A 1,153,433-nucleotide genomic window follows, 5' to 3' on the forward strand; every position below is an offset into this window, starting at 1 on the left:
TTAATAGAATTTTTTTTTAAATTAATCGATTCAGATTGATTTATAAGCGAACCAAATATATAATATATTAAACATTCAACATTGTATAGTACAGCCGGTGGTCTGCTAGCCGGTGCTTCTCCCAAAGCATGGCGGCGGACGCAAGCTTCAATTTGTCCCTACTCTAAACTTCTGCGCAGCCTCGGCTGTAGGGGCTTCGTTTGAACGTAGGCCTATAGGCAGACATCGGTGTCTATATTAGCGCAGATATTTCTCTAATTTTGTGACTAGAATGACATTTATACCTTCGTCTATATCGAGGGATATCCTACTCATGTTCGAATTTACTTTGAATCAATCTCGGATGAGGCGGATACGGCTTAGAAAACCTGTGACTTTAATTGGACGGATGAATCAATGAAGTACCACTACACTTGTACCTGCAGTGACTGTGCAGCCTTGATGAACAGCAGGCGTTTCGGGTTCGAGTACCGGTCAGACCTCGGATTTTTAATTGAAAAATTATAGACATTTGTAGCTCACAAGGAAGCCGTTGGGAGTTTTGTCAGTGTTGTACTCTTTTCCCATGATAGACATCAATATTACTACAGCCGATCTTCATATCGGTCTCGTATTCATAACATTTTCCTGTCTTTGGTGGCGACGCACAGTGTGCAATTTTTCCGATCTAGGTGAACAAAAATCAAATTTCGACTTGTTTAGTTATGCATAGGTGAATATGAACTTGTGTTCTTTAATACTTGAATAATGTTGTGAGTTATAGCTTTTACTGAATTTATGAGCGGAAAACTATATTTAGAAGGGTATAAACTTTAAGTCCTTCCTAACACTTCTCGCTCTGGTTCAGTCGTAGAGGGAGAGGCTTACTTTTTGGGTGAAAAAGAGCGAATTATTAGTGATTTATTGTGTTCTGAAACATAGAATTTGTTAAAATAGGTACGTTCTTACTAATGTAACTTCAATTAAAAGTTTATAAAGTATTTTCTTTCTTACAGTAGTGTTTAAATATTACAATTGAAAAAAAAATATGTTTTTAAAGTTCTCCAAATATAATGTGAGTTTAAGTATAGCCGGTCTCGTCCGGTTACAACAATTCTTTTGCCATTTAATACAGTATCATTTAGAGTGTTGAATCCTTGTTTTAAAGTTTGCGCGTTCTTGCGCATTTATCAGTAATTAATTTTTTTCTGTGGTGGGGCGTACGATAACTGTTCCATGTTTGGCTTAACAGCAGAAAAGAATCATTGACTAAGGAAGTCTTTAATCACTGTGAGAATGTTTTAGGCCTACAATATTATTCACATGATATGGAATATCAGCTTAAAAATACATTCAACACATTTTTATATAACCTTAAGAAACGCACAGTATTGTTATGAAACTTTGTACATGACTTACAGGTCGCACGTATGATTTGTATACAAACTTTGATTACGTTTGCACAAGAAAAACTACCCGTTTATAGTGGGTGTATTTAGACAGAATAAATTAATAACTTCTTTCCTATCTAAAAGATTTTTATGATACATTGTACCGAAGTTACAGGTAGCATATATTTTTTGTGCACAAACCATATTTACGATTCCATAAATGTAACTACTCCTTTTAGGGTTGCATTTAAAAATATTAATAAATTCTCTCTTATCTAACAGATTTTTATGAAACATTACGCAGAAGTTTCAGATGGAATATATTTTCTTTGTCTACAAAGTCAGATTATGTTTTATAAGAGGAATTGCCTCTTTATAGTGGTGCATTTAGACAAAATTAACAACTTCTCTCCTATATAATATATTTTTATGCAACTCTGTACAAATACTAGGCCTACAGGTAGCATACAAATGTAATCAGAATTTGTACACAAAAAATGTATGCTACCTGTAACTTCTGTACAAAGTTTCATAAAATCTGTTATGTAGGAGAGAAGTTAATCTTGTGTAAATGCACTCTCTGTAAAGGGGTACTTCAAAAAAATATGTTAGATAGGAGAGAAGTTACTATTTTTTTGTCTAAAACCACTCCCTATAAAGGGGTACTTCCTCTTACAAGATCGTAGTGAGAGTTTGTACACAAGAATATGTGCTGTCTATAAGGTCTGTACAAAGTTTCATAACAATCCGTTGGAATACAGAGAAGTTACTAATTTTGTCCGGCTAGATTTGCGTTATTGCACACTATGGGTGCTATTCATAGACATTTCGCAGCACGCGCTACGAGAGTACTAAGCTAGCCCCGGCTATCCACTGGTTACTAGTACAGAATTCAAATCATATCCTATCGCTAACACTGGTTTATGAATAAGAAAAAACGCTGATCATCCACCGGAAGCCCGCGCTAAAAATGTCTATGAATACGGCCCTGTGCGACGTACGGAGACGCAGTCTAGGGATATAAGCAGAGTCATCATTAGGGGGTAAGATGGCAATCTCCCTTCTGAGTTTAACATATTAAAAATTAATAATTGAGTATTACTAGTGAATAAAATACAGTAAATGGATAATTCTGTTTCAGTATTTAAATATTCCACAATTATTATAAACGCTTAAGAAATAATAGACGAGCTAGATAATGATTTTGCTAAAATCGAAGGAAGGCTTAGGCTATCCTTTGCTACATTTGTGGCTGTTATGTATTGTAAATATTCATTCATTCAATCATTCATAGTCTTCTGCCCAAGGGTAGTTCTTTCACTGCAAACCCAGGAATCTCCACGGAAACGCAGGAATCTTCATCCTTCCCCACTTTCCTCCTTTCTTTTAGTCTTCTTACACTATCCATATATTTTATTGTTGAGTATTATCTGATATCTTCTTCTGCCCCGAACTTTTATTCCGTTCACCATTCAGTCCAGTACATCCTTCAGTAGACATAGCCAGTGGCGCAGCCAACTTCTTTCTCTCCTCCTGATCAGTTTCACCTCTATTCTTTCTTCAACTACTCTTTCTAGCAGTCTTATTTCTTATTCCCTGTCCACTTCACAGGATCATTCTTCTCCCTTTCCACATTCAAATTTTTCTAGTCGTTTCTCTTCACTTCATCGTAATGTCCATATTTCTGCCCCATACAATGCCACACTCCACACAAAGCACTTCAGTAGTCTCCTAATTCTTTTTCCAGAAGTCCACAAAGGTGCTCCTTTCGCTATTAAAAGCTTTCTTTGCAATTGCTATCCTCCTTTTGACTTCCCGGCAACAGCTCATGTTGCTACTTATAGAAAACTCCAAGTATTTGAAGCTGTCCACTTATAGCACTGCATCATTTCGAGTTTGCAAGTATACCTTCTTCATTTTTCTTCCGCTAACCATGGTATTCGTCTTTTTTACATTTATCACCATCCCATACCGCTCACAGCATATCTCTTAGCATCGTTCCTTCTGCTAACAACGCCTTATCATCAGCAAATTTTATGTACTTTATTCTTCTTACTCCTATTATCACCAATTATATGTTCTGAAAATAGTTCGTATTGTACATAAGAGTGCAGTTTTTTAAATTTATATTAACATTTCTTTTGTCCACCGGTGTAACAGTCGGTTAAGCCGCTTGCCTGCCGATGTGGAGTTGCGCTCGGACTCGGGTTCGATTATCGATTGGACTGATTACCTCGTTGGGTTTTCCGAGGTTTCTTCCAACCGTAAGGCAAATGTCAGGTAATCTATGGCGAATTCTCGGCCTCATCTCGGCAAATCGCCATGACCAATTCCCTCGAAAAAAATAACCTCGTAGATGATGCAGTGTCATTAAATAACCAAGTAAATTAAAAATTTTTCCTTATTAATAGAATAGTGTGTGTTTATTTGTTCGCACCTACGGTCCGTCTGAGTCGCTATGTCGCAGAATCGACGAAATGGGAGAAATCACGTGACAGTTACCTAATGAGGCCCTTTTCTTTAAATCATATTAAACAATTGTATAATATTACGTAGACTTCAATTTAGGACAGAAAATGTTTTCAGAAAAGAGCCTAACAGCCCAGACACTAGCATTTACAGAGGGGATAGCAGAAACGTTTGGGAAAACCGGATTGCCACATAACCATTCGGATGGACAGTACGTTATATTAACAGCAAGTGTAGCTATGTCAATTATGTATCACATAATTAGGACAAGAATTTAAAACTTTGTGTATGTGTGGAAACTTAATAATGTAGTGTAAAGTTAAGTATAGTTTACTATAAAAACAAATCACAAATTTAAGTGAAACCATAATAGCCCTATTCGTGATTTAAAATATTAGTGTTAATTGAAAATGGGGGAAAAAATAATGAAATTTAAAACACATGTGCGGTGGATCTGATAACATAGTTCATTTATGTTTTATGGCCAAGTTTGCCCCAGTTTATGATACGGAATATAGTTCATTTGAGAGTAAATATGGAGGGAGTACGCCAAGCAATATACCATATAAAGTCTACCGTTAAAATGTTTTCCATCCCCAAACAAAACCTGAAATAACGCTGCTGTACATATGGGATTGCCTTAGTGAAACCTGAACACTCACATAGCAGTAGTATGATCAACTGGTAGCCCTATAGATGTGCGCCTAGCGACTTAGCGCTAAGGATTCACCCTCCCTCTTCTGGGTAATAATAATAATAATAATAATAATAATAATAATTACAAATGGCTTTCAAGGAACACGCAGGTTCATTGCCGCCCTCACATAAGCCCGCCATCGGTTCCTATTCTGTGCAAGATTAATCCAGTCTCTATCATCACATATCACCTCCCTCAAATCAATTTTAATATTATTCTCCCATCTACGTCTCGGCCTCCCAAAAGGCCTTTTTCCCTCCGGTGTCCCAACTAACACTCTATATGCATTTCTGGATTCGCCCATACGTGCTACATGCCCTGCCCATCTCAAACGTCTGGATTTAATGTCCCTAATTATGTCAGGTGAAGAATACAATGCGTGCAGTTCTATGTTGTGTAACTTTCTTCATTCTCCTGTAACTTCATCCCTCTTAGCCCCAAATATTTTCCTAAGAACCTTATTCTCAAACACCCTTAATCTCTGTTCCTCTCTCAAAGTGAGAGTCCAAGTTTCACAACCATACAGAACAACCGGTAATATAACTGTTTTATAAATGTTAACTTTAAGATTACTTGACAGCAGACTAGATGACAAAAGCTTCTCAGCCGAATAATAACACGCATTTCCCATATTTATTCTGTGTTTAATTTCCTCCCGAGTGTCATTTATATTTGTTACTGTTGCTCCAAGATATTTGAACTTTTCGACCTCTTCGAAGAACAAATCTCCAATTTTTATAGTTTCATTTCGTACAAAATTCTGGTCACGAGACAATCATATACTTTGTCTGTTCGGGATATTTTTCCATACCTATCGCTTTACTTGCTTCAAGTAGAATTTCCGTGTTTTCCCTAATCGTTTGTGGATTTTCTCCTGACATATTGACGTCATCCGCATAGACAAGAAGCTGATGTAACCCGTTAAATTCCAAACTCTCTCTGTTATCCTGAACTTTTCTAATGGCGTATTCTAGATCGAATTTAAGAAGTGAAAGTGATAGTGCATCTCCTTGCTTTAGCCCGCAGTGAACTGGAAAAACATCAGATTGAAACTGGCCTATACGGACTCTGCTGTGAGTTTCACTAAGACACATTTTAATTAATCGGGTAATACAGGGACATCATTTTATTTTTACTTCAAATTTTATTTTATGAGTTTTTGAATGTACGTCCCTCCCACCCCTTCTACTAGTAAACTTCCACCATAATCCACACAGAAGCAAGGCCGCATATGAAACGGTCACAATATACAGTACTGAGTGGATATAGTACGTTCCAGAAATATGGTCGTATTTTCCAGTGAATAAAGTGCATTCATTTTTTAATCATATTTTCGCACAAGTACTGTGACCGTTTGGTTACGTCGCTTCCCTCTTTCCAACATCCTTTTCTACTGGCACCTCTGTAAAGGCTAGTGGCTAGGCTGTCAGCTCTTTTCTGAAAACATTTCCAGTGAGGAATTGGACGTCTACGTAATATTATACAACTGTTTAAAACAATTTAAATAAAAGGGCCTCGCTAAGTAACCGTCACGTGGATTGCCTCCTTTCTACGACCCTGCGACGCAACTACTTCGACGGACAGTAGATAACAGTAGATACCAATCGGGAAGAAGTGAAGATTGAATTTACAATACGTAAGGTACTCTGTTATAGAGTAGGTACAGAATTATTTCAAGAGGCAGAGGATTATGGCCCCCATGTCAACTGATACTTTGCATTATTTCTTTTGAGGTAACTGTAAAACAATATTGTGTTTGCTAAACATCCTACAACAATAGAAGACTTAAAGAATTACATTCCAGAAACAATACATTCAATTTGAGAAGATATGCTTAAAAACGTTTTCGATAAGATGTACACAAAAGAACTAAAGTCTGTATCGAAATGAACGACCATCATTTTCAACAATTAGTCTAAATATCTAGATTACGATTATTTTTTCAATTTAAATGTACTCTCCATATGTGTTGCTAATATGCTGTAGACAGTGTACTATACACTGCATAATGGATTTGTCCGCCAGGATAGTTCAGTTAGTGAGTAAAACACTTATTACTAATACTGTACTGTATTTTGAGTAAATAAAAACCTAACGAAAATTATCAAACTGAAAATCGTAATAGTTCTTAGTTTACGTAAATGGATTCACTACGTATCTTCCCTCCTATACCTGTAAAGTGATTCGTTTGTATTTTACTATAGTATCATCAAACTCCGGCCGTGGAGGGGGGTAACATAGTGTTTGCGATTCTCAAGCGTTAATCCAAAGGTACAGCCAGGTTAACATTAGAAATGTTAGTAAAAACAAAATGATGACCCGGTATAATAATAATAATAATAATAATAATAATAATAATAATAATAATTATAGTAATAATAATAATAATAATAATAATAATAATAATAATAATTCAGCACTGCTCTCACCACCACCAGCCAGTACATGGATTTCGGCAGTAATGCGGGATGATTACTCAAACTGTATTCCAAGTTTGAGGTTCGACTGACTAACGATATTGCCTTTTATTCATTCAATTTGAATTTTAGATGAAATGTTGTTGAATTTTTTTAGTTACATATTTGTAAGAAAATATATTATTATGTAAATTATATACCCGTTTAATTTTTTTTAATATTATAGGCCCATATTAATATTTTTTATTTTCCTTTCAATTATGAAATGATCTTATTGTAAATGATCTTTCACAGACTATTGTGTGTTATATTATTTAGTTGTACTGACGTGTCTCAAAATACTGAGTGAATTAGTAGCAACATATTACCAAGGTAACACGCTACTGCTAGACTACACAGCTGTATGTCGAAATGTGTTAGTGGTCTAAACATTAATCTCTTTCAATCGTTCGATCAACTTTTGTACATATATTTCAAAATATCATATGTTTAATTTCCACCCACCCCCTAATGTTTTTGTATTGAAATCTGAGCTTGTGCGCTGAAAGAGAGGAGAGTTGTTTCATTAAAGAGAAATTAACTAGTGGGAAGGAAGCTTCTTGTGAAGGCAGCATATGCAATCTACCTGATAGTGTTTTTTTTAAGTTCGGAGAAGGGTGTAACGCGGCACCTCGTGTCGGGGGCGGAGGGGCAGGTCTGCAGATTCGTGGAAAATGGTTTGAGAAATTGAGAGTTGTAAGAAACTCAAGATGTGTTGAGTAGAGCTCCGCCTGCCGTTGCTATGGGTACCACAATCCAACGGTAGAAGAAGTGGTATTAGCAGATCGGAAGAGGAATGGAGTTGAAGAAAGAAGGAAATCATTTTGAAAATGGGGAGAAGAAACATGAACTCCAGCACAACTCTCAGATCTCTTTATGCTCTTTCTCCGTCCCCCTTCTGTTCCTTTTTATTTCCTCTCCATCACTGAAAGCACCACCTTCCAACCATTTCCTAGAATCACTTCACAAGTGAAGAACACAGCATGTCACGAATAGGATCGCTGGGCTATTAGAGCCAGTAGCCAGTACATTCTCCGGTGAAGAACAATTCAAACAAAACAAGACGTCTGATGTAGCTGGAGGTCTGCTGTACGGTAGGTACACTTAATAACAAAACTAAACTATTATTTGTGCATTCTGAACTGGTGGCTCTAGGTCACGTACAAATGTACAAAAGTACAAACCACGCACGAGTCACTGAACTGAAAACTGTGAACTGAAGCGCTGGTAATTCCGCCAGTTCCAGCTGACTTTAGCTGAGAATAGTCCAGGATTGGGTTAAGCACACGTGGCAAATGCAGTCCATTGCTTGACCTTTAGCCACCATGCCAGTTCGAAATGCACAGATAATAATTGATGGGTTAGCTGGAAGAAGGGCGTAACTCAGAAAACATAGTTTTGAGATTATCAATAAAAACTCTGTATCCTGCAGCTCTTGCTGGGTTATGACGCTATTCATAATATATATTGTAGGGTAATACGTTCTCTTGTGATTACAATGAGTTCCATGGTTAATGTTTAAATATTATACGAGAACAAAGTTTTCATTTTTTATTACGCCCTTCTTCCATAGAAGAGGGTTGAAAATACTTAAATACTGTTAATTTTTCTATATTCATATAGGAAAGGCTAGATATTGGTCTATACTACAATAATGGAATTAATTACAAGGTATGTTCTACAAAAATATATATGTTCGTTTACTAAATTTTTATCTGAACATGAAAGACAATTAATCCCACTTACATCACTTTATCATTTTAACTAAAAGTACCTAGAATATAGGCTTACCATTTTAAGAGATCTAATAACCTAACATAAACAACATCTAGAATCTTGTAAGGCCTATTGGAGTATTTGCCTCTCAAATCTGTCATTAAAGTATCATCTAGTTTCACTATATTTTGTACAGTTATCAGTCGTTTATTAGATATTTTAAACAATGACAGAATAAAAGACTTGCATAAAAATTCTTCTCAGTCATGATACTGTATACCCAAGAACATTCTCGGTGTTGTGGTTTTACAGTTGTATTGACGTTGCTTAATGGTCCTCCTCTCCAAATATCCCATAAGAAATGTATCCTGTTCGTTTTTCATTCCAGTTTCCCAAAATCCTCAGGGGAAAATGGCTTGTTCCTCTGTAGACATCTCATAATTCTTCTGGCAGCAACTGGCTTCAATGTTTTACTGCTAACTTGTCAGAAATATGGTCGTTCCTAAATCACTGACTGCTATAAATAGCCTGAATCTAACATTTTATAACATTGCATACGTCCATATTGTTAGTACCTTACATTCTTTCTCCATTGACACAAATAAATAGTAATACTGTATTTCTTTCACCATTTTTCCTGACCTACTTGTGTAAGCTTTGCCGTAATTTCGTCGTCGCTTGCTAGATTATTCTTTCATAGTTCGTTAACCGTTTCCGTTATCTACCTTTCCGTTTGTAGTTCATTTTCACTGATACTTTCAACATCAGAAATGTTATATTCGCTTCCATTAGGCGAAAGATAGAATAGATCAGAACATTCGTCAGACAACGCAAACACCCTAGTAGTTAACTTCGCCACTCCTCGAACCACAGTAGTGAGATGGAAGACGGACGCAATTCAATAATAACTCTCTATTGAAATCTATTGAAACTAGAGGCTTAATATTTTGGTGGTTGGTAGAAACGTCGCCAAAGAACGCATATAGCCATTTTACGGATAAACGCCGTAATTAGATTACGCCCTTCTTCTAGCCAACCCCTCAATTAACTTATTCGTGACGTGACAGTCCATGAAGGGTCAAGGCCGACCAGCCGGCTGCTATCCTGACGTCCGCATACCTGAGAAAATGTGAACGATCCTTTAACCAGAATGGAGGTATCGTGTGGTTAGCATGATGATGCAGTACTAAAAATTGCCTAATACTTCTGCAATAACAAACTGAATATAGAATACCGTTGCCAGACCTAATCATATGAGAGCGTCTGTAGCACAGGTGCTAGCGCTGGTGTTCCATCCAAGCGGCCGGTTTCGATCCCCGGTCAGATCGCGATGAAATTTGTGATGGACAAAGCTGACGTTGCAGAGGTTTTTTGTCGGGGTACTCTAGTGTCCATCTATCATTCCACCAACATCCTTTACTTCATCTATCATATCTTTCTTTCATCAGCTATGTTTATTTCTCCCAATTCGGGCTTGCGTCAGATGAAATTTGGTTGTGGGCCGCCACTGAAATTGAACCTGTGATAATAAGTGGTGGTCATTAGTTGCTGATTGTAGTGCTATTTACCGTGGGCTTCCTACGGGCTCACGTACCTCGTATTACTGTAGTTGAGGGACCGCGGTGATGTCTATGGAGAAAGATAAAGGGATTTTGCAGGCTGTAGAGAAGTTCGGGTGCGTCCCGTATGGGAATCTATAGAGTGGAAGGGCCTTAAGTCATGCACATAATTCCATCCCGATTAATACAATGGGCCCACAAGCGGCCTACAAGTGAAGGATGTGAAAGACTGAACTCTGTTTATCTTTGATTTGTGTATTAATATCTTTGTGTTTACCTTAGACTTGATGCTGAAACCGTGGGAAATAAATATGGTTTAGCGTTGTTCGTAACTGCGGTTTCTGTGACTGTAGCTGACTTCACTTCCATTCACTACACTATTTTTGGTGTCGAAATCTCGGGAAAGAAGAACAACATTGGAAGTGACACCCTAAAAATAATCTAAAGGATAAAGTGCGCGTGAAGATTGTTTCACGCCGCTGCGGTCAAGAGAGGACGCTTTACTATACAGAGTGATTCAAAATCTTCGCGACAAACTCTGAGTAGTGATAGATCTAAAAATAAGGAAACCTTTTTGTTAAACAACTTATGTCTTTTGACGCGTCGTTTCGAAGTTACCTTTGACAATGTTTTTGCGCCAGCGTACGTCAATGTATGCGAATGTGTGCACCCTTGTTTGTTTGTTGAGATGTTTGTAAGAGAAGAGAACGGTTGTTGTTTGTTTACGTTTAATGTTCAAAACCCTTTCCTTTCAGTTCAGTGTAATCATCAATTGAGAATGGATGTCTACACTTTTCCCGAGTTAGCCGACATGGTAATGTGTTATGGGGAGGCTCGCGGAAACGGAAGAAGAGTTCTCCACGTGTGCCAACAACAGTTTCAAAACAGAAATCACCCTTACCATGCAATGTTTGCTCGACTTTATCAGCGTCTTCGAGACGATGTGTCTCGTCTCCGGCGCAATGGTGGAAGACCGCGTAGACATCCATTCTCAATTGATGATTACACTGAACTGAAAGGAAAAGGTATTGAACATTAAACGTAAACAAACAACAACAACCCTTCTCGTCTCTTACAAACAACTCAACAGACAAACAAACAAACAAACAAACAAATAAATAAACAAGAATGCACACATTCCCATACATTGACGTACGCCCGCGCAAAAACATTTTCAACTGTAACTTCTAAACGACGCATCAAAAGACATAAGTAGATTGTTTAAGGTAACCCATGAGTGAAATTTGTAAATCCGAAACTATTCAGTCAATCCTTATGAAATTTTTACCACACATATTCATTGATTGCAATAAAAAACTGACAAAGTTTCATCCTCCTAGAGCAAATAGTTTCTGAGTAATAAAATATTTACTATTTTTTATAACTACGCTACAAATTGCCCCCTGCGTTGTAATTTTATTTGAAATGTTTTGATTTTTGGTCAGGACATCCCCCATGCATATGGTTCTTTAATTTGCTATTAAGTTTTTGTGTAATGTTATTAATTTGACTTGTGGAATTTTTTTTCTTTTGTGATATTGCATTTTTCACTCATGGCTTACCTTAACAAAAAGGGTTTCTCATTATTAGATCTATCACCTCTCGGAATTTTTCGCAGGAGTTTTGAATCATGCTGTACATCGGAAGTCGAACAACGGACGACGGAGAGCAATCTACCAACGCACGAGACCAAGATTTATATCAGAAAAGTACAAGAATTTAGTATTGCACATTGTACTGTATTGCATTAATTAGTGACAATGTTAATCTACGCCTAGTTATATTGCTCATTAACTCTATGTTGTAGATTACGTTAACTAAGAGTCTGTGAATTTATTTTACATTGCTTCGGCCATTGTTGAGATAGTAACACACTGTTAGTAATCTAACGGCTGTGATACACGCACTCCGTCTAAAAGCCGACAACGGAACTATGGCATCTGTCGACCAGCCACAATACTCATTCAAACACTTAATCAGCAAGAGAAAGACGACAGATTCTACACCAGACACATTGTTACACAATTTGAAGCGAAGACGCACTCGCGAGAGAACAAACGCAACAAGTTTCGCCACGAAAATAAACGGCTTTGACGATAATACATCGCTGGATGACTACTAACATTACCGCGGAAGACTCCAAGAAACACTGGACAAACTTGTTCACCGAGATGACTCCATTCATGATCTCCTTTCGGATCCTGAGTTCGAATCCGACGCTGACAAATGTGAAGATTATGCCGACACCGCTAAGCGCGCCATACAGCGTGCTACACGATGAATTGATGAGAAGTTAGCATTATTAACATCCGTTCTTAGCATTAATTCACCTATTACAGTACCAACTGCAGTCACTCATTCCGTGAAATTACCCACCATAAAACTAGAACCTTTCTGAGCGGGATTGAAATGTGGTCCCGATTTTGGTAACAGATTCAGTCATCTGTAGACCAAAACCCGACCATGTCTACAATAGATCAGCATGTATTTTTGAGGGGTTACTTAGAAGGGGAAGTCAAACCATTAGTTGATGGAATCGCCGTCACAGCAGGCACTTATGCTGAAACTTAACGTATTCTTAAATCAAAATACGGTGATAAGAACCGCATTATTCAAACGCATTTAGAGTTTCTAGAAAATCAGAAACCTAATAGATTAGTCACTGATGAATACTTAAACCACATGTACGTAGAATGTAATCGCCGAATACAAGCTCTTCGAGCTCTAGGAGAGAACATCAATAATTATAATCACATCCTTGCACACAAAATTCTTCTCGCATTTCCTGAAGATATATGCCGACGATGGATCATATCACCTTCGCAAAGAGAGAAAAACTCCCTGAAGGTCATATCACCCGTCTTATGAAGTTTCTAAATGATGACATCGAAGATGCTCTCACAGCGAAGAAAATCAGAGGTGACTCACCTACTTGCGATGTACTTCTTCCAACAACAGGTGCTTTCAACGTGGGAAAGAGATCATCTGATAATCATAAAGGAGCAAGAGGACCGCCAGAACCATTCTGCGTATTCTGCGACAGTCGCGGACATTGAGCCTAGGATTAGAAACGAGTTACACACCTGAAGAACCGTATGGAGAAACTTACACAGTCGTCGCGTTATTTCCTGTGTTCTAATCCTGGTCACTCAGATAGAACCTGCAGTAGTCGCGGAAGAGCCTCCTGCACGAAGTGCAAGAAATCACACCACTATTCCATCTGAACTACACAAGATCTCACACCAACGATTGTCAACCAGATTGCCAACCAATCACCCGACTTCAAGCACCTGCAGAGAGCCCGTGTTGTACTTAATGAACCAACAGGATTGAGTAAAATTACACGATACGTTTTAGACTCAGGCAGTCAGTCTAGTTTTTTTGTACGTCTCTTGTTGACAAATTGAATCTGAACGTTGTTTCCAAACGTGACATCACGGTCAGTGCCTTTGAATCAAGCCAACCCACTCCAGAGAAACGACGAATAGTACGCTTTCAGCTTCAGGGATTTTGGGGCAAAGAAACGGCACTCATCACTGCTATAGAGAGTAGCAACCTTTATTCTGCGCATACGACAATTCCTCCAGATATTGCTTCTCTTGCACACACGCGGAAAATACGGCTAGCAGATCCCAGCGATAACTCTACAGACCTACCTACAGAATTATTAATCGGTGGTGATCACTATTGGAAATTGATCAAAGGTACATCTCCAATTCGTATCTCACCTACCTTCGTTTTTTTACTTGGTTATTTAATGACGTTGTATAAACTATGAGGTTATTCAGTGCCGGTGGAATTGGCGATAGCGAGATATTTGGCGAGTTGAGACCGAGGATTCGTGGTAGATTAAATGGACATTTGCCTTACGGTTGGGGAAAAATTCGGAAAACCCCAACCAGGTAATCAGCCAAAGCGGGAATCGAACCCGCGCCCGACCGCAACTCCGGTGACTTCTACCCTCGTTTTAATACTCTTCTTCATTTTCGGATGGATCCTTAGTGGCAACAGATCTAGAAACGTTATCAACCAAGTTCACGTGAATAAGGTAGAGCAGCAAGAAAAATCTTCGGTATTCAACAGCCAAGTCCGTCAATTTTCGAATCTCGAAAGTATGGGCATTAAAGATACCGAGTCAAGATCACAATCTTTAAGTCCTAGGAACTCGGAGATTCTCCAACAATTCTACAACTGCTTTCTTACAGAAGAAGGCAGGAGAGTAGTACCACTTCCAAACAAAGCTCACTCATTGCTGGAGGACAATCGCACAAATGAAGAAAAACACCTCCAAGCTGTAATTAGTAACTTTGAGAAGAATACCACCTACAAGGTCCTCGTGGATAAATGCACATACATGTACAGCTTTGCTACTTCGGCCGCTGATGAAAGTGAACTTTCAACAATATATAAAGAGCTTATTGCACCAATGAATATAATGGAACTTCCTTTGTCCAAATGGGCTACAAACTCCATATCACTTCAAACATTTGGAAAACCCTAGATTTAGAATTGCAGACGAAACCACAAGTCCTAGGTATTGATTGGGATATTGAGTCTGATATTCTTTCTACTTCTGTTGATATTCCGAGAATAGTTTCAGAGCAACCTACTACCAAGCGGAAATTAATTCAAGTTACTTCAAGAATCTATGATCCGCTTCGTCTGTACTCACCAAACACAAGAATCGGAAAGCTGCTTTTCCAGGATACTTGGACTAGAGGTATTGCATGCACGAGACACTTCCCTACGACACAAGCGAAAAGTGGTCAATATGATGTTCCAATCACAAATGCTTTCCTGACATTTCCGTTCCACTATGGATATGAGCTTTGAATCCACGTATTGAGAACTCTAAACTTCATGTTTTCTGTGACGCACCTGAACGGTCTTATGGCGCCACCACAATTATATCTTCGCACGGAATTCGAGAAGGCCATAATAGGCCAACTAATATGCAGTAAAGTCAGATTTACTCAAATAAAAGTCACGCTAACTCGTCTAGAATTACCTGCTGCTTTAGTAGGACTAAGGCTCTTACAGTACGTCTGTGAAGTAATAAGATGTGACATAGAAAGGGCGTCACTATGCACTGACTCCACTATTACACGTGAATGGTTCCGAAACGAAACACACTTTTCGAAAACTTCCGTTTGCAACCGTGTTACCGAGATCCTTTCTTACACCTCACCATCACAATGGAAGCACTGCCCAGGAATAGATAATCCTGCAGATTATACTGAGTGTCTCAAAATACGGGGCATAGTTTCAGGTATGTATTTTCCACATGTAGACAATCAAAATAGTTCATTACAACATGTGTCCGGAAATGCTTTATTTCCGAGTTATGGCCTTCAAAACATTTAAATTCACTGGAACGTTTTTCTTTCCGCAGGTCGTTGCCGTGAAAGGAGACATTAAGAGGGCAAAAAAATTTAATAGAAAAAAAAGATAATTTTCATTAGTTTTATTAATTTAACAAAAATATTGGTCTCTGACAGTTCATTCCGAGGCGAAGGCTACATTCAGTGTTGTGTAGGCGTTAGACTGTGCGACATGTATTCAAATCAAGAGCTGGCAGAGATACACTTCATGTACGGTAAGGCGGACGGCAATGCTGCGCTGGCTCGTCGTTTGTACCAAGAGAGGTACCCACAGCGACAATGTCAAGAACGGAAGACATTTGTACGTCTCCATTACCGTCTGTGCGAGTATGGAAAATTAACTCTCCTGGTTTGGGAAGGGGACGACCAAGATCTACAACTCCAGAAGTAGGCCTACAGGAGGAGATTCTGGAGGCTGTGAACATGACTCCTATCAGCACACGAAGGGTAGCGTTGCAAGTCAATGTTCCTCATACGACTGCCTGGAGACTGTTGAAAGAGTATCAATGTATCGTTATCATTTGCAACGTGTACAGGCCCTGTCACAAGCAGATTACCCTGCACGAGTAAGGTTCTGTCAGTGGTTCTTGCAGCAGTGTGGTGAAAATTCGAACTTTCCTGCCTTAGTATTATTTACAGATGAAGCACAGTTCACACGAGATGGCATAACAAATTTCCACAATCAGCTTGTATGGGCGTATGAAAACCCACGTGCAACTGTTCCATCTCATCACCAGGTGCGGTTCTCCCTCAACATGTAAGCCGGTATCACTGGTGATCGATTAGTTGGACCCCATGTACTTGTAAACTGACTTACGGGGCAGGCGTACACAAACTTCCTGGAAAACACCATACCTCATGTTTTAGAAGACAATCGTCAACACATTCACTTCTTGCATGATGGCGCTCCTGCACACTTCTGCGTACGGCTCGCCGGTACTTGGATCGAAGGTTTCCTGATCGATGGATAGGTAGAGGTGGCCCAATTGCTTGGCCTCCACGCTCAACTGATCTGATTCCTCTCGATTTCTACTTGTGGGGCCATTTAAAATCATTGATTTATTCGTCTCCAGTGCCTGATTTGGAATCCCTTCGGAATCGAATTGTGACATGTTCTGAGGACATACGCAATAGTCCTGGATTTTGTGGTCGTGTGCGCAGGTCAATGAGATATCGATGTGAGGTCTGTATTCAAGCAGGAGGTGGACATTTTGAACATCTTCTGTAATGACAACGGCCTGCGGAAAGAAAAACGTTCCGGTGAATTTCAATGTTGTGAAGGCCATAACTCGGAAATGAAGCATTTCCGAACACACGTTGTAATGAACTATTTTGATTGCCTACATGTGGGAAATACATACCTGAAATTATGCTCCGTATATTTGAAACACCCTCTATATTATATCGCGAAAACTTCAAGCTAATGAACTTGGTTGAACAGAATCATGATGAAATGGACCTGCTTGGCTTCGACGTTCACCTCTATGTTGGCCTCGCAACGTCGAATCTGTTCGTATCCCACTCCCAGAAGCTAAAATCTCCCACAACAGACTCTTGTGGCAACAACAGAGCAGACTTCTCTTGAACTTTCCAGATTCAGTTCTTACACAGAACTTCTACGTGTAATACTTGGATACTTCGTCTTCTGAATAACATACATGGAGGAGACAAACGCTGCGGCGAAATGACAGCTTCTAAACTTGACAGCAGTAGCACTTATTTCATCTGAATTGCTCAGCGAGAATGTTTTTCCACAGAGTAAGAAGCCTTAACCAACAACACACCTCTTCCAAAATGTTCCAAGACAGCCTGTTTTCAATCATTCCTACAGGACAACCTCATCTATCTGGGAGGCAGACTTCAGTTCACTGATGCATCATTCCATGAAAATAACACCCACTTATTTTCGACAATAACCACCTTTTCTCACGTCTATTGATCCGACACACTAATGTCAAGTTGTAGCAAGCTATATACGAAGCAAGGGTCTACTATTCAGAAAGCCTATGTGTTATTACTCACTTGTGCCATTACTCGAGCTATCCATCTCGAACTTATTCTGACATGTCAGTGGACAAATTTCCCCTAGCATTTCAAAGATTTGTCAGTCGTAGAGGTCCTCCATACACGGTGTATTCAGACAATGCAACTAGCTTCCACGCAGCCAATAAGGAGCTCAGAGAACTATGAACATTCTTTCTGGCAGACAAAACATTCCAATACTTCGCCACTAACTGTGTACATTGCAAGTTCATTGATCCACGTGCTCCTTGTAGGGGAGGATGGTGGGAGCGTATATGGTTGGCACAGTTAAGCGGTGCATTAGAAAAGTATTAGGGCGCAGACAAATATATTAATAAACACTCAACACCATTCTGGCCGCCATAAATTCACGTCTTATGCTGCAAAATGAAGGCTCAACTACATTGACACCCTCTCAATTCTTGCATAATGGACGACAATCAATTAACATCTCTATCGGACCTAAACCACTTCTCCATGGAAACTTAAAAACAGAATTCAGACTGCAAAAAAACTAGAGCGAACTTTTTGAAAAGATGGAGAAATGAATATCTTCTCGAGTTTAGAAACTGTCACCATTATCAACAGACTACAGGGAAGGAAGTAAAATTATGAGTTTGAGACCAGTTCCTGCTCTAGGAAGACGTCCGTTGCCGCGACATGCGGGAAGAATTTCGCATTGAGGAACTACGACGAGGACGAGATGGCAACATAAGGACGGTGATGCTGCGCTCAACAGACGAACACTGAATAGTACGCACCGTGCAGCTGGTCACGCCCGTGAGGTCGACCAGGGTGGGGAGGATGTGGGAGATTGAAATCTGTTTATCTTCGATTTGTGTATTAATATCTTTCTGTTTATCTTGGACTTGACATAAAATCTTTATGTTTGTATTTTATCTTAGTAATGTTTAATAACTTTTCTTTTGCTGAGAACAATGGGAAATACGAGGGGCGATCACAGAGTAAGATTACAAAGCCTGGAGTGAAACGTGTGCATTTTATTTCATACAACAAAATATAGTCAACTAATAGTACATACATTAGTTTATTTTTCGACATAGTCTCCGTATCTGTTTAGGCACTTATCGCTTCGTGGGATGAGTTTGAATATTCCCTCGTGGTAAAAATCCTGTCGTTGCATATTCAGCTCCGTTGTGGCGTATTGTTTCACTTCCTCGTCTCAACTGATTCATCTCCCTCATAGGTGCTAATTCGAGTGAGGAAAATGGTGAAAATCGCTTGAAGCGAGGTCCGGACTGTAGACACAGTTGTCGATGATATCCCAGTGAAACCGCATCAACAGATTAGTGGTCTTCTTGGCTCTATGAGATCGCGCGTTGTCGTGAAGGAAGATGACGCCCTCAGTGAGGCGTCCTGGCCGTTTCCTCCTGATTGCTTCGCGCAATCGTGTCAAGATCTCGCAGTATCGGCAGCGGTCACTGTATGCCCTCAATCCAAAACATTTACAAGTATGACACCCTCGCTGTCCCAAAACACAGTGGCCAGCACCTTCTCGGCAGATGGCGTAACCTTAAACTTCATTGTCTTTGGGGAGGTGGAGTGTTTCCACTCCATTGACGGCCGCTTATTGCTGGGGGTGTAGTAGTGGATCCATGTTTCGTCACCCGTGACAATGTAGTGAAGAAAAGTATTCCCTTCTTGGCGTCATGGCCGTTTCCCCCTGATTTCTTCGCGCAATCGTATCAAGGTCTCAAAGTATCGGTCAGCGGTCACTGTGTGCCCTCTTTCCAAAACATCTACGAGTATGACACTCGCGCTATCCCGAAACACTGTGGCCAGCACCATCCCGGAAGATGGAGTCACCTTAAATTTGTTTGTCTTTGAACAGGTGGGGACTTTCCACTCCATTGATGCTCGCTTGCTGCTTGGGCTGTAGTGGTGGAGCCATGTTTCGTCACCCGTGAAAACGTGGTGAAGAAAAATGTTCTCTTCCGTGGAGAACTGTTGAAAAGTTGCAGGCTTGCCCCCATGCACTTATCTTTGTGTTGGTTGGACAGATTTCGTGGAACCCATCGGGAGCAAACTTTCCGGCACTGCAGAATATCGTGAACAATGTGACGAACGCTTCCGTAAACATTCCCAATTCTACCGTCATATGCCGTAACGTGACCCTCCTGTTGTCATAAATCAGCTCCTTCATGCGAGCTGTGTTCAAATCTGTTGATGCCGTACTAGGTCGGCCACTGCTATCCTCGTCGGTGACGTTTTGTCTACCGGCCGGCCGCAAACTGTCGACACCATTCTGCGGCGTGCTGACGAAACACTACAGTCTCTCCGTAAACTTCTATCAGCTGCCAGTGAATTTCAGCCGCGGTTACATGTTTCGCCCAGAGAAATTGAATAACTGAGCGTGTTTCTACGCGAGGTCAGTTTTCCTAACGCGTCACCAATTGTGTTTACTGACTACTACCGCTGTATAAGTGGCGGGTGGCTGAAACTCTGTACAGTTGCCAACCGCATGTACGCACACTACGAATTTCTCGATAACGGACGAAACTCCAAGAATGTCGACCTTGTAACCATAGTTTCTGATCACCCCGGTGAAATACGCTCAGTTATTCAAATTCTCTGGGTGAAACATGTAACCGCGGCTGAAATTCGCCGGCAGCTGGTAGAAGTTTACGGAGAGACTGTAATATTTCGTTAGCATGTCGCAGAATGGTGTCGACAGTTTGCGGCCGGCAGGTAGACAAAACGTCACCGACGAGGATAGAAGTGGCCGACCCACTACGGCATCAACAGATTTGAACACAGCTCGCGTGAAGGAGCTGATTTAGGACAGCAGGTGGCTCACGTTACGGCATATGATGGTAGAATTGGGAATGTCGTACGGAAGCGTTCCTCACATTGTTCACAATTTTCTGCAGTACCGAAAATTTGTTCCCGATGAGTTCCACGAAATCTGTCCAACCAACACAAAGATAAGCGCATGGGGCAAGCCTGCAACTTTTCAACAGTTCTCCACGGAAGGGAACGCTTTTCTTCACCACATTGTAACGGGCGACGAAATATGGCTCCATCACTACACCCACAGCAGTAAGCGATCATCAATGGAGTAGAAACACCCGACCTCTCCAAAGACAAAGAAGTTTAAGGTGACGCCATCATCCTGGAAGATGCTGGCCACGGTGTTTTGGGACAGCGCGAGTGTCATACTCGTAGATGTTTTGGAAAGAGGGCACACAGTGACCGCTGGCCTATACTGCGACATCTTGACACGATTGCGCGAAGGAATCAGGAGGAAACGGCCAGGATGCCACACCGAGGGCGTCATCTTCCTTCACGACAACGCGCGACCTCATACTGGCCAAAAGACCACTAACCTGTTGAAGCGGTTTCACTGGGACACCATCGACCACCCTCCCTGCAGCCCGGACCTCGCTGCAAGCGAATTTCACCTTTTCCCTCACTTGAAGGATCACCTAGTAAGCCGACTATTCACTTCACATGAGGAGGTGAAACAATACGCCACAATGTGGCTGAATAAGCAAGGACAGAATTTTTACCAGGAGGGAGTACTCAAACTCATCCCACGAAGCGACATGTGCCTAAACATACGGAGACTATGTCGAAAATAACATATTGATTGTATAATCACTTGGCTGTATTGGTTGTATGAAATAAAAAGTACACGTTTCACTGAAGGCTTTGTAACCTTCCTTTCTGATCACTCCTCGTACATACGTACATACATACATACAAACATACACACATGCATATACATACATAAACACATACATACATACAGGGTGTTTCAAAAATACGGGGCATAATTTCAGGTATGTTTTTCCCACATGTAGACAATCAAAATAGTTCATTACAACATGTGTTCGGAAATGCTTCATTTCCGAGTTATGGCCTTCACAACATTGAAATTCACCGGAACGTTTTTCTTTCCGCAGGTCTTTGTCATTACAGAAGATGTTCAAAATGTCCACCTCCTGCTTGAATACAGACCTCACATCGATGTCTCATTGACATGCGAACACGATCCCAAATTCCAGGAATATTACGTATGTCCTCAGAACATGCCACAATTCGATTCCGAAGGGATTCCAAATCAGGCACCGGAGACGAATAAACCAATGATTTTAAATGGCCCCACAGGTAGAAATCGAGAGGGTTCAAATCAGGTGAGCGTGGAGACCAAGCTATTGGGCCACCTCTACCTATCCATCGATCAGGAAACCTTCGATCCAAGCACCGGCGAGCCGTACGCTGAAGTGTGCAGAAGCGCCATCATGCAAGAAGTGAATGTGTTGACGATTGTCTTCTAAAACATGAGGTATGGTGTTTTCCAGGAAGATTGTGTACGCCTGCCCCGTAAGTCTGTTTACAAGTACATGGGGTCCAACTAACCGATCACTAATGATACCGGCCCACATGTTGAGGGAGAACTGCACCTGGTGATGAGATGGAACAGTTGCACGTGGGTTTTCATACGCCCATACATGCTGATTGTGGAAATTTGTTATGCCATCTCGTGTGAACTGTGCTTCATCTGTAAATAATACTAAGGCAGGAAAGTTCGGATTTACACCACACTGCTGCAAGAACCACTGACAGAACCTAACTCGTGCAGGGTAATCTGCTGGTGACAGGGCCTGTACACGTTGCAAATGATAAGGATAAGGATACAGTCTCCAGACCGTAGTAAGAGGAGCATTGACTTGCAACGCTACCCTTCGTGTGCTGATAGAAGGTGTCATGTTCACAGCCTCCAGAATCTCCTCCTGTAGGCCTACTTCTGGAGTTGTAGATCTTGGTCGTCCCCTTCCCAAACCAGGAGAGTTAAATTTTCCATACTCGCACAGACGGTAATGGAGACGTACAAATGTCTTCCGATCTGGACATTGTCGCTGTGGTTACCTCTCTTGGTACAAACGACGAGCCAGCGCAGCATTGCCGTCCGCCTTACCGTACATGAAGTGTATATCTGCCAGTTCTAGATTTGAATACATATCGCACAGTCTAACGCCTACACAACACTGAATGTAACCTTCGCCTCGGAATGAACTGTCAGAATGCCCTCTTAATGTCTCCTTTGACGGCAACGACCTGCGGAAAGGAAAACGTTCCGGTGAATTTCAATGTTGTGAAGGCCATAACTAGGAAATAAAGCATTTCCGGACACATGTTGTAATGAACTATTTTGATTAACTATATTTGGGAAATACAAACCTGAAATTATGCCCCGTATTTTTGAAACACCCTGTATAAGCTGTACTTCAGAGAGCTGTTTCTAGACAAACGCTTATTTATATCTAAGTAAATAATAGTATTAAAGAGCTAAGTTGAACAGAAAAAATTCAATGTCTACTCCTTACAGATGACTAGGTCGGAGTTGAAGCTGAGCAAACACTAATAAAGTACTAAAACAACTCGAGATACTGTGCGTCAGAAATATACAAAGGTAAATTTCCAAAGCCAAATTGGAGTCATTCTCCCTCATTAAAAACAATATACTAATATCCTTAAGTATAAATATGTTATCCCTCAAACTAACAACTTGAATGACCTAGAGGTAAGATTTGATAATATTGAATGGAAGCATAACTTTAAAATTATGAATCGTCTAGCTTCAGAAAATGGGAATACTCCCGTACGACAATATTCTCTTTATTTCAGAAAGATTTCCTCCCTTTCAATTTGTATTGCTGTAAGTTATTCATAATAACAGTATACCATACGCAAAAAAATAACTAAAATTGTCGAAATGAGGTTTCAAGAATGAAATGTTTTAGTGTAAAAGAACGTTTGCAAATTCTGTGCTCTTTTTTCAGGAATGATATCATTGAAGGAAACAAATGGAAGAAAGAGCGTCCATAATGTGCTAGAAATTTCATGAGAACTCCAAGAAGTGACTATTGGAAAATATAGGCATACATGTAAATGTAGGGAGAGAAATTTCAGGGCAATAGAAATTCCTTTTCTAAGAATTGAAAATTTAAAAGCAGAAGTTCTCAGGAAAACGTTATTAAAAATTATTACATAGAAATTGAAGTTACTGACACGCCTAAATGATTCGAACTAGTAGTACGTCAAACAGATACTTATGAAAACTTTGCTTAGAAATATTCATACAAAAACGTTTGCTCGGATTATGAGACAATAGTTCTAAAATGTAAGGCAAACCGAAAGTGGAAAAGTACTATATAATCATTTTGATTCTTAGTACAAGGTTGCAATATAAAATTGTTCACGAACAAGAAAATCAGAAAAGCTCTATAATTATAATCTAAATCATTACGTGTTGTGATTAATTTTTTAAAACTCATTCTTTCAAGATTGAAAGCAGCATAAACTCAGTTCTAACAGCACTTCTTCAGCGTGAGAAATTCACAATTCAATAAAACACTGCAGAAGCTAAAGAACATGAATAAATCACTCACTTTACAATGAATACTAGGCCACCTTAAAATTTATGAAAAGAAGAAGCGGGCTTCTAAATTAAGAAAAGTTCCATGCCAAATCTAATATCAAGAAGAAAAAATCATAGCAATGTACTAGATGATACATTAAGAAAAATACAAAGAAATAGAACTACGGACAAATCACAAACATTGCATTATCTATTCTCCATAAGCAACGTATATACCAACAAGGATAGCGTGGCAATGATTCTTTTAAGTATAATATTCTTGCAAACACATAAAAATCCTATAAATCCCGAGCTGTATGCCAAACAGCCTTGCAAAGTAAATTCACGATCATCTTGGAAAGTGTTCCGCTGTGAGAAGCTCAATTTTATGACATACCGGTACTAGGGAACCAGACAACATATTGCATTGCGCAAGGGAAAAATATCGTAACCCACATTGGGTCGTTTTGAGTTATGATGTACGGTAAATACCGAATGTAAAGTTACTTCATATAGCCCATACTATTGTTAAATTAACTTTCTTATTTCCTAAGTTACAGTTTTTGTATCTTATCTTAAAAGACATTGCTTTTACCGTGGAAATTAATCGTAGTACGTTGAGATACAATGTTATGCCACGAAGATTCAACTGTATTATCAAATTTTACTTCGATATATGTTAGCCTTCCAGGCTTAATAATCGGGATACGATTTATTTTTTTCTTCTATCATCCAAGTTTATCCATAGCACAGATGACATGTTTGAGTTCTTTCTCAATATATATTCTTAGCTTTTTTAGACATGTCTTTGCATAATAAATTTGTACCATCTAAGAAAATAATATCTAAAAAAAACTGTACCTCGTGACAATTTGATTACATTAAAAATTATTGCATTGTATACATGGTGGAAGTGAAATAGCCTTGCAGGTTTCCAGAGCGAATAGCTCATGTTGTATCTAACAAATTTAAAAATTCAAATTCAAAATTCAAATTCAAATTTATTCACAATTTACAGTTGAAATGGTACATATGAATAGATACCCGAAATGAGCATATGCTCGTGCTCGGGTACAGTCTAGTAGAGTCTACAAAAATCTATAATATCATATTGCTGGAAAGTTCATGTTCCAAATGTTTAAAAATCACTTATTTGGTAACTATTGCGAGTAGGATTGTGATTTTTGTCCATATCGATAGCAAATGTAATAATGATTAATTTATCTCTCTGTCGTCTTTCAAGCGTGCACGGTTTTCGTGTATGTTTAATTTTTAAAACTTCTCAATTCTCTCTACGTAAAGATTAATTAATTTTTGGTCCTACAGAATACATCTGTTGTAGTAACAATTAATATTAGAGGAGAAAAATTCGCTCCGGTACCGGTGATCGAACCCGGGTCCTCGGTTATACGTACCGAGCGCTCTAACCATTGAGCTACGCCGAAGTTGAATCCACAGCATTGTTACCATAACAGATGTATTCTGTAGGACCAACAATTAATTAATCTATAATTAGATTCTTCGAGCAAGAGTGCATATTGCTGTACAGATTACTGTGTATGTTACTGTAGAATCCCGGCCACCGAGTCACTCAATTGAGTGCGTTCCTTGTATAATGGCATTTGACTTAATGTAAATGTCAACATACATGTAGGACTTGGAGTGAGGCCAAAAAGGGAAAAACACTGGAGGAGAGGGATTCGATCCGGTACTGTGGATTGCACTTCGATGTAGCTGAATGGTTAGAGCGTTTGATATGTAGAACCAAGGACCCGGGTTCGATCCCCGGCGCCGGAGCGAATTTTCTGGTCTAATATTAATATTAACTCTACATTCAAGCCATTGTACAATCCGAACAAGTGGCAATGTCTAGGCAGAGAGCAGCTAACCTATTTAGACACACAGAGTTCGTTGACCTCTTACATCTGTATCACGAGTAGAGTGTTGCCGAACTGCTGAAAATTCAAATTTAATTTTCTAATTAACAGTGCATTTAATTACTGAACGTAATATAGGGTTCCGTTCATTTACGTGTACCCTATCGTCCCTTTCAATCTGCAAGCTTATTTCACTTTTTCACTTCCACCACACACACGCATATATATATATATATATATATATATATATATATATATATATATATATATATATATATATATACACAACACACACACACACACACACTACCGGTCAAAAGTTTTCGATCAGCTGTGTAAACAATTATATACTTTATTTCAATGTACAAACACATCGGAAAAACTAAATAGACCAACAAAATAAGTATTTTTCTATCTAGCATTATTGTGATAGATGATCGAAAACTTTTCACGGGTAGTGTGTCTATATATACACATTCAGTAACATGATAGATTGGCTTCGCGTGTACAGACATTAATACCCATAATTTATGGTATTTGTTAAACAATAATGTTCACATCAATACAACGTGAAGGATTTTAACGTATTTCAATTCATCATGTTTTTATCGACAATTTTAGAAGACAATTGTTGTTATACATAGCACAGTAATTTTAACATGATTGAAAGTATTATATCCAGTCTTCATTGCATTTGTGCACACATTTTTCACAACAAATGCAACATATTTAGATTTGATATTTTAAAACATTTGCTATTGTTATGTACCGCCTGATAATGCCCGAAGAGGGCGAAAACGTTCCTGTTTGTAATAAATTCATAACAAAATTTATATAAATACATTAAAAAAAGTTATGCTATGTAACTTGTTTTTTGTATATTTTTTATTGTTAAGTGATTAAGATTGATAATTATAGAAACTTGATATAATTATACATGTTAATCGGTTTATCTGAAAATCAATATGAATTTAAAATAATTATTCAGATCACAATAACAACGTTTGATTTCCACGACTACCATACTTAGAGCAAAACGTTTCAATACAATAAAGTTTCATACAATTATGCAGGTGTCCTAGCTTCAATTTCTCGCAGATGATCTCTTCACCATTTACTATAGAACATGCCATTGTGGTGAGACGTGCAATAAAATAGGGTTCATCAACGTTCTGATAATCTAGAATAAACACTGACAAGAAATATACGTGTGTATACAAACCTGACTACAAGGAAACGTTTCTTCAGAAACTTTAGAAGAAAAACAATTAGGATTATTTCTGGTATTGATTTTAAGGATTTTTGCAAACACTAGTTAATTTCATCAGAGAAGCTCAGTCATATACAGAGTGAACCGTAAGTAATGTAATTTCAGAGGATTATTCTTTTAAACATTTCAAACAAAAAATATTTCTTACAATTTTGGTTGTTTTTGTTTCATTTTCGAGATAAAATTTGTTTTATATGAAACATTTCATTGCTTGTTTCGGAAAAGCCAATGATTAAATTTTCAATTTGGCAATCAATTTAAGACAGTAGTATATTGTACTGTAATAATAAATGATTGAAAGAATTTTATTCTTGTGCTTCAAATGTGCAGAAATTTGTTCGAAATTATGTAACATTTTAAAATTCCTTTGTAGAACGAAAATTTACATTTGTCCTGATCAAATTTCTGCATAATTAAAGGACAAAACTGAAATTCTTTCAATCATTTAATTTCACCAGATTTTTTCAGCCTGATTTCCTCTACGGGACGAAAGTTACGTTTGTTCGAATCAATTTTCTGCACATTTAAAGGACAAAACTAAAATTCTTTCAATCATTTATTATCATCGTAATACACTGCTCTCTTAAGCAGACTGACCTATGGGAAATTTAATTAATGGCTTTCCCGAAACACGCTATGAAATGTTTCATAATTATGAAACAATTTTTACCACGAAAAGGAAACAAAAAAGACCAAATCGCTTTTAACTTTTATTGTTAGAAGTATCTCCAGGAATAACACCCTGAAATTAATGACATTACTTACGGTTCATTCTGTAGGGGAGAGTCGGGTAGTATCGGACGTCGGGTAATATCGGACAGTGCGTGTCTTCCATCTACCACCATGTGGTAGTACCTGAATGACATGGTTACGTTTCTCTATGCGACATCACAGAAACGTAACCATGTCAATCAGGTACTATCATCGTGTGGTAAGATGAAAGAAACTCACTGTCCAATATTACCCGACGTCCGATACTACCCGACTCTCCTCTATATATATTACTTCGTTTCTTATACGTTAAAATATTATTTATATTTTAAATCATTCAGGTATACAGTATCTATGCCTACTATATTTTACCAGAAATTTTGACAATATTCTACATCAACATTGTTAATTTTTAATAAAACAAAATAATTTCATAAATACTGTATAATTATATATCAGAAAAGGGATTATAATTGCTCATCTATTGTAAGGATAAATCTTTATTAAAATTCAGAACCTTCTAAAACCTTTCAAGAACAACAAAATTTAAATGAGAAAATAATATTTTTTCACTTTATAAAGAAGTGTGAAAAAGTCATTAATATTGAATTAAAAAGTTATGAAGATAGATATGTAATAAAATAGTACATTATGCAACGAGCTTATAATGGTAGTAATTAAGACGCGAGTATGTTTCTGAAACGAGCGCAAGCGACTTTCATAATTTTCATACGAGCATCTTAATTACCATTATAGGCAAGTTTCATACGACTTTTTATGCTCGATAATATTTCTAACTTGAAATTATTCATAAGTATTCATCTTATTCTTATCTGACTGGGGAGCGGAACTGACCTTGTGCAATATCTCGTAAATTGTGAGATGTGCGCAGACGCGAAAGTATTGATTTTTTTTTCCGAGAAACCAATGTCATTGGCCTTGATATAATCTAGAGATTAAAATAAATATTATTCTTGATATAACCTTGATATTGGTTTAGACATTGAAAAACGAGATGACAAATTGAAGTTATTTGAATATTATTTACAATTAACGCTAATTATTATAGTAACAGAACATAACCTTCTGCGATAGTATTGGATTTCCAGCCTCCGTGACGTTTCGCTAGTTGTCTTTCGATTGCATATTCGAGAATAATCGATACTTGCGCTTTCATATTGCTACAATGGTGTTTTCTGATTGGTGGAACACCAGAACTTTAATGAATAGGTGTGCTTTAATGAGGTCCATTAAAGGGCTGCTACCAGGTGTATAACTATTACATTTCGATGGTCGAGCATAAAGTAATAAACAACATACCGATACTTTCTATATGTGATATATGTTTGCAGCTTTTAAAATCTCAAATTTAATTAAATAAACATATATCAAATTGTTAAGAAACAAACCATTTGGAATATCAAAAGAAACTGAAAATATAAAATTAAATAGTCATAAAAGACAGCGGATTTTGTGTCCTTATACTGAACGTTATATTTACGCCAGTTGCAGTGAAAGTCACTGAACTCATTGAATGCTCCCTTCATACGCCAAGGGACGTGAAGTCTTGCCGTTGTGTAGGGACCGAAAATCCGCTGTCTGATCATTAATGTTCAATTTCAATTTCATTTGTTATATACGTGGACATTGAAAGGGAAATTAATAAATTTCATACTTGTGGACCTGATCCTAATTAAGTCTCACACTATGAAACATGAATTACTTGAACCCTTTTGATTTTTATAATATTAAGAATATACATGGACATGATCATTAGGAAGATCTAGTTATTTACATAAAATATTTGTAGAATTAATGAAAATGAATTTGAAGAATGTAGTATGTATAGTAAGGTTCAGTGCATGCAACTTTTAACACCAGATGAATTGTGTGACTGTTCTATACTTATAAATTTTGAATTATGTAAAAATTATTATTCTCCCGAGAATGAAAAGAAGTTTATCATCATGATCATTTAACTGGAAGTATATTGTTCCTTCATGTAACGAATATAATACATTAAAAAAAATTGCTCCAATTTACTTTCTTAAGTTAAATGTTTATGATGCTCAATTACTTGTAAAGGAATTGGGTTATGAAAACAAAACAATTGATTTAATAACAAATAAAGAAGGATATTTTAGTTTTAAAAAATAAAGATACAAATTAACAATGAATTTGTGCACGCATTTAAATCGATGGCATCATCTTTGTATAAGTTATCACAAAATTAATGAAAATCTCAAGTGAATATTATAAAACATTTCTACGTATAAGTTTTATTTACGCTAGTAATTAGGAAGGGAATTTACCCATATATTTATGTGAATAATTGGAAAAAATTTGGGGAGAAAATATTACCAAACAAAAATGAATTATACAGCATATTAAATGAATCTGATGTAAATGATGAAGTTTACAAACATTCTCAAATAATTCGGCAAAAATGTTACACAGGAAAACGTAGGAGAATATTACTGTCTATATTTAAAAGCAGATATATTATTCTTAACTGATATAGTTCAGAATTTTAGAGAAACATGTGTGAAATCTCATGGATTGGATCCATATTGGTTTTCAGCAGCACCAGAGTTAAGTTGGGATGCTGTGTTAAAAAGGACTGAACAAACATTAAATTCATTAGATTGTCATGAAATGATTTTAATGATGGAAATAGGAATTAGAGGTAGAATCCCTATGTTTATATGTTAATAAATTGAATTGGTTGACAGTGAGTCAATATTTACCATATGAAAACATATAAATGCGAAGAAAATTTAATTATCAATGTATATATAATTTCGAACCATTCTAGAGTACTGGTAGGTTATATTTATAAGTAGGTAGATTTAGAATATACAAAAGCGTTGGATGGAGCTTTTCATATAAAACAAGCATTTCCTGAAGAACTCTGGAAAAAGAACTGAGGAAAAGTCTGATGAAGTGGGCTACTTCGTGTGGACTGTAGCAATATGTGGAGCAGAAAAATGGGCATTACGAAGATATGAAGAGAAACGAATAGAAATATTTTAAATGTGGATATGAGGAGAAATGGAGTGTGTAAAATGGACAGACAGAATATGAAAAGAAGCTGAGCTAGAAAGAATGGTTGAAGAAGGAATAATCCTGAAACTGATTAGGAAGAGAAAAAGTAATTCAGGACTGTTTTTCCAAAACTCGCTTTCCTCTAGAAATTAACAAAGTGAATCGCCTATTTGGAACAGCCCTACTTAATCGTCTAAGTTATATTAATTTTTTGTGTAATTCGCCTAGTTCCATTGTGATAGTGGCAAAATTTAGTAGTTTTTGCAAAACACCCTGTGCGAGAGTTATAGCAAAACTCACTGTCTGTTTAAAATTTATTCATTTCACAAACAAAACCGCCAGTAATTGCGATAATATGCTGCATACGTCTTATTTTCATTTGATACACCTGCAATAGTGTCCAGTAATATAATGGCAGATGTGCAATGTCCACGCACAATATTGAAACAAACTTGAACCCGATACTCGATAGTGCAGCTGCTGAAAGTGTAGATATTGTAAGTATTGTTTTGCAAGATTTTCAGTGACAAAAGTCTGTTCAATTTCTTACTGCTTTTGTCACTACTGTTTATACCAGTGGTCATCACTCGATGCCCTGTGATGTCATCTCAGGCAGCTCTGAAGCCCGCTGCGCTCGTGTTTCGCTGCCGCGGGCACAGCGGAGGCTTGCGATGGTGGCTGCTCTTTCGTGATAATAAATGAAGAGTTCGCGGGAAAAACGATGAATGTCACAATTTTCTTAAGGTTGATGACATTATCTAATTCAATGGATCACTACGAAATTTAATGTTGTTCTTATGAAAAATGGTAAAAAGGAGAATTATCATCACGAATACAGTAATCCTTTCCTTTATTTTCTATAGAAACAGCACTACATCATACAGTTATAGACTCAATTAGATCATTATCTAATCCTTAACAGAAATGTGACATTCATCGTTTTTCCCGCGAACTCTTCAAATGTTTCTCATACTGATCAAATTAAACTTAAAGTAATGTGAATGCCTAATACTGGTATTTACATGTATGAAAGCAATTGGTTGGTAAGTTAGGGATGAAATGAAAGCTGAATAAAATTAAATACTATACTGCATTTTAAATTTTTCACTTTTTCTTTTCATTTTGTTAATACATGACCATCAGTAAAAATATTTCCTGATTTTCTGTAATGCTAATTTTACGAGGTTTTATCCTCTTTATTGCGTACTGATTGCTCAATATTATGCACTATGACCTGGGTAGTGCATGAACTGAGAAAATTTTGTAGATTGTAGTCAGATGAATTAGCTATTTCTGTGGTGGGATTTACTTATTTTCATTATAAAAAACAATGTTCGTATATGTATATGGATCCGAACATGCACAGTCGGTCGAAAGCTGCTGATGAAGCCTGATAAATCTGACTAATGGAAAATGTGAATAAAAATCACACAGACTTTTTCCTGCTTTTATACAGTACGTATGTCACCTTCAGTTCATTATCACACAATCAGTCTGTCATTTCTAGCTGAAGCTAAGAAGGAGCACAATCTACATCCACAGTAGTTGGATTTATGATAGAGATAGGGAAAAATAACAAAACAGTACTTTCGGAATAATTCCGAGAAAATAATAGTTCCTAAAAAAGAACTGTAGGTCGGAAGTCTCCGTTCCAAAATAACAGTAGGAGTTTCTGACAGAATCTTTCTCATAGGAATTGGAATACTATGTAACGTACGGTCCAACTATCTTCTCTGGAACATTCCAGATACTCTCTCAGAGACCATAACAGTTATCCTTGGGTGCACAGTAGTTCCTTCAGAATTGAGTATGTTGGAAGGAGAGCGAAATTTTTTTACTACAATGAATTTGCAGGCAGCGTTTCAATATTAAATAATCAATCTGATTGGCGAATCAGCTTCAGTTACATTGTTTGCTATTAATACAGCAATAACAATGAAAAGAAAATCAAAATGTGAGATTGTGCCTATTATTATTATTATTATTATTATTATTATTACTATTTCAAGGTCACTGTTTTACTATATAAAACAAAAAAAAAAACACAAATTTATATACCGCATTGTATTGTGTTATAAAACTTGTATATTGTAACATAGCTGCCTTCTGAAGGATACATTGGAAGGAATGGTGAACGGGAGAAGAATTTGGGGCAGAAGAAGATATCAGATGATAGACGACATTAAGATATTATATGGATCATATGCGAAGACTAAGAGGAAGGCAGAAATAGAAAGACTGGAGAATGCTGAATTTGCAGTGAAATACCTGCCCTTGGGCAGATTACTATGAATGAATGACTATGGTAACAAGAGTGCAAATGTAGCCCAACTAATCTCAATGTTTATTAGAAATAAATTAAGAAGCTTCAATAGAGACTAATATTACGTAGTAGTAATATCCCTTATTTAACAGGAGGAATGATCAAATTATTGCGATGTTTTATGGTTTGTATAAATTACTGTTACACCTGACTGTTGCAGCTGTCGTGGTTCGAATTGCATTACGGCCTAAGATTTTTGAAAACGGAACTAGTTCCGGTCCACACCTGTGGAGTAACGGTTAGCACGTCTGGCCGCGAAACCAGGTGGCCCGGGTTAGATTCCCGGTCGGGGCAAGTTACCTGGTTGAGGTTTTTTCCGGGATTTTCCCTCAACCTAATACGAGTAAATGCTGGGTAACTTTCGGTGCTGGACCCCGGACTCATTTCACCGGCATTATCACCTTCATTTCATTCAGATGCTAAATAACCTAGATGTTGATAAAGCGTCGTAAAATAACCTAATAACTAGTTCCGAAACAATATAGCAGTTTGGTAATTATTACGTTATGTCAGACGCTTGCTGTTATTTCTGAAATGTTCTTTGAAAATAGTACTTTCTTGGAAACGAAACTCTTGGGAAAAATTCCAGAAAAGGAACGATTTTTCCCAACGCTAGGCTATGAAAATCTAGAAATCTGACATCATACGTTCAACTCTTGAAACTGTGAATGAAATTCCTGTTGAGACATAGCCTACTACTTCTATTCAACAGTGCAGCTAGCTTCTGTCAAGAGCCGCTACTGAACGGGAGATAGGGTTGTATAATGCCGAGCACGAGGTAATGCACGCTTGTACCCCACGGAAGCAGTGCTGAGCGCCCAAGCCCGTTTTCAGTCGAGTTAACGATCACTGGTTTATACCATGGTGGTGAAAATATAGGCTAGTGGAGTCGTGGGACAAGCTATGCGCGTTTCGTTCAATGTGCGCATGACGTCACCTTCATTGCACGCCGCACTCGAATGACACAACATGATAACACTGATAACAGATTGTTGAAGGTTAGATCACAGTCCATAGATTTAAATGAATAAATAACAATAATGGTTTCTATATTCAGTGAATATTTATATAATAGGGCTTACCTTGAAGCGATAACGTAATAAAATTATGACATGTACATACGTACTAAATTCAAGTTTTAAGAAACATTGTGATATGGCAGTGTGAAGTTAATAAATTTCCTTCTGTAATATACACGTACTTACTTACTTACTTACTGGCTTTTAAGGAACCCGGAGGTTCATTGCCGCCCTCACATAAGCCCGCCATTGGTCCCTATCCTGAGCAAGATTAATCCAGTCTCTACCATCATATCCCACCTCCCTCAAATCCATTTTAATATTAACTTCCCATCTACGTCTCGGCCTCCCCAAAGGTCTTTTCCCTCCGGCCTCCCAACTAACACTCTGTATGCATTTCTGGATTCGCCCATACGTGCTACATGTCCCGTCCATCTCAAACGTCTGGTTTTTATGGTCCTAATTATGTCAAGTGAAGTGTACAATGCCTGCAGCTCTGTGTTGTGTAACTTTCTCCATTCTCCTGCAACTTCATCCCTCTTAGCTCCAAATATTTTCCTAAGAATCTTATTCTCAAACACGCTTAATCTCTGTTCCTCTCTCAAAGTGAGAGTCCAAGTTTCACAACCATACAGAAAAGCCGGTAATATAACTGTTTCATAAATTCTAACTTTAAGATTTTTTGACAGAAGACTAGATGACAAAAGCTTCTCAACCGAATAATAACAGACATTTCCCATATTTATTCTGCGTTTAATTTCCTTCCGAGTGTCATTTATGTTTCTTACTGTTGCTCTAAGATATTTGAATTTTTCCACCTCTTCGAAGGATAATTCTCCAATTTTTATAGTTCCATTTCGTACAATATTCTGGTCACGAGACATAATCATATACTTAGTCTTTTCGGGATTTACTTCCAACCCTATCGCTTAACTTGCTTCAACTATAATTTCCGCGTTTCCCCTAATCGTTTGTGGATTTTCTCCTAACATATTCACGTCATCCGCATAGACAAGAAGCTGATGTAACCCGTTCAATTCCAAACCCTGCCTGTTATCCTGAACTTTCCTAATGGCATATTCTAGAGCGAAGTTAAAAAGTAAAGGTGATAGTGCATCTCCCTGCTTTAGCCCGCAGTGAATTGGAAAAGCATCAGATAGAATCTCGCCTATACGGACTCTGCTGTAAGTTTCACTAAGACACATTTTAATTAATCGAACTAGTTTCTTGGGAATACCAAATTCAATAAGAATATTATATAAAACTTCTCTCTTAACCGAGTCATACGTCTTTTTGAAATCTATGAATAACTGGTGTACTGTACCCTTATACTCCCATTTTTTCTCCAATATCTGTCGAATACAAAAAAATTGATCAATAGTCGATCTATTACGGCTAAAACCACACTGATGATCCCCAATAATTTCATCTACATGTGGAGTTATCCTTCTCAAAAGGATATTCGACAAAATTTTGTATGTCGTCAACAAAAGTGATATTCCTCGAAAGTTACTACAGTTAGTCTTGTCCCCCTTCTTAAAAATAGGTACGATTATGGACTCCTTCAATTGTTCTGGTACAATTTCCTTTTCCCAAATTGCAAGTACATGTTTATAAATTTCGCTTAATAATGCCCTTCCACCCTCTTGTATTAAATCTGCTGGAATTTGATCAATACCTGGAGACTTTTACTTTTTCAGATTTTCTATCGCAATTCCGAATTCAGAAAGTGTGGGTTCCGGTATAAGTGGCTCAGCAGTTTCTATTTCAATTTCGTCCCGATCATCTCTATTTGGCCTATGTATATTTAGTAGTTGCCGAAAATAGTTTTTCCATCTGAACAGGATTGAATGAGAATCTGCAAGCAAGTCACCATTCTCATCCTTGATCACGTTTACCTTTGCCTGATATCCGTTTTTAAATTCCATTATACCGTTATATAAATCTCGAATGTTTTTATTCTTACTATTTGTTTCTGTCTCATTCAGTTTTTCCTTCAAATAATCTCTCTTTTTATTCCTAAGTGTACCACTTGTTTTCCGTCTTTCATTGAAATAATTATCTGTATTCTCCACGATTGGATCCTGTAAGAATTTCAATTTTGCCTGTTTCCTTGTTTCTATTACAATGGAACAATCTTCATCAAACCATGGTTTCTTTTTCTTAGTTTCATGATAACCTATGCTCTGCTCAGCTGCAATTTTGATATTATCTCGGATATTGTCCCACACGCTGTTAACATCTAACTCTTCCTCAGCTTCGTCAGCAGTTGCTAAAGCAGCAAACCTATTTGAAATTTCAACCTGATAACGTTGCTTAGTTTCCTCGTCCTTTAATTTCAGAATATTGAATCTACTAATATTAGCTTGTTGCTCTACTCGCTTGGCTACTGATAGTCTTTCTCTTAATTCTCCAATTACCAAGTAATGATCAGAATTACAGTCTGCCCCCCTGAAAGTTCGAATGTCTACTATACTAGTGTGCCTTCTTTTATCTATCAAGATGTGATCTATCTGGTTATGTGTCATTCCGTTTGGAGAAGTCCACGTATATTTATGTATATCCTTATGGGGGAATGTTGTACTCTTGACAGTTAAATTGTTTGATGTGGCAAAGTTGACTAACCTAACTCCATTGTCATTACTACTTACGTGTAGGCTCTCTTTTCCAATTGTTGGTTTAAAAATATCCTCCCTTCCTACTTTAGCATTGAAATCCCCCAATAAAACTTTCATGTGATATCTAGGTAACTGATCAAAAGTGTGTTCCAATTCCTCATAGAAGATATCCTTTATATGGTCGTCTTTCTCTTCTGTAGGGGCGTGAGCATTTATAACTACGAAATCCCGCCATCTACACTTAAGTACTAAATACGATAACCTGTCACTGATAAATTCGACCTTTTTACTGCTGATTTTATTCTTTTATGTACAAAGAATCCTGTTCCTAATTGGTGATTATCATTTCCTTCCCCATAATACAATAAGTAATCGCCTATTTGTGATATGCCATTCCCATCTAACCTAACCTCTTGTACTCCCACGAAGTCTTCTATAGCTAGGTAGTTCTTTTGCTACTAATGTTACCCCTCCTGTTCTATAAAGACTAGTTACGTTCCATGTACCAAATCTTGTAACCTTTTCTGTGGTCGTGCCGGAGAATCAGTCCCATTCCGAGGCTTACTGTTATGTTTCGTAACAAGCTGTTTTTACGGTGATGGGTTGTTAGCCCTTCTCCGAACCCCCAAGCTGGAGGACCACCCCTTATCGGCTGTCCACGACTGCTTATTCAATATATTCGCAGCTACCCTCCATATCTGGAGGCCGTCTCCTCTATCCGTGGTGATAGGGACCCACAATACATGGGTAATATACACGTACTTTACAATAATTGAAGGGTTCAGAACCATAGTGGACCAAGCGCCATTTACTAAAACCGTAGAAAACAAGAGTTGAAATGAAGTTATTACCATAACTCAATGGATACATATAGCACGTAATATAAAGTATACACATTAAAACTAAATGATATATCAATCTTCATTAAAATATGGTTTTCAATTAACTTTAACACTTGCTTTCTCCGTTTTTAATAAATGGCGCTTGGCCCACTATGGCTTTGAACCCTTCATTGTAATGGACTAAATATGCACAAACTGAGGCCCATAGACAGTTACTTATAATATAACATTATATTATACATGAGTTCAAGTACAATATGGGTATCCTGAAATGATAACGTAATAAAATCATGATCTGTGCCAGTGGTACTCACTAGAAATTAGAGGAGAGCCAAAAGTGAAAAATAGTTATTTGCCGAGAGCCACAATGCATTTCACTGTATTGAAGCGTAACATAATGCACTACAAAACAAGTACCTTACCTCTAGGATATCGTTCATGTGAAATCAGTGAGTAGTAGCTATATATTGAAGTAAGAAACAACATACAATGAAACTGAAAATTACAAAACTTTAGATTTGCTGCAAAAGAACGCATAGAAAAGACGTGGCATGCGATTTCTTGAACATCTGTATAAGCTCTGTGGATTTGATCTTGAGAAGAGCGATAGATATGTAAACACCTTGAAAGAATTCATTCCAGAAAACAATTAAATTCTGGCCAGATTTACCAATAACAGTAAATATTTTGTGCATACTTATGTTTAAAGACTGATTTTTATTAATAATATTACATTGTTAATACTATAATTTTGTTCATGATTTACATAAATTGTGATATTTTTTGTCTCTCATAATTTCATGTTGTGAAATGATTAGAAAGGATTTATCACATGTATTCAATTTTTGTTACTAATGGGTTTCTGTATTTGCTATTGCATATTATTCGGTCAATGTTACTTATGTCCCACCCACTATAGAGACATAGGCCAATTTTACACATATTTAGTATAACTTGTTGCTTCTTTGACAGGTTAGGTTTGGTTAGTTTAGGTTTTTTTATAGCCTGCCTTGCATATACGATTATAGCGCAACATTGGCTTTGATAAAAGTGAAACATTCGTTCAGTGGCGTTGGATACTCTACATTCACCTATTATTCATGTAGCATTAGGCCTATCAATTGAAATAGAGAATCGTCAACTTCATAACTTCGACATAAGAGGAGCCTAGAATCATAAGGGCCTAAACGACACTGTAGTGAATTTTTATATTTTAGCATGTATGCATGTTCCGACATATTTTAATAGATATTGTGGGATGTTTAAGATTGTACACTCTTAGACAAAAAAAATGACCGAACTCTTGAAGCGTAAATTTGTCTAAGTTCCGTTCGGCTGTGCGCCTGATAAACAAAACTAAAATCAGAGTAGTAAGGACGAAACCAGCGAGATCCAAGAACATACTCTTATATCGGCAAACAACGGTTTGAACTGTGTGTGTGTGTCATAGCTCCTTGATAAAACTCTGATTTCACATGTAGAAACCCCGGGTTCGTATCCGACTTCGTATAACTATATATATATATATATATATATATACATTTTTTTTTTTTTTTCGTTTTATTTTTTCTCTAGCTGAAAACGAATGATATATTTATTAACTTGCACAGGAGTTTGGAAATTAAACAAAAACGTTCAGTAATATCGGAGACTTCTTTCTAATTACCCTTGAATTTAAACAGATGCTCAGTTCTTGGATTTTCTCCCTTCTCCATAAGGTGTATTGGTCAGGTACTAAAATTAATATTACTAATAATAATAATACTAATATTAATAATAATAATAATAATAATAATAATAATAATAATAATAATAATAATATTGCAACAACGAGAATAATAACAATAATAATATTCATAGTATTACAAACCCGAGAATAATAATAATAATAATAATAATAATAATAATAATCATCAACATCATCATAATGTTAATAGTATTGAAAAAACGAGATGAATAATGTTAAAGACAAAACCAATGCATTCCAGATATAGGCTACACTCGTAAATAGTGCCATTACATATCTGCTTTGTAATAACTCCGTGATAACAGCCTTGCTTCTTGTGTAGGCGATTCAAGGTCGTGTACCCCGTAAGGACGTCAGATGTTTATTTCTATATTGATGTGTAATTTATTTAGAGACATCTGGAACTTCTGAAAACAAACATAGTTCTGCGCACATGTAACTGCGCATATTAAACGTGAAACAATTATTCTCTCTTGTCATTATCAGGGGTAACATGGCTCACAGAAGACATAGGCTAGATACGTGTAGACTAGCTCTTCTCTCTCTTGTGATGGATGCCGGGTTTTCCGCTACTGAGGCAGGTAGGCGACTAGGAGTGCACGATTCCACAGCTAAAAGATGGGTGAGATTATCCAGAGAAGGAATTGAACATCGTCAGCCGACTCGTGCACAGGACGCTGCTTTAGTTGCAGAAGTAGAAGCGAACCCACTTCTTCAATTAAAGTAAATGCCCGTTTCCCTGGATCTTCTCGCACTGTCATAAGGCGTCTGCAGGACGTAGGACGTTATCCAAGAGTGGTAGCAATGAAAGGGTGCATCACTGATGACCGCAGATTATTCCGCCTTGCATTTGCAGAGGAAAATGTTAATTTAGATTGGAATAAGGTAATATTTTCAGACGAAGTTACTTTTTCCTCTGACAATTACAGACGGCATATAGTCTACCGTTCACGGGGATCCCGATACGATCCTATGCATGTGGCAACTCGCTTTCGCAGTGGCCGTGTATCTGTTCCATGTTGGGGCTGGATGTCCAGTGATGGTCTAGGTGTTCTATGGCGGCTCGACGGAAATCTTAATGCCCAACAATACAAGGTCTTATTGGAAAATGTTATCCTTCGCTCTGTACGGTTGATATATCCTGATGATGAGATATTTCAACAGGATAATCATCGTGTTCACACATGTGTCGAGGTCGTGAGATGGTTTTCAGATAGGCCATACATCAGACTGATAGAATGGCCTCCCTGTTCACCAGATCTGAATGTCCTAGAAAATGTGTGGTCGGAGGTGAAGAAAACTGTGAACGCGATGATAAATACAATGCCACGTCGGCTGACAACAAAAGATGCACTCTGTAACACTATCGAGGACGCTTGGGATCGTGTACCTTCACGTCGACAGTACCTGAGATACCTGATAGCGTCCGTACCCCGTAGGATGCAGGCGGTTATAGATGCGGAGGGATTACATACCCGGTGTTGAATTTTTTGTCTATTTTGATTTTTGTTTATTGGTCTCCGAGATGTATTTCTTTATTTTGTTTAAAACAAAGAAAGAATTATGTTTGTTTATTCCAACCCGAGAAGGATTTCTTTTACTTAAGGTTTATTTTTGTTTATTTCTATCCGAGAAGAGTTCGTTTAGTCTCTTTAAATACAAGGTAGAAGGGAAAGGATTGCTATTATTTATCGAACGTGCCCTTTGTAAATATTCAACTTTCTGTTAAATATTTCATAATACTGGTTATTATCAGTATACATGAAGTAAAGAATGAGAATGAAAAAGCAAAGTTTAGACTGAGATTCGAACTCGAAACCTTTCGAATACAAGACCACAATGCTACCGACTACGCTATGCGAAAAAGACGATGACGCTTCTTTTTAAGAAGTATGTTATATAATCATCATATAGTGGTGGCAGTGGAGTGTTGGAAACAATTACGACAGAAGATATTCGTTTGCGTGTGTATCATGCTCTGACGAATGCACCCGAATTCTTCCGAATCGGACATAGAATCTGGAGCCCGGTCATTTTTTGTCTAAGAGTGTACCATGAACAAATTAAACCTCACATATTAAAAATCTGAATAATAATTTGATTTTAATAAATTAATGTCAATATTTCTCAGAACTTTGATTCTGTGCTTTGGCCCTTATGTTTCTGGATGCTTATTCTTTCATTTCTTAATTTCATGCAGATATCGCACTTCTCCTTAGTAGGGCGGCAACATACGGCAGTTTGTAAAGTTAAGGCAGATGTTTATATATTAAGTCATGCTGTGATAAAGAGCGGTATTTGCAGTATCTGTTAAATTGCTAAATTAATATAATTTTTGTTTGTTTCAGTAATTTTGTAATGTCATATATTCTTAGCTGGAAAGCACATAAATTATCTAATCATAAGTAAAGAATCGAAAGGGGCTGTACAAAGAAATTTAAACTTATTTATCTTGATACTTTGTTTTTTGTAGATACGGCACTTACCCTTAGCAAGGCAAAATATGAGTCTACTTCACTATAGAAAGAACACTATTATTGTAAATGAGACCGTTCTGAGGAATTCTATACCGACCTTCTGTCAAACCAAAATTGGATCCTGAGCTTGCCGGGAACTTGACCGAGATCATTTCCGCACTTAACCATCTCACATTCTATTTTACAAGGTACACCACTTACTTAACAATAAAAATCAAGTCATAAGCATAGTTTTGTTATGTTTAAGAGACAAAATCTCCGTTAGAACGTATCTGTGAACAGTGTATAATTTCACAGTCTCTTACTTTCGTTCTTCATGTATGCTGAGAGAGGTTAAGATAATAGAAACCGTGAATGTCGAAGTCAAAAACTTTCTAATATGTTTGAATTCTCCCTTCTTTGGTACATATTCTTGGAATGTGTAGTATCTAATTTATGAAGAAAAACGATCACAATATCCTATGTAGGCCTAAAATTCCTAAGAATAAAATTGGGAGAGGCCATCCGTGAACAATAATTTTATTCAATAAAAGCAACTCTGTATTTCAAGTTTTCACCATGTCTTCCGGGTATTTGATTATCACGAAAACACAGGCACATACTCAGAAGGATTTTGGCCTATTTTTAACATGCCATAAAGATATAAATTTTGAAATAGATGTTTCTTTCCTACAACAGACACGGTAGCTTGATTTATGAGCTTTTCTTCAAGTTTACTCCCACTAACAGCCAAGTTTCTGACAAATATTATGGCTCTACTATGTTGTCAGTCTGTCTATCTGCCTAGTTATCTGTACATCTCTTTATATCGTGCAGTTCATTCTGTTTACAGTTACTGTTGAAACAGTTCGAGTATCGCAATAATTCCTCAGGAAAACATAAACCGACTACCCGCGAAAATATATGGACACAGCTCTAATTAGGTATAGGCTAAGTTATTCAATGCTATACAAATGTTGAAATTTTTTACAATTTATTTAATTGCGATAGTTTCTAAAAGAAAATCTAAGCGTTTTTATATGTAATTATGTATTATTTATCAGACGCACGACATTTTAATAACTCATGAATCGATTATCCTAATGGAAACACGATTTAGTAGCTGATATCAAATATTGGCTGTAAAAGGCAATCCTTCTCCAGTGTTAGTAGAAATATAAAAGCGACAGATGCACGTATTGGACACAATCTCAAAACCTTACTACTCTCCCGGTCGGGGCAAGTTACCTGGTTGAGGGATTTTCCGGGGTTTTCCCTCAACCCAATACGAAGAAATGCTGGGTAACTTTCGGTGCTGGACCCCGAACTCATTTCACCGGCATTATCACCTTCATTTCATTCAGAAGCTAAATAACCTAGATGTTGATACAGCGTCGTAAAATAACTCAATAAAATAAAATAAATCTTACTACTCTAAATGAGCTACACACATGAACGAAAGTTATGCATACTGGAAATTAGATCACACATCAATGCATTTGTGCATGGATTTTGCCGAAACTAGAAGGACACAAAATCAACTAAACTTGACAAAAACAGACTGTCAAACTCTGACAAGTATTGTCTTCTTTCTGACACTCTGTGTTAACAACAACAATGTTTCATTTTTAACCAATGACGGGTAGTTTAATTACGTCATTCAACCATATGAAGCCAGTTGTGAAGACCCATTTACCGATAGAGTAGTTACCCAGGGTGCGCCATAGAAGACTGGTCTACACTGCACACCCGAAGGGATTATTATGTAAATTTATTGGAATGACACAGGGGAACCGAAGCTATCCGGATAAAACCTCTGTGTTACCTAGACCACGAACTTGCCGAATACAAGTTATAAATCGAGGATAGAGCGGGGATCGAACTCAGGTCTACAATATTATTAGTCCAGTACTCTAGCCGCGAGACCACCGTGGCGGCTACAACAAAAATGTAACCCTCTTTACTTCAGTGTTCTGGACACTTCGGGTTTCTGAGTAGCGTGTATGTTCTCCACTGACATCATACAGCTCTGCTGCTCTTTGCGGTATGCCTCTTATTAGGCCATCGAGGCCTTCCTGTGGCAAGCATTCCCACTCTTCAATGGCTGGATCAATTGCTTCCTGACGATTGTCAAGTGAGTCAGGATGTTGAAGAATCGCACTTTTAAGAACATTCCTACATATTCTATAGGTTTCATGTCGAGCGATTGGGCAGGCCAATTAATCTGGAAGATTTCATTCCATTGAAGGCAGCCTAGCACTTCCGCTCGAATATGTGGAGTAGAATTTGTCATGTGCTAAGATGAAATTATCGTCCAAAGCTATTATGCAGGGTGTTTCAAAAATACGGGGCATAATTTCAGGTACGTTTTTCCCACATGTAGACAATCAAAATAGTTCATTACAACATGTGTTCGGAAATGCTTCATTTTCGAGTTATGGTCTTCAAAACATTGAAATTCACCGGAACGTTTTTCTTTCCGCAGGTCGTTGTCATTACAGAAGATGTTCAAAATGTCCACCTCCTGCTTGAATACAGACCTCACATCGATGTCTCATTGACCTGCGAACACGACCACAAAATCCAGGACTATTGCGTATGTCCTCAGAACATGCCACAATTCGATTCCGAAGAGATTCTAAATCAGGCACCGGAGACGAATAAACCAATGATTTTAAATGGCCCCACAAGTAAAAATCGAGAGGGTTCAGATCAGGTGGGCGTGGAGGCCAAGCAATTGGACCACCTCTACCTATCCATCGATCAGGAAACCTTCGATCCAAGTACCGGCGAGCCGTACGCAGAAGTGTGCAGGAGCGCCATCATGCAAGAAGTGAATGTGTTGACGATTGTCTTCTAAAACATGAGGTATGGTGTTTTCCAGGAAGATTGTGTACGCCTGCCCCGTAAGTCTGTTTACAAGTACATGGGGTCCAACTAACCGATCACTAATGATACCGGCCCACATGTTGAGGGAGAACCGCACCTGGTGATGAGATGGAACAGTTGCACGTGGGTTTTCATACGCCCATACATGCGGATTGTGGAAATTTGTTATGCCATCTCGTGTGAACTGTGCTTCATCTATAAATAATACTAAGGCAGGAAAGTTCGGATTTACACCACACTGCTGCAAGAACCACTGACAGAACCTAACTCGTGCAGGGTAATCTGCTGGTGACAGGGCCTGTACACGTTGCAAATGATAAGGATAAGGATACAGTCTCCAGACCGTAGTATGAGGAGCATTGACTTGCAACGCTACCCTTCGTGTGCTGATAGAAGGTGTCATGTTCACAGCCTCCAGAATCTCCTCCTGTACTTCTGGAGTTGTAGATCTTGGTCTTCCCCTTCCCAAACCAGGAGAGTTAAATTTTCCATACTCGCACAGACGGTAACGGAGACGTACAAATGTCTTCCGATCTGGACATTGTCGCTGTGGTTACCTCTCTTGGTACAAACGACGAGCCAGCGCAGCATTGCCGTCCGCCTTACCGTACATGAAGTGTATATCTGCCAGCTCTAGATTTGAATACATATCGCACAGTCTAACGCCTACACAACACTGAATGTAACCTTCGCCTCGGAATGAACTGTCAGAGTGGCCTCTTAATATCTCCTTTGACGGCAACGACCTGCGGAAAGGAAAACGTTCCGGTGAATTTCAACGTTGTGAAGGCCATAACTCGTAAATAAAGCATTTCCGGACACATGTTGTAATGAACTATTTTGATTAACTATATTTGGGAAATACAAACCTGAAATTATGCCCCGTATTTTTGAAACACCCTGTATATTGTTGTTAATTATCAATATCGGACGCAACTTACTTTCCTCTTAGACAACACACCTAACGGATCTACAGTACGATTATTTAGTCCTGACAGTCGCCGGAGATGTGCGCCTGGGTCAGGAGAGTCCATTTATTTACGCCAAGGGGTATTTGGGTTAGTCACTCGGATGTCATGCGTGCGGTAGAACGGTATGTTTCTAGTACAGTTAAGCTGTACTGCATTTCTTTACCGACCGTTCGCCCTTATCTCTCTACTCCGGAGCTCTCCCCACTACTCCTATTACTTCCCCTCTTTCGCGTCGCTGAGCTGTCAGGACTAAATAATCGGTCTGTGCATATTCGATATCAAATTCAAAAATAATGCCAAGTGAAAGAAGGACCTATTAATAAATTTAACAATAATAAAATAATACTTGTATTAGCAATGTAAAAGTAAGTATAGTAGTAAGAATAGGATATAATAATAATAATAATAATAATAATAATAATAATAATAATGATAATGATGATGATGATGATGAATCTGATAGTAATACATTAATTCGTAGAGTTTATATGTACAAATTCAGATGGTTCGAATTCTATTCCTTGCAGAAAGTGAGACATTTGTTGCAAAGGGAATGGGTTTATGTCTCTTATATTATTTTTGTGGCAATCCTGCACCTTGTGAATGTCTCAGGCTTATTTGTATTCCTCAGAGAACTAGAGACGAAACGGCAAAAAGGCACTGTCCTCTAAATGAGATGATTATTAATACATGAACCATATTATTTTTAAATCACTTCTAGCCAGCGCGACATATGTTAAGAATTTATGTCACTAGTCTTTAATTTATAATTGCAGTACAACATACTGCACTATATAAAAAGTAGTAGGTGTCTTACATTCTCTAAGAAGAGGAGGTCTTGACACTGTCTTGTTCATAAGTTGTTTGCTATTTGTGAAACAGCCTATGACGAAGGGACAGAAAGACTAAAATACCATATGTAATCTCTATCGATTTGCTTATTCTAATGCAGATGGCATTGGGAAACGGAGTCCTGGATTCGGGGAGAGCTTATTTATGGTGGCCCATTACAGGGAACTACCCTCCCCCGGAAACAAAATGAGAAATAGTCCTTTACCCCTCCTATACTCCTATTTAATTTTGAACGTGTTACGGTTTCCACTACGTAATGCTGGGCTGTACGATTTATATAGTTAATATTATTCTAGTAAACCCTCAGAACCCCCTCCGTTTGAACTGTACACATGAATTGTTTATAGTGAAGACCTACACTTATTTGAAGATTTTCTACTTTATAGGTGGAAGGGGTGACAACATTGTTTTACGCTTTAAAAAGGAAAGGTGAGAGAAGTGTACTGCAATTACTTTAATCAACATTCAGTTTTTGTGATATTACAGTGTTATTAAAATTTATATTTTAATAACGCACACATGGGACATTAACTGCAGAATTCACACATGTGGGTAACAAGAAACATTTAGAATATTACGACATATAGAGCATTTATATGTACTCTTAACATTTTACGGTTTGAACAGTTGTCTCAACATTGAAACTAATAGGCCTGCTTACAAAAATGGAACTGTATAATCAGTGTGCCGTAACAAAATGCCATGTTCCTACTCTATTGAAAGTTTACTTCTCAAGAGTAAACGTATCTTCTAAACAAATTCATTATTTTATCAAAAAGTCATTAATTCGAATGAAAAATACCTCATAATATATTTTTTTTTCAAAATAAATATGTCACTTTCCTTCCGTTAAAGGCATCCAATATCTTAGTGGTTTTCTGTCCATGCCCAAATTTTGAATTATTCTGACTTGGTATTAGAATAATAAATATTATACGTCTTGATTACACAACTTTTAACACTGTATAACTTCAGAATATGTATGATAATAATTTTCTTGTGTTAAATTTTAACGTACCTTGTTAACATGTTTCGAACTATTTTCGGTCATCTTCGGAACTGGTCGTTGTTGGTCTTGGCGCCTCTTGTTTCCTGTGTGGGTGCGGTCGTAGTGTAGAGTCAAAGAGTGTATGTGTTTTGAAATTGAGTTGTGTGTTGAGAATATTGTTGGGGTGTGTTTTCGTGTGTCTGTATATTTCATATTGTTCTAGTGTGTCGAGTTTCTGGATTTTTGGTTGGATGTGCAGTATTTCCATGTCTGTGTTGATGTCACATCACAACCCTAAAAAATTACAAAACACCTCCACATATGCAGAACACATCACAAATGCCAACCACACCTACAGAGACATCAACACAGACATGGAAATACTGCACATCCAATCAAAAAGCCAGAAACTCAACACACTAGAACAATATGAAATATTCAGACACACGAAAACACACCCCAACGATATTCTCAACACACAACTCAATTTCAAAACACATACACTCTTTGACTCTACACTACGAACGCACCCACACAGGAAACAAGAAGCGCCAAGACCAACAACGACCAGTTCCGAAGATGACCGAAAATAGTTCGAAACTTGTTAACAAGGTACGTTAAAATTTAACAGAAGAAAATTCTTGTCATACATATTCCGAAATAAATATTAATTCCATTCAGAAGACGAACATTACGCTGCTTTGCTGAAATAATTAATTTAACTTGAATATTTTCTAAATTAGGAAACATTGGACGGATGCATCTTCTTAGTGAACACTGATATTGTCAGCACGGTGCAAGGCCACAACTTCAGACAACACGGAACAAACACAGGGAATGAAAGACACTTCCATTGCCAATGGGAGATATATGAAGGGCTCAGAGCCATAGTGGGCCAAGTGTCATACATTAAAAACGGAGAAAACGAGGGTTAAAATTAAGTGCTTACAATAATTCAATGAAAAATATACCAAATAATATAAAGTTTGCACATTAAAACTAAATGATATGTCAATCTTCATTAAATTATGGTATTCACTTAACTTTAACCCTTGTTTTCTCCGTTTTTAATAAATGGCGCTTGGCCCACTATGGCTCTGAACTCTTCATATGAAAGATGAAGAAATAATTACAACGGAGGATTCTGAAATAATGACTTTAAATACACATATTTCTGTTTGTACTTGCGACCATGATGGTCTTCATACTTCACACTTTATGTTTCTGGTAATTTTGCTTTTAACTTTCCGTTAGTCTTACACTTCAGTAGCAGGTTCATAATAATATTGAGTACCGGTAACATTTTCATTTTATATCCACATTGTTCACTCAGAAATTCCACAACAATTTGATACTCATTACAAATAATATGTCTCTAATATTACTGTAGTGAATTTCCAAATTACAAAATTTATTTCAGTTGATAGTGTTCCAATACGTCGTGTCGTATTCATTTTAAATCAAAATAAATAAAATATTGATGTCATGAAGATAATAGCTATTATTCCTCAGTATATACCACCCTGGCCGTTGGATTTGAGGATCGAGGGTTCAAGCTTGACACAGGATGATGAATTTTAATGAGAAACAAACACTTTACTAATGTTTCCGTGGGAAGGAAATAAATCTGAGAGACCCATGTCGTAGATTTACGGTATGTAAATCTATCACGTTCCTGATAGAGAGATTCAGACACACTTCTTCTGTCATTTCTTGCTCATAATGAATTTTTGGCACATAATAATCACTTCAGTTGAATGCTTCGTTACATGAAGCATAAAGTACTACTAAACTTGCTATATTAATTTTCGAACTGCGTAACTATTTAGTTCTTATCACGTTAAGGGACTCTAGGACTGAGTATTGGAAATTTTTACAATTTCAATCCGATTTCTTTCATGTTTTAAACTGTTAGATGCATTAAGAGTAAGGCGTGTGAAAACTTTCAGCTCAATCGGTCTGTTAGTTTCGAAGTTAATTTTATTTTAATTATGTAACTTAGTGATAGACCTATAATAAAAATGTTCCTGATGCATTATATTTGAATAAAGCAAATTCATAATTTTTATAATGTGGACTCTGATTCACGGGCAATATTTCCACGTTAGAATTTCGTGAAGTTCAGGATATTTTAGGTACAGCACAATTTTGAAAATCAGACATTTGTTTATTCTTATTCCCTATTTATATAATATTTGTACCTCTTAATTTTTAATATAGTAAAGATCTCTCATCGTTAGATCTCAGAAAATATATGCATGAACACGTACGAATATTTTCATGGAATTTTGTGAAAACTGCATCCGCATGGAGTATTTTGAAGATCTAAAAATATGGTTTAAAAAAAAAGACAAATTTGAAAGGGAATGCAATACAAACGTATGGAGCAGGCAAATATAAATATCGCTCCTGGACCCCAAACAAGACGAAAGGCAAAAAACCTCTTACTACTAGCCTAACTTCCGAAGTGCCCAAGGAACATTTTCAGAAGAAAAGCGAAAATAGATTCTCTGATCATTGTTGGAAAAACTCTGTCCTAGAGTCCCTTAACGATGCTCTTGTCACTTTTACTTCAATTTTCAGAACTATCTGTCAGAGGAGATTAATAAATTACTTTTCTTACTCGCCCACATGAAAAACAAAGTTCTGTTTCCCGTACTGCAAACAAAAGCAAATTTTTATGTTCCAAAATGTACGAACTTGTAAGTTGTACGCATTAATTTGTTGTAAGTTAATTCTTGAAAGACATTCTCATAAGTAATTATTCGACTATTCGGGTAACTTGAAACAAAATCGGTACTTGATATTAACGTTAATATTAAAATATATTAACGGCTTATGACGAAATTCTCATATCACTATGAGATTATTCGTTCGTGAGCAAGCTTTCAGTGTGATCTTGTCGCCGGACGGCCAGCCGGCAAGTTCAAGTACATCGCCTCTTCAGAGAATTCAATCACTTCTACACTGATGAATGAATACGCTGCGTGATTTAGTGTTTCTGTTCTTGTGAGATGATAAGTAACGTTTCTTTACTGTGTTAAGAATTTAGTAGTGTATAGGCCTAGGACAGCGGTGACCAAACTGAGTATAGTCATTACATCTTGTAATCAAAGACATTCATACTAGTAAGGGGAGTTTCCTGTACATTGCTCTCTGTCACGCTCACGTACTGAAGGTAAGCAGTGTCGGTACCATGTCGCTCTACAAACCCTCTGTCTCTACGAGCAGAAACAGATTTCGTACAGAATGGTTCTGTCGGAGAAAATGTAATATGTTGCTTTGCTCAACGATTCAATTTGTAGTAGTATATAGAAGCGGCATTACATGGCATTACACTGGATACACAGGCATAACAGGTATTATTATTATTATTATTATTATTATTATTATTATTATTATTATTATTATTATTATTATTATCATCATCATTTATCAACGAGTGTTACCATAATTCTTATATTACCTGAATATGTAGGCCTACGTCTTCCCTTGAATGATAAAATAATTACTACACCATGTCTCCATTTTAATTTCTTTTTTAATCTTTTGATGACTGTATCAGTTATTTACAAATTATTGATTTAATAATAATAATAATAATAATAATAATAATAATACTGATAGCTTTACCAGCAGCAGCAGTAGTAGTAGTAGTAGTAGTAGTAGTAGTATAGGGAAACTGATTGGATATTAAGTGCTAGTGTAGTAATGAAACGACTATTAAACTCCAAGAACTGAAATAGTCTTAAATCATCGTCATGAAGAGAAAGATGATATAAATAAATGTAAGGAAGCCAGCTATCTAGTGACGAATGAAATAGCTCGTTTTCTTAAGCCTTCCAACGAAGGAGAGTTTTATAAAAGCGTAATGATCAAGGTGGCTGAATAATTTGTCCAATGAAAGTTGTTAATTAATTTTGAAAAACTCGACTAAATATACAGAAGAGAATTCAGGAAATTTCTGATGGTGTTCATGAGAATCATTTTTAAAATGCAGAAAAGTTTGTATATATTTTTATTTGGTTCTCGATGACAGTAGTGACATTACTGAGACAGCAAAGCTTGCGATTTTTATTCACGGGGTTGATGAAGAACTCTATGTTAGTGCACGAACTACCACTGGTACCTCTCCCCCGTCTCCTTACTTCTTAGACCAGAGGTCTCCACAAAGCGTATCGTCATTCCTGCTCTCGATGCTGCCCGCCGAACACAGTGTGCTGTAAGGCTAGAGAAGGGGGAAGAGACTCGTAACTCAACAGATGGGAGCGATCAGTGGGGGATCGCGGCAACGATCTGCTTATGGTTACAAATAATAACATCAAGAGAATAAGAAATAGCATACGTTTGTATATCATTTTCACATACTATGAAGCTGGAGCCCCGTCTGTTGCTATTGACACAAGCCATTGTAAATTCAACCTTTTCTGTTCTATGGTGCCTTTCAGTGCCTGGAAAAGATCTTCTCCAGTTATATTCTGTAATTACATCTAGAAGACATTCAGACACAGTAAAATGTTCATTAACTCCTCGCATGAAAATGGCTAGGTGAGTTGTGTCATTTCTATCTGTGCTTTCGTCCAATGCAAGTGAATAAGCTACAAACTGGTTAATTGTAGTTTCGACTTCAGATTCAATTACATTTGCAATCTTGACATTCCTTCTCTGAACTGTAATTGGAAAAATTTTAATTTTCTTAAACTTTGACTTTGTTCTGGACACAGCATTTTAGTAACGTCCTGTATGCACGATTTTAAAAATGATTCTTCTGTAAAGGGCTTCATTGATTTTCCAGTATTCCAAGCTAAAACATAGCAAGCAAAAAGCTTTTTTGTGTTTAAGACTGAGGACACGTGTGTTTGTATTTTCTTGTTTTATACTTATCAAAATTGTTTGTAGGCCTACGTATTTCACCTAAAATTAAACAAAAAACTATATATTTGTCATTCGGAACTGAGTGTAAACGTTTTGTAATATACTGATTAAGCTCATGATGTATAACCAACAGTTATACAGACGCCCCAAAATAAATTATTTTCACATGCCCAGCATACCTGTAATTGTATGATATTCATTGTGAAGAGTCGAGTAGTGTCGTCGCATGTTGAATTTTAACACACCCTTAAGAATTTTCGAACAAATTAAACATTTCACATTCTCCCCACTAACTCAATAAAAAGTCTCTTCCTATTCATCCTTGAATGTACTACGTCAGCCGTGGCGAAAAGGCCATGGTGCGCCGAGCCACTGTATAAGCTGCGACGTGCATAGCACCTATAGAGGGAGGCGGAAAACCGAAGGGGAAGTTGTTTAGGACGTGTAACGAAGAAAGAAATGAACAAGAAAACATAGGACACATTATCACAACCTAAAATTAACTGTCTTCAGAATGTCTCTGCGACAAAGTTTCAAAATAAGGAATTATGTCACTTACTACCAATCGTAGTTGATCACGAAGGTATTTGTCTGTCAGTCGTAATCTAAATTTGATTTTTACTATATTCATTGTTGAAAATAATTTTTCACACGCGTAAGTTACAGCGAACATGGCTTCAACAGAGCAAGCGAAAGAACGGCGCTTCAAATATTTATTTTTTTCCAAAGATTTGAAAAGTTCAATATCTGTCAAGTCCTTACATCTAGATTTCATTTAACGTCACATTGTAAATCTGTGAGTTTAAATTGAAAATCTAACCGCATTATTCGTACATCTGCTGTAAAAGAATCGACGTACAGAGATAATAATGATGTTGATGATAATAATAATAATAATAATAATAATAATAACACAACCTTTTAATGTTTCATCAGTAACATGTAGTAACTTATAATGCCGTTTTATGTCATACAACCGTTTTCCTAGTAATATTTGTGAACAAATCATACATTTAATATTTTCATCATATTGTAAACAAAAGAATGCATCCTCCCATTCTATTTGAAACTTTCGTTTTTTATAGAGAGATATTGCGACGATACGCCACTCGCAGGTCCGAGACAAATATAAATGGAACGGAGTTTGACTCCAGTGAGTAAGAGGGTGGGGGTTGTAGGTAGGAAGCGAGAGAAAAGCACTGCGAGCCACACTGTGCTCGTGAGTCGCATTTTCGCCGCGGCTGTACTACGTCCACGATTAGAAGACATTGTGAAACGGTGGAACACTCCGACCAACACAATGATAATGGCAGTCCGCCACTGCTCTTCGTTTGCGCATAAACATTGAGTACAGTACAGGTGGGGATGGGTGAGGTGGAGGGCGCTCATTACGTACTGGCTTCGGTTCCGTTCAGGGGCTTACTCGCGAGTACGCTTTCGGAGACGTCTGTCTTAGACTGTCTCTCGCGTGTAATCCTGCCGTTCGAGTTTTGGTCACCGCTGGCCTAGGACATTTGTGATAAAGACATTGAACTTTCATGAATAGGTACGAAATATATTTTCCAATGATTGTTAGTGATGCCGATTATGAGATCAATTTATCTATGCGTATCAAAGATTTATATTTAAGAAATCTTACTTCATTTACAGAAGATTTAGAAAACGATCTCCGCCAGCACGCAGACATTCAATGTTTTGACCTTATTGCGAAATCCAGCGACAAATTTTAATCTACTAATTTTATCCAGAATAGGAATAAACTGGTGTACAGTACTAAATGTTGCCTTATATCAGGGATGTCGAACAGCACTCTCGAGCTGTGAAATGAAGAGCCTTCACTCCTCCCTTACCGTGCAACGGTTGAACACAGGTAGCAGGCACACCGGGCGAATGATCGTAAACAAAAGCGAAACTACTAAAGCGGCGGCTGGTACTTAGATAAGTTTTATACATCTTACTAATTGATTAGGAGCTCATTTTAAATTTGCACTTGATGAACCCGAACAAAGAATGTAGGCCTACATGAGGATGGATGATGATGATGATGATAATGATAATGATAATAATAATAATGATGATAATAACAATAATAATAGTAATAATAATAATAATAATAATAATAATAATATGTTTAAAGTCTTAACTTAGTGTGTATGTGTTACAGCGATGCAACTTCAAATTCAGAAACGTAAACTGCTTCGATGTATAAAATTAATAAAATTTATCGTGACTTGAAATTTGCTCAAAGTTTTTGTTACAGATTCAAAAACATCTTCTCCTCGAGTTCGATCTTTTAGTGAAATGACATCTATAAGATCTCCATGAATATGTAAATCTGAATCGAGATCTCTTATGAACAGGGAACGGATTTATATGGACTAAAAATATATGAAATATGTAAATATATATGTAGTTATTTTTACCAAAATATGGAATTAAATATGGATTTTTACCAAAATATGGAATTAAATATGGACTTAAAATTATAAAAAAATGACTATGTACGTTAAATATTGGTACATTTTAATCAAACTAAACAAAAAATATAATGGACGTACCTTATCTTCCAATGTAGTTTCAACAAAACACAATTTTTATTGTCTGTTACCATAACAATAGGTTACAAACATTTCTTTCAAGTGCTGAAAAGTGAATCTTCTTCTATTGTCTCTGAGGATAGATTTATACTGACTAAAAGAGCGTTCGACGTCACAAGAAGTAACTGGTACATAATTCAATTTCACAATGTCTGCTGGGGATAAGTCCAAGTTAATCTTCACTGTTGATTCACCACTCATCACAGCAACAACCTTTTGTAGTTCTTCATATCCAGGGTTTTTTGAAAGTACAGTGTCCACCTTAGCTCTTACTGCATCTGCAACTTTACCTCTACCACGATTCAGTTGTTCCACAGTACTATTTATAATTTCAAAACTTTCAGATAGTGAAAGGTGCCTATTTTGGAGACTTTTGAGCGTTTTTATGATGCATGAAAATGTATGCTGAATGTGAGCTAAGTCATTCTTCACACTTATGTCACAGGTAACTGTTTTCGCAGTATCAATTGAGACTGCATCTTCAGAGTCCAATGCAAGGAGAACATTGTTAATAGAGTCTATATGTTCGGACATAATATTCAACTGCTTCTAGCCATGTACCCCATCTAGTTAAAATTGGCTTTGGTGGCAATGGAATTTCAGGGTACATTTCTTTCAACACGTTAACTCTACTGGGAGCTTTGAGAAATACTTTTTTCACTGATGAAATCAACAAATCTACTTTAGGGAAATTGTCTCTGACCACTTCTGCCACACGATGAAATGCATGCGCCACACAAGTAAAATGAGTCAATTTAGGATATACAACAGATAATGCTTGTCCAGCTTTGACCATATAAGGGGCAGCATCGCTAATAAAGAATAACACATTATCGTACATAATACCCTTTGGCCACAGGATACCCATAGCTTCGTTGAACAGTTTAACTATAGTTTTGTTATTGCACTTTTCTAGAACATCACAATGTAAAAGAATTCGTTCAGAATATTGTTCACTTAACAAACCGATAACTACATTACCAACAAGTCTACCTTCTTTGTCGGGAGTCTCATCAATGGAAACCCAAATTGAACTATCTTTAATTTCATCTCTTATCTTCTGTATTGTCTCATCGTAGATGGATGGAGCATACGTCTTCCTAAGTGTTGACTCATCCGGGATTGTATGTTGAGTATATTTTTCAAGGAATTCCCTGAAGACCTTATTCTTTAGTTTGTAGAGAGGAATATCAGCAGAGATGAGAGAACGGCACAGGTCGATGTTAAACTCAGATCTTACATTCGATGTTGTTGGTTGTGTTAAAAACAATTGTCTCTGCTTGGAATTTAGTTGTTTGTTGGCCTGATGTTTACTAGTTGTAATGTGTTGTTGCACCAGGAACTTTTGTGTAGATGATACTGCACACTGACACAAATTACAAAATAATATTTTATTGTCAGTTGATAAACCATCTTCTTTAAATTCTGAAATGTAACTTGTTAGTTTTGATTTTAAATTGACTGAATGACGTACTTTTGGCATATTTACCGTCTTTGTAGTATGATTTACAAAACTGAACCTATGTGTACTCTGACTGGCATTTAACTGTTGAGCTGCACAACTGAAGTCTGTTAAAAATTTTAAATTAAATTAATACAGTTTTGTAACTTACTTTCCCATTGTTGATAGGACTGCTAATTTTCAAATAACTCTGATGTTAAAGGGATTACTGAACATGTGTTTAAATCTCTATTGTTGAAATGTATTTTTAAAAGTTAATGGAATTTTGTTTTGTTTTATTGTTAAACCTAATATAATATGGACTGTTTTATATGAAATATGGAAAATATATGGAAATTAACGAAAATATGTACTAAACTCTAAAATATGGAAAAATATGGAAAATAAAAGTAGGATTTTTCAACCCTACACATTGTGAAACATAAAGATAATGCAAAATATAAATTATATTAGCTTTATAAGTAAATATGTATTTACATATAAATCCTTTCCCTGCTTATGAATATAGCTAGCTGCGCCGAATCTTTGCGCTTGTGAATAACAAGAAAAAATTGTCGTTTTTGCTATCAGTTGTTCCTCCAAGTTATCTCCCATTTCTGATATGCGCTCTGCAACAATATTACGAGACAAACTTACAGATTTAAAATTATTAACGTATTCCGGATATATCTCTTTTGCAACAGCTATGAGACAGTGTTTCACAAATTCTCCGTCAGTAAATAGCTTTGAAGCCGTTGGTTGCAATAATTTCAGAAATTTTGTAACTAGCATGAACCAAGCTTGTTATACTAACACCGGATGTTGATGGAAGGTTTTCTGAATTAAATCTTGATTTTAATTCCTCTACATCCTTTTCACGATTGGAACCGGATACCTTTTCTGGTCCGTAAGTTTCTACATGTGTTAAATTAAAATGCCTTTTAATATTATTATGGTTTAGTTATCCCAAGTTCCTGTCTACATATTAAGCAATGTGCCTTTCCGTCCTGATAAATATTTATCCATCCACTCGCTATTGAATCGTCGTTTCATATTCATACCAGCCGCCAGAGCTGATAAACACACTGCGTACAGAACACTGCTACAACGAGCTCAGATTGACCGTACTGACTGTCGTTTCAGCTCAGCTACGGTAGGAAACAGTATTAATCGTTTCACAGTTTGAGAGCGCTGTTCGACATCCCTGCCTTATATGGTTTTAATTTACGAAATTTTGTCGTATTTTGCACTGACGATTTAGATACTACAGTCTCTTGGGCAAGAGTTTTAAGTGGTTTTCTGAAGTATGTTGTAATTGATTACCAATCTCATCTACTTTCTGCTCTATTTAAACGAGTGATGTGCGTCTACGAGTAAACAACACATAGAATGCAAACTATGTAATCTATATAGATAAATATACGAAAATGGTTATTGTAAATAACAATAGCTTTAAGAAAGCAAAACCATCTGTCAAAGCATTAATATTTGACAATGAGTTTCTTGATGAGGTATACGATGACGTTATCCTTTTCGACTCAATTTGTACGCTAATTCCTTTTTCTCAGAAACCACTTCAAATTGCAGATGCAACAAAATTGTGGTTGAATTCCAAGATTCTTAGCTAATTTCAGAAGTTGACAAATAATATGGATTATAGGAAAGAAATTTACAACCGGAATGCTTGTTGTGTTCTTCATCCCAAGTATTCTAGTGATGCCTAACTTTTGTTCTCATGAAGAATTTGCAAGAAGTTCAAGAATTACTATTAGGTAAGTTGAGCCAAGAAAAAATTAATTTTCATGAATTTCAAGAAAGAACTGGGCTAATTCAAATATTATTTTTGAAAAAAAAAATAGATCACTCACCCAGTAGTGTTTTGGAGTATAGTTAAATATCACCACAAAGATTTATCTCATTTAGCTTTGAAACTTCAGAAAATAGCTGGTTCTACTGAACAAGCGAAACGTGTGTTTTATATATTGGTACTCTAGATACATTCACTTGATTCGTCTAGATTTTAATAGATCATCAAAACCAGTGCATATCTATTATACTCACAAAATGATAGTTAACAACAGTGTAGATGATTACTGACAATCATTTAATGCTGAAGCTTTAGGTACTTGGGATGTAGGCCTAGTTACTACGTAAATAAATATGTATAAAGTTGTCATGTATACAGTATAATGAGTATCTATAATGTTGAAAAGTAATCCCATATGAAAAAAATCAATTTTTACAGGAAAGTGAAAAGCATTTCAATATCTTGGAAACGAACAAATGTCTGACATAACAGTTTATTTAAATCTCTTCTTGTGAAGGTTGTATCTACGTCTTAACTTAAGATGTGTTTGCAGGAGATGCGGGAAAATTAATTTAATAGAAATCAAGTGAAATCTTACTGCGTTCATATTCTGACATGCGAGGTTGCTGGTCGACACAATCGATATAATTATAAGTATGATTTTATTCGTATTTCACATGTGTCCAAGGCGTTCTTGTGGAAAAAAGGTGGAAAAGATAAGCTCAATTTTATAATTATTTATTTGGATTCTTATAAAAATAAGAAAGATGGATGGATTTGACAAGGCTCTAGAACAGCAAGAAACTAGACGGCAGCTACTCAAAAAATATCAAGACTGCCATGAAAAGAGTACAAAGAAAGAGAAAATCAAAAACTTTCAGGTACTCCGACATACTTTGTCTTGACTCGAAATTCACAGAATTGGACCCCGAACTCTGACCTCCTGATGAAAACACTATATTATCATAAAATAGTGCAACAGATTCATTAATTACATCAACGATATAAGTCCACACCTGTGGAGTAACGGTCAGCGCGTCTGGCCGCGAAACCAGGTGGCCCAGGTTCGATTCCCGGTCGGGGCAAGTTACCTGGTTGAGGTTTTTTCCGGGGTTTTCCCTCAAACCAATACGAGCAAATGCTGGGTAACTTTCGGCGCTGAACCTCGGACTCATTTCACCGGCATTATCACCTTCATTTCATTCGGACGCTAAATAACCTAGATGTTGATAAAGCGTCGTAAAATAACCCAACAGAAATAAAAAATGAACGATATATCAGAATGAACACACACAGAATGAACAACAAAAACAATTTCTCCTGCAGGTTGTCAGCGACTACTGAAGGAGATATCCAAACTTTACAGAGGAAATACTTGTCACAAACAATTGAGGCGTGTAGTTGCAAAATCAGATATATCAATTTTTTTTTCGAAAATGATTTATGGCCGGTTTCATCAACCTTCGTTATCATTATAACGTCTCGTTAAATAATTTAATGACACGTTAGTCAGTTTTTGTGTTTCACCAAGTATCATTATTGCTAACGCATCTTTAAATTCATCGTTAATTTATTAGGACCTATTCGTAGCGTTAAAACAGTAACGATGCGTTAAGAAGTCAACAACATGGCGGACGTAATTATTCGGTGATGAAGTTCTTTATTTAGAACTTCAACATAACGACGAACTTATATGTTGTAATAACACTCGGAATAATCATTTTGGAGATTTAAGTGATAAAGAATTCCACGAAAGCTACACATTAAGGAAATAAGTAGTAAGAATGATTCTACAAGAAACTGAATACCGGTATATTGTATAGGTTAGAATACGACAGATAGAAATCACCCACTTAACGCCTCTTCAACAGATTCTTCTCGTTTTAAAATAACGTTGCGGGAAGTTTTGAAATAGTAATTAATGATATGAACGGGGTATCAAAAGCTGTATTGTCTAGATATGTGAATAAATTATCAGACGTACTATCAACATTACAATAGTCATTATTTCTATAGGCCTAATAAGCTTATAGCTAAATTTTATGTTGTCATAGACAACATAGATTGTGTACATGTTCCAATCGTATATCCTGGCAGTAATATAGCCAAAAGATTCTGCAATAGAAGATCCTATTTTTCCTTCAATATTCAAACAATTTCATAGGCCTATTTAACCCTCCGCATAGAAAAATTGTGGCTAAACTAGCGCTGAGGTAGTTTCCTTCGTAATCTGCTTATACACCTTGCACATACGAATCTGTGACAGGTTAGTTTGATTAGTTTAGGTTTTTGTTATGCCTTGCATATACGATCAACTGCATTACCACAAAAAATCCCTTATAAGTTCAACGATTTTCACTTCTACCTCAGAACTACCTCAGCGCTAGTTTATTGAAATTGTAATAGGTTAGAATACGACAGATGGGAATCACCCACTTAACGCCTCTCCACATATTCTTCTCGGTTTAAGATAATGTTACGGTCTACACTGATAGCACAACATTCCAAAGGAGGATGCCTTTTAAATGAAAAGGGTGCAAAGAGATTTTCTTTTAGGAGACAGTGGATACCCCTTAAAATCCAATTTAATGACACCTCTCCTGAATCCTGCCACACAAGCATGGCAAAATTGTTACAGGGTACTAATAAATTTACATGAAATACAGTGGAAAAGTAGTATGCAATTTATGGAAGAGGCGATTTCCCGTCCTAAATTTAGGCCTAATATAACTGCTCAGAATGCTTTGTATATAATTAATTGTGGCATCAATTTTTAAGCTGTCGACCTTACAGTCCGCTAAATTTTCTCAGATTTCCTTTAGCAGCTACAATTTAACTGTCTACATTCCTATTATTTACATTTGGAAGCAGCTGTCTTTTATTTTTTTTTAAATTGCGGTATGACAACATACTGTATTTAGGAAGATGTTCCTAAAATTACAGCCTCTTACCCGTTTGCCTATGATTGTTTCCTCATGCCAAACAAAGTCAGCCATGATCATATGTAACCAATGAAATTCGCGATTTCGAAGCCATGGTCGTATGAAAAACAAAACATGCAAGATATAAGTACAAAATCCCCTCGTTAGTAAACGCCTGTTAATTTTAAAGATACGAGGCTTGGTGAAACAGTCAACTTTTAAAGATTCCGTTAAAATTAAACGATCCATTTGTTGACAAGTCGTTGGTGCTGATTTAAAGAAGCTTGGTGAAACCGGCCATTAGTGTTATATTTCATATCTTTATATGATTCTACAACAGCTATAGCACTATTATGCTCCAAAGCCAGATACATCACATGGATTTGTATGATGAAAGAATAATACTGGCTGCAAATCCTTGGTTCCATGCAAATGTCTCTCCTTCATACTGAAAAATTATATTTTACTTATGATTTTGCATCATCTGTGAGTAGTGAGTATCATTTAGTGAATATCTGATTTTGCAACTAAGCGCCTCAATTAATGTTTGACCATGTAACATTGAAATTAACAACTCTGAATTTTGTATGTAATGTACTGTAGTTAATTTTGTTCCAAATTAAGAAAACTAATGCTTTAAAATTTGGTAGCAATGTCTAAATTCCATTTCAAATTTACAAATTTTGGGAATATTTTTCTTTATTGGAGTAAGATTGGCTGGCGCCCCTATCTTAAATAAAACATGTTTTTCTCATTACAAGAACCGTCATAATATTTTACCTAATATGAATATTACTGGCTCCTAAAGATTGGGAATTGCTGAGGTGTTTGTGGGGATGAGCTCCTACAGACTATAAAATACCTCCATAGCTTGCGGCTTATAGCCTCTTCCCATTAAACTCCTATCACCTACCTGCACGTGGTGGAGCTGCTTTTACTGAAGGTGAAGGTGTGTCTGGCGAGTTTTCGGCGCCATAAAACCGATCAGCTCAGGGAAGGTAGATCTCTTTAGCCTTGGTAGGCAATCTACCTAGGAGAAGGTACTCCGAAATAAAACCCGGTCCTCCAGAGCGGAGGTTGTGCAGTGGGCTGGTTACCCACTCACGTAAAAACTTACCAACTCATAAGTCTCTAAGGACTCAGCCGGAACAAAACAAAGATAATGGCTTTTAAAGGGAAAAATCCTGTTAGATCTAAGATAATAGTAAATGGAAACATTTTAGAACAAGTATCCCACTTCAATTATCTAGGATGTGATATTAGTTTTAATTATGAGAAAGATATTGAGAAGAAAGTTAATAGATTTCAGATGATATGTGGAACAATTGGAAGAACTTTAGGAAGAAAAGCGAGAAAAGAAACTCAAATTAAATTTTATAAAGTTATGGCTGTACCTACTCTTATATATGGCTCTGAATCATGGACAATAACAAAAAAAGAAGAATCACGTATACAATCAGCAGAGATGAAATTTATGAGATACGTAAGAAGATGCACTAAAGCCGATAAAATAAAAAATGAAACAATAAGATCAGATTTCAATATTTTCTCAGTACACGACATGGTAGAAGAAAATAAAACAAAATGGAAAGATCATGTTGACAGAATGGCAGAGAATAGGCTACCAAAGAAGATAATGAATTATCGCCCGATCGGGAAAAGGGATCTGGGTAGACCTCGCAAGAGGTGGCTGGACGATAGAGACCGGAACAGGTGATATCACCTAAACCTTGAAGGGAGAAGAAGAAGAAGAAGAAGAAGATGAATATTACTTCTGATTGAGGTTCTGGCTGATATATACATCTTCTATCAGGCAGTAGCCTACGTCTCTCTTGATGATGTGTCAGAGGAAGAACAATTGTTTGTATACATATGTATCTGATTAATGTAAAATGTTAGTAGTCAGCGATGTTTACAGTGGAGGGGGAAACGAACTGTCTCATACCCCATTATCTCTTGACTTAGTTGCCTTATGTGTGATGCCTTATTGCTGTCACTTATGAGGTTCAAACCTGCCTCCGGACAGTTGACTAAAGAGCACCGTATTAATTGATTCTGCATTTTCATGTTTAAATGTACGTAAAGTACTGACAGCAGATTACTTTCACGAAAAATAATTTTATTTTGTCTAAAAAACATTCCTGATTGTGAAGCGTTCCTCGCTGTTGTTGATAAAATAAGGAATAAAGTATTTACACTCCTCACATTCAACAGTTTCTTGGATTTTTGTTTGTTTTTTTTGTATATTGATTCCCTTACAAAACTACAATATTTAATATATTCGTCATCTAAATGTAGATTTCCTCTATTATTGATTTAATGAGCAGAACTAGGTTTGAGGTTATTTATTATTATTTCCTTATTTCAGATAACATTAAATCTAAGCTTGCCACTGATCCTAAACAATATAAATTATTCGAAATATGCTTAATCACTTCAGGAACAATTTTCATAATACACACCATTAAGAAAACCAAGTCTCTGATGACTGATGAGGAAAGAAATCATTCCAAATAATGAATATTTAAAATAGTACATGCGGAACAAAGTCCATAAGTGGGGTTACGAGGTATATACGAGGACTATTTGAAGTGGTATTATACATGAAATTGACATTTATTTTGGTGCTGACACATGCCATGATTTTGGTCTTGGTTTCTCAAGTAACTTAGTACCGGTGATGTAGTTGATAGGTCACAAGATTTTTAAGTTGTTTCTTTACAATTGTGTAATTTTCTACCATTGTTAACATCCTCGAAGGAGATTTGATTATGGGGTATATACGAGGACTATTTGAAGTGGTATTATACATGAAATTGACATTTATTTTGGTGCTGACACATGCCATGATTTTGGTCTTGGTTTCTCAAGTAACTTAGTACCGGTGATGTAGTTGATAGGCCACAAGATTTTTAAGTTGTTTCTTTACAATTGTGTAATTTTCTACCATTGTTAACATCCTCGAAGGAGATTTGATTATGGGGCTTAGACGTTATCGCAGCACACATAACAGGTAAGATTCTACTATTGGAGTCTGATAGTAGAGAATATGATTACACATTTCACAAGTGTAATGATACGTATTGATATTGCAATAAATTGCGCCATTACACAAAAAGAAATCTGTACAGCTCTCGGCTAGACTCTGTGACTGGTGTAAGAGTTGGTCACACAAAGTAAAAAAAAAATATGTAAATGTGAAACGTCCATGTATTTTTAAATACAATACTTCCTTGGGCGGAGTCGATTTTACATATAGGCCTATGTTAATCGAGCTTCACTGAATTAATTTGCGATAAAAAGGACTACATGCGCGTAGTGTTCCATGTGTTGAACTCTGCTGTTGTAAATGGCTGGCTTCTATTTCAGAGATATCTCACACAAAAAATTACAAGTCAATTCCAATTTCAATTCTAAAATTCCAAACACAGCCAACTTATTGAGAATGCGAAATTGATGAAAGTGGTCAAGGAAATTTAATTTTACTGCCAATAGCAAAATGAGGACCTAAGATATATATACATCTATTTTATTTTATTTTTTTTTATTTTTAATAGGTTATTTTACGACGCTTTATGAACAGCTCAGGTTATTTAGCGTCTGAATGAGATGAAGGTGATAATGCCGGTGAAATGAGTCCGTGGTCCAGCACCGAAAGTTACCCATCATTTCCTCATATTGGATTGAGGGAAACCCCCGGAAAAAACCTGAACCAGGTAACTTTCCCCGACAGGGAATCGAACCCGGGCCACCTGGTTTCGCGGCCAGACTCGCTAACCGTTACTCCACAGGTGTGGACTATATATATACAACCACTGCTGAAGTACGGGATGATGGAATTTGTCATTGAAGACGGCACTCTGCGCAAAATAGAGGTGTAGACATTACAAAATAATTTTACGCGGATACTGTGTAACGAATGTAATATAGTATTTCTTTGCTCTAGAAGGTAAATAATTATACGCTAGCTTTCATGCCTTTCAGATCCAATAAACAGAATGTGCCCTATAAATAAAAAGTACTGAAGTAGGCCTATTAATATTTTGTATAATTTGGTAAATTTAATTTTTATACTTATACTGTACAAATTAATTTTTCTTTGACAGTTTAAGTACGAGAAATATTTGTCTTGTAATTTCCAATTATCAATAGTTGTATTGTGATATTGTTAATTATTTCCCAAAAATTTGTGATAATTGAAATTGTACAATTTTCTATAAAGTACCAATTCTACTGTAGTTATTGCTACACACACGAATTATTTCCATATAGTTGTACTAATTAATATTAGTAAATAACGAGCGAAAAGTTTAGAAAGAGTTGCAAAGACTTTTCAGTGTCTTAATACAAAGTAACGCAAAATAATAAAAAAAACGTTTAATAGGTAAACAAATATAAAAAACAAAAATGAACTCACATCTTTTAGCTACTTTTCTACAAAGGCGTCAAGTTTCTAAACACATTTCTCCCATCATGGTACCAGTTTCAGTACACCCTGTTCATAGAAATCCGTTCAATTGAAGTATAGCCATCTGCGGACAATTGATTGCACTTCTGCATCGGTCGCAAAGCGATGGCCGGCCAGGAATTTATTCATGGGACCAAAAAAATTAAATTCCGACGATGCAAGGTCTGGACGTATGGTGGATGCTGAAGCACCTACCAACCAAATGTGTTGACGTCAGCATTAATGTTACGTCGTTCGTCACGAAAGGCACGACGCAACTTTACCAACGTTTGAATGTAGGCTACAGCATTCACAGTGGTTCCGTGTGTAGCAAAGTCCACCAACAAAACACCTTGCATATCCTAGAACACTGTCACAAGTCCTTTCTTAGCAGATTGCGTCACTTAGAATTTTTTTCTTTACTGGGGAAGGAGCATGTTTCCACTCCATAGAGGCCTGCTTTATTTCGGGCATATATTGGTACGCCCAGGACTCATCACCAGTGACAATTCCTTTTAGAGCAGTGTAAAGTCTTAAGTGGTTCAAGTATGTCATCATTCCCTGGCCCTTGTGGTCGTCTGTCAGGTTATTAGGCACCAAGCGGGCACTAACGTTATAAAATGTCAGTGTGTCATGCACGATATCGTACACCGCACCGTATGAAATGTTGAACTGCTGAAATAAGGTTCGCAGTTTGATCCGCCGGTGGTTGAAAATTGCCGCCTCAATACCTGTAACATTCCGCTGGGTTGCAGTTGTTACAGGCCGCCCGCAACGTGGCGAATCACAAAGGTTCTCACGGTCGTCTGCGAAGAATGCGCACCACCTGGAGATGTTATGGTCCATACAGTCTTCCCGCTACACGCCACACATGTCCCTTTGAATTTCACTCGGGTTATGTCCTTTAGCGCTCACAAAAATCGCACAACACTTTACTGCTCGTCACAAGTTGACGACAGTGACATGCGCGCCATCTTTGTTGCGTAGTTCACGCTTCTCTCGCTAGAGCTGCACATACAAAACAAATTGTGTCTGTAGTGAAAACTTCAAACTATATCACCGTGAAATGTCAACATCCCAGCCGCAATACCAACGCAGAAAAAACATATTTTGTGTTACTTTCCGATCCACCCTCGTAATAGAGCAATTTCAAGACATATTTATTTGTATATTTAATTCAAGTTAAACTAGTTAAGAACCCAATAACCAAGATAACTCTTTTCTGCTCAGTTTAAGCGGGTTATTAATTATGCTTTTCTTTGATAAGGACCTGAGTGTCCCTACAGACTGTAATGGAGAACCAGTATTCTCTTAAGTTCCCAATCCTTGATTGTCTGATTAAAGACAAACTTAGAATGGGTTCAGGTCCTATAAATGACTTTTAGGTGCCTTTTTTGTATGTTCATCCGCATTCCATTGCTCTGAGTCCCTTCATGCTCATGCCGCGGCACCCATATTAGTTGAATCGCATTATGTCGAGCCAGAAACATGAGTAACTCTAGGCCAAGGATGTTTAAGAAATAGCGCGCGAATCACCTTAGGTTCTTTCGCGTGCTACATGGCAACAGTATATAAGATGTACAAATAGGAGCAACCAAAAATAAGGATGAACAAAATTAACATTATGAATTGGAGATGCAATAAATCTTTATACTGTACTTTTGTTTGCACAATTTTAATAAATATAATACAATTATTTCACAGCAGAAGATGTTATATACAGGGTGGAAGGTAAGGTAGTACATTAATTGTAGGATGTGATTCCTTGAAATATAACGAACAAAAAAGTATAATACAATTTTGCTCGTTTTTGCGAGGTTTTTGAAGAAATAATGCTTTTGCCGACATTTCGATCGCGAATTTTACGAATACTGTTTAAAATATGGTTTAATTCTTTGTATAACAACGAAGGGAACATTTATTATGTTCACGTTGCAGCAGTATTTTAATTAGAAAATTCATAGATTTCGAATTAATCGATTGAAGAAACATTGGAAACAATGACTGTCGCGTCACGTACAGAAGGTCTAAAAATCTGGCATCGCTGTCCGGACGGCAGACAGTTTGCCTAGTACTCGCAACTGATCAGCTGTTGTGATGTTTACAGTGCATTAGTGTGCAGTTGGACGTACAGCGATACAATTTTGTTTATTTCAAAACTACGAGATGCCAGGGTTCAAAAATCGTGAGTACTTAGACATGAACCAGGTCGCGGAAGAAATTAGGAACAGTGAAGAACTACTGGCCAGAGTTCGTCATAATTGGACTCGAAGATGTGAAAGCTGCACGCACGCTGATGGTGGACATTTTGAACAGTACCTGTACGATGTGAGTGGAATGTGGTTTACAGAGTTTATTACTCTTTATTTCTTTATTAACGCCCAGAATTCGTGATTCGTAAAACAAGAAACTGTAATGTTAATTACATCTTTTTCACGAAGTTACATCAGTTTTATTTTTTCATTAATTGTAACTGAAACTTCAATCCTAAGTGTTTTCACTAATTTGCACAAAATTTCCTTATTCTGACGTTATTTCTTGTTATTGATGTACGTATTTCTTGCTTACATTAAAATTATTACGCCATACTCCAATGAATTGTTACTGTATTGCATTGTAAGTTGATAATTCCGCATTCATTGTTGAAGTGCGCCCGGACACGAGCTACTTTGTTCATTCGGGTTATTAATTTACAATTTCTGACATTAAATTACACAAACTAAACAAATAACGGTTACGTACCTATCCGGAGTTCATGTAGGTTATTTTTGTGCGAAGATTTATCCCCCGATTAGCTCGCGAAGTATTGCACCGAAACTCACAAGGAGAGGACACGCTCTGTATATTACCGAATTAAATCAGATTTTGTGACATGAAAGTACAAGACACACTGTTTAAAGTCATATCTGGTATGGGTGGCCAATGACCCCTCGTTTTGGAAATATTGGCTATTGTTTATGACATACTTCCGTTAGGTGCCTAATAGGGAAGCATTGGACTGGGTAAGGGCGTAGCCCATGTGGTTGGATGCTGAGTTGTCATCCAGGCAACCCGATTTCGAATCCTAATGCCTTCTCGTCTTTTAAAGCTTCATATTATTATTATTATTATTATTATTATTATTATTATTATTACTCATTCGGCTTCTAGTCGTCATGAAGAGCAGTCGACTTTTTGTGTAGTTCCGCTGTTTTCACAGTGTTCAGTTATTACTACATTCGTCTGTGTCCTCATTTAAGGCGCTTAGTTAACTGCGTAAAATGCCGGCTAGCAAAGATACATGTTCAAAATGTAACGCTGCTTTCTTCGGCAGACAAAAGTTCCTGAAGTGTGCTGGGCCTTGTGGCCTAAGATTTCATCTGGACTGTTTAAATATGAGTGAAGTTGAATACGATTTTTTCATGAAGGGAGGCATTTCCTCCTTCAAGTGTGATAAGTGTATCAGTGCTGCGAAGGCGGTTCATGGTGATAACACTCCTGTGAAACCCACCAATAAGGCTAATAAGAAGATCATCTCGCCTACTACAGAACTGGATCTACCTAATTTACAAAGTAAGGAGTCTCTTTATGTTCAAGTCGAGACGGTGAGGCTCAACAGTGTGTCCATTCTAGATACTTTAACAGTTATTCTTGAACATGTTAAAAATCTGGAAAAAGAAATGGGTGAGTTAAAGAGTGAGAATACTGCCCTCAAATTACAAATGGCTGAGATTATGGTAAAAAATTCCTGTCCTTGTAATCCTGATCAGATTGTCTCTAAATTGGGTCAACAGTCGACTGTTAACCCTGTTACTAAATCCTTCAGTAGTGTTTTGTCTGACACTGTAAAATCTCACAATCATGCGAAGTCAGCACCAAGTACTTCATTTCCTCTTACTCAACATAACAGTAATAAGGTAATCTCTGCTGTCGTACGCTCAAACGATAGCACTATTGCGTTATCAAATAACGTTGACTCTGATGGTTTTCAAACTGTAACTCGTAAAAAATTTAAGAAACGAGATCCTAAAGTTGGCACTCTAACTAATAGCAACTTAGAAATGGCTCCAGAGAGAATCAGAACCAAATCCCTTTTTGTTGCTAGAATTAGTCCTAATGTAAACGAGAATAATATTAAGGATTCACTCTTTCATCAACTTAAATTAAGGTCTCTCGAAATAACGAAATTGAAAACTAAATACCAGTCGTATTCCTCTTTTCACATCTCACTTGATGAGAGGGATCACGAGTTAATTAATAATTCTGATGTTTGGCCTGCGGGATGCCTCATTGCACCCTTTTTTGGTAAACTTAAACCTGAGCAGCATTTTGCTCCCCCAGGTACTTCTGTTGATTCTAGGGTTAATGCCTTTTAATATTATTATCTAACTCTCAATGCACAGTTCTAATAATCATCTTGAGATATTTTACCAAAATGTTCGTGGTCTTAATACAAAAATTGATTAATTTTTTTTTCAAAATGTAGTAAGTAATAATGATATCATTATCTGTCTTACTGAAACATGGTTATCTGAATCAGTATTAAATACAAATTTATTCCCTAACAATTATACTGTGTTTCGAGCAGACAGAACCTACGAGGGCACCAATAAAAAGAGGTGGGGGTGTCCTAACAGCGATTAACAACCAGTTACCTTTTACCTGTCGGCGATATAATTTAGAAATTATTAATGAATGTGTTTGGATTGAAATTAAAATGGCTGATGGTATTAATTTATTAATTGGAAATCGTTACTTCCCACCTGTTTTCGGTCATAATCACTTAAAATCTTACCTCAATTTTCTTGAAAAAACCTTGATACTCATAATTTTAGAATAGTAATTATTGGTGATTTCAATTGTCCTGATATGGATTGGTCAACTGGTTTTAATCTTAATGAAATTCATTACTACTCTAAAATTAAGTCCAGTGATTTATATTCCTCGTCTTGCCTTCTGGGATTAAACCAAATTAATTTTACTGTTTCAAGTAAAAATTTACTTGATCTTATCTTTACTAATATTATTAACAGTACAGTAAAACTAGCCAATCGTTCTCTAGTTTTGGAGGACTTTTATCATCCATCTCCATTAACACATATCTGCCTAGTGTTGCGTTTTCACAACAGTCTGCATTAGCTATTTTTCTGCAAAAATGCAAAGGAATGAATTACAAAATTAACTTTTATTTAATTGCTGTGTATACTAGAAGAATCAAAGGAGCCTGCAGCACAATAATTAACTTCCATTTCAATTTCATGTGGCGGTGGAAAAATTATGAAAATATTCAACAAAAAAAGGCTTGGGCATAAATGGGTTAATCTTGAAGTGTATTTGTCGCTACCTGATCATTGCCAAACTAGTACCTTCATAAATTATTCTCAAGGTGATTACTTGAAACTCTATTCCACTCTATACAATCATGTTTGGAATTCCATATATCAAACTACTGATGTTAACGTTGCTGCTAACGCGTTATCCCAGATTATGAACAAAGCTATTTCTCTTGCTGTTCCTGTCACCTTCATAAAATATCGCACTATCCTAAATGGTTTTCAAATAGCTTGCGTATACTTATTAAGAAAAAGAACAAAGCACATAGAAATTTTAAGAAATTCAAAACTGATCACCATTATCAAATTTTTTCCAATTACAGAAAACAAGTTAAATCTATGATTAAATCTGATAAATTTAAATGGTTACAATCCATTGATGAAAATTTGAAGAATGAACCTAAGAAATTTTGGAAATACGTAGAATCATTTCGTAAATCTAATAATTATCCCACCGAATTATTAATAAATGGGATTCACATTACTGATCAGAAAGAAATTGCTAATGCATTTGCTAATCAATTTAAATCGATTCAAAAACAGCCTAATTCTAATTTCTGTTTGTTGGATTATAATTCTACTGACTTCTTATCCTTACCTAAAATTACAGTTGATGACGTTTCATTAGCCATAAAAAAGCTTAAACCTAATAAATCCAAGGGCACTGATGGCATTCCTAATTTTATTATTAAGGGATATTCTAATATTCTAATACCCGTTTTAACTTTTATATTTAATTTAAGTTTATTAACCGGTACATACCCTATGCTTTGGAAAGAAGCATCCATTATTCCTATCTTTAAGAATGGTAAAAAAATGTTGTTTCCAATTATAGACCTGTTTCAATATTAAACAATTTCTCAAAAATTTTTGAAAAAAAAATCCACAAACATGTTTCATTTTATGTTAAGAATAAAATTAATTCAGCCCAACATGGTTTTACTAAAGGTAAATCAACAACTACAAATTTAGTATCCTACCTTAATCTTGTTATGCCTGTTGTTGAAACTCAAGGTCAAATTTACTCAATTTATATCGACTTTAGCAAAGCGTTTGATGTTGTACCTCACAATATTTTTATAAATAAATTAAAAAACTTTGGTCTCTCTTCTAACTACGTGAGCTAGTTTGAAAACTATTTAACTAATAGACAATGTTGTGTTCGTCTAGGTGATTCTCTCTCGGACCCATTTAATTGTTTATGTGGAATTCCCCAAGGATCTACATTGGGCCCTCTATTATTTTTATTATTTATTGATGACATATGTAAAAGAATAAGTTCAAGCTACCTGTTATTTGCTGATGATCTCAAAATCTTTCGCTCAATAAATAGTTCTGCCGATTGCCAAACTCTTCAAAATGATATTAACTCTATTGAACGTTGGTCTGACAATAATGGAATGAAAATTAATGAAACAAAAACTTTTGTCATTTCGTACTCTCGAAAAACTACTTCCATAAAATTTAATTATTCTCTTAATAACGTCTGTATTATTAGGAAAAATTATATTAAAGATCTTGGTGTACTACTCGATTCTAAATTATACTTTCACGATCATGTTCGATATATTTATAATCATTCAATAAGAATGCTTGGTTTAATAAGGTCTATAACTTATTCTTTTTCTACTCCAGAGTCACTATTAATTCTATACTTTACTTTGGTTCGATCTAAACTTGAATATGCATCTGTAGCCTGGAATTCCATTACTTCAACCGATTCGGTTTAATTGGAAAATATTCAGAGAAAATTTATTTGCTTATGTGCTTTTCGATATATACCCAATTCCTCTGACTTAAACTATGAGATTACCTTTAAATATTTTAACTGTTGTAACCTTTATGCTAGACGTCTAAATCTTGATTATCAATTTTTTGCACAGTTATCAAGGGTGATATTCATTGTGAGTCTATCATAAACAATATCAGCCTTCGTATTCCTACAAAAGGTTTAAGATTTCAAAAAAATGTTTATAACAGAAATTCAAAATCACTTTCTCCAGTCTGTAGATGCATAAAATATGCCAATTTGCATGAGCACAATTTAGATCATTTTAAGGTTTAGTTTCGTTTTGATTATTAGTTTTTACTGTTCTTGTTCTCAATTTTATTATGTATGTTTTTGTTTATTTAAGATATTATTTATTTTGTTTTGCACCGTTGTATCTTCTGTTTGTGTATTGTGCTGAATTATAATTGGCCTCTGACTGTTGTTTAGCACACAAATATTAAAAATAAATAAATAATAAATATATTATTATTATTATTATTATTTTAATTCACTTTCAGTTGTCAGTTCCTATATTCAAAGCCATGTTGAAATGTGCGTGGTATGCATCAAAATTGATAAACGAACGAGAAGTGTTTGTGAATGTGAAGGATATCTGTTTCGCAGCAGAAGTACGGAAAAATGTGTGTGACTGTGGGCAACCTTTTTTCATTTGCTGTGCATGATGCAGGAAATATGTATATTTTGTGTGTGTTTTATGACATCATAATGAATCGGGTACAAAATGAGATGGAATAGCTGCTACAGAAACAGAACAGACACCAGTGATACATCTTACCTTCCTACGTGAGCAGCATTTCATTGTTTATCCTTTACAATACAATGTTAGTTAATTAGTAATTTGTTTAAAACATGATGAAGCATTCAATACATTGAGAAATATGATATGGGTATGTAAATAGATAACTGTGATCACAATAATAATCATTATTAAAAGAACAAAAATATAGGACCAGTTAAGATTCGAGCTCAGGTTGCCTGGATAACAACTCAGCATCGAACCATATGGGCTACGCTGTTACATAGGCTAATGCTTCCCTATTGAGCACCTAACGGAAGTATGTCACAAACAATAGCCAATATTTCCAAAACGAACGGTCATTGGCCACCCATATCAGGTATGACTTTAAACAGTACGTCTTGTACTTTCATCTCACACAATCTTATTCCATTCGGTGATATACAGAGCATGTCCACTCCTTGTCAGTACATTTGTTTGCTGTCGTCCTCCCCTCACCTGCTGCAAGGTACACGGTGAAAGGTAGTTGAACTTAACCAACCCCTTTCAAGTCGCTGACCGCATGGGGTGTGGGGTACTACTTATGCGGCGTTGAGAATTCTTGTAATTGCCGTCAGCGCTTTCGAAACACTTGTAATTATCTCACTATCCGTAAGTCCTATAATTTTTTAATTTGACAAAACTTAATAATAATAATAATAATAATCCGTGGCGCTACAGCCCGTAAAGGGCCTAGACCGACCAGCCGGCTGCTGGCCTCACGCCCACATACCGAAGCAGAGGTGGACGATCATCCAACCAGAATGGAGGTATCGTGTGGTTAGCACGATGATCCCCCCAGCCGTTGTAGCTGGTATTCGCAACCGGATTTCGCTACCTATCGTAGCTCCCCAAGTGCATCACGATGCTGGGTGGGCACCGGTCCCATACACTGGCCGAAATTTCATGAGAAAATTTCTTCCCCCATGAGGACTCGAACCAGCGCGCATTCCGTAACACGGGTCCTAGGCGGGATGCCTTAGACCGCGACGCCACGGCGCGGGACAATTTGACAAAACTACTTACTCTAAATAACGAGTTCTATGGCTCCTGTCAATTAATGTACTACCTTACCTTCCACCCTGTTTGTAAGACTTTGAATAACTAACAAAATGTTTCTAATACATTACAATGCTGATTGAATAACTTAAAAATAACTGCGTTCACGTACACATATTCAGAAAATGCAGGCGTATTACATAATTTTCGTCATAATAGCAATATTGTTATGCGAAAATAAACCTTTTAAGACAAAATTTTGCCCGAATCTCTTCTTCGATTTCTCCTCACATCAGCCTTATTACGTCTCGAAAAATGTTAGTTAAAGAAACAAATTTAAGCATAGGGCGCTTATAATGATCGACTAGGTTGGCCTTCAGTATTGGTTTGATAGATTCATGAAAACCTACCGGTACGTATATGCTGCTGAAAAACGTAATAGATTAATTTTCGCTGAAAATTTAAGAATTCTCGGATACAGTTAATAGTTTAAGGAATTGTAAGAACTTAAGAATTCCTTGTCATTATACGTACATTTCAGCAGTACAGTTTGTGAAAGGTCAATTGATTTTAGCTGCAACTCTGGAGACAAATTTCCTGGATTTGAGGAGTGGAGGCGACAGATGAGCTTTAATTTCAGTTGAATCATTTCCATTTAGCATTTCCGAATACTTAATTTCTTAATAGTGCAACGCTTTCCACGTATTAAGGACAGTATGTCTTCTTCTTGTTCTATACATCGCTAGTCTACTTAACGTGTGCATGGACAACCCTTGCATCGCTACCCCTCTTTCTGTACGGGAAAAAAATTAACCCGCGTGCAGAGCAATCTGTCTGCTTTGCACTTCATCCCACACGGGCTTGAATATGCACCGCTGCCACTGCTCTAGCATTCCGAGACTATTACCATAAAAGATTGAAATTCCTCAAGGCCCCTTGACTATCGGAGAGTATCGTTATAATATGTCCATCTTTAGTACCCTTCATTATACTCTCCCTAACATTAGCGTAGCCAAAATCGCGAGCACTTAAACCTGAACCACTAATAAATTGATAAAGGATAATAGATAGCCTAGTACTATTATCATGAATTCCGACTCCAGTTGCTGACTTAGTTTCAGAACCCTCAGTGTAACACACTAGTCATTTATTAGGTCAGGATTCTACTCTACTTCCTTTCTGTTAGGTAACCGATAATTTACAATGAATTTTGTCTCAAACTTAGACTGCATATCATTGAATCGGTCATCACATTCAGTACCATGTTCTACGTTTTGTCCCATGGAAGTTTGGGATTCTCATATTGCCCCATAAGTGACAACACAGTCTCCTAATCGTTAATTTTATGAAATTTCATAATGGTCTCGGCCTCAAATTTAAATAGGCATAAGAGAAAGGTGAATCAGAAATTCTATTATCACTTTACCTCCCATTATTCCTATGGAGACCACCTCCTGTAATTGAGGAGCGTTTTTGGTAAACTCGATAGATGCACAAAACTACTTTTCTCAGAAAAAGAGTTTTATTGTATGCACAGTTTATGTTGTGGGAAGGAGATATTTCTAATCATCCTCTACGCACAGTATGAACCGAGTTATGCAAAATCTGACTGCGTAGGGTGATACAGAAGCTAAACATCATATTATTGTGATATATAACTCATTTTCGCAAAATTTTGCATCTATCGAGTTTAGCAAAAACACTCCTCAATTTACTTAGTTCCGTTCTCCAGGACTTTATTTTAACTCTCGGCCACCTTCTCAGTGCTGCATAAGAGATGACAGACCATACCATAGTTATGAACACTCAACGCATAACTTCAGATTTGAGTTGCATGAGCTAACATACATATAATATCTGGCCACGATTCCCAGTCTTATTTCCGAATCCAGCATTCCGAAAATCAATATTTCCGAAGGACGTTATTTCTTTACGAGCATCACTTCGAACGGTGTATTTCCAATGGGATTTTGTTTCCGAAATTCTTTATTTCCGAGAGTTTTTAAACCATATTTCCGAAAATTGACATTTCCCTATACATGTTTTGTAAATGCCATTTTCCGAAGTAATATTTCTGAAATCCCGTTTTTAAGACTCAATTTTTCTGAAATGTGTTACATATATTTTTAAGTCTTGAAAGTATAACTGTGCCATTATATATGTGTGTGTATATATATATATATATATATATATATATATATATATATATATATATATATATATTATAGTGCTGTTGATCGATCAAAATATTTAATCGATTAACTATTTGAATTTAATCGATTAATTGTTAGAATAATCGAGTTTTAATCAAGTTGAAAAAATGTTTTAATATTCTGTAATACAAAATTATTGTTTAATTTAACTTGTGTTCATTGTTATTAAATGTTGTATATCTGTATATATTGTATCGTTATATTACAAAACAACTAGTTTATTTACTTACTAACATGTTTATTATGAGGCTTATAATTTATTGTGTCAATTTCTCCGGGAATTTTTGAGACAAACATAAATAACGAAAAGTATGAAAACTCACCTAGTTAATACTGATTCATCCATGTTTTTAAACATGTGAGTGCATTCACGTGCTCCAAATTAAGTGCCGCTCTGCGTTTAGTAACAATGTTTCCTGCATCACTAAACACGAAAAATCTTTTTTTTCTGTCAAGCACTTCTCCATGATCGTTCAATTTCAATTCAAACCTTTCACCGAGGTTACCTATCAAATTCTCATATGACATAATATAGTTTACAAGTTTCACAAACCACAGAAAACTGATTTTTTTCTTTATCAAACTAAACACACAACCTTCATATACAAACTCAGTACAGAAACTGCAAAGTACAGCGGTCGAAACAAAAGACTGGCCCCTATTGTAATCGAATTACCAGATTTTAGAAAGACAAGCAGGTAGTTATGCTTTCACTTGCACACAGTGTAGACATTGCTATTTTAAAAGGAATGAGGGGGACGAATCCCAGAAAAGTGTGTATTTCATATGCTAGAAAGATGAGCTTACAACAAGGTGGAAGTTTTCTTGGAAAACCATAAAACTTAATAAGAGTTTCGTATTGTGTTTCAACTTTCAATAGAGGTAGACTAGAACGCCAAGCTAGTCCCAAGACCAAGAACAGATCAAGACCGGTCTCAATTTTCGTATGCACAGTCGCCTTCTCGTCCTGTCTTGGTCTTGAGACAATCCTGAGACTGTGCTGAGAATATTCGCTTTGAAAGCGAATGTTTACATACATATATTTCGTCATTGCCGATCACGTGATCCGTGTCCGCGAATTAGCACTATTTACAACTGTGATTTACGATAGTGCATTGTTTCGCGTTGCGCGAAAATGCTGGGTGAACATAAATTGTAGCGAAATTGCTGTTAATTAAATTAGTGGAGAAACGTGAAATATTAGAAGATAAAAGGGCAGATGTAATTTCTCTGTCCAAAAAGAAGAAAACGTGGGAAGATATATGTAATACATACAATCAAGATGTAAAATGTTAAGGTAAGTTAAAATTTCGTTAAGTTGTTTCTACTGAGCTACGTATATTATTAAATGTAAATCAACTTAATAACGATCTTCATTGCAATGCACCTATTTAGACGTGCTAAAATATTAAATATTAGTGGAATAAACATATTACATAGCCTACTTACGCAATACATTCAGTAGTAATATACACAAACCTAACCTACATTAGCATCATAACCCAACGTAAGATTGCATTAGCATACGCAAGTCAAGGGAGGTCGAATTGTTCAAAATATTGAGGGTAGCTGCGCAAGGTCAGCCTCGCCAAAATGCAAGTGAATTAAATTTATGCAAGACGCAAGAGTTATAACATAACACATTTCATTCTTTATACCTTGTTAAACCATCATACTTTACAGTGGGAAACCAATCATCAGTACCGTACTTAATAAAACAATAACAAATGTTAAAAATTCATTTTTGTCCAAATTGCAGTGTATGCCAGCCCACTATTTTCAGATAAATTGACACATCTTTAACCCCCAGGAATAAAAAATCTAGGAGTAGAATTAATTTTTAACAAAGTGTGATGATCTGAATTCAACAAAGTTACCAATACGTAAAATTTGGAAAAACAATATGTTTTCTATTTAATTTTATTAATACAAATTAGCTAAAATGTAATAATTCTCAGTACAGTATTGTAGGCTATATATTATGTATGAATGTATGTTTAGTTGGTAGTCCAAAGACTTTTCGGAACCATATAAGTGACATCAGTTAAGGCATCACTCATGAGGCAACTAACTGGGAGGAAATGGGCAGGGTAGCTATTTCCTTTTCCCCTCCATTGCATATCGCTGGCTAGTAACAGAGTTCACTAATGAACACATGTTACAATATTGGTATTACTGATCATGAATCTATTCTATGTTTTAATTTTCAGCAGTCAACATAAAATCAAAGGAGAAACGAGAGCTGGCCCTTGAAACAAAGGAGAGAATGAAGACAGGTGATGATCCACACTAGGTGACAGAACCCAATTTCCAGAATTACACTTGGTGGTTCCTCATTTAAACCATATGTAAGATTCCTATTTTATAGTGATGCAATGGCAGCCAACAATTCTGCTGAGACTATCGCACTTTCAACTGAAGGTATTACATAACATTTTTTTTATTAATATGAATCACTTCCTGTTTTTTTCAGGCCATTCATATCCTAATCAACTGTGGCAGTGATTTATTTACTTGCCTTATCCAGCTTAAATAATATAAAATGGACAAGCTAACAAGTTCATTTAAATTTCGACAACTTTTGATCCCAAATATGTGATATGGAAAGGAAACAATAGAATTATTTCAACCAATCATGTTCAGTGTCTTTCAGTTTCAGTGCACTAATGTCTAATGATAATAAATTTTTCAGTTATTATTATTATTATTATTATTATTATTATTATTATTATTATTTACAGCCATGACTTATAGAAATAAGTCTAGAAGACCTTCCACTACAACAGAAGAAGACTTGTTAGACAACAAGGATGAATCGAGTGAAATAGCTGCCATGCCTGCAACAACCTCTGCAGAAATAAACAAAACTTGGTCATATCCTGTAACCAGGACGACAGTGATCGAGAAAGAACTACAAGCAAGACTACAATGCACTGCAATGTCAAAGGAAAGATGATGAAGAGTTGCACAGCCTCAGAAAAAAGAATAAAATAGAAAATAGATTTGGCAAATTAAGAATTGAATCGGTGATTACAAAAAGGGCCTGTCACTTCAGTACAATTTGAATCAATCAATCTTCTTAATGTATGCAGCTGTTTGCTGACAATATAAAGTCCACTATAGTCCACTGTAGTCTATTCAGTTTTTGTTTTTGTTTACCTTGGAACTTCCACCCTTTCAACAAATAATGGATTTAAAAAATATACATAGCCTATATATTTTTTCTTAAAATTTTTTTATAATACCATATTTATTGAGAAAAAATTATAAAATATAAAGAACTTGTTACTGAATGAAAAGACAAGCAATAATTAAGGTAAATTTGTAAAATAACACTTTATTTTCCTTAAGAAAATTATCAAAATATTGTACATGGAATTTAGTGAATTTGTACACAAAACAATATTATGTTATCAATATTATTACAATTTATGTCTGACAAATGTATCATCCTTTATTTTAAAATCCTCTGAATGTTAAATTATACTATCTTCATAAATGTCTGTAATTTTCTTCTATTATTGAACATTTTTTTAAGTCAATAACTTTTTCTTTCTTCAATGACAGTTTTGACTTTTCACTTTAGAGTAAGTCACTAAACTTGGGAACTGATTGTTGATCTGAGAATCTTCGTGAGGATGAATGTGTGGTGAGTTAACCCATTAATAAATTGTCTTGCAACAAGAGTCCCTGGGTGATGATGGTCATACACAAATTGAATCAAGTTACTATTGCAAAATATATTTTCTTACCACATTTCTTCGTTCTTGCACTTTCAGCTGATATCAGAATTTTTCTTATAGTATTTCTGCTCCAGTTTTTGAAACTGTAAATTATTGGATTTGTTGGGCTAACTTCCCACGACAGTGAGTTTAAGGGAGTTACTGCAGTGCTTTGAATTACCAGTTCAGTTGATGAATTGTGTAAATTTGGTCACGTTTTCGGAGGATTAATTGATAATGGGAAAATCTCTAGAAGCTATGGCCTCTGATTGGAAAAAAATCACCCAGTTTTCGTGAAACTAACTGTATCCGTTAGACTTGAAAGAAATTTTAATACCTTCTTAAAATGTTGTGAAATCATAAAGTGCATGGCTGCCCCTAAATGTAAAAATATGATAGTATGTTGCAATTTATTTAATCTATATAAGAGATTTTGAAAATACATACATAAAAATTAGAAAAGAGTGTAAGTGCATTTTCTTGCAAGCAGGGTTTATATAAAAATGCCTTTTTCGTTGTATGCATTGCATATATTTTCTTCCTTTTTGGACAGGGGAATTATGTGTCTGTTTTTTATTAATATTTTATGTTTATCTAGTATTTAAATTCATGGTTTTTATGTGAATTATGTAAAGTTACGAGTTTGTTGATTTTATTGACAGTAAAGTGACATAAAATATACAGCAGCTACAAAGTTATTCAAAAGACTATGCACTATATTAACACTTTAACAAATGCTGAAAGAAACTCACAAAATACTTCTTTTTTGTGAAATTAATCTTACTATGTAACAAGGAAATTCTTTTCTACTCCAATCTGAGAATATTCATAATTTTGAATAATTTTAAGGAAAGGTAATGTTAAGTTTCTTAAAATTCAGATTTAAGGAAACGTTATTTAGTTGAGCCAATAAATTACTCCAAATTTGCACCCCTGTTAATGTGTTAAGGCAGGCTATACATTATTCTAACGGAAATTTAGTGATATTCACATTCTTATAACCCATTAAATATACATGCTACTTAAAATGTTGCTTCCTCAATATACATTCACTGCACTTTATTCTTTACCTTTCACATAAATTTTTCTACATTTTTGGCCTCTTAATTATTTAAAAAAAACTGAATTGTAACAGAAGAAAGATACTTGAGTATGTTGTAGATATGAACAAAACACACTAACATCCAAAATTTTATGTTAATGTCTTCCGTAGTTTTTTTAGTTATGGTGAAAACCGTGTATAAATATGAAAGTTACAGAAAATGAGTGTCAAGTGACACACATGAACATTTAAATACATACATTTTGAATAATTGAGATAACAAAATAAGAGTATTTCATTACTAATATTATAGCAAAGAATATTAGTGTATCCCAATGCAGGAAGTATGACACGAAATGAATTTCTGTTTAGCATTGCCAACTCAACATGAGCGAGTCTGCTACAAAAGGCCTTAAGTTCAGCTACAAATACCGAAATTAAGCTACGCTCAAAAACATCAGATGCGATAAAACTGAATAAAATAAGAATGAAACACAAGCTCCCTCCCATTAAAAACAATGGGTTTTCTCACTCATATCTTACTGTCGACATACAGCAGCACTTCGTGCAAAATATTGCAACCACTGTGTCAACAAAAGTCAATTCGTAAAGAGTGGCACATCTGGAGATGGTTTGTGAGAGCCCTTATTCTTGAATGATAAAGGGAATTCACAACCAAGCTACAGTTTTAAAGTTGAAGTGATGATGTGTAGGGATGTTATTTTATTGGGGTAAACTCACTTATTTTGTACGGTTGGCGACACTGTCGGGTGTCGGGGAATTTATGAATACAGAATTTGTCTAGTAATAGACACTTTTATATACCACAGAAGTGTGACCCTTATGCAGGTCTGGGCATCGAGAGCGGAACCAGATTCTAAGATATTATTAGATATTATTTAAGAGCATCTAGCTGATTTGGTACCGATCATATTAAAATACAGGCCTACCCAACTTGTAACAAGCTAATTTGTTTGGTATAACCTAACTGGGATATAACCACACTGGGATAAAGTTTCTTGTCTTGCCTAATAATATAAGATGTCAGTTATACTCACTTAAAAGTCTCTTGTTACATAAATAGCTGATTTCGTACTAATAATATTAAAATATAGGCCTAACCAACTTCTAAGAGTCCACACCTGTGGAGTAACGGTCAGCGCGTCTGGCTGCGAAACCAGGTGGCCCGGGTTCGAATCCCGGTCGGGGCAAGTTACCTGGTTGAGGTTTTTTCCGAGGTTTTCCCTCAACCCAATACGAGCAAATACTGGGTAACTTTCGGTGCTGGACCCCGGCCTCATTTCACCGGCATTATCACCTTCATATCATTCAGACGCTAAATAACCTAGATGTTGATACAGCGTCGTAAAATAACCCAATAACAACAAATAACAAAGAACACACTAGGATGTTTCGTGCTTTGCGTAATTATGATAAGTTTTAACTTATACTCACTTGAAAGTCTCCTGTTGCTTAAAATCCTGGGACAGTCAAGAGTTTCAGAATTCTTGCAATATGAAGACCATGACCCGTCCTTGATTCTTCAGTCAGCAATAGCACCGGTAACACGAATACCATTTACGACGACGGTGTCACTTGTGAATCTGTTGCGTTTTTAAAACTGCTCATCACAGTAAAAATCTAACGAATTTTTGGAAACCGTGGTTTATGTTCAATGGTATCTTAATTTCCAATCCTCAGAAACTCGAAGAAATCGTCATCAGCTGTAAAATAGCCGCCATTTTTGTCCTCACAGTTGCCTGAGATCGTCTCAAGACCGGTCATTGGCAGTCTTGCCCCAGCCTCAACGAAATCCTGAGAAAATCTCAAGCGCATCTAGGAAACTAGACTATGCATACGAATTCTGTACCGTTGTCTTGGGACAATCTCAAGACCGGTCTCAAACTCAACTGTGCAAACGGCCCTAGTCTCTGTCCTCATATTTCCATCTCTTTCTGGAGTGTTTGTACAAAGATTTTCCCTATGCTACCTGGTTTACAGTTAGAAAATAACAATACTAACGTGCTTTTAAGTAGTAAGAAATTTCCGAGAGAGAAATATTGTCGGAATTTTTAGTATGAGTTTGTATTAACAAAATAATAATTAATATCAACTACAACCGATTACTTTTAATCGACTCGATTATTCGGTTAAATATTTTATCGATTAATCTTAGAATAGAAATTGATCGATTAATCGATTAGATTAGCCGATTAAATCCCACAACACTAATATATAATTCGTGTTTAAATTAATGAGAAATACTTTACAGTGTGTATTGATGTAGATTACGTGATACGACCAGCACCGGTTCATGTTTACCGAGTTTGGCGAAGTTCGATATTCGCCGATGTTTCTTTCTGCAAAGGGAGGCCTGTCATGCTTTTTCGATCGTGTAATGAAAATATTCTCTGTACTTTCCTCCCATCCCTTCATGTTTTAGACGTTTACAACTTTTAGCATGTCTTGCTATTAGTTTTTCATATGGAGTAAGGCGAATTTTGTAATGTTTTGGTTTCCTCTCTCATGTTTGAACATTACTGGACACTTTTCGGTAATATGAACGTAAGTATTACTACAAATATATTTTCTTTGATTGAATTATAATATATTTCTGTGAATGTTTAATCATAATAACAAATAAAATGACCTGTACTCATTATTATGCGTAACTCTGTAAGATATGTGCCCGACTTCTTTATGCAGGTAAAGCGTAAAGAGGCATGGAGGGAAAGAGTTAAGGCCAAAGGCACCGAACATAAGGGGAAAGGTAGAACAGATATAGGCCTAAGTCATGAGGGACCTGCTGTCGCAAAGCAAGTTTCCGTTCTACAGAGACTCGGCAACTATGAACCGAACATAAGGTCCCTTACTGATTTTCAACGAATTCGGTGATTTTAGTTTACATATTTCACTTCTACATATGCTTGGATTCCTATGGAGTAAGAAGAAGTTTGTAATATCTTCATTAATTCCCCTCTCTTGTTCCAACATTGCACGACACTAATACCTAGCTTACGTGATGATTGTCCAAGTTCGAAAGTGGTTTGGGTGGCATTCGTGAATTCGACGCTGACAGGTGGTCATCCTTCTTCAGCTCCTTGTAGAGTTAGGTTCCATCTGCAGATGACTATCCTGATAAGCTCCAGGACCGAGCACCAAGCCCTTATTATGGGCATCTGACACCCGCAATACTCCCCAAAATTATTTTACTATTGCAGATAATATATCACATGAGAGTGAAGTGGAGAATGTCGATGGAATGATAAAGGGAAACGAGAAAACCTCTGTCCGCTTGTCCACCATAGACTCCATCACGACGTGGGTCTCCTGGATGGAAAACCAACACTTGATCTTCAGACCAGCACTTGATTGTCACTCACTTAGCTTATTTGTTCTGTATGGCATCATAATGTTCCAAATTTCTATAGGGTAAGATGGAACTAATACGCGTTTCTTCTACATCGGTTCTTCTGTCGTTACCAAAGTTGACATTAGAAGTTGGAAATAGGGCTTTTCGGAAATGCGGCATTCCGAACAACGCTTCGAAAATAGGATTCTTGATTACTGCATTCGGATTGAAGACCATACCGAAATACCTTTTGGAAATATGGGTGTTCGAAATACTGGATTCGGAAATACGGCCGAAAAGGCCTGGCTTCATGATTATAATTACTTCTCAGTTTCATTATCATATTGGTAAAAAGTTAATATTTTTATTTTTCTTTTCAGAAAAAAAAGTATTTTCTCAAATGTTTAATAACCTCTTATTCGGTAACTATTGTGAATAAGATCATGATTTTGTCCATATGCTAGGAAAACTAATAAGGAATAATTTATCCCTCTGGGGTATTTCAGTATTGTGGACGGTTTTCGTGTAAATTTAATTTTAAAAGCCTCTAAATTAAAGTTTCTGTACTATGCAAGATGGTTGCAACCAATGACGTTATAGTTACGGTTGCAATACAGCACCAGAGAACAGCACATCCAGCGATACACACCGACTTACCGAGTTCGTTGACCTCTTACATCTGTTTTATGAGCAGCTTGTGTTCGCGGTGATGTTGTCGGACTGCTGAAACTTCAAACTTAATGTTCTAATTAACCGTGTATTTTATCACAAAACGTAATATAGGTTTTCTATTCATTTCATGTACCCTATCGTCCCTTTCAATCCGCAAGGTTATTTCAATTCCACGTTGTATATGTAGGTCTATATACATATTTACAATATAAATATACACATACACATGTAGCTTATAGGCTATAGCGTATTTAATGGAAATAATCTTTATCTAGAAGTAGCCTATGTAATATGAATGGAAAATAATTCAGATGAAGAAATAGCAGGAAAAAAACGTTTCGAAACATTTTTTTTACTTCGGAAAATATATAGTATTTCAGTTTAAAATGTAGAGACAAACTTCGGTTAAGGTCACTGCACTGTCCTAAGAGAGAAACTTCCCTCGTCACGTTATTCAGTTCTGTTTATTCATCACGAAACTCCCGATCTATGCAGCATTGGAAGTGATGCCGAGCCAAACACAAATTAACCTACTCAAGAAAACCTGTAATAGCTGTTTATTTCATTTGCTATGGCAACATTAGTGAAACAATAGAAACAAAATTTTATGCAAAGAAAAATAATATTTCCTAACTGAATAACTCTATACAATCACAATCACACCACCGCCAAAATGCCATCTTATCCAATATAAACGTATTAACAAACCATCATACAAATAATTACAAAATATCGTCTTACACGTAACGGCTAACACAAATCATACATCATCGTCAACACACCACCATACACATTATCACAACGAATCTCCAACACTCCAATATATAGTCGCCAATATATAGTCTCACACGAAAAGCACCTTTATATCTATGTGTATATCTGTTTTGTCTCGTAAACCATTGTACTACTGTCGTTAACATTATTATTGTATCATACATGTAATATAACATTTAGAGACACTATACACTGTTCACTACCTCCACCTCATCGCAGCCAAGACGAAAACATCACATTGAAAACTATTGCAACACAACATTTAAATCTCACAATCAGATTTGAGTCAAAAGATATTGAAACAGATAAAATAATTTTCAGAGTTCCGAAATACATACGGAACTGAAACTAATAAGAATACGAATTAACGGGTTCTCTCCTTTACGCTCAGATTAATTTGGATGCTCAGGTACCCACTAACGCATAAGGCATTATAATAATAAATTATTACTCATTTGTAATGCAGAAACAGACCTGGAACGACAAACTGCATCAGCTCTGTGAAGGAGCTAATATTTATAGTTTGGTAGTGATCATGATAGTAGAGCAGCGGTGACCAAAACTCGAGCTGCAGTAATTACATGCGACAGACAGCCTATGAAGTAAGGAGACGGAGGAAAGGTACTTAGCATGGAAACTACAACCAGTGGTGGTTCCTGTACTAACATCTTGATCAATCGCGCGTATAAAAATCTCAAGCCTTGCTCTATCAGTAATGTCGCTGCTGTCATCAAGAGCCAGTGAATAATATACGACTTTTCTTGCGTCTTTTTTTTTTAACTTCCCCTTGAATATAATCAGGAATTTTCTAAATTCTTCTCTCGATACTTGGTCGAGAAATTCGTAGTTTTTCAAAATTAAAAACTTCTTATGGACAAGTTATTTAAGCTATTTTGATCTTTACTCTTTTGAAAAATTCTGTTCTATTAAAAGGCTTTAGAGCACGAGATATTTCTAACCCCATTAGGTAGATGACTTCCTTACGTTTATTTATCTTATCTTTCTCCTCCTGGCTATGATTTGAGACATGTCAATTCCTGGTGTTTAATAGTTCGTTGGCAAATAATATTGAATCAGTTTTGCTACAATATTATTATTAAATGAATAACTAACAAATAATTACCATCATCTAAAGATTAAGAAGATTGAAATTGAGATAAAATCTAATAATTTTATCCTTCTAGGAACAAGATCTAAAAATATCAATATTCATGCACGTACAGAAGAATTATAGAAACACATACTTAGTGGTCAATAATAATAATAATAATAATAATAATAATCATAATAATACATTATTCAGCGTGGCAATTAATGTTTCTATATAGGTCTACTCCTAACTGAAGCGTTGAGCAAAGTAAACATATTACATTTTGTCCCACAGAACAACAAAAAAAGTTCTCCTTAATCTTTACGAAACAACCTCTTACTGCCTGTAGAGACAGAGTTTGTAGAGCGACATGATACCGCCACTGCTTGCATTCAGTACGTGAATGAAACACACAGCAATATACAGGAAAATCCTCGTACCCGTTTGAATGTCTGTGATTACACGATGTAATCACGACACCCGCTTTAGTCACCGCTGTAGTAGAGCATAGCATATGTTGCATTTGTCTTTGAGAAATCATGATCACTGTGATAGAACCTGATAATGAAATAGAAGAGTCCACTGCAAAACGTGGGAAATGTCGTAAATTTGTGAAAAAATGAGATGAAGGTTCAGTACTATAGATCAAAGGGAGTAGAATGTAATACACTTTGTTGCACTGCAAGAAATATGATAGTTCCATATCTACATCATGTTGGAGAATTGGTATACCACACAAACAGTGGGAATGTTAAAGTATAATTTCCATTTCCTGCAAAATTCAATACATTCGACATTCCCCCTTTATGCAGTGAACTCTTCAAATGAAAACTTGGCACGGGCCGCGTGAGTATCATCTGTGCACAAGAGATTTCAATAGAAGAGTGTGATCCCAAAACTTGCTCAGTTCATTTGATCATTTTTATGATGTTATATATCTGATAATTTCTCAACTAACAGCGAGCTAACGCAAGGAGATGCACTATATTTTTATTTATCATTAGGGGCCTACATGAAAACGAGGATTTATGCTGTTGGCAGCTGAAAGGAACAGTAGCCTACTGATCGTAATGACACATCAGTTACAGATGCTCGACGACTGCCTTTATTAATGTTGATTATAGAAAACAGTTGCTCACAATCATTTTCACAGCCAGCCTGTGTAGTCGTGGATATTATTGCTAATGATTAGTCTTGTAATACTCAATCAGGCTAGTAGTATTATTCAAACGATCTTTAGCCCTTAGGTCACATTGAAGATCAATAATTCCGAGCTGTAAATCGTTAAATTTTATGTTTTATTTAACGACGCTCACAACTACCGCGGTTACATCAGCACACTTAAATGCAATCGACCTGGCCCGGAATCGAACCCGCAACCTCGGGCATAGGTCAGCGCTATACCAACTGTGCCAACCAGGCACACCTGTAACTTCTATGACATTGTTTCAACTGGTGTTGAAGGAATTTGTTATGATAACTTTGAACTTCTTTCCAATTAAGACAAGACTTTTAGTAGGTTATTTTACGACGATTTATCAACAGCTTATGTTATTTAGCGTCTGAATGAGAAGAAGGTGATAATGCCGGTGAAATGAGTCCGGAGTCCAACACCGAAAGTTATTCAACGTTTGCTTATACAGGTTTGAGGGGAAAATCCCGGAAAAACCTCAACCAGGTAACTTGTCCCGATCGGGAATCGAACCCTGGCCACCTGGTTTCGCGGCCAAACACGCTAACCGTTACTCCACAGGTGTGGACCTTAAAACAAGATCTTGGAACGTAGAATTAAATTCATTTTGAATGTCAATTAATATTTGCACATAATCGTTTAACATGACTTCATCACGAGCAGTTTCTATCGTTCGAAAGTAAGTCATATTACCTTCCCGAAACTGACTTATGAAAAGTGTAAGTTTACGACTGAAATCCCGTAATTTATTCAACATATCAACACTGAGCTGGCCTTTTCCCTGAAGAGAGATATTTAAATTGTAGAAGATTAATATCTTTAGTAAATTTATGTCTGGACTCGTAATGACACATTATGTTACGTTTCTTTCTACCTTTCAAAATGTTGTGGCAGATAAAGCACTGAGTATTTACTCCAGTAGCTATGAAAAAATAAGCATTTTCCCATGCAACATTGAAAGAATTTGCCTGATCACCACTTTTCCGCCTTTTAGATTCCTTCATACTGTACTGTAGGAGTAGGTAAGCAACGTGAAACAGTTACTGAGAATACACACTGCACTCCACTAGATAGCTGAGTGGTCGTTTCCCTCTTCTCTACCTATAGCAAGTCTATGTCATTCTGACGTATCTTCCTCTCCGATTCGGCGAGCGGTAAACACAGCACTCCCGCTCTGAAGGAGCGAGCGCGCGCGCTCACTGAGCGCTATTTGTGCTGGTATGTTCTAGACTATGCGATTACGAAAGTTCAGAATAACAGACAGGGTTTGGAATTGAACGGGTTACATAAGCTTCTTATCTATGCGGATGACGTGAATATGTTGGGAGAAAATTCACAAACAATCAGGGAAAACAAGGGAATTTTACTTGAAACAAGTAAAGCGATAGGTTTGGAAGTGAATCCCGAAAATACAAAGTATATTATGATTATGTCTCGTGACCTGAAATGGAAACAAAAATTGAAGGCTTATCCTACGAAGAGGAGGAAAAATTCATAAAATTTGGAGCAACAGTAACAAATATAAATGACACTTGGGAAAAAATTTAAAAACAGAATAAATATGAGAAATGTCTGTTATTATTCGGTTGAGAAGCTTTTGTCATCTAGTCTGCTGTCAAAAAATCTGAAAGTCAGAATTTATAAAACAGTTATATTACCGGTTGTTCTTTATGGTTGTGAAACTTGGACTCTCACCTTGAGAGAGGAACAGAGATTAAGAGTTTTTGAGAATAAGGTGCTTAGGAAAATATTTGGGGCTAAGAGGGATGAAGTTACAGGAGAATGGAGAAAGTTACAAAACGCAGAACTGCACGCACTGTATTCTTCACCTGACATAATTAGGAACATTACAGGCTTGTGCAAATTACTAAACTCAGCACCACATTTTTTTACATTTTCATAATTATTATGAATTACTGGCTACAAAATAATTCTGTAGGACTCTATGCGACATGATAAGTACAAAAAGGTCCTAAAAACTTGAATTTTTCCACAAACGAGGAACCGGTTCCCTGATGGTGGATGTGTCTTCATGCAGGATGAAGCACCCTGTCATAAAGCCAGATCAGTAACTAATTTTCCGACTGAAAATAATGTCGACGTTCTTCCCTGGCCAGGTAACAGCCCAGACGCAAATCCAATTGAAAATCTTTGTCTATCTTAAAGAGAAAACTAAAAAACCACGACGATTACCACCAAGGTGGACCTCATAGAAGCACTTATCCAAATATGGCACAGGGATGAAGACATCAAGAAACAATGTGAAAATCTCATGAACAGCATGCCAAACAGCATAAAATTGATGATAAGGAACAAAGGGTTTCATACTAAATATTAACTGTTGCAAACAGTGCATAATAAATTAGTTTTGTAGAATAAATATTACTTGAATCATATATGTTATCGTTTGAGTCTGATAATTTGCACACGTCTGTAAATCTAGACGTTTGAGATGGGCAGAGCTTGTGTCACGTATGGGCGAATCCAGAAATGCATATAGAGTGTTAGTTCGGAGACCGGAGGAAAAAGGACCTTTTGGGAGGCCGAGACGTAGATGGGAGAATAATATTAAAATGGATTTGAGGGAGGTGGCATACGATGATAGAGACTGAATTAATTTTGCTCAGGGTAGAGACCAATGGCGGGCTTATGTGAGGGCGGCAATGAACCTGGGGGTTCCTTAAAAGCCATTTGTAAGTAAGTATATATATATATATATATATATATATATATATATATATATATATACTATGAGCCCTTGATGATTATATTTTAAACATGTTTCCTTACAAAACAACGCCAATCCTTGTCTACAAGGTTGTGTTATTGTGCATGTCACTTGAAATCTCGATCAGTCGGTGGAACGGTGGATATAAAACTATCCCAGTTCTTTCATAGTAATGGACTGAACGCATTTTGGGATAACACTCATCAATTTGATTTCTCGGGATTTTAATTCGAATTTCCAGCATATACAGTCTATACTTTGATTGGAGCTAATAATTGTATTGTGAATTGCATGAATTGACTGCATTACAAGAATAATGAGTGTCTACCTAGCGCTATTAAATGTGCGATGCAAATAATGTTTCAGAAAGTTTATTGTAATTACTAAAGCTTTGGATAATATGGTGATTATGCGTTGTGAGGCTGATAACTAGTCGAAGTGGGAGGTGTTGTTGGGGTTGAAACTAGCGTTGTGCCCAAACACCCTTTTTTTCCGATCGATTCCCATTCAATGCTTCGGTTCCCTTGAGAGTTTTATTTTCACTGTTGCCAGCTGCCACCATGATGGTTTCCTTTCAGTGAGTCTTGCATCTCCTCTGCCCCACTTCCCGAAGATTCCATCCAAGATCAGTAAACCCCTCCTTCACCACCCTACATCCATACACCAGTTGTCTTCCCCAAGTACGCCTAAACAAATTTCTCTCTTCCCTTCCCTTTATTTCCACCTCATGAATGGCTTGCAAAATGAAAAATTGCCTTCTTGTGGTAGCTCACTATATTTAATATCAGCGCGGAGGAGAAGCCTTTTCAATTATTTATACTGTGTTATTTTTGTCGTTTTGTCATGCAACATGGCACTGGTATGAAATGCCACGTCATCCAATATCCTCTTATTAAATTTGATATCTGAATATTAATAGAGATTTATACTCAGTCACTTCTAAGCATTTCGATAATTTTACTGAAAATAAGTTCTTTATATTCAAATTTTCCCTTTTAACTTCTTACTTTACTTGTTTCATTCAATACATCCTACCTCAGCGATTTAGGCGTTGAGATGTGTGAGAAGTGAAAAGTTATAGAGAAATATAATAAACAATTAGCAGAAAATTCAATTTACAAACATAAAGTAATCATCAGTTTAGTAGAAAATATTAATATGGATAAAATTTGTTAATTCTATACTATATAAAATTTTATGTTTTATTTAACGACGCTCGCAACTGCAGAGGTTATATCAGCGTCGCCGGATGTGCCGGAATTTTGTCCCGCAGGAGTTCTTTTACATGCCAGTAAATCTACTGACATGAGCCTGTCGCATTTAAGCACACTTAAATGCCACCGACCTGGCCCGGGATCGAACCCGCAACCTCGGGCATTGAAGGCCAGCACTATACCAACTCGCCAACCAGGTCAACTCTACACTATATATTTATGACATTTCTTCAGTTGTAGAACACTGCCAATATTATTTGTATGCGGAAGACCTTCAAGTATAGGGGAGAGTCGGGTGGTATCGGACGTCGGGTAATATCGGACAGTGAGTTTCTTTCATCTACCACACGATGATAGTACCTGATGGACATGGTTACGTTTATGTGATGTCGCATAGAGAAACGTAACCATGTCATTCAGGTACTACCACATGGTGGTAGATGGAAGACACGCACTGTCCGATATTACCCGACGTCCGATACTACCCGACTCTCCCCTATATACACTCTCAGCCTGATACTCTTAATGAACGTTTGTCGAGCCTCAATGACGATCGTTTGTCAACTAATAATTGGGCAAAAAAAATTGGGCTAAATATCAATTCAGATAAAACCCAAGCCATTCTCTTAGGGCAGCAAAGACTTTTATCCTCTATTAATATGAACACCCTTCAGCCTGCCTCTCTCAATAACAAAATAATTCCTTTCAGTGCTACTTTAAAAAACCTCGGCATCTATTTCGACTCTAATATGAACTGGAATACGCAAATCAGATATATCTGTAGAAAAGTTTTCTCTATCATGCATTCTTTGAAACGCCTAAAAAATGTCCTTCCTACTAAACTCAAATTCTAGTACAGACCCTTGCAATGCCTCACTTTGACTATTGTGATGTTTTATATAGCGACCTAAGTGCTGACCTTTCTCAAAAACTTTAATGTGTACATAATGTATGCGTCCGATTTATTTTCATTATCCGCCGACATGATCATATATCGGAATATTTTCTACGACTCTCCCGACTCCGCTTGCAAGATCGACGTTTAGTACATTCTCTTTGCCTGGTTTAGGCTATCGAATTATACATGATTCCACACCCAACTGCCTTGCCTCCCGGCTTACTCTCCTAGCTTCATATCATAATCGTTATACACGTTCACAGCACAATCTGTTGTTATCGATACCACGTTATCACACATCTCTATACTCAAGTTCTTTCTCAATAGCCATGGCCCGCTCATGGAATTCGCTGCCGCTGGAAATCAGGGGTAGTCTTAGTACTCAGTTGTTTAAAATTAGGTTGCTTAGATATATTTTAAGTGCACAGAATTAGTTTTTTTAGGTAACATTTTTGTTTATTATTATTATTATTATTATTATTATTATTATTATTATTTTATACACTCATTATTTTTCCATTAACACTAATATCTAGGTAATTGTCATTGCCTCAATGTAACCTGTGCTGTCCTGATCATATTAATTGTACTATTTCTTTAGTTGTGAGATTGTATTCATATGTATTAATTCCTTTTCTTTTAGTTAATACTTCTATGCTAGAATGTACTTTCCCGTTTGTGATTATGTATTCAATCTCCCTTTTTTAATTATATTTATCTATTATTATTATTATTATTATTAATTTATTTATTTTTTAATTAATACTGATTGTGTATATGTATTCAATCTCGCTTTTATTTTATTATTATTTTTTTGTTTTTTTTTAGTTAATATTTGATTACCGGTATGTATTTTTCTGTATGTGATTTGATCCTGGTTGAGTGGAAGAGAAGGCCTCATGGCCATAACTCTGCGAGGGAAAATAAAACTATTATTATATTTTTCCTTGGCATTTCAAAGCTTCAAAAATATTACGCAGTGCACTTACGGCTGTAATACTTGAATAGTGAACTCCTTATTTATAATTGGTGAGACTAACAAAAAGGAGATTGAGATATGATATGTCCATTAATAAAATGATGAATATTCCGATTAGTACGAAAATATCTTGATCTTTATCATAAAAATCACCAGAGAAAGAATTTACATATAAGGTAAGTTGAAGGTTTTCAAATTTTAGAAAATCTTTTCACAGGATAAAGGAAAGAACGTATCATTTCCGTCTTCTCTTTCACCTTTAACAAATTTAGCGGCCATATACTGGATTCTTTCTAAGGAATTTATCTGATATATTCTATAGGGATCTCAACATGTAGTTCCGTATTCCATTACTGGTCGCACTAACGTTAGATATGCTATTTCCCTCGATTTGGGGCTAGCCTTTTTCAAGATTCTCATAATAAAGTGAAGTGTCATCCATGCTCTCCCCATCACATAATTGTATGTTGACAATATGAAGTTATGCCTGGGTTTTAATAACTTGTATTAATTAACAATGTACCATGAATTAATGAAGTTAATACAGTCAAAATCTTTCATTTGTAAACCTAAATATTTAAATATGTATATAACATTTGATAAATATTTCATTAGATACAAAAACACTAATGAACGCTAGGCTTATCATCTGTGAATTGTAAGGCTACAATAGGAACTACTGTAGAGTGTGAGGTCTGAATAACTTGTTTTAATGAACCATTTACCACGAATAAATGAAGTAGATAAAATTTGATTTCTGGATATCAATGAAGACCTTAATAGAAATACCACATCAGTACATTGGAAAAGTTTACTGCAGGTAACGAAGAAAAATGTTGAATAAATTCAAACAAAATAATAATAATAATAATAATAATAATAATAATAATAATAATAATAATAATAATGAATAATAATAGTAGTAATAATAATAATAATAACAGTAATAATAATAACAGCAATAATAATAACAACAGTAATAATAATAATAAAACAACAACAACAACAACCTGTAAAACAATATTATTGTTCAGTGATAGGTTCTCTCCCAACGAAAATTTGTAATTTGGTTTGAATCGTTTTCAAAACTAGTATTTAAATTCTATTTTAAATTATTCTATTTAACAAAAGTGACACTGTATTACGAGTACGTTTCATTTTATAATGATCACTTTCACATTTTCAACTTAAGTCACAGTTTTAAATATACAGTACCTTGGCAGATTTGGCTATTTTTAGACAACCTGGAGACTAATGCAAAATTCAGCTTGACATTTTGGTATGGCTTTACTACCGTAGATAACACACTCTACAGAACATATTTGTTTTCTGGAAATGAGAATAGGATATTTGTAGGCTGACTTTAGTCTCACATTAACGAAAATCTCTACGAATTTTCTTGTTTGGCCAGTAATAACGTCTATTGACTTTTTAGTTGGTTATTTAAAGACGCGATATCAACTACTAGGTTATTTAGCGTCGATGTAGTTGGTGATAACGAAATAGTATTTAGTGAGATGAGTCGAGGATTCGTCATGGACATTCGCCTTATTGTTGGAGGAAACCTCGGTATAACCCAACCAGGTAACAGCCCAAGTGGGAATGGAACCCAGGCCCGAGCGCAGCTCCGAATCAGACGAAAAGCACCTCTGCCGAATGAGGTACGCCGGTGACAAATTATTGATTGGTAAGCATCATAAAATAAATGATGACAGTGCTGCATTTCTATATTGAAGACAGAAATGTCACTGAAATCAAATTTATAATTCTCAACATATTCATTCAAACTTACACGGGTCATTCCAAGACTTTTTAATTATTTAAATATATATTTATTACAATTATTGTAATCAGAAAATCACAGAAATACATATTAAATGTAATAGAAACGAAGATACATAAAAAACTATTATGCCTGTATACACAGAACAAGAATGAGCATGAAATTGTTTTTTATCCGTTTTCTAAATGTAATAGTTGCAAAAATCTGTATTTTCACTTAACTTAGGAATGTGAAAAATATTGAGTTTCTATATTTAAATTTTGAGGTGCTTCTAGGGCTTTGAATTCTCTTGAAATTATAATTTTTTTGCCTTTTTCTATATTTGTTCTATTATTTTGTTTTCCATTACATAGCTAATGAATTGCTGTAAAGTCACATTTTTTAACTTTATTTGGAAGATTCTAAATTGGGTTTGCAATATACAGTATTTTTGAGGGGATCCAAAAGGGACGAAATAAGTAGTATTTTACATAAAATAAGACGAAAATTCCATTTCAACCCATTTATTTCTTAGTTCGAATTTATTCTTGTTTTCTTTTTCGTTTCATTCTGAGTGGTAGCTAAATCAACAGGTCCAATTGTCATCCTTCTTTCTGTTCTTTGTTCTGGTAAAACATTCTTCCTTGTTTTGGAACACGGCGGTCTTTATCACAATTACATCTACAGTATTAAATTTTCTTGCATTTGCAAGTGAATATATAAAATAATTTGTTTGCTTCTTCTTTCAATTTGTCAATGTTGTCATTTTACTTGTAGTCACTATGTCGTTTCTTACAAGGCTTCATTAAATTTGTGTATTGATCTTGGAAAGCACGAAACAGTTTAATATTCTTGTATGACTGACTTTCGGAATTTATGACTTTACTGTACCTGAATTTCCTTAGTTTTGATAGTAACTCTTTCTGAAATCTCTCCAACAATATATTCTTTTGATTTGAAGTTAGATTTTAATTCAAGTCATCCGCACAAACGACTAGGGAAAATATGGGAATTTTACTTGAAGCAAGTAAAGAGATATGCTTGGAAGTAAGTCCCGAAAAGACAAATTATATGATTATGTCTCATGACCAGAATATTGTACGAAATGGAAATATAAAAATTGGAAATTTATCTTTTGAAGCGGTGGAAAAATTCAAATACCGGGGAGCAACAGTAACAAATACAAATGATACTCGGGAGGAAATTAAACAGAGAATAAATATGGGAAATGCCTGTTATTATTTGGTTAAGGAGCTTTTGTGATCCAGTCTGCTGTCAAAAAATCTGAATGTTAGAATTTATAAAACTTTTATATTACCGGTTGTTCTTTATGGTTGTGAAACTTGGACTCTCAATTTGAGAGAGGAACATAGGTTAAGGGTGTTTGAGAAGAAGGTGCTTGGGAAAATATTTGGAGCTAAGAGGGATGAAGTTACAGGAGAATGGAGAAGTTTACAAAACACGGAACTACACGCATTGTATTCTTCACCTGACATAATTAGGAATATTAAATCCAGACGTTTGAAATGGGCAGGGCATGTAGCACGTATGAGCGAATCCAGAAGTGCATATAGAGTGCTAGTTGGAAGGCGGAGGGAAAAAAGACCTTTGGGGAGACCAAGACGTAGATGGGAAAATAACATTAAAATTGATTTGAGGGGGTATGATGATAGAGACTGGATTAATCTTGCTCAGGATAGGGACCAATGGCGGGCTTATGTGAGGGCGGCAATGAACCTCCGGGTTCCTTAAAAGCCAGCAAGTAAGTAAGTAAGTGCAAAGTGATTTTATTTTAATGACCTGAAAATTTTCTTTAATATCTCGTATGTGTTCCCACAATTTCTTTGCAAGTTTGCTTTATTTATTTTGTATTTTGCTGGATTTACTCTGCTCTTTTCCGATTCTGGAATTTTATTTTCGTGTCATTCAGACAAAGCTGAATTTTCCAAATGAAGACGTGTCTTCTGGTTCGTAATTTGGATCTCCTTCCGAGTTATCAAACTCTGATTATGATTTAAAATCACTTGATAAAGTGTTTGATGGTGGAGATTCACTTGATGACAGCGGGGACGATTAACCAAATACACTTGATGATGACGAAATAATAATAATAATAATAATAATAATAATAATAATAATAATAATAATAATAACAATAATATGATATTTATTTATTCTGGCGAATTAAGGCCATCAGGCCTTCTCTTTCACTTTTACAGAAAGAAATGTAGCTGATACAATTTGCAGTAATACAGTTAATCATTACAGACTATTATTTAAAGGACACTAAAAATTGACATAGTTATAAAGGCATAAGTTGAATAAAATAATGCAAACATACTAAATAATAATTACAAAAGAATATAAGGCTCAGAAGTTACACTGAATTAATACGCAAGTGGTAAGTGAACCAATATTGCAAATTACAAGAATTACAAATTAAAACGTAAATTATAATTATTACAGTTTACAACACTGAGGAAAATTACAACATATACACACATACACACATAGAAGAACTGAATATAAATGAGAAAGAGAGAAAAATCATTTTCAGAAAAATGAGTAAAATATTACTAACAATTTATAAAATTATAATGAACATTTATAATTTCAATGATAAAAGTACATACAACAGTCATTGTAGGATAAAGGAACGGGAAAATTAAATCTGAAGCTAGGAGTTATGTGGCTTAGTACTGGTCAGGTGTTTAAATTATTTACTTTTAAATTGAAATATCGTTCAACAGTTCCTGAGGGAGCTGGGTAGGGAGTTTCAGAAACGAATTGCTGATGGTGTGAAAGAGAAAGAATAGTGAGCTGTTTATGGCAAGGCATTTTTAGAACGAGTACCCGGACTGCGATATGAGGACAAGAAAGTAAAACGCACTGAGAGATAGTTAGGCGAAGAAGTATGGATGATGCGATATAGGAAAATTTGGGAATGGATATATTTTCGGTCCTACGGTTGGCTATAGAGAATCCGGAATGATTTCTTGGTATCATTGAGGCTTCTTGTGCATTACAGCTATTATTCATGAGGTTCTTCAATTTGTTCATTTAATACTCTACTTGGTATTGCAATATTCGAAATATTAATATGATTATTTCCGATGTGCACACCAGGATTGGGGTCATCACAAAGCAATTTCCTGCCACTTTCTGAATTTACCTTCTCCGCTAACCTTATTCCTAGTACGCTAAGCATAACCTGACCGCGACTAGAGCAAGGCATCTTGATTCTCGAAATGATTTGGAATTCTGCAAAAAATAATAGATAGATAATAATAAGTAAGAATAAAACAAATCAGCAATAAAATATAAGTAATAAAAGTAATAGATATGTTAGGCCTATAAAATTTACAATAACCGATCTTGTGCCACTACGAGATAAACACTTAACAATAATTACCAAGGAACGGATTTTTAGGTAATTAACCATTTTTTTTTCTGTTTGAGAATAATATTGACTGTAACTAAAATTAAAATTTCGAAAATAAGCCATAAGTTTGTGTATTAAATTCTATTCCACATAAGAACACATAAGCACAAATGTTACATAAATACGTATTTTAAACAATTTCTCTACAAATACATAAAATTTTGTTATATCTTCTTTATAAGTATTCTTAATTTTAAAATTAAATTTAAGGAATTAATTTCAAATACATAAATTAGAGTAAAGGTAACGTCCACTGAAGCAGTAAACAAATGCGTAACATTGGAGAGAAAATTTAATTCACTCAAAACCCTCAAAGCAGAAGTTATAAAAATCAAATTCTGAAATGTAATTTAAACTTGCAGACTTACTACTTTGAATAAAGTTGCCCTAGTTTTGGAAGATCAAGTCTATAGTGAAATAGAAAATGTATGTGCCAATTGCATTCCTTTGCTATAATATGAAAGACTATCTTCTTCTTGTTTAGAGAGGTCCTTCTCTAGGTATCATGCATTGGCCCATGATAATCGACATCGATTTGTATTTGAAAACATGGAGAAAGTATTCAAAATCCACTGTCTCGTCAAAATTGATGTGTAGGCTTAAAGTATTTACTTTATATACACGAGAGTTGGGGCATAAGTCATGGTAACTTTTTTTTCAAAGGTAAGTGTTGATATCACAAAATATCATATGTCGCATCGAAGCCGTGCAGCTATAGTGTGTGTCCACAACACAAGAAGGTTCTGTGCTTGTCTGTTATAGAACAGTGAGTAATGTTAAAACAGTTGTCAGTTTAGCGCTGTTGAAGATTGATGTAACCCATGTTAAACAACGTTCGTATATCAAAATAGCCGTTCTCCGTGGGAGGAATGCCAGAGAACGGCACAGAGAGTTGGAAGAAGCTGTTGCCAATAATGCCCTTCCATACCGGAGAGTCGCGAAGTGGGTAGCTACATTGAGGGCATTTAGAACGGGTATGTGCGCTATAATGATTCTGGCACAGGAATCCTGCAATGTTATGGCAACAACAGTAATAAACATGAGCAGCAAAATGTTGGCGTGTTGTTATATGTCCGTACATTTCGTCCATTCCTTGTCCTTTCATCTGTATATTTCACATTTTCCACCCACGATTTAATTCTCACAAAAAAATAGTTTCCATAGCTTATGCCCCAACCCTCGTACAATTAGTATGATTATGCAAATCTGGCTTTCAGGAATGGCTCCCTGTAAAGCATATTTGAATAATTTCAAGGAAAAAATTGTTCCGGAGGTCGGGTATCGACCCCAGGACCTTCCGCTTAACGTACGAATGCTCTACCGACTGAGCTACCCAGGAACTAGACCCAACACTGTCTTAGTTTTTCAATTAGTCTGATTATGTAAAATTGAATCAAGTCACAGTACTTTTAATTTTTTGATAAATAACTGTGCATTTTTATTACATAAAATAAACATTTTAAAGTTTCCTAATATCTAAAATTCCGTTCCCTCATAGTGACAGAACTGAAAATGTTCCGTTGTTGCAGAAGCAGTTCATTCTGTACTACAGACCTTCAACACGCAAATAGTAGCGTACATAGAGTGTCGAAAAATTAGGGATCTCTTTTGTAGAAGTAGGAACATTGTGGGTGAGATGTAGATATATGACAATAAATTGCAGGTATATTTTGTATGTGTAGTTGCTGCTGGAATCCGTGCATTGGTATTGTGAGAACAGCTAAACATGTGGTCTGTTGTTACAAGTAACTGAATCTGCATGGTCTTTAGCATACCAGAAAAGTCTACGTAAAGGTTAATTTTTTTGTCCTACAGAATACGTTTGTTACGGTAAAAATAAAATTAATATTAGAGGAGAAAAATTCGCTCCGGCGCCGGGAATCGAACCCGGGTTCTTGATTCTACGTACCAAGCGTTCTAATCATTGAGCTACGCCGAAGTTCAATCCACAGCACCGGATCGAATCCCTCTCATCCAGTGTTTTTCCCTTTCTGACCTGAATTCAAATTTGACATGTATGCTGACATTCTTTATATTAATGGCAGTTAACTTAATATAAAAATGTCAGCATACATGTACATGTCGAACTTGGAGTCAGGCCACAAAGAGAAAAACACTGGAGGAGAGGGATTCGATCCGGTGCTGTGGATTGAACTTCGGCGTAGCTCAATGTTTAGAACACTTGGTGTGTAGAACCAAGGACCCGGGTTCGATCCCCGGCGCCGGAGCAAATTTTCTCCTCTAATATTAATTGATAACAGAAAAGGTTGATATTGTGATTTGGAGAGTGGTAGGGTCGTCGCATGGTGACATGTGGACGAAATTTCATCGCCAATTCCATAAAGCTGGACTCATAGAAAGAACTATTCACATGCAGGTCAACAAGATTAAGTGTACTTGGACAATCACGTTCAAGAAGAATCCTTACCATCTGCAGGCTCTCCTGCATCTGTATGACGAGGACTTTGTACATCGCGTGACTTCTTTGTGGGGGATTTATCAAAGGACGTGTGCTCACTCGACCCATTACCACATTGGTGGAGCTCCGAAACCGCATTAGTTGCTATCGCCTTAACACCGACGATGCTCCAGAACGTTTTTCGCGCCACTGCCAACAGATGGGAGGGACGTCGTGTTGTGAATGATGCGTATATTAAAAGTAATGAGTAACAAAATTATAACATTATAAACACTACCAGCACAATCACTATTTCAACAAAATCGGTACTTAAATTTTGGACACTCCATATTACCACTATTGATGAACAGGCGCGTAACCATAACACATGAATAACGACACATAATATGCTATCAAGCGGGCTAAGTAACAAGTAATGTTATGCCGATACTTTAGGATTATAGACAAGGTAATTTGAACCCAGCTGATTTATAGCTAAATAATGACTAATACTGAGTTTTGTAACTGTTGCAGCAGGTGAGCAATTTAGTCTAAAATCCAACAGTTTCGCCTCGACACCTAAGGAAGTGTGTGACGCAAAAGATAAATTCTTTGTTTGCCAATATGAGATATATATTTGGCCTCTCTTTTTTTATGCACATAAGGTTCTTCAAATATTTGTTACACATCACATTTCATGAAAGTTTTATAAACAGTATTGGCAAGTGACAAGTTTAGAAATATCAGTTTCTGAAGTAGTTTCAAATAAGTAGCATAATAAATATATTAGAACGAAATGGAATGTACGAATCAAGCATGTGGAAAAGTATATGTAAGTCTTTCAAGCAAAATAATTTTAAAAAGTAATATGTTTGCCATTTCAAACACTCTTCTAAGTCCCGATCTACATAGTAATCTTAAGCATTTTCCCATTTGCACGAAAGAAAAACCAAGGCTTAATACTGTATAGTCTGTGACTCAGGAGAAGACGAGCGCGGATTGAGGAAAAAGGGTGGTTAATGGATAAGGTTATGACAACACGTACATTACATACTTGTATTTCTAGTAAGCGGAAACATTATTTCCACTTACTAGTAGTACAAGTATTGCACTATTGACGTAACATTCTCTATTAACTACCCTTTCACTCCGCGCTCTTCTCCTGACTCACAATTGATAAAGGAACTACAAATGCATAGTGAGAGCAGAGGAAAGAGAGAGAGAGAGTAAATGTGAATACGGTTATGATTTTATTCATGAAATGAAGATCAAATGTTTATGTAATACAGCTACATGTGTATCTCTGTTTAACGGGTAGAGTATATGGTTTGTATTTTCTGTATCCTTTTATGTAGCACATAAGCTCTACATAATTTTAGGTTGGAAATGAAAATACTTAACAATTTTGATCATAATGTTGTAATTATGTAATATGTGCTGTGCATATAAATTAAAAGTGATTTAAAGTGATAAAAAATAAGTACCGTAATTTCCCATAACTATGGTCCAGGCACCCAACTATGGTCCAAAACGCATTATGTACTACTTAGTCCCCCAAGAGTTCGATGTTTGCCATTTAAGGCGCCACTGTGATGGAATTATGTTCCCCATAGATCCTTCTATCAACCATTACACGTGGCAATGATATGGATGCTTAACAAGGTCAGTGTGCATCGTTTTATTGAATGTGTGAAGACACGAAATCATTCAGTTTGTGATTGTCTGTTTTATTAAGGTCTCCTCTGTAGAACTGGTACGTTATAGATATATGATTCTTTGTACAATTACACCTGGCTATATAGTATTTACTTTCATGTAATAATTACACTGGAAGAGGTTAAGGACTCTGCGTGAAAAATGTTTAACCTCAAGGCTACAAGTCAGTCCTCAACTATGTACCACAATTTTTCGTGGACCATAGTTGTATTTCATTTTGAAATATTTGTTTTAATAAAATGTGATCAATGTGATTATTTACTTCTGCAAATACGGTATCGCAGTATATTCTAAAATATCATTTAACATTATAGCCAAGTAAACAAAGAAACAGGCTGTTCCAGCATCAATGGTACTAGCACGAATGATGGGCCGGTAAAACGAAAACTTCAGGGTAGAAGGAAAACAACAGTCCCTGTGAGTGACTATGAGAGCGATGAAATTTAAATGGATATAGATTATGATTCAATTTCAGAAATACAAGAGAAGTGGAGATTCAAAGGATCGAAATAAGCCTAATGAATGTAGTTCTCAGAACGATAAATAAATATTATCAGTGAATTTATTTGCATTATATTTTGCTAAGAATGTGTTAGTTTATTTTGATACTGTAATTTTGTTCTTTGATATACACTCACCTGCAAAAAAAACCGGGCCAACTACATTTTCTTTAAATTTTTTGAAAATTTTAGGATTTTTTAAATAATTGTAGGTGTGCTGAGGTTCATTTAGTTATTCATTTATTTTGTGATACGCAACAGGGTAATACTGAATACATAACAGCCAACAATGATCTGAATAGAAGATTCCTTCTTCTTGTAATATTGTGTGTAAACTTCTCGGACTCATTTCGAGCTAAGCTGAAGATGTCTACAGACTGATAAGCTCTTTTGAGGCAGTATTGGAGTACTTCACTAAGTCAGCGAAAGTGGTTGCATTGATAAAAGGTGGGAATAGTCAGCGTTATGTGGCTGCAGTTCTTGGGATTCCTCGATCGACCGTACAACGAGTGTACAGTCACGGAAGAAAAAAACTGGCCGATGTGCAGCAAAACTCGTAATGTTACTTATGCCGGTTTTGTTGTGATTATCACAGTATAGAGCATTGGTCCCCAACTCAGAGCACTGTGTCGTCATCAAGCCTTGCCCGCTCGCCCGCGGAAAGTCGTAGCAGGGCAGGTAAGACGTTCAGCGGCGGGACCAAAATATGAATTTACTGCATAGGTTTATGATTGTTTTCTGATGAAAAAAGATACGGGCTGAATAGAAATAACTAAATGAACTCTCTTAAGCAATTTGGAAAAAAAACGTTGTAGCCTATTTTCAACAAAGTTAGAAGTTAATAAATTTATAATTACTTTTAGAAATGTAATACACATTTCATGTTAATTATTCGGGTAATGCATGACAATTACTGTAAATGTGTAAACTGCTTCTGTTAAGGAAAATGTTGAAAAAAATACATAAAAATCCTAGGAATAATAATGCAGAAATTTAACTCCATTCAGTCCACTCAACACTGGCATTAGCATTGATTTTTCGGGATTTGTTTAATTCTCTTTTTCCTCAGCAATTTCTCAACGATTGGAAATATTGTTTGTATAGTGCACAATGTGACAGCACATTTTAAGTTGTGATCCGATAATTGGCTTCCATGACATGGCTTGTTTATCTTCATCATAGGAAAAAAATTACTGTTCGCACAGATGGCCTACTTGAATCCGGAAAAGGATGTCTGTACAATCGGGGAAATCTAAGACATGGAAAATTCATATAAAAGTCAGATAGCTTCTTTTGTTTTGATTTTTATCCTTCAATTCACTATCGTAAAGTAAATCAATAAGTTCTAATTACAAATACTAATTGAAAATCAAATCGAAAATTTTCCTAGTCTTTAAATCTCGAATCAAATTTCTGGTGCAGATCATCATGATATGTGAATATATTCTTCGAAATCCAAAGTCTTAAGAAACTAGTATGCCTATATCGTTGTTAATATTGAAAAATGTACTGTAACTTATCCTTTTAGTTAAGCTAACGTTCCATAATTAAAGGTGGTTTATATTAAACGCCTTCAATCTGTCATATAACTGTGTAATAATCTTGTTGTTACCATGTAGAAAACAATTTAAAGCATTCAGATAATTCCATTAAAAAGGCAAGTTCACAAATCCATTTTTTCATTCTTCACTTATGATATAGACTTTTCTTTTTCCTCCGTGAAAGATGATGTTTCCTCCCTCAGTTCAAAGAACCTATTCAATAATTTTCCACGACTAAGTCACCGTACTTTACTATAATATGACAGATCGCCTTACTCGCTATTGCAGTCATCAAGAAAGACTTAAATTGACAATGAGCGAGAATTTTCGATATAATTGTGTTGGTGGTTTTTCCAACTGGACTACTTCTATAACACCATTTTGATTTGTTTTGCACATGATTTCTGTTGGTGTATAATGTAGTGAATAGAAATAACTTCATGGGATACATTAACGCTTTTCACTTCGTCCCTTAGAGAGATTGGCTTTCTAAATGGTTTTATTTACATTCTACAGTATTCTGTAGGTTATGCAGAGCCGGAGTTAGGTAGGCCTATATTGCCGCTCCTAGGCAGTGCTAGATTTTGCCGTCCCCAAATCCCACAAACAGTTTATGGACAGCTATTATACAGGTGACGTTCAGTTAAAGTTATTTTTAAATGAAATGTTACAATTCAGAAAACAAAATGTTAAATGTTATGATTTATTTAACGACGCTCGCAACTGCAAAGGTTATATCAGCGTCGCTGGATGTGCCGGAATTTTGTCCCGCAGGAGTTCTTTTACATGCCAGTAAATCTACTGACATGAGCCTGTCGCATTTAAGCACACTTAAATGCCATCGACCTGGCCCGGGATCGAACCCGCAACCTTGGGCATAGAAGGCATAGAAGGCCAGCGCTATACCAACTCGCCAACCAGATCGACTTCAGAAAACAGTAAATTACTGAAATCAAATTACATGCATCTTACTTGTGAATTATAAAGACATTCTTCGGACTTTTCTCACAGAAAAAGCAATGATGGTATTATCAAAGTCGATCTGACGAAGCATATCAGACTCGAAGCAAAGAAACATAATACTCAAACTTATTCATTGTTGAAACAAAATTTAATTTTGAAAGGCAGGCTGTGTTTTTTTAAGCATGGTTTCTGTTGGTGTATAAATTTTACGAGTATTTCTTACTTCGACAGGAGTATAAAATAAATTTAAAAATAAACTCCAACTCTTTACAGAATAAACCTTTCAAATCGAATTATATAGTGAACATACTGAAAAGTGATGAAATAGTATTGTTGATGATATAGGCCAGTGTTTCTTAAACTTTTTTGAAGTGGAGACTACTTTTTTAAGTCAGAACAGTTCCGAGGACCACCTTACTCTTGTTCCCTTTGAAAGGAAAGCATATTTTAATACCAGTATATTTTAAAACTGAATTAATTAATTAAAATTAATTTACTTCGATTAACTTTATATTAGTATTAACTAATTACATTAATGTTAATAGAAAAAAATTAATTTTAGATTTTTAATAAATCAAGGTATTAGAGTTTGGACAATCTTTAACTTATTAACTAAACAAAATAAATAAATAAACAAACAAACAAACAGACAGACAGACAGAGAAAGACAGGCAGACAAAGACAGACAGACAAAGAAACAAGGAAACAAACAAAGAAACAAATGTTGGTATTCTCATTAATGAGCTGGATAAGCCTGCCGATTCTTGCGCAGTTGTTCTATATTTTGATATATGCTGGTAAGCTTAAGTCAGAGATCGTTACATACATAGAGTCGATTTCGGTACTTTGTTTTTATTAGAGTTAGTGATGAAAACCCTTTCTCACACAGATACGTAAAAGCAAACTGAATTATAATCTACAAAGCACCACTGTACAGTTCAATATATTCTCTTTTCACTTGTGTTGAGGTCCAAAAATTAATCATACTTCCTGCTTGGAATTTCATTTTAAGTCGAGAGTTCAATTAACTGTTCTCTTTCACTCAACGAAAGTTTGTTATTTTCAATATCAAGGGATCGCGAACCCATGAAAATTCGTCATATTTACATGGAAAATAAGTTTCAAATTGTGACCTCAAGTTTCGAGATGCGAACGTATGTCATTGTATAATTTTCTTTCCATAACGAAATCATTTTCAATCAAAGAAGACTCTAGGGTTGGAAATAGTGAAAAAACCTCTGTTTTACGGATCTGACCCACAAACCAAGTTTCCTCCCGAACACTTTTTTCTCTTACAGTCAAAGAATTACCTTGTAGAGAGAGATTTAGTTCGTTTAGTTTTGAGGATATATCTGGAAGATATTCCAATGTACTTAGCTACATGTCGTCAGCTGATGTGCAGGGAAAAGATGGCGAGAAACACCATGTTCATAGTGCTTTAAATCCCTCTTGTTTTGCTGAGAGTAGAGTGGAAATTCGGTAGACAGGTAGGGTAATAAATTTCATAAAATGTCAGTACTGGGAGTAAAAGTGAAAGGTGACTGTCATGTGTCATTTCCAAACTCTGAGATTTTCAGATAGTGTGATACGCAATTCGTTTGAATTTGATTTTTTCTTCTGTCCTTTTTGAAGAACAACAAGGGCAGACCTCGGGGACACAGGTGGTCCAAGGACCATAGTTTGAGAAACGCTGATATAGGCTATTATATTGTGAATGTAACTGAGAGTTGTGGTTACTATTCATAACGATAAATAGCTAATAAACAACAATATGCAATTTGATTTTCAACACTGCATTCTTGTTCATACAAGCAGTTAAATTTAAGCAGTTTCATAGTATAATAATGTGATACCGGTATTACAATATAACTATGCAGATGCACACTTTCCTTTCACTCTGGCTACGACCGCGACAATGTGATAACAAAACAATATCTGATTTCCACAAGGTGTTCAAGAAGAAACTTCAGAAAAGATTTACCAACATGTGTTTTCAAAATAAATTTCATGGTAAAATAAAAATGAAAAAGGGAGAAAAGAGAGAGAGAGAAAAAAAATGCCGCCCCCTGGAAATTGCCACCCTAGGCAACTGTCTAAGTTACCTAGGCCTGAATCCGGCACTGAGCCTATGTGTATATTTGCAACGTTTGTTGTGTTTTAGTCAACATACAGAAAGTTGTTTTGCCATTGGTTTTGCCATTGCGGGTATGAGGAATGTTGTTAATGTTCTTTTCATCCCCTCTGTTCGTCTCTCTTCACTCTACAGACATACTATGTTTATGGTTTATGACTACTGTGTATTTCGTGTTCTTTCTAGAGTCCTAGGCACGTGACCCTTTCCAGCCCTACTAACAGAATTTGTCTATAAATAGCCACAATCACTACGAAAATCATCATTAGTATTTCAGTTCCATAGATATGGACGTCAAAGCCAAAGTAATTGCACTGATAGAGGAAGGCCGATTTAGCACGGCTCGAGCTGGAGAACGCTATAGAGTTGCGACTAGAACAGCGTCCAGGTGGTGGGCGCACTATCAAAAGCGAGGTTACATAACTCGTAAACCTGGTAGTTGAAGACCCAAGGCATCAACACCACAACAAGATCTTATGTTAATAGAACGTTCGAGGCGCTTTCATTTTATACTTCTAAAATATTTGTGGCCGGCAGGGAATTTTCTGCTTCCAACAGAACGCTAGTAAAAGGCTCAATAGTGCCAACGTTGTGCTGAGAAGAACAGCGGTGAAGGAAGTTCTGACTGAAGACCATCGAATTGATCGTGTCACATTTTATCGAATTCATACAACTATCCATGGAAAGAGGTCATCTTTTTGGATGATGTGTTTATGAACTATAGCAGGCCAGTGCACGTATATCGACCGAAACAATCCAAGAGATTTGACCCTGAATATGTGGTCCAGAGACAACGCAGTGGTCGTTTTTCCGGGTCGGTGTGGTACGGATTTCTGGTTATGGTGGCGGTGCACTATGGAAGATTCATAGGAATATGAATGAGCATCAGTACACCAATAAACTGGAAAATGTGATGCTACCTAGTGTTCGTGTGTTTAAGCCCGAAAACAAAATAAAATTCCAACATGACTTGTCTTCGGTACACACATGCGTCGCCGTGCAGCGGTGGTTCAACATTCACAGGGACGATGTCGAGAGGTTCCATGGGTGCCAAGAAGTCCTGATTTAAATTCCATAGAAAATGTGTGTACGGAAGTGCAACGCAATGTTAATGTGTAACTACAGAGTCGGTGTCCTAGGATTGCAGATGAATTGTGGAATCTCATTGCAGATGTTTGGGATGATGTTGCATTGTCAGATAGATACAGTAGGTCTATATCCAAAGCCTTGTTAATTCTGTAAGTAGAAGAATGGATGCAGTGATCAATGTAAACGGTTTATGGACAAGTTATTAAGTCCAGAAGAAAACTGTTGTATATAACTAGAACTACATAGGTAGAAGAACATTTTAATTTGTGATATAAAGAACATTCATCATTAATTATTTTACTTCAGGAATGTATTTTTCTTTTCTTTTTTTAGAACAAAAATAAACACTGTGGGCCGTATTCATGGACATTCTTAGCGCGGGCTTTCGGTGGATGATCAGCGAACTAACGTTTTTCGTATTCATAAACCAGTGTCAGCGATATGATATGATATGATATGATATGATATGATATGATATGATATGATATGATATGATATGATATGATATGATACGATATGATATGATATGAATCCTGTTTAGCACACTCGTAGCCCGGGCTAGCGAAATGTCTATGAATAGCACCCTGTAGCTTTAATAATAGAATAAATAAATAGGTTCTAGTAAACACTAGAATCACTTATATAATCAAACTTTTTCCTAAATTGCACAAAAATTATTTCTAACTAACAAATCTATTTGTGTTTCTCTTCCCTCATTACTAATTGTTTACCGAAAGTAATTTATAGATATTTATTTATTTCATTTTAACTGAATGTTCACTTATATAATTTGTATTGGATTACCTTAATCAATTTATATTAATTCTACTTTAACTAACTGTTCACGTCTATATCATCTTACCATTAATTTCGTATGTATTGTATCTATCTCAATTTTTTTTACACTTCGTCGTATGTTTTTCCAGGAAGATATTAAAGTAAAAATAAACCATAAATAAATGAAGTACCGTATGTCTATAGAGTAAAGAGAGACGAACAGATGAGTTTATAATGAAATCAATAACATTCCTCGTACTGGTAAAAACAATTAAATAACAAATTTCTGTACGACAAAAACACGAGAGTTTCAACCTTATAGAATGTGAACAGAAACAGTACGAAAGCCTTTCTCTCCTAGTCCAGCAACTTCGAGTAAAGAGTACTCTGTACTGTGATAATCACAATAAAACCGGCATAAGTAACATTACGAGTTTTGCTGTTCATCGGCCAGTTTTTTCTTCCGTAACTGTACCATCGCTTTAGAGAGACAGGAGGTTATTCCAGGAGACCCGGTTCAGGGAGAAAACGAGTAACTTCGGCTCGTGACGACCATTTTATTGTAGTAAACACATTAAGAAATCGCCATTCCACAGCTATTGAGACCAGAAGAGCCTTCCAGAAAATAAGGCAAGTTAACGTGAGTGAGAGAACTGTAAGAGGACGTCTGGATGAATGAGGGCTGATTTCAGAAGACCAGCTAAAGGCCCAGAATTGCTCCAGCAACATCATGTTGAGCGATTACGTTTTGCTCACATGCCAATTTGAACCTGGGGAGTGGCGACGAGTGCTCTTCACAGATGAATCGAGATTTAGTTTACAGATGGACGTGAAAGAGTGTGGAGAAGAGAAGGAGAACATTTTTCTTCATGTCCTTTCAGTTCACGTGTCAGTTTTCAAGGTGGATCAGTAATGGTATGGGGTGACATTTCGTATGAAGCTCACACAGAACTTGTTTTCATTAATGGAGGTGCTTTGACTGCTCCAAGATACATCGAAGAAAGTCTAATTTAACATATAGTACCATATTATTGGCGAAACGTTCCTGTTAATGCATCACAATGCACGCCCTCATGCTACAAGAATCGTGGATGAGTTCCTTCACGATGTTGGATTGAATAGGATGGCATGGCCAGCAAGAAGTCCTGATATAAATCCTATTGAACATGTGTGGGGCCTGATAGGGAAGCAAGTTAGAAGTCGCCTAACTTCTCACAGCAACTTACAGCAGATCCGAAATGTTGTAAGAATGGAATAGAATCGACCAGACTGACATCCAGAATCTGATCGAAGGGTTGAATCGGCGAATGGTAACAGTCATAGAGTCACGGGGAAGTAATACCCGCTATTACCAAAATCTGGGTGGCCACAAAATCAGTTGAACATTTGGAAGAAAATTTATATAATTTGTAAGTTTTTACACCTTTTAATTATATCCATTGTTTGGCGTTGAAAATAATAGCGCAAATGATAATGAATAAGTTTTTTTTTTCTGGGAAGCAATGTTTTCTTCATTTTTCATAAAGGATTTTCTGATTCTCACCTCATAAAAAATTGAGAAACTTTATTTGGCTCGGTTTTTTTTGCCGGTGAGTGTAGTTGTTCATTATTGCAGAAAAATGACTTTCAGATTTCACTTGTTTATTGAGTGTTTATGCAATAGTGTACTAATAAAAAGAATCCATGTACTTTTCATTTATTTTTAATATTTCTGTGCTATATTATGTTTCTACCCTTAAATTAGAAACTCAATGTATTGATTTACGAATAATTACAGATCCAGCTATAGTCCATTTATGCTTTCAAGCATTAATATATGAGTGGACCATAGTTGGGCAACTCAGAATACAACTATGTACCAATGCTTATTATTTTTTTAACACTTGTAATTAAATAATTTCAAACACATATGTCAATATTTATTGAATATAAACTTACAAGAGTCCGAAGCCAAAATTTCACTTAATCTGGATGAATAGTACTGAATATACAAAGAAAAATGTGTCAAATGTGGACCATAGTTAGGGGAAACTACGGTACCCCTCTCAAATTTCATTTCTGGCCAACTATGTGGTGGAGCGAAGAAAGATTTGTAACAATATTTTCAAACGATACACGAAGTGAAATGGCGATTTCGACATTGCCATTGCACTGTACCGAAATCTTCAATTGCATTCGTTCTGAAGATACGCAAAGATATGGAGTAACGTCAGACGAGAAGTACAGTAAAGCAGTGCAACTCAAGTTGAGTTTCTGCTTAATAAAAATATTTCCCTTCTGCATGCACTGTACGTCTGTGGTTATATGTGCAGTTGAGTAGAAACATGGTAACAGCGGGTGATTAATTACCGCAAGACTTCTTCACTCCACGGCTCCTGCCGCCACGCCCGCAGAGTTCCTTCCCCTTTCATCCTCCCACGCACTCTGCAGCGGGCCACGGCAGCACCCAGAAGACCCACAGGCTCCACTGTGGCAGTAAAAAGAACGCTGGAACCGGAAGGGAGGATTGGGGTTGAGTGAGGAGCGGAGATTCAGCGTAGTAATAATTTCCGGAGTTGACCGCCCCTTAAGACACTGATCGATATAATACACCCGAGGTGGCAACGCTACGTGAAATGACGTCATTTGCATGATCCTTAACATTCAATTTCAGTCAAATCGACTGCTTGTGGCTTTCCGAATCATAGTTCGATCCCCAAGAGGAACAAATAATATTAATGATATTTATTCCAATTTAACTTATGACAGTTTCGGTCACTCTGGTAGTACCTATTTTATGAAGTGGATGTCTGTGGATAAGCACAAAGCCTAGTGCCGTTAAGTTAGTGCATTGTTAATGACTTTTTTATTTACTTCAGGTTGAGAGTGGAAAAAATATATGCTAACGTACTGTAATTGTATATAACCCATAGTAATATTTTTGAATTCATAATTTATAATTAAAATGAAATAATGGAAACTAATTTTGTATGTATGTATTAATTTTCTCGTGCACGCGTCTTTCGGCACATAAGCTAAGTTTTACTTTAACTTATGAGGGATGACTTATAGAATGCTTGGCTACTGCATTCGACTCCCGGCAATGACCATACTGAAACTTATCGGGATTTCTGGCATCTTCAAGATAATATATGAAATACATTGATTTTACATTGTTTCCAAATGTATTACTATTTTACTACTTGTTTTACTTATAATGGATATACTCAGGATATACAGGAAATCTACTTGATTTCTTAAATTTAGGTAATTTAACATTCAAAACTGTTTGTATTAATTACAAACAAAACTATACTTGATTAATTTATTGATATGTTATATTACTTACATTAAGTAAACAGTCATTTTCATTCTTTCATTCGCCAACTGAGGCCGTGATTCCTTCCCAATGAGGCGGTTCTTTCCAGAACTTGTCTTATCCACTATTCATTATTTTTTAGGTAAAACAAAGAGAGATAATTCCTATAATCTTCAGTCAGACTTTCAGAATTTATTTACTAACAGTTCAAACCAAGATCAAGAGGACTACCAAGCAGGGAAATATAAATATTATAAACAGAACCCTAGTTATTCAATTCCTTATTTTTATGAGACTAGATGTGAGGCAACACAAGAGGAAATAGGTCGTAGGCCTATTGATGGGCACAAATACAGAAATAATTAACACATTCTGGCTCTTTCTTTTTAGACCTATGAATATTCCATCTTGAAAATCATAATGTATAAGTCATTATTTCGCATAAAACTATGAGAATAAAAGAACAAAAATTATCAAACACATTTTGTCTTATTTAACCTCATCACAGTCCATGCAGACCACAATTTATTTTACGTGGTGTTATTTGTTGCAGAACACTATAGAAATAACATAAACTTGAAAAAGACAGTAAACTATGATAATACAGTACAAAATATAGTCTAATATTCTCCAATTCCTCAAACCATAAAGTAACGTAAATAATTTTATAACAAACCATAGAGACTACCTATGATTGAGTTCTGGCTGATATATACACTTAACGGCAAAAAGAATGGGCCGCCTCTTGGTAGATAGAAATGCTAAGTTCTATCGCGCGGTTCACTCGTGTAAACATAACCCACTGCAAGGCGATTTCATAGTCAATTTCACAAAATAGTTTATTTAAAAATACAATAGAATAAGTGTGTATATTTGCAAGTTAAAATCATTCTTTAATACTTCGTGCATATTGCAATAGACGTAGACTGTTATTTTTTATTTGGTTATTTAACGACGCTATATTAACTAAACTAGAATATGCCATTAGGAAAGTTCAGGATAACAGACAGGATTTGGAATTGAACGGGTTAGATCAGTTTCTTGTCTATGCGGATGACGTGAATATGTTAGGTGAAAATTCACAAAAGACTAGGGAAAACACTAAAATTTTACTTGAAACACTTAAAGCGGTAGGTTTGGAAGTAAATCCCGAAAAGAAAAAGTATATGATTATGTCTCGTGAGCAGAATATTCTAAGAAATGGAAATATAAAAATTGGAAATTTATCATTCGAAGAGATGGAAAAATTCAAATATCTTGGAGCAACAGTAACAAATATAAATGACACTCGGGAGGAAATTAAACGCAGAATAAATATGGGAAATGCATGCCATTATTCGGTTGAGAAGCTTTTGTCATCTAGTCTGCTGTCAAAAAATCTGAAAGTTAGAATTTATAAAACAGTTATATTACCGGTTGTTCTGTATGGTTGTGAAACTTGGATTCTCACTTTGAAAGAGGAACAGAGATTAAGGGTGTTTGAGAATATGGTTCTTAGGAAAATGTCTGGGGCTAAGAGGGATGAAGTTACAGGAGAATGAAGGAAGTTACACAACACAGAACTGAACGCATTGTATTCTTCACCTGCAATATTAGAAACATTAAATCCAGACGTTTGATATGTGCAGGGCATTTAGCACGTATGGGCGAACCCAGAAATGCATATAGTGTGTTAGTTGGGAGACCGGAGGGAAAAAGGCCTTTGGGGACACCGAGACGTAGATGGGAGGATAATATTAAAATTGATTTGAGGGAGGTGGGATATGATGATAGAGACTGGTTTAATCTTGCACAGGATAGAGGCCGATAGCGGGCTTATGTAAGGACGGCAATGAACCTGCTGGTTCCTTTAAAACCATTTGTAAGTAAGTAGGCCTAAGTAAGTATATCAACCACGAGGTTATTTAGTGTCGATGAGTGGTAGCGAGATGGCATTTGGCGAGATGAGGCCGAGGACTCGTCGTAGATTACCTGGCATTCACCTTACGGTTGGGAAAAACCTCGGAAAAAACCCAAACAGGTAATCAGCCCAAGCGGGGATCGAACCCGCTCCCGAGCGCAACTTCAGACTGGCAGGCAAGCGCCTTAACCGACTCACAGTAGTCAATTTCTCGTTTTTAGGAGGACAAAATTATTTTTGTTCTTTACTGGCAATAGCATCGGGTTTTTTAATTTTCTGTTAGTAATTGACACTCTTAAGATAACAAGATGTAAAATTTAATAATAATAATAATAATAATAATAATAATAATAATAATAATAATAATAATAATAATACTATTACTATTAAAATACATGTGATACAACTAGAAGTTAATGTTAACTAAATATAAACTTCATGTTGATAATGATAATGAAAATATAATATTTATTATTATTATTATTATTATTATTATTATTATTATTATTATTATTATTATTATTATTATTTATAGTTTTTACGAACATGTCCTACTGTTACAAGATATTTAGATACATCTACTTTATAAACATTGTTAACTTCTACAAACATTATATATAAATTACCTGATATTATTGTAAAATGAAGACGATATTCTTTCCTATCAATCACAGGAAGAAACGGTCTTAATCACTATCCTCTTCTGAACTCCCATCCGTTGAACCATGGGCAATGCTGTCCAGTCTCGGTATTTCCAACAAACCTAACACTTCACTGCCAAGGGAACTTCTTTTCTTTCTTGGTAATTTCCTTTTGCTTGAAATAAGCGGATCAGAAGAAATTAGAAGGATATGCGAAAGGTCTTTGTTACATTTTATTCTTGAAGTTTTTCGAGTGTTGTGTTCTCGGAAAAATCTATACTCTTTATGCCTGGCTTCTTGGGAATCGTCTGATAACTGTCCAATAGGCAATATCATGTTGTCCATAACATCTGCACCATGTATAAGTATTTTATGGACAGTGACAGGCATGTAGTATCATCCATACAATTTCACATAGAGGTCAGCAGTGTCTAAGGCATACTTTTTGAATCCACCAATGTTCAGGCTATATCCACTTGACATAACGTCCAAAATTACGGAGAAACGATGGATAAGAGCTTCATCAACGCCAGTTATTTCAGACGATTTCTTTGAATTCTCGAAAAACCGGCGAGAAGTGTTGCCATCGTTCGTGGTACCACTACCTGGTTTCACAATATCAACTAAAAGGCCCATTTCACTTCTAAATGTGTTAATAATTTCTTCTTTCCTTGCCTCATAAGCTACTTTCTTCCTTTGATCCCCGCGTACCTGCCACTTCTTTATTTCTATTCTGTACCCAATATGAAGCAACACTCAAAAAATCTAATCCTTGCATGCAGTGTCGAAAGTCCAAATTCAAATGCACTTTTATTTATAGGTAATGATTGTATTTTTTTCAAATCATTCATGTCTTTCGGCTTAGCACCACATATGTAACACACTTGGGCTGAAGGATTAGCCATGAGGGCGTAGCATATTTTGCTGTCGACCATAGTTTTAATTAAATTATGTTCCACAAAAATGTATCTATTTCCCATAATTCTCGTTGGTACTAAACTCTGTACCTGTTCTTCAATATGTGCGATTTCTTCTCTCGTATTTTGTGGCGTCTCTTTTGTGAACTGAAATAGGATGGGTCTGCAATATCTTGTTGATGATGTTCTTGGATTTTGCCAGATAACCATTTTTCGCCTAGACACTTTATCTTCGCCCAGGACTTGTAAAGGCACTATCGAAGACAAAAGTAGTTCAGAAGCTGTAGCTCCTGCACACCCCGAAATCTTTTGCTTGTAAAGGGAATGGCCTGAGTTCCCGTCACGCCCCCATTTGTAAGTCATTTGAATTTTGTGAATTCTGTTTTCTTCGTTTTGAAAGGAATGTTCAAGAACTTCTTTTTGAACAATAGATAAACGCTCAACAGTGTGGTCAAATAAACATTGTAATTTTACTTCTGCCAGTGAATCTGTAATTATTAGCGCTTCCTGACTGGGATAGCATTCTGATTTTGCATTTAGCGATCTATAATATGGCGGGTAGATGTTTGCGCCTCTTTCTTTCGCACCTTTTTGTAATGCTACATATTGATGTTTTGTTAATTTTAAATCAATAAGTAAAGCTAGTGCCTCCTCTGTTGTATATGTATTACAAGTAGGCTCAGTGGCTGGCTGTTGGCATTTTTTTTTCCGCACTGATCTCGGACTTTTCGACACAGATTCTTGAATAATTGTTGCCACATTTCTTTTGCCTTCATACGTAAAAGACATCTGTATTGCCAGGGCAAGTTCTTGTGACGAACAAGATTGTGAAAGATTTTCCACTTTTCTTTGTTTTTACACTACTCGAAGAAAACAGTTTCCTTGGGCGCCCTCTAACTATACCCGAGGCTTCTCCTTGGCAAGATTCCTCAGTAGGTATTGGAACTGACAATTCTACATCAAGCCATTCTTAATATTTCTCTAAAAATCGCGACATTGCCCTATTACATGACCTCCACCTTCGTAACAGGTTACACGAAAAAATTCTAATTTTTTTCAAAAAGTTCTGAATTAAGGTTTTCATCACAGCCTTCAGATTTCAATTTTGACAATGCATATGGAAGTAATTGTTGTAACACTTGTGATGACCTTGCTTTCGTTACACAGTTTGTGCTTTGGAGAAAAGTAAATAGATCACGGCGAGTTACTGCAGTCGTACAATCTGTAAGAAAGTAGATATTTTGAAAAAATGGGCAAACCTCGGAATTTAAATATATGCATGCCTAGAGATTAAGTTCTAAGGAAATTGATTACTAAGATTTTATCGTGATCCATCTTGAACCAATTTTTATATTCCAAGAGCAAGTTGCGAAATATATTTAAAATTATAATATTTTACGCGCATAAATGTAAGCATGTACAATCAAACTATTAATGTTATAGACTTGGAATAAAATGTAAAACATACCTTGAACATTCCTGCACAACAGATTTAACGAAACAGTTCACCAGTAACACAGAACCACACAAGAAATGCGATCGCTCCACACTGCAGATAACGCAGGAGTGAGGGACAGGCAAGAACCCATAACTTTGACCGTCTCTCAAGATTAATACAAACATCGAAGCCATAAACTATACTCTGTTTAGAAAACTTTGGTTGTTTGTTATCGCATTCCCATACAACAGAACATCAACAGAGAAACTCGAAATTTCGACTTTTGTTCTAATATCACGATATTGACCACTGGCAGTCGCGACTGAGCCACGCCGGTGGCTGAATGTTATTCGGGATGCTATAGAAATATTATTCATTCATGCATGCTTCCTTTTTACCTCTTTCATGACAGATAGTATGTGAAATTATTCCAAATCCTGGTAGAATTAAAATATATACTTCTGGGTGTCCTAAGAATCAAAATAAATGTTGATACAGGATTGGATCACCTCCCACTGCTGGATCAAAAAAACATGTATTGTCGGACCATCGGATCTGTGCCCCTTCAGCGCTGTCGTCGTTCTTAAAAACGTTAACGCCTGTACTCACTCCATTCCACCCGCTTTGCTCCCATCACGTTAAACAGCAACCCACGAACCTTGCCGAATAGGGATGTTGCCAAACTTCCGTCAAACGGTATCATAAATAACTGGTCCTCCATGCTACAATATCATTTCTTTCAATCAAAATACATCTTGTATTTCTATATTTTTTAAACCTAAATCCCATGTCTCGAATCACTTTCCGCAGCGTTTCTCTCCAACCTTGGAAAATATTGTCTCTTCAGTAATTTCTTCAATGTCGGAACTTCATTCTACACGGTATAAAATTCTTGTACAGTATCTTTCTTCTTAAAATACATCGGTTGATATCATCGACTATAGATTAAATTAATACTCTTATATAACTAGGACGGGAAAATAGAAGAAATATTATTTATTGTTTACGAGTAAATGGGGGATGGTATTCCTCCTAGAGTTCTTTCTCGAGGAAACGAAGTAGTGAATTAACTTGCAAATATATTTGTAATACTGTAGTAACCAAGAGTGGAAAAATATATTTATTTGAACTGTGGTGTTAACATCACTTTCGGTACGTTGCACAGTGTACAGAAACATAAATCTATCTAAACAACATTAATAACTTCTTTGCAATCTAACGGATTTTTATGAAACTTTCTACAGACCTTATAGATAACACATATATTTTGTGCACCAATTCTCATTATGTTTGTGTAAGAGGAATTATTCCTTCATATGGAGTGATTTTAGACAAAATTAATCTATTAGCTTGCCAGATATGAAGAGAATGAACTTCCACGTACCCCTGAAAAAAAAAATAGCTCAAACCGTTCCTTCTATTCAATTATTGCTTGTAGCGCAGTGTTCGAGCGGCAACACAACGGCAAACTGATTTCTCTCTCCCTTTCCATTTATACATTTTCGAAACGCGTCATAGTGAATGGAGCGCTAGACAAGTTTGTTGCCATAACTATGTTTACACTTAGATTACTGCATCTGGGAGTGGATGAAAGACATCTTGTATCAGGTTAAGGTACAAAGGCACAAAGAGTTGCTTCAACGCATTCTGGATGCCGCGGCGACAATAAGGAACAAACGTGTGAAGATGAGAAATGCTACACATGCGGTTCACAACCGTGTGGACTGTTGCCTTGAGATTCAGGGAGTATTTTCGAAAATGTGATTTAAATTCACTCTAAATGAAAGAGACTGATACTTAAACAATCAACTGTTTGTATTTTAATTATTTCTTGCATTTTTGTCAGTGAAATCCTGAAATAAAATTTTCTGCCGTTTTCAAATTACCGTAACTCAGTAATTATGAACGTGACCCTATTAATTTATTTACATATTTGTTCCAAATAATCTCAGGAATCATCTCCATAGATCGGAGGAGAACTTCGTGACTCTCTCTGTATATCGAGCTGTATCGCCGTCTCTCTATATGGAACAGCGATATTACTACGTCGCAGCGATCTGCTATTAGTTCTCACCATATGCAAAGTGATTCACGAGAATTTACTGCCACATGTGGAGCTTGTTTCCGAAGACATTCTGAGCAAAAAATCATATAAACATGTGTACTATTCTCAATACTTTGAGTTACACTAATATGAATTTGTTCATAAAATACCATTATTCTTAAGTTTTAAGGATAAAAGAATATTGCAGATAATGAATGAACTATTCATTTCTTTAATTAGCTAGTATTCTAAAGCTAAAAATGTGTTGTGATTTCCATAGTTGCTTCGTAGTTTTTTTTTTTTTTTTTCGATTTTTAACTACAAAATTACATTTTTCTTAAGCACCTATCACAAGAATTGCTACAAATCACGCCACTCTCGTCAATTCTTCAAGACGTATGTTAGGATACATAATAAACTGTAAAGAATCAAGTTCCTGAAGTCGTATGATTTGTAACAATTATTGTGATAATTGCTTAAGTCTGATATAATTTTTTCGTCCACCTCTGCTTCGGCATGTGGGAGTAAGGCCAGCAGCCGGCTGGTCGGTCTAGGCCAGTCTTGCGATGGAGCCTAGTACTTTAGAGCGAGAGCTCTTTTCTGCCCGCTGCGCGCGCGCGGAGCTCTTTTACCTGTAAACATTGCTAAGGGATGTACAGATCTTAGAACACAGCGCATCATGACGGAACTGAAGCGCTTAAAGCTTTCAAGGAAGAGTGGTGATGAAGTCCAGTGTTTGTTGTGTAAAAAATATGTCATTTGCAAAAAAGCAACATAAAACGGCATTATGAGACGCAACTTGAAAAAGAAAAATGTAGGCATTATTCAGGAGAAGAGAGAAATAAATTGCTTTCGAAATTGACATCGAAGGTCAATTAATTTACATTAGGGTCAGTAGACTGTATCTAGATTCCGTTTATTTCTTTATTTTAAATGTATTGTTGATGTTTTTTTTTTTGTTGCTTGTTTCTGGATATTTACTTTTATTAGACTACATGTTTCTTTAATTTAGAAATAATATTTTATCTTTGATTGCACTTTAACTTATACTATTACTAAGCTCAAAAGCTAATTCACTTTTATTCCAATAACTATTTTCAGGATTTTGAGCAAATATGAACTAAACATTTTGAAAACTTTGATGCAAGGAGTTTTTTTAGTAACGTTCATATAAAAATATACTTATAAATATAAGTTCAAAACTATTAGACCTAATTGCACCAAATTTTGTACAGATGATATTATTATAGATCTGTTTATATAGTTTAAATTTCACAAATTTTGGCCGAAAATTGTGGGAGTTTTAAAAATCATACATATCCCCTTAAATGATTGACCCCAAAAATTACGATGGCTCTAAATATCTTAATTTAATCAATTTGTTTTTTCGTATTAGGCTACGTACATCTCACAAATCGCTCTAAGAAAACTCATTACATAATCACGACTGGAGAGTAAGGACTACATTTTACAATCACACAATCAATATACTCTATTTCAATCAATATTGTCATTATTATTTTTTCAACAAATACTCAAAAGTACTTAGAGATCACACACGTGGAGCAGGTAGACCCTATTAGTTTCTCCTAACAAATGAAGTGAAGTATTTACATAATAAATAATTGCTGTTAACAAGAAAATGGTTCACATACAATTAACTTTTCCTATCTCTTTTTTGTTCCTAAAAAACCCTTCCCTTTGCGATTTGTTTATATATGTACATATATATTAAATAACTGAATAATTAGCCCTATTACATAGCCAGAAATTTAGTAACGCAAGTTATTGTAATAGTTGGTGCCTTTATTCACTGCATGTGCATATACATCCCTGACGTCTACGTTACGATGTTATGTAGCGGATGCGCTATGCGCTCGTGATCAAGGTCGAGCTCTTCTACCATGATTGGAAGCTAATATCGTCTAATCCCTGTCTTACATGAATGTCATTCTCTTGTGCAATTCCAGGTTCATTTTCCGCTTACCGTCGTGTTTGAAATTTGGTAATCTTCCCAATTTCAATTCAATAGGGTTGCTTGAATTTCGTGAGCTGGCTAGTACTTGCATGGAAGTCATCGTAGCCAATGTGGCGTGAGATTTTTATACGCGTGGCGCTGTAAATCCCTATCATGCACATCTTGCAGGTCATCACGATCCTCTTTGAATCGACCAAACAACAGTCCATGTAACTGAGCGTTTTTTTTTTCTTGAGAATCTGAGTAATTACTTGTATTACACGGTCTACAACCATTCGCTATTACGAAATCAGTTCATAATTATTTCTTGGTATGAGGTGCATATTCATGCATGTACGTATTATTACAATCTACACTTTTTCCTAAGATATAGCTATATTATTCTTTACGTAGTTTGTTTCGAGATAGAACGTTTGCCTCCGATTTTGACTATCTACCGACTACTTGGCACATTCACCTTCGCTTGAACCCTCTTCATTCTCGTCTGACTATCTGTACTGTGTCGTCATAACCGAAAGTACATGGAACCTGACTTTCCACCGACTCATTTCGTAAGATATTTAGTATATCATTTCTTCTATTCCTTGCGAAAGTGCTTTTTAGGTTTTCCTTAGATTTCCAAATATGCAAGTGATTCTGTAGATAAACTGCTATCTTGACTTCGTTCAGAGACTCCTTTCGTTATCTCTTTATATTTACAAAGGTATAAAAGAAACCTCATTTCGCTATTACTTCCTAAATAAATTTAAAACTGCTCACTCACAATGTTAGTCCGTGTGATTATAGAGGTGGACACATTCAATGGGAATATTTGGTGGCTTCTAATGACCACTGATACAATACTTGTGAAACAGTAGTCGAATGGGGCTTCAAAATCCAATGACTGCAAAGATAATAATATCAAATTCAGATAAGGATTAAACTTTGGCAAAGATACAATTATAAACACGAACTTGTATTTTATAGAGTGCAAACTCTATTGTAATTTTACGTTTTCTCTGTTTCGGCTTCAGTTCGCCTCTTCAGTTAGGGAAAGTGTGATAACAAAAATCTGTCGATCACTACCCTAGGACAGAATGGAAGAAAGATTTCAAAATGCGGATGTCTTTTGACTTTGTTTTGCAAATGCGAACTTCCAAAGTGTAGAATTTGATATACCTCCACAAATGCGGCTTTGTCTTTTGATTTTGCTTTGCAAATGTTTTGAAGTAGTAAGATCTACTCAGCAAAATTTTAAATTGCTTTTGCTTTGTCTTTTGGATTACGCCTTTTGACTTTGCATTTGCAATGCTTTTGATAAAATTGCCGTTCCACAACTTCATCGTGCTGATGAGAACCGAATAGTTCGAAACCGGAGATTCGCAAACTGGATAAAAGTTGTGGTCCCATTTTGTGCATCATTGGCCAAAGCCTTTGGAAAATCGAAAGACTGCAAAGATTATAATATCAAATGTAGACAAGGATTAAACCTTGGCAAAGATCCAGTGATAAATACAAACTTGTATTTTAAAGAGTGTAAACTCTATTGTAATTTTAGTTTTTTTTGTTTTGGCTTCAGTTCACCTCTTCAGCTAGGGAAAGTGTGATGACAAAAATCTGTCGATCACTACCCTAGGACTGAGTGGAGAAGGAAATATCTCAAAATTCGGTTACGTCTTTTGACTTTGCTTTGCAAATGAGAAATTCCAAATTCTAGAAATATTTTTGATGCGACCTCGAAGTTGAACAATTTCCATGTTTCAATAATAAGAAAATAATTTTAGAACATGTGAATATATTATACCGATGGACAAAATGTGCAGTTTGTTGGGAAGAAATGACTGGGTGAAATGAAGGGGGTCAGCGCAACAGTGGTCTAACCCTCCTCAATGCGAAAAATTAAATATTGAGCCTTCTGTTGATTTTGACGTGAACTATCTTCCTGCGAAGTGGAATAGACCAATCCACCATTATACAGCTTGTTAGGAAGAATGGAATTTTCCCCTAAAATATATCACTTATAAATAAATATAAATTTAACTTGATTTTTCTACATTAAAAAAGTGGCTTAGACCACTATTGCGTTGACCCCCTAACTATGATCATAATAATTACATGTAGTCAGGTGTTGACTATTTTTCCAGCAAATAAACAAACATTGAGGAACGCTTCTTCAAATTTAGGCATAAGAATTTTAACTTTTGTGATCCTATTAAAGTTGTTGCATTGTATTGTATTGTATTTATTTTTTATTTATTTACATTCCATGTTATTCATACATTGCTTCACGGCTAGAATATGGAATATATCAAACGAAAAGAAATCTTAATAGTACTATAAATTTTTAATTATAGTCACAGTCTAGTTGAAATATGTACAGAAGAGTTATACAAAATAGTCTACTAGTACAACACTAAGATTTTAAGGGCCTACTTCTTTACATGTCTTAACAGGAATTTTGGGCCAGAGTAGCCTATATATATATATTTGGTTTGTCTCACTTCGTAAATAAGGTTCTACATTTTTCCAGTCATTTGTTGAGAATCTGGCGACAATGTAATATTGTAAATTATTATTTCAAAGCCTGAACAAAAATGATAGTTTTAAATATCGGATACTTTATACGTTATAATTAGGGACTGCATTCTGTACCAGGGCGTACGGATATCAGGTTAGTTGTCCATAGACTATATTAACGTGATGTCATGTTTCGCGCGGCACAGGTATTATCAGGAAACATTTGCGTCTTGTTTGTGATGTAATTGACATTCTATTCATGATTCAAAACTACACCCCGCAGAGTGTTCACAATGCATTCTCTTTATGAAAAAATGAAAATACAATGACTTTCTCTACAATTTAAATTATTTCCACATTTATTTAATTGATTTGCTCTTACTGGCAGAGTTAGGGCCTTAGGCCTTCTCTTCCACTCAAACACAATAAAATGTATAGAAAATATAAATAACTGCAATATAATAAACAGAATAATAAAATAATACTAATAATAATAATAATAAACATAAAATTAATAATAATACTCGTAACAATACTACGAGAAAAATGTAGATGTGTTTAGATACATTTAATCCAAAGAGTTAAACAATTACAACTGATTGTTAAAGAAGAAAATTGTAATGAAGGAATGATAAACACAATGAAGGAAAATTGATTAATTAAAAACACAAATCATATTCTACAAAGGTAACATTTGAAGAAAGATCACATTCTAAAGGCGAAAAGCGGTATTTTTTATAATCGGCTTTAGAAAGTAGTCAATATCTGACAGCCCCTCTACACTACAGTGTATGTACACTAGAATACGTTATTTTTACTATTTACACTATCATAAAGAATGTAGACTTGCCTTCATTGATTCAACATATATATATATATATATATATATATATATATATATATATACTATTGTATACTATTTATAAAACAAGTAAGCTACAGGATTATTAAATAAAATACCTTGCATTACAATATATGCACATCGCTGTACACAATAGTGTAAATAATGTGTGATCATTGTAGGCCTACATTATTTACGATAGGGCAAATAGTAAAAATAGCGTATTCTAGTGTACAGTTCTCAAAAGAAAAAGTGGCCGCTCTCTAGAAACTAAGTTCCCTTCGGGTATCTCCGCTAGATTTCGGAGTCAGGGATGTTACATGTGTTAGACCACGTTGCCTGGTATCTACAGTTATAATTAAAGTGTTTTCCCTGTTACTGTTGTTGCTTAATTGTAGCGTTTCAGGCTGATATTCGTGAAGTCGTGGGTTTCAACACAACCTAGTGTTTTTATGTTTGAGAAGTTGTAATTGCTTCTGTCTCTTTTGTGACTATTTTAGAATTAACATCAGGTTTATGAATGTATTATGCCATGACTTTATCATTATTTATTATGACATTATGGCTGGAAATGGAAAGAAAGAAAGAAAGAAAGAAAGAAAGAAAGAAAGAAAGAAAGAAAGAAAGAAAGAAAGAAAGAAAGAAAGAGATTTTATTCTCAACATAAAAATATATCGTGGCATAAACGAAACAAACTTACTGGCGTCTGCCTTAGAAAATACAAACAATTAAAAGTTACAGAAAAAACAAACAAAAAGCCACGATTCAATATTATTTAGTCCATCTTCCTCTCATCACGGTCACATCTTCCAGTCGAGTGGGCATGGAATCGACTAATCTTCTCAGTTCTCAGCCACAGCATCCCAGGCATCCTTGACGAGTTCCAAAAATCATCAGGACGTCTTGGGTGGGGGGGGGGGATTGGGTCAATTTTTCCGCGTATGGTTCTTTACTTATGCCCCCGTAACTCAGTCGGAATGACGTCGGAATTGAATGCCAACGTTTCAGGTTCAAATCCTCGTCACTTCTCCTTATTTTAATGTTACAGGATAGTATCATGCAATAATGTAAGAAGAAACAACTGACACTAGTATTATGCAACCACATTGTTTCAAATCTAACATTACATTTATATTATTTATATCGCTAAGGAAAGATAACAGAATAAATGATAATTTTGATATTATTTATATCGGTAAAGAACGGCAACAGAATACAAATGATAACGTCAATGTTTTTATATCGCTAAAGAACGATAACAGAATACAAATGATAACTTGAATGTTATTTATATCGCTAAAGAATGATAACAGAATACAAGTGATAATTTGAATTTCATTTATATCGCTAACGAAAGATAAACTGAATTATAACTTAAAATTTATTTATAATGCTAAAGAACAATAACAGAATATAAATAACTTGAATATTATTTATATAATAAAGAATGATAACAAAATAAAATTATAACATGAATATTATATATAGCGCTAAAGAAGGAAAAATAAAATAAAATAAAAACATAAACAAAGCTCGAACTCACAACCTTTGGATCAATAAGCAAAGACACTACTGCTGCTCTACGAGACGTAGATGTGAATGACTCCTGCTTAAACAACTTAGTTACGAAACTGCTTCTATAAGCGCATACATGTTCTAACATCACTGTTATCCGAAACGGACTTAGAAATTATTCGCTCTTCATGAGAGCGGCCACTTTATTTTTGACAGCTGTACAGTTGTCAAAAAAAGTGGCCGCACTCGTGAACAGCGAATATTTTCTAAGTCCACTTCGGGTCGCGGCGATGTTACACGATGTTTGTGCTTGTACAAGCAGTTCCGGAACTACGAAAGTGTTCTATATCTGCACCTCGTAGACCAGCGGTAGAGTACTAGCTTACTGATTCGAAAGTTCTGGGTTCGGGCCTTCTTCAAGTTTTTATTTTATTTTTAATCGTTTTTAGCGATGTAAATTTTATTTTAGTAGGTTATTTTACAACGCTTTATCAACAGCTTTGGTTATTTAGCGTCTGAATGAGATGAAGGTGATAATGCCGGTGAAATAAGTCCGGGGTCCAACACCGTAAGTTGCCCAGCATTTGCTCACATTGGGTTGAGGGAAAACCCCGGAAAAAACCTCAACCAGGTAACTTGTCCCGACGGGGAATCGAACCCGGGCCACCTGGTTTCGCGGCTAGACTTGCTAACCGTTACTCCACAGGAGTGGACAGCGATGTAAATAATACTCAAATTATCATTTATATTCTGTTACCGTTCTTTATCGATATCAAGTTATTTATATTTTGTTATCGTTCTTTAGAGATATGAATAAAATTCAAGTCATCATCTGTATTCTGTTATCGTTTTATAACGATATGAATAATATTCACGTTTTTTATATTCTGTTATCGTTCTTTAGCGATTTAAATAATATTCAAGTTATCATTTATATTCTGTTTCCCTTCATTAGCATTATAAATAATATTCAAGTTATTTATATTGTAATTGTTCTCTCGCGATATAAATAATCTGTATTTTATGTAAGTAATTATTATAATACAAATAACCATTTTTCTTTGTAAAATAGGTTATTTCATTTAGATAATTAAATACGTATTATATAATATCTTATATTAATTAAAAAAACTATATTTATCAGTTACATTCTGTTATCGTTCTTTACTGATACTGTATAAATAATATTCAAGTTATTTATATCGTAATCGTTCTTTACCGACATAAATAATATTCAAGATATAATTTATATTCAGTTATCGATCTTTAGCGATATAAATAACATAAATTAACATTAGGTTTAGAACAATACAGTTACATAATGCTGGTGTTAGTTTTTCTTTCCATATTATTACATTATACTATCTTGAACCACAATAAAATGAAAAGGAGTGACGAGGAATTGAACCTGAGATGTTGACATCTAAGTTCCGACGTTCTTCCGCTGAGCTACGAGGGCAAAAGTGTGGAAACATTTTCGAAAAAATTGGCCCAATCACACTCTAAGATTTTCTGATGATTCGTAGAAGCTAGTCCAGGATGCGGGGGGCAAAGGCTAATTGGGATTTCTCGGTCTCTGATCGGGTCAAACATCCTGATAGAACTAATATTTAACCCTTGCGGTGACTTTCGGTGAAATCCGGAGGCCCAATTAGTCAAATCCACTCTCCTCATCTCCACGTTTGGGCCCCCTGGAATCCAATAAGATGCGAAAGAGATAGTGGTGTGCGGAAAGCAACGGGAAGTTACCGTATTTATCCTTCCCAAGAAAAACTGCAAACACGAACAAAAGGAAGCTCTTAATAGAAGAAGAAGGATCTTCTGCGGACCTCTGGAAAAAGAACTAAGGAAGAGACTAGTGAAGTGCTTTGTGTGGAGTGTGGCATTGTATGGGGAAGGAACATGAACATTACGACGAAATGAAGAGAAACAAATTGAAGCATTTGAAATGTGGATGTGGAGAAGAACGGATCGTGTGAAGTGGACAGACAGAATAAGAAATAAAGTTGTGTTTGAAAAAGTGGGTGAAGAAAGAATGATGCTGAAACTGATTAGAAAGAGAAAAAGGAATTGGTTGGGTCTCTGGTTGAAAAGAATAATAGACGACATTACGGTATGTGGATCATATGCGGAGACTAAGAGGAAGGCAGAAAATAGGAAAGATTGGAGAATGCTGGGTTTGCAATGAAAGACCTGCCCATGGGCAGAACATTTATGTATGTATGTTCAGAATGCCTGGAATATCGCGTCTAAGAACAGTCGCTATTTGCAAAGACTAATCAATTCCATGCCCACTCGATTGAAAAATGATCGAGATAAGGGGAAGATAGACTAAATATTGAATTGTGGCTTTTTGTTTTGTTTTTTGAACGCATAATTGTTTGAATGTTCTAAGGCCGACGCCAATAAATTTGTTTTGTTTATGCCACGAAAGATATTTTTATTGAGAATAAAATCTTTTTTCTTTTCATTTGCAGCCACAATGTCATAATGATAAAGTCATGGCATAATATATTAATGAACCTCAGGTTAATTACTAAAATAATCGTAAAAGAGAAAGGAGTAATTATGTATATTTTGCCTCTCTCTCTCTTAAAAACAAAACAAAAAAAACATAAAAAGCACGATATTTTATTCGAACGCAGGACCTCACGAATAAGAGGCCAAAACCCTACCATTACGCTATCAAATAACACACAGCATACTTCAATTATAACTGTAGATATCAGGCAACGTGGTCCAAAAACATGGAACATCGCCTGTCTCCGAATTGTAGAGAAGATACCCGAAGGGAACTTTGTTTCAAGAGAGCAGCCACTTTTTCTTTTGACAACTGTACATAGTGTGAATAATTTAAACTGGAAAAACATATTAGTATAATTATTAAACTGGTCTATGTTTTTGTGTCTAATTTGATCAAATAGTAGTCACGTGAGCAGCCAGTCAAGTACTTCAATTGCATATGCACGCACCAAGTTCTCTAAAAGGTCCAGTAATACTTATCTTTGCAGCTTTGTGCAACAAAATAAGGTCGCTAGTTATAATACGGTATATATAAATAAGTAAATGACGCTGTGTGTGTTTTTTCTTTGTGTGTTCTGTGTTTGTCTCTATGTCTCTGTTTTTGTGTATTCGTGGTTTTGTGATATTGTTTTTTTTAGTGCTCATGTGCACCTGTGTGTCTGAGTGTGTTTCTGCGTATGTGTGTTTTTGTGCTTGTTTGTTTAAGTGTGTGTTTTGTGTTTTTATTATGTCTATGTACGTGTGTGCTTAGTGTGTGTGTATTTTTGTGTGAATGGCTTTGTGTGTATGGCTTCCTGTGTGTGTTCTTTGTTGTGTTTCTGTGTACGTGTGTTTGTGTGTGTGCGTTTTTCTGTTTATACGCGCCTTTGTGTGTGTGTGGGTGGGTGTGTGTGTGTGCGCGCGCGCTTTTTATGTGCGCTTTTGTGCTTTTGTATGTGCACTTTTTTACTTTTGTGTTATAATGTGTGGGCTTTTGTGTTTTTCGTAAACATGTAGATTTAATTCACACACATGTGTGTATATGAAGAAGTGAGAATGTAATAGTCCTAAGCTACACAGACAAAATTTTACAGGAAAGCATATTGAAGGTTTAGAGTCCAATGCTATTAGGTACGGTATCATAATTTTTTCGGCACAGAGGTCAATTATTGAGTAATTTGTTGGTATCTTCTTCATACGTACAAGAAATGAATTCACACAAAAAATCTGTTTAAATGTGTGGCTTTGAACTGTCTCATTCTCACTCCTTCATATATGTGCTAGGAATGAGAAAAAAATATGTTTTATAAATAAAGCTAAGAAAGGAAATTCGTATACTAAACATATTTATTTCTGTCTTATGGAAAATATACAAATTATATGCAGTATATTTCCATGGTTACTGTATTTGTAATAATAATAATAATAATAATAATAATAATAATAATAATAACAATAATAATAAGTAGCAGTAGCAGCAGCAGTAGCAGTAGCAGTAATAGTAGTAGTAGTAGTAGTAGTAGTAGTAGTAGTAGTAGTAGTAGTAGTAGTAGTAAACATTTTTAATATTGTGTACATTAAAGTGATTCCATTATGTCAGTGTAATAAAATATCATACATTACGTGTCCGACCGACCATCCTTGATCATCTATTTAAAAAAAAAAATAGGTAGCCCTCTGAAAAGTTAAATTATAGCTTCAAATATATATTTGCTACATACGAAACTCAATGTTTAAAATTGATGGAATTATTAAAATACATTACTCATTTATGATTAAATTTCAATGTGTGTGAGATTAGCAACTTCCATATATGTAACTGGTACGAGTATTTGTGAAACAGTAAATTTAACAAATCTGGGACGCGACCATGCATACTATAATGTTAGGAAAAATATATGTACAGTGAAATCTCCATACAACGATTACCGATATAACAATTATACCCTCTATAATGTTAAAATATTGTAGTTCCAACACTGATTCAATTAAGGTAATGTTAAAATAAAATTGCATTATTTTTCTCTATAATATTTTGTTTTTTATTCTAACAAATCCAGGTAATAATAATATTAATAATATTAATAATAATAATAATAATAATAATAATACGTGGCGTCACAGCCCACGAAGGGCCCAGACCGACCAGCCGGCTGCTGGCTTCACGTTCACATGCCGAAGCAGAGGTGGATGATCATCCAACCTGAATGGAATCATCGTGTGGTTAGCACGATCATCCCCAAGTCATTATAGCTGGTTTCCCAACCGCATTTCCCTACCCATCGTAGCTCCCAAAGTGCATCACGATGCTGGATGGGCATCGGTCCCATACACTGGCCCAAATTTCACGAGAAAATTTCTTCCCCCATGGGGACTCGAACCAGCTAGCATTCCGTAACGCGAATCCTAGGCAGGATGTCTTAGACCACGACGCCATGGAGCGGAACCAACAAATCCAACTATTCATCACAATTTATTAAATAAAACAAATTCTTAAATAATTAATGTTCATAAATAATAGGAGTGGTTTCCTATACAGTATACCTTTCAAATAGCATAGTGTTTTTCTTTGTAAACTCTCGATATTACAATAAATTCCTTCACAACAATATTTTTCCGGTCCACGTGGTTTCGTTGTATCGAGATTTCACTGTATATCAGTAGTAGAATTAGAAAACTTTGGACGGAAAATTGTTGTTTTTGTTGTTGTTTAGTCAACTGTCCGAAGACAGGTCTGAACCTCATAAGAGATACCAACAAGGGATCACTTATGAGGCAACTAGGCCAGAAGATAATGGGTTGGAGTGGCAGTTCCTTTCCCCCTTCATTGCATACATCGCCGATTTGCTACATATTATACTAATCAGAATTCAGATGCGTACAAACAATTGTTGTTCCTCTGACACATATCGTCAAGTCAGATGTACTGAAGAGTTGTAAACCATGTGCAAACTAAAACAGAGTTTGAGTAGCTGGTGATAAGACGATATGACAGGTCTGGTCTTACAGTAGTGGCAAATTCATGACATATAAAGTAATGGATATATTGACGGACAGGAGTTAAGGATTTGTTGTATTGCAGAAGGATATTATCTAAAGGCCTATGTCTTAATCATCATTAAATGCCTAGCTGTATTTAGTGTACCGGTATTTATATTTAGAACAATACTTCTGAAAGAATAGTGAAAAGTTATATACTGTAAACTGCACTGCGTTTAATATTATTTGTGCTCTTTCTCGACAACGAAAATATTTTCTTTTCGCATTATAATATATTCACCGCAGTCTCTTCTCAAATGAACTGGGTTTCGAACTGATAGATTTTAATTCCGCCATTGCCTTACTAATGCTGATTGAAATGAAGGCTACGACAAGCACAGCTATTTAATATTGATTATCGTTTCTTTTCTACACGCGAAAGCATCATATCGGACTGCTGTTACGTTTTCGCCTGCAACATGCCATATTACAAAGGCAAATAAACATGCCCAGACATCGTAGGAAAGCATGTTTTTTTCGTTCCTCTCACAGTGTGAATTTTCTTGATAAATATTAAAATTAATAGGGGTTTTAAACCGGAGAAGGCCTGTAAGTAAACAATATGATGGCTTTATAAACAATTCTAATACAAAGTAAAATCTGATGAATGACTAGTTTACTCCAAATAAATTACTAATTTATTGTTGATAAAATCAGTGTAATAAAATTTGGTATACATGATAGTATTCAGATTTCCTCCAATATTATGTTAAAAGAAACAGTTCTAAAATAATGTAGCACAGAGATTTTAGTTTGAAATTGAATAATCACTTGAACAAGGAAACACACAATAAAATACATGATCGTACTTCTAAATTAAACTCTTTAAATAATATATTAAGCTCCTTACCTTCTAGAATACCTTCTTACGTAAGCATCTCCCTATCTTCTACAATACTTTCTTACAGTATCATATTTTGCATTATTTCAGTCTTTAATGAAATATGGTTTAATATCATAGTGTAACTCATCTGAAGCTAAACATATTACTGTTTTACGAAAGAAAGCTATAAGCACAGTGTCAGATATGCATAAATGAACTCAATATAGAAAGATTTTCCGAAATTTTAAAAATGTTAACCTTATGTTGTAAATAGGCCTACATTCTTTCCCTGGTATTCTTTTATTTTGAAATCAAAGGAGCATTTCGTACTAATCAGAATATTTGAAATTTTAATACAATACACAAATCAGATGTCCACTATTTACTATTAGTTTACTGTTCATGTATTTCAAAATAATAGGATCCTCCCCATCTATTTCACACAGAAGGACAATTGAAGACATTATTACAAAAACAGCCTTAGTCATTTTTAATGAAATTGAGTTAAGGACACATTTGCTACTATTTCAAATGTTTATAGACTCCAAAAATGACACATGTCAGGTGCACTAACCACAAGAATAAACACCAGTTGTACGGAAACAGCTGACATGTGTTATTCTATTCATTTTTATTGTTCTCCTGAAAAATAGCAATTTTGACAAGAGTTGTTTTGTAATAATGTCTCCAATTGGACCTGAAGAGGGAATAGCAGACGGTATGCTGACGTCACAACTAGCAGATCACGGCTCACTGAAATCAGAAAGTCGAAAGACGTCCCTGGAATGAAAACTATATGTAAGCGTTGCTCCTAAAGTTTCAGATGTGGCTGTACACATGCAAATGCATTTCAATATACAGGGTATTTCATAAGTAACGAGTCTATCGAAAAATTAAATATTTTGGATAATTTTTAAAATGAAGTTTATCCTCACGAGAAACAACCCTTCCTGCTGCCGTACAGTCGATTTGGAAACAAACGCCCTCTCCCCTCGCCGGCAGAGCAACTAAACGAAATAATGGTTAGTGTTTTAAACCTTTATTAAAACACACAAATATAAAAACATTTTCAATTGTTGACAAATTATGGTGTACAATTTTCAAAATGTCTTCCGTTCTCCTGAATGCACAAATGTAAGCGACGTATCAACTCTTCGTGGACTCTGGTGAGCATGTCATGTGTAACCATTTGTATCGTGTGTTCAATTTGTTCCACTAATTCTGGAATGGTGCGTGGCTTAGACGCATAGACACGATCCTTGATGAATTCCCAAAAAAATAAGTCAAGGGGAGTCAAATTAGGTGATCGCAGAGGCCAACGGATTGGGCCTGTGCGACCTATCCACCTGCCTGAAAACACTTCGTCTAAGGAATAAATGCATAATTTGTGCGACATTGTTTACATGTTCAAACCAGGCAGCAATTTTTCTCTTCTGCAATAACGTTAAGCGACTGCGTGGCATTTTATCATTAGTCTATGACAACGATGTGTATAGGCATCGCCGTGTGTCATTATCCTTGGCGTATACAAGGCCATGCTCCAGATCATTTTAAGTTGGCATCAAATGCACATCACACATGGGTAAGTAGCTTTCTCTGACGGCGGAGGGAGAGGGTTGTTTGTTTCCAAATCGACTGTACGGCACCGGGAAGGGTTCTTTCTCGTGAGGATGAACATCATTTAAAAAAATTATAAAAAAATAGTTGATTTTTCGAAAGACCCGTTACTTATGAAAGACTCTGCATTATATATGTCTATTTTGTTACATAGGTACATTACAGACCTACCCAATTTCATCTTCATAAAATATACTGGTATTTCCAAAAATTTCCATTTCGAGAACAGTCTAGAAGAGAATAAACAAAATTTACCCATATTGATATTATGCGTCCCATGTTACATAACCGTTGAGCGCTAATGTCACCACTCTCGTTGTATGCTAGATATCGTATGCGATTACGGAGCAGAGATGCCAACTTCAGCGACAAGTCGCTGATCTAGCGGTTTTGAGGGGGTGTCTAACGACGAAAATTATTAAATAGCGACCAAAGATTTTTCTGGAGTTTATATTAATAATTTGACGACAAAGTTGGCTATTTTTACGTTGTCATTTCAACTGTTTTTATAAGATGTATTTGGAAAATTTAATTTTTTATTCTAACATTTTTAATATTATTATAGAGAAAATATTTTCCGTGGTACAATTTCAAAAGTTTATATGAAGAACCCTGCACGACGTATCATTACATCTTGAATAATTCCCTGCATTATCTTTCCTCTGGCAAATTCTTGATGTTGTGCAGTATTTCATCAGCAGTAAATTTTTGGGTTGAGGTGTACTACCAGTACAATATTTTGCAGAGGTTAACTCTAATCCTTTCCTACATTTGTTATGGCAGTACTTCTCTTTCCTGTTCGAATAATGAAGTAGAACACCTGTTCAGCCGTGTAGCTCAGTGAAACCAGAACTAGTCAACAGAATTAATATACAAAGCAATTAATATTATAACTCACGCCACAACACCTTGAGGATTTCGGTAAAAACGAGTTACTGTACAAATACCAAATTTTACTGAAAGTGTTCTGCGAAAGATTGGAAATATTGTTGCGTATTTACGTTCCACATTCGGCCTATATGAATTCTTGCCTTCCAAGTCAGCAGCTACAGTTGTTGAGGATATGGGTGATTTATATCTCTAAAAGTTACGATAAATTTTTGCTATTCTTAATGTTACCCATTTCTTTAGATATCTGTTCTATGCTTTTTTACTGGTAAATTGAATTTAGCGACTTTTTAGCGACATTTAAAATTTTACTTGGCGACTTTAAGGCGTTTTTGGCAACACTGTTACGGAGCGCGGGACATTGAGGGTATCAATGCATTCGTGAATGGTTATGACGCACTCTGCTAGTTCATAGAAATAACACCGGTCAATTTACAAGGGACGGGTAGTACTTTCCACCCAAATTACAAATTGTTTATGCTTGTACTCGTAAAGTGAAACCTGCTTGTTTTTTATTGTATAATTTTGTACAATATTCGATAATATAGATGTAGGAACTATGGAATGCAAAAAACAAAATTAACTTGTAAAAGTCGAGCACAGATTTATCACTCCTGACCACTGCCAAAAAATTAATGGTACCGTTAGCAACAAAAATAATGACAATTTTAATAAACTTGCGTCTCTGAAGAGCGAAAACTATTGGACAACAGAAGTTATTTTGGTTCGAGAATGGTATATTTCTGTCCCAAGCCGACTTCATGTGTTTCTTCTCTGTTGTCAAGTATTTTCGCAAGTGTAATACTAACAAACTAAAAAACAGATAAAAACATGTCATTTGCTATTGTTTCATGTCTGTTTAATAACTCTACGACAGATATGAAGCAGTTATCATACTATCCTTGAGATGACTGTAATTTTGTCCGATATACATCAAAATATTTATCCCTACATTTTAGTTGTAATATAATACAGAGAATATGAAACTCATTTCATTTTACCTTGCTTTGTCTAGAAGTTTTTAATAAATTCCCATTACGACTGCACCAGAAGTGCAGAGTATTAATAAATAAATACAGAGTAGGGTATTCGAATGTCAGGGCTTATGTCTTCGAAAAGATGTGCATTGGAGGGAAAGTATGGGAAGGGAGAGAGGATTGGGTTATCATAAGGAAGGGTGAGGTGATGATGAAAACCTGTCAGTAAACTGTGATGGATTAGACCCATATCACAGCCTTCTTTCTATTTATCTATCCCAAATATAAAAACCCATCAACGACCTCTGTCTATAGCCTTTTTTATACCCGAGCCTCATGAAGGGAAGGAAGGTTGTGGAATATTCTCTTTCCCTTCTCAACCACTGAGCTACAGAATTTTGTGTCATTCCTTACGTGTTAAAATTTCTTCCTGGTCACGGCACATTGAATATCAAGCGTAAAGAGTGCAATGAAAGAGTTTATGGCAAACAGCAATAAACGTGTGCCATATAACCGACTCCGCTAGCTGTCACGCTCTCACACTTTGCACGTGAACGTCTTAATCCCAGGTAAATTATAGGAACACATCTACAGCACCATGACAACTTAATTTGCGTATTCCGTTACACGGTCAATGCCCCATTTTACGTCAAGGCCTGCACGCTTTTCATTCTAGATTTAGAATCCAAAAAATTTGTAAAGGAATGTATTAAAAATCTTATGACACAAAATCGATGGAACTCAACCTAATTTCGTTGGATGTACACACGTAAATTTAGAAGGAAATTTAATTTCCATGTTGTCAGTTTTTATTTTAAATTTAATTTGAAACGTCCTTATTTTAATAATTAATGTGCTTATGTAATATGTGATGTGACGCAGTTAATGAAACATATTTTTCCGTATAGAGAATGTCCCATTTATCTTGTGCATCTATTACAACATTTTTGTTTTTAGCGTTATGTTAGAACGAGCGGCAAACATGAGTGTGGAGATATGGTGCATATAAATACATTATGGTACAAGATACACGTGACGTCATCAATTTTTCAAAGAGCACTATATACTTTAATCATGTTACATTGATTACACACATTAATAGGAGTTCAAAAATGTATCACAATGTCACCTTCCTAATCAATAGCAACATCAAAACGAAACAAAGACCTACTTCCATTGTGATAATGTTATGCTATGAGAGTCACAGAAGATGTTCCAAATGGTGACCATTCATATTAATGCACATTCGAAGCCGTTCCCCGAAAGACCGTATGACTGCCTGGAATGTTTCTGGCTGAATGGACACACAAGTCTATCGAATGCGTCCCTGTATGTCGTCTGGTTTTGCCAGAATGCTTTGGTACACAGTGTCCTTTAGAGTTTCCCACAGGAAGAAGTCGAGTAGCAACAGGTCCGGAGAACGTGCAGGCCACTGTAAGTGGAATGTGGCGTCGAAAGTTGTGGTTTGTTTACATGTTAAGACAGCAAACACACAACACACGACGTTTACGGACGTCAGTCATCTTTCGTTTTGTGTAAGTTAATGCACAAGATGAATGGGGCACCACAACTCACGGCACAATCTGATGGCATTCATTTTGAATTTTGTTGCTGTTATTGACTGGGAAGGTGACATTGTGATACATTTTTGAGCTCGTCTTAATGTGTGTAATCAATGTAACATGATTAAAGTATGTAGTGCTATTTGAAAAATTGATGACGTCACGTGTATCTTGTATCATAATGTAATTACATGCACCAAATCTCTACACTCATGTTAGCCCCTCGTTCTAACACAACTCTCAAAAACAAAAATTCCAATACCATCCAAAGAAAAAAGTTATGATAGGTGCACAAGATAAATGGGGCAACCTGTATAACGCCCCAAATTTATAGTAAGCATAAAATACGTATATTTAATTTTTCGTACCGAACTGCCAGCCAGCACTTACATAGAAACGTAATGTATATTTAATACTTGACAAATCACTCGAGCTAATTTCAAATTACCAGAGGAGGAGAAAATAGGGAACACTTTAGAATTGATATCTCTTGCATCATACATATAAGTAAAATATTCTGAACTATTTTTTTCAAAGGTTTTCAAGTGATCTACCTAAATCTGAGCTACGAAAGATATTATCCTCACGTTGGAATAAAAATGAAAACATAAATCTCACCCTCATCCTACATACCATTCCAGCACACCGAGAAAACCCTGTGCAACGTTTGTTTTCTACACTACAAATACCATCACGATCTAGCCGGAGATCGAACCCGGGTCGCTTGGATGGAAGGCCAGCGCTCTAGCACTGTAGCCACAGACGAGGCTCATAATTCGAAACTAATATAGGTAACAAGCAATAAAATTTGCTAGTAAATTTGATTATTGTAGTATAAAATACATGTATATGGAAAATGACAAAAATGAAAAAACCTCATCTAAAAGCATGGAACTTGAATCTTGACTACAACGGTTACTTAAAAATGTTGAAGTTGATGCAATGGTAAAAAAAAAATAATGTGTGGAAATACATAAATATTTGCATGTTCTACTTTAATCCCGATTAGTGTATGAAAAGTGATACAGTATATAAATATGTATTATAGAAGTATGAAACTGGAATATTTTTGATAATGATGATCTAGAAATGTTTCATTCTTATATAATGCTCAAAATATGTGTGTAGAAATACAGAAATATAGTACTATAGTCCTGATTAATTCACAACAGGAAGACCAATACATCACATAAAAGCAGAATATAGACGACAAGTAGTATAACATAATAATTATTATTGGGAATGGGTATCAAATTCGATTAGGAAATTACGAAACATATACAGAATGTCCAATTTATCTTGTGCACCTATTATAACTTTTTTCTTTGGATAGGTATTGGAATTTTTGTTTTTGAGAGTTATGTTAGAACGAGGGGCTAACATGAGTGCGGAGATCTGGTGCATGTACAGTTGTCAAAAAAAAAAAGTGGCCGCACTCGTGAACAGCGAGTATTTTCAAAGTCCACTTCGGGTCGCGGAGATGTTAAACGATGCATGCGCTTGTACAAGCAGTTCCCGAACTATGAAAGTGTTCCATGTCTGCGCCTCGTAGACAAGCAGTAGAGTGCTTGTTTAATGATTCAAAGGTTGTTGATTCAGGCCTTCTTCAAGTTTTCATTTTATTTTTAATCGTTCTTTAGCGATGTAAATGATCTTCAAATTATCATTTATATTCAGTTAACGTTCTTTATGGATATCACGTTATTTATGTTTTGTTATCGTTCTTTAGATATACGAATAAAATTCAAGTCATCATTTGCATTCTGTTATTGTTTTATAACGATATGAATAATAATAATAATAATAATAGTAATTATTATTATTATTATTATTATTATTATTATTATTATTATTATTATTATTACTGTATCTCCAATGGGGGTTAGCCCTATTTCACATATGTCTGTTAGGGCTATAGTTTTATACACAAAAAAAGATAAGCATAAAGAGAAATGGAAAAGAAAATTAAATTAGCTTACACGATGTAAACAATATATAAACAATCCGTAAATTAGGCATTGTGATTGCAAAACAAATATCAGGTATCAATTTGAAACATACAAAAATATTAACAACACACATACGTAACTGAGGCCGCGGATGCTGCAGCCAGGGCTGGCGCACTGAATGGCTCTCTGGTATATTGGCGCGAGAGGTGGCAGGACATTCGAAACTACTTGAAATATAAAATATGGTGGCAATGGGAAGGAGAATGGTCTGCACAAGAGGGAAACAAATTACGAAATATAAAGAATACTGTTCGAGTTTGGGATTCGTCTACAAGAGCGTCGCGACACGAGGAGGTTTTACTCACCCGGTTGAGGATTGGCCACTGTCATCTGACACACGGCCATCTCCTACGTGGCGAACCTCGGCCGGAGTGCGATATGTGCTGTGTTCCACTTACGGTGGAACACTTTTTATTGCGTTGCAGGAAATATGACCATGCACGGAGGCAATATGGAATTCGGCCGACATTACGTGACGCTCTTGGAAATGATTTTAATTGTACAAATGCAGTTCTGAGATTTTTATCAAATAGAGGTTTGGATAAGGTGATTTAGTATTTTATTGATCCGTTTTACTTATCCTCCGGACCCTTTACATCCGGAGGTTACATTTGTTGCTTTATATTTGATTTTACATTGTTGACATTTCGGACTTTGTACATCCGAATATTTTATACAATTTTATGGTTTTAAAATATGATTCACAAGTTATAACTGGTGGCCTTAGTTTTATTGTTTTATTTGTTCGTCTTGAATACCACCTAGTGTGGTAGAATTGCTCACTTTTATGATTCTGTAGAAATCACCTTATGTATACTGCATTTGTGTGCCTCGTTTTATCGTGACAACGCTTTTTAGTTCTTTTAGCACACTGATTATTATATTATTTATGTAATGTATTTGTTATATTAAGAATTTTAGATAAGGGCGCAAATAGCCATAGTAGCTGACGCCCCCTTCTTAAACCTTACTACTACCACATACGTAACACTTTAATCATACTTTTAAAAGTTACAAATTTGGCTCCAAGAAGAATAAATAGGACACTGTCACTAATTACTATTCTTCTACAATTTCTTAAATACATCTGTAATAAATCTGTGAAATTCCGATATGAGTAATATTCACATTTTTTATATTCTGTTATCGTTCTTTAGCGATATAAATAATATTCATGTTATCATTTATATTCTGTTTTCCTTCATTAGCATTATAAAATAATATTCAAGTTATTTATACTGTTATTGTTCTTTCGCAATATAAATAATCTGTATTTTATGTAATTATTATAACACAAATAACCATTTTTCTTTGTAGAATAGGTTATTTTATTTAGATAAATGAATACGTATTAGGGTAAACATGGGTAATTTCATGATAATTTCATGAAAACCAATTTAAAATGCAAATGTGTAAATATTCCTTATTCCGATTTTTTCACCTAAAAGACGATAACTTGCTGTACAAATCTGGAGACATAAAAGATTGGATACGTTCTTGAATATGTGCCAAAAACCACTTTTACAACTTAAGCTGAAAGGTTGGTTATTTCGTGATAACCTTGGTAATTTCGTGATATTGCATTGATAATTTCGTGAGAGGTAGAAGAATTCTGGAAAAATTCATTAAAGTCAAATGAAATTCTCATTTATTGTTACAAGACTTCAAACATAGTAATTCCGTCTAATATTCATAGCAAGAAAACATAGAAATACATATCAACACATAATAAGAAAGAAATCAAAGTAAAAATTGAAATTGAAAAGGGATCTTCTTTGCCCTGAAAGGGTGAACACTTTTATTACGGACTTTACTATAGCCCATATTACTAGGGTAACTCCAAAAGTAATGCATAACGTTTGTTTAAAAATCATATTATTTTCCTACAGCTTTCCTATTTTCACAGAATGTAGATGCATCCTTAAGGAACAAAATGTCACTTTTCGACATAATCCCCGTCTCTTTCAACTGCCTTACGTAACCTAGGAACGAGGGCCTGTAGACCAGCATGGTAAAAGTCTGGACCAACACGTCTGAGCCACATTTTAGCAGCGTGCACAAGGGAGTCATCTTCTAACCTCGTTCCGCGAAGGGATCCTTCAGTTTACCAAAGAGATTGTAATCGCTAATCGCATGGTTCCAGTTCAGGACTGTAAGGCGGATGTTTCAGTGTTGTCTATCCGAATTTTCTGATCTGATCTTTTGTCTTGTGACTGACATATGGCTGTGCGTTGTCGTGCAATTGCAGAACATCCTGCTTCTCCGGATGTCGTCGAACACGACTCAGTCGAACTTGAAGTTTCTTGAGATTTGCAACATACCCGTCAAAATTAATGGTGGTTCCGTGTGGCATGATGTCCGCAAGAAGAGTCCTTCTGAATCGAAAAACACAGTAGCCATAACTTTTCCTGCCGAAGGTGTACTTTTGAATTTATATTTCTTTGGTGAATTTGCATGATGCCACTCCATTGTCTGCCTCTGTCTCCGGTCCAAATGGAGGAGCCATGTTCCATCTTCTGTCACAATTCTTGCAAGTAAGTCATCTAGCACTTATCATTGACACTTAGCATGATAATAAATCAAACAGAAGCTACACTGAACCCATGGCGTCTCCGTTTTCTTTTTTGTTATCACATCTTGTCTTCAGATTTCTAAAATTCCTATTGTAATACACTTTATACTATTTTAAAAATTGTAACACTTAATGCTCAACAAAATTTCGCCTCAAACAGCTAAGATTTCTATCAGTAAAGCTAAGCCTATATGGCGACTACAGCTGTATCTAAAATTCCAAAAACATTTCCTAAAATTTCATGAAGATACAATAAATCTTTGTACCAAATATCATATGTTTACCTTTAGTAATAAGCCTGTAATGTAATTACAAACATCCACAAAATTTGTATGCCTGAGAAGTCGACGCAAACTTGCTCTCTCCAAACATAAAAGCTCACTGATGCAACTACAATAGTCACACAAAACTGAGCTGTATGTTTCTGGAAACTGGACAACATATGTAATCCCTTGGCGGAAATTGGGATCTCGTAACACCATTTGTTAGTTCACAAAAGAGCAAAGAAGAAGTATCACGAAATAACCACTGCCACGAAATTACCAATGTTTACCCTATATAATATCTTTTATTAATTAAACAAACCAATATTTATCATTCATATTCTGTTATCGTTCTTTAGTGATACTGTATAAATAATATTCAAGTTATTTATATTGTAATCGTTCTTAAACGATATAAATAACATAAATTTAATATTAGGTTTGGAAAAATCCAGTTGCATAATACTGGTATTAGTTTTTCTTTTTGTATTATTACATTATACTATCTTGAACCATAATAAATTGAAAAGGAGTAACGAGAAATTGAACCTGGGATGTTGACATCTAAATTCCGACGTTCATCCGCTGAGCTACGAGGGCAAAAGTGTGGAAACATTTTCGGAAAAATTGGTCCAATCACACTCTAAGATTTTCTGATGATTCGTAGAAGCTAGTCCAGGATGCGGGGGGCAAAGGCTAATTGAGATTTACCGGTCTCTGATCGGGACAAACATCCTGATAGAACTGATATTTAACCCTTGCGGTGACTTTCGGTGAAGCCCGGAGGCCCAATTAGTCAAATCCACTCTCCTCATCTCCACGTTTGGGCCCCCTGGAATCCAATAAGATGCGAAAGAGATAGTGGTGTGCGGAAAGCAACGAGAAGTTACCGCATTTATCCTTCGCAAGAAAAACTGCAAACATGAACAAAGGAAGCTTTTAATAGAAGAAGAAGGATCTTCTGCGGACCTCTGGAAAAAGAACTAAGGAAGAGACTAGTGAAGTGCTTTGTGTGGAGTGTGGCATTGTATGGGGGAAGGAACATGGACATTACGACGAAATGAAGAGAAACGAATTGAAGCATTTGAAATATGGATGTGGAGAAGAACGGATCGTGTGAAGTGGACAGACAGAATAAGATATAAAATTGTGTTTGAAAAAGTGCGTGAAGAAAGAATGATGCTGAAACTGATTAGAAAGAGAAAAAGGAATTGGTTGGGTCTCTGGTTGAAAAGAATAACAAAAAATCCAAAAATAACAAAAAATCCAATATCTATCCAAACAAAAAAGTTATAATAGGTGCAAAAGATAAATGGGACGCCCTGTATTGTGTTATGCGATTCTGCTTGGAAGAAAGAACTTGATTTGTAATATAAAGACAGTTATTATTATAGAAGAATTTAACTTTTTGGATTTATTTTCATTTTTTTACATTTACACTATGAAGTCAAAAGTGTTTGCGTTTTTGTTACATGTTGCTTAATGTTTAGATATTTTTAACATTTTGTAAATGCGTAAAATAAATTGTAGGCTATACCAATACACATAACGTCATCTCTTTTAACAACCTTATATACGCAAACCTCTTTAAAACGCTGTTTAACGGCATGTCTGTAACGTTCGGGTTGGATAGTGCTAATTGTCTAAAATGGAATTAAATTTGTATTATCCCTTTCGAGACGTGTTCATAAATTTCATTGTTTAAGATTATTTAAATTATTCGGACGTCACGAATCAAACTACTCCATCGGCGAAGAGATATTTTATTCTAAATTTGACTATATTTCTCAACAGTATAGAATTCCTTCATTTGCTAATAGGTGGCACTGTTAAGCATTTTATATTTTCTACTTAAAAACTTGAGAAGAAAATTTATGTATTAATATTATTTTCTGTTTATATGTAGCAATGATATGCTTATATTGAGTACTACCATATGAAGGTCCTGTTTTGTTAAGTTTTAATTTTATAAAATCTATTTAATTATTCGAAGAGCTTGTAACGCAATCCATAAGTGGATATACAGTATGTTCGTAGCTCGGCCGGACCTTTATAACATAACCTAAATAATGTAAACAAGTGTTAGAAAAGTTTTAATTAGGGATGATGAAATAAACAAGACAAATTTTAATTAGGGATGATGAAATAAACAAGAAAACTTTTAATTAAGGATGATGAAATACAATATAAACATGAATAATTTTAAAACGAACAAATATTGAAAGTACAATTTTCAAATTTGAATGTTTTAGTGGTCCGGCGGAGCTACTAACGCTCTGTATAAGCATATTCTACAGATCAAATACATAATCTCGAACACATTCAGTTTTTGGAACAATATAACGCGGAGACAGATGAATTCGAAAGATTCCAGCAAAGTTATTTCAAATAGGATAGTAATATATTACTATCCAGTCGACCTGGTTGGCAAGTTGGTATAGCGCTGGCCTTCTATGCCCAAGGTTGCGGGTTCGATCCCGGGCCAGGTCGATGGCATTTAAGTGTGCTTAAATGCGACAGGCTCGTGTCAGTAGATTTACTGGCATGTAAAAGAACTCCTGCGGGACAAAATTCCGGCACATCCGGCGACGCTCATATAACCTCTGCAGTTGCGAGCGTCGTTAAATAAAACATGACATTATTACTATCCAACACCCATGCTTTTATCCTTTGATTGAGGTTCTGGCTGATATGTACATATTATATTATCAGGCAGTACATCTCACTTGACGATATGCGTCAGAAAAAGAACAAATTGTTTGTACGCATCTCAAGTCTGACTAGTGTAATATGTAGCTAGTCGGCAATGTATGCAATGGAGGGGGAAAGGAACTGGCCATCCTACCTCATTATCTTCTGGCCTAGTTGCCTCATAAGTGGTGCCTTGTTGGTATCACTTTTGAAGTTGAGATCTGTCTTCGGACTGTTGACTAAACAACAACCCATGCTTTCTGCCTAGCTAATGATGCACTGGAAGGAATGTTGAACGGGAGAAGAGTTCGGGGCAGTAGAAGATATCAGATGATAGGCGACATTAAGATATACGAATCATATGAGGAGACAAAGAGGAAGGCAGAAAATATGAAAGATTGAGAAAAGCTGGGTTTGCAGTGAAAGATCTGCACTGAAAGATGACGATGACGATGACGATGATGATGATGATGATGATGATGACCCATGCTTTTAGATTGAAACCAGACTGTAATATTCTCCAAATATGCTCCACTCATCTGTGTACAGTGAAAGAACAGTGGACTGAAATAAAAGTAAATCACCTAGTACAGATATGGAGGACAGATGGTTCAGCGAAAGGAATCAGAAAAGGAAAAAGGGAAATAGACTGAGTCAATAAAAAGAGGATATTTTAACTTTTTATAAAGTCACAAGTACTATTATTAATTTTAAATAACCTCCTGTGAACGCAAAAATTTTGCAGGTCTCAACTTAAATTAAGATGTACACATCTGCTCGGACATAAAGCTGTCTTCAAATGTACGGTAATCCACATTATGAATTGTTTAGTTTACGACTTTTTAGAGGAGAGAATTAAAGTTTGCATCCCCCAATACGCTGGATGCAATCCCAGAAACACAGCAGTTTTATCTTCTTCATCAATATGATTCTATTGGTTAAGGAAGATGTTACATTTCACAAGTAGCAAAGATTATATTGAACCATTCACACAAAATGAAAATTGTTCCCTTATTATTTCAGTGCTCGCGTGGGTTACTATTGTAGCTCTTTTTTTTTTTTGCTATAACATCGCCATTAAGGAGGCGACCTTTTCCTCCTACATACCATTCCTGCAAACCTGTAACAATGCATCAGTTGTGTTACAGGTCATGACTTGATCAGATGTCAGAGTGACACTGATTACACCGTTCTGCATTTCAGAAACTTATTTTCTGTTGTTTTCAATCTGATCGGCGATTCTAAACGGATTTTTTGTGCTGAATTCGAAAATAATCTCCATTTCCCCCCCCCAATCACGTCAGGTTTTCAGATAATTGATGAATAACTAGAAATGAAATTATTGCTTTGTGAAATGTCATAAAAATTATTTTCAACATGAATTTTGTGAGAGAAACTAGGCCACAATTTGCTATTTGCCACTAATTAACCATTAATTAATATTAATTAATAATTATGAACACTTTCGTAACCTTACCTCAATATTGCACTTCAAATTTTTTCTTCTTTGACCTCCTCGCATGTTGTTCAGAGCAGTCCTTTTTTAACATCCAGCAATAATCCGCAATGTTTCCATTGTGAAGCAAAACACCTTTAAGACTTTTCTGAGAAGAATCTATGAAGAACCTTCACTCTTTGGAATTATAGTTTATGTTATAAAATTTTAAGACAGCAATGATGTCTTGGCAATACACTAAATTTTCTTCTTCAGCAATAAAACGGACAAATTCCTTTTCACGATGACTGTACCATGAAAAATATGTACCTTGAGCCAATACTTTCTTTTCTTTTAACCTAGAACCTAATAGTTCTGCTGATTCTTTAGGAAAATTTAAATCCCTCGCTAAATCATTAAGCTCACTTTGATTAAAACATCTATCATCAACAGTATTGTCTGGTTCATAAGTATGATCCACTGGAGATTCAATTTCAATGCTACTGGATGCAGATGGCAATGTATCTGATTCAGGGGGTAGCATAACGGGAATATCAGGACCATGAGGTACGGCCCGAATGGCAGAGGGAATGTTAAGATATAGAATATCTTTCTTGTTTTTAGCAGTATATACAGCTACCTTAATTGTACAAAAATAACAATCGTCTCAATGATTTGTAGATTTCCTCCAACAAAGGGCAATGACTTCCTTTTTCCATTTTTCCAACTCCTCAACTCTTCAACACAACTACGACATACTTTGTGTGGGCACTAGGATTTGTCCTGGTCTCCTAACTTAATGTCAAAATATTAAAAGTAAGTATTCTTTACAAAAGTTGTTATATTCTGTCTTATTTTACTAACGTATATGACCCACATAATATAGCAAAACAAATTTGGATCATTTACACAACCACGTTTCGACATTTCTATGAAACAACACTACAATGGTATACTCTCGAGAAAAATGAGAACTCACACACTTCACTTTTACACGACAACCAACGACACAAAACTGAACCTCTAATTTTAAAACAACTTTTAAAAGGGGATAGGTTTATTATCTCAGTACGGAAATCTGTAGCCTCATAAGCTCGATTGCACTCCCATAAATACATATATATACAGGGACCCTATGTCATTTCTGTAATTCATTGTTAGTTTTAATAGCAATCTCTAAGAGTAAAAATTTTCTTCATCATTTTTTATGACCTGTGACACTAAACATTTCAACTTCCTGTTTACAGATAACGTTGGGTGCAGACAGATAAAAATCTCCAAGAATAAACAACGGATGTCTTAACCTCGTTTCATTTTAAGGGGGAGGGTACAATTTTGTACATCCCCCAAGGGCGGATATAGTCAGTAGATTTTAATAAATATCAAATACAAACAAAATAAAATATATTATGTCACATTTTAAGTAGTAAATTTTAAGTTATAAGCTGTCGTGTTTTTTAACAAACGACAAGCATACTGTATTGTTACTATATTACGAAAAATATTGAAAACATAAAATTTTGAATTGTAAAAAATTCTGACGTGGTACGCGAAAACGGATTTCATTTTTGCAATCAGTGTCAAATTGTGATTCAGAAACGCTCATTTATTTCAAAACAACAAAATCCATGCAGAACGGTGTTATTATTCCTTGGGCTACAGTTGTAGCCCGCGCCAGTAAACCTGTAATTTCATTTTATGGAGCTGAACAACTCAAAATATGTTCTCTCTCTACTTAATAATTTCCACTTTCAGTTAAGATTCTGTTTCACTATTTAAGAGAACTTAAGTTTAGAAATTAGTACAAGTACATTATTAGTGAAAGATTAAATTGTCAGCATAGTAACAATAATTTATATTCACATGTCGCAATCTCTGTTTTAAGAATATTATGTAAAACAATATTCAAAAAGTATATATAATTTAAAATATGTAAAATATCAGACAACTAAATAAATAGATTAACAAAATTTACAAATTACATAAAATGTAACATTTAAAATATGTAAAGTATGTGGCAATTGAAGAAATAGATAAAAAATGAAGTAAAAGATATATAAAATTAAGAAGCATAAAAAAGAAGTAATGAAATGAACAATAAGACAAATATTAAAAATTAGGGCCTATAACATTAAAATAAGGGCCAAAATTGTAACTGACGCGAACAATAAAGGTATTATAATAAGCGCCAGCACAGAAATGTTAAATGAATTTATAAAATGAAACGAATTTTTCCTTCGAAATCCAAAGGCATATTAAAAGAAATCAAACATAGGAACAAAATAAGTGAAAATATTTTCCGTGCAAAATAAAGGTGATGATTTTTAAAAGTTACAGCTAAAAAGTTAAACTATTTAATATTGTTGATATTAAAGAGATTGTAAACGTGCTAGACATAAAAGAATTTAGAGGTGTTTGTGTGAATGATGAATTACCGAAAAACATTTAAAAAATCCGAATTCACAATTATAAATGTTGACGTTTTTAAAAATCGTGTATTATCCATTTGGTGTGTTACTGGAACCATACAAATACAAAATACGTATTCCATTCTATTGGAGGATATCTACATTTGAAACTTGTTAAATATTTTGTACATAATATACTTACCTATAAAAAATTGAGAATATAAAATAAAATGGTTATTAAGCTATTTCCTTCTAAATTAGAAAAAATTATGTAACACATAATTTTTTTTCCTTTTTAATAAATATGGGTAGTAAAACATACATCAAATTGTGAATTATCAAGAAATTTCCTCTGCTTATGAAAAATTACTACTGAATAACAAGTGTCTACCTATGAAGAACTAATACAAAAACAGTAACATATTATACATAAGATTACGAAAAATCTTGCTCTAATTACAGCTTAGTTACTTATTTATGGGTTTTAAGGAACCTTGAGGTTCATTGCCGTCCTCACATGAGCACGTCATCCGTCCCTACCATGAGCAAGATTCATCCACTCTCTACAATCACATTCCACCTTCCCCATATTCATTTCAATATTATCCTCCCATCTATGTCTCGGCCTCCCCAAAGGTCTTTTTCCCTTCGGCCTCCCAATTAACACTCTATATGCATTTCTGGATTCGACCATACGTGCTACATGCTCTACCCATCTCAAACGTCTGGATTTAATGTTCCTAATTATGTCAGGTGAAGAATACAATGTGTGCAGTTCTGCGTTGTGCAACTTTCTCCATTCTCCTGTAACTTCATCCCTCTTAGCCCCAAATATTTTCCTAAGAACCTTATTCTCAAACACCCTTAACCTCTGTTCTTCTCTCAAAGTGAAAGTCCAAGTTTCACAAACATACAGAACAACCGGTAATATAACTCTTTTATAAATTCTAACTTTTAGGTTTTTGACAGCAGAATGGATTTCAAAAGCTTCTCAACCGAATAATAACAGGCATTGCTCATATTTTTTCTGCGTTTAATTTCCTCCCTAGTGTCATTTAAATTTGTTACCGTTATTCCAAGATATTGGAATTTTTGCATCTCTTCAAAGGATCAATTTCCAATTTTTATATATTTCCGTTTCGTACAATATTCTGGTCACGAGACATAATTATATACTTTTCTCTTTTCGGGACTTACTTCCAAACCTGTCTCTTTACTTGCTTCAAGTAAAATTCTTGTGTTTTCTCTAATTGTTTGTGGATTTTCTCCTAACACCAAGTTATAACTACCTGGTATAAATTTGTTTCAATGCATAATAAATTAACTAGGACACAATGAAATGAACGAAGGTCTAACTATAAGTCATTAACCAATTTCAAATTAAAATTTGTAATTATTGTATAATACTTTTTTCACTAAATATGAACCTTGCCTGTGAAAATTTCTATAATGTACTGAAAGAAAATAATTTGGGTTTTAGTTCTTATAATAAGCATCTTGATATTGACAATACAGAGTTAGATGCGCAGTAGCAGTAGGCCTGTACAAAGTTGGAACACCTCTTCCTGAATCAAATTTTAAACTGCCTCTTTTATGAAACGGATAAGTTACAAACAAATAAGTCTTAATCGTTTGAATGACTTAACACTAATGTGTGTCTTATTTATTGTATTAAATCAGCAAATAAGTGGAGTTTTCTGAGTAATTTTATAAATTATTTGATAATATTATTTTTCATCAATATCAATGTTAAATTGAATATGACTTTTACTTAAATAGGAAAAATAATGTGCAATAAACTTAAATCCATCTTTGAATTGAGTTTTGTGCTCATAATGGTGTGATCCCTTACAAACACTTTTCCTTGTACATCTAAACTATTAGGACAACATGCACTTTATATGAAAAGTAAGTCTGTTACATTTATTGGAAATATTATATCAGAAATTTTCATACCACGTTAGATTATTGTTGAGTTAATATCATTTTCCCAAATGTTAAAGAAGGTCTGAATTAATTTTACAAGTAAAAGATTGACTAATGCATAACACCATTTTACGAGTATTTTCCTTCTATTATATTTATAGGGGTGAGTGGAGAACTTAAAACATGGCAATTATGTAATTATATTGGAGTATCGATTAGTTTTAATATAAAATCATCTCTTTGTACATTTAAATCTAAACCAAAAGTGTCATTGAATAAAGTTAAGGTGACCCAGACATGAATATGCTACATTTTCAACACCTATACTTTTTATTTTTTTCTCTGCAATTATCAAAGATATCAGCTAGAAATTTTTCATGTACTGCGTATTTAGCATAGAATAGTGAAGAAGTATTCGAAAGGACATTGAATTTAGTTAAACAGATTGATCACAATAAAAATATTATAAATAAAAATTGAATACGAATTAAAACAACGTTGCATTAAAGTACCAATATCACTGGATATATTAATCACATGGGAGAATTACTCATTTTCTTTTATCAAGAATGAGGAGACAATTATATTATGCGTAAAAATTGCTACTATTAAAATCATTTCACATGAAAAATTAATTAATGAGTTTTTAATTATAAATTAATAACAATATTAATCATAAATAATTATTTCTGAAATGCAAGTTTTTACACCTACATCATTTGAATCTGGCAAGAAATGAAGACACTGACATTATCAAATGTTATGCAAAATTTTATATCTGTAGCTACATGGGCTTTTGAGATATTGGTACTTTGATATAATGTCTTTTTAATTTTTCAATACATTTTACACATAATTAAAATTTTTCTTGGGAACAAACCATGAAACGAATTTCAATTTATTTTTCAATACTTATTCACTTTACTACGGTAAATTTTCGTGAAAAATGTCATGAAGATATCTTTGAAATTTCCAGAGGGGGATATATATATATTTATGGGTTTATTTTACGACGCTGTATCAACATCTAGGTTATTTAGCGTCTGAATGAAATGAAGGTGATAATGCCGGTGAAATGAGTCCGGGGTCCAGCACCGAAAGTTACCCAGCATTTGCTCGTCTTGGGTTGAGGGAAAACCCCGGAGAAAACCTCAACCAAGTAACTTGTCCCGACCGGGATTCGAACCCGGGCCACCTGGTTTCGCGGCCAGATGCGCTGACCGTTACTCCACAGGTGTGGACCTATATATATATATATATATATATATATATACAGGGTGATTCACGAGGAAAGATAAAAAATTAGGGATACGATATCTTAAGCCATTTTGAGTGAAAAAGTTCATATGAACATAGGTCCGTTTTCGAACGATGGCGGTGCTAGATGTATTTTTTTGGTAAAACGTCTCGCCCCAATGTGAATCAGACGTTACCATATGCTGCTGACGTGAGACGAGGAGTGAGACGAGGTGAAGGTCGCAATGAATGACGTAACATTGGAATCTGCATTGTGAAGGATGTAGATAAGAGGAAGAAATCGTGTGGTGGGGCATTACAAATGTCCAATCGCCTGCCCTTGTCTGTTGTAATGACACAGAACCCGCAGATAACACAAATAGCCTACACTATCATCAATTCACAGCAGTCCAGTCAGCTACCTACAGTACAGTAGTTATATAGGTACAGTTATCGGAAGTGTTAAATTGTGTTTTTCAAGATGCCTTATAAATTTTCGACTACAAAATACGCCGATATTGTGTATGATTATGGTTTGTGCGATGGAAGTTCCTTGCGTGCCGTCGCTGATTATGAACGACTCTTTCCGAACAGAAAGGTACCATATCGAACAGTATTTACTGTCTATGGGGATGGATGAAAGACTTGGTATAGCAAAGGAAGGGGGAAACGAGAGAGGAGCTAATCGACCGTATTTTGGATGCGGCATAGAGAACAGTTACGTGCAACTCTCCCGCGCTATGAGCGCCCGAGCGCAAACAGTGCGTTGAAGCAGAAGGAGGTACCTTTGAAAATTTGCGAAAACATCGACCCCGACATCTAGAATATTATGTATGTATGCATACAAGGATATAAACTTGAAATTTGTCCGTTATCTGTCTCTAAATGCGCGCTAGTAAAATGGAATCTTAGAAGTTTTTGTGAAATCAAAGAGCCGTATCTCCGTAACCGTTCGAAAATGGACCTATATTCATATAAACTTTCTGACTCAGAATGACTTCAGAAGTCACATACTAATTTTTTTACTTTTCCTCGTGAATCATCCTGTGTGTGTGTGCGTGTGCGCGTGTTTTTTTTTTTGCCGCAACATGCCCCATTACAAAACTAATATTACATGTTTTAGTCTTCTTTTAGCTGTATGTTCTATCTTAGCAGAGGTGGTTAAAGTTTATTCACTTTCGAAGTTGGAGGTGTTTGATTTATTTGATGTTGGTAGTGTTTTTTTTTATTAACTCTTCTCTAGTTTATGGATGTATATTGTCTAATTTATGTATATTGTATACTGTCTAATCCCAAAAAAATAAAGTAAAACTAAAACATACTTACTTCAGTTATCATTTGGTAGATATATACTGTATAATACTTATATACAAGTGTGATATTGAGTTTTTCTTTTATGCTGAAATTCTAGTTCTGCAGACTTAAAAATATATATGATACATTTGCATCTCATCTGACTCGCGATATTACTGCAATTTGTCGAAGTCAATCGATTTAATGAATCTTGAGAATGCATTTGTATATCTTGATATGAGGTTACTGTAAGTGGTTGGCCAATTCCCTCCGCTATATACAATCTGGTTCTTCAGAATTTCCCTTTGTTTTTCCAATACTTTGCATTCATGGATGAGATGGTGTGCAGTTTGCTCTCCAAGGCTGCAGGGGCACATTGGATCGTTAGCTAATATAAATCTATGAAGGTAAGCTTTTGTTTTCCCGTGCCCTGTAATAAGTGCTGTGAACTCTGGTGATATGGGGATTTTCAGTTTTAGTCGTTGTTCTATTGTTGGAAAGAATAATTTGCATGTGGCACCGTTCTGTGTGTTTTGCCATTGACTCTGCCACTTTTGAAGACATTCTTTCCTCAGCTCCGTGACGACTGATGTTACAGGTTTTCTGTTATAGATTATAGGTAGTTCGCTATCTTGGGCTGCTTCTTTGGCAAGTCTGTCTGCCAATTCATTGCCTTCTATACCAATATGAGCCTTTACCCATCCAAAGTGAATTGTCCAGTTGAGGTCCTTAAGTTGGCGAATCTTCCTTCGAATTTCTTCTATTATTGGGCTATGTATAACATTATTCTTTAGTGAGGAAAGCGTCACTTTGCTATCAGTGTGAATGGCTGCTGTTTTGTTGTCGTTAGTACAGTTGAGGAGAGATTGTAGTTGTTCCAGGGAATTCAAAATGGCTCTAGCCTCGGCTTGATTGTTTGAACAATTTCCATGTAGTCTGTACTTAAATTTCTTTGTCAGAGTTCTATTTACATATATTGCTACTCCTGCACCGACTTTGTCTTCGATTTTGCTGCCGTCTGTGAAGATATGTACATGGTATGTTGTTGAGTCATTTATTTCATATATTTTCGTCTGTCGTGCTGAGTGTGACCAGCCTTCAACAGGTAATGGGAGATCATAATCAGATCTCTCTACGTGGTGTTTTTCTTTGTAGAGCTGCACTTTTTCTTCTATTACCAATCCTATTGGTGGCACGCAAGCCATCACACAGGAGGCTTCAAAGGAGATAGTTCTATAGGCCTTCGCCATCTTTATATTTATAAGCCTTTGTACCCTCTGTAGCTTCCGAAGGTTTACGTGTTTATTTATAGAATCTTCCCATACAGGGGCTCCATATACAATCAATGGTATCAGCGCTCCCTCGTAGATTGTTCCAAGTGCCTTATGGCCTAGACCCCAATTGTTTTGCGGATCTGCCTAGCATATGGATCAAAGTGGTGGATTTCTCTGCTACTTTATCTATATGTTTGTCGAAAGTCAGTCTGTGGTCAAAATGTATTCCTAGATATTTTATATCTTCAACCATTTCCAGTCTACTGTTGTTTAAATAAATGTCGATGTTTTCGATTTTCTTTTTCCTTGTTATTAACATAGCTTTTGATTTGCTGTCATTGAATTCTACTTTGTTGTCTCTTGCCCATTTCTCTATTTTTGCAAGGTCTGGATTTGCATACACTTCGGCTTCGCATGGGGTATTTCCTGTTGTCAGTATAGCAATCTCATCAGCAAAAGCTATTACTTTTGAGTGTTTAGAAAATTCTGCATTTAGGAGACTATTGTGCATGATGTTCCACAATCCCGGAGAGCAACATGATCCCTGGGGATCATGCCGCTTTTACTGCTTTATAGCTGTTTACTTGGAGAGTTGCTACTCTATCCTCAAAATAGTTACTGGTTAGTTTGTAGAGGTTCTTTGGACAGCTAAGGTTGTGCAAGTTACTTAGTATGCTCGGCCACCAGGCAGCATCAAAGGCACCTTTGACATCCAAGCTCTAGCCGCGAAACTAGGTGGCCCGGGTTCGATTCCCGGTCGGGGCAAGTTACCTGGTTGAGGTTTTTTCCGGGGTTTTCCCTCAACCCAATATGAGCAAATGCTGGGTAACTTTCGGTGTTGGACCCCGGACTCATTTCACTGGCATTATCACTTTCATCTCATTCAGACGCTAAATAAACTAAGCTGTTGATAAAGCGTCGTAAAATAACCTACTAAAATAAAAAAAAACATCCAAGCTCACCATGATTACAGAGTTCTTCTGTTGTAAGTTATGTTTTATAAATTCTTTTGCAGCAAATGCTGCATCCACTGTACTCCTTTGAGGAATAAAACCATATTGGTTGTCATTTAGAAGTTTGTTAGAGAAGACATGATGATTTATTCTGTTAATGAATAGTTTTTCCAGCAGTTTGCCACCTACATTTAATAAACTAATCGGTCGATATTTGGAGACTTCTTCACATGCTTCTTTCCCCGGCTTTACTATGGGGATTATAATTGAACGTTTCCACTGTTTAGGAAAATAGCCATTCTGTAGACATTGGTTATATGTCACTGTGAACAATTTTGGAAAACGGTTGAATGTCTTTGTAAGTATTTCGCTATTTAAACTATCTTCCCCAGGTGCTTTGTCTGGGTTGAACTGTTGTAATGTTGCCAATATTTCTTCCTCCATAAAGTCCACATCATCAGGTGTATCAATAGGCTGAACAGCATGATGTCTAATTGATTTATGATATTCATTATCGTTGTTACAGTTGTCTTCACGTATGAAATAATCTAGCATGTGTTGGATTGTGCTGTTCATATCTGTTGTGTAGTTACAGTTTCTAGTTCGAAGAGTAGATAGTGTGGTTGTATTCTGCAGTTTACCCGAAGCTAATTTGTACACGGCATTCCAAGGGTTGGAATTACTGGTATGGGAACGAAATAATTTCCATGATCTGATTTTTTCTTCTTGTAATTTTGCCTGGTATATCCTCTTGCCTTCATGGTATTGTAGCTTTCTCTCGTCTCAATATTTCGTCATTTATCGTCCTTTGGTACCTCCTCCGTAGAGCCTGTGTCTTTTTCCTTAACATGGTCAGTTCTTTTGACCACCATGGCACTGATTTTCCCGTATTTACACGATTCCCAGCTCTAGACTTGGTGCAGGCTGCATTGCAAGCTGATATTACACTGGAATTAAATTTGGTGATAAGAGCTTCCGTGTCTGTGGAGACTTTTGCTTTGTTGCACAATTCGTCGTCATAGTTGGAAGGTTCGCTGTTATTATACACCCCAAAAGCTGATGATAAACAATGCACCAATTTTTCTTAAAATTTCTTGAAATTGTCGGCTTTTATGTTGTATCGGTTGCGGATGTAGGTATGCTCCTTGCTATCCTTTATTCCACTGACGATATTGCAGAGTATTAGATTGTGTTCAGAACTGCTTTCCTCTGCATCACACGTCCAGTCTTTTATTGATTGGGCTGATATGTAGTTACATAAAGTCAGATCAATCCAACTATGTCCTCTAGGAGATTCAAAGGTTGGAGTCTCTTACGTTCGTTAATCAAAAGCAGATTACTTGTTATTAGAAACTCTTCAAAAGATTTCCCTCGTTGATTTGTGGGTACATCGTACCATAAATTGCTTCTTGCGTTGGTGTCCATGCAGAGTATTAGACCTTTTCCTCTTGCCAATTCTGTGATTTTCTCCACTTTCTCGATATCTTCTTTTATTTCTTTTTGGATGTCGCAGTATATGCTGGCGCCAATGAAGTGAACTCCAATACAACACAATCCTCGTCAGAGATTTGGTTAACTGTTATGGCATCTATGTTGTTGTTGTTTATAATTATGGATGATCGTTTCCTTCAGTTTCCATGTCTGAAGGTTTTAAAATCCAGCCAAGTTTTTGGAAATGTTGTAGGGTTCTTGCACGAAAGCAATGTCTATGCTTTTATCTGGTACAATTTGGGATAAGTTGTAAGTTGCATTCCGTGAATGTTGTAGGTTTAATTCACGCATCTGATATGTGTTGGTCTGGTAAACCTATTATATCCTTATACAGGTGTAGAGTTACAGTTAGGTGAAGTGGACATACTCAGTAATCTGTGTTTTGTCTATACTTGTTCAGGACAGCGTGCAGACTCGGACAGTCTTTATGGAGTGAGGTATGATTAACACATCTTTCATCCTTCTTTGTGTGCATATTATATGTCATGCAGTTTATGAATTTATGCTCGTTTTCAGGTGCCGTGCATTCTCGCAGTTTATGATTCCCTGCGCATAGAGGGCAAGTCTCCTCGCCTTTACAACCAGTGTGCCTATGATTAAACCTCCTACAGCGAAAACATCCCTTAGCCACCAGATAATCCTTTCTATTGCAAATCAGCCAGCCAATTTTCAACTTATGATCGAGTAGCTTTATATGCGTCTCACGGCCTACTTAAATTACAATGTAATTCTGATTTTTCTTTGTTCTAATAATATATTTAGCTGAGATTTCGCCCTGGTATAGACCGAGTTCAGGATTCTGTGCAAATACTGTTTCTTCAAAGTCCTCTACCGTGATATCCTGAGGAACTTTGTAAATAATCGTCCTTGGTTTCCACAAGTTTGGTACGTACATTTCTAATTGTGCGCCACACTTTGCACTAATTGTGTTGCTTAGTGCACTTATCTCGTCTGAGAGTCTGAGAGTCTAAGAGTGTGTGTGTTTTTTTAACAGTATATATTTCAACATGCCCCATTACATAGGTAATATTACATGTTTTGACATTTCTAGATAATTACATTTTTAAGATTGCAAATTTGCCAGTTGCGTAATCAATAAATATCTGTATGATGAGATTTACGATGAGAATAAATTATAGTTAAGTACCATTCCAAATTCTGAATTCTTGCACCTTCCTACTTACAAACATTCAAAGTACATTAGCATTATTAATTCAAGATTATCAGACCCTGTGTTTCACTAGTTGCAATTTTAAATTACATCAGCAGCAATAATTTACGTATATATCACTCCTACATTTTCCTAGTTACAGATTTCAAATCAATAAGCAATAAGCAAACAAAAGGATAAAGATAATATACCCGTAATTTACATAGATAGATCAAAAGACATTAAGGACATGGACATAGTTCCACATTATCAGTTTTATAAATTACACATACAATTAGAATATAATCATCTTAGAATGTAATCATCTTAAAATATATTTACAAATTACAAATTACCACATAAGAATAGAAACACACTAAATTATATTTTTAAATTATCAAGACTTCACTTTCACTATCCTAGATTTCAATTCAATAAGCAATAAACACACAAAAGGATAAAGATAATATACCAGTAAGTTACACAGATAGTTCAAAAGACATTAAGGACATGGACATAGTTCCACAGTATCAGATTTACAAATTAAACATTACACATACAATTAGAATATAATCTTCTTAAAATATATTTACAAATTACCAAACCCCACATAAGAATAGAAACACACTAAATTATAATTAAATATTATCAAGACTTCACTTTCATTATCCTATTTACAAGTTTTGCAGTTTCACTGTCAAGTTTGATGTTTCACAGAATTGTGAAATCTATACCACGGACGAAGGTCGAATATATTTGGAGGTAGTTGGAGGCCAGTGCTTCGCACGTTGTTGGCCACTTGCCTCCTGCTTCTTGGATTTTTCTTATCATATCGTTCCTTTGTCTGGTCACTATGCTACAATCAAATATTGCGTGATTCACTGTTTGTTCCCGCTGTCCGCATGAGCATATGGGAGACTCTGTTATTCTAAATCTGTGGAGATATGCCCTCAGCTTTCCGTGTCCTGTTGTCATTGCTGTGAATTCCGGGGAAATGGGTACCTTTCGGCTCAACCTCCTCTTGACTGATGGAAAAAAGGCTTTGCTTATCCTTTCGTCCAATTGGACCATTGTTGCTGCCTCATGTCCAGCCCCCTCTCCTTTTCTAGTGTCGGAATAACTTCTCTTGGTGTTTTGTTGTAGACGACTTCACTATCCTCTAACGCCGCTGCTTTCGCCAATCTGTCTGCTAGTTCGTTGCTCATTATACCGGAATATCCTTTGACCCAACCGAAGTGTATTAAACACTTGGATTGTGTTAATTCTATAATTTTTGTTTTTATTCTCTCAATTATTCTGCTCCGTTTGGATTTGTTACTCAGTAGGTCTAATGTTATCTTGCTATCAGTGTATATGGCGACAAGCTTCTCTTCGTCTGATCGGTCTTGGATTCCTTGGAGCGTTTCTAGTACCTTTAAGACTCCAATTTGTTCAGCTTGGTTGTTTGTACAGTTTTGTGTAATTTGTATTTTAGTTGTTGTGTTGGGTTCCCGTTCTCGAATATAATTCCTGCTGCTCCTACATTTTCTCCGGTCTTGCTACCATCGGTTTACACTTCGGTTGGATATAGAGCTTCTTGTTCCACTTCGTGAATGACTGGTGATTGTGCAGAATGTCGCCAGTATTTAGGTTCCAGTGGGGAATCGTATTCCGCGTTGTCGACTCTTGTTGCCAGGTAAGTTTGTACTTTTGCTTCTATTCTTATGGCTACGGTGGTACGCCAGCTAGTATGCAGGTGGCATCATAAGAAATAGTCCGGTAGGCTTTGGCTATTTTGATGTTGATTAGCCGTTGTATCCAATGAATTTCGTGAGGTTCTTATTTTTCTTAGTAGCTTCCGCCCACACTGGGGCTCCGTAAGTTAATATAGGCACAATGGCTCCTTCTTAAATAGTTTTGAGCAATTTGTGACCTAAGCCCCATTGTAGCTTAGCTGTTCTTGCCAGTCTGTTTATCAAAGACAGCGAGGTTTCTGCGACATGATCTATGAGTCGTGAAGTTGAATTTGGTGTCTAGATATATTCCTAAGTATTTAATTTCATCAGTATGAGCCAGCCTTTTATGGTTCAAGTAAATGCTGACATTTCTGTCCTCGTTCCTTTTCTTTGTTTTGAAGAGAGTCTTAGATTTTTTGGCGTTAAATTCTATTTTGTTTTTGGTTGCCCAGTTCTCGATCTTCTTGATGTCTTGGTTTACGGTTTGTTCTGCTTCTAGTTTGAACTTTCCCCTTGTGAGAATGATTACATCATCTGCAAAGGCTATGGGTTTGGTTCGGCTGCTGAAGTCCAGATTTAGGAGTGAGTTGAACAGATATTCCAATATCCAGGGCCGCAACATGATTCTTGTGGGCAACTTTTTTGAACTTTTCTTTCTGTTGTGTAGTTTTTAATTGGAAAAATTGCTCTTCTGTTGCTAAAGTAGCTAGCTGATAGACTATACAGATTTTTAGGGCATTGAAGTTCTCTTAGTTTTTTAAGGATGCTGGGCCAGCAGGCTCTGTCAAACGCCCCTTTGACGTCCAGACAGACTATAACGACACATTCTTTCGAGCTTAGACTCTTTTCTACGAAGTTTTTAACTTCTACCACTGCGTCCACTGTTCCTCTCTGGGGGGTGAATCCATATTGATTATTGTCAAGGAGTTCGTTGGAATATGTGTGATGAAATATCCTGTCAATCATCAATTTTTCCAGCAGTTTGCCTCCGATATTCAGTAAGCTGATGGGGCGAAATTTGGACATGTCGTTGCAGTCCTCTTTGCCCGGCTTGATGAGTGGGACGATGATTGAACGTTTCCATTTTGTGGGGAAACAGCCCTTCTGCAGACATACGTTATACATTTTGGTAAAGAATAGAGGAAGGACTTTGATAGCCCTCATGAGGATTTCGCTGGATAATCCGTCCTATCCGGGAGATTTTTTTGGGTCGAATTTCTTTAGAGTTGTCATTATCTCTTCTGTAGTGAAATCCATGTCGTCCTCAGTGCCTATTGGCTCTTGAACTTCCTCTCTGATCTTCCTGTGTTGGTCGTTATCGTTGTGTTGTCCATCTTCGGGTATGAAGTTTTCAATCATATTTGTTATTGTGCTGCTCGTGTCCGTAGTATAGGTTCCGTCTTCTTTTAAGTGTGTTCAATGTAGTTGGAGATCTAGTTTTTCGGATGCTATTTTGTATGCTTGGTTCCAAGGGTTGGTTCCTTCGTCAATGGTACAGAATGCTTTCCAAGATTGTATTTTTTTTTTCTTGCTTTTTCTCTTCATATACTCGTTTTCCTTCCAAGTACTTCCCTTTTCTTTCTTGTCTTAGGTTCTTGTTATTATATGTTCGTTGGTATCTTCTCCTAAGTTCATTTGTCTTTTTCCTTAGCACTGCTAGCTCGTCTGTCCACCAGGAGACTATGTTTTTCTTCATTACATGTTTGGCTCCTCTTTTAAACTTTAAAAGTGGCGTTGCTGGTTTCTATGATGAAAGAGATTGCTGCGTCTATTAGGTCTTCCACGTGCTCGTAGATATTTGTTTTTTCGCACAGTTCCTGGTGGACTTGGTCCGTGCTTTTATTTTCTTACTTATAGTTAAATTTGGATGCAACTTTAAATATGAACAGGGTATCAAACTTTTCTAGTTCCTCTTCCCTTACTATGTATCTTGACCTCACATTACCTATAGCGGTTTTATGTCTTGCTTGCCTTTCCACTGTGATGTTATATGTGAGTAACTTGTGATCCGAACAACTTTCTTGTGTGCTGCATGACCAATCTTTAACGTGCCGTAATAATCGTGGTTAACTATGGTTAGGTCCACGTAACTACTGCCTCTTATAGTTTCAAACGTTGGCTCTGATCTTTCATTTATGGTGTGTAGGTTACTGATCATCAAAAAATCTTCTAGAGTTTTACCTCGTTGGTTAGTCACAGTGTCATGCCATGTTTTATTCCTGGTGTTGCTATCAACTGCTATTAATAGCCCTTGTCCCTTTGAGAATTGCAAAATATGCTCTACTGCTCTAATGTTTATGTTGATGTCTAATATGATATCGAAATATGAACATATTCCGTAGAACTTCAAGTTTTTGTAGCTTATTTCGGCTACGATACAGTCTTCATTCGATAATTGTGTGATGAGTAGTACGTCGACTTCTTTGTTATTTACGATTACAGCCGATCGTTTCCTTCGTTTCCTTCCGTTTCCACTCACAAACGTTTTAAGGGATTTTGGTATTCCGGCAAGATGATTATGGATATACGGCTCCTGCACAACAGCAATGTCTATTTGAGCTTCTTGCATAAGTTGGGCAAGTTGGTTGTTGCTGCGCGCTTGTGTTGTAGATTAACTTGTACAAAACGTAAGTGGTTGCATTTTTTGTGTGTAGGGTTAACATTTTCCATCTCAATAGTCGATCTTTTCTGCTAAATTCTTTAGTGCAATTGTGTAACAAATACAGCTCCTGTCAAGTGATGAATGATTTTCACGAATTGCAGCTCCATTGTTGTATTTATTGAAGTTAACGCAGTTGATACATCGGTGATCTTCTTTATTTGCTTTGCAGTCTGACTTTCTATGGTTCTGTGAGCAGTGTGGGCACACTGGTTCTCCTTTGCATTCCTGGGCTCTGTGGTTGTATGTAGAGCATTTGTAGCAGCGCAGAACGGTTAGATAATCGTCAGTATTACAGACATGCCACCCTATTTTAAGCTTTCTTCCTACCAAGCGTTTGCGTATTTCAGATCGCACTTCTATTACTAGGTTTTTGTGTTTCTCTGTATCTTCGAATACGAATTTTGGAGTGACGTCACCTATACTCAAATTTAATTCTGAATTCTGAGATATGATTGCGTCCTCGGCATTCTCTATATTTGCCTCCCCGGGTACATTAAATATTATTATTCTTGGGTTTTTTAGTATGGGTAAATAACGTTCAAGCTCGTCGCCACAGACTTCATTTATTTTCTCCAAAACATTCACCAATTCATCTTTTTCCCGCACTCAATCATTACTTGGCCATTTTTTAGGGTTTTCAAAGCATGTATGCCTCCTTTCATTTGCGTCGGGTTGACTTTGACTTAAGCAGGGTTTTGGTATATTCAGCACTCTGGTTGTTTTTCGATTTGACAAATAGTTTGTAAGTCTTTTTTCCTATTGAACTATTTTTGTTGGTTGCTTGCAAGACATTGGAGTAGAGCTTCTCCGGACGTCCGGTAGGAGGTGCTCCCGTTTGATCGCTGATTCCGGATTGTGAGTGGGAGCCGGGGGATGTCGTCTGCGTTTCTCTTCTCGAACCGTTCGCGCCAGGAGATAGCGCTTGAAGAATCGACTCCATTTCCGAATTTCTAGCTTCCAAGTCCGAAGTCCGTTTACACTTCTCTTCTATCACATTGTAAAGATTAGTAAATTCACTCCTTATGATACTTACTGCTTGGAGAATGTCAGTTTTAAAATCCTTTCTAAGGTTGCCGCTTTTTTCCGTCACAATTGCTAATACAATAAGAGCGTTATCCACTGTATCTTCGCCGTTCGTTGCCATTTTGTGTTCTCTGCCTTCCTGTGTGTCTTAGGTTATTTTCTTTCCGTGGTCCTCCGATCCAGCATGCATGCGGCCTCTCTACCGTTCTGGCGCTGAGGCGGTGGAGCTGATTCAGCTGCCACCCTCGTTCGGTCTCTCTTTCAGCCCAGTCCCGGCGTAAATGCAAGGGTACAGCTTCTTCCTCGGCAGCGCTGCCTACAGGAGTCGCTTCTTGCCGTGGAACATCAGGCGACAGAGATTTCAGGAATCAACGTAGCCTAGCTGACTCGACTATGGCGACGTCCCGACATTTAATCACTTGTTTTCTTAATGTAGTCACAATTGGTGGTCGCACTAAAAATATCACACGTTCAACTTTCGCGAATGTACAGACTACAACACTTTAGGCTACTTGATCTGCTCACTACACTCACTTACACTGTTGAAGACGCTCTCGAAGTATCACGCCAACTAGACTCATCGCCATCTTGTCCGTGTGTGTGTGTGTGTTTTTGAAACAGTATATATTTCATCATGCCCCATTACATAGGTAATATTACATGTTTTGACATTTCTAGATAATTACATTTTAAGATTGCAAATTTGCCAGTTGCGTAATCAATAAATATCTGTGTGATAAGATTTATGAAGAGAATAAATTATAGATAAGTACCATTCCAAATTCTGAATTCTTGCACCTTCCTACTTACAAACTTTCAAATTACATTAGCATTATTAATTCAAGATTATCAGACACTGTGTTTCACTAGTTACAAATTTAAATTACATCAGCAGCAATAATTTAAGTATATATCACTCCTACATTTTCCTAGTTACAGATTTCAAATCAATAAGCAATAAGCAAACAAAAGGATAAAGATAATATACCCGTAATTTACATAGATAGATCAAAAGACATTAAGGACATGGACATAGTTCCACATTATCAGTTTTATAAATTACACATACAATTAGAATATAATCATCTTAGAATGTAATCATCTTAAAATATATTTACAAATTACAAATTACCACATAAGAATAGAAACACACTAAATTATATTTTTAAATTATCAAGACTTCACTTTCACTATCCTAGATTTCAATTCAATAAGTAATAAACACACAAAAGGATAAAGATAATATACCAGTAAGTTACACAGATAGTTCAAAAAACATTAAGGACATGGACATAGTTCCACAGTATCAGTTTTACAAATTACACATTACACAATCAATTAGATAATAAACATCTTAAAATATATTTACAAATTACCAAACCCCACATAAGAGTAGAAACACACTAAATTATAATTAAATATTATCAAGACTTCACTTTCATTATCCTATTTACAAGTTTTGCAGTTTCACTGTCAAGTTTGATGTTTCACAGAATTTTGAAGTCTATACTGCGGACGAAGGTAGAAAATATTTGGAGGTACTTGGAGGCCAGTGCTTCGCACGTTGTTGGCCACTTGCCTCCTGCTTCTTGGATTTTTCTTATCATATCGTTCCTTTGTCTGGTCACTATGCTACAATCAAATATTACGTGATTGACTGTTTGTTCCTGCTGCCCGCATAGGCATATGGGAGACTCTGTTATTCTAAATCTGTGGAGATATGCCCTCAGCTTTCCGTGTCCTGTTGTCATTGCTGTGAATTCCGGGGAAATGGGTACCTTTCGGCTCAACCTCCTCTTGACTGAGGGAAAAAAGGCTTTGCTTATCCCTCCTTTCGTCGAATTGGACCATTGTTGCTGCCACATGTCGAGCCCCCTCTCCTTTTATAGTGTCGGAATAACTTCTCTTGGTGTTTTGTTGTAGACGACTTAACTATCCTCTAACGCCGCTGCTTTCGCCAATCTGTCTGCTAGTTCGTTGCCCATTATACCGGAATGTCTTTTGACCCAACCGAAGTGTATTAAACACTTGGATTGTGTTAGTTCTATATTTTTTGTTTTTATTCTCTCAATTATTCTGCTCCGTTTGGATTTGTTACTCAGTAGGTCTAATGTTATCTTGCTATCAGTGTATATGGCGACAAGCTTCTCTTCGTCTGATCGGTCTTGGATTCCTTGGAGCGTTTCTAGTACCTTTAAGACTCCAATTTGTTCAGCTTGGTTGTTTGTACAGTTTTTGTGTAATTTGTATTTTAGTTGTTGTGTTGGGTTCCCGTTCTCGAATATAATTCCTGCTGCTCCTACATTTTCTCCGGTCTTGCTACCATCGGTATACACTTCGGTTGGATATAGGGCTCCTTGTTCCACTACGTGAATGACTGGTGATTGTGCAGAATGTCGCCAGTATTTAGGTTCCAGTGGGGAATCGTATTCCGCGTTGTCGACTCTTGTTGCCAGGTAAGTTTGTACTCTTGCTTCTATTGTTATGGCTATGGGGGTACGCCAGCTAGTATGCAGGAGGCATCATAAGAAATAGTCCGGTAGGCTTTGGCTATTTCGATGTTGATTAGCCGTTGTATCCAATGAATATCGTGAGGTTCTTATTTTTCTTAATGGCTTCCGCCCACACTGGAGCTCCGTAAGTTAATATAGGTACAATGGCTCCTTCATAAAATGTCTTGAGCCATTTGTGACCTAAGCCCCATTGTAGCTTAGCTGTTCTTGCCAGTCTGTTTATCAAAGTCAACGAGTTTTCTGCGACATGATCTGTATGAGTCGTGAAGTTGAATATGGTGTCTAGATATATTCCTAAGTATTTAATTTCTTCAGTTAGATCCAGCCTTTTATGGTTCAAGTAAATGCTGACATTTCTGTCCTCGGTCCTTTTCTTTGTTATGAAGAGAGTCTTAGATTTTTTGGCGTTAAATTCTATTTTGTTTTTGGTTGCCCAGTTCTCGATCTTCTTGATGTCTTGGTTTACGGTTTGTTCTGCTTCTAGTTTGAACTTTCCCCTTGTGAGAATGATTACATCATCTGCGAAGTCTATGGCTTTGGTTCGGCTGCTGAAGTCCAGATTTAGGAGTGAGTTGAACATAATATTCCAATATCCAGGGCCGCAACATGATCCTTGTGGGCAACCTTTTTGAACTTCTCTTTCTGTTGTGCAGTTGTTAATTGAAAAAATTGCTCTTCTGTTGCTAAAGTAGCTAGCTGATAGACTATACAGATTTTTAGGGCATTGAAGTTCTCTTAGTTGTTTAAGGATGCTGGGCCAGCAGGCTCTGTCAAACGCCCCTTTGACGTCCAGACTGACTATAACGACACATTCTTTCGAGCTCAGGCTCTTTTCTACGTAGTTTTTAACTTCTACCTCTGCGTCCACTGTTCCTCTCTGGGGGGTGAATCCATATTGATTATTGTCAAGGAGTTCGTTGGAGTATGTGTGATACAATATCCTGTCGATCATCAATTTTTCCAGCAGTTTGCCTCCGATATTCAGTAAGCTGATGGGGGGAAATTTAGACACGTCGTTGCAGTCCTCTTTGCCCGGCTTGATGAGTGGAACGGTGATTGAATGTTTCCATTTTGTGGGGAAACAGCCCTTCTGCAGACATACGTTATACATTTTGGTAAAGAATAGAGGAAGGACTTTGATAGCCCTCATGAGGATTTCGCTGGATAATCCGTCCTATCCGGGAGATTTTTTTGGGTCGAATTTCTTTAGAGTTGTCATTATCTCTTCTGTAGTGAAATCCATGTCGTCCTCAGTGCCTATTGGCTCTTGAACTTCCTTTCTGATCTTCCTGTGTTGGTCGTTATCGTTGTGTTGTCCATCTTCGGGTATGAAGTTTTCAATCATATTTGTTATTGTGCTGCTCGTGTCCGTAGTATAGGTTCCGTCTTCTTTTAATAGTGTGTTCAATGTAGTTGGAGATCTAGTTTTTCGGATGCTATTTTGTATGCTTGGTTCCAAGGGTTGGTTCCTTCGTAAATGGTACAGAATGCTTTCCAAGATTGTATTTTTTTTTCTTGCATTTTCTCCTCATATACTCGTTTTCCTTCCAAGTACTTTCCTTTTCTTTCTTGTCTTAGGTTCTCGTTATTATATGTTCGTTGGTATCTTCTCCTAAGTGCATTTGCCTTTTTCCTTAGCATTGTTATCTCGTCTGTCCACCAGAAGACTATGTTTTTCTTCATTACATGTTTGGCTCCTCTTTTAAACTTTAAAGGTGGCGTTGCTGGTTTCTATGATGAGAGAGATTGCTGCGTCTATTAGGTCTTCCACTTGCTCGTAGATATTTGTTTTTTCGCACAGTTCCTGGTCGACTTGGTCCGTGCTTTTATTTTCTTCCTTATAGTTAAATTTAGATGCAACTTTAGATATGAACAGGGTATCAAACTTTTCTAGTTCCTCTTCCCTTACTATGTGTCTTGACCTCACATTACCTATAGCGGTATTATGCCTTGCTTGTCTTTCCACTGTGATGTTATATGTGAGTAACTTGTGATCCGAACAACATTCTTGTGTGGCGCAGGACCAATCTTAGCGTATGTGTGTTTTTTTGTATTTATTAAAAACGGCATGTTCCATTACACTGAATAATAGTACATGCACTGAGCTCTCTTATAATATTACAGTTATTTGCAATCATCTATAACAATTCAAAGTTTACAATCTAATTTGAAGATCAGTTGATTTTGTTTTTACCATTCACTTATTTCTGTCTACATATATGCTGCATTTATATTGATTTTCTGCAATTTAAAATTTACAATCTGATTTGGATTATTTTCTTTTCCACAATTTTCTCTTATTTTTTCTCTATAAAATGTTCTAAGTTCACAATTAATTATAACTATCTACCGTTTACAGTTTACCATCTACTGTTAGACTGTGATGTTATTGCAGATTCAAAAATTATTGTTTTTTTATGATACTTTAGTTTTAAAATTAATTACAATGTCTACCATTTCCATTTAACATTATTTAAAATTCTTTTTTTTTTCTACAACTGGCTAATTTTCTCAAAATATATATTATTTGCAAATTGTATAAGTTTCCTAGTATATTTTTATGAGGTCGTCTTTGTTAGGTGGCCAGTTTTCAGTTCTTAATACAGCCGCGATTAAAGCATCTCTTTCCTGATCTAAGAGTTTGCAATCGAACAATAAGTGGTCTACCGTTTGGTGGCTAATTTGACATGGGCATGTTGGATTGTTTATAATTTTAAATCTATGTAGGTACGCTCTGGTTTTGCCGTGTCCTGTTAACATTGCTGTTAGGTTAGGGGTTACATTGAATTTCAGTTTGCGTATGTCTGCAAAATTTGGGAAGAATGATTTTGTGACTGCACCTTTCTCAGTTACATTCCAGTCACTTTGCCATTTGGCTTCACTTAGTTCACTGAGTTCACTTTTTATAGCACTTCTGGGTATCCTCTTGTAGCACTCGTGGAGGTCCTTACTTGTCGCCGCCTCCTTTGCAAGTTGGTCTGCCAGCTCGTTACCCTGGTTCCCTACTTGTGCTTTAACCCAGTAGAATTGTATCCTCCCGTTTTGTTCCTCCATTGTCACCACCTTGTTCCTTATTTCTTCTATGAGATAAGTGTGATTTTTCCTATTTTTAAGTGCTTCGAGTGTTATCCGCCTATCCGTGTATATTGCAATCGTTCGACCTTCTATTTCCAGTGATTCGATGTATTCTAAGGCTTTCAGGATTGCCAGCTGCTCTGCCTGGTTGTTGGAAAATCTTTCATTCAGTCTGTATTTAAGCTTGTGTTTTATTTCGTTATCCGCATATATGGCTATTCCTGATCCTACTCCTTGATCGCTTTTGCTGCCGTCAGTATATACATGTATTTTGTGTGCTTCTTCCTAGCTTTCTGGGTTGAGTGTTATTGAGTTCGCTGGATGAGGCCAGTATTTCGCTTCCATATTATTGTCCAGCATTTGTTCTGCATTTCCGTCCCCTTTTAAGTATTTGTACAGCTTTACAATTTCATTTATCTTGATAGTAATAGGTGTTTATCCAGTGATTACGCAGAGTGCTTCGTTTGATACTGTGCGGTATGCTTTCGCTATTTTAATGTTGATAAGTCTTTGAACTCTGGTAATTTTAGCTTTGTAACATTCTCTTTCCATTGCTTTAGTCCACACTGGTGCACCGTATGTTAGAAGAGGTAAAATTCCGCCTTTGTAGATTGTTTTTAGCGCTTCGTGCTTCAGGCCCCAGTTCAGTTTCGCTGACTTGGAAAGTGCAAATATTAGTTTTGTGCATTTTTCTGTGATATTATTTATGTGTTCTCTGAAAGTTAATTTATTGTCAAATATGATTCCAAGGTATTTCAAGGTGTTTGCTTGGGCTATTGGTTTATTGTTTAGGTAAATGTTTACTTCTTTTTCTTATTTTCTTTTCCTTCGAGTCAGGAGCACTACTTTCGACTTCTGTTCATTAAAATTAATTTTATTTGCTTTGGCCCATGTCGTAATCTTGTTCATTTCTATGTTTGTATAGTTTTCTGCTTCTCTGATTGTGTCTCCTCTTGTTAATAATACCAAGTCATCCGCGAATGCTATTGCTTTGGTGTGGCTTGTATATTTAAGGTTCAGAATGGAGTTGTATTGTATATTCCAGGAACCAGGGCCGCAACATGATCCTTGTGGACAACCTTTTGTGACTTTTCTGTATGGTAACATTGTTTATGGACATAGTAGCATATATTTCACTGAAATAATTCTGTGAGAGCCTGTATAAATTTTGGGGACATTTAGAATCTTTAAGTTCCTTTAAAAGTCCTGGCCACCAGGCTGCGTCGAAGGCTCCTTTGACGTCGAGGGTAACCATAACTACGACATTCCCTTTCTCTAGTTCTGGCTCAATGAACCTTTTTACTTCCATTGCCGCGTCTGTTGTACTTTTCTGTCCTGTGAAACCATACTGGTGATCGTTTAGGAGTTCTTTTGTGTGCATATGGTGCATGATTCGATTGATTAGTAGCTTTTCTAGAACTTTTCCTCCTATATTTATAAGACCGACTGGGCGATATTTTGAAGGCTCCAAGCTATTTTCTTTGCACTGTTTCACTATTGGAATTATCTTAGCTGTCTTCCAAATTTTTGGGAAGCAGCCTCGTCTGAGACACTCATTGTAGATTGTTATGAATTTGGGAAAATTTTGGTATGTTCTCAAGAATATATCGCTGGTTATACCGTCTATACCAGGGGACTTTTTGCTATCGAAGTTTCTGATGATTTGCATAATTTCGTCTTGTGAGAATTCTCTGTCGTCAACGATGTGGTCAGGTTCTTCTGTTGTAGTTCTAATGTGTTTGTGGTGGTCAGTGTCTTCGTCTTCTCTATCTTCTGGGATTAGATAATCAAGTATGTAGTCCATAGTATCTTTGATGCTCGTTGTTTTCGAACCGTCGGGTTTCTGCAAAGTAGTCATGGTATAGTTGTTTTTTGTTTTTCCTGAGGCAAGTTTATAAACTTAATTCCAAGGGTTAGTGGAAGGCGTAGTGTTGCAGTATTGTTTCCATGAGTTGATTTTCTCTCTTCGTATTGCAGCTTGATACCTTTTTTTTTCTTCGAAGTACACCCGTTTGCGGATTTCTCTCAATTGGTCGTTTCTAGGTTTTTGATACCTTTTTCTTAATGCGTTTGTCCTTTGCCTCATTATTGTGAGAGTTTCGGTCCACCAAGGTACTGATTTCTTCCTTGTTGTACCACCCGTAATACTAAGAGTTTTGAAAGTTTGTTCGCATGCTGATTGTATTGCCTCAGTGAACACTTCGATGAAAATCTCTAGATCGGGTTCAGATAGTAATCTTTGTGACATGTTATTATCAGTTTCCTCTTGTTTCCTTTAAAATTTGTGTTGTAGAAAACTTTTGAAGCATTTTGGGCTAGATTCACATCGAATTCGCTAAATTTATCCTTCGTTATTTTATATCTTTTCCCTTGGAATCTGTATTTTTCCGTAGGGGTATTCACTGTTCCCATTATATATTTCAGGATGCTATGGTCAGAACAACTTTCTTGTTCGCTTATTTCCCATTCGTTAATTGCTGAAAGTAGTTGGTTATTGACTATCGTTAGGTCCACGTTACTTGAACCCCTACTGCTCTTAAAAGTGGTTCTTTCACTATCTTCGTTTAGGACGTGCAAGTGTTTGCTTGCGAGGCATTCTTCAACGTTTCTTCCTCTGGCATTCGTTAACACATCGTGCCAGGTAGTCGATCTGGCGTTGCTGTCCACTGCGATTATGGTTCCTGTTCCTTTGGTATATTGTAGGATTTCGTCGATTCTTTTGAGGCTGTTCTCGATTGGTTCTTGGAAATCGAAGTACATGCTCGCTGCGTAAAACTGTCTATTGCCGTATGATACTTCTATAAGAACAGAATTCGCGTCAGATTCCTGTTTTACTAGTATTGCGTCTATCTTAGGATTTATTACAACTATGTTTGCTCTGGTATTCTCTTCGCCAGAAGTGAATATTCTGTACCTCTTCGAGATTCCTGTGGGTCTGTTTTGATACATATACGGTTCCTGGATAAGTATTATATCCGTTGCTTCTGTTTCTGTTAATTTCATTAAATTGTCCGTAGCCGCTTTTGAATGTTTCAGGTTTATCTGTAGACATTTGATGCCAGTTCTTATTTTTCGCCTGTTAGCGACTGCCATGTTAATAATCTATATTTCTTCTGTATCTTTCTAATACTGCTTGCATGCTGGGACAGTTGTTATTGAGGGAAGAATGGTTTTCGTCTATTTTGTCTTTGTTATATTTGTTATAATTGATACAGTTTATACACTTGTAGGCATTTTCTACGGCTGTACAATCCTTTAATTTGTGACTGCCGGCACAATGAGGGCAGGTCTCTTCTCCTCTACATTCAATATGCCGGTGATTGAAGCGGCTACATTTGAAACATCTAGTTGCGGTGAGATAGTCATTGGCTTTACAAATTACCCAACCGATTTTTAGTTTGTTACTTAATAGCTGTTTCCGCGTCTGCAAGCTAACCTCCATTACTAAGTTGTGTGTATTTCTTCTTGTTTTGTACTTAAACTTAGGTACAATGTTCTCTTCATTTAGATTTAAATCAGGGTTTTGCTCGTGTATCGTAGCAGAAGCATTCTCAATGGTCATGTCCTCAGGCACGTTGTGTATGATCATTTTTGGTTTTCTCAGCTTTGGTACCTGTATTTCCATCTTCTCTCCGCATTTGGCGCTGATTGTCGCGCTGAGCAAGTCAATTTCCTCCCTGGAGCCTGTTTCTATGAGTACTCTGCCGTCTCGCAATGCCTTCATTGATTTAATTCCAACTTTCATTGCCGTCGGATTTATATTCATTTTGAGTTGGCTCTTAATTATTTCAGGAGATTTGTTATCTTTGGATTTCAACATTAATTTCAATCGTTTATCGACTTGTCCCAACACAGCCTCAGAGTATTGTTTCTGCCTGCTGTCCCCAGCTAGCTGCACGTGTCGCGAGGTGATTGCCGGAGTCTCCAGTCTGGGGTCGCTAGATGACACTGCCTGTACCATTCTCCTACTGCTACGAATAGCATCCAGTTCGTCTTTCACTGTTTTAACCTCGTCTGCTAGTTTCTTCTTTTCCAGATTGTTTCTTTCCACATTTCCCCATAGCTCCACAATTATTTTCCTTAGGGTACTTACGGAATGTAGTATATCCTTCTTCAGATCTTTTCTTAAGTTGCCACTTTTTTCCGTAATGCTCACTAGGGTGTTGAAAGCGTTTTCACTTTGCTGTTTGACTTCATCCGCCATCTTATGTATATATGTTAGATATCACGTGAATATCAGCGGTACGGTTTCTCACAAGATCACACCTATCACCCAAACCTAACATACATGAGGTTTCTCCTTTTCCGTCATTCTGATGTATGCATACAGTCAGCGCCTAGTGTATGCAGTATGAATAGGAAACAATCCACCAGGCCGGGCAAATGTTTCAGAAAATTCACGACCCAGAATAAACACTATTAACATCCGTGTCACAGTTAGTTCGTTCATTCCCACATTACCACATATGCTGTATTTAATATAGTACAAGATCAATTTATCGCCACTAGCTTACCTTCTCACATAAAACACTCAACAGACACGAGCTCTGCTAGCTACTAACTCCACACTGTCGCCATTATGTATCCATATAAGGCTTCTCTTTCCAGATCCGACGCACCTATAAGCCTTCTCTCCCCTGATGCACGTGAATGGCTTTTTAACACACTGCACACTGGATCCCGTCTCCATACATGAAGCGATCCGTCAGCCGAACAATTTTACTTGTTAAAATTCACCCGATTCTTACTCACCACTTCAGCATTCTATATCACAACTATAATGAATCTTACGATACTAACACTCACAGACCTACCAATTCAAATATACTTTTGAAATCCAAGCACATTTCCTACACAAATGATCAACCAACTCTCAATTACACTGTTAAAGTAGCACTTGATCATCACCTTCATCACACCCAAGTCGCCATCTTGCCGTGTGTGTGTGTGTGTGTGTGTGCGTGTGTTTTTTTAACAGTATATATTCCAACATGCCCTATTACATAGGTAATATTACATGTTCTGACATTTCTACATAATTACATTTTCAAGATTGCAAATTTGCCAGTTGCGTAATCAATAAATATCTGTGTGATAATATTTACGATGAGAATAAATTATAGTTAAGTACCATTCCAAATTCTGAATTCCTGCACCTTCCTACTTACAATCTTTCAAATTATATTAGCATTATTAATTCAAGGTTATAAGACCCTGTGTTTCCCTAGTTACAATTTTAAATTACCTCAGCAGCAATAATTTAAGGTAAGCAAGCCTTCGTTTATGGTTCAAAATATGGATTTTTGGATTTCTGGTGTTTATTAGTGTTTCAAGTGTTCTGAATGCGAATATGCGGCTTATAATCGAATCGGACTAAAATTGGACGTTTACTGAGCATATAATTGACTGCTTGTCATTTTCTGACCACGCCCACTTTTGCCGACATTAATGTTTTTCTTTGAATTTCCTGAACATTTGAAGATATTTTTATGAACTAACTCTTGTTTTTTTCGAGAAATTTCGTACTTTCTGTTGGTGCCACTGTCAACTTTCTCTTTGGTCATGGTCATCTGTGGTTTGATTTCCAAGGAAACGGGAAGCGAGGTAAAAGTAAACATTTGTTATTTTGTATTTGTGAAGGTAAAATGGGAAGAAATAAGAAGTTTGGAAAGAGAATGTTTACTGGAAACATTCATGCAAGAAAGAAGGAAGTTATTAGTGATTTAATTAGTAACGGAAACGTTAATAACGTATTTAGTGCAGAAGAGATTAGGTTTGACCGAACACCATGTGGAGAAAATGTAGCAACTACCAGTAACAGTAAGTGTGTTACACCTCCTAGTTCATCTAAGAAGAAACTTTCATCTTCCAAAGAACTATTTGATGAGATGTGTGAAATGCAACAGTCTAATATTTGTGAAGATAATATGTTAAAATCTGGTTATGTACTAGTGGATGTGGAATTGCTATCAGAAGCATTATCTCAACAAACAAAGTGTAAATATTGTGAATGTGACTCTCTGTCAATTCAAGAAGACATGAAGAAACGAAAAGGACTTGCTACATCATTAGTAATAGTGTGTGCAGTGTGCGGAAAGGAAGGCACGTTTCAAACATCAAAAGTTACCCCTAGTGGATATGAAGTGAATACAAGATTCATATATGGGCTACGCTGTATTGGAAAAGGTTACGCTGCTGGTAGATTATTGTGTGCCATGATGAATTTGCCTAAGCCACATTCAAAATTTCATAAGGTAATTGAACATATTCAAGAATCGGCTGGTACTGTCTCAGAGGATAGTATGTTAGAAGCATGCAAGGAAGCAGTGCAATGTAATGACGGTGATGACAAGATTCCAGTTGCAATAGATGGGACATGGCATAAGAGAGGCCACACGTCAAACCATGGAGTTGTGGTAGCTACATCAGTTGATACAGGCAAAGTTTTAGATTCAGAATTGCTATCAAAATATTGTCATACATGCAAAAAGTCAGGGGCTCATGAAGGCTGTGTAAAGAATTTCGATGGAAGCAGTGGTGGTATGGAGGCAGAGGGAGCTGTACGTATTTTTCAACGTTCCAACCAGACTCGTGGTGTGAAATACAAGCAGTACTTAGGTGATGGAGACAGTAAGGGGTTTGTAAAAGTTGTGGAAAGTAAACCATATGGGGACGATTGTACTGTGGAGAAACTGGAATGCATTGGACATGTACAAAAGCGTATGGGTTCCAGGCTTCGCAAACTCAAGAAAGATTTAGTGGGAAAGAAGCTTTCAGATGGCAAAGGTGTTGGGGGATCAAAGAGACTTACAGATGGCATGATAGATAAATAACAAAATTACTATGGCCAAGCCATAAGAAATAATTTGCATAGTCTACAGGATATGAGGAGTGCAGTATGGGCTACATATTTTCACGAACTCTCCACTGACGATGATCCCCAACATGGCCTGTGTCCTAAAGGTGACAATTCATGGTGCAAATATAATAGAAAGGAACCCGATTATAAACACCATGGTTTACCAGAATCTGTTATGCTTGCCATAAAACCAATATATAGAGACTTGTCACATCCAGAGTTGCTAAAAAAATGTTTGCATGGCAAGACTCAAAATACAACACCACGAGTCTGGTTGGAACGTTGAAAAATACGTACAGCTCCCTCTGCCTCCATACCACCACTGCTTCCATCGAAATTCTTTACACAGCCTTCATGAGCCCCTGACTTTTTGCATGTATGACAATATTTTGATAGCAATTCTGAATCTAAAACTTTGCCTGTATCAACTGATGTAGCTACCACAACTCCATGGTTTGACGTGTGGCCTCTCTTATGCCATGTCCCATCTATTGCAACTGGAATCTTGTCATCACCGTCATTACATTGCACTGCTTCCTTGCATGCTTCTAACATACTATCCTCTGAGACAGTACCAGCCGATTCTTGAATATGTTCAATTACCTTATGAAATTTTGAATGTGGCTTAGGCAAATTCATCATGGCACACAATAATCTACCAGCAGCGTAACCTTTTCCAATACAGCGTAGCCCATATATGAATCTTGTATTCACTTCATATCCACTAGGGGTAACTTTTGATGTTTGAAACGTGCCTTCCTTTCCGCACACTGCACACACTATTACTAATGATGTAGCAAGTCCTTTTCGTTTCTTCATGTCTTCTTGAATTGACAGAGAGTCACATTCACAATATTTACACTTTGTTTGTTGAGATAATGCTTCTGATAGCAATTCCACATCCACTAGTACATAACCAGATTTTAACATATTATCTTCACAAATATTAGACTGTTGCATTTCACACATCTCATCAAATAGTTCTTTGGAAGATGAAAGTTTCTTCTTAGATGAACTAGGAGGTGTAACACACTTACTGTTACTGGTAGTTGCTACATTTTCTCCACATGGTGTTCGGTCAAACCTAATCTCTTCTGCACTAAATACGTTATTAACGTTTCCGTTACTAATTAAATCACTAATAACTTCCTTCTTTCTTGCATGAATGTTTCCAGTAAACATTCTCTTTCCAAACTTCTTATTTCTTCCCATTTTACCTTCACAAATACAAAATAACAAATGTTTACTTTTACCTCGCTTCCCGTTTCCTTGGAAATCAAACCACAGATGACCATGACCAAAGAGAAAGTTGACAGTGGCACCAACAGAAAGTACGAAATTTCTCGAAAAAAACAAGAGTTAGTTCATAAAAATATCTTCAAATGTTCAGGAAATTCAAAGAAAAACATTAATGTCGGCAAAAGTGGGCGTGGTCAGAAAATGACAAGCAGTCAATTATATGCTCAGTAAACGTCCAATTTTAGTCCGATTATAAGCCGCATATTCGCATTCAGAACACTTGAAACACTAATAAACACCAGAAATCCAAAAATCCATATTTTGAACCATAAACGAAGGCTTGCTTACCTTAAAATATATTTACAAATTACCAAACCCCACATAAGAATAGAAACACACTAAATTATATTTAAAAATTATCAAGACTTCACTTTTACTATCCTAGATTTCAATTCAATAAGCAATAAACACACAAAAGGATAAAGATAATATACCAGTAAGTTACACAGATAGATCAAAAGACATTAAAGACATGGACATAGTTCCACAGTATCAGTTTTACAAATTACACATTACACATACAATTAGAATATAATCATCTTAAAATATATTTACAAATTACCAAACCCCACATAAGAATAGAAACACACTAAATTATATTTTTAAATTATCAAGACTTCACTTTCACTATCCTAGATTTCAATTCAATAAGCAATAAACACACAAAAGGATAAAGATAATATACCAGTAAGTTACACAGATAGATCAAAAGACATTAAAGACATGGACATAGTTCCACAGTATCAGTTTTACAATTTACACATTATACATACAATTAGAATATAATCATCTTAAAATATATTTACAAATTACCAAACCCCACATAAGAATAGAAACACACTAAATTATAATTAAATATTATCAAGACTTCACTTTCATTATCCTATTTACAAGTTTTGCAATTTCACTGTCAAGTTTGATGTTTCACAGAATTGTGAAGTCTATACTGCGGACGAAGGTCGAAAATATTTGGAGGTAGTTGGAGGCCAGTGCTTCGCACGTTGTTGGCCACTTGCCTCCTGCTTCTTGGATTTTTCTTATCATATCGTTCCTTGTCTGGTCACTATGCTACAATCAAATATTACGTGATTGACTGTTTGTTCCTGTGTGTGTGTGCGTGTGCGTGTGTGTGTGCGTGCGTGCGTGCGTGCGTGTGTGTGTGTGTGTGTGTGTGTGTGTGTGTGTGTGTGTGTGTGTGTGTGTGTGTGTGTAATGTAGGAAACACACGCTGGGATCCCCTTAAGCACTCTCTATATATCATCTAATGTCATTTATATTTTCAAGAAATATAATTTTGTCAATATGATATTTTCGCATCATTCGAATCCCAAATTCAAATTTAGATTTTTGTTTCAATTAATCTACTTAAAAACATAAGTGCACTGTATTCAGGCTCCTTGTGGTCACCCTCACTGTACGGCTGATAATTTATTCAAATCCTTCTCTCTGATATTTAATTATCTGTAATTTGTAAACGTTCTTTATTGTTTTTATTTAATGTGTTATTTATTTATCCCTCAACTGCTATCTATGGTTCATTATAGACCCATATGACTATTTATCGTAATGTACATTTAAAAAGCAATACCAGTTGAGGGATAAATATTTTATAGGATACAAAACTTGTTCGATTAACTAAAGCGGGCGTAACAGTAAACAAAATGATTAATAGCAATAGTAAAATTTATTTAGCAGAATACTCTATTTTTCTCCTTGATTCATTCACTAACTGCAAACTCCTCGTTCCGGGAACAATTAAATGTTACTGAATATAAATCTGAGATAAATTTAAATCTTATTGTGCCGATGCTTTAAACAGTATTGTTTATATACAGACTTTCCTAAAGTTGCCGTTGAATAAAGTGCAGCAGAAGACTGTTCAAGTGTGAGGTGAAAAATTGAGTCAAAATCAGCATATTGAGAGAGTTGAAATGTATGTTTTTACAACTATGTGCAAATAATTTTGCTTCTCTCAACGATCATACAATCAGGGAACACATCATGTTGGCTGTATGACTACATATCAGATTCATTTGACAGATTAGAATGGAGGAAAGAAATGAAATGGAGGCAGGGACAAGGATAACGACCGCAAGAAAACTTTCCCAAGAACGACTTTGTCTTCTTGACTAACGGGGACTCATCTTTCTTATAGTTGGGATGTGATGAATGGCGTAAGCTTTGAGATGGCAAAACCAAATGAGGGCTAGCTTTCTGTGCCTTCAAGACGGCCCGCAAATTCTTTTCCAAATTTATGCAATGGAGTCCTGATTGATTTCTGCTGGCGGATATATTTGCATTTTGTTACGTACTGACTTGAAATCGCGGTTAAATATTTTATATATAAAAAAAAAAAGGAAAAATGTAATCTGCTACCAAAATCCACAAAATTCTATTGTCGAATTTTAACAGTGGGTTTATGTCTAGCCGAGCTCGGATTCAAATCCTGAAAGGGACAAGTTACCTATACCTCGTAATGTTTATTTTGTCTCAGTAGCAATAAAACCAAGTCCCTTCAAATGAGGGTGGAGATTATAGGAGGGTTGTAAATTTTCAGTATTCCTTTCAAAACCTTGTTATTGTACAGGCTACCGGAACTCAATTTCTTGAAAGACAAGGTCAGTGACGGAACTACACAGTACAATGAGAGATTTTTGTGATTTTATTTTGCGCTACAGTATGTATCAACTGGTCCCTTCCGCCACTGGATGGATGGACGGCATCGCTCCATTCCCCCATCGCCATAACAATACAGACGAAGTAAGATATATCTCCTTTCTCTCTCTTTTCACAGTGAGACAAGATACACCGCACAGACTCTAGTTGAGGTTTTTTCCGGGGTTTTCCCTCAACCCAGTAAGAACAAATGCTGGGTAACTTTCGGAGCTGGACCTTGCAGTCATTTCGCTGGCATTATCACCTTCGTTTCACTCAGACGCGAGTTTGATAAAGCGTAGTAAAATTAACAGAAACAGTGAATTTGTTACTCTTGACCTCTTCGTCAAAAAATGCTGACAAGAAGTTTTGTGTAGATCGATTTCCAGTTTTCAGATTTTTATGTTTTGCCTCTTCGAAGTCATGAATTAAAACACGTATTAAATGCACTACAGACACGAACATGTTCATTGAACACATTATTCTCTTCTCCTTAATACATTTTGTAACTTTTTTATGTATGTATTTTTATGTAATTCTATGGACAGATATTGTGAAAAAGGAGTAGCCTAATTTAAGATAAAGATAAAAGAACATAGGTACATTTTCACATGTATGATTCAGGTATTTTCTCAAAATCTCACTGTATTACTTTCATAGCTATCATCATCGTCTTCATCAACACAATCACCACCATAATCAGAGTTGTATTAAAATCTAATTTAAATACTTAATGTTAGTTATTTCTGTAATTTCTTCCTTTCTTGCAATAATATTTTAAATAATCCGAAACCAGAATGAGGTGTCCGTTTTCAAATGCGCTCTTGTCCATAAATTTTCGAAATTGAGCTATTGGTATCCCTGCATTTAGGTGAACATTCTCCATCTAAATATACAGTCTTACAGTTCCAAAACGCATTTAAACCTGTATAAAAAGCATTTGAAAATTACGAACAGATTCAAAATGCCCCTTTTCCACAACAGAGAATCAATCATGGCTGACTATATCAGCAGTCATCAGTACTGGAACAAATGGAATCTTGTTCAATGGCGGAGCTTATGAAGAATGTGATATTTACTTCTAAAATTTACCTTGTCCATTTCTCATTTGGATTTGTCATTTTACAGTAGCGTGCAAATTAATCCGAACACGACATATTTTTACATTTTCTGTCATTGTTGGCCTCACAACTGCTCATACCGCTTTAATTGACATCTGTAGTACGTGTAATTCCATTGTTGAAGGTCTGTCGTTATTATTTTTTTTATAATATGTGACATTTTGCCTGTCGTTTTGTACCTATAAACATTTCAGTTGTGTTGAAGATTTAATACTGCAATCCTGTGTACATTCTGTCGTCTTCACAAATGGATACAACTCCACGAAAACGGTCTAAAATTATAACATTAGCAGAGCATTCTTCTATTGCTGCAGAATGTCACATCGGTTTGGCTACTGTTAATTCGATCATAAAACGATACAGGGAGACTGGATCCATCACACCCCAGAAAAAGGGAAACTGTGGCCGGAAAAGGAAGACTTCACCTGCAGATTTTAATTGTCAGGAAAAGTAAATTAAATCCTAGACTAACTGCTGTCGACTTAACCCGCGAGTTAATGGCTACCACTGGGGCGAATATTCACGTCACAACAGTGCGGCGTAGGCTTTTGGAAGCTGGACGAAGGGCTCGTAAGCCTATTAAGAAGCAACTGCTAACCACTGTTATGTGCAAAAAACGCTTAATGTGGGCAAAATTACATCAACACAGGATAGTGAATGACTGGAAGAATGTACTTTTTTCCTATGAGTCTAATTTCGAGGTCCACGGCCACCGTGTTTCTTACGTACGGAAAGGATCCGAAAAAGTAACAGCAGCTCATCTCCAACAAGCACCCAAATACCCCCCTAAAGTAATGTTTTGGGGTTGTTTTACACATGAAGGGCCTGGAGCATTAATACCTATCAAGGGAATGATGAATTCTGACAAATATATTCACTTATTGGAAACCAGAATCGTACCCCAGCTGCAAAAATCATTTCCGGATGGCAGAGGTGTGTCCAACAAGACCTGGCACCATGTCATACGTCTCGAAAAACTACAGAATTCTTCAACAAGAAGAATATACAGGTACTCCCCTGGCCAGGCAACTCACCCGACATCAACCCCATTGAGAACTTGTGGTCAATTTGCAAAAGAAGAATGCAAAAATGGATTGTTCTACAAAGGAAAAGATGATTTCTGCCCTCATTGGTGTATGGTTTTGCGATGAAGAAATGAAGAATATTTGTGGGAAATTAGTGGAATCCATGCCAAATCGTCTCAGAGCTGTTATTAGGAACAAGGGAGGCCACATAGATTACTGAGGTATGTCTTAGATCCTTTTTTTTATCCCGTTTGAGTGTTTTTGCATAAGTAGGCTAATTACGTTGTTCGGATTAATTTGCACGCTACTGTAGGTTTAATGCTTAATTGTACAGAGAATTAAACATCTTTATACAATAATTTAACATGTTTCTGTTGGTAGTAACTCAATAGGCACAGAACATAAGAAACATACAGTACAGCTGTGAAACACATTCAAAGTTGTCATGTTTTGTTGAGGTAAGTGGTGCATTGTAGGCTTTTATTTTTCTTACCGTACTTTACTTTTACTCACATATTCTCAGTTTAATCATCGCATTAATTATTAAGTTTTAATTCATCATAGCTTTTATCAAGAATATGGATTAACGACAGCAGCCGTCTACAAGTTTTGAAAGTGAGGTTAGGCGAGTATCTGGTGCAGTGACACACTCACTTAAGGGAAAGGGTCCATCGCTTAATGAGACTGCACTTTAGAGAGGCCTGGGCTAACTTGCAATAGTGGGAATTTTACAAACAACTTAAGGCTGTCAGTGATATTCAAGTTGAGTTGCCATCTGATGTTGAAAATGAGGGGGTTTCATGAAAGATCTTGAAACTGTCAATGGCTAGAGAAAATGTAAATGCTATTTGCTATTAATAGATAACAATGATTTATCAAAATTCTGAATTGTGTTCCATTCATTTTTCATTAATTTTGTATTAAATTTATTGATAGCATTTCTTCTTTGTCTTAGTGGGGATGATCAAAGTATACACTTCTGTTATTTAGACTTCTAAATTGCTTTTATTTTTCAGTATTTGTATAGACCTACTAAACAAGGTGACATTTATTATTATTATTATTATTATTATTATTATTATTATTATTATTATTATTATTATGTTCTTTTCTGTCACTAATAAAATGTTGCAAGAACAAAATGCCCCTTGTCCATTTCAAACAGTTCCAAAATCGCCCTTGTCCATAAAACAATTCCAAAATGACCTTTGTCCAAGTAAATAACCTTATTTTCAACAAAACCAATAAGAATTTGGAGTTAATTCCTTCAGAATGCCATTCCACAACCATGAATAAACAAAATACAAAAGTTTCATTAACATTTTCCAATCAAAAATACCAATAATTTTTTTTATTACTTTCCCTAAAATTAAACAGCATGGACAAGGATCCTTTTGGAAGTGGACGCCTCAATTAACAAATTATTGTACTCCCTTTGTCAAGTGGTTAATATATTTCAAAGTTACCGCTTAAGTTAGTTCAGTACAAACATAAGGCCATTATCGCTTTAGTCACAGTTGAAGCTACGTAACTATACATGCAAACTATAAGTTAAGGTAATGGTATCCCTTATATGTGCCAGAAGGCTCTTGGAGAACATAGAGGTAGAGCTCTATGCTTACTTGACCTATGCGTTAGAATGAACTGGTTTGGTCGGCATCACGCTCCCACCGCATTTTACCCCGGAAAAGATTCGATAAGTTTACTCAATTTGACAGGAGGCTAAGTGAACCACGGTGCCGTTCTAGAAATTATAAAGAGAAAGAAAACCGTCACCTCCCGGAATTTAATTCAGAATCTCCCTGCTTGTAGCCATTTGCTCCATTAACTGAGCTCCCGGGACGCCCATCTTATGTAGATGCTCCATTTCTGATCAGTAGAGTGAAATTTAGGCAAAAACCTAGTTTTTTCCTTGATACATACAGACTTGAGATTTAATATTTACAGTTTTTCATGGAAATATAGATATAAATAAAGGGGTTTTACAGTGTCTAAAAATTCCTATTTCGACGTTAGTGCCTATTTTTAAGTTTTTTTTTTAATTGTTGCATTATTTTTCTTAACTGTTTACTACTTTCCTTAACATCCTGTACCGTTTACATTCCAAGACGGATAACAACTCCTTCCTAGCAGTGAACAACACAATACAGATGTAAGTCCGGGCCACCCCATCTCATTCTTACAATCTTTCCATCCTAAAATTCCAACTTTCAGTCGACCTGGGTAGCGCTGGCCTTCTGTGCTCGAGGTTGCGGGTTCGATCTCGGCCCAGGTCAATGGCATTTAAGTGTGCTTAAATGCAACAGGCTCATATCAGTAGATTTACTGGCATGTAAAAGAAATTCTGCGGGACAATTATTATTATTATTATTATTATTATTATTATTATTATTATTATTATTATTATTATCATTATTATTATTATTATTATTATTATTATTATTATTATTATATCTTCCTTTGTCAGCAATTTAACACAAACTCGCTAGGTTGTACCCGAATAAGCATTCTCTTACATTCCAAGACAGATAACAACCCCTTCCTTTTTTCTCACCATTTGTAAGTACAGCAGTGAGCGAAACAATAGCCACAATAGGTGCTGATCATCTACTGTGAAGCAAACTATGGAAATGTGATTGGTGAATGTATAACACTAAATTAAAGACAGAATGTCTTCATTCTGTGTATGCATGTGTACCCTTGTGAAATGTGTGGAAGTTTCTTTTAATCCTAGAGTTTTGCATTAAATGTTTAATCTTATATTAGTGACATTCTTTAACAAAAAGCCTATTTTCATTTTATAGAGCCTAAACAAAGGTGTTTAAGAGCCTATTTTAGGCGCCTAAAATGCCACTCTTTAGGGCCTAAAATTCCGCTCTATAAGTGATAAAGAGGCTTCGAGACTTCGGACCCAATAAAACAGTTCAGTGGGAAATCCGCATAACGGCGTTTTGAGTATAGTGGTAAAGCGTACAGTGGGTGAGGGTACTGTAGAATGAATGCCAACAAATACGCAAAGGAAAACGCTCTGGATTTGAAGGTTCTGAAGAATAATTTGGTTTTATACAAATCTATTTTCAAACTGTGTCTGAAACTACTACATGGTTAGAAGAGTCAGAGCAAGAGATGCCTGAAGACCTCAAATTAGTTGAGGAAATGATACAGAGAATTAATGAGGCACCAAGTACACCGATTAGTGAACGTATAAAACAGAAGTGGAAATCAATTTTATGTAAAAATAACGGATATGGAACATTGTGTAACATAAACAACAAATTAGTGGACATAGAGTCACCCGAGAATAAAGGACTGTCTCTTAGAGACTGCAATAATGTTAGGTTTTTTCGTTTTGCTCCTATCACGTCATGCGACGTAGAGCGCAGCTCTGTGTCTGGCAGATAACCGAAAAAGATTTACGTTTGAGACACTGAGAATGTATCTTGTAGAACATTGCAATTCGGTACTGTAACTGCACTTCCCAAAGACGACCAATAGGATAAATGAAGAAATTAAAATTGCTACATGTTTATTTCCACTATTAACACTGTGTATAATTAAACACAAATGCTTATAAAATACAGGAGGATAAATGCTTTTCACATTCTTTTGACATTGTCATTGTGTAATGTATATTTACTTTCAGAATGTACATATGTGTATGTTTCCCTATACTACCGTACTCTACTCTAAATAGCAACGTTGTTACCTCAACACACCTCTACCTTTCACTACCTGCAGCGAGTCAACAACCTATAGTACAATCATAGTAAACTTATTGTATCGGGTCCCATGTCTCGAAGCCTGGTGATAAAACATTTTAAAGAAAAATATTACTAAACTATCACATCATATACGCGTATATATAAGTAGAATGAAGTATTCTAGGAATATTTTAAAATTGAAATTATGAATTTGATACTTTATATATCAAGTTCTTGTGATACCGGAAATAATTCCCAATATAGAATGTGATATTTGTCGCCGTATAGGTAAGTATTATCCCTTTCATCTGTTCTAATGTTTTCTTAAGCTCTGTTCTTTCGTCATACTAATCACATAGTCAGGAATTCACGGCGATAATGGGGCATATCTGAAGTTGGTTGGTAATTATCCCAAGAACGACATTACAGGAGAACAAATTCTAAATAATGTCTTAACACAGATACAAACCATGTTTAATTTTAAATTTCGTAATTGGTCAAATATATTTTGTAACGGTGTATGATTATTATGATTATTTTCAACTTGCTTATTTAAAGAAACTGTATCATCTACTAGGTTATTTATCGTCAATGGAATTAGCGCTATCGAGATATTAAGCGATATGAGGCCGAGGATTCGCCATAGATCATCTAACGTTCGCCTTACGGCTGGGAAAACATCGGAAAAAGCCCAACCAGGTAATCAGTTTAAGCGGGAGTCGAACCCAAGACCGAGTACAACTCCGAATCAGAAGGAAAATGTGCTACCGTCTGAGCTACGCCGGTGACCCGGTACATAATTTGAGGGGCCTAGAGCATGAGGGAAATGAGTGACATAAACCTAATTTTGAGAAAAATGAGTTTAAAGTGAAGCAACAATGGAAAATTGTAGGCAAAGTCTACGATGTCTGTTTTGTGCTTACGTATTGCGTTAAGGTATTATGAAATAGTTCACTGCAGATTTTGAAGAAATTTTAAAATTAAGGTATTAAAAATAACCATAAGACGTAGCACTCGTACTTCTTGTGTTCCAAATTATTTTGCAGATTACATAATGGTTCAAACTATATGTTAAAGATGTAATGTGTAAATTACAAAATACAATCTAAATTCAAACAATCTTACGAGTATGGACAAAGTTGGAAGGCCTCGAAACACACACAATGTCCCATTTATTTCGCTTACTCAAAATAATATCTTTGTTCTCAGGCGCCAAATGAAAAACTGTTTTAAACAAAAGTTGTTTAAGTATAATGGGGAATTAATACTATTGGTATAACTTTCCTGTTACCTAGTTCATTAAGGAGATACGAGTAATGACTTCATTTTTAAAGGCACCAATTAGTTTTTACTCGATTAATCGTTTAACCCCTTCATGGTCTCTTCATAATGTATCACAATGTACCATTCTGATAAATAAAAAAACTGAGGGGTGCATAAAATATGGAACTCATACTGTACCGGTACGTACTTTCTGGAAGTTCGAAATAAAATGACACTTTGTAGCACTGCAATAACGTTATTGTTCCTTGCTTTATAAATGATACCCTAAATGGCAGATATGCCAGATTTTAAGAACAATTTTTTCTGATCTATTCAAGGCCATACTTTGAGCATCTTGGGCATCATTCATCCAAAGATAGGAAACAGAACGCAATCTTGTAACATCCTAATTGAAAGAAAGAAACGCAATGAATATAACTGCAACATTATCCCTTGTGCTCCAAACCAAAGAGTTGACTGGTGAAGTAGTTTTTCTTTACAACTACATAATGCAGAATCTATTTGAGTAATACATATAGTCTTTGTGCATTGAATAAAGGTGAATTTTTAGCTTCTCTCTCTCCTATGTTTAACTCAAATATTTTGAAAAGTGCACTTATATCTTTGTCTCTACAGAACGATACATCAGGAGGTAATCCCTGGGGTTGCTGTGGCAAGAATATTCCCTTGAACTATGGATTCAAATTTAAACTGTTGCAGTGATATTGTAATTTCAGTACCGACAAAACAAATTCTGATTACGTAAAGATTAATTTTTGGTCCTACAGAATTATGCAATGGAAAAAAATTCGCTGCGGCGCCGGGGATCGAACCGCGGCCACTAATCGAAAATACGATCCGATGCTGTGGATTGAGCCTTGGCGTAGCTCAGCGGTTATAGCGCCCAGTCCGTAAAACTGGGGACTAGATTTCGATGCCCGCGCCGGAGCGAATTTTTCTCCATTAGCCAAATTCTGATTAATTTAAAGTTATACAATTAAAGTGCAAAAGAAACAAGAACATATTGTAAAAGAATACATAATTATCTTCGTCAAAACCATCACATTCAGTAACCCCTTCTATTACTATTTTCGGAACTCGCAAAGACAGTAACGTGGAATTATTTCTTTTAAGTGAACTAGGCGCTAGCATTTCGTATGAGTTTCTCGGTTTGACTTCTGCGAGATGCCTGCTGCCATAAAGTGCCGACTTAGCTTTGCGAGTTGCTCATGAGTTGTTCAAGAATGATTCAGCACTTCAGCTGATATTACAGGACGTTTACTATTAATACGATAATATTAATTAATAAGAAAATGAAACTTCACTAAAATGCACTGTTTTGAAGATTCAATATATGCATAAATTGTTTACAGTAGAGGTATTAAATGACAAGTTACGCACAATGTCTTAAGTTATTTAAGGAAGGACTGTAGAGAATAATTAACTTCCCTAAAAATTTTAAGATCCTTTTTTTTTATTTTTGGTAAACATACGTATCTTAATAACCTAATAAGAGTTATAGATAGGTGAAAAGTTCCACAGGAAAATGTCTACGTAAAGGAGATAGCCATGAAAAAAGGTCTGTTATAATAAACTTCCATAGTCATAAATGTTCATATTAAAAAAAGTTCAGAATCCATTACGTATTCGGATTCTTTTTTTTTTTTTTTTTGCCTGAGTGTATATGTTCATGATCATTAAATATCGTAAAACCCAGCATAACCCTTCCCAATCACTATGAAAGCTGGTGTGATTCCCTGATTTATGTTACATGATTTTTAGTGTTGCCTTCACTATTTTAAGCAGTAAATATGTTTTCCTTTACACTGATATACACACAACACTTGAGTTCAAATTTATATGTAAAATAATGATGAAAATCACGGAGTTAAATAGTAAGGGTCTTCATACCACAGTTACTGTTTTTTTAGTTGTCACTAAAGTTGATAGGAAAGACATAATTGTTATAATGTATTTACATTGTTCGACATTTATATCACAGAAAATTTTACAGTTACTTTCTATGTTCGTTCCCTCACAATTTATTGTAGCAAGTTGAACTTAGGCCTACTTGTTCATTGTTACTGGAATTATTTACGTCACCATTTCCCACCTTTTATTAGATATTTCTGTACACTGTTAACTTACTGCTTTCTTCCTAGTCTTGTTGACATCGTACTACAGTATAGCTCGACCAACTACAAAAAGACCAACTTTTCCAATACTCACGTGGCCATGGAGTGGGAGACGTCATCACTATACGAGCAGCTCGCTAGGCCGGGTTACACTAATCGGACTTCAACTGCGGTAGACGATGACACTGCCCCTTCCTTCAAAATGTTTTTTTTTATCAAGCTGGCCGAAACTCCCGTAGCTTCCTTGTTGATGTGACAACATTATATTTGAACTTAAATTCATTTTTTTTTTCTTTTAAGGGGTTAGATGCATCTTACATCAGTAAAATGTTGGAAATATTCAACATTTTTTCCTCCACTACTGTATCTTGTACAATAATGAAAATTGGTATGCGTAAAACACTGTCCTTCTGCTATATGAAAAAAAATAAATATTTTTACGAAAAAAAAATTATATATATATATTTTTTTTTTTTTCAAAATTCATTTCACTGTGCAGTGATGAAGCATTTCCCACATAAATAAAAAACTAGCCAACATTCTATAATGAAATTGTTTGTGTATTTATGTATGTTATATCTACAATATGATGCAAGATCACTTCTCTACCTTTGATAGATTGTCTGATAAAAAATAAGTTCATTTAAAAACATGGTCAAGTATCAGTACTTTCTTCTAAACAAAATTAAAAAAATTTATTTATTAAGGAATGTAGTTGAAAGGGCATGATATTGTAAACATGAGTTTCACTAATAAAATAAAAGTGAGAGAACATGAAAAAGTTAACAAGTTTATGAATGATGAGGGAAACGCTTCATCACTGCACAGTGAGCAGCCACCATTTTGAATTTGTAAAAAAAATATAAATAACTTTTTTAAATCGTGAACATATTTTTAATATAGCAGGAGGACAGTGTTTTACACATACCAATTTTCATTATTGTACAAGATACAGTAATGGAGGAAAAAAAAATGTTGAATATTTCCAATAATTTTACTGCTGTAACCTGTACCTAATCCCTTAAATATTTCGATTACAAGCTGTTTTAACTATACACGATACGTCGAAATGGAATAATGATTGATTGAAAAGTGAAAGATTGGACGCGGACACGAGTGCTGTTTCGAATAGTTTAGAAAAGGCCTGCACAAGGTTTGCGCTCTCCGAGGCGGCTCACAGCTCATGAGCGGAATGCAGATATTAGCTGCGCTCTGTATAAGGGTGGACTGGAAGAAGGGGTGATCTCGTACAAAATATACACAAAAAGAAGTAGTATTACGAGTGTTTATGAAATAAATTCGCGTTCAGTGTTTGCAAAACTATCTTGGACTATTATTAATTAATAAAGAAATATTTATTTACAGAAATAATATAAATTCTATAGCTACTTAAATGTACAATATCATTTTATTATATTTTTATTTATCAGTACATCAAAACGAGGTTTTATGCTGTTGGCAGTTGAAAGGAACAGTAGCCTACTGATCGTAATGAAACATCAGTTACAGATGTTCGATGTCTGCCTTTATTAAAGTTGATTATAGAAACCAGTTGCTCACAAATATAAATGTTGAGCCAAACATAGCAATCATTTTATTCAAGATCAATAAGTTCGAGCTGTAAAATGTTAAATGTTATGTTCCGTCTTTTAGATTCCTCCATACTGTATTGTAGCAGTAGGTAAGCAATGTGAAACAGTTATTGAGAATAGGCCTACGCACTGCACTCCACTAGATAGCTGAGTGGTCGTTTCCCTCTACCTATAGCAAGTCTATGTCATTCTGACGTATCTTCCTCTCCGTTTCAGCGAGCGGTTTGTGCAGGTATGATTTAGAACGTACTCGCTGCGAGAGGTCGATCAGGGAGCGCATCTACAACACAACAGATCCCCCACTAAGGCAACCTGCGCACGAACACTGGTTTGTGGCACAGGTTTTAATGTCAGTGGTCGGGCTATAGTAGAAATCAGTATAAGGGCACTGCGTTTTCTACTGAAAGTAATAGGTACAATATCTTAAGCATAGGACTACATGCATCTCATTTATTATGAAAGTAGTAGATATAAGACATACAGAAATCAAAACAGAATTAATTCCTTTCATAACACGAGTAACAAAGTAAGGCATTTGCATTTCCTGGGTGGAAATTGGTATAAAGGCACTCTCTGTCCTGTTGTGTTATTGCATTGTTAGTAATTTGTCAAACCTCCGTTCTTTTTAACTTTATCCCATTCTAAAGTCAATGACATAAGTTTTTCAGCAAACTCCCATCTAGCCTGTTTATGTTTCGGTGTTAGAGTTGGTTTATGCAGTCGTTTCTTGAATGCAAGGTTTTTGTCATTTGAAAAAATTTGTCGTACACGTCTGGCAGTTACTGGAGACTGCAAATCAGCAACAAGTTGAGAAGAATAACGGTTTGTGACTCTTGCTTTGCGCAAAAGTAACTGTTTCGATGCCTGAGCTAATTTTCTACTTTGCCTATATTTTCCGTTCTTTCCAAATCGCACGTCCAATCTAACGAAATGATTAATCACTGAACTAGAACGGTTCAACTTCTTGGCAATTTGACGATTAGAGAGTCTTGTACGCACCAATTTTTTCTTTTTTAATCACATGATAACTGTCTTCCGCGTGGCATTGTCACAATAGTGGTTTATGTGCACAACAAGCACTGTCACTAATGGTGTCTGTTTACTAACTGCAATAGAGGCAAATACGCATACTCTAACACCACACAGAGCTGACTGCCTTTATACCGAGTTCCATCCTCTACCACCTGAATCGTTCATGTCTTGTCATATTGTGTACTACTAACATCAAATGCGATATCATTTGAATGCATTTATTTGTGTGCTGGATCTCATACTATTGCAGATCACTGTGCACAAATATTCCAACAGAACATGTTAATTTTCCTACAAATATCCATGCCTTTATACTGACTTCCACGTCTATATATGGGATTAAAATCAACTTCAAAATATTTAAATACATCAAAATAATATGAACACCAGTAGCATATAAGTGTAAATCGGATTACGACCCTAAAGGTTCAGGTGCGCGGACTTCTAATTATGGCGTCATGAGGAGGTGTCCCAATAGTCTTATGCTCTTGGCCAGGCCTGCAGAACTCGTAAGTAGGGGAAATATGACGTCAGCCTCACTCCACTTCTATTGGGGATGATCGACTTCCGCGTAGAGTTCTCTCGCCGTCAAAGGTCCATCAGTGGCGGCATGTAATTTTCAAAAAGGATTGTAATAAATTCAATGTTTTTATAATGAGTTATCTCGTTTCAAGTTTTACAATTGTGCTAGAGTTCCTGTCGGTAGTTTCTTTGAGATTTCTTTGCACTTAACCTGCTTTAGATTTTCGTAAACTTTCCTCCTATCAGCACCTACGGAAACATAAATTTATAGCATATCAGTAATGAACCTTGAACGTCACTATTAATTTCAATTCAAAATGAACACGAGTGACGTCCTTAATTTAACAGTATATAAATAAATAATCAATATACAGTTCGTAATAATGAATTTACCCGAAAGTTTGTGCATTCCATAATTCTTAATACGGGCTTTGTTGAAATATGGTTTAATATTGAAATGACGAGTAGAAAAAAATTGGATGGGACACAGTAAACAAGCAATTCTTTCGTCTTCAACAACAAAATAATCATATTCCCATTTCCTTTGGAAGTAGTATTTCTTCATGGGTTTAGATTTTACCATGCTCCAGTTCTCTTTATACTGCAGTACGCTTATTTATCTATCCATCCATCCACCCACCCACCCATACAAATCCATGTGATGTATCTGGCTTTGGAGAATAACAGTGCTATAGCAGTTGTAGATTCATATGAAGATATGAAATATAAAATTAACTCTTTTTCGAAAAAAAAAATAGCGAGTTAACTGATTTTGCAACTACACGCCTCAGTTGGAAAATATGGATTGCGAAAAAGAAATGACAGAGGAGAATCTTTGGTGAATTTCTGTAAAAGAAATTAAATGATTCTTGGAAATACTTTATTCCCAAGAAATTGCACTTTATGAATTAGATTCCTTTCAGTTATAAGCCCTTTTCTCTGCCTTAGTTTTGTAAAAATATAGGCTATATATTTCTTTTTCCTTCCTTTCCCATTTTTTGTTCTCTTTATCAGCCGATGAATTTATTACCATAGCCTTTTTATCGTGAATTTTATTTCATTTTCGTATTTCTTTTCTTTTTTATTATTATTTTATTACATTCCATTTTGATATATTCTTCCTTAAGTTTTTCCATATTAACCATTTGTATTAAATGAGTTGCTTTCACTACATTCCAGTGTATTTTACTTTCTTTTTTTCTATTATGGTATTTTTTTCATGTTGTTTAGTGTCGATTTTATTATGCTATTATTATTATTATTATTATTATTATTATTATTATCATTATTATTTTGTAATATGTTAGTATTCTATTCTTCGATTTTTTGTTAAATTTTAACTGCTTGTATACTTTGTGACCTGGTAGAGTGTAAGCCCTATGGGCTTAACTCTGCCAGTATAAATAAAGAATTATTATTATTATTATTATTATTATTATTATTATTATTATTATTATTATTATTATTAGTATTAGTATTAGTATTAGTATTAGTATTATTCCAACAACATAAACGAAGAAGATATAGCCTACATGGACAAGCCCAAGGGACGAAAACAGATATCAGATAGATTATAATATACTGATATAGGAAAGATTCTGAAATTGCTTAAAAAATGCAAAGACTTTACCAGGAGCTGATATTAACTCAGATCATGTTCTGCTGATAAGCGAAGTAGATGTTCGTCTGAAGAAAATAAGAGGAAGACAGTTGACGAAATTTGACATGGGAAAACTGAAGAACGAAGAGGAAAGAAGAAAATTTCAAGCAAATTTTCATTAGAATGCCGCTACATTAGAATCCACACCTGAGAATAGTAATGAGTACTGGACTCATCTAAAAAGCTGTATACAAAAAACAATAGAAGAAACAATAGGATACAGAGAAGGAGTAAGAACGAAGAAACCTTGGGTCACAGAGAAAATGTTGGAGAATATGAAGGAAAGAAGAAAATGGAAAGCGTCAACACGGAATAAGTTAGAAGAAACTACAGGAAACTAAACAACGAACTAGGTTAGGTTAGGTTAAGTTAGGTTAGGTCAGGTCACGGCGGCTACGGGCGGGTTAGGACAAATCCTTGCCACGTCGGCCATACTGAGGTCTATTGTTCATCCCGAATTTATGGGACGAATGAGGATGAGAGTGTACCAGTTCATCGGCCGCATGTGACCACTCACCCGCTCACCCCGCCCAAAGTTCACACCGCCCAGGTGACCAAGCAGCACAGGATCCATTCCAACGGCCATTCCAAGGTGTCGAAGCGCCCTTGAAAGTGCTCTTTAAGGAATGAATCATGGCACAGATATTGCGGTATGCTGGGAACCCAGCAAACGGTTGCGGAGAGGACACCCCCTCCCGTAAGCGGATGAAGACGTGCGTCTTGACCTGAATATATCTATTCAATGAGATGAAGAAGATGAATGATATGAAATGAAATCTAAATTTTTTTCTACACGGGAGGGGAAGGGAAATGGAACTACGGAAAAACCACAGTCAGGTTGGTCGGTCCGGGAATCGAACCACGGGCCTCCCGAATGCGACTCCCATGTGGAACGCATGAGCCAACTCGCTCGGTCCAACAGCGAACTAAGAAGAGGAAATGATAAGGCCAAGTAAGACTGGATGAAAGAGAAATGTAAAGAAGTAGAGGATCTAGAGAGAAAAGGAAGACATGATTTAATGTACCCCAAAGTAAAATGTTTGGACTTCACAAATAAGAACAGAAAATCCATGTGATTGATAAAAGACGAAATAGGAAATGAAGTAAGAGACAAACAAGGAATACTGATACATAGGCAAAATATGTAGAAGAATTAAATGAGACAGGGAATAGTCCAAATAAGTTAGCCATAGAAGGCGAAGCAACCGTATCAGAAGAGGAAACAAGGATTTCCTATTTTAAGAGAAGAAGTTGAACTAGCGCTTAGGGAATTGAAGAATGAGAAAGCAATAGGAGTTGATGGAATCCCCATTGAGTTAGTGAAATGCTTGGGTGAAGACAAGAAGGAAATTCTATCATTATGCAAAGAAATATATGAGAAAGACCTGAAAATTTAGGGACACGGTTTTGCTGCCAATGCCGAAGAAAAATAATGCCGAGAATTGTAACGAGTTCAGGACTATCAGCCTAATATCGCACTCGGCGAAAATTCTCCTGCGAATACTGAATCGACATTTATATTCTAAGATGGAAGGACAGTTGGAAGAAGAGCAGTTTGGCTTCAGAAAAGTTTGACTCCTATGGACAATCGACGAAAGATACCTAGAGAAGAATAAAGATGTGTATATAGTATTTGTGGACTTAGAAAAGGCGTTTGACAGAGTGGATTGGAACAAACTGATGGACTTCCTGAAGAGAATAAGTGTGGATTGGAAAGACAGAAGTCTATTCAGTAACCTAGATACAAAAAAAACGACTCAAAGTCAGGATAGGAGAAGAAATGTCTGAAGGAAGTGAAATAGGGAGAGGAGTACGTCAAGGATGCAATTTATCATCTATCCTGTTCAACATCTACTTCAAAGATTTGGTGAATAACTGATTTCAGAACATGGGAAAGGTAGTAGGAAGAAGAATAAAGTGTATAAGATTTGTTAATGATATGGCGTTGTTAGCAGAAGAGGAGATGATACTAAAGGATATGCTACTGGAGCTAAATGACAGCTTTGAGCAGTATGGAATAAAGATAAATGCAAACAAGACAAAGGCCATGGTTGCCGCAAGAAAAATAAAGAAAGTAAACTTGCGAATTCTGACTGCGGCAGTAGAGCAAGTGAACAGCTTCAAATACTTGGGTGTACTATAAGCAGAAATATGAGCTGCAGTCAGGAAGTAAAAGGAGGATATCAATGGCAAAGGAAGCTTTTAATAGAAAAAGAAGCATCTTCTGCGGACATCTGGAAAAAGAACTAAGGAAGAGACTAGTGAAGTGCTTTCTGTGGAGTGTGGCATTGTATGGGGCAAAAACATTAACATTACGACGAAGGGAACAGAAACGAATAGAAGCATTTGAAAAGTGGATATATAGAAGAATGAAGCTTGTGAAATGGACAGACAGAATAAGAAATGAATTTGTGTTGGATAGAGTGGGTGAAGGAATTGGTTGGGTAAATGGCTGAGAAGAAACTCCCTACTGAAGGATGGACTGGAAGGAATGGTGTACGGGAAAAGATTTCGGTGCAGAAGAAGATATCAAATGGTAGATGACCTTGAGATTTGTGGATCATATGCGGAGACTAAAAGGAAGGCAGAAAATATGAACGATTCGAGAATGCTGGGTTTCCAGTGAAACACTTGCTCTTGAGCAAAACACGTATGTATGTATGTATGTATGTATGTATGTATGTATGTATGTATGTATGTATGTAACAATAATAATAAAAATTTTAATTACATTCTTTGTATCATAATACCATTTATTATATTCTATTGACTTCACAGACTTATGGCCGGTTTCACCAAGCTTCTTTAAATCAGCACAAACGACTTGTCAACAAATGGATCGTTTAATTTTAACGGAATCTTTAAAAGTTGACTGTTTCATCAAGCCTCGTATCTTTAAAATTAACAGGCGTTTACTAACGAGGGGATTTTGTACTTATATCTTGCATGTTTTGTTTTTCATACGACCATGGCTTCGAAATCGCGAATTTCATTGGTTACATATGATCATGGCTGACTTTGTTTGGCATGAGGAAACAATCATAGGCAAACGGGTAAGAGGCTGTAATTTTAGGAACATCTTCCTAAATACAGTATGTTGTCATACCGCAATTAAAAAAAATAAAAGACAGCTGCTTCCAAATGTAAATAATAGGAATGTAGAGCAGTTAAATTGTAGCTGCTAAAGGAAATCTGAGAAAATTTAGCGGACTGTAAGGTCGACAGCTTAAAAATTGATGCCACAATTAATTATATACAAAGCATTCTAAGCAGTTATATTAGGCCTAAATTTAGGACGGGAAATCGCCTCTTCCATAAATTGCATTCTATTTTTCCACTGTATTTCATGTAGATTTATTAGTACCCTGTAACAATTTTGCCATGCTTGTGTGGCAGGATTCAGGAGAGGTGTCATTAAATTGGATTTTAAGGCGTATCCATTGTCTCCTAAAAGAAAATATCTTTGCACCCTTTTCATTTAAAAGGCATCCTCCTTTGGAATGTTGTGCTATCCGTGTAGACCGTAACATTATCTTAAACCGAGAAGAATCTGTGGAGAGGCGTTAAGTGGGCGATTCCTATCTGTCGTATTCTAACCTATTACAATTTCAATAAACTAGCGCTGAGGTAGTTCTGAGGTAGAAGTGAAAATCGTTGAACTTATAAGGGATTTTTTTGTGGTAATGCAGTTGATCGTATATGCAAGACATAACAAAAACCTAAACTAATCAAACTAACCTGTCACAGATTCGTATGTGCAAGGTGTATAAGCAAAGTACGAAGGAAACTACCTCAGCGCTAGTTTAGCCACAATTTTTCTATGCGGAGTGTTACATAGGCCTATGAAATTGTTTGAATATTGAAGGAAAATTAGGATCTTCTATTGCAGAACCTTTTGGCTATATTACTGCCAGGATATACGATTGGAACATGTACACAATCTATGTTGTCTATGACAACATAAAATTTAGCTATAAGCTTATTAGGCCTATAGAAATAATGACTATTGTAATGTTGATAGTACGTCTGATAATTTATTCACATATCTAGACAATACAGCTTTTGATACCCCGTTCATATCATTAATTACTATTTCAAAACTTCCCGCAACCTTATTTTAAAACGAGAAGAATCTGTTGAAGAGGCGTTAAGTGGGTGATTTCTATCTGTCGTATTCTAACCTATACAATATACCGGTATTCAGTTTCTTGTAGAATCATTCTTACTACTTATTTCCTTAATGTGTAGCTTTCGTGGAATTCTTTATCACTTAAATCTCCAAAATGATTATTCCGAGTGTTATTACAACATATAAGTTCGTCGTTATGTTGAAGTTCTAAATAAAGAACTTCATCATCGAATAATTACGGCCGCCATGTTGTTGACTTCTTAACGCATCGTTACTGTTTTAACGCTACGAATAGGTCCTAATAAATTAACGATTACTTTAAAGATGCGTTAGCAATAATGATACTTGGTGAAACACAAAAACTGACTAACGTGTCATTAAATTATTTAACGAGACATTATAATGATAACGAAGGTTGATGAAACCGGCCATTAGATATGATATTTCAAATGGAGTTATACTGTTACATTACAAACAGTTGAACGGATTAATAAAATAATGTTATACTATTATACAACGAAGCTGCAACAGTTTAACGCAGTTGAGTAACCTGCTACGAGATGGCTCTCTTGTCGTCAGCTGCCGCTGAGATTGTCATAAAAGGATGAGTTTTCGTGGGAAGGGCGCGGCGGAAATGGGAAAGAGAAAGAGAGTGTTCAATCGGTTTCGGCGTTTCGGTGGTTTGGGAAGGCATGAATGTTTTCCCTGCATTATTTTTTACACATCGAGGAGCAGGTTGAAGTGTTGTGGTAGTGAAAGTGGTATTAGAACACAACTCACCCTCTCAAGTTTGTGAGCTGGCCTACTTCATTGCAGAGAGAGAGAAAAACCCGTTATTCCTCAAGTCGTAATAATTTAATGTTCCTAATAGTTCACCTCGAAATTATCAAGGGCATGTTTTTTATAAATATTCAAACATATGCACATACAGAAATCTTTTCTTTAACTATACTTGAGCTGTATGGCAACGGCGTTCTTAAATACTTGAATATGCAAATAACGATAAAACTTTCATCACAAAGGGGAAGATATTGAGTCTTTCCTTTAAAATAAAATGAAAATGGCTTTTCCTCAAGTAGCTGGTGGGGTTTCTACATAGAGTATTTAGTTTAAAATAAGTTCACCAGGTTATTTTCACAATATCTGGGGACATATACAGACATATTAAAAAACTATTTTTAACATTTTTGTTAGTTTACCATTCACTTGTATTGTTTTTACATACTTTAGACAATTGAAGTACTCATTCTACGAAAAATTTTCATTTTACTTTACTACTCAAATTACTGGTACTTTTCAGAAGAGTGAACTTTTTTAAGCAAGTCTTCTCTGATTCCCAGTTTTGTAATAAATTCTTGACAGATTAAGTTGAAATTGATTAAAATAGCAATCAGGGATTGAACAGTTTCTAAACTCCTTCATTTTTGGGATGTCCGCATTATTTACCCTGAAGGAAAAACTTTCCCAGCTGAAACATACTTCCAGAGAAATACAGAGCTAGTTCAATGAACTTCTCGATCTCTGCACAGGATGGGTCTACTATTTCTTCAGAGAAAAATTTAAAACTTTGAGTCGATTTTCAGCAAATAACAGCATTATCTCCATTGCACTTTGCTGTTTCCTTTGGTCGCATATTTCTCCAAGCAAAATATTTAATCAAATGAATTATTTCATCTACATTTGAAGAAAAATAATGGACTGTCGTTACAATTTTTTTCTATCTGGAGGAGTTCTCAGTAATAACTTAAACTTTCCACAGTATTTTAGGTAACGAATGAATACCCCAAGCACTGACATATTCAACAGTATTTTCATAAAATTATAACTGACACTGAAAATCTGGAGATCACTGGGAAAAAATTATTCAATTCGGGGACATTCCGGGGACGAATTTTGTACGGGGACAAAAAGCAAAATTCGGGGGAATGTCCCCGGAAAACGAGGAAGTATGGTAACCTTAGTTCAAGAACATAACAAATTTAAATTTAAAACCTCAGCATATTTAAAGAGTTCGATGTTTAATCCATCATCGCCAAGCGCTTTGTTATTTTTACGAGTTGTGAGAACAATGTAGGATCTATAGTTTGTCTTCAGTGATAATTTGGATTGTGTTGTCTTTTGGCAGGCAAATCACTGGTATATCATAAGAATGTGACCACAATGTTTGGAAATATTGTAACCACGCTGCATTATTAATGACTTGTTTTGAGAATATTACATGTACTAAAATTCCTAAAATATGCATGCAAATATGCACTAAAAGTGCCGAAATATGGACTTATATATGAACTGAAAGCTGAAGAGCTGGCAAACTTACTATAGTAATATATGAACCCACGAAAACAAAACATAAGCCATAAGATGAAAAATATTCTAATTATTGGGTATAAAGAAAAAAAATAGTCATTTTCGTTTCTTAGTTATTGCGTTATTGGCTATTGTTAATTGAATTGAAACCAAATTATTGCAGACAGTTCACCTTCTTCCGCGACTGTATGAAACTTTGTGACAATCTTTTCCATGCTTTCAGGAACAAACTCCTTTCTCCTGTCCCTAAAAATAAACCTCTTCGTAGAAAAAGTTACCTACATTACATGAAATAAGGGGAGAAAACTTATAATATGATAACAGGATATGTTTAACGTCCATATCGCTATCGCACCCTCGAACTACTTTGTTAATTTCCCTCATATTCTTCAGTCAGATCAGCATCCTTTACTTTAACTGATGAGTTTTCTCGACAAAATTTATTCAAAATTTCTTGATTTGACTTGGGGAATACCGGACGTACAAACTATTGAAAATGAGCGGAAAACACTGTTTTTTAATTTGCACAAGGCAAAATTGCAGACAAACTCATTGACCACAACTTCCTCCATACAAGGAACAACAAAACAAACGCACCAACTTCAGCCTCCCATACGAAATCTACCGTACACTGATACGCAAGAATACAAACAAACACACACACACACACACACACACAAATTAAAGTCTTAAATATCAGCAAACTAGATAAAATGAAAATTATTGCTTTCCACTCAATTTTAATAATTTGTACGTATTCTTCAGATTAAATGAAGGAATTCTGAATAAATTTTGTTGAGAAAACGTGCCGTTAGCTCAAGTAAATAAGTACTCTAATATATTTGATCAAAATACAGAAAACTAGAAAACAGTTTTCGCTATAAAGAAGTTGAAATATGCATTAAATATGCTTTTAATGTCGAAATATATACAAACATCCAAAATATGAAAACAATATACACGAGCAGCCATGCTTCAATCATCTTAATTAAACATGAAACGTGTAAATAGTATGTTCCAGTAAGATATGCAGCTTCGATACAAACACGCATTTTCATATATTTCTTATCACTGATGATGATATTGATTCTTAATTCATCTTTAGATTCCTGACTTAGGCCTATTATTTTTATTTTATTTTATTTTATATGCTCTTGGATTACGTCCAGTTAGATCTCGTACTAAATTACTAAATTAGATATAAAATTATCGGAGTTTCTTCTGTGCCTCTTTCTCGTTTCTCTATAGCTTGTAGTAGCACAGTCTAGTATATACAGTCATGAAGCTCAATACGTAGTAAATATGCATCCATAGATAGTTGCTAACCACTAGGGTTGCCACTATCGCCTCATTACAAACAATGCGAAATAGTACCGACACAGTCTATTGTTCCTAGCACCCTCACAACTCAAGTTTCGTGACTGTATATACTAGAATGTGGTAGTATTATACTGGTCTCCCTTTAGGAAAGGAGCACGGTCTGAGACTACCCTCACATATAGGCCGCATGGGATGTAATGATGTGAATGCTGTAAGGCAGCGTTTCTCAAAGTGTGTTCCCCGGAACCCCGAGGTTCCGTAAGCAACGTTTAGGGGTTCCGCCAATTCCTGATGTGAAATTATTTATTTTTTAATCTCTAAAATATAATGTTATATTAACATGAAAAAGAATAAGAACAGAACTATAACTGTTTATTCAGCCATTCTATTGGCAATTATCAGGACAACAATAGGTAACGTTTACAGCAATCCGATCACTAAAACACATTGTTGAAATAATAATTAATAGGTGCGCTTCAACTTAAGTGTCTGCAGTTAACACATTTTCCAACAATAATGCAAAGGTGTAAATTGTATTATGGAATCAATTGAAAATTCTGTGAAGGATATTTCGCACATTTATTTTGACGTTCCTTAAAGAAAGCACATGAAACTTCTTCTGAAGAGGAAAGACCATTATTTTGAATTTCAAGGTGAGTTATGTGTTAATGTTGTGTCTCAAAGTTTATTTAATAATATCAGAAAATAGGTAAAATGTTTTAAAGAATAATTGTGCGAGTTTGTCATCCCTTCTTCAAAACTGTGTAAACAGAGGGCGAGACCGATCATGGCGAGCTAAGTCATTCTATTTTTAATACAGAGTTATACCGATCCTAACTCTAAATTTTTTAATACAGAGTGACACCGAATAATGAATCGGTGGCTTAAAACAGGATAATTAAAACAATCAACATCCAAGTGTGCCACTACAACTTCAACTAACCCTAAACAATTATGTGGGTCTGATGGAGGCGAAATGGAAAGACCAGGTTTACAAAATAGCTGCTCATCATCTGAAATTGTGAAGGAGCCAACATCCAAAACACAACATGAACCTGTAATTAAAAAAACGTAAATATAATGAGAGTTACTTAATCTTGGAATTCACGAATGCTGAAAATTGCTCTCAGTATGTAATATGTGGCAGAATTTTACCTAATAGTTCGATGGCACCTTTAAAATTACGACGCCATTTTGAAACACACCATGCTCAGTTTCATGACAACAATATTGATTTCTTTGATAGGAAATGTCGTGAGTTACTAAATTCACAAAAGTTCTTAGCTCAAACATTTTATAGTACAAATAAAAAAACAGCAGAAGCATCTTTCACTGTAACCTACAGAGTGGCTCAGGCAGGTGAGCCCCACACAGTAGCCGAAAAATTAATAAGATTGACACGGTTAAGTGCATGATCAATGAGAAGGAGGCTAAGCAATTATCTTCCGTGTCGCTTTCAAATGACACAGTGGCTCGTCGCATTCAAGACATGGCAGCTTACATCAAGGAAGAATTAAACCGTCCACTCAGAAGCTAATGCAACAGGATCTGAAATTTTCAGACTTATTAGTGAGTACTTTGAAGAAATCATATACCTTGGGACAATTTGTCTTCATGTCTGCACGGATGGTGCAAAAGCAATGATTGGGAAAACAGCTAGTGTAGTATTGCACATAAAGTCACTTCTTGCAATTGACTTTATGTGCAATACTGCACTAGCTGTTTTCCCAATCATTGCAAAAGCAGTCATTATATTTTGCACCGTCAAGCTTTGACCACATCAAAAATGCCACTTTTCCTCAAAAATGTTCTTAATGAAGTATTAAAAATCGTTAATTTTACAAAGACCACTAAATTCAAGAATTTTCAAAATCATTTCTGAGGACATGGGAAGCCTTCATAAATCTCTACTTCTCCATACAGAAGTGAGATGGCGTTCTCGCGGGGAAACTTTAAGTAGATTCGTCGAACTTAGGGCTGAGGTGATGGCCTTTCTTCATTGATCACCATTCCGACTTGGACGATCGTTTGAGTGTCAAACAATGGTTCTTGAGACTTGCCTATTTAGCTGACATTTTTGTCAAAATCAACGAAGTAAATGTATGAATAATAATAATAATAATAATAATAATAATAATAATAATAATAAGCCGTAAATCTCCAGTGGGGCAAGGCCTCCTGCTTGGGCAGAGGTGGCTCGGATCTTCACCATCAGAAGAGCCCTGTATTATTACAGGGGGAAAATGCTAATATATTCACTGAAGAAGATAAAATCAGAAGTTTCAAGAGAAAATTGCAGTTCTGGATGAGAAGTCTAGCCGGCCGTGAATTTGAGAGCTTCCCTGCTTTGAAAGATTTCCTTGAGGAGAACGAAGAAACTCTCCGAGAACTTGAAATCAATGAAGAATTTGTAAAGCATTTGGAGCATATGCGCCATACTGTAGAACAGTATTTTCCAGAAGAGGAGACTGAAAATAATTCTCAAAACTTGTGGGTCAAAAATCCATTTGACATCAAAGAAAAACCTCCTTCCCTCGCTTCTGAAGAATACGAAGCATTACTGGAATTGACGTCTGATTCATCCCTGCAACCTCAGTTTAAGAATCTCCCTGTGATGGATTTTTGGCACAGCCTGAGAAGAGACTACTCAGTGTTATCAAAGAAAGCTATTACAATTCTACTTCCTTTTGTAAGCACTTACCTATGCGAAAAAGGGTTTTCTGTGTATACGTCTATCAAAACTAAATACCGAAACAGACTGCATGCAGAAACAGACATGAGACTTCAGCTTTCCAACATTAAACCCGATATTAAAGAAATATGCAAGCGTAAACAACAAAAGCACTAGTTCCACTGATCTGTTTCAAACAGGTGTTTTTTTTTCTAACAAAAAATTAAGTACCTGAATTTTAGAGTAAATTACAAAACAGTGTTAACGATGCAAGTTTATGCTTGTTATATATTTACTGATCTTTGTAACAGTAGCAAATATATTTCAGAAATATTTGTAATTTTTAAATACGAGTATGTATAATGTGTGAGTTCAAAAAACATGTTTAATGTTAGTGATAAAAATAAGCCAGAATTACTGATCTTTATAACAACAGCAAATACAGTTCAACAAAATTATTTATAATTTATAAATATGTATAATATGCAACATCAATCAAAATGTCATATTAATGGTAAAAATACATTTGGTAATTTAATATTTGCCTGTAACATACACACATCACTGATATTCCGCTGGGTTCCAGAGATTTATTTTGGGTTTAAAAGGGTTCCGTAGGTAGAAAAGTTTGAGAAACGCTGCTCTAAGGTTTTCCGGCAAATTCCTTTACAGAACAAAAAGTTACATTTGTTCGGTTAAAATTTATGCACATATAATGAACGAAACTAATATTATTTCAATCATTTATTAACACAATAGACTGTTCCCTTAAATTGACTGGTCCACACCTGTGGAGTAACGGTTAGCGTGTCTGGCCGCGAAACCAGGTGGCCCGGGTTCGAATCCCGATCGGAGCAAGTTACCCGGTTGATATTTTTCCTGGAGTTTTCCCTCAACCCAATATGAGGAAATGCTGGTTAAGTATCGGTGCTGGAGCCCGGACTCTTGTTCTTAGTAGGTTATTTTACGACGCATTATCAACAGCTTAAATTATTTAGCGTCTGAATGAGATGAAGGTGATAATGCCGGTGAAATGAGTCCGAGGTCCAACACCGAAAGTTACCCAGTATTTGCTCATATTGGGTTGAGGGAAAACCCCGGAAAAAAAACCTCAACCAGGTAACTTGCCCCGACCAGGAATCGAACCCGGGCCACCTGCTTTCGCGACTAGTCGCACTAACCGTTACTCCACAGGTGTGGACCGGACTCATTTCGCCGGAATTACTACCTTCATCTCATTCAGACGCTAAGTAACCTGAGATGTTGATACAGCGTCGTAAAATAACATACTAAAAAAATAAATGTACTGAGTATATTGAGGATTAAATCAATGACTTTCTCAAAACATGCTATGAAATATTTCACATAAAACAATTTGTCTCCAAAAGGAAGCAAAAACGAGCAAAATTGTATGAAATGTTTTGTTTGAAATATGTCAAAGAATAACACCCTGAAATTAATGACATTATATAAGGTCCATCCTGTATATAGGGCGCACAATGATACACAGTCTCTTTCCGATCGTCCATTCTTTTCACTTTGGTGCAGTTAACATGTTATACTCGGTGCAATATATGATGAGTTAGTAAGATACAACTTCGAAATTCCCCCCCCCCCCCTCATTACTTGATCACAAGCTTAAATCTAGCGCTTTTCCAGCCCTAAGATTCACTTCACTATTGCCAACACTTTCTCCAACACCCGCATGTTACAGATAACAGGTTAGTTATTTTGTAATTGTTAGGAGTGGCATAATAATTGATTCCGGTCTTCAGACTGAAAAATCACATTCGGCAAAAATTCACCAATTTTAATAGTGTGTGTGTATTTTATTTTATACCGTGATTATAATACAATATATATTGTGAAAGTGGCGAGTTGTACGTGAAGTTACTGTTTTCATCACTTCACATAATACAACTTTGTGAAATAGTTCTTTTCAGATCTACGGTACCAATATTATGTAGGCCTATATGCATGTTTCGTAGTAAGTAAAAATTTGGATTATGTTCTAATATTACAATAAATGGGATTCTTTTATTATAGGATATCGCTTAATTTTCGTCAAGTTTGACAAACGATTCTGACGTCACAACATGGCCAACGTAAACCAACACGACGAGTAAATAAAAGTCACTGCGATATCACCTCAACTAACCCACTAACCTTCTTACATACGTCGACCTCATGTCACTGAGATATCACCTCAACTAACCCACTAACCTTCTCACATAAGTTGACCTCATGTCACTGAGATATCACCTCAACTAACCCACTAACCTTCTCACATACGTCGACCACATGACATCACCCCATTCTCCAATCTAGCCAACATATATTCTCATAAACACACTACCGATATCCTATGGTATAGTCATATAGACCCTTAAAATGAATTTTATAATAAAATATTTACATTGTTTAGCATAATATAAGGATTTTCTCAGAAACCTACACCAAAGGCACGATTCACTGGCTTTTGTGAAATGTAGGCTATAAGTATAGTGATAAAAACGTGGTTTTAGTTTGCAGCCATAAATACTTCCAACAGTGCATTAGAATATACAGGTAAGTATCAAATGATTTTTGTGTTAAAAATAAGTTACATCTCACAGAAGACAGTAGAACAAAAAGAAATTGTGTCTCGTTTGGTTCAGCTGTTTTGAAGAATTACGCAATGTACGCCTAATGTTTACATAACCTTACAAATATTTAGTCTAATAAAATTAAGATTGAGGTTAGGTTAATGTGTAGTTCATATTTTAAAATATAGTAACCATTTCATTTTAAGATTAGGCCTACAACAAGTGCAAAACGAGAGAGATTGGAGAAAATAATCGCAACGACCGGGGTATTATTATGGCGAACGTGCGCAAGGTACTACGTGAAACAAATTAAGCATATATCCACGTAGCGATAAGAGAAAGGCTGTTGTCTTGTATTAGAAAAGGAAATACGTTGCAATGGTTTTATATATGAAATCGTGGACGTAGTTTATAGATTTAACACCAGAGTCGCGTTGAAACGATGTTCTGGATACCTGTACAGCAAATAGAATTCGAGGCCCGTAAAAATGTAATTCTTTAGAGCAAATATCAGTATGAAAGAATTGCAAGGAAAACGTCAAAATAGAATATAATTATAATGAGCCAATGACACGAAGTATACTCCCATACTTTCAACCCAGTGAGTGCATTGTATGCTGAGTTCGAGCCCTGTACGACTATAACAGGCCTCTATACAGTAGGTCTGCAAAGGAAATGCAGGGATAATGTCAAAATTGGCTTAAATAATGAGAATATCGATAGTTTTAACTCAAAGACGGCATTATTTCCCGACTTTAAACCTTGTACACTTATAAGTCAATAACGTGTATGAAGGGAGAGCGGTAAACTAGGTATAATTTTTTATATATTTTTTTCTAATTTGCGAACATAATGGCCATATACCAAATTGTAACAGGTCTTAGTTTGAAATCGGTGAGACATTATATCACAGTCTACTATATACTGGGTGTTCATTTCAAAGTGTGTCATGACGTCATTGTTGTGAGTCAGCGATTTGAAGCGAGTTTCGGCTTTTATGTCAGAGAAGTTGTCTATATTCAAGGCGTTCAATCTGAACTTAAGAACGTGTATGGTATAACTTGAACGTCGTAGCAACAGATGGCAGTCTGTACGGTCTGTGAGCTACCATAACCTCTTTCGAACTGTGTTTTGCGCGGGCAAGTCGTACGCAGGGTATTTGTTATCATCGGTTGCGTACGGCAACATTCAACAATACAAATCAAATGCTCCGTGTCCATGTTGACCGTCGAAGTTAATGTCAATGAATACGTAAATAATCGTCTTGACTCTCTCCCCATATCCCGACAGTAAGAAAAAAAACTCACCTCAGTACATGTTTCCAAACAGTTCACATTCCTGCCACTACCAGCGTTACCGCACGTATCGGTACGTACTCTTCAGAATGAACGCCGTACTTGATAGGCAACTTCTCTGCCACATAGGTAATTCGCCTTTGCGGAAGTGTAGGAAGATTGAATTCTCTAGGCTCATCGGCTAGCCACATGACGGCATACAGCGAGCCATGACACACTTTGAACTGAACACCCAGTACAGTCACGAAGCTTGAGTTTTAAGGGTGCTAGAAACAATAGACAGTGACGGTACTATTTCGCATTGCTTGTAATGAGGTTAGCGACCCTAGTGGTGAGCAACTACCCAATGTTTGCATATTTACTACGTATTAAGCTTCGCGAATATATATACTAGACTGTGATTATATCCCGAATTCAATCCTTGTATATTGATAAGAGGTTAGTACAGGTATGAATTATGTAAGAAATTGCAGAATGTAATACTACAATCCCTCCTACCAGAATACAAACATGCCATAGTTTCAACCCAGTTAAGATTTATTTCCCAAGTTTGACCCTTGTAGAATTTGCTAAAAAAAATTCCAGATCATGTAAACATAAGGCCGGGTGCACACAGAATCAGACGCGGCGCGGCGCGACGCGACATTTTGTCTCGTGGTACTTGTCTCCCATTGATTTCTTATGATGCGATGCACACAGAATCAGACGCGGCGCGACGGTCGCGAGGAGACACAAGGAGACACGAAGAGACAACTTCGAATGACTGCTAGAAGTTCGTCGCGAGGAGACAGTCTGATAGCTGCAGTATACTGCGCATGCGTTAGTAGTGGCTATGATTGCACGCTTTCCTTATCTATAAAAAATACTATTGTTGTGTAGTGCACATTATTCATAATGGAGCTCGATGCGGATAAATTAGTTGATTTAGTACAGGAAAGATACGTTCTGTACAATTTTTGAAACAATATCACGACAATAATGTGGTTTCTAAAAATATGTGAAACATTGCAAATGAGATGAAAGCACCAGGTGAATAATAATTTATAATAATAACACTGCGTAACAAATGTTAACATTTTTTTTTGCGCTAGGCATGTGATATATGTTTTCTATATAATTTGAGCCTCCTGAATACGAATAAGACAATAAAAACAGTTGTTGGTTACGGTTTTTGAGAAATGTTGGAATTTATATTTATTCAAAATATTGTTTTATATAATGACAATAAGGCTAAATATTCACTGTTCAGAAGATTACAGCTTTCTTTTTCTGCATTTTCTTTTACACTGGGCATCAGGTACATCACGAGCTAAAGTCCAACAATAGTCCTTGGTATCTTTTTTCCATAGTTGAAATTTCTTGATGGAAGCGCTCATGATGCTCATCACTGAAATCGCACAATTCTCGGGGGGGAAAAAAAAGTCAAGATGTGAGTGAAGGAAGTGAATTTTCAGGGAAATTTTACAACCCCTAGTTTAATACGCCAACAGTAAATTTTTCACATTTTGCTTGTTATTTATTAATTCAGGAGGTCGAAATTAGTAAGAATTTGTTAGTTTTATGTCTGGCGCAAAATGACTGTTGACCAGTGTAATTTGTAGTAAGTCTAATTATCTGCTCTATACTATCATCATTATTGATTTAATATATTATTTTTCTTTATTGTGGGTCGTGAAGTAGTCATAAACATAAAAAAAGACGTTTGTGCAGTACATTTTAATTTTATGACTCTTTCAATCGTATGGATTTTTAGGAGCTTGCGTTCTTAGGAAATAATAAGCAAATACAATAGAATTTTTCATATAGACAGTCCTCTTTTATCGACGCCATTTTCTAGCCTAGGCCCGTTTCCCAATCCCACAGCCAGCAAATCAGTTGTCGCGAGCAGACAGTTTTAAGCTGTCGCGAGGCGTTGTAAAGCAAAACGTAGCGTCGCGCCGCGCCGTGTCGCGTCGCGTCTGATTCTGTGTGCACCCGGCCTAAGTCTACTATCTGGCCTGTCTCTTCCACCCTCTGTCCTCTGTCTGTCTGTCTGTCTGTCTTCGTTGTCCAATCTGTACTCTTGGTTTTTTCTGTGTGCTCTCAGTTCACTCTCTCTCTCTTATCTCTGTCCTCTCAATCCACTCTCTTTTCTGTCCACAGGAAATAATTCCATGACTCGATTCACACTGTGGCCTACAACGGTATGTGTATTTGCGCTGGAGACTCCTCTCACATAAGCCCGCCATTGATCCCTATGCTGAGCAAAATTAATCCAGTCTCTACCATCATATCCCACCTCCCTCAGATCCATTTTAATATTATCTTCCCATCTACGTCTCGGCCTCCCCAAAGGTCTTTTTCCCGCCGGCCTCCCAACTAACACTCTATGTACATTTCTGGATTCGCCCATATGTGCTACATGCCCTGCCCATCTCAAGCATCTGGATTTAATGTTCCTAATTATGTCAGGTGAAGAATACAATGCATGCAGCTCTGCGTTGTGTAACTTTCTCCATTCTCCTGTAACTTCATCCCTCTTAGCCCCAAATATTTTCCTAAGAACCTTATTCTCAAACATCCTTAACCTATGTTCCTCTCTCAAAGTGAGAGCCCAAGCTTCACAACCATATAGAACAACCGGTAATATAACTGTTTTATAAATTCTAACTTTCAGATTTTTTGACAGCAGACTAGATGACAAATCCTTCAAATAAACCAGATAGTAGAATGGCAGATAAAAAAGTTAATTCTTTTTCTTCCACCTAGGACACAATTCGCCATCATTTTATTCTCATGTCATTATCATCACTACCATAATCTGAGTTAAGTTCGCAGTGCAGCATGCTACACATGTTACATGAGCATGATCATTCGTCCACAAATACTATCCACAGAACAAGAGAGATAAAGCACAATAAGCCTCAGGCTGCAGTGTAAGCCTCTGGGCCCTTCCTCCAAAACAAGGAAAACATATGTGTGGGGCCTATAGAGCCTATGATACCTCTGCTCAGGGCCTCATGATTCTGGGGGCCTCAAAATCCAGGAACAAGCCTTTTTTAAATGAATTATGCAAAATGAAATAGACAATAACGCTGCAAACTGAAAATCAGAATTGAGGAAATAAGTAATTACTTAATGAATTACTGTATTATGTTAGAAAAAGCATAAAAAATCACTTTATTGATTTAAGTTTAGAATCATAAGTTGATTGCAGAGCTAAATGTGTTCAACTTGTTGGTATCACGTACAATTTATTCAAATTGTAATAGTAGACAAAGTAGACAACATTGTCAGTATTGTACTGAGTGTTAAACCAGTGACTAGTGCTTGTGTTCCTTGCAGCTTATAATTTCTGTTAGTATAGGACCATTATCGTTGTATAGTGGTACTCTTAAAATGTTTTTATAGGAATGTTCATAATTAAAAATGAAATTCCCGAGCAAATTTGAGTTTGGAGCCAATAAAATAAAATGGAAAGCTATTGAAATTTAAAAACAGGACAAACAACGCTTATCACTGAGCAAACATGTTCGTTCATATGTTACCGGTACTAGCAGTAACTCCTTTACACACAGAGACCTCTAGTTTCAAAAAGTTAAGAATGTTTTAACATAGACTACTAAAGATTTTGGCATACAAAGACAACAATTCGCCACAGCTACTAAATTGTGGAGAGCCAAGGTATTTTTTTTATTTTATTTATTTTTTTTTTTGTATAAGGCTAAGCCCATAATTTAGGAAAAATGAACATTGCTTTCAAACTCCTGAATTTTGCACCAGAGGCAACAAGTGACAGTACCAGTACTACAACCAATGCAATCAGCTCTGACCTGTTGTGGCCATAGATAATCACTGATACCTTAAGGGATCACTATATTTTTAATGCTTCTCCTCAAAATAGAGAATTAATTAAAACCTCTGTGAAATAAATACATGGTGGAAGGAGATAGGTGACAGAATTTAAATGAAATAAGATAGATCTAGTTGTCATACATGAAAAGGGTCTCATAAAGAAAATTAAGCTCTGGGCCTCTGAAATTGTATATCAGGCCCTGGGCCATTATGAAGAAACTAATGTATAATGTTATACCTTATTGCATGACAACATTTAGGAAAGTTGCCTCACTCATTTCCCTAAATTTGATGAATAGAATAATGGTAGAATATTGAAAACGCATTGCATACGCAAGTAGCTTACAACATCAATATAAAAACTACAGAAATAGCGTAATTAGTAATGATGGGTTTTGGACATGATGCCCACCATAACAAAGTGTTTGCAAAGAAAGAGTGATTAATGCACAATGCTGCACAGGAAACAGTTTCATATGTACTAGCATTGAGGGATAAGTTAACAGTGGCGAAGCTAAGGTGTAAATACTTGGTTGGCTGAAAAAATCTGCTTACCTTATATATTTTTATACAGCAGATGTTTATCGGCTTTTATATCAAATGTCTTTGTGACACAGACCCTACAAGAAGATGATGACCACTCATTTCCACCCCCAAACAGAATATAGGTATAAGAATATAGGCCTAACTTAAATGTAACCGAGCACCCCTGTTCGCCAAGGATATATCTTATACCATGAATATTGAAATTTTCTATTTTGTCTGCCACAATCTGCTATTTTCATATGTAAATGTGGTGTCAATGTCCTATCTTAGTGAGCCCATTTTGTTTCATATGACCTACTTGGAAACTGTTTTTCTTTTAATTCTGCAAATAATGACCTCAATGAACTCCCTGTACGAGCGCTTTTACACAAAAGTAGTATGCAACACACAAACGCATGCAAGTTAATCCCACATCCTGCTACTGAGTTGTAGAGAACTGATACCCCCTCCTTACCGGCCTTCCCTCAAGCCTGTGAGCAAGAAGAAGCCATCTGCCACACTGCTAGGAACTCACACAATTTTGTATGGGAACATTTTGGTGTACGTATAATTTCCTGTGGAACAGATTTTCCGTATCCATCATTATAGGATCCATTTCAACTGCAATAGAATTGTCACCTTATAGAATTTTTTTAAATCTTTCTAAGTTTATCAAGATCAAAATTTTTGGGAAACACATTTTTACACTTTTTCCTAACTAATGAACCCCGTTTCCCTGGTACACTGTCTATTCTTAGCATTGCATCATCCACAATTGTCACTGACTTAGTCAAAGGCTGCCCTCTTTCTTGAAGCTGGCAGATCACTTGTGGCAGGAAACCAAACTTGGCCACAATGAAAGTTAAATCATTTTTCACTTCCGAAGAATTGAGAAGTTTTTTGGCTGCTACAATTGAAGATGCTTCATCCTCCAGAGCGTTCACCACCTCAGTTATAGTCAGGAAATTTGAAGCGTAGTAAAGTGCCGCTGAGACCCATATCCCCCCTTTCGTTAAGATAGGTTTGGGGGGGGGGGCAGAGGTATATTTGGTGCAATGGATTTAAATGTCAGAATTCTTGATGGGGCTTTCAGAAATATCTTCTTAATACTGGAAATCAAATTATCGACATCTGGCTCGTCAATATTTTTTTTAATTAATAAACTTCCTCGTATCCACAAACGATTAGGGAAAATACGACAATTTTACTTGAAGCAAGTAAAGAGATAGGTTTGGAAGTAAATCCCTAAAAGACAAAGTATATGATTATGTCTCGTGACGAGAATATTGTACGAAATGGAAATATACAAATTGGAAGTTTAGCCTTTGAAGAGGTGGAAAAATTCAAATACCTTGGAGCAACAGCAACAAAAATATAAATGATACTTGGGAGGAAATTAAACACAGAATAAATATGGGAAATACCTGTTATTATTCGGTTGAGAAGCTTTTATCATCCAGTCTGCTGTCGAAAAATCTGAAAGTTAGAATTTACAAAACAGTTACATTACCGGTTGTTCTTTATGGTTGTGAAACTTGGACTCTCACTTTGAGAGAAGAACATAGGTTAAGGGTGTTTGAAATTAAGGTGCTTATGAAAATATTTGGGGCTAAGAGGGATGAAGTTACAGGAGAATGGAGAAAGTTACACAACGCAGAACTGCACGCATTGTATTCTCCACCTGACATAATTAGGAACATTAAATCCAGACGTTTGAGATGAGCAGGGCCTGTAGCACGTATGGTCGAAGCCAGAAGTGCCTATAGATTATTAGTTGGGAGGCCGAGACGTAGATAATATTAAAATGGATATGTTGATAGAGTCTGGATTGGTCTTGCTCAGGATAGGGACCAAGGGCGGCAATGAACCTCCGGGTTCCTTGAAAGTCAGTAGGAAAGTAAGTAAGTAAATAAACTTCCTCGTATGTAATCGTGAAAAGTTTGTAAATAATTCAACAGTTCATAGCATCAAAAATATGACTTTCATAGTCCATTGCCAAGTCTATCATGCTATCAAGTAGGAGTGCGTTATATGTCAGTAAAAATTTTTAGTAATCTCCCTATGGATATATAAAAATCAAACTCAAAACTTAAGATTATTTAGGGCCAAATTAAAGAAGTATTTAATTTCCCATGCCTTCTATTCTGTAAGTGTATATATGACATTCAACAACTGCTTTATGAATATATCTGTGTTGTATTAAGTATTGATACTAAACCTTTGTGTTGTACTAGTATAGTATATTTTAAGACTCTTATGTAAATAATTTAACTAGATTGCGACTATAACTACGACTATATTGGCCCTACCTAGTACTATTAAGAATTTTTTGACATGTTGAATATTGCAAGCATACCAAGGAATGTAAATAGATACAATACAGTACAGAGAGAGGTAGTCAGACAGACAGAGGCAGTGACAGATTGACAAAGGGAGTCAGACACACATACAGAGAGAGAGAGAGAGTGAGAGAGAGAGAGTGAGAGAGAGAGAGTGAGACAAACAGACACAGAGACGGACAGATAGAGGTAGTCAAACCTCAAACAGACACACAGAGACAGAGATAGAGAGACAGACACAAAGAGAGACTGATAAACAGAGACAGACAGACGGAAGGGGAACAGACACACACAGACAGAGAGAGAGAGGCAGACAGAGGAGACAAACAGACAGACAGTCAGTCAGTCAGTCAGAGGGAGACAAACAGACACAGAGACTGATAGACGGGAGAGTCATACAGACACACAGAAACTGTGACAGCAGACAGACAGACAGAGGGAGACAAATAAACACACAGAGACGGACAGACAGGCGGGAGACACATATAGACAGAGATAGTGTATTTTACAGAATGTTTACTTTAACCCTCATCGCCCATTTTAAATTGTTATTTAAATTGTTGAAGATTAATAAATTCTAACGTACCCTACCTCATGTAATAATGCAACTTTCAACTCATGAACCTTTTTACTGCGATCTTCACCAACAAAAACCATCGTATCTCTATGTGTGGACTAGTAATGACGCATTATATTATGTTTTCTTCTTTCTTTCAAACTTTTGTGGCAGATAAGGCACTGAGTATTGACTCCAGCTGCTGTAAAAAAAATGTTTTTGACTTACACCACTTCTGCTCTGAACGGCTCATTTATTTCTACAACTCTTATTTAGCGATGGATTGCCACCACATAATTCTGCATTAAAGTGTCTTACATTTTTCCTCTTTCTATTTCATAGATAATTCGTACAACATACTTCTCATCATTATTTTACCTCTAATTTCCAGTTATAAAAAAAATATAAAAAAGGTAAAGTTATCCCCGTAACATGCCATGAAGGCACTTGGGGGACATGGAGGTAGAGCCCCATGCTTTCCATGAGCTCGGCACTAGAATGAGGTGGTGTGGTCGGCACCACGCTCTGACCGCCTTTTACCCTCGGGAAGGACCCGGTACTCAATTTTATAGGAGCCTGAGTGAACCTCGCCTGAGTGAACCTCGGGGCCGTTCTGAAAGTTTGGCAACGAGAAAAAATCCTGTCACCACCTGGGATCGATCCCCGGACCTTCCAGTCCGTAGCCAGCTGCTCTACCAACTGAGCTACCCGGCCGCCTATAAAAAATATTACGGTACTAATTTATTGCTCACAATCACAATGACATTCAGCATTCAGACTAATCACCGTAAGTCTTACATCATCAAATCAGCCAGTCTTCGCCATAAGGCGTGCATCCTATTGACTTATAAGACCGTGTACAAGGTTCGAAGTCGGGAAATAATGCCCTCTTTGAGTTCAGACTATCGATATTCTCATTATGTATGCTAATTTCGACATTATTCCTGCGTTTCCTCTGCAGACCTACTGTTATTTACTGTATGGAGGCCTGTTATAGTCGTACGGGGCTCGAACTCAGCATATAATGCATTCTCTGGGTTGAAAGTATGGACATGGATTATCCATGGTATGGAATTATATTTCGTGTCATTGGATCATTGTATATTCTATTTTGACGTTTTCCTTGCAATTTTTCATACTGATACTTGCTCTAAGCAGCCGTGGCGAAGAAGAGTTTGTGCGCCGAGCCACTGTGTAACCTGCAACGTGCATAGCACCTGTGGAGGGAGGCGGACACCCGAAGGGGAAGTGAAGTAACTGTCTGACTCAGTAACGGATTTTCATTTTCCTTACGTCCAGCATTTAAATATAATTTTATACAGTACAAGGCTACAAACTAATGTTTCGTACGTACAACGAAAAGAGAAATGCACAAGAAAACAGAGGACACATTATCACGACCTGAAATTAACTGTCTTCAGAATGTCTCCGCGACAGAGTTTCAAAATCAGGAATTATGTCACTTACTGCCAGACGTAGTCGATCACGAAGGTGTTTGTCTGTCAGTCGTGATCTACATTTGGTTTTAACTATTTTCATTATTGAAAATAATTTTTCACAAACGTAAGTGTTAGCGAACATGACTTCAACAGAGCAAGCGAAAGAATAAAGCTTCGGATACTTATTTTCTGACAAAGAGATGAAAAGTTCATCATCTGTCAAGTCCTTACATCTAGCTTTCATTTGACATCACATTGTAAATCAGTGAGTTCAAATTGAAGATCTAACCGCCATTCGTATATCTGCTGCAAAAGGGTCGACGTACAGAGATGATGATGATGATGATGATGATGATGATAATAATAATAATAATAATAATAATAATAATAATAACAATTACCTTTCAATGTTTCATAATGTGGGTGACATGTAGTATAATGCCGTTTCATGTTATACAACCTTTTTTATTGTAATACTTGCGAACAAATCATACATTTAATACTCTCACCATATTGGCAGCAAAAAAATGCGTCCTCCCATCTTACTTGAAACTTTCGTTTTTCTTTAGATGTACAGTACATGTATTGGAGAGAGATATTGCGACGATACGCCATCGCAGATCAGAGGCAAATACAAATGCAACGGAGTTTGACTCCAGTAAGTGAGAAGGTGGGGGTTGTGGGAGGTAGAAATGCACAGCTATCACTGCGAGCCACAATGTGCTCGTGAGTCGCATTTTCGCCGCGGCTGCTCTAAAGAATTACATTTTTATGGGGCTCGAACTCTATTCCTTTGCAGTACCGGTACGGATATCTAGAGCATCGTTTCAACGCGACTGTGGTGTTAAATCTATAAACTACGTCCACGATTTCATATATATGAAACCATTACAACTTATTTGCGTTTCTAATACAAGGCAACAGCCTTTCTCTCATCGCTACATCCTTATATGCTTAATTTGTTTCACGTAGTACCTTGCGCACGTTCGCCATAATTATATCCCGGTCGTTGCGATTATACCGAAACTTTTACATCAAGAAAGAAGAGGCTTTCATTGCAGAGCAGCTTACAAGAATCAGTCGTTAATACGTACAGATGACATTATAAAGATACAATGGAAAGGTATGATAACATTGATGACGTCACAAGGAAGTTATAATACTTATATACCGCCATATTATTCAGTTAATGCGATTAAATTAAGTGTATATAATATTTAGTACTTACCATTCTATTTTGTTCATTATTTACTTCGGACGCGCTTCCGTATAGGGGCAGCGGCAAATTGGGATTACGGTGCTTTTGTGCTTAATTTCTGCTCGCCGTATCCTGGGTACACTTTGGCACTGTCTTGTAAGAAACTCGGTCAAATTTGAGAAGGCGTGTTCAAATCGTATGATCGTAAGGAGTCGAAGTATTTGTCGCTCCTACGTAACAAACTTCTCTACAGAAACCGAAATATTCACATACGGTAACTATGTTCAAGTTAGTTTCACTACTAGCTATTTCTAAAATCATTCCATGAAGCCAATAATAATAATAATACATAAGAACGATGTTCTGCAAGCTTGGAAATTTACACTCTTCCAATCAAGTATTTTTTGTGATAGTAGTCTTTTTCTTACAGTTACTGCAGTGTAGTTCGAAAGAAAAATTCACTTTTTGCGATCGTTTGTGAGTTTTAACCATAGACAAATAAATAGAAAGACCCCCAACTCAATGCATTACCTTTGACGCGCTATTGACGCGACGTCGAGACACTTGGCGGCAAAACATCGGAACTACATCTCGTTACACATAGCGGCAGAATGCGGAACTACATCCCTTGTTACACGGCCCGATCGGTATTACAGGTATCCGTTATACCAACTTTAGAGCACGATCGGTAATGCAGATACCTATTATACCAACACATACTGGTATTTTTCATATCGCCAAAGGAGTGTGTAATGGTTTATCAGTTTAAATAACATGTTTAACCACAATATTTATATCACATTTTTGTTTTAACATGTGAATATAAATATAATGGTTGAACATGAAACTGAAAACCATTAACACACTCCCTCTTTTAACACCGTCATTTAACCCTTTTATTAAATTAATTTATCAAATTTGACTAATAAAAGTTTTTGCATCTTCTAGATCAAATATGTAATTGAGATACAGGATGCGAATAGGATAGGATACTTCTCTCCAAAACACCTTAAGCACTATTTTTAAATAATGTTATGTATCATGTATTGGAAGATAAAAACAAAGATTGACTTTGGAATATTGACTTCGAAGTTATTATTGGTCAGTTATATAATTATCATTCGCTCTTAATTTTTTTATGTCAAACATTAGCTTGAAAATAGTCATAAGATGTTTTGCTGTGACACAGTACAACGCACGTTCATACACATTTATAAAACACCACTTTATTTGTTTTACACCGTCAGAGCTGAACATCTATTTTTAAAAGTAACTGCCATTAGTTTTAATATATGGATATTAAAAATCTAAGTAATCAATAATCACCACTGATAAAGAATACAAAGAAAACTATTTGTCTACAACTTAGACTTTTAATAAAAACACCATTAAGAAATATAAGTAAAAAAATTATTTTTCATTCTCTGATGTATAGTTGATTCAAAACACTGAACATATTAGAAAAAGTGCAATACAATTTATTAGAGATAAGTCTATACTTCGCAACATTTCCTAATTTTGAGCTTTGATACTGAGGTTTGATTTGGTTGTGGCCCCATTGCTCAAAATATGTTGTTGTTGTATTCTAATGCCAGGGGTTTGACAAAGTCATTTGACCTCTTGCACTCCAATATTTTTCAAAGATATTATCATGGCCAGCCACTGAAGCACAGATTTTGAGGTGTTCCGAATCCATTTCTTGGTTTGAGATGCACAGTGGGTAGTTAGGGGACTGATATATTCCAATTCTATGCAGGTGTTTGTTTGGCCAGACAGTCATGGCCTGTTGCCAATCTAGATGCAGCTACAGACGATTTTCGTGGTAAATCGGGAATTAAGTGTGGATTATGATGCAGAGAGTTCCATTTTTTCCCTTGAGATTTGTGTTATCAAATTTTGTTTGTTGAAGTCTAAGCATGTAGATTTAATAAAACTTTTCACTGAGTAATACGTAGATTTAGTAACAGGTCTGTAAGTAGCAGTGCTGCCCTTCTTTCCTAAAGCATCAGCATTCTCGTTTCCCAGGATTCCACAATGGGATGGTATCCACTGGAATACAATTCTTTTATTGAGTGATATTAATTGAGAGAGCATTTTAGTTATTTCTGCTGTTTGAAATCAAAGTATGTATTTAGAGACTATTGATAGAATAGCTACTTTGGAGTCTGACAATATAACTGCATTCTTAAATTTATTGATGTGGCATAGAAGATTCCTGAGACTTTCACTTATTACAATAATTTCTCCGTCAAAACTTGTTCTTCCATATCCAAGAGATATATAAAGTGAGAAGAGACAAAATATTGTACCATATTTACTCTCTTCTTAGCTGATGTTATACAAGCATTCCATTATAAAAAATTTAGTTGCTTCTGTACCATTAAAGTAGTCCCGCCCAGAAATCCGATTGGGGGACTATTTTGCTGCATAGAATTGGAATATATGAGTCTCCTAACAGTCCATTGTGCTACTCAAACCAAGAAATGGATTCGGAACACCTCAAAATCTGTGCTTCAGTGGCTGACCATGACAATAATTTTGAAAAATACTGGAGTCCAAGAGGTCAAATGACTTTATTGTCAAATGCCTGGCATTAGAAAACATCAACATATTTACTCTGGTCATGATAATATCTTTGAAAAATATTGGAGTGCAAGAGGTCAAATGACTTTATTGTCAAACACCTGACATTAGAAAACAACAACATATTTACTCTCTAAAAATTCTAAATAATGCACCCAAATCTCACCAGTTGCAGAAGCTGCAGATTCGTATCGCTGCCACTGGACTCCCTCCTATGCCCTATAGATGACACAACTGAAATGCTCATTGTACTAGTAATTATTATTTGTATTTATATTACTATGTAATGTTAACTTAGGGTCTTAAAGATCATTAGATTTATCATTGCCCTATATATTACAAAAATTATATTGCTCATAATGTAGAAGTCAAGTACTCTACTTTTTTTTTTCACATGAATGAATGAATTCAACCTTATTTTCCTTCAATTAACTGAAGAAATCAACACATTAAACGAAATGAGATAACAATGATAATAATAATAATAATAATAATAATAATAATAATAATTCATTCTAGTACCGAGGTCATGGAAAGCATGGGGCTCTACCTCCATGCCCCCCAAATGCCTTCTTAGCATGTTATGGGGATACCTTTACCTTTTACCTTTAATAATAATAATAATAATAATAATAATAATAATAATAATAATAAATGAAGTCCATTACCATACACTTGTCAACAAAATTAAACACAATTTTGTTAAAAGATAAAGACAATGAATGAATCACTCAATGAAAGAGAATACAGGTTCAAATTGATGCCACAGTGAAGTGCAATGAATGAAGCAATTATGTTAGGTGGTGAAAAAGGTTAATGTAAGTAGGCTGGTGATGAAGTGGGTCGTAGTTCTTGAGTGGGATACCAAGCATCCCTCGATGGAATGGCCCCTCTTAGTAAGTTATATCTGAAGTCACCGTTATACTGATTACTGCGAAAATGGCTTGCACATATATAGGCCCTTCTGTAAGGATGAGGATTTTCTGCCACAGCTGCCCACATGTGGTACCTGTTACAATCAAAATTCTATTATTATCTAAAAAAAAAAATACACAAACCAGGGTTGGTATTAATTTAAATTAATGATTTAATCATGATGTAAATAAAATAATTTTCATTTTATTTACATCAAATAATTGTTACTATTAAATCACAGATTAAAATTATATGCACCTAACATGATTAAGATGAGAAATTAACTTCCTGAAAAAAAAATATATATATAAACGTTTTTACATATGACTGTTCTGCTGCTTCTTAAAACTATTAGCAATATATATGAGTAGCAAACTTGCATCTCTGCAATGAACAAAATATTTTCTATGGTGAAATATATTTTTCTTCCTATGAATTCATATAAAATTTCACCACAGAAAGGTCTTTGTTTATTACAGACATATAATTCTAGCATTTTCTGACGAAATGGACAGGTTTTGAAAGTTTGCTTCTCATATGTCTTTTCCCAACTCCTAATTAAGAAGCAACAGAACACATGGTACAGGTAGTCAAGTAGAGCCTACTTTCGTAATCACCACCTAATTAAAGCACAGTATGATGCTGAGGATTGAAATGAATAGTTGTAGCTCATAACAATATTCAAAGTAAAAGTTGCACAATGCCAAATGGACTATGTATTTATTCTGAAAACACACAATACTAAGCTCTTCTGATAAATTTATTTGTAAATATTAATCTCCCTAAATAGTTGAAATCTTTTCTAATGAATAACAAACTGAGCATAATATCTTGCCTAAGTCTAAGCTAATCATTATTATCATTAAGTGCAGGTTATTAGTGCTGTAACTCTTCATGTATTAATAATGAGGCCTATGTGTAAACATAGTAAATTATTTTTGAAGCAATGTTGTTAATTACGTAAAATAACACATCAACAAAATACACAATTATGTAGGAACTAATGCACAAATTAAGTTTAAATGAATTACAAAAGAAGGCAAAAACTCATTTTAATAAACAAATATGAATTTGACAAATAATTCTCACTTAAATTTAAAAATCACTACAGTTTACCAACCCTGACTATTTACTGATGATATATAAGGATATCTTTACATTGAGCTTATGCCAATGCCATTGCTTACCTTTTAAGCTGTGCTGCATTACTTGGCGCAGGAAACAGGAATAACCAGTTCTTCTCATTACTATCCGATTTCTGACAGTACACTGCAGCACATTCACAGTGTAAAACTCCGCCATTTGCCTTTCTATTAACTGAAACAAACCAGCAGTAGCCTGGTATCATATAATGCATTAATAACACTACATTTCATAGAACAATTGAAGGATTGCAGTATAATCAACGTTTTTGAAATATTCCTGGAAGAATTCTATCCACGGGTCTATAAAAATAATAAATATCTCCGGCAATTTAACTCTTTATTTTATCAAAATTATTCCAGTAAAGGTACTACTGTTAACTGTAAAGTCAAATTTCTAAAATATATCTTTTCGGGAACAACACTTCTTTACTATTGCGTTATCAAGCTAAGGTACCCCGCCATCCTTTGGTAACACAACTGTAAAGAATTACACCGGGAACAACATATTTAGTCGTATCAGATTCTGTCCCACGAATTTTAAGATGTCTGACCAACTTAACTTAGCTATATACAAAAATAAGATGTTCGTTCATACCCAAAGTGTATATTAACTCTGTTAGCTTACCTTTAAAGCTCTTGGCGTAATTGCAGTTAGGCCTAATACACTGTTGTAATTCAACACAGAAGTCAGTTCATCATGTGGTAGTGGTAGAAGGAAGGTAATCGCGTTCTGAAGTTTATCCCTGAAAACAATTACAGATCTCAGTTTAATAAACGTTTAAGATATGATGGAAGAATTCAGTTTAAATTAGAAAACATGACGGTGCAGTTAAGCTGCATCTACACGGTTCAGTTTTTCATGGTCGTACGCACGCAGTCTGGGAAGAATATTGAAAGAATCAAGTTTAAAGCGCATGTTGAATTAAGATACATTAAGATTTCCTATCTACAAGGTACGCCATATTAATATTAAAATACCAAAATACAATGTGATGGAGTATAAAAACCGATTATAGTTTCACTGACCAAGTTCTGCAGCAGCGGAAGCTAAAATAATATATTATCCTGCACATTGTGTGCACTTCCGTTATTATTAAATACCAATCTTGCAGGCATTGCTTGAATGTGTGAAGTTGAAAGAAAAGTTGAACCGTGTACATGTAATCTCAAACATATTTCTTTCTTACCTTTAACGTTGCGAATTATATCTTGTTGCAGGAAAGCACCAGTAACTTCTCAACACTGCCATCGTGATCTAGACCAGGCCGTAATGCAGGTTGTGTGACGTCACTCGATGAGTCGGGCTTTTCTATTTGAGTATACGAAGGTGAGTGAAATATATTATTTTATAGCGTGTCGGCGCTCAATTTTATTTAGTGTAATGTGTGTATAAGACCCCTTCACACTTCTCATTGCATAATATGTTGCAGAAATAATTACAAAACTGTGTTATTTTAATGTGAACGGAGTTTTACATGTTAACATAACCTGGTTGCATCAACATTTTAAGTTTGGAATGGAAGCTATTTTGAGATTTAATAAAGAAGAATTATTTATATTGTGATTTTAATTTAGCAAATCTACCTTCCTTACTTGTAGGTACAAAATTTACCACAGTCCCTCCTATGAAATTAGTGTATGTACAGTTGTGTGTTAATCTGGTAGATTAGATAAATACAATTCATTACAACCCAGTATAATAGGGAACAAATAAATAATACAATTAAATTTTTATTCAATGTAATATGTGCATAAGTTCCATTTATGTGTTGCATAATGTGGCAGGAATAATAAATAAAACTGTGTTATTTTTATGTGAAGAGAATTTACCATGTTAACATAACCTATCTGCGTCAACATTTTAGGCTAAAGTTGAGAACGAAAATGTTTTGAGATTTAATAAAGAAGAATATATTTTTAGGATAAACTTCAGAACACGGTTACCGTCCTTACTTATAGGTAGAAAACTCACCACAGTCCCTCCTATGAAATGTACATACGTTATATTACTTAGTAGCGCTGAGGTATAGTTCCGGTAATTTCTGAACTGAAAACAGTTGAATTTATTTTTTGTGGAGATGCAGTTGATCCTATAAGCAAGGCATATTAAAATCCTGAACGAACCGAACTAATTTGTATATGCAAGATGTATGAATACGAAGGGAACTACCTCAGCGCTAGTTTAGCCCTAGTAACATATTAAACTAATCAGACTTCAGACTGGAGTACCGTCTGAAACGAATAAATACAATTGAAGTGTAGACAAATTGCATTTATAAGTTATACGTAGCGTTATGCTTAATTATAATGCATAATTGCGAATATTACTGATAGAATAAACATAACCTATAACTTCAACACATTAAAATATGCGTGTGATGCAACTGAAAATTGTTGAAACGTGCATAAATGAATGTGCAAGAATTTCGTAATGAAGCATGAGTGCTTTATTTCAACTAATTACAATTCTAGATACTGTAACAGCAATGAAAACTATAGGGTATAATTTTTCGTAATATACCATATGTATCTCGTTTTTAGTTCAAATTGTGTATATTATCAAACGTCGTATTATTTACTCGTATAATGTAGGTTATTCACAAATAAAAAGGGCGCAATAATTTAAATTTAATAAGACAAATAAGGTAAACTAACAATAATGGATTAGACAAGAGTAACATCGGTAACGCTGCACTTAGGCCTAATCACATGCCAGTCAATGTTTCACTTTCACGTATATATTATTACACATATTTAGCCTACTGTTTATAAGACCAAAATTTCACTTAACCACATAAGGACGCAATATTTAATCGAAATAAAGGCAGGTATTACACATACGAACTTTGCCTGCAACAACGTAATTTTCACACCAAAAATAATATTATACCTTAAATTGCAAGTAAATTGTGTCTCAAGTGTCTCACAATGACTGTTTAAAATTTTACTGACGCAATTACACTGCATTTCAGAGAAATATATGTTATTCTTCATGCACTGCAACTAATTCATATGGTTGAAAGACCGCCTTTCGCGATCAGCTGTTAAGCGAGTCACGTGGTCTGCCTTACGGCCTGTATTAGATCACGATGGCAGTGCTTCTCAATTAACTCGATCTGTTCAAATTTCTTCCTTAAGCAGCCATGTTCGTCCATTCCATAATTTATACAAGATTTAAACAGAATAGGAATGCCAACATCCAACAATTGATCAACTGAACAAATGAGGTTAATAGGTCGTACACAGTACACTAATATGGCGACTTTGTCCTCGAATGAAAATGCAAATTAGCTATATAGTAATAGTAATAATAATCCGAATATTATAAAACTGACACATTCTGTAAATAATGGATATTAATAATATCTGTTTAAAACTGTCATATTGGCAAAACTTATAACCAAAGAACTTTCGAAACCAAAGAGTTTCGTACTGCTAATTTTACAAACTCTGTGATCGAATTACAGCCAGCGCTGTCCTGACCACATGCGGCAAACTATGGAACATCTATGAGCATCCAACATCTATCATTTGAGTTAAACCCCCCTGGTTTTAACTGCCAAATGTTCTTCACAATGCACACGATTCTTTGGTTCTTCTGATGGAAGTATGTTGTATTCTCTACAAAACTAAGCACTTTTTTCTACACTTTCTAGTGATATAATATTATCTATCCACATTAAATTGTGCCGTATATTTTTCTCGCGTTGCACTATTCTACAATAGCCTACTACCACTCACTTCCATACCTGTACTCGAAATAATGTCTGCTACGAATGTACGAATATATAACCTGTCAACCGTTTTAGTACTACGTATTCCGCCATCTATTGTTTTGTTTATAGACTATTATCATAGAAATAGTCGTTACAATTCTCCAGACACGATCGTGCTATCGTAGAGAGTATTTCGTTAGTACGTCGCGTATACTTATAACTTGCGTTTGGAGAGAGGAATGACTCCTTTCTGTGATTGGGCGTTCTATAGGAGGCGTGTCTAATAAACTTACTGGATTGTTGGATACCTACATAAGAAAGTATAGTCTCGTCTACAACGATTTTGGTCACTTCACGGCTTACTGCGTGACTATCTATAATGTTGAATTGGTGAATATTGAATAACTTACGTGATTTGAAATGGAAGATGTTAAGGAAGTTATTCCAGTATCATGTGATGTATGCGATAAAACTTTCACAAAAAAAGTATAATTTATACAGACATTGTAAGAAAGTCCATGGTTTTAAAACTGGAGGCGGAGAAAAATGTAACGAGTGTAACGAACATTTCAGCACGTTGGCCTTGCTCCGAACTCATCATGTAGTTAATCACGGATTTGAAGAAAAAAAACTCAGTTTGAAATTTACATCACGACAGGGTGCGTTATGTTTATTTGATTACAAGCAACAAGTCATGCTAAAGAAAAAAAAAGGTATTGTTTATTTAACGAGGCTCACAACTGTAGAGGTTATATCAGCGTCGCCGGATGTGCCGGAATTTTGTCCCGCAGGAGTTCTTTTACATGCCAGTAAATCTATTCACATGAGCCTGTCGCATTTAACCACTTAAATGCCATCGACTTGGCACGGGATCATGCTAAATAGGTTTAGGATTACCTAGTGTAAAACTGGCCGGGAAAATTTCAGTTTACGGATTCCTTACAGACAGTTAAGTATATATCTTAAAACGCTAAAAAGAGCAGATTTACCTGCGTTTGTCGAATTCACATCATCATGCTTACGAAAAGACACGTTTCAGTGCCAATAATTTATTTTTTGTGCAGAAGGTTGGAATTTTGAAAGAAGAGAGAAAGGAAGGAATCCGTGTTCTGAAATTTGTCACATACAAGGAAGGTTATTAATGAAAAAATATATTGACAAGCCATGCCATTATTTGCAGTTTTTTTTTTAAATAGTCCTATACAATTTCCTAGATTTGGGATCTCCTGTTATTATAATTAACTTACTTTTTTTTTTTGTAGTACAAAAACTATCTTTTAAGGAAACGGAAAAAAGAACAAAATTCTGAAGTATAATTGTAATAACCTACTTCCTTTGTGAAAAACCCACAGATGTTTTGTTCATTTTAAGTACTTGCATTTAATAATTCCAGTAAAGTTTAAAGATGTGATGTTATTCAAAATGATTGGTATTTTAAATATTCATGTGCATGTGGTAGATATTGCTGTTTCATGATAGTCACGTAAGTGATATTTCACACTAGATTTCTTGATAGAGATATACCTAGATCTTAGTGTTATTAGATACAAGAACATATTACTTAATATATATTATGCTTAAACTTTAACTTATTACTATGATGTACCTAAGTACATATGGAGTTTCAGTGCAGTAATTCTGCTTTTCCATATGGTGAAGAATTGCTAGAACAGAGAAAAATTCTCTCCGGCACTGGAACTCGAGCCCGGGTTTCCAGCTTTACGTGCTGGCGCTTTATCCACTAAGCCACACTGGATTCAATTTCCGATGCCGGATTGAATTCCTCTCATTTTAAGTTTTACCTACTGTGAATTTTTCTCTGTTCTACCAATTCTTCACTATATGGAAAGACAGAATTACTGCACTGAAAATCCATATATATTTCGGTACATCATGGTAATACGATAAAGTTTAAACAATCACTTTGTGATTCAAGACAGCACCATGTTCTATCAGACCCGCACCACATAGACACTCATACTGAGTGCACCTCTGTAGCCTACTTATGGTTGGACATTATGTCTACTGTCACACATACTGTGACACGGTACACAAGGGTGAGCCATCAAAGGGTAACACAGTAGGTAGAACTTAAAATGAGAGGCATTCAATCTGGCATCGGAACTTGAATCCGGTGTGGCTTAGTGGATAAAGTGCCAGCTGGAAACCCGGGCTCGAGTCCCGGTGCCGAAGAGAATTTTTCTCCATTCTACCGAGTCTTCACCATATTAAACTTTAATGTCAAGAACAAAAATTAAAGAATTAAAATGCTAGTCATAGGACTTTATGTCAAGATGAAGTTACCTTATAGAAATTATAATTTTATTATTGTTAAAGAAACCCGAATAGTGGAAAATTAAGACTTGTCAACAATGTGTCCGCAACTTTTATATAGGACTACCACTTTTTGACATACGAGTATTCATAATATACAAAGTTCATTATAAGCTGGGAATTATCCCCGAAACAAAAAAAAAATCCTCTTTTGAGGTTCCATCATATAGTAATTTTATAGGCCTAACTCACAAACACTGGCGTAATATTGGATTAACATCATTTACTTTCACAAAACATGGTACTATTTTCCACTTGTGATTTTAATGTCATTTTTCAATGGTAATTTATGATAGAATGTGTCATCACACTCAGTTACTTTCCTGAGTTCTTGAAATATAATTTGAAGGAGCATTAATGGATCGTTTAAAGACGTGTCCAAGGACTGAATGAACATCTGTGATCTTTCTCTAAAAATAACTGTTGAATTTTCATTGACCTATGCTAAAAATATTCAATCACTCAGTGCTCTGACCAGGACCTTATTTCTATTCTGGTAATGGCACCCGTAAGACATTAATACAATAATTTTATTTTTCTAAACTATTACAATTTATTTTTACAGAGTTCTCTATTTGGAAAGCAAATGAAGAAAAGGAAAAGAGAGCACACTTCGTCACGCATACAGGTGCTAAGAGATTAGTTGATGGCACAATCAGATGGTATTATGTCTGCCATCGTTCAGGGACATTTCAAAGTAAAGGAAAAGGTTCACGACAACTGAAGTCACAGGGGAGCTGCAAAATCGGACATTCCTGTCTGGCGACAATGGAGGTGACAGAAAATCTCAATGCAGAAATTCACGTGACATATTTTAGTGCACATTATGGACATTCCTTTGATGTGGCTCACTCTTTACTAAGTGCTGAGGAAAAATCATCAATAGCAGGCAAACTTGCTGAAGGAGTGCCGTTGCAGACGGTTCTTGACCACATTCGAAATGCAGCAACTGGAGACTTGGCACGCATTCACATTGTCACAAAACTAGATCTTCATAACATTATGGCAAGTTTTAATATTAATCATTCTGAAAGACTACATCAAAATGATAAGGTCAGTGTACAATATTGGGTAGAAGAGATGAGAAATAAAGTGAGCAACCCAGTAATATATTTCAAACAGCAGGGTTTACCTGATGAATTAGGTGAGCTTAGACAAGAAGACTTCATGATTGTATTGATGACTGAACCTCAGAGGGGCCTTTTGAAAAGACTAGGCACAGAAAAAATATGTATTGATTCCACACATGGAACTAATCTTTATGATTTTCAACTTACAACTCTTGTTGTAATTGATGAATTTGGAAGCTCGTTTCCTTGTGCGTATTGCATTAGCAATAAAGTCGATACCATATTTATGTCCTCCTTTTTCAGAGCTCTTAAGAATGTTATTGGCTTGTTAGAATGTAAAGTGTTTATGTCTGATGATGCATCAGCTTATTACAATGCGTGGGAATGTGTCATGGGAAAAGTGGAGAAACGTCTTCTATGTACCTGGCATGTGGACAAAAACTGGAGACAAAATATTCAAAAACTGATTCCAGGTAAAGAGTTAAAGGCACTTGTATACAAAACTGTCCGCACTCTTCTTGAAGAAACAGATACCTTGAAGTTTGAGAAACTCCTCAGTGCATTTTTGGAAGAAATGAATGAACCGGATACCTTCTTATTCAGAAATTACTTTCACAATCATTATGCTCAAAGATCGGAAGTTTGGGCATACTGCCATCGTATTTACATAGGGATTAATACTAACATGTACCTTGAAGGTTTACACAGAGTTATTAAATATTGTTATTTGGAGGGAAGAGTTAATAAGAGACTAGATAAATTAATAACTACGCTGTTGAAACTAACAAGAGACAAACTGTTTGATCGGTTGATAAAGCTCTGCAAAGGGAAAGTTACTCAAAAGATAGCAACAATTCATAAGAAACATCAGTTGGGCAAACTTATTCCAGCCATTGCTATATGTAGCACTGAAGCTGGAAGAATGTGGAGAGTAAAATCACAGTCGCTCCAAAACACATGGTATCATGTTCTAAAAAACGAAAACTCCAACCAATGTGACTGTAAACTAACTTGTAAGTCTTGCAATACTTGTATTCACACATATGCATGTAGTTGCACTGACCATGTTGTAAACTTTAATATGTGCAAGCACATACATGCAGTAATATCCACGAGTGAAGATACAAAAATAATTCAGGATCAAGATATAGTGGCAGAAAAACAGGAGTCAGAACCTTCTGCTGATGACCCGCAAGACCTTCTCCAAGACATACAGGATTTTACATCCTCAGTTGCTCACGAGGTTCGTCATAATCCAAAGCAAACAGCTGTAATTCAGATGACTGAATCACTCCTTGTCCAATTGAAAACAACCGAGTTCGATGTCACACAATTAAAGACAATGGAAGACTCTCTTTCAAAGCTCCTGAATGTTGACCAACAGAAAAACCAAGGAAATAGTATCAAGTTAAATACACCACATAATAAGCAAATAGAAAAACAACGGAGATATTTTTCAACTAAGAGACAGCGTGTAAAACAAAACACATGTGATACATTGACAAAACCAACAGAGCTTCAAAAAGATAATATTGAAGAGATGTTATTGAACCCTTCCAGCAGTATTGTAAATATACACAGTGATTTTGATCACACATATTGATTCTTTCATTGTCGCTGCTATTATTTCATTTACTGTAGTAGTTCCTGTAAGAAGAATTGAATTTATATGATGGATACAACATTATAGAGTAGATGTTATAAGACTAGTTAAGTCATCAAAAGCAATATTTAGTTGTAGTTTCAAAACAAATCTCTTTTTTTTTTAGTGCACAATTGCTTCAGTTATGTATAATCTTCTAATAGAAATTGAAATATTAACGTATATGTCATTTTAATTGTATAAATGTCATTGTATTTTTTACTTGATTATGTATATAATTTCTTATCCATATGACGGACTGCCATTTGTGAAAATTAATTGTGTCAAACATGAGTGGTAACAGTGTGTGTGTGTGTGTGTGTGTGTGTGTGTGTGTGCGTGCGTGTACACTCTTATGTTTTACAAGATCTGCATTGAGGGCAAATGATTTCTTGCAACTGTAACACTCACATGTTATGATTGCTTTATTGGTATGATATGTGTATGATCTTTCACATTTCCTTTACAGAATTGTTTATTGATATAGTAAAAATAGTGCCTATGTATTTTATAGGATATTATCTACATGGATGTACCAAGAATTACATTTTCAGCATATGTGCTTTTGTTTAAGGAGACACTTACGTGCATTTTAAATCTTTTACAATTTTCATCCAAAATGTATTAATTTTATACTACATAAACATGCCTACAATACTATTATCTGTACAAAATTTGGTGCCATTAGGGCTAATAGTTTTGAAATTATATTTTTGAAATTTATTTTATATTGACATCACTAAAAAGGCTCCTTGCGTCACAATTTTTAGTTTATATTAGCTCAAAAGCTTCAAAATAGTCATGGGAACATGAATTAATTAACTTTTGAGCTCGGTCTAAATAGAGAGTCACAGTAAATTTTTAAGTGGATTTTCTTAATTTTTCATCATTATTTCACCATAGTGTCCCCTTAAATCAACTTATTCTCACTGCTGAAAAGCCTTATTTGTATAATACAGTTTAATCTACGACGTAAGTTAATGTTTAATGTTATCAGGATTAAATACAGAGAACACAAAAAAGCTGAAAAAAAAAAACAGTAAGCAGAAAGGACACTGATATCTGGATGTTGGGGTGTATAGAGATTTAAGAGTATGTTATACGAAAGAAATTCTATATTGAGATGGAGCTATGACTTTATAGCTAAAAATTACTTCCTTTATAGTATTTTCTTACTTTTCCTGTATTGTATTTATTTACATTCCATGGTATTCGTACATTGATCCACAGCTAGAATATAGAACATGTCAAACGAAAAAAAAAAAATAGTATTAGTATAAAGTCTTAATTATAGTCACAGTCTAGTTGAAATATATACAGAAGAGTTTTCCAATATAGTCTACTAGTACAACACAAAGTTTTAGTATCAATATTTAATACAGCACAGAAATATTCATGAAGCGTTGTTGAATGTCATGAATACAGCTACAGAATAGAATGCATGAGAAATTAGGGAGGTACTTTTTAAATTTTACTCTAAATAATCTTATGTTTCGAGTTTCATTTTTTATATCCATAGGGAGGCTATTAAAAATGTTTACTGCCATATAACGCACTCCTTTTTGACAGCACAATATTAATAACATTAGAGTTACTGTCTCTAACGTACTATAGTTCAAAAAATTCTTGCAACAGCCTAATCGCAACGCATGCTGAGCTTGGTTTTGAGGTTATTTATTCTCATTTTTCCAGTATAAAATGTTACTGAAATGCAAACCACGAAATTTAGTTGTGACCAATTATTTTTGATAAGTCTGTCTAATGTGTCAGAGGTTAATTTTGAAGTGATTTTAAATTTAATTGTGTTAGTCTTATTAATGTGTAATAGTTTATTGTTGCGAACCAGTCAGATTTTAAATATAATTATTTCTGATATATATAAATGTGGCAAAATTGTTGTCTGTAATTATGATATATGTGGCATCTGGAAATAGAAGGCACATAAGATAACCTGTCTCCTTCATTAATGGACCAAGATCATTTACGAAAATTACAAGAAGAAGCCCTAATGTACACATTTGTGTAACTCCATTATGAACATTTCCTCACATTGAAATAGATTTAAGGAGATATGATTGAAACCATTGGTATGCTATGTATTTAGTTCTATTGTATTGTAATTCCTGTAGTAGAATTTGAAGATATATACAATTAAAGGCTTTAGAGAGATCACAAAATATCCCTCCTATTTGTAATCTTGTATTAAATGCTTCCAGAATTTTATCAGTTAAATTAAATGTTTCTTGCTCGATTGATTTATTCTTCCTATATCTCAATATTGTTCGGGGATGATAATGTAGTACCTATCAAGATGATGATATATCCTCTTATACATAAGTTTTTCGAAGACATCTGAGAAAATTTGTAGAAAGGATATAGGCTTGTAATTTGTGGGAGTGGTTTTGTCTCATTTTTTGATAAAGGGATAACAATTGAATATATCAATGTCCCTGGAAATTAATAATTTTAATTATTTCTCGTGAATTTGTTGAAAAAATTTGTGTATATGACAAAGATGTAGGAAGAGCCACTTCTAAGATATCTATGGTATAATAGTAATATTATTATTATTATTATTATTATTACCATTATTGTTTTGTTGTTAAGCTGTTGGATGTACAGGTTATTAGTTGTTGGGAGGAAGTGATGGTTGAATATGTTTGCGATTTCTGTTGTATCTGAGGTTTCTGTATTAGCCTATTTGGTACAAGAGTATAGCTTGTTTCCTTACTTCTAAACCTTCCGCATTCTTTTCTAATTATATTCCAAGGTGTTTTAATTTTGTTATCTTAGTTTAGAAATATTTTGTTAAAATAAATAATTTTTTTAAAGTGAGCTTTTAATTTGGGATTATTACTATTAATTATACTTCGAATATACATAGTCCTCTTAGGTACATAGCCATCTCCTTAAATTTGGGAGAGGGGCATCATAAATTTTTAGAAGAGGAGACAAGTAATGTGTCACATTTTCTATAACAACGTTATGTTGCTTATTATTTGCCTTTTACTCTTTCATCCAACCAGAACTGTTAAAAACATGCAATCGCAATGGGAAACATACAGGTACGAAAATAATTAAACGAGGAAAATTGTGAAATATACGTACATTAAACGTAATGAATGAAGAGATACCTGTAATGAATCTCTGAAGAATAATAAGAAGTAAATTCAAATCAAATTTAAGAAAAACGAAGTAATAAAAACATAAATTGTAAAAGAAATTGATGCACAGGATTAGTTTAGAAGCTGTTAAAAACAACTGTATTTGGCAATATTAAATTGGAGAAAAAAGTAAAGATGCTCATAGGAAAGGAGAGAAAACAGCCTATTTAATAACACTTCGAAATATAATAATTTTTTGTAAAATTTAAAACAAACATCCATATCCTTATTGAGGTCCTTATAACTTAATTGTTTAATCAACCATCCGAAGACAGATTGGAACTTCATAAATGACACAAATAAGGCATCATTCATAAGGCAATTAAGCCAGGACATAATAGGGTAGGGTGGCCAATTTCTTCCCCCCTCAGTGACCAGTAACATATTTCACTAATCACACTTAAAATGTATACAAACAATTATTGTTCTTCCTCTGACACGTTGTCAAGTGAGTTACACTGCCAGGTAATAAATGTACAATACATATCAGCCAGAACCTCAATCAGAGGGGTGTAACTTGATATTATATACTTTCGGAGCACTGTGTTTCCTTGATTATGGTATGGTTAATTACATTTTAAGATTTTTTTTGGGCTGCCTCCAACAAATTTGTGAATATGGAGTCATTTCTTATTTCCTGTAACTGCCTATGATGCAATTAGGTCTAACGAGACCCAAATCTGCTGTAATATTAATATTTTTTCCTTACAGACTCAAAATATCCCAGCACTTTACAAATGACATGGCTTCAGTGAAAAAAAAAGAAACACTGAGACTGCATATCTCATTAAGCATTCCAAGTGCTTCTAATTTCTGAGTTCCCAAATTATCACACAATGCTCTCAGTCTCTAACAAGGGTAGAAAAGAAATTTTATTTCTCAGACATTATAACTTGAAGTGACTGAGGTGACCCCTCCATTATTGTCTCATTAACCTTTTTAAAGATATGCGTTGATAAATTTCATCAAGGCTTTTCTTGAAAACACAGCTGCTTACAAATATCAAAGAAGAGCTATACTTCAGGGATTGCTCCAATAATTGAAAGAAGCTGGTGACTGAAGGATTGAAGAAATAGGATGTGGCATTGAGATCTCTCTCAATTAAAACTTGCACATCTCCAGACCTACCTTTCATTTTTTATGCTTCCAATTCCTAAACTCTGTTTTGATCAATGCTGAGTGAGTGTTCAGAGGGAAATTTTCTACATATTAAGCAATATGCAGCATTATTTATAACGGAGTACTCAAGCCCTCATCTTTTCTCCTTGTCAAGGAGGAGGTACGCAAAGGCTGAGGCTTAGTGTGCTTATCACTCCTATTCTGTGAATGATTGTGTAGCTGAAGAGCCGCGCTCCTGTACGAGTACAGCACGCCGCACTGTGAACTTACCTGGGCTGTGGTTTGGATGATGATAATAATGTGAATTAATAATGCCAGAATGAGTCCGAGGTCCAACACCGAAAGTTAGCCAGCAATTCTGCTTTAATTGATTGAGGGGAAATCCCGGAAAAAGCCCCAACCAGGATTTGAATTCGAGCCCGCTCATTACACTGTCAGATGTGCTAACCATTATTCCACAGCGGTGGACGTCCCATGTCTTACACCAGGAATAGAGGAAAGCGGAGCTATGGCCTCTAAGACAATGACTGGACAGGCAGAAAGGTAAGGTTGAGTAAGTTCACTACTATTAAGATCTTCAAGTGCGTGAGAAAGAGTGGAATATTTATTTATTTATTTTCATTTCTGTATTCTGAATAATGCTGGGCAAACTGACACTGACGTTAGGTATGACTGAACTTTCAGCTTCTGCACTCAAGTCCTTGGAAGTATCCAAAGATCCACTATTTCTACTTGTGATTGACTCTGGGGCTGGTGCTGTTATTTTCTCAGAAAAAGAAAACTCAGGATTGATTTCTGTTTTGAACTCATTGTGAAATGTTTTGGCTAACTTGATCGAAAGAAAGAAGAAAGAGCAGGCAATTTCCTATTTGTAGGTTATAAGGTATAGTAAACACATTATTATCACTGTAGGAGAAAAAAAAAAGTAAGATTATTATGTCCAGATAGCACAAGGTAAAATAGTAAAATATTAGAACATATTTGGATCATATGAGGAAAGCACAAAATAGGAAAGATTGAAGAACGCTGGTTTGCAGTGAAACACCTGCCCATGTGCATAACACTTATGTAGGTATTTAATGGAACATACAATATCTGGTGTATATTTCTCTTTTTTTTTTGCGGGGGTGAGGCCCAAAGACTTGCACTGCAGCCTAAAACTTATTGTGCTTCTGAATTTGATGTTTTCTTATTTGCATCACCACTGTGTTGTTTTCATATATTTTGATACCTTACAGTTGGAATTAAAACAACAGAAAATAATACTTTTTTTAAAATATCTGAACTGAAGAATATTTCATAGTATGAAATAATTAAGAATAATAACTATAATGCAATAAGCTTATGACATCTAATCCGCCATGACGTGAATAAAGATTGATGAAATAAATAAATAAATAAATAAATAATGCAATATTACCAATAAACAAAAGAATAATGACTGTAATTTTATAAATTGAATGAACTGAATAATCATTCAACTACTTACGAACATTATTTCACCTCAAATGGGTCACCACAGCCCATTCCAAATTTACAAATAAATCGAAACACTGATAAAGAAGGGTACGCGGGAATAACGATATGAAGTTTCGAGAAAAACGAATTTTAATACTTTTTTATGTGTGTATTTAATAGAAATTGACGTAGTGGAACGATTATTTCTTATTACTAGCTAGACCACATGATAGTACTTCCTTTCCACTATAATATGGCATTATTAACTCAATTTCGATTTTTGATGGACCATGACCGTTTTTCCCGAATACCCTTCTATTCCTTTCACATTTAGGGAGGCCCTCTACACTCCCCTGGCTACTGGGCTGCTCTTAAGTTCATAAGGGATTTTTATGCCTTGCGTAATCCATTGGTTATAGATGTGTTGGAATTTTTATAATTTTATTATAGATTCAAAGATATTTAAGAATGTATTTTGAAACGCATCGAATTTACTATTCATGTCATCGTTATATCCTGATTCTCAGGTTTCATATTATAACTTCGATTCAAAGTGCTTTAAATATTCTTCATTTATGACAACCAAACTTTAGACTGGTGTTTTGTTGCAACAAGATTATTGTGCATAGTTATTGGTTGGGCATCATGGCCTGAAAGAGCATTTATAATGGAAACTATACAGTACCATAACTTTCTAATCTACCCTTTCATAAAATTATATAATGAATTGCAAAAATCGATCTTTTTTTTTTTTCCAGTTGGAAAGTTCCTTTCTAGTGTTCTCAGTAAGATAGTATTTCAGTTTCCGTAAAACTTGTAGGCCCACTTGTGTTTTTAACATGTAGACTGTGTTATACATTTTCTATTACCAATAAGGAAATGTTGGAAGTATCCAGAGAGCAACCTGCATAAACCTCTTGTTTCATTCTAATTCTGCAACACAGAGTTCTAAATCTGCTCTCTGCTAAATTTTGAAAAGCTATTATCATTATTGAAATTTATATAATTTCTAACAAATACAGAGTGTTTAAAAAATACTGGGCATAATTTCGGGTATGTATTTCCCACATGTAGACAATCAAAATAGTTCATTACAACATGTGTCCGGAAATGCTTTATTTCCGAGTTATGGCTTTCACAACATTGAAATTCACCGGAACATTTTTCTTTCCGCAGGTCGTTGTCATTACAGAAGATGTTCAAAATGTCCACATCCTGCTTGAATACAGAACTCACATCGATGTCTCATTGACCTGCTGGTGACAGGGCCTGTACACGTTGCAAATGATAAGGATACAATTGATACTCTTTCAACAGTCTCCAGACAGTCGTATGAGGAACATTGATTTACAACGCTACCCTTCGTGTGCTGATAGAAGGAGTCATGTTCACAGCCTCCAGAATCTCCTCCTATACTTCTGGAGTTATAGATCTTGGTCGTCCTCTTCCCAAACCAGGAGAGTTAAATTTTCCACAGTCGCACAGACGGTAATGGAGACGTACAAATGTCTTCCAATCTGGACATTGTCGCTGTGGGTACCTCTCCTGGTACAAACGACGAGCCAGCGCAGCATTGCCGTCCGCCTTACCGTACATGAAGTGTATCTCTGCCAGCTCTTGATTTGAATACATGTCACACAGTCTAACGCCTACATAACACTGAATGTAACCTTCGCCTCGGAATGAACTGTCAGAGTGCCCTCTTAATGTCTCCTTTGACGGCAACGATCTGCGGAAAGAAAAACGTTCCGGTGAATTTCAATGTTGTGAAGGCCATAACTCGGAAATAAAGCATTTCCGGATACATATTGTAATGAACTATTTTGATTATCTACATGTGGTAAATACATACCTGAAATTATGCCCCGTATTTTTTAAACATCCTGTATACATACAGTACAACTCCCTTATCAAAATTCTGCCACATTAGTCAGCTCCTAGTTTGCAATGAGTGTGCTAATAATTCTTGCTGTTTCCAATGATAAGTGATGCACTATATGGATTTAATTTTATTATTAAGATATGAAAAAAGTGTTAATTGTTCCAGTGACTTGTTTTTAAAATATTCGACGAAATAAACTAAACTTACTATCGGTACTTTATGTTTTTCAGTTACAAAATATTACATGTATTTGAACTGTGCTAATTAGTCCTACCTGTACTTTTTTCGGATAAACTCCAGAACATGGATTGCACCCTTTTCCTCTTACTTCAAAATTCCAACCTTGTGCACACAAAATAAATTATTGGCACTGAAAAGTGCCTTTTCGTAAATATAATGATGCGCATTCGACAAACGCAGAAAAATCTACTCTGTTTAGTATTTTAAGACATAATTTGGTAGGTGCAATCCATGATCTAAAATTTTCCCCCTTTTTCTTCTCATTTTTGCTTTAATTAATATTATATCATAAAAAGCACATACCCTATGATGAAGGCCTTATTGGCAATCACAGGTCTACTATGCAAAACACGAAATATTGTTTCGGAAATTCAACAGAGCCATTTATTATTAAATCTTATCGCATAAGGTACGTTTTGGTAAATTACTGTCGAAAAGTCGTACTATAATACACGATTAATTTTAATATTATTGGTGCGGTATAAATATTTAGGATTCCCAATATTTAATAAAGTTACATTTTAAAACATTTCACAAACCATACGCATTATTTCACTTTCTATGCAACATATTCAGTTATAAGATATTTATTAATACATGGTACAAAAATGATATTTTGTGAAATTACTAAGTCCAATCCTGGCAATTAAAAAATACATTATTTTAGACGTTCTATTCACTGCTTTAATATAAATTCCACTTTATAATTTGCAAAATATTATACAGTAGGCCGTGAGCAGCCTTTAACTCTTCCATGGGCTTAGTAGTATCAAACATTCGTAATATTGCTAGACACGCCCTCAATGGTTCAGCCAATCACAGAAAGGAGTCATTCCTCTCTCCAAACGCAAGTTACTTATATTAAGTATTTATTACAACGGTATATTAAACTAGCGCTATATTCTCAAAAGTTTATTTTCTTTATATTGTAACCATTATCGTAAATACATAATTAATAAGTGTTTCACAATTAATTTGTATTAGTGTGGTTTTTCCGGACACCGACTCCAGCGCCAACATGGATAACGTAATGGCTGATACTTCCCAACAAGGATTGAAAGAAACAAACAAGATCTACACAGATTTCCAGGAAAATTCAGCAATGGAGATACTCACTCTTCCTGTCGAGGCCAATCTAAATTCAGGTAACATGACTTATACTCTTGCTGTGGTAGACAATACATCGGAACATATGGTTCAAGCAACTCCAGAACCTGGAACATTTATATCATCGACTGGACAACTCTACACTATTCAACCCTATAAAAGAAATCATCCCAACGATGAAAATGACTACCAAACACCGAAAAAGACGGCAACACAACGAACCTAACCTACTTTCACAATTACCACATCAAACCAATATGAATCACTAACAGAAACAACACTAAATGCACCAGAATCACATAGCAAAATTTCTGACCAACCGACTACTGCTGCAACAAAGAAAACAAATATAAATCAACCAGGTCCATCTGGAGTTAAGGCCAAACCAAGCCATTCAACAACCACCACAGGCAAACCGTCTCCTATTGTACTCGTAACAAGAGTGCCTACAAAAGAACTTCACACTACCTTGGGAAATTTTATACAAAACATTTGAGTTTCAGTACACAAGACAAGGTTGAAAATATTCACAAATACTCAACAGCACTACACAGCGATCATTCAATTACTAAACGACAAAAATTACCAATACTTTACATATGGTCAACAAGACAAACAGATCCACAAAGTCAAGTTAAGGGGTTTACCCCCTACAATAGAGTCAGACGAAATTAAAGATGCGCTACTTGCACTAAACTATCCCATTACAAGCATCCGACAGCTTACTAAATCGATCAGAACAGACTCCCAACACGAATTGATCAAACTACCATTATGGACTATCACTTACAAAGATATTGACAACGTTCCTGATATCAAAGGACTTCGTGGGTTATTACATTATCGGGTTACCATAGAGGATTATATTGGAAAAACAGGACCAATTCAATGCTACCGATGCCAATCGTTTGGTCATAAAGCACAGTTATGTACAGTAACTCCTAGATGTATGAAATGTGCAGGAAATCACTTTTCATACACTTGCACGAAACCAGCCAACATACCAGCGACATGCTGTAATTGCAATCAAGATCACCCCGCAAATTATTCCAAATGTCCGATTAAGGTGAAACTCACTGAAAACCATCTTATTAAAACGAATTCCCAGACTACTAACTCAATTCCACAAAAAAGTGACTTCCCACAACTACCTAAAACACATAAAACATTTGCATGGACATGTCCTTTGACAAACCAAAAACAGGAAGCAACTAATGATACATCTACCAGTGAATTACTAAAAGATTTACTCAACATTCTTCAGGTATTCAACATTAGAGAGCTCTTAAAAAAATTAGCAAATCTGTTTATCCAACTCAAGATGACACCCAACGTCATAGATAAAAGCATAATTATCTGGAACTTTGTTTCTACGATACTCGACAAAATACTACCAACTGAATCTACAGAACAAAAACAACAGCCATAAATAGAATATACTATCATCGTACACAACCACTAAAAATTATGACATGGAATGCTAACGGTGTACAACGTGACAAATATCTTTTACCTACGTTTCTTCAACAACATGACATTGATATACTATTGATCACAGAAACCAATTTAAAGACAATCAACGATTTCATATTCCGAAATATATAACATATCGCACGGACGGCCCAAATGCACCACATGGAGGAGTAGCTCTACTCATAAAATCTGCAATTGTACATAGCTATGTCCATTCTCCCAATCTACAATATTTACAGGCTGTGCTTATATCAATCAACTCTGTAAATGAAATAATAATAATTGGTTCCGTATATGCACCACCCAGCGTACCACTGACCGAACAAGATTTAACTGCCTTGTTAGAACAATATCCGTCGTTCATTTTGGAGGTGATTTCAATGCTAAACATATAAATTGGAACTGCAGATTAAACACTCAACGCGGGAAAACGCTACACAAACATTCCAATGACCATGATTATAATATATACGGGCCATTAACTCCCACACACTATCCCCCACGCGTCAACTGCCAACCTGATGTCTTAGATATATTCCTACATAAATCTGATGCACCTATAAATTATATACCCACTATAAATGAATTAAACTCTGATCACAATCCGGTGCTAGCAATAGTTGATTTGAAACCACCTGAACTGCCATAAAATGTGAGACCACCAACCACTGTCAACTGGAGAAAATACAGAAATATCCTTGAAAATTCTGTTCCAGGTAACGTAGAAATCAACACTGAGGAAGAACTAGAAACGGCATGTAAAACCTTAACTAATACCATCAGACAGGCACATATAACTTCGCAGGCAACAATAGCTAGTCGTAATATACCTTCAGAATTCCCGGAATTAATTGAACTATTAAGAAGAAAACGAAAGGCCAAACGTTTAAAAAATAAATTCCATCGAAGATGTGACATAGCACAATTTAATTTCCTAAAGAACTATATTCACAATAAATTATTAGACCTACGTATCGCAACTTTTGAACGAGATATCTCCATTGCTGAAAAAGACAACAAAATTTGGAACATAACTAAACGCCTAATTCATAACAGGAACTCCGATAATCATCCCATACTTGGACCAAATGGGCCGGTTTATTTACCAGCAGAAAAAGCTGAAATAATTGCATCTACATATTTTCAACAGTTCCAAACATATCAAGATCATCCAAACTACACACAACAACACGCTCATATCCGACAAACAACACGACAGTTTTTCCAAACCTATCCAAATGGGTTAATTGTGCACACCACACCTTCTGAAATTAGTAGATCTATCAAAAAAGCACCACAAAGAAGAGCACCCGGATCCGATAAAATAACTTACCAATGCCTGAGAAATCTACCGAGAAACGCTCTGACCTTACCAAAATATACAATAGTGCACTAAAACTCCAAACGTTCCCACAACTATGGAAGACTGCAAATATCATTTCAATTCCCAAACCCAGAAAAAATCCACAACTACCACAAAACAGAAGACCGAACAGTTTGCTTAGCACACTTGGAAAAATCTACGAAGGAGTGATATATAACAGATTATATCCACATCTACAGCGACATATACCCGATGAACAATTTGCATTTATGTCAGGACGAAGCACAGCAACGCAACTTCTCCGCTTAACTGAAACAATCACCACTGCTTTCAACAACAAACAGTATGCTGCGATGATGTTACTTGATGTTAACAAAGCTTATGACACTGTATGACATACAGGTCTATACTATAAACTGATTCAAGTTGGAACAAACCCAAAATTAATACGCCTTATTAAGTCATACCTTTCCAACAGAAAATTTCAAGTTTTACATCAAGGTGCCTCATCAACAAAGTATAACATATACGCAGGTTTGCCACAAGGATCCAAGCTATCACCTATACTTTATAACTTCTACTCAGCAGATATCCCTACACAACCATATATTCACACGTTTCAATATGCCGACGACACCGCATTTTTATCAACCGCAGAAAACCTACCATTTGCAATCAATAGACTACAAAACTTCTTAACTAATTATGAAACATGGACCTACAGATGGAAAATTAAAATCAATCCTCTTAAAAGCTCTGCAATCATTTTTCAAAAACGACAAGCCCAACCCAGGACCCGACTCAAATTATTCAATACATACATCAACTGGACCCCAAAAATCAGATATCTGGGAATAACTATGGATAAAACACTAATTTGGAACCAACATGTCACTCAGTTAACAGGAAAAGCCATGGGTAGATTTCTTCAATTATATCCACTATTTAAAACTCCAGCATTAAAACATAAAACTAAATTACATGTATATAAAGCCTTAATTCGAAATATGATAACATACGCAGCACCAGCTTGGGCATATGCTAGCAAATCCGTCATGAACAAGATACAAGTTATCCAAAACAAAATATTGAGAACCATTCACGGCAGTGGATGGGGAACAAGTACACGACAACTTCATGATGACCTCCGTATAGAATATATCTCCGAATATATACAAAAAATCACAAATAAACTCTATCACAAGGCAGCACTCAACAACAACAAACTAATAAATTCTCTTGGCAGATATGATATAAACAGGAAATACAAACATCGCCGACCCAAACAACTACTCGCATAAACTCAATCCATCGAAATGACATCCACAATATTTATACTATACTCATTCAGAGCCACCTACCATAGTTTAAACAAATTTATATTCCGTTGGACGCATTCGTGTCGACGGAATTTAGATACCATGCGGATACCAAAGATTATAATATGCTACATAATTGAAGAGGAAGGGTTGATCTCAACTGAAACTCTAACCAATCAACAAGATAGACGACTTGTATAATTCTACATATAGATGATTTTGAGGGTTGATTCGGAAGGTACCTTTTTGGTTTAATGGCTAAAGTGTCGGACAAAGTCAATGAGATGTAAAGGTTCTGGGATCGAATCCATCGAATCCGACCGTCGCACAGTGTGTAATTTAGCGAGTCTAGCCGGCCAAAAATCATTTCTCGAAAACTAATCGCTCAATTTTCATAAAATTTGGTATGTAACTTCAATTATTGAAGTAGATAAGTTTTCAATAATGAAAATGAAAATAACAACTATTTATACTGAAAATAAAATTAGTAATGTTGTAAAAAATCGATTTGAGTGAAAAAATAAATTAATGCTCATAATGTGGAATGCGCTTAAAATTGAAAGCGTAAGACGAAGTAATATTGCGACATATCTTATTCGTTCAGACGTCAGATGCATCCCCATCAGAATCTGTATCCCCGCTACTAGTCTCTCCTTCGGCAGCACTGAGTAATAGAGGCTCGGAGAGAACAGCAGCACTACTATTAAAATCGACAGCGATTTTCTCTTTTTAATTTCTTTAAGCTGATGATATAAGTGTCGAAAGAAATAAGTAGCCTCAGTAAAAGATAGGTATTTGTGTCTTTCTTGATGTTTTTCTTGCGAAGACTTCTCTGAAAAGTCTAATATAATATTTGTTCCTCGTTTCCTGGGCTTCCTCAGATAGTTTGCCAGTAGGTATAATAGTGTCATGTAACCTTCTGTCCATGAGCCAAGAGTTTGTAAAGGGTCGTAGGCATATAATACTATTTGTGCAAGCATAAATATAATTCCCTTGTCTCCCTTGCATACATGTCAAGTGCCCGTTCAACAGTATTGCAAAACCTCAAGAAAAAGGTTTCTGATAGAGTGTAAATGACTCATTAAATTTCCATCTATTCCCGTAATATATGCGAAAGTGGAAACTTCCCTGAAAAATATTCTTGCGGTATTTGCATCATTTTTATTGCGACTGCTTTGTTTTATCATGTCAACAAGGTAGTCCCCTTTCCTGCCTGACTCTATCCTATCTTCAATGTATCGGAATAAATAAAACGGTGGGTCTAAATTAACTTTTACAAGATTTTGCATTTTCCTTAATTCTTTATATTGATTAGAGGTCAACTGTAAATCAGTAATCAAAGCGAGATCCTTATTAGGTGACAATTGTTGGTCGTTCCTCCAAAATCAATTTTCACGTTTTTTTCTCGATTTTGTCGCACGTTGAAGTGATGCAAGTAAAAGCTCTGCTACAATATTGGCCGCATCTCTTTTCCTAGAAGTTCTGAAACTCATATGGGCAGCAGGAAGCTTTTCTTCTGGTGATCTTTCTTTAAAAAGTGGACTAAATTTTTTTCCGTTTTGATCTTTCGCTCAGTTCTCCGAAAAGTTTACGTGGACGTCCCCGAATGCTTGTACGGGCAGAATCAAATTGGAATTGTTTTGTAGTAGATTTCAAGGTATTATATATTTTATTCTCAGACTTTGCATCTTGGTTCAAACATAGCACATTATATTTTAAGAAAATTTTCTCATTCATGTTGTATTTTTCCCAACGTAATCGAATTTTCGAGCATAGAAATTTAATTATTTTTTTATTGACTGTAAAATGTCTTCAGAGTAATCTTTGAGACCAAAATGTTCAATTATATTTGAGAATTTCACTTTTTTCTCGCTCTTGTTCCATACCTGGAAAACAGCTCTCCGGATTACGGAGCGCATGGTGTCTGAAAATAATTAACAGTTTTTCTGTCTGCATCTGGTTGCAGAAAAAAATCACGACGTCTTGCTCAGAAAAGCATAATGAATATCTCCACAAAATTTTAGCGAGGTGATAGAGGGCTACACCTTTTAAAATTCAACTCAAAGTAATGTAATAAAATAGAACTTTGACTCTCTGCACATGTATATTCAGACACTTATTCTAGACAATAAGATAATAATTTTTAGCAAAAGAATTAGTTTATTTGTAAGTATATACCTTCTTATATTATATCCACACTGTATATTAAAGAAAAATATTATATTAACTCCCTCACTTTGCATCATCTAAATACAAACTGCGCGCCTGCCTCTGCAGCGTAAATGATCTTATCGCAGACATGCAATCTTCGCTCTGTTGTGAGGGTCCCCTAACAGATGTAAGCATCTGTCTACACTTGGATAGTATACTTTGGAGTGTTATAAACAAGTCTATATAAGAATTCAGAATTAAAGATGGGGTGTGAAAATTGATTTTTGGCCGGCTAGCTGCTTGAAATTACACACTGTGCGTCGGCAGTGGTGAGTAAATAAATTGTAGATTTATAATATGATGTGTATGATAATTAGAGTGTAATTGTAAACATGTAATAGTACATTATGCAACGAGCCTATAATGGTAGTAATTAAGACGCGAGTATGTTTATGAAACGAGCGCAAGCGAGTTTCATAATTTTCATATGAGCGTCTTAATTACCATTATAGGCAAGTTTCATACGTCTTTTTATGCTCGACCATATTTCCAACTTGAAATTATTCATAAGTATTCATGTTATTCTTATCTGACTGGGGAGCGGAACTGACCTTGTACAATATCTCGTAAATTGTGAGATGTGCGCAGACGCGAAAGTATTGATTTTTTCCGAGGAACAAATATCATTGACCTTGATATAATCTAGGGACTAAAATGAACATTAATCTTGATATAACCTTGAAATTGATTTAGACATTGAAAAACGAGATGACAAATTGAATTTATTTGAATATTATTTACAATTAACGCTAATTATTATAGTAACAGAACATAAACTTCTGCGACAGTATGGATTTCCAGCCTCCGTGACGTTTCGCTAGTTGTCTTTTGATTGCATATCCGAGAATAATCGATACTTGCGCTTTCATATTGCTACAATGGTGTTTTCTGATTGGTGGAACACCTGAACTTTAATGAATAGGTGTACTTTAATGAGGTTCATTAAAGGGCTGCTACCAGGTGTATAATCACTACATTTCGGCATGGTCGAGCATAAAATATATAAAGACGAAGAATAGAAAAGAGAAAAATAGGAATAAAGGGAAGGAAGTAGAGAAGGAAGAGAAAGAGACGAGAATAATTTTAACCCGTCTTAGCCCAAACTCATTACAGATGTACAAATTGTTTATAAATGACTAAATAATGTTAATTATAACCTATTGAAGTCTTGTTTATTCAGAATTCATGGAAAATCATATTTACAAACGGACTGTAGGGGTCTCACATTAGGTGACATTGGGCAATAAATCTTATTGTCACATTTAATGACTGCAATATCATATTTTATTCAGTGGAGAATATTTAAAATAGCATATATGTAATAATACTACTGGATGAGACTGAATCCCTGCCTGGATGTCTGTATGGCTCTTTCCCATAGAGACCACAACATACTTGCACGATATTTCGCCGGAATTCACAATATGTCAAGTCCTTTTGTATTGCATCTCTTCTTGATACTAACCACACTTTATGACAGGCTGCATCGAGATCAAATGCAAAATTGGGTACCACCATTTCGTTCCATGTAAGCGCACTTTCAAAGAACGAACATTTTCGTCAAATCTATCTACTCCTCCCATGTATTTGATGTACTATTCAATAACCGAAGGGCAATCCACTTGAATTTTCCTTCGTTTCCCTGCAATAACACTGACTCGATCTGCTTTCAAAATTGGAGTTACATTGTGTCAGTTTGAAGCAAGAGTGACAATATTATTATTATGCCATCGAACAACAGCATCAATCTGTATCACAGCAAAAGATATCGCAACACGATTGCGCTTTTTCATGTGCTTAGCATCATTCTTCAACTACACACTTCCCCATGGGTTTTTCTCTAATGGTTCCTGTTCCTCCATTTGTGTTCATTAAGAACTGACAACAACTTGAAACTTGTGAAGAAATTGTCAAAGTAAAAACTAAGGCGAAAAAGCTGTCCAATTCAATAGAATGATTCCTTTGGAGGGCATACAATTTTGACATTTTACACATGACAGCGAGTATTTCTTCACTGAACAGGAGCTCGAAACATTAGACAGGAGTAAGTTTTGATTCATTATAATCTGTAAATGTTTCACCTACGATGCCTCTTCCAGATTCACAAGTAAATATTTCTTCTTTGTCAGACCACTCTTTATTACGAAAAGAAATATTAGAGGTAGATTATTTTGTTTCTTTTTTTTCTTTGCTGAAGTCTGACTAATACTAGAAGTTGATTGTCTTTCATCGCGAGAAATGTTAGAATAACACTGTGTTCTTTTGTAGACCATAATTATTTCTTCCATGTATAATCATATCTGAATTCGGTAGCTTATTTTTATCTGTTGAAACTTGAGTGTTTATTTCCTCAATATAAGAATTGGACATTGTTATCTGGACAATTGTTGATGGTCTCGGGTTATTTTCTTCATCATTATCTATTAGTACGTCATTGGCAGAAGTAACGTTGACTTCAAAAAGATCTGAGTATTCTTCCTGGAAGATGGTTGATGTCACTGGCTGTTTCGTCACCACTTTCCTCATCGAGAACTGGTTCATCAGCCGGTGGAAATATGGTAATATCACTTACAGACGATGCTCCAACTGTATCTTCGTCCATCATCTCCAGTATTTCATACACAGACTATAGAAGAAAACTAAGTAACATAACTATACTAATATAATGAGATCGGACGTTTAATGTATCTCACCAATGTCACCTGGAGGTGACATGACACTTTGTAGTCCCTATATACATTATATGCACCTTTTTTTACTTGTTTATGAAAATTGCATATAAAATATCAATAGTTTAGTAATGTATATATGGAAACAAAAATAAAACTACTTAACTCTTAGTTCTATTTTCACAAGCCATTACGTGAAGTGCGCACAAAATTGAGATTCTTCTGCATCCACGCTGATGTTTTCTTCTCTACTGCTGCAGATTTAGGAGCTAGTCACAAAAATGGTTGAAATTCAGTTACCAGATGTCTATTAAGGCATTGTCGACGGCAATTTATGTTTAAATATATTTACTGGTAATTTTGGACAGCTTGTTAGGGAGCGTCACCTGTAGGTGACATTGGGACATCAAGAGTTAATTAAATAATAATATTTCGGTGGTAGTGACGTCATCAATGGCATCATACATTTCCATTGTATCTTTAAATTTACCATACAGACAATTGAAGGCTGAAGCAGAAGAAGAAGAAGAAGAAGAAGAAGATGTCTGTCTAACTAAAGGGGCTCTAATGAAAAGAATTGCATTTCTTGTGAGTGTAGTATGTCTACCAGTTTTTTATAAATAATATTTGATAGGATGAGAACAGATTTATTCCATAAGGATGCATCCATAATAGACTGTTCAAAATAATTACACAAGGACTTTACATCCTAACCTAATGTAGAGTTCTTTATAAACGAATGTGTGAGGTGGAATTTAATCCATATCTGCAACTGAGTTTTGAAAATTTTTAAGCTTATAAATATGAGAAAAACCACAGCCAGATCCCATTACTGACACACTTTAATATGTACAAGAATATTCTCGTTAGAAAAGAAAGAAGTAAGTGTTCAGTAACGTGAAGGATAAAATTATTAATATTTGCCTCAAGTAGGCCTACTGAAATTTATCGTAATCTTTATGTCTATAGAAATAATTAAAAAGAAGCATATTATTTGTTTACTTTTTCCACATCTTGTTATATCACAGACATAAAAGCTTGCAATATAAATACCGGTATACTAATATAATATCCATATTTTTATTTCAGCATTCGTACAGTGCAGTTGACAGAATTACTGCCAAATATGAAAAGGGGCATGCACTGTCTACACCAGGGAAACACAAGAAACGTTCACGATGCATAACTGGTATTGATGATTTTTCCAAAGAAGCCATTGCAAGACTTATATATGACAGACTGAATTGAGGTAAAGGTAATTATGGCAGTAACAATTTTTTTAATTATAATAAGTTGAAACATTATACTCTTTACACTTATAATTACTTTTTATCATTGCCATTTTTATTTGCATACAGGAGAAAGAGTAACAGCAAAGCTGGTGCTGGACCATGTAACGGAAAACCACGGTACATATTTATTTCAAGCATCACTTTCGTCATTAAGGACGATTTTGAAAGAAATGGGTTTTAATTGGAAAAAAGAAGACAGTCTCACATATGTAAGAGAGAGTGAAGATATCCAATTCAAGAGGTCCTGTTTTTTTAAAGAATATGTAAGAAATATGGAAAGTGAGAGTCCAAAACCTGTTGTGTTTCTGGAAGAAACATGAATTTTTATGAATGGTAAGCTTTATTACAATATTATAAAATCACCTGATAGATTCATTGATAAGATAGCTGATAATTGGATAACAACACTGTTTTAGGACAGTGAAGGGAATAATATATAAGTTATAACATTATTCATTTCATGTATATTTCATAGGCCACTGCTATTTAATCTGTACCAGGGACTTCAAGGTAAAAAACAAGTGGTTAATATTTGAATACCCTGGAGACCAATTCTGGCAATCTTATCATAATGTCGAAAGAAGGCACGGATTTATACTAAGAGTCATGGAATTGAGGGAAATATATCAGATTTGTAATACTCCAGAACCTCTTCCTCAATTTTTTAATCCAATACTTTCTAACTCCATCTTATTCTCCGTAGATTTGGAAGATGATGTTCGTAAAAAAGAAACACCAGTAGACATATTAAGATCCCTGGCTCTTGAAACAATTAACCTCAAGTATCCAGAAACTGAGTGACTTCGTGTTTATGCAGATGGATCCAAATAGGAGGATGATATTAATGTTGGTACCGGTGTATACAGTGATATCTTTGCCTCCTATACAGCGGTAGGCACTCATAGGTCAGCTTATGACGGTGAAATTGAAGCTATCAGGGTAGCCTTAGCTCAACTGATATGTCATCAAACTAAATTCAAGAATGTCGTCATCCTGTCAGACTCCAAAGCAGCCATAGAATCTGTAGGTTCCTCAGACCCTGAGTCTTCATCAATCCAAGACTGTCAAAATGCCATACAACTATTACAAGCAAAATACAAAATCGTGGTACCACAGTGGGTCCCAGGCACTGCAACTTATTTGGCAATGAGCAGGCCGATGCCTTGGCAAAAAAAAAGGTGCTAAAATTTTACAAACATCTCCTAAACCAGACAATAAAATTACACCTCAAAGAAGTTGCCCACAACATTCACTCCCATCAGATTGCCGAAATAACATATGACAAACACTGGAGAAGGGGCCTTCTATCAATACCTAACGGACCAAGAAGATTGGCAGTCGCGCATTTCCGCCTTGCAACTGGTCATGACTGCTTGGCGCAGCATCTCCACCGTTTCGGTGTTTATCAACATTCAACCTGTACCCTTTGTGACCTTCAAGAAGCGATGAATAGGGACCATCTCCAACGCTGTCCAGCTCTAAAATCACTGACTGAATGTGCCAGATACTGGGAAGCGAGAAGCCTCATGTCTCTGTTTAGTTCTTAGTTTTTAGTTCTTTAAAGATTTTGTTTAGTTCCTTCTTTAGATTTAATTTTAAGTTATTTTTTTAATCTTGAGGTTAGATTAGATTAGATTAGATTAGATTAGATTAGATTAGATTAGATTTATTTATTTAACCTGGTAGAGATAAGGCCGTCAGGCCTTCTCTGCCCCTCTACCAGGGGATTACAACTATAACATGAACAATAAGATTACAATTAATATTAAATTTACAATTACAATTACAATAAAAATTAAAGTACGACAAGAATACCTGATTAATGAAAGCTAGACATTTTATCATAGAAGTTAAGAACAAAGAATATTTTTGTATTTACTAAATTACAAATTAAACCTACAATAACAAAATTCTATAGTGATGAAATTACCGGATATTGAGATATTTTGTGGTAGATTGAAAGAACTATTTACAAGAAACCATGTCTGAACGAGTCTCAATTACTGACCAAGTGCCTAGTAAGTTTGCGTTTGAATTGATTTTTATTTCGACAGTCCCTGATGCTAGCAGGTAACGAATTCCAGAGTCTTGGCAGGGCTATTGTGAAAGAGGATGAGTATGAGGAGGTTCGATGGGATGGTATTGTTAGTATTGTTTCATGGCGAGAGCGTGTGTTCAGATTGTGGTGGGAAGAAAGGTAAGTGAAGCGAGACGACAGGTACGAAGGAATAGAAGAGTTCAAGATTTCGAAGAGAAAGAGAAGTGAATGTAAATTTCTTTTCTTATCTAGTTTAAGCCAACCTAATGCTTCCAGGGATGGGGTAATATGATCATATTTACGAACATTGCTTACCAAACTTACACACAAATTATGAGCACGTTGAAGTTTCATTTTGTTGTCGCTGGAAAGGTCAGTCAGTAAAATGTCAGCATAGTCAAAATAGGGAAATACAAGGGTCTGCACAAGGGACTTTTTTAAGCAAGAGGGAAAATGAACATTTATCCTTTTTAGCACATGAATAATAGAATATACTTTTCTGCAGGTTTCTGTGATTTGCATGTCCCAGTTGAGATTATTATCCATGTGAATGCCAAGATTTTTTACCGAAGAACTGAAAGGGATATGCACTGTACTTACTTTAACGGGGGAAATGTCGAGGTGCTTTACAGCGTCGGTTTGCCGTTTGTGTCCTAATATGATTGCTTGTGTCTTCCCAGGATTGATATTAAGATGGAATTTCTTTGTCCATGTCACAATCGAGTCAATGTCTTTGTTCAATTTATCTATAGCGTCATTTATTCGATCTAAGCGGGAAGAGATGTAGCATTGAAGGTCGTCAGCATACAAGTGATAGTTACAATGCCTTACATGAGATGTAATATCACTGACATATATTGTGAACAACAATGGTCCGAGTACCGAACCCTGTGGTATACCTGATGTTATGTTAAGCCAGGAAGAGCTTCGATTCCCGGATACAACACATTGTTGTCTTTCCCGTAAGTAGGATTCGAACCAACTCACAGCAGTCTCTGACAAATGCAGATTTCTCAATTTATGGGTGAGCAGGTCGAAATTTACAGAGTTGAAAGCTTTGCTAAGGTCAAGAAGTGTTAGTATTGTTACTTTATTAGAGTCGATTGCTTCACGAATGTCTTCTGTCACTTTAAGTAGAGCAGTGCTTGTGTTGTGCCCAGCTCTGAAACCTGACTGATACTTGTCGAATAGTTTGTGTTCGTTCAGTAGTTAGTAATTTGTCTGTGTACGATTCTTTCCAGTGCTTTTGATATGGCTGGCAGGATACTGATTGGTCTATAGTCGTTCGGGTCGGTGGGAACTTTCACTTTTGAAAGAGGAAGAACGAAAGCTTGCTTCCATATTTTAGGGAAAGTTGAAGTGATTAAGGAACTATTGAATATGTGTGCAATTGTAGGTATTACTATGTCTTGTATTTTCTGTACGAGTAATATGCTAATGTTGTCTGGCCCTTGAGCTTTCGTCTTGATGCGTCGGATGGCTTTCATTACGTCAATAGGAGTGACGTCAGTAAAATAGAATTTGTCTCGAGTTGGGGGAGCTGAGTCAGGCAAAACTGTGTCTTGTTTCGTTGTGTTGTTTAAGGTCGGGTCCTTTACAAAGTGTTCGTTCAATCGGTCAAGTGGGATAGGTATGTCTGCTTGTTCACTAGCCCTTCCAAGTCCAATGACCTTCAGATTTTTCCATAACTCGGAAGGGGTTGTGTTGGGCTCTATAAGTTTGTAGGAGTATTTGAGTTTAGCGTTTCTTATTAGTTGAGTCGTTCTGTTTCTTAGGTGTTTATATAAGTTAAAATATTCGTCGTTTTTATTGCGGGTGTATTTCCTATAGGCTAAGTCGCGTTCGGACATCAGGCTACGTATTTCAGTCGTCATCCAAGGGGCTGGGGTCTTTCTGGTACGTTTGGTCTTTAATGGTGCGTGTTTGTCATAAAGTTGAAGTATTAACGTATTGAATAAGTCTACTTTCTCGTCTACAGTTCGTAATGTCCAGATCATGTGCCATGGAAGTTGCGCAGCGTCTTCTTTCAGTGCAATATCATCTATTCTTTTGATATCCCTGTAAGTAATTACTCTAGGAGTCGATTTAGGACACTGCAGATTAAACGATAGATAAATGATATCATGCCCTGATAGTCCTGGTGCAGGCAACTGTCCATGCGTCAGTATTTTGTCGGCATTGTTAGTAATTATCAAGTCCAGTAATGTGTCTGTACCTTCCGTGTGATGTGTGGGAGCTAGGGGTAGGATTACCATATCAAGGCACTGAAAGAATGATTTAAGTCTTTTAGTCGTACTAGAATGTAAGTCAAGTAAGTTTGAATTGAAGTCACCCATGATTATAACGTTCTCATATTGCGGCGTTACGTTTAGTAAGGCGGTTTCGAAATCATCTACGTCATATATATGTGGGGGTTTATATACGACACACACTAGACATTTTGTAAATAAGGTGCAAATTTCAATGAACATGAACTCGGGTTTGGCAGAGTACTGGCTTGGAGAATGATGAATAATTTTAGGTCGCAAATCGGATCTAATATAACCAGCCACCCCTCCGCCCCTCTTGCCCTCTCTGTCATTACGGCAAAGCGTATAGCCAGGAAGGTTTACGAGAGTGGAAGGAAGATTAGGATGTAACCAAGATTCGGAGATAAGAATAACGTGAATGTCTAAAGGTGAGAAGATAGAAGAAAATTCGTCAAAATGACACAACAGACTTTGAGCATTCACGTGAACAACATTAAGTGACAAAGGAGAGAAAGAAAGCGCAGCCTTGAGTATGTCTGCGGTACAGGGCAGTGGGCAGGTAGGATTGCTATTGTTCTTGTTAATAGAGGGGACCGGTCTCTGTACACTGACCTCAGGGACTGTCGGGTGAACATGCTGCTTTTTGTTCTCAATTGTACCAACTTATATGCAATTCAAGTTTTTAAATTATTTTCTAGCAATAATAACTTAAAATTACAGTACTAAATGATTGTGTTTAGGTAAAAGATAAGTTATCTATGTACCTGTCATTCGAATAAATAAATAAATATTTGAATCCCTCATATGAAATGCAATTTGAGTTTGAGATTTAAAAGTCCATATTACAAAGAACAATGTGAATAATTTATTGAATATACTGCATCAAATAGTATGCTTTCTTCCACATATACTTCAAAGTACTGATGAAGGAGGCTGAACAATCTCATCACAGATAATGTTATGTTCTTTCCTATTATTCAGAAAATGTTTAGGACTTCACAACAGATTTTCACTTCCAGGGATTAGGTACCATGATGCTCCAAGAAGCTGGCGAGTCTTATTTCATTGTTCTCTTCGAATATTCCAACCTTTCTACCATCCACGCCATTTTGCACAATGGCACAGCTGGACAGGAGCATCAGAGGCCAGTATTAATCCAAGGAAAGTAAAAGTGTTTCTGATGATCAGACACATAATATCAAAAACCACTTTTTCTTCTTTATTTTTACAAAATATTATAGACCTATAGATAGATTTCTGTACTTTAAAATACAATGAGGCAGGATGATCTAATCACTGATAATTTCAAGCTGTGTTCTTTTCTATTATTCTGAAAATGCTTAGGACTTAACAACAGATTTTTGCTTCCAGGGATTAGCTATCATGGTGATCTAAGAAGCCGGTGAAGCTCATGTCTTTGGTCTCTTCACTGAATACACCAACCTTCCGACATCCATGACAGAAGATTGCACAATGACATACAGCTGGATAGGCGCATCAGAAGCCATCACTAAGTCAAGGAAAGTAAATGTGTTTCTGATGATCAGATGCTTCATATCAAAACCCACTATTTTTTTTTTTCTTTTTACAAATTATGATATAGCTAGATTTATGTACTGTACTTTAAAACAACAAGGAATAAAATTCTGTGAGGGTGATATTTTGCTTCAAAGCTTGCCAGATCTTTGAGGTATGCATTGAAAGTTGGCTTATTTTCAACATTTCTGTTTCAGAGCTTGATGTCATATTTTTAGACACAAATCTTATTAATGCAGTGTTAATTCACATCCCTGTGTATAACATATTTTCCTTGATTCTAATTTTAATTTTTCCCCTTTTCTAATGACATTTACGTGATTAATTGATAAGTCCAGTGTTATCAGCATAATGTCCACTACAGTTCGACTAAAAAAATTAATTCATTTACTGTTGCTGTTAAAAGAGTCTATGTGTCACAAGTTTCTTATATAAAACATACACAGATCCCCTTCCAATATTGACCATATGTTAAATCAACTTCTGTCTTTCTTTCAGTCTCAAAGGATCTTATGATACCAAGATAGCTCCACCGGATATGATCAAGGGACTAGTTAAAGCAGAGGACGTCTGGAAATTGGACAATATGACCAATTTCAGAATTATTAGCCCATTGTGCAAAGAACATGAATGCAAGAGGACCATAATATGTCTGTTCAAAAACTATAATTATTTCCTTTTTTTTATCACTTTGTGTCTTCAGAAAAATAAACAAGTTTGATATTACACAGAAAGTAATGAGTTGATTATTTATTGTCTGTTTTTTTGTCGTTGCCTAACTATAATATATTAATCTATATTAAGTTTGTATGAGAGAATAAAAAAATATAATGTTAATTGCAACTGTCCCTTGTCAAAGAATACTCTCAGTCCTGAGGCAAAGGCTGGGATATTAAAATTGTATTATTCTGATTGAATACATCATTTCATAATGTTCTATATAAATATATGTATGTAATAAAGTTGTGGTTAATATGTCACACACACACTCTCTCTCTCTCTCTTTCTCTCGCTCTCTCTCTCTTTTCTCCGTTAGTCCTAAAATAATAGAAATATTTCAGATCTGTTACTTCTGCTGGTTGAAACAAAATCCACCATAAAAATTAATTCTTCTTGTATAGAAATTGGCCATCAAAAGTAAGTACGATTTTTACATTTTCATTATCTGGTTATTAAACATTTTATTCATTTCATTTCCCAAATCCCATTGCCCTATTAAACATTTCGAGGACGTCATACCAGAAGGGCGTATTAAAAATGCAGGGTTACTGAAATATTTCAATAGAAAATTTGTTTGAAAACTAATGTTTGATAATTACAATGGGCAGAAGGAAGGATCAGGAATGTACCTTGTTATGTAGACAAGTATACAACAATTATTCTATATTTAAATGGTTGTAATGTAAAGGTACAATTTTGGTCATATGCCCTCGAAAAAAATAGGGAAATTAAATATGATAATTAAGCTATCTATTATTCCACTTATTTATTGAATTTCTTGCTGATCAGGTTTCACAGAGGAATCTGTGTACCAAAATAAATTAAAAATAAATAATAGGGATTAATATAGGCTTAATGTAGGCTAGTTGCAAGAAGAACTGATTGCGGGATAAGAGAAATATTGTCGGACCATCGGATCTGTGCACCTGTAAGATATGTGAACTGAACTCTAATTCCTTTTCAGCCTCGGTAATTCATTTCTCTCCCCGCATTCCTATCTCTTTTCTATCTTTCTCCCTTTCTCTTCTCCACTTCTCACAATTTTGAACCTTCTTGCGGAACAGTTTATTTTCACTTGCAGTCCAGTGTTGTCAACTCAACAAGAGTACTGTAGCACGGAGTGGTGAAAAAAATATTATTAAGCATGCAATGGCATTTTTTGATGAAGGGAACAAACATGTCAATATCTGTCTCCTGTAAATCAGGCAACGAAGAGAGCATCTGGGATCATAGGTGAGGCTTATTTTATTTCAATTGGTTACGTATTAAAATTACCTACTTAATACTGATATAATACAACATTTTTATGTAATTTATAATTTATTTGGACAGGTAAGAGCGCCTAATAAAGAAAATCGGGAGAGAGGGAGTCTGTGGACGATACGAAAAGCTAGAATCACCAGGGAAGAACAGACCAAGGGAACCTTTAATTCTTGTAGATGATATAGACCGATGTATTTCAAGAAGAAAGATATAAGAATTTTATACCATGCAGAAAGAAGTTCCGACATTGAAGAAATTATTGAAGGTTGCGAGAGAAGCAATAAATTTCCAATATGGAAGAGAAACGTTACGGATTAATAGAAGAGGAAGTAGCTAGATTTGTTATTAACTTGGGTGAAGACAGCAGCACCAATAGTAGTGACTCAGATTCAGATATGTCCGGGATGTGCCCTCTGTAATTTCATGCATAATTCAAATCTTGGTCTTTTGTAAATATGTAAATTATTTCGTAAGCATAAATTAGAACTCCTGCAAATTATCAGTATGTTATGTTACATAGTATGTAAATAAGATCGTAGCATGTAGTAACTTCGCCATAGCCGGTCCCTAGCCCGGATGAGAAAGAAAAAGGGTAGGCCACATGACTATGTGTTCATTCATTCCTACAATTTTATAATTTTATTAGGACTTCAAGATCACGTTCCAATCCTCAGGAAATAAGATAATGAGGTAAAGGAGAAGTATTTATGACGAAAACATTTCTCTTTAAAAGCGAAATAGTTTTCCTTCACGTAATTTCCATTTAACCAACAAATATCCACTGTAATCTTATAATTATCTCCAAATAATAGTAGAATTCAATCAGTGTCATTACACCTACTTAAATTAAATATGAATAAGTAATAATTAACCTCACATTATTAATAAGCTATATTCAAGAGACAAGACATTGTTTGACGGAAGTTTGGCAACATCCCTATTCGTCAAGGTTCGTAGCCTGCTGTTTGACGTGGTGGGAGGAAAGCTGGTAGAATGGAGTGAGTAGAGGCGTTAACTTTTCCAAAAATGACGACAGCGCTGAAGTTGCACAGATCCGGTGGTCCGACAATAATAAGGTATTTTAAGCCAAGAACATTTATTAACAGTGCTTTACGTTCAAGGTTGGTAGCACTGAAGTGCAGCTATGTTTGATTATTTGAGTCATCCATTTCCAATACCTGTGAAGTCCTTCGAAAAAAAAAAATTACAGAAATCAGGAAAAACTGTCGTTTTTTTCTAAATTTACTTTTCTGTAATTTCTTTGTTTAGTTTTATACGGCGATTTATTCCCATCTGAGTTATATCCAGTGCTGAAATCATACTGTAATGGTCTATTTTTAATTAAATATTTTAGGTTGGACTTAGCAGTGTTAGGTTCTGTAACTGGGACATAACGGACTTTGGAACTGTATTTGACTATTCAAGATGGTACACAACAAGAGAGAATACATAAAGATATTTTAGATGAAAATTACTTATTATTAATAAAAAATGTCGACTAGAATCAGTCTGTTATTATAGTATATCACAATCAGTTTATCACTAGTAAAAAAAAATCAGATGGAACATAATATTTATTATGTATGATTCGTCAGTGGCACATTATGTGAGTAAGTTAAACCTTTTAAGAGGTTATTTTTGAAAACACAATTAATTCGATAACTTGGGTGAATGCTAAGGAATATATATATATATATATATATATATATATATATATATATATATATATAATTTTTTATGATTCTGCCTTTCTAATGAAGTCTAAAACTCAATTACAATTTGTTTATAGTCAGTAAGTTTTAAGATAAGGCTTCTTGCTTTAACTTGCTCCTTCATATGGACAAATACTCTATCAGAAGGTATGAACGAGTAGCCAACGAGAAATAATAGAATAATATTCTTTACAGTTGAAGATTCTTTGGCTATCCACGACCATAACAAACCTAACATAATGTGATTTTTATTTATTAATTTAGCAGAAATTATTGATTGAAGAAAGTGTGAATATAAAGTTGTTTGAAACTGTATATTCTATAATGCACTGTTTTCTACTGGACTTAACAGGCTTTGTTCCTGTATACTCTTATGGACATGACGTTTTATGGACCTGTAACAGTCAATGACTTAACGGGTTCTGGAACTGCAGCCAACATTCAGTCGTAAATTTGAATAGGAAATAACGCATATAGTACCTGTAAATGTGGCTTAAAAGGTGTAAAACAATGCCATCTATCAGATGATGTACAAAACTAAAATTTGAATTTTTGTTGACTTAACGGTTTCTGGAAATGGGCGACTCATTTGGTACCTCACCATATGTTGTGTCCACTATACTGCTCCATATTCCATAACTGGGCGAACAAGGGTTTTGTACGCTAATTCTGTTGACCTTCGGTTAGATTTCGTAACAATACGCATAGAGAAATGTAGTGCTTTCCATGCTTTCCTTGTGGTATTAGCGACATGGTCCTCCCAACTCAGTTTGTTATTTAAACATATACCTAGGTATTTACAAGTGTTCATTTGTGGCACCGATGTATCATTGAGCTGATATTTGAGACAAATTTCTTTATGCGTTCTACATAAGAATATTGACTTACTTTTACTCACATTGATTTTCATTTTAATTCCTGTCGTCCAGGTTTCAATAATGTTAAGATCGTTTTGTAAGACGGCGATATCGGATTCATCACTAATTTGTCTATATATTATAGCGAATAACCTTTATATATAAGAAGCAATAGAGATGTCCAATGAGAAACGCCTGATGTTATATTTCCTAGTTCCGATATTTATTTTCTTAATCTGACCTTTGGGTACTGTTTTCTAAGAATTTATATATCCATCTTACTACTCGATTATCTATTGGAAGCCTGCTTAGTTTCTCTAAAAGTTTTTCCTGAGGCACTACGTCGAAAGACTTAGCGAAATCGATCACAACTCCATATATTCTTCCCCCCCCCCCCATTAACTTCATCGGATAAATCTTGTATTAAGGATGTGATTTGACTTTCATAAGAGTATCCTGGTCTGAAGCCGTGTTGATTTTTGTTCGGCCATTCGTTATTTTGTAAAATGTTGAGAATATATTGTGTTATTAGATGTTCCATTATTTTGCAGATAACTGATGTGAGACTGACAGGTCTGGATATACATATTAGACTAATCAGACTTCAGATGCATATAAACAATTGTCCTACTGACACATATCGCCAAGTGAGATTTACTGCCTGACAATAGATGTAGGCCTACAAATCAGCCAGAACCTAAATCAGATACATACAGAGTGTAAGGGGTATAAGTGCCGTCCTTTTCACAGTCGTCGGGGACGGTCTACAGGATCAAAAAATTGCCATAAAACATAGGATCAAAACTTGATACTTTTCTCAGAAAAAAATATTTCTTCTCTTACTTTATTCGCGTTATACTGCTTATATCGTTAGTAAAATTACGAAAACAATTACATCAGTAGGTATATCTAGCAAAAAGTTAATATTAGTTTAAATACATATTTGTGTGTTCTATTACGTTTTCGTGAAATTAAATAAAATTGCATGCTTAAATTTGTTAATATTTTGGCGTGAGAGACATGGCAAGGTGTTCAGCAGGCAGTAGGCTACTCTGCACAGACGTACGTACATGTCAGCTGAGTTCAAGCTTCCTGTCCATGGGTCTACTGCCGAGCGGATAACAGTTCGGTACCAGGTATTCGATAAATAACTTACAATGTCATTCACAGTTTAGGAATATCATATGTTATTAATTTATGGAGAAAGTCTTCGTAATTCAAGTGAGGCAAGAAGATGTACCGTCAGTGTTTACGCAATGAAGGTTACCTAATCGGCAAAATTTTGTAGCGATTTCTCAACGATTATTAGAAATTAGGGGTCTCTTACTTCGTTTCGAAAATCACACAAACAGAAATTTCTTTTAAAATGGTACTGTTTTATCGAAACGGGAGAGATTAAAATGTTGCATTAAAAAAAAAGTTCGTGTGAAATTGTGCAGGAAACCATTATTGTTTATTTTTTAGAAGTACAATTAAAAAATGGACCAATATTGCCAATATTGTTCAAATGGAAATTTGCCATAAAGTTCTAATAATGAGATTGAAAGTTTGTATTTGCTGTTCGTTTTGCGTAAACAACGGTCCGCCCCTGCATTAGAACAAAGCATCTGTTTTGTACCGGTATGTCTGTATCCGCTTGAGCGGTACTGTGAACTTGTAAACTCCCACCTCCTCATCCAACAACGTGCCAAACGTCTAATATTGTAAACTTTAATAATTTAATTAGTTAAATATTGCAATTAGAAAAAAATGTGTGTTAAAATAATGGCACTTATACCCCTTACACTCTGTATATTATATTATATTATATTATATTATATTATATTATATTATATTATATTATATTATATTATATTATATTATATTATATTAAATCCTCTGAGGTTCTGGCTGATATGTGTGCATCTATTATTAGACAGTACATCTCACTTAGCGATATGCGACATACGAAGAACAATTGTTTGTATGCATCTGAAGCCTGACTAGTGTAATATGTAGTTATAGTAGGCGATGTATGGAATGGAACTGGCCATCCTATCTCATTATCTCCTGGCCTAGTTGCCTAATAAGTGGTATCTTCGTAGTATCACTTGTGAGCTGTTATCGGACATTTTACTAAACAAACAAAAAACAAATATATTATGTTATGTTATATTATATTATATTGTATTGTATTGTATTGTATTGTATTGTATTATATTATATGTTACATGTTAAGCTAAAAAACCGGCACTGAGAAATTTCGTGTTTCTTTATGATTTCAAAAAGGAAGTCACATTCCGTTATCACTTCGTTGCATGTTTCATACTTACCGATTATTCACTTTATAAATTACTATCTACGCAGTGAATTTCTGGGGACACAGTAATTACCGTTAAGTTTCATATATTATATTGTAAATTCTGAACTCTTCGAAATTTTAAAACACAAACGGATGTTCTTATGTATAGTGAACATATAATAGCACGTAAATTATACTATTTCTTATTAAAGAAATAACCCCCAAACTTAGCTCAGCATGCTTCGCAATTAGGTCGTTACAACGATTTCTAAGCAGCAATGTCTTAAAGACAATATATTTTGCCTATTTTTATTCCATTATGTCCTACGGAATAATATTTTGGGAAATCTGCAAATAGTAAACATACATTCTTATTACAAAAGAAGAGCAATTAGAGTAATAGTTTGTCCACACCTGTGGAGTAACGGGCAGCGCGTCTGGCCGCGAAACCAGTTGGCTCGGGTTCGAACCCCGGTCGGGGCAAGTTACCTGGTTGAAGTTTTTCCGGGGTTTTCCCTCAACCCAATATGAGCAAATGCTAAGTAACTTTAGATGCTGGACCCCGGACTCATTTCACCGGCATTATCACCTTCATTTCATTCAGACGGTAAATAACCTAGGTGTTGATACAGCGTCGTAAAATAACCCAATAATAAAAAAAGAATAACTGTTTGAGCAAGGCTAGAGAATCGTGTAGACCTTTTTTTTTAAATTAGATATTCCGACCTTAACAAATCACTACATATACTCTTTAATAAATTTTCTCTTATGTAATAAAGAAAAATTTCGAACTAATTCAGTATAAATACCCGCAGAAAGAATCATTTTCAACGCCATTATCAAATTTATCATGCTATCAAAAAGGAGTACGTTACATGGCGATAAAAATTTTCAACAGTCTTCCTGAATACATTAATGGCCAGTTTTTCCAAGTAATGTTTAATTTGGCTTAACAAATGTTAAATTAACAGCTGGTTTATTTTTAACGTTTTGTTAAGATGTTTTCCATTTTTCCAACACAATTTTGTTTAAAATAACCAACACTTAACTTTAACTGTCGTTAATACTATTCTAACTACTCAACAGCAGTTGGTAATGATTTTGCATATGTAAGACAACTTCTTATTGGCTGATATTATTATTTAAATTCTGTACTGTAGAGTAAGTCATGAAACATGTATAAAATCGTAACCTGTTACAGTAGCCATGATTCATACAGTACAGAGAGTTGATAAATGAAAGTTGCATTGACTACTATTGAATAATAATAATTATTATAAGTATGGTTATATTTTATAATGCTAAATATGAATTTCTGTTTAGAAAAATCTCAGCATTATGACCACTAGGTGACAATAATTACACGAATGTGTGTGTAGTCAACTGTACACAAAACCCCGAGGAGAATTCCGTATCATATAAAATTCTCTAATGCAGGTCCGTGTATAAATTATATGTAATTTCGTCCTAAAGAAGCAATTGCTGCTAAAACATTTTATTATTTATTCACTGCGTATTTTGAAGCACTATTGACATCGGCTATAGTTGAAGAGCCAGTAACATAGAATCTAGAGTTAATAGTAGCTGGTGAATTGGAACAAGTGGCCTATTTCTGTTTGTAGGATATTCAAATCTGACTTCAATTTCTTGCCACGTCGAGATCGCACATTTCCTCAATATTAAATGGGTAATAGCTCAGCACCGAAATAAGAATCAGTATGATAATCAGTTGACTTATAAAGATTATCTTCCCTATATTAATATTCCAAAATATCTTCTAAATTATATATTACCAGTCTTATGGCCGGTTTCACAAAGCTTCATTAAGGTTTTAATGATTCATTAATGTATTTACTGGTTCATTAAATCATTTTTATATCTCACCAAGCATCTTTAGCCTAACGAACCAGTAAAACTATCATTAAATTTAGTGATAGAAATTTCCGTCTTTAAATTTTTAATTATTCATTGGTTGCAATATAAAATGGCGGAACGTTTCGACGCAGAATTGTTATATCTGGAACTGCTCGAATATTAAGAATCAAATGGAGATAATGTTAACCATTTAAAAACCGATCATTTTGATAATTTGAATGACACAAAAATTCACAAAAGATACCGCGTCACGAAGGTCGTGGTACCGGTACTCAAAATTTTAGAAGAAACTGATCATAGGTTAGAATATCATAAAAACGGCTGAGACAAAGCTGAAACTAGTCAACTAGTTAACATACAACTGAGTTTTGTTTTAAGACATGAAAGTGATTATTATAACTACATACCGGTACCTAAGAAATATTAGTAAATTAATACGTAATGTGCATTTGAAACATAACAAAACTTAATTGGTATATTAACTTTCATTTATTAGAATTATATTATAGCTAGCGATAAGATATGTTTGCACGGGCTTTAAAACAGAAGCGAAAGAGCTGGATTCTTGGAATTTATAATCGTTTTCTTTCCGATTGAAATTTAATTTTCCAGCAGGATAATCACCCCGCGCACACCGCCATAAACATTCAAAGACGGTTCACGGAAAAGCATGAAAAAAGAGGAGGATTGACAAATATCGAGACATCCCACCTCAAAATCCAGATCAGTTCTGGGATCAAGTTCTGGCTACCTGGGAAGATTTCGCTAAGGACCAGAACTATCTGCGCGATCTGGTGGACTCAATGCCCCGAAAATGCCAGGCAGTGATAGACGCCGGTGGCATGTGGACATTGTATTAGATCCACATGTGTATTTCTTTTATTTTTCTTTAATTTGTTTGTTTATTTTAGTTTTATTTCGGGAAGAAAATTGATCTCCCAAGAGTTTTTTTAAATTCTCCTAGTGGAGCCAGAGTTGCGAAATAATTCGTTCCACTACACAAAATTAAAAAAAATGAAGAAAGGTAACATGTATAAAAATTAGTTACGTTAATAAAAAAACTGTTACCGTCGAGATTCGAACACGGGCCCCTGGGATAGCAAGCCAACTCGCTACTGACTGCTCCACCGAAGAGTCATGACGTGATTAGCGCGACGAGGCAGATATAGCTGCTGGGCTTGAAGTCTACGGCGACAGCGCACATAATATAAACGTATTCGTGTAAATATTTTAATATTCAGTACTAGTAAATGTTTCATTTGGACTGATTTTCTGAAGCTTGGTGAAACCGGCCCTTACTCTAAACATTCCTCAAATAGAAACATAACATGTTATTTTCACAACTTTTGTGTGAACAGCTGTGGTGTTATCCGCCATGTTTAGCTGTTTGTTAAATGAGTTAACGGCCTGAAATCCTACATTTAAAGTTAACAACCGGTTAAGAACCTGTTAAGCCAAACTGGTGTTGAATAAATGGAAAAACTGTATTTAACAAACTGTTGAAGGTTTAACAGTCGTTAAGTGTTCTAACAATACTTGGACAAACCGGCCATAAGAATCATAACCAAAACCCTGCATTATTTAAGGTAAAGCTAAAAAATTACTCACTATCTCACACTTTCTATTCTGTAGATGTATTCTTGACATTTCAAAGTACTGTGTAAATATTTTATTATGATTAAATGGTAAACGTATTGCATGGTACATATCAGTGGCGGCCGGTGAAGTTTGCATCTAGGTGTTGCACTTTCTGTGAAGAGTGGGGTAGAATTAGTTACCTTTATCAGTACATGGTCATTTTAATCCAATGCTGGTACTTAAATGATTAATATCAGAAATGCCTGTTCTTGTCCACGACTGTTCCCCATCAAACAAAATACACGGAAAACAAAACAGTGCGTTTTTCATTTCACAACCACAATTATTGTAAATTTCCTTTCTAAAAATTCTCTTGAGCTGTCTTTCCCCGTAGTGACTGTCTGGACAATATTTAGATCAGGCAATGGTTTACCAAGTTGTTTAATTTTTCATTTTTCGTCAGAAAGTACAGAGAAGTTCTTGTTTTGTAAACTATTTACAGAATTCATAATGGTGAACGCACGTATATCACAAACTTGAAGAAAACATCAGTGCACTATAAAAATTGTAATAACTACCACAATTCACATAAAACTCATTAAACTCCAGAAAAGTTCCTGTTTTTTAAACAACTTACAAAATTCATAACGTTATATGCCTAAGTACCTATGTCACAAACTTGACGAAAATATCACATCCAATAAAAAAAAGTGTATTATGCAGCACAATTCACATAAAACTACTTAAATTCGAACAAAAACTAAATATTTAAGAGAGGATTAAATGGATTTCACACGATTATAAAACGACTGGACCACGTGCTCACCTAGCTACACGTTGGTCAGGAAACAGGAAGTCAGGAAGTGAGAAACCACGTGAGAAACGAAGACTCGGAAAATTTCGTCTCAAGTCACGAGTCATCCAGCGAATGTGTCCGTTCGGAATGGTCACTTCTGCAATCTACGGGCAAATACAAGAACTATTTGCTTCCGGTTGTTGCAAGAGCTTTGCCGCGACCAGCTGTGTTAACTGCTGGGATAGGGAACTCTGAACTGAACCTACCTTCAATACCAGCCGCTACACGACTCTGGCTGTTGCTAGAGCCGCACAACGACCACTTCTGAAGTATTCACAATTTGATGAATTTTATAAACGCAGATTATTTTATACTCGAATTCTTGAATGATATATAAATAAAAAATGTGTACATTTAAATTGGACGAGAAGGAAACTTAAAATCTGTTTAGTTATTTAATATAAACAAAATTTTAATGTGCGGGTAAAACTTGGTCGTTGTGCAAAGCTGCAACATGATCAGCGGCCGCCACTGGTACATATATCGATGACCCAGAACCAGACTGTTCCAAGTCCATTTTGCTATTTTCTTTTTAGGAGAGCTATTTTAAGCTACTGATATTCAAAACTTCATGAAACAATTTGGAATTGCTTCATAGCAACCTTATGGAGAGGAATATTTACAATTTTGTTCAATTCATACATGCAGACATGAACTGGAACACAATGAAACACAGATTTCTTTCTTTAAAAAAGTTGGACTTAGAACAGTTTGGTTCTCAGCCATCGATATGTTATTGTTATTAAGGTATTCATTCTGCACATATTTCATATTTGCATTTCTATATGTTAAACGTAAGAATTTGACATGTTTTTTTTTTATTCTATGCTATAAAGCAAATCGTCGCTTAAGAACCAATACCGCGTAACTGACAAAATGTAAATTTTACAGGAGAAGGAAAAAACCGAATAAAAACCATAAATATAACGCAATAGTCTTGAAAATTGGTGTATGGCTATGACATAGCATAACTAATTTGTAACTAAGTGAAAATGGATGATCACGGCCGTAGACATTTGGCCATGTCACTTACGCGGTACTGGAACTCTGCCGTTGACTACATTTTGTTAGTTACGCGGTATTGTGAGACAACTTTAGCAGCTTCAGGACACATGCCGACAAGCGTTTTCTTTGCGTGTAAACTGCCTTCTGGAAATATTATTCGTGCTCTTGTATATGTCAATGTGTTATCTGAATTGTTGTCCTACCATCTGACTTGAGGTCAAGGTCGGTAGGCTGTAGCTTGAATCAGCACTAGATTACGTTCCAGACAATGATTGCTACATTCTTAGTCAGTCAAATGCTGAAACTGGGAAAGGAAAAAGAAGACACAGTTCAATGCTTATTGTTATAATAATAACAACAATAATAATAAAAATATAATAATAATAATAATAATAATAATAATAATAATAATAATAATAATAATAATAGTAATAACAATCTGATACCAGGTACTTTATTTTTACACTACGTATTTGAATAGATAAGTAGAATTGTTACTAAAAATGTTGCTAACAAATATAATTTTATAATAAAATAATGAATAATAACAATATTATTATTATTATTATTATTATTATTATTATTATTATTATTATTATTGACAATGGACTTGACTTACTTGCGAATAATGAAAAGAAAATCATATAAAAATGTAATAATGATGATAATTTTTCAGGCACAATATTTGTTAAACATAATAAAGAAATAATTATAGGTCTATGCTGAAATCACAAAAAGTAGTCCTTGAGTAACCCTAGTGTGGAATACTATAATAAAAACTATGGCACAATTGGTTCTATATACAATAATGTCACGGTAATTTAGGTAGGCTACTAATGCTCTTTTTTTCTGTGCTTTTGCACGAGATTTTTTTTTTCATACTGAAGGGACGCCATCAGTACTATTAGCTAACCTATATCGCACAGTTCATTCTTTAATTCCCAATGTACACAGGAACATCTTTTTGCAAACCTGAATTTTTTTTCTCAGCAACTTTTAGGTTGTAGACAAATGTTCCCTTTCTTCTCGATTCAGAACTTGTACTACCAGGTCTTTTCGTAGGAGTGAAATCCAACTGAAAGATTTGATACGTAAAGGGTCTTCTGTTCCCAAGTCATAGTTTTCCAGAATGCCTGAAAGATGTGTCTTCTCTCATTAAAAATTAAATTACAGCCCCTTACTTTCGAATTTTGGCACATTTTATAACTACACTCTGGCCCCAAATTCCTTGCATCTCTTTCCGTATCATGTGTCACTTTGCCATCTTTCGATCTCTAGTAGCTAAGATAAGCTTCCTCTTCCATTCTAAGTTTTCTATTTTCCATTTTCTTCCACTTACCCTTTTGTGGCTTTGAACTACTTTTTCTTTTCTGTCAAATTTCCATGAAACGCTTGTAGATTCTTCTCTTTACCTTTTTCTGACTAATGTAAAGATGTAGAATAAGTAGCACTCACGAATTCTTCGGGGTCGTCTACATCTGAAGACGCATGCGAAATTTGGTGTAGATCCTTCATTGACGGGGTATTGTCTTCAGTTTCTGTCCTATCCTATTTCTAGCGGTATTATTTTAATAGTGTACTTTAAATCACACCAGACTGCATAATACGATCATAACCTTACCGGTAACACTGGACGGACAATGCCTGATCTGCAGCAGCCATTTTCAGAAGGACGGTTTTCTTTTGCATTTGAATTATCAGGCAGTACACCTACGAATAAGATGAGATTACTAGTGTTTATAAATGTGATATAAATGGATTAAAAACATGTGTAGTAAATATTATCATTAATTTAGATCTTCCTCCTACCGGAGGAAATGGAAGGAACAAGCTCAGCACCACTGAATGTAGCGTAAATTATTTTAGCGGTCCATTCATGATTATTTACATAAAGTACTTAAATTAAGTTTGCTGTTATGATTCCGTAACGGAAGAAAAATAAACGTTTCATAACTGTGATATTTCTTATGCCATACCTTCGTTAATGTTCACAGAAGTTTCTCCCGTCTTGAATGCAGAACATAGCACAGATAGGATTTCGTTCTCGCTGAACTGACTGTCGTCTGATTCATTATCCTCTTCTTTTCTTGTATCTGTAGGCCTATATGATAATAAAATAATAAATGTACTATATTTCAGTCAATGAAATTGCAGTAAGATTCTGCGGGAATTCAGCTCAATTAACATTCAATTAGTGAAATAATTCTATTATATTTACCTTTTAAATAATTGAAACTGAACACTTCTTTAATCTTCTCAGAATATTACACACTGTTGATACAATTTCACAAGGCAGTAACGAGAACCAGCTTCCGTACTGAGGGCGCGCAGGGAGTAGACATAACAGCCTATCTGTTGTCAGTCAGATACGCGGTATTTCCAACAGACTTCTCGTGACTTCAGATACGCGGTATTGTACCCCCCTTCTTCGCACGCAGACCATACATGTAATCAAATTCCCGAGCTTGTCAATGCATGCAGATGACAGTGGAGGCACCATCTGTGCAAAAAAACAGTTTTGACCAAAAATGTTAGTTACGCGGTATTGTTTCTTAAGCGACGAAATGTAAGAATATTATGGAACGGATCTATCTATGTGTCTCTCTGTCTGTCTGCCTCATAAATGGAGGATTTATCAATTTATGTTGAAGAAATGAAAGAATTCATTTTAAAACTATTGTTATAATCAAGGAGACAGTGCACAAAATATTAATTTAAATCATATTTTACAAGTAAAAATGTGATACAAGATATAACTATGAATTATATGTCCTAACTTTAGCTATGAGAAACAAAATACGGCGATTCTGGGCGAGCTCCAAGTGAACAAACTTTATTTGAAACATGAATTTAGTTTTCTAAAATTCAAACATGGAATTAAAATTAGGCATATTAGTAGTTCTAAATAAAATTATCATTCAGTACAGTTTGGATCTGAGTTCAACTACCCTGGGTGAAAGTGTAGGGTTCGGCTTGCAAAAAACATAACATGCATTTCGGGAATCCACCATTTTTAACAATTGCCGAAATCCTTACTCCCATATTACATAAACAAAGAAGCAGTAAAAGCTACATATTAATGACACCTTTAGGTCAGTGAGGACCGGGACATATAATTTCTTGCATTATGAGGTAATAAAAGTACAAATGAAACTGTTTGGACATGCATTGTACGCAGCTGTGACGGGAGGCGAGTTATGACATCACATCAGCAACAAATCTTGAAGAACAGTGCATATACGTCCGCCGGTAGATTGCGAATACAGTCGAGGCGATGTAGCAGTGTGAGTCAGACGCGTGTGTATTAAATGTTTGGAGTCTGCTTGTGTATTAGCTAGCGAATTGTGATGAATGGAAATATCAAGCCAGACTCCCGTCTCGTTCCCGTTCGAGACATCGCTACGACTTGTTAGAAGTGGTATTTGTAGAAAGAGGCTTCTGTTTTCACTTGTCACATTAACGAAAGCGATAAATAAAATAGCGAACCGCGTAAACAGGAAAGTTTCCGTCACTGGATTTCGAGACTTGTAAATGCAACCGCCTACAGACTCCGGCGCTCCCAGATGTGAATAGAACTGCCATCCGATCCACTGATTCTCGAATGCCGCTTGCTAGAAAACATGGCCACTTCCATAGCGGACGTGTGTGTGTTTGTGCGTGCGACCAAAATGTGTATGTTAGTATTATTGTGCGTGTGCTTCTTTGTAGATAACCATGTTTTATCACAAACAGGAATAGAGACTGACGAGAAAACATGTGACGTACTATACCGCGACGGGGTTGAAGCTTACTTGGATGAGAGATGGCAAGAATGCGTTGATAATTTGGAACGTGCTCTTTCCAGCTATCGGGTATTAAAACACACGACCGTGAACTGTAGGCTTAAATGTCAATCTGAGGCAGAGGAATCCGCGTTCATGGATCCGAGAAATATTGAAGATCTTCATTTCTACGATAAGATGATCAGGAAGACCTTGTGTCTGCTGAGATGCAACAAACATGACCCCAAGGGCGGGCTTAATCCTATACCCAGACATGTCGAGCAGGAGTTTGAAGATCTGAAGCCCTACGAATATCTGCAGTTGTGTTACTATCAGGTGAGTAAGATAAGATACTCCGTAAACATGGACGTGTTCATAGGTTGGCGAACTGTTGTTCTCCGCCCTATAACTAGGCCCTCCTTTGGTGTTACTTCCTTCCTTATTGCAAATTTCTGACTACTATTAGATTTCTTTGTAAGCTCATGAATCTATCAGTACTCTTTACGGCAACTGGAATAAAACCTACAAATGCAGGGTTCTAAATCTATAATGTATTTAAGAACAAAAGTTTTTGGTCGTATGTGCATAAATATAGCATGTGTTATTGTTATATTTAAAAGTATATTCATTTAATTTATTGTACAGCATATTTGCAGAATAGGTTAGGCAGTGTTTGAAATTACACTTATAATGAGCTCAAACATTCTTCGAATTTGTAGAATGCTATGCAGATTTAAAGAGGTGACAAACTTCTCAGTTATACATCTTGATTACACAACTTTTAACAATATATCACTTTGGAAAATGTATTATATGTCTTTCACGTGTTAAATTTTATGTTACCTCGGTTATTGATCTAAATGAGGGGTTGGAAAGCAATGGTGGATCATTAATGTTTAGGTGAGGGGTTTGGACTTTTCCATTGCTGGTTGTCACAATCAAAAAAATTAAGACACAACGTTTCGAAGGGTGGTTCTCCCTTCGTCTTCAGGTCAGTCATACAGAATAGCTGTACGTAACGATCCCAACAGTAGGTTTTTTTCCTTTCTCTCCTTCCTTCCACCTGAAGTCGAAGGGAGAACCACCCTTCGAAACGTTGTGTCTTAATTTTTTTTATTGTGACAACCAGCAATGGAAAAAGTCCAAACCCCTCACCTAAACACCTCGGTTATTTTAGGAAACCTACAGAGAGCGAAAAAGGTAGTAACAAACAGTAATGCTATTGTTAAATATCAAAAGGCGTTTACGTATAAGGTAATATTGTGCACTAAAATGCATTAATACTATTGAAAATGATACAGTTGACAATAAAATTACTGAGATGGACTTTTCCTCACGGTGTTACATTATGAGTCGTCATTATCGGAAACTTATTTGAATTCATTCGTACTTTATCTTTTCATTCCGACGCAGATTGTTCCAATCGATCTTGGTATACCGGTAACACTTCTACCATTCTGTAAATATAAAATAAATCTGTGGTCGACGAAGAAAACCTACAAAAAATTAAACTCCAGTTTTTAGATAACAGTGTGTGTGGCATGACTGCTTCAGTAATGCAGGCGGATTTTGAAGTCTTTTCCTTTATTTATTATTACAATAATACCTAGAACTCTGACTATTTGCAGTTATTTTGGGCTATTTATGTATTTTCTGTATAATATTTCGAAGTAGATATGACAATATTAGTTATTTAACTTGTTTGCGACCCTAGACACAAACACAATAAGGAGTTTTTTCTTTCTCGCTAAACTCTGCGTAGAGATTAATAAATTTTTTATCCTATAGAATTATCTGTTATGGTTACCATTTATTATTAATAGAGACAAATTCACTCCGGCGCTGATGATGGAACACGGGACCTCCAGTTCTACGCACTGAGTGCTCTACCCACTGAGCTACGCCGAGGCTCAATCCACAGCACAGGATCGAATCTTTCTCCTTTGATTCTGTGGAGTCCCGGCCCCCAAGTCACTCAAATGAATGGGCTCCTTGTGTGATGACTTAATATATTATGTCAATATAGGCCTATATACAGTATATGTCGAACATGGAGAAAGGCTACTAAGGGAAATAATCACAGGAGAAAGATTCGATTCGATGCTGTGGATTGAGCCGCGGCGAAACTCAGTGATTAGAGCATCCAGTGAGTAGAACTGCGGATCCTGAGTTCGGTCCTCGGCGCCGGAGCGAATTTTTCTCCATTAATAACAAAAGCTTAACTCTATGTTGACGTCATTGATGAAAGAGTCAGAGTCATTCATCTCACGCTATTTCAATAGCGGACCCGCTATCTCTAGCAGGATAACATGGGCGAACGAAGTTTACCGTAGGCCTGATTCGATGTTAAAACATGGCATCTCGTTTGAGATTTACATCTGTGGGCGATATTCATCTACTTAGAACAACTCAAGATGGATAAATTATTCAGATCAAAGTACAAGAAGGCTCAGGAAAGTATTTTCCGTTGAGATTCCAAAGGACAAAGGTTGAGTCATGAATACTCCGTCAAGCGAAAACACTCCTTTGTTTAACTCGTCGTAACTCGGAAAACCAGTAAAGATTTTGAGTAGTAGTGACCACTTTTAAAAGTAATTTGCATTCTTTCTCAAAATTTCTTTCGCTTTGACTTCCCCATCTAACATGAAAAATAAAAAAGCTCGCCGCTTACTAACTTCTGAAGGAGTAAATGTCTATTCGGAACAGATCACATCGAAGTTAGAATGTTTTTCTCACTTTTCATGAAATATTTTCATTTCGAAATTTTTTCTATGCTATCCTTACACATTGAGCTGTTAATAAAAAAAAATTACAGCGCGAATGATTATCATAGGAGCTACGACATGATAAATGTTAACGTAGCGGGAAATTCCGTATAATAGAAGAAAAAAAACAAGCGCCACATTAAAGGAATACATCCACCAATCCCTTTCGATTCTTTTCAAAGTTTTACGAACATGAACTTACGTCACCAAATACTCACTATTGACGTCAACATACCGTTAGATATTTAGCGGGCGTCGAAGGTGCAAAAACTGTCTAATATGCGCGGATAAGCTGTTATTAAGTTATTTTATCATACATTTTTGAAGACAGTTAATATAGGGACTGTGCTTTTTCTACATTTCAATAGCGTCTCATAATTCCGCACAAAATGATCGAAACGTCATGTATTGTCATTTATATAATGAATACTATGTTTCCTCATGCATACTTAAGAGAAGACACGACTTCTTAGCTTCTTTACTACTGTAAAAACTTCTTTCAATGTACATTTTGCCAGTACATTTGTTCTGTATCAACCTTTGATTCAAAATATGTTTCAATAGTTCCAAAAGTTTTCTTTATTTTTAAGAGCGCCAACTCACAGTTTTTGTGCTTTAGTAAATTTTCACGAGTAGAAATAATACTCAAAATGTCTTTTTTTCAACTTGAAATGCTATGAGTAACGATTTTTGCCTTATCTTTGAACAATTTACATGACACTTGAATATATTGTGTAATTCCGCAAGATTGATTTGCCTTTTAAATTTTGTTAAAAATCTGGTTTTGCTAATTATTATCAGTTTTTATGACGTAGAAAATCACTGTTTTCATTGTGATACATTCTTGGCGTAAAAATGCCAATTGTCGATACATTAACACACAATTCTTCAGGGCAATCACTAACAAAATTTTCAACAACTTTATCAGCTATTTCGACACAGTCGTGTCACACGGTCTCTTTCTTCCTCTTCATTATATTTCCTTCCGAATTTCCGACTTTCTTCCTCCACAAGAACTACATTGTTAATATTATAGGTGTCAGTGCGTACACTACAACTAACCGCTTGTTTCCGAATTTTATTTTTATAACTATCGGATTTTCTTAATTTTCTTGATGCCTGTTTCGTGTGAAAAGTATTTCCACTCTAAGAAGCATTCTTTTTTTTTTAATTTTGTTACCCTTTCCCGCTTTTTATTTTCCAGTTTTCGAATTGCAGCTTTATTTAATTTATAAGTTTGTTTCTTTCGCCCATGTTACGTGATTAATATACATCGATGGGTAAGGAGTGATACCTCGTTTCTGTAAATTTGCAGGCGGTTCAAACAAATGGTTTCAAAATTAATTTTTCCCAAATTAGAAAAAAATTGTATAGGGTCTTTATGTTTCTGCTTTACATGATCTTTTACTCGAGGACAAAATATTAGATAACTGTCCAATTTTCTAAACGTAATAATAATAATAATAATAATTATTATTATTATTATTATTATGCTAATTTAATAATAGTGTAGTTAAACTAAATCATCATTTTTGTAGATACGTGGTGTTACATCCTAGCCATCGAAGTCTGCCGAGTTAACTCTGTGGTAGCGTGTCTGCCTCCAGCCTCCAGACTAGCCGGCCCGGGTTCGATTCCCGGCGGGGTCAGAAATTTTATATGAAAATTTCTACCTCGGGACTAGGAGAGATGGCGGCGCAAATTCTAATCACTAAATTGTGCACCAATATGCCTGGGTTAAATCCCAAATCTCGCCACAGTCCATATGAAGAGAAGCCATATCGATGGCTGAAAACCAGACTGTTCTAAGTCCAAATCTTTATAAGAAATATGTGTTTCATTGTATTCCATGTCCTTGGCAGCATGTATGAATCGAACAAAATTGTAATATCTCTCTTCATAAGGTTGCTATGAAGCTATTCCAAATTGTTTCATGAAGCTTTGAATGTCAGGAGCTTAATATAGTTCTCCTGAAAAAAAATAGTAGAATGGACTTGGAACAGTTTGGTTCTGAGCCATCGTTATGTCACTGTTGATAGTGATTCGTCCGTCGGATGGGGATTTTAAGCCTGGCGGCCCCGTTGGTGCTATTCGATAGGGGTAGGCTACATGCCGGTACCGGTTTTCCCCTTCTCTCTTCCTCATCTTCATCATCACTCATTCCAGACACTACACTTATACGAACACGTACACATACACTCACCCTAGTACTCAACATAACTGTCCACACTTGTGGAGTAACGGTTAGCGCGTCTGGCCGCGAAACCAGGTGGCCCCGGTTCGATTCCCGGTTGGGGCAAGTTACCTGGTTGAGGTTTTTTCCGGGGTTTTCCCTCAACCCAATATGAGCAAATGTTGGGTAACTTTCGGTGTTGGACCCCGGACTCGTTTCACCAGCATTATCACCTTGATCTCATTCAGACGCTAAATAATCTAGATGTTGATAAAGCGTCGTAAAAATAACCTGCTACACACACAACATAACTCTCCACATGCACAGTGTGACCTGCCGAAGTGGTGTACAACTAGAAAAATAAGTCACAGTCCTGCCATCTATCCACAATATGCGGAACTCGAATCACATAAAGTGAAGTGGAGTACGCATTGGATACATACATACTTCTTAGCCATTGACATGCTACTACTTGTAACATTCCAAAGACGCCAGTAACAGAATAATTCTCTGACCTAACCAATTGACTTGCTTATACTTTCATAGCAGTATAAGATCAATAATGAAAATTAAGAAAATGCCAAATAAATGACTGAAATCTAATATACACAGCACGGCGTGTTTTGTAGTTGTGTATCTGAGAACTTAGAGTTCAGGTTTCAAGTCATTGTGGGATATCGGTTACAAGCTGGTTACGAGTTCGAAAATTTAAATGCATGCAAAATGAAAATAAAAACACCGATGTTTGTATAGCTATCGCATTATTAGTCTATCATAGGTCCGAACACAAACAATTATGAACTTGTCAAAAGGAAATGAAAACCTTGCGTAATATTTAATTAAACAATATCACGAATATTTAATCAAATTAACATTACATTATGATAATAACACATGTTATTTACTTGCATCGTAGCATATTTCATTTCAATTCGTAAAGAAAAAATGAAAAATTTATTCAGAATGAGTACTAGAGTCAAGTACTAGTAACGACCGTAATCTAACTACGACGGAGTAATGGAAATATTCATTTTTATCGTAAGCACGATTAAATTGGATGGAAATTTAATTAATGTAAATTTATGAAAGTTACATTCCGTAAAAGTAAATTGAATGGATGTGCGCCTACTTGATCAGGCTGAGAAAATTGAATAGGCTTATTTATGAGTTTATTAATAATTAGGTTATAATGTTCTCCGTTGATTTGTAGAAACAATTGCGAATCAACAGCGACAAGACTGAAATGGCAATATGAAATCTATAATATTGTAGTAATAGATTACTTTAATTGGTTCGATTTCAATGGAAACTTACAGTCCATTCGAGAATTGGTCAGTGGCGGTTCGTGCCAAAAATGACAAGGAGTCATCACTTTTATGATATTACATAGTTTTTCAACATTTTTACAATATCTCACTTCTGAAAAATTAAAAAAAAATATACTACAGTTTTTTTAAAGCAGAGCCTTAAAATGAGCCTGATGATAATCATCATCAATTATCTTTGAAAGAACATGGCGATTTTTCCTTACGTTATCATTCTGTCTTTCAATATTCTACCTGAAAGCTAAGCTAAGCTGTTGCCTAATTTCTGCTCTTCTAAGGACTGATAAATGTAGGCGGGCATTCTTATGAGTAATAGACTCCTCATGTGTCTTAATTTCTGTGTCAGATGGCTTAAATCTGACACACCAGTGCATATTCAGCTCCTATCTTTACCCTCAGCAAATGACAGGCACGGGAAACAAAATAATTTATTTGTTTACTAGCCGTACCCGTGCGCTCCGCTGCACCTGTTAGAAATAAATATAAAGTAATTACATAATTAAAATAGGACGTTTGATCCAGGGAATATTCGTGTTTGATAGAAGGATAAATCGTTTAATATGTTACTTAATTTAAATTGTATTAAATAATTAAAATGCGATCATTATGGTCCAGAGAGCACTCATTTGGTGCAATGACAATTCCTTTAACATGTTTCTTATTTTTGTTATTACATGCAACCATAGTTTCATGAAGATTGACATATCATTTATTTTTAATGTGTAAACTTTATATTAGGCCTACTTGCTATATGTTTCCATTGAATTATAGTAATAACTTAATTTGAACCATTGTTTTCTACGTCTTCAGTAAATGGCGCTTGGCTCACTATGGTTCTGAACCCTTCAAATAACTTAAATAGTGATACAGCATATATAGTGGTATTTAATTATATTTCTTTCTTTCGGAAATGTAAGAACAAACATCCAGACAGACAGACAGACCGACATACAAACAAAAATTTCAAAAAAGCGATTTTCGGTTTCAGAATGGTTAATTATACATGAGGTGTGTAGTTCCAAAAGTCGACATCTGCCATTTTTATGAAAAATGAGTTACGATCATTTATTATATCTTTGGGTTGAAATACATTGGAAAAACACTATTTCATCCTCCAAAACTCGATATTTCTAACATAAATCAAGTTTTAAAATACGGAGTTTTTTTTCCAAAACCCGACTTATTTTGTTAAGGTATTGTTCCAAAACTCGACATATGCAGTTCATTCCAAAGTCAGACATTTACACTTCCATTGTGAACTATGAAGGCCAGTAACGTTCCAGAAGTCGACATCTTTGCTCAAGACAAAGAAAGTGTGTGATTTCTTTATGCCACTAGTATTTTCTTTTAGAATATCATAATTCTTCAGTGCACGGAAATTACTGGGAAAATCGACAATGGAACTTTAGCTGAATAAGAATATGCTTCATTATATAGGTACTTCAGAGCTGTGCATATTTTCACAACGTGTTGACGTGTTATGGGAGCTTCTTACAGAAATAAAATTTTCATAGAATCTCGCATACAAATTTCGCCTTCAGAGCCTGAGCGTGGAAGAAATAGAGTCGGTGATACAAAGAACTAGACAAAACACAGAAAAGGGATAGGAAGTTAAGTTTTATGCTAACTGTAATGTTTGTCTTTACAGTGATTGTGCGATGCTTGCCTATATTTGATAATTTTTTGTATTGATTATTGGTAGCTACTCTCTCAGAACTCAAAACTTTACCCATAAACCAATGAAGTTTCCTAACTCAGCGTGATATCAACCACTTTTACAAAGTGCTTTACAGCGTCCCTAATAAGTTGGTTCAAGATGAATTCATAGTGAATACACAACAGCTGATTATCTTAAAACATATTTTGTTAACAGAACAGTGAGACATCAGGGGATGGGAGCAGGTCGTGTTCTACCAGTTTACCGACAAACTTTGTTAAAAATCTTGCAAGTGTCAAAGAATTGGGCGGGACTTCTATTTAAGTGGCATTTAAAAATTGGACTTCCGCCAGTAAAAAAAGAACAGAAGAGGATACATGTAGCAAGAAATGTGAAATAAATTAGTGATGTGCTATGAAAGACTTCATGTAACAATTAGGTAAAATGAGTCACTCCATTTCCTCTATTCCAACGGATAGAATTTTTTATGGAATTGAGAAGGAGGCAAAGAAGATGAACATTATGAAATCCGAAGATTACTGCAATATCTTCAACATCAATGACACCATAAACAAGTTAAGTATAGACTGTCTACTTTATGACTGGAAAACGAATATACAAACTGTTTTGAAGCCACCAAATGGCTGGCATTTCAAACTAAAATTCTGTAAAAGAATCAAGATAAAGGAATAAACAATGGAGTTGCGATAAGGGGTGAACAAAACTATAGAAGAATTGTAAATTTGTACAAAGGATTTTGAAAAAGGGGAAAACGTGGTCTGGATGGAAAAATCACACTTGCACAAAAACACATGCATAATCTAATAAGGAAGACCTAAGTAATGTTAACAAATTACTTAAAGAAATGTTTAAGATAACTGGAGAGACATGGAAACTTTGAAATATTGAAAGAATATTACAGACCATATTTATAACGAGGATGAGGATGAAGAAGATTGACTATCTGTGAACCACAGGGAGAAGAGAATTTCAGGATTTAAAATGTACACTTAATTAAGGTTAAATATAATATTCTGATGATATATTACATATAAATAAATAACAATTGTTTATTATATTCCATGGATTCAATAAAATTAATAGGTTTTTAGTATAAAATGTGAATTATTTATGGGATATAATGTTATTAGAATTTCCAAAATCCGACATAAATTTTATTGTTAGTTCCAAAATCCGACATATATTTTATTGTTAGTTCCAAAACCCGACATATGCAATAGTTAGTTCCAAAACACGACATGTCCAAATTTAATAATCTAATAACTCTCACAAAAATACATACTTTTAGTTCAAACATGTAATTTTATCATCAGCTTTAATATTAAAGACTATTATAAAAATTTCCTGCACATCTCAACACTGGAAATACTACAGATAGTTTTTTGGCTTTTTCTCTAAACCACTTAGAAAGCAAATGTCGGGTTTTGGAACTATACACCTCACATGTTAACACCAATTATTTTTGGAAAATCGAAAATTACCAGAAAAATTTTGGCTACAGATTTATTATTAGTATAGACTCACAACCGCAAATCTGTTTCTTTAATATATTTTTACATTAAAAGTCGCTTTAAATCGAGTTAAGATAACACTTATCTTCAAAGATTAAAACTGAAAAATTTCTTTGTAAAAGATGTTGAACACTATTCATTTTCATTGGACACGAACACTGGTCACACTCACATATGAATGTATTAAGACTAAAACACCAAGAACGTTTCCGCCATAGTGTGTCGACTATCTCACTGGACAGCTGCGCTCATAGCAGTGCACTGGTCTTTTTTTACCAGCGCATGGATATGTTTCCCTGCAGCATTCCCCCCTTACCTTTCGTCACGCACGCAAGTCTAGAAGCTGGCAAGGCGAGGTTCAGAGGAGAAATTGAATCTCGTAAGCATGTATTCGAGCTCTGCGATTCATAGGTTTCATACGACAGAAATACATCAGAGCCGCAAGTAAACTTATTAAAGACGAGCAAAAAACAAAGAATGATATTGTAAATTATAAATAAATTTATTTAAACAATTAAATTGTTTTTCCTTGGGGTTCTCTGAACCATTGAACACATGAGTCGTCTAGATTCAAAACCCCATAAACGTAATTTTTTGCAGATTTTTGTTTTGATGCCATTTGAATCTGTATAATGAATTCTAATACTGGTATAAATTTTGATACTGAAACCCATCTCAATTGGGCTGAAATAGAGCGATGAAAATTGGTTTTAGTTTCAAAATCCCTATAGCACGTAAAACTTGCAAACTTGTTGGATCCAAAATCCTCTATGAACAAGACAGCCAATCGTTGACGAGGATGCGGTCAAGTGCCAGCGGTCATACGTTCTGCTACGCTTAAATACGATTCTGTTGTGAAAACATAGTTGCGTTTTTCGATGCAAATCACAGTAAAACATGAGAGAATTTAGTGCACAAGCTTCTCTTGTTTCACCGGACAGATCCAGAAAACGACAGAGGCAAACAGAAAACTGGAAAAGAAACAGAATGCGCCAAGAAAGATAATTAAGGGTCATTCCATAGTGACACACGTAACATTTTTTAAGTGCCTAACTATGATCTTCACAGGATATTTAATTAAATACTTAGTAATTCATGAAAAAGACATTACTGTCTTTTAACATAAGTATTCCTAAACATAAATAAAAATTCTTAATGAAAATGAATAATTAATAATGCAAAAAATATTAAATATTGTATGGTGTGACACACGAACATTTTCTTGCCACTAGATTTATTACCAAAATGGAAAATGTTCATATTATTGTGCCAAATGACATAAATGAATTCAGTTGTTTTCCAAACAATTAAGACACTTGTGTAGTATATGTAACTGCTAAATCACGAACTTAAAAAAAATTAACAGTGCCATTAAGAAACAAAATATTGCAAATGTGTTGTGACACACGAACGTGACACACGAACATTTCTGTCATGTTGGTTACTAATTGTTTTAAATGCACTATAAATACATCACTTCTTGTGGAAGACTATGCCTACAGTTCTTATTATACAAAACAACACTAGATTACACTAAAATACACTTTTAAATTTAAAATATCCACGGTTGTTTACAACCACATGTGGTGATACTTCCTGTGTAATGTCATGTGACGAATATACCAATATGTCAACCATTTGTAGTACTTCCCTTCCTTAGACATCACAGACACTTTAAATTCTTCGCCACCACAAGATTTTCTAACTTCATATGTAGCCTATATTTGACGTCTTTTTTTTACTTGGTCATTTAACGACACTGTATCAACCACTAGGTTATTTAGTGTCAATGGGATTGGTGATAGCAAAATGGTATTTGGCGAGATGAGGCCGAGAATTCGCCATAGATTACCTGACATTCGCCTTATGATTGGAGAAAACCTCGAAAAAAAACCCAACCAAGTACCGGTAATCAGTCCAACTTAAATTCTTGAAAATACTATCAAAAATGTTCAAAATGTATTAATATTTATATCAATAGAAAAACTAATATAGATTTAAAAAGGCCTAACTTCTAGAATTGCTAAATGATACCTAGGGTAAATTAATTAATGTTATTAAATAAAACGATTTTAAATTGATATCAGAAATTTAGTACCAATTACCTAAGGTGCAAATAATTACACCAATTTATTTATACACAGGCCTAGTATGGTGGCTACCTATTTACGATATAAATGTACTGCATAAGCTTGTTTTTAATATGAAATAAATTAACATAAACCAATTTTTTAAGTTTTTAATTCAAGGAATTAAAAAAATAATAAATATTTTATACGAACTTTAGGCATAATTGTCTTATGCTAATTTTAGGCATACACACTATATTTTTACAACAGTTGTTGTTTAGTCTGTCCAAAGATAGGTGTGAACCTCACAAGTGATACCAAGAAGGCACCACTCATGAGGAAACTAGGCCAGGAGATAATGGGATAGCGTGGCCAGTTCCTTTCCCCCTTACAACAGTTATGGAACACATATTTTCAAGAGTTTTTAACTTACAGTTTATGTACTTTGAAAAAAAAACGCACACAGGTGCGTGTGCACGCACACACAATTATCTTAATCAACAATAAGTATTTGAAATTCCACTACTAATTATGTTTAGACGTAAAGACTTCCAATAACAACAAATCTTGTAACTGGATTTTAGGATAAACTTTAGTGACACACGAACATAACATTTTTGTTCGTGTGTCACAGTCATTGTGTTGCGTGTGTCACGTGTTTTTTCTTGTAGAATACGTACATAAATAAAAATGTTGTCCATATGAGAAGTTGATTGTTATGTGATGTGTCTCACTTTTACATTTATGAAACATGAAAAAAATAAATGGTTTTGAAGAAATATAAACAAATGTCCATTTGAGCGTGACACACGAACTCTCAACCTTTCCTTGTAATAATTGCAATCAAGCACGAAATAAGCATTGTATTACGGTTTCTATGCATTGTAATTATTAACAAAGGTCCGCACTTCATTATTAATTGCATTTAACATACAGAAGTAATGATTTATTTGCCTTAAATGTGTATTCAAATATGTGATTTTTAGTAGATAATTTCGTGCTCTTAAACCACAGACTTCTTGGCGCTTTTTCTCCCACATACGTGTTGTTACACAATGAGTGTTATCAGATTCAAAAAATTCGGATCATAACGAAAACAATGACATATGACAAGCAGAGATTCGTGAGATTTTTATTTTTCGTGAAAATGTCGCATTTTCGAGGAATGACCCTTAAATTTAACCTCTTAACATAATCTCTATGTTTGTTTACGTTCTTTTTTATGTACACAACTTCATTCATTTATTAACGTTATTATTATTATTATTATTATTATTATTATTATTATTATTATTATTATTATTATTACAGTCAACTTCGATAAGATAATTATTTGACACTTTAATTGTAACAGGTATTCTCCTGCCAGTCTCCCACAGTTCCCAACTTGCAAGCACAATACGAAAATATTCCAATGCACAACATTACGAATGACTGATACAATGAAGTTCTACAAGGTATTTTATCATTCTAAAGACAAAATAGGCTACAACAGGATAATTTTATTCTGAAACACTGTAAATGTTCTATAGTAAAGACTAATCATGTTCAAAATTCAAAGAGAGCATTGACATTTAAGTACAACATTCGTTGTTCCTCTACAGCAGTGGTCTTCAGCACTCGCTGAAATGGGTATGGATAAAGAGAGCAGGGAAGCCTGCACGCCTTGGGTGGTGGGGACGATCAGTGGAGACTAGAGTAGTAAGTACTAGACACTTGTGAGTGGTTTGTGTACGTACACGATGGCAGAAAGTTCAAATAGTGATTTATGTAGATCTTCCACCCCTACGTTGTTTAACCCTTCATGGGAGGAGGCATTTTTTTTACAGAGTTTGAAAATGTAGCAACACATTTAATTTGCAGTAAGATACTCAATGTGATAGATAACAAAATATCACCTGCAGCGTCACTATGACAACTGTCATGCTAATGAATACCACAAATTAAAGACGACAAAAGAATCGAAATGGTGGAGCAGTTAAAACACCAATATAAGACAGGTATTATTATTATTATTATTATTATTATTATTATTATTATTATTATTATTATTATTATTCCGATACTGATGTGCAGTTAGTCAGAGAACGTTTCCCTAGGCCCGCAGAATACTGCATCGGACATCGTGTCTTGGACGAGACAGTTTCGTCTCGGACCGTCTGATACTGGACAAGACTGTTTCGGTCTTTCTAGAACTGTCGACAGTTTCGAACAGAGTTTCGCCCGCCACGACGTACGTAGTTTGTTTTCCATACATTGCTTTTCTCAATTGTGACCTGATAGCAACCGACTACAAAATCGTAGCAATGATCGACTTTTTTATGCGTTTAAAAGAAGAAAATCACATAAATAGGAGTTTAATTACATAAATGCCTTTTGTAAACTTCTTTCCGTACTTTATATATTAGATTTCTCTTAATGATATTTTTTTTCAATGTATAATAAAAAGTGTGGGTCCTTGCATGCACATAACAAGTCTCTCTGTGTCTATAGGCCCTATCCATTTTTAATTCAATTATAAAATGCTCGTAAATACAATGTAACAACAAAATTATAACTCTCGCTGGACATACAGCAAATCACGTGAATGAGTGCAAAGTATGAAACGTACGATCTTGTCCGCTAGTGGATGAAACTTCAGGTAACATCACAGGTCGATACCGTCCGAGACGATCCGTGGTTGACCGGGAAGAATTCCCATGCAGTATGCTGCCGGCCTTATTCACATTAGCGTTCTTGAAGATTTTTTAGAACTTTGTGTTCCTGACGCTTTAAAATTGGGACATGTCAGCTAAGGGAGAAAACCCTGACAGAAAATCACGCTGGTCCAACATTGGCAGCCCCTCCATTGGACACCCCGAGGCCAGGCTAATAACCTACCATCGGTTATTTTATGTTCAAAGTACTAGAGTTTTAAGCCGGACTGCTAAAATGTTGACAAACAATGCGAGACAACGGAATAAACGAGTATGGAGAAAATATTGTCTTAGAATAAGTTGCTGGAATGTAAAATCATGGACATCAAAATACCAGGATATCTTATTGGAGTTGAAACTGAAGGCAATAGACATTTGTGCTATAAGTGAAACTAAGAAGAAAGGCAAAGGAATTATAGCAATAAATGAATATATAATGCTATATAGTGGAGTACCCAAAGATATGAGAGCACAACAAGGAGTAGGATTACTTATCCATCAAAAGTATGAAAATGCTATAAAAGATTACAAATATGTAAGTGAAAGAATATTGTTGGTGAAACTGGAATTATCAAATTCTATTTTGAACATATTTAGTGTCTATGCTCCTGAAGATTGCAAACCAGTGACAGAAAAGGATCACTTTTATGAGATCCTTCAGTCTGAATTGGATCTTATACCTAATGGACAATCAGTGATGATCTTAGGTGACCTAAACGCTCGAGTTGGGAAAAACATTATTCCGGGAGTCAAACAACGTTTTAATGAAGAAGTTTGTAATGGCAACGGTGAAAGGCTATATCAGTTCTGCGCGTATAATGATCTCAGAATAAACAATACATTCTTTAACCACAAAATGCAATACATGTATACTAGGGAGAGTAGAGGATACCAGTCTGTAATAGATTATGTAATATCCAATAGAAGTAGGGAAGAGTCGGGTAGTATCGGACATCGGGTAATATCGGACAGTGCGTTTCTTTCATCTACCAACATATGGTAGTACCTGAATGACATGGTTACGTTTCTCTATGCGACATCACAGAAACGTAACCATGTCAATCAGGTACTATCATCGTGTGGTAGATGAAAGAAACTCACTGTCCGATATTACCCGATGTTCGATACTACCCGACTCTCCCCTATACACCCTTCACAAATATTGGATGTAAGAACTTTGAATTCTGCTAATATTGGGAGTGATCATTAGTTAATTCTCTGCAAAATACGTTTATGCATTCAAAAGCAGAAGATGAAACGTAATAATTTTGTAATGAAACTTAACAGAGAACTTCTTGAAGATCCCAGTATCCAAGATCTTTTTCAAAGAAGATTAGAAAATAGCATTAAAAAAATGGAATATCAGAAGAGAACACAATAGACGACAATTGGAAAACCTTGAAAGAAAACATTATAAAAGTAGCAGAAGAAGTTTTAGGACGTAGGAAAGTAGGAATACCCAATACAAAGAAGGATACTCCATGGTTCTGCGAAGAAATTAAAGATATAGCCCAGAAGAAGAAAGAGGCCTACTTAAGAGCTAGATCTCAAAATACAAAATCAGCTTACGATATATATAAGAAAATCAGAAATGAATGTAATAGTCGAATTAGAGAAATTAAGCAAGAGTATTGGCAGGCATATACTAGTGATATGCAAAGAGATTTTTACGGGGCACAAAAAAGAATTTGGAGAATGATACGCAACCAACGGAAAGAATCACTCGAATATATTAACTGTATTAAAATGGTGGACGAGGTATGGGTAAAATATTTTATAGATTTATTTTCATCAGATGAAAAGGAACCATCGTTAGAAGAGACATGCACAACTATTGTAGAACCTACAGAAGAAGATGTGATCAGTGTAATTAAAAAACTGAAAAATCGAAAATCTGCTGGTCCTGATGAAATAACGAACGAAATGCTAAAATACGGAGAAACCCCTGCATAAAGAAATTGTGAAGCTACAGAAACAGATTTTTACCAATTTAAGTATACCTCAAGAATGGAAAACAAGTATTTTGATACCTATATTTAAAAAAGGTAATAAACAAATACCTGAAAATTATAGTGGAATCAATCTCCTAAATACAGTTCTAAAAATAACGACTAAAATTATCCACAGTAAGCTATCAGAACTTATCACATTAAGTGATGAGCAACAGGGATTTCGAGTAAAAAAAGCATTTGACTCTTTGCAGTTAAATACCATTTTAAAAATCTTAACTAAAAATAATGTACCAGATGGGCTGATTGCTCTTATTTTAGATATATATTCAGACAATACAGTAAGGATCAAAGTAAACGATCACCTAACAAATGCAATAGATGTTAACAAAGATGTTCGTCAGGGAGACTCATTGAGTCCTTTACTTTTTATTATGGTAATGGAAGAAATAATTAAAGAAACAAAGACTCAGAAAGGATATAAAATGGGAAGTAAAGAAATAAAAATGGTATGTTATGCTGATGATGTAATATTGGTAACAGAATGCGAAGATGATCTGCAAAGAATGTTACATCAGTTCAATACCAGCTGTAAAAATATGGGTTTAAAATACCTACACTAAAGACAAAATCTATGGTCATAAGTAAGAACCCAATACGATGCAAATTAGAATTGGAAAAACAAATAATTGAACAAGTGATGTGCTTTCAATATCTTGGCTTCCAGTTATCAAGCTCAGGCCTTTTACAAAACGAAATTTTAAACCAAGTCACTAAAGCAAATAGAGTATCGGGATATTTGAACGACACCATATGGAGAAATAAATATCTCCACATTGAACCTAAGGTTCGAATTTACAAGACCGTGGTGCGCCCTATTCTCACTTATGCAGTTGAAATAAGACCTGAAACAGCAAAAACGAAACAGATGTTGGATACAACAGAAATGAAAACATTAAGGAAAATTGTAGGAATCACAAGAAGGAACCATATACGGAATGATCAGATCAGAGAACAATGCAAAATACAACCAATTAGAGAATGGACGCAAATAAGAAGACAACAATGGAATGAGCATGTATCTCGAATGGGAGAGGATAGAATTGCGAGAATCGCTAGGGATAACTACCCATCCGGAAGAAGATCCCCAGGAAGACCATTAAGTAGATGAAGAGATACTCTGGATTAACAGGCTGGAAGCCTAGAGAGAAAATAAGAAGAAGAAGAAGAAGTGTTACTCACAGGAAGACGTTCATGAAGATGATGTCAGTGTTCGAGTTAGTTACAAAATTGCTCTGCATCTTGGAAGAAACCTCTGACCATTCACAGATTGTGATTTGTTGAAAGAATGTATAATAGACGCTGCCGAAGAACTCTGTCCTGAGCAGCTACCTACCATTAGAATAATGATTATGTTGTCATAGAATTGAGTTCGGAGAAATTATTTCCTCACATTTCAGTGAAATATCAGGATTTGTGGCTTGTTTCCTCCTTTGAATCGACTCCACAATTTCAGAGGCGACTTTTTTTTAAGTTATTTTATTTCAAATATTTATTTCAAATATACAGAATAAAGAAATATAATTACAAAACAAACAAAGAGAAATACAAATAAAATAATACAAGCAATATAAAAAGAAGATACAGTAGTATTAACAAAATTTGAGACCGAATGAGCAGCGCTCGTGCTCGGTCGCAGTTCAGATATAATATTAAAATAAAAAATAATAATATAAATAAATAAGTAAAATAAAATAGGAATTTGACATAAAAAACGGAAATCCTGAGTATTTATTAACTATGTAAAAATATGCTTACTTAAATACGCATGTGAACATTGGGTGCTCCATTACACTATTGGTACTATTGAATTCCACTGAATTACATAATTTATGGTACGAACGAAAAGCCGCCACTGAAATATTGCTTATCCGTCCGCTCCCATAAATGCACTAGAGGGCTCGCGGGTAAGAGACGCTAGCCCGAGCGTGCACTCTGCTGACTACCGCTGCTCTACAGGTTTCCTGATACCTGTATATCGAAATTCCTTTCTAGGTGATTTAGGCTTGAAAATTAGCTCCTGAAAGCAGGGGAGGTGATAGGATCTGCTCCTCGTCATGTAGCAATTTGTAAATTCATTGAATCTTTGCAACGTAGCGAACCTCACTATTGTCGAAGCAAGACCTGTGCACGTGTTTACTTACCTTCTGAGTTGAAAACCAGAAAGCTATGGAGGCTGTATAATGTTTCAGTTGAGAGCGAGTTAGAAGTAAAGGAGTGTTTTTTTTTTCGAAATGTTTTTAATACTAAATACAATATTGGATTTGGTAGCCCTCGAGTTGATGTATGCTCATTTTGCTTACAAAGAGCTGAACAAATAAAGGTGGAAGAGGATCCAGAAACAAAGTTACACTTGATGATTAAAAAACGAGCTCATTCTCTCAAAGCCTGCTTAAATGGAACAGACTCATGTCAGTAGATTTACTGGCACGTAAAAGAACTCTGCGGGACAAAATCCCGGCACACCGGTGACGCTAATATAATCTCGGCAGTTGCGAGCGTCGTTAAATAAGGCATAACATTAACATCAAGTAACATATTTCAGCCGACAATGCAGTTTCTACAATTTTACAATAGTCACTGGCAGTTCCAAGTCAAAACTTACAAAAGACAACGTACACACAGCTATTGTTGGAATGAAACGGAATATCATAATGGCTCCAATGAGGTAGCCCGTATTCTATACCACAGACTAACCTCATCTGATCTAAATGGAATAAACACTTTAAGGCTAATATGAGATGGCTGTGGTGGGCAAAATAAGAACACCATAATCATCGGTGTGATAAGTAAATGGCTGAACTCTGAGGCTACATATAATGTAAAGAAAGTAGATTTTATTTTTCCTGTTGTTGGCCACTCCTTCATGCCAGCAGATCGTGTTTTTTGCACTCATTGAGAAAGGCGTACGGAAGAAAGAAACATTTATTGCTCCCGAAGAATATTGCCAGTTATTAAGAGACTATGAAAGTTTCAATAATTTATGTAAATGGTGATAATGTACCCGATTTGATTGGAAGAATGCAACCCATACATGTTTCGAATACAGAGCCAATTGGATTTTAAATTTCAACATTGTCAACGATTTTTTAAACACAGAACTGAAACTAATGTTATGATTCAAGGCGAGGAGCATTATACGTGTGTGCTGGATCCCGGACTCATTTCACCGGAATTATCATCTTCATCTCATTCAGACGCTAAATAACTTAAGATGCTAATAAAGCGTCGTAAAATGACCTACTAAAACATGCGAATGAAGCGAATCGTGCAAAATATGTTACCCAAAGAGGTGCCACTGTTAAAAATATTATTCCGTCGGTAGTACTTCCTAAAATAGTAGAAATGAATCCCAAGAAAGTAACTGACGTTAATAATCTCCTCATGAAACATTATGGTCCAAAATGGAAAGAGTTAGATGGACTCAAATTTTATGTTAATATCATACAAAATGAAAATAAAACTCTGAAAATATTAATAATGATTGTGCTTGTGAAGGAGTTCCAGATGCCATCTTGCTTAAAGTGTAAATTTCAGTGTTTTCAACCGTACAGAATATTTTGTTTGTTTGAGTACGATAGTAAAAATTGGATTCATTTTTGTTGAAAATTTGTCAATAAAAGATATCACTAATTCATATCTTTTATTTTTCTCACATACATTCCCTTCAATTTCAACCTCCACTTTTTTCTGAACATTGAATCACAGTAAAGTTTCAATACCCTATCTCACCAATTGAGGAACAAATCCCACTATGCATGTAATTTAAATTCCTTTGGAGCTCTTTTACTGATATGTACACTTTAGATTCTTTTTCTAAAACTCATCTTGATACCTAATAATGTTAATAAACCATTTATTGTGGAAAAAACCTGATTTTTTCATGGAAATATAAACAACTGCCCTTCCTATAAAATCATGTTTGAGGATTATGGAGGGTTTTGAATCTAGACTCACATAGGACGCATCGCCACTGGAATTGGTACATGAGCGAAATAGTCGTAGTAATATGAAGGACTAGGGACTTGAATAATTGAAGGGGTGAGAACCAGATACTCCAATGCCATACTTTTAACAAAAATTGTGTTTTATGCGAATTCATTTCGTACACATATGGAGAACCTATTAGTGATATATTATAAAAATTACTAAAAAAATTACGTAAGAGTACACCAAAGAAATTATGATACCGCATCTACAAGCATTGGACTGCAAACCTTAATACGCGCTCCTGTAAAATTTTGTTTGTGTGGCTTTGAACTATATTATTCTCACCCCTTTCAATTATTATAGGCTATATTGCGTCTTCATTTGAGACAATATCAGATATTATAGTCAATAAATTTCAAAGTACATCCATTATAAAAATATTAAATTCAACGATCAGAATGAAAACTATTTTCTCCAAAACTTGGCCATCCACAGACTCTCCGTCTCTGGACACGTGCTTATTAGACCTGAGCACATATCATATATAGTTCAGCCTTATACACTTTCAAAACAAAAACTTTTATGAACTTCACTTTGCTGCCATCTAGCTACTGCAAAAGAAGTCACGTTATAACCATGATGGAATTGCATGGAGTACGAGTAATAGCTTGCAACTGTACTTCCATCCAGGAAAGTATTTCAGGCCTGGCGAACACTGGCGCCACCGGGGTACTATTTTTCGAGGTCAGGCGGAGCCGGGGCACTTTATAATTTTTATATTATCGTCAAATATTGCATTTATTAGAAGTCATATTTTATTCGTACTTAAACAATTTCATAAAGAGGTCTACTCCGCAGACCCAACAATCTCTATATCTATGTTCGAACCCATATATTTTCATCTGACATTACATAAGTATTCCTGTAGAAATGATGATGATGATGATGATGATGATGATGATAAGATAACCACTACCGGTACTAACGAAATCCCACTTTTTTGTTATACATATAAACCACTACTTCCATCTAGCGGTCGTTACCAAATATTCATTTTCGACAGTGGAGATCGTGATGGTTCTCTTTTATATGTTACCATTTAATAACATTGAAATGGCTTATCTGAAAAAATTGAAGAGTATTTTTATCACTTACATACATTAGACTGCTAATGAAATGGACGAAATAGTGGACCAACGCTTTTGCACATAATAGTGTTGAAAAAAATTGAAAAAAGAGTTTTTTTTACTTAATTTGGAGTGAACATTGATTCTGTGGACGAAAAATTGTGGTTAAGTAAGTTTTTACTTGTGGAAGTGAATATCTCTCTTCTTCGTTATACTCATCTTTTATTGTTATTATCCTCCACATCAGCATCACTCCAGATTTCTTTTTCGTTCCGGTCAAACGTAGCAGTAGTAATAGTAGCAGCAACAGCAGCAGTAGTAGTAGTAGTAGTAGTAGTAGTAGTAGTAGTAGTAGTAGTAGTAGTTTGCCTGGCAGAATTAAGGCCATAAGGCCTTCTCTTCCACTCAACCAGTACAGTAAAAACATATTTTACATGCAGTAATAATAATAATAATAATAATAATAATAATAATAATAATAATAATAATAATAATAATTTAGCTGGAAAAAATTGAAGTGTAATTTTATCACACATATATTAGACAGCTAATGAAATGGACGAAATAGTGGACCAACGCTAATAATAACCATAACAGATAATTACTGTAGGAACAAACAATTAATAATCTTCACACAGATTATTCGTCTAGCAGTGCATATAAACTGTGGAGTCCCGGACGCATAAGCCACTCATATTAGGGCGCTCCTTGTATGATTACTAGGTCTGAAAAAAATATTGGTTATAGGCTACGCTTCATCGTACGTAGAGCTCTGTTTTTACAAAATTTTTGTGTGCACGTGCGTCTACAACGGTAGCACCTGCTTGTACAGTCCGCTCCGTATGAATTAACTTATAATACAATTTACATTTACAGGATTACTTATGTTTCAAACTAATTAACTCGAAACAAATATAACAATTACAAAAAATATGATTATCAATTAAGTCAAACACAATTTCCCCATGTTCTGAATTCAGGCTTCTTTATTATCTATTCTTTGTTGGAATTTTGTTTCCTCATTCTGATACCTCACGTCACTCTAGCAGGTCTACTATTGAGGATAGTCAGATGTTTACTCTCTCTGCTCCTTACAGACAGAAGGGACACCCGACAACGCGACACATTTTGTAAACTATGTACAGTATATAGAAATTATTTACTGCCATGATATCAATACTTTCTTCAGCCCTGATGAATACGTAATATTTGTCGAACATGAACAAAGGGCACAAAAGGAAAAATCCAAAGGAGAGAGATTCGATCCGGTGCTGTGGATTGAGCCTTGGCGTAGGTCAGTGGTAGAGCACCCAGTGCGTAAAACTGGGGATCCTGAGTTCGATCCTCGGCGCCGAAACGAATTTTTCTCTGTTATTAACCTGTACGAGTTAGTTTGTTAGGACCTCTTTCGGTCCTAAAAATATTAGAGCTCATAAAAAATAAAAGCTATATATTTGATATATGAACATGTAATTTGTGTCTACTGTTAAAGCAAATCGATGGTATTGAACAGCAACCTCGTGTCGCATATAAAAAGTCAGTTTTACAGGAGATAACGAACAAATGTGTATTTAAAGCTCTTCTTGCGAAGTTTGTATCCATGCCTTGACTTAATATGTGTTTGCAGTAGTTTCGGAAAAATTTCTTTATTGCAAATCCAGTGAAATTTTATTGGGTTATTTTGTTTATATACGAGATTGCTGTTCAACACCATCGAAATGTTACATAATATAACATTGCGTAGTTATCTATGGTACTATCGCGATTATGGGTCTTTCCCTAGTGCGCCTGCATCGCTGCGACCTTTGTGAAGCATTTTATACAGAATTGGAGTTGTACTGAATGTCGATTAATATTCATATGAAGCTAAATATTAATTTGTACAAAAGAAAGATATAAGAATAAAGCAATTTGACCCAATGCTATGCTGTTAGATTTGGAATTGAATACCTGAGAATGATAAGTAGATAAAGACCAAAACAGTAGTTTTGTGATAATCGAGAAAAACAATTTTCATAATTTTTTTTAACATTCAATAAATTTTTTAATAGTCATTGAAAAGTTTCGGACATTTTTTTAGCTTTCTGTACCATTAAAGTAAATATTAATTGAATCTCCAATGAACAATTAATAAAAGTGACGATGGAGTTATCCAGTTCTCATTCTCAATCAAAATTCTGAATATCTTTCAATGCAAAATGACAAAAATGTGACGTTAAACACTAGCTGCAGGAATAACTTTACTTAAAATGTGTTTTAACATTTAAAAAATAATAATTTTGTGTTATTATAGTAAAAATTAACTAATTCTCTTTATATTATTTTTAACAAATGTAAGAATAAACATATTCAGTTCTCAAACTCAAAGAAAGAATTGAAATTATTTCAAGACAAAATTTGTATGTAAATGTAAATACTATACGCCAAAATAATGTCTGCAGTTATTTAAAAGAATAGGAAACATATCATAGTCTATTTATGTGCTAGTATTTTGACTCTGAGTCCGTCTCTATGTCCTTTTTATTAATATCCACACCTACTCACAAATATGAATATACCACAGTTTATACACTGGAGGAATGAACTTCTCAAGCTTCAAAATATCACGCAATTATTTTCTGATTTCTTGGTAATGACGATATGTACAGATTTCCAGCTAAATCCAAATCAATTTCATCCACAGGCACTCTTTTCTTCATAGCAACAAAAGTATCAGATACGAGCATGTTGTGTCTCAGATACTGCAATATTTTCACCTGAATATACAAACATTTTAAATATTCTACAACTAAAATAGTAGAAAAAATTGTAAAATTGTAAATTATGTTTTATTTAACGACGCTCGTAACTTCCGAGGTTATATCAGCGTCGTCGATGTGCCGGAATTTTGTCCCGCAGGAGTCCTTTTACATGCCAGCAAATCTACTGACATGAGCCTGTCACATTTAAGCACACTTAAATGCCATCGATCTGGGGCGGGATCGAACCCGCTACCTCGGGCACAGAAGGCCAGCACTCAACCGGCTGCGTCACCCAGGCCGACTCAAATAGAACTGTATAACCTTATATCTTATCTTGCACTAGATAGCATTGAAATGATACCTAACATGTATCCATCTTGTATATTTTTGTCTTATAAGTCATCAAAACTATCAATAATACTCTTCTTTACATATAAAGGAAAGTTCTGTGTACAATAGTGGCAAATAAAGCAGGACCGACGAAATAATCAAAGTCGCCGAAATGAGCCACTGCGCATGCCACGCCCGCATTGACAAGATAGCGAGTAATCTATTGAAATTGTTGTAGTTTCGATTGCTGACGTAGCCATTTCGAAAGCCGTTAGAAAATAAGCTGGTAAAATTCATGTTCAGGGAGTAATAAGTTAATTAAGTAGTAAATTATCGCTACAATCGAAAAGTATTAGGAATAAATTTGAATAAGGAACAAAAAAAAGTTTCCTTCCCAGGCTGGATTCGATCCACGAAAGTCTTAGTTACCAGTCTATCGTGCTCTGCAGTGAAAAAGGCTCTGAAATCAGCTACAAGGGTCAGTCCGGTTTTTTTGCCACTACTGTACATTGCCGCTTGCATTTGCAGTCCTCAGAGTTACGTTTTGGAACTAATTTTCCACATGCATGCTTGTCCACTTTTGATGTTAAGTTTTCTTTTCACTTTCCATTTTCACAGTTTTAGATCGCTTCTTGGACTTCACGGGAGATTCCTGAACAACATTATCATCACTATGACTTGAGTATGTCACAACATAACTTAGATGAACAACAACATCATCCTATAAAACAAGAAAATTCAGAGAAATTGCCATACTTTAGACATGCCTGATGTACATACCACGCTACTCTGCCGTCACATTGAGAGTGAGAAGAGGATGTCTGGTTTTTGTCCACTTCTCCTGAACAAAAGTGGAAATCTAGAAAATGATAACATTCAGAGCCATGTAGTTCCCTTTGTACGAAGTATTTGACTACCATTTCACACAAGTAGATGAAGTAAGGGCTGTAGTTGCGTTTGGCATTAAAATCTCAATTTCATAAAAAATGGTCTTTATCCACTTATCATTCACAGGTCTTCAATTGTGAGTTTCAAGTTGATAATGTTCATACGGACATAATCTTAATATACTTCCTACTACAAATCATCCTTAAAAGGTCACCTGTTATTTTCATTGTTTATCTTTGGATTCCTGTCACTCTTTAACGTAAACAATGCAAAATTATTCGTTTCTCGCCTTTACGTTTGGCTACACTAATAGATAGTCCAGCCACTTGCTCCGTTGTGACTAAGAACATTGGTTTTAATTTACTAGGAAGAATCGTGTTGAGAAACAGAATGTATAACGAATGACACTGTATAACCATCCACACCTTGTACGATGCAAAACAAAAGGCTTTTGTTATGTCAAACTACATCGTGATCGCTTAGTCATATGTTGGTTGGAACAGGTCAGGTGATATAAACTTCACTTCTATCTGCTTGTCCGATCAGAGCATGCCCACTTGTCTGCTCCTCCAGCGCTTACTTACTTACAAATGGCTTTTAGAGAACCCGGAGGTTCATTGCCGCCCTCACGTAAGTCCGCCATCTGTCCCTATCCTGTGCAAGATTAATTCAGTCCCTACCATCATATCCCATCTGCCTCGAATCCATTTCAATATTATCCTCCCATCTACGTCTCGGCCACCCCAAAGGTCTTTTTCCCTCCGGCCTCCCAACTAAAAAATCTATATGCATTTCTGGATTCGCCCATATGTTCTACTTGCCGTGCCCATCTCAACGTCTGGATTTAATGTTCCTAATTATGTTAGGTGAAGAATACAATACATTTCTGCGTTGTGTAACTTTCTCCGTTCTCCTGTAGCTTCATCCACCTTAGTTCCTATTATTCTCAAATACCGGTACCCTTAACATCTGTTTCTCTCTCAAAGTGAGAGTCCAAGTTTTACAACCATACAGAACAACCGGTAGTATAAATGTTTTATATATTATAACTTTCAGCTTTTTTTGAGAGCACACTGAGTGACAAAAGCTTCTCAACCGAATAATAACAGGCATTTCTCATATTTATTCTTCGTTTAATTTCCTCTCGAGTATAATTTGTATTTGTTGCTGTTGCTCCAAGATATTTGAATTTTTCCATCTTTTCAAACGATAAATTTCCAAATTATATATATTTCTATTTTGTACTATGTTGTGGTCACGAGACATAATCATATACTTTGTGTTTTCAGGATTTACTTCCAAACCTACCTCTTTACTTGCTTCAAGTAAAATTACCGTGTTTTCCGTAGGATAATAGTTTGTGGATTTTCTCTAAATTTACTATAATGTTTAAAATTATGTAATGCTAGTAATTATTAAGCCGTACATTTTAGAAGAAATAATATATTATCATAACATTATTATTGAAATTAGACTGCTCCAAAATTTCAAACAAAGTACATTTGAAAAGCAAGTATTTTTCCTAATATCTACTGTACTTTCAAATTTTGTTCGGAGAGTTTTCTTTCTTGAAGCCACAAATTAACAATATTCCAAGAAACATTACTGTATGTTTTATTTTTAGGATTCGTCACTAAAAAAGGCATAAAATTTTATTCCAATCTTTATATATAAGCTCTATTTTATTCCTGCTTATGGTTTAGTTAATTTTATTCATGCACAATAGATGTACGTCCGACATATCTGTGGGAATATCCTAGAAATCCTGTCTAGTCGGAATGGAATTACTTATGAACGTAGATACTTCTCAGCAGTATCCTCTGGGATACTCCTGTTTCCTCTCTCATCATTCCATCCAAAGGTGCCGACTTCTTTGAAATAATGGGGGGAGCAAGACCACTGTTGAGTAACGGTTAGCATGTCTACCCGTGGAACTAGCGGGCGCGGCTTCAAATTCTGGTTGGGACAAGTTATAATGTTGAAATTTTTCTGGGGTTTTCCCCTCAACCCATTAAGAGAAAATGCTGGGTAACTTTAGGCGCTGACCCTGGACTCATTTCACTGGCATTACCAACTTCATTTCACCCAGACGCTACATAACCACAGCAGTTAATAAAGCGTCCTAACATAAACCAATTGAAAAAAGTCTCAGAAACTTTAATTGTTGCTTCTCCAAAACGTCGTTGCATACTGTCCAGAAAAAAATATCGTCTGATATTTCATACAGCAGGCTACCCATGGAAACTATTTAACCCAAGATGGTTGAAAACTACAGCCTACATGACCTTTCTTCTTTCACAGCTTTGCTCACCCTTCGTTGATCCCTGTAGCAATGATGAACATGAGCTGTTTGTTTCACTGCCTCCACTACAACCCAATTTATCATTCTGTTTCCGTTCATTGCACTCTAATTTTGGAAATCTCCCTTTATTAAGAATTTGTCCATTATTAATAACAATTACATCGTAGTCGCTGATCACTTAAGAAGCCCACACCCGTAACGACGATCATCACAAAAACGGTCACTGAAACTACATGTTGATAACGATTACTTTTAAATTTCGAAATAAATTTAATTGTTTATGAAAATGTTGAACGTTCTCTGATAACGAATTTGAATGACGTCTTGTGCGTCAGGAATCACACCGACAGCTGAATTGTGGCAAGAGATGACAGACCAGGAGTGAGTGATTTCATAATCAGAGTGCACGGTGTATTACAATAGCAATGCCCAAGAAAATCGAGCCTTTTTGGGAGGGGTACGTAACAACTCTTTCCGATGCCAAGTACAGTTACGCGAAAATCATAGGAGCCTGCAAAAACGTGGTTTCGTTATTTCCAAGAAAGGCATTTTGTGTGTACCTAATAATACTGGCAAAGCTCGGATGGGATTAATTCCAGAATGGAAAAAGCAAGCAAATCCACCCCTCGTCACAAGTCGCCGCACCCCACAAGATGATACAAACTAATTCCATTCGAGCTTTACCAATCTTATTAAGTACACAAAAGATGCCTTTCTTGTAAATAACGAAACCTCGTTTATTGCATGCTTCTTTTATTTATACTTGACTGTACTTGACATTGGAAAGGGTCGTAATGTACCCCTCCCAAAAAGGCTCGATTTTCTTGGGAATTTCTACTGTGAGTCGCCGTGCATTTTGACTACTGGTCTGTCATCTCGGGCAACAGTTCAGTTGTCGTGTGACTCCTGTCGCACATGACGTCATTAAAATTCGTTATCAGAGATCGGAAACAACTCTTATGTTAACTGATAGCCTATTAGGCAAAAATGCAGTCGAATACAGTGTTAATTTGAACTGTTAATTCCGTACTATTATTTCTGCTTGGTAATATTAATTATTACCGTGACTGTTCGATCACAATATTTGAAAAATTTGAACTGAACCCAAAAAATGTGGATCATAAACAAATAGATGTAGTTACTGTTGCATCATGTTTCACATACGTATCTCAAATAAAGAAGGAAAGAAAGGGCGGATATTATGAGTTGCTTCACTAAAACCTTGGTTTTTCTGAACCTATGCATGCGACGTGCGAGGTCTGCGCACCTCGTTACTATAGAAACTCTCTCTCGTGTAGTGCGGATTTGTGCGACGCGGGCCTCGTACCTCGCATCTCGCAGATTCAGGAAAACCAAGGCTTAACATGTTCATTGCGACATCTGGCCATCTCTATGGATTTAAAAAAATCATTTTCGATTGTGTCCTACTCCATCTTTCAAGCAAATTAATCATTTTTAACACGAGGAATCTCTCTTCGAATTATTTGATGAGGGGGCGAGGCCCCCTATTAATTGTATTGGGATCGACGCCCCTAGCTCTCTAAGTTGTTGGGGCAGAAAGTGTTTTGCCCTTCCCTCGCAGTCGGCGCCTATGTTTCCATCATTCCTCCATTCACTGTCAGTCATAAAGTGAAAGAGATGAGCAAATTGTGTTGTCATTCCGATGTGCTTACGGATCTCATGATAGACGGCAATTTCAACGGACGTGGATTATTGGATGCAGGGATATCACGCACATATACACAGGACAATAGTTTTATGACGTAACTTACATCTTGCAGTTTTCGTTGTCCTTTTTGAGAATGAGGGAAAGTGCATGATACTGTTACAGTATCTGCAAACTGGTACGGCTGGTAGCCCATTAGCGCCAGACAGGGACCTAATGCACCTTAAATTCGACGCAGTGATATTATGCATGTAGGAGTTACAAATCTAGCATGAATCAAAGAGAGGTCAGTTCCGTGTGCCTCAAGGATAATATCCTGTCACAAAAACTGGAGCACTTACTGGCAAAACGCAGACAGGGACTGAAGCTTTAAATTCGATAGCGATTATGAAAGTAGCGATACAAGTCTGGTTTGAATGAAAGTGAGAGCAGTTCTTTAGTCTCAAGGACACTAGCGCGTCAGACATCTGTTGGTGTGTGGAGGCCACAAAAAGTGCGGGATGAACTGCCAAGACGCAAACTTGCAAGTCAAGGACGGAAATGATGTCAACGAACTGTGATTAAAATGTATGTAACATCTTGAATAATGTTTACATGTCGGCTAGAACTATCTTGTTTAACTGGCAGAAGGGATTTCTCTCTTAAATTGCTTTCCATAAATGTTACTGGCTCAAGAAACCCAATGATTTGTCCCATGAGCCTGTTCCGTGTTTACATTTTAAGACATTACTAAAACTCTACGAATAATTCTCTTCTCGTTCTCTCTCTGTATTTTTGTTACAGAATGCCAAGTTCACTGTATATCACTCGTTTATGCAAGATTGGTAACCTTTCTCACACCATCTTCCTCAGTTGTCTCGCGGTAACCATGATAGTAGTTGAATCCCAGGTTCGCCGGTTCAAACCCGGACGGAGGGAAGGATTTTAATGGGCAATAACATCTATCATGGCTTCATCCCGACAGCTGCGAGTGCAGTATTATTTATTTACAACAGTAAAAGAATTTTGTTTCTGGTAGTGAGCTCAAGGTAGCATTTCCTGGTTTCATTTTCCTTTTTTCTTTTCTTTTCAATTTTATACCCGCTTGAATTTCGGCTGAATGAGCTCTGCAGTTAAAGGCGTCATTAAATAAAAACTAAGGGTGCTATTCATAGACATTTCGCTAGCCTGCGCTACGAGCGTGCTAAACTAGCCCCGGCTAGCGACTGGTCACTTGTACAGGTTTCATATCATATCATATCGCTAACACTGGTTTATGAATACGAAAAACATTATTTCGCTGATCATCCACCGGAAGCCCGCACTAAGAATGTCTATGAATACGGCCCTAACTTACTACTACAACAACTACTACTACTATTACTCAGAACCAGTGGTACTCAATACGCGGCTCTCGAGGACATTTATTGTGGCTCTTGAAATAATTTTACTTTCATTACATTTACATCTAAATTCTAAGTATAATTACTGTATATCTTTATTGAAATTCTACAAAACTTCGGATAACCCTGTATCATTCCTAGCAGTGCAGTGCAGTAGCGCACGTGTTCAACAATGCAATGCATTAAATTTCTATGTTCAGCCTTATTTGTTTTAATTATGTGTACGTTTGTTTGTCAGACCGTTTGAATTTGTTCATTGTAGCCGGAAGCTTTCAAAATGAAATATACATTTGCCTTAGTTTCTATGAACAAGCGACTGAATACTCGGTTACTGTTATACTCCTATTCAGTTGAACAGTTAATTGATAGTGGTAAGTTTATTGGAGTGCAGTGTTTAATAATGGCTGGTGTTTTTTCGAAAGGAAAAAAAACTGGAAGAGGAAGGAAGTTTTTCATGATAGTTGGGAGCATGACTTTTTCTTCATTCCTGCTAAAAAGGAAGGCAGTGTTTATTACGTCGTGACATAGTTAAAGGTTATAAACGATTTAATCTTAATAGGCATTATAATACCGTGCATTCAAATTTTGACAGCAAGTATCCTAAAGATTCTAAATTGAGAACAGAAAAACTAAAAACATAAAAAATGTCAAAGTGTCTGAACAAAAGTGATGTTTGCTACCGTAAGAGAAAATAAATCGACAACAAAAGCATAGTATGACGTAGCAGAAATTTTAGCACGCAAAATGAAGCCGTTTACTGATGCAGAGATTTTTAAGGAGTGTTTTCTAGTTGCATGTGGCACATTATTTTCTAAATTTCTCAATGCAAAACAGATGAAAAGTAACATACAAAAGTTACAACTTTCCGACTCTGCTTGTGTTACGAGAGTTAACGAAATATCGGGAGACATGCTGCTTTGTGCTCTCGATGAAATTCGTGAATGTGACTATTTCAGCCTTGCTCTGGATTCGTCCACAGATATTGGTTCCACCTCTCAGTTGCTTTTATTTGTCAAATATCGTAATAAGATAGCGATTATAGTAGTGTAAAAATACCGTTTCTAGCGCGGTAACCAATTAGGAACAAGTAACAAAATGGGAACAAAATGCGCCAGAAATATTGGCCCAAAATGAAAGCTAGAAAGCCCACTTTTTATTTATTACCGTTGTGCTAGAAATATTTTGTTTGTATTTGACCACCTAGTCGTTTATTGGCCACCTGTGCCACAAATATTGACCCAAAAAGAAATAACATATGACACATGTTAATAAAGTCTCGTAACGTTTCGAACACATGGACACATGGAAAATTACACAAATTCAATTTCATGCTTAGACTGGTTTCCAAATATTTCTTTTTTACCTTTACATGTAATTTTATCGTTTGCATCGTTTGGTTAAAAATTTTTTGCTAAATCGATCTGGTAAAAATAATTTATATATGTTATTGTGGTAGCTGTCGGCATACTATTTACATATACAATTATTAAGCAGTCATTATAATTAAGGTGTGAATTATATACAGATTACTTCCTTAACCGCAAGTACATACTATGCAAGTGGATGCTAACGGAAGTTGCGTCTCCCGCGGACAGACGATTGCGGCTCGCGGTCAGTTTTATGCCTCAGTTGTGTCCCTATATTTTTTTGGGACATACATCAGTTGCGTCCCTATATTTTTTGGATCATACGTCAGTTGCATCCTCTCCCATTTTACAACTTACGACTGACTGAAACATCACCAATTTAAACGCTACAGGTAGGTTAAAAATGTATATATGTATCCAATGCCTAACCACTTCCCTTTACGTGATTCGAGTTCGGCATATTGCGGAAGGTTAAAAAAGGTAAAAAATGTTTGTGGCATCTTCATATATAATGTTGGTAGTGTCATTTTCCACCATAAAATGTATTCAAATTCATGAGTTGCATTTTCACCATAAAATTGCAGTCGTATTGGTTGGAACCTAAATGATAGATTCCGGATGACATCCAATCATGTTACCGGTATATCACCTTGCTGCTAATCAATCATGTTTTTACGAATAAAAGCTTCTTTCTTCCTCTTTTCCTGTTTAAATGGCAGAGCTGTACCAGTACGTAGTTTTAAGTATGTTTCGCTTTATATTTCTTTCAAAACTTCTATAAAATGGTAAATGTTAGAGTGAGCAGTATGAAATAGACTGTTAAGGTTGGAATGAAATAACTCGCAGCCATTAGCCATTCTCATTGCTGTTACTGCAAATTCTGCCCATATTGTTAATTAACAGTTGGTCTGATTTGTTATGGTTGTAGTTTTGATGATTATTTTCGTCAACATATTTACGGGGACGCAACTGACACCTCCCAGCGTCTCCACCTCTTAACCGCAGTAACCACCCAAGTAGGAGTACAATTTCCTCCCTCGAATCCATTTTAGTATTATTCTCCCATCTACGTCACAGCCTCCCCAAACGTCTTTTTCCCTTCGGCCTCCCAACTAACATTTTTTATGCATTTTTGCATTCGTCCATACGTGCTACATACCCTGCCCATCTCAAACATCTGGATTTAATGTTCCTAATTATGTCAAGTGAAGAATACAATGCGTGCAGTTCTGCGTTGAGTAACTTTCTCCATTTTCCTGTAAATTCATCCCTTTAAGCCCCAAATATTTTCCTAAGAACCTTATTCTCTGTTCCTCTCTGAAAGTGAGAGTCCAAATTTCACAACCACACAGAATAACCGTAATATAACTGTTTTATAAATCCTAACTTTCAGATTTTTTGACAACAGACTAGAAGACAAAAGCTTCTCAACAGAATAATAACAGGCATTTCCTATATTTATTCTGCGTTTAATTTCCTCCCTAGTGTCATTTATATTTTTTACTGTTGCTCCAAGATATTTAAATATTTCCCTCTCTCCGAAGAATAAATCTCCAATGTTTATGTTTCCATTTCTTATATATACAGAGTGTTTAAAAATACGGGGCATAATTTCAGGTATGTATTTCCCACAAGTAGACAATCAAAATAGTTCATTACAACATGTGTCCAGAAATGCTTCATTTCCGAGTTATGCCCTTCACAACATTGAAATTCACCGGAACGTTTTTCTTTTCGCAGGTCGTTGTCATTACAGAAGATGTTCAAAATGTCCACCTCCTGCTTGAATACAGACCTCACATCGATGTCTCATTGACCTGCGAACACGATCCCAAACTCCAGAAGTATTGCGTATGTCCTTAGAACATGCCACAATTCGATTCCGAAAGGATTCCAAATCAGGCACCGGAGACGAATAAACCAATGATTTTAAATGGCCCCACAAGTAGAAATCGAGAGGGTTCAGATTAGGTGGGCGTGGAGGCCAAGCAATTGAGCCACATCTACCTATCCATCGATCAGGAAACCTTCGATCCAAGTACCGGCGAGCCGTACGACTGAAGTGTGCAGGAGCGCCATCATGCAAGAAGTGAATGTGTTGACGATTGATTAGTGGAGTGTCTTCTAAAACATGAGGTATGGTGTTTTCCAGGAAGTTTGTGTACGCCTGCCCCGTAAGTCTGTTTACAAGTACATGGGGTCCAACTAATTGATCACCAATGATACCGGCCTACATGTTGAGGGAGAACCGCACCTGGTGATGAGATGGAACAGTTGCACGTGGGTTTTCATACGCCCATATATGCTGATTGTGGAAATTTGTTATGCCATCTCGTGTGAACTGTGCTTCATCTGTAAATAATACTAAGGCAGGAAAGTTCGGATTTACACCACACTGCTGCAAGAACCACTGACAGAACCTAACTCGTGCAGGGTAATCTGCTGGTGACAGGGCCTGTACACGTTGCAAATGATAAGGATACAATTGATACTCTTTCAACAGTCTCCAGACAGTCGTATGAGGAACATTGACTTGCAACGCTACCCTTCGTGTGCTGATAGGAGTCATGTTCACAGCCTCCAGAAACTCCTACTGTACTTCTGGAGTTGTAGATCTTGGTCGTCCCCTTCCCAAACCAGGAAAGTTAAATTTTCCATACTCGCACAGACGGTAATGGAGACGTACAAATGTCTTCCGATCTGGATATTGTCGCTGTGGGTACCTCTCCTGGTACAAACGACGAGCCAGCGCAGCATTGCCGTCCGCCTTACCGTACATGAAGTGTATCTCTGCCAGCTCTTGATTTGAATACATGTCGCACAGTCTAACGCCTACACAACACTGAATGTAACCTTCGCCTCTGAATGAACTGTCAGAGTGCCCTCTTAATGTCTCCTTTGACGGCAACGACCTGCGGAGAGAAAAACGTTCCGGTGAATTTCAATGTTATGAAGGCCATAACTCGGAAATAAAGCATTTCCGGACACATGTTGTAATGAAATATTTTGATTGTCTACATGTGAGAAATACATACCTGAAATTATGCCCCCTATTTTTAAACACCCTGTGTATATATATATATATATATATATATATATATATATATATATATATATATATATATAGTCACAAAACTATTGCATGGATTCCAGCAGCAGCTACACAGTGTAGAAACATAGTGTACTTATAATTTATTATCATACACATCTTACTCCTTACTTATTTACTTACGGCTTTCAAAGAACCCGGAGGTTCATTGCCGCCCTCACATATGCCCGCCATCGGTCCGTAACCTTAACCTGAGCAAGATTAATCCAGCCCTTACCATTATATCCCACCTCCCTCAAATCCATTTTATTTTATCCTCCCATCTACGTCTCGGTCTCCACAAAGGTATTTTCCCTCCGGCCTCCCAACTAACTATCTATATGCATTTCTGGATTCGACCATACGTGCTACTCGTCCTGCCCATCTCAGACGTCTGCATTTAATGTTCCTAATTATATTAGGAGAAGAATAAAATGCCTGCAGTTTTGTGTTGTGTAAGTTTTTCCATTCTCCTATAATTTCATCCCTCTTAGCCCCAAAAATTTTCCTAAACCCCTTATTCTCAAACACCAGGTGCGTAGCGTGCATGGATGCTGTTGATATGTTGCATCCCCTGAATTTTTTCTGAACAAAAAATTTATTTATCGTTATTTGCCTGTACTTTATTTTGTGTGTATCGTGTTATACTTGTTGAAAATAATAATTATTTTAAGATTAGTTTCAAATATTAAATGTCGCTGCTATAGCAATGGAAATATATTGCACGAAGTGACTAATGTGCGCACCCGTGCCAATTTATTAACGGCGAGTTCTTACTCCCAAGAAATGTGACTGTGTATGTCGCATCAGTAGGAGTAAGTCAGGACCAAAGAGTTTGTAATACTTACTAGAGACACATACAGTACCCGTGAGTGGCAGGCAAGAAACATTTCACAAATTGAATCGGCTAGCATCCTCCATTAAAGGGAGTGTTCGCGGCTCGAAATTCGAAAACAGTACCACAATACATTGATGTAGCCTGCTGATAGACACTGTTTTAAACATCTTTTACAAGGAGGAGTCGTGATGAAATAAACATGAATGGCAGAGGAGCGCTATATTTATTAAAGTATTATGATTCATCTTTGGCGATATTCTAAAAAATAAATTAAATCACCATATGCACTCGGGATAAGTATGTGAAGTATTGAATAATGGCAATGTCAACATTAATGTTCAGTAATACTAGTATTGTTTTAAGGACATAATAATGGATATTTACTGTAATACTTAAAATGATCTATATTTCAGTCCTTTCATGCAAATGAAGAGGAAGGTATATATTTAGTGGTGAAATATGAGATCATAAAAATTTTGGATACTGATTTAAAAATAATGAGAATAAATTTTATCATAAAACAATCTATTCATTGTGTAGTTGATGACCACCAAGTTAGAGGTCAGTACAGACATTTTAACACAATTAGTAGCGGTAATAGTAGGCCTAGGAGTAGTGGTAATACTAGGTCTAGGAGTAGTGGTAATACTAGGCCTAGTAGTAGTGGTAATAGTAGATCTAGTAGTAGTGGTAATAATAGGCCTTGTAGTAGTGGTAATAGGCCTAATATTAATGGTAATAGGAGGGCTAGTTTGGTAGTATTAGTGGACCTAGTAGTAGTGGTAATAGTAGGCCTAGTAATAGTGGTAATAGTAGGACTAGTAGTAGTGATAATACTAGACCTAGTAGTAGTGGTAATAATAGGTCTAGCAGTAGCAGTAATAATAGACCTAGTAGTAGTGGTAATAATAGGCCTAGTAGTAGTGGTAATAGTAGACGTAGTAGTAGTGGAAATGGTAGGCGTAGTAGTAGTGGTAATAGTAGGCCTATTAGTAGTGGTAATAGTAGGCCTAGTAGTAGTGATAGTAGTAGGTCTAGTTTTTGCGGCAGCAACAGGTCTAGTTTTTGTGGCAATAGTAGGCCTAGTAGTAGTGGCAATAGTAGCCCTAGTAGTAGTGGCAATAGTAGGCCTAGTAGTAGTGGTAATAATAGGCCTAGTAGTAGTGGTAATAGTAGGTCTAGTATTAGTGGTAGTAGGCCTAGTTTTGTGGTAATAGTAGGCCTAGTAGTAGTGGTAATAATATACCTGGTAGTAGTGGTAATAATAGGCCTAGTAGTAGTGGTAATAGTAGGCCTAGTATTAGTGGTAGTGGTAGGCTTGGTTTTTGTGGTAATAGTAGGCCTAGCAGTAGTGGTAATAGTAGGCCTAGTAGTAGTGGTAATAATAGGCCTAGTAGTAGTGGTAATAGTAGGCCTAGTAGTAGTGGTAATAATAGGCCTAGCAGTAGTGGTAATAGTAGGCCTAGTTTTGGTGTTACTAATAGGCCTAGTAGTAGTGAGACCTAGTCAGTGGTAGTGGTAATAATAGACCTACGGTTGTAGTAGTGGTAATAGTAGGCCTAGTAGTAGTGGTCATAGTAGACCTAGTAGCAGTGGTAATAATAGGCTTAGCTAGGCCATCAGCTATGTTTTCACTAATTTCTTTGCATTTAATACAACCAAAAACTAGAAGTACATGTTGTACAAAACGGAAATTACATGATTAATTAATTTACTGTAAAACAAAACAGTTTTAGACAGATATAGTCTGCGGATTTTCTTATGCGCTCTACTATTATAATCCACTGTAATGTGATGGCACATAACCCTTACATACATTTTTGAAGCCAACCTTATAAACCTGATTAATGTGTTTCTGCAAAAACTTTATCCAAGAAATATTCCGACATTCTGTAAACACATTCAAAGGAGGAACTGCATTTGGAACATTCTTCCAAATATTAAGATATGCATGGTTAGAACAAAGAGTTTGTAATATATAACTAGAGACACCAACGGCGCTAGTTTCGCGTACAAAATTGAACCGCGGTTCGGCCGCCATTAAAGGGAGTTGATGCTTCGCCAGGAATGCAAGCAGTTCATGCTTATTGAGGAGTACGAATAAATATAAGTACACTTGAAGGGAAATAATAAGAAAATGGAGAAATACTGCGCCGCAAATAATTGTTCCAACATAGCTACTATTTTAGGATGCCCAGGAAAGCATGCATATCTTAATATTTGGAAGAATCTTTCAAAAGCAGTTCCTCCTTTGAATGTGTTTACAGAATGTCGGAATATTTCTTGGATAAAGTTTTTTCCAGAAAGACATTAATCAGGTTTATAAGGTTGATTTCAACAATGTATGTAAGTGTTAGGTGCCATTACATTACAGTGGATTATAATAGCAGAGTGCATAAGAAAATCCTCAGACTATATCTGTCTAAAACTGCTTTGTTTCACAATAAATGAATTAATCATGTAATTTTCGTTTTGTGCAGTGTGTACTTCTACTTTTTGGTTGTATTAAATGCAAAGAAATTAGTGAAAAAATAACTGATGACCTAGGTAGGCCTATTATTACCACTACTACTTGGTCTACTATGACCACTACTACTAGGCCTACTATTAACACTACTACTAGGCCTACTAATACCACCAAAACTAGGCTTACTATTACCACTACTATTAGGCCAACTATTACCACAAAAATAGGCCTACTACTACCACTAATACTAGGTCTAGTATTACCACTATTACTAGGTCTATTATTACCACAACTACTGGGCCTACTATTACCACAAAAACTAGGCCTACTACTACCACTAATACTAGGCCTACTATTACGACTACTACTAGGCCTATTGTTACCACTACTACTAGGTCTACTATTACCACTACTACTAGGCCTACTATTACCACTACTACTAGGCCTACTATTTCCACTACTAGTAGGCCTACTATTGCCACAAAAACTAGACCTACTACCACTACTACTACACCTACTATTTCCACTATTACTAGGCCTACTATTACCACTACTAATACGCCTAAAATTACCACTACTACTATGCTTACTATTACCAGGTCTATTGTTACCACTACTACTAGGTCTATTATTACGACTACTACTAGACCTATTATTATCACTACTACTAGGTCTACTATTACCACTACTACTAGGTGTACTATTACCACTATTACTAGGCCTGTTATTACCACTACTACTAGGCCTATTATTACCACTACTACTAGGCCTGCTATTACCACTACTATTAGGCCTACTATTACCACTGCTACTAGGCCTACTAATACTACCAAAACTAGGCCTCCTATTACCATTACTACTAGGCCTATTACCACTACCACTAGGCCTATTATTACCACTACTACTAGGTCTATTATTACTACTACTACTAGGCCCACTATTACCATTACTACTAGGCCTACTATTACCAATACTCCTAGGCCTACTATTACCGCTACTAATTGTATTAAAAAGTCTGTACTGACCTCTAACTTGGTGGTCATCAACTACACATTGAATGGATTTTTGTGATAAAATTTATTCTCACTATATTTTAAATCAGTTTCTAGAATTTTTATGATCTCATATTTCACCACTAAATATTTTCTAAGCCCCATATACCTCCCTCTTCCTTTGCATGAAAGGACTGAAATATAGATCATTTTAGATATTACAGTAAATATCCATTATTATATCCTTAAAACAATACTAGTAATACTGAAAATTAATGTTTACATTGCCATTATTCAATATTTCACATACTTATCCCGAGTGTACAATATATGTGTGATTTAATTTATTTTTTAGAATATCGCCAAAGTTGAATCATTATAATATTTTAATAAATATAGCAATCCTCTGCCATTCATGTTTATTTCATCACGATTCATCATTTGTAAAAGATGTTTAAAACAGTGTCTATCACCAGGCTACATCAATGTATTGTGGTACTGTTTTCTAATTTCGCGCCGCAAACACTCCCTTTAATGGTGGATGCTAGCCGATTCAATTTGTGACATTTTTCTTGCCTGCCATTCACGGGTATGTGTCTCTAGTAAGTATTACAAACTCTTTGGGTTATAACGAGGCAACGTTCAACTGCTGAGTGGAAGAACGTCACTTATACCAGTGTGCAGACTGCAGGGAATGCAATGTAGATTACGCATTACCGTCCTGCTCCTGCGTGACAAAAATGCGATACTGTCCGTCACATCAGTTGAGAGCTATATGAAAACAGGCAACTGCTGAGTGGAAGAACGTCACTTACACCGTGAGCAACGGGTATGATATAGGTTCCACATTTGGCGAAGAGCGTGTGCTTATATTCAATTTTTCTGAGTGTTTTATAACTTTGCTGCATGTCATATTTTACTATTACTAATATTCTGCGATATATAACAGAAGATGGCGACATTGAAGGAGTTTAAAAAGGAACAGACGTCAGCATAGATAGTCTGTAAATGTTCTGCTTGAACATGCTCTCGAAGTCATTAACGATTTTGATTGCAATGATAAAGTTATTGCTGAAACCTATGCTGGAGCGGATGTGATGGCGGGAGAACATAATGATTTACATGGAAAATCTCGCAGTCACTGTAAGTCAGCGATTCTTGTGTACGCTACGCGTACAAATTTATTAAATCTTGTCTTAATTCAGTCTGCCAGTTTTATGAAACAAGTAAAAGTAGGGTTAACTAATCTTGCTGGATTTTCGAGTTTTTTCTCTAAATCATCAAAGTTGGAATGTTTATTTGAATCAATAATGGATAATTAAGATTGTTGATGGGACCATGAAACTGTCGTTTCTGCACGAGGGCTGTTAAGTTTACTCCGCTCCACCCATTTATCTTCATAAACGATTTTGATTTTATTTTCTGCTAATATTATTCGCTGCAATATTCCCACACTCTGATATTCTGTTTCAAAAAGCAACAGATGTTACTTTTTGTAAAATAAAAATTCATAATTTCGAAGAGTACAAGCAAGGACTGAGAAATTACTTTCAGGAATTTTGGGAATGTATTAATGATTTTGCTGCTGAAAATTATTCTCTATTTGAAAGATCACGGCTGGATGCAATCCCTGGAGAGGCTAAGAAAATTGTGTAGGCCTATAGGCGATTGTTCAATGAAATCCTACACATTATCAGAATTGATATTATTTAAAAGTTTTCCGAAAATTGGAAGTTCTACCTCTTTACTGAATTCAAAGTAATTGAACCACCACATTTATTTCTACTTTATATATTTAATCGTGTTTGCCACCATTGCCTCTGTTTCCGTTTCTTTTTGCACGCAAATGCAAATAAATATAGGCTGCTGCAACTACATCCATGATTGAAAGTAAGAGTACATGAACTGGCGGACGCTCGTGTTGCGGACTCCGGCGCGGATTGGAAAAGTTCAGCGCGCAACCAAATACAGCATTCATCGTGCGTAACCGGATGCCATACCACGTACTTTCCCGAACTTGCCTCGATACATTAAAAATGAAAGGAAGAGACATTTTCAACCAAGAGGACATCAATCATTTCTCATAACAATGTACCCTTACCGAATACCATCTGCCTATGACCAATTCCATCAACGCTAAATAATCCAGTGCTTGATACAGCATCGTTAAATAACCAAGTAAAAAAAGGATTGGAGTGTCACCCGAAAATCAGAACACCTTACGTAATCTTGCGCTTGTGTGCATATATGTGCCATTATTCCACACCTGGGTGCCAAAAATTATGTCTAGTTACATTGGCCGTAATTCCTTCCAGCGAATGAACGCCAGATCAGCATTTCAGCTGTTCAGTATGAGTTTGTCAAAATCGATATATTTTTTAGAACTATACAATGTGATCGGTTCGAGGGAAGTGAAAGTACAAAATAATTCACAAGGTGAAAGAACGACCTTGCAGGTACACTAAATTCAAAGACTCCCTCCTCTGCCCTGTTCAAAGGATTCTACACGATTTTAGAAAATATATTACACGTAATTGGCAACACAAAGAACACGTTTGCCTAAAGGCTCGAACAGATACGAGCGCCGAAACCCATATAGCAACCGTGGTGGGAATATAATGGTGAAGCAATGCGCAGTCTCGCCCGTTCTCCTACTACGTGATGACGTCACGCGGGAAGCATTACAGACTCTCTCGCAGCTTGCTAGCTTAGCTCAGCTCAGCTACGTATGGTTTTGGAAGTGGGGTAGGTTAATTGATTATGAATACCAAGAAACCAGAATCAAAAATGACATTTAATATTACATGTTATTAATTAAATACACTAACTTTTATTAATTCTGTATGTTTAAAACATAAAACAATTTTAAGTAGCCTACAAGAGGTGAATAGCGTCATTCCATTATGAATTTAAAATAACAAAACGCGTCGAAAAAATCTGAATCTAAATTTAAAAAAATAATAATAAACAAGTTCACCAAAATTTAGATGTAACGATTCTTCAGTTCGTCTACAATAGCCCTACATATTATATTTAACAGTAAATAATTAAATTATTGAAACAGCATTATAACTTGTGAGATAAAAATAACTATAAAGCAACCTACTAAAATTAATTTTACATTACACATGCAGTTTATGACAAACGATATTCAAATTTATTTTACATTACACATGCAGTTTATGACAAATAATATTCAAATTTATTTTACATTACACATGCAGTTTATGACAAATAATATTCAAATTGATTTTACATGACACATGCAGTTTATGACAAATAATATTCTAATTGATTTTACATTACACATGCAGTTTATGACAAATAATATTCAAATTGATTTTACATTACACATGCAGTTTATGACAAATAATATTCAAATTGATTTTACATTACACATGCAGTTTATGACAAATAATATTCAAATTGATTTTATATTACACATGCAGTTTATGACAAATAATATTCAAATTGATTTTACATTACACATGCAGTTTATGACAAATAATATTCAAATTGATTTTACATTACACATACAGTTTATGAAAAATAATATTTAAATTGATTTTATGTTGACACTAAGAAGGAATATCGATGATGTGATTGCAATATTGCAATATCTCGTACCCCAGTTTTATTAATAGTTCATATCGCAAAACTAGTTTAAAATAAATATTTAAAATTGTATTGAAAGGATTATATAAGCAATAATTGGTTATTCTCAGTTATTTTCAATTCACTTTATTGGCAAAGACGTAGTTTTGGTAAATTTACTGTGGTAATGCTCAAATGTCACTATGTGATGTCAGTTATTCCAAGCACATCATCGATTTAAAAGTGCAATTATTATTCCATAAATTTCACTTCTTAACGTTAATTAATTTTGACATTTTTCGAAATAACTTCCTTTTGGAGTTTTCGAAACTTAGTTTTCGATTTACATCTCTCAATCTTATATATATCCTTGTTCGAGCTAGACACAGGATAACTTCATGTGGGATGGTAATTGTTTTGGGAAGCTTGCTCCGCTAGACTGTCAAAGATTAATTTGCCCTCGGCAATAAAATTTCCAAGAATTTCTTCAAATTCTTTATTTAGAATTACAGTAGCCTGCAACAACTCTTCACTTGGACACAGTAGGTTTCCTTTGGATATGCAACTCAACCAATCTGGCCTCTTTCCCGTTACGTTTCCTGTCGTACTACCTACATTGGAATATTTGTCGCGGAATCTGTGAGCAACATAACCAGCTATGTATTTCAAGCCTTCTTGATTAATGTGGTCTCCGAAAGACGATATTTCTGGCAAATCCGTCAACTCTACCATCTCAAGTTGATTGGGATCATATTGCGGATTAACAAACGAATCAGAGGCAATTTCTTCTGCTACATTTACACATACATCGTTCATGCTATTAACTATCTTGTTTGTATGTGCCAGAAAATGTTTCGAGAGACAAGAATCATCATTTCTTTCATCTTCATCGCATTCCTTTATAGGATTTACTAAGCACGATTCAGTGTTTTCCTTTGTGTGTTTGATTCGCTGTAAATATAGCTGAGGAATGTTTACCCATGACATACCATTTGAATCTGTGCTTAAAATCCAAAGGAGAAGGGTTGTCATTTGCCCCCCATTCCACGAATATAAGAAAAAAATTCTCTAGCACATCCTGATTCAAACGATAAGTTAGAATATATTCCATGTCATATTTAGATGCCATATATTCATACATTTGAATCAATGAGGAGTTACTGAGTAAAATTCCTTTCTGAAAGGGGATTAATGCTTTGTGTTTACCTACAGTCGTTGCCGATACTACAGGGGTAATATTATTTAACAAAGCAATTTGGTTTTCTTTGTCTACACCAAAAGCATTACAACCTGAATGGCAACCGTACTTTGATTTCGCATTAAATAAATCAAACCAGTCATTGAACAACTTGATTACTTCAGAACATTTTTTCCAGTCATTGCCTTCATCTTTATAGTAATCATTTTCTCCACGATATTCGATGGCTTTAGAAACTGTATTAGAAAACAGTTGAGCAGCAGGCAAAACTCTTTGCCTTTCACTTCCTTTCAAGTCTAAATGATACCTTGTGAGTTTATGGGCAATGGTAAGTTCTGTGTTCGAAGCAGTTAATAACATTTCGAGTGATGATTTGTCTACGGATTTACCATTGATATGGAATCCGTGATCCACAAAATGATTTCTTGCTAGTTTTAGGAGATGGGGAGCATCCGCAAACACGAATATTTTCAAGGAATCATCATAAGGGTGCTTCATAAAACAGTTCTTGTCATATCCAATATTTAAATCTGACCAGAACCTCATATTACCGGAACCCATATCACATGTCATAGCGACAACAATATATCCTGCATTGTACAGACTAGAGACAATGTCATTAATAATTCTGGGCTTCATTACTTGGTCAAAATCATAATAAACAGGTTGTTTCCAACGGCCAACTAAACCACGGGCCATTACAGTCTGACAACACCTATGAGGTCCCAACCTTTCTTGATTCTTCCCGTCAATACATATCTTGTTGGAAATATAAATTTCATCGAAAGTTAGAACTGTTCAATGTTTCAAGTCTGACAAATGTTTAGATTTGACTTCCATTAAAAATATGACAGACAATAAACCTTGATCTAAATTAAAATTTGATGCCCAGCTCCTTAACGTAGAATGTGCTGGCAAAGGAAAATTGTTTCTTCTCACATAGCGCTATGTCTTGGGGCTGACACTTTTTAAAGATATTGCAGTGGCAATATCTTCCGAAGACCACTGTACTTTCCTTCTTTCTTCGGAATTTATTATCTTCATTTGCCCCGGTGTGAAGTTGTCTGTCAAATTATTATTTACGATTTCCATTTTTTTTCTTTTCTTTATTAATGTCTTCCAACATGATTTCGTATTTCTTAGATAAGTCTTCATACTTTACTTTCCAATTTTCATTTTCTTCCTCTAAAGCCACAATTTTTTTTCTTAAGATATCAATTTCATCTAGACATAGCGCTTCGTTCGTTTGAGAATTGCTGAAAAAAACATTGTTTTAGAATTAGCTATATGTATTATATACACTACTGTGAATCGCTCCATGCAGCTAAAAGAAAAATAGAGTTTAGAAAATAATTGTGTCTAAGATCAATATTGAGTGATTATCATCTTCGAAATAATTTACTGTATGGTAAAATAAATATTTTACAATGAGTATTAACCCTAACATTATCAAGAAATTTTTTCTGACGTGGATTACCAAGAGTTAGCAAAAATTTCCCACCAAATTAAATTATGTATATTACTTAAAATACGTTTAATAAAGTTTCATACTTAAAAAAACCACATCAGTTTTTCATTCCAGTGATTCTGCATATTCCTTTTAGTAAAATGCTCCTGCACACAATTTTAATATCTGAATATTTTTTACACAAATTAAGTCCACAATTTCCACATCTGACATTAATTTTCGTAATGTGAACGGCTTTCTTGTTGGCAGCTAGTACTTGAAATAGACCTTGATTCACCCCCACTAACCACTTCTGTATTATCTTCCTCACTACCACTTTCTTTCTTCAACTCCGCCGGTAAATCAATTTCCAATAGCACTATAATATCACTTTCACCCAAAACATTAAGGCTGCTATTATCCACAAAACAACTCATGTCTATGTTCTGTATCCCTGAATACAACTAGATTTGAATAAACACCAATAAAGAAAGAACAAATTTACCAACTCAAGTCTCTACACTGCAAGTAAATGGTAAAGTGGAGAATTGAAACAGTAAACGACCTTAACGACATTATCAACAGTTACAACAATGGACAAAAATTACAGAATTCAAACTTGAAAATGTTTAAAAGTGTAGGTCATATGAAATGCCAAGGGTAGGTAAAATCTGTCCACTAACAAATACTTCAAATTATTAGTCTGCTGTTTGAAATCTAAAACAGAACACATGTGTGTATACTTTATCATGTTAGAGACAAATAGAGTAAAGGTGAAAGCTGTCAGATTTCATTAATTCAAAAAAATTTAGAAAATAAAAAGGGTGGGTAATTTTTTCCCAACCGTGATAATGCTAGGGTTAAGCGAGAAAATAATTATTTTATGACCATTGATTGACGCCTTTCTTGCTCCTCTATTGACATTCGAGACAATCGAATCCTTCCATTTACTGAAGCCTTTTCTGTCTGAAATTTGTCAAAAGGTACCACAGCTTTAACACTTTATAAGACATGTAATTAAGTCCTTTTAGCTTAGAAAGTTTCCAAGAATTATGAGAAAATTATTCCCTTCTGCGGAGCAACTCATATATGTGAAAAATTTTAACAATATGATACACATGAACATACCATTTAATAGTTATAATTATATAATTGCTGTAATTACTCACGTTTCGTTATTTAGGCCTAATGCACTATCCTCTGATACATATTCGTCTGAATTGGTTTTGAAGTGGCCTGAACAGTACATGAACTATTGGCAATGATGTCATGAATTTCTTTTCTCCTTCTCCGTTTTTCACATCTGTCCAATCTCAGATTATCTCTTGATTTTCGTTTCAAGCAAGACTGCGCCAGAGCTTTTGTGGGTACAGCGTCTACTTTCAGATTACGACTGTTTTTTTTTTTGGTTCATAATTTAGGAGTTTCTGCTTTAAAGATACTTCGTAATTTGACTCCTCAAAATGAAGTGAACATATTCGAGCTGAAACAACATTAAGTCTTAAGATTTTTATCCCCTTTCTTTTCCCTCAAAGCAATCAATGGAATAAGTCAGACAATAAGTTTAACATGAAAATATATTTTGCAAATGAGTTGCGAAGCAAATAAAATTTAGTAACATGCGAGAAAACTCACCGTGCTGTAAATTGACTTCATCCTCCCTTCTACAAGCATGCAACCTTTGTCATGCCAAGTCTTCATTCTTCGGAAACCTATAATATTTTATGTCAGTTCCTTTTGTTTTTCGATTGTAACTCAAACAACCAGATACTGCACATCCAGGCATACTAATAGCATGTGTCACATTAATAGCATTACTGATACAAGAATAACATTCAATATAATATATATATATATATATATATATATATATATATAAACAAAGAATTAACACCGTGCACGTACACACAACAGCTGTTTGTTTTGTTCCTCGAGCACTGCGGCGCGAATTAGCGCGCCGCTGCTGCTTCCCAAGTGACGACATGCGCAGTAGAAAACGAGTTTGAGTCGACCGTCTGCTACACCATTATATTCCCACCACGATCGCAACCACGTCCCGCGCCAAGGTTTGCACGGTTACGCACGGTGGATGCTGTATTTGGTTGCGCGCTGAACTTTTCCAATCCGCGCCAGAGTCCGCAACACGAGCGTCTGCCAGTTCAGGTACTCTTACTTTCAATCATGGATGTAGTTGCAGCAGCCTGTATTTATTTGCATTTGCGTGCAATAAGAAACGGAAATAGAGGCAATGGTGGCAAACACGGTTAAATATATACAAGTAGAAATAAATGTGGTGGTTCAAATTTACTGGCTGAGTTGAAGTTCAAAATGGTTGGTGGACATTATAAAAAAATTTACCAGAATGTCACCTACAGACTTTGAATATTTGGTAGGGCCTAAGTTTGAAAAGAAGGATACCACATTCAGTTCAAGAAAGAGTGGCAGTGACGGTGAGATTTCTGGCAACCGTACAATAATATGCAATAACATTGCTGAATCAACACACCAGACTAAAATTAGGTTAAGAATCATAAATGGGATCTTTAAAGGACTTTGAAGCTAAATTAAAAAATGAAACCTGGAAATCAGTATAATATGTTAATGAAGATATGAATAGTAAATTCAATGCGTTTCATAATACATTCTTAAATATCTTTGAATTCAGTTTTCATGTATAGTACAAAAATTCTCAAATATCTAAAAATAATTGGATTACACAAGACTTAAGAATCTCATGCAAGACAAAGAGGACTCTATATAGAAATAGTAATCACCCCAAATTAATAGCTCTGATTTCTAAAGTACAATTTTATGATTAATACAAACGAAGGCTTTGGAAAGATCACAGAATATCCCTCCTACTTGTAAGTTTTTATTCATTGCTTCCAGAATTTTATTAGTTAAAATAAACACAAACTAATTTTAAAAGCCAAATAACTTTACTTTAACAAATTTATTCTAAACTTGCATAATAAAATCAAAACAAATAGGAACATAATAAAAGAAAGAAACCGGAAAGTTAAGAAGTAAGGAATAAAGCTACATCTTGTAACAAAGAATACAAAAAAAAAAAAAAACACAAGGTACAACAGAAGTTCCGAACATATTCAAAAATACTTTTTTCTAATAACTGATAACCTAAACATCCCACATAATAATAACAATAATAATAATAATAATAATAATAATAATAATAATAATAATACATACATACATACATACATACATACATACATACATACACACAAGTGTTCTGCCCATGAGCAGGTTTTTCATTGAAAACCCAGCATTCTTCACTCTTTCCTATTTTCTGCCTTCCTTTTAGTCTCCGCATATGATTCACATATCTTAATGTCGTCTATCATTTGATATTTTCTTCTGCCCCGAACTCTTTTCCCGTTCACCATTCCTTTCAGTGCATCCTTCAGTAGGCAGTTTCTTCTCAACCAATGGCCCAACCAATTCCTTTTTCTCTTTCTGATCCATTTCAGCATCATTCTTCCTTCATTCTCTCTTTCCAACACAGCTACGTTTCTTATTCTGTCTGTCCACTTCACACGTTCCTTTCTCCGCCATATCCACATTTCAAATGCTTCTATTCGTTCCTCTTCACTTCGTCGTAATGTCCATGTTTCTGACCATACAATGCCACACTCCACACAAAGCACTTCACTAGTCTCTTCCTTAGTTCATTTTTCAGAGGTCCGCAGAAGATGCTCCTTTTTCTGTTAAAAGCTTCTTTTGCCATTGCTATCGTCTTTTTGACTTCCTAGTGCAGCTCATGTTGTCCCAAGTATCTGAAGCTGTTCATTTACTCTACTGCCTCATTTAGAATTAGCAATTTTATCTTCCTTATATTTCTTGCGACAACCAAGGTCTTCGTCTTGTTTGCATTTATCTTCGTTCCATTCTGCTCACAGCTGTCATTTAGCACCGTAGCATATCCCTTAGTAGCATCTCCTCCTCTGCTAACAACGCCATAATCATCAGCACTTTATTCTTCTGCCTCCTACTTTTACCCCTCCCATGTTCTGAAAACAGTTCTTTACTGAATCCTCCAAGTAGGTGTTGAACAGTGCATCCTTGTCGTACTCCTCTGCCTATTTCACTTCCTTCAGAAATTTCTTCTTCTATCCTGACTTTGACTCGTTTCATATATGGAATACTGAACAGTTTCTTGTCTTTCCAATCCACACTTATTTTCTTCAAGATGCCCATCACTTTGTTCCAATCCGCTCTCTCAAATGTCTTTTCTAGGTCCACAAATATTATATAGGCCTACACTTATTTATTCTTCTCTAAATATCTTTCGCCGATTATTCGTAGTAGTCCAATTGCATCTTCGGGACCTTTTCCTTTTCTGAAGCCAAACTGCTCTTCTTACAAATGTCCTCCCATCTTAGAATATAAACGTCGAGTCCACACCTGTGGAGTAACGGTCAGCGCGTCTGACTGCGAAACCAGGTGGCCCGGGTTCGAATCCCGGCCGGGGCAAGTTACCTGGTTGAGGTTTTTTCCGGGGTTTTCCCTCAACCCAATACGAGTAAATGCTGGGTAACTTTCGGTGCTGGACCCCGGACTCATTTCACCGGCATTATCACCTTCATATCATTCTGACGCTAAATGACCTAGATGTTGATAGAGCGTCGTAAAATAACCCAATTAAAAATATATATAAACGTCGATTCAGTATTCGCAAGCGAATCTTAACGGAATTCGATATCACGTTGATAGTCATGAACTTTTTACACTTCTTCGCATTATATTTATTCGGTATTGGTAGCAACATAATCTCCGTAAAATCTTCAAGACATTCACCTTTCTCATTTATTTCGTTGCATAATGATAGAATTTCCTTCTTGTCTTCACTCAACCATTTCACTAACTCAATTGGGATTTCATCAACTCCTGTTGCTTTCCCATTCTTAAATTCCCTAAGCGGTAGTTCAACTTCTTCTCTTAAAATAGAAAATCCTTTTTCGTTTTCTGATACAATTGTTTCGTCTTCTATGGCTAACTTATCTGGACGATTTACTGTCTCTTATAACTCTTCTGCATATTTCGTCCATCTGTTCAGTATTCCTTGTTTGTCTGTTATTTCTTTTCGTATTTCATATTCAATCAACCACATGCATTTTCTTTCTTTTTTGTGAAGTCCAAATATTTAACTTCGCGTTACATTAAATGAGCCGTTCAGAGCAAAAGTGGTGTAAGTCAAAAATGGGCAATGAAGGTTAAAGTAAACATTCTGTAAAATACAGCGCAAAGTAGCAATTAATATTCAATTTAGGCTATTTAAACTATTAGTAGTCAGTGGATAGCAAGAAGGACATATTAATTGCTACTTTGCGCTGTATTTTACAGAATGTTTACCTTAAACCTCATTACCCAACTTTGACTTACACCACTTTTGCTCTGAACGGCTCAAATCATATCCTATTTTTGTCTCTAGATCCTCTACTTCTTAACATTTTTCTTTCATCCAGTCTTCGTTGGCCTTATCTGTTTCTCTTCTTAATTCGTTGTTTAGCTTTCTTAGTTTCTTTTACCTTTTCCTGTGTTGATGTTTTTCCATTTTCTTCTTTCCTCCATCTTCTCCAACATTTTACCTGTGACCCAAGGTTTCTTCGTTCTTACTACTTCTCTTATCCTATTGTTTCTTCTGTTGTTTTCTATATACAGCTTTTTAGATGCGTCCAGTACTCATTATTATTCTCAGGTGTGGATTCTAATGTAGCGGTTTTCTCTTGAAAATTTGCTTGAAATTTTCTTCTTTCCTCTTCGATTTTCAGTTTTTTCATGTCAAATTTCTTCGTCACTTGTCTTCCTATTATTTTCTTCAGACGACTATCTACTTCATCTATTAGCACAACATATCTGAGTTAATAATAATAATAATAATAATAATAATAATAATAATAATAATAATATCGTTTTTTTAAGTATCTGTTCCTACAACTTTCACAAATATTCAAATTTCTCCAACAAATCGACGCGAAATAATTACAACTCTAAAGCAATTAAAATATAATAATTCCTGGGGAATATTAAAAGCCAGTTCACTGATAATAGCCAAGCCTCTATCTTATTTATGCAACTTATTTCAAGAGCGACTTAAATATTCAGTTGTTATTCCTTTATTCAAAAAAGGGGATAAAACGTCCTCCGAGAACTACAGGCCTATGTCCCTTCTAACAGTCTTCTCAAAGATTTTTGAAAAAGTTATACATGTGAACAATACGTACGGAATATTGCTAATAACTTCTTAAATTTCAATTTCACAAAAACAAAAGTTTCATACAAAAGCTGTTGGAGATAAACCATACAATATGATACCAGTGTTCGAAGAAAGTTATTCAGGCGCACAGGGTGTGACAGTAAATTTAATTTTATAAGACACTCTACATGTGTGTATCTAATGCTTACTCACTTCACTTGCGTGAATCGGGTTCCGCATACCACGGATAGATGGCAGGACTGTGACCCATTTTGAAATTGCACACAACTTCGGCGGGCCACGTTATGCATAATGTATATCTATGAAGAATTATATCGTGTACTAGAGTGAGTGTATGTGTAAGTGTAGTGTAGGGAATGGGTGAGGATGATGATGATGATGATGAAGGTGAGGAAGGAAGAAGGGAAAACCCGGTGCCGGCACGTAGCCTACTCCTGTCGAATAGTACCAAGGAGGCCGCCAGGCTTAACGTCCCCATCCGACGGACGAATCAATGGCAATAGGGACATATGCCTTCTCTTCATATGCACTGCGGAGAGATTTGGGATTTAACACAGGTATATTGGTGCACAATGTAGTGATTAGAAGTTGTGTACCGTCATGACTCCTAGTCCCGAGGTAGAAATTTTACACGAAAATTTCTGACCCCGCCGGGAATCGAACCCGGACCGGCTAGTCAGGAGGTAAACTTACTACCACAGAGCTAACTCGGCGGGTAAAATTTATATGCATTCAAGCATAAAATTTAATGGAGAATCGGAATATGTAAATTTTAATATAGAGTATCATTTTATAAAATTAACTTTACTCTCACACCCTTTGTGTCTGACTATCTAAATTTTTCGAACACTGGTATCATATTGTGTGGTTTATCTCCAACAGCTTTTTGTATATATATATATTTTTTTTTGTAAAATTTAAGAAGTTATTAGTAATATTCCATACTTATTTTTCACTCTGTTTATAAAAGAGTATATCAACATCTTGATTGCTACAACATTCTCATTTCAGAACAATAAATAATTTGCATTCAGAAAGAATAAATGAAGTGAGAAAGCTTCGTTTAATTTAACTGATAAAATTCTGGAAGCAGTTAATAAGAAATTACAAGTAGGATGGATATTTTGTGATCTCTCCAAAGCTTTCGATTGTATTAATCATAAAATTCTACTTTAGAAATTAGAATACTATGTTATTAGTGGCATAGGATACCAGTGATTTGAATCATATCTCTGAAACAGAAAACAAAATTTGAAATCAACGCATTCAGTAACACCTTTAATTTCTGCTTCAACATGGGAAATGTTCGTACAGAGGTCCCGCAAAGATCTCTATTAGGGTCTCTTCTTATTATAATTTTTATAAATGAACTTGGCCCCTTAATAAGAATAACAGATTATCCTATACTATTTACAGGTCACACAAGTATCATAATTACAGACAGCAACTTTGCCACATTCAAATATAAAACACAAACACTTCTTACAATTTATGACTGGTTTACAATCAATAAACTAGCTTTAAACATTAATAAAACTAACATAATTCAATTTAAAACTTCTTCAAATTTAATCTCTGAAACATGGGACACAACTATCAACAATGTACCTTTACTAGAAACATCAACAACCAAATTTATTGGTTTGCATATTAATAATACATTAAACTGGAAACATGATATTAATGAAATAACCCCCAAACTTAGCTCAGAAATCAGCATGCTTCGCAATTAGGTCGTTACAACAATTTTTAAGTAGGAGTATCTGAAAGACAATATATTTGCCTATATTCATTTCATTATGTTCTACGAAATAATATTTTGGGGAAATTCTGCTTATAGTAAAAATCACAAAAAGAGAAATTAGAATAATAGTTGGAGCAAAGGCTAGAGAACCGTGTAGAACATTTTTTTTTTAATGAGAGATTCTGAGTTTAACAAATCAGTACATATACTCTTCAATAAATTTCCTCTAATGTAATAAAGAAAATTTTCCAACTAATTCAGTCATACATGTATAAATACCCGCAGAAAGAATGATTTACAAACGCCATCATCAAACTTCTCATGCTATCGAAGGGAGTACGTTACATGACAATAAAAGTTTTCAATAGTCTTCAAAACATTGAGTCATAATCAAAATTCTGCATTATTTAACGTAGAACTAAAAATTACTTAATATCTCACACTTTCTATTCTGTAGATGAATTCTTGACATTTCACATATTAGTAGTGTAAAAATTTTAATACTCTTAAGTGGTAAACATACTCCATTGTATAATATTGTGACAGCGACGTGAGATTCGAACTCACGACCAGCGTCCCGCAAGAGAGAAGATCGCGCGGGCTCCACGGAGCACTGAGGGACGGCACGCGGCGGAGAGAAGAGAGGGGAAAGGGCCTACGCGGCGAGGGAGTGTGCGCGTGCAACTGCTGCGTGCGGAGTGAAGGGGGAACGGACCCTCCCGACTCTTCGAGAAGTCCGTCGAAGTGGAAAAATCTGGAATTCGAACTTTCCAGGCTACGTCGCTGTGGTTATAAAAGAAGAAGCGCGAGGGACCTCGGACAGTCTGTGTGTGATTCATGATTAGTTCAGTCAGTAAGCCAGTGAACAGAGCAAGCCAGCCAGTCTTGTGTACCGGAGTTCGACTTGAGTGTGCGTCCGCAACTGTGTCAGCATCCGAAGGCCTGAGTTCGAGTGCAGTGGACCGCAGTTGGAGGGACCTGAGTTCGAGTACAGTGGGCTGTCTCTGAAGGTCTGTGGTTCGAGATACTGTGAACTCGAGTGACTGTGCTAGAAGAACTGTGAACTGAGAACTGACAGTTCTGATTTGTAAATAGTGCTTTGTAAATATTAGTTAAGATTAACAGTTCATTGTTGTTCGTAATAGTCCAAGTAAATTGTCATTGTCGTCAGTGGAGTGCACTAACGAACGCTGTGTTACTGTGTAGAAAGTGAAGAGTTATTGCTGAGTTGAAATAAATTCACAATATGTTATTGTCATTAAGGTATAAAGTCTGTGTATATTTCATATTTGCATTTTTATATTTTAAACGAAAGAATTTGACATGTTCTTTATTCTATACTATAAAGCAGAGCCTTCTTCAGTTACGTCAAACCTCATACCTTTATTTCGCCTCCTCCCGCCTGCACTCAGCGTTGCCAAAGCTATCCATGCTCCGGCTTGTAACTGAAGATGACTCTGTTATAAACAGGCTTCGAGACTTTGGACCCGATACAATAAGTTTACTGTGCATATACTATAGGTTGATGACTCGCTTCAGGTAGTGAAAGGTAAAGATGTGTTGAGGTAACAACGTTGCTATTTAGAGTACAGTACGGTAGTATGGGGGAACACACATATATGTACATTCTGAAAGTAAATATACATTACACAATGACAATGTCAAAAGAATGCGAAAAGCATTTATTCTCCTGTATTTTATAAGCATTTGTGTTTAATCATACACAGTGTTAATGGTGGAAATAAACATGTAGCAATTTTAATTTCTTAATTTATCCTATTGATCGTCTTTAGGAAATGGAGTGACAGTACCGAATTGCAATGTACTACAAGATACATTTTCAGTGTCTCAAACGTAAATCTTTTTCGGTACTGTGAAAAGCTACATTCTACGTCGCATAACGTGATAGGAACAAAACGAAAAAAAAAAAACTAACATCATTGCAGACTCTGAGAGACATTCCTTTATTCTCGGGTGACTCTATGTCTAATAATTTGCTGTTTATATTACATAATGTTCTGTATCCGTTATTTTTACATAAAATTGATTTCCATTTCTGTTTTACACGTCCAGTAACCTGTGTACTTGGTGTCTCATTAATTCTCTGTGTCATTTCCTCAACTAATTTGAGGGCTTCCGCCATCTCTTGCTCTGACTTTTCTAACCATTTAATAGTTTCAGACACAGTTTGACAATGGATTTGTATGAAAACCAAATTATTCATCAGAACCTTCAAATTCAGAGCGTTTTTCTTTGCGTATTTTGTTGGCATTCATTCTACAGTATCCCCACCCACTGTACGCTTTACCACTATACTCAGTACATCGTTATACGGATTTCCCACTGAACTGCTCTATTGGGTCCGAAGTTTCGAAGCCTGGTTATAAAGCAACTGGAAGAATATTATAGACCGGATAAAGTCCACACCTGTGGAGTAACGGCTAGCGCGTCTGGCCGTGAAACCATGTGGCCCGGGTTTGATTCCCGGTCGGGGCAAGTTACCAGGTTGAGGTTTTTCCGGCGTTTTCCCTCGACCCAATATGAGCAAATGCTTGGTAACTTTCGGTGTTGGACCCCGGACTCATTTCACCGGCATTATCATCTTCATCTCATTCAGACGCTAAATAACCTAGATGTTGATAAAGCGTCGTAAAATTACCTACAAAAAAAGGAACGAATAAATCTGTCTGTCTGTCCGTCCACCCATCTATCAATTTTTATAATTGTTATATTACAACGTGGATAATATTAAGTTTCTTGAATTTTTTTGTCGAAAACACTTTACAATGGTAGGCCTTTATTGATTTTATTTTAAAAAAAAGCTAAATACCGTCAACTTTGCTATTTTTACAGCTTAGGTCTGCGTTGAATGTACATTCCCTCTTATCTATAACTTATATTATTCTCATTTTAACTATGGTACCTTTTAAGGAGAAATGCTGTAAATATTAGCAGATTATTTATTGCTCAGAAACGAGTTATTAGAACGATTTTGTTATTAAAAGTAAAAACCTTGTAAAATTTTCTTTACTCTTTCAGGAATACAGAATATTGGTATTTCTTTGTACTTCTATATATAAATGTTTAATGCTGTTTACGCTTGACGAAACTGAATATAATAAAATATTACGAGTAAATTGTCATGATTATAATATACGTAATGCAGAACTGTAAGAATAGAAGGTCACAGATAGAAGAAATATGATATGCCTCATTATTGTAATATTTTATTGTTTAATAAGTTAAAATCTAGGGAGTTGACCGCAGTAATTGGCGGTGATTTAAACTCATTTCGTATCGGTGTATTGAATTAAGTTCAATTAATAATTGAGAAATTGACAGTGACTTCAATTTTATATTACTTTTTAGCGTTTACGTGTATTAGTTTTTAATAAGTAATTCATTATGGCGTGTGTTTGAGTGAAGTGTAGACATCAGCAGTACGTACACAAAGAATAAATGTTATGTATACTTACTGTTATAATAAATATTATTGAGATATTTTTACATGCCAATAACGTTATACTTACTGATTATTCGTATTATTGACAGTAATATTTTGTATATTGACAGTGATTTTGGTTTGCGAATGTGAATTAATATAGATGTTACAATTTTGGATCGTATTGATTGAATAGGACGTCTGTAAATAAATTAAACCACACTAAACTTGAAAAAGTAATTATCCAGTGAGACGGATTACAATATAAATTATTATATCTTTATTGGCTGCATTAGAACAGCCATTTGCTACGGGTTATTGAATAACAGATATAAATTATGAAAAACTTCGAGTCAAGAAATAATACTACAATAAATCAGAAAATAATAAGTATCAATAAAATAGTCGTATTAATATAAATGATGATGATAATGATGATCCTAATAATAATAATAATAATAATAATAATAATAATAATAATAATAATGAAGTTGAACATAAAATAATCATAAATAAGTATAAACCACGAACATGGTACTGATGCAGCATGGTTTGCTGAATTTAATAATAATTCGAAATCAATAATATTCAAATTGCAGTCATTAACATCCCAGTGTGACGTCAGCATGCGCAGCCCAAGGCATTTGTGTCAGCGTTCACTCATACTGCAACTTAAGAGCTCTGGACCCTTTGATTGTTACGCAGAAAAACTGACAAACGATGGATCGCAGCACGCCTCGGTCCGCAACGCTCGGTCGTAACATCTCGGTCGCCAGCTCCTCACAAGCATCATTCCTTAAACTTTTGTTAAAATTCCTTGGGGTGTTTTGCATTTCACAGAATTTCTTTGCATTATTATTATTGCTTTTTCATTATCGTTATGCTATATTATTCTGTCGTAAAATATTTTTATAATACCGGTAATTTTTTTATGTTGTCTCAAACAAAGTTACCATAAAATTCAATGATTATCATAAACAGCTGACTGACTGGCGTGCGCACTTCAGTACTCAATATAGCCGGGAGATTGTGACAGTTGTCACGAACGTCGATCATAATACACAGCCTTTGAACGTTCGTTAGAAGTTCAACGTACAGATGAACGCAACGCAACGTAACGCAAACGAACGTTCATCGTAATCCCAGCCTAATTCTGGACGCGGCATAACACTCAGGTTACGCGCCGAATTTACGAAGTACCTCAGATAGGAACGAGGTTCAGTTGCAAGTCTGGACGCGGCTTAAGAACCCACGTGTCCTTCGGAAATCTTATGCCATACAAAATATAAGTGCATGTATGAAGCGAACACACATTATAGATATATTATGGTCGTAGTGAAGGAAAGGGAACTTGGGAACTTTAGTGCACGAGTCTGTCCACACCTATAGAGTAACGGTTAGCGAGTCTGACCGCGAAACCAGGTGGCTCGGATTCGAATCTCGGTCGCGGCAAGTTACCTGGTTAAGGTTTATTCCGGGGTTTTTCCTCAACCCAATATGAGCAAATGCTGGTTAACTACTATCGGTGTTGGACCCCGGACTCATTTCACCACCATTATCACCATCTCATTGAGACGCTAAATAACTTAAGATGCTGATACAACGTCGTAAAATAACCTACCAAAAAAGTACATGATTTCGAAGTGTTATTAATGCCGTGATTATGTGTGTGTAAAATAATTTTGTTCTTTAGCACCTACAAGTATTTCCCATTGAATTATAAACGTTACTGCAGTAAAATACCTGGATGAAATCTATTTTCTACTAGTAAATCTTTTAAGTGGGCAGGGCTCTAAATAGCTGTAGGAAAGTAGGCGTTCCGGTAAAAACCTCAGCTATCTGATATTCAAAAATACGAGTTAGTTCTGTAAAGTTTCTCTAAACACGCACACTGCGATATATAAAAGTGAGAAAACTCGGCTGATGCAGTTCGCCTGTTGGGTCACTTACAACGATATATGTGATATTAACGCACGGAGAAAACTACATAAATCTTGTTGAGATAATCACTTTCTAAGTGTAACTACTAGCACCAATTCTATTATACTTGTAGTTAAGATTAATATGAATTATGTTCTCCATCAGAATAAATGATAAGCTTTTACTTTGAACGACGCCACTAACGACCTCCCTCATTTAAATATCGGGCTAGGGGTAACTATCATTGACGAACGGTACATCGTGTTCCATTGTGCATGTTCTAGAGATCAGATATAGAAAATCTCGAATTTTCTTACACAACTCCTACAGTATTGAAGTCCAGTTACGTGCAAGTCTTCCGTTTTAAAACGAAACTTGCACCAGGAAAAACTTCTGCTAATTATCAAATGTAAGATGATAATCTTCTTTACTGGCTCGTTCAGGCATAATACTTACACTTGTCCTTGTAAATTTACTAAAAAAGTCGGATGTAGAAAGAAAGCGCGAATTAAATTAAAGCAGGCCTGCAGAACCCGTAAGTAGGGGAAATATGACGTCAGCCTCACTCCACTTCTATTGGGGATGATCGACTTCCGGGTAGAGTTGTTTAGATTCTCTGCCTCTGTATTTATTGACACTTATTATTTCCTGACTCAGAAGTTTTTCATAATTTATGTTTGTTATGCAATAACCCGTAGGAAATGGCTTTCCAATGCAGCCAGTAAGGATATAATAATTTATATTTTAATCTGTCTCACTGGATAATTACTTTTTCAAGGTTAGTTTGGTTTTATTTATTTAGAGACGTCGTATACAACCAATACGATCCAAAATTGGAACATCTATGTTAATTAACATTCGGAAACCAAACTCACGTCAATATACAAAATATTACTGCCAATAATACGAATAATCATGTAAGCTTATTGTTATTGGCATGTGAAAATATCTCAATAATATGTTATACTAGCAAATAAAAATAATAATTATTAGTATAGGGGAGACCCGGGCAAAACGAATAACCCGGGCAAAGAGAATAATGCATATTTCTTAGAAACGCCAACAGGTAGCGCTTTCTGCTATGTTGGGGAAGAATCCCTACCACATTTTGCTGCTGGAACTGACTTGTCGTCATTTCAGCTAGTAAGAGAAGAAGTCTGCGTGTGTTTGAATAAAATTGAATGTTTTCTTAAAATATTTCAAGGTAAGAGAAATATATGTACAACATACAGTACTGCAGAAACTCTTTGTTATGTGATAGTAATATATAGGCGATAGAATTAGTTCTAAAATGCCGTACTTACGAAGAAGAATATTGACGTTTATGTTTGCATAACCTTAAATGAAAAGCGAAGTGGCGTCTGCGGGCAAAGTGAATAGGGCAAAGTGGATAACTTATCCACTATACAGTATAAGTGTCAGCTCTATTTTTGTATATATTTGTCTATTGTAATAAAGCGTGTTAGATCATTTTACATAGTGGAGGCATTAAGTCACACTAATTAAATTATAAATCAACAACACTGAACTTATTTTTTACTTAAAAAGGTCGTAATGTGTTTTCAGATGGTTTAATTTTTCAAGAGCAAGACGGAGCAAGCCAAATGGTCGGAAGAAGACATGAAGAAAGCACTTGAAGAAATAAAATCTTCCAATCAGTGGTTCTGCTATCTGGCCATACAACCATAATGTGTTTGTTGATGAAGAGTTTGCTCCAGATGAACTTACAGATTGCCCACTTGAGACAGAAATCAGCGAAACGACAGCTGGCTCAGATTTAACAAATTCTGCGGTGCCAGCTTCTTCAGCGGCTGAAGAAACAGTTAATGCTCACTCAGAATCAACCACATCTGTGATGTCGGCATCTTCAGAGATTTACGAAATATTCAATACATCAATTACACTCATTAACATCGTGTTTATGTGTTGATTTATTTTTATTATCAGTGAATAAAAATTAAATAGAAAGGTGAAAATATTATAGGGATATTCACTTTGCCCGGGTTAATTATTTTCAAATCATATCACTGTCCGTAGGTACGGGAAACGAATTGCTGTTTTGTAGATATGTGGACAACATGTGTCACAACCAAAGTCATGAAGTTTTTATTTCGGGATCACCAAAATATAGCCTGTGGCATTGTTTATTCTTAGCTTATCCGCTTTGCCCGGGTTTCCCCTACATATTGCTGATGTCCACATTTCACCCAAACGCAATTCATAATGAACCACTTACTAAAAATTAAATACACGCAAACACTAAAAATTAACACTTTCTAGAAAAACAAAATTGAAGTCACTCTCATTTTCCCAATTATTCATTTAACTTAGTTCAATACACCGATACGAAATCAGATTAAATCACTGTCAATTACCGTGTCCAACTCCCTAGATTTTAACTTATTAAACAATACAGTACTACAATAATGAGGCATTTTATATTTTTTGATATGTGACTTTCCGTTTTTACAGTTCTGCATTACGTGTATTATAATCATGACAATTTACCCGTAATATTTTATTATATTCAGTTTCGTCACGCATAAACAGCATTAGACATTTATAAATAGAAATATAGGATATACAAGGAAATGCCAAAATTCTGTATTCCTAAAAAAGAAAAAAATTACAAGTTTATGTACTTTTAATAACAAAATCTTTCTAATAACTTGTTTCTGAGTAATAAAGACTCTACTAATATTAACAGCTTTTCCCCATAAAAGGTTCCATATTTAAAATAAGAATAATACAAAAGTGGTAGAGAATGTAGACCTACATTCAACATAGACGTTATATTCAGTTTCGTCACGCATAAACAGCATTAGACATTTATAAATAGAAATATAGGATATACAAGGAAATGCCAATATTCTGTATTCCTAAAAAAGAAAAAAAAAATACAAGTTTATGTACTTTTAATAACAAAATCTTTCTAATAACTTGTTTCTGAGTAATAAAGACTCTACTAATATTAACAGCTTTTCCCCATAAAAGGTTCCATAGTTAAAATAAGAATAATACAAAAGTGGTAGAGAATGTAGACCTACATTCAACACAGACGTAAGCTGTAAAAATAGCAAAGTTGTCGGCATTTGTCTTTTTTTAATAAAATCAATATGAATATAAGCCCACCAATGGAAAATATTGTCGACAAAAATTTCAAGAAACTTGATGTTATCCACAGATGTAATGCAACAATTACTAAAACAGATAAACAGACAGACAGACATATAGATTTATTCGTTCCATAATATTCTTACAGTTGCTTTATTGCATTGAATAAAGAACATATCCAATTCTTACGTTTAACATATAAATATGCAAATACGAAAATTAATATTTACAGAATTAATACCTTAATGACAATAACATATTATACAAAGCATATGTTTACTATTTAATAATATTAAAATATTTAGACTACTATGAAAAATATCATGAGTTCATCTACAGAATATAAAGTGTGAGATATTAAGTAATTTTTTAGTTTTATCTTAAATAATGCAGGGTTTTGGTTGTGATTCTTTATGTTTACAGAAAGAATATTGAACATTTTGTCAAGTAACGTACTCCCGTTTAGTAGCATGATAAGATTGATGATGGCATATGAAAATCATTCGTTCTGCGGATATTTATTTCATACTATGTATGGCTGAATTAGTTGGAAAATTACATGAGAGGACATTTATTAAAGAATATATCTATTGATTTTTAAGGTCACAATTTCTATTTAAAAAAACTGGTCTACACGATTCTTTAGCCTTTACTCCAACTATTATTCTAATTCATCTTTTTGTTAATAAGAATATATTTTTACTATCTGCAGAATTTCCCCTAAATATTATTCTGTAGAGCATAATGGAATGAAAATAGGCAAATATATTGTTTTTAAGATACTCCTATTTAAAAACTGTTATAACGACCTAATTGCGAAGCACGCTGAGCTAAGTTTGGAGGCTATTTCTTTAATCTAATTTTCCAGTTTCATTTATTATTAATATGCAAATCAAGAATTTTGGTTGTTGATATTTCTAGTACAGGTATATTATTGACAGTTGTTCTAATATTTCAGAGGTTAAATTTGAAGTGGTTTTAAATTGAATTATGTTAGTGTTATTAATGTTTGAAGCTAGTTTATGGGTTTTAAACCAGTCAAAATTTTAAGGAGAAGTGTTTCTGTTTTATAATTGAATGTGGCAAAGTTTTCTGTAATTATGACACTTGTGTCGTCAGAAAATAATATAGGATAACCTGTTCCTTTTATTAAGGGGCCAAGATCATTTATAAAAATTAGAAAAAGAAGAGGGCCTTATATAGATCGTTTCGGACCCATGTAGGGATATTTCCCTATGTTGAAGTAGATTTAAATGTGTTACTGAATGCGGTGATTTTAACTTTTTGTTTTCTGTTTCGGAGATGTGACTGAAACCACTGATATGCTATGCCTTTAAAAGCATAGTATTCTAATTTCTAAAGTATAATTTTATGATTAATCCAACCGAAAGCTTTGGAGACATTACAGAATATTCCTCCTACTTGTAATTTTTATTAATTGCTTCCACAATTTTATCAGGTAAAAATTAAACGAAGATTGCTCAGTTGATTTATTCTTTCTGAATCCTAATTTTTCTGGAATGAGAAAGTTTTACCTATCAAGATGATGATATAGTCTACATTTTATATACAGGATCAACAATAAGTATGGAATATTGCTAATAAATTCTTAAATTTTAATTACAGGAAATGTTTTATACAAAAGCTGTTGGAGATAAACCATACAATATGATACCAATGTTTGAAAAAAATTAGATATTCAGGCATACAGGGTGTGACAGTAAACTTATTTTTTTAAATGACACTCTATATTAAAATTTACATATTACAATTCTCCATTTAATTTTACGTATGAATGCATAAGAATTTTTACCCAGTCATTAAACTTGTTTCGTGGACTGGCAGATCATTTACAAAAGCCAGGAATAGAAGGTGCCCCAAGATTCTGCCCTGTGGGAGTCCGGAAGTAATTCCTATTGGGCTCGATAATTCCTCCCCCTCCCGTACTCTCTGAGTGCGAAATTTAAAAAAATTCCTTGACCTACTGAAGTGCTCTAAAGTCGACTCCCATTCATTGTAATTTAACCAACAATATGTCGTGTGAGACTACATCGAATGAGCGTGAAAAGTCAATAATTACTGCATCTACTTGGATATTTGACTTTATTCCGTCTGCTAAATCCTGACATACAGTTACTGTACTAATTCATTTTCACATGAGTAACCTCCAGAAACCTATGCTGACAATTATGTATGCCCAATTTGAATCATTCCAATGCTGCCTTAGATATGCTGAAATTAAGTGTTCCATTTGTTTGCAAACTATAGAGGTAAGTGGTCTGTAATTTTTTGTCTCTGAGTAAGACCCTGACTTATAAATTGGCACCTCTATTGTATGTTTCCAATCTCGCTGGACAATACCATTCTTTATTGATATTTCAAATATGCGCACTAGATAGGACATCATGGCTTCCCCTCCCAATTTTAATTTTAGTGGGCATTATAAAAATTTTACCAGAATGCCACCTACAGACTTTGAATATTTGATTAGTTTGGTAGGAAATAAATGAAATAAGTATAAAATCCTTCAACTAACTGTCTTATTTAACCTAAAGAATGATACAAAGAATTACATTAGGTCATTTATGCAATCAAAACGTGACAAGCGCTTTCGCCAAATAGTGGCATCTTCAGGTCTAGTAACATGTAGTGATACTGTGTGCATAAAGACAAGAATAATGTGGCGAAACAATAAGATTCGATAATTGCATAATGTAAATATGGAGATGATAAATTAAAACAGTATTACATTAAATAACTGTACAATCACAAAATGTTGGAGTAATAATCACTTAGAAGCGTAGTGGTTGTAGTGATTATGATTACAGAAACATTAAATTCAATAACGCTACCTTCACTGAGCTGAAGATTCAACCGAACATTTTGGAAAATGATACGTGATAGAGAAAACTGAGCTCAGTTTTGGATTCAGCATCTTAGAGTGAATTTATTAAAATTAAAAAAGAAGATTTTTATTGAATAATTTCAAGGGAAAAATTGTTCCGGGGCCGGGTATCGATCCCGGGACCTCTGGTTGAACGTACCAGCGCTCTTACCAACTGAGCTACCCGGGAACTCCACCCGACAGCGTCTCAAACCTTCCCTTTATATCCATATAACTCGCGTGGGCTGACGAAACGCCAAAGACCCACATCGAGTGCACACAATCTCTGTGTGACTTGGAATTGTGGTTTTCTGTTTACAGGGAGCTTTACCTGAAAGACTAGATTTGCAATATTTTTATTAATCTTAAATTCTCAGACCTATGTAATTTTTTCCGTAAATAATTTCCTGTTACTTCAACCCTCCATTTTATTTGTTACAGTCCCGTGTTCCAATATTTTTGTGAATACGACACTACCTCTCCTGTGTGCCCACCACCACCACCACCACCACCACCACCACCACCACGTATCATTATCCAATATGCCTATTGTATCACACCATGATGATTCATTTTATAGCAACTCCCGAATTAACTAGACATCATCAGTACACATTAAAACTACGAAGACTTTATTGTTACCTTGAAATAGACATTCTCAGAATCGCTGTGGAACGAAGTGTAATATAAATTATGTTAAAGTTGTAGAATTATTTAAAAATCCCTTGCACTTTGTTCCTATTAACATTTTTGCTATTATGATTATCACAACTCCTATTCTAAGACGAATTTCAGGTCACTATGAAAAAACAACATCCCTTCCTCTTATAAGAATTGCAGCTAATAAAGCCTGAAACAAGATTACTTAAAGAAATCTCGGATTAATCCCTCTTACCACCGTTGTTTCGTAATCATTACTGTGGATCTGGAAAAATATTTTTTCCAGAATTTCGAATTTTCTCTCTTACCACCGTTGTTTTATAATCATTATAAAATGTAATATTGCGTATCTGGAACAAGATTCTTCTCGAAATTCTCGAATTGTCTCTCATACCACCGCTCTTTAGTATTCATAAAATATAACATTGCGGATCTGAAGCAAGATTCTTTCCGAAAATCTCGAATTTTCTCTCTTACCACCGTTGTTTTATAATCATTATAAAATGTAATATTGCGTATCTGGAACAAGATTCTTCTCGAAATTCTCGAATTGTCTCTCATACCACCGCTCTTTAGTATTCATAAAATATAACATTGCGGATCTGAAGCAAGATTCTTTCCGAAAATCTCGAATTTTCTTTCTTACCACCGTTGTTTCGTAATCATTATAAAATACAATATTGCGGATTTGGAAGATTTTTCTCAGAATTTCGAATTTTCTCTCTTACCACCGTTATTTCGTAAATATTATAATATTAAATATTGCGGATTTATAGTATATTTACTAGTTTCAATTAGTTTTTCAATAACAATTTTAGAAACAGTAATATATATATATATATATATATATATATATATATATATATAGACACAAACACACACACAGGCTAGCCGCCATTAATGTAGTAGGCCTACTGTGACAATGTCTGTATATTTTTCGTTAAGAGAAAGTTTGAGCATATTATTTTGAAAGGCAAGAGTTTTTTTTATCTTGAAATTCTTAAGTTTTTCACAGTACTTTCAATACCTCAATTTCTGAATTTCACTCTAAACAAAACAACTACAACTTTCAAACAATTTAGTCTGGTTTATTAGCTGCTGCACGTCTGAGTATCTCTTCATATCCCACCTCAGGATTTGTAACAAAATTGTTTTGTATAGTGTTTACTCTAAACAATGCTTTCTACATGTACCGATCCCTATGAGTGTCTCGACTTTACAGCGGCAATTGAAAAATATGAACATATTCTTGCCTATTTAGCCTATTTCATATATATGAGTGCATGTTTGTATGTGGGTGAGAATATGCATGTTCGTGGGTGAGAGCGTATCCATGTTCGTGGAAGTTTATGAATGTGTGCGTTCTAGTATGCATTTGCTCGTAGCCTATACAGGGTAGAAGTGAAATAACTCTGCCAATTTTCAGAGCGAATAGCTCGTGTTGTATGCAACAAAGAATGCCCATATCATATTGGTAGGAAGTTCATACTTTTCTCTGGAAAATAAAAGTTTTTTCTTTTTTTTTTTTTTTTTCAAATGGAAAATCTAATAAAGAATAATTTATACCTCTGGCGTATTTCCATAGCGTAGATGGTATTCCTGTAAATTTAATTTAGTTTAAAAACCACTAATTTGCGAACAGATCGCAACGTTGTAGTGGGAGAGGAAGAGGTTCACCTATGTCAAACGTGCTCACGGCGGACATTTTGCACTTTGGGTACCCAGTGCCCTGGAGTGCGTGCGCTGGATGCTTTTGTACCTGCAAACAGATAGTGTCGCGTGCTCAAACCTAGTGTAACCAAGCAGTAACATCGCTGGCGGTTTGTCTACTGATAGGTCTGAGACGATACCGGTATTTATTTATTTGTTCATTCATTCATATTCATTCATTCATTCATTCATTTACTGATTTATTTATTACTCAGACACTGATTTAGTTACCGGACTTATTTTTTTTTCTTTCTTATTTATTTTTTTTTTTCCATTTTGAATCTTGCGTACACTACTTTTAACACTTAAATATAATTAATTGATTAACTAGCGGACTTACTCGTGTTAATTATGTAAGTTTGTGCGGCTTACAGCTGTTTCAGTGCTCCACACACCATCCTCAGACCCTACTACATCTCGGCGTCAACTCGAACTTCTCTGTCTGTTATGTGGGTGTGTTTGAGTGTTGAAAGGTGTTGAAGAGTGGAGTCAAATAGTGTGTGTGTATTGAAATTGATCTGTGTGTTGAGAATTTGATCGGGGTGTGTTTTAAACAATCAATTTCAGTACACACACTATTTGACTCCACTCGTCAACAACTTTCAACAATCAAACACACCCACATAACAGGCAGAGAAGTTCGAGATGACGCCGAGATCTAGTAGGCTCTGAGGATGGTGCGTGAAGCACTGAAACAGCTGTAAGCCGCACAAACTTACATAATTAACACGAGTAAGTCCGCTAGTTAATCAATTAATTATATATATTTTTATTTCATCTTTCTTTTCTTTCTTTCTTTGTCCCTTTATTTCTCTATTTCTTCTTTTTCCCTTCTTTCTTTCATTTTTCTTCCCTTCTTTAGTTGTTTCTTTATTTTTCTTCTTCCTTTAATTTCTTTCATATTAATTTCTTTACTTCTTTGTTTATTTATGTATTTATTTATGTTCGGTCTTTATTTGTCTCTTTATTATTAAATCTGGCAGAGATAAGGTCATCAGGCCTTCTCTTCCGCTCTACCAGTGGATTATAATTACAATATCAAGAATATAATTAAAATTACAGTTAATATTAAATTTACAGTTTCGATAAAATCAAAGTACTAAAACATTACCTAATTAATAAAGACAGCATAATTTAAAATGGAATTTAAAAACAGAAAAAGTATTAGTCACTGAATTAAAAATTAAACGTAGAATAATATTATATAGGGATGGAATTATTGGAAATTGAAATATTTTATGCTATAATAAGATAATTATTTACAAAGAGAACAGAACAAGTACTGGCACAACATTTAAAGTGATTCAAGGTTCCCAATGAGAGGAACTGTTTCTTTCTGTTCAAATTGGCGAACGCGCCAAATGCTTAGTATGTGGACACTCTGTTATAGTAATATATATATATATATATATATATATATATATTATACAGAGTGTTTCAAAAATACGGAGCATAATTTCAGGTATGTATTTCCCACATGTAGACAATCAAAATAGTTCATTACAACATGTGTCCGGAGATGCTTTATTTCCGAGTTATGGCCTTCACAACATTGAAATTCACCGGAACGTTTTTCTCTCCGCAGGTCGTTGCCGTCAAAGGAGACATTAAAAGGGCACTCTGACAGTTCATTCCGAGACGAAGATTACATTCAGTGTTGTGTAGGCGTTAGACTGTGAGACATGTATTCAAATCAAGAGCTGGCAGAGATACACTTCATGTACGGTAAGGCGGACGGCAATGCTGCGCTGGCTCGTCGTTTGTAATAGGAGAGGTACCCACAGCGACAATGTCCAGATCGGAAGACATTTGTATGTCTCCATTACCGTCTGTGCGAGTATGGAAAATTTAACTCTCCTGGTTTGGGAAGGGGACGACCAAGACCTACAACTCCAGAAGTACAGAAGGAGATTCTGGAGGCTGTGAACATGACTCCTTCTATCAGCACACGAAGGGTAGCGTTGCAAGTCAATGTTCCTCATACGACTGTCTGGAGACTGTTGAAAGAGTATCAATTGTATCCTTATCATTTACAACGTGTACAGGCCCTGTCACCAGCAGATTACCCTGCACGAGTTAGGTTCTGTCAGTGGTTCTTGCAGCAGTGTGGTGTAAATCCGAACTTTCCTGCCTTAGTATTATTTACAGATGAAGCACAGTTCACACGAGATGGCATAACAAATTTCCACAATCAGCATGTATTGGCGTATGAAAACCCACGTGCAACTGTTCCATCTCATCACCTGGTACGGTTCTCCCTCAACATGTGGGCCGGTATCATTGGTGATCGATTAGTTGGACCCCATGAACTTGTAAACAGACTTACGGGGCAGGCGTACACAAACTTCCTGGAAAACACCATACCTCATGTTTTAGAAGACACTCACTGATCAATCGTCAACACATTCACTTCTTGCATGATGGCGCTCCTGCACACTTCAGTCGTACGGCTCGCCGGTACTTGGATCGAAGGTTTCCTGATCGATGGATAGGTAGAGGTGGCCCAATTGCTTGGCCTCCACGCTCACCTGATCTGAACCCTCTCGATTTCTACTTGTGGGGCCATTTAAAATCATTGGTTTATTCGTCTCCGGTGCCTGATTTGGAATCCTTTCGGAATCGAATTGTGGCATCTTCTGAGGACCTTCGCAATACTTCTGGAGTTTGGGATCGTGTTCGCAGGTCAATGAGACATCGATGTGAGGTCTGTATTCAAGCAGGAGGTGGACATTTTGAACATCTTCTGTAATGACAACGACCTGCGAAAAGAAAAACGTTCCGGTGAATTTCAATGTTGTGAAGGCCATAACTCGGAAATGAAGTATTTCCGGACACATGTTGTAATGAACTATTTTGATTGTCTACATGTGGGAATTACATACCTGAAATTGTGCCCCGTATTTTTTAAACTTCCTGTATATACGTATATATATATATATATATATATATATATATATATAAAATTGAGCCACATTACAACACCAGGCATGCCCAAACATATAATAATATTATTGAAGATGAGCGTATACAATCAATAAAAAATTTTGAAGCAATCGCCATCAATGAAGTAAGTTGCTTTAGGAAAGTAAAATATTGTTTCAAACATATGCCTGCTTTATTACCATTAAGTACGAGAAAAATTCGTACCGGCACCGGGAATCGAACCCAGGACCTCTCAGCTGTTGTTGAATGTGGCCATAAAGTCATTTAATATGCGCTCCTGTATATATATATATATATATATATATATATATATATATATATATATATATGACGTGTATCGTCTTAAATGCAGGTAGTAAGGCCGTAACATAATACTACAGAGGAGTTCGGCCGGCGTCGTGGATCGTGTCCCGGCATGGCTCAGTTGGTTAAGAGCACTCAGCGCGCACAGCTGAGAGGTCCTGGGTTCGATTCCCGGTGCCGGTACGAATTTTTCTCGTTTTTAATGGTAATAAAACAAAAGTGACTAGTTCACACTAGTCATGTAATATGCTATGAGGTGGGCGAGACCTCATTCATATTCGACACATATATCCCTACTTATTGCAAAACACAGAAAACAAAACATATAGAATATAACGAAATACATAAAGCAAAATCATAATAGCATTTCGTTTTGCAGGTAATGTAATATATTGATATCTAATTTGAAGAGACAAATTGAAATGAAGTAATTAAATATTATTGTCAAAAGCATAAAAGAAACTCTCTAATTTTAAAAGACATAGACCCCAATATTGAAATAAAGCGATAAAATATTCCTGTCAGTCTCAATAGGACAGTGGTTCTTAATCTTTCTTGAGTCACGAATCCCTTCAAAAATCTGCTGAAAGCTATAGACTCCTCCCTAGAAAAATGTATAAATGTGAGAAACAATTTTAGATACGTTTCCGCTTTTTTACGTTGAAATAATATATTGAATATACATGTTAATTTTATGTGACTTTCACGGATCCCCTGAAGCCCATCCTAGGACCTTCATGGACTCCAGGTTAAGAATCCTTTCATTAGGAGATTAGCGTCTGAGTGGCCACCACTGAACTCGCCTTCCCAGTACTTGCCCACCTCGCCCAGGACACGCCCGTTTCCTGCCCTCCTGACCGCCTATGACCCAGAGAGACAGACCTGAGATTGTTGACCACTTACATCTGTATTACAAGAAGATAGAGCAGTGTGTTAGCGGCAATGTTGCCAGACTGCTGAAACTTCAAACTTAATTTTATAATTAACCGTGCAATTAATCACAAAATGTAATATAGATTTTCTATTAATTTAAGTGTACCCTATCGTCCCTTTTAATCTGAAGGGTTATTTCACTTCCACTCTGTAGAATGCAGTAATTATGCATGTGCGCTTAAAGTAAATCCGTAAGACATTATGCTGTCATGTTTAATTTGACTAAATGCTCTAACATGGTATACCTTTTTGTGTAAAATTGAAAACTACTCGCGATAAAAATTTTTATTTCCTAGAATTCAATAGGAGTGAAAGCGAAGTCGTCAAACTTCACTCTCTTCATATACGACTCTGAATCCTCACAGTTTATACTCCAATGGTTGAAATGTCAACCAGCATCATCATTAAAATTGGAGATAATTTTTGGCACAACTGTCGTCACTTAAAATTTATGTTCCCTGAGTTTATTGCATTGCCGCTCATCAGACCTTACCACTTTAATGTGACATTTACACTTTGGGATCTTCAGACAATTCTGGGAGATGTGACTCAGATTCTACTAATAGATGTGATGTGATCTTAAGAGTCATTCCTCTTATTATGTCAAGTAATGCTTCCGTCTGACACAGGGCAATGAGATTATGTTCGTAAAAATTCTGTAGACAATTAGTCTATTAAGCTTACTCTTTCCCGCCCACCTTAACACTACTTAGTCTACTGACCTACTATGTATTTTTATGTATTAACAGTTCAAATTTCATAAGGTCAAGTTAGACTTGTACCACTCCCAAATTTCCAAAAGGAAAGTAATGAATTTCATAACCATAATCATCATTATCTTTATAATCACCATTCACGAGCCTTAGATTATGTTGCCCTTTTAGGTGCAAAAATAATATCTCCTTAGCTTCGTTTTCTCCACCTCTGCTTCGGCATGTGAACGTGAGGCCAGCAGCCGGTTGGTCGATCTGAGCCCTTGCAAGCTGTAGCGCCACGGATTAGCTTTATTTTCTATTTCGCCTGTTATCCGCAATTTGTACAGAAAATATGCATTTGTTTATTTCTGTAACTTACAGGTTTCCCCATTTTGCTTCTACTTATTAATTTTGTTGGCACTGCGCAGTGGTCCCAAATGCGAACCTACTTTCAACTTTTAACGTATAAGTAGATCTTATATCATGAAGAAATAACGCACCCAAAATAGTGAAATTCGATGTTGACTTTTTTAAACCTGTTATTTATGACGACAAAGAGAAAAGAGTCACTTTGAAAAATTGTAAGGCACAGTCCATACCAGACATTAAATTTGAATGAATGTAATACATCATAGTGAATTAAAAATATATATATAAATGGTGTCCCTACAAGAACGCCGGTTTTAATAATGTGAATAAATGCAACAAAAACAGATAGAACAGATAATAGTGTCGCCAACCCAACGACAACAAAACATTGTTGTGACGTTCCGTAATTGTCTTGTTGCTGGGTTAGTGGAATTGTTATTTGTTATGTTATCTGCGTTGTTGATTTTATTAACATTACTGAATCCGGCGTTCTTGTGGGGACACCCCTTTATAATATCTGCCGTCTTCATTAAATGTTTTAAATGTTATGTTTCATTTAACGACGCTCGCAACTGCCGAGGTTATATCAGCGTCGAAGGTGTGTGCCGGAATTTTGTTCCGCAGGAGATCTTTTACATGCCAGTAAATCTACTGATATGAGCCTGTCGCATTTAAGCACACTTAAATGCCATCGACCTGGCCCGGGATCGAACCCGCAACCTCGGGTATAGAAGGCCGGCGCTGTACCAACTGTGCCAACCAGGTCGACCCGTCTTGATTATGTGGATAGCATGTGCACTTGTATTATTTATATATCACTGCCACCGGAAGCATACTCAATTGCAGTGCAAATAAATAAATAAATAAATACATAAATAAATAAAGAAATACATGAATAAATAAATAATGAAATAAATAAACAATAAATAATAAATAAATACACTATATACATTCCACACCATTTCACAAAGTGTAGTCGTAGAGAGCGGTTGTGTAGTAAGCAGCATATACAAGTAGGTTAGCGTGTGAAGAAGGTATGGGCGACGACCTAAATTCTTACAGGGCGCGAATCGGGAGATTCAATGCAGGGCAATGTTGCAGATGTTCAAAAGGTGAAAATGCAATAGTGTCTGATAGAATCAACATATTTGTGGCCGCGGCTGTTTTATCAATTCTACTGATTATTGGAAATGTGGAGTTAAACCCTGGTCCTGGAGATACAGAAGGAAGAGTCTACAGTGATGAAGTGTTTCAAAGAGAATGGATAAACTACACGAAAGAAACGAGAGAAGACAGACAAAAGGCAAGTGTTCTACTAAACAAAGTAGCAAGTGATATAGATACATTAGTAAACAGATACACTTAAGTGGAAAAGAAGGTAAAGGAGGTTATCCAAGAGCAGGTGGTGTTAAAATCGATAGTTAAAAAATGGGAAAATGATAGTAGAATTAAAAACATTGTAATTTATGGTGTTGAAGAGTGTAATCATGAGAAAGGAATTGATACTGCTTTCGTAGTGTTAGAATTATTAACCAATTATTTCAGTCTAAACTTGGACATAAGTGCGATAAATAATGCGTATAGAGTCGGTAACGGAAAAAAAAATACCAATTATTGTGAAATTTAACAGTTACTTTATCAAAGAGCACATCATTGCCAATACGCGTCTACTCAAAGGCACTAATATCTACATAGAAAATGACTTTGCAAAAGAAATTAGAGAGAAACGAAAGAAGTTAATTCCAATATTAAAAGAAGCTCGAGGTAAAGGATTTAGGGCCATTTTAGTAAAAGATAAAATGAAGATAAACGGAAACACAGTTAATGTAGAGTCCTTAATCAAAACATTGAGGATTTATTCAGTTGCGGCAACAAGAACAGAAATAAGGAAATTGAGACTTGTGGAAATAGAGCATCATCTCCACCACACGTAAACAGAAGTGCATCACGAAATAGGAAGTCTAGAAGCGTAGAGAGGACTGATAAGAAAAGTAACTCATCAAGTGGGCAGAAGGAATCAGAAATAACAAATAGAAGAATTGATGAGCTTACAGGAGTGAATGATATAAGAGCATACCTAAGTAAACTAGAGGACACTGTTTTCACAGATCCCTTTAGAAGAAAGAAGAGTGAAGAAGGGAAACCTAGTATGGAAGAAGATGCTGGAACCAGTGAAGATGCTGTTTGGGGAGCTGTGGCACAGACTGAGAGAATGACCAGTGAGGGTAGTCCGAGGCGCGCAAGTGAAAATACAAGGAGAAGCGATTGTGAATCAACCGGCAAGGTCAGCGCAAGTGAAGATCAGTTAATAAGTGTGCCACAGGCCGTTGGTAGTCCGGGGTGCTCGAGAGGAAGTGCTACAATATGGAGAAGCTGTGCGATACCGACCGATGAAGTAGAAGCAGGTGACGAACAGTTAATAAGAGGTAAAAGGACGAATAGAAACTTTAACAGAAATAAAGTAAATTCAATCAAGGATATAGATACTGAACGAAACTACCTACTAAGAGATAGGCATCAAAAAAGTTTAAATTGTCCTAAAATTAGAAAAACTTAAGCTTATTATTAACTAAATAAGATAAGAAGACAGGTTTTGAAAATAAGATAGAATAACGTCAAGGTTTTAAAATAATAAAACAATTGAAAATAGAGAATTAATGAAGTTATTAATGTATTCCGATAGCTATATTAATTAGCAAAAGTTCAGAAGATAATTTGACTTTATAAACTGGTTAACTACTATATTTTAATTTCAATAAGAATGCATTTATAATCAATTTATTAGTCATCATAATAGCAATGAATCGAAAATGAGTGCATGCGATACAATGATGAAACTGAATTGAGGTTGATTATGTAAGCAACTTGTCAAGTTTGTGTTTAAACAGGTATGCGGTAGTCTTCATAGAAGTTACACAAACGTTTTCTGGTGACAAGAAAATATTGCAAGAAATAAAGATTAACCTACATATGGAATGTACCGATTCAGCTATTTCAGGCTCATGACTTACTGTATGTCAACATCTGCTCACCTATTTGAAATAATAAGTTATTATGTAAAATAAGACCAAAAAATTACAATTAAATTGCGAAAAGGAGCAGATAAATAAGGTTTAAAGTCTTAATGGTTATTACGATTGGTTTAAAAATGCACTAAAACCAGACGTAAGTGCAAGTTTGAACCAATAAATTATTGAGATTTGCGATCCTAATTAGTTTAGGAAGTTCTACATTTATTATGTATAACTACTTTTGTATATAGATCTTTTGTTAAATTATTAAGTTTTGTACTTTTGTGAACTAATATCAATAAATTTATCTATCTATCTGTCTGCCTGCCTGCCTGCCTGCCTGCCTGCCTGCCTGCCTGCCTGCCTGTCTGCCTGCCTGCCTGCCTGCCTGCCTGCCTGCCTGTCTATCTATCTATCTATCTATCTGTCTGTCTGTCACTACATACATTCCACACATACATACTTCCCAAGCAAGTAGTTAGTGTTTCGAATTCAAGTGAGGTTACTGGACTAGATTTATCTTCAATCCACGGGAGGCGTGTATGTATCTTTTATGTGCTGTCATGTGTTGTCTCAGAGGTGGCTGTGGTTATGCTCACCATACGACCAGGGAGGCCTGCAATGTGTATCTGTCAAGTACTTGTCAAAAGGTAATAGTCTCCCTTACAGCGCATTAGATTATAAGTAGGTGATTGATAATTCGCTATTTTATTATTAGAATTTCATAACTCCAAATAGTAAAAAAGCGTTCGAAATAATTTACAAAAGTAATATGTGATTTTTTACTTACGACAGTATTTTACTGGGTGTGCGATGTACCTATTATTTAGGAATATACTTACATTGTTTGAAAGAAGTAAAAAGGAATAAAGATAAATCTGCTTAACATACGTAGAAATGTACACTTGTATGCAGTCCGTGCACGAACGAGCATGCTATTCACTACCGAACGAAAAGTTAGAAAATGGGGAGAATGGGAGATGTGCTCTTCAGAAAGAATGTTCAATCGGAGAAAACTAACCATTAGTACCTAAAGCGACTTCATCGAAGGAACATATATTTACTGCTCTAAATGATTGTCCACTACAAAAATTCTCCCAACAATTCATCTTGTTACTTCTGGGGAGGGAAGAGGAAATGTTTTTATTTCTCTCTCCTACTCGTCTACATTATGACTTTCAGTTCAGCCTTACTTCCTCATCCAAATTCTCTTTGTACGCTTTTAAGGAAATTAAACATTACACTAATGTTGGGGTAATTGAAAAGTGTGTTATGTTTAGCTGGGCTGGATGGGCGAGAGTTTGGTACAAAATTTCCGTTCCGCCCTATTATTGACGTGAAAAGATAATGTCTTGAGCGTTTTATTTCTGGTAAATGTTTCAAGACTCAACAACTCTTAAGGCCGGCTTAAACTAAGCGGTGATGCTTTTAGAAAGGAATGTCGGGATTTTTTTTTTAGTAGGTTGTTTTACGACGCTTTATCAACATCTTCGGTTATTTAGCGTCTGAATGAGATGAAGGTGATAATGCCGGTGAAATGAGTCCGGGGTCCAACACCGAAAGTTACCCAGTATTTGCTCATATTGGGTTGAGGGAAAACCCCGAAAGAAACCTCAACCAGGTAACTTGCCCCGACCGGGAATCGAACCCGGGCCACCTGGTTTCGCGGCCAGACCGCTGACCGTTACTCCACAGGTGTGGACGTCGGGATCTTAATTTACGCGATATTTTCATGGCTCCAATTATTATTATTATTATTATTATTATTATTATTATCACTATTATTATTACTATTATCATTACTCTTATTTCCTCTTTCTCTCTTTTTATTCGTATTTGTATTATATGTGCTCTTTAGTGTTCCCTTGTGATCCTGTTGATTCTCTATTGCAGGCATGCCAGAAATCAGACTCTAATGGCCGGTTTTTCCAAGTATTGTTAGAGAATTTAACGACTGTTAAACTCTAAACAGTTTGTTAACTAATAAAATGGTATGTTTTCAACACCAGTTTGGTTTAACAGATTGTTAACAGTTTGTTAATTTTAAATGTAGGATTTCGGGCAGTTACGGTAACTCGTTTAACAGTTAGCTAAATATGGCAGATGTCTCCACAGCTGTTCGAACAGAAGTTGCGAAATTAATATTTTGTGTCTCTCTGTAGGGAATGTTTAGCATATTACTGGTAATATAACATTTAAAAAAATACTTTGGACTGTTTAAATACATCAGTGTTATTTTATTTCTTTCGTATTTCGTATCCATAATAACAATGAGGAAATATAACCTTGCTTTGTAATTATTATTCAGCACGTCACCTAAAACTTTCATTTGTCAACTGTTTGTTTATGGAGCGTGGCCTACTATAACAGGTTGCCATTTTATGTAAGTTTCATGACTCATTCTAGAATATAGAATTTAAAGATTTATTTTAGCCAATCAAAAATTGTCTTACATGTGTAGAATCATTACCAACTGCTGTTGAGTAGTTAAAATAGTGCTAACAGACGTTATAGTTAAGTGTTGGTTATCTTAAACAAAATTATGTTGAACAAATGGAAAATACATTAACAAAGCGTTAAAAATAAACAGACTGTTAATTTAACATTCGTTAAGCAAAATTAAACATTACTTGGACAAACTGGCCATAAATGTGCAGTTATGTGCGCGGATCGCCAGTCCGTGCAGGTTTCATCAATCAAGCGTTGCTCTCACCCTTTATTAGCTGGAGGGGTGTACAATAATCTATTCTGCGCTTCTAGGGCTGGATTAAATAGATATTTGGACATTATAAACATAGTTAGCAGAACAATAAAAAAACACAGTTATTAGCAGTGTCTATATTTGAGAATTGTAATACAAGAAACTTAGGCTTACTCAGTTATACGTTACAAAGTAGTGGTTTGTAAAGCATAATTTATTAATATATGATTTTTATACAGTATATGAAGAAAAAAATTGCAGTAATTTAGACACAACAAGAAACGAACAAGTAATTCATTTTAGGTAGTAGGTACTAATTATTTTAAAATAATAGACCCTACTCTTTCATTGTTCGTCAAGCATTATTATTTACTGTGACCATTGGTGCACAAATGTTGAAGAAAATGTTATACTCCCAATTGATTACATGCAGTAGGACATTGTGAAGCTTTTACACTGAAATCATTTATTTGCTGTATGTCAATTATTAATATTAATATTAATAAATATAAATTAAGCTTAGAATTTAAATTCACATAGGGTAAACTAGGGTATGTAGGACAGTGGGGCATGTTGGACACTCTGTATTTTAACGTGTTACCTCGCCACTTGTGGGCACCACATTCTGCTAGAAGTCAATGACGGAAGTAGCCTCACTTGTGGCTACTTCCGTCATTGACTTCTAGCAGAATGTGGTGCCCACAAGTGGCGAGGTAACACGTTAAAGTACAGAGTGTCCAACATGCCCCACTGTCCAACACCCTAGTTTACCCTATAGTTTATTTGAAAACGTTGAGAGCAAGTATCGAAAAGTTGGGAGCGTTACTCAAAGAAATTAAAAGTGTAGTTCACGAGCTGTGAAGCGACGATATTCTCTTTATGTCAGATTTAAAGATTTATTAATATAAGTATATTGAATTAATATTGTGACGTGAGATGGAAAATTTGTCATATATTTTTCCAGAAAATTTTTCCGCCTTGCAAATAGTTGTTTTCTTCTCTCCTTACAACCTCAAGTATTCCTCACTATATTCTCATCACTTACCAGTTTATGAAATGAAAGTCGTAAGTCGTCTAACCTTTGATGGCTGTGTTAGTACAGACTCCAAAACAAAGCCATTGCTAAGTACGTTTTGCCGTGAGAGTACTGATTAAGAAATAAGCGCTGGCAATATCATATTTTGAGAACTTTACTAATCTGATCTAAATTGTCACCTCACAACACTATTTTACCTCGACATAGGCTGATGAAAGCCTTTCATTTTAAAATAATTATTATTGTTGGCTGAGGAACACATAACAATTATGTTATATGATTCGTAATTTCTCTTCTCCGTTATCTGTGAACTCCTAACTTTATTTATCAAAACTCATTCACAGACACAGCCAAATCGGCACTCGTACTGAAACTGTGTTACTGAAACAAAAGCTGCTGCAGGTATTAGGGTAAACTCATCTAATTCTGTGACTCGTGTAATTCCGTTATACTGAATATAATGAATATCACTGAATTATGTGTACATGACAAATTGTTGGTAGTTTGTTCAATGGATAGCAGCACTAATCAGCTACCGTCTCAAGAAGTTTGGGCTTCTGGGAACAAGTGCACTGCTAACAGGAAGTCATTTCATAGTGCGCCCTAGCCAAGAAGCTTGGTTTGAATTGTCCTGGTGTCGTATCCTAAAATAAGTTTTAAAAACAGGTATGTGTATAATTATACGTATGTATAAATATATATTTCTATAGATATTGCTTTGAAGATTTAGAATGTGTACACAGTTGTCAGTTAACTTATATGATTTAGGCTCAATTGTATAAAACTCCCTGACTAAAGATCAACTTTGATCGAAGATCGAAAAGTGAACCGAGTTCAGACACTTCTTCTATTGTATAAAACTTTTCTGCGATCAAATTACCTTGGTTCAAATGCAATCTAAGTTCACGTGAAAAGGATTTGGCAACATCGCATAAACAGGTGAAATACGTGATGCGCGGACCATGTTACACAGGTTTGTTCAGAGTTGCCAATCTAGCGACCTTAACTCTTTTCCAACAACAACTTCTTTTAACTTTTATATTGCTTAAATAGGGATTTAGTGACCTTTTCAGCACCCCATAGTGACAAAATTTAATCTTTCTTTGTTGATAATGAGAAATCTAGCGACTTTACAGCTACTTTTTGGCGACTTTCCGTATTACACTCTTTTGGAGACACTTTTTTTTTGTGCTATGTAAATAATGGCGGACAATAAGAAGAAGGTTGACTGTTCTCCAAGTTGTTATCATGTTATGGTGTTTGATACTGCTAAACATAATAAAGCTTTATAAAACGACAATTTTCCTTTAGTAATGCAGTAAATTGAACATTTATGATTGTACCTGTCATATCCATTAATAATTAATGGTTGTTATAAACATAGTGTAATTATAGGTTATGTTATTTGATACTGCTGAACACGATAGAGCCTTATAAAATATAAGAATGTTTGTGTATTAAGGCAAGAAATTGAAAGAAATATATATAAATGTACCTAACATATCTATTAATAATGGATATTTTATTTGCACAATCTGTCACTCGTATATTTCAAACAGAAAAGAAATAACTGAACTTGGATCATCTAACTTAATCGGAGAAATTTCTTCAGTCAAAGTTGACTTTAGTTTGAGACAAATTAATCTCAGATTAGACTTTATACAACACAAAATTCCAAGTTCAGCTCAAACAAGGATCAATTTAACCTCTGATCTAAGATTAAATGGTTTATACAATCGGGCCTTAGTCTACAAACCTTAAGTTGTCTGCACAATTTCTTAAGGATTTTAACATTTGGCAGCCATTACTGTATCACGGAATTAAGTGAACAGCAAATGAAAACTCGTTAAATGAACGTCACATGACCTTATGACTATTATCACCTATATTAATGAATTATATCTGCTTAATTTTAAAACAAATTTGAATATATAAAATTTTTTATATTATTTATTTATAATAATTAGATAATTTATATTAAGTAATCGAATATTAACGCCAATTAAAATAAAAATTTTGCATATGATATACATATTTCATAATGACCATCTTCGCGTAGGGATCAGCACTCTGTTCTCTGATCCGCATGTGGGTTCGATTCTCGGAACTCTCAAGACATTTTTTTAGTCAGGAACTGGTCTCAAGCTTTATCTACCTAGATTCTTAAAGATAACTGAGTATCTGTCTCTCAGCAAATGGGTGGATCAATTGTGATCTCTTTCTTGATTGGATGCGTCACTTTGTGAAGAACATCCCTCCAAGCAGACCTTTCCTTTTGTTGATGGACTCACATGGAAGTTACGTAGGTCCTGATGTGTTGGCTTTGGCCAGAGAAAACAAAATCGTCCTCTTTACCATGACCTCTCATAACAGCCATATTCCGTAAACATTAGGCGTCAGTGTTTGTCGTCCCTTGAATTAAGCTTAGAGAAATGAGTTGGAGTACATTCATGTGACGAACTCCAATGTTGCTCCAACACAATTTGACTTGCAAAAGTTGTTCTATGTGGCATATGAGAAGGCAATGACACCAACAAATATCCGTTCAGAGTTTTCTAAAACGGGAGTTTATCCATTTAACCCATCTTCTTTGACAGATGAAGCTCTTACAGCTAGTAAGTTAAACGACAAGCCAACTCTTGGAAGCCAACAAACGCAGGGTGATTTTCCAGAAGAAAGAGTTCGCTCAGCTGTCTGTTTCATCACAACAAAATGGTTCTGCTCAGTTGCCTGTTTGAACACAAGAGAAACGATGTCAGGCTGTAAGAGATTTGTTGAAAACACCCACATATGATCCATCAAAGAAAAAGAGAACGGTTAACAGCAAAATAGATGTCAGAGCCAAGTGACTTACGCTACCAATCAAATCTCCAGCTGATGCTTCACCGCAGAAGTCTACAAAATCTTCTCAAGGAAATCCATCCACATCACGAGCCTGTTCTAACGATGAAAATTGGGTTTGTGGAGTTTGTAACGGATCCTATAGTGCTGACGTCAAAAAACGAAATAGTGAAAATAGGATTGCTTGCTCATTCTGTGGGAAAAACATATCATGAGAAGTGTCAAATTGCAGAATCTGATGCTGATATTTTGTGTGTGATAGTTGTGCCACTTCTGAATGTTGATTGTGATAATTCAAGTTGATTATATGAATAATGAATAACTTTAATTAGGGTAATTACGTTCATGTTAATGTTGAAGGTCACAGTGTAAGATTATTCTGTCTTTATTTTATGTAAACTATTGTGTCACGGAATTAAGGTTACAGTATCGCAGAATTAAGTGAAATATCACGAAATTAAATGAAATTGAGTGATGATTTTAATTTTGTTCTAAGTAAATACAGCTATCGGTTATTACTTCATGGATTGTAATATTACGACGTTTGAACAAATGTTTACAGTAATAAACAATATTATTTTATGTCTTCATATGGAAATAATAGTAATAAAATCTTATTATCACGAAATTAGATGAGTTTACCCTATATAGCCCTGTCGGATTCCTCTCCAAGGCGATTCACTCCCTCCAGGTGGGGGAATAGAAAGTGCACATCGCACAGAGACAGTTGCACAAAGTACACGACTGCAAAATGTGCAGGGTTTTGACATGCCTGCTCTAATGGAATGTAATGTAATTTTCATTATTTACTGTCACTATATTTGTTGCATTTGTATGTGATATATGGTAGGATGAAAAAGAAGGTCCTATGTCCTTAATCCTGTCGGAATACACTACCGGCCAAAAGTTTTCGATCAGCTATGAAAACAACTATATACTTTATTTCAATGTACAAACACATCGGAAAAACTAAATATACCAACAAAATAAATATTTTGTCTCTCTAACATTATGATATGATAGAATATTCAAAACGAAATCCCTGTTTGAACCACAAATCCATAGTTGTGATAGGTGATCGAAAACTTATGACCGATAGTGTAGATAAATAAATAAATAAATAAATAAATAAATAAATAAATAAATGAATGAATGAATGAATGAATGAATATAGTTTGATGGATGGATGTGTGGGTGGGTGAGTGAATGAGCGGAAGGGTGGAAAGGTGGATATGTAGATGGAAGGATGGATGGATGTATGGACGGGCGGCCGGGTGGATGGTTGGATATTTTGTTGTAGAATTTTGTGAATAGAGGGTAACGTATGCAGATGCATTATGGACCCAAACGATCAGCCATTTAGAGAGTGATTTTAAAAATTTATTAATCAGGTTTCTTTACTAATTATATTATTTTTAGTTTCTTACGCTAACAGTGCATGTAGCGAAATAATTAAAATTTTATACTCGTCTTCATGTGTTTCTAGGTTTTAATTTAGTAATTCAAATGTTTCTTTCCTTATTTTTCATTATTTTGTAATTAGTAATATATTTTAAATCAGTTTTATTCAAATCTGCATGAGGATAAACACAAGTAAAATTTGGTGCACTTACGTCAATGAACTGCTTACATAAGACTTATTGAACAACAGTTGAATTAAGTTTGTGAAGGAGAAGCGCTAAATACCTTCACTTCATTATACATATTTACACTTCAGTTCCACTTATTTCTTTGTTTAGTCACTAACACATAACTAAATTGTAATCACAGAAACGCACTTTAACCAATATTTAAACTTTCCTTTCAAATACTGTCTAGACGACTGCCTCAACTTAATCGATTGTAGCTTAAGACGACTATTCAGATGCAAGAACGGTTAGAAAATTCATACATTTGGATGTTTTAGCAAATGTTATTGATATGCTGATTAATAAAATAAAAGCAACAATGAGTTATCGTTTGCAGCAATATGTTAAAGAATTTAAGGATATTTTCAGTTCAGATGGACGCGTCTTCTACTACCAGCCATGTGGGAAAGCAATAAAAGCTGAACAGCGATCTCAAGTCACACAACATATAGCTGGCAACAAATATATCTGGTAAAGAATGGATAGAACGGAGACAAATTTTCTACTGTACCCGGGTTTTCAACTCTACGTGCTGACGCTTTATCCACTAAGCCACACAGGATTCCACTTCCGATGCAGGATTAAATCCCTCTGGGCCGTATTCATAGACATTTTTAGCGCGGGTTTCCGGTGGATGATCAGCGTTTTTCGTATTCATAAACCAGTGTTAGCGATAGGATATGATTTGAATTCTGTACAAGTAACCAGTGGATAGCCGGGGCTAGCTTAGTACGCTCGTAGCGCGTGCTGCGAAATGTCTATGAATAGCACCCTGAGTTTGTTCTACCTCTCTATTTCCCCTATGGTGTCCTACCCTCATGAACTGTGTCACAGAATATGTGACAATGGCACAATGTCCAACACTATGTACAGAGATGCACTCATTACGAGTGACTAAGTGGCCGGGGTCCGACGGGACAAGGCGCTGTCTTGAATCACGAAGTGATTACTTACCCTTATCATATTACTATAATGTACCGAAGTGCATATGATATTTCCGTGCAGGAATTCTGCGTTACCATATGGTGAAGGATGGGTAGAACGGAGAAAAATTCTTTCCGGCACTAGCATTCGAACCCGGGTTTACAGCTCTACGTGCTGACGATTTATTTACTAAGCCACACCGCATTCCAGTTCCGATGCCGGATTGAATCTTTCTCAATTTAAGTTGTACCTCTCTATTTCCACTGTGCCACTGTCACATATTCTGTGACACAGTACATGAAGGTAGGCCACCAAAGAGAAAGTAGAAAGGTGGAACTTAAACTGAGAAGGATTCAATCCGGCATCGGAACTGGAATCCGGTGTGCCTTAGTGGATAAACGTCAGCACGTAGAGCTGAAAACTCGGGTTCTAGTCGATAATTTTTTTTCCGTTCTACCCATTCTTCACCATATCAATGACTCAGGACCAGACTGTTCCAAGTTCATTTTACAATTTATCTTTTCAGGAGAGCTATTTTAAGCTCCTGACATTCAAAGTTTCATGAAACAATTTGGAATAGCTTCATAGCAACCTTATGGAGAGAAATATTTACAATTTTGTTCGATTCATATATGCAGACAGAACTGGAACACAATGAAACACAGATTTCTTTCTTATAAAAAGTTGGATTTAGAACATTCTGGTCTCAACCATTGATATGATAATGCAGAATTCCTGCATGGAAATATCATACGTACTTCGTTGCATCATAACAATATATGTAAACAAATATATCGCTGCAGTTTCGAACATGACAAAAAACAAGCTCTAATTGTAATTACTAATCACTTATTAGTGATCCAGTTTCAGATTATTCTAAAGGACTTTCTAAATTTTCAGTTTATTGTGCAGATTTATGTAGGGCGTTTGTCAGCTGACATACACCTTTATAAAATAAATAATCCCGTGTTACGGAAGTTTGTCACCAAATATTCAAGTATTGACACTCCTGACGAGTTTGCTTTGAGGAAAAAGTATCTCCCGAAGTGTTACCAAGAAACTCTGGAACAGATTCGTTCAATTTGTGAAAATGAAAAAAATCTGGGTTAGTTTAGACTAAACTTCGGACTCTACTGGAAGGAAAGTTGGGAAAGACACTGTTGGAGTATTAAAAAAGTGATAAAGTGATTTCGAAGAAATGTTTTCTGTTAACATGCCAAGAAATTACTGCTGCGAACCATGTGACGGTTGCAAGGTTATTTAACGAAGCAATGCACATTTTGTGGCCAGGTGGTGCGAAATACGACAATGGTTTCCTATTCTTCACAGATGCTGCAGCGTATATGAAGAAGGCAGCCACAGACCTTGTTAGTTATCCTAAAATGATTCATGTTGCATGTATTGCACAAGGATTACACAGAATATGTGAAGAAACTAGAACACTGTATTCTGATGTGGATAAATTGATTTCTAATTGGAAAAATGTGTTCATTAAATCACCGAGAAGAATTGACATAATGAAGAACAAAAATCCCAGAAAACTGCTGCCACCCACGGTAGGAAGCTTGGCTTTTTGCAATACAGTATTATGCAGATCATTTTGATGTGTTTGCTTCTGTCGTTAATGAACTGAACACATATGATGCAGTTTCAATTGGAATTCTTCAGGAAATGTTAAGTGACGCCAGTGTTAAAAATGACTTGGAATATATCTCTAACTTGTGTTTCCTTTTTAGTAGGCTACAATGGACAAACTTGGAGTGGGAGGGATCCTCCTGTCAGAAGTAGTTCAGCATGTCCATGATGTCGAGAAAAAACTTAACAGTCTTAGTGGATCTACAGCAAATGTGGTACAAGAAAAATACAGAAACGTGTTTAAAAATATAATGAGTTTCACACTATGTGTAAGATTTCGTGTGTTGGACGGCCAGCATGAAAAGGACCTTGAAGTGTGAGTGACATGCTCTATCATAAATTTACCAGGCTAACTTCTTGTGACGTGAAGCGCTCTTTTTCCCAGTACAAGACAGTGTTACGCGATAATCGTCAGCCATTTATGATGGACAACTTGAGGATGAATCTCATTGTGTACTCGGCCTGGGTAGTGTAGTTGGTATAGCGCTGGCCTTCTATGCTCAAGATTGCGGGTTCGATCCCGGCCCAGGTCGAAGGCATTTAAGAGTGTTTAAATTCGACAGGTTCGTGTCAGTAGATTTACTGGCATGTAAAAGAACTCCTGCGGGACAAAATTCCAGCACAACGATGATACGAGGGGGGCCCAAAATAAACCGGAATGTTTTTTTTTTTTTTTTACTGAACTCTACATTCACAGTACTTTAGTCCCCTTCAAAGTATTGTCCATGTGCATTAATGCACTTGTCCCAACGCTTTTGTCACTGCTGAAAACAGTGTTGGAACTCTTGATGCAGGAAACTGTTCAAAGCCGTTAGCGTGTTTTCATCGACGTAATCCACATCACTGAATGGCTTTCCTTTCAGACATTTCTTCATCCGTGGGAACAAAAAAAAAACTCCGACGGAGCCAGATCAGGTGAGTAGAGTGGATGAGGCACAAGCACCATGGTGTTGTTTGTTAAAAACTGTCGGACCGTCAGAGCTATGTGGGCTGGAACATGGTCGTGGTGAAGCAACCAGTTCCCATTTCTCCACATTTCGGGCCGTTTTCGTCGCACTCTCTTTCTCGTAATCTTCGTAACACATCCAAATAGAAATGTTGGTTCACTGTTTGTCCTGGCGGAACGAACTCTTTGTGGACAATGCCATTCACATAGAAAAAACAAATCAACATTGTTTTCACATTGACGTGCTTTCTTGGGTCGTGGTGAATTTGGAGTTTTCCACTGGCTCGATGCTTGCTTCGATTCTGGATCGTACCCATAGCACCAAGACTATCTCCAGTCACAATTCTTTTAAGAAAATTTGGATCGTTCTGCACTTCAACCTTCAAGTCGCGGCAAACTCTCACGCGGTTTTCTCTTTGGTCATCTGTGAGCAAGCAAGGAACAAATTTTGAAGACACCCGTCTCATGTGCAAGTCTTCGGTTAAAATTTGCTGGACCATGCTCCATGACAGGTTCGTTTGCTCAGAAACTTCGTCAATGGTCTTTCGACGACCTTCATCAATTGCACGTTTGATTTTGGCAATGTTTTCGTCATTTCTTCCTGTCGAAGGAGACCCGGGGCGTGGCAGGTCTTCAGTTGACATATTTAAAATGGGAAAACCACTCGTAGACCTATGATTTCCCAAAAACATCATCATTAAAGGCTTACCGAAGCATCCCAACGGACTCGGCTGCAGTTTTCCCTAACAGAAAACAAAATTTCATATACACTCTTTGTTACTTGTGGTCGGCCATCTCACTAATCGCCAAACGGTTGAAACAGGAACGTAAACAACACAGCACCACATACAAAGCACTTAACTCAGATTGACGCCAACTCACTAACGATCACGGGAGATCCCAGACTAACACCACCCAACAGCCCAAGTCGTAACTACAAAGCATGCGCGCAACAGTTCGGTCCCGGTTACTTTTGGGTCCACCCTCGTATAACCTCTGCAGTTGCGAGCGTCGTTAAATAAATCAAAATTTAACATTTTCTCATTGTGGGCTGTAATTCTTCAGAGTTGGCGAGACAGCATAATCTATACTGGTGAGTATTGCATACTGATTATAGCCACATAAAATAATTGAAACATAATTAAATATTTGTCCTTTTTTGTCACATATTTTCTCAATTTTTAGCAAATAAAAAATAAATATTTTCTCGAATGTTAGCACCTAAAAATTCGAGACTTAGGAATGTATGTATGTATGTATGTATGTATGTATGTATGTATGTATGTATGTATGTAAGTGTGTATGTATGTATGTATGTATTCATTCATAGAGTTTTGCTCAAGGGCAAGTATTTCATTGCAAACTCAGCAGTCTCCAACTTTTTTCTATTTTCCGCCTTCCTCTTAGTCTCCGCATACGATTCATGTGTCTTAATGTTGTCTTTCACCTGATATTTTTTTCTGCCACGAACTTTTCTCTCTTTCAGTAGACAGTTTCTTCTTAGCCAGTGACTCAACCAATTCCTTTTTCTCTTCCTGATCAGTCTCAGCATTAATATTTCATCACACTTTGTAGCGCAGCTTCATTTTGAGCAAATTACGGAGTTGTTTAGTTACATTTGATCTGACAGCCAGAAGATTAGGCCTAATATTGAAGTACCCCATAACCAAGACATGTTCATTTTTTTATTTTAATTTAAATATACAGAATAAAGAATATAATTACAAAACAAGCAAGAGAAATAGAAATAAAATAATACCAGTAATATAAAAAGAAGATACAGTAGTAGTAACAAAATTTGAGACCGAATGAGCAGCGCTCGTGCTCGGTCGCAGTTCAGATATAATATTAAAATAAATAAATAATAGTAATAATAAAAATAAATAAGTAAAATAAAATAGGAACTAAAATATAATTACCGCGGCAATGGAATTATATAATATAATATTAACACTAGAGAAGAATAATATCGTACGTGAAAAGTAGGACTAATATATATTTCAAAATTATAGAATACAAATATAATATAGGTTGATTAATTCATACACATAGGTTATAAATTTATTTAATCAACTTGAAGATATTAACACGTTTCTAATTTTCTTGTTATATGTTAGTGGGTTACATGTTAGAAGTTGTGGGTGTAATTTAGTTAAAGCATTGTACAACCGAGGGCCAAAATCAATGCTATGCTTTAGACCAGCAAATGTGAGACATTTAGGTTCTACTAATGTTGAATTAATATTTCGTCTTGTGTCATAATTGTGTGTCTGTAATACAAACTTATTACGATTTTTATGATAAAATTTTAACAGCGCATACTTATAAATTTGTTCAATATTAAATACATTAAATTCAGAATAAATTAATTTAGTTGAATAATCGAAACGTTTCTTCAAACAAATTTTAATTATTCGTTTTTGTAGTAAATTTAACGGACTAAGATTAATTTTTGTACTTCCACCCCAAACAATTATACCATATTGAATGATAGACTGAATAATGGCCAAATAAACATTTCGTAGAACTCTAATAGGTAAGTAGCATCGAAGATAAACGAATTCATAAATTGTTTTACGAAGCCTCTTACAAAGATAAGTAATGTGATGAGGCCATTTTAAATTCTGATCAATAATGATACCCAGATATTTGACATACTTGGCTTCTTTCAATGGTGGACATTTACAACTTTTGGAATGTAAACAATTTTCCCTGTGTATTATTAGTCTATATTCATCGCTAAATTTTAATTTTTGAACACTGGCAGCTGTTAACGAAAATGGAACTAAAGTTGATTTAGATATATTTAAAGAAAGGAAGTTGGAATTAAGCCATTTTTTAACAATGTTAGCACCTATATTAGCATTTCTATATGCTTCCTGCTGAGAAAAACCACTGAAAATAACTACTGTATCATCCGCATATGAATATATAGATCCATTAAATTTTTCTAAATTTATATTTAGCAGATCATTAACATATATTTGAAATAAAATAGGTCCCAAAATTGTTCCTTGCGGTACACCTATATCAATATATTTGTATTCACTAAATTGATCTTCAATTTTGGTCATTTGCCTTCTGTTACTAAAATATGATTGGAATAATTTTAAAACTATACCTCTAACTCCAATAGTATGTAGCTTGTCCAAAAGTAAATTATGATTGATAGTGTCAAAAGCTTTCCGTAGATCCAAGAAAATACCCAAACATTTGTTTCCGATATCTAGTTCATTGATAATTTTTCCAGTAACATTAATAAGAGCATCATCAGTAGAAATATTATTGCGGAAACCAAACTGATTTTTAGAGAGGATTTTATGTTTTTCTAAATAATTTATTAATCTATTCTTTAAATATTTTTCAAGCAATTTGGAAAATGTTGGAAGTAAAGATATAGATCTATAGTTATTTAAATTATTTTTATCTCCAGATTTGTATATTGGAATTACTATGGCACATTTGAAAACATCTGGGAATATACCTTGCACAAAACATAAGTTAAAAATATGAACCATGGGTTTTAATATATATTGGATAATAATTTTGAAAGTATTGTTCTTAATTCCATCTATACCAGGAGCAACATTATTTTTTAATTTCTTAATCAGATAAATCTAAATCAGATAAATGTCCAGCATTGGGAGACTTATAAATAACTGCTAAAAGACATTTATGAAAACTTGGTTGTATTTCTACGAACATATATTCAGGTCGTAATGCATCGCCTTGTGATTTTAGAGTAATTTTAGGTTGCAGATCATTCCTAATATATGCGCAAACCCCACCCCCTCGCTTGTATAATCTATCATTTCTACATAAAGTATAGCCGTTTAAGTGAACGAGTGAGGAAGACAACGAGGGTTTTAGCCACGTCTCGCTAACAAGAATACATTGGACATCTAGATTAGTGAAAATAGAAGAGAATTCCTGCAAGTGTGGTATAATGCTCTGAGAATTCAAGTGTGCTATTTTTTAAGATTTGGGGTCAGGTGAGAAAGACTGTTTTAACTGCCGAGAGGTAGATATTAGAGGGTTTGAGGAGGATGACAGAGAAGTACATAGAGTACAGACCGATTATTTAGTCCTGACAGCTCAGTGACGAGAAAGAGGGGAAGTAATAGCAGTAGTGGGGAGAGCTCCGGAGTAGAGATAAGGCCGAGCGGTCGGTAAAGGAATGCAGTATAGCTTAATTGTACTAGAAACATACCGCTCTACCGCACGCATGACATCCGATCGCTCCGAAGGCAAGCAAGTGACTAACCCAAACACCCCTTGGCGTAACTAAATGGACTCGCCTGAACAAGGCGCACATCGCCGGCGACTGTCAGGACCAAATAATCATACTGTATGTATGTATGTATATTTTTATATGCCATGATAATTCTGAACGGATAATCTGTATATTCTGTCATTTTTCTCATCCACAACCAGGACCGTTTCCCTCCCTGCATACTGAAATATTTTATTTCAGAACAATTCAGCGTCAGTCTTGACCCAGCTGTAAACCTGTAAGCATATTCTCAGAATTTATCTATGCATTGTTTGGTGTGAAAATAAATCAAGAGGCGATAAGATTTTTACAAGATTTTATAACATTTATTAGTACAGACAAGCGCGTCTCGTCCTTTGGGGCTTTCGGGGCTCAGCCCCGCATGAAAATTTTTCGTAATATATTATTTCAGATATTTACGAACAACTCTCAAATATAGAGGAAGTTTCGTTCTCTTTATAGTCAAGGTTTGGAATTCATCTGCGCGGAGGAGATGCTATACTCTTCTGTTGTGAAAGAGCCAGATACATTCTAGCCCGTAGATGCTAGTCCCCAATACAGACCTAACGCTCAGTGCACGGAGATACTAGATCCTATAACACAGATGTAGCGAGTGAAGGCGCCGGAAGAGGGACGACTGTTGGGGCTCATTCAGTTCTGTCGCGGTCGCGTTCGTTTCGCGGTAAAATAGTGTAATACAAGTAAAGGTAATGTAATTTTTGAGCAATAATGAAATGACTTTTTAGTTCTAATACCATGCATGACAAACTATATTTCAAATAGCCCCGGAAAAATTCTAGGCCACGAGACGCCACTGAGTACAGATTTCTGTCTAAGATCTCGAAGGTATGTAGTGAACAAAATCCAGAAGAAGAAGAAGAAGAAGAAGAAGAAGAAGAAGAAGAACAAAATGGAGACGAGGGCTTTAAGATGTAGGCCTATGAGGCAACATCCTCATTCTGTTATTTGTATTTCTAATTCTGCTTGTGATCTCTTGTTCTGTTTGTACTTTTCTGTTTCTGTTTGACAATATTACATATCTGGATGTCCAAATGTATGTCATTATTTACTATTATATGTGACACTAGTCCATCAAAAGGAATAAGAAGACGATTACGACATGTTAGATAGTTAAGTAAAATGTAGATGATTCCCTCTCTAATTATTACTGATTTATTAAAAATGAATATTTTATTAAAATATTAGACCTACTTGTTTAGAATTTATTAACACTTGGTAAGAAAGTTAATAAAGGAAATACATTATTGAAACTAATATTTCAATGGATAATAAAAAAATAATCATGTTACTTTAATTGAAGGGTTTAGAACCATAGTGGGCCAAGCGCCATTTAGTAAAACCGTAGAAAACAAGGGTTAAAATGAAGTTATCAACAGTAATCTCACTAGACGTTTTGATTTATCTAGAGAAAATCAAAACTCGAGTGGGATTTAATTGACTATTACACGATTAGAAGAAAGTATAGAAAGATTAGAAGTAACGAAGTACTCTAATACAATAAAATATTAATTGACTTACGAAAATACAAATGTCTTCAAATGTATTATTGTACCATCTCAACATTACAAATATTACGATAGATGCATGCTAGATGGCAGTAGTGTCTTTATACAGACACTGTAATAATTACTAGCAATGCCTTCTCGTCGAGAAGTTCTCGATCTATACACGATGGCAATGTTACTAGTCAAGAAGGCTTTGTTGATTCAGTTTCATTTTTATTAAAACCACTACAGTTGCATTCCACTTCAATTATCCGAATCCCAGTAATCAACGTCACTTGACAGATGATTTTCAATAAATCTTAATATTAAACAATCTCTGATACGTGACTATCCATAATATCATATAGTAGAAGCTATAACATAACCTAACTAAAATATACACAAGTGTTACAAAAGTTTTAATTAACGACGATGACATAAAAAATAAACATGAATAATTTTAAAAGAAATAATTATTGAATGTACAATTTTCAAATTTGAATGTGGTTGGTGGTTCAATTGATGTTATACTGGACGTGTGCGTAATAGAAGTGGAACTCGTTGATTTAGGCCTACATGGTGTATTCAACTTATTCAGGATTTCCGAATGAATAATTTTAAAAGGAATAATTATCGAAAGTACAATTTTCAAATTTGAATGTGGTTGGTGGTTCAATTGATGTTATATTGGATGTGTGCGTAATATAAGTGGAACTCGTTGATTTAGGCCTACATGGTGTATTCAACTTATTCAGGATTTCCGATTGGTGCTCTTCATTTATTTGTAAATTGGATTTCAGAAGATGCATAGGTATGATCAGTGATTTTTATTAATTCTTGTTCTTGAATGCCAATGCGAGTCATATTTGAAACTGCTGTGCATCGACTGGAGTGGTTTGTAATTATATATATATATATATATATATATATATATATATATATATATATATATATATATATATATACATATATATATTTTTTTTTTGACGTCCAGACCAGCGTAGTTTAAAATGTTAGCAAACAAAGAAACAAATGCTAGGGATGTGATAAAATTGTGCGATAAGCAGCCATGATTGGTTGAAATACGTCCTTTCGTACCGTTTTATTGGTCAAAAGTAGTATGACGTAGTAAGAGTGTAATAGTCACCATAATTCAATGGAAACATATAGCTAGTAATACAAAGTATACACATTGAAACTAAATGATATGTCAATCTTTATTAAACTATGGTATTCACTTAACTTTAACCCTTGCTTTTTCCGTTTTTAATAAATGGCTCTTGGCCCACTATGGCTCTGAACCCTTCAATCATTACGGCAGTTTTGCTTGATTTTGCTTGAACAAAATTCCGCGTGCGACTAAATATGTAACTATGAGCGCGCGATTATTGCAGGGATAACTTAGCTGTAGAGTATGAAGACGAAAAATAAACTTATATTCTATGAGAAGAACTTTAGCGAACGCTTATGGAAATGAAGTATGAGAAGCAACAGAATTACCTTATGACGAATTGCCAAACTAACTTACTATTATGACAAGTGTTGTGTTGCATTTTTCCACGTATTCACATTTTTTTTAATATTCTAGTGATATTTAGCTTATTTTATCTTTTTGTTTTCATATTTCCCGCTAATGATATATCTATAATGTGATAACTTGATCTTAGAAAGCATTGTGATAGTATTCAGATAAGTCAAAATACAATATAATATAATATAAGGATATTTATTTTATGTGTTTAGTCAAAATGACATATCAATATTTAAAAACAACAAATATTTATAAATATAAATAATTCATTGAAGTTAAAAGATTTAATGCTAACGTTCTCACCTATTTGGCCTCTTCAGTCACATATTCAAACTATCTCATGTGGTACATTAATTTTAGTGATTGGAATAACCATTAAATATATAGATAAATAATCTTAAAATAAACATATTAAAACCATATATATATATATATATATATATATATATATATATATATATATATATATACAAATTAAATAAAATAATAAACTAATAAGTAATAGTTGAGTTAATTATTGTTTTTAATTAATTTATTTGCATGATGGTTAAAACCAAATCAATATTCATATATACTTCAATTCAAAACAATAATTAAAACAACTATTGAAACACAAAAAATAAAAATTATGGACATTAAAACAGGTTCAAATTATATAAATGTTACTTTGTGTTTAACATTAATTACTTTTGAATGTTTCTTATTAATTTATTGCACATGATCATATTATGAGATTTAGAAAATTAATAGTTTGTGTCGTTATGTTATATCAAGTATTATTGTTAAAATTACAACTGTAATGAACTGATAAAATCTTATAGTTCATGTTAATTCCAATATTAAACCCTATTTATTAGCAGATGTCGAAATGTTTCAAATGAATCCTTCAATTTAAGTTGCAAAGTACATTCTACTTTTGTCTTTCTGCTGAACCTAAATGTTACACAAGCACTGCACAAAATCACAGCCACATTTACGGGACAAGGTTATACAGTGTGGGTAAAATAAAATTGGCCCGGAAAATCTGTAATATTTACATATATATACAGGTGTTTCAAAAATACTGGGCATAATTTCAGGTATGTATTTCCCACATGTAGACAATCAAAATAGTTCATTACGACATGTGTCCGGAAATGCTTTATTTCCTAGTTATGGTCTTCACAACATTGAAATTCACCGGAACGTTTTTCTCTCCGCAGGTCGTTGCCGTCAAAGGAGACATTAAGAGGGCACTCTGATAGTTCATTCCGAGGCGAAGGTTACATTCAGTGTTGTGTAGGCGTTAGACTGTGCGACATGTATTCAAATCAAGAGCTGGCAGAGATACACTTCATGTACGGTAAGGCGGACGGCAATGCTGCGCTGGCTCGTCGTTTGTACCAGGAGACGTACCCACAGCGACAATGTCCAGATCGGAAGACATTTGTACGTCTCCATTACCGTCTGTGCGAGTATGGAAAATTTAACTCTCCTGGTTTGGGAAGGGGACGACCAAGATCTACAACTCCAGAAGTACAGAAGGAGATTCTGGAGGCTGTGAACATGACTCTTTCTATCAGCACACGAAGGGTAGCGTTGCAAGTCAATGTTCCTCATACGACTGTCTGGAGACTGTTGAAAGAGTATCAATTGTATCCTTATCATTTGCAACGTGTACAGGCCCTGTCACCAGCAGATTACCCTGTACGAGTTAGGTTCTGTCAGTGGTTCTTGCAGCAGTGTGGTGTAAATCCGAACTTTCCTGCCTTAGTATTATTTACAGATGAAGCACAGTTCACACGAGATGGCATAACAAATTTCCACAATCAGCATGTATGGGCGTATGAAAACCCACGTGCAACTCTTCCATCTCATCACCAGGTGCGCTTCTCCCTCAACATGTGGGCCGGTATCATTGGTGATCGATTAGTTGGATCCCATGTACTTGTAAACAGACTTACGGGGCAGGCGTACACAAACTTCCTGGAAAACACCATACCTCATGTTTTAGAAGACACTCCACTGATCAATCGTCAACACATTCACTTCTTGCATGATGGCGCTCCTGCACACTTCAGTCGTACGGCTCGCCGGTACTTGGATCGAAGGTTTCCTCATCGATGGATAGGTAGAGGTGGCCCAATTGCTTGACCTCCACGCTCACCTGATCTGAACCCTCTCGATTTCTACTTGTGGGGCCTTTTAAAATCATTGGTTTATTCGTCTCCGGTGCCTGATTTGCAATCCCTTCGGAATCGAATTGTGGCATGTTCTGAGGACATACGCAATACTCCTGGAGTTTGGGATCGTGTTCGCAGGTCAATGAGACATCGATGTGAGGTCTGTATTCAAGCAGGAGGTGGACATTTTGAACATCTTCTGTAATGACAACGACCTGCGAAAAGAAAAACGTTCCGGTGAATTCCAATTTTGTGAAGGCCATAAGACGGAAATGAAGAATTTACGGACACATGTTGTAATGAACTACAGTATTTTGACTGTCTACATGTGGGAAATACATACCTGAAATTGTGCCCCGTATTTTTGAAACACCCTGTATATATAATTATAAGACTGTTTAAGACTGATCTTTGTTAATGAACATCACAGAAGATGCATCGAAATCACGGTTTCCTGCATTGTCAGAGTAATTTCCGCTTCAGTCTTATACATATAAATTCATATATTTCATATATATTTTCCGCGGGCCAGTTTTATTTTACCCACCTCGTACAATTCCATTTTGATAATAAATTTAGACCTTGGTAATTTTAATTTTAATAAATTTAAGAACAAAATTGAGAAAACTCTTTAGTATTCAGGTTCGATTATTTTTTCTTAAATTCATTTCAATTTTATTCGAACTTATACTCTGTTCTTGATTCCATAAATTTCGCTAGATAATGTGTTTCCACCCGCTTGTATTAATAATAATAATAATAATAATAATAATAATAATAATAATAATAATTATGAGCAGCAGCAGCAGCAGCAGTAGCAGTAGTACATTTAGTATGAATATTTTAATAATGTTCAACTACATTCATGCATACATGATTTATTTCTATAGAACTATCATCACACTTTCTTCTGGTGACAAAATAATTCATTTCTATGCAACAAAGTACAAAACACTAAGAATAGTCAATATATTACATTATAAATATCCGTGGTATTTAATATTGTCTTTTTAACGAAGAGTTTCAACGGTTGGGTTATGCACCGTCAAAATTTAAATTCGAGCGACAATAATTGGTATTGGTATTAGTATTTATTACTACATGAGCCGTTCAGGGCAGAAGTGCTACTTTGCGCTTTATTTTACAGAATTTTTACCTTAAACCTCATTACCCAATTTTGATTTACACCACTTCTGCTCTGAACGGCTCATGTAGTAATAAATACTAATACCAATACCAATTATTGTCGCTCGAATTTAAATTTTGACGCTACGTAACCCAACCGTTGAAAGACTTCGTTAAAAAGACAATACCAAATACCACGGATATTTATAATGCAATATATTGACTATTCTTAGTGTTTTGTACCTTGTTGCATAGAAATGAATTATTTTGTCACCAGAAGAAAGTGTGATGATAGTTGTATAGAAATAAATCATGTATGTATGAATGTACTTGAACATTATTCAAATATTCATACTAAATGTGCACTACTACTGCTACTACTACCACTACCACTACCACTGCTCATTATTATTATTATTATTATTATTATCATCATTATTATTATTATTATTATTATTAATACAAGCGGGTGGAAGCGCATTATCTAGTGAAATTTATAAGCTTGTATTGTACTTCCTTTTTGGGAAAAGGAAATTGTAGCAGAACAATAGGAGTCCATAATTGTACCTATTTTAAGAAGAGGGACAAAGCTATGATAACTTTCGAAGAATATCAATTTTGTTCACGTCGTACAAAATTTTGTCCAATATTCTTTCGAGAAGATTAACTCCGTACGAAGATGAAATTATTGGGGACCATCAGTGCGGTTTCAGGCGTAATAGATCGATTATTGATAAGATTTTTTGTATCCGACAAACATTACAGAAAAATGCGAGTATACATAAGTTATTCATAGATTTCAAAAAGGCATATGACTCGGTTAAGAGAGAAGTTTTATATGATACTCTTATTGAAATTGGTATTCCCAAGAAACGAGTTCGATTAATTAAAATGTGTCTCAGTGAAACTTACAGCAGAGTCCGTATAGGCCAGCCCCTATCTGATGCTTTTCCAATTCACTGCGGGCTGAAGCAAGGAGATGTACTATCACCTTTGCTATTTAACTTTGCTTTAGAATATGCCATTAGGAAAGTTCAGGATAACGGGAAAAAAGGAAATTTTACTTGAAGCAATAAAGCGATAGGTTTTGAAGTAAATCCCGAAAAGACAAAGTATACGATTATGTCTCGTGACCAGAATATTGTACGAAATGGAAACATAAAAATTGGAGATTTATCCTTCGAAGAGGTGGAAAAATTCAAATGCCATGGAGCAAAAGTAACAAATATGATGACACTCGGGATGAAATTAAACGCAGAATAAGTATGGGAAATGCCTGTTATTATTCAGTTGAGAAGCTTTTGTCATCTAGTCTGCTGTCAAAAAATCTGAAAGTTAGAATTTATAAAACAGTTATATTACCGGTTGTTTTGTATGGTTGTGAAAATTGAACTCTCACTTTGAGAGAGGAACAGAGATTAAGGGTGTTTGATAATAAGGTTCTTAGGAAAATGTTTGAGGTTAAGAGGGATGAAGCTACAGGAGAATGGAGGAAGTTACACAACGTAGAACTTCACGCATTGTATTCTTCACGTGACATAATTAGGATCATTAAATCCAGACGTTTGAGATGGGCAGGACATGTAGCACGTATAGGCGAATCTAGAAATGCATATAGAGTGTTAGTTGGTAGACCGGAGGGAAAAAGACCTTTTGGGGGCCGAGACGTAGAGGGGAGGATAATATTAAAATGGATTTGAGGGACGTGGGGTATGATGATAGAGACTGGATTAATGTTGCACAGAATAGGGACCGATGGCGGGCTTACGTGATGGCGGCAATGATCTTGCGGGTTCCTTAAAACTATTTGTAAGTATTATTATTGTCGTTATTATTATTACTATTATTATTAGGCTATTATTATTATTATTATTATTATTATTATTATTATTATTATTATTATTATTACGGATGTTAGTATTAACTGCATGTAGAAAATATTGTTACTTGTCATGCATTTCATAAAAGCACAAGGTAGAGTAATTACTATTTCATTTAAGTATGCTTTGAATTTTATTCCAGAGCATATTCAGCGCCGAAATTGAATGTGTGCGAGATATGGACGAAACATTTTGCTGTGAGTCCTCGATCAGAAACAGTGCTCTTTTACGTGCCTTAAATCTACGACACGTGTCCTCACATTTACTTCTTTCCAGGATGAAGCCATACTAAGGATTTTAACGCACTTAAAATCCATCAGCCTCGGCCGGGTTTGACAAGCGGTCTTTCATGAGAACACGTAACTTATATTCACATTATGATTCACAAATTACGTTAATTTTAAGGATGTTGAACAGAAAGAGAGAATCAAAACCTGAGACCTAAAAATAAGTTATCATCCATGAAGAAATCACCGTTTGTCTCTTAAATAATATTGGAGTCCCTGAGCGGAATCTGTGTGAATATAGGGATATGAATTTGTTTTGAATACATTCTAATTCTTATCAATAGTCAGATGCATATTCTAGTTTGAATCGCACTAGTGAAATGAATGCGATGTAGAAAAAGAATAAGTAATGGACCATGTTATACCCAACGCTCTAATTGCATGGCTATAAATAAAATGGACGTTTGTATGGAAAAAGAGTTTACTTTCAAAGAATACACTAAATCTCCGGTAATATTGGTTCTGTTAATTTGGTTAGGTTTAAAACAAAGTTAATTTAACTACAGCAAACTTCTTGGAAAGTTTAATTTCGGGACATTATTTTCTTCCGTCCTCGTCAATCTTAAACTTTACATCTAGCAGGAGAGTGGCAGTCAGCGTGAAAGAATGGTTTCTAAATCAGCGAAAGACAGAAATTAATCTTATACAGATATCGTCTGTGAATAATAATAATAATAATAATAATAATAATAATAATAATAATAATAATAAAATAATATTATTATTAGTATCATCATTACTACAATTATTAGTATAATTACTGGACAATCTCAATACTCATTACTAGGAACCGTATTTTATCCCAGGACGTACGGATATAACGTTAGCTGTTCACAGACTATACTGACGTGACGTCATATTTGACTTGTGCCACAGCATCTTTTTTTGTGCTGAAGTTGACATTCTATTCATGGTTAAAAAGTAGACTTCATAGACTGTAAACAATGCATTATAGTGATAAAGACTGATAGTACGATGTTTCCTACAATTTAAATTATTTCTTTATTCATTTAATTTTTATCGTACGCCGGACTCTTGGTCGTTTCGCTCTCCGACGTGTTGTCGAGGTGGGGAGGGGAAACGGGAGTGACGTGACAAGATGGCTATGGTTTGTGGGTGGAGTGATACGAAACTGTGGTGAAGTTTAAAGGAAAGACTGTTTTTAAAGTAACATTGTTTATTACAGAAATAACAGTGAAAGTGTAACTATGGTTCCCTCCTAGTTCTGTGGTAGGGGTAACGGGGGAGTCGTGATAGAAATTGATGGTTTAGAAATTCGTCCTGAGGCTTCGATGCGGGGAGAGTTATGATGGGTGATAGTAAAGTGCGACTTGAGTGAGAGGAAGGTAGGGGTAACGGGAGTGCCTGGGGAAAATCGGCTTGCTCTCAGGTGTGTTGTGGGGGGGTAGGATAACGAGAGAGATGAAATGAGGTAGAAGGTTAGTTCTCTAGTTCGAAGGATCAACACAGCGTGCTGTGCGACTTACCGACTTCGAGAACAAGCTCCTGGCATCGGAGGATCAACACAGCGTACTGTGCGACTTACCGACTTCAGGAGCGGGGAAGGGTGACCTCTATCATCGACGGATCAACAGAGCGCACTCGCGACTTACCGACTCTAGAGGGGGGGCTGAGGAGATGGTTGTGTTTAATCGAACAAGCCGGGATAAGAGCTGGGAGTCGAAGTCAGGATGGTGAGAGAAGGGTGATCAGGGGAGAGAAGTGTGCGGGTTGGAGGTGGTGATGACGCTTGTAGCGAGACTAGAATAAAATAAGTTTAGATTACGTAAGAAGTGAGGCTAGTGTAGGAAAGAATACAGGAGACAGGGGCGCAGCTTGGCTCCCTGTTCCCGGAGTGGTGGCCGTGTGCAGACACGTCCGAACAAAAGACAACCATAGCGTAGGCCTGGTTGGGAGACTGCTGTCAGTGACGGAGGTCGCGCTAGAGCTACCTCTTTGCCATCTGACGAACGAGTGCCTGAAGTCGCGGAGATGCGTTATATTTATACCCCTCGGAACAATGGTGGTTGAGGACGCCATTGACGTCACAGTGCCTGGGGGTATTTCTATTGCCAACGTGACTCGTCGCCGCGCGATCTTTGCTTTCTCCCTCACAAGAGGGAAACAAGCGAGCCAACCTGCTTTCTGAGAGAGAGAGAAAGCAGCGACTCTAGTTTGCGCGGGTAGGTTTGAACCGTTTAAAGTAGGACGCACGGGCATCGAGAATTGATATACACAACAATCGCCCCTTCTGTTTTTGCCCGTGCGGTACTACTAGTATGTTATGGTATATAACCCTTACAACAAGACAATTAAATACAATGAACAGAAGTGGAGCATCACAAAACAAAAGAATACACTGAACATGAGAAAATACAATGAATGAATACAATAAATTGAAAGGCTAAGGTTGCCTAGTCCGAGAGTCCGTGTCTCTTAAGCTATGGAGGTCTCGGCCCCAATCTGTGCTTATCATATTTGGTCTGTATGTTTGGATCATGGTTTGTGAACGCCGATCGCGTGTCAACAATCTTGTTTCGTTTGCTTTGCGGCACCACTACACTCGCATCAATAGCTCGTTCGGTTTGATCACACATCGCGAGCGCGCACACGGCGATCTGATCAGGTTGGCCACTGCGTTTTCTTCTTTGTGGCGGCAACACCGGCAATGGTGCTGCAGCGTCGCTCCTAGCAGCCTCCGGCGTCGTCTGGGATGGTGTTGGTGTGTCCTCAGGTCGGTCTGGATTAGGCGGGGAAGGTTTCGCCTCCTTGCAGGTGGTCAGAGCGCGCCAACATCCTGGACCGCTGAGCTCGTTTGTCGTCCCTGTGGTCTCGGGAGACCGGATGTACCGAGGGATGTCGGTGTTGCTTGTGACCTCTGAATATGGGCCATCTGATGTCGGGTTGCCGCCTCGGAGTGGATCCGGCATCCCTTCTGTAGCAGTAGGAGGAGTAACTTTGTGCCTGGTGTCCGCGACGTCTTGGGCAACTGTCTGGGACCCGCCAGGGTCTCCCTTTTCAAGTGGGTCCTCCACCTGTGGTACCTCCTCAGAGCAACAGATCCCCTCAGCTGCAGTGGGGGCGTGGCTGTCGCTGGTGACTCCTATCTCCAACATGTGGAGCTCTAGTGGCCTAGACGCTAAAGGATCCTCCTTGCGTCCGCTCTGTGAGGGAGGGCCACTGACATGGCCGGAGAGATGCTGGTACCGTTCCTCCTCAGCGGGATCTCCGGGTACAGGCTTGACAGGTGGCGGTGGCTGTTGCCTTCCGCCAGGAGCGGCGTCCCTTTGTGGTTCTGGCTTGGTACCCTCTCCGGTTCTGGGATTGTTGATCAACGGTACTACTGCACCGTTTCCCAACCTCAGCTGTCCTTGTCGATAGTCTAGTTGCGCTGACATGTCTCGCAACCATGTATTCCCTAAAATCGCATCAGCACGCAGCTCTGGTGCGACGAGGAAGTTGATGGGCTTCGTTGTTCCCGCAAGTGTGACGGGTATCTCTGCTTCGCCCTGGGTTGCCATTGTCTGCTCGCGTTGGGCAAGATGAATGACATCCTGTCGGGCTCGTATGGTGCTGCCATTTGGAATTTTCGCAGCATTGATGATGTTTCTGGAGGCGGCACTGTCGACGACCGCTGTGGCTGCGAGGGTTCCCATTCGGATGTCAATCCTCGGGACCGTTTCCTCTTCATCGGGAGCTAGAGCCATCTGCGCGACGGGGCTGGAGATCGGGATGTGGCGAGCAGGATCGGTGCGTCTCTGCTTTCGGACCGGACAGTCCCGATTGTAGTGGTACCCCGGGCAGTAGTGGCACCGTGGAGCGTTTGATGATGAAGTGGAATGATGCTTGGCAGCGGTGTGCTTGATGTCGCCCTCCAGAGGAACAGCACGATGTATCAGTTCCATTGTAGTTGTCGGAACAGGATGTCTGAGAAACGGCCGAAGTTGTGGCCGCAGAAGTTCGATGATCACTGGAATGATCGTGTTGGGATCGGCATTAGGAAAAAGTCGCCGATAAAGGAAAATTTTTCCCGTGATGAACTGATCGGCTGCCTCGTTTTCTCGTTGTTGCTTCCCGTAGAGAGAAGCTTGGAGAGTAGCCCTTACAGCCGGGCTGTCGAAGCGGTGAGTCAGTCCTTGTCGCAGTTCCTCCCAGGAGAAAGGAATGCCACTGAAGAGCAGTGGCCAGTCCCTGGCTGGTCCCTTCAGCTGCTGTTGAACGAGGCGTGACCACTGGGAGGGGTCTATGTGCGCCTCGGTAAGTAGGTCGCGGCATCTGGAGATGAAGCTGGCAGGATCCTCGTGCTCCAATCCATGGAACTCGGGGAGCACAAGTGGTTGTGGAACCTCGGCGGGGCGAAGACTGCGCATGAGTCTCCGCAGCATCTCGAGTTCCATCTTATCTTCATCCTTCTTCTTGCGACACCAGTCGCAAATGAACGGGTTGCTTTCTCGGAGCTGGGGCTCGTCCTCGAGCCCGAGGCACACTGCGTGGTAGAAGGTGGGGCAGGTGCCGCAGTCGACATAGTATTGCCCGCGTCCGGGGCAACCCCGTTGGCAGCACTGGTCTCTGGTGCTTGTAAACATGGTTGGGCGCCACCGAGAAAATTACTCCTCTCGGAAGAGTGAAGAGCTATGGGGTGTATGTGGATTCGTCTCAGTACCAACTGAGAAAATGGCCCCACGTTGGGCGCCAATTGTCGTACGCCGGACTCTTGGTCGTTTCGCTCTCCGACGTGTTGTCGAGGTGGGGAGGGGAAACGGGAGTGACGTGACAAGATGGCTATGGTTTGTGGGTGGAGTGATACGAAACTGTGGTGAAGTTTAAAGGAAAGACTGTTTTTAAAGTAACATTGTTTATTACAGAAATAACAGTGAAAGTGTAACTATGGTTCCCTCCTAGTTCTGTGGTAGGGGTAACGGGGGAGTCGTGATAGAAATTGATGGTTTAGAAATTCGTCCTGAGGCTTCGATGCGGGGAGAGTTATGATGGGTGATAGTAAAGTGCGACTTGAGTGAGAGGAAGGTAGGGGTAACGGGAGTGCCTGGGGAAAATCGGCTTGCTCTCAGGTGTGTTGTGGGGGGGTAGGATAACGAGAGAGATGTAATGAGGTAGAAGGTTAGTTCTCTAGTTCGAAGGATCAACACAGCGTGCTGTGCGACTTACCGACTTCGAGAACAAGCTCCTGGCATCGGAGGATCAACACAGCGTACTGTGCGACTTACCGACTTCAGGAGCGGGGAAGGGTGACCTCTATCATCGACGGATCAACAGAGCGCACTCGCGACTTACCGACTCTAGAGGGGGGGCTGAGGAGATGGTTGTGTTTAATCGAACAAGCCGGGATAAGAGCTGGGAGTCGAAGTCAGGATGGTGAGAGAAGGGTGATCAGGGGAGAGAAGTGTGCGGGTTGGAGGTGGTGATGACGCTTGTAGCGAGACTAGAATAAAATAAGTTTAGATTACGTAAGAAGTGAGGCTAGTGTAGGAAAGAATACAGGAGACAGGGGCGCAGCTTGGCTCCCTGTTCCCGGAGTGGTGGCCGTGTGCAGACACGTCCTAACAAAAGACAACCATAGTGTAGGCCTGGTTGGGAGACTGCTGTCAGTGACGGAGGTCGCGCTAGAGCTACCTCTTTGCCATCTGACGAACGAGTGCCTGAAGTCGCGGAGATGCGTTATATTTATACCCCTCGGAACAATGGTGGTTGAGGACGCCATTGACGTCACAGTGCCTGGGGGTATTTCTATTGCCAACGTGACTCGTCGCCGCGCGATCTTTGCTTTCTCCCTCACAAGAGGGAAACAAGCGAGCCAACCTGCTTTCTGAGAGAGAGAAAGCAGCGACTCTAGTTTGCGCGGGTAGGTTTGAACCGTTTAAAGTAGGACGCACGGGCATCGAGAATTGATATACACAACAAATTCATTTTCACTACCACTTCCACTCAACCAGTTATAAAAATTCTCAGCAAATATAAAGAACAGCAACACAGAAAACAATGGAATAATAATAATAATAATAATAATAATAATAATAATAATAATAATAATAACAATAACAGCAAAATGTTGTTGTGTTTAGTTACATGTAATTCGAAGAGTTAAGCAATTACAATTACAATTTAGTGTTAAATAAGACAATTTATATCAAAGAAATTATATTCCACAATGAAGAACAGTAATAATTGAATCAGGAATTTGTAAAAGGGACTATGTCTGAGAAAGTAAATTTTAAGAAAACAACAAAGAACCTTTTTTGTATAGATCTGGATGTATAACAGTCCAAACATGTTGATACACAATTTAAATGCGTACATTCTATAGGAATTGGTTCCATTTAATGCTGAAATCCAAGAAGAGTGTATGGAGAGCCAGAAACGGGTATAAACTCGATTTGCAAAAAATATGGACTTGGTCCCTTTTGCAAATTCCTTTCAGTTCATAAATGAAAAATAAAAGTCATATTACACAAAAGTTATATTTGAAGTAATATCATATTCTGGAGACGAAAAGCAGTCTTTTTAACAATCGGCTTTTGATAGTAATCAATGTCTGAAACTCCTTTATACGTACTATTAAACACTATTTACAAAATAAATAGGCTATAGTATTATGAATAAAATACCTTTCATTACAATATACAACACTGTATATTATAATAGTGTAAATAATATTTGATCAATGTAGGCCTACATTCTTCATCATAATCCAGATAGTAAAAATAGCGAATTCTAGTGTACATAGTTTAAATAATATAAATTGTAAGTATTAATGTAGTTGTTAAAGTGGTTTGTGTTTTGTTCTGCCCAACTTGACAAAACAGGATTCGCGTGAGCAGACAAAATTACTTCGCTTGCTACATGCACGCACTCATCCATTACAGTAAAAACTCTAGTATTACTTAACCTTGTGCTTCCTGGGACAAAGTACGGCCTCTACTCATTACATCCAGACCTTCTATTAAGAGTTCCGGCAGCTACAAGGAATGAATTAATAAGATAAAATGAAATTGTTAATCGGTTCGAAGACGGCGTACCTACCAAACTGAATTGAATTGAATTTAGGGAAAGGCGTTCACTACCACCTAGCACTGCATCCTAGAAAATCCATTGAGCTAGCCCTCAAGCTAGTCCACCGCTGTGAGTAACGATTAGCGCGTCTGACGTCTGACCATGAAACGAGCGGGCCCGAGTTCAAACCCTTGTTGGGACAAGTTACCTGGTTGTAATTTTTCCGGGGTTTTCCCTCAACCATTTGAAGCAGAATTGCTGGGTAACTTTCGGCGTTTGACCTCGGACTCATATCGCCATCATTAATTCACATATTATTATCATCATCATCATCATCATCATCAATACCATAGCCCGGGTTCAGTTCATGATGCAGCGTGCTGTACTTGTACAAGAGCGCGGCAGTTTGGCTACCCAATCATTCACAGAATAGGAGTGGCAAGCACAATAAGCCTCAGGCTGCACTGCAAGCCTTCGGGTCTTTCTCCGCACAAGAGAATAAAACCCCTCAAGCTACACGCATTCCTAACCCACACCGGCTCAATACAGTAAGGTTCGCTGCATATCCAGGTTTCGAGCAGGCTACCCCACTGATCCCTAGACCAGGGACCTGTTTCACAGTGTTTACAATCTTTGTATATTGTATGGGAAGATTGCCTATATCGTACTACTTTTCAGTATTTATTTATTTCGAAATGTGAAGGAATTTTAATTGCATATATTGTTAGATATTGAGACAGTACCATGGGACACACACACATATATATATGTGTGTGTATATATATATATATATATATATATATATATATATATATATATATATATATATTCGAAATTTTTCAACAATTATCAATTTTTTTATAAGTCATTATTTAAAACTCTGCGAGTAGTACGATTTATGCGCCCAGATTCCTAAATCGTACCTGGAGATTACTTAAATCGTACCCATTTTAAAAATATTACATATAATTTTTAAAATAAGAACTACGCTACGTAAAGTAACGTAATGCATATTATATTGTTGTCATTTATTATGTAATTTTATTAATGCAAATGAGAAACTGAAATGTTTTAAAATACAAAGGTTTTTTGTAATATACTGTACAATAAAACATTTTAAATATCTACTAAGATGAAAACACGTATGTCCACTCAAGGTAAAATCCTATTTTCAGATTCTGTCATTACACATGTCAGAGGCAAAATGAGAACGTTCTTGGGCCGTCGAAACTCGTGCACATGTCTCATGCACCCATTGATTGCACACAGAGCAGAGAATCATATTTTCAATGACAGCTTCTTTACAGATGAAACACAACCAGTCCTCGTCTTTTACATCAACATGAATCATATTGGAAGCTTTTTTCGTTATTTTTGATAGCTGATTTCCTTCTTGTTCTTCTTGCTTTTTTTTTTTTAAATTTCTCTTTTCGGTTTCTTCTGCTGCAATTGATTTTAATAGGGACTTGAAGTTAACACAACAGCTTGCTGAGCAACTTTTCTCGTTCTCGTTTGATCTGAAATCTTTGGTTTAGGGAGAAGATTAATTCCATTCAATGCATTCAATGGAATCAAGGATTTAGTAAGTGTAGGTGATTTAGGACTGATGACTCTACTCTGGATTGCTGAACAATGCTGTTATTGGTGACTGGCTGGTCAGTGCTTTTACTGGTGGAAGGCTAGTTAATGCTGGTACTGATGGGTGGCTGATCAACTCTGCTGGTACTCGTGGATGGCTGATCTGATCTTCAAACATCAGAATACGTTAGATCAATTCCTCTTCTATTTCCCGTGGAAAAGCTGTATTCCTCCCGTTGAAGGGCCCGTTTGCAGGACGATCCAACCTGTCTTTACCTTGCCCATCAAATGTCGTTTGAAAGTCGGTTTTGGAATTTCGCACTTACGGCAACATTCATTCAATCCCACTGCACCGGCACGAAATTCATCCAATGCCTTAAATAAATTACTTCGTTCCCATTTTCCGTATTCTCGTTTGACCATTATCTATTCTGAAATTAAAAAAAATTATGCACCAAACATTAATTGTTCACGTTGCCAAAATCGTACTGGTACGATATGAGCAACATTTTAAAGGTACGATTTAGGAAACTAGCACCCCTAGCAAACTATTCATATTATAACCTGAACAAAGCTGTTACAGTGACTATTTTTACAATTTAAAGAATTAAAACTATCTTATATGCTACGTGTAATAGAAGACATTCATTAAACTATCTCAGTGTTTCAATAAGAGCTTACGAAAGAATAACAAAATCTTATATGAGAAATCAGAACTTACTATTAAGCACGATTAATACAGCTGTTATCTTGGGCGAAAGGTGGGAAACTGAACAAGCGAGAGTTTATATTTCTATTTCGTGAAAAATTCCCCACATGGCTCCTACATATAATAATTTCCTCAATATTTATAGTGGTACGATTTTGGCGCCGGTACGATTTAGGCTACTTTCCCCTAAATGTTGTTCGTAAATTGTAAACTTCTGGTTCACAATCATTGTTTGTAATGTTGAACATTACAAAGGAAATCAAATCTTTACAAATTAAATTTTGCGCATTTTACAAGTATTTTGTTTCACAATGAAGGGTAATTTTACAAACGTGTAAACTTTACTTGTAAAGTTAGCACATTTTCTACAATAGCTCTGAGATGTGTAAAGTTTGATGTTGCAACAAATTGTGAATAAATACAATAAAAATATTATATTTATTAAATTAATTTTTGAGTAACTGGATAATATTAACCCGTAATTGGTGAGGTGGTGGCTGTGAGTACCCCAGCCATTGTAAGAAAAGAAGTCTGCGCCAGGTGAATATGCGGAGATATATATATTTTTCATTGCTTATTATGCTGCCTGCTTCCATAATTTTGAAGGAAACCTAGTTAAAACAAATAAAAGTACTTGATGATATAAATTAAAAATTCAGTTTGATTATCTGAGTGCTACGATACAAGTTTCTAAGTTGGGGTAAGTGCAATCCCCACCTCACCTGTTACGTGACTAGAAAATATCATGTTGAATCTTTCGTACACTACTTTTAACACTCGAATATAAATAACTGATTAAATGGCGATCTTACTCGTATTAAATACGTAAGCATGTGCGGCTTACAGCTGTTTCGGTGCTACTTGACATCATACTCAGAGCCTTCTGTGTCTCGGCGCCATCTCTACTTCGCTGCCTGTTGTGTGGGTGCGTTCGTGTGATGAAGAGGTGTGTCAAATAGTGTGTGAATACCTCACGACTTACGGGTTAAGAATTAAACTAAAGCAGTTTTTATGTTATTAAATAGTTCTAATGACTCGGACGAAGATATTGAATTTAGGCCTAATCAAAGACGTATAAGTTACGTAAAATTTTCCGGCCAAGAATTAGTAACATGTTCTTATCATTGAATGGATTTAATGAAAGGTTTCGAATGAGTCCCGCGCTATGCCTCAGAATACCGCGTAAGTATTGAAAGGAGTGTGTGTTTGGTTGATAATTGATTTGCTTCCCACTCTTCAATACTCTTCTCAAAAATTGAGAATACCAGGATGTTACTCGCCAGATGGAATCTGCTGCATCGGATTATCGGGATATGCGCAGTGGAAGACTTAAAAAGAAATAGTGTGAATTTATGATAACAAATATAATTAACAAATAATAAATAACAAGTACATAATTAGTTTGATGAAGCGAACATAGAAAGTATGAAGTTAAATGGAAACGAAACATGATATAATAAATTAATCTGAAATACAACCATAAGTAAAGTCCAGAACCTTCAACACTTTCAATCATATGCCTCAATACATTGCCAAATTCGTAATTCAGTCTAATCGGGAAATTCACAAAACAACAGGTTGATGACCTATAAAATATTGTCACAACATCTCAAACAGCATATGAAACTTTAACCCCAATGTCCAGCGGTTTCCACAACCCAATTAGATTTCAATGATTCCCACAAAGAGATAAACAACAGGCTCCAGATATTAACTCGTTGCATCACAAGGAATATAACCCACAATAAAACAGTCACACATCAGATCAATACACAAATTATTAATTAATTACTTAATTCTTAAATACAATATATAAATAGTATACATGTCTGTACTATTACCATAGCCATAATGCAGAGAGAGAAAAGAGTATATTTGTATACCAATGATACCTTAGAATTCGCGTAGCCACGTAAATATACTAGAATGGCAATACACTCGGATTTATAAATCGAATAATCTAGAATGGCAATGCTCAATGTATAAATGAAAAGTAAAACAAGCAGCAAGGTATACGAATTCGGTCCAACCTTTTCCACGATATAATGATAACCATGTATCACAATACCGGCCGGGCTATCTCGGGAAATTTTGAAGACAACGTAAGCACACAATAACTCTGTATCTCAATACTCACGCAAATCAAATCCTCAAATCACTTCACTTCCTGTAACATAATGTGTACCAACGCAACATAAGCCACCAAACTAAAATGCCGCAATATCTAATACATAAACCAAGATATTATCACTCGCGGATATAGTAATTAACAATTCAACAAATGTATCGTGGTCAAATACAACAAGTACCGAACCATCTCCTACTGCAAAATTAACTACGCCATAATACATTGAATACAACCTTAAACATGTCGACTGCATCCATAATCGAAGTTAATTGTAGAAGATAGAATCCCGAAGTCAATGCAGACTTACTACATGCAACTAACCGGCCGACATATAGTTTCGAGTGAACTTAACTGATCCAACATTTCTCAAAACGACCTTCCACGTCGAGAGTGAACTCCAGAGTAAAGTGCTCTGCTACTGAACATAAACAAGAAAACTCGGTTCTCTCCCCGGCATTTGTTTGAAACTGCTAGCCGGCCAATAGGAATTTTGGTAAGAAAATTAGAGGGAAAGAGGGCGCCATCGGCGATATAATAATGAAATGAACTCTGTCGGTGAGATGGTCTAGTAGATGATTGACTGATGCGTCGAGCTCGGCTCAGTATTTATATACGAATATTGTATTTAATAAATACTCGCCCTGCACCAAAAATAAATAATTCAATAATGAAATAACGACACTACTTACGCGATATTCTGAAGTCGTTTCGAGTTTCGCTGGAATATCTTCTACAAGATATGGGACATAACGTCCAACATCCAAAAGGGAAAAGTGGTGCCCTAACTTCAACGCGAGAACTGTATCGTTTTGCATTTGTTGCATACTAGTTGTCAGTTCCGTGCATTAGCAGATAAGCGCGGAATTTCTAAGATATCAGTGTGCAAAAATGCTTACTGGGTAGTTGATGTTGTTAAAAGAGTTAAATTCGCGGCAGGTTTTTATCACCAAATGTTATTTACTGTAGCACAGGATTTTTATACTGCTGCTGGGTTCAGTAATGTTTGTGAGGTTATGGATGCAACATTAATATATATACTGATGGATCAACACAAAAAATGAACCTGATTTTGTGGTTAGACATTGTAATTATTTTATCAATTGCACATTTGTACGTCGACCAAATATGTTATTTACTTGACTGAATTTGGCGCTAACTTTGGTCATTTAAGTAATAGACGTATTGGTATACTCGACCAATCACATCACGAAATTCCATTGTCACCAATATATAAAAATCTAAATACTTTTAATATTTTAACTATACTTTATATTTCCTGCTGGTGAAATATGAATCAGCAAGCTTAGAATAATCTATTTTAGTACAAAGTATAAACATATGTATCGATAGTGGTAAAAATACAGCGACTTTAGCTCTGGTCCTTAGCGATTTTTGTAAACTGTCGTTGGCGATATTCTATAAGCAATAATGCTTATTTGTAAATTTCTTTAGCTAATTATGTAAAGTTCGTCAAACTTTACAAATTAATAAGATAGCATTGTGAAACATAGTTTACAAGTATTTGTAATCTTTTACTCGTTATTTGTAAATTGTTAATTTGTTAGGATTGTGAAACGGGCCCCAGCTCCCTCAGTGAGTCTCTGGCCAGTGTTCGGGGATTGCTACTGAACGAGTATCATGACGGAATGGAGATAGGACGGAATGATGTATACGCCTAATATAGGAAAGAGGAGAACCTCGAGAAAAACTCCAAATGCGACCTAGTTCACCACAAATGTCACTGTGGATATTCCCCATGAAAAATTCAGGGCCAGATCGGGACTTGAATCTAAGCCGCCTGCGTTACAGGCCGAAGGTGGGCCACCGCAGGGTTTGGCATAGGGATACCTATAGTGTAAATCGGCCTTGTTTCGTATTAGATTCTGATGAGAGAACAGACAGAAAGGACGAGCAGGCGACATCTGATACCACGCCCTTCGCTACCACATGCACTAAAGCGCAATGACGTCTGCTGAGAGAAGAGAGAGTCGAGCTAACTCACAAAAAATATTCTCCTGTGTCATTCACTTTTACACCAAACTCGAATTTACTGACGGCAGATGAAGTTGGTGATGAATTGAAACCAAAACGAGTGAGGCTGAACACTGTTTTTTTTGGGGGGAGGGGGGTTTAAGGACGTTGTATCAACTACTCGGCTATTTAGCGGCGATGGGATTGGTGATAGTGAACTGGTATTTTGCGAGATGAGGCCGAAGATTCGCCATAGATTATGTGACATTCGCCTAACGGTTAGGAAAGTCTTGGGAAAAACCAACCAACTAATCAGCCCAAGGGAGAATCGAACCCGCGCCCGAGCGCAACTCCGGATCGGCAGGCAAGCGCCTTAGTCAACTGAGCTACAACGGTGGCCCGACATAATTCTTCTAAACCAGCTCTGAAAACTACCAGAATATCAATTTTTCACACCAATAAATATAATTACAATCACAGTGATCATTATCTTTCTTCACTTTCATTATTTGGCTTTATTAGCCCATATATGCCCACAGGGTCGTTAACGACCCACATCATATTTTAATTAGTTCCTTTAATATTTGTTTAAATTTTCGGTTGGACACCATCATTATATGTTCGATAATATATTTGCAATACTTTTGTTTGTGCAATTGTTCCGTTGTAACTCTCTGCAATGCATTTTAACTGAAAATGTGTAACACTTCATTTTGGTTATAATGCACGTCAACAAAGAAATGTAAGTAGACACTTCATTGTTAAGTATTTTAGTTCTGTTATTGTTTTATTACATACAGTAGGGCAAGCAGTAACCAATATGATTACATGAGGTGGAGTCATGAATTGTATTCAGTAGAGGCGTAATGGTGTAAGAAATTTGGAGTGGGTCGTTTTCGACCCTCTGGGCACATAGGGAACTTTTCGTACATTTTGATAAATTTTCTAATAATATTATTATTGATAATTATTGTGATCAGATTTTCTTTACTAACATATTACCTAACAAAATATACGAAAATTTACGATTTATAAATACGTGAAGTAATTATTTTTTTGGAAAAATACTACCCTGCTAACACAGCTAACAAGGAAACATTCTGATGAGGGCAAATAAAAAGTTAATTTTTTTTCTTCCACCATGTTAATAATGTCAAAAGAAGTGCTTATACAAATTTTGGCCACTCGACCGCAATTACGAGGCTGTCCAGAAAGTAATTTTCCTTGCGGCCGTTTACAGAAAAAAGCACAATTGCATGGAAAGATTTATTGGAACAGATACAGCAATTGTTGCTCTATTTGTCAACATATCCCCAACTGGAACTGAGACATCTGTTATACCATTGAATCAATGTTTGTATCTTTGTGTCGTAGAAGTCAGCCGCTTGGGATCAGAACCAACGTTTGATAGCCGTTTGCAAGTCTCTGTCGATCCCATGATATGACAAATATCTCAGTTCCGATGAGAATATGTTGAAAAATAGCTCTACAATTGCTTTGTCTGTTCCAATAAATTTTTCCAACGAAATCGTGTTTTCTTTCTGTTAACTTCCCCTGGCGAAGTAATTTTTACGGCCTTCGTAATTGCGATTGAGTGGCCAAAATTTTATACAAGCACTTCTTTTGAGATTATTAACATGGTGAAAGAAATTAATTAACTTTTTTCTGCCTCCATCAGAATGTTTTCTTGAAAGACGTTTGTTTTCCCTTATTTTAGAGATAATTACGACAAATCTCACAAAAAGAGTCTTACCACTTCCAAAATACTGGAAGAATTTGAGACAGTATCTTGTCAAGAAAATGTTTCAAATATTGAGTGATTCTACAACCTCCTGAAGATGACAGTAACGAAACTGGTGACGATTCGGTTGACGAAGATTGTAACAATCTCTGTGCCATCGCCAACTTGAGACACCAGCTGAACTTTTTGTCAATAAGGAGTCTGTAGATTGCATGAAATTGTTCATAACACAGATTGCGAAAATGAAAACGTGGTAGAAATACAACTATCTTCCTGGGCCTCCTCTGTAGAAGCATCAGGGATAATTGAAGGGACTGATGTGACCTTATAAAAACAGTCATTAGCTACAATTAATCGTTCCAGTTCTATATAATTAGAGTCCATTTTTCTCGCGGTGTGGGCCAGAAATCCAAAAGATGTTTACTGCAAAAGCAAAACCATAAAAGCATGCAAAAGATGTGATGTAGCATTGTATGATAAGTGTTTCATATAGTTCCATGCGTATTTATTTATGATGAACATCCATTTCCATTCTCTTCATTTTTAAGTTCATGAAAGCAGCACGTATTTGGTTAGTGGTGACCGGCAATATTTTGTTTGGTTTAGGCTGCTTTATTTGTGCAAACCTTTTTTTCATTGGTAGTAGTAGTTATGTAAATTTATTGTTTTATATTTTTTTTTGTAAAAACTGAATCCTTACAGTAATAAAAAAATTCCTATTATATTATACATGTAAAAGATTGACTAAGTTATGTCCAACAACCTTAGTAAATACTCCCTATTACATAGCACTCACCTGGAACTTCTGAGTAACAGAGATAGTTTATATGCATAGTAGTTTTCTACATATGTCCCTTTGTATTTTTATACACAAAATATAAGTGTAATAATAAATTTTTGAGTTATATTAAGCAAATGAGTCATTTGTTTATTAATTATGTCCAACAGTTTTAGTAAATAATCGTTATGTTGACTTTACAGTAATATGCAAGAAAAGGTTGCTCATATGCCCACAGAGTCGTTTTCGACCCACGGTTAAATGGGCACTAATGATTATGTAAGCAGAGATTTTGCATTGTTATTCTCTTACTATGACTATGGGTTAGCCTACACTTTTAATGATTTTGACATATTCGTACTGCTTTCAAATTTTATTTAAATCTTTTCTTACAAAGTCTACGTATACCTTTATGTTATATTCACTTTTGATTAATTATGGTGTGGTCCTATAACGAAAGACTATTTTCTAAATTTCTTACGATGAAAACATAACCTTCAAAATACCCCTACCGCCCGATTCACATATTTACCGCACATTTATCAACCATCATTGTGCTATGTTTAATAAGTATGTTTGTTAGCCTATATGAAATGTACATTTTTATCAAAGAGAGTCAGTCTCAACTTTTCCACGTCAGAGACCCACATTTCATGATTGATTTGATAAAACAAAATGTATGGTGAGTGTGATTCTATTGTGGCAGTCAGTCAAAGCATGCTTTCGAATGAAGCCAGTTTTCATGACAAACATTGATCTTACACTACCAGGGTTTTTTTTTAAGTTCCGATAGCGAACTACAGAAGCAAACTCTAACATCATTCTGTTATCTGTTACAAGCACAGCTAGGAACTTCGTACGGATCGCTATCGCCCTATGCAGAATACGCCCAGCCACGTGCGACGTCATCAAAAGAGAGCTACTCTGATCACGGACTCCAAAGCAATAATTCTCTGTCTCTATAGGTCCCCTAGTGGACACTTCCCCCTGTTTATCTTTAAAATTAGAAAGGCACGTTGGTCCGACAAGTTAACAAATTTAAAGAAATAAATATCAAAAGTCCTTCAATAACTGTCTATTCAAAATACAAAATATTACACAGGTTACATGAACATATCTTTGACTAGCGCTTTCGCTATTATAATAGCATCTTCAGGTCAGACTTGCGTGATGTTAAGCTTTTCATATAAAGACGTAGTAGGACAAGTAACATCGAAATGTGTTAAGGTACATGACGTGAGAATATAAAAAATACAATGATAAGAAAAACAAGTAAAATTTGACTTATCAACAGTCGAATATATATATATATATATATATATATATATATATATATATATATATATATATATATGACAATTAAACCTTCATGAGGTCTCAAAAATTAATACATAAAAGTATTTGGAGTTAAAGCCTGCAGAAACATGTATACAGCTTATAGATCAAAATTTGTTTAAAAATTGAAGTCTGCAAAACATATATGCAGCTTAAAATTGAGACAGAGACAGTTAAAAGAATAACAAATTAAAATATTGTTTTGCATCAGTCATCAGGACGTGGCAGCACATTGTAAAATCTGCAAAAATCAATAATAAGTTTTAGTGAAGGGACCTGTATAGAAAATAGAAAGAAAAATGAAGTGACGATAAACCACTTACGAGATCTTTGGTGTTGGCGCAGTAAAAGAAGTAATGTTGCTTGGTCGGTAGCGTGGTAATGACTGGTGCAATAACACAGTATGAGAAAGCACGTCATGACGTAAGTGGAGGGGGGTACGTGCCGCAGTGAGAAGAGTTTCCATTGGCTAATTTAAATAAGGGGTTACCGGAACTAGGTAATTGTTCATTAATTAATGAAACAGTATTATTAAGCGATTTAGCTATGTAAAATTCATCAGCAACTAAATTAAAGGTTCCATTACTGATGGGTTTTAAAATCTGGTTAGCGTCGGACATTTTTTGAAGTTCTTGGTTGTTCTCAATCAAATTGGTTTATTACGATTGTGACGGAAATCTGCTTTATGTTCAGAATATCTAGTCCTAAAATTCCTTTTAGTTTGGCCAATATACTTTTTTGGGCAATTCTTACAATGCAGCATGTACACTCCACCACCGGCATATTTATCAAAGTTACAAATATTGTTTGAAATAACATTATTAAGTGTATTACCTGTTCTAAAAGAGACCTTTACATTTTCTTTTTTGAAAAAATTATGCAACTTGTATGATACATTATTATAAAAAGACATTGTGTTCCAGTATTTAGATTTTTTATTATTATCAGTCAAGGGCGTGAGCGTAATAGCTGAACTCTTGTTTAAAAGAGATTTGCTTTTAGAAAGAAGTCTATCTATCAATTTTTTTTTATTGAATCCATTTTCTATTGCAAGTCCTACTATATATTTGTATTCTTTTAAATAGTTTTTCTTGGAAAGGGGGACATTTAACAATCTATCAATTAAGAAAACGAAAGTACTATGCTTATGAGACTGGGGATGGCTGGATTGGCAGTGAATAGTATGGGTAGTGTTTGTAGGTTTTCTGAAGATATCGTAATCGAAGCTTTTATGTTTTCTAATGACTTTTAAGTCTAAGATATTTATAGATTTGTTACATTCAAGTTCTATGGTAAATTTTAAGTTAAAGGATTTATCTATGCGTCCGGTTGTTAATAGCGTAAATTCACCAAACCACAAAATTAATAAATTTTTGTTGAAATATTTGAAACAAATACCTAAGATGGATAACAGATATTCTTTGAATAATTCCCAACAACTTATTGAAAGATTACAACGCTTAAGTATTAATAAATCCACAAAACTTGTCTCTTTGGACATCGAAAATTTATATACCAATATTCCACTTGATGAAACTTTAAAGATAATTTCAGAGAAATTGCACAAACTTAACACCGATGAAAAAATCATCAATCAATTAATGCAGTTGCTTTCTGTTTGCACAAAACAAAATTATTTCCTTTTCGACAATAAATATTTCTTACAAACTCGAGGTGTAGCAATGGGTGACTCTCTTTCCGGTTTTTTAGCCGACGTATTTCTACAGAGCTTGGAAGACAAACATATCGAAAAACTTGCTGCTAAACATAACATAATTTCTTACAACAGATATGTTGACGACACCTTGTTAGTTTTTGAGAGTCATGCTGACACCCATGAATGTTATGTTTTATTTAACGACGCTCGCAACTGCAGAGGTTATATCAGCGTCGCCGGATGTGCCGGAATTTTGTCCCGCAGGAGTTCTTTTACATGCCAGTAAATCTACTGACATGAGCCTGTCGCATTTAAGCACACTTAAATGCCATCGACCTGGCCCGGGATCGAACCCGCAACCTCGGGCATAGAAGGCCAGCGCTATACCATCTCGCCAACCAGGTCGACACACACCCATGAAGGTATCTTGCATTCTTTCAATAGCTTACATCCTAACTTAAAATTTACCATAGAACTTGAATGTAACAAATCTATAAATATCTTAGACTTAAAAGTCATTAGAAAACATAAAAGCTTCGATTACGATATCTTCAGAAAACCTACAAACACTACCCATACTATTCACTGCCAATCCAGCCATCCCCAGTCTCATAAGCATAGTACTTTCGTTTTCTTAATTGATAGATTGTTAAATGTCCCCCTTTCCAAGAAAAACTATTTAAAAGAATACAAATATATAGTAGGACTTGCAATAGAAAATGGATTCAATAAAAAAAAATTGATAGATAGACTTCTTTCTAAAAGAAAATCTCTTTTAAACAAGAGTTCAGCTATTACGCTCACGCCCTTGACTGATAATAATAAAAAATCTAAATACTGGAACACAATGTCTTTTTATAATAATGTATCATACAAGTTGCATAATTTTTTCAAAAAAGAAAATGTAAAGGTCTCTTTTAGAACAGGTAATACACTTAATAATGTTATTTCAAACAATATTTGTAACTTTGATAAATATGCCGGTGGTGGAGTGTACATGCTGCATTGTAAGAATTGCCCAAAAAAGTATATTGGCCAAACTAAAAGGAATTTTAGGACTAGATATTCTGAACATAAAGCAGATTTCCGTCACAATCGTAATAAACCAATTTGATTGAGAACAACCAAGAACTTCAAAAAATGTCCGACGCTTTACAGATTTTAAAACCCATCAGTAATGGAACCTTTAATTTAGTTGCTGATGAATTTTACATAGCTAAACCGCTTAATAATACTGTTTCATTAATTAATGAACAATTACCTAGTTCCGGTAACCCCTTATTTAAATTAGCCAATGGAAACTCTTCTCACTGCGGCACGTACCCCCCTCCACTTACGTCATGACGTCATGGATAAATATATAATAGGATGCGAAACTTACTGAGTTTCCCGTAACACATACTAGAGGCGCTGTTGTAGAATTGATCGTGCTGCCATCTATATGCGGTTAGAGGCGTTATTACATCTAGCAGCGCACCAAGTAGCGAAAAGAGTAACTACTCCGTGCATCCAGCAGCGCACCCAAGTAGCGAAAATAATAACTAATTACTCCGCGCATCTAGCAGCGCGCCTGGCGGCGAAAAGTTGAACTATATGCAGTAAATATTCCTCCTCCCCCCCCACCCCAAACCCCTCAATTTGAAGTAAAACTTTAAAATTTTTATTCCTCACATCATCTTTCACTGAAAATTGTTATTGGAGCCAATAGTTGGAAGAGACGGTCTATTTTACACTACCTTATAATGTAACTAATTAAAATACAGCCAAACAGGGACAGAAAATAAAAGAAAACAAGGTTAGATAATTGGGATTTTATTCTTTAGGTAATAGTGTATAGTGCACTTTAAGTCTCCAAAAACTAGTTACATAATTGAAATTATTATATTGCAGTATACTATTTTACAATACATTTAACAACGCAATTTTGACAAGGTCCATCATATCACTGTTTAACATACACTACATGTGCACTAGGGTTACCAGATTGTAACAATTTAAAAGCAGGTCATTTTAAATGAAAAAGAATTTTCCATATAAAAGCAGGGCATAATAGACTAACTTGATACTTGACGTGACGTCTTTTTACATTCTGTTATATAATTAGGTAATTTGTTTGTCTTTGTACAATAAAACTGATACAAAACTATTATCATGAATAGAATTGAAGTATACGGATTCTAAATTAGCTTTTACCTTATTTAATTTTCGGATTGTTAATACTTCTCTGGTGACTCGACTTGTTTGAGCAAGGATTTTACAAACATAATTCCTCTAATGGACCCCAACTCAATAGTTACTCTCTTTTGTCCATTGGGAATTGGCAAGAAATAAAAGCAGGACAATTTCTGATTTTTACGAACCCTGGCAGGACGCAGGACATGTCAAGCGAAATCCAGAACATCTGGTAATCCTATACACACAGATACACTTACATATTTAGTGTGCAGTACATTGGTAAAGTCTATACAACAAATTGAATATTTGAAATTGTGGGGCCCAGTCGGATAAGAGAAAAAGCCACATCTATATATTTATATTTTGGAATGCTCTGCCATCTGTGCTCGTTTACAGATGTAAATGATACCATTTGAATAATGTGTTGTCATATAGTTCAGTCAGAACATATTTCTTCACATTCCAATGAGGTATCCTACGTATCGAAATTTATGGTTTGTCCCCTTGTCTGCCTGGACCCATCAACTATTGTTTAGTCAACTGTCCAAAAACAGGTTTGGACCCTACAAGTAACACTCATGGGGCAATCAGAGCAGGAGGTAATGAGTAAGAGTGGCCAATTCGTTTCCCCCCTCCGTTGCATACATCGCTGACTAGATACATATTACCAGGGAACGGATTTATATGGACTAAAAATATATGAAATATGTAAATATATATGTAGTTATTTTTACCAAAATATGGAATTAAATATGGATTTTTACCAAAATATGGAATTAAATATGGACTTAAAATTATAAAAAAATGACTATGTACGTTAAATATTGGTACATTTTAATCAAACTAAACAAAAAATATAATGGACGTACCTTATCTTCCAATGTAGTTTCAACAAAACACAATTTTTATTGTCTGTTACCATAACAATAGGTTACAAACATTTCTTTCAAGTGCTGAAAAGTGAATCTTCTTCTATTGTCTCTGAGGATAGATTTATACTGACTAAAAGAGCGTTCGACGTCACAAGAAGTAACTGGTACATAATTCAATTTCACAATGTCTGCTGGGGATAAGTCCAAGTTAATCTTCACTGTTGATTCACCACTCATCACAGCAACAACCTTTTGTAGTTCTTCATATCCAGGGTTTTTTGAAAGTACAGTGTCCACCTTAGCTCTTACTGCATCTGCAACTTTACCTCTACCACGATTCAGTTGTTCCACAGTACTATTTATAATTTCAAAACTTTCAGATAGTGAAAGGTGCCTATTTTGGAGACTTTTGAGCGTTTTTATGATGCATGAAAATGTATGCTGAATGTGAGCTAAGTCATTCTTCACACTTATGTCACAGGTAACTGTTTTCGCAGTATCAATTGAGACTGCATCTTCAGAGTCCAATGCAAGGAGAACATTGTTAATAGAGTCTATATGTTCGGCATAATATTCAACTGCTTCTAGCCATGTACCCCATCTAGTTAAAATTGGCTTTGGTGGCAATGGAATTTCAGGGTACATTTCTTTCAACACGTTAACTCTACTGGGAGCTTTGAGAAATACTTTTTTCACTGATGAAATCAACAAATCTACTTTAGGGAAATTGTCTCTGACCACTTCTGCCACACGATGAAATGCATGCGCCACACAAGTAAAATGAGTCAATTTAGGATATACAACAGATAATGCTTGTCCAGCTTTGACCATATAAGGGGCAGCATCGCTAATAAAGAATAACACATTATCGTACATAATACCCTTTGGCCACAGGATACCCATAGCTTCGTTGAACAGTTTAACTATAGTTTTGTTATTGCACTTTTCTAGAACATCACAATGTAAAAGAATTCGTTCAGAATATTGTTCACTTAACAAACCGATAACTACATTACCAACAAGTCTACCTTCTTTGTCGGGAGTCTCATCAATGGAAACCCAAATTGAACTATCTTTAATTTCATCTCTTATCTTCTGTATTGTCTCATCGTAGATGGATGGAGCATACGTCTTCCTAAGTGTTGACTCATCCGGGATTGTATGTTGAGTATATTTTTCAAGGAATTCCCTGAAGACCTTATTCTTTAGTTTGTAGAGAGGAATATCAGCAGAGATGAGAGAACGGCACAGGTCGATGTTAAACTCAGATCTTACATTCGATGTTGTTGGTTGTGTTAAAAACAATTGTCTCTGCTTGGAATTTAGTTGTTTGTTGGCCTGATGTTTACTAGTTGTAATGTGTTGTTGCACCAGGAACTTTTGTGTAGATGATACTGCACACTGACACAAATTACAAAATAATATTTTATTGTCAGTTGATAAACCATCTTCTTTAAATTCTGAAATGTAACTTGTTAGTTTTGATTTTAAATTGACTGAATGACGTACTTTTGGCATATTTACCGTCTTTATAGTATGATTTACAAAACTGAACCTACGTGTACTCTGACTGGCATTTAACTGTTGAGCTGCACAACTGAAGTCTGTTAAAAATTTTAAATTAAATTAATACAGTTTTGTAACTTACTTTCCCATTGTTGATAGGACTGCTAATTTTCAAATAACTCTGATGTTAAAGGGATTACTGAACATGTGTTTAAATCTCTATTGTTGAAATGTATTTTTAAAAGTTAATGGAATTTTGTTTTGTTTTATTGTTAAACCTAATATAATATGGACTGTTTTATATGAAATATGGAAAATATATGGAAATTAACGAAAATATGTACTAAACTCTAAAATATGGAAAAATATGGAAAATAAAAGTAGGATTTTTCAACCCTACACATTGTGAAACATAAAGATAATGCAAAATATAAATTATATTAGCTTTATAAGTAAATATGTATTTACATATAAATCCTTTCCCTGCATATTACATTAATCAGATTTCAGATACTACAAAAAATGTTTGATAATTGAAACTGTCATATTACTATCTACTATTTTGCAACACATTTTAGAACACTTTTCTAGGATCACATCTAGGGTTCTTAGACATTGTTGTTTGGCATACACATAACGGTAACGTATACCAAAATGTTGTATGTACTGAGGGTCAGAGTGAAATACATGAGCTGCATCACTTACTTGCATTATGTTGGGCAAAAAAGTTTACTAGGTGAACTGAAGGTATGTTAACCCCCAACTTCCAAAGTCAAATATCTCTCTTACATACACACACATGTACCACATACTGTAACTTTGCTCCCTACAATTACACAATATATTTAACATTTGCTAAAAACATTTTTTTCTGGGGCAAAAAAAATAAATAAATAAAAATTTAAAAAAAATAATAAAAAAAGCTATGAACTTTCCACCAATATGATATTATACCTTTTTTTTACACACAATATGAGCTATTTACACTACTTTAAAGACACTGCCGAGTTCACAGTATGCAGATGAGAGATGGGTGGGTCACTACTCTAGGTAGCTGCAATCCAAGAAGATAGATGCACAATGATGTACAGCAGTGGCAAAAAGAAAACGGACCGACCCTTGTAGCTGATTTCAGAGCCTTGTTCACTCCAGAACACAATAGACTGGTAACTAAGACTTTCGTGGTTCGAATCCTGTCTGGGAAGGAACCTTTTTTTTTGTTCCTTATTCAAATTTATTCCCAATACTTTCTGATTGCAGCGATATTATACTACTTAATTAACTTATTATTCCCAGAAAATGAATTTTAACATCTTATTTTCTAATGGCTTTCAAAATGGACTACGTCAGCAGTCGAAACTACAACAATTTCAATAGATTACTCGCTATCTTGTGAATGCGGGTGTGGCATGTGCAGTGGCTAATTTTGGGGACTTTGATTATTCTGTCGGTCCGGGTTCTCTTGCCACTACTGTACTCTGACGTTCAAAATATCTGGCCCTACTAATCGATATTTTTTTGGCTTAAGTATGGCTTATTTAGTTATTACTTTTATGAATACATGGTGATGATAATAGTCAGTGTTGCCAATCATACATAAATATACCCGCATTATAGAATTCAATTTTTCATCCCACACTGCTGATTGTGAAGCAACACTGAATTTGCGGGAAACCACTGATATTGTCAATTACGAGAATAATTTATGCTCAATCTACATAGTAATTTTTCCTGACACGTTTTTAACTGCTCAAATAATGGTACCACTTATTGAGAACTAGTAGAATTCTTCCAATTTTTGTCAATTTTTAATGTCTTTGGTTCTGACTTATTCCGTGATTGGAAAGTTTGCTTACATGGTCATATAATCATAGGCCGGATATCTTTGAACGCCAGTGTACATGTGATGCTATCAACACTGTACCTACTTTCTTCTCAGAAGAGACTCAACAATTATTTAATATCCTTAGTTTTCTCTTGAAGTCAGGACCAAAACAATGTGACTGGTTCAAAAACCGAGTCGACCAATTAATCCTAGATACTACTGTATATACATATGAAACAAATTATTGAATTGGTCCTGACTACAAAGAGAAAAATTACAATCATTCAAAACATATTTTTTCATCACAGTCCTCAAATTTTTACAATGACAGTTTGCTTTGAAATGTCTGCAGAATGAATTCTCCCATTCTCGGAACTGAGTGAAAAGTTCGTTTCTGGGCAATGAAAGACTTCCAAAATCGTCATCAAATGCCTTGAAGTAAGTAAATATTTGTTGGCTTTCACTCAGTTCTCTCTGGCTTTCTCCCAGAGTTAGAGTATTTTTACAGTGACTGCATTTATGTTTTTTGAGGAACCTTGAGCAAATGTACCCTGCAATGTAGTACACAGCATTATCGTCCTCGATACTTCCAGTATCACCCTCCACATCCATTTCGACTATAGTATCAGGAGTAAAATCACTGATACAGTTTACATCTGTAACAAATGACGACTCCTGAACAGCCTTGTCACTAACAGAAATACTATTCAATTTCGTCAACACATACTCAACATCTTTTTCGCAGTTACTTCTGTGTGATAACTTGGAAAGAGATGTAATGAGTATGTGTCGAAGACCACTTTCAAGTTGTTGGACAGATGGATTTACATTGCACCCGTGCTGTTGTCTTATGGTAGCAAATGTATTCTCCAATGCATCCTGACTCAGAAATCGAGTCCTTAATTTAGGAATGTTGTACTCAGAACTAAGCTCATCGAACAAATTCAGCAAGCTCTGAATACTAATTCTCCAACCTTCAAGACAAGCTGGCTGACGCTTGCAACCCACGAATTCCAAGGACTGAATGTCATTCAAAGTTTTTTTTTCAAAAATTCTATGTGAACGGAGTCAGGAGTTATGGCAAATCTATATTTAAATTTATCTGTTTTCAGTTTCGTGCTGTTGAAAGTGTCAAACAGCTTGTCCATCATCTCAATGAAGTCGGCAGTATGCAGAGCACTGATAGGTAGCTTTCCCATTCCAACATATGCATGAATTGCAGTATGTACAGAATAGGAAAACACCTGTGTTGCCAGCTTAACCTTCATACGAGAAAACATTTTAGGGAAAACATGGTCCTTTGTCAGTTTAGGAACTAACTTAAGTTTTAACACATCATCATGCATATCATAGATAGTTCTAATATGTCACCAAGATACAGGTTTTTCCATGTAATGCAAATCATATCGCAATAAGTTGTTCCTAATGGACTTCAAAAGGTGTGGTGGATCATACATGAAATGAATTTTATTCCCATTGACTTCAAAATACGGTCTTACTGCTGAAACCCCCAATTTAGATGCCAAACTTTGATTATTTGTACCTTGATCACATATTAAAACCTTAATATGGAACCCGATTTTGTGAAGTTCACAAACACACAAATTGACATTGTTTAAGAGAGATGTAGCAGATATAGGACCATCAGATATCCAATAACCTATTACCTGTTTCCATTCCTTCTTAATCCCTTTAACCATTGCCATCAAACAATGGTTACCTATTTTCATGGGATATCTTGCTATTCCATCGTCAGCAAAACCCTTAATCATATCAGATTTAGAGTCATAATGCAACTGCTGATGAATGGCAATTTCATCAATGATCAGAGAACATACATTCTCTGATCTGTCAGACAGAGGCCCTGCAGCAAGTGACTTAAGAGTTGTCAAAACAGGCTGCATAAGACCTGGCTCAATGTCTATTTTGTTCTGATAACTTTGAAGTGTCTTGATACTGGGCAATAGGAAAAGTTTTTTCATAAAATTATACCCTTTAGGACTGTGATAAAATAATGACAAGAAAAATCTTTCATGACGTCACTCCATCTATATCCATGTTTATGAATTTTTCTCATCTGCATCTGTGCCTCGTATATCTTTTGAACAATTGTTGGCAGTTGAGATGATGTGGCCATTGGCTCCCTTCTCCTTCCAACTTGATCCGAAATTCTGTCTTCTTCGACTTGTTGCAATTTTTTCTCCAGTCTCTTCACCTTTGCTTTCAGAGCTGCCATTTTTAGTTTGTTGCTCCTGGGTGAAGATGAGACGTGAGGACTGGAGAAAAGTTTTCGTTTTGAAACACCAGGACCTAAAGATTACGAAATTAACTTCAGATTAATCTAATTACTGGGATCTATTTTAAATAAAAAATGAAACGTGACAACACCTTTAGCCTTGTTAAGATAATGTAGGCCTAACAAAAGGCATGCAAGCTATGGATAGGCTATATAACATACTACAAAATTGACAATACATCAAACTGTGATCAATATTTACCAAGTTTGGAAGGAGGTGTAGCTGAAGCTGAAGGAAACTGTTCCATCTTGGATGTATTCACGTCAGTATCTAAGGAAATAAATGATAAATTAAATTGAAGCAAGAATTGAACAGACTTTGTGCTCCATTCATTTCAAACTGCTTTTAGCTGTACAAATTATAACTCATATAAATGTTAAGTAATAGTAACAATCCAAAAGTTTAATGCTGCAACAAATTTGATTGTGTTAATCTGAATTGTTCATTGTAATGTAATATAAAATATTTTTTTGCTAATAGGCTGGGCCATAGAGGACAACTGACACTAACAGAAAGGGATAATCAGCAGAGGTGTTGGGATATTAAAGAGAAGTCAGTAAGAGGGAATGATGGTGTACTTCGTGCCAGGGAGACTTGTCAGGATATCAGTTGCAATATCGATCGTCTGGTTCAAAAGTGCGACAACTCAAAAAAACAAGTTTTGAGATATCTTCAGTTGAAAGTTTCAAATAAATCCCCTAAAAAGGGACAGATTTGTGGTTCATAACCACGACAATTAGAAATGAGTCAGTATTCAGGACGAGTATATCACGATCTTCCAGTTCATTATTAATAGATTTCGAAATGTAGTAATAATGAATTAATAAAGTCCATAGTTATAATTATCTCTAAAGCAGTTTATTTCGTTTTTATTCATTTTGGTTGTAAATATGACATCTCAATATTGAATCGGAAAGAGCTCCGAAAGGGGCTTTCAGTAGTATAAATAACTAAAAAATGGCAATTTTTTAGTTGTCGCACTTTTGAACTGGACGATCGATATATAACAAGATAAACACCCTGCCCTGTAGTTAAGAGGATTTGTTATTATTCGCTACTGTAAAAGAATGAAGTATGAAAACTGCAGACATATGGCAGGGGGCAATTAACTTAAATGATTACTAGCATGTTACCAGGCTCACAAGACAGTATCGCTTACCTTCAGCTGTGGGAACCACATTGAATAGGCATATTCCGTCGAAGCAGTAATCTTTGAAGCTGGAGTACTCATAGGAGCAGGAATTGTTTGAGGTATAGCTGCCAAGCCTGCAGCCTGCTCAGTTGCAGCTTGTAAACCTATGAGACTACGCGTACCTGAAAATAAAGAAAAGAGTAATGAAATCGGAAATTTTAAACATGAATGACATAAAAACATTGCTAGTGTACTAATTACCTTCAGCAGCTGCAGAATCAATCTTCGCCCTCCTAGCATACGTCCGCAAAGTCTTGTGATGCCTGAAAGTTGGGGTAGACCCCAGTGATAAGGTCGCTCGAGGCATAACTGGGCTTGATGGTGGGCTCCGGATTTTAGGGTTTGATGGCACCACTAATCCATTAGCATGAACAGTGGACACTGCAGTTTGCTTAAGTATCACATTTTGTGAAGAGCTATAATAGTCAGACTCAATGAAGTGGTCCATGCAGATTCTCAACCTGTGTGTGGCATCTGCGGCAACTCGATACCGGTCCTCTAGCCCACAAAATCGGAGCCACTTCCAACACCTAAAGCAATGGATTACAATTACTAATGAGATAAAGTAGAAGAAATATTGAATAGAAATCATGCAAATATTGGGGAAAAAAATAATAACTTATCTGCTGCATTTGTGTTATTTTAAGAGATGTCTAATGCGCATCACTAGGTGGTGAGTGACCATAGGAAAACTGGTAGCAGCAACAGATATTGGGTACAAACTAAATTAAATATTAGGCCTAAGCTTATTATTATTATTATTATTATTATTATTATTATTATTATTATTATTATTATTATTATTATTACACATGATTGAGAATTTCTCCAGAATGCTTAACTACATCAAAGAAGGCATAATTTTATTTTCCATAATTGTGAGATGTTTATACTAAAAACCACGTGGTTTTAGTTTGCAGCCATGTGGCCTAATGCTACAATTCAGGTTTATGAAGTTTCATTTTCAGCCTTCTTGCTCTTTTTCGTCAATATTTCACATTTCGTTACAGTTTGACTGAATTTCGGAACCATCTAAATTTATACTCCTACTATAATCCTAAATAAATTAGCAGAAAGCAATGCACAGCTCGTCTAACCTACTTCACCAAAAAGTACATTGTTTTCAAGTGTAAGGTTTAGGCTACACAGGACACAATAATAATACTAAAGCTTACCTCATAGGTTCCTGAGGAAAATAGAAAAAAATGCTTCCCTCCCACAGTATTAACAGTCTTGCATCCAGGAGCTGAGCATATTACTCGAATCTTTTGCATTTTTCTGGCATCCATCTTGCCTTCATAACGCTGTTGGCTGGTCATCAGCCAACGTTCTGACTACTTCGTATGGGAAAGTGGAGAACGCTGGTTCTCACGTAGTTCTATGATTTACCACCTACGACGTCGGGCGCTGATCACCTTATTTCAGAATACCGCATCTAGATCGTGCTGACCGCAGTTTCGCATCCTATTATATATTTATCCATGATGACGTGCTTTCTCATACTGTGTTATTGCACCAGTCATTACCACGCTACCGACCAGGCAACATTACTTATTTTACTACGCCAACACCAAAGATCTCGTAAGTGGTTTATCGTCACTTCATTTTTATTTCTGTTTTCTATACAGGTCCCTTCACTAAAACTTATTATTGATTTTTGCAGATTTTACAATGTGCTGCCACGTCGTGATGACTGATGCAAAACAATATTTTAATTTGTTATTCTTTTAACTGTCTGTGTCTCAATTTTAAGCTACATATATGTTTTGCAGACTTCAATTTTTAAACAAATTTTGATCTATAAGCTGTATACATGTTTCTGCAGGCTTTAACTCCAAATACTTTTATGTATTAATTTTTTGAGACCTCATGAAGGTTTAATTGTCATATATATATATATATATATATATATATATATATATATATATATATATATATATATATTCGACTGTTCATAAGTCAAATTTTACTTGTTTTTCTTATCATTGTATTTTTTATATTCTCACGTCATGTACCTTAACACATTTCGATGTTACTTGTCCATCTACGTCTTTATATGAAAAGCTTAACATCATGCAAGTCCGACCTGAAGATGCTATTATAATAGCGAAAGCGCTAGTCAAAGATATGTTCATGTAACCTATGTAATATTTTGTATTTTGAATAGACAGTTATTGAAAGACTTTTGATATTTTAAATTTCTTTAAAATTAGCCTTAGATACTCTAATAAAAACGTCATATATTATAGTTCTGTGTGGTGACTTCAACGTAAATTTTGATACAAACTCTGTTGATAACAGAAATAAGCATACTTTGATTGATATCCTTTCCTGCTAAAACTTTAAACAAACCATATTCAGTTCCACCCGGGTTAGCGGCGATTCCAAATCTATTATTGATCATATTTTCACAACTTTCCTCTCCATCATTTAATTTCTAATAACTCTGAACCTGGAATTTCTGACCACTTTGCACGATTTTTTAAAGTCTACTTAAAATTCAAGTCTAATAATATCATAAATCCAGTTGTGTGGAAATGCTTCTTTTCCCCCGAAGCAATCCGTTACTTCAACACCCTTTTAACTTCCACATACTGGAATCTTAATACGAACAAAGCAAATAATATAGACACAATATTCTCGTATTATCTTAGCATTTTCAAGTCTAATTTTGAAACTGCATTCCCTTATAAAAAAGAAAGATCCTGCAGCCCCGAAGAGCAATTTATTTATTTATTTATTTATTTATTTATTTATTTATTTATTTATTTATTTATTTATTCATTCATTCATTCATTCATTCATTCATTCATTCACCCATTCACTCATTTATTTATTTATTTATTTATTTATTTATTTATTTATTTATTTATTTATTTATTTATTTATTTATTTATTTATTTATTTATTTATTTATTTATTTATTTAATCTAACAGGATTAAGGATATAAGGCCTTCTCTTCCATCCTACCAGATGGGTTACTCCTGAGATAGAAACTTATAGCCGAGCAATACGATGCCTTGCTTTAAGGGCCGAACGAAATCCCCATTATCTGGTAATATACAAACAGCATAATACTTCTTACCGCAAGATGTTAAGAAATGCAAAATTGCACTGGTACGAAGATAGAATAACGTGTTCGTCTAATCCAACGAAAGAGATGCGGAACATTATACTGTAAATGAAGGCAGTTTAACAACACTAATAGAAAAGCTCTAGAAATAAACGAATTAGCACACAATGGATTTAAAATTTAATTGCAAAGACATTGAATGACCATATTCTTAACGTTCCCACTCCTCTCATGTATAATAAGGTAAATTATCTTCCTATTGTTACCTATCAAAATTCAATGGCATGTCACGAAGTTTCAGAAAAAGAAGTCTTGTTAGCAATTCAAAAAATAAAGAATACCTTCTCGTCTGGTATAGACGAAATATTTCCGTTTCTCGTTAAAAACCTTTGTCCATTAATTTCTCTAGAACTCTCATCCCACTCATAAATGTGTCCCTCAATACAGGCATTTTTCCTACTATCTTTAAAGTAGCAGTGATAAAACCCCTCTACAAAGGCGGGGAGGAAACAAGTCCAAACAACTACCGCCCCATTGCTCTTTTGCCAGCAGTTTCGAAGGTCCTTGAAAAAGTAATGTGTGACAAAATTATCTCCATCCTCAAATATCAAAATTGCCTATCTGAAAATCAACAAAGTTCCATCTTCAAAAAATCAATGACAACGGAAGTATGTTCAACTCTCGAAAACATTCATCGAGACCTAAATGAAGGATATAAAACATTGGCTATATTTTTGTGGATTTATCAAAAGCGTTTGACAGCATTAATCATGATATTCTCCTTCGAAAAATATACTGGAAAGTTCTGGTCACCAGATAAATAAAATACCAAAGGGGTCCCAGAGGGCTCCTTGATCGCACCTCTCTTGTTTTTACTTTACATAAATGATCTTCCGTTAAATCTATCAAATGCATATGAAACAATGTTTGCTGACGACTATACCAACATTCTTCGCGAAAGATCGGTACAAGAACTTTATTCTTCTGCCTCTCGAACTATGACAGATTTTCACAACTGGTGTGTTAGAAATCAGCTCATGATTAATACTTTCAAAACTAAAGTAATATTTTTCAAGTCCAGTGTAATGCAAACTTTCCCGGCGAGTAGCACAATATTCTTTAATAATATGGCAATAGAGGAAGCCTCAACTTGTAAATTCTTCGGTCTGAAAATCAACTTCTATTTGAATTATAAAGGTCACGTGCACTATCTTCCAAATAAATTGTCAAGTTCCGCCTATCTCGTCTAAATTGCCACAATTCTGCAACAGGAAAACTCTCATGTCGTTCTATTATAGCTACATCTACTCCAGGATAATATACAATATAATCTCTTGTGGTGCAGCAGATCCATACTTAATGGAATACTTGTTCTTCAAAAACAAATAATTAGGACCATTTTCAAAATTAAACCTCGTGACTCTTGCAAACGTCTATTCAAAGAACAACAGATTCTAACAGTTGCGTCCATAATTCTCTTCGAATGTGCCCAATATGCTTTCAAACATAAAAATATATTCAAGCGAAATTCTGATTATCATTCTTATGATACTCGAAACAAGAACGACATAACTCTCTCTAAACACACTATTAAACTTTTAGAATCGTCTCCCATTTACTTATGCTCCAAAATCTTTAATTCGCTTCCGACCACCATCTTCAGTCAGAAAACAACACATCCCTTTCGAAACTCGCTAAAGCATTTCCTCGTAAACCATTGTTTTACAAGTTGGACGAGTACTTCTTCAAAAACGATGTGCAAACGGACAACTGATGTAGGTACTATAAATTCAGCATACATTGTTTTCACATAGGTTTCTATCATATTCCTTATCTATGTAGGCCTACCTCCTACTCTGCTATGTTCCTCGATTTATGTTCTCTCTGCTCCATTGCTAGTTCTGTGAATTATTGTTTATTTTGTTTCATTATAATTTGCTATTTACGAGTAACTAAACTTTAATTTGTATTGTATTTTAAATTCAGTTAACTTGTAATTTGCTATTTAATTCAAAATTCTTTTACACTGCTGTTAACTTAGTTTGTGACCTGTGATTTATTTCACAAGTTCATTTACATCATTGTTAATTTTAGTTAGCATGCCATTTGCTATTTACTTCAGAAATTTATTTGTATTGCTATTTAAAACATTTAACTAAACTTCTGCTGTTAATTTTATTCAGTTTGCTATTAATTGGTACCTATTATATTTTGTTTGTAATTACGATTTATCAATTAGTATATTATTGTATAAACTTGTTATTGTAGTATTTATATTGCATGTCCAAACACTGTATCTGTGTAATAGAAAATAAACTACTACTACTACTACTACTACTACTACTAGTACTACTACTACTACTACTACTACTACTACTACTACTACTACTGATGTTGACTTCCAGGTGAAAAAAAAACTTAAATTGGCTCAACATCGTGTTGCTGATGCTGCCGCGGAACATAGTGGTACTGTTTATGCATGCCCATCGACAGATTTTATGAACAAAACATGATCTCCCATGGTTTATTCGTGGCTGGTATTGCAAAGAGAATAGTGACCAGTGACGCTAATACTTGGAGCAATATTGTACCGTTGAAGTGTGTTCAGAATCATGTTTTGAAATGTAATTAACTAATTATTGAAAATTAGATGATTGGGACTTTTCATAAAAATACGGACATTTAACAAATCATCAAAAATAAATACGGAAGGCAGGACAGATCTTCAAAATATGGACATGTCCTGCTTAATACGGATGTTTTCTAAACATGGACTTAAATGCATCGTGGGAATGGTGATAGTAAAGAGTGAAGCACTTCCCCACAATTAAGTATAACGTGTACGTATTATGCGTTATATGTTGTAATAATAATAATAATAATAATAATAATAATAATAATAATAATAATATTAATAAACGAAATAGTGTTCATTTCCATGTTTAATTTTTGTGGTATATTTTTTATATTCTTGACAGTTTGTGAAGCAGTGTTAATTTCCTTATTCCTGTATGCTGAAATTAGCGTCTGAAATATCACACAAAACATAGTATCTTAAAAGTTGTTGTGAAGGTAGGTTATGGAATAAGATTTCTTGTTTAATTCTTTGAGTTACAGCTTTTGGGTTAAACCCCGAAGTGATTAGAACAGAAATATTTCTGTCCGGGAAGCAGCGTTGCCAGATTTATGAAACTCGATTATACCAATAAAAGGCTTAAATAATTTTAGATTCTGCGAAATGATTGTACCAGGCTTGCAGAACTGGGCGCCAATTGTGGCGTTGCGTCACTCATCGGAATACGTCACTCACCCCTTCCTTCCAACCCCCGCGTCATTGACTTGGTAGGGGAGGGGATTTGTATTTAGTGTCTGTGTTATGTGATTGCGTACGGGTCACAGTGACGTCATTCAACGCTGATGGACTGTGGACGGGGAACAAACACTTTCCCCATGCTTTCCACTCCTCTCTCGCCAGTTCTGTATCTCTGGATTATACATTTTCAGTAATTGAGCTTTATTGAAGAAATTTACTTTGTATATTTACACATATTATCAGTTTAAGTTGCATATTTTGTAAATATAAATCTACCGTCTAATATTTCTTGCAACTTAAATTCCAGTTTTCATGTTTGCCAGCGCTGCTGATGTTTGCGCAATAGAGGGATTACTGTGAGAGCTAGTTTCTTGGATATTATAGTGAGCTCTCAGAGCGCTTTGAACGAAATGTCTTTCAGAGTTGTCTTCATGAAAGCAAATAAAATAAATAACGATGCGGAAATCTTAAATTTAAACATACCGATGCAGCGGAAGTTGCAGAGCTATCACTTACTTGTTCTACAATTTGTAATACGCGTTGTCTATTAATCCATAATATATATTAACGATTATACACTTAGAACAGTTAAATGTTATGTTTTATTTAACGACGTTCGCAACTGCAGAGGTTATATCAACGTCGCCGAATGTGCCGGAATTTTGTCCCGCAGGAGTTCTTTTACATGCCACTAAATCTACTGACATGAGCCTGTCGAATTTAAGCACACTTAAATGCCATCGACCTGGCCGGGGATCGAACCCGCAACCTTGGGCATAGAAACTAAGGACAGTGTTCCCATATTGACTTGCATTTCTGTTCACACAATTGTGTTTCTTTTATTTCAGTTTCCACGCAATTCTTTTTCTTCACTGATATATTGAAACCCATCATCTTCATTGTGAATTTAAAAGGTTATGTTTTATTTAACGACGCTCGCAACTGCAGAGGTTATATCAGCGTCGCCGGATGTGCCGGAATTTTGTCCCGCAGGAGTTCTTTTACATGCCAGTAAATATACTGATATGAGCCTGTCGCATTTAAGCACACTTAAATGCCATCGACCTGGCCCGGGATCGAACCCGCAACCTTGGGCATAGAAGGCCAGCGCTATACCAACTCGCCAACCGGGTCGACCATTGTGAAGTCTAGAACATGAAAATGATATCGTATTTGGATATTAGATGTAAATATGTTAGCCTAATTAATACTACATACCACATCCTATCGCACACAAGCCACAAAATAAGAAAACTTAACTATGCAATTTCAAACGTTAACATCGGAGAACTGTTTACCACACATTAAACAAAGCAACAAACGAAAAACTAGGCAAGTGAAAGTTTATTTCCTACATTATTTAATTCTAAACCATCCTAATCTGAACTATGTCCATATTCATAAATGAGGCACTCAGAAGCAAAGTGATACAAGTGACATTTAGTAAGTTTTGAGATAAGTGACTTTGAAGTTGAAACGGAAATTAAAAAATCTATTACAGGACTATGTTGCTGTAAATTTACAGTTGTATATGTTGGTACCTATATTTTTTTAACTTCTAAATATAAATTATCTATTCTAAAACAGTTTAAGTAAAATAGGGTCCTAAAGTCACTTGTATTATTTTGCCACGAAAATATTTTTGTGGAAAAGTAATATAAGTGCAAGGGTTTTCAGTATTTTTATATTATTTGAAACAAGAACAAGGACATTGCTTACAACATTGAAACATTTCTGTCTTAACAGCACTTGAGCTTTCTTATTATTATATTATAAGAAAAAATGTGTCTTTATAACCGAAAGAATCAATCAGTCAATCTTCTTAATGTATTCAGTTGTTTGCAGACAACATAAAGTCAACTATAGTCCACTGTAGTATTTTCAGTTCTTCTTTTTCATAGTAAATTAGGGGTATTTTGATCGGTCTTCATTATAAACGCCTGTTGCTTGTAGCCAGAGGTGGGGTGTAGTCAATATATACTGCAACCGATACTGATGATTTTAATTTACTTCTTTTGTGGTTTATGGATGAACAGTATAGAAGATTGTGTTCCAGATCTTCATCATGATTATTACACCACCGACAAGAAAGGTGAAATCGGTGTAGGCACAATTATGTGACAATGTGATCTGTTCTGACTCTTGTTAAAAATGTTTGAACATGTCTGGGCAAGTTTTTGTACATTTCCAGGTAATTCTGTTTCTTTTTAACGGACTGTAAAATTTTTTCTTTGTTAGAAGAGAGCCAATTGTTAATCCATAAGTTTATAAAATGAAACTTTACAGAAGTAAAGGCATTGGATAGAGATATCACTTGAAGAAGTCTTGGTTTCAAATATGTTGCCTGTTTCGCAACGTTATCGACTTTCTCGTTTCCAGGTAGACCACAATGACTAGGTATCCATTGAAATTTTATTTCCTTCTAGAGTTTTTTTAGTTCACTTAGTTGTTTCTGAATTGGAATAATTCTATGTGCGTATAGGTGTGGTACATATTTGATTATATTAAATATAGCCCCCTTGGAGTCGGTAAGTATTCAAATAAATCTTTCAGAAATTTGAGTAACACACTAAAGAGCAGCATCAATAGCTAGCAATTCAGTGTCAAGACTGGAGGAGGCTGACCAGGGTACGAAGTAATTTTCTTGATATTTTGGAATATAATACCCTGCTTCTGATGTTGCATCATCAGGGTTTAGAGATTCATCTTTATAAATTTGAAGGTAAACCTTATATGTGCTGCAGAGTAGTTCCATGGCATCTAACTTAAGAATGTATGGAGGATCATTTTTGAAATGATTTTGTGGAATTTGTAGGCAATGTTCTGGAATTATCCATTTTCATGGAGGAATTTAATTTACAACTGGAGTTTTAGCAATGAGTGTGTCTGTGATATAGACTGGTATTTCTTCTTTGTTTATTTTGTAGAAATTACATAGGATATTATCTGACAGTTTGAAGAACATCTGAGATCTGGATGAGGCTTGCAATTTTAAATGTATTTTTAGATCCTTTTTTAATACATAGTGTCTGATTGGTTGAATATTATATTCAAATTATAGGGCAACAGTTGATGTGGTTTTTGGTACTCCGAAAGAAGAGTGGTAAGAAAATTTCAAATTTTAAATGAAATTCAGCCTTAGTCGCTGTTCATTGCGTCACTAGCCACACCTAATGAAGTCACATCTCTCTGCTGAAACATCTATGTTTCTATCATGAAGTGCATCTGTAGTGTTCCTACCGCGAATATTCCTTCAACTTCCTCTTCCACGTCCTACAGTCCTTATTATAGGCCCATCCTAATGCTTCAGGTCATCAAAGAAAGAGTGGTGTATGAGTGGGATGAATTTCATTAGCTATTGCAAGTTGCTCCACTTAGCAAAAGTTATCCTTATTGGATCACTGTATAGTTGGTCCAGCTCAATGTGTGCAGGCCTTCCACGAAGATGTTTCGAATATGTAACCTATTACCTCTCTCCATTATGGCAAATGAATTAGTCATACAGAGAAGAAACGCAACAACAATATGTAAACAACGCACTTGTATTAGTTTGCCTCTCAATCAAAACTCTGTATGCATTGTAATACAAGTGTGAGGCCAACATGGAGCAGCACTGACTGGAACTGCACTTATATTACTTTTTCTCTGAACAGAAGTGACGTTAAAGATTTAGAATATATACTTATCTCACTTTAAAAAAAATGTCACTTATATTGCTTTGCTTCTGAGTGCCTCATATATTTTTATCATCACAATTACGGTAATTTGATCTTGTTTCTTTACTTTCACTATCAGGTTTCGTTAAATGTTTTATTGATTTTGAAAAAATCGCTCTGCATCAATATTTTATTTATATGTTTTCTTTTTCACGGTAATGTTTTGATATACTTAGGCATATACTTTTCAAATTATTTGTCGGAATTCTCTTAAACATGGGAATTACCAGAAGTTTGGAACAAACTAGATATGCTGAATATTTATAATCGTGTTACCTAGTAACCAGCGAAAAACTTACACTTCTGAAAGGCAGTGAGAATCTTTCAATATAGTGTTATGATTTCTACCCTATTCTGACACCGGCAGTTATTTTTGTGAAATTATTGGAAAGGTACAAAATATGAAGGCCAAGGGACAATAATTCTTTCAACAATTCTAGCAAACAATCTGACTTGCATAGTATAATATGCTACTCACTGTTGTAAGTTCATTATTTCGTAGACCGCAAGGGTTTAGGTTCAGGAAATTTCCAATTCTGCGGAATTTTTAGTAAGATAATGTTTTTGAATATCATAAAATGAAATTATGCTTGATTTTGACATTATGATAACATCTAAGTCCTAGATGCTAATTCAATGACAATTATGTTAGATGTAGCACCAGGATACCATGTATTGTGGGTCCCTATCACCGCGGTATGGCGCGTCCTCAGGTTGCTGATAGAGGAGACGGCCTCCAGATATGGAGGGTATCTGCGAATATATTGAATAAGCAGTCGTGGACAGCCGATAAGGAGTGGCCCTCCAGCTTGGAGGTTGGGCGAAGAGGTAACAACCCATCACCATAAAAACAGCATGTTACGAAACCAAACAATAAGCCTCGGAATGAGACTGATTCTCCGGCACGACCACAGCAAAGAAATGACGTGAATATGTTATGATAAGATCCAAAAACGATTAGGGAAAACACGGAAATTCTACGTGAAGCAAGTAAGGCGATAGTTTGGAAGTAAATCCCGAAAAGACAAGGTATATGATAATGTCTCGTGACCAGAATATTGTACGAAATGAAACTATAAAAATTGGAGATTTATTCTTCGAAAAGGTGGAAAAATTCAAATATCTTGGAGCAAAAGTAACATATATAAATGACACTTGGGAGGGAATTAAACGCAGAATAAATATGGGAAATGCCTGTTATTATTCGGTTGAGAAGCTTTTGTCATCTAGTCTGCTGTCAAAATATCTTAAAATTAGAATTTATAAAACAGTTATATTACCGGTTGTTATGTATGATTGTGAAACTTGGATTCTCACTTTGAGAGAGGAACAGAGATTAAAAGTAATTGAGAATAAGGTTCTTAGGAAAATATTTGGGGCTAAGAGGGATGAAGCTACAGGAGAATGGAAAAAGTTACACAACGCATAACTGCATGCATTGTTTTATTCACCTGACATAATTAGGAACATTAAATCCAGACGTTTGAGATGGTGAGGGCAAGTAGCAAGTATGGGCGAATCCAGAAATGCATATAGAATGTTATTTTGGTGACCGGAGGGAAAAAGACTTTTGGGGAGGCCGAGACGTAGATGGGAGAGTAATATTAAAATGGATTTGAGGGCTGTGGAATATGATGGTAGGGACTGGATTAATCTTGCTCAGGATAGGGACCGATGTCGGGCTTATGTGAGGTTGGCAATGAACCTCCGGGTTCCTTAAAAGCCATTTGTAAGTATCCTAAGTAAGTAACACCACGATGCTAAGTGTGGCAACACTGCCAGGAAGAGAATGAATACAGTAGTGTAAGTGGGTCTAAACTGCATGATTTATTGTCCAAGAAGAAAAGAATTTTGAAGAAAAGGAGGACCGTTTTAACAAAACTCAACAAATGCCATTTTTTTCGAAATGCGGGTTTCGACGGATTCTGGTCAATTGCAATGAGAGGAAAATGATGCAGTGCTCATAATATCATAAAAGTCAACATTTTCCGTTGAAAAGAGTGCCTCAATGTAGAGAGTTTTCACAAAACTCAACATCTCCAGTTCTTGAATTTTCACAAAACTCATCATATCCTCTAACTAAACATTTCACAAGCTACAATATTTTACAACAATGTAATACATTTGCATTTTGACAACAGTAACACATTTCGGATCTCCTGCGTTTCCTGCGTTAATTCAGTATAAATCTGGCCGCTGTTGTAAGTGCACATATTGTGAGTAGTGTTGAAAATTGGATAAGAACCCTGAGTATTCAAAATCCGTTCAAGCTACTGAAAGGGATAGGAAGGGTAGAAACAGCCTACGTTAATCTAAGAGTAAGAAATATACAGTTGCGCCTAAAAATAATGACATTCATCCAAACTAGACTGTAATCATTGAGAACAAGGGAAAAAGGAAAACGTGCTGCAGGTTCGTTCTGCTTAAATAATCTAGTTAATTTTAGAGACAATTTATACAGAAATAGCACAAAAGTTCAACAGGATAAATTTTTGCTAAGACATATGAAAGTTGATCTACCTAAACGGCGTAAAAGGATTTCAAGAAGCTAAAAAGAATTGTGTTTATTTCATATTTCGTAAGAGGTGAAAATGGAGAAGATTTCCCAGTAGGCCTATGTGTTGCTACGTTTAGAAAAGTGGCAGGTATGTTATTACGACATTTAAGGATTACATAGGTAATTTAGAAAAATCCTGAAATTTAACTCTTAGATTGTTTTCATATTCTTGTGGGTCTCAAAATAAAAATTGTATAATGATTGCTATGCTTGTTGGTTATCTGGAAAGCTCTTAAGTTTTTAAAGAAATTAAACATTTCTTTCCTACCCTTGGAAAGGTATATGCCTCCGGACACTGTGTTTCGATTGATAGAGAAAGAGCTGAGAATATATGAATACATCACATTGCCATCAGATTATTATGAAATTATGGCAATGTTTGGAGAATACATGAATACATCACATTGCCATCAGAGTATTATGACATTATGGCAATGTTTGGGGACGTAAAACTTTTGGTTTATGATTTAAAATCGATGACCAAAATATTGTAAAAGCCAAATTGCCATTTAAAATGTCAGAAATGAAGGTACTTACGTATCAAAAAACTTGTAAGAATCATGTAAAGTGTTATGTACAAAATATATTTCTAGACTGGGATGGCAAAACATGATATGTGCACTTTTCATAATTTTACAGGAGAGCAATTTTAAACATTTGGGTTAAATTTAAAAATACTTGGAATTAATATTGGAAACTAAGACAGTAGTATTTTAATAGATAATTTACTCGATATGATGAATTTAAATTTGGATTTGATATTTTTTTCAATCGACACTTTGAAATTTGAAATTTTCCGACATATCATCTTTTGCCCAATTATTTTAATGTAAATAAAAGAGACAAATCAGAAAGTGGCAAAACTTTAAATTTTACATAACATATTATAGACTATGCAAATTAAGCTTTCAGGAATAACTACCTGTAAAGTTAATTTGAATAATTTCGAGGGAAAAATTGTTCATATTATAGACTATTTCCTTCATCAACTCTGCGGAAAGGCACGATGTTTTTAGATGATGATGATGATGATGATTATTATTATTATTATTATTAATTGATTAATGGATTTGAGGGAGGTGGGATATGATGGTAGAGACTGGATTAATCTTGCTCAGAATAGGGACCGATGGCGGGATTTTGTGAGGGCAGCGATGAACCTCCGGGTTCCTTTAAAGCCAGTAAGTATTATTACTTGAAACAACTGTAATCGTAATATTAAATAAAATGTTTTTTTAGTGCACAAGAAATTAACTCAGAACTATATTAATTATTACTTTAAAGAAAAACGTTTTTGTTTAGTGAACAAGGCAGGAGTTGAATTACAATCACCTACAGTTTTTCACTATTTCTGGTTTGTTTCCACTGGTCACTGTCCTCTGATATTTCACCATCAAGTACAGCTGCACTATGTGAAGTTCTCAGTTATCTGTAGGGATCATAGCAATCTCACCAATACGAGTAGGAGTCAGTGAGGCCCAGCAAGTCCCTTTACAGTTTCTAACTACGTTTTCGAGTTAAGTGGCTTTCATGTTTTCGATATAGCCTATGTTAGTAAATTGTTTTATGACGGTAATACTGTAGTTTCTCTCCTCACTGTTTTTAGTTTTCGGATCATACTTTCCTCTACTGTCAGATATAATAAATACACATGGAGAAACCTTCTTCTTGTGTATAAGATTATTAATCTGACATAATTATAGGCCATGAATATGTGAAAACATTTTTTTTAACAATTGAATTGTTTCATCCCCTGCAATTTGTCAATGAATAATTTACAATAATTTTTCATGTATGCTGGATAATATTTTGTCCTCTGTTTTTCCTTTACCTTTATTTTGGATGATACTAAGTTTTGAAAGTATTTTTCAGATTTCTTTAAAATTCTTAAGATGAGTTTGTTTTTCTTGAGAAAGTGATGTATGGCACATTTTTCTACAGTATTAAACCAGAGGTCTAAATGTTAATGTTATGCTTTATTTAACGACGCACCCAACTACCGAGGTTATATCAGTGTCGCTGGTGTGCAGGAATTTTGTCCCGCAGCAGTTCTTTTACATGCCAGTAAATCTACTGACATGAGCTTGTCGCATTTAAGCACACTTAAATGCCATCGACCTGGCCCAGGATCGAACCCGCAACCTCGGGCATAGAAAGCAAGCACTATACCAACTGCGCCAATCAGGCCGACCAGATGTCTAAAAATTTTAGCAGGAACTATTTCATCTTTTCTCGTAGTATACCCCGTCCCACATTCCTTCTTAATTTTCTCTTCTTCTGTCTTTGAATGCTTTATTTGTTTTACTCTCTTACTTTCTTATAAAATCTATTGGATCTTCTTTTGTCATCATTCTGCCCTTGAGTTTCTTCATTTACTGTAGAATTGATTGTATCTTCTCCTGTTATTATCACCTGTTTTTGAGTTTCTTCATTTCCTCTAAAATTGATTTAATCTCCTCTTGTCAATATTATACTCTGTTTCTCAGTGTATTCAATCCCTGTTGAATTGATTGGATCTTCTTTTGTTGTTATTATCTGTCTCTGTTTCCTCACTATCCATTATCTACAATGTTTGAGGATTTACATCGGAAATATTTTGCTCATTATAGCTTTCACGTGTACCATATGTTGATAATAAATTAAAATTCCCCCCTTTTTCACATATAAAATTTCCAGGGCTTCAGCCACTATCAGCAATTGAATCACATTCGTCACTTTCATCATTTATGAAAAACACTTCAAATATATCAAATTCTATACCTGCAAATGCATTATTAATTAATTTCGAACTGTGATTTTCTTCGTATTTTCTTCCAAATTCATAAAATTATATTCTTGCTTACTTATAGTAATCTCCATCTCTGTCTTTCCATAATGTTTCCTCCTAAGTCCATAACAGTTTTTTTTATATATGTTGTGACCTCCATCCTTCTAATTCATATCCATTATTAAAATTTTACTACACTGAGATGAGAAGGAAGCACATAACTATAGTATTCCTGCTCTAGTTACATTACTTCACACTTGTTCAGGGCTTTGTGTATCATTAAAGAGCCTCTCCTTTGAAATTTCAAACCTGAATATAACATCAAAACATTTTGCCCACATAAGACACTATTGATTCTCGCCATAAACTAGTGTAATTATTTAAACTGTATAACAAATTAAAATTTCAAACAGTTGTTAATCATTATATTGCACTGATGAGAGTGCCAATACACACGTTTTAACTTGGAAAGTTTCCGGAATAGCAGATGGCAAAACATGTCATGTCAACAATGTTTGCCACCTTAGAAAATTCTAAGACCAAACTTGATATGTACACTTATCAAATTCTGCCACCTCACAAAATTGAAAGATTTCACATATCATGAAGTGACTGGACTTAATATTACGGTAATTATTCACCTTAGATATATCATGCTTTGCCGGTATATAGATCTTCATGAAACCTACCAACTGAGCTGAAAAACAGAAAATGGCCAAAAAGTGACATATAATGTTTTGCCATCCCAGTCTAGATTTTTCTACACCAACAGAACTACAAGTGTTTAAACCAAAAGGACAAGTGCTTCTGTAATGTCTAAAGCACCTGACCTTTCAGTGGTGAATCATGCCAGCAAAAACAAAGCTAATGTCGTGAGAAAGTTAATGAGTTGCTTCCATAATGATAATTCGGAAGAGAGCAAGGTATTTTATGACAAAGTTTTAAAGGGATTTGCCATATATTCTGACAGTAGAATGGATTATAATGAACGATTGCACTGAGATTATTCTGCACGATTTTGATTTTCAGTGATTTGTGTACTGTATTGCACAATTAAAAATATTCAATTCATGCAAATACAGAGTTCTTGTAAATCAATAACATAATTTTGAAAAAAAGAAAAAAAGGCTTGAAAATAAGTTTCAGTGTGTTCAATTAACTGTTTTTTTTTAATTCAGCAGTACTTAAGCATTATTTTAAAATACGTATTAACAATTTTGATGAGGATTTTACCACCTGGGAATGAAAAATAATTAAACATTTTAAGGTATGTGCATTTAAAAAAGTGGATATGCTGATTTTTGTGAAATTCTTAACTTTTGTCATATTTTTTCTAAATAAATAAGGTAAAAATAATAGTTACACTTTATATCAATTAATGCATCTCTGAAAGAGGAACAATGTCTATTTTTTTCAGAATTACATATCAAAAGTCTGAGAATAAACTAAAAAAAAACGTTTCCTGTAAAATTTTTGAAGTGGCGTTTGTTCAGTTTTGTGAAAACGGTCCTCATGAGGGCTGTGGAATATGATGGTAGGGACTGGATTAATCTTGCTCAGGATAGGGACCGATGGCGGGCTTATGTGAGGTTGGCAATGAACCTCCGGGTTCCTTAAAAACCATTTGTAAGTAGCCTAAATAAGTAACACCACGATGCTAGGTGTGGCAACACTGCCAGGAAGAGAATGAATACAGTACTGTAAGTGGGTCTAAACTGCATGCATTTTTGTTCAAGAAGAAAATAATTTTGAAGAAAAGTCAACATGGATCGATTGAAAAGGGGTTGGCAGCTATTACATAATATGTAACAAGAGAAATTAAATATTAGTACTGTTTATGAACGAAAATTAGCAATAAGAAACGTGATCTGTTGAAATCTAATTTTAATAGGTTTGGAGCCTTTACCTAGCAAACTGATATTGACACGACGTAAGTACAGTTTTAAAAATCTATAAATCCGATTCGGATATATACTAGCGTAACAAAGTTTTAAAATTAATAATCCGTGAATTACCTAAGTTCACAATATTTTTCATTTCACAGATAACATTAAAATCTGAACGACTTCTAAGGTATGTTGTCTTATACTTTGACAACGATTGTAATGAATTTTGAGACTTCCTACATGACTTAAACCTATAAGTGCTTTGTAATGAAATAATGTACAAAAATAACTACTGAAAATAATACATCATATGCTTCTAATTGAGGTTCTGGCTGATATGTACTCGTACATCTAATTATCAGGCACTACATCTCACTTGACGATAAATGTCAGAGAAAGAACAATTGTTATATATATATATATATATATATATATATATATATATATCTGAAGTCTGATTGTGTAATATGTATTTTGCCAGCGATGTATGCAATGGAGGGGGAAAGAAACTGGTCACCCTACACCACTATCTCCTAGTTGCCTCGTGAGTCATGCCTTGTTGATGTCACTTGTGGGGTCCAGACCTGTCTTCGGACAGTTGACTAAATAACGACATACTTTTTAAAATTAAATTGTTAATATAATCAGAAATTTTAACATGTAACAAAATATTATATGTTCTGAAGATACCGATATACAAATAGTCGAAAACGTTTTTCAAATAAATATTATACAGAATGTCCCTTTTATCTTGTGCACCTATTATAACTTTTTTGTTTGGATAGGTATTGGAATTTTTGCTTTTGAGCGTTATGTCAGAACGAGAGACTAACATAAGTGTGGAAATTTGGTCCTTGTAACTACATTATGGTACAAGAAACACGTGACGTCATCAGTTTTTCAAATAGCACTACATACATTAATCATGTTATATTGATTACACACATTAAGACGAGTTCAACATGTATCAAAATGTCAACTTCCTAATCAATAACAACAAAACGAAACAAAAACGTACCTCTAATGTGATAATGTTATGCTTTGAGAGTCACAGAAGATGTTCCAAATGGTGACTATTCACATTAACGCACATTCGAAGACATTCCCCGAAAGACCGTAAGACTGCCTGGCATTATTATGCTCGCTGAATGGACACACAAGCCTGTCGAATGCGTTCCTGCATGTCGTCTGGTGTTGTCAGATTATTCTGGTAGACACTGTCCTTTACAGTTCCTCACAGAAATAAGTCGAGTGGCGACAGGTCCGGAGAACGTGCAGACCAGTGTACGTGGATTGTGGCGTCGACAGTTGTTTTGGTTTGTTTACATGTTAAACACCAAATACACAACACAAGACATGTACGGACGTCAGTCGTCTTTCGTTTTGTGTAAGTTAATGCACAAGATGAATGGGACACTATAACAAACGAGACATTCTGATGGCATTCTTTTTGCATTTTGTTGTTGTTATTGATTGGGAAGGTGACATTGTGATTCATTTTTGAACTCGTCTTAATATGTGTAGTCAATGTAACATGATTAAAGTATGTAGTGTTATTTGAAAAATTGATGATGCCACGTGTATCTTGTACCATAATGTAGTTACATTATGGCACAAATCTCTACACTCATGTTAGCCCCTCGTTGTAACATAACTCTCAAGAACAAACATTCCAATACCTATCCAAACAATAAAGTTATAATAGCTGCACAAGATAAATGGGACACTCTGTATTTTATTCGCAAGTTATTAGACGGAATTGGTTAATGCATACATATGAGTCATTCCATGTCAAATCGAACACCTACGAAACATGACAACTTAGTATTTGCTCCAATTTTTTATATTTATTCTATTGATTAAATTAAATAACCCATGTATATTTTTTTCGGGCTGACACAATTATTTAGTCATTTATTAAATGTTACTTTTTCCGTAAATTAGGATGCAATGTATTATGAAAATGGTTATACTGAAGATTCTATAAACCGTAGAAATTTCGTATTGTTATCATTTTAAAGTGCAATAATTGCAATATTATTTACTAATTTTTAGTGTTCAATCAAAATATAAAATGGGCCCCTTTTAAGGGGTTATATTTTTAAAATACATTTTTATATATCAGGGACTTGCTTCTAAAAAGGGGGAAACACCATTATATTCTTTGAAATGTTTTACGTAGAACTGCGTTGGTTTTAGAATGCTATTCGAATGAGAAGTCGCTGGGCAAATAATTTACTGATGGTGTGTTCGGGTCGGAAGGGTCGGATTGAGTGAGACCGCGCGCCGGAGCATGCAGCTGCGATAGCAGCAGCGGGAATGAGTAATACATTATCAGTGGTGCGGTGTTACTTTACGTAAATAAACAGGTAACTTCTAATTCTAAAAGCACGTAATGTCCCTTCAACACTTAGCAGTTTCCCTTTAATTTATCTAAAAATAATTCCTAAGTCTTTCGGAGTAGGTATCGTGTTATGTTGTGTGCATGTCAAATCAAACACCTGTATACGAAACGTGACCATTTAGTATATGCTTAAATCTTCTAAAATATGTTGTGCAGATCAAAATAAGAGATCTGTAATTTTTTCTGGGATCATACTTTAATATTTTTCTATTTATACTCTTTTAATTATATGACAAATTCATGCACGACACAGTATGAAAATGCTCATTGGTAAGATTCTCTGCATCATAGACGTTGAGTGTTGGTGTCATTTGAAATGGGAACAAATGGAATATCATATTAATCGATTTATTGATGGGGTTGTTTTAGAGGGTCACTTTTTAAACAATTATTTTTATAACAGCTTATCGGTACTTTAAAAATGCAAAAAGAAAGTATAATCCATTATATTTTACGTAGAACTACGCTGATTTCAGGTTGCTTTCGAGTAAGAAATAACTTTAAATATAATATATTGAAGATGTGTGAGAGCTTAGTGATGATTTAGAATCGCCAATAAAGAAGACAAAATTATCTAAAAAAATATCCAAAACAAAAAAAAATGCAGAAAGTTACAGATACACTTAAACATAAAATATTTCATATCACAGAAGACACAACTTCAGTTGAAAATTCAAATAATTCCGATATAATACAGAAATTGATAAACTTCTTTTATGAAACAGACGACAGAAATCTCAAAATACATATATTAACCATTTTTTAAACTTGGTACTACAATAAAATTCAACAACATTTTAATGTCACCACTCACATGATATGAATTTCTAAACAATTAGGAGCGGAAAAGTCGATATTGGCTACTCCTAATCCTAAATCGGGAAAAAGTTTGGGAACATTTATAGTAGAGAAGGTTGTTCAATTTTATAATTCTGATGATGTGAGGAGGATTATGGCTGGCAAAAAGAATTGTGTTTTAGTTAAAGAAGATGGAAAGACAGTTCACAAACAGAAAAGATTAATACAGTACTATGTAATCTTAAGAAAACTTACCAGTCTTTCAAAGAGCAATATCCGAATATCAAAATAGGATTTTCAAACATTTTCAAACTCAGACCAAAGGAATGTGTACTCCCTGGAATAAGTGGCACGCACTCAGTTTGTGTCTATGTTCATCATGAAAATGTTAAATTAATGCTTGATGGAATTAATATTATTTATAATATTCCTTTTAAATTTTTAACATTAGCGAATATAAATAACTTAGCTATATTTTCTACTCAAGGTACCAACAAGCAAAAGTGGTACGAGGTATCTTACAACTTCATTCTTTTGTTCCACTGACACAATCTCAGGCCATAATAAAGAACTATTCACTTCAAAGTGAGAGTAAAGGCACCGTGCATGGGTCTGGAAATCGTACTGGTGGCGCCGCGCAGTGTCTCAATTTCTAATTAACTACAGGCTCGCAGTCATTCACTAATCATGTGTGAAATAGAAATTACATGCAGCTTTCTTCCGATAAAAAGTTTTAATATTAGTAAGAATGAATTCATTCATAGTGTTCTTTCACTGCAAACCCAGCAATCTCCAGTATTTAATTATTTAATATACGCAGTGGAAAGCTCAGTACTGCTAGAAGGGTGTAAAAATGTAACTACAGAGTTCCTGTAATATCAGTGTAGTTGTTTGATATTCAAATCAGATTTCAGACCATTGAATGAGGGAGAACAGTCATATTACGAAAACAATGATATACTTATATTGGATGTCATAATTTATATGTGTATAATGTCGCTATAAATTACGTATTTTAATGTGATTTAATTCTAAAAGTAGTCTTAATTACACTTCCTGAATAATGGGCGACTGCAAATTCTCTATAACACAACACATATGAACAATATAATCACATACTACCTCTGAGTGAGGTTCTGGCTGATATTTACATCTATTTTTATCAGGCAGTACATCTCACTTGACGATATGTGTCAGAGGAAGTACAATCGTTTGTATGCATCTAAAGTCTGATTAGTGTAATATGCAGCTAGTCGGCGATGTATGCATTGAAGGGGAAAAGGAACTGGCCAACCTACCCCATGATCTTCTGGCCTTGTTGCCTCATAAGTGGTGCCTTGTTCTTATCACTTGTGACGTTCAGACTTGTCTTCGGACAGTTGACTAAACAACAACATACGGAAGCAGTTCAATTGATAGTTTGTGTAAAATGTTTTATATACTGTATATAAATTCGCTAAATGCAACTTTCGACATGAATTCGAACACTGGCAACGCTGTGAGTAGTTTAGACTTCTTCTGCTGTCAGTTTGACATCATACAGAGTAACAACAATGACCCCTTTATCGGAGAGGTTTGTTTTCATTCCGGGAAAACCTGACTTCTTCACCACCGTCTATCAAAGTCAATAATCCGCAATCAGTTGTTATGAATGTGTCATTCGATCTGCCACCGTAGCATTTATATTTCAAGGCCACCATCTGATCCACGTTGGTTGGCTGTTCCACTTTACTTCAGTACAATTTTATTAATTGTCATTCTGCATTTTGGGTAGTCTACTTTCTTTTCAATATTGCGGGCATTGTTTCCTGAGTACTTTCTCTGCTAGGCCAAAACCCAAAATTACAGTAACTACTGTGGATGTTAAGAACATTAAAGTGGTGGTAAAATACATTATTATTATTATTATTATTATTATTATTATTATTATTATTATTATTATTATTATTATTATTGTACAATGAACTCCGAACATCACCCTCATAGCAGAATACGACAATCCAGTTTTCATTTGAATTTTTAAATATGAGTAGACGATTTTCTTTAATAATCTTACTGTACGATTGTGTCCCAATTGACAGCAATTTTGACAATATAGCCTATTCAAAATCACAAATGTCACTTCCATTACGTCTGGTACTTGTCTCATCTTTTATTGAAGATTAACCTCGGAAACCTTGCATTTCATTAAAATATAATTTGTTCCTGAACTCTTGTCATAACATTTCTTCTGTGATTTCAGTTCTGCATGTAATGGAATAGACACTTGAGCAGACAATTCACACAATTCAATTGTGAAAAAAAAAAACAAAATCACTAAGAATGGTTTCATTGTATGACTACTTCATTATTCGAAATAACACTTGTTGTGCATTCACCTTCCATAATACTTAAATATTAATCTTTTCTTCTTCTTTTTGCGTGTCTTTCGGACCTTTCCGGAGCTAGCTCAGATGAGGCAGCCTTTTTCTTATAATCATTTGGAAAAACAGTGAGAACGGTATGCTAGTTTTGGGGTGTTCTGATCTCGTTTCCCAATAAAATGAATTCTGCAAGTTCTTATTGCGAATGTTGGTTCCCAAGGTGAACCATCAGCACATGAAATCAAGAATTAAATATCGATATGAATACATTTAAAAATAAATATATTATTAATTATTATTGCTAACATTATATATAATATATATGTAAAGAACTCAGCAATTATGTACTATGTTCTTACTTTTAAATATAATAACACATACAGCATTGACAATGAAATTATAAATTCCTGTCGTTGATAACTTAATGATTATATATAAACCTAATATAATATATACATTCTATTCTTACATTACTATATGTATAATAATACTATCATTACAAGCAGTGTAGCGTTATTTACTTTCGTCTACGTACTGCTTGGATCCACAATTAGCGTCGTTCCGCTTCAGTTTTCTGTTTTGGGAATGAATAAAAACAATATCGGTTGGTGTGTTCCTATAAGCATTGCTGCATCCAAGTACACAGCAATTTGCGTTACCTTTCCGCTTTTTAGGATCATCCATATTTCCAATCGTTTAACCTGAGAAGTTATGTATGTTCTTACGCTTCAAGCACAACTCTATCGCTGCTGTCCTGCAGTTAGTAACAACAGTCGCCACCAGAGGAGCTTGCACGGTGCCTAAAGTAGTGGACATTAAATACAGGGACATCATTTTATTTTTACTTCAATTTTTATTGTACCTGAGTTTTTGAATGTACTTCACTCCCACCCCTTCTACTAGTAAACTTCCAACCGTTCTACACACAGAACAACCAAGACCGCGTAAGCAGTACTGACTTAGTGAGCACAGTACGTTCCAGAAATATGTTCGCGTTTTCCAGTGACGAAAGAGCTTTCAATATTGAATATTTTCGCACAGGTATTGTCGTCCGTTTGCCTACGTCGCATCCCGGTTTCCCCCACCTGCTTCTGTTCGCCCCTCTGTAAACTCTAGAATAAAATAACTTAAATAAAAGGGCCTCGTTAAGTAATTAACTGTCACGTGATCCCCCCCTTTCTACGACCCTGCAACAAAACCACTTGAACGGACAGTAGATAGCATTTCTGAGTAATTTAATCTTTTCGGATCGGGCAGAAGTGAAGATTAAATTTACAGTACGTAAGGTACTCTTTTATAGAGTAGGTATAGAATTATTTCAACATGAGTTACTCGTACGAATAACGAAACTGGTAATTGGAATTAGGTGCAATAGTCTATAGTACGATAATGTGCACAAAAGAACTGAAGCCTGTATCGAAATGAACGGCCACCATTTTCAAAAATGTGTTTAAATATCCATATTATGATTATTTTTCAATTTAACTTCATTCTCTATATTGTACGCTAATGTGCTGTAGCAGTACAATATACACTGCATAATGAGTACGTCTGAATGGATAGCTCAATTCGTGAGTAAAAACATTTACTGTTAATACAGTACTGTATTTTGATTAAACAAAAACCTAATGAAAATTATCAAACTCAAAATTGCGATATTTCGTAGTTTACATAAATGGATGAACTACTTTTCCTCCCTCCTATACCTAGTAAAGTGATTTATATTTTACGCCAGTATCATCGAACTCCAGTCTTGGAAAGGGGAGCAAGCGGTGTTTCCGGTTCTAAATCTTTAATCCAAAGATATAGCCAGGTTAATATTAAAAATGTTAGTAAAAATAAAATGATGTCGCTGTAGAATTGGTTGTAGGTGATTAGTTTTAAAAGTGCAGTGTGTGTAAACTGTAGTTATCATTCTTACAAGTGTATATTTCACAAAAACAATATTTATATCCCATACTATATTACATAAATTACGTGAAAGAGTGATATTCTGACCGTAGAACAGTGTAAAGTGGTCACATGACTCTCATCCAGAGCTGCACTTGCACATCATCTTGCAACAGTACTTATGCAGCCCGCGCACTCAAGACGCGCAGCTTGGTGAATCATTTAATTATTCTTCAATGGCTCAGATTAGCATTCTGATTTTTTTAAGGGTGGTTAAAATAATTTCAAGGTATTTAAGGATTTTTTCTGTAATTTTAAAGTAAGTCGCTGCCATTAAAACATATTTTTATGTGTTTAAATGTTTTTTAAAACAAAGTTACCAACGTTATATTTTTATATTATAATTCGAAGAACAAAGTATGCACTGTCACCTTCAAATTGAGACAAAGAGCAAATCTCTTTGATGATTATTAATGGAGATAATCACGTTTAACAATAACGATGCGCAAACTGTTTCAGAATCTTTGATAACACATATCTACTACAATAATCGATATAGACAACAATTATAAAACACGTATTTATTTTTTCAATCCATAGGATGTGCTAAACTTGTTTTATCTAAATCAGAGACATGAAAGTCAATTCGAGGTTATATTTGTGCGATTTGACGTGGAATGACTCATATGTGAATAAAAATAAGCAATTTTATCTTACCAGAAGCATAAAAATGAATTTGAAAATGTCAACATATCTACCTGTACAGGAAATATTCTATTGCAGTAAACTTTGAAACTTACAACGTCCAAAATAATATTACATAATTTTACATCTACCACAAAAGAAAAATTAATCGTGGTCCAAACTGACGTTCGCATTTTTGAAACTGCTGTATTATACAACCCAACTTCCTGATGCAGTAAAGAATCTCCATGTACAGTTTTCAAAAGAAAAAGTGGCCGCTCTCTTGAAACAAAGTTCCTTTCGGGTATCTTCGCTACAATTCGGAGACAGGCGATGTTACATGTTGTTGGACCACTTTGTCTGATATCTACAGTTATAATTGAAGTATCCTGTGTGTTGTTCGATAGCGTAATGGTGGCGCCGGACTCTTATTCGTGAGGTCCTGCGTTCGAATACAACCTCGTGCTTTTTATGCTCTTTTTTGTTTTGTTTTTAAGAGAGAGAGACAAAATGTACATAATTGCTCCTTTTTCTTTTACGATTATTTTAGTAATTAACATCAGGTTGATTAATATGTTATGCCATGACTTTATCATTATGACATTGTGGCTGCAAAAGGAAAAAAAAAAATTATTCTCAATAAAAATATCTTTCGTGGCATAAACAAAACAAATTTACTGGCGTCGGCCTTAGAACATTCAAACAATTTAGCGTTCAAAAAAGAAAACAAAAAGCCACAATTCAATATTTAATCTATCTTCCCCTTATCTCGATCAGCTTGCAGTCGAGTGGGCATGGAATCGACTAGTCTTTGCAAATAGCGACTGTTCTTAGACACGATATTCCAGGCATTCTGAACATACATACATAAGTGTTCTCCCCATGGGCAGGTCTTTCATTGCAAACCCAGCATTCGCCGATCATTACTCTTTTCTGCCTTCCTCTTAGTCTCCGCATATGATCCACATATCCTAATGTCGTCTATTATACTTTTCAACCAGAGACCCAACCAATTCCTTTTTCTCTTTCTAATCAGTTTCAGCATCATTCTTTCTTCACCCACTTTTTCAAACACAACTTTATTTCTTATTCTGTCTGTCCACTTCACACGCTCCGTTCTTCTCCACATCCACATTTCAAATGCTTCAATTCATTTGCCTTCATTTCGTCGTAATGTCCATGTTCCTTCCCCCATACAATGCCACACTCCACACAAAGCACTTCACTAGTCTCTTCCTTAGTTCTTTTTCCAGAGGTCCGCAGAAGATCCTTTTTCTTCTTCTATTAAAAGCTTCCTCTGTTCATGTTTGCAGTTTTTTCTTGGGAAGGATAAATGCGGTAACTTCCCGTTGCATTCCGCACACCACTGTCTCTTTCGCATCTTATTAGATTCCAGGGGGCCCAAGCGTGGAGATGAGGAGAGTGGATTTGACTAATTGGGCCCTCCGGACTTCACCGAAAGTCACCGCAAGGGTTAAATATTAGTTCTATCAGTATGTTTGACCCGATCGGAGACCGGGAAATCCCAATTAGTCTTTGCCCCCCGCATCCTGGACTAGCTTCTACGAATCATCAGAAAATCTTAGAGTGTGATTGGGCCAATTTTTCCGAAAATGTTTCAACATTTTGCCCTCGTAGCTCAGCGGAAGAACGTCGGAATTTAGATGCCACGTCTCAGGTTCGATTCCTCGTCACTCCTTTTCATTTTATTGTGGTTCAAGGTAGTATAATGTAATAATAAATACAAAAAGAAAAACTAACACCAGTATTATGTAACTGTATTGTTCCAAACCTAATATTAAATTTATGTTATTTATTTCGCTAAATAACGATAACTGAATATAAATTATATCTTGAATATTATTATCTTATGTCGCTAAAGAACGATTACAATATAAATAACATGAATATTATTTATGCAGAGTCACTAAAGAACGATAACAGAATATAAATGATAAATATCGGTTTGTTTAATTAATGTAAGATATTATATAATACGTATTTAATTATCTAAATAAAATAACCTATTTACAAAGAAAATGGTTATTTGTATTATAATAATTACTTACATAAAATGCAGATTATTTATATCGCGAAAGAACAATAACAATATAAATAACTTGAATATTATTTATAATGCTAATGAAGGAAAACAATATAAATGATAATTTGAATATTATTTATATCGCTAAAGAATGATAACAGAATATAAAAAACGTGAATATTATTCATATCGTTATAAAACGATAACAGAATACGAATGATGACTTGAATTTTATTCATATCTCTAAATAACGATAACAAAATATATATAACTTGATACCGATAAAGAAAGATAACAGAATATAAATGATAATTTGAATATTATTTACATCGCTAAAGAACGATTAAAAATTAATCTGAAAACTTGAAGAGGGCTCGCACCCACAACCTTCGAATCATTAAGCAGGCACTCTACCGCTGGTCTACGAGGCGTAGATATGGAACGCTTTCATAGTTCCGGAACAGCTTGTACAAGAACATGCATCGTGTAACATCGCCGCGACCCGAAGTGGACTTAGAAAATATTCGCTGTTCACGAGTGCGGCCACTTTTTTTTTTTTTTTTGACAACTGTACACTTTGTAGAGTATTCATTGCAGTGTCCTAAGGCAACACCAAAATGCATTCAGTATAGGGATCTGCGACATATCAACGACGCCTCTTTAATTTCTGACGCGTTATTACTGCCATGGCGTGATGTTTGGACTCTCCGTACAGTAGACGAAAAAGTACAAGCTTTTAACAACCTTGTTATTACATTATATGACAAACATGCCCCAATAAAAACTAGACGCATTAGGAGACCTCCAGCTCCCTGGATGACTACAGAAATCCGATCACTGATGAGAGACAGAGACGAAGCTTTTCGGAAATTCAAGAGACTAAAAAGTGACATAGATTTCTTGCGGTACAAGCGACTAAGAAATATGACCACACAGACGATTAGAAATGCTAAGCTTAAACATGCTTACAGCCTCATTGAACCTGATATTAGAGCATCCGATATGTGGAGAAATGTTAGGTCAATGGGACTGGGACAATCTAAGTCACAAATTGACAATACTATTTGTCTAGATGATTTAAACAATTACTTCACATCCACCACTACCCACGTACCTGACGCCGCATCGAAACAACAGACTATTCATGAATTAATCTCTACACCCGCCCCAGCACGAGACAAGTTCTTCTTTTCCTACATAACACCTTCTGACGTAAAATCAGCACTAAAGCGCATCAAGTCAAAATCACAAGGCGTAGACAATATAAATATAGAACTTCTGAACAAAATTATGGACATAATTCTTCCGACACTAACCCATATATTCAATGCATCCATAATGACTTCACATTATCCAGACATATGGAAAAAGGCTATTGTTCGTCCCCTTCCTAAAATTAAGCTACCTGTAACACCTAATGACTATAGGCCAATTAGTATTCTTCCTATTCTCTCAAAAGCTTTGGAACGAATTGTGCACAAACAATTGACAGATTATCTCAATACTCACAATATTCTTGACTCTTACCAATCAGGCTTCAGAACGGGACACAGCACATCGACTGCACTGCTTAAAGTGACTGAGGATATACGTGAAGCTTTAGACAAAGGACAGATCACAATACTAACACTTTTAGACTACTCCAAAGCCTTCGACACTGTAGACATTGACTTACTAATTGCAAAATTAAGAGTACTGCAGTTTTCAGATAATGCCTTAGCGTGGATGGACTCCTATCTTCGTGAAAGCCAACAGTGCGTGTCTATTAATAATCGTTATTCCACTTGGCGTACCACGAAGACTGGCGTACCACAAGGCTCTGTCCTAGGACCTTTACTATTTTCTATTTATATTAATGATATTTCTTCTAATCTAACGTCCTGCCGAAACCATATTTATGCTGACGACATACAAATCTATCTGCATACTCGACCTAACTATATAAATGACGTCATAACTAAAGTTAATGATGACTTGAATTCTATATCCATATGGTCGAAAACGCACGGACTTAATTTAAATGCAAGTAAATCGCAGGCAATCTTAATAGAACATCAAATATCGAAGTGTGACAAACAAAATTTGCCACCGATAATTGTAAATAATACTACTATTCCATACAGTACGACTGTGAAGAACCTTGGTATTTATATGGATTGTCACCTGGAATGGAATGAACAAGTGAATAACACTTCCAAAAAAATATTTTCCATTATTCACTCATTAAAGCGACTGAAGCACTTTCTTCCTGATAAATTAAAATTAATCCTTGTACAAACACTCGTGATGCCACAATTTGACTACTGCGATATTATATTAAGTAACCTAAATGCAAATTTGAGCAGCAGGCTACAACGTGTGCATAATGCGTGCGTCTGTTATATTTGTAATATTCCTAAGTATGACCATGTTTCCCCGTCTTTCCAAACTCTGTCATGGCTAAGGCTAAGCGATCGACAAGCCCTGCATTCTCTTGTTCTCTTATTTCAAATTCTGCGCACCGCTACCCCAATCTATTTGGCTTCTCGTTTTCAAAATTTATCCGCATATCATCAGCTAAGTACAAGATCTCATCATAACAATTTACTCATTATACCCTACCACAAGACATCTTTATATTCTTCATCCTATACAGTTTCAGTTGCTAGAAATTGGAACTCGCTTCCAAGTGATATAAGGGGTTGTTGGACAATAACTTCATTTAGGTCAAAATTACATAAATTCTTACTTAACAGATGAATTCCTGATTAATATTTGTTACTTATAACGAAACTAACATCTGTCCATTCTTATTATTATTACCATTAATTTCTCTAAATAGATTTACAAAACCTCTAATGGCAATTACATTAATATTCTCCTTATAGAAATAGAAATATATATATTCTCCCTGTAACATAGTCCTAGTAAGCTTATATTAAATTAATTTTCATCATTTTACTAGCTATCTCAAATATTAAATTAATTATAATTCATTGAATTTAATTAGCTCATAAATTTAGTTACTACTTTACCTTATAGATTTATCTAAATTTAAAGAAATGTGTAGTGAAGAATATTGCTGGAGAACCTTTTAAGTGTAGTGTAAATATTTGTAATTTAAATTTATGTATTGTATTGATTAAGGCTGGTTGAGTGGAAGAGAAGGCCTTATGGTTTTAACTCTGCCAGCGAAAATAAAACATTATTATTATTATTATTATTATTATTATTATTATTATTATTATTATTATTATTATTACACTTAGCGGCAAAAAGAATGGGCCGGCCGAAAATTTCTAAGTTCCAGAGACATAACATTGCGCATGCTCGTCTCGTCAATGCCATAGTTCACCCGGAACACTTAATTAAACTATTTAAATTTGCTGTATTTTGTTTAAGAGTCTAAAATATGTAATAAAATCGAATTTCGGTTTGATTCTAGATACATCAGGGCCCTTGAATAGTGAAATAATAATAAAATTGATAAATACAAAATCAACTGGAACGAATGTGAACAGGAAAACCACGTATTATGCCGAACCGATATTAAGAATCATAGTAGCGTAAGTCGTTACGGCATTGGTCTATTGAACAAATTGATAGTAGTAGCTTAAGTTTCGAATTTCCCCAATCTTTTTTTTTTTGTTACAAATTTGCCATCATATGTGTCTCGCAAAGCTATAATTATATGGAGATATCTCTTAGAATATGCCCAAACTCTAATAAATAATAAACCTCCCTCTCTCTTTGAAGCAATACTGCTTTCTGTTAATACAACGTTTTGTCTCGTCATTACGCTTGAAGATGGCACAGAAACAATAACTCATTGTCCTGGTTCGCATAGGTTATTCTACGAAGGCCTATACTACTCTCCGACAGGACTTCTTTTGGAGAAATGACATTTTCTTCGACCAGGTAATTGTCTCCAGTAGCATTCTGCGTATGCTACTCTCCGACAGGACTTCGATTGGAGAAATGTCATTTTCTCCGACGAGGTAATTGTCTCCAATAGCAACGATAGTACTACCCTAGTTTATTGTATGAATGGCTACCGATACGATGAACGCTTCGTGAGACGAATTATTAACAAGTCAGGTTGCGTGAGGGTCGCGTGTTGGGGCAGGACTTCTGGAACGCATCCACGGTCGGTTTACGGCAGAAGTCTACGAACACATTTTGGCAAATTTAATGATCCCTTCCGCCCAAAAACGATATCCAGAAGGAACACTTTTCTTCCAGCAGGATAATCATCCGATACACACCGCCAACCGGATTCAAAGATGGTTTACGAGGAGGCGTGATGCCGACCCAGTCGACTGGCCTCCAAATTCACCAGATATAATAATAATAATAATAATAATAATAATAATAATAATAATAATAATAATAATAATAATGAAATGTAAACAACAAGTAAGTAGAAATCAGACATAATATATAACATACAAAAAGAGAGGAAAAAGAATAATAAAATGTGAACAGCAGGTCAAAATAAATGAGACATACAAAGTATAAAAAAATAAGACAATTATTGATGATGACAATAATAATAATAATAATAATAATAATAATAATAATAATAATAATAATAATAAATAAGAATAGTAATAATAATAATAATAATAAATAAGAATAGTAATAATAATAATAATAATAATAATAGTAATAAAATAATGCCGTACAAAGCATACAATGTATACAATATCTTTAAGTACACACAGTAAAGAAAATTATGATTATATATAGCTCAACTTATGACATTATAGGCATACCATTATCGGAAAATATGAAAACAAAAATGTAAAATAAGTTAAATATCATTAGAACAAAAAAAATGTGAATACGTGGAAACATGCAATACAACACTTGTCATAATAGTAAGTTGGTTTGGCAACTCGTCATAAGATAATTTTCTAACTTGGATTTGAAAGATTTCAAGATATGAATCCGATTCAAAATTTGTGGGCTGCGTCAAAAGGATCCTACGCTCTAATTGGGCAGAACAACCACCTGTTCGGACACCTGAGGAATTGTGGGACAGAGTTCTAGAAGCGTGGGAGGAGATGGCCAAGAATTTAGACCTGTTCCATAATCTTGTGGACTCCATGCCGCGCAGAATGAGGGCAGTTGTTGACGCAGGTCGTTTGTGGACGAGATACTAGTTTTGTTAATATATTAAAAAATTGTTTGTTTTTGTTAATTTAATTATTTATTTGTGTTTGATATGCGTCCGGTTTTTTAGGATGTGAAACAAGTATTTTTGTTTATGCAGGCCAGGTCTCACCTGTTAATAGCCCACGGGTGATGGGAAATAATATTTTTACAAGGCAGGCATAACGAAGTTTGTTAACAATGGCCATTTCACATTTAAACTAATAAATTAAGTAAAAGTTAAAATTAAAAAAAATAATAATTGTATCATACCAGGAGACGAACTCACAATCTCTGGTACGGACATCAGACTTCTCACCACTGGGCCAAACACTGCTCGTAAGGTATACTACATTATAGACGGACGACTTTCAATGAAGAGACACCACAGCAATGCCTTGCAGTGGGTTACGTTTACACGAGTGAACCGCGCGATAGAACTTAGCATTTCTATCGACCAAGAGTCGGCCCATTCTTTTTGCCGCTAAGTGTACTTAACAACTTCAGTGGTGGACAGAATCAAAGCCATACTATAGTTGTTTGATACTTGAAACCTGATGCACCTTGGTGTGCTTGGGAAACGTGAAGTTATTCAACAATATACCATAGCTACAATTTTTCGTCATGATTGTGATTACGAATTACCTGTGATAAAAAAGCGACACAAAACAAAACAGAAATTATTCGTCCAAGTACAGAAATATGTTGAAACGAAAGTAGGGGAAGGTTGCCTATATTGGACCAGTTTTTTGTTTTTTAATCCCATGTCTTTAATAATGATTAAATTAAATCAAAATATGTTCTAGTACATTCAACATTCTATGTACTTTCATTCTATAATGTTGTATTTTAAATTATACAGTTCCTAATAAATATAAAAATGTAAAACCAAAATCATGGAAATGGTCCAAATTGGGAAACCGGTTGCCAAATTTGGACTCATAGTCTCCCAATTTGGACCTCGCAAAAATACATTAGTAATAGTAAACAAATAAGTAGAAGAAGGGTATTTATTATAAATATCTTTAATTCACCTAATTTTACGTTAAAATATATCGGATATTAACATTTGTTGAAGGAAGTTACACAATTCTCTGAAGTTTGATGAAAAAATTAAAGAAAAACAAGATAAAGTAATAACAGAAACATTATTGCATTCAAGCAGATTGTTACGCTCAGAATATTTTTCTTTGCACTGAATTAGTTTAATATTAGTTGCTTGTCTCGGATACATAGCCTATTTCAAAATTACCAGGAAAACTCATAGAAAAGTAGAAAAAATGCAAAAATGTTACATAGAACTGGAAAGTTCTCTGTTTGACTACGAAACTCCTGTGAATACGAAAACGTAGACATAAAAAATAAGAAGCTGACATGATTTCCTCTTGCGTTTGAAAGTTACCAGTGGCAGGATAAAGAACCCCGCCGCATTGACAACACAAACTACGTGGTATTTACTCCTCTTTCGCCACTTATGATTCCAACTTGGTGCTTCTCTTTATGAGCTATAACTTTCTATTGCCTCTTTTGCACCGTTGTAAACCCAGATTCGTCAACGTTGAACACAGTGTTTGCTGTAATACCATTCTCATCGACAGTTTTTCCCAGCAGGTCGGAAAACTGGTTAACACTCTCCCTAATGAATCCCTTAGCTCGGGCCATTCATGTCCCTTCTGGATGACGGACAGAAAGATTTGAGTTTCGCTTCATAGGAGCAGAGAACCACTTCTTTCCGGTCATTTTTTCTCCTTGTTAAAGGTGTAGGGAGCATCATATTTTTCTGCGACATCAAAAACAAGCTTAAACACATCTTTGATTGTCAACCCATAAAACCTTTCTTCAAACAAGAGAATGGTGTCGGCAATAATTTTTTCCATATCCCAATTGAAGGTTTCTTGCCTTCCGAAGGACTTCATTTTACAATCAGCATGTCTCATTGCTGTAGCCTATGGCAATCCATATACGGATCACACTCGTTGAGTCCAGTCACTATTCCTTTATGCTGCTACCGCCATCTTCAAAGTATCACTTCATTTCCGGTAGGTTCCCCTTTTTGACAGCTTGGAAACATACAGACACAGAATCCCCAATATATTACTTTTTCTTAACGTTGACCATAATATAATTCTTTAGGCCTATATTCATGTTGAAAAAATACACTAACAACAGTTTCCTGAATTGGACCAGTCCAATCCAGGCAATGCGCAGAGGTCCAACCTAGGCAACTTGTTCACGTATGCAGACAGACGACACTAAACAAACACATGAAATTAAAAAATAATTTTGAAACCCGCAAATAGTAGCTAATGGAAAATACTTGAAATGTATAGTATAGAAATTGTTATTACTTACTCCCACTGTATACAGAAGCTTAAAGGAGCAGTCCGCGATAAAATTCCGTATTTCGATTATATTATAGGATGTTTACCAAAGTAATCCTTGGATTAACGGCGTTTGTCGCATCGCTCTACGCCTTTTAGTTTGCGAAATATTAAAGGTCTTACTGCAAGCTCTGACGTCATAACCACTGATCGCTTCATAAGACTGCGTTGTAGTTCCGTTTGACATACAGCGTAGAACGAGTAAATATATATTCATACGTTACAGTCAGTTATTATTAACACACTTAGGACCTATCACATGCATGTACTGTAATAATAATAATAATAATAATAACTTACCCATTTTGAATTTCGTACTTATAGTGATTAGAACAACTTGGGTCTGGTAAGGGTTCAAACTGAAAAGGTTTAATATGTCGAGCCATTATAAACTAATTCAACGCCTTCACTGAGTGAGTTGTATGTATGTGAGACGTGAAATATTCGTTATGAATGGACTGCAAATACGTGTTTATCTCACGTCAACAATAAATTAGTACATGGTTTATATTATTCTATTGCGTCATAGTTGTTGAGTCACACGATTTAGGCACGAAGTTATGTTTGGGGGAACCTCTAAAACATGTGGATCATCGAATTGCGGCAGTTGATAACCAGAACTACTTCCAAGACATTTTTCTGTATAGTATCTTCTCTCCACGCATTTTTCTTCCAGCTGTATGTTTTGTCTTCAACCCATCGTTTAGTGGTTTTAGAGTACTGGAGTCTGGAGCCAGTTACATCACTTTTCATGTTGTAATTATGGTCCATTATCGCAATCACAGTTCTTGTTACCATTCCACCATATGGAAAGTGTTTTCTCTTAGGAGTGTAAAGCAATCTCTCGTTATGGTATGATTCAAATTTGCTGGTGTGACAAAATTGATTAGTCTGATTTAGGTCTTTTAAAAGGTCAGGGTTACATACAACTTTCTTCAGAGCATTGTAATCGCTGGATCCAGGTTCGATCCATTCCCTCTCACTATTGTATAGGTGAATGTGTGCACATTTTTTATTATGTCTCTGTTTCTCCCCATTCATGTATATTACAAACATGATTTAATACAGAAATGAATCTGTTTTCTAAGTCGTCAGAATCACCTTCACATGTAGCACAAGACCACATAGGTGATTTATGACGCTCTCTTTCCATATTTGTGCGGCGGCTTTAAGCTTTTTTCCATGTACCAAATGTCAAATTGATAGCCCATCCATTCATATTTGGTCCTTATCAATTTCCTAATTCCTCTCTGGCGGTCCGATAGAAAGAAGGTAATGTTCATTTTTTTCTTTTAGGCGATCTAGAACTTTTTCCCATGCTGTTTCGCCTACAATTAGACCTTTTTGCAGAACTACGAAGTCTATAATCTTATCTGAATCGAGGTCCATTACACTGTAAGTCACGTATTTTGCACTGTAACTAGGTGAGTCAAATTCGCCATCACCGCGATTCGCACGTTTTTATCTTTTAGGGAATTGATAAGTTGTTCATGAATCTGAAAATAAGTAGGCTACATCTGACTGTTGGTTCTACGAATTTTGAAATTATTTTATAAAATGTCTTGCCGATGAAACATAGTTGTAAAGTTTTGAAATTTTTTCAAACAATTTGTATCTTATATCGCACAAGTATAACGCAGAACTCACTGCTATGCTTCACCTCTGTTCGGACTTCCACTCCCAATTACAGGCATTCTGGCACACTGCTTTAACTTTCAGCAATGGTCCTATTATTTCTACCAAATATTTGTAAAAGGGGAATGACAAATATTACAGAAGAAAAACAAAATTTGTAACGCTGACCAAAAAAAAAAAAACACTTTCTGACTTCCTATTTACTTTCTGTTTCATGTGCAGCGTCCTCGGAACCTGATGAATTAGAATTTGAATTTTCTTCTTCTATTTGAAAATATGTGTCTAAGTCAGTTCCTGCTCCCCCACATCTGATTCACCACACACATTTCTTAGCGTCTCGCACTCTATCTCACACTGCACAGCTTTGTTTATATTAGGTTCCTGTGAATTTTCAGCCTCATCGAGAACTACACACACGTCAATATTTTCAGCTATAGGTGCATCATTGCAACTTGCTATTGCTTCTTCGACGACCTTCTTTCATTTATAAGCAGAGGAGCGCGTAGATCAGAACCGTCTTGGGGAGATTCTCCTTTCAAAAATAGGAAAGGGACAGAAGTTTTCTTAATTTTCATAGGAGTTCTATTGTCTTTCATTAAAGGGATTTTTAGTAAAGACGATTCTTCAAAATCAGTTTCACGGAAATGAATGGAACACACAACAGTAGTTTTCGATAGTGTAAAACCTTTTCTGTTGATTTTCTTCACCCATGTTTTAAATCTTTGCAGTAACTTTTCTCTGTTCGGAAATACATGAAATGATACCCCTTCTTCATGTTCTGTTTTTGTTGTTCCCTCCGAACACGAAAAATCACAACACCACGGCATTTTAAACTGTTTTACGATACAATTTCTTCTGTTTAGTCTACTGTAGTTCAAAATCGTTCATATAAAAGAAAATACGTCTACATAAAACCACAACATTGGTATGTGCTGGTTTTATGATTAAATGAAAAGCAAAACATGACTTCACACAATCATAACTAAGTCCGAAATTCTGTTCACATTTACTACGGCGAGAGAAGATTATTTATTTTAATACAAAGCGCTGCGCTGCACTCGCCGACGTTCTCGGTCTACTACGCAATCACACCAGTTCAGTGGCTGTGACGTCATAAGTATTTGTGCGGAGTCAGTAACTCAAGAACCATGCCTCGCATTGACATGCAGCAAATTACATTCTACTTAGACTGAAAAACGTGTTTGATTAAAGTCAACTTAATTTTATCGCGGACTGCTCCTTTAAGATCCGTAGCGTAAAAATTGTAAGAGAAAACACCAAAACACATTAACGGCAATCCTATTGGCTAAAATGGATGCAGCTCACTGAACGTCAAGATGAGTACCTTAGGCAGCGTTAGGAAGCAGTGGTGCCAACTGAAATGTTTGAAATTCTTCTATATATGGAAATACTACTGCGGTCCAATTTAGACAACGGTCCAGTATCGGCAACTCTCCCCTATATTCCAACTTGAGAGACATATGGATTTTTTTTAAGTGTCCAATTGACATTCTATCTTCTGGTCTGAGTGAGACCATTTTGTAGTAAATTTTCTTGCGAATCTAATGGTAAAAGAACTTTTCAAATCTGAAAAAAAAAACTGGCTGAGTTATATCATTTCTATAAATAGTTACAAATGGATGCTAATTGCCTAATTTTGGCACCCCATTTGCTTTTTTTTTTAACTTAATACTCAATTTTTGTTTTCATAGATATAGTTCCTCTGCGCACAAAAATTTCGAATTTTAATGAAAAAACGAGGAAATCCTCATATTTATTAGTATGAGCTAGTTCTTCTATACCAAAAAGTATAAGCCTCGCAAAAGTATTTTAAATCCTTTTCCGTTTAAATCTCTTTAATTTTCACTCTGTTAAACAATTTCAGTTTCATGCAAATCTGACTTTCTGGTATAGCTCCCTATGAAGCAAACTTGAATAATTTCAAGGGAAAAATTGTTCCGGGGCTTATCAGGCTACACGTACGCAAAGCGGGACCTGGCGGTTAGATGCTGATGCAGGATATCCCACCTGTCAGCGTCAGATTCACGAAAGCCACCCAGACCACTTGTCGAACTTGGACAATCATCGCATCCAGTCCACGTAAAAAGATATATATATATATATATATATATATATATATATATATATATATATATATATGTATATATATATATATATATACTGGGTGTTCAGTTCAAAGTGTGTCATGGCTCGCTGTATGCCGTCATGTGGCTAGCCGATGAGAATAGAGAATTCACTCTTCCTACACTTCCGCAAAGGCGAATTACCTATGTGGCAGAGAAGTTGCCTATCAAGTACGGCGTTCATTCTGAAGAGTACGTACCGATACGTGCGGTAACGCCGGTAGTGGCAGGAATGTGAAATGTTTAGAAACACGTAGTCTACTGAGGTGAGTTTTTTTCTTACTGTCGGGATATGGGGAGAGAGTCAAGACGATTATTTACGTATTCATTGACATTAACTTCGACGGTCAACATGGACACGGAGCATTTGATTTGTATTGTGGAATGTTGCCGTGCGCAACCGATGATAACAAATACCCTGCGTACGACTTGCCCGCGCAAAACACAGTTCGAAAGAGGTTATGGTAGCTCACAGACCGTACAGACCGCCATCTGTTGCTACGACGTTCAAGTTATACCATACACGTTCTCAAGTTCAGATTGAACGCCTTGAATATAGGCAACTTCTCTGACATAAAAGCCGAAACACGCTTCAAATCTCTGACTCACAACAATGACGTCATGACACATTTTGAAATGAACACCCAGTATATATATAGTTCATATTTTAAATTAATCTTGTTTAGGGAACTAATATTTATAAATGAAGTAATGAATAGTCACGGGTAAGAATCGAATCATCGAACCCGTTCAGTTACTTACTATCTTCGCGCTACGAGTTGGCGCGGTGAGTAGATAGGCGGGACGGGGGAACTTTACACCACACTCTGACCTGAAAACTTCGTCCACTTACTTAGCTACACGGGAACGGAGTCAGACATAAAAGATGCCGCATCTTCGGTGCTGTCGCTATGACTATCATTATCACATTTTTCAAAATTTCTGGAGTATGATCAGTCCATGATAATCGTCTGTTTATGTTCCAGGCGTGTATATTAATTCGAATCTCTCAACAAAGCCATTAGCCCCACCGCCCCCATCCTGGTGAACAACAATGAGTGTTCTGGACACATTTGCGGTAGTCAAAACTCCCGTAACATTTTTATCGTGCCAGAACTTGGGAAACGTTAAATTGGTAGGCCTATCTATCCTCATTTCGTCCAGATACAAAATCGGTTTTTCCACTTTCCTAAGCGTTCTTATTTGCTATAGATATCTTCACGTATTCTAATTTACAATGTTTTCCTCAATTTCTTTTGCTGCACACTTCTTCCACCTGAAATCCTTTTTCTTCAATATTCGTCTTAATGTTGCCTTTCATTTCAAATCAATTTTCTCTTGTAAAAGGGTAGACGTTTGTTGCAGCTTGGTACTATTTTTTTACTTATTATTTAACGACACTCTAATAACTACTAGCTTCTTCAGTGTCGATTGAATTGATGATGGAGAGATGGTATTTGGCAAAATGAAACCAAGGATTCGCCATAGATTACCTGACATTCGCCTTCCGCTTGGGAAAACCTCGGAAAAAACCCAACCAGGTAGTCAGCGCAAACGGGAATCGAACTCACTCCCGAGCACAACTGCAGATATGCAGGCAAACGCGCTACCTCCTGAGCTACGCCGGTGGCCCTCTTTCTTTTTCAAATAAAAATTCTCAATTATATCTTTTTTGTCAATCTCCCGTCGAAGTCATCTACATTTGCGTTTCGGTAGTCTGGACGTTTACATTTTTTTTCTCCCTCAGGTGCCGACAACGCACTTTCTTCTGTGCAGTCTTTCATTTCATTCCTTATACGCTGTATTGTTCTTGTGGATAGATTAGAGTACTTTTCTACCTTTGCTGTAGGTTTCGTGAGAGGAATGCAAAGGCACTGTTGTTGTTTTTCTTCATCACAGAATTATTTTGCACTTCTAATAATATTCCTTTCTTCGCTATAGATTGTCAATCCTTGTTTCCTCTTTGTCGACATATTTACAATAAACAAAAAACTGCTATAAACCTAAATAACAGTATACAATAACATAAATTCTATTAACTATATTATTATCAACACTATTAACACGAAAAGCAAAGGATAACTAAAGCAATACAAGATTTTGGTATACTGAAAACAATTGTCTTGTTGAAACTAATAAAACACTACAGTAAAAACCCCACTATTATTATTATCACAAAGTCGCAAAGATTCATAGACACGTGGAGTAGATGTTTGTGAAACAGGAATATTGCAGTGAACAGCGCGGTGCACATGCGCGACTGTTTCCCTTCCGCCCCGTCTATATCTGGTAAGGTTTATCTTGTCTCAGTAGCAATAAAACCAAGTCCCTTCAAATGAGGGTGGAGATTACAGGAGGGTTGTAAATTTTCAGTATTCCTTTCAAAACCTTGTTATTGTGCAGGCTACCGGAACTCAATTTCTTTTAAGACAAGCTCAGTGACGGAACTACACAGTACAAAGAGAGATATTTTGTAATTTTATTTTGCGCTACAGAATGTATCAACTGGTCCCTTCCGACACTGGATGGATGGATGGCACCGCTCCATTCCCCCATCGCCATAACAATACAGACGAAGTAAGACATATCTCCTTTCTCTCTCTTTTCACAGTGAGACAAGATACATCACACAGACTCTTAAGTACTTCAGCCGCCCTCTCCTGGCGTGACAACAGTATAAGCCTAGCCAACAAAAATAACAAACGGAACAGTTTCCGCGTCACCGTGAAACTTGACCACACGCAAACAGTAAACAGTGTAATGAATGTGGAATTACATTAAGGGACACTATGACTGGGTTTTTGAAATTTTTACATATTAATCACATTTATTTCATTTTTAAACTCTTTGTTAGATGCATTACAAATGAGGTCTGTGCAAATTGTGAGCTCAATCGGACTGCTAGTTTCAAAGTTAATTTCATTTTATTTATGGTAATTACTTATATAATCAAAAAGATCCATGCGTAATACATTAAAATACGGCAAGTTAACACTTTTTATCGTACGGATCCTGATTCATGAGTAATATTTTAACGTTGAGAAATCTATTATATGTGGGTCACTATAGGTTCAATAAATTTTTTGAAATTCAGACATTCGTTTATTTATTTTTTTTTACATCATTTTTTAAACTCTTAGCTTCAAGATACTTATCATTTCTCAATGTCATATCTTTGATAATATACGCATGGACAGGTACAATTATTTCCATTCAGTTTCGTTAAGACTGTATGCACACGGAGGATTTTGAACATAAAAAATGTAGTTTCGAGAAAAAGGCAAATTTGTAAAAAAAAAAGATGCAATACTGATATATAGAGCAGTCCTATATGGAAATCGTTCCTGGACCTCAAAGAAGACGTAGAGGCGAAAAAAAAACTCTTACTTTCTTAGTGCCCAATGAATTTTTTCTTTGAAAGAATCTAAAATTGATTTTTTGACAAATTTTTGTGAAAACACAGTCCTAGTGTCACTTAAGACGTGCCTCGTCCACCGCTTTGGAGTAACGGTTTGCACGTCTCACCGTGAAACGAGCGTGCTCGGGTTCAAATCCTGGTTTGGATAAGTTAGCTGGTTGGGGTTTTCGCCGGGGTTTTTTCTAAACCAACTGAAGCAGAATTGCTGGGTAACTTTCGGCATTCGACCTCGGACTCATTTCGCCATCATTAATTCACATATCATCATCATTCATACCATAGTCCGAGGTAATTTCACGGTGCAGCTGAGCGCGGCCGTTCAGCTAACCAATCATTCACAGAATAGGAGTGGTAAGCACCATAAGCTTCAGGCTGTAGTGTAAGCTTTCGGATCCCTCCTCCATATAAGAAAAAGGAAAAAAAGGACATGTCTGCACAAATGTTACCAGCTCAGATTTTAAAAAGAAAATGACGCGCAATTTAAAACATTTTTTATTAATTCCAGTTTCAGAATTGTAAAGCATTACATTTCAAATTATTTTCAATTTGGCATGAATGCTGCAACGATTTTCCCCGGGGTTGGGGGACAACGGATGCTCCGTGTTCCTGAAAGAAATACTGTAGTGAAACAGAAAACATCTACACATACTGTACGAGAACATTATAATTATATAATAGAAACGACGATAATTTCGACAGTATCCGAATTTATTTTACAAAGTACTCACTGCCTTTGTAATGGTACAGGTCCCCAGATCTGAGGCTGAAATGCTAGCGCGCTGGTCTTCCATCCAGGTGGCTGTGGTTCGATCCCAGGCCAGGTCGTGATGGAATTTGTGGCGGAAAAATAAGATGTTGGAGAAGTTTCTCTCAGGGTACCCTAGTTTCCCTCTGTCATTCCACGAAACATTCTCTACCTCCCCTCATTTTCTTTATCATCTGCAGTAGTAAAAAAGGTGGGGTTGAAATTTTTGGTGTAGTAAGGATTTCCGATGCTGATACAGGAAGGACTTGGGGCTAAGGGCCCCTGGGGCACATCAGACCACTCGTCCGCGAAACGGGAGCTGGCTCTATCAGGGGCTGATGGCGCACCTGTCGAATTCACAAAATTCATCCAGCTCAGCTGTCAGACTTGGACAATCATCACATAGGTATATAAGGCCCACAATGGGCCAAAGCGTGCCTAAGTGCACAGTACGATTATTTAGTCCTGACAGTCGCAGGCGATGTGCGCCTTGGTCAGGCGAGTCCATTTAGTTACGCCAAGGGGTGTTAGGGTTATTCTCTCGTTTTCCATCGGAGCGATCGGATGTCATGCGTGCGGTAGACCGGTATGTTTCCAGTACAATTAACCCTCGGTCTATATCTGCTATAGAAAAACGTACTCTATACCTGGGGTCTTTTTTGACCCCGGATAGATTTCTTTCAACTAACTTGAAAATAGGAAGTTGTAAGGATAGTTATTGGATAATTTATGTATTTTGGTATTTATTCAAGTGTTTATGGGAGTACATTTTTAATAAAGATGTTTTATTACTGTTAAAAAGTATTAATGAAAATTTAACAGCACATAATTCTCACAAACGCATTGCACTGTTGTTTTGTTGTTGTTAATAACACTTTAAATGCCATAAGTCTAATACTAATAAAATACAAAGACTAATAATTACTACACTATAAATTACCTCATATTAGAATGTCATTATACAGGGTTTTTTTGTATTCATACATATGTAACATGTTCCGCGCCGTGGCGTCATTGTCTAAGGCATCCTGCCTAGTACTCGCGTTACGGAATACACGCTGGTTCCATTCCCCATGGAGGAAGAAATTTTCTCATTAAAAATTTCGGCCAGTGTATGGAACTGGTGCCCACCCAGCATTGTGATGCGCTTGGGGATCTACGATAGGTAGCGAAAATCCGGTTTTGCAAACCAACTGTAAACTGTAACGGCTGGGGGGGATCATTGTGCTAACCACACGATACGTCCATTCTGGTTGGATGATCGTCCACCTCTGCTTCGGCATGTGGACCTGAGGCCAGCAGCCGGCTGGTCTTGGGCCTTCATGGGCTGTAGCGCCATGGATATACTTTAGTTTACTTTACACCTTTAATAATAATAATAATAATAATAATAATAATAATAATAATAATAATAATGATTTATTTTAGCTGGCAGAGTTAAGGCCGTAAGGCCTTCTCTTCCACTCAACCAGCAAAAAGTGTATATACATATGCATGAACTTACAAAGAATCCAATAATTTGATTTAGATGAGAGTTACATGTATACAAAAGTTATTTACAAATTAAACAATAAAATACTATGAACTATTAATTAAACACTGAAATAAACTGTGTAGCAGAATTAAACTAAAATTGTAGCAGAATTAAACTAAAATTTAGGGCCTTTAGGGATCTCTTTTCGATTGGCTCGAAGTGTTCCCACTAGTGTTAGGTTCTTCTGTAGCAGTTCTTGTCCTAATTCAAAACTTGTGAAAAAATTGTCAATAGTAACATTCCTTCCACTTCCTCTCACATAATCCACAAAATCATATACAAGACCTTTCCCTTCACTTATCTCTTTTTCCTCTGCAGACGTTCCTGTATAAATTTGCACATTTATCAAAAGGTTTGTCTCACGATCCACGGCAGCCCATACCTTTATCCCATGTTTCCCTGGCTTCGAAGAAATGTAAACTTTGATTGGACATCGTCTCTGAATATACACAGGTGTTCATCTACTGTAATGTACGGTTCAGGAATATAAGACGACATACACCCATCAACAAACATTTCAGAAACTGCACGTATGAATTCTGCTTTTGAACCTGATGCAGCTTTCCTTTCTTCCCTTGTCAGTTTGTCGTCGAAACGGAGACACATCAAAATACTTTAAAATCGCGAATAACTCATTGTAGCTCGGAAAATAGGCAAACCATATTCTTTGGACCAAAATTCATCAAGTAGTTTTCCCTCTTGCTGTGTGCACACCTGCTGTTATGAGAAGACCGAAGAAAGCCTGTAGTTTTGTTGAATCCGGCTTACTTCAGTGTTGAAGGGAAATGTATTTATCTTTCACATCTTCATCACGATTGTTAGTATGCATTGATATTCTATTCAACATGTGATCAGTGATAAAAAGAGAGAAACAATCCGATCTAATTTGCAAGTAGACTACGAGTATACCCTAACATGCTGAGGAATATTAGCTGTTTGGCCCACTAAATTTCTAGAAGGTTGCTTACGCTGTGGTGATGGCTGAGTAGCATAGTTCAGTTGTCCATTTCTTGATGTAAGTAAATGTGTCATAATGCATTGATGTTATCATCTGCGTAAATAGAATCAATATCTATTTCGTCTTCAACTTGAATATCTTCCTGTCACACCTACTTCCGCAACACCGCCGTCGCTTTCGAATATGAAATCATTGTCACATTCACTATCACTGTGGCCTGCGTCTTTTAGAGCATGATTAAGGCTATATTATAATTATATTATAAATTATTATTTATAATAAAGAGAGAGACAAACAAACTTAGTTCGTCAGAAATCTACTGCAAACTGAAAACAGTTAACTAAAAATTTTCAAATATCTCACAACAGTGCATCCCAGTTCAAGAAATATCAATATTTGATCTGTATTTGTCCCATTGTTGTCATAAAATACACCAAGAGCGAGACCAAGTAATAAATTTTTATAAAAAATTAGTATAGCGTACTCTATGCCTGGGGTCTTTTCTGACCCCGTGTGATAAAAATTTAAAAAAATGTTATACCGCTTATACTAGGATCATGACAATGTGACATAATTGTAGCCAAATGTTCACAAATAGCATATCTGGAATATGGGAGAGTTATGTCAACATTTGACATATGCATATGTAAAAAATAAAGGAGTGGGGTCACAAAAGACCCCAGGTATAGACCGAGGGTTAAGCTGTACTGAATTCCTTTACCGATCGCTCGCCCTTATCTCTACTCCGAAACTCTCCCCACTCCTCCTATTACTTCCCCTCCTTCGCGTCGCTGAGCTGTCAGGACTAATATATATTTTGAAGTACCGAAGTGCATATGATATTTCCATGCAGATATTCTGCGTCATCATATGATGAAAGAGAATTTTACTCCGTTCCATCACTCTTTCATCATGTCAGGACTAAATAATCGGTCTGTACGAACCTGTCTCTGGTTCAGCCCTCGTAAAACCAGCCAGCCAATTGTACAGGCCTAAGTCTAGAGTTTGTGAAATCACTCAGTAAGGTAAGGTAAGCTTAACTGTACTGCCATTCTTATCATGAATCTGATGGTATATATTTCTTGAGGTGCATAATAGGCAGTTGAATATGGTATTTTAACATGAATACGCTTTTAAAATCACTCTCGTAATGGGCGTAAGGAAATACATTAGAAGACCTCCAATAATTCAATGTATATGATCGAGAAGCTATTGAGACAATCATAAGCGAATGTTATCACTGCTGGTAAAATTCGGAACTATACATCATATTACACAGCCCGACAGATATCAGAGGTATCCATAATATATTATGATCATTATTATTATTATTATTATTATTATTATTATTATTACTGTCATTTTATTAACAACAATATTAGTTTAATTGACTATTCTATGACGCTTTATCAACTCCTATGGTTATCTAGCGTCAGAGTGAGACGAAGGTGATGATGCTAGCGAAATGAGTCTAGGGTTCAGCGTCGAAAGTTACCCAACATTTTCGGTTTGTGGGTTAAGAGAAAACCCCGAAAAATCCTGAAACAGGTGACTTGTCCCAACCAGGATTTAAACCTGGTCCCCCAAGTTTCACAGTCAGACCTGCTAACCGTTACTCCACTATTATTATTATTATTATTATTATTATTATTATTATTACTTCACAAAGTAGCGCGTGGTCGTCAGCACTCACTGAAATGTGCAAAGGGTACGCGGAACCCCGTCGTGCGACAGGAAGGCCGGGTGCACACAGAATCAGACGCGACGCGACGAGGCGAGACGCGCCGTTTTGCTTTACAACGCCTTGCGACAGCTTAACACGGTCTGCTCGCGACAACTGATTTGCTGGCTGTGTGGGTTTAGAAAACTGGCCTAGGCTAGAAATGGCGTCAATGAAAGAGGACTGTCGATATGAGAAATTCCATTGTATTTTTGGTTATTATTTCCTAAGGATGCCTAATACGCCTAAAAATCTATAGAATTGACAGAATCTTAAAATTAAATACTACTAATGTAGTGCACAAACGTCATTATGTATGTTTATGACTACTTCACGACTCACAATAAAGAAAAATAGTACAAGGATAAATATATAATAGGATGAGAAACTGCGGTCAGCACCATCTGGCGGCAGGGGGCTCAAATATGATGATCAGCGCCCAACGTCGTAGGTGGTGTACATTAGAACTACGTGTTGGGTACACTACCCACAGTTCTCTATTTATCCGTTCGAGATATTGCTCGAGGAGACTAGATGGCAGACAGAAACTTGCTAATAAGTGAACATAAAGGGATACTACGTATGTGTATAAGCAGTGTATGTTAAACAGTGATGTTTATGGACGTTGTAAAAATAGTGTTGTTGAATGTATTGTAAAGTAATAGTAATATAATAAATTGAACTTTCTAAGTAGTACTTACAGACTTTTCCATTGCACTGTACAATAAATACCCAAAGAATACAATCCCAATTATCTAACCTTTTGCTTTATTTTTTGTCTCTGTCTGGTTATATTTTAATTGGATAGTGTAAAATTGATCGTCTGTTTTATCTTCCTGTTGGCTCCGGTAAGAATTTTCAGTAGAAGATGCTGTTAGTTTTGAATATCGATGAGAGTGGGAGGGAATACTTTCTGCTCATTTTAACATTTTCGTCACCAGGTGCGCTGCTAAATGCATGGAGTAATTAGTTACTCTTTTCGCTACTTGGTGCGCTGCTAGATGTAATAACGCCCCTTCGCCCAACAGGTGGCAGCAAGTTCAATTTCTACAATAGCGCCTCTAGTATGTGTTACGGGAAACTCAGTAAGTTTCGCATCCTATTATATATATATTCATCCATGAATAGTATATTAAATCAATAATGAATGATAATATAGAGCAAAGAAGGAGGCCTACTACAAATAATTATTATTATCAATATTATTATTTACCTGGTACTTTAATCTCATTTGCAATTTCTCATATATTTTTAGAAACCACATTATTGTCGTGATATTGTTACAAAGTTTTTATAGAACGTATATTTCCTGTACTGAAACAACTAATTTATCCTCATCGAGCTCCATTATGAATAATGTGCACTACACAACAACAATACAGTATTGTCAGTAGATAGTGAAAGCGTGCAATTATAGCCACTACTAACGCATGCGCAACACACTGCAGCTATCAGATAGTCTCCTCGCGACGAACTTCAAGCAGTCATTCGATGTTGTCTCTCTGTCTCTCCTTGTACCTGCTCGCGACCGTCGCATCGCGTCTGCTTCTGTGTGCACCACATAATAAGAAATCAATGGGAGACAAGTACCATGAGACAAAATGTCGCGTCGCGTCGCGCCGCGTCTGATTCTGTGTGCACCCAGCCGTAGAGAGCATACTCGCTAGCAGCTACGAGTGGACCATGGAGCACTGTGTTCTTCGCGGGCAAGAGACGCTAGTCCCAGGGTGCTCTGTGCTGACGACCGCTGATTTCATCAGTTTAACTGAAATGTTTAACTATAACATGCATATTATACAGAGTGATTCACGAGGACTTACCATCACCTACGGAACTTATTTCCGAAGACATTCTGAGCAAAAAGTCATATAAACATTTGTCCCAATCTCAATATTTTCAAAGTTACACTAATTTTAAGTTGTTAGTAAAATACATTTTTTCTTTAGTTTTTAAGTGTAAAATAATATTACAAATAGAGAATGAAATATTCAAAAGTATCATTTCTTTAATTGGCTAGTGTTCTGAAGCTAAAATGTGTTGTCAGTTGCTTTGCACAGATTTTGTTCTTCAATTTTTAACTAAAAATGACATCATTCTTACGTACTTACCACAAAAATTGTTACAAATCATACGACCTTAGGAACTTGACTCTTTACACTTCAATTATGCATCCTAAAGCACAGTTTTGAAGAATTTTCAAGAGTGGCGTGATTTGTAACAATTGTTGTGATAAATGCGTAACAAAATGTAATTCTGTACTTAAAAATCGAAAAAAAAAATCTGTACGAAGCAGCTGTGGAATTCACAACACAGTTTTAGCTTCACAATATTATCTAATTAAAGAAATGATACTCCTAAATAGTTCATTCTTTACTTGTAATATTCTTTTACCCTTAAAACTCAAGAATAATGGTATGTTACAAACAATTTCAAATTAGTGTTACTCTGAAAATATTGAGATTAGGACAAATATTTATATGACATTTTTTGCTCGGAATGTCTTCGGAAATAAGCTCCATAAGGGACGGTAAATCCTCGTGAATCACCCTGTATATGACTTTTGGTTTGTATACATAGACTATGAATATATTGTTTGAATATTGAACTGGAAACTTTTGGCAACACATTCCCTCTGTTACCCAATCTATTCGCAACAACGGCTTGTGTGTTTACTAGATTCAAATGGAACAGGATCGCCAAAACCTAATTACTTGTCAGCTGAACAAAGGTGGCTAATATTGTTATTTTGTATCCGACATCGATTCTTTAATCGACTATACTAAAAGACGACTTTATATTTCAATAATATCAATGTTATAAACTGGAAAATTCTGTAAATAATGTATATTCGTAACATCTGTTTAAAATTGTCAGATTGGCAAAACTGATAAATCAGTATTTTTCCATCATTCCCATCGGAACACAGCTAGTAATTCTCGGCACCAAGAGGCAAATTAAGGAACTTCTATCACCTTGCATCATAATACTTAAACCCCCTTCCGGTTCTCGGTGCCTGATATTTCGTTTATTGTTTATAACCATTGAAGTAAACCGGAACGAATAGTTGTGTTGGGGTTATGTAGCCAAAATACTAAAGTTTGTTTTGCATCACTCCCCACTTAACCCTTTCCGCCGTTGTTGAGTCACTGTACGCCTTCGTAAAATTACCTTGTAGCGCAATGTTCCTGGTGTTCTAAGGGACTATATATTGTCAGTGGGTGGTTTTATGTCGACCAACGACTTTCGTCGGATTCATCTAGTCGAGATGTATCCGAAACAGTGCACTTAATTTATTTTAATTTGTTTGTTTTAGGTCTGAACGAAACTTAAAAAAAAATGAATCACTTCGGAAATATCGCACTATACAAAGCGGGAATATTATTACGTAGAGCCCGTATGTTAGGCAAAATGCCTGAGCATATATATGATAGATCTATTAGAGATAAACACGTTTTCACACATTTGGGGATGATAGGCCCAATTTTTATTTTGCCTTTTTTTGCCTATTTTAAGGTTAAATGCATTTCTAGCCTTTTTACGTCGTTATTCTACATTTTCTATATTTTTAGTGCATTTAAAATAAACCGCACATAAATTATATAAAATAAACAAAAAAGAACGGTTGTACAAATTAAAAATATATATTCACCTTACACAAATATTTGCTGAGAATCTTACTCTCCAGCAATACATATGTTTCCAAGAGGTCGGAAACTTTTCTCCCCTACCGATTCCATCTTTTATGTCACTTAACAAAGATGTCTGAACAGTATAATCCTCAGTGCTCAGGTCACTTCGGGGTTTACCAGCGAAAGAAACGGGATGAGGAAAGTATTCAAAGCAAGTCTCGATGTCCCTTTACTGTTGTCGCTTGAACGCACAAGTCACGCGTACTTTGAAGTCTCTAATCCCTTCTCACATCCCTCTTTTTGAGACAATACACAGTCGGTTTTTCCCGATCTCTGAAAGAAAGTAGAGACAGTCCTTCTGAAATATTTTTTTTTAAGTTTGCTGCAATCACTTCAGTAGAAGTAGAAAGATCTTTTTCCACCATGAAAAACGTTCTCTCTGACAGGCGGCTTACTATGACAGTTGACAACTTAAAAAAATCATCTTGTTTTGACATGTAACCAAGTAAAGTGAGTACCGTATGGGATAGTTTATTAAGTATTTGTCTAATTTTTGCTTGTTTCCGTGAATAATAAATGTCTATTTCACTGCCTATTTTTATTATTTTAGTGCCTATATACCTGCCTATTTTAACCAAAATAAATACCTAAAAATCCGGGCTCTAATTATTAGAAATACAAAAGACGAAACAGGCGAATAGAGCAGATTCTAAAAATTCTCATTAACCCGGCTGAGCGACAGAGATCCAGCAGACAACGACGAAAACTTACCGATGCGCAGGAGCACGAGACAGACGCTAAAAGGGAGACCGTGGAGCAAGTAGTGGCCGAGGAGATACAGGTGCTCCCCAAGAACGAGAAGCCTCTGCGATTCGTTGAGAGGTATAGATGTTCACACTGATGAGAGGGATATCCAGGGCGACCTGGAATTCCAAGGCATCATCGTCCGGCGAGTGACGAGGATGCACTCATCAAGGACAAAGGTCCAACTCCCAATGGTCATTGTCGATGTGGTGAATTACCCCGAGGGCCGTGATAAGATGAGAGCCTTGCGGCAGTGCTGCCTGATGAGGGTAACAGTTGAGGACTATGTCCCCAGCAAGCGCCCGCATCAGTGCAGCAACTGCCAGTGGTACTACCACTCGCAGGCTAGCTGCAGAGCGCAGCCTATGTGTCGAGCTTGCGCACGCCCCCATACGACACAAGCCACACGATGTGCCCGCTATACTTCGCACGAAAACATGACGACCTTCCCTCATCCCCCTCACCAGTTAACTGCAGGCACGCGCAAGGGATAAACCCTTAGCCGAGTTGCCAATTCTTGAAGTCATTGTGATTTGCGAACGTTTTTCAAACTGTGTTCCGTGAAACCGCGATTTTCAGCGAGACTATATTATCTTTGTAAATATACCTTAATTTATAATTACTAAAACAAAATTGGTATAAAAATGAACAAACTTATTTTAAAAACATTTTATATTTATATTTTCACTAACATGTTTTGCCTAAATAAACAAAAAAATGCAGACTTCTATAATAAGTGTTAAATTCTCATGTTATTGAAGTTCCAGAATTTTATACTTAATTAAGAATGTTGCGCTGGTAAAATTTCTGAAATTGTGATCATTGAATAGTTATAGAATTTATAGTACAAAAGAGTAAAGTTAGATTTTATCAGCTTCGCCTTGGGTGATAATTTCCACGAACGCATAAAATCTGTTTACTCTAGTGTGCTATACAATATTTTATTCATTACTGGTATGTAAATTTAATTTTAAATTGTAGGGCTTTTCTTTGTAATGTGTTGTTGGCGAAGAAGTTCATTTACATTCATTTTAATTAATGCTAATATGTTGGTTGTCATGTAGAGAGTGATTTAAAAACATTTAATTCACTGCTGTAAGTTAGAAAACTTTTAAGCACTGTTGTTAATAATGTCATATTTAGGTTGCTAAGGACGGTGTTGTTGTTGGCCATATTTCTTTCGCGTACTGTTCACATACTGTTCGGCGAAGTAAATCACGTATAAAATCGTCTGTTTTAATGTGTTTATTTTCTCTTTAGTTCGTGAACCGTAATTCTTAATTTCTATGCCCATATATCCAACTCCGCCGGTTGCGTCCGATGTTAAGTGATTAAGATGTATACTTATTAAACTGCCTGAACTATGGATAGAATTTCTAACGTTAGACACAATTTTAACACTTTGTTTTCTTAGCTACGCTCCTCTGCAAATAAGTTATTCTGTTTTCTTCGACGGTGTTATTTGTTGTTCTTGTCGTGATCTTCAGGTGTATCAGGAGGCCTAGTTGCGGATCATCTGCTCCAACGCTCATTAATCATGGCCGGAATAAATTAGACATATTGAGGCGCACAACGGTATAAAACAACACGTCGACAAAGACACTGAGAACGGGTGAAAGCCATCAGGTAGAGGCAATGACTGTTAGATTTGGCAATGCTGGGATCTATTGTATTTCTGCCACGCGGCTAGGGGTTGAGTAGAGGATGGGGGTTTATGAGGGATTACCAATTCCAAGAAGAGAGGCCGTCATGTTTCCGAGCCAAGTATACATGCGCACTCTGTGGTGGCGCTCACACCGCCAATTACGGAGGGTGTCCTGTAGCACTACAGGTTAGAGATGCCACTGAAGGAACGAGCAGGGCTGCCCGACGGAGGAGGGCAGAGCTCGAGGAACAGCGGACGCTCCAATCAGGACCTCCTATGTTACCGGACCTGACACTGTAAGCGGAAGTAAACAAACATGGTGGACAATAGAGTGGTTAACGCAACTGTGAAAGTATACGTAATTCATGTGAATGTTTATTGTGTTTCTTGTATCATTTGCCTCTAGTGTAATCGTTGGAGGGTTTATAAGTTAGTACTATATATTAATAGAATTGTGACATAATTAATGTAAATTGTTTCCGTAGAGAACGAAGCTTGAAAGTGTTGTTATGTTGTTAATCTTAAAATGTCTCGCACGTGTAGTGTCCCAGGTTGCAAATCGAATTACAATAAAGAAAGTCCGTTTGTACATGTATTTTTGTTTCTAAAAGATAAAGATTTAAGGGATAAGTGGACAAGAAGCATTCATCGTGAACATTTTACCCCAACAAACAACTCAGTGGTAAGAAAACTAGCAGTGAAGTGCAGCAAGGTATTGGCCAACATATTTATTAATATACTGCATGGTCCAAAATGAAAAGCAGGCATTGAAAAACAAAAACAAAACCCACCGAAACTGTTCCAAGTTCAAAAAATAGGCTGCTGTGCTCTCCAAGCTGTGAATTCTTCATCGTTTTTAGTTGTACAGCCTATCTAATCCCTTGTGTATGTATAAGTGGATATTACAGTGATAAGTAAGAGTGAATAATGTCATTTCATTCCGAATCAACATTAGTGGATACAGTGAGAAATTACAGTGCTGTGCTCTCCAAGCTGTGTAGGCCTATGTATAAGTGGATATTACTGCGATAAGCTATAGTGAATAGTGTCATTTCATTCTGAATCAACATCAGTGGATATAGTGAGAAACTACAGTGAATAGTGTCATTTCATTCTGAATCAATATCAGTGGATATAGTGAGAAGCTAGTGAATAGTGTCACTTCATTCTGAATCAACATCAGTGGATATAGTGAGAAACTACAGTGAATAGTGTCACTTCATTCTGAATCAACATCAGTGGATATAGGGAGAGACTACAGTGAATAGTGTCATTTCATTCTGAATCAACATCAGTGGATATAATGAGAGACTACAGAGAATAGTGTCATTTCATTCTGAATCAACACCAGTGGATACAGTGAGAAACTACAATGAATAGTCCCATTTCATTCTAAATCAACATCAGTGGGCACAGTGTTAAACTGTACGTAGTGAATAGCTAGTTTTATTTTCAACCAATCTCAGTGAATACAGTGACAAAGTTTAGTGACTAGGAAGACAGGACTCCATATTATATAATTTCCAGTTGCTGATGAAATCTATTTGTATAATCCAGGTAAGATTTCCTAAATCCTGAAGTAGCAGCTATTCAGTATTGTATTACTGCCTTCTATTTCCTCACAAATCTGAATTTTACAAGAGTTAATTGGGCAATTGCCAATATTCATATATAAAAACATATAGGCCTAGGCCTAATATAATAACATATTGAACCTTTTAATCACTTCTTTTCTTATATTATTGATGTATATGAAGGCATATTTTTAGGTTACTGAATGTACTATGTTCATTTATGTAGGTAAGGAACTTTATTATTTATTGTTTCATTGAGGATTTTGTTAAAATAATCTCATCGATGCCGTATTTATTTTAACTCATTCCAATCTACGAAAGCCCTCTTCCGGCCGCCATCTTGGATGCCAGTGTCAGGTCCGGTAATATAGGAGGTCCTGCTCCGATACGAGTGGCTCCGGCAGCAGCGGGTAGAGCGAGCTGCGAGGCAGCAGCAGCTGTTCCTTTGAGAACAGCAGCAACAACCTCAGGCTCCCCCCCCCCTGTGCAGGAGCCTCGTGCGGGGCGACGCACGGAACTCGGGCCGGTCCGCCAACAGCCGCAGCAAACGCAGCAGCAGCAGGAGGACATTCCTTCGCTCTTGGAGATGCCCGTTGTCGTGCCTCTGTGGTCCACCATGGCAGCGACAGCCCCCCAAACTGCTGCCAATAATGCAGGACCCCATACCCAACGCCCTAAGAGCAACAGGGGCAGCAGAAAAGCCACCAAGGCTACCACGGTAGAGTCCACCTCCGCCCCTATCCCACCGGCCCAGCAGGAAGCTATTGCAAGCACTTCGAGATGCCCGACCGATCAAGGTGCTACTTTGCCGAGGCGTTGCAATTAGCAAACCCTGATCTCCCGCTCGCCCCAATCCTAGAAGGATTAACGAGGGTGATAGTTCTCCTTATGGGGAATCCTATGTCTGCCCTCCCGGAGATATTTATGCTCCTAAACTCCCTCGTTTCCCTCAATGGCCAGACGAAGTGACGGAGTTTCTAGGATGTGTATATGGAACGCCAGGGGCCTTATAGACATGATAGACATGAGTTCAGGGCTTTCCTAGACGCTAATAATACAGACGTAGCATTTATAACAGAAAAGTTCCTGACACACCAATTAAATTTAAGATGCTCGGGGTTTAAAGTTTATAGACAGGATAGAGCAGGTAGAAGAGGCGGAGGTGTAGCGGTGTTCGTTCGTTCTTCGCTCGCACACTGTGAGTATCTCCTTCCCCAGCTAGCGGCATTAGAGGCAGTGGCTATTAGAGCCTACATAAGCAGACCCCCCCTTTCTGCTTATGGCTGCCTACAGTCCTCCGGGTACACTAAATGAACGCGATTTAGATATAGTGACAAGTCTATTCGATAGATTCCTAGTCGCCGGCGACTTCAACGCGAAGCACGCTAGCTGGAACTGTCAACGCCCCAATCGGCAGGGCGATAGGCTTTTTCTAAATTCTGCAGGAAACGGATACGTCGTGATGGCCCCTAGGGAACCCACACACGTACGGGATGCTGCAAATCAACTCCCTCAAATATTGGACATCGCTCTGGTGAAAGGTCTCACAACTAGAGCGAGACTAACAACCCTGGATGATCTTCCGTCTGACCACCTACCGGTGATAATAGAGATCATGCACCCAGTCGAACTCTCCCCAACCGCTGAGAAATTCAACTACAAGGCGGCAGACTGGGTGTTCTTCCAAGACCAGGTAGCCGCTACGCTTCCACCACTCCCCCCTGATGTCACTCCGGCAGGGAGAAATAGGTCGGTTAGCGACCTGACAGAGTGCATCATGAAGGCAATTGATGCTGCAATAACGAAACGGTATTCACAACCGGGACGGTTGCAGCTCCCAGCCTATATTAGAGACCTAAAGATCGCCCGCAATAGAGCAAGAACATTTTGGAAACGTACTAGCTTAGATGAGCATAGAATAGAAATGAACCGCTTGCGCAGGCGGATCAGTGAAGCGGTCCACGAAACGGTCGTGGATGCTTGGAAATCCAAGGTTGAGACGATGGACAGCAGAAACATGTCAGGTGTTTGGCGTGTATCTCGAACTCTGTCCAATCCGTCTCAATTAATACACCCATTAGTAGTCGGTCCAGATGTCACAACCTTTACTCCTGAGGAGAAGGCTACCGCACTGGCAGACGTTCTAGAGACCACTTTTCAACCCGTGGAACAAAATTTAAATTTGCCCCATGTCAGAGCTGTTGAGGAATCGGTTCGAGACCTCCTTAGCAGGGAGCCGGAAAATGGGATACTACCTACGAACACCCACGAGGTCGCCCATTTCATTCGTCGCCTCAGCCCTCATAAGTCCGCAGGAGCCGACGGATCCAAGGAATTATATTGCAGGATCTCCCAAGGTCAGCTATGAAGCGCACAGCAGAGATAATTAATAACATCTTGGCTTCCGGTCACTATCCCATTCCCTGGAAAGAGGCTCACGTAGTTCTCTTTCCAAAGCCCGGAAAGGATAAGACGAATCCAAGCAACGATAGGCCTATTAGTCTCCTCAGTTGTCTCAGCAAACTGGCGGAGCGGGTCATACATAGACGCCTCACTGAAGTAGTGTTGCCCCAAATCAGGAACGAGCAGTTCGGTTTCCACCCTGGTCGTTCCCCTACACTCCAGGCACTCCGCATGACGGAGGACATTACCCTGGGCTATGAGCACGAAGCGTGTCGTAGCTGCAGTTTACCTGGACATCGAGCGAGCATTCGACAAGGTTTGGCATGAGGGACTCCTCGTTAAGTTACTGGGCATTGGAGTCCCAGATGGAATGATACGCCTCATTTCTAACTACCACCGAGGACGTACATTCAAAACCTTGTAGGCACTAGTTCTTCCACCCCCCGTGAAATTCACGCAGGAGTCCCACAGGGTTCCATTATCGGGCCCATACTTTTCAATATATTCATTAATGACCTCCCGTTTCGCTATATCCACGGCAGAAGTAGTCATGTGTATACCTATGCAGACGACACTGCCCTTTTGACGATGGGTAAAACCTATAGATTAGCGTCCCGTAGATTGCAGTCGATCTTAGATAACTTCCAGCCGTGATTCCACGACTGGAGAATCAAGGTCAATGTACAGAAATGTCAGGCCATACTCTTTTCACTAAGAGCGAGGCTCGAAGACATACCACCACCCACACTTTTCGGACAAGAAATGCCGTGGATGAACCAAATTAAATATTTAGGGATCATTATGGACTCTCATCTCACCTTCCGAGATCACATCCAATCCCTTCTTAGTAAGGCCAACGGGCTGATAGTTAGATACTATCCCATTCTGGCGGCCTTAACTCCTGACAACCTGAGAGTAGGACTTACCATGTATAAGGCCCTCATTCGCTCTGTCATTACATATGCCGCACCCGCATGGGGGTTTGCGGCAGTGTCCCATCTCCTTAAACTCCAAGTTATCCAAAACCAGTTGATTCGACTCATTACTCATCTCCCCCGAGTCGCCTCGAGCAGAAAGTTCCATGATGAACTAGACTTGCCAACCATAGACGAGTTCATTGCTCGACTGGCCAGGAACCTGTATGCGGAAGCTCGTGCTAACCACAACCCGCTCATATCTGGCCTCGGCCAGTATGATCTTAGGTTACGGCGTAGACACCAGACAGGTCATTAGCTATACTATTGAGACAGGAGGACAGGGAGGCTGGCGTTACTCCCAGGTTTTGGTAGTCACGACTCAACTCCATGAGACTCCTTGGATAGTGCAACCGCTTTGAAATGACCTTGTCTTAACTGGGCTAAACAAAATCCCTCCCTACATTATCTAATTTTTCTTGATCGATGGAACTATCATAGAGCCAATTGGCTAGTATATATCCATCGATTCACAGAGTTAATTTATCTAAGAGCCAACTGGCTAGTCTCTGAAATTGAGACAACTCATTCTGCCTAAGGTTTTTCCGTGGTTTTGCTAAGGCGCTAAGACAAATGTCGGGATGAGCCCTAAAAGAAAAATATGCCACGGACCTGCACTCATATCCCCATAAACCCCTTAATTACTCTAAATTAATTAATAATTAGATCTATCCTAAATTCATAAATCAGTCGACCTATTACCTAAAAGCCAAATTGGCTAGTCTCTTATATTGAGACAACTCATCCTGCCTAAGGTATTTCCGTGGTTTTCCTAAGGCGTTAAGACAAATGTCGGGATGAGCCCTAAAAGAAATGGGCCACGGACCTCTATGCCCTTCCCCATAAGCCCCCCTTTTTTCTACCAAACAACTTAATGCCCTAGTTCAGAGTCTATAAAACTATCAAATACATGTACAACGTCACTCATGACGCAATGCGAAAGGACAGGGAACCTTTCAATTTGCAGATTCAGAATTCACGGCGTCTCTCCTGGCGGTTTCACCTGCCTTGTCATCGAACAACAGACGACAGAGTCTTCTCGACTCCTCCTGCATTGCGAAATGACACAGTTCATTTCAATGTGCAGATCTACACCAGCCATCTCCTCCTCGTCCCGTCCCGTGATCATTTTGATCACATTTCCATCCCCCTCGCGTATGTGGTACCTAAGAGGTTACGTCCATTTTTGGTTTTCCCCTTCAAAATTTTCTAGAGCTCCTTCTGTGGAGCAGCGTAATCCGGAGTGAGACTAGTGGCCAACAGGCTTGGAGCTCACATATTTAGTTTCTTACAGCCCCCAACCCCTTGCAATGACGCGTTTTGCGTACCTTTTAATTTTGTCCTCCCAATTCTCCTCTCTTTTTCGATTTTCAATTTTTTCCATAGTTCAGACAGAAACAATGCAGGGTTCAGGAACCAAAGGACATTACTGAGTTTTTCCGAGTCAATAAAAACTCAGTTCATCGAACCTACAGTAGACGTATTCATGCTGAAACCTTGCGGTTAACCTATCAGTTTTTTTCTCTTCGCTTTATAGGCTTGTAGTATTACACAATGCTTCATTACAATTTCAAACATACACTAGAACCATTTCGGAAGATAATAAAATTAAGTTTCAACACACTATGCATTACAAAATTATGGGCAACATTTTTTACTTTGGAGTTAAGTGTATTCATCAATTTCTCGTATTATTTCTACATCAAAATGCCCTTTGTGAATTTAATAACGTGCAACTTATGGCAGAAGAATGTATTTCAAAATGTGTACAGTGGCAGATCTTAAGTTCGACTGAAAACAAGTTCGACATCCTATATTTCGACTGCTTACGTAGGAGAATTAGACACGTCCCTATACAGACACTAAGAAATGGGTTTGCCATTTGATTGGGAATTGGTTCTGTGTCTTGTAGTGATACTTTTGTTAAAGGAAAACAAAATATTTTATTAATTAGGACATCCATATTTAATCACTGGTTTTAAATTAATGAACTCTTCTTTTTTGTGTTTGAGACAGAGACTCTCCTTCTTCAAAGGGTTTTATCATATTTATTTTTTTCCTTTAGCGTACAATACTTATTACTTTCACTGTAGGAGGCAGACTGCATTGTGCCGTTTGTGAGACGGAACTGTCGAAATCCACTGTGGTACCAGAAGCGCATACACAAGTCTCGGGGCGGGCAGGAAATGCAAGTACAGTACTGTATTCGTTGATAGATTACCAATAAGAATTTGTATTCATTTCACCTGCCACACCCACTACCCTTATTGGACTGAACTTTCAATTCTCTTCAGTCGAACTTAAGAGAGTCCATTGTAGTTTGAAATATGTGTGAATTTTGTGTAAAATGCTCTTACAAACCTACTATTGACCGAGTACACGGGACTTAACGATATGACTTTTGTGGAGGCTGTGTTTAGTGCAAGATTATGATTTTAAAATATAATAAATGCATAACTTGTCCTACAGCAAAAATTAACAAATTACTACGTACTTCATACGTTCGGACATAAGTAGATAGGTACAGATAAAGCAAATTTATACGTTCACGGAAATGTCTTGCGTATAATTATAATATGAAGGATTCAGAACCATAGTGCCAAGCGCCATTTACTAAAACCGTAGAAAATAAGGGTTAAAATGAAGTTATTGCCATAATTCAATGGAAACATACAGCAAGTTATATAAAGTATACACATTCAGACTAAATAATATGTCAATATTCATTAAACTATGGTCTTCACTTAACTTTAACCCTTGCTTTCTCCGTTTTTAATAAATGGCGCTTGGCCCACTATGGCTCTGAACCCTTAATATCAGCTTCGTAATTGTCGTCTTCTTTTCTCTTGTAAATGTAACTGAAAAGTATAAAGTTGACCATTCTTGTCCCTTCGTCTTCTTTTATCTTTACATTTCACAGACTTCAGAGTTTTTCTGTACTTTTTGTATGCACCGGAGAGTCATCGGAATTTATGAACTCAACGGAGTGATTTACAACATCGCGACTGTGTCCTTTTTTACATCTTAACCCTTTCTTACCTATAGATACCATATGGCAATAATTAACTTTATAGCATTTATATACTTGTGTGCTACATATGAAGGTAAATTTTGCTGGATAACTTCTATTTCAATACATTTTCATCAATATAGTTTTGTTTCAAATGTTTCCACTCCCGTAACTTGGTCACTGAATTGGTCCTAATACAGCTATTTGTTTCAACATGGATTGCTTGTAAATTTAATTTGGGTTAGAAAGGGTTAATACGATTTCAATCCGTCTGTACAAAGAATAAAAATATTCGTTGAATATCTTTATCAAAGTATTAGAAGTTCGATCCACTATTCTAACAGTAGACAATTATTTTACTCTGATGTAAATCGTGGTTTGAGGAAGGCTCACCCATAGCGTGTTTACTATACAAAGAAAGCCATTAAACTGAAACTTTCAATCTCTCTTTACTAAAGAAGAGTTTGACAGTTGAAAGCATATGATTGATGATATCATTACGACGTAAACTATGATGTTTTGCATGTGATCAGTCATTACAAATGACTTTACGTATACTTTTTTAACTGCAATCATTGAGCATATATCAGCGTTTCATTTTCAAATCTTCTTGTGTTTTGGTGTGTAAGTTAATAGTTCGGAAAACAGGACATTCCTGGTTCGATTCTATACTTCAGGAAGATAATAAATGGTGTATAATGATATCTAGCATGTAAATATATGAAGTATAACAAACAAAGAAACACAGAGAAATAAAGAGATGAAGAGTTGAAGTAAAGGTAAAGCAAATCACTGAGGTTGGTATTATTATGATATGAGTAATATTGTGATAGTTCTTTACGTTAATTTATTACAATTTTACTGAGCGAGAGGAAGATCGTTTTTTGCGTCAACCTATTAAGGATGTGTTCGTGGACGAGTTTCTGCATAAAACCGGTCCTTCTCTCCCTCAGTAAAATTGTAATGCATTCTCAAAAAGAACTATCACAATATTACTCATGTCATATTATTACCAACTTTTACCCTATATATTTTTAACTTTTCTCGGAACCTAAATCCCTTATTAGAGGGTTTAGCCCATAAATGGAAAAAGGACATAAGAGAAATTTACAATTACCTAATTTTCTTGTAAATATGATGAATATTATGTAATACCATGAGTTTCACATCCTTTGGTAATATGTTCAGACTGGAGACAGAAAAACAGTGGAATTATACTGAATAATACCTCCAGAAATTTAGGTATTATTTGGAATTTTTTTCCTGTGAATAATGTTACAATAATTATTGCTTTGTATGTAATTAATGCGCGGCTAATGGTTTTTAACCAATATATGAGGGTTAAGAGAGCAAAGCCATATTAATAACCTTAAAAAAAGATTTGCTTTACAAATGAGTAGGCCTATATATGGTTATATAATATATCTTATCGAATATTTCACCTTCTTATGACGTGTCTACTATGGGGGCGTTAATGTCGTTGTAAGTACCTATAATATGAATTGACGTCGATTGTACTCGTTTGTTTCTTATTGTGATCGTGTGTGTGTTAAATGTGTTATGGGTGATGGTACGTCTGGTGGCTATTATAATTCATGTGTTCGTTGCACTAGTCCAGTTGAGTTCTTTAGTACTTGCAATGATTTAAAGATTTTAAGAAAAGTGTCTGATTTTCCTTAGAGTTATTTAAGAACAATGTAAATATTCGATTTGTGGTGCTGTATTAATTATACCATACTGGAACAGGAATTAATTTCGGCATTATTGAAGAATGCGACACAACCGCATTACATCAAACTCATGACGAAACAAATATGACGACTATAACGTAATATAATATTCCTGTCAATAAAACACAACTCGGGTCCAAGTGATAAATAGTGGCTTTAGGTAAGGACAATTTCAGTGGAAAAATTCATATGCTGTATCGTAAAATACAGTAAAGTTCTTTCAATCAACTGTAGAATACGATAAGAAAAAATTTATAATTGGTATTTTACGACGCTTTATCAAGTGCTACTTTTACCTAGCGCCTGAATGAGAAAAGGGTGATAATTCCAGCGAAATGAAGCCAAGTTCAAGCGCCGAAAGTTACCTAGCATTTGTTCTTTCTGGGTTGAGGGAAACCCCCGGAAAGAACCTCAACCAGATAACTTGTCCCAACCAGAATTTGAACCCGGGCCGCTCGTTTCACGGTGAGTCATGCTAATCCTTACTCCACAATGGTGAACTGTGTAAATCATAAAATCATAATATCCCAAAATGTAGTATAACATTTCACTCAACCGTAACACACGACACGAAAATTTTCAAATTTTGAAAATCTATCTATCTATCTATCTATCTATCTATCTATCTATCTATCTATCTATCTATCTATCTATCTATCTATCTATCTATCTATCTATCTATCTATCTATCTATCTATCTATCTATCTATCTATCTATCTATCTATCTATCTATCTATCTATCTATCTATCTATCTATCTATCTATCTATCTATCTATCTATCTATCTATCTATCTATCTATCTATCTATCTATCTATCTATCTATCTATCTATCTATCTATCTATCTATCTATCTATCTATCTATCTATCTATCTATCTATCTATCTATCTCTCTGTCTGTCTGTCTGTCTGTCTACCTACCGACCTACCTACCTATCTATCTATCTATCTATCTATCTATCTATCTATCTATCTATCTATCTATCTATCTATCTATCTATCTATCTATCTATCTATCTATCTATCTATCTATCTATCTATATATCTATCTATCTATCTATCTATCTATCTATCTACCTATCTATCTAGCTATCTATCTATCTATCTATCTATCTATCTATCTATCTATCTATCTATCTGTCTGTGATATCTGTCTGTCTGTCTATTTATTCACTCATTCATTCACTCACTCACTCACTCACTTATTTATTCATTCATTCATTCTTTCATTTATTTATTTATTTATTTATTTATTTATTTATTTATTTATTTATTTATTTATTTATTCTCGTAGAGTTAGGCCATGAGGCCTTCTCTTCCACACTACCAGAAGTGAAATAAAGTGAAATACATAATGAAACAATGACAAAAATAGTAAGGTCATACTTAAATATAAATATAATTTTCATACACATTAACAAGCTTACACGTGCAACAATGAAATATTAACTGAACATGATACATAATTAAGTTATTTACAATTCATATCCTAATTCTACTTTATCATAGGCTTAAATGACAATTTATATGCACCGAATAACCTGTAAAAATCGGCTAACACTCACAAATCAATTTCATGAAAAAGTATGTAATTCTTAATTCTTAATTTAAATTGATTAGCCGTTCGGCAATCCCTGACATGACGAGGTAAGGAGTTCCATAGGCAACAAACTGACACTGTGAAAGAGGATGAATAGAAAGAGGTACGGTGACGAGGAATGGATAATAAGGCCAGATGTTGATTCCGTAACGTTGTAGATATTCAACGCGAGTTCTCAGATATTTTGGAGTAGAAGTGAACAATATTCTAATATTGAATAAGCAGTCGTGGACAGCCGATAAGGGGTGGTCCTCCAGCTTGGGGGTTGGGCGAAGGGCTAACAACCCATCACCGTAAAAAACAGCTTGTTACGAATTCCTACAGTAAGCCTCGGAATAGGACTGATTCTCTGGCACGACCACAGCAATGGAATAAGGTTTTGAGATTTGGCACTTGGAACGTAACTAGTCTTTATAGAACAGGAGGGGTAACATTAGTAGCAAAAGAACTAGCTAGATATAGAATAGACATTGTGGGAGTACAAGAGGTTAGGTTAGATGGGAATGGCATATCACAAATAGGAGATTACTTGTTGTATTATGGGGAAGGAAACAATAATCACCAATTAGGAACAGGATTCTTTGTACATAAAAGAATAAAATCAGCAGTAAAAAAGGTCGAATTTATCAGTGACAGGTTATCATATTTAGTACTTAAGGGTAGATGGTGCGACATCATAGTTATAAATGCTCACGCCCCTACAGAAGAGAAAGACGACTATATAAAGGATAGCTTCTATGAGGAATTGGAACATACTTTTGATCAGTTCCCTAGATGTCACATGAAAATTTTATTGGGGGATTTCAACGCTAAAGTAGGACGGGAGGATATTTTTAGACCAACTATTGGAAAAGAGAGCCTACACGCAATTAGTAGTGACAATGGAGTTAGATTAGTCAACTTTGCCACATCGAAAAATTTAATTGTCAAAAGTACAACATTCCCCCATAAGGATATACATAAATATACTTGGACTTCTCCAGATGGATTGACACACAACCAAATAGATCTCATCTTGATAGATAAACGGAGACATACTATTATAGTAGATATTCGAACTTTCAGGGGTGCAGACTGTAATTCTGACCATTATTTGGTGATTGGAGAATTAAGAGAAAGATTATCAGTAGCCAAGCGAGTAGAGCAACAAGTTAATATTACTAAATTCAATATTTTGAAATTAAAGGACGAGGAAGCTAAGCAAAATTATCAGGCCGAAATTTCGAATAGGTTTGCCACTTTAGAAAGTTCCGACGAAGTTGAGAAAGAATTAGATGTTAATAGCGTGTGGGAAAATATCAGAGATAGTATCAAAATTGCAGCTGAGCAGAGCATAGGTTATTATGAAACTAAGAAAAAGAAACCGTGGTTTGATGAAGATTGTTGCATGGTAGTAGAAAGAAGGAAACAGGCAAAATTGAAATTCTTACAGGATCCAGTTGAGGAGAAGAGAGATAATTATTTCAATGAAAGACGGGAAGCAAGTCGTACACTTAGGAATAAAAAGAGAGGTTACTTGAAGGAAAAACTGAATGAGGTAGAAACAAATAGTAAGAATAAAAACATTCGAGATTTATATAAGGGTATAAAGGAATTTAAGAACGGATATCAGCCAAAGGTAAACGTGATCAAGGATGAGAATGGTGACTTGCTTGCAGACTCTCCATCAATCCTAAACAGATGGAAAAACTATTTTGCGCAACTATTAAATGTACATAGACCAAATACAAATGATCGGGACAATATTGAAATACAAACTGCTGAGCCATTTATACCCGAACCTACGCTTTCAGAAGTCGAAATTGCGATAGAAAATCTGAAAAAGTACAAGTCTCCAGGTATCGATCAAATTCCAGCAGAATTAATACAAGAGGGTGGAAGTGCATTATATAGCGAAATTTATAAACTTGTACTTGCTATTTGGGAAAAGGAAATTGTACCAGAACAATGGAAGGAGTCCATAATTGTACCTATTTTTAAAAAGGGGGACAAAACCAACTGTGGTAACTTTCGAGGAATATCACTTTTGTTGACGTCGTACAAAATTTTGTCCAATATTCTTTTGAGGAGATTAACTCCGTACGTAGATGAAGTTATTGGGGATCATCAGTGCGGTTTTCGGCGTAATAGATCGACTATTGATCAGATTTTTTGTATTCGGCAGATAATGGGGAAAAAATGGGAGTATAAGGGTACAGTACATCAGTTATTCATAGATTTCAAAAAGGCATATGACTCGGTTAAGAGGGAAGTATTATATGATATTCTTATTGAATTTGGTATTCCCAAGAAACTAGTTCGATTAATTAAAATGTGTCTCAGTGAAACATACAGCAGAGTCCGTATAGGTCAGTTTCTATCTGATCCTTTTCCAATTCACTGCGGGCTGAAGCAGGGAGATGCACTATCACCTTTACTTTTTAACTTCGCTTTAGAATATGCCATTAGGAAAGTTCAGGATAACAGGCAGGGTTTGGAGTTGAACGGGCTACATCAGCTTCTTGTCTATGCAGATGACGTGAATATGTTAGGAGAAAATACACAAACGGTTAGGGAAAACACGGAAATTTTACTTGAAGGAAGTAAAGCGATCGGTTTGGAAGTAAATCCCGAAAAGACAAAGTATATGATTATGTCTCGTGACGGGAATATTGTACGAAATGGAAATATAAATATTGGAGATTTATCCTTCGAAGAGGTGGAAAAATTCAAATATCTTGGAGCAACAGTAACAAATATAAATGACACTCGGGAGGAAATTAAACGCAGAATAAATATGGGAAATGCGTGTTATTATTCGGTTGAGAAGCTCTTATCATCCAGTCTGCTGTCCAAAAATCTGAAAGTTAGAATTTATAAAACAGTTATATTACCGGTTCTTCTATATGGCTGTGAAACTTGGACTCTCACTCTGAGAGAGGAACATAGGTTAAGGGTGTTTGAGAATAAGGTGCTTAGGAAAATATTTGGGGCTAAGCGGGATGAAGTTACAGGAGAATGGAGAAAGTTACACAACACAGAACTGCACGCATTGTATTCTTCACCTGACATAATTAGGAACTTGAAATCCAGACGTTTGAGAGGGGCAGGGCATGTAGCACGTATGGGCGAATCCAGAAATGCATATAGAGTGTTAGTTGGGAGACCGGAGCGAAAAAGACCTTTAGGGAGGCCGAGACGTAGATGGGAGGATAATATTAAAATGGATTTGAGGGAGGTGGGGTATGATGATAGAGACTGGCTTAATCTTGCACAGGATAGGGACCGATGGCGGGCTTATGTGAGGGCGGCAATGAACCTTCGGGTTCCTTAAAAGTCATTTGTAAGTAAGTAAGTAAGTGAACAATATTCTAGACAGAACAGATAAAGAATGTTTTATTCTACGTTCCTTTAGGCGGACCCATGAAAGAACTTCAAAAGATGGCGTTATATGGTCAAATTTACGAGAATTGCAGATGAAGCGGACATATACATTATGAACACGTTGTAGTCATTCAACTAAATTGACAGTTATATTTGTCAAGAGAGAACCGCAGTCATCAAAATGGGGCATCACTAGCGATTGAATAATGTTTCTTTTTATGAAAAGAGGCAGAAAGTTTCGCAAGTGATTTAGAGACATATTGTCGTAAAATAAAATAATGCTCTTCTACTCAATTGTAGAATAAGATAATAAAAACATATACATTTTAAACACATAGTGTCGTAAAATACATTAGAGACCTACCGCCCAAGTGTATGCTACGATACGAAAAAAATTACATAAGTTCTGAATAATGTGAATATTTGAAATATAGCACAATTTGTCACTAATCTATCTCCTCATGAAACTGTACCTAACCTTGTCACTGACAGTGGAATACTGTCTTGTCACTACTCTGTGTCCTCAAGAAATTCTACCTAATTTTGTTACTGACAGTGAAATCCTATCTTGTCACTAATATGTCCCCTCATCGAAACCTACCTAACTTGTTACGGACACTGAAATGTACCCTAAAATTTATTTACATATATGTATATAGTAATTCAAACAACAATCGGTAATTTCCAAGATTCGTTACACGGAAGTGACGGCACTAAGATATCCCTTCAACTAACCCACTAACTTGTCACATACATCGGTCTATCGTCTAATTTTTCTGTGTAACGAATCTTGGAAATTACTCCACGAAAACTTAACATTCTAATGGCTGGTTACATCAAGCTTCTTTAAATCAGCACAAAAGACTTACCAACAAACGGTAGTTAAATTTTATGTTTGGGGCTAAGCGGGATGAAGTTACAGGAGAATGGAGAAAGTTACACAACACAGAACTGCACGCATTGTATTCTTCACCTGACATCATTAGGAACTTAAAATCCAGACGTTTGAGATGGGCAGGGCATGTAGCACGTATGGGCGAATCCAGAAATGCATATAGAGTGTTAGTTGGGAGACCGGAGGGAAAAAGGCCTTTAGGGAGGCCGAGACGTAGATGGGAGGATAATATTAAAATGGATTTGAGGGAGGTGGGGTATGATGATAGAGACTGGATTAATCTTGCACAGGATAGGGACCGATGGCGGGCTTATGTGAGGGCGGCAATGAACCTTCGGGTTCCTTAAAAGCCATTTGTAAGTAAGTAAGTAAGGTAGTTAAATTTTAACGAGATCTTAAAAGTTGACTGTTTTACCAAGCCTCGTTTCTTTAAAATTAATATATGTTTACTAACGTTATGATTTCATACTTGTTTCTGGCATGTTATGTTTTTCATATGATCATGGCTTCGAAATCGCGAATTTCATTGGTTACATATGATCGCGACCGACTTTCTTTTATTTGGCATGAGGAAAAAGTGATAGCCAAATGGGTAAGTCGCAGTCTGGACCGTATTCATAGACATTCTTAGCGCGGGCTTCCGGTGGATGATCAGCGAACTACGTTTTTCATATTCATAAACCAGTATTAGCGATACGATATTACATGAATCCTGTACAAGTGACCAGTCGATAGCCGGGGCTAGTTTAGCACGCTCGTAGCGCGGGCTAGCGAAATGTCTATGAATAGCACTCTTTTAAGAAAATCTGAAAATTTTAGTTCTTGATCTTCTTCCTAAATAGAGTATGTTGTCATACCGTAATTAAAAACAAAAAGTCCGATAGGATAACGTTAAAAAATAAGATGTTTGGGTAACATATGAAAAATAAACGATAATTTTCCAAATGTAAATAGGGGAAATGTAGAGCAGTTAAATGGTTACATCAAAATGAAATCTAAGGAGAATTTTGCGAATTATAAGGTGGACAGTTTCAGAACTGATGCCACAATCATATACATACCATTCTCAGCTGTTGTTCTTAGGCCTAACTTTAGGATGGGAAGTCGCCTCTTCCATAAATGCATACTACTTTTACACTGTATTATATGCAGATTTACGTGCTCTGTTTCAATTTTGGCCTAATTCTGTGACAGCATACAAGAGAGATGTCATTAAATGGGATTTTATGGGGTATCCATTGTCTCCTAAAAGTAAACCTCTTTTCACACTACCTATTTCAAAAGGCATCCTCCTCTTGTATATTTGGAATGTTGTACTATCGTGTACTGAACCTGTCCATCTACTTACAATTTCGGTAAGACTAGCGCTAAGGTAGTTCTGGTGATTTCTAAAGTAAAAATCGTTGAATTTATAAGAGATTTTTTTTTATATGCAGTTGATCATATATGCAAGGCATAACAAAAACCTAAACTTGCAAAACCTAACCTGTCACAGATTCGTATGAGCAAGGTGTGTAAGTGTAGTACGAAGGAAACTGCCTCAGCGCTAGTTTAGTCATAATTCTTCTATGCGGAGATTTGCATATGACATTGTTTGAATATTGAATGAAAAATAGAAATCTCCTATTGCAGAATCTTTCGGCAATATTACTGCCAGGAAGTACGATTGGAATATGTACACAATTCACCGTGTCAATGACGGCAGGAAATGTAGCTATAGGCCTATTATAAAAATGCCGGTAATGAATGTATTATGGTTGTAATATTGATAGCACGTCTGATATTTCATTCACATGCCGAGACAGTATAGCTTCTGACACCCCGTTCATATCGTCAATTACTATTTCAAAACTTCCCGTAACATTATTCTTAAAGCAAGAAGAATCCGTTAAAGAGGGTGATTCCTGTTTATCATATTGTAACCTAAATTAAGTTTCTTCTAGAATCATTCTTACTACTTATTTCCTTAATGTTTAGCTTCCGTGGAAATTTTTATTACTTAAATCTTCAAAATCATATTATTATTACTAGATCTCGAAGTTGAGGCACATTATGTCTTAAGCAATGTGCAAACAGATAGAACAGTGTTTACAAAGCAACTGACAAGGTATTCCTCTGTTCTCATACACATATGTACAGTGCCAGTCAAATGGAGCTGCTGTAATAAGTAATTTAGGCCAATAAGGGAGAAAAATAAAGTTAATTTATTATCGTATCTCAAGTGCAGAAAAAAACTCATTTTTCTTAGGTCTGTAAAGAGTTATTTATAGCAATACTATTTAAAACGGTACTTTGTAAAAATAACAATAATAATAATAATAATAATTATTATTATTATTATTATTATATTATATTATATTATTATTATTATTATTATTATTATTATTATTATTATCATCATCATCATCATCATCATCAGAGCATGCATTTGTAAATGTGTGTGAATTACAGTATAAGAAAAAGAAACGACATATATACAGTAATTATAAAGTATAAGTCACAAAAATAAGCTTGTCATTTTTTAATTGGGTTACTTTACGATGTTTTATCAACTGTGATGGTTATCTATCGTCTGAATGAGATGAATGTGGTAATGCCAGCGAAATGAGCCCAAGGTATAGCGCGGAAAGTTATCCAGCATTTGCTCTTAAAAGATTGAGGTGAAAACTTTACTTAAAATAATAAGATTAATATTAGAGAAACAACTTTTAGGTAACAATATGTTACATTTAATATAAATCTAACTTCCCTATGAGTGAAACTCATGCTCAGATGGAAAATTAAGCATACAGTTGTTTCATACAATATTTCCAAGAAAGGGAGGTAGTATTATAATTAAAGTGAAAAGAAGTCTAGTAACGGTATTCTATTTAGTAAGCAGTTACTATTAGAGTCAGAATGAAAGTTTTCTAGGTTACCGTAACTTGATAATGAAAGAATAAACTGAAAATAAAATGAATTAAAATTAAATATAATCAAAAGATACGTCAGTTAAAAATATGGTATTGTCTCTTCAATATATACACGAGGAAAGTTAAACATTTTAGGATGTGAATTCTGCAGTCAATCTAAGTCAAAAAGTTCATATCAATATAGGTCCGTTTTCGAACGGTTATGGAGATATGGCTCTTTACTGTACAAAAACTTCTGAGATTCCTTTGTACTAACTCCCATTTAGAGACAGATAACGGACAAATTTAAAGTTTATATTTACGTATGCATACATACCTAATATTCTAAACGCCCGGGTCTATGTTTTCGCACATTTTTAAACGTACTTCCTTCTGCTTCAATGCACTGTTGCGCTCGGGCGTGAATCGCGCTCATCGCTCGGGAGAGGGATGCTCGTGCTGTTCTTTATGCCTCATCCAAAATACGGTCGATTAGCGCCTCTCTCGTTTCCCCCTTCCTTTGCTATACCAAGTTTTTCATCAAACCCCATAGACAGTAAGTACTCTTCGATATGGTACCCTTCTGTTCGGAAAGCGTCGTTAAAATTCAGCGACGGCACGCAAGGAACTTCCATCGCACAAGCAATAAACATACGCAATATCGGCGTATTCTGTAGTCGAAAATTTATAACGCATCTTGAAAAACACAACTTACAACAATTCCGAGAACTGTACCTGTATAATTACTGTACTGTAGGTAGCTGACTGAACTGCTGTGAATTGATGACAGTGTAGGCTATTTGTGTTATCTGCTGAGTTCTGTGTCATTACATCAGACAAGGCCAGGCGATTGGACATTTGTAATGTCCCACCACTCGATTTGTTTCTCTTATCTACATCGTTCACAATGAAGATTCAAATGTTACGTCATTCATTGCGAACTTGACCTTGTCTCACGTCACGTCAGCAGCATATGGTAATGTCTGATTCACATTGGGGCGAGACATTTTACCAAAATAATGCGTCTAGCTCCGCCATCGTTCGAAAACGGACCTGTGTTCATATGAACGTTTTCACTCAAAATGGCCTAGGATTTCGTATCCTAAATTGTTTACCTTTCCTTGTGAATCACCTTGTATACACACAGATATATATATATACATATATAATCCACACGAGGGTTGGGACATAAGTCATGGCAACTATTTTTTTTCAAAGGTAAGTGTTGGCCTCACAAAAAGACATATATCGCACAGAAGCCGTGTAATCATAGTGTTTGTCCACAACGCAAGATGGCTCTGTAATTGTCTGTAATTGAACAGAGAGTAATGTTAAATCAGTTGTCAATGTAGCGCCATGCAGGATGGATGTAATCCGTGTTGAAGATGATTGTATATCGAAATAACCGTTATCCATGGGAGCAATGCCAGAGAATTCCGTAGAGAGTCGGTAGAAGCTGTCGGGAATAATGTCCTTCCGTAACGGACAGTCGCGTGGTGGGTAGCTACTTTGAGAGCCTTTATAACGGGTATGTGGGCTGTAATGATTATGGCACAGGAACATTGTAATGTTATGGCAACGACGGTAATAAACATGAGGAGCACAATGTTGGCGTGTTGTTAAATTCCGTGCTTTTCGTCCATTCCTTGTTCTTTCATCTGTATATTTCATATTTTCCACCCACGCTCGAATTCTTACAAAAAAATTAGTTGCTATGACTTATGCCCCAACCCTCGTGTGTGTATATATATATGTATATATATATATATATATACACATGCACACACACACACACACACATATATATATATATATATATATATATATATATATATATATATATATATATATATTAGAGTGACCCTTAGCTAGGCCTATAGGTAATTATCCGAAAGTTAAAATTGTGCTACTCCCACCCCATTATCTTGTTCCAATAAACAACAAAATGATCTGTGCAAATTTGCAACTCAATCGGACAACTCGGGAGCTTGGTTTGACAAGGTTCTAACTGACAAAATCGGTGAAATTGAGATTATGTATTCATAACCTCTCATTCAATCAGATCTTTACAAGAGACTGACTTTTGTTGCTATGTGTTGACAAAGAAAGAAATTAGTACTTTACCATAGTTCTATCTGCAATGAAATTGGTTATTTTTTTGGTTAAGTGCGATATGGTCCACTTTGCAGTAGATCCTCTCTATGAAAATGTCCAACGTTTACAAATGTCCACATAGAAAATTCGTCCATGTCATAAAAATGTCTTTACCTGAAAAGGTCCACTGTCAGCAGGTCCTCTTCTTGAAAATATCTTACATTTAAAAATGTCCACAAATAGATTGGTTCATTTCCCTAAAATGTCCGACAAGGAAAACTGCAAGGAAAGTGCCGAGAAATTTATTCTCATTTCAATTATTATACATATTACATATGTAATACAAAAGATACATCTATGGTTCATCTTGAGACTCACTATATAATTTCAAATGGTATGATATCGCTCTAAGATATCGAAAAATTTTATTCCTGTCTTTGTAATCTTGGTAATTACCGACAATGTTGAAATTTCTCGTTTGATTTTTGATTTACCTTTTATTTACTGGCCGCTTAATATTTTTATGCCCACCAAGGACCTCGGTTACTAAATGTTTTGTTTCCGATTGCTGTTGTTGCAAATGGCTAAGGAATCGCCAAATGTTCACGTGATGTGCCACCACAAGTCGTTTGAATTGAGAGTGGAATCCTTGAACCACATTATTCGTACGCTGTCTGCCATTAATCACTAATTCATAGACTTTACATGTCTCAGGAGTAAATCTAGGGGGGAACTGCTCGGTTTCGCCGTCTTGCCGGATGACCAGTAATATATGTAATTTCAATGTAAGATGCTAAGTCCAAGATATCATCCACAAACCTTTCATTTAATAAATCTCACGCAAATTGCATGTCATTTAGCGGAATAAACGGCAGTCCCATAATTTCTTGTATTTGGTTTCTTACTTCAGGGTTTTCAACATCCAAATATTGTGCCCTCAGACCCCTGTTGACTACATTTCTCCATATTGCTTGATTGAAGTGGAAAAGACACCCACTCACTACTGCCTGAGGAAATGCCAGTCGACAAGCATTCATATTGGCGATTTCAAAATCACACATTGTATAGGTAGGAGTGCAAGTGAGATTTAAATGTGGTAAATAATTTTTTATCTCATTATATATAGTGCGGTAAGTATTTTCAGTCTTATTTGCAGTTAGGCAATATACTAAAGGAAATACAAAACCTCCAACAATCCCATGCACTGTGAAAAGCTGAAGGAATTGATTTGGTATAGTCTTGAACGTACCAGCACTGAAAATCGTGTCACTGGCAGCCAAAAGTTCTAAATTTATATCGGTGGCAAACATTAATATTCGTCCTTCATCATTAATACCTGAATCAAAGAACATAAAATTTTCTCCCTTCAATGTTTTGTCGTAGGGTTCAACAATGTCAATTTCTCTTATTGATTGAGGAAGTGGAGGACGATTTAGCTTCTGCTGATAAGAAACCATTCTGATTACTGCATATCTTTTTGGAAGACTTACGATAAATTCTTCGTTATGAACTCCAGCAAGTTCCTGTCTTACAACAGAGGCGGGAGGTTCTATTGGATTTCCTCTTGCTCTTCTTATCTCATTTAGCACTTGCCTCACCCTTGCTTCTATGACATTCGGTGGATGCAGATGGTTCCCTGTATCATCTGTTAAAATTCTTATGTTTTCTAAGTCCGCGTCCGTTACACACCTTGCGTTACAGTTCGTTCGGTCGTAGCATCTCCAGTATTTTCTGTCTCCTCTCAGATTCTCAGAATGAAAGGTGTAAAGATTATCGCCATGTAACAACATGGGTTTCTTTTCTGGCTATAAATTATTTCCGGCATTGCATTAACTTCAATTGTAATTTTTTTCTGATTCATCAGTGCTATAGCAACAAAACACCATTGTTATTCCCAACAGATTATTATAGTTAGTAACTCATCTCTGTTGAACAACTTTGTATGTTGGACCTTTTTGTATGGACCTTTCGTATGATGGACCTTTTTGTATGATGGGCTTTATAATATGGTGGACCACATAGATGTTGGGCTTTTTCACTTCTTGGACAAATTATATGTAGGACTTTAAATGTTGGACTATTTAGTTTGTGGACATTTTATGTGGACCTTTTGTACCTGTGGACATTTTGTTATAGACCTTATAACCTGGAAGCATTTTTTTTTTAATTTGACAGGGTTGTAACTACAAAACCATAGGTCATGCTTTTTGTGCAGTGTTGGCGGTTTAAAAGCGCATGCCCGTTAGTGAAACATTCTTGGTTGTCTACTCACTGTTGGATACTCGTATAAATAACTTACTGAAGAGAGTTTGTGTTCTGTTGGATTGAATCTCATAATACGGTCGTGAATGAAAATACATCCGAGCAAGACAGGTGATTTTCTCGAACAGTGATTCAAATGAATTCGCCCCATCTACTTCTTCCGAGATCAACCAGTAGTGATGAAAGTACTGTGGATGAAAGATAAGTAAATAATTTTACTGATAAGTGTTAAATTTAATTATTTCTGTTAACTACAATGTGTCCAAAAAATCGAACCAGTTAGCAATATTCGCAAGAATTAAATTTCTATGAGTGTCATAGCTGTCCATTAGACATTGTTGTCACATACCACATTTCGGAATTAGTTTTCTTTTTAGGGTAACCTTAATAATTATGAGCCCTTTTTTATCATATCACATATCACATATAATGGTGTTATTTAAAATTTTTTATACATGGAGAGCTCAATAAATTATTTTTATTATTACTTTCTGTTACTGTTATAAATAACTGTGTTACTTAATCACTAAGATGAACATAAAACGCAGAAAGTTTGTGGGTATATCTTAATTTTGAGATTTAACCTTTTTTTTTCAGGCATATCGTGATATATTGTAGTTTTACTACGTGACACACATACTAGACTTACACTACAAAACAACCATTTTTTATATTGGTAACTTATTACTTTTCTGTGTGCAAACTTTCAAAGCTATCTCATAGCTACCATTTGTTGGGATAGATGACCTATCAATCATGATAAATGAGGGTTCTCTACTTGTACGAATTATCTCAACAGACTCCTATATTTTTTTCAGAATTTTGCACCTGCCTTACTAGTGACCATACGGACGAAAGCTACGATTAGGAACACATTAGGAATATCCATGTACAGTAAATACATTAATAGTAGGTGTTTTAAAATCTGTGAAACCATAGCAAGAAAACTAAAATCTGTATATTTCCGATATTCACAACTGCAAGCATATGAAAGCAACACGATCTGATTGACTCGCAGGTGGGTACTGTTCCTTAAGCACATGAAATACAGGCCTAAAGCTTCATATTATATTGTCCTCCTTTTCAGAGTACTTTGCAGCAAATAGATCATGGGACTTTTCTGTTCCATGTACGTGAATGCTGAAAACATACACCCAAATTGAAAATCACTACATGAACCAGCATCATTGTGTCATCTGGGGTCGACGTTGATGGCCTTCATTGTCGAGTAGCATCAATCATGTCTGTGCGACCGCCTTCAAACTGCTGGCACCACTTCAATATGGCTAGACGGGACATTGATTTGCCGCATGCTCCACAGTTATTTCACGATGGATCTTGGAACAATTGAGATGTTTCGCCCACAGATCTCATACAGTTTCTAATACCTACAGTCCTAGAGCTTGAAGTAACATTACAGCTGACGAGCCATTCGGGACGCTTGCTTTGACACACCTGCCATCAGTGCGACAACGAAACTAACTTAATGTGGCAACCGATATGAACTCCAATTCCCGCATGCGCTATACTTGTCGCGCTATTCCAGTAACAGTTGGCAACGGGTATAACCTATATTTTATTCGCACACTGTATCCCATCCAATTTGAGTCGACGGGGCTGAACCCGTCTCTGGCAACCCGAATACAGAATAGGGAAAGGCATGAGGAGCGAGATAGTATTGTATGCATGAGGCTCCCGGCTCTGACTCACCCCGAACTGTTCTTAAGGGGTTAGATACAGCTTACAACAGTAAAATTTTTGGAAATATTCAATATTTTTCCTTAATTACTGTATCTTGTACAATAATGAAAACTGGAACGTGTAAAACATTGTCCTTCTGCTATATGAAAAAAAATACGATTAAAATAATTATAATTATTTTTTTTTTCAAAATTCAAAATAATGGCAGTTTACTGTGCAGTGATGAAGCGTTTCCCTCATAACTCATAAACTTGTTAACTTTTTCATGTTCTCTTTTATTTTATTGCTGAAACTCATGTTTACAATATCATGCTCTTTCAACTACATTCCTTAATAAACAATATTTTTTTTTATTTTGTGTTAGAAGAAAATACTGATATTTTACCATTTTTAAATGAATTTATTTTTTATCAGACAATCTATTAAAGATAGAGAAGTGATCTTGTATCATATTGTAGATATGACACGCACAAATACACACAAAAAATGTCATTACAGAATGTTTGGATAGTTTTTTAGTTATGTGGGAAACGCTTCATCATTACACAGTGAACTGAATTTTTAAAAAGAAAATGTAAGTCATTTTTTTAAATCGTAAAAATATATTTTTTTTTCGTATAGCAGGAGGACAGTGTTTTACACATACTAATTTTAATTATTGTACAAGATACACAGTAGACTAATGGAGGAAAAAAATGTTGAATATTTCCAAAATTTTTTTGCTTTAAGCTATAGAGGTTTAAGAGAGGTTTAACCCACCCATAAAGTTTTCCAATTTTGGCTGACGAAACAGCGCTGGGTCAGTGTTGCCAATTCAGCGGTTTTCCCGCTAGATCTAGCGTTTTTCAGTGTTAGTTTAGCGGGTAAAATTTATGAAATTTCTTTTGCTCATATAGGCATTAAAGGTCCTTTTTTTTTTAAACACTCACAGCGGTAAAACAATCTTATTTCACATTGACAGTATAGCAATTTAGCGGTTTCTGCTCTGTACGTTAGCGGGTTTTTAAGAATCGAGTTGGCAACACTACCTGGGTTATTGGTGGCCTTGAATGCAGAATCGGTAATGACTTAAGGAGCGACCAGCACTCAATGCTTCTTCAAAGCTCTTTTCAGCCCATCTTAAGCCAGAACCATACTCTCCATATTCCTGCCCTCGTTCCTTCCTCATCCTATTTGAGCTGACGGATCTGAACGAGGTCTCTGGTGACCCGTAATACAGAATTGGGAGCGACTTGTAAGGCGGCAAGTAACTTATCTATTGCCTGACCGTGACTCAGGCTCAAGTCCTATCGCCAGCTTATCTTCTATCAAACTCCATAATATTCTGACTTGTGTTCAAATTCAACTCGGGCTATTACAATAATCATAACACTCACCCTTCCAACATCATGTCCTTAGGATCGATCGGGCTATATTTTAAGAGTCACCTTAGAACCAAATGTCTAGTCTCCTAAATTCAGACAACTCATCCTGCCTGTGGTTTTCCTTAGTTTTCCTAAGGTGCTAAGACAAATATCGGGATGAGTCTAAAACAGCCCTGCAGAACCCGTAAGTAGGGTAAATATGACATCAGCCTCACTCCACTTCTATTGGGGATATTCGACTTCCGCGTAGAGTTGTTTACATTCTCTGCCCGTGCAAAGATCCATCAGTGACGGCATGTAATAATTTTAAAAAAGGATTGTGATAAATTCATTGTATTTATGATGCGTTATATCGTTTCAAGGTTTACAATTGAGGAGCTTTTTTGTTATACTCGATAGATGCAAACTTTTTCGAAAATGAGTTACATATTACAATCATATGATGTTTAGCTTCTGTATCAACCTCTGCAGTCAAATTTTGCATAACTCGGTTCATACCGTGCGTAGAGTATGATTAGAAATATCTCCTTCCCACAACATAAACTATGTATACAATAAAACTCGTTTTCTGAGGAAAGTAGTTTTGTGCATCTATCGAGTTTAGCAAAGACGCTCCTCAATTATGCTAGATTTCTTGTCGGTAGTTTCTTTGAGATTTCTTTGCACCTAGCCTGCTTTAGATTTTTGAAAACTTTGCTCCTATCATCACTTACGGAAACATAAATTTATAGCATTTAAGTGATGGACCTTGAAAGTCACTATTAATTTCAATTAAAATGAACACAACGAGTGACGTCCTTAATTTAACAGTATATAAATAACTAATCAATACTGTACTCCAACCACAAGAAAGTCTCAGGGGAATGAGACGCAGCGGGGTAATGCTATGAATGAATGTTGAGTCACACACGTGGACAGAAGCATCTCCATTGGCTACCTCTCAAAGCACAAACGATAACACTGATAAACACATATTTATACTACCCTAGTTACAAAATTAGATCACGGTTAATTTCCTGGTCTTTTAAGCCTTCCATACAGAAAATAACATATGCAGGAGAGCGTATGTTTTTTTTTTACTGACTTTATAACGCTAATATTATTTATCTACTTCGCTCCAATAGATGACGCAATAGTAAGCACATTCCTTTCACGGTTAATCTCCAGGTTGGAGAACAGTATACTGTTCGTAATAATGAACTTACCCGAAAATATGTGCATTCCATAATAATTCTTAATATGGCCTTTATTGAAATGTGGTTTAATATTGAAATTACGAGTAGAAATAAATTGGATGGGACACAGTAAACAAGCAATTCTTTCGTCTTCAACAACAAAATAATCATATTTCCATTTCCTTTGGAAGTAGTATTTATTCACGGGTTTAGATTTTGCTATGTTCCAGTTCTCTTTAAATTTCAGTACGTCTATTGTGTATTTATTTATTTATTTATTTATTTATTTATTTATTTATTTATTTATTTATTTATTTATTTATTTATTTATTCATTTATTTATTCATCTATTCATTCATTCGTTCGTTCATTCGTTCATTCATTCATGCATTCATTCATTCATTCATTCATTTGGCTGGAGTGCGTTACAATGTTGAATGACAGCATTGACATCCGGTCATATAGCTATCACTCACTTATCAACGTACAATTTATTTATCGTCCTATTACTAGTAAAACCAGTTAAAACCAGTAATGCAAGATTTGTGAAAACAGGAATTAAAACTTTATTAATGCACGAAAAATCATAATAAATTCTTAAAATAAAGTAATGGTTTGTTGCCTGCGTGCAACGTTTTTCGTTTTAGTAGAATACAGACCACGGAAAGATAAGTCGAGGACTGTACTTAATTTATTTTACACAGAAAGTGGACTTAATCGGTAGACCTTCTTACATTATATGCACAAATACATTTTAAATTTTACTTTACATGTCTTTTAACTTATTTATTTCCCTCATTCATTTTTCTCTTTCTTTCTAAAAGTATGTTCCTAAGGATTTTATTATCTGTTCATTTGTAATTCTTGATAGCGTATTGTATACCTGCCGCCGCGAGAATGAATGTTGATGCAGCAGAGCGTAACTAGAACGCCTTGATCGCACTGATAGAAAAGGTGGGTGGGGTAAGAAGGGGTAGTAAGTCAGTCGCGCAGAGGAGCTACAGTTCTGCAGGTCTGGTCTAAAAGAAATGGGCCATGGACCTACATCTGCCTCCCGACAAAATTTCGGAATCTTTATTCAAACGTTCGAAATAGGAGTCTTGGTTTTGAATATTGCTTTCGATAATTGGAGCGAATTTACTCGAGTGGCACTGGCACAGTGTAAAGACTCGGATCCCTTCTCTTGCAGGGATTGCGGCATTAACACTCAATGTGTAGGCTTTTAACATCTTCAGCGATCCTAACTGTTGCCTTTCTCTCATGCTCCTCCCCCCCCCTCATGTCGTAGCTATTGGATTACGTTCATTTTCAGCTTTCCCCTTCAAAATTTTCTAAATTTACTTTAGTGGAACGGGGAAACTCGGAGTGAGACAAGTGGCCAACGGGCTTGAAGCTTACATAGCATCCAGTTACTATCAGCCCCAAATTCCCTAGCAAGGACGTCTTTTCGCGTACCTTTTAATTGTCGCTCTTTCCATTTCCCCGTCCATATTCCACTCCTTCCAATACACCTGGAGTTAAATCGGAGTACTATCTTTCAGCGAATTCCGAATCTCACCGGAACGGTGGACAATAATGACGTCACGCTGCAGCGTAATAGGAACAAAACTGCTGGAAGGTTCGATGGCTATCATGGTGGCTGTACAAGTTGCTGTCTGTGATACGCTAGCAAGATTTTGCGAAATTTCCTTATTGTCATTTCATTCAAAGAAAAGAGAGCATAAATGATTTATTTCTTGAACCAGTAGTAAAAACTGGTCCGTTGACATGTTTTTAATTGGTTATTTAACGACGCTGTATCAACTTCGAGGTTATTTAGCGTGGATGAGATTGGTGATAGCGAGATGGTATTTGGCGAGATGAGGCCGAGGATTCGCTATAGATTACCTGGCATTCACCTTACGGTTGGGGAAAACCTCGGAAAAATCCAACCAGGTAATCAGGCCGGCAGGCAAGCGCCTTAATCGACTGAGCCACGCCGGTGGCTTTTGACATATTCGCTCATAAGCCATTAACATATGGTAAACTAGGGTCTGTTGGACAGTCGGGCATGTTGGACACTCTGTACTTTAACGTGTTACCTCGCCACTTGTGGGCACCATATTCTGCTAGAAGTCAATGACGGAAGTAGCCCCACTCGTGGCTACTTCCGTCATTGACTTCTAGCAGAATGTGGTGCCCACAAGTGGCGAGGTAACACGTTAAATTATGAAGTGTCCAACATGCCCGACTGTCAAACAGACCCTAGTTTACCCTATTGTTTTTACGTTGTGCTCATTATAAACAATACAGCAAAACCAAAGCAGAACACACAGCCGTGACACAAAAGTGCATGATGTCATTCGTCTGCTAATTCCCGCCCTATACAAGAACCAATCAGATTCACTGATGGCGGCCGATGGAGACTGCCACCACCTCTGCAAGCTGATGGAACCGGTGCAACACTGGTGTAGCATCAGTGACGTCATCGTTGAAATTCGGAGCACCGTGATGCCATCAGATTGCTCAGCGCTGAGATTCGGAATACTCTCTTTGTAATGAGCAGGCTAGGAACCTAGTCGCCATTAGAGAACGATCAGTTGATTTGTAAAGGGTTGAATTGGATGTTTGGTATGAGCAATGTAATAACAGGTTAACAATGCTTAACCTTCTTCTTGTGCCCAAATTTTTCTTCTCCATTCTGTTCTATCTTTCAGTCTCCTGTCAATTCTTTACGTTGCACAGATTTACCAACCTATTCTATCCATGTAGTCCGTGGACTTCTTCTCTTCCCCTTGCCTTCAGAGATCCATTCCAATATCTGTCATGGCAGTCTATCCTTCTCCATCCTCCGAACATGGCCATACTAGCTTAACTGTTTGCTACGGATATAGTCAACTACAGAATTTTGATATTCAATTTTTCTCCTTATTTCTTCATCTTTATCCAATTTTGAACATCGAGCAGGCCTGAGAAAATGCATTTCTGTGGATTCTAATTTAGACATAAATTTTGAATTTAATACCTATATTTCTGCTCCAATTAATATTCTTATTTGTTGTAAATGTCAATATTTATGAAATATTTTACTTTTGAATTATTTCTTTAACATTGTACAAAATGTATTCACATTAGTGATAAAATGAATAATGAAGTTATTATTATTATTATTGTTATTATTATTATTATTAATATTATTATTATTATTATTAAATAGAAAAACTATTTTGGGCAACTACTAAATATATACAGGTCAAATAGAAATGATCGGGACGAAATTGAAATACAAACTCCTGGGCCATTTATACCCGAACCCACACTTTCTGAAGTCGAAATAGCGATAGAAAATCTGAAAAATAATGTCTCCAGGTATCGACCAAATTCCAGCAGAATTAATACAAGAGGGTGGAAGCGCATTATCTAACGAAATTTATATGCTTGTACTTGCTATTTGGGAAAAGGAAATTGTACCAGAACAACGGAAGGAGTCCATAATCGTACCTATCTTTAAGAAGGGGGACAAGACTGACTGTAGTAACTTCCGAGAAATATCACTTTTGTTGACATCGTACAAAATTTTGTCCAATATAATTTGAGAAGATTAACTCTATATGTAGATAAAATTATTGGGGATCATCAGTGTGCTTTTAGGGGTAATAGATCAACTATTAATCAGATATGTTTTATTCGACAGATATTGGAGAAAAAACGGGAGTATAAGGGTACAGTGCATCAGTTATTCATAGATTTCAAAAAGGCATATGACTCTGTTACGAGAGAAGTTTTATATGATATTCTTATTGGATTTGGTATTCCCAAGAAACTAGTTCGATTAATTAAAATGTGTCTCAGTGAAACGTACAGCAGAATTCGTATAGGTCAGTTTCTGTCAGATGCGTTTGCAATTCACTGTGCGCTAAAGCAAGGAGATGCACTATCACCTTTACTTTTTTACTTTTCTCTAGTGTATGCCATTAGGAATGTCCAGGATAACAGAGAGGGTTTGGAATTGAACGGGTTATATCAGCTGCTTGTCTATGCGGATGATGTGAATATGTTAAGAGAAAATCCACAAACGATTAGGAAACATACGAGAATTTTACTTGAAACAAGTAAAGAGGTAGGTTTAGAAGTAAGTCCCGAAAAGACAAAGTATATGATTAGGTCTCGTGACCAGAATATTGTACGAAATGGAAATATAAACATTGGAAATTTATCCTTTGCATAGGTGGAAAAATTCAAATACCTGGGAGCAACAGTAACAAATACAAATGATACTCGGGAGGAAATTAAACACAGAATAAATATGGGAAATCCCTGTTATTACTCGGTTGAGAAGCTTTTGTCATCTAGTCTACTGTCAAAAAATCTGAAATTTAGAATTTATAAAACAGTTATATTACCGGTTGTTCTGTAGCCTATGGTTGTGAAACTTGGACTTTCACTTTGAGAGAGGAACAGAGAATAAGGGTGTTTGAGAATAAGGTGCTTAGGAAAATATTTGGGGCTAAGAGGGATGAAGTTACAGGAGAATGGAGAAAGTTACACAACGCAGAACTGCATGCATTGTATTCTTCACCTGACATAATTAGGAACATTAAATCCAGACATTTGAGATGGGAAGGGCGGGTAGCAGCATGGGCGAATCCATAAATACATATAGAGTGTTAGTTGGGAGCGCGGAAGGAAAAGACCTTTGAGAGCCCGAGACGTAGATGAGAGGATAATATTAAAATGGATTTGTGGGAGGTGGGATATGATGGTAGAGACTGGATTAATCTTGCTCAGGATAGGGACCAATGGCGGCCTTATTTGAGGGCGGCAATGAACCTCCAGGTTCCTTAAAAGCCAGTAAGTATTATTATTGTCTCAGGCAGTTCAAGTCGATAAAAGTTATAAGATCTAGTTTTCCTCAATGATTTTCTAACAGATTGCGTAAATTCATCAGCATGAAAGGCCAGCATATAAAAATATAACAAATTCAAAACTGCGTTTTATAAAACATTTTCTTATTATAGAAAGCTTGATAAATCAAAATTCAAAAGTGATAAAAAAAACATGTCTTCGAAAAAAAAGAAAAAAGAAAAAAAAAAGGAAAATGTTTTGATAATGCGTTGAATAATTGTTTAGAAAGGAGATAATTGTCCCTCAGAACTAATTCTTAATTATAAATACCTTACAGATCAAAAAGAATTTGTTAATGTTTTTCTAATCACTTCAAACCTGTTCAAATAAAACACAGCTTTGCTTAAGGAAACAATATTACGAATAATACAGATTCTATCTATGCCAATCGTAAAGAAAATTTTGTAATTAAAGAATACTCTGAGTTTTTATTAATTGTATTACTTCGTTAGCCCACATATGTAACTCTAGTCTGAAAAACGTCATTACGGAAACAAACAGGAATTAATCCTGTATTTAACAGCGTCAAAAGAAACAACGTTAGAGATTATAAATGTCTGAAAACTAAATAATTGCACAAATATATTTTGAAAAGGTTATTCAAAAACACATTTCATTTTATATGAGAAACAAACTAAACTCAATATAACCTGGATTTACTTAATCTAAATCCGCAGTAACTATAGTTTCATACATAAATCAAATTGTGCAAGTAACTGAAACGCAGGGACAAACTGATTCAATATAAGCTTTTCGAGGAAACTTCCCTGAACTTTAATTATTACCTAATTAATGTTGAAATAAACAGAGCAGATCGTGTTAAGACATAAGAGCAATCATAAAGAGTAAACTATATTTTTACAATCACGTTGATTACATGTAAAATCTTGCAATCAGTATGTTGGGAATAATACGGTTAGTAACTTATTATTTCTCTACACCTGATTCTCTTTAAATACTATAATATGCATTAGTATGAAAGAAACTCGAATATAAATCTGTAGTCTTACATTACAAATGATTCGGCGGGATCAGAAGAAAATACCGGTATCCAGAAAAATTCATGTCCTTACATTCATACAGATTTCTGCATGTGACTCAAGGCTCAGTTATGAGATAAAGTGTGAATACTTTAATTGTAGAAGCTTATGTACCAGACGCCATGAACTCGATTATCTATTCTTATGCAAGGTTCTCAAATGTTATATAACCCGTGACGTTAGCTTTCGTGTTTCGATGAAAGGTATGAGAGCTCATAAACTTTTCTGTAAACAAAATTAAAAATCTTTCCCCAGTCTTCATATGCATTAAAAATGCCGACATGCACTGTTGTGCATAAGCTTGGTTGTTTGCTGTAAAGACATAATACTTCAATCTGGTAAATAATTACCAAATTACCACAAATATCATTGTTAGTTTTTTTATTTTTCATTATTATTTTTCTGTTATTTTAGCATATTTTAATTTTAGAAACTTTTTCTATAGATTAGTTTTGTATAGGCCTACTTATATAAATTTGTCAAAATTATCAATGTAATTGTTATTGTTTTTATTTTGCTGCTACATCACTATTGTCTCTAGGTGCAGACCTATTAATGGCTAACCGCTGTTTGCTATTACACTGATATTAATAATGAAATAGGTATATAAATGAACTATTATTATTATTATTATTATTATTATTATTATTATCATTATTATTATTTGTGTGCTGGTGTTTGTTCCTTGTGTGTTCTTGAAGTTAGGATTCCGCAACTTTGATTAATGGTGTTTTCGGACATTCGCAAAAGAATCTTCAAAATACATTGCTGTTACGTGCTGGGTTCTAAATCCAATAATTATCAGAAAATGACGACAAGGTACTGGATAACTACTTTTTTACTTTCGCCTAAGACGAAAGAAAATGTGTGCGGGTAAAGGTAATACAAAGACAAAAATTGACAGGCACAACAAATTGACATTAGTGTCACCCGCTCACCCAATGGCCTCCCCTACACTTCCCGCACTAAGTTCATACAGCCCAGTAAGCAAGCAGCACAGGATCCATTCCAGCGGTCCTTCCAAGGTGTTGAAGCGCCCTTGGAAGTGCTCTCAAGGAATGAATCCTGGCAGAGATATTGCGGAAGGCTTGGAACCCAGAGACGGTTACGGAGAGAACACCCCTCCCGTAAGCCGATCAAGACATGAGTCATGACCTGAATATGTCTGTGGAATGAGATAATGAAGATGAATGATATATGAAATCTAAATTCTTTTTCTACAGGGAAGAGGAAGGGAAATGGACCGTGGCAATGAAAATTCAAACCCGGAATTTGCCTAAGTAACTGTGAAAACCCACGGAAAAACCACAGTCAGGTTGGTCGGTCCGGGGATTTGAACCGAGGATCTCCGAATGCGAGTCACATGTGGAGCGCATGAGCCACCACGCTCGGTTAGAATAATTAAATACAAGATGTTCCAGCAAGCAAACTAGATTGACATCGTCAAAATACATGCAGGTTGTTATCGATTTGATATGTACTAGTCCACACCTGTGGAGTAACGGTCAGCGCGTCTGGCCGAGATACCAGGTGGCCCGGGTTCTGTTCCCGGTCGGGGCAAGTTACCTGGTTGAGGTTTTTCCGGGATTTTCCCTCAACCCAATATGAGCAAATGCTGGGTAACTTTCGGTGTTGGACCCCGGACCCATTTCAGCGGCATTATCATCTTCATCTCGTGCAGACCCTAAATAACTTTAGATGTTAATAAAGCGTCGTAAAATAACCTACTAAAATAAAATAAATATGTACTAGACCAGTGATCGTCAACTCGACCGAAAGCGAGCTCGAGCGCTCAGCACTGCTTCCGTGCGGAGCAAGCGTGCATTACCTCTTCCTCCGCATTATACAATCCTATCTTCCGTTCATTAGCGGCTCTTGACAGAAGCTAGCTGCAATGTTGAATAGAAGTATTACGTCTCAACAGTCGTCGTCTCCTTCGGGAGGCCGCCCTCGGTAGCATAGTTGGTATAGCGCTGGCCTTATAAACTTGAGGTTGCGGGTTCGAACCCAGCCGAGATCGATGACATTTAAGTGTGTTTAAATGGGACAGGCTCATGTCAGTAGATTTACTGGCATGTGAAAGAACTCCTGCGGGACAAAATTCCTGCACACCGGCGACGCTGATATAACCTCTGCAGTTGCGAGCGTTGTTAAATAAACCATAATTTAATTTAATTTCCTTCGGGAGAAATTCCATTCTCAATTTCAAGAATTGAACGTATGTTGTTAGATTTCAAGATTTTCATAGCCTAGCGTTGGGAAAAATTGTTCTTTTTCTGGAACTTTTTAAGAAAATACTAGTTCCAAGGACACTTCTGAAATAAGAGCAAGCGTCTGCCACAAATCAATAATCACCAAAATATTACATTGTTTCGGAATTAGTTATGTTTCCAAAAATCTTAGACCATAATGCAATTCGAACTACGACAGCTATTACAGTCAGGTGTAACAGTAATTTATTAGTTGGACTACATGTGCACTGTTATGTTACAATTCATTCATTCATTCATTCATTCATTCATTCATTCATTCATTCATTCATTCGTAATGTTCTGCCCAAGGGCAAGTATTTCACTGCAAACTCAACATTCTTCAGTCTTTCCTATTTTCTGCCTTCCTCTTAGTCTCAGCATATGATACATATAATATCTTAATATCATCTATCATTTGATATCTTCTTCTGCCCCGAAATCTTCTCCCGTTCACCATTCCCTCCAGTGCATCCTTAAGAAGGCAGCTATGTTACCATATACAAATTTTATAACACAATACAATACGGTATATAAATTTGTATAATTTTTTTCTCCATTTCATGTAATAAAACAATGCCTTTAAAATAATAATACTAATACTATTATTATTATTATTATTATTATTATTATTATTATTATTATTATTATTATTATTGTTATTATTATTGGCACAATCTTACAATTTGATTTCATCCACTCTTGTTTTTATATCAATAGCAAACAATGTAACTGAAGCTGATTCGCCAATCAGATTGATTGTTTAATATTGAAACGCGCCTTGCAAATTCATTGTAGTAAAAAATTTCGCGCTTCTGACATACTCACCTGAAGGAACTACTGCACATCCAAGGAGAACACTTAGGCTGGAACTGTTATGGTCTCTGATAGAGTATCTGGAGTGATCCAGACACGATGATTGGACGGTACGCTACACAGTATTCCAGTTTCTATGAGAAACTTCTACTGTTATTTTGGAACAGTGCGTTCCCACATACAGTTCTTTTCTTGAACTGCTATTTTCTTGGGACTGTTCCGAAAGTACTGTTATGTTATTTTTCCCTATCTTTATCATAGACTCATCTACTGTGTATGTAGAATATGCTCCTGCTGAGCTTCAGCTAGAAATGGCAGACTGATAATGTGATAATCAACTGAAGGTGATATTATAAAAGCAGGAAAACGCCTGTGTGATTTTTGTTCAAATTTTCCTTTAGTCAGATTTCTCAGGCTTCATCAGCACGCTTTCGACAGACTGTGCATGTTAAGATCCACATACATATACGAAGATTTTTTCTTTATTGAAAATAAGTAAATCTCACCACAGAAGTAGCTAATTCATCTGACTACAATCTACACAATTTAGTCAGTTCATGCACTATCCAGAAGATAGTGCAAAATATTGAGCAATTAGTACGCAATGAAGAAGCTAAAAAGTTCCGTAAAATTAGCATTACAGGAGATCAGGAAATATTTTTACTAATGGTCCATTAACGCATTAACAAAATGAAAAGATAAAGTAGAAATTTAAAATGCAATACAGTATTTAGTTTTATTCAGTCTTCATTTCATCCCTAACTTATCAACCAATTGCTTTCATACATGTAAATACTAGTGTTAGGCATTCACATTTCTTTAAGTTTAATTTGATCACTATGAGAAACATTTATTATCACGAAAAAGGAGCCACCATCGCAAGTCTCCGCTGTGCCCAGGATAGCGAACCATGAGCAGAGCGGGCTTCAGAATAGGCTGAGATGGTGTCACAGGGCATCGAGTTGATGACCACTGTCCTAGACCAAATTGTCTGTCACAGTGTGAATCCGACATTTTCCTTGGTCTGCCCAGATTTTGACGTTCTCGTGTTAGTTTCACTAGGCGTGACATATTCAAAATATATTGAAATAAATTAATAAATTGTATTAAAATCTGCACTGTCTGTTCTCTAAAGATACGTTCCTTATTCCGAATGAAACAAAACAAATTAATTTGAAGGATTGGATATAACTTGCGTATTAAGAAAACGATGTTATAGGAACTATAAGAAAAGTAAATGACTAGATAAAACATTATCCAAAACTGGAATAAATGTTGGAAAGGAGAAAAAAATAAACAATTAACATAACAGATTGATAGCACGTGTTTAATATAACATTATCATACGAGACTAAAATTTGTGTCATTCACGCGAACGTTATACCCACCCTTGATTCCGCCATTAAATATCTCCCACATGTGTGGACTGTTGTTTGGGCTGTCTAAGCAAAAATTAACGGCTTAAGTCAGACACCTGTATAAGGCAGGCAACATAGCTTTTACGAACTTTCGGCTCTCGCTGGTCGCCTGAAATCCATCACTGATGCACAGTGCATACTGTGTGTTTGCTTATAAGGCAGTGTAAGCGAAATGAACATGGGCGGGGGTTTCTAAGTTCCCTTTCACTTCCCTGTTGTGCCGAGGGCTGTTCTATGCCATTCCTGCTGTCGGTATGTGAACTAGGATTTTCAGGACTCACTATGTTTGTAATGTAATTGTCACCACCTTTTTATATTTCATAATGTTTTCGTACAGTTGTCACATTTCTTAGAACTCGTCATACCTTTTTCATATTTTGAACAATTTCTCCGACCTCCGTTAATATTTATATTAGTGTCGTGCAATGCTCGAACATGAGAGGGATTATCAAGTTACTAGAAACTTCGCCAGATTCCTTAGGCATCCAACAATACGTAGCAGTGAAGCATGGAAACTAAAATAACTCAGAAAGTTGAAAATCGGTAAGAGGTCTTATGTTCGGTTTATGTTTGCCGAACCGAAGCTCACTTTGCGTTTGTTCAGTATTTTCCCTTCCTTGCATATATTCAGTGCCTTTCTCCTTAGTTCATACTCTCCCTGCGGCATTATGCTTTAGCTGCATAAAGATATCAGGCACATATCTTGCGAAGTACGCATAGTAATGAGTAGGCTCCGTATTCCAGCTGCCTATAAACTGGAATGAAGTTGCCTGATTCGAAGTATATGTGACGTCACAGCGCAGGTACAGGTACGTTCGTATAGAAAATAGTACGCATCTTATGCCCTCTTCCTCTAGAAAGTCAAAATCGGGACGAAGCAATAATGAGTAGTCTTATCAATCACTGCTCCAACTAGTCGTATTATTTAAATAACTACATCTTTGTGAATGATTGAAGGTACATTGCAGAGGTAAAATGCCTTAGGTAGGACGCTCAAGCGTGTAATGTTGCAGGGCACATTTGAGGATATTATTTAACTAATATTTTCAACAACATTACAAATAAATTGTGTAATAAACTTAAAAGTGACAAAAACAATGCACTGAAAAACACTGCAATATCAGAAGTCACAGAAAGTGTGTTGAACGTAATCCAAAAGAACCAGTAGGCTACCATCAAAATCTGAAAATTATGAAGATATTAATTCGACGTTTAGCAAGGATTTGTGTAGCCTACCATGATGCTCAGTGCCAACATCCTAATTATTAATAAATTGAATAATATAGGCCTACATTTTAAGGAATTTCTGGAAAGGTACATAGAAAATTAGTGGGTTTTCAGTGATGAACGACATGCAACATCCTAATGAAACACGAAAAAATATCAGACAATAGGAAAATCTTGTACTACATCATACACCAATAACGTCATGTGCTATTGAAAGAATTTCTTACAATATAAAATCATTTCAAGTGACATCCGCATATGTTCAAGTTCTGTATCTTACGATTGCACGTTATTATTCATTGCAGAAATCACGACGAAAATGAACATCACGCCTCAAGCAAGTGTTTACTAGTATAGCTTCAGAATGTCCGGAGTTGACTGTACTCCACGAACGTTCAGCGACGACTTGTTTGTTTACATCCTTATCCGTTGCATTACCTGTATTCGGCGTACTATATATCCAATGTGTCTTTAACTTCAGTCTTTAGGTAGCTGGAATACGGAGCCTAGTAATGAGTATAGGTAAATTTTATTGTTACTAATTTGACTAAACCTTCACCGAAATATAGGTATAAATCAAACAAAAAAATATTTAATAAACGCTTATGTTCATAGTACCGACTAATATTGTGCAATGAAGCATGCGAGAGGAAACTGAGACATTAAAAATTCGTCTTATTCCATATGAAAAACTTATCGCAAGGTATGTTCTCAAATTCTTAAGCGGTTAAAATAGTGTCCTGCAATGTTCGAACATAAGAGCGGCAACCAAGACATTACAAAATTCGTCTCATTTCATATGAAAAACTAATTCCAAGATCTGTTTAACCCTTTCAGTCCCGAATTTATATTAAAAAAATGAAAAAAAAACTGGTCAAATAATCATTCTGGGGATCCAAAAATCCTAAATCAAGTCTTCACAGCAAATCAAAATTTGGGGGAAATTTTGGCCCCTGGGGCCGCACAATTTTAAATTTTATTTTTAATTCAGGTATAGAAATGTTTAAAAAAATAATACTCCCCATTTCTATCACATTGAATTTTTCAAAATATTTAAGAGGATCGAAGACATTCCAAAAAGAAAAAAAAGAAACATTGTAGACCTACACTATAATGTACATCAGGCCTGAAGGGGTTAAAATCCTTAAGCGGTTAAAACATGAAGGGATGGTGGTGGGAGTGGAGAGCAGTGAATACTTTCATAACTAGTTTGAACAAACACGACAGGCCTCTTTCTACAGAGCGAACATGGGCGAATATCGAACTTCACCATAATTGACAAACTTGAACTGAACATAGCGCCTGTAATGCACGAGTTAATACTTTCATCATCCGTACAGTCACACATCTATTTCTACGAAATCATATAATATTTGTCTCTGCTTCGACATATGGGCGTGAGTCCAGCAGCCGGCTGGTCGGTCTAGACCCTTCACGGTCTGTAGCGCCACGGGATATAATACACTCGGGGACAAAAAAACGGGACACTTTAATATTTGCTGGTATTTTGCAAAACATTATCTTCTCATACAATATTATGGCAGTCATCTGTTGTTATGGAGACGTGTATACATTGTTGATTGTTTTTTGTTTTATAAACAAGCCATTACAACCAAATATTCCAATTTTGCTTTCGGAGTCTCAGCTATAACAATTTTGTCTCAACCATTTTGTGCTTCATTATCGTTATCATTCGTTATTTCTTTATTTTTGCATTTTCTGAGTTTAAGTGGGGTTGTAACATTTGTCTTGAAACAAGATGCGACCTGAAGATGTGGCTCGAGCTGTAGCCCTTTACGATGATGGGCGCAGTGTACGTTACATTGCAAATGTTATGAATATGGCTAGAAGCACAACCCATGATGCCATAAAACGGTATAGAGAGACCCTAGAATATACCAGAAGACCAGGTTCGGGTCGTCCAAGAGCTACAAATCCAAATGAAGACAGGTATATGGTGTTGAGAGTTCTTAGGGAGCGCAACCTGCCAGCTACTAGTGTAGCCCAGCAATTTGTTAACATGCATGGACACCCAATTTCGGCCAAAACAGTTAGAAGGAGGTTGAAAGCAAGTGGACTGATATCAAGTAGACCTGCAACTGGTCCCAGACTTCTCAGGATGCATCGAGTTGAACGACTGCGTTTTGCAAATGATCACAGGTATTGGAGAAATGGACAGTGGAGCTGTGTTCTGTTCACCGATGAGTCCCGTTTCAATCTGTGCTCACCTGATGGACGTGAAAGAGTTTGGAGGAGGAGGGGAGAACGATTTTCACAGTGTTGCATTTCCGAAAATGTGCCGTATGTAGGTGGTGGAGTGATGGTTTGGGCAGGAGTGTGTACGGATGCTCGTACAGAGTTGGTTTTTGTTGAAAATGGAAGACTAACAGCTGATAGGTATATGAATGAATGTTTGGCTGATCATGTTGTGCCATTTGGCCAATTTGTAGGCGATAATTTTGTTTTAATGCATGATAATGCACGGCCGCATATTGCCCATGCGGTCGGAGATTATCTCCAAGAAGTGGGAATCCATGTTCTTCCATGGCCAGCAAGGAGTCCAGACATGAACCCAATTGAACACGTGTAGGCCATGCTGGGACGGCGTGTTAAGAATAGACGACCGAGACCAGAATCGTTACAAGAGTTGAGGCGAGCACTTGGCGAAGAATGGGAACTTATTTCTCAAGAAGACATTGCTAACCAAATTGAGAGCATGTCAAGACGTATGGATGCAGTTATTCAAGCCAGAGGGGGTAATACCCGTTACTAAAAAGAGTTTTTAATGTTTAAGGCACCATAAAATGAAAAAACAGTTAGACCAAACGATGCCATAGTTATACGCCCTTTGTAATTTTTTGTAAATTTTCTCACCAGAGATTTTATTTTTCAAATGTTGTCATACAAGGTGCTAAATGAAACATTATTTTGTTTAAATGGGTTTTGTTTCATTTTGAAATAAATGGCAACGAAATACAAGCAAATATAGAAGTGTCCGGTTTTTTTGTCCCTGAGTGTATTTGTAGCGACTATAACAAACAAGAGTCACCGGCGTAGATCTGTCGGCTAAGGCGCTTCCCTACCGATCCGGAGTTGCGCTCGTGCGCGGATTCTATTCCCGCTTGGGCTGATTACCTGGTTGGGTTTTTTCCGAGGTTTTCTCCAACCGTAAGGCAAATGCCAGGTAATCTCTGGCGAATCCTCGGCCTCATCTCGCCAAACATCATCTCACCATCACCAATCTCATCGACACTGAATAACCTCATAGTTGATACAGCGTCATTAAATAAGCAAGTAAAAAAACAAGTCAGATGCATTATATGACCTGATTCACGATTATTCTTTTACGTTAGTGACGTCATGCGGTTCACCGATTCTCTCCATCGAAATACTCGCCACATTCGATAATACCGAAAAAAAAAACAGATGGGGCATAGTAATCGCTATACTTCGTTTAAATCAACGGAGAATCGGATGTGATTCTCAGAACTATTTTTTTGTAATCTCCCTTCTATGCCACAATTGGTACACGTTATTTTCGTAACAGTCTCTGATTTCCGGAAAACGTAAGTAGGTCAAGTGACCACAGCGAGCATATTTCACCCTCGCGTAAGTTACTTGAAAGGGTGGTGGACTCTTTCCCAATCTGGCTGTCATGAGATTCCTAGCATGGCCGGAGAGAAGCGCTGAAGCAAGTAATAAACAAGTTATATTCGCGCTAATGTGATGTCACCAACGCAACTCCCCCATGCTAAGGGAGGGAGAAAGCGTCTGGCCAGATGGGTATACAGAGTGTTTCAAAAATACGGGGCATAATTTCAGGTATGTATTCCCCACATGTAGACAATCAAATTAGTTCATTACAACATGTGTCCGGAAATGTCAAAGGAGACATTAAGAGGGCACTCTGACAGTTCATTCCGAGGCGAAGGTTACATTCAGTGTTGTGTAGGCGTTAGACTGTGCGACATGTATTCAAATCAAGAGCTGGCAGAGATACACTTCATGTACGGTAAGGCGGGCGGCAATGCTGCGCTGGCTCGTCGTTTGTACCAGGAGAGGTACCCACAGCGACAATGTCCAGATCGGAAGACATTTGTACGTCTCCACTACCGTCTGTGCGAGTGTGGAAAATTTAACTCTCCTGGTTTGGGAAGGGGACGACCAAGATCTACAACTCCAGAAGTACAGGAGGAGATTCTGGAGCCTGTGAACATGACTCCTCCTATCAGCACACGAAGGGTAGCGTTGCAAGTCAATGTTCCTCATACGACTGTCTGGAGACTGTTGAAAGAGTATCAATTGTATCCTTATCATTTGCAACGTGTACAGGCCCTGTCACCAGCAGATTACCCTGCACAAGTTAGGTTGTGTCAGTGGTTCTTGCAGCAGTGTGGTGTAAATCCGAACTTTCCTGCCGTAGTATTATTTACAGATGAAGCACAGTTCACACAAGATGGCATAACAAATTTCCACAATCAGCATGTATGGGCGTATGAAAACCCACGTGCAACTCTTCCATCTCATCACCAGGTGCGCTTCTCCCTCAACATGTGGGCCGGTATCATTGGTGATCGATTAGTTGGACCCCATGTACTTGTAAACAGACTTACGGGGCAGGCGTACACAAACTTCCTGGAAAACACCATACCTCATGTTTTAGAAGACACTCCACTGATCAATCATCAACACATTCACTTCTTGCATGATGGCGCTCCTGCACACTTCAGTCGTACGGCTCGCCGGTACTTGGATCGAAGGTTTCCTGATCGATGGATAGGTAGAGGTGGCCCAATTGCTTGACCTCCACGCTCACCTGATCTGAACCCTCTCGATTTCTACTTGTGGGGCCATTTAAAATCATTTATTTATTCGTCTCCGGTGCCTGATTTGGAATCCCTTCGGGATCGAATTGAGGCAAGTTGTGAGGACATACGCAATACTCTTGGAGTTTGGGATCGCGTTCTCAGGTCAATGAGACATCGATGTGAGGTCTGTATTCAAGCAGGAGGTGGACATTTTGAACATCTTCTGTAATGACAACGACCTGCAGAAAGAAAAACGTTCTGGTGAATTTCAATGTTTTGAAGGTCATAACTCGGAAATGAAGCATTTCCGGACACATGTTGTAATGAACTATTTTGATTGTCTACATGTGGGAAATACATACCTGAAATTATGCCCCGTATTTTTTAAACACCCTGTATAAACGCTAGGATGGTCCTTAGCTTAAACGTGTAATATATGTTTTATTTTTTACTTTTACACTGCCCCCCCCCCGAATCTGTTCCACTCTACTAGAAAACATTCTGTACAAAGTCTGGTGACGATTGATAAATATTAACCCATGAAAAATCCATCTAAATTTTATTAATTTTTTTGTTAAAATATAATGGCAATATTAAAATTGCAACATTGTTATCTATGTTGTAAATAATTCTCTCAGATACACTTCTTCACTTTAAGGAAAATTACTCATAATACATTTATATATGAGGGGGTCAGATGCAAATGGGTACAAGTGACATTTATAAGAACATGAGTTAAGTGCATTCATGGCAAGCTAAAGCATTTAAAAATTTTAGTGGTTAAGAGATACATCTTTTAACCACACAACACACCAAAATTTAAATAAAAAATTTCACGGAATTTACGAAATCTTAAGTACTTTCAACCACATTTTCTCACAAATAACTTTAGTGCACTTATACCCCTTTGCTTCTGATCCCTGCATATAGTGTATGCCACATTTAGATATTTTTATAAATAAGTTGGTTGTGTTAACTAGAAAAAATCCGGATATACATTTTCAGCCATTATTTAAAAAAAAAATCTTTGTTTTAAGTAAAAATATATAATATACACAAATTAATGTTAGATATTTCTTCTATGTCTGCAAATGATCGTTTCCTTCTCGTCATTGGTTCTGTTCTTCCAAGTATAGCTCATTGTATTGAAATAATCAATACCACTTACGTAACCCGGCGACCTTTCGAGTACGATTGCAGATCTTCAATCTCGTTCATTTTCAAGGATTCCGAGTGCGCAGTGTCAAAGAGATAATCTAAATTAGTCGACAAATAGCGGCGTCTGTTGCGCCTGCGACCTTATGTTTGCGGACTTTTGGAGACTTTTTCATTCTTGATACAAGTTTTCCAACTTTCTAATGCATTGTTTCTATTCTCTTATTGATAATCGGCCCTTCCCCAAAATATCTGTGTTTCTTTAATTACTAAATCAGCATTATGATAACACTGTCACAAAACATGAAATAAATGTAAAATTCAGTTGTCAAAACACTGCGACTTCAGTGAAGGACGGGATAGGATTTTCAGCGGCAAATATCCTGCATATGACCTTCACCGGCATAGCGACTCCAGCGAATCAGAGGAGTGCAGCGTTGTCTAATAAAAGGGTACCGCTATCGAGAGAGTACTGGCGATCAGACATTTATTTAATTGTGAAATTCAGTAGCTTGCTAAGTATAAAGAGAGTGATTTTCTAACTAGATCTGAGAAAGCTGTAATTTTAGATCAAACCGTTCCCTCAGTACAATTATTATAAAGATATGGATTATAGCGCAGTGTTCGAACTTATCACACTTAGAACGCCTACATCACTCAAGAGACGTAGATATAAGAAAACAAACACGCTCTTATGATTATTCCTCCGTATTTATATATTGCACAGGAAACAGGTCATTACTCGTTCGTGTGAAGAAATATAATTTTATATTACATCATGTCATAAAATAGAGCAAGGAGTAATGATAAAATAGGAACAAGAGATTATGTTTTAAACAGCCAAGTACAACAATTGATATTTAGAGTTTACGAGTTGTTTATATTTCACCTATGAATAAAGAAGAAAATTTAACTACAAAATGAATTAGATTTTAACATCAGAAGCATTTAGAGTGAACCAATCTAAAGAGTCGCGAATAAGTTCAGAAGCAAAACGATAATTCGTTTTGGGGGCTCCAGGTTTTCCCTCAGCCACAAAACAAACAGATGTACCAAAGATAACAACGAACTTAGATCACTTTTACTAAGACAGAGTACGTAGATTTGTTTTTTATTTTCATGATCGTGGCGATTTTCCAACTGCCAAAAAGATTATTTACTGGACACAGTCTCCTCTACATCCACCTTGAGAATATTGAAAGTTTAGGCTTTGAATACCGGTACAATAAAGATAATAACGAACGGAATTTATTTATGCAGAATAGTGATATTGTCGCGTTAAGGATGGAATTCCTTCGAGCAATGCACCAAATTCGAGTTTCAGACGAGAGACCAATATTTAAGCCTTAGTTTTCAGAAAAACCTAGGCTTTACTTTGATGAAACCTGGATAAATCAAAACCATACACTAAAATATATTACAAAGACTCGTCAAGAAATAGTTGATTAAAGGTTCGACAAAACGGGATTTTTGCAGGAAGCAAGTGGATATTTCGATCTAAATTGACGTCAGATTATCATGAAATGAGAGTTTTTACATATAAAGACTGGTTTTTGAACTGGCACATTGATTATTTAAAATTACGAACACCCCATCAAAAAAGATCAACAATAGTTACAACTAAAACAAATTCATTTTTCACAAACGGACACAAAATTTTAATTATTACAAAGGAATCGGTCATTTGTAAAATCACATGAGTTTCGACAAAAATAGAAAAAACTACCTATAGTTAATGGATTTTCTGTTAGGTCTGTGAAATTTTTACAGGATGACCACACATTAGTATGTCTGGTTGCAAAAGTATTGTATCTTAATTATCTCATTTCATATCACCTTAATTTTTTTTTTAATTTCTTGGACTCATGTTGTTTTAACAAGTACCAATAACAACAACTCCAGTATCCTGACAAAATATGAAGTGTATTGTTTGTTGTAGTGTGAAATACATTATTATACAGTTTTCAATCAATTTATATTGTTATTTTTATTTCATATTCAAAATGATTCATATCATTCGCTAATTAAATTCAAAATATCATAGCCGACTTAAAAAAATTATCCGCGAGTAATTAATTTTCATACCACTGTGTCACATGTTTAATGACGATGTATGAGTACAGACGTATCTTTAGTTCACAATAAGAAAATAACATAAATTGCATATTATCCTTCCAAAGAAAAGACTACGTTTCTTGCTTTGGGATCTCTCTTCGAGAACTTTTTCATATCATGCACTTCTACAAGTCCTTGAAGGTACAGATACACATCTTGTTCATTTTTGCTTTCAAGTGACATAGTTTTATTAAAAATGTCTATTCTATCTGGTAAAGGTACTTTCATAGACAACTGTTGATTGTTTTTTCTTCTACTCAACTCTTGGAACTACACTCACTGTCCAACACCTTGACAAAGAAGTGCATGATAGCAAATGCGTCATGGCTGCATCATGGCGTTAAGCGTAAAAGCCACATGAGTCGAGACTGATGTGGTTTTGAAAGAACTCAGTATTTTAAGATGTTATAGAATGCTTAATAATGATCAGACTCTTGATGTTTTGACAGGAAATGATGCGTCCACCCATAGTGCTTCCTATAATACCGGTCACTCATTTTCGTAAAAATGTAGACTCATGTGGTTTCACAAATGACCGTTTCAAATTGCATTGTCGTTCAAGAAGTCAGTAAAGAATGTATAAGCTGTAGGCCCTACCAAGTTGCTAATGAAAGACGTCATCAACTACATACGATTATCCCCATACCAATGCCAGTACAGCGCCATTGGTCTTGTATGGACTGAAGTAAAGTGTCAAGTTGCCAAGAGAAAGAGTACACTTAAAATTGTAAACATTGAAAGACTTATTCGCGAAGAACTTGACAACGTAACGCAAGAACAGTCGGCTGCCTGCGTAAAATACGCAGAAAAATTACAGGAAGACGATTTCGTAAAAGTGAACAGAACGATATTTTAGAACCAATTATAATTATTATAATAAATTCAAAAAGACAGTGACCCATAGACCGAAAACAGTGTTGTCACTTATGTGAGAAAGCGACGAGACTATTAGAGTGACGAAGACAATGTAACGGGGAACATTGATCTCCCTCTATCTCGCTCCTGCATCGCCGTCTTTCACAAAGGTACTAAAACAAAACAGTAAAAAATTGTTCCCTACAAACAAGTAAGAGTCTCAGCTAGTGTTGTGGGATTTAATCGATTAATCGATCAAAAATATTTAATCGAATAATCGAGTTGATTAAAATTAATCGGTTGTAGTTCATATTAATTTTTATTTTGCTAATACAAACTCATACTAAAATTTCCGACAATATTCCGCTCTTGGAAATGGCTTACTTAAAAGCACAATAGTACCGTGATGTTCTAACTGCAAAGCAAGTAGCATAGGGAAAATCTTTGCACAAACACTTCAGAAAGAGATGGAGATATGAGAACAGTGACCTAGTCTACCTCTATTGAAAGCTGAAACACAATGTGAAACCCTTATTAAGTTTCATGGTTTTCCAAGAAAACTTTCACCTTGTTCTCAGCTCATATTCCTAGCATATGAAATACATACTTTTCTGGGATTCGTCCCCTCATCCCTTATAAAATAGCCATGTATATACTGTGTGCAAGTGAGAGCGTAACTATCTTCTTCTCTTTCTAAAATCTGGTAATTCGATTACAAAAGGCGCCAGTCTTCTATTTCGACCTCTGTACTTTTTCAGTTGCAGTTTCTGTACTGAGTATGTATATGAAGGTTGTGTGTTTAGTTTGATAAAGAAAAAAATCAGTTTTCTGTGGTGTGTGAAAGTGTAAACTCAATTATGTCATATGAGAATCTGAGAGGTAAACTCGGTGAAACGTTTGGACTTAAATTGAACGATCATGGAGAAGTACTTTACAGAAAAAAAGTTTTTCGTGTTTAGTGATGCAGGAAACATTGTTACTAAACGTAGAGCGCACTTAACTCGGAGCATGTGAATGCACTCGCAATTTTAAAATCATGGATGAAGCGGTATTAACTAGGTGAGTCTTCATACTATTTTTATTTGTGTTTCTCTCAAAAACTACCGGAGAAATTGACAGAGTAAATTATAAGCCTCATAATAAATATGTTAGTAAATAATTAAAATAATTGTTTTGTAATATAACGATTCAATATATACAGATATACAACATATAATACTTATACTTGTCACCGAACGCAAGTTAAATTTAACAGTAATTGTGTATTACAGTAGGCCTATATTGAATTTTTTTTTCAAATCGATCAAAGCTCGATTAATCTGTCGATAAATCGATTAAATTCAAATAGTTAATCGACTAAATATTTTGATCGATCAACAGCGCTAGTCTCGACATATTAAATAAATATTTTCTCGAAGTCTTATGTTTAAACGTCATTTCGACAATATACGGGTTGTACCAAAATTTTAAGAACACACCTCCATAAGTGATGTTTCACTCCTGCCCTTATACTTATGTGAAACCCCCTGATGTTTATACAGGGACCAAATGCCTGTGAAAAGTGAAGTTTTTACTACAAACCCAATCTGTCTATCTTGCAAACTGTGGAATATATAGCATTTGTTCTGTTATGAAACTTAGTCTGAACTCACACGGATATATTTACGATTATTTTGCAGTTCTGTATGGCTGTGCTATTGGCGGAACCAACCACACGTGGATCACTTTTTAGTTGTCGCTTGAAGTCCATATCGACCACAGACAATCACACAGCAAGCTTAGTACCGAAATGTGTTTCGAAGAGAAAGCACTCTTATAGCTTTTATTACGCCGAAGAAGACGACGCACGGCGTTGTCGTCAGAGCAGAACTTCTTTGGTTCATCCTGCCTAATATAGGAAACAAAAATAGGAGCCAGATTCTCTTGCTGTATCATTTCTGTAGAATGTACGATGACATTTCTTTTTAATTAGCCTACTTTAAAATGAGCAAAAATACATTTGAGTATTTATTAAGTTAATGAAGAATAGGCCAATAACGCGAAACGTCACAACAATAAGAAAAAGTATGCTACCTGGGGGACGTATCGCACTTACTGTAACAAGTAAAATAATTGAGGCGGAATATGGAAAAGGGCACATAAACGAAGTGGTGTTTTAAGAAAAATTATTTTAAAGAGTTATAGTCCCGTCAGTCTTATTTCCGGCAGCCAATCACGTTGCAGGTCGGCTGCATTTAAACGTGTGCGTCTTGTCATTCGCTGCTGATGACGTTATGCACTGCCTAAGCCTCGATAAATACTTAATATAATCGCCTGCTTTTTGGTTCTTTCGTTGGCGTTCGCAGAAAGCATACGAGGAGGTTATTTGCCGCTCAATTATTTGCTGAATGACAGTGCGTTTGATTTATTATCATAGGAGCTACGACATGATAATGTTTAACGGTGCGGCAAATAGATTCATTGTCTGGTAGCTCGGCAACGAAAGAACAAAAATGGTGAATGATCCTACCTACCTATACTTTATAGAGCTTTCACTTCCCAAGGCGTAAGCAATGAGGAGGAGTCACGTCGGAAATAACAGCGACGCGAATATAGGTCTACATTCTATTTGTACCATATTATTTAATTTTTTAATTAAAGGTGTATATTTTTATGTTATAGGCCTATTTTTGTGCTTTTATTAAAAATGAAACTACCGTATTTATATTCAAACAACTTCAAGAAAAATAACAATTAAAAATATGTTTTTCATTAATAAAATACTATTTTTAATTGTTAAAAGTGGTATTTTGAGTCTACTTTAACGTTTGTGTGACCTATATTAGGTGCCTGAAATCAGGTTTTTTGCAGCCTAAAACTCCAAGGCCCTGTAACGACATGCATACATTCCCGCTTATCTATCTATAGATACATTTACGAGAGCTAAGGGTTTTGAAAGCGACAAAACAAGTGCGGTTAAAAAAGTGACGGCTGTGGCGTTTGAATAGCGATTTCTGTGACAGATGTAAGTTTCAAAAGCCGGCAAATAAGAGTCACCTTAATATATAGCCTTACAAGCAAGGCAATCACAGTGAGGATCATCAACCACACCGTATAATGAAGGAAAACACAACACCCATTTTCACACATCTTCAGACGGTAAACAACAAAATTTGTTACACTTCATTTTAACATTGAATCACTTTTTCAGCTTTCACCAGACAGACAAAGACAACAAAACAACAATCAATCAGTACAACAATCCACTACCACCGCAAAAATACTAACGCAAACAGAACACGCCACAATATTGACCCGGTCATGAACATCTCCCCGATGGTGAAACATCACATCAGCAATGGCATGACGAGAATTCCAAAAAGTACCCGAATATATATCGACTAAAGGAAACCATATAATAGTAGACTTCAATTAAATAATACAATAATGGTAATCCTCAACGAAAATAGCACTGCACTCACTATCACCATAATGAGCATTTACAAACCACAACATCCGAACAGCCAATAAATAGCACCATTTAATATTTCATACTCACCCCTTTTATTTTCTCTCATTTTCGATCTGTCTGTCTGACTGCCACTTCTGTCAGGATATAACTCTAATTATCGTAAACACTAAAATCATGTACACTACAGCTGAAGAGGGCACACATAAGTCCCTAAAACAACCGACGAAATATATCGAGGGCATCATGCCAGACGGGCGTATCAGTGTCATATAAATATGGAATGGTTTTTCCTGTCCTTATCTACATAATGAGGTACTTTTTCGTCCTTCCTCATGTCCATTGAAATTCTCAAACAATTGTATTCAAACTTAGATAGATTCCATTAAAATATTTAAATAACGCAAATTTGTTGATATGCACATCAGGTATGTCACCCTCGACAGGTATAACTACATTTTCGGTAATGAAATATTTTACAAATGTAATCTACATCTTACGATGTTTGGTGACCTATGCACGTCCGTTGATGTGACATATTAATGAATTTAAATACTATTATAGTCACAATCATGCCATGGTATGAAAGAACAATTTCACAAGCTCGAGCGGGAAGCGAACCTGCGACCTCCTGTTCTCCGGTCAGGCGCTCTACCACTGAGCTATCGAGTTCGTCTCACGCCAAAGGCTTGGAATTATCGTTTCATACTGGCGACTCTGTTATAGAGTACTGTCCAGTGGCGGCCGGTGAAGTTTGCATCTAGGTGTTGCACTTTCTGTGAAGAGTGGGGTAGAATTAGTTACCTTTATCAGTACATGGTCATTTTAATCCAATGCTGGTACTTAAATGATTAATATCAGTAATAGATCTAGATTCATTTTCCGGGCTGAGAGGCCGTGGTCTATTGGTTGGTTTTATACCAGACGTTTCGTCTGCAACTGGGCAGACATCTTCAGTGGAGTGGTATCCGAGGTCGCAAGACTCTTCTCGGCGTACCTGAGGCAACTGATCCTGTGGCTCAAAAAATCGAAAAATCGAAGGAGAATTAGGAGGAAAATTTAAAAGGTACGCAAAACGTGTCCTTGCAAGGGGTTGGGGGCTGTACAAAACTAAATATGTGAGCTCCAAGCCTGTTGGCCACTAGTCTCACTCCGGGTTATGCTGCTCCCCTGAAGGAGCTCTAGAAAATTTTGAAGGGGAAGCCGAAATTGGACGTAACCTCTTAGGTACCACATACGCGAGGGGGGCTGAGACTGATCAATTGATCACGGAACGGGGCGAGGAGGAGTTGGCTTGTGTTTGCCGTTAGGATGGCAAGACGCCGTCATCTGTTGTTCGATGACAAAGCAGGTGAAGGCCGTCGGAAGAAGCGCCGTGAAATCTAAGCTGCAATTTGAGAGGTCCCTGTCCTTTCAATTTGCGACTTATTGAGTGACCTCGTATGTTTAATAGACTATTAATATTATCTGAACTAGGGCATACATAATTTATAAGAAAGGTGGAATATATATGGGGAAGGGCATATAGGTCCGTGGCCCATTTCTTATAGGGCTCATCCGGACATTTGTCTTACGCCTGAGGAAAACCACGGATTACCTTAGGCAGGATGAGTTCTCTCATATAAGAGACTAGCCAATTTGGCTATTATGTTGGAGATCATGAGCCTTGTTGATTTGTCTCAATTTCGAGACCAGCCATTTGGCTATATGATGGCTCAATTGCGAAGAGGGGGGAGAGATGTGATTGTTAATTAGGGGGATTCATGGGGATATGAGTGCAGGTCCGTGGCCCATTTCTTTTAGGGCTCATCCCGACATTTGTCTTAGCGCCTTAGGAAAACCACGGAAAAACCTTAGGCAGGATGAGTTGTCTCAATATCAGAGACTAGCCAGTTGGCTCTTAGGTTGAATGACTCTATGAATCGATGGATATATACTAGCCAATTGGCTCTATTACATTTCCATCGATCAACAAAAGTAGATAATGTTATGGGGGGATTTTGTTTAGCCCAGTTAAGACAAGGTCATTTTACAGCGGTTGCACTATCCAAGGAGTCTCATGGAGTTGAGTCGTGGCTACCAAAACCTGGGAGTAACGCCAGCCTCCCTGTCCTCCTGTCTCAATAGTATAGCTAATGGACCTGTCTGGTGTCTACGCCGTAACCTAGGATCATACTGGCCGAGGCCAGATATGAGCGGGTTGGGGTTAGCACGAGCTTCCGCATACAGGTTCCTAGCCAGTCGAGCAATGAACTCGTCTATGGTTGGCAACTCTAGTTCATCATGGAACTTTCTTCTCGAGGCGACTCGGGGCAGATGGGTAATGAGTCGAATCACCTGGTTTTGGACAACTTGGAGTTTACGGAGATGGGACACTGCCGCAAACCCCCATGCGGGTGCGGCATAGGTAATGACAGAGCGAATGAGGGCCTTATACATGGTAAGTCCTACCCTCAGGTTGTCAGGAGTTAAGGCCGCCAGAATGGGATAGTGTCTATCAGCCCGTTGGCCTTACGAAGAAGGGATTGGATGTGATCTCGGAAGTTGAGATGAGAGTCCATAATGATCCCTAAATATTTAATTTGGTTCATCCACGGCATTTCTCGTCCGAAAAGTGTGGGTGGTGGTGGTATGTCTTCGAGCCTCGCTCTTAGTGAAAAGAGTATGGCCTGACATTTCTCTACATTGACCTTGATTCTCCAGTCGTGGAACCACGGCTGGAGGTGATCTAAGATCGACTGTAATCTACGGGACGCTAATCTATAGGTTTTGCCCATCGCCAAGAGGGCAGTGTCGTCTGCATAGATATACAGATGACTACTTCTGCCGTGGATATAGCGAAACGGGAGGTCATTAATCAATATATTGAAATGTATGGGCCCGATAATTTAACTCTGTGGGAGTCCTGCGTGAATTTCGCGGGGGGTGGAGAAACTAGTGCCTACATGGGTTTTGAATGTACGGCCTCGCAGGTAGTTAGAACTGAAGCGTATCATTCCGATACCCAGTAACTTAACGAGGAGTCCCTCATGCCAAAACTTGTCGAATGCTCGCTCTATGTCCAGGTAAGCTGCAGCTACTGCACGCTTCGTGCACATAGCCCACGTAATGTCCTCCGTCATGCGGAGTGCCTGGAATGTAGTGGAACGACCAGGGTGGAAACCGAACTGCTCGTTCCTGATTTGGGGCAACACTACTTCAGTGAGGCGTCTATGTATGACCCGCTCCGCCAGTTTGCTGAGACAACTGAGGAGATTAATAGGCCTGTCGTTGCTTGGATTCGTCTTATCCTTTCCGGGCTTTGGAAAGAGAACTACGTGAGACTCTTTCCAGGGAATGGGATAGTGACCGGAAGCCAAGATGTTATTAATTATCTCTGCTATGCGCTTCATAGCTGACTTTGGAAGATCCTGCAATATAATTCCTTGGATACCGTCGTCTCCTGCGGACTTATTAGGGCTGAGGCGACGAATGAAATGGGCGACCTCGTGGGTGTTCGTAGGTCGTATCCCATTTTCCGGCTCCCTGCTAAGGAGGTCTCGAACCGATTCCTGTCGCTGCCACGGTGGACCACAGAGGCGCGGCAACGGGCTCATCCAAAAGCGAAGGGATGTCCGCCTGCAGCTGCTGCGTTTGCTGCTGTTGTACGCGGACCGGCCCGAGTTCCGTGCGTCGCTACGCACCACTCCCCTGCACAGGGGCGCGGAACAGCTGCTGCTGCCTCGCAGCTCGCTCCTCCCGCTGCTGACGGAGTCACTCGTATTGGAGCGTCCGCTGTTCCTCGAGCTCTGCCCTCCTCCGTCGGGCAGCCCTGCTTGATCCTTCCGTGGCATCTCTCACCTGTAGTGCTACAGGACACCAGCCGTAATTGGCGGTGTGAGCGCCACCACAGTGTGCGCATGTAGCGGGAACATCGTGCGGCTTGCGACAATCTTTAGTCCTATGGGGGCGTGCGCAAGCTCGACACATACGCTGCGCTTTGAAGCTATCCTGCGTGTGGTAGTACCACTGGCAGTTGCTGCTCTGAGGCGGGCGCTTGCTGGGGACGTAGTCCTCAACTGTTACCCTTATCAATCAGCACTGCCGCAAGGCTCTCATCCTATCCCGGGTTTCGGAGGAATTCTCCACATCGACAATGACCATTGGGAGTTTGGCCTTTGTCCTTGATGATTGCATCCTCGTCACTCGTCGAGCGATTATGCTTTGGAATTCCAGGTCGCCCTGGATGCCCTCCTCATCAGTGTGAATATCTATTCCTCTCAAAACGAATCGGAGAGGCTTGACGTTCTTGGGGCGCAACAAGTTGTACGCTACTCCCCGTTCGGTCAGGAACCTGCTAAGATTTACGTAGTACCTGTCGCAAAGAGTTTTCACGGCCGTCCCGCCTCGCGCCCTGTACGAGCATAAACCCAACGGATCGAATTCGGCCTTCACCTCTAAGTTTAGTCGGCCCAGCGAACCAGTGAATGCTGGCGTAATAATAATGGGTGGGATATCACCACGTCGCCTAGTAGGGGCTGTCTCAACATCATCTTCCTCGTCCTCACTCTCTGACACGAGAGTACGAGCTGGGGAAGGGGTGCGGGAAACCTCCTGATCTACATCAGGGGCAGCAGCCGTCTCCTGTGGGACCTCAGGTTCGGCGGGGGGTGCTGCGTCCTCGGCCACAACTCGAAGAGTCGCCGCCTCTAATTGCTGCAAGGTAGAGAGAGCAGATCTCTCTTCCTTGGTGAGCTCATTGGCAGTACAAATCCCGCCTTGTTTAGTCTTAGCTGAGCTCTTCTTCATTTTCTTTTTGGCCTTAATAACCTGAAGTGTGCCGGACCCAGATGGAATCGGCGGCACTTTATAAGCTAAAACTATAACATCTTGCTTATTCAGTCCGCTAGGACCGGGCAATTCAATACATGTCACCTCAGTGACCTTGGGAGCTACCTTGGGAAGGGTGGGCTTACGCGGAAGTTCAGAAGGGACTGGGAATGTGGTAGGAAGACGAAGCTCAAGGATCTCCGCAACGGGGACCGGGACAAGCGACGTCCGTATAGGACCAGCCGATCGCAGGTTCCGACGCCTGGGCGGAGGAGTAATCTGCTCGGGACGCGATACGCGCAAGTAGGAGGTGGTGGGCCCTGTCTGGCTAGTGGAAACCATCAACCTATTTACGCCACCTGCAATAGGTTGGCTCGTGGTCTTCTTGCTCTTAACTGGAGCCATTCGAATTAGAGATTCGATCCTATCAGGGCGCGAACCATAAGCGGCACTCTGTCCGCAGTACAAGAACCTGCTAGGCCCCTTTTCCACTAGGGGTGGAAGCCGAGCAGTTACGCCCGACCGGTCGCGAAAGCCTAGCCCGGTTAGCTGATCGCAACAGGCATTGCGGAGCCCGCCGGGGACCGCCGGTTAGGTTCGCTAATTTCGCTGGCCCTGATAAGGGCCGGACGAAAATTTGCGTAGTCCTCAGAAGGGTCGGACAATAGTAGAAGAGTGGAGGACGGTAAGCAAATTAGCCCGAAGGCCCTGCTATTGTGTAGTCACTCCGGCACAAACGAACAGAGTCTCTCCTTAGCAGGAAGCCTGCCTAGGGGCCGAGGACGGCTAGGGATCTCCTCTGGAGAGGACCCAATCCCCGACCGGGATCCGCCAGGCTTAGGGAAGTTAGTGAGCACAGCCCTCCGTGGGCTACGCGGCTTTCTTCGCGTTGAGCGCCGGTGCGGCAAGGAAACCAATAGGCTGCTCTTTAAAAAGTGCCGATCACGTAGGTGTCCGCCGACAGAAGTACGTTGCTCGGCGCCACGAGCCTCCCTAGCCGAGAGCTGCTTGGCTGCTGCGCTCGCTCGCTGCTGTAGCACTGAGGAATCTGGTTGGTTGTCCGCGGTAGCTGCTTTCGCCGGTGCGCCAATCAGAAGACCTCTAGGCACGTGTTTCTCCTTTCACGTCCGAGAAAGAAGTTATCCTGTGGCTCGATTTAAAAATCGAAATCGAATGAGAATTGGGAGGACAAATTTAAAAGTTACGCAAAACGGGTCCTTGCAAGGGGTTGGGGGATGTACAAATCTAAATATGTGAGCTCCAAACCTGTTGGCCACTAGTCTCACTCCAGGTTACGCTGCTCCACTGAAGTAGCTCTAGAAGACAACTTCAATCGCAAGGAAGAAAGCGTAAAGCTAACAAGTGTTGGTACCCGGTCCTATACAGAACATTTAAGAAGCCACTACAACAAAAGGACGGAAAACAGAACGGGAGCAGAGAACAAAGCGGCGCGGACCGCAGCGACAACAGGCCTCGGCCCGCTACTCGCACTATAAATATGCCCTCACCACCAGTACGAGGTCACTAAATTAGTCGCAATTTGAAAGGACAGGGTCCTCTCAAATTGCAGATTTAGATTTCACGGCGCTTCATCCGACGGCCTTCACATGCTTTGTCATCGAACAACAGATGACAGCGTCTTGCCATCCTAACGGCTAACACCAGCCAACACCTCCTCTCCCCGTTCAGTGATCATTTGATCAAATCTCAGTCCCCCTCGCGTATGTGGTACTTTAGAGGTTACGTCCAATTTCGAATTCCCCTTCAAAATTTTCTAGAGTTCCTTCAGTGGAGCAGCGTAACCCGGAGTGAGACTAGAGGCCAACAGGCTTGGAGCTCACATATTTAGTTTTGTACAGTCCCCAACCTATTGCAAGGATGCGTTTTGCGTACCTTTTAAATCAGTCCTCCCAAATATCTTTCGATTTCTCGATTTTTCGAGCCACAGGATGCTCATATCTGGCTTCGGCCAGTATGATCCTAGGTTACGGCGTAGACACCAGACAGGGCCATTAGGTATACTATTGAGACAGGAGACAGGGAGGCTGGCGTTACTCCCAGGTTTTGGTAGCCACGACTCAATTCCATGAGACTCCTTGGATAGTGCAACCGCTTTAAAATGACCTTGTCTTAACTGGGCTAAACAAAATCCATTCCTAACAATATCTACTTTCGTTGATCGATGGTACTATCATAGAGCCAATTGGCTAGTATATATCCATCGATTCATAGAGTCATTCAACCTAAGAACAAACTGGCTAGTCTCTGATATTGAGACAACTCGTCCTGCCTCAGGTTTTTCCGTGGTTTTCCTAAGGCGCTAAGACAAATGTCGGGATGAGCCCTAAAAGAAATGGGCCACGGATCTGCACTCATATCCCCATGAATCTCCCTAATTACTCTAAATTAATAAACAATTACATCTCTCCCCCTCTTCGTAATTGAGCCATCATATAGCCAAATGGCTAGTCTCAAAATTGAGACGATTCAACAATGCTCATGACAACAATCACCTCCTACATAATAGCCAAATTGGCTAGTCTCTTATATATGAGACAACTTATCCTGCCTGAGATATTCCGTGGTTTTCCTAAGGCGTAAGACAAATGTCTGGATGAGCCCTATAAGAAATGGGCCACGGACCTATATGCCCTTCCCCATATATATTCCCCTTTATTATAAACGACGTATGCCCTAGTTCAGAACCTATAAATTGTCTATTAAATATACGAGGTCACTCAATTAGTCGCAATTTGAAGGACAGGGACCTATCAAATTGCAGATTTAGATTTCATGGCGCTTCTTCCGACGGCCTTCACATGCTTTGTCATCGAACAACAGATCACAGCATCTTGCCATCCTCTTGGCATACACCAGCCAACTCTTCCTCGCCCCGTTCCGTGATCACTTGATCAAATCTCAGTCCCCCTCGCGTATGTGGTACCTAAGATGTTACGTCCAATTTCGGCTTCCCCTTCAAAATTTTCTAGAGTTCCTTCAGTGGAACAGCGTAACCCAGAGTGAGACTAGTGGGCAACAGGCTTGGAGCTCACATATTTAGATTTGTACAGCCCCCAACCCCTTGCAAGGACGCGTTTTGCATACCTTTTAAATTTTTCCTCCCAATTCTCTTTCGATTTTTTGATTTTGGATTTTTCGAGCCACAGGATTGGACTTCTTTCTTGGACGTGAAAGGAGCAAAACGTTTCTAGAGGCCTTCTGATTAGCGCACCGGCAAAAGCAGCTACCGCGGACAACCAACCAGATTCCTCAGTGCTACAGCAGCGAACGAGCGCAGCAGCCAAGCAGCTCTCGGCCAGGGAGCCTCGAGGCGCCGAGCATCGTATTTCTGTCGGCCAGGCAGCGGACACCTACGTGATCGGCACTTTTTAAAGAGCAGCCTATTGGTTCCCTTGCCGCACCGGCACTCAGCGCGAAGGTAGCCGCGCAACCCACGGAGTGCTGTGCGCACTAACTTCCCTAGGCCTGGCGGATCCCGGTCGGGGATTTGGTCTTCTCTCGAGGAGACACCTAGTCATCCTCCGGCCTTAGGCAGGCTTCCTGCTAGGGAGAGACTCTGTGCCTTTGTGCCAGAGTGACTGCCCAAAGGCAGGGCCATCGGGCTAATTTCTTTTGCAGTCCTCCACTCTTCTACTATTGTCCGGCCCTGCTGAGGACTACGCAAATTTTCGTCCGGCCCTTTTCAGGGCCAGCGAAATTAGCGAACAAAACCGACGGTCCACGGCGGGCTTCGCAACCCTTGTTGCGTTCAGCTAACCGTGCTAGGTTTCGGCGACAGGTCGGGCGTAATTGCTGGGCTTCCACCCTTAGTGGGAAAGGGGCCTAGCATGATCTTGTACTGCGGACAGAGTGCCGCTTAGGGTTCCGCCCTCCTGATAGGATCGAATCTCTAATTCGAATGGCTCCAGTTAAGAGCAAGAAGTCCACGAGCTAAGCTAATGCAGGTGTCGTAAAGCGGTTGCTAGTTTGTACTAGCTAGATAGGGCTCGCCAAATCCTACATGCGCGTATGGCGTCCCGCGCAGATTAGTCCTGCGCCCAGGCGTCGGAACCTGAGACCGGCCGGTCCTATACTGAAGCCGCCTTTCCCATTCCCCGTCGCCGAAATCCTTGAGCTTCGTCCCCCTGTCACCATCCCAGTCCCTTCTGGACTTTCGCGTAAGCTCAACACCCCAAAGGTAGCTCCCAAAGTCACTGAGGCGACTTGTCCTGACTTCCCAGTCCTAGCGGACTGAGTAAATCAGATAGAGCGAACGCTGATGAAGTGCTGCCGATCCTAACTGGGTGCGGCTCACTTCAGGTCATTAAAGCCAAAAAGGAAATGAAGAAGAGCTCAGCTAAGACTAAACAAGGCGGGATTTGTACTGCCAATGAGCTCACCAAGGAAGAGAGATCTGCTCTCTCTACCTTGCAGCAATTAGAGGCGGCGACTCTTCAAGTCGTGACCGAGGAGGCAGCACTCCCCGCCGAACCTGAGGCCCCACAGGAGACGGCTGCTGCCCCTGAGGTAGAAGAGGCAGTTCCTCGCCCCCCTTCCCCAGCTCGTACTCACGTGTCGGAGAGTGATGACGAGGAAGATGATGTTGTGACGGTCCTCACTGGGCGACGTGGTGATATCCCACCCGTTATTTTTACGCCAGCCTTCACTGGTTCGCTGGGCCGACTGAACTTAGAGTTCAAGGCCGAATACGAACCGTTGGGCTTATGCTCGTACAGGGCGCGAGCCGTGACGGCCGTGAAAACTGTTTGCGAAAGGGACTACGCAAATCTTTGCAGGTTCCTGACGGAACGGGGAGTAGCGTACAACTTGCTGCTCCCCAAGAACGAAAAGCCTCTGCGATTAGTTTTGAGAGGTATAGATATTCACACTGATGAGGACAACCAGGGCGACCTGGAATTCCAAAGCATAATCGCCCGGCTTGTGACGAGGATGCAATCATCAAGGACAAAGGCCAAACTCCCAATAGTCATTGTCGATATGGAGAATTCCTCCGAAAACCGGGATAGGATGAGAGCCTTGCGGCAGTGCTGCCTGAAGAGGGTAACAGTTGAGGACTACGTCCCAAGCAAGCGCCCGCCTTAGTGCAGCAACTGCCAGTGGTACTACCACACGCAAGCTAGCTGCAAAGTGCAGCCTATGTGTCGAGCTTGCGCACGCCCCAATTGGACTAAAGATTGTCGCAAGCCGCACGATGTTCCCGCTACATGCGCACACTGTGCTGGCGTTCACACCGCCAATTACGGAGGGTTCCTGTAGCACTACAGGTGAGAGATGCCACGGAAGGAACGAGCAGGCCTGCACGACGGAGGAGGGCAGAGCTCGAGGAACAGCGGACGCTCCAATTCGAGTGGCTCCGGCAGCAGCGGGTGGAGCTTGCTGCGAGGCAGCACAAGCTGTTCCGAGAACAGCAGCCGCAGCCTCAGGCTCGCGCCCCTGTGTAGGATCCTCGTGCGGAGCGACGCACGGAACTCGGGTCGTTCCGCCAACAGCAGCAGCAAACGCAGCAGCTGCAGGCGGACATCCCTTCGCTTTTGGATGAGCCCGTTGCCTCGCCTCTGTGGTCCACCGTGGCAGCGACAGCCCCCCAAACTGCTGTCAATAATGTAGGACCCGTTTACCAGCGCCCTAAGCGCAACAGGGGCAGCAGAAAAGCCACCAAGGCTACCACGGTAGAGTCCATCTCCGACCCTGTCCCACCGGCCCAGCAGGAAGCTATTGCAAGTACCTCGAAAATCCCCAACGGTCAAGGCGCTACCTTCGACCAAGTCCAGCACTTTGCCGAGGCGTTGCAATTAGCAAACCCCAAAATTCCGCGCGCCCCAATCCTAGAAGGATTAACCAGAGTGATAGTTATCTTTATGGAGAATATTATGTCTGCCCTCCCGGAGATATTTAAGCTCCTAACCCCCCTCGTTTCTCTCAATGGCCAGACGAAGTCACGAAGATGCTAGGATGTGTATATGGAACGCCAGCGGCCTTAGACATGACAGACATGAGTTCAGGGCTTTCCTAGACGCTAATAATATAGACGTAGCATTTATAACAGAAACGTTTTGACACCCCAAGTAAATTTAAGATGCGCGGGGTTTAAAGTCTATAGACTAGATCGAGCGGGGTAGAAGAGGCGGAGGTATAGCGGTGTTCGTTCGTTCTTCGATCGCGCACTGTGAGTATCTCCTTCCACAGCTAGAGGCATTAGAGGCAGTGGCTATTAGAGCCTACATAGGCGGACTCCCCTTTCTGCTTATGGCTGCCTACAGCCCTCCGGGCACACTAAATGAACGAGATTTAGATATAGTGACAAGTCTCTCCGATAGATTCGTAGTCGCCGGCGTCCTCAACGCGAAGCACGCTAGCTGGAACTGTGAACGCCCCAATCGGCAGGCCGATAGGATTTTTCTAAATTCTACAGGAAACGGATACGTCGCGATGGCCCCTAGGGAACCCACACACGTACGGGACGCTGCAAATCAAATCCCTCAAATATTGGACATCGCTCTGGTGAAAGGTCTCACAACTAGAGCGAGACTAACAACCCTGGATGACATTCCGTTCGACCACCTACCGGTGATAATAGAGATCATGCACCAAGTCGAACTCTCCCAAACCGCTGTGAAATTCAACTACAAAGCGGCAGACTGGGTGTCTTTCCAAGACCAGGTAGCCGCTACGCTTCCACCAATCCCTCCTGAAGTCACTCCGGCATGGATAGATAGGTCAGTTAGCGACCTGACGGAGTGCATAGAGGAGGCAATGGTTGCTGCAATACCGAAACGGTCTTCACAACCGGGACGGATGCAGCTCCCAGCCTATATTAGAGACCTAAAGATCGCACGCAATAGAGCAAGAACATTGTGGAAGCGTACTAGCTTAGATGAACATAGAATAGAAATGAAACGCTTGAGCAGGGGGATCAGTGAGACGGTCCACGAAACGGTCGTGGATGCTTGGAATTCCAAGGTTGAGACGATGGACAGCAGAAACATGTCAGATATCTGGCGTGTATCTCGAACTCTGTCCAATCCGTCTCAATCTAAACACCCATTAGTAGTCGGTCCAGATGTCACGGTCTTTACTCATGAGGAGAAGGCTACCGCAGTGGCAGACGTTCTAGATACCACTTTTCAACCCGTGGAACAAAATTTAAACTTGCCCCATATCAGAGCTGTTGAGGAATCGGTTCGAGACCTCCTTAGCAGGGAGCCGGAAAATGGGATACGACCTACGAACACCCACGAGGTCGCCCATTTCATTCGTCGCCTCAGCCCTCATAAGTCCGCAGGAGCCGACGGATCCAAGGAATTATATTGCAGGATCTCCCAAGGTCAGCTATGAAGCGCACAGCAGAGATAATTAATAACATCTTGGCTTCCGGTCACTATCCCATTCCCTGGAAAGAGGCTCACGTAGTTCTCTTTCCAAAGCCCGGAAAGGATAAGACGAATCCAAGCAACGATAGGCCTATTAGTCTCCTCAGTTGTCTCAGCAAACTGGCGGAGCGGGTCATACATAGACGCCTCACTGAAGTAGTGTTGCCCCAAATCAGGAACGAGCAGTTCGGTTTCCACCCTGGTCGTTCCACTACACTCCAGGCACTCCGCATGACGGAGGACATTACCTGGGCTATGAGCACGAAGCGTGTCGTAGCTGCAGCTTACCTGGACATCGAGCGAGCATTCGACAAGTTTTGGCATGAGGGACTCCTCGTTAAGTTACTGGGCATGGGAATGATACGCCTCATTTCTAACTACCTCCGAGGCCGTACATTCAAAACCCGTGTAGGCACTAGTTTCTCCACCCCCCCCCGTGAAATTCACGCAGGATTCCCACAGGGTTCCATGATCGGGCCTATACTTTTCAATATATTCGTTAATGACCTCCCGTTTCGCTATATCCACGGCAGAAGTAGTCATCTGTATATCTATGCAGACGACACTGCCCTCTTGGCGATGGGCAAAACCTATAGATTAACGTCCCGTAGATGCAGTCGATCTTAGATCACCTCCAGCCGTGGTTCCACGACTGGAGAATCAAGATCAATGTAGAGAAATGTCAGGCCATACTCTTTTCATTAAGAGCGAGGCTCGAAGACATACCACCACCCACACTTTTCGGACGAGAAATGCCGTGGATGAACCAAATTAAATATTTAGGGATCATTATGGACTCTCTTCTCACCTTCCGAGATCACATCCAATCCCTTCTTCTTAAGGCCAACGGGCTGATAGTTAGACACTATCCCATTCTGGCGGCCTTAACTCCTGACAACCTGAGGGTAGGACTTACCATGTATAAGGCCCTCATTCGCTCTGTCATTACATATGCCGCTCCCGCATGGAGGTTTGCGGCAGTGTCCCATCTCCGTAAACTCCAAGTTATCCAAAGCCAGGTGATTCGATTCATTACCCATCTCTCCCGAGTCGCATCGAGAAGAAAGTTCCATGATGAACTAGAGTTGCCAACCATAGACGAGTTCATTGCTCGACTGGCTAGGAACCTGTATGCGGATGCTCGTGCTAACACCAACCCGCTCATATCTGGCCTCGGCCAGTATGATCCTAGGTTACGGCGTAGACACCAGACAGGTCCATTAGCTATACGCTTGAGACAGGAGGACAGGGAGGCTGGCGTTACTCCCAGATTTTGGTAGCCACGACTCAACTTCATAAGACTCTTTGGATAGTGCAACCGCTTTAAAATGACCTTATCTTAACTGGGCTAAACAAAATCCCTCCCTAACATTATCTAATTTTTCTTGATTGATGCAACTATCATAGAGCCAATTGGCTAGTATATATCCATCGATTCATAGAGTCATTCAACCTAAGAGCCAACAGGCTTGTCTCTGATATTGAGACAACTCACCCTGCCTAAGGAGTTTCCGTGGTTTTGCTAAGGCGCTAAGACAAATGTCGGAATGAGCCCTAAAAGAAATGGGCCACGGACCTGTACTCATATCCCCATGAATCTCCCTAATTACTCTAAATTAATTAACAATTACATATCTCCCCCTCTTCGTAATTGAGCCATCATATTGCCAAATCGCTGGTCTCTAAATTGAGACGATTCAACAAGGCTCATGACAACAATCACCTCCTATATAATAGCCAAATTGGCTAGTCTCTTATATATGAGACAACTCATCCTGCCTAAGGTATTCCGTGGTTTTCCTAAGGCGTAAGACAAATGTCGGGATGAGCCCTATAACAAATGGGCCACGGACCTATATGCCCTTCCCCATATATTTTCCCCTTTATTATAAACGACGTATGCCGTAGTTCAGAACCTATAAATTGTCTATTAAATATACGAGGTCACTCAATTAGTCGCAATTTGAAGGACAGGGACCTCTCTAATTGCAGAATTAGATTTCACGGCTCTTCTTCCGACGGCCTTCACATGCTTTGTCACCGAACAACAGATGACAGCGTCTCGCCATCCTAACGGCAAATACCAGCCATCTCCTCCTCGCCCCGTTCCGTGATCACTTGATCAAATCTCAGTCCCCATCGCGTATGTGGTACCTAAGGTGTTACGTCCAATTTCGTCTTCCCCTTCAAAATTTTCTAGAGCTCCTTCAATGGAGCAGCGTAACCTGGAGTGAGACTAGTGGCCAACAGGCTTGGAGCTCACATATTTAGTTTCGTACTGCCCCCAACCCCTTGCAAGGACGCGTTTTGCGTACCTTTTAAATTTGTCCTCCCAATTCTCTTTCAATTTTTCGATTTCGCCACAGGATCAGTTGCCTCAGGTACGCCGAGAAGAGTCTTGCGACCTCGGATACCACTCCACTGAAGATGTCTGCCACAGTTGCAGACGAAACGTCTGGTATAAAACCAACCAATAGATCACGGCCTCTCAAGCCGGAAAATGAATCTAGTTCTATAGACTCCGGCCGTGAAAGCCTACACTGCAAAATATCAGTAATGCCTGTTCTTGTCCACGACTGTTCCCCATCAAACAAAATACACGGAAAACAAAACAGTGCGTTTTTCATTTCACAACCACAATTATTGTAAATTTCCTTTCTAAAAATTCTCTTGAGCTGTCTTTCCCCTTAGTAACTGTGTGGACAATATTTAGATCAGGCAATGTTCTACCAAGTTGTTTAATTTTTCATTTTTCGTCAGAAAGTACAGAGAAGTTCTTGTTTTGTAAACTATTTACAGAATTCATAATGGTGAACGCACGTATATCCCAAACTTGAAGAAAACATCAGTGCACTATAAAAATTGTGATAACTACCACAATTCACATAAAACTCATTAAACTCCAGAAAAGTTCCTGCTTTTTAAACAACTTACAAAATTCATAACGTTATATGCCTAAGTACCTATGTCACAAACTTGACGAAAATATCACATCCAATAAAAAAAAGTGTATTATGCAGCAAAATTCACATAAAACTACTTAAATTCGAACAAAAACTAAATATTTAGGAGAGGATTAAATGGATTTCACACAATTATAAAACGACTGGACCACGTGCTCACCTAGCTACACGTTGGTCAGGGAACAGGAAGTCAGGGAGTGAGAAACCACGTGAGAAACGAAGACTCGGAAAATTTCGTCTCAAGTCACGAGTCATCCAGCGAATGTGTCCGTTCGGAATGGTCACTTCTGCAATCTACGGGCAAATACAAGAACTATTTGCTTCCGGTTGTTGCAAGAGCTTTGCCGCGACCAGCTGTGTTAACTGCTGGGATAGGGAACTCTGAACTGAGCCTACCTTCAACCAGCCGCTACACGACTCTGGCTGTTGCTAGAGCCGCACAACGACCACTTCTGAAGTATTCACAATTTGATGAATTTTATAAACGCAGATTATTTTATACTCGAATTCTTGAATGATATATAAATAAAATGTGTACATTGAAATTGGACGAGAAGGAAACTTAAAATCTGTTTAGTTATTTAATATAAACAAAATTTTAATGTACGGGTAAAACTTGGTCGTTGTGCAACGCTGTAACATGATCAGCGGCCGCCACTGGTACTGTCCATAGCGTCTGATCTAGTCAGCACTGCTTATGGGTTGAAAGAAACTTGTTACAAATGTAATCTACATATTAATGAATTTAAATATTATTATAGTCACAATCATGCCATGGTATGAAAGTAGATTACATTTGTAAAAAGTTTCTTTCAACCCATAAGCAGTGCTGACTAGATCAGACGCTATGGACAGTACTCTATAACAGAGTCGCCAGTATGAAAGGATAATTCCAAGGCTTTGGCGTGAGACGAACTCGATAGCTCAGTGGTAGAGCGCCTGACCGGAGAACAAGAAGTCGCACGTTCGAATTCCGCTCGAGGTTGCGAAATTTTCTTTCATGCCATGGCATGATTGTGACTATAATAGTATTTAAATTCAGAAATATTTTAATCGAAGCGGTGAGCTCAATTACCATTCAAGTCCATTTACACAAGTTTCGAGAAAATGCAAAAAAACTTCTTTATTTCTTACATAATTATTACTTTTTCACGTAATTTTTTCTGATTATATTAGAGATCAAAACAAAGTAATATACCAATTTTTAAAGTCATAACACTTGTGGATATATCCAAAAATCAATTTCAGATGTGCAAAAGAAGAATGGTTATTGATCTCAATCATTCAAATACTTGTTATGATAATGATATTATTCACAAAAATGTCATAATATTTATACATTTATATGTAAGTTTCGTCTGAATGAGATTAATAGTAATACTTGTTAATAAAAATACATTTATTATATGTCAGATTTCTTTTAAATAAATTTCACTACTCTGAATCCCACCTCTCAAAATCACTCTCATTGTCTTCAAATAAAATCTTAATATGAAAACTTATTTCTATAAGTTTTACTCTGAATGACACAAATAATCCACATTAAAATAATAATAATAATAATAATAATAATAATAATAATAATAAGAGGAAGAAGAAGAAGAAATACTGTTATCATTAGAAATATTTCCACATACATACATACATGAATGGTCTGCCCATGGGCAGGTCTTTCACTGCAGACCTAACATTCTCCAATCCTTCCTAATTTATGCCTTCCTCTTAGTCACCGCTTATCATCCACATATCTTAATGTCGTCTATCATCTGATATCTTCTTCTGCTCCGAATTCTTCTCCCGTTCACCATTCTTTCCAGTGCATCCTTCAATAGGCAGTTTCTTCTCAACCAGTGACCCAACCAATTCCTTTTTCTCTTCCTGATCAGTTTCAGCATCATTCTTTCTTCACCCACTCTTTCCAACACAACTTCATTCCTTATTCTGTCTGTCTACTTCAAACGCTCCATTCTTCTCCATAGTCACATTTCATATGCTTCTATTCGTTTCTCTACATTTCGTTATACTGTTCGTGTTTCTGCCCCCATACAATGCCACATTCCACACAAAGCACTTCACTAGTCTCTTCCTTAGTTCTTTTTCCAGAGGTCTGCAGAAGATGATCCTTTTTCTGTTAAAAGCTTCCTTTGATATTGCTTTCCTCCCTTTAACTTCCTGGCAGCAGCTCATGTTACTGTTTATAGTACATCCCAAGTATTTGAAGCTGATCACTTGCTCTACTACCTCATTTAGAATTCGCAACTTTACCTTCTTTATTTTTCTTCCGACTACCATAGTCTTCGTCTTATTTGCATTTAATTTCATTCCATACAGCTCACAGCTGTTATTCAGCTCCATTAGCATATCCCTTGATATCATCTCTTCTTCTGCCAATAACGCCATATCATCAGCAAATCTTATGCACTTTATTCTTCTTCCTCCTACTTTTATCCCTTCCATGTTCTGAAAACAGTTCTTCACCAAATCCTCCAAGTAGATGTTCCTTCAGGCATTTCTTCTCCTATCCTGACTTTTACTCGTTGTTTCATAAATAGGTTCTGAACAGCCTCCTGTCTTTCCAATCCACACTTATTTTCTCAGGATGTCCATCAGTTTGTTTCAATCTACTATTACAACTTTTAAATTCGATTTTCTAATGTATTTCACTACTCAGTTTTCTAGCCCTCTGTATCACTCTCACTAGTATGTGTCATTTTCTTCACTAGATGTATACGATAATAAAACAATGGCAATATTATTATCGAAATACAATAGCACATTAATCGGTTTTATGTTTTTTATGTGTTTCACTATTCAAAATCCCAACCCTCTGTTTCACTCTCACTGTTATTGCCATTTTCTTCATCTGCTGCCAGACGAGCGAAAAAGTTCTGGATCGATGATTAGGAGGAATACATTGCAGATCTTCACACTACAAATGTCTTACAACTAACAGCTTCCTTCCCGCTCAACTGCAAGACATCCCTAACGAGAACCTGTTTCGACGCGTGGACTTGAATGGCTATTAAACACAATGTATGGAAAAGTACCGTTTAAAATCATGTTCTTGAATGGTTCTTTAACTTAATGGATGGCAAATATCTCAATTTTGGTCAAAAGTGGACTTGAATGGTTTTTGATCTCACCGCTTCAATTAAAAGAATTACAGGGTGTCAATCGTGTGCTGAGAAGGAGGTCGACACCACACCTCACCTGTCACTGACAGACTCTCTTAACTCGTCATACCGCTCTGTTCTAGCACGTGTTGCTATCACCCCAGAAATAGAGATTAGGCCTAATCTTAGAATCTGTCGCCTCTGTTCCCGACCCATTCTTCCTCACCCACTGAGAATTTTCATTCTTATCAATTCTACGTCATCACGATGCTTAATTCAACGCTCCAATTTTACCTTATAACTACGGCTCGGAAGTTGAAGACCTAAAAGTTAGTATTGCAATGTATTATAGTTCAAGATAAGAAAACATTTCCTCTATCTCAGGTAGAATCCTCGTTATCACTAGGTACTTTGTTACGCCTGGTGACCATTGACTCCGAAATCTATTCACAATTTTTCGACAATAAACGTAAACAGAAAGAAGATTACAGTACCCTCCACACAGGTAGCAAAATCTGTGGCGCGGTTTACACAAGAAACATTTATTTTTCATTTCAAATACCATGTGTTCAGCATAGACTCTTTGACTTCCAAAGAAGTGCAAATCAGACGCTTACCTTACATATTCTAACACACAAGTAATTAGCTTGAACTATACTACTTTGCAATACCAACTTTTAGATCTTCAACTTGCGAGCCCTACTCACAACTTTCCTGACTTCGATTTCCCACTATTAACTCTAACTTGTCTTAACTATTACTTTCCTGTGGTAACCACCCCCTTTGTGGATGTCGACCTTGAGCTAAGTCCGCTGTAATCTCGTTAGCAGCTATACAGCCGTCACATTCATGGGTAATCGTCGATCGCGAGCTAAGTCCTACGTAAGCACGTTAGACACAGGATTTTGGTAGTCGAATCGCTGGCCACGCCGTCGAGCCTCGAGAGAGAAAACCGCTCCGAAATCGCTTCTTGTCTCATATCCACTACATCGCATCGGAGGCACTCCCGTTTCCTCACTTCCTGTATCTCCAACACTGCCAGCATTATATTATCTTCTCTTTCTCCCACATCGGCGACAGGAAGAAATTTCAATATTAGAGGTTTTCACAGATTGTAATCCCGTTTCTCCTGTCTCGAGAACCATTGGAGAAAACTGAAGAATTCAATAAAAAATGGTTATCTAACAAGGGTCTTCCCTTTCTGCATTGTCACATCATCCTCCGCTTTAAATTTAAGGCTTCGGCCCTCTTGTCCATGACGTCCGTTTTTCCTTTCTTCATTTCGACGCCAGTGGGACGAAATGACGCACGACAATTGAGAAGATGACACGCAAAAGGGAACATATCCTCATATCTACTCCACATGAGATGATTGGCGCATATTTAAAAATCACTATATCTGAAGGAGATACATCCGATTCTAGTTTTACATTTGTTGTGTCATTTAGTATTACACTAATTTTACGTACATATGTCCTCAATGCCTGGATTTTTTAAAACACATTGTCCACTTCACTTTCTGATGAGGTCAGCTACCTTAAGTTCATGAATCGTGTTTTCCACAATGTCAATATTTTCAGGTAATGTGAGATAGCCGTTTTGTAGTTTCTGAATTGTTTTTGAGATATTAGCAAAATTTGCTTGAATGTAGTAACACAGATAATTTTTCACACACTCCTCACTCAATAAGGATTCAGGAATCCGCCCCCGAGCACGAGTTCTACTCTTTCAGGGGCGAGCTAAAGTTTTTCTGTATATATTATATTTTATGTTACAATTATTAGCAAAATAATAAATAAATAAATAACGTCAATCGAGGCAGCACCTTCTGAATTAAGGGAATCTACGTGGTACAGTCATTAAGTTCTAATACTGAGCGCATAGTGGCGTTGTGGTGCACTATAGCGCATAGGTGGCGCCATGGTATGATACCTTGTCAGTTAGTCTCTCGACCCAACAAGAGACAGTTGAGTGCATGCACTGTAAGCAGAACTACGGTCTTTGTTGTGACGGTGATTTGAATGCGCACGTCGGAACCCGAGATCTCACAGTTTGAGGAGGACGGTTTACGGTGAGGACGCAGTGTTGTGTTTAGTTGGCACCGACGTTTTTTGCAAGGAAGAGACAGTTTGGAAGATGATGTGCGTACTGGTCGGCCACGAACAATTCGAACTGAACGCAAGATCCAAGAATTTGCAACATTGGTGCGTGCTAACCTCTCCCAATCTGTAGACGATATCGCAGCAACAGTAGGGGTCAGCCATGGTACTTGCTACAAAATTCTGTCTGATGACCTGAACATGTCTCGTGTTACCCAGCACAGTGTGCCACGAATCCTGTCGCAAGACCAACGTGATGATCGCATGACGATTTGTGGTGACCTCATCAGTAGTGCTGACGATGATCCGACGTTTCTCAACCGGACAATAACTGGAGACGAAACTTTGGTGTTTCCTATACGATCCGCAACTGAAACGACAATCCGCCACCTGGAAAACGCCAGTTATCACCACGACAGAAAAAACCGCGACAAGACAGGTCAAAAGGCAAGGTGATGCTTGAACTGTTTTTTGATTCAAATGGAATTGTTCACATGGAATTCATCCCAGAATGTGCAACTGTGAACAAAACCCGCTACAAAGAGATCCTTGGCCGTTTACGAGATTCAATTCGCCGTAAGCGACCTGAGCTATGGCGTACAAAGAATTGGCTGTTGCTACATGACAACGCCCCTGCACATCGCTCTGTCCTTGTCCAAGAGGAACTTGCAAGACAACAGGTGACAGTTCTTCCACACCCTCCGTACTCACCTGATCTCGCACCATGCGATTTTTTTCTCTTTCCTCGCATGAAAGCAACCCTACGTGGGCGTAGATTTCATTCTTCCGAAGAGGTTATAACTGCCACAAGAGAAGCCATACGGGACCTTCCTGCCAACATCTTTCAACGGTGCTTCCAGCAGCTATACCAACGTTGGCAAACGTGCATAACGGCCAACGGAGACTATTTTGAGGGAGGATGTGGTTCTGTTTAAATGTACGCCGTGTTATGCGGCATCTTGTGATACATCCAGATACTTGTGGCAGCCTACCCTCCAGGCGTCAAGTCTTAGAACTTAATGACTGTACCACGTAGCACATTCTTAATGTCTTCGTAGTGTTTCAAGTAGTACTCAGCAGCTTCCAACCACGTTCCTCATTTGATTAGTACTGGTCGGGGTGACAAAGGTATTTCAGGATACGTTTTTTTTAATTACAATTCTGCTTGTGACTTTCAGAAAAAATTTTTTTTTTCCGTTAGAAATTAATTGATTCACTTTAGAAAAATTTACTCTGATTGTTTCAGCAATGCGATGGAAAGCATGCGCAGTACATGTTAAGTGAATCATTTTTGGAATAAAACTTTTAATTCATCTCCTGCTTTGACTATACAGTGTCCCATTTATCTTGTGCACCTATTATAACTTTTTTGTTTGGATAGGTATTGGAATTTTTGTTTTTGAGAGTTATGTTAGAACGAGGGGCTAACATGGGTAAGGAGATTTGGTGCATGTAACTACATTATGGTACAAGACACACGTGACGTCATCAATTTTTCAAATAGCACTACATACTTTAATCATGTTACATTGATTACACACATTAAGACGAGTTCAAAAATGTATCACAATGTCACCTTCCTTATCAGTAACAACAACAAAACGAAACAAAAACGTACTTCCAATGTGATAATGTTATGCTTTGAGAGTCACAGAAGATGTTCCAAATGGTAACCATTCACATTAATGCACATTCGAAGGCGTTCCCAGAAAGACCGTATGACTGTCCGGCATGTTGCTGGCTGAATGGACACACAAGCCTGTCGAATGCGTTGCTGCATGTTGTCTGGTGTTGTCAGAATGTTCTGTTACACACTGTCCTTTACAGTTTCCTACAGACAGAAGTCGAGTGGCGACAGGTCCGGAGAAAGTGCAAGTCACTGTACGTGGATTGTGGCATCGACAGTTTTTGTGGTTTGTTTACATGTTAAGGCATCAAACACACGACGTGTACGGACGTCAGTCGTCTTTCGTTTTGTGTAAGTTAATGCACAAGATGAATGGGACACCACAACAAACGGCACATTCTGATAGAATTCATTTTGCATTTTGTTGTTGTTATCAAAGTAACATGATTAAAGTATGTAGTGCGATTTGAAAAATTGATGACGTCACGTGTATCTTGTACCATAATGTAGTTACATGCACCAAGTCTCTACAATCATGATTGTCCCTCGTTCTAACATAACTCTCGAAAACAAAAATTCCAATATCTATCCAAACAAAAAAGTTATAATAGGTGCACAAGATAAATGGGACATTCTGTATATGAAGCAGCATCACTCACGAGCAGTAAAGTCCGGTCATATTTTATACCTTGAGGCCACAATATACTCATAGCATCATTAAATGTTATGCAATAGTCATATGATTGCATTTTCTCATTATTTCACAAGTCAACAATATAGGTTTGCAAGCTGCCTCACTGTTCATGGAACCTATCACAACATTGCCGTTACATCGTCCTTCTGCATCTGTAATTTCATTTACTTAAACACCCACCAGCGTAGCTCTAGGCGCTTGCCTGCCGGTCTGAAGTTGTGTTCGGGCGCGGGGTCGATTCCCGCTTGGGCTGATTGCTTGATTTGTTTTTTTTTCCAGGTTTCCCCAACTCTAAGGCAAATGTCAAGTAATCTATGGCGAATCCTGGGCCTCATCTCGCCAAATACCATATCGCTATCACCAATCCCATCGACGCTAAATAACTTCGTAGTTGATACAGCTTCGTTAAATAACCAAGTAAAAAAATCCATTGAAACCCAGGTGAAATTTTCACCTATCTCAGTTTTTATCTTCTCCACAGTTTCTTTTTACACCACGTTACTGTACAGTAGTTTTTTCGTAATGTTTACTGATTCGGAATGCTGTGGGTTCTGTATTTCTCATCATAAAGAAAATAGGCGTGGATTGGAAAGAGAGAAGACTGTTCATTATTTTTGCTTTAAATCAGACATGATAACTCAAGTCTTTGAATCTCTACAAGTTTATTTTGACATAATTAATACAAACATATTTCTTATATATAGGCTACAATAAAATGTACTTACCGCTGCTGTTTCTACAGTAAATAACTAGATTAAAAATAATACTATAATTTAATGGTTAACATGAATAAAATATAGGGTAGACTAATAAATGTAACAAAATGTTACTATTTAAGACATCGGTGTTGAAAATGGAAAATGCATTTACTCTATATTATTATTATTATTATTATTATTATTATTATTATTATTGTTGTTGTTGTTGTTGTAGTTGTTGTTATTAGAAATTTCTCTATATCTACCACATGTTCTAACAAACAAATAACTGCTAAATTGATGTTGTCAGCCATCTTGCCTCTAAAACGACGCAATGACAATGAATATTTTTAAATGCTTTCAGCAGGATGTCATTTTCCATTTATTTATACTTTAATATCTTGAATATCCTAAGTATTTTATTCCGATCTTTTTAATCCCTTGATGTAATATTTAATTTACAATTAAATTCAGAACACTACATATCACAAATACTGTTTCATTCAATTTCAGACAAATATGCTACAAAAGGCTGCATCTGCAGTTTTCACCTTCCTTGTGACACATCCCGACAATGAAGTAATGAGAGACAATCTCCAGTTTTATTCTAATCTGCCAGAAGTGAACATAGATTCGGTGGAGAATTTTGAAGCTCGGGTAAGTTTCTCTACTGAACGAAATTCATGTTATTAGTCTTATTACGAGTCAGCATCATACCAATACAGGACATAACATTATCCTTTACCAACAATATTATTATTGTTATTAATATTATTAATATTGTCAATCAATAAATCAATCAATCAATGTTTGTCAAAAACTACTGTTCGCTGGAGTTACAGACAAATTCAAAACATACATAGACTATTTCGTTTATATGACGTCGTTCCATTTTCGACCAATGAATTGTAATGAAATTTTGAATTCCAACAAATCACAGTCACACTTTGCGATAATTTTTGCAGCTAGATTTATCGCCATCAATTTATCGCATGGTCTTTCTTTTGTTTAGTCGGTGTCGTCAACTTTTTCCCCGTAAATTGATGATCATGAATACATTAAGATGCAACTACACGGTTAAACTTTTCTTTCAACTTTAAAACAATGAATGCAAGATTGATATTTAATATTAACTAATATATTTATGCAGTGAAGACGACTTTCAAAACGGCGCACCATGTAGACACAAAATCTTCATGCATCTTAATTGAACGTACCTTTTAAACTTGATCCTTTCAATATTCTTCCCATATTGCACGCATACGCGATTGGAATATTGAATTGTGTAGATGCAGCTTTAGTTCCGTTACACACTACAGCGAGAATGCGTTTGTCGAGCTATAAAAAATGCTTTCCTGCAGCACTGAGTAACGGTCGAAATAAGGCACAGCTGAAATTGGTCTTGCTCCCAAAGGTAACATAACCTATAATTGTAGTCTATGAAATTTTAATTTTGTGAATGAAATTAAACAATTAATAGAAAGTCAGATGTTCAAATTTATGTAGCATCATCGCATATCAAACCCAAAGACCTTGTATAGTAATATATTCAAGGTCTTTGATCAAACTGCCTTCCGTATGGCGTAATCAAATTCGTGTTTTAATTATCTATACAGAGATGGCTTCACTGTGTAGCAACATGTCTCACTGTGAATACATAAGCATTGCTCTATAGCTGTCCCCACACATATTACACAGTTATTAGTTCTCGGTGTAGTGTGTAATGTAACAATGAAGTACTAAATAAAGTGCGAAATTCTACTTTCACATCTACATCTTCATCTTCTAATTTCATGTCCATTGTAGGCTATCTGAAAAAAATTACATTCCTTCAATCAGATTTGATAACTGCATTTTCAACAATTTTATATTATATAATTTTAAATTTAACTATGATTTCAGCAGATAATGAAAATGTATTTATGTTATTATAATAATAAGAGAAACGTGCAGTACATATAATTCACATTGTTAAACCTGTATTTCGCTTTTCGCAATTGGCATTACTGAATAATAACATCGAATTTCTTTATTGCAGTAATCGTTATTCATCTATTTCAACTTCACAAGGTCTGAATAGGTTAAGTATTCGTAAATATTATTATTAACATTTTGTGATCGAATTTTAGGGATATATTATTTACATTTTTATCTTATTCACGAAATAGTCCTAATAAATGTCACTCGAGGTCTGAGATTTCCCAGATAAATCTCAGACATCTCGTGACATTACTACAGATAAGCAGTGATAAATATAGTAGAATACAATGATTGGTGTTGATTTAAAAACCCATTAGTATTATATAATGTGTTGGCAATAAATAATTTCTAAAAATAAATTAGAATCTCTTTACGCTAGCGGAATGGGCGTCGCTCCGCAAGCTATTAAACATATCTACGTATTGCATCATAGGCGGAGAGAGAACCGTTTCCTTGGGGAGGCAAAGAAAAAACATAGAATCCCCATATAACGGGATTATGTGGGACATCATGTACCTCCTTCCCCCCTCATAGCTTGACCCGTGGTACAGTACAGTACAGTATATAGGAATATGATCATTTAATAAAGGTATTTTCGGGGGCATGTTTCTCACAGTGTTACATTCATATCAGCGATGTTTCGGACCGAATTTTATACTGTGGGGCTTGAACTATAGATCTACTACAAATTATAATAGGACATAATTTAAAACAATCTCTCTCTTTTCTCTCTCTCTCGTACAGGAACACATATACTGTACATCAATAGAACTACGTAACAATGCTAACAGAAATTTTTTTTATATTAAGCTTTCCTGAAGATATCATATGAAATGTAAACTCTACTTATTTTATTATAAGCTCGTCTTTAATTTTACGCATTATACCGTAATCACTCTTTTTTTTCTGCATTTTGTACAGCATGTTATTCATATTTCTCCAAGTGGCGGCCTGAATACCTGCAGACTTCTAACACATGAGTACAGGCTGTTATAAAAGAAACATTACGGTGCCTCCATTGAGGTATAGAAATTCTTACACATTAAAAAATTTAAAATAACTATTATAGTCCAGACACATGATCCGAAGATATTAATTCGTCAATTTAAGCAGAGAAACTTAATCATAAACAAAAGCAAAAATGATCTTTTGAATTCAATATTTTCTAGCGTTAATAAAATAGAGTTCATACATATTTGGGGGGGGGGTACCCCCATACTCCCCCATAACTCCGTCTATGTATTGCATTAATGTTGAACCACTGTTTAGTTTAGTTAACCTTAAGCTAGGAGTGACTATTAAATGGTAATACCTACTAGTGTAACTGCAGAATTGACATTGTAAAAAAAGTTATTTCAATTCATATATATATATATATATATATATATACAGGGTGTTTAAAAAATACGGGGCATAATTTCAGGTATGTATTTCCCACATATAGACATTCAAAATAGTTCATTACAACATGTGTCCGGAAATGCTTTATTTCCGAGTTATGGCCTTCACAACATTGAAATTCACCGGAACGTTTTTCTTTCCGCAGGTCGTTGCCGTCAAAGGAGACATTAAGAGGGCACTCTGATAGTTCATTCCGAGGCGAAGGTTACATTCAGTGTTGTGTAGGCGTTAGACTGTGCGACATGTATTCAAATCAAGAGCTGGCAGAGATACACTTCATGTACGGTAAGGCGGGCGGCAATGCTGCGCTGGCTCGTCGTTTGTACCAGGAGAGGTACCCACAGCGACAATGTCCAGATCGGAAGACATTTGTACGTCTCCATTACCGTCTGTGCGAGAATGGAAAATTTAACTCTCCTGGTTTGGGAAGGGGACGACCAAGATCTACAACTCCAGAAGTACAGTAGGAGTTTCTGGAGGCTGTGAACATGACTCCTTCTATCAGCACACGAAGGGTAGCGTTGCAAGTCAATGTTCTTCATACGACTGTCTGGAGACTGTTGAAAGAGTATCAATTGTATCCTTATCATTTGCAACGTGTACAGGCCCTGTCACCAGCAGATTACCCTGCACGAGTTAGGTTCTGTCAGTGGTTCTTGCAGCAGTGTGGTGTAAATCCGAACTTTCCTGTCTTAGTATTATTTACAGATGAAGCACAATTCACACGAGATGGCATAACAAATTTCCACAATCAGCATGTATGGGCGTATGAAAACCCACGTGCAACTCTTCCATCTCATCACCAGGTGCGCTTCTCCCTCAACATGTGGGCCGGTATTATTGGTGATCGATTAGTTGGACCCCATGTACTTGTAAACAGACTTACGGGGCAGGCGTACACGAACTTCCTGGAAAACACCATACCTCATATTTTAGAAGACACTCCACTGATCAATCGTCAACACATTCACTTCTTGCATGATGGCGCTCCTGCACACTTCAGTCGTACGGCTCGCCGGTACTTGGATCGAAGGTTTCCTGATCGATGGATAGGTAGAGGTGGCCCAATTGCTTGGCCTCCACGCTCACCTGATCTGAACCCTCCCGATTTCTACTTGTGGGGCCATTTAAAATCATTGGTTTATTCGTCTCCGGTGCCTGATTTGGAATCCCTTCGGAATCGAATTGTAGCATGTTCTGAGGACATACGCAATACTCCTGGGGTTTGGGATCGTGTTCGCAGGTCAATGAGACATCGATGTGAGGTCTGTATTCAAGCAGGAGGTGTACATTTTGAACATCTTCTGTAATGACAACGACCTGCGGAAAGAAAAACGTTCCGGTGAATTTCAGTGTTGTGAAGGCCATAACTCGGAAATGAAGCATTTCCGGACACACGTTGTAATGAACTATTTTGATTGTCTACATGTGGGAAATACATACTTGAAATTATGCCCCGTATTTTTGAAACACCCGTTATAAGTACACACACACACACTTATACAGTGGGCCAAAAAATGTACAAAATTTGAAAGCTTCTGTCGTTCGAAATAATGAATATATTTTTTTAAATATATTCTTTATCCAATGAATAGAATAAGATTTCTATATTTAAAAATTGTTTCATTCATATTTCTACGTCCTTTTCCGTTCAATATATAGGGTGCACAACAAGACATTGCAAAAAACCGAGTCTCCGAAAACAGTTTTTAATTGACATGATACATGATATAAAAGAGGTAATTATTTTTATGGAAATTAAATATTAATGGGAAAAGAAATTAAATACATGGCTCAATATGACTACCGTCATACTCCACAACGTTCTGTAGCCGTGTTCTCCACTTGTCTATGCCAGAGGCGATTTGTCTCTGGGAAAGCTGGAGCCAGCAATCACGTATGTCAGCCGTGGCGAAAATGTGATCGTGCGCCGAGCCACTGTGTAACCTGCAACGTACATAGCACCTATGGAGGAAGGCGGACACCCGAAGGGGAAGTGAAGCAACTGTCTGACTTATTAACGGATTTTATTTTTCTTACGTCAATGATTTAAATATAATTTTATACAGCACAAGGCTTCAAACTAATGTTTAGTACGTGTAACCCTAGATCATATATGAAACAGATAACTCATCGCTATGTTAAAATTGGCAGCACTTTGAAGAGAACAACCGCTAGGATCGCCACCCGTCCGCCGTAAATGAACACGAGATGGCAGTACAGACGCTAATGTAATTCAAATGGGAATTATGACGTGACTCCTTATGTAACAACTAGATGGCAGCGTAGTAAACCTGACAAAAGTTGTTAACGTCAAAGCCTACAAGGCCGACCTATCTGTTACATATATGATCTCAGATGTAACGAAGAAAAAAATGAATAATAAAACATAGGACACATTATCACAACCTAAAATTAACTATCTTCAGAATGTTTCTGCGACAGAGTTTCAAAATCAGGAATTATGTCACTTTATGCCAGTCGTAGTTGATCACGAAGGTATTTGTCTGTCAGTCGTGATCTAAATTTGGTTTTTACTATTTTCATTGTCGAAAATAATTTTTCACAAACGTAAGTTGAAGCGAACATGGCTTCAAAAGAGCAAGCGAAAGAACGAAGCTTCGGATATTTATTTTTTGACAAAGATTTGAAAAGTTCAACATTTGTCAAGTCCTTACATCTAGCTTTCATTTAACATCACATTGTAAATCTGTGAGTTTAAATTGAAGATCTAACCGTTTTATTCGTACATCTGCTGAAAAAGGATCGACGTACAGAGATGATAATGATAATGATAATAATAATAATAATAATAATAATAATAATAACATTTAACCTTTTAATGTTTCATCAGTAACATGTAGTATAATACCGTTTTATGTTATACAACCGTTTTCCTCGTAATACTTCTGAACAAGTCATACATTTAATATTCTGATCATATTGGCAGCAAAAAAAAAATGCGTCCTTCCATCCTACTTGAAACTTCCGTTTTTGTAAAGGTACATGGTTTCGACATTGCAACGATACGCCACTCGCAGGTCAGAGACAAATACAAATGGAACGGAGTTTGACTCCAGTGAGTGAGAAGGAGGGGTTGTGGAAGGTAGGAAGCAATAGAAATGCATAGCTATCATTGCGAGCCACAATGTGCTCGTGAGTCACATTTTCGCCACGGCTGACGTATGTGCTCCTTTAAGTGGAAGATGTCGCCAGTGTTCTCCGTTCATGTACCATCTTCTCTAGCTTACTCCATACAAAGTAGTCCAAGGATTTAAATCCGGACTACACGGTGGCCACAAATCTGGAGGAATTAGGCTTGGACAGTTGATTTGAAGATAGCTAATTGTTTCTGCAGCTCTGTGGCATGGTGCTCCATCTTACATAAAATGATAATCTGGCATAGCATATTCAGTGTTTGGAAGCATTTTTTCGAGAACATATCCACAGTAGATATGACTGTTGAGTTTAAGCTCGGAGAACATGAAATACCTGCAGGAACATTTAAGTACACTGCGACTAAAGTGGTAGGCCTATATTTCACGAAGAAATCTTTTGTGACCAATTTGTTTTTTTGTTGCAAACAGTATAAACCCTGTCATTCAGGATGTTTCTTGGTGCCTCAATAGTGAATTTCTTTTCATCTGTGAACCAGAACTTCCCGATTTCTTCCCGGTGTCTGAATTTCGTTAGGAGTCTTCTTGCTCGTTCTCTTCTTTTCTGTCGGTCACGTCTCTCAGTTTCGTTATATTGCATCTCTTAAAATGTTTCAATTCCAAATTCAGCTTACAGATACGCCTGACTGAGCTGCGACTAATTCCTACTTGCCTCGATGCTTTTCTTGCACTTAGACCTGTTTTTGAGGCATCATCTTCATTGCACATTGCATCATAAACTGGTGCAATATTCTCTGGCACACGTATCGTGTGGGGTCTTCCACTTCCTATTTTTCTTTCGATGCTCCCAGTAGTACGGATAACGAGTTATAGTCCGGATCACCTTACTTAATACCGTAATGTTGAAACCTAACGATTCTTCCCCTATCACTACATATGCTCGTGAATTATAGTGATTTTCTAGCTCTCAGGTTGAATTTTCTTTTCCCAACTTCGTTTCGAATTTCGGGTATTGCAAATACTACAACTGGCAGTTATTTTCTAACTGTTATGTTGACAACAAACATTTCGGTTTGGAGTAAAGGAAACTGATGAAAATGAGGGCAAATATATTTTTAGGTTAGGTCTCATGAATCATAAACTGTTTAGTCAAAGCAATGAATTTCATGTTGCCAGACAAAATATATTTATTATTAGAACATACTAATCCTAATTACCAACATAATTATGCGAGAAGTCCAGGAGGAAAATATACTATTTATCATAAATTATTGAACCATTTAGGAAACACCTCGCAACATAAAGATGAGATTAGTAAATAAGCAATACATTGTTATTATTAATACTATATTATTATTACTATTATTATTAATATTATTATTATTATTATTATTATTATTATTATTATTATTATTATTATTATTATTATTATTTCAGTACGTAGCATTGTGATTTTACCCTCTTTGGTGATATCTGGTATTAGTTGGCAACACTGAAGAGAAGGCCAAATTAGATTTTTAGGAACTACACGTACGTGATCTTCACTATAGAAGAGAGATTGTAGAGTGGTCAAGGTGCCGCCGCAAAACACGGCAGAAACAAAATAAGCGCCTTCCGTTGTATAAATTCGTCTGTTAAAACGTTGTGTAAGCGGAGATAGGAGCTACGAAAAAACAAAACAAAAAAAAAAATGTCTTCTGTGTGTGCTACATGTCTTATTCTATGTATAGAACTGCAATAGCAGAAGAAAAAAGACAAATGATATATCATTCTTCAGATAAATTTTATGAAGTTAAGTCCATAGTTTTGTTAATTGGCAGCATTTTTATGCGTAAATGTGTAACAAAGCCCGGCATACCCTACCGTGTGTACAATATTTTTCATTTCTTGCAGGTTCCCTTAGGGGGAAAAAAAAAGGAATTGAAGGAACAGTGGGTAACAAATATGAAACGAGACAAATGTGTCCCACCGAGCATAGCTTTTTGTGTTTTGTTGTATTGTATTTATGTACATCCATAGTATTCATACATCGTTTCACAGCTAGAATATGGAACATGTCAAAAACATTCCGGACAACATTTATGCAAGTAGTGTTCTCAGTGATTACATTCGAGCGTCTTTTCGATCCGTGCATGACCTTGTCCTTACCCTTCCCTCAATCACAACCTCTACAGTGCTTCATCAACTTGTCAACCTTCCCTCAGTCACCATTCCTACAATGTTCTTAACTCGTTCATGAGTCATTCTACTTGAAATCTAACAATTAAAAAACACTACATTTTTATAAAAGGTTCAAGCTTTTTTATACATTTCGTACGTCAAATTAAGTAGCCAAACGGTGTCAATTTTAATCTAAAATTATTTCTTACAAGTCTATTAGCAGTCAAATTTATAGAAATTGGCCGGTTCAGGTGTTTTATAAACGCTTGTTTATGTTAATCTGTATATCGTACAGGTTTAACTCATAGCTCATTTTCAAACTGTAAAAGTGACTTTCACGCTGTATAATATCAAATGCATTTGAAATTAAAAGAAAACAAATTTTAGATGCAAATCAAGATTTCAGGTATAACTCCCTGTAAAGTTGATTTGAATAATTTCGAGGGAAAAATTGTTCAAATTTTAGATGTTTTTAACATTAATTTTGAAAATATAAACTCAAAACAATATGTTAAAAATCTGAAAAAGTAGAAAAATATTAGCATTTTCCTTGTTATTTATTCTAATGGCCACCCTCTATGAGTACAATATGAAGTGACTGTTATCTGAGACGCACAGCTCCGCGCTCCGAAGTAAGGCTTATTGTGCAATCGGCAAAATGCTCGTGGCCTGCCACAAAAGGGAGTTACAAAGACCTTGAAGTATTTATGACCTCTTGTTGGAAAATCGAAGGGAATGAAGAGTCGGAACTAAGAAACCCCGGTCTTTCATGTATTGTGATGTTGGCGGAGATTATCTCTTTAAGTTTAAATCTCACTTCGCCGAGATTTTACGGAATAGGCCTACTCAATGAAATAAATAATAACAAGTGACGCAAATAAAAGCCGATACTAATAATCTGATTAAATATCTTGAAATGTTTGATGCGGATAATATAGAACAGATCACTTATAAAGAATGGGTAACAGTCAACCGTACAAACTTAGAAATATTACAGTCATCCCTTGAGGAATTTTTAGATAAATTTGCCACTAAATTGTTGTTAGCCTTGTTGCGTCATACATTTAATAGCTCAACAGCAATCTTCGTTTCTTAAAAAAAAAAAAAAAACGAAAAGAGCAATTTCAGTCAGGAGAATCCATTGTAATTGGTGACTTCTCTGACAAATTATTATGCTTTTGCGACACAAGATTCTGTTCACTGGAATAACAGACAGGCAACGATCCACCCTTTTGTCATTTTTTTTTGTTATTTTACGACGCTGTATCAACATCTAGGTTATTTAGCGTCTGAATGAAATAAAGGTGATAATGCCGATGAAATGAGTCCGGGGTCCAGCACCGAAAGTTACCCAGCATTTGCTCGTATTGGGTTGAGGGAAAACCCCGGAAAAAACCTCAACCAGGTAACTTGCCCCGACCGGGATTCGAACCCGGGCCACCTGGTTTTACCGCCAGACGCGCTGACCACAGGTGTGGACCCCTTTTGTCATGTATTACAAAGAAAATAATGTTACAGAACACAAGAGCTTTGTAACAATATCAGAGAATCTAAAGCATGACACAAATGCTGTAAATTTTAGTAGGTTATTTTACGACGCTTTATCAACATCTTAGGTTATTTAGCGTCTGAATGAGATGAACGTGATAATATCGGTGAAATGAGTTCCGGGGTCCAGCACCGAAAGTTGCCCAGAATTTGCTCATATTGGGTTGAGGGAAAACCCCGGGAAAAACCTCAACCAGGTAACTTTCTCCGACCAGGATTCGAACCCGGCCAACTTGGTTTCGCGGCCAGACGCGCTAACCGTTACTCCACAGGTGTGGACCAAATGCTGTCAATCTTTTCCGAACTGAATTAATGAAATTTGTGAGAAAGGAAATAGGAAACGTTAAACATAATTTATTTTTCCTATAAAGCCATTGCACAATACAGTATAACAGCATAAAGAATTTTGCAAGCCTATGTCTCCGTGAAGAGGGTTTTGGTATTGGCGCTGAATGACATTTTGATGGCATTGGAGGTGCCACTAAAAGACTCGCGACAAAGGTTAGTCTCCAATTAATTCAAGATTCCATCACAACAGTTAAAGAACTATTTATCTCGGCGGACCCCTGTGGTGACTGAGTAGTCAGACCTACGGCCTGTCACACAGGTAGTTCCGGTCAGGTCCATGATTTTTCATTGAAAAATCCATAATACTTGTGGCGAACAAGGTCGCAGTTGGGGTTCTCCTCGGGGTTCTTCCGTTTTTCCCCCTGTTAGGCATCTACATCATACAGTCACCATTTCTTCATTTGGTCATCATTCCACAGCATTCCTCGATCGTCGGCTGGCGACGCACGGAGGTGAATGGTCAGTCTAGTGTAGTCAGTCGGTGTGGGTTTAGGAATGCGTCTAGCTTGAGAGCGCAATAGATCGTAACATGACGGAGTGCTGGACCATAGTGGCCCCTCCCGTAAATTCCATTCCATTCTATATATTTTGACTCAGAAGAATATTAAAAACATTTATTTCAAGTTTTTACTGAGAATCAACACAAAGACCATGGTGAAATTCTAAACTCTAGATATGAGAAAAAAACGAGTACGTGACACTTATAAGTTGCATTCCTTTATCCCACTATCGAAAACAGAGCTCCTAACCAAACAGTATATTTTGAAAACGGAGAGAAGTATGTTCATATTTATACAGAATAATGTGCTGTGATCTTCCTTGTGATGTTTATTTGTAATAAACTTCCTGAATATTTTGTGTTCGTGCGATACTCTAAACCAGCGCTGGGCACATTACGTGATTCTGAGAAATGAGCGCTGTGTGCTTTAAAGAGCGCGTCTTGCGAGCGCTGTGATGTAAGCATACTGTACGTCATTCAGTGTCGGTGCAGTGGTGACTCTGCAGTATGAGACGAACTTTGAAGACGGAGCTTCCGCTCATACACTAAAGCGGCCCGCTACTCCCAATGCTTTTAATGTATCATGGAAGGAGGAGTTCTTTTTGGTAGAGAGCAGTGGATTAGCAAAGTGTTTAATTTGGCATAAAACACTCCAAGTGATTAAGAAGTTCAATATCCTATGACATTATTCTTTACAACATGCCACTGAATATGACAAATATGTTGGTAATGAACGCCGTAAATTAATACAACTTAAAGAAAATGTTTCTCAGGTACATTATATTAGAGTATCTATTTGATATTTACATTGCATTATAAGTTATTATACATTTAGTAATATATAATTTTAAATTATACAAGTATTATGATATATCATAACACATTAAGCAAATTTTGATGTAGGCCTACACGATGTTCATAACATCCATCCGCCTGGATTCATGGTATTTGAATCTGTTTCACATTTTTTCGAATCCTCCTTCTTCTAAGCAGCCAAAACTTGTCATTCTACCAGTATTCTCATTGCTAGTTACCACAGTAACTGCATCGATAATGAAAGCTTCGCACAATTGAAATAAGCCGCTATTTTTTTAACTGTTCCTTTCTGCCATAAGTTACATAGGTCATAGAAAGAAATGAAACAGTAATTTTACATTTTAAAAATTTCAGTGTAGTTTTCAGCCCACTTCCCTTCTCCGACATCAACCCCCTCTCCCCCATGAATTGGTAAATACCCTGGTGCGTAAGAAAGAGGTAAAAACCTGAAAATTTGAATGTATTAAATTAAATTAAAATTATAGAATTTCTACATTCATTAAAATATTGCCGAGTTGTGATAAATGTTTGTAGAAGGTCTCACAATCCCTGCATTCTTCATTAAAATTTATTTTTTACATACCTTGTCTCAGATTTCAGTTTATATGGATGCTTTGATTGCTTTTGCATCTTTCGACGTTCTCCTGATCTGTCACCTGCAATAGTTGCTTGTTCCACATTGGAAACAACTTTCATCACACACGGATCACAAGGTAAAGACTGTATTGACCGTATTAAATATGTAGCATTGTCGAGAAAAGTGCGTTAGATTGTCAGTATAACTAACATAAGAAAGTAATTAACTAATTTAATTTATATCATTTCTATAACATGAATATTGGACGTAATACGATATGAAACAGACACTATAAAGGACTCAATATGATTTGAAACAACAGCTACTTTTAAGCAGCCATATGCATTGTTAACGAATACGATTTGATACAATCAGATTTCACAGCGTGAAAGACCGTATCCGAAACTATACGAAAATGTATCAAACTCAATTTTGTCCACCAGTGGACATAATACGATTTTAAACGATGCTCCTCATATGTTCTTTTTGCATATTACATTGCTATAATTCTAATTTGATAAATTGTAAAACTCTTCATACTGTAGGACTAACAAAAAGCTTGGCGTCACACACGTCATTTATATTTTCAATATTATCGCTATTAGAGGCCTTCTTACTTACTTACTTACTTACTTACTTACTTACTTACTTACTTACACATGTCTTTTAAGGAACCGAAGGTTCATTGCCGCCCTCACACAAGCCCGCCATCAGTCCCTATCCCGACCAAGATTACTCCAGTCTCTACAATCATATACCACCACCCACAAATCCATTTTTACATTATCCTTCTATCTACATCTCGGGTCGTCCTCGGTAGCGCAGTTGATATAGCGCTGGCCTTTTGTGCTCGAGGTTGCGGGTTCGATCCCGGCCCAGGTCGATGGCATTTAATTGTGCTGAAATGCAACAGGCTCATGTCAGTAGATTTACTGGCATGTAAAAGAACTCCTGTGGGACAAAATTCCGGTACATCGGCGACGCTGATATAACCTCGGCAGTTGCGAGTATCGTTAAATAAACCATAAATTATTTAATTTTAATCTACAAGGTCTTTTTCCCTCAGGTCTCCAAACTAACGCTCAACGTATATTTCTGGATTCGCTCATACGTACTACATGCCCAGCCCATCTCAAACGTCTGGATTTAATATTCCTAATTATGTTAGGTGAAGAATACAACGCGTGCAGTTCTGTGTAATGTAACTTTCTCCATTCTCCTGTAACTTCATTCCTCTTAGCCCCACATATTTTCCTAAACACCTTCGAACACCCTTAACCTTTGTTCCTCTCTCAAAGTGACATTCCAATTTTCATAACCATACAGAACAACCGGTAATACAACTGTTTTGTAAATACTAACTTTCAGCTCTTTTCAGAGCAGACTGGATGACAAACGCTTCCCATCCGAACAATCACAGACATTTCCTGTATTTATTCTGCGTTTAATTTCCTCCAGAGTGTCATTTGTTGCTCCAAGATAAATTTCTAATTTTTATATTTCCACCTCGTACTATGTTCTGATTACAAGACATAATCATTCATCGTTCCAATAGTAAAGTTGCGAATCTGCATTTTTGGGGAAATTTGAATTATAACGTCGTTTTCATTGTTACTAATCAAGGCGCACTTTGGTAAATTTTCAAAAGTGTATAAAAATAACTGTTCCTGGAATCACCAATAACAGTTTTACGAAACTGTGAGAACAAGGAACTTCAACCATGGTAAATCTGCGAATAGTCAGTTTCGCATCTTTATCACAGAAGCTTTTGCCGGATTATTGCGGAGACTGACCACAGTAAATTTGCGAACGTATTATTATCATAGACTTTTAATTCAAGAATGTTGGTAGTAGTGTGCAACACGGATAGTACTTTTTTTCTAATTAGAGAAGGCATCCAGTTCACAACTTTTGCACTAATTAGATCAAGAAATCTATTTACATTTGTTGTTCTGTGACACAGAAAGTAAATACATAAGGAACCCATGTCTTTCAAACTACCTTAGGTAATGTAATACCGTATTTTCTGGAATTAAAACGACCAATAAATTCTCTAAGATATGCTTAATTATTCTGATTCGTGACTTCATAGGCAACAATTGCATTATTAACTTTTATGTCATTGTCATTGGAAATTGTGTATCGCCGCGGTAGTTGTGAATGCTAATAATAAGACTGGTTTTTAAACTGGCAACTGCAACAATGCAAGAACTCCCAACGGAAATACACCTTCAGCAACATCTCGACATTCGCCAGGAAAGAAAAAGCAAATTTCTGACCCCAGTAAGTGGAAACGAAATGCACAGCGACTGAAGAAACTCAAGGGAGGGAAATATTTAACGTCGAAGGGAAAAACGATACCTGATAGACCAATGAAGCATCCTCCTTGTTTAAACCGTTCGAATCACCAATGCTCTACTATTATTACGCAAAAGAAAATAGAGCAGATTTACGAAGAATTCCTTGAGTTAGAAAACCTGGAACAACGTCAGTTTGTTTTGCAAAACATTACACTTAATACTGCAGCAAGAAAGACTACTGGTGGACCCTCAAGGAGGAAGAGCACGAAATTTTATACGTTTAATTGTGATGGCGAAAATAAAGCTGTTTGTAGGGAATTCTTTCTGGCAACATTGAATATGACTGAAGGTCATATAAGAGGTGCATTCAACAAACTTTCACCATCAGGGTTCTGCAAAAGGTTAAAAGAGGGAGAACGCCACCTCCTAAAACACTTGAGAATGATGATGAACAGTTCATTAGAACTCATATTCTGCCTTTCCCATCTATTAAGTCACATTACTACCGCAAGGCATCAGAGCACAAGTCTCTAGATTCTTCGCTCAATGTATCAACTATGTACAGCATGTACAAATCAAAGTGTGAGGAAGCTGGAAAGAACCAGTTGGAAAGGAAAAGTACCGGCAAATTTTTCGAGAATACAAGCTGCGTTTCCATAAGCCAAAGAAAGACCTATGCAAGCGATGTGTGCCACACAAAGAAATGGTATCTGAGACAGACCAAAATTATGATGAAACACCTTACTTGAAGCATTTGGAACGCAAAGAAACTGCTCGTGTACACAGGAACGAAGACAAGGAAGCTGCCAAAAATGATTCTTAAATAATCTCATTCAACTTTGATTTACAAGTGGTTCTCAACACTCCCAAAGGAGCAGCTGGACCATTTTTCTATGTGAGAAAACTTGCCGTCTACAATTTCACCATATACAATCTTGGAAATCAAGACATGAACTGTTTTACTTGGGATGAGACAGAGGTAAAACGGGGAAGTGTAGAAATCTCCTCTTGCATTTACAAACACTTGATGGCTAAGCGTGGAATGCAACATGATAGGATGATGTCTGATAGATGTGCTGGGCAGCAGAAAAATGCCACTTTTACTAGCATGTGTCTTTATGTTCTAAGAAGTCATTCAACCATACAGCTGATTGACCATGAATTTTTAACCTGGCCACAATCAAGTGGAAAGTGACTCCACTCATTAAACAATTGAAGTCAAAAATTATCCCTATTTATACTCCAGATGGATGGGCGCAAGTGATGGGAACAGCTCGCGCAAATCCACGACCTTACGAAGTGTCAACCCTTCTGCATGATAACTTTGAAGACTTCAATAGCACCAAAGAATATTTTCTGTGGCGTAATTCCTCAAATGCAAGAGAAAAAGTAAATTTCCGCGATGCATTTTGGTTACAGTATCGAAAGGAGAAAAAAGGTACAGTCTTCATAAAAACTGACTACACAGTTCAGGAGTTTCAAGAATTGGCACTTGTGGGGAGAAGGGGCCGTCACAATCATCACAATCTGTACATCCATACTCCATCAGATTCAACATCTCTGCTGCGAAGAAAAGGGATCTGATAATTATGCACAGATTTGCTCATTCCAAGAATTTATCATGCCTTCTACGCAAATTTACCATCATCGTCTGATGCCCGTGATGTCTTACCTATACCTGATGCGTTGGAAGAATTTGACAGTGACGAGTGATCGTGTTTTCGACTATAGCTTAAGACATTTTCATGCCAAATAAAAATATTTTTTGCACTTGTAATAATATTGTGTTAATGCTTTGGTTAAGAGTAAAGCTATTATTATTATTATTATTATTATTATTATTATTATTATTATTACTATTATAGGTCACTAATTTTAAGTGAAATGCAGTAGCGTGAAATTAATCTGAACAACGTAATTACTTATGCAAAAACACTCAAACGGGATAAATAAAAGGATCTAAGACATACCTCAGTAATCTATGTGGCCTCCCTTGTTCCTAATAACAGCTCTGAGACGATTTGGCATGGGTTTCACTAATTTCCCACAAATATTCTTCATTTCTTCATCGCGAAACCATGCACCAATGAGGGCAGAAATCATCTTCTCCTTTGTAGAACAATCCATTTTTTGCTTTCTTCTTTTGCAAATTGACCACAAGTTCTCAATGGGGTTGATGTCGGGTGAGTTGCCTGGCCAGGAGAATACCTGAATATTCTTCTTGTTGAAGAATTCTGTAGTTTTTCGAGACGTATGGCATGGTGCCAGGTCTTGTTGGAACACACCTCTGCCATCCGGAAATGATTTTTGCAGCTGGGGTACGATTCTGGTTTCCAATAAGTGAATATATTTGTCAGAATTCATCATTCCCTTGATAGGTATTAATGCTCCAGGCCCTTTATGTGTAAAACAACCCCAAAACATTACTTTGGGGGGGGGTATTTGGGTGCTTGTTGGAGATGAGCTGCTGTTACTTTTTCGGATCCTTTCCGTACGTAAGAAACACGGTGGCAGTGGACCTCGAAATGAGACTCATCGGAAATAGTACGTTCTTCCAGTCATTCACTGTCCAGTGTTGATGTAATTTTGCCCACATTAAGCGTTTTTTGCACACAACAGGGGTTAGCAGTTGCTTCTTAATAGGCTTACGAGCCCTTAGTCCAGCTTCCAAAAGCCAACGCCGCACTATTGTGACGTGAATATTCGCCCCAGTGGTAGCCATTAACTCGCGGGTTAAGTCGACAGCAGTTAGTCTAGGATTTAATTTACTTTTCCTAACAATTAAACGATCATCTGCAGGTGATGTCTTCCTTTTCCGGCCACAGTTTCCTTTTTTCTGGGGTGTGATGGATCCAGTCTCCCTGTATCGTTTTATGATCGAATTAACAGTAGCCAAACGGATGTGACATTCTGCAGCAATTTTCCTCTGTGTCATAGAAGAATGCTCTGCTAATTTTATAATTTTAGACCGTTTTCGTGGAGTTGTATCCATTTGTGAAGACGACAGAATGTACACAGGATTGCAGTATTAAGTCTTCAACACAACTGAAATGCTTATAAGTACAAAAGACAGGCAAAATGTCACATTTTATAAAAAAAATAATAACGACAGACCTTCAACAATGGAATTACACGTACTACAGATGTCAATTAAAGCGGTATGAGCAGCTGTGAGGCCAACAATGACAGAAAATGTAAAAATATGTAGTGTTCGGATTAATTTGCACGCTACTGTATGTATTGGATTTAAAGCCTTTATGTTTTCAATAGCTATAATAAACACAACAATCTTAAAGCAGATTCGCAAAATTTACTATTACATGTACAGGTAACAACTGTATCTAAAATATCGTCTGTCACATTAGTAATGTTGCGAATCTGCTTTTCAGAGCGTAAGCTCTCATAATTGGTTACACTGTGAAATCATTATAATGAGGTCGAAAAAATAGTTTGCCTTGCGTTAGTTTCAACTGAATAGCTATAAAACCTGATTTTTAATATGCAATTAAATGTGTTCTTTGCCCATACTGTAAAATTGTAATTTTGCAGTTTCGCAACTTTACCATTGGAACGACAATATACTTTGTTTTTTCAGGATTTACTTCCAAACCTATCTCTACTTCCTTTAAGCAAAATTCCCGTGTTTTCCCTGATAGTTTGTGGATTTACTGCAACATATTCACGTCATCCGCATAGACAAGCAGCAGATGTAACCCAATCAATTCCAAACCCTGTCTATTATCCTGGACTTTACTGATGGCATATTCTAGAGCAAGGTTGAAGAGTGAATGTGATAGTGCATCTCCTTGTTTTAGCCCACATTGAATTGGAAAAGCACCCGACAGAAATTTGCCTATACGGACTCTGCTGTACGTTTCACTGAGACACATTTTAATTAATCGAACTAGTTTCTTGGGAATACCAAATTCAATAAGAATATTACATAAAACTTCTCTGTTAACCGAGTCATATGCCTTTTCTAAATCTGTAAATAACTCATGTACTGTATCCTTATAGTCCCTTTTTTTCTCTCCAATATCTGTTGAATACAAAAAAATGTGATCAATAGTCGATTTATTACGCCTGAAACTGCACTTACGACCTTCAATAATTTCATCTACATATGGAGTTAATCTTCTCAAAAGAATATTTGACAAAATTTTGTACGACTTTCCTCGAGAGTTTTGCTACTGTTAGTCTTTTCTCTCTTCTTAAAGATAGCTACAATTATGGACTCCTTCCATTGTTCTGGCACAATATCCTTTTCCCAAATAGCAAGTATAAACTTATAAATTTCGCTAGATAATGCTTTTTCACCCTTTTGTGTTAATTCTGCTGGTATTTGATCGATAGCTGGCCATGCTTTAGGCCTACATTTAATAAATACAGTTTCCTCTGCTCAAACTACCAAATTAGATTTAAGTCGGCTTTTCTGAGATTAAATGACGATCCTTTTAAAATAATGCAAAGGGTAAAATTCCGAACGCGCCAATCGAATCCGTTCCGATAAGTGAGCGCCTACCTTAATGTTTTACATTACATTTTAAACTCGAGAAAGAAAATTATAGAAAAAAGTGTTTACTTTTAACTTCAAATTGACATATACAACAATTCTCTACGGTAAATAGAACCGGAGATACGCTTATAGAGTATTCCACCTTAAGAAAAAAGCCTTGGTCTTACGGGTACTGATGCCGCAAGATACCTCCGTTAGTAGAACGAGTGAGGTATAGTATCTCTATCTCACTCTCTTCATAATACGTACAGCGTTCTAGCACAGTTTAGACCAGGCCGTAATATATGTTCGGGTTTTCTATTTCAGTGTATGGAGCTCAGTGAATTATTATACTGTATTATAACTTTATTGCATATCATAGCTAAGTTTTATTTAGTGTAATGTGTCCATAAGTTCCCTTTACTTTTTGTTGCGTTGCAGAAATAATTACAAAACTGTGTTATTTTAATGTGAAGAGAATTTTACATGTTAACATAATCTTTTCGCATCAATATTTAAGTTTAGAATGGAATCTATTTTGAGGTTTAATAAAAAAGAATTTATATTGTGATTTTAATATAGCACATCTACTTCCTTGGTAAAGACAGAAAATTTATCATACCACTCTTATGAAATTAGTGTACGTACGATTGTTACTTCGTCTCTTAGGTAGCAGATAAATACAATAATTCAATACTCAATTGTACCTAATATTAAAATGCAGACAAAATGAATGTGCGTAGTATCATACATGATATTATGCTTAATTATAATGTATAATTGCGAATTTAGGAATATAAGATATAGTAATCATAACCTATAATATTTCCATATGAATGGCAGGGCATTGGAGACCACTAAAATTAGACAGAAAGGGGCAACTGCGACAGTAAACATAACCTGTAATTTCAACATATCTAAATATTCATGCGGTGCAACTGAAAATTATTGAATCGTGCATAAATGAATGTACAATAATTTCGAAATATTTAATCGAAATAAAGGCAGGTAGGTCTATTACACAAACGAACAACGTAATTTTGACACCAAAAATAATATTACACCTTAACTCGCAAGGAATTATGTCTGAAGTGTCTCCTTATCATGTTTTGAATTTTATTAATGCAATTACACTACAATTTAGAGAAAAATATGTTACTTTTTATGCATTCCAATTAATTTATATGGTTGAAACGCCGCCCTTCGTGATCGGGTTAAGCGAGTCACATGGTCTGCCTTACGGCCTGTATTAGATCACGATGGCAGTGACACAGTCTATTGTTCCTTGTACACACAGCGCTCCAAGCGGCTAGCAACTATCGCGAGAAATGCAAAAAATCACCCCAAGCTTCGCGACTGTATATACTAGACTGTGGTTCTAGCGCGTTTATCTCACAAGATAGGTACGTCGAGTCCGTTGAAATGATAGTAATGCCATAATGATGCCTGCAAAAACATGCATTATATTTTATGTACATTATAACTAGACTTCGGACATTTAGGTCATTAACCAACTTTTAGACACCTCAACTAGGCTCCATAATGATGGAAAGTACGCATTAAAATACAATTTTAGGGACCTAAAACGTTACTGCAATTACAAATAATAGTACTAATAATAATAATAATAATAATAATAATAATAATAATAATAATAATAATAATAATAATAATAATAATAATTCATTCATTTATAGTGTTCTGCTCAAGGGCAAGTATTTCACTGCAAACCCAGCATTCTCCAGTCTTTACTATTTTCTGCCTTCCTCTTTGTTTCCGCATATGATCCATATATCTTAATGTCAACTATCATCTGATTTCTTCTGCCCCGAACTCTTCTCCCGTTCACCATTCCTTTCAGTGCATCCTTCAGAAGGCAGTTTCTTCTCAACCAGTGACCCAGCCAATTCCTTTTCCTCTTTCTGATCAATTTCAGCATCATTCTTCCTCCATACACTTTTTCCAACACAGCTTCGTTTCTTACTCTGGCTTTCCACTTCACACGCTCCATCCTTCTCCATATCCACATTTCAAATGTTTCTATTCGCTTCTCTTCACTTCGTCATAATGTCCATGTTTCTGACCCATACAATGCTACACTGCACACAAAGCACTTCACTAGTCCCTTCCTTAGTTCTCTCTCCAGAGGTCCTTTTTCTATTAAAAGTTTCCTTTGCCATTGCTGTCCTCCTTTTGACTTCTTGACAGCACCTCATGTTACTGCTTATAGTAAACCCCAAGTATTTGAATAATAATAATAATAATAATAATAATAATAATAATAATAATAATAATAATAATAATGAAAGTGATATGTTATTGAGTTAAGAAGTGCTTATAATAGAGACTGTTAAAAAATTCCTTTGCCATTGCTATTCTCCTTTTGACTTCTTGACAGCAGCTCATGTTACTGCTTATAGTACATCTCAAATATTTTAATAATAACAGTAATAATAATAATAATAATAATAATAATAATAATATTGTCATTAATAATAATAATAATAATCATAATAAAACTGTTATTGTATTCGGTTAAGAAGTGCTTATAATATTACAGACTTAAGTTTATGTGCAGCACACGTTTACCGTTATTAAAATGTTAAGAAGCGCTTATAATACATATTTAAGGTTATTTGCAGCACACGTTTTCCGTTATTAAATGTTACGAAGCGCTTATAATACAAAATTATGATTATGTGCAGCACACTTTTCTCCGTTATTAAAAATGTTAAGAAGTGCTTTTAATACAAATTTAGGATTATGTACAGCACACTTTTTCCGTTATTAACTTCACACTATAATCAAACAAGAACTTAAAATACGTACCTCATGCCTTTTTTGTTATCCTGACAGTTAAGTTTTGTGTATTTCTTAAAATAAGCGCGGACAATATACTTGCTTTAATAGTGTGAAATCTTAGCCTTAACTGTACCACCCTTACTTGTCTGTTAAATTTTTCAGCGGAGATGTTCGGCAAGAGAGCGGAAGACTATTCCATCGATTTAGCTGTTACCCCGTTATTCGTAAATTAAATATATGGTAATTTTAGAGGTATAACACAATTTTATCACACGAAATCGATCTAGTTCTCAATGAAATTATGTTCTGCGAATTAAATTAATCTAATTAATTCCCAGTCCTTAAGAAAAATACTTATAAAGAGTTGATGGAACAGCCTCCATATGTTCAATGCTATTTTCTTAAAGTGGAATCCTCTATAGTTCTATAAAGAGGTGAGCTCGAAATTTTGAAAACTTCGATAATCAATTGATACGAAAATATACTTTTCTCTGGCAAACAAATGTATACCTGCTTTATATTTGATCCATTAGAATACACTAATAAAGGTTTTAAAATATGGAAGACTTTGAGGTAAATTATCGTCGATTTCATTAGATTTGACGTGGAATGTCTCTCATGTAGCGTACAGTGAGAAGTGCAAGGTACTGCAACAAGAGATAGCTTTATCGCATGTAACAACTATTTTATTAATATAAACCATTGTTAACAAACCTATTTTAAACTATTACCTATAAGTTTATGTTCGCCAAAGTCCTTATGTTCAAGATCGAAATGCCGTCTGATATTATGTTGCACATAAATCTCAACTGAACAGTGAGACATTGAATTTTACCTTCATTCATAACAACAAAATAGTCTTGTTCCAATGTTTCTTGGAAATTAAAACTAAAACTACAATTTATTCGCCATATTCCACCACTTTACACACCCCTGATTAGAAGGCTATGGTACCGAGTTCAATCGCTGCTTACTGTATTCACAGATACGAAATTAAAATTTGTAGCGAGTCTTGATGGGATTCTACCAGTATGTAGGCAATAATTTCGCACAACTGTCCTCAAGTAGCATACAGTGAAACTTCTCCAGACGACCACCTGTTTAAGAAAACCACCCCTATTACTGACCACTATTATCTGACACAGAATATTATTCTCATAAGTCCAATGTATTTTGTCCCTCTTTAAGACGACCGCCCCTTTCCCCGACCAACGACCGTGGATTTTGACCTCGGAACAAATGGTTTTCCCCCTTTAAGGCGACCAGAATTTAAAATAAAATTGGAAATACTGTAGTATTATTCCTATACAGTATTCTTAGAATTTACTCTCGCCCTGCCGGCAGGCCACTTCCAGCCATTATGTCGGTCGTCTCAGATAGTTGTATTGTGTTGTCTTTAGAATTTTAAGAATAACGGCATTTCAACGCCAGTGAGGAACAATAAAAATGAAATAAAATGAAATCAATGTGAGTAAAAGTAAGTCTGTTCTAGGTTACTGCTAAGTTATTTTCCTAATTGCATGTCAAAAGATACAGTACAGTTGGGACGGTCGTTCTGTGCCGGTGTGCTTGGTTACTTGAGCAACAGAGTGAGTTTATAGAAACACGTGACTTACCGCCTCGGCTGGGATCTGCAGCGTGTAGTGACATCATCATGCGCAGTTGGTTCCAGGATGTGCGATGAACGGCGCATTCCACTCACAGTTGTCCAGTATCACTTATCACATCACACGTGTTATCATAATAAATACAAACTGATTATAAACATAACATGATATCCATGGTTCAATTATATAGCAATGAAGAGAAACAGACGCAATCAATATATCTAATCATCAGACAAACTTTCGATACCAGATATATCACCACCATTGTCGTCGTGATTTTCGTTATGATCATCATCTTCATCGTCGTCGCTTTCACTACTGCTGTCTCCGCCCGTAATTATGAAGCTTTCAATTACATTTTCCATAATTCCTTCCTGTTCAATATATTCATCTTCGATTTTTTCAACATGTTCACATACTTTTTCCCATTTTTCTACACTGATGTCATCAACCCGTTGTTGGCACAATTTCATCACTTGCTCTAATTTAAAAGTTGTGTTTTGACCGGCTACCCACTGCTTGATATCTGCCCAAATCAATTCCAATGGATTTAGCTCAGGTGAATACGGCGGCAATCTGAGTACACAATGTCCATTCATAGCTAAGAGATTGTCAGTCACGTAAGTTTTATGAAGTGGCTTATGTGTTTTAATGAGCCCGCAAAGCTCCACTTTCAGCATATTTTCCTGAAACTGCACATTGTTTCTTCTAAGCCAGTCCTGCATATCACTTTTCTTTGAATTACTTGAGGGAGCTTTATGCAACTGCACGTTATGGTAAGGTGCGTTATCTATTATAAAAACAGATCTAGGGGGCAAATTCGGAATCAACTTTTCCGTTATCCACTTCTGGTAATTGTTGGCATTCATTTCATGATGGTAGTCTCCAGTTTTCCTGTTCGATTTAAACATCAGAAATGCGCCAGGTACAAAACACGCTCGACCCCCTGCATGACCAATAATAAGCCTAGGTCCTTTCGAAATAGGCGCCAGTAAACCTGAGGTTTTGTCATCACTCCAATTTTTTGGTCTTGTATGCGTGCTATGAATATACGTTTCATCCTCGTATATTAGAGGCCTACCTTCTTCTCTGTATTTCTTTATTGCGCGTAAATATGATACGCGCTGTTCTCGAATATCATGCCTTTCCTGTAATACCGCTTTATTATTTCTTGTCTTCTTCCATTTAAACCCCATATCACGTAAAATGATCTTTAAACTTGTACTATCGCCGTTAAAGTTTGTGGCATCTTTTAGTTTAGGTAGCAGTTTACTGACAGTGGGCACTGTTTTGTCATTTATATAAAAATTATAAATTGTCTGTCGTATAACTCTTTTATCAAAATCATCAACATCTGTGATGCGTTTCGGTACACAATGAACTTTACCGGGCGTTCCAAAAGAGGTCCCTTCTTCCTCACACTGTTTCCCTTCTTTAATTATCTTTCTTATTGTTCTTTCGGGCACTTTAGTTGCTGCACTCACTCGTTCTTGCACCTTTTTCAGCGGTATTAAAAAGTCTCCAGAAGCTGCTTCACTCTTCATGAAAGAATGTATATTGTTCACAACTTCCCGAGTTTGGCTATGCAGTGTTTTTGCGCCAAGTTTAGACTGAATAGGAGGCATTTTAGTCTACACAAACACACACAACTGCAATTTGCCACGATAATAAATAAACAATATGAATATGAACTAACTAAACTAACAAACAGCAATTATCACGCACGTGGCAGGACGATGTTACACAGCCAAGGCTTTCTGCGAGACTGGCCACTTGCCATATTCTGCGCATGCGCGAGAGTGTAGGCTCACTGGCTAGCTACCACATGATTCTCACCGGCACAGAACGAACGTCCCAACTGTAAGTCTGTCTTACCATTTACAATATCACTTCTGACAAAAGGTTTAGGAAAGATGAGTTTGTATGAGTTTTGACTATACAGACTCTAACAAGTTCTTGGCCTACCTGAAAAACTGGATTTAAAAGGGCAATTAAAGATGCTCTTGGCAGTAGGTATCTAGCTCTTGAATTATGAAATGCAAAGTTTATGATTTAATCAGTGAAATGGAAAAAGAATATGAAAACATTATCATCGATAAACGTTTGAAAAATTTAGTACTAACATCCATTTTGAGATGCACTATAAAAATGATTAACTTGGTATACAAAGTAATTTTTATTTCTAATTTTACTGTAGTACTGCAGCCTTATTTTTGTTTCATTGTACAGTATTGAGAATACCACTATTAAATGTACGATTCATTGTTTATGATAAGTTACACTTGAATTTTAGTCTTACGAATCCTAAGAAATCTGAAAAGTTGAGTTTTAAATCCTTCATTAGGCTATATGCTAAATTTAAATACAGTACTCTATAAATCGGAATTGTCGATACCTCCTTAAGAAGACCACCCCTCTAAACGACCACTTTTTATGTGCAATTCCTGGTGGTCGGCTTAAAGAGGTTTCACTGTATATACAGAGGCTCTTGTTTACTGCATATGGGCAGTGTGTTTTAAGCGAAACTTATACAATATGGCAACTCCAAATTTTATTTCCGTATCTGTACACGCAGACAGGTAGAATAGTTGTGAATCATGCGCTTGAAGAACGATCTTAAATGAACTTCAACAATATAAGGAGGTTGCACAATAAGCCTAAGGTTGCGGTGCTTGCCTGCGAGCCCTCTTCCGGAAAAAAAAAAATGAAATACGTTACAACACCTAAAACTTGAACTAAGAAAGACAGACGACTGACACAGCGAAGAAGCTTAGTGTATCTACAAAGTGTGACGTCACCTACTTCAAATCCTGCAACTTTTAAACTTACAAGGGTCCTTCTTTTAAGTTTGCCCCAGTTGCATCCTGTGGTGGTTAACGTTCATTTTTCAGCATACAGGCTCCTATTAACTGAAATAAGGCGTTCTTTCACAAAGAAATGAAAAAATTTTCACAGTTTATTATCATTTAAACTACGGAAAAAGCTGTTGCATTTACACAAGTCAAATTATTTGATATGTCTACTTATCATCAGCATTTTTAAGTAAAAATGTGCACAAAACACACATTGTGAATCAGTATGTTTCCGTATACAGTATGTAGGCCTATGTAGGCCTATAATAAGTTATACTTATAATGCTATTGTTTAGTCAACTGTCCGATGGCAGGTTTGAACCTCGTAAGTGGCACAAATAAGCCATCACTCATGAGGCAATTGAGCCAGGAGATAATGGGGTAGAGTGGCCCGTTCCTTTCCCTCTCCATTACAGTGGCGGCTCGTGCATATATTTTTTGGTGGGGCACCTCAATAATTTATTTTCAGTTTTGTTCTTCATGCAATATAAATGGGTCTACGTTCATATTCATGCAAAATTATTATTGATTGTATAATTGAAGGGTTCAGAACCATAGTGGGCCAAGCGCCATTTACTGAAACCGTAGAAAAGAACGGTTAAAATGAAGTTATCAACAGTAATCTCACTAGAGGTTTTGATTTATCTAGAGAAAATCAAAACTCGAGTGGGATTTAATTGACTATTACACGATTAGAAGAAAGTATATACAGATTAGAAGTTACGAAGTACTCCAATACAATAAAATATTAATTGACTTACGAAAATACAAAACTGTCTTCAAATTTGTACTATCTCAACATTATAAATATTACGCTAGTAGATGGCAGTAGTGTGTTATGATTAACTGTCTTCTTGTTATCAGTTATTCAGTTGTGCCAACTATGGAATCTTCATTGAACTCTGTGGACGATTACTGGTCAAGAAGGCTCTGTTGATTCAGTTTCATTTTTATTAAAACAGTTGCATTCCACTTCAATTATCCCGATCCCAGTAATGAACGTCACTTGACAGATGATTTTCTATAAATCTTAGTATTAAGCTATCTCTAATACGTGACTATTCATATCATATAGCAGAAGCTATAACCTAAATAATATAAACGAGTGTTAGAAAAGCTTTAATTAGGGATGATTAAATAAACAATAAACGTTTTAATTAAGGATGATGAAATAAAAAATAACATGAATAATTTTAAAAGAAACAATTATTGAAAGTACAATTTTCAAATTTGAATGTTTTAGTGGTTGGTGGTTCAATTGATGTTATATTGGACGTGTGCGTAAAAGAAGTGAACTCGTTGATGTACAGTTGTCAAAAGAAAAAGTGGCCGCTCTCCTGAAACAAAGTTCCCTTCGGGTATCTTCGCTACAATTCGGAGACAGGCGATGTTACATGTTGTCGGACCACGTTGCCTGATATCTATAGTTATAATTTAAATATTCCGTGTGTTATTCGATAGCGTAATGATAGCGTTCCCGTCTCTTATTCGTGAGGTCCTGCGTTCGACTACAACCTCGTGCTTTTTATGTTCTTTTTTGTTCTGTTTTTGAGAGAGACAAACTATACATAATGACTTCTTTCTCTTTTACGATTATTTTAGTAATTAACATCAGGTTCATTAATATATTATGCCATGACTTTATCATTATGATATTGTGGCTGCAAATGGAAAGAAAAAAGATTTTATTCTCAATAAAAATATCTTTCGTGGCATAAACAAAACAAATTTACTGGCGTCGGCCTTAAAGCATTCAAACAAATAAGCGTTCAAAAAACAAAACAAAAAGCCACAATTCAATATTTAGTCTATCTTCCTCTTATCTCGATCATCTTGCAGTCGAGTGAGCATGGAATCGACTAGTTTTTGCAAATAGCGACTGTTCTTAGACACGATATTCCAGGCATTCTGAACATACATACATAAGTGTTCTGCCCATGGGCAGGTCTTTCATTGCAAACCCAGCAATGTCCAATCTTTCCTATTTTCTGCCTTCCCCTTAGTCTTCGCATATGATCCACATATCCTAATGTCGTCTATTATTCTTTTCAACCAGAGACCCAACCAATTCCTTTTTCTCTTTCTAATCAGTTTCAGCATCATTCTTTCTTCACCCACTTTTTCAAACACAATTTTATTTCTTATTCTGTCTGTCCACTTCACACGCACCGTTCTTCTCCACATCCACATTTCAAATGTTTCAATTCGTTTCTCTTCATTTCGTCGTAATGTCCATGTTCCTTGCCCATACAATGCCACACTCCACACAAAGCACTTCACTAGTCTCTTCCTTAGTTCTTTTTCCAGAGGTCCGCAGAAGATCCTTCTTCTTCTATTAAAAGCTTCCTTTGTTCATGTTTGCAGTTTTTCTTGGGAAGGATAGGCCTAAATGCGGTAACATCCCGTTGCTTTCCGCACACCACTATCTCTTTCGCATCTTATTAGATTCCAGGGGGCTCAAGCGTGGCGATGAGGAGAGTGGATTTGACTAATTTGGCCCTCCGGACTTCACCGAAAGTCACGGCAAGGGTTAAATATGAGTTCTATCAGGATGTTTGACCCGATCAGAGAACGGGAAATCCCAATTAGCCTTTGCCCCCCGCATCCTGGACTAGCTTCTACGAATCATCAGAAAATCTCAAAGTGTGATTGGGCCAATTTTTCCGAAAACGTTTCCACACTTTTGCCCTCGTAGCTCAGCGGACGAACGTCGGAATTTAGATGTCAACGTCTCAGGTTCAATTCCTCGTTACTCCTTTTAATTTTATTGTGGTTCAAGATAGTATAATGTAATAATACAAAAAGAAAAAATAATACCAGTATTATGCAACTGGATTTTTCCAAACCTAATATTAAATTTATGTTATTTATATCGCTAAAGAACGATTACAATATAAATGACTTGAATATTATTTATACAGTATCACTAAAGAACGATAACAGAATATTAATGATAAATACCGGTTTGTTTAATTAATATAAGATATTATATAATATGTATTTAATTATCTAAATAAAATAACCTATTTTACAAAGAAAATGGTTATTTGTGTTATAATAATTACTTAAATAAAATACAGATTATTTATATTGCGAAAGAACAATAACAATATAAACAACTTGAATATTATTTTATAATGCTAATGAAGGAAAACAGAATATAAATGATAACTTGAATATTATTTATATCGTTAAAGAACGATAACAATATAAAAAACGTGAATATTATTCATATCGGAATTTCACAGATTTATTACAGATGTATTTAAGAAATTGTAGAAGAATAGTAATTAGTAACAGTGTCCTATTTATTCTTCTTGGAGCCAAATTTGTAACTTTTAAAAGTGTGGTTACTATGTTGAAATGTATGTGTTGTAACGGATGCTTGATTTGTTATGTATGTGAGTCAGTTATGGGATGCTTGATGTCGTCGCAATGTCGTAATTATAGTTTGATTGTGTATGTGTGACTATTATGTATTAATTTATGATGTATGGTACGGAAAGCTGCATATTTGTGTTATAGAAGTGTTACGTATGTGTGTTGTTAATGTTTCTGTGTTTCAAATTGATACCTGATATTTGTTTTGCAATCGCAATGCCTAATTTATGGATTGTTTATGTTTTGTTTACATCGCGTAAGCTAATTTAATTTTCTTTTCCATTTCTCTTTATGCTTATCTTTTTTTGTGTATAAAACTATAGCCCTAACATACATACGTAAAATAGGGCTAACCCCCATTGGAGATACAATAATAATAATAATAATAATAATAATAATTATTATTATTATTATTATTATTATTATTATTATTATTATCGTTATAAAACGATGACTGAATACAAATGATGACTTGAATTTTATTCATATCTCTAAAGAACGATAACAAAATATAAATAACGTGATATTCATAAAGAACGATAACTGAATATAAATGATAATTTGAATATCGTTTACATCGCTAAAGAACGATTAAAAATAAAATGAAAACTTGAAAAAGACCCGAACCCACAACCTTTGAATCATTAAACAAGCACTTTACCGCTGGCCTACGAGGCACAGTTGCGGAACACTTTCATAGTTCCGAAACTGCTTGTACAAGCACATGCATCGTGTAACATCGCCGCGACCCGAAGTGGACTTTGAAAATATTCGCTGTTCACGAGGGCGGCCACTTTTTTTTTGACAGCTGTTCATGGTGTATCCCTCAACTTATTCAGGATTTCCGAATGGTGCTCTTCATTTATTTGTAAATAGGGTTTCAGGGAAGATGCATAGCTATGACCAGTGATTTTTATTAATTCTTGTTCTTGAATGCCAATGCGAGTCACATTTGAAAGTGCTGTGCATCGACTGGAGTGGTTTGTAATTTTCTGTTTTTTGACGTCCAGACCAGTGCAGTTTGAAATGTTGGCAAACAAAGAAACAAATGCTAGGGTAGTGATAAAAATAAACAAATGCTAGGGACGCTATAAGCATCCATGATTGGTTGAAAGACGTCCTTTCGTACCGTTTTATTGGTCAAAAGTAGTGTGACGTAGTAAAAGTGTAATAGTCACCATAATTCAATGGAAACATATAGCAAGTAATATAAAGTATGCAGAAACTAAATGATATGTCAATCTTCATTAAGCTATGGTATTCACTTAACTTTAACCCTTGCTTTCTCCGTTTTTAATAAATGGCACTTGGCCCGCTGTAGTTCTGAACCCTTCAATTAGGCCTAATTTATGTGTATATATTTAATTAGACCTATATACTTAATTACAAATTTATACATGCATAAACTGTGTCACGACAAAAAAAATATTTATGTTAAATAAATCTGAACTAACTACGATGCTATTTTAAACAATAAGTAGAGCCTCACCTTAAATGTGTTTTCCTTTCGTTGTATTCCTACTTTCTTGATTTTGTAATTTATGAGACACTTGTCCACGTAACTTTTACCGGTAATATGTTAACAGGTCACATTATTTACACTATTTACATTAAATTACACTAACAAATTATATATAGCCCTCTTGTTCTAAATTACAGAAATGGAGGGTAAGATTCTTTCTCTGTCTAGACCAGGCCTGCACAAGGTTTGCGCTCTCCCAGCTGGCTCACAGCTCATGAGCGGAATGCAGGTATTAGCTGCGCTCTGTATACGGTGGACTGGAAGAAGTGGTGATCTCGTACAAAATATACACAAAAGGAAGTACTATTACGAGGTTCATGAAATGAATTCCCGTTCAGTGTTTGCAAAACTATCTTGGATTTATTAAGTAATACATAAATATTTATTTTACAGAAATAATAGAAATTTTATACCTACTTAAATGTACAATATCATTTTCTTATATTTTCATTTATCAGTACATGAAAACGAGGTTTTATGCTGTTGGCAGCTGAAAGGAGCAGTAGCCTACTGATCGTAATGAAGCATCAGTTATACTGTAGATGTTCGATGCCTGCCTTTATTAATGATGATTATAGAAAACAGTTGCTCACAAATATGATTGTTGAGCCAAACATAGCAATCATTTTCACAGCCAGCCTGTGTAGTCTTGGATATTATTGCTAATATTTAGTCTTGTAAAACTCAACCAGGCTAGTAGTATTATTCAAACGATCTTTAGCCCTTAGGCCACATTGAAGATCAATAAGTCTGAGCTGTAAATCGTTAAATGTCATGTTTTATTTAACGACGCTCGCAACTGCCGAGGTTATATGAGCACACTTAAATGCGTAGGCCAGCGCTATACCAAGTGCGCCAACCAGGCCCACCTGAAACTTATATGACATTGTTTCAACTGGTGTTGAAGGAATTTATTATGATAACTTTAAACTTCTTTCCAATTAAGACAAGAATTTTAGTAGGTTATTTTACGACGCTTTATCAACAGCTTATGTTATTTAGCGTCTAAATGAGAAGAAGGTGATAATGCCGGTGAAATGAGTCCGGGGTCCAACACCGAAAGTTACTCAGCGTTTGCTCATACTGGGTTGACGGAAAACCCCGGAAAAATCTCAACCAGGTAACTTGTCCCGATCGGGAATCGAACCCTGGCCACCTGGTTTCGCGGCTAGACGCGCTAACCGTTACTCCACAGGTGTGGACCTTAAGACAAGATCTTGGAGCCTAGAATTACATTCATTTTGAATTTCAATTAATATTTGCACATAATCGTTTAACATGGCTTCATCACGAGCAGTTTTTATCGTTCGAAAGTAAGCCATATTACCTTCCCGAAATTGACTTACGAAAAGTGTAAGTTTACGACTGAAATCCCGTAATTTATTCAACATATCAACACTCAGGTCTTTTCCCTGAAGAGAGATATTTAAATTTTTGAAGATTAATATATTTAGTATATTTATGTCTGGACTCATAATGACGCATTATGTTACGTTTCTTTCTACCTTTCAAAATGTTCTGGCAGATAAAGCACTGAGTATTTACTCCAGCAGCTATGAAAAAATAAGCATTTTCTCATGCAACATTGAAAGAATTTGCCTGATCACCACTTTTCCGTCTTTTAGATTCCTTCATACTGTACTGTAGCAGTAGGTAAGCAACGTGAAACAGTTACTGAGAATGCGCACTGCACTCCACTAGACAGCTGAGTGGTCGTTTTCCTCTCCTCTACTTATAGCAAGTCTATGTCATTCTGACGTATCTTCCTCTCCGATTCGGCGAGCGGTAAACACAGCTCTCCCGCTCCGAATGAGCGCGCGCGCTCGTTGAGCGCTGTTTGTGCAGGTATGGTCTAGACAGACTGGTATAGTGGGGTCCTGCAGAGAGTGCCCCAAACACATGTTATTTTCGAATATATCTCCTTCCACCCCGCCATCCACCTCTTCCATAACTCAGATCTCAACACAGGACACTTTCATCAAGACACATTCCAGGATGAAGGCAGACTCCACCGCTCTAGAAATGCTGCTTAACTTCCAGGAACGAAGCAAAATATTCAAATATGCATATCATAATAGGAATAGGGAATAAATAAAAAGAACATATCTTATTAATGTTCTTTGATATTCAAATACTGAAATAATGTTAACATTAAATGTTAGGTGGGGCACTGCCCCAAGTCCCCATATGGGCGGACCACCACTGTTTCATTGCATACATCGCGGATTAGTTACATATTTCACTAATCAGACTTCAGATGTATACCAACAATTGCTCTTCTTCTGGCACACATCGTCAAATGAGATGTATTACCTGAAAATAGGTGTACATATGTCAGTCTCAATCAGAGGTGATTATATATACAAGGCGATGCATAAATAGGTATAGGCTACAATAATATAATATGGTTTTATTAAGTACAAATGAGGATTACAATCGACAACGGATCGATCAGGCAATTAAATTGATGTCGATTGATGACATTGATTGTAACTGCAGGTGTTTTATAATCCTCATTATGCTTAATGAAACTACTGTATATTGTATGTATGTGTCTATATATATATGAAAGTACCTGTATTGTTGGATCATAAGCCTTGTTGCAGCAATAAAAATGATAACATTTTACTTTATAACTAAATATCTTGGTTATTTCATGCTGCCGCTTTCGCGCTTGTGGAATACCCTACCCAGTAACATCAAAGACTGTCGGAATTTAGTAGCGTTCAAAAGCAAACTTATTAAGCATTTTCTTACTGCGTAGAGTAGGTTTAATTTTTACTTAGTTAATAAAAAAAATTTCTCTCTTCTTAATTTTTACAATAAACTGTCTAGCTTTTATTAGTCTGTTAATTCTTTTAGTACTTTGATTTTTATTTATTTGTAAATTCAATATTAATTGTACTTATAATTGTAATTGTATTCTTTATATTGTAGTTGTAATCCCCTGGTATAGGGAAGAGAAGGCCTGATGGCCTTATCTCTACCAGGTTAAATAAATAAATAAATAAATATAATATGTAGCACATAAATATTGTACAAATACATACACAATTAATGAAAGTAAACGACAAACTTAAATTGAAGAACACTAACTTCAAAGCCCCACATTCTGGTAGGTAACGCATAGAGCATACAGTATTAGACTGGAGCTATAGTATTGTTAAGGGAATGCATAGGCGAAATATAATGAAAAACTTCAAGAAATGTGATTTTTTGCTTGTTTTCACATTATCAAGTACAGACCCAGAAACAATGCTTTTTGAGCGTGCATAGTATGTTATAACTGGAACTTGGAAAATTCAGGTGACACAAATTTTGTTTCTGGGCCTGTACAGTCTCTCTAGTTTCTAATAATAATAATAATAATAATAATAATAATAATAATAATAATAATAATAATAATAATAATAAGGTAAAGGCATCCCCGTAACATGCCATGAAGGCACTTGGGGGGCATGGAAGTAGAGCCCCACGCTTTCCATGACCTCGGCACTAGAATGAGGTGGTGTGGTCGGCACCACGCTCTGACCGCCTTTTACCCCCGGGAAAGACCCGGTACTCAATTTTATAGAAGGCTGAGTGAACCTTGGGGCCATTCTGAAAGTTAGGCAACGAGAAAAAATCCTGTCACCACCTGGGATCGAACCCCGGACCTTCCAGTCCGTAGCCAGCTGCTCTACCAACTGAGCTACCCGGCCACCCCATAATAATAATAATAATAATAATAATAATAATAATAACAACAATAATAATGCGTGACGCTACAGTCTTTTAAGAGTCCACACCGACCAGTCGCCTGTTAATCTCCCCAGCCGTTAGACCTATAGCTGGCTTTCGTAACCAGTTTTGGCTATCTATTATAGCTCCCCAAGTGCCGAAATTTCATGAGAAAATTTTTTCCCCCACGAGGACTCGAACCAGTGCGCATTCCGTAACATTAGTCCTAAGTCTTAAGCCTTGGTTTTTCTGAACTGACGCATGCGAGTTGCGGACTATACGAGAGATAGTGAGTGGTTTCTATAACTGCAAGGTACGCAGACCTCTCACCTCGCATTTAAAGAAACCACTCACTATCTTTCGTGTAATCCGGATTTGAAACTCGTATGCGTCGGTTCAGAAAAACCAAGGCTTAAGCGGGATGCCTTAGACCACGACGCCACGGCGCGGGACCTGTAGATAATAAATCTAGTTTAATTTTCGTTCTGTTGGACATTTAAAGCAGTGATGTAACCATTTAAAGAGACGCGTTGACGCTCTTTTGCGAATTAAATATCTCCCAGCTGACTGCATGACATATATACAATTTTGGCCTGCTTACACGGGTCACGCTGCGGCGTATTGTATTTAAATGAGAAGCTAAGGAAAGATGCGGCGTGGCACGGTGCGGTGCGGTGCGGTGCGGTGCAATCATAGACATTAGGTAAATCATTAGGACATTATAGTACGTCCGCTCAAATGAGAGCCACTTGGAACATGCGATTGGACACATTTACCGCAGGGAGCAAGTAGACACGCGACTCCGAGCAACGCTGCGTTGCCATCTCTCCCTTCTGAAGACTGGAGCGAACCTTCGTGTGCGTCTTGTAAATACAGAAATAAAAAACGAACACCTCCTATTCGGAGTCCGTTGAGTCACTATTTAAATCAACTACACAAGATTCCAAGCTAGCTTCTAAGGAGAGATAATCACTTTCTTTTGTCTTTACATGTTCGATATATTTCACCCAATGCTTTTTATTATTAATGTCATCCATCACATTTACTATTAAATCACATACTTCTTGAACAAATTTGTTTCCCAATCCATTTTCTGACCGGACATTTCTCTTCAGTTCCGATCAAACGAATTCTATGGCATTGGGACAACAATGGTATGGGGGCAGTCGTAGTACAAGATGGCCGTATTTCGATGATAGTTCGTCAATTACATAAATCTTTTTCCTGTAATAGCTACGTTTTATCTCTTGTAGCAGACGTAACTTTGTTATTGGGACTGGCGTGGGCAAAGGGATGTTATTGTCACGATTTAATGACATATATTGTTGGTCTATTGGTAGGTATAGGATTCACAATACGGGAATGGTATGGGGCATTATCCATAATGATGACAGACGGTTCTTCCAGTCGTTTTAGCAAACATTCCTCAAACCATTCTTCAAATATTTTAGAATTCATAGTCCCACGATAATCAGCCGGGACATCACACACACTTTGGTGGGTAACGAATAATGCTCCTGGAATGAAATCATTTCTTTCCCCCGCATGTAAAATTGCCATTCGTTGTATTTAACCAGAAGAAAAATTGTCATCACAATAACTTGACCCATCGCACCAACGACACTTTATTCCGTCATGGGTATCAGACCATGTTTCGTCTAAGTATACTTCTTTATAACCCAGTTGTCAATAATACTCTATACTCCGTAAATACGAGGAACGCCACATCCGTATTCGTAATGATTCCATTGCTGCTGGTTGCGATCCATGAATTTTATATTTAAACCCCATTGAATGTAATAGTTCCAGTAAAGTATTTCTTTGATACGGAAACTCATATTGGGTAGCTTGTATTTTATTACGCATTACAAGTTTATTTGACGTTGGAGCTATTTTATTTTTGATTTATATTATATGGAACACAAAAGCCACAATATACATTTACGGTCTTCTGCCTTGTTCTGAGCTAACTGTATTATACTTCCGGGCTCGTCTGAAACCGAATCCTATGTGAACTTGTTCTCGGAGCACTGACTTAGATCTGTCAACAGCGCTGGCGTACCAGCAAGCAGCCTGAAACACCTGACGCCTCCCACTCAAGGTAGGTGCAAGTCATAGACAAATAACAGATAGATATGCAGCTCAATGCTAAAACAATGCCAACATAGGCTGCCAGGACGACCGTAGAGCCATCTGTAGTCTTTTGTAAACAAAACGGTAACAGCATTTTTACCGCCCACCTCTACTGCTGTGTCGGTAACTACGTTCACTACTATACCAAGCCATTCTATTTACTAGTACAGTATGAATTATTTCTTTTAAAACATTTCACTTTTGGTGGAAATGTTTGAATGCAAATTTTTTTTTTTATTGTATAATATACAATATTGCATATATATCTTGTAAAAGGCGAAGGTATATTTGAAAAAAAATCACTACAATGTATAGAACTATTTATATTGTATTTTGATTATAATTTTATCCTCCTTTCCCAGCCCACCTGCCTGTAACAACAATCAATAGTTCTCAGCTTGGTATTTCAGTTTGGGAAGGAATGGAAAGGGAACTTTTAGGGATTTAAATTTCCTTCTACATTTTTTAAGCTAGCGACTTAATTTCTGTATTCAGGAACCTCTTGTTATTAGTATTAATGTCCGTAAGTTCCAGCAGTACCAGGTAAAAACTTTAGAGTTTATTATTATTTTATTTTCACCTATTTTAAAACATATCTATTCCCACAAAATATGTTACTGGTCTGACAAAAAATGGACATGCATATGTCTATGATGCATCTAATTTAACAGCAGATCCATAATTCGAATTTCGAATGCAGAGAGTTAAAAATCTTTAATTCAATTTTTGTGTCTGACTAAATATTTCACATATTAATTTTGAAAATATTTACTTTACCCAAAAAAAAGCCTCAGCAGTTTTGTTAACCATACTTGTCAGAATATGCTGTAAAAATGTCAACTTTTTAGCATGAAATCTGTTGAAGCTTATATTATTTGAATCAGGAAATGGAGTAAAAGTAAAATGCGAGAATGACTACCATCACAAAAATCTGTTTGTAATTGTGAAACTAAACTAAACCATGAATTTTGAGAAAGATGATGGTTATAAACTTGCCCCACATAAAAATGAAAAGTCACGGATAATTTTAATTCTGCAAATTGCATTTTTCTCGAAACCTAACCAAAATTTCACTCATCTCCCTCCACACATCCATACTACCCTCATATTTCACACAGCCTCCTCCTCCTCTACAGCACAATATGTATCGAGCAGAGCAAGCGTAGTTATAAATGAACACAATAGACACAATAATGTTCCAGAAATATTTATTTGTAAAGTAACATAAAAGAATGTGGAAGAAGCACAAAGAACACAAAATATATTGTACAGATATTATTACTAAATTATCAAAATAATAAGGAACAACTCTCAGTGATCATTATTACTATTATTATGCATTCGTCTGGCTTTTAAAAGCCACTTTATTCATGCACTAACAGGGCACACTCTGTGAGTCTCCATAGTGATTCTTTTACATTTACATACTTCTATTAATATCAGAAATACACAGTACATTGTCGATTACACAGATCAATTAGGGATTACATTGCTAGATAATTGATTTACCTATGTATGAATTGGTATTTATATGTACGAGGTAGAGTGGAAAGTAACGCACAATAATTTTTTTCTGCATTGGTATTCCAGCTGGGATGTTCACATTTCACCGAGATATTGTTTGAAGTTTTCGCTACAGACACAATTTCTTTGCATGTGCAGCTCTAGCAAGAGAAGCATGAACTACGCAACAAAGATGGCGCGCATGTTACTGTCGTCAACTTGTGAAGAGCAGCAAAGTGTTGTGCGATTTCTATTGGCTAAAGGAGTGAAATTCAAAGGGACATGTGTGGCATGTACAGGGAAGACTGTATGGACCTTAGCAACATCTCCAGGTAGTGCTCATTCTTCAGCCTTTTTCCAATATTCTAAATGTTTGCTGGTACTGCTAAGTCTACAGCGCAGATCCTTACCACGTTGAGGATATACTGTGACTCCATTGAAACTGTCGAACAGGGTATCAACCTCAGTGACAAAAGCAGATGTGTATATCGACCTATCTTCCAGGAGTCCTGAAACATTAAACATCAAGAACATAAATTGTAAAGTTGGGTTATACTGTAAGTATATGCCAATCAAGGGTGGATTTAAAAATAGCCAACAAGGGCCATAACCTAAAGCAGCAAATTTCTTCTCTCTCTATTCAAATTAATTTACTCTCATATAACCACACTTTATGCAACTGGTCATAACAGAGAACAACGAAAACTATTAATAAGGTAGCCATAGTTCAAAATCAAAGACAAAGCAAGTTGCAATATTTCTCCACACTGTTTAAGGGCAGTCATGAGCATGCAGCAAAATGATGTGGAATCTACAACTAACATTTTTATCACTAACTACCATAATATTGAAGTGAAGTCAAAATCTTATGGATTCTAATTAATGGCACTTCATTACATTTACATTATTAGTTTGGTGTTAGAAATTCTTTTAAACCGATAAATTTTCCAAGGCCTTGCTGAAACACTACTGATACCAATGTTTCCAAATTTTATCACTCATGAAATAGGTTCAAACCTATATGAAATTCTAAAATCATTTTGGTGAATATTTAGCAGTGTAATAATTGTGTTCTTAGGAAAATATTTGGGGCTAAGAGGGATGAAGTTACAGGAAAATGGAGAAAGTTACACAACGCAGACCTGCACGCATTGTATTCTTCACCTGACATAATTAGGAACATTAAATCCAGACGTTTGAGATGGGCAGGGCATGTAGCACGTATGAGCGAATCCAGAAATGCATATAGAGTGTTAGTTGGGAGGCCGGAGGGAAAAAGACCTTTGCGGAGGCCGAGATGTGGATGGGAGGATAATATTAAAATGGATTTGAGGGAGGTGGGATATATGATAGAAACTGGATTAATTTTGCTCAGGATAGGGACCGATGGCGGGCTTATGTGAGGGCGGCAATGAACCAGCAGGTTCCTTAAAAGCCATTTGTAAGTAAAAATTGTTTAAATTCGTATACTATGCAAGTGTTCAAGATTATAAACCATTTTAACACATTTTTCTCAGCAAAGTGCAATGTTTATTGTGAGGAAATGAGATATTTATGTCGAAGAATGTTTATTTATGTGCTACTTCTGTAATTTCACTAGAAAACAAACTGATACAATGACATGCTATATGAAAACAGTAATATATGTCTGGTGTTGGTGGGACTGGAATGTGCTCTTTGGCAAAGGAGGAGGGACACAGGCCTGTGGACTTTCTTTGATAGGTTTTTGAGGGTTGTAGGAATTTGAGGTCTTTTTGAGGAGACAATTGGGTAAGTTCATTTTCTGGTAAAAATCGTATAGTTGATAGAATGGATGAAGGATAAGAAAGTTGTGCGGATGAAGGGTAATTCGATTGTGAGTCTGAATGTGCGCTTGTGATTGATCCATCCAAAGATGGAACTGCCGACCAGTTGAGACCTTTTCTCTCTTTTGTTTTAAAATCAGTCTCTGAAAAGTGACGACTGCATACTACTCTGTTGAACAGTGTCGTAGCAGTATGTTCGGTATAGGTTACACCTATACTTTTTGCCCAATGTACAGCCCTGTAATATGTAGAAGTATTAATTAGAATTACCAGTAAATAGAATAGGCCTACTCTAGTATCATACAACCTTGGGTCTATTATATATTCTGGGGCATTTAAGAACTACGAATTTTATGATACTGTTCGAAACTCTAAGCTCGTATATCATACAGATCGAGTCTCTTTCTAGGTCTATGATTATGTAACTAGCAAAATATGCAATTAGGAAGTTACTTTGTAGAATTTCTAGGCATTTTTGACAATGCCGGCTTTGTTTTCAACAACAATTTGTGAAACGGGAGTAGTCCAAGTTTGTACATGCAAATGCAAAAAGACTGTTGCGCATTCTCAGATACTTTTATTTCAAGTAGGGTTGTCTAGTGACAGTACTAAATAAGAACCTTTTCTTTTGATCCATTTTTATATTTAATATGGTATTTTTCCTGAAAAGCTACACCAAAAGAGACACAGTTTCCTCTTGTTTCACTGGATTCTGTGTGATTTATATAGTCATAAATATGTGATTTTAGTTTCCACGCACAAATAATTTCAAAATAAAAATCCTATGACATCTCTTTATACTTATGTATTGTTGTAGCTCCTCCCGTATTTGTTACAATGTTACTAATTTATTACCAACATAACATGCGAGAGGCCAGACTTAATTAGGTTACTAGGGAAATTGTCTATTTCTCTAGTATTGTGTTCTTAAACTCTCTAGTGTTATACTTGTAAGAAGTGGAGAGACGGGCTATAACAATGCATTAGAATATACTGTACAGGTAAGCATTAAACGATTTTTATGCTGAAAGTATTTGTGGCTGCAAAATAAAACCACGTGTTTTACATTATACTGTATAAATCTCACAGAAACCTATGAAGCAATAGAAGATTGCACTTTATTTGGTGTAGCTGATCTGGGCAACTACTATTGATACTGTTATTATCACAAAACATGTTTGGCTACTGCAATATTGCACAGCTAATAACGTGCTTAAATGTTAGGTTAGGTTTTAGCATATAAAAATGGATTCGCCTAAAAAAGCATTGCTGTATTACTCTCTGTAGGTACAAATACAAGAGTAATTTAAAGGAATATAGATTAAGTAATCAATATTACTAACCTCAACATTTTTCGGGAAGTGGAAAAATGGTAAGTCCGAATCCCTTCTATTTGACTCCAGACAACCAGGCACAGAGCAAGTTTTTACCCAGGTTTTCTGGGACATGCTGGAATGACAGACAATACTACAGTGATTTTTCTTACATCCCTAATAAGTAATTAAATAATAAATACATATTATGTTAATCAATCAATTAAGTTAATTAAACATATTATGTGTTTAATTCTTGCATTGTTTGCTTGAAACGTATCAATCATGTCACCTCACAATAACTTCAATCACAATGTGTTAAAACTACATCACAATAATTATTCACTTATATTTATAATTTCAGCAAATAAATCTCAATTTGTAAAATAATAAGTACCAAATATCACCTCCTTCTCAGAATAGCATAGGTGAACACATGTAACACACCTTAACAAAAGACACGAATACATAAATAAACAACACAATAAGTGCTCATTATGTTTCATTTATAATCTCAGATCTCCACTGCAAAATAAGTACGTAAATATCATCTTACCTCAATAGAAGAAAACACGTGTAGCAAAAAACTTCTGAGTAATATTACCCAAAACACGTTGAAATAGGAATGAAAACACATACCGGTACGCAAAACATCGACGCAGAATTCGATTTGTTGATTTGTTTGCCATCTATTGAGGAATTATTGAAGGAACGAGGACTTATTGCTTACCAATGTCGGTGGATGTCTCTCAGTTCACGTTGTAAATAACTCAAATCAAGTTGCACCCCCCTGGTGCAAGTGGCTCTCATTTGAGCGGACGTAATATACTTATAAATATCCACGGTGCGACGCGATCGATATTCGTCGAGGAGAATAATTTTCGGTGGCGCAACGAAATCGGAAGTTGTCGGATAGACTTCCGGGCTTTACCGTTTGAGGCTGAATTGCTGACAAAACATTCAGCTCTTTATGTAGCCTATCTGTGCATTTTAAATTCTTTATAGAGTATGAATTAAAATGGATTGTGAAAAACTGATTAATTTGTGTTTAAAAATATACCTTCCTTCATGACAAAAGCCACAAATACTATTGTAACAATAACATGTTGATAATACCTTAGAGAAATAAGTAGCACACTAGGAAATATTACAAACGGAAATAGTATACTATTACGATCCAAGGTTGGGAATTGCTTTTACAAAATCAAGAAAAAGTTTTTCAATTTCTGAAATTTTGTAATGCTCTTCACAAATGTGTATTGTACAGTATTTTTTGCACGATAATATATTTTGAAAATAATATTTTTTAAAATATTAATGTACAGTACCTACGTACGTTATTTTTTTTATTTATTTTTTTTTTAAATTCGTCAACTTTTGGATACAGTATCGAAATCTTGGGTGATCTCCCGACTGTTCCTAATTACTTTTACTTATTGCTGAGAGGTAGTTCATTTATGATGCTGCACTCCCGTCATAACCAGGATGAACAGCGTGAAAACAAATTTGACAGATAACTATGAGAGGAGGAACAAAGGTGTACGATGTCTTGTGTAGTACTGAGGGTTATAAGTTCCTAGTTTTGATACATACACATTTTGGTGGGAATGTGCCTGTTTATAAAATGTTTCAGCGAATCTTCTAATGATAACTGGGATACTTTCCACTTTTAGATCTTGATGTATCTCTTCGTTTCTTGTGTACCACCCGCTGTTATGAATTACACGTAATACTTTATTTTGTACAACTCGAATGGGATCTAATGTTGTCTTAGGTGCGTATCCCCATACTGTAGAACCATACAAAAGCACTGATCTAATCAGCAATTTATAAATTGTCACTTTTTTAGATGTTGACAATGCACGTGTTTTTAAAAGGGGATACAGTTGTACCATTCTTGCTATTGTTTTTGCTCGTGTATTTGCAATGTTGGTATGCCATAACAGACGACTATCCAAATGGATTCCAAGATACTTAACAGAATCCTGAAATTCAAGGGCAATACCATACAGTGTGAGTTTAGTTTGTGGTACACTTCGAGTTCTACTGAAGGCTATGACTTGACTCTTCATTGTATTTACTGTTAAGCGCCAATGTTGGAACCATTCTTCTATAAGGTGGACATGCCGTTGAAGTCGACCAATGGCTAGATCGGCATTACGATGTGTAGTGTATGCTAGTGTATCATCTGCATATAAGGCTAACCTGGTGACGTCAGTTTCTGGAAGATCTGAAGTATATGCACAATATAAGTAAGGGCCCAATACTGAGCCTTGCGGAACTCCTCCTTGAATTTTCTTTTGTCTTGATAAACAGCCGTCTTCCTTAACACAGAAACGTCTGTTCCGAAGAAAATCAGCAATAATATGAATCAGTGCATCAGGAACCTCTGATTGGATTAATTTATAAATTATACCAGTATGCCACACAGAGTCAAATGCACTTTTGACATCGAGAAATATTGCTACGGTAGTAGCTCTGTTATTAAAACCGATAGTTGTTTGTTCAACAAGACGCAGCAGTTGGTGTGTTGTGGAGAGACCTTGTTGATATGCAGCCTGATAGGGTGGAATAAGGTTTGGTGCACTGTGTAGAAGTCTGGTCATAAGAATTCGTTCAAATACTTTGCCAAGAGCATTAATCAAACTTATTGGTCTGCGATTTGCTGGAACCTTTGGATTTTTCTTTTGTTTGGGAATGGCAGTAATATATGCAAGTTTCCAAGCATCTGGAAAATATCGATGAGCTATACACTGATTGAAAAGCTTGGTAATATACATAAGTGCCTTTCTAGGTAAGTTTTTAAGTTCCATGTTGTTAATTTTATCAGGACCTGGTGCCTTTTTAGGTTTAAGGCGTTTAATAATGGTTTTGACTTCTGACGGGCTCCTTAAACAAATGTACTGGGATACGGGACATAGTAGGAATGTGCTGACAGTTTCCTCGACATGGCGATAATGTTCAACTAAGCTGTCACACTCATTAGCAGGTTTAAATTGGTTCTCAAAACAATCGGCTATCAGTTCAGCTTTTTCACAGGACTTATAAACTGGGCCATCTTTGCCATGTAAAGGTTGATTTTTAGAGTAGGAATCATGTTTGGTTAACCGTTTGGTGATTGTCCAAATTTTATTTGACTGTCCTGCATCAGCAACATCTTTTTCAAATTTCGAAACTTTGATTTCTAGTGCCATTTTGTGCACTCTATTTTTCATAATGTTATATACGTTTTTGTCAATTTGTGATCTAGTTTTTTGCCAGCGCTTACGAGCTCTCTGTTTAGCCATTCTTAGTAGACGTAAATTCGAGTTTTGATGGAGATAACTTTGTATTGGTTCTTTCTCTAGTGAAGCATATTTTGCTGCTTTCAAAGTATTTTCAAAGATTTTAATTCCTTCATCAATGTCTTCTTTTGTTGTAATCAATGGATTAGCAGAAATTGATTGTGAAATATATCCCCGATAGGACGACCAATCCATGCTGCTTAAGAAAGCTTGAGGAAATAGCCTCTCAGTAGTTGCTCTTTCAATGATTAAAACAACAGGGTTATGATCAGAGGACAGTTCTTGTAAAGTGTCTATAAACAGGGGTACAGTATTACATCTGAAAAGAAATCCATCAAGTACATCTGGTTTATGATTTGCATTTTGAGGGTAGAAAGTAGGTTTGTTAGGAGCTAAGATTTGATAGCCGTGCTTGTCAGCATGTTTTGAGAGTATGCGACCTCTGGTTGTTGTTACGCGTGAATTCCACTCAATGTTCTTAGCGTTGAAGTCACCGCCAATTATGAAATTATTTGATATACAGGATATTGCATCAAGTTCTGAAACTAAGAAAGGCTTATTTGGAGAGCAATACATCGATCCAATTAAAATGGTTTCGTTATTGTACTGAATTTCAATTAAAGTTATAGATATGTGTGTAAGCTGGGGTGATTGTATTCTGTAGTGTCTAATACAATTTTTAATTAAGATAGCTGTTCCACCAAAAGGGCCATTACTTCCATCAGAGCGATACACTGTATAATTTTTAACGCTGAGTTTCTTATTAGGTGTTAATTGAGTTTCTGTGATCAAAAACACATCTATATCATGCTGATGTAAAAAGTCTTCAAGTACATTTTTATCCCTAGTCACTCCATTGGCATTCCAGGTCACTATTTTTAGTGGCTTGTGTAACTTTTGTCTGGGTTTATTTTGTTCCATTTCCAAACAGACTAGAAACACCATCAATGAACACTGATATTTTATTAAAAATATCATTTTGTTGCTTCACTTGCAAGAAGGTTTGATGTAAACATCTTAAATAATAACTGATATTGAATGTTTTTAAAAAGTTCCACCAGTCTCTCAATTCATGAAAAAATTGACTGAAAGATGAACTGTCAGCAAATTGATCTGGTGCCTGTCGAGTATTATCATCGATATTTACCTTTCGGAATCCTTTAATAACCTGTTGAGTGACAGGAAGTGGAGGAAAAGACTGGGCAGAAAGATCTGGCTGCTTCTTATGGGTAGGATTCCTGGTTTTCACTCCATTTACGTAAGCTTGGTATTTTGGGCACTGTCTAAAATTAGCAGGATGATCCCCTTGGCAATTTGCACATTTTGCAGGAATAGAAGTAGGTTTTTGACAAGAATATGATTCATGGTTCTCACCACATTTAACACATCGTGGTTGGATGTGGCATGAATAAGCCTTGTGGCCAAACCCTTGACACTTGTAACATTGAATCGCCCCTTGCCGGGAGATGTAATCTTCAATTTCCACTCTAAGATGGCAAAGACTGCGTAACTGACGAATATCGGGTTTGTCTAGTCAGGATCCAAATTGGCATAGGCAACCATGTCATTAAGCCTGTGTTTTCATCTTGGACTTTTTTCCTTAATTGTCGAACTGACTCAATAGGATAATTTAAACTCCGAAGTTCAGTTAGGATTTCTTCAGACGAGGATTCATTTGGAAGTCCTTTTAGAACAACTTTCAATACTTTTGAAATGTTATAAGGAAAGGTATAGAAATTATATTTTTGCAGAATCAAATAATCTTGTAATTTCTCAAAATCATCTTTTGTTGAAACATATAGTTTCAGACCGACAGGACTAAACTTTCCTTCTGCTAATATTTGAAGCGAGTTCTTCAAAGTTTGTTGCAACTTAAAGTAATCAACTTTACTTGTTACCACAATAGGAGGTGGTGGCTTATGTTTCCGACTTCCATTTTGGGAATTTGCAGATTTTTCTTCTGTGGTGGAAAAATCCATTTGTGATGTAGGTTGTTGACTTATAGAATTATCTATTTCAATTTCTGGATCTTCTAATAGTGGTTGGAAAACATTGTTAGTTTTCACCGGAACTGTAGTTCCCATTTTCTTATACAAACGACTAGCTGAAGTTCGGGGAAGAACTCCCTTCATTTTACTATGTACTGACTTGAATTTAAATTCATGTATGTCGGCTTCTCTAGCTGAGGATATTTTTCCGACTTTACGCCGTGTTCCAGAAGAGTTGTGAACTTCATCAATATGCGAAGAAATGGCATTCTTCTCCAGTTGTGGATTTATAGCAGCATCATAGATGTCTGAATGAACCTGAGCAGTAGTTATAATTTCACTGAAATCACTCGAATTTTCATTAGAAGTCATATTGAATAAACAACACAATGGGTCCGTCTACAAACGGCCCAAAAACGAAGAGAATGTAACTCAAATAAATATAATAATTGTAATTAACACACAAAAATTAAGAACTTGCTTTCAGCACAAATTTTAAATAATCTGAACACTAGTGAAAGTTAAACACAATGTGAGCACTGTACGCAACAACACGCAGCTACTAACTACGTACGTTAGACTATGAATATCTGACTGATTCTCAGCAAGAAGTTTGTCTCATAGGTGTCGGTAGGTGGCAGAAGTAGCTTTAATTACAACCCTAGAGCACTTATTTGTAATATTTTATCAATCATCATACTTATCTAAGTTGGCAACTCTGAATTCAGTAAAATAAACTTCCAGTAGTGGCGGCCGTTTGCTGTAACGACGAAAAAACACTATCGTGCAAGAATAGTTTTAATGCATTTTTTAGCCGCGTCGCACCGCTTCACACTAATGAGAACAGACTAGAGAAAATATTAGCGTATTAGTCGGCAAATATTTGGCATTTAGAATTTGTAGAACGCGACTTCTCAACCCTCACGCTCTAGTTCACCTGTCTGTACCTGTAGGGTTTGTTGACATGCTTCATTGAACTTACTCGCGTACCGATAATTACCAGCGCAGCGGCAGCGACGGCTTTGTAAGAAATAATGTCTCTTTTAACATAACGTAAGTGACTGAATCAAAGAAGGCAAGGAAATACTATTTCCATAAGAAATGGGAAGAACAGTACTTTTTTGTGGGGAAGGGAAGAACATTATTTTTTTTTGTGCCGAAAAGTATTAACTAGCTTGTGAATATAATATGAAATGTGCAGCGACATTACTCGTATGAAAATGTGTATCGTACGCATAGGTGTATGAAAGGATAAGTGTTTAATTCTTTAAGGTTCAGTTAATTAAAATTTAGTAATTTTTTTCTGAAACATGCAGCTCTTTTCTTGAACATTATGTATATGCCTATATACAGAGTGAGTCATAAGAATGTTTGGAAAACGCGTGAGTGTGCTCCTGGATCAAAAATAAGAACAATTCCTTATATGAAAATTTGACGGATAATGCTTATTTATTGGAAAAATAGTAATAGTGACTTTTGTTTTCATAAGTATCTGATCATATTATTGTGTTGTTTTTGTTTTGATTTTGTATCAATATTTGTTTACAAAAAACACAGTGACAAGACAGTAGTACATTGCTTTTGTTTTGATTAGACGCGGTGGTCCAGTGCCTTGGCCACCGGATCACCCGACCTCACCCCATTAGATTTTTATCTTTGGGTCACTTGAAGGCTGTCGTCTATGCAACACCAGTGAATGATGCAGGGGCGCTATTGCAACATGTTGAAAATGCATGCCAATTGATCCGTGATGACAACATGGCGTTTGAGCGAACTCGCCAGTCGTGTGTACGTCGTATTCAGGCATGTGTAAACAATGGCGGGGGACACATTGAGTACCTTTTGTAAACGTTAAATGACAAGTTTCCAAACATCTACTTGTGACACAACAAAAAAAAAGAACAAAAACAATGTATGACCATTTCCTCAATAAATAAGCATTTTCCGTCAAATTTTCATATAAGAAATTGTTCTTACTTTTGATCCAGGAGCACGCTCACGCGTTTTCCAAACATACTTATGACTCACCCTGTGTATGTGTGTGTGCGTGTGCGTGCACCGGGTGTTTGAGATCACCCGTATCAGCCTTTTTTCTCGAAAACTATATGGTACTGGTTGTTCATAAAAAAATAGGTAACCAAAACCTATGTAAAGAATCGATTGATGGTATTAACATTTCCTGTAACAAACCGAAAGTAGGCGTACCTGTGGTCAACTTCGAAATTTCAAATGAGAATATGGGTCATTGAAGGTAGTACTTTAAAAAAGAAACAAAGATGACTCGGAGGAGGTGAATTAGATGTGCAGGTATTATGTTACATATTTTATTTTTTCATTATATCTATGTAGAAGGATCAGATGACTTATTAGATACAGAGTCAGTAATTTTGCCAAGGGATTCTCTCTTTCAGGGTTTGGAGTTCTCTAACATGCAATACATTTACAGCATGGAACTAATAGCTTTATTTCCCTCCCAAAGGAAGGCATGCTAAGGGCTTGATCCCGCATTATTATTATTATTATTATTATTATTATTATTATTATTATTATTATTATTATTATTATTATTATTATTATTATTATGCAATTGATTTAATGTGTTCGTAAATTGAAAGTACATTGAAAAGAATCCAATTAGTTGCAAAAGAAAATACATTGAAAGAGTCCAGCCAGGAGGAAACGTTGCAACATCTGAAAGACAACTTCCCCTAACTGGCCTGTCAATCACTGTCAGCTGTGTAGAAGTGGTGTGAGCAACGAGTTAGATGTAACTCGTTGGGTGTGAGTCAGTGTTCTTGCGGAGCCGAGAGTATAGGGATATCTTATGCGAAGTTTTACCGCTAGATGGCAGGAGCGTTCCATGCGGCGCAACATGTTGTAGGGCTTGTTGTGTCATATGCTACAGTTGATTACGTTTATCCGCTTGTTGGTTTTCTGTACGTGTCAAAATTATATTTACAATTATTTTGTATAACCTAGTATAATTTAATATAATTCAATATTTTCTCACCTCAAAATGTAATTTAATTTACAATAAATAATAACGTAAACCTGTATAATATTGAGCAATTGCCCGAGATAGGTGGGGAAATCTGCAGTATGCAGAATATAGATACGAGTAATTTGAATGTTCATGAACCTAAACGAGAACTTTGAGAACGAGATGCACGAATAAAAAAACAGGAACTATGTCGAAGGTGAATATTGCCCTCTTTAATCATTAGTACTTAAGAACCGTACGCTAAAAACAGGATATGCACCCACCAATATGTTATATATATATATATATATATATATATATATATATATATATATATATATATATATATATATATATATATAGGGAAGGAACTATCGTGATTAAATTCCTTGTATTTTTTTTCTGCAATTGCAGAAAGATCAAATGCAATTTTGAATAGGATGATATAATATGATCGAAGTAGTTTTCTAGGTTAAGGACATGCAGTTTTGAAATTATTCAAATCTGCTTTACAGGGAGCTTTACCTGAAAGACTAGATTTGCATAAGTAGGATGAATTTGAAAATTTGAAGTTACAACATGGTTTTAATAATAATTAGGGTACAGTACATTAAAAACATTATTCACGAAATGAATTTCACTACGGATCCTCCTGGGTAATAAACATCACACTTTATCGTGAGTTTACTGCAGGCGTAAACTTCGGAGACTCCTACAACTACTGGATATAATCTAAGCTAACATAGCTCGCTGTCGAGATTGCATATGTTTTTATTAGTTTTTCTTTTTCCTCTTCCAAAATGAAACTGTAGTCAACAATTCCTTACTTGAAGTAGTTACTTTCGAGAAGCAATTTAATTACTTATAATTTTTTTAAGGTTTAAAGCATATATTCGAAATATTTCGGGACCTGATTGAAGACAAAAAGCTTTCCCTGGTGTTTACATATAGGAACATAACAAAAATTTGCCATTTTTAGTTGTTTTTAAGAGTATTTAATATACTAATACACTACGTATATCCTCAATGTTTATATACCGAAAAACAAATGCACACGCAAAGCGCCTCCCTCAAAGTACACGTGCGTTATCTGTTGGTGCTAGTTCAGAATATCCTTATTGTCTTTCTACGCTAGGGAAAATAAATGTGTTGGCATTCCTGTAAATTACTGTGTTAGACTGTTGGTATTCTTGGAAACAATTGCAGTATCAGAGTCTTCTCATTCCCTTGTCCGTTTCGGTGAAGTGCGGATGGGGAACAATACTACATTAGATTATTTTCAATTTATTATACTTTTAACAATACTGTTAGGAATTTTCAATAGTATTAAGCACTACGATATTAAACTAGGAGCTATTTTATATTGAAATTATGACACAGTAGCCTTTTAAGTAGGCAGAAGTGTCGTTAACCCGGAAGTGAAGTGAAGTGAAGTGAAGAGTCTTCTCTTTCTAACTCGTTGGAGCCTTCTTTAGTTACAAGCCGGGGCATGGGTAGGTTTGGCAATGCAGAGTGGAGGCGGGAGATTTTAGAGTGATATTGTGTTTGCTCATTGCTTTCGTTATACGTAACGCGTATTTTTTCAATATTACTTCATGCACAAAGGTAAGATCAAGATTCAGAGTAGTGATGTAAATTATTACGGGTTCGAAAATAGTGTTTTATTGCAATCAATTAGCTATACTTCAGAATACGGCGTAAGTAGGCTACTTACACACAAAGGCTGCCACTTAAAATAATTACAAAAAAAAACATGTTTTTATTGATAGTACGAAGGTAAATAAATAAATAAATAAAAAAGAGGTGAAACGAGGATTGAGCGGATTCCGACGATTTTGCAATACAAAATGTTCGAATTATAAAGCGAATTTGATGGAATTTTTTGTGGAGATGCATTTTAAAACTTAAGCATTCTATTGGTAATTGTTACAAGTAAAATAACTGTAGAGATATGTGGCAAATTACCTGTGAAATGAAACGTCCAACGTAATGTGAGTGCAAACGTTCTGTTTTCTAGTCAGTGAAACGATTTTAGTCACATGAAACACACGATACGATGTAATGTGAAGAACGCTGAACTGTTATTAATTCAATACGCACTGAAAAACACTCCGCTGGAGCATATATTACTACAATAAACACATAAATTTCACAACTGAACTTTCTTTCGAAGCCCGCCATTATGATACACAATGACGTCCTTCAACTGCCAACGTAAAAAACAAAAAATCACTACTTCACGACAGCCACACTCAATCGCTTGCGTTTTCGATCAAATTCGTGCATGCACCGCTTTCCGGATCAATAAAGTTGAGGCTCTGATTCACAGTCAAATGACGGAAATTGTTAACATCCAGGCCTTCATATCCCTTCCAGCAGTCCGTCATTATTGTGGTTTGAGCGGCGACATGTTTCCGAATAACACCAAGAAAAGTATCTTTGTCCCTCTTATTATTCGGACAAATCTCCAATCGCACTTCCTTCGTCTCACGATCTATCATGCCCAAAACCCGAGAACCCTCCACAATACGACCACCAGCCTAAAATTTCCTACGTCCAATCTTGCATTCATCAATTTCTACTATATGATTCGGCCCTCCAATTCTAGGTTCGTTCTTCTAACGGCGATCCACATTGTCTGAAAGAAAATAACACTTATAGCAAATAAAAGCCTACAAAAACCTAAACTAACCTAACCTAACGCATCATAAAAGTCTAAACTAACCTAACCTATTTCACTAAACTCCAAAACTAACCTAACCTGTCAATAAAACCTAAACTATCCTAACCCAACATTGCACAGTTTCGTATATGCAAAGCATAACAAAAGCCTAAACTAACCTAACCCAACTTCTCAACAAAATCCTAAACAAACCCAACCTAACCTGCCACAGATTTGCCTACACAAAGCATAAAAAAGCTAAAACTATCTAACACATAACAAAAACCTAAAATAACCTAACTTAATCTAAATCCTAAACAAACCTAACCTAACCAAAACCCTAAACTAACTTAACCTAACCAAATTTCTAACCTAACCTAACATAAACAAACCTAACTAAAACCCTAAACTAACCTAACCAAAACCCTAAACTAACCTAACCTAACCAAAACCCTAAACTAACCTAACCTAACCAAAATCGCAACCTAACCTAATCTAAAGAAAACCCTAACCAACCTCACCTAACCTATCCTAAACCCTAAACTAACCTAACCCAACCAAAATCCTAAACTAACCTAACCTAACCAAATTTCTAACCTAACCTAACATAAACCTAACTAAAACCCTAAACTAACCTAACCAAAATCCTAAACTAACCTAACCTAACCAAAACCCTAAACTAACCTAACCTAACCAAAATCGTAACCTAATCTAAACTAACCTAACCTAAAGAAAACCCTAACATAACCTCACCTAACCTATCCTAACCAAAACCCTAAACTAACCTAACCTAACCAAAATCCTAAACTAACCTAACCTAACCTAATCAAAACCCTAAACTAACCTAACCTAACCTAAAACCCTAAACTAACCTAACCTAACCTAACCAAAGCCCTAAACTAACCTAACCTAACCTAACCAAAATTCTAACCCAACCTAACCTAACCTAACCAAAATCCAAAACTAACCTAACCTAACCTAAACCCTAAACTAACCTAACCTGTCACAGATAATTATGCTTCGTATCATAAAAGTCTAAACTAACCTAACCTGTCACTAAAATCCTAAACTAACCTAACCTGTCACTAAAATCCTAAACTAACCTACCTGTCACTAAATCCTAAACTAACCTAATACGTAACGCATCATAAAAACCTAAGATAACGTAACCTGTCACTAAAATCCTACACTAACCTTATCTAACCTAACCTAACCTAACCTAACCAAAACCCTAAACTAACCTAACCTAACCAAAACCCTAAACTAACCTAACCTGTCACAGATAATTATGCAATGCATTATAAAAGTCTAAACTAACCTAATATGTCACTTAAATCCTAAACTAACCTAACCTGTCACTAAAATCCTAAACTAACCTAACCTATCACTAAAATCCTAAACTAACCTAACCTGTCACTAAAATCCTAAACTAACCTAACCTATCACTAAAATCCTAAACTAACCTAACCTGTCACAAATAATTACGTAACGCACCATAAAAACCTAAGCTAACCTAACCTGTCAATAAAATCCTACACTAACCTTATCTATCCTAATATTATTTCAATGTACCGAAGTACATATGATATTTCCATGCAGATATTCTGCGTCATCATACGATACGTTCCATTACTCTTTCATCGTTATCTATCCTAAGCTAACCTGTCAGTAAAATCCTAAACTAACCTAACCTGTCAGTAAAATCCTAAATTAACCCAATCTGCCATAACAGTTCATTTTCTTACCTCTACACACTTCCCTCAAGTATGAAAACCAATCCGTGATCGTTGACTCCGCTACATCTGGTACATTCGTCTCATCGCACTCCCTTATTGTTTGGGAGTACGAAAACTCCCCACAAAGTGGACACTCCATATTTGCGGGAAGCAGACCTTTCTCCCGGCACCACTGTTGCGCTTCATTTTCACTATTAATAATGCTCAGCTTTCTAATATTAATACGATCACCTACTGCAGCCATTTCCACAACTACGAATTCCCGCTCGAACATTACAAACTAGCGCGAAACATTCGTTATGTTATATCGATAGCTATGAATTTATACATTTTAAATACCCGCGTAACCATCCCGCTGCAATATTGCAAACTAGCGCGGAACGTTCGTAATGCCTCGTAAGTTATGTTGGTATGACATGTAAGATGGCTGGAAGTGCAGGAAGAGAATACGCTCAATCCTCGTTCAACCAAAAAAGATATTCCTTGCACCGAAAATAATAAAATCAATAATGCAATAAAGACGTAAGTTCCTACGCAGTATTCTGAAGTTCCATTCAGTTAACAAATTTGTGGCTAGCAAATTGACAATGTTTTGCGACTTAATGGTGTTTCATCTGTGAAAGGTTTAGGATATATTTTAATATTATCTTCTGCGATTATCTATCGTGTTTTTCTACAAATATTTCAGATGCCTAGAAAGTGCTGTGTGCCTATGTGTCGTAGCAACTACACTTATAATTTTAAAAAAATAAATACATACTTGTTTTTTTTTTATTGATGGTACAAGGGAAAATAAATAAATACTTAAAGAAATGTTACTTGTACCAAAAATAAATAAAATAATGACGTACTTTCGCAATACCCTATTCCAATCAATTAACCATTATGTGGCTAATAAATTGACAATGTTTTGCCGCTTAATGTTGTTTCACCTCTGACATGAAAGGTGTAGGATATCATATGCATTTTAATTTTATGTGATTATGTCGTGCTTTTCTATAAATATTTCAGATGTCCAGGAAGCCAGATTTAGTTTGAACCTGGCCAGTCACCATAACAATACTGTTATCCTAAATTATTTGTTATAAACTTTTTAAAATATAATTTTAAATAAATATAACTACAGAAAACAAGCTAAACATGTGAATTATGCAAATAGGCCTAAAATAAAATGTAAACAGAAGAAACTATTGACATTCCTATTATAATAAAAGTATGAGGATGTAAATACAGTTAAGCCAAGTAAAACAATCTATGAAAAAATGAAAACATCCCTTCAACATAATACGTAACAAAACGCAACATTATCTATTAAGTACATGTATGTATCAATTAGCGTAAACTCAGTGGACTTTAAATCCTGTAAAGACCAAACCAAGAAAGTGATTATATGCATCTACAAATTATAGATAGTTCTGACGTATAGCAGGCATTCCGAATCTTCAACAAAACTGCAACATTTATGGGATCACAAAACAGTTGTTTACAATGACTTTGAAACCCAACGGCGTAACTTTATTGATATAGCCTGCGAGACCCAACAATTTGACTAGAATTCTGATACACACATACCACAAATAAGAATATAAAAATGTGGTTATACAATATTTAATAGAATAGTCAATTACTTTGTCATCCATAACCGTAAAAATTCCCAAAGACTGCAACCATTTTATTTTCATTTATTGTCTTGTTTTTTATCACCAACACGCATTTAGTTTATAATACATCAACAATTAACGTTCGGTACGACCGCAAACATAATTCCATCGACACACACTTATATTGTAACATTAATTTACATTGGAAATCGGCATTAGCACAAACACGTGTCCTGCACGGTCAGCCTCCGGGTGACAGTTAATTACAGTGTTGCCGACGTATGGCCCCGGCTTGTAACTAAATAAGCTCTGGCAGTATGCACTGCTAAACCTGACGATTAAACTAACTCGTTGCTGACAAATAAATATATACCATTCCAAATAAAAGTTTTGCAAGAATTTCGCCAAATGTTGTTTGTATTATTTGTAAATAGAAAACTATACTCTGTAAGTAGCTATATATTCGTGTTATACAATTTCGTTAATATTAATGACGTATTTACCCGCATGTGTTTGTAAACGTGTGTATATAAACATGGTATGCTATATGGATTATAGTCATATAATAGGTCAATGTTACTTATGTCCCGCCCACTATAAGAGACATAGGCCAATTATACACATATTTAGGGCCTGTACTATGACTCTCGGATAAAGTTCTAGTTTAAACTTATCCGGCAGATGGCATATTTATCCGGAAGTTGGGTTGTAATTGCGTACTACGACTTTTGGTTATGTGCAATCTGGAGGCTAAACTTCCAGATTAGCAATCCGGAAGGCAGAGTAGCAGATAGGCATTATCCGGAGGTTGGAACTCGGTGTTGAAATCAAGATGGCTGCACGTTGTACAGCTGGTGATTTGAAGGATCAATTTAATTTTGATACTGATTCTGATGATAAGTTCTGGAGTAGATGCTTCGTTATATCAGAACAGCAAAACGAATTAGGCTGCGTCCAAATAATTTTGAAGAGTGGGATGACGAGAAATTTTTTAGACAGTTTCGAATAACAAAACCTACTACATGAAATCAATTATCAACTGAAACAAGACACAGCTCGTAAGTACACAGTTAATAATAAGCTACACTATATCGGTAGGTATTACATCAATATTTTGTATATAATAGCACTATAATAATTATTTTGAAGTACAGTAACCTGTAATAGGCGTACAGTAGAAATGAGATTAGAATGTTGCTTCATGCAGGTGTTCTGTTGCCCTTTCAAGATATTAAGGTGATTAATATAATAATATAGGGCAACCTACAATAATAACAGTTTCAAAATACGTTTATATAAAAAATAATAACAGTATATAATATATCAAAATCCTTTATATGGTAAACTATCATTTCTTCACAATTGCGTTACCACTTTAAGATACAAATGTATTCACATATTTGGCTTCTAGTCAAGTCATATGTACCGTAAACGAAAGAAAAATTGAGTGCCGACACCAATTTCCCAAATAAAGGTGGATAGTTGCTGTGAAAGTGGAGTGCAGTGGAGAGGTACGGGTAGGCGGGATCGCTCTATCGAGATAGAAGGGGTAGGCGGCAGGGAAGGGCAGCACATTCATTTCATTACTGTGTTTCCTTACTAATTAAAGGGAAAAGACAAGTTTTCGTAAGATCGAGTTAGTGACAGTTAGGTTAGTATGATTTGCATATATTTACAATTGTCTAAAAAAAAATGTCAAAACTACATCCAAACCTCTCTCTTCCAGGCTATCCTGTAGGGAGTCCTTGCCTTCTTTTGGTAACGCTATTGTAAAGATTTACCGGTAAAGGTTTAACCAAATCTCATTGTTTATACATTTTTCCAGAAATAATGCCTTACCTCCAATGGACCAACTGCTACTGGTATTGAGATTCTATGCCACTGGGAGAACATTGACAACAGTAGGAGATTTTTGTGGGGTCCACGAAGTTACAGCAGGAACTGTTGTCAATCGAGCTAGCGCTGCACTTGCTGCTTGGTTTAATTGAAGTGATGACTTTTAATGCTTCATTGGGAGTAGTTTTATTTGCTCCAGTAATTAAGTGCAAGGCTTTTTTTTTCCCCAAGGGATTCTGTCTCTCTTTTTGATGCTGTTACGAATACTTCTGAATAGTATTTTAATACAGGTTTTATGTATATATTATAGGTCTTGATTAAAGTTTTCCTAGAACTGTTTCATTTTGTGTCTGCTAGTTGTTTAGTCAACTCTCCGAAGATAGATTGGAATACCAATAAGGCATCACTCATGAGACAACTGTCAGGAGATAATGTGGTAGAGTGGCAAGTTCCCTTCTCCTTCCTTGCATATATCGCTCACCAGTAGGAATAGGCCTAACATATTTCACTAATCAGACTTAAGATATGCTTGCTATATATTATTATTTAACAAACTGTAACAGTTTATTGAATTTTAGACGTGACAGTTTTTCTTCATTTCCTTAAAGTTTTGGAATTGGCATTTATGTTTTGCAAGGGAGCTGTTTCATTCATGCTAGGCCTAATGATTCATGTATGCAAACATATTCATATCGTTACTTTTTAAATATATTTTATTGCTTGGATCCCTCACAGTGATGTCTTAACAGGCTAAGATGATTCAAACACAAAGGTTTTATAAATACATTTTAAAAATTATGACCAGGTACACTGTAGGCTATTTAAAACAATAAAAATGCACTGTATCTGCAATTCAAATTTATTTTACATAAGCAAAGTATGGTAAAACAACATTTTTCAAGAGGCTCATTAATTGAAGCGTCGGCTGGAACAACATTATAAGTTATATTTGGTAAAATTTACAGGAGCTGCAAAAAATGTGTATGCGTACAACTTTGTTATGAGGGTAGCAAACTTTTGAGTGGACAAATTTCACGTACTGCATTGATGGACAGTTGCAAGCCAAGGAGTATGGCAAGGTAACACACCGAATGAAAATTTTGTAACTTACAACGTTGTTCCAGCTGACGCTTCAATTGTATTCAGGTACTCTGTGAATGTGTACTAAAAACAAGAGAGATGCACTATAGCTGCAATTAATTTTAAAATTTATTTATTTATTTTGTGTGAACAAAACACGACATTTTTCAGGAGACACAATAAGCATAATCATTTATTACATCCACTGTCTCATTATATATGCTATGGTACATGTCATATTTACAAATTAATAATATACAGGCTAATACATAAGAGTACATAGTAACTGTAATTAAACACAACACAAATACATATGCAAATACACAAAACTTGGAAAACTGTGGCAGAGCCAACTTCAGCTATAAGCCCCATTTGTTAGAGATCTGCACAGGCCATAATTCTTAGGCCCGGCCCATCTCAGCCTGATCTGAACCAGACCCGAACCCAACCAGAAACCTTAGATTAGCTAATAATTGTCACCTGACTCGAACCTAATCCTGAAGACTAGCAGATAAAGCAGAGGCCAGAGACCACAGGGATCAAGAACAGCTGCAAGCGATTACCACTCCATTAGAAGGATGAGAAGAAGTAATCTCCCAGTCATCCAGGTCAAACAAATCTGGTCAACAAAATTAAACATATTTTTTGTTAAAACATAAAGAATGGGTGATTATTGTAGCATTTACTTTCTGCCACTAATTGAAGATGTCCTTGTAGATGGACCACCCATTAAAGAGGAGGAAAAAGTGATGTAAAAACTCCAAATCTTACTTTTGATATTCCAAACCCCATCTCTTTGCAAACATGAGGACATGACTTACTTTTATTTCAAATCATTCTTTGTTATAATGTTAGCATCCAACTTTCAACTAATGTATTTTTTAAAGAAATCACTGTTATAGTACTGAAGTTCATTCATTTCTAACATCTCAAGTAAAATTAAGTCAACATTAAACTTAGAGTTCACAGATGGAGAAAGATTTTTCAATGTGGCTAATGCATTCCTCAGAGGCTTGCTTTTTCTTTCCTTCTTTTTTTTTTTTTTTAAGCATCCTTGGGGTGTAACTCGATCAGCTATTATCCCATTATCAGCTGAAATATTTAAGAGAGGGATATATGGTTATATTCAGACCTTTCTTGGTTTAGCCTATACTACCTACACTGAATAAACCAGTAATTTCACTTAAAACTTGCTTTCATTGCACTGTGTAGACACCCGTACAGTGGAAAACCTTCATCTGCTGCACCAGCTGACTCTGTAATATTTTAAGAGTGGAATTAATTCTTAAGATATTTAATTCTGGAGAAAGATGATGTTTTATCATAAATGTGTGGACACTTCAAAGTCAGCAGCTGTAACAGTATTGTATTTTCTAACGTGCTATTAATCCAAACTCATTTTTAACAATAAGAAAGTGAAGCTGCAATAAAAGAGAGAGAGAGAAAACCAAGCAAATTGTTCTATTGTAAATAGAGTGTAGTCAGTTTCTGTTTTAACTTATGAAAAGATATTTTTCAGTTTTTCTGTACACAAGAAATCATTCACAAGTTTCAAAGTGAGAATCCTCACGGTAAAATTGAAATGCAACTTAACATAATGTGGCCTAATCTAATTACAAACCCATTACAGAGAAATCTCAAAATAAATTCTTCAGTTTAGTGTACTTTCTATTTTTAGGCCTACATTTATAAATTTCAAATTCCCACTCAAATCCCACATAATATTATAATACAATGATGTTTAGTTTTTATGACATCCATTTCTTGTGACCATTTCATCATTATGTACAATTTATATTTTAACATTTTTTTTAACTTTTGCATCTAATCTATCTACTGCTTGCTGCAGATTTCATATAGTATGTGTGTTAGTTTTATTTTCAACATGTTGGCTGAAAATGTGTTTACATATTACAGCTATTTCAGATTGGAAAAGTAAGCATCATACGTAGAATGTGAAAGAACGTTTTGTAGTATAAATCAAATTACCTGGAGATATTGTTGGGATGTCCAGTTTCACTTCAAAAACTAAAGAATTGCACTGTGAACCTGAATGGTACTGTAAATAAAAAAGAAATAATAGTATTATAATGTAATACCGGCATTAAATTAAATTTGTATAACAATTTTCAAGAATCTAATATTTTTTTTTTATCTCTAAAGCTCATCATCTCTTCTTCTGACTCTTAATTCCTTACACACTAACCTTATTCGTGTTATTAGCTGCACTGGTATCAGTGGAACTTGGTTTAGTTACTACTTTGGCTGTAACAAAAGAAAGTAAATAAATAAATAAATCAGTGAATGAATGAATAAATAAATAAATAAAAAGAATTCAAACTTGTGTTATACAATTTCCTCTGCTTATTATTTAATAATTGTATAACTTACAATATAGGTGAACTTATGCATTGAATATGAATCAAAATCACTGAGAAATCACTCAATTGATAGGAGAATTAAATCACTTACCTTGGCTAAGTTTGGATTTGGTTTTTCTTCAGTTGGAGGGGCTCCAATTGTTTGTAGCCTGCATTGTCTCTCTGCAACAGCAATTTTCTTTGTGTTCTTTTCCAAGAATTCAAATTTGCTTCTCAGCTGTTTTCAGGTCCTTGTATTTGTGCTGATGTTACTATATTCTTCCCATGCTTCATTCTATATTACTAAAAAGGAAGTAAAACTAGGTTAATTCCATATGCAACCTACAATATTAGAAAATATACTGTATTTCTCTTTTTCCCTTATCTAAGTTTCTATACCTAAATAAGCAAAAGCTTTTAATGGACGATTGTCAGTACAATATCAAACATATGGCTATACTGTACATAGAAACTTTGGAAAAAACTTAATATCTTCTGTTTCTGTGTTATTTTACGAGGTGTTGAATGTGCATTACAGTGAGTGATTATAGTCGAACTGGTAGAAGCAACAGATATTGCATTTTAGTGGAAACGTCTCTCCACCTCATGCTGTTCTTTTAAAAATTAATGTTAGGCCCCATCTGTGATCGAATGGTATTATAGGCCTAATACAAAATATCTGCCCATTTACTAGCAGTAAAATACGTAGGCCTAACATACTGAAATATTGGTAATTTGCTAGGAACAGTGTACCTTGCTGTACTAATGTTGGTTAGAAATCCCAGGCCAAAGGCATCATTCATTATTATCAGTATCAATGAACTTTTCTTTTTAAACGAGTTATTGTGCCTTCGATCCATGATTTGAAGCCGTGAAGTACACCATTTCTAAAAAATTACCGAAATAGGCCCTATTCGCTAATAATGTAGGCTATGCAACAAACTGAAAGCACATTTAATATTAATTACAATACAAAAATAATTGCCACCTACACTTCTTGTGCAGTTACACATGAATAAAACAATGATTATGGAGAAAAACGCACTTTTGCTGGAACCCGCACCCGTCCTCTTTAGGCCTACTAATTAAAACCAAAATACTATCATATGTTAGGAATTATTACTATTCGAAAAGTAACATAACCTTTAAATCTTACCTTTTGCTCCCATGTAAAGTTTCTTCATACAGTATGTGCAATTTTCTGTTCTTCACTCTGTTATTTTCTTGGCTGGAGCTTCAGTATTATAATAAATAATAACAATAATGCTTACAATAAAACCTCAAAATAAATAGTACCATATAAACACGGAACATAAACATGAAATACGCGGGGAAATGTATACCAACGCAATAAATTTCACTACATTTTCAGTAACTTCATTGCCAACGTAATAAAAATGTTACTATATCTTCCGGATAACAATCCTGCAGTTAAAATCCGCTGGTAGTACAGAACAAAATATTTAACTTCCAGATTGTTAAACTGGAGTATACGAATCTGGAGCTTTAACAGGCGATCGTAGTACAGGCCCTTAGTATAACTTGTTGCTTCTTTGACAGGTTAGATTTGGTTAGTTTAGGTTTTTGTTATAGCCTACCTTGCATATACGATAATAGCGCAACATCGGCAGTGATAAAAGTGAAATATTCGTTCAGTGGGCGTTGGATATTCTATATTCACCCATTGCCAGTGTTAGTGAAAATAAATTAACCAATTTTAAGATATAGAACGGGTAATTTGCTAGGAGACGTCGTTGCATATAGGCCACTTTTACACTAAACCTAACCTTAGTGTATACAACGTATACTAAAACACCAACCTAAACTAACCTAACCTGTCACAGATTAAGGAAAAGGTTAGGGGTGAATGTTACTTATGTCCCGCCCACTATAGGAGACATAGGCCAGTTTTACACTAATCCTAAACATTTAGTATAAATTGGGTGAAACGAGCGTTGAGCGACTTCCGCCGATTTTGGAATATACACCGACAAAAAATCACACTCAATCGCTTTCACCTTCATCTTGACGGGATAATAAAAGCCTAGCCTAACCTAACCTAACCTAAAGTGCGTCGGTGTCTATTCTAAAATCGGCGGAAGTCGCTCAACGCTCGTTTAACCAATATTAGTTAAGTGGGCGGCGGATACTCTACATTGACCAGGTTGGGTTAGATCAATTTAGGGTTTTTGTATATCTTGCAAAAAGTCAGAAGTCGGCGGAAGTCCCTCAACGCTCGTTTCACCGTAGACGAAAAGAAATTGTTCCATATTTTCTTGACATGTTTAATAATATGTTGCACGCACGTAGTAAGAAGAAATTCTGCGTGATTATGGAATATGTATGCATGTATATAAAACAAGGCGAGTCTGTGTCTATTCACTTCCTTTTTAAACATGCGGTAAGGTAATGATTAATGAGTTGGAGGTCAAAAGTGTCTCCCGTAAATGCGTTCTTGGGGTTGTAACAGTCGTCTTGGTAAAGGTTTGGCGTGAGATCTTCACTGTAGGCTATAAATATAGTTACAGTTAGTGTTAGTATAGACTTGATTGTGAAAATAGTAAAGCGAACAGTTGTGTAAGAAATATCATTAAGTGTACATAATAGAAATTCCGTTAGTTGTTCGAAGTTTAATTGTGAAGTTAAAAAAAATAATCCATTACAGTAGGAGGTTAGCCGACAGTGTCAAGAAATCACTTTCTTCTGTTCAATACGTCTTAGATATAAAACAAACAAATCTGTGAAGAATAGGAAACGTTCAAGACAACCGAAAATATTGGATTCAATACAAAAGCGTGCATTGTTAAGGTGTGTAAGTCAAAATTCTAAAACAAGTGACCCAAAATTAGCAGCCATGATGGAAGCAGATTACGGGATAAAGGTCGTGCCACAAACTATTTGTAATATTATAAAGAAAGCAGCATTTCATGGTAGAGTTGCTCGTAAAAAGTCTTATATCAGTAAGATCAACAGGCAGAGGTGATTGACATTCGCGAAAGAGTTCTGGAAGTCCATTGTTTTTAGTGACGAAAGCAAATATAATGTTTTTGATTCAGACAGTAGGATAATGATGTGGCGACAGTCAAATCAACAAAACTGATCCATAATCTGTGTCTAACTGTGAAAAATGGTGGAGGCGGTATTCGTGTTTGGGGTTGTATGAGTGCTGCAGGTGTTGGGAACTTGATATTTGTGGATGGAATTATGAACTGGCGTCAATATTTAGAAATATTAAAACAAAATCTTCATGGAAGTGCCGAAAAACTAAGCATTTGTATGTTATTCATATTCCAGCAGGATAAGCAAGCATACGGCATCAACTGTGAAGCACCGAAACAACTTCGTACACCCCAGACATAAATCCGATTAAGCATTTGTGGGATGAAGTTAAAAGAAGACTGAATGAACATAACATCAGGAACAAGCAACAACTATTGAAATAATAAAGAAGAATGATCCAAAATTGAGTCAAGAACAACCAAGAAACTAGTAGGAACTGTGTAGCTTTGGATCGTAACTTCTGATGTCACACCCGGATACTTAGTCAACAATCTAGTTCACTTCAATTGTAAATGTAGCTTAGAGACATGATCTCAGTAAGCTGCGAATTAAACTTAGGCCATGTCTCAAAGCTACAGTCCATATTACACACTAGTGACCAGCAACTAGCTGACTTAAACTACACACTAGAAGCTTTGAGCATGTACAGTATGCTTGAATCATGGCCTTCATAGATTATTTTTCTTAAAACTATGACATCATGGTGCAGCACTGAATTAAGAAGGCAGTGTCCTAATATAGTTTCATTATGAGTTATGTGAAAAAAAGCTAAGGGCCTAAAATATTACAATATTAAAAAAAAAATACAAAGAAGGTGCCGGAGTACCAATGTCAATGTTGAAGGTTAACTTATTGTTCTATATTTTACTTCCAAAGCTTCGTCAGATTTCATAGCTCCAATTGCTTATGAGCTTTGGACCAGTTAGAGAAAACGGAACATGGAGAAGAAGATATAATTTCGAACTGTACAGATTATATAATGAGCTGGACATTGTTAAATTCATAAAAATAAGAAGATTGGATTGAGCCGGGCATGTTGTGAGAATGCAAGATGATAGAGTTGCAAAGAGAGTTTTTAAATTCATTCTGATGGAAAGAATGAAGGTTGGGAGACCGAGATTGAGATGGGAAGACTGTGTGATGGATGACATTAAGACTTTGGGTGTTAGAAATTGGAGAAGTTTGGCATTGGATAGGGAGGAATGGTGAAAACTTCTGAAGAAGGCCAGGGCCCATGAAGGGCTGTCGTGCCATTGATGATGATGAATTGCTTATGAAGCATCCATGTTTCTTTAGTGTACGAGTCATCAATCAAGCAAGAATTTTCGTTTACTAGCTACTACGGACTTGATTCCTATGCACTATGTAGCTTTGGATCATGGCTTCTGACATCATATCTGGCTTTTTAGACAACTATCTAGTTCACTTCAACTGAAAATGTAGCTTTGAGACACTGTCTTAGTTTTGTTTCTTGTAATGGAGGTGACATAATCTCCTTTGTTTTAGACCATATAATAAATAGGTTTTTACTTACATGAACTGATTGAAATTCAGTGGAGATACTAATAAAAGTATAAGCTTTTTCCCTTTAGGCACAGCGAACCACAACAATGCACAATTTTAAATATAAGTGCAAATCAAAATTAGCTGATTTTACTGCACAGTGATTAACTGTTCTAAAACCACGTTCACAATGCAAAAATGTGGCAAACAAATTGAACCAAAAAATCGTTCTTTCTATAAATTCTGACATTTTAAGGCACTGGAACTAATTTTCACACCACATTAAATCATTTTAGTTTTTTAGTATGAGGTATCTCTTATAAAAGAATGGATGGTATGAAAATGAGTATGGCATGCATGAACACATCAACATATAATACTTACATCACAAAGTATTAAAAGAGAATACCATGATAAACGAGAGAGTTCTGCTGTAAGATGGACTCACATCGAAGCTGACATGGTCTGGGTAAGGATGAATGTTAAATGTTATGTTTTATTTAACGACGCTCGCAACTGCAGAGGTTATATCAGCGTCACCAGATGTGCCGGAATTTTGTCCCGCAGGAGTTCTTTTACATGCCAGTAAATCTACTGACATAAGCTGTCATATTTAAGCACACTTGAATGCCATCGACCTGGCCCGGGATCAAACCCGCAACCTTGGGCATAGAAGGCCAGCGCTATACCAACTCACCAACCAGGTCGACGGTAAGGATGATGATATCAATATTGCCATAGGCCTATGATATGATGGCATGTGGATGAAGCAAGGCCATGAATCTCTTTATGGAATTGGTATTGTAATCAGCGGTGGTTCCTCTATATGAGCACAGGAGCACGTGAACACCCTAAAAAGCAACAATAATCATACGTATTACTATATTAATATTATTACCGGTACCTCTATACTTTCCAATGTGCAATGACGTTCCTAAATTTTTCGTCTCGAGAGAATGTCCTGTTCGTGTGTCGTGTGTCTTTAAATCTCCATTGGACAGGTTGACAGTAGCTTGCACAATTTTTCTCTAGCAGGGTGGAATAGCCTGAGGCGAGAATGTTTTCTGATTTGGTACAATACCTCTGGCTCGCACAGGTCTTAACCTGCTAATGACAGAGAAAGAGAGATGCTCCATCTCTCTTGGGTCTGGTATCGTGTTCTCTTCTCCTTCTTTCCTCGTTTTCTCTCTTTACTCTTTCTTTTCAAAATACCGTTACACGCGGGGGCTGATTCTGTTGTCTTTTGTTCAGCAAAGTAAGGAAAATACAAGATGCATTGGTGCGTATTGAAAGTTGAAACAGTAACACTTGAAGTTTGGAGATGGACGTGTGTGAAATTGTGAGTGTGTTAAATTAAAATAGGATTAAAACATTCCTCCGTAACATCAGGACAGAAGACCGATTAAATACATTGGCTATGTTGGCAGTGGAAAAAAAACTTGTTAACAACATTAGAGACTTCAATAATAAAGTTATTGCTAAGTTTGCATCTCTCAAAACTAGGCGCATGGAGTTTCTCTACAAATAAATCTAGATCTTCAACACCATCTACAACAGCAGTGAAGGTGAGTCCTATGAATTAATTTTACTCCACTCTTCTTTAATGGTTTTAATTTTGGTTGATATGCTTAGATTTGGTGCATACATATTAGAACTCGTTTGTCTCTGATATGTGACTCAGCTATACGAGAATATATCAGTGTGTTCATTACTCATATTTTTTTTGTGAACACCCATCCAAGAAAGGAATGAGCCGCCACTGATTGTAATAAATGTTTTGACTGACTTGCTAATACATATTGCATATTATGATATTATCCAAGTATTGTGGTGTTTGTGCTCAGTATAGGAAGATAATGGCAGTAGAAAATGAAGAAATTAAATTGTGGCTAAAAATCATAAAGAAGACGAAAAATGTGACAAACTTTGACGCATTTTCCAAAGTAATAGAAATAGAAGCAGCAAAACAAATTTGGCAGAGATCAGTTGACTTATGTAAAATGAGATACACATCCCTCCCTTCTGATGGTGGCACAAGAACTTATAAGAGCCTTCAAGAGTTGTTAGTGTATGGCAGGGATGCAAAACTGGGTGCCAGTTGTGGAATACATCACAAGCCAGAGTATGTCATTCATCCCTTCCTTAACCCCATCCATCATGCATATGATAGTTTAGAGGGGATTTGTATTCACTGTCTAGTGGAGGAATTTAGCGCAATGTTGTTCGGTAGATATCAGTTTAAAGAGCAAAGAGAAAATGAATACTGTATTCGAAACAATCACAAAGCCCGTATGAGTTCTGTGTTTTGTTCTACTTATGTATGTGAGCAAACAGTCTCGAAAATGAACTTCATTAACACTTAAGTAGTCGCATGTTGTGTTGTCAACACCTCAGTCACATATACGGAGCTGTTAAATATATATTGAGTAAGCCTGTACTTCTAAAACCATCAGTACCTTTCTTAGAATTGGTAAGGCAGCAATAACCATAAACATGTTTGAAATCAGAATTCTCATACTCGATATAATAACGGTTTAAGTGGTGTGGGGTACAAAGTGTTACAACAATGCTTCTATTGTAAATAGTGACACTGACTAAACTGACCATACTTGTGTAACAAATAATAACAATGGATGTCAAGTGTGACTGTACGCAGAGAAAAATCAAGAAATTAGTCTGGAAAGGAAGATTAAAAAGTAAACAAATGATGAGGAGTGAATTGACGTTCGAATATTACATGTGAACCAATATTGAAATATTACCATTACTGGACATTAATTATAACATTATGATAGGGATTAAAGTATTTCATATAGTTGTATAAATAAAAAAGAGTTATTTCAATTATTCACTAAAAAAATAGTCCATAAGAACCCATTATATTTTAGGTATCAGCAACAACCCTTGCGACTGTTAATGTTACAAAATTAGGTGTGAGTGCCTGAGGGTTAAGAGCGACGATCGCTCAAAATTGACAGGTGCACATCTGATTTCCCTCCTCAGGCTGTAGGCCTCTACATCTTCAATATAACCTAATATAACGAAACTGCTGAACAAAAGAAGAATGCAGAGAAAATATGACACACATTGTAGTTGAAACTAAATTAATTACAGGAATGATTTTCCTTTATATTCATATGAGAAATTAGATTTGTTTTAGTTTTTATTGTGAGATCAGTGTGGTCCATTTTACTTAAAATAGAAAATACATTCTTATATACAGGCCTAAATACCAATACAAAGATAAAGTATTTAATCTGATTTTCCATAGCAATTTATTTTGAAAGGAAGTACTTAAACAATTTTCATTCACGACTGATGTTTCCCTAATCTGCTAAGACAACAAGAATATGTTTTGTTTATATATTTAGTATTATTATCAGTTCACTTTAACCAATTGGATTTAAAAGATAAATTGTGCATTTAAGTATTTTCAATTTTTTTATTACATGTAGACGTATTGCATTTGTTTACATATCATTAGATATGTAATGAATTTAATAAGAATGTGTTGGTTACGTTTGTAATTATTGTGGTCGGAAATAGTACTTTCGTCATTTTGTTCATAAGCATCAGTCTGTTGTAACCCGCCATATGATTGAGAACAGTTCAAGGAGACATCATTCAACACTCGTGGACTATGGAAGCATAGGCAGAGAGAGAACCGTTTCTTTGGGAGGGCAAATCAAAACCATAGAATCACCATATAACGCGGTTATGGGGGACATCATTTACCTCCTCCCCCCTTATAGCTTGACCATGGTACCAATATATCAAAATATGATAATTGAATAAAGATATTTTTGGGGGCATGTTTCTTACAATGTTACATCCATATCTGCGATGTTTCGGACCGAGTTGTATAGGGCTTGTACTGTAGGACTAATACAAATTATAATAGGACATCACTCAAAACAGTCTCCCTCTTTTTGTCTCTTGTATGGAAACATATGCATACATCAATAAAACTACGTAACAGTGCTAACAGAAACATTTTTTGTATGAAGTTTACATTCCTGAAGATATCATATGAAATGTAAACTCTAATTATTTTATTTAATCTCATCTGTAAGTTTACACATTATATCGGGATTACTTTTCTTTTTTCTGCATTGTTGTGCAGTATGTTATTCATATTTTCCATGTGGCGATCTGAACATCTGCAGACTTCTAACACATGAGTACAGACTGTTACAAAAGAAACATTACAATGCTTTCATTCCTCAAATGAAGTATAAAAATTCTTATACATTCAGAAATTTAAAATAAATATTACAGTTCAGACACATGATCAGAAGACATTAATTCGTCAATTTAAGCACAGAAACTTAATCATAAATAAGAGCAAGAAAAATCTTTTAAATTCAATATTTTCTAACATTAATAGAAAAAAGAACAATTGAGACAAGTTTGGGGGGAGGGGCAGTGCCCCCCATGCCCTCCCCATAACTCCGCCTATGTATGTAAGGGGAACCAATGGTTCCACTCCTCTCTCTCTCCCTCTCTCTCTCTCTCTCTCTCTCTCTCTCTCCCCCCCTCTCCCTCCAGTTCTGCATCCCTGGTGTATGGAGAAGAATAAATACTGAAAATGAAGAGTGCCTAAACCATATAGTCAAGGGAGTAAACAAAGGTCTTATGGTAGGAATATTGTTCAAAAATGGAAGAAGAAAAATGTCAAGTTGGGGAGTAAAAAGAAAGGGAGCTTGATACAAGAGATGAATCCTCGACTTCAAAATTATTACAGAAACGCAGGTGTTGACAATGTCCCTAATGTTGATAACATGAAAGAAGACAATTTATGCAAAATTATGCCATTGTATGTCAACAGACAACAAACCCCAACACTCTAAATGCCCTTTCTATGAAACATCCTAGTGTTTCTACAACAAAGCAATCCCTAAAGGTAAACCAATTCCAAAACATGACAGTTCGATGATGAAGACTATTCTGAGACCTCAAGTGGTAGCTAAGATCATGCCAGTGTATATCAACTTTTGGCTTCTGATGAACTTCTAAGATGCTGCACTTTAGGGAAACTCGTAATGTCAATGAGAGTCTACACTGTGCTCAAAAGAGACCTTCGTTTCTATAAATATGCTAAAAACCTCAGCTGTGAGTGAATTCAATGCAGTGTAGAAGATTGGCCATTAGAGGGACAGGCATTGCTTGCAACAGGGAACAACTTCTAGCAAGAATCGACTTGGAGGAAGCCATGCTTTATCTAAAAGTGCTACTGAAGAAAGGAAGAAGAAGCAGGAATCTTGAGGATTTTAAAGTATTTGGAGTTATGCCAGGTGTACGAAACATTAGTCATAACTTGAAATTAGTTTTTCTTGCTAATATTTTTTCTTACTTCAGAATAAATACTGTATTTCTTTCACGTGTTAAAATTAGGTTACCTTGTTGACTAGTTTCAGCCTGTTGTAGGCATCCTCAGCCTGCAATAGGCTGAAACTGGTCAACAAGGTAACTTAATTTTAACACGTGAAAGAAATATAATATATATTCCGAAGTGATGTAGTGTTAAAAGTTGTGTAATCAAGATAAATTTTTTCCTTACATTTGTCAGTGCATAAAACATTCCACTTGATGGAGTTTTAAATCAATTTGCTTGAAATTTTCAACATTTACTCAAAAAATACAACTAAAGATATTTCTGTGGCTTGGTTCTAAAAGGGCCAATGTCAATTTTTTGCACTTTTGAGTTATATACACTTTCGAGCTTATCTCGATCTGTTCTTCCATATACTAAAAGGGCCAATGTCTGCTGCAGTTAATGTGGAAGGTACAGAGCATTCACAAGCCAATGTCATAGGTTCACTGTACAAAATAAGCAAACTTCAAACCCAGTTATCTCAAAACTAACATTTTTGACATTGGCCCCTTTAGAACCAAGCCACAGATTTATCATATGAATTTGTTGTAGTTTTTATATGGCTATTTCATTGAAGTTATTCTCTGATAAGTATGTATAAATTACATAAATAAATTAAATCATTTAAAAAAATGTTTATTTTTGAGACAAAAATTGAATAAAATCATATGACAAAATTTGATATAATTGAAGACCTCCCCGGAAAAAGACAAACATCAAATTCTTGAAATATGTGTTGTGGGTGGAAAAAGTAATTTTAAAGTATTTATTATAACAATAAATTATTACATTCAATGGTTGAATAAACTTGAATCCTTGTTTAGTCAAATAGTTGTGATAGTAAATATAGGCCTGATGAAATATGCCCCCAAATTATATTCCTTTCTCCAGAAACATGAATTACAGTTTTGTTGGTTACATCCTTATTCAGGAGAGGTCTTCAATTATAGAAAGACTAAAATTCATATTTTAAAAAAGTAAAATTCTTTTACCTTCATTGTGTGGAAGCATTCACAGCCTATTGTAATATTTAAAAAATAATGTAAAAAATTAATACCTCAAAAAATGGTTAAAGTGATAAACAATTAAAATTGGACCACTAAATATGCATTTGGAGAGGAATATAAAGAACAATTTTAGCTCAATGGGTTCAAAACTATAGAATTTAGAAATTTCACCTGTCTTCCCTTAAGTCATGGATAAGTTTGGAGAGCTAAGATAATATTGCAGTATTGTATAGGCCTATCTAGTGAAGCCAAATGCTTCGTGTGCCATAGCATATAGTAAGAACTTTATGGTGCAGGTAAGTGAGCTCGCTAGCTACCAATAGAAGCATAGTGAGGGAGGGAAGCTTCTCAGTCTACATTCTTCTTTCCCTGATGTGTAGGTAGGTTTCACGACATAACAAATGGCCTGTACTACTGTATTCAATTCAAGATCGGTACTGAAGATATTAATTTATTCTAGGACACCCAAGCTTAAGACTTAAATAAAATAGTAAAAGCCATCCTAAGAACTCAAATTATCCCATTATTTTTTTAAATATTTTACAGTTTGTTCTCATAAAGATTTGCCCTAAAACACGACAACATTGATCTATTACAGTGTTTTTTTTTTGTTTTTTTCAAGGTTTAAAATTTGATACAAATGTGCGTAATAATACATGGTGCAGTGAATGTCATTTATGTATGTATTTTTTAGTAGTAAAACAAAATCAGCCCATTTTTATGAGTGAATGACGATGTTTAAGCATTTAAATGGACGTATATATGAGAGGAATTGTAAATCATTTAGCATATTTGAATACAGTGCAACTATTAGCTATCTTCACTCTTCTAGTGCTTTCTGCTGCAACAGATAGCACTATCTTATAAAAAAAATAATCCTCTATACTGTATATCTTGATATGTACTCGCTTAGATATGAATGCATGCCATGCATAGAGGGCTGCTTCTGTGGCTACAGTGCTAGTGCAGTGGTCTTTCGTCCAGGCAGCCCAAATTCGATCCCCAGTCAAGTCTGTGTGGAATTTATGATGGACAAACAGACATTGCAGATATTTTTTCTCAGGTACTCCCATTTCCCTTGTTCATTCCACCAAAACTTCAATTCCCCCTCATTTTATCTATCATCTGTAATAATAAAATTAGGCTGGGATGAGATCTGAGGTTAGTACGGGTTTCTGATGCTTATCTAGGTCCTTGGGCTGGGGCTTCAGGCTCTGGGTTTATATTCATCAGTAGATGCCAATGTCAGATTCACGAAAGCCATCTGGCCCAACTGTCAGACTTAGACAAGCATCGCATAGATAGCATACAGTGTGCCTTAAAGGCCTAAGTGCAAGGATCCATCCCGGATTCAGTCCTCGTGAAATCAGTGAGTAGTGAAGAGGAGTCCCGATACTATTGATGTCACTAGTGCTTTGTTGGAGAGTACTCAGAGGTTTGTCTAAATCCATCAGTTTCCCATTAGAAAGACTACTTCTTAAAGGTGCTAAATCAATTTTTTTTTTTTTTTGGCGTTGTGTACTGTCACACACAACTTTGTCATATATACTCAGCTGTGAATGTGTGTGTTGCGAAGTGGAGTCCCAATATTATTAATGTCACTGATACTGGGTCGAAATATTATTTCACATGAATTATCTTGTAAAGGACATAGCAAAATTCTGAGCCCATACGCTCAAATCACACTTCTTTAGCTCTGTAGTTTTCATTTTATAAGCTATTCTTATTGAACAGGTAGCTAACAATACAAATATTATGACACCTTTCCTGTCAATATAAACACATTGATAAAATCCTAACTCAAAGAAATTATAGGCAAAAGGCTTCGGTTAAAACAAGCATTTCATTACATGTTACCAATGTAACGAAATATCTTTGTATTATTTAGTGAATTTGGGCGAATCTCTCAAATGTTGCTAATTTCAAGTCCGACACCATTCCTGCTAAAACTAACTTTGAAGAAAGATTGAAAAAATCATATCATTCATGGCTGTACACTTATATTTCCCACCTTAAATTACAGTTTAAATAATGAATTTAAGTACTATTATAGTCACAATCAAGCCATGGTATGAAAGAAAAATTACACAACCTCGAGCGGAAATCGAACCTGCGACTTCCTGTTCTCCGGTCAGGCGCTCTACCACTGAGCTATCGAGTTCGTCTCATGCCAAACGCTTGGATTTATCCTTTCATACTGGCGACTCTGTTGTAGAGTAGCTACACACCTCACCAAAATGTTAACACCTAAACTTATTACAACAATATGAAATAGAGCCTGCAGGCCTAAATACAGAATAACATATCCAAAACATATAGTAAATACCCAATTACAATTAACACACATACACTATTCGACATAATACAGCGCGTCTATACAGGATGTTTAAAAAATACGGGGCATAATTTCAGGTATGTATTTCCCACATGTAGACAATCAAAATAGTTCATTACAACATGTGTCCGGAAATGCTTTATTTCCGAGTTATGGCCTTCACATCATTGAAATTCACCAGAACGTTTTTCTTTCCGCAGGTCGTTGCCGTCAAAGGAGACATTAAGAGGGCACTCTGATAGTTCATTCCGAGGCGAAGGTTACATTCAGTGTTGTGTAGGCGTTAGACTGTGCGACATGTATTCAAATCAAGAGCTGGCAGAGACACACTTCATGTACGGTAAGGTGGATGGCAATGCTGCGCTGGCTCGTCGTTTGTACCAGGAGAGGTACCCACAGCGACAATGTCCAGATCGGAAGACATTTGTACGTCTACATTACCATCTGTGCGAGTATGGAAAATTTAACTCTCCTGGTTTGGGAAGGGGACGACCAAGATCTACAACTCCAGAAGTACAGGAGGAGATTCTGGAGGCTGTGAACATGACTCCTTCTATCAGCACACGAAGGGTAGCATTGCAAGTCAATGTTCCTCATACGACTGTCTGGAGACTGTTGAAAGAATATCAATTGTATCCTTATCATTTGCAACGTGTACAGGCCCTGTCACCAGCAGATTACCCTGCACGAGTTAGGTTCTGTCAGTAGTTCTTGCAGCAGTGTGGTGTAAATCCGAACTTTCCTGCCTTAGTATTATTTACAGATGAAGCACAGTTCACACGAGATGGCATAACAAATTTCCACAATCAGCATGTATGGGCGTATGAAAACCCACGTTCAACTGTTCCATCTCATCACCAGGTGCGGTTCTCCCTCAACATGTGGGCTGGTATCATTGGTGATCGATTAGTTGGACCCCATGTACTTGTAAACAGACTTACAGGGCAGGCGTACACAAACTTCCTGGAAAACACCATACCTCATGTTTTAGAAGACACTCCACTGATCAATCATCAACACATTCACTTCTTGCATGATGGCGCTCCTGCACACTTCAGTCGTACGGCTCACTGGTACTTGGATCGAAGGTTTCCTGATCTATGGATAGGTAGAGGTGGCCCAATTGCTTGGCCTCCACGCTCACCTGATCTGAACCCTTTCGAGTTCTACTTGTGGGGCCATTTAAAATCATTGGTTTATTCGTCTCCGGTGCCTGATTTGGAATCCCTTCGGAATCTAATTGTGGCATGTTCTGAGGACATACACAGTACTCCTGGAGTTTGGGATCGAGTTCGCAGGTCAATGAGACATCGATGTGAGGTCTGTATTCAAGCAGGAGGTGGACATTTTGAACATCTTCTGTAATGACAACGACCTGCGGAAAGAAAAACGTTCTGGTGAATTTCAATGTTGTGAAGGCCATAACTCGGAAATGAAGCATTTCTGGACACATGTTGTAATGAACTACTTTGACTGTCTACACGTGGGAAATACATACCTGAAATTATGCCCCGTATTTTTTAAACACCCTGTAGATAGAGTGGACTTGCCGGCTGTTTACATGTAAATCTGGCAGTAGGTGTGACAACTTTTGCCCAGTCCAAGGCCACCACGGTCCACTCTATCTCTAGACGCACTGTACTATGCAACATGCAAACAACCTCACCACCACAACATACCCCCCTCCGTTGAAGACAGGAAACAGGAAAGCAAGGGCCGAATGCCACAACTGATGCAGTAGATCACTAGCCACTGACGAAGGCAGAACATAACGTCAAAACGGTGCCATCTAGTTACGTATGACACATTATCTTTTTAAAATACTTTTTAATACTTTTAAAGCTTTAAGTTTACAGGTTTATATTTTAAAATAATGATAAAACCTTAGACGAATCAGCAGCAAATCCACTGGATTAAAATATCTGGTAATTAACCAAATTTATTTTAGAAGTAGGCAGTTTTTAGGTCAATTATTGTAACACATCCCACATGAAGGTTAATATGCTTGCCATCAGTACGAACTTCGGTGAAAAAATGGGTGGATGGTAGTACAACTGAACTCAAAGTAACAACATTGCACCAAGTATTTGCGTTTCATTGGCTGTTCTTGAAACACTTTCCATGTGGATGTTGTTATAAGTTCTTTTACAAGCTAATATTAGAAATAGGGACTGCGACATCAAATTAAGTACATGTGACGTTAATAATTTTGAATATTAGAAATAATATGGAACACATTAGTCTGATGTAATGCTCATGTTATTAATTAATTTATTTAAACGTGTATAGGCCTATGTAATTAAATATAATACGTGTATTAATTTCCCAGGAATATGTTTCCTTGTACATCCGTGGTTCAGATGCTTACCAACATGAAGATTACAAGGCCGTTATACGTTTCATTGAGGAATCCCTTGAAGATATCTTGAGAGCTGAAGAGGAATGCAGGGCCTACTGTGAAGGCCCATTTGATCAAGGATGGTACCCGGACTTTGTTTCATCTATTGCTAGTAAGTTCATATAGAGCAAAATGACATGAAATATGTAAGTAAATATAAAATATTATTGTATAAGTATTTTGTTTGTATCTCTCAAAATGTTGTAATTACAGTTCCATGGAAATCAGAGAAAATATTATTTTTTTTTAATAATGACAGAATTGTTAGAACATATCATCATAATAACTCAATAACAATGACACAGACTCTCCCATTATACATTTTGTGCATTACAAAATAGTTTAATGTCTTTTATTATCAGTTAAATTCCTATGCTACATAGTAACCACATTCTTACGTTATATTTATTGGCGAAGCCAGTATTAAAAGAGTGGGTGGGCAGAACATAGTACATTACTATGTTATCAATGGAGAAACTTTTATTCCATGTCAGTGAGGGACTTTAAGAAGTTGCGCTATATTATAGTTAAACAATTTACAATATAAAGGTTTAATTAATTTTGTCACTGAAAGTTGTTAAAAGTACAGTAGAACCCTCTAGTCTGAACCCTGCTAATTCAATTTACGAATATGCAATCAGAGAAATAGTAATTGAACTGAATTGAATGCTGGAGTATTTAGAAACTGAGATATGCAATATACAGGTCAACTTACTTTATCACTAGTGAATGAGTTAGCACTTCTTTTCTTTACTATTATGATGAGCAGAAGAATATCTTGATGAAGGATGAGGAAGGAATAATGCGTGGTTTCCCTGCTTTCATTCCTCCTTTTGATCCGAAATTTCTATAATGTAAACGGGGTCTGGTTCCAATTAGTTTGAACTAGCAATTCTGCTGTAGTTAGATCTAGCTATGCTAAATAGGCAACACTGACTTAAAGTGTGGGAAAGTCTGAATATCCCTTGTTGGTTGCTATGGTTGGTCATGAGAAATGCTTCCTAGCGAGGTGGAGGTGGTTTCTAGGAATTCCTTCTGCCATCAAAGAATCTCACGCTATTTTTCATTCCCTTCAATCTTCCCTCTAAAGCCATGACTGTTGAAGAGGCAAACGAAAGTGTGTCTCACTATAGATCTTCAGTTCATCACTCTGTCCGACCACGCATCTGTCATTGATCTATGCCACCATCTAGCGATCATTGGGCGAGAAACTAGTACAAACAGCTTATTTTCTTAATCACACCAATTATGACAGAGAAATTTATTGCAATATTAATAATTTTTAATCATGAGAATTTTTTTGGGGGTGGGCATTGCCTCAATTGCGTACAAGTAGCTTCACCACAGGTTATAATTTATATTTGACCAATGTTATTTCACTCGAAAAACACACACATTCGCAAATTCACATGAAGGAGCTATTGAAATGAGAAAAGAAATTAAGGAGGGAGGAAGTAGAGAAGCAAGATAAACAAAGAAATGAAGGACGAGGGAAGAATGAAGGAAATATAAAAAAAGGAAAAATATTTAACTTTTTATAAACTGGAGTGTTTAAGTACAGAAAATTATCAGAAGTAGACTTTCGGGTATTCCAACCTGTCCTGGAGCTTAACATTACTTGTTTTAGTAGCCAGATGTAATGAAATCAACAGAGTAGGCGACCTATCTGTTCTGATTTTGGAACCTGTATGTTGTTCTTTAACTTTGGAAACATTAAGTTCTAGGACATGGTGGAATACCCAAAAGTATGCTTGTAAACATATTATTCACCATCAAAGCCTAAGAAAACACATAGACAAAATTAATGAATTTCGTTTAAATTTACATAAATAGCTACATATACATTGTAATCATTTCTAATACCAGTATTGTTTTTCTGTTTACAAAATTAGCATGTAAGAGCCACATGAATGTTAAACTATGTACAGTCCACCGTTGTGGAATAATAATTAGCATGCCTGACCTTGAAATGAGCAGGCCTGGGTTCAAATCCTGGTTGGGACAAGTTACAATGTTTTGCAATAGACTTTCTCACTGTGTTGGATATTCTCTTATAAACCTTCAACCTGTTTACTAATAACATTGGACTTGCCTTAAAATTGCATGAAAGATTAAAATAAGCGCCCTCCAACTCTACTCTAAGAGTGATGACACTGAACAAAAGACCGAAGTGGTTAAAAAGGAATGATTTATGACAACCTCAAAATAATAATGACTGCTCCCTGAAATAGTTCACAAGGGTGAGGTATTTACTGTTTATTAACATCTTGGCTTTTGTGAACGAATTTTTATATTGAATAAAGACCACAAACAATGGTGCTTATAATATGTCTTCAAGAGTTAGCAATTTTTTCAGTTGATTTTTTTAATGACGCCATATCTACTACGAGGCCTAACAGGTTATTTATCATTGAAGGAATTTGTGGAGATGGTATTTGGCGACATGAGGCCGAGGATTCGCCATAGATTACCTGGCATTCGCCTTACAAGCGAGTAAAACGTCAGAAGAAACTGTGTGATAAAGATTGTAGATGTATTTAATGAAAATATGGTAGCAAACAAATTTCAGGAAATGTCTCTTTCAAAACATACACTTACTAGGAAACATTAACAACGAGCTATCTAATAATGTGAAAGACATTATTCCTAACTGATTTTATTTCTCAATTGCTCTCTACGAAAGCACAGATGTGTCTAGACATTTCGGATCTTAGTCAGTTACTGATATGGCATCTCTGTCTCTCTTGGAAAAAAATAGATTCTGCTTACGGAGATCTGCTTCTACACACTGAAATAAGATACGGAATATGTATTATATGTCTTTCTCGTGTTAAATTGTACCATACCTGGTTAACATGTTTCAGCCTGTTATGGGTCATCTTCAGAACTGGTTGGTGCTGGTCTTGGCGCCTTTTGTTTGTGTTTCCTGTGGGGGTGTGTTTGTGTAGTGTCTTGTGTAATGTTGAGAAAACACAGCTCAATATCAGAACACACATACACACACGCTCTTTGACTCCACTTTACACTACACAAACACACCCCCACAGGAAACACAAACAAAAGGCCCCAAGACCAGCACCAACCAGTTCTGAAGATGGCCCATAACAGGCTGATACATGTTAACCAGGTACGGTAAAATTTGACATGAGAAAGACATAATACATATTCCATGTGATGTAGTGTTAAAAGTTGTGTAATCAAGATGTAGCCTATGTATGAAATAAGACAGTTATGTTGCGGAAAACGTCTGCTACGATTCTTTGAACTCCGTCTTGAAGTAGTCACATTTCTAAGGGAACACGTTTTGAATTCTGTTCCTTTCTGCAAGCACCCACATATGCTAAGCTGTGTTTCCTTCACTGATGCATGTAAAATCTAAGAACAGGAACAGACTTTTAGATACCATGTTATCGTACCACATATCCTTGGACTGGCAACTTCACAATAGTTATAGCTGGAATTTATAATCATTGGTTTCACATATTCGGAAAACAAGATTTTTCATGTGTAGAAGATATTAGGTTCAGAAGAATTTAGGTATAGAAGGATTTCAGTTTATTTAACATTATAAAAAACTATGTTCCAGAAGATTCTTGTGCTCCTTTCTGCCGAAAGAGGAATAATTTTGTCAATAAACTTGCTATTTTCTGGTGAGTAGTGACAAATTTCCATGCGTCCTGCTTTTAAACTAAATTATACATATTATAATATGTATTTTTCTTTCTGTGTGGATAAAACTAAACTTAAGGCATGATCTATCAGAGTTATCTAAATTAAATTAGGCCCTTCAAAGGTATTAAGTTGGCCATCCCTTATTTAGAGTGCTCTTCGCTGGAAGGAAATGTTCTCGAGTGAGGGACCTTCAAATGTTATCAGACGAAAAACTTGCATTGCAGTGTACTACCGTCCATGACTGGTGAGAAGAAAGAATTCGTCAGTAGGTTAAATCTTATTTGAGAGAGTGGGAAAGATCTGATACTATTTATAGTTTTCTCTGTATGATACATAAAAAAACCTCGAAAATTGCTATTTTCGAAAGTGTTATGAGTGTAACAGTGAAAACAATAATTAACAAAATAAAATAAAAATCATTGGAACATAGGCAATTCAGACAACTACTGAAAGAGACAGATGATGGATATGAGGACTTGAGATACCACACACAAGTGAGATGGTTCAGTCATGAGAAAATGTTAAAGATGTTTTTGATCTGCGGAACATAGTACGATATGTGATCTGTTTAACACACAAGTAAACTTTGTATTCCACTAATAAAACTTAAATAATGCAACTGCTGTTGCTTAAAAACGAGTAGTTGTAGTTGTAGTAGTAATAATAATACCACCATACAACAAATTTAAACGTTTTTCTGCCCTCTGAATAAAATTATGTGATTTCGGTTGCCATGGATATGGTGAATAAGTATCTGAAAATAAAAATCCTCTATCACATATCATTTTCACAAACCAGAGGTTCCATTTTATTTATGGAAAATAATTATTTTCAAACCTTGAAAAGAGACCTTTTACCCATTCTTTTATATTCAGTTTCAGAAGTGTCCCTAACAAAGGCCCAACAATATTCTGCCAACATGCTGCAGTTCTACTATCACACAACCCGTTTTAGCATTACTAAAATGTCCTGGTGGAAATGTTCATCATGTTATTTATTTTTTGATTGTTGGAAATATTTGAATATTTGGGAGTTTTGTTGGAAAATATTGTGTTAAAGAGTCTAAACTGTTAGTAACATTATCTTGGGGAATATTAAGATTATCAGTTATTGTATGAAAATATTTGTTAAATATATTTGCAATTTCATTTGGGTGTGACATTTTTGTATTGTTAGATATAAGGATATAGTTTGTTTCTTTACTTTTTGATCGTCCACTTTCCTTTTTAATTATGTTCCAAGTTGTTTTTGATTTTATCAGAGTTTTGTATTGTAGTATTGTAGTGTAATTCCTTAGCTTTTTGGATCACTTTGTGTAATATTTTTGAATAATTTTTATAGTGTTGTTTTAAGTTTGTATCATTATTTTTGCTCTTAGTTTTGTATGAGATTTTAATACCTTGTGTAATCCATCTGTTGTTACATATTGTTGCATTTTTATACTTTACAGGAAAATTGGATTAAAAAATATTTAGAAATGTTTTATGGAACTAGTTGAATTTATTGTTCATAACACTTTGACTATATACTGAGTCCTATGTTTCATTTTTAAGATTTTTTTCAAAATTATTTAATCATTCCCTGTTTATATTTCTGAATCTTACTTTAGTTGGTTTTTTTGATGATGTGTTAATATTTATATTTAGGAATTAAGCATCATGATCCGAAAGACCATTTTGAGATATACCTGTTCTTTCTTTTCCGATAAATATGTTGTCTGTTGTAGTAGCTGAATCTTGTGTTCTGGTCGGAAAATTTATTGTGTAAATTAAATTGAAAGATGCTAGCAATGAATTTAGTTGATCTTTTCTATTGCTTTCTGTTAGATAAAATCGACATTGATGCTCTGCAAATAATGCATTCACGTTTCAGTTTCTGTAAGTATTCCACTGTCTTTTCCAGTAAATGAATAAAATTTTCGTAGTGTCCAGATGGTGTTCTATATAGACATATTATAATGAAATTGTGTGTTTCATTTTCTAATTCAACAGCACAAATTTCTAAATCCTTGTCTTTGCAAAAATGTGAAAGATCAATATTTTTGTAATTAAGGTCAGATCTGAGAAATACACTCATGCCTCCATCCTCAAGAGTTTGTCTGCAGTAACTAGCACCAAATTTATATATTTCCAGTGAGAGAGAGAACATTTCCTGTTGTTTCATATGGTGTCCGGTAATACATAGCACATTCGGATTTAAATGTTTGGAATGTAAGGATGCAAGGAGTTCGTCAGTCTTATTTCTTACACTACTTATATTCTGATGGAATACACTCAATGTTGTTTGTGTTACGATTTGTTGATTCTGTTTATAATTATTATTATTATCATCATCATTATTATTATTATTATTATTGTCATTATTTTGATTTTTTATTTACCCTAAAAAGGACAAGCCCTATGACGGATTACAACAGGAATTTTATTGTCGCACTTGCCATGGTCACACTGAAGACTGTCACCAATGAGACACATTGGCGAGTCCTTGCCTCGAGAATTCAAATGCAGTCCATGATTAGTGTATTCCTCTCTTACAATGGAGGAGTGTCTATAATATTAATGAGGGCCATATCCCTCTCCAACTGAGCCAAGTCAATCTGCAGTTTTACACTCTTAACCCTCCTATTCGTCAACGGCTTGTTATGCCCCTGGAAAGGTTCACAGAACCCACATTATGGCCACTCTCTGTGCAATGCATCAATTGAATAGTTGGGGTTCCTGTCTAGATTGTTTCCTGCACCCCCACATGATCTTCTTTATCAAGATCTTTAGCAAGAGCAGATAGATCCCCTCCAACATTGGACAGAGAAACTTTGGGTTTGAAAATGTTGGTAACAGCATATTTCTCACCCAATGAAGCCTGGAGCTGTTGACTTATTTCTCTGCCATGGCTGCTATCTATCAAAAGTACCTTCCTCCTATAATTAAACACTGAATAGTTAAACACTAAGTCAAGTTTAAGGTTGGAAAATATTGTGTTAAGATCCTTATAAAGGAATTTAATGAAATATGAAAGTAGAAAAGAAAGAAAATACTTACCGATTATATACCAGTGACAGCTCATGATAACTTTGTTTGGTAGTGCTAGATTATAATTTCGAGCCTTTATTATGAGACCTATATTGAATCTAAAACCATAAGCAATCTTTTTTCTTGCTGGTGCTGCTGTTCCCAAATATTCAGATATTTCCAACAAACAAAATAGAACCAATATTAGGTATCCTACTTTTTCTAGTGTTCACAAATGATCTTGCCCCCTAATAAATGATGTAGGTCATCCCATACTGTTTGCAGATGGTATAAATGTAGTAATTACAGCCAATAACTCCAACACATTCCAATCTTCAACAGATTATTATACAGAACTATTCCACTAGCTCACAATTGCAATGTCAAACATAACTCAAAATGTTGAAAAGCTTGTCAATTTAAGTGGTGAAGAAGGAAAAATATGGCATTAAATATTAACCATTGTGGAATTTTACATGTTTACTTCATTTTTACAAGATTTTTTTATAGTAATACTTTAAGTTAGGAACACAGTTATGTTTCAGTTATTTTAAAAACAATCTACATTTATTTAGGAAATTTTATTTATTTCATTTTCTTTATTCATAAAAATGACATTCCAGAATGTTGTGTATGTTTTTGTCCTGTTTAAATTACTTCATGTGGTCCACCACTGTCTATTTGTCAACAGGTGATGCATGTTGTTGCAATCAGAATAGTACAATGCATTTTTCAAATGTCCACGTCTTCTATAGACGAACAATATTGCCAGAGTATTTACAGTAATGTGCAAATTAATCTGAACAAGCGATACTGGGTATATTAAATTACAGTCGACCTGAGTAGCATAGTCGGTATAGCGCTGGCCTTCTTTGCTCAAAGTTGCGCGTTCGATCCCGGCCCAGGTCGATGGCATTAAGTGTGCTTAAATGCCAAGCTCATGTCAGTAAATTTACTGGCATGTAAAAGAACTCCTGCAGGACAAAATTCCAGCACACCAGCAATGCTAATATAACCTCGGCAGTTGCGAGCAACGTTAAATAAACCATAATCTAAAAAAAAAAAAAATCAATTAAATTACAAGTACAGAATAAAAGATAGAATGGATGTTCAACCTATCTCAGTAATTTATGTGGCCTACCTTGTTTTGGCATGGATTCCACTAAATTTACACGAATCTTCTTAATTTCTTCATCGTGAAACCAAACTTGAATGAGGGAACAAATAATTTTTTCTTTTGTTGAACAGTCTAGTTTTGTCATTCTCCTTTTGCAAATTGACCACAAGTTCTCAATCAGGTTGATATTGGGTGAGTTGTCTAGACAGCGGAGTACCTGGACATTATTCTGGTTGAAGAACTTAGTAGTCTTTCGAGATGTACAGTATGATATTCAGTGTATGACATGTTGCCAGATCTTGTTGAAACACACCATTGCCATCTGGAAATGATTTCTGCATCTGTGGTAAGGCTCTAGTTTACAATATGCGAATGATCCAGGCCTTTCATGTGTAAAGCAACCCCAGAACATTACTTTCTGGGGTTGTTTCAGTGCTTGTTGGAGATGAGCTGATGGAACATTTTTTCGGATTCTTTACAGATACAAGTAACACAGTGGTCATGAACTTCGAAATGAGATTCATCGAAAGAGAAAAGTATCTTCTTCCAGTCATTCACAGTCCAGTTTCTATGTAATTTTGCACATATTAACCTTTTTTGCACATATCGGAAGTTAGCAGTTTCTTTTTAATGGCTTACAAGCCTTTCGCCGAACTTCCAAAAGTCTACAATGCACTCTTTTAACATGAATGTCTATCCCAGTTTTAGCTATTAACTCGCGGGTTAAGTTGACAACAGATAGTTTAAGCTTTATTTTACTTTTCCTAACAATTAACGGTCATCCTACAGTGAAACATTCCCTTTCCAGCAACATTTTATTTTTTTCTGTGGCATTATGGATCCAGTCACTCTGTATCATTTCAGTATGGAATTAACTGTAGCTAAGCCGACACCACATTCTGCAGCAATTTGCGTTTATGTCATGGAAGTGTGTGTTCTGCTAATGTTATAATTTTAGAGCGTTTTCTTGGAGTTTCATCCATTTCTGAAGACGTCAGAATGAACACAGTAATGGAGTAATAAGGTTTCAACACAACTAAAATGATTTTGGGGACGAAACTGAGAGGAAATAATTACCACATTGCAAAAAATTTGAACTCCAGACCTTCAAAAATGAAAGTCTGCTATGTTACAGAACTCAATTGAGCAGGAATGTGCAGCTGATTGATCAACAGTGAAAGAAAATGGTGAAAATTGTCATGTTCGGATTAATTTTCATGCTACTGTATAAATCATCCAAAGGTGACTCGATGGAAAATGACGGAATGATGATCATGGAAAAATTTACAAAAATCTTAAAATTTAAATTTTATTAATTGAATCATTCACCTGAACAATGTTGTATCCAACAAAATGTAAATTTTACCCTAGATCATATATAAAACAGATTGACCAAGCTTATATTAAATTCAGACGCAACTGGAAAATAACGGACGCTATGCGTCGCTAGTGTCGAGAAATGAGCTTGCAATAACAAGCACTAGATGGCAGAGTACCTGAACAGTACATAGAGTAATACGACTGTGGGATGACTTTTTTACGTCATGCCACCTCCAAATTTCTTTCTCATTGTAATGTGAGGTTATGTTACAATAAGACTTTGATGTGTCGCTAAATTGTAGTATACAGAAGCTTGTTTTACCCAAATTCATCAACACACATTGGTACATTGACATTTTGGTACATGGCTGATATAATGTTGTTTGCGTTCAATATATAATCTGTCATCATTTGATGTACGAAATCTAATTGTTTTTAATTTTCAGTATACAATACCTCCCTAGCAACAATTGTCACAAAATACTAAAAAGATCAGATTTGTCTGCGTTTGTTGAATGCACATCATGATGCTCACGAAAAGGCACTAATTTATTTTGTGTGAACAAGATTACAATTTTTGAATATGAAGGAAAAGCAGGTATCCCTCTTCTGAAATTTATCCGAAAGGGGAAGAATTACAACTCCCTCCCCCCAAACTTGTTTCCTCTTTTTCTAGGCCTATATGTTTTCATTTTACAGGTGTATTATATGATGCGATATGGAAGCAGATAAATAATAACTGTACGTTTCTCGTCCACATTAAATTCAACGTGTTCATAACGTAGACCTGATATATTGCTTCATGTAGGCTACACAGCTGGCAGTGTTCTTTTTACGAATAAGCGGTCGTACTAATCATTTTCTTTTCATCTGAACTATTGCTAGAATATGCGTTTGTGTTTTTATTTGCTCTTTATGTTGTTAAATAACTACTGAACATCGTCTTTGGTTAACAAATTGTTCTAGTATTCGTTTTATATCAGTCTTTCGGTATTGAATTATGTCCATAACGTGGGCGAGATATTATCAGGCTGGAAAATTCGCTCTGAATGCATTTTTTTACACAATTTTCTAATTTTCAGCAGATTTACGATACCCTGTGCGGTTTCTCTGCCAATGCAGAGTTAATTGCAATATACGGTAATTCTATTATTTTCCTGACACTTTTATATCCGTTCTCAAACGTACTGATTTAGATTCTTTACCCTACTGTAGGTATTTTGCTCTCTACAAATCATCGTTAGTCAAATGAAATAGCCTATAATAGTTGTTTGCAACGAATTAGTAGACAACCTCAATCCCTCCTGACCGCCTCCCTTACGAATTTCTTTCTCACTTTAATCAAATTTACTTTATACTGGTCCTTAAATTACTGAAACTAGTGCTGAGGTAGTTACGGTGATTTCTGAAGTGAAAATCGTTCAATTTATAAGGGTGAAATCAAAAATAACTTTTGTAGCCTTTCCTTGTCCTTAATTGGAAATTTGAGTAACTTCATATGACGACAATATTTCTTCCTTCTTCTACAGTTAACATAATCGCAGATGGGCATTTCTAAATTAAGTTTGTTACACAGAAACCTTTGAGACAATATTGACACTTGAAGTTCTTTATATAGTTCATCTATAAGAGTTAAATTAGCGCTGAGGTAGTTTCCTTCATACTCAGCTTATTCACCTTACATACATGAGTCTGTAACAGGTTAGGTTTGGTCAGTGCTGTCATGGTAATTTTTTTCTTGGCCATACACCCCACCCCTTGTTTTCTCCCTTGAAATATATTTTACTCTCCTCTCTCTATTTCTCCAATTGTCATTTAATTATTTTTTTTAATACTAAAGAAGAAGTAAAGAAATTGTTTTGCTTTACAATTTAATTGTACAAGTTTGATTTAAAGAATACACCATGTAGCACCACCATAGATGCACACTTGTCTCGATGAATCTTGGAGTGTATATTTGCAGCACTTCTTGTTTTTCAACCATTATTTTATATAATTCTGGATTCCAGTGCTGAAGAGGTGGATAATTTTTGTTTATGAACATCAAACAAAATAGGCGGTAGGTAGAGTAGGAACAGGAAGAGATGATCTAAGATCTGTATAGATCTCCACGTACAAAACTTAGGCACCCATATGCCGTATGGCTCCTTACAGACAAAATTTTCATTTCCCCATACGATTAATTAAAAAAAATTGTAGGTTCCATACGATATATGGCCTCGTGTGGCCTCCATGACAGCACTGGGGTCAGTTAGTTTAGGCACTTTTACACCTTGCATGTACAATCAAATGCATCTCCACAAAAAGATTCCTTATAAATTGAACGGTTTTCACTTCAGAAATCACAGGAACCGCTTCACCCAGGTAAGTAGTTAGCAGTTAATCATTTCAAAGCTCTTGTTATATTATGAAATAGCATCACACAATGCTGCCAAAATAAATGTTCCCAGTGTTAAAATTACAGAGTGTAAATTTCGCTTAGGACAGTTTTTGCTCTGGAAAATTAAAGGAAACAAACAGTATATCAAACCAGCAGCTGAGACACAAAGCACCTGAAATTCGAAAGTGGTTAAAAATTTTTATATTTCGTTCTTTCTTATTTACCAGCAACAGAAGTACCGATACCAGATTTTTTGCAGAGCTAATATCAGAGGCCCCTCCTATTAGAGAATGTTTTGAATATTATTATATTCTGGAAAACTACATTGGCACATCAACCTCCCCTCCCCCCGCCTGAATTCTGGGCTGAAGCACGAAAATTTCGAAATGTACAAACTACAGATGCGGCAGAATATTACCACAATGGTCTTCAGCAAGAATTTTGTAAGACATATCCAAATATCTTCATGGTCATTATATGTATTAAAATAAAACATATACTACATGTGAAGTACCTACTAAAAATGAGAGAAATAGAAATGGGAAGGACAATAAAAAAAGTGGAATGGACAAACACTAAGAAACTATTCATCTTGAATCAGTATGAACAATAGGACACTTTTTTTGGTATTAGTGGTATAGAATATGAAATTAAGTTGCATCAATAAGTTTTTCGAGTTTAGCATTACTTTAAGTATTTATTGTCCCCCTGTTGGAAAGATGGAATTACTTTGTTTGAAACTTGATGAAATTTTATTGTACCTTAACTCAATTTATTAAGGTACAATAAAATTCAAAATAATAACTGCAGGCCATTTTAAAATAAATCTGTTGGATGTAAATTATTTCTTAATTTATTAGGACCATAAAGGTATTGTTACAAGCGATAGATTGAATCATTTTTACCTTAATAATTTAATGTAGGATGATTATTTCGGGAATTGTTATGCTCTAAATTGTGAGGATATTTTAATACTTTTTTAAAATATAAATTTTGAATATGTTTCCAGTTAGTAAAGAGTAATTCAGAGAGACAGAGGTCTCAAGCATATTTATTGACACATGCCAGAATTATTAAATATGAAAAAAAGAATTCTTGCACTAACATACTGTTTATAAAGTAACCAAATCTTAAGAAATACAGTATATGTACTGGTATTCTATATAAAGGCATAGGAGTGAATATAAATCTGTTTTAAGGAATTCCTATTTAATATTCCTGCTATAGGAACATGACAAAATAAATACAACGCAGCATGGAAGCTAATTCAACTCCTATCGAGTATTGTTGATGAGATGTGTTATGAAGGTAGACCGAATCATTCAATATAAATGTATAAATGGGACGAATAATAATAGATTAATTTCAGTGTATGTAGTATCAAAACTGAAAGCGGTAACTAGTCTATGAATGATGTCTTAACAAGTATAAATAAAATGGACTCTTGACAAGAGACACACATTTGGCTTCAGTAATAACTAGGACTTCAAGGAATTTATGGTAGCTCACCTGTCAGGCAAAACTTTGAATAGTCAGCATTGTCGAACTATAGAAGCGCGATTAAAAAGTATTTTTTTCCCCACCCATTACATATGATTGCTTTTTTCAAGTCCCGGTAATAACATTATTAAATTAATTATCCCACATATTTGGGTGGTGCCTTTCTTTGTTTCTGACATAATTTATGAGAGTTTCTCTTTTACACTTCAATAGAGAAATACAACTTTCAGTGGACAATGAAGCTGTAACTCTAATGGAACTCTAAGAACCACAGCATTAATGTTTTCTTCTTTTCTTTCATGCCCTTTAGTTTTTGTTGCAGATAATATCATGGTATTGGATAATTATACATGCACCTTTCTAATAAAATTGGCATATATTTCACTGGTCTCAGAAGTAAAATTAAATGTATAATAGCTTCTCGGTGCAAAATATTTACTGAAAATTATTGTAGGATTTGACTAGAAATGTCACTTCTCAGGCAAGGTTATTCGTGGATGACTGTATAATATACAGAAAAAATTAGTGATAAATCTTATATCACCGCCTTGCAAAACTAGCTTGACGTTATTGAAAACTGGACTACAACAAATAAAATTAAAATCAATGTGAGCAAAAGTAAATCAATATGTATCCTTCTGTAAAACACAAAATTAAATTCGTCTCATATACCAATTAAATGGATCACCAGTGTCACAAGTAAACACTTAGGTACTGTATATATTTTAGTAACAAACTGGTTGAAATAAGTGACTAATATTACAAGGATAGCCTGGAAAACACTACATTTCTTTATGCGTATTCTTAAGAAAGCTAACCGAAAGTCAAAAGAATTAATGTACAGTTTCCCTGGAAAAGGATGAGACGATTGAATATTCCTAAGTCTCAGATGTAAGACACTGCGCATGATCGGAGACCAGAGCACCGATACAAAAGATAATGAATATTGAGTTACTTAAATTCAGGCTATTTGGTTTGTTACTAGCATCATTCCGAAATTCACTTCAAAAACTGCAAAAAATATGATAATATTACGTAAATAAAAGATAAATATATACATAAATCGTGTAGTTAAATCGACAATGGACCTTCATGACTAGAGCGACACTCCGCACAGAAAGGGACGCTTTCATGTCGTTTCAATAGCTGAGACGGTAAGACTTCTGCGTGTTGTGTAGAAGAGTGCGAGTTCGATTCTTAGTCTACACAACGATTTTTTTGTCTAAATAACGTTGAAATAGCTAAGTAACGTTGAAATAGAGATTTACAAAGTCCTGAGATTAAGTGTTAATGATCGCAAGCAATACAAAATTACAAGTTATAATATTATAAACGTTAATCTAATGAATGCATTTATACGCACATATACAATGTAAATGCATATATATTAAAAACTAACAATTAAAATGAAATTAAAAAATATATGTAATAATAGACAATTTTTACAAAGGTTTAGAGTCCTTAGGCTAAGTCATTTGTTGAGTAATTATTACAATATTTTATTAATAGCTTTCCCATATGTGTAAGAAATGCACTCGCACAAAACAATTTTTGTTAAAAGTATGGCTTTGGATTATTTCATTCTCATCCCTTCAGTTAATTTTAACTATTTTATCTACGTGTTTGCAATAGTGTTTAATTTAATGTGCATTCAATTTTATTCATATTATGATTGAATGAAAAAGCACTGTTGCAGTTATTGACTAATTACATATATTAATACTAATTATTAAATGCATCTGTTAAGTAACCAATTGCAGTATCTTTTGCAAAATCTTGAATGTTTAAGTTGTCAATAATATTTCTATACCATATACTATAATACGTTAAAAGAATTTGCAATAGATTTGGGATCCTCTATTTTATAATCATTGGTTTTAATGAAAAAATATTTTCTTTCTTAGGATATATTGAAGTTTAAATTTAATAATATTCCGAATAGGTTTAATTGTATTATCTGAATTTTGTACTTTTCTATTCAAATGTATTCTATTTCCCTCTTTCATAATTTTTGATAAATTACACTGTACTTCTTGCAGTATATAAGAACATGAGGATCATTACATTGCAACACATTACATATAGATTCTTCTTTTTAAAACATGAGATTTTGAAGTCCCTGCGTTATCTACATGTTTTTACTTTTGAATTTTTTCACAACATTGAGTGGAGAACATCCACTGAAGTGATTATGAAATTAAATGAAAAATTCACATTTACTCTTAATATCAGTAGTACCAGTATCATATATGTTTTTCCAAGATTCATTTTGTAGACATAAATGTGAATAATCAGCATTTACGATCCTTTCTTAGTTTTTAAATTAATATTTTGAAATTGTTCAGTAACATTGGAAACACTTAGGATTTGTTTATCATCTTCAGACAAACCATTGATTATAGGTTCTGTCGAATAGGAATTCAGTCTAATTCTGTGTACAAAACATTTATCAATGGCTGTGCTACTTCAGCTTGTATGCTGTGGGAAAATGAGTCTACGACTAAGGTTTCCAGTTTCAAGGAGTGAATTTAATTTACTTTTACGGAAGAGTTCCGAGAGATAATCTATATTTATGTCACTACAGATCACAAATTCCATATGAGATTTCTAAAGTCTTTTCTTCACAAATTCAATGTTGGCTATAAATATTAATAAGTAATCTAAGAAATATGAATGATTGTAGTTAGAAGTCTGATTTACATTATAAAAAACAAAAAGTTACATTCCTCCGCAAACTCGAACTTTCGGTGATGGTTTTGTCGTCCAACGCACAACCACGGACCTATTCGATGCTTATGTTAATAACCTACAATTTTGCTGTAGCAATGTGATGTCATAACTTGGGGTTTGTTTACTTAATGTAATTAGATTTAATTTGATTATTTTCGCAACAATTGGACTTCCTATTATTTAGTTATTTAATTTAGGGTTGATTTATTAACTCTTACTATGCAAGATGCCTGTTATTTCAATAATTCTATATCACGTTAAATAGTCATTGTCTACACTAAAGTATTATCGTCATCTCTCATTTCTCATCGTAATGGCGAACTGACGTGACATGAGACAGCGAGTTATAGCTCTAGTTGAGGCTGGATATGGGGCTAGATCTGCTGGCCGCTTGGTCGGTATTCCTGGAAGTACAGCCGCGAGGTGGGTTCATCTTTACCAAAATTTAGGGGAGGTCGAAAATCGCCCTATTCCTGGGCGTTCGCGGATTTCTTCATTGGAAGAGGATGCTTTCTTATTCGAGACAGTTCGACAGGACCCCTTTCTGACTGCTAACGAAATAAGAGCAGCATCTAACTTTCCCGGCTCTTCACAGACTGTGATCAGCAGGTTGAGGAACCGCAGTATTAGGAGCCGGAGGGCTGCGCAAATGGAAATATTGGGGGAAGCACAAGCTGTCGACCATCTTGCCTTCGCTACCAATCGAGTGGATTTCGATTCGAGAAATGTAATTTTCTCCGACGAAACAACCATCTCGAGTGATTACGAAGGTTCTGTCTGTGTCTATCGTGAGGATGGTCTCCGACATGACCAGCGCTATGTGCACCGACGTGAAAGATCGGGGCGCTTTAGCATATCGTGTTGGGGGTGGATGTCTTACGATGGACCTGGCGTTATAGAACGCATCGGTGGCTGGTTTAATGCGGAAACTTACGAGCACATTCTGGAAAATATATTCCTTCCCTCCGCCCGAGAACATTTTCCCGAAGGAACATTGCTTTTCCAGCAGGATAACCATCCCGTGCACTATGCTGCAAGCATTCAAAGATGGTTTCAAAGGAGACCCGAGATCGAAATCATTAATTGGCCTCCGAAGTCACCTGATTTGAATGTCATCGAAAATTTATGGGCGGAATTGCAAAAGAGAAGGATAGCCACCTATGCCCACCGACACCCTCGAAATCGAGACGAATTGTGGGATCAAGTTGTTGACACCTGGGAAGATCTCGCCGGGGATCAGAACTTATTCCACAATCTCGTGACATCCATGCCGGATCGACTTAGAGCTATAATAGAAGCTGATGGCATGTGGACAAGATTTTAAGTTAACAGGTCTCTTTTTGTTTCTTATGATTTTTGTTTGAGGAAGAATACTCTTAACTTCCAAGTAAGATTTTTTTTTTTGACGAGGTTCAGCGCACTTGTTAGACCCAGAAATTGGGCATAAATTATTCCATATTTTTCGACAAATTAGACAGTCGAGGAATTCTGAACAAATTAATTATACCTCAATAAAAAAAAAGTTTTGCCCGGGATCGAACACGAGACGTTTCGGTTATATAGTGTAACCGACACGCTACTATGTGAGCTAACGAGACAAGACAGTGACAGCAGCAGTCCAGAATGTAGATCCCTTAGCAGGCATTTGCCATTCGGTACAGTGAAGCAATGATATTTTGTGACTCGAGCTATGTTGTGAAATCCTGGCCTTAAATGGCAGTCTTCTTCGTGATCCTTATTCTGGTCCTTGTCCTTGTTGTGGTCCTTGTAACAATTCTTGTACTATTTGTCATGTTATGTATCGTTATGTCGATATCGAGTGAACCGCGCTGTAGAATTTCAACTTCCGACGACCAAGAATCGTCTCATTCTTTTTCAGGGTAACTGTACATAACCCATGTTCGGTCCACTGCTGTGGAGTAATGGTAGGCGCATCTGACCGTGAAATGAGTGGGCCCGGGTTCAAATCCTGATTGGGGCAAGTTACCTGGTTGAGGTTTTTCCGAGGTTTTCCCCAATTGTAAGGCGAATGTCATGTAATCTATGGCGAATCCTCAACCTCATCTCGCCAAATATCATTTCACTATCATCAATTCCATCGAGGCTAAATAACCTAGTAGTTGATACAACATCGTTAAATAATCAATTTAAAAAAAGACGTCAGATAAGCAGAGGAAGTTACAAAAGCTTGTAGTGGCGAAGAATTTAAAGCGTCTGTGTTGTTAAAAAAAGGGAAGTACTACAAATGGCAGAAAAAGTGGATAGCTTATATTGATGTATTTGTTACGTGACATTACACAGGAGATATCACCACATATAGTTGTAAACAACCGTGGATATTTTAAATCTGGAAGTGTACTTTAGTGTAATTTTTTTTTATTGGGTTATTTTACGACGCTGTATCAACATCTAAATTATTTAGCGTCTGAATGATATGAAGGTGAAATGAGTCCGGGGTCCAGCACCGAAAGTTGGGTTGAGGGAAAACCCCGGAAAAACCTCAACCAGGTAACTTGCCCCGACCGGGATTCGAACCCGGGCCACATGGTTTCGCAGTCAGACGCGCTGACCGTTACTCCACAGGTGTGGACACTTTAGTGTAATCAAGTGTTGCTTTGTATAATAAGAACTGTAGACACAGTGTATACGGTAAATCTCTATATGCATTTGAAAAGATTAGTAATCAACTTGACAGAAATGTTCGTGTGTCACAATATAATTTGTAATATTTTATTTGTTAATGGCACTGTTATTTTTATTAAAGTATGCGATTTAGCAGTTACACGTATTTCACAAATGTCTTAATTGTTTCAAAAACAATTAAATGCATTTATGACATTTGGCACAATAATATGAACATTTTCCATTTTGGTAATAAATTAAGTGGCAAGAAAATGTTCATGTGTCACACCATATAATATTTAATATTTTTTACATTATTAATTATTCCTTTTCATTATGATTTTCTGTTTATATTTTGGAATGCTTACGTTAAAAAACAGTGATGTGTCTTTCATGAACTCCTAAGTATTTGATTAAGTATCCTGTGAAGATCATAGTTACTTCGAAAATGTTACGTGTGTGACTATGGAATGACCCATCAGTATTGTTAGTATTGTTACAAATTACAAAACCTGAAACTGTTAGAATGGGATCAGGAGTAGTGACAAAAAATGTAATGTTGTAGGCCTACATCAACATGACTATTTTAATCCAGTTTCTAATAGTTTTTAAGGTTTGAAGGCCTTTTGAGGTAAACAGTATTGAACATGTGAGGGAAGGGCTATTTCTTGGTAATGGATTAGGCCTGTATATTTTATAATATTATTAACTATATATTGTTAAAGTACCTAGTAAATATCGTAATATGTATATTATATAATACTGTAAACGAGACAATATCACAGGCTGCAAACTAGATTATTCTTGTTTTTGTATAATTATACGAACATGTCTGTAATAAACAAGACCACCATTGGTTAGGTTAGGATAGGATTACTTATATATTGTAATCAGGCTATATGCACAAATTTTCCAATATACTACTATCATAACTAAATAGGTAATGTTAACATTAATTTTCATAAGTTTTTGTGGTGCAAATTAAAATAATTCAAAGTAAAGTATAACAAAACTCCGACAACATTATAATTATGAACGTCAAATTCTTTTATTTTATTTATTTTTCAGTGTTTAGTCCCTTATTTCCCATTGTTCTTTGGATTTATCATTAGTGAAATATCAATTAACGGATAAATTATGTTATACACTCTGTTGATAATATAAATAATATTCACGACAAATATATAAAAACAGAAGAGATAACTAATCATAATTTAGCCCACCGATAACTTTATAACATGGTCTAAAAATTCTAGGTAGATTGGCTTTGCGCGAGACTCTGCATTGTATTCTATTCAATACAAAGGCGTACTTTATCTTATCTCTCCGCTTCGCCCACGTGACAACTATAATTAGAACTCCCTCGTTCCGAACTTGCCTAGGTCATATAGGCCAATAATATTTATCCATGGTCATCAATTGTCGACAGTACATACCGTTGCTTACGAGAATATCTCGTAAGCAAGAAATAAACGATTTAGACCGACCAGACCGGTTCAGAGTTCGTGTCTCGTGATGGTGTTGGTCATTGTGCCATCTGATGACGATTATTGAACTACATCAAGCCGGCCTCGACTGCAAACCCTAAAGCCTATATAAAAGAGCTATCTGTTAGTATATATGATCTAGGATTTTACAGGATAGTAAAAAAATTGTAAAAATTATAACTTTGTTCTACTAAACAGTAATTTTAAAATATCTAGTGCCAACTAATGATTTAGGCAAAAACGAAGTTTCCCATCGCATGCAGGACAGACATAACGTGGTTTCATTTGAACTCATATTCATGAAAAATGTTAGTTACAATATTGTTCGGGTGAATGATTCAATAAATTGTTACTTATTTACTTATTCCAATCCTCTTCTACCTTTTGGTTTCGAAGTTTTGCAAAGAGCTCGCCATTGTTTGCGATCTACTGCAATCTTTTTAGCTCATTCTAAGACTACTTCTTTTTTCTTGCTAAGATCTCTTCTACGCTATTGTTCCAGGTCATTCTTGGTCCCCCTCTCGATCTCTTTCTTTCCAACCCACTAGCTCTGGCTTCCCATATTTGTTTAGGTATTCTTTCATCACTCATTCTGTCTAAATGTCCAAACCATCTAAGCTGTACTTGTTCTACTTCGTGTTGCAGGGATTTAACATTTAGGGACATCCTTATAGTTTGATTCCTAATTTTGTCTTTCCTTGTTTTCCCAATTACTCTTCTTCATTTCCATAGTTTGTACCTTTCTCTTGACTTTTTCCCCCAATACCCAAGATTCACTTCCATATAGAAGTGTTGGGATGTGGGTTGATTTGTATACAGACATTTTTATTCTTTCATTTACTTCCTTTTTACCTAGAAAAAAAATCTATTCATTGCATAATAGAGGTTATTGATATTCCTTATTCTGGTATTAAGTTCTTCATCAATTCTTTCATCACTATTAATCGTAACACCTAAGTACTTAAAGTCCTTTATTTGTTCTAAAAATGAATTGTTAAATATAGGTAAAAACATCCAGTTGTAGTGGTTTTCATTATTTGCTTGGGTAAACCAGAGTTGTATATACCTATGTGGTCTGAGAAAGAAAGGAAATTGTAAACAGGAGGATATATAAAGAAATAGATTTAATAGATATGGATATGGAGTAAATTTCATCCCAGTATGCTGTAAAAAGGAAGCAGGAACTCTTTCGATTTATTAAGGAAGTTCCTGCCAATTCATATTATCTTGCTAATTTAAGTTTTTCTGATCACACAGATCACTTCACCTACTGTCTCAAATGTAAGAGAAGATGTCCAGATAAACTCAAGTCTCTAAATGGAGAGGAGCACCACGACCTTCTGCCAAGTCATTATCATTTTCTGCAATATGCTTACTATAAAGGTAATATTTAAGTACCAGAATCTTCAGAGTGAGTGCAACATATTGCGTTTTGGTAAAATTATTTAGTGTTATACATATTTTTCTTTTCAGTTGGGGATATGAAGAAAGCATGCAAGGCTGTAGCTAGCTACTTACTTTTCTTCCCTGGTGATGAAACGATGCTTAATAACAAGGACTACTATTTGAAACTGCCGAAAGTACAAAAGGAATATTTCACTCCTAGAGAGGTAAGAACTGAATCATTCATAACTGCTAAGGAATACCTTAAAAACAGTATACTTTGCATACTTTCATTCGGTAATGAATTTTGGAATAATATTCTGGGGAAATTCCACAGATAGTAACAGTATATTCCTACTACAAAAAAGAGTAATTAGAATAATAGTAGGTGCCAAATCTAGGGAATCGTGTAGGACTATTTAAAAAAAAACTATCCCATGGCTTGTCAGTATATTTTTTCATTAATAATCTTGCTCGTATGTAATCGTGAAAACTTTGTAACTAATTCAACAGTTAAATACACGTCAAAAAATGACTTTCATACTCCAACAGCAAGTCTATCATGCTATCAGAAAAAGAGTGCGTTATATGGCAGTAAAAAGTTTTTAATAGCTTCCCTATGGATATAAAAAATCAAACTCAAAACATAAGTTTATTTAGGCCCAAATTAAAGAAGTACCTAATTTCTCACACTTTCTAATTTGTAGGTGAATTCATGACAGTCAACAACGCTTCATGAAATTGATAGGTACTAAAACTTTTTGTTGTACTAGTAGACTATATTGTAAACCTCTTCTGTATATATTTCAACTAGACTGTGAATCTAAATTAAGACTTTATAGTAGTATTAAGTTTTTTGACTTGTTCCATATTCTAGCTGTGAAGCAATGTACGAATACCCTGGAATGTTAATAAATGCAATACAATAACACTGAACTTTTTATTGATAACTGCGAGATACAAAACTGAAGGTAATGTTGATAAGTAAAAATGACAATGAAATTAATTATATTTTATAATGTGTCGCTGAAAATTAAGCAATATATTATCATTAAAAACGTCAACAAACTTTTACACTGCTTGTAATTAGTAGATGACTTATGTTTTCCTTGTGTAGTATTAATGTATGCTCAGGACAGAACTTCCTCTGTCAGTGGATCTCTCGCTGGACACTCTAAAGTCGAGCAAACAATAATGGGGAATGCTTGAGTCAGTGATCAGTGATCACACACACTCTCTCTCTCTCTCTCCCTCTCCCTCTCCCTCTCCCTCCCCCCTCCTCCCTCCCTCTCAACAGAGTTATGTTTGATCATTTCAACTAACTATCACTAAATAAACCAATCAATGTTATTAATGTTACAAGGTTTAGTACAAGTGTAAGGCAGTGATGTCAACAAGAGCACAAATATAGCCCGTATGTGCTGATCATAGCACATAAGTCATGCAGGTACAAGTTGCTGGTGAGCACAAGGGTTGTACATTACACATTGACGAAGAAGTTGTTCAGTAAGTTTCAGGCTGACTAGACTCTTTAACTTCTTATGTAAGTGAAAGATGAGATGATGCTCTTTGTTGGTTTGTGGAAATTATTTAATTACAAAGACAAGCAGTGTCGAATGCTTGAAATTATTAGTTCATCTACAGAATGATATAATATTCAATTTAGTTTGTTTTTATTACATTAAATAGTAATAAATGTATGTGAAGATGTATTGTAGAGCTTCTTTGTCACAGCATTGTATTTATGTTTACAGAATAAAATATAAACAAAAGTGTGTGCTGCTAATGGCGTAGACTCGTTACATGTCTGTTACCAGTTGTGTCTATAAATTGTCCAGATTTTCGTACATAAATTGTCAGTTTGACGATGTTTCTTACCATTACGATATTGTTCTGTCCAGGTATTTTTAATTGCGTGAATATTTATCAGAATTCATAATAGAAAAATAGAGACAGTCCAGAACTAGTTGACTCTACATGGACCGAGGAACTTAACTTTCTCAAGGATATATTCGAGCATCTGAACGTTTTGAATTTGAGATCGCAAGGAAAGAATCAATTAATTTGTGTCGACAGATATTGTTAAAAGCTTTCAGATGAAGATTTCATTGTGGATGTCACAGATCGCGCAGCAAAATTTTTATAATTTCAATGCCTTCAGTCACTGAACTTCTGCTCAACAGTTTAAAATACTGCAATGTTTTAAAAAATTTCTGAGAAGAGTTCCATAGACGATTTAAAGATATTGACCTGCTCCAGCCCAAGTTGGATTTGTTTGTGATCCTCACTCATCAAACCCAGAAAATATAGGCCTACCAACACAGTTACAATTGAGTACCTGAATTGACAAACATTCCAAATTCAAAATTTACCGATTCGGCTTTTTACCTAACAAGTTGTGTTTTACATATATAGGCTATCACTCTGTAAAGAAGAATATCCAAGTCCACTCTAAGCCTGTGTTTTTGGATCATACAAATATTTATTTCAATACTCATAATAGAAACCTATATAGTTTCTTTGCAATCCTGAAAAATTTACTTCAATGGACTTAGAATGTCAGCCAATTCAGGTCTTCCATTAGAAATTATTTTGCTGCAGGAAACAACATTTCACCAGACATAAGAAAGCTGGTGTTGGCAAAAACCAGAAAAAGCACTTCTGAATTACGCGAGAAGTCAGGAATTTAAATTTGTTTCTAGAAGTGTGATAATGCTCATATTAGTACATGATTATGTAACAGTTAATAACATTAATTAGGCTAATTGTAGGCCTTATTATGTAAAACTGCTTAAGTTAAAGAGACGCTATGTTTATTACTTGTTGTACCCTACTATTTTATAATTAATTGCATTTATTTGAGAGGTACATGCTGCAAAACATGCTTTTATTTCTAGTTTTCTTGTATGAGCGTAACACATTATCTATTACTGAAGAGCAGTTTAATTCATCTTGCAGTGGTAGGCCAATAGAGTTCATTTTGCTCACCCCTTCTTTTTCACCGCTACTACCTGCAGAATAGATTCATTGGAACCCGTGAGCGCTTGGTAGCACATAGACTCTTTCACGTACTCTGACCTTGACATCCCTGGTGTAAGGCATTAACTTTAAGACATGAATAATTTTGCTAGGAGGCAGCAGATGGAGTAACAATGCCGAAACAAACAGAAACACAAAGCACATTTACCACACAAGTGACTGCTACAGTCCGTATCTCACTCTCCTACACAAGGTTGCCCTATGCTTATTGTCAGTTTTGCCAACTTTGCAGCAATATATCGCCAACCCTGCTTTCTTTGGACAGACATATGTTGAGTCCCTGTTGTGCTCTGCTATATTTCTTGCTCATAAAATGTTTAGCGATCGACCGGTAATAATGCCATGATCTACATGTTGGCCAGGCCTGGTATATGATATTCATATTTTTGAGGAAATAGTAGTACTATATTAAATAGGGTTCTTAAATTTTATTGCAAAAGAAAGCTATTCGTAATAGAGGATCTCACTTTAAAGCTCATTGTAAGCCTTTGATTATTAGGCATTCTTACTGTTATAAGTCTATACATATTTCATCATCATCATCATCACATCATCAGCAGGAGCAGCAGCAATTCACGGGCTAATTCATTAAGGCTCATTCCAGTCTCATAGTTTTCAATTAAAGAGTTGTACCCATCACTTTTTTGGCCTGCCAATACTTCTCTTACCCATTGCTTTATAATCTAATATTATTTTTTGTATGTGGTATTCAGTCATTCTTTCAACGTGTACCCTTCTAGTTGTCCCTATATAACTTAATTTTGTCTGTTAATTTAAAAATGTTTAGTTCACTCCTAATATCTTCATTTCGTTTTTTGTCCAAAAGGCTGTATCCCGCTATACTACTTAAAAAATTCATTTCAGCTACTTCTATAATTTTTTCTTCTTTTTTTTGGTTATAGTCCAAACTTACTGGACTGATAGTAGTATAGGAACAGCCATTATCTTGTAAAATGTTATTTTAGTGTCCCTCCTAGTGTTTTTCAGTTACCTCTTTATAGTACCAGATATATCTAGACATATTTCATTGTTCAATTCATTAAAAAAAAAAAAAACTTGTTCAAATATTTGAGTACAGAGAGTTGCTATGCTGACCAGTCCCACTCCAACATCTACTTAACAAATCTGTTGTCGAGCGGTGAGTGGTTGTATGCTGGCATACAGACAGGTCTGTAGATGCTTCCCTATGCTAGCCAGTCCTACCCCCACACCTTATCGCTTAGCTTTCTTGGGACAGACGCTCTGCACTACCGTCATTAAGCTTTTGGAATATTACTTCCTGGGACCAGTCTGCATAGAAACTCTCTGTAGATTCGAACTCCATAATTATGCTACAAGATAGCTATATCTATTCTCTTTTAGTGCCAAATGCTAGTCTGACTAAATCCAAAAAATGGCGTAAAACTATTGCTATTGACTTCTTTCATAAATTACCTCCTGAGGTTCACTGTGTTTGTTTTAGTAGATTTAAATCATTAGTTCAAATTTGGCTCATAATAATCCATTTTATAATATTCAAGAATAAATCTCACTATCACAACTACTTTTGTTCCTGATTATACTAATAGCACAGTGTAGTATATACAGTGATGAAGCTTGAGTTTATAAGGGTACTAGGAACAGTAGACTGTGCAGGTACTATTTCGCATTGTCTGTAATGAGGCGATAGTAGCAATCCTAGTGGTTAGCAACTATCTATGGATGCATATTTACTACGTATTGAGCTTCGTGACTGTATATACTAGACTGTGCTAATACTATCTTTTAATTTGCTCATTGTACCAATTTAAATGTATTTCTTGTATAATCTGTTTGTACTTTTGACTCATACATAAATAAAGATTGACTGATTGGTTGACCGACAGACCGATTTCTCGTCCAAATGAGCAAGTGTATAGTAACAGTTACCATATTGAGTAATTTCAAGGAAAAATTGTTCCGGCGCTGGGTATCTATCCCGGGACCCTTCGCTTAGCGCACAAATGCTCTCCTGACTGAGCTACCCGAGGAACTATACATGACACCATCACAATTTTTCCTTTATATCCACACAACTCAAATGGGCTAACAAGACACCAGAACCCAACTTTGAGTGCACACAAATACTGTGTGACTTAAATTGTGGGTTTCTGTTAACACACCTCCAATAACAAATAAATCGATACCTGGCCCTAAAACAATTTTTCCTTGAAATTATTCAAACCTGCTTTACAGGGAGCTACTACCTGAAAGCCAGATTTGCATAGTTACCATATTGATATCTACTGGTATTAAACCTTTCTTGAATTTAAGCTATACCGGTATATTGTGTATTAGAGGATACTCTTAATTTTACATAAAATGTGGTTATGCCTTTCCATGCTAATATATCTCAAGGAGAAGGTACAGTAGTAATTATTATAATGATAAGGGGGAAAAATAAAAATACTATAAGCATCACAACAGAATCTTTTATTTATTGTGTCTCTTTCAAATTGCTTATTTTTTATTGAAACACAGAGAATTGCTTTGCATGTTACGAACTAACTACTTACACATAATTATGTTCTTTGTTCAATTTAGGAAGCTGTTAAATATGTGGAAAGAATGGAATATGAGAACAAACTCATTCACTTCATTGAAACTGAATTTGTTTTCCAAGACAGCACTAGAAATGGAACTGAAGACAAGATAGTGGTAAATAAACTTATTTCTTATAATTTTTATTTATTTTATCTTCTTTCATACCTTCCATCAAAATATAGACTTGATGGAAAAAATTGTTAGTCCTAATGATGATAACTTTTTTCTTATTCACTTATGCCATTCGTAACAATTGATTAGATTAGATCTTTATTAACTGTATGAATTTACAAGCATTCATGGCATCTTCAGTAAACAAGAAAAATTACAAAATTTAAAATATAATGCCTATAATATAAACTTAACTCCTTGCATGCAAAACTGTAATGAATTGAATTACATATTGAAAGTGAAACACAGCATCAAGGATGCATTACACAAAGTAATATGGTATATACTACTATATAAACTTAATACTAAATAACGTGCCAAATTTGACTATAAAGCCATCTGGGAACATTCAGCTTTACCTCTCAAATTCTCTATACCCTTTTGGACAAATGGCAATACACGCAATTCTTCCAGTCTCCAGGAGTGTGTGGCACTGTCCTATCCAGTCTCTCTGTTTCCTCTCCCCATCTTTGACCTCAACTCTGGCTACCCGAGACATAAAATGAATGGGGAGAAAATATTAATTATTAAAACTTTAAATTTAGATATTCATTTGTGAAAAATGGCGTATGTGTCAATAATATTTTCTTTACCTCCCTTTTTTTTTATTATATTTCGATGTTAAGTTCTTTGATATTTTTGGAAGTTTATTGTATAACTTGTGCTGCCTCTGTGTGATATACTGTTAAGACTTCTGGTAAGCCTGTTGTAATTCAAATGAATGTTTCGGTAAATACTGGTACCATACTCATAATAGGTTGAATTTGATAGGAATCTATATATTGATGAATAAAAATTTATAAAATGTATATGCAGGACATGGGTAAAATGTTAAGTTCTCTGAAAATTCTCGTACTTTCAGTCAAAATGGGGACTTGCTTAATAATTTTAAGTATGTACTCTTTTCTGCAATTTGAATACTTGGTCGATTTTTTTAATGATCCCCAAGCAATAATGCCATATGATAATATTCAATGAAGATAATCAAAGTACACTAATTTTAGAAGTTCCATGGGTGATATTTTTCGCAGTGCCTCAAAAAGCATAACACACACGTCTCAGTTTCGAGAGTGTGTTGAAAAGTAATGCCTTCTAATTCCTTATGTGAAAAGTTTTGTAGTTATTTGAATGAAACAAAACTGGTAACTTGCTACAAAATTACTCTTCATACCTGTAGTTTTATTTTTCCACATAATCGCCCTGGCAATGAATACACTTCTCCCAATGGGTGACTAGTTTCTTGATACCATCACTGTGGAATGTTTCATTCTGATAGCGAAACCACAGCCTCACTTCTGTCTCCACCACATCATCAGAATCAAAGAGATGTCCTCTCAGGTGTTCTTTAAGTTTTGGAAACAGATGAAAATTTGATGGTGCCAGATCGGGACTATATGGAGGATGATCAACAACAGTGAAACGAAGATGAGGAATACATTCTGTTGTCATTGCACTGGTGTGTGGCTGCTCCTTATCTGGATGAACCCTTCGAATTGGTGCTTTCAGTTTTTTAGGATTTCACAATACCTGACAGAATTAATGGTAGTGCCTTTAGGCATGAATTCCATATGCACCACACCTTGAATATCCCAAAAGACTGTAAGCATGAGTTTGCCTGCTGATGGCACAACCTTGAACTTTTTGGATGCAGGTGATCCTTTGTGGCAGAATGCACTGATGACCTCTTGTTTTTGGGATCGAAGTGATGTACCCAGCTTTTGTCACCTGTGACAGTGTTCTTTAAAAATTCACCGCCTTCCAGTTCGTAGCACAAAAGCAATTGTTGGCAAATGTCCAATCTCTTCTGTTTTATGTGAGGAAGGAGCATTCAAGGTACCCATCATATGCAAATTTTCCGAAATCCCAGTTCTGCAATTATCGCCTGCACACTCTCCCTTGTTATGCCACACTGGATTGACAGGTGTTCCTGCATTATGCGACGATTTGCTGTAATGACTTCATTGACACGATTTCGATGAGCGTCATCAGTTGCAGCAAATGGTCTTCCACTGCATCCTTTGTCACACAAGTTGAGAGTTGCACCAGGTTCATTACTAGCACGAGCAGGAGCAGACCAACATCGCACAGTACTGATGTCGACACATTGATCACGATACACACCCTTCAATCTCTGATGAATGTTTATCAGGGGCACAATTTCTGCTGTTAAAAACTCGATCACAGCACACTGCTTGAGACGCATCGACATAGTGCTGGTACATGCTGCCATGTTTCAGGTTATAACTCAGAGCTCTCTATTGGCAGAGATATGAAACTTGCGTCACTGAAAGCAGAAAGTTCACTGAATACAATGTACTTTATCACTAATATTTTTAACTATATTCATAGCGACAAAAAAAAATAGGAGACATTACTTTTCAGCATACCCTTGTAGATGTTGTATATGGTATATGTTGTCTCTATGTCAGATTGGAATCTATCCAGTCACCTAAAAGTTTAGTGCATTAATTGTGATATTAACTATCGGTACTATATGAATTTGATCACATAGATATTGATTAAATGACATGTACACAGTTTTTGTTAGATTTAATTTCATTTTATTATTTACTAGCCACTAATCTAATGTTGTGGACGTTCCATTAATTTTTATTTGCAAGTTTTTTTTTTCCTGTCATTCAGTACCTATTTATTATGTTTTTGTTGTCTGCAAATAAGACCATTTCCCTTCAGTTATATATAAAGGAAAATCATTTTTATATATGCAAGGAATAAAACAGACCAAGAAATGAAACTTGTACAACTGTAGCATAGCAATGGAATTAGATTTTACTAAGCCAATTTTTACAACCTGTTTCCTGTTGCTCAGGTATGATATCAAACAGTTCCCTGCTAGTCTTGTGTCAAATGAATATAATTTTCTGATTAGAGTTTTGTGATTAGCTATGTCAAGTGCTTTACCAAGTTCCACAGAAATTCTAGTGGTTTATTCTTTATTGTCGTTAGCATTAAGGATTGATTTAGTAAATGATATTATAGCATTATTGATTTCTTTATCTCTTCTAAAACCAAACTGAGAATTTGACAATACTGTATATTATTATATTCTAGGAATGAAATTGGTCTTTTTTATATAAGGGTTGCCAAATTTCCAGAGTTTTGCAGAACATCCCGAAATTTAGAGAATTTATGTTATTATTTCCTGATTCCCAATTCAAGATATCGAGAGTATCATATCAAAAGGTCGTATCAACAAAATTTGCGTTAATTAAATATTTTAATGGAAACTATTTATATTTGAAAAAGTCGTTTTCGAATTACAGATGACTTGAGAAAAAATCAAAGAAAGTACCTTGTCATGTAGACAAGGATGGGAATAATCATTCCATATTTAAATAGCTGTAATGTAAACTTGCAGGTTTATTGATACGCCCTTCTGGCATGATATCCTCGAATTAAATTTCAGCAGTTTTAATTTTGCACGTTTTTTTAATATTACGTGACTAATCAAGTGCAACATTGTAAATCATATCTTTGCATTGATCTCCATGTTACGAGTAATCTCTCGATCATGATCACTTGCTCATTAATTGATATTCCATAGTGACGTCATGAGAAAACAAAAATCCGAATATTCACTTTGATTGGATATGTGTCTTTGCCATGTCTTTGTGTTTCTTTTATGTGGTCCAAGTAATGAATATTAAATCCAAAGTAACTGATGTTTTAATTATGCTGCCTAAATATTTATTGAAATGTAATTATGAAGACAATCCCCCATTGAAAAAAAAAGTGTTTATTTAAAGAGGAGGGAGAATGTGTGTAATGGGCTTGTGTCCAGGCAGAATAATTCCAATGTTTAGTATTGGACATGATTGTGTTAACTATGTTGAGAAACAAAAATCTTTCTTTAAAACACGTGGTGGAAGAAAAAGAACCAAAACATTGGGGGGGAGGGGAATTAGTGATTACTTTTCTTCTGCAACTTCATCTCAACTTAATCTTAAAATGGCAGCTGAACTTTCTATTGCTTATCACACAGTTAGACATAGAATTTCATACAGAGATGTCCTGCCTTGTATGGCCACTGCCACTGCCACTGCCTCAGCTCCCACCCCTACTCCCACAACCACCACCATCAAACTCTTCCAATGACTGTGATTTACAAGATGCTTCTGTGTAATTTTTCAATCCCCTTCTCTTCTTCTTCCACCTATTCCACTTCATCTTCTCTGCTTCCTTCTTTTACATCTTTCATAAATATCTTAATGTAGGGTTGTCGCCTGGGTAGCGTAGTCGGCATAGTCCTGGCCTTTTGTGCTCGAGGTTGCGGGTTCGATCCCAGCCCAGGTCGATGGCATTTAAGTGTGCTTAAATGCGACAGGCTCATGTCACTAGATTTAGTGGCATGTAAAAGAACTGCAGGACAAAATTCCGTAACACTAGCAATGCTTATATAACCTCTGCAGTTGCGAGCATCGTTAAATAAAACATAATTTAATTTTTCTTAATGTAGGTGTTGTCATTTTCAAATAGCAGAACCAATTTAACATCCACATAGTTATATGCTACAAATTGTGAATTTTCAGTAGCCTCCAATAATTTGTCTAACACTTTCATTCATTTACAGTTTTCTGCCAAAGGGCAGGTCCTTCATTGCAATCCCAGCATTCTCCAATCTTTCCTTTTTTCTGCCTTCCTCTTCGTATAACATTTAAATTTCATTAATTCGTGGGTGCGCAGACGAAAGAGGATGTCACCTTTCAGTCAAAATTGAGTTAAGTCAACATTTCGATAGAGAAATGTGAGAAGAACATAGCTTTGAAATTAAAGATGAAAGAGAATTGTGCATATGGAGTTAAAAAATTGTTTCAGCGATCCTACATATTTCCTCGAAGTGTTTTTTGCAATTACAGCTTTCACCACACACATACACAACACATCTAATCACCCCACACAACACAAACATGCTGCATTCAGTACAGTGGTACACAGATTACTTAACATACCCATGAGCCAACAACACTACAATGAAGAACTGAACACAATCAAATACATAGCTCAAGAAAATGGTTACAACCCAAACATAATAGATAACATCATAAGGAAGACAAAACAAAAACTCAACAAACGCAAAAACACAACACAAACACAAGAACACAAGAAATACATCACACTAACATACGAAAACAAAAACACACACAAGATCGCATCCTCATTCAGAAAACAGAAATACAACATAACATACAGAACAGAAAACACACTACAAAGACATCTCAACACACAAACAACACAAACAAATAAATACAACCACACAGGTGTATACAAACTCACATGCAATAGTTGCGACAGTTTCTACATTGGACAGACAGGCAGATCATTCCAAACTCGATATAAAGAACACATCAAAGCAATAACCAGAGGACACAATACATCTACTTATGCCGAACACATAACTAATGCTAACCACACATACAATAACATAAATACAGACATGGAAATCCCACACATACAACCCAAAAACCAAAAACGCAACACACTAGAACAATATGAAATATACAGACACACTAAAACACACCCCAATCAAATTCTCAACACAACAGGCAGTGAAGTTGAGATAGCGTCGAGATCTAGTAGACTCTGAGGATGGTGTCGAATAGCACCGAAACAGCTGTAAGCTGCACATGCTTACATAATTAACACGAGTAAGATCGCCATTTAATCAATTATTTATATTCAAGTGTTAAAAATAGTGTACGAAAGATTCAACATGAAAGAAAAATTATTCATTTCTCTCTAAGTGTCCTCCCTCTGAAATAAGTTTTATTAATTTCTCAACCCTACTGTTTACTGTCTCGATGATTCACCACAAAATAGCATTGAAAGAAATTCCTGCTGCTGTTTGTTTCCAACTGATCATTAGAAACTTTAAAATCAATGAAACCTATTTCTATTACCTCTCCTAAAAGTTTACTTTGTATCTTGGATTCTGACTCTGGAATTTTTTTCTGTGCACTCTGCACAACCACTCAAACGCACGTATTCACTTATACTACTTTCCTCTCATTTGAAAAGATCGGCATTATTGGTCATTGCCATTTTCTATCCACATTTTCATCAATTTACCCATTCTTTTCAGAACAACTGAATTTTTCTTATTTAAAATGCTCAACCATCTTCTAAAAATCATATTTCTATCGTTGCAAATAGACCCTTCTATAACAGTCCAGTTTCTCTTCCCTCCCTTTGAAATCCAAGTCTTCCATAGCATAGCACAACATAGATGAGATACAAATTTAGAATGAACATATGCACCAATAGCTAAGTGTTTCACAATAAACACTGAGAGGACCGGAAGAAGTTATTTTTTTTTTAAAGTAAAGAAGCTTAACCACTACACTCCTCCATCACCTTTGTATTCAGTTGAAATTCCTTTTCTTTATTTTCACTGTGTTCCTACTCACTAACGAGTTAAAGATAATAGAGTTACATTGAGGGATATGAACTAAACTTCACTTCAGATATTACCTGTAGACTGCTCAACTTCGTATGAATTAACATGAGATCCCTCAACATGAATGAGTCCATATCTGAGAGGTAAACTCCACACAAGTGGAAGAAGAAGCATTGTTTGTATTCGTCTGTTATTTTCTAACCTTGGGCCAGGGAATTTATAATTTGTCTGTTTCTAAAGATATCTATATTACAGGGATATCCAAGAAAGAGAAGTTCCACGGTATAGTGAGGGTCACATAAGAACAGTTCCTAAACAGCAAATATTACCGTCTTGTCAGTGTTGCTAACTGTTACCAGATATCACACGATCCTATCCTACATACTAAATGACTTGTTTACTTACCGTACTTTATGTTGGAAGGTTATTCTAAATAATTCAATAATTTGTAACATATTTTCGTAGGCAAGCTATACGAGAAAGGGATCAACATGTCAAGTATTTTGTCTGGCAATATGAAATTCATTGGTTTGACTAAACAATTCACTCACGAGACCTAACCTAAAAATGTATTTTGTTTGGCCACATGGCATTATTAGTACTAACTCCGAAAACTTACCTGACTATAGTCTTGAATTATAACCACAATGCAACACATAAAATAACTAATATGTATTAATACTGATATTAATTAATTATTAGTATGTTTAAATTTCATTAGCTTCCAGTAACTGGCTCAGAAATCTAGTACGTACAATTTTAATTTCATGGAACTCCAGTACTGACAAATATTGTCGATATTTGACTCAGCTGCCAACATACCAGTTACAAAATCACTACCATTTGTAGTATTTGTCAGTATCGAAATTCGAAACGAAGTTGGCAAAAGAAAATTCAATATGCAACTAGAAAATCACCACAATCCACTTGCATATGTAGTAATGGGGGAAAAATGGTTAGGTTTCACCCTTGCGGTATGAAGTAAGCTGACCCGGACTATACTACCGGCATATTTTCTTCCGCTTATCGCTTGTAACCTTGTTTTGACGCAAACATCTTTCTCCTGACTAGTGTGGGTAGGGAGTTACTTGGAAATTGACTGTCTTACAAATATGCAAATCCTCTTGCCACAACTGCTTGCAAGGGGAAGACAAGGAAAAAAAGGGCAATACCTGCTTGTTCTCCCTATCATTCTTTTGTTATCCTTGTATTTCACTTTTCTGCTTGTATTCCTCTTGTTCTCCGTGTATTCTCCTTGTTCTCTTTGTATTTCCCTTGTTCTACTTGTTATCCCTTCTTCACTTTGTGTCTCTTTGATCTAGTTGTATTCTTATTATTGTCCCTGCCATTTATTCTTCTTGTATTCCTCTTTATCTCGTATTCCCTCTGTTGTCATAGTATTGCTGTATTCCCATTGTTCTCATCGAATTTTTATTATTCTCCTTATATTCTGCTTGTCGTTCTTATGTTCTTTTCTATCCCCCTTGTTGCCCTTCTCCTTTCTTTGTTCCATTTACATATTTGTTCTCTTTGTATTCTCCCTTCTTCTTATTTTCCCTTCCTTTTTCTCTTCTTTCCATGTAATCCGTCTCCCCATTGTTCTCCTTCCATTCTACTGTCTTTCCTTTGTTCTCATTGTACATTTGAGTGGCTCAGTGCCAGAGTTGCCTAAACTACAAATTTTTAGCCGCAGATTTCTGCATAAAATGACTGTAAATTGTCATTTATATATTGTGTGCCAAAGTAGATGTACTAGATAAATATTAGATTATAGTAAATGAGAAATAATTTCCAATTGAGAGCATACAGTTTTAAAAAACGAGATCTAAGTTTAGACTTCAGTAATTTTTTTTAGTGTAATTGTGGCTTAGGCAACTCTGGCACTGAGCCACTCATTTGTTCTCAATGTTTTCCCTTGTTCTTCTTGTCTTTCTTTTGCTCTATTTGTCTTTATTTTGTTCTCCCTGTATTTCCATTGTTATTGTCACCCAAATAATGATGATTGCTTACACAGCCTCGTTTCATATCTCTTATCAAGTAAAAGTAAGCACTTGTCGATTTTTTTTTTGTCGTCTAATTCTATTCTCCTTATTCTCATGTACTGTACACTGTATATATTCTTGTTTAAATAATAAACCAAAAGTATGATTTTACGATTCATATCTCTCCACTCTTATCATTACCTTGCCAGTTAGTAAACATTATAATTGTTACATTTATTTTCACTTTCAACAATAAGAACACACATAATATAAAATGAGAAAGATGTGGAAACTCGAGTATTTGTTTGGAAATATTTGAATAATTTAAACAAATATTTAGTGAAGTAGTATTTTATTATTTTTCCATTATAATCATAAATTATTTTTAATTAAGTTTTCCTTAATCTGTAATCAGTCGAAGTAATATGCTACAGTTATAACAGTAATGATGTAAGTAGATTATAAATGCTTGAGAAATAGTACTGGTGTGAAGATAAAATGTTTGTTTTCCATCTCCAGCATATGGTCATGAGATCTGTTGGGTGTGAATCATAATGTGGAATAAAAGACTTTATAAGCATATTAGATAAATTATATTAGAATGTAAATAATGTTAAAAGAATATCTCACTTTTGTACAATATTTTCAGTATGACTACTTAAATAACACTGTACTTGCCTCGCAGTTATATTTATAAATGTTAAGAAGTGTAAAATGCCAACATTTTACTGGTATATGAACGATATAAACTGTAACTCAGTTTATGACAACGCTCAACATACAGATTATTTCCTCATATTTTGGTCCACTATATGAAGACGTATAATCTGCAATAAGTGTAAGTTGGTCAACCATAACTCGGCACAGATCTAGTATATCAACCATATGAATCAACAGTGACGTAGCATCAATGTAAGCTAAAAAGCTCAGCTTCCCCAGTTAATATCTCCATAATAAACCTGCAGTTTATGAACAAAATTATTTATTAATTTTAGTACAATTTATATTTACATCTTAAATGTTGTGATGCGGCAGCTCAGAATGATTTGTGATGCAGCAGTAAATATGAAGCCTGCACACACCAGCTTCCAATCCCCTCCACAGACTCGTTTCTTTCACGCATTCTTCTGTGTAACCCACAACCCACCCTTATGATTTTCCATCACTTTCTAACTAAACTAACCTGGTCGCAAGGCTTGCTATTCTAAGTGATCAGTGACCACATCTGGAGGCATTAGTAACCAGCTGACCAACTTTTGTCGCCTTTCAATTATTTATCATATTTTTTACAGTCTCCTTCAGATCTTCTTGTGTATGGGAAAAATGGCAAGTTGTAGTGATATATCTTAAAGAGGCTGTGTGAAGAATAATCGGAACAATATTTGTTACGTAATATGTAATATTATGTGGGTGTTACGCGATAAAGCAGCAGAAAAGTAGCATTACTCCATTGACCAACAATTTGTATCTGGTCAATTTTAAAACGAGATTAAGAGATCAAGACAAAAATTTTGCTCGTCATATCGTATGTAAAACTTGTGCAGAAAATCTAAAGGAGTAGACAAGTAGATAGTGGTAAAACATAATGTCAAATGATTTTATATTTTTACAAAATTTAATATACCATGCTACAAGTTGCGTGCACAGTGATTCTAATACTAGAATGATGACTCTCAATTTTGTGTTAAATACAGAACTGAAGGTATACTGTATTTTATTGGTACAACAAGGAGGATATATAAAATTTCCAAGCTTTTGTGTGATTTGAGCTCTAGAACCAGAGAAAGAGACTGGGAAGTTATAAATTGGCCGAAAAGAAAACACTTGTGTGCCAGGGACAGGAAATGTTACAAATCGCCCATTAATTGACTCACAGAAAGTTTTGTTACCCCCTTGATGCTGATTTCAGAAATATCATGACTGACTTTGAGCTTCAGGCTTGGAACTCTTTAAAGGATATGGTCATCAAGTTTCTGGTAATGTAATACGAGCATATTGTGAAAACCATGCTAGAAAAGTTAAAGGCACTTGAATGTAATATGAGCTTGAAGTTAGCTCTTTTGCATTCTCATCTTGAATATTTCCCTGAAAACTTAAGTGTACTAAGTAAAAAGCAAGGTGAGAGATTCCATCAATATGTTAAACAGATGGAAATGAAGTACCATGGTTGGTGGGATGTCTGACTACTCTTGGTGTTGAATAAGAGATAAACCTTGTTTGGACAAAAACGCTTGTCAACTGAGCATTTGTTTTCAACGAAATAAAGGAGAAAATAATTTTTCTAAGGTATGTTTGAAATTTCGTGTTTCATTTTAAACTGTTGTATCTGTACAGACCCAGAGACAAAATTCGGTGACCGAAATTTTTTTTCTGGGTCTGTACAATTGAAATTTTATAATTTTTTAGTCTTTAGCACATTAAATTGTACATAAACATTAGAAATTGCTAAAGAATTAAATATTTATTTTCCGCATGGCAAAAGAAGACTGTATGAGATACGAAAAAATGGTAAACAGATTTTTAATTCAGAACAGCAAAATTAGGTTTAGAGACCTGTTTAATACTGTGCCGCAATACATAAATTTAATTTTCCAGGCCTGTGTGAGCTTATTCATTATTTAAGAAATTCAGTTAATTAAAGGAAGTTGTTTCCTTTTCTTTATCCATTCCAGAAAAGTACAGAAATTGGAGGCTGATACTTTCAGTACTCTCTGAAATATTAGCGAGTTTTATGATAAAATAATTAGTTAGTACCCAAGATATCCAAGTTGTTCCCCATGATACACTGTTTTTGATGTCAAATGTGAAAGATGACACAATTCCCAAATTTTTTAAATCCAGTCAGCTCTGGGTATAGTGGACTCAGTTATAGAGAACATTCGACTATAGTGAACCTAAAACGTTAGTTCCGACCCGCATACATTAAAAAGTACATTAATATTTCCGTTTATAGTGAACCCTCACTTCGGTTATAGTGAACTTAAAACTATAACTTCTCCAAGAAAATGTAATTTTAAAATGGCCAAAATGATAATTTAGGAAACCCTTTCCCCTATAAACTTCCAAGAATATGTTCAGAACAAAATCTCAAACTTTTTACCCCTTAAGTGCATTGAAGGACAAAGGATTTGTTCAGCTTCCTGGACAGCTTGAAACATGTTAAAGAGAATAGTGTATGCAGTGAGGGATAAAGGAAGGATTAGTTCTGACTCCTTTAAAAGAGGTTATTAGAAGAATAGGAAGAGGAAGTGTTTTCTTTTGTAAAAGGTAGTAGAGTGATGACCAAAGGGTAAATACAAGAAGCATTACAGTATAATGGTTCTCAACCCTTCCTTCCGCATCTTTGTAAAAGTGAACCCAGGGAAATTTCAAGGCCAAGTACGCAGTAGCATACCTCTAGTGGGAAGAGGTGCGAAATCGGTCAGTGCCTAATACCTACATGGCTAGATTAAATTCAAGTTTCGAACTGTGAACATCAGGATGTCAAAGCGTAAATTGTTTAAGTTGGAAGATACAGCAAACATTAGTACTGATATTGAACGTGGTCTGTCCCAAACGGGCATTAATACTGTATGTATAGCAACGTCAGTAGTATAAAAACAGACACTTCGGTTTTAGTGAACCTCGGATATAGTGAACGAAATATGCTGGTCCGCAGAGGTTCACTATAACCAGAGTTGACTGTATTCAGTTCCTGATTAATATTCTGAATTGTGGACTAATCAGATTTATTTATAACTGTAATCAGAAAAAAATTTCTGTTTCTCTACAATAGGACAAACATGCTCAACTGTATAAGTTCCATGAAGAACTGTAAGTGAAGGATCAAAGGCTCAATCAATGAAAGATACATGCATTTGCTACAAACTACTGACGAGATACTGATTCACAACACACTGAAAAATGAATTTATGCAGCAGCTCAGTTCATCTTTGTACATAAAACTTCCACTGAGATCGCATGGATATTCAGTTTTTCACGAAGACAAACTCACCAAAATGTCTAAACAGGGAGCAAAGACTGATTATAAAAAAAAATATATTGTTTACCAGTTCTTTTCTTTGAGAAATGATTGAATAGTCAATGCAGTTGCCTAACACTACATACTGATTTCAAAGTTTGTAATTATGTATCTGCATATAGAAAAACGGCTTTATTTAAATCACTGGTGTACATGTAATAAATGAATGTATTTTCAATTACTTTGTAAATACAAGAATACATGCCTTTGTTTCAATATGTACACAGAAAATGTGTAAACCAAGTGAACTATTGTAACATTAAAACTTATGCAAGATTGTTCGACATACAGAATGGTCTCATTAATATTCATTCATTCATAGTGTTCTGCCCAAGGGCAGGTCTTTCACTGCAAATCCAGCATTCTCCAGTCTTTCCTATTTTCTGCCTTCCTCTTTGTCTCCTCATATGATCCATATGTCTTAATGCCGTCTATCATCTGATATCTTCTTCTGCCCCGAACTCTTCTCCTGTTCACCATTCCTTCCAGTGCTCAGTATTGTGACCAAGTATTTTGATCCCACATGGGCCAATATACACTGACCAGCAAAAAATGTGGATCTGTTTGAAATTGTTTAGAAAACACAGTAATTTATCACAAAGCATGTTTTAGTGACAGATTTTGTCTTTTCTTTTTTTTTTCAAAATGTTTACCAGGAAAAGCAAACAATTTTGTTTAAGTTCACTGACATATATATATATATATATATATATATATATACATAGTGTTCTGCCCAAGGAAAGGTCTTTCACTGCAAACCCAGCATTCTCCAATCTTTTCTATTTTCTGCCTTCTTATTCTTCGTATATGATTCATGTATCTTTATGTCGTCTATCATCTGATACATTCTTCTGCTTTGAGCTCTTCTCCCATTCACCATTCCTTCCAGTGCATCCTTCAGTAGGCAGTTTCTTCTCAGCCAGTAACCCAGCCAATTCCTTTTTTCTCTTCCTGATCAATTTCAGCATCATTCTTTCTTCACCCACTCTTTCCAATACAGCGTAGTTTCTAATTCTGTCTGTCTATTTCATACAGTCCATTCTTCTCCATATCCACATTTCAGGTGCATCTATTCGCTTCTCTTTACTTCGTCACAATGTCCATATTTCTGCTCCAGTTCTTTTTTCCAGAGATCTGCAGAAGATTTTCCTTTTTCTATTAAAAGCTTCCTTTGCCATTGCTATTCTCCTTTTCACTTTCTGGTAGCAGCTCATGTTACTGCTTATGATAGAACCCAAGTATTTGAAACTGTCCACTTGCTCTACTGCCTCATTTACTATTCGCAAGTTTACCATGTTTATTTTTCTTCCCACAACCATGGTCTTTGTCTTGCTTGCATTTATCTTCATCCCATACTGCTCACAGCTGTCATTTAGCTCCAGTAGCATATCCCCTATCATTGTCTCTTCTTCTACTAACTGCCATACATCTATAAAATTCACTGATTTATAATTTTAGCAGTTTTGAGTTAATTGCTAAGTGTCTTCTTTTTTCTTTGCAGACACTATTAGATATATTTTATACAACACAGGCACATTACCGTTGTACACACAGACTGAAATCAGGTACTGTCTCCTCTAGCTCCAATGCGTTGGAGCATACTGCACTCTAGGTCCCTATTTGACTCCGGGGGAATGACCTTCCATTCTTCACACAGCATCCTTCAGCTGTATTAGGGTTTGATGTTACGATGCTGAAAACTATTCATGCCAGCATATTCCACATAATATGCTGTATGGAATTTAGGTCAGAGCTATGGCCCAGCCATTCCAGGGTTGGTTTGATAAATCAAACCGGAAGTACCGATGAAAAGATAAGTTATGGTTTATGGTTCCTGGCTCCTTTTATGCTAATAAGGGTATTAAGTATTTGTAACAGCATACTCACTTCATAAACACTCTTAAACACATTAAGAGCTGCATTAGAGTTTGAGTTTAGTCATGATATGTGTGCATGCATATGAAAAGAGACCAGTTGTCGGGTATTGAGTTATTTTTTTTTAACTCTTCAATATTAGTTTAACGTGTGCATGGAAAGAATTAATGGATTTAAGAAAGATAAGACCTGTAAACCTGAAGTCATATTCTTATTAAAGAAAAACCTGTTTTTCAGAATAGAGGTTTCTAAATTTATTATATGTAACATTCATAACTCTGGTTACGTATATCACTTATGCTGATTATGCTATTTTCTGTTTATTGACATGTTTTATTTAGACATTAATTTCCAAAATAAGTCAAAATGTAGTGTAGCGTTTTTTCTGGCATGTTTATCAACAAGAACGTCCAGATTTTCAGTCTCATTTTGTCTCTGTTTACTTACTTACTTACTTACTTACTTATTTACTTACTTACTTACTTACTTACTTACTTACTTACTTACTTACTGGCTTTTAAGGAACCTGGAGGTTCATTGCCGCCCTCACATAAGCCCGCCATTGGTCCCTATCCTGAGCAAGATTAATCCATTCTCTATCATTACATCCCACCTCCCTCAAATCCATTTTAATATTATCCTCCCATCTACGTCTCAGCCTCCCTAAAGGTCTTTTTCCCTCCGGTCTCCCAACTAACACTCTATATGCATTTCTGGATTCGCCCATACGTGCTACATGCCCTGCCCATCTCAAACGTCTGGATTTAATGTTCCTAATTATGTCAGGCGAAGAATACAATGCATGCACTTCTGTGTTTTGTAACTTTCTCCATTCTCCTGTAACTTCATCCCTCTTAGCCCCAATTATTTTCCTAAGCACCTTATTCTCAAACACCCTTAACCTATGTTCCTCTCTCAAAGTGAGAGCCCAAGTTTCACAACCATAAAGAACAACTGGTAATATAACTGTTTTAAATATTCCAACTTTCAGATTTTTTGACAGCAGACTGGATGATGAAAGCTTCTCAACGGAATAATAACAGGCATTTCCCATATTTATTCTGCATTTAATTTCCTCCCGAGTATCATTTATATTACTGTTGCTCCAAGATATTTGAAATTCTCCACCTCTTCAAAAGATAAATTTCCAATTTTTATATTTCCATTTCGTACAATATTCTCGTCACGAGACATAATCATATACTTTGTCTTTTTGGGATTTACTTCCAAACCTATCTCTTTACTTGCTTCCAGTAAAATACCCGTGTTTTTCCTAATCGTTTGTGGATTTTCTCCTAAAATATTCACGCCATCCGCATAGACAAGCAGCTGATGTAACCCATTCAATTCCAAACCCTCCCTGTTATCCTAGACTTTCCTAATGGCATACTCTAGAACAAAGTTAAAAAGTAAAGGTGATAGTGCATCTCCTTGTTTTAGCCCACAATGAATTGGAAACGCATCTGATAGAAACTGACCTGTACGAACTCTGCTGTACGTTTCACTGAGACACATTTTAATTAATCGAACTAGTTTCTCGAGAATACCAAATTCAATAAGAATATCATATAAAACTTCTCTCTTAACCGAGTCATGTGCCTTTTTGAAATCAATGAATAACTGATGCACTGTACCCTTATACTCCAGTTTTTTTTCCATTATCTGTCGAATACAAAATATCTGGTCAATAGTTGATCTATTACGCCTAAAACCACACTGATGATTCCCAATAGTTTCATATACATATGGTGTTAATCTTCTCAAAAGAATATTGGACAGAATTTTGTACGACGTCAAGAAAAGTCATATTCCTCGAAAGTTACTACAGTTAGTCTTATCCCCCTTCTTAAAGATAGGTACGATTGTGGACTCCTTCCATTGTTCTGGTACAATTTCCTTTTCCCAAATAGCAAGTACAAGCTTATAAATTTCGTTAGATAATGCGCTTCCACCCTCTTGTATTAATTCTGCTGGAATTTGGTCGATACCTGGAGACATTATTTTTCAGATTTTCTATCGCAATTTCGACTTCAGAAAGTGTGGGTTCGGGTATAAATGGCTCAGCAGTTTGTATTTGAATTTCGTCCCAATCATTTCTATTTGACCTATGTATATTTAGTAGTTGTCCAAAATAGTTTTTCCATCTGTTCAGGATTGAATGAGAGTCTGCAAGCAAGTCACTATTCTCATCCTTGATCACGTTTACCCTTGCCATTCTTGAATTCCTTTATGCCCTTATATAAATCTCTAATGTTTTTTTAGTTTTACTATTTCTTTCTACCTAATTCAGTTTTCCCTTCAAGTAATCTCTCTTTTTATTCCTAAGTGTACGATTTGCTTCCCGTCTTTTATTGAAATAATTATCTTTATTCGTCTCAACTGGATCCTGTAAGAATTTCAATTTTGTCTGTTTCCTTCTTTCTACTACCATGCAACAATCTTCATCAAACCACGGTTCCTTTTTCTTAGTTTCATAATAACCTATGCTCTGTTCAGCTGCAATGTTGATATTATCTCGGATATTTTCCCGCATGCTATTAACATCTAACTTTTCCTCAACTTCGTCGGAACTTGCTAATACAGCAAACCTATTTGAAATTTCTACCTGATAATGTTGCTTAGTTTCCTCGTCCTTTAATTTCGGAATATTGAATCTTCTAATATTAACTTGTTGCTCTACTCGCTTGGCTACTAATAGTCTTTCTCTTAGTTCTCCAATTACCAAATAATGGTCAGAATTACAGTCTGTCCCCCTGAAGGTTCGAATGTCTACTGTACTAGTATGTCTTCTTTTATCTATGAAGATGTGATCTATCTGGTTATGTGTCAATCCATCTGGAGAAGTCCAAGAATATTTATGTATATCCTTATGGGAGAATGTTGTACTTTTGACAATTAAATTTTTTTATGTGGCAAAGTTGACTAATTTAACTCCATTGTCATTACTAGTTAAGTGTAGGCTCTCTTTTCCAATAGTCGGTTTAAAAATATCCTCCCGTCCTACTTTAGCATTGAAATCCCCCAATAAAATTTTCATGTGATATCTAGGTAACTGATCAAAAGTCTGTTCCAATTCCTCATAGAAGCTTTCCTTTATATGGTCGTCTTTATCTTCTGTAGGGGCATGAGCATTTATAACTACGATATCGCACCATCTACCCTTAAATACTAAATACGATAACCCATCACTGATAAATTCGACCTTTTTACTGCTGATTTTATTCTTTTATGAGTAAAGAATCCTGTTCCTAATTGATGATTATCGTTTCCTTCCCCATAATACAACAAATAATCTCCTATTTGTGTTATGCCGTTCCCATCTAACCTAACCTCCTGTACTCCCACAAAGTCTATTCTATATCTAGCTAGTTCTTTTGCTACTAATGTTACCCCTCCTGTTCTATATAGACTTGTAACATTCCAAGTACCAAATCTCAAAACCTTATTCCTTTGCTGTGGTCGTGCCAGAGAATCAGTCCCATTCCGAGGCTTATTTGAAGGATTCGTAACAAGCTGTTTTTCTTACAGTGATGGGTTGTTAGCCCTTCGCCCAACCCCCAAGCTGGAGGACCATCCCTCATCGGCTGTCCACAACTGCTTATTCAATATATTCACAGGTACCCTCCATATCTGGAGGCCATCTCCTCGATCCGCAACCTGAGGACGTGCCATGCCGTGGTGATAGGGACCCACAATATATGGATTTGTCTCTATTTATTTTATAAAAATTCACACATTTAACAACACATTTGCACTGATCTGTTCGAATCACACACGAATTTGACTACTGCTGTTCATCTCTGCATTTTGGACAAATGACCACACCCTTCACTGTCTGATCACTGTGGCCAATCTTCTTCAATAACCACATGTAGAATGATTTCTTTTTCTTGGAAATAGTTTTCTCGGAATAGGAAGCTTCCATGTTTTATTAGTAGAAGTTCAGTGGATGTAGAAGAAGGTGGAGTTGCTGATCTTTCACCTTCTGAATTTAGGAATGGAAGTCTTGGTCACAGTATATCCTTATCTTCTGGCACAAAGCAACGCATCTTGTCATACAAATAAGTCTGTCTCTCATGGGTAAGACTGCTTGGTCTTGTGATTTCTGGCATGATTGTAAAACTTGCAGGCACATTACCATGAAGAATATTGAACCGCACAATTTCTGAATGCAGAGAACTTCTAATAAGCACTTGTCCAGGAGCTTCTTTCCTTATTTCAAAATGGTGAATTTGAGTTACATTTGGAATGTGCTTAATTTTTATTGTCTCAAATTTTAAATATTAGTGAAAGGTCGGAATGGATACCTTTCCTGACCCTGTTCCTACAGCAATTGGAAATATAGATTAATCTGACGGCAACTCCTTTGTGCTACTTTCAGAACATCATTTATGTAGCACAAGACTTCTTTTGGAATGCCCTTTGAAACATTCAAAATGTAGATCTGGTTGAAACTTTGTGTGTGTCCAGTTGACAAGAAAGATCTTTTACAGCACAGATTCTTATCACACATTACTCACAGCATCAGATATCTCATTAATAAGTTCTTATTTTGTCCAACACAATTGTCGGAATGGAGTAGCACAGTACCAGCACATTGTACATTGATCTATTAGGCCTACGCTTTTACATCCTACTATATTACACGTGATTTAATTTTTGTTGGAAATACAGTAATACTAAAATTATTTTCTAATGTCTTACTGTTGGGTACAATAATGGTCCACCTCGTTTAGCAGCTAGTTAAAAACTAAAGTCGTGGCAGTAGTAATGAAATACGGATCTTTCTCTCTTTCCCTTTTATGTGTAATAAACATATCAGCAATACAGTAATACTAAAATTATTTTCTAATGCCTTACTGCTGGGTACAATAATGGTCCACCTCGTTTAGCAGCTGGTTAAAAACTAAAGTCGTGGCAGTAGTAATGAAATACGGGTCTTTCCCTTTTATGTGTAATAAACATATCAGCAAACATCACCCTCTATACATGATAATGCATCTTAGCTCAGCCTGTCTGAATTGGTTTGTTTTGTTTCCTGATGTTACAACTGAAATACTGTTATTATACACACTGATTTTGCAGGCAGATATCGACACAATTCTGTGTTGTGGAAGAACGGGAAATGTTTCGGTTAAGTGCATGTGTTCACTGTGCTTATGTCTATCTGTGTTACCTGATGTTTCAGTATTCAGATATAATTCATAGTTCTGAATCTGCCTTATTGAATTCGCACAAATTGTCACATCAGTATTTTGCATCTCAAAAACCCCCCACACATCAAATTCAATTTCTCACCCATTTCTGTCCCCTTTCACCTTCTTAAGGAATAAATTCGCACAAAATAATGCCATATTCGTATTCTGTGATCTGAAAAACCCCCAAATATAAAATTTCATTGAGATCAGATGACATGATATTTCTTACCCCCTGCCTCCTCTCCATTAGGCTATACCTTTGGGGATGATATTTTAAAAAATTATCCAAAATGTTTACTCTAAATTGTAGTTGTGGAAAGTAACGTTCATTTTTATTTTAAAGTTCCATGTCGAAAAGTTAAAAAATTTTCAAAATGTTCAACTCCCTCCTCCCTTTCCTCCCCTCTTCACTCTCTTAGGAGATGAAATTTGAAAAAACCCTCAAAAGTCTAAACGAATTCTAGAAAAGAGCCTTTGTTAAACTTCAGGCTGCATGTCTATTGATTCAAAAGATATAACAGTTAATTTTTACATATCTGCCTCCCCTTTTCCACCCCTTAATGTTCGTATTTCGCAAACCTCCATCTTATTTCTTCACTAGGGATTAAAAGAAACCTACACACAAGAAGGAGATACGATGATGAGTCAGTCTGTTGATCATAAAACAACTTATATGTATATAGATTGTGTTATAGTAATGAGGAAAACATTACGCAGCGGGAACTGATCCCATTTCGTCTTTGACTAATTATCAAAATTTCCAGTGTTCCAATTTACCTATGGCTTTGAAACTTATACTGTGGTTAGTTTACACATAAAAAATACAAAACCGTAAAAATCGGAAATAGCCAGGCAGGGAACTGGTCCCTTTTCATATGCATGCACACACATAATAATTTTAGTTCAGGAATCCACCTTTTTGCTGGACAGAGTATTAAGATACCATTTTTATAGACAAGTAAACACTAAATGGAGCATGCAAAGTAACACCCTATAAACTCCAAAATAATAATCAAAATAATCTTTAAAAAAAGGAGACAATTTCTTAAATATAATGACATGTTTTTCAAGACAAAATTAAAAAGAGAGGGAAAGACTGCATTGTTAACATCTGTAAATTGTTAATGACACATTATCCTAGTGCAGTGTGGTCCAACAGGTGGTCCACGGACCACATATGGCCCTCGATGTCTCTTTCTCTGACCCTCGACTGTACTCGTGGAAGACAGTAGTTTGTTACATTGCTAATTAAAAATAAAACTTTTAAAATATTATTATAAATGAAAAACTTAAAATATTATTATACATTTAAAACCAATTTCCAATATTTGAGGGGCTCACAACCAGAGTGGACCAAGTCCACCAGTGGTCAGTTTGTGGATTAATACAATTTCGGATGAAGAAAACTTAGATTTATTCATTGCCACAACAAATGAAGTCCATAGCTCATCACAGAGGGCAGCATTTCCTATGGAAGATGAAGGTTGCTAAGCGTGAGCCAGGAACTTTAAGACTCAATTTCTCAGAACTATTTCAAATGGACTTGGTCCACTCTGGTTGTGAACCCCTCATTTAGTAGGCAAAATATTATGTTCAACAAGTGAGCTAGGGACAGGTTGGATTCAGGTAAAATTCCATGCTTTGTCACTTGTCACCACTTATATTGTTTCGCTTTCAAGAAAACTGAGTGGCCATACAATTTGTGAACAAAAATTTCTCCCGATGCTAGAACCAGCAAAGTTGCTTTACCATCCATAATGGTTCAGTTGAATATCCAGAATGATGGATGGGGAAGGAGGTGAAATTTTGAGGTAAATGCAAATATTTTCTTTTCAACCTAGTTTGTTGTATCTTTGGCACATGTCACTCATGAGCAGGAGAGCACAGTGCGAAACAGAGATTTTATTCAGACCAGTTTATGTGTTACAAGCACTTTCAATGAAATAAGGTATGTGCAATTCGGAAATGGATAATTCAGTGAAATTTGGGGAAAGTATTTTTCTTCAATGGGTTATGGAAAGAAGCTGTAAAGTTTGAAAGTGGTGTCAGTAAAATGTAAATATAACATTCGTTGTCATTATAAAATGACTCATAAAGTGAAATATGAAGCATTAGTGGCTAGGCACGAACTGAAATTTAAGGTGACGAGACAAAAGTAAAACCTTTCTTAAAGTAATACACGTCCAGAAGTTCATTGTGCAAGAGTCTTACGAAATTTGCGCGACAATAACAAAGAATCAGGTGAGGGAAGTGATTAAACAGTGTAAAATTAAAATAGCAAAGACTTTTTGGCAATAAAGTTACTACCAACTTCGAAACACACACACACACACACACACACACACTGTCTCTCTCTCTCTCTTTTTTTTTTCAAGGATAATTGTAGAAATAAGTATCCAACTTCAAATTTGACTAAAGAAATCGCAAAATATTCGATTGCGTTAGACGAAAATACAGACATTACAGATCTATGTCAGCTGTAATGACAATTAATGATCAATTTTCCATTAAAAAGGAACTGCTTGATCTGGTGTCACTTTCTATAAGTACAAAAGGCTCTGATATTTACAGTGGTTTGATATCAGTTATATATAAGTACAGTGGATTTTTCAAATGTTTCTGCATAAGAGTGACTAAGCATGGAAAATGAATGACTGGCAAAACCGCAGGCTTGGTGGGAATGCTGAGAAAAAATGTTAACACACCAGTGTTGCACAGTATCATTCATTAAGAAGTTCTCTGCAGCAAATTTGTTAAGTTTACCGGGTTGATGAAAGAGGTCATCAGAATAATTAATTTGATTAGTGGCAACAGAGCACAAAGCTACAGGAAGTTAGTGGTATTTCTCCAGGAACTTCCAGCAGAATATTCTGACATTTCCCTTCGCTCTACAATTTGCTGGCTAACAAGCAAACATTCTGATGTAGGCAGATAAAAAGTTAATTTTTTTTCTTCCACCATATTAATAATGTTGAAACAAGTGCTTATACAAATTTTGACCATTCGACCACAATTACGAGGCCGTCCAGAAAGTGATTTTCTCTGGGCCGTTTATGGAAAAAAAAGCATGATTGCAAGGAAAGATTTATTGCAACAGATACAGCAATTGTTGTGCTATTCGTCAACATATCCCCCACTGGAATTGAGATATTTATCATACCATGGGATCAATTTTTGTATCCTTGTGTCGTAGAAGTCAGCCACCTGGGATCAGAACCAGTGTTTGACAGCCATCTGCACCTCTCTGTCGATCTCATGATATGATAAATGTCTCAATTCCGGTGGGGATTGTGTTGAAAAATAGTTCAACAATTGCTGTGTCTGTTCCAATTTTTTTTTCGATGAAATTGTGTTTTCTTTCTGTTAACGACCTCTGGCAAACTTATTTTTTACTGCCCTGGTAATTGCGGTCAAGTGGCCAAAATTTGTATAAGCTCTTGTTTTAACATTATTAACCCTCTGATGCATAACACGGGTCTGAAAGGCCAGGTCACGAAATCAAACAGCTATAGCTTTGTAATTCTGCACACTAAACGGCTGCCTCCTTGTGACAAGTCGACAAATATAATTATGATTTAATAGCTAAAATGACATTTTTGCAGGCTGAAGGTTGTCTGTATATTGTTAGTTTTTTACTAGTACCCTGTTGTTACATAGCATGGGTCTCTGAGGCCCGTATTAATTATTAACTTCTGAGAAACTTCTAAGCTCCCGTAAAAGATTATTTAAATACATTTATATATTTCTGCAGAAACTTCATCTGACACTGTTTCGATCATCCTGGTGTCCTCGGGAGTGAAGTAAATTACACTGTGAAATGAGTGGAGAACCTACCAAACGTAAATATTATCTCAACAAGAGTTGGAGGCATTTATTGGAATCTTGCAGTGTAGGCTTTCACGGCCGGAGTCTATAGATGTAGATTCATTTTCCGGGCTGAGAGGCTGTGGTCTATTAGTTGGTTTTATACCAGACGTTTCGTCTGCAACTGTGGCAGACAGCTTCAGTGGAGTGGTATCCGAGGTCGCAAGACTCTTCTCGGCGTACCTGAGGCAACTGATCCTGTGTCTGGTTGTGAGGCCGTATTTATAGTGCGGCTCGCGGGCCGAGGCCTGTTGTCGTTGCGGTCCGCGCCGCTTTGTTAGCTGCTCCAGTTCTGGGTTCCGTCCTTTTGTTGTAGTGGCTTCTTATCTGCCACTACAACAAAAGGACGGAACCCAGAACGGGAGCAGCGAACAAAGCGGCGCGGACCGCAGCGACAACAGGCCTCGGCCCGCGAGCCGCACTATAAATACGCCCGCACAACCAGACACAGGATCAGTTGCCTCAGGTACGCCGAGAAGAGTCTTGCGACCTCGGATACCACTCCACTGAAGCTGTCTGCCACAGTTGCAGACGAAACGTCTGGTATAAAACCAACTAATAGACCATGGCCTCTCAGCCCGGAAAATGAATCTACATCTATTTATTGGAATGCTTGTGTTAGCTGGTGTAGTGAAGAATTCTAAAGAAGCAATGCGAGAATTATTTTCCTCTTCTAATAGCAGTCCCCACTACAGAGCATGCATATCAGTAAATCTTTTGAGACAATTCTTAAAGCATTGCGTTTTGATAACAAGAGGACTTGGGATAAAAGACTTCAAGCAGAGAGTTTGGATGTGTTTCGTTATGTATGGAGCATTTTCATCGAGAATTGCAAGAAGTATGTGCCCAATGAGTGCACGACCATAGATAAACAGCTAGTTCCTTTCAGAGGGCGCTGCCCATTTTTACAGTACATGCCAAACAAGATCGAAAAATATGGAACAAAAATTTTCTGGATCTGTGATGCAAAAAATGCCTACGCTTTCGATGCAATAATACCGGTATACAGTATATATATATATATATGTATATATATATATATATATATATATATATATACTGGGAGGAAGATAGGCATGCCAAAGAAATGTGCGCATTGAGCATAGTATGGTACAAGGTTCATCCAGGAAGTAAGTTCCAATCGCGTACAGAGATGGCATGGCTAGTTGGATGAGAATGCGCATGCATAGCAGTAGAGATAGGATATGTGGGAATAATTCAGTGCACTTCCAGTATTATGATGGTAGTAGTTATTGCACAACACTAGGAGAAAATGGCTGCACTGATATTCTCTCCCACCAACTTCGAGATTTGTGCAGTTATCCGATTTCTGCATGCTCAGAAGCAATCACCAGCAGAAATCCACCGCCAATTGTGCAACGTGTACAGACCCGACATTATGAGCGAGAGTATGGCCAGACGATGGTGCAGACAATTCAATGAAGGCTGAACCAATGTGCATGATGAAGACCGTAGTGGCCGACCATCCCTGGTGACGCCAAAACTGATGGAAAGTGTGCAGCAAGCAGTTTTGCAGAACCGGCACTTCACAATTTCGGAACTCTCTTGTCAATTCCCCCAGATGTCTCGCTCACTGCTGCACGAAATCGTCTCCCGGTGGCTTGGTTTCGGAAAGTGTGTGCAAGATGGTTGCCAAAACAGCTGACAGATGAACACAATACAAAACATCTGGCTGCAGCTTTGACATTCCTCCAGCGGTATGCAGAGCAAGGTGACGAGTTTCTCGACAATGTTGTCACTGGAAATGAAATTTGGGTGTTGCGTGCCACAGCAGAAACAAAACAACAATCCGTGCATTGGCGGCATAGTGGTTCATCTGTGAGGACCAAATTGAAGTAGACAATCTCTGTCAAAAAATCATGTGCACTGTCTTCTGGGATCGACGTGGTGATGTCACGTGCAAGTTTTTATCGCGAGGGGAGACAGTTAATGCTGAGCGGTATTGTCAGTCATTGCAAATCTGAGGAGGACAATTCAGAACAAGAGGCATGGAATAAAGAGTCATTACGCTTTTGCACGACAACGCACAACCACATACAGTCAATGCCACACGGAATCTGTTGCTTCAGTTTGGATGAGAGATCTTCGCGACTATCCACCCCGACATCGTGCCAAGTGAGTTTCATCCCTTCCGACTTATGAAGCGCGTTCTGGCTGGAAAACTTTTCCACAACGACGTTGAGGTACTGATGGCAGTGGCTTCATGGCTCTAGAGGTTAGCGGCAGACTCCTACGACAAGGGCATACATACGATGGTGCACTGGTATGATAAATGCCTCAATGACTGTGGTGAATATGTTGAGAAGTAGCCAGTGAATCTGTAAATAGTGCAATAAATATTTCTTACTTAGTGATGCTTTTTTCCTTTACCAGACATTGGAACTTACTTCCTGGATGCCCCTCGTAGTATGCTGTGAATGTAAACAGTTAAAATCTTGACAACAGGTTAAAAGTAAAATGAAAAGAGAATCTAACATGTGAATGTTTATATTTAATTCTCCACGGCTACAAATTGAAAATTGGCTAGTTTATATTTATAATTAAAAGAATAAAATTTAACATTTATATGCAATATTAGTTACCATTTTGTATAATTTAAATAAATAAACATATTAATTCAAATTAACACGGTATTTTACATTACAATTCAAATTAACACCATATTTCACATTGCAAGTAAGTGCAGGCCTCCTAGGCCCATGTCATGCATTAAAAGGGGGGGGGGGGGGAAACAGTCATGCATCAGAGGGTTCATGGTAAAATAAAAAAATTTAACTTTTTTATCTGCCCCCATGAGAATGTTTGCTTGTAAGTGCAGGTAAAACCCTGAAAACATTTTTACCATAAAAAAATGAAATTTTACAATTCTTATAAACTAGTGTAAAAGTTGACTCTAACATTCTCGAAAAAACTTCCTAATGAAGACTGACTTTGCACATTAACTTTCCTTACAGACGTCACATGACATCTGAACAATTTATAGCTCAATTTAAAGCTTCAAGGGAAGTAACAAAGTATTAGTGAGCTAATGAGGCAGATTGGAGCTTTAAGGAAAAATGGATTATTTTTTATGGAGACCTTAAAAATCAGATCTAAAATTTTTCAAATCATGCAGTGAAGTCAAAAGTGACTTGGATTACGTCAATTTCACACAGTATGTATGTACTCAGCTATGGGAAGAATTTGAAAGCCGATTTTTCGACTTTGACAATTTGAATACCATAGTCCACATTTTTGTCAATTCTATGACAGCCAAAATTGAAAATCAAGATCCTAAATTTCAGATGGAACTGTGTGAGCTTCAGAGTGACTTCTTATTTCTTAAGCACTAATTAGAAATATGAACAGTTTGAAATCTGTGTCACTGACAAGCATGCCAAATTTCATTACTTTACCTTGAAATTGAGATATATGTCTGGAAGTACCTATGTTTCTGAATGTGTCTTGAAATCAGAAACATAGGAACAAGTTATTCTAGGTGGTCTTCAAGACCAATCTACGATTCATGACAACAGTAATAGAAACAGGCCTTCATGCCCTCGTCAATGAATGCACTGCCCAGTGCTCTCACTTAACAAAAGGCAAAATAGCTTTAAGAAAACACTTTGTACGTTGTAGCAAATTAATTTCTTATTTAAATTGTTTGTAATATGGTTTAAATATTGATAGCATTTGTTTACACAACATATTTACATAATAATATATGCTAATATATTTAGGTATATAATTGCATAATAATAATAATAATAATAATAATAATAATAATAACAACAACAAGAATAATAATAATAATAATAATAATAATAATAATAATAATAATAATAATAGATCCCACATACGAAGAAAGTTCTGACCTGTGACTGAAAAAGAGTTGGACCGCACTGGTCTAGTTGTTTTATATATATACGTAATGCCAATACTACTGTCTCTCAAATTCCTAATGTAATACTTATTTTTGGTATAAATAAATGTAATCTATATTATTTGTTACTGTTTATTTGAATTCAAAAACTTATCATTAGCTGAAAGACTACCTATAACAAAAACTTCCCATGCCAGAGACTTAAATTCAAATTGTGACAGGCCCAGGTGCTGACAAAATCTGATAAATACAGTAGAACCTCTATTATCCATAGTATAATGAAGGGGGTGGATTGAATAGTTAATAAAAAAAAATCGGATAATCTACCATAAAAGGTTTTTATAAATTAAGTTCATAATACTCACCGTTTCATAATTTGAAGCTTCTGCCATACTGCAGCCACTTGGATTCATACTAACACTAACCTATACAATATTATGCTGGTGATGACTAATAAATGCAATGAAGTAAAGTAATATGTACCACTTTATCTTTGTAATTTATTAAATCGCTCACAGTTGTAAAGCAATATCGTGTTCTGAAGGGAGATGAGCCACAGTTTCTCCTTTCACAAACCGCTCAATTATTTGCACTTTTTTCGATAGGCTTACTTAGCACAACATATTTTCTTTCCACACCTGTGGAAGACATTTTGCATAGAGGTTATACAGTACAAGCACGTGAACAGTAGGAGAGTGACTAAATGGTACACGGGTTTGCATTTGTGTGGAAGTTCTTGGGGTCATTTCTTTGAAAGCAGGTAGTGAAAACTTGAGAAAAACATCTTCTCCCATAAGTACTGTAACGTTTCTGTTGCCGGCAGCGACAAAATCCCAGCTACATAATTTGTAGCAGTAAGATTTTTACTAATAATTCTCTTTAGGAAAAATACGTAGTAACATAATGCACAGTACTTCAAATTTTTTTTTTTTTGTTTAAAAGAAGTGAGAAAAACGTATAATTCGCCTGGGTTAATAGAGTGATGGATAGTCGTGGTTCTACTGTAAAGAAATATCAGAGGTAAGTTTCCACTGAATATTCCTGTTTCCTCTGTCAGCATTCTGTCGTCAACATCTTCCACCAGGATCAGAGTATAATGTGGATTCACCACCTATGGTTGGAATTAATGCTCCTGTATAAACGTATTTATATTATTCATTTACACAATATGTCTGTTTTATTTCCTCACTGCTATGCTTCACACGTGGCCAAGCACTTAGCCTCTCTGTCTTCCACTGTGGCGACCTGGGTTCGATTCCTGTCTGTGTCATGAATGAATTTGTGTTCGACAAAGCAGGCACGAGGATTTTTTTTTTTTTTCAGGATTCTTCCGTTTCCCCTTACCACTACCATCATCATTCCACCAAAACCCTACAATCACCCTCACTGTCAGGTCCCGAGCCAGGCCTCGAGAACAAATAAATAATGGCTGAAAGTTGTACACATTTGTGTTTAATAGAGACTGTTATTATTTCCTAACTGCTCAGCAGCAATTTCACTGTCCACAGCTGTACTCCTGGCTTCATAGTCACAAAAAAAACCTCTTCAACCCTCACTCATCATTACCAGTAATTATTATTATATAAAAAATATAAATACAATACTTCAGTTTTTTTACCTAATCATGGTGTTAAACACTACAAATTGTAAGATTTTATGAATGTATAATTTTTTTGTTTTGAGTCGTCAAAGAATTAAAAATTACCCGACTTTCCCCACGTCTTGAGAAATAAAAATGTCTTCTGTAATCCCAAAACTATTACAGCTATAGAGCTGATTCTGGTATCACTTTAAAATTCAAGGTGTAAGATTTCATTTGATATGCAGCACAATTATTATGCTGATATTTGTTCAATTTTTCCAAAATCCCATATATGTAATTTTGAAGATGAAGGAAAAATGAGTTCTTAATGAAATAAAATTGTTTATGTGGTACTGCAACACATTGGTCTTACTTCCAGGAGAACTGCACTATAAAGAATGGTAAACACTCCCTTTAATTCCACTCAGAAACATACATATATACATATATACATATGTGTTTCTTTTTTTACACCTGTCCACTCACTGTTGCCAAAATTTGAAGATGAAGCAAAAATGAGTTCTTAATGAAGGAAAATTTTTAATGTGGTATATTGCAACACATTGGTCTTACTTCCAGGAGAATGGTAATGAGACAATTAACAACTCAGGGAATATCGTGTAGCTCTTTTCCATATTGTTGGAGAGGTGACCTTTCATTCTTGTGATCCAGACATGCCATGGCATGCATATCAGAGAGTGAATTATTTAAGCTAAATACAGTACTGGCAGTATTGAGATGAGTGTCGGTACATCTGTTTCTGAACTCAGCTGTTATTATTAAGTGTGATGTGATTGCTTAAAGGTGAGTGATTTTGAAACATTATCACATTACCAGCTTGTACACTTCAGTTCCTAATTAGACAGATCAATAGCACATATTATGTGTCCTCTTTTTGTGGGAATAATGGCAACAGGAAAGAAAAGGGAAAAATAAATGTACAGTATTATTCTGTTAAGTGCTGCAATCAGTTCAAAGTGACAAAGCAGATAAGAATCTTACAGGGTGTAACTAATTGGATGTGCTCTTTAATTTGTGTAATAGAAAATGTTATGGAAAATATGGGACAGATGCAGACTAAAGCTATCAAAAGAATTTAAAGAACACAGATGAAGCTTTTGATATTGCATGCAACAACAAGGATAATTGTCATTATTAGGAGTAGAATTTTTATGCACTATGAAGTATTATTGGTATTTTGTATATATTTAACAACACCCCCCACACGTGTCTGATGTAATAAAATGGCAACTATTTGGCTAGACGTGGTATACATTATGGTTGAGGAAGCATGGTTTACAATCTTAAAGTTTAAATCTTCCAGTCTTTTTCTAATAATACCTAAAGGAGGCAAGTAGTCACCTATTGAACTGTGTGCTGTGTGTATTACACGTGAAAGTTACCATTACAGTGGTCATCAAGAGACACTGCATTTCAATTTGTTTTGTTTTCTTTAAAGAGTTCTGTGATTGGACATAATATGCATTGATTCCCACAACCAACTAAGTGTCCAGAAATATCTGTTATTAGATGCGTATGAGGGCACAGTTAAATATATACGAAATAGAAATACTACTTTATAATACATAAAATCCTGTCCTTCATGATGATGATGGTGGTGATGAATTTATTGATGCTGATACAGCTGTTAGTTACTTAAATTAAGTGTTTGGAACTTATTGGTGAGTTGTCTGTCAAGAAATGGACTTCATATGCAGTCTTATGCTAAAAAATAATGAAAATAATTACAAGTCTACAAACGAAATTATACCCTTTATGTTTAATACCTCAAGCTTCAAATGCTAAGGTTGAGGAAGGAAGTGAAAGTGAAATTTTGAATAAGCTTAAAGAGAAGTTATGTAATTCAGAGTCTCAAGATCAACAATTGACAATACTTTCTGTTTTGCCACCCAGTTGGACTGTTGAAAGATTGCAACAAAACTTTGGTATTTCAAACTAAATGGACTGAAAAGTTAAAAAATCAGAGATAGGAGTATTATGTGTACTCCAGATGCTAAACATGCAAAAAAACACTAGACACAAGTATACCTAGAGCAAAACTAGTGTTAAGGCTTGTTTCCACTATTAAACATTTAACAACAACATGTTAAATGTTAAATTGTTTACTGTTAACATCCCAACATGTTGATTGAACATTTTAATGCTAATTTCATTTAACACTTTTTCCACGCTGTTAAACATGTTAAATTTGACTTTCTTTGCGTAGTCCACCATAAACAGTCTATGAGATTTTAATGTAGATAGTGTCTTATTTTCAAACCTTGGACAATGGACTCAGATGATGATTTGGCTTTTGTAATTGTCTCTAGTCCTGGTTACAAGGCCTTGAAAAGGAAGGAAATGAGAATGTGGGTGCGGCAATATCTTAGTAAAAGACACTATGCAGAAGACATTTTAAACGAGCTTAAAGTTGAAGATCGATTTGGATTCAAAAACTTGCTGAGAATGTCAGAACACGATTTTAATATAGTGCTGCAAAAACACTTACTGTTACATCAAAGAAAGGCACAATTTAAGAGTAGCCATTTCATCTCAATTAAAAAAATTACAGCGCGATTGATTGACTATCATAGGACCTATGATATGATAGATGTTAAAGGAGGGGTAATATCGTAGAAGTTTTACGAACATTAAAATACATCACCAAATACGACCATTATTGACGTCAACATAGCATTAACGGTTAGCTTACGACGAGAGTGCGAAAACTCTCTATTGTATTCTCGAGAACAGTTAAATAATAATTCCAGTTCTTTAAAACAATCAACCTTCTTTGTTTTGTCTCTGTATTCTTTTGCAGACACATCCCACAAACAAGGCCTTTCCATCAGTGCATTAATTTTATTCTAACGTATTTTCTTTCGTCCACTCCATTACTCGAACTTACAGCCAACACCAAGAACCAATGATAGTATAAAAATGATCAAGATACGTGCCACAAAATCGGAAGTTAGTTGTTGCTATGGAAACTGTACGAACTTTGCCGAACTGTACCTACGCTGCACAAGCAAATGAATTGACTTGACATGTTTTCCATTGCCGCTGGAAAACACGCCAACATGTTAAAAGTGTTACCTTCAACATACTCAGTCAACATGTTAAGTCAATTAAGACTTGAAATGTCCATATACATGTTAAATTCAACATGTTATTGAATGTTTTATAGTGGAGACGAGCCTTTAGGTTTTTATAATAGAGTTGATATTAGCAGATGTCAGAAAAGAAAGAAACTTTCAATAAAGAATTAGGATACTGAAGTTCAAGTAAAGAACGGTTAATTTAGGCTAACTTAAAAGAGATTATGAACCTTTTAGAAGTAAATACAGGTTCACCAAGTTTTGTAAACTGAGGCCTAAAAATTGTATTTTAGAAGGAAAAACAGGCATACATACTGTCTGCGTTTGTATTGTGCACCAAAACATTAAGTTAATGATGAGCAGTGCTGGTGTGTAGAATTTTGTCCTGAATGATGATGAACCATTCAAAGATTGCAAAGTACAGTAAAAGTCCGATATGGCGTGGTTGTTGGGGGACATACTTTACCCCTGCATTATAGCTGAACCACGATATATCGGAAATGATTATATTTCATGTGTTAAAGAAATGACAAGTCATAAGGAGATGGATGGGTGTTCATACAATGTTTGGACTGTGGATGAATTTGAAAAAAAGAAACACACTGAAGAGCAGCGTCAATAGCCAAACGTTTCAGTATCAAGCCTGCAGGAAGACGAACCTGAAATGTAATAGCTTTCTCGATTATTTTGGAATGTAATATCTCCTCCGGACAACTCTTTATCAGGAATTCGTTATGTAGAAATAGTCTTTGTATTTACTGCATATTAATTATGAATATGCCAGAAACAAGCCGAAACTAGTCACTAGTTAAGGTAAAATACCATAATAGTTTCATCATTAACACAGGGAAATTAAAAAAGTTGTTTAGCCTTATTTAAAACTCAATGGTGATACAAGTCTTAAAGAGTGCGTAATCAAAATGTAAATTAATTCCATGGCAGCAGACTAAAGGAGAATGCAGAATCAGTTTTTAGAGTGGTTTCCTGGAATTTGTAGACTATGTTCTGGAACCATCCACTTCCAAGGAGGAATTTCATTCACAATGTCAGTTTTAGCAATAATTGTATCTATAATATACAGTGGTAGTTATTCTTTGTTTATTTTATATAACATAAACAGGATAATATCTGATAATTTAAAAAACATCTGATGTCTGGATGAGGTTTGTATTTTTAAATTTGATTTTAAAATTCCCTAAGCTCAAAATGTTTGATTGGTTGAATATTATATCCAATTTCTAAGGCAAAACAAATTTTGTGTAAATAAATTGATGATGTTCCTCCTAAAATTCCATATCCATGAATCAGTTTAAATCTTCTATAAGCATTATGAATCAGAAGAATTTGTCGTGATATTTGATCTCCACTCAGCAATGGCTATAATCTTCGACAAATTTAAATGCGAAAGGCACTGAGAAGATTTTAGTGAACTACATACTGGTTATTATCTAGAAATATAAAACTAAAATTTGCTAGCTCAAGAAAAGTCCAGCTTCCCAAAAGAATCTCTAACTATTTAACAAGTAGCAAGACTTACAAAAGACATTGAAGATTCATTCAACAGACAAGAAAGCAGTACAGCATTGTTCATAGATTTTAAAGGAGCTTTGATAAAGTATGCTCAGAATAAAATGTGCAAATTAGGAATGCAAGGAAACATGATGACATGACACAGAAATTCCTTAACACAGAGATGGCTAGCAGTTTGCTGGTTAGCAAAATTCAGAGTTGGACAGTCACATGGCTTATGGGAGTAGATACACCTTTAGGGGTAAAAAAATAGCAAATTTCAGTTTATTTATTTATTTATTTATTTATTTATTTTTTTGTTAAAGTATGAACTTTCAGCTTTATATCAGTGAAAGAATTTCTTAGATATCTGCAATATATCCCGAGATATGCCCATAAATGTATGTTGATGTCATCCGCCCTGTCCCTTTAAATTGTGACTTGTCACACCCACCAAACATCTCACTGAAAATGTTGAGTTAATTTTGCTGTATTTGAATTTAGCGCTGTAAATCTTTTCTTTGGCGCTGTATGCTGAATTTCTCATACATTCTGAGGAACAGGAAGTTATGTACGACACTCTTTTCTTCTTTGCTTGGTTATCTCCTAGATCATATATAAAACAGATTGACCAAGCTTATATTAAATTCAGACGCAACTGGAAAATAACGGACGCTATGCGTCGCTAGTGTCGAGAAATGAGCTTGCAATAACAAACACTAGATGGCAGAGTACCTGAACAGTACATAGAGTAATACGACTGTGGGATGACTTTTTTACGTCATGCCACCTCCAAATTTCTTTCTCATTGTAATGTGAGGTTATGTTACAATAAGACTTTGATGTGTCGCTAAATTGTAGTATACAGAAGCTTGTTTTACCCAAATTCATCAACACACATTGGTACATTGACATTTTGGTACATGGCTGATATAATGTTGTTTGCGTTCAATATATAATCTGTCATCATTTGATGTACGAAATCTAATTGTTTTTAATTTTCAGTATACAATACCTCCCTAGCAACAATTGTCACAAAATACTAAAAAGATCAGATTTGTCTGCGTTTGTTGAATGCACATCATGATGCTCACGAAAAGGCACTAATTTATTTTGTGTGAACAAGATTACAATTTTTGAATATGAAGGAAAAGCAGGTATCCCTCTTCTGAAATTTATCCGAAAGGGGAAGAATTACAACTCCCTCCCCCCAAACTTGTTTCCTCTTTTTCTAGGCCTATATGTTTTCATTTTACAGGTGTATTATATGATGCGATATGGAAGCAGATAAATAATAACTGTACGTTTCTCGTCCACATTAAATTCAACGTGTTCATAACGTAGACCTGATATATTGCTTCATGTAGGCTACACAGCTGGCAGTGTTCTTTTTACGAATAAGCGGTCGTACTAATCATTTTCTTTTCATCTGAACTATTGCTAGAATATGCGTTTGTGTTTTTATTTGCTCTTTATGTTGTTAAATAACTACTGAACATCGTCTTTGGTTAACAAATTGTTCTAGTATTCGTTTTATATCAGTCTTTCGGTATTGAATTATGTCCATAACGTGGGCGAGATATTATCAGGCTGGAAAATTCGCTCTGAATGCATTTTTTTACACAATTTTCTAATTTTCAGCAGATTTACGATACCCTGTGCGGTTTCTCTGCCAATGCAGAGTTAATTGCAATATACGGTAATTCTATTATTTTCCTGACACTTTTATATCCGTTCTCAAACGTACTGATTTAGATTCTTTACCCTACTGTAGGTATTTTGCTCTCTACAAATCATCGTTAGTCAAATGAAATAGCCTATAATAGTTGTTTGCAACGAATTAGTAGACAACCTCAATCCCTCCTGACCGCCTCCCTTACGAATTTCTTTCTCACTTTAATCAAATTTACTTTATACTGGTCCTTAAATTACTGAAACTAGTGCTGAGGTAGTTACGGTGATTTCTGAAGTGAAAATCGTTCAATTTATAAGGGTGAAATCAAAAATAACTTTTGTAGCCTTTCCTTGTCCTTAATTGGAAATTTGAGTAACTTCATATGACGACAATATTTCTTCCTTCTTCTACAGTTAACATAATCGCAGATGGGCATTTCTAAATTAAGTTTGTTACACAGAAACCTTTGAGACAATATTGACACTTGAAGTTCTTTATATAGTTCATCTATAAGAGTTAAATTAGCGCTGAGGTAGTTTCCTTCATACTCAGCTTATTCACCTTACATACATGAGTCTGTAACAGGTTAGGTTTGGTCAGTGCTGTCATGGTAATTTTTTTCTTGGCCATACACCCCACCCCTTGTTTTCTCCCTTGAAATATATTTTACTCTCCTCTCTCTATTTCTCCAATTGTCATTTAATTATTTTTTTTAATACTAAAGAAGAAGTAAAGAAATTGTTTTGCTTTACAATTTAATTGTACAAGTTTGATTTAAAGAATACACCATGTAGCACCACCATAGATGCACACTTGTCTCGATGAATCTTGGAGTGTATATTTGCAGCACTTCTTGTTTTTCAACCATTATTTTATATAATTCTGGATTCCAGTGCTGAAGAGGTGGATAATTTTTGTTTATGAACATCAAACAAAATAGGCGGTAGGTAGAGTAGGAACAGGAAGAGATGATCTAAGATCTGTATAGATCTCCACGTACAAAACTTAGGCACCCATATGCCGTATGGCTCCTTACAGACAAAATTTTCATTTCCCCATACGATTAATTAAAAAAAATTGTAGGTTCCATACGATATATGGCCTCGTGTGGCCTCCATGACAGCACTGGGGTCAGTTAGTTTAGGCACTTTTACACCTTGCATGTACAATCAAATGCATCTCCACAAAAAGATTCCTTATAAATTGAACGGTTTTCACTTCAGAAATCACAGGAACCGCTTCACCCAGGTAAGTAGTTAGCAGTTAATCATTTCAAAGCTCTTGTTATATTATGAAATAGCATCACACAATGCTGCCAAAATAAATGTTCCCAGTGTTAAAATTACAGAGTGTAAATTTCGCTTAGGACAGTTTTTGCTCTGGAAAATTAAAGGAAACAAACAGTATATCAAACCAGCAGCTGAGACACAAAGCACCTGAAATTCGAAAGTGGTTAAAAATTTTTATATTTCGTTCTTTCTTATTTACCAGCAACAGAAGTACCGATATCAGATTTTTTGCAGAGCTATTATCAGAGGCCCCTCCTATTAGAGAATGTTTTGAATATTATTATATTCTGGAAAACTACATTGGCACATCAACCTCCCCTCCCCCCGCCTGAATTCTGGGCTGAAGCACGAAAATTTCGAAATGTACAAACTACAGATGCGGCAGAATATTACCACAATGGTCTTCAGCAAGAATTTTGTAAGACATATCCAAATATCTTCATGGTCATTATATGTATTAAAATAAAACATATACTACATGTGAAGTACCTACTAAAAATGAGAGAAATAGAAATGGGAAGGACAATAAAAAAAGTGGAATGGACAAACACTAAGAAACTATTCATCTTGAATCAGTATGAACAATAGGACACTTTTTTTGGTATTAGTGGTATAGAATATGAAATTAAGTTGCATCAATAAGTTTTTCGAGTTTAGCATTACTTTAAGTATTTATTGTCCCCCTGTTGGAAAGATGGAATTACTTTGTTTGAAACTTGATGAAATTTTATTGTACCTTAACTCAATTTATTAAGGTACAATAAAATTCAAAATAATAACTGCAGGCCATTTTAAAATAAATCTGTTGGATGTAAATTATTTCTTAATTTATTAGGACCATAAAGGTATTGTTACAAGCGATAGATTGAATCATTTTTACCTTAATAATTTAATGTAGGATGATTATTTCGGGAATTGTTATGCTCTAAATTGTGAGGATATTTTAATACTTTTTTAAAATATAAATTTTGAATATGTTTCCAGTTAGTAAAGAGTAATTCAGAGAGACAGAGGTCTCAAGCATATTTATTGACACATGCCAGAATTATTAAATATGAAAAAAGAATTCTTGCACTAACATACTGTTTTTAAAGTAACCAAATCTTAAGAAATACAGTATATGTACTGGTATTCTATATAAAGGCATAGGAGTGAATATAAATCTGTTTTAAGGAATTCCTATTTAATATTCCTGCTATAGGAACATGACAAAATAAATACAACGCAGCATGGAAGCTAATTCAACTCCTATCGAGTATTGTTGATGAGATGTGTTATGAAGGTAGACCGAATCATTCAATATAAATGTATAAATAGGACGAATAATAATAGATTAATTTCAGTGTATGTAGTATCAAAACTGAAAGCGGTAACTAGTCTATGAATGATGTCTTAACAAGTATAAATAAAATGGACTCTTGACAAGAGACACACATTTGGCTTCAGTAATAACTAGGACTTCAAGGAATTTATGGTAGCTCACCTGTCAGGCAAAACTTTGAATAGTCAGCATTGTCGAACTATAGAAGCGCGATTAAAAAGTATTTTTTTCCCCACCCATTACATATGATTGCTTTTTTCAAGTCCCGGTAATAACATTATTAAATTAATTATCCCACATATTTGGGTGGTGCCTTTCTTTGTTTCTGACATAATTTATGAGAGTTTCTCTTTTACACTTCAATAGAGAAATACAACTTTCAGTGGACAATGAAGCTGTAACTCTAATGGAACTCTAAGAACCACAGCATTAATGTTTTCTTCTTTTCTTTCATGCCCTTTAGTTTTTGTTGCAGATAATATCATGGTATTGGATAATTATACATGCACCTTTCTAATAAAATTGGCATATATTTCACTGGTCTCAGAAGTAAAATTAAATGTATAATAGCTTCTCGGTGCAAAATATTTACTGAAAATTATTGTAGGATTTGACTAGAAATGTCACTTCTCAGGCAAGGTTATTCGTGGATGACTGTATAATATACAGAAAAAATTAGTGATAAATCTTATATCACCGCCTTGCAAAACTAGCTTGACGTTATTGAAAACTGGACTACAACAAATAAAATTAAAATCAATGTGAGCAAAAGTAAATCAATATGTATCCTTCTGTAAAACACAAAATTAAATTCGTCTCATATACCAATTAAATGGATCACCAGTGTCACAAGTAAACACTTAGGTACTGTATATATTTTAGTAACAAACTGGTTGAAATAAGTGACTAATATTACAAGGATAGCCTGGAAAACACTACATTTCTTTATGCGTATTCTTAAGAAAGCTAACCGAAAGTCAAAAGAATTAATGTACAGTTTCCCTGGAAAAGGATGAGACGATTGAATATTCCTAAGTCTCAGATGTAAGACACTGCGCATGATCGGAGACCAGAGCACCGATACAAAAGATAACGAATATTGAGTTACTTAAATTCAGGCTATTTGGTTTGTTACTAGCATCATTCCGAAATTCACTTCAAAAACTGCAAAAAATATGATAATATTACGTAAATAAAAGATAAATATATACATAAATCGTGTAGTTAAATCGACAATGGACCTTCATGACTAGAGCGACACTCCGCACAGAAAGGGACGCTTTCATGTCGTTTCAATAGCTGAGACGGTAAGACTTCTGCGTGTTGTGTAGAAGAGTGCGAGTTCGATTCTTAGTCTACACAACGATTTTTTTGTCTAAATAACGTTGAAATAGCTAAGTAACGTTGAAATAGAGATTTACAAAGTCCTGAGATTAAGTGTTAATGATCGCAAGCAATACAAAATTACAAGTTATAATATTATAAACGTTAATCTAATGAATGCATTTATACGCACATATACAATGTAAATGCATATATATTAAAAACTAACAATTAAAATGAAATTAAAAAATATATGTAATAATAGACAATTTTTACAAAGGTTTAGAGTCCTTAGGCTAAGTCATTTGTTGAGTAATTATTACAATATTTTATTAATAGCTTTCCGATATGTGTAAGAAATGCACTCGCACAAAACAATTTTTGTTAAAAGTATGGCTTTGGATTATTTCATTCTCACCCCTTCAGTTAATTTTAACTATTTTATCTTCGTGTTTGCAATAGTGTTTAATTTAATGTGCATTCAATTTTATTCATATTATGATTGAATGAAAAAGCACTGTTGCAGTTATTGACTAATTACATATATTAATACTAATTATTAAATGCATCTGTTAAGTAACCAATTGCAGTATCTTTTGCAAAATCTTGAATGTTTAAGTTGTCAATAATATTTCTATACCATATACTATAATACGTTAAAAGAATTTGCAATAGATTTGGGATCCTCTATTTTATAATCATTGGTTTTAATGAAAAAATATTTTCTTTCTTAGGATATATTGAAGTTTAAATTTAATAATATTCCGAATAGGTTTAATTGTATTATCTGAATTTTGTACTTTTCTATTCAAATGTATTCTATTTCCCTCTTTCATAATTTTTGATAAATTACACTGTACTTCTTGCAGTATTTAAGAACATGAGGATCATTACATTGCAACACATTACATATAGATTCTTCTTTTTAAAACATGAGATTTTGAAGTCCCTGCGTTATCTACATGTTTTTACTTTTGAATTTTTTCACAACATTGAGTGGAGAACATCCACTGAAGTGATTATGAAATTAAGTGAAAAATTCACATTTACTCTTAATATCAGTAGTACCAGTATCATATATGTTTTTCCAAGATTCATTTTGTAGACATAAATGTGAATAATCAGCATTTACGATCCTTTCTTAGTTTTTAAATTAATATTTTGAAATTGTTCAGTAACATTGGAAACACTTAGGATTTGTTTATCATCTTCAGACAAACCATTGATTATAGGTTCTGTCGAATAGGAATTCTGTCTAATTCTGTGTACAAAACATTTATCAATGGCTGTGCTACTTCAGCTTGTATGCTGTGGGAAAATGAGTCTACGACTAAGGTTTCCAGTTTCAAGGAGTGAATTTAATTTACTTTTACGGAAGAGTTCCGAGAGATAATCTATATTTATGTCACTACAGATCACAAATTCCATATGAGATTTCTAAAGTCTTTTCTTCACAAATTCAATGTTGGCTATAAATATTAATAAGTAATCTAAGAAATATGAATGATTGTAGTTAGAAGTCTGATTTACATTATAAAAAACAAAAAGTTACATTCCTCCGCAAACTCGAACTTTCGGTGATGGTTTTGTCGTCCAACGCACAACCACGGACCTATTCGATGCTTATGTTAATAACCTACAATTTTGCTGTAGCAATGTGATGTCATAACTTGGGGTTTGTTTACTTAATGTAATTAGATTTAATTTGATTATTTTCGCAACAATTGGACTTCCTATTATTTAGTTATTTAATTTAGGGTTGATTTATTAACTCTTACTATGCAAGATGCCTGTTATTTCAATAATTCTATATCACGTTAAATAGTCATTGTCTACACTAAAGTATTATCGTCATCTCTCATTTCTCATCGTAATGGCGAACCGACGTGACATGAGACAGCGAGTTATAGCTCTAGTTGAGGCTGGATATGGGGCTGGATCTGCTGGCCGCTTGGTCGGTATTCCTGGAAGTACAGCCGCGAGGTGGGTTCATCTTTACCAAAATTTAGGGGAGGTCGAAAATCGCCCTATTCCTGGGCGTTCGCGGATTTCTTCATTGGAAGAGGATGCTCTCTTCTTCGAGACAGTTCGACAGGACCCCTTTCTGACTGCTAACGAAATAAGAGCAGCATCTAACTTTCCCGGCTCTTCACAGACTGTGATCAGCAGGTTGAGGAACCGCAGTATTAGGAGCCGGAGGGCTGCGCAAATGGAAATATTGGGGGAAGCACAAGCTGTCGACCATCTTGCCTTCGCTACCAATCGAGTGGATTTCGATTGGAGAAATGTAATTTTCTCCGACGAAACAACCATCTCGAGTGATTACGAAGGTTCTGTCCGTGTCTATCGTGAGGATGGTCTCCGACATGATCAGCGCTATGTGCACCGACGTGAAAGATCGGGGCGCTTTAGCATATCGTGTTGGGAGTGGATGTCTTACGATGGACCTGGCGTTATAGAACGCATCGGTGGCCGGTTTAATGCAGAAACTTACGAGCACATTCTGGAAAATATATTCCTTCCCTCCGCCCGAGAACATTTTCCCGAAGGAACATTGCTTTTCCAGCAGGATAACCATCCTGTGCACTATGCTGCAAGCATTCAAAGATGGTTTCAAAGGAGACCCGAGATCGAAATCATTAATTGGCCTCCGAAGTCACCTGATTTGAATGTCATCGAAAATTTATGGGCGGAATTGCAAAAGAGAAGGATAGCCACCTATGCCCACCGACACCCTCGAAATCGAGACGAATTGTGGGATCAAGTTGTTGACACCTGGGAAGATCTCGCCGGGGATCAGAACTTATTCCACAATCTCGTGACATCCATGCCGGATCGACTTAGATCTGTAATAGAAGCTGATGGCATGTGGACAAGATTTTAAGTTAACAGGTCTCTTTTTGTTTCTTATGATTTTTGTTTGAGGAAGAATACTCTTAACTTCCAAGTAAGATTTTTTTTTTGACGAGGTTCAGCGCACTTGTTAGACCCAGAAATTGGGCATAAATTATTCCATATTTTTCGACAAATTAGACAGTCGAGGAATTCTGAACAAATTAATTATACCTCAATAAAAAAAAAGTTTTACCCGGGATCGAACACGAGACGTTTCGGTTATATAGTGTAACCGACACGCTACTATGTGAGCTAACGAGACAAGACAGTGACAGCAGCAGTCCAGAATGTAGATCCCTTAGCAGGCATTTGCCATTCGGTACAGTGAAGCAATGATATTTTGTGACTCGAGCTATGTTGTGAAATCCTGGCCTTAAATGGCAGTCTTCTTCGTGATCCTTATTCTGGTCCTTGTCCTTGTTGTGGTCCTTGTAACAATTCTTGTACTATTTGTCATGTTATGTATCGTTACGTCGATATCGAGTGAACCGCGCTGTAGAACTTCAACTTCCGACGACCAAGAATCGTCTCATTCTTTTTCAGGGTAACTGTACATAACCCATGTTCGGTCCACTGCTGTGGAGTAATGGTAGGCGCATCTGACCGTGAAATGAGTGGGCCCGGGTTCAAATCCTGATTGGGGCAAGTTACCTGGTTGAGGTTTTTCCGAGGTTTTCCTCAATTGTAAGGCGAATGTCATGTAATCTATGGCGAATCCTCAACCTCATCTCGCCAAATATCATTTCACTATCATCAATTCCATCGAGGCTAAATAACCTAGTAGTTGATACAACATCGTTAAATAATCAATTTAAAAAAAGACGTCAGATAAGCAGAGGAAGTTACAAAAGCTTGTAGTGGCGAAGAATTTAAAGCATCTGTGTTGTTAAAAAAAGGGAAGTACTACAAATGGCAGAAAAAGTGGATAGCTTATATTGATGTATTTGTTACGTGACATTACACAGGAGATATCACCACATATAGTTGTAAACAACCGTGGATATTTTAAATCTGGAAGTGTACTTTAGTGTAATTTTTTTTATTGGGTTATTTTACGACGCTGTATCAACATCTAAATTATTTAGCGTCTGAATGATATGAAGGTGAAATGAGTCCGGGGTCCAGCACCGAAAGTTGGGTTTAGGGAAAACCCCGGAAAAACCTCAACCAGGTAACTTGCCCCGACCGGGATTCGAACCCGGGCCACATGGTTTCGCAGTCAGACGCGCTGACCGTTACTCCACAGGTGTGGACACTTTAGTGTAATCAAGTGTTGCTTTGTATAATAAGAACTGTAGACACAGTGTATACGGTAAATCTCTATATGCATTTGAAAAGATTAGTAATCAACTTGACAGAAATGTTCGTGTGTCACAATATAATTTGTAATATTTTATTTGTTAATGGCACTGTTATTTTTATTAAGGTATGCGATTTAGCAGTTACACGTATTTCACAAATGTCTTAATTGTTTCAAAAACAATTAAATGCATTTGTGACATTTGGCACAATAATATGAACATTTTCCATTTTGGTAATAAATTAAGTGGCAAGAAAATGTTCATGTGTCACACCATATAATATTTAATATTTTTTACATTATTAATTATTCCTTTTCATTATGATTTTCTGTTTATATTTTGGAATGCTTACGTTAAAAAACAGTGATGTGTCTTTCATGAACTCCTAAGTATTTGATTAAATATCCTGTGAAGATCATAGTTACTTCGAAAATGTTACGTGTGTGACTATGGAATGACCCATCAGTATTGTTAGTATTGTTACAAATTACAAAACCTGAAACTGTTAGAATGGGATCAGGAGTAGTGACAAAAAATGTAATGTTGTAGGCCTACATCAACATGACTATTTTAATCCAGTTTCTAATAGTTTTTAAGGTTTGAAGGCCTTTTGAGGTAAACAGTATTGAACATGTGAGGGAAGGGCTATTTCTTGGTAATGGATTAGGCCTGTATATTTTATAATATTATTAACTATATATTGTTAAAGTACCTAGTAAATATCGTAATATGTATATTATATAATAATGTAAACGAGACAATATCACAGGTTGCAAACTAGATTATTCTTGTTTTTGTATAATTATACGAACATGTCTGAAATAAACAAGACCACCATTGGTTAGGTTAGGATAGGATTACTTATATATTGTAATCAGGCTATATGCACAAATTTTCCAATATACTACTATCATAACTAAATAGGTAATGTTAACATTAATTTTCATAAGTTTTTGTGGTGCAAATTAAAATAATTCAAAGTAAAGTATAACAAAACTCCGACAACATTATAATTATGAACGTCAAATTCTTTTATTTTATTTATTTTTCAGTGTTTAGTCCCTTATTTCCCATTGTTCTTTGGATTTATCATTAGTGAAATATCAATTAACGGATAAATTATGTTATACACTCTGTTGATAATATAAATAATATTCATTCATTCATTCATTTTATTCCATAGATCTTACATGAGCAATGAAGCTTTAAGATGTGGAACATGTCAACATTTTACAATATTACAATTACAATTTTTACAAATTTTTATAGTTTTACAATTTAGTAATTTTCTACAATTTTTACAATGTTGTACAATTTTTTTTACATTTTGGCGAGATGTAGTGAGATGAAATGAGGTCCGAGGATTCGCCAAAATATTACCCGGCATTTGCCTTTTCGGTGGGGGAAACCGAAGCCCTAAAGCCTATATAAAAGAGCTATCTGTTAGTATATATGATCTAGGGTTATCTCACTCGTGTTTGTTTTGAAATAGAGGCTTGTAGTTTATACACGTGTGTCTTGTAAATACGTGTTTTCAGATGTTTTTATTTAATTTTATTAGATAAGCAGTAAGATAATGGGTAAACGTAAAGCAGTGTATAAAACTAAGACCCGAAAATTTCGTGGCAATAAGTATGTAAGTGCTAAAAGTGGAAATGAACAACCACGTGGTGAATCTAACCCACCTAGTGCTTCAGCTAAGAAGTTGTGTGTGATGACTGTGATGTTAACAGCAGTGTATATAGTGATGTAAATTTCTTATTTAATGTAAATATTATGTTCAAAGAACTAGAGAGGTGCCTGCGTTGTGTCTGTGGTTCCAGTGTAAATATTAATGTACATAATATAGTAGATCTAGGTTGTAAGGTTAGAATAGTTTGTAAAATGTGTGGTGGTATAGGGTCGTTTGACAACTGTTACAAATTAGGACAAAATAATAATGTATATAGTGTAAATAGAAGAATTATATATGCAATGAGGTGCATTGGTCAGGGCTTAGCAAGCATAAAGGTGTTCTGTGCACTTATGAATTTGTCACCGCCTGTAGAAAAGACTACATATAATATGATCAATCAGAGAATTCTGGATGCAACAAGTGCAGTGGCTAATGAATCTATAAGTATGGCAGCAGAGGAAGAAGCTAGACTAACCAACAGTAGAGATGTTTCTGTGAGTTGCGATGGTACATGGCTTACCAGGGGCCACAGTTCACAACATGGTGTATGTGCTGTAATTGGAACCACTTGTGGGAAAGTTTTAGACACTCATGTTCTCTCGCTGCACTGTAAAGCTTGTGAGGTGTGGAAGAATAAAACGGATACTACAGAGTATTTAGAATGGTGGGAGACACATGAAAATGACTGCAGCATAAACCATGATGGCAGTCCAGGCTGCATGGAAGTAGAAGGCATGAAAAAGATTTTTTCTCGTAGTGTTGAAAAACACAAGTTGAGATACATAAACTACATCGGTGATGGGGACACAAAGAGTTACAAAGCTGTATCAGATGGCCAACCTTATGGACCAGAAGTGCAAATCATTAAAAAGGAGTGTGTTGGTCATGTGCAGAAGAGGATGAGAACAAACCTCAAGAAATTGGACTCAATGAAAGGGAAAAAATTGAGTGATGGTAAAACATTAGATTAGATTAGATTTATTTATTTATTTAACCTGGTAGAGATAAGGCCGTCAGGCCTTCTCTGCCCCTCTACCAGGGTGGCAGAAACAGACTGACTGATGCAGTGATCAACACATTCACTGTATATTATGGTAATGCAATTAGAGTTAATTGTGGATCAGTAGACAATATGAGAACTGCAATTTGGGCTATCTGGTATCATAAGATGTCATCTGATCACAATCCAGTTCACAATTTCTGTCCAAAAGGCCTGGAATCTTGGTGTCCTTACCAACGAGCAGTGGAAGAAAAAACTGTGGACAGCCACAAACACAAGAATAATCTTGCTCCAGCCATCATGGAGGCAATAAAGCCAGTGTTCAAAAATCTCGTGTCCACTGACTTACTCAAGAGGTGTGTTGGTGGTTTTACACAAAATAACGAGTCGCTGAATTCCAAAATATGGAAAATATGACCTAAAGTAGGCTTTGCTGGTCATAAAATAGTGAAAGTGGCTGTAAATGATGCAGTAATTACTTTCAATAATGGTATGAAGGCCAGATTAAAAGTAATGAAATTGTTAGGTCTAGTTATTGGCAAGTACTGCCTACAAGCATTGGAGGAGCAGGACACAACTTGGATACAATCTGCAAATAAAAGGGCTCTACAAGCTACAAAAGAAGCCAGGAAGTGCAGGAAGAGACTAAGATTAGAAATAGAAGCCAAAGTTAGCGATACGGAGGGAGTAGTGTATGCAGCAGGAGAATTTTGAAGAACTTCACAGCTTTCCACCTATTGGTAAGTTTGTCGCTCGTTTCCCGTAACTTTAATTTTTTGAGACTGTTTTCTTCATAACTTCTACAGTTTTAAAGATATCTGCATGGAACTTTGCATGCTTGTTCAGTGTGTTTAGACCTAGAAGCCGTAGTAAAATCTTTGTAGGCCTAGTTGCTTTTATATTTTATTTTTTGGAAAAAAATATGCATTGCTAAAATTTGAATTTTTTGTTCTACTGTATGTATCCCAAGAAAAAAAATATTTTCCGTGAAGGTAAATAATTTATTTTACTACAGCTTCTTCATGTGGTTATTTTGAACAATTTAAAACAAGAAACATGTGAAAATTCTTATATTTAAGGAATTTATCATGAAAATACTGTTTCATGGCCTAGCGATCAGAGTATTTTTTAAAGAATAATTACTATAATAAGTGACATTTATTTTCAAAATTTTAAAATGCTATAAGATAGTAGATATAATGGACAACAACCATAAAAAATTTCAATTCATTAGAGCATAAGGTTACCTGGTGGCAGAATTTTTAAGATCACTAATATTTTACTAGTCAAAGGTGTATCTACCTCCTTATAATGGTCACTTTCTTCATCTTATTTACATTAATGATTTAATACTTTAAATAAAAGAGGTAGCACAAACAAGAATTGGTTTCTTTGCCGATGAGTTGGTAATAATAGACCTCAGTAAAGTAAAGAAAAGGCAATAAACATTATAAAGCCCTACAACACTGAATCGCAGAAGTGAATGAACATATTCAGAATTGGATGTAAACAGACAACATGGAAATAAATATATCTAATTCTGGTGTTACAAATATTTACAATAATGCAAAATTTCTTCCCTCCCTCAATGCAGTCCTTGCTCTGAGATACAAATACAGAAATTTTAATACCTCTGGAGAGTTTTAGCTGAAGGAATCTATAAATATATGGGCAACAATGAAAAATATTGCCCCTGCATTGGTATTTTTGCATCTTCTGTAACACCTCTTAGTTTCTTGTTTGCTTAAACGAACAAGTTTAAGTCCCCTCATCACATCAAGGTGAGTGCCTCTGAGGGTATTTTGCATGCGCAATAAAATTCATTTAAATGCTAGATAATTAATCAGCATATAAATAGCATTCTTTAAAATATATATATATATATATATATATATATATATATGCATGGACTTCTCAAACCTATCTATAAAACTACTAGACACAAATATCAGTAATGGAAAATTTCACTTTTAATTTAGACTTGATAACTCGGGTTTTTTTAAGAAAGTATCAAAGCGCACTAGCAGGCATACAGAATTCATTTAAATGCTACATAATTAATCAGCATATCTATAACATTCTTTAAAAAAATATGTAAATGCATGAACTTCTTAAACCTAGCTGTAAAACTACAAGACACAAATATAAGTAATGGTAAATTACGTAGTTATACTCGTAATTTATACATCATAACTCATGTGGTTTTTCAAGAAAGTATCGAAACTCACTAACCAGGTTATGTCCTTTTAAATTTATTTTACAGTACCAGTACTAAAATGTGCTGCACCATATAATACTGTGCATACTAGAAAACATTTAATGTCTATAAAAAATATTCATAATCTATATTCTTTTCCTCTCATATGACATGGTAATTTAAAATATCATACACACATTTTAAACTAATTTTCGATATTCAATTTACTTACTTGCAAATGGCTTTTAAGAAACCTGGAGATTCATTGTCACTCTCACATAAGCCCACCATCGGTCCCTATCCTGAGCAAGATTAATCCAGTCTCTAGCATCATATCCCACTTCTCTCAGATCCATTTTAATATTGTCCTGCAATCTATGTCTTGGCCTCCCCAAAGGTCTTTTCCCATCAGGTCTTCCAACCAACACACTATATGCATTTCTGTATTCACCCGTGCTACATGTCCTGCCCATCTCAAACATCTGGATTTAATATTTCTAATTATGTTAGGTGAAGAGTACAGTGTGTGTAGTTCTGCATTGCGTATCTTTCTCCATTCTCCTATAAACTTCAACCCTCTTAGTCCCAAATATTTTTCTGAACACCTTACTCTTAACCCCTGTTCATCTCTCAAAGTGAGAATCCAAGTTTCATAACCATACAGAACAACCAGTAAATTTAATGATATCAGGAAACTTCTGACGGTTTATTTATGACATTTCAAGGAGTTTATCACAGTCTTCGATTTTCATATATATGATCGCGTTTGAATAAGTCTGTGTATTTGAAACTGCTATGATGCATAGTGAAAACAACTTCGCTTTTCTTTTACTTTCCCAGAACATGTAGATTAAATGATAAAGATCACAAACAAAATTTGAGATGACTTATAGTGTGCATAATGTACTTCTGCAAAGAAAAGCAGATGATATGCATAAATAATTTTGTATTAAATAAATATTTTCTTTGAAAATAGATAAATATAAATCCTACTGACCATGACAGTAAAAAAAAAAAAAAAAACAAATTCTGTGTTCTCTTCAGCTGCTACTGGTATATCAAATACAGTAGCGGCTGATGGTCAAAACAATGAGTGTGCTACAATCTCTATATCTGCCTACTATATACACTTATATGTATTTATCTTAATTTGAGACTCGCCTAGTGACGAAATATGAAGTCCATACGACGTTCCTTCCTACTGCAGAACTTGTCAATTACCCTGGTGTTAAACCCCTCCATCTTGGATATCATACTCTTTTCTATTGACAGTATTGCAAGAGCAGTGAGACGATCCTGGGACATAGTGTTCCTTAAAAACCGTTTTTATGCGTTTCCAGCAAGAAAAACTTCTTTCTGGCTCAGCAGTGGCCATTGGTGTTGTAACCAAAATATTTAACAACTTCGTTACTTCACGGAATGGATCCTGTAAATTGTTGGAGACTATGTATTGTAACAATTGAACAGAAATCTATATTTTGGAAGAAGTCGGGTTTTCCGTATAGAACTCCAAGTTGTGTCTTTAACACTCTTTTGTTCAGTATAGTATAGCTGTTGACAGCAACTTGAAGCTCGCATTCACGATAATTATACGAAAAATTCTCAAAAATTTTGCTGTTTAACAATTTTGTTGCGTCTAGGTAGCTTAAAGACTGGAAACGGTGAGTAGTTTCCTGAATTATATAGTCACATACTTCCTTGGCTTCAATTTTCTGGGATTCCATTTTCCGTCGCTTGCTAGCTGATTCAGGAGGAACCTCATAGGCCTACAGGTAGATGGCAGCAGCAGTCTGATATTTGAATTACCAAATACATTGTAAATAGTTCCGAGTTCTTCCACAAACAAACATTCTTTCGTTACGCTTTACTTTAGCAATCTCCAAGCTGTGTTGTGCTGAAGCTGACTACAGCACTTTCCCGCGTAAAAATAGCCAATCAGAGCAGTGCTTTCAGCTTCGCACATGCGCATAAATGTCTACATTCTCATATGAAGTTTAGAGTAGCACAACGAATCCCCTGAGGCAGCGAAAAGCGAAGACTAAACACTCGATAATGCGTCATTAATATAACCACGGGAAATTGTTAAATGACAGATCAGATACTATGGTATTACAAATACATTATTTGAGCAAAAATTATCACTGTGCTGTAGCACTGTAGCACATAGGGACTGGCCGCCCCTGATCAAAATGACACTAAATTTACAACACATATTTAATGCTGTAAGTGCTCATACAGAAAGGTAGATATGTATTTATTTTACTATATAAATGTTGAAAAAGGGAAAGTTATGTATGTCAAATATCACATTAGTTTACACTACTGTAAACAGAAAATTATTGAATTAATCCATTCAGGTTATATAATTTTTATTTTCTTCCAATGTGACTTGCTCATCAAGTAAAAAAACTTCATACATATATGCAATATTAGGTATTACAATGAATGTCCAAGTAATGCAAGGGTTACATCAAAGGTTCTTAATCTATGCTATGGCTTTCAGGATGGATCATGATGGCTTCTTTATAAAATTAAACAAAAGTGATAATTTAAGTACTTCATTTAGAATAAAAATCTTTTCAGAACCAAGTTTTTACGAACAATAATGAAAACATGATGTCCGTCTCTATATAATAATAATAAATTATGCAGGGCCGCCGAGAAGGGGGGGCAAAGGGGGCGAGTGCATATGGGCCCGTCAGATTAAGTGAGTCTGATTACTTTTTATTATCACGAATAATTATTCGTAGATACATACGGGTACTATAAAATTTTGTAAGAATATTTGTTACATAAATTTGACATATTAACTCAACAAGAGTAGAATTAATACAAATTACCACTTCATATGTAAATATTTGACTGTTATATAATAGAATATCGGTTTCCCGCATTAATGTTCACCGACACAACAATTGAGGGCCCTGGCATTTGTCTGAACTATGTTCTCATCGCTTGTACTGAACACGTTCAATTATTTATTGGCTTGTCCTTTTTAACTACCAAACCCCCCGCAGGCCCACCACAATATGCTAGTGGACTCTCTCAAACCGAAGTCGCAGGATACATTTCTTTTTCAATACATTGTATGTTTCATGTCGAAACTTTCGTCTTTTCATTTCGTTTGTCTAGTAAATTCTGTTGATTAGTGTTACTGGTTATAGTTTAACTGCACAATGGACAAGTACAGGCATAAGTCGGGAGCTGAGAAGCACAAGGAGAGACAGAAAAAATTGGAAGATATTAATATGGTTGCTAGACTGCGTGAAAAATATTATGAAGATATTAATAAAGGGATCAGTGATGAGCAGAAATATTTAAAATCAATTCATGCCTCTAATTTAGGGCCAACCCCACTGAAACCTATGAATCTCCTAAATAGTCTGAGGGAATTAAAACTGGACAGTTTATTTCCTAATATTTTTATAACCATTAGAATATTCTATACAATTCCTGTGACAGTTGCTGATGCTGAAAGATCCTTCAGCAAAATGAAGGAAATAAAAAATGTATTCAGATAAACAATGTGTCAAGAACGACTGAGTAACCTTGACTCCTTAGTCTAGAGAGCGATCTTGCTATGTCTTTAAATTTTGTTGACATAATTGATGATTTTGCATCATTGAAATCAAGGAGAGTTGTTTGTTGATGTTGGACTGCAAGTTAGAAAATACAGGTGTTTAAGAATAATGTTTTATGAATATAATATGTTGTGCTGATGTGAAATTTTTCTAAAAGTTTTCAACGTAATAAAATTGTATATTTTTAAATTCGTATGTGTGTATGGGGTTATCTTTTATTTATTTTGCAAATAATTATTATGGTTAGAATAACTGGTAACTTGTAATTGTTACTTTTTTCAATGGGGGTCCGAGTACAGTATTGCATAGGGGCCCATAAGTTCTGTCGGCGGCCCTGAAATTATGTATTTATTTACTAATATTTATTGTGCTGTGCAACAGCCTGAGGCCAATAACAGTGCAGCACAAGATTTACACTGAACAAGGAATTACAAAAACTGCATAAAAATAATTATTAAAATGAGACACAAATACAATAAACAGTAATGACAAATGAATGGACAGCTGCAAAATACATGATATAGAATAGCTCAAAAACAACACAAATGAATGAATTGAAATGAATGTGATTTTGATGTGTACACTTAATATAAGAATAAACAAACAAAAAACTAAACATTAAACGGATCCGAATTAATACAAATGTAAATTGGCAGCTTTCATGCATCTGACAATTGGAGAGAGATATTTCGGCTTACAGGTATAAAATTTTTTTTGAAATCGAAGGGACCCGGAGGTAGTTGTTGCTTATGAGCTATGAAGGATTCACAATCGATATCACCCTTTACGGCCTTACAAAAGAATAAGTAGTCAAGTTCAAGCAGTGGCAGTTCCTCGGGGGAGGAAAGGGAGGGAACATCCTCCTCCAATTTCTCTTCTTTTGAAAGTAAATACCAAATAAAATATGTGCCTTGAAATTCGAGGAAGATTCGATAATTTTTAAGTCCCAAGCTATAAGAAAACCTCAGTTGTTGGAGTTTTAAATTATCCACATTCATGTGCTGCACGAAAACTGTGAAAAGGATGCGAGATTGATTGTGAGGAGGAGAGTCAATCCTTCCCTCCTCTACTGCAGTTAACACACATAGACAACAACGCACTAGCGGCCAGAGAAAGAAGCAGAGTTTTAAAGCAAGTAAATGAATGGGTATGAAGGAGATCCTCCTCTGATTATGTGCATGGGTAGGAAGTAGTGTAGAAGACAGAAACCAACTGGTCATGCAGCAAGCTCGCTATCACTGCCATCTAGTGATGTTTTATTCACAACCAGACTATAATACCATAGGAGCCACAATAAAAACAGTTTTAACACAGACCTATGAAAGACACCATATACACTTTTTCAATTATGAATCAAATATTATTCATTGCACTTTATATAGGCTACTGTTCATGGTTTGACAGTCTCCAGGATATTTGAAAATTGAAGTCAGGTTTAGTCTGTATAAAAAAAAAAGTAGTAGTAGTTCTGGGCGACAGCCAAGTTGTCAGTTTTTTTTACTATATTTGAAATTGAAAGTACTCCAAACTACATAATTTTTAACATAAAAAAATGAATCGGCCACCGACAGCTCACTTAAATCTTAAATGCTGAAACTACTGTATATTTGAACAATAATGGTAGTATGACTTCACAAGAACTGATATACTTCAAAAGTATGTCATACTGAACATGTAAAATGTACATGTGGCAACAGACCACGTAGGTGGGTGCAGTGTTTTCCCTTTCTTAACAGATTATTTCCCATTCCCACTTCAGTAAAATGGTTCCAATTTCGTGTTAGTAGCTGTTACGTCTACAAACAAAATTTCTGCCTGGCGTTATGTAAAAATTGTGTTCAAAATATCGTACCTATACCAATAATTTGTGACACGTTATAATTGAAATATTCCACAAATAATAAGTCTATCAAGAAACAGTCGTTCGAACTGATTCATGTTCACAAATAACTCAGACATTAATAAGATCAAGAAAATACAGTAGACGAGATTTCCCAGTGTTGGGTCCAACCATTGACATAGTAACCACTAGACAACCAGAAACACTTTAGGGCTACAATATGAATAACGTAACAGAAGAAAGAGTTCAGTCTTTGAAATATAAATTGGTGATAGAACGGTGGCATGGAGCCAACACGTGTGATGCTATAGTGTGCGCAAAAAATGCTGCGAGGTTGTGAATTTTCTTGTAATTACAAATTAAGCTTTCAGGAATAACTCCCTGTAAAGTAAATTTGAATAATTTCGAGGGAAAAATTGTTCTGGGGCCGGGTATCGAATCCGGGACCTTTGGTTAAACGTACCAATGCTCTCCCACTGAGCTACCCGGGAACTCTACCCGACACCGATCCAATTTTTCCCTCTATATCCACAGACCTCAAAGTGGGCTGACAACAGTTAAGCAACCAACATTTGAGTGCACACTAACTCTGTGTGACTTTAAATTGTGGTTTTCTGTTACGTGCAGTGACGTGTATTATACAAATTAAGCTTTCCGGAACAATTTTTCTCTCGAAATTATTCAAATTAACTTTACAGGGAGTTATTCCTGAAAGCTTAATTTGCATAATACACGTCACTGTACGTAACAGAAAACCACAATTTAAAGTCACACAGAGTTAGTGTGCACTCAAATGTTGGTTGCTTGACTGTTGTCAGCCCACTTTGAGGTCTGTGGATATAGAGGAAAAAATTGGATCGGTGTCAGGTAGAGTTCCCGGGTAGCTCAGTGGGAGAGCGTTGGTACGTTTAACCAAAGGTCCCAGGTTCGATACCCGACCCCGGAACAATTTTTCCCTCGAAATTATTCAAATTAACTTTACAGGGAGTTATTCCTGAAAGCTTAATTTGCATAATACACGTCACTGTACGTAACAGAAAACCACAATTTAAAGTCACACAGAGTTAGTGTGCACTCAAATGTTGGTTGCTTGACTGTTGTCAGCCCACATTGAGGTCTGTGGTTATAGAGGGAAAAATTGGATCAGTGTCGGGTAGAGTTCCCGGGTAGCTTAGTGGGAGAGCGTTGGTACGTTTAACCAAAGGTCCCGGGTTCGATACCCGGCCCCGGAACAATTTTTCCCTCGAAATTATTCCTTGTAATTGTTAATTTGTGCAATTATTCAACAATGAATGGAAGTGAAAACATATTAACTTATATTTTGAATAATTTAGGAAACTCAGTTTACAAGAACAGATTATTACTATACAGAAGGGAAGGCCAACCCCACCACTACCTGCTTACATGTATGCATGTGGGCTAATTTATTGCATGTTTCATTCAAGAATGTGTCATTTTATGCTGTTAAATTCTTTCCTCATCTTAAGAAATATGTAGGAGCAGCCACTGAGTTCAAGACGTCTAGCATGAAGGTTAGAAAAGTTAAAATATTTACAAGTACGCTCATAATTGAAAACAGATGAATTTGGTAAAAACCTAAAAGCACAAAGGGACATAAATTTTCTTTGAATGATTTCCAATTTAACCAAATCGGTAGAAGTAATAGAATTCAGACAACAGATGCATATTCAAGTTTAGTTCTGAGCAATGTATAGTATAGAATTACAAGAGTAGCTGGAGTAGAAAAAGAATAAGTTGTAGACTTTATAAGTCCGAGCATTCTAATGGAATGATTATAAATATATTGGACATGATTATGAAACTGTAATTTGGTATTGAGTAGAACTTCCAGCTGTCTAATACAGTCTTTTCTTATTATGCTGATATTATTAAGGGTATAATTAAATTTAAGGAAGTGGTTTCTCTAGAGAAGGAAATGACAAACGTTTTCAATTCATTAATTTTCATTCCATTATCAGCAGACCATAGCTCAATAGTGTTTATATCATTTTTCAAAGTTATACAGTCTGCCAGACTATTAATTATGCAAAAGATTTTCAGGTCATCGGCAAATAAAAGGCAGTTAGAACTTATTCTTTTACAGACATCATCTATAAATAGTAAAAATAATGGAGGCCCCAAAGTGAAACTCTTCATAAATTAATATTTGGATCAGAGTAAGAATTTCCAAGTCTAACACAGGATTGTCTGTCTTGTAAATAATTTTCAAACCAGCCAATGTAGTTAGTGGTAAGACCAAATGAATTTAATTTACTCAGTAACATATTATGGGGAGGCAACATGCTGAAGTCAAAATAAATGGAATTAATTTAACCCTGAGTTTCAACTATAGGCATAGCAAAATTGAGATATGATACTAAATTAGTAATCTTAGATTTCTCTTTTGTGAAATCATGTTGGGCCGAATTGATTTTGTTTTTCACGTAAAAAGAAATATGTTTATGAATTATTATTATTATTATTTTTTTTTTTGAGAAGTTATTAAGTATGGAAATAGGTCTATAATTACTTATAATAGGTTTATTACCACTCTTAAATATGGGAATAATACATGTTTCTTTCCAAAGAGAAGGATATATCCCTGTTTTGAAACTCAAATTGAAAATGTAGCTTAAAAAGGTATAAGAATTTCAGAGCATCCTTCAATAATAAAATTAGGGATGCCATCCGTACCTATAGATTTATTCAACTTGACATTTTTTATGGCCTTCCTTACTTCATCACAAGAAATTACAGGTAAGGGTAAAAAGGCATTAATGTTAGGATAACAACTGAGAAAATTAGAGGTATGGTTGATCTGAATTGATTTAAATTGACTAGCAAATGCATTTGCAGTGACTCTTAGATCAGCAATGTGAACCCCATTAATAATAAATTCTTTAGGAATGTTTTTCGATTTCCGAAAAGATTCTACATATTTCCAAAATTTATTAGGCTTCTTTTTTAAATTATCATCAATGGACTGTAACTTGTTTTCTATAGTAAGACAAAATTTGATAGTGGTGATCAGATGTATATATTTTTTTAATTTCTATATCCTTTGTTCTTTTTCTTAATGAGTTGATGTAGGCTGTTTGAAAACCATTCAGAATAGTGCGATTTTTTTCACAAACGTGACAGGGACAGCTAATATAGCATAATTTACAATTTTAGATAAAATTAGTCACAACATTGACATCGGTAGTAAGATATATACAATTCCAATCAAAATTGTGGAGAGTGAAATAAAGACAGTGATAATCACCTTGAGAATAATTTAAATAAGATTGATTTTGTCTCTGTAATGGTGATTGTGAGTTAACTCCTAGATCAATACAAATAGATGGGTGATGAACATCTTCCAAAACTAATGAATGATTAGCATAATCATAATCATTTATTACATCCACTGATCATATACATGATATGGGACATGTCATATTTACAAACTAATAATTAATTACATAATATACATAAAAGTAATAACTATAATTAAATGCAACACAAATACAAATATATAAGCTTGGAACTTGATTGAAGAAAACCACAGGTCCGTCGATTTCGGCTATAAGTCCTGTTTGCAGTATTTCTTGAAGTCAGGAGTCAATTTCAACCATCGCGTCTTTCATGAGAAGACATACTTCTCGTAGTCAGGATCTGGAAAAGAGGAAGTAAAGTTTTTTGAAGTAAGTCGTTCTTTCTATTCAGTTATGACAATTTTCAACAAATTCATTCATACTGTAAAAGCAGTTTTTGATTAAAATTTTATAAAGAGCTTTCTTAAATTTCTGATGCACAGATATTCCTTTAAGATAATTTGGTAGGCTATTGTACATAAGAAGACCAGCATGAATGAAACTGTTTTTATATAGAGTTGTGTTAAAACTTTCAATAAAAATATTATCTTTATTTCTTGTATTGTACTGGTGTGTGTCTGAATTTGTAGGAAAACTATGCAAATTATATTTGATAAAATGTAAGGTTTCATAAATATAAATACAGGGTAATGGCAAGATATGTAATTTTTTGAAGAATGGTCTGCAGCTGGTAGTTTGAGACACTTGAACTATGGCACTAATAGCTCTCTTTTGTAGTTTAAATATTTGTATTGCATTGGGTGAATTACCCCAAAAGATTATACCATACGTTAGGATAGAGTGAAAGCTTGCAAAGTACAATGTGCAAGCAGATTCAATAGATAATGCTCTTATTAGTAATCGCAAGGCAAAGCAAATTTTACTTAATTTTTTCCCTAGTTCTTCAAGGTGTACGGACCATTTTAAATGTTCATCTAGCCATATACCAAAGAAATTTTGTATTGTTAGAATACTGAATTGCTTCATTTTGATACTCTATGACCGGCCACTCAGAATTATTATTTTGTGAATGATGAAAAGAAATGGCTATGGTTTTCGACTTATTGATTACCAGTCTGTTTCTCTCAAACCATTCCACTAGTTGATTTATTGTCTTTTCTATAAGACAACGCATTGTATTGACATCTTTTCCTGATAAAAAGATACTGGTATCATCTGCAAAGAAAGTTGGTTCTCCATGACTGATGTATGACTCTAAATCGTTTATATAAATCAAAAAGAGAATTGGTCCAAGAATTGAGCCCTGTGGAACACCATACCCTATGCGTTTTTTTTCAGACAGATTATTTATTATTTTACCATTTTCTTTACAAGTGATCTCTGTTCTTTGTTGACGGTTTTCCAGGTAGGAAGTAAACCAACTGTGTGCAAAGCCTCTAATTCCAATAGTTTTTAATTTTTCCAACAAAATAATGTGATTCACTAGATCAAATGCTTTTGAGAGATCTAATAATAATCCTATTCCTATTTCTTTGTTGTCAATAGATTCATATACTCTTTTTAAAAAGTTTATAGTTGCCGTATTAGTTGATTTACCCTTACAAAATCCATGTTGGTTTTCAACAATTATATTATGTTGGGTTAAAAATGATACAAGCCTTTTGTGCATAACCTTTTCAATTATCTTAGAAAAAAACAGAGAGTAAGGAGATTGGTCTATAATTTTGAACTTCCGTCTGTTGTCCTTTTTTATATAAGGGTTTCACTTTTGCCATCTTTAAACTGTCTGGGAATTGGCCTGTTGACAGTGAAAGATTTACTATGAAAGTTACAGGAGTAACTATATTTAGAAAACATTTTTTGATAATAAAATCTCGAATCCCATCGATGCCAGCTGATCTTTTATTCCCAAATTGTTTAATAATTTCCGTAATTTCTGTTTCATTAGTAGGATTTAGGAATATGCTATTACAATTATCCTTGTGTTTTGTTATATTATTGTTTTTAATCTGTGTACTGTTACCCAGTATAGTTTCTGCGATACCTACATAATAATCGTTAAATATGTTTGCTATTTTATTGGGGTCACATATTTCTCCACCATCACATTTTAGTTTGATATTGTTTATATCATTACTATTTTGTCCCAGTTCATCTTTAATAACTTTCCACATAGCCTTTGACTTGTCCCCAGCTGAATTTATAAATTTATCATTGTGCATTTTTTTGGCTTGACATATTACTTTATTATAAATTTTCTTGTAATGATAATAATAATCTTTAAACGTTTTTGAGACATTCCCCCCTTTTAATATTTTGTTAAGAAATCTTAGTCTTTTTCCGGATTCCCTTATCCCTGTAGTGACCCAGTTTTTTGTATTCCCTGTAAATTTGATATTAATTTCAGGCAAAGCTGTCTCATAATAATAATTGAATGTTTTAAAGAATTCATCATATGCAAGATTTACTGATGTTTGTTTGAATATGGAGTTCCAAGATTCTTTCTCAAGTAGATGATTTAGATACTGAATATTTTCTTCCTTAAAGGATCTTACTTTCTTGTATACAGCAGAACTGTTACAGTTATTTTTATTCCTATCTTCTAGATGTAACTGCAAGATTTGAGCATCATGATCAGAGAACCCAGTTGTTATTACATTAAAATTGTAGTTCCACAAATCCTTGTTTAGTATGATTTGATCAACTGTTGACTGACTGCTGCTTCCTATTCTTGTTGGGACATTTACTATTGCCTCTAAGCCATGTGTGTTTAATACTAGTTGTAATTTCGAAGTAATATTATTATTATTTAAAAAATCTACATTTATATCACCCAAAATTATAATATTTTTGTTTCTATTTCGCAAAGTATGAATTATTATATCCAATTTATCAATAAGGATCTGGATATTACTGCTGGGAGTCCTATATATACAGATTATAATTCGTTTCAACTGGGGAAATTCCACCATGCTAGCTTCAAAATGTTCTTCAACATTAAGATGGTCAAATAATGTAAATGGTATTGCTTCTATACTTGTTTTTACAAATATAAATGAGCCTCCATGTTTTTTGTTTTTCCTACAGAAGTCGACCTGGTTGGCAAGTTGGTATAGCACTGGCCTTCTATGCCCAAGGTTGCGGGTTCGATCCCGGGCCAGGTCGATGGCATTTAAGTGTGCTTAAATGCGACAGGCTCATGTCAGTAGATTTACTGGCATGTAAAAGAACTCCTGCGGGACAAAATTCCGGCACATCCGGCGACGCTGATATAACCTCTGCAGTTGCGAGCGTCGTTAAATAAAACATAACTTTTTTTTTCCTACAGAATTTTGATAAAAGAGTAAAATTATTAAACTTATAGAGGTCTAAATCATCTTGGTTTAACCAAGATTAACTGAACAGTTATAGACATTTGTAAAAACAAGTTTGAGAACAATTTTACTATTTGTCGTAAGATTAATTTGGTTTAGTCATAGAAGACTTAATTTTAGCATAATAATGAATATCATTAAGAATGCAACCAGATGACCAAGCCATGCCAGGAGCATTGAAATTCCCGAGGATAACAATTCTAAAGTTGTGGGTATCAAGATTGTTTTCAATAAAATTTAGATAAGACTTTAAATGTTTATGATCTGTATTTGGTGGGGAAATAATGATTTACAATTAGCAGATTAAAACCATCAGACATTTTAATTTCAATCCAAATGCATTCATTAATGAATTCTATATCATATCTCCGCCGTGTGAAAGGTATCTGGTTACTAATAGCTAGGGCCCGAATTCGCGGTTGCTCGTGTAAAGGGGGTTAAGTTGATTTGGCTAAACTGGAATAAGTACAGATTTGAACTATCCACAATTACTTTTCTCTTGTGCTAAAGGGGTTAAGTCATTCTTCCATCTATGATGCAGTTACAGTCCACCATATTTTGTGACAAAGGGGTTTTGTTCAGTACCAAAGGAGAGAAGTTTACATACCTTGCAATTTGACTTAACCCCCTTTACACGAGCACCCGCGAATTTTTCGAAAAAGCATATGCGCATATGCAAATGCATATTTTGAGGGTTAGTGCATGTTTCGGCATTTATTTAGTTTATGTATGATCAATTATCTGACATTTCTGAACGAACTGTAAATCTAGTACCGTAATGAATTTGTATGTCGGACATCCCTTGGCACTACAATAGCCTTCCTATTTCAAGTGAAATGTTAACGGGACCATACTTCCAGTCTCACAATACATGCAGATAGATGGACGTTGCAGACCTTTTTCACAGAAGGAATTTCTTACATTCCTTTCTCAATGCAGTATCATCTCAAAGTTTGTGTCGACAGGACTGCAGGTGTTCATCTGCTGACTTGTTTTTCATCTACTAATAGTTTATGCGGTGTTCTGTCAGATTAAACTAAAAATGCCTAAAGATAACTCCACTAAATCCTTTTTAATTAAACAGTGCCTTTCAGGCAATAGTGACTATTCAAGTGACGGTGATGTAGTGTATTGTCAAGTATGTGAGAAGACTGTGAAATGCGAGAAAAAGTTTTAACTAGAACAGCATTCGAAAACAATTGCACATCTCTGGTCAAAACAAAAGGGTAAGAACACGCAACAGGTACTTTTAACTCAGGCGAAATCACGGTCTGAAGTTAGTACATTTTCCGCTGACTTTTGTAAAGCTTTTGTATGCAGAACATTCGGCTGCATAAATTAAATAATCCACATCTGCGATCATTTCTTCAAAACTATTGTCTTAATCAGAGGACACCAGATGAATCCACTCTTAGGAAAAATTATTTACTTACGCTACATGCTTCTATCCTAGATTCAATATGGTCTGACATAGAAGGGAACTGCATATGGATTTTGGTTGATGAATCAACAGATTCGTGTGGCAGATACATAGCGAACTTCATAGTGGGTAAATTACGTCCAAAAGAAGCCAGCAAACCTCACATACTTTCATGCAAAGTGTTGGAAAAAACCAACCACAGTACAGTTGAAAGATTTGGTTAGTGCATATTGTTTTGTTTTTAGTGCATTTTTCAACATTTTTAGTGCATATTTGCATGCATATTTTAGGTGTTTTCAGTGCATATATATCCGGGCCCTACTAATAACCGTTAAGACACCCCACCTTTTACTTTGTTTGTATCTTCAAACACCCTATCAGCACAAAAAACAGTATAATTATTAGGAAACAAATTTGCATTAACAACAGATTCGGATAACCATGTTTCAGTGAGACAGATAATGATATCATTATTACTTGCTATATTTTAGAAAATTTCATCACATTTCGTATTAAGTCCACGAATATTCTGATAAAAAATCTCAAGATGATTACTGGAATTGCAGATTAATAGTTAAGTGATAGCAGGGAAGACTCAGAGGCATTTCCCCTTGAATCAACTGAATCTGAATTCGTAGAATGCGAGAAATGCTGTTCAGTTTGAGTTTCCCAAAAAATAGTACAATTAGGCAACCAGCAGGACAAACTTCAGGATTATTTATCAAATCTAAATCCCTCTCATGCACAGCTACATAGAAGGAAGAATAGGTTTGAAATTTGGTTTTGAGTTTAGTTACCAAGAGAGACCTAAGTACTAATTGATTTTTAAGAGTCCACTATATTGTTAGAGCTAACTTTGGAACCGAATCTCGAAACAAACAGAGATTTAGTTCTGATTCGCTCAGGGACCATTTCAATGTTGCTAGTAGAATTGGTTCAACATTGGGTTCTCTTTTTTTAAATTTCTTACAAGAAGCTAATTGCAAGCCTTCGATGTCAATGGGAAGATTAGTAGCATTGACCTCATTCATTTCCTGATTCGCATTATGTTTCACTGTAATAGGAGGCACACGCACTGGTTTACCAGTTGCTGAGACAACAGAATGCAAAGTATTTGCATTGTCAGCAGCTAAGTTTTCCGAGACAATCTTGCTGTAAGACTTCTTGGGGTCATTAGCTTGAACAGACTGTTGACCGTTAAAAGAAATATTTTGAAAGGATTTAGAGGGCAGCAGTCCTTTTATAACAATTCTGATATTTGTTCTTTTAAGGAAAAATGTTCATTTTTCAGTTCGTTAAAGTCTTTCTATAAATTCTTGACATAGATCAAAATGTCGTTAACCATGTCCATTAGAGATACACTATTTAGTCTGACTGTTCCTATTTGAACTGCAAGAGCATCATTCAATAAAGGAGCTAAATGATTATATATCAGCTCACATAAAGATCTCATCTTCTCTCCTGGATGAATAGCACGCACTGGTGTGTCCCCCTATGTTGATTTAAGAGCACTCATACACTTCTGGCACTTATAGTTGAACTACCACTTTGCATGAAGATATCATACTCAGCTTCTTCAACATCCAAGCAATCAAGATGATAACGAAGACAGCAAGGTTCAACACATTTCAGAAATTTTTACCTTCCAAAGAAAGGCAAATTGTGTAAAAGACAGACGTCTTTACTAGGCTATACTTCAATACAACTGCTGTATGCTGAAAGTTCTGGGAGCTACACGCACATACAACCGAAGAGCATGATGGGTGACGACCGAAATAATAATAATAATAATAATAATAAACAAGAAATTTCAACTTCTTGCTTGTAATTAAATGAAAACAGATATATTTTACAATTGTCCTGTGCTGAATCACGTACCGATTTTTTCGGGAAATTTGTTACAAAAATACAGGAAATGGAAATAGTTTAAATATCATTTATATTATTTTAATGTACCGAAGTACATATGATATTTCCATGCAGATATTCTGCGTCATCATACGATGAAAGAGTAATGGAACGGAGAAAAATTCTCTCCGGCGCCGGGATTTGAACCCGGGTTTTCAGCTCTACGTGCTGATGCTTTATCCACTAAGCCACACCGGATACAACCCCGACGCCGGTTAGAATCGTCTCGGATTAAGCTCCAACTCTTGGGTTCCCTCTAGTGGCCGCCCTCTGCACTACATCATAGATGTCTATGAACACAGGACCGAAGTCCACACATGTGCTGAGGTGCACTCGATATGAGTGACTAGTTGGCCGGGATCCGACGGAATAAGCGCCGTCTTAAATCACGAAGTGATTTACGCATATCATATATATTATTTTAATGTACCGAAGTACATATGATATTTCCATGCAGATATTCTGCGTCATCATACGATGAAAGAGTAATGGAACGGAGAAAAATTCTCTCCGGCGCTGGGATTTGAACCCGGGTTTTCAGCTCTACATGCTGATGCACGTTCCATTACTCTTTCATCGTTAAATATCATTGCCTATGATACAGACCTTCATAAAGGTCAAATTTATTATAAAATTAGTGTACAGAATTAAAAAAATTGCAGTTAGAAAGGTCTGTAATTAAAAGTTTTATGGTTGCAATGTAAAAATATAAAAAAAAAGCTCGATTTTATTCCCATTTTTTTTTTTTAATTCTAGAATATTTCCACTTGTAGCTCACATCAGGAACGTCCTTAATTAGCTGCCAACAAAGTTGACTAACATACTAGGTGTGTACTATCCTCTGTTTCGTTTTTACATGACAGCAATTTCCTGGTGAATACGTCTTCATATTCATCCCCCTCTGCCCATATGTGTAGCATGTCCTCAATCAGTTCTTTGCAGTTTTCAGCCCTTATTACTTCCTAGAAAATTACTGCATAGTCTTTAATACCATTCATGCTACTTTCTCATTGTCTAATAGCAGATCTTCAACTAATCTGTTTTACATTATTTTTTTGTTTCATATATTCTGAATTGCTACCTCCCTGTTTAATGTCTTACAAAGTTTGTCATTAAGCCTAATTTAATGTGGAGTGACGGTAGCAAAATATCGTCTTTCTTAACTAATGGTTCATATTTGACACTCATTTCCCCTCGTACGCAAGCATACCTTGCAGACATTCTCTTTCTCTCTCTCTCTTGTTATGTTTCTGCTTAGCTCCAGTATTCCATTTGATGGAAAGTAGAAAAATTTGGTGAAAGCATTTTCCATTCCTAGTAGTATCCCTATTACTTTATGATCTTCACAGATTTGCCACTGATATTTTGGCTAGTTTACAGCTTTTAAAAGTAAATTCATACTCTTGTACGTTTTTTCATACCAGCAGTATAAGCAATAGATGCAGAAGTTCACAAGTTACCATTATGAACCAACGCTGCCTTTGAACGTAACTTGACGAATCAATGAAGAAAGAGCAATTATAGTTCTTTCATTAGCCTATTACATCATTATAATAAACCCCACTGGAAACAAAGTGGGCCGAAGTACAAGACAGTGGCAAGTTTTTATATCCTAAGCTGTACATGCACAAATTACCAGTATTGAAATAACTCTATCATATGAACACAATTAAACACCCAGTTCAAAGGGACAAATTCTACAATATTGGTATATGAAAAGCACAGAGCACCAAAAAACCATACCTTACAAACACAAAAATATTATTGAAACTACATATTGTATGTAACTATTGCCACTCTGTATTCCAAAACGCCATAAAAGCAGATATGAAATATATATTATGTTTTCAGAAGGTATTTGCAAAATGTGAAAAACACATGGTTCAGCGCACTGAGGACAAACTGTTCATAATCGATTTTCTCCGAAACTTTAAGTGATCTCGCAAAACTGATTTCTCTTTCGAAATTAAGGCATGAAGATACATTAGAATAATGTTTTTTTTTTTTGTGTGTGTGAGGTACTAATCACATCGTTGTAAATGTAATTAGTTTCTACCATATTTATACAGTATTATTACATTATCACTGTTTGACTTTAAAATATACTCATAAGTCTCGCAAATTGATCGCCTAATTGACTTTGGGTCTTGGTGACAAAAATGTTACTCCTGGGTTCCATGATGTCATAGCGTGTTATTGCTTTTGATTGATTTCTCTGTTTTTAATGGATGTGGTGTACATTTCCTTCAAAATTGTATGTTCGATTTGCTGTAGTAAATTATCAGCATTCTGATAATTGCTGGTTGGGGTGAAAATTTGTCAGTCTTTCTTCAGATAGTGTGTGGAATGGATATGGGAAAATTTATGTGAAAAGGAAATATTTCAAAGTTGAACAGTGAAAAAAAATAATTTTACAATATATTAATTAATCATATTGTAACATGAAATTGTGAAGTTTTTGGTCGTTTTATGGATAAAAATTACGCAAACAGTACAAATGAAACCTAATTTTTTTGGAGAAATACAAGTGCCGAAATGAAGCCATATAATTTTATACCCATACATTTAGACTAAGGTCATATTTTTAAGGGTACAACAACAATTAAAAAATTCTGAATTCTATTATTTCTACTGACCTGCTGTAGTATTTTCGGCCAAACTGCATGAACATACCAAATTAGAGGGTAAGGTTTTGTTAAATAAATTTTTCTAATCTGTTGGAACAATTGAAAATTTTCCTAAATAGCTCAAGACTTGTTTCCATAATCTCACTTTGAATACTCCTGACAGAACTGTTGACAAAGGAAGACAAGGCATTACTGAAGAAACAGCCAATGACTAAATATCGAAAATTTTAGTAAATAGGTTAAAAGTAATACTCATTAAATTCGGCTAGCTGGTCTCTGTATCATCATTTGTGTCCAAGCAACGAGACTTTCTCTGACCTGCTTTGGCCAATACAATTTTTCTTCCTAACCTCCCTTCTTTGGTAATCTAAGCATCATGTCATTCCAAACGAGCTGTAAATACAAATAAATGATTCTGTTTCATTTTAATCAGTCTTTCCTCTGAATATCGAGGCATTTCTTTAAAGTCATCAGCATGTTAACCTTCATAAGAGGTTATCTTTAAAATTACCATACTCACAAGGAAGGTTCACCAATTAATAATGGATTTTCACAATGATTTTTCCCCCATATGTTCCATTTGAAATAAATATCCGTATAAATTTCTGCATCCGGAAAAGGCCTAGCATTCGAGATATGATTTTTAAAAATAATCTCTTGACGTTCTTCTCCATATCTCTCATATCTCCTTTGCCATTGTGAAGAAAAAAATGTTTAAGGGTCAAAAGTTTATGCATCGACCTCAAAATCAGGGAAGCTTATGAAAAATCAACTCTCCAATTTGTTACAAGAATTATTCTTTCCATCTGTCAGTGATTATAGCGTTATATATATATATATATATATATATATATATATATATATATATACTAGTGGACCAGTTATTGAGGTAAACAGGCTATAGAAAGAATAGCTCCAGAAGGTAAAACAGTGGAAGTGTTAACAATTCCAAAGCACACAAGTCCAATTGTTCAGCCTCTTGATGTTTATGGCTTTAGGCCTTGGAAAAATTTCATTCGGATGTTCTCTGATAATGTTTTGTTACTTGTCACAAATATTATATTGAGTCAGAGAGATAATGTGATAAAATTGCAGTCCTTAACACATAATCAGTTTTCATCTCCTACATATATGAATATGTTTAAATAACTTATGGCTGTAGAATTTTGTTTTCACGTTCATGTAGGCAACAGAACTGCTCTAATGCTGACTGTGAGAAACTTACTTTTCTGAAATGTTCGTGGAGCAAAGTTCACTGTGTTTTGAGCATTTTTACAACGATTTCCAGTACAGTGAGTAATTTCTGGTATGCTTACATTTCCTTATCATTTCTTTATAGACTATTCTATAGTCAATTTCATGAATATTATATCATCTGATATGTAATTTTCACAACTCACATTATTTAAGGAGATTTTGACAGTACAGTATGCAGCTAGATGAGATTTATTGCCTAATATCTCTAGCACATAGTACTGTTTGCATTACCTCCGATTGAAGAGTTTGTACAGTCATATCTCGAAAACTAGACCCTTTCCGGATGTAGAAATTTATGGGGAGGTTTTTTTATTGCAAATGGAACTTATGGGGAAACAATCGTGAAAATCCATTGTCACTGGTGAGCTTTCCTTGTCAGTTGTCAGTTGCATTCACCTACAGAAAGTTTAAACAATGATACAAAAGTAGGAGAGTTCGGCCGGTGCTGTGCATCAGGTCCCGGTATAGCTCAGATGGAAAGAGCACTCAGAGCGCAGAACTGAGAGGTCCTGGGTTCGATTCTCGGTGCCAGAACGAATTTTTCTCCAATAATAGGTAATAGGTTTAAACAATAAATTGTGTACTGTTTCATACTTGCAAACACATTATTTTTGTTACTTTGAATTCAGTAGATACTGATATGATGGTGCCTGGATTTCACATTTATTCTTACACTGTCGCATAAATAATTGTAGCTCTCTGAAGGTAGATATGATGGCCAATGCGTTAAAATTCTGGTTGGAATTTGCATTGTGGCACAGCAGTCCTAAGAATGAACTCCAAATTGCTAACTTATATCTGCCATTATATTAAGAACCTCCTATTCACTACTTCTAGATTCAAATACCTACTTTATGAAAAAGGCACGAAGAAACACTAGCTTACTTTACATGTAGCAAATAAATATTAATAGTTTAACTCTGATGATAACATTTAAATTGTGGCTATACTGAGGATATTTCTCAAATTTCAGAAAAAATCTTCTGTTGCAAAGCCAAAAGATAATTTCATTATAGCTGCTATATCAAAATTACAACTATTTCCACCACCAGTAGTAAAGTTCGAATGGCCAAAATATGAAACAAATACTAAACTCAATACAGAAGAAAAAGTAAAAAAATACAAGAAAATTCGTAAAGAGAAAAATGATTACAACAGAGGTGCTAAAAACCCAGATGAGAAAAAGATGCAAGATGATATTAGGAAAAGGAAGAAGCGTGCTGTGGAGCAAATGCAGAGGGCTGCAGCAAGGAATATTACAGCCGTCATGGGAGAGAAAAATCTTCATGGGAAATACAGATTTGTGGCTGAAGGTTTTGCTAATAGTAGTGATTGCAACAAATTGATGGAACTAGCCCAGGTATGTCTTGTGTTTTTGTGCACCTTGTTTCAAATTATATCCTATTGAGTTACAATAATTTTGTCTTATGCTATTAAATTCAGATTGCAGCTGTGCAGGGAGATGGATACAGTGACAACAAGTCACCACATACCAATTTTGAGAGGTTTGAAGGAGTCTCGTTGGGAAGAGCAGCATTGGTAAGAGTAACTTTGCCTGAAGAGGACTCTTTGTACACTGACCATCTTTATATATATTCTTATTTTCTTACATGTGAGGATAGTCGCCCCCAACCCCACCACACCCACCACCACCACCACCACCACTACCACCACTGTTATACTACCAGTGCACTTCGTGCACCTCTGACTTTGAGTATGTCTCAGAGTTGGGGTGAGTTAACGCAATGTCTTTCATTCATTTGAACTCCTGCTTATCATCACAGTAAGTTACTCCTTAGCATTTGGGTGGTTGAAGGCCACTCTTTTGACTTCGAACCACAACTATCTGCTAAAGAAACATTTAAAGACGTGATTTTCTTTGTTAAAGAAAAATTGCACTATTTTAAAGACATTTTATTTTCTGTCTGTAGAAAATACACCTAATATAACATTGACAACTATCAGCCTTTTTATTTCTCTATGTTAAAATGATGGTGTATTACGTTTTTGTTTTACATAATTTTTCATTTCATATATTGTTGCAGTGAACAATAAACCACATTTTCGATTTTCAAATGAGAATGATTATCTGTTGCTAGAAAACACAGCCTTACATCTAGAAAAACTTCGTTTCACTTCTGCAGAAACAATAAGGACATATTTGAAATATTTTACATAAGCATTATCTATCTCAAAATCTGTATCATTATTAATAAATGAAGGGTACACGGGAAAAACGATCAAGGTCCATCAAAAATCGAAATTGAGTTAATAATGCTATCTTATAGTGGAAAAGAAGTACTATCATATGGTATAGCTAGTAATAAGAAATCATTGTTCTTGACATTCCATTACTTCAATTTCTATTAAATACACACATAACAAAGTATTAAGTGGTTAAACTTTAAATTTCGTTTTTCTCGAAACTTTCTAAAATGGACCTTGATCGTTATTCCCGTGTACCCTTCAAATTTCCTCGTTTGAAATTAAGTCACAAATTTTACATAGAGCTAAATATCCATAATGTTTATCCAGTATTTTTTTCATCTTGTTTGCTACATTTTTTCCTATTTCGTGTTTCTACTATTCAGTTTCGTGACAATATCATTGACTACATGTTATTTTCTGTCTGTAGAAAATACACCTAATATAACATTGACAAATGTCAGCCTTATTATTTCACTATATTAATATGATACTATATTACGTTTTTGTTTTACATAATTTTTTATTTCATATATTGTTGCAGTGAATAACAAACCACTTTTCAAATTTTCAAAGGAGAATGATTGCCTGTTGCTAGAAAACAGAGCCTTATATCTAGAGAAACTTCATTCCACTTCTGCAGAAACAATGGGGGAATATTTGAAATATTTTACACAAGCATTATTTATCTTAAAATCTGTAGCATTATTACAAATTTCCTCATGTGAAATTAAGTCACAAATTTCATCCTCGGCATTTTGCTATTATTCTTCTTTACAAGACATTGAATGTTGCCTGTTATGAATAGCAGTATTCAATAATAATGTAACCGATCAACTAAAGTTCACTGCTCAATGAAACACACTGAAATCTCCCACCCCAACGCAATTACGTACCGGTACCTAAGTCAGAAGCACATAAAGTGCAATGTAACGGCATACAATTCTTAGCCCTACTCACCACTATTACTATTACATTTTTGCTTAGTGTTCATTATCATAATCCTTACAATAAATTATATATATTTTCGCGAATTTGTTACGCTTTAATCTCTCAAATTATATCAAAGTATGAACAACAAACAATTACATCACACAAAAAATAGAGCACACTACAGTTTCATAACATAACTTTTACTTTTACTATTGTGTACGTATTTTTCCAGCCTTAAATTTGGTCCAAGTTATGTCTTAAAATTTCAATCTTCAAGATGGCCAAAGTGTTTTCCATCTTATATTTGCATTGATGTTATGAAGATTATTAAGTTTTGTAATTTAATGTAAATTTTAAATAAAAAATTAGTCAATGTGAACGTCATTCGAATGATGTAAAAAAATTTGTATTTGGAACGAAATCCCCAAGTCTTGACTACTATTACAGTACACACAGCTAATCTACTTAGTGTATCATGAAGAAGATTTACATTATTTTTTGTAAAATATCATATTTTCTCGAATACCTCGCGCACTTTTTTTTTCCGGAATAAAGTAAAAAACACGGGTGCACTGTTTATTCGAAATGAAGTTGGCAACATTGCCAAATTTTCCTTCCACACTATTCTTAAGATGATAGCACAAGCCATTATCTTCCTGCGCAGGTATTTCAATTCTAAATATAGTTAAATAGCATTTGGATTAGCAGTATAATTGTGTTAGAAACAAGTTCAAGTGTATAGTTTCTGCGAATTATATTCTCAATGGATTCATGATGCATGGGCACTAGGGTGGCCCTTATTTTTCAACTTTCTAAAAGTTTAGCTCCCACCCCTCTATCTTGTTCCAATCAACAAAAAAACTATCTGTGCAAATATTATTATCATTATTATCATCATTATTATTATTATTATTATTATTATTATTATTATTATTATTATTGTATGTGCTTTATTCACTTATTTTATGACTAAAAATGATCTTGTCTTTGATGAATAATTTTTCAGTTATTGATTCAGAACTGTCTGTGCTGACCTGCTGACTGCTCGTGTAAAGTGGCTTTCAAGACGTTTTTTTTCTAGAGTTGTAAAATGGTATCAACCTCTTCAGGTAGTTCGTCACACAAGTTACGAAAATACTTTTATGTCTCTCTTGTTGACTACATCTCCAATCAAATCATCGGAGCCAAACTACCTTCGAATCGGCAAGTTTTAAGCGTTTTCTTCTACAATGTAAGAGTTGTAAATCTTACAACAAAGGAAAGTGTAGCATTGGTGATTCAAGAAGTTTTCACTGTTTGGCAAAAAGCACGAATCCCTACTAGAAGAAGTGACCACTGTGTTTATAAGTTATTTAAACTCTATGATGAATGGAAGGGTTTATAGAAAAATTTGAGTAGAACTGCAGACAAGGAAAAAGAAAAAAAAAAGAGATCTTTTTGTGGAAATTATGGACGATCTCTTTGACATAGCTCATTTAGTTGCTTTGCGACAGATGAAAAATGAAGAGCATAAGAATTTTTAACGATGATTTTTCTTGGCAGCATTCCAAAGAATGGGATATCATTTCATGTACTAGGAGCTGTAAGTCATGCTAGGTGGATGGCAAAAGCAATTTTTGCATTCAAGATATACTTTTCTCAAGATCAATTTCAGTTATCTCATAGGGAGAAGAACTCTTTAAGAAGATTATGTATTTTTCTTGCTCGAGTGTAGGGTATGTTCGAGTCTGGTTTCTGTCATCAGAAGCAATTAAAGCACCTTATCATGATTTCGTATTCATGTGTGAACTGATAAATTATCAGGATATTGATCCAGAAATCAGTAAGGCTGCTGCAAATAAATTTTCCAACCATCTCTCGTACTAAGTTCCCGAAACTATGGCTCTATCCTTATTTGATGGCTGTGTTCCAACAGTGGTTAAAGCAAATATGGCTCAAGTTATACTGAAAGCAGAGGAAGGTGAAGATGAGAAAGAAGACGAAAATCAATTGAAGAGGTACATTCTGCACCAAAATGATTTTTCTTCCTTTACAAATATTGAGTTTTCGTCTTTTGTAACTCCTGGTACTAAAATTTTCTTCACAAGATTCTCTATCAGCGCCAATTTCCTCGACAAAGACCCTTCAACTTGGAAGGATGATCATGTTTACAAAAGTGAAACTGAAAAACTTTAGAAGACAGTTGTTGTGAATGACGTTGCAGAAAGAGGAGTCAAACTCATTCAGGATTACAATAATATTCTCACAAAAGATTAAACTGAGAAACAATTTGTTTTACAGGTTGTTACCAGAGACCGTAAAAAATACCCAACTGCTACTAAATCCTCTCTTAGGAAAAAATAATGTTCAGTGTTCGTTCATTTACATAATGTTTTGATTTTATAGAAATTATTATTGTAAATAAAAATGTGTTTCTCTTCTAGAAGTTGTGTGTGTTACAAAAAAAATCTAATATTTTTTTTAATTTTTCATTTTATTTAATGAATTTTTCGAATCAACTTTTGGCAAATTTCATTCAAAATATTTTTAAACAATTGCTGCGGTTGCCAGGATGTCCACATAAGAAGAAAAAAGAAAATGATCGAGATAGCGAAGAGTATACCACTTTTGTATGGAATTAATCATTGTGTATGCTATGTTTCAACTTCAAAGCGTTTGAGAGCCACCAAGCAGTTGTCCGATTGAGCTGAAAATTTTCACAATCATTTTTTTATTGATTGGAACAAGATAAGGGGGTGGGAATAGCACAATTTTAACTTTCGGAAAATTATTTATAGCTAAGGGCCACCCTAATCACCTCTTGTTGAAAAGAGCTTCAAAAAGGGTGAAATGAGGTAGTTCTGGTGATTTCGGAAGTGAAAATCTTTGGATTTATAAGGGACTTTTTTTTGTGGAGATCCAGTTGTTCGTATATGCAAGGCATAATAAAATCCTAAACTAATCAAACCTAACCTGTTACAGATTCGTATATGCATGCAAGGTGTAAAGTAGAGTATGAAGGGAACTACCTCAGCGCTAGTTTAATATTTATTATAACAAACCACGTAGTATCATACAAAATAAAGGTAGTTAATTTACTGATGCATGCTGTTAATATTGCAGGCTATCTTGTAAACTGCCGATTAAGCAAGACAACTGACTGACATGCATGTAGTGCGTGCGCATAGGATGGATTTGAAATGCTTCCTGTTCCAGGATAAAATTTACTTAAAACTTATATTTAACTGAATTGTATTTGTCTTTAATTGATATTAATTTATCGTGAATACATTTGTTGAAAGTTTTATTTTTGTATTATTTTTTTTCTTTTCCCCCCATTCAGAAGTGGGTATTCGAAAAAATACGGCAAATCTTCACCATGTTCTTCACTGCAGTTTGAAGTAATGAATTGTCCTAAATCTGGGTCTTAACAGGAGAGTAAAATGTTTGACACTAGATCTCAGACACCTAGTTTCCGTGCTAAGACAGCCAGTATAAAATGTTCGACACTAGATCTCAGACACCTAGTTTCCGTGCTAAGACAGCCAGTATAAAATGTTCGACACTAGATCTCAGACACCTAGTTTCCGTGCTAAGACAGCCAGTAAGAACAGTGTTGCTACATCAGCAACTGAACTGCATGAGAGCAATGTACGTGCAAGTTGTGTCGCCATCAAGATATGTCTTGGGTAGTGTCGGACACTGCTCTATGAATTTTCAGAATGTTGGAAATAAATGTCTGACACTCGATATAGACCAAGTAGTGGAGAGGGATGCAATGAACTTGTGACAAGTTTATACTAAATATTTTATTATTTTATTTATTTAATGTATTTATTTATTTGTATATCTTAATTATTACAAACAGCTCTCAAAAGTTGTTCTGCTGATTGTAACCAGTAAAGTCTGTCGATTTCACCCTAATGAATAATACAAAAGCATTATTTTGAAAGTGCAAATACCTATATGTTGTTGGTACCAGTGTCCTACAGTGTTCGAATATGAGAGAGACAAACAAGACATTACAAACTACATCTTATTTCATATGAAAAACTAATCACAAGATCTGTGCTAAAATCCTTTAGCAGTTAAAGCATGAAGGTGTGGGAGTGGAAGACAACGAATATTTTTATAACACTGGAACAACATGACAGGCCTCTTTCTGCAGAGCGAACATGGACGAATATCGAACTTCACCATACTCGACAAACTTGAACCGAACATACCGCCTGTAATGCACAACGCAAGTTGGTACAAAATTGCAAAGTGCATATTGTCAACAGCTAAATGAACATTAAGACGTCTTTCATACAGAATGTAGACATGATAACACAACTCTGTACAACTCTGCTTCCCAAATTACGTTTTTTCACCTAAATATTTTGACGTATCTACATTCAAATACACCTATGCTAGGGTTAGAAGTCGTAAACTAAGGATAAAAGTCATTTCTGCTCTCATAAATTGTACATACGACTTTTTTACTTAGTATTTCCTTTGGTGTTGGTCTTATTATGTATTCTTTATTTGAAAGTGAATTCAATTGTTTCTTTGCATAATTCCGGTGTTTTCTTCCCTTTTAGTCCCTCTATTGGCAGCATTGTTAAACAATGCTTTAGTAACAGCATTGCAAATTCTCATTCTGTTAGTTTTCTTCAAACAAATGTGGTAGAATGCAGACAAATTCAGTTCAGAATATGGAGCCAAATAAGGTAAGTGAAATTAACCTGTAGATTTTATTTTAAAATCAGTGATAGCTGACAACCTGACTGTTTAACAAGAACAAGGCAATCGTTAACTGTGATGCAACAATGGTATTAACACCATTTCTTTGCTGCAGTGTTCTCGCCTGTGAAGATGCTAAAACCGTTAAGTCATATGTCAAGAGGTAAACTTATGGTAAGTCTTGCACTTAATAAAACACTGGGAGAAGTAAATCCATGGTGCTATACCCCATGAAGGGCCAAGACTAATCAGCTGGCTGCTGGCCTCACATCCACTTGCCGAAGCAGAGGTGGATGATCATCCAACCAGAATGTGGTTAGCACGTTGATTCCCCCAGCTAGTGCTGTTCATCGGAGTGACTACTACAGCAGAAGAATCGGAGATTACGAATAAAGCTCTCCACCGGTGATCTCCATGTTCATATCGTAGGTGGAACATGGGACATATGGAGGGATGCGGTGGTTTGGAGCGAAGCGAAGTTGGAATACGTAGAGCTCAAGGACGACCAACGCGTACAGACTGAGGGTAGTTGTGAGTGGAATAAAACGGCACCAAATCGTATATCCGTCACATGGAAATTCTTTAATTTAGTTGAAGATGATAATAAAGTCGCATGCTGTGAACTCTGTGGGCGAATTTACTCTAAGGGTGGCGGAACTTCGAATTTGTTAGACCATTTGAAGCGATCGCACAATCGCGAACTTGAAGAAAGTAAGTAAGTAAATTTAACTGTTCAAAACACTTTTGAACTCTTTACTTGTTTACTTTGATTTATATATAAAAGTTCTAATAAATAATTTCGTGGTTTTGTGTGCAAACAGAGTAACATTGCGAATGAAAAACTGAAAAGCAGAAGAATTTCAACAAAAAAGGCCCCTCTAAGATTGATCCAGCATATTGTTACGAGATGAAACTCCAAACTTCAGTGATGAGCCGCTTACTTGAAATGAAATATGAGTTGGTGATTGTGTTGCCAGAAAAGCCAAACGCTCCTAGGATGCTAACAGGTCCATATTTGGAAATCTCTGTGGCATGGACCAGGTTAGATAGATTCTCTGAGTAGGTCTAAATTTTAAAATGTAGGTATGTAAGTGCTTAGGCTAACATTAAGAGCCGCGGTTGTGGTACTCGTACTTGCTGTCAAAAATAAATTGTTACCATTCATATACATATTGACGGTTAATTAGTGATATAATCGTTTTCGTAGTTTTAAAATTACGCAAAACATTTGATACGAGTTTTTTAAACTGCTTTAGTGCTATTGTTCCAAAGGTCCACAGTCTAGAAAAAAAGTCTTGAAATTTCTATAAAACGTAACTTTCGAGGCAATAAAAATCATACATAACTTATATGGAATATTTAAAAGGCAACTTGTGTTATTAGATTAAAATATTGAGTTTCATTCTCAAATGTAAGAAACATGTGGTAATAATATAATTACGGTACAATTATCCTTAAGTTGATATCCGCTTATATTTTTTTTTATTACAGAGGAAGAGTGACGTGTTTTAGAAGAGACAGTTCAAATATTGACACTCTTTAACACAATGATCACAATCCTGTCTGGTGAAGAATCTTAATAAATTATTTTGGACAGTAAACTTTAACCCATTGATACCACACGTTTCTTTTGTTCCATTCTGAAACTCCCTTAATATATTTTACGTTAAACTAAACCGATTAGAATAATAATTGACAAAAACTTTTTGTGAATAAACGAGTGTTTCCAGGAGAATTATAAATGTTTACATTTACTGAAAAGCTTTACTTCTGCGTTAGTTTTCAGTTAATTTTAATGGTATTCATTTGATCAATGACATAAAACTAATACGCCTTTCCACATATACTATGAATTTCAAAACTAGAAAAAAAAATCTGTCAGCTAACGTAGCACTTCAAGCAAAACAAGAAAAAAAGAAGAGGTGAAGAAAGCTAGAGAGAGAGAGAGAGAGAGAGAGAGAGAGAGAGAGAGAGAGAGAGAGAGAGAGGTAAATAAAAAAGAGAAAATAAACAACAAAAAATTACACACGTATTTTAAAAGATATGCGGGACGTCAGCGGACTCCAATCACTACCTGATCCGATTAAAACAGGCATGTCAAAACCCTGCACATTGTGCAGTAGTCTTTGTGCTATGTGCACTTTCTATTCCCCTACCTGGAGGGAGTGAATCGGATTGGAGGGGAACGAGACAGGGCTATACAGACCTGCAACAGCATATCAGCTTTTCTTTCAGTAACTCAGTTTCAGTACGGGTACTGATTTGTCTGTCTTGATTGAGTTATAAATAAAGTGAGAATTTCACAGATAACGAAAAAGGGAAATTATGAATAATATAACATAATTGTTATAATGTTTTCCTCAGCCAACAATAATTATTTTAAAATGAAAGGTTTTCATCAGCCCATGTCAAGGTAATAGTGTTGTGACAGTTTAGATCAGATTAGTAAAGTTAATCAGTACTCTCACGGCAAAACGAACTTGACATTGGCGTTGTTTTAGAGTCTGTACTAACACAGCCATCAAAGATTAGACGACTTACGACTTTCATTTCATAAGCTGGTAAGTGATGAGAATATTGTGAGAAATACATTAAGGCTCTTGAGGTTGTAAGCAACTACTGTATTTGCAAGGCGGAAAAATTTTCTGGGAAAATATATAATGGCAAATTTTCCGTCTCACGTCACTATATTATGTATGCTAATATACTTACATTAATAAATCTTTAAACCTGACACAAAATGGAATATCGTCACTTCACAGCTTGTGAACTATACTTTTAATTTCTTTCAGTAACGCTTCCAACTTGTCGATACTTGCTCTCAACGTTTTCTAAATAAACTCTATGTGAATTTAAATTCTAAGCTTAATTTATATAATTTATTAATATAAATGTTAATTTATATTGACATACAGCAAGAAAATTATTTCAGTGTAAAAACTTCACAATGTCCTACTGCATGTAATTAATTGGGAGTATATTTTCTTTAACATTTGTGTACCAATGGTCCCAATAAATAATAATGCGTAACGAACAATGAAAGAATAGTCGGTAGTACCTACTATGTAAAATGAAATACTGTGTTCGTTTTTTGTTGTTTCGAAATTACTGCAATATTCTTTTTCTTCAAATACTATATAAAAATCATTTTAATAAATTATGCTTTACAAACCACTACTTTGTCAAGTATAACTCAGTAAGCCTAAAGTTTCTTGTATTACAATTGTAAAATATAGACACTGATAATAATCGTGTTTTTTTTCCTTCTGCTAATTGTGTTTATAATGTCCAAATGCCTAGTTAATCCATCCCTAGAAGCGCATAATAGATTATTGTACACTCCTCCAGCTAAGAACTGGTAAGAGCAACCCTTGAATGATGCAGTCCGCACAGACCGGCGATCCGCGCACAAAACTGCACATTCAGTTTGATTTCTGACATGCCCGGATTAAAGGAATGCTCAGCGGAAAATGTATGTCTGTGCCGCAGCATATATACAACCTGCGCGGCATCAATCGGAGGTAACCGGAGATCTCCGATTGAAAGCGCACAAACAACCGCTTCGGAGAAAAGTCTAATCATAAGCAGCACTACCCCCAGCCGTTATAGCTGGTTTGCGAAACAGGATTTTCGCTACATATCATAGCTCCCCAAGTTCATCACGATGCTGGATGGGCACCGGTCCCATACACTGGCCGAAATTTCATGAGAAAATTTCTTCCTCCATGGGGATTCGAACCAGTGCATTCCATAATGCGAGTCCTAGGCAGGATGCCTTAGACCATGACGCAGCAGCGCGGGACAAAACACTGGGAGAAAAACTTAAGAAACTAGCTGCATCACCTAAAAAGCAACAAACTGGCAGTTCCAGTCAGACTGATCCTGACTATCAACCTATAGAAAGTGAAGATTCCTCAATTAGTGATAGTGACAATGAAAAAGTGGCAATAAGTAATGTGTCTTCTGACATAAATGCTCAAACAACTGAAACAACTGCAAATACAACTGAAAATGGTAATAGTCTTACAAAAAGAGGGAGGCATTCGTAAAAGGAGATTATTTGAAATACCGTTGCAAGAGGGAAAACAATTTAAACTAGAATTAGAAAAACACAAACACACTATTAAAGCTTTTTATTCACATGACTAAAAAAAATGTTCTTCGAATATTAGCAGAGAAAAACAAATACAAATTAATAATGGATTTTGGTCATTGACTTCTAAGGACAGAAAGTGGTTTATTTTCAAACATACAGCAAAAAGTTCTACAAAGAGAAAAACTTCAGGGCCAAATAGCAGAAGAATTTTTACCTATTCATACAAACTATCATGTAGTAGTAATGATAATAAAAGTAAAACCAAGGAAGTGTGCAATTCTTTTTTTCTGGCTACTCTAAGATATGACAAAAACAATGATAGGGTAGTGAGAAACGTTATTAGCAAAAGTAATACAACCCCTCCACCACATCGAAGAGGCAAACATGAACCCAAAATTAAAACAGATAGAAGTTTAATAGAAGAACATATTGAGAGTTTCAATCCAGTTATTTCGCACTATAGAAGAGAACATGCACCAAAGAGAAGGTGTCTACCAGTGACATTACAATAAAGGACAGGTATGAAAATTTTCAAGAAGTACATCAAGGATTTAAGTTTTCCTATGAAATGTATGGAAAGGTAATAGCAAAAAAGAATATTTCTTTCGCTCAGCTTGCAAATGAAGAATGCTACGAATGTGAACAGTAGAAAGTGCACAAACATGGAGATAACTTACAAGCGAGCTGTTGAACTGTTGTTCCACATGCCAGAGGTATCTCACACAATGAAAAAATGAAGCTAGCAAGGATTGAATATCAAAGAGACATGGAACTTAGCTGTCGTGAGAAGGGACTTGAAAAGTTGTTCTTCTCGGCTGATCTACAAAAAGTTATAATGCTTCCTCATTGTGAAATGTTCAAGGAATTACTCTAAGAATTACTGCGTTCAATGACAGTTTTACTCCCCTTGGTGGTAGTAAGTCAGAGATGAAGCCAGTTGCTATTATTTGGCATGAAGATCTTGCTGGTAGGACTAAAGAAGATATTATATCCACATTTTATTCTTTCATTTTAGATAAAAGGGATGCTGAAGCGATCACTCTTTGACTAGATAATTGTGCCTCTCAAAATAAAAACTGAGCATTAATGCGTTTCTTCATTTATATTGTAAATTTGTTGGAAGTGAATCTAAACTGCCTTCAGGTCAGATATTTTGAACCCGGTCATAGCTTCATGGCAGCTGATGTATATCATCATACAGTGGAAAAGTAGCTGAAAAAATGAGAAAAGTGTATGACTTTTGTGATTTCACAAAATGTGTCCAGTTAGCAAATTCCTCAAACGTTTCAGTAATTGCAATGGAATTAAAGCAATTCTTTGACTGGAAGGACTTCACATCACAATACAAATTGAATAAAATAAATCCTCGGCCTTATCTCAATGAAGTGATCCACCTTATATTCACAAGAGGTAAGCAGTCAATGAGGTATAAACGCTCTTTCAATGAAGAACATTTCACAGAACTCAATCTTCTTACTGCTCCAGTTCAAAAGAAAGGAATTCAAAAGCCAGCAAAGAGGTCAGAGATGAGAGGCATTACACTTGAAAGAAAGACCAACTTAATATGGGAGCTTTCACCGATCCTCCCTCCATCTAGACTACAGTTTTGGTTGGATCTTCCTATCTGTGATGTTAGTTTGGATCTGTAATTATAGTGTTAGTAAATGTGGTTGAAGATCTGAAACATTCTTGATGGTGTCACGAAAGACAGTTACAATATATTGTACTGGTTAATTAGTACTTTTAAGACTATAAGTTATTTAGTAAAATTATGAGCCACATTATTGTGACATTTTCATCTTTATTGTTCAAAATGAGTTCAAAACAATGTCTTACGACGTAATCTTTAAAAGTATAAATATTACATTGTTGTAATTTCTTAGTTGACCAGGAATTCTGTGTTCATTGTTAATATCAATTATTTTGCAAAGCTGTCAGTTCACTTACGACTTATTCCATAATACAATTTACAAACATTACTAAAGCATTATGTGTCTCACATAAAAAAGTGAAAATTTGTTAATGTATTACTATAGCTAAATAGTATATGGGCCAAATCTATTATAAAAACAGAATTTTTAAATAAGTTATTGCAACTATTAAATTGTAATTTTTTGGATTGAACATAGAGACATAGCAAGTGTAAATATCCTAAGCAAAAAGCACTTCAAAACTAAAATATTTTATTTATAGCAAAATATGTATTTTTAACCCAAAATACAGCCCTCTGTGGTGGCTGAATTGTCAGACCTTCAGACTATCACACAGGCAGCCCAGATTCGATTCCCAGTCAGGTCTGGGATTTTTTCATTGAAAAAATCCATAGTGACACTTGTGGTGGACTAGGTTGCAGTTGGGATTTTTCTCGGGGTTCTCCTGTTTGTCCCCAAATTAGGCATTTACATCATTCTGTCACCATTTCTCCATTTTGTTATCATTCCGTAGCATTCCCCGAATGCCGGCTGGTGATGCATGGAGGGTGCTGGTCTAGGGACGAGAGGGGTTGCCTGCTCGAAACCTGGGCACACAGAACCTTAGTGTGGTCAGCCAGTGTGGGCTTGGGAATGCGTCACCAGAGAGCGCAATAGATCTTAACAGATCGCAGTGCTGGGCCATAGTGCCCCCCTCCATTAAATTCATTTCAGTTCAAACCCAAAATACAAGCCATTTTTTTTATTCATACACTTGAGTAATAGTAAGTATGTTTTCATTTCCTACATGGTACAAACAGCCATGGATCAGACCAGGCGTAGTTTGCTTCGTTTGTTTTTTCCCATCAGGTAGTGCTCTTCAAGATGAGTAAATATAAAGAGCTCAGTTCCGACTTCAAGACAATTGTCAATTTAGCCCCAAAGGGATATTCTTTAAGAAAAATAGGGCAACTTGTAAACGAAGTCACAAAATCACACAACGGTACAGTATACTGTTAATAAATTTAAATATAAAGGTTTGGTGGGAAATATACCAAGATAATCGAAACGAATGAAGTTAAGTGAAAAAGAGGAACAAGCCATTGTGAGACAAGTAAAATCGAACCCTAGAGTAAGTGCTCCAAAACTGAGGTCATCACTGGAAGTAACTACTGATAAGAAGGTATGTACTGAGACTGTCTGCTAGGTACTTCGTAGATTTGGTTACCATGTAGAATCATAAGGAAGAGGTCATTTGTTGGTAGAAAGAACCGAATTGCAATACTGAAGTTCGCAAAAGAACACTACTTGCATAAGGGCCAGGAACTTTGGAATGTTGTCTGGCCTGAAGAGACTAAAGTTAATCTATTTGGCTCTGATGACGTCAGCGGAGTGTGTAGAAAACCCAATGAGGACAATAATGTGGCCGACACACTACCCACTATAAAGCATGGGGGTTGTTATTATGTTGAGGAGGTGCATGTCAGCAAGAGGGGGTGGAAATATGCAGTTCATTCATGGTCTAATGGATAAGGAAGTGTGCGTGGACATTCTTAAGAAGAATGTGAAACAAAATTCGGCAAAATTGGGTATGATGCAGTGGCGGCCAGTGAAGTTTGGGCCCAGGTGTTGCACTTTCTGTGATGAGGGGTGTAGGATTAGTTACCTTTATCAGTACATAGTCATGAACATTTTAATCCAATGCTGCATATGTATTGGAAAAAGTAAAAAAAAAAAACTTTGTTTTAATATAATTATTGTTATTGATAATGAATCTATAAATCCTGTACTCACCTCATCTAAATAGAAAATCCATCCTCCTCTCTTTCATTGCAGCAAATTTGTCAATTACACGCTGGTTGAAGTCTGGTATCTCCATGGTGAGATCCTTCTCGATGGAAAGCATCGCCAATGCCATCAGTCTCTCTTGACACATAGAGTTCCTCAAAAAGGTTTTAATTCTGTTCAGTGTAGAAAAACACCTTTCTGCTTCCACTGACGTCATAGGCACAGTCAACACCAACTTTAGAAGTTTTGTTGATTCATTGAATGATTTTTCTAAATTATTGTCTACAATGAAATCTAGCAAACTCACAGCTCCTGACAACGTTTCTCAACTGAATAGCTGAGGACTCGTGCTTTTTTATACTAGTACTTAAATGATTAATATCAGTAATGCCCGTTCTTGTCCACGACTGTTCCCCACCAAACAAAGTACATAGAAAACAAAACAGTGCGTTTTTCACTTCACAACCACAAAGCCAGTCATTATTGTAAATTTCCTTCCTAAAAATTCTCTTGAACTGTCTTTTCCCCGTAGTAACTGTCTGGACAATATTTAGATCAGGCAATGGTCTACAAAGTTTTTTAATTTTTAATTTCTCTTCGTCAGAAAGTCCAGAGAAGTTCTTGTTTTGTAAACTATTTACAGAATTCATAATGGTAAATGCACGTATATCACAAACTTGACGAAAACATCACTGCACTATAAAAATTGTGACATGTACCACAATTCATATAAAACTCATTACACTCCAGAAAAGTTCCTGTTTTTTAACAACTTACAAAATTCATAACCTTATATGCCTACGTACCTATGTCACAAACTTGACGAAAATATCACATCCAATAAAAAAAAGTGTATTATGCAGCACAATTCACATAAAACTACTTAAATTCCAACAAAAACTAAATATTTAAGACAGGATTAAATGGATTTCACACGATAATAAAATGACTGGACCACGTGCTCACCTAGCTGCACGTTGGTCGGGAAACAGGAAATCAGGGACTCCAGGAAGTGAGAATCCACATGAGAAAGGAAGACTCGGAAAAAATCGGAAAACGTCTCCTGGATACTGAAGAAAGACATGGTCGACTTTCACATCAGTTAGGTTAAAGATGAAAAGTGACAGTGTAGACAAATATTAAAACTAGAGATTTAATTTAAACTTTCGCCAAAAAGAGAGGGAATGGAAATTATTTGGGTATTGAAATACTTAATTACAATTTCAACATGCAGCTTTGATTAAAAGTATAATAAATAACGTACATGCGTTAATAATTAAAAAAGGAACTATTTTTAAATGAGAGTCCCCCAGTACACGACATTGAATTGGCGGAATTCTTGCCTTCCATGTTTTTTTGTCATCTTTTTTTTATAGAAAATGATCGAAATTCCATTTTCTGCAATTAGAATTAGCTGCGAAACGATAATAATAAGCATCCCGTTCTTAGCAAAGATGATTACAGTTATAGCATCTCTGGATTTAGTACATTACGATCCGCGAAAGCGTTCCAGCAGCGTCCAGTCCAGTTTCCGTACCATAGCAGATGCTCAACTAGCGCATGCGCATAAGATAGTACAGGAACCGTACATGAACTGATCCATGAACCGCTTGTTGGAACGAACCTTCGTCGCAAGTCACGAGTCCATTCGGAATGGTCACTTCTGCAATCTACGGGCAAATACAAGAACTATTGCTTCCGGTCGTTGCAAGAGCTGTGCCACGACCAGCTGTGTTAACTGCTGGGATTGGGAACTCTGAACTGAGCCTACCTTCAATACCAGCCGCTACACGAATCTGGCTGTTGCTTGAACCGCACAACGACCACTTCTGAAGTATTCACAATTTGATGAATTTTATAAAAGCTGATTATATTATACTCGAAATCTTGAATGATATATAAATAAAAATATGTATATATTTCAATTCGACGTGAAGGAAACTTAAAATCTGTTTAGTTATTTAATATAAACAATATTTTAATGGGTGGGAAAAACTTGGTCGTTGTGCAACGCTGCAACATGATCAGTGGCCGCCATTGGTATGATGCCTAAATACATGTTCCAACATGACAACGATCCCAAACATACAGCCAAAATAAACAAGATTTAGTTAATTTTAGAAGTGTCTAAGCTATTGAGAACTCCTCCTCAATCTGCTGATTTAAAGTGATTTAACATTTATGACTCATCTGAAGCCAAATGTCTACAACAAATATCTTTCTTCGAAAAAAGAATTGAAAAGGGAGATTGCTATGGAATGGTAAAAAATCAGCTGTCAAAAGTGTGAACGCCTTGTAAGGTTCATGCAGCGAAAATGTGAAGCTGTTATTAGAGCCAAGGGCTACTCTAAAATAAATTGAAGATCAGTAATATATTTATTATACATTTTTTTTTTATTCTATCTGTCTGAATAAGAATGTGACAAAAAAATTACAATAATTTTTGTTTATTTGTATTTCACGTGTTAAATAACTGTTGATTATATTTAAATTTGCGTATTATGTAAATAATTCTGTCTGGAAAAAATTTTTTAAAGAAAATATTCAATTAGAATCTTGCAGTGTAGGCTTTCACGGCCGGAGTCTATAGATGTAGATTCATTTTCCGGGCTGAGAGGCCGTGGTCTATTAGTTGGTTTTATACCAGACGTTTCGTCTGCAACTGCGGCAGACATCTTCAGTGGAGTGGTATCCGAGGTCGCAAGACTCTTCTCGGCGTACCTGAGGCAACTGATCCTGTGTCTGATCCGGAGGAGAGACGCGATGGAGGAGAAGTCTAGGCACGAAACGGTGATAGCCAGTTTGGCTGTTTGAAGATTCGAACGCGTAGGGATTAATCTTACAATAGCCAATTGGCGCTTTGATGATTTTTCTCAGATCAGGAGACCAGCCAATTGGCTCCTTGATGACTCCAGTGATCTGTACAAGGGGACGATTGAACCCTGCCAGGGCCCGAGTTCGATGTGAACAATCATTAATCTTGAGCCGTCACCAATGTCTGGGGAAGTGAATGCAGGTCCGTGGCCCATTTCTTTTAGGGCTCATCCCGACATTTGTCTTAACGCCTTAGGAAAACCACGGAAAAACCTTAGGCAGGATGAGATGTCTCAATTTTAGAGACTAGCCAGTTGGCTCTTAGGTAAAATGACTTGATTCGATGGATGTAGACTAGCCAATTGGCTCTATTACAACTCCATCGATCAGCAAAACGGATTTATTGGGGACGATATGTTAGCTCAAGTTATTTAACCATCATAACGGTACTAGCCAATTGGCTTTTTGATGGTTTCTGTCAGATCCGGAGACTAGTCAATTGACTCTTCACTCCGTAGACCTGTAAGAGGGATAGAATGGATTTATAGCCCGAGTTAGAGCAGGCCATTTCACAGCGGTTGCTTATTAGATTAAGTCATGAATTAATAATCTACTACCTAAATCTGGGAGTGACACCTGCCTCCCTGTTTTCCTGTCTTAAGAGAATAGCTAGTGGACCTGTCTGTGTCTGGTTGTGCGGGCGTATTTATAGTGCGGCTCGCGGGCCGAGGCCTGTTGTCGCTGCGGTCCGCGCCGCTTTGTTCGCTGCTCCCGTTCTGGGTTCCGTCCTTTTGTTGTAGTGGCTTCTTATCTGTTCTGTTTAGGACCGGGTACCAACACTTGTTTAGCTTTACGCCTTCTTCCTTGCGATTAAAGTTGTTGTTATGTTTATGTATTTCGATCGCTTCTCTATGTAGACGGGGGAAGAAGTGCGTCGTCGTGCTCAAGATGTCCGTGTCCTTGAATCTTATGTTGTGATCGCCCTCTTGATAGGCATGTGCCGCCACTGCCGATTTGTCGATCTGTCCTAGGCGGCAATTCCTATTATGTTCTGTCAGTCTCGTCCTGACGGTACTACACAGCGGCCCGCGAGCCGCACTATAAATACGCCCGCACAACCAGACACAGGATCAGTTGCCTCAGGTACGCCGAGAAGAGTCTTGCGACCTCGGATACCACTCCACTGAAGATGTCTGCTGCAGTTGCAGACGAAACGTCTGGTATAAAACCAACTAATAGACCACGGCCTCTCAGCCCGGAAAATGAATCTACATCTATTCAATTAGAATAATTTTGGTATGAAAATTTTACTACTTTATTTATAAAATACATGTGTATGAATATCTAAGTAACATACTGTTTATATAGGCCTATATATGAACAATCCAGAAATGGAAGTGAAAAGAAAATGAGATGTGGACATATTACCAAATATGGATTACAATTTCAAAATGAAGGTTAATTCAGCACTACTCTACAGATGTTATCATTAATGCATTTTCAGCTCGTATATCTGGGTCTGATTGAAGCGGAAATGCTGGAACTTTATCTTGGCCTAAGTGAACTGGGACGAGATTACGTAGAAAGATATTTCAACTTGAAATCAGAACTGTACTTCACATATACACATCTTGTGTGTAGATCAGCTTTACGTGGTATGTAAACAACAGTATGAAGTGGCATGGAGAAGTATGTTAAGCTGCATCTACACAGTTCAGTTTTCCTTGTGTGTACGCATGCAATCTGGGGATAATATTGAAAGGATCAAGTAGAAAACGCACATTCAATTAAGATGCATACAGATTTGTGTCTACATGGTGCGCCATGTTGAACGTCATCTTCATTACATAATTATATGAACCGGTCAGTGGAATAAGGACCGAAGTCCAGAGAAGTAAATTTTTCAGGAGATGAATAAAACATCATATCTCCTAAATCATTAGGCCAACACTAACAAAAATTTGCACAGTTGTAGGCCATAGTGCACTACTCTGACTGATAAGGAACACTCACGTATGAGTTTAATAGTATAGGTAATAAAGAGGATGATAAGTGGTGGACTTAGGTCCTTATTACATTGTTTTAATACGCAAGTGTAAAAGACAAGCACAATACTCTGAAATAGTGAATTTTATTTATTGAATAAGTTGTATTTTTAGAATACACACATCACTTAAACTAATTGTCTAGAAAAAAAACAGGATATGACACCAATATGATTAATAATAATACTTATAATAAAGAAACTACATATTTCAATGTAATGAGAAACTGCCTTCTGTCCTTAGTCACTGCCATCATGCTGAGTTCTGCTACCTTCCTCACCCTTAATGATAGATATTTCAGGAGTTTAGATACATCAATGGAAGGAGTGATAGCAGGAGAAAGAAGAATAAAGTGTATAAGATGATGATATGACGTTGTTAGCAGAAGAGGGGATAATACTAAGATATGCTGCTGGAGTTAAATGACAACTGTGAGCAGTATGGAATGAAAATAAATGCTAACAAGACTAAGACCATGGTCATAGGGAAAAAAGTAAAGAAGGTAAACTTGTGAATTCCAAATGAGGTAGTAGAGCAAGTGGACAGCTTCAGATACTTGAGGTGTACTGTAGGCAGTAACATGTGCTGCTGCCAAAAAGTCAAAAAGACATTAGCAATGGCAAAGGATGTTTTTAATAGAAAAAGGATAATCTTCTGCGGATCTCTGGGGAAAGAACTAAAGAAGAGACTAGTGAAATGCTTTGTGTGGAGTGTAGCATTGTATAGGTCAGAAACATGGACGTTACGACGAAGTGAAAAGAAGCGGCTAGACGGATTTGAAATGTGAATATGGAGAAGGATGGAGCATGTGAAATGAACAGACAGAATAAGAAACGAAGCTGTGTTGGAAAGAGTGGGTGAAGAAAGAATGATGCCGAAACTGATTAGAAAGAGAAAAAGGAATTGGCTAGGTAGGACACTGGTTGAGAAGAAACTGCCTTCTGAAGACTGCACTGGAAGGAATGGTGAATGGGAGAAGAGTTTAGGGCAGAAGAAGATATCAGATCATAGACGACATTAAGATATATGGGTAATATGAAGAGACAAAGAGGAAGGCAGAAAATAGGAAAGACTGGAAAATGCCGAGATTGCACTGGAAGACCTGCCATTGGGGAATACTATGAATGAATGAATTATAATTATGGTTTATTTAACGATGCTCGCAACTGCAGAGGTTATATCAGTGTCGCTGGTGTGCCAGAATTTTGTCCCGCAGGAGTTATTTTACATGCCAGTAAATCTACTGACATGAACCTGTCGCATTTAAACACACTTAAATGTCATTGACCTCGGCCGAGATTGAACCTGCAACCTCGAGCATAGAAGGTCAGCGCTATACGAACTATGCTACCGAGGGAGACTGAATGAATGAATGAATGAATGAATGGATACATCACGTACCTTTGCACTTTTAACGGGTAACTGCCCGTGATACAGCTGTGGTACATTGAGGTTGGGAGTCACACTATTCATAAGGAGACGGAAACTGCTCATGACCATTCTGCTCATTAATTTACTGACCTCTACCTGGTATTTGTGCAAATGATGGTATTGGAAAAATCTTGTATTTTGATACCTGAAACACTTTACCATTTTGAGATGTGCTTTTCTTGGAAAACTGTATGAAATACCCATCAAAGTCTTTGAAATCAGTGTGCGTCATTTCAACAACTTGGAAGCGACATTTAACAAGTTCAATCGATTCACTTGGGATCTCCACTTTTCCATCTGCAGCGCTTCTATGAGACATTCTCTGAATCATACTCGTAGCTCGGCCAATACAATAATGTCTGAAGTCCCGGACATCAGACTTGTTCCATGGATTGCAATTTGTAAGCCGCGTAATATAATAATGGGCATGGATATCAGTCATTTTAATAGTGCGTAATGTGTGCCTTGCCTTTAAGAGTAAATTGCACTCAAAAAAACCATTTTCGGCAAAATTTGGACTTTGGCCCTTATTCCACTGACTGCTTCATATATTGTATATATTAATTAATAAATATTAAATTTCAATTCAATACTTTGGCCTACTTGATTCTCAAAATTGTGATTGAACACTCCATAGGCACTCGTATTTGTGATGATCTTCAATAAAGCTAATCGTACTTGCTGCCATTTTCACCATCACCAAACAAAAAAATTTTCAATTTATTCACAGCCACCTAGGACAGTCAGCTGCAAGCAACGTGCTACTGTTGAATGAAATAATGCATAAGATACCCAATGGCTGCATGCATTCTCATTTTTATTGGAAAAAGGCATGCACAATTGAATGTGTTTTGTTCACTCTTGCATGCATTGCTTGAATGTGTAAAGTTGAAACAAAAGTTGAACTGTGTAGATGCACCTTTAGTGTTGTGAATGCTTATATTATGTGATGAAGTAGCAATACTATTCATTTAAAAGATATGCAGACTTCATCAGTTGATAATCATTGCTTTAAGCAAATATCAATATTATAATAATGTATCTGTTAATTTCCATATGCATATTGTTACTAATGTTTTCGGCATGAGTATATAACCTGATTGCTGGGACGCTTATCTGATGAGTGATGTTTATCACAACACCTGCAACCGTGAAGGTCACATTTCTTCCACTCATCTTCTTCTGAGTAATCAAAAATAAATTTCACAACAAAGTATGTTCTAATCATATAGGGAATTTTAGTATAAAATTATCCTGATGTCTTGCACAGAAAAGCTTCTTTAAGTTGTGTCGTCTTAAACGAAGTGTACTTTAATGTTCAAACATCTGACTTCTAATAGCCTTTTATAAAATGGACAGAAAATATTCTGGAAAAAAAAAAAAAAAAAAAAAAAAAAAAAGTGGATCATTGTTTTTTCTTAAATATCATATTTCTTTAAGCTAAACTTTATTATTTCTAGATTATTACAATAACTTCCTCTGAAAAGAAGTTCACATGCATCTTATGCACGTTATGCCCATTATCACAATCATGTTTGTTTGTAGTTTTCATTAAAGTTCTGTAATTTTTGCAGATTTCAAGAAATGCATTATACACGGTGATTCACGAGGAAAGGTAAAAAATTAGGATACGATATCTTAGGCCATTTTGAGTGAAAACATTCATATGAACTGTTGAGGCGGCAGTGGTACAATCATCCACTCCTCCTCTTTATCTTTCTTATATTGGCTGCTTTCGCCAGGTGGACGGCACATTGGAAGGATTGGATGTGCGCAGTGGAAGACTTTTAGAAATGAATAGTGTGAGTTTGTAAAACAAATATAATTAACAATAATAAGTAACAATGTACATAAATGGAAAATTAAATAACAATTAATATGAAATAGGTGAGTGAAAATAGGACAAACTAATCTGAAACGATATCCCCAGGATATGTAAATCATGTAAGTATCACAAGGCTGAGGCCAACACACTTATAAGTGATTAAACCATCAAATGTGGCCGTCTCTCGAAAATCAGTGACTAACCTATTAACCATATGTTCATGAACCACTCTCTCTCTATATATATATATATATATATATATATATATATATATATATTAACTATCTGAGTATGAATCTGAACACAACACCCAGCCAGCACATTAACTTAATACATGATCCATTCGACCATAGATACCACTCAGTCTAACTAACCAAACTATAAATACACGTACACTCAATAAGAGAGAAACTCTACCCAGGATAAGGCATTACATGACTGATCACTATACATTACCCATTGCACATATTGCTCACATAAACTGTGCAAATTGCACTAACACAAATCTCTGCACTTTACAAAATGAACACCCAACGGAGAGAGAGACGGATGGAGACAGATACACATAATAAGTAACGGAAGATAATTCCAATCTCAAGGATCGTTTAAATAACAACAAACTCGACGAATATGATAACAAAATAGCGGCGAAGGAAACCAACAATCAAATGGAGCAGGGAAAAGACTAAAACAATATGTGAGACCATAACCGCTGCTCTATCACTCTGTCTCGGAACATGAACTCACGTTTCAAATCATTTCTCATTACATAATTCCCAGTACAATTTACCTCAAACACATATATATATCTCACAAATATGTTACTCGATGCAAATACTAAAACTTTCCTCCCAAGACGTATCACTAGCAAGCGATGTTTCAAACTACGATCCACTAAAATCCCAAACACACACGACGCAATTTAACTACTCCACTGATCTATCTCCAACACGTACAAAGCCCGAGTCACGTCTATATCTGCTGGGTACCAAAATCCTAAGTCTTGTTAAATGTTTCTGCCGCGTACAAGAGCTTGAATCTGAGCCAACTGTTTCCGTGTATCTCCCGCGTACGAGAGGCCAAGTCTTGTTAAGTGTATCTGCCGTGTACCGGAACCTGAGTGACGTTCCGTGTATCTCCCTTAAAACAGGTAAACTCTCTCCCCCTCTATCCTCGTGAGACTTAATGAACCGGCCAATAGGGTTATTTGGAAAGAACAAATGAAGGAATTGATAGCGCTATCTATACTGTGACGTCTGAGAGCGCTCTGACGGATGAAGTGACGTACTAGGTGAACGGCCGTGGTAGTGGGCACGGCTCACTCTCCCCCGCTGCGCTGAATTTCAACCGGTGAACCAGCAACAGTTGAAATTATCCATGGACGTTGGGTGCAGTATCAATTCGCTGGAACTCCGTAATGCGACGGTATCCTTGCGCGGCATCAATACAGCTCCAGGTACTGGGAAATCCACATCCCCAATTCGGGCACCTCGGCCCGCCGACGATTCTCAGCAACTGAGTGGCCCCGGGTCACTCCCCGGTTCTTCCGGCAGCCCCAACTGGAGGAACTCAGTCACTCCAGAAACCGATGCCCTCTGCTCTGGAATAGATGTCCGGAGCAGCATCCCGTTAGTTACTGCAACCGATGATACTGGACCCTAAGTCCAAACTGGTTCCCATACACCAGTCGTCGCTCGTAGAACTGTAACTAGTAGAAGAATAATAAGTAGTAACTCCAAAAGACACTTGGAGGATAAAACAGATGCCAATTGGTCCCCATAAACCAGCGGTTACTGTTTACTGCCAACCACATGAAGCCTAACAGATACGTAGAAATTCCAAAAATTTCGTGTGGATGCAAGTATGCAAGTTCCGGGAAAGCATCCTGGAAGATTCGCAAGTCGAGAAGTGAAGAGGCTCGAGTATCGCAGAATAGAACCCAGGCGTCCCCAGAATCCGTTCGGCGGCCCGGCCAATGTCGGATGAGTGCCCGCTCGTCAAGTCCTCGGTGCATGCTAATCCTACGATGATTTCGCTCTCATAGATAGCACTGTATTAAGGTATGGTAGATTAGGAAAATTTACGGAAGTTAAAAAGGAATATAGGAAAGACTGCGCCGGATTACAAAATCTGCAAACATATAGCATACATATAGTACAGAGCATAATAGCAGTATACAGTGATCAGAAATAAATAAAAAATAACCAACACATTAAAATAAACAAATAACGAGGACACACAGCAGTGCCCCCGGACTCAGGAACTCGGTACCACGTTAACAGGGTAAGCTACTCTCTCCTCTCTCTCCACTTATTTTAAGTGCGAGACATGGGCTTTACGAATAGAACAGCCTGTATCTGGGCAACTTAATTCAACTGTGACAGGGGAAAGAAATCTGGAAATGGTCAAGAGTTGGGACCATCTAAACATCAACTTGGCTGATACTTGATTTGGAGCGGAGCTTTGCGGGAATAATCTTACCCTAACTCTATCTCCGATCAGAAATTTATGCAGTTGAATGGCATTATAACGGACGGCAGTCTTTCTGCTTGCGTCGCGCAAGTTGCGAATAGCATCCCGCCATTGGGCCTCCAACTCAGTTTGCGACTTGGGTTCCTCCAACTTCAATTTCCATTGTAGTTGCAGAGGATGATTTAGACTCCTGCCTAAAAACAGTTCAGCGGGGGTGGACTTCGTGGCTTCATGATACGCCGAGTTGAAATCCATCTGAAGGGCATGAAGATGTTCATCCCAGGCCAACTGGTGGTCATGATGAAAAACAATTAGGCCAGACTTCAAATTCCGATTAAATCTCTCCACCAAATTCGGCTGGGGGTAATAAGGGGAAGTAGTTACATGTCTAATCCCCCACTGAAAACACATGTCGTTAAATATCTTCGACGTAAACACTGTGGCGTTATCAGTAATTATGCTCTCAGGAACACCGTGTTAGGCAAACACTTGACAGTTCAAAGTCTTAATTACTAGCTTCGATGTCATTTCCCTCAGCGGGACTAGCCAGACGAATTTAGAAAAACCGTCTACCATAGCCAAAATCACCTTATTCCCATTATAGGCCCTACAAAATCAATAAATAGCCTCTGCATAGGTCTAGAATCCGTTTCTGCAGAATACAATCCAACTCGAGTGTTAGAGGGAGGCTTGGCCCTCTGACAAGGCTCACACTTAGCGACTTGGTCCCGTACATATGATCTCATGTTAGGCCAAAAGAATTCTCTGGATATCCTATCAAGAGTCTTCGTTACTCCTAAGTGGACTCCCAACATGGAGTCATGAAAATAATGGGAAACCATAGATCTTAACGCCTGTGGAACAAACACTCTACTCTTCCTAGCCTTAGAAGGATGGTAGACCAGCAATCCCCTTTCTATATGAAAATCCCTAACCTTAGGGTCATGATTATTTATTCTGGTACAAAACTCGATACACTCTTCATCGTTAGTTTGATGCTCCCGGAGGTCCTCGAAGATAGCAGGCAACTGCCCCAAGATGTTAACCGGAATACTGGACTGTTCCTCTCGCGCTGGCTCCTCTTAGAACACTCGTGACAAGCAATCCGCGACAACGTTGTCCTTCCCGGAAATATGAACGATGTTAAATTTAAAAGGGGCCAACCTGAGGATCCAACGACCAATTCGCCCCAACTGCCGAGGATGGTTTCTCAGATAGGAGAGGGCTTCACTGCAAATTCCTTATGCTCGAGAAAAGACCTAAATTTCTCGCACCCAAAGATGACAGCCAGACACTCCCTTTCATATATGGGATACTTATTCTCCAAAGGGGTCAACTTCCGGCTAGCGTATGCTATGGGAGCCAGTTCTCCTCCAATGTCTTGATTTAAAACAGCGGCTATAGCGAGATCACTCGCGTCACATTGCAGGACAAAGGGCTTTGAGAAGTCAGGCAACCTCAAGACCGGGGCAGAACACAAGGCCTTCTTGAGCCTATCAAATGCGGCCTGATGAACATCTCCCCAAACGAACACAGCATTTTTTCTTTTCAATTGGTTAAGTGGGTACACTATCTCTGAAAAATCTCGAATAAACTTCGCATAAAATCCTACCATGCCAACAAACCTACGTATTTGTCTAACATTGGCGGGCCTGGGGAATTGCATCACAGCCCGCACATAGTCGGGATCCGTTTCAATGCCCTGGGCGGACAAGTGATGTCCTAAAAACTTTATTTTCGTGGCCCCCAAGGTGATCTTCTCTTTATTTAAGTGCAAGTGCTCCTGATGTTCTTCTCGAGATCGAGAGTAAATCAGCAAATCATCCGCATAATTAAATAAGTATTGGTATTTGATATCCCCGAACAACCGATCTATCTCTCTACTCAGTATCTGGGATCCCACCGCAATCCCCATCGGTAATTTATTAAACTCATACAATCCAAATGGTACGATAAAGCCGGTACATTGCCTACTCTCCGGAGTAAGAGGAATTTGGTAGTACGCTGAATTCAAATCAAGAACCGAGAAAACGGTAGCTCCGTGGAAATGTTGAAAGGCACTCTCTAAAGTGGGCATGGGGAAACAATCATATTTTATTTTAGCATTAAGTTTACGATAATCAACAACCATTCTAAATTTCCCATGTGGCTTAGGGACCAAAAATGCAGGACTAGCGTAATTTGAGTTACTTTTCCTTATTACCCCACGCCGTAGAAGATCAGCAACTTGTTCCCTTAAAACCTGCAATTTGGGAGGGGAGCAAGAATATGGCGGGGACCTAACGGGGGTACTATCTAGCAGTTCTATCTCACATGACCTTCCCCGCATACAACCCAATCGCTCTACAAACAGCTCAGGGAATTCTTCAACAAGATGACCGTATTGACCTAAGTCCCCTACACGTGGCAAACCAGTGCCAATGGGTTCTGGGTCGGCATCCTCCGAATACACAAGGTTAACCGGAAGACTCTTACTTATGGGTTTCTCATCCCACTTCCAACTCTCTCCTGGCCTGAAATGAAATCCATACGCCCTATCCCAAGGGAAAATCTCCATGCCAGACCTCACGATATAATCGTTTCCTAAAATTATAGGGACTTGTAAATGTTCAATAATTCTAAAAGGATGAGTCCAAGAATACTCGTTAATATGAAAATGGCACCGCACCAAGGTAGTAACAGGGACATCACTGTCATCAGCTAACTGGCATGTTTCCTTGATCGACTGCTTACTCCGTATCTTCTTCATATGATGCAAAAATGGAATGTAGTCCGCTCTAATTATGGATGCAGCAGCACCCGTGTCCAAGATAGCGGGTATAATAACCTCTCCAAATTTTACTGAGATCCAAGGCAAGACATGAGCCTGACTATGGCGTTCTTTTATTAACATTAAAAACCGGATTACGTGGTGTTTCTTTACGTTCGGGTTTGCTAGAATCTTGAACATCCTTATGAGGCAAGACCCGACACTGAGCTTGAATGTGACCCAACTTGCCACATCGAAAACACGTAAAAGGCCTCTTTCGTATAAAATTTTTAGGCTGACTCACAGGATTCAACGAACGCGTACCTGAACACTGTTCACGCGAACGAAAATGATATGGGAAAGATCTATCCCGTTGCCTTTCCGCTATCAGGGCAATATCTACACTTCGCCCCAACTCACGTAACTCTTCGATCGTGCGCGGCCTAGATTGAAACACGAAGTGTGATCTAATACACGGACTCATATTTTGCAAAATCAATTCTATCAATTGTGACTCAGTAGAATAATGGTTTAATATAACATTGGCCTATATACAGAGTCGAGGAATTCCAAAAAATTCTCTTCCGGAAACTGAAATCGGCGCGATAAATAATCTCTAACTAAGTCCTCTCGCAAACGTGAAGGAAGAAGTTCCAAAACAACTCTTTCGAGAAGGATGGGCCAAGCCCATAGAAATCGGATATCCCGTCCAAAAATCTCCAATAATAAACCACTAGTCCGCGGGATCAAACCCAATATGAACTCTCGATCCCCAACTAATCCCAAGGCATGGATTCCTATACTTTCCATTAAAAATCCCATCAATAACCTCGGATTCTTACCATCAGTCAACCGCAAATGTCTAACCAAATCCAAATATACCTTCATATGGCACTGGTTCACATCGGAAGAATATATTCTTCTCTCACTACCCAATTTTCCTTTCTCTATATCCAATTGTGACATATAAGCGGGATCCATATGTTTTTCTCCACCTAATACTAGAGTAGACGGACCCTCACCTTCCGCCTGAATGGAAGTTCGTTTCTTTGGCTCAATAGAGGCTGAAGATTGTGAGGCTAATCCCTGCATAGCATATTTGTCTTTAAGTTCATCCTCAACTCGCAGGCGAATGTTACTCACAGTCTCCGGGTCCAACGTCTTCAAATATAGGGAAAATCGAGACTGCAACTCCCGCTTCCTACCCTCCATAGATATGCCAGCATGCTCCAGCTCCGCAATCAAGGTAACCTTCGATAGGTCCCAACACCAACCAATTTGAACACTCATACTTAAACAAAGAAATACCAAATTAATCTCAAGTCAAAAAAAATGATCAACATTTCAACAAATCCACACTATTATGAGCAATCAGTCCAATGCACCTCAAAAGTGGGTTGCAAAAATGCAAACGGTTGATCGAAAACAGCCAGAAGAAATTTACAAGTCCCACAATGTCAAATGCTAAGCACCAATACAAATCACATATAACCCAGTCATAACATTTACAACCATGGTAAACCATTTATAAATCATACTAAACCATTTATAACCACGCTAAACCAATTATAACCACGCTCTGCTACCATTTGTTGAGGCGGCGGTGGTACGATCATCCACGCCTCCTCTTTATCTTTCTTATATTGGCTGCTTTCGCCAGGTGGACGGCACATTGGAAGGATTGGATGTGCGCAGTGGAAGACTTTTTAGAAATGAATAGTCTGAATTTGTAAAACAAATATAATTAACAATAATAAGTAACAATGTACATAAATGGAAAATTAAATAACAATTAATATGAAATAGGTGAGTGAAAATAGGACAAACTAATCTGAAATGATATCCCCAGGATATGTAAATCATGTAAGTATCACAAGGCTGAGGCCAACACACTTATAAGTGATTAAACCATCAAATGTGGCCGTCTCTCGAAAATCAGTGACTAACCTATTAACCATATGTTCATGAACCACTCTCTCTCTATATATATATATATATATATATATATATATATATTAACTATCTGAGTATGAATCTGAACACAACACCCAGCCAGCACATTAACTTAATACATGATCCATTCGACCATAGATACCACTCAGTCTAACTAACCAAACTATAAATACACGTACACTCAATAAGAGAGAAACTCTACCCAGCATAAGGCATTACATGACTGATCACTATACATTACCCATTGCACATATTGCTCACATAAACTGTGCAAATTGCAATAACACAAATCTCTGCACTTTACAAAATGAACACCCAACGGAGAGAGAGACGGATGGAGACAGATACACGTAATAAGTAACGGACGATAATTCCAATCTCAAGGATCGTTTAAATAGCAACAAACTCGACGCATATGATAACAAAATAGCGGCAAAGGAAACCAACAATCAAATGGAGCAGGGAAAAGACTAAAACAATATGTGAGACCATAACCGCTGCTCTATCACTCTAACCGTCTCGGAACATAAACTCACGTTTCAAATCATATCTCATTACATAATTCCCAGTACAATTTATCTCAAACACATATATATATATATATATATCTCACAAATATGTTACTCGATGCAAATACTAAAACTTTCCCCCCAAGACGTATCACTAGCAAGCGATGTTTCAAACTACGATCCACTAAAATCCTAAACACACACGACGCAATTTAACTACTCCACTGATCTATCTCCAACACGTACAAAGCCCGAGTCACGTCTATATCTGCCGGGTACCAAAATCCTAAGTCTTGTTAAATATTTCTGCCGCGTACAAGAGCTTGAATCTGAGCCAACTGTTTCCGTGTATCTCCCACATACGAGAGGCTAAGTCTTGTTAAGTGTATCTGCCGTGTACCGGAACCCGAGTGACGTTCCGTGTATCTCCCTTAAAACAGGTAAACTCTCTCCCCCTCTATCCTCGTGAGACTTAATGAACCGGCCAATAGGGTTATTTGGAAAGAACAAATGAAGGAATTGATAACGCTATCTATACTGTGACGTCTGAGAGCGCTCTGACGGATGAAGTGACGTACTAGGTGAACAGCTGTGGTAGTGGGCACGGCTCAGAACATAGGTCCATTTTCCAGCGATGGCGGAGCTAGATGCATTTTTTTGGTAAAACGTCTTGCCCTAATGTGAATCAGACGTTACCATATGCTGCTGACGTGAGACAAGGTCACCGATCGCAATGAATGACGTAACATTAAAATCTGCATTGTGAGCGATGTAGATAAGAGAAGTTCATTCACCTCACAAACCGAGTGGTGGGATATTACAAATGTCCAATCGCCTGCCCTTGTCTGATGTAATGGCACAGAACCAGAACATAACACAATACACTATCACTTATCAGTTCACAGCAGTTCAGTCAGCTACCTACAGTACAGTAGTTATACAGGTACAGTTATCGAAAGTGTTAAGTTGTATTTTTCAAGATGCCTTATAAATTTCCGACTACAGAATTCGCCGATATTGTGTATATTTATGTTTTATGCGATGGAAATTCCTTGCATGCTGTCACTGAATATGAACGACGCTTTCCGAACAGAAGGGTACCATATTGAAGAGTATTGACTGTCTATGGGGTTGGAAGAAAGACTTGGTATTCCAAAGGAAGGTGGAAACGAGAGAGGCGCTAATCGACCTATTTTGGATGCGGCATAAAGAACAGCCACGAGCAACTCTCCAGAGTGATGAGCGCGATTCACGCCCGAGCACAACATTGCATTGAAGCAGAAGGTGGTACCTTTGAAAATGTGCGAAAACATCGACCCCAATGTCTAGAATATTAGGTATGTATGCATACGTGAATATAAACTTTAAATTTGTCTGTTATCTGTCTCTAAATGCGAGTTAGTACAATGGAATCTCGGAAGTTTTTGTGAAATCAAAGAGCCATATCTCCATAACCGTTCGAAAATGGACCATATTCTTATGAACTTTTTGACTCAGAATGACTTCAGAATTCACATCCTAAATTTTTTACCTTTCCTCGTGAATCACCCTGTATGGATTTATTGCTGTCTGAACATATGATTAAGACACTGAAACTTTTCACGGAGATACTGTGTACTTATCTTGTCTGAGTAATGGGTGTTAGCACATCAGGTAATGTTGATGGAGCCACCAGCATAGCTCAGTTGATAGTGCATTTGTCTCCTGAGCCAGAGCTATACTTTGGCTGATTAACTGGATGGGATTTTTCTGAGGTTTTCCCCAACTATAAGACGAATATCAGATAATCTGTGGTGAATCCTCGGCCTCATCTCACAGTCACCAATTTCATTGATGCTAAATAACCCTTTAAGTAACCAACTAAAAATTTTTTTAGTACCAAAAGTAAACATTTCGTTCATTGATATATGTTTCTAACACAAAACCATATTGTATTTGTTACTATCCATTAAGTACAGTGTGTTCCCTATCATCTGGTGAGTAATAACATATTTTAATTTCCATGATTTATTCGAATCTCTAGTTTTCGGAGCCATATTTGTTTAAACGTGCACCCTCTTGTACCTTTAAATACAAAACATCTTGTACCATGGAACATGTTCCAAGGTACACAATACTATTAGTTTTTGTCTTTCATTTTAAGACCATGTCACGAAGTAAGTCTGGAGTTAAGATGCTCCCAATTGATCTGGATGCCTTGAAGAAAGCTATTGAAGCAGTTCTTGCTCCTCCAGGAAATAAAATCTAAATCAGAGAAGCCTGCTCTGGTTTATGATTGCAAATACATTTTAAATATGATTGTCAGTTCTTACAGCTATATTCTCATCTATATTCCATATGTTCCAACTTACAAGAGGGTATGTTCCAAGGTACATGAACCTGTTGTACCTTTGAACACATTACATATTCCTTCATTTTATTTTTTTCATCCTTAATAGATGTGTAGAACAGGAAAATACACACAGGAAGTTGTAAAGGAATCTTCAATAATTATTTCAAGCTTTTTTCATTTAAAAAATTTGATTTCCCAAAATTAAAAAAAAAAATGAAATGTGAAAAGTGTTTAAAGGTACAACAGTCTCTCCTCTACTATTCTTATAAGTTTAGTAAGTAGTAACTTAGCAACATCTTATGAATATGTGGAGAGATAGGTAATGTTACCTAAGTAAGAATAGAAGAAAATTCTTCTTCATAGGCCTACTTAGAATATGTATGGACCATTTCCAGTGCTTTTTATTTTTCTGGAAAATAAGGTGCCAGTACTCACCATGAAGGTGTTGTCACAGCAACATTCACACTTAACATACCCTCCGATATACCCTCAACATCTCTAGACAGCTTCTTGCGTTTGGTATCAACTGCAGAATGACGACCTCAAAGCAACCTTGAGTTCACATATTTGCTAGGATTGAACTGAGTGAGAGGAGGTCCTACTATCCTGATGAATGTCAGTGCCGAAATTGTCCATATTAGTAGAGATGACAGATGAAGTTACTGTAAGATTCATCTGACAAGCAAACATTCTCATGGGGGCAGGTAAAAAAGTTAATTTTTTTCCTTCCACCATGTTAATAGCATCAAAACAAGTGCTTATACAAATTTTGGCCACTCGAACGCAATTGTGAGGGCCCCTAGAAAGTAAGTTTCCCTGGGGTAATTTACAGAAAGAAAACACAATTTCATGGACAGATTTATTGAAACAGACACAGATATTTTTTAAGTATTTTTCAAAGTATTCTCCACCTGAAATGGGATATTTGTCATACTGCGGGATCAACTTTTGTATCCCTGTGTCATAGAAGTCTGCCACCTAGGATTGGAACCAGTGTGTAGTAGCTTTCTGCATCTCTCTGTTCATACCACGGTATTAGAAATGTCTCAATTCGGTTGGGAAATACGTTGAAAAATAGCTCAACAATTGCTGTATCTGTTTCAATAAATCTTTCCATGAAAATATGTTTTTTTTTCTGTAAACAGCCCCAGGGAAACTTACTTTCTTTGGGGAGGGGCCTCATAATTGTGCTCAAATGGCCAAAATTTGTATAAGCACTTGTTTCGACATTATTAACATGATGGAAGAAAACAAAATTAACTTTTTTATCTGTCCCCATGAGAATGTTTGCTTGTGAGAGAAGTTCCTTTCACATTCACTAGAAGATATTGCAATTGTGCCCAAAATGTGCTTTAGAGTAAGTAGTATTTTCAGGACTTTAGTTTCTTCAAGATATTCATGGAAACCACGAACTGCTTCTCTTTCATTTAAACGGAATTTTTGTGCTAACTTTCTATTTTCAGCTTTACTAAAAGTCAGACACTATCCAGGATTTTTTGTCAGTATTTTGAATCTAAAATCTTGGCACATTCACGCAAATCAACATCATCTCCTTCAAGCAAACGCTTCCCAACAGCTTCTTTTAAACTTTTATAAAAAGCAGATGAACTTATTACAGGACTGTTTCTTTCATTTTTGTGGAGCTCAGTCCCTTAGAACTTCCTGTTGTTTTGACTTTGAAGAGACATAAAGATCAGAATTTAAATTTTTTCCTCAAAAAGTTGAACTGTGTTCTTTATCTTTCTCTCTGCTTTGTACAAGTCACTATTTCTCTCTTGTAAATCTAGTTCACTAAGTTCTTGGTGAGCATCACACATAAGATCCAAATCAAGAACAAACTCGCATGACGTTATTTTTCTTAAAAAGCCCTCATAAAGATAGTGATTTGTTTTGCTTCTTAAGCTGTCTAGTTTTGCCTCCTGAAAATGATGGACGAGGACTTCAAAGTCTTGCCACATTGCAGAAACAGTGCAAAAGCTAGATGCAACCAATTGAGTGCTTAAAATTCTGCCAGTTGTAAGAAGTTTAAGTTCTAGAGTCTCTGCATATTCCTGTAGTTCCCTAGCATTCATAGGTGAAGCATGATAAATCACATAAAGTTTGTCATGAAACTCTTAAAGTGAGTCACTCCTGCTACATTGTTCACTGTCACAGACAATTCATGGTGATGTCTAGCACAATGCCAGAAAATAACACTAGGAAACTTCTCTTACATTAGCCTCCTTACTCCATTACCCACACTGAACAACACAGCTGCACCATCACAGGTTACAGACAAATGCTGTTTTAAGTAATCTTCAAATAATCCTAAACACTCAAGGTGACTAATTAAAGAGTTTATAATTACTCTAGCAGCTACATCTGATAATTCAATTAAATCTAGGAGAAGACTCACTGGAACAAAAGTTCAGGAAGAACTACACGAACAATAACATTAAAATTAATGTTGATCTGTTACTCACATTTGTCGATTCATCAACAAGTAATGATATTTTGTTCTTGGAGTTCACTATGTTGTCTTACTTACTTACTGGCTTTTAAGGAACCTGGAGGTTCATTGCCGCCTTCACATAAGCCCACCATTGGTCCCTATCCTGAGCAAGATTAATCCAGTCTCTATCATCATATCCCACCTCCCTCAAATCCATTCACTATGTTGTCTATTAATATTTTTCACATTTCATTTGTGATATGGCTTACAATGTTAACGAAGGCATTTACAGAATGAAGAATATACTATCCCATGTTTAGGTCATTAAGTTCCTGTAAATTTATTTCGTCTTAGAAGTTGTTAAATAATTTATTTTTCTTTGCAACTTTGTAAGCAGTTCGAAACAATTTTCCTGTTACGTCTTTCTTGTGATACAAAGACTTCCAACATCACAACACACTTTGCACCCAAACATTTTATTCTTGACATACAGCTACTCGTTTCTCTTGCAGAAGTCATTTTTCTGCAAAAGTATCCAACATTCAGGCTAGTCATTTTCAGAATCTGCTTCCTTTTGACCATGTGGTTTTCAGTCTTGATTTCGTTATCCTCTTTACGTGTATTTTCGGTACTAGTTTTCTGTTTTACAGGATCACAAGATAGTAGATTCGACAAATATTTCTGCTTCTTCAGGCTTCCTATTCTTACTCATTGACTTAAAGTAACTACTTATTTTATTCATTTTGAACAATGATTGAACTGATTTAATTTAGATTATTTCAGACTCGCATGAACACCTGCCTGTTGCAGAGCGGATATAGAACTGATAAACTGATATTGGAAGCAATCGGAAGTGAACTCAACTTTATGTTTCTGCTTGCATATCAACCTATGAAGCCTATGAAACAGGAAAGCAGGGTACCAACTTATTAGCAAACAAAACTAAAAATTAAATTTGTGAGTACAGTACCGTCTGCCGGAATATTTATAATAAGTTACATTTTACTATCAATAAATCGCAATTTTTAAAAAACTTAAGAAAAAAGATGCCAGTACTGCATACCATTGCATACCGCTAGAAAAAAAAAACAATGACTATTTCTTTGAGTGAATGAACGAACAGACACAAAGCTTAACCTATAATCAACATTATTCTTAACATTAAACTTGCCTCACATAGTCTGTTTATTTTCTGGAAGTGATTTCCTTAATAAACTTGTGATCATTATTTTAGATTCTCCACAAAACAGATCAGATATGAGTCATGCAGTCCATGCAGACAACTGTAATTTACTCGAAAATGGAGACTGCCCGAAGATACCGCCTGCATACACATGGAGAGACTTTAGGTGAGATTAGGAATAATAATAATAATAATAATAATAATAATAATAATAATAAATGCAAAAAGTGTATACTATACTAATTGTAGATAATGTAACATTGATATTATGTAATTTCAGTGCCATCCTGTATTTGAATGAAGATTTTGAAGGGGGAGAATTCATATTTGCCTCAGATATAACAGCAAAACATATTCAGGTACGTCTCAATTTTGTACTTTCTCATTATACAAATTGCATTATAGTATGATGTTGAAAAATTTACTAGCAAATTAATGGTTTTCACTCAAAAAATAACACAGAAAAGTGAAATACTCAAAATCGGCTCTAATTATTTCCTTCTTAAATATTTCTTACATAAGACGAAGTGACAAATGACAATATACAGACTGTATGACTCCGAGTGATATTTTTCAGAGAAATTAAGTATTACTTGCAGGACTATGCTTCCAATTTATAAGTACCGGTACTTCAAATATTTACAGTTTAAAGATATCTACACAAATTACTTAGTCATTACAGAAATGGATTACTAAAAGAAACTTTACTTTTCTCTAATAATTTTTTAAAATTTTTGTTTGCAAGAAATATTTTTCAGAAAAAAAGAAGTCTGCTTAAAAATACTGTATCTACAAGAATCACTGGTACTTTGTTAAATTGACATAACTCTCGCCATTACTGAAATACAACAAAATAAACAGACTTTACTTCTTTATAATTTACCTTACCATTCACAAAGTCATAAACATGCTCATAATGTGTTCTCTTCTCATCACAAATTATTTACAAGTCAGATACAACCATGTGAGATTGAGCTTTATAAGGGATTACCTATTACCTTTTTCCACACACCTCAACTCAGCTCTGAAGATTGTTAACCCACGAGAAATCACAAGAGGTGTGTATGACCTGAAGCGGAAATATTTTATTGTCATATTTGTCATAAATTGGGACTACTTTTTTCGTCAATTTTGTACCTTCCCACTAATTTGAGAGCAACAGATTCAACTCAATTTCAGAACACACACACTCTTTGACTCTACATTATACCATATGAACACACCCTCACAGGAAACAAAACAAGAGGCGCCAAGACCAACAACGACCAGTTCTGAGGATGACCCATAAATAGGTCGAAACATGTAAACAAGCTATGTTAGAATTTAACACAAGAAAGTCTTATCATACATATTCCGAACAGATTCAGATTAGATTTCAGTCCTCCTCCTAAAGTTGTAGTGCCTGGGATTATATACCTCATGTTGTGTTCAATTACCACCAACAATTATTTTCTATTTAGTCTTAACAGAAATGGGATATATTTATTATTTTTTGTAACAATGGAATTGATGCTAGAGAACAACGATGCATTTTTTATTCAATATGGGATGAAGAATTGGTTGGTGATATTAGTGAAGAAGAGAATTGAAGCACAGCAGAATACACTTGCAAGTGTCAATGGAACAGAAAATGTAGACTTATATCTAGAAAGAGTACAGTAGATACTGGGTCATCCAAGTATCATCTGACCAGAGCTGCAGCAGGGATTATGCTGGCCAATAAGCTATCGCTTCCTGCTGGCCAAGCAATACATGAGTCAGTGAATAAGTGGTTACTTGTTATACTAGAGCATACATTGGCAAAATGTACCTTCCTAATACACCAGCAGAACGCAACAAGCTCAGCACTCAAATGAAAGGGGTGAAAGATGAGTACATTTCCCCTTACCACAGTATTTAATTTGCAGTGCTGGACTGTAATCTGATAAGTACAATGTTGAACACCGTGATTATTATTGATATGTTTTCATTTATTTTCTTCGTCACTTTTCACAAATTTCGTAGAACAATGACTGATAAAGTATAACAGAACAAAACCAGTACAGTAATTCAAAGAAAAATGGTATTTGAGTAACTGATTAGTCAGGAGTAAAATTACATATTGCTAGTTTTAACTGTAAAGTGAGATGCTCATCTGTAATACGTTTTCTTTTTTTTTTTTTTATTTTGCAAAGTTCATTTTTGTAAAAAAATAGTTCACATAGAATGTAATGTGGAGCCATGCATGGCTGTCTGTGGTTTTGGCTGCGTAAGACCTCTGATTACCTTATTTTAATTTGTTCAGCAATTTGAAAATATTAACACCTTCCGAATCTTCATACTGTGTTTCCAAAAAACGTATCATTTAAGAGATATTATAACTTCCTATTGTAATTCAGGTCTTACTATCATTATTTGTAAGCCAAAAGGATTTCCATGCAATTTGAAATCAGTTTCAATTATTTAAAATGAACGAATCTTTTGTTATGAAAATCTATTTGTAGTTCATTCAAGGCCACCGGTACACACATGTGGAGTAACGGCTAGCATGTCTGGCCGCAAAACCAGGTGGCCCGGGTTCGATTCCCAATTGGGACAAGTTACCTGGTTGAGGTTTTTTCCGGGGTTTTCCCTCAACCCAAAATGAGCAAATGCTGGGTAACTTTAGGTGCTGGACCCTGGATTCATTTCGCCGGCATTATCACCTTCATCTCATTCAGACGCTAAATAACCTCAGATGTTGATAAAGCATCGCAAAATAACCTACTAAAATAAAAAAAAAATAAAATCAAGGCCACCGGCATGGCTCAGTCGGTTAAGGTGCTTGCCTGCCGGTCTGAAGTTGCGCTCGGGCGCGGGTTCAATCCCTGCTTGGGCAGATTATCTGGTTGGGTTTTTTCCGAGGTTTTCCCCAACCGTAAGGTGAATGCCAGGTAATCTATGGCGAATCCTCGGTCTCATCTCCCCAAATACCATCTCGCTATCACCAATCTCATCAGCTCTAAATAACCTCGTAGTTGATACAGCGTCGTTAAATAACCAACTAAAAAAGTTCGTTCAAGAGGTCAATGTAATATTGCAATTTGTTATCTCATATACAGTATTGCCAAATGAGTGTAAGCAAGGAAAATTAAATGCCTTCTTTTCTAATAAATTTTCATTCCATAAATCTGTAGTAAGTAAAAGGAAAGAATTGATGCTGTCGTACATATGAACTATGTTTTTATTATTCTCTTGAAGCTATCGATTTAATTTGTTGAAGTGTTCTCAAATTTCGGAAAGGAATGTCAAATCTAGCAGCCAATTTTCGTCCTTCAATTCGGGAATTTCTGTGTCCTATAACAGTTAATTATTTTATTAGCATAATGAAATCTTAGAGCAGCGTAATACATTTCAAACATAGGCGACAATTACTGGTACTTAAAAACAATATTTACTACCGGTACACCTTTTCCTTCATAAAAGCAGAAGTTATTTTCCATTTGTCAAAAAACCAACGAAACATTTCTCCAAGGCTAATTCACCTTACAGCTGTATAATATGACAAATCTGGTATTCTTCCCCCATATCCTGTAGGAGAAATTGTCGATGTTTTAATGACTTTGATTTTATTTGGTTCATAGAGTCAACAACCAACTCCATAACATTTTTTCATATTTCTTGCTTTGCTCCATAGTGCTTCTTGGTGAATTATAGAATGGATGAAAGTTATATTATTATCAATGTTTAATTGTGAAATTACAGGGAAATAAATTATAAGTTTAAGCATAATTTAACTTTTCATAATCACATATTTAATATAATAAATAATGCTTTTAAAAATCTGGGTTTTATTATTAGAAATTCAAAAACCTTACAAAACACTTCGACTTTGACACTTCTTTTTATTGTCATGTTCGCTCTAAATTGGAATATGTCTCAGTAATTTGGTCACCCACTTGCAAATCATATAGTAATCAAATTGAAAAAATTAAAAAATGATTCTCAAGAGATCTGTATTTTAGAAAATATCATTATTCAGCCCTCCATAACAAAATTTCGTACAACAATCTACTTGCTGAATTTAATTTAATGTCTCTTGGAAGTTGTAGATTACTTGCTTAGCAACTTTTATTATACGAGGGGGGGCCCAAAATTAATCAGAATGTTTTTTTTTTTTTTTTATTGACCTCTACATTCACAGTACTTTAGTCCCCTTCAAAGTATTGTCCATGTGCATTAATGCACTTGTCCCAACACTTTTGCCATTGCTGAAAACAGTGCTGGAACTCTTGAGGCAGGATCCTGTTCAAAGCCGTTAGTGTGTTTTCTTTGACATCATCCACATCACTGAATCGCTTTCCTTTCAGACATTTCTTCGTCTGGGGAAACAAAAAAAAGTCCGACGGAGCCAGATCGCGTGAGTAGGGTGGATGAGGCACAAGCACCATGTTGTTGTTTGTCAAAAACTGTCGGATCATCAGAGCTGTGTGGGCTGGAGCATTGTCGTGGTGGACAATGCCATTCACATCAAAAAAACAAATCAACATTGTTTTCATATTGGATCACACTTGATGTGCTTTCTTGGGTCGTGGTGAATTTGGAGTTTTCCACTGGCTCGATGCTTGCTTTGATTCTGGATCGTACCCATAGAACCAAGACTCATCTCCAGTCACAATTTTTTTAAGAAAATTTGGATCGTTCTGCACTTCACTCTTCAAGTCGCGGCAAACTCTCACGCAAAATCTTTGGTCATCTGTGAGCAAGCGAGGAACAAATTTTGCAGACACCCGTCTCATGTGCAAATCTTCGGTTAAAATTCACTGGACCATGCTCCATGACAGGTTCGTTTGCTCAGAAACTTCGTCAATAGTCTTTAGATGATCTTCATCAATTGCACTCTTGATTGTGGCAATGTTTTCGTCATTTCTTCCTGTTGAAGGATGCCCGGGGTGTGGCATGTCTTCAGTTGACATGTTGCCAGATTTGAAACGGAAAAATCACTCGTAGACTTGTGATTTCCCCAAAGCATCATTATTAAAAGCTTGCCGAAGCATCCCAACGGTCTTGGCTGCAGTTTTCCCTAACAGAAAACAAAATTTCACACACACTCTTTGTTCCTTGTGGTTGTCCATCTCACTAATCGCCAAACTGTTGAAACAGGAACACAAACAACACAGCACTACAAACAAACTACTTAACTCAGACTGACATCAGCTCACTAATGGTCATAGGAGACTCCAAACTAACACCACCTAACAGCACAACTCGTAACTACAAAGCATGCGCGTGTAACAGTTCAGTTCCAGTTACTTTTGGTTCCACCCTCGTATAAAATATTCAATGGTCTACTGGATAATAGCGAAATATTATCACAAATCCAGATTAACGCTAGAACATCACATTTAAGAAATCGTTAATTGTTATATTATAAAAACCCAGACGCTTCAGCACATAAAAATTCACCAGTGTTAAAAATGTGTTCAAATTTCAATGAAATATGTAAAACTTGGGATCTAGATTTCAGAATTTCTTATCATGAAATATAAACATTTCCTTATTAATATACTGAAGGTAGTTGATTTTAAATAACGTTGCTATCTATTTGTTACTCTGTGATTTGCCAATTATAGCTACATTTTACATTTTTGGCTATGATATCTATACTTATCTATTTTTCATTTATTTTTATTTTGTATTTTTCATTTATATCTATATCTGTGTCTTTTATTTAGGTAGTATCTATTTCTCTGTTTTTTTTTTTTTTTTCATTTTTCGTTTTTAATTTGTATTTACACTTGTATCATGCATTTGTATCTGTTTTATCTCTTTTTTTTTCATATTATCTGCAATTCTATATTTTAAACAAATCTCTGTACTGTCTATTGTAATTGGGGCTTTGCCCTGTTGTAGACATAAATAAATTATATATATATATATAAAATAATAATAATAATAATAATAATAATAATAATTGATATTATATCTTTTACAAGGATCGATATTTTGGTCGAAATTTATGTTTTCGTGGGATTTTCATTGGTCTTGTTAATGACACGATACAATGAAGCCAAGTTATCAGTGATATTAGTTATGTTGTGTACACTGCGCACAACGAACTGAAAGTCCGTTGTAAGTAGGGGATATAGCCTCTACTACTCCCCTTCACTTGCTTCGTTTTCCAGGGACTGGCTCAGGAGTCACAGAATGCCGACGTATGTACTAGAATGACTGCCTAATAAAGTCTAATGCACTTTAAAAGTCATGTACTTACCCATGTCACATAAGGAGATGCTGGAACTGTCTGCCTCCATTTTCCACAAATTTCTGGCACCTGCTTAGGAAATTTCTTAGGAGAATTTTCCAAGCATTTTCCAGTGTCATTAAGAGTCTCTTCTGTGAGCACTGTACATTGCCTTCTTCACTTCTTAGCTTGAATAGTTCCTGTTTCCCGAAATTTATTAACTAATTTATGAATCGTATCACGACTTTTGGGATTCGATCACCTGAGAATTTCTCTCGAAATAATCTCCTGACAGCTTGAGCGGATTCTGTACAGACATAAGAATCGTAAATAAACATCCGATATGGAATAGAATAATAAATTAAGCCTATTACAGTTTTTGCAATTTATTCTTAGTGTAGTTGCTTGCACTGTTCAAACATCACTAACTGTGTCACATGAGAGTCAGGTCAAAACCAGTTAACTCCACTTACCCACTTCCAATTCCTCCCGTAAGTGTTGGTTATCTTATTGGTTGAGGCAGTGTCTGTCACAGTTCTGGTCAGAAGATAATTGGATGACCCAGTAGTAGGGATGAGAATATACTAAGAAGTGAAAATTTTAGACTTACGATTATGGTATGGTATAATATTGCAATTTCGAACACTTATTTTTTGACTCAAGGCACAATATAAAACTACAAATTTATTGTTATTAGAAAGCTTCCCACCTAATATGACTCATCCATGAATATGATGAAAAAATGAATATTTATTTGGTCGTAGTTCTAAATTTGAGAATTCAATTTCAGATTAATTTTCATCTCCATCTTCTTTGGTGGAATTTAATTTTAACAAAGGAAAATAGTGGTAAAAAAATTCAGAAATGTGACGAAAGGCCGTTCGAAATTATACTCACCACTATACCTAATGAAATACCAAATGGTTTCAAGTTCTGCACAAAGATGACATACATTGTGCCTTGTGTAAGTCTAAGAAGCATTACAAAATTAGAAATCACTCGTGAATCAGTTACAATGTAACGAATATCATACAAGACAATAATATCAGCTACTTCATAACAGAACATTTCTTTGCGAGTGAGAAAATACTAAATGTTTTTCAGTTAAATTACAGTTATTTGTCTGGCTTGAACATATAATAAAACAGAAATTTATTACTTGAAAACTACTTAACATATTTCCATACGGGTTTTCTACATAAACAGCAACTCGAAATGTTTGATATGCATGGGTTTCATGATGTCATAATACTTGTGCATTCGCATAACTGCATTGGAAACAATGCGGCATCAATTATGCCAGAAAATCAGACCTGAGGACGAGCCACGCCAGAGAGAATTTGCAACATCCATTTCACAACAAATTGAAGGAAATGACTCATTCCTTGATGGAATCTGCTTTCCAGACGAGGCAATGTTCCCTGTTTCCAGGAAAGTGCACAAGCACAATTGCAAAATTTGGGGCATGGAAAAACCCCATGCAGTGCGTCAATACCAACGTGACTCTCCCAAAGTGAATGTTGGTGCGCACTAATGAAAGCCAGGGTCATAGGACTGTTCTTCTTCACGGAAAAAACCGTCAGTGCAGCTGTCAAGAGTGTTACGCCTGTAATGTTGTCAAACATATGGGCGGAAATTGAGTATAGATTGGACATCTGTCGTGCCACTAATGATGCTCATATCGAGGTGCTGTGAAAAACATTTTTTGTAGAAAAGAACATTTTGAGTTCCTGTTCATGTAGAAAAACCCACATGGAAATATTTTAATTAGTTTTCGAGTAATAAATTTGTTTTATTATATTTTCAAGCCAGACACACTGTACAATGCTTATGTAGAAGGACTATAAACAAATGACAGTCGAAATCTCATACTAAAATGGATACCCAAAGTTTGAGAAGCTAGAAATATGGATAAAAGTCTTATTGAGTTCAGAATTGTATCATGTCTGAACTGTACCCCACAAAGTTAAAGATGGAATGGAAACTCTGTATGTTCTACAAATGTCAAAGCATGGTAACATAATATAGTCACCCATCTTCCAGGTGTAAATAAAGTAGCACAACGTGCAACTATGCCACTAGCAGCTTGGAAAATTTCTTTCTCAGGAGAAATACTCAATAAAATTTTAAATAAACAAGAGAATGTCGATGATCCATGGAAGTTATAGCAGTGAATATGATGCATATCAGCATGTGACACTAATTTACCTCGGGTGAAGGCTCTCATTGACTTATTTCTCACTAAAATAATACAAGCTGAAAGCTGGAATTGTACTTTTCTGCTGTGCAATATCAAGTCCTTGCGGTGATGTGTGTACAAGAAATGAATGGCAAAAGAAACAGAATTGCACCGATTCATACAATATTTGAAGATTGCAATGACAAAAATAATTTTCTTGCAGCAGATGCCTAACAGTTCATGAGAAGTTACAAGAATTTCAAGGGAAATATTCTTTTCGGCAATTCGTAAATATAAACCCATGCAAAATACGGAATAAAAATACTTGCTCTTGTAAAATTAATTACTCATAAATTATGGTATGTGGTTCACAACAAAATTGGAAATTTACAGAAATAACCAAACAGTCCTTTTCAAGTTTCCAACTCTCCAGTTGGTGTGAAAGGGTATATTTTTCCATTAAATAGATGTGGGAGGAACATATTGTGGGCAGTTGGTTTACAAATGTACCTCTGACTCACGATTTCATTTCATATATTGTATTCCATAGACCTTACATTAACATTGAAGCTTTAAGATGTGGAGCAAGTCAAAAGTTATACAATTTTTGGCAAAATGAGGTAAGATGAGGCACAGAATTCCCCATGGATTATCTGACATTTGCCTTACAGTTGGGGAAAACCTCAGAAAACCCCAACCAGGTAATCAGCCCAAGTGGAAACCTAACCCATGCCTGAACACCAACGAGTTAGAAAGAGAAAGATATAGAGTGGTCATTGCGCCGCCATGTTTGAAGAAAATTGAACGACCGTTGGTAATGAACTTATGCGCCCAAAACAAAGTGGGCGTGGTGATAACTGACATTAGAATCGTCAGCTGTCTTAATTTCGTTTGCATAAATCAGTTAAACTGAAGTGGAAAAACCTAGTATTTCGTCAAATACGTGCTAGGAACTTAATCTAAACTTATGTACTCTAAATTTAAAACACTTGAGCTATTCCTAGAAGGAATGCTTCAAAGAATAACCTAAGCAAAATTTATTGTCATGTAGTATGACAAGAAGTGCTAGCAAATATACTGAAGAAAATGTTAATATTCTTAGGGTCTTTTAAATGCGACCTGCAAGATTGCCTATAAAATGAACGAGTATGATTCGGATGATTTTATTAAATTGTTTTCCCAGTCTCTACACGTTGCAAAACTATTTACTATACCATAAGATATAGAATGAAAGTAGGCCCTATCTGTAATAAACAACCTTTACCTCCAAGCTTGTAACGTGGGTGAAACATGATAAAACACGCTTTCAGTTTTTTTGTTACAGTAAAGTATAATTATTATCGAAATGTGAACGTGAGGCCAACAGCCAGCTGGTCTGTCAGAGCCTTTCAAGGGCTGTGGCACCACAGATAATTATTAGTGTATAATTGAGCACCCACGTACAATAATGGGGTAAGTAGTTACGAAATATATTCATACAGTAGCGTGCAAATTAATCCGAACAACGTAATTACTTATGAAAGGACGCTCAAACGGGATAAAAAAAGGATCTAAGACATACCTCAGTAATCTATGTGGCCTCCCTTGTTCCTAATAACAGCTCTGAGACGATTTGGCATGGATTCCACTAATTTCCCACAAATATTCTTCATTTCTTCATCGCGAAACCATACACCAATGAGGGCAGAAATCATCTTCTCCTTTGTAGAACAATCCATTTTTTGCATTCTTCTTTTGCAAATTGACCACAAGTTCTCAATGGGGTTGATGTCGGGTGAGTTGCCTGGCCAGGGGAGTACCTGAATATTCTTCTTGTTGAAGAATTCTGTAGTTTTTCGAGACGTATGACATGGTGCCAGGTCTTGTTGGAACACACCTCTGCCATCCGGAAATGATTTTTGCAGCTGGGGTACAATTCTGGTTTCCAATAAGTGAATATATTTGTCAGAATTCATCATTCCTTTGATAGGTATTAATGCTCCAGGCCCTTCATGTGTAAAACAACCCCAAAACATTACTTTAGGGGGGGTATTTGGGTGCTTGTTGGAGATGAGCTGCTGTTACTTTTTCGGATCCTTTACGTACATAAGAAACACCGTGGCCGTGAACCTCGAAATGAGACTCATCGGAAAAAAGTACATTCTTCCAGTCATTCACTGTCCAGTGTTAATGTAATTTTGCCCACATTAAGCGTTTTTTGCACATAACAGGGGTTAGCAGTTGCTTCTTAATAGGCTTACGAGCCCTTCGTCCAGTTTCCAAAAGCCTACGCCGCACTGTTGTGACGTGAATATTCGCCCCAGTGGTAGCCATTAACTCGCGGGTTAAGTCGACAGCAGTTAATCTAGGATTTAATTTACTTTTCCTGACAATTAAACGATCATCTGCAGTTGAAGTCTTCCTTTTCCGGCCACAGTTTCCATTTTTCTGGGGTGGTGATGGATCCAGTCTCCCTGTATCGTTTTATGATCGAATTAACAGTAGCCAAACCGATGTGACATTCTGCAGCAATTTGCCTCTGTGTCATAGAAGAATGCTCTGCTAATTTTATAATTTTAGACCGTTTTCGTGTAGTTGTATCCATTTGTGAAGATGGCAGAATGTACACAGGATTGCAGTATTAAGTCTTCTACACAACTGAAATGCTTATAAGTACAAAACGACAGGCAAAATGTCACACATTATTAAAAAAATAATAACGACAGACCTTCAACAATGGAATTACACGTACTACAGATGTCAATTAAAGCTGTATGAGCAGTTGTGAGGCCAACAATGACAGAAAATGTAAAAATATGTCATGTTCGGATTAATTTGCACGCTACTGTACTTACCCCATTATTGCACGTGGGTGCTCAATTATGTTCTTTCATGTCCATCCAGTCAAAATACTAACAACAATACGACCTACCCCAGAGTTTTGCGTTATTTTGGATGCGAGTGTCGAAATACAATTTTAATATTTGATTGCTATTATTAGGTTTGAAATGGAATTGTAGCGGTTTTATCCGTATTTAGTTTAACTTTATTACTAGTGAACCATTTATTTGATTAATCGTTTGTCTTCGAAATAGGCCTACTTCTTATAAGCTACAGCTCATCGTCTTCTTGTATAAGCAGTAAGGACAGAAGGAGCAGAAATAAAGGATGCCGGTGTCGAAATACAGTTTTAATATTGTATTGCTATTTGTTTTTCACTGGGTCAGAAACGGAATTGTTTTAGTTTTATCCGTATTTAGTTTAAGTACATTACCAGTGAACCATTTATTTTGTTTATGCCGGGCGTTGTTACACATTTATGCATGAAAAAAAAATGCTGCTAATTAACAAAACTATGGACTTAATTTCATAAAATTTACATGAAATATGATATATCAGTTGTCTTTTTCCTTTTGACATTGCAGTTATATGCAGCACACACAACAGGCATGTTTTTTCTTCGTTTTTTTGTACTTCTTACCTCCGTTATACAACATTGTAAGCAGACGAATTTTTACAAAGGTGAGCGCTTAGCTCAGATCTGCCGTGTTTCGCGGTGGCACCGCAAAGAGCGCTGTACAGGACAACATGGCCACTCAATAGTCTTCTCTTTCTAACTCGTTGCTGAACACAGCTCCTTATTTCAGACAAGCAAGTCTGCCAACTTAGTTAAACTGGTGGCTCTACAAAAGTATACAATACATAGAAAACAGATTAATTCAATTTACAAGCATATCAATGGTTCAGAGCAACACTATTGTGACTACTATTATTGGTAAAACATTATTATTTTTTCTTGAGGTCTGACTTGACAACACTGGCGGCAAAGCTAGAAAATATTGATGTACCACTAAAAAAAAAAAAAAAAAAAAAACTTCTGTGATATGTGGCATGAAAATGTAGTTCTCAAGTTCTACAAGGACATTATTGATGGTGAAATTGACATTATTGAAGAAAGTGTTGTGGGGTTGAACGAGGATTGAGCGTATTCTCTTCCTGCACTTCCAGCCATCTTACATGTCATACCAACATAACTTACGAGGCATTACGAACGTTCCGCGCTAGTTTGCAATATTGCAGCGGGATGGTTACGCGGGTATTTAAAATGTATAAATTCATAGCTATCGATATAACATAACGAATGTTTCGCGCTAGTTTCTAATGTTCGAGCGGGAATTCGTAGTTGTGGAAATGGCTGCAGTAGGTGATCGTATTAATATTAGAAAGCTGAGCATTATTAATAGTGAAAATGAAGCGCAACAGTGGTGCCGGGAGAAAGGTCTGCTTCCCGCAAATATGGAGTGTCCACTTTGTGGGGAGTTTTCGTACTCCCAAACAATAAGGGAGTGCGATGAGACGAATGTACCAGATGTAGCGGAGTCAACGATCACGGATTGGTTTTCATACTTGAGGGAAGTGTGTAGAGGTAAGAAAATGAACTATTATGGCAGATTGGGTTAATTTAGGATTTTACTGACAGGTTAGGTTAGTTTAGGATTTTACTGACAGGTTAGCTTAGGATAGATAACGATGAAAGAGTAATGGAACGTATCGTATGATGACGCAGAATATCTGCATGGAAATATCATATGTACTTCGGTACATTGAAATAATATTAGGATAGATAAGGTTAGTGTAGGATTTTATTGACAGGTTAGGTTAGCTTAGGTTTTTATGGTGCGTTACGTAATTATTTGTGACAGGTTAGGTTAGTTTAGGATTTTAGTGATAGGTTAGGTTAGTTTAGGATTTTAGTGACAGGTTAGGTTAGTTTAGGATTTTAGTGATAGGTTAGGTTAGTTTAGGATTTTAGTGACAGGTTAGGTTAGTTTAGGATTTAAGTGACATATTAGGTTAGTTTAGACTTTTATAATGCGTTGCATAATTATCTGTGACAGGTTAGGTTAGTTTAGGGTTTTGGTTAGGTTAGGTTAGGTTAGTTTAGGGTTTTGGTTAGGTTAGGTTAGGTTAGATAAGGTTAGTGTAGGATTTTAGTGACAGGTTACGTTATCTTAGGTTTTTATGATGCGTTACGTATTAGGTTAGTTTAGGATTTAGTGACAGATAGGTTAGTTTAGGATTTTAGTGACAGGTTAGGTTAGTTTAGGATTTTAGTGACAGGTTAGGTTAGTTTAGACTTTTATGATACGAAGCATAATTATCTGTGACAGGTTAGGTTAGTTTAGGGTTTAGGTTAGGTTAGGTTAGTTTTGGATTTTGGTTAGGTTAGGTTAGGTTGGGTTAGAATTTTGGTTAGGTTAGGTTAGTTTAGAGTTTTGGTTAGGTTAGGTTAGTTTAGGGTTTTAGGTTAGGTTAGGTTAGGATTTTGGTTAGGTTAGGTTAGTTTAGGGTTTTGATTAGGTTAGGTTAGGTTAGTTTAGGATTTTGGTTAGGTTAGGTTAGTTTAGGGTTTTGGTTAGGATAGGTTAGGTGAGGTTATGTTAGGGCTTTCTTTAGGTTAGGTTAATTTAGATTAGGTTACGATTTTGGTTAGGTTAGGTTAGTTTAGGGTTTTGGTTAGGTTAGGTTAGTTTAGGATTTTGGTTAGGTTAGTTTAGGGTTTTAGTTAGGTTTGTTTATGTTAGGTTAGGTTAGAAATTTGGTTAGGTTAGGTTAGTTTAGGATTTTGGTTGGGTTAGGTTAGTTTAGGGTTTAGGATAGGTTAGGTGAGGTTAGGTTAGGGTTTTCTTTAGATTAGGTTAGGTTGCGATTTTGGTTAGGTTAGGTTAGTTTAGGGTTTTGGTCAGGTTAGGTTAGTTTAGTGTTTTGGTTAGGTTAGGTTAGTTTAGGGTTTTGGTTAGGTTAGTAAGGCTTTTTAGTTAGGTTTATTTATGTTAGGTTAGAAATTTGGTTAGGTTAAGTTAGTTTAGGGTTTTGGTTAGGTTTGTTTAGGGTTTAGGTTAAGTTAGGTTATTTTAGGTTTTTGTTATGTGTTAGATAGTTTTAGCTTTTTTATGCTTTGTGTAGGCAAATCTGTGGCAGGTTAGGTTGGGTTAGTTTAGGATTTTGTTGAGAAGTTGGGTTAGGTTAGTTTAGGCTTTTTTATGCTTTGCATATACGAAACTGTGCAATGTTGGGTTAGGATAGTTTAGGTTTTATTGACAGGTTAGGTTAGTTTTGGAGTTTAGTGAAATAGGTTAGGTTAGTTTAGACTTTTATGATGCTTTAGGTTAGGTTAGTTTAGGTTTTTGTAGGCTTTTATTTGCTATAAGTGTTATTTTCTTTCAGACAATGTGGATCGCCGTTAGAAGAACGAACCTAGAATTGGAGGGCCGAATCATATAGTAGAAATTGATGAATGCAAGATTGGACGTAGGAAATTTTAGGCTGGTGGTCGTATTGTGGAGGGTTCTCGGGTTTTGGGCATGATAGATCGTGAGACGAAGGAAGTGCGATTGGAGATTTGTCCGAATAATAAGAGGGACAAAGATACTTTTCTTGGTGTTATTCGGAAACATGTCGCCGCTCAAACCACAATAATGACGGACTGCTGGAAGGGATATGAAGGCCTGGATGTTAACAATTTCCGTCATTTGACTGTGAATCAGAGCCTCAACTTTATTGATCCGGAAAGTGGTGCATGCACGAATTTGATCGAAAACGCAAGCGATTGAGTGTGGCTGTCGTGAAGTAGTGATTTTTTGTTTTTTACGTTGGCAGTTGAAGGACGTCATTGTGTATCATAATGGCGGGCTTCGAAAGAAAGTTCAGTTGTGAAATTTATGTGTTTATTGTAGTATTATATGCTCCAGCGGAGTGTGTTTCAGTGCGTATTGAATTAATAACAGTTCATCGTTCTTCACATTACATCGTATCGTGTGTTTCATGTGACTAAAATCGTTTCACTGACTAGAAAACAGAACGTTTGCACTCACATTACGTTGGACGTTTCATTTCACAGGTAATTTGCCACATATCTCTACAGTTATTTTACTTGTAACAATTACCAATAGAATGCTTAAGTTTTAAAATGCATCTCCACAAAAAATTCCATCAAATTCGCTTTATAATTCGAACATTTTGTATTGCAAAATCGTCGGAATCCGCTCAATCCTCGTTTCACCCAATTTTCTGTTATTTCTTATATTGCAACAAAACTTCATACAATAGAATCCCTCTTAACTGGCATCAAAGGGACCAGGCTAATTTCGGATACATGATTTTGTCGGATAATTGAATACATACCAGAATATACAAAAAAGAAAGTTCGTATTTCATGGTGCCAAATGTTGAAATTGCAGCCATATGAAGCTTATTTCTCTATCACTTGCTCATAACTGAATAAATATAAAACTGTGTGGATTTTCCTTATTAAAACACATCACACAACACAAAATATAATACATTAATTTTAGGTTAGAATATTCGCTAAAAACGAAAGTTCGTGCGAACTTCCTAATGTGGCAACACTGACGGCCAGAACATAACTAAATAAACATAAAAACTCCGTGAATTTTCTTTATTAAAACACATCACACAACACAAATAATAAACAACATTTAGGTTTGAATATTCACTGAAAATGAAAGTTTGTTTGAACTTCCTAAAGTGGCCCAGACTGTGACAATCTGGCCGATTTTAACTTTTTTTTTTTGTCCAGCCAAAAGTGCCATTGTTTTGATATTGCTGGTTATTTGGATGCCAGTATGAGGGATTTTACTGTGTTTGCAAACAATTTCGTATCAAAACTTGATACATTCAGTCTTTTGCACCAAACATGCATATTTCAGTGTGCTATTATGCTGAAGCAGATAAGGAAATCATTACCGGTAACGTCTTTTCCTCACTTGCTCTTATTAGCTGTGTTTTTGTTCATTTTGATGGTAAACAAGTCAACAATTAGTTTCGTAAAAAAAAAAATTAAGTTTTCTTTGCTTCCCGAAAAATGATATCAGGTGTACTGGAACACACCACCTCATATAATTATGCTCCATATCACATATTCAGCACTAAAATTGCAACTTTTGCTTTTAGGAAGGAATAAAGAGGAAGCTGTTGTACCCAGGGACACTTTTTGAAATTTCAGTTTTTTTAATTTTTGTATAAGCTTTTATAGCTTTTTATTATTAACAACAGTATCTTTGAGTTGTAAAGTACCTATCTTAAAAAAAAAAGGTTTCAATTAAATAATTTTTTGTATAGATTTTTTTTTTAATTTTCCTAAAGTGCTACACACTGTCCCTACGTACATAAGGGTGATGTACCTTGGGACATAGAATGACATACCTTGGAACATGGTTCAACATAATATTAATCCATGTTGAATCTTTCGTACACTACTTTTAACACTTGTGTTAATTATTTAAGCATGTGTGGCTTACAGCTGTTTCGGTGTTACTTGACACCATCCTCAGAGCCTACTAGATCTCGGCTCTATCTCAACTTCGCTGCCTGTTGTGTGGGTGCATTCATGTGATGAAGAGTTGTGTCAAATAGTGTGTGTGTTCTGAAATTGATCTGTGTGTTGAGAATTTGATTAGGGTGTGTTTCAGTGTGTGTCTGTATATTTCATATTGTTCTAGTGTGTTGAGTTTTTGGTTTTGGGTTGTGTGTTTAGGATTTCCATGTCTGTATTTATATTATTGTATGTGTGGTTAGCATTAGTTACATTGGACAGACAGGCAGATCATTCCAAAATCAATACAAAGAACACATTAAAGCAATAACCAGAGGACACAATACATCTACATATGCCGAACACATAACTAATGCTAACCACACATACAATAACATAAATACAGACATGGAAATCCTACACATACAACCCAAAAAGCAAAAACTCAACACACTAGAATAATATGAAATACACAGACCACCGCCATCTGGATTGCAATCTACTGCCTGCTCTATGAGGTACATTTTGCGTATATAGTCTGCTGAGAAATCTCCGCTAGATGGCAGATCATACAACACCATACGCAACATTAGTTGTAATGAAAACGTAAACGCATTCTGTTTAATAAACATGATTATTCTCAAGTTTTCCTTTAATTAAACTAGATATTATGTATAAATGTATACCAGAGACAAAATCTTACCTGAAAAAAATGATGTCCATCACTTGAAGTCATAACTTCAGAATTTTCTTGGACTGAGACTTTGAATAGCACACCGGTCGAAATGCACGCTATGTTTCATTCCTTCCAATATTTGCTAGTAGTGGTCATACAAACTTTGTTATTATAATCTGGATAACCATCTGTTAATGATTTGGCATACTGAAATTTAATAATGCTCAGTCTGAAAGAGGAGAATGCGCAAATGTGCGAATTGTTCTTGTTAGTTGAGAAGACTTCGTACAATATGGTACCGGTACTGCGGTTTCAACGAACTCCTGCAAATGTTTTATTAAGGCAACAAAAGTCGATTTTGGATATCTAAGCCCTCCTCTGTCTTGGTCATTTAATGGCGTCGAAGTTTTAGGCATAGATATATCCCTAATAGGCCAATCATAACTTACTTTCTCATCAAATACGCGTATTAAATATCTGCAAGTCAAAGCTTGGGAGACAGTTTCTAAATTAATGTTTATTCTGTAATTTGGTACTCTATGCTTGTCCAAAAGAATCAAAACATGATCAGAAGAACAAGGTCATTTTCGGTATGGTATCTGTGATACTATTCCCACCAGTTGGAAAGGTCTTTCCGCATTATACACTATCTCCAGTGACAATGGCTGCTTTGGAAGCTATCATAAGTCCTGACTTCAATATTCTTTTGATAGCTTATGCTGCTGTGTACGTACATTTGTTATATCATTACTACCACCTTCCATTCTAACTGTGCTAAAAGAACCTCTACTGGATCTCCAGAAAATCTTCTTGTGAGAATGTAGAAAAATCCATTTTTCACTAGATGTATGATACAATGAACTGAAGAGTTCACAGTGAACAGAAGTGCCTCTGTCGTCTCTTTGGTTAGCTCTTTCAATTTAGCCCATTTCGATTCAGCCTGAATCCTTCTTATATATCCGACGAAGTATTCCTGTAGCCACTGCAGTCTTTCATCAGCTACAGAATAAAACTGCATGGAATTCGGGTTGCATTGCCTCATATGCTATGTTTTGTCACGTCATGCACAGTGAAAAATTTATATATACACTTCATGAAATGTACAGATGGGCCAACTTCTGAGAAGTCTGCATTGGTATTGATATGGGTATTGTTATTCATGAAGTCAACTGTGGCAGTTACTGCAGGAGAGAAAACTTGTACAGCCATTAATACATTCATTTTTTTCGAAGTTAGTAGGTTAAATGCTTAGTATAACACCAGGCTTTAGTTTTTTTTCTTGCAGTTCTCTCTATAGTCTTCTGAACGAAAATGGATACTGCACACACGTGAGTAATCGGTTGGAATCCACCTGCTACCATTATAGACATCTTGTCTGGATATAGACGCCAGCCACTTTTCTCTAAGTTCTTTTGCTGAGGAAATTTCATGATATTTTATTTCTTTTGAATGTGAACTTTCTTGTCTAGATTTACAAAGGAGAACACAACAATTCACCATTATTAAACATGAACACAGCAGCTATTTTATATCGAAAATTAATTTTATAACTACTGACTTAAACGAGTATTTAGCTTAGTCAGATGTAATAATTAATCATACAGTCACTAACAATCGCCTCAACACTTTAACATCTGCAGATTAGAAATGATGCGGTATGGTGCAGTCACAGTCACGCTCTAGCGGAAAATTCTAGAAACATTGCTATACGATGTTTCCCATGTTAAATTGTACCGAAGAGCAGGCAGTATTATTACAATCCATACGGTGGTGATACAGACACACTAAAACACACCCTAATCAAATTCTCAACACACAGATCAATTTCAGAACACACATACTACTTGACACAACTCTTCATCACACGAACGCACCCACACAACAGGCAGCGAAGTTGAGATAGCGCCGAGATCTAGTAGGCTTTGAGGATGGTGTCAAGTAACACCGAAACAGCTGTAAGCCACACATGCTTACATAATTAACAAGAGTAAGATCGCCATTTAATCAATTATTTATAATATTAATGTAACTAATATTTTATTAAGTTTATATTTCTACAAAATACAGACAATTTACTGTTTTCTAAGTATTATTAATGATAAATTTTGTCTTTAAATTGAATGTAGTAACAATAATGATAATGTTGCTAAGTTTTAAAATAATTCTCAATTTTCTTGCCAGGAAACAATAACAGGATTTCCAATTAAATGAATTTCTTATTATCCAAGGGCGTATCCTTCAAGTGACCTTTTGAAAACATATTTCTTAGTGCTCCTTAGGCTTGAATCTTTTCTTTGAGAAGGTGGGGAAGTTTGAACACAATATCCTCTGAAGGAAGATCAACAATTTCTGATTAATCATGTAAAAAAAATAAATTGTCATATTTAATAAACTTATTTAGATACTGAACTTCAAATTCTGCTTCACAAATCTTCTTACAAATTCTACCGACAAAAAATGTGTAATTAGTATATCCTTCCTGCCACACGAATGAGAACAAAATTTCCTTCTCTTATATCTTCTAAATTCGCTATAGCAGTGTAATTTACAGTTTAAATGGCATCTTCATCATCATTATCATTAGAACTAACACATCCCTCCGCTCATCTGCAGTCTCTTCTGAATTATCCTATCTGGAAACAGAACTTGTGGCTTCAACTTCTTCTGTTTCTGAACTTTATTCATCATATTTCTCTTCTCACTCAACGTTATTATTTTTTTTTTTTCTATTTCGGTTTTCTCTGGCATCTCTGTTAAAGCGCTTGTCTTTCCTTTTTTAGGATTATGAGTTATTCTTTTCCTGGGAGGAGAATAATTTAGCTTTGTCGGGGTTTTCCTCTTGATTTTTAATTTGCTACATGGCATTTCCACTAAAGCTGAAACCCCATTACTAAATACTGTTTTTGATTACTCATCATAAGAGTAACTTATTTACAAAAATATTTAAAATCTAATGAGAACCACTTGAAGACAGTTGTCTTCAGGTACACCGTCCCTAGGTACATCAGGAATCAGTGAAATATATCTCAGCAAGTGTTCAAGACTGAGGTACCGAAAACAAGCCAATAACCACATGGATTCGAAGCTAGAATAACAGGGTTTAAAAATATAGATTAAGTTTTTAATCGTGTATCTAAAGAATCAATTAAAAAATAATTCATTACTTTGACAATCACGTACTTTTTAAGTTCATAAACAGATTTTTTTAAATAAAATCTCTCCAGATTGCTTCAGCAAAAAGTAAATCATTCACAGAACAGCTGAATGATGAAATTAAAGTGACCAACTGCGAAAACAAAAATTCCACCACATAACCTTGAAAATAAACGAAGTGTCCCTAGGTACAACAGCTTCCCTTAATATCTGTTAATAAGAAACAACACCAATGATTTCCAAAATCATCCTAAGTCTTAGTGTCTTTCACTGTTACAGTACCATTTGAGTGAAGTTGTTTGAAAATACTAAACATTTAATTAATTGATGAACTAGTGGACTTACTCGTGTTAAATATGTAATATTTGTCAGGCTTACAGCTGTTTCAGTGCTTCACGCACCATCATCAGAGCCTACTAGATCACTGCGTCATCTCGAACTCCTCTGCCTGTTAGGAGGGTGTGAAGCACTGAAACAGCTGTAAGCCTGACAAATATTACATATTTAACACGAGGAAGTCCACTAGTTCATCAATTAATTATATTCAAGTGTTAAAAGTGGTGTACACAAGATTCAAAATGGACTAAACATTTATTTTTCAGTCTCTTGTGAAGCCTCGATGTGGAAGAATGGTTGGTTTCTCAGCTGGAAGTGAAAATTTACATGGTGTCCATGGTGTGAAAAGGGGACGTCGTTGTGCTCTGGGATTGTGGTTTACTTTCAATCCTATGTACGAAGAGATAGAAAGAATATTAGCAAGACATGTACTGCACCAGGTGCAACAAGGAGGCAGCATCACTGATCAACTATTGCAGGAACTTAGGAAGCACGTGTTTGAAGCTTCTGAATCTGAGTTTAATATTTCAAATCAGATTCCAGTTTCTAACACAAATATTAAAGGGCAACTTAAATTCCTGAATAAATATGTGAAGGAAACTCTCACTCCTGAAAAAGAGTTGAGAGGTACTGTATCATGTAGTGAGTCCAGTAAAATTTACATCAGAAAAGCACAGGGACAGAAATGTTCTTGATTTGCACGTTCCACGTTGATATATCTGTACACTGGACGTAAAGGGCACTATGTCACAAATGCTGAATTTTACAGGAGAGCTAAATGAAGTGTTCTTTACCTCGATACTATAACAGCACATAGTGCCTTTACTCATAGGAGATAGTGCTTTGCACCACTGAAAAGAGTTTGAAGTAAGTAATAAAAATATGCCAACACCTCAATTTCATTAAAAAAATGGACATAGTGCCTTTTGCCTACGGCAAACAGATGTGAATATGTAAATTATTAGATTATTTAATTTTAAACATAATAAAATACAGTAAAACTTGTGCAAGGCAAAATGTGAATAAAGCAGAAACTTGAGCAGTGCAAACAAATTCTCTAATCCCGGCAGATAGAATAGATATTATAGTGTTATTTATTTTGTATATTGTGGAATCTGCCCAATGCAGAAACAGAAAGTAATATTTTATAACTTTTTAAAAAACTAATTACAACTCAAAAAAATTAGCATAACAGGTTTTGCTTACCCTGTATATTCTTGGTATAAAGATGTAGCTATTTTGTGATGGTAATATTATGTAAGGTAATATCTTGTTTATTAACAGAATTTAAAATTTTGATCATATCGTATCATCATCATCATCATCATCATCATCATCATACTTCAAAAAAACCAAACAGGAGTCCATTGATGTCAGATACCAAGGTGACCAAAGATTGAGTTTTATGCTTCACAATAACTAGTTTCAGACATATTGCAGGCAATGGCCCTTGTTTTAGTATCATTCAGATTTTATTCTAAACACATCACATCACAACATCACAAAATGGTTGATATAAACGAAGTTGAAGTTTCAAAAACTGTAGCTCTCAATGAACAGAGCTGGATTTGTCACAAGATAGCCAAAGACCTCCATTTCTCTGGTTCAATCATATACAGAGCTGCCAAATCATATAGAGAGACAGGGCAATACAAGAGGAGATGCGGTCAAAATAATAAATGGAAGACTACTAGAAACCAGGATCATTCTTGCTTATTTCTGCTCTATATCAGCACTTCTGGGACCTCCAAAACGACCTCAAGATGATATATGGAGTAACAATTAGTCACCAGTCAGTCAGGAATAGGTTTTTAATCTCCTCATATGTGTCATGAACTTCACCCGCAGTATCAACAATACCATCGTTCACTATCTTATTATCATTTAAATATCAGATAAGAATGTAACAACACATCAATAGCAAAAGAACCGCAAAAGATTAGGCTGTTCTGCTGATCACAAGTTCACAAATAGAGGAAAACAAAATTTCCTATGTGCAAAAGAAACAAGACGCTTGTTCATTCTTAGATACTCTTTTAACACTTGTATAATCACTGATAAACGTTATTGAACAAGTAATAACTGCTTAATTGTGTTAATATTATAAATTCTGATGGTAAATTACCTGACTGAATAGTTTCACGTGGTTTGCGTCATTCTCTGAAGCCTAGTGAGTTCCAGCGCTATCTTCTGATTTCTTGTTGTGGTGGGGTAGCGCTGGAACTCACAAGGCTTCAGAGAATGATGCAAACCACATAGAAACTACACCTTTTTCCAGTTTTATTTCAGAAAATATCAATTTAATTTTAGAAATTTTCAATTGTATTTCAGATTTGTCAATTGTATTTCAGAAACTATCATTTGTATTTCAGAAGTTGGTGGTGATTGTGCTCGTGCAGTACAACACAGTACAATTCATCATGCTGCAGCTTTATAGCTATGGAGAATATGCCTGTCGGATGCTAAAATGCAATAAAGTTTAGGATTTTTTAAAAATCCATTTTCCAATTTTTTTAATACCGGTATATGTTAAAATCTCAATTAGGCCTACATTTGTTATTTTGTGAAATAAAAGTGACTATGTAAGCTTAAATGCACTGCTTATTTTCTGAAATTAAATTTACTATATACAGTACAGTAATAATCTGTCAAATTAATTGTTCGTATGTAATAATTCGATAAATAACTTTGGAATTCACATTAGGAAGTATACCTTTACAGTACAGTACAGTACATTTTTAAAAATCCTTATATGAAACCCAATATAGTACTTTATAAGAATAAAAATAAAACAAAAAATTGAAAATACAAAATCTGAAATACAAGTGACAAATCTGAAATACATTTGATACCATCTGAAATACAATTGACAAATCTGAAATACAATTGATACTATCTGAAATACATTTGATAATTTCTGAAATACAATTGATATTTTCTGAAATACAACTGGAAAAGTTGTAGTCAGTCAGGTCATTTACAATCAGCATTTGTAATATTAACACAGTGAAGCAGTTATTACTTGTTCAATAACGTTTATCAGTGAAGACACTTGGATTTGCAATGCCTCTTATATGTTGTCATGTATATACACATAGGAGGTCTTGATGAATCATTCTGTGGCAGTGGCACATGAGAGATTGTGATTTCTTACATTTCCGAAGGAAAGATATAAGAGATTTTGTTATTTGTTGTATCACTATTTCAATTTATTTAATAGAGCAAAAATCTGAAAATTGACAAAAATGTCACATAGGAGTTACTGCAGGAACAACAACGAAATATAACACCTCAAGAAAAATCATAATAATATTACTGATGCTCTGAAAGAAAAATTCGGACCTTTATATAGCCCAGTACATCGAAAATGTCAAGTTTGTTGCGTGTTGTAATTAATGGCCAGGCAAGAACTAGCGTTTTGTGGACATGATGAAAGCTTATCTTTACCTAATAGGGGGAATTTTGAAAACCTTTAGTCACTTAATTTCAACGAGTCCTTTGAGTCATCCAACACCATTACACTAAAATAAAAATTGTTTTTACTGGAGATTCGAAAGTCATAAAAAATGAAATAAGTGTAAAAATTAAACTTGAAATAACTAGTTGTGGCTTTTTCTCAGTTCAGGTTGAAACATTACAGATATCACACAAATGTCCGAGTGCTCCTTAATTAGAAGACTTTTAACAAATGGCCAGGGCCAGATTTAGGTATAATGTCACCTCTAGGCAGTGCTAAAAATTTGTCGCCCCCCCCCCCCCCCAACTCCTACAAACAATTTATAAGCAGCTATTATACATGTCATGTTTAGTTTAAATTAGTTTTAAATGAAATGTTACAATTCAGAAAACAAATAACTGGAATCAAAATACATGCATCTTACTTGTGAATTATAAAGATTTTCTTCACGCTTTCTTCAAAGAGAAAGCATTAATGATGTCATCAAAGTCGATCTGACGAAGCACTCAGACTCGATGGAAAGAAACATCAAACTTATTCATTGTTTAAACAAAATTGATTTGTGAAAGACAGGCTGTGGTTTATTTTAAGCATTGGTTTTGTTGGTGGAATAATTCGATGACTGAGAACAAAGAAAGTTCTCTTTCATTGTGTTCCATCTCCTTGTCTGCATATATGAATCTAACAAAATGGTAAATATTACTCCTCATAAGCTTGCCATGAGGCTATTTCAAAGTGTTCCATGTTCATCTCTGAAAGTCAGGAACTTAAAATAGATCTCCTGAAAAAATAGTGAAATGGAATTGGAACAGTCTCGTTCTCAGCCATTTAATTATTACGAGTATTTCTTACTTCGATAGGAAGTGTAAAGTAAATTGAAAAATGAACTCCAACTCTTTGCGGAATAAACCTTTCATATCGAATTGTGTGCACATGCTGGAAAGTGATTGAATAGTATTGTTGACGATATATATTGGAAATGTAACTGAGAGTTGTGGTTACTATTCATAGCGATAAATAAGAAACACACATCCAATTTGATTTTCAACAATGCATTCTTGTTTATACAAGCAGTTAAATTTAAGTAGTTTCATAGTGTAATAACATGATACTGGTATTACAATATAATTATGCAGCTGCACCCTTTCCTTTTACTCTCGCCACAACTGCGACAATACCATAACAAAACAATTTCCGATTTCCACAAGGTATTCACGAACAAACTTCAGAAACAAGTATTTTAAAAACAAATTTCACTGTAAAAAAAAAAAAAAAAAGGAGGAGAGAGAGAAAATGCTGTCCCCTGGAAGTTGCTGTCCTAGGCAATTCCCTAGGTTGCCTAGGCCTGAATTGACACTGTAAATTGTAAATTAGTGGAACGATTTTTTTTAACAAGAGTTGTGTTCGAATCTCGGAAAGCATTGTTCAATTGGGTGTTAGGACCATTTGACTATAAGACAAAGCTTGTAGGACAATGTCATGATGGGGCAACTGTAATTTCTGGGCACTTAAATAGATTACAAAAGAGAGTAAAGGAATGTAAAGCATATATATACTTCATATTCCGAAGTGATATAGTGTTAAAAGTTGTGTAATGAAGATGTATAATCGAGAGTAAAGGAATTTGCACCTCAGGCAATATTTATTTGAGTCTTCTAGAGTCATAACTCACAATATCCAAAAAATTACTTGTTGTTTAGTCAACTGTCCGAAGACAAGTCTGAAACTCACAAGTGATACCAACAAGGCACCACTTATGAGGCAACTAATATAGGAGATAAACTACAACACTACTGAAGTTCACTCTGCCACGTTTCGCCTGGCGCCCATGTGCTCCGTGTTCCAAGCAGAACTATTTGCCATCTTGCAAGCAGTGAAATGGTGCATTACCAACGGGATTGACTCATGTATTCATAGCGACTCTCAATCTGCCTTACAAACCATTGACGATAAATACAACTTGCATTCCATAGCCGTCGAAATTAGATCCCTACTACTTAAATTTGAAGGTCGTATTTGCTTAATGTAAGTGCACGGCCACACAGGTACTGAAGGAAATGAAAGAGCGGATACATTAGCGAAGCAAGCAGCCTCAACCAACTCAGAATATAAATATTCCACCTGTCCTATCTCATACATTAAGCAGAGGATCAAGCACACAACTACACTCAAGTGGAATACATACTGGAACTCTAGTGTTAAAGGCTCTGTGACCAAGAAGTTATTCTTTCCCAATGTACAAGACAGACTATGTTGCAGTCAGTTCTCACCCGATTTCTTTTTCACTCAATTTATGACCAGCCATGGACAATTCGGTTCCTACTTTGAAAGATTTAGGATCAAAAGTGCAGAAGAATCTCTGTGCATATGCAAAGACAATCAGACTGTTGAACATTTGATTTTTCACTGTCCAGTGTTCGAAAGAAAAAGACACTTTTTAAGATATCATATCTCGGACTGCAATTTAAATTACACCCCTTTACCATTTACTTAGAAAAAAATGTTGTTATAAACAATTCACAGAGTTTATACACCACATCTACGCAAGACTGTAGCTATTAAGTGTATGTAAATTAATGATATAAAATCCTAATGCACTATCTAAAACAAGTTGTCTTTCTTTGGGACATAATAATAGTAATAACAACAATAACTATGTTTGTATTATGGATTTTACTATTGTTCAGTATTTGATGACAGGTATATAGTTTGTAACCGTAAGTAATTTTGTTTTTATTTCTTTACTATCGCAAACCACCTATATATTAGGTGTTTAATTTGTAACTAAGTCAATTTTGTGCATTATCTTTTTACTATTGCTTAAAATTATGTATAAAATCGCAAATTTATGTCATATTCTTGCAATCTCTCTATACCTTCGATTATAATTTCTAATTTTATTTAATTTTGTTTTAACTGAATGTATTATTGCATAATGTATTTAGTATTGTTTACTGTCTATTAATTAATGTATCTGTATTGTAACTATGACTCATGCCTACTACTACTTCTTTAAAATTGTGTATTATCTCTACATAATGTATTTCACATGTAACAAACTACAACCCTAATATTCCAAAGGGTAAAATAGGGTTTCAATATTTGGATAACAATAATAATAATAATAATAATATAGGAGGTAATGGAGTAGGGTGGCCAGTTCCTTTCCCCCTCCATTGCATACATCGCCGCTAATCAGACTTCAGGTACAGACAAACAATTGTACTTCCTCTAACACATATCGTCGAGTGAGATGTACTGCCTGATAATAGATGTACATATCAGCCAGAACCTCAATCAGAGGTACTAAAATTACTTATTCTTTAATAATTCATCAACTTATACAGAACAAACGATTTTACTTAAAAAATAGTCATTAATATTTAGAATTATAATAGGTGGCATACTTAAAATAATTCTGCTAAATGGTAATTAGTCAAATGTAAGTTTCTGCTTAATTGCCAAAAAACAAGTTTTTGAATATTGTGAGTTACGATTCTAGAGGACTAATTTATTGTTTGGTCCATAGGTTGAATCTGGCATTACAAAACTCTCTGAAACAAGTTTCAGCATTTCATGACTTTTGTTGATATTAGTGGCATCCCATCTTTCTTCATCATTCTGCTAAGAGAAGTTATGTTTTAAATGCAGTTGTAGGAAGGTGTATATCCACAACAGATAGATTTCAAATTCAAAATTTGTGGAAGTAGTTGCAGAAGCTTAGGATGATTTGAAAGCAGTCTTTGAGGCAAAAGCTAATGATTCTCTGACATTATATAACACATTTCACTGACACTATAGAACTCACTATAAATTATCACTGATCGAAACTATTCACTGCACTGTAAAACCATAACTTCACTGACTCACCATACTTCACTGATACAACAGTTCAAATAAGACAAACAATTACACCCTTATTCATACTTATAAACAGAACTACATTTAAACTAAACATTTCTAGTCCAAGACCCTCTTACAAGCTATTTTTAAATAATTTACAATTCAGAACCAAGGGAATAACTCTTCAGGCTAAGTAAATACATATCACCTTAATTTTAATTTACACTTTATACACAACTATTTAAGTTATTCTTGAATCTCCTTAAGGAAGGACAGCCCTCAAAGACCACTGCAGGTAGGTCATTCCAATCATTTATAGTTCGATTTAAAAATGAGAATTTACCTACATCCATTTTCTGTTTCCTACATTTGATTTTAAAATCATGATCATTCCTACCATAGTACGTTGGCTTCTCTAACCGAACCGTTATTTCTACCCATGCTTTTTGACCTAGATGTGCTCTATACAATGATGTTATTCTAGTTTTTCTAGTCTGTTTTCCAATGTTTCCCATTTAAGTTTTTTTATCATATAATATCCGAATTCTCTTTTACCTTTAACAAATTTAGCTGCCCTATTACTGAATTCTTTCTAAGGAATTTATCTGATATATTCTATAGCAGCATTTCTCAAACTTTTTTGAAGTGGGGACCACTTTTTTAAGTCAGAACAGTTCCGCGGACCACTTACTCTTGTTCCCTTCCAAAGCAAATTTATCATTTTTGTAGCATATTTTAATACCAGTTTACTTATATTTTAAAAGAGAATTAATTGATTGTAATACTTTCGTAATTATATTTTTTGTAGCCAATCACAAGTAACTTATAACAAATTCTGTGCATTGTTGATTCATTGCTTGTCTGTTAGCAGTTAGTTGTTTGAAATCCTTCTTAAGTGATACACGCAGTTGTCCATGTCTCTGTTAAATAGTGCCCATTATAAATAATGGAAAACTGGCTTTGATCCGGATCTTTCAAAAGAAATGAACATGATGATACGCTTCATTTAGGAAGTGCTAATAGTTCAGAAGCTGCGCGTAAAGAAATATATTAATTACAGTGCCATTAAAGAAATATCTAGTCCTACTAGAAGCTATTCAAAGAAAAAAATGCTTCCGTAAATATGACAAGAGTTATTTGGAACTTGGATTTAGTTGGTGTGGCAATGAGAATGAACCAAAACCTCAGTACGTTGTTTGTTACGAAGTGCTTTCAAACAAGTGTAAGAAACCCGCGAAATTGAAATGGCACTTAAGAGACGAAACACGCAAGTGTAAAAAAGTAAACCTGTCGGATTTTAAAATAGGCGGATTCTAAAATTTTTTACATCGTCATCTGGAAAAACAAATAAAAAATTAATGCAGAAACATGCCCGATTTTCAACAAGTAAAGATGCAATTTGGCACGACATAGTCTTCAGTACGTGCCCATTTCAATGTGCAGACTGGATGTCGGCAAAACTATTAAGAAAGTCATCAATACATGAAAAGGTTCGGTACTTTGGTGCTTTGTTATGAATTCGGGTGGTCCCTGGCTGGGTTTCAGGCTCGGCACCAAATATGCAGGGAAAAGATAGTGAGAAACACCACGTTCATAATGCTTTAAATCCCTCTTTTGTAGTTGAGAGTAGAGTGGGAAGTGGGTAGACGGGTAGGGTAAGAAATTTCATAAAATATTAGTACTGGGTGAAAAAGTGAAAGGTGATTGACATGTGTAATTTCCAAAGTCTTAGATTTTCAGCTATAGTGTGATACGCAATTCGTCTGAATTTTATTTTTTCTTCTGTCTTTTTTGAAGGACCACAAGGACAGAACTCGAGGACCACAGGTGGTCCGCGGACCATAGTTTGAAAAACGCTGTCTATAGGGATCCAAACATGTAGTTCTGTGTTCCATTAATGTTCGCACTAACGTTAGATATGCTATTTCCCTCGATTTGGGGCTAGCCTTTTTCAAGATTCTCATAATAAAGTGAAGTGTCCTCCATGCTTTATCCATAACATGCTCTCCCCAAGAAAATTTGGAGTTTAAATATACTCCTAGGTATTTACAACATTGTTCTTGCGGAATTACAACACCACTGAATTTGTAATTTAGACTAGTTTCCTCTTGGGTTTTACAAAATGTTATAGATTTACTTTTAGAACCATTTATTTTCATCCTATGCATTAACACCCAGTTATAAATTTTATTCAAGTTCGTTTGAATAGCATCCACATCTGAATTATTTCCAATCTTTCTCTAGATAATGCAGTCGTCTGCAAATAGCCTCACATTTGATGTAATATTCTGTCATAAATCATTTTCATTCCTTATTACTGTTTTAATGAAATCTTTCAGATAATTAGTATTTTATTTGGACATGTATTTTATTTTTTTGTGGGAAACAAGTAAATAATATTTTATCAGTTGATCATACGAAAAATAAATGAAATTTTAGCCAGTTTTTAAGGCTACATGAGGAGTGAATTTTTAGGCAGAAATATTTTAAGCCGTAAGAAGATAAACTTTTTGAGAAGTAAAAGCAACTTTTTAAAATATCTGACGTTATTTTATTAATGCAAGTTAGCACTGGATTTCAAGACAGTGAACAGCTACAATTTTTCTCTCTTGCTAGTACTTCAGAATTTTCCCAATATTAAACAGTTTTTCCCTCTAATGCTCTCTCTGCTTTACAAAAGACCACTGATGTGCCTCTCCATTCACAAGTAGTACTTGCTACATGATCTGATAGAGATGCAGCCATTTGATAACGACATCACTGAAAAATTCTTCATCCATAGATGAATCAATTTGACTCACAAAAAATATTGTAGATAAGTCGTACATCGTGTTTCTTAATAAAAGAGCTTCATTGATTGCTGATGTGAGCCGCCACTGGAGCCCATGTTGCCATCTTCACCAAGTACTTGTCAGTGAGCATGAAATTCAGATTAATGGATTGACCAATGATGAGCCCAGATTGAAATTCAATTGAACATTTGAGTATATGCTAAAAAGATGTATCCATAAGTGCTTTCAAGTCCCAAAGTACCTTCCAGGATTTTGCAGAGGCACTAATGAAGAATAGAGAAATATACATCAATAGGACATTTGGAAGCATTGCTCATAGATGTCGAAGTGCCATTCATGCTCTTGGAGGCATACAACGCACTATATCCCATTTCAGTTTTGTTGGTTAGGCCTTTCCACTCTACTTACACTCTCTACCATCAGTGAATGGGAAGATGCTAATGTCCAGCTCACAAACATTCAAATAATTTACTTTCAACACGAAGTGACAAATTTTGTTATTGAAGATTTTTACCAGTAAGCTGTATTTGGAAAATCTGTACTAACACGTTTATATTTAATTTTTATTGCTCTTTATATCAATTGACACATTAAAAAATAAATATTACTGGTAAGTGAGTTTAATATAGTTAGTGACCAGTAATTGTATGCTTGTTGTAATATTTGTTCTCGTGTTACAACTAACATTCAATTAAAGCATTTTACTGTTAATATAAGCATACTGCACAAGCAATAATACGTTTCTACATTCATCTACTCAAATTGTAATATACAACGAATTTAAATCTGTCGTTGATTTACAAAAGAGGACACTTCCAAAATAACAAAGTGTTGGGAAATTGCAAAAAAAAAAAAAAAAAAATCATAACATACCTAAAAAAATTAAAATGTTCATAGATCCTGACTGTATGTATTCATAGTGATCTAATGAGAAAAAATATATGAACATTTTAATTTGTTAACTTAGTTATAGTTTTTGCGATTTTCCAACACTTTGTTGTTTTGGACATGTCCCCTTTTGCAAATCGACAACAGAAATGAAATTACAAATAATTATATTATGACATGCTTCGTAATAAAATTAAAGCAAGAAATGTGTGAAATAAATTCAACACACACTCTTCCACCACTGCATATTGGTTTAAATTTTTTATGTTTTGCAGTAGGCCTACTGTTAGTAACAAATGTTCCTTACATAATTTACAAATTACAATAAAATACACTACTAAGACTAAATAAATGAGAAATACTTACAAGTAATTAGCACTAAGCTAGGCACACTATTTTCTATACCTATATTCATTAAACACTACAAAATAAACTATAAAGACAAACAAATCACAAGCTTCAATAATTTCAAGGAAAAATTGTTCCGGGGCCGGGTATCGATCCCGGGACCCTTTGCTTAGTGCACAAATGCTCTTCTGACTGAGCTACCCCAGGAACTATACACGACACCATCACAATTCTTCCTTTGTATTCACACAACTCAAATGTGCTGACAAGACGCCAGAACCCAACTTTGAGTGCACACAAATTCTGTGTGACTTAAATTGTGGCTTCCTGTTAACGTACCTCCAGTAACGAATATATTATGCAAATCTGGCTTTCAGGTAGTAGCTCTTTGTAAAGCAGGTTTGAATAATTTCAACCTGCTTTACAGGGAACAATTTTTACTTGAAATTATTCAAACCTGCTTTATAGGGAGGTACTACCTGAAAGCCAGATTTGCATAAATCACAAGCTACACAGAGTAGAAGATAAATGTTTTCTTCACCTCTAGTTGCTACACTGCAACATACATAGTGGGACAATCTGCACTGTGTCGCTCCCCCAGACTTCTTAATACAAGCCAACATTCCTTAATTTAATTAGTAATTAGTTGAAAATGTTTTAACAAATATACTGAAACAAGTAATTATCAAGCATTTTGTGTGGCTGTATTTTATATTCCTTACATTCTTTATTTTATATTTTATTTTATTTTATTTTTGTATGGATCCAGAAAAAAATTCGGGCCAATTGAATTTTCCAAGTATTGAGCATGTGCAGTACATTATAACTGGAACTTGGAAAATTCAGGTGGCCAAAATTTTGTTTCTGGGTCTGTACTGCTTGGAGTTGGGAAGTGCAGGTATAAGAGGTAACAGTTATGTTATACCACTCAATTGCTGACTGACTTAGGACAAGAAGAAAGAGATGGCTTTGCATCCCCTCAACTTGTGTGACATGTCGTTTATTCTCCATGTAGAGACCTTGAATATCTCGAGTATTTTGGTTGATGGAAAAGTTTTCTCACTTTGTTTTATGTTGTGTCAAGACTCATTACCATTGTTCACGTTTTTTTTTTTTTGTAAATGAGCATGAAATGTTATTTTTTTTGTGAAATAGTTTTAAATTCACGTTGTATGGAGGACAACATTCTCCATGTTGTTATTTAAATATAGATTAAAATGAAAATATTGTTATGCTAATTATTTGAGCAGTATATAAAATGAAAAAAAAATGATGTAATGTATTTTTTACACCCTATCTTTTACTGTTTAGTCTTAGAATTAATATCAGTCAGTGAGTCATTGTTCTGACATATAGCTTCAATACCACAAGAAAAGAAATAACAAGGTATATGTCTACCTCTTTATTTTATCAAGAGAATAACAGATAATGAAGATTGTCAAAATCATAAAGAAGATCAGGAAGCAGGTATGTCAGGGATGTATAAGAAATAGCACATAAACGACCAATTCTTTCATGTGCCACGTGGCAGAAGTAGAAATGCTGTACAAATAGGAGCAACCAAAAGACAAAGGTGAACAAAATTAACATTATGAAGTCGAGATGCAGTAACGCTTTATACTTTTGTTAACACATGTTTAATAAACGCAGTACAATTATTTCACAGCAGAAGATGTTATATATGTACAATTTTGAGTAACAAAATGTTCCTTGTACATTACAATACGGATTGAATAATTTAAAAATATACAACTTTCGAAACTGCTGAAGTACTACATAATTTTCGTCATAATAGCAATACTCTTATGCGAATATAAACCTTTTAAGATAAAATTTCTGCCAGAATCTCTTCTTCGATTTCTGTCTTTCACCTCCTTATTACAGCTCCCAAAATGTTATTTAAAGAAGCAAATCTAAGCATAGGGTGCTTATCAAGGTCTTACCATACATATTCTGATATCAAGATCTACTAGCTTGGCCTTTATTCTTGGCTTTGTTAGGTTCATGAAAACCTCCCAGTATGCATGTGCTGCTGAAAATCGTAATATTATTTTCACTGCAAATTTACGAATCCTTGGACACAGTCAGTGCTGGGCAAAATACTGACATCCAAGTATTTCAAATACAAATACAAAATACTTCAAAGAATAGTATTTGAATTACAAATACAAAATACTTTAAAAAAATTAACCAAAATACATTTGTATTTCAAATACTCAAAATACATTTGTATTTCAAACACTCGATACAAAATATATATATATATATATATATATATATATAAAGAAATAAGAATATTACTGAAAATTTAAAATATTATATTAAGATTAAAAATATTTTATCTCGAAGTTTTACATAAACACTGTAACTGAACATTCTTCCTTTTCGCAGTCAGCAATGAAATTATGCTACATCTGAATAATTACTGCTCCCTTTAAAAAAAAAAAAAACAGTTTCTCAAAAAGTTCATAAGATAAGGATCCCCTTGCTGATGAATGAATAAATCCTGCAAAACAGAACAGTCTTTCTACAGGCGCTGAGGAACACAAACCTGTATTATACTTTATAAAAGCTTGTTTCACTGTTGGGTAATTCTCTAGAGTACACAGGGTTGTCCCTTTGCCATTGAAGAATTGTATGACTGTAGACAAGTTCTTTTCTTTTTGCTTTTCAAAATCTGTTGTACTTGAGTTAAAACATAAAATTGTTTTCATCATTTTCATCGTCTGAACTGACCAAAGGTGTAGCAGAGAACTGCTCAGCTGATTTCACACACATATTCTCTATCCTCTTCTTATCATTTGGTGAGGCAGTATCAGGTAGCCATCTCATCTTAAATGATGGGTGGAAGCAAGGTGCCAAAATAGCTCAATTTGCTTCTGGAATCACATCAAACATTGCTTTAAATCATGGTGAAAGGGAACTTATTAGGATTGGAGTTCTTGGAATAGATGGCGTAGATTACTAGATAACAGAATATGTAATCTGTTTTTTGAGGGAAATTAATGTGGACAAAAGTTGGCCATAATAGCACGTCTTCTCATTTTGCATTAAATCAAGGGCTACAGCAGTGGGTTTCAGAACTGCACAGTATTCTTCAAGGTACTGAAACTCAACATCTTTGAAAGTTGGCAATCCCAGTTTCTCACATACACTGTTTATATCATGTTTGAATTGTAATATTTGAGAGATTGAGTCATAAAGAGAATTCCATCGAGTTGGTCAAGGAAACTTTAATGAATATTTCAAGACGTCTGATATAATTTCTGAGGATTTGAGTCTCCTAGACGCATTCCATAATGCTGAACATTTAGCAAGTGTTGGGTGATGGATCCTTGATGCTGCTAGAGATTTCTTTAAGGCATTAAGGAAATCAGTTGTGGCAAGAAAACTAAGTGTATGGCCAGCACATCTGAAACGAGTAGGCAAATAAGACAAAAGTTCATTCTTCAAATTCATATCCAAAACTTGAAGGACAAGAAGTATAAGAAAAGAAGAAGAAAGTATTTTGAGTAGGTATTTGAAATACAAAATACATCAATTTTATGTATTTAGATACAAAATACTTTCGGAAATCCTTACAAATTACAAAATACAAATGTATTTCAAATACTGCCCAGCCCTGGACACAGTTCAGAGTTTAAAGAATTGTAAAAGCTAGAGAATTCCTTGTCATTATACGTAGATTTCAGCAGTATAATATGTGAATGATCACTTAATTTTAGCTGCAACTCTGGAGGCACATTTCCTGGATTTGTGGAATGGTGTCACAGAAGTGCTCTAATTTGTGTTGAATCATCTCCGTTTAGCATCTCTGAATACTTTATTTCTTAATAATGCTATGTTTTCCACATGTTAAGGATAGTACATCTTCTTCTTGTTCCTTACATTGCTGCTCTACTTAACCTATGCATGGACAAACTTTGCACCGCTACCCCTCTTTCGGTGTGTTCTAGTAGCGGAAGAAAGGTAACTCTTGCACAGAGCAATCTGCCTGCCATGCGCTTCAGCCCATAAAGACTTGAATATGGACCACTGAGGTACGTGAACAACAAATTGCTGTTTTACTAGACATCATTAGTTATTGTAGGATGCGTATTTTCGGGGCTAGAGGGCCGTGGTCTGTCGGTGTTACAACCAAACGTTTCGTCCACTACTCCGGTGGACATCTTCAGTGGCGTGGTACACGTGTGCGGAGAGATCTGCTGTGTGTATCAGGAACTGGCATTGAGATTGGTAGGACGTCGATATTTAAGGTGTGGGGCTGTTGTTGCTTGTTGTTGTCGCCGCGGTCCACACTAGTGGCTTCGGTGTTTTGATTGTTTGTGGTAGTGTCTAATTGTCGGAGAAAGGGTTTTATGTGTGTGCTTCTGAGGGCCGGATACCAAGCTTTGTTGACCTTGAGTCCTTCCTCCTTATGGTTAAAGTTGTTTTTGTGTTTATGAATCTCAATAGCTTCCCGATGTAACCTGGCATAGAAGTGTGGTGTACTGCTTAGGATGTCGGTGTCCTGGAACCTGATGTTGTGATCCCCATCATTATAAGCATGCTCGGATACAGCTGACTTGTCCACGTAACCTAGACGGCAGTTCCTTCTATGCTCGGTGATTCGGGTCTTGAAGCTACGCTTTGTTGTACCTATGTACACTGACCCACAGAAACACGGGATTCTATATACTCCAGCTGATGAAAGTCGGTCACGTTTGTCCTTGACAGACTGTAAGCAGTTACGAGTCTGCCTAGTAGGAGTGAAAATTGTCTCCACGTTGTGTTGTTGTAGTATCTTGCTGATCCGGTCTGTAACTTGTCTGTAGTATGGAAGAAAAACCGTGCCTCTCTTGGTTTGGCCTTGTCTCGGATCAGTTGGTGTTTATGCCGTCTTGGTTTTAAGGCTCTTTTAATTTTTGCTGTGGAGTAGCCATTGGCCTCCAGTGCAGACATGAGGTGGCCAATTTCCTGTTTTAGATGTTGTGGATTGGAGACCCGATTGGCCCGGTCGAAGAGAGTTTTCATCATCGCCCGCTTCTGCCTGGGGTGGTGGTTTGAGTCGTTGTGAAGATATCTGTCAGTGTGGGTGGGTTTCCTGTAGACTTTGTGACCGAGAGAACCATTCTCCTTCCTGTAGACCATAACATCAAGGAAGGGTAACTGACCATCCTTCTCTGTCTCCATGGTGAACTGAATCTGTGTGTGGTGGCTGTTCAGATGGATTAGGAAGTCTTCGAGGGCTTGTCTTCCATGGTTCCAGATGACGAAAGTATCGTCCACGTATCTGAACCAACAGGCAGGCTTAAGTGCCGCAGACTCCAAGTTCTCTTCCTCAAAGGATTCCATGTAGAAATTAGCCACTACAGGACTGAGAGGACTCCCCATGGCCACTCCGTCTGTCTGTTCGTAGAACATCTGTGACCATTGGAAATATGTGGTAGTCAAAACATGTCGGAAAATAGCCACAATGTCTTCAGAAAAGATGTCGCCTAGTCGTTCTACGGTGTCACTGACCGGTACTCTAGTGAACAGTGAAACCACATCAAAACTCACTAGAATGTCCTGTGGTTCGACAACCAGCGTCTTGAGTCTCTCAATGAAGTGGTTGGAGTCCTTGATGTGGGAGTTCGTTTTTCCTATGTATGGATTCAAGAGGTTGGTGAGATATTTTGCCAATGCGTAGGTCAGGGAACCAATACTGTTGACAATAGGGCGGAGTGGTACCTCCGGTTTGTGGATCTTCGGCAGGCCATATAATCTAGGTGGTAGTGCCTTGGAGTTTCTGATAGAGCGTTGTAATTCTGCTGGGATTGACGACTTCTTGATGAGTGTGTTGGTTTTCTTAACAAGAACCGCCGTTGGATCCCGAGAGAGTACTCTGTATGTGCTGGATAACAGTAGGATTAGCACTTCGAAGTCATCTGCCTGGTCAGTAACTTCCAAAGTCCCATGGATGTGACTGACAAATTGTAAACTTTTTTGAAACACCGGAAAGTAGTGATGGATCAGATTATACAGGGTTTTAAGTACCGGTACTGTTGTTTAATGTTTAGTATAATTTGTTGTGAAAATTAAACGACAGTATTTAAAACCCTGTATAATCTGATTCATCACTACTTTCCGGTGTTTCAAGGAAGTTTACAATTTGTATAATACATTTTATATAATGTTAAGTACCCATGTATAGTGGGTCCCTATCATCACAGCTTGGTGTGTCCTCAGGTTGTAGATAGAGAAGATGGCCTCCAAATATGGAGGGTAGCTGCATATATATTGAATAAGCAGATGCAGACAGCCGATAATGGGTGGTCCTCCAGCTTGGGAGTTGGGTGAAAGGCTAACAACCCATCACCATAAAAAAATAGCTTGTTACGAAACCACAAAATAAGTCTCAGAGTTCTATTACCAGTTGTTCTGAATGGTTGTGAAACTTGGACTCTCACTTTGAGAGAGGAACAGAGGTTAAGGGTGTTCGATAATAAGGTGCTTAGAAAAATATTTGGGGCTAAGAGGGACGGAGTTACAGGAGAATGGAGAGAGTTACACAACATAGAACTGCATGAATTGTATTCCTCATCTGATATGATTTGGAATATTAAATCCAAACATTTGAGATGAACAGGGCATGACGCATGTATGGGGTAATCCAGAAATGCATATAGAGTGTTAGTTGGAAGGCCGGAGAGAGAAAGACCTTTGGGGAGGCCGAGACGTAGGTGGGAAGATAATATAAAAGTGGATTTGAGGGAGGTGGAATATTATGATGGTAGAGACTGGATTAATCTTGCTCAAGATAGGGACCAATGGTGGGCTTATGTGAGGGAGGCAATGAACCTCCGGATTCCTTAAAAGCCATTTGTAAGTTTGTAAGTAAGTATAATGTTACGTACTTCCAGTGGCACAAGCATGGGAAGGAGATAGGGGTCTAAGATTTACTCTCCCTAAAATATTTAGAGGGGTAAATATTACAGCTTTTACCCTCCTAAAATATTAAAGAGATATATAGTATAATATTTACCCTTCTTTGTGACCAAAATTTCAAGTTTATCATTTATTTTAATGAGATGAAATAACTTCAAAGTCATTTTACTATAATAACTAATTTCGAACCACTGCGACAGTCATACAGAATGAATGCTTTTTTTGTTTGTAGTTCATAACACTAAAACAATGAATTCAGAACCAATTTCAATGTTGTAGGAGTCGAGCACTCAATACCAGGGACATATGCAAGTAGGATGGAGTTTATTGGGTTTTAACCCCTCCCCCTCTTGAACTTAAAAAAAATACTTATTTAGATTTGAATATTTTATTTTACTTGGTTATTTAACGACGCTATATCAACTACGACGTTATTTAGCGTCGATGGAATTGGTGATAGCAAGATGATATTTGGCGAGATGAGGCCGAGGATTCGCCATAGATTACCTGACATTTGCCTTAAGGTTGAGGAAAACCTCGGAAAAACTCAACTAGGTAATCAGCCCAAGCGAGAGTCGAACCCACGTCCAAACGCAACTCCGGGTCGGCAGGCAAGCGCCTTAGCCGACTGAGCTATGCCAGGGGGCTTAGATCTGAATTTTTTTAACCATAATCGTTTTTCCTTCTCTAATTTTCACTGTCAGAGTAACAAAATCTACATCGACATAAGGCATAGTCCTCCTACCCCACCTTTATTATAATCTCTGTGCTTGATGCTGTGGCACGTTCGAATTATAACAGTGTTAAGTTATCTTTATTATAGAGAGACTTACTGCCAGTACCGATCTTGTAATAAAATAAAGCCAACACAATATGAAATTTAACATGTGAAACATATTCAAAGGGTTGTTTTGACAGTTCTGCAGTTCATATATTAAATATTATGTATTGTTGATTTTAAACTTGGTTTAAGAGCGGTATTCACCTGTTCATTAGAGTTCTGACTTTATTGTAAAACGTTCGTTTAAAGCGCATTTGACAGTTCATACTTTCAATAATAATAATAATAATAATAATAATAATAATAATAATAATAATATATTGGGGGTTCCTATCACCATGGCATAGTGCATCCTCTGGTTGTGGATAGAGGAGACGGCCTACAGATATGGAGGGTAGCTGCGAATATATTGAATAAGCAGTCGTGGAGAACCGATAAGGGGTGGTCCTCCAGCTTGGGAGTTGGGCGAAGGGCTAACAACCCATCACCGTAAAAAACAGCTTTTTACGAATCCATACAATAAGCCTCGGAATGGGACTGATTCTCTGGCATGACCACAGCAAAGGAATAAGGTTATGAGATTTGGTACGTGGAAAGTAACTATCTTTATAGAACAGGAGGGGTAACATTAGTAGCAAAAGTACTAGCTAGATATAGAGTAGACTTCGCGAGAGTACAAGAGGCTAGGTTAGATGGGAATGGCATATCACAAATAGGAGATTACTTTTTGTATTATGGGGAAGGAAACAATAATCACCAATTAGGAACAGGATTCTTTGTTCATAAAAGAATAAAATCAGCAGTAAAAAAGGGATAGAGGTGCGATATTATAGTCATAAATGCTCACGCCCCTACAGAAGAGAAAGACAACGATATAAAGGATAGCTTCTATGAGGAACTGAACATACTTTTTGATCAGTTATCTAGATATCACATGAAAATTTTATTGGGGAATTTCAACACTAAAGTAGGACGGGAGGATATTTTTAAACCAATTATTGGAAAAGTGAGCCTACACGTAACTAGTAATGACAATGGAGATAGGTTAGTCAACTTTGCGACATCAAAAAATGTAATTGTCAAAAGTACAACATTCCCCCATAAGGATATACATAAATATACTTGGACTTCTCCAGATGGATTGACACATAATCAGATAGATCTCATCTTGATAGATAAAAGAAGACATACTAGTATAGTAGACATTCGAACCTTCAGGGGGGCAGACTGTAATTCTGACCATTATTTGTTAATTGGAGAATTAAGAGAAAGACTATCAGTAGCCAAGCGAGTAGAGCAACAAATTAATATTAGTAAATTCAATATTCTGAAATTAAAGGAAGAGGAAACTAAGCAACATTATCAAAGTCGAAATTTCAAATAGGTTTGCCACTTTAGGAAGTTCCGACGAAGTTGAGAAAGAGTTAGATGTTAATAGCGTGTGGGAAAATAGAGATAGTATCAAAATTGCAGCTGAGCAGAGCATAGCTTATTATGAAACTAAGAAAACGAAACCATGGTTTGATGAAGATTGTTGCATGGTAGTAGAAAGAAGAAAACAGGCAAAATTGGAATTCTTACAGGATCCAGTTGAGAAGAATAGAGATAATTATTTCAATGAAAGACGGGAAGCAAGTCTTACACTTATGAATAAAAAGAGAGGTTACATGAAGGAAAAACTGAATAAGGTAGAAACAAATAGTAAGAATAAAAACATTCGAGATTTATATAAGGGTATAAAGGAATTTAAGAAAGGATATTAGGCAAGAGTAAATGTGATCAAGGATGAGAATGGTGACTTGCTTGCAGACTCTCATTCAATCCTGAACATATGGAAAAACTTTTGGGCAACTACCAAATGTAGGCCAGATAGAAATGATCGGGACGAAATTAAATACAAACAGCTGAGCCATTTATACCCGAACCCTCACTTTCAGAAGTCGAATTTGCGATAGAAAATCTGAAAAAGTACAAGTCTCCAGGTACCGATCAAATTCCAGCAGAATTAATACAAGAGGGTGGAAGCGCATTATCTAGCGAAATTTATAAGCTTGTACTTTCTATTTGGGAAAAGGAAATTGTACCAGAACAATGGAAGGAGTCCATAATTGTACCTATTTTTAAGAAGGGGGAGTGGAGTAACGGTCAGCGTGTCTGGCTGCGAAACCATGTGGCCCGGGTTTGAATCCCGGTCGGGGCAAGTTACCTGGTTGAGGTTTTTTCCGGGGTTTTCCCTCAACCCAATATGAGCAAATGCTGGGTAACTTTCGGTGTTGGACCCCGGACTCATTTCACCGGCATTATCACCTTCATATCATTCAGACGCTAAATAACCTAGATGTTGATACAGCGTCGTAAAATAACCCAATAAAATAAAATAAAATAAATAAAAAAGAAGGGGGACAAGATTAACTGTGGTATCTTTCGAGGAATATCACTTTTGTTGACGTACAAAATTTTGCCCAATATTCTTCTGAGAAGATTAACTCCTTACATAGATAAAATTATTGGGGATCATCAGTGCGGTTTTAGGCGTAATAGATCGACTACTGATCAGATTTTTTGTATTCGACAGATATTGGAGAAAAAATGGGAGTATAAGGGTATAGTACATCAGTTATTCATAGATTTCTAAAAGGCATATGACTCGGTTAAGAGAGACGTTTCATATAATAATCTTATTGAATTTGGTATTCCCAAGAAATTAGTTCGAGTAATTAAAATCTGTCTCAGTGAAACTTACAGCAGAGTTCGTATAGGCCAGTTTCTATCTCATGCTTTTCCAATTCACTGCGTGCTAAAGCAAGGAGATGCTATATCACTTTTACTTTTTAACTTTGCTCTAGAATATGCCATTAGGAAAGTTCAGGATAACAGAGACAGGGTTTAGAATTGAATGGGTTACATCAACTTTTTGTCTATGCGGATGACGTGAATATGTTAGGAGAAAATCCACAAACGATTAGGGAAAACACGGAAATTTTACTTGAAGCAAGTAAAGCGATAGGTCTGGAAATAAATCCCGAAAAGATAAAGTATATGATTATGTCTCGTGACCAGAATATTGTACAAAATGAAAATATAAAAATTGGAGATTTATCCTTCGAAGAGGTGGAAAAATTCAAATATCTTGGAGCAACAGTAACAAATATAAATGACACTTGGGAGGAAATTAAATGCAGAATAAACATAAAACAGTTATATTATCGGTTGTTCTGTATGGTTGTGAAACTTGGACTCTCATTTTGAGAGAGAAACAGAGAATAAGGGTGTTTGAGAATAAGGTGCTTAGGAAAATATTTGGGGCTAAGAGGGATGAAGTTACAGGATAATGGAGAAAGTTACACAATACAGAACTGCACGCATTGTTTTCTTCACCTGACATAATTAGGAACATTAAATTCAGACGTTTGAGATGGGCAAGGCATGTAGCACGTATGGGCGAATCCAGAAATGCATATAGAGTGTTAGTTGGGAGATTGGAGGGGAAAAGACCTTTGGGGAGGCCGAGACGTAGATGGGAGGATAATATTAAAATGGATTTGAGGGAGGTGAGATATGATGATACAGACTGGATTAATCTTGCACAGGATAGGGACCGATGGCGGGCTTATGTTAGAGCGGTAATGAACCTGCAGGTTCCTTAAAAGCCATTTGTAAGTAAGCAAGTAAGTAATTATTGTTTATAATCAACTTCATAAAAATAAATATTTAACATAACATTACAAAAAACATTTACTTTCAAATCGACTGTATAATACATAATTAACTTTCTTTTTCATAATTGAAAATTTCTCTAATCCTCCATCACAATTATGATTAGTTTTATCATGAAAATTGCACACAACAAAATTCTTACTCCCCAAACAATTTATGTTATTGTGCCACTGATCTACATCTTAAATCAGCTCTGGATTTATATGTGAAATGCCTTGTCTTGGGTAATGTAGACATGTTATAGGAAACTCGCATCTGGTGTGGATGGCCTGACAACAGTGTGCAAAAATAGTGTTAAGTATGGTGTATAGGGAAAGTAATTGTGACTTTTCGGTAGAAAAACTACTTAATGCTCCTTTCTCTTCATTCTCTTTTGAAGAAAAATTGAAAATGCAGGTAGTTGAAAGTGGTTCACCAAAGCTGGTCCTTGAAAAAAATAAAAGCATTTAGCCTAATATATACTTCAACAATATGTAATTTCGAATGTAAAGAATTTAGTAGGCCTACTTCATCCAGCATTCTCTGTCAATTTTTGTTTTCTAAATCCAAACTGCCATAAAACTAATATATCGTTGGAATCCAGATAATGATGTAATCTATTACACATAACTTTCTCAAACACTTTTGAGAATGTTGTTAATAATGATATTGATCTATAATTAGCAATAGTACATTTATCTCCCTTTTTGTATATTGGTTTTCTTATTGAATATTTTGAGTCTTTCTGGAAAAATACCACATTGCATTGACAAATTGCATAAATAGCTTAACAGAGGGGATATTATTTCAGAACAAGCTTTCAGAACTTTACTTGGGATTTCATCATATCCAGAGGAATATTTTGTTTTTAGATGTTTTATCACATGCATGATTTGTGCTGCGGTAGTGGAAATAAATTTGAGACTCAGAAATTCAGTGTTAAATGCATCTGTTAGGTAACTAATTGCAGCATCTTCTGCACAATTTTGAATGTTTAAGTTCTCAATAATATTTATATAGAAGTCGTTAAAATGATTTGCAATTGATTTTGGATTAAGTTATCTATTTTACAATCATTGATTTTAATACAAGTAATATTTTCATTCTTTGAATATCGATTAGTTTCATTTTTAATAATATCCCAAATAGTTTTAATCTTATCTGAATTTTGTATTTTTTCATTCAGATACATTCTCTTTGCATCTTTTATAACTTTTGACAAAGTTTTACAGTAATCTTATAGTAGTTAAGAACATGAGGATCATCACTATTCCTACTTATTAAATATAGATTCCTTTTTGTAATACCTGATATTTTAATTCCCTGAGTTATCCACATGTTTTTACTTTTACATTTTTTCATCACCTTGACTAGAAAACATTCATTGAAATAATTCGTAAATGTAGTGAAAAATGCATTAAATTTACTATTAATCCTAGATTGGTGGCACTTATACTAGAGGAGGCATGGGGTCATTTTTGGCTCCACCAGTAAAGTGTCGTACAATACTAAGCAAAATCAATATTTTTTTGTTATGTAAGATTATTTCGTACTTACACCTATTTACTTTTTAACATTTGATATTACTGAAAATAATCCTTGGATATACATGGAAAGGAACTGCAAACACAAATTAAATTTTATACAGCTTACATGATGAAATTACAGGAATCAGTATGGTAACTGATGTAACATGCATTAGAAGCCTAATTGAAATAATCTGTTCACTCTACTAATCTACTACCATGAAAAATCACAGTGAATATGTTATAGACAGTAACATCAAGAACACAAATTGTCACTTCTTTAAACACAATTTTAGATACCATTTCACTATGAACTTTGCACATTTGCTGTTTGCATCTGTCCCATAAATGTTACATGGTATTTGAGAAAGAGTTCATCGCTGTTATCCTCTTTCTCTTCTGCACTCTATTCATTTTCACTATTATAACTCACTATTTCAAGTTTATCTTCAATTTCACAGCTTTCGTCGCCTAAGATTTCTTCTTCTTCCTCGACAGACTTTATTAGAGGTAAAATCTGTGCTTGAGTTCCTCGTAACCCATTGTAAATTATAAATTAACTAATATACTGAAATCATTAATTAAAAACTATAACTTAATAATAACTCAACTTCTCGATAGCAGATTATTCAGTGAAATTGCAGACACTCAGCACTCGCCAGACAAGCAACACAACTGGTGGCCTGGGGTATTTTCTGCACTCTTCAACACAGGGCTTTAAAAATAAGCTCTTTTCTGAGGATTTTAGCCTTCTACCCCCATTTTACTGATCTCAAATGAAACGCAAGGAATGCAGGGAAAGGTAAAGGGTGAGTAAAGCGCTATTCTGTAATAATATTTTTCACTGCACGTAAATCACTTTGGATGGGGTCATAAAATCTCCTGTGTCACCACTCTAGCTAGGGTTAATATCAATGGTACTGGTACTATATACATTTTCCCAAGATTCATTTTATAGACGTGCATTTAAATGATGAAGAGATTCAGCATTTATAATCCCTTTTTTTTTAATTAACATTTTGGAATTTTTCACTCACATTAAAAACACTGTGGATCGTGATCACACAGGCCATTGATTAAAGGTACTATTGAATAGGAATTCAATCTACTTTTATCTATAAATATATTATATATGGCTGTACTACTTCCAGCTTGTATTCTTGCCCTGGAAACTCACTGTGTGACTAAGATTATAAGTTTCAAGAAGTGAGTTTAGCTTGCTTTTATGTAAGCTTTCTGATAAATAATCTATGTTTATGTCACCGCATATTACAAATTCGGTTTAAGGTTTGTGAAGTCTTTTCAGTAATGAATCTAATTTAGTTATAAATTTTTTATAATCTCCCATTGGCGCCATATAAACACATAAGATAATTAAATTTGTTATCTCATAACCAACATGTATTCCACAGATTTCAATATCTTGTGCAAGACAGAAATCAGATATACCAGTATCAATTTTACTAAATAATAGATCCTCTCTGATAAAAATACAACACCCCCTTTTCGGAAGACATGTCTATAGAAATAATAGACATGTAAAGACAGTTGTAATATTTCCTGTTGTTCCAGATGATGTTCAGTTATACATAATACCTGAGGTTTATGATTTTGAGATGCTAAAGAAGTGATCAATTCATCAGTTTTTTTGTTTTAATCCCTTAATATTTTGATGAAGTTACTGTGTTTAGAATATTCGTTACCGGTACCAGTACTACAAACGTCAGAATATTCATAATTTAATTGAACTTGTTTTAAACACCTTAATGGTGGGAGGTTCAACCTAAAAAATGAGAAGTTCTAGTATTAACTAACACAGGAATATTACAACTCTGCTTTTTAACATGGCTACCTCAGATGCTATTAGCAATAAGAACCGAAAGGTGTTCCTTGCCTCTACCATTCAGATGCAGGCCATGTGATGTATATTCATGACAGCAAAAATCTCTGTATTCTTACCACATAAAAGTCCTATCATAAGTTCTGTTCCATTTCTAAAAAGGGCTATACTTGAAATAAAAGACACAGAAAAGTATACCCTATTTCTCTTTATTCACCAATTAATGAAGATGCATTATTATTATTATTATTATTATTATTATTATTATTATTATTATTATTATTATTATTATTATTATTATTATTATGAGTCATTCGAAATGACCACCTTTGGCCTTGGCATAAGAGCTTTGTCTATTATGCCATTCTACTATTGCTGCATGGATGACACCCAAAAATATTTCCCTTGCTGCCTTCACAAGGTATTATTTGAGGTAGTCCAAACTGCCTGCAGTGAAGTTTAGCACCCGTGTTACTCTCCAAGATATCCTATAACATGTAGTCCAGAGGACTAAGGTGCTTCTTCTGGTGAGATGAATTCTGGAACATTCATCCTTAACCAAGCTTGAACTATCTTTGCCTTGTGAGCTGGAGCAGAATCTTGCTGAAACATCCAGGGTTTAACAATATTTATGGCTGGTTTGGGAGCTAATTTTGAATATGATTAAAAAAATTGCTTTATCTATTTTATGACAGGTTTAATAGTAATTATTTTATCTCTAAGTTTTCAATTTTGGCTTTTTTCATTTATTAACTCAAGCATTATTAAAGGAATTATATTTTTTTGCCTGCCATTGAAGAGTGTTGTGTTCAAGGACTTCACAACACCATTCAAAATATCTTCTTGGGTTCACCGCTGTGGAGTAATGGTTAGATAAAATTATTCCAGCTGGAATAATTTTATCATCAATTTCCGAACTAGGTTTAATATTATGTACATTAGTAATGTTAAAATAATAGCAATTATGGTTATTATTATTTTGGTTGATATAGAAAATATTTCACATGCCTGAATGTGAAATGAGCGGGCCCAGGTTCAAATCCTGGTTGGAACAAGTTATCTGGTTGAGATTTTTTCTGTGGTTTTCCCTCAACCCATTAAGGGCAAATGTTGGGTAACTTTCGGTGCTGGACCCTGGATTCATTTCGCCTCACTCAAGTGCTAGATAACCATAGCAGTTGATAAGTGTCGTAAAATAAATTAAAAAATATCTTCTTGGTAGTTTTTGGGTCTACTTTTTACCCCTTGTTCGCAGAAAGGGAGAGGGTATGTTACTCCTTGATGAGACACCCTCAGCACACCATAATATGATGCTGGATCTCTGGACCTGGGGAACTGTCTTCTTAGCCTTAAGTGGACTCCAGACATAGATTTTAACATTTTGCTTGTATTTTCCACCACCGTGAAAATTGTTTCGTCAGTAACCATGTCCCATTACTGCTGATAAGCTCTCATAAGTAGATCTTCTTTAATGATCCGAAACATGCTTTTAGTGAAAATATTCAGCCCTTGGGCCATTATTATTATTATTATTTTTTTTTTGCAGAGTGGATTTCAGTAAATTCGCTCTCTTACAGCTTTGACCGTCCCTGATGTTCTTACAGTGCTAGACTGGACAGATCTCTATCAGTCCTCAATAGAAATGTAGTGAACAAGCATCAGTGAAAACTTTAATTTAAACTTGAATATCTATTTGGGTTTCTTACCACACTTGTAGAAGGCAATCACTACTGTTCTGTTTTCCATGTTAATAGTTTGAGGTAAGACTGCAGACTAAGCCAGTGTAAGCAGAGTAGGGTTCAAGGTACAAAGTAACCATATGATAAATCGTGGGATAAATCTGAACTAGAGACAGAACTTTTGACAGGACTGGGTAATAGAAGAGTGAGATTTCATACTTTTTATTCTGGGTCACTGCATTTTCAAATTAAACAATAGATTAAAGTCGACCTTGGAAAGGAGTAGTTAGACCTAAGTACTTTAGCCAATGTGTCTATTGTGTCTACCGTCTTTTAACATTGTATAAGCACCGTAAACTGAGGTTACTTTGACCCACCAGTGACTTTAGCTCATTTATAAAAAAGAAAGTGTATTTATATATCTTCCTATATTATTTATGAACATATGAACTTGATTTTTCCCTACATTATGAAGAAAACTTGCGTATTTTATTGAATAGATAAAATGTACATTATTTTAAAGTATTCACTGTTAAAATCAAAGAAAAACATTCTTATGTAAATTTCAGATTTCGAATTGTCGCTGAAAACTTCATATTTTCGACTTGAGAATGGTCTTGCCATTTTATCGGTTCGAAGTACAGTCAGAATTAGTTTCCTTGTGCCTTCTAGGTGGTAGTGAAGATCATTTCCTTCCTGCTGTTGAAATACAGTAATGTCTGCATCATTTTGTGACAATTGAGTAGGCTTTGTTTTTTACTTGGTTATTTAATGATGCTGTATCAATTACGAGTTTATTTAGCGTTGATGAGATTGGTGATAGCGAGATGGTATTTGGCGAGATGACGCCGAGGATTCGCCATAGATTACCTGACATTTGCCTTAAGGTTGGGGAAAACCTCGGAAAAAACCCAACCAGGTAATCAGCCTAAGCGGGAATCGAACCTGTGCTCGAACGCAACTCCGGATCGGAGTAGACTTTGCCTCACTGTGTTTTCAGTCAACAGAAATAAGATATTAATAGTAAGTGCAATATATAAATGTAGAATACTAAAAGACGACAAGAAGAGAAATCTGAACACCAGTACAGTCCCAAACTCCACATTTCCATAGCATTTGAGGGAGCTCATATATATAATTGAGATTAATTCAACATAAAATCTCAAAAGTGACTTTAGGAAAGCAGGATTGGTTCCACTTAATAAGCTGGAGTTGTTCTCAAATGTCCGTCAGAAGGAGCTCAGGTGAGCATGATGGCAATGCCAAGCATTTCTGGATGGAAGTGGCCAAAGCCAAAAGACACCCTTTGGTATCCTGACGAAGATAAAATGGAGACTATTCGAGCTGCAAATGTTCTGACCAGTGAAAGCTTCTACAGATGTGTGCAAATTATTAGACTCAGCACCACATTTTTTACATTTTCATAATTATCATGAATTACTGGCCACAAAATAATTCTGTAGGACTCTATACGACAGGATCTGTACAAAAAAAAACCTAGAAACCCTAATTTTTCCACAAATGAGGGACTGGTTCCCTGATGGTGAATGTGTCTTCATGCAGGATGGAGCACCCTGTCATGAAGTCAGATCAGTAACTAATTTTCCGGCTGAAAATAATGTAGACGTCCTTCCCTGGCCAGGTAACAGCCCAGACGCAAATCCATTGAAAATCTTTGGTCTGTCGAAAAAAAAAAAAACGACGATTACCACCAAGGTGGACCTCATAGAAGCACTTATTCAAATATGGCACAGGGATGAAGACATCAAGAAACAATGTGAAAATCTCATGAACAGCATGCCAAACCGCATAAAATTGATGATAAAGAGCAAAGGGTTTCATACTAAATATTAATTGTTGCAAACAGTGTGTAATAAATGAGTTTTGTAGAATAAATGTTACTTGAATTATATATATTATCGTTTGAGTCTAATAATTTGCACACGTCTGTATAGTGTTCCTGAGATGGCAAAGTATCGATCAAGAAATAAACTCCTCAAGTTCTTGTAGAATAGCAAATATTACAGGGATGTTTCTAATTAATGTTTTGAAAAAAAAAATGTCATTGAAAGTTAGTAAACATTCTGTATTTTCACATCTCAGAATGATTAAAAGATAATATCCTACTAATTTATTGATTTAATGTGCTAATGTTTCATTACAAGTTGCATAATAGATCACAGTAACAACTACTTATTTGTCCCAGAACTCATGAGTAAATACAAATATCAGTGAGACATAGTGATGTCACTGGCTAAGGTGACCTTAACCCACAATATTTTATTTTTTTATTCATTAATGTTTTAAACAATGCTAACACCACTATTTATGAAAAAAAATTAAAGTCTTCGCGAAATATTTTTTGCGGAAAATTCTTAACTGAATTTGAAAACTGAGCTAAAGTCATCTCTATTTACGGTAACACTGTTATATCACTTCTGTTTCTTCCTGTAGTTTTTAGTGGTCATGTAGAAGTCTTCGTAGTTCATAACTTTTCCAATGATTACAGAAATCAGTTACATTTTCTGTATTCTAGCTGCAGAAAGTGAGAAAATGGGCGTTAATTTCGCCTAGTATCCTTTCTTTCACGGACAGTGTTCTTTCACATGCTGTAAAATTAAATCCTGCAGAACCTATAGTAAGTGTTTAAACATTTTATTGTGAATGTGGATATTCTAAAGCAGTGATGTCAAAGCAAGCGCATTTTTCTGACCTTGACGTCGTGCACGGGCATCAAGCACTAGGTACAGAAGGAAGAAGGATTATGTATGTGAGTAAGCAGCCTGTTGGATTAAGAAAACAGTGGTGCACAAACTTCAAACGGAACGTGAAATTTTATGTCGTTATTTTTGTATGGCTTCCTTCTGTTTGATATTATATATACTGTCTGTAAAACAAAAGGACTAACACCAATTTCTTAATACTGCAGTTGTGTTTTAAACGTTAATAACATAATAAAGAGTTAAGAAGGAATATTCACATAAATTCCATAGTAGTATAACTGTACTGTACTAAGTGAATGAAACATCATTCATAAAGAAAGTGATGTTAATGTTATGTTTTATTTAACGACGCTCGCAACTGCAGAGGTTATATCAGCGTCATCGGATGTGCCGGAATTTTGTCCTGCAGGAGTTCTTTTACATGCCAGTAAATCTACTGACATGGGCCTGTCGCATTTAAGCACACTTAAATGCCATCGACCTGGCCCGGGATCGAACCCGCAACCTTGGGCATAGAAGGCCAGCACTATACCAACTTGCAACCAGGTCGACTAAAGAAAGTGATATCCCAAAGAAAGAGATTGAGTATGACATGATAGTTTAAATTGATATTGATCGCATTTTTAACCTTATAAAAGAAGTAATCCATAAACTAATCAAAACAATATTATAGTACAAAGCAAAGTTACTTAGGTACCGGTACTACATTTTAACTGTAACTAATATTACATAACAAAACTCTTATCTCATTATGCTTTTAAGGTGATATTGGTGCGCAACTTCCTATCATGAGAATATTAAATTATTTTCTCGAAATCTGCTGAAGCTATAGAACTGACGTTTTTACAACACATGGGCACATATCTTTTGTTTATGATGTAATAGTAGTTTCTTTGTTAATTTATTTCCTTACAAACATTTTCCATGCGAATATTTTCAAAATTTTCAATACACTATCTTCAGTATTAAGTATTTAATATATATTAGATTTACGGAAACATTGTTTCAGTACCGTAAAGTGGGGTGACTTTGAACGCTGAGATGACTTTGAACAGTAATTTAGCGCCTTTCTAAATTAATTGCTGTACCCAATTGTGAAAAAAACTGTTTAAATTGTCAGTAAATTAGTTCAGTTTCTTCGCAATTGGGTACAGCATTTAATTTAGAAAGGCGCTAAATTACTGTTCAAAGTCACCTCGGCATTCATAGTCACCCCACTTTACGGTACCTGTAAGGCTACTAAATAAACATACTGTATCTGAAGATTTCACTTTTCTGTAAAAAAGTTGAGAAAATATTCCTTTTGAATAAAAAAGAAAGCTTGTGAAAAATGAGCATTAAAATTAAAACTTATATTCTTATAATGCACTTATACTTCTCAGATAAATATAAAAATTGACATGGCTACAGTTTTAATAAGTTCTTTTCCCTTTATCCATGAATCAGTGCTGGCCATCCTTGTATATATCTCGACTAAACGGCATATACTACCTCTTTCGTCTGTCTCTTTCCTTTCTGCTGTAAAGCGCTCAGGCTCTCCTGAGCTCTAAAAAGCGCTTGTGCCTATGGGCACCAGTTGACATGTCTGTTCTAGAGGAATGCTGTGTTGGTGAATGAATATTTTTCACTGGAATACAAAACTATTATTAATTATTTCTCTGGTAGCTTTTAATATGACCTTGTATTTGATCTACTAGTTCACTTTTGGATGAGATATTTCTTTAGGGAATAATTTATAAATCTCCTATTTGATGTAAATTAAAACGTATTTTAAAATTATTAACCATGCAGAAGATGTTGCTTAACACTTTAGATTCCGTTCATTCCTCTTAATTATTTTCTTGCTGTTCGCTCTGAAAACTGTGAAAGAAAAGTTTTTTTACCTTTAAGTGGTACGATTAGTATGAATAGCATGAAATATGTGTGTAAAGATCTGCGAGGTGTAGGACAGTAGTACTGTATAATTTCTTGACTAACACTAGACAAGGTAAGTAAAGGTAATGTTCATATATGTATTATTAAGATGTAAGGAGAGAAAGAAGTACCGATAGACCGTTTGTACCTCGGCAGTAAGAGGATCATGTGCACTGTACTCCAGTCACCTTTTATCCCCGGGAAAGATCCATTAGTACCCAGTTTTATGGGAGACTGGATTCAGGAGGTTTTCTTGAAGTAATATCGACATGAAAATTCCACGTACACCTGGGTTGAGACCTGAGTTCTTCCTGCTGGCAGTCTGTCACCTTGATGACAAAACCAATATTTCATTGAAGGAGGTAAGTGGATAGCTCTATTCTCTGGCTGATCTTATCTCCAGAACTGGACTTCAGAGATAATCTGAAATGTATAGTGAAAAGAAGTTTTGCTTGTGCTTGGAATGGAACCCATGCTCTTCAATCTGAAGGCAGTCATTCTGAGATAATGTTGGCAGTGTGGTGAATTAAGCTGTATAATTTAATTGCCCCATGGGATACAGACAGCTTTGCAGGTCAAGTCTTATTCGTAATATTGAACAGACTGATTTTTGAGAGTCACTGTAGTTTAATTACGTTGACAATAGAGAAGTTATTGTGAGGATTTACCAATCACATTTTCACATCAGAGACTGTGATTATCATAAAAATTTTACCCTTATAGTCATGAAAGTGAGTCTGATGGTAGCTAATTGTCATTAAAAATGACAGATTATATTGACTTCAAATTTGAGTTTATGTTATATCCAGTGGTGGCTGGTGACTGAATTCAACTGAGTATACAAACACATAAATAATGATATATGACCAATTGGTTAGAGTAAACCAGAGTTAGAATTCCTGGATATTTTAAATGTAATTGAAATCCAGTCTTCTGTTTTTCGATTCTGCAATCACATTCATTACCGGTACTCTCTTACTGATGTCAGGTATGGAGTTAACTGCCTGAAAATTGACAACATACAGTAGCTAAGGGATTTAGTCTCTCCTGACTCATGGTACTGTGTAAAAAATGTCTTGACACAGTTCAGTGTAGAGAAACCCTTTCAATCTTAACTGTAGTTATGAATTGCCACTGCAATTTTAAGTAATTTTAGTGTTTCAGAGAAAATGCTTTTAAGATTGTTCTAAATTATTGGGTTTTCAATTTACATTTCTGAAGATCTGTGGAAGCTTCGATTGTGGCTTCGAACTCTTCATTTGGAACTGAAAGATTGAACTGTTCGAATTTTTCAGGCATACAAAGCCAAGCAGTATATAAATGCTCTGTGAAAATAAACCTCAACTTGGCTACTTTTATTGTTTTATCACACATTTCTAACATAAATAAGTTATTAGCCCTTGGTTGGGCACATGGGGTCTTTTGTGAATGTATTCACGGTTCTGGACAATTGGCCACAGAAAATTGGTAACTGGGACAATTGGCCACAAAAAATTGGTAATAGGGACAATTCGCGACAGATAGACAATTCGCCACAAATAGACAATTTTCCACACTGAAGTACAAAGATAAATCCATGACTTCCAGAAGCTTTATATTGTGCGAATGGATACAGAGATTAATAATTGTAAATTCCACTAAGTACTGTATGTGAATTAATATGTACATGTCAATTTGGCTTCAAAAATGTCCTGCTAGGTTGTGGCTTACAGCTCTCAAGTACTGGATGACGATGCCTTCTGCCTTGTACCGTGGGTATTCTTCAACTATGCGTGATATGTGTCTGTCCATATCGATGTACTTCCGCTTCTTTTTGGTAGGAGAATGACCACCTTCCAATCTCTCTATGCACCTGTCCACTTCTTCCACTTCCAACTGCAGTTGCTCCAGCACAGTGGCGTGTGGTAATAAATAATCCTGGTGGTGCACAAATATTTATTATGATTATGATTATCATATTATTATTACACCCTATTATTATTATTATTATTATTATTATTATTATTATTATTATTATTATAGGCACTAACTACGACATAACTATTAACATTTATGTTATATAGGTATAGATTTACATAATTTTGCTAGTCAAGAAATTGCAGTTAATCAGTTTCCTATGTAGGTCCATTAATAGCAAAGTGAAGTGTTCAATTTCTATTGCAGCACACCTTAAATAATATTATTTTCACTATATTTCGTTTTATAACACAGTTCACACGTTCACAAGCATTCGATACGTCTGTCGTCTCATCAGCCTTAACTGCTAAAAAGTCAGCAGCATGATTTATTTCTTTGAAATCTCATCATGGCATACATCCAAAATGGCTTGAAGGATTTCGTTCTGTATAGTGTTTGATGTGTCCTTAAACACTGTTGCTCTTTCCAAATGTTCCATAATAGTCCGTCTAATTCAGAACTAAAATTGATGAGGCCAAGAAAAATACTAGCATTTAAAGATGAGTCTCCGTCATCATGACCTCGTAAAGCCAACTCAAAAGCTCCACAAAACCGCATGCACATATCTGTTCTTGGTAAATTTATCATTGTGAAGTTCGACAGTCTAATTGAATCCAATTGTGTCTGTATATTTGTTTGACCCAACACTGCTAATTTACAGGGGCATATTTTGCGGGCTACCGGGGCTACCGGCGGTAGCCCAAGGAAATTACAAAAGAAAAAGTTTATAATATAACATAATGTAATAATTTTGTATTATTAGTTTTACCATAGTAATTAAAATTAAAATAATTGTTAGATATATTTTGTGTAATAATAGGGTCAGCGGTAGCCCAAACCCTTTAACCAGTATACGCCCCTGCTAATTTAACATTATTGTTGATGTGTGCAGCTGAAGAATCGTGTTTTTTAATTCTTTCATTCATGTGCTTCAAATCAATCATACCTGCAGAACGATAATCAAAATTATTTAGTTACTACGCACAGTCCTAAATTCAAACAGAAAAATAAATAAAATTAATAAAACGTACCTGTTTTTGTCAATGAATATTCACCACCGAACAATAGGCAAGCTAAACAAAATACAGCGTCTTTTATATTGCAGCCGCATATTCCATTTTTCGTAAATCCGTCTGTTGAATTTTCTTGTCACTTCTCTATTACTGTTCTTCGTCATTTATAATTTTAATTCCTGTGTACGTCTACCCATGTTCTTTATTTTTATCTTTTCGTGTAAAGGTCTTACAGAAAATTACATATTTAAAAGATTTTGCACACTATTCATTGCAATATTTATGATGGAACGAGCTAACAACTACTGCAGACAGCTTGAGAACACATCTGGACGTGCTCCTAATCCCTCCTACGCACACTGTACTGGCTCCCTATCATGCTCCAAAGCCTGCCAGTGAAACACTACTACTCCGCATGCTCCAATGGAACAGTGTGCCGCAAGTGTCGAGCGGTAAACGTAAGTCCCAGGCATCAACAAGACCAGTACATGTGCAGTGTTATTGTTACATAGTATTATAATAAAGAATTATGTCCCTCACATAGTGTATTGCAACTCATTGATATAACTTTAAAAACATGTGTTATTTGAAGAGGTGGTGCACTGCTCCTGTGCTCCTTAAGAGATATCGCCACTGCTCCAGCACGTGATACAAGGAAGGATGCGCTTTCCCCATTAATAGGTTCAACTGCCTGTGCCAAGCTTCGCATGTATTAGTAGTTCTTGACAGATTTTCAATGACACGATCGTAGCAGTTCCAAGTATCAGGTGCAAAGAGTGGCTGTTGCCTGCCTTGTCCACGTCGTCGCCCTTTAAGGTAGTTATCTTCTATGAAATCAAAAACTCGAATCAGATCACCTTCCACTGTTTCCTGAAGTTGGTCAAATGCTTCATGGACATTCTCTACTGGAACAAAAGCTAGCGAGACGAGTGAGTGGAACTGTGTCCTCAATTCTGAATTTTCTTCAACATATATTGCTGAACCAATCCTTCGGTCTGAACCCGTCTCCAGAAAGACTGGGCTAAGTGAATGGTTGTGAAAAATCAGGATTTTTAATTAGGCCTCTTTTCTTCATATTTTGATTATTGAAATGAATATCCTATTCCATTGTAGTGATAGCATTGCTCTGAAATCATTCCTTATATGTGTATTGTTACATACAATACTAAAATGTTAACATGAATTCCCGGTAAGAATATTGTATGTGACATACAATAGTATTGCTTGTGGAAGAAGGCTGTTTACACTTACAAGTATTGTAACTACATAGCTACAAGTAGAAATGTGTATAAACATTTACAAAAATATAGTAATAATTATGTTTCACAATACCACTGAATTTAATGTTATTCATCACTGTCACAATTTTCAGCAATTTCGCTGCTTTAATTCCTTTGTAGAAACCATTATAAATAGGGGGTGGGGCCTACTAGGAATGTGGGAGTGTTTTTCGTCACACAGTGATAGCAAATCTTTGGGAGGTTGGGAGTGGAGCAGTGTAAGCACATTTTAGATTGATAACCTTCCAAGCCTTGTGTCTTCCTGTGACTTTGCTTTGTATGTTAATATTATGTTCATGATTGTATTTTATGAATATCTTCTTGCCTACCTAATTCAAGATGATCAATTCTTCTGTCAAATTCCAGTTCCCTTTTTGTCGGTGATTAAAGACATCAAATTTTTTTAAATCACTTTGTATTGTACCATTTCAGATACGTCATAGGTATTTCCACTTGTTTTAGCCATTGTCACTAGCATTACCATTGTTCGGGAGTGAATACTGTTCATCCCTTTTCCCTTCATTCAATTAAAGCATGGATTGAATCTGCTTCATTATATGTGTCCTTTTTCCAGAAACTTATGTGTAATTTTAACATTGAACTCACTTTTAAACAAATAAAGAGCAAAAGTATACCTGTTTCAGTGCTGTCCTGAACAGTTATTTGAAAAAAAAAAAAAAAAATTAATTGCTTTACAGTACTGGTATATTTTAATTTTTTTTATTCTTTCTCACTTCAGCAGTCAACTTTTCGCAATGGACTCATGCCACATGAAACAGTATCCTCTATTTTCTTCCAAATCATACATTGTAAAATTGTAGGTAGAGTATTTTCTTAAGTACCGTAATAGAAGATGCTAACATTGGAATAAAGGGTTTGAAGACCTTTTTATAAATAGAAAACTGCAGCACATACACTTTTGTCATTCTGAACTTTTAATCAGGGGCATATTTTGCGGGCTACCGGTGGTAGCCCAAGGAAATTACAAAAGAAAAAGTTTATAATATAACATAATGTAATAATTTTGTATTATTAGTTTTACCATAGTAATTAAAATTAAAGTAATTGTTAGATATATTTTGTGTAATAATAGGGTAAGCGGTAGCCCAAACCCTTTAACCAGTATACGCCACTGCTTTTAATATACCGGTATTAGCTTACCATTTCATTTCAGGTACAACATATTCGTTTTTTTTTTATGTCCACCATGAGAATCTTTTAAATTCAGCTTCACTTCTGCACTTGCAATACTGTAAGTATTGGACTCTTCACATGGACTTTTTTTTTTCTTTCATGAAGATCTATATTTTTACATGGAAATGTGTACTGACCTTAGGATCATCTCTCACTGTTTCTAGTATATCTTCTTTGATGTTCATAAAAATAAATGGTTCACCTCTACAGTGCTGGAATTCAGAACTATGCCATATACTGGTATATATTTGTTTTTCTAGAAGAGCTACATCAAAGGAGACAGAGTTTTCTTTTACTTCATTGGTTTCTGTGAGATGTATATAGTGTATGTATATAGTGATACGGTAGTGATATGATTTTAGTTTGTAGCCACAAATAATTTCAACATAAAAGTCGTTTACCTGTTTATTCTAATATACTATTGTAACACTCTCCCCCCATTTATTCCTGATTACCCACATAACATGTGAGATGTCCAGGACGATTCCTAAGGAAACGGTCTCTTTCCCTAGTATTGCTTCCTGGACCTCTCGGGTGTCATACGATATTTGTAACACCTGAAGGGGAGAATACAACAATGCATTAGAATTACCGTATGGATAAGTATCAAACGATTTTTATGTTGAAAGTATTTTTGTCTGCAAACTAAAACCACAATATATGGTACATCTCACAGAAGCCAGGGAAGCAATGGAAAATTGTGCTTTCTTTGGTGAAGTTTTTTAGAGAAATACGTAAAAAAAATAGTTGAAAAAATCCCATAGTGCTGCAGGTACAAGCTCCAGGATTCATCGAGAGCTTCATGGGACCTTCTTTAAATTATGTTTTTTTTTTTTTTTTTTTTTTCCTGCAATTAAAATGTAAAGTAAGTAAAACAATTTATTGATTTCTTCCTTAACATAGAAATATTCATTATATGACGGTCGGGGGAAATATATTTCAAAAGAAAAAATAAGGGGAGGACATAATATGGTCGAGAAAAAAAAATATATTACCATGACAGTATTGGTTATATATAATGGCTCCACTGCCCCCACCCCTCCAACATTGTAACATCCTAGATCATATATGATCTAGGGTAACATGTATATCTTCTCTTGGTATTGCAGTACCAACCTAAACTCAACTGCTGTCAACCTTATTCCAAGCCTGCTATCAAAAATACGATTTTCCCTGGATCATAAAATAGTAGGCCTACTATAAATCAGTGAACTGAGTAAAAGGCTAGTATTTACTCCTTGACCAAAAATACAATACAATTAATGTTTACGGTTATATCAGTTTTAATGTTGTCTACACTGTAGCTGATTTATCTATGACTGACTTGCTCCCGTATTTGCCAACGTATTGCGAACGCGCAATGTCATTTTATATAATTTGGGAAAATTCATTGGAAAATGTTTCCAAAATTATTACTCGTCCTAAATGTACGTTGAGCTATTTTACATTAAGCTTTGATTTAAGAACTTTACGTTTTCACCAGTAGAACACATATTAATTCGTCACAATATGAACAGTGCTACCAAAATGTTTCCTGTATAGAGCCAACCTCTGAAAACTGGAAATAATTTATGCAGTGGCGTGCAATATACAAAACAGGAACGATTTCACCAAACTCCTACACTAGTTCAATCATCATAAATGTTACTCTTCGAATTCAGTCTCGATTACTGATTATGAATTTCACCAGTGTAGCTGTTAATATCGATTATTTAGTTCGCGATTCTCAACTGGTGGGATGGGCCGCGGGGTCCGACGAGCACTTAATGGGAGGCTGCAAAATAATAATAATAATAATAATAATAATAATAATAATAATAATAATAATAATAATAATTTTAAAAGTCGTTCAATGAACAATTTTAGACACCCGGCTATTTTGCGTTAAATATAATAAAATGATTGAAGATATCCCCGGAAAAACTTACTTAGATATGGGACCTAGGTTTAAGAAGTAATTTTCAAGCATTCATTTATAGGAATCAATTGCATTAAATAGCAGAATAAACTTGTATCCTTAATTAGTCAGATGAATCTGCTAGTAAATACAAGCGTAATGAAATATCCTCCTGAAATTATTTTAATTTCCCCTAAAACTATTGTTTTGTTGGTCTTCAATTAGTTTCTTTTTAATTTATTCCCAATTTTAAATTACCATGTTATACTTTTTACTCTACACCATATCCAAGGTCTCTCTATTATTCCCCCTTTAGGGGAGGGTACGAACTGGAACTGTCCTCGCACACAGGCTGCTCGGATGGGCCATTTGTACTACCCGGGATGGAATGGTATGCATGCCCTAAGGCCCGAGGTCCAAGATCGGCGGTGGCCCGCAGGTGACTACATCGGCGCAAGCCCGAAACCAGGGAAAGAAACAGAGATAATGATGAAAGAAGGGAAATGTAATTATGAGACGAAATGAATCCGAGGTCAACGCTTGAAGTTAACCTCAGAAAACCTCAACCAAGTAACTTGCCCCAACCAAGATTTGAATTTGAACCCGGGCCTGCTCGTTTCACGGTCAGACGTGCTAACCTTTACTCCACAACGGTGGACTTTATCCAGGGTCTGAGTAAAATAATCTGAAGAAAAGGAGGGCCTTATCATCAAAAGCACTTATTTATACGATTGACTCATTGCAGGAAGTTGTAGATAAGTGTAGGGTTACCATCCGTCCGGCAAAAGGAGGGCATGTCCTGTTTTTTAATCATTTTATCCTGTCCGGCAGGCATTTTATAAAAATTTGAAATGTCCGGCATTTCGCATTTCAACCCGAATTAATATGAATATTGAATAATGTGCGATATTATGCATAGAATATCTAAATAAATGGTGAAAACCTATGAAATAATTTAACTGGTTTCAATTGTTGAAGCTGGAACACATAAAAACATAAAATATGATGACCTATTGACATGCATTGAATTTTTACACTCTAAAAATGTCACTATTCATGATTATAAGCTATTTTATCAATTTTATTCTGCAATGTACAAAGATATGCCAATCAAGTTAATTTGGACAAAGATTTAATTTTAGATAAACAATGGTGCAAATTCTTCAATTCCAATAGTTCTGCGAGCACTGAAACTTTCTCAGAACTCTTATAAATATGTCAATTCTATTTATCCCAAGTCACAATGGAAGCTGCTGAGAGAGTATGTTCCCTAATATCTGCTCAATGGACAAAAGAACGAAATTGCATGCTAACGGATACAGTCAGAGATATCATCATGGTGAAATATAATTTCAAGGACATGTCCTGTGAACAGTTCCATAGTTATTTGTTACAAGATATAAGTTGGTCCTTTCAGGCTCTTGTGCACAAAGTGGGCTCCACCGATAAGTAGGGTACAGATGTAATACTGATCCAGCAACTAGTGAGAAAACTGACTAAGATGAGCCATTGTTTTTACCTTTAATTTTGTTCATTCCAATTTTTGAAAAGTCCTCTTTTTTTCAGCAATGCCCTCTTATTTTACATTCCCTGTCCTCCTATAGAATTTCTTCTCGTGGTAACTCTAGATAAGTGTGTCCAATCGGAAGCACAATTGCATGTCCTACTACATGTCCTCTGATTCGCACATATAACGTCTGTACAAATAGGTCTGGTCACCGTACCATAATTTACCACAAACCATGTTGATTCGTAGTATCCTTCAGAAGTGGGCGTTCCGATGTGAGCTGGATTATTGTGCTGCACCAAAATGTAAGAATAAATCAATTGATGGGGCTAGAGTATTTCGTTTTCCAAGAGACAAGCAAAGGAGTACAAAATGGCTATAAAAGTACAGGCGTGATAAGTGGCATCATAGACGCAGACTACTTTGAAATATTGGGGTGAAAGACTTCGCACAAAAGTCTAACAGTCCACCGCTTCGGAGTAATGGTTAGCATATATGTTCGTGAAACGAGCGGTCCGGGTTCAAATCCTTGTTGAGACAAGTTACCTGGTTGTGGTTTTTCCGAGGTTTCCCCTCAGTCTATTAAGAACAAATCCTGGGTAACTTTCGGCGCCGGACCTTGGGCTCATTTCGCTAGAATTATCTATCACATTCATTTCACTTAGACTCTAGATAACCATCCCAGTTGATGAAGGCTCGTAAAATAAACCAATTACAAAAAGGCTGAGGAAACTTTAATTGCCGTTTCTAAAAAATGTCGTTACATATTTTTCAGAAAATAACATCGTCTGATTTTTCATACAGTGCCCATGAAAATTGTTTAACCCAAGATGGCTGGAAACTGTAGCCTAGTCCTTATACATTACCTTTACACTTTCACTGCTTTGCTCACCTTTCTTTGATCGTTGTAGCGATGATAAACATGAGCTATTATGGGTAGTTTTACTGCCGCCACTACAACCCAATTTATCATTGTTTCCGTTCATTGCAGTTTCATTTTAAACAGATATTTATTAAGAATTTATCCGTTATCAATAACAGTTACATCGCAATCGCTGATCACTTAATAAGCCCACACACGCGACGATGATCATCACAAAAATCGATCATTGAAACTGCATGTCGATAACGGTTATTTCTAAATTTCGAAACAAATGTAATTGTTTATGAAAAAATGTTGAACATTGATAATAATTTGTTAGCTGATATTAGGTAAAAATACAGTCGAATACACTGTTAATTCCGTATTATTATTTTCGCTTGGTAATACTTATGACTAGGCTTAGCAACCAATGTACGCATAACTTGACTATGGAATTCCTTGAACATGGTAGCCAGACATACTGTGAATGTAAACAACGACACCAATGTACAGCGTTATATTCTACTGTTAATAGAACAATCTAGTGACGGTGGAAAATGAAGTAGGATACATATCTCACAAGTTTTCATGTCCTTCGGCGACGTTGAAGGCGATAGCGTTACAATGAACATCCATATCTATACTTGCAACTAGTTCGAAAAGAAACTGTTCACTATTAATTGAAAAAAACACTGTGATGGCCTGAGTTCGTTTCTTCGTAGGGAGAGACGGAAGAATACAGTACTCTGATCACGAACCAAATTGTACACTAACGCACAGGTAAACAAAACTCAACGCTCCACCTCACTCCATCTGTACTCCGTTGCACTGTAACTTCACTTCATTCTTAAGTTGTCTCGGATCCTAAGCCTGTTTATGACCATTTCTGTTCGATCGCAATAGTTGAAAAATTTGAAGTGAACTGAAGAAATGTGGATCATAGAAAAAGAAATGAAGTCACCGTCCCATAATGTGTTTCATCTATCTCAAATGCAGAAGGAAAGAAAGGGAGTGAGAATTATGATATATGCGTCACTAACATGTTCATTGCGGCAGCTGCCGATCTCTATGGATTTGAAATAACCGTTTTTGGCTTAAGTCTTGTCCTAGTTCATCTTAAAAAAAAGTTTTAAACGAGAAATCTCTTTTCGAATTATTTGTGGGGGCGAGGTCCCCTGGTTCTGTAAGTTGGGGCAGAAAGTATCTTTCCCCCCAAAGTCAGTGCCTATGAATGGCATCCTGTTTATATTTCGGTATTGTGTGAGGTTAGCAAATGCATAATATTGCTGAAAAAATATAAATATATTTATGTATGTACGAGCTTTTACGTTTATTATTTATTTCCTTTCAGCATCATTTTGAAGAATCTCAAATTAAATATAAAATATCCGATAGATGAAACCTACTGATAATGGAATTACATCCCAACAATAATGTTCAATGTGCCAAACTCACCAAAGTCTAGAAAATGTACCAGAAAAACTCCCCCCCCCCAAAAAGAAAGAAATTGGCCGTGTTAAAGAAACGAGAGAAGTAAAAGTATTGAAACGTAATTCCATAATTGTTATATACAGTATGTTTATCTAATTTTGATTTTTAATTCCAATCGGTATCCCACCAACCGTAAATGTTTGGCTATATAGTTGTAAATTTAGACTTGGTACGCAAACAATTGGATAAAAAAGTTACGTTCCTTGAATATTATAAACAATCCAAAAAATAAATCTTCAAATCCAATAATTGTTCTCATACTTAATAGTATTATAACGGTTGTTGCTCTTCATCTTACCCACTGTTCATATTTTTCATAATACTTGTAGTTTTTTTACAGTATATTGAAGACAACTGCAGTTTTCTTTAACCAGTGACATATTATGTTATATTTTGTTTCCAGAATTGACTGAAGAATCTATGGGGAACCTGAAAATAGTTTATACGTAAATAAAATGGCAAAACTGGATTCAGAAAACAAAATTTGAAAATCAGGTACAGCATGTACGCACACAGAAAAGTATTGTTATACTTTTTATCTCTCTCTCTCTATGAGGGCAGGCGGGGAACATCACCTGCACCGCGATCTGAGGTCTATTGTGCGTCCCCTGGGATGAGTTGCTTGCCCACCGACCTACCTACACCGCACTGACCTAACCGCTAACACCCTGACGGCTAGTCTCCGCCATTCTTCTAACCCTACCATTTTACGTCAACAGCCCCCACCACATTTCCCCCCTCAACGGTCTGAGTGGTAAGCCCCCTCTCCCGTCTCAACGGTCTGAGTTCTAAGCTCCCCCTCTCCTGTCGGGAGGAGAGTGAGTTCCACTGATGGCCACCAACTACCACTTCTTGACATAGGCCATGGAGGCCGGCTGAGAGAGTCAGCAGCTTCGGAGGGCCGCCGCAGACGCTATCTGAAAACCAAGGACAACCAGAAATGAAGATGAAAGGATGATAAGGGAGGAAAGGAAGTGGCGAGAATGAAAGGGGTTCCAAGAACCTGATAAAATTACCCGACATACATCCATAGCAGTGAGGGAAAAACCCCGACAAAACCTCACCTGGGCAACTTGTCGTAATCGGGGAATCGAGTCCCGTCCCGCTGGGTTCGGGAGCGAAGACGCTACCGCGAGACCATAGTGGTGGACGTTGTTACATTTACTAATTCCATTGACAGAGTTTGTGCTTGAAAATTAAATAAAATATGTCAATATATTTTATTTTGATTTTATTTCGATAAAGAAACTGTCGGTAAAATAAACTTTTGGGCAATTGTATGTGATTTACTGCGAACTATAATTCGATAACTTGCTAGTCATACTTTTTCACTAGAAACTGCTGCCGTAATTAAAACAGCTTGTTCTTTAAGTAGTCCGTCTTTCTTTCAAAGAATCCCATTCCTGATGTCTGGATGTTCGGTCCTGAAATGTCGAAGTAGTATCAACGCGATGGCTTCATACTTTTCTTTTTTTACTTGGTTATTTATCGACGCTGTATCAACTTTTGGGTTATTTAGCTTGAAGGAATTAGTGATAGTGCGATGGTATTTGCCGAGATGAGGCTGAGGATTAGCCATACTTTACCTGACATTTGCTTAACTATTGGGAAAACTTAGGAAAGAACCCAACCAAGTAATCAGCCCAAGCGGGAATGGAACAATTCCGGATCAGCAGGTAAACGCGCTACCGCCTGAGTTACGCCGTTGCTCTATAACTTGTGACAAATTTCTCTACAAACTACACGTTGGAATTTATTGGAAATAAATTTGAGATATTCATAACTGAATAATATATTTTTCTTTTTATTCTTGTGTCACTGCCAGATGTAGAAGTTTCCAACGATCTGTTAAGAAATGTAGGCCCTATCCATTTTTTAAACAAAATTCGTACGCTCGTACTGGTCATTTAATATTCGATATGGTACTTACCGCTCAAAAGTTCGGTGCATTGGCTGGAAATTTTGTATCATAGCGTTTAATTATATATATATATATATATATATATATATATATATATATATATATATATATATATATATATTTGTATTGAACAAATACACCAGCTCCAAGACGGTAAAAGCTCGAAGTAGAAGTAGAAATTAAGTTTACGCAATATTCCATGCTATTGTTGCACCATATAGGCCCTGTTCATACATTTTGGTTGTTCTTTGCATGGCATCCACTGGTTTTGAATAAAATACTTTTATTTATAAATCATTATGAGCATTGTTTTCGATTTTACATATTTATATCGTCACTACAATCTATCTTGGGTTCAGAGATTTGTAAAAAGTAATCAGGAAATACTTGGCAAATGAATATATAAACATAAAAGGGTGGTATGTGGGTAAATATTAAAGGGATGATGGACCGAAAAGCAGAAATATTAAGGTCCACCATAACTATGAATTGAAGAGTTGGCTGAGAAATAAATATCAATATAGAGTATTGGTTATTCACCTGTTCCCATCACATCTCCTTTGTTAGAATAATCTAATCAAGCATTTTTTCCTGAGGTATGAGGAATTTGATTGCGCTTTACTATGTAGTATGGAAAATTATTTATTTTTCATCCAAATATCGGGATTTGAAATGTTTTTAATTGAAGAACAGAATGCCAATTTTCCTTGGAGTACTGGATGGAGAAATACACCTTTTTATATTTCTTTGTTCCTCTCTTTCTTAAAACATAGGATACAATATGTCTACGTAGACCTACTGCTTTCATAAATCATATTCGACAAAAAAGAGATAATATTCTGCGGTGTAGGACTATACAGGGTGTTTCAAAAATACGGGGCATAATTTCAGGTATGTATTTCTCACATGTAGACAATCAAAATATTTCATTACAACACGTGTCCGGAAATGCTTTATTTCCGAGTTATGGCCTTCACAACATTGAAATTCACCGGAACGTTTTTCTTTCCGCAGGTCGTTGCCGTCAAAGGAGACATTAAGAGGGCACTCTGACAGTTCATTCCGAGGCGAAGGTTACATTCAGTGTTGTGTAGGCGTTAGACTGTGCGACATGTATTCAAATCAAGAGCTGACAGAGATAAACTTAATGTACGGTAAGGCGGACGGCAATGCTGCGCTGGCTCGTCGTTTGTACCAGGAGAGGTACCCACAGCGACAATGTCCAGATCGGAAGACATTTGTACGTCTCCATTACCGTCTGTGCGAGTATGGAAAATTTAACTCTCCTGGTTTGGGAAGGGGACGACCAAGATCTACAACTCCAGAAGTACAGGAGGAGATTCTGGAGGCTGTGAACATGACTCCTTCTATCAGCACACGAAGGGTAGCGTTGCAAGTCAATGTTCCTCATACGACTGTCTGGAGACTGTTGAAAGAGTATCAATTGTATCCTTATCATTTGCAACATGTACAGGCCTTGTCACCAGCAGATTACCCTGCACGAGTTAGGTTCTGTCAGTGGTTCTTGCAGCAGTGTGGTGTAAATCCGAACTTTCCTACCTTAGTATTATTTACAGATGAAGTACAGTTCACACGAGATGGCATAACAAATTTCCACAATCAGCATGTATGGGCGTATGGAAACCCACGTGCAACTGTTCCATCTCATCACCAGGTGCGGTTCTCCCTCAAAATGTGGGCCGGTATCATTGGTGATCGATTAGTTGGACCCCATGTACTTGTAAACAGACTTACGGGGCAGGCGTACACAAACTTCCTGGAAAACACCATACCTCATGTTTTAGAAGACACTCCACTGATCAATCGTCAACACATTCACTTCTTGCATGATGGCGCTCCTGCACACTTCAGTCGTACGGCTCGCCGGTACTTGGATCGAAGGTTTCCTGACCGATGGATAGGTAGAGGTGGCCCAATTGCTTGACCTCCACGCTCACCTGATCTGAACCCTCTCGATTTCTACTTGTGGGGCCATTTAAAATCATTGGTCTATTCGTCTCCGGTGCCTGATTTGGAATCCCTTCGGAATCGAATTGTGGCATGTTCTGAGGACATACGCAATACTCCTGGGGTTTGGGATCGTGTTCGCAGGTCAATGAGACATCGATGTGAGGTCTGTATTCAAGCAGGAGGTGGACATTTTGAACATGTTCTGTAATGACAACGACCTGCGGAAAGCAAAACGTTCCGGTGAATTTCAATGTTGTGAAAGCCAAAACTCGGAAATGAAGCATTTCCAGACACATGTTGTAATGAACTATTTTGATTTTCTACACGTGGGAAATACATACCTGAAATTATGCCCCGTAATTTTGAAACACCCTGTAGAACTGGTAACGGTGAAAGTTTCATATCGCTATTTCGCAGAGTTGGTAAGTTAGCGAAAAAAATTCCTACACGACATTTATGTCATAAATAGGCCTATATAAAACATTTAGTGCATACAAAACTTGCTGTAATACATTAAATAAACAAACTGATTAAATTGTTGCACTGCTCCGTCGATATTGGAGAAAGTCAATGTTCACCTACTTAGATATAACACGCGGAGCAAGTCTCCTGTAATCGGCAAGCATCTCGGTTAGGTAGAGCCAAGACCAGACTGGAATGGGTATTTAAGAGTTGTTAATTAATTATAAAAAGTGAATCTTAATACAAATTAATTTTAACTCCTAGAATATATATATATATAATATAATATAATAAATAAATAAATAAGGAATCAAATAAATAAATAAGTAAATAAATAAATAATTAAGTTAGTAAGTAAGTAAAGAAGTAAATAAATAACGAACGAACGAATAAATAATTAAATGGATGGACGGACGGACGGACGGACGGACAGACGGACAGACGGATAGATAGATAGATAGATAGATAGATAGATAGATAGATAGATAGATAGATAGACAGACAGACAGACAGACAGACAGACAGACAGACAGACAGACAGACAGACAGACAGACAGATAGATAGATAGATAGATAGATAGATAGATAGATAGAGAGATAGATAGATATATGAGCAAACAAATGATAGTTGAATACAAAAATAAGTTAACAAGTAAATAAATTAATAAGTAAATAAATAAATAAATATTACCTTAAACTCTCCAGCAATATCCTTATTATTTACACCGTTTTCTAGACTTTACTTTGTCAAAAATACTGACCCGTAAACATTTTGTAACATGGTGCCTTACCGATGTGCGTGAACGTGGATTCTCGTCACAACAACAGACCATGTTGTACTGTTTTGCTGCTTTCTTTATAGACTATGTGTACACAGGCGACAAATTGTTGAACGACATTTTTGTCCTTACAGTGTGTTCAATAAGTTTAAATGAGCGTGTGTACACAGGCAACAACGCGACAAAACTGTGTCTGAGCAGTTGAAAGAGTTGTGGAGTGTCTACAACAGTGTGACGACTTGTGTGTCCGAAGACTAGGATGTGCGTAATGTAATCAGATGGGACCGTGTACACCGGCAACAGTTCTGTCGACAGTCTCACGTTATCTAGTTATTTCTCTATAGTTTCTTCCTTTGTTTTATAAATTATTTTATTTGTGAGGTGGGATGGGAAATTTTAGCAGTGCTTAGATTCTTAAATTAGGCACTACTCCTAAATCCATTAAAATAATATATTCCTAACATTTTATGCAACAACTCTTAATAAATAATGATTATAGGCCTACAACTTATTTATGTAAAAAATGCGCATAATATTTGTACCAAAATGTTCAATATTGAATTCTGAGTGCAGTTTTCCAAATAACTCCACAAGCTGTAAACTTAATGAAATTTACTTTATTTTTCGCGAATGAATACATTCGATTTCACAAACATTCCTTAGTTGGCATTTGTGTAAAATTTCCAAGGCCGTCAAAAGCTTCATTGGTTATGGCGTATTTAAACATGAACAAATTAAAGTAAGTCTACAATATATGAAAACAGTAATTTTGTAACAGTTTGAAGGATTTCTTGAACTGACTAGATTGCTAAATGTAATTCTTCTTCAAGTAATAAAATTGATAGTGCCCAAAACTCTATAGCCTATGTATTATACGAGTACATTGATACATACAATATACACATTATAATATAGGAACTCGCTTAATTCGTTTCAAAAATGTCGGCATGTAATGTATAAAAATTTTCAATACTGAATGCTTAGCACAATTTTCTTAATGAAATTCACAGGAAAATTCTACAACCTGTGAAAATTCATTAAAAAAACTTAATTTTTCGCCATTGAATATATTTATTATTTTTGCAATTATGGCGAACTGTTTTAATCGAAAGTGAATAATAATTACTTTCGGTAAATTAACAAGTTTGTTTAAATAGTTCAAATGTGAGTTTTTGTAAGTTGTCTCATTCTGAGTACCCATATTCATACACCATGGCAGTTTGGAGGAAGGCCACGACGACTTGAAGAAAGGCCGGGAAGGCCAGCGGCTGACATACATGAGGTAGGCTAAATGGCATGAGATCTGAAAATGGAAACTAATTATGAATAGTTCAAGGGCCAACAGCAGGAGAGGAAGGAGTAGCACGACCTATCTTAGTTCTACTTATCTCAGAAGGAGCAAGGGAAGAAATAATTCTTATTATTGAAATTGACTTCATGCCAAATGATCCCAACTTGTCCTTAAATTTAAAACGTCAACAATTTCCGGTCCGTCGTGCCTTCGCTATGAGCACTTCAAAACCACAAGAACAATCTTTAAAGACAGTTGGGATTTATCTTCCAAATCCTGTATTTAACTACGGCATGCGCTATGTCGCTTTCAGCAGGGTTACGTCAATTCATAGTATTAAAGTGCAAGTCATAAATGGACCGAAACGGCAAAAGAGAGCAACACAAACGTAGAACAATGTATATAAAGAACTTCTTGGAGATATAAGACAATAGCACATACCGATTTGCCTTTCATTAAAAGATACTCTCCTTCAGATATTACTTCATAATAACTAGTTTCTTTAAAAGTCAATAAATAATATTTATTGTACAAAAATATTTTTTTTTTCCAAATCTCCAAATCTCACATTGTCTAGGTATACTGCCAATTTTCAAGGTATTAAATCTGGAAGTAGGAAATACAGAAAGTAGGCTGCGATGTTTTAAAATTGAATGCAATTTTGACTACATGTTGTGTGACATTCTACTGGTGCTGATGATGGTGATGATGATGGTGGTGGTGATAGTAGTATTAGTAGTAGTAGTAGTAGTAGTAGTAGTGGTAGTAGTAAATAATAAAAGTGATAATAATAATAATAATAATAATAATAATAATAATAATAATAATAATAAATAAATAAAACTACTATTCTGTAAAATTAAATTGGTTTCTAGGAAATGGATGGAAGTTTAAAAACCTCACTCATTGCTTTTAATAATTAACTAACTCTAATAAAAAGAACTTTATAATAAATTGCGTTAAGTATCAACATACCAGCGGTCAAATTTATTAAGATGTGTTGGACAAAAAAATTATTATACAGATATTATTAGTGGTGTTATAATACTTTTTTCCTTTGTGTGTGGAGTTTTTTGTACTTTAAAATTAAACACAAATGTCCTACAAACCTTTCAGTTTGTGCTAAATATAAGACCAATGCTTGTAAAATGCCACTTACAAGAAAAAAAAAACTCGCACTTTAGTCCTATGAAGTCCCACAATAGTTTTCAGTTTTCGCCAGTACACTTTTCATACTGCCAAGGAACGCTATCCTGAAGGGGAATGAAGTATTCTGCAAAGTGATTCATCACATCCAATGTCAAGGAAGTTCCTCGCGCGTTGCATGGGTTGATGAGTTAAAAAGGAACCTTGTACAAGGTGTCAGAGAGCTGCATCAGAGCGAGCGCGGGATATCGCTATCAGTCAAGAGGAGTAATTTCTACTCCTCTTGCTATCAGTTCAGGAAGGCACTGGCAGACTGAATAACGAGTATCCACGAATATTTCCGATAAAGCACAAAGTAAAGTAACTACCGAGCGATCGGTCTGAAGACGAGCGCTCGGTACACACTATGCTCTTCCGATAGCAGTAAGCAGTACTCAGGCAGTAGGTGAATGTAGGCTTGTCTAGTCAGCACGCTTTATCAAAATGGATGTTGAAGATGATTCAGTACTGTCAAGCAGATGGTAAGAGATTACAAGATGCAATGTTAAAATTAGATGCGGAAAATAAAATTAAATCAGGAGAGTTTGTAATAGTAGAAAAAAAATGGGAAAGCAGTTACTAGCTCTGCTTGGACTAAGTTCGGAGAAGTGAGAGATAAGAATACTTTAAATTACACGGGATTTGTTCAGTGCTTGTCATGCAAAACAATTAAAATTTTCAAAAAGACAACTGGGCCCTCAGTTCTTGCAAGACATGTATGTTCGCAATCTACTGAGAGTAAAATTCAGGTTACGCAGGAGATGAAACAAATTTTCCGAGATGCATGCGTCGATGTAAGTGCTGCGGATATAAGACCATTTAATATGTTCAGTGGGCCACAGTTCACAAACTTAATTCAGAAAGCTGTTGATTTTGGAGTAAAGTATGGTAATTTTGAAGCCGCTGATCTTCTAAGTGACCCTACGACAATATCACGCGCGTGTAAGGCCCGGGCTGTTGTGGCTAGGGAAGAAATTATTCCAGAAATATTAGAAATGGCAGAAAAAGATGTTTTGGCTGCTACTACTGATTTGTGGACAGACAATTATCGCAAAAACCACTTTTTGACTCTAACCGTTCATTATATAAATGAGAACTGGGAGCTCATTAGTCGAGTATTGTTCACAACTAAATTCCCTGAAGAATCTGAAACTGCGCAGAATATCAACACAGTCCTCTTTGATAAGCTTCAATCTCTGGGAATTTCTCCTACAGCTGCTAAAAACATTGTATTTGTAACCGACAACGGAGCAAATATTAAACGTGCTCTTGAGATGAGCTCCATTCGAAGATTGTACTGTGCTGCACATTGTCTCAACGTAATCTTGAAACACACATTTACCTTAAAGCTTGTAGATTTGAACTTATACAGCGAGGAAGGTAATGAAATTCTTCAGACGGTTTCTTTAGTTGTGGCATCTGTCAAGATTTTAGACAAAACACTTGGAAAGAAACTCAAGGACTCTCCATCTCAAATGACAGGAAGATTTGCATCAGCAATCCCTATGCTGGAAGCGGTGGACGTAAATTTTGATCAGGTAAGCTAACGTTGATGCAAAGAATCAGGAAAAATTAATAATATATTCTTGTATTGAAAAATATGTCTGTAGTTGTGAAAATGTGTGTGCGCATTTTATAATTCTCATTTAATTTTTGTTTCAGATTTGTACAGTACTAGATGAATTCGGCTACCATGCACTAAAGAACAGACTTGACCTTGAAAAACTAAGAGAACTAGTTGCTTTTATGAAACCAATAGAAGCAATAGCAAAACCTTATGGAAACAAGATAATGTGGCTTCAAAATCATATTCAGGATAGTAACGAAGATTCATATTTGGTCAAGTCGCTAAAAGCAAAGGCGCAAAAAGAGCTGGCAGCAATGGTATCCTTGAAGCTGATTCTTAAATGTAAAGAAATTGTTACATTGTTTAAACGCTATGGTATAATGGAAACATTAGACACTTCTCTAAAACAGGCTATTGAAACTCGCTGGAATTCAAAACTTATTATGCTACAGTCATTCCAACGAAATATTGACAAAGTAAGACAACACGCTATTAAGAAAAAGAAAAAAATCAGCAGTATACATATTATTATTGTTATTGTTGTTATTATGGCTAAGACTGAAAGTTGATTATCTATTTACAGGTTAATTCTGCTTTGAAGGAACACAACAGAGAAGATCTTGTACTGTCAAGTGCCGAACAAAGTGAAATTTCATTACTCATTGATTTTCTGTCTGTTTTTAAAGAGGAAACAGAGAAGCTAGAAGCAGAAAATAGTCCCACTTTGCAGTACTACCTTCTTAGTTATTACCAGACATCGGATTGTAGGGCAAATGCCTATTTTGTTTCTTTAGGAGAAAAGTAAAAATAATTATTAATATTTGTGTTTCATGGAAATTGAAAGGCATTCAAAGAGTTTTATAGTGCCCTAAAATGCCCTAAAACGGTTATTAGAGCCTAATTTGTTCATATTCGCCTAAAAATGCCTAACTCACTGTAAAGTTTCGCATTTTACTCTTACTTTTTATAATTTATACATGCATTCACTGCGAAATTTAAGGCATTTAAAAAGTGGAAAGTTTGCTTCACACCGGCCATGAAACCATTGATAAAGGAAGCAAAATGTTTTGAATCTCACGACACTCGCAATAGATTTCACCGAATTTAACATGTTTGGAGGCATAAATGCCGACAAAGAACCAACCTTAGTTTTGAAGCAGGCAACAATCACAACATGTGCTGCTACCGATTCAGAGATATACTATACTATAAAAATGACTGTTTTCGGTCTGAAACCGATTAGCTGTACTGCCCTTCAGAGTATCATAAAATCTCAATTTTTGGAGAAAGAGTGTTTTTGAAATATTTATGAAAAGTAGTAAAACTGCGAATTAGTAGGGTAAACCGTTACAAAATATTTAAAAGAATGGCCCTCCTAGTGTTAACACTACCAGGAAATGCAACAATAAGTGGAACTTTGTATTTTTGTCCAAATGAATCTCAATAACAACGGTTCATTTGAATGCTCGTTAACAGTTGCTCTTTCCCTCACCTTATTTGTGTTGAGAAGTTTTGAGCGGTAGGACGTTTTCCTGTGAAGTTTAACGCGATAATGCCGAAAAATATAAGTGCAAAATCTACATTGATCCGGCAATGGCTAACAGAATATTCAGAATTCACTTATGATGGAAAAATAATATTCTGCAAGATTTGTAGCAAACAGGTATGTAACAATAGTTGAAATATATAAATTCTATTAATTTTAATGAGTAGGCCTATAATATTTATACATTGACTGAGCTATCCTGAGGTATAATTCTTTTTAAGACCACTACACTTTAACCTTTTAAATTCCGATAGTTAAAGTATTTGCAGGTCATTAAAATTTTGATTGTTCGAACCCACTAACTTTGTGATAGAAATACGGCAATACAACAATTAGGATTTTATTTTAATTCAGTTTACTTTACATTTTTAGATTTCGCAAGAAAAGAAGTGCCACCTAAAGCAGCATGTGCAAGGAGCGGCTCATAAGGCTTAAGCTCAGCAGAAAAATCAACTGCAACAAACTTTACTAACACAGCCTACTTCATCCAATCTCAGCAGCAATTTCTATGCTGATTTAACCAGAGCGTTTGTTGCTGCTAACATTCCCTGGAATGCAATTGAAAATCCGGTTTTAAGACAGTTTTTACAAAAATACTGCAAACAAAATATTCCATCTGAGTCGACTCTAAGAAAAAATTACTTAGACAGAATATACAACGAAACTTTAGCTTCCATTCGGGAGGATATAGGTGATTCTTACATATGGGTCTCTGTGGATGAAACCTCAGAGCCTATGAATAGGTATATAGCAAATATGGTAGTAGGAAAACTTAGTCCTGATGGACCTTCGATTCCACACCTCGTATGTGTTAAGGAACTTTCGAAAGTGAATAGCCAAGCCATTGCTTATTTTGTAAATAAAGGCCTACAGTCTTTATACTCAGGTAATATAGACGATTCTAAAGTTCTGTTGTTTTGTACTGATGCTGCCTCATACATGGTTGCTGCAGCTCCACTTCTTAAAACATTTTATCCTAACCTCACGCATGTAACCTGTCTAGCACATGGCCTTCACAGGGTTTCTGAAACAATCCGGAATGAATTTCCTCTTGTCAATTCGTTTATTTCTAATACAAAAAAAAAATGTTTTTGTAAAGCCCCATCCAGGATTTCAATATTCAGAGAGAACTTTCCAGATATCCCACTCCCACCTCAGCCGGTTGTTACACGATGGGGAACCTGGATTCAGTCAGTGGTGTATTATTCTAAGTATTTTAAAGAAGTGGTCACAGTTATTGATAAATTACCTGAAATTGATAGTGCAGCGTGTGTGAAAGCAGTGAAAGATTGTCTGAATGACTCGCGAGTGAAAAACGATATTGCCTACATAATATCAAACTTTTCTTTCATACCTGCAAGCATTGAACAATTAGAACGTGAAAAACAATCTCTTTGTAGCCAAATAGCAATAATAAAGGAAGCTCAAGTGAACATACATTCTGCTTTGGGCGAAACTGGGAAAAAAAGTTAAAAATAAGTGGGACAACGTATTAAATAAGAATGTAGGATTTTCATTGTTGGAAAAAGTATCAAGAGTGATATCGGGGGAAAATGTAAATGTTCCAGTAAGTATTGATGTTTCTATTGTACCTAATTTAAAATTTGCGCCTCTCACATCAGTTTCGGTTGAAAGAAGTTTTTCTGCTTTCAAATGATTCTCAGTGACAAAAGGCAAAGGTTAACTGTGGAGAATTTAGAAAAAATTCTGGTGGTGTACTGTGCAGATAATTATAATAAAGTCTGAGCATGGAACTGAATTTCAATAACTTAAAATGAGTAATCTTGATATCAATAATCATTATTTCATTAGTTTCAATATATTAAATTTGTGCAGCTCTGTTTATAAATATAATATAGTATTCTTTTTTAATGTTTAAACATACTTTTTTGTGCGTATTTTAGTGTATAACTAAAAATTTCAGTGAAAGAAATAAGTATGATACCTTGATGTGCCTAAAATGCGTATTTTCATTAAAATAGAGCCTAATTTTACAAATTTTGAGCTTATTTTAGGCGCCTAAAACTGCAATTTTAGTGCCTAAGAATCCGATGTCTAGTTATTACAGGCTAAGAAAACATTGTTTACCAAATTACCTTGATCATGATGGAATGCGTAATCTGCGACAGCGTGCATGCAATTTGTTGGAGCAAAAATTTGTACCTGATAAACTGGATAAAATTGCAACATTTCTGTGGCCGCAGTTCAGAAACCTCAAAATGCTGTCTGCTAATGAAAAGGAAGAGGTATGTTATTTTTTATACTGTGTAATTTATATGCATCATGGTTTTCAAGGACTCATTTTTGTTATTTACTCCATTAGGTGCTTAATGAAGTAAGAACCATGTGTGAAAAAGTCCACTCACAGAATCCACTTCTGTCAACTCCACCAAAGAGGATGAAAGATGACTATGACGACTGGCGTGAAGATGATTATGGAAAGGATGAAATTCAAAGCTACATGCATGGGGTATCTGGAGACAGTTCTGATTTATTTGGCTGGTGACGTCAGCAGGAACGACGATTTCCTAAATTAAGAAGAGTAGCCCAAATGATTTTGGGTATTCCCGCCACAAGTGCTCCAAGTGAGAGAGTATTCAGCACAGCAGGATGTGTCATTTCAGCAAGACGTTCGAATATATCTCCAGAAAATGTCGACAACATATTGTTTTTGCACAGTTACTTGAATGGAAAAAACAAAAAATCTCAAACGTAGGAAATGTAAAACAATCGAATAGGCAATTGAAAGAACAAAATTTTCATAAGTAAAACAAAAGGAGTTTAAAAAAACTGAAATATACAACATATTAGAATACTTGTTACAATAATTTTGCCTATTATTTGTTGTATTTTGTTATTTAAGGTGATTTTATGTAATGTGTTTAAATAATGTGTTCTTTAGACAACATAGACTATACTGTAGCTTCGATTTTTTCCTCAAAATCAACTACTTCGACTCATTCATTCAATTATCTTGTCATTAACAGCCTTAAAGAAATTCTTCTCTTTTCGCTTCTGAAACAATTAATATAGTTACAAAAATACTTTCTAGCAATTAGTTTTAAATGACAAATGTAAGTTTTTTTATTATCATGTATAAAAAGTAATTTCTTGGTTTTATATGCATTTTCTAGTAATATAACCTAAAATTGCTTTACTTTTTCCAATAATTATCATGTTCGATTTGTATCTATTTGTTTTTAAGTATTTTTTAGGTTAAATATTAGATTGAGTAGAAGTGAAAATTATAGTATTTATACGATCATTTCAAACTGTTTCAATTTAAACAGAGAAAAATGTGCAATTAAAATTTCATTATAAATACATAGTTGTTGGGAATAATGGAATGATCTCTATAATGATTATTCTATTGTATGATTAAATCATTCGAATGTATGAATGAATTGTTCAATAATTCCAATATGTTGATTACTCACTCTTATAGACTATCGCCTGAGCGTAGCGCTCTTTTTTTTGTCGCCATACATGTAGCTCGAGTGTTTCATCAGATGTTTCATTTAATGAAGGTCAGGGTCAGATACTGGTGCTGTTGAGACTGTACGCAACACCCACACACACCTTTGCTAGCTTATCATTCTATTGTTGCGTCATAAGATTCTGAACCCGAAGCTCTTATCAAAAGTATCATATGAAATGGAACAAGTACATGTTCCCCTTTGACTGGGGAGCGATCTCCCGGGCGATCCCGAGCGAGCGGCTGCCAAACCCGAGCTCGAGCGATTACATGCGAAGAGGAATCGGAAAAACCGATCTCAGATATCGTGAAGTATCGCTCTATTGCAGGACTCTGCAAGGTGTCATTAAAATTTATTCCACTTTTTGCGCACGTGATTTTACAAGAGGGAATAGGCCTTACTATCAACTCAGGTACGCTGGTGTTCAGTGGCCTGTACAAGAAAATACATTACTTCGATGCTTAAATTTCAAAAGCGGCTTCTACCACAGGACGAGCTCTGACACATTTCTCCTCAAATTGCTGTCCTGCCGAGCAATTGAGGATCCAACTAGAGTCAAAAGTTTATCAAAACTGAAAATTCTCATTCTGTAATTTAGTAGTACAAAACTTATCAGGATAATTCCTATAACGTTGAAAACTTGTATAAAACTTTCCAAGAGGGAATATTTAACTGTAAGTAGAATGTACTCAAAATTTACGTTCAAGTCGTCGTTTTCAATTCCAGTCTATAAGATCCAAAATAAATAGCAGCTAATTCTACTACATCCATGGTGACTCTGGCAACAAAACTGTGTCCGGTGAACACACACGCCAACGACGCGACAGTTTTGTCTTTCACTTTTGCCGTGCAGTTGTCAGTCAGAAGAGTTGACGACAAAAATGTTGTTCAGCAATTTGTCGCCTTAGTCTCAGACGCATTGTACTAAATCGGCGGAGCAGTGTATTCGAGTTCCCAGGCGACAAGCATGCATTACACTTGCTTTACCGATGATTCATTCGAACTCTTCATAATATTAAGTCCTCATTTCTTCTATCCTTTGAAACGATAAGCCGACACAACACAATTTTTCCACATGTTGCTTAGTTACTCGCCGCACCGATACTGATCCAGAGTCGACAAAGGCTACCGACGGTTTTCATAATGTGTATCTTATGTTTCCTACGGTTCCCACCGACAGCTTTTTTCCTTATATATTTTGCCAAACTCTTCATATCACTATGGTAATGGATAGTTGTTCGTGCGCAATGCCAAGCTCGTTTATTTTCCTTTATACGCTGACAGATGAAGTCCTGTTCGAGAAAACATTTTTTTTTTTGCCCTTTTGAGAACTTTCTGTGGGCACTTTCTCAGAGACGGCACCTTTGACTTTCACTACACACTTCTACATTGTTCGTGATCATATTGTGATCTGATAGTCTAGAACTTTTAGACGGATGGAATGTCATAGGTCAATCAACTTCAGTTCGCAGCATAGTTCTGAAGCGTTCAGTAAGAATTTATAATCAGTGATTTTGAAGTTAGCAAGATTCTGTATTAAAAAAATAAAACTAGAAGACGACATATCGTAAGCAGGAAGACATTTGTATATCAAAAGTTGTGAGGAACTTGGGTTTATTCCTACAAAACTTGAAACAAAGAACTGCACAAAATGTAGGCGTATATTTTGTTACGTTTTGTGGCTCGATAACTAAAACCACAGCAAAAGATAATCTAGCGGAACAAAATTAACTTTGTTCACTCTCGTGAAAGTGAATTTTGTTGATGACATAGTATTGTAAACATATTGAACCTTCATAATCTGTAATCAAAACTACCATAAACAGTGGTATATCAGTACCATGTTATCGTGAAACTCGACCTGCAGGCAGCTAGCCTTGCATGTAGTGCAAGACAGTTATAAAGTGTGAAAGAAAGGAGTGTGTTCAAGAAGGGAGTGTGTTCGACAATGCGAAGGACTAAATGTTAGACTTCTGTTGCCAGTTTTGGTTTAAGGTATGTAGCATATTTTAACATATTATTGGATGGAAAACAGAAACTCGGCTGTGAATGCTGATGACTGACAGTTATTGATGAAAAAATAATAATTTTTTGTTTATCATGTATATTGATATAGACTAAAAAAAAGGATCGGACGAAACCTTTTTATATCTTGTAACATCCCTTTAACTTCAAAACGCTTTGGGTGCTAGGTGCGGTAACCTTCGGGTTTGTAAAATGTTAATAAATGTTATGGTTTATTTAACGACGCTCGCAACTGCAGAGGTTATATCAGCGTCGCCGGATGTGCCAGAATTTTGTCTCGTAGTTCTTTTACATGCCAGTAAATCTACTGACATGAGCCTGTCGCATTTAAGCACATTTAAATGCCATCGACTTGGCCCGGGATCGAACCCGCAACCTTGGGCATAGAAGGCCAGCGCTATATCAACTCGCTAATCAGGTCGACGGGCGTTTGTAAGATATATACCATTCTTTACAAGGTTGCCAACAGTTGCAGATCTTGCTAGTGAGATATAACTATTGTACCGAATTCCATAGATCTGTGACGTGTTAAGTTCGTTCTCATTATTTAATCATTCCTGCTTGTAATTTATTCATATAATATCGATACAATAATTTCTTTCAAGCGAGATTATATATCGCACAGGGAAAAGTGATTTACCTGTTACAATCCGTATGTAATTATTTGAAGCACTGCGGAACAAAAAGTGGCATTTTAAATTTACTATGTGATTATGTACAGAGAAAAAATTAGATTACACGACTGTAGTGTAGTTAGTTTTAAAGTTGCCAAAAATACAAAAAACTAAATCTGTTTTTAAGAAGTTCTGAAAACAGTTGAATAGGAACTAACATACGTTTTTACTGAAACAACACGTTTGGTTAAATTGTGAAGTACAATTTCCTACTAGTATCACACATTTATATAAACCACTTAATGCCACTGAGGCTATTCTTCAAAAGTAGGAGGACCGCGTAAATCTTTTCATGAAGACAGTGTCAATATTAAGCACAGACTGATAAAATCCCTTGTCAGAGAAACTTTGGAAGAAGAATAAAATCGTGTTTTGCGAGTTAGTTGGCTTTGAGAAAAATATAATACTACATTTAACTTCTGTTCAAAGTTTCATAAAAATCTGTGAGATAGAAGACGTTAATTTTATCTAAATACACCGTTCATAATGGAGTTGTTCCTATTATACAAACGTAATTAAAAGTTTTTTACATGAAAAATATATGCTACCTATAACTTAATAAAAATCTGTTAGATAGGAGACACGTTATTAATTTTATTTAAATGCACCCTTTATAAAGGGTAGTCTTATACATCATAATTAAATCTTGCACATAAAGGTATATTTTATCTATAAATGCTATTCAAATTTTAATAAAAATGTGATTGATACGAGGGAAGTTATTATTCTGTATAAATACACCCCACTAAAGGCGTAGTTCCTCTTATAAAAAAGTAACAAGAGTTTGTAAACAAAAAATATATGCTCTCTGTAACTTCTGTAAAAAGTTAAAAAAATTGTTGGATAGGACAGAAGTTATTAATTTTTGTGTAAATGCACCCCTGTAAAGGGGTAGTTCCTCTTGTACAAACGTAACCAGACTTAGCACACACGAATCATACGCTAATCGTAACTATTGCAAAAATTTCATAAAAATCTGTTGGACACGAGAGAAGTTATACATTCTTCTATAAATGTACCCCTTCCTCTTGTACAAACGTAACCACATTTCGCACACAAAAATCATACACTACCTGTAACTATTGAACAAAGTTTCATAAAAATCTGATAATACGATAGAAGTTATAAATTTTGTCGCGCTAGATCACTTTTTGGGCCACTGTGCAGCGTCTTCAAGTACAATTAATATCTAACTTATTGGGTTGGTGCATAAGCTCGTAGCGTTTTTGTTTCGCGTGTTGGCACTCAGGTTTCTATGGGTTCATTTATCGATTGTGATTTTTTGTTTGAAGTTCAATTGTTGTGCTTGAGTTTACATATTGAAGTTTTCATTTTTCCAGATAGTGAGTGGAGCCGTGTACGCTAGAAAATGGAGTGTCAAATGGAGAAAATGGAACATTTCCGACATATTCTTCTTTTTGAGTTCAATAGAGGGGTGAAAGCAGCGTAGGCGGCCAGAAACATTTGCGCCGTATATGGAAACAAAGCTATAGGACAGAGCACGGTCAGAAAATGTTTTTTTTTTTTCGTTCTAAGGAAGGTCGTTTTGACATTAGTGACACTCCACGTTCAGAAAGAACTTCGGGGTTTGATGAAGATCGTTTAAACACATTAATCCAGAATGATCCACGTCAGTGTACCCGAGAACTGGCAAATGTGATGAACTGTGATCATTTCACCATCGTGTGACATTTGGATTCAATGAAGGTTAAGGTTAAAAAATCAGGTGTATGGGCACCGCATGCTCTAGCAAAAACCTAAAAAATCAGCAGGTGGCCATATGTGCATCTTTGCTTGCTCGTCATCGATTGACTCGTGAACAACATCGAACATTCCTATCCAATATCGTTACTGGTGACGAGAAATGGTGTCTTTATGCTAATATACGGAAAAGAAAGAAATGGTTGATTCCGAATTGCTTCCACGAGGTGTAACCATCACTGTCGACATTTATTGCCACCAACTTAGACGGCATGCACACACAATCCAAGAAAAACGACCAATAAGACTGAGTGAAGTGATACTACTCCACGATAACGCCCGTCTGCACTCTGGTAACCTGACACAAAACACTATCCAGGAGTTGGGTTGGGAAGCCATTCCACACCCACCTTATTCACCTGATCTTACGCGGTCAGATTTTCATCTTTTCCGCTCTCTATCAAACAACCTTCAAGGAACTTCCTTTCCGGATGAAAATGCGCTCCGAACGTGGCTTGACGGCTTCTTTAACTCAAAACCACGCGATTTCTATAGTGTGGAATCGAAAAAGTATTCCAGCGTTGGGAAGCTTTTGTAAATAGTGAAGGAGAATGTATTATTAACTTCTCTCTTATATGTATCTGATGTGTTTAATAAAGTTATGAAAAATCGCTACGGAATTATGCACCAACCTAATATTTACATACTTATTACGGCGCCTAGGAAATCATGTGAAATTTGCTTTTCTACGCGAAGTTATTATTATTATTATTATTATTATTATTATTATTATTATTATTATTATTATTATTATTATTTTAGACATAAACTCATGACGAAATATTTCCAGAAACAGAACATGACAATGATTCAATCTCGATGAAACCAGAATAGAGAATCTAAGGATAAATATTTCAAATTATGTTCGATTTTTCGACAACCTAAAATAAGTGACGAAACGCGTTTCACCGTAGTCGCATGTCTATTTTGTCACCTATCTTGGGCTGCACGTTTCCCACATAGGTCTAATGAAGTTATTCATCGAAATCACTCTTTTGCACCTATTGTAGAAATCAAATTCATTTTTGCTGTAGTGATTTTGGAAATCCACGTCCAACTTCGTGCTGGGAATCGGATACTGTTCTTCGAAGATTGAATAAAAGAATACGCTTAAGAACAGTCCTTCCGGTTTTCTTCGGGATACCGAAGTTGACAGGCACTTTTGATGGAGGTTTAAAGGAGAATCGCGCGAGGTCACTAATTCGTAACAGATTTCGCGAATCAGCTGATGAATATATCATGCTTATTATAATTGCAGCAGATATTAAACACTTTTGCTAGATATTTTAGAAAATGGGTGCGATATTGCGTAGCCAATAGCAAGAAAGTTAAGAAAAAATTAGACCTAAACTATCAACATCAATCGTCTTAATCTAAATCATCGATAACTTCCTAACAATAATTAATAGGGGTTAGAATGGTGATGAAGTGCTTTATTTTACTAATTGCAAAGTAATCTCAACGCCAAATACTAAATAACAGCGTATATAATTTAAAAAATCTGAGCCTATATGATTCTCATAACGTTCCATGCCCACTTACTTACAAATGGCTTTTAAGGAACCCGGAGGTTCACTGCCGCCTTCACATAACCTCGCCATCGGTCCCTATCCTGAGCAAGATTAATCCAGTATCTACCATCACAACCCACCTCCCTCAAATTCATTTTAACATTATCATCGTCTCGGCCTCCCCATAGGTCTTTTTCCCTCCGGTTTTCCAACTAACACTCTATATGCATTTCTGGATTCGCCTATACGTGCTATATGCCTTGCCCATCTCAAACGTCTGGATTTAATGTTCCTAATTAGCCTATGTCAGGTGACGAATATAATGTGTGCAATTCTGCGTTGTATAACTTTCTCCATTCTCCTGTAACTTCATCCCTCTTAACCCCAAATATTTTCCGAAGCACCTTATTCTCAAACACCCTTAACCTCTGTTTCTCTCTCAAAGTGAGAGTCCAAGCTTCACAACCATACAGAACAACCGGTAACATAACTGTTATATAAATTCTACTTTCAGATTTTTTTCAGAAAAGACTGGATGACAAAAGCTTCTCAACCGCATAAAATAGGAATATCCCATATTTATTTTGCGTTCAATTTCCTCCCGAGTGTCATTTATATTTGTTACTGTTGCTCTAAGATATATGCATTTTTCCACCTCTTCAAAGGATAAATTTCCAATTTTTATATTTCCTTTTCGTACAATATTATGGTCACGAGACATAAAGACTTAATCATATACTTTGTTTTTTCGGGATTTACTTCCAAACCTATCTCTTTACTTGCTTCAAGTGAAATTTCCGTGTTTTCCCTAATAGTTTGTGGATTTTCTCTTTACATATTCACGTCATCCGCATAGACAAGAAGCTGATGTAACCCGTTCAATTCCAAACCCTGTCTGTTACCCTGGAATTTCCTAATGGCATATTCTAGAACAAAGTTAAAAAGTAAGTTGATAGTGCATCTCCTTGCTTTAGCCCGCAGTGAATTGGAAAAGCATCAGCTAGAAACACGCCTATACGGACTGTGCTGTACGTTTCACTGAGACACAGCTTCATGCCCACACTTGTACGATATCATTGAAGTGTTATCCCTCTATTTAAATGATCTAAGTTTAAACATTTCAAAGTCCATTGCTGTGGAGTAACGATTTGTCTATATATATATATATATATATATATATATATATATATATATATATATATATATATTATATATATATATATTATATATATATATATTATATATATATATATATATACCAGGCGCATCCAGAAAGTAAGTTTCCCTATTTTTTTTAAAGAACACACACTTTCAGGAAAACATTTATTGGCAACAGGTACAACAATGTTTCAGCTATTTTTCAACATAGCCACCATCAGAATTGAGACACTTATCGTATCGTGAGATCAACTTTTGTATCCCTCTGTCGTAGAACTCTGCCGCCTGTGAATGGAACCAACGTGTGACAGACGTCTTGAACTCTTCGTCGTTGCCAAAACGCTCACCGGAGGACAGGAATTTCTTGAGGTGCAAGAAAACGTGGAAATCGCTGGGAGCAAGATCAGGACTGTAGGGTGGATGATCAAACAATTCCCATCCAAATTCCGTCAAAACAGCTGCTGTGCGCCGAGCCGTAGGTGGACGAGCATTGTCATGGAGGAGCACAACACCTACAGTAAGCATTCCACGCCTCTTGTTTTGAATGGCACGTCGCAATTTTCGCAGTGTTTCACAGTAACGGTCAGCGTTCACTGTTTCACCTCTTGGAAGGAAGTCAATGAGCAGAATGCCCTTCCTGTCCCAGAACACCGTGCACATCACTTTCCGTACCGACAGCGTCTGTTTGAATTTCGCCCTGACTGGTGATCCACTATGCCGCCAATGCATTGACTGCTGCTTGGTTTCCAGGGTGAAGTGCGAAACCAAGTCTCATCGCCCGTGACGGTCCTGTCGAGGAACTCGTCGCCGTCATCGTGATACCGTTGCAGAAATGTCAGTGTTGCTCCTAAACGTTGCATTTTTTGTTCGGTTGTCAGGTTTTTCGGCACCCACCTGGCACACACTTTTTTGAACAGCAGGTGCTTAGTGACAATCTCATGCAACAAGGATCGCGATATCTGCGGAAAATGGCTGCTCAGCTCCGTAATCGTGTAGCGACTGTTCTCCATGATGCACTGCCGCACCAGCTCAACACGATCATCATTGATGAGGGACGGTCGCCCACTGCGCTCTTCATCATGGACACTTTGATGACCTTCGGAAAACTGCCTACACCAGCGACGCACCATCTGCTTACTCATGATGTTCGGCCCATAGTCCTGACAGAGCTGCCGATGAATTTCAATTGGCGCAATGCTTTGTGCAGTAAGGAACTTGATCACCGACCGAACCTCGCAGGCGGCGGGAGAAGGAATAAGAGCTTCCATTTCGGACCACTGCTGCCACGGTACTGGCACCAGGCGGGACCTGTCCGGCTGGCATGTGATTGATACGTCATAGATCTGTTACGCATGCGCAATTGACACGGCTAATTACGTTTACTTTCAAGGGGGAAAAAATCGGGAAACTTACTTTCAGGATGCGCCTCGTGTATATATATATATATATATATATATATATATATATATATATATATATATGAAGTGAAAAGATCAGGGCCGGATTCAAATCCTGGTTGGGACATGTTACCTAATCGAGGTTTCCCCTCAACTTTTGAAGATCAAATGCTTTCGGCGCTAGCATTATTACTTTCATTTTACTCAGGCGCTAGATAACCATTACAGATGATAGTCATAAAATAAACCAATTAAACTTTTAAAAATGACGAGAAGTACTACAAATCGTTAAATATTTTACCTGAAGAGAAAAGGAAACTTGCGTTCAGTGACATAATTGAGACATAATATTAAGTGTTGTTCCCCTGGATGACTGTCTGCCTTTATGCTAGGTTTACACGGCAACAGTTTAGAGCGAGAGAAGTTCTAAAGTATCAGGAGAGCTATCTAACGGAGTGTTTACACAGTGACAGAATATAGCTTCTCTAAACCCATTAGCGAGCTCTCATGAGATTTATAGAACTCTAAACTCTAATGTTACTCTCCGGACCGTTTACATGGTGCAGAGTGAGAGAAAGTGTTGAGAGCATGAGGCTGGGCAGTGCGTTTACAACTATGGCAGAAACACAACGTATTGCGGCGGCTGTAGTGATTGCAATTCTTCTGAAGAGAAGACGGCAGTGGAGAAATAGATCAACGTGGAAAAAACCCTGGATATCTCGCCGGAACACGCATGGAGCTTACACGTGCCTTGCCAGTGAGTTAAAGATGGAAGATCCAATTCATTTCAAAAATTTTCTGAGGATGTCATCATCAGAAACAGAAGAATTAATAACATTGATCGGACCTGCAATTGGCAAAAAAGATACAACTATGAGGATTGCCATTAGTATAAAGGAAAGGCTGTTGGTCACATTACGCTTCCTAGCAACATGTTTGTACCCTAAACACATTATTGCATTGTTCTTAACAGAATAAATTATGAATAATAATAATAGTAGTAGTAGTAGTAGTAGTAATAATAATAATGATAATAATAATAATAATAATAATAATAATAATAATAATAATAATAAACACGTGAAAAGGGTAGACTACATTGCTCATATAAAATGTATTAAGTTTCTTTCATTATGTTCGAAAAGGTATGGTGTACGAATTGAACAACAGGAAGGTAGTGCCAGAGTTTATAATAATATGTAATATCTTTTCATACCAAGAATGACAACCATTTATTTTAATATAATTGGGACGTAGAAGTTTTGAAATTACGTCTAATGACCATAAAATATTGTACGAAGCATTTAATACGCAACGGTGAGTCCCTTAAATGCCCCAAATGTCAGTGTCAGTATTCTGCTACGATTATCTAGAACCGAACAGCGCTCTGAACGACGGAATTGGCGAGAGTTTAGAGAAGAGAGCTAGAGATTATAGCTGAGTATAGCTCGTGCGGAACCTGGTGAAGCTTGGAGGGAGAGAGCAGTATGTGGTGTGGGATCGGCTACCGGCCGATGTTGCAGTCATGAGATGCAAGCGAGACTGAACAATCGTTACCCCCTCCACTCCTAACCGCCCGTAGAACTGGTTTCGCCATCAAGGTCAAGCATCATCAGGTTCCGTTCGAGCTATATCACCGTGTAAACGGTTTTGAGAGTAGGTACCTCGTTGACTCTAATTAGATATTAGAGAGACTAAATAGAGCGGCCTTGAAAACTGCTCTCGCTGTGTAAACACCCTGGACAGAGAACTCTCATATGCTCTCAACTCTCATTATAACTACTCTAAATTATTCAACTGAGTTGAACTTTTTCATAAACTCTCGCGACAGAAGCAGTGTAAATGGCGGCCAAGAAACAATGGAGTGTCAAAGAGACGAAGATTGATTGAAGCATATGAATTGGAAAGTTATTTGTCGAATAATTACAAGAATAAAGACCTGAGAAATCGGGCATTATCAAAACTAGCTGAGACTGTTGAGGTGTCTGAATTTGGCTTTAGTTTTGTTAATTTATTGTAATTTGGTCTTAATTTTTTTTTAGCAAGGTCCATTGTTTTACTTGTTAATTATTTTGTGGGTTTTATTCTTTCTTATTTATTTCCTGGAGGTGGTAAGTACGATCCATTAATATTACTACTACTACTATTATTATTATTATCATTATTATTATTATTATTATTATTATTATTATCACTATTATTGTTATTATCACAACTATTGTTATTATCACTACTATTGTTATTATGACTATTGTTATTATCACTGTTATTATTATTATTATTATTGTCGCTACTATTGTCATTATTATCAATATTATTGTTATCATTATCACTATTATTATAATTATTAGTATTATTATTGTCGCTACTATTATTATAATGACTTATTGTTACTATTATCATCACTATTATTATTACTATTACTGTTATTATGTTATTATTATTACTATTATTATTATCATTATTATCACTATTATATTATTATTATTATTATTATTATTATTATTATTATTATTATTATTATTTTTGTGCAATTATCACTATTCACTTGATGTGGAATATTTTCTACATTCCTTTAATACTGTTGATAATGCATCATATTTAATGATAATAACGCTCACCTAGTACATTACAAAACAAATCACAAAACTTATACATAGGGGTCTGTATCGGTATTCGTTAACAAGAATATAGTTATAATTTAACAAATGAAATAGGCACAACTATTACATTCTATTAGTAGAACCATTATAAACAAAATATAATGAAAGAAGGTGAACAATGTTATGTGAAGATTTTTAGTTTTTTTTTCTTTAAACACTCGATCTCTTTTGAGGAGCTCAAACGCAATCAGCAATTTTCACCGAAAATTCTGCACACTTTTTTTTAACATTGGAGATAAATTGGACTTTGGCTTTTGTATCTAGGATTTTTTTTCCTCGTTAATTGTGGGGGGCACAACGCATATCTTATTATTATTATTATTATTATTATTATTATTATTATTATTATAATTATTATTATTATTATTATTATTATTATTATTATTATTATTATTATTATTCTCAAGAACCACTTCTTCACCTGCATCCGTTGCCTCGCTTTCATCAGGAAGCCTGAAAATTGTCTTTATACCGAGTTCCTACAAAAGACCTTTTAGGTTTCGAACGAACGTAATTTACGTGCTATGAATCTGAGGTGCATGAAAATAGTACCAGTGGAAAGAGAAACTCCAAAGGTTTAGTTCCTTAACTTAAAGGTGTTCAATGTGTGCCCCCTCCTTGGTAACACGGCAAACACCAAGCCTATAGTCAAGTTCCACGTAGGTACGAGGATTTTCGATCCCCAGATTCTGAGGTTATGTCTGTTAACCTTACCAGAAAGTTGAAAAGTGGCTTCGTCAGAAAACACCACGGAACGAATAAATTCATCATAATCGTTTTCAATTAAAGTCTGGATACTTGTGCAAAAATTTCTTCGTAGCACTTTGTGCTCTGGTTTTAGGGCTTGCAGCAACTGTAGTCGGTACGGATGAAATCGAAACCGCTGGCGAAGAATTGTGCCTTCAAATCTGTGTACCATTTAATAGTACCAGTGGAAAGAGAAACTCCAAACGTTTAGTTCCTTAACTTAAAGGTGTTCAATGTGTGCCCCCTCCTTGGTAACACGGCAAACACCAAGCCTATAGTCAAGTTCCACGTAGGTACGAGGATTTTCGATCCCCAGATTCTGAGGTTATGTCTGTTAACCTTACCAGAAAGTTGAAAAGTGGCTTCGTCAGAAAACACCACGGAACGAATAAATTCATCATAATCGTTTTCAATTAAAGTCTGGATACTTGTGCAAAAATTTCTTCGTAGCACTTTGTGCTCTGGTTTTAGGGCTTGCAGCAACTGTAGTCGGTACGGATGAAATCGAAACCGCTGGCGAAGAATTGTGCCTTCAAATCTGTGTACCATTTAAGGATTTTAAGCCCACTGGGGGGATCTGCACAAAAGTTTGTTCGGTAATGCCGTTGCACATTAATAACCGACTGGTTCACATGAAAATTAAGCTTTTCTGTCCTCTATAGCAGCCATTTCGCCTCAACAATGAACAAATTCGTTTATATTCGCTATTATGAGGCAGTGTTATCAACTAGGAAAACAATGTTGCCCAACTAAACTTTTTGAGTTTATCTTTCCATTGGTGCTATTTTTATCCACCTCTGATTCATAGAACGTAAATTACATGTGTGACGACTTTAGCTATAATTTGCACACTTTTTATCAAGACTATCAACTCTGTCCTTCATGCAATTATAGTATTCTATACGAATAAATAAATAATGACTTACCCAACAATACTAGTAACGCAAGTGCTATGCGAGGTCAAGTTACCCAACTGCTGACACAATGCTCAGAAGTTAGATGAGTGCATGTGTCATAAAAACGCACTAACCAGCCTAATCTTCTCTAAATGCTCTCTCGCAACACTTTCTCTCACTCTAAACTGTCTGCACCATGTAAACGGTCCGGAGAGTACATTAGAGTTTAGAATTACATAAATCTAATGAGAGCTCACTAATGGTTTTAGAGAAGCTATATTCTGTGACCGTGTAAACACTCCGTTAGATATCTCTCTGATTCTTCAGAACTTCGCTCTGAACTGTCGCCGTGTAAACGTAGCATGATTATTACTTTAGATATGCATTTCAAGAGTTATGCGGCAGCTTGTATAATCTCGTGCGTAACAGTCGCGAGAGTTAACGAAAAAGTTCAACTCAGCAGAATAATTTAGAGTAGCTATAATGAGAGCTGACAGTATATGCGAGTTCTCTGTCTAGGGTGTTTACACGGCGAAAGCAGTTTTCAAGGCCGCTCTATTTAGACTCTCTATTTAGATATTAGAGTAAACGAGATACCTGCTCTCAAAACCGTTTACACGGTGATACTAAGCTATAATCTCTAGCTCTCTTCTCTAAACTGTCGCCGTGTAAACGTAGCATTACGAGAACCGGACTTGGGGATAGATCCATGCACTTAGGCATCATTTTACTGCAGCCACTCGTATGATTCAGTATAGGTGTGCGGCATTGTGTAGAAAGGAATTTCTTACAGGCCGAATTATAATGTTGAGGTCGATTCCGACTATATAATTGATAATTTAACATACATCTTGATTACACAACTTTTAACACTGTAATCCACGCGTCTGGCCGCGAAACCAGGTGGCCCGGGTTCGAATCCCGGTCGGGGCCAGTTATCTGGTTCAGGTTTTTTCCGGGGTTTTCTCTCAACCCAATAGAGCAAATGCTGAGTAACTTTCGATTTTGGACCCCGGACTCATTTCACCGGAATTATTACATTCATATCATTCAGACGCTAAATAACCTAGATGTTGATACAGCGTCGTAAAATAACCCAATATAATTTTAAAAAATTTAACACTGTATCACTTCGGAATATGTATTATATGACTTTCTCGTGTTAAATTCTATCGTACATGTTTCGACCTGTTATTGGTCTTCTTCAGAACTGGTTGTTGCTGGTCTTGGCGCCTCTTATTTTGTTTCCTGTGGGGGTGTGTTTGTGTAGTGTAATGTGGAGTCAAAGAGTGTTTGTGTTCTGAAATTGAGTTGTGTGTTGAGAATTTCATTTGGGTGTGTTTTTGTGTGTCTGTATATTTCATATTGTTCTAGTGTGTTTAGTTTCTGCCTTTTTGGTTGGATGTGTAGAATTTTCATGTCTGTGTTGATGTCTCTGTAGGTGTGGTTAGCATTTGCGATGTGTTCTGCATATATGGAAGCGTTTTGTAATTTTGTTATGGCTGTGATGTGTTCTTTGTAACGTGTTTGAAATGATCTGCCTGTCTGTCCTATGTAGAAGTTGTTGCAGGTGTTACATTTGAGTTTGTATACGCCTGTGTGGTTGTATTTGTTTGTTTGTTTGTGTTTTTTTGTGTTGAGATGTTTTTGTAGAGTATTATTTGTTCTGTATGCGATGTTGTAATTTAATTTCTTGAATGAGGTTGCAATCTTGTGTGTGTTTTTGTTTTCGTATGTTAGTGTGATGTATTTTTTGTGTTCTTGTGTTTGTGTTGTATTCTTGTTTTTTTGTGATTATGTTTTGTCTTTCGTATTATGTTGTCTATTATGTTGAGGTTGTATCTGTTTTCTTGTGTTATGTATTTCATTGTGTTTAGCTCTTCTTTGTAATCATGTTGGTTCATTAGTATGTTGAGTAGTCTGTGTACCATTGTTCGGAATGCAGCTTGTTTGTGTTGTGTTGAGTGGTTGGATGTGTTGTGTATATGTGTGTTGTTGTTGTTGTTGTGGGTTTTCTGTATACTTTGAATGTGTGTTTGTTGTCGACTTTTGTTATTGTGATGTCTAGAAAATTTATGTATTTGTTGTTTTCAATTTATAATGTGTAGTGATAATTTAAACTAAAAGTCAAGTTCATAGTGAAATTTGTGACAGACAAGACTGCAATTTTGGTTTTTCTCGGGATTATCCTGTTTCCTCATATTAGGCATCCACATCATTCCTTCAACTTTTCTCCATTCCGTCACTATTCCATAGCCTTCCCCGAACGCCGGCTGATGACGCACGGAGGAGGCTGGCCTAGGAACGAGTGGGTTGCCTGCTAGAAACCTGGGTACGCGGCAAAACTTAGCGCAGTCAGCAGATGTGGGTTTGGAAATGCGCCTAGCTTGAGGGTTAGCGCAATACATCTTGAGAGGTCGCAATGCTGGGTCGTAGTGGCCCCCTTCCGAAATCCCATCCCATTCCAAACTAAAAGTCAAGATAAGAAAGGGTTTTTACTGTATTATAGGGATGCCTCGTGCTCGATTATAATGAAATTGTGCAGCAGTGCACGTACATAGATCCCATCATTTGATTTTTTTGTTGTTTCTCTGAACTCGATCCCATTGTGCCGCGATGACGAGATAATATCGTTTGAGTTGCATTTATCTCTTTCTGCTGAAACAATGCTTATTAAGACTGAAATGTAATACAAGCAGACGTTGGCCTACACAATGTCATTACAAGTTTGTAATTGTATCGTGTATTGTACGAGCTACATAATTATGGGGACATTTTGTAAGTAAGCGAATATAAGTCAGAAAGACAATGTGTTGTTATAATTTAATTGCTAAGTTTGTAACAGCAACGTAATTCATTAACACCGTACACACAGTAATTTGTTATAATTACAGGGAATTGCTGTTTCAGTTTCTAAGAGATTGCTTTTCAATTAGATCTAAATGAATTTCCAAGTTCTCCTATAGCCTAACTGTAAAATTCAAAATCCCACAAAAATTAGTGGAAAATAAGATTTATTGGCAGTATCGTGCAATTGACGCTGGATCAACGAATAAGATCATATACTGTGCATGATAAGAAATATTGTTAAGGTACGATCTAAATCTAGACCGTAGGGACAGTCACGAAGCTCAATACGTAGTAAATATGCAGCCATAGATAGTTGCTCACCACTAGGATCGCTATTATCGCCTCATTACAGACAATGCGAAATAGTACCGGCACAGTCTATTGTTCCTAGCACCCTCACAACTCAAGCTTCGTGACTGTATATAGTAGACTGTGGTAAGGCTGTATTGAAAGCTCACAGGACAAACACTCCGGAAAAAAAATTGCTCCGTTGCCTGCATTGGTCTCACACAGGTAGACAAGTTCGACGCTAGGTTATTCAGGAAAAAACTTATTTTTATTCATTGAAGGATACGTGCCTCTGGGTAATTCACCAAAGTGTCTCCTTCTACAAGAGATGCGCCGATACTTTTGCCTCTGTGGTGTTGCTATATCAGAGGTCTTCAACGCATCGGGCGGATTTAGTCGGGTAAGGCGACGGCCCAGCCTGGTTAGGACCCTAGTAAGCCGGTTCTGTTCCCGATTGGGTATGCACCTGTCTTAACCAGTTCGAATTCTATCCGGCACCTGAATTCAAACCCGACTCAAGCAGTGTTGCGAGTAGTGATAGTGACTACAGAAAAATTATTTCTCATTGCTGCATTATGTCTTATCCATGCAACAATATGGACATTTTTGGATCACATAAAAAAATCAAAGGGATAATGAAATCTTCATATTACAACTTGCTGATGGTCATAGAAATGTCCTTTACCCAATTAGAAAATAATACGTCAAATAGAAAATATAGTATAGAGATATCAAGAATATGCAAATAACAACAATATCAATTTATATTTTCGTGCCATCATCTACAGAATAAAACTGTATAATACCGAAGAGTGGGATGAAGAGGAAGTAGAAAATAATTAATGTTATTTAAATTTTTCTTTATTTGATTCAAAAATTAAATGTGTAGTTGATTTAATTATATACAACTGAAAGAATAACCTCATAATTTTCCGTAAATAATATAGGTATTAATTCTACAATAAACCATAAATATTATGAATTAAGAAATATGGACTAAAAAAATATAAAATGGACAAAAATGTTTTAGAACATTTTAGTATGGTGGACGAAATCATACAGAGGACGATTTTTGCAAGTCGCCATATTGTAAGATACCGGCACGCTGAAAGTTCTTGCTAACTTAATCCGAGACCCTGTGGTATCAGGACCTGCAGAAGACAATCGATATGAATACAGAGGTGATTAATAACTTGAAAACGACTATTGAACAGAGGGACAAACAAATACCTGATTTCGCGAATAAGATTGACGATCTAGAACAATATCAGAGGCAAATAATTTCGAGGGAAAAATTGTTCCGGAGCCGGGTATCGAACCCGGGACCTTTGGTTTAACGTACCAACGCTCTACCACTGAGCTACCCGGGAACTCTAACCGACACCGATCCAATTTTTCCCTCTATATCCACAGACCTCAAAGTGGGCTGACAACCGTCAAGCAACCAACTTCGAGTGCACACTAACTCCGTGTGGCTTAAATTGTGGTTTTCTGTTAACGAACAGTGACGTGTATTATGCAAATCAAGATTTCAGGTATAACTCCCTGTAAAGTTGATTTGAATAATTTCGAGGGAAAAATTGTTCCGGAGCCGGGTATCGAACCCGGGACCTTTGGTTTAACGTACCAACGCTCTACCACTGAGCTACCCGGGAACTCTAACCGACACCGATCCAAACCGTTAAACCAAAGGTCCCGGGTTCGATACCCGGCTCCGGAACAATTTTTCCCTCGAAATTATTCAAATCAACTTTACAGGGAGTTATACCTGAAATCTTGATTTGCATAATACACGTCACTGTTCGTTAACAGAAAACCACAATTTAAGCCACACGGAGTTAGTGTGCACTCGAAGTTGGTTGCTTGACGGTTGTCAGCCCACTTTGAGGTCTGTGGATATAGAGGGAAAAATTGGATCGGTGTCGGTTAGAGTTCCCGGGTAGCTCAGTGGTAGAGCGTTGGTACGTTAAACCAAAGGTCCCGGGTTCGATACCCGGCTCCGGAACAATTTTTCCCTCGAAATTATTCAAATCAACTTTACAGGGAGTTATACCTGAAATCTTGATTTGCATAATATCAGAGGCGTCAGTGCATTCGGATTTTCGGCATCCCGGAAGAAAGTGGGAAAAACACAGATAAGATTGCTTTGAAGCTGGCCAGAAACATCGGTGTAGATGTGCAGGTGATGAACATCGATAGAAGGCACCGGGTAGGCCGTATAAATGTATAAATTGGTGTGGACTTCTGAAATACCTTTGATAAGTAGTACGATTGTAATTGAGAAAATAATTAGATATAACTTGTGAAACATTAATACATCCTAAAATACCATGCAACTTTAAAGTACTCACCAATTAGCTTGTGAACCATCCGATGTACTTCCTTTCTGTTTTGTCTGTCTTCTATTGTATTTTTGTTGTTTTTTTTTCTCTTTTTATTTGGTTACCTTATTTCCTAGCCTAATCCTCTTCACGTTCCTACACATCCATTTCCACCTTTTTTTAGTGAACTATCGACCGCAAAGGAATGGGAGACTGCCCGTGACATGAGTATTTCTGTGTGTGTAACGAATCACACACTATTTTGGTACCTAATCTGTTCCTAGTTTTAGTTTTCATCAAACTGACTGATGAGAACCCCCGTTTTTTTGTTGCATTTGAGCAGAGGAGACATAACACGCACGAAATAAATTTTGATACCAGCGGAAATATTTGCCTGTTCTACGCACATATCTTCTTAACCTGCGATCGCTCGCTTTGTTAGATAAAGTCTAATAATTTTAATTTCTCCGTTATTGCTTCATTATTGTTGCAGATGTGGAGCTGTTGCTCCAACAATGTCTTGTTTCATATCTCTATATTTATTGTAGGGATTATGGTAACCTAGATTTAATTACAAGCTTATTGGTAGCGTTATTTATTGATGTGGCGCAACAAGCTAAATTTTATCTAACACAGCATTCGAAGGGTTCAGAGCCGTAGTGGACCAAGCGCCATTCATTAAAAATGGAGAAAGCAAGAGTTAAAGTTAAGTGAATACCATAGTATAATGAAGATTGACATATCGTTTAGTTTTAATGTGTATGCTTTATATTACTTGCTATATGTTTCCATTGAATTATGGTGATAACTTCATTTTAACCCTTGTTTTATACGGTTTTAGTAAATGGCGCTTGGCCCACTATGGTTCTGAACCCTTCATTTATTACGTTAGACTTTCCTGAAGTTCACTTCAGTGCTGGTAAATAAATATACTGTATTTGCATCTATGAGTTCTTGAACACCCAGAGACAGAACGGCCCATCTGTCAGCGTTCGCTGATCAGAAAGGGTTTGGGAATCCGGGTCCCTGGGGCTTATCAGGCTATTTGTCCTCGAAATAGGAGCTGGCTGTATCAGAGGCTGAGGCAGGATGGCCTACCTGTCAGTGTCAGATTCACGAATGCCACCCAGGCCACCTATCGGACTTGGACAATCATCGCACATGTAGGGCGTGTCAAAATGTACGAACTCGTTCCTGGTCCAGCCTGCCTAAAACCAAGCCAAGCGGGCCAAGCGCCATTTATTGAAGACGTAGAAAACAAGGGTTAAAATTAAGTTATTGCCATAATTCAATGTAAAAATATAGCAAGTAATATAAAGTATACACATTAAAATTAATTGACATGTCAATCTTCATTAAACATTGGTATTCACTTAACTTTAACCCTTGCTTTCTCCATTTATAATAAATGGCGCTTGGCCCACTGTGGCTCTGAACCCTTCAATTGACGTACATTTGTGTAGGTTATTTCATAATTAATCTTAATACATTGAATGATATAATTAATTAATTAGGACTCTTCCTCCTCGGTAAACACCTGTTGGCTCATGTATCGCGAACCGTATTTTCCACCTGTCACGCCATTCTTAAACTTCTTCATTTGGAAAAATAATGGCGTGTAAGACATGTCATACTTTAAAACTGGAACTCTTAATGAGGCTTTTCTTTCACTGGAAGACTTTCATGCTACCTGAACAACTGTATTGGATAATTCAGGCTTGTGCTTTTCTTTATGTATGTCCGAACAATTTTATACCCAAAAAAACATATATAATGTCAACAATAAATTGATTTTATAAAACTTTTATAACGTTTTACACAGTATTGTTAAATTAATGTTGTGGGGCAGTTTTGAACACTGTTCAAATAATCCTCCAAGGAACTGTTCAAATGTGTCCTACATAACCCTACCAAGTACGACCATTCATTAAAAGGAACAATAAATAAATATTTGAGTTCTACAATAATTTTCGAAAAGTGAATTTATTAGGCTCTAATATTACATAATGAAACTCACTTCTGAAACCTTCATGTTGTCAGAATATCCTTACGAGTTTGAAAAAAAAAATAAAACTTTCTAAGCACTTCAGGACAATATTATAGATTTTTTAAATTTATTAGAGGAGAAAAATTCGCTCCGGCGCCTGGGATCGAACCCGGGTACTTGGTTTTACGTACCAAGCGCTCTGACCACTGAGCTACGCCGACTTTTTTCTCCTCTAATATTAATTGTCAGTTAGCAATGCACATAACTGCGGAATCCCGGCCAAACAAGTCACTCAGCTGAGTGCGCCCCTAGTATAGTGGCAGTTGACATTGGACATAAACGTCAACATATATGCCTAACTTGGAGTAAGGCCACAAAGGGAAATATTGAAGGAGAGGAATCCGATCCGGTGCTGTGGATTGAAGTCGGCGTAGCTCAGTGGTCAGAGCGCTTGGTACGTAAAACCAAGGACCCGGGTTCGATCCCCGGGCGCCGGAGCGACTTTTTCTCCTCTAATATTAATAATGTTAACTTCAACAAAGTTTATCCGCTAAGTTCACACCAAAAAAAAATGAAATGGAAGTAAAATTGCAGCAAACTACATTAAAAGTACATTCTGCTCCAAGTACCAGAAACTTAATGAAAATTATGTGTTGAGGTAGGAAATTCATTCAGTTAAAATATGCCCCCTTCTCCCCTACACTTTTTGACATGTTATTAACAAACACACATACTATGAAAATTGTTTCTATGCATCTGAAATCCGATTAGTGTAATATGTAACTAATCAGCTATATATGCAATGTTGGGGGAAAGGAACTGGGCACCCTACCTATTATGTCCTGGCATAGTTGCCTCATAAGTGTTGCCTTGTTAGTATCACTTGTGAGGTTCAGACCTGTCTTCGGACAGTTGACTAACAACAACAACAACAACAACAACAAATCTATAAATTAAAGGAAAAAGTACTATCCTAAGGATCATATGTCTTTTAGGTAATTATTCTTGTGTTTTTGTTTTTGAAGAGAGCAGTCAGTGAGTACACTGCAGTTAGAACTTACTAATTTTCAACAACTTGATCTTTCCTGGTCCTGTGTTCTTGTACGTCGATAGGCTTCAAACCTTTATAAAATGAGACGTAATATGGAGGTAATTTCGTACATTATAATATGTTTTTCGGTTCACTTCCGTCAATAGATCTTCTATCTAGATTATTTTCCTTTCCATCTAGACCTATGGCAATGACGGTTGATATAAGCTCTTTTTCTTCTTGTTAGGAGAGAGGGAGGGAACATCCCACGCACTACGACCTGAGGTCTATTGTACATCCCCCGATATGGGATGAGTTACATGCCCACCGATCCTCTACGCGCACCGACCTAACCACTTGACCCCCTTAACGACCAGTCCCTACAGCCAACAGAGTCCATGTAACACTCCCGCTTCGGCAACCCCCCAAGGCTCCCTTAATGGTCCGAAGCGGAAGTCCTACCCAGGGAATGTCTGCCCCGGGTTCCGGTGCAGAAGCTATCCATCATCACTTGAATACTATCCATGGAGGCCGATCGAGAGAGCCAGCAGCTTCGGAGGGCCGCCTGTAGAGCGATCTGAAAACTAGAAGAAGTAACGGGATGATGAATGAAGGGATGATAGCGGAGGAAAGGAAGTGGTGAAGACGTGAAAATGAGTGGGGATCCAATCGCCTGATAAAGTTATCTGATGGACACATCAGCTCTTTGGTCGTACATTAATTAACTTCACTGTATATTATGTCAGTGTTGTACTATATGTGTTGTCACCTAAGTGAGCGAGAATTATTCTTACTAAATGACAGTATGCATGTCTAGTGCAGTTTCACAAGTGATCCATCCTGACAGACTCTCCTCTTGATTCCGTCGCTTACTATAGAGAAGAGGTTGCTTACCAAGTTTTACATGAAATGACGGGCATTTTCATGACATTTAAGGTATCAAACAACATCTGTTGTTGCGAATTTCAACTATTCCATCATATACTTATGCAAAGTTCTTGGATAGTGGACAAATCTAGTGGCCGAAACTGGAAATTCACCAAAATAGCGCTTACCATCTTTTACTCCCGAACACTCCACATACTAAAAAAGAAGCAAAATTGCTATTGACATACGTAATTCATACCGTATAATTTATAATTTGTTAAGAATATTTTTATTTATATAATCCCTTTTTTAATCTTTTTAATTGCGTCATTCTTTGTTAATTAATTCTGATATTTGTAATTCCTGTTACATAATAATATTTTGCAAAATAATTTTATTTCGTTTTAGCATTAATAATTTCTCCAAACGTTGAACTGTCATCTGTAATTAAATTAATGACATCATTTTTATTTAATTTCATGTTTTCTCTAATTAGGTACTTCAATAATAGAAATTTATTTAAATTTATTATGTTTAATATTTAGACACGTATCTAATTACAGTAAAATGCCAGTAACTTATAACAAAATACAATAGAGTCTCGTTAATACGAACTACGCTAATCCGAAAATCTGGTTAATCCGAACAAAATTATTTTAAGAAAAAACTGAATTCATTTTAATAGTACAAAGTAGCGAAAAGAAAAAAAATGTATAAATTCACTTCATTTCTTTTACTTAAAAAAATTATGAAAATAGGACATTCAAGGGTACTTACAACAATGTGTTTTCTGTACATAATTTACACATCTGTCATGTTCATAAAATCAGTAATTTTCTGTTGTAATGAAGTGAACCTATTGGTTGACGCAATATTCCGCCACCGCCTCAAGAACATTGCATTAACTGGTGTCAAATATTTCGGTTAATCTGAAAATCTTGTAATCCGAATAGATCTTGGTCCCAATTAGTTCGGATTAATGAGACTCTACTGTATTAGGAAACTTCGAAATTACTTCGTTATAGTAAAATTTCGTTATTTTTTAAGAAAAAAGCATGCTTGTTAATTTACAGATGTCTCATAAATGATGTCTGTTTTGAAGCAAAATTATTGTTGGAGTGTGTTGTGACAAGAAATTAATCTTATCTTCAAAATAAAAGCCATTGAATTCTATGGTCTTGAGACACCTTTCAACTGGGTTTCTTATCCCGCGATATTATCAGTTTTTGGTTTTTGAAGCGATGAATTCGGTGATATCCATTTCAACGGCTTCCGAGTTTTTGGAAATTTCTTCCACGCAAGAAGTGGATCATGGCTGGATACAGATTGTAATCTGAAGGCACAAGATCAGAGCTGTAAGCCGGGTGGGGTAGTGATTCGTTTCCTGCCAGTTCATGGATTCTTTCCAGGGTGGTTCAAGCGGTATGGGGTGTCGCATTGTCCTGTTACAAAATAATTCTAATTCGATTAAATAATGCAGGTTACATCTCTCTCAAATCTTAAAGAAGTCACTCTAGCTGTTGAGAATAAAGATGCGCATTAATTGCACGTCCGCTTTGAACAAACTCCCAGTGAATCACAACTTCAAAATTCCACCAGACACATAATATTAATTTGTAGCCGAACCCAATTTTTAACGACGATTTTGGTAGGCTGACGGCGATCGAGTCACTGTTTTGAGGTGTGAGGGTTGCGGTGATACAACCATTTTTCATCACATATGACAATTCTCCAGAGAAATATATCATTCATGAGATTAGCGATAAGCTGACCACAGATATCCACTTTGTGCTGAGCCTATTTAGATGTCAATTCATGAGGTATACTTAGACCTATAATTTCTGTATGATTTTCTAAGCGTCTTAATGTGGCGATGTATTGTATAGGCCATTCGTTATCTCGTGAAACCAAATGCATGGGTGCGCCGTAGATTATAGTAAGAACCTTATGGTGAGGGCAGTGAGTCCTGGGACTTTACGCGTAAAAAAGGTTATTTACATTACAGTAAAATACGCTTAAATAATGCGCAATTAATGTAATAAATGTAAAATATATAAATAAAACCCTCCAACACCTTTTATTTTTAGTTCTTTTAGTTCAGTTCACATTATATACTCAAGAACTGTAGCCTATTGTTGTAGAATTCCAGTTACCGCTTGGCGTTTGCATGTGGTGGTGACCTGTATCAGCTTACATAGTGTTATGAACTGTGAGACCTGTGACTGTGATGTAGGAAAGTGTAGGCCCTGATATGGGAGCTTGAGAAGTGAGAGGTGACCATTGATACAGTAATTGAGTGTTGAGTCACCAGTCATATTACTTATTCATATTGCACTGATCTGATTGAACTCCTCTTCAGAAACAAGAAACCCAAGCTATTTTCATAACAATCCAGAACCTTCTTAATGAGGTATTTTTTCCTAGAAGCTTGCACAATCAAAGTATAAATTTAAAGTGTCAGCAGAGAACAGTCCAAAACGTTCTTTGTGAGAAGTTAGAAGTATAAATACAAGCTGTTTGCCTGCGTTAACCGTATAGACTCAGTGACTTAGCAGATCTTAACAAGTATTCATATAATTATTTTCTTTTTGACAAAATTTATAATTATGAATCGAGGTGACAGACCATTTCATAACATATACAAAGAACTTGTTTTATTCATGTGAAAGTTGAAAATAAAAACTGTGCTAAATGTTGCATCTGTGAAGTGATGATAAAAACGCTTTAAAGCTCATAGATGAACCTGCAGTAGAAGAAACATCCAAGATCCAACATTTTCAACACACGTTCTACACCAGACATGTCAGTTGAAGAAACTGTGGACGAACAATTGGAACAGCCCGAGCTGGTGGACCTATAAACCAGCACTTGCAGTTCAATGCCCTGTGGTGACTTTGCTCCCATTGCTAGCCACCCTGCAAAACGACCTTTCATCTCTTCATCTGGATGTAAAATAAGCAGTTACATTGACAAGATGAGTGGTTCAGAAAAAAGGAAATAGATTTAGCACTTGCTATTTTTTTTGGTTGCAACATTACATTTAGTGTTTTAAGGACATGCTACAGAAATTTCGCCCATCCTATCACTCGCCTGGACGAAAAAATATTTCAAACACACTGCTTGATGATGTTTACGAAGAAATATCTCAACAAACGTAGTTGATCCTGACTCAATTTTACTCATCGATAGATGGAAAAACGAATCCAATAATACAAAGAATGTTGTCACAATGGTACACTATGAATAATATCAAGGAAAAATTGTTTCGGGGCCGGGTATCGATCCCGGAAACCTTCGCTTAGCGCGCGAACGCTCTTCCGACTGAGCTACCCCAGGAACTATACACGACACCGTCACAATTTTTCCTCTGTATCCACACGACTCAAATGAGCTGACAAGACGCCAGAACTCAACTATGAGTGCACACAAATAATTATGTGACTTAAATTGTGGCTTTCTGTTAACGTGCCTCCAGTAACGAATGTATTATACAAATCTGGCTTTCAGGTAGTAGCTACAGGGAGCTACTACCTGAAAGCCAGATTTGTATAATGGTACACAATGTTAATGCAAGTACTGGAAAACAAAGGTGTATGTTTCTGGAGGATTCAATCTGTAAGGTAAGTCAGAAACAGGAAATAAATTATGTGAAATGGTGAAGAAAGCATCTGAAATAACAAAAACAGAGTATAACACAAACATCTACTGTACTGTGTCCGATAATGCGAGCAATATGTTATAAATGAGCAAGCGTCATAAATTGTGGCATTCTGCTTGTGACTCACATACTGTAAATCTACTGGCGAAAACTTGCTACCAATAAACATCTCATCAAAAGTAAATCAAACCTTGAAAGCATTAAAAAATCTAGATCAGCAGCACCAACTTTTTATCTAATGATGGCTCTAGAGTTAGTCTTGCCGCGGACACCCGCTGTTGCTCTCATCGAGATGCCTGTGTCTTACTGAAAAGTAACACCACAGCAATGATAAAGTGGCAACTAATGATGAATTCAGTAAAATTTCAACATCAATAATGTCACTCTTATTTGAAGAAAATTTTTTTTTCACAAGTAAATTAAACAATTGCACTCTTAGATCCTGTCAGACAGCTCAACAATACGTCTTGTGAGAAGTCAGCAGTGTTGCAGATGCAGTAGGATTATGGATGGTCCTGCTGACAAGCTACATCTTCTTGAGAAGCGAAGACAACAGTCTCTAAATAAATACAGCCTGGAAGTAAATGTACTTCACCCACAATACTAGGGACAGAATCTCAATGAAGAACAATATGACCCAAGTGGAAAGATTTATATTGGAAATATTGGATGCCGAAAATCTTGTCAACAGTATCAAGAAAAATGCAGAAAAATTTGGTGAACTTTTGGACAAGGGTTTTACATCTCCAAAAACATTTTGGTTCTTTGCTAAGAGGCACCATTCGAAACTAGCAGATTTGGCTAATAAATTATTGAACATTCCAACTTTGACTGCACAACTGGAGAGGGTATTTACCAACTGATCCTTTGTCCATAATGATAATAGAAATCGTCTTTCATTTGAAAAATCAAAGAAGCTAGTACATGTTTATTACTTACTTAAAATTAAATATCAACTGTATGATGCTTATTGACTAGATAATATGAATTTGTAGTGTTTTGTTAATGTTTTAAATTTTCAACCATAGAATTTCAGGTGACATTTATATAAAAGAATCTGCTTTGGAATTGAAACCCAACAGGGACCAAATTCTTATTTGATTACTTTGTGTTAAGATACAAATTCTTTGCCATTAGAAACAAATCAGAAAACAACAGTAAATTATTTGCTGCAAAGAAGAAAGTGAATATGTGAATTTATAGTGATAGACGTTTTAAAGTATAAAACAGTAAAGTGAATAAATGGATTTATTTCAAAACCAATAAGTGATAAAGACTTTTTTTATAATATAACAATTTAAGGTAAGTATTATGTTTTGTACATAATAACTCACTAAATGTAATAACTTTCCAAATTTTATGTGGTAAATGACTAAACATCAAAGAGTTGGGAAGCAAGGCTGAACAGACGTTTTTACGTTAGAACATTAATAAACTTAAAAGGAAGGAAGTAATTGATGTTTAGATTGTCAAAATCAATAAATGTTAGTTATTACTCCGTGTAGAAAACAGTTTTCTATATTACATATTTTACACGTAAATTACACGTAACATTCGTATAGGTAATTTACTCGCCAATCCTGGGTGAGTGTAAGGGAAATAGCTCCTGCAAGTGGAAACGTAGCGCGGGAGGGAAGTTTTCCTGTCCTTTCTTCCTCTTACGTGAAGCTAAGTTTCACGAGAAGCACCAAGTTCTGACAACCTACGACTAATTTTTTGTGGATTTTCTTTCAAACTCTAAGTGTAATGTTAGTATTCTACACCATAGGACTTTCAAGTCTACCAGGACGTAAATATTTAATGTCTCCTCCATTATTGAAACGCTGAAACCATCATTGTGCTACACGCTCACTAACGACACCTTCACCCTCGATTTCAGATTTTTTGGGCCGCGGCAACAGCTTTATACTCTTCATTTCATTAGCGGTTTAGAAGAACTATAATCTCAAACAATATCACCTCCATTTTATATTTTTTGTATTAACTATATTAACTATTGAGGACTGCCGCATGATCACAATACGCAATCATAAACATAGCGTCCTTTAAATTCCATTGTCCAAATAAAAAGAAGATGAATAAAACCTTACAAAACACCAAACTTAAAAAAATTCAACATTACTTATGACAGTAAAAAATACATCTACTTACGCCATAAATTCCGCATATTTTGCATGCGGGTCTGGAAAATATCCTTTCTAGAAGCAATCTAAATGAGGAGAACAAGGGAATAACTGCATGAAAATACTAACAAAAATTTCAGAGGCATCTGCATTATAGAAGACATACTGTACTACATTAGCTAGATATTTAATGACCACGTGGCCACTAATGAATTATTATAATGTGAAATATGCTCTTATTTATTAACGAATTGTAACCTATATTTAAAATGTTTTTCGTTACAAATGGTAAATTTTTTTTGGGAAGGGAGCGAAATTCTTGTTTCGTTATACCGATTTTTTTTTCATAAAAAAGGAAATTCCTTTAATTGAAATATTTTAAGATTAAATTATGTGGAGAAAAATGCAGGGGACAGAAAATAATTTCGGAATACTGAATATTTCGTTACAATAACCTCCGTTATAACAACATTTTACTGTAGGCCTATATTTATGAACATTTATGAAAGTAATATTAATAATATTAAGTAATTATATTAAGTAATATTAAGGTAATATGTAAACAAATAATAACTTTGATTAAATCATTTCAAAACTTAAACATTAATGCACTCAAACGACTGAAAAAATTTCTCCCTTTAAAACTAAAAAAAAACTGTTGTAAAGTTTTTAATTTTGCCTCACTTTGACTACTGTAATGATATAACTTCTGAGTGGTCCCACAAATTTCAACGTGTCTAGAATGTTTGTGTTCGATTCATTTCTGACATTCGTCGTTATGATCACGTCTTATTCTGTTTTCCTCAACTCTCATGGCTTCCCTTGTTGGGAGACAAGCCATATTCCACTATCTTTGTCTACTTTCTACTACATCAAATTTTAAACGCTTCAATGACTAACAATTTAGCTTCGTGTTTCAGTCTGCTATCGTTTCACCATCTCTTTACGCGTTCACAACAGAACAGCATATTATCTATACCTTACCATCAGACAGCATTGTATTCAACTTTGTTCACAACAAAGTCGGAGCGTACAGTTTTCAGATCACTGATTTTAATAGTCTATTATGCAGTCAGAGGTACGGTAGAGTCTTGTTACTATCGTTAGAATAGTGAAAAAGTTTCTTTAACTATGTATCCAAATTTTGCATTGCTTATTTCACCTTTCTTATTATTCTCAAAAAATAATGCATATGTAGGGTAGACTGTATAATTATTGACACTGTTACAGTTATCGACACTTTTCCATTCTTGTGTACATAATTAGGTTCCTACTGCAAAGAGAAAGAAGGTACTTCCATTATCTGATGGTACATTTCAATCCTAAAACAACACTGGTAATTCGTTTTAAATAGTTGGTTGCATTGTCGAATAATTCTCAACTTTCATAGGGCGTGTAAAAATGAGTGCAAATTTTAAATATTTTCTTAAGCATTTACATTTATTCTTTGTGTGCCTGCGTACATATTAGTATCAGGTAAGACATAATTTCAATTAGTATTATGATAATGAAACTACCTAATATATTAAAACTATTTCTACCACTTTTATTAACTATATTGTGATGATTTATTCTCAGTGGCAATAACTAGAACCTTATATCTATTAAACTCAATCACTGACACCCTATGTCAAGAACTGTATTTTTGAGAAATTTATTTACAGCTAGAATTTTAACGGAATTTTATAGACATTGTCATAATGAAACCATAATACGGATTTTAGAAATGCTAATTTCACTTCTTACAGTTATTGTCACTGGATGTCAATAACTGTATGTTGTGTGTCAACAACTGTCCTATTCTTATTCACGCCTAGGCAGGCCTAGGCCTAATATGAATAAACAAAAACATCGGTACTCTTCTGAAGCATTGGAGACTGCTACAGACGCTGTGAATGGGCATAAAACTCAGCTCACATATCAGTTGAGTGAACTCTGTTCTGAATTAAACATAATTCTAATTGCTCTGTACCCAAATTCTACGAGAATCATACAGCCAGCAGATGTATCTGCTTTCTTTCCCCTTAAGTGTGGATGGAAGTCTGCTGTGTTAGAACGGCGAAGGGCATTGACCAAGGAATTTTTTTCTGCAATCCTGGAAAAAGTGGTGAAGACACAAATAAAGGCTGAAATATTGCAGAAAGGTTTCAGAGTTTGTGGTCTATATCCTTGGGCTAGCAATGCTATAGATTATTCAACATGTTTGGGTGACAGCAATAAAATAAAAGCCAATGGAAATGATTTACTTAGCAGAGATACTAATGAACAGAGAACATCCAACTCTGTTCTCACATACAACAGATTCAAGGAAATTATTGGTCAACATTTTCTTTCAAAATTTGAGTCTGTAGACAGAAACAACAAGATCTGTACTTGGGAGGATGAAGAGTCTAAAATGTTGTTTACAATATGGATCGAGCTAGTATCTACCCATGAAATGTTGGAAACAATTACCAGCAGAGAATGATGGGAACAAACAAAGAGATTTGACTCAAGAGGAAGATAATGTTTCTGTACTCGAAGAGGAAAAGTACATCTCAGATGCAAATCAATCAATAGGTGAATCAAAATCAATTCAAAGATGTGTAAATGATAACCCTGCTTTGGTTGATAATAGTCTACCAACACAAAATAACCAGGGTAAATCACCACTGCCAGATATTCTTGTATGGCCAAATACCCCTAAGAGGAAGGGGAAAAGAAATATTGAAACAATGCCTTTTGTACTGACTTCAGATAAATGGCAGGAGTTACACAATGAGGAAGAAAAGAGGAAGCTTACATTAGAAACAGAGAAATTGGAAAGGAAGAGAAAAAGAGAAGAAAAGACAGAAGAAAAAAACAAAAAGAAATAAGTAAAGCAGTCTGAAAAGAGAACAAAGGTTTACAGAAATAAAACGTAAAAAAGACTGTAACTGAAAATAGGGTAGAAGAAAGTAAAAAAATAAGCTAAAATAGAATTAAATTCTACAGAAAAAAAAATGAAACTGCGAATCAGGTACAAGAAAAAACTAAGATAGTCAAGAGACAACTTTTCTCTGATGAAGCTACAACGAAATTTCAGAATTTGGCAAGCCAAAATGATATTGTATTCAATATTTCAGAGAAAAAACAAAGACACACTTTAGATGGACTATGTTTTAAATGTGCTGCAAATGTAAAGAATGATGGAAGAGAGTGTGACTTCTGTGAAAAATTGTTTCATGACAAATGTTTCTCAAATCTCTTTTCAACATCAAATTCCGACAGTAGTATTCACTATTGTGACCATTGTAAAACATTTATGAATGACATTCTACATGATCGTATGTAGGATTCTATGTTCATTTCTCATAACCAGTTGTTGACCTTTATGTGGATAGACTACATAATTTATTATGTACTGTAAGTGTAATGTAGTCTAAATATCCTTCATTTCATTTTCTGCAAAAGTGGACTTACAAATAGCTACGCTAGGTCTAGATGTAAATAAAATAGTTTTGTGTCAACAACTATATCAAAGGTGTCAATATTTATCTAATAGGTGTCAATAATTTTACTTTCTTGTAATTGTTTGTTTATTAATTAATTAATGACCATTAAAGTGTATTTGAAAATATCTGTCTCACTCAAGATAACATAGGAGTTCTTTAGAACTAGTAACAAAATTTAAAACACCTTAGTTACTGAAAATAAAGAATTACAGGAGAGAAATGTAAAGAAAAGTGCTTAATGTGTCAATAACTATACAGTTTACCCTATTATCATGGCATCAATTTTGAAATCTAAGAATTATCGTGTAGGCTATATCGTATCTTCATTTTATTCTCGCTGTCATATTTACTTAATTATGTTAATTGTTAGCCTATAATTTTGTCTTTATTCTCAACTTGTAAGTAACGAATCTTTCTCTTATTGTGTTGTTATTGTAGTCAGTGGCGGTGCGTCAATAAGAGTACAAGAGCACGTGAACACCTTGTTCCCATTAATGCACGACTTGTTTTTTTTTATTTAATACCGTATTGACGCAGTGAGGATGTATAATATCAGAATCGAGTATTTTAAACTTCCCGTATCTTGCATAAACTTCTTATGTAAACTTGGCAACTTGCGTTCACGTACAAGCCGAGCTCTTTTCAAGAAGGTTACAGGAATTTCACGCATTCTAGGGAGAAAATTGTCTTCCGCTGGTCGCTTATGACTCGTCAAGAGCACAAAGCATTAAGTGAACAGTGAATCTATCCTACAGATGTCAGGTGCATCGATGCTTATCGTTCAGGTTCTATATCTCGAGCAAAGACATCTCGAGGAGGAAATTTAATAGTCTGTATTTTAGCCTGTAGGTGTCAGCATTTCTCACTGTCGGAACGTTTACTTTGTCTGAATGTGTGTACAGTGCTGCTACGAGAGTGTAGTTTGTGAATTACTATACTTAGTGTTAGCATAATAGCATAGTTTGGCTTTCAAACACGTGCTGGCTGACTGTGATAGTGGTATGAATTTAAGTATCTGTATGGTGGTGTATATTATTTAAGAATAATATTTACTGGCAAGTATTTACAGTAATCAATCTATGCGAATGGGATTACAGTACTGGTATAGGCTATAGTGTATCAGTGTGTTGTGAACCGAAAGGTATTACTGAACACACGCTTTTGTAAATAACTGCACTGTGATACGTATTAATTTTAACAAAGGTAAACAATAAACTCTGTTCAAGCAATTTTGAACAGTAAAGAACTGGGTAAACTGAATTACCAGGAAAAATGGGAAATAAAAAGACTGGGTTTTATTATTATTATTATTATTATTATTATTATTATTATTATTATTATTATTTATGTTTTGAATTTATATACAATTTTTCGTTAGTGAAGCATTGGAATCACGATATTTCATATTAGGCTAAACGTACGATTTCAAATTCTCTTCGGTTTTGGAACACAAAATTGTGAAAACACATAACATTTCATCACGAGTCGCCACTGATTGTAGCCTCTATTTTACTATTATTGTTATTGTCGTCATCATCATCATCATCATCATCATCATCATCAACAACAACATCATTTTGGATTATACTGGGTGATTTCGTTCAAAGTGTACAAACTGCAGGAGATGATTCCTGAAATAATAAGGAACAAAAATTGTATAATGAACGTAGGTCGGGGAATGCATGTTTTCCTCACTAGAAAGCGGTACTGTTCCCCATGACGGTAGCGAGCATTTGTATCGGTAACATTACCTAGACATCCGCTTCAGTGGTAGTGCCGACTAAACCTAACGTGGACGTGTTTGTCTAGGACCATAGGCATCTCAACAACATCTTCCCCGATCGATGTATCGGACAGGGAGGTCCAATTCCATGGCCTTCTCGGTCATCTAACCTCAACCCGTTAGATTTCTACCTGTGGGGGCATCTCAAATCATACGTGTATGCTGAACCCATCCCGGATGTGCAGACACTAGAACAACATATTCGCGCTGCCTGTGACGCCATGTGGATGCAGCCTGGGATATTTGAACGTGTGCAGCAGTCTCTGCTATGGCGCGTACACGCATGCCTTGAGGCCCGTGGGAGTCACTTCGAACGCCTCCTGTAACTGTGGCCTCATGACACTGTGTCGTGCATTGCATTGTAGTATTGTTGAAGGAATGAATAAATAAATGCTTATAGCACAGAACCTATGCATTTCCCGACGTATGTTCATTATACAATTTTTGTTCCTTATCCTTTCAGGAATCATCTCCTGCAGTTTGTACACTTTGAACGAAATCACACTGTATAAATCAGTCTCCATCATTACAGTGCTCTACCGGGATTCAGACTTGCCCCGCTGCCTGCACGGAGTGAACGAATCAAGGTCGAGCATCATACGTCTATGACGCTCGTTATCGCTGCAGGTACGCACTGCAGTGGCGCCTTTATAATGTACAGCAGGCTGTCAAAAGAAAAAGTGGCTGCTCTCTAGAAACAAAGATCTCTTCTGGTATCTCCGCTACAATTCGGAGACAGGCGATGTTACCTGTTGTTGGTAGCGTTTCCGGCTGGTATTCGTGAGATCGTGCGTTTGAATACAACCTAGTGCTTTTTATGTCTTTATGTTTTTAAGAGAGAGAGAAAATATAATTGCTCCTGTCCCTGTTATGATTGTTTTAGTAATTAACATCAGGTTCATGAATGTATTATGTCATGACTTTATCATTATTTATTATGATATTATGGCTGTAAATGGAAAGAAAAAGAGATTGTATTCTCAACAAAAATGTATTTCGTGGCATAAACAAAACAAACTTACTCGCGTCTGCCTTAAAAATTCAAACAGTTAAAAGTTCAAAAAACTAAACAAAAAGCCACGATTCAGTATTTAGTCCATCTTCCTCCCATCTCGATCACATCTTGCAGTCGACTGGGCATGAAATCGACTAGTCCTTTCAGTTCTCAGCCACGGCATTGCAGGCATCCTGGACGAGCTTCCACAAATCATCAGGATGTCTTGGAGGTGAACTAGGCCAATTTTTCCGCATACGCTTCGTTACTTGTGCCCCTCAGCTCACTGGCACTAGGGGAGAGTCGGGTAGTATCGGACATCGGGTAGTATCGGACAGTGCGTTTCTTTCATCTACCACCATATGGTAGTACCTGAATGACATGGTTACGTTTCTCTATGCAACATCTCAGAAACGTAACCATGTCAATCAGGTACTATCATCGTGTTGTAGATGAAAGAAACTCACTGTCCGATATTACCCGATGTCCGATACTACCCGACTCTCCCCTATATGCAGAATTGTGAAAGGGCATCACCACCGATGTAAGCTGGTGGAATAAATATATCACATCGCATCGCACCGCACCGCACCCCACCGCACCGCACCGCTCCCCACCCCACCCCACCCCACCGCACCGCACCGCACCGCACCGCACCGCACCGCACCGCACCACATCATATCATATCCCATATAAAATGTGTTTTCCAGTTAAAATAGAACATTTAAATATTTTCAATGAGAAATAAAATATGAGATATCATTTCACGATATATTTCCCTTCTTTAACTCTGATAGCCGTTATCCGGGAGTATGTAAAACCAGTAATTTTATGAATGCTTGAAATACTAAAAAAATACAAAATTCTCAACTAACGATTTTAACTTCTGTAGGTTTTATATCGACAGGAATAAAATATAAAATGATGTTGATTTTTGGCAGGGTTTCCTGGGTCACATAATTTACGTTTATATTTATAGGCATATAAATACCCCCGTATCTCACTTCCTGAGCTGTTTCTTTGCGGGGCAAGACGCAGAGGGGGAGAGTAGGGCGTGCTGGGTACCGCATGTGCCTACTACCCTACGTTCAACACATCGGACTTTTTAGGATTCCTTTCGTCTCCTATGGAGCAAGATCAGCCATGGACAAGCGAATGTATAGGCTGTCACCTCACAAAACAAATTATGTCCTTCTCATGAATTCCTGTAACTAAACACTAACACCAGTAGTAGACTACAGTCTCTACTCGAGATTATCGACCTAATCGCGGTTACGGTTGTCATGTGTACACATCCGTAAACTCTTTCCTCTATGGCCATGTTTCTCAAACTTTTTCCACCGCGAAACCCCTTTTAATCTAAAGTGTAACTGCGGAATCCTTTTAATATTTTATTAGTATTTAATAATAATAAATTAACAGACAAGTGAAAGCTAGTATCTCAATAATTCTGTTCAGTGGTTCGAATGTATTAGCTTTTTAAGCCTGCAATCTGGTTTTATGGCGGAAAGTTGTAGTCTCATTTCTACTGTACTTCTGCATTTAGTTTTTTCGGTATTTTGCTTTAGTGAACACATACGCAGAGAATCCAGTGATGAAAGTGATAAGTATTATTTTCCGTTTTAGATGTTCATTAAACTTATTATTATTATTATTATTATTATTATTATTATTATTATTATTATTATTATTATTATCGGTAGTTTCATGTTATTATTGATTCATATTTTCGTAACATTTATATATTTTTATAGTATCCACCGGAGCTGCCCAGTCGGCTAAGGGGCTTGCCTATCGATCCAGAGTTGCGCTCGGGTGTGTTTCCGATTCCCGCTTGGGCTGTTTACCTGGTTGGATTTTTTCCGAGGTTTTCCCCAACCGTAACGCGAATGTCAGGTAATCTATAGCTAATCCCCGGCCTCATCTCGCCAAATACCATTTCGCTATCACCAATCCCATCGATGCAAAATAACCTAGTGTTTGATACAATGTCGTTAAATAACCAAGTAATAAAAAGTATAAAATAAAATTTAAAATCATATAGGGCTCACGCAACCCCGGAACATACTTTGAGAAACGCTGCTCCATGATAATTCAGTAGTTGTTCAGTAACAGAAAATAAGAAGGAACACAAAGCAACGCAAATACGAAGGAGAAAGAAAATCAGATACAGCATACAAAAAAAGAAAAAAGCGAAGACACTAAGAGACAAGCTCAGCAGCGTCTCTGACTACAGTTGTAGCGTGCTGGCCTTAGGTCTATGCGGCCCGAGTTCGATTCCTGGCCAGGTTGTAATGGAATGGTGGACAAAGAAGACGTTGCAGACAGTTGTTTTAATAGAGGTAATCCTGTTTCCCTTTGTCATTCCACCAACACTTTCCATGTCCCCCTAATTTCATCTATCACCCGCAATAGTAAAACCAGGCTGGGGTAAATTATTGTGGATAGTACGTATTTCCGATGCTGATATAGGAAGAACTTGAGACTCCGGGCACAGGGGCTCATCAGGCTATTCGCGTGCGGACGGAATCTGGGTCTAACAGGGAGCAGAGCTGGATGGCCCACCTATCAGCGTCGGATTCACGAATGACACCCAGGCCACCTGTCGAACTTGGACAATCATCGCATATTAGCGCGCACAATGGGCCAAACCGTGCCTGAGTGTACGGACCCGAGACGAGTCCAGCCCACGTGAAATCCAAGCCAAGAGACAAATTCACATGCCGTAGGTCGGTGAACCAAACCAATAACAACTTTATTTGTTTTAACACATAACTTTAGAGTTCAGATACTTGTAAACAGAAAAACAGTATTAGAATTGTTTACATTTGTATTATATTCATGTATTATATTCATTTATAACAGGGCTGGGCACATTACGTGATTCTGAGAAATGAGCGCAGTGTGCTTTAAAGAGCGAGTCTTGCGAGCGCTCTGACGTATGCATACTGCACGTCATTCAGTGTCGGTGCAGCGGTGACTCTGCAGTATAATGACGAACTTTGAAGATGGAGCTTCCGCTCATACACTAGACCGTCCCGCTATTCTCAATGCGTTTAATGTATCATGGGAGGAGTTCTTTTTGGTAGAGAGCAGTGGATTAGCGAAGTGTTTAATTTGGCATAAAACACTCCAAATGATTAATAGGTTCAATATCCAACGACATTATTCTTTACAACATGCTACTGAATATGACAAATATGTTGGTAATGAACGCCATAAATTAATACAACTTAAAGAAAATGTTTCTCAGGTACATTATATTAGAGTATCTATTTGATATTTATATTGCAGTATAGGTTATTATACATTTAGTAATATATAATTTTAAATTATACAAGTATTATGATATATCGCAGTATAGTATATTACAGTTCATGATATATCATATATCATATTATATATATCATGAACTGTAATATACTATATTATGATATATCATAATATTTGTATAATTTAAAATTATATATTACTAAATGTACTATAATAATTTATAATGCAATGTAAATATCGAATAAATACTCTAATATAAGGTACCTGAGAAACATTTTCTTTAAGTTGTATTAATTTATGGTCATATCATATCATATCATATCATATCATATCATCATATCATATCATATCATATCATATCATATCATATCATATCATATATCATATCATATCATATCATATCATATCATATCATATCATACCATACCATATCATATCATATCATATCATATCATATCATATATTATATTATATTATATTATATTATATTATATTATATTATATTATATTATATTATATTATATTATATTATATTATATATTAACAGAATGACAATAATGCACTTAGTGAATTGGCTATGAGAATTAGCTACAAAATTTGCCACGAAATTGCAAAGGAATTGAAAACATTCAACGAAGGTAAATTCATCAAGCGATGTTTAATTATATTGGCAGATGAACTGTGTCCACAGCAAGTAGGGGAAGTGGAAGCAATACGCCTGTCTCGTAGAACCGTGGTGAGGAGATTGCAGTATGTGCGTATGGGTTATGTAAATAAGCCTAATGATTTGTGTGTGTGCATAGAGCGAAGTTTATTTCATTAAATTAATAAGAGTGTTATAAATTCTGTAATGTACAATGGATTGATGTAATATCCTTAGAAACTATTATGTACTGACAGACTGAATGACTAGAACAACCGTGGCTCTTGTTATATTAATTCAGGGAAGGTAGCTGTAATGCGAGTCCCCCACTGAGTGAGCGTTCTGCTCTGGCTTGGAATTGAAGTGCCTTGCGGAGCGAGAGCAGCTCTGGCAGACTAAATGGAGCCGCTCTCATGCCCGGCCCTGATTTATAATATGCTATCGTGGGCTCTCCACTGTGCTCATGATAACTCGTCGAATCTGGATTGAGGGACCGCAGTCAGGCCTACGCGGAAAAGTAGAGGGATCATATATACTGAAGGGAAATTCGGTGGCGACGCGAAGGTGGATCTGTAGAGCAGGAGACCTTAGGGCATGCACACCATTCGATACCAGGCAGAACAATGGACCCACCCAAGCGGCCTGTGTGCGAGGACAATCCCAGTCCGTCCCTCCATTAAAGGGGAAATTATATATATATATATATATATATATATATATATATATATATATATATATATACACACACACATATATATATATATACTTAGGTAGGTAGGTAGGTAGGTAGGTAGGAAGGTAGGAAGGTCTATAGGAAAGTGGGTGGGTGGGCGATTGGGTGGAATAGACAGACAGGCAGATCAACAAATACGGGTGCATACAGTGTATATAATGTGTAGGTAGATATGAGAGTTGAAATATTGATTGAGTGATTGATGAATGGATGGATGAATATATGGTGGAGAGACAGACAGGTACGTAGTCAGTCATCATGAAGGAGTGAAGGATAAAACAAGAAAATAAATATGGAAATAGAAAATTAAAAAAAATAAAAAATAAAAAATATAAGAAAGAATTATGGCCAAAAAAACCAGGATAGGAAATGTAAAATATGAGTAAAATACAATATAAGTAGGGCGGAATAGGGATAAGTGGAACAAAGTAAGGATTTACATAAAGCTAAATACAAAGAGGAAAATTGTAGAGTGTTTGAAACGAAATAAAGAAAGAAAGACAAACAAGAAAAAGGAAAACGGTAGAAGAACACAAGAGGAAGTAATAAAGAGTAATGAGAGGGAAACAAAAATGAGAAAGAAAAGTATAGCACAATTTCTTGACGCGATAAAATTGCTTCGGTATATCTGCGCTGGGTATAATAAGAACTAGAGATACATTTAATAATGTGACGAGGTGAATATGCGCCGATATTAGGGGAGTACAGGCAGTCAGGCTCGGAGCAAGAGGCTCTTTTGCTGCAGTTTCTCATTAGCCCATTCCTTTGCAGATAAGTTATATTACTGTACAATTTTCGCTCAGAGCGACCTCATTTTCTTTTTCCACATCTTGAGAAGTACCACAGCCTTTTCTTTATCTTTTTCATTAGACCTTCATTAGCATTCTGAGCGCTAAAATGCAGAGTGATCTAAGCCTCAGACTGAAATGCTAATATCTACCGTTCCTGAAAGATACCGCAAGCTTCAGAAAATAAAAGGAAAAGTTCATGGACCTTGCACCGACGCTAAATTTCTATGAAATATTCTATTCTATTAAGAGCTTTCATTATCTACTTTACTTCTCCTTACTCTAAGTTTAGCATTGTGTTTTTCAATAAACGACGGAACTTTCCAGTTTCAATATATAGTCTCCACTATATACACTCCCAATGATCAGTGATAAGTATTATTTAATAAGAAAGATTGAACGATAATAGTTGAACTGAAAGGATCATGGCAGGAGTTTGTGAAATTTTACAATTTAGAATAAGTTAAATTAAATATATTAGGTTTTATTGAAAGACAGGATAGAAGTATTACTTGTGGGTATAAATAAGAGGCCACAGTTAATAATTAAGTGCAAAACGAACTTGTTTCACTGTGAAACAATGACTAGTGTTAAGTATTATTAGGCATGATTAGAACGATGTAAGTCGAATTGGGAAAATATCGAGTAAAGTGTAAGTAAAATTGTGAAGGCTTAGAATGAGTTAGATTAAAGATATTAGCTTTTATTGATGAATAGACGAGGATAATTATTGTGAAGGCTTAGAATGAGTTAGATTAAAGATATTAGTTTTTATTGATGGATATACGATAATTATTTGTGATAGAAATAAAGGAATACAGTTAATAGTTAAGGGAAGATTGAAAGAGAAAAACAATATTGTAGCAAGACAGAGAAATAATGAGTGTTAGGAATAGTTCTCAAACAGTGATTACACGTAAGATTGTGTGACAAGTGACAGTACAATGTACTTCACAACAAGAGAAGTAGAATACAAATGGTGGGTACCCCTGTTGGTAGGCTGGTGGTAGGGTGGTGGTAGGGGGTTACATGTGACGTCAGAAGTGGGCGGGGCCAAGTATGACGTCAGAAGTGGGCGTGGCTAAAATATTACGTCATAGTGGGCGTGGCAAGTGACGTCATGGGCGTGGCTAAAGTATGACATCACGAAGGGGGTGGGGGCTTAAATTATGACGTAGGAAAGGGGCGTAACTTAAATTACGTCAAGGTTAAAGTGTGACGTCATGCAGGTATGATGTTTATCTCCTCAATGTGGAAATTATGACATAAGAAAGGGGCGTAACGTCATAAATGGCAATCTAAGAGTTCAAGGTTAAAGTGTGACGTGCAGGTATGTTGTGGCATGACAAGTTCATACATGTTTATCTCATCAATGTTGCTATGTATGTAAATATAATGCTGAGTCATATCCGGCAATTATTCTCAGGCGAAAGACACAAGTTCATACATGTTTGAAAACTGCTATGTGTGCAAATATTATGCAAGGTCACATCCGGCGAAGAAGTAATCTATCACACTTAAACACATACATTCTTTTTCTTAAGATTCTAATGTAATGGTAATTTAATTGATTGGGGAATGGGTGTTGGAATGTGGGACATAAATGGATAAAAAATTAATCTAGCACACTTGTAAATTAAACAGGATGTGGCTGAAGTGACGTTATAAATTTGTAATTGAAGTTGGAAATGGGGAAGGGGGGGTAAAAATGTACTTTAAGCCAATTGTTGAGTAATTGATATAAAAAATATTAAGATTCTAATGTACTGGTAATTGAATTGATAAATAGTAATGGGAAATGGAAATTGGAATGTGGGAATTATTGATGGCGTAAATGGTTGTACTTTAAACCAATTTATAAAAAAATTAATCTAGCACATTTGTAAATTAAACACATACATTCTTCTCATATTATTCCAATGTAATACATTTTGAGTGGTTTGTTTAGCGTATTTAATTTAAGCCATACATTATTACCAACATTAAATTCATCAGAATGTGACATTATTATGATTTAGAGCAGTAATTGTAGAAGATAAATCAACGTAGATGTATATGTTGTGTAATGCAGAAGTTTGCAAATATTATGCAAGCTTGCTGAATCACTTCCGGCGACGATGCAATTGCTGAGTAATGATAAAAGCATGTTCTTTAAGCACCTGCAACGTGTCATATTACACAAATATTGCATGATGCAAATAATATGCAAGCTGTTAATTCACATCCGGTGAAGACGTAAGTGCTGAATAATGGCCATCTTATTATTATTATTATCATTATTATTATTATTATTATTATTATTATTATTATGGTTCCAATTTAATACATTTTGAAGTAACATTTATTGGATTGATTAATAATTTAATACATTTTGAAGTAACATTTACTGGATTTATTTTAAGCCATACATTATTACCGAAGCAGTTCGTAATATAGTAATTGCTTCTTCTTCTTCTTCTCATTATTATTATTATGATTCGTCATAAAGAAGATTAAAGTGCGACGTTATAAATATGTAATTGAAGTTGGAGTAATTGAAGTTGGAAATGGGGGGGGGGGATTTGATAAAATTCTAATGTAATAGTAATTTAATTGATAAATAGTAATGGGTAAGGGAAATTCGCAAGTGTTAATTGACATTGGAATGGGGGAATTATTTATGGCGTAAATGGTTGTACTTTAAGCCAATTTATAAAATGTTAATTGAAATTGGAATGGGGGAATTATTTATGGCGTAAATGGTTGTACTTTAAGCCAATTTAAAAAAAAAATTAATCTAGCACACTTGTAAATTAAACACATATATTCTTCTCATTTTATTATTATTCCAATGTAATACATTTTGAAGTAAAATTGAGTGGTTTGTTTAGCGTATTTAATTTAAGCCATACATTATTACCAACATTAAATTCATCAGAATGTGACATTATTATTTCGTAATACAGTAATTGTAGCAGATAAATCAATGTAGATGTATATGTTGTGTAATGTTATTACATATGCATAAGTGCGCAAATATTATGCAAGCTTGCTGAATCACTTCCGGCGACGATGCAATTGCTGAGTAATGATAATAATATGTTTTTGAAACACCTGGAACGTGTTATATTACACAAATATTGCATGATGCAAATAATATGCAAGCTATTAATTGACATCCGGCGTCTTATGTTACACAAATATTGTATTGATTACAAGTAAATAATAGCTATCTGCTATGTGTGCAAATATTATGCAATGTCACATCCGACGATGAAATTGCTGAGTATTGATAAAAAACATGTTATTGATAATGACCTTGGAGGTAATATGGCTGGATGATGAGGTGAATTATTTAGAAGTGTAATGAAAGAAGTATTGCAGTTTGGAATAATTGACATTGAACAAGTTTAGACAGCATTGGGAGGGGGGGGGGCAAGATGATGAATAATACGCTCGAATTTATACAACTATTACACTATCACATATTTTATAAAAGATCTTTGTCAAAAAAAATTGGTCGTGTAATAGCAGCCATAGCGTTAATAATGTCTCACAATATTTATTTTTTATTTTTTATTTAGATGATACTGCATCTCCAGTATCGGTTTGAGCTGAAGAAGAAGAAATCGCACAATTTAAATGCTCTGAGTGTAAAAAAAAGTGACCATGATGAAGCGTGGTGAATGTTAAGCTTGATTATGAAGAATGTTCGAAGTGTAATAAATGTTCTTTTTGGAAATGGTTTTCCACTGTAATTTCTTCTATGTCTTAACCATCCATTTCCATCTCACATAACCAAAGGGTTGGGTTCGTTTAGAGAATTAAACTATAACACTTTCCTTTCAGATATTAGTAATCCTTTTCCAATATTGAGAATTGGTATATAGGTTTTCCAATATTAATAATCCTTAAGAATTGGTGTATAAGTTGAGATTATTGTAAACATATATGTTACAAGAATATAACATAATTCCAGTGGTAGCTTATTGATTTGGGAGCGGTGGATTCATTACATGTTTGTATGATAAAACCTGAGGATGATTGAGAGAATGTCAATGATTAAACTGAACCTAGTCATTGGGGATGGGGATGTGCTTGGTAAAAGGAAATAGTAACAACATAAAATTATGCGTATATATTTATTCATAAAAAGAAATACAATGCATTGAGTATTGAAATATATTTTCAGTTAGTGAATCCCAATTTTGATAATGTTTTCACCAAAATTGAAGAAATTTCTTCCAAATTATACACATAACTGATGATAAATAATTTTTCCACACCCTTTGTATAAACACAACCAATAAGACGGCGCCAAATGACGGGGTGTTTTCAGCATCCTTGCTGTAAATTGCCATGGAGACGGCGAGTTCATTTAAAATGCAGTTATTTGTCCAAGCTTCTCGGAAACCATGTACATCATAATAGACGTTCTGAAAAAAAAAAAACGGTGTAGCATCATACATATTGTAAATTGTATAATGTCGCATAAAATAGTAACACATACTTACATTTTTAAATATATGAAAGCACTTTATACATAATCCAATAGGAAACTTTGTACATCAATGGACGTCCTGAAACAAAATAAAAATGTGTAGCATGGTACTTATTGTAAATTATGTCACAGAAAAAAAGTAACACATACTTACATTTTTAAACATATGATATGAGTAAAAGCACTTTATACATAATCCAATAAGACACTTTGAACATTGTGTTCGAACAACGCTCTTACACCCTTTTTGCACACATCTCCTCCGACTTTTGAATGGGATATATTGTACCAAATGATTTATACCATCATATCGAGATTCTCTACTGTTATATGTAATCGGAGAACAAGTTAGTCTCACACCCGCTTTCTTTGTGATAAACATTGCAACTGATACGAAAATCGTAATCTTGTGACATATACGTTACAACTTGTCGAAAATCGTAATCTTGTGACATATACGTTACACCTTGTCGAAAATCGTAATCTTGTGACATATACGTTACAGCTTGTCGAAAATCGTAATCTTGTGACATATACGTTACAACTTGTCGAAAATCGTAATCTTGTGACATATACATTACAGCTTGTCGAAAATCGTAATCTTGTGACATATACGTTACACCTTGTCGAAAATCGTAATCTTGTGACATATACGTTACAGCTTGTCGAAAATCGTAATCTTGTGACATATACGTTACAACTTGTCGAAAATCGTAATCTTGTGACATATATGTTACACCTTGTTGAAAATCGTAATCTTGTTACATATACGTTACACCTTGTCGAAAATCGTATTCTTGTGACATATACGTTACACCTTGTCGAAAATCGTAATCTTGTGACATATATGTTACAACTTGTCGAAAATAGTAATCTTGTTGCGATAATGCAACACCATGTCACAAGATTACGATTTTCGACAAGTTGTAACGTATATGTCACAAGATTACGATTTTCGACAAGCTGTAACGTATATGTCACAAGATTACGATTTTCGACAAGGTGTAACGTATATGTCACAAGATTACGATTTTCGACAAGTTGTAACGTATATGTCACAAGATTACGATTTTCGTATCAGTTGCAATGTTTATCACAAAGAAAGCGGGTGTGAGACTAACTTGTTCTCCGATTACATATAACAGTAGAGAATCTCGATATGATGGTATAAATCATTTGGTACAATATATCCCATTCAAAAGTCGGAGGAGATGTGTGCAAAAAGGGTGTAAGAGCGTTGTTCGAACACAATGTTCAAAGTGTCTTATTGGATTATGTATAAAGTGCTTTTACTCATATCATATGTTTAAAAATGTAAGTATTTGTTACTATTTTTCTGTGACATAATTTACAATAAGTACCATGCTACACATTTTTATTCTGTTTCAGGACGTCCATTGATGTACAAGGTTTCCTATTGGATTATGTATAAAGTGCTTTCATATATTTAAAAATGTAAGTATGTGTTACTATTTTCTGTGACATTATACAATTTACAATATGTATGATGCTACACCTTTTTTTTTTTTCAGAACGTCTATTATGATGTACATGGTTTCCGAGAAGCTTGGACAAATAACTGCATTTTAAATGAACTCGCCGTCTCCATGGCAATTTGCAGCAAGGATGCTGAAAACACCCCGTCACTTGGAGACGTCTTATTGGTTGTGTTTATACAAAGGGTGTGGAAAAATTATTTATCATCAGTTATGTGTATAATTTGGAAGAAATTTCTTCAATTTTGGTGAAAACATTATCAAAATTGGGATTCACTAACTGAAAATATATTTCAATACTCAATGCATTGTATTTCTTTTTATGAATAAATATATACGCATAATTTTATGTTGTTACTATTTCCTTTTACCAAGCACATCCCCATCCCCAATGACTAGGTTCAGTTTAATCATTGACATTCTCTCAATCATCCTCAGGTTTTATCATACAAACATGTAATGAATCCACCGCTCCCAAATCAATAAGCTACCACTGGAATTATGTTATATTCTTGTAACATATATGTTTACAATAATTTCAACTTATACACCAATTCTTAAGGATTATTAATATTGGAAAACCTATATACCAATTCTCAATATTGGAAAAGGATTACTAATATCTGAAAGGAAAGTGTTATAGTTTAATTCTCTAAACGAACCCAACCCTTTGGTTATGTGAGATGGAAATGGATGGTTAAGACATAGAAGAAATTACAGTGGAAAACCATTTCCAAAAAGAACATTTATTACAATTCGAACATTCTTCATAATCAAGCTTAACATTCACCACGCTTCATCATGGTCACTTTTTTTTACACTCAGAGCATTTAAATTGGGCGATTTCTTCTTCTTCAGCTCAAACCGATACTGGAGATGCAGTATCATCTAAATAAAAAATAAAAAATAAATATTGTGAGACATTATTAACGCTATGGCTGCTATTACATGACCAAATTTTTTTTGACAAAGATCTTTTATAAAATATGTGATAGTGTAATAGTTGTATAAATTCGAGCGTATTATTCATCATCTTGCCCCCCCCCCTCCCAATGCTGTCTAAACTTGTTCAATGTCAATTATTCCAAACTGCAATACTTCTTTCATTACACTTCTAAATAATTCACCTCATCATCCAGCCATATTACCTCCAAGGTCATTATCAAAAACATGTTTTTTATCAATACTCAGCAATTTCATCGTCGGATGTGACATTGCATAATATTTGCACACATAGCAGATAGCTATTATTTACTTGTAATCAATACAATATTTGTGTAACATAAGACGCCGGATGTCAATTAATAGCTTGCATATTATTTGCATCATGCAATATTTGTGTAATATAACACGTTCCAGATGCTTCAAAAACATATTTTTATCATTACTCAGCAATTGCATCGTCGCCGGAAGTGATTCAGCAAGCTTGCATAATATTTGCGCACTTATGCATATGTAATAACATTACACAACATATACATCTACATTGATTTATCTGCTACAATTACTGTATTACGAAATAATAATGTCACATTCTGATGAATTTAATGTTGGTAATAATGTATGGCTTAAATTAAATACGCTAAACAAACCACTCAATTTTACTTCAAAATGTATTACATTGGAATAATAATAAAATGAGAAGAATATACGTGTTTAATTTACAAGTGCGCTAGATTAATTTTTTTTTTAAATTGGCTTAAAGTACAACTATTTACGCCATAAATAATTCCCCCATTCCAATTTCAATTAACATTTTATAAATTGGCTTAAAGTACAACCATTTACGCCATAAATAATTCCCCCATTCCAATGTCAATTAACACTTGCGAATTTCCCTTACCCATTACTATTTATCAATTAAATTACTATTACATTAGAATTTTATCAAATCCCCCCCCCCCATTTCCAACTTCAATTACTCCAACTTCAATTACATATTTATAACGTCGCACTTTAATCTTCTTTATGACGAATCATAATAATAATAATGAGAAGAAGAAGAAGAAGCAATTACTATATTACGAACTGCTTCGGTAATAATGTATGGCTTAAAATAAATCCAGTAAATGTTACTTCAAAATGTATTAAATTATTAATCAATCCAATAAATGTTACTTCAAAATGTATTAAATTGGAACCATAATAATAATAATAATAATAATAATAATAATAATGATAATAATAATAATAATAATAATAATAAGATGGCTATTATTCAGCACTTACGTCTTCACCGGATGTGAATTAACAGCTTGCATATTATTTGCATCATGCAATATTTGTGTAATATGACACGTTGCAGGTGCTTAAAGAACATGCTTTTATCATTACTCAGCAATTGCATCGTCGCCGGAAGTGATTCAGCAAGCTTGCATAATATTTGCAAACTTCTGCATTACACAACATATACATCTACGTTGATTTATCTGCTACAATTACAGCTCTAAATCATAATAATGTCACATTCTGATGAATTTAATGTTGGTAATAATGTATGGCTTAAATTAAATACGCTAAACAAACCACTCAAAATGTATTACATTGGAATAATATGAGAAGAATGTATGTGTTTAATTTACAAATGTGCTAGATTAATTTTTTTATAAATTGGTTTAAAGTACAACCATTTACGCCATCAATAATTCCCACATTCCAATTTCCATTTCCCATTGCTATTTATCAATTCAATTACCAGTACATTAGAATCTTAATATTTTTTCAATTACTCAACAATTGGCTTAAAGTACATTTTTACCCCCCCCTTCCCCATTTCCAACTTCAATTACAAATTTATAACGTCACTTCAGCCACATCCTGTTTAATTTACAAGTGTGCTAGATTAATTTTTTATCCATTTATGTCCCACATTCCAACACCCATTCCCCAATCAATTAAATTACCATTACATTAGAATCTTAAGAAAAAGAATATATGTGTCTAAGTGAGATAGATTACTTCTTCGCCGGATGTGACCTTGCATAATATTTGCACACATAGCAGTTTTCAAACATGTATGAACTTGTGTCTTTCACCTGAGAACAATTGCCGGATATGACTCAGCATTATATTTACATACATAGCAACATTGATGAGATAAACATGTATGAACTTGTCATGCCACAACATACCTGCACGTCACACTTTAACCTTGAACTCTTAGATTGCCATTTATGACGTTACGCCCCTTTCTTATGTCATAATTTCCACATTGAGGAGATAAACATCATACCTGCATGACGTCACACTTTAACCTTGACGTAATTTAAGTTACGCCCCTTTCCTACGTCATGATTTAAGCCCCCCACCCCCTCCGTGATGTCATACTTTAGCCACGCCCATGACGTCACTTGCCACGCCCACTATGACGTAATATTTTAGCCACGCCCACTTCTGACGTCATACTTGGCCCCGCCCACTTCTGACGTCACATGTAACCCCCTACCACCACCCTACCACCAGCCTACCACCAGGGGTACCCACCATTTGTATTCTACTAAGAGGACATGAAGTTTGATGTGTTACTTTAAGCATAAAGAACTTTCTGTAATGTAAGTGTACATGTAATGAATGTAGTATTGGCATCATGTAGGAAAATGTGAGGGCCACTATTACATGAAAGAAGATGTTGAGATAAAATATATCATTATATATCATACAGTTTAGAATTTGGATTTTAGATATAAATATATTCTATTCTGCCTGTAATATATTAAAATAAATTCGTATGTACACAATTTGTGGAAATAGGCCTATATTATCAAAACGGATGGTCCAATAGTAACTGAAAATACCTTAACTGACGTTAGAAACTATTTTTTAACGTGTTTTACTTTTTAGTTGCGAAAATTTATAATGATCTATAAACTATATCAAAGAAGGTGTTTTAAAACATTACCCAGCTTTACTCCTTTATTAATAGTGTCAACTCTGGATATAGTGAAGTCGGTTATAGTGAAAATTCGGCTGGCTGGCTCGCTGGCTTTACAAGAGCACGATTTGGCTCTTTGTGCACCCTATATGCGATTATTGTCCAGTCCGACAGGTGGCCCAGGTGACATTCGTGAATCCGACGCTTACAGGTGGGCCATCCTGTCTCAGCCCCTCATAGAGGTAGGTCCCGTTTCACGGACGAGTAGCCTGATAAGCTCCCGCGACCTACAGCCTCAAGACCTTCCTGCTCAACCGACGCTGACAGGTGGGCATCCTGCTTCAGCCCCTGATAGAGCCAGGTCCCGTTTCGCGGATGAGTAACCTGATAAGCTCCCGGGACCCAGAGCCCCAAGCCGACGCTGACAAATGGGCCGTCCTGCCTCAGCCTCGATACAGCCAGATCCATCTGCACAAGAATAGTCTGCCCCAAGCCCTATATCAGCATCGGAAACTCGTACTACCTCAAGATTTCACTCCAACCTAGTTTTATTATTGCAAATAATAAATAAAATGAGGTGGAGGTAGATAGTGTTGGTGGAATGATAGAGGGAAACGGGAGTACTCCGAGAAAAACCCTCTGCAACGTGTGCTTTGTCCAGCGAGCTAGCGGAGAACGTTCGGCTATAGTGAACTTAAATCATTCGTCCCGTGGCCAGGTGCAACGATCTCTGCTGCGAACCCTCAGGGTGAATGGGGAAGGATGTGTTGAGATGAAGACAAGTGACTGTCTGTACTTTACTTATCGGCTACATTACTAATGGAAAATAAAGTAAAAATGATAATTTTTTTAATATTTATTTCTTTGTGTAGATATACTGTATAATACAGAAATGTGAATTCCACCATTACTTGTAGACGGGTTGCTGATAATTTAATACTGTATCATATCATAAAGATCAAGAGGCGTGTAGTTGCAAAATCAGGTACATCACTTTACTTTTCCGAAAAAGAGTTGATGTTATATTTCAGGGATGTCGAACAGCGCTCTCGAGCTGTGAATTGCAGAGCCTTCATTCCTCCCTTACCGTGCAACGATTCAACACAGGTAACAGACAGACCGGGCGACTGACAGTCAGTAGCGGCTCGCCGTCAAAAAAATAGGTGAAGTGCTGTTCACATAAACAAATGCATCAACAGTTTTACCAATATAATGAGTAGAAATACTATTCGTAAACTTACGTACAATTTTAATACTTCTAGAACACATGCAAACAGGAAAAATAATTTATTTCAGGACTCAAGCAGTTTCTTGCATACCAAGTCAATCCTCCTATCTTTTAAAGCAGCAAACCTGTCGATGATGTCTACATAAAATGTCTTATTTAACTGAGGGTGGACACTATATTCTATGCAAAACTATGGGGCTAATGATGAAAGTCCCTCCTGTGATGTAGCATTCTGAGTGAAATTTTCAATATTTTCAAACAGAAAAACTTCTTTCATCGGAAGAACTTTTAAAGTTATTTTATACAATTTCACTATTTTCTTAGCACTTTTTAAAACAGAGAACAAATGGAACTGTAGATCGTCAAGAATTTAAAAGATATTTGTTATCCTCATATTTAAGTCTACAAAACGACATTTCTAATAAATTACAACTGTGTCATTTTCGGAATACATATTTCGCACTCATTTACCAACATTTTCTATGTACTGGTACCTAAGTAGGGTAAGGTTGCTATCAATGGGCCGGTTCCTTCGATGGGCCGGCTCGATTTATCCTTAAGTATTGACAATAGGCACACTCTGGTGGCAGTTTAGTGTACTTCGGGTTGCAAAATTGTCGCCATATTAGTTGTGAGTTGCTCGACGCAGACACAAAGCAGCAGTGAAAGAAGGCAAGATTTTCACGTTTTTTTCTAATTCACTAATGCAATGAAGGAAGCATTTCTATCAAATATTAATCTATTATAAATTTCTACAGACAGTGTCTGAAAGTACGATGAATTCTCATTATTTAGTCATATTTAGATTATAAATTTAGTTACTGTGGACGGAGACAGGGTCATGTTAAACTATGCAGTGCTAGTTGCCTTCAATGAGCCACTCCGAGTTGCTATGAATGGGGTAGTGGCCCAATGATGGAAACCGTACCCGCGCGCACTTTCGTAACTACTGTTTCGAATTAGTTAACAAAGAGCCGTGCTAGCTGATTTAATACGTGTATAATGTAAACTAATGATTAGTTATAAATGCATATATTATAAATATGTATGTTTTCTTTCCTAGATGCCGTCAAAAATAAAAAATATGGTCAATGGCAGGAAGAAGATATGAGTCGTGCTTTAGCTGCAGTACGAAATGGTGACATGGGTGTCAATGAGGCTGCCAGAACATATAGTGTGCCCAGAGTAACATTACAAAGACATTTAGCGGGCAAGAATTGTTCTGCTGTTGAACATAAAAAAATATAGATATCATAGCTTATCTTCCCGCAGAAGTGGAAAATGAACTTGATGCTCATGTTCTCAAACTTGAGGAATTTATGTTGGTGTTACACCAAGGGAACTGCGCCTTCCTAGCTTTTGATATAGCAGAAAGAAACGAAATCCCTCATAGATTCAATCACCGGAAAGAAATGGTATTATGCATTTATGAGAAGACATCCCGAACTTAACTTGCATAAACCAGAGTCGACCTCTTTTGCTCGAGCTAAGGGATTTAATAAAGAAAACGTAAGTTACTTTTTTGACACCTTTCAGAAAATTGTTGATGAAAACCAGCTCGATTCAACGCGAGTATTCAACGATGATGAGACCGGTTTATCAACTGTGTAAAAGAAACCTAGAAAGGTGCTTGCCTTCAAAGGTGAAAGAGCAGTAGGTTCGACAGCCAGTGGAGAAAGAAGTTCCACTACTACTCCAGTTTGCTGCACAAGTGCTGCGTGTCACTATGTTCCACCACTGATCATCTACAAACGTTCGCGTTCTGAGGAAGGGTTAGAAGATGGAGTTCCATCGGGAACAGTCTTTGCTTATAATCCTGGAAGTGGATACATTAACAAAGATGTATTTGTGAGGTTGTTAAGGCATTTCATCGACACTGTCCGTCCTTCAAAGGAAAGAGAAGTCTTGCTTCTTCTCCATGGACATTCAACTTACACCAGAAATCTCGATGCTCAAGATATTGCTCTAGAGAGTGAAGTCATCATACTGGCATTTGCAGGACACATTACTCATAGGTTGCAGCCACTGGACGTGTCGTTTTTTTAAGCATTTGAGTACGCAAACCTGAAGTTGTTACCCAATTTCATATTCCACGACTGTTTGGTAAAGCGTATGGTCTGGCGGCAACAATAGGGACTGCAGTGAATGGATTTGCAAAAACAGGAGTTCGGCCAGTCAACAGGGATGTCTTCCATGATTACCATTTTGTGGCAGCGATGCAGTTTGAAATAGATGATGTTCCAGTTACGCAAGCTTCTACTATTGAGCCTGTGAATGAGGAAATTCCAGAACCAAATATGCCTAATTCCAGAAAAAGGAGCAATAGCATCTGGAAGTAAAGATAGGTTAGAATCTCTTCCAGCTGATGCAGCAACATTGGCATCAAAATTGCAAGTTTTCTTGGGTGAAATCTTTCCTATACGAAGCAATATTTCTCTCGGAAGAAGTGCAAATAAAGCTCAAAAAATGATAGTGATCATGGGTAGTCCGTACAAGCAGAGACTGGAAGAGGTAAAAAGTAAACAACTAAAAGGAGACGTTTTGAAAATTCTGTACCGGAGAAGTCGGCTCAAACCAAACTCTCGTTTTCTTCAAATGGTTCAACGAAGTGTAATTCTAACAAGGAGTCATGGTATTGTGGCATCTGTTGCAATGACATAAAAGAAGATATCATTCACTATCTGTCATGTAACGAGTGGGTTCATGAGAATTGTGCTGGTGTTACAGAAAGAGCCAAAGTGTTCTATTGCGAAAACTGTGACTAAATTGTGATAATATTTTATAAAAAGTTTTGTTTTGTCTCATCTTAGCTGCCATAAACAAAACTGAATTTATGGTTTTCATAGCAAGTTCTTTTTTAAGTTTTTAAGTTTTTTATTTGGTCAGCCAAAGAGAGAAGGAGAGAGTTTAATTGATTTAACAATAAGTAATGGTATTTATACTGGGTGTTCATTTCAAAGTGTGTCATGACGTCATTGTTGTGAGTCAGCGATTTGAAGCGAGTTTCGGCTTTTATGTCAGAGAAGTTGCCTATATTCAAGGCGTTCAATCTGAACTTGAGAACGTGTATGGTATAACTTGAACGTCGTAGCAACAGATGGCGGTCTGTACGGTCTGTGAGCTACCATAACCTCTTTCGAACTGTGTTTTGCGCGGGCAAGTCGTACGCAGGGTATTTGTTATCATCGGTTGCGTACAGCAACATTCCACAATACAAATCAAATGCTCCGTGTCCATGTTGACCGTCGAAGTTAATGTCAATGAATACGTAAGTAATCGTCTTGACTCTCTCCCCATATCCCGACAGTAAGAAAAAAACTCACCTCAGTAGACTACGTGTTTCTAAACAGTTCACATTCCTGCCACTACCGGCGTTACCGCACGTATCGGTACGTACTCTTCAGAATGAACGCCGTACTTGATAGGCAACTTCTCTGCCACATAGGTAATTCGCCTTTGCGGAAGTGTAGGAAGATTGAATTCTCTAGGCTCATCGGCTAGCCACATGACGGCATACAGCGAGCTATGACACACTTTGAACTGAACACCCAGTAGTCTAATACTTCAATTGTCTTGATAAGTTTTGTTTTCAGTGTATATAAATTGTTGTTTTGTTTGATTAGCCCTTAAACTTTGGTTATTTTGAAATGTTTTAGTTCTGTTTAACTACACTATAGAACAAATAGGCCTAAACCGTTTTCTTTTTATTTCTGTAAGATCGTAAATCATTTGAGATAGAAATGCTGGCGGCCTTAGCCTGATTACAAACTAATAATGATGTATTTCGCTTTATTGTGTTAATGAAATATATGAAGATTCTTTAACTGCCCTAATGGTCTTGCTTGGGTTCAAATACACGTTCTGTTGTTCCACATACCAACACAATGCTCCTATTAATGCCGAAGATATTGTGTATAGGCATTTACATATTTAGATGTGGGTTGTTATTTAACAATATTATTCTGCAGCCCATTCATGGAAACTACCTGGCCCAATAAAGGAAACGAGTCTCCTTCATTGGGCCGATGATGCTTATTTTTATTTTCCAAATATTCATTAACATCGAATACTTATAGCTTCTATCTGTAGCGTAGTGAAATACAGAAGATAATATTTAAGTTTGCTTGAAAAAGGAAATAAATATTACTTTATCCGAGGATATTATATAAGATTTCTTTTAAGTGGCCCATTGATAGCAACCTTACCCTACTAGTATTTGGTTAAACTTATAATACACACTTAGATGTAGAATTAATACACTATATACACTTATCACTAGTACACTCTAAACACATTAAATAATAAGTTAATATATACGTACATAGTATTAAACTACGTGTCTACATTTACGCGCGCGTTAAACTTTCAGATACAAGGGCTCATGAGAAGAAGTAATACACGCCGCGGAAAACAACTTTTAAACTTTGCTAATGTATGTGTAGTGTATTCCTGATAAAATAATATAGAGCCAGCTAATTTACCACTGCAGAGGTAGCTGCTTGGACACAAGGAATAAGAATACTATTTTATAGTCAGGTAGTTCATACTGTAAAATTTCACAGCCCTTAAACAATAGCCCCCGGCCTTGGAGACCAGCTGCAACCCTTCTCTGTTATTAGTACAGTTAGATCTGCAAATTGGTTTCTCCACCTACAAGTCTGACAATTCTTCGTAACTGAAAGACTCAGAAACTCACTTCACTCATACAATCTTTCTTTGGTGCGTGACGCAGTGGCGTATACTGGTATAAGTGTCTGGGCTACCACTGACCCTATTATTACACAAAATATATTTTAAAATCCCTATAATAAAATTCCTTACATATTTATATGTGAATTCCAGACGTCTTGATTGGGACGAAAATACTTTGATGACTTCGTCATTGAAATTACAGTTGGGCCGCTTGAGGAGTTTCTGTACAAATGACTCTTCAATGGACATCAGTGCCAAGCCGGATAAACGTTCTTGTGTATGAGGTGATCTACAGTAGGATTTTATTCTCTTCAACGCAGAAAATGTTCTTTCTACCGATGCTGACGTCACAATTAATGTTGCCAATTTAAGGACTTCAGGAATAACTTGGTTCAGCTGGTTTTCATATATGGCAGATAATATTTCATAGATAGGTTTGTTCGAAAAATCAAAGACTTCTGCTGAATATATTACACTTAATTCATTTTTCAAACGTACTTGATCAAAGTGACTGTTATAGGACTGAAATAATTTGTTTAGTGCCTCATCCGGGAAGTTTTCTCTATAAGCAGAAAATTTTTGAGAATCTAGAAGATGTGTGAACTGAAGCTTTCCATAATCAGAAAATCTGTCAGTAATTTCCATGTGCATACGATCTAGTATGCTGTAGTACAGCTGCCGTATTTCAATTCATCATCTCCTTTTCTTCGCTTTAATGGTGGTTCCATTGTATTGTCTGAAGAATTTTCATTTTCCATATTACTCCATATGGACGGAAACTCACTACGTCTGAACTCGGATATAGTATTTTTTAACTTTGATACCTCTTGCAAGCAGTATGCTATGTCTAGACTTTTTGTCTGAAGAATATTGTAGAGCACATCTGTATGTGCGAACACTCTAGCATAGACTTCAAGAAGAAATATATTCTGAAACTGTGTGAAAAAATACAAATATCCTTGAGCCTGCACAATTACGTCTTCATCCCAGTTTCTTCAAAGTCATTACAAATGATATTTTCAAAGAAAGCAGTCAGTTGTTCTCTGTATTTCTTTACTGTATTTACAAGCCGAGATGTAAAATTCCATGTAGTTGGTGCTACTTTTGGGAGTTTCTTTTTCATAAATTCCTTGAGTTTTTCTGATCTTTTAGATGATGATGAGAAAAATGCAGCTAAACCCGACAGTGTTTTGAAAAAAATGCGGCATTCTGGAATGGTTGAAGTAGTTTGTTGCAAAACTAATTTGAGAACATGGCTGTAACAATGGACAAATAGTGCTTGAGGATACTTTTCTTGAACTTTTGTTTTTAAGCCATTAATATTTCCCGCCATAACTGAAGCACCATCGTATGTCTGTGCAATTAACTTATTGCCGACATTGTATTCTGCTATAACACCTTTCACATGCTGAAACAAAGCAGCAGCAGTTTTGCCCGAACTGACATTTGTGAATCCCATAAACCGTTCTTGAACATTGGCAGTACTGTCGACGTATCTTAAAACAGTGGACAGTTGACTCTGATTAGAGCAGTCACTTGTTTCATCAACAACAATGGCCACAAAAGGTGCTTCTTCTATTTCAGATTTTATGTTCTTTATCATAACCCCACTTATAGCAAATATTAAGTCATTCTGAATTGCGGGAGAAGTACCACGGAATACTGTTGAACTCTCAAGATGATTGGCCAGTAAATGGTCAAATTCACTTAAGGAACTTAAATACTCAATATAATTTCCTCTATTGTCTGATTCCACACTCTCATTATGACCCCAAAAATCCAATTCTTGTTTTCCTAGAAAGCAGACTGCGTTAATAAGACGCAGTAAAATCTCCCGATTTTTTTTCACAAGAGCATTGTGTTGGTTGATGTGTAGAGCTTTTTGCTTATCTAGCTGTAAATCAATTCTTGTCTTCCCAAAGTTTGCAAAGTTCATGCTACTATAAATATGAGCTTTTGATTTGTCGTGTTTTAGGACTGCCGTTCGGAGGGAGTTCATATTAGAAAACCCCTCTTTTGACCACACATTAGTTTCGCGGCTAAATAACAAACATGGCCAGCAAAATAGTTTAGACAGTTTAGAAGTACCACACAACCAATTCCACTTACCATATGATGTTGAAGTGAAATGGCGTGTGTACTCACGCTGTTTTTCTTTTACGTCCATGGACAAATTTAACTCAGGAGTTGGTCTTTCCATTTTCACAATTTCAACTTTCTCGTTGTATGTACGACGGTTAAAAGGCACTTTTAATAAACCTTCTATTACACAGTCATTTTCAACACAAACCTCTCCAGAAACTTGTTCTGCTATATTTTTCACAATATCACTTAATTGGGAAATTAAAAACTTAATAATTCACAATTAATATAACTCTTAGACACTTGAACAAATCACAAATTTAAAATACTGCACTGCAAGAACACAATCACATTCAATTGCTAGCGTACTAAGCGTAATGTTGCTTCGCGCCTGCGAAGAAACCGATCACGAGAGCGGCAACTCACCCGGCCTACACTAGTACACTGCATGATGGAAACAGAGGGGAGCGGGGGATGGGCAGTTGTGCCACAGGACAGCGTTAGCGGAACGGTCACAGGCTACCCCTTGTAGCAGCGGTTTCTCCAGTGATGCCGCCTTGGCAACTTGTTTCTTTTCGAGAGCAGAGAGCGCATATAAATCTAACAATTACTTTAATTTTAATTGCTATGGTAAAACTAATAATACAAAATTATTACATTATGTTATATTATAAACTTTTTCTTTTGTAAAACTAATAATACAAAATTATTACATTATGTTATATTATAAACTTTTTCTTTTGTAATTTCCTTGGGCTACCGCCGGTAGCCCCGGTAGTCCGCAAAATACGCCCCTGGCGTGACGTCACGTTACCATGGAAACTAAGTGCTGTATGGGAATGGGAGCCCAAATAATTTCACGTCTACAGTATTGTAAGTTTTAATAGACACCGCTCGGCGCTCGTAACAGTTGACATTATTCTATTCAGCGGACAGTTACAGGTATTATTTATACAACTAAACTCTGTTCATAACGACTGAAAAGAAAACTTTTTTTTTATTTTAGAATTACGGTACCGGTCATAACTAGAATTAATTATTGATACGAGATAAAACTGTGTTTCACACATAAATAGGTGAAGTAGCAGTTCACCTACTTCACCTGAATAACAGCCCCTGATGACAGTAAACAAAAGCGAAACCACTACTGCGGCGCCTGGTACTTAGATAACATTTATACATCTTACCAATTTAGAAGGAACTCGTTTTTCAAATTTGCATTTGATAAATTCTGATGAACAAAGAATGTAAGTCAACATGAAGTTGCATGATGATGATGATTACAATAATAATAATAATAATAATAATAATAATAATAATAATAATAGCGTTTTATTTTCTTGGTAATTCCGTGAATGTTGTTCGTTAGTGACGGAAATAACACTTTTTGTAAACATACAAAATGATGCAATTCCTCGTTATAAATTTCGTTAATCCATATTTTAAGCTTGTCCATGAAAACCTTCAGGTCATGTATCATGTTAATTATGAGTCTGCCCTTACCTTGCAAGTTTATATTCAGGAAATAGAGATACGAAGTCAAAATTGTCAAATTACAAATCCATTCCTCATTTGACAGTTCTGGAATTGACAAATTTTGAGTTTCTAGGAATGTCTTCATTTCACTGCGAAGATGGAAGAACCTTTCCAGCAATTATCATGACTAAGCCATCTGACTTGGCAGTGGTAGGATACATCCGAATAATCAGAATTTATATCCTTAAGAAGTTGTTGGGACTGTCGATGACGTAAAGCACGTGAACGAATAACATTTTTAAATGTGGCAGACTATGCACACAGATTTTCACGATGAATAAGGCAATGAATTATCTTAACCTTGTCAGCATCGAGCCTTTGTTGAGTTAAGAATTTTCCTAAAAATCCTGTTTCACGTCCGGTATAGCTGTTGCTATACACACTACGTTTTTCATGGAAGTTGAAATTTGGTCATTGTTTTTGTTAACGAATAAAAAATATCCTCTCCTCGAGTTCGATCCTTTAGTGAAACGACATCTACAAGATCTTCATGAACATTTAAATCTGAATCGACACTGCTTATGAATATAGTTAGCTGCGCCGTATCTTTGCGGTCGGTACTTTCATCAAGAGGTAGTGAGCAACAAGTAAAAGTTTTCATTCTTGCTATCAGTTGTCCCTCCAAGTTATTTCCCAATTCCGATATGCGCTCTGCAACAATATTACGGGACAAACAGATTTAAAAGCACTAACTTATTCCGGACATATCTCTTTTACAACAGCTATGAGACAGTCTTTCACAAATTCTCCGTCAATAAATGGCTTTGAAGCCGTTGTAATTTTTTTACAAATTTTGTAGCTAGCACGAACAAAGTTCGTTCTACTAACACCCGATGACGATGGAAGGTTTCCTGAATTTAATCTTGATTTTAGTTCCTCTAGAGCCTTTTCACGAGCAGAACCGGATAATTTTTCTGGTCCATAAGCTTCAGCATGTGTTGAATTAAAATATCTTTTAATATTATGATGGCTTATAATCCAAGTTCCTTTTTACATATAGAGCAATGAGCCTTTCCGTCCTTTCAGATAACTAAATACTTATTTATCCACTGACTATTTAAACGTCGTTCCATATCCATACCAGCCGCCAGAGTTGATACACACAATGCATACAGAACATTGCGACAGCGAGGGTAGACTGACCTCACGGACTGACTGTCGTTTCAGCTCAGGTAGGAAACAGTATCAAGCGTTTCACAGCTTATGAGCGCTGTTTGACATCCCTCAGATAGGTAGGTAGATAGATAGATAGATAGATAGATAGATAGATAGATAGATAGATAGATAGATAGATAGATAGATAGATAGATAGATAGATAGATAGATAGATAGATAGATAGATAGATAGATAGATAGATAGATAGATGGGTGGGTGGATGGATGGATGGATGGATGGATGGATGGATGGGTGGATGGGTGGATGGGTGGATAGCTAGATAGGTAGGTAGGTAGATTTATTCGTTCCATAATATTCTTACATTTGCTTTATAGCAGGGATGTCGAACAGCGCTCTCAAACTGTGAAACGATTAATACTGTTTTCTACCATAGCAGAGCTCAAACGACAGTCAGTACGGTCAACTTGAGTCGCAGTAGCAGTGTTCTGTACGTAGTGTGTTTATCAACTCTGGCGGCTGGTATGGATATGGAACGAAGATTCAATAATAAGTGGATAGATAGATATTTCTTTATCTTAAAGGACGGAAAGACACATTATTTAATATGTAGAAAGGAATTTGGATACCTAAGCCATCATAATATTAAAAGGCATTTTAATTCAACACATGCTGAAGCTTATGGACCAGAAAAGTTACCCAGTTCCGCTCGTGAAAAGCCTGTAGAGGAATTAAAATCAAGATTGAATTCAGAAAACCTACCATAATAATAATAATAATAATAATAATAATAATAATAATAATAACAATAATCCTCATCGGGTGTTAGTAGAATCAGCTTGGTTCGTGCTAGCTATAAATTTGTGAAATTATTGCAACGTCTTCAAAGCTATTCACTGACGGAGAATTTGTGAAAGACTCTCTCATAGCTGTTGCAAAAGAGATATGTCCGGAACATGTTAATGATTTTAAATATAGGATAAGTTTGTCTCGTAATATTATTGCAGAGTGCATATCAGAAATGGGAGATAACTTGGAGTGACAACTAATAGCAAGAATGGAAAATGAGAGTTACTGCAGCTCTTGATGAAAGTACCGACCGCAAAGATACGGCGCAGGTAGCTACATTCATAAGGAGTGTCGATTCAGATTTCAATGTTCATGGAGATCTTGTAGATGTCATTTCACTAAAGTATCGAACTCGAGAAGATATTTTTGAATCTATAACAAAAACTATGAACAAATTTCAAGTAACGCTAAAATTAAATGAAAATTAAACATAACGTAAGCGTTAACTTAAGAATATAAACGTTACGGTGAAATCAAAAAGTCATACCATCATTCACGATGGTAACATAAACATAACAGCAAACATACTTGGTAACCATGGAAACATAACAACGACGCTATTTCCTCATATTCTGTCGTATACTTCAGCGCTCCACGATTGTGTTCTGTTTGCAAATCACGTAAGCATAAGCATGAAAGTTTGGAGTTTGCAAACTTTCATGTTAACGTCTTACGATAATGTTTACGTCAATTCATATGGGAATCATTGTGAATGATCCCATTTGGTAGCCTGGGCGAAAACTTCTGTGTTTATGTTACGGTTATGTTTAATTTTCATTGTGAATGGGCCTTTAGCCTATACATCAAAACAGTTTACGTTTCTGAACTTGAAGTTGCACTGCTACAATACATACACACAAAGTTGATATTTTAAACATGATTTGTGATTATTATTATTATTATTATTATTATTATTATTATTATTATTATTATTATGATTATTATTATTTATTTCCGTCACTAACGAACAACATTAATGGAATGACCCAGTAGATAAAACGCCATTGTTATCATTATTATTATTATTATTATTATTATTATTATTATTATTATTATCAGCAGCAGCAACATTCATCCTCATGTAGGCCTACATTCTTTGTTCATCAGAGTTTATCAAGTTCAAATCTAAAATGAGCTCCTAATCAATTAGTAAGATGTATAAAAGTTATCGAAGTACCAGCCGCCGCAGTTTCGCTTTTGTTTACTCCCGGTCTGCCTGCTATCTGTGTTCAACCCGTTGCTTACGAGATTACACAAGCTGGCGCATAGCGCTTGAAAAACGAGTCTGAAGTGGTTCCCTCGTAATGCCAATTCCGCCGCTCGGAGCGCTGTTCTGCCCTAAATATTCATAGCAGAACACTTAAATGACATTGACATTTGGGATATTTAAAGGACTCACCATTGCTTATTAAATGCTTCGTACAATATTTTATGGACAATAGACGTAATTTCCAAACTTCTACTCCTCAATTATATTACAATAAAAGGCTGTCATTCTTGATATTAAAACATATTACATATAAACTAAGGGACTGTCTGCTCTGTACTCCAGTTCATACACCAAACATTTCCGGAAATAAATTAACTTGACATCTTACATATACGCACTATAGCCTACCCTTTTCACCTAATATTATTAATATCATTATTAAATAAGATATTGCAACTAATTAAGGTACTGCATTAGGATACACTCCAGAACATGGATTGCACCCTTTCCCTCTTACTTCAAAATTCCAACCTTGTGCACACAAAATAAATTATTGGCACTGAAAAGTGCCTTTTCGTAAATATAATGATGCGCATTCGACAAACGCAGACAAATCTGCTCTTGAATAATTTCGAGGGAAAAATTGTTCCGGAGCCGGGTATCGAACCCGGGACCTTTGGTTTAACGTACCAACGCTCTACCACTGAGCTACCCGGGAACTCTAACCGACACCCATCCAATTTTTCCCTCTATATCCACATACCTCAAAGTGGGCTGACAACCGTCAAGCAACCAACTTCGAGTGCACACTAACTCCGTGTGACTTAAATTGTGGTTTTCTGTTAACGAACAGTGACGTGTATTATGCAAATCAATATTTCAAGTATAACTCCCTGTAAAGTTGATTTGAATAATTTCGAGGGAAAAATTGTTCAAATCAACTTTACAGGGAGTTATACCTGAAATATTGATTTGCAAATCTGCTCTTTTTAGTATTTTAAGACATAATTTGGTAGGTGCAATCCATGTTCTAAAAATTTCCCCTGCTTTATCTTTAATTTCCTTGAATTCATAATTAAGCATTTGCAAGAAGGTCTAACTTTTCCCTTTCTTTTTAAAAAAAATACGAACGTCACAATAACTGAGAAGTATAATTATTGCGCGATTTTTTCTTGCAGTGGTGAAAACATTTTTATAGACCTACTGATTAACTATTGAGCATAGTAATAGCAAACGCTGTAGTATTTTAGTGCGTGTAAATATATTTTGAATTAGCATTTATTAAATTAGGAAGTTAGCCTGTAATTTGTGTGATTGAAATGGTTTACTGCTGTGTGCCATTGTGCAAATCGAACCAGAATAAAGAATGTGATTTTTCGTTTCATTGTTTTCCACAAGATGAAGGACTAAGAAAGAAGTGGTGTGTAGCCATTTCTCGCGAAGGGGACAAACCAAGGACTCTTTGGACGCCAAACAAGAAATCGCGTGTCTGCAGCAGACATTTCAAAGAAGCTGATTTTAGCACTAGCACAACATTAAAACGTTTGCTTTCTAATGTGGTACCATCCGTCTTTGATGATTTTCCAAAACATAAACAAAATGTTTCAAACATAAGTAGACGCAACAAAAGAAGGATAACAGAAGTGGTGAATAACATCCATCCTGCTAAGAAAAATAACCCAATGTTGAACATAGTACATCAGCTTTCAATGAAGCAAATGTTTCAATTGAAGAAATCTATGAAGCATATAAAAAATTTAAAGCCACACAGTGCTCAATTGAAAGTAAAAAAATTCCCAAAGCCATTACATTACAACGTAAAAAAATTACTAAGACAATTCGGAAACAAAATCAGCTTATTGGAAAACTAAGACAGACAATATGTAATTTAAAAAGCAAGCTCTGGAGTTTACAGAAACAAAACGAGAAGGAAGAACGAGGAATTGGAAAGCAACTTACCAAAATAAAAAAGCTGCTAAAGAAGGTAGTTTGAAAGCAAGCTTTTTGACTGAACAAATTCAGGCTTTCGGAAAACAAAAGTGTAAATTTCATGAAAACACACTGAAAATCTGCATATTGCTATCTAACAGGTCATCTACCGGCTATAGATTACTAAGAAACTTGGGTACTTTACACTTACCCCATCAAAAGACATTAAAAACGTATATTGGTCACTCAAAATGAGAAACAGGTGTCACCTCTTTGATAAAGGCTCGGCTAATTGCAGAGGAAAAGTCCTTGGAGCATGAAAATGAAAAAGTTGGATCTCTCATTATTGACGAAATGAGTATTAAAACGAAATTGATGTACGACAGAAATTTGGATATGTTGATAGGAATGACAGACACTGAGAAAAATGCTATTGGGATTGAAAATAAGCTGGCCAATAAATTTCTGTGCATTCTGTTCAAGGGTCTGTCTACAAAGTACAGAATACCAGTGTCATTATATTTTACATACAATTTAACCGGAGATGAGTTGGCAAAATTGACTATGGAAGCCCTAAAAGTAGTGGAAGATATTGGATTTAAAGTAATTAGAATTGTGACGGATAACTGCCAATTTTCGAATATAACTTAGCTGAACAAACTTCAAATAACACTGTAATATGCTTGGCATATTTATAATATTCGTACTCAATCAGTAATGCACAATTAATCGAACTATTTTCACGATACACAATGCTTTGTAATGGTACTATTCATCATTTCTTAGGGCAGCGAGGCGAACCTAGCGGCAGAAATTGTCATAACTCACAGAGACCTACTTTCGATCGTGCTATGCGCCAGCTTGTGTAATCTCGTAAGCAACGGTTCAACCGTAGCACGGTAAGGGAGGAGTGAAGGCTCTTCATTTCACAGCTCGAGAGCGCTGTTCGACATCCCTGGTCTAAGGGATTCTGTTGTATAAGGCCTATACTATGAGGAGAGAAAAGTTATTTCAGCGTGTTTCCAATGTTTAATAATACGCGATTTATTTGTAAAAAAAATGCATTCCATCGCTCTGTAAACAATGAATGTACTGTAGTTTGTTTACCTACGTACTTACCAGTGCGCATGTCCCAGTGTAGCAATCCGCAATGTAGGAAGCGCTACGCACACAGCTTATTCCCATGCTGCCAGGTGCCCCGAAGTGGAAGTGGAACGTATTGAGCATCTGGTTTAAAAATGATGTCCACTGCTACTTTCATTTATAAATGTTTTATATTGCATTTTTCTTGTATTTCGATGGCTGAGAATCAGACTCTTCTAAGTCCAACTTTTTACAAGAAAGAAATCTGTGTTTCATTGTGTTCCAGTTCTTGTCTGCATATATGACTCGAAGAAAATTGTAAATATTCCTCTCCATAAGGTTGCTATGAAGCTATTCCAAATTGTTTAATGAAGCTTTGAATGTCAGGAGCTTAAAATAGCTCTCCTGAAAAAAAAAAATAGTAAAATGGACTTGGAACAGTCTGGTTCTGAGCCATTGATTTGATATTTTTCTCCTTTCGTTACTGCACATGACAATTTCCATTTCCTTTACTTTCAAGCAGCTGCAGGCTCTTAAATACTGAGAATAGGACCCAAGTTCACACTGCATTTTCTATTCAATTTAGGCCATAGAATTGGATAGCTAAGCGCTGTTGAATCGTCGTGAATTATCCTCTATATCGTCGTTGTTCCTGCAATAACTCCTATGTCCACAATATATAATTTTTCAGTAGGAGGAAAAAACACATTAATTCATCGTATGGCAGCCGTACATAGGGCATCGTGAATTCTTACATTTTCGAAAGAAAGAAATATAATTACATATAGGAGATTCTATTATTTGCTGTATCACTATTTAAGTTAATTAATAGAGCAAAAATCTGAAAATCGTTAAATGTATCACATAGGAGTTAGCAGGAACAACGACGATATATTAAAGATGCCAATCACCGACAAAATTTCCTCGGTCTAAACAAGAATTTTAAGATAAGAAATCAATACGGACTTCGTTGCATGCATTGGAGCAGAGAAGTCACGCCCAATCTTTCATCGCTTTTTAACTCTTTCCTTCTCCGCGTAAGAAGCCTTATGTTCGATTCATATTTGCCGAGTCTCTGTAGAAACGAAGTTCATTTTGTGGAAGCAGTTTGTTTCTCCTCTTGTTAGGTGCATTTCTCTTTAGTTCTTCCCCTCCCTGCTCCTTTATGCTTTAGCTGCATAAGGATGTCAGACATATATTGCGAAGTTACGCGTTAGTACAGGTAATTTTTGTAATATGACTGAACATTTACAAAAATATACTATAGCCTAAGTAAGCTAAATCAAACAAAAAATCTTTGTAAAATGCATATGTTCATGGTAACGAGTAACGACTAGTGTTATTCATGTTCAAACATAATAGAAGAAACAAAGACATTACATACTTCGTTTAATTCCATGAATACTTAATTAATTGCAACGTAAGTATGTGCTAAAATTCTTAAGGGATTAGGTACAGCTTACAGCAGTAAATTTTGGAAATATTCAACTTTATTTTCCTCAATTACTTTATCTTGTACAATAATGAAAATTAGTACGTATAAAACACTGTCCTTTTGCTATATGGAAAAAATATTTTCACGATTTAAAAAGATTATTTACATTTTTTTTTCAAAATTCATTTCATTGTGCAGTGATGAAGCTTTCCCACATAACTAAAAACTATCCAACATTCTGTGATAAATTTTTTTGTGTGTATTTATGCATGTCATGTCTACAATATGATGCAAGATCACTTCTCTACCTTTGATAGATTGTCTGATGGAAAATAAATTCTTTAAGAAAATTGTTCAAATATCAGTATTTTCTTATAACACAAAATAAAAAAAAAATATTATTTATTAAGGAATGTAGTTGAAAGAGCATGATATTGTAAACATGAATTTCAGCAATAAAATAAAAGAGAGAGAGAGAACATGAAAGAGGTAACAAGTTTATCAGGTATGAGGGAAACGCTTCATCACTGCACAGTGAACTGCCACTATTTTGAGTTTTGAAAAAAAAAATATATAGGCCTAAATAATTATTTTTAAATCGTAATTTTTTTTCATATGGCAGAAGGACGGTGTTTTACACATAAGTTACCAATTTTCATTATTGTACAAGATACAGTAATAGAGGAAAAAAAAAATGTTGAATATTTCCAAAAATTTTACTGCTGTAAGCTGTGCCTAACCCCTTAAGCGGTTAAATATGAAGGGGAAGGAGAGGAGGACAGCATATATGAAGGGTTCAGAGTCATAGTGGGCCAAGCGCCATTTATTAAAAACGGAGAAAGCAAGGGTTAAAGTTAAGTGAATACCATAGTTTAATGAAGATTGACATACCATTTAATTTGAATGTGTATACTTTATACTACTTGCTATATGTTCCCATTGAATTATGGTGATAACTTAATTTTAATCTTTATTTTCTACGGTTTTAGTAAATGACGCTTGGCCCACTATGGTTCTGAACCTTTAATATTTTCATAACAAGGTCGAACAATCATGACAGGCCTCCTTCTGCAGTGCGAACATCAGCGAATATGGAACTTCGTCAGAAACAACCGAATATAGGCCTAATGTATGTCGTGGACGACGTTGATTTGTATTAGTATGGAGATTAATATTTTATTTATAAACACGTCATATATTACAATTTATAATGATGTGTAGCTAGTATGAAAGTGAAATCATTTATTTATGTAGACTTACGCAATTTATTTTATATTATGTGTCCATGTTATAATACATATTTTATATTATGTGTCCATGTTATAATACATTCATCATCCGCATAGTTACACATCTATTGTTCCTCACCAACATTGATTTATTTGAGTATGATATGAAGAACGTAGGTAGTTGGTAGGCCTATAGTAAACAACGTCATGCATTTTTAAAATTAAGATTAACTTATATGAACACTTCTATAGATAATAATACAAAAATGTGAAGTATTTGATAGTTCAGTCTTTGACTTATTTATTAATAGCAAAATATCGAAAAGGTTATTTGTGCTGATACATCTTAGTGAACGTTTTCGCCCTTATTATGGGCATAATCAGCTAATGAACAGATATCTATATGTATAGGAAGTAAATCCATATCAAACATATTGGAAAAAAGTTAAAAAACAATCATCAAATTGAAAAAATAAATGATTAAATATAATTAACAAGGATTACATGTAAAATTTATTTGAAATTATGCATATTTAATAACACATACTATATGAGATAAGAAAATGTTTAGTATTTTATTAAATGAAATATCCAAGGCCTAACTGGGACTCGAACCGGAATCGCTTGTGTGATGGATCTAAGGACTGATCACTCAGCCACCTCAGTGACTAATGTCTTATTTCATCTGTTGTGTATTTGACTCAGTGAGTTTTGTTATGTTTTGCATTACCAGGCAAAGGCTAACTTCCGACTTGGCCTTGTAGGTCAGGGCGCTGCAGTCGACTAGGTGTATGTTTATGTTACTATACGATGACGTCACAGCGTTGTTGTACATGTTTTCTGCCTAGGAAGTTTGCTTTTCCAGATAGTATATGAAGAGTTCATGACATTCACGTTGCTTACGTTGCTGATGGGGAAAATGAGATATATTCCTGCAGTATTTACCTAAAACAGCAACCATTAAGTTAATTTACCACTTCCTTCGCCTAAGAGAGAGAGGAAATTTGCATGTAAGGAAATCCTATCTTCGGAAACAGACGACATGTCCAAGCTGGTCCACACTTTTGAAGTAACGGCTAGCACGTCTGGCCGCGAAACCAGGTGGCCTGGGTTCGATTCCCGGTCGGGGCAAGTTACCTGGTTGAGGTTTTTCCGGGGTTTTCCCTCAAGCCATATGAGCAAATGCTGGGTAACTTTCGGTGCTGGACCCCGGACTCATTTCACCGGCATTATCACCTTCATCTCATTCAGACGCTACATAACCTAAGATGTTGATAAAGCGTCGTAAAATAACCTACTAAAATAAAAAAAAAAATATCCAAGCTGTAGACTTGGAGGATTTTATTTATGCCTGTAGCTAAATCACAGTCCATCGGAAGTATCGCATTGCTTGCGAAATGTATGTGAGCCAAACTTCAATGTTGAAGGTTCTCGATAAAAAAAAGAGCTTTCACCGTAACGTACACATCGATTATTTAGTCCTGACAACTCGGCGACGCGAAAGAGGGAAGTAATAGGAGTGGTGGGGAGAGCTCCGGAGTAGAGATAAGGGCGAACGGTCGGTAAAGGAATGCAGTACAGTTTAACTGTACTAGAAACATACCGCTCTACCGCACGCATGACATCCGATCGCTCCGAAGGCAAGCGAGTGACTAACCCAAACACCCCTTGACGTAACTAAATGGACTCGCCTGACCCAGGTGCACATTACCGGCGACTGTCAGGACTATAAATAATCGTATTGTATATAGAACGTGCAAACGACGAATGCAGTTTTCCTACGCTACCGTCTCGAATTTACACAGTCCTTGGACTCTACTATTAGTATCGTGCAATGTTCGTACATGAGAGGGAATATCAAGATAGGCTATTAAAAACTTCGCCTTATTCCGTAGGCATCGAACAATAAGCAGAAGTGAGGCATATAAACTAAAATAACCGAGTTCGTTAAAAAAGGTAAGAGGCCTCATGATCGGTTCTAATTTGCCGTGTCTCTGTAGAACTCTTCCTCTTCCACATGTTCAGTGACTTCCTCCTTCTGTCCCTTCATACTTCAGCTGCATAATGATATCAGATACATCTCTTCAGAGATCACGCATAGTAATTCCCCTGCGATGGCTGGTTGTTCAGACCTTCAACCTGTAACGCAGGTGGTCCGAGTTCTAATCCTGGTCAAGGCTGGGATTTTTCATTGAAAAATCCATGACACTTGTGGCGGACAAGCTCACAATTGGGGTTCTACTTGGGGTTCTCCCATTTTCCCATATCTTGCATCTAATTCATCCCGCCAAATTTCTTCAATTCCTCATCATACCATAGCATTCCCCGAACGCCTAGGGTCGAATGGGGTTGCCTGCTCGAAACTGGGAAAGCAGCGAACCTTAGTGTAGTCAGCGGGTGTGGGTTTGGGAATGCGCCTAGCTCGAGGGTTAGCGCAATAAATATTGGAAGATCGCAGTACTGGGTCGTAGTACCCATTCCCGAAATCCCATTCCATTCCATTCAATGTGATATAGTCCTATGAGACATGTTACCTACAACCAAAGAGTTTGTAATACTTACTAGAGACACATACCCGTGAGTGGCAGGCAAAGAAAATGTCACAAATTGAATCGGCTAGAATCCGCCATTAAAGGGAGTGTTTGCGGCGCGAAATTCGGAAACAGTACCACAATACATTGATGTAGCCTGGTGATAGATACTTTTTTAAACATCTTTTACCAAGGATGGATCGTGATGAAATAAAGATGAATGGCAGAGGAGCTATGTATTTATTGAAGTATTATATGATTCATCTTTGGCGATATTATAAAATCAATTCAATCACCCATATAAGTTTATACTCGGGATAAGTAAGTGAAATATTGAATAATGGCAATGCCAACATGAATTTTCAGTATTACCAGTATTGTTTAAGGACACAATAATAGATAACTACTGTAATATTTAAAATAATCTATATTTTAGTCCTTTCATGCAAGGGAAAAGAAAGTTATATGGTGCTTAGAATATGTTGTGGTGAAATATGAGATCATCAAAATTCTGGAAACCTGATTTAAAACATAACAAGAATAAATTTTTATCATGAAACAATTTATTAATTGTATAGCTGTCAGTACAGGCTTTTTAATGCAGTAGTAGCAATAAGCCTAGTAGTAGTGACATAATAGAGGTCTAGTAGTAGAGGTAATAGTAGGCCTAGTAGCAGTGGTAATAATAGGCCTATTATTGGTGGTATTAGTAGGCCTAGTATTGGTGATATTAATAGGCCTAGTAGTAGTGGTAATAGTAGGCCTAATATTGGTGATATTAGTAGACCTATTAGTAGTGATAAGAGTAAGCCTAGTATGGATGGTATTAGGAGGCCTAGTATTAGTGATATCAGTAGGCCTAGTAGTAGTGGTAACAGTAGGCCTAGTATTGGTGATATTAGTAGGCCTATTAGTAGTGGTAAGAGTAGGCCTAGAATTGATGGTATTAGGAGGCCTAGTATTAGTGATATTACTAGGCCTATTAGTAGTGGTAAGAGTAGGTCCAGTATTAATGGTATTAGGAGGCCTAGTATTAGTGATATTAGTAGGCCTATTAGTAGTGGTAAAAGTAGGCTTAGTATTGTGGTATTAGGAGGCCTAGTATTAGTGATATTAGTAGGCCTATTAGTAGTGGTAAGAGTAGGTCTAGTATTGTGGTATTAGGAGGCCTAGTATTAGTGATATTAGTAGGCCTATTAGTAGTGGTAAGAGTAGGTCTAGTATTGTGGTATTAGGAGGCCTAGTATTAGTGATATTAATAGGCCTATTATTAGTGGTAAGAGGTCTAGTATTGATGGTATTAGGAGCCCTAGTATTAGTGATATTAGTAGGCCTATTAATAGTGGTAAAAGTAGGCTTAGTATTGATGGTATTAGGAGGCCTAGTATTAGTGATATTAGTAGGCCTATTAGTAGTGGTAAGAGTAGGTCTAGTATTGTGGTATTAGGAGGCCTAGTATTAGTGATGTTAGTAGGCCTATTAGTAGTGGTAAGAGTAGGTCTAGTATTGTGGTATTAGGAGGCCTAGTATTAGTGATATTAATAGGCCTATTAGTAGTGGTAAGAGTAGGTCTAGTATTGTGGTATTAGGAGGCCTAGTATTAAATATATTAGTAGGCCTATTAGTAGTGGTAAGAGTAGGTCTAGTATTGTGGTATTAGGAGGCCTAGTATTAGTGATATTAATAGACCTATTATTAGTGGTAAGAGGTCTAGTATTGATGGTATTAGGAGCCCTAGTATTAGTGATATTAGTAGGCCTATTATTAGTGGTAAAAGTAGGCTTAGTATTGATGGTATTAGGAGGCCTAGTATTAGTGATATTAGTAGGCCTATTAGTAGTGGTAAGAGTAGGTCTAGTATTGATGGTATTAGGAGGCCTAGTATTAGTGATATTAGTAGGCCTATTAGTAGTGGTAAGAGTAGGTATAGTATTGATGGTATTAGGAGGCCCAGTATTAGTGATACTAGTAGGCCTATTAGTAGTGGTAAGAGTTGGTCTAGTATTGATGGTATTAGGAGGCCTAGTATTAGTGATATTAGTAGGCCTATTAGTAGTGGTAAGAGTAGGCCTACTATTGGTGAAATTAGTAGGCCTATTAGTAGTGGTACGAGTAGGCCTAGTATTGGTGGTATTAGTAGGCCTAGTATTGGTGATATTAGTAGGCCTAGTATTGGTGGAATTAGTAGGCCTAGTATTTGTGGTATTAAAATGTCTAGTAGTAGTGGTAAGAGTAAGCCTAGTAGTAATATTTGGCCTAGTATTGGTGATAATAGTCGGCCTAATAGTAGTGGTAATAGTATGCCTAGAATTGGTGGTGTTAGTAGGCCTGGTGGTGGTGGTGCTGGTGGAGATTGTAATAGTAGGCCTAGTAGTAGTAGTAGTAGTAGTAGTAGTAGTAGTAGGCCCTAGTAGTAGTATTAGTAGCCCTAGTAGTAGTGGTATTAGTAGGTCTAATATTTGGTATTAATAGGCCTAGTATTTGGTATTAGTAGGCCTAGTAGTAGTGATGGCAAGGCAACTTGTGGTGGTGGTAATAAATTTGTGGCCATCAGCTATATTTTCACGAATAAGCTAGAAGTACCAAACGGAAATTACATGATTTACCGTAATTTATTCTGAAATAAAACAGTTTTATAGAGATACTGTCTGAGGATTTTATTATGCACTTTGCTATTATAATCTACTGCAATATGATGGCACCTAACCCTTACATACATTGTTGAAATCAACCGTATAAACCAGATTAACATGTTTCTGGGAAAAAATCTTATCCAAGAAATGTTCCGACATTCTGTAAACACATTGAAACAAGGAACTGCATTTAGAACATGTTTCCAAATATTAAGATATGTATGTTTTCCTGGGCATCCTACAATAGTAAGCTATGTTAGAACAATTATTTGCGGCGCAGTATTTCACCATTTTCTTATTATTTCCCTTCAGGTGTACTTATATTTATTCGTACTCCTCAAATAAGCATGAACTGCTCGCACTCCCGGCGAAGCATCAACTCCCTTTAATGGCGACCGAATATCGGTTCAAATTTGTACGCTACACTAGCGCCATTGGTGTCTCTAGTTATATATTACAAGCTCTTTGCCTACAACATGTTTCCGTTAACGTCTGGGCAGGTACTTTTGGAGATCATCTCGTCTCGTCGGGCTGTAGCCTACATTGTGAGCCTATCTCGACGTTTGATTACTTTGAATTATTATCTACCAGTTTTTATAATATCCTGTATCAAATTTACTTCAGCATGTGCCACTGGATTGTTAGGGATGTGGAATTAACACGATAGAGCTCCTCATTTTGTTAGAAATGTGGGGATTGTATGTTGCCTACTTAAGACAAAATAGTTTCCAAAACATAGATGGGTCGTTTCGGTCTTATTTCCCAAGCACTAGACTTAAAGGGCCCTATTCATAGACATTCTTAGCGCGGGCTTTTGGTGGATGATCAGCGAACTAACGTTTTTCGTATTCATAAACCAGTGTTAGCTATATGATATGATATGAATCCTGTTTAGCACGCTAGTAGCGCGGGCTAGCGAAATGTCTATGAATAGCACCGAAGGTCTCTTAGATATTGTTTTTTATGAATGTACGTAAAATCTGTTGCTTGTGAAAAGTTCAATGAATAAAAAAATGAACTGCTGTCAAGAATTATGCATGCGTTTGACAATATAACTAACTGGCCGGGGATGTTCCCAAGGAATCAGCTAATTATGCACAGACTTGCATCTTGTACGGTTGCCGTTTCAAGCTGTTTTTTAGGAATAATATTTCTATATTGTTGTGTATGTGCTCTGGAAACTCACTAGTGTAACACTGAAGAACATATTGTCTCCTTCTTTTTCTTTAGTTGGTTATTTAACGACGCTGTATCACAGTGGCGTATACTGGTTTAAGGGCCTGGGCTACCACTGACCCTATTATTACACAAAATATATTTTAAAATCCCTATAATAAAATTCCTTACATATTTATGTGAATTCCAGACGTCTTGATTGGGACGAAAATACGATGATGACTTCGTCCTTGAAATTACAGTTGGGCCACTTGCAAAGTTTCTGTAGAAATGACTTTTCAATGGATATTAGTGCCAAGCCGGATAAACGTTCTTGTGTATGAGTTGAGCTACAATAGGATTTTATTCTCTTCAACACAGAAAATGTTCTTTCTACCGATGCTGACGTAGCTGGTATTGTCACAATTAATGTTGCCAATTTAAGGACTTCAGGAATAACTTGGTTCAGCTGGTTTTCATATATGGCAGATAATATTTCATGGATAGGTTTGTTCGAAAAATCAAAGACTTCTGCTGAATATATTACAATTAATTCATTTTTCAAACGTACTTGATCAAAGTGACTGTTATAGGACTGAAATAATTTGTTTAGTGCCTCATTCGGGAAGTTTTCTCTATAAGCAGAAAATTTTTGAGAATCTAGAAGATGTGTGAACTGAAGCTTTCCATAATCAGAAAATCTGTCAGTAATTTCCATGTGCATACGATCTAGTATGCTGTAGTACAGCTGCCTGTATTTCAATTCATCATCTCCTTTTCTTCGCTTTAATGGTGGTTCCATTGTATTGGGTGAAGAATTTTCATTTTCCATATTACTCCATATGGACGGGAACCCACTACGTCTGAACTCGGATATAGTATTTTTTTTTTTAACTTTGATACAACTTGCAAGTAGTATGCTATGTCTATACTTTTTGTCTGAAAAATATTGTAGAGCACATCTGTATGTGCGAACACTAGCATAGACTTCAAGAAGAAATATATTCTGAAACTGTGTGAAAAAATTCAAATATCCTTCAGCCTGCACATTTACAGCATCATCCCAGTTTTCTTCAGAGTCATTACAAATGATATTTTTAAAAAAAGCAGTCCGTTTTTCTCTGTATTCCTTTACTGTATTTTACAAGCCGAGATGTAAAATTCAATCTAGTTGGTGCTACTTTTGGGAGTTTCTTGTTCATAAATTCCTTGAGTTTTCTGATCTTTTAGGAGATGATGAGAAAAATGCAGCTAAACCCGACAGTGTTTTGAAAAAAAATGCGGCATTCTGGAATGGATGAAGTAGTTTGTTGCAAAACTAAACTGAGAACATGGCTGTAATAATGGACAAATAGGTCTAATGCTTGAGGATACTTTTCTTGAACATTTGTTTTTAAGCCATTAATATTTCCCGCCATAACTGAAGCACCATCATATGTCTGTGCAATTAACTTATTGCCGACATTGTATTCTGCTATAACACCTTCCACATGCTGAAACAAAGCAGCAGCAGTTTTGTCCGAACTGACATTTGTGAATCCTATAAACCGTTCTTGAACATTGGCAGTAATGTCGACGTATCTTAAAACAGTGGACAATTGACTCCTATTAGAGCAGTAACTTGTTTCATCAACAACAATGGCCACAAAAGGTTTTATGTTCTTTATCATAACCCCACTTATAGCAAATATTCAGTCATTCTGAATTGCAAGAGAAGTACCACGAAATACTGTTGAACTCTCAAGACGATTGGCCAGTAAATGGTCAAATTCACTTAAGGAACTTAAATATTCAATATAATTTCCTATATTGTCTGATTCCATACTCACGTTATGACCCCGAAAAGCCAATTCTTGTTTTCCTAGAAAGCAGACTGCGTTAATAAGATGCAGTAAAATCTCCCGATTTTTTTTTTCACAAGAGCATTGTGTTGGTTGATGTGTAGAGCTTGTCGCGTATCTAGCTGTAAATCAATTCTTGTCTTCCCAAAGTTTGCAAAGTTCATGCTCCTACAAATATGAGCTTTTGATTTGTCGTATTCTAGGACTGCCGTTCGAAGGGAGTTCATATTAGAAAACCCCTCTTTTGACCACACATTAGTTTCGCGGCTAAATAACAAACATGGCCAGCAAAATAGTTTAGACAGTTTAGAACTACCACACAACCAATTCCACTTACCATATGATGTTGAATTGAAATGGCGTGTGTACTCTCGCTGTTTTTCTTTTACGTCCATGGACAAATTTAACTCAGGAGTTGGTCTTTCCATTTTCACAATTTCATCTTTCTCGTTGTTATGTACGACGGTTAAAAGGCACTTTTAATAAACCTTCTATTACACAGTCATTTTCAACACAAACCTCTCCAGAAACTTGTTCTGCCATATTTTTCACAATATCACTTAATTGGGAAATTAAAAACTTAATAATTCTCAATTAATATAAATCTTAGACACTCGAACAAATCACAGATTTAAAATACTGCACTGCAAGAACACAATCACATTCAATTGCTAGCGTATTAAGCGTATTGCTGCTTCGCGCCTGCGAAGAAACCGATCACGAGAGCGGCAACTCGCCCGCCTACAGTGCACGATGGAAACAGAAGGGTGAGGGGGGACGGGTAGTTGTGCGAAGGACAGCGTGAGCGAAACGGTCACTGGCTACCTCACGTAGCAAGCGGTTTCTCCAGCGATGCCGCCTTGACAACTTGTTTCTTTTCGAGACTAGAGAGCACATATAAATCTAACAATTACTTTAATTTTAATTGCTATGGTAAAACTAATAATACAAAATTATTACATTATGTTATATTATAAACTTTTTTCTTTTGTAATTTCCTTGGGCTACTGCCGGTAGCCCTGGTAGTCCGCAAAATTCGCCCCTGCTGTATCAACATCTAGGTTATTTAACGTCGATGAGATTGGTGATAGCGAGATGGTATTTGGCGAGATGAGGCCGAAGATTCGTCATTGATTACCTGGAATTCACCTTACGGTTGGGGAAAATCTCGGAAAAAAACCCAACCAGGTAATCAGGCCAAGTAGGAAATGAACCCGCGCCCGAGTGCAACTTCAGATAAGCGCCTTAACCGACTAAACCACGCCGGTGGCCTCTTCTTCTTCTTCTTCTTCTTCTTCTTCTTCTTTGTATTATTATTATTATTGTTATTATTATTATCATATTATTATTATTATTAGTATTATTATTAATTCCGTTTCATATCGTAAGCTTCAAAATAAAAAGCGTCTCTACAGAAAGAAGACGTTTTCCGATATACAGTATATTTTATGTTCCTTAGGATAAAACTCTTGTTTTTTTTAGCGTATCAAATGCTAGGTTATATTTTAGCGTCGCTATAATTGATGGTAGCGGGATGGTATTTCGCGAGATGAGGCCCAGGATTTCCCATGGAATTGCCTGAAATTTGCCTTACAATCATGTATGAAATTCTACCCTAATACCAACCAGGAGAATAAGTGCGACAGCGAAGAGTCGTGCAGGGGGATTTATCGCTCGCAAATAGAGTCTAGATTTGTGATTGGCTGGCGATAAGGCGAGCCTGTGAAGTAATATATTATCAGTAAAGATAGGAATTTACCCACAGAGACTACAAGGTTAGGTACGCATGGAACGTTTGTTGTTGAAAGAAAGAGTGAGTGTGGCTAGCAATGCAGGTGCATGGATACCTATTAGGGAACTCTGTCATGGTATAGGCAGGATGGTGGTGTAGCTTTATGTGTTAACCAACCAACGAATCACAATGTAAACAAAAAATTGAAGGTCCACTGGAAGAGGAAGCTATGCCAGTGAAATTTCAAGTCTTTTAGACCAGGTATGCTCAAAATTGTAAAAGCGCCGATTACACGGATGATGCTACACTGCATAACACACACTGTGTAGGAACTGGGCTCCGCAACTACATTGCAGCACCGCCCGTGGCATCGCTCTCACTGTCTTACAAATACGGATAATAAACTGAATTTGAAAAAGGAAATATTCAGTTATTACATTATTTATTATATTTTATACAGTTATGATATTATTATATCATAGATAATGTTATTTTCATATTCCACAGTCAACATGTGTAGGCCTATTCTTTTCTGCAAGTAATTGGAAATTTATTTCCAACGAATTTACTGCAATGCACAAAAGATTCTCATCTGTTAATCGGGATCTATGTTTGGATTTTTGGATTTAGTAACCTTCATTCTCGAAAATAATTGTTTGCACACATACTGTATTTCGAGTGACAGCGAATAAGCTCATCTTGGGATATTGCGTTTTGTTCATTTTTAAATATTTCTATGCTTGGCAAGTCATATTCTCCGCATTTAGTTCTGAATTCTACGTGACTGTAAATCAATTGACTCGTCCTGGAACTGCACTCTCACGGATTGTACTCAATTTACTATGAAAGGATTAACAAAAAGATTAATATCACTTTCCATACTTCTAAAATCATTAAATCGATGTTCTGTGAATTCACATTTGAGCTGTTCCAGTAGTGAGATATAATTAACTATATTTTGTTCAGGCACCATAGATTTCTTTACAAGTTCACAAGGGTTTATAGTGTCTTAGCTAATTCCCAACATACTACATAACTTTCTCCTAAACGTGGACTCTGAATTGTTCGATTCTCTTCAATGTTTGGTGTATCATGAAGTGTTTTCAATTCTTGAAACTGTAGTGCACGTTGCACCCCTGAAAAATTATTTTATCATAACATGTATTTCTGTTGGAATAAAATCACCACAATAACAATAATTGTACTAGTAATAATAATAATAATAATAATAATAATAATAATAATAATAATAATAATAATAATAATAATAATAGTAATGTTGATATATGAATACATATTACAGAAAACAGCTTCCCTGTCACTTCGGCATGTTCTGGATGGCAGAGCGTATAATGCTTTATGTTGCTCAGTAGTATTCCTGACAAAACCTTATAACATAGTAAACACTTCACGTTTTCACAACAAAAATAGTCTTCCTCCCACACTGTACGGAATGATCGTTTGCTTACAGAAGGCTTTGACTGTGTCATTGTCCAGCACTGTTCGTGCGTTTACTAAGTACTTGAACTGCCTTCCGCAGCCATCTGTCGAGCTTCGAACGAGGAACAGCACGCTCTACATTGGAAGGTTGTGATTACAGAACGTAATCGGGAGTCAGAGAATGAGCATACCTGTTTTAGACACTTCCTACAATCTGTTGCTTATTTTCCTAAATTATACATATGTGTGTGTGTGTGTGTGTGTGTGTGTGTGTGGCGGTGCACGACTCAATGCCAGAGCATTCTGACTATTTCCAGGATATGACCCTTTTCGTAACAGACTTATTTTTCTCATTTTATGATTAATGTGGTTGGCCTGGTTTGCAAGTTGGTATAGCGCTGACCTTCTATGCCCGAGGTTGCGGGTTCGATCCCGGACCAGGTCGATGGCATTTAAGTGTGCTTAAATGCGACAGGCTCATGTTAGTAGATTTACTGGCATGTAAAATAACTCCTGCGGGACAAAATTCCGGCACACCAGCGACGCTGATATAACCTCGGCAGTTGCGAGCGTCATTAAATAAAACATAACAACATGATTAATGTGACATAGCTCCCTTTTGCAGCGAACCCCTCATTGTCGGAGCACAAAGCTGAACTCTACGCACGAGAAACTTATCCCCCATTCAATTGCTGCGATACAAATTTCAGTTATAACCTGGCCATACCTCATGCTTCACGCTATTCATGACGTAACGACAGTCTAAAAACAACTAACCCAATATCCTCATGTTGTTGAATAAATTCCTACAATTAATTATGAGACTTGAAAACATTTACCTCGCATTATTCAATAGAACATTGCATTACGATGTAGTGTGTGATTTTGCTTTCTTAACGTAGTATGTCACGCCTTCCGGTACGTGAAAAATTGATGTTTTCAGCAGTAATTTTCAACTTGGATCTTACTGTCTAACAGGCTATAGTCTATTTCGTTTCCCAGTGGCAAAATGCTGAAAATCTGCGATTCTGTTATAAATTATTAAGTTGCTTATTAATGTAGGTTAATAATCCTAGCTACCCCTCGTTTCAGAACCTCTTTTCACTAGTAATTAAATTTTTCTGAATAAAATATTTATTAGGCGAAATATAGTACGGCTATAACTTGAAAATTGATACTGTTTCGCTGTGAAATGTCCTGAAAATTCTACAAATTTATGTTTCGTAACCCTTCTGCTACCAAGGTTTATTACAACTTACTATTACGAAGGGGGGGGGGGTAATACAATTACCACCATCAAAATCATATACCAATCTTTGTTAAGCATTAGAAATGTGAAATAATCGTCCTACTTTTTAAAATACAGGGTGGTTCAAAAGTCCTATTTTATATTGTTGTAAACGTATACCAAAATTAAAGAACTTCAGATATATGACATATTACTGGTGACACTATACGCTAACACATCGGTATAGGTCTACAGTGAATTTAAACTTACCTCCCTTACATTTCAAGACAAAATCCTTAACGCTGTTTTGACATAGTGAACAACACGGCTACAAACTGCGAATGTCACAGTACTAATAACTCAAAAGACATCCAATGTATGTTATTCATTGAAATTTATATATTGGATTACAATCTATACAACCATCAACATTTCCGAAACATTTGTTTATAATAAAACAACATTCTAAAAAATCTATATGGATTTATATACAATTGAATAATAAAAAATAATTCCAATAAAACAGATCTTAGTTCTTTGTTGAAGTTCAAATATTTTAACACTACATCTACTACAATGGGCATCTCGAAAAAAGGATCAACTAATAATTATTTGTAACACAATCGTTTTTAGAATAAACATAACACGCTGGAATAAAAAATAAAAAAATAATTGGAAACAAATAGTAATAATAATATAAATAACAACATGAATAATGACCTAAATAGCACAAAAGAAAATAATTTGGAAACAGACGAGCTCAGAAATAAAGAAAATTAAGCTACAATTTGAATTTCATATCCCGGAATTTTCATGACACAGACTATCAAGGGGGATAACAAGATTTCCCCAGATGAATAACGCGAATTACTTCTTAAAGTATTATTTATGTTATTCTTACTCTTATTCAGAATGTTAGTACACATGTAATAGTCAAATACATGGAGTTAAAAAATAAATATGAAGAAAAATGGAAACAATACTAAAAAATCATCTGTGGGGTAATCCTATTACCCCCTTGGTAGCAGGAGGGTTAATACATTATACCCGAGAATTTCCTATTCTTTATCATTTTACTAATTGAATCCTCTAGATTCAAAACCCCTAAAAGAAGCCTATTTTGTTCCTATTGAGTTATGCCCAAATCCTGCTTGCTAAGGATGAATTCTAATGATTTATATCCTTTTAATTAAAGAGCCACTAAATTTAAAGCAAAAGTTTCGTTAAAAGTCACTGCTAGGTTGAAATTTTCCTCTATTTGCCACCAGTTACTGTCAAAATCCTTTAATTTATGAAAGTGGTTATATTGTAGGGGATTTTCGATCTATAGGATTCAATTATTACAGGGACTTGTACTTTAGATTTGTGCAGTTTTCATTTGTGGCTAGATTGAGGAAAATTTTCGGTTAATATTAGAAAGCAGAACATGAATTTATTTCGGAAGTATTTTATATAATTTAAGAAAATATGTATTTTGAAATAATGACTGCATTATGTGACACAACTTCGTCTTTTAGTAGCCTATATAAGCTAATTATAGGAGTCCGAATTTATATGCAAAATAATTTGAATCCAATGTTCTTGAACATCTGCAAAAGTGATACTATTTGAAAATTATACCATGGCCGACGGTTTATATGCATTCATTTCTATTTCCAGAAGAAATGAATATGTTTACTCACATTTTATGATCTTAGTTAAGATTTAATTTAGAACGCAGCATTTCATTTTAGATACTAAAATCTACCAATACTGCGTTCCATAATGACTGACAGGCAAAATAAACATTGCCAGGAGAGGAAGGGAGAAAGATTATTGCTACTCAACCAATGGCAGAGGTCACATCCCATGCTTATTTTCAAGTTGGGCGCCCTGAAGCGTTCTACCGTCACCCAACTTCAAGATAAGTACTGCGCCAAGGTAGTTATATCTCGGAATGATAGCGACAGTAGAGAATAAAGTACCGGTAATTTGATCTGTATGATCTACCACTTCATTATTGCAATTATTAATTGAAGGGTTCAGAGCTACAGTGGGCCAAGCGCCATATATTAAAAACGTAGAAAACAAGGGTTAAAATTAAGTGAGTACCATAATTCAATGAAAAATATAGCAAGTAACATAAAGTATGCACATTAAAACTAAATTATATGTCAATCTTCATTAAACTATGGTATTCACTTAAATTTAATCCTTGCTTTCTCCGTTTTTCATAAATGGCGCTTGGCCCACTATGGCTCTGAACCATTCAATTGTAACTGAATTACTAAAATTTCAATATTTTCATGCATAGACTTAGGTAAATAACTCAAACAGGAACTACTGATTTTTCGAATTATACAATTGGTTTCAATGGTCCAATTGATCCAATGGTCAAACAAGTTTTCATAACTTATACCATTTTTTAAATCTTATTTGTGCGGATAGGAAGTATACTGCATATTGAATAGATTCAGAATAACACAGTCTTAATTTTGGTATGAGTCATATGTATGGAAGAATTCAGACACCTTCCTACGACTAACTCAGGCCTAATATCAAATATTTAAATGTAAGCTGCACCAGTGTTTCATGTAATTACAATCTCTTTTTCTTTTTAATAACCGTTCATCAGTAGCAATGTATTGAAAGTAGGTAAGCGAATAGTTCTTTCTTTAACCAGACCTTTCAGCTGTAATCACTTGGATTCGACGAGGTGATGAAACAAAAAAGAAAAATGGTTGAATATGAAAATGACAAGAGCAAAACAAAATTTCTAGGTAGTGTTCAATATCGTTATCTGCTTACAGCCTTTAGGCTCGTAGGCAGATTTATTAAAGGGAGAATTACCATATACGAATTTATTATAATTCTGCGTCTTTTTTTTTTTTTTCTTTTTTGGAAATTTTACGAACGGAATATACAGGATGTTAAAATGAAATTCCCGTCTAATTTCATGAAAATTATTGGTTGAAATGCTTCCGAGTTCTCTCTAACCATTTCAAAGCCATTTCATTACAATTTTCAAGTCATTCTCATATAAAAGGAAAAAAAAAAGTCGTTCTATCTCCGAACCAAGAAAAAAATCCATCCTCTTTGGAACTCGGTTATTAAATACTCATAGCATCTTGGAATAGAATGGAATGGAATGGCATTTAACTGAGGGGGGCACGGATGGCCCAGCACTGCGCCCTATTGACATCTATTGCGCTAACCCTCGATATGGAATGAGTTGCATGTCACAGATGCCCTACGCGCACCGCCCTAACCACATGACTCCCTTAACGAGTCCCTACAGCCGACAGAAGCCATATACCATTCCTGCTTCGGCAAATTCCCCCAAGGCCCCCCTGTCGGTCCCCCGTGGGTGCCATTGCAGAAGCCATCCAAAATCGCTGAACTACATTCCACGGAGGCCGATCGAGAGAGTCAGGGGCTTCGAGAGGCCAGAAACGGGATGATGAAGAAAGGATGATGGGGGAGGAAAGGAAGTGGCGAAGATGAGTGGGGTTCCAATCGCCTGATAAATTTATCTGATATTCATCCATTAGGAGTGAGGGAAGAACCCTGAAAAAACCTCACCCAGGCAACTCGTCCTGACCGAGAATCGAACCCGGGACCTCTGGGTTCGGAGTTAGACTCGCTAACCCCTCAGCCATAACGGTGGATCTCAAAGAATCTTACAAACATTCTCATAGGAGCAAAAAAAGTTAATTTTTTTCTTCCACCATGTTAATAATGTCAAAATAAGTGCTTATACAAATGCTGGCCACCCGAGCGCAATTACGATGGCCGTCCAGGAAGTAAGTTTATCTTGAGTCATTTTACTTATGACTTTTAAGGAACCAGGAGATTCAGCCCGCCATCGGTCCCTATCCCAAGCAAGATTAATCCAGTCTCTACCAACATATCCCACCTCCCTTAAATCCATTTTAGTGTTATCCTCCCATTTACGTTTCGACCTCACCAAAGGTCTTTTTCCCTCCGGCCTCCCAACTAAAAATCTATAAGCATTTCTGGATTCGCCCATACTTGCTCTTTGCTGTGGTCGTGCCAGAGAATCAGTCCCATTCCGAGGCTTATTTTAAGGTTCCCGTAACAAGCTGTTTTTTTTACGATGATGGGTTTTTACTGGGGCCATTTACAGAAACAAAACAACATTTCATGGAAAGATTAATTGAAACAGAAACAGCAATTGTTGAGCTATTTTTCAACATATTCCCCACCGGAATTGAGACATCTGTCATACTGTGGGATCAACTGTCATATCCCTGTGTCGTAGAAGTCTGCCGCCTGGGATCGGAATCAGCGTGACAACTATCTGCACCTCTGTGTTGATCCCACGGCTTGACAAATGTCCGGATCCCAGTGGGGAATATTGTTCAAAAATAGTTCAACAATTGTTGTACTTGTTCCAATGAAACTCTATGAAATTGTGTTTTCTTTTTGTACACGACACCAGATAAACTTACTTTCTGGACGGCCCTCTTAATTGCGCTCGAGTGGCCAAAATTTGTGTAAGCACTTGTTTTGACATTATTAACATGGTGAAAGAAAGAAAAATACGTTTTTATCTGCCCCGATGAGAATGTTTGCTTATTAGTCTGTTAGTTAATGCGCAAGAAATATTCGAACCCGTGACAGTCTAGACACAGCATTGTAAAATATGTGCCTTTGCCCTAAGTACAACCAGATAATTCTATGAAGAGTAAACTTGGAATTTGCTTTCCCTCATTCCTTACATAAATTTCATCCTCACAATTGTGCTTAAATGTCTAAAATGTTAACTGTATGACTATTCAACCCATAATGTTGGAAATGATGCACAGATTCAAATGTTCGGTTCAAAGGAAGCGATTAGAAGAGCGGGCAGCTTGTTGCAAGTCTGCACAAAGAAGTAATGAATTGTGTTGCATAGCACCTGCGATATCGACTAGCAACACAAGTTTCGTTATGAACTGCTTAAACAGATGGAACATCGATCACCGGCTTAAAACGAGTTAACAGATGACATTTGTGTTCGGTAGAGTTTTACGACGGACACAAGCTCCTCGAACCGACGTCAGAAAGAAGTGGGGGCGGATAAGGATATGTAACGGCGACAATTATTACACTCGAACATATGCGGGGGTAGGCGGAGAAAACATTAACACAAAGAAAAATAATTTATTTTTCTTAGCCGGAGAGATCCGGTTGTTCGCAGGCGTGGTGTCCAAGCTCGTGGTTGGCTGCCGTGTGAGGATTCACCCACAAGGAGGCCGGGCCGCAGAGGAAAGGGTTCTGATACGACGACCGGTCACACATGCTCGCTGAGGCGCCGCTCCCTGGTGGGGCCGAAGACGGGGGGCCGCGCGTCTTACACCGCACGCCCCACGCCCCACGGCCCACGCCAGTGTGGGAATATTGATTTACATCGAGTGTACTTCGCCTCTATTTAATTGCAGCATCTTTTAAGTGTCCTCGGTAACGGCGATACCAACCCCGCACAATAAGAAGCCCTGGCTTTGTTAAAGGGGCAAAACTTTTCTTTCATATAAAACGGATCCTTTTACGCGAATACGGGCGCGGGACGTAATATACGACCGCGGTAATCAAGGCGTCGGTGTCGGCGAGGGAGAAAGGTAGAATGGAAAGATTATAACCTTTCCTCGAGTTTTAATAATTGTGTAAGCGTCCTCTTGGCAGAACAAGACATCCCAAGTCCCATTATTGCTAATTTATTATAATAGAATTTTCACCGAAGATAAGAAGTCGGCGGTAATGTGCACGGTTACACCCAATTAAAGTTTTAATTACAAAAAGGTAAAGTGATCGTCGCTGAAGGGCGGAGCATAGCGTAAGACGTGGGGGAGGGAATCGTTATCTTGTTGCATTCACTAAGCCGGCGCTCGCAACCCCTCCTCTTCACCCAGAGTCCCGGGGCTGTCAACAGCTAGGTTACAGCATTGATCTTCTGCAACAGGAAATGACCAGTATTACGCTTTTAAAACACCATTCCATAGGCGAAATAATTGGTGGAGACGACGTCATTATGTTCTGGGCTTTTCATTTCCCTTCCGTGGGTCCACTTACAATGTATGTAGGCTATAAATATGTAGAAGAGTTATGCCCGTTTCCTATTGTGTTCCTGGAACACAAGTAGGCCTTTTCTCAATTTGCGGATGACATTTAAAATTTAGTAAAGACACGAGTTCACAAAGTAAAGTTTTTCTCGTTTCAGACTACGATTTTACATGTAAGGAAATACATTTCTTACAATTTCAGGCCTATATTGTTACAATACATATAAAATTCGAATTTCAAATGCTAAAATGTATAAACAGACAAGAAATAAGCAGACCAAATGCTCCTACCTCGTCGATGGAAATGTGCACTTAAATGATCCCAAGGTGTCGAAGTCCACTTATAAACTTAACAATTACTATTTTTTTTTAATCTCAACGTTCTTACAAATTCGTAAAAAAATCAAATTTGCTAAGGTTTTACAAATAAAGATGAGCTTAAAGATGCAAATCGGAGTTAACTGTCTTTATAGCCTATAGGGTAAAGTTGCCTAATGCCATGATACCCCTAATTCCGTGATAGGATTTTTTTCACTGACTATCACGGGATTGGGTATCTTGCTTGGAAGTTCACCTACGTCTCAAAAGTAGCTGAAAGATGCACTCTTTCGAGAAAGATGTCTGGTGCTATGGTCAAACGGCAAAGCTTTGACTGACATTCAGTTAAAAAAAAAGTATCACGGGATTAGGAGTATCACGGCATTAAGCAACTTTACCCTACTGTCTTTAAATACAATTTACGTGCTGTCAAAAAGAAACAGAAAAGTGTAAGATATTATAACACTTTGTATTCAAATTTATATTCGAAATGACTTACTGACAAAAATTACTTTACAAATTTCATTGTAGTTTGTACACTACATTAAGCATTAACAGTTAATTAATATACGAATTTTAACAAAATAATACATTAAACTGATTGAAATGCATATCCAACACCAAAAAAAATAATTAACCGAAATATACGTAACATGAATAAATAATACCAAAATTAGAATAATTTATAAGGAAAAATAATTCCGGGGCCGGGCATCGAACCCGTGACCTTTAGCTGAGCGTGCCAACGCTCTACCGATTGAACTATCCAGGAAGTCTATCAGACCCCCGGCTCAATTATTCCTCTTTTTTCATCCACATACCTCAAGTGGGTTGACTAGACATCAGCGACCCAACATCGAGTGCACACTTTCTGTGTAACTTAAATTTGTGGTTTTCTGTTAACAAACAGTAACGTGTAATTATAAAATCTGGCTTTCAGGTAGGCTATAGCTCCCTGTAAAGCTGACTAGAATAATTTTAAGAGAGCCGGGGTCTGGTAGAGTTCCTAGATAATTCAGTCGGTAGAGCGTTTGCGCGCTCAGCCAAAGTCAGATTTGTATAAAACCAAAACTAATTAAATTTATTCAGGCAGATAAGTAATCAATATAAAAAACCGAAACACAAAAATAACATTTTCAAATGCATAATATCGTCGTTGTTCCTACAATAACTCCTATGTGACATATTTATCGATTTTCAGATTTTTGCCCATTAAATAACTTAAATAGTGATACAGCAAATAATAGAATCTCCTATATGTAATTATATTTCTTTCTTTCGAAAATGTAAGAATTCACAATCCCCTATGTATGGCTGCCATATGATGAATAAATGTGTTTTTTCCTCCTAATGAAAAATTGTATATTTTGCACATAGAAATTATTGCAGGAACAACGACGATATGTGATATTAAAAACAAATCAAAACAAAGCACTGAATTCAATGAAGTAGTTCTAATATAAAAATGAAGAAAAACAATAAATAAATGAAAATCTTCCAATACACATTTAATACTAGAAGGAAGCAAACACATTGAATTAATATAATTGAAATATCCTACGTAATATAAACATGAATGAAAACAATGATTCAAATATAGATATACTGACTATTAAAGCAAAATAAAAAATACAACTTATTATAATAGAAATTTAACTGAAAAACAAACAAAAAATAGAGATCAATTAAAAAGTAACGTGAAAATATCGCAGATTTTTTTCAATTCATAGTTGTGTAATTGAAATTAATTTAATATCTCCAATTTCTTGCAGGTCCTGACTTGAGGGTTGCGTTGGTAGTTCGCCTTTGCTATTGCAATCGTGATGTCATTGCATTTAGAAAGGAAATCGTTTTTCACATTTGTTGCCTGGAATTAAGTCCAAGATAAGTATTTGTACACTCTAATGTTTGAGTACATAGGCCTATCTCAATTTAATTAATGTTACGGGAAAAACATGATAAAAATTATTGTAGGCCTACTACATAGTTCTAATTTTACATAGCGGAAGGTAATATTAAATGGCGTTTATGATAGTTCCACTTGAATTTCGAGGTAAATTATTAAGAAGAACCGTATTGTATTAATACAAATCCAGTGCAATAAATCCACTCTAAGAGCAAATACATGTAGCTTGGATTGAACAGCAAAGAATCAAATTGCGGGGTTCATAACAGAATATCTGTTCAAAATTCACTAATTCGGAAAAAGAAGATCTACTTATAGACAGTAGAGCATAGGGTCAATATCTTATTCAGAATGGGTTATGAAAGTGGGATCAAGTGATATTAAAGGAAACAAGAGGGGACTATTTAAATTTAGGAGTAGGATAATTGAGGTGCAAAGTAATGAAATATATGAATGGGGCTGCCGACTATCTGAATTATATGGAAAGAATAAATTTCGATGGAAGTGAAATTCAATTGCACGGATATGAAATGACAAATGAGGATTATATTTGTAACATTTGAATTCTGTATACAAGAATGTATTTTCGCTTACGTAAATATTTTAATTTGTATTTATGTGATACCCTATATTTGCAGTACTTGGCCCTAAATCAGGAATACAATTAATTTCATTTTCAAATTTGTCTCTACTTAAATGTGAGGATAAATCACGACCAATCGGTCTATATGCAATATGAACTATCTAAAATTCAATATTAAGCCTATTACGGATAGGGTAAACGCGGGTGAATCGGATCATTTTTAAAATAATTATAAATAAAAGTGGTATAGTCGGAGGCACCGATTTTGGCAGATGACCTCGATGACATTTCCAGTAGGCGAGCCAATATTGTTTGTGTAAGCTGCGAGAATGATATGCGATAACATTCTGAGTCGTTCATATTTTCATAACAGCAGCACATATCAATTATCCTTATTATGAAACACACCACGGTACAGTCCTACTCAAAGAATACCTTTAATAAATGTAAATGACTTCCGTTTGCAATGATTTTACAATACATCTCCCACATTTTCTAAATTAAATTAATTCTTAATTAAAAGGAAAAAGCATTGCATTGCGCATATATATATATATATATATATATATATATATATATATAAGTATATATATAATCCTACCCTTACCAGATCAATATACAAGATTTGTCCAGTAATAATCTAGGGATCGTCTACTGGTGGTGCGACAATTCAAGTTAATAAAATTGCGATTCTTCTTAATAATCAAAATATAATTTTGTTAATTGGGTAAAATTGCATGCTGCGGAAGTTACATTTATATAAGAGTATAATATATAGGATTGTAATGGATATTACAAGGGCAATAATTTCTTCACACGCACATTGTGAATAGAACAGAGAAGAACGCATTTTAAAATATTCGAAATCGTACAAAATATCGGAGAAACCAATTTTCCCTGCACAAATTGCGCCAATTGAAAAATATAATTATCATTCACAATAAATACAGTATTTTATGGATTCTACAAAGTTGTTTATTAATCTAGAGGTATTGGCTGATGACTATATTAAATTCCAGCACAACATTCATTCATTGGATTTTACTAAATGTATAGGCCTACTATCAAAAGGTGTTACATACCCCCTTAAATACTGTACATGTGTTATCTGTGCGGTATCCGATGTTTAATTTTTTAAAATATAATTCATAGTACTGAAACTGCCATATTGAATTCGCACAAATTGTATTATTCGCAATTTTCGTCTCGAAAATTCCTAAGATATCTAATTTAATTTTTCACCCATTTTTGTCCCACTCCACCACTTTAGGGACAAAGTCGGGCTAAATAATACCTTATTCGTATTCTGTTATCACAAAGATCCCCAGATATCGACTTTCATCGAGATCGAATGACATGAGATTTCACACTCCCTTCTGTCTTTTCATCAGTAGGCCTACCATATGATATGGTATTTAAAAAATCTAAGAATGTTTAACCAATATTGTAGTGAGTAACCTTCATTTTAAATTTTACGTCTCTAGTTAAATATAGTTCAGTGAATTTTTAAAATCGTCGACTTCTTTCCTCTCTGCTCGGGGAAAAAAAAAAAAAGTTATTTCAAGGGAGTAGCCTACATGAAATTGCATTTTTTTACTTTCCTTATACATTTTAGAAACAATTCTGAGAGATGAGATGAATAGTATAACCCAATTTTACGAGTGAATCTTTGTTTTAAATTTAAAGGCTGCACGTCTGCTGGTTAAACAAAATAAATCGGTATAATTATTTTGATCATTACTGCCTCCCATTTTCCATCCCTTAATGTTCGTATTTCGTAAAACTCAGTCCTACCTATTGACTAAGGATTAACATATTTCCATATACATATATATATATATATATAACAGATTATATTTCCATTTCGTACAATATTCTAGTCACGAGACATAATCATATACTTTGTCTTTTCGGGATTTACTGCCAAAACTATGGCTTTATTTGCTTCAAGTAAAATTTCCGTGTTTTCCCTAATCGTCTGTGGAGTTTTTCCTAACATATTCACGTCATCTGCATAGATAAAACGCTGATGTAACCCGTTCAATTCCAAACCCTGTCTATTATCCTGAACTTGCCTAATGGCATATTCTAGAGCGAAGTTAAGAAGTAAAGGTGATAGTGCATCTCCTTGCTTTAGCCCGTAGTGAATTGGAAAAGCATCAGATAGAAACTGGCCTATACGGACTCTGCTGTAAGTTTCGTTGAGACACATTTTAATTAATCAAACAAGTTTCTTGGGAATACCAAAGACACATATAGACTACTGTAATATTTGTTTAGTTTTTGGAGGTGACTGTCCAGAGTGCACAAATACTCGGGCGTGCATGTTTACTATTACGTCCTACCCATTCCACTGCGACAGAGATAACAGCCGATCTTGCAGCGGTGAGGACTCGCTTTCCAGTTCACATTAAGAAAATCCATCTGCCAAAATCCCTGGCGCGACCTATAATACGCTGTTAATTCTTGCGTCTCTTACTGTCCGCAGCAAGATAATTTCATTAACTTTAAGTCTCACGCAACAGTCTGTCAGAAATAGTTATTATGTTTTATTTTTCTTCAATTTAATTGGTTGTTAAAATTGATCCGAATCATCCTCCAGTGGCGGGTGAATAGGATTGGTATTGCGGGTGAATTGGATTGAAAGAAAAAGCAGTGGAAACTTATTATTCATGCTATAAGATACAAAATTAGAAGCTCAGTAATAGCAAAATCACATTTCTTAGTTTCCCTGTTTTCAAACACATTTTCCACAGATAAACGTCTTTCTCCCCTTAGCTCCCACACACACCTCGTAGTACCATTCACCCTTACGTTGGCACTGGATCCATTCTCCTTTCTTCACAGACTTGGGATCAGAATATTTCAACATAAAAAATTGGCAAATGTCATCACTCCCTTCATTGTCTATTTCTACAACCACATCCTCATCCTTCTCATCATAATCATCATCCCCATCATCATCATCATCATCATCGTCGTCGTCGTCGTCGTCATCATCACGATCGTTAATCTCAATCATGTCCTCACGTTCTCTTTGCACATTTTTTCTGTTCATTCTGCATCCTTTCTTAATATTTATCTTCTCGTTTTTTTTTTAATTTTTGCTTTTTCTTCATTTGTGCTATGTTCTCTGGTGAAGTAAGAAGACAAGCAATTTGTCTGGGTCTTCCTCGTGCTGAAGTCTACCCATCCGAAATTAAAAAAAAAACAATATTGCCATTTCTATATAAAATAAGCAATTCAAACTACCCGCCATTCACTGATCCGTTTCGTCAGCACATGCACAGAAATACATATTTGCAAATTGGCAGCACTGGCAGCAAATAAATGAGAACATCAGGTGAGGTTATAGAATCAAGACAGACTGTTCTTTCCTACTACATAACTTGTTGCATAAGTTTTAATAATGTGTGTTCAAATAATTGTTTAATCCAGAGCTAAAAAGTAAAAAATGGCAAATTCAGAGCATCTACGTACCTCAAACTTATAAAAAGTAGCCTATTTATCACCAGCAGGTCGTACACACGCCAACTTCTTATGGTCATCGAACTCAAATACTAGCATTCTTTGACTTCAGAGGATGGTATCAGCAAGAACTCTACCGCACTCTAGGACCAGCAATTTATATTAACTGATCCGATTCGTTCTCCAAACCGATTCACCCGCGTTTACCCTATATTCAGACGTTTCCTCTTTGTAGAATTTTCTAATATACCAGAGGTGCGTGGGTTCAGACTCGGCTGAGGAAAAATTAAGCCAAACATTTGATAAATCCCAATTGTCCAAGAAATTAACTGAGAAGAAAATGTTTGTTTTACAAATGTAGGTTTTCTCTTGTAGGCCTAATATCATTTTTATTGATCATTTAAATAGTCCCTTAAATACTACACAAATCGTATTTGTCTTGAATGTATAGGCTATAGACTGTTTGAGACCATGATATGAATATATATATATATAATTTTCTAGAGAAGTAGAGATTTCTTAACGACAGAAAAAATCACGCAAATGCAGATTTCTTCTAGTCATTATCCTGACAGTCCTACAGTAGAGGTAACAAGGTTCAAGGAGTCGTGCATGTTTAAAATGGAATAATATGCTCTGCCAGACTAACAAATTTAATACAATGAATGGCAAAGAACTTTAACAGGCCAGGCACTGACTGGTTGGTCAGTTAGTCAAATATTTAATTCAATATATATATATATATATATATATATATAAGACGCATAATCTATTTTACAATACACATAGAAGATATTAATCATTCCATTACATATTTAAATATATACTATGGCATTTTATCGTAATATTACAGAGTTAATGTATGTAGGCCTACATAAGCATACGCAAAGAAAATACAGACAAAATTTTACACAAATTAACCTATGTTAACACAATATCATACAGGCATAGTTATTTCATGTAGGCTACACAGTTTGCCAAATGTCTTTGAAAAATTAAAAAAAATATTAAATCTTCCAAACAAAACACATGTACGGTAACGTGAAACACTTGTAACATGTTTTCCTTTCCCCAAATAGCAAGTAAGTTACAAGTTTATAAATTTCGCTAGATAATTCGCTTCCACCCTCTTGTATTAATTCTGGTGGAATTTGATCGATATCTGCAGACTTGTACTTTTTCAAATTTTCTATCGCAATTTAGACTTCATAAAGTGTGGGTTCGGATTTGTCTTTCAATTTCGTCCCGATCATTTCTATTTTGCCTATGTATATTTAGTAGTTGCCTAAATTGTTTGCCTGATATCTGTTTTGAAATTTCTTTATACCCTTATATAAATCTCGAATGTTTTTATTCTTACTATTTGTTTCTACCTCATTCAGTTTTTCCTTCAAGTAACCTCTCTTTTTATTACTAATTGTACGACTTGCTTCACTTTTTTATTGCCCGAACTCCCCTACAGCCTACAGAATTCCTTAACTTTCCGCGTAGGCATCACCGCGTTCCCTCAAACCTAGTTTCCACGAGATACAATATGACCCTAGGGGACAGCACAACTACGGTGTCCAAGTTCGGTGACAGCCCGCAGCCGACTCTACATCGGAGATGATGATGAAAGAGGGGAGGTGTAATTATGATCTCCAAACGAATCAGAGGTCCAACGCCGAATGTTACCGAGCAATTCTGCTTCAATTGGTTAAGGAGAAACCTTAGAAACACCTCAACTAGGCAACTTGTCCCAACCAAGATTTGAATCCGGGTCCACTCGTTTCACGGCCAGACATGCTAACAGCTACTCCACAGCGGTGGACCAGTACTAGGTCCAGAGGCTCAGTTATTCTGTTGGATCCACTATGTCTGGCTAATTTAATTTGGACCTATGTTATCGAAAGTACTCAGGTTCCACCAACAGAGTACTACCACGGTCTAGTATAGACTATACAGTCACAAAGCTTGAGTTGTGAGGGTGCTAGGAACAATAGACTATGCCGGTACTCTTTCGCATTGTCTGTAATGAGGCGATATTAGCGATCCTAGTGGTTAGCAACCATCTTTGGATGCATATTTACTACGTATTGAGCTTCGTGACTGTATAGGCCTATATTAGACTGTGGTACTACAGTATCTAATTGAAGGATCCGCTAATGTTTTGGGTCAGCAATGCCCAGTTAATCCTTATGTTATCCTTACGATGCAACCCGTGATTAGTGCCGAAACTTGCATATATCAAGCCCCAAAATTTCTTGTCTTAATATTATTTGTTAAACAACAACTTTCACGATAACATGAAAATCATAATTATGTGAACCTTCCGTCTTCCTCCTCCCTCGTCCTCACTCTTGTGAGGACAGTGAACTAGCATTAGGCATTGAAACATTGCGGGAGGTCCTGTTCATCTTGGAAGCACGGTGCATATCAATGTTAACATCCCTGCCAGATATGCTACAGCTTGTCGCAGTGGTTGGCCGATCACTCTATAGTAAGTATATTTTTAGCTTACTAATTGAATAGCATTAAAAATAACAGGAATCTGCACTTCACCATATCCGTACTATGACAACGAGCAAACGTCGAACACAGACCGTGTCAGGCCGTTTATGAAAAATTCGATATCTATGAAAAGCAAGGACACTGTTCATCTGGTATTGCCTAAAACTGGGACACAAACTTAATTTAGTTCCTATTACACGGCCAACAAATTTTTGTAGCATTTATTTCAACAGCTGTTATTAACTAATTTGTGGGCGCTGATTTCAGATCTGAGTTTTTTTTTTTTCTGAAAGCTCTGTTTTTTGTTTTTGCAACCGACATATGTCAAAATTTCAATTTTAATTTTTTTCTCCTTTATCTCATAGCGTATGTGGAGAGATATTTGATTAAACTGCCTTACAATTAGCTGATTAATAATTATTAAATTGCAATATATTTTAAACTTCTTCAGTAATACAAACTGAAACACATACAGTCATAAACTCTCTTAAAATTAGTTGATTAATAAACATTAAATTGGCCTCCCCAAAGGTCTTTTCCTCTCCGGTCTTCCAACTAATGCTCTATATGCATTTCTGGATTCGCCCATACGTGCTATATACCTTGCCCATCTCAAATGTCTGGATTTAATGTTCCTTATTATGTCTGGTGAAGAATGCAATGCGTGTACAGTAGCGTGCAAATTAATCCGAACAACGTAATTACTTATGCAAAAACACTCAAACTGGATAAAAAAAAAGGATCTAAGACATACATCAGTAATCTATGTGGCCTCCCTTGTTCCTAATAACAGCTCTGAGACGATTTGGCATGGATTTCACTAATTTCCCACAAATATTCTTCATTTCTTCATCAAGAAACCATACACCAATGAGGGCAGAAATCATCTTCTCCTTTGTAGAACAATCCATTTTTGCATTCTTCTTTTGCAAATTGACCACAAGTTCTCAATGGGGTTGATGTCGGGTGAGTTGCCTGGCCAGGGAAGTACCTGAATATTCTTCTTGTTGAAGAATTCTGTAGTTTTTCGAGACGTATGGCATGGTGCCAGGTCTTGTTGGAACACACCTCTGCCATCCGGAAATGATTTTTGCAGCTGGGGTACGATTCTGGTTTCCAATAAGTGAATATATTTGTCAGAATTCACCATTCCCTTGATAGGTATTAATGCTCCAGGCCCTTTATGTGTAAAACAACCCCAAAACATTACTTTTGGGGGGTATTTGGGTGCTTGTTGGAGATGAGCTGCTGTTACTTTTTCGGATCCTTTACGTACGTAAGAAACACCGTGGCCGTGAACCTCGAAATGAGACTCATCGGAAAAAAGTACATTCTTCCAGTCATTCACTGTCCAGTGTTGATGTAATTTTGCCCACATTAAGCGTTTTTTGCACATAACAGGGGTTAGCAGTTGCTTCTTAATAGGCTTACGAGCCCTTCGTCCAGCTTCCAAAAGCCTACGCCGCACTGTTGTGACGTGAATATTCGCCCCAGTGGTAGCCATTAACTCGCGGGTTAAGTCGACAGCAGTTAGTCTAGGATTTAATTTACTTTTCCTGACAATTAAACGATCATCTGCAGGTGAAGTCTTCCTTTTCCGGCCACAGTTTCCCTTTTTCTGGGGTGTGATGGATCCAGTCTCCCTGTATCGTTTTATGATCGAATTAACAGTAGCCAAACCGATGTGACATCCTGCAGCAATAGAAGAATGCTCTGCTAATGTTATAATTTTAGACCGTTTTCGTGGAGTTGTATCCATTTGTGAAGACGACAGAATGTACACAGGATTGCAGTATTAAGTCTTCAACACAACTGAAATGCTTATAAGTACAAAACGACAGGCAAAATGTCACATATTATAAAAAAATAATGACAGACCTTCAACAATGGAATTACACGTACTACAGATGTCAATTAAAGCGGTATGAGCAGCTGTGAGGCCAACAATGACAGAAAATGTAAAAATATGTCGTGTTCGGATTAATTTGCACGCTACTGTAGTTCTGCGTTGTGTAACTTCCTCCATTCTCCTGTACCTCCATCCCTCTTTAGCCCTAAATATTTTTCGAAGCACCTTATTTTCAAACAACCTTAGCCACTATTCCTCTCTCAAAGTGAGAACCCAATTTTCATAGCCATACAGAACAACCGGTAGCATAACTCTTTTGTAAATTCTATCTTTCAGGTATCTGGGGGCAGGCTGGATGACAAAAGCTTCTCAACCAAATAATAACAGACATTTCCTATATTTATTTTGCGTTCAATTTCCTCCCGAGTGTCATTTATATTTGTTGCTGTTGCTCCAAGATATTTGAATATTTCCACCTCTTCAAGGATAAATTTCCAATTCTTATATTTCCATTTCATACATTATTCTGGTCACGAGACAAAGACTTAACCATATACTTTATCTTTTCGGGATTTACTTCCAAACCTATCTCTTTACTTGCTTCAAGTAAAATTCCCGTGTTTTCCCTAATAGTTTATGGACTTTCTCCTAACATATTCACGTCATCCGCATAGAGAAGCAGCTGATGTAATTATTCAATTCCAAACCCTCTCTGTTATCCTGAACTTTCCTAATGGCATACTCCAAAACAAAGTTAACTCATAATATTTTTAGATATTGGTAGATTAATTTTATGCATAGACCTAACAATGATATTGCCATGGAAGGAATATACGGGGTTTTATGAAGTAATTGCCAATTAATTACGTATGGTGGCTGTAGATGATAGTGAATTTAGTTTAATGTGTTTTTGTAAATTTAAGTTTCGTATTTTGATACGTTGTTGGGGTTCGAAGTACTTCTTCATCGCTGGAGAACATGTTTCTCTGTGAAGGTTCCAGGAATACAAAATTTACAAATTCTATGATCTTTACTCTGTTAGAATAATCCTACAGTAAACAATAACACTGAAATGAGACTTGATTGGTAGCAGCTTGGCGCCACCGATTGCCAGTGCGTGATCCTGCCCACTACTATACATTCTGTTTCATACATTTCGCGTTACTCGTCAAAGTAGACCTTACCTCACTACTATTCATTCGTTACTTTCTACTTAATTAAATCATTTTAAACTTTCGTTTAAAGTCAATAGCTATCGGACTACGTATTATTCCTCTCTTGTATTTAACCATACTCACTGAGGATGCAGAGATCATAATGCCACGTGCTTAAGCAGACAGCAAGCTGAAGAACAAGTGGCGCCAGTTTGTTATAAGAACAGACTACTTTGGTATTACTTTTTATATTCATCCCCTTCGCAGGGAAATTCATAGTAAATAACGAGCATAAAAGTACCTTTTCTTTTACATAACGTTGCACATCTGAGACAAGTTATAGCCTATATTTTATCGTATTTGCCTACTAAAATTCAAATTAAAAAAATAAATACAAGGTTATGACCCTCAAATACATAACTATATTTTCCTGCGTCGTGTAAGAGGTTCGACTAGTAGCCAATCACAGGTATGACAGCCACGTGCTTGTGTTTACATTAGGATTATTTTAACAGCGAAAAATTTATAGGAGGAAACCTATGTCTTTTGCCCAAGACGTGCAGATTTATGAGGGTGCTCACTGCTCATGTGCCGCTTCTCAAACGACCCGTGTGAGCTTGTAAACTGAAACAAATAATTCTCATTTCATGAGAATTTCAAGACAACATTCTCACAAATAAAGCTGGAGAAATTTGCGCATCAATAGACACACTTCCAAAGTACGAAGGCTTGTCGGACGCAGTATCATCTACGAAGGAATGTAGATTGAGACTGGATGCGATATCAACACCAACATACCGACTACTACCATCACCACTACTACTATTAGTACAATTACTACTACCACCATCACCATTACCATCACCAACATTACTACATTGGTCTTTGTTCTGTTACGTCTTCATTTGTGGAGTTCAAAGCTACATCCACTCCAACCGCCTTTCATCCACGAGAAAGAACTGGTACTCAATTTGATAGGAGGCTGAGTGATCCACTTGTCCGTTCTGGAAGTTTTAGTAACGAGAAAAACCCGTCACCACTCCTCATTGAACCCATGACCTTCCAGCATGTAGCCAGTCGCTCTACCAACAGAGCTACTCCAACTTTCTTTGTAGGCTTACAATCTGTAGATTTTACAGTAAGATGTAGTAATAACTTAATGGTTAAATGTGAGGCATTGAAACTCTTAATTTTCTCAAGCAGCTGATGGGATGCTGATTTTTGATCACAGAAGTATCTGTCATGGGGCATGAAACGACAGTGATATAGGCCGAAGCTTTCTCTGAATGTTTCGTTTTTCCTGCCAGTATCAATTCAGCAGTGCTCTATTCACCATATCTTAGCCTGTGAACTTTCTCTGCACTTCAAAAGGGGAAGATAGCACTGGCCAACAATTTTTTTGAGTGTCAGTTGCATGAGATTTTTTTCACTGGTTCTTAATATTTTTGACGTGATGATTTCAAATCTGAAAACGTTTTTTTCTCCATGCTCTAGTTTTCATGCAATTCCAACTTTTGCATTCCAGCCGTTTATGTTTAACTTATATTATCGACAGGTGATAAGATGATATTGTTTAGATATGAATATTGTTTCCGTTGTTATTTCACATCTGATCATGGCTACAAGGAGACGTCAATATATAAACAACCCAGACAGTTGTGGATACTGCACCCTTATTCGACAAAGGCGTAAAATAAAATTCTTTGTGAGGCGCGCTTATAAAGCGTACTTCGGACTTACTACTTTTACAAGACCTGAAATGAGCCCCACATGGTGTGTGTCACAATTGCGAAGAAATGCTGCATGATTGGACAAAAGGGAAACTTAGGGGTTTAAGGGTTTACCTTTGGGAATTCCCTTGACCTGGAAAGAACCAAAGGATTATACAAGTGATACTATTTTTGTCTCGTCAATATAAAGAGTATTGGCAAGAACAGACACAACACCTTATATCAGATTATCCCCTCAGCAATTCCACCTACTATGCATTCTGATGAGCTACCAGTTCCAGTTTTTAAAGAGTTTACTACATCTGAAAATGAGAATGAAGATTCGGAGGCAAGTGTTGAGACTGAAGGAATAGCACAGGCAGAGTATTCTTCTAGTATTGAAGAGTCCTTAACTACTCAGATGTTTCACCAGCTGAGATGAATGACCTTGTGTGTGATTTGGATCTCTCCAAACATGCAGCTGAAGTGTTAGCCACTAAATTGCAAGAAAAGAGATTACTGATCCCCAACACAAAAGTTTCACACTTCCGAAAGCGGAAGGAGGCTCTTCTTTCATATTTTACAGAGGAGAATATGTCTGTTTATTGTCATAATGTCTCAGATCTTCTACGGGAATTAGGGGTTACATTATACAGTGCAAATGATTGGCGTTTATTTGTAGATAATTTTAAGCGCAGCCTGAAGTGTGTTCTACTACATAACGGCCTAGTAACAAATGTGTTATATAGCAATCAGTTTATGACTTATGTGTTTACGTTTGTACTACTGAAGAAATTTAGACTACATATATTGGGAGAATAATATTAAAATGGATTTGAGGGACGTGGGATATGATTGTAGAGACTGGATTAATCTTGCTCAGGATAGAGAGCGATGGCGGGCTTATATGAGGGCGGCAATGAACCTCCGCGTTTCTTAAAAGCCATAAGTATGTAAGTAAGTAAGTATACGAACGTCCAAGATACTGCAAAATATCTGGTATAAACGTACATTGTTGTTTTAATACTCATCAGTCGCTTTTCAAAGCCACCCGATAAGCTCAATCGGCTAACACGTTTGCCTGCCGATCCGAAGTTGCGCTCGTCCCATCCCCGCTTGGGTTGATTACCTGGTTGGGTTTTTTCCGAGGTTTCCCCAACCGTAAGGCGAATGTCAGGTAATCTGTGGCGAATATTCGGCCTCATCTCGCCAAATGCAATCTCGCTATCACCACTCCGATCGAAGCTATATAATTTAGTAGTTGATAGAGCGTCGTTAGATAACCAAGTAAAAAATTACTTTTCAAGAATATAGAGCTTAATATATTATTGTACACTTCTAGGACACTGGACATATTTTATAGACGTGATTTGTTTTCTTATCAGTAATTAATTCTCTTTAATCAACATTAAATTATATGAACATTGATTGTATTAATAAGAACTTTACCTGAGAGTCCCGTTTTCCTCGAAGCTTCTTCCCAAGTTCAATTTTGATGATTTTCGAGAATATTGTGTCAAATGAAAATTGTTAAGCGATTCATGTTTCTCTACCTCAAGAAGTAATTTCAGTTTCATAGATATGTTGAAAAATGACAGAAACAATCACAGCTTCACTCGGGAAATGCAGCTTGCAGAGTAATAAATGTGCCGCTAAGCAGCATGCCGAAACATGTGTCGGTACCGCTCCGCGCCGCGCCACGCCGATTCGTGTGAGGGCGGCACTGCCGCACCACGCCGCCGCGCCGACCCGTGTGAGGGCGGCAATTCATGTATAGGCCTATATGGCTGCAGTACTGGCTCGGCGTGCAGAGCGCTTACTGAATGAATGTTATACGATGCTCTACCGATGCGTCAGAGAGTGGCATTAATCTGGGAGTCATGTTGGCCACGCTCCCATACAAACTAATCTGTCAGTAGGCCTACCGGTACTTGCATAACTTAAATTTTCTGAGTCCTTTGTTTAGTTTCCTTTAAAAACGTGTAACTTACTATTTCTCCTTGAATTAACATTTACAGAAAATAAATTTGTTCTTATTTACATAAATCAATCAATATAAAGTAGCTAATCCAAAATTTTAAAACATTTATAATTTTGTTGCCATATTTGGTGATACACCGATTTCTATTTTCTGCGACAGATGGCTGAGAGTTATTATTGGTAAACGTTCCAACGCGGATCCTTTATAATCTATTCTAACCAGTGCCAATTGAAATGTTATGTAGCGCCAGCGAAATTAGTAATAACGACATGGTGTTTGCGAGTCAGAATTCGCCAGGGATTACCGGGTATGGAAGAAACGTCGGAAAAAATGAACTAGGTAATCAGTCCATGTGTGATTGAAACAAACGCCCGAACGCGGCCTCAGAATACGAGCCCTGCATTTACTAATTTCGCTCGAGCGTGAGAAAGCGATCGTGTAGTTGGCTATTAAACCGCTAGATGCTGCTAGTGTACGAGACTTTATCGCTCGCCACTAAATTTAGAGCGAGTGATGCTCGAGACGAGCGAAACACATTAGTGAGAATTTTTTCCAATATACATAGATTGGGGAAACTAGTCTGGTTGTGGAGGCTAAACTTTCAAGCCATCAAATGTGATGTGTGGGAAAAATTTGTTATATAATGAACATAAAAATCACTATTTAATTCCGTTGCTCTCAGTTGTTATTCTTGTATTATTTTTATCTTTGAACGAAAGACACAATTTAATACGGTATTAATTCTTGTATAATTTCTATTTTTGATCCAAAGACGTAATTTAATATAGAAATTATTTCAGTTTCATGTAGTGTACAGGATGAAAAATATACAACTAATTTTCATTAACCATAACACTTTTACTACGACCCTAATACTTTTGACCAATTAAAACGGTAAGGAACGACGTGTTTCAACCAATCATGACTGCTTATCCTACAATTTTTATCACCTCCATAGCATTTGATTTTATCACCTACCTAGCATTTGTTTGTTTTATCACCTCCCTAGCATTTGTTTATTTATTTGCAAATCTTGTACTTTCAATAATTGTGCCTTTTAAAATTATTCGTGTTTATTTTATCATCCTTAATTAAAATTTTTCTATCATTTATCTTGTTTATATTATTTAGGTTATGTTACAGCTTCTGCTGTATGCGATTATGGATAGTCATGCATCAGAGATTGTTTAATATACATAGTGTCCCAAATTAATATATACACATTTTGAAACACTATTTCTCAGCAACGAAATGAGACAGAAACACGATTTTTGCGGTTTTGTACTCCTTAAGCCCGTACATGTTCAAAATGCCCCCCTTTCGCCACAATACACTTCCATAAATGACGTACAACAGAGCGACATACCAACTGGATTGTTGCTAATAGAATATCATATCATTCAATCTGAACTCTCAGTTTCTCCATTGTTTGTGGTTTTGTGGTGTACACTGTGTACTTTAGAGCTCCCCATAGGTAGAAGTCTGGAGGGGTTAAATTCGGAGATCGAGGCGGGAACTTCGCAGCACATCCTCATCTTCGTCTAATTAAGTGGAATTTAATTGTTTTAATGAAAATGAAAATGAAATAATAAAGCCTTCTTGACTAGTAATCGTCCATAGAGTTCAATGAAGATTGTATAACTGGCACAACTGGTAACAAGAGAACAGCTAATCATTATACACTACTGCCATCTAGCGGAATATAGTACAATAATACATTTTCAAACAGTTTAGTATTTTAGTAAATAAAATAATATTTTATTGTATTAGAGTACTTTGTTTCTTCTAATCTTTATATACTTTCTTCTAATCATGTAATAATCAATTAAATTCCACTCGAGTTTTGATTTTCCCTAGATAAATCAAAACCTTAGTGAGATTACTTTGGATAAAACATTTAAAAAACGAGAAAAGGTCAAGTTGAGTACAAAATGTGATAAATATAATGGCAAGTCAAAACGAGCATAACTATTGTATTACTTTACCCTTCATATTCTCGCACATGTTGTTTGTTGTTTAGTCAACTGTACGAAGACAGGTCAGAATCTCACAAGTGATATCAACATGGCATCACTTATAGCCCTAGCTAATTCCTTAGGTCACAGTAAGGAGTACTGTAGGCTAAGTGCTCTTCCGAGTAAAAATTGAAACGATTTCCGGTTACTTGAAGCGAATCTCTTTCTTATGGGAGCATAGTTCGCCCGTTAACATGGTTTAGAGCGCTCTTCGTTCGAAGGAAATGCCCTCGAATGCGGGACCTTTGAACGAAAACGAGCGAGCGAAACATTTGCATTGCAGTACTCTAATCGCTACCGTTTGCCGGTGACTTCATTCTTCTTCCGCAAGGACGTGTTAATATGTATTTTGATTTTGATCTAACATTGACCTCGTATTTAAAGTTCTTCTTATAGGCTACCTATCATGAACAGCATCTCCGCTTAACACAGACACATATTTCGAGTTCGAATCTCCGTAGTGAATTTTTGTTTTGCCCTTTCTTGTATTTTTTACAACTTCTTTTATTGTAATATAATCAAATAATTTTGCTTATGTTAATTCATGTTACCTACAGATAATTACAAAATTGGTGAAAATTTGTGGCTATAATTCCAGGAAATCAGGATATATTAGTCATCAGAATTATGCATTTTCTTCTTGTTTACAATTACTACATTTAGGCCCTGATGATCACGGATTCAGGTTAGTATAATAATCCTATTCCCTCTAGCATAACTTGCAAATTAATTATTGTAAATTATTTAACCGTCACCATATTATTTACTGAATGTTCCTTAGGCAATAGAGTGCAAAGCAGTAGGGATTAACAAAAGAATTAACGCAGCATTTTAATATGAAAGCCCCTAATTGTCATCTTTAGTGTTACTTCCATCTAGCGTCAAAAGTTTCTATTAACACAAAAAATAAAATAAAGCGAAAATTATTCTAAGGATAAAAAATATGACCAAAACCTGTTATATTTTCACTAACGCATTTAATAGACAAGAAAAAAAAAAGAGTTTAGTAACTCCACGCAGACTTGAACTTGCAACTTCAGGAATTGTGAGGTAACGCTCTACCAACTACACTAAGATTTTTCACTGTAGAAGGATGGCATTGTAACGAGCAATGGTCGTACTCCACTTGAGAACCTGTTATACAGTATATAGTGTTTGTGTTACAATATTCACTATTTAAACACTCTGAACGATGTCTGTTTTAAATCTCGTATATGGATTACTTTCTCCGAAGATTTTAGTGATTAATAGTTGTGTTACCCATTATAATTACTAGAAGAATATACGAAAACTTTTTAACAAAGCCTGGTTGTCCCGAGCGCTCACGGAAATACCCGAATCGAACTTAGTCTCTCAGAACCCGGCCACTTTCGTTTTGACAAAGTGTACACCAAGAAGGCACCACATATGAGGCAACTAGGCCAGGAGATACTGGGGTAGAATGGCCAGTTCCTTTCCCCCTCCATTGCATACATCGCCGACTAGCTACATATTACACTAGTTAGACCTCAGATGCATACAAACAATTGTTCTTCCTCTGGCACACATCATCAAGTGAGATGTACTGCCTGATAATAAATGTACAGTAGTAGCAAAAAAAACCGGACCGACCCTTGTAGCTGATTTCAGAGCCTTGTTCACTCCAGAGCACGATAGGCTGGTAACTCAGACTTTCGTGGTTCGAATCCTGCCTGGGAAGGAAACTTTTTTTTGTTCCTTATTCAAATTTATTCCCAATGCTTTCCGATTGCTGGTAAAATTTATGTTCTGGGAATAATAAGTTAATTAAGTAGTAACATATCGCTGCAATCTAAAAGTAATAGGAATCAATTTGAATAAGGAACAAAAAAAAGTTTCCTTCCCAGGCAGGATTCGAACCACGAAAGACTTAGTTAAAAGTCTATCGTGCTCTGGAGTGAACAAGGCTCTGAAATCAGCTACAAGGGTCGGTCTGGTTTTTTTGCCACTACTGTACATATCAGCCAGAACCTCAATCAGAGGTTACAGCTACAAAAATTTTGCATCATACTATCTTTAGGATTCCTCTTATTGTTTTCCCTCCTACGCCATTAGAACAAACCTGACCTTGTTCTGCTGTGGTCTGTTCCTAATTCAGATAAATGATATTACTCATGAAACTTCAAAATACAGTATACGAATTTAATAACGATTAATTTCGGGTTTTTTTCGCCATAATCACCGCGTATAGCTCTACATCTACAAAGAACATTGACAAAGGCTTGCTGTCAAAGTCTGTGGTACCTCAATTATATAATGTAACTACTACGAAACAAAAGTTACAGTGTTAGAATTCCGAAAATTCATTGATTTTTTTTTATAAGTTTACATTTCAAATTTATATTAATTTAATTCCACTATCGCTGTCGTAATATTTTTTCCCATATCGTGTCTTGTTAGTAGGATAATTTACTGGCCTATCATAAACATAACCACTCGTGATTTATTACAAACAATGTCGCATTTGACTGACACTGGATCGGTGTGCTTCTGAGCGACTCGTTTGTTTTATGATGCATTTGTTCTTAACAGTCAGCAATTTATATTTAGCTCGACGAGATTTCAACTATGATAAAAGGACTTGTGTATATCAAAGTCCTTCACTACAAAACAACAATGTATATTCAAAAGTTAATATAATCAAATAAAGGCGATAAATTACTTTGAACCGCCATCGCCAAATTTGCTTTAACCTACACTACTCCTAATAGCCTTCGACAAAGTTTCCCTTGTCGAATGACTCTGTATGCACCTCGTCATGTATTAGCTAAGATAGGAGTTTTAGGGTGCTATGCATAGACATTTCACTAGCCCGCGCTACGAGCGTGCTAAATTTGCCCCGACTATCGACTGATTACTTGTACAGGATTCCTATCATATCATATCCCTAACACTGGTTTATGAATACGAAAAAAGTTAGTTCGCTGATCATTCACCGGAAGCCCGCGCTAAGATGTCTATGACTATGGCCCTTAGAGATTGTTACCTCGTGCATTTTCGACCTTCAAACCTCATGAGAAAAAAAATAATGGGTTAGATTATTTGTGTTTCATTCATTAAGTTATAGAAATTATTAAAACACTTCAGTAATTAAATTTATCTACGTAACACTGTTGTACTGTACTTATTTTACTTTAATTTCTTTCATTTTAGTTGTGGAAAATACGAAAAAAAAATAGTCTATGACTTTCAATTAAGGAAAAACACATTTTAGATAGATCCTGTAATAAATTATTGAATTTATGAGGATTTTATTTAACGAGAAAGTTTTAAGTATTTTGTTCGTATTTCCGTCAGACATTCATTAGAGAGTAGAATATACAGAGTGATTCACGAGGATTTACCGTCATTTACGGAGCTTATTTCCGAAGACATTCTGAACAAAAAAATGTCATATAAACATTTATCCCAATCTCAATATTTTCAGAATTACAGTCATTTGAAATTGCTTGCAAAATACCATTATTCTTTAGTTTTAAGGGTAAAAGAATATTACAGATCAAGAATGAACTAATCAGGAGTATCATTTCTTTAATTAGCAAAATATTCTGAAGCTAGAAATGTGTTGTGAATTCCATAGTTGCTGCGTGCAGAATTTTTTTCGATTTTTAACCACAAAATTACATTTTCTTACGCATTTGTCACAATAATTGTTACAAATCACGCCACTCTTGTAAATTCTTTAAGACTGTACATTAGCATGCATAATTAAACTGTAAAGAATCAAGTTCCTAAAGTCGTATGATTTGTAAAAAATTTTGTGATAAGTGTGTAAGAATGATGCCATTTTCATTAAAAAATTGAAAAATAAAATCTGTACAAAGCAATTAACAACACATTTTTAGCTTCAGAACACTAGCCAATTAAAGAAATGATACTTCTGAATAGTTCACTTCTATTTGTAATATCTTTTATCCGTAAAACTAAAGAAAGATATATTTTACTAACAATTTCAAATGACTGTAATTCTGAAAATATTGAGGTTAGGACAAATGTTTATATGACATTTTTGCTCAGAATGTCTTCGGAAATAAGCTCCTTAAGTGACGGTAAATCTTCTTGAATCACTCTGTATAGCCATAATATTAATAACGCCAGGTGTTATATTAAATGGAATTATAAATTATTGTTCTGGTCTATATTAATGTTTCAATCTTATAATACCCTTCCGCGAGTATTAAAATTAGTGTATCCCAATCCACTCGACTACTACGAGAAGTCCTGAAAACAGAGGTCATTTGTGTGGATATTAAATGGACACTCAAAACAGCTCTTTTCAGGGGTACAAATTTTTCCCAAAATGTATTTAAGAAACGTAAAATTCTGAGAAATGCAGGGTGAAATTGCAAATATATGAAATAATAATAAAAAGTCACTGCTGGGCATCGAACACGTAACATTTTTCGCAGGCTAACGCGGTATAATTAAGCTATTAATTAGATACGGAATTTACGAGTATAACGATGAAGTTGATTGGCATATTTTAATCTTTAATATATATTTTTCTGTTATGGTACCAATGTTATTAGAGGAGAAAACTCGCTCCGGCGCCGGGGATCGAACTCGGATCCTTGGATCTATGTACCAAGCACTCTAACTATTGAGCTATCCCCCTCCTCTGTTTTTCCCTTTGTGGCCTGACTCCAAGTTCGACATATATTTTGACATATACTCGTATTAAGCCAACTGCAAAAATATACAAAGAGTGACTTGGTGACCGGAATTCCACATTAATATGCACTGTTGGGCGAAGAATCTACGTAAAGATTAATTTTCTGATCCTACAGAATATATCTGTTATGGTAACAATTGTTATTAGAGGAGATAAACTCGCTCCGGCGCCGAGGATCAAACGCGGTCCTTAGTTCTCCGTACCAAGCGCTCTAACGACTGAGCTATGACGAAGTTCAATATGTCGAACTTGGAGTCAGGCCACAAAGGGAAAAACACTCAGGAGAGGGATTCAATCCGGTGCTGTGGATTGAATTTCGGCGTAGCTCAGTGGTTAGAGCGCTTGGTACGTAGAATCAAGGACCCTGGTTCGATCCCCGGCGCCAGAGCGAGTTTTTCTCCTCTAATAACAATTGTTACCATAACATATATATTCTATAGTACCAAACAATTAATCTTTACGTAGATTCTTCGTCCAACAGTGCATATTACTGTGGAATCCCGGCCACCAATTGAGTGTGCTACTTGTATAGACTAAAGACAGTTGACTTTATATATGTCAACATATATGTCGAACTTGGAGTCAGGTCACAAAGGGAAAACACTAGAGGAGAGGGATTCGACCCAGTGCTGTGGATTGAACTTCGCCGTAGCTCAGTGGTTAGAGCGCTTGGTATGTAGAATCAAGGACCCGGATTCGATTCCCGGCGCCGGAGCGAGTTTTTCTCCTCTCATAACAATTGTTACTATAACAAATATATTCTGTAGGACCAAAAAATAATCTTTACGTAAATATATTTTTCAATGAAAATGCATTTACACGTAGGCCTATAAATGTGGTTTCTCAACATTCCAAATATCGATTACGGTGCTTGTTCTTGTATATCACATCAGAATTATAATGGTTTTCACGCGACTTAATTCATACGCTTTCTCTTCCTCGTGGCTACAAAAGCCTATTTTGTCTGGGTCCATGTAATAGCCTATTTATATTACCATAACTAAGCTACTGAGCTTTAACAATACAACTAGGCGACGTTACTTAAGCGCGAATGTCTCGCGTTATTCTGGGCGCGACCTCTGTGAACTAAGTCACATTGAAACGGGTATATTTTACGAAGGTCGTACTGAAAGTCATGAGCAACTCATTATTATAAATTTTAAATTTTATTTTTTATACAAACCAGGTGTATCACCTTAATCTGCAAACTTTTCTGTCACTTTTCAACATAGCTTCAATTTCTTTGCACACATTTTTCCCACCGTTCTGTAAGTTCGAAAATTTCCTTGCAGTAGAAGTCCGTTCCGGATTCCTGAAGATATTGACGTAGCGTTGGCCTCGCAGCAGTTTCTTTAGAGAACTGAAAAGATGGTAGTCGGAGGGTGCCAAGTCGGGACTGTAGGGAGGATGCAGAAGAGTTTCCCACTCAACCGTCTTGATTTTCTCCATGGTAACACGAGCAATGTGAGGCCGCGCGTTATAGTGTTGCAGGATTATCTTCTTTTCAGGTCGTTTCTCGCGCAATGCACAACGGAGCTTCAAGAGTGCCTGGATATAGCGGACGGCATTTATGGTCTCTCCAGGTTCAAGAAATTCAGCCAGAATGCATCCCAGAACTCATCAACTCTTTCCTTGTTGCGTTCTGTGAAGGCAGTTCGAGGGCGACCGCTACGAAGCTCATCTTGGATGCTCTTGTTCCCGTCTTTGAAACGTTTCACCCATCTCCTAACACTGCTGGCACCCATCCACACATCTCTGTATGCATGCTGAAGCCTGAGTGAAATTCAGCAGATTTTTTCTCTTTAATAAGTAATTCAATGACATCACGCTGTCGAAACGAATCATCGTTGTCGACTATTTTCCAAACATTACATGTGATCACGTGTTAGAAACTAATTACGTCACAATATGTTAATACATAGTGCAAATTCTGTAGATTATGATCATATAGTTGTTTTTGTTACATCGTTTAAATTGGAATTATAGTAATGGATTGCTCATGACTTTCAGTATGACCCTCTGTAATTGTATTATTGGACATTATATGTATGTTGAATTTATGCCGACATTGTACGATTTGGCTCTCAGTAAAATAAACATGGCCGGCCAATTTATGTTTCCATGGCTACACGAAGGAAGAAAGAGCAAATACAATCTCGGTAAGACAGGATAACAGAACGCCGGAGAAGCGAATTTTTCCTCACACGCTGTGCGTACGAAGTTTTCGCTGAGAGCGCAAAATTCGCTCCAACTTCATACCATATAAAAGATTCTATTTGTTGAATGACTGAACCAGCCATTAGTGTCCCATATAGAGCTAAGTCCTCCTATGTAGGAGTGGCCGTGGAGCACTTATTCGGTAGGCCATTCCGAGCAAGTGGCCTTGTATTAGGCTACCATGAATCGAACGGCAAGAATGGTGCAAAGATAAGTGCAAATTAAGGTGAATTCAAGTAATTCTATAATATGAAATGGAGGCCACAGGCATAGCCCAAGGGTAGCAAGCTGAACTTGTGTTCCAAGATTGCTCCCGGACCTGGGTTTGAATCCCGCTTGGGCTGATCACCTGCTTGGAATCTTTCATTTGTTTTCACTGACGCTAGAAAACAGCACTGTAAAATAGGCAATTAAAAATATGAAGTGGGCAAATATGGTGACCATGGGTACTCCCGTTTTCTCTATCATTACGCTATATATTTCATCACAATTCACTCTCAATTTATAATCGCCAATGTAGTAGCAACGAGAAGCAAGAAGACTAATGCCACGGGTTCCTTACTACGGAGTAAGTAACTATGATAGTGCCTGAAGTTGAAATCGACACTCCAACACTAAAGACAGAGGTACTCGTGAACAATCATGTTATTGTCAAGCAGGAGTAGAATATGTATAAGCGTTTTCAGAGAATTAATTTAATGTTCTTTTTTATTTTACTTGGTTATTTAACGACGCTGTTTCTATTACGAGGTTATTTAGCGTCGATAGGATTGGCGATAGCGAGATGATATTTGGCTAGATGAGGCAGAGGGTTCGCCATAGATTACCTGGCATTTGCCTTACGGTTGGGGAAAACGTCGGAAAAAAACCAACCAGGTAATTAGTTCAAGCGAGAATCGAACTCGCGCCCGAATGCAGCTCCGGATCGGCAGGATAATGCTTGTTAATGTGATGGAAGTCTCGCAGTATATCTGTGTAAGATAGGTTGCATAAAATCCAAACTATTGGCTATGTGTATTTAACGGAGATTACTAGGGCCTACTTGGTAAAAAGACAAGACATTATAAAATACTGTTCGAGAAATTCTCATATGGTGCTGAGTATAGACATGAATGTCTGAATAAAAAGTAATTCGGAGTGATGGAACTACAGACCTCCAAATTAGCTAGTTTCGGACATCAACTTGAAACTAGGCCCACTTGTAATATGAGAGAAATTTGAGTTTAAACATTTCCGGAAGGCACACTTTAGTTGTTTTCGGTTCGGTTATGCAGTCATTCTCGCGAACCGTATCTTTGGGGTGAATGGAGAAATATACGCGAAGATAGCAACTTGTTCTTTAATTTGGTTGTTTTAACACGCGCCAGTGGAAACAACGGTCATGCTAAGATATCACACACGATTTTTCTCATTGGTTCAGCAGTCGTAAATCCCGAAACCACATAAATAAAGCAGTACATGTGTCGGTTACCCTCATTCACTATCCCTGACTTTGAAGCTCCAGGAAACAAGAGGCGAAGGGAAGTGGCCTATTTCTCGTCATCCTTTTATTTTCAGAAGAGATAAAGAAGCGTGTGCTTGAGATGGGATCAAACTAGGTTTGCGGTCGAGGGACTGACAAAGTCTTCCACTATTACATCATTTGGAGAGGAATCCTCCGAACGGCTCACCCTTCCCATCACCCCCACCCTACTCTCACCAATCCCGCCTTTGAACATCCTTCACTATCACTGTTTCCCCCACTTTGTCGGAAAATAACTTGAAGATGCTTATGGTTGTTAGTAATGGTGATATATCGCAACACTTCATTGCCCCGACAAACATAGAGGTATTATATTGTTCTTCCTAACATTCTTTCCGTAGAACTGGGACCATTTAGTGGAAACGACATTTTCAAATGTACGGTCGTCCTACTTCCATTGCGACAGGCGTTACAAATAACGAAGACCTGCTTGCTGCAGTTTAAAGTCTACTACACCGATGATCCCGTCGTAAGACTCGCTCCGTCGTCGTCTCCTTTATGACAAAACAGTTTTAATTCCTTCGGAAGAAAATTTCCGACGAGTCAATTCTACTTCCAATATTAAAAATTCCACTCATCATACCGAATAGGAAGCGCATTAATCAAATAAACTGGGAACGAAAATAGAATTCACGGCGCAGAAAATTAAACTCAACACGGTATTTGAATAGGAAATATTGACAAACTTTTTTCCACCAAATTCATCAGTACAAAAATCAAATAAGTCCAACAAATAGAGATTTACAACGCTGTACATATAACCAAATACTGCAGTCATAGCAAGAAGTAAAGCTTCTAGTGATTACAGGTACCGTATCTTATAATAAGACAAAAACACGTTCTTGGTAAAAATGTTGTAACAAGTCTCAGAATACATACAACCATATGCACACCGAAATTAAGGCTGAAAAATAGATTTAAATTCATTTCCGAAAAATATAAGAAACATCTAAGACAGAGAAGAGTGGAAGAAAATTGCGGAGAAAGCTAAAACATGAGATTTGAAGTGCCTCTGAATTTAACTAAGCCTATACATGCAGCAGACGCGCACACGCACGCACACAACACACACAAACAGCTTTCATGAAAGCATTTTGTCATAAAGTAAAATTCTATTATTGACAACCAGCATTAAGCAACCACCTCTTTTCTGGTTTCTGTACACCGCATTTTGACAAAAAAAAAAAATGAAATTTTGGTTTTTATCGTTTTTCGGTAGTTTAATATGTGTAAAATGATACTATGATTTTATTTCTTCTAATTGTCAGCTTTTACCCTACCTTCAGCAAAAATATTGTAGTAATTCTTAATGCAAAAAATGTTAACAACGAAAAAATTTTTCTTGCCTATCCCTCAGTGGAATTTTAAATTTATTTAGCCGGTTGTATAGATAAAAGTATGGTACATATTACCTATTTTTTCTATATCCTTTATCACTTCTGAGAAAGGTGCACCCAAAATTGAGAAACATAACATTGCAAGATATTGAGACTTTGACACCATTTTTCTGCACTTTCTTATTTTTTGTGATATTGGTGCACTTTCCTCAGAAAGTATTGTACCCAGAAGGCTGAAATTAATATACAATATCAATGTGATGGCATTTTACACAGAGGTTAAAACAATAAGTTTATTTTTATCTTCAGCAAAAAATACAAAATAATTTGCAGTCATTATTAATCCAAAAAATGTTATCAATGAATTTTTTTGCCAACCGCTCAGTGGAATTTTAAATTTATTTAACCGGTTGTACAGATAAAGGTATGTTACATTTGCCCTATTTTTTCTACATTTGTATCTTTTATAACATCTGAGAAAAGTGTACCCAAAATTGAGGAATTTAACATTGTAAGATATGGAAGTACAGACGCCCCTTAAACACATACAATGTCAGTAGCGATTCCTTCTGATTGAGGTTCTGGCTGATAGCTATGTACAGTATAAATATCCCACTTGGCGGTATATCAGAGGAAGAACAATTGAAGAGTGTGATCCTAAAACGCGTTCAGCCCATTTTTAAGAAGGCCTGGGCTAGTTCTTTTTTTATCTACCGGTCTACGGACTGAGTGAGTTTTCAAGTGACATGCACAATAACACAAATTTTTAGACAAGGATTGGCGTTTTTTTTTAAGAAAAGGAGCTTAAAATACAATGATAGCGGCCTAAAAATCGTATATACATCACATTTTTTATATTGTTTGTATGCCTCATTTATTTTGACCTGCTGTTCACATTTTATTATGCGTTTTTCTTTCTTTCTCTATGCTATATATTATGTCTGATTTCTTCTTACTTGTTGTTTACATTTTATTATTATTATCTTATTCAGTTTTGTGTGTAAAATTGTAGTATACTTTGTAAATTTGTAGTGTTTTTGTAATGCAGTTTTTACTCCTGGTTGAGTGTTAGAGAAGGCCGTGTGGCCTTAACTCTGCCAGGTTAAATAAATCATTATTATTATTATTATTATTATTATTATTATTATTATTATTATTATTATTATTACATACATCATAAAAATAGCCAAATGAACTGAGCAAGTTTTGGGAACACACTCTTAAATTGTTTTCATACATCCGAAGTCTGATTAGTGTAATAGGCTATGTTACTAGTCAGCGATGTATGCAATGGAGGTGGAGAAGGAACTGATCACCCTACCCCATTATCTCCAGGCTTAGTTGCCTTATAAGTAATGCTTTAATTGGTGTCACTTATGAAGTTCAAACCTGTAATCGGACAATTGACTAAACAATGTCAATATATTATTTCTAAGATCAGTTGAACGAACTCCTCTGTCCGACCGACAATCTATGTCTCTTCGTGGATGCCCTTCTAAAAACGACAAATTTGTTTATGGTTACAAGGAATTTCCAATTTTTACAAAGTATTTTGCAGAATTACCTAAAAGTGAAATGACTTCTCAGTCACATCATGTTTTATACAAGCAGTGCCATAAAACTTTATTATTTGTAACTAAAGAGTTTCAGTTATTATGATTGCTCCATCACAGGCTATATTCCGTAGTGGCATTGTCAATTTATTTCCTTTGTGTAAGTAATTCCACCAAATCACAGTGTGCAATTTTCCCAATCTAGGTGGACAAAAATCTAATTTCGACTTGTATAGTTAGGTATAGATGAATATGAATTCATGTTCTTTAATATATTTTGGAGAATGTTGCGAGAAATAGCATTTACGGTTTATTAACGGCAAGCTGTATTTAGAAGGGTATAAAGAATGAGTTCTTTCTAACATTTCTCCCTCCTGTTCAGTGGTAGAAAAACAGGCTTACTATGTGGGTGAAAAATAACCAATTGTTAGTCATTTATTGCGATGTGACACATGGAATCTGTTCAGATAGATATGTTCTTACTAATGCAACTTCAATTTAAAGTTTGTAAAGTATTTTTCTTCTTACAGAACTGTTTAAATTGGAACATTCAAGTTGCAGAAACCTGCAAAAAAAGTATTCTCATTAATCCACTCGTTTAGGGGATTGAAGAATTTTCTACCCTTTTCCATGAAAAAAAAAATGTTAGTGAAACACTCGTGATGCCCCACTTCGATTACTGTGATATTCTGCTTACTGACCTAAGCGTTACTTCGGCGCAGAGACTACAACGTGTTCATAATATGTGCGTCCGTTTCGTCTGCAATATTCGCTGGGCTGATCATGTAACACCATCCCTCGAAATGTTGTCCTGGCTCCGTCTAGAAGATCGTAGGAAAATCCACTGTCTTTCCCTTCTCTTTCACATATTGCATTTCTCCACTCCTGTCTATCTTGCGTCTCGTTTTCAAAATTTACCCACCCATCATAACCTAGACACACGATCACAACACTCCTCAATATTATCCATTCCCTCCCACCGAACACCCTCATTATATATGCTATCTGTAACTTCCGGTACAATGTTTCATACAAATCTGTTAGCTAGAAGAGAAGTTTTTAATTTTGTCTAAAACCACTCCTATAAAAGGGTAGTACCTCTTGCACAAACGTAATCAGAGTTTGTACACAAGAAATAGGTGCCATGTATAAGCTCTTTCACTGTGGCTGTTCCTCGAATTTGGAATTCCCTACCGAGTAATGTCAGGGACTGTCAGACATCAAACCAATATAAGAATAAGCTAACGAAATATTTTTCTAACAATTCTTGTTAACAATAATAGCTATTTCAGGTTTCTCAATGTTTAATGGTTATATATATCACAAATAAATATCTAAATTATCTCATTATTATTATTATTATTATTATTATTATTATTATTATTACTACTATTTCTTACCAATGTTTATTATTGCCACACTAACATTACTTATCCAACTTTCATTATTTACTTTCATGTTGTTTTATGGTCTAGATATTAATGTAATAACTATTTAAGCAATTGTATTCAATTAGAATTAGTCTGGCTGGGCGGAAGAGAAGGCCTACTACTGGCGTTAGCTCTGCCAGATTAAATAAATAAATTATTATTATTATTATTATTAATATTATTATTGTTATTATTATTAAATATTGCAATTGAAAAAATATTTTTGTAAAGTTCTCCAAATACAATGTGAATTTTTGTATAGCCGATCAACGTCCGGTTACAACAACTTTTTTATACCATTTAGTACAGCATCATTTAGAGTGTTGATTCCGTGTTTAAAAGTTTGCGCGTTCTTGCGCATTTATCAGTAACTAACTTTTTTCTGTAGTGGTGTATATGGTAAAGGGGACGACAACTGTTCCATGTTTGGCTTAATGGCAGAAAATATTCGTGGAATAAAGACGTTTTAATCAATGTATGAGCGTGTTAGGCCTGCAGCATCATTCACATGACATCGAACATCAGGTTAAAAATATATTGGACGCGTTTTTATCTAACCTTAACAAATGCACCATGGATCAGAACGCAAATCTAGCAGCTGGACAAAATTAATAATTTCTCTGCATTCTATCGTATTGTTATAAAAATCTTCGTACAGTCCTTACAGGTGGCAAATATTTTATATACAAACTCTGATTACGTTTTCAAAAGAAAACTACTCCTTTATAGCGGGTGCATTTAGACAGAATTAACTTCTCTCCTATCATATTTTTATTGAACATTGTACGGAAGTTATAGGTAGCATATATTTTTGTATACAAACTATATTTATGATTCCAAAAGAGGAATTACCCATTTATAGGGGATGCAGTTAAACAAAATTAATAACTTTTATCCTATCTAACAGATTTTGATGAAACTTTATACTGAGGTTACAGGTAGAATATCTTTTTTTTCTACAAAGCCTGATTATGTTTCTATAAGAGGAACTGTCCCTACATAGTGGTGATTTTAAACAAAATTAATAACTTATTTCCTATATAATATATATATTTTTTATGAAACTTTGTAAAGGAATTAGGTCTACAGGCAGCATACAGATGTAAATAGAACCTGCACAGGAAAATATACGCTACCTGTAGTTTCTATACAACGTTTGATAAAAATCTGTTATGTAGAAGGGACGTTAACTTTGTGTAAATGTACCCTGTAAAGGAGTATTTCTTCTTATGGAACCGTAAATATAGTTTGTATACAGAACATATATGCTATCTGTAACTTCCGGTACAATGTTTCATAAAAATCTGTTAGCTAGAAGAGAAGTTATTAATTTTGTCTAAAACCACCCCTATAAAAGGGTAGTACCTCTTGCACAAACGTAATCAGAGTTTGTACACAAGAAATAGGTGCCATGTATAAGCTCTGTACAAAGTTTCATAACAATCCGTTAGAATGCAGAGAAGTTATTAATTTTGTCCAGGTAGACTGGGAAAATTGCACACTGTGCAACGTGCTATCAATCATATCTTCACACAGAAATCTCTAAAAATTCCCTATGCCATACATGACTGCTCAGCGATTTCTTACGACCTTCTGCAGTAAATATTACAACATAATACTTCTATAATATGACATTTACCATAAAATTCATCCGATTTCGAGATCATACTAATAATGACAGTATATAATAGTAACAGTGGTGGTAAGGGCCTTTCGTTATCTTGTGAAACCAAATGCATAATTGCGCCGTAACTTATAGTAAGAACCTTATGATGGGGGTAAAGGAGCTAGCTAGCTGCAAGTGGAAACTTTGGCTTCCCAATCAACCTTTTTTCTCCTTACACGCAGGTAGCCTTCACGTGATAATGAATGGCCTACAGTATATTTAACCACGCTTTTAACTGCAAATGTCATTCAACATGGGCGAAAAATTTTTCCTGGCATCCTCTGTAAGGGACAGTGTTCTACTTTACGAGACTCACAGCTCTTTTGCTCTCGGAGGAAACCATGCTAAGGATTTTGTCGTCCATCGCCCACGGTCACATTTGAATCCGCAAAACTCGAGTGCAAAGGATGGTACATTAACTGCAAGACCACCGAGGGCCCACATCTGTGGAGTAACGATTAGTGCGTCTGACCGCGAAACCAGGTGCCCAGGTTCGAATCCTATCCGGGGCATCTAGTTGAGTTTTTTTCCGGGGTTTTCTTTCAACCCAATATAAGCAAATGCTGGGTAACTATCAGTGCTGGACCTCGGACTCATTTCACCGGCATTATCATCCTCATTTAATTCAGAAGCTAAATAACCTGAGATGTTGATACAGCGTCGTAAAATAACCCATTAAAAACACCTATGAAGACGAGGTCGTAGTTTATGTATGGCTGTAATCATATTCACTAAGAAGAGAAGTGTTCTCAACTTCTGTGATCGAGTGAAAGTGATTCAAGAAAGTGAGACACTATTTTAAGAAGAAGAATTTGCGAAAATATTCAACGGTGAAAAAGAAATCAGTTCAATTTCGAAGTCAATGGAGGAAATTCTTTGAGTCTTGGCAAATACAGTAATAATAATAATAATAATAATAATAATAATAATAATAATAATAATAATAAGAAGAAGAAGAAGAAGAATAAGAATAAGAATAACAAATAGTAATTTATTCTGGTGGAATTAAGGCCATCAGGCCTTCTCTTTCACATCACCAGAAATATGTACACACAAAAATTTTGGACAGCAGCAAACGTTCAATTAAAAAAATGAACACAAAACAAGAACGTTTACACTTACAGTAATCCAGAAAAATACAAAACATTAAATGGAGCAATGAACAGAAAGTAGCAGGGAAATTTCGGTAATTTAAATATCGTGTTATTAGAATGGTTTAAATGTGCTCCACCGAAAATAATCTGATAAATAATTTGATTAGTACTAAAATGAGGCGGGTTTTTTTCCCCAGAACTTGCCTTATCCACTATAGATAACTAATTCTTCAAGAAAGGGGAAAAACACTTAATTCCTATAATCTTGAGTCAGATTTCTTGAATATTTTACTAACGGTTAAAACCAAGATCAAGAGGACTACCAAGCAGGGAAATTCATTCATTCATTCATTTATTTTATTCCATAGATCTTACATGAGCAATGAAGCTTTAAGATGTGGAACATGTCAACATTTTACAATATTACAATTACAATTTTTACAAATTTTTATAGTTTTACAATTTAGTAATTTTCTACAATTTTTACAATTTTGTACAATTTTTTTACATTTTTTTACATTTTTTTTACATTACATTTTGGCGAGATGTAGTGAGATGAGATGAGGTCCGAGGATTCGCCAAAATATTACCCGGCATTTGCCTTTTCGGTGGGGGAAACCTCGGAAAAACCCAACCAGGTAATCAACATATATATATATATATATATAAACATTATTAACAGAACTCTAGTTCTTCAACTTTTCATTTTTGATAAGACTAGTTTTGAGGCAACACGAGAGAAAATAAGTCGTATTAATTTACATACCTCCATTGAAAAGGAAAAAATTAAGACATCTTGGCTCTTTTTATAGCCCTATGAATATTCCGCCTTGAAAATCACAATGTGTAAGTGATATTATTTTACATAACCTTATTCAGAATACAAGAACAAAAATTAACACATTTTGACTTATTTAATCCCATCAATATTGCGGTTTGTAGACCACACTTTATTTTGCGTGGTCTGATTTGTTTCAGAACACTACGGAAACAACATAAATTTGGAAAATATAGTAGGCTATGGTAATACCACAGTCTAGTAAATACATTCACGAAGCTTGAGTTGTGAGGGTACTAGGAACAATAGACTGTGCAGGTACTATTTCGCATTGTCTGTAATGAGGCGATAGTAGCGATCCTAGTGGTTAGCAACTATCTATGGATGCATATTTACTACGTCTTGAGCTTCGTGAATGTATATACAGTACTACACTGTGGTAATACAGTGCAGAAAATAATATTCTCCAATTACTGAAACCCATAAACTAAAATAAATAGTTCTGTGACAATACCATAGGAACACTCTAAAATACAAGTTTCAAAAACAACAAAACACATAGGCCTATTCTAAAAGAGAATTAATGAAAAGTTACAAGCATCCAATTGGAAATGGTTTATGTTATACCCCAATTATCTCCAACCCCCAATACAACTGTTACGTTCATACTCTGAATAGTAATCTGTATAATTCAACTGATGAATTGTTTTTTTTTTTAATTAAATTAACTTACTTGCTATGTATTATATTTCATAGCTCAACTGACGAATAATCGTTTAGGTCTTAAACATAATAGGCTAATCTGATTGCTATGTACTGTATATTTTTGTAGAGCCAACAACGTAGCTCAATCGGCAGACTCGCTGGCCTGCTCATCCGGAGATGCACTCGGGCTTGGGTTGGATTCTCGTTTGGTATGATTGTCTAGTTGGTTTCTTTCCCCAGCCGTGTGGAGGATGCTGGGAGATCTATGGCGAGTCCTCGGTCTCATCTCACTTCATCTCGCCAAAAAATTGTAATATTGTAAAATTTTGACTTGTTCCACATCTTAAAGCTACATTGCTAATGTAAGATCTATGGAATACAATAAATGAAATAAAAAAAGAAAGATATGATTTTTAATCCGATTTCTCCTCTGCACATCCCTCAAAAAACTTCCTCTTCTTTGAGGGAAGTTTTGCCTTCTGGAGCTGAACGGTTGTGAACAAGTTCTTATGAAATATAAGCAACTTGTCTTATTCTTTCCCCAGTGCACTCCAAAATCCTCTCCTAGAAAATTCTTTACATTTACATCCTTCACTTGGGAGGGTTTAGGACTACTTTTTGCAATTCTAGAGAAGGCGTGTTCATGTCATGCAGACTTTTTCTTTTTTCCATCACCGATTATCCCACACCAATGTCTTTAATACAGTGAGGTTAGACCTAACTATCACACTTTCCTCTGCACCTATACTAATAACGTAGAGGCCGGAATTTTAGGTGCTAAACGTTAATATTGTTCCTCGGTATAGAAGCCATGCCCCCCACTTCTTTGATACGTCATTCTTGTCATTCAGTATTTTCTTTTGGTACCGTTAAAGGTCTCTAATCCTCTTAAATACCGCTTACAAATTAGCGCACGGTTTACTAGATTCATTACCCACTCCTGTCCACACCTGTGAAGTAGCGGCTAGCGCGTCTGGCAGCGAAACCAGTTGGCCCGGGTTCGATTCCCGGTCGGGGCAAGTTACTTGGTTGAGGTTTTTTCCGGGGTTTTCCCTCAACCTAATATGAGCAAATACTTAGTAACTTTCGGTGTTGGACTTCGGACTCATTTCACCGGCATTATCACCTTCATCTCATTCAGACGCTAAATAACCTAAGATATTGATAAAGCGTCGTAAAATAATCTACTAAAAAATTACCCACTCCTTGTGACTCTGTTGTCTATTATTACATATCGCACTCCTGTGAACTAGGCTTAAAACCCTCTTCACGGGCACCACATCTATTCATCTACACTCAGTGTCATTCTTAACTTTGAGCACCTAAAATTCCGAGCTCTACAAGGAATCGTTTCGCAGGGGAGAACTTTAAATGCCAAGATGCAAATTTTTTCAGCATATTATCAGCAGCCAATTTCCAATTGTTCACAAAGCAATTCCTCCGTGAATTGAAGACTTTATCTTGTTTGAAAAATAATTCCTCATCTTCTGGACTGCTTTCTTATCTCCTCCTCCTGATCCATTTTCCAGGAATATGAATCGATTTCCCGTGAATCGAATCCCTTTAACTTTAGGAGCAGGAGTAATATTCCCTGTCATCCTCTAAATATTAATAATAAATATTCAGTAACTGATTCAGTTACCTATTCACATCACAACAAAAGGTTTTCAAATAAGAATAATGACTGTGATGCACAGTAGACATAGACAGACACAAATCGCGGGAAAAATGTGACACCATATCACGTGCTGAAATGTCTCTTATTTATTGGTTAATTATATTAAGCGAGTTATGGAGCGACAAGTACGATGGGTAAGGCAAGTTACGGAATAATACTACAATTGAAGGGTTCAGAACCATAGTGGGCCAAGCGCCATTTACTAAAACCGTAGAAAACAAGCGTTAAATTAAGTTATTACTATAATTCAATGGAACCACATAGCAAGTCATATAAATTATACATATTGAAACTAAATGATATGTCAATCTTCATTAAACTATGGTAGTCAATTAACTTCAACCCTTCCTTTCTTCGTTTTTAATAAATAGCGCTTGACCCACTATGGCTCTGAATCCTTCAATTTTCGTTACAGATTTCTGTGAGAAAAAATAAGTTTTAGCACAATTGCATACGATAGAATTATTACAAGCGTAACAAAGAAAGGCAGGGTACCATTAACTCATTTTTTTTTTTTCAAGAAATGGATAACGTAAGTTTTGGAAAGAACCGCCTCAAATAAGAGACAGTGAAAATTGATGCAACAATTTTTCTACAGCACTGGATATCTGCATCGATTTCGAACGTCATACAATAACTCATTCTGTTTCGTTCCATCCCTAAGGAAGCAAGACGTAATGATGGTACTACCTGTGATGACAGAATATACAGGCTGAACCGTAAATAATGTCATTAATTCAAGGGGTTATTTTCTGAGATATTTCAAACAAAAAAGTTTAATACAATTTTGTTCGTTTTTGCTCCCTTTTCGAGAAAAAACATTACATGAAACATTTATGGCGTACTTTGGGAAAGCTCCTGAATTAATTTTCAATACGCTCATCAATTTAAGAGAGCAATGTATTATGTCATTTAATGATTGCAAGAATCTTAATTTTGTCCTTTAAATGTATAAAAATTTGACCCGAACAAATGTAGGGGAGGTCGGGGCAAGTTCGGCACGTTAAGCTAAACACTCACATAAGTACAATAAAAAGACAATTTATATTTCAAAGTCTTAATGATAAATACACTTGATATATTTATATTATGTATAGCCTATGGATCAGAATTTACAAAAAAGTGAAGCGTTGAATTCAAAACAAAAATAAATTAAAGACTCTACATTTGCCGAAGTTGCCCCCCACTCTGGGGCAACTTCGTCAGTATTTGTATCCTCAACAAAACAGCTTATTTCCGAGTTCAGATTTCATTTACAACATAACAAACTCTTACAGGACTAACATTAACATCTGAAAATATCACAAATGAAGTATCCAAATAAATTTTTCATGTCTGTACATGTTCATATGTCCATCATATGTGTGGCTAATCTTTGTTTAGACATTTTTTTGACTTCATGAAAGCCTCAAGTCAGGCAGATCCAGCCGTCTTCTGGTTTGTGTTGAAAGGATGCTCTACATGATTGGATTCTGCGAATCCGAAGGCTAATCTAGACTTTCCGAAAAACATTTTCTGCAGATTGATTGCATGCTGCTTCAAATTTCCAGCCATATCTGAAGCAAATACTCTTTTAAACCTGACTTTATTTTATACACCTGGTGCTGAAAGATCTACTTTCAGCGAATACTGAAGTGTAGTTCATGGCACTCCATAAATTTTTCGGCAGATGTCAGGCTTATCTTCTCTTATTATGCTCACATAGAGCTTTCTTGAGTGCGTCCTGGTCATATTTGTTTTCAGTTTTCCACTTGTAATTTAGAACCATTTAACTGGTAATAAATAGGCAAGTAAAGTGTACGAGGGTCACTCCTAAAAGTAATGCAGAACATTTTTTAAATTTATTTTTATTCTACATCTTTGCAATTTATGGAGGCCATAGATACGGACTTCCCGTTTGTATTCATTTTTAATTTAAGTCGTTCTCGTTAGTGGCCCCATGATAGCACTCCTTCAAGATGGTTGCTGTACTTGACATTCGTCAGAAGCAACGTGCTGTTATCGAGTTCCTGTGCTATGAAAACGAGACTGTGGGAAAAATTCACAAGATGTTGAAAAAGGTGTATGGAGATGCAGCTGTCGATTGCAGTACGGTTAATCAGTGGGCAAGCAGATTATCTGGTGAAAGAGGACAAGCCAATATTCGGGATTCTCCTCGCAGCGGCAGACGCTGCACTAAGTCCTGATAATGTGCAGCGTTTTGACAACATGGTTGTGGCTGACAAACGAGTAATAGTGAAAGAATTGTCACTCCAAGGTTTGTGCCAGGTGGGTTCCGAGGATGTTGACAGAAGCCCACAAAGGAACCCGAAAAATATGTTCAGGGAACTTTTGGACAAGTATGAGAAAAGTGGAGATGACTTTCTTGCAAGAATAGTGAAAGGAGATGAAACATGGCTCCACCATTTTCAACCGGAGACAAAGAGGCAGACAATGGAGTGGCATCATGCTACTTTACCAAGGAAAAAGAAATTCAAAACTGCGCCTTCAGCAGAAAAAAGTTATGGCTACTGTGTTTTACAATTCAGAAGGGCTCTTGCTTGTGGACATCATGCCGCACGGAACCACCATTAATTCTGACGTGTATGTGGCAACTGTCAAGAAACTTCAAGCTCGACTGAGCCGTGTTCGACCAGATCGGCAGAAGCAGGATGTTCCGCTATTGCACGACAACGCACGGTCACATGTCAGTCACAAGATCACAGACCAGATCAGAAAACTTGGATGGACAACACTGAAACACTCTGGTGCCATGCGTTTATCATCTCTTTGGTAAACTGAAGGAATCTCTTCGCGGAAAAAATTTGAAGATGACGACTCCCTAGTGCAAGATGCTAAAGAGTGGCTTAAACGTGGTGGTTCAGACTTTTATCGTGTAGATATACAAGACCTTGTTCCAATGTGGAGTAATGCAGTTGAAAGGAACAGGGATTATGTGGAAAAGTGACATTTTGTTCCTAAAGGATGTATTTCGTTTTGTGAAAATAGTTTAGCTATAGGATAAAATGTAATTTTCAAATATTGTGCATTACTTTTGGAGTGACCATCAAATAAATGCTTTAAATTACTTTAAATGTTATAATTTTATATAGTTAACAAACAATACAGAAACACTATCCTCGTCCTCTTTTCCATGGGACAAGATCGGCAGCTTACTGCCGAAGTTGCCCCAATTGGCAAGAAAAAAATTATTAATCAGTACCCTTACTAGGGGCTTGGAACCAGCTTGCCAAGCTCATAGTCTGATACAGATTTAGTCGTTCTAAATAAGGATGCCACTCACTAATATCGTCAATTTTATCGTTACGGATTCTTTAAGACATTCAACATCATAATTACAATAAGCCATGAGTTAAAAAAAAAATATATTTACCTGTCATATCTGCAACTATCTCTCCATACCACACAAGCGTTATTCACAGCAAGAGGCCATGTTTTCTCAATACACTACCCTCTGAACAAGCCCTTATTTGCTCAGGTCTTCGAAACAAATGCTATGACGAAGTTGCCCCTAATGCCGAACTTGCCCCGATCTCCCCTAACTTTTCGTTCTGAAAATTAATTTCGGAACGTAATGCACTCCGACAATCCTGTAAAGCTTATTGCATTGAGCGAGGCAGATATACCTAGTTCGCGTGTGCGAGGGATCGGTGAGACAACGAGAAATGTAAACATAACACACAATATCTTTTAAAGACGGCTCGGGAAATTTTATTTCTTGTATGTAAGTTTACCAGGAGGGCAATATTTCTGATTGACTAAAGAAAATGCTTGTAGTACGACAAACTGAGCTTCTTAAAATCATTAAGTAGATTTCTATAACGTAAAATAAATTTTTCTTACTGACTGCGTTCACTGACTACTTAATTAAAATTAAATCAAAGAGTTTAAAAGTTATATTTTAAATTTTGTTCGTTTAACATAAAATAAGCATATCGTATTTTATTTTTTCTTGCAGGATTTTAAAAATTTCAAAATTTTATTTTCACAACGTCAAATAAGCATCATTATTGTTTAAATTCTCTATACTATTCAATTGGAATGGGAGTGTGGAAATATTTGTTAATCATTTCAAATTAGCTTGAAAAAACTTATCTTATTGTCTGTGTTCTCTGATCATTTAATTAAAATTAAGTTTGTAGAGTTTATTTCAAATATTCCAAGATTTTCTTTAACATGAAATTAGCATTTTTGATCCTGCGTTATCTAACAAACGGTATACCATCTTTATTTTTTCTTAAGAGTTTAAAAACAATGTACATGGCAATCACCTCCCACTTCGCTATTAGAAACAAGCCAGGTGAAGAGATTGTTCAGAGTAACACAATCTATTGTACACTGCCTACTGATTACACCGATGCACGATCATATAATTCATGTATTTTAAAATGCACGTTTTTCTGGAAAACTATTCAAAATACAGCAAAATGTTATTTTACTTTTTTTTCTTGCTCCTTATTAAAGGAATCAACCACCAGAATAAATGACATTACTTATGGTTAACTCTGTATAATTCAAAACAAAACCCCAATTCAGTAATACTACACCTCTAAACTAATGAATTCTTGGCTCCTTAATATAAGTTCTATATTACTGTACGAGCTTATAGAGAGAACGAAGATTTTTTTAATCTGTTATTTAACGACAATGTATGAACTACGCGATTATCCAATCCATGGGATTGATAATAGCAACATGGAATTTCGGCAAGTTGAATTCCTCATGGGATTAGCTGACATCCGTGTTAAAGTTGTAGTAAAAATTCAATCAGTTAATCATTCCAAGCGGGATACGAACCCAATTCCGAGCACAACTAAGAAGCCGGAGTCCCGTTCGTAACCCCTAGTCGGTGACGTTGAAGAGAGATAATTAATTACCGGCATTGAATGGTATGGCCGAACATACACCCACCTTCTTTCCTCTGTAAAATCGTGGCGTGTTGGAACACCACGGTTGGCGTGCAAGAAAGAACGGCGCGTGGAAAAAACTGCCTTCGCCCATACACAGTAAATAAGTCACCAGGGGATTTTTCACGTGATAGCGCGGCGCGTTCCGTTTCCGGGGGAGTGTATAGTCAAAAACTGTCATTTGGCGTGTCATCTGGAATGGCACGATGTCATGTACAAATTTTCAACGTGATTCTTTCCTTCGGCGACTTCAGTATGTCGCATGTGCTTGTGGAGGTGTTGAAATTTAACGATCTGGATGAGAGAAAAGAGAAAAATATGTATAATTGTCTGTGCTATTATAGGAACTTCATTTAACAGAAATAGAAAAAAAAACAATGTTTCTAGCAGAAGACCTGGCTAGCTGAAAGAGATAAGGTATTGTCACATGTCTCTATTGAGAGAACTAACAAAAGATAATTATTACTTGAGGATGTGTGGAGAAACTTTCGACAAAGTTCAGAATTTAATGGCAACTTATCTTGCGAAATAAGACACTCCAATGAGACGAAGTACGTCTGCGGATCCACACCTGTGGAGTAACGGTTAGCGCGTCTGATCGCGAAACCAGGTTGCCCGGGTTCGAACCCCGGTCGGGGCAAATTACCTGGTTGAGGTTTTTTTTCGGGGGTTTCCCTCAACCCAATATGAGCAAATGTTAGGCACTTTCGGTGCCGGACCCCGGACTCATTTCACCGGCATTATCACCTTCATTCCATTCAGACGCTAAATAACCTGATATGTTGATAGTTCCGAAGATCTTTACAATAATAGGTCAAAATAAAACAGGCTTGGTACATTACTGATCATCACTAGAAGCACCACTTTTCTTAAACTTCTCGCATTTTTTAAGTCTTTCCTGAAAGAGCCTCTCATAGACTGAATTAGCATGATGAATGTCGGCCATCACTCCTTTATTAAGTTATTATTATTATTATTATTATTATTATTATTATTATTATTATTATTCAATATGGGGCCTTTATAACAATAATTCTTCTAGATCAAGAGGACGCCGTAAGGGGACACTCGACTAAAAATTAAAACTTTTTTTTCCTATCATTTTTTTCAACCAACTTTAGAGACCATGTTTTCTATGTAAAGGACTAACAAAATGCAAATTTTGAGTTCCCAAATGTTTATGGCTTTTGATTTTTATTTATTTATTTTTTTATATTTTCAAGCCTGAGTTTTTAGTGGAAGATCTCAATTTTTAAGCTTCCTTCTTTTCGGTTACATTCACAAGACATAGAAAAACATTTCTATACATTCATTTCGTGAAATATCTAATTTATTCATTTTCAGAAATTGTTTTCAAGTTTTGAAAAAATATATTTTTTTTTCTATAATTCATAAAAAAATTAATAAAATTAACTAGCAGTATTTCTTTCAAAATAAATGCCTAGAAACATGAAGCTACTTCACAAATACTTACAGTGTAAAAGTTTTATCTAGATTGATTAAATTTGGCATAAAAAATATTGATGAATCAAGAAAAGTAAACTCACGGAAAATGGAATTGAAAGTAAAATGAATATTTATGTAACACATACCTATTAAAATTCTCCTCCACTACATTCACCTAGTAACTTCAGGGAGACAACTTTATAACAAAAAGTTACTAGATTTGTAATCAGAAATTTGTAAAAAAAAAAAGAATTCTTTAATGAAAAAATAATTTTGGCAGCTCTTTCAATGCCACGCCCCCTTATAGCCTTAATTAAAAACATATTTGTAATCACACTTGAACTAAATTTATTTCGGGTATGAAAATATACATTCTAAAGAAGTGAAATAATCAATAAAAATATTTTGGGAAATTTTCATGATTTTCAGTGGAGACGCTGGAACGACCAGTTGAAGACGTCAAGGCGTAGTAGACCGAGCAGGCTGTCTGACCCATGAAGCTACTGATGACCGATTATGATGATGATGATGATGATGATGATAGCATTAATGAGAGTCGTGACTTCAGTATACAAATTAAATAAAATTGTAACTCTAACAAAATATATAATTTATAATAATATTTCACATTAAGTGTTAGTTGATTTTGGGTCCACTATGTCGAATTTCTGCATTCTTATGTTCGCGATACCTGTCAACGTCTCATAATTTCTCAGAAGTAATGAAAGATCTTATTTAAAACATTAATATTATGAGTTTATGGCATTACATATTAACAGAGACCGGAACTTTGGCAGAATGCCTTTTTAAATGTGTTAAATCTATCTTCATTTTGAAAGTAAATCGGTACGAATTATACCTTTGTGATTGAAACGTCACAGTTTTATGTTGCACTTTTCTGCCTTTTTTCATATAAATGCCTAATTTAAAAAATAAAGGCTTTTTTGCCTTTACTTGATTATTTATCTATTATTTACTAGTTTATTATTAAAAATTGCCTACATGCATATTTTAATTTATTTCTATAACCGCTACAATGAAAGTGACTTCACCGAATGCAGATTATTATCTTTCAGTCAATTCATATTCTATTTGCAACAGTGAGTGCTGCCGTGCAAAAATGTATAACAGTAAGCGTTTTAATTATCGCTTGTGTTTATTTGACAAGGCAACAATGAGTGCGGGTCTAATGTTATTTTTAACGGTTATTTTTCTTTCAGTTTTCATTGCGACGTTGTTGTAGTAGCTAAATATTTCATATCGCAACATATCAGTACAGCAAAAAAAAAAAAAAAAAAAAAAAATGCACCTTCCAAGGCTACTGGGAAGAAGATTTCTTTGCTTCCAACAGTAATTGCAACATCGAGTCGAAAATCTCAATTTGCATTCGATATATGTAAAGCTTTTCTTGCTGCCGAAATCCCTTTGTGGAAAGTGAAAGGTTGTGGGTCTAGTGCAAGGTTTTTGTAATTGCCTTTTATTGCGTATTTTAGCTATTTATGATGCCTTTTTGCCTTCCTATTTTAAAGATTCATAATGCCTAAACTTCCGGTCTCTCCCTATTAACATAAAGGTACAGATGACGAAATGAAGGTTCATATAGTAACATTCATTATGTTTGGCTTGATGTTCCGTTGTTATTTTACGTGTTTTCCACAATCGTCCCAAGTGATTTGGCTGACCGAAGTAAAGTGTAAAAAAACTGACCCCTGGCAGTGCGTTTGTCAAACAAGCCATTCCCAAATGTTGAACTTGTTGCCGTAGGAACTCTGTTCCTTGTGTTAGTTAAACGGTTTAGATACAACACTTCTAAATTGAGTTCCATTCTATATGACAACAAATTCCACAAGGATTTGCACAGTTACAATCATTCACGAGATTAAAGTGTCAATTGTTCTGAAACGTATGATAATTTCCGGTCCGCAATCAGAATAATATTCTCGCTGGATTTTCATGCCATGGCATTTATTCTACATTATAATACTTAGTGAACAGTTAGTAGATAAACCGCAAGGCGGCAACCTGGCTCTCGACCAAGCCGCTCGTAGACTTCGGTTACGCAGAGAGATTCCTATCGGTGATACAGGCGCAGTATCAGTAATTCGATAAAACACAAACTATTAATGTGAAATATTACTGACTGTAAGCAGTTCACACATTAATTTATTCATCGAAATAAAGGCAGGAGATGCCGAAACTCTTTTTCATCTTATTCCGATTATTTGTTGCACCTGTTTATGTAGTGATTCATCAATCGCTGCATTTCCCATTGAGAAATAAATGCAGTGTCTTCCCGAATGCGAGTTTTCAATTATTACAGTATTATTTTTAAGGAATTAGTGCTTCTGAGATCCCCAGAGATAAAAAGACACAAGGGATTAGGGTTGGGAGATTGAGGGAGCCAGATATTTCTAATAATGACTTTACTCTCGAATATTTTCTGAAGACCATATGTAGAATAGGCCAGCTGTATGTTCTGTCGCAGAATCCTGTTGGATAGGAAACGTGATTTTTCAAACAGGATTCTGTGACAGCATATACAGTAGACTATTCTATAGACAAACTTCGAAAGAATGTTCGGGGATACAATCATAAGGAATATTTGGCCCCCTCGAACTCCCGACCTAACACTTTGTGACTATGGGGAACTCTGAAAGGTAAAGTGTACCCTTGGTCAAAATGAAGGTGGTCGCTTCTCTAAGACTAATGCCGTATGCACCAACATCGGTTTTCTTCAGCCTTTTCGAATCTGGGGCAAAAGTAATACCAGGTTATTCCAAGAAAATCTGTGATTTCCTTTCCTACAATATCCTGGTTTTCTTACGCTTGAAATATATCGCGATTATTCCGCTACGAAGTAATTAATCACTCCCACTGTCTTCTACATCTCACTCTAAGGCTGCAATACCATACGATTCTGGGCGATGTTAAAACTTTTCAGAGGCTGTGGTCATTTGTATTGTGATTTTTTTTTCTGTTAATTTATTGCTTATATTTCATTCCACATTCCATATAGGCTAAGCTATAACATGAAAACTAATGAAATGAGACGTCCAAAGGCGCAAAATTTAGTGTATATGAGAATTATCTGACAGAACTACAAAGCCATCATTGAAAATAAAAACTGATGGATTGAATATGAAGACTTCCCAAGAATCAGGGGCGTCATATCAGTTTTCGATTTGGGAGCAAGATTTTTAGTGAAGACCTCGAAGGATATATCGTGGCGTACTCCCTATTTCCTCTGAAGTGAACAATATCCCATTCCGCAAACTTGGGTAAACTTGACCATTAAAAAGAATTTAAATAATGGTATTAGATGCACTGAACATATTTCCAAAGTTCCTTATTTCTTCTTCATTTCTTAAGTATTTCTAATTTGTTTAAGTCACAAACAGAAATTGTGTCACAGTTTAATATTTTTTGTATGATCAAATTTACTCCACTTACAGTAAATTTTTAAGTTTCCTAACAAGTCCTACTTTCATCTTCTTAGCGATACGCAATTTACATGCACTTGTTAATATGACGTAGGTGTGAATAAATGTACACAAATAACTTTACCGACAAAAAATTAATTTCAATTAACAAGAAATTGTACTTTTATTTACAATAAGTGTGCAGTTCTCATGTTTTCCTTCACGCGTGCTACCCAATTATAATTTTTTTATCTTGAACCAGCTATTCTTAATACGTCCTCCGTAACATCTCTTTATTCCTGTTCTATTTGTGCGAGTATTATAAATTGAGGCAATGGAATCCGAAACTTGTATAACATCCGGCAACAAAACACACGTCACAAATAATCTGAAATGTCCCACTGGCACATAATCGCAACGGTATGAGAAGGCGATTATGAAACGGTATGGGACGATTTCTTCTAGTTCGAAAATGCGAAAATAGAACTTACAGTCCCCTTTTCCAGTCTATATCTTCCTTAAAAAGGTACGTCGTCCAGTTCTTCAATTTTTAAATAGTTATTTTACGACACTGTATCAACATCTCAGGTTATTTAACGTCTAAATGAGATGAAAGTGATAATGCCGGAGAAATGAGTCCGGGGTCCAACACCAATAGTTACCCAGCATTTGCTCATATTGGGTTTGGGTTGAGGGAAAACCCCGGAAAAAACCTCAACCAGTTAAGTTGTCCCGACCGGGATTCGAACCCGGACCATCTGGTTTCGCGGCCAGACGCGCTAACCGTTACTCCACAGGTGTGAATTCCAGTTCTTCAAATGGATCTCACTTTTCTCCCGCTATTCTCTCGGTACGCTGAAATAAATGTAAATGTCGAAGGTAATTGTTAAGCTCCATTTTGGAAAGGAAAGTTGAGTTCCATTTTGGAAAGTAGACCGCTGTTCTCTCTCTTTACTGTTCCTTCACGACCGGTAAATATTTTACCACGGTAAATTGTCGGCAAAGTCGAAACCGAGTTTGGTGCGTAAGTATGAAGAAGTAAACTAATAACTAGGGATCGCATTTTGTCCCACGAGGCAACAATATCAAGAATTACCGACGTTTTCAAGTGGGCGATGCGCGCGCATCTAGCAAGCGAAGTACTTGACTTACTGCTCACGCGACTTTTGTTTCGTCAAGTTGTGCAGATTAAAACATGGAGCACATTAAGAGTTATACAACTTACTTACTTACTTACTTACTTACTGGCTCTTAAGGAACCCGGAGGTTCATTGTCGTCCTCACATAAGCCCGCCATTGGTCCCTATCCTGAGCAAGATTAGTCCAGTCTCTATCATCATATCCCACCTCCCTCAAATCCATTTTAATATTATCTTCCCATCTACGTCTCGGCCTCCCTAAAGGTCTTTTTCCCTCTGGCCTCCCAACTAACACTCTACATACATTTCTGGATTCGCCCTGCCCATCTCAAACGTCTGGATTTAATGTTCCTAATTATGTCAGGTGAAGAATACAATGCATGCAGTTCTATGTTGTGTAACTTTCTCCATTCTCCTGTAACTTCATCCCTATTAGCCCCAAATATTTTCCTAAGAACCTTATTCTCAAACACCCTTAACCTATGTTCCTCTCTCAAAGTGAGAGTCCAAGTTTCACAGCCATAAAGAAGAACCGGTAATATAATTGTTTTATAAATTCTAACTTTCAGAATTTTTGACAGCAGACTGGATGATAAAATCTTCTCAACCGAATAATAACAGGAATTTCCCATATTTATTCTGTGATAATTTCCTCCCAAGTATCATTTATATTTGTTACTGTTGCTCCCAGGTATTTGAATTTTTCCACCTCTTCAAAAGATAAATTTCCAATTTTTTATATTTCCATTTCGTACAATATTCTCGTCACGAGACATAATCATATGCTTTGTCTTTTCGGGATTTACTTCCAAACCTATCTCTTTACTTGCTTCAGGTAAAATTCCCGTGTTTTTTCTAATCGTTTCTGGATTTTCTCCTAATATATTCACGTCATCCGCATAAGACAAGCAGCTGATGTAACCCGTTCAATTCCAAACCCAGTCTGTTATCCTGGACTTTCCTAATGGCATATTCTAGAGCAAAGTTAAAAAGTAAGGGAAGAGTTATACTAATATATACAAATTAAATTACTTACATTATGTACACTAGAATACACTATTTTTACTATTTACAATCTCATAAAAATCCAGGCCTACATTCATCAAACATTATTTACACCATTGTATATAGTGTTGTGTATTGTAATGCAAGATGTATTATTTAGTCCACACCTGTAGAGTAACGGTCAGGGCGTCTGGCTGCGAAACCAGGTGGCCCGGGTTCGATTCCTGGTCGGGGCAAGTTACCTGGTTGAGGTTTTTTCCGGGATTTTCCCTCAACCCAATATGAGCAAATGCTGGGTAACTTTCGGTGCTGGACCCCGGACTCATTTCACCGGAATTATCACATTCATCACATTCACACGCTAAATAGCGTTAGATGTTGATAAAGCGTCGTAAAATAACCTACTAAAATTATACATTATTTAATAGTGCTATAGCCTATTTATATTGTAAATAGTGTATAGGTTTGTAAATACATTTTATCCATGTAAACTTATATACTTTATGATAGTGTGCACAAAGCAAATGAACTTTTAGATATTGACTACTTTCGAAAGTCGATTCCCAAAAAGACTACTTCTCGTCTCCAGACTATGATCTTTCTTCAAATATTACTTTGTAGAATACGATTTTTATTATTAATAAATAAATTTTCCTTCATTATATTAATAATTCCTTTGGCCTTATTTAACACTAAATTGTAATTGTATAACTTTTAAAATTATATGTAACACATCCTCATTTTGTTCGTATTATTATTATTATTATTATTATTATTATTATTATTATTATTATTATTATTACATTTTTCTGTATTGCTGCTATTTATATTTGCTATTTATGTTTATACCGGTTAATGGAAGAGAAAGCCTTTTGTCCTTAACTCTACCAGTAAAAATGAATCAATTAATAAATGAATAAATAATTTAAATTGTAGGAAAGGTCATCGTAATATCAGTCTTCATCACCATAATGCATTGTGAATAGTCTACGAGGTCTAGTTTTGAATCATGAATAGAACTTCAACTGCAGCACAAACAGGATGCAAGTGTTCCCTGATAGTATTTGTGACACGCGTCGAACATGACGTCACATCAATATAGTCTATGAACAACTATCCCTATCACCGTACACTCTGAGCCAGAATACGGTCCCTACTAATCACTTTACCGCGCTATATTAAATAACGAATTTGGTGCACTCGGGCATGAATTTACTCTTCATCGGATATTTAGGTAATCGTTCGGAGGTGCCAAGTTATATTCATTCACAAGACTGCCTATAGATTTGTAGTTGAGTTACACTCATTGACAGCTTTTTATAATCATAACAGTCTTGAGAAGAAATATTTCACAAATGAGAAATAGAACAGACGAATGCCTCGAAATGTTTAAACAATGGTTATTACTACACTTGATCGCTTACGGTGCTGAAGTAAAATACCTAGTCTACATTAGTGCTCGTTACAAGGCAAATTCTTACTGCAATAGTCTTAGCTTAGTGGTAAAGAGTTAGATCCTTGTTATCGAGGTTGCATGTTCAAATCACTTTAATACTTCTTTAACATAGGCCTACATTTATGTTTAGTAGATTAATGACAAACTCAAGTCTGCTGGATCACTTTATCCTTGTATTAATTCCTCTTATTACTTGGCATCAATCGTTGGCCGACACATAACTTTAGAAAGAGCGAATACGATATTATGTAAATAAAATATTATTATATCATAAAATAAACCATTTTACTACTTAAATAAAAATAATCATAAATAAATAATTACAAAAAGGAAATTAAGAACAAAAGGCACAATTCCAATAACCTTCAACATTTATAATTCTTTTCAGTTTGGTTTGCATGGAGTTAACTAATCTTAGGAAATAATTTTATTTCTTTTTCTGAATATAGCCTTCCAAGAATTCTGAACAAAGTTCCACAATACGATGAAAGAGTAATGGAACGGAGAAAAATTCTCTCCGGCGCCGGGATTTGAACCCGGGTTTTCAGCTCTACGTGCTGATGCTTTATCCACTAAGCCACGCCGGATACAACTCCGACGCCGGATAGAATCGTCTCAGATTAAGCTCCAACTCTTGGGTTCCCTCTAGTAGCCGCCCTCTGCACTACGTCATAGATGTCTATGAACGCAGGACCGAAGTCCACACATGTGCTGAGGTGCACTCGATATTAGTGACTAGTTGGCCGGGATCCGACGGAATAAGCGCCCTCTTAAATCACGAAGTGATTTACGCATATCATATTTTATTATTTTAATGTACCGAAGTATATATGATATTTCCATGCAGATATTCTGCGTCATCATACGATGAAAGAGTAATGGAACGGAGAAAAATTCTCTCCGGCGCCGGGATTTGAACCCGGGTTTTCAGCTCTACGTGCTGATGCTTTATCCACTAAGCCACGCCGGATACAACTCCGACGCCGGATAGAATCGTCTCAGATTAAGCTCCAACTCTTGGGTTCCCTCTAGTAGCCGCCCTCTGCACTACGTCATAGATGTCTATGAACGCAGGACCGAAGTCCGCACATGTGCTGAGGTGCACTCGATATTAGTGACTAGTTGGCCGGGATCCGACGGAATAAGCGCCCTCTTAAATCACGAAGTGATTTACGCATATCATATTTTATTATTTTAATGTACCGAAGTACATATGATATTTCCATGCAGATATTCTGCGTCATCATACGATGAAAGAGTAATGGAACGGAGAAAAATTCTCTCCGGCGCCGGGATTTGAACCCGGGTTTTCAGCTCTATGTGCTGATGCTTTATCCACTAAGCCACGCCGGATACAACTCCGACGCCGGATAGAATCGTCTCAGTAGTGCAGAGGGCGGCTACTAGAGGGAACCCAAGAGTTGGAGCTTAATCTGAGACGATTCTATCCGGCGTCGGAGTTGTATCCGGCGTGGTTTAGTGGATAAAGCATCAGCATGTAGAGCTGAAAACCCGGGTTCAAATCCCGGCGCCGGAGAGAATTTTTCTCCGTTCCATTACTCTTTCATCGTATGATGATGCAGAATATCTGCATGGAAATATCATATGTACTTCGGTAAAAAAAAAAAGTTCCACAAACCATCTTCTGTGCCATAGTGATTGCAAAGCAAATGACATGACATGGGGAAATTAGGCCTATTTTCATTCCACTGGTAAGAGTCGAAATCGATATAAGTTATAGCTAAGATGCATATCGGAAAGTGGGTTAATTTGTGACAATTTTTAAGATTTTCTTGGCATAAGAGACAAACTGTTTACTTTTAAACCCCCTTTGCTTCATTTATATAAGGTCTAATATTCTCTGCTTTCATATGTAATACAGTTAATTATTTTATGGCCGGTTCCTGGAATGTCAGATATTTATTCAATAGCATTATTTGTTCGATATGTGCTTCTGAAACGTCTGATAGCAGTATATGCCCAATTGTATAAAACTCGAGATAACCAGACAGCGGATTTTCGGTCCTCACACAGCGACAAAACGTCACGTCCCTTGGCTCACGGAGGGAAAGTAGCAATTAGTTCAATGACATCCCTGAAACTGACGTACACCTAACGTTCAGTATTGGGACTGAAAATCCGCTGTCTGGAGCTAACTATTCCATAGCTATCTGTTTCATTACTTTATGGAATGGATAAATCTGTGTCTGTTTCTGAAAGCAAATCTATCTCTCCAATAGTTATCCATTCGATAACACCCTTTAAACTTGTCAGCTAGATTGTGGCATATGTTTCAAGTTTGATTTGAGCAGTATTGCAAACTTTGTGAACTTGAAGTTCAATTTAGATACAAAATATTACATACTAAAGTTATAGAAACTTATTAGAATTTTTAAATTCTCACGGAACAAAAACATAATATTCATAATCGATGATACAGATATTTAACAACTTCAGCACAGTTTCTTCAAGGCCTTCCATTAATTGGAGTTGCCAACACTGATGGTATGTAATTACTCGCTATGAAAGTCAGAACCAAACATGGAAGACATTTATACTGGTTTTGAAAGAATTTAGTTATGGAAGTATAGTTTGTACAAATTACACATTTGTGTTCTTATATTTCAAGAATTCATATTAAGAGAAGCTTGTCGTCTATTCACGCTGTTGAAGTTTGTATGTACAAACCCAGAAACAAAATTTGGTTCACCTGAACTTTCCAAGTTCCAGTTATATAGATATAAAGAGAGCTGACATAAATATATTAACTATAAAAGAACAAAATGAGACAGTGAAAGAAAAGAATTAGAGAAAAATAGGAATTGTGTGTGATCGATTCACTAACCTCTCGGACATATATTATATGTCTAAACACGTTACCCAATAGGCTACGGAGCTCTTCAGGTTTAGGGTCACAGCCCCTTATGTACCCTCTTATACTGTTATAAGGACGAGATTATAATTGAAAAGCAAATCTCTCGGAAATTGACGCGAATTCCACAGGGTTTTTGGGAAGATATTGATTTTTCCGTATATCTTAGAGTCGAACATACCTTATTTTAAGATAATTCTTCAAAATTTCATGAAAGAATATAATAATAAATTACTGTTATCCGACATTATTCTTCAATGTCACTCAAATTATAATTAACTTTATGCAATTATTCTTACAGTCCCACATAAATGACCAGATAAGTCCTTATGTATTCGACAATCATTCAATATGGTGACAATAAACAGCTGATACCCGAGGCAGTAAATCTTGATGTTACACAAACTGATACGTCCAAGGAAATGAAGCTTTGAGGACTATAATTAATACATACTTTAGATAAAGACAAAAATCACATTTTTCTTATTTAGGGCTATGTTGGACTATATTCTTCCATGATATTTTAAGGGATTATCTTAAAGTAAGCTAAGTTTAACACTTATATACTCAGAAAATTCAATATCCACCCGAAAGCCCTGTCAAATTGACGTTAGTTTTCAAGATTTTAACTTTTGAATTGTATTCTCAACCTTATAACTGGGGACCGAACTTTTAGGTTTTTAAGAAGTCTATTTTAGGTTATTGGAATAGATGAAATAGGTTTTCGTCCAAACTGTAAAAGGGGTCGCAAAAATTGCCTGATTGTTAAAAATATGGGCTTACAGTCAATTTTCAATAACATAACTTTTCCCTCGATGGTAAAGATGCAACCATTTCCAATCCACTGTCGTAATAAATGTGATTTCACTTGTTTTAGCATAGCTTAACAAAACACAAAATATAAAAATTCAATGTTAACACCAGAAGCACCAGAATAATACAGACTGCACAGAGACCTCAGAAAACTTCATAGTTCCTACCCGCACTCGCAAGATCAGAGTCTTCTATCAGCGAACATGCCCGAAAACTTCACGGATTTCAACAATGGGATTTTTTGCAGTTCATTCACCTCAAGAGAACGTTCAGTCATTTCATACTCTTCTATGTACTGGAATGTCATATCTACGATCAGTGGAAATTCCAAAATACGAGTACATACAGTCCCAGTCAGTACCTTTGAGAGGGTGACACCTCTGAAGGACGGCCCGCTATACAAAGAAAGTCGGAGTTTACTGTTAACAATTTTATCCAAAACAACAAAAGACTGAAGGGGTAAAGACCGCAGTTTGGGTCGCTTCTCTAGTGTAGAAGAGAATACAAATTATAAGATGTATTGTAATTTCTAAATATATTTATATAAAACGCAGTAAATATAAAAAATATATATTAATTATGATTTAAATTTTTTCTAGTTCTTAAGGTCCAATTTAGTTTCTTTTCAGGTTAAACAGAATTTAAATATATGACTTAACGAGCGAGGTGGTTCATACGTTCCGCATGGGACTCGCATTCGGGAGGTCCGTGGTTCGTTTCTCGGACCGACCAACGTAACTCTGATTTTTCCGTTGTTTCTCACAGTTACTTAGGCAAATGCCGGGTTGGAATTTTCATTGCCACGGTCTATTTCCCTTCCCCTCACGTGTAGAAAAAGAATTTAGATTTCATATCTCATTCCATAGACATATTCAGTTCAAGACACAAGTCTTCGTGCGCTCCGAAACCGTCCCTGGGTTCTCAGCCTTCCGCAATATCTCTACCAGGATTCATTCCTTAAGAGCACTTCCAAGGGCGCTTCGACGCCTTGGAAGGGCCGTTGAAATGGATCCTCTGCTGCTTGGTCAACTTGGTGGTATGAACTTAGGGCGGGGGGTAGGGAGTCCCCATTGGGTGGGCGGGTGAGGGGGTCACATGCGGTCGGTGGGCTGGTACACATCATCCTCATTCATTCCATAAATTCGGGATGCGCAACAGGTCTCACTATGGCCGACGTGCAAAGAGTCGTCCGTAACCCTCCTGTAGCCAGCGTTATCTAACTTAATCTAAGACTCTTATGACCAGATTCGGAAAATTATCTAAAAAATTGTGGGTTTAGAAGCAAACTCGGTCCCAAATTATAACACTGTAAGGTGTTACGTAATGGGCTGTAATCCTAAAGAGATCAGTGTCTATTGGATAACTTGTTAACTACATGATAATGACCTTTCCTTTTCTACTTCCGTTTAGTAATAAATTAAAAATCTTTGTTGTGTCCAATCACCGACATTGCGCTGCTTATCACCGACCGAAACTTTCTGCGTAATCGGATTGTATGATGGCTCGGACGCAAACTGGGCCGCCGCGTTGGAATTTCTCTACAATCAATGCACACATCTTTATGATATGATATGGTATGATATATGACATGATATGATATGATATGATATGATATGATATGATATGATATGATATGATATGATATGATATGATATGATGTGATATGATATATGATATAACGCCATTAGAGATAAGCTTCATCAGATCATTCGTATTGTGGACGAAATTCAAGAGTATTGATCAAATTGCGAAGATGATTTACGAAGCACGTAAAGCACAAACTTTCGAATTAGGAGCTCGTTATTTTTTTAAAAGAGAGTGGATAACAAGACGACCGGAGCTTTGATGAAGAAATCAAGAGTATTTAACTAGAGATTCATAGATCTATAACATAGTGGCAAAATTTTTAATCCTACTGTGTAGGCGTATACTGGTTTATAAATATGAGGACAACAGACTAATAATGATTTAGTACTAATGTTACACATGTTGTTAATGATCTCATGTTAGTGTTACAGGATAAGTAGTAGATGCTATAGGGAGCATATTTTGCTAATAATCTGGTGGTCGGAAATTCCTCCCTTCGCCATTAGAGTATACGCGAAAGATTGCGCCTGACAGATAGACCACGCATCGTGCATGTAAACCGCGCAAGACGATGTTTGCTTCTCGCTTGACTGTTTTTATGTTGTATTCGGTTTTTATTTAATTTGGTTGAAGGTTTGTTATGACTTTTCTAGTATCAGGCCTTCCTTTATTTTACAAGTCTTTCACCATATTTTTTACATGTCATTTTACATTTAGGTATATTACATATTTTTTTGTTCAAGGTGGAGGCCACCGACCTGGTTACAAAGTTGACTACGTAACAAGTTTTGTTAAACTCTTGTGAAAACTCCCTGAACTTCTTTAATAGCTACAATGACAGCGTGAATCTTGGCGATAAGATCCTCTTCGGACTCCACAGGATTCTCGTACATGAGTAGGCGTCTAGGGACCTGAGGTCAGGTGGACGCGGTGGCCATAATGCAAGGCCATCTCTAAATGTTTGGAGTACTCGACCAGGGTACCTCTATTCGTACAACTGGCGAGCAGTTCTCTCAATTTTTGCAACTTTTCCGTATATTATAAGCATCTCAGTGTATTCAGCGATATTCTGAATGAAATGAGAAATTAAGGACGTGCTTTACTGCAGATTTATGCGCTATTAACTCGACATATAAATTAATCGAGCGCTGACAAATCCACTTGCATTACCTCCATAACCCCATCTACCAATTCCCACAATGTTTACATTCCGAGCAGTCTAAAATGGATCGACGATTAGCCTAACGCAGGGTCAATCCTCCTAGTAACTTCAAATATTACAGTGCGTATAGTAACTCAATCTGGCAAACAGAAAGCGGAGATTCGAGGAGTTGTGTTGGTATCGTGCAGGTAGACTCAATTCCTTGGCCGCATTGAATGGCAGAGGGTGGGAAGAAGCGAGAGAGGAGATGTAATATTCCTACGTGTTCAAACCAGGCGCTACACAGTACCAACTTTACATCGCTGCCATGCCGGGTCGAATACTAGCGCTTGTTTCACTGCGGAGACAGTTAGTATACGCACTGTACCTTTTGAATGTCGTGCACGATGTGTAACCTACTCATTAGAAGTGATTTTTCGCATGCTGTACCGGAGAAACGAGGGGTTTCCGACAACAGGTTTATTAGCAAAATATGTTTCTTACAACACCTACTTCCCAACCTGAAAAGTTGTGACATGACTATTTAGCGCACAACGGCTTTGTACGTACGGAAAAAAAATAGTTTTCCTTTTCTCTCCATGAATCGTTTGGTTTCACAAGCAACGGTTTTGTGTCGTGTATAATGTTACGGCAATATTTTTCAGTATATATTTTCAAGTCAGTTGTAGGCCTACTTGAGCATGGCTCGAAAATGTATCACTGTGATGTGGTTTTCCTGTCGTCGGAGAGACCAGGAGCGTAACAGTGGTTATTGGGTCCACCCAATCAACAAAAGGAGAGCTGACTATTTGGAAAACTGCGAAAATTCTTCAACTACTTTGTATGTCGGTCTCATCCTTTGATGAATAACAAAGCCGGCTGTAAGAATATCAGAATACTAAAATGAGAAATGACATTAAAAGTGTTTAAATGTTAGCTATAACACTAACGTAAGTAAAACAGAAAATGCATTTATTTAGTTGTTTATTTATTCACTTATTTGTTTATCTATATATCTCTTTATATAAAACATATATTATAAAACGTACTATTCCAGTCTATCGCATCTTGTTAATGAATCTTAAAAATGGAAAAATGTAAAATAATGTTAAACAAGTAAGAAATATACGGCCTCAAAATCCACTGAATTATACGAAGATGTTGACTGAGTTTGGACGGAAACTGAGTGAATATATATTCTTACTTACTTACTTACTTACAAATGGCTTTTAAGGAACCCGAAGGTTCATTGCCGCCCTCACATAAGCCCGCCATCGGTCCCTATCCTGTGTAAGATTAATCCAGTCTCTATCATCACACCCCACCTCCCTCAAATCTTTTTAATATTATCCTCCCATCTACGTCTCGGCCTCCCTAAAGGTCTTTTTCCCTCCGGTATCCCAACTAACACTCTATATGCATTTCTGGATTCGCCCATACGTGCTACATGACCTGCCCATCTCAAACGTCTGGATTTTAAGTTCCTAATTATGTTAGGTGAAGAATACAATGCGTGCAGTTCTGTGTTGTGTAACTTTCTCCATTCTCCTGTAGCTTCATCCCGCTTAGCCCCAAATATTTTCCTAAGCACCTTATTCTCAAACACCCTTAACCTATGTTCCTCTCTCAGAGTGAGAGTCCAAGTTTCACAACCATACAGAACAATCGGTAATATAATTGTTTTATAAATTCTAACTTTCAGATTTTTGCACAGCAGACTAGATGATAAGAGCTCCTCAACCGAATAATAACACGCATTTCCCATATTTATTCTGCGTTTAATTTCATCCCGAGTATCATTTATATTTGTTACTGTTGCTCCAAGATATTTGAATTTTTCCACCTCTCCAATTTTTATATTTCCATTTCGTACAATATTCTGGTCACGAGACATAATCATATACTTCGTCTTTTCGGGATTTACTTCCAAACCGATCGATTTACTTGCTTCAAGTAAAATTTCCGTGTTTTCCGTAATCGTTTGTGTATTCACGTCATCTGCATAGACAAGAAGCTGACGTAACCCGTTCAATTCCAAACCCTGCCTGTTATCCTGAACTTTCCTAATGGCATATTCTAGAGCGAAGTTAAAAAGTAAAGGCGATAGTGCATCTCCCTGCTTTAGCCCGCAATGAATTGGAAAAGCATCAGATAGAAACTGACCTATACGGACTCTGCTGTATGTTTCACTGAGACACATTTTAATTAATCGAACTAGTTTCTTGGGAATACCAAATTCAATAAGAATATCATATAATACTTCCCTCTTAACAGAGTCATATGCCTTTTTGAAATCTATGAATAATTGATGTATTGTACCCTTATACTCCCATTTTTTCTCCATTATCTGTCGAATACAAAAAATCTGATCAATAGTCGATCTATTACGCCGAAAACCGCACTGATGATCCCCAATAATTTCATCTACGTACGGAGTTAATCTTCTCAAAAGAATATTGGACAAAATTTTGTACGACGTCAACAAAAGTGATATTCCTCGAAAGTTACCACAGTTGGTTTTGTCCCCCTTTTTAAAAATAGGTACAATTATGGACTCCTTCCATTGTTCTGGTACAATTTCCTTTTCCCAAATAGCAAGTACAAGTTTATAAATTTCGCTATTTAATGCACTTCCACCCTCTTGTATTAATTCTGCTGGAATTTGATCAATACCTGGAGACTTGTACTTTTTCAGATTTTCTATCGCAATTTCGACTTCTGAAATCGTGGGTTCGGGTATAAATGGCTCAGCAGTTTGTATTTCAATTTCGTCCCGATCATTTCTATTTGGCCTATGTACATTTAGTAGTTGCGCAAAATAGTTTTTCCATCTGTTTAGGATTGATGGAGTGTCTGCAAGCAAGTCACCATTCTCATCCTTGATCACGTTTACCCTTGGCTGATATCCGTTCTTAAATTCCTTTATTCTATGCGAGGTATCTGATCAAAATTCTGAAAATAATGAGCGGTTCATTGCGCAGAGCAGTGATGTCAAAGCAAGCTTATTTTTCTGACCTTGACGTCGTGCACGGGCATTAAGCGCTAGGTATGGAAGGAGAAAGGATTATATAATTATATGAATCAGCAGCATTGAATTAAGAAAACAGTGGTGTACAAACTTCAGACGGAACGTGACATTTTTATGTCGTTATTTTTATATGACTTCTTTCTGTTTGATATTATATACTGTATATTGTCTGTAAAACAAAAGTACTAACACCAATTTCTTAATATTGCAGTTGTGTTTTAAAAGTGAATAACATAATAAAGAGTTAAGAAGGAATATTCACGTAAATTCCATAGTAGTACAACTATACTGTACTAAGCGAGTCAAACATCATTCATAAAGAAAGTGATATCCCAAAGAAAGAGATTGAGTATGACATGATAGTTTAAATTGATATGGATCGCATCTTTAGCCTTATAAAAGAAGTAACCAATCAACTAATCGAAACAATATTATAGTACAAAGCAAAGCTACCTAGATATATGTTTTAACTGTAACTAATATTACATAACAAAACTCTTATCGCATTATACTTTTAATATGACATTGGTGTGCAATTTCCTATCTTCAGAATCTTAAATTATTTTCTCAAAATCCGTTGAAGCTATACAGCTGACGTTTTTACAACACATGGGCACATATCTCTTGTTCATGATGTAACAGTAGTTGCTTTTTCAAATTCATTTCCATGCGAATATTCTCAAAAAGTTTAAGACACTATCTTCAGTAATACGTATTTACAATATATTAAATGTAGGAAAACATTACTCCAGTACGCTAAGGCTACTAAATAAACTTACTTACTTACTTACAAATGGCTTTTAAGGAACCCGAAGGTTCATTGCCGCCCTCACATAAGCCCGCCATCGGTCCCTATCCTGTGCAAGATTAAGCCAGTCTCTATCATCATACCCCACTTCCCTCAAATCCATTTTAATATTATCCTCCCATCTACGTCTCGGCCTCCCTAAAGGTCTTTTTCCCTCCGGGCTCCCAACTAACACTCTATATGCATTTCTGCATTCGCCCATACGTGCTACATGCCCTGCCCATCTCAAACGTCTGGATTTCAAGTTCCTAATTATGTCAGGTGAAGAATACAATGCGTGCAGTTCTGTGTTGTGTAACTTTCTCCATTCTCCTGTAACTTCATCCCGCTTAGCCCCAAATATTTTCCTAAGCACCTTATTCTCAAACACCCTTAACCTATGTTCCTCTCTCAGAGTGAGAGTCCAAGTTTCACAGCCATATAGAAGAACCGGTAATATAACTGTTTTATAAATTCTAACTTTCAGATTTTTGGACAGCAGACTGGATGATAAGAGCTTCTCAACCGAATAATAACACGCATTTCCCATATTTATTCTGCGTTTAATTTCCTCCCGAGTGTCATTTACATTTGTTACTGTTGCTCCAAGATATTTGAATTTTTCCACCTCTTCGAAGGATAAATCTCCAATATTTATATTTCCATTTCGTACAATATTCCTGTCACGAGACATAATCATATACTTTGTCTTTTCGGGATTTACTTCCAAACCGATCGCTTTACTTGCTTCAAGTAAAATTTCCGTGTTTTCCCTAACCGTTTGTGTATTTTCTCCTAACATATTCACGTCATCTGCATAGACAAGAAGCTGATGTAGCCCGTTCAATTCCAAACCCTGCCTGTTATCCTGAACTTTCCTAATGGCATATTCTAAAGCGAAGTTAAAAAGTAAAGGTGATAGTGCATCTCCCTGCTTTAGCCCGCAGTGAATTGGAAAAGGATCAGATAGAATCTGACCTATACGGACTCTGCTGTATGTTTCACTGAGACACATTTTAATTAATCGAACTAGTTTCTTGGGAATACCAAATTCAATAAGAATATCATATAATACTTCCCTCTTAACCGAGTCATATGCCTTTTTGAAATCTATGAATAACTGATGTACTGTACCCTTATACTCCCATTTTTTCTCCATTATCTGCCGAATACAAAAAATCTGATCAATAGTCGATCTATTACGCCGAAAACCGCACTGATGATCCCCAATAATTTCATCTACGTACGGAGTTAATCTCCTCAAAAGAATATTGGACAAAATTTTGTACGACGTCAACAAAAGTGATATTCCTCGAAAGTTACCACAGTTGGTTTTGTCCCCCTTTTTAAAAATAGGTACAATTATGGACTCCTTCCATTGTTCTGGTACAATTTCCTTTTCCCAAATAGCAAATACAAGTTTATAAATTTGGCTATATAATGCACTTCCACCCTCTTGTATTAATTCTGCTGGAATTTGATCGATACCTGGAGACTTGTACTTTTTCAGATTTTCTATCGCAATTTCGACTTCTGAAATCGTGGGTTCGGGTATAAATGGCTCAGCAGTTTGTATTTCAATTTCGTCCCGATCATTTCTATTTGGCCTATGTACATTTAGTAGTTGCGCAAAATAGTTTTTCCATCTGTTTAGGATTGATGGAGTGTCTGCAAGCAAGTCACCATTCTCATCCTTGATCACGTTTACCCTTGACTGATATCCGTTCTTAAATTCCTTTATACCCTTATATAAATCTCGAATGTTTTTATTCTTACTATTTGTTTCTACCTCATTCAGTTTTTCCTTCAAGTAATCTCTCTTTTTATTCCTAAGTGTACGACTTGCTTCCCATCTTTCATTGAAATAATTATATCTATTCTCCTCAACTGGATCCTGTAAGAATTTCAATTTTGCCTGTTTCCTTCTTTCTACTACCATGCAACAATCTTCATCAAACCTCGGTTTCTTTTTCTTAGTTTCATAATAACCTATGCTCTGCTCAGCTGCAATTTTGATACTATCTCTGATATTTTCCCACACGCTATTAACATCTAGTTCTTTCTCAACTTCGTCGGAACTTTCTAAAGTGGCAAACCTATTCGAAATTTCGACCTGATAATTTTGCTTAGCTTCCTCGTCCTTTAATTTCAAAATATTGAATTTAGTAATATTAACTTGTTGCTCTACTCGCTTGGCTACTGATAATCTTTCTCTTAATTCTCCAATCACCAAATAATGGTCAGAATTACAGTCTGCACCTCTGAAAGTTCGAATATCTACTATACTACTATGTCTCCGTTTATCTATCAAGATGTGATCTATTTGGTTGTGTGTCAATCCATCTGGAGAAGTCCAAGTATATTTATGTATATCCTTATGGGGGAATGTTGTACTTTTGACAATTAAATTTTTCGATGTGGCAAAGTTGACTAATCTAACTCCATTGTCACTACTAATTGCGTGTAGGCTCTCTTTTCCAATAGTTGGTCTAAAAATAACCTCCCGTCCTACTTTAGCGTTGAAATCCCCCAATAAAATTTTCATATGATATCTAGGGAACTGATCAAAAGTATGTTCCAATTCCTCATAGAAGCTATCCTTTATATAGTCGTCTTTCTCTTCTGTAGGGGCGTGAGCATTTATAACTATGATGTCGCACCATCTACCCTTAAGTACTAAATATGATAACCTGTCACTGATAAATTCGACCTTTTTTACTGCTGATTTTATTCTTTTATGTACAAAGAATTCTGTTCCTAATTGGTGATTATTGTTTCCTTCCCCATAATACAACAAGTAATCTCCTATTTGTGATATACCATTCCCATCTAACCTAACCTCTTGTACTCCCACAAAGTCTATTCTATATCTAGCTAGTTCTTTTGCTACTAATGTTACCCCTCCTGTTCTATAAAGACTAGTTACGTTCCAAGTGCCAAATCTCAAAACCTTATTCCTTTGCTGTGGTCGTGCCAGAGAATCAGTCCTATTCCGAGGCTTACTGTAGGAATTCGTAACAAGCTGTTTTTTACGGTGATGGGTTGTTAGCCCTTCGCCCAACCCCCAAGCTGGAGGACCACCCCTTATCGGCTGTCCACGACTGCTTATTCAATATATTCGCAGCTAGCCTCCATATCTGGAGGCCGTCTCCTCTATCCGCAACCTGAGGACGCGCCATGCCGTGGTGATAGGACCCACCATACATGGCTACTAAATAAACATATCTGAAAATTTCACTTTTCTGTAAAAAAGTTGAGAAAATACTTATTTTGAATAAAAAAGCACGCTTGTGAAAAATAAGCGTTAAAATTAAAACTTACATTTTTATAATGCACTTATACTTCTGAGACAAATCTAAAAATTAACGTGGATACAGTTTTAATAAGTTATCTTCCCTTTATCCATTTAATCCGTGTTGGTCATCCCTGTATATAGCTCGACCAAGCGGCATATACTACCTCACTCGTCTGTCTCTTTCCTTTCTGCTGTAAAGCGCTCAGGCTCTCCTGAGCTCTAAAGCTCGCGCTTGACCACATGTGCATCAGTTGACATGACTGGCGTAGAGTGTGGATGGTGTGGGTCTGGCGTAGTTAAAAAAAAGGCATGTAAGACTGCAAGAAAATCCGTTTATGCTTATTAATATTGCAAATGGGTTGTACAACTTCCATTTCAAACTGAGTTACGTCATCTTTCTGAAACTTCTCCAATGCAGGCATGGTACCATGGAAGAATGATAACTGTCTTTAACCTTTTTGATATCCAAATTATCCGGTTTAATGCGGAGTGTTTGTGAATGAGAATCCAAATATTCATCTCCCTACAGAGGTTGCTGTACTTGGATTAATGGTATCAACATCCATCCTTTGAGTCGATCTGGTTGGCGAGTTGGTATAGCGCTGGCCTTCTATGCCCAAGGTTGCGGGTTCGATCCCGGGCCAGGTCGATGGCATTTAAGTGTGCTTAAATGCGACAGGCTCATGTCAATAGATTTTCTGGCATGTAAAAGAACTCCTGCGGGACAAAATTCCGGCACATCCGGCGACGCTGATATAACCTCTGCAGTTGCGAGCGTCGTTAAATAAAACATAACATCCATCCTTTGAGGATATAAGTTGTATTTTTTTCTTCATCTGGCAAGTGGGTGATCTTTCAAGATCTAGGCTTACACTATATGTAGGTTCAGAATCGGCATTTCAACAGCTAGTTAAAGATAGTTAAAGAAGTATGCACAGGTATGTGGTCAGTCTACAGTACACCTGCAAAAATCAGTGGAATCGATAGCAATGGATTTTGAAAAATAAATCCTCTTTCACGTTGCATAAGGACAGTAGATGGTAAACATAATAATTTATACGATTTGTCTGTCCTTCCAGCAGTGGTTCAATATTCTGCAGACATAAATGTATGATTTTTCCTGTACTATTAGCAATAATTGCAGTAGCGGTTTGTCTATGTTAACATAGGAAGTTTTAGGAATGACTGCGACTTTACTAATTTTAAACAATGTCATGTTGGCTATGGGCATCAATTAAAAAAAACATCAACAACCGGATGAAAAAGTCTTTCAAAAACGGAAAGTCTTAAAGTGTTATATTTTTTCGTTAGAGATGAAGCACTCGCACTTTGTAAACATCCATTACGACCTTATGTTAAATCAAACATCAAAATAAAAAAAGAACTATATCCTGAGTAGGACTAGCAGGTATGTTGAAAGGACATTTGGTATTCTAACTAATAAATAGTGAATTTTCCATCAACCCATTAACGTCGATTCGACTTTGCAGTTCTAATTGTCAAGGCTTGTATTATTCTACATAATTATGTTCGGGATAGAGATGTAATATTGAGTCATGGTACTGCAACAATAACTGACTTGGCAGAATTACAACGAGAACTCAAAGCATGAGGAGGCTAATCAATAAACAACGTAACACAAATATTTTGCGATTATTTCGTAACAAACGTTGGAACTCTCCCATGGAAAGTGGAAAAAAAAATGTTTCAACGAAATGTGAAATAGCTTGTTAAATCACTCTGACCATAAATGGGTAAATGGGAGTGAGTAGTAATGCCCGTGCGATTAAACGTTTTTAATATAAAAGTTTAGTTCAATATTTCTAGGCTTTTAGTTTTCGGAGTGGAATAAAAATTTCCATGCTAATACAATCAATAATCCTGAATTTAATGAGGCAAAAGACAACTAATTAGTTTCGTATCCAAGTGAAAAAGAAAGACCCTAACTGATAACCTGTTTTCCCAGTTTGCTAAGTGTACCTCATTCTTCAGGTGCACATTACTTGCTACAATCTTCACTCATATACCTTGTAATTTTTTAAGATATCTAGTAATGTATATTGTAAATTCTAAAGCAAAATTTAGTTAAATATTTCATCACTAGTGAAACACAAAAAAATATTGAATTTTTTTTACATTTTTTTGCAATTTTTGTCCATGCATATATATTTTTTTCTCGTGTTATGTGTGTGATGTTCTTAACCCGTAGGTCTGCTATTTAGAACACAGGCTGCAGAAAACTCTAAAATTTTCATGTAAATTGATTAAGTAGTTTCAGAGAAAAATACTCTAAGTTTGAAAACTGTCAACTTATGGAAAACTTAATTTAAAAAAAGGATGTATGAATTACATGCACCGCCACATTTAAAGAGGCCATTTAAATGGCTTATCTGCAGAAATACCGCCCTCAATATTTATATTGTTTTAAAGAGCAAGTTTTGAACCTTTTTTAAACACAAATTTAAAAAACCGTGTTTTTGACCCCTAATCACTACCTGGTTCCCTTAAACAAATTTTAAATGTCAATAAATAAATTTTAAAGGGATTAATTGCATTTGTTAAATAAACACGTAAGCTCATACGCAATAATGGAAAGAATAAATAACTCAACATATTTCTTTATTCCCTGTCTCCTAATTAATTAAAATCTTCCAGTTCGATGCAGATTCTTAACATTACTTCTAATCGAATTTCTACCTTTGTAAATCCCTTGCGTTTTATTCCATAATACAAGTCTAGCCTCGATTAAAGAAATTAATAATTCAATACCAATATCCGTTTATTCACTCATTGTAAAACAACACTTGTAAAACTGAAAACTGTGAACAGGTAGAAGGTCAACGGAAGACTAAATTCCGTGGTGTGCGAAGTCACGTACAGTTACCCTGAAAAAGAATGAGACGACTCTTGGTCGTCGGAAGTTAAAGTTCTACAGCGCGGTTCACTCGATATCGACGTAACGATACATACCATGACAAATAGTACAAGAATGTTTACAAGGACCACAACAAGGTCAAGGACCAGAATAAGGATCACGAAGAAGACTGCCATTTAAGGCCAGGATTTCACAACATAGCTCGAGTCACAAAATACCATTGCTTCACTGTACCGAATGGCAAATGCCTGCTAAGGGATCTACATTCTGGACTGCTGCTGTCAATGTTTTGTCTCGGTAGCTCATATAGTAGAGTGTCGGTTCCACTGTATAACCGAAACGTCTCGTGTTCGATCCCGGGTAAAACTTTTTTTTTATTGAGGTGTAATTAATTTGTTCAGAGTTCCTCGACTGTCTAATTTTTCGAAAAATATGGAATAATTTATGCCCAATTTCTGGGTCTTACAAGTGGGCTGAACCTCGTCAAAAAATAAATCTTACTTGGAAGTTAAAAGTATTCTTCCTCAAACAAAAATCTTAAAAAACAAAAAGAGACCTGTTAACTTAAAATCTTGTCCACATGCCATCAGCTTCTATGACAGCTCTAAGTCGATCCGGCATGGATGTCACGAGATTGTGGAATAAGTTCTGATCCCGGGCGAGATCTTCCCAGGTGTCAACTTGATCCCAAAATTCGTCTCGATTTCGAGGGCGTCGGTGGGCATAGGTGGCTATCCTTCTCTTTTCCAATTCCGCCCATAAATTTTCGATGACATTCAAATCAGGTGACTTCGGAGGCCAATTAATGATTTCGATCTCGGGTCTCCTTTGAAACCATCTTTGAATGCTTGCAGCATAGTGCACGGGATGGTTATCCTGCTGGCACAGCAATTGTTCCTTCGGGAAAACGTTCTCGGGCGGAGGGAAGGAATATATTTTCCAGAATGTGCTCGTAAGTTCCCGCATTAAACCGGTCATCGATGCGTTCTATTCGCCAGGTCCATCGTAAGACATCCACCTCCAACACGATATGCTAAAGCGCCCCGATCTTTCACGTCGGTGCACACAGCGCTGGTCATGTCGGAGACCATCCTCACGATAGACACGGACAGGACCTTCCTAATCACTCGAGATGGTTGTTTCGCCGGAGAAAATTACATTTCTCCAATCGCAATCCACTCGATTGGTGGCGAAGACAAAACGGTCAACAGCTTGTGCTTCCCCCATTTTTCCATTTGCGCAGCCCTCCGGCTCCTAATACCGCGGTTCCTCAACCTGCTGATCACAGTCTGTGAAGAGCCGGGAAAATTAGATGCTGCTCTTATTTCGTTAGCAGTCAGAAAGGGGTCCTGTCGAACTGTCTCGAATAAGAGAGCATCCTCTTACAATGAAGAAATCCGCGGACGCCCAGGAATAGGGCGATTTTCGACCTCCCCTAAATTTTGGTAACGATGAACCCACCTCGTGGCTGTACTTCCAGGAACACCGACCAAAGGCCAGCAGATCTAGCCCCATATCCAGTCTCAACTAGAGCTATAACTCGCTGTCTCATGCCACGTCGGTCGCCATTATGATGAGAAATGAGGGATGACGATAACACTTTAGTGTAGACAACGACTATTTAACCTGATATAGAATTATTGAAATAAGAGGTATCTTGCATAGTAAGAGTTAATAAATCAACCCTAATTTAAATATCTAAATAACAGGATATAACAGGAAGTCCAATTGTTGCGAAACTAATCAAATTAAATCTAATTACATTAAGTAAACAAACCCCAAGTTATGACAACACATTGCTACAGCTAAATTGCAGGTTATTAACATAAGCATTGAATAGGTCCGTGGTTGTACGTTGGACGACAAAACCATAATCGAAAGTTCGAATCTTGCCGAGGAATGTAACTTCTTGCTTTTTATAATGTAAATCAGACTTCTAACTACAATCATTCATATTTCTTACATTATTTATTAATATTTATAGCTAACATTGAATTTGTAAAGAAAAGACTTTAGAAATCTCATATGGAATTTGTCATCTGTGGTGACATAAACATAGATTATCTCTCGGAACTTTTCCGTAAAAGTAAATTAAATTCACTCCTTGAAACTGGAAACCTTAGTCGCATAGTCATTTTCCCACAGCATACAAGCTGAAGTAGCACAGCCATTGATAAATGTTTTGTACACAGAATTAGACTGAATTCCTATTCGACAGAACCTATAATCAATGGCTTGTCTGAATATGATAAACAAATCCTAAGTGTTTCCAATGTCACTGAACAATTTCAAAATATTAATTTAAAAACTAAGAAAGGATCGTAAATGCTGTATCTAGTGATTATTTACATTTGTGTCTACAAAATGAATCTTGGAAAAACATATATGATATTGGTACTACTGATATTAAGGGTAAATGTATTGAATTTTTCACTTAATTTCATAATCACTTCAGTGGACGTTCTCCACTCAATGTTGTGAAAAAATTCAAAAGTAAAATCATGTAGATAAGGCAGGGACTTCAAAATGAGTTGCAATGTAATGATCCTTATGTTCTTAAATACTGCAAGAAGTACAGTGTAATTTATCAAAAATTATGAAAGAAGGAAATAGAATATATTTGAATAGAAAAGTACAAAATTCAGATAATGCAATTAAACCTATTCGGAATATTATTAAAGTTAAACTTGTAAATATCCTAAGAAAGAAAATATTTTTTCATTAAAACCAATGATTATAAAGTAGAGGATCACAAATCCATTGCAAATTCTTTTAACGTATTATAGTATATAGTACAGAAATATTGACAACTTAAACATTCAAGATTTTGCAAAATATACTGGAATTGGTTACTTAACAGATGCATTTAATAATTAGTATTAATATATGTAATTAGTAAATAACTGTAACAGTGCTTTTTCATTCAATCATAACATGAATAAAATTGAATGCACATTAAATTAAACACTATTGCAAACACGTAGATAAAATAGTTAAAATTAACTGAAGGGGTGAGAATGAAATAATCCAAAGCCATTCTTTTAACAAAAATTGTTTTGTGCGAGTGCATTTCTTACACATATAGGAAAGCTATTAATAAAATATTGTAATAATTACTCAACAAATGACATAGCCTAAGGACTCTAAACCTTTTTAAAAGTTTGTCTATTATTATATATATTTTTTTAATTTCATTTTAATTGTGAGTTTTTAATATATATGCATTTACATTGTATATGTGTGTATAAATGCATTCATTAGATTAACGTTTATAATATTATAACTTGTAATTTTGTATTGTTTGCGTTCATTAACACTTAATCTCAGGACTTTGTATAACTCTATTTCAACGTTACTTAGCTATTTCAACGTTATTTAGACAAAAAATCGTTGTGTAGACAAAGAATCGAACTCGTAATCTTCTACACAACACACAGAAGTCTTACCGTCTGAGCTATTGAAACGACATGAAAGCTTTCCTTTCTGTGCGGAGTGTCGATTTACTCATGAAGGTCCATTATCGATTTAACTACACGATTTATGTATATATTTATCTTTTATTTCCGTAATATTATCATATTTTTTGCAGTTTTTGAAGTGAATTTCAGAACGATGCTAGTAACAAACCAAATAGCCTGCATTTAAGTAACTCAATATTCGTTATCTTGTGTGTCAGTGCTCTGGTCTCCGATCATGCGCAGTGTCTTATATCTGGGACTTAGGAATATTCAATCGTCTCATCCTTTTCCAGGGAAATTGTACGCCATTATCACGACAGCCAATCCTGGCAGTGTTATTCACGGCGACCGTGCAGTATTCGCCTCGTCTGAAAGCTAGCATGTATTTCTGAGTTTAACTACAAACAGTCTACGAGAAAAACCAAACACTTTTTTTTTTTCGTAGAGACAAAAAACCGTTGTGTGTGAAACAGCCTAAATTCATAGCATGAAATTCCCATCTTGTGTCCATCCAGCATCAGTTTGAAAAGAACAGTATGCACTTAAGCCAAAACTCTCGAAGAAACAAGCGGAATAACATTTTCAAGTTCAAGTTGCTAGGTATAGAAAGAGTGATTAGAACGAAATAATGGTGGAATTGAACACTTAAGACTCAATTGGTCAAGTCAGCGCCTTTTATATAGGATATCTAACACTTTTAAATCACATTTCTTTCTGCAAGCTTCAATGACAGGACATAAATCTCCAGAACGTTCCAAATATGCTTGGGACCAGTTTCTCTATATTTCTAATTAGATAACAACATACTTTTGCATGCAGACATCAGTTGACAGTGCAGAAATCAGAGATGAAAAAATAACTTTTCAATTTGAAGCGGTATCTCAAATTTTAGGGCAATTTCCTTTTGCTTGCCATAGATCTACCCGGAATTAATTTCCTTAAGAAGGAAGGCCTGCTAAGGATTACTGTCATCCTTAGAAAACCATTGTTTTCGGCCTGATTTCAATCCGCCAACTTACAATCAAATGCCAAGAACAATGTTCAGTGGGCCACCAAGGGCGACTAACAAATGTAACTGAGTATGAGTAATGCAAAGTTAGAAAAGCGATACACCTTTTAACTTAAACCATAAGTAGAAATAATAAAGAGAACATGTTAATCGAATTACTAATTGCGAAATAAACTAAAATGACTATTAAATACAAATTCACAGGGCGAAAAGATATGGGTCATCTTACAAGCAAACATTCTGATTGGGGCAGATAAAAAGTCATTATTTTTCTTTCACCATGTTAATAATGTCAAAATAAGTGCTTATGCATATTTTGGCCACTCGACCGCAATTACGAGGGCCGTAAAAATATGTTTGTCAGGGGCAGTTAGCAGAAAGAAAACACAGTTTCATTGGAAACAGATACAGCAATTGTTGAGCTATTTTCCAACATATTCTCCACGGAAACTGAGACATTTGTCATATCATGGGATCGACAGAGTAGTACAGACGGCTGTCAAACGCTGGTTCCGATCCCAGGCGGGTGACTTCTGCGACACAACGATATAAAAATAGATCCCATGGTATGACAAATGTCTCAATTCCAGTGGGGGATATGTTGACAAAGAGCTCAGAAATTGCTGTATCTGTTTCAGTAAATCTTTCCATGCGATTTTGCTTTCTTTTTCTGACTTTCTGGACGGCCTCGTAATTGCGGTCGAGTGGCCAATATTTGTATAAGCACATCTTTTGACATTATTAATATGGTGGAAAAAAAACTTTTTTTATCTGCCCCCATCAGAATGTTTGCTTGTTAGAGGGTGGAAATATACCTAAAATTCTACAGGAGTGAAATTAACTGCAGAGTTCTAAACCGTGTTACGTATGATATGTATGCAATTTTATATTCCTTATGAAATGAAGTGGTTATTCAGAAACGGTGCAATGATCATACGACAACAGAGAAGCAAGATAATATAAGAATGCCGATAGAAAACAAATTTGTCAGGTTCCAATTACATCAAATCTTAGTCCACTTACTCTTGTTTAAAACCAGACAATTTTATTAAAATTATGGGAGCATTTAAGGAATTCTGAGATACAAATTAAACTACGTATTTATTCATTTCAAATGATAAGTACTTTGATTTTTTATTACTGACCCAAGCATCCGCTTTGGGATTAGCTTTTATAACATTGCCTTCAGAGATGTTGCCCTCAATCATCGTGGGTAGTGACTATACGCAATACTAGGATGGTGTTGGTTATTAATAGAGAAATGGTGCATTGCTGGAAGGGGAATGGAAATTACCGCAAAATCTCCCCCAAACACCTTTCCAACACGGAAAGCTCTTGCCGTTTTACCGACGGTACGTTCTACAGACGTCTAAAATTACGTAGGCCTATACGCTTTACCAAATTTAGATTAAATAAGATTTGGACGTTATAAGATGCCTTCACTCCTGTCAGCTATTTTCTCACCTAGCATTTTCTGAGACCGGTCCATATGCAATAAGTTTGGTTCGCATCATAATCGTCTACCTGTACATTTATATAATTATTTATAATTGTTTGGATTCTTCCAGCTTCGAACACCGTGAAAGTTTAATATGCATAGTAATAATAATAATAATAATAATAATAATAATAATAATAATAATAATAATAATAATAATAATAATAGCTTCGGAATTAAGAGCATGTCTTTATAAAAATTATACCAATAATAATTTCAAAAAAAAGACTTCAAATCCCCTTTCTTTCTTTCTTTCTTTATTTCTTTCTTTCTTTCTTTCTTTCTTTCTTTCTTTCTTTCTTTCTTTCTTTCCCGGAGCCTAAAGCAACTGAACCTGGCCACCATAGAAGTAGGCCTACAGAAGAACATTCTTGTGTCTACGTTTAGAATAATTAGATAACTTCTTCAATCAATGGAAGAGACATAATCCAATTTATGATTACTGATCGAGATTCAGTAATATTCAGATTCCTGCTTACATTTTAATGAATAATTACTTGTAATGTAAAATATTCGGACTAAGTGTATTTCAAACGTTGAATAACAATAAAAAAATAGTAATGACTAAACATCAAACATTGAATTTAAATCTTGCCGCCTTGCGTCATTATTAATACAATGTACAGGATCTGAATTGAATTCTGGAGGAAGGAAGTCAAAATTAATTTTCTGAATATAAATGTAAATATGTGCCCTGTATCATTTCTTCGTGTATTGTATCTTAATGATACGTGAAACAAGGGGTGGGAATTTGTCTGATGCCTTGCTAGAACATATATGTCTGGAAATGTGCCACCGGCGTAGCTCAGTCGGCTAAAGGCCCATTCACAATGAAAATTAAACATAACCGTAACATAAACACAGAAGTTTGCGCCCAGGCTACCAAATGGGATCATTCACAATGATTCACATAAGAATTGACATAAACATTACCGTAAGACGTTAACATGAAAGTTTGCAAACTCCAAACTTTCATGCTTAAGCTTACGTGATTTGCAAACAGAACACAATCGTGGAGCGCTGAAGTATACGACAGAATATGAGGAAATGGCGTCGTTGTTATGTTTCCATGGTTACCAAGTAGTCTATGTTTGCTGTTACGTTTATGTTCCCATCGTGAATGATGGTATGACTTCTTGATTTTACTGTAACGTTTATATTCTTAAGTTAACGCTTACGTTATGTTTAATTTTCATTGTGAATGAGCCTTAAGGCGCTTGCCTGCCGATCCGGAGTTGTGTCCGATTCCCGCTTGCGCTGATTGCCTGTTTGGGTTTTTCGTGACGTTTTCCCCAACAGTGAGGCAAATGTCTGTCGGGTAGTCTATGGCGAATCCTCGGCCTCATCTCGCTATCACTAATCCCATCGACACTAAATAACCTAGTAGTTGATACAGCGTCGTTAAATAACCAAGTAAAGAAGTTTGGAAATGCTGATGAAAATGAAGAGTCGAACTTAGGATCTTTAGAACATGAAGCCATCTTTCCCACTTGGATCCTATTCCGTTACTGCAGCCCTGCGGCGATGTAAACAAAGACCAAACCGAAGTGGCAAGTAAATATGCTAGGGTCTCGATGTAATCATCCATCGTTGCTTCGTGTCGCAGTGGACAGAACTACATCACTTCGCCGCGTGGTATGCAGCCGGCCATCCTCAGCCTCGGTACAGAGATCCGATGATAGGTTGTATATTTTCTGTCGAATTCGAGTTCCAAATGTTCAGATAGGAGAAAAACGCCGGCCAAGAATCCAAGCGAACACTTATTCAGGCAGATATCCAACAAGGAGAGAGGACGGAGCCAGCTCCTACATCATCGCTGCTCCGAGCATCTACAGCATGCCAGCAGAGAGGAATGGAATGCGCGAAAAAAAAAAACATTCATTTTAGAAAAGTCTTTAACAAAAACATACACATACATAGGCCTTATATGAAAATAATCCTCATTTTCTCTCCGCGTTCGTGATCGAGATACGAATTGCTTTAACTAAGGTTTCCGGAATAACTATTTATTAATGTGTGCAAGTACCTAATGCTGACATAGGGCAGAATTACACGTGAGAGCTGGCTTTTATCAATGCGTAATGTTTACCGATTCAGAAGCACAAAACCGGCGAATACATTAAGGGTTTAATCCCGACTTGCAGAACAATTGGGAGATAAGTCGCGGCTATATATAACGTTTTATAACGCCCTCTCTTTTATATTTTCGAACGAATAACAGTAAAGTTCAGGATTTATCAGATGGAAAGAAATCTTGTAAAATATATGCGTGCATTGTCTTGGCTAAAATAATGACATGTTTCCTTATGTAGCCTACTGTATCAATTACCATGAGTTACACAATTGCACATCGTGCCATAAGATTACGGGATTATAATTGAAGGATTCAGAGCCATAGTGGGCCAAGCGTCATTTACTAAAAACGGAGAAAGCAAAGGTTTGAGTTAAGTGAATGCCATAGTTTAATGAAGATTGGCATATCATTTAGTTTTAATGTGTATACTTTATATTACTTGCTGTATATTTCCATTTAATTATGGTAATAAATTAACTTTAACCCTTGTTTTCTACGGTTTCAGTAAATGACGCTTGGCCCACTATGGTTCTGAACCCTTCAATTATGAAGCTCAAATGCTACGATTTGTTAGGTTTTACACAATTATAGTTAACATGTATTCAGTGCGTCGTGAACTGAAATAGAGTTGCTTTTAATAAACAACTTCTACTATCTCGTTTAGAATCATTTCTCATGTTTCAGATAAACAGATCGTATTTATATAAAATTAGAGCACAATCGAAAAAATTTTCTATAGGCTATTAATTAATTATTGACTTCTCAAGTGACATGCCAGTAACGTGAATAGCATGCATTAAACCGATCATTAAATAATTTAGATTTTTCATCCAACACGTCTGAACTTCTGTATTGAGAATGCTAGAAAAAAGAAGACATGTTTAACTAATTAACCAACATGTGCCTATAGTAATCCAGTCACCTAACGCTTTCTCACCGTAGACATTGAGAACCCAGAAAAAAATAATCTCTCAAGTACTAAAATCCTTAACGTTCGCTTCCTTTCATTAGATCGAGATGACAACACACGTTATACTCGTATGAAGAGTCTAAATTGGCGCTGAGTATTTTTTATTTGTTTTTATTATTGTGATCTCATGAACGCTACAGCGACTGCGTGCTCAAGATCACAGTTTTAAGCCGATCTAATCTCATGTGACTACAATAGAACAGTGACGATTACCTGCGAAAAACGTGATCTGAACCTCGCAGGCAAAACTCCTTAATGTATCAAAAATATCACTAGGCCTACACGTTTCAAAACTCCTCTGTTGACTGGGATGCGGCTCAACATCTCGCAGACGAGTCATTCCACGTGAAATCACTCAAGATATACGTCAGCTTCATAACTGCTCGAAAAAAATATTTGAGTTTTCTATTTCTCATAAAAGGCTCTGTTTGTCGCCGAACTGATTTTAAAGATAAATGAAAGCGAAACCTGTGCACTTCTAAATAAATTTTTACTGTTTAATTAGACCATAAATCATGTTCATTTTACGTGATTACGTATTTTAAATAGAAGGTTTAAAATATACTCTCGAGTTCAGAATTCTGAGAAGAATACTCATATATCCCTTAAAATGTTCTCTTTCCCAACGCACAATTTTAAATTGGGTTCTCAACGAGAAGTAAATATGGTTGATGTGAATAACGTGTAAAAGAACTGTGAAAAATTCACAGAAGAGATATAGTGGTATCAAAATACTTTGACTGTTGTTTGTACATCTGTATTCTTGGTGTTGTCACTCAAGTTCAGTAACAAATTTTATGTACTCTTCATATTGCATTACTCAAATAAGTTCATTTAGCCTATTTAGGAAGCATCGTGTATTTTAAACGAAATTATTTTTAATATTTACAGGATAATTCAAACACCTTGAAATGGAGGAGAGACAAGTTTAACTTTATTGTATATGTTACCTGAAGGGCCAAGATTTATACGCACAATTATAGTTTGAAATATAAATAATAGAACAAGAAATACGCAAAAACATACCAAATCCATTTTCTTTAGACTTTACTATCTTTCTAGAAAACAAAAATGTGAATGACATGTCAGCTAGGTATGTATGTACTGTATATTTGACATTAACGTTCAATGTGTACACTTTATTTCTTTGTTTGCCTGCTTTTTCTGTCTGCAAAACACAACCAACGACTTTTCAATGTTCTCTGTTGTCATACTTGTCATCTGCAAGGATATTTTCGAATGCAGAAAATCATCGTTCAACATGAAATGACGGCTCCGTACACAATTTTAGTGTATCGGTACATATTGAGAGTTTGTAAGATCCAGATTCAAGCAAGCCACACTTTCTTCGAAAAAGGTCTTCTTTACTTTGAACACAGTGTTGTAACAAGAGTTATTGCGAACACCATGTATATTATTTTCTTGACAACCCCACCAATGAGTCCTTGTGCGTGAGAAATGTATTCTATTAGGAATTCCTCAATTTTCAATAATTTTGCAAGAGGCAACACGAACGAACGCACTTATACAAACTGCACAACTAATAGAACAAAATCATGCACTTGACACTTAAACTGCTGGTGCGTCAACTTAGAATGAGCGAAAAAGGGAAACTGTGAGTAGGGGAGTTAATATCAGATAGATAGAGATGTTTGGGATTGCTTCTTGTTATGCAGTAGTTCAATGGAACAAAAAGAAGATATTTTTTTTTCGTTTTTTTTTTTTTCCCACAGTTACTCTTCATATGCAAGAAATTTTCAGCCATCGAGTACAGTCAAAATATGCAAATTAGGAGGTTTATATAAGAAGATCCCAAAAATTAGCTACGATATATGCACAATAGTCTATTACATGCAGGAAAACCGGAAATGTGCCAATCATGCACGATTAACTTTGCATATTTGTCATCAAAGACATTCGATATATCGATGGCACAGAACCAGACTGTTCCAAGCCCATTTTAGATTTTTTTTCAGGAGAGCTCTTTTAAGCTCCTGACATTCAAAGCTTCATGAAACAATTTGGAATAGCTTCATAGAAACCTTATGGAGAGAAATATTTGCAATTTTGTTCGATTCATATATGCAGACAAGAACTGAAACACAATGAAACACAGATTTGTTTCTTATAAAAAGATGGACTTCGAACAGTCTGGTTCTCAGCCATCGATACGTTTTTCATGACTCAACTGGTCAGTAAAAATATGCATTTGCATACGAATCCTGGCCCTAGGTATCTCATAATGTCACCAATAACATTTAAAATCAATTGAATCGGAGATTACAGAAACAGCACATGTCAATGCGCCACACATAGTGACATGTGCTGTTTCTGCAATCCCCGATTCAATTAATTTTGATACACGTTTTCAACTAATGGAACGGGACTTTTTTGTATCACTTTGGTTTTTTAACTGGAAGATAACTTTACATTTTTACATATCTATAAGTTCACACTCATTGATACATTAATTATTAAATATTCCAAATGCTTAACAAAAATTGGCATATGATTATGATACAGGTATTATTGTATTATCCCCAACGTAGTAGTAAGTTGTAAAAAAAAAACCTTTGGAGCAGGGTGGTTACAATCACATGAGTTAATATCTCAACAATAATCTTCAATTTTGATTAAATAGGAAGAAAACTTTGACTGTTGGGAGTGTATTTGTTGTTTGTGATTTTTTTAGAAATATGTTTTCATTGTGTAAAATTCTGTTCAAGATATAAAGTGGATCAATAATCTGTCTACAGTTCATGATCCTGTTATATATTTCAAGCAGAATAACATAGTAAAGCACAAGAATGTCTTTAATTTAGAATGTCTTAAACACTGCACCAATGTTGTTCATACTTTCCAAACCAGACTGATAACAATTTTAAGACAATAAATTGGAAGTGTGAACACATTCATTAATTCTCTGATTCATCCGAATCCACAGTAGGCTATAAAACATAACATAAAGATGGCAGGAGAATCGTAAAATTCCTATATTTGTGTGGAGCGTTTAAGTGATTGGTGATTATGTGATTATATGAGTTTAGATGTTTGTAGGTTATGAAGTGCATGAAATAAATTAATGAACATTATACATGTTGCATTGAGAGTTATTTTATTTGCATCCTTTCTAATATGTTGCGGGTTACATCGGTCCACTGCCGCTCAGGAGCAATGATATGTTGTGGGTTGCTTCGGGACGCTCCTGCTGAAGGACAAGATGAGCGTAGAGCATTACGGAAATGGTAACGGACATTCTTCCTGAACAGGTATAATTTTTTTCTCCATGAAAATGACTGAAACTTGCGCTGAATATCAATGTTTTACGACGTTGTATTGAATGGGAAAAGGAACTTTGTGTTTGTATCGGGGTGCCACTAAGACTTGCAATGAGATCCAGCCTCCAACCAAGTCAAAATCCTACAACTAATCCTATAAATTTGCTCATTTGACCTCTGAAACATATCGTAAATATTACCTATGTTTTTCACTAATAGTCAACATAAGGAACGTGACAGGAAATGCCAAAAATTGTATCAGAACGCATAACCAATTCGCGGCACTTTTAAGTTACATTCATTTATCCCATCATAAAAAAATTAAAGTGTGACCAGATGATATTCTCTTGAAAGTCAAGGAAAACAGCGCGTGTTTTGTAATAAGGAAACTTTTTAGCAATGTCTGCGTGTGGCAATAAATAGAAATAAACAATTAAAACGTAACAATTTAAACATTTTTCACTTTCTCATCGCAATACGTACAAGTGCAACTAAAACGGACTTATTTCATAATTAGCATTAGAGATGTTTGCTGGCCAATTAACTGTCTACTGCGACATATAAAGCAGCGTATCGGTAATTAATTACTGCATCACCCTAAGTAATTTTATTTCTTTCGAAATTATAGAAATCACGTTATCATTTTTGCTACATTTACAGAAGGAATAATAATTTACCTGTGCATTTTTACAGGTGCAGCTTAAGGTAAAATGTTTCATTTAAAGCTTATTTATTTAAAAATATATGTTAATTATGTAACTTCAAACATTTTAGTTAAGCTTGAATGAAAAAACGTTTCCTGAGATTTAAAATGAAAGATGAAACAGGTTTCTAACTTCAGTAGATTGAGACACAAAATTTAAAACTGATCAGGAATGCTACTGTTGATGAAATTTCATTATTATAAATTAGTAAAATAAAATGACAGGTGGAAATAAAGAATCACGTGTTCGCTTATTCTGACATGAGAACAGGTAAAAAATATGAAACAGCTCCTGCTGAAATTTTAGCGATTTCACGTGGAATGATTCAAACATTGCAATGGGCGTACAGAAGAACGTGTAGTCTCTCTTTCCATAAGGCGTGTTCTTACGGTGACATGTCGAAGATATAGTAAACCCCTGAAAGTTTAATGTCTGTTAACTGAAATTGAAATGGTAAAAAATTTGCAGACTTCATACAAATATCTGAAATGCCGAACATTATAACGCTTCATTTATTTATATAATTTTGTGGGGAAAATGTATATAATACACGAATTATCTTTATATATGTCAGTGAAGTAGAATTAAAAAGCAAGTGAAAGTAATTGGTATGCATTTCTGAGAAAAACTGCGTTAAAATACACACTTTAAGGCTATAACAGAAATGGGTAAATTTAGAACATTTGAACGTACAGTCAGTCATTAACAAAATCTAAGAATACAAAAAAGGTAATTACATGTTTTGAGTAAGAACAAAACAAAATTCCTATAGCAGTAGTAAGAACAATAATAATAATAATAATAATAATAATAATAATAATAATAATAATAATAACTCGAACCACACTCATATGTGAGAAAAAAATATTCTCGAAAGGTTAGTGAAAGAAACTGGAACAAGTTTACAGAGCCTAATTTGTGAATGACAGTGATAACAATGACAAATTACTAAATACACGAAAGCATATTATGTTCATAACAATGCGTTCTTCGTTTTGGTTATTAAAAAGGTGACAGCCTCTAAAATGCCGCAGTCTAGAAGTCGGTGGGAACATGGTTGCTTCGTGCGTACAATCATATGAAACAACTTTCTTGTGTGTGCAATTGAAACCTAACAAAGTAACTTGAGAAACGGTAACAGAAGTTTTAACAACGCTCTCCAGAGGTCACGTAAATATTACAAGAAACAATAAATCGTGCCAGACATTTACCACAATGGAAACACAATTCACAGCTTTCAAGCCGCCCTGTTCAGGAGACAGATATTTATTTACAGATGGTCTATAATTACCGGATGGTTCATAGTTTTAATTTTATCATGATGGTGCCATTTCTCGGAATTGATCACGTTCCGCTAACTATAGACCTAATATCTTTCTGAGTTCTGAGACATTGGTTGTTTCAATTTTAAAGTTCAATGTAAATTCTACACTTAAAAAGAAGTCACTGAAATGAGGGAAAATTCTGAAAAAACAGTTACGGCACAAATGCAGGTATATCATACTAGACTTCGGGTCTCTGCACATACATCTTATATCATAATCATGTATGAAGTATAATATATTATACTTTCAGAACTCAGGAGGATATTCAAGTATCAATCCCTTTATTACGCCAAGATACAGTAGAACGCCACCGCTTCAAACTAATCGAGATCGTGACATGTTCCGTTTAGAAAATTTTGGATTATCCGAAATCATTATTGGAACATAACAACACGACATACGGTCACAAAATTTAAAGGTTTGGTTTCGCTTTTCGAGGGCAGAAACCTGAATGGGTCCTTGAACTTACGCTTTCTACAAGCGATGCTTACCCAAATCAGACAGATAGGCCGTGTGGCATTCGTGAATCCAATGCCGATAGGTGTTAGGTCATTCTGCCCCTGCCCTGATAGAGCCAGGCCCCATATCCAGGAGAAGTAGATTCACAAACTCCAGGGCACGGAGCACCAAACCGTTCATATTGTTTAGTCAACTGTCCGAAGACAGGTCTGAACCTCACAAGTGATACCAGTAAGGCACCAGTTATGAGTAGGCTTCGTATTCCAGCTACCTAAAGACTGAATTTGAAGACACATTTGGTACACAGTATGCCGAACACAGGTAATGCAACGAATAAGGATATAAACAAACAGGTCGTCGCTGCGTGTTCGTGGAGTACAGTCAACTCCCGACATTCTGAAGCTATAAGCCTAATAGTAAACACATGCTTGAGCCGCGATGTTCATTTTCGTCTTGATCTTTGCAGTAAATAATAACGTGCATTCGTAAGTTACGGAACTTGAAATGATTTCATATTACAAGAAATTCTTTCAATAGGATATGACATTATCGGTGCTGATGTAGTACAAGATATTCTTATTGATTAATATTTTTTCGCGTTTCATTAGGATATTGCATGTCGCTCATCACTGAAAATCCACTGATTTTCTATGTAGTTTTCTAGAAATTCCCTAAAATGAAGATTATTTAATTTATTAATTGAGATGTTGGCACTGAACATCATGGTAAACTATACAAATCCATGTTAAACGTAGCTCGAGTTAATATCTTCATAATGTTCAGATTTTGGTGGTACCGTACTATTTCTTTTGAATTACGTTCAACACACTTTGTGTGCCTTTTGGTATTGCATTGTCTTTCAGTGCACTGTTTTTTTGTCACTTTTACGTTTATTTTACACAATTTATATGTAATGTTGTCTATATTGACAGTGAAGATATTAGTTCAAATATCCTCAACTATGCCCTGCAATATTACACGATTGAGCGTCTTACCTAAGACATTTTACCTCTGCAATGAACTTTCAATCAGCGACAAAGATGTAGTTATTTAAATAATACGACTAGTAAGAGCAGTGATCGATAAGACTACTCACTAGGACTGCGTCCCGGTTTTGATTTTCTAGAGGAAGAGGGCAGAGGATGCGTCACTATTTTGTATATGAACGTACCTGTACACACATTTTGAAGCCACATAGACTTCAAATCAGGCAACTTCAATTCAGTTTATTGGTAGGTGGAATACGGAGTCAAGTTATGAGGCAAATAGGCCAGGAGATAATGGGGTAGGGTGGCCAGTTCCTTTCCCCCTCCATAGCATACATTGCCGGCTTGCTACATATTACACTAGTCAAACTTCAGATGCAAACAATTATTCTTCTTCTGACACATATCGTCAAGTGAGATGTACTGTCTGATAACAGATATGTATCAGCCAGAACCTCAATCAGAGGATACCCTTCCTATATCAGCATCGGAAACTTTAATTCCCCGAATATTTCATCCCAGCCTATAAATACTATTGCAGATGACACATGAAATGTGGGGAAGATAGAGAGTCTTTGTGGAATGATAGAGGGAAACGGAAGGAAGCCGAGAAAAACCCTCTGCAAAGTTTGCTTTTATCCACCACTCACGACCTAACCGGGAATCGAGCAGGCCGCCTTGAGGCACACACACGTTTAAAATTTAGCTGCATGTAGACTGGAGACCTGACGTAATTTTGCCTCATCACGCAGATTCATATCAGAAAATTGACTAATTTTGTAAAGTCAAAGGACAAGTGATGAGTTGATGCTTGGTCTCTAGGTAACCAAAGAACATTCAAAACTGTTATCGCAAATAAATGTTAACACTCTATTTCTTGTAATGATAACTGTAATTTAAAGACAGTATTGGATTTTGATATCTTAAAACACATAGTAAAACCACTTGTCATTGCCAAATGTTGTATTTTTTTCTTCTTCAGTTCCCTTAAGTTTAAAAATTTTACAACTTTTTCTATTGCAATATTTCGGTTCGAATTATCCCAAATTTCAGATTAGCGGAGTTATCCTGTATGTATAAATTATAAACGAAATTTTATAAAGCATATATATGAAGCATCTGCAAACTACGCCATGTACAGTGAACCGTAAGTTATATCATTTATTCTGGTAAATGATTCCTTTATTAGTGAGCAACGAAAGAGTCGCATACTATTTTGCTGTGTTTTGAGTAGTTTTCCAGAAAACGTGAATTTTAAACATGAATTGTGCGATCGTGCCACGCTGTAATCAGTAGAGAATGCACATTAGGTTGTTGTGTTGCTCTGAACAACCCCTTCACCTGGCTTGTTTCGAATAGGGAAGTGAGAGGTAACTGCCATATACATTGCTTTTAAAATCGTAAGTGAAAATACAGACGATATACGCTACAATTTTTTGTCTAAACTATGTTAGAGAACGAAGATGAACAATCCTCATTTCACGTTAAACAAAATAACTTTGAAAATTAAAAATAAACTTCAGAACTTAATTTTAATTAAATGTTCAAGGAACACAGACGATAAGATACGCTTATTTCAAAGTAGGCCTATATTTAAAAGATTAAGAAATATTTCCACATTTTCATTTCAATTGAATGTTCTAGAGAACGTAAACTATAACAACGCTTATTTCACGTCATTGAAACAAAATAAAAAAAGTTAAAACTCCACAGGAAAGAATAGTAAATAGGATATACTAATTTACGTTAAACGAGCAAAATAAAAAATGTTGTTTTTAAACTCTTGGATTTAACTTTCATTAAATATTCGGTGATCACAGGCAATAAGAAACTCTTTGTTTACGTTATACAAGTCAACTTATTGATTAGAAAAACTACATTTTTCGTACTGGAAGTATTTTCTTCAGCCAATTAGAAACAGTTCCGTACCACTTCAATTTTTAAAGTAGTAACCGGTAAACCTATAGTAGATTATACAAGAAACCAAATTTCCCGAACTGTCCTTAAACGCAGTTGTTTGTGTTACGTTTACATTTCTCATTGTCTCTTCCATTCCTCTCACAGACTCACACGAGAGCTGTTCAGGGTACTTAGGCATACGTATGTGCCTCTCTCCAGACACCTTTAGAGTGTTGCCAGAGTGCATTACATTTTAAATTTTCTTTGCGGAACGAAAAGTTCCATTTGTCCGGGTCAAATTTCTGCACAATTAAGGGACAAAACTAAAATTATTTCAATAATTTATTATCGTAATACACTGCTCTCTTAAATTTAACAAGCATGTTGGGAATTAATTCAATAGTTTTTTTTTTTCAAAATATACGCTATGAAATGTTCCGCATAAAGCAATTTTTTTCTTGAAAAGGAAACAAAAACGAGGAAAATTGTATTAAACTTTTTTATTTGAAATATCTCGGAGAATAACCCCCTGAAATTAATGACATTACTTCCGGCTCATTCTGTATATTTTGAATTTACATGTACAGTACGTGGACAATACACGATACCTGTCGATAGTGAAGGCCAGGGGCGGGAAAATCATACTGTAAACAGAGCAGCCACCATGAGTATCTACGTACAAGAGCAACTGTAGCGGGAGAAGCTAAGCTCAAGCAAGCTCTCTGAGAGTGGCTGCTTCCCGTGCCAAATTATCTTCGACTTTTTTTCCAATAAACAGATTCAGATTTTTATATAACTCGGTTGCCACAGAAGAACGTCGAGACAACATTTGTGTGCAACAAATAATACAGTATACAGAATCAACCGTAACTAATGTCATTAATTTCAGGGAGTTATTGTTTGAGATATATCAAACAAAAAACCTTTAATATAACAGCTTTTCTCCTCTTTGCTTCCTTTTCCAAATAGAAATTGTTTTATATGAAACATTTCATAATGTGTTTTGTGAAAGCCATTGACTGAATTCCCAATATGCTCAGTCAATTTAAGAGAGCAGTGTATTAAGATATTAAATGACTGAAACAACGTTAGTTTTGTTTTTTAAATATGCAGAAATTTGATTCCAACAAATGTAACATTGAAAAATCAATTTGCAGAACGAAAAGTTACATCTGTTCAGATCAAATTTCTGCATATTTAAAGGACAAAACTAAAATTCTTTCAGTCATTTAATATCATAATACACTGCTCTCTTAAATGGACTGATTTATTGGAAATTAAACTAATAGCTTTCCCAAAACACACTATGAAATGTTTCATATAAAATAATTTATATCTGGAAAAGGAAGCAAAAAACGAGCGATAATAAATTATTTTTAAAATGTTAATTTTGTTTTCTAATGCGCAGAAATTTGATTCCAACAAATGTAACATTGAAAAATCCATTTGCAGAACGAAAAGTTACATATGTTCAGATCAAATTTCTGCATAGTTAAGGGACAAAACTAAAATTCTTTGAGTCATTTAATATTATCATAATATAGTGCTCTCTTAAATTGACTGATCTTTTGGGAATTAAATTAATAGCTTTCCCAAAACACGGTATGAAATGTTTCATATAAAATAGTTTCTATCTCGAAAAGGAAGCAAAAACGAGCAAAATTGTATTGAACTTTCTTGTTTCAAATATCGCAAAGAATAACACCCTGAAATTAATGACATTACTTACGGTTCACTCTGTATAGCATGGCTTATCAAAAGAAAAACAAGAAGACCGAGGACAATTCCAACAGCTAGAGTCCGAGGAATATGACTTCCATTTATGACTTGAACCGTATCGCAATTTGAGAGCTTCATTGATCATGTAGCCTGTACTCTGCGGCCAACAATAAATCAAATAGATAAAACATTTAATGCAACGGAAAATGCGCAAGAAAATAGCTGGAATCTCACATTAATCTTTGATACAACATTTTGACACATTAATTTACTTCGGATTAATAAATAATTCAGAATTCTGGCACAGGTTTTGTGCACTGTCGAAGACGGCTTCAGAGTCAAAAGAATTAAATGGATAACAACGATGATTGACTTACCTTATCTACACGAAAGACAGTGTGACGGAATGTGGTGACTGTTTCTTCTCAGCCCGTTTTGAGACGGTTTATTCAAAATGTTTTTTAGCCTCTTTGTTTCGCCTGTCTTGACCGTGATGGTCAAATATTCTCCACAAAATAAGAGACGCCAAAGAGGCGAGCGTATGTTCTCTAAATGATATTTGAAACGCGGGACTATTTCTAAATCTGACGAAGGCAGCTGAAGACTTCGACGTCATTTTGATCACCAAAAATGATACAGAACAGGTTTGCCTATAAAAACAAAACAGTACTCTTGCATAGAGACTGATTTTCCTCATGACGTCCCAAGTACATGGATATTGATACGTTAATGACAGCCAAAATGTTGTTCGGGTATCGTTAGGTCTCCGCGGCCTCGTTCATTTGTAATTGCATCCCTAGTTTGTGGACTTTATGTAGGTTCGGACAGTGATAGATTCTTGTTTGCTAACGACAACAATTTATTTTTTTTAGAGACAGTTGGCGCTCATGTTGAATGATTAAAGTTTGGAGTGAAAAGTTTCAAATTCTTTCATCCTGACATGCGATGATGTTTCTCATTAACGTCTTACAATCAAATTTGTCTAAAATGGCACGGTGATGTTTCAAGTCATACATTTGCAAAACATCGGTAGAGAAATGGACTGAGTAGAAGAGTTATTTTTTTAGTAGATGACCTTTAAATTTTCACAGCACAAAAGCAATCTTACATTCATTAATTAAACATAAGAAGTCATTGGTTGTGAATTCTACATAAAGTCGTGTTATACGGGTTTATTAATTTATTCCGCTGCCATTTAAGGTGACATTAATAAAATGCTTCATTTTTCAATTTATAATGTTTATATTTTTCAAAACTTATACCTGTTTAAGTACCACTGTTTGGTGGTTTTACAAGTGTAGTGAGTAAGCAAAGAAACATGGTGAATCTCCAGTGATTTATATTGGGTGTGCATTGTGTTGTAGTGAAAGCGCAGTGAGTTTAAAAGCAAATTCTGAGAGTTATAGTGGCAGAGAAATGAGATAGATTTATAGTGAAGGGAGTGAGTTATAGTGAACGTGCTAAATTGCTTGTAATGGGGTCTAGGCTAGTGATTTGAGGTTAATAGAGTAAGTACAATTCTACGGAATAATAAGGGTGTAATTGATGTTATTTGAAGTGTTGTATCAGTGAAGAAGTTTGTTGTGTCAGTGAAGTGTGTTTGTGTCAGTGAAGTTCTATAGTTTACAGTGATAGTGCAAAGTATTTGAACAGTGAAATGTTTTTGAAGTGTTAGTGAAATCAGTAAAGTGTCAGTGAAATGTTTCATAGTTTCAGTGCAGTGACTGAATTAATAGCGAAATGAGTGTAGTGCTGAAAGGTACTTGTGCATGTATAAACATATCATATATACTCGTGGTTTTAAGTTCGAACTTAGGGTTAAGATATAAATTAGATTTATTTTAATTATGTTGTATTAAGTGATTTATTTAATTTAGGATGCTCCTTGTTAATATTATTATATATTGCTACTATTATTTTATTATTAATATTATGCATTGTAATGTATTATTAATTGCAATTATTGAGTGTAATTAGTTATCACTGCCACCGTGTATTTACCCATTTGCAGTATGAATACATACATACATACATTACATACATACATGCATGCATGCATGCATACATACATACATACATACATACATAAATCACTTTAAAATTGCTCATTTTTACACCGAACTTCATTTGACACTTTAAAAAGACACTCTTGTTTCTTCTCACGCCACTTCGTAGGAAATGACTCTACTCTCAAAACGAGTTCTTTGTGGAGAAAGATGTCACTTCCTTTTCAGTACAACTTCAGACTGGAAGGTAAGTAATTTCTCTATATTATCAACCATGTCCTTTAGGAAATCAGCTACGTCCACGACACTAATCAGTAGGGAACGAAGTTGATACACCAAAACATTGCCTAGACGCGGCTACAGGTTTAAGGAACACAGGATATAGGATGACGTTATCTGTTTACTTTATACTGATGTACTTTCTGCTTAGTATGCAAAATGGAGGACGGCACGGAAAGGCATCTCTGTTCATTCCATGTTTAAGGGTTTAATGATTTTTATACTGTTTACTGCATTATAATAGTTGTTTCGACATAGCAAGCCTATTTTCTGTTTAAAAAGTAAACCTTCGTTCTGATCTAGCAAAGGTACAGTGAAGATGTATTAAAATGTCGCCAATAAAGTCTGCTACTTTGTCTGTGCTTGTAAAAGACTTCGAAGATGACTGTAATTCAATCCAGGACAAAAATATATTATAGTGTAAAGTGTGTAAGTTAGACATAAAAATAATAAGCGTCATGATTTACAAAAATATTGTGACTCTAAAGGACACATCGAATATCTGAAATTTTTTAGTCATTTGATTTCGGATCAGTCCACTTTTTATTATGACTAATGTCTGATGCTGATATGTGCGAATATTCCGTTCCATAAACTTGAGAATCCATACTTTAAACACTGTAAAGTATGCGTTTAGAAAATTGCCGACTCTATCAACCATGCGTACACAATATTTACCCTCATGTTATGAAATGACTTAAATTCTATACGATCAGCTCTTGGTAACAATAACATTTTTGAAAATAAAACTGAAGAGTGTTCTTGAAAAAACCCTCTTACTCTAAATTCTGTGAAGTGCAATATGAACTAAATAATGAACAGGCACAATATTATAATAAATAAAAGCCATTTCAAATTCGTACCAATAACATCGTGGAATGCCGAAAAAACATTTTCTTCCTTGAGTGACATCGAAACAGATTTATATTTGACAGTTTACAAATGTACACAGTTGTACATTGCAACAAAATTAGTGACACTTAAAGTATACCATTATTATTTAGAATTTATCACGATTTTCTAAAAGGAAGAGAATGAAGTAAGTCGCTTTCTTAAATGCGTGTTATATCGTACTTGTTTTAGTCACCTGATTATACCGAACAATGTTTTGGTTCAAGCGCAGCAGTGCACTGTAGAAGTCCCTGTACTATCCTGAGTTGATGTAAACAACACTATTTGTTCGGTGTCTGAACTTCCATCCCTACTAAATAGATAACAATGAAATAAAGGTAATCATATTTAGTAATGTAAGATTTAAAAATGCTGTAGCTGAAATTAATGTAAAATTGCGGTCGATGTGTAACAAACACAGGCAACAGGGGTGTCTATTCTGTTGGGCTGAGCTCATTATGTCTGGCTGCACCGAACAACTGAGTGGCTAAGTCATACCTAATTGTTCTGATGATGAAATCTGTATGTAGTTCCAAAAAATTGGAAATGTATAAGTTCCAGGACACGGTGCAGTACCCAATGTTTAGTTATGATCGACTTCACCATTAAATCCTTTAAAATTCATAGAAGCCTTGAATTTAATACCACATTTTACTAAGAGTTAAACAACAGCTTCACAGAAAGCTTTACCTGAAAGCTAGATTTGCAATAGCTGGAATAATTTTTCGATAAAGAAATAAGCAGAATATTTTGCCTTAAATTATTATCAAAGATTTAAAACAATAATGTGAAACTTTAGTCATGCTTCGCATGCATAAACAACTTAGATCCTTTGAATATACATTGGAACTATTTTCAGGTGTTCGATATATATATATATATATATATATATATATATATATATATATACAGGGTGATTCACGAGGATTTACCTTCCTTTACGGAGCTTATTTCCGAAGACATTCTGAGCAAAAAATGTCATATAAACGTGGGTCCTATTCTCAATATTTACATAGTTACGTTTCGTTATTGGGTCGTATTGCTGTGAACGCGTGATCTTGCTCAGCGTGCAGTCAGCAGCCAGCGCGAGCGCTATGGAAATCAAAGATAGCCGTAGCACGACGAGTGCCGTTCACAAGCGTGCGGCCAAGTGTACTCAAGCGGACGGCGCATTTTTTAAAATGTGTTGTAAACTCTCGAAGGCTGTAAATTAGGATGCTAAATTGAACTGCAAATAATTAAGTCGATGGAACTGGTGTGATTTGTAATAATTGGTTTGATAAGTGCGTAAGAATAATGTAATTGTCTAGTTAAAATTGAAAAAGATGTCCGTACGTAGCAACTAAGGAGTTCACAACACATTTTTTGCTTCATAATACTTGCCAATTAGAGAAATGATACTTTTGAATGGTTCATTCTCTATTTGTATTATTCTTTTACCTTCAAACTAAAGAAAAAACGCATTTTACAAACAATTTTAAATTAGTGTAACTCTGAAAATATTGAGAATAGGAACTATGTTTTATGACATTTTTTTGCTCAAAATTTCTTCAGAAATAAGCTCCGTAAAGGACGGTAAATCCTCGTGAATCACCCTGTATATATAAATAAATAAATATATATATATGCCTACTGTATTGGTAGGAAGATTACAGAAGGTCTATTTTGACGTTTAAAATGTTAAATATTTATATATAAAATGCAATGTGTATAAACAGTGAAGCATGACATACCTTTAATCTGATGAACACGGTGTATATACACTTGAGACGAAGCTTCGATGATTGAGGAGATAGGAAGAGGATTGGAAATTTTGGACAGCAGCAGAAAGGTGTGTTATCTTCATAATGCTTTCTCTCTTCTAAAATGCCATACTGTCAGACAGTTTCTGAAAGTGAATTTACTTTCCTAAAGTTAACCATGAAGAAACCTGCAACATAAAACGAAAATATAATCAAGGAATTTGCCTTCAATTTCGGCTACAGTGGTCATAATGCTAGTTCCCTAGTCTTCATTGAGACCATTATGTTAGTAAATTATTATTATTATTATTATTATTATTATTATTACTACTACTATTATTACCATTACTATTTGTACTGCTGATCGACGTGTAAATAAGAGATAAGTCACTCAGTTCTAACGTTGCACAGAAGGCATAATCGTCAGCTCGAATCCGTTCTAGGACTGGGATGTTCGTACATTGATGTCTTAAGTTGTCTTAGATGGAGGTCCGAGATTATGTTGGTCACACGATGCAGAAAGTCCATTGTGTTCCTAGGGACACTTGGACACTCGGAAAGAGCCCAAGCTCTGGGGTAGAGCATTCTAAGAGTTTAGATATTCACTACATACTTTTTATCACTAATATAGTAGTAATAAGTAGGGACCGTACTTTGTTCCAGGAGGCTACAAGATTAAGTATTACTGTAGCGGACGACGCGAGTGCACCTAACAAGTGAAGTGCTTCTGTTTGCTCACGCGACTCTTGTAGGTAAAATTACGCGTAACAAAACGTAGACCACTTTAACAGTTACATTAGTACAGAGTGATTTATATAGAACTGACACATTTCTTTCATTAAATGTTTCAAAACGAATTGTGCTAGCGACAACTTATTATACCTAAAATGTAGAGGAATTTTGGGAGATTATTTACTTCTATAGCAAATGTTGTCCGGCGTTGTCAAATCCGGAGATCTCGGTGGCCACAAGTTCCTGGAAATTATTCGGTCGTCACATAACCGGATAAATGGAACCATGCTTCATCTGTGAACCATGTGATGAACAATATGGCAGGATTTTGCACAATGAACGTCTGAAACCAACAGCAGAATGTTCTGGAGTTTCGATTCCTTGTCAATAGATGTTTATGTTTTATTCCTATTGTTGGCAGCTGTTTTCGACATTTTGTGTCAACGTGAAAATGCAGTACACATTAAATCAACGACTCTTCCTTGTGAAGCAATACTGGATTACGAATTCAATTACAGCTACTCAAAGGGCATACCAGAGAGAATTTGGTGTTCGCAATCCTCCCAAAAGAAACACAATACTGGGACTGGTAAACAAATTGGAAACAACTGGATCTCTGGTGAGTGAAAAGGGCAAGCATCGTTCATCTAGGCTTCCCACGGTTGTTGTTGACGTAAGAGCACGACTGGAGCAGTCACCCAAAAAATCATTAAGACGTTTGTCGCAGGAGACAGGGTACACCTACTCAACGTGTCAGAGAGCCTAAAGCCATATAGGGTTAGGTTGTTCATCAGCTACAGAAACCAGATAAGGATAAAATATTGAATTATTGTCGTTGGTTTCAGACGTTCATTGTGCAAAATCCTGCCATATTGTCCATCACATGGTTCACAGATGAAGCATGGTTCCATTTATCCGGTTATGTGACGACCGAATAATTTTCAGGAACCTGTGGCCACCGAGATCTGCGGATTTGACAACGCCGGACAACACTTGCTATAGAGGTAAATAATCTCCCAAAATTCCTCTACATTTTAGGTATAATAAGTTGTCGCTAGCACAATTCGTTTTGAAACAATTAATGAAAGAAATGTGTCAGTTCTATATAAATCACTCTGTATTTACAAATTATTTACATTATGTGCACTAGAATACACTATTTTTAATATTTACACTATGATAAAGAATGTAGGCATACATTGATCAAACATTAGGGCTATTATTACACTATTACGTACAGTGTTGTGTATTGTAATGCAAGGTATTATATTCCGTAATATTATAGCCTACTTATTTTGTAAACAGTGTATAACAGCGTATAAAAGAACTATCAGACAATGACTACTTTCAAAAGCCGATTGTCAAAAAGACTGCTTTTCGTATTTAAAATATGATCCTTCTTCAAATATAACATTTATAGTATATTATTTTTATTTTTAATATAGCAACTCTCTGTCGTTATGTTTACCATTTCTTTGATACAAATTGACTTATTTAACACTAAATTGTAATTGTTTAAATCTTAGAATTACATGTAACTAAACACATCCAAATGTTATTATTATTATTATTATTATTATTATTATTATTATTATGTATATTGCTATGTATTTTTATACTGGTTGAGTGGAAGAGAAGGCCTTATGGTCTTACTCTGCCAGTAAAAATAAATCAATTAAATAAATCAACAAAGAATTTAAATTGCAGGCAAGATAATCGTAGTGTCAGTCCTGATCACTAGAATGCATTGTAAACAGTCTATGAGGTCTAGTTTTGAATCGTGAATAGAACGTCAACTGCAGCACAAACAAGATGCAAGTGTTCCTTGATAGTACCTGTGCCATGCGCCAAATATGACGTCACGTCAATATAATAGTCTATGAACAACTAACCTCATCTCCGTACGCCCTGGCCAGTATACGGTCCCTAATAAGAAGTATTATTAATTACACTAAAATTACTGCAGATAATGGTGCACTTAGTACCTGCCATTATAACTCTTTTCTGCTGCGAATTTATTAGCTATGTTAACATGAAGTATCATCAAGGCGTAAAGTAGTAGTCTTTTCGTTTTATATTACTACGTTTGAAAGAAATGTATAGTTTTACTCGTAATAAAAATATGTACTTTCATAATTTGTAGTTCAGACTTCTATTCTATCTTAAATTCCTACTCCAGTTCCCATAACGAAACTCAATGTAAATTTTACGAAAATTATTTTTAATTTAACAATAGCATATGCAAAGTTTAAACTCTCCTTTATCTGGAGTTAAATGAAAAAATAAAGGAATGTACAGTAGCTTTAACTGTTCGTACATGGGAAGTTAAATTCGGCAAGCACATAGGACCGACATCTCTATTGCTGCCAGAGCTGATTGTCTGCAAAGAAGCCTTAACCTCCCGCTATCCTGTGGACCTTCATGACCTGTGTTGCGGAAAACTTTACTTTTACGGTATATTTCAAAGATGAAGTGAAAGGATAAAAAGTATATGAATGAAAAGTATTGTCATGACCTGATTATTTTTTTTTCACATGAGTTGGTACTAATAATGAAAAGTGGTATTCTAATACAATTAAACACATATTAAATTATACGGCTTAGAGAATGAATTAGACCAGTGATTTTCAATCTATGGGTTGCGTACCACAGGGGTACGGGAGATTGTCTCAAGGGCTACGCATGCCACAGTGTAGGTATGTAAAAATGCTGATAATTATTTTATTATACTTGTTTATAATTATTGCACTTTACATATTTTCTTTTACATTATCAACTCTCGTTTTTTCTAGCTTCAATAGCATTTGATGTATTATTACTGAATCAGTAACTACTGTATGTATAATAATTTATTTTGCACACATCGTCATTCATAATCTTCTGTTAATTCTTATATACAGTGAAACCTGCCTTTACGGTCACTTCATTTAAACAGCCACCTGGCCAAAAGGCCAATGTTCTCTGGAACCAATTGGATTTTCCATAAGATCAATACAAATTCTCTCTTCATTTAGCGGCCACCTCATGCGCCGGCCAGCGACCGGGGTCTATTTGGATTGGGACCTGACTATAACGGTCACTGTCCAACAAAAAATCTTTTCACTGATACTGTCTGACCTATTTTTTCGATGGTTAGAGGACAGGAAGCAATAGCTAAGTGTACAACAGTACACACTCCATATCATTGGGGTTAGTCGGTTACTGTTTTATGACTCTTTTGTCACTTTCCACTTCGACCCTGCACAGGTATAAATTCTTACTCGTTTTTTAAGGATTGAAACACGAACATTTTCTATCGAAAATGTCACAGTATGTTTTAGGTAGTTAACCATTCGAATTGTTTTTTTTTATTTTTTTTTCTCCTCATTCTATCTTTCTCTATATGGATCAGCTTTTACTAATTTTTCTTTTTCTCATTCACTTGATTCAGAGGAACTGTGAAGTTAGTTTGAGAGAGAAATCATGTCTAACAATAAATTTAGAGTGGTGTTAAGTTTAGAGGTGAGACGAAAAATGATTGAAGAAAGTGAGAAAGGAACATCTGCGAGAAAAATTGCAGAAATATTCAAATGTGGAAGGACACAAATAAACGGTATAATTAAGAATAAAGAAGAAATATTAGAAGAATGGGAGGAAGAGAGAATCTGTGTTTAGTAATGTGAATGATTTCGTTTACGAATGTTTCAAGTGTGCGAGGGGGAAGAAATTGCAGTAAGTGGGCCTATGATTCAAGAGAAAGCTCTTGAAATTGCCAAAGAACTCAATGTAAGAAATTTTGTTGCTAGTAATAGGTGGTTAGAGTGCTTTAGAAAACGGCATAACATTGCATTTCGTTCTGTGTCTGGTGAAGAAGGTGACATTGCAACCAATGTTATTGAAGAATGGAAAAAATAGACTGCCTTCAATTCTTGCGGAATATCAACTCAGAGATATTTACAGTGTTGACGAAACAGGTTTTTCTTCAGGGCCCTCCCTAACAAAACTTAAGTTTTAAGAAAAAAGAGTGTAAAGGGGGGAAGTTGGCAAAAGACAGAATAACCCTGCTCTTTTGTTGCAATGCTGCAGGAGAAAAAGAGCCACTCTTAATGACAGGGAAATCATTAAAACCGAGATGTTTGAAAAATACTGACGTGGGCTTATTGGCGGTAAAGTGGACTGCCAAAAATAAAGCTTGGATGACATAATCATTGTTTGAGAATTAGCTATGCGATTTCAATTCTAAGATTAAACGACAAAATCGCAATGTGATCCGTGAAATTGGTGTTTCTTCCTCCAAATACATCACACCTCCAGCCCCTTGATCAAGGTATTATCCAGTCATTTAAGCTGAGGTACCGCAAGCGAGTTTTGAAAAGGCTAGTTGCAAGAATAGAAGAGGCTGACATTAATATGCACGATTGTTGTACGCGTACAGTCCTAAAAAAGTCAGTGAAATTCAGTATTTTCATGCTGATTCATAAAAAAACCGCAACCTTAATCCAGCGGCCACCTGATAAAACGGCCATTTTACAAGGTAACTTCAGATGGCCGATTTAGACAGGTTTCACTGTAATTGCATTGAAGTCTGGGCCACGAAAGTAAAAAATGTATTTTGGAGGTACGTTAGCAAAAAGGATTCAATACCACTGAATTAGACAGCAAGACAAACATTGTAGTTGCAGATACAGTATTAAGAAATAATTAAAGTAGCAGTTTTTATGAAGATAGAGTGATTACATGTACTGACATGGCGTTAATTGCAACTCCTTATCACTATCGCCAGAAGCTATTTCAATGTCAGGGGGCTCGAATTTCTCTAGTTTTTTTTTTCACTTTATTTGTTACTTTCCAATAACGTTTACAACTTCTATAAGCTCGAATCTGATAATAAGCCAAGCCGGATATCAGGTAGTCCGCAGTAAATGTACATACAGTTCGTCGCTTAATGCATTGCTAATAAACACTTAAAAATAAACAATAATAAACACTTAAAAATCTATCTACAGTTTGTCGCGTAAGTTATTACTAATAAACACTTAAAAAGTAAAGTAAAAGTAATTTACTCACCCATATGAAGCAACGGTTTCAACTTCAGTAACTTCGTAGTCGTTCGAACAGAGCCATAGGAAATTTTCTAGGGGAATTTTCCGCAGCCATGTCCAATGTTGTTTAGAGTTTCTTCTGTGACTGTCTACGCTTCTTATGAAGAACACTTCCCGTGTCACGAAATTTATTTACCAATCTTTGAATCGAACTTGGACTTGGAACTTGGACACTTGATATAATCTTATATACATGAATACTCTTTGGAGAATAGAATACCTGAATTGATCCATATTAATTTAATTAACAAACTGTATTACGTCATCAAAAGAATGTGTGCTTACCTAGCAAGAGTGCAAATCACACTGGCGCCTGGCGCGACTTTCAGCACGGTGGAGGCAGAGAATTTATAACCGGCTTTGCAGCTGGATCCGCCGACTAGCCGCAAGCCGTGAAAGCGCGGGAGCGCGAAGGATTGTTCACCGAATAGTCTTTATAGTCTGTAAAAATATTACGTATTTTTTCAGTTTACCTGGTAATACATAATGAGTGTTTATTTTGTTGCGAAGGTGAAATTTACAACACCGCGGCCGTGCACTAGCTCTTTGACTTTAATTTTCTTTTATATAGAAATTGACTTCATTTTCTTGTAATAGTGACGTTCAGTATTTTGTGACATGCAATGGAACGGACAGTACAAACAGAATTTATTAATAATGTCATTAAATGAAACTACACTTTCAATATTTTATTTTATTCTTTTCCGGAATTTAGTCTAAAAGAAAGCACTTCGTTGTTTATACACACTATTCAACTATTCACGTACGAAGTATTTTCAAATTCTACCGAGAAAATTTAGGATGTTTCTGAGTTGAAATATTTATATTTCATTGTTTTAGGACGAGGTCTGCATAAGTGAAGCCTTAAGACATAATAGAATCTGTTGGGCTGCACAAATAGGGAGCTACTTGACCATGGTAAAGCTAAGTAATTATTAGTAGTTACATATCAATGCAGGGAACTCTACTTACTTCATAAAACTTTAAGTATTTGTTCAAAATGTTGATCACGAACTTCGTACAGCTCCGCATAATTAACTACACTCCTCAGCATCTCAGGAGTGGTTGTGCGAACGTCCTCGCAAATTGCAGTATTACGAGCATGTAAGTCAATATCACCCACACTGGCTAGGAATTAACATTTGCAGTGTTTCTCGGATAAGTCCTGCATTGTCAAGTCAGATGACAGAGCTGACCGAGAGATTTCAATACATTCCGATACGTCACGTGAACACTATTGAATTTTGTTAGCAGATCTCGAGAACAAATTATGTAATGCTGAGTATTATAACGCGGATTGGTATACATCACAGATATATCAATGGCTGGGAACCAGACTGTTCTAAGTCCAACTTTTTATAAGAAAAAAATCTGTGCTTCATTGTGTTACAGTTCTTGTCTGCATATATGAATAGAACAAAATTGTAAATATTCCTATCCATAAGGTTGCTATGAAGCTATTCTAAATTGTTTCATGAAGCTTTGAATGTCAGGAGCTTAAAATAGCTCTCCTGAAAAAAAAAATAGTAAAATGGACTTGGAACAGTCTGGTTCTAGGCCATCTATATATCCTGGGAAATTCTAATGACGATTATAGGGCTATTGTAAATTATGAATTCATCGTATGTTACAGAATATCTTATAAGTTATAAACCGTGTAAGAAATATTAAATAAAGTTACCCAAAAATAAAGAAGTTCATTAAAATCTTTGGAACGGAACTGCAGACTATGAACGTATTTACTTATTTTTATTCATCTGTATTTAAACTATCTGATAAGTAAGGTCGGATAAAGTAGCTGTAACAGGATAGGCTGTATAGCTGTATAGGATAGGGCCTTGACTTTCTTCATACTAAGTAAACACTACCCCCTTCCACTAGCTAAAACTCTACCTGCTGGGAAGAGCGCTCCCCCCCTAGCTAAAACATCAGTGAATGGACAGTACAGACTATAGAAAATGTCACTACTGTCAGGTGGGGACACGCGACAATTAATTAATGTTTGTAAACAAAACGTACGGACCAAGGACGCCTATCTCGATACAGCTACTTTATCCGAACTTTACTGATAAGTTACGAGAAAGACGATTACAAAATAGTGTATGTATTAAAGTTTGTGTATGTGATTATCAAGGCAATATTTATATTCCATTAAACTACCTCATATATTCATTTTATATTTAAACATTATAACGCAGGTTTTTTTGTTCGAAAACCACCGTTGCATGTCAAGTTTCTCCTCTACTCAAGAGCAAACGTTAGCGTCTAAAATTGTCATCTAAGAACATAACAGTGCCTCGAAATAAATCATTGCTCTGAACTCGGAATTCCGAGAGATTCACAAGATCATATCACCTTGTAGTTCCTGAGTAAGCACTGTCTGTTTAAAATCTATACTTGCGGTCTTTAGAATACTTCTGCACACTTCAGGCGTTTAGAATGATGTTGGAACGAATTTAAGACAAGAATTTTCTTTGGTGGCATAGAGTTTATGATATTCTTACAATTTATATGAAATTCGGGGGTTGAAATCCGGCGGAGGAAGATGGATTTTTTAGGGAGCAATAAAATGCTCAATATGGGTCTCTTCGAAAGGGAAGTAAAACCTAAAGTCCTTTGTCGTGGCCAGAGTCCTGCAGACTGGCCCACAGCTCAGCACTGCTAGTCGTAATGCATCAGCAGCCCAGCCCACCCAAGACCAACACTGCTTGACGCGGCCACTTTCTAGCCCATCGCACTGGACTTCCAAGCTCACCGTAGCCCGCCGCACTGCTTAGCACTGCACCAGTTGAATGCATTTTACTGCTTTCCTACTTGCGCGCATTGATTGTGCTTTCGCTTGGCGTGTGACATGAGCATACAGTTACCAGCATACCAGACACATTACAAAATTAAATTATTTTACACTGCTGTCGAACACAGATTTAAAAACTGTCCCTCTGGTACTTTTTTAAATTTCCATCCGACTCTGTTGTTTTAAATTCTCTAGCAGCGATTTTCTCCTTTACTACTTCTTCTCTAGAGAGACTGTATTTTAAAATGTATGCTTTCACACCCGGTATCTGTGATGAAGGTTTTCCGGGCTGTTTTACACTATCAAAGTTCTTTGATAATGATCTTTTACAAAATATATTTTATTAAATATATGAAAGTGTATAAAAGTTTCTTTGATAAAAGATCTTTTATAAAATGTTAGTGCAGCTTGTTATCTTTGATAAATGGTTTCTATACCTTGAAACAAACACGGCGGAACGCAAATATAATTGGACTGTTGCTACCACAAAAATTATGATATCGGAGTATGAAGGCAATGAAATATTGTAAATAAATAATTTTAAAATATAATATTAATATTATACAAAAATATTTTATAATAATTTGTGTAACTTTTCAAGTCCGCGAATTGTAGCTCTTTCAAAGAGTTCTGATGTATACCTCTCTTATCACATCTTGCAATCCATGGTTTAACCTCTGATCACACATTTATATTGTGATCAGGGGTTTAATCCAAAGGAGTTTCTTTTTATGTAACATGCATATTGTAATAATTGAAGTAATTGTAGCTAAACAAGCATAATACTGTAGATGTAGATTCATTTTCCGGGCTGAGAGGCCGTGGTCTATTAGTTGGTTTTATACCAGACGTTTCGTCTGCAACTGCGGCAGACATCTTCAGTGGAGTGGTATCCGAGGTCGCAAGACTCTTCTCGGCGTACCTGAGGCAACAGTTGCCTCAGGTACGCCGAGAAGAGTCTTGCGACCTCGGATACCACTCCACTGAAGATGTCTGCCGCAGTTGCAGACGAAACGTCTGGTATAAAACCAACTAATAGACCACGGCCTCTCAGCCCGGAAAATGAATCTACATCTATAGACTCCGGCCGTGAAAGCCTACACTGCAAGCATAATACTGTTCTTCATTCATGGTGTTATGAACTTAACGCGTAAATATTAGTATCAACAAATCCTTGGATCACATGTTTACTGTTGTGGATCAAGTGTTAGGAGAGCTTGTGTTCCTACTTTTAGGTTATGTTTGATAAAATGATTTTATGTAGTGTAATATACAACAAATCCTTTCTTTTATCAAAGATCTTTGATAAAATATTTCATCATACTTTTTGTCAAAGAACTTTGATAGTGTAATACGTGGTGGGAATATAATGGTGAAGCAGTGCGCAGCCTCGCCCGTTCTCCTACTACGTGATGACGTCACGCGGGAAGCATTGCAGACTCTCTCGCAGCTTGCTAGCTTAGCTCAGCTCAGTGAGGTTTTGGAAGTGGGGTAGGTTAATTGATTATAAATACCAAGAAGCTGTATTAACTAATCCCTTCCCTACTAACGTCTTGTTAGGAACGTGATGCGCTCCCAAAGCATAGCCGTCTAGACATGACGTCTTTGTGACCCTGCGACTTTTATTGACAGTTTTCATTCAAGATGTCAAATGCAGTTTTTTTTCAAGCTGTCTATTTAGAGGGTTGTTGTATGTTGTGAAACGATCTTTCGTGAAGAAGAGGAGTTATTTTCCTCTAAATATACGAGAAAGGTTTTCCAGAATTCTAACTGTATGAATAAAAGTGCACTGAAGTTCTGTCCTGCATTCCAAGTGGAATGAACAAAGTTTAAGAAAGGGAGTCAGAATCGAGGTCTTTAAGAGTTATTGGCAGTAAAGTGACATGACAGAAAAGGTCTGTCTACGAAGCACAACATTCACATGGTCAACATAAAAGAAAAAGGGTAACAATGAAGGGGAATAAACAGTGGTGAAACTGAAGGGCGTAATAGAGTACAATAACGTTATGTCGTGGGTTGACTGTCAGGTCAGCGTCAGAATGAAGTCTTATATCCCTTCTCCATTATGGGAAAATACGTAAAAAAACTACAGAAATGTTTCTTCAATATAATGTTTATGGTACTTTTGAGCTTTTCAATGTCTGCGTAATTGCATGTAAGACCGTGAAGGGAACAAACCCAGGAAGGAAAGGATCTGTACAAATCTTCGACTTGACCTGGAAGCAGGCATTTTATAGAGGGTTAACCTTGTCTAACTGAAGTGTTAGTGAAAGGGGAGGGGATGCTGGAGTTACGACGACAATATTACAAACAAGCTGTTGGGCTTATTTCTCCCCCTCCCGTCATATACCTACCACCCACAGAAAAAGAAGCCAGCGAGAACCTGCAAAGTTTGTAAATCTTACAAGAAAGAAGCGAAACAACGTGGGAGTGCAAACAATGTTTTGTACTGGAGTCTTTCGAAACTTAACATACTGTTCAAACTGTTACCAAATTATGAGTATAATATCACAATTTGTAGTAACAGACCCATGTTTATTGCAAACGACCTCCACCTGCCTTTAAATGCCACTTACCGCACACCACCAATTCACTGTCTGCGCGTGGAGGTTTAAATAGAGATTCCAGGCAATAAACCCGTCCTTTTAAATCTTACTGCATGAACTTAAAGGTAGCAACAAGCAAACTTTAGAAAAGAGTCAATAATGAACATTTGTTAAAGGCAGGTGTCGAATTAATTACGTTCATTCTGGTGTACTGCTTTCGTTAGAAGATATCTTAAGTTCATGGACTCAACTCGGTTTGATCCATTCAGGGTGATGGACAGAATACGTTCTGAATCAGACCTTCGATTTCAGGCTGGCTTTAAAGAGTCTGAAAATGTGAATTGCAACAAATGTCAAGTGTAGCATGATGAAGTGTCCCTAAAAGAAGGCAAATTCGAAAAAAAAAAACGCATTCTCGATAAAATGTGGACTTAACGCGTTTTGATTCCGAGCTCCTCAAATACGTTCAATAAAGTTTCATCGTCAACAGTTTTACATTACTTAAAAAAACACACATCAGTTTTTCATACCAGTGATTCTGCATATTTCTTTTAGTAAAATGCTCCTGCACACAATTTTAATATCTGAATATTTTTTACACAAATTAAGTCCATAATTTCCACATCTGACATTAATTTTCGTAATGTGAACGGCTTTCCTGTTAGCAGCTAGTACTTGAAATAGACTTCATTCACCCTCACCAACCACTTTTGTATTATCTTCCTCACTACCACTTTCTTTCTTCAACCCCGCCGGTAACTCAATTTCCAATAGCACTATAAGTCTACTAGTCGTTAAAACTGAAGAATATTGCTGGAGAAGATGTTTAAATGTAGTGTAAATATTTGTAATTTAAATATGTATTGTATTGATTAAGGCTGGTTGAGTGGAAGAGAAGGCCTTATGGCCTTAACTCTGCCAGCGAAAATAAAACATTATTGTTACCTATTATTATTATTATTATTATAATTATTATAATTATTATTATTATAACACTTTCATCCAAAATATTAAGACTGCTATTATTCACAAAACAACTCATGTCTATGTTCTGTATCCCTGAATACAACTAGATTTGAATAAACACCAATAAAGAAAGAACAAATTTACCAACTCAAGTTTCTACACTGCAAGTAAATGGTAGTGGAGAATTGAAACAGTAAACGACTTTCCCTTCTGCGGAGCGACTCATATGTGAAAAATGTTAACAATAGGATACACAGGAACATACCAGTTAATAGTTATTATAATGCTGTAATTACTCACGTTTCGTTATTTAGGTCTAATGCACTATCCTCTGATACATGTTCGTCTGAATTGGTTTTGAAGTGGCCTGAAGAGTACATGAACTATTGGCAATGATGTCATGAATTTCTTTTCTTCTCCGTTTTTCACATCTGTCCAATCTCAGATTATCTGTTGATTTTCGTTTCAAGCAAGACTGCGCCAGAGCTTTTGTGGGTGCAGCGTCTACTTTCAGATTACGACTGCTTTTTGGTTCATAATTTAGGAGTTTCTGCTTTAAAGGTACTTCGTAACTTGACTCCTCAAAATGAAGTGAACATATTCGAGATGAAACAACATTAAGTCTTAAGATTTTTTCCCCCTTTCTTTTCCCTCAAAGCAATCTATGGAATAAGTCAAACAATAAGTTTAACATGAAAATATATTTTGCAAATGAGTTGCGAAGCAAATAAAATTTAGTAACATGGGAGAAAACTCATCGTACTGTAAATTGACTTCATCCTCCCTTCTACAAGCATGCAACCATTGTCTTGCCAAGTCTTCATTCTTCGGAAACCTATAATATTTTACGTCAGTTTCTTTTGTTTTTAGATTGTAACTCAAACAACCAGATACTGCACATCCAGGCATACTAATAGCATGTGTCACATTAATAGCATTACTGATACAAGAATAACATTCAATATAATATATATATATATATATATATATATATATATATATATATATATATATATATAAACAAAGAATTAACACCGTGCACGTACACACAACAGCTGTTTGTTTTGTTCCTCGAGCACTGCGGCGCGAATTAGCGCGCCGCTGCTGCTTCCCAAGTGACGACATGCGCAGTAGAAAACGAGTTTGAGTCAACAGTCTGCTACACCATTATATTCCCACCACGGTGTAATAGTAGCCTCACAAAGACTGTATTTTCTTTGCGATGTACCATAATTTGGACTCATCTTGAAAAACAGAAATCAAAAATGAAAACATTTGAAACACTAGCTGATCGTTGGTCTAACCGCAGATACAAGCACAAGCCCGCGCAAACTCAATTCATAAGTAACTGATAGAAGCGGAAACTTGGGCTCGATGCCTTGATACAAAACCCACCGCACAAAACTGCTCTGCAAGCAGTCCGCTCCGACCCATGCGGTGAGGCTGGGTGACGTCACGGGCGACACTGTGGAGTCCAGTGCGGTGCAGTGCCGAAGCAGCCCATGGCCGTTGCACAGGTCTCTGGTCGTGACAACCGGCCCTTGAGTGTTACAGCTTTAGACAAAATTTACGGGCCAGCTGTTTTTGACTCTAACAGTTTCCTGTTTTAAGATCAGATGCATCTGAGGGCCGAGTTCTCGATTGAGACTACGTAACAATCTGCAGGACGTTTCGTGAGATCGTTCGCACTTCGTACAGACAAAATAGGATATAAAATAGACGTCAGGGCTAAATAGCGAAGAGACCGTCGAAATAATAAAAAGAAAACAATTCTTTACTACTAATAATAGGTGTATTACGATAGTTCTCACGCTTAGGCTAACAAACTATTCAAGTTAATTCAGGAGAAAACAGCCACACTTGGAGGGGTGATAGTATGGGTGATTCTAATGATTCTAAAGGAAAAGAAAAACATTATATAAATGCATGTCTTATTCTCAACGGTTGTGGAGAAAGCCAATCGAAACCATGAGGAACGGAAATAGCGCAAGTGATAGATTAAGAGATGGTTACCTGTATGTCGTGTTTAATTGCTCATTTCTCTTTACATAACACGCTAAAAAATGTTACTGTCAACCTTGATGCATTTTGCAGCTCGTGTAGCCATATGCCACTTTGCTCGTTTGGTTCGGACATTCCTTATTGTGATCACATGCATTTAATCTCGAACAAGCAATTACTCCCTTGTTTCCAATTTGCGCTTGTAGACATCGCTTTTTAGTCAACCTCACAAATAATAATCTAATGGTGTAAGATCGAGTGACGTTGGTGGTCAAGAAATGACACCACCTCGACCGATCCAACGCCCAGGATAGGTTTCATTGAGGTACTGGATTACTGGGCTGCTGGAATATGTAGTGGCCCCAGCTTGTTAAAAGTACATACCAGCCCATATTGCCGAAGGAACATCCCCCAAGTATTCTGATGACATATTTTGCAGGAACTTAAGATATAGCCATCAATAATACCATACCACACGTTAAATGCGATATGTCGCTGAAAATTATACTCCACAGTAGCTTAAGGTGAATTTGTGGATGGTGTCGATTCCGTTACGGCCAAATATTGTTTCTTCCGTAAACAGAATATGTGAAATCATATTCTCCTTCATGATGATATAGCGCATGTCGGAGATGATAAGTATGTGGAACTTGTCTGTGTATTGTGCGCCATATTCGTGTTTGTGGAATATACATTTGTTCAGCAATTTATTCTTCTTGAGCTAGTAGTTAGGGCTGCTTTCAATTATTTGAAGAATGTTTTATATTTTATTTACATCTTGTTGGCCTTGTCGTTCAGATCCAACATGAACACTGGAAAGAATATCACGTGCACGCAATGTGTCAAAAACCTTCATAAACACCATGCTATACGGTTCTCTGGACAGAAAATCAAAGTTGGTATTCTCGAAGAGCAGACTCTAAGCCCGCGAGCGAGAATGGTAAGACTCATTCCTCCATCTCTCTATACGCAAGTAACATGCCCACACGCAAGTGGCCAAAATGACATAGGCAATAGTAAATCTAATGTTACTTTGATTTCGTCAATGTGAACAATCATGCGGAGGAGAAAAAGAGAATAGAATAGAATGTTTTATTTTCGCTGGCAGAGTTAAGTCCATAAGGCCTTCTCTTCCACTCAACCAGTCTTAATCAATACAAAATATATTTAAATTACGAATATTTACACTACACTTAAAAGATTCTCCAGCAATATTCTTCTGTTAAGTTTTAACGAGTAGTACATGTTTATTTAAATTTAGATAAACCTACAAGATAAAGTAGTAACTTAATTTATGAGCTAATTTAATTCAATCAATTTAATTTGAGATAGCTAGTAAAATGATGAGAATTAATTTAACATAAGTTTACTAGAACTATGTTATAGGGAGAAAAAATATAAATCTAAAATATATTTATATAATGAGAATATTAATGTAATAAAATTTTGCCATTAGAGGTTTTGTATTCTATTTAGAAAAATTAATGATAATAAGAATGGATACATGTTAGTTTCATTATAAGTAACAAATATTAATCAGTAATTATTCTGTTAAGTAATAATTTATGTAATTTTGACCTAAATGAAGTTATTGTCCAACAACCCCTTACATCATTCGGAAGCGAGTTCCAATTTCTGGCAACTGAAACTGTATAAAATGAAGGATATAAAGATGTCTTGTGGTAGGGTATAATGGGTAAATTGTTATGATGAGACCTGGTACTTAGCTGATGATATGCGGATAAATTTTGAAAACGAGAAGTCAAATAGATTGGGGTAGCGGTGCACAGAATTTTAAATAAGAGAATAAGAGAGTGCATGTCTTGTCGGTCGCTTAGCCTTAGCCAAGACAGATTTTGGAAAGACGGGGAAATATGATCATACTTACGAATATTGTAAATATAACACACGCACGCATTATGCACACGTTGTAGCCTGCTGCTCAAATTTGCATTTAGGTTACTTAATATAATATCGCAGTAGTTGAAGTGTGGCATCACGAGTGTTTGTACAAGGATTAATTTTAGTTTATCAGGACGAAAGTGCTTCAGTCGCTTTAATGATTGAATAATATAAAATATTTTTTTGAAAGTGTGATTCTCATACCTGTTATTTTTAAATAGTTGTTTCCTGGCAACCATTAAGAATAAGACATAAAAATGAGATTTCAATGTATCCCTATAAAAATACTTTCCGAATCTTTTGCAAAAACATGTTAAGTTGAGGCATGGATACAAACTTCACAAGAAGACATCTGAATACTCTTTTATGTCAGATATTTGTTCGTTATCAAGATAATAAAATATTTTTTCAGTCTTCTGTAAAATTAAATACAGTGGAAGCTCTTAAGTTCGACAGAAAACAAGTTCGACATCCTATAGTTCGACTGCTTACGTAGGAGAATTAGACACGCTCCTATACAGGCACTAAGAAATGGGTTTGCCATTTAAATGGAAATTGGTTCCGTGTCCTGTAGTGATAGATTTGTTAAAGGAAAAAAGAATATTTCATTGATTAGGACATCCATATTTATCACTGATTTTAAATTAATCCACTCTTCTTTTTCTATTTGATAATTGTGCCGTTTGTGAGATGGAACTGTCGAAACCCACTGTGGCACTAGAAGCGCATACACAAGTCTCGGGGAGGGCAGGAAATGCAAGTACAGTGCTGTATTCGTTGATGGGTAACCAATACGAATTTGTATTCATTTCACCTGCCACACCCACTACCCTTATTGGACTGAACTTTCAATTCTGTTCAGTCGAACTTAGGAGAGTCCACTGTATTTTGACATACGAAGTTGCTGTTCAACACCATCGATATATTTATTTATAATTCTCTTTTTCCTTCAGAATCGTTCATACTATCGCCTCTCAACGTATGACCACTTTCTCTTTACGCACCCAGTATACCTTGGAGAGGGAGAGGAGACTATACTTGAGACAGTAAAGTATCGATGTATTATATATCTGTAATGGATGATGTGAAGGAACATTCATAATTAAGGGATACAGTAACGGGTAAGTAAACAAAAAGCAAGTTCTTAAGTGTTTTAGTGATCTTTATTTCGAGCACAGGAAAGAAAACACTGTCCTAGATTCAAGTTTGATAATTGGTTGAAAACACACAATTACATGTTAGCTATTAAGAGCCAAGACACTCGGGGAGGGGAGAGAGATGGACTTGAGCTCGAATCTCTTACATGAGAACCTAGGCACATCGAGCCTAGCCACAGAGACATGCCTTTATTATAACACAGTTGAAGGCTCATACTTACAGAGGAAACTTAAACACTATTATTAAAAACGGCGTATCTGTCTCTCCAATATTCGAAAACATTTCGGACAGACAGATCAACCGAACAGAACTTTCACTTTACTGTATTTCATAAAGTTTTACCGCATAACACTTAAGTCATAACCTAGTTAGAACTGGGATAGATTCAAAGCAGCACCACATGTAACGTAATGAACTTGAAGTAAAAATAAAGAACATTTGAACTTTGGTACCGATGCATATTATTATTTTAACAAGAGTAATCCTATAACTATAATCCACATAAAAAAAATGAATGTAACAGAAAGAGTAATATGAAATCCAATAAATATGTTTATTAGAAGTCTGCATGAATCGTACCAAGATGCACACAAAAAAATTACTTTAATTTTTAATGAAAACAACCGACCATCTTTCAAGTAATATAAGTAATTCATTGACAGAAAATATCTTCCAAAATAACATCGATGATAAAACGAAAAATATTGTTATATGAAACTAAATAACGGAAGTAAAGCGGGTTCGAACATTGTTTTAAATTTTAATTACTTGATGATGTGTAAATATTGTAATAGTTCAATTACACTTACCATCATAATAATCATCTTTGTTTCTTTATTCTCTGGAAAATATCATTAGAAGTAAAAACGAACAGAACCAGCTGAATACATATCGAGTAATATTTTGATTAATATGAGCGTAATAATCTTTCGTACGAAATAATATTTCACATGTTTGTCTTCTGTTCAGAAGATACACTGGGATATTCGTGAAAGTGCATCATACATGACAGTGTTTACACTGACATGAGTAATATATAAAACGTTACAATTTTTATAATTATAATGCTTCCAACTCGTAACAAATGTAGATTAAAATCTCTGATGATGTGCCAAGGTAATTCATTCTTCATTTATATTAAAATAATAACGAAATTAAATAAATAAATTATTTCGGAGACAGATTATTTTCCTTTTTCAAATAATTTCAAACGAATGTCTTCGAACATTCAGTAACTACATCGTGCAGACTTCGGTACAATGTAACTAGTATTACAGACCGTTTGATGTAACACTAGTCCTAAAACAAAAATCTCAGCCTTTGAGCAAAATCCAGTAAAATGTAGATAAAAATACAAGAGAGAAATGACAGCTGTGAGCTATTATTGTGGAACGGATATCATACTTACAGGAGTAGGCTTGTAGACACTCAGATTCTCATGAAGTGAAATGTGTAACAGTTGCTAAGTTTATATGCATGTCGTTTTCCATAAAATGTTCCAAACTCTTTATTCTTTTGGCATGAACCCAACTCCAACGTCAAGAAATGTTTGCGTCAATGTGTTGAGATGCATGAAAGCTTTCAACATTGTAAATATTAAACTTAATTTCCAGTTTTAAATTATACGTTACTGAATAGAAACGCAGTAACAGTTTTATCTTCTCGCTACTCTTAACCACCTTGCACCGAGGATAATGTTGCCGCCTTTTCCCCTTCTAGGTCGAGAAAGAAATTATTACGACTCAGGTTCCACAAGTTTGTTTTAAAAGTCACTTCATATAATTATGTCTATTTCTTCGTTCTGCATTCTCATGGCTCCATCTTGATAATACTCGGAAACCAGCAATCACATATTATTTTCGCAGATGAATTATTGGAACTTTGTTACACGGTCATTGAGCGTAAAGACTAGAAGTCCATCAGTGTTCGAGTGCGATTACAAGCCTACCTTGTTACATACAGCAGACTTTGCCCTAGTTTACTTAGTAGAGGAAATGTTGAGTATACATATCACTGCAATTTAAACAATCAGCTATGTACAAGTAAACTATCAACGCGTATTTCGTCGGCAACACTTATAAAAACGTGGGATTCAATCTGCAAATGAGCGTTCACTCCACTGGCCTGCCGGATTCCTCGACGTGTTCTTGTTGCTGCATCTCTGCTCGAACACTTTAGGCCCAAAGGATGGTACTTCAAAGCACTCGTCACTGTACAGGATATTGCGAATTATCACTTGAAAATATGCTTGTCAGTTTTATTCTGTTAATTTATATAATGCACAATACTGTAATTCATAGATGACATCTGGAGAAGGGAACAGTTTGAAGAAAACTGAAGTGTCCCTTCGTTACCACAACGTACAGAATACTCTGTTTTCGTCGGCAAACTCGACACCTGCGTCTTTCGCAACGGAGCAACAAAATTCTGTAATTTTAGCAGAACGACACCTTGTCCTATTCCACTTTCACTCTGTGAAGTGAGACACTATTGGATAACTATTAGAAATAAAAAATAATCGGCCGCTTCTTCTTCATTTAGGTTAGAAAGAGAGGTCCTTCATGACATCCATAACCTCAGCGTGATACGACGAGGGAGGGAAGCTGGGTAGGGCACGAAGCACGCACAGTCCGGCGACATACTCGCAGACTCCGCGCCACAGGATATGAGTTCCAACTGAATTCACTGTATTTAAAGAAGAAGCAAACAGCGGCGAAGTACTGTATCTAAACATTCGGACATGTTATTTTGACTGATCAGCCCATTTCTTCTTGGCGTCACATGTAAATCCTCCGCAGATCCGATGGCGATGTTATCATGTTGCATTGCGGACAAAGCTTCTTTGCGCCCTGTAAGAAAACGTCAACTTTGTTGGTGCGGTCTCTGAGTATGGATCAGTGGTCCTCGTCTGGTACTAAAATAAATAATGCAACATAGCTCCTTTTTCTTACACTACGTAGCAATATCGCTAACTGCTACAGTTGAAAGAAGAAATTGTCGATAGATTCTCCACAAGCATTCTCTTTCCCATAATCATAGTTATATCGGGTGAGTTGAGAGGAAGTACAAATTCCAGTGCTTTATATTCAATCTTTTCGAGACTGAATAGGAAGAAAATTTCTACAAAATTTTACAAGAACTGCACATTGATATATAAAATATTTATTTTATTTTATTTTATTTTATTTCTTGATATTAGGGATACTAAAAACATTCTCTGAACATGACACAGATTAGACTGTGAAGTAAATCGATACGCTCACTGCTACCCAACTACAATAGCATACTTTAAGGAGTAGCTAAAGCTTCTGTGTTGAAATAATTTTACATTAACAGAAAAAATTATCAAATAAAGCATTGTGGTGTATAATGCCACCCTCAAAAAATATATACCCGATATATAATTCTTATAAGCTTTATTAAGTTAATAATGTATAATCCATAATAATATTAATTAACCGATTCCGGTAGTGAAGATTTTTACCTGACAATTAACTTCTTACGTACGATCTACACTTCAAATGTGTTTGTGTTATAATAATCCTTCAACTTGTTTCTACTGGGATTAAAGTAGTATTACACATCTGCACAGATATAAACGAATTACTATGACATGCAATCAAAATTTTGTCTTAGAAATGACTTGTCCTTGCATCTCAATTTTCTGCAAAACCAGCCTACAGAAGCAAAACTTTTATCGTAGTGATAAAGATACTTTAGTTTTATAAGATTACACAATTATCTTATTATGAATGTTGATAAATACCAGTGAGACTGGTAAGATTTTTCCATTATTTTTAGTTGATAATTTCAATTTTGCAATTATTCGGAAAGCGTCATCATAGCATTAATGTCATTGTTGGTAATGGAGTATGTACGAATGAAAATGTTTACTCTATCTTTTGTCATCAATTAGGAAACTCACTCATCTACTTGGGCCGCTGTAACGGGCTTTTCATGGCACATTGATACCTTTTGACTTAATAGTACAAAATTACTTCCTCTCTTTGAAATAACTGTTCTAATTTTACAGAAAATAGTCGCATATATTTTGTTACAAACCAGATTTTAGTGAGGACCAATGATCGAACTGTCTTATGTAAAAATACTAAGTAGTAGTAATGCCCCTTGTACCATGGACAAGATAAATGTAATCAAAATAGTACTTCTACATACTTAGAGCTTTGCAAGATCTTATTATAGGATAGATTTGATTATGACGATAAGGTTAAAACAAACATGGACTCCCATTAACTAGTGTTTCCTTACTGACTAAACTGTAAAAAATTAAAATAACAGTACCTAACTTGAAGTTAACAACAAGTTCAGGCAAATATTACAGACACAATTTGGGTTTCAGTGCATACAAGATGATTTTCTATTCATTTTCGGGTTGATTTTGGGTGGTGAAGTGTAGCATTTGTCCAACGAACATGTATATATCGAAGATATTGCATCGTAACATCGTTACGTCTATATGCATCTCGATCATCTGGTGTTAAGATGTCCAGCGCCGTGTTTGGGAGTCCACACCCATTTTCAAGATCTGCAAAGCTCCAAGCAAACACGTGGCGACGAGGATGGGATTCCTCGTCCACTTTTGGATTCCGGATGAGACGATGCTTGCACTACATAGTACAAGAGGCATTGCGTCATGCTTGCTTGGCTGCCTGCAAAATGCACTCAATCACATGTTGAATCAATAGGACGCATCTTTCACTCTTTTGTTTGAAGAACAGAAATTACTATCATATAAATCAATGTCAGTGTACTCACCATGCCTCTCCTTCGAGCCTCTTTACTGGCACTGTAGGTCGGCACCGTTATTCTTGTTATTAATATTACAGAGATCTTTCTTCATTTACACTATAATGAGCTTTACATTTCATCTTCAAAAGCAACGATCTTCTTCACTACAATCCATATGTGCATTATTTCCGTAGGCTGCTGTTTACATTTCCTTGGGGGCAAGGACGACCAGCACATAGGATTGACACCCCTACAGCTGTCTTGTACATTTCTCCATCCTAAAGTCATTTCGGGGCCTGTAATGGGGTAGATTTGCTTTGCTTCTGCCGTTTCCATAATTAGCGACTATTTCTTATATCAATTAATTCGTCTCATGAAAGTAGCATAATCCATAATCAATCACTTTACAAAATTCTCTCGAGAGCGGTATTTCCAATATTCGTGCCAAATAAATAAGGTTCTATGAATCAGTGTCTTCAATATTCCATTCCAGAGCACTTGTTGAAGCAATCCATATTTCTTGCTATTTTTTTACAATGCGGGTCCTTCTGGTTGTTACTTTGAGAAAACAATATTTTAATTAATTATATTCACTGTATTTACATCACTGTGATTTCAATAATATAATTAAGTTTCCATACTTATACTCATGAAGGCGTACTTCCAACACTTGAGCCTACAATAATAATAATTCATGATATACATTCACCATAGCCATTCATTTTCCCTTTAAATTATTATTTTTTCAGTCGTACATTGACAGTTGTATTGCATTTCGCAATTCCTCTTGTGAAATATAAAATACTTAAAAAGAAGTATTCGTTATTTCTATATTACATTCCTCTTGCGTTTCAAATGATGCGTACTCTAAGTAAAATTTATTAAAATAAACAAACAGCATTTGTTAAAATGATATAATAGAATAAGTTAGCTTGATTTATCCATTTTCCATCACCTGCAACTGTGTTTCAAAACAATTTCTTCCTTTAAACATAATTTTATGAACGAATCAGTGAACTTTCTCCGATCCCACGGAACAATTAATTTTTATTATTCCATCTTCAAAAATTGTAGTGAGTGTGACCAGGTTAATCAATTCACGTAGTTAGGACATTTAAATCACAATTAATACGTTATTTAATCCATTAATTTCCTTGAAAAAACCGTCCAGAAACTTCACTTCAATTATGCTGTCCACAACATAACGACGCTGCTAAGCCAATGTCTCCATTTATGAAATACACGACAGTAAGACTGAAAACTCTCCACAGACATATATGAAATGTATTTTACACCAGATAAACTATAAATACATTCAACATTTTATAATTCACCGTTGTTCACAGGTACACTTTGAGAAGGCGAATTTATTGAATTACAGGTTACCAATTTGTTTTCCACACATTTCTGCATACATCCAATACAGCTCTTATACTGTAGGGTAATGTATATCCATTATCATACAGACATGGAGAGAGAGAATTTAGCACTCTTGAAACAAATTAGAATTTGGTGTTTTCAGTGAAATGTTTTATGCTCAAGTTGAACAGGCAAACAATTTTGTAAGTTATTTTACTGTTACTCTATAGTTTTATATCATACTATATCATACACCACCTTCGTTATAACGTTTATGACCATAATACGTATTTCAATCAAGCAATGAGAAAGTTTTAAGCACTGAGTCCAGAAAAAAGCATTCGTATTTTAAGACAGTTGTGTTGCAGGCTGAGTTTCATTCGCTGTTCGTCGACAAATGAATACATTTCCAACAGTACGGCGTGAGCCGCGCTTTTATGCATGATATATGTTTATAGCATATGTTGCTCATCTGTCGAAGTATTAATTTCATTCTAACACTGTTTACTTTCCTTATAAATAACAGATTATGTCCCCTTCATGAAAGACTGAGCGGTGATTATTGTAGCATCCACGGTTTTATACCAATACAATGTCATCGGTCTGGAATGTAATGTATTTTCCGTGAGCTTGTGCTGCAACAGTGTAATTTATTTTCATGACAATTCGGATTATACAATTATAGTTTCCCTCTAATTGGAACAGATAAAAGTGTTCAATAAATACGATGTGGTTATACGGCATCGCATTTGTTGACTTATTAACGGGAGTTGGTGCTACAAAATCTGTACTGTGCGAATCAATTTTATGACCTGGGTCTAATCCCTGCTTAATATGACACATGTGCCTAGTCTTAAAATCAACATGTAAATCATTCTGTCTCAGGTTTGCTCCGGCTTCGTTGACAATCCTTGTAATCTCTCTCGTGTGTTAATCCTGTGTCCAAAAGTACAAATATCGACGTTTGGGTCATTTACAAATAAGCAATTATATGGGTTCACGAAGCGATGTCGTGGGCAACATTCATTGCCTTGTTATTTGATATATTGCAATACACTATGCGGGTAATACACTCTTCATAAATATATACGACAGATGTTTCAAAACGACGATAAAACATTATCTTATTTACAAAAGTCAACTCATGCAGGTTTAGGTCGACGAAATAAAATATGGTTCCATATAACACAAGTTAAAAAAAAACTTTTCACTTTTCTACCATAATCAAAAGTATTATTACTTCAATTTTTATAATTGCTATTTCTGTTTCTGAGCGTATTTCGATTCTCAAGTAGACTTTAAACACGTGTCTAGGTTGTCCATTATGTCTTGAACAGCATCTCTTCCTATGCAGTGGTAAAAAGGTGCCAGATTTTCACGACGAAAATGATTGCAGGCAGAGAACAGCATATCTCCCGCTATAGAACACCAACGTATCGGTAAAGAAATATGTAATAAAGCATCTGATCACTATAAGACAAGGTATAATTTGTAACAAGTAAAGAATACAATCATGTCACTGTCAGAGTTTGTTATTTTTTATGTAAAGATGAGGAAATACTCATGTTGCTTGTAAATCTTGCAGCCAGAGATCATGTAATTTTCCTTGACGTTGTTGAAGTTGGAATTTGAGATCCAGTGAAATTATTTTAAAGCGAATTTTTTATTTTGTGTAAAGGCGAGGAAATAATCATGTTGCTTGTAAATCTTGCAGCCATAGGTCATCATTTTACTTTAGGTGGTCCGAGTTCGAATTTCAGATCGAGTAAAATAATTCTTTGAAAGGAAATTTTTCTTTGAATATCCCACCAACATCGTCTCTTTAGAATGTTATTTTTGGGGAAATTTTGTTCTGTCCAGTTAGAACATGTGGCATTCAATAGGAACTGCATATCGGACAATGAACACAAACTAAAGAATAACGTCTATTTTCATATTTCAATATTAGTTGTGTTTTAGACCGGAAACATTTTCCAAGTGTAATATAAATTCAGTCCAAAATTATACTGTCAAAATCGAATACATAGAAAAACATCCTTTTGAATACTACAAATGAGAAAGACAGATCACTGGAACAGCATATGGAATATTTTCCAAGATCTAATTATGAATAATTATTGCTTCATTAATGAAACTGTTGCAACAAAACCCACATTTTATGGCGTGCACATAAAAAAGTGATGCATTTCAATTTATAACGAAGTGTTTGATTTATTCCAGTGCAGCCTTCATACTTAAAACGAAAGTTCGCAGAGTCTTCCGCTCATAAATATGAGCATTCAGAAATATAATTCCCAATGAAAGGTAAAGCACTTGAAGTAAAACATAGATATAAATATCATTTGATACAATCATTCCCTTTTACAATCCTCTTTGTGTAGTCCCTTCATTGCATACAGGCCACTCAGTGACCAATGAGAGTGACCACTGTTACATTTTCATGTCAATGCTAAAATTCCTCTTCTGGATGACAAGGACACAAACTTAAAAAGTAATGTAAAACAATGCCTAACATTGCAGTTACACAAAATCCATCGATGTCATTCATTGAAAGAAATCTATTTCCGTCTTGCAGAAATAAACACTACTTCTTCCTAGGAAAGGGAAGAGTATATGCAACAGAAAACATGTTGTGGTGAATATCTTTCGCGTGAAAATACTGTCTTTAGCATAATTCACATTACTTCTTCGACGTAAAACTAAGCACGAAAGAATTTATGTTCCTCCACGGACACACTGAATGAATTTATGACGTCGGTACATACATGTTCAATGGACAAGACTTTATGCTACTGTGTCAATAAATATCATAATCCTTAATGGGTCACATTACAACATGATTAAACGGTCATGTTCTTCGCCACCCAAAATGTTTCAATTTCCAAAATAATCTTCCAATGGTAAATAGTGTTTGATAGCAGATGAAGGTTGCACATTACCAGTGTGTGTAGCCAACATTCTTCACAGTGGACATGCCAGCAGCAGACGGAGATTACAGGCTTCTTGTAGCGTTCCTGCACAAACCCCAACAAACATATCCAAATGTACAGCAAGAAAGAAATACAGAGAAGTAAAAAAAAAAAAAAGAGAACATCAACTGATTTACTTTCTACATGGGGATGAGGCAATATTTTGTAACGAATTTATTTCACACTTTGCCGGATCGTCCATTGTGTGTGTATTGACATCAACGGTCGCCTAAATGATGAACCAAACAAAAGAAGAAAAGCCACATTTTTTAGCATCCTGTTTGTATCCGAGCTGTAGAAACAACATGTTTTGAATGTATAATTCCCTATTACTTTGGTACTTTCTTCTCGATTGTTCCTCTTGAAAGAAACAGTCTGTTGTGTGTGTAAAATTGAGTTTTATGATCCTTCAGGATCCATTGTTTTTGCTTTCTTTTGGGGGATGGGACTCATTTACATTAGAGAATAGCGATTTACGAGTCAACGTGGCAAGATTGGAAACGCAAATGGTCCATTATATTAGGAGGTGAAAAATAATTGTTGTACAAAAAATAAGTTAGCTATTACCATGTTCACTAAACGACTGTATTAGAATGTGTGTATTTACATATACATTCACATATACTTACTCTCTTAAAGGCTTATACTAGCAGAATATAGCCTACAGTGAATTAAAAGATAGAGCATTAAAGAAGGATGTGGGTTACATCATAGAATCTCATTAATGTAGCCTAAGTTATTAAACTTAGAACCTCTCTACTGTGTTGTACAAGAAGTCCAGATGCCATTGCCTTGGGTCACGTCCATTTCAAAACCAGATCCATCACAGAGAGTTTTTAAATGTTCCAGCATAACATTACTGCTCCTATTTCGTAACGATCAAGATGCCTCAAATGACACTCACAAGAGTTTCACTATAATAAATTTCGAAAGACTAAGCCGATTTAAGATCTCCACATCTACCTAGGATATATATATATATATATATATATATATATAAAGTTATATCAGGAAAACTAAATCTAAAATAATATTATTACTGATTGCAAATGAATACAGTAAAATTTAAGAATTACAATTCCAAAATCAGCCTATATCATCTGGATTGGATTTCTGGTAGAACATTATGCAACAACCAATTAATATTGAGATATTAAAGGCTTAAAATTCATTACTTCCAGAGTTAATGATTTAATCAGCAACATAACTTAATCAAAGCGCAGTTTCTTCTCTTTTAAGGTCTATGCGGGTTTAAATTTCATACAGCATAAAATATGAATGACAATGGTAGATTATATTTTTTCATGCAATATCTACGATATCGTGTTGTGTAAGAACGAAAAAGCTGAACTCAAATTAATACTAGTAAAATATAGTAGCTAAGGACAAGATAAGAAAAGAGAAAGGGGATGTTCATGATAATCGACATCTATTTTTATTCTACTTCAAACTTTGAGATAAAGATTTAAACTCTATTAGAATCAATCGATCTAGGAAGAAGCGTCCAATACTCAGATGTTTCATATAATTTGGTGAAACAAATTAAAATCCTTGTCTTGATGTCCAGAAGTCTGATAAATCTTCACTTGTACTACGTATAGCGTCGTTGTTCCTGTAATAACTAATATGAGCAAAATATACTATTTTTCATTAGGAGTCCACATCTGTGGAGTAACGGTTAGCGCGTCTGGCCAGGTGGCCCGGGTTCGATTCCTGGTCGGGATGAGTTACGTGGTTGAGTTTTTTCCGGGGTTTTCCCTCAACTCAATATGAGCAAATGCTGGGTAACTATCGGTGTTGGACCCTGGACTCATTTCACCGGCATTATCACTTTCATCACATTCAGACGCTAAATAACCTAAGCTGTTGATAAAGCGTCGTAAAATAACCTACTACTATTACTTTTCAATAGGAGGAAAACACATTTATTCATCCTATGGCAGCCGTACATAGCGGATTGTGAATTCTTACATTTTCGAAAGAAAGAAATACAATTACATATAGGAGATTTTATTATTTCCTATAGTTTTTTTTTTAATTTTTAGTTAGTTATTTAATGACGCTGTATCAACTACTAGGTTATTTAGCGTCGATGAGATTGGTGATACCGATATGATATTTGGCGAGATTAGGCCGAGGATTCGCCATAGATTACCTTGCATTCACATTACGGTTGGGGAAAACCTCGGAAAAAACCCAAGCAGGGATCGAACTCGCGCACGAACTCAACTTCAGACCGGCAGGCAAGCGCCTTAACCGACTGAGCCACGCCGGTGACTTTTGCTGTATCACTATTTAAGTTATCTAATAGAGCAAAAATCTAAAAATCGATAAATGTCACATAGGAGTTATTGCAGGAACAAGGACGATAGTTATGAAAGCCAAAAATGTCCGATGTCTAAACGTTCAAGTAGTCCGCCAAACGGTATAGCTGTCATCACAATATGATAATACAGTAGGTAAGGTTTATCTTCAACTTTCCAGATTCTCCAGGTACAGAACCCAGGAAACTGATTTATGACAAATATTTTTCCCTTTGGATATTTTGTTCTTACTACTGACATAGTAAGGAAAAATATGTCCGAAATTCTTCGAAATGAGCTTTATACAAGAGAGACAAACGATCCATTCTCACTCGTGGTATCAAAAGAAATTACATTATAAAACAATTACACTCGGTTAGTTTTAAACGCGCAGAGACCTCTAAATAATGTAAATTGAAGGGTTCAGAACCATAGTGGGCCAAGCGCCATTTATTAAAAACGGAGAAAGCAAGGGTTAAAGTTAAGTGAAAACCATAATTTAATGAAGATTGACATATCATTTAGTTTTAATGTGTATACATTATATTACTTGCTATATGTTTCCATTGAATTGTGGTAATATCTTCATTTTAACCCTTGTTTTCTACGGTTTTAGTAAATGGCGCTTGGCCAACTATGGTTCTGAACCCTTCAATTACAATGAAAGGAAAGAAATAAATTTCAAGTATGCCAAACGCGCTTCATGTCCCCACCATCAAGATCTGCAATTTTCTTGTTGGACGAAGTAATTATTAATTCTAGGAAACACCGGCTTACATATATAATATGTTTTTACTAAAAATCATCATTCAATATCAATTAAATATTTACTGATTAGACCTATACGAGTAAATCGGTTCCAATAAGACTTCTCTGTCTAGTCGCAACAGAAGAAATATTAAACAACAAATTTGAACTCCTGCAGTGGCAGAGTGGTCAGACCTCCGGCATGTCAAATAATGTCACGTAGACAGCCCGGGTTCAAGTCCCGGTCAGATCTGGGATTTTTCTCAGTGACACTTGTGACGGCCGAGGCCGCAGTTGCAGTTTTCTCGGGGCTCTCCCGTTTTCCCCATATTACGCATCTACATCATTTTCTCATTATTTCGACATCATTCCAAAGTATTCCCCGATCGCCGGCTGGCGACGCACGGAGAGGGCTGGCCTAGAGACGAGGGGAGTTGCCTGCTCGAAAACTGGATACGCGGCGGACCTTAGTGTAGTCAGCCGGTGTGGGTTCGGGAATGCGCCTAGCTTGAGTGTTAGCACAATTGATCGTAACACGTCTCAGTACTGGGCCATAGTGCCTCCCTGCCATAAATTCCATTGCAAACAATATATTTAAATATTTGTTCCTTTAGTAGAAATGAAAGACACGTTGCCACCGGCATAGTTCAGTCGGCAGAGACAGTTGCCTTCACATAAGAAGGGAGTGGGTTCGATTCCAGTTTCGGCTGATTACCTCGTTTTATCGAGGTCGTCTGAATTCATGGTGTAAAAGCATGAAACGTGCTAAACTTATTCATAAATATAGGCCTACTAGTTTCCATTTAAATGTTCCAAATTTAAAAATTAAAATTTTAACGTTGAAATAGGCCCACGTTAACTTCAAAAATATATTTTTAGAACCTTATTGCTGCAGATTTATCCGCGAAAACATGTATAGCGAAAATATAATACATTTAAATTGAAACAGGAAGAAAAGAGATTTCTTTTCTCTATACTAATAGGTCTAATGCTGATATTCCTGTTTTCAGAGCCTATGTTCAGAGTGTTCAAGTCCAAGTAAGGAGAAGATTTTTCATCTCGTTATAACTTACAGGATGGCACCAGGTTCCAATAAGCTTTTAAAACAAATTGAATATAAAGTTTGTTTCTGTGGTTAAAAAGCGGTCGGAACATGTTACTATGGGTTGGTACCGACTGCGCGCGAAAGGATTATTTTTTGCCAAACTGCGCGCGAACACTTGTAACGTAAAGAGCACAACTACGCGGAATCCTTTATCGAGTAAACAAGTGAACTGCGCTAAAGTAAAAAAAGGAGAACTTTAATGTTAGGCCTGTGTGTATCTACATAAAAATAAAGTAACGAGTGGTAACACTGATATCGTTACTCATTATTTTGTTGGAAGTATACAAAATGACGTGTTGGTTGTGCAAGTGCCTACTTCTTGCGTTTCTTATTTGTAAGCAATGGATTACAACGCTCCACTACAATATATGAAAAGTGAAGGAGGCCAGAGTTTGGTAATTGTAAATAGGTATACACATATTTTACAAAGTCAGAGAAACACAACGAGGTGAACTGTTAAACTATGTAAATGTCTAATTTATTCAAATGGTACTGCTTCATACATTTTATTTGGTAATGAGTTAAGCACTATCATGACTAAAATGAGGAATTAACCAGACAAGTAATCTCAAATAACTAAAAGCGTAAAACATTAGGTCTCAATCCATTACCGGAAACACCTTTAAAATTAATTCGAAGAGAAGTAGTCAATGCAGGAATTGAAATTTCATCTCAAGTCTCTGAAACCGGGAATGAAAATTCTAGAATAACCCAGTACTAGTCTCTGCGCTCAATTGGCATAATCCCCAAACTGTCTGCGCGCTGTTGACCACTTTGTTCCAGGTATAATTTTGGCTTGAGCGCAATCGGCAAATCTCCGCTTGGGTGTCGATCGCTACAACACTCGCTATGGTTCCTGCACAACGCATAAACAAATCAGTAAAACACCCAACAGAGCTATCACTACAACACTCGCTAGTCATCTGGAACAAAGCGTAAATAAGTTACCAGAACACGCACTAGATCTACAGTAGAGCTCAAAAGTATTTTGTAGAAAGCATAGGTCACAATTACATAAAGATAAGTATTGAATAGAAAAAATGCCAGTGGATAATTGAAAAGTATGTATTTCTAATCCACTTAATACGAAAATACATTTAGTTTAAACAGATTTATTTTGCGTAAAAAATAATTGATAATTCTTCTGGATCCAAAATAATTCGTAAGTACAAGTATGTAATAATAAAACAAAAATATTCTGGACTCTGAGAAAAAAAAAATCTGTATTTTGTTGCATACCCCCGAGCTTTGATCACAGCAGCACATTTGCTTGGCTTTGAATCCACAAGATTTTGCAATCGCTCGTGTGGAAGTTGTGACCTCTCTACAAATAAGGCAGCAAAGAACTGTTACTTATATGAGTAACTTCTACGATGAACACATCGATCCAATTTATCCCAGAGATGTTCAATGAGATTAAGATCTGGACTCTCGCTTGGCCAACCCAAAGGTTTGATTTTTTATCTGCAAATAATTTTTTTAAATGGCTGGAAGTGTGTTTTGGATCACTGTACAGCTGAAAAATCCATTTAAGTGCCATATTCTTCCTCCCATGTGGAACCATATTCTTTTCTAAAATGTCACTATACAAGAAACGATCCATATTCCCGTCTATTTGGACTAGAGGACCAATTCCACTTCTACAAAAACATACACACATCATGGTGCTACCACCACCGTGCTTGGTACTTTTTGTTGTCTCTTTGGTTTTTCGATCGACGTACAGTTGTCAAAAGAAAAAGTGGTCGCTCTCTAGAAGCAAAGATCCCTTCGGGTATCTTCGCTACAATTCGGAGACAGGCGATGTTACATGTTGGACCACGTTGCCTGATATCTACAGTTACAATTAAAGTAATCCGTAAGTTACTTTACAGCGTAAAGGTAGCGTTCCGGCCTGGTGTTCGTGAGGTCCTGCATTCGAACACAACCTATTACTTTTTATGTTCTATTTTGTTTTGTTTTTAAGAGAGAGAGAAAATATACATAATTGCTCCTATCTCTATTATAATTATTTTAGTAATTAACATCAACATTATTCAATTAACATCAAGTTCATGAATGTATGACTTTATTATTATTTATGATGACATTAAGGCTGCAAATGGAAGGAAAAAAAAATTAATTCTCAACAAAAATATCTTTCGTGGCTTAAACAAAACAAATATACTGGCGTCTGCCTTAGAACATTAAAAAAATTAAGCGTTTAAAAACAAAACAAAAAGTCACGATTCAATATTTAGTATATCTTCCCCACATCTCGATCACATCTTGAAGTCGAGTGGGCATGGAATCGACTAGTCTTTTCAAATAGCGACTGTTCTCAACCACGATATTCCAGGCATCCTGGACATAGGCCAACATAAGTATTCTGCCCATGGGCAGGTCTTTCATTTCGAACCAGGCAATCTTTCCTATTTTATGCCTTCCTCTTAGTCTCCGCATATAATTCACATATCTTAATGTCGCATATTATTTGATATCATCTTCTGCTCCGAACTCTTCTCCCGTTCACCATTCCTTCCAGTACATCCTTCAGTAGGCAGTTTCTTCTCAGCCAGTGACCCAACCAATTCCTTTTTCTCTTTCTAATCAGTTTCAACATCAATCTTTCTTCATCCACTTTTTCCAATACAACTCCATTTCTTATTCTGTCTGTCCACTTCACACGCTCCATTGTTCTCCACATCCACATTTCAAATACTTCTATTCATTTCTCTTCATTTCGTCGTAATGTCCATGTTTCTTCCCCATACGATTCCACACTCCACACAAAGCACTTCACTAGTATCTTCCTTAGTTCTTTTTCCAGAGGTCCGCAGAAGATACTCCTTTTTCTATTAAAAGCTTCCTTTGCTAATGTTTGCTGTTTTTCTTGGGAAGGAGAAATGCGGTAACTTTCCGTTGTTTTCCGCACACCACTGTCTCTTTCGCATGTTAATAGATCGCAGGAGGCCAAGTGTTGAGGTGAGCGGAGTGAATTTGACTAATTAGGTCCTCCGACTTCATCTAAATTCATCGCAAGTGTTAAATATTAGTTTTTTATCAGGATTTTTGACCCGATCAAAGACAGGGAAATCGCAATTAGCTTTTGCCCTCGCATCCTGGACGAGCTTCTACTAATCATAAGAAAATCTGGGAGGGGGAGGGATTGGGCCAATTTTTTCGAAAATGTTTCTATACTTGTGCCCTCGTAGCTCAGTCGGAAGAACGTTGGAATTTAGATGTCAACGTCTCAGATTCAATTCCTCGTCACTCCTTTTCATTTTATTGTGTTTCAAGACAGTATAATGTAATAATATAAAGAGAAAAAAATTATACCAGTATTATGCAACTGTATTGTTTCTAACCTAATATTAAATTTATGTTATTTATACCGCTAAAAAACGATAACAGAATACAAATGATAACTTGAATATTATTTATATCGCTAAAGAACGATAACAGAATATAAATGATAAATATCGGTTTATTTAATTAATATAAGATATTGTGTAATATATAGGCCTAATTAATTATTTAAATAAAATAATTTATTTTACAAAGAAAAATGGTTATTTATATTACAATAATTACTTATATAAAATACAGATTATTTATATCGCAAAAGAACAATAACAGAATATTATTTATAACGTTAAAGAACGAAACCAGAATATAAATTATAACTTGAATATTATTTATATCGCTAAAAAACGATAACAGAATAGCCTGTAAATGATAACGTGAATATTATTTATATTGCTAAAGAACGATATCAGAATACAAATGATAACTTGAATATCATTTATATCGCTAAAGAACGATAACAGAATACAAATAGTGGCTTGAATATTATTTATATCGCTAAAGAACGATGACAGAATACAAAAAAATATAACTTGAATATTATTTATATCGTTAAAAGAACGATAACAAAATATAAATAACTTGATATCGGAAAAGAACGATAACAGAATATAAATGATAACTTGAATATTATTTATAACGTTAAAGAACGATAACAGAATATAAATGATAATTTGAATACTATTTACATCACTAAAGAACGATTAAAAAAACAAAATGAAAACATGAACAAGGCCCGAATTCACAACCTGCGAATTATTAAGCGAGTATTCTACCGCTGGTCCACGAGACGCAGATATGGAATAATTCCATAGTTCCGGAACTGCTTATACAAGAACATGCATCGTGTAATATCGCTGTGACCCGAAGTGAGCTTAGAAAATATTCGCTGTTCACGAGTGCAGTCACTTTTTTTTTTTGACAGCTGTATATAATGACGAGAAGGATATTTTAGGAACTTGTTCAACTTATCAGTACAACTATTAATAGGCAAAACACAACATGAGGGAATGTGAAAGTGCTGAAGAAACTTCTCCTCAAGTTTTATTTGTTGTCTTTACGAAAATGTTCTACGGAATGAAAATTGTAAAGGCATTCATATTCCTGTATCTCAAAAACTAATTTCAATCCCAGAAAGAATCACAGCTTCACTCGGTAAATACAGCTTGCAGAGTAAGAAATGTGCCGCCAAGCTACAAGCCGAAAACGTAGCTATGTGTCGGTTCCGCGCCGCGCCGCGCCGACCCGTGTGAGGGCGGCAATTCTTAATACCAAGACTGCGGCACTGGCTCGACATGCGGGGCGCTTACCGAGTGCATAACAATACGGTCTTTAACAGCCGTGAACAAGTGTGAACATTCATAGCAATATATTCTTCATGGACGGCAAACAATTATTGATCAAGTCGTTTCAATATAATGTGACAGCGACGTGAGATTCGAACTCACGACCAGCGTCCCGCAAGAGAGCAGATCGCGCGGGCTCCACGGAGCACTGAGGGACGGCGCGCGGCGGAGAGAAGAGAGGGGAAAGGGCCTACGCGGCGAGGGAGTTTGCGCGCGCAGCTGCTACTTGCGGAGTGAAGGGGGAACGGACCCTCCCGAATCTTCCAGAGAAGTCCGTCCGAAGTGGAGATATCCAGATAATTCGAGAGGACACCTGTAGAAATTTCTCGTAACTATGATTTTCTATAAAAGAAGAAACACGAGCGAACTTGGGCAGTTTTCAGTTTATTCAGCCATTCAGTGAGTAAGCCAGAGCAAGCAAGTCAGTTCGAATCGAGTGTGCGTTCGCAACTGTGTCAGCATCCGAAGGCCTGAGTTCGAGTGCAATGGACCACAGTTGGAGGGACCTGAGTTCGAGTACAGTGGACTGTCTCTGAAGGTCTGTGGTTCGAGATACTGTGAACTCGAGTGACTGAGCTAGAAGAACTGTGAACTGAGAATTGACAGTTCTGAGTTGTAAATAGTGCTTTGTAAATATTAGTTAAGATTAACAGTTCATTGTTGTTCGTAATAGACAAAGTAAATTGTCATTGTCGTTTGTGGAGTGAAATAACGAACGCTGTGTTGCTGTGCGGAGAGCAAATCCCATTGTTGACGGGAGTGAAGTTAAATTGTAGAGAGTGAAGAATAGTTATTGTTGTGACAATAAATTACATTGTTGTTGAGTTGAAATAAAAAGCTTTCCAATGCGGCACCGTGATATACTTTTGTAAGGCGAGGGGAAACAAAAGTGCTAGTCGAAAACCTGGTCTAGAAATACTTTTTCAGTTATAAACATAAAAGAAAGAATCTTATCGTGAAACCGTTGGCTAATTAAGACACTGGGATCGGTATTACTATTGTTTCTATATTTGTGCTGTAACACAAGTAAGATAATTGCGAGAAGTATGTTGGAGGAACTGAAGTATCCGATAAATTCTATGAGCACTCTTGTTGCCCGTCACAAATTATAACTTCTACTTCATGGAACTTTTAATGTAACTTTCTCAACTGCCGAGAATATTCAGAAACGATGAGAAAGTTGGTCCCAAAGATAGTTGTTATTCGCCACCCAAATATTACGATATTTTCTAGGGCACAATCTCAATTCGTATAGTGAAAATCCACCACCTGACATACCGCACTGGGCAATAAGAAATTAAATAGGAAATCATTTCAAGTAGTGTACGTGCTATACATCCGTCAACGTACGAAATACACAAAATTATAATTTCAGAAGAAAATACTTTTGTCAGAATAAGAGCTATTTTTTTTCTAGCATTTCCATGAACATGAAGTTACCACTTCCTCCTAGTTGTTGGTCTAATAATTCTACTGCATCCATTAACCACACAATTTTTGCCAGTCTACCTCTGGATAAAAAATCTGGCCTCTCAAGATTAGATGTTCTACTGTAATATCAGCAGTATGTTTACCCCTTCATACAGCACCACTTCCCAGCCTTCAATGATCGGCCGCAATTGAAGGGTTCAGAACCATAGTGGGCCAAGCGCCATTTACTAAAACCGTAGAAAACAAGGGTTAAAATGAAGTTATCACCATAAATCAATGAAAAACATATAGCAAGTAATATAAATTATACAATTCAAACTAAATGATATGTCAATCTCCATTAAACTATGGTATTAACTTAACTTTAACCCTTGCTTTCCTCGTTTTTAATAAATGGCGCTTGGCCCACTATGGTTCTGAACCCTTCAATTATTGTCAGGGTGTCATAAACTTTCCCGCAAATGAAATTACACAAAGAATAAGCGCAAACGATGATATGGCGACAATGAAAATAAGCGACTGTTATGGTGACACACCTGCAAATATGTATATAGCCATACGCTTTTACTAAGCTCATCGGAAAAACAATTCCGCAATCAGTAATATTAGAGTCAACTAGGGACTGTGGAGATCGTAAGTTTTATTCGAAAGTTTGCAGTTTTCACTCATACTTTCAAAATTACTTGTGGCCATGGGAAGTCCGTGGAGATTAGAGTGTGAGTGAGGGTTCAGTGATTTATTAGCCTATGTCTTCACAATCTTGACATGAACGGCTGGCCTAACGTCCAAGTGCCCCCGTAGAGGTGAATGATCAACCAGTACGCGGTAAAGTGTGTTCAGCACAACGATCCCCAGCCGTAATAGCTGGCTTTCGAAAGCGGATTCACTAATCACTGTAGCTCCCCAAATTCATTACGATAGTATATATATATATATATATATATATATATATATATATATATATATATATATATATATGAAATTTCGTTACAAAATTTCTTTGCTCATAAGGGCTCGAACCAGCACTCATTCCCTATTGCCAGTCCAAGGTATGCCCACAGTCTAATACATACATTCGCGCAACTCATACGTATAAAATATGCCAACATTTGACAACTGGCGCGACAGTAGCGCTCCAGCGGCAGACAAGTTAAATGTGTGTAGAGTATATATGATAACACAGCAGAGAAATGATACTGTGTAGTTTATTTGATATTTTTGTCATACAGTAACTATATGGTTCTTATTAATTTTATTTTAGAAATCTACAAGACTTTTACATCCAGTAATGGGGATGCAAAGTAACGTAGATGTAACATTCCACAGGAATTTCTTGCTTTCAGCATCCATTAAACATAGGCCTACTATCTTGAAAATGAAGTGAACACATATGATGATATTTTAGGTCTACAAATAAATATAATCCAAAATTTTGTTCATTAAATCTAATCTCCTAAAACGTCAGTATTTTCTACTCCTGAAAGAAAAAAAAATACAAGACGTAAGGTGGACAAGTATACCTAAAGGCAAATAACCTGTATTACTTTAAAAATAATATTACACCGATTGTACGTCTCTTTCCACATATATTTAAACTACTCTTTCTGACATACGAATAGGTAACTGATAACCAATATGTATTTTATAGTACATAATAGGCCTACTACCATGTTGGTTATGATTATGAGTTATGACTTTATGGCTTCTCTTGGTCTTAGGTAATCTGAATAACTACAGACTCGGAGAGAGATTTTAGTTTGTTGTTACTACAGTTTACAACACTACACACATTTATTTTATTTAGAGACATTATTAAAACGTTATTAACAACCCACACCCTTTTCATAAGAACATGCTGGCATTAGCAAAATTGGTCTATGGTAGCAAATTATTATTGTTAATATAAATTAATGTTTTTCTTATCAAACCTGTGTATTCATTTGTTCGCACGTACGTTATATTAGGAGTAAGTGCATGTAAATGTATCGTATAAGTAGGAAAGTTAAAAGTAGGCCTACGTGTGGAAATTCGACATGTATTGCAAATTGCGGTAAACGTACCATAAAAAACCATAATACCACTGTTGGGGCTGAAAATAAAAAAAAATGCCGGTACTTAAGAAAATAAAAACGTGAGCTTCAAAAGATGTTCAGTACATCTCACATGGGTTAAATCTCCTTTTTTATTATCAAGTTCACTTCAGCTGTCGAGTTTACACCAATGTATGGTATGGAAAATAGTTAATTCCTGAGAAAATAGTGTTATAAAAATATTGTCCCCCCTCCCCCCAGGCTAAGACTGAAATGACGTCCTTGTTTTTCAGGCAACGAATATTGATTTTTCTCACAGGAAATACGTACAGAGTTCAAATTATGCATAAATATATTTAGAAATAAACGGAAATTGCTATCCAGGTTCGAAAAATTATATATCTCAAATTATGATTTACTTGAAAGTAAGAAGCAGAAGGATTTAAGTTTATTCTATATTTCTTAACAGTCTTACTAATAAACCGTGTATAGTTTTTATACGAGACTTATGCAAAGTTGAGACAGAAAACGTTACTAATAAACCGTGAATAGGCTATCGACGTATAAACAGGCTGTAACTATACAATGGGAATTGCTTTGCAGTAGTTATATACAGAAAACCCCTTCTTTAAGCGTTGTATATAGGGAGAAAATGGCCGCCCCTCTAACAGCTGTTCGTATCGACTGTCATTTTATGATGATGGTTACCTTGTAACCACAGAAGAACAAGCCAAAGATCATAGAATTATTAGAATAATATTGCTGTAGCTTGTACTCTTTGACCAAAATGTAGTATGGTAATCGATTAGAGCCAGTTGTACTATCGATATTTAACATGCCACACTAGAGCGCTCTACCGGATGCAATAGAGAACCACAGATATTCTATTACCTTTCATAGCAAAGTAATGACGAAACTATGACGTAGCTGTGTAACAGTTGTACTGTTATACACGACGTATGTAGTGATTATTAGTAAGGAATTTACACACGACTTATAAACGAGCTACTCATTGTATAAGTATAAGACAGTTAAACGTCTGTATATAGAGTTTTTATTAGTAAGACCGTAAACTTATAACTTTTTTTTTTTTGAGATTAACTGGGTGTAAAAGTCTTGTATGTTTCTAAAATAAAATTAATAAGAACCATATTAGTTACTGTATGACATAAAAATCAGTGGCGATTCCTCCATGGGACAGAGGGAACAGGCTGTTCCCTTCCTCCCTGCCCCTTAACTGAGATTGTGAGATATACTTCACTCTAAAGGATAGACCTACTTGCAGTTTTCGAAAAGCGAAAACAGCTATCGTTAGCAGGCTTATTGCAGTGAAGTGAAAACGACTCGAGCCCTTCTCGTCTGCTGTGCGTGATGATGTGAGTGGGAGTCTCAAGCAATGTTTTCTCCGAAGCAGGCTCGAGCGGACACGAACTTACCCGAGTATCGCTGGAAGCTGTAGAGTTACCTCTTCCCTCGCAAAGTATTGAGAAGTGTGGAATATACTGTTTCATCAAGCTAGTTTATTTATATAGTGATAATTCGGAAAACAATTAAGCTCGAAGAGTTTTTCGTGTGACATAATATTATGTGTGAAATTATACAATAGTTCTAAAAAAATCCGTACGATTTAAGCATTCACAGCCTGAGTTAAATCTGACGAAATACTGGCAATGGAACAGGCGACTCCTGCCTGTTCCAACTTCAACGAGGCCGAGCGCGAGCGCTCTGATGCCAACCAAGACAGCGAGTGTTGTTTTATTGATCGGCTGAAGTCGAGAGCGTTTAATTCGATCAATGTTGCTGAGAAAAGCGCGATTATTTTGAATGGCAAACCTACTACTCTCCTTACAGAACTTAAAACTAAAACAAAATCTTATACAAGACATTTCCAAAGTAGTTACTATACTTCTGTGAAATGGTTAACTGGGTGCTCGTGAAGCGGTAAATTGCAGGTTTAATTGAGGTTTATTCATTTTTAGTTAACGGTATTATATATTTAGGCATAATAATAATAATAATAATAATAATAATAATAATAATAATAACAATAATATAATATCATTAATATGTTTTACATTAACATATTCTTCTTTTGATTAAGTTGTAAATGAAGTAAAAAAAAAAGGAATTGGTAATGTTGCTAAATCATACATATTATTATTATTATTATTATTATTATTATTATTATTATTATTATTATTACTTACAAATGGCTTTTAAGGAATCCGCCATCGGTCCCTATCCTGTGCAAGATTAATCCAGTCACTATCATATCCCACCTCCCTCAAATCCATTTTAATATTATCGTCCCTCTACGTCTCTGCCTCCCAAAAGGCCTTTTTCCCTCCGGACTCCCAACTAACACTCTATATGCATTAACATATTATTATTATTATTATTATTATTATTATTATTATTATTATTATTATTATTATTATTGTTTCTGACCTGTTCCCCATCGAGAAATAGCACCGCACGCCACTGATAAAAATATCAAATAAACTACACAGTATCTTTTCTCTGCTGTGTTATCGTATTATGTACTCTACACACATTTAACTTGCCTGCCGCTAGAGCGCTACTGTCGCATCAGCTGTCGAGTGTTGGCACAAAACGTGTCGGAGTTGTGTGACTGTGGTATGACATTATAAACCACGCGACTATTACGCGGGACATGGAAAAGTAGCCAATTACTGATTAATAATTCTCACACCTTGAAAACACATGATTATTATTGATCAGAAATGCATGTTGTCGATTAATATTACAAATGAGTGACAAATAATTACCCATCAGGTATATTCCCATTGACGAAACATACATATTCCTGAAAAAAAAGTTACTTCCGAAGGCTGTCTACGCGGTTCAAGTTCTGTTAATATGCAGGACTAAATATTGATTGAATACGTCCACACTCAATACAAAACACGTTAAAAATAACGAATATTTATTAATGAAACCATTAGGCATTGCAACGGTTGTTAACAGCTTATATTCTTTATATATTATTTTTCAGCATAATAAATGGACTTATATTAGACTAATTTGATGCCATTGGACGGTGTAAATATATCCCCATTCTTTCTCTGTAGACGAATAGTGCTTCAATTTTGTGATGCAAAATGTCATAATTATTGAAAGAGGACGTAGGCCTATATTATATTAAGTAATGCAAAGTTTTAATATTATTACAAGAACCTTGCTTAAGTTTCGTCAATTTGAACGAAAATAGGCCGACCAAGTATAGTTTCTATATATATTAAAACTAAAATTTACACACTTTTGCAGTCCAAATGTTCATGTTCGATAATCGACTTTAGAAAAGACATTTCAACTTCAAATACAGCATTACCATGTTTAATAAATTAGGTACCAATATAACGGAGTATCCAAGGCCGTAACTATGTAGAAACCAGGAAATAAAATGCTTAATGGTCTACATAGTTTCAGCCCCAACAGTGGTATTATACTAGTGGTGCAGAAAGTATAATCGGTAATATTTTTTAACTAAAACTGTGTGGATTCTTTTTTAAATTCTACACTCCTACATAGCGAGTGAAGTTATGGGTAAAATATATGCATTTACATTGCACACATTTTAAAAAAGCGGATTATTTCAGAGAAAAAACTGGCCATTTTTCCACCATATTCTAACACATGTTTTAATTTTAAAAATCATTTACGTAGATGAGCTTCTCAAGAGACATTAAAAAGATTTTCTCAGGCAATTATTACCGAAATGAAATAAGAATAAAATTGAAAATTCCGTAAAATAACCTTTTTTTAACAAAACACACAAGAAACAACATTAATGTAAGTTTCTTAGAAACAAGGTAAATTATTTCAGTTTGACCTTACGTAATTCAGACTTAAATTCAATTTGACTAATTACAATAAAATTACAAAACTGAAATTTTCCGCGAACTGCCTTCAATACAACACTGATACACAAGTCGTGTATAGAAGAAGATTCGTTAATTGCAGAGGGATGAACGAACACCGGAACGGAAATCTATATTGTACTCGTATTAGTGTAATGGTAATAGCTATTGCCTATCAAGGTATTGTGTATATCAAACTTATGCATATATCATGAACAGAACAGCACCCCAACTTATCATAACTATTAGTCATATGTATTTTATTTGTGTGGTAAAGTAGAGATGTAACTGTTAGCACATAAACAAGCAATTAAAAACAGAAACACAATATGAAAATGTGGCAGAATTTGGATTGGAATGGTAAAAAATTCTTAAGACTCACATCGATTTATTGCATAATAGAGCCAGAAATTAAGTTCTGAGAAAAATTTTATAAAGAAGGAATTAAACATTTGCGTAAACATTATTTGATGGAATAATCTACATTGATTCTAGATTTTAAGGCTGTTTCGGAGATAATTCATACAAAAAATGTCATAGTAAGGGATACAATAGACAGGTTCCTCAGTCCTTATCTTCTCTGATCGTGGAGTCAATAGGCAGATGCGAAGCAATATATGTTAGTTTGTGCATCTATAACACAGTGCAAAAGTCTCTAAATCTGCACCAGTAGACCACCGTTGAAGTCTTATTCACACTAATGCAAACAGTATTATTTGGAAAAGCAAATTTTAAAATATGCTATGAGAGATATTTTATTCTAATAACTATTTATTATAGTTTTTGTAAAATATAAATTAAAATTATCTGAAATTCAATGGAGGAGTGAGTTAACTCAAAGCCGAAATAAGCTACAGTTACAGTACTGACAGCGTCCTATTCAATATCGAGTATTTAATATTTATACTAAAGTTGGTTAGCGAAAAGTGAAATTCTCATTTCATAAATTGCACTGACTTACATCGAGGTAACGACAAAATTGCCCGAGACGAACTTCAGAAATAAGCCATATCGTCATCGGACAAGGTGAAATATGGCATGGACAGAGAGAGACTAATCAATGCAGCAGATGTCTGCAATTAATCGCGACCAGACTGGTGTTCTTATCACAACTCCATAAAGAGCATAATTAGTTGATCACGTAGGTTTAGATTTTAACATGTCGCTACCAGTAGTAAGATAACAGAGTGGTTTCCCCAACTCAGAACAGTAATTCTACAGTGTATTGTTCAAATTTCGGAATTTAGAATACGAAAACAATGGAAATAATAAAGTACAATGTAATCCAAAGTTTCATGTGTAAAATATGTTTAAATTTTGTGTGACTTCAGAAAATACTGCTGTTCTGTCTCAAAACCTCTTCAGTCCCAAATTTATATTTTAAAAAATTGAAAAAAAAATCGGTCATATAATCATTATGGGGTTCCAAAAATCCCAAATCAGGTCTTCACAAAAAATCAAATTTTGGGGCAATTTCGACTCTTGGGGTTCCAAAATTTTAAATTCTAATTTATAATTCTAGTATAGAAATGTAAAACTGATAGGGCCTACTCTTCATTTCCATCAAATTTAATTTTTCAAAATTTTCAAAAGTATCCAAGACACTACAAAAAATTAAAAGAAAATTACGTATAGCATACTCTACAACAGGACTGTAGAGGTTCAGTGTGGATTAATTGTAAATTCCCGGAAGTGTGAGTCGGAGGAGACTAGTTGACAGCTTGTAAATATTTGAAATAATACATAAATGTGGAATGGAACATGTGCGAATGCCCAGGTACTTACCATGCAAATGAGACATTTGAACTTCTCGTCTCCAACAGCTCTAGTCTCTGTTTCAAGTTCCCGAATGCGCGTCTTAAGAGCTTCCAGCACTGGATTCCTCGTGCTAGAATCGCTGACCGACCCGACTCCCGACGTCGTGTCGTCCGATGCCGACGTCTCCGTGACATCAGAAGGCTGCTGGCTAGAACTAGCGGACGACATCGGCTCCTCCTTCACTTCCACGTCACCGCCGTTTCCTTTAGTTTGTGACGCAATCTTGCTTCCATCCGGGCTGCACACAAAACAAACCAATTCATCCACATTACCGGCTGCATTTCTTTCAAATACACAGTGTTAACAATCTTTTCTCTTTCTAATTAGTAGGGGGCGGATGTTGATGAAAAGTCATCTTATTTTTCACAATCCTAAGTTAATATCAACGTAAAAACATAATTTCTTATATTGCATTTTTTGACGTTTTTGAAGTAATAGGTCTTTTTTTTCGGCATTTTGGGTCGTTTTTAATACTTTGAAGAACTCTTAGATCATTTGGAATGCATTTTACTTTCTTGTTTACCGATAAATCTGTTAAATAATTTTCTAAGCAAATAGGTCACTAGTAATTACCTACTGAATAAGTGAATAACAATGAAGTTTGAGTTTATAGTTTGGAACAGACTCTTAAGTCCATCCCTCATTCCACTGAAGGCTTCACTTCACACAACGGAATTAATATAAAATGCTTCACAACAGCTTAGTTTAAGTGAGGGCTTTGACCGACCATCCGTGATTGAAACACATTGTAAACCCTCATTACAATCTATAGTTTTTCTTTAAAACCTTCATTTTGTTGCATGTTCTTTTTCTTTATCTTAGCCAAATTCCAGGAAGTTGCCTCTTCTCTCCGAGATTTGCAGGGCAGTCATTGAAACAAGGGGACTAATTTTTAAGAAGTTGTGGTGCGAGTACGGTGAATAATATTTAAATGTCATTTTCTTATAATTTCATGTCATTTTTCCATTAGTTTAATTGCATTTTAATGATCATTTTAAGTAGATTTTTAGTCATCAACATCCGTCCCCTACTCATTACACAAAATATCCGGCAACGGTATATGGAACGGCTGATATAAGCAGACTTCGCGGGCCGTGAAGAGTCCTGTTCTCGATTCCAATACGACCTAGGGCATGGACAGGCCTAGGGATTCGTTCCTTGTCAATAAAATAACCTGTGTCGTTGTCGATGGAGATACGGCATTCTACTGACTCTACGTTACGGGAATCCCATCTAAGACGAGATCGAGAAAATCTAAAGCAGGGGGAAAATATTAAAACCTCGACAGGGATACAAAAACCTGGTGGATGAATTATAGGAAATAAAGATAAGCTAGAATTTTGTACCGAAGTGCCCTGGGGATCTCCTCCGCGATGGTGTGGGTACTGTGCTTCCATTAGGCTCGATGCTGACTGGTTTAAAGATGATCGTCCGCGATTAAGTTTAGGGGATTATAAAATACGTAGTTGGAAACAAAAAGGCTTCTTTAGGGGAAAAGTAAAGCCTCGAATTTCTTTCGAATGTGTACGGCATGAATAAAAATCTTAAGCCTGAAAGAGACAGCTCTATACTGAAATGCAAACCTGCATATGGCGGAAACCAACACCGAATGCTGCGACGCAGTAACAGATGCTCAAAATGTCCCACTCTCGCACGAACACACGCTTCAGCACGCCGTTTGACCTCTCGTTCCACATTATCTAATCCGTGCTGGTGTATCTCCATTGCAGCCGCGTTAATCTTTGCAACAAACTCTTTCCTGCATGCTACCTTCGTTTGGTACACTTTCTCCTTCATGCAGCCCCAGAGAAAGGAGTCCAATGGTGTTAGGTCTGAGGACCGGGCTGGCCAGGCAATGGGCCCACCACTTCCAATCCAATTACCTGGAAAATGATGATCTAACCATTGGTCCACTGGAAGTCTGAAATGTGCTGGAGCATCGTCTAGTTGATACCATAGTTGCCTGGCCAGCCCGTTCCCCAGACTTAACACCTTTGGACTTCTTTCTCTGGGGCTGTATGAAGTAGAAAGTGTACCAAACGGAGACAGCAAGCAGGGAAGAGCTCGTTCCAAAGATTAACACGCCTGCAATGGAGATACACCAGCATGGATTGGATAATGCGCAGCGAGAGGTCAGACGGCATGCTGAAGCGTGTGTTCGTGCGAGAGGGGGACATTTTGAGCATCATTCTAGACAACTGACAATAGCCTACCTTCTCTCAAGCAGGTGTGGAATCAAATGGGGATAGATACGGTACGTGGTATTCCTGTAACTCGGAAACGGGGATGAATATTGAAAAAAAAAATAGGTTTTTTTGTTGCAAATAAGATCCTGAATCACCTCCTTAAGCATTGACCTAACCTTTTGATACACCCTGTATTATATAAGTGAAACTTAATGATTACCACTTAACTAAAAAACCTGACATGCTAGGCAGCAATTCATTTAAGATTGGAGTCAAAGTCTCCACTTCAGTAAAACGCAGCAAAACCGATCTCATGCGTGGCACAACTGTTTTTATAATTCTTCCCCGCTTTTACGTTAGCCAAGTCCGTTTGCCTGGATTATTAGGGATATCTCTCTTCCTCTTCTAGGTTCATTATGCGGGAATCTTTACTATCTCCGTGAATCCACATTTTTGTGCGTGGTTCCCGACTTCTGTAGCTCTTTATGGGTGTCCACGGACGAAGTGATGTCGGATCCCACTCACTGTCCCTCCATGCATGTTCAGGTGTTGGGACTGGACCAGTGGTCATGTACAACCCTGCAGTGCACTTTTTTATTGGGTTATTTTACGACGCTGTATCAACATCTAGGTTATTTAGCGTCAGCACCGAAAGTTACCCAGCATTTGCTCGTATTGGGTTGAGAGAAAACCGAGGAAAAACTTTAACCAGGTAATTTGCCCCAACCGGGATTCGAACCCGGCCCACCTGGTTTCGCAGCCAGACACGCTGACCGTTACTCCACAGGTGTGGAGTGCAGTGCACTTACTAGGGCCCAGAGCTGTATAAGCACCACGCTATCATGCTCGCCGTGGCTGATATATCCTCCAGACATGTTACAGTTAAAAATTGGTCCCGCAATGTAATCATTATGGTTCGGATAACGTAGCTGTATCAGGATAGGCATCCTTAATCCATGCGTTTTGTTTAGAAACATTAACTAGTTGTCGCATGTCCCCCAGTCAGTCCACTGATGTTTTAGCTACGGGGTGGGGATCACTCTTACCTAGAGGTGGAGTTCTAGCTAGTGGAAGGGGTTAGTGTCAAGGTCCTATCCTATGCAGCTATACAGCTTATCCTGATACAACTACTTTAACAGAATGTTAGTAAACATTAATCAACCACAAGTCCCCTGAAGCCGGGTTGTCTTCGGATTTTGCGGCGAAGTGTGGAAGACATGAGCAGTTATTCTCGTGGTAGAAGCACAGATCTGAGACTTTCCTGTGATGTAAGTAGGTTGTGCCTTTGACTCAAGTGCGAACACAATGGTCTACCATCCAGGCAGCCTGCGTTCGATCCCCGGCCAGGTCGTGATGGAACTTGTGAGCAAAGCAGACATTACATAGGGTTTCTCTCGGGGAATCCCTTTATACTCTATAATTCCACCAACACTCTTCACCTCCCTCTCATTTTATTTGTCATCTTCAATATTAAAATTAGGCTGAGGTGAAGTCTTCAGGGTAGTGCGGGTTTCCGATGCTGATATACATAGGTAGAAATTGGGGTTCTGGGCTCCTGGAGGTAATTACGCATATCGTCTGCGAATGGGACCTGGATCTATCAGGGCTGAGGTAGGATGTTCCACCTGTCAGCGTCGGATTTAAGAAAGCCACCCAGGCTATCTGTCGGATTTGGACAACCATTGCATATATCGGACGCACAGTGGGTGAAGGCGAGCTTAATTTTAAGGAACCATCTCGGGTCCAACCCTCGAAAAGCCAAGCCAAGTGATTTACCCCTCGGCGTTAGGTTGTGTTGACTGGGGAATGGAACGTATCTTGAGTGAGGTGTGTTATTTGGAATAAAGTCTTTTTCTTCCGCCCACATCGATCGGTGGCAGGCTGGCGGCGACTGTTCCATAGGAGGTCCATGTCCGTGAGCGACAAACATTGTTTGCAGAACTTAAAAGGCGAACTCAAATACGTAATCAATCAAACACACCTTCTATAATTCAGTTAAGAATGACTAGCACGAGTGGTGTTAAACGACGCCCAGGGTCTGAATTGAAAGTATTAATTTTGTAAGGTAGGAAATGGGGTACAGTTTTGTATTTGTGGAAACGTTCTTACCACCGTTACAAAATTCTATTTAGCGGACCATTATAAAACACGCCATATTCGTCAGAGTGGAGATATCGTAGAAGTGGATCGTGAAGCCTTTCTAATGATATTCTTTATGGAATAGAAGCAAGTTTATTTAATCCTACGTATACCGTGATCATATTATGTATTACTTAATAATTTTCTTCTAGGAAAAAGACTTGTTTTTATTCTAATTTGTTTTTCAAAGAAGTGTTTATTTACTATATGTTCTTTGTAATTGCGTTAACATTTTTAGGTCCAGCTGAGTTATTTAAATTAACGAAAAATGTCTACAGTATAAATAATTCCATTGTTTTAAATATTAATGCTACTTGTTTATTTCACTTTGCTTGCAATACTGAAACAAGTCGTTAATCCTTAACACATTCTCACATGTTATTGTTCCACTTCGCTTGAGAACCGGTTCCAGTGCTTGAAATATGCACGCCGTTTGTCTTGCACAGTGCATGCAGGCAGTGCAGGAATCTGCACATTACTAATGTAGATGGTATGAGTGTGTATGTATGTATGTATGTATGTATGTATGTATGTATGTATGTATGTATGTATGTATGCTCAACAGGCCCACATCTGGTTGGAACCTCATAAATGACACCAATAAGGCATCATAACAACTAAGCCAGGAGATATTTTGACAGTGTGGTCAGTTCCTTCCAGCTAAATTGGATACATCGCTGACTAGGAACATAGTTCACTAATCAGATTTCTTCTCTCTCTCTCTCTATATATATATATATATATATATAGGATGTTTCAAAAATACGGGGCATAATTTCAGGTACGTATTTCCCACATGTAGACAATCAAAATAGTTCATTACAACATGTGTCCGGAAATGCTTTTTTTCCGAGTTATGGCCTTCACAACATTGAAATTCACCGGAACGTTTTTCTTTCCGCAGGTCGTTGCCGTCAAAGGAGACATTAAGAGGGCACTCTGACAGTTCATTCCGAGGCGAAGGTAACATTCAATATTGTGTAGGCGTTAGACTGTGCGACATGTATTCAAATCAAGAGCTGGCAGAGATACAATTCATGTACGGTAAGGCGGACGGCAATGCTGCGCTGGCTCGTCGTTTGTACCAGGAGAGGTACCCACAGTGACAATGTCCAAATCGGAAGACATTTGTACGTCTCTATTACCGTCTGTGCGAGTATGGAAAATTTAACTCTCCTGGTTTGGGAAGGGGACGACCAAGATCTACAACTCCAGAAGTACAGGAGGAGATTCTGGAGGCTGTGAACATGACTCCTTCTATCAGCACACGAAGGGTAGCGTTGCAAGTCAATGTTCCTCATACGACTGTCTGGAGACTGTTGAAAGAGTATCAATTGTATCCTTATCATTTGCAAAGTGTACAGGCCCTGTCACCAGCAGATTACCCTGCACGAGTTAGGTTCTGTCAGTGGTTCTTGCAGCAGTGTGGTGTAAATCCGAACTTTCCTGCCTCAGTATTATTTAGAGATGAAGAACTGTTCACACGAGATGGCATAACAAATTTCCACAATCAGCATGTATGGGCGTATGAAAACCCACGTGCAACTGTTTCATCTCATCACCAGGTGCGGTTCTCCCTCAACATGTGGGCCGGTATCATTGGTGATCGATTAGTTGGACCCCATGTACTTGTAAACAGACTTACGGGGCAGGCGTACACAAACTTCCTGGAAAACACCATACCTCATGTTTTAGAAGACACTCCACTGATCAATCGTCAACACATTCACTTCTTGCATGATGGCGCTCCTGCACACTTCAGTCGTACGGCTCGCCGGTACTTGGATCGAAGGTTTCCTGATCGATGGATAGGTAGAGGTGGCCCAATTGCTTGGCCTCCACGCTCACCTGATCTGAACCCTCTCGATTTCTAATTGTGGGGCCATTTAAAATCATTAGTTTATTCATCTCCGGATTCCTGATTTGGAATCCCTTCGGAATCGAATTGTGGCATGTTCTGAGGACCTTCGCAATACTCCTGGACTTTGGGATCGTGTTCGCAGGTCAATGAGACATCGATGTGAGGTCTGTATTCAAGCAGGAGGTGGACATTTTGAACATCTTCTGTAATATCAACGACCTGCGGAAAGAAAAACGTTCCGGTGAATTTCAATGTTGTGAAGGCCATAACTCGGAAATGAAGCATTTCCGGACACATGTTGTAATGAACTATTTTGATTGTCTACATGTGGGAAATACATACCTGAAATTATGTCCCGTATTTTTTAAACACCCTGTATATATAATTTCTTCCCGAATAAGGTAAAGTACCCAAATAAGAGACAGGGCCCTAATAAGAGATACCTTGTTAACTTCTCCGGTATAATTTGCCATCTTTCGACAACTATGGTAAATCAATGTTTGTGCTTCTGAGGCATCGTGTTCTTTGTCTAATCTCAGTTGAAAGTAAGGAACGAAGCTGAGAGCAAGAAAAGTAATTTTTCATACTTCGAACTTTTTACTGGTTCTTGTTGAGGAAGAAAACAGCAGGCAATGTAAGCTACAACAAATTTATTATATTATTAATTTTATAAAATTACTAGCAAAATGTTGCATATACTAAGGTTGACTGATAATAAGGAAGATAATAACTTATGACCTTGGGTAGCAATTTCATTTTTATTTACTCCATTTGCTAATAAGAGATACCTAGGGGTCCTATTAAGAGATAGTATCTCTTATTTAGAACCCTTATTTGGTAATATTATGGTGCTCACCTTTGAGAGTTTACGAAAAGCGTTAATGCTTCTAGTCGTGTCAGTTTGTCTGCCAGCAACCACATAAGAACCAATGAAAGATTGATTGAACTATTAATTAAAATTAATTAGGTCAATCATTAATAAATTATCCATTGTCCTCAATTATTCATTACAAAAATTACTGATTGAAATTATCCAGTTATCATTATTAATGACTAAAATAAATTATTCTTTGAGGTGACAATAATATCAATAGCTAAAGTCAATTGAAATGAGCTAGTCCGACAATATTTAGCTTACTTCAAGATCAAAACATAAGTGCTTAATTTGCAAAATATTCTCTATACATTTCAAATAAAAATCTTGTGTAATTATTAAAACTATTAAATTTAATTGTGATTCCTATTTTCGAAAATTTCGTTCGACATGTGTAAATATCGCCACTACAGCCAGTGCCAGCGTTTGTGGCGCGTGTTCTTGGGTAAAAAGCCAGTCAGTGAGCAATTGTTGCCAGTGTAGCTGGGAACGGTAACACCCAACACGTCACGTAATCAATCTGCCAATCACAGTTGTCAGTCATGTTACCCATTGACTGCGTCAAAGGCAAGACACTTGCACTTTGCGTTTCTGGGATATGTCTTTGAGTACACTGACCAGTAAGGCCTACAGAAGCAGCAGCAACAGCAGCAGCGACAAACCCCACCTCAAGAGCCGTAAGCTTCAACCAGTGGGTAGTCGCATGTAAATTCATCCAGAGCAGGAAATGGAGCTATCATAATATCAGTTCTGAGCAGAAAAAAATGAGAGAGAGTTTAGATAAGGAAAATCAAAGAAAATACGGAGCTCGCAAGAAGTTATTCGAAAAACAACAAAAATCACAGAAAAACTCAGTCCAAGAAGCTTTGCTTGAGTTCGTCCAGTGATGAAGAATCCGATGTGGAAATGGAATTAATTAACTCTAGTGACTCGAAATATGGAGAAAATTATGATATTGGAGAGTGCTTATTTAGCACTAAATTTTTTTCAGAGGACACCAGGGCTCAGGGGGGAGAAATAGATTCATTGTTCAAAATGTCGTCGTTGGGCACCAGAAGACTGCAGGACTGATGATGAAACTTTCGTTTGTCCAACTTGCTCAATACAGCGAAATAAGAATTGTTTCAATTAAAGGGATCGGCAAAATAAGTGCAATCAACTTAAAATTAAAATATGGAGATCGAAATTTAATATTCTATCATTTTTCTTTCTCTAGCAAAATATTAGCGTTAGCAACAGTAGCCTAAAGAAGATTAGTACATTCATGTCCGATTTGACCGACTTTGTGTTCTTTTCGTAAGCCATCTAAATTTCACTTGGAAAAATTACAAATAAACAACAGAATTTCTGTTGAGAGGAGTTAGGTCACTGTTGCACTGTTCAATTTTAAAATATTCCTGAACTTATTAAAGTATCTACATGACTTCAAAATGTTATATATTGCTTCAATTTTGAGTCAAATGATGATAATTTTTGTCCATGTTCAAAAATAAATTTAAACAACACACGTATGAGTCATTCCACGTCAAATCGCACAAAATTATACAAATTTTGACCTTCATATTTCTGATTGCGTTTATATTTTTTTTACCAACTCTATGGGTCTAATAAACCAACACGTGTATTTTTATTTCCTCCTAAGTCCACATGTTTTTAAAATATTACATGTTAAAATTCGTTAAAAATGTCGCACATCGCAACATTTAAAGCGTCGTATTTCTGACGATATTGATGTTAACTATTTTTTGAAAAATGCATTTAAAAGCTTAAAGTACTGTCTTTTATTAAATATTTACTAACTAATTTTAATATAATTATTACAAATATTTTTTTATAATTCAATTTTTAAAACATATATATCAATGTGAAATAGCCCTACTAAAAATCTAAAAAAATGCCTACTAGGTGCACAGTATTCTTAATTATTCCAGAAAAAATCAGAATGGGATCTCCAATAGTTTAATGGAAATTTAATTACTTACGACACAATGTGTAGCGGTCGGCGCAGCAGCAGTGGACGGGAAGCGTTAAAGGGCGCTGGGAGGTTTATCGGAGCTGGATGATTGTCTGAACGTTGCAACATTACACCCAGTACGGTACAAGTCACTCGAGGAAAACACTGCTAATTTACTTATTATGAGATCTTCAAATAATTGCACATTATGCTTTTTAAATGTTTCTTTTCATTTACACTTTAAATTTTGATTCGCCAACCTTCTTTCTTGAAAGAAAATTGTTTTACTAAATCTTTAGTTTTTGACAACGGAATGAAAGAATGTAATTTTAATGTACCAGTTATTGGTTTTAGATTATGGTATCTGACCTGCAAATTTTCAGTGCGGTTTTTGTGCTTATTCAATGGACAAAATATAAATGACACGTTAGAAATATTTTTTGTGACCAATCAGTTTCTTTTGGTATTGTTATAGGATCTTGTATAGGCCAACTCTCGTGGCAAGTCTTTTAACAGTATCTCCAATCCCATTATACGGACCTTTACCATGCAACGTTGCAAAGAAGTGTCATTCAGCACTAATTCCATAACCGTCTTCATGTGAGAAATTATTTTTAAAATTCTTTTTTTTTTTTTTGTATTGTGAACTTTATCCATTGGAAAAGTAACTTAGATGATTTTTTTTTCATATCGTTGAATTCTTGCTTTAAGAAATTGATTGCTTCGGACTGAAAAAAGTGAAAGGGATCGGTGTCATGTTTCATGATTTCTGAGATGACAATACTTTTGTAACGAATTTCTGTATCTCCTTTGAAATATACTACGAAAGGATTTATTTATTTATTTATTTAAATATACAGAATAAAGAATATAATTGCAAACAAGAGAAATAAAAATAAAATAATACAATCAAAATAACAAAAAGGAGATACAGTAGTATTAACAAAATTTGAGACCGAATGAGCAGCGCTCGTGTTCGGTTGGAGTTCAGATATAATATTAATAGGCCTATAAGAGAATATAATATAAAATAAAATAGGAAGTAAAATTAAAATTTTATTGTATTGTGGCTTGGCATATGTTCCAATGCACACCTTGTATTGAATCTTGTATTACAAATGAATAATTTTCAGAAAAGTCTGCAATAACTATGTAATTTTAAGATTGTACATTTCTTTGCATTCCGTCAAAAATAAAATATGGCTGACTTTTGAAGGGATGACGATGCATCTTTTACATGAAAAACTTTACATGCTAGGGATCCTTTTACTTTTTGAAACTTTTCACGGGGGTATCGTTTTTGTTGTAGCTTTCTTTTCTTGATAGGGGATTCTATTGACATCAAACTCTTGTTTAATTCCTCAATATTAGTGATTTCTAGCACTGTATCCATAGAACTGTTAGAAGAAGAACTGGGATAATCACTTTCTCTGTCCGCACTTTCATTTGATTCATGTTTATTAATATCAAAAGAACTACCGGCTTCACATATAATTTCACCTGACCTATCCGGAAATTGATTGATTTTTACGGAACGAATCACATATTTGCACATTCAAAGACTGAGCTTTATCAATAAGTCGCGACTTACGCGTCTTAGTGTACTTTTCTTTTTAAAAGCGTGATTAGGAAGGTAAATGGATTTAAACAATTATATATTACGCGATCTTTACCATCACTCATGTTGTATAGAAGTCACGTCACTGCGTGAAATTCAAACCCAAACTGATTATTTCTCTCTTCTATATTTTGTCTCCTTCCATCTGTTTACTGCCATAAAGTTTACTGCGTTACCCAGCCTTGCTATCATCAAACACTTGGCTATATTACAGTATAATCATACAGCACTGTGAAGGGCTTCCCCTCTTAGCTGAGCTGACAATAATAAAATAACTTTAGATAAGATACGTACTGTTCCTTAAGGTATTAATCATTTGATGATTAGTATGGTGACATCAGATGCAACGGGGGATTTCGTAAAACTTTCCACGGGCAGCCTTCTAGCCTATGGCTGAAAGCAGTTCATTAGCTGGGCATCGCGAGCGCGTGCATGCCTCCGGAAAATAAATTGTTACAAATGTATGGGTGCCGATCCCATATTTATAAATGCAGTAGTTCACAGATAATACATCAGCGAACAAGTCTATTTTTTTCTTCAGATTTTTAACTTGGATATTTATTATATTAATTTTGCTTTGAAAAAGAAATTATTAAAAAAATAGGCCAAATTTTAAATGTATTTGTGATAGGCCTAAAGTAATAAAAAGTGTTGTATTTAGTCTTTCAAATGCGCAAAACCGCAAATCTCAATTATATGTAGACACAGAGTTCCAAGTGAGTTTATGTAACAGTGCGGGCATAATTTGCGTAACTTCAAATAGTCATAACTACACAGATAATAAATAATTGTGAAAATAAAACAATACGGGTCTCCTTATTTGATGTCTGGAATTCATGAAAAAAAATTCGACCATTTCCGAGAAGGTCGTGTTTTAGTGCTGTGCGATTTGACGTGGAATGGCTCGTGTCTCTTATTTGGAACCAATTTTCAAAACATCAGTATTTCCCAGTTCTAATTTTTTTATAATTTAAAGTAATAATAAAAACTGACTAAAATTTGTATTGTCAATTCTAAAAATAGACGAAATGCTGTATGTATTCCACTCATTGAGATTAAAAATGTCTATTCCCATCCTCATTTATAAGCAGTTAAAAAAAGTGTCTCTTATTTGGGTACTTTACCTTACAGTCTTGTCGGATACGAATGATTTCCTGTCCGTGCTCATCTTCGGAACTCGATATGATGGTTTCACATTTGGCAGTTCGAACATATCGTCGTTGTTCTTGCAATAACTACTATGTGCAAAATATAGAATTTTTCAGAAGGGAGAAAAAACCCATTTATTCATCCTATGGCACCCGTACATAGGGGATTGCGAATTCTTACATTTTCCAAACAAAGAAATATAATTACGTGTAGGAGATTTTATTATTTGCTATAACACTATTTAAGTTATTTAATAGTGCAAAAATCTGAAAATCGATAAATGTGTCACATGGGAGTTATTGCAGGAACAACGACGATATGCAGAAACGTTGCTCAAACAGTATCGTCTGTGCTGCAAAGCGCGGCAAGAGTGATCACGGTGGCGCTCCATGTCCCCACGTTGAGCAATGCGTTGTGTTGGGGACCACACTTCCAACTGAACGGAATGCCCAAGATACTGCATACTTTCTACTGGCTTTCAGAGAACCCGGAGGTTCGTTGCAGTTTTCACATAAACCCGCCTCGGTCCCTATCCTGAGCAAGATTATTTCAGTCCCTACCATCATATCCCACCTCTCTCACATCCATTTTAATATTATCCTCCCATCTACGTCTCGGCTTCCTCAAAAGTTTTTTTTTTCTCAGGTCTTCCAAATAACATTCTATATGCATTTCTGGATTCGGCCTTACGTGCTACATGTCCTGCCCATCTCAAACACCTGGAATTAATGTTCCTAATTATTATGTTAGGTGAAGAAAACAATGTGTACAATTCTGCGTTGTGTAACTTTCTCCATTCTCCTGTAACTTCATCCCTCTTAGTCCCAAATATTTTCCTAAGCACCTCATTCTCGAACACCATTAACCTCTGTTCCCCTCTCAAATTCAGAGTCCGAGTTTCATAGCCTTACAGAACAACCGGTAATATAACTGTTTTATAAAGTCTTACTTTCAATATTTTTGAAAGCAGATTGGATGACAAAAGTTTCTCAACCGAATAATAGCAGGCATTTCCCACATTTATTCTGTGTTTAATATCCTTCCGAGTATCATTTATATTTCTTACTGTTGTTGCAAGATATTTGAATTTTTCCTCCTTTTCAAAGGATAAATTTCCAATTTGTATATTTCCATATATATATATATATATATATATATATATATATATATATATATATTGTGATTTACTTCCAAACCTATCTCCTTGCTTGCTTCAAGCAAAACTCCCTTATATTCCCTAATCGTTTATGGATTTTCTCTTAACATATTCACGTCATCCGCATAGACAAGAAGCTGATGTAACGCTTTCAATTCCAAACCCTCTCTGTTATCCTGCACTTTTCTAATGGCGTATTCTAGAGCAAAGTTAAAAAGTAAAGGTGAAAGTGCATCTCCATGCTTTAGCCCGCAGTGAATTGTAAAAGCGTCAGACAGAATCTGGCCCATACGAACTCTGATGTACCTTTCACTGAGACTCTTTTTAAATAATCGAACTAGTTTCTTGGGAATACCAAATCCAATAAGAGCATTAAATATATAACATCTCTCTTAACCGAGTCATATGTCTGTTTGAAATCTATTAATAACTGAGGTACTGTACCCTTACCCTCCCACTTTTTCTCCAATATCTGTCGAATATAAAAAATCTGATCAATAGTCGATCTGTTGATAATCCCCAATAGTTAATCTTCTATCGCGATTTCGACTTCAGAAGTGTGGGTATGGCCAAGGTGTATTGAAGAAAATTATATTCTTGTACACTCGAATATTACAAAATTTTGTACGACGTCATTAAAAGTATATTTCTCGAAAGTTACCATAGTTAGTCTTTTCCTCCTTCTCAACAATAGGTACGATTGTGGATTCCTTCCATTGTTCTGACACAATTTCCTTTTCCCAAATAGAACGTACAAGCTTATAAATTTCGCTAACAATGTGTTTCCACCCTCTTGTATTAGTTCTGCTGGAATTTGATCGATTAGTATAAACTTGTACTTTTTCAGCTCTTCTATCGCAATTTCGACTTCAGAAGTGTGAGTATGCCCAAGGTATATTGAAGAAAAATAATATTCATATACACTCGAATTAGGAAAATATTACTTCCTTCGAAGCGCGTAAGCGGTATCATGAGGACAAGAATAAGAAAGAACCTAAAGCGTCATTTACATAAGTGTAGCAAAACGTAATACAAGGTAACAACACTTCTGGGTAGAATGTGAATCTCCACAACCTTAAGACCAAGCAATCTAAAACTTCGTGTAGAGTCTTTAAGAAATAAAAAATAATCCAGTGAAGCCACCGTAAGTCAAGTCTTCGTATTTACCAAAAATACAGTGGAATTTGAGCGGTGTACGCAGTCAATATGCAGGGCTCCAACATCTAACTTAACATGAGAAACCTGCTATTCTGTGTCTTCAGGAAACACACCTCCAATCCAAAAAATTCTCTGAGCATTCACAGATAATAAGTCCACCGGTATGATCATTCCGTTGGTCTACGACGGAATGGAAGTTGTGCTATCCTGGTCAGATATAATATATTTTCTTTGGTCATAGTGTAAAATACTATCATCAGCGCATAGCCATGCGAATAGACCTTCCCACCATTCAGTTTTCAATAGTCTGTCTGTCCATGTACGTGTACATTACGAGTAGCTAAATAACATTGAAATTATTTTAGCTCAGGTTCCCGTCCCATATTTCTTATGGGAAACGTTATGCTTTTATCACTCTAATTTCGACGACAGAGAAAGAATAGCAAAAGTATGCAGTCTGTAATATCTAAGTTGTGAGCGGTGTGTTGTAATGGGCCTATTTTTAGTATTATTTGGTTATTTAACGACACTGTACCAACTACTACGTTATTTAGCATCCGGTGACTCTGATGACATTATAACCATGTAGTCTGGACGTAGTCGTTTTTCACCGTAGTTGGAATGATCACTTATGTTTTTCGCCACTTTCAGTGACAATCTGCATATTTGATTAATCTGTCATCATTGGGTTGGTTTGACACTAAATCGAAATAAAATAAATCACTAATTTCACTAGGGTAAGTACAAATGTGGAATTCCAAAATATAGTTCAATATTAAAATGATATTCACTTATATTCACAAATTAAAAATTGTAAGATTCAGTTATGCTCTTCTTTCTTCTACATTGTGAGTTTATCGACTGGCAATTGGTAATGCTTGCGGCAGCCATATCCTTATAAACATGGAATCAAATAGGCTTGTTCATTAAATGACAAGCGTTGACTATGAGCAATGTTTGCAGCACATCGTGACGTCATTTTGGACATCCCTAATATTTATAAAAATAACAGTGGGAGCGTAGATCGAATGTCTTTTATCAAGATGAGAAACGAAACCGTACAAGGCGAAAAACGACTGACAGCGGTGAAAAATGTCTACGCCGGGCCGGTGTAGCCTATTTCGTAATTTAGCTTCACACAGCAAATCTTCCCTGCTGAGTATGTACAATAGAATCTGGGATAAAGGGATTTTTCGAACAGATTGGTGGTCTACCAATGTAATCTCTACCTCTTTAAGTATCACATTAGCACTACGATTACTGTACATGTAGACTTCGTTATAATGAATTTTATGAAAGTTTCCTAGTTGTCCGATAGTCTTCAGTACTGTTCCTTTCTTTGATACTGTCCTTAACTTGTTTCTATTTAGTAAATCTGTTCTATCGAATTGAACTGCTGGAAGCCTAATAATATCAAATCCATTTTCCCATGTAGTTTCATAAATGACATACGTTTGCTAAAGAAGTTTGTGTCGTTTTATTAGTTCGCATAATTCTGACTTGAGGATTCCATCTCGGAATATTGCGTTCTTTTGTAGAAGTCACGAAATCATTTCAATTTCCATGGAAGCCACTGTAGGGCAATTTACTCCCTTGGGCAGAGTGACAGGAAGTGTTGTCCATTTCAGTTACAGCTCCCTTCGGGCAATACGGAGGGACTTGTCCACAAAAATATTCTCTGAATGTCTCTCCATGTACATGATCGTGATAATCGGCGTTCCCAAACCCGTTTTCATTACAAGTGTGGGTTACAATTTATCTGAAAGGAAGCGTAGAAATGTGCCAGGAGTATCATAAGTCAAATTCTTGTTGCTCGAAATGTTTACATTAATCCAGGGCTCATCTAAGTGTAGAATGGGTGTCTCTTCATTTTGCTTTACTACGTCTGAAGAATTAATGTTATAATTTCCGAACTCTCCATAACTTTCTATAATGTCTCCTACTACTGAGACGATGATACCTTATAAAAGTCTTCTCAACAACGATTATGACCACCTTAACTTCGTACATTCCCGAACATGTGGCAAAAATTTCTTTAACGTTGGAACACTTTTGGAGTTGAGAAAAACCCTCACAATTTTTATTGTCTTCATCGAAATCGTGAGAAACGGTCACTCTATTTATAACATCGATTTATTTCGTAAAAGTTTAAAGTTTTTCGTTTTTTTTTTTTTCTAGAGACCACCTTGAGACGGTTTTCTGATACACAGGAACTGCAACTGCCACATGTCGAGTAAAAGCAAAACATTTGCTTTCCCCCTTTTAGAGCATTCTCGCAAATTTTGTGTAATCTTACTACTCTGGGTTTTCAGTGTTTTGTCTTTCAGATCCCCTGCATTCTTTCACCATTTCTCTTAAATAGCGTTTTTGTTCTCTTCAAGGATCCGTTTCGACCCTTTCGGATATCTTCCCATCTCGTCCTCAGTTAAACGACACTTCCTCCTTAGGGATTATAAAGTCTCACCATCTTCGGAAATCGGTCCACTTCCATCTTAAGGAGATGCTCTTTTCATTTATCTCTACAATCCTTTAACTTATCTTTCATTGAGAGTGTAGATATTCAGCTCTTATCATATGAAATCATTCCTGAATGTATTCTGTTTAGTTTATCCTTTAAAAACATTAGGAATCTCATATCTGCTACTTGTATTTGTTCTTCTGTGTTCCCGATTGTCTAATCTTCAGTGCCGTACAATAGAGAAGAGGCTGCCATAACTTCACAAATTTCAGATATATTTCTGAAATAGTGCATAATGATAACAAAACAATAAATGACTTTGCACAGCACAAAGACGCAAATTACTCTGTTTCTACAAGGCAACAGACCAACGGTTATACTGACAAATGAATGCTATTACGACAGAGATCTAAAGGTAAGCGTTCACTACATCGTATCGCACTCGTACGAATCGCACGCAACGGATGTTTTAAGTGCAGTGCGTTCACTCTAACGACTCTACCAAATAGTCTTATCGGATTCTCTATCAGCTGTTTAAAACATATGACATACGATATTGACATTGCTGAAAACAGAGGAGTTTTGAGGTTAGGTCTATTAACCATGAGTGTTAGCGAACAAGAATTTGTAATTGTTTCATGTTTCTTAATTGAAGAGGAAGAAACGAAAGAGATATGGGTTACACAATATAATATGTAAGAAACGACTTAATTACTGTAATGAGAATGTTTCAAATTATATAATTCTTCGCAGTTTTTCTACAAGCGAAATAAGTTTTCCGTCTGTCATTTTGGCGCGAAACTGAATATGGCACAACATAATAGTAACAGTTGGGCAATTAAAATTGATTTATTAAAGAAGGCCATGATCGCACGCATCGGAAAAGTTGCTCATCCGAGAAACGTGGACGGATTTACCGAGAGCCGATGCGTGCTATACGATGTAGTGAACGTGGTTACATAACAATTACTGCAAGAATTGTCTTTTTCCGATCCGTGCGATTCGTCAGATGAATGCGATACGATGTAATGAACGCTTACCTTAAGACAGAACCGTCCTGTTGATCAATTTTATTACAGTCACGTATCACTTGGAACACAAAAGATCACGGGACAAGGTGTCCGATAGACACATTAATATAATTACAGTTTTAAGAGATGTCGATAGAGGAAGGGGAAAAGCGAAAGACCGACCAGAAGACAGATCGAAAGTTAGAACAACAAATATAGACTACCATTAAAATAATATTCGTGAAGAAAGGAAAAAAAAAAAATTAGATGCCTAAAGAAAAGAAGTCATGGTTTGCACATAACTTTAAATCCTTCACTGTTACGTACACTGTAGCCAGTTAATAAAATATCACACATGCTTATTTCGTCATATGTTAATGGACTTTATAAAAGAACGAAACAAGTTGAAAATTCATCTTGCATTAAGTATCAGAAAATTGATACAGTTACATTCAATCGACTGATTCCAAGTCTAAACTCAACATTAATATCTAGTGCTGTGACAATACCTAATAATCGCCTCTCGTAGAGCTTCACGTTCCTTCTCCTCTCTAGGACCTTCAGCAGTAGTGATGATGACATCGGCCTCGGAGTATTGCGGAGGTCCATAGGTTGTGGAGTCGTCGCCGTCAACCACTAGGTCGGCTTCTTCCTCCACAGGACTGGGACGGCTGCTCGAAGTGGCCATGCCCGTAGCTGTAAATTCGAAGCACGAAAAACCTCTACTTCATTTCCATATAACATATAGTAAAATAATGTGATTATTTCACTAGGAAACAATGGTTCTTAGGTAAAAAAGAAAGAATGTTATTTGTACTGAAACCGATGCCCTGAATTCGAATATAATTTCATTTCTTTTACTTATCACGTCTAGTTTTGCCGCAATTTCATAATTATGTGCCGAAGCGTCGTATTCACTACAATTAAGCCGAGGTACCCCTTCGCTTATCTCACTATATATCCACAACCAACATAATATAAATATTTTTGTTGCTCATCTTATCGTCAGCACAGTTTGTCTGTACTTTCTGTCTGCTATTTATCTCAGATTGATGTTCCACTTTTTTCACTTTGCCCGGAATTTTTTGTTTACAAAACACCTAATATAGAGTTTCTACATTTTCATAGTTGAACAGTTGAATTACGTCTTTGAACCAGTAGCGGCTGGTGACCGAAGTCCTCGGTGAGGCCTGTAGTAAGTAGTTTAAGCAGGCTACCTTCGGTACAAAATGTTTATTATTGATGATACTTTATTAAGATTGAGATTATTACTATATTATTATTATTATTATTATTATTATTATTATTATTATTATTATTATTGTCATTATTGAAAAAGAATAACATGTCAATCATCAAATAAGTTGCTATGCTGCGAGTTGAATTCAGTAGGCTTAACTATTTAATTTTTATAAAGCAACGTATATTATGCTCAACTGAAGAAGCATTTGTTGAAATTCCCCTGGAAATATTTTTCATATCGCTGAAGTTTCAGTAGACACACTTCTCTCTGTTCTCTCTTTTTTTGTTTGTCTTTGTTTTGTTTTTTGACAGCAACAAGCACGACCAACAGAAAAGTTTATTTCGCAGCACATTACCAAAGACCCATTTATGTCACTCACACCAGGGTGCATTGAAAGCTCGCGTTTTAAGATTACCTTCCTGAAAAATTGTCAGCGATGGCGTAGATCTGTCTTAATTTAAAACTTTCCTTTCTCAATATTATTTGCTACCGATAACGATACTCTAACAATGAGTTTATTACAATTATCATAATTATTTCTCGCATTTCCCCCCCCCCCGATTTGTATTTTCCCGAAACACATAACCACAGTGGACCACACGATTCATTACTGTTATTCTCATCCCAAGCGACACTTGAGACCGGCATTGACAAAAGACCGGGTTCTGAATGGGAGAAATGAAGGTTGATGGGTGGGGGAATACCTGCTAGGCCACGAGGCCACAAGAAAAATGTGCCTCAGTTTCAGCTTTCCGAGTGCAACCTTAAAAGCCGTGAAAACATACGAAATGAAGAAGCCAGACCCGGCACGAGCGATCCTGGCCTCAGGAACAAATTTTACTGCAAGACAGGTCTATCTACATCACAAAGTCTTCTACTTCTACAACTCTATACGCTTCATTTAAATAACAAATATATGTTATATACGACTAAAAGCCACTAAAATTTTGAGTTTAAGGAAGCAATGTGACTGAGGTCCGGCCTCACTTGCCTCAGCCAATCAGCCACCACTGCTTTGAACACGTGCGAATATTGTTAGTCGTGTATCGTAATGATGTCAATATAAAAACTAAGTTCTTAGGCGTATTGTGTTCGCATGATTACATTTAAAGATGTGTAAAACTTTGTCGCTTTACGGAAGGCTCGCCTCAGTTAACATGCACTCAATCTGTTATAGAATCGTAGTGTAAAAGCGTGATTATAAATCTTAACGTGGCTGGTATATCAGGATTGCGTAGGAGACAGTGTGTACAAAATCCTCAGAAGTTTTGCTATATTTGTGGCTGTTATATTATGTTCGCTGGAAAGGTATGTAAAATAGATTCGTTTGTAAAGAAGCTATATTTTACATGCTTCTAAGTCAACGTTGGTGATATGGATACATCATTTTGAGTCTCATAGTGCATTTGAAGAAGGATTACTTTATTGGTACGCAGGAAAACGGAAAGCAATGCCATTTCCCTTACCAATGATATGGAGTGAGCTGAAGAATAATTATGATGACTGTTATGTATAACTCAGTGTTACTGGTTACAAGAAAAACTAGAAATCTATTAAGTATCCAAATCTCCAAGAGGCTTTGAGGTCTGTTCTTCATGGGTCCCACTTACCTGTACCTATACTACCAGCAAACTTGAGAGACAGTGAATCTGAAAGCAGCCGTTGAGATGATGTGTTCCAGTGCAGAAAAATTTAGTAATTCACCGAAAAAATTTACTAAACCCGAGCTGAATGATTTGGTAAAGGAGTTAGAACTCACCGAAAAGAAAAGTGAATTATTAGCCTCACGCCTACATGAGAATAACATGTTGGCAGCTGGAGTAACATGTTCGTGGTACAGAAATTCTGTACCTACACCACCAGCAAACTTGAGGGACAGTGAATCTGAAAGCAGTTCCCCGAATGCAGCCGCTGTTCCAGTTCAGAAGAATTTGATAATTCACCGAAAAAGTTTACCAAACCGGAGCTGAATGATTTGGTAAAGGAGTTAGGACACACCAAAAAGAAAAGTGAATTATTAGGCTCAAGGCTGCATGAGAATAACATGTTGGCAGCTGGAGTAACATTTTCGTGGTACAGAAATCGTGAAAAAGTTTTCCGAAATTATTATGCAAGGGAAGATAGACTAGTATACTGTACTGATGTGAGAAATCTTTTAAAACAATTTTTGGGAGAGGAGGTAGCCCATATCAGCTCAACAGTTGGAGGCTCTTTATTGGCTCTTCGAAAATTATACGTAAGACGGTTTTACCTCATAACGGCGGACATACCACTTCACATTCTATAGTCCTACCGGAATCATATGAAACACTAAGTTTGGTTCTTGAGAAAATGGAATATCCTGAGAATGAGTGGCTTCCTGTGCGAGTGGAATAGCAGATACTGGCCTGAAATAAAGCAACTAACACCATAGATGAACATATTTAAAATGTGAGTCTTGTTGCTCGTGAGAAAATAGTATTCCTTCCAATATATATAGGCCTACAGCTGGAAATTAAGAAGTAGTTCGTCAACGAACTACATAAAAATCTTCCTTGTTTTTAGTATTTATGGAGGAAGTTTTCTAAACTGTGAGAAGCTAAAGTCAGGGAGGGAATATTTCATAGTCCACAAATTCGCAAGCTAATGATGGTAAATTTCAACAGTGCAACAGAACAACGATGCTCTATTTCCGCCGATATTGTGGGCAGACACACTACCTACTGTTCCTAGTATTATTAACGGCGCCGAAAATTTCCGTCGTTATTTTAATACAAATATATACGCATCGAAACTAGAGGGGCTGGGTGCAAGAAGGGCCTTTTAGAGGATATGCCCTCTTTGAGTAAAACGTTTTATTGCGTTCTCTGATCTGTTATGCATATGATCACAAAGTTGTAGTTCAATACTGTGATCATAGAGGTCAGGAGAAACCAAAATGTAAAGGCGTGCATAGATCACATTTCTGTGCTCTGTTTCATCTGTCATGAACTCAAATAGGCACTGACGTTTCCTGCTGTAAAGTAGTTCCTTGAGGTTATGCTATACTAGTTTGGTGTTGTGCTCAGTCTGTGAATCGTTTTACTAATAATTTGGAAGAGTCATGAGTGCTACTACGAGATCCACAGCTTCTACGCACAGTGCGGCTGTTGTTGAAGAGAAGGGAAAGGGTTTGAAGAAGCGTGTGGATAAAAGTAAGTGGAAAAGGAATATAGCAAAAGTCAACCGAGCATCAGGTAAGCAATATGTTGCTACAACCGGCACAATCATAGCAAAGAAGAAGTTTCAACGAGTCCACAACTGCTGTAACAAACAATGTTGTAAACACGTAACTATTGGTGAATAGAAGTCTCTTTTCCACAACATTCTATCCATGGCTGATTAGGGGCAACAGGACATGTATCACGCGACAATATTAATCCCAGTAGAGCCGAAAGAACGCACATCAAAACCCAAGAATATTTCTAGGATTTTAACTGGAAATATGAAGTGATACATTTAGAACGTAAACATTCAGTTTGTAAGCAGTTTGTGGTAGAACTTTTCCAGTGCGGCCCTAAGAGATTGCGAACCATCCAGCAAAAGCTGTGTGCCTGGACATCATCTGTACTTGCTGATATGAGGGGAAAGCATTCTAATCGACCGAACAAGATTGCCTCTCATATTTGGGATTTAGTACAAGAACATTGGTCAATGCTTCCACACAAAACTACACACTATTATGCCGCCTCAACGTCGAGAAAATATTTTGATAATCCTGGTCTAAACGTCCGGGAATTATTCAATCTATTCTCCGAGTTTTTTCATGAAAAGACTGGACAGAGACTTCAGATTAAGTACGCAACATATCATCGATACTTTAGAGAAAACTCTGAGTTCTCATTCCGGCAGGCTCGCACGAATACTTGTGACTTCTGCGCTAAATGTGAGATTTTACTCAAAGAAAATTCGAACGACCCGTGCAAAGCTGACTACCAGATTCATAAGAACAATGTCAATGCATACACACAACTCAAAGACAGAATCATCAGTCTGACTCGTGGTGATGAAAGTGTTTTGATTTTTGAGTTTGATTATGGGCAGAATTTGCCGCTGCCGAAACTGACTGTCACATCCCAGTTTTATAAAAGGCTTTTATGGATGTTTGTAGTTAACGTTCATTGCCACAACGATGGTAGTAGTTCCCTTTACTAGTTTATAGAAAATCAGGCAAAAAAAGACCCGAACTCTGTATGCTCTTTTCTCTACGACGTTATTTCAAGGAAGTTACTAGACACACAAACAGTGAAGAAAATTTATTTCTTCTCAGACGCTGCCGGAGGCCAAAACAAGAACAGAACAGTGTTCCGGTTTAGTAGTTGGCTTTCCAAATCTTTACAAGTTGAGATAGAGCATATTTTTCCAGTAGGCGGCCATTCGTATTGTGTTTGCAACCGTAAGTTTGGACTCTACGGGAATGTGAAAAAAACGGCAAGAAAGACTTTGTACTCCTGAAGCATACCTAAAGATATTTTCTAGCTGTCGAAAAAATCCAAGTCCATTTGAAGTTCGAGAAGGTTCACGTCTCATCAAGGACTGGGGCACAGGTCTGAACACACTATTCAGAGCTCAGCCAACAAGCAAAACCAGTAAGTTTAAAACCCAAGAGAGTGTTCGGATAAAGTATTCTCATTTCGGCATGATGTCCGCATTCAAATCGTACGCAGGTGTCTTTGAGCCCTTCAAGTATTGACAAGACCACAAGCTGGAACTTCTAGACTTCGGAGAACTTCAAGCACCGTCCATCAAAAAGAGCAAGCTGGACGACCTAAGAGATCTTATAAAGTTCTTGTCAACTGAAGAAAGGGAGTAGTATGATAGGAACATTTTTATTTCTAGTACTCAAAATGGAGCCACTGAACATGACGACATAGATGTTGATTCAGACAGTGACTATCAAGATGAACATTTGTAATACTTGAACACACTAGTGTTTACAGTAACACACTCATTGTCTTTTGTTATTATTTGCTTAAGGCGCAGTGCTTGTATTTGTTTTCATAAGGCCACAAATTGTTAGAGAAGTTCCATATTTTCATTTGGTATAACGTATTAAAGGTTAAAATTATTACTTTGTATAGATTTATTCACAAAACTTCATGTTTACTGGTTTTAACGTGTTCTCTGCAAGAATGGCACATTCATGGTCCTTTGTTTTACTCGTTTTCAGTATTTTCCCTTTATATGAGGTACAAAATATGTTTGTAAGTAGTTACTAAAGACAACTATTTCCATATGGCATAAGCCTCGTTATTATCAAAGCTGATTCAAAAACATTATTACGGTTTGAATTTTCAACATCAATTTTCTCAAAACTTGCATTTGAGAGAAGTACCTTTCTTGCACCCAACCCCTCTCATTTGTAATAGACGCATTGCAATAAGTTCAGGGAGAAATATATCTAAAGCAAAATAAATGTAGTAGCTGAAGAAAAAATTCCCATCAGTGAAAAAAATTATAAAATATAACAATGTTTAACGAAGTGTAGAGAAAACAATATATCTATCACACGCAGGAAAATTTCTTAAGAGCGTTCGTTTCAAATTATTACTTGCAGCTATTTAATGTAGCTATTGAGCTTAGAAAATGTAGGGTAATAATATATATGTTTTGTGTAACTTATATTACTGGTCAACATATTTTATCCGCATCTGTGACATACCGATAGGCTATTTCACAGCCAGTGCTAAATCTGGTGAAGCAAGAAGAAAAAATGTTCTGATTTGAAAGTGCGCTTTTAAATTTTAGACAAAGGCAAGATGTGAGCGCCAAGAAATGCTGAAATGCGCTGTCTCAAGGGAGTATTAAGGGCGTGTAAGAATAGGGCATACTAGTATGGAGACGAAACAAGCAATACAAAATTATTTATGTTTGTTGTTTAGACAACTGCTCGAGGACAGGTCTGAACCTCACAAGTTATACCAACATGGCACCACTTATGAGGCAACTAGGCCAGGAGATAATGGGGCAGGGTGATCAGTTTCTTTCCCCCAATTATTTATAACAGAGAATTTTATGGAAGTATAAGTTCTCAACACCCAAAATGATTCTTATTTCAGAACGACTGTATGCTCTGCAACCAAAATCAGGAAATGGATTTGCTACATATTGCACACTGCATAGAGATTGACCTAAGTCCTGTCATTTCATATACTTTAGCTATTGGGTAAAATATACATAGTGAAAGTGACATGACTACAGATTGAAGAAGACAATATAAGACATTAAAGTAATAAAGAAATATTATGCGTTTTGATATTAAGTGTATGGTTAATTAGAAAGAAAATAAAATTATGCTAAAGTCTGTGTACAGCGCAACGCCGGCTCACCTACGAGAACACACACGCAATCTGTATAAATAGCAGAGTGATTCTATGTGAAATCATCAGATAGGCTGTGGCAGCATAATTTTATGAAAATTTATCCGATAGTAGATCACTATGAAATAGGAGAAATGACCAAATACTAGGGTCCTCAAATTTACCATTCTATAGATATTCACTGTTAAACAAGGGCATGTGAACTCTAACTTTTACTCTTCGTCGACTGCGTTATGATGAGAAAAAATTAATATCTCAATAACTATTAGAGATAATATATTCTTGAAATTTTCTGTGTGATTATATAACAAAGCAAGAAAAGTTTTGGTGTATTAATATTGTTTTCTGTCTCATTTTTTTTTTCGAAGGTACTCTATAGAAATAAATTAAATAGAATTCAAATATAACGCATATTTGTAAAGCTATAACTTCAGATGGGAAAAAGAAAACATATTGAAAGTTTATGACAGTGATCCTTGTAAATTTCCCAGTGTTTCGGTTTCATTCCAAAGTTACTGAATATTTAACAATGTTCTGCAATTGACAGTGTTTCTCTCACTACTAAACAGGAAACAAGGTATATTTACTGGAATGTTTATACTGTTGGCTACCCTGAATGTGTATATAATTGCATATTGTGAATATTTAGTAAAACTATTATCTTTCATCATCTTTTACCAAGAATTTGCTGCTTGAAAGACACAAGACACAAATTAAAGAAACACTAGATGCAGAAGAATTAGCTGATGAAGGCGCTGAAAAGTCTGAAATTGTACAGCTTGATGAGGACTACAAGAATCTAATTGAAAAAATCAAAATTAAGATATAGTCAGCTCAGAGTATTGTTTTAAATGCAAAGCATCTTTTCAGCCTTTTATTTTTGCTGGATGAGATATTTGGAATATGTCGAGCCCTTGCACTTAAGAATAAACAGTATTGATATCGTTGAGAAGAACCTGTAACAATTACTGAAATCCGTAACTTCTCATTACAGGCATACATGACAAAAAAAACAATTTCCTTGGTACCAAGGATTGGTCAGTGTCAAAGGTAGCTAAAGAATTGTCTGTTTCAAAATATGTTATTACAAAAGGAAGCACAATATGGCATTCTTTCTGATTTTCAGAAAAATGAAGGTCGTGCAATGCATGAAACTCTTGCAAATCAAGTAGACAGTTTTATGAGAATGATGAATATTCTAATTATGCATTGGTAAGAAGGACTATTTATCTTAAAAAATTCCAGAAACAAGACACAAAGAACATAAACAAACGTCAAAAGAGGCTATTATCATGTAATTTTCATGAGCTGTATGTTACATTTTGTGATAACTATTCCGTGATATCAATTGAGTTTTCTAAATTTACAGAATTACGACCCAAACAGTGTGTCATTTATGAAAATCTTGAACTTATGGCCAAATGGATACAACTGCCAAATGTTTTTAAACCGAAAACTTTACTTGAAAAAATGGTTTGCTCAACAGAATATGAGGACTACTGCTGCTTACGTGAATGTGAAGATTTTCTTGAACTAGAGTCTGTATGAGCACTGCTGCAGGTGCAAGACTGTTTACAAATGGAAGAAGTATGTTATAAAGAGTGGGTTACAGATCGTTCTACATTAATTAAAGTTGTTACCTCACGGGAAAAAGTTTATTGATGATATTGTGGGCAAGGTATGGACTCAGTATCCTCCTCACTGCTTTATTGTTAAACACCAAGCTAAATATTTAGAAGATAAGAAGAAAACCGTACAAAAACACGAATGCCTGGAAATTGTAGATTTTTAAGAAAACTACTCCTTTATGGCTACCACTGGTCCTACGATCAAGTGACACTTCATTCTATGGTGCTATATTTGCATACTAATAATAGCTCTTCGGTTCCTAAACTTGTATCTTTGTGTTTTATCAGTGACTGTCTCTCTCATGACAACTAACTTTTACACATTTCAAAATATACTGTTGAATTTGTCAAGCAATTAGACAGTACCATCAGAAAGATTATGTACTTCAGTGACGAAGTTGCTTCACAGTACAAAAACAGGAAAAATTTCGCAAATATTCTGAATCATGAAGAATATTTTGGTATTCGAGTTGCATGGAATTTATTTGCCACAAATCAGGGAAAAAAGTCCATGCGATGCCTTTGGCGAACAACGAAAGGCCTTGTGGCAAGGTGAGTCTTCAGCGACAATACCAGAACCAAATTATAACACCTCAACAATTTTTCAATTTATGTCTGGTAAGAAATAAGTGAACTCTCACAATTGTCATTACAGGAGTATTTTTAATTAATTATACTTATTCTTAACGAGAATTGAAATACTAGTGTGTAATAGTTATTTCTTATTACAGATTATAAAAACAGGCAACAATGTGTATTATTTGTTTAGTTATGAAGCTTAATGACTTACTTACGGCTTTTAAGGAACCCGGAGGTTCATTGCCGCCCTCACATAAGCCCGCCATCGGTCCTTATCTACTTATGAAGCTATAAAAAATTATTTGTAAACAATGATCCTTGTATGCCACCCGTACAAAAGCAGAAAACTACCATTTTATGTAGTATGAAAAGTTTACCGATACTCCTGTAAATCCTGGACAAACATGTTGAAAATTTGGAAAGTTCTTCAAATTATGAGTACACAATCATTAATTTTTTTTTTTAATTTCCTGATTTCCCAATCCATGTTCCAATCATTTATATTAAGCAACTTTTTATTGTAACAAATCGCAAATATTTAATTATTATAAAGATAAGACTTCAGTATTTTCACTCTATCTTTTATTAGATATGAGACTTGAGTATGGAATTAATTTCCTGAAAGTTTTATTTTATTATATACATTATTATCCGATATATGTATTTTTAATGTTTCTTGTGCGCAATTCCTACATAACTCAATCCATCTGCAGCCTAAATACTAATATGGCCGCATTTCTGAAACAGGTAAGCACAGAGTAGAAAAACCCAGGATTTATTCGTTATTCATACCTTACTTTAGTGGGATATGTAGCTAATCGGCGATGCATGCACTGGAGGGAGAAAGAAACTAGCCACCCTACCCCATTATATCATGACCTAGTTTCCTCATGAGTGATGCCTTATTGGTGTTACTTATGAGGTTCAAACCTGCTTCGGACAGTTAACTAAAAAACAATATACCATATTACACATAGGCCTACTTAAAATATCATCGAAATATAAAAATAGATCGTCACGAGTATTTTGATAACTCTGATGATTTCACATACAACTAAGCAGCGTTTCAGTTCTTAGTCATTCCAGTAGGGTTGTCAGACTCCTTAAAGGTAGGAAATAAAGGTACGGGTTGATTTTTTTATTTATTTTGCAAGAAAACCGCCCATTTTATTGAAAAAAAAACTGCTAAGGAATAAATCATTTCCTATCAGTGTCTCTAATGATAAAAGTAAAAACAGAATAGTGGGATAGTAACTAGCCAATCGAGTAACATTATTGACGTTTAGGGAAAATTATTATTTTTTTGGAGAAAAGTATTAATTTGGGATTAAAATGGTATTAGAAATTTTGTTGTACTCGTACTCTATCCAAGGAATAAGCTACTAAAATCTGCAGAGATATATTAAGTCCAATCTACAGGGTGTTTAAAAAATACGGGGCATAATTTGAGGTATGTATTTCCCACATGTAGACAATCAAAATAGTTAATTACAACATGTGTTCGGAAATGCTTTATTTCCGAGTTATGGCCTTCACAACATTGAAATTCACCGGAACGTTTTTCTTTCCGCAGGTCGTTGCCGTCAAAGGAGACATTAAGAGGGCACTCTGACAGTTCATTCCGAGGCGAAGGTTACATTCAATGTTGTGTAAGCGTTAAGACTGTGCGACATGTACTCAAATCAAGAGCTGGCAGAGATACACTTCATGTACGGTAAGGCGGACGGCAATGCTGCGCTGGCTCGTCGTTTGTACCAGAAGAGATACCCACAGCGACAATATCCAGATCGGAAGACATTTGTACGTCTCCATTACCGTCTGTGCGAGTATGGAAAATTTAACTCTCCTGGTTTGGGAAGGGGACGACCAAGATCTACAACTCCAGAAGTACAGGAGGAGATTCTGGAGGCTGTGAACATGACTCCTTCTATCAGCACACGAAGGGTAGCGTTGCAAGTCAATGTTCCTCATACGACTGTCTGGAGACTGTTGAAAAGTATCAATTGTATCCTTATCATTTGCAAAGTGTACAGGCCCTATCACCAGCAGATTACCCTGCACGAGCTAGGTTCTGTCAGTTGTTCTTGCAGCAGTGTGGTGTAAATCCGAACTTTCCTGCCTCAGTATTATTTAAAGATGAAGAACAGTTCACACGAGATGGCATAAGAAATTTCCACAATCAGCATGTATGGGCGTATGAAAACCCACGTGCAACTGTTCCATCTCATCACCAGGTGCGGTTCTCCCTCAACATGTCGGCCGGTATCATTGGTGATCGATTAGTTGGACCCCATGTACTTGTAAACAGACTTACGGGGCAGGCGTACACAAACTTCCTGGAAAACACCATACCTCATGTTTTAGAAGACACTCCACTGATCAATCGTCAACACATTCACTTCTTGCATGATGGCGCTCCTGCACACTTCAGTCGTACGGCTCGCCGGTACTTGGATCGAAGGTTTCCTGATCGATGGATAGGTAGAGGTGGCCCAATTGCTTGGCCTCCACGCTCACCTGATCTGAACCCTCTCGATTTCTATTTGTGGGGCCATTTAAAATCATTGGTCTATTCGTCTCCGGTGTCTGATTTGGAATCCCTTCGGAATCGAATTGTGGCATGTTCTGAGGACCTTCGCAATACTCCTGGACTTTGGGATCGTGTTCGCAGGTCAATGAGACATCGATGTGAGGTCTGTATTCAAGCAGGAGGTGGACATTTTGAACATCTTCTGTAATGACAACGACCTGCGGAAAGAAAAACTTTCCGGTGAATTTCAATGTTGTGAAGGCCATAACTCGGAAATGAAGCATTTCCGGACAGATGTTGTAATGAACTATTTGGATTGTCTACATGTGGGAAATACATACCTGAAATTATGCCCCGTATTTTTAAACACTCACACACTAGACACATTTTTACGCAGGGGAGAAAAGATTAGAACAATGGGCTGAGAGTTGGAGTTGTACCGGGCAATGATAGGCGGCTGGGCGGCCAGGTCAAGGATGCAGCGGAGCGTGAAAGGGACAGCTGTGGCAGGTCTGGCTGAGTGTCTCTTCTTTCCCATAGTGATCGCGATACTACTAATTATTGGTGGTATCGAACTGTATCCAGGACCTGCAAGCGACAACGAGGCGACCAGTATCAAGTGTGGCAGCTGCAGAAAGAATGTAAGAGTAGGCGTGCTGTGCAACCAGTGCGAGAAGTGGTTCCATCTGACACGTCAGAAGATCAAGCGGGAACAGATAGTAGAAGAAACGTGGCTGTGGAAGGACTGCGGGAACGAGGCTGGCAATAGGGAGCTCATCGGTCTTCGGAACGAGGTGAAGAAGCTACGCGAGAAGCTAGAGACGGCGGAGCAACGGATCAAGTTCCTGGAGGAAGAAAATAATTTGTTGCGACGGGAAAAGGAAAATGGCGAAGAGAGGAAGAAGAAGAAGAAGCATGGTGCGGCAAGTGTTATCATCGGAGACTTCATCATTCGACACGTAGGAAATCTACAACCGGAGCTGGCGACAGAGTGTTACCCTGGGATTAGAGTGAAAGAGATGAAAACGTGATCGAGAATCAGGAACGAGGGGACCCGAAAAACATCGTCCTTCACGTAGGAACAAGCGATTTGCGAAGAGGTGTTGATTATATCATGGCAGATGTATATGACTTGGTGATGGATACAAAGAAGAAATATCCGGCAGCTGGGATCGTCATCAGTGGGATCGTCAGACGGAGGGACGTGAACAGGAGAAAAGTGGGTCGTGTGAATAAAGCTTTCGAGTGGGTAGCTGAGTGTCTTGGCGCGCGTTTCGTCGATCCAGATTCCTGGATAGACGACAGATGTTTCGGAAGAGACGGAATCCACCTAAATCGGAGGGGGGCTGCAGACATGGGCTCCCTCTTCGCGCGGGTAGTCACTACAACATGGAGCGGCGGGATCGTGGACCCATCAGCGGGCAGCGGGACCGAAGGACCATCAGGGGACGGTGGGGGCGAGCAACTACCGGCGGTTGGCGGGGGTGAGAATCTACCAGCGGTCGGAGGGGTCGAGGGACTACCAGCGGGCGGTGCGGTCGAAGACCTATCAGCGGGCGGCGGAGACCAGCAGTGACGACCAGGTGCCACGGGGATTCAGAATGTTCAAGTTAGGACAGGCCTATTAAGACTACTGCAGGTATTTTGCCTAAGTATTAGAAATAAACTTATTCCGTTTTGGAACTTGGTCGATGTTTATAATCCAGATGTAATAATTGGGACGGAATCATGGCTTAGGGAAGACATACATGACTCGGAAATTTTTAGGTCGTATTATAGCAGCGTTGTCAGACACAGCCTAAACGGAGTGGAGCGCTCCACTATAACTCGTTGCATGCTCCGGTACTTCCACAGACATAAGCAAGTTCACGCTCCGACTGGACGTCTCTAGCACTACAACCGTTTTCGGAGCTTACAACTCTGACACTACTGGATTATAGAGTCTTCAGAAAGGATGGAAGTGAAAAGGGAGGGGGAGTTTTCGTTTGTACTAAGATAGAAATAAGTAGCAATCTTCTGTGGATACATGAGGAAGTTGAAATATTGAATGTTCAGATAAGAAATGGGCGGGAAACCTTAGATGTAATAGCATGTTACAGACCACCCAGTGAATTAAACAATTTAACTTTGCACAAACTAAATGAATATCGTAATACAGTATCAGAAGACCGAAACGTAGTAATTGCTGGGGATCTAAACCTCCCGAAAATTAACTGTAACGGGATTTCAGGTACAAATTCAGATGCACAGACCCTTGTTAATGAATTGATCTGGCGTAAAGATTTCACGCAGGTAGAAAATGGTCCGACGCGTGACAATGCCCTCTTAGATATTTACCTACTAAGACCTGTCTCTCTCTTTGTCAACTCTGACAGTCTTCATAAAATAAGTGATCACAATAGCGTCTTATTAGAAATCTTCTGGGAAAACACAGTAAATCCGAGGTGAAGTCCAGTGTCTGTCTGGAACTTCAACAAAACCGATGTCCATGAATTACAAACGTTTCTACGACAAAAGCATGATGACTTTCCAAGGACTGAAGGAAATATGGAAAATGCATGGCATAAATTTAAGAGTATAATTTTCGAGGCATTAGTAAACTGTGTACCTTCTAAAATAATTAAGAAAAATCCGGACCCTGAATATTACACTAATTATATTCGCTAGTTAAAGAAAAAGACAAGGCGCGCATTTAGTAAACGTAAACGAAGCCATGAGCATTGGGAAAAATATGTCGAATTAATTAAGAAACTTGAGTTTGAAAAAAGGATAGCTCAGTAAAATTTTCTAAAAACCATTTTAAAAGAAGATGAAAGTAACAATTGGAGACAGTTTTATAATTATGTACGCAGGAGAAAAGGAAAAAATGAAGGAGTAGTGCTTTTACGAAATCAAAACGGAGAAAGTATAACCGATGACAAAGAAAAGGCCGACTTATTAAATTCCTATTTCATTTAGGTTTTCAATAATAATAAGAATAATAATAATAATAATAATAATAATAATACTATAATAATAATAATAATAATAAAAATAATCCCGCTGATAGGAGTGGTTGTGTCACAGACCGTGAATGTGAACCAAATTCGACTTTCAAAATAACTTCGAAAGGGGTTAGAGAGAGACTAACGAAATTAAAAAGTCGGAAGTCTAGAGGCCCAGATAGTATTGCTACAGAGATTCTTAAATTAGGTTCCGATGCCATAATTCCATACTTAATGCGTATATTTCATGTTTCCATTAACAATGCAGCTATTCCATGTGACTGGAAATCAGCTATAGTGGTATCGATACATAAAGGTGGAAATAAATTAGATGTTGGAAACTACAGACCGATTAGCCTTACATCTGTCGTATGTAAAGTCATGTAGCATTTGATATCGGATTATATTCGTCATGTTCTAAATGCGAAAGACTGGTTTTACTACCACCAGCATGGTTTTAGGGAAGGCTTCTCATGTGATAGTGAAATTACGTCGCTGGTTCAGGATCTAGCTGAAGAGGTAGATAGAGGCGGAAGAATCGATGCAGTTGTGATTGATTTTTCGAAAGCATTTGATTTGGTGCCACATGACATATTAATAGATAAGTTAAGGAGGCTAGGAATAGATAAAAGAGTGGTGCTATGGATCCAAGAATTCTTAAAAGGTAGAACCCAGAGAGTTAGAGTAGGTCATGAAATATCGGAAATTGGAAATGTAAGTTCAGGGCTGCCACAGGGCAGCGTTCTGGGTCCATTACTCTTTATAATATACGTAAATGACCTATGCCAGAATATTACATCAAATGTGAAGCTATTTGCAGATGACTGCATTATCTATAGAAAGATTAGAAATAATTCAGATGTATATGCTATTCAAACAGACTTGAATAAAATTCATAACTAGGCGTTAATGCATAGGATGAAAATAAATGGTTCTAAAAGCAAATCTATAACATTTTGTAAAACCCGAGAGGAAACTAGTCTTAATTACGAATTCAGTGGTGTTGTAATTCCGCAAGTACAATGTTGTAAATACCTAGGAGTGTATTTAAACTCCAAACTTCCTTGGGGAGAGCATGTTGATAATGTTACGGGTAAAGCATGGAGGGCACTTCACTTTATTATGAGAATCTTGAGAAAGGCTAGCCCCAAATCGAGGGAAATAGCATATCTAACGTTAGTGCGACCGTTAATGGAATACGGAACTACATGCTGGGATCCCTATAGAATATATCAGATAAATTCCTTAGAAAGAATCCAGTATAGGGCAGCTAAATTTGTTAAAGGTAAAAGAGAAGATGGGAACGATACGATAAAAGAACTTAAATGGGAAACTTTGGAAAACAGACGTAGGAAAACTAGAATAACTTCATTGTATAGAGCACATCTAGGTCATAAAGCATGGGTAGACATAACGGCTCGGTTAGAAAAGCCAACGTACTATGGTAGGAACGATCATGATTTTAAAATCAAATGTAGGAAACAGAAAACGGATGTAGATAAATTCTCATTTTTAAATAGAACTATAAATGATTGGAATGACCTACCTGCAGCGGTCTTTGAGGGCTGTCCTTCCTTAAGGAGTTTAAAGAATAATTTAAAAAGTTGTGTATCAAGTGCAAATTAAAATTAAGGTGACACTTAACATTTAATTTTTTAAGGTGACATGTAATTATTTAGCCTGACGAGTTACTTCCTTGGTTTGAATTGTAAATTATTTAAAAATAGCGTGTAAGAGGGCCTTAGACTAGAAATGTTTAGTTTAAATGTAGTTCTGTTTATAAGTACAGTATGCATAAGGGTGTAATTATTTGACTTATTTGAACTGTTGTATCAGTGAAGCGAGGTGAGTCAGTGGAGTTATGGTTTTACAGTGCAGTGAATAGTTCCGATCAGTGATAATTTATAGCGTCAATGAAATGTGTTCTATAGTGTCAGTGAAATGTGTTATAGTGTGTCAGTGAAATGTGTGCTAAAGTGTCAGTGAAATGCGTCATAGTGCCACTACAGTGAGTGAGATGAGAATAAAGTGAAAGACTATTGAAACTTATGTAGGGCCTATACATAATTATGTAGGTTGTAATGTAAAATTAGGTATCTTATTTATGTTTTATTATTATTGTGTTAAATTATATTGTGTATTCTTATTGTATTGTGTATAAAATTGTATTGTGTATTGTATAATTGTATTGTGTATTGTAAATTTATTGTGTATTGCTTATCATTTTTTTGTGTATTGTTTATATTGTATATACCACTGCCACCGGGTGCTTGCCCACTTGCAGCGTAAATACATACATACATACATACATACATACATACATACATACATACATACATACATACATACATACATACGTGGTGTGTCTAAAAAGTTCGGTGAATGGTGTCATATCTGAACGGCAACTTGGCGCATGTGCTTGCGCAGGCGCATGGTTCTCCAGAGACTTGGGGGAGAATTGACACACAGCATGCAATGCATGCGACTGGCAGTGTAAACAGACTGCGACCAGTTGAATGTAGTCAGTGTGAGAGGAAGTGTCACAGCGCAATGGAGCAACGTGTAAACATCAGGTTCTGCTACAAATTGGGGAAGACTGCAACGGAGACACACGGAATGTTGGTGCAGATGTACGGGAGGGAAGCCGTGAGCAGAAAATGTGTATACGAATGGTTTAAACGCTTCCATAAAGGGAAGGAAACAATTGAGGATGAGCCACGTTCAGGTCGGCCATCGACAAGCAGAACCCCAGAAATGATCGAGAAAGTGCGACAAATGCTGGCACAAGACCGGCGACTGACTCTAAGATTGACTGCGGAGGAATTGGACATTAGCAAGGACACGGTGCACACCATCGTCCGCGATGATTTGAGTAAGCGGAAGATCTGCTCCCGATTTGTGCCGCACAAGCTCACAGACGAGCAGAAAGCAAAACGGATGGAAACTTCTGGTGATTTCATTTCCATGTGTGACCAGGATCCATTGCTTCTGAAAACCATCGTCACGGGAGATGAGACCTGGTGCTACCAGTTCGATCCGCGGAATCAAAACGGCAATCGATGTAATGGTGTTCACCGACTTCCCCGCTACCAAAAAAAAAAGCCGTCTGCAAAAATCCAAGGTGAAAACACTGTTGATCGCCTTCTTCGACAACAACGGCATCATCCACAAGGAATTTGTTCCTGCAGGTCAAAGCATTAATGCTGCAATTTACCAGTCCGTTTTGAACCGATTGCTACAGCGTATTCGGCGGGTTCGGCCAGAGTTGCACAGGACTGGAAAATGGATGCTGCTCCATGACAATGCCCCTGCACACTGTGCGATCCGTGTGCGCCAATTCCTGGCTCAGAAGATGGTAACTGTTCTTGAACACTCTCCGTACTCCCCTGATCTGGTTCCTGCGGACTTCTTCCTGTTTCCCCGCTTGAAGGCGGCCAGATCAGGGGAAGAAACTTTTTTATATATATTATTTACGCTCCAGCTTTTAGGTAGTAGTGTTAAAATGGTGATTTTCTCACTTTTACCTAAATTTTGACAATTTTCCTGCAACTGAGATAAAATTTCAGAATCAGGACTTGATGAAGGTCCTGGTTCCTCGGCGTCTTTAATATCGAAGACTTTATCTTTTACAATATTTTCAAATTTCTGTCTCTTATATTTCTCTTGTTGTAGCCTTTTTTGTTTAATAAGGAACACATCTTGGTCAAAAAGACTTGTATTTAATGAACTTACATATGCTGTAGAATCGACGTATTCTTCATTTCTAGAGTCATTCTGAGGATTCTGCGTAATAGCATCATATTATATTTTTTTTTTATTTCTTTGCGACACATAGCGCACACCTTTTGTTCCTGTTTTAAATCAGGAAATACATTAAGCATCCGCGATATAACACTTCTTAAATTTTTCCTCTAATTACAATGCCCTGATTTCTCGAAGAGATTGCAGCAAACATATAACTTAAAACACGACTCCATTAGATGCACAAAACTACCACATACTACAAAAACTAACGAAACTGCACTTGAAATAGAGCGCACGTTTTTTATAAATTGAAGACTGTATAAACTATAACTCATGACGGCGTGACAGATCGACGACGCAGATAATGATGAGACAAGTACGAACTTGCACGCGTGCAGTGTTGGTGTAAGATGGGTTTAAGTGCTACAAACCAAGACATTGATATAATTTTTTTACTCGTATTCCTGAAACGTTCCCAAAATGAAATTTACACCAAGGGGAGAATGCTGTTACCTCTATAACATATATTTTTCGCGAAATAATTTGTGCCCCGCATTTTTAGATATTCAATGTTAAAATGTGATTCACGTGACCATTCAATAAAGAATTCGATACTTCGATGCAAACCTATTTTTATTGAAAAATATGATTCGTTAGCTTTAAAATAAGCCCAAGTTTAAGATCCTACCTCAATTAGAAGAGAAGTTATGAATTATTTTTGTTGACGTAGTATGCAACATTTTTACATTTTTTTCTCATATTGACAGAATTGCTGTATGGATATCGTGTATTATTGACGGCTAAAATTTTACATAATTAATTAACTTAAGGTTATTTACCATCCCACCAAATTTAATGAAAATCTGAGGTGGTCGGGTTGAAAAGTCCACTTTTTTTGTGTTGATTTGACATGGAATGGCCCTATAAGGAGCATGAAGTTCCTTTAAACACGCAACAACGCTCACAACATAGCGACAATCTGAAAATAAGTTTCGACGTTGTCTTCCATCACTACTTGAAGGGAAGACGCAATACAGTCAAAGAAACTAAGTTTCACGTAAGGGAAGATAAAGCAATTGAGTTGATTCAGTGTATCACTTGCAAAAATAGGTTGCAAGAAGATTGTAATGGATATGTCTTACTTATAATCTTGTAGTACATTTCCCACGATAATAATTGAGTCTTTCATGAGGTCGTTAAACATATCTCAATTAAGTTGTATTTAAAGGAAATTTGTGAAATACAGTACGCAGAAAAACGATTGAGGAAAAATATATTTTTGAGTGTGATTATCTCATATTAATTATGAGTTATAAGACAAACTCGGTTAATTTCGCAGTATTAAGGTCTTCTGTCTATAGCTATAACCAAATATGCTTGACAAGATTTCCTTCATGCAGTAGTTAATCACTAGATATAATTTTATTTTTAAGTGGATCCCACCAGGGAAATAGCTCCATCTAAAAACATGAGTTCATATGTGTGTGTTTCAGGAACTCGTGTAACTTAGCAGTATTGCTAGGGTAATTTCGCAGTAATACTTGTGCAATTTTCAAGAATACTCTTTTTAGCTCAAAACATGTTTTAATGTAATCTAAACATCAGTACATGTTTACACACATGAACTGAACACACATTAACAAACTAGGCAATAAATGCAGAACTGGGCTTCAATTATTAACACTAATGACAGGAAAAGACTTGCATATTAATTGTAAATTAATAAATTTATCTAACACATATCTGCATTAAACCTTATGTTAAAGATAGAAAGAAACATTATGAGAACGATTTAGGCCTAATCTGAATCCGCTTTCGCTGGCAAGACAATTGTTGTTTCTCCTTTCTCTGCCGTTGCTCCTTTTGGGGACACAATTTTGTTAGGTTTCGTAACCAATGAAAAACCTGTTTCATCTAAATTTCAAATGAGATTAGGCTTGTTAGTCAGTTCTGCCTTCTCATACACACTTCCCAGCATATCATAAAAATTGTTCAAATTCGAGCGAGTTGAGGCTGCTACTCTATGGTAGGACAGATTTTCTAGCTGGCGCAAACTTAGCCCATAACGCTTCTTAAAAGAAATTCGAATCTGCGTGCCACTCGAACTGTTCTGACGGCAACTAGCAGGAACTAGTTAAGAAATTGAGTACCGGCAAAAGCACATTACAAACAAACTATATCAGATGAAACAACAAGTAAGTGTTCAAATTAATCATAAGAATGTGGAGAATTCATTAATCACAGTGTGATACTTACAGTTCTGAATATCTCGACGATAAAACGTCCAGAAACACAACACTGCAAATTTACTCACTCTATCTGAGGAAACACACACCCACTAAAGCAGATACTTGTTCAACTTTCGCCAGAATACATTGCAATAGGATCTTCCTGCATGAAATATCCTCGACAGGTTCTGGCATTTATCCGTATTTTTTGTAAGCTCAAACAAACACGGACAACTCTACAACTAATTAATATATGAGATACTGCGAAATTAGACGAACTGCGAAATTAGCTGAGTTTGCCTTACATATTCACGATTCTTATATTCTTTCAAAGTATTTCCCTTGTACAGTTTACTTAAAGGTAGGCCTACTTCAAAGAAAATAATTTTATTTATGTAACTTAGCGTTCTTATATTACCTGTAAAATCATAATCAAATATTGCAGTATTTGTTGACCACTCTTACTTATTATCTTTTGGGCACATTTCTCATTATGATAAATGGGTCTTTCATGAGCTTGTTAAAATATCTCAATTGAAGGGTTCAGAGCCATAGTGGGCCAAGCGCCATTTATTAAAAACGGAGAAAGCAAGGGTTAAAGTTAAGTGAATACCATAGTTTAATGCAGATTGACATATAATTTAGTTTTAATGTGTATACTTTATATTACTTGCTATATGTTTCCATTGAATTATGATAACTTCATTTTAACCCTTGTTTTCTACGGTTTTAGTAAATGGCGCTTGGCCCATTTTGGTTCTGAACCCTTCAATTAGGTACGTATTTAAAGGAAATTTGAGAGTATGCAGAAAAACGATTGAGGAAAAATTTATTTTTGAGTGTGATTTTCTCATATTAATTATGAGTTATACCGGAGTGATATACCTCATTTATGTATTATTTAGTAAAATTCATACTACTCATCGCGTAAACGTTTAGGGAAAAAAGCATATAACTAAATATGAACATCAAATTAAGAAGAAAATGTGCCAATTCTGTTGCGTCACTTTGAAAATGTGGATATATAGGAAAACGATGTCACGGACAAGTGGGCCAGCGCTTCAGAGTAACGAGACATTGATGAATAGAGGAATCTTGTTCATTAAAGCTTGGTAATTTAACCATGTTGTGTTTTCCCACTTGCTCGCATGGTAGGAGAAAAAGGAGTGCCGCTGTGGAAATCAGTAGACACAGAAAGCTCGTTTTGGGATTTAATATAAGGTAGGGTGAGGGAATAAGCAACCCGGAACAAGGTTTAAGGTTATTTCTCTATCAAGGCTGAGCAGGCCTGGCCAGCGACTTTCAACCGAAAGAACTAGCTTCTGATATGTGAAAAGTAGGCTCATCAGGCTTGGCCTCAGATTTTCGAGGACCGACACGGGTGTATGCGGGTAATCTCTACTGTATAGGATTAACCTGATCTGCGATTGTCAACTATTTAAGACAGCCATGGCCACAAAGGATTAGTGCAAGGAAACGGATAAACCCCCACCATGCTCTCCTTTCCTTACACCACCTAACAAACAATCCGAAAGTAAGGCACTCTGCGTCAGTGATGGATATCAGGGTGCCAGCGAGAGTCGAAAGTTCGTAAGATCTATGATAATACAAGTAGTCCACAATGCAATTGCACTCACATAATAATTATTTCCATATCGTTGGCACTTCATATCACTAATAACCAGACAGTATATGCGGGATGACTTAAGAAAAAGTGAAGTTGTTTCGTATCAGAGTATATGGCACGTGCCGCGTCGTTCGTCTTTTGTGTACCTGGCGAGTACAGCAGCGTACAGAACGAAGAAACCCCGATCCGTTCATAGTCATATTGCAAGGCAATGTGTGCAGTTGTGTTATCCTGCTCAAGTATTTAGTATGCGTTAAATAGTGTTGTGCTGATCCATTCATAATGTCGAAGCCAAAACGTTCAATTCGCTCAGATATACGAAGTGCAATTAAGAAGTATGGGAGTGACATTTTATATTAACGAAGACAATATCATGTGTAATGTGTGTAAAATTGAAATAAAAACCAGAACAACTCAGGCTATAGAGAAACATTGCAACAGTACATCGCAGAGGAAATGCGTTGAGATGAAATCTGAGGAATCAACATCATCATCATCATCATCATCATCTTCATCATCATTTAGTTGTGCGGGTCTAAATGAAACGTTTTGAAAGGACATGTGCAACATGATGCTCAGTGCAAATATTCCTCTAAAGAAATTGAGTGATCCTCATTTTAGAGGTTTTCTTCAGAAATTCTCTCGATACAAAAGCTGTTTAAACGATAGGCGAAGACGATTCAGCTTCGACAACTTAGGAGAATATATCGTCGTTTATTGCAACGCTGGTAATTCCATCAATGATGACGAGGACTGAACCTTGCAAGGTATGTGCTACAGTACGTCATTTTTCTTTTCCTTCTGACTGTAGGGAGATACAGTAGCATGTTGACGACGTCTGTTTACGTTTAAAATCTGTTCAGCGAATGGCTGAATGAAAAAAAAATGTAACATGTAGTAAATGTGCACCTACATTCAACGATAAGTCATCCCGCATCCACTGTCTACTAATAACACACATGTAGCTTAAGCGACCTTTCTTTCATTTGATTCATTTCTACCATAGATCACTCCTGAACAGCCTGAGGACCAACAAGCCGAGAACCGAAGTAAGTTTACTTCTTTTCTTCTTTATTTTTACGACCAAAACTAGTTACATCACTGTAACGAATTTGTAGTTGCAACACTGGCGTCAGTCATATCGTTAATAAATCATATTTCTTTCTATATTTCGTGAAGAAAACCGTGACCACAATGGTTTTTACTTTTTTTTTTTTTTTGTAACTAGAAGGACTTTATCCCATTTTAATAAAAACTAAACAAAATAAATAACAAAACTGTTCTCTTAAGTTACAGTTGGCAAATTGGGAGCAATGGAACCGAAAACAGTCAGCCCTATTTATATACAATATTATTCTACGATATTCAAGCGCCTTTAAAATGGACATCATTTTCTGCTTATTAAAAATTTGTCTACTTGGTATATAAGATGTCAGTGTAAGTAAGCTAAACTAGGTGAAAATCTGTCATGAATGAACCAATATCACAAGAACCAACAATTCTAAGCGGAAGTTAAAATAAGAATCAACTTTCTTAATAAATACGTTCAATTGTGAAGTGTTGCTAATATCAAACTCAAAATTCTTATATTCTACTTGCCGCAGTATGTCGAGAAAGACATAATTTTAAATAAATTGATCTTTCCAGAGCGTATTTACTCAGCTGCTACAATGGAGAACTTCCTAACAAACTCACCGCTCACATTAGGGTTTCATATTTGTTAAAATTTACTGTGAAATTCGGTAACTAACTCCTACAATATTTTCAATATTTCCATCGGGAAGCTTCTCGTCTTGTCTGTGTTTTATAGCATCGTTACTCGTCTATTTCCTAAAGAAAATCATGATGATATATTACTACTATATAATATTCATATGGGCAGCTTAAAAGTTCTCTTAAATTTAAATTTGTTACAGGTTTAGTTACATATTTGTATGTTACGTATCTGGCGCTATGATGTATTTTCTAAACGCAAAAATTGTTCTATTTCTTATGCCTTGTGGATCGACTTTCTATGACGACCCTGTTCTATACAATCTGTCACTGAGCAATGCTTACCTTACTGTCTACTCGGGCGTACTGGAATTGGTTCCCATATCTGTGAATTGGTTCCCAGTTCGTCCCAGATATACAGGGTGTTTCAAAAATACAGGGCATAATTTCAGGTATGTATTTCCCACATGTAGACAATCAAAATAGTTCATTACAACATCTGTCCGGGAATGCTTCATTTCCGAGTTATGGCCTTCACAACATTGAAATTCACCGGAAAGTTTTTCTTTCCGCAGGTCGTTGTCATTACAGAAGATGTTCAAAATTTCCACCTCCTGCTTGAATACAGACCTCACATCGATGTCTCATTGACCTGCGAACACGATCCCAAACTCCAGGAGTATTGCGTAGGTCCTCAGAACATGCCACAATTCGATTCCGAAGGGATTCCAAATCAGACACCGGAGACGAATAGACCAATGATTTTAAATGGCCCCACAAATAGAAATTGAGAGGGTTCAGATCAGGTGAGCGTGGAGGCCAAGCAATTGGGCCACCTCTACCTACCCATCGATCAGGAAACCTTCGATCCAAGTACCGGCGAGCCGTACGAATGAAGTGTGCAGGAGCGCCATCATGCAAGAAGTGAATGTGTTGACGATTGATCAGTGGAGTGTCTTCTAAAACATGAGGTATGGTGTTTTCCAGGAAGTTTGTGTACGCCTGCCCCGTAAGTCTGTTTACAAGTACATGGGGTCCAACTAATCGATCACCAATGATACCGGCCCACATGTCGAGGGAGAACCGCACCTGGTGATGAGATGGAACAGTTGCACGTGGGTTTTCATACGCCCATACATGCTGATTGTGGAAATTTGTTATGCCATCTCGTGTGAACTGTTCTTCATCTCTAAATAATACTAAGGCAGGAAAGTTCGGATTTACACCACACTGCTGCAAGAACCACTGACAGAACCTAACTCGTGCAGGGTAATCTGCTGGTGACAGGGACTGTATATGTTGCAAATGATAAGGATACAATTGATTCTCTTTCAACAGTCTCCAGACAGTCGTATGAGGAACATTGACTTGCAACGCTACCCTTCGTGTGCTGATAGAAGGAGTCATGTTCACAGCCTCCAGGATCTCCTCCTGTACTTCTGGAGTTGTAGATCTTGATCGTCCCCTTCCCAAACCAGGAGAGTTAAATTTTCCATACTCGCACAGACGGTAATGGAGACGTACAAATGTCTTCCGATCTGGACATTGTCGCTGTGGGTATCTCTCCTGGTACAAACGATGAGCCAGCGCAGCATTGCCGTCCGCCTTACCGTGCATGAAGTGTATCTCTGCCAGCTCTTGATTTGAATACATGTCGCACAGTCTTAACGCCTACACAACACTGAATGTAACCTTCGCCTCGGAATGAACTGTCAGAGTGCCCTCTTAATGTCTCCTTTGACGGCAACGACCTGCGGAAAGAAAAACGTTCCGGTGAATTTCAATGTTGTGAAGGCCATAACTCGGAAATAAAACATTTCCAGACACATGTTGTAATGAACTATTTTGATTGTCTACATGTGGGAAATACATACCTGAAATTATGCCACGTATTTTTGAAACATCCTGTATACTCGAGTTGGTCCCAGGTTTATTTAATCTGTGTACTGCAATTGGTTTCCGCACTAGACAAAGCGAGAAAACATTTCCCTTCTTATATTTTACAGACTTAGGGCTGTCAATTACTGTCTACTGTAGTAGGTACGGTAAAAATATTTTGTGCTTGGCAGACACGCTGCGTCGAATAACTTCATAAATTTATTTAAAGTTGCAACATCACAAGTGTAGTGGTTATGTTCGACATAGCATTTCATTATAATATCTGAATCAGAAAGTTTCACGAAACACTTACATCCTCTTGTAACACAAGTATATCTTTCCACACCACCAGATAATGTTCTCTGAAAACCGAACTTGTGATCGTTGACCAATAAGAGTTTCTTCCTCTTTTCACTGAACATAGTAGTGAAATCCTGTACTTCCACTGCAACTACTCTACTAATCACTGAAACTTAAGATCGGTATTTATATTTTAAAGTATATGGAGCCACTGATCTGATCGATTATTATAGGTGGCGTTATAGGCAATAACAACTACCTCATTCCCGTTGTTGATATTTGAACACTGTGACTACTCTGCTACATGATCAATAAGCATTCCCTTCTCACACAGCCTTGGAACCTACTCGCGTTGTTGATACTTGAAAATGGGGAACCTACTCACGTTGTTTATATTTTGTTTGGGAACCAACTGAAGAACAGCGGTCTACTCGTATCTGACGAAAACAATAGGCTACGGAAAGTGGAGTGGGAAGTTAAAGGGTAGTCGGCAGTGACTCAATTGAGGTTTTAGTGCCCAGGGCTGATTTAGGGAACTAGTAGCCAATGCAAGTTTGGAGAATCAAAGTCAGGCATGTTAAGAAAGGTAATGTTGGAGTGTCGAAGTAAGGAAGCTGAAGGTTAAGGTGGAGTGTCGGAGTCATTAGCAGGATCGCTACTACTCACTGCAAGCCGACAGAACTCCCTATTATTTCGTTTGGTCGGAGATGGACAGACGGAGGGGAGATCAGATGATAACAGAGAAAAACGCGAAAAGAAAATAATTACACTACCCAACATGAAAATTACCTCCGTTTAGGTAATACATGTTTTTAGTCCATTTTCACTCGTAGATTCTAAAAACAACGCTTAAAATTTCACGTCACGTTACAATTTTTTTTTAGATATTTTTAGATATTATAGATATCCTACATGGAAACGAGTTCGCGTGCCACCTGGTAACACGATTGTCATTTATTGGCTACCCCTGTCCTACACGATTACTTACATTCCTACAAAATGTAAAGATAGAAATGTGTTATTTCAACCATGGGGAAAAATGGCTCCGAAGGGCCACTGCACTCAAAGCCGCCTTACCTCACTCCACCGGCCCTCTCCTCCGCCTGGTGCTTCTCTACACACGCTTCATTCAGTGGCGGGTATGGCTTCGATCTCGGGACGTCAGTTTGAAGAAGAGTGGCAGAAAGAATTTTTTGTTACTTACAAAAAGAAGAAAGTCTGTTGCTTAATATGTAGGTTTAAAATTGCGCATATAAAACGCTTCAATATTAAACGCCACTGTGATCGGAAGCATAAAGCGGACTTCGGTGATCTTACAAGTATTTATTTACAATTTTTAAAACTATGTTCGTAATATTTGTGAAAAGATAAAAAAACAAGATATGTTTATGGTATTATCAGGATTTAGATACTTATTATTTTATTAAGTATCTGGAACTGAACTTATTAAAACTCTGAGTGCATATTAGGCCTACTTGATGCGTTCTCTTTCCAAGAAAGATTTTCAGAAGTAACTGCAATGGACATGGAGATGTGTCTGTTCAATAATCCATTTGTATTTGATGTTACCCAAGCAGCAGAGTCACTATAGAGATGCAAAATAGCACGCCACTAAAGTGTTTAGAAAAAAATGGATTAGATCTCTTTAAATACCTACCAGAGGAGCAATTACCTAATGTGCGCACATTTGCAATGCGTATGGTATCTATGTTTGGCTCAACTTACTGTTGTGAGCTGTTTTTCTTTTCAAAATGAATATGACCAAAAGTATCTCCAGGTCTAGGATCACAGACATGCATTTAGTTTCAGTATTACGGTTGAGTTGTTCTATTTTAGAGCGAAATATATCCTTTTTAGTTAATAACAAGAAATTTCGAGGCAATCAACAACAAAAAAAATGAAAACCAGCCGTATAGGCCTACAGTAGTATTTCGTTTCATTCATATCCAATATATTTTGTTTAATATGTTTTAAATTTAAATGACAGTGAAGCTTAGTTTTACTTTCTTTAGTATTTCTAAAAAGAAACAATTGATTTTATTGATCATTATATTGTGTTTAATATGTTTTCAAGTTATATGAAAATGGAGCTTAGTTACTTTATTGGTTTTAAAAAGAAACAATTTATTACGTTGAGCATTGTATCTTTTAATATATTGTGCAGTTAAATGGCAATGGAGCTTTGCTTTTTTCTTTATTGTTTTTGAAAAAGAAATACATTATTATGTCGATCACAAGGCAGTTCAAGAATTTTTTGTGCACGTGATGAAGGAATAGTTATACAATTGAAGAATATATAATTTGCCTAATGACAGTAGGTGGCAGTCATAATTATTGTATGATACGTGTACTTCCTATAAACAAAATACTGTAAATATTTTGAAACAAGAAATAAGAACGGAGAAATTACTGATGCGCAAGGTGTGTCGAATCCACCACTGCACTAGACTTAGCAAAACAGCTGCGTTACCCTCGCCTGTCAATCAAACGAATGTGCGGTTAGTAGGAACGTTCCCTCCCTACTTTGCTGATAGTCCCCATAGCAGCTCTATTGCCTAAGGAACATATAGTACATATGTTGACGCTTAAATAATTGACAATAATTAATTTGCAAGTTTTGATACAGGGAATATGATTATTATACTAATCTAAATCCGTGATCATCAGGGTCTAAACGTAGTAATTGTGAACAAGAAGAAAAATCATAATTCTGATGACAAAATATATCCTGATTTCCTGAAATTATAACCACAAATTTTCACCAATTTTGTAATTATCTGTAAGTAACATGAATGAATATAAGCAAAAATATTTGATTATACTACATCCAACCATGGGTAAAAATGGCTCCGAAGTGCCACTGCACTCAAAGTCTCCTTACATCACTCCGCCAACCATCTCCTCCGCCTGGTACTTCATAAAGACACGCTTCGTTCAGTGGCGACAGTGGCGTGTATGGCTTCGATCTCGGGATGTCAGTTTCAGGGAGAGTGGCAGAAAGAATGTTTTGTTACTTACAACAAGAATAAAGCCTGCTGCTTAATATGTGGGTTTAAAATTGCGTATATAAAACGCTTCAATATTAAACGCCATATTGATCGGAAGCATAAAGCGGACTTTGGTGATCTTACAGGTATTTATTTACAATTCGAAAAGCTATTTTCGTAATATTTGTGAAAAGATACAAAACAAGGTATGTTTATGGTATTTTCGGGGTTTAGTTACTTATTATTTTATTAAAGCTGGAGCTGAACTTACTTTTTTAAAACTCTGAGTGCATATTAGGGGCTTAAGCCTACTTGATTCTATGTCATCAGTTCTGTAATATATTTTTAAATCTATTTCTCTTAGGGTTGGAGAGAAAACGTAGACTTAATGAACTGAAATCGAAGTCAAATGCACTCCAGAATGAAACTTCTCGACAGAAAATATTACGCGCAAGTTATAGAATATCCTGGTTTATAGCTAAAAGAAATCACTGTTTTTCAGATGGGGAATTCGTTAAAGATTGCTTAGTGACTGCTGCCGAGGAGGTTTCTCCAAATTCAGTGACTGCTATAAACTCAGTTGTTTTGTCTCGTCGGACGGTCACCGACAGAATTACAGAACTGGCAAATGACATACAGGAGCAGTTAGAAACAAACCTGGAGCACCTACTTTTCTATTCTTTCGCCCTAGATGAGTGGACAGATACAAAAGATACAGCACAACTAGCTGCAGTATATTTATAAGGGGTGTGGACCAGAAATTCAATATGATTTGCCTAATGACAGTAGGTGGCTGTAATAATTATTGTATGACACATGTACTTCATATAAACAAAAGACTGTAAATATTTGGAAACAAGAAATAAGAGCGGATAAATTACTGACGCGCAAGGTGTGTCGAATCCATCACTGCACTTGACTTAGCAAAACAACTGCGTTACCCCTTGCCTGCCAATCAAACGAATGTGGACTGAGTAGGACACGTTCCCTCCCTATTTTGCTGATAGTCCCCATAGCTGTGTTATTTGTTATACCATCTAACCAAGCGTTTGTCAGTTATCAGGATACCGGTAATACATCTGCCTTTTCTTTTAGAAGTAGACACAGCAAAGAGATAAACCCAGGTAGAGACCGATCTGACACTTTTAATGGGGTTGAAATAATATTATTTCCTGCATAAAACGTGATGTAACTTACGTGAGAATATGTGTTTCTGCGTAGACTTAATGGTTTAATGAGTGAAATAAGAGTTGAACATAATCCAGAGGAATGGCGATTATTTATAGATTTATCTAAGTTTAGCTTAAAAGCAGTGTTACTTCATCATTGTAATGAATTTCCACCTGTTCCGGTTTTCCATTCTGTAGGCGTTAAGAAAAGTTATGGAAGTATACTAAGATTGTGCGTGTTTTAAAATATTAGGCTCACTGTTGGAAGATATGTGGTGACCTTAAAGTAATTGGTTTGCTACTTGGTTTGCAAGGGGGCTTCAGAAAATATTGTTGTTTTTGGTGTTTGTGGGACAGCCGTGCTACAGAAAAACAGTATGTGGTATAACAGTGGGACAAGCGGCAGGAATATGTTCCGAGAGAAAGTAATGTAAAAAACACCATTGGTTCAGCCTGATAAGATTTTTCTTCCTCCCTTACACATAAAACTTGGGCTGATGAAATATTTCGTTAAGGCACACAACAAGGGCAGTAGTGGATTTTCATATTTACAAGGCAAGTTTTCACAGTTAACTTACGGAAAATTAAAAGATGGGATCTTTATTGGACCTCAAATCATAAAACTCATGGAGGACGAAATGTTTGAAAAAAAATTACAAACGTTTGAATTAACAGCTTGGAAATCGTTTAAAATGGTTGTGCGTGGTTTCCTCTAAAACACAAAAGAAGAAAACTATAAAACTCTGGTGTCAAATTCGTTGAAATGCTACAAAAACATGGGTTATCAAATGTCTTTGAAAATCCATTTCCTGCATTCACATTTAAAACTTTTTTCGGAAAATCTGGGTGATGTTAGTGATGAACAAAGGGAACGGCTTCATCAAGACATTTCCATCATGAAGAAGAGGTACCATGGTCGTAAGGATCCAGTAATGATGAGGGATTACTCTTGGTATATTGTGTGGAAGAGCAGGCAGGAGTACAAGAGAAAATCACATACTACCAAACGCTTTTAAGCAAAGTTGAAGGTATGTTCCATTAAAATATGGGCCAAATGTTATTGCATGTATATAAAAATACATTTATGATTTACTCGTAACCTAGCATGAATACATCATTATATCATAAGAATTAATTTAACGTAATATTTTATTTGAAACCACGTATGTGAGATTCTATATGTGTTTATATCTTTTTAACCTGACGTGATAGGATACTTCTATGCCGATTTTCAAAATCAGCGCAACTTTTTCGTTAAAAATAACCTATTTTTATCGCGGAGGTATGAAAAATTTCTTTTTTTTTTTTCGGGTAGTGTTATCAATTCATCCCATCAATTAGTGCGCTCCATCCCTTACTTGTCACCACCAACTATTTCTTAAATATGAAAAAGACGCGTCAGCCGGGACCTAAGAGGTTCGGTAGCTCGCAGCGAACACAGCTTCGGAAACCGCAACCTCTTGAGCACGCATCGATTCGACTGGTCTGTCTCCGAGGGAAACAGCTTCCTTTGCTTAAGGATGCGCCCACGTGATCTACTTCAATTAGAAGAGCGTGAAAAGGAGAAATTGGTAGTTAGAAAAAGTATCTAAATTGTATAACGCATGGCAAGGAACAGGGCAGAGTGAAAGACTGAATTGTTTACAGGATATATATAATTATTTTACTTATTAAATTTAAAAGCATTAATTTTCAAAAGATTAAATTTCAAGAAGTGGGCTAACATTATTCATCAGCTTCTCTTCCCTTTAATTTATCTTCAATCCAGATATCTGGTTACATACGTTGCTCCAACTACCCATCACATATTATGTCACACAAATATGTTCGGTGACAACCCTGGTCATTTTTTCATGAGATGTGACGACATTTTCTTATTCAGTTTTATTAAGAGGTTAGGTACAGCTTATAGCAGTAAAATTTTGGGAAATATTCAACATTTTTTCCTCCATTATTGTACAGTATGTTGCAAAATAATAAAATTTGATATGTGTAAAATACTGTCCTTCTGCTATATGAAAAAATATATATACTTTTACGGTTTAAAAATTATATAATTCAAAACGGTGCCAGTTCACTGTGCAGTGATGAAGCATTTCCCTCATAACTCATAAACTTGTTAACTTTTTCATGTTTTTTCTCTTTTATTTTTTATATATATATTATTTTGTGTCAGAAGAAAATAATGATACTTTACCATTTTTAAAATGAATTTATTTTTTATCAGACAATCTATCACAGGCAGAGAAGTGATTTTGCAGCATATTGTAGATATGACATGCATAAATACACACAAAACATTTCATCATAGAATGTTGGATAGTTTTTCAGTTATGAGGGAAATGCTTCAACACTGCACAGTGAACTGCCATCATTTTGAATTTAAAAAAAATATATATATTTTTTTTTAATCTAAAAATATTTTTATCACATAGGAGAAGGAAAGTGTTTTACACATACTAATTTTTATTATTGTGCAAGATACAGTTTCTTTAGTTGTTCATTTAACGACGCTGTATCCACTACGAGGTTATTTAGCGTCGATGAGATTAGTGATAGCGAGATGGTATTTGGCGAGATGAGCCCGAGGATTCGCCATAGATTACCTGGAATTCCTCTTACGGTTGCGGAAAACCTCGTAAAAAACCAAACTAGGTAATCAGCCCAAGAGGGGATCGAACCCGAGCGCGACTTCAGACCTGCAGGCAAGCGCCTTAACTGAGTGAGCCACGCCGGTGGCCTACAAGATACACTAATGGAGGAAAAATATGTTGAATATTTACAAAATTTTACTGCTGTAAGCTGTACATAACCCCTTAACTGTGGAAGAAAAACCGTCATGAGGAGCCTCTGAAAATTAATTTGCAATTATGTGGGACCATAACTTTCATTATTAGAGCCCGGATGTTAGGCAAAATGTCTTTTTAAAACTGAGTGTATGTATGAAAGACCTATTGAAGATAAACACGTTTCCACACATTTGGGGACGACAGGCCCAATTTTTATTATGCTCTTTTTGCCTATTTTAGTTCCCGTTGCCTATTTTAAGGTTAAATGCATTTTTTTTAGCCTTTTTGGGTTGTTATTGTACATTTTCTATATTTTAATGCATTTAAAATAAACCGCACATAAATTAGGTATATCAAAAAACAAAAAAGAACGGTTGTACAAATTGAAAATATATATTCACCTCACACAAATATTTGCTGAGAATCTTACTCTCCAGCAATACATCAATGTTTCCAAGAAGCCGTAAACTTTTCTCCCCTACCGATTACATCTTTCATGTCACTTAACAAAGATGTTTGAACAGTGTAACCCTATGTGCTCAGGTCACTTCGGGGTTTACCAGCGAAAGAAAGGGAATGAGGGAAGTATTAAAAGCAAGTCTCCAAGTGCTGTTACTTTTGTCGCTTCCGCGCACAAGTCACGAGTAATTTGAGGTCTCTAATCCCTTCTCACATCCCTCTTTTTGAGACAATACACAGTCGGTTTTTCCCGATCTCTGAAAGAAAGTAGAGACAGTCCTTCTGAAATAAGTTGTTTTAAGTTTGCTCCAATCATTTCAGTAGAAGTAGAAAGATCTTTTTCCACCACGAAAAACGTTCTCTCTGACAGGCGGCTCACTATGACAGTTGGCAACTTAAAAGAGCATCTTGTTGTGACATGTAACCAAGGAAACTGAGTACCGTATGGGATAGTTTATTAAGTATTTGTCTATTTTTTGTCTGTTTCCATGAATAATAAATATCTATTTCACTGCCTATTTTTACTATTTTTAGTGCCTATATGACTGCCTATTTTAATGCAAATAAATGCCTAAGCATCCGGGCTCCACTCATTATATTTCAAATATCACAAATAAAGTTACGGAAATTGCAAATATGAAATTAAGATTTCGGTCCAAAAGCACGGTCAGTTACTTGGATTGTGTTTTCTCTTCGAATGATTACGTAATTGTCGTGCGCGAGTAGTATACAAACATAATCAGTGCCAGAAAGGGAAATGCCCGCATGCTTATTCTGCATTCGTAGGAATGTTAAGCTTTCATGAACAGAAGACTCACTAAGCGAGTAAATACGGGAGATACACCTGCATATCTGACATTATTACACATTACATACACTTTACAAAAAATTAAATACGCAGATTGTATATTTGCTTTTCCACTGAGTATTCCAACTCTTTGGCGTTGGCACCAACTCCATAGATTTCAGTTGTGACTGATTTCATAGAATCCTCTCCGTAGGAATCTCATGAAATTTGTCTCCTGAAAAGAGGCACTTACTTCCTGCAGCGGCGATAAACATTATGACATGTGTCACGGAGGAAAGGTTGCATGATGCAGGAAAAATGAGAGTAATATCAATATCCCACACATATGTCCACAACATATTCCAACTGGACTCACCAGACAAAACATAGGTCTCCAATCTGGAAAGTTAACGACCTAGTTGTTGAGTTCATAGACTTCTCGGCTATATTTCTTATTATTGAATCGAAGGGTTCAGAACCATAGTGGGGCAAGCGCCATTTACTAAAACCGTAGAAAACAAGGGTTAAGATGAAGTTATTACCATAATTCAATGGAAACATATAGCAAGTAATATAAAGCATACACATTAAAACTAAATGATATGCCAATCTTCATTAAACTATGGTATTCACTTAATTTAATCCTTGCTTTCTCCGTTTTTAACAAACGGCGCTTGGCCCAGTATGGCTCTAAACCCTTCAATTATGAGACCGAAACTAATTAAGCAGACTCCCCCTCTTACACGAAAAACTGCAGTCTCATCAAAAATAATAATTCTAGTATTTTTTCTTGTTTTGTCATTATTCTGTCCAATTATACTGTACAATTATATTGTACTGGATTTATATATTTCTACTCCAATCTCCTTCTCTTTTAACATAGCCTAATTCACTATACACTAATGACGAATTATAAGGTAAAGGTAGTGCTGCTCATCGGAGTGATTACTACCGCGGAGGAATCGGAGATTACGAATAAAGCTCTCCACCGGGATCTCCGGTACTATCGTAGGTGGAAGAGGGGACATACGGAGGGATGCGGTGGTTCGGAGCGAAGCGAAGTTGGAGGACGTATAGCTCAAGGACGACCGGCGCGTACGGACTGAGGGTAGTTGTGAGTGGAATAAAATGGTACCAAATCGTATATCCGTCGAATGGAAATTCTTTAATTTAGTTGAATATAATAATAAAGTCGCACGCTGTGAACTTTGTGGGCGAATTTACTCTAAGGGTGGTGGTACTTCGAATTTGTTAGACCATTTGAAGCGATCGCACAATCGCGAACGTGATGAAAGTAAGTAAATAAATTTAACTGTTCAAAACACTTTTGAACTCTTTTAAAAAGCGTGTTTACTTTGATTTATATATATATATATATATATATATATATATATATATATATATATATAATCTTGCACAGGATAGGGACCGCTGGCGGGCTTATGTTAGGGCGGCAATGAACCTTCGGGTTCCTTAAAAGCCATTTGTAAGTAAGTAAGTTGTAAGTATATATATATATATATATATATATATATATATAAGTTCTAATAAATAATTTCGTGGTGCTGTGTGCAGACAGAGTAACATTGCGAATGAAAAACTGAAAAGCAGAAGAATTTCAGCAAGAAAGGACCCTCTAAGATTGATCCAGCATATTGTTACGAGATGAAACTCCAAACTTCAGTGATGAGCCGCTTACTTGAAATGAAATATGAGTTGGTGATTGTGTTGCCAGAAAAGCCAAACGCTTCTAGGACGCTAACAGGTCCGTATTTGGAAATCTCTATGGCGTGGACCAGGTTAGATAGATTCTCTGAGTAGGTCTAAATTTTAAAATGTAGGTATGTAAGTGTTTAGGCTAACATTAAGAGCCGCGGTTGTGGTACTCGTACTTGCTGTCAAAAATAAATTGTTACCATTCATATACACATTGACGGTTAATTAGTGATATCTATTTCATAGTTTTAAAATTACGCAAAACATTTGATACGATTTTTTTAACTGTCTTAGTGGTATTGTTCCAAAGGTCCACAGTCTAGAAAAAGTCTTGAAATTTCTATAAAACGTAACTTTCGAGGCAATAAAAATCATACATAACTTATATGGAATATTTAAAAGGCAACTTGAGTTATTAGATTAAAATATTGAGTTTCATTCTGAAACTAAAGAAACGTGTGGTAATAATATAATTACAATTACCCTTAAGTTGATATCTGCTTATATGTTTTATTACAGAGGAAGAGTGACGCGTTGTAGAAGAGACAGTTCAAATACTGACACCCTTTAACACAATGATCACAATCCTGTCTGGTGAAGAATCTTAATAAATTATTTTGGACAGTAAACTTTAACCCATTGATACCGCATATTTCTTTTGTTCCATACTGAAACTCCCTTAATATATTTTAGGGTAAACTAAACCGATTATAAAAATAATTGACAAAAACTGTTTGTGAATAAACGAGTGTTTCCAGGAAAATTATAAATGTTTACATTAGCTACTGAAAAGCTTTACTTCTGTGTTAGTTTTCAGTTAATTTTAATGTTATTAATTTGATCAATGACATAAAACTAATACGCCTTTCCACATATACTATGAATTTCAAAATTAGAAAAAAAAATCTGTCAGCTAACATAGTACTTCAAGCAAAACAAGAAAAAAAGAAGAGCCGAAGAAAGAGAGAGAGAGATAAATAAAAAAGAGAAATAAACAACAAAAAATTACACACTTATTTTAAAAGATACGCGGGACTCCAATCACTACCAGATCCGATTAAAGGAATGCTCAGCGGAAAATGTATGTCTGCGCCGCAGCACATATACAACCTGCGCGGCATCAGTCGGAGGTAACCGGAGGTCTCCGATTGAAAGCGCACAAACAACCGCTCCGGAGAAAACCTAATCATAAGCAGCACTAGGTAAATGATAACACCCTCCACATATATTTTATCTATATGTTATTCACAACTGTAAGCAGGAATAAAATTCTTTATTTTACGTCTCTTCCAAAAATATAAAGAGTAGGCCTATACCTATTCCGAGCTAGTGACAAGAAGAACCACCAGGAGAAACAGTTACTACACTGCAATTATTACTGGCCAATCACCAGGACTCGCCATCTAAGTGAGGGGATTTACAAAAATTTTAAAGCAAAGAAACACCAATTGGAATACATGTATAACCTTAGACAAAAAAAATTACCGGCTGCCACACTCAATGTCTCCTTCGGAAGACTTCGCTTCATTCTGTGAGAGCTTAGGTTTACACATGAACGAAATTCTCTTGCACGACTCCGCTCTATTATTCCTTTCTTTTGTTTCTAGCTTTTTCTGTATGTGCACAGACCAAATGTTACAATGATCTATAACAAAGGTATAGCCACCGACGTAGCTCAGTCGGCTAAGGCGCTTGCCTGTCGATCCGGGGTTGGGTGCGGGTTCGATTCCCGCTTGGGCTGATTACCTGGTTGGGTTTTTCCCGAGGTTTTCCCCAACCGTAAGGCAAATTTCAGGTAATCTATGACGAATCCTCGGTCTCATTTCGCCAAATATCATCTCGCTATCACCAATTCCATCGACGCTAAATAACCTCGTAGTTGATACAGCGTCGTTATATAACTAACTAAAAACAAATATATATTCAGGAAGTAAATTAGATGCAAAATAAACATTCCTTCCCTGGCCGTGTGAACCAGGCGCTGACCGAAGTGGACCTTCACTTATTCACGCTAGAGGAGATCAGTTATCTTATGTGTCTAAAGGCTGTACAGCGGGTAAGCTCTGTCGCTGACTGCACTTCAACTCAGTCCCATTTCCGGTGGCACCGATGAGATCCACATCAAGTCAGTCCAACCAAGAAAGCAGGTAGGATTCCGAAATATAACAGTCTAAGTCATTTTTTGGACTACCATTTTTATCACCTGAAGATGTGGACGACTGTTTAGAGATTATTTAATGGCAGTGCAACCAAATACAGCAAGGGTTCAACAATTCTGTGATTATCTACTAGAGACATACGTAACATCAAATTCATTTCCAACAAATATGTGCGCTGAGAAATCGCCGTCAGCAAGAACTAGGAATTCCTGCGAAGTCATTCACTCGAAAATCAATGTGATTTATTTTCCTAAATCAATTATGTTTGTGTTTATTAACTTGCCGAAGAACATACAAAGCGACACTTATATTAAAATTCGCAGTACGTCCCTAGGAAACATCAAACACTTTCTAAAAGGTAACTTCATCTGAGCTCAAACAGACAAATGTAATAATGGGCTGTTATCTCGTTGCTTTTAAATGCCTCCCTACCACTACTTGACTGTAATTTATATATCATCAATCCATACGACAATAAACGATATGCCGAACAGAAATTTAAACCACACCTGCAGATACTGTGCAGGTAGTCTGTAATAACTGGAAGGGAAATTTTGTTTAGCATATTTTATGAGTTGATGTTTGGTCCGTGTATTCCGGGACTGAGTTAGTTGTCTGAGTGAGCTGAGGTGCACCGCTGTGCTAGGCAGTGCAGTGTCAGTCCGTTTGTCGGTAGTCTGTTAGCAACACATTCAACTTACACTCACTTGCATTTAATGGCAGTCGAACTAAAGAACTAATTGAACTGCAGGGGTTTTTCCCTCACTCCTAGGGATGAATATTAGGGAACTTTATCACGCGATTGAAACCCCATTCATCTTCGCCACTTTCTTTCCTCCCCAATCATCCTTTCATTCATCATCCCGTTACTTTTTTGGTTTTCAGATCTCTCTACAGGCTGTCCTCCGAAGCTTCTCGCTCTCTCGACCTGCCTCCGTGGATTGTATTCATGTGATGATGGATAGCTTCTGCAACGGAACCCGGGGCAGACCTTCTCGGGGGAGGACTTCCGTCTCGGACCGTTAAGGGAGCCTTGGGAGGGGGGGTTGCCGACACAGAGTGGCACATGGACTCTGTTGGCTATAGGGACCGATCATTAAGGGGTCAAGTGATTACGTCGGTGCGCGTAGAGGATCGGTGGGCACGCAACTCATCCCATATAGGGGGGGGGGTATACAATAGACGTCAGGTCATAGTGCGCGGATGTTCCCTCCCTCCTAACAAGAAAAAAAATGAACTCCAACAGATCAGTGTCAGTGAAATATGAGATGGATGATATAAAGACAACCTCGTGATATAACGTAGTGAAAGTCTGAAATGTATAGGCTACATTTTTATTGACATGGCATTGTAAAACATACCTGTAGACTATATATTGAAAAGTCCGCTTATTTACATGCTCATTATTTTCATCTATTTACACATTAAATGTTTAAATGTGATAAAAGTACTTTAAACTGTAGCTAACTTGGACTGAGTTCCTTCGAAAACTAAAATACGATGTAGGCCTATTAACTTAACATTGTTGAAGTTCAAGTCTACTATGTCACAAATCCAAAAAATGAGAAATAAGCAAATTAAATATCTTTTTAGATTCAAACAAGGCTAGAGGTCACACAGCGTTCGTCATAGATACTAGAGAAATGTTGATCAAGTACACTTTTACCACAATGAAGGTAGGCTAGGATTCAAACTTATAAAAAACACAAAATTCTACAATATTTGAGCAAAATACGGACTGTCACAAAATCTGCGATCGACCCCCTACATCTTCCGGTTTATTTTTGCGAATATTTGATACTTCATGCAATATATAAAAACATTATACAGTATATTATTTTTTAATTACGCGGAATTAAAATTACCAATAACAAGTAATTTATCTGATACGTGCTTTGCTCTACATCGGCGTTTTTCAACCTTTTTCAACATGTGGCACACCAAAGGTATAATTTTAAATCCCGTGGCACTAGAGATGAACGTGGGCCGGTTCCGGTTCGAGTTAAATTAACTAGTACATTAAATTAAATTACATTAAATTAAATAGTACAATATAGACCTTAAGTGCAGGGTCGCTTTTTTGTTACTTTCGCTAGTTTGCCAGAGGAGGGACGTATTGGTCTTGCGTTACGCGGCTAGTGTAGGTTGAGTCATCATATCATGCAGGCTTCCCCTTAAGGTCTGCTCAAACCAACGCGGTACGCGGGAACGAGGCGACAGCAAAACTTGTAATCCCGCGATAGCTGCGAAATTCGTCGCTGTCTTTACACCAACGCGGGACGCAGTCGCGAATAGGTATGGATTATGTATTTCTGCTTCTTGCAGTTGCTGAAGACGATCACAAGTTCGCTCATATACTATTACTACAACTACTGCTGCTACTGCTATTATATCACTCTTGCTGTCAGAGTAGAACCTTGGTTAACCGAAAGTCCGGTTAAGAGAAAATATTTTTTTTTCATACAACATGTTCTCATTCTTTACTGCGCCCGTTGTGGCTTTCACTCATCGTGAAAAATTTTCTAGTTTCTTTTTTTTTAGCATGCATCCTCTAATAAATACTTAACAATAATAACAGTTCCAGATAAATCATAACGTCTCACTCCACCTCACTTTCTCTGTGATTTTTAAAATAGGTGTGAGAGAAGATTGTCTTTGGTTCACTGATCTTTACAGCGAGCGTTAGGACTAGTGGCACCAATTTATTTGTATAGTTGAGTAAAAGTATCCGATAATTTAATATTATTAGCATAAGTTACTAATGGTTTATTCAATTGTTACAGTTTGGACTTTAACATTTCTGAAATCACGTAATAATGATTTCTCTTAGTATTCATTAAGCGATAAATAATTGGGTGTTTTAAATTATGTTTTTGGCCGATCGTGTTTTTTTAACAACCTTACTGATCTTGTTGGTAGATCTTGTAAGTTAAACTTACAACACACTTGCGGAAAATAAATCAAATCAAATTTTATTTATTTACTTAAAAGTAACGAACTATCAATGTCGCGTACCATTATGTGCTATAAGGCAATAACTAAATGTCTTATTATACCTGTACTTTTTCTAGATTAATTTATTGGAGTGGATATTTGTAAGAAAACAGGAATTGATGTAGATAAGACGTAAGCGTAAAAAATATTTCTGACGACTTCTGATTGTTGCTCTGAGCGCCATTCGTGGGGTCGTGGCTGAACGCGAAAACATTCATGGAGTAAAATACGTATTCAAGCATTAACTTATATCGGTATGCAATTTATTTACACTGATGTACATTACCGGTCAAAAGTTTTCGATCAGCTATGAAAACTATATGCTTTACTTCAATGTAAGAACACATCGGAAAAGCTAAATAGACCAACAAAATAAATATTTTCTCTCTCTAGCATTATGATATGATAGAATATTCAAAACGAAATCCCTGTTTTAACCACAAATCCATAGTTGTGGTAGGTGATCGAAAACTTTTCACCGATAGTGTATATCTAATGTCTCACCTACAAACATTTTCTATAAGCTATTTATTTATTTTGATATATAATTAATGTGTCACCTACCTACTTCTTTGAAGACAAAACTAAACTTTCTATAATTTATTTTACTACAACATTTTCACAATGGTCGCCGAATAATAACAAATAAATAACACCTATCCACAAATACGAATAATAAAAAATGACTGATACCTATCGACAAATAAACGGTGATCATACATGAAAATGTTAGCTTCCAAAAACAAACTATTTATTTAAATTAACAATGATCAATAATAATTATATTTTATTAATATTGGCCAAAACATTATGCAATACGTGTGTTGACTGCATTACAGAATTTCGGAAATAGATAAGAATCGACTTCGTCTCGTCTTCTCTAACTTCTCCTCGATTCTGTTATAATGCACTTGTACCGCAATATAGGCCTACTATTTTGCCTTGTAGACCTGTGTACTATAATTATGTGTACTAATGCTAAACTTGATTTTAAATAAATTATCTTCACCATACAGCAGTAATTAAAAACTAAGCATTACTCTATCTTAAATAAAGGTGTAGGCCTCTAATGAGCTCTTGAATAAGTTCATTTGTAATAAAAAACTTCGTGTATACATTATTTGCACCAAATTAATTAGTCGTGCTTTATAGCATTCTGAAAGTGAGCATGATATACTGTTTCATCGTATTTTTTGGTATCTATTTATTAAAATTTCTGAGTAAATACATAAGCTACTATGAATCTCTAAAACTTTTACATAGCTAGGTCCTAATCTGGTAAAATTATATAACGTCATAATATACCATGTTACATGTATCTTATTGTTATGTTACATATTGCTGGATCCACCAAAATACGAACGCAGTTTTGAGATTCACCTTCTGTATACACAAGTTGATACAGCGTCGTAAAATAACCTACTAAAAAAACAAGTAAAAAATAAAGGGTTATAAAGCAGTGATATATACCAGGTGCATGCAGTTCTCTCCTTATTTCATCCCATCATTGGTTTTCCCTCCTTATATTCCTGTAATTTTCATTGCTCATGTCGTATAGCATTGAAAGTCCCCTAACACACTCTATTACCTGTTCAGCCACCAGTGTGAAATGAATGCGGGACGCGGAAAAATGCTGCTTGCAGCGAACTGCGAGTAGTAACGCTACAGTCCCGCCACCTATCTAGGGGGGATTGTGTCGCTGCGGTGTAAGTGGATTCATATACCGTTGTACTCACAATAATTCGCGTCGGTTTCGCCCTAGATCATATATGTAACAAATAGGTCATTGCTATGTTAAAATAGGCAGCACTTTGAAGAGAACCGCCACGATCGCCACCCGTCCGCCGTAAACGAACACGAGATGGCAGTACAGTCACTAATGCAATTCAAATGGGAATTATGACGGGACTCCTTATGTAACAATTAGATGGCAGCATAGTAAACCTGACAAATTTGTTAACGTCAAAGCCTATAAGGCCGACCTACCTGGGGTATATATGATCTAGAGTTCCGCTTTCGCTTTCGCTGCCGCTCCCGCGTTTCGCGTTGGTGTGAGTAGACCTTATCCGCGGGCTAAGTAAAACACACTGCATATCTACAAGTGTTAGATTATCGATACAGATATGTAATTTCTGGTCTAAATTCAGTAGGACGGGCAGTAGCACATATACAGTCTTCCTTTACAGTAACTTGAAGTGAACGAAAGGTACATACATTACATATATGTTAAACCATTATTAGAACGAAATACCGCATTCACAAATAAAAAAAAAGTGTCTGCATAACAATTCAGTTTCAAGTTGTGTTAATTACAATGGTCAACAAATTTTCATTGAAAGTGTGTAAATGGCATCAAATTAAGTTTTTCAGATTCATTTGAGCATAAGATGGTAAAATATCACTATCCACAAAAATACTTACCTCTAGTTTTTTAGGTAAGTCATCTGCATCTTAGTATGAAAGTACTCACTAAATAAATATAGGCCTACTTATATTCCAGAAATTAGTCAAACCAATAATTTTAAGTAAATATTGTCTCGAGTTCGAACTCTGAAAGAGTTCACCAGGACCGCGAGCAGACTTGATGGCCTTATTGCTGTAGAGGTAGTCGGCTGGAAGCACATGGTCTGCCCGTGCACATCTCTACGTGGCACACCCATATAATCTAAACCGGTGATTTTCAGCCAGGGGGAATTTTGAAGGTTTTAGAGGGAATGTATGTACTGAATGTTGTCTTGTGCCACGTTCGCTGAATGTTGACTATAGTGGATTCACTTTTTTTTTTACTACTGTTTTCACTTTTAATCTTCCAATTTACTACGACTACCTTTACTATTTTCATTTTCTCGCGGCACACCGGTTGAAAATGATTGCTCTACATGGTCACACTGCCTTCTGTATGAAACAAATCCAATAATAATTTCACTGCAACCAATTTGAATTACATCAACATTATTTTTCTATATTTCTTGTACGCAAGATTAATTATTTGTTACTAAAATTGCAATACTGTATGTGAATCATTCCCGTACAAAGTGTTACGCAGATACCGAATTCGAACAATACCAGAATTCGTTGTACAGAGACAGACAGAAAAAAGTATTTTATCATTTTATTTTGTTATCTTTCTTCAACGATATAAATAATATTCAAGTTATTCTGTTATCGTACTTTAGCGTTATAAACAATATTTAAGTTATCACTTTATTTTGTTACCATTCGTTAGTGATATAAATAATATTCAAGTTATCATTTGTATTCTGTTATCGTTCTTTAGCATTATAAATAATATTCAAGTTATCATTTATATTCTGTTATCGTTTTTTTAGCGATATAAGTAATATAAATTTAATGTTAGATATGAAGCAATACAGTTGCATAATACTAGTGTTAGTTTTTTTCCTTACATTATTACACAATAAAATGAAAAGTAGTGACGAGACTTTGAACCTGAGACGTTGACATCTAAATTCCGATGTTCTTCCAACTGAGCTACGGGGGCACAAGTAAAGAAGCACAGCGGAAAAATTGGCCCAATCCCCCTCCAAGACGACCTGATGATTTGTGGAAGCTCGTCCAGAATGCCTGGGATGCCGTGGCTGAGAACTGAAAAGACTAGTCGATTCCATGCCCACTCGACTGCAAGGTGTGATCGAGATGGAAGGAAGATGTTCTAAATACTGAATCGTAGCTTTATGTCTTTTTTTAACTTTTAATTGTTTGAATTTTTTAACGCAGACGCCAGTAAGTTGGTTTTGTTTATGCCATGAAAGATATTTTTGTTGAGAATACAATCTTTCTTTATTTCCATTTGCAGCCATAATGTTATAATAGATAATGATAAAGTCATGGCATAATACATTCATGAACTTGATGTTAATTACTAAAACAGCCATAAAAGAGACAGCAGCAATTATGTTTTCTCTCGCTTTTAAAAACAAAAGGCATAAAAAGCACCACGTTTTGTTTGAACGCACGACCACACGAACACCAGCCCGACTCGCTACCATTACGGTACAACAATAACAGGGAGAAAATTTTAATCATAACTGCAGATATCTGGCAACGTGGTCCAACAACATGTAACATCTCCTTTCTCCGAATTGTAGTGGAGATAGGCCTATCGGAAGGTAACTTAGTTTCTAGAGAGCGGCCATTTTTTTCTTTTGACAGCTAGGCTATAAATCAATTTTTGCACACTCTCTTTTAAATTTCCAAAATCGAAGAGAAGGATCAACAATGGCAATGACACTTCTAATTCTTTGCATTGGTTCTGGGAAGGAACAGAAGTGGCAATGGGCTTCCCCCCCCCACCAGTGATTCCTCTCACATCGGAACTCTTTCAATGCCGATCTGTGAGACCGTTGTTTACATTCCCTTGGATTAGACTATGAATGTACGAAAGTGTTAAATATAAGGTGCGTTGCTCACCTGCAAATCCTCCGACGAGTAACGTAGTTGCCCGTATCCGCCGCTGTCCGGCCCACTCGTATTCTTCGTACATCTCGCTATCGCCCTCTACGTCGACGTTCTCGTCTTCATCGGCTGCCGCGCCGTGCTGTAACAATGTCACAACAGAAAAGCTTATATAGTAAATAGAGTGGTAATATCAGTTACCAATGACAATTATTTTGCTATAAATTTTATCGACCGTCAGAAATAAAGGTGGCATTACGCATTCAATATCGCGTGACCTAAACAACCAAATCATTTGTGATTCTTTCGTATGAGAACGACAGATTTGTAACGGTAATTTTAATGTCTAGTAATTCTTCTTACGTACAGTCACCGCAATGAATGTGTCATTCTTCTTTATTCATAGTCAAGTCAGAAACATAATTACAACTGAATAATTTCAAGGGAAAAATTGTTCCGGGGCCGGGTATCGATCCCAGGACCTCTGGTTGAACGTACCAGCGTACCAGAGGTCCTGAGATCGATACCCGGCCCCGGAACAATTTTCCCCTTAAAATTATTCAAATCTGCTTTACCTGAAAGACTAGATTTGCATAATTAGAACTCTTTTTACAACAACTGGGGATACTTCAACATTGAACTGATAAAATCATAGTTTTACCAAATTGTGTGATTGTTCATGCAGAGAAATCCTCAGAATCATGTCGCCTCTATAACTGGCTGCAAGTAAAGTGGAGTAAAATGACATATATTGGTAATCTTTTATTGTATAAAAATATGTAATGGTATATCGGGTAAATCATTATAATACTAGAAATGAGTATGAAAATTATACAATACTATTTTACGTTACACAATAATTCAACAACGCTTCATGAAATTGATACTAAAACTTGTGTTGTACTAGTAGACTATATATATATATATATATATATATATATATATATATATATATATATATATATATATATATATCATCTAGACTGTGACTATAAATTAAGACTTTATAATAGTATTAAGATTTTTGACTTGTTCTATATTCTAGCTGTGAAGCGATGTATGAATACCGTGGAATGTTAATAAATACAACACAATATAGATGCGACTTGAACGCGTATTTTCGTTAATTTAATTAAATATAGATATAGCCTACATATGTAATTAGTATACAAACCAGAATGAACAATTTTCTTGCTCTTCGAGGTGCTACCATTTACCTCCCACTGAAACGTGTCCAGGGTGACTACTTTATGATTAGTATTTCCGGTGTCCACACCTGTGGGGTAACGGTTAGAGCGTCTGACCGCGAAACCAGGTGGCCCGGGTCCGAATCCCGGTTGGGGCAAGTTACCTGGTTGTGGTTTATTCCTGGGTTTTCCCTCAATCCAATATGAGCAAATGCTGGGTAACTATCGGTGCTGGACCCCGTACTCATTTCACTGGCATTATCAACTTCAGTTCATTCAGACGCTGAATAACCTGAGATGTTGTTACAGCGTCGTAAAATAACAGACTAAAAAATTAGTATTTCAGCAATCAGATTTTCATTTCCGGTATGGAGTAAGGTGAATACACACAGAAATATTGTAAGGAATGGTGTACTAAATTAAAGTTGTGCTCTTTGAACTTGCCGCTATCGGCGTTCGCGTTAGAAGCATGGTTGGAGACCTCCTTGCCGATTATGTCTTTATGTTTATGTAATATAGAAATGTGACTTCGCCAAACAAAATGGGCTTTGTCTGGCTAGTTTGCACTTTACAATGTGACTATGCTTTTTCTTTATTTTTACATTCAGCAGTTTATACCATAGCCTATTCTATAAATTCAAGTAGTGCAGTAATGTGACGAAGGACATGTATTTTCATAAATAAAACAGGTGCAGAATAAGTGCAGTAACAACGTTTGGAGAGAAAGGACAGATCGAAATAAAAAATAAAACTTATAAGGGTACCATCCAGCGAAATGTCTCGATATCGAGTTAGAAAACTTGCTGGAGGCAGGTGTGGTGAAGGACCAGTTATAAGTGACTACTAACCAAAGGCAATTTAGTGTTAGGAGTGTTGTTGAGAAAGCCGCACAACTTTACACATGCTGAGTATATTGCTATAGTACTCGTTTATAGTTTTTTGTAATAGAAGTGCTGTTGCTGCTGTAGAGAATATCGTCCAAGGTTTCTCAGACTGCTATTACACTATCAAAGTTCTTAGGCAAAGATCTTTTATAAAATATATATTATAAAATAAATGACAGTGTAATAGGTTTCTTTTATAAAAGTTTCTTTGATAAAAGGTCTTTTATAAAATGTAAGTGCATCTTATTATTTTTGATAAAAGATTTCTCTACCTTGAAACAAATATGGCTTAACGCAAATATATGTGGATTGTTGCTACCACAAGAATTCTGATATCGGAGTGTGAAGGAAATTAAACGTTGTAAATAAATAAATGTATAATATAATGTTAATATTATATAATAACTATATTTTACAATAATTTGTATAACTTTTCAAGTCCTCGCATTGTAGAACTTTTAGTAAGTTATGATGGATACCTCTCTTATCACGTTTTGCAATCCGCGGTTTAACCCACAAGCGTTTCTTTTTCTGTTTCTTTTTTTCAGTAAAATGCTTATGTAATAATTTAATTAATTGTAGCTAGTAGATAAGAAATGTCGGGTAACTCTGGAGGTAGGCTGGCGGAAGGGTGGAGGTAGGGAGTGACAGGCTTTAGGTGGGCGTGGCAAGTGACGTTAGAAGTGGGCGGGACCAAAGTATGATATCAGAAGTGGGCGTAGCCAAAGTATGGCGTCATGGGCGTGGCTAAAGTGTGACGTCACGGAAGGGGTGGGGGGTTAAATTATGACGTAGGAAAGGGGCGTAACTTAAATTACGTCATAAGAGTTCAAGGTTAAAGTGTGTCGTCATGCAGGTATGTAATGGCATGACAAGTTCATACATGTTTATCTCCTCAATGTGGGGGGCTTAAAGTATGACGTAGGAAAGGGGCGTAACTTAAATTACGTCATAAGAGGTCAAGGTTAAAGTGTGACGTCATGCTGGTATGTAATGGCATGACATGTTTAGCTCCTCAATGTGGAAATTATGACTTAAGAAAGGGGCGTAACGTCATAAATGGCAATCTAAGAGTTCAAGGTTAAAGTGTGACGTGCAGGTATGTAATGGCATGACAAGTTCATACATGTTTATCTCATCAATGTTGCTATGTGTGCAAATATTATGCTGAGTCATATCCGGCAATTGTTCTCAGGTGAAAGACACAAGTTCATACATGTTTGAAAACTGCTATGTGTGCAAATATTATGCAAGGTCACATCCGGCGAAGAATTAATCTACCACACTTAAACACATACATTCTTTTTTTTAAGATTCTAATGTAATGGTAATTTAATTGATTGGGGAATGGGTGTTGGAATGTGGGACATAAATGGATAAAAAATTAATCTAGCACACTTGTTGTGGCTGAAGTTGGAAATGGGGGAGGGGGGTAATAATTTGAAATACACACGGCATAACTTAAAGTGTGACGTCATTCACAAGTGCAGGTTGGGGCGTAACGTAATAATTTGAATTACATATGTTCATACAAGTTTGTATAGTTGAAATACACAAGTTCATACATGTCTGAGATTTCATCTACACAATGATGTGCAAATATTATGCAATCTCACATCCGGTGATGCAATTGCTGAGTAATAATAAAAGCATGTTTTTGAAGCAACGTGTCATATTACACAAATATTGCATGATGAAAATAATATGCAAGCTGTTAATTCACATCCGGTGAAGACGCAAGTGCTGAATAATGGCCAGCTGTCCAATGGATGTCCTGAAACTGGTTGTACTTTAAGCCAATTGTTGAGTAATTGATAAAAAATATTAAGATTCTAATGTACTGGTAATTAAATTGATAAATAGTAATGGGAAATGGAAATTGGAATGCGGGAATTATTGATGGCGTAAATGGTTGTACTTTAAGCCAATTTATAAAAAAAAAAATTAATCTAGCACACTTGTAAATTAAACACATACATTCTTCTCATATTATTATTATTCCAATGTAATACATTTTGAAGTAAAATTGAGTGGTTTGTTTAGCATATTTAATACATTATTACCAACATTAAATTCATCAGAATGTGACATTATTATGATTTAGAGCAGTAATTGTGGCAGATAAATCAATGTAGATGTATATGTTGTGTAATGCATAAGCGTGCAAATATTATGCAAGCTTGCTTAATCACTTCCGGCGAAGATGCAATTGCTGAGTAATGATAAAAGCATGTTTTTTAAGCATCTGCAACGTGTCATATTACACAAATATTGCATGATGCTAATAATATGCAAGCTGTTAATTCACATCCGGTGAAGACGCAAGTGCTGAATAATGGCCACCTTATTATTATTATTATTATTATTATTATTATTATTATTATTATTATGGTTCCAATTTAATACATTTTGAAGTAACATTTATTGGATTGATTAATAATTTAATACATTTTGAAGTAACATTTATTGGATTTATTTTAAGCCATACATTATTACCGAAGCAGTTCGTAATATAGTAATTGCTTCTTCTTCTTCTCATTATTATTATTATTCGTCATAAAGAAGATTAAAGTGTGACCTTATAAATTTGTAATTGAAGTTGGAAATGGGTGAGGGCTGTTTATAATTTGAAATACATACGTCATAACTTAAAGTGTGATGTTATAAATTTGTAATTGAAGTTGGAAAAGGGGGGGGAAATTTGATAAAATTCTAATGTAATAGTAATGTAAATGATAAATAGTAATGGGTAAGGGAAATTCGCAAGTGTTAATTGAAATTGGAATGGGGGAATTATTGATGGCGTAAATGGTTGTACTTTAAGCCAATTGATAAAAAAATTAATCTAGCACACTTGAAAATTAAACACATACATTCTTCTCATATTATTATTATTCCAATGTAATACATTTTGAAGTAAAATTGAGTGGTTTGTTTAGCGTATGTAATACATTATTACCAACATTAAATTCATCAGAATGTGACATTATTATGATTTACAGCAGTAATTGTTGCAGATAAATCAATGTAGATGTATGCGTTGTGTATTGTTACTACGTATGTATAAGTGTGCAAATATTATGCAAGCATGCTGAATCACTTCCGGCGACGATGCAATTGCTGAGTAATAATAAAAATATGTTTTTGAAGCATCTGGAACGTGTTATATTACACAAATATTGCATGATGCAAACATCCGGCGATTGTTCTCTCAGCGTCTTATGTTACACAAATATTGTATTGATTACAAGTAAATAATAGCTATCTGCTATGTGTGCAAATATTATGCAAGGTTGCTAATTTTACATCCGACGATGAAATTGCTGAGTAATGATAAAAAACACGTTTTTGATAATGACCTTGGAGGTAATATGGCTGGATGATGAGGTGAATTATTTAGAAGTGTAATGAAAGAAGTATTACAGTTTGGAATAATTAACATTGAACAAGTTTAGACAGCAGTGGGAGGTGGGGAAGATGATGAATAATACGCTCGAATTTATACAACTATTACACTATCACATATTTTATAAAAGATCTTTGTCAAAAAAAATTTGGTAGTGTAATAGCAGCCATAGCGTTAATAATGTCTCACAATATTTATTTTTAATTTTAATTTAGATGATACTGCATCTCCAGTCTCGGTTTGAGCTGAAGAAGAAGAAATCGCAATTTAAATGCTCTGAGTGTAAAAAACAGTGACCATGATGAAGCGTGGTGAATGTTAAGCTTGATTATGAAGAATGTTCGAATTGTAATAAATGTTCGTTTTGGAAATAGTTTTGCACTGTAATTTCTTCTATGTCTTAACTATCCATTTCCATCCCACATAACCAAAGGGTTGGGTTCGTTTAGAGAATTAACCTATAACACTTTCCTTTCAAATATTAGTAATCCTTTTCCAATATTAAGAATTGGTATATAGGTTTTCAAATATTAATAATCCTAAAGAATTGGTGTATAAGTTGAGATTATTCTAAACATATATGTTACCAGAATATAACATAATTCCAGTGGTAGCTTATTGATTTGGGAGTGGTGGATTTGAAATGTTCATTACATGGTTGTATGATAAAACCTGAGGATGATTGAGAGAATGACAATGATTAAACTGAATCTAGTCATTGGGGATGGGGATGTGCTTGGTAAAAGAAAATAGTAACAACATAAAATTATGCGTATATATTTATTCATAAAAAGAAATACAATGCACTGAGTATTGAAATATATTTTCAGTTAGTGAATCCCAATTGTGATAATGTTTTCACCAAAATTGAAGAAGTAATACATTTTGAGTGGATTGTTTAGTGTATTTAATTTAAGCCATACATTATTACCCACATTAAATTCATCAGAATGTGACATTATTATTATTATTATTATTATTATTATTATTATTATTATTCCAATTTAATACATTTTGAAGTAACATTTATTGGTTTTATTTTAAGCCATATATTATTAGCGAAAGTATGATTTAAAGGAGTTCGTAATATCCACTTAAATTCCAGAGTTGTATAATATTATACTGTATTAAGTGGACCATAAAGAAAGTGAAATTCTAAAGAAAGAGATTGAGTATGACACACGTTGGAATTTATATTCATGCTATGTGATGCAAGCCTGCATTAACATCCCGTGATTGTTTGACGACCACCTGCGATGTATTATATTACACAAATACTGTATGCACATAACAGCTATCTACTATTTTCAACAAATATTATGCTAGCTTGCAATACAGCATGACGTTGCAATAACGCAACAGCATGTCGTTGTAACGTATATGTCGCAAATTACGCATCATGCTGTTGTGTTATTGCAACGATATGCTGTTGCGTTATTGCAACGACGTGCTGTTGCGTTATTGCAACGACATGCTGTTGCGTTATTGCAACGACATGCTGTTGCGTTATTGCAACGTCATGCTGTTGCGTTATTGCAAAGACATGCTGTTGCGTTATTGCAACGTCATGCTGTTGCGTTATTGCAACGACATCCTGTTGCGTTATTGCAACGACATGCTGTTGCGTTATTGCAAAGACATTCTGTTGCGTTATTGCAACGACATGCTGTTGCGTTATTGCAACGACATGCTGTTGCGTTATTGCAACGACATGCTGTTGCGTTATTGCAACGTCATGCTGTTGCGTTATTGCAACGTCATGCTGTTGCGTTATTGCAACGACGTGCTGTTGCGTTATTGCAACGACGTGCTGTTGCGTTATTGCAACGACGTGCTGTTGCGATATTGCAACGACGTGCTGTTGCGTTATTGCAACGACATTCTGTTGCATTATTGCAACGACATGCTGTTGCGTTATTGCAATGTCATGCTGTTGCGTTATTGCAACGTCATGCTGTTGCGTTATTGCAACGACATGCTGTTGCGTTATTGCAACGACATGGTGTTGCGTTATTGCTACGACATGCTGTTGCGTTATTACAACGACATGCTGTTGCGTTATTGCAACGACATGCTGTTGCGTTATTGCAACGTCATGCTGTTGCGTTATTGCAACGACATGCTGTTGCGTTATTGCCACGACATGCTGTTGCGTTATTGCAACGACATCCTGTTGCATATTGCAACGACATGCTCTTGCGTTACTGCAACGACATGCTGTTGCGTTATTGCAACGACATGCTGTTGCGTTATAGCAACGTCATGCTGTTGCGTTATTGCAACGACATGCTGTTTCGTTATTGCAACAACATGCTGTAGCGTTATTCCAACGACATGCTGCTGCGTTATTGCAACGTCATGCTGTTGCGTTATTGCAACAACATGCCGTTGCGTTATTGCAACGACATGCTGTTGCGTTATTGCAACGACATGCTGTTGCGTTATTGCAACGACATGCTGTTGCGTTATTGCAACGAAATGCTATTGCGTTATTGCAACGACATGCTTTTGCGTTATTGCAACGTAATGCTGTTGCGTTCTTGCAACGACATGCTGTTGCGGCTGTTGCGTTATTGCAACGACATGCTGTTGCGTTATTGCAACGACATCCTGTTGCGTATTGCAACGACATGCTCTTGCGTTACTGCAACGACATGCTGTTGCGTTATTGCAACGACATGCTGTTGCGTTATAGCAACGTCATGCTGTTGCGTTATTGCAACGACATGCTGTTTCGTTATTGCAACAACATGCTGTAGCGTTATTGCAACGACATGCTGCTGCGTTATTGCAACTTCATGCTGTTGCGTTATTGCAACAACATGCTGTTGCGTTATTGCAACGACATGCTGTTGCGTTATTGCAACGACATGCTGTTGCGTTATTGCAACGACATGCTGTTGCGTTATTGCAAAGACATGCTGTTGCGTTATTGCAACGAAATGCTATTGCGTTATTGCAACGACATGCTTTTGCGTTATTGCAACGTCATGCTGTTGCGTTCTTGCAACGACATGCTGTTGCGGCTGTTGCGTTATTGCAACGACATGCTGTTGCGTTATTGCAACGTCACGCTGTATTGCAAGCTAGCTTAATATTTGTTGAAAATAGTAGATAGCTATTATGTGCATACAGTATTTGTGTAATATAATACATCGCAGGTGGTCGTCAAACAATCACGGGATGTTAATGCAGGCTTGCATCACATAGCATGAATATAAATTCCAACTTGTGTCATACTCAATCTCTTTCTTTAGAATTTCACTTTCTTTATGATCCAATTAATACAGTATAATATTATGCTACTCTGGAATTTAAGTGGATATTACGAACTGTTCTAAATCATACTTTCGCTAATAATATATGGCTTAAAATAAAACCAATAAATGTTACTTCAAAAGGTATTAAATTGGAATAATAATAATAATAACAATAATAATAATAGTAATAATAATAATAATAATAATAATAATAATCATAATGTCACATTCTGATGAATTTAATGTGGGTAATAATGTATGGCTTAAATTAAATACACTAAACAATCCACTCAAAATGTATTACTTCTTCAATTTTGGTGAAAACATTATCACAATTGGGATTCACTAACTGAAAATATATTTCAATACTCAGTGCATTGTATTTCTTTTTATGAATAAATATATACGCATAATTTTATGTTGTTACTATTTCCTTTTACCAAGCACATCCCCATCCCCAATGACTAGATTCAGTTTAATCATTGACATTCTCTCAATCATCATCAGGTTTTATCGTACAAACATGTAATGAACATTTCAAATCGACCACTCCCAAATCAATAAGCTACCACTGGAATTATGTTATATTCTGGTAACATATATGTTTAGAATAATCTCAACTTATACACCAATTCTTAAGGATTATTAATATTTGAAAACCTATATACCAATTCTTAATATTGGAAAAGTATTACTAATATTTGAAAGGAGTGTTATAGGTTAATTCTCTAAACGAACCCAACCCTTTGGTTATGTGGGATGGAAATGGATGGTTAAGACATAGAAGAAATTATAGTGCAAAACTATTTCCAAAACGAACATTTATTACAATTCGAACATTCTTCATAATCAAGCTTAACATTCACCACGCTTCATCATGGTCACTGTTTTTTACACTCAGAGCATTTAAATTGCGATTTCTTCTTCTTCAGCTCAAACCGAGACTGGAGATGCAGTATCATCTAAATTAAAATTAAAAATAAATATTGTGAGACATTATTAACGCTATGGCTGCTATTACACTACCAATTTTTTTTTGACAAAGATCTTTTATAAAACATGTGATAGTGTAATAGTTGTATAAATTCGAGCGTATTATTCATCATCTTGCCCCCCCTCCCACTGCTGTCTAAACTTGTTCAATGTCAATTATTCCAAACTGCAATACTTCTATCATTACACCTCTAAATAATTCACCTCATCATCCAGCCATATTACCTCCAAGGTCATTATCAAAAACGTGTTTTTTATCATTACTCAGCAATTTCATCGTCGGATGTAAAATTAGCAACCTTGCATAATATTTGCACACATAGCAGATAGCTATTATTTACTTGTAATCAATACAATATGTGTGTAACATAAGACGCTGAGAGAACAATCGCCGGATGTTTGCATCATGCAATATTTGTGTAATATAACACGTTCCAGATGCTTCAAAAACATATTTTTATCATTACTCAGCAATTGCATCGTCGCCGGAAGTGATTCAGCAAGCTTGCATATTATTTGCACACTTATACATACGTAGTAACAATACACAACGCATACATCTACATTGATTTATCTGCAACAATTACTGCTGTAAATCATAATAATGTCACATTCTGATGAATTTAATGTTGGTAATAATGTATTACATACGCTAAACAAACCACTCAATTTTACTTCAAAATGTATTACATTGGAATAATAATAATATGAGAAGAATGTATGTGTTTAATTTTCAAGTGTGCTAGATTAATTTTTTTATCAATTGGCTTAAAGTACAACCATTTACGCCATCAATAATTCCCCCATTCCAATTTCAATTAACACTTGCGAATTTCCCTTACCCATTACTATTTATCATTTACATTACTATTACATTAGAATTTTATCAAATTTCCCCCCCCTTTTCCAACTTCAATTACAAATTTATAACATCACACTTTAAGTTATGACGTATGTATTTCAAATTATAAACAGCCCTCACCCATTTCCAACTTCAATTACAAATTTATAAGGTCACACTTTAATCTTCTTTATGACGAATAATAATAATAATGAGAAGAAGAAGAAGCAATTACTATATTACGAACTGCTTCGGTAATAATGTATGGCTTAAAATAAATCCAATAAATGTTACTTCAAAATGTATTAAATTATTAATCAATCCAATAAATGTTACTTCAAAATGTATTAAATTGGAACCATAATAATAATAATAATAATAATAATAATAATAATAATAATAATAATAATAATAAGGTGGCCATTATTCAGCACTTGCGTCTTCACCGGATGTGAATTAACAGCTTGCACATTATTAGCATCATGCAATATTTGTGTAATATGACACGTTGCAGATGCTTAAAAAACATGCTTTTATCATTACTCAGCAATTGCATCGTCGCCGGAAGTGATTAAGCAAGCTTGCATAATATTTGCACGCTTATGCATTACACAACATATACATCTACATTGATTTATCTGCCACAATTACTGCTCTAAATCATAATAATGTCACATTCTGATGAATTTAATGTTGGTAATAATGTATTAAATATGCTAAACAAACCACTCAAATTTACTTCAAAATGTATTACATTGCAATAATAATAATATGAGAAGAATGTATGTGTTTAATTTACAAGTGTGCTAGATTAATTTTTTTTTTATAAATTGGCTTAAAGTACAACCATTTACGCCATCAATAATTCCCGCATTCCAATTTCCATTTCCCATTACTATTTATCAATTCAATTACCAGTACATTAGAATCTTAATATTTTTTAACAATTACTCAACAATTGGCTTAAAGTACAACCAGTTTCAGGACATCCATTGGACAGCTGGCCATTATTCAGCACTTGCGTCTTTACCGGATGTGAATTAACAGCTTGCATATTATTTGCATCATGCAATATTTGTGTAATATGACACGTTGCTTCAAAAACATGCTTTTATTATTACTCAGCAATTGCACCACCGGATGTGAGATTGCATAATATTTGCACATCATTGTGTAGATGAAATCTCAGACATGTATGAACTTGTGTATTTCTACTATACAAACTTGTATGAACATATGTAATTCAAATCATTACGTTACGCCCCAACCTGCACTTGTGAATGACGTCACACTTTAAGTTATGCCGTGTGTATTTCAAATTATTACCCCCCTCCCCCATTTCCAACTTCAGCCACAACAAGTGTGCTAGATTAATTTTTTTTATCCATTTATGTCCCACATTCCAACACCCATTCCCCAATCAATTAAATTACCGTTACATTAGAATCTTAAAAAAAAAGAATGTATGTGTTTAAGTGTGATAGATTAATTCTTCGCCGGATGTGACCTTGCATAATATTTGCACACATAGCAGTTTTCAAACATGTATGAACTTGTGTCTTTCACCTGAGAACAATTGCCGGATATGACTCAGCATAATATTTGCACATATAGCAACATTGATGAGATAAACATGTATGAACTTGTCATGCCATTACATACCTGCACGTCACACTTTAACCTTGAACTCTTAGATTGCCATTTATGACGTTACGCCCCTTTCTTACGTCATAATTTCCACATTGAGGAGCTAAACATGTCATGCCATTACATACCAGCATGACGTCACACTTTAACCTTGAACTCTTATGACGTAATTTAAGTTACGCCCCTTTCCTACGTCATACTTTAAGCCCCCCACATTGAGGAGATAAACATGTATGAACTTGTCATGCCATTACATACCTGCATGACGACACACTTTAACCTTGAACTCTTATGACGTAATTTAAGTTACGCCCCTTTCCTACGTCATAATTTAACCCCCCACCCCTTCCGTGACGTCATACTTTAGCCACGCCCATGATGCCATACTTTGGCCACGCCCACTTCTGATGTCATTCTTTGGTCCCGCCCACTTCTGACGTCACTTGCCACGCCCACCTAAAGCCTGTTACTCCCTACCTCCACCCTACCGCCAGCCTACCTCCAGAGTTACCCGTCATTTCTTATCTACTGTAGCTAAAGAAGCATAAAAATGTTCCTCATTCATAGTGTTATAAACTTAACGCGTAAATATTAGTATCAACAAATCCTCGTAACACCTGTTAACAGTTGTAGAAGAAGTGTTAGGTGAGCTTTTGTTCCTAATTTTAGGTTACTTTTTATAAAAGATTTAATGTAGTATAATATACCCCAAATCCTATTTTGATCAAAGGTTTTTGATAAAATATTTTATCATATTCTTTGTTAAAGAACTTTGATAATGTAATAGCAGCCTTAACTGCAGTGTACCTGACTGAACTGTTTACCAATGTTTACAACAAAATGTGCGAGTTGGTACTGTTCTCAGCAGTCATGGAATGAAATGGAATGGAACAGCATTTACGGAAAAGTGACACAATGACCCCGCACTGCATCTGTCACGATCTATTGCGCTAACCCTAAAGCTAGGCGCAATCCCACACCAGCTGACTACACTAAGGTTCGCTGCCCCTGGCCCCTAGGCCAGCCCCCTCCGAGCATCGCCAGCCGGCAATCGAGGAATGCTATGAAATGATGACGAAATGGAGAAATGTTGACGGAAATAAGTAAATGCCCAATATGGAGGAAAATGGAAGAACCCCGAGATAAACTCCAACTGCGACCTTGTGCACCACAAAAGTCACTATATTTTTCAATGAAAAATCCTAGACCAGTCTGGGACTCGAATCTGGGCCACCTGCATGACAGGCCGGAGCTCCGACACTCAGTCACCGCAGGAGCAGGCCTATCCCAACAGTCATACTCTGTATGAAGGTGAACAAACTGTGGATGAAGTACCGTACTATTCCTGTAATTCATGCTATCTCGTAATTCAATCATATGGAATTTTCTCATGAAATTAAAGAAAAGCGCATATACTTAAATATTTCAAGGAAAAATTATATATAAAATTTGTTTTGTTTAACGATATAGTAAATACCAGTATGTTGAAACTTGAATAGCCTGACTAGAATATTGCATTGCGACAAGTTGTGCATACTTCGGATCACTAATTTTAAAATACCATAGCAACTGTACAACGGAATATGAAATATGGGCTGCCGGTAATTTCTAGGCCCTTCTCGCTTTTCAGAATACCTGAAAATGTCGGGACAACAAATCACGATATTCGATCCATATTGCAAGCTTCAAAAATTCAAATTATGGTTTATTTAACGCCGCTCGCAACTGGAGAATATATATCAGCGTCGCCGGTGTGCCGGAATTTTGTCACGCAGGAGTTCTTTTACATGCCAGTAAATCTACTGACGTGAGACTGTCGCATTTAAACACACTTAAATACTACCGACCGGGCCGGGATCGAACCCGCAACCTCGAGCATTCAAGCTTCAAATTAGAGGTCATAAAGCAGTCATGTCAATTGATGCCCATAGGTGCGAGCGCGCGCTTTAGAACTCAGAAGAGCCTGAGCGCTTTAAAGTGAAAAGGAAAGAGACAGACGAAAGAGGTAGTATATGCCGCTTGGTCGAGCTATATACAGGGATGGCCAGCACTGATTCAATGCATAATGGACAGAGTACTTATTAAAACTGTATCCACGTTAATTTTTAGATTTGTCTCAGAAGTATAAGTGCATAATAAGAATGTAAGATTTAATTTTAATGCTGATTTTTCACAAGCTTGTTTTTTTATTCAAAAATAATATTTTCTCATCTTTTTATAGGAAAGTGAAAGTTTCAGATATAGGCCTATTTATTTTTTAGCCTTACAGATACTGAAACAATGTTTTCGTAAATCTAATATACCGTAACTTAAAGGAGCAGTCCGCGATAAAATTCGAAATTTTGATTATATTATAGGATGTTTACCTAAGTAATCCTTAGATTAACGGCGTTTATCTCATCTCTCTACGCCTTTTAGTTTGTGAAATATTAAAGGTCTTACTGCAAGCTCTGACGTTATAACCACTGATCGCTTCATAAGACTGCATTGCAGTTCCGTTTGACATATAATGTAGACCGAGTAAATACAAATTCATGTTACAGTCAGTTATTATTAACTCACTTAGGACCTATCACATGCATATACTGTAATAGTAATAGTAATAATAATAATAATAATAATAATAATAATAATAATAATCATAATAATAATAACTTACCCAAACTCTATCCCATTTTAAATCCCGTGTACAATGCATTCTGTTATTAGAACGACTTGGGTCTGATAAGGGTTCAAACTGAAAAGGTTTAATATTTTGATCAATTATAAGTATTATAACCTAAGTCAACGTCTTCACTGAGTGAGTGAATGTATGCGAGACGTGAAATATTCGTTATGAAGGGACTACAGATACGTGTTTATCTCACGTCAGCAATAAATTAGTACATGGTTTATGTTATTCTATTGCACCATAGTTGTTGAGTCACACGGTTTAAGCACCGGGGCTGTGTTTGAGAGAACTCTAAAACATGTGCATCATCGAATTGCAGTAGTGGATAACCACGAGCTACTTCCAACACATTTATCTGTAATTATATCTTCTCTCCACGCGTTTTCCTTCCTGCTGTACGTTTTCTTTTCCACCCATCATTTAGTGACTTTAGGGTACTGGAGTCTGGAGCCAGTTACATCTATTTTCAGTTGTAATTATGGCCCACTATCGCAATCATAGTTCTTGTTACTATTCCATCATATGGAAAGTATTTTCTCATAGGAATGTAAACCAATCTCTCGTTATGATATGATTCAAGTTTGCTGGTGTGACAAAACTGATTAGTCTGCTTTAAGTCTTTTAAAGTGCAGGGTTGCATACAACATTTTTCAGAGCATTGTAATCGTTGGGTCCAGGTTCGATCCATTCCCTCTCGCTGTTGTATGGGTGAATGTGTGAACATTTTTTATATGTCTTTGTTCGTGTACCTATATTACAAATATGATTTAATACAGAAATGAATCTGTCTTCTAAGTCGTCAGAATCACCTTCACATGTAGCACATAACCACCATGAGTGATTTATGATGCTGTCTTTCCATATTTGTATTTTCTCATATGTTTTTTGCGGCGGCTTTAAGGTTTTTAGATAAGCTTTTTGCAATGTGCCAAATGTCAAACTGATGGTCCACCATTCATATTTGGTCCTCATGAATTTCCTAATTCCTCTATTGCGGTCCGACAGTGAGAGGGTAATGTTCATTTTTTCTTTTAGGGGATCTAGAACTTTTTCGCATGCTGCTTTTTCAAGATTGTCTACAATTAGGCCCTTTTGCAGAACTATGAAGTCTATAACATTATCTGAATCGAGGTCCATTACACTGTAAGTCACATATTTTGCACTGTAATCAGGTGAGTCAAATTGGTCATCACCGCGATTCGCATGTTTTTATCTTTTAGGGAATTGATAAGTTGTTCACGAATGTGAAAATAACTACACCTACTGTTGGTTCTACGAATTTCGAAATTATTTTATAAAATGTTGTCTTGCCGATGAAATATAGTTGTAAAGTTTTTGAAAAATTTTCAAACAATTTGTACCTTATACCTGATGAATTAGAATTTGAAGTTTCTTCTTCTATTTGAAAATATTTGTCTAGGTCAGTTTATGACTCACTCACATCTGATTCACCACACACATTTCTTAGCGTATCGCACCCTATCTCACACTGCACAGCTTTGTTTATATTAGGTTTCTGTGAATTTTCAGCCTCATCGAGAACTATACATACGTCAATATTTTCAGCTATAGGCGCATCACTGCAACTTGCTATTACTTCTTCGACGATCTTTTTTTCATTTATAAGCAGAGGAGCGCTTAGTATGAGAACTATCTTGGGAAGATTCTCCTTTCAAAAATAAGGGACAGCAGTTTTCTTCATTTTCATAGAAGTTCTATTGTCTTTCATTAAACGTCTTTTTAATACACACGATTCTTCAAAATTAATTTCATGGAAATGATGAGAACACACAACAGCAGTTTTCGATGGTGTAAAATCTTTTCTGTTGATTTTCTTCGCCCATGTTTTAAATATTTGCGGTGACTTTTCTTTGCTAGGAAATACATGAAATGATACCCCTTCTCCATGTTCTGCTTTTGTTCTTCCCTCTGAACACGAAAAATCACAACACCACGGCATTTTAAACTGTATTACGATACAATTTTTTCTCTTTAGTTTACTGTAGTTCAAAGTCATTCATATAAAAGAAAATAGCCCTACATAAAACCACAACGTTGGTATGTGCTGTTTTATGATTAAATGAAAAGCAAAATATAACTTCACTCAATCACAACTAAGTCCGAAATTCTGTTCACGTGTATTACGGCGCGAGAAGATTATTTAATACAAAGCGCTGCACTCGGGATGTTATCGGCCTACTACGCAATCACACTAGTTCAGTGGCTGTGACGTCATAAGTATTTGTGCGGAGTCAGTAACTCAAGAACCATGCTTCGCATTGACATGCGGTAAATTACATTCTACTTAGATTGAAAAACGTGTTTGATTAAAGCCAACTTAATTTTATCGCGGACTGCTCCTTTAAATACGTATTACTGAAGATAGTGTATTACAAATTTTGAAAATATTCACATGGAAAATCTTTGTAAGGAAATGAATTAACAAAGCAATTACTGTTCCATCATAAACAAAAGATATGTGCCCATGTGTTGTAAAAATGTCAGCTCTATAGCTTCAGCAGGTTTCGAGAAAATAATTTAATATCCTGATGATAGGAAGTTGGTCACCAGTATCACCTTAAAAGCATAACGCGATAAGAGTTTTGTTATGGAATATTAGTTACATTTAAAACATATACAGTACCTAGGAAACTTTGCTTTGTGCTATAATATTGTTTTGATTAGTTTGTTGATTACTTTTATAAGGCTAAACATACTATCAATATCAATTCCAACTTATCATGCCATACTCAATTTCCTTTTTTGGGAATTATGTCTTTCATCCACTTAGTAGAGTATAGTTGTAGTACTATGGAATTTATGTGAATATTTGTTCTTAACTCTTTATTATGTTATTACCGTTTAAAACACAACTGCAATATTAAGAAATTGGTATTAATACTTTTGTTTTACAGAAAGAAGCCATATAAAAATAACGACATACAATTTCACGTTCCGTTTGAAGTTTGTACATCACTGTTTTCTTAATCCAACAGGCTGCTTATTCCTCCTTCCATACCTAGCGCTTGATGCCCGCGCACGACGTCAAGGTAAGAAAAATGCGCTTGCTTTGACATCACTGTCATAGAGTATGCAGATAAGTATGGCAACAGAGCAGCTGGACGCGAATTCACAGTTCCAGAATTCATTTTAATTCCCTTGCTTAAATCGCGCACTGCTAATTTAAAATGCAATATTATTGTAAAAACGTGTGTGAATTGCGCTAGTAAATAGTCTACGGTAGAGCCCATTCGGTGAGTACAACATATTCTTACTACAAGAAAATCTAATGTGTCGATGTTCCACGTGTAAGAGTGGGGCGAACAAGATGAATGCAAGCATATTTTCATTTCACATACAGCGAGTGTAACAACTTCAACCAGGACATGAAGCCAGTCGATTAGAATTTTGTAGGTGGGTAAATACTAATCGCCGAGTAATTCCATTAATACTCTTCACCGATGAAACTACCTTCTCCCGTGCCGGTATCAACACCCATAACTCGCATCGGTGGTCCGACGAAAATCCACATGCCGCTGTTTAAAACACATTTACAACATCAGCTCTCTGTAAACAAGTGGTGCAGTAGAAGATGGTTGATCTGCCTACCTCTTCATGCGAACCAATAAAAATAGAGAGTTTATAGTTATGTATTATGCTGATTCCACTCATCTCTTCACGACAAAATTTATACATTCTATGTACAATAAATACGCTCACTTTATAGATATATTTTGATGATTCTGTCCAGTCATTTATCTGAACTACAAAAATACTCACTTTGTATATATTCATATATATACACATACACTGATTTTCTGTCAAACCGTTCATCCGAAACAATAGACTTTGGCTTCAGAATCCTATATAAAGAATGTGCAACCAAAACATATTTTTTCTAACGAACCATTATTTTCGGATTAATTAATTTCCGCAATGAAACCTCTGTAATGTATTCGTTTCATGAAAGCAGTAATTTAAATTTTGGATTAGCGAAGGCGACATTTTACATAGTCAAACTTTATACGGGTTTCCGCCTACTATAAATATACCAACATCTTACAACTGAAAGGCCAAATTTAACAGAACTCCATCTATCCAGTATGAAAATTATTAATACTTTCTCAATTGTACACAAATATATTTATGTGCTTTTAAAATCAAAAGTTCTGATTAATTAACTTAGAAATTATTAAATACGATAGGCCTCATCCTGTAACAGATTGGTTGGCCTTTTTACACAGTAACTTTAACAAGACACCTCTGATTTATCGAGAAACTTCTGGAGAAATACCACTTTTCATAAGTAACCAAGTGTTCGCCGGCGTGGGATTAATCAAGCAAGAGGCGTTATGGCCCCAGCAAGATGGTGCACCGCTATGCCAGGACTCACCAGGGCTCAAGCCTTTACGAGAGTTATTCGTCGCATCGTCCCAGAACACATATTTCCCGGCAAATCGGCGTACCCTGGCCGCAAATTTCGCCCAACCTCTCCGTATTTGACTACTTCTTATAGGATTACTTTTAAGACCTTGAAACAATTGACGACCTGAAGCATGACACTTCACAAGCAATCGCCATTTTTATTATTATTATTGGGTTATTTTACGACGCTGTATCAACATCTAGGTTATTTAGCGTCTGAATGATATGAAGGTGATAATGCCGGTGAAATGAGTCCGGGGTCCAGCACCGAAAGTTACCCAGCATTTGCTCGTATTGGGTTGAGGGAAAACCTCGGAAAAAACCTCAACCAGGTAACTTGCCCCGACCGGGATTCGAACCCGGGCCACCTGGTTTCGCAGTCAGACGCGCTGACCGTTACTCCACAGGTGTGGACTATCGCCATTTTTAACGAGAAAATGTTGGGAAGAGTGACACGAAACTTCAGGGAGAGACTTCAAGTATATACGCAGTTCTGGCTGACTGGCTTTTCGAGGGCTGAACACGGTACGGTTCCATACACTTAGGCACGTTTTGGACCATTGTACGCTCTATACATGCGTTGATTGTCCAATTCCGACAGGTAATATGGGTGGCATTCGTGAATCCGACATTCACAGGTGGGCCACTCTGCCACAGCTGACAAAGTCAGGTCCCGTTTCGCGGACGAGTAGCCTGATAAGCCCAAGAAACCCGGAGCCCCAAGCTCTTTGTGATCAGCCGACGCTGTCAGGTGGGACAGCCTGCCTCAGCCTCAGATAAAGCCAGGTCCCGTCCGCATACAAGTAGCCTGATTAGTTCCAGGGGCCCGGAGCCCCAAGTCCTTCCTATATCAGCATCGGAAACACCAGCCTATTTTTACTATTGCAGATGATATAGGAAATGAGGGGGAGGTGGACAGTGTTGGTGGAATGATAGAGGGATACGGGAGTATATCGAGAAAAATCCCTGGAACGTCTGCTTTGTCCACCACAAATTTCATCACGATCTGAACGGGGATCGAACCCAGGTCGTCTGGATGGAAGACCAGCACGCTAGCGCTTCAGCCACTGACGCGGCGTAAGTGTACAGTTACCTGCGGTGGATGAGTGGTCACGTAGGCGTACCGGTCAGGTCTGATGGCGAACAAAGTCCCAGTTGGGTTTTTTCTCGGGGTTCTCCAGTTTTCCCCACACTAGGCATCAACATCATTCCGTCACTATTTCTCCATTTCGTCAACATCCCATAGCATTCCCCGATCGCTGGCTGGCGACGCACGGAGGGGGCTGTCCTAAAGACGAGAAACCTGGATACGTAGTGAACCTTAGTGTAGTCATTCGGTGTGAGTTTGAGAGTGCGTCTAGCTTGGTAGTTAGCGTAATAGATAGTAACAGGTCGCAGATCATGCCTTACCCCTCCGTCCTGGTTCTTTATTAAGGAGTTGACTCACGAGTCACGGAATTCCAAACACTGCGTTAAGATAAATCAAAATGGCACACAGTAGACATCCTACACAGACACTTTATTTCTTCGTGTTTACTTAATTAAACAGAAATCTGTCGTGATATGTTTCTTATTAAACAAAAGCGTTTCTTTATTCTTCTCGTAGCCAATAATACGTAGATCAATCGTACTTTTGTACGGTAAGTAGGAAAATTGTTTGAACAACCATACACATTTATTTGTAGTCCGGTCTTTTTTCAATATTTAGTGTATTTTAAGTTTTACCGGAAATTTTATACTCCGAACACATGATCTAATTTATCTATAGTATACCTTTTATGTAACTAATAATATTTGTGTAATAGTTCGATGTGTTGGATGTCTAAATGCTTTTAAACAATACAAACAAATTATCACCTTTATTTTGTATATTTGCAACTGTTCTTTTATATTTACTTGGATTGGTTTCGTTAATAGAAACATATCAAAGGAAAAAAAAAACAACACACACATACATTCATAGTGTTCTATCAAATGGCAGGTCTTCCGCTGAAAATCCAGCATTCTTCGATCTTTCCTATTATCGGCCTTCCTCTTAGTCTCGGCATATGATCCATTACGTATCTTTATGTAGTCTATCATTTGATATCATCTTCTGCCCCGAAATCTTCTCTCGTTCACCATTCGTACCAGTGCATCCTTCAGTAGGCAGTTTCTTCTCAGCCAGTAACGCAATCAATTCCTTTTTCTCTTCCTAATCAACTTCAGCATCATTCACGAATTCATTTCTTATTCTGTCTGTTCATTTCACACGCTTCATCATTCTCCATATCTACATCTCAAATGCTTCTAATCGCTTCTCTTCATTTCTTCGCAATGCCCATGTTTCTGATCCATACAATGCCATATTCCACACACAGTACTTCACTAGTCTTTTCCCTAGTTATCTTTTCAGAGGTTCGCAGAAGATGCTCTTTCTATTAAAAGCTTCCTTTGTCTTTGCTATTCTCCTTTTAACTTCCTGGCAGCAGCTTATGTTACTGCTTATAGTACACCCAAAGTAAACGATCATATAAATTTGATTTATTGCAAGTTTCAAATGTTTGGTACTTAATAAATACCAAAATCCTCTCACTTCAATTTCGCCAATTTCCAGTTAATTCATTTTTAACATTAGAATAATAATCTTCTAGATCTGTTGATTATAGTTATATTTCATTTAATGTTTTGAAATTAATTTCTTTCACCTCTTTGCCCTGTTATTATAACCTTCAATGATTGATTTCTAGCAGCGCTTCCTAGTTTCTCTATTACATTTTCGAAAAAAATCTGGCACTTTTTATGTCCATGTCTCAAGTCTCTATTGATGTACCTCTTCTTCCTTTTTTGCAGTACGTTTAGTAGTATTTATTTATTTATTAAATATGCCATTAGAAAAAGGAATTTTTTGTTTATCTTTCTTTCTTTGTTTAATGAATGTAGTATATTGTGTAAAATTTCTGCAAAATAAACTTCCGTTATTATTGGATGTGGTTCCATTGACTAGAAGGAATCGTATATGCTTTCAACACGACGGAGCACCTGAAAATTATACTGTAGCCGTCATGTAACACATTATCTAAATCACACTTCCACTGAACGATGAATCGGCTGCAGTAGTATCAGTGTCTCCAAATCTGACTCCATTGGATTTTGGTTTGTGAGGATGGACGAAAAACGACGTCTACAAAGAACGAGACGATGTATTTTTGATAAAAGTACATTAAGACGAACTCAAGAAAATAAAAAGGACTAAGACCGCTATAGTTGCAAAGTGTATTGAGCTTAATGGTGGGATTATACAAAAATAAATTATATTTCCTGTCAATTTTAGTATATACAGGGTGTTTCAAAAAAACGGGGCATAATTTCAGGTATGTATTTCCCACATGTAGACAATCAAAATAGTTCATTACAACATGTGTCCGGAAATGCTTCATTTCCGAGTTATGGCCTTCACAACATTGAAATTCACCGGAACGTTTTTCTTTCCGCAGGTCGTTGTCATTGCAGAAAACGTTCAAAATGTCCACCTCCTGCTTGAATACAGACCTCACATCGATGTCTCATTGACCTGCGAACACGATCCCAAACTCCAGGAGTATTGCGTATGTCCTCAGAACATGCCACAATTCGATTCCGAAGGGATTCCAAATCAGGCACCGGAGACGAATAAACCAATGATTTTAAATGGCCCCACAAGTAGAAATCGAGAGGGTTCAGATCAGGTGAGCGTGGAGGCCAAGCAATTGGGCCACCTCTACCTACCCATCGATCAGGAAACCTTCGATCCAAGTACCGGCGAGCCGTACGAATGAAGTTTGCAGGAGCGCCATCATGAAAGAAGTGAATGTGTTGACGATTGATCAGTGGAGTGTCTTCTAAAACATGAGGTATGGTTCCGGTGAATTTCAATGTTGTGAAGGCCATAACTCGGAAATGAAGCATTTCCGGACACATGTTGTAATGAACTATTTTGATTGTCTACATGTGGGAAATACATACCTGAAATTATGCCCCGTATTTTTTAAACACCCTGCATATATACATATATATATACAACATATACATACAGTCAGTCAATAAATACAAACAATAATGTACTTATCGTTGTATAACACTTCTTATTACAGCTTCCTATGCGTCAGATTCAAATAGCTGTATTTCCGCATTCTCTGACAATCAGTCGTCAGGGAAGACAGGGTAGACGTCGTCTACCCAAAAGTCACGAAATAATTCATACTATAGATAACTATTGTAATTATCTTATATATTCCTTTTCAATTTCTGTCCAGATTTCTTGTAACTTCTGATAAAGTTAATAAAATTCCGTGTAATCTATTTTGGGACCCTCAGAAATAAGTTTTCTGCAGCCATGGTGGAAACTGCATGTGGGGTAGACAGAACACAATTTGTCTCTCCTGTCTGCTTCAGTCTCGTAGTTGGACCAGAGTACCAGCTATGGTTTCGTTTTGAAAACGTGCGCGAGCAGGATCACCTTCTTCCCTCATAAACAGAACATAACATAGCCTGCTCGCAGATGGCTATACATCTCTATCCCAATTTATATACTGCAACGATACGATAGTGTGTCCTTCCCGTGAGTGTTGTTTCTTATGGTGTGCTGAAGTTTTGAACTATCTCTATCAAGCATGGAAAGCGGTCAGGTGATGATCGTCATGAAAAATGTGACTTCTGGCTCTGTTAGTTTTCCTAAAACAACTTTTTGTTGTCTTTCACATTGAGCAGAAGTTGAACTTAAGTCTAAATTAGACAGAAATGTGACTAGAAGATGTCAAATTACTTGGTACTCTAAATATAGGTGGATATGTTATTCTGAGCAGGTGAAGAACCTTGGAGTCATACTGGTATTTCCCCAGTAAAAATATTTTCGAGTAAAAGCTATAAAGTATGCAAGGAGGAAGATATATGAAAAATGCAGAAATGTTCCATATGTTGGGAAAAACAATAGAACACTGACGGAAACATCATCCTTAGAAGCTGTTAGACATAATGAAAATGTGACAGAATAGATGATGTAATGTTGATGTAGATCACACTGTTGATGTAGTATGACACCTCAAATAAATTAGCCTTTAGAGTAAATCAATAAGCTCAAGAATCAATAAATAAATACAGTTATTTAGAAACCCTAGACAAAATGGCAATAGAAGCCTTCCATGAAAGACCAACTTCAAGGCAGTTGTTTTTAAAGGCACATCTACAGATATTCAAAACGATTTGATAGTCTGTCACTAATGCTTTAAGAGAAAAAAAAATTATTGTTCTCGGAATGATTTAGATTTTTTGCGTCTACCCATACTTTTTCGTTACGTTTCGCCACTGCTAACAATGTTTAAACGAACATTTTTATTCAGTCACAAACATGAATACAACTTGCATTAACAATGACTATTCTTTCTAAAATACAATGTGTATATGTGCTACTCGTCCGTTATAAATTGACCGGTGTTGATTCAACGAACCAGCAGAGTGCGTCATACCCATGAATGGTTGGTCCCTTCAATATCCCGCGCTCTGTAATCGCCTATGATACCTTGTATACGATAGTAGCGACATCAATGGTCAGCGGCCATGTAATATTGAACGCGTAATATGTATAAAAGTGCAAACATCTATTATTTTAGTCCCACTGAGGAGACAGACACGTGTTGGGGACTGTCCTCGCACGTAGGCCGCTTGAGCGATTGTACTACACGGGATGAAATGATGACCCTAAGAACCCGACGCTACAGATTCCCCTATGGGCCGCCCCAGAACTCCCCTACAGCCTGCAGAATTCCTTTACCTTTCCGCGTAGACCTCACCAAGTTTCCTCGACCCCGGTCCCATGAGCTACCATGAGCTCAGGGGAGAGCCCAGGCGACACAACACTACCACATACCACAGAGCTCAAGTTCGGTGGCGGCCCGCAGCCGGCTCTATATCGGCGCAAGCCCGAAACATGAGAAAGAAAATGAGATTATAAAAGGCGGGAAGTGTAATTATGAATGCCCTCGCACGTAGGCCGCTTGAGCGATTGTACTACACGGGATGAAATGATGACCCTAAGAACCCGACGCTACAGATTCCCCTATGGGCCGCCCCAGAACTCCCCTACAGCCTGCAGAATTCCTTTACCTTTCCGCGTAGACCTCACCAAGTTTCCTCGACCCCGGTCCCATGAGCTACCATGAACTCAGGGGAGAGCCCAGGCGACACAACACTACCACATACCACGGAGCTCAAGTTCGGTGGCGGCCCGCAGCCGGCTCTACATCGGCGCAAGCCCGAAACATGAGAAAGAAAATGAGATTATGAAAGGCGGGCCGTGTAATTATGATGGCGAAATGAGTACGAGGTCCAACGCCGAAAGTTACGTAGCAATCAGGCTCCATTTGGTTAAGGGAAAATCGCGGAAAAACCTCAACAAAGTAACCTGTCATAACCGGGATTTGAACCCGGGGCCGTTCGTTTCACAGTCAGGCATGGTAACTGTTACTCCACAGCGGTGGATAATGTACAAGTATGCAGCGTGAGTACTGTTTTTTATCTCTGTTGCTTACAAGTGAAGCAAAAAGATATGTAAATGCAGTTGTCTTCAAATTTATATCCTGAATCTCTTGACATGACTGCAAAGTTACATCGAATTAAATATTTGATAAGTCGATGAGTTAAAAGACCCTGTCACAGAGGAGGCTAACTCATAGCAGAAAAGAGTATCACTTGTTACTGGTAGGCAGCTTATAACTGTAATAGTAGATGATCAAGACAGTTTCTTTGTCGCATATAAAGAGATGGTATTTGATATTTTAAAATAATTTTTACAACCAAAAATCTCCACGTGAGAAATTGAACACAGCCAAAAAATTCCACACGTAGTCAGCTCACTGTCTCAACACCATTTAATTACAGCTATTGTGCAATGCTCATATGCTCACCTTCCGCAAGCACAATTCCACATGGCTGTTGAGCTCCTCCACGCTACCTTGGACCCGTTCATTGCACACAGGGCACATTGCTTCATCTGCTTTCCTTTTTCTGTTCTTTATTCGCAGTCTCCCTTGCCGATTCGCTTTGATCCTTTGATACGTCTGGAACAAACGAACAAAAATGAGTCACAAATGTTGCAGCAAAGACTTTCTTACAAATAAGTACGTATAACAAATACCTGTGATTTACTAGTTATGGCATATTACTACAGTATGAGATACTTCAGTATGTTCAACACTGGTAATGTCGATTTCAGTCCAAATGTTTCTATAAGAGAGTTGGTTTCCCCAATGCACAGCGCAACGAAATGAGTAGTAGCTACCGTTCCAAAATTTGAAAAACAAATAGTTGAGTCGGATGACATAAGTTATCGTTGAATTTCTACGTACCGTAGCATAAATTGAAAACAAATATTTCAATATAAATCGATTCAAATAAAATTTTGTGAGAGCTTGTTATTAAACACGCCCTGATGCTGTCACATCAGTAAAGACCAATGACGTTATAATTACTTAGGTAAAGACTACGTTTGGTCACCGATTGAAGAATAGGTTAGAGGTACTATGGGGTATAGACGAAAGCACATGATCACGACATTCGTTACAGTCAGCACAGATGATAATTGTAAAAGAGTGCCGATGGCAACACGGTAAGGTGTCGATTATTAGTCTGACAGAAATTATCTTTGTCGATCTGTATAGGAAATATATAACAAGATAATAAACACACAAGCCACAACCCACCCCACCTCACCTGACTCGAATATAATTAGTAAAGGTTTGCATGTTTTGGTGGACGAGGGTCAAACCAATACACACATCGATGTATCACATTCTACATGATGTATGCACAAGTAACTTCTTGCGATATTCAAAGAAGTTTCCCGAGTTAAAATCACTGTTTATCCGAAAGAAGAAAATATTTTAAAATGTATGTCTATTCATTCATCGTAGGCTTAATTGAAGAAGGCTGCTGTATATAATAGCCATAAAATGTATTGTTTTTATGTTTGAACACCGTTTCTAGTTTATTTGATTGTTGTGAAAGTTCTCCAATGTTTTGTTTATTACTGAAAGTTTTGCAATGAATTGTTTATTACATTTATGATGTACTATGCAGGCCTATTACTTTTTTTTAATTATAAACAATCAGGTATGTTTTTCTTATAATATAAACAATAACCATTTCCTAAAACAGTATTTTGCATATGAACACTTAACTTCTTTCGTGAGGTGACTGTACAAGTTTATACATTCCCAGTATCAACAGTTGGCTCTTTGCCGTATCGATCTCCTCACGATCGACGGTCTGGATCCAATGTTATACTGAATGAGAATGTTGTGAATCGCGCTCCGTAACAAAATTTACTGAGCATGCGCAGTATGTTATAACTGAAACTTGGAAAATTCAGATGATCCAAATTTTTTTTCTCGAATTGTACCTACATAACTTACAACCAGCGTTAATTTCAACTCAGCGCTGCGTGGTCGAAATTTGTAAATTACCGTTGCTACGCATACGAAAGCCCAGCGGGCGGACCATTTTCGACTGATACTCCCAATAAGTAATAAAGGATGGGGCGTGAGATTTTGGCAATCTTCATATTAGTATGAGAGCTCTGTGAGGTTGATGCAATTGAATGACGTACGGTTAGACTTGTAAATGTATGCGGGTTTATTGATTTCACAAGGGCTGGATCCGAGTGGACCCTTGCACTTAGGTCGTCGTTTAGTCCCACTATATGCCCTATATGTAAATACAAATACATATTCGACATGAGTTTGCAGTGCCAAGGTGTGGCACAATTCCTTCCCGCAATGTCATTTCTAAATAGGTCATAGATTTCAATGAGCATGGAATTGTAGGGAATAGGTTTGTTGGTCCAAGGCGTTCTATTTGCACACTTGAAAAACATTGCAAAACTGAATGCTGCAGTGCGGAGGAGTCCGACACGCGTAGCTAGACGAAATCCAAGTGCATTACAATAATGTCCACTGGAACTGTAAGAAGATTTTTGCACGAGGACTTCCATTTCCAGACCCTTAAGATCCAAGTCACTCGCGAAATTGAATAAGATGAAGTGTCTCGTGTTAATTTCTACAGGCAGTTTTTGGAAAATTTGAAGAGTGGCAATCGTGTTGGAAGAGATCCATTTTCACCTCTCTGGATTTGTCAATAAACAAAATTTCCGTTATTGGAGTGACACACATCCAAATCATTTGGACGGAACCCTTTTCATACGGAGAAAGTAACAGTTTTCTGCACTGCCTGTGCATTTGCTGTAATTGGTCCTTACTTACTTCGAGGATAACCTAGCTGTCATTGTGGATTTTGTTCGCTATTGCGCATGTCTGACACTTTCCTTCGTTCAGAACACCAAAGACTGTTTTTCGATGCCAACATTTGAATTCAACAGAATGGTACTACACAACACACCACAATTTTAAGCAGGAATATTTTTCAAATGTTTTGCCAAGGTCGTGTGCTTTCATGGTTTAGCAATATTAAATGGCCAGCTCGATCTCCCGACTTGACGGCACCAAAATTCTTTCCATGGGATTACACCAAGTCAAAACTGTTTCTTAAATCACCCCACTGTAACCCACTGTTAATGACATTGGACAAATGTATGTCACTATGTTGCAACGCACTTAATGCACGACTGCAAGATTGCTTTAATTGTAACAAAACTCACTTTAGTGATGTTACTTTTAAGAACGGAATATTTTTTCAATAAACTGCAATAATCCTAAAACTTCTTGTTAATTCTATCAGTGATGTTTTTTTATTTGTACTCAATTATGTCGTAAGATTGCAATGAAAATAATCAGAAATTCACGTCGCACCGTTTTTATAGTGTGTGTGAATGTGACTAGCAAGTAATAATTTATTACAACGAGCACCCTTTTACCTTCCAATCGACTGATTTTTCCTGCCTTCTGCATTATTTGTGACGCGATATGCGCCTCCAGTACCTATTCTTCACTTGAGAGGGTAGCTCATTTCGCAAAGAAAATTAGTTTATTCTACGCTACACAATAATCTCAGAGAGTCTGCTGTTTTCTCGCAGTGTGTCGCCATTATTTGTACCTATTTCAAATAAAGAGCCATTAACATTCTACTAAAAATTATTATGTTTTACGTGCATTGCTCCAGAATAAGTTTACTTGTAGATACCGGCTATGGAAAAAATCCGTCAAGCACTTAAGCAAATTCGCTGTAGGCTACGCAGAGAGACGGTTTCTCCAAAACCATTCTTTCGGTGTCGGGAATGCTGGAAATTGTATTTCCGGGAAACGCGAAATAGCTTTTTGTAACATCACAGTAATTTCTCATTTACTGTATAATTATATATAATTATACAAGAAAGGGGGAGTCAGTTTAAAACAGACTTTATTTTTGTTAAGGGATTTTTATATTCCAACAAAGTGAATAATGCTATCCTTCCGATCCTACTTTAAGAACCATGGACGAGTTATCCATGAAACTTAATTAATTTCTATCTACGAGTATATCCATGTCTTGCAGTTAGATTTGTGTGCAATCTGAAAGCTGCTGACATAGAGAAACCGTATGGTAACCGAACGAAGGAGATAGGCTTTTAAACACATGATTCCGTAGAATGGGAAAATGTACAATTAAGAGTATTATTTCCAAAAAAAAAAAACATCAATTGAAAATAAAGGAACCGCAGATGAAGAGGTAGCCCTACATCAAAAACGTTGCTTATAAATATAAAAGATATAATGGAAAATAAGAAATCAGACGTCATTTAGATTTCGGCAAAGGAGAAATGGTAGAAATTTATACAAAAGCATAGGCCTAAATAGGCCTAAATAATACCGATAATATTAATTACATGAAAACTGAATTAGTATCTTAACCCAATGTTGAATAAAGTATATTAATATAAGATCATAAGTAATTTTTATTGTAATATTAAAAAAAATCAGTCTATTGTAGATAATTTAACTTCATTATATTACATAAACATTTACAAGAAATTAATTAAAAAACTAAACCTTCCTTTTTCATTGATTTTGAGATGAAAGTAGTAGTACATATTTACAACTGGCTTTTAAGGAACCCGGAGAATCATTGCCGCCCTCACATATGCCCGCCATCGGTCCCTATCCCGAGCAAGATTAATCCACTCCCTACCATCGTATTCCACCTCTCTCAAATCTATTTTAATTTTATCCTCCCATCTATACCTTGACCTCTCCAAAGGTCTTTTTCCCTCAGGTCTTCCAATTAACACTCTATATGCATTTCCAGATTCACCCATACGTGCTACATGCCCTGTCCATCTCAAAGGTCTGGATTTAATGTTCCTAATTATGTTAGGTGAAGAATACAATGGGTGCAGTTCTGCGCTGTGTAAGATGAAAGCAGCAGCAGCAGCAGACAGTTAAAATAGAGTTTATAGCTATATAACATCACAATAAACTAGTAAAACCGGAGGTAAGATTGAGGTTATGATTACATTGGCATAACTTCAGAATAAAGAAATAAATAATATAACACGAACGGATTACCTATGAATTCTTGGAAATTGCCATCTTCTAAATCAATTTCACCCTTAACTTTATCGTGGTGAACATTAGATTTTCAGGCAAATTATAGCACTAACAAGGAGCCATTGTCAGACCGATATTACAGATCGAACAGGGAATTTTTTATGCGAAATATATTGAAAGTGAGAATACCCGTGCTGAAGCTTTTTTTCCCATAGTGCCTCGTTTGGCCTGAAAAAGTTATTCATGTCGTATTATTTTGACAGTTGATGTAGGTCCTTCTTCCATTGAAGCCCGGTATGACGGCAACAAACATCGAATTCCAATCTTGAAGTTGCATCAATAGCGCTTCGCTTCGAAAACTTTCACGCTACGCGCCTGTAATCCACTCATACCATTTCCTATGTATGTGCTGCGTAGACAGAGCGAGAATACTTTTGAAGTTATTAAATCGTTATACTACACTTCGCGACATGTAAGACTGTCTTAACAATTCGCAATAAATACTGTTCGTGAAGTGTAAAAAATATATATTTATTAATATTATGTATATTAATTAATGTATTTGAATTCTACGTTATGATGTTACGTAATGTGTACATGTTCATTAATATGAGGCATAAAAGAAGCACAAAATATAATACACTAGAAAATACGTCTTATTGTTACTTATTGTTAACAACTGCCTGAAGTACTGGCTGCTGTACTATTGCGGGCTCCTGGGTGGACATTATCATAGAAACATACAAAACACAAAAATGTTCTACACCAAGCACGCTTTAGAAAGCCATAATTATTGCATTCGCACTTTTTCTTTCGAATGCCTGCAAGAAAACACACTTCACGCACATTCGTAAACACATAATTTCTTCCCTGTATAAGTTTTGATTCATACCATGGATACTGAAGCATATGATTAAACACAGGGGCAGACAGCTGGTTATGAATTACAGAATGAATTGTAATGGCATCTTCCCCAGAGTTATTTGCCGTTTATGTTGCAACAAGTAAATGCAGTTCTGCAGACGAGAAATGAAATGTTTAACTTCCCTGTAAAAATATACATCGTAAGGCTGACAAAATGGAATACATTTAGGTGGAATAACATTCACAGTGCAAGTTGACATATTATCATCATCCACAAACCGCTCATCATACATTGCTCCATTAGTTTGTCCTTCCCAGGAATCAATGAGAAGGATACATTTATTTTTCCCTACATAAGGTTAGAGGACAGTATCAAGATACTGCTCGAACAAACTAGAGGTCAGTTTGCCAGATGTAGAACATATGACTGCCATATTTTTGCATTTTGCCTCAAGAGCACTAACAGCAACGCTAACTTTCGGACCGAAATTTCCCTCAGGTTCTTGCAGACACAGAAACACTTTACGCAGTAAATTACCGGCTGTAGTAATGGAATACTGTGCCGTATATGAATGAGTAACTTTATTCACAAACTGCAATTAGCACATTTTTTTTCGCCTGTGTTCGTTAGTGTTCTTTTTATGTCACTTCTATATGAGCAACCGGTCTGGTCCGTATTGATAATAATTTTTTTATCAAAATTAGGAATCAAGGCGGTTGTCTGCTTCTGGAACCGATCCGCAGATTTGCGTATTTCTTCGATAGAGTAGACTTCCTTGAAGGAAACCAGCTTTGCCACTTTGCGTTGTTGGATATGGTGAGGTTTTTAAACGTAATGGCCCAACTATCACCGGCAGTAAATTCGAATTTAGATGACAAATGTTGATTTGCAACAGCTAGTCCCCATTCTTGTAATGTCCTAGCTGTTACCTGTTCATTTCTTCCTCCCCTCGTGTCCACAAATCTATCATACACTCAACTGTCTATCATGTATATTTTGTCGTATCGAGTCCCACCTGTTTGTATTTTCTGCTTCGTATGCTTAAAAGCCCTTTATTCTTTAATGCTGATGACACGTGATGCTGTAGTGTGGTCAGGCTCCAATTCTTTGGCCATATTCACCACTTCCATTTTCACGTCAAGGGGAACATGTTTTGGTTGCAAATGAAGCAAATCAAGCTTTCAGGTAAAGTTGATTTGAATAATTTCGATGGAAAAACTGTTCCGGGGCCGGGCATCGAACCCGGGACCTTTTGTTAAACGTACCTACGCTCTACCAACTGTTTTTGGTTGTTTACCCGGACTAGGCTGGAAGTCGGAGAGGTCGCTTTCCCCTGAAGGAGTGGAACTTTCATCAGGCATGACGTATTGTTCTTCTAATTCAGTCGTGGAAGGTTCTGCGAAGGAGTGAACTTCACTTTCGCGGAACAGTTCTTCAGTTTCGTTACACTTGAACTCGAGAGTTTCCATAAACATACTAATACCTTCCTCTCCGATCAGTTGTGAGCGAATAGTTATTTCCGCATTAGTTGGAGTTAGTCTCCTTTAAGCCAAGCAACAACGCGGTTCGATCACCTGAACCATCCGTCGTGGTAAATAGTCACTGAAGATGGAGAAGCATCTCCGAAACATGTCTGACTATTACTAATTTGTTTAATAATTTTATTGTATTTATTAGTGTTCATATAACTGTAATATATAATCTTTAATGTATCTTATACTCTTACTAGTTTGATAGGGTTTTCATTAATTTCATTAATTGAATGTAAATAGATAAGGAATGATATTTTATATGTAGTGTCATGTACTTATTACTTTTACCTTGAAAATATCGGACTGCTGTCCATTATATTTTCTCCTGTATACTGTATTTTAAGACGAACACCGACACACAACCACACCATACAAAATCCAAAAGGAGACAGGAAGTGAAAGATAAGCATTTGCAACATACCTTACACTATATGCATTATACGGCGCTAAACATGAGCAAGCATAAACAAGCGCCGTGCAGTGTGTGTAGGTTCTCCGTGCATAACTGTCCTGATATGCACTACTTGGTACAGCACATCAAGCGTTGGGGAGAAACCAAGCGTTAGTTTTGATTTTTTTCTCAGATTAGGCGCGTCTAGGATAAAACCTCAAAAGGCAAGACATACTCTATTTTACACATTCTTTTATTATACAAAATCAAAAATAGCTAGGATGAAGGAATATGCGATTGTGAGAAAAATATATATATATTTGTCGGCCGAATGGGGGCCTATGGGAGAGAAAGCCAAAGCATGGGTATTTTTATTTTCAATGTACTTTCACCTAAAAAATTCCCTGTTCGATCTGTGACATCGGTCTGACAATGGGTCCTTGTAAGTAAGGTATAAGATTGGTCTTCACGTATCTTGAATTTTATTAGTTTTCGGCTAATTTACGATTGAAATCGAAATTAGGTTGTGGCTCTGAATACAAATCCTGCGTTTTGTGCCTACTAAAGTCGGGTGTAAGTGAAAGTAAACTTGTTCCTGAATACTGCCCCAAATCTAAGAAATCTCTCTTTACTAGGTAACAATCTGAAATAGGCGGCATTATTTTTTGTAGTAGTAGCAGCAGTATGTAATAAAAGAAAACTCAAAGATTTTAGAATCGATTTTAAATGAATTTGTAGAAGTAGTAGTAAAAAAATATATTTTGCCTGGCAGAATTAAGGCCTTGTCTTTTCTTCCACTGAACCATATATAAACAACATATATAAGTAGATTCTAATGTTGGACTAGGTTGTCTGTTACTGCCATGGTAATATCCAGATTGTACAAAAACTAAATAACAGAATTTCAACAAAGCAAATTACTGCTTTCCGTGTAAACTGATTCTAGGATTAAGATTTTACAATCAGCGTTAAAAAGGACCGCCATCACTTGAGACAAATGCTCCTGTCCGTCACAATTATAGGACATTAAGTAATAAAAGAAAACTCAAAGATTTTAAAACCGATTTTAAATGAATTTGTCTTTGTTTTCGTTCATAGAATACGTACTTCAATTATTGCCGCATATTTGAGATCGAGGTAAAGATTTTTCAAACAATTGTGATTTAAACGACAGGAACTTACATCCCATCGGCCTTCTGGAGTACCGTCACCCGCCGATCCAATGCCTTCCCGACGTGGTCCTGAAGAGGTGGTTGGCCCAGGTGGCAGTGGAGGTCGCGCGTTGTCCAGGGAAAGTCTTCTGACTCTGCTGCTGACACTGAGTTTGTAAAGTCTTTCCAGTTCCTGTACAAAGTGGGTCTCCAGCTCACCGGGCCTCACGGTAACTCCGCACACAGGGCAGCAGGATGGATCGGATTGGAACTTCTTCTTCCCTGTAACAACGAGAAAGTCCGTACTTCAAGATCTCATCCCGTTAATCAGCACTGCCTCCTGTCCTGATTTTGTTGGATCATCTCAATATTTTGTGATCACAACCCCACCACCACAACCAAAACCATCATTATCATTATCATCATCATCATAGATGTAACACGCGGAGCAAATCCCCTGATATCGGTAAGCATCGTGCTTAGGTAGAGCATGAAAACATTGAGCATACGGGAATGGGTATTTAAGAGTTATTAACTCATAAAAAGTGAATCTGATGAAACATTAATAAAAATTAATTTTATTTTATACAATATATCTCTCTATAAAATGCAATAATAATAAATAAATAAATAAATAAAGAACTAAATGAATGAATCAATCAATCTGAGTAAATAAACAAATAAATAAATAAATAAAGCAAACGAATAAATACATAAATGAATAAGCATATAAATAAATAAATAAATAAACAAATAAATAAATAAATAAAATAGATAATTATTATCCTAAACTCTCCAGCAATATCCTCAATATTTGCGCCGTCTTCTAGACGTTGAATAATATTTACTATGTCAAAAATACTGAGACGTGAAATTGTTGTGACATGATGCCTTACCGGTATGCGGAGGCTTGGATTCTCGTCACACCAAACCACGCTGTACTGTTTTCTGCTTTCTTTAGACTCAAACGCATTCTACTAAATCGTCGGAGCAGTGTATTATTATTCTATGTAGATACTCAAATACAGTAAGCTATATTAGAAGCTAAAGAGATATAATACATAATATGTTTAAATGCCATCATAATTTATTGCAGTCTTGCGAAAGTCATTATTTTGTAATATAATGCTTATCATCATCATAATCATCATCACAATCTACAGTATATAGAAACAGAAATCCACCGGCTAGTCCACTCGGCTAAGGCGCTTCCCTGCCGATCCGGACTTGCGCGGGTTCGATTCCTGTATGGGCCAATTACCTGGTTGGGTTTTCCCCAACCGTAAGGCGAATATCAGGTAGTCTATGGCGAAAACAATTAGGTGTCCATTTCTATTTTAATTTGCAATGCATAAAGAAAAAGTTGCTGGTGAAGGAAACCGTACGAATCAAACATGTGACTGTGCCGAGTAATACACTCGCATTAACTCACGAAATGATGTATTTGCAGCCTCTGCATTTTTTATAACTGTGTGAAACTCGTAAATCTTTCACTCATTTCGAAGCATTATATTATATTGATATTCCTCCAGTTGAAATGTTATTTGAAATATGTTACGAGAAAGGCTGCGGATGTTATGACCTTATCAGCGACCCGTATCGCCACATAGGAACTTACTCGCAGTTTATGTGGTATAATGTGTATCACTACACATATGGAAGCGTGCTTTAAAGCGATCGTTACGGTAGCAAATATAATTCGCATATGAGTGTAATTCACAGAATTCGATATAAATACCCGCACAGAACTTCGGTTGTGTAAATTCCTGCGACTGTAAATTGAGTCCTTGAAGTTGCGTTTATTTTAATTTCCAGTAATTTTGAAGATCCGAACGCCTAAATAAATCTCGAATCGTTTGAGTAAACAACAATGCTCGCAGTGATGTTGACAGTTAATCAACTAGGAATGACACTTGGTACAGAATGCATGCTGGGCTTTTCCTTATGTTTTATGGTGAATTGCTTTCGGGAAGAGGTTCTGGGAGTAGTTAAGTCGCCTTGTTATTGCTATTGCCCCAGTGTTTGCGCGAGGTCCCGGCTCCCGAGTGGCTGGACCACCAAATGGGACACTTCACATAACTCGCCTGAGGGCTGATGTTTCATCCTGGGACGGGGTGAAGGCGGAGAGGGGTTCAAATGATTTCCGGAAATGCTCGCTTTGTCTCCACCAAATAAATAAACGTTTTCGTCATGTTGTTACTGAGCTGAACTAACTTGTTTCCCAGCTGCCGCGCCTCCCTTTCTCCTCAGAGGCCTCGCGGCTCTCATGTTTATTTGCCCAGCCGGCTCCTTCGACTTCGCCAGGACTTAAAAACTCGAATCCCGAAAGAAACAAAGCCGAGAACCAACAAGCTATCCTAAGCAAGAACCAATCCAGCGTGAAAACGGGTGAAAAATGGAACAGTTATCTTAATTCATTGCCGATTCATTTTTGCCTGGTTCTATTTTGTCCCGTCGCTCGAGGGTAGGTCACAAATCTCGATCCTCTACTATTGTTCAAATGCTACTGAACGAAATAACTGAGAAAACACATTTTATATCAGTCGAAGGAAGAGAATCAAAATCTGAAGAACTTTTGACTTTTTTTAACTGCTACCAGCTAAAAGCTGTCAAAGTCGGGAACGGAGTCGACTGGATTGATGGCAGCGGCAACCACACTCGCTTCAGCGAGGTTAGACAGAAGAGTAATTTATTGCATTCTTTATTTATTCCCGCTCAACATATGGATCAGTGAATCGATATTTCTAGTGAATAACGGTTATGGTAGTACAGGCCAATATACCAGTGCTAGACTTGCGGGATGCAAATCATTTGTTCTTTTATTACAGATATGGTACAATCTTGACAACTTTCGATAAGATAAATCATATAACATACGACGAAAGAAAGCGAATAAAAACAGGTTTTCACTTTGAATCCGACTGTCCCTAAATTTTATCCGTCGGCTATCATGAAATCTCAGTCATAAAGATTGAAATGAATACCTATTCCTTGGGAACGGGTATGAAAAGCTTATTAACCGTTTGTTTTAATTACCAAATGACGATGAATTATGTGCCTCATATTTCACACGGCCAACAAGATGTTTGATAAATATCTGTACCAAAATAATCAGAGAAAGATGTAACACTGCTTGATCACACTATCCAAATAATTTATATTTCAGCATAGAATTCACGTACTTAACCACAATTTCAGTTCTGTACCGCATCGAAATCCGAACGTCTAGACCAGGCGTGTCCATTTAGTGAGTTGTGGTGCAAACGTGAGTTGCGGGCAGTGAGCACTGTAAGACGTAATGCTTCCTGCCTCAACCTTTTCCTGCACCCCCTACATGACAGAGGAACGATGGTATCAGTGGGAATGTCCGTATCGAAGTCGTGTTATTCCGTGTCGATTGTGAAGGAAAGGAACTTCCATTTGCAGTGGTAGGATACAGTTTTGTTTGTATGAAAGAAATATTAAACGTCTCATTTGTCAGTATACATAGAACGCCATTATACTACGTGTCACTCACAATATTCTGATTGAAAGGGTAAGCTCTACCTACGTTATTATTATTATTATTATTATTATTATTATTATTATTATTATTATTATAGTTCCTTTGCTTGTTCCATAAAATCTACTTATGCGCCAATTTTTTCAGAGACGAACGTTATGAAATCAAAATGCAGGCTACGTATATTGGACAAGAGCGACGTAGTTAATAGTTAATGAAGCGTCGGCTGCAACAACGTTGTAAGTTACAAAATCTTCATTCGGCGTGTTTCCGTGTGTATGTCATGTTGCCTTGCTATATTCCTTGGCTTGCAACTGTCCATCAATGCAATACCTGAAATTTGTGCACTCAAGAGATTTGCTACCCTGGAATAACGTTGTACGTGTACACATTTTTTCAGCTCCTGTAAATTTTACCAAATGTAACATATAACGGTTTTTTAGTTGGTTATTTAACGACGCTGTATCAACTACGAGGTTATTTAGCGTCGATGAGATTGGTGATAGCGAGAAGATATTTGGCGAGATGAGGCCGAAGATTCGCCACAGATTACCTGGCAGTCACCTTAGGTTGGGAAAAACCTTGGAAAAAACCCAACCAGATAATCAGCCCAAACGGGGGTCGAACCCGCGCCCGAACGCAACTTCAGATCGGCAGGCAAGTGCCTTAACCGACTGAGCCACGCCGGTGGCCTATAACGTTGTTCCAGCCGACGCTTCAATTAGTTCATTAAAATATCAAATGTTATAATTATAAGAAGCATTATAAATTGGCTCACTGATCGTCATTTTTTGTCTTTATCATTAAAAAAATCTAATAAAGAATAATTTATCCCTTTGGAGTATTTCAATAGCGTGGACGGTTTTCGTGTAAATTTAATTTAAAACCCAATAATTTCAAGCCACAGAACGATGCGAGCAGATTGCAACGTCGTAGTCAGAGAGGGACGTGAGATTAGTTCACCTAGAGAGACAGACCTGAGTTCGTTGACCTCTTACATCTGTATTATGAGAGCAAAACTGGTCTACCAAGTTACTCTCATGCTTCAATATATTTATCAGAAACCTCCAGCGTGCTGTGCACTATACTCTGTACAGAGTTAATCCGTTTCCAGTCGGTCGGTGACCAAACGCTGAGCTCTACTTGTTAGTACGGCATTTTACTAATCTAACCAAAACAAAAATATTCATGGTGTTAATTGGCCTGGCTGGCGGAGTTGGTAAGCGCTGGCCTTCTATGCCCGAGTTTGCGGGTTCGATCCCGGGCCACGTCGATGGCATTTAAGTGTGCTTAAATGCGACAGGCTCATGTCAGTAGATTTACTGGCATGTAAAAGAACTCCTGCGGGACAAAATTCCGGCACACCAGCGACGCCGATATAACCTCGGCAGTTGTCGGCGTCGTTAAATAAAGCATAACATTATTTTTTTTTTTCATGGTGTTTTAAATAATATCATATTTGACTGACACTGGATCGATGAGCTTCTGAGCGACCCGTTTTGTTTTATGGTGCTTTTGTGGTTTTTAACAATCAGCAGTTTCTTACTCTTGCATAGATTTTAACTTTAGTAAAACGACTTGTGCTATTGGAATCCATTGCTACAAAGTAATAATAAATACTTAAATGATAATACAATCTAATACAGACGATAATTTACTTTGAAGTGACAATGTCAATTTTACTTTAACCTAATACACGAGATTTACAGTTTACGGAGACACAGGATATTGTCGAATTACAATTTTCTTTATTTTTCTACGCTCTTTCTGCCACAAGTCGAAACTTTTCCGCACTATCCACCTTCATAAAAAAATCGATACACCCTAGTGTACAACTTATGTGAAAGGAAATTCAATTTGTAATAATTTGATTTATTCAACTGTTTAACCATTCCTTGACGATTGACATACAGACCTAAACTTAATAAATATAATTTTCGATTTTCGAGTCCAGTCCTGGCCCCGTATGTGAAGGCCGATATTTCATTAAATTATGAAGTACCGTACAGAGCGGCTACTGGTGTAGCTCAGGCGGTAGCACGTTTGCCTACTGATCCGGGCGTGTGCTCGGGCTTATTATGTATTTGAGTTTTCCGGAGATTTTCCCAACCGTAAAGCGAATGCAAATCAAGATTTCAGGTATAACTCCCTGTAAAGTTGATTTGAATAATTTCGAGGGAAAAATTGTTCCGGAGCCGGGTATCGAACCCGGGACCTTTGGTTTAACGTACCAACGCTCTACCACTGAGCTACCCGGGAACTCTAACCGACACCGATCCAATTTTTTTCCCTCTATATCCACAGACCTCAAAGTGGGCTGACAACCAAGCAACCAACTTCGAGTGCACACTAACTCTATGTGACTTAAGTTGTGGTTTTCTGTTAACGAACAGTGACGTGTATTATGCAAATCAAGATTTCAGGTATAACTCCCTGTAAAGTTGATTTGAATAATTTTTCCCTCGAAATTATTCGTAAAGCGAATGTCAGATAAACTTTGACGAATCATCAGCTTCATCTCGCCAAATATCATCTTGCAATCACCAATTCCATCGACGCTAAATAACCCAGTAGTTGATACAGCGATGTTAAATAATCAATAAAAATGTATGAAGTAGTGAGAATTTAGGGCTAAATGGTTTGTGAAAAGCACAGCCAATATCAAAGATGTGACTAACAAAGACGAGATAAATTTAATCCACATGCAGCCTATAGTAGAGAAGGCAAGACCTGTCATGTGACCTTACCATATGCCGCGGCTATATCACCAATGGGTATGGAGGGGAAGATAGGTTTTAGTGTGAAATGAACGTTCGGGTCGGGAGATTTATACGTATAATATTAACCATCATGAAACAAACTCTCTTTCTGATAGTTCATTCTTTCCCCTCTCGCACAGCTCACATGCCTGGTCTCACCTCATCTACTGTATACTTTCATAGGTATGTTTCCCCATTGGAAATTTCGAACGTGACTGCTGAATGTCTAGCTACAAGATATGATATACCAATGTACCACTCCACCACAGAGGAAGAGCAAAATTTTTTATGGCTCGGTAAATGCCTCTACAACATTGAACCAGTTCAAGTGAAGTTCTGAAAGAAGACTATCGAAAGAGATGTATTTATTTGTTAGTTTCCGTGAAATCTCGCTTAAAATCGTTGTTTGGTTACACCAGTAATCATCGAATTCTGAATCATTTGTCCGTCAGCAATAATAATCAAACTGTTATGTGGAGTATGTGATGCGAAGACATGTGCTACATTATTGTATTTTCCGTATACTATATTAAGTCCTCGTCGGACAGAGGGAGCTTTGTAGTTATTGAAGGCTCCGGGCAACACCGATTCCCTACCGTTATCGGACTCCTTTTGTTGCTTGTTCTGCCTTTCAATTTATTAGCATTCTCGGCTAATCTTATAAGGACCCCGTCGCTGCAAGGGAAGCGTTTGTTTGATAATCGACGCGTCAGGCAATTTAGTCCCCCAAGCATACTGCTCGGCTCTCAGCAATATTTTTTATGGAACACCACCTTCCTAGTGGATTCATTGAGCAGGAATTCAATGGGCGGATTCGAGAGTGCTTTATTTTAAAGAATCTCTTTTCGTACAAAACCCACAAATTCTTTCGCTCAATATATATCAGTGGAAATACATAGCGCCCAGAAGAAACGGAAATTCTGCCTTCCTTACTCTAACTAGTCTAGAATGCAGAACGCCAGGAGCAGACACCAAATATTTACAAGAAGTATCTCGCTGTTTTAAATATATTACGAACAGTGATGTTTATTTAACGACGCTTTCAACAGCAGAGTATACTTAGCGTCAAATTCAACATCGGCGAGAAATGATAAACATAATTTGTCTCAAGTGCTTTATCACGGATAAGGTAATTTTACTTGTCGTATATATACGAGATGGAATTTACAGCTTTACTTCCCTTTTGGATGAAGTCATGCTAATGATTTTATCGCCCTTCGCTGGGTTTGAACTCTCGAAGAGCAGACTCAAAAGTTAGCATGATAATAATTAGATTACCATCGACGACTATTGGAATTAGTAAGGCCCAGTGTTTTCAAATTTCACACAGGTTTGGTAAGCAGTGACCAATATTAACCTATGCTCAAGCCGTAGGCAGTGAGTCTACATTCTTTTGTGTTGTATGTAACAAAAAAGTGTAATACTATATTGTTGAAAAGTCCATAGTTTTCTAAGAAAAAAAGTTTTTTATGTTTAACGCCCTCTTATTGGTACCTATTGCGAGTAGGATCGAGATTTTTGTTCTTATCATTAAAAATCTAATAAAGAATCATTTATCCTTTTGGAGTATTTCAATGGCGTGGACGGCTTTCATGTAAATTTAATTTTAAAACTACTAATTTCAAGCCACTGAACGATGCGAACAGATTGCAACGTCGTAGTCAGAGAGGGACGTGAGATTAGTTCACCTAGGGAGACAACCTGAGTTCGTTGACCTCTTTAATCTGTATTATGAGAAGAGAAAGAGGTCGTTAGCGGCGATGTTGCAAAAGAGCCGAAACTTCCAAATTAATATTCTAATAAACCTTGCATTTAATCACAAAACGTAATATAGGTTTCCTATTAATTTAAGTGTACCCTATCGTCCCTTTCAATCTGCAGGATAATTTTACTTCCACCTTGTATATATTTTGCCTAATCAGTATCATAATATTCAAAAGGAGGTATAACGTATCATTTAAAATGATCATAGTTGTAGTTTACAAAAAATGTTATTTCCCAATAATCCGTGACTGTCATATTTCTAGAGTCGTACGATCCCCGTTTATGAATGAAGATTCACAATTTGATGAATTACCATATATTAAAAGACGCACACATATATTCCTTATATATTATATGATATGTCAATTCCTCCATGCTTCAGCACTTGAAAAATATGTAATATATTACCTAACAATTCTTATCACTTTACTACTACAAATCCTTCCGTTAGTCGAACATACAGATCTATCCATTCGAATATCACTGAATCATTATCAAAATAATTGGTGTTAACATGAAGCAATTGGTAGAACTTAGAGCTTAGTCAACTATATTTAACAGTTCCAATAAACTTAAAGTAAGTTCGTCATCGAAAAAATACGAAGTAATAATGATGGTAATATAAGTGAAGGGTAGACTACAGAGAAAAAACGATAAGAGTCACAATTCTCTGAAGGGTGATGTCATCATCTAATTCTCTATATTACTGCAAAATTTATTGCAGTTTTTAATGAAAAAAATAGGAAAGGATGGTTATATTCGTGGTGATAATATTCTCCTTTACCAGTTTTTATACAAAAATACATAAATTTTGCAGTAATATACTCAATTAGATGAAGTCATCACCCTTATGGCAATTGTGACTTTGATCGTTCTTTCTCTGAATTCTGTAATATTCTAAAATTATATGGTTATAGGAAACCAAGGCATTCGGAGTGGGTCAACATGTTAATCGCCATAATTTCTCATAAAATTTCACTAAACTCTTTTTTTTTCTTGTTAGAATGGAGGGACAGTCATAAGTACCCTTCAATATTGCAAATTCCTCAAGTGGGAGAAATACTGCTTTCAACAGTAAAAAACTGTGTGGAAATAATTCATTCCCACGCACTACGACCTAAGGTCTATTGTACACTCCTCCTCTATGGGGTGAGTTGCGTGCCCACCGATCCTCTACGCGCACCGACCTAACCACTTGACCCCTTTAACGACTGGTCCCTACAGCCAACAGAGTCCATGTACCACTCCTGTTTCGGCAACCCCCCAAGGCTTCCTTAACGGTCCAAGGCGGAAGTCCTCCCCCGAGAAGGTCTGCCCCGGGTTCCGCTGCAGAAGCTATCAATCATCACATGAATACAATCTACGGAGGCTGGTCGAAAGAGACAGCAGCTTCGGAAGGCCGCCTGTAGGGCGATCTAGCGACCTGAAAACGGGATGATGAATGAAAGGATGATAGGGGAGGAAAGGAAGTGGCGAAGATGAGTGGGGTTTCAATCGCCTGATAAGGTACCTGATATTCACCCATAGGGGTGACGGAAAACCCCCAAAAAAGCTCACCCAGGCAACTCGTTCCGACCAGGGATGGAACCCGGGCCCGCTGGGTTCCGAGTTAGACTCGCTAACCCCTCAGCCACAACGGTGAACCACTAACCTCTTACAATAATTAGTAACATCTGGCCACCTTTGTAACAACACCAAACAAAAATTATTCATGTTTCTTATAATGTATATGTCTTTGTCCTACATTGTTTCAGAAATAGAGTACGTACAGCCAGAACTATAAAAATATATGTAACGTAGATCATCTGTGGGAATAAGTTATGTTGGATTTATATTAATAGGTTAGAAAACCATAGATGATGTTTGTGCCATTTCATTTGCCATAATGTTGCAAAGGGGAGTATCTGCGACACAGATGTGTACGTGCATTGAGAGGGTTTGTTTAAGCGCGTGGCTGGTACCAAGGGCACCAGTAAAGCACTGAAATTGGAAAACTCTTCGTCAAGACCTCTGCAACGAAGAATGGAAGTTAGAATGCAATTCCATTGAAGGAACATTTGAACAGCTTGTTCGACCATTCACTATAAACGATTAAGTCGAGGTAAACGACGGTAGTTTGCAAGCAGCAGTTAAAGACGTCGTAGGTTATCATTGGGGAGGAGCCCCATAGACCGAATTCAAATTTCTCATATTATAACCAGATGCTTACATATGTTAGAACTGCGGAACAATGCTTTCCCCAATCTTGCCTCTCGGCATGAACTGTGTGATTTTTCCACAGTGGAAATAAAGAAGAGCCAGCGGGAGCGGGTAGTAAATGGTTACAAAACATGTGCCAGACTTAAGAGCCAACATTCGATCCTCCTTTTCTGTTTCCATAGAAATACTACCGTATTTTAAAATCAAACACAATATTTGTTGCGATACTTTTACTTGAGTTTCCTTGTCTGTCGTTATAATCTGCTCAAGCTGCCTATTTACAGTAAAACTTTATGTTTCTCTATATAATCTATAATAATTTATTTATACATTATTCGTTTGCAATCTTATTACGTTTAAATCAATTCAATTGAATTAAATAATACTTGCTTAATGGCTTTTAAGGAACCCGTAGGTTCATTGGCCCCTTCACATAAGCTCGCCGTCGGTCCCTATTCTGCGCAAGATTAATCCAGTCTTTATCATTATATCCTGCCTCCCTCAAATCCATTTTAATATTATCCTCACATCTAAATCTCGGACTCTCCAAAGATCTTTTTCCCTCCGGCCTCCCAGCTAACACTCTAAATGCATTTCTGGATTCGTCCATACGTGCTACATGCCCTGCCCATCTCAAAGGTCTGGATTTTAATTTTCCTAACTATGTCAGGTGAAGAATACAATGCGTGCAGTTCTGTGTTGTGTAACTTTCTCCATTGTCCTGTAATTTCGTTCCTCTTAGCCCCAAATATTTTCCTAAGAACCTTATTCTCAAACACCCTCAATCTCTGTTCCTCTCTCAAAGTGAAAGTCCTAGTTTCACAACCATACAGAATAACCGGTAATACAACTGTTTTATAAATTCTAATTTTCAATTTTTTGACAGCAGACTAGATGACAAAAGTTTCTCAACCGAATAATAACACTGAATTAAATAATAATAATAATAATAATAATAATAATAATAATAATACTTTTAACATATTATTATTGCATTTTAAATACGTTAGTAATATATCACAGTAAATTTTGTTTCTCTTCTAAGTAGTCTATGTACACTAGTGGCAAAAAAACCAGACCGACCCTTGTAGCTGATTTCAGGGCCTTGTTCACGCCAGAGCACGACAGATTGGTAACTAAGATTTTCGTGGTTCGAATCCTGCCTGGGAAGGAAACTTTTTTTTGTACCTTATTCAAATTTATTCCCAATACTTTCCGATTGCTGGTAAAATTCATGTTCTGGAATAGTAAGTTAATTAAGCAGTAAAATATCGCTGCAATCGAAAAGTATCGCGAATAAATTTTAATAAGAAACAAAAACAAGTTTCCTTCCCAAGCAGGATTCGATCCACGAAAGTCTTAGTTACCAGTCTATCGTGCTCTGGAGTGAACAAAGCTCTGAAATCACCTACAAGTGTCGGTCCGTTTTTTTTGCCACTATTGTACATTGTATCGGAAACCTTAAATTACAGTATATTATTACTTCGTGTCTGCATAATGAATAATATAAGTTTATTATTTTACTTCCTTATTTAATGACGTTGTACAAACTACTGCGTTACTTAGCGTCTATGGAATTGGTGATAGCGAGATCGTATGTGGAGAGATGAGGCCGAGGATTTAGCATACATTACCTGACATTCGTGTTACTGTTAGGGAAAACTTTCGGAAAAATTGATCCAGGTAATAAGTCTAAGCCGAGCGCGACCCAGAAGCAGTAGGGAAGCGAGCTACCGGTGACCTATAAGTTTTTTAATTACTAGAGTCCTGCGTTTCGTTACCTGGAGTCATCGTGCAACCCCAGCAGTGTATTTGCGTATGGGGTATAGATCAGTGGCACTGAATCTCAGACACACAGTTCAGGTCTGCTGCTCAGTGAGTAAGGAAGTCAAAATGTCGAAACAAAACAAGAAGCGAATAGTCACGGTAAATAATTTTTCTACTATGATTGACCTGTTATATTTGTATAATTTACACCATTCATTCATTCATTGGTTCGTTCGTTCATTTAGTTATTCATAATTTCTACAATCCAGAATAGTTAGAGACGGTAATATATGTAGACAAAAACCTACAAACATTTCTAAATGAACGAAAGTTGAATCATCAGGGCCGAAATATATTGTATATATTTCAATATTAACTTATTTTGAATTGTGAATATTCAGATTTCAATAATTTTAATAACTTGTCACATTATTTACTTCTAAATTCCTCTTCCTTTCGACAATCTATTTATTTTAAAAAGTGAAATTTAAATATTGATAACTCTGTAAATGGGAGAAAAATAATGAACATTGATTTTTATTTCTGGATGAAAAATATATTACGAAACAGAAAGTATCTAGAATATAGATGCGTTTTACTTATTGTGAGAATAATTTTCTGCTGCCTATAAGGTGGCTTTAAATAAATATTTAGTTAGTTATTAATCACGTGACAGCATATTTTGTACGTGAGTACTTTTCTCAATGTTCAGTGCCTTTATAGGCAGCCACACGAATTAACAGATGTAAACACACGAAACGAAGCAGAGATACGACTTGAACACGTTTGAATCACAGAGCGAAGCTAGTATGATCCATGTACACCTAACTTGTAATCAAAGTAACTACACGCAGGACTCTATTAATAACACACGTGTTCCAATATGTACATTTTCCAAATTTGGAACTTTACAGTGGAATACATGTAGGCCCCTACAGTATTTTATAAAACATTTGTTACCTATTTAAGAAAGATAAATGAAAGTGATGTTTAAACAAGACAACGTCGACATCATCTAAATTATTAAACGGGACCGTGTAATTCTTGAATTAATATATTGATTTTAAATTAAACTAACGAACCATTCCTAACTCATTTGGGAGAATAATTAATTTACCATGAAAAAATGATTGTGCAAACTGTCCTTCCACTCAGTTCCATTAATACACGATTGAGAGATTTCGCATATTTTTCTTAAAATAATCTTCAGCCAGCCAGAATCATTGTATCGCTGTAACACAACTTACATTACACAAATTAAATTAAAAAGTACAACTGAAAGTAATTTAACAATAATAATAATAATAATAATAATAATAATAATAATAATAATAATAATAATAATGCCTGTGGATTATTCTACGACGCTTCATCAACTGCTCTGGTTATCTAGCGTCTGAATGATATGAAGGTGATAGTGCTAGTGAAATGAATCCAGGGTCCAGCGCCAAACTTACCCAGCATTTGTTCTTAGTGCGTTGAGGGAAAATCCCGGAAAAACCTCAACCAGGTAACTTGTCCCAACCAGGATTTGAACCCGGGCCCGCTTGTTTCACGGTTCGACCTACTCCATAGCGATGGACCAAAAAAAAAAAGAAAATAATAATAATAATAATAATAATAATAATAATAATAATAATAATAATAATAATAATAATAATAGCTTTTTTAACTTCTGATTATAAGAATTAGTATGATGCTGCGAAATATTTATTTCGCCATTTCGATGTTACACAACTTTTCATCAATCTTGATATTACAAATGAGCTTTTGGGCATTCCGCCTATCTGTCTGTGTACGAATTCTCATATCTTGAGCATATCCCATTGGTTGTAAAGTTTTGTTGACCATCACTAATTCCAGTCGATCTCACCCACATTTCAACCCGAGTTTCCAGCGAGAAATGTATACTCTAACAGTTCAGCTAACGATTCTCCTACTCCTTTCATGCTTTGTTCCGTGGCGAAATGTAGTCTTGTTTTCGTGGAATTATTTATTTATTATTTTAAATTTATTTCCCGAGATTCCACTTTGTAATGAAGTTTATCACAGTATTCTACACTCTCCCCTCACTTCTTCAGAGAAATATCGAAATAGTACAGTAGTGGCAAAAAAAAACGGACGGGCCCTTGTAGCTGATTCAGAACCTTGTTCACTCCAGAGCACGATAGACTGGTAACTAAGACTTTCGTGGTTCGAATCCTGCCTTGAAATGAAACTTTTTCTTCCTTATTCAAATTTATTCGCGATACGTTTCGATTGCAGCTATATTTTACTACTGAATTAACTTATTATTCCGAGAACCTGAATTTTACCAGCAATGGAAAAGTATTGGGAATAAATCTGAATAAGGGACAAAAAAAAAGTTTCCTTCCCAGGCAGGATTAGAACTACGAAAGTCTTAGTTACCAGTCTATCGTGCTCTGAAGTGAACAAGGCTCTGAAATCAGCTACAAGGGTCGATCCGGATTTTGCCACTACTGTACACTCTTAGACAAAAAAAAATGACCGGACTCTTGAAGCGTAAATTTTTCTAAGTTCCGTTCGGCTGTGCGCCTGATACACAAGACTAAAATCAGAGTAATAGTAAGGACGAAACCAGCAAGATCCAAGAACATACTCTTATATCGGCAAACAACCATTTGAACTGTGTATGTGTCATAGCTCCGTGGTAAAATTCTGACTTCCCACGCAGAAAACCCTGGTTCGTATCCGCCTGCGTATAGGTATATATATTTTTTTTCGTTTTATTTTTTCTCTAGCTAGAAACAAATGATACATTTATTAACGTGCACAGAAGTTTGGATTAGTTGAACAATTAAACAAAACATTCAGTAATATCGGAGACTTCTTCCTAATTACCCTTGAATTAAAATAGATGTTCAGTCCTTGGATCTTCTCCCCTCCCCATAAGGAATATTGATCAGTTACTATAATTTGTATAAGTAATAATAATAATAATAATAATAATAATAATAATAATAATAATAATAATAGTCTAATAATAATAATGCAACAACCAGAATAATAACAATAATAATATTCATGGTATTACAAACACAATATTAATAATAATAATAATAATAATAATAATAATAATAATAATGACCACAGATTATTCCGCCTTGCATTTTCAGAGGAAAATGTTAATTTCGATTGGAATAAGGTAATATTTTCAGACGAAGTTACTTTTTCCTCTGACAGTTACGGGAGGCAAATAGTCTACCGTTCACGGGGATCCCGATACGATCCTACGCATGTGGCAACTCGCTTTCGCAGTGGCCGTGTATCTGTTCCATATTGGGGCTGGATGTCCAGTGACGGTCTGGGTGTTCTGTGGCGGCTCGACGGAAATCTTAATGCCCAACAATACAAGGATTTATTGGAAAATGTTATGCTTCCCTCTGTACGGATGATACATCCTGATGATGATGAGATCATATTTCAACAGGT

The 1,153,433-nt window shown here is 36.1% G+C and overlaps 3 protein-coding genes, 2 long non-coding RNA genes and 1 other non-coding gene across 8 annotated transcripts; 1 reads left to right on the plus strand and 5 right to left on the minus strand.

Moving 5' to 3' along the window:
• The first annotated feature begins 273,947 nt into the window (after positions 1-273,947).
• Positions 273,948-761,721, plus strand: LOC138707935 (prolyl 3-hydroxylase 1-like). Of its 3 annotated transcripts, XM_069837999.1 has the most exons (12): positions 273,948-274,781; positions 531,442-531,585; positions 607,942-608,122; positions 629,104-629,229; positions 629,320-629,456; positions 634,831-634,944; positions 703,402-703,788; positions 703,872-703,967; positions 722,383-722,533; positions 739,860-739,974; positions 740,089-740,167; positions 760,935-761,721. In XM_069837999.1, the coding sequence occupies exons 1-12, from the start codon at positions 274,305-274,307 to the stop codon at positions 761,361-761,363; spliced, it is 2,436 nt and encodes an 811-aa protein (XP_069694100.1). In that variant the 5' UTR covers positions 273,948-274,304; the 3' UTR covers positions 761,364-761,721. The 3 variants fall into 3 exon arrangements, 2 of the variants coding, with proteins under 2 accessions (XP_069694100.1, XP_069694101.1); XR_011334463.1 differs by lacking the exons at positions 740,089-740,167; positions 760,935-761,721 and adding an exon at positions 739,436-739,582; XM_069838000.1 differs by lacking the exons at positions 739,860-739,974; positions 740,089-740,167; positions 760,935-761,721 and adding an exon at positions 725,929-726,208.
• Positions 401,812-404,471, minus strand: LOC138707290 (uncharacterized). The gene is made up of 4 exons (XM_069836607.1): positions 404,416-404,471; positions 403,442-403,770; positions 403,208-403,362; positions 401,812-402,027 (listed from the first exon to the last, which is right to left on the minus strand). The coding sequence occupies exons 1-4, from the start codon at positions 404,418-404,420 to the stop codon at positions 401,812-401,814; spliced, it is 705 nt and encodes a 234-aa protein (XP_069692708.1). The 5' UTR covers positions 404,421-404,471.
• On the minus strand, positions 591,921-593,867 carry LOC138707937 (uncharacterized). Its single transcript, XR_011334465.1, has 4 exons — positions 593,605-593,867; positions 592,446-592,636; positions 592,180-592,238; positions 591,921-592,032 (listed from the first exon to the last, which is right to left on the minus strand). It is a non-coding gene; the product is annotated as an uncharacterized lncRNA (long non-coding RNA).
• On the minus strand, positions 691,901-719,042 carry LOC138707936 (uncharacterized). The gene is made up of 2 exons (XR_011334464.1): positions 718,071-719,042; positions 691,901-692,182 (listed from the first exon to the last, which is right to left on the minus strand). It is a non-coding gene; the product is annotated as an uncharacterized lncRNA (long non-coding RNA).
• A 194,015-nt stretch (positions 761,722-955,736) lies between the features above and the next one.
• Positions 955,737-955,808, minus strand: TRNAY-AUA (transfer RNA tyrosine (anticodon AUA)). The gene has a single exon. It is a non-coding gene; the product is annotated as a tRNA-Tyr (tRNA).
• A 56,546-nt stretch (positions 955,809-1,012,354) lies between these two features.
• On the minus strand, positions 1,012,355-1,150,004 carry LOC138707733 (E3 ubiquitin-protein ligase Rnf220-like). The gene is made up of 8 exons (XM_069837598.1): positions 1,149,995-1,150,004; positions 1,138,021-1,138,271; positions 1,129,479-1,129,631; positions 1,103,260-1,103,386; positions 1,057,486-1,057,672; positions 1,039,381-1,039,651; positions 1,021,378-1,021,452; positions 1,012,355-1,015,179 (listed from the first exon to the last, which is right to left on the minus strand). The coding sequence occupies exons 1-8, from the start codon at positions 1,150,002-1,150,004 to the stop codon at positions 1,015,108-1,015,110; spliced, it is 1,146 nt and encodes a 381-aa protein (XP_069693699.1). The 3' UTR covers positions 1,012,355-1,015,107.
• Positions 1,150,005-1,153,433: the final 3,429 nt, after the last annotated feature.

This window comes from Periplaneta americana, chromosome 10 (assembly GCF_040183065.1).
Source record: "Periplaneta americana isolate PAMFEO1 chromosome 10, P.americana_PAMFEO1_priV1, whole genome shotgun sequence".
NCBI lineage: Eukaryota > Metazoa > Arthropoda > Insecta > Blattodea > Blattidae > Periplaneta > Periplaneta americana.

Excerpts from the sequence above, each read along its gene's own strand:
- LOC138707935 (XM_069837999.1), top strand. The coding sequence starts at position 274,305 with ATGGCCACTTCCATAGCGGACGTGTGTGTGTTTGTGCGTGCGACCAAA. Across the intron at positions 703,789-703,871 it reads AATTGATGGAACTAGCCCAG|ATTGCAGCTGTGCAGGGAGA; the intron begins GTATGTCTTGTG and ends TATTAAATTCAG. Across the intron at positions 722,534-739,859 it reads GTGTAGATCAGCTTTACGTG|ATTCTCCACAAAACAGATCA; the intron begins GTATGTAAACAA and ends TCATTATTTTAG.
- LOC138707290 (XM_069836607.1), bottom strand. Across the intron at positions 403,363-403,441 it reads TGATTCTGCAGCTGCTGAAG|GTACGCGTAGTCTCATAGGT; the intron begins GTAATTAGTACA and ends CTTTATTTTCAG. Across the intron at positions 402,028-403,207 it reads TGTGGTTCCCACAGCTGAAG|TCCTCACGTCTCATCTTCAC; the intron begins GTAAGCGATACT and ends ACTTTTCTCCAG.
- LOC138707733 (XM_069837598.1), bottom strand. Across the intron at positions 1,057,673-1,103,259 it reads ACTCGTCGGAGGATTTGCAG|CTACGGGCATGGCCACTTCG; the intron begins GTGAGCAACGCA and ends TCGAATTTACAG. Across the intron at positions 1,015,180-1,021,377 it reads AATGTTGGCTACACACACTG|GGCGCAAAGAAGCTTTGTCC; the intron begins GTAATGTGCAAC and ends GTTTTCTTACAG.